Source organism: Natrix helvetica (genome assembly GCF_964273705.1).
Source record: "Natrix helvetica genome assembly, chromosome: 1".
Taxonomy (NCBI): Eukaryota; Metazoa; Chordata; class Lepidosauria; order Squamata; family Natricidae; genus Natrix; species Natrix helvetica.
In genome coordinates this window covers 135,036,432-136,077,147 of record NC_138548.1, presented here as the reverse complement: position 1 = coordinate 136,077,147, position 1,040,716 = coordinate 135,036,432, and the positions used below count along the sequence as shown (strand labels likewise).

At 40.0% G+C, this 1,040,716-nt stretch overlaps 9 protein-coding genes and 1 long non-coding RNA gene across 27 annotated transcripts in view; 6 read left to right on the top strand and 4 right to left on the bottom strand.

Moving 5' to 3' along the window:
* Nucleotides 1–21,246: 21,246 nt before the first annotated feature.
* On the top strand, nucleotides 21,247–29,316 carry ROPN1 (rhophilin associated tail protein 1; the record flags this gene model as incomplete). Its single annotated transcript, XM_081938456.1, has 5 exons — nucleotides 21,247–21,362; nucleotides 23,127–23,244; nucleotides 26,170–26,331; nucleotides 27,596–27,771; nucleotides 29,250–29,316. The coding sequence occupies 5 exons, from the start codon at nucleotides 21,247–21,249 to the stop codon at nucleotides 29,314–29,316; spliced, it is 639 nt and encodes a 212-aa protein (XP_081794582.1).
* A 3,817-nt stretch (nucleotides 29,317–33,133) lies between these two features.
* CCDC14 (coiled-coil domain containing 14) lies at nucleotides 33,134–49,853 on the top strand. 2 transcript variants are annotated; one of them, XM_081935291.1, is made up of 13 exons: nucleotides 33,134–33,308; nucleotides 36,428–36,483; nucleotides 37,819–37,891; nucleotides 39,290–39,362; nucleotides 39,455–39,595; nucleotides 40,143–40,388; nucleotides 40,491–40,585; nucleotides 41,573–42,155; nucleotides 44,137–44,275; nucleotides 45,561–45,640; nucleotides 46,688–46,906; nucleotides 47,000–47,132; nucleotides 48,626–49,853. In XM_081935291.1, exons 1-13 carry the CDS (start codon nucleotides 33,276–33,278, stop codon nucleotides 49,587–49,589), a joined length of 2,835 nt encoding a protein of 944 aa, XP_081791417.1. In that variant the 5' UTR covers nucleotides 33,134–33,275; the 3' UTR covers nucleotides 49,590–49,853. The 2 variants fall into 2 exon arrangements, with proteins under 2 accessions (XP_081791417.1, XP_081791418.1); XM_081935292.1 differs by lacking the exon at nucleotides 40,143–40,388.
* A 3,791-nt stretch (nucleotides 49,854–53,644) lies between these two features.
* On the bottom strand, nucleotides 53,645–59,694 carry LOC309384764 (tetraspanin-6-like). Its single transcript, XM_081938513.1, has 7 exons — nucleotides 59,538–59,694; nucleotides 58,250–58,438; nucleotides 57,188–57,262; nucleotides 56,090–56,185; nucleotides 55,021–55,170; nucleotides 54,087–54,170; nucleotides 53,645–53,837 (listed from the first exon to the last, which is right to left on the bottom strand). Exons 1-7 carry the CDS (start codon nucleotides 59,625–59,627, stop codon nucleotides 53,763–53,765), a joined length of 759 nt encoding a protein of 252 aa, XP_081794639.1. The 5' UTR covers nucleotides 59,628–59,694; the 3' UTR covers nucleotides 53,645–53,762.
* An 18,201-nt stretch (nucleotides 59,695–77,895) lies between these two features.
* Nucleotides 77,896–277,111, top strand: MYLK (myosin light chain kinase). Of its 8 annotated transcripts, none has more exons than XM_081935683.1 (32): nucleotides 77,896–78,198; nucleotides 129,337–129,506; nucleotides 144,860–145,064; nucleotides 146,773–146,821; nucleotides 150,289–150,454; nucleotides 153,779–153,944; nucleotides 155,601–155,637; nucleotides 156,766–157,343; nucleotides 159,796–159,999; nucleotides 160,580–160,714; nucleotides 169,578–169,730; nucleotides 193,462–193,602; nucleotides 195,244–195,441; nucleotides 197,731–197,977; nucleotides 206,426–206,506; nucleotides 206,870–207,921; nucleotides 217,741–217,857; nucleotides 222,356–222,427; nucleotides 233,579–233,629; nucleotides 235,551–235,678; nucleotides 237,478–237,631; nucleotides 248,690–248,992; nucleotides 252,753–252,788; nucleotides 252,875–252,968; nucleotides 253,782–253,985; nucleotides 259,868–260,085; nucleotides 262,898–263,021; nucleotides 267,626–267,778; nucleotides 269,918–270,041; nucleotides 271,488–271,614; nucleotides 273,766–273,897; nucleotides 274,770–277,111. In XM_081935683.1, the coding sequence occupies exons 2-32, from the start codon at nucleotides 129,345–129,347 to the stop codon at nucleotides 275,003–275,005; spliced, it is 5,847 nt and encodes a 1,948-aa protein (XP_081791809.1). In that variant the 5' UTR covers nucleotides 77,896–78,198; nucleotides 129,337–129,344; the 3' UTR covers nucleotides 275,006–277,111. The 8 variants fall into 8 exon arrangements, with proteins under 8 accessions (XP_081791809.1, XP_081791811.1, XP_081791810.1 ...); XM_081935685.1 differs by lacking the exon at nucleotides 77,896–78,198 and adding an exon at nucleotides 78,858–78,951; XM_081935684.1 differs by lacking the exon at nucleotides 77,896–78,198 and adding an exon at nucleotides 78,948–79,083.
* A 12,744-nt stretch (nucleotides 277,112–289,855) lies between these two features.
* Nucleotides 289,856–309,604, top strand: HACD2 (3-hydroxyacyl-CoA dehydratase 2). 5 transcript variants are annotated; one of them, XM_081944761.1, is made up of 8 exons: nucleotides 289,856–290,100; nucleotides 291,489–291,555; nucleotides 293,706–293,823; nucleotides 295,835–295,853; nucleotides 296,622–296,710; nucleotides 304,437–304,558; nucleotides 306,381–306,559; nucleotides 309,052–309,604. In XM_081944761.1, the coding sequence occupies exons 1-8, from the start codon at nucleotides 290,034–290,036 to the stop codon at nucleotides 309,132–309,134; spliced, it is 744 nt and encodes a 247-aa protein (XP_081800887.1). In that variant the 5' UTR covers nucleotides 289,856–290,033; the 3' UTR covers nucleotides 309,135–309,604. The 5 variants fall into 5 exon arrangements, with proteins under 5 accessions (XP_081800887.1, XP_081800890.1, XP_081800886.1 ...); XM_081944764.1 differs by lacking the exon at nucleotides 291,489–291,555 and having other exon boundaries at nucleotides 289,962–290,100; XM_081944760.1 differs by lacking the exons at nucleotides 289,856–290,100; nucleotides 291,489–291,555 and adding an exon at nucleotides 290,198–290,482.
* A 92-nt stretch (nucleotides 309,605–309,696) lies between these two features.
* LOC309387883 lies at nucleotides 309,697–316,710 on the bottom strand. Its single transcript, XR_014174682.1, has 2 exons — nucleotides 313,338–316,710; nucleotides 309,697–312,968 (listed from the first exon to the last, which is right to left on the bottom strand). It is a non-coding gene; the product is annotated as an uncharacterized lncRNA (long non-coding RNA).
* Nucleotides 316,711–325,840: 9,130 nt separating this feature from the next.
* ADCY5 (adenylate cyclase 5) lies at nucleotides 325,841–574,793 on the top strand. Its single transcript, XM_081935252.1, has 21 exons — nucleotides 325,841–328,644; nucleotides 487,030–487,179; nucleotides 489,540–489,661; nucleotides 503,498–503,609; nucleotides 503,752–503,879; nucleotides 510,422–510,580; nucleotides 511,115–511,256; nucleotides 515,740–515,880; nucleotides 518,208–518,230; nucleotides 531,480–531,624; nucleotides 533,388–533,485; nucleotides 552,414–552,501; nucleotides 556,655–556,771; nucleotides 557,574–557,732; nucleotides 560,374–560,549; nucleotides 566,193–566,225; nucleotides 567,528–567,660; nucleotides 568,399–568,662; nucleotides 569,540–569,744; nucleotides 571,313–571,437; nucleotides 571,959–574,793. Exons 1-21 carry the CDS (start codon nucleotides 327,637–327,639, stop codon nucleotides 572,085–572,087), a joined length of 3,657 nt encoding a protein of 1,218 aa, XP_081791378.1. The 5' UTR covers nucleotides 325,841–327,636; the 3' UTR covers nucleotides 572,088–574,793.
* Nucleotides 574,794–581,630: 6,837 nt separating this feature from the next.
* On the bottom strand, nucleotides 581,631–599,850 carry SEC22A (SEC22 homolog A, vesicle trafficking protein). Its single transcript, XM_081968666.1, has 7 exons — nucleotides 599,698–599,850; nucleotides 592,611–592,814; nucleotides 590,489–590,652; nucleotides 587,747–587,941; nucleotides 585,031–585,149; nucleotides 582,809–582,874; nucleotides 581,631–582,067 (listed from the first exon to the last, which is right to left on the bottom strand). Exons 2-7 carry the CDS (start codon nucleotides 592,790–592,792, stop codon nucleotides 581,867–581,869), a joined length of 927 nt encoding a protein of 308 aa, XP_081824792.1. The 5' UTR covers nucleotides 592,793–592,814; nucleotides 599,698–599,850; the 3' UTR covers nucleotides 581,631–581,866.
* Nucleotides 599,851–624,705: 24,855 nt separating this feature from the next.
* Nucleotides 624,706–866,186, bottom strand: PDIA5 (protein disulfide isomerase family A member 5). The gene is made up of 17 exons (XM_081938793.1): nucleotides 865,988–866,186; nucleotides 806,080–806,206; nucleotides 797,837–797,924; nucleotides 768,643–768,726; nucleotides 765,740–765,785; nucleotides 753,637–753,729; nucleotides 736,447–736,507; nucleotides 727,504–727,571; nucleotides 716,854–716,945; nucleotides 716,684–716,755; nucleotides 707,042–707,178; nucleotides 679,425–679,495; nucleotides 677,607–677,770; nucleotides 675,159–675,289; nucleotides 660,199–660,269; nucleotides 630,624–630,758; nucleotides 624,706–626,462 (listed from the first exon to the last, which is right to left on the bottom strand). Exons 1-17 carry the CDS (start codon nucleotides 866,159–866,161, stop codon nucleotides 626,382–626,384), a joined length of 1,695 nt encoding a protein of 564 aa, XP_081794919.1. The 5' UTR covers nucleotides 866,162–866,186; the 3' UTR covers nucleotides 624,706–626,381.
* Nucleotides 866,187–934,703: 68,517 nt separating this feature from the next.
* Nucleotides 934,704–1,040,716, top strand: part of SEMA5B (semaphorin 5B) — a 532,760-nt gene continuing 426,747 nt past the window's right edge. For 2 of the 6 annotated variants that reach the window (XM_081938792.1, XM_081938784.1), the window contains exons 1-2: nucleotides 934,992–935,463; nucleotides 1,006,097–1,006,209. The gene's annotated coding sequence lies outside the window, so the exon portion shown is untranslated. Of the gene's footprint in view, nucleotides 934,838–934,991; nucleotides 935,464–935,663; nucleotides 935,709–1,006,096; nucleotides 1,006,210–1,040,716 lie in introns of those variants that run through there. The other 4 variants (XM_081938785.1, XM_081938786.1, XM_081938788.1 and 1 more) reach the window with 4 other exon arrangements.

Genomic DNA, 1,040,716 nt, shown 5'->3' with positions numbered 1-1,040,716 from the left:
AGCAGGAGAAGCAACTTGGATATACTGGAACATTAAACCAGAATTCCAATCAAGCTACCATGGAATTAAGAAAGAAGAATCTCCTAATGGAGTTAAGACATAAATGAGATGATAGGGAACATGGCTTGCCTTAAAATTAGTTAGCTCAGAAATGTTGAAGTGAACCAAATAGTAGACACACTTTATAAGACAGGTGATACACTGATGGGTCAGCCTTGGTTTTTTTTTCTCAATGAATTATTTTTTTGGGGTTTCAGGTGATTACACAAAATAGAAACAAATAATGGTCATCTACTCAAGTATATCAATGGCTGAAGTCCAGTACGTAAGGAGGAGAAATGCATGAGAGCACAATATTAAATGATGAAAATGATGTCTTAAGGCATGGGTGTCAAATTCCCGGTGTCACATTGCTGTCATGTGACGTTTCACGATGTTTTTTCCCATTCGCGGAGCTGAGGTGGGCATGGCCTGTGTTTGATACCCTGCCTTAAGGCTTGAGCAAAATGCTGGACTTTTTGACTGGAAAGTTGGTAGTTCAAGACCCAAGTACCATATGATGGAATGAGTGCCAGCTCCTGCCCACCTAGCAATTTGAAAGCAAGCAAATGCAAGTAGATAAATAGATACCACTTCAGTGGGAAGGTAGCAATAGCAATAGCCCTTGGACTTACTGTATGTACCACTTTACAGTGCTTTACAGCCCTCTCTAAGTGGTTTACAGAGTCAGCATATTGCCCCCAACAATTTGGGTCCTCATTTTACCAACATTGGAAGGATGGAAGGCTGAGTCAACTTTGTGCACCTTTGGTATATATAGTCATGCTTTGTCTTTGGACAAAGCTGGCTCCCTTAGCTAGGAAACCGAGATGAGAATCATCCCCTAGAGTCAGACATGACTGGATAAGGGAAACTTTAACCTTTTTTAAAGTGTCCCCCCAAAAATGTCTGAAATGATTGGCTCCACTCAAGGGAAGTTTGAGTTATAAGCTGTGCTGTAGGGAGATTTTGTATGTATGTGTGATAGATAGTAGGTATTAGAAGGGGAAGCATTGAAAAGTATGAATGTGAAGAAAATTAGACATGAAAAGAAAAGGCAGAACAATGTTAAGATAGAAGGTTCTATCAAAAATAGATACTAGTGTACTGGAGAAACAAAACTCTGTGTAGAAAAGTGTCTTTTATTTTATTTATTTATTATTTTCTCCACATAATTTAAGAGCAAGGTAGTTTCTTTCTTTCTCCCATTCTGATCTTATAACTAAAGTCTATACTGAAGTACAGAAGCCTTGCTTAGGATTTTCAGCAAACTGAATAAGGATTTGAACCCAGGATCTTCCCAATTCACGGCAGCCCTCTCAAACTCCTCTTTCTATTGCATTCACCTTTTGCAGGTCTAAGTGTGCACCTAGAAATGAAGTACAAATTATTTGCATATTTAGATAATTCTATTCTAGACTTATTGATCTTTAAATGATGTTTTGTATTATTGTATTTTAAAGTAAATGAAACCAACTGCATTTGTTCTCTTTCTGAAAGCATCATTAAAAAAAAGATCATGGTTTTTTTGTTTTTTTGTTTTGCTTTTCAGAGTATTTTTTTCTTGTAAGGGGCTCCATACCTTCTTTGCATGCCTTCATCATATTGGAAAATCAGTATGGCTTTCCCCCCCCAGTCTGCTTATAGATTCATGCTGTTGGAAAATCCAACTCTTTTGATAGATTTGCTGCAATCTCCTTGAGTAATGAAGCCTGTTCTTTAATAAAGAAGCCCTTGACTCATGTTCCACCCACCTTTTCCATTCTATTCTGTGCTACATGCAGAAGCATCTGGCCCATTGTGCTGGAGTCTATAAATATGCATCAGTTTAAAATAGCTGAATATAAATGGTGCACCCTGAGCTTTTTGATAAAGCCAAAAGATGTACAAGGTCAGGATCCTTCTCTGTTTTTTCTGAATTGAATGCCACTCTGGCTTTGACTATCAAAACACCAGGGATACCTATTCAGAACACATCGTTGTTTGGAATTTTGGCAGCTTCCTTTTGCCAAGCTCTTTTTTTGAGAATAATGGCACATTTGAGTTTAGGGTTCTCCTTCCCATCCTAAATCCTGTGGACAAATAGGTTGCGCAGATTAAATCCCACTAAACAACAGAACTACTTCTTGAACCTAATTAAAGTTATTTGTTACAATCACACACTGTAAAAGTCAGTTTTGAACAGAAAATGAAATGATCTTGGCCTGGGTATAATTAGTGTAAGAAGGATTAATAAGTACGTGCAATTGTACATTGGGTTTCCCACCCAGGTTTTGCATTCTTAGCGAAGAAAGAAAACGAAGTCACCAGGGTAGAGCAAATGCAATAAACAAAAGAGATAAGTACATCTTGGTGCAGTTAAACATAAGAAATGTATAGCCTGGTGAACATAAATTACTACGAGCTTGGCAGCAAGCTGTGGCAGTACTTTTCTTGTTAATCAGATGTTCCTAGAAGCAGGTCTTTAAATTTATTCTTAGCTTAGAAGAAACAAAAGAAAATGCAAATTGCGTTCATCTTTTGTGAGATTTACATGCATCTAAGATTAAGACTGCCAGGTTAATGAGTAAGTACAGGATGCTTAAGTGTACAGATCATGATGGAATAATCTTCCCTTTCTTAATAGTAATTTTTATTAAATATTACGACAATAAATCAAATATGAATTAAAAAAATAAGTAAGTGCACAGAAAAGAAGAAAGAGAAATAAAAAAGAAAGATAAGAATAAAGAAAAAACAAATACCATATTTTTAGGACTATAAGATCACTCCTCCCCCCAAAAAAGTGGATGGAAAAGTCTGTGCATCTTATAGAGTAAATATTGCGAAGGGGGGAGGGGGTTGGTGCAGTGCCAATCAGCTGTTCTAGGCTATGATAACATCATAGAACTTGTTTTCTTTTCAATTTTTCTTTGTCCCTTCTCACCAAATTCTTCAAGACTTTAATAAGCCTCTTTCATAAAACCAATATAGGAAAATTATTCTGGTCACACCCTTAGTTTGTTATTTATATATTCTTTTAATTATTATGTCATCAGTCAATTCCTTTAAATTCCCAGGTAATATCTTTTTCCATGTCATTCCTGTAACTTGTCACTTTCCAATCCACTTTCAAATCAATCTTGATCTTGTCAAGTAGAATATGTTCTTCTTCCATCTGTTAAATATAATCCATTTATAGAAGCAGACCTTATTAAAAATAGCTTCTGGGCCCCTTGTTCAAAATGATCCTTCAAAATGGTAAATGTTAAAATATTTTGCTTCATTCTGTAATAGCCAATCAAATTTAACTGGTTTCCTTTAATTATCATCCTTGGTTCTGTCTAGTGTCCAGTTCTTACTGTGACCTTACTATTTTTTAAAAAAAAATCAAAACAAAAGCATTTTCCCATTCAAAGGATTTTTTATAATTAATTCTAAAATCTTAATTTCAAATTTAGCTGGACCCTTAGTCTGTTTGTAACAATTGCTCTCCAGATAAGGAAAGTAATAAGGAAAGTGTTCCAGAGAGCTTCTCCTTACAAAGAGATGGCAAAATGGTGGTCTCCAGCAGATGTGGAGCACATCTGCTGGGAGATGAGGGAATAGCCATCTTGCTCAAACTGTGGCCAGAGCTCCTTTCTTTGAAGGGAGACTGTGTTTGCATATTTCCATTCATTGTACTTTAACAGCATGGGTGATTTAAAAATTCAATGAACAGTCATTTGTGGTTTATCCAGTAAATTATAGCTTGTTATGTAGAGTCAGGAACGTTATTATATCATATCATATCATATCATATCATATTATTATATAGAGTCGGGAATGACTAGCACATATATGCGAGAGGAACCTTTACCTTTATCTATAGCTTGTTATAATGTATGAACTAGGTCAAAAAATTATATTCTGACATATAATGTGTATCTATGTTTCACTCTATTACTGTTATGGTATGTTATCTCTATACTTACTATATAATAAGCAATGTAACTATATAGTTACCTTTTTAAGCTTTAAAAAAATAGGACAAGAAAGAAGTATTTTTGAACAATTTCTTTTGACAATTGTTAGAGTCATTACTTTCAGGATATCTCAATTCCATTTGCTTCTCTAGATAGCAATAGCACTTAGACTTATATACCACTTTAAAGTGCTTTATAGCCCTCTCTAAGCAGTTTACAGAGTCAGCATATTGCCCCAAACAATTTGGGTCCTCATTTTACCCAGAAGGATGGAAGGCTGAGTCAACCTCAGGGGTTTGAATTTATTTTATATCTGCTTTGTACAGTTCTTTTAACGGCATTTTAACCTCCACCATGTCAACTGTCAACTGTACATATTTAATTTTATTGTATCTTGTTATATTTTGTATGAACTGTACACCGTCCCGAGTCCCTTTCGGGAGAGGGGGCGGTCTAGAAGCATTAAATTAAATTAAATTAAATTAACCTTGAGCCTGGTGAGATTTGAACTGCCAAATTGCAGGCAGCCAGCAGGCAGCAAACATAGCCTGCAGTACTGCACTCTAACCACTGCGCAACCGAGGCTCCTGTTGAAGAACAATCCTGTCCTTCTCCTCAAGAGTAATTTCTGGAAAGCAAGACAGGTATATCAAGAGAATTTATGTGGAATTATTTTCACCAGCATGACAGATGGAATAGTTTGACATCTGACCAGGGCTACCAGATCCATCCGGCTAAAACCCAGATGGCCACTAGCTGTTTGCTGCTATCTGTGGTGGTCCAGATTTTTCCAGTCCAGGTCTGGTAATTTTGATCTGACCCTCCAACCATGAGAATGAGGTTTAATTGATACTAATACACACACCAATGCCTGAGTGGTTCAACATCAGAATCAGTAATGGTTTCCTCTTATCTTCGCTATTGGTTCAGAACAGGGAGCAAGCATGCGGCGCTTCTGTGCATGCACAGAACCTTCTGCGCATGTGCAGAGCATCCATAATGACATCTGGGCGGGTGGGCAGAACCTCCCACCACCACCGCTACCAGTTCACCCGAACCGGGGCGAACTGGCAGAATACCACCTCTGATCAAAATGCTGTGGTTTTGCAGGGAAGCATAGAACTAAAAGATCCCTTTAAAAAGATCCCTTTTTTTTCAGTTAGGCTGAGATTGTTCTACAACTGAAGATGGATATGTCTCCACAGATAGGAACATAAACGCTTTTCTTTGCCACCAAGTAATACTGGCTATGGTGGCCTTGTTCTATCATAACACTAAGAAATGTTGTGCTGGAACAAAGTCTATTATTAGCTTGACTGTTCTGTGCTTCCACTCTGATTGTTCAGCATTTGATTTCTGGTACTGAATCTTTGCGTTTCTTGGATTATATTTCTTTGCCCAAAATCGGGCACTATTGACTTAATCACTGGTTTCTTTTGGTTGCTGAATTATCTTTGATACTATCCTTGTTCTTTGAACTTTTAAGAGAGACTGACCAGAGCTAGGAACAAACAGACTCTTGAAATTCTTCATCAAATAATATATGGATGTCATAGTTAGCTGAACAATGTCTTTCAATTTCTCCAAGAGAAGGGGAAATTATCCAGTATGTCCTCCAGATTACCCTGGAGGAGAGAGGGAGGGAGGGAGGGAGGGAGGGAGGGAGGGAGGGAGGGGGAGAGAGAGAGAGAGAGAGAGAGAGAGAGAGAGAGAGGGAGAGAGAGAGAGAGAGAGAAAGAGAGAGACTCTGATACTTTTCACCAATAAAGTCAACGCGATTTTACTTGCATGTATTTGTTTAATCTGTGTCCCATCTAGTAAGAAAGAAAACCTCAAGGTGGCTTTCAGCAGCATCTTGACTGAAAGAAATAGAAAACAGATCAATTACATCTGAACTGGGATTGGTGGAAATAGACTTATATAATAAAAAAGCAATTCATAAAAAAAAGGAATAACAACAGCAGTTGTTATAATAAAAAGGAATAACAACAGCAGTAATAGATGCAACTGAAAAGAAGAGGAAGACCTCAGCCAAAAGTTCTCTGCAAAAATATTGTTGTCAAATGTTTCAGATCACAGAACAACATTCTGCACAACAATGCTTTTTGTGTTTTTCCTTTTTATCAAATCCAGAAGTTTCTCTTCATCTGTGCTGGGGTTTTGCTGATTTATTGAATCCCAGAAAATAAAGTTCTGAATCTTCGTTTGTATCCTTGATTTGCATAAAATCTGAGAAGCCTGTACCTACACATTAAATGTCAAGTTTGTTTTAGTTATTTTAGTCACAATTGAATTTATATCACACTTTTTGTTCTCTACTAGTTTTTTCCTCATTACTCTATGATGTATGTCACTTCCGGTTTGCTCGGAGGGTGGTTTTAAGCGCTCCGAAGGTGGTTTTAAGCATTCCGAAGGCATCAGGGAAGCCTCCGGACAGTCCCTGAAGCCTTCGGAACGCTAAAAATGACCCTCTGAACAACCCGGAAGTCACTTCCGGTTTGCTCGGAGGGTGGTTTTAAGCGTTCCAAAGGCTTCAGGAAAGCTTCCGGAGCGCCTCCGGGGAGGCAGGGGAGGCTCTTTTCGCCCTCTCCAGGCTCCTATAAAGCCTCTGGAGACTGAGGAAGGCAAAAAATGGCTTTTAAAAAGGTGAACTCTGCTGGCCAGCGCGCGTATGCGCGCTGGCCAGCTGACTTGGCAGCGCCTTGCGTGCCCTGACAAATGGCTCCGCGTGCCACTTGTGGCACGCGTGCCATAGGTTCGCTATCACTGACATATGGTATGTGTTTACACTATATATGTGTGGAGAATGGTCAGATATGGTGGCTTGTACAAAGCACAATCAGTGAAAAGGCACAGAAATGTAAAGAAGCAAGCAAACCAAAACCACCTGATGATCCTAGAGCAGGGGGTCCCCAAATTTGGCAACTTTAAGATTTGTGGACTTCAAATCTGGGAGTTGATGTCCACAAGACTTAAAGTTGCCAGCTTTGAAGACCTCTACCTTAGAGACAGAACTAACAGAAACCAGGATGCTGCCTTTCATTTGGTGTAAAGGGAGGCTGTGTACAGGGGCAACAAATGGCATTGCTGATGATACATGGGGTTAATATCCGTCATCAGGGTGGTTAGTGTCCCATTAATGGTGAAAAAAGTAGAAGCGCTGGGATAGCCATAGTAAGGTGATCCCATAGTATTATCAGATGTGATATTCCAGCTTTTTAAAAAAGAATTTTATTGGTTTTTACAAATATTTATAGGAAAGGGTAAATAGATACAAGAAAATTTTGACAGCTACATCATGTGAAAGGTAGAAATCCCCCCGAATCTCACAACTTTTACAGAAAAAAAGGAATCAAAAATTAAAAAATAAACATTGGCAGCTTTTTGTTTTGCATTATATCAACAATATGTTCAATCATCTTTTATGTCACTTCCAACAATTACATTATAACAACAATTGCAATAATGTTTCAAACTCATTTTTGTGACCTGAGTCTTTTCACTATTGCTTCCTCCCCACTGTCTTCTGGCAGAGTCATGGTCCCTCCCCGCCATATCTTGTGTACTGTCCCCTGTTCCATCTAGAAAGGCACTGTATTTTTCAATGAAAGCCTCTGCCTCCACAACTGTATTAATTCTAATTCTAGTGCCCTCCCAGAAAATCACCATTCCTTCTGGCAATAACCATCTGAACCAAATTCCTTTATTATATAATTTCTTTGATAAAGAGGAATATTTCTTCCTCTTATCTCTTACTTTCTTCGGAATTTGTTTAAGAATGGTTATTTCTTTGTCTTTATATTTTAGTGGTCCCACCCTTTGAGCTCCTAAGACCTCATCTCTTGTAGTCTTTCTAAGAAATTTAACATGTATTTCCCTTGGAACATTGTGTGTTCTAGCGTATGCTGAATTGATCCTATAAATCAAATCAATATCCCACCATAGCTGTTGTTTATCTCTTTTAATATATTCTGCTAGAATTGTGGTCATGATCTCCTTAAGGTCTTCGTTTTCTGTCTCTGGAAGGTTTTGAAATCTAAGAAAAAAAGACATTCTTTCAAATTCCATTTTTATCATATGATTTTCAAATTCTCTATTCCCCTTCTGGACAATCTCAGCCCAGTCGTGTCCTCCTCCAGTACACCTCTTCTCTGTTTATTTTGTGTTGCTTGTTGTTGGGTTTCTCTGAGTTGATCATTTAAGTCTGCCAGTTGTTTTTTCAGTTCGTCTTGTCCCTTCATAATAGTTTGAAACATTTGGGCAACAGATAAATCCTTTGATCTCTCTTCAGTTGTTTTAGGTTGTAGAAATGAAGCCATTTGTGTCTGTTGAGTAATCGGGCTAGACGTGGAAGATGTCGGGGCCGAGGATGCCTTGCCAGGCGGTGGCTTTTTAGGACCCATGTTAAGTTCAGAGATAGTTGTAAGTCTTATACAGAAGAAATGGCGTCTGTGGAATGCACAGCTGGGAGAGATCATGAGGCAAACAAGCCCAGAAGTGAAAGTTAGTCTTCCTATACAGCTCCAAGCCAAAAAAATAAGAATCAAATGTTCCATATCCAAGGGGACCACATAAAAAGAGAGGCTCCAGGAGATCTCTAGGGTGTAGGATAATATAAAGCCAGAAATCCTTTCAAAGGGGAAACTTCATTCGTAAAAGCAAAGAAGAAGGAGGAAGTTGGCCATCTTGGCTCCGCCTTCACAGGGGATCAGAAAGCAACATATCCAAAGTTTCTAAAAGGTAGTTTAAAAGAATCAACACAGCAGTCATTTCTTGCAATTGTTGCAAAGTCATTCTCCCATTGCTTGATGTGATATTCTAGTTTTAAAGGTCATGGTTTACATTGCTCTCTTTATTATTCCTGTGCTACATTTTGGGTTGTATAGCTCAGAATCTTGCTTAGTTAGGAGCCTTGGCAATCTTAGCAGGATTGGAAAATCAACATTTCTGGCTTTGGCAAATTTCTTCTATTCATATCTCGTACCTGTCCTTTTAAATAACTGCTCGCTATTTAATTCAGGATTTGCTTCTTTTCAAACTTGATCTGGCCATATGAAACTTGATTTAATTTGAATGCGATTAATATGAATTGAAATGGGTTCTGTTTATGTGCCATTGTTTTGATAACATTCTTCTTTCACATGGGAAGAGAATTTAGTGGCAACTTTTGGAAAGCCTCTAGATATGCCTGTAATCTTGAGATCACAGGCTGAGCGCCCAAGTTAATTATTCTTAAAGTTGTTTGTAGATTGCCAGCTCTGGCAGAAAAAGACACGCAAGCTTGTATTTTCCAAAATATATTGGAAAAGAACAACGCTTCCTATATCACTGACTAGAACCAATCCTTAGTTCTTCCTTATCTAGCAAGGAAGTTGGCCCTGCATGATTACAAAAAACACAACAACAGCATACATGGAAAAACTGCCCAGAGATACTGGAAATTGGAATGCATATGCATCTAATAAATGGTTGCTATTATTATTTAATGAAGTATGGGTGAAAGAAAAGAAATCCCTTCACATGGTTAATTCCCCACTAGATTTGAAGAATCATCTAAACTTACCTAGCTGTTACTGTGACAAAATAACAGTAAAGACAGCAGGTTTTAAATCGCTTCAACAGTGAAGACAGTATAAAGAACTAGGATGATCAAAAACTTCAGAAAAATATAATACATTTTTCAACCCTACAACCATAAATGTCTGAGCCATAAATATATTTTACAAAAAGCAATTGGCATTAGTAGCTGCAATATGCAAACTTTTCATGAGTTTACTTGTTTTATAATTTTAAAAAATCAGCAGAATAGTATTTGTGTAGGTGACAAAGCACAATTTGCTAAAAAAAAAAGCACACCTAACTATAGCTAGTTTGTAGCTCATTGATTTTTTTTCTGTAATTCTTAAGGTATGGTTGGTGTATTATCTGAACATAATCATAGGATGCTGTATTTTATATTAAAGTCTAACTGGGAAAGTCTTGAGGAGGTACCTTGAAAAATAAAATTCCTTGATTGTGAACTACTAGTGAAAACGAACTGAATTTTTGTGTTTAGTCATAATATCCTTCCTCATAATGCTAAAAAAAGGCCCGGAAGACTTACTAATTCTAGGAATGCTCCATACCTAGATCTGTAATTGTTCAAGCAGGGATTTAGCCCTAAAGCTACTATACATCACTGTGGTTTCTATGACTTTGCAGAGAAACTCTTGGTATATCACAGCCTCCTGAAAACATTTTGCAAATCAGCTCCAATTCTCTTAGCTCCAGTAGATGCTCCTTCCTGCTATTTGTTACCAATTCAGGCTATAGTTTTCTACTACTCTCTCTAACACCAACCTTTTGCAAGCAATTTTGTTTTACTCTTATTGAGGTTCTTTCCATCTGTCTTCCCAGCTGGGCAACCTATTACTTCTCTTTTTCCCCATCTCCTCTCCAGCTGCTGAAAATAATTCTCTTTCACTCTTCCCTCCCCTCTTTTAGTCCTTTGATCGTTCCCTTTCCCTGTCCTCATAAACCACCTGACTCTTTTGTGCTTTCTCACACTCTCATTTCCTCTTCTCTTGATGTTCACTTCAGCTTTTCCTTCTTTTGTTCTCTAACTCCCAGGTCCCATTTCCTTCAGATATACGGCATTTCTCTGGTCATTAGGAAAAATTCAGAAACAAAAAGAATGTCATTTGTAATTTAACACAGGCAAGGATTGTATCATTTCACTCCAGAGCTTACTGACCCAGCCATATTTTTGGCTCCAGCAGAAAAAAATTTCAAGCGCTCAACAGAGAAAAAATTATGCTGAGACTCTTCTCAGTGCCCTTGTTTTAAATTGATCCCATTAAAAACATTTTAAAATAATAAATAATACTAAGGCATATATGCCATTGCATGCACATTATTGTTATGTATGTGTGGCTCCATTGCTCTTTCTATTTATTTGAAAGGTGAGATAGCACAAGCATCCAGTGATGGAGCATTCACAAGTTCTGAAGGCAAGCTGTTCCACTGGTTGATTGTTCTAAAGTCAGGAAATTTCTCTTTAGTTGTAGGTTGCTTCTCTCCTTGGTTAGTTTCCATCTATTGTTTCTTGTCTTGCATTTTGGTGCTTTGGAAAATAGTTTGACCCCCTCATCTTTGTAGCAGTGGTGGGTTCCGGATCCCATTGCAACCGGTACATTGCAACGGGGCCAGGCATCCACCACATGCATGTGCTCAGCAAGCACGCAGCACGTGCATGCGTACTTACCGCCCGTGATTCTCCGCAATGCTCCAGCTGCTCAGCGGAGCGTCGCGCAGGTGCTGTACGCTCCATGCGCGTAAGCCCCAATTGGCTTAAATACAGGTAAGGAGAGCAGGTGGGTGGGCCCTCTGGAATGGTACCTGGTGCTCCCAGCAGGCACTGGTACACCCATACCAGGGCGTACCAGTTGTATCCCACCATTGCTTTGTAGGATCCCCTCAAATATTGTAACATTGCTATCATTTCTCCCTTAGTCTTTCATTTCATTAGACTAGACCCGTGATGGCGAACCTATGGCACGTGTGCCAGAGGTAGCACGCAGAGTCCTCTCTGTGGGCATGCATGCCATCGCCAGCTGGTCTTCGGGTTTCTGGCACTCTGGCACACGCAAAGACCAGCTCGACGGCATGCATGCATGTGTCAGAAACCCAAAGACCAGCTGGATGGTGCCCACATGCGCGCCGGCCAGCTGGTCTTCAGGTTTCCAGTACTCTGGCATGTGCATTCCGGTTTGGGTACTCGGTGCCGAAAAGGTTTGCCATCACTGGACTAGACACACCCAATTCTTGTAGCTGTTCTTTGTATTTTAGCCTCCATCCCACTAATCATTCCTGTTGCTCTTCTCTGCACTCTTTCCAATCACAACATCTTTTTTTATATTGTGGTTCTTCTTAAGCATTTTTGAAGCATGTATAACTCTGGAAAAGATGGATTTGGCTGACATTCTATTGCATTCTGTGATAGTATTTTGCATGGAAGAGGCTATAGTGATTATACCTAAAGGATGTACCTGTGTCCTTGAAACAGTTTGACTATTTTTGTTTCCTTTTCCTGCAACCCTTCTCTAAGAGAAACAGAGAAAATTAAAAACAATACATTCTTTTCAGAACGTTTTAATCTCATCATAGTAGGGCTCATACAAGACAGGAGGAAAATATTACAGCAAATGTGACACTTGCCAGTCCCATTCCATTTTGCAGAGGATTGCATTCCCAATGCATATTAGTAATCTCAGGGCAGGGTTTAGGAGAGAAATCTAAGGTTCTGTTCAGCCAAATGACCGCTAGAAAGCTCCCAGTACAGGTGTTAGGCCTGCAGCCGGTTCCTTTGGGGATCTTTGGCTGCCACACTAATATTCTATTCTACTATGCTGTTTCATTAGTGGGGAATTGGGAGGGGGAATAGTAAGGAGTAGAATGTGATGTTGTCAAAATAAAATTCCTTTCTAGAATCCAAGGTCATCCTTTGTCTCTATATCTTTGCACCTGACCGGAACTGGATGGGTAGAACTGCCAGCATGGCAATGGAAAATTGGGCTATGTGATGGACTTGTGGGTGTGGGGGCAGGATCTTGAATTTTCAACTGACTGGGGAAAACCCAGGAAGCTCAGATTCGGGTTTTCACAGATGTGCCAATGTGACTCTCTTAATAAATTGGAACTTTGAGCAATACTTTGCCTTGGACTCTGATTTAATTTTGGATGTTATTTGGAACCCTGACAACAGGATGAGCAGGTTGCATTTTGAATAAGTAAAGTAAGACATACTAAAGCAAAAATAGCATGGTTCTCTATAATTTAACATATTGTATATTATTGTCATTGGTTAATAATTGGTTTAAGGTTTATGGCAGAGGTGAGGAAGATTTTAGTAACTAAAACCCATAATTAACCATTTTGGAAGAAGGGGGTATAAGTAGCAAGTGACCAATTACAGTGCATTGGTGAGTCTGGATAAGGAATCCTACAGGAATCCTTTAACTCTAAAATTTAAGACAGGGAAAGCTATGTGTAAGAGTCAGAGAATTAAGCTGAAAATTGAAGTAAAATTAATTAGGGTATGAATGAATAAGAAATTGGGGAAAATGGAATCCTTCCCTGGCTGGCTTTACTGAAGAACAATAAGGATTATTGTTAGGCTTCTTTCTAATCCAACATTCAATTTCCAAGGATACAAAATGTTTTGATAAATTATTGTAGAAAAGCTCATGGAACCGTTAAGAAAGAATTCTGGTGACAGCTGTGTATCAAATGCAAGTCCTATTTCTAGCGAAATCAAGCTTCAAATTCTTGTACTTTTTGGCCTAGGCATGTGCTGTTATTACAGTCTTAAGGTCACCCTCTTTTTGATGAGATTTCCATCTGCCTTTCCTTTTAGTAACAGACTAATTTGGTATCAGACTGTTTGCTTGTGACCTTGTATGCATTGGTTTTCACAGTTACAAGAAAAAGTCATAATTCTTCAGTATTTTGCTTGGCTTTTTCAATTATCTGCTGGTAGGAGTGCCATTTGAAATTTTAAAACAAAAAGTTGAACTTCAAGGTCATATTTATGGTAAGTTCTTTTAACCCTAAAACAGCAATGGCGAATCTTTTTTGGCTCGCGTGCCATAAGTGGGGGGAGCGCAGGGGGCTCGTGTGCAGGCGTGCCGCACCCATAATGCAATGTGCGAACCCCCCAGTGCGCACGCGCACACTACAGACACAACCCCCCATTTTTTGCATGCTTTTTCACCCTCCCCAGGCACTAGAGGCTTTAAGGGAGCTGGGGAGGGCGAAAACAGCCTCCCCCACCCCCCCGGAAGCCCTCCGGAGGCGTCAGGGACCTTCAGGACGCTTGAAGCCTCTGGAGCAATCAAAATGAACCTCCGAGCAAACCGGAAGTTCGTTCCTGAACTTCTGGTTTGCCTGTGGAGCCACTTTTTCGTGCTCTGGAGGCTTCAGGGAAGCTCATGAAGCATTCGGAGGGCCTCCAGGGGGGCGGGGGAGGTTCTTTTCTCCCTCCCCAGGCTCCTATATAGCCTCTGGAGCCTGAGGAGGGCGAAAATGGCTTTAAAAAAGGGTGAACTCAGCTGACCAGCACGCACATGCGTGCCATAGGTTTACCATCACTGCCCTAAAAGGTTTCCGAAGGCCTGTTGTAGCCTGTACAAAATGGGTAAGAATAATCATTAGATTTACCCATTCATTTAATAGCTGTCACATTACATTACTATTTGTCACAAGTACTAACTGTAGACTTTTCTGGTGCTCTCTGGTGTTTTCTGGTGCTCTCCAAATGTGCTTCACTTCAGCTCCTGTAATTCCTAGTGAAGTTTAGTAGAGATTATGGAAGGCAAAATCTAATGGCTCCCAGGTTAAGAAAGCTGACTCTTTTCTTTACAAACATGATTCCTTAACATCAATTTATTAGCTCTTTTTGTGTATTTGATCTCGAATAAAGTGGATAGATAATAGCTGCATTTATTGTTCCGCTGTGTCTTTTAAAAAAAGGAAGTGTTTAAGGATCCAAACATAGATGATCTGGCCTTCACAACTGACTTTGTTTGTCTATCAGGAACTAGAACAACCCTGGGTCTAGAAAATAATTGGTGGTTATAGGTCTGTGATGGCGAACCTGTGTTACACCTGCGAGAGGTGGCACCCAGAGCCTCTCTGTGGGAACGTGCACCATCGGCAGCTGCTCTTCTGGTTTCCGGCAAACACATGCGTGTCAGCCAGCTGGTCTTCGCAGATGCCAGAGCACAAGAAAATAGCCCGAAAATGGCCCCAGAACAGCCTGAAAAATGATCTGAAAACGGCCTAAAAGGGCCTCAAAACAGGCCAAAAAATGGCCTGAAAAATAGCCAAAAACCAGGCCATTTTTCAAGCCGTTTTCCAGGCCATTTCCAGGCCATTTGGGGGTCATTTTTTGTTCATTTTTGGGTTAAAAACCCAAAATACAGCCTGAATATGGCCCAAAAAATGGCCAAAAACAGGCATGCACACAGCAGCCAGCCGGTCTTCAGGTTTCCAGCACTCTGGTGCATGCACACATGCACATTGCATGTGCGCGCATTGCAATTTGGGCATTTGGTGTTGAAAAGGTTCACCATCACTGTTATAAGTGATACTCAGCTATTTTGCGTTTATTTTCCTCCATAATAAATACTTCTGCCCTATATTTCCAGGCGTGAAGCCATAAAACATAGAATATCATTACTGCATACTGCATTCCATCTTCTACTTTAGGGTCTTCACACTTGGCAACTTTAAGACTTGGCAACATGGCTGACTGGGGAGTTCTTGGAGTTGAAGTCCACAAGTCTTACAATTGCCAAGGTTAGAGCCCCCTGTCCTAGTTGGTAGAATATAGGCAATAGCGTAGTCACGCAGAAGTGTCAAACTGGCGGCCTATGGGCCGGATGTGTCACGTGCAGGCCACGCTCTCCCAGCTCCGCCATAGGGCATGTCACATTGACGACAACATGATGCCGTCAGTTTGACACCCGTGGCATAGTGGGCTTGTTAGCTAGCCTGCAGACTAGAGATCTTAGTTTGATTAGAATAGGGCAAGTTTGGTTGCACGTGTTGGCCAAAATAGGTTTAAACTGCTAGCACTGTTACCAGGGTACACTGCATTTAAAACAATGTTATGTGAAAACTTTAATTACTAAGGCAAAGTATTAGCAAAGTATTCTTGTATCAGTATCCTTCTTTTGCCCTTCTGCTCTCCTTCTTTTTCTGTGCATTGTACAGAACAAAATAACACTGCAATTATTTTCCAAGTTCTCAGTAACTGCTTTCTCTTCCTTCCAGCTCCTCCTCAGCCCCCGCACACACACAGAGTGCTTTTTTTCTTGGCATAAAAATTAGTGTTAAGGCACCATGCAAGAAACCAGAAGACGGAGTTCCAGCTCTGCCAGCTGGGTGATTTTAAGTCAGTCACTCTTGCTAAGCCCAACTCACCTCATAGGGTGATTGTGCTGGAGACAAATTGGAGGAGGAAAAGAGTATTCATTATATTTGCCACCTTGAGTTATTTATTAAAAAAAAGAATAAAGGCAGGATTTAAATAAATTAAAATAACATAAACCACATATTGAATTTCCACCTGTGGTTCATTGTAAACTGTGGGGGTAGAATATCAAAACTGCCTTTTAAATTGGTTCCCCAATCCCCTTTTTCTAAATGTGTATCTTGCCTAGGGGAGACATGATAGCAGTGCTCCAATATCTCAGGGGTTGCCACAAAGAAGAGGGAGTCAAACTATTCTCCAAGGCACCTGAGGGTAGAACAAGAAGCAATGGGTGGAAACTAATCAAGGAGAGAAGCAAGTTAGAACTGAGGAGAAACTTCCTGACAGTTAGAACAATTAATCAGTGGAACAGCTTGCCTCCAGAAGTTGTGAATGCCCCAACACTGGAAGTCTTTAAGAAGATGTTGGATAGCCATCTGTCTGAAACGGTATAGGGTTTCCTGCCTAGGCAGGGGGTTGGACTAGAAGACCTCCAAGGTCCATTCCAACTCTGCTATTGTATTGTATTGCCCTTATATCCCCAGCTTCTAAGTGTAACACCTCAGAGATTAAATCAAATGGATCCGGAGAATGAAGGACAACCCCCCCCCCTTTTTTTCCCCCATGAAATAATCTTTATTCAGTAGTGGGGTGTTAAGGGCACAATAGTTTAGAAGCTTTGTGCATCTTTCTTTGCAATAATCCTTCCAAATGGATTCTACCAAACCTGTTTTGCTTTGTCAGTTTATCATACAGTTTCTGTGAAAGAGAGTGAATACTAAGACAACATTTCAATGTTATCCCCATAACAAATGAAAAATGTTATTCCACCTGCTCAACCTAGTGGATGATTTCTGTGTGCTTTGCCAAGCCGTTTCTCTTCAAGTTACAGTATATATATATTTCTGTTAGCACTTTTGCTCACATTCTTTTTGTCAAATAGATTTGCAGTGTAAGCCTAAGTGTTGTGTTCTGTTTCATATTCATTTTTTGCCTTTTAAAAGGATATAAGCTCATTTGAAAGTTGTCTGCTTTATATGTTGAACACTACCCCTTGCCCTGGGAAAAATATACTTCCTTTCCTACAGAACTATGAAAGCAAGCTGGCTGTGACAGCATACTGTAAATAGATAATTATTTTTCTTGTAATCCATTATTTAATTAAATTTATTTGCCGCCTATCTCTTCACAAGGTAACTCTGGACGGCTTACAAGGTAAGGTTATCTCATCTTCTTTTCCAATAGAACACAATGTGTTGTCCCAGCAGCTAAGACTTTAAAAAGCTTTTTAAATACACCTGTACATAAACTGATAGGATGATAACAAACAAGTCTTTGTTGCCAAACTACTAAAACTAAATGGAGGATCCTAATTACTTCTACCCGGTATTAAAATACAATTAGCCACAGCTGTATTCTATATTTCCAACAATATAGATCAGTACACCTTGTGTTGTTGTATTTATTTTATAAGAGGCATCTGGAGCCTGCCTTTTAATTTAGAGAAATGTGTATGGTAGTTTACTGATATGTTTTGCCGCAGGCTGTCTTTATTTTCCAGATTGGTAGGGCTGGCCTTTGTGACTTGAATGTAATTGGAAGGGTATTTGAAACTTATTTTCTACTGTGTATACATGCATTTATTAGGCCTCCGCAGTTTGTCAACAGCATAATAAATATATTATTGCTGGAGAGATTTCCTTGGGAATCAGTGATGGAGTTCTTTAATTTCCCAAAGCGTTCAGCTGCAGAGATTTACTCCAACATATTCCCTTGTAGTTCAGGGTGCAGAAAATCCAGTGTGCCAGAATCCCTTCTCTGGGCCTTCAGAGGAACTCAAAATTAACCAGCTTCTTTCATATGTGGGATGCTTTTGTAGAGTTCAAGAAGAAAAATGAGTGCTTGAGTTTTGCAGGCTATTATTATTTGATTTATATGCTGCCCATCTTGTGGTCCAGAATATTCAAAGCATCGTCCCTTTCATCTCCAAGTCTTGTAATCCCATCAATACTTGAGGTCCTAACTCTAGCCAAACCTCATTGCAAGCCTTCAGCCAATGATTGTTGCATGCACCTGCTATAGCAACTAGGCATTTTAGGATCATTTTCAACCACTTAGGCAAATATTTGCCAGTTATTCTTCGTTTCCTCCCAAGTGTTATAGAAAATGGAGTTTAACAATGTGTGGCTTTTCACATTTCATCAAGACTGTCAGCTTGAGCAGAAAAATCCGTCAGCCAAACTGTCCTTCAAAACGCAGCCTTGGCCACAATTCTCTCCCTGGCCAAATTTGGCAACCTCTTCTGAGGCAAATCCTAGACTGCCACACCGGCCACCAGAATACTATGGACTACAATAATGCTGCCATCTCCTTTTCTCCCTCCAAGTGACCCTGTTTTACTTTGCATCACAATTCTTCTTCCTTGTCTTCTTTGCTAGATCCCTGCCTTTCCCATGAATCATCCTCTCAAGTCAGGATCCCCAAATGCCAAGTGATCATGAGATGGTGCAGAATGCGCCCATCTATTTTCCTTAGCAAGGCTAAAAGGGGGGGGGGGCTGGTCATCTAGGGCACATAGGTGTCTTCGCCACATTAAAAGCCCTGCCCTGCTTGCTGAGCATTCCACAAGTCTTTCTCCTGACTGGTTGCAAGAGCAGCTGACAGAATGAGGCCCTTTGTGAGGTACAGTCTCAGTTGCTAGGATACCTAGAGCTGCAGTTAAACAAACGCCCCAGTCCTGACTTAATGCAAGGGCCCATCGTGAGTGGGAGCTGCGTGGAGATCCCGATTGAGCCTGGTGTGACTGTCCCCAAACAGCAGCTGGGCACTCTTCGCAAAGAGGCTGAGACGTCTCAGCCTCCGGTAATTGAGGAAAAGGAAGGAACTGGCCATCTGGATCAAATTCTTAACCTGCTTTGCTTCTCCCTGAAAGTAAAAGAACCTGTTGAACGCAAAGCCTATGGCAGGCATTGAGGAGGGATTTTTCATTGGGGGATAGTATGCCGAGGTGGTGGAAGACAGCTGCCAGGGTTTGAATAGAATTAAGGAAGACAGGTTGTTGAGAACGAGATAGAACACCTGGAAAATATACATGTGCAAATGGGCAAGTGTAAACGGGTCATACTAAGTAGGCACTGAAAAAAAAAATCTGCAAAAACCACTTCAGACATATTGCATAATATTCTTTAGCCATATTGCACATATTTTTCATTTTCTTGAGTACCATCTTTCTTTTAGGTATTTTTAGGATGGTTGTAGGGTTGGGTGATTGCTGTGTGCAGTCATCCAAATTCATCATTCAGATTTTGTGGATTCCTGTTTTCTCAGTCACAAACCAAATCATAACATATATCTGGAAGTAGGCAAGGTTCTCTATTGAAAGGTAGTAGCAACTGGATTTTGCATTGTGCATAAAAGCAGAACATGTTCACTTTTCCCCCCCTTTAAACCCAATTATTAGTATCCTTCCTTGTAGCAAGTATTGGGATAATTCACTCCTCATCATTTCAGTACAAGATCCATTCAAGAAGCTTTACGACTTTTAGTTTAGAGGTACATTTGTCTGAGAACAGACTATTTCTTCACCAGGAAAGTAGCTAGTCATGGAAATAACTGTATACCTTTTCCTTTTTAGTAAACCTGAAAGCACTGCCTCATATATTCATATAATCATTTCTGCATACCTACTTTTCATCCACATTCCTCTCCATAAAGCTGTTCCATCCAAGCAGCTGCAGCAAATCTCAAAAAATATTCCTCCTGTTTATTCTAGATCTTGTTGCAATTCCACCTGTACAGCTTAACAAAAAAAAAAACCAATTTTTCCTTTTGACAACTGCAGAAACTTCCATAGCCCTGTACATAATTGATTAATCTAAAATATTTTGAAAGGGGATTAAAGTGTGACAAAGGAGACATTTCACAGACAGGACACTTGAAAGGTTATGCAAAGTTTCAAATCTGAATGACTACAAGAGCAAAAAAAAATAATTATATGAAGTTATATGAAACCAAGCAGGAAAACAAATGGACAAGAATTATCACATCACTTTATGATGTTTTATTGATTTGGTTTATTTTCAATAATTAATTAGATGCCAGCAGGTTGAGTGAAACTTATGGTGATTGTATGGACAGACGCTTGCCATCTCAGCCTGTTTTCAGTAAATAAATTGTAGCTCTTCTAAGGACAGTCCTATAAGTTCTTTGTTCCTCTCTGTTCCCTTTAGTTATTTTTTTCCGCTTCTAATAATGTTGCCAAGTTTACCAACTTCTCCACCAAATCTAAAATATGTGAACTTCTGCTCGTTGTTCATCAAATCCTCAAGGAAAAATTGCCTACAGTGCATATATGTAGTTCACTAGTTTGTGGATCAGTATGCTGTGAGAACACAGGCAATGAGACTTTCTGCATTATAAGTTTGCTATCCTTATGTTAGACATCCTTTATTTTAGGGATCAATCAATAAAATGAAATACAAAAACATTGTAATGGTGGCCATGTTCCTCAATAAGCCACACTGGCTGGGTTCTCACAACACTGAATTTACAGGGAAGTCAAATACGGTTTACTTAGCATGTTGTCAAAAACAAACCATGGGATCAGTTCAGTATCCCATGCAAAGCTAGAAACTTGAATTAAATAAACCATGAATATGCAATAGTTATATAAAACTGATTTTGGTTTAAGAATGCTTCTTCCTCAACAGATATATAGAGTTCCTTTACTTGTAATATTTGTTCATTCAAGAGGGAAGTTCAGCAAGAATAGTGTTTTGTGAATAGCTATTAAGGGTAGAAAAGATCTATCCTCCTTTATGCCTAGTTTTAGTAGTTCATGTTTTGCAATCAGACTTTTTCAGTTAGGGTTCTGTTTGTGTGTAATGTAACAGGTAGTTTGATCCAGAATTTATTCTGATGAATTAAATCAAACTAAAATATAATCTATAGCTTTAAAAGCAAGAACTGGGCTGTCTCTTAAAAGCATATTTGGGTAACTCAGTAATCTGCATTATAGCAATATCCCATGGAAGTGTATGTCGAACATGGAAATGATCTCTGTTGCTCCTAAATCTTCACAAGGACTCTGAAGATATAAGTTTTGCCTATGCAGATCATACACATATGGTCTCTGCAATGTCTTTCACAATCAGGATTCTATACTTTGTAGATTTCTTAATAGCTGAGTTTTCTTATTCTGTGTAAACACGGTTTCCAAAATTGCTGTTTTTCCTAACAGGCACAATAATTATGCCGCAGACAGATAAACAAGTATGTATTCCTCCAGAGCTTCCAGATTTGCTGAAGCAGTTTACAAAAGCTGCTATTCGAACTCAGCCTCCAGACCTGATTCAATGGTCTTCTGAGTAAGTTGAATGTTTTGCCAACTTCAGTATCATGCTTATTTAAAAGTTACTCAAGCCTAAATTGTATCGGTTATAGTATCTTGCATGTCATTCTTATATGTCCTGCATTTATTATTCTCTCTCTCTCCCTCTTCCTCTCACATACACAAAATACACAAAACGTACACTATCACATATTGTACATTTCTTAGATACATACTTAGTGTATACTATACTGTAATTTTCAGATATATACTCCCTACTGTATCATACAATTTAACATTTGCTATGCATCATTAAGTCTTTAAATCAAAAACATAAGTTACAACATATATAATTCACTCACATCCCCAAAGGGTACACTTATAATATCATCACAGATATTCTTACATTTTTACTCATAAACAAACTAAAGAGATGTTTTAATGCAGAATCATTTGCTATCCATGTATTTATTATCAAACATGTTTGATAATAAATTGTTTTCATTGTTTTTTAATTCATTCAGCAACCAGCTTCCAACTAAATCATTGATGTATAACATCCCAATTTGTACAGAATAGTGTTTGAACATGCTTGTGATAAAATTGGACTTTGGTTGTGCTTGTGATACACTAGACAAATTATTCCAAAAGCAGACCAATATTTTGTTTGTACTATTAGCAGGGAATGCTGAATGTTGCATGGGGATGACTAAGGCTGTTAACCTACAAATTCCTTTTTTATTGTTACATTTTAAAATGTGTTCTGAAATCTCTATGGAATTTAAAAGGAAGCTGAGTTGTATTACTTGTCTCAAAAAGCAAAAAAGAAATAATAGCTCAAATTATTTTTAACTTATAAAAATCACTTATGAATACATTTATTTGAGTATCTGTCATATTCACGTCAGTTTATTCCAGTAGAGTACAGTGCTGGGGATTAGGACTTTATAAGGCAACAAAAATTCTGATACAAGCCATTTATATTCCAGACTTGTCTTCCTAAAATTATTTCACTGTGCTGAAAATCTCATGGGCAGCCTGAGTGTCTCTTGAAAAATGTCCTCACAAGATTGTGGTAGAGAAGCACCTATATGGTACAAGGAGTTGCTACTGGAAGAAACATATTTTCTTCCCCCTGCTTTACTCAATAAATACAGAGAAGCCTCTAGTTTTTTTAATATTGCCATTTGCATTTTTGGAAGAAGTGCCTTTCCATATTTTCAGATATATTTGTTAATTTCCCTCCCTGATTCCTGCATCATGTAAAAAGCATTTTTGAAGAGACAATATTGATTGGAAAAGATAAAGAGATTTTATAGCACACACCATACTTTTGCAGGCGGGGGAGGGGTAGTCCCTCACTTTCAGTGACGTTTATTTTGTAGTGTTTTATCACCAGTAATTTTAATGTTTTTTCATATAATTCAATTTTCTAGAAGTACTTGATCTCTTGTACATTATTGGGTGCATTTATAATGTACAAATGATCCTTCGTAATCCTTTCCATAGCAGCATCAATACTTCAGATCATGTTCTTTCGTTAAAATATGTACTATTTATATTCACAATGAGTGGGTCTCCAATCAAACTTCACGGAGATTTTTTTTTATTATAACAAAATAAACAATCTCCAAACTAAGATGCAAAAGATTTGAAATAAGAACAACAATTTTAATGTCAACTTAATTACAAACAAGTGGAAGCTTTTGGGTGTCTAAGCAACTAATCAGCCAATGTCTCATGCATATTTATGCTAAGAGCTGTTGATAAAAAGAAAACACTATTTTGTCTTTGTGTCCAGTTATTTTAATGCCATGGCCCGTGGAGAGGCTCCTCCTGTAAGAGAACGAACAGATCGGGTGCCTTTATCAAATTATGCAGAGCTTACTCCAGAGCTCTTGAAAGTCTTACACCAGAGAGTAAGAAATATCTACTTTCCATTTAGGGGCAAGAACATAAGAGATTTGAGTGTTTGTGTGTACATGCATCCAATTACTTTGTGTCTTTTATGTGTTTTTTAATGAATTTCATTCACCTGCTTTAGAATTAATGTTAGGTGCATTGCCTTTCTTGTATACATGATATACAAGAAGTTCTAAGAGCATTGCTAAAGAGTTAAAGTCCATATTTAAATATTATTTTAAAAGATTCATAGAGTTCATTAACATTTGTTTAATATCATCTTGTGCAGCTTTTAATATACAGTACAGGAAAGAAATGCTTTTTGCAATTTCCAATTTTGAAAAAGGAAATACATATGAGAACTCACCAAAATTATATAATAACTTCATAGGGGTCGGCAGCTCATATATAAAACTTGATCATAATTACCTGAAAGAAATGTGGGAAAGCAGCATTCTAATGGTCTGGGCATCATATGGTTAGATTCAAAGATTAGTACAGATGATCTGTACTCATTAACAGTTTGACATTGATTTGGATCACACATATATGTGATATATGTGATAAAAGAAAAAAATAGCTTCTAGATGAGACAATGTTGACACATTTAACACATGCAACCAAAATAATTTTAACTTATTTTAACATTGTATCATAACTAACTAGCAATTGTATGAGAAGTTATAAGTACAGGTAGTCCTTGACTTACAACAGTTCATTTAGTGACCGTTTGAAATTACAACAGCACTGAAAAAACTGATTTATGACGATTTTCACATTTGAATTACCATTGCAGCATCCCTGTGGTCTTGTGATCAAAAGTCAAATGCTTGGCAACTGCTCATATTTCTAATGGTTGCAGTGCCTTGGGATCATGTGATTGCCTTTGGCGATCTTCTGACAAGCAGAGTCAACGGGGAAGCCAGATTAATTTAATAACCATGTTATTAACATAAGAACTGCAGTAATTCATTTAACAACTGTGGCAGGAAAAATCGTAAAATGGGGCAAAAGTCACTTAACGAATGTCTCACTTAGCAACAGAAATTTTGGTCAGTTGTGGTCGTATGTTGTACAATAAAACCTAATGGATGCTCAGGTAGTGAATTTTGGATGCAATAGATAAAATTTCTGTTTGGACATATCCTCAGTGAGGCCATTAATTTTATCTTAATTTTATGATATCTGCAGCTACTGAACTCATTTACAGAAACTTATACCACTTCCATAATGCTATGATCACAAAAATGGTGTATCTTGATGCAAATCACATACTTGGAAAAATAATGGATATTTCGGAGTACCAGACATCTCCATTCAACTAGTCCATTAAAAGTTTTAGTGGACTTCATCTGTATTCACTCATCCTGACTGCCTTAATGTTGTTCTTTTTGTAGATATTTCTGGAACAAGGAATTTGTTCCCTTTACACATGTTTTGGGAGAGAAAAGAGAAATAAGCCTGAAGCAACTATGGCCTCCTGGTTATGCTAATGTACATGTATAAATCTGTTTACTATTTGGTTAATTTCTTCTTGGAGGTTGTAGCTTTCAGAGTGGAAACTTCATTCAAAATCCCAATGTTCAGTCATAAAGGTCCTTCCTAGAAAACTATGTAGTGCATATATATCATTATAGCATGTGGAAACACATATGATTCATCCTGAACAAATCTGGAACTTTTTAAAATTCTGGAAGGTTTGCAAGGCTGGGAGATGAACTGTCGTATTTATTTGCTATGATTCTTAATTGAAGACTGTAATTATTATTGAGGACTACCACCGTTGCTTGATATTTTACAAAAAATATACACCCAAAATTAAAACCAGCATTGTTAGTAATAATTACATATATAATTAAAAAATAAAAGCCGGTTTTAAAAACGTGTCTCCGAAACGTGTCTCCAAAAGAACTGGGATTTCCCAAGTTTATTTATTTTATTTATTCATTGGAATTTGTCAAACAAAATCGAGAACAAGAAGAAGAGAATAAAAATACAATGACAGGGACAATAGGCACTTTAGTGCACTTATGTACGTTCTCTCTACTGACCTCTTAAATATGAAGTAAGGTCCACGGAAGTCAATTTGTGACTGAAAGTTGTCATGAAATGAGCTCAGAGCCACTGTAGGAAAATTCTCCCTAGGATGTTTTCGGTGAATAAAAGAGGAGCATCCTAAAACAGATGTTCTCCCAAGTGTTTTGAACCTGAAACCTATGAGTTTTAAAGATAATAAACAGCACATATTTTCCCTCTATCACAAAATCTGCTATATTTTTAGCATTGATATAATGCCATCTTTGTAATTCTTCCAAATTACAAAGAATTACAAAGAGAGCAATATCAATTCCAATTTTTACCAGCTCCAGCTCCATGTTGTAAACAATACGACTATAGTTAATTTTCAAGCTGGCAACACAAGGATCACCATTTTATAGTCATTTTCTTTTCAGAAAGGATATGGTTGTTATATCAACCACAGCTGATCAAAAATCTCTGGGCTGTTGCTTCTATCTGAGAAACCAAATCTCAAATGCTGAAATAACTTTTGAGATCATACCTCAATTGATTTGTTTCATTTCCTTGGATGAAAAGTATTGATCCCTCTGCTTATTTTCAATTTGGGGCCATATTCTGAATGGGCTCTCCTCCAGGCATGGGTGCTAAGCTTTGACAAAGAAATGACTTTACATCATGACTTAGTACATTTATGTGCAGACTACTCTCATTTTGCTCATTACGGTATTTCGGTCCCATTCTTTGCTTCAAAAGAGTAGTAACACAATTGCAAAAGTGATCAACAGTTATACATATATCCCAATTTCCTTAATAATACCTCAGTTCTTCTATCCTTAAAATGCATTTTTAAAACCTTAAGAAATGCTTGCAACTATAAACCCACATTAATGTCTTCACTTATAATGGCTGTTATTTCTTTTCAGGTGGGTGGGAGGCTAATCATCCATGTTGATGAACTCGCCCAGATGTGGAAAGTGCTGAATCTCCCTACAGATTTATTTGAAAGTATCATGAATGTTGGACGTTTTACTGAAGAAATTGAATGGCTCAAGTTTTTAGCTCTGGCCTGTAGCTCTCTTGGAGTTGTAAGCTTATTATTTTTAGTTGTTTCCTTTTCTTTTGATGTCTAGCATGCTTGCAGTATTTAAATTCTCGGTAGGTGATTTGTCTGTTCTTTATAGTGTATCGTACATCATTAAGATTTTTAAACCATCTTCCCTGAAACCGCTTGTCCAATATTACTTAGCATTTTAGATTTAGTCAATAGTCAGGACACTTTAGGAGAAGAGACATGTTAATCTATAGAAACCAAAAAATCAAAATGATTTTCTGATTAACACATCTTATTAACAAACATTTACTTTAGTGAGCTATAGCTCACTGCACCAGATGCATGGAATGGCTAAACAGATGTAGGATTTAAATTAAGATGAGGGGAATGAATGGAAGACAGGTTGTTTATGCAGATGTATGTGACATGTGAGACAGTTTACAAATATTTTCCCCACCATCTTATCCAGATTTAAATTCTATTCTTGTCATTCCATGAATCTAATGAAGTAAACATTCATCAAGCTCATGCCTTTTAATAGCGTTTGTTAATCTGAAAAAATGCTTCAAGCTCCTTCTGACCAAAATCAGGAGGAGAGAATAATCTAGTCTGGAAAAAAAAATGAAATCAAGCCTCACTTAGCGAGGTTATTCAGGTTGCCCAGAGCTGCTTCTATCAAGATCATCAATTTTAATAAGGAATTTGGTCTTCAATAGGTTATGCTGAAGATCTGTTGTAAATATGCAAAATCTTGGAAGCTATACGAATTTCCAAACCTCATTTATAGTGAATTAATTGTGAGTTATGTGTGGGTGTGCATGTCAATATAAAGATATTTAAAATTAAATTGCATCCCTGAGCTTCCTATCATGGTATCTATTAGTTTCTCCCAATTGTTTTTGTATATACATCTTGTTTACACAACACTGTCCTTTTTTCCCCCACAATAATGCTGTTAATCCCCAAATCGTTTCGTTGACATGTTCGGATCATGGTTTTGGATCTCCTTGGAGGAGATGGGCAAGCAGGGGATTGGATACTTGGAAATAAATACTTGCCATTTCACTATGATGGATGTAGCCCATCAGAAAAAAGAAACCCAAATGAAAAGCACCAAGGAAATACCTACTGCCAAAGACTTCATAATTATAGACTCCATTCTAGCCCTGCCTAACCTATCACAGAATTTTGAATTCCCAAGGTATTTTTTAAAGGATAGTTGAGTTACACGTGTGATGACTACTCATTCAGTTACTAATACTAATACATGTTATATCCTTTCTGTTTTTGAAAATAAGACTATTGCAAAAACTCTGAAGATAATATGTGAAGTTTTATCTAATGAGAATGAAAGTGGTCCAGCTCGTATCCCTTTCAGTACTTTCCAGTTTCTCTACACTTACATTGCGGAAGTGGATGGAGAAATCTCCGCATCTCATGTCAGTCGAATGCTGAATTATATTGAACAAGAGATGTAAGTAACACTGATATATAAGGTAAATGTCAAAGAGATGTAGCTTATGTTAGCAATAGCAGCCAACCAACATAAATGTGCAGTAGATGGAATAGGTTTCAGGGAAGTGCATATAGCTAAGTTATATACCAAATTCATTTACAGGCTTGTACATAGAAATTTCACACATCCATTTGACTCATGTTAAGTATGTTCACAACTTCTTCCTGAAATCGTATTCCATTTATTTAAATAGGAAATAACCGTATAGATGAGTGCCCCCCCCCAACCAGGGACTGGTTCTGTGGAAATAGGCTTTTCTGGGGACTGAAGGGGGTGTGGTTTTGTGCACTGCCTGTATCTCACAGATGGGGCTTGGCTTGTTTGTGAGGCCCGCTTTCTGGCATGCTGCACCCCGATGCTGGTCCATGGCCTGGGGGTTGGCGACCCCTAGTATAGACTGCTTCTTCTAACTGATGTGCAGATCCATTTTTGAATGTTACTCAATAACTTTGGGAACTCTGAGCAAATCTTTTTCCTCTACAATACAATACAATACAATACAATAGTAGAGTTGGAAGGGACCTTGGAGGTCTTCTAGTCCAACACCCTGCCTAGGCAGGAAACCCTATACCATTTCAGACAGATGGCTATCCAACAGCTTCTTAAAGACTTCCAGTGTTGGGGCATTTAATGCATTGGTATTCGGTGGTGCTTTTCAGCTATGCTTGTCACCTAGTGCCAATCCAATGAACTTTTCCTCTAACTTTCAAATTTGCTCCAAGGGTTTGGAGGACTCCCCCAAAATAGGAGGAGGGCATGGAAGGAGAGGGGAAATAAAGGGCCCAGGAAAGTGAGGCCCCATTCTGTAAGCAAGAGTTAGAATGAACAGTCATCCGCAATGCAAGCAAGAAATCTATATAATTACACTTTCTAAAACTATTTTTGAATTGTAACTTTTTAAATATGGATTGATACAGAACAGTGTTATCTAGACAGGTCTCAGTTTAGGAGATGATAGAGAGATATAGAATTTGCAAATTGGCTTGTCTACAGCTAAAAAGTTAAATATTCTTAGATGACTTATGCTTAATGCAGTTATAAAATCGGTGTCCTGAAAGTAAATTGCTAGTTCCTAATAAATTTTACAAAATCCTTTCCAACAATCCATAGCCCAAAAATATGGGTAAGTATTTAAGAACTCATAATCAGAAACTAAGAGAGGAATAGAGAGGAGATGGTTTCCATGCAGATATTCTGAAATTTATATGGTTACAATTTAAAGATTTAAAGGGGAAGAGAAGACTTAAGGGATGCCAAAGACTGATCAGGGCAAAATCTACATTGATTATAGTTTCTGCCTGATTTAAAACAAAAAACCTGGAATCAAAACAGTACCGAAAAAACAAGGATATTGCTACAACTTTATGTGAGAAACATTTAGAGTGTGTATTTCATAAGCAAAACTAAGCCGTTTTTTCCCCATGTTTTCCATGCAGCATCGGGCCAGACGGCTTGATCAAGGTGACTGATTTTACCCAGAATCCTCGAGTCAGGCTGGAGTAGATTCTCAATACATCATACACTATCAATGTTAGATGGAGGAAGAAACAGAGAATAGAATGACTTAAACAAATAGGCCAACCTCTCAGTCACTTTTTCCCTTTGTGTCTGTTAATAAACAGTTTGGTAAAGCAACCACTAAGAAAGATGAAAACATAGATTGAGAAGGTGCCAGTGAAATACAGCACAGTCTATTGTTAATTTTATAGTGTTTTGATATACACACGTCCACCCAAATAAATATCACAGACTACCAAAGAGTATAAACCTATTGAATATATTTGAGGTCCATCCTTCTCCCCCCTTTTTTTTGCATTTCAAATTATCTGGCATTGCCATGCAAACATGTTGGGAATTTCAAAACTTTTATTTACAGAAGATTATTAGGATTTTTTCCAAAGTGTCTACAATTGTAGAAAGAAACGAGTAAACTTGGGATCAGGCTATAGGCTTGTTTTTCTAATACTTCTAAGTGACTATTCTATTATCATTCATCCCAAATATAATGGTTTAAAAGTTCCTCATATTTAAAACTTTTTGTGGGCTCTCTCCATATACCAGCATTTTGCGAGGATATTATTTTATTTAAAACATTTATATAGCTACTCATTTTGTAGTTAACTGTGGGCAGTTTTATAGCAACAATTGTATTGGTTTTCCCTATTTTTATGTACTGTGAAACAATAGCATATAAATAGTGCTGCAGTTGTTTTCCACAGTAAATCCTTTTAACCGGCAAAAAAACAACTTCTGATGATTTCATGCCAAACTAGAGAAGCTAGAGGAGAAAAATTAATCCTTCTAAATGGTCTGCTTGAATCACAAATTCACAACAAAATTGGAATGGATTTGAGATACTGTATTGTTTGTAACCATGTCTATGGATAAATATATCGTACGAATCCAGTAATTTTTAAGCCACAGTTAAACAATGGTGAACAAAGTATAGGTTGAATATTCCATTCCTGCTTTTTTTTTCTATAGTACATCTTTTACAAATTGGCTATGAAAGGGGCAAATGAATATAGGTAGTCCTTGACTTACGACCACAATTGCACCCAAAATTTAAGTGAGACATTTGTTAAGTGAGTTTTGCCCCATTTTATGACCTTTCTTACCATAGTTGCAGTTGTTAAATTAGTAACAGTTGTTAAGCGAACTGGCTTCCCCATTTACTTTGCTTGTCAGAAGGTCGCAAAAGGAGATCATATGACCCTGGGACACTGCAACCGTCATAAACATGAGTCAGTTACCAAGCATCTGAAATTTGATCATGTGACCATGGGGATGATGTAATGGTCATAAGTGGGGAAAATTGTCATGTTACTTTTTCAGTGCCGTTGTAACCTTGAACAAGTCATTAAATGAACTATTGTAAAGTTGAGAATTACTTATAATCAGCTGAAAATGAAGAGATTGGACAGTTTTCCCCTAGGCTTTAGGAAAGCAGAATTAGAGGTTTATTGGGTTTTAGTGAACAGATGAGTTCTAAATCTTACCCTCTGAGGAATGATACCTGAGTCTTGCTTAATAAACAATGGCACTGAAATCTGATATATTAGGTATATCATTTGGTGTATCGCCATTTAAGCAAGCGTTTTCCTTCATAATAAAGTGACAATAACAATGGCAGAGTTTCTACAGGTGAGAAGGGTGCCATCTTAGATCTTAACCTGGAAATACTGGGTTTGTTCCCAAGGTATCTATTGTAAGAATGCCCCAGCTGTTCTTTCATCTTTTGGTCTCAGTATTTCAGACTATACAAATAAGACTATAGACTATACAAATTGGGATTTATATCTTTACCTTCAGGAAGCTCCCTCTATTGCAGGTGTCAAACTCGATTTCATTGAGGGCCACATCAGGGGTGTGTTTGACCTCGGTGGGGGGGACAGGCTGGGCGTGGCCATGGTGGGCACGTCACTCATGTTGGGGGTGCCTGTGGAGGTCCGAGTGCTCTGTCAGCAAAAATAAGCTCTTGGCAGGAAGCGATGCTGTATGTGAGATGTTGTGTTCTCTCAAAACTATTTCCTCATTAATGCTAACATCTTTCAGTATTCACCAACCATCGAGAAGATATAAGTCTGTGCTCCTCCGTGCTATCTTGGACAACAATTATAGAATAATGCTGTAAATGCAGTGAAAGACTAATAAAGGATTTAATGGCATTAGACACAATCTGCTCTTACATACCTCTTTGGAGCGAGTGGATGTTGGCCAGATACAACCCAATGTGTGTCTTCAAGCCACCCCATTATTTCTACTTATGACACCAGCTTGTATCTGCTCCTTCTCTTCAAAGTCAATTGCTAAAGAAAGGAAGCAGTGTCAGCAAATATCTACTGGTACCGATTTAAGCTTTTGGTGTTGAAATATCATCTCTACTGATTCTTCATTCCTTTCTTTGGGATATTTCACTTACATTAGGCTCTTCCTTAAATGGTGAATTAGAGTTGATAAATCACACACATTTGTGCTCCTGCCGATGCCTGATCAGCTCCGTGGTCTGCTAGTAAGAGGGGCAGTCAATATTGAAACAGATTCATCTGCAAAAAACGAAATCCCCTAAGTCAAGCTTAATTCCCAGTGACTTCATGGACATATCCCTGCAGTTCAGGTGTGCTTTTAGCACTGTATTGTTCCAGAATGCCCCCCCTCCGCTTTGTAGCCTACTAGAGATTTGCTAGGGGCTTGTCCCATTGCTAGGGGTTTGTCCATCCACAGGCTCACCAGATCTAACCTGCTTAACCTTTTAAGAACTGCTGCTACTGCCATCTACCTGCACACTATTTATTTTAACACTCTGCCTATGGTTTATCTCAGAAGTTAAGCATTAGTAAACATTACTTGTATTTGGAAAATTCCAGCAATTGTTGGGAAGTTGAAAAAATATTGGCCAAAATGGCAGTGGCAAAGTAATTTTCCAATGCTGTCTAAGAATCCACATGGATATAATCACTAGGCATCAAGCTTGATTTGAGGTACATTTAACTTTTGAACACACCGTTTTGTTCCAAACTTTTCCCAAAAGAACTTAGGTTGAAACATTAAGAAAAACGTTATCTGACAATTTAGATTTTTAAAAGGTAAACCAAATATTCTTATGGTATGTTTCAGTATTAGCAAAACCACTCTATTTTACATATTGGAAAGAATCTCTTTCTAGATTAATCTAATTAAGGGAAGCACTTTGAAACTATGAATCCGCCTTTAGACTTAAGACTTACTTTATTGTCACTTTGAAGGTACACTAATCGGCATACATTAAAATGAAATTTCAGCAACAGAACCCGGCTTTGGGTAACAAACTAATTTATCTTTTAGCAAAGGATAACAACGTTCTGGCACCTTAAAGGGAAACATATGCTGAACTTTATTTCCTTCTGCAGAAGCTCGACTGAATTCATTCCTAAAATTTCTCATCTGCATAGCTTTGCTGCCATTCGGTGCATTACGGCGTGAACTTCTATCGTTTTTCATTGGACACATACGAATCATTGTGGCTCTACATAATAGCATTCCTTTAATAGCAAAATCCATCCATATATACAGCCGTCCTATATATGAATTCATATGCATTCATATATAGGACGGACAATTTATAGCCATTCATAATACAGGACAGACAAACCACCGCCTCTAACACTGCAAACGAAACCGCCCAGAACCCGCTAAGAAATTCAACTAAGCCACAGCGAGTTTGCACACCGCTGCTTCTATTGGCTTAACGTCACCGCGGTTCCCCACCAATAAGCGGCACCGTACTCCAATTTCCCCGCCCACTCGCCCCGTTCCCGCTCCGACGGCCGCCGTCTCGTAATGACGATGGAGGGAAATGGGCGGAGCCTGTCCTAGGCCCTTCCCCCCCCGAAGAGCCGTTGGGGCTGCCAATCGTGTCTAGGGACGCGGCGCGACCTCGCGGCTTCGACATCCCCCCCCCCCCCCCGCTCCCAAAAGCGAGGATGGCCAGACCAGGTTGTTTGAAGCACCACAAGGTAAAAGCTTCTTTACTCGAGGAGCGACAGAAATTGCAAGAAAGAATAAGCCCGTTTGGGAGGGGTGTGTGTGAAGATCTCCACTGAGTGCAAGGAAATAAGTGCTAGACATATTTTGCTTTGGTGTTTTTTCTCACCCCCCCTTTGGTTGCAGAAAGGGTGGCGAGTTTTTCAATACTTAGGGCTGCCACAAAAAGAAGAGGGGGTCAAATTATTGTGAGGACAGGACAAGAAACGATGGTTGGAAACTAATCAAAGAGAGAAGCAACCTGGAATTAAGGAGAAACTTCCAGACAGAACAGTTAACCAGTGGAACAGCTTGACTTCAGAAATTGTGGGTGCTTCATCATTGGGGTTTTTAAAGAAGTGACTGGACAGTCACTTGTCTGAAATGATATAGGGTCTCCTGTTTGAGCAGGAGCAGGCTGGACTAGAAGCCCTCCAAGGTACCTTCCAGCTCTATTATGCAATATATGTAAGAATATATAGAAGGGAACTTGGAGGTCTTCCTGTGTTTTCCTTAAACTTAAGTTTAATTAAGGTATGTATATCTAGTTTTTGAGAGAGAGAGACAGAGAGAGATAGGCAGCTGTAGATGTCTAGTTTAATGAAAAGAAGGTCTAGGGGAGACATGATAGCATTGTTCCAATATCTCAGGGGTTGCCACAAAGAAAAGAGAGTCGGGCTATTCTCCAAAGCACCTGAGGGCAGAACAAGAAACAATGGATGGAAACTAATCAAGGAGAGAAGCAACCTAGAACAAGAAATTTCCTAACTGTGAGAAAAATTAACCAGTGTAACTACTTGTCTCCAGAAGTTGTGGGTGTGAGTGTCCAGTCTCTTCTTAAAAACCTCCAGTGTAACTACTTTGTCTCCAGAAGTTGAGAGAAAGACAGACAGACACTGGAGGTTTTTAAGAACAGACTGGACACTCACTTGTCTGAAATGGTATAGGATCTCCTGCTTAAGCAGGGGGTTGGACTAGAAGACCTCCAAGGTTCCTTCCAGCTCTAGTCTTCAACTTTTTGAGAATGAAAGCTAATTGCCAAAACAGTAACAGTTAACTCTCTGAATGGGGTGTGCAATGCATTTTTGATATGGCACTTAGGGCAGGATTGAAAGAAACAAAAGCAAGTCCTTAAATGACACAAAGGGTTTAAAGGTTTTAGGGTGAGATACAGTCTTGGATTTCTTCCAGCAGGCAGTGTCTCTTTTCAGGAGGAGGAAACCTAGATTCAACACCTTTTTAAAAATGATAACAACAATGGTAAAAATAAGGTGAATTATTTTTGTAAGCCACTCAGGGTTACTTTAATAGTGAGATGTGCGGCCTGTAAAATTAATGAATTGACTAATGTGTGTGTCTGTGTCTGGAGTGAGGGATTAAAGTTTAAGCAACTGAAAGTTCTGACTCCACCTGTTTTAATATTTGCAACATTGTGTTGCTAAAGTGCAGACAATTTGCAAGAACCAGGGGTGACTTTTTGGACAGGATTGTGAAATTTCACCAGTTGGAAGCAAATTGTTGGACTCAAGATTGTTTTAAGTATATGGCACTTGCCTTTGGTTGGATCTCAAGTTTCTGGTAAGAAAGAAAATAAAATCTACAACTGTTGATCTCTAGTGTCTACAATGAGGGGAGCAGAGAAATGCCATTCAGACAAACATCTAGAAGTGATACCAGTAGTTCAGGTCACTTTATACAGGGACCTCCCAACAACCCTGTGAGATCAAAAAGAGACAGACTACTCCCAAGTCCCTAGTTACTTTCTCTGGTTGATGATGGATTCTTGACCCTTTAACTATTGCATTTATCACATTGGAGATGAGGTTAAGTTTGGCATAATAATAATAAAACCATGACAATATTGTGACTGCCATTTTTGTCCATGACATGACATGATACAGTTATACAAAAGGGGCACTGATTGTGGCATGACATTATCAAGCTATTTTTGTCATTCTGACAAAAGTAGCCAGCTCTTGCAGAAGCACAACACTTCATTAAGCTTGACTTTATTTGATTTACTGGTAATTTAGACACTGCCCCTCACACCAATAAGGCAACTCTGATCGGCTTACAAAGAACAAAATAAACAAATATCAAAAGAACTGCAACTTTATAAAGCTCTATAAGTTCGTTTAGTTTTCTGTAAAACCATATATATAAATTTACCACATTTGTATCACATTTATTAATGTATTCATAAAGGAGCAGCTCTGAGAACCATTTGGACAACCTGAAATATATTTCATCCAGGATCCTTAGGTGTATCAATACTAAATATAGAAACAAACAGCTTTTAAAAGGATTGTAGGGCATTTACATCCCACTTGTTTAAACACTAAATAGTACTGCTTATGCTACTTAAACTACCTAAAATACATGTTGTTTATCTACATATATTGGAATTGCCAATATAAAAAAAGCACAGTATAATCCTTTCCAGCTGTCTTTCAACCCCACCTTCTACATCTGCTGAATCTCACTATGTAAGTACAACCACACATTCTGAAAACTGCAGGCTCTATCACTTAAGTTAGTTATATAGATTAGAAATTGCAGAGTTGTTTTTTGAGGCTAAAAATATGAAGGCCCAGAAAGTTTCAGGAAAAACTTACCACATTCCTTGTTTTGTTTTGCCTCATATTTCCTACCCACCCACCCCAGGACTTCACATTTCTTGTTGTAGTCTGGAATATTTAGTTGTTGTAGCATGGAATTTGGTTGCCAATTCATATGTACTATCTGTTGTACAAGATATTATTATTCATACTGTTTGCGAAAATATGTTAATTTAAAATGAGAAACTTGTTTTAAATTCATTCCCTCTTGAGAAATGAATTAAGTTAACCCATATTTATAGATATTCAGAGATGTTAAATTGCTACAGATTGTTGTGTTTAGAGGTTACTTTGCATTATACTGTCATATGTTTCACTATAGACCCATGCATTTTTAATTATTTACTATGCTGGCATGGAATTTTTCCTTCATAAAATATTTATTTTAAATAACTATGTCATTGTAAACAAGTATGCGATTGTTTGCAAACCAGATGTGATGGTCTTGTTGGAAAAATTATGTGAAAATGAATCATTTCTCATACAATCAACAGGCATTGACTTCAGGAAGGTTGACGGGATCAACTAAAATGACAAACAGGAAAAAACAGTAAGAATATCTTCATTAATGATGATGATGATAATGATGCTATTTATTCAATCGTGTCCAATTCTTGGTGATTCTGTAGATCAGCTTTCTCCACATTTTCCAATCTTGTATGGCTCTTTCAATTTTTTTATGCTCTGTCTAATATCAGCTTTGATGGTGTCTAGTTATGGTTTTGTTTTGTTTTTTGCAACCTCACTGATCATTCCAAGCCTAACTGCCCTTTCTAGTAAATTTGATGGCATGACATAGCTGAAATAAGTAATGTGAAATTTTGTGATGCTTCCTTCCAGGAATATGTCTGGTTTTATTTGCTCCAATGCTTACTTATTTGTCACTTTTGCTTTCCCAGGAATGCACAGGAGTCTTTACCAAAATCTTCATTAGTACATATTGATATTATCATTGGCATGTAAAGTAGCTCATTATTCGTTTTCAAGGTCAGAGATGAAGCTATACTTATGTGTCCTGATCATTGGCTGTGTCAGATTAAAATGCTAGGATGAAATCCAGCAATATTTCCAGGACTAATTCCCAGGGCTTGCTACAGATATCGTTCCTATTTTGTAGCAAAATCCCAGTTTTTGCAGATAACAAAGGCATTTAAGATGCTTAAGATTCATTAACAAAATATGTTTTGCCCCATCATTTCTTTGTGGCTCTTCCAAAAGTGATGAAGAAGCCTTGTTCAACTTTGGTCTCTGTAGCTATACTGACACTGGCAAAGATGCAATCATAATATATGTTGAGAACAGGGCACCAAACTGGAGAAGACTGTAAAGAGTCTCCTATGTCCATAAAACCTGTACCTTTCAAGATTCTAAACTATCCAGAAAATCTTGATACTTGACACAATACTATCTGCTACAGATAGTCCTCTTCTTAATAAGTGTGTTTATGTACCACACAATGTAGAATGCTTGAAAAGATATTACAGTACCTTCAGACAATTCTTCTAATATAATTGCTTACAGAGCTTCTTCTGCAATTGAATTTTAGTATGTCTAATTTCCTAATAATAAATGTTATTTTATTTATTTAAATCCCACCTTTATTATTTTTACAAATAACGTGAGGTGGCAAACATATCAAATGCACCTTCCTTCTCCAATTTTCCCCACAACAATAGCACTGTGAGATGGGTTGGGCTGAGAGAGAATGACTGGCCCAAAATCACCCCACCGGCTTTCACACTTAAGGTGGGCCTGAACTCACAATCTCCCATTTTCTAGCCTGGTGTCTTAACCACTAGATCAAGCTGGTTCTCTATAACAATTACAAATTATTCTTTGGTAGCCATGTTGAACAGTTTATCAGGATATCATTTATATATTTCAGGATTACTCCCCAAAAAGTGGCATATATAGAATCTGATGGGTATTCCCTGTATTCCACAGATTCAGAGGATCAGGTAAAAAGAGAACGTAATGCAAAAATCTATCCTAAGAATTTTGTTTGCAACCTTTTCATCTGTGTTATAGTTTATAACTCATACATGGTATCATAGATGTACATTAATTAAAATGGTTTAATTAAAAGTAATATTTATATTCATCCAATGCAGATTAGAGTTTACATGGAAAGGGAAATGTCAGATGTTCAAGCTGGTTTTAAAAAAGGCCACGAACATGAGATACTGCTGATCTACAATTGTTTATTGGGTAGCCATAATATACCAAAAAGAAGTTAGCATGTGCTTCACTGACTTTAGAAAGGTTTTTGACTGCATCAACTAAGTCAAGCTGTGGAATGACATTAAGAAAGTAGGAATTACAGAGCATCTCATTTCCTCATTTGAAATCTATAAGGTAGTCCTCAACTTACAACAGTTCCTTTAGTGACCATTCAAAGTGACAATGGCACTGAAAAAAGTGACATAATCATTTTTCACACTTATGACCATTGTACATCCCTCTGGTTATGTGATTTACATTTAGATGCTTGACAACTGATTTACATTTATAACTGTCCTGGAGTCATGTGATCACCTTTTGCAACCTTCTGACAAGCAAAGTCAATGGGGAAGCCGGATTCACTTAACAACCATGTTACTAACTTAATTGCAGTGATTTGCTTAACAAATATGGCAAGAAAAGTCATAAAATAGGGCAAAACTCACTTAACAAATTTCTCACTTGACAACATACGTTTGGGGCTCAATTGTAGTTGTACGTTGAGGACTACCTGTACGCAGGAGAGGGAGTCATAGTCTAGAGCCAGCAGGGTGTAACAGGTCAGCAAAGGAGTGAGGTAAGACTGCATGCTCTTTTTGTTTCTGCAACATATGTGCTTTATGAAAAGTGAAAATTAGAAGTAAGATAGAAAGAGCATTAATGTTTTTGAATTTGGATTTTGGCAAAAACCTCTGAGAATACCATGGATAACTAAGAATTGTTTGCATAAGATAGCCATGAGGGTTTTTTTATTTAGTACATGTGTATTAAACAAAATTTTTGTTTAGAACACAATATTTATGTGTCCCTTTTCTAGATTGCATATTCTTAAACATTTGATTTCAACCATTTAATTGGATTCTCTCTCTAAATAAAAGAATCATGCAAACAGGAATTTTAGTCATCCAGAAATGAATATTCTTTGTCTGGCTCCTTTTTTCCTATCACTTTCCCTTGCTGAATACTATAAACAGTTTGAAGTTTCATCAAAATCAGATCCTGGAACTCAACTCATTTGATGGAGGAATCTTTTTATTGCTAGAATACTTACTAGCTTGGAGAATAAAGATAAATTAATGAGCTTGCTTCCTATGCTAGAAGCTTCTGTTTGTAATCATCTTAATATCTTTTCTGAGGTTGTAAACATTCATCATGGCCTTGATCGCTGTGCATCTTTGTTAAGGGACATTCTTCAGAATGAGTCTCAAGGTAACGATCCTTTTCATTGCTTGAATATAAAGTTCATATCCTTGATAGCTTACCTTGTGCCTTAAATGGTTTTTTTTTTCAAATGATGCTAGGAATGGCGGGCAACTCTCAAAAAGCAGTGAAAACAACTACTTTCAGAGCAGCTTCCAAACCTTTGCTGAATAAAATGGGTGGTGCTAAAAAGAGAGGTGTAAAGAAAAAAACTCTTTCAGCAAATGCGCAAAAAGAAACAGGTATATGCTTTTTCTTCAAATTTATTTTCCATGCATGTATCTCATTCATTCATTCATCATTCATTCATTCATCACTCATTCATTCATCATTCTCCTTCAATTACATAATAGTTATAGGATGTAATTTTTGCCCCCAAAACCTGAATGTCTGGTTTTGTCTAGAGATAACATATCATTGAAAATACTCCATAGGGATTTTTTTACAATTTGTTTCATGAATGTGTGCCTTCATCCACCAATTGAATATGCTTTGTATTTATCGGAAGAGGTTAATTGTTAAGCTAGATGTAAATCACTATATAACAGTCATCAATCTTAGTTTATGTCTTGTCAAAAATAATGGTGGTTTCTGCTTTATAAACATGTTACTTCAAGCTTTTTTAACCGTAGCTACAAATCCAGAGCTGTAAAAATCCAGAGCTTATAAAAAAAAAAAAAACTTGCAACAACAGGGTTCTCGAATCCAAACAATTAGTTATGCATCTGGATAATATTAAAGGTGTTAACAACCTAAACATTTTCCATTCTGGGGTTTTTGTTTTTGCAGCATCTGAGTTAAATAGAAAGGTAGTTTCAGGTAACGAAGCTGTTGCTGAAAAAGATGTAACTCCTCTAAGCACCAAACAAGCCTTGGTTGTTAAATCAATTCATGGACCTTGCACTCAGCATTCTCCTATAACGCACCAGAAATTGTGTGAGCATGCACAGTTCCAAATGCCTTTGTTAAATAGCCACACTCCAGTGAAATCCAGCGATATTCCTGATGTCCCACTTTCCATCATTCCTGAAGAGGGTAAGTAGGGAAGCAGTTTGGCTGTCGATATGCACTGTGTTCATTTGTTCAAATTAACCTTAGTGTTGTTAACTGTTGGGCGATTTGTCCTCCTTTTATCAGCATATCAACTTGCTACAGCATTCAACGGCCATTTACCTACCTCCACACCAGCACGATCACCACAGCAGGCAGTTAATCCTTCTGTCGTTCACCCTGTAAGTAACCTCCTGCTGGAAGTAAATGGTCAAATTTGTATTTCCCTGTTTCATCCTAAACATGCTGCTAAAAGCAAAATGTTAAAATAGAACTGCTGTAAAGCAACACACGCTAGTCATGACTGAACTTGTGCTTGAATTTGCGGTGGGTAAAGAAAAGGCACTTGAACTTCAGTTCCTTTGGGCTTTCATCCACAAGTTGAGCAGATACTGTATCTTTATCTTCAGATGAGAAGCAACAGGGATACATTTCATTTTAAATTCAACATATTGTTGTCTTAAGCAGAAATCCAGGTGTTCCCTGTATCTAGTTGTTTTGAGGCCCTTTGTATTTATTCATTTGTTCCTGAATGTTTCCTCTCTCCCCCCCCCCCGCCCCCGCCCCCGAGTTTGTCTAAATTCTGCAACTTCTCAAAGATGTGCAAATTGAATTTGTTGGTTACTTCTAAAATTTGTCTTGCCTCTTCAGTTCTGATCATTACAATTGAAGGAAATGGGAGAGAGATAGTAAAACTGTTTTAAAAACCCAAACACTCTCCTACTCCCATTGTCTCTATTCCATGTCATCTATTTTTGCCATGGGGACAAAAATCAAGTCATTATTTTCTTAGTTGTAAACAAGAGTAAAAGATAATATCGTGCTATTGTAGAAGAACCAGCATTTTTCAAAGTTCTCTTTAATTTGCAACAGTACTGGAATTCCTATGCATATTTGCCTTTTCTACTGTTGAACATTACCAAGCTTAATTAGTTACTAAAGAAGACTGTCTCCTAGCATGCATTATTCTCTGGGTATTGGATCATTGTCATATTGTTTAATACCAACTTGTTTGCACATGCTTAAGGTGGGGGGAACCTTACACCCCATTCCCTTTTAAAATTGTAATTGTAAGAATGTAATTTGAATTGGAATTAACTTAAAAGAATATAAATTCAGTATGATTTCAGCATGGAAGAACATTGCTTATGTATGTGTACTTGTCACAGGGCCTTCCTGTGGACACCTGCAGCCAGTGTGTCTCACGAATGGGGCCGGTCCTTGTATCCGAAGGCTTCAGGACTTCAGCTTCTATGGCTCAGACGCAACCATCAGCTTTGTGCTCTGCTCCACCGCATGTGGCCCACTCTGGTCCAAGCAACCTCCCATCCTCAGCCATCCTCGCTCCATCTCCTGGCAGAGAGGCCGTGTCAGAAGGAATCCACGAAGAACAGTTTAATGAGGCAGAGTTGATCAGATGCATTCAGGCACAGCTGGCTCTATTGCAAGCACGGGAAAGGGAGCGTGAGTTGAAGGAGGCTGTCAGAAATTGCCCAGATGTTGACCCGGTGCAGTCCAAGCCACCCATTTCCAAAGAACCAGAGATAACTGAAGAATACAATGAAGGCACTTTAAGTGAAGAGGATACCTTAGAGGGCAGTGATATGGCACCTGTGAGAGATACAAGCTGCCAAACTAGTTTCAGCACAGAAATCTTAAAGCCTCAAAAAAACAGTCTGCAGAAAAGAGTCCAAAAAGTGAAAAGTGTAAAGCATCTTTTGGCAGAGCTCAAGGCCTTGCTAACTGACCATGGTAATATGATTGTTCTTATTATGATTTGGTGGGAGGGACATTTTATGACTTGTGAATATGATCAGTCCCCAGATGGCCTACTGGTGACTTGGTTAGAGGTGCTTTTAAGGTGCTCATATCATGTGCTTTGGTGTAATAGCTAAGGTGCTGGCCTAGAAACCAGGAGAGACTAAGTTCCAGCTCTTCTTTAGGCATGGAAGTCAGCTGGATGACTTTGGGCTAGGCTCCCTCCCTCCCTCTCTCTCTCTCTCCCCCTCCATCTCTCCTTCTCCCTCCCCTTCTCTTTCTCTCCCTCTCCCTTAGTTCAATCTAGCTCACAAGGTAATTGTAGAGAAAATACGCAGGAGTACAAGTAGCCCTTGACTTACTTTTAGTGGCCATTCTGAGTTACAGCGGCACTGAAAAATATGATTTATGACCATTTTTCACAGTTATGACCGTTGTAGCATCCCCGTGATCACATGATCAGAATTCAGGTGCTGGTCCATGTTTATGACGGTTGCAGTGTCCCAAGGTCATGTGATCACCTTTTATAACCTTCTGACCAGCAAAGTCAGCGGGGAAGCCAAATTCACTTAACAACTGGGTTACTTACTTATCAGCTGAAGTGATTCACTTAACTATGGCAAGAAAGATCACAACATGCGAAAAAACTCAGTAGATATTTCACTTAAAGACATTTTGAGCTCAATTGTTGTTGTAAGTTGAGGACTATCTATATTAGGGATGTTCACTGCTTATATAAAGGTGAGATAAAATGATGACAATGATATTGTCATCATATTAGAGCAACTCCCCACAGAAAAAGTGCTCAGTTAAATGTGAGTAGAAAACACTGCCAAACATGATAACCTCAAAATAAATGGATCAAACAGCAGAATCTTCTGGTAAGTTAGCATGCTGGATTAAACATATTTTTTGATAATTTTTATCTTGCTTTGCAGCAAAATAGCCAATGTAATGGTTAAGTTGTTGAACTAAAATCAGGGAGATCCAATTTAAAGTCCATTCTCAAAATGGAAGCACTGTGGGTGCCTCTAGGCAGTGGTGGGATTCAAATAATTTAACAACCAGTTCTCTGCCTTAATGATTTCTTCCAACAACCAGTTCAACAAATTGCTCAGAAAGTTAACAACCAGTTCTCCTGAAGTGGTGCGAACTGGCTGAATCTCACCACTGCCTTTAGGCCAATCACGACCGCTTAGCCCTACCTACCCCATGTTGTTGCATCAAGAAACACAAATGTGTTATTAATGCAAAATAAGCTTCTGTTTAACTTTCCTAATTTGATTTCCTTATTTTGAGATTACTTACTTGTAATCTTACCAAAATAATTTTGGGTTATTTGTTGATTTAATCATCTTGTTTAAATCCATCCATCATAAATCACTTTCTAGTAAATATGACAATTGCAGCATTTTTAAAAACTTGAGGATTGGAAATAGGCAATTACAAACATTAACTTTGTTCCTGTCTTGCCCTGCTCTTGGCAAACCAATGAATGCTAAAATCTCCCATGAGGATTTTATATCGACAAAACAAAAATTTTGAACTTTTGCACTTTTGAATGCACCTTTGCTTTCCCATTGGTCTTATACCATCTGCAAAAATGAATCATTATAGAAGTAAAGACTATTGAAGCTTCAGTTCTGTGATGTTTTTACCATTCTGAAATAAAAAGTATAAGGTGGTGAGGAAACTTCAAATAAGAACTGTCAATGCTATAAATGAAACCTGTCACATTTCTTGGTCCTCATCTTAAAGCAACCTATTTGAAGAGTGGACCGTTTTTTATATGTTATATGGCAGTTGATGAAGAAAGCTAACATAGATGCCAAGAATCATGCACTTGTAAACCTGCTCACCCCATTCATATTACGATGATAAACTTGATTGTCTACATTACAATAATACTTTGAAGAATGGCTATTTGGGTATCTGTGAAAATGCATTTTTCTTTTTTTCCTCTTTCTCACTGAAGATTCAGAAACGTTAGGGGTGCTAGATGAAATAGATGACACCATGTCACTCTTGCCCGCAACTATTGAGAATACAAATGTACAAGCTGAAATAGCACTTGCCCTTCAACCTCTCAGAAGTGAAAACGCCCAGTTGCGCAGGTCAGTAAACAAGAGAAAAATATGGTACTTAAGGCAAAGCGGTGGTTCGCCAGATTGCAAATTCAATCTAATTATAATACAGTGAGCATTGTGTTGGGATTCTGAATACATAGATACTTTGCTATTTTGGCTTGATGTCAAGAAAATCAAATATCACATCTGGACTGATGTGAATCCATATCTTCTTGAGCATAGCAACAAACTTACTCCCAGATTTTCCTCTTCTCTTCTCCAGGCCACATTCTGACAATGGCAGATATGTGATAAAAGGGGAGGGAGGCTTTGATGTTTGACTGTATATATTATTCTGGTGAGAAGAAAAGCAGCACCACTGCATTCAATGATTGAGGTCTGTCCTCAGTTCAGAGTCATCCTTGCAGTGAACTACCCATGGTGCTGCAGTTTTAACTTTCTGGACAAGTAACAAGAACATGGAGGCAGAGTTGTTCAGACCTCAATTGAATAGTCCAGCAGCTGCTCAGGAAGATGGAAAGAGAGCAAGGTGGGGGTGAATGCCAATTAAACTGCTTTCAAAGAGATTATTTCCAAAGTTATGTTTCAAACTTTTGGGAACATTGTGGAAGTGAGTGAGCACCCAAGCACCAGTCATGTCAGATTTAGAGGAAATTGCAATCAGGCCTGGGAGACACCAGGGTCACTGCTATCTGAAGATGACAACAGAATGAGTATCAAGATTTGGAAGAATAATATCCTCCATCTACAAGTGGATTTCCGATTCTACTTTTCTTAAGAGACTTGAAATAGATCCTACATGGTAATAGAGTAGGTTTTTTTAGCTTGAAGTGTGGGCTGGTGGGGAGGAAGGTCGTTGCAGTGGCTGGACTTTAACCGCTTTCTCAGTTATACACATACACACATACCTGATAGAGAAGGGGAATTTAGGACACAAGGAGATTCCATCCACGAAGAACAGGCTTAATTTTCTTAATTCAAGAAGTTAGGAAATGATTTGATTCCAGACTCAAGAAGTGGGCCATTTCAATTGGATCCAGCCCTTTAAGTGAGTTGGGAGAGTTTTATACAACTGCACTAGAAAATGGGAGACAGGATTTTAATATGAACAGGCCAATTATCCCAATGGAAGCTTTCTGCCAAAAGAAGGTTTTGGAGAAAAAAAGTTTATCTCAGGATGGGAAAACTTTTTTTTTCCAGTCAGAATGAGGAAAAAGTGCTGTAGATGGCACTTTTAAAACTGCATCCAAGTAATAAATGTATTTGTTAACAAAGAAAGTATTTGTTTAAAAATCCCTGCCTCTTACTGTAGACGACTAAGAATATTGAACCAACAGCTGAGGGAACAAAACAGAGCTGAAAAGGAATGTAGCTTGGATAGCAACTTGGAAGGTAAGTAGCAAGTATAAATGTTTTAGCATGTATTAAACTCATGTTCAATAGCATCTGAGAACTGGAAATATTTTGACATATTTCCAGAAATGGTTTTTCTTTTCTGGAATATAGACTGAATCTTCAGACATTCTTCTGGGTGAGTGAAATGTTTCAGATTGGAAAGACAATGGAGTTAACACTCTTGGCCCCACTTGTTTTTTCTAATTGACATGAATCTCGGTTATCTCAAAGAATTCTGTATTTATATATGTCTCTGAGTGCAGCTAGCCAAACATAGTGGGACTGGGTTGTATTCTAATTATGGGTTGTATAGAGAGAGATACTCAAGTTCAAGTAAAAGCAGGGGTTCTTCAGAGTTTTGGATGGGTGTATGATAATTAGAGAAAATAGAAAGAGACTGCAGAAAATAGAAAGAGACTACATTCCTTATTCTTCACCAAGTTTAAAAACCTCTTTGTGTTTGGATACAAACAAAGCAATAATATCTACTAATAGCTTTTTAGAAATTACCTTCAGAGTAACTATAGTCCTTGACTAGAAACCTTGCTAGTGTAATACAGAATATTAATATCTTCCAGATGCATTGAAAACAGCAAAAATAATAGTTGAATGTCACTTGTCATGCAGTCTTGACTTGCATTGAATGTCATTGGCAAATTGTGTCATTCCAGAGATTAGGCATAAAATATTGGCTGCATAATACTTTATACTGTTTTACTACCTCCATCTCATAAAACGCAAGGTGATGTACCGAGAAATATAATAATAAAATACAACCATAAATCCTCAACCATAAAAGAGTGTGCAATTCATTATTCATGATATATACTGCTAAAAGTCCTCCCCCCCCCCCCGCCCCAGGCAATAAATGCCCATTATTGCCACCGCAATAAAGGTCATGTGTATTGTTGGAGCAATGTATTTCATGCAGACTTCTTCTGACCACATCTCAGAGGTCAGAAGAAAGTACCTTCTTTTTTCAGTCAAACGTGAAATATTTGTCCATGGACCATATTTCTGAAAGAAACTGTTTTCCTCCTATAGTTGTGTCCCTCCAGTCTTTGAATATGACATTGCAGAGTCAGTTGAATGAATCCATGAGAAGCATTGAGTTGTTGCGGGATAAAAATGAAGAATTCATTAAAATCCTAGAAAGCCAAAAAGAAGAAAATAAAAGGCTAACTGGACAAATCCATGAGAAAGAACAAGAGCTACTTGAAAAGAAACAACAGCGTGATATTGACTCAACTAAACTCAAAATCGGTGTGTTTAAATTGGCAAATTGTGTGTGTGTGTTTCCAATATTTGTGCATTTATCATGGAAATTAAATTTCATTGGTTATTAATATATTCTAGAAGCAGATGAAATGTTGACCAATGTGAAGACTTACCAGTACAGGTTAGAAGCGGCTGAGAAAGAAAACCAGATTTTGGGCATAACATTGCGTCAGCGAGATGCAGAAGTGAATAGACTGCGTGAATTGACCTGGTACTGTTAACCTTATTCATTTCTCTTAGTGTTTCAAGTCCATTTAGCAAAATTGTACACTGCCCCAGAGATTTAGAACAATAAATTGAGAAATGCATCTTTTTTTTAAAAAAAATTGAAAACCTCAATAAATTTAGATTGGGGGAAAGGAAAAGCTACTAAATGGAATAATATTTGATTTCTTTATTTTACATTCTAAACATTTGGACAATATCTCAGAATTATTGGTGGAAGGTGGGAAATATTATTTATTTTACTAATAAATGAATTCTCAATATAATAGTCAGCCACAAGGTGGTGGCAGTGACTCATGCAGAAAATTGAAATCTGATTTATTGAGAAAAAGAGAAAACTTTTGTAATAATAGTGTATATTAATACTATTACGTTATGTTGTGGATTTTAGTCCCCTATTTTATTTCCAATACAGGTATATTACTTAATGCTGTCAAGTGGTGTTAGAATACTCCAAGGCTCTCCCAATGCACATTGTAGCCCCAGTTAGATGGAAAATCCTCTCTGGAAGTGATCCTGCATACAGTTCTTTATTTTGACTTGAACATTGGGGATATATTAATGAAGCCTATTCTAAAGGTTACAATATTAGCAATTCTAAAGAGGACTAGTAGAAAGGCTGAGGGAAGGTATGCATTAAACGGAAGATGGCTTTAATTATGTCTGATAGTGACATAATTAATCATAATCAAATATGATTAAAGGACCACATTATCTTGTGTTTACTTTTTTTATAACACAGAAACATTTCATGTCTTCCTAATTGGGGTTTATAAACTAATTTATGAACTTGTTTCTAGTCATGGTCCACCTTAAATTTCAACCTTATTTTGTTGTCTTGAAAATCAGCTTAGGTAATTCTCTAAGGATGGTGTGGTGTTAAGATGTTAGATAAGGAGCTCCTACAGGAGAGGCAAAATCAAAAAATAAATAAATAGACTAATATATATGATTTACCATTCTATGAGAAAGATGGGGAATTGTGAGTAGTATACAGTAAATCCTTTACCTGATGTGTTTGCCCCTAGAGTGCCAGGCCAACAGGAAAACCACAAATTATTGGCTGAAAATTCTCCCATGTGCTTTAGCCCCCAAAAGGTGCAACATATTTTTGTTAAAATTCTACTTCTCGCACTACAATACCATGAAGTAGCAAACAATGCTTGAGAACCACTACTACCACCATCTGGGCATCTCTGAATACATTTTCTCCAGCCCTTAGAGATAGGAAAAAATAGAAATAAAAGGGAAGCTCTGGCTGTAAAATGGTTTCCCATTCTCCTCAGTGGAATGTACTTCAAGTTAGATGCCCTGATACTTCAAATATTGATTAGATTATGCCCTGATTGGAATAGATATCTATTCAGAAATGAGCCCAATTAGTAGTGCTAAGATTGTGCTTTGGATTTTCAGATATGTACAAGCCCTTCACACCTTTGTCTCATTTTGACATCATGTCTTGACGTCTGTGCTTTACAGGGCTCTTCAAGGGAGTATGTCCAAACTACTGTCAGACCTCACCGGGGATATGGTGAAGCCCAGACAAGTCAGCAGTCTATCGAAAGCTCTCTTGGAAATTCACGAGAAACAGTTGCAGCCTGATGCATACCCTCTAAGTGATTCCATAATAAACTATCTAAAAAAATTAGAAATGGATCCTGTTCTGACCAACATGGAGCCCCTCTTAAATGAGGGTGGGATGAAGGAGCCCAAGGAAGTATTGGATTTGAGAGCAGATGAGCATCCTGCCCAAGAGAGTCAGGTGGTAGTGGAGGAAACTGTGGCTTCCAGAAATCTTCCTGTCTTCCAAAAGCTTGATGCAGAAGCAGCCAGCTGCTTAAGCACTTTGGGGAGTCATGAGCTGGATGAGACTATTTACATCCCACTGAGTAGCAGTCCATCTCAGAAACCAGTCACAGCAACTGAAAGGAAAACAGTCATAAACCAGAACTCGAAGCCCCACAAACTGGAGTGTGACTCTAAGCAGCCAAGCAAGGTTGGGATGCTGAGCAATACCAAGACCGGTGATAAATTCTATGGTAGCTTTGGTCGAAAAATGACTGTTGAAAATAAATCTGAAACTCTGGGGAAGATAGAGAAACTGGAAAGCGAGAGACTCCAAATACAGCCAAAAGAAAGAACTAATGGGTCTGCTAATGTGATTTTGAACAATCCAGACAGACTTCAGCCTGATAAACACTGTTATGCTCAAAAAGGAAATGGGCAAAAGAACCCTGGAATTTCTGCTTCTGACTCCAGTTTTTCAACTCTTGACTGGATGTCAGGAAAATCTGAGTGGACTATATCTTCCTTTTCAACGTTCACATCCAGAGATGAAGAAGACTTCAAAAATGGATTAGCAGCATTGGATGCCAACATAGCAAGACTGCAAAAGACATTGCAGAATAGCTTGAAAAAACAAGGAGACTTTGAAAATACTTGAATAGGTCAGAACTAGGGAAAATGTACTTTTTAAAAAGACTTGTGATTTGTAATCTTTTTTTAATTCCTTGCAAAAGTAAGTTTTCTTTCAAAATTTTGTCAGTGAATATCTTACTAATAAATTAACAGCTATTAATTAAAAGGCTGTTTTGTCACTGAAAACTTACTGATAAAATGAAGGGTGAATTTCAAATGGATCTGCAAATTTTAATATTTAAAGATATACAATTGCTTTGAAATGTATTATTAAAGGAATAGAATCCGTTTTTCTTGTGGCTTTCATGAATGATTGATAAAGGCCAAACAAAAAGTGTGTATTTTTTTCTAGAATGTGCATATTGCCATGGATGTCATAATAGAGAAGTTTTAATCTTACAATCTGTTGATTTGGCTAATAAGATTATGGTCCATAACTTAAATGCAGTCTTGCAAATACTTACCGCTGTTTCATATTTATATGCTTAGAATCAGAAGATGGGAGAAGCCAAATATTTCATCTAGTCCACAAAGGTTTGCATGCACTCACATACTCAGTGCAGGGTTCTCTACAGAGGATTTTTGCAAATTGTGCACAAAATGATTATTTCTCTGAAGACTTCTAATAAAAGAGAACTCACTATGTCATGAAGCAGCCTCTTCCACTGGCTGACAGGTTATATTATCAAATGCTCCTGATATCCAACACTGAACATCTTTTCTTGTACTTTGTTGATTTTAGTTCTACCCTCTAAGTCAATAAAGTCCACTTCTTCTGTGTGACACTTAACAATATTTGAAGATTGTAATCATATCTGCCTTGTCACCGGCTAATCCTTTCAACCTAGAAGTGCCATAAACGGTGCTTCCAACATGATTGGGCAGGGATCATATCTGTCTTTGGTCATTTTTATGTAGGTTAAAAAACATTCAAATCCTTTGCCCTTCCTCTGGTTTAGTTTCCAGACCTTTCTCCATCTGGACAATTCCCCTCTGAATTTTCTTCAGTTTTTCGTCTGATTGAAGTCTGTTGCTCAGAATCAGACACGATTTTTGGAGGCTGGAACTAAAGCACAATGCAATTGATTCCAGCAAACTGGGCTCTTATGTTTCTGCTAATGCAGCAGTTATAATTTTAGTATCCTCATCAAACTTCTGGCTAATTTTAATTTCTAGTCAACAAGGATCCTCAGATCCCCTTCATAATATATGACTACCAAACTCCTTCCTACATTTGTACCTTACATTTCTCATACCCATTTTTCTTTTATATATCTTCCATCCTATTCCTATCAGCTCACTGTTCAAGACGGTTTAGATGTTTTAAATTTTCTACCACTCCTCCCAATTTTGTGTCATCTGTACACTTTATAAGTATTCCAGTGGTGGGTTGCAGGTGGTATGCCCCGGTACAGGCGTACCAGAGCCAGCCCAGAGCACTGTTCCGGTATGGTGTTCCGGAGGGCCCACCCACCTGCCCTCGCTGCTTACCTGTGCTTTAAGCTTTTGGCATGCACAGTGCGTATGGTGCTTGCACAACACTCCGCTGAGCAGCTGGAGCGTCGCAGAGGCTTGTGGAAACGTCGCAGGCAAGTATGACGCATGCAAGCAGCATGTGTGTGCGCGCATGTGGCGCACACATGCATGTGGGTGATGCTGGGGCCGTTTCAGCCATACTGGTTGGAACAGAATCTGGAACCCACCACTGAATTATTCCCTTAACTCCAGGTGATTGATAAAAATGTTGAATAGCTGAGGACAGGATAGCCCAATGGCACTCCAGCAATTCCACTGCTGCTTAAATAGAGCCATTAATATATGCTTTTAGAGTTTAGTAATTTCGTCAATAAGTGAGTCCCATCTCTCAATAGTATCATCTATTCCATATTTTATGAAACAGCATTAGAAAGCACCATGTCAAAGGCTTTGCTGAAGTCCAAGCACCTGTTCGGCCTAGGCACCAGGCAAGAAGCCAGGAGACTCTTAGGCAAGAAAGCTCTCAGCCCAACTCACCTCACAGGATTGTGGGGGAAATGCCAAGGCGGCGGGAAGGCGTACTTGTGTGTTAGCAACTTCCAGTTATTTAAAAATAATAATAAAGTAGATAAAAATAGATAGGATATGATAGATAGATGATAGATGGATGGATAGATAGATAGATAGATAGATAGATAGATAGATAGATAGATAGATAGATAGATGATAGATAGATAGATAGATAGATAGATAGATAGATAGATAGATAGATGATAGATAAAACAAACCCATGCTGGTTCCTGTTAATTGTAGCATCCTTATCTAAACACTGATAAATGTGCTGCTTGTTAATCTGTTTAGATGCCTTAATCCAGTATGGTCATTATACTGACAGGTTTGTAATTTCCCAGCTACTCCTGACTGGTGATTTAAGCAATTGTAGAGTTCCACTAATTCTTAATAGAGGAAAATGTCTTTCAGTTTGACAGCTAGGAGTGTAATTACTTCCAGCTTTGCTCATGGATACCTAATCTGCATCTATGCCCAGAAGCACCAATCCAATCCTATCCATAGTGAAACTATAGTTAACAAAAATCGCCTTCAAAAATATTTCACCAGCATCAGCCATAATTGTATCACCATCTTAGAAACAGAAATGGGCTCTTTCTCTGAAAACTAAAATGTCAGACAATTTCACTTGGATTTTTGGTGCTAAATATAGAAATTCAGAATTTAGGACACCTTCATTAACTTCTGTTTGCAGTTCACAATCTATGGAATTACCACCAATCTCTTCAGACTGCTTTGTCTTCTCTAAAAACACATTTATTTAATATCTCCCTCTCACTCATACACACATCAGATGTTTTACTCTAGTGTTCCTTTATATAGTATTTTCAAATAGTTGCTATAACAAAACAGTAGATCCTCTCCACCCTTCTAGTTGATTAGCAGATAGATTTGCAGACTTCTTCAAATACTTATAACAAATGAATATTTTCCAGGAGGCCAGGAAGGAGAAATGCTAAGACATTAATTTAGCCCGATAAAGGAAATTCTACAGCTGGTGCAATTCTTTTGGGGGGACATTAGTAGATATATTTTCTAATAATCTGGGTTTGGAATTTCTACCCAGAAAAGTAATGATAGAAAACAAGAGTGAAATGAGCAAGTGATTTGAAACAATTTCCTTTGAAGGTCAAACGTGGAATTTATGATCCAAGTCATTTTAAGGAGCCTGGCTTCATTTCAGAGAGATTAATATGGGAGATAGCTGACCTTGTTTCTGCAAAGGAGAAGGAATGTCCCTAGTTTATGTTTACTCAAAATTTAAGCATCTGCACTAGATTACAAGAATGGGTTTAGGATGTCCTTTGTGTACTATTTACATATTGCACTATACTTGGCTTTTGGAGTTGGAGTTTATTAATTTACTCCAGTACTTTGAAGGGATTTATTGTCATTAAAATATCACTTTAAGTTGGTGCTATCTAAAAACTATAAATTATGTAACAATGTTCACCAGCTTATTTGTTGTCTTTACATTAAGGAAGCATTTTAGGCAACATCTGATCAACTTTGATTGATCTAGAAAGCTAAGTAGACACAAGCCTAAAAAACAAGTGCTGTGGGCTAGATTGCCATTGCTGAAATTTTTGAGGAGGTAAATTCCCATTTTATTCCAAGAAAATTGCATGGCTATATCTATGTAAATTTCCAGGAAGTGACATTGACTTTACTTCTTAGTATGTTACCGTCTACCATTTTCCCTTGCTATTTATATGACTAGCAGAGTTCCTTGTAAGTGCCCAGCTAAGCAATACTTGTACATTCATTTACCAACCAGGCTTTGCCTTGCTAATTATTATACACCCCAGTTGTCTGAGCTATTAAACCCACACTTCTTTTTAAAGATTGTCATCCTATAAATACCCTACTGAATACAAGAGAGTTACTGTACATGGAAATTTGAGTGGGATTGTCCTGTGTTAAGTGGGATCTCAACATTTTAGCAATTTAAATATTTACAGATTGCCTTCTTTAGCAAGGCAGAATACATAGGGGTCACAAAAATAGGAGGGAAGAATATTACCAATGCAACAATTGTGTTTTAGAACATTTTATTTGGTGCTCTTTGTATTTGACAAGACAAAAATGGGGAAAAAAACATTGTATTTCAATTTCAATTCAGTTTTGCAGTCACAAAATGAATGTTGTCTTCTTAAGCTTGTTCAATGATGTCATAGTCTTCATTTATTACTTTCAGCAGAATATAGCAAAGCATGATCCCAGTTACCTGATGAGAAAGTACAAAACATGCAGAAAGTGATTTCTTTAGGAAAATGAAATATATCATTCCAGTTAGATGGCATTTAGCTCTAAGCTCTACTGAAAGCAATAGCACGCGATAAGCGATTGTACAAGGGAAACAGTGTTAAGGATCCCAAATATTTTTTATTTGAAAGTCTGGGCATTCCGATTTGTCTCTCCAACCAAGCACTAAATGCTATTAATATAGTACTTTATTTAAATATTTTATGCTTACTTGACCAAATACTACAAGTAGTGCAAGTCCTCCCAATGCAGAGATGTTTCTTTCAGTCCAGGTCTTTAGTTTTAGAAGACAGCCCTAAGAAAGAAGGGGGGAAAGGCATTCTAATAATTGCAATGGATGTTTCTTAAAAGCTAATCAAATTAAATTCAGTCAACAATTAAATTGATAAACCATTAGAGTGCCATAAGGAAGAACCTACAGGCATAGACTATAAATGTTAGATATTATGCTTACTTTGGGATTGAGGGTTTACAGTGGTTCTACTCCTTTTTCAATAACTAGTTCTAATCAGAACAGGTAGTTAGCAAAAGAATCCACTTAAAACCAAGATTTGTCATGAGTTAGATTCTATCATCACTATATAGATGTAGCAACTAGGGAGGAATCATCCTGAACAAGAAGGTTCCTTACTTAATCCATTTTACAATATATTCCCAGTAAAAACTGTAACCAATTTAAAAGCACTTTAGATTTAAATGCCACCAGTAGCCTCCCACCATCCAGTGCGATCCCACAGAGTTGGCCTCCTCAGGGTGCCGTCAGCCAAACAGTGTTGGCTGGCGACCCCCAGGGGAAGAGCCTTCTCTGTGGGAGCGCCTTCCCTCTGGAATGAGCTGTCCCCGGAGCTTCACATAATCCCTGACCTCCGGTTCTTCCGACGCTCCCTAAAAAGTTGGCTTTTCCAGCAAGCCGGCCTGGCCTGTTAATTTTATCTAATTTTTTAAAATGTTAGCGTATATTAATTGGTTTTGTTTTTTGGATTGTTTCTAATTTCCTTTTAACTTTTGTAATATGTGTTTTTTAATGCTGTACACCGCCCTGAGTCCTTTGGGAGAAGGGCGGCATATAAATCCAATAAAACAAACAAAACAAACAAATGCATCCTTCCTAGAACAAAAGGGATGATGGCAATATGGAGTTTTACCTCCTGATTAATGCCAACTATATCTTGGTTTAGATCAGTAACACAACTTTCCACGGGCACTTTACAGCAGCTTTTGGGGATAGATGAGGAGAGCAGTCCAAAGGTTGTGTTTTGCCAGTCTGTATAGTTCTCCGCACCACAGCATTGAAACTACAGTAGGGAGGAAAGCATATGAGTTGGTAACAGAGAATACAGGGTCTCGTGAGTCAGTAGCTTCACTTCCTTAACTAAATGCAGAGAGTTTCTGCTCATAGTCTAGCCATACATCTTTCTTAAAGTTCTTGACAGTGGGAAGATGAAGACATGTTGGAATCAACACAGATAATAGAAGGTAGTTTCCTTTCTTTGTTTTCCTACTAATGTTACATTTTGAAATTGTAAACCATTCCAATTTTCCCTATTTAAAAAGTGTCATCCTCACTAAATATTTACAATGTCTTCTGGAATCATCAAAATATTGGTTTACATTGCTTCAACGGCAGCTAAGTAAATAATCTAGATATCTGTAGTAGATAAATGGAGAACAAGACTCTTGGATAGAATTCCAAAAGGCTTTGCAGTTCTGGAAAACTCTCATTTTCTTAGACGCAACTCAGATTCACATGAGTGATGCCCATGTCATTTCCCCTACATATCTACAGGCATGAAAAATAAAATCCGCAGAGGTGATTTACTTGGAGCAATTCTATTTGAACATTCCCTTTGAACATTACCCAGTAATCACCCGGCTGCAGAATATATTGAACTTTTAACTGAGTTGGAAAACACGTTTTGAGACCAAGGGCAGTGAGCCACTTGCTAGTTAGCTCCAGTTTAGCCCAGTGAGATTCTAGAAACCCTGCCTCTGAATACAGATCAGTAGTCTAATCAAACTGTGTAGTTTAAACTTTTTAATTGTAAAACAACCAAATGGAAGCAGCAGCAGCAGCAACGCTGATTCTAAAGGTTTGAGCCTATTTACTAGAATTTAATTTCTAAGCTGTTCCTCTAATGCAAGTGAGAATTCATGCTATCAATGTTTGTCTTAAATTAGGATTCCATTGTTCCTGGGGTGGGGGAGATTCCTTACCTCTGCCTGGAGAGTATCCACCCCCTTGGTGATCTGCACTTTCTTATCATACTTGTTCAGAATCCTCATGAAATCCTTGGATATAGTCTGGTGTAGCTGTGGAGATATAGGATAAAGCAAATTAACTATTCCATAGATTGTATTGGAAGTTTAAGCTGAGGTAAGTTGATTTCATAGATAATTATTATTCTCCTGTTCTGCCTCCCCAAACATTTGGGAGTTTAATACTCTAGTACAGCCCCCCCCCTGAATTAAACATTCTTGAAATTGAAATAACTAAATATTACTTACCCTCTCCCTCCCTTTTCTCAGTTGTTGGGTAGGAAAGAAAATGGAAATTCTAGAACTTACAATTTTCAAAATCTTTTTTATGCTTACAACTGACCCTAAATTGTTTATACACCTTTTGCTGTGAATCCAATTGACATATGAATTGTATTCTAAAACTGTATGATAAAATTGCACCACTGATAGCAATGAAAAGCCATTTCTATTTTAGGTTAATCAATTATTATTATTTTGAAGAGAAGGTGATTACCTCGTCTGAAATCCAAATAGTGTTAAAAGATGTCTGTCTTTTATCTGCAAGTTATGAATACTATCCTGACATGATTGGCAGTGGTGTTCCTTTTAAGGTAGCTTGTTCTAGTCAATTGCTTTTTAATGTTGGGGTACTTAACATTTTGAGCATAGAACTATTATCAGTTGAATATTAAATTACACATCAGGTCAACCTCTTCTCCATTGCAGTTGCCTCCTCTGCCAGAGTGATTTGGGAGATAACTGATCATACAATATTAGGCTAACAGATAATCATTGTTTGTATAAATCTTGTCACCCACTTCCTCTCTTTCCATTTCTCTATTTTAGAGTGACAGAGAAGACAAAAAAATCATCCTTTGTTAAGGAAATGGCAAAGTCCAGAATGCTGTACTGGACATACAGGTAGCTAGCAGAAATTAAGAATGAGTTCCCATTATGGCAATTCTCCATTTCTTTTGAGAATGCACACCTCAAGAAGCAAAAGATTTTGCCTCCCCTCCAGTTTGAAGATAAGACTTGTGTTTTGAACCAGAAACCTTCTTTCCCAAACCTCACCTTTAGTCTGCACGCATAGGCAGTGGCAACAACTAGGATTTCAGCGATCAAGAGCAATACCAGTAAACCTGTGAACTAGTGAGTGAGAGAGAGTGAGAGTGAGAGTGAGAGTGAGAGAGAGAGAGAGAGAGAGAGAGAGAGAGAGAGAGAGGAGAGCTGTTTAGTTTAAAAGCCAGCCATTTATCAGAATTGCTTTTTAGAACACAGCACTGTTATTTTTTCCCTTCTATATCCATCCCTAATTCTTATTCAGAGGTCCAATTCTTAGCCTGCTTGGTATGTCAACCTCACTCTGGGACAACTGCAAAGCCAAACACAACATTCATCTATTATTGCGGTCACTTATCTTCTCAGATAGGTCAAAATGATGAAGTCACCATTAGAAAGAGTTGTAACTGAGAGGTCGATTGTGTCCAAGTCGAGCCACCAGAACCATACATGGTAAAAACTTGGCTCTGGTTATATAGTGACTACTTTATATGCTTTCATTTCCAAGCCAACATATTTTGGGGCATATTAGCACTAAAATCAACAAGCAGCATAATGGGATAGTTTTCTCCAACACATTAACAGAACTGGAATATAAATGGCATACAACCATATAACATAATTGTAGCGTCTTACAAAATAGAATTTTTATAGTCAATTCAAATAAAAATATATTAAACATTGGTTTACTACCACTACTCAATAATGGACAATTATATATACAGAATTTCTAGCTTAATTTTTTGACACCAGAATACAATTTATTTCTATGTATATGTACTCAGGACTGCAATGGGTTACAATACAATACAATATCAGAGTTGAAAGGGACTTTGGAGGTCTTCTACCCCAACACCCTACCTAGGCAGGAAACCCTATACCGTTAGTCCAGCCAAACCTTAAGAGCTGATCTGTGAAAGAATCAGAACTTAATGAGATATTACTATGGCATCTAACAACTCCAAAGAAGATTGAGGTTCAATCTTAACCACATTGAGATGCAATTAAACAAATCATGATTAACTCTGTACATGTTCTATGTTGCATTTAATTGTATTTTTGAATCGCACTTACCAATTTGATCATAGCTTTGTTAGATCTGAATAAAGCAATTGCTCCAAAGCCAGACAGAATGATAATAAGCGCACCAATAACTGTTATGGTCACAGCTACTCCTGAAGCAGCTTCATTCAGTAGGAGAAAAGCATTGTGGAGTTTCACTTGAACACACACACCTGTGATTATTAACACAACTCCAGCAACCTACAGTTTGAGAGGTTAAAGCACAATTAAGAAAAAAAGCTAGAGGTTATTCTTCATGAAGGCAAATATATTTTAGTCAAATTAATTTCAAACTATTTGCAACACGGATGTTCAAAGTCATGCAAGGGAAAGAAGTAGAGATAGAAATCTTGATTGTTACTTGCACAGACATTTGCTCCAAGCTCATAGTGAAGTTAACCCTTTCTGACCAAGGCTAGGCTTTAAACATCAAGCTAGGTCATTATGCGGTTTGTTTGGTTTCTAATCCATTCTGTGGTTCATGGATTATTCAGTACATATTAAACAAGCCATGATATAACAAATTTCAGGCTCTTTGCTTTTTTAAAGTTTTAGGAAGGATGTTTAGAATTTCACACATAAATCAGTAGTGTAGAAGAAAACAGGCTACTATATTCTTGAAAGAAATTAATTCTAAAAAATAGCAGTAAAAAGCAGATCTGTATGGATTTTTCTAGGAAAATATTCTATGAGGATCATAGCAAAGCCACCCATTGTTTGTAAAATACACAAGACTATCTTAAGCATTACATTATACTAATTTAAACAGAGTTTATTTAAAAAAACACAGCTGTGTATATACAAATTCAGAAAAACCATGTTTAGTGCAAATGAATCAGATCATTATATATTACTTATTCTAGGGCTGAAAAATTATAGTTAAATAGTATGAATTACAGGAAAAGGAAGCATTTAAGCAAAGCATTTTAAATTAAGTCATTTATATTTAGTTAAAAATGTAAATTTTCTTTAGAATATTACACATTGGAAAACTTGTGGCCTCACAAAAAGTTTTAATTGCTAAATTATGAAAGTTGGGTGGGAGGGAATCTCAGTTTTGCCATTGTGGTTTAGAAACACTGCTTTATGATTTAGCATGTTGTGCAAGCACAACCACAATCTTACTAACTTTATTTACTAAACTACTATATTTCCAGTTATCCTATTAGGGCTGATAACTGTACTATTATAACACATAACAGAATTTAGAAGTTGGTCCAAAAAAATGTAACATTTTATACTCTAGATACAAAGTGAGATACATTTACAAATTTAAAACACACACAAATCAATACTTTACCCAATAAAGTAAAACAGTAATCCATAAAGCAATTTTAATGCACCGCTCCCATGTAACCCTTTCTGCTCTCATTTTGCTGGCTACCTCCATAATGCTTGGGACTAATGATGAGGATCGATAGCCCTGTGCTAATAAATGTTTGCAGTTGTTACAGCTGTCCTCAATTTCAACCAAAAACTCAATTTACAGCTTGTGACATCACCTTAAAAAGGAATACATTTACTAATACATTTTAAAAGGAATACATTTACTAACTTTCATATAGAGCAGGTTATTTCAGGAGCAGTGTGCTATTTTACCATAGCAGCCTGTGTGTGTGTGTGTGTGTGTGTCTATGTGTGGTATATGTATATATTATATACATGCATGTACAATTGGTTTTCTTCCTATCTAGTGTCTTATTCTTATGCAAAGTGAAATATAAGCATTTCAGGCAGCTGAAGATAAACAGTCAACCAGGAAGAGCATATCAATGCATGCAGCACCAGCCCTTGTGCCTGTAATCAGTAGATGGATTTGCAGAATGTTCTAAGTCCGTGATGGCGAACCTATGGCATGCCTGCCAGAGATGGCATGCAGAGCCCTTTCGGTGGGGGCACGTGCCGTCGCCAGCTGCTCTTCTGGTTTCCAGTGCCGACCAGCTGGTCTTCGAGGGGGCCAGAGTGCTGGAAAATGGGCAACAAACATGCTGTTTTGGGGCCTATCTCAGGCCATTTTTCAGGCCGTTTTCCAAGCCATTTTCAGGCTGTTTTGGGGTCATTTTCAGGCCATTTTTCGAGCCCAGGAAATGGTCTGAAAATGGCGTGAAAAACAGCCAAAAAAACCAAGCATGTGCATGCTGGCCAGCTGGTCTTCAGGTTTCTGGTGCTTTGGCCCCCTCAAAGAGCAGCTGGCTGGTGCACATACACATCCCCGAAACCAAGACAGCTGGCCGGCGCTTTCCAGCACCCACACATGCATTGTACATCTAGGTGTGTTCCGATTTGGGCACTCGGTGCTGAAAAGGTTCACCATCACTGTTCTAAGTTAAAATGTAGTTGGCTAATTTGTGGTTTGGTGTGTTCTGCAGAAGAGGCTGGCTCTGGGCCTTGAGTGGAACAAAAAGATACAATATAGGATAGAAGACAATTGATTCCTAAAGAACTCAGGAGAAACAGTTGTGCCCTGCAAGTAGACAACCCAAAGGTAGTGACTCACTGCTATATGTGAATACTATATAAGAACTGATATGATGTGTGCTGATCAGGCTCACCTAGGTACTTAGGAAGTGTGCTGCCCACCTGGGGCATGGATCAGGATTTGACAGCCAAGGATGATCAAGTCCATACACCTTTGTTCCTTACTGTTAATCCACAGAAGGACAAAAATATTGCAAACCCCAATTGTGGTTTGCCATAAATTTGGCAGAGCCAGGAAGGAAGCTCAAGAAACATAAAGGATGATCTTCGTTTATAAGGGAAGACAAGGGAAAGAAGAAGAGGGATGGTTGGTTATGTAAATCATGTTGGCAGGATTTGGATTTTGGATCCATTGTCTGAATTATTGGTCCATGAAGGACGGGTGAAAAATGGCTCAGCTGAAATATGGAGAGTTTTATCAGGAGACCTTTCAAATGAAACTTTAACTAAGATGAAAATCCTTAACTGAAAAGTTAAGATAAAGCTCTGGTATTGTAGTAGGTAATAGGAATGTTGCAGTAATGGAGACAATTAATCCACTCAGTAGGAAAAAAAAAAGTTTGAAAGTATATTGACTCATCAAGATTTTTGTTCCCCACATGCTGATGTTTAGTATTTCAGAAATCAAACAAGAGAGGTGGAATTCTTGTACAGGAAGGCAAATATAAAGTAATCAATAGAACAGAAACCTAGTGGAGATTTCCTATATTTGGGGTGTAAAAGTCAAAGAATCTAATTGTTTAAAATGAACAGAAGTAGTAGAACAAGTTACACAGTATAGTAAAGCAACAGCTGCTAAAACTCAGTGAATAAACTTTAAAATATTGCAGGAAGCATCTGGGTTAAGTGGATGAATTAATTAATCACCATTGTTGGCTATTGTTCCTGTTCCCCAGCTAAAAAGTGAAGAATCAGAAGGTGGTTTCCAAAAGCAAATTGCAAATCCTTTCAAAAAGTTTATAGTATTAATGATTATAATACTAAAGAGTCAAATTACTGTTGGGAATAAAGGAGCATGGTCTTTACAGGAAATTCTAGGTTTGTCTTGCAGACAACTTCCTCCTTCAGGGAATGAAGGCCTAAAAGAATTAACTATTTTTGATGGTATACCAATTTTTGTCAAGTTTGTTTTTAACTCTGGAGGAAATAGTATTTCAGGAACTCCTGCATAAAGGTGATTATATTTACAGCTTACAACATGAGCTATTTGTAAACTATGTTGATATTTTCAAACCTGACCCTCATGGAACCCTAAATCCCTGGAATTCCAGTTGAGAAAGCTTGTTTTTGTAACAATTAACAGGAAAGACTTAATTGAAGAAGTAGACTAACAAGAGCATTAAGAGGAAGTGGTCGTGTGCACTATCTTGAACTTCAAAAAGTAGCTTTTAAGGAAGTCAGAACAACTATCAGTTGATTTTATGGCAGGAAATCTGATGGGAAAATAAAATGAGTGGGAGGCTCCTTAAAAAAGCAAACATTAAGAGCACTATCACAAACAATTCCAGAAAGAAAAGGAATATAAGACAGCAGAAGAGGCAATTTAGATGAAGAGGAAGGATAGACACTAAGGAAGAATACAGATAAATTATCTAGAACTGTAGAGAACCGTAGAATTGAGTTGAGTTTGGTGAAGAACAAAAGAAACAGAACAAGAACAAGGGGGAAATGATGAAATGTGTGTAGGCATAGGACCTTTGTGTGTGCCACTGTTACTTACAAATACATGAGTGATTTATGTATGATATCTTCCAATTGTGTGATTAACTTATCCTTTGGAGCAAGTTTATGGGTCAATATGTCATACAGACATAGGGAATTGTGTTGTTTTACTAAGTGTGGTTCAGTTAACCATACATAAATAAGTTGTGCAAACACAACTATTAAGTGACCTTTTTGCCCAGAAGTGCTAATGTCAAAATAAGAATGTGCACAAAGACAATAGTCGAGTAAAAGCTAAAAAGCAAAACTTGCAGGTGGTAAAGCTTGAAATAAGTAAGGCAGGGATCACATCAAAGAGGAAACCGAATTAAATTCTCCTTTAAGCTTGAATACATAGTAACAGGTGCCTTGGACTGCAGTATTAATTGATACTTTATTTTATATGTATTAAAGACAGCCTAGAAAAGTTTAGTATTTTGTATTAATACAGTATAATATTCAGGTTTCTCTGAGTCTTAAGGATTCTGTTAATTGCTTTGGCTATTTTACTTTTATCAAATACACTTTTCCAAGTTCTGATTTCATTGTCCTGAAGTGGGAAAAATTTTGCTATCAGAGGTGTTAGATATTAACATATATCGTGGCAAGTCTCCTCTCTGGTCCGCCGCTACGGCGGGAAACAGGTATCGCTCTGATTGGTCGAGAGGCGTACCCGATTCCTATAAAAGGGGAACCCTCCGGCCACAGAGCAAGCTGGATCACTACTACTACTAATAAAGAGCTGTTAAGTCACTTCGTGTCCGCAGTCTGTTCTCTCGTTCCCCAGATCCAACATTGGCGACGAAGGTGGGATCGAGAGACAGATAGGACGAAGAACGCTACTTCAGAATCTCCGGATTTGATCCAGCCCAGGAATTCGGCAGAAATTCCGGCAGCCATCTCAGGACACCGCAGCGCGGCAAATTCAAACGAGAGAAGATGGCGATGCACACTCCCCCCGCTCCATTCGACCCAGCGAACGACGAATGGGAAGCATTCATGATTCGTTTCGAGTGTTTTCTCGAAGCGAACGAATACACGGGGATAACCGACGCCCGAAAGAAAAACATCTTCCTCGGCTACTGCGGAAAAGAAGTCTTCAACACGGCCAGAGACCTCACCGCGCCTACTCCGATACAAGCGGTATCATGGACGGCGTTGCAACAGATCCTACAGACTCATTACGCGCCAAAACCTTCCCGCCACGTTTGCCGCCAGGAATTCAACACGCGGAACCAGAAGGCGGGAGAATCAATCAACCAATACGTTGCAGCCCTACGTAAGGCATCTACTAACTGCGAGTTCAGGGATCTGGACGAGCATATCCTGGCACAATTTGTTTGTGGGTTAAGGGACATTTCGCTACAAAAAAGGCTGTTGGCAAACCCAAATCTAACCCTACAAATAGCGCTGAACGAAGCAAGGGCATCCGAGTCAGCGGAAAGATCATCGGAAAGCATACAACGCGGTTTCAACATAAGCCGGCTGGCTCCCAGACAAACCAGAGTTCACTACGAGGACACCAACCCCGACTACGAGGATCCCGAGTTCGAGGACAGTCACCTGATGCGGAGCAGTCACATGAGACCTGGGGGGAGACCCGGATTCCGTTTGCCGTCCTGCGCAAGCTGCGGAGGGAATCACCCCTGGTCTACCTGTCGGTTCAGGAACATTGTTTGTTCACACTGCAACAAACTGGGGCGCATCGCACGAGTGTGCCAGAGCGAAGGCCCTGCCTCACGGCAGCCGCCATACCGCCAACAGAAGCCCAACCCTGGGGCTTGGCAAAATCAAAAAGGGCGCCCAAAGAGAAATCCACAATTGTTTACCCAGAGAGAAAATCCCCAAAGAGCTGAGCGAGCGTATTCCCAGAGAGATTATACACAAAGAGCTGAGAGAGCGTTCTATCAAGACGCTCAACGAGAGTATTTTCAGGATACAGATGCTGAGATAGAGTTGACCCAGAGAGAGGAATTGCGAACGTATCTCATCACAATTAGTCAGGTCCGCACCAAGCGGCCTAAAAAGCTGAAAGTCACAGTCCTCTTGGAGGGCTCACCTTGCGAGCTGGAAATTGACACAGGATCGTCCCTGACGATCATTTCATGGGCATCCATGAAACAGGCTATCCCTAGCCTCAAAAAGAGCCAACTACGCGTTCCAGACATCCTGCTACGAGACTACCAGGGGAACCGAGTCCCCATCGTGGGCCAAGGCACGTTCCAGATCCGTTTCAAGGACATCGTAGCCCAGCTGCCCGTGACCATCGCCAGCGCACCGTTACAGAACCTTCTAGGACTGGATTGGTTTGAAGCCTTGGGGCTAGAAGTCACCGGAATCAATGCCGTGGAGAACAGCAGCGCTGAGCAGATTTTTAAGGAGTTCGAGGATGTGTTCAGCCCCGGTCTTGGTAAGTATGTGGGTAAACCAATCTCATTCAATTTAGACCCCAAAGTGGCGCCAATCCGACTTAAACCGAGACGAGTGCCTTTTGCACTCCGCCCCAAAATAGATAAGGAGATAGATAAGTTAGTGGAGCAAGGAATCCTTGAGCCGGTGGATCACGCGCGCTGGGAAACTCCCATTATGACCCCAGTCAAGCCAGACGGGTCAGTCCGCATCTGCGCGGACTATAAATGCACAATTAATGTCGCGCTACAACAAAGCGCATATCCTGTGCCAGTAGTACAACACTTATTGCACTCGTTGGGGCCAGGAAAGATATTTGCTAAATTAGACATGGCACAAGCTTAACAGCAGTTGCCTGTGGATAGCGCCACAGCAGAGGCCCAAACTATAGTGACGCATAGAGGAGCATTCAAATGCAACCGGCTACAATTCGGCGTGAGTATTGCTCCAGGTCTGTTCCAGAGCGTCATGGAACGGCTTTTGCAAGGGATACCGGGAGTCGTCCCCTATTTCGACGACATCTTGGTGTCCGCTGCAAACGAGGAGCAATTATTGAAAAGAGTCAGAACTGTTTTGGCCAGAATCAGAGAAAAGGGCCTCCGCCTCAAGAAGGAAAAATGCCAAATTAACGTGCCTAGCGTAGAATTCCTGGGATATAGAATCGATGGTCAGGGAATACACCCCACTTCAAAGAAAATTAAGGCGATCCAGGACGCCCCCACACCACGAAATCAGACCGAGTTGCAGGCCTTCCTCGGACTACTTAACTTCTACAGCGTTTTTCTGAGACAGAAGGCGACCGTTGCTGAGCCATTACATCGACTACTCCAGAGGAACGCAACATGGAGATGGGGACGATCCGAAGCAGCAGCTTTTGCCGCAGTAAAGCGCCTGCTCACCACTGACTCACTGTTAGTCCAATACAGCCAGATGCTACCGCTGGTATTGACCTGCGACGCATCACCTTTTGGAGTCGGCGCAGTCCTTAGCCACAGGATGCCAAACGGGAACGAAGCACCCATCGCCTTCTACTCCAGGACTCTTTCATCGGCCGAGAGGAATTACAGCCAGATGGACAGGGAAGCGTTAGCTGCTGTAGCTGGAGTAAAACGTTTCCACGAATACCTCTACGGCCTCGATTTTGAACTGATTACAGATCACAAACCGCTGTTGGGACTTTTGGCGGGAAACCACCCCACACCAGTCTCCCTCTCTCCACGCATGACCAGGTGGACTGTTTTCCTGGCTGCGTACTCTTACAAGTTAACTCATCGACCGGGCGCCACTCTAGGACACGCAGACGCACTCAGCCGTTGCCCACTACTGGACCTTTTGCCAGACCCCACTCCCGAAGTACCGGTGCTGCTCATTGACTGTTTGGACTCAGGACTGGTTTCTTCCTGCGACGTTGCAAGGTTCTCCTCTAAAGACAATATAATAAAGCAAGTTCAAACTTGGGTTTGGAGGGGGTGGCCGAAGGGAAACGTGGGCCCGGAATTCAAAGTGTTTTGGTCAAAACGGGATGAACTCTCAGTGTTACAAGGTTGTTTATTGTGGGGGGATCGAGTTGTTATTCCTTATGCATTACGTAGAAATGTGTTAGATGCATTACATGTTGGTCATCCGGGGATTGTTAGGATGAAGGCGTTAGCAAGAAGTTACGTCTGGTGGCCAAACATGGACAAAGAGATAGAGGAATGGGTGGCCACTTGCGATCCATGCCAAGAATCAAGACCAGCACCCCCGGAAGCGCCCGCCACAGAATGGGAAAAGCTGAAAGCACCCTGGTCGAGAATACACATCGACTTTGCAGGGCCAGTTCAAGGTCAGACCTTCCTTATAGTTGTGGATGCATACTCCAAATGGCTAGAAGTAGTCCTAATGACTTCAACCACGGCAGAGGCAGTCATTAAGTTTCTACGGCGACTTTTCGCCACTCATGGCCTGCCCGACCTCCTGGTCTCCGATAACGGGCCCCAGTTCACGGCCATGCAATTCGAAACGTACTTAGCAGGTCAGGGAATTCGGCATGCCCTCGTCGCGCCATTCCATCCGGCATCAAACGGACAGGCGGAGAGAATGGTGCGATCCGCAAAAGAGGCCCTCGCTAGGATGGGTCCAGGTGATTGGCAAACACGCATTGACCATTACCTATTAATTCAACACATTACCCCCAGCGCAACGACGGGTAGGAGCCCCGCTGAGCTGCTCATGGGCCGCCGTCTACGGTCTCACCTGGACCGTCTTCACCCCAATTACTCTGCCACAGCACCCCCAGACTCCACAAGCAAAATTCAGAGTTTTAGCATAGGGGATTCGGTATACGCCCACAACTATGCAGGGGGGACATTGTGGATGCCGGCAACGGTCATTGGCATCACGGGTCCACGATCGTATCTGCTAGAACTGGAAGATGGGCGGAACTGGAAAAGGCACATCGACCAACTACGAGGTCGCCTGGCCCACTCAGACCTACGAACCGAGAACGAGAGCTACCTGCCAATACAGAGTCAGCCACTCGAGAGCCCTAACACAGAGAACTACGACACCTGCGAGCCCAGGACAGAACAAGAGGTCGAACGCAAAACGGAACAACGCCAAAGCAACGAAAGCCAGCAGATCCCCGAACGCCAAAGCAACGAAAGCCTACAGACTCCCGAACGCGAAACAGAGAAAGCAACCGATCCTGCAACTACTTCCGATCAACCCGAACTGCGACGTTCCACCCGCGTAAGGCAAACACCAATGTACCTTAGAGACTATGTAACAAACTGCAATGTGCCGTCTAAGAGGGGAGGGGTGTTAGATATTAACATATATCGTGGCAAGTCTCCTCTCTGGTCCTCCGCTACGGCGGGAAACAGGTATCGCTCTGATTGGTCGAGAGGCATACCCGATTCCTATAAAAGGGGAACCCTCTGGCCACAGAGCAAGCTGGATCATTACTACTACTAATAAAGAGCTGTTAAGTCACTTCGTGTCCGCAGTCTGTTCTCTCGTTGCCCAGATCCAACAAGAGGCCTTTCTCTTTTCATTTTTCCTCAATCTCTAAAAGCTGAACAAAGCCATTTTAAACCATGGTTTCTTCCAGAAGCCACAATGGCATCACTACAAGCTGTAATTTATATTAACTATCACAAACACGTTTTAAATTAACAAAACCATCTGCTTTTCAAACAGATTTGCAGCACTCTAGATCTTTCCTTGCTTCACTGATATGGTTGGTTTTTTAAAAAAGAAAAGCCTAAAAAAATCTAGAAACTCTCCAAACCCACAAACAATAACCCACAAAATTTATGCTGGTGGAGCTGGGTATTAAGATTGTCACTCTTTTCTTTTTGTACAACTGGTTGCAGAGCTACTGGTTTTTTGTATAACCCAAATGAAATATAAACAAACTAGTCCAAAAGCAGGATTCAACTCAAGCTAGAAAGTGAATGGGTTATAGGGCTGATATTTTCAGAATTGAAACTATGAAGTAAGGTGAGGTTTGTTTGTTGGTCCAAATTCAGTATGTGAAGCCTCCCAAAGGGCTTACCTCCTTTATTTAATATCTCCCCGCAAACCTGTCACATCCAAAAAAGATGTTTCTTGTTAAATTTGTTTTGAGATCAGTAAATATGGATTGGAACAGAGGCTTTTTAGACCACATCTTCAAATTTTGCAATTTTAAGATGAGTGGACTTCAACTTCCAAAATTTCTCATCCAGCCTGAGCACAACATATTCCAAAGTTCCCAAATTTGAAAAAAACACTGTTTTAAACAGATTGGTCACAATTCTACTGAATTTGGTGATGGTTATTTGTGTAAAGCTTTAAAAATGACTGAGGCAGCTGCCCCATCTGATATTCCATTGACCAATTCTGAATTATATTGCAAGCAAACGTTCCCCCAACTATCTGAAACCTACACATGTCTCAGCTCCCTTTGCTTCCTGGCAGCAGTGGATGCAAAGATTATTAAAGCCACAAGTCCCATATTTTCTGTTGCTTTGCCTTAAGTAATAAACTGAGTAGTAGTGGCTGATGAAAGATAATGTTTTGCTGGTCCTATATGAAATGGTGTAATCCTGAGAAGAATAATCCTGGCTCAATTTAAACATTTTTAAAGGTTGAATTCCAATTGAACTCAGGCTGTAGAAATGATTGGTGGGGTTTTTTTCTCTTAAAAGCAGATCCAAAAGATTCTCTATTTAGTAGTTTTACATCCACAATAAACTATAGATCAACCTGTATAGATCAAACTTTTTTTTTAAAGTAGCATAAGCACCTGCATGGAAAAATTCCTGGCTCTCTTGTACCAACTGTAGCATAATCTGTTTTCCCCTGCTTTCAAGTTATGGACTAGCTCCCAGCATTTTATCACTGTGTCCCAATCCGTGGCTCTAACTTTATAGGTATGTGAACCAAAGCAATAATAGCTATATTCAAAACCTGGCAGCCATGCTCTTGGAAGGAGCAAATGTACAAAGCTACTATTATTATCATTGTCACGACAGGAGCTCAACCCATATGCAAAAGTGTTGAAAAGCAAATTTTTGTGGCTGACAAGTTATAGATAGTCCTGGCAAGGGACAGGTCTTTCAGCCCCCAACATTCTTTGGGCCTGAGGTTCTAAAGAGTATTTTTTTGTGTGTGCCAAAATTGGAATTTTTGCATTCTCCCTCTCTCTCAATAGATTTTCCAAACGAGGCTGTTATTGCATAATGCCCCTCTTATTCAAAGAATGTTACAAGGAGGTCAGCCTATTTTGTCCTCCATTTGTTCCCTTCCTGTCTCTTTTCAGAGAAAATCAATTAAAGAGACAAAGAATAGCTGCACTATGATCCCTGACTATAATGCTAGGAGTTCCCCACCTGGAGAACAAAAAAACCCCACAAGCTCTGGCTAAGCAAAAAAGAGAGTTAAGGTCCTGCAACACTTGAAATTAAACATTGATTTGAAAAGGAGCACTTAATTTTGCCCTTTTCCGTGGGAGAAAAGTAATCACATGATAGAGAGGTAAGTAGAACAGTGGAGGCATTCTAATAAACTGCTCGGCTGAAAGGTTCTGTTAATGCAGCACATTCTATCACATTCATCTTTTCATTCATATTTCCAGTTGGCCATTTCTAAAATGACCTGAAAGGAGTCATTTTGTGGGTTTGAAAGCTAGATGCTGAAGACGAGATTCTGGTATTCCTGTTCCTGTTAGAAGACTGAAAGAGCAGGTTAGGGATAGATCATCACAGAGAAAATTGATCTACATGCTCACTAAGACTTCACAAGAACTTGATGGCACTTGATCAGTGGTGAAATTCAAATTTTTTTACTACTGGTTTTGTGGGCATGGCTTGGTGGGCATGGTGTGGCTTGGTGGGTGTGGCTTGATGGGCATGGCAGGAGAAGGATACTGCAAAATCTCTATTCCCACCCCATTCTGGGGCCAGCCAGAGGTGGCATTTGCTGGTTCTCTGAACTACTCAAAATTTCCGCTACTGGTTCTCCAGAACCTGTCAGAACCTGCTGAATTTCACCCCTGCAGATAATTCATGAATCACCTGATATTTGTTCTAGGTCTAAATGACAAGTACACCACAAGCCTTTGTTGAAGGCTTGCAAAAAGGAATGTATGCGTTCCTTAACTTCCCAACAAGTGTGTGTTACAAAAAAGTAGGCAATATACTGTACAGCAATTTCTCCTACTTTTTTATCTGCTGAATAATATAAGCTGGAGAAGAATAAGAATCCTCGAAGGAGCCTTTGGAATGGGAAAAAGAAAAACTGAAGAGAGAAGCAATCCTCTCACAATTTCTGAGTGAATTAAAGATCAGGATAGTTAGAAGTAAAAGGAAAAAATATAAAGTTGGTTTGTAAAGCTCAGGTAACCATTTGCAAACTTTTTGCTGAAAGTAGTACTGAAAAATTTATGCTCATTTTTACAATATTTATGATTTCTATTTTTTTTTTGTTGCCTTTATTTTTCTCTGGCTTCTCCTTTAGTTGTACGTAAAGGAAATTTGTACCTAAATTGTACCTAAAGGAGATTAAATGCAGAACAAGGAAGGGAAGGAAGGAAGGGAAAGAAAGCTAGAATAAACAGGCTTCACTAAAGCCATGTTTTGCAAACATTTGGAGTTAATGTTTGGTTGCTCAATGTAATAAGAGCAGTTTATGACGGAAGTAAGTAAATGGTGTGGGAATGAATGGTAAACTTAGTCAACCACCAAGCAAGGAATAGGATAAGTATGACTGAATACAAAAGTTACTGATCAGAATAAAAGAAGTACAAAACTGAATGAGGATCAAATCACAAGGCATCCATAGAGAAAGAGTGAGTGATTTGAGAGAAAGGAAAAACCAAGAACATTTGAGTGAATGCAGTTGATTAAATCTTCAGAAAGAGAGAAGTGAGAAGTTTAAAGAACAAAAGACCATGTATAGGCTCAGTGGACAGATGCTAAAGAAGTAAGAATGATTGGCAAGAATGTATGGAGAAGTATAGCAAATGGTTTTGGCATACACTTTAACATATTAAGGTATGTATTTCCATTTCTTTTCTAATTTCTTGCCTTTAATTTCTTCAGCTTATTGTTTATTAGTTTCATAATTTCTATACCAATTCCAAAATGGAACAGCACTGTAATGAGGGTGCATGCATGGACTATCATGTATGCTTGGTTTTTTTAAAAAAAGTGATAAAATCCTATTGACCACAGAGTTCTGCATTCTGTTTTTCAAAGGAAGAGAAGCAATTGGATGCACCCGGTCAGAATGAGACGCGGGCTTTGGCTGTGGAACAAAACACTTGAAGTCACAGGGAGGCCTCTTCGTAACGTTTAAGAGGCTGAAAAGGGAATTCTATAGAGTGGGTATCTCAGCTTGAGTGAAAGATATTTTTCTTTCCCAAAAAGCCCACACATTTTCATACAAGCACTGCCAAAATGGGGCAGGCTGGTTTTGTCCTTTTTCCGAATCAGTTGCAGATTGCTTTTAAGCCTGACACAGGCAGAAAATTATACAAGGTCATGCCTCATACTTATCTGTAATAGAATTTGCTACTTTTTCAAGGTACGTGGACTGATTTCTTTCTGACACACTAGGCTTTTCAGACATAATACAAAGCCATGATTCAGCATTACATTAAGGCACCATTAAGGACTCTTGTCTTCCACTAGGATTCCCTCCTTTTCCTGGGAATCTGCATTTTTGCTTTTGATTATATTTTCTGCTTTATATGGACCCATTAATGAACACAGTATCATTAAGGCATTTACTGAGTGATCTAGTACATTACTGTTTAACGCTTTAATTTCAGGAAATATCAGTGAAATTGAAAACCTTTTAGGTATTGTTATCATTTGTGTCTATCATTGAGTAGAAATCACTTTTTTAAAAAAAGTCTGTTAATTGCCTGTGCACCTCCAAAACCATGCAGAAGAGCAGCCCACAATAGATCCCAGTTTATTTTTTCTCCCCAGTTGATCTAATGAATCAAAAAATGTAGTTTTCTCAACAGTGAAACTTTTCTGTAGAAGAATGTGAAACTCCTGTGAAAAGTATGGTGTGGTTCATAATACAATCCTGTTATAAAGTACAATTCCGTGAATAAATTTTAATTTTACCAAAGAAATAAAGGGAGACTAGTATAACTATTTCAAACTGTTTAGCTCTCATCAGCTAGCCATACCCTTCTGAATTCAAACCCGGGCCGCTAGCATTTTAGGCAGATGTATTAACATCTAGCAGCCTGGGTTTGAATCCCAGAAGGGTAGGGCTAGCTGATGAGAGCTAAACAGCTTGAAATAGCGCTACTAGTCTTCCTTTATTTCTTTGTCAGTAAATTTAAATTTAACACAAAATAGTTTGTTGCAGAAGCGACTGCCTGCGAAGGCTCCTGGATTGGGGCTGAAAGGCGAAAACAGAAGCAGTATGCTCCCTCCCATATTTGCGTAGATTAGGTTGTCCTGATAGACCAGTCTCACTGGAAAAACACTCATTCCTGTAAATAGCATCACCTGAGAGAGGAAGGAAGATAGGAAGGAAGGGGGAGAGAGAGGAAGGACAAGAACCTGCATTTTTCTTTCTCTAAGATCAAAGGAGAAGATAAATAAAGATTTTTCAACTTTAAAATGAATCCTTTGGGAATAAAAATGCAGGTGGTGTTTCCTTGATTTGGCAGTGTTTTTTGGTGCATCAGAATTGTTCATGTTATTTCTCATATTACTTTAATATTTGTCACAAAGATGTACTGTCACTTACACTTGGCTAGAACTGAGGCTAAGTAATGAAGAAAAAATGCATAAACTGGAAGATACTTGTAATCAAGAAGAGTTAAAATATCCCTACAATGGAATGATATCATTTTGGTAAACATAAAGAAACAGCAGTCTGCCAATCCTCAATAAATGTATTTTGGAAAAGAAATAGAATATGGAAGGAGATACAGTTCCAAGAGACCTGATTGCTGTATACAGCACAAGTAAATATGACACAGTATTCGAATAAAATATCAATATATGACTTACTGGGCTTTGCATGCAGTAACAAATCAGGAAAATTAAAAATTATGGTACCCAGAGGAGGGATGAGTGCTAGTTGGAGCCCAAATGTCATTAAAGACATCATCTGGTACCCTTAGGATAATTTGGAGTTATTTCTACAGTTTAGGTTGATATGCATCAAATATGTGACATTGGCATACAGGTAGTCCTCAATTTACAACCATAATTGAGCTTGAAATTACTGTTGCAATATATAAACAGATCACCACCAGTGGTGGGTCCTACTGGTTCAGACTGGTTTGGCCAAGTAGGTAGTAACTTGGCCGTCCATGCATCTGAACCAGTTCAATTGGCAGCGCCTATGGCACTATCTTGTTTTTACTACTGTGCATGTATGCATGACGCACATCAAGTGCACGCGCGCCCAAAGCGCATCTCTGAGCGAACCAGCAGTAAAAGAATCCGGAACCCACCCCTGATTACCATGTGACTACATCCAATTTGATGACCTGTTTTCTGGTGGTGGTGAAGAATACCCCACAGTCAGTCAGATGACTGTGCAAAAAAAAAAAAAAAGGCAGACAAAATAATATATTACAATTGGTGGCTTATCATTGGGCAGTTAGAATCTAATTTTGCATAGACCAAAACAGAACCTGGCCACATTCAGAGAAACTACTTCTTAATGATCCGATAACAATAGTTGTATATAGAAGAAATCAGCTTTTCCCGTATATGTTATTAGGAAAGGTGTTCTATATTTGAGTCCTTATAGAAGATGCGGTATAATAGGATGTGGGTTTTTTTTGTATTGGCCCTCCACAACTGCTTCTGGGAAGCATGTTGCAATGCACTAAGGTTAATGCCCTTTGGATTTTTGGACCACCTATTTGATATAAATATATCACTGCTTTAAAAGGGGGAAAGACAGTATTCTTGTCAAGAATATGAAATGAGTTTACTATTGCTTTCATGGTATTTTTAAAAAATTTCCTAGGAAAAATTTCTTATTGCCTCTCATCCCAGGTAAAAGATAAGTATGATGGATATTTTCTAAAAAGGACGAGATCAAACTTTCGTAAGGTTCCTTGATATTGCATCACTGAATTTCAGCATCAGATTACAATGAAACAACAGGAAGATTCACCTCCATATTTTTACAAGGAAAACAAAAAAAAAGAGCATGTAGTATTTTGTTTAGATTTAAAACCCACGCTAAGAAAGCCTTCCAGTCTAACAACATATTAGACTTAAAATATGACTAATAGATGACTTAATGTGTTTTGGTAACATAACCAGGTAATGTTCTATTTGCACATCCTCTTGAAGGGCAATAGAAAGACTGATGTTACATATAATACTCCACATTATTTTTGCAGTTGCCAATAGAGAGAAAGCAGACAGGAGACACAACACATGTATTCTAAAACTCACATGTATTTTTTTTGTAACAAATGTATTTGTCTTTTCTTTCCTGAGGGCTCAGTCACTTCTAAGGTTTGTAATCTTCACATCAGCCTTTTGAAACAGGTCTAAGAGAGATTCAAGATTCTCCCTGTGAGTCTCAGATTGTATAGAGATATCAAGGCCTTTTTGTGCAGACGTCTGTAACAAACAAGAAATTTCATTTTCTCAATTCATAGAGGACACAAATCAATCAACCAATCATATTTTAGCCTACCATGCTGTGGAAGTCAAGCCCCTGTGGTTAGTTTTTGGTTCAGAATGTGTTACATAAGCCAAATTATGTGAACATAAACACTACTTTATTAGAGGATAGATTAACCCTTCCTGATTTGACTGTTTGCATGAGTTTACATTAAAGATGTCTGATATGTAAACTCTACTAAAAGAAGTTACACTACTAGTCAGAAGATCAGTACGTGCTACAATTTCTCTGTGTTTAAGGTTTTCAGTATCTTGCCCTTAGCTGTATTGTCTGCTGGTGTCATTCCCTTGCAATTTGAGGGGAAATGGAGGAAAGACAATATAGAGCTAGCCTGCACTTCCAACTGTTTTGTGGGAAGATGTTTTTGATGGAATGTAAGAAACATAGGGCGACACCTTCCTTTTCCTGTCCAGCTTTTTCCTGTCCAATTTTATTCTGAAATACAGAAATAGGTCCACAACCTTCACTCCAGAAATGAAATAAATAGCTTTCTTTATAATCATAACCTTTGCTGGTGGCTTTTGGCAAAGCTGGGATGGGGGATGGTGTGTCCATTCTTGTGCTACTTCATCTCTCATTGGCTTCTGACATTATCAACCTTCTGGACCAACTACAGCAGGGGTGTCCAAACTTGGAAACTTTAAGACTTGTGGACTTCAACTCCCAGAATTCTGGGAGTTGAAGTCCACAAGTCTTTAAGTTCCCAAGTTTGGACACCCCTGAACTACAGGGTTTGGGAATGGGAGGCACTGTATCATGGTGGTTCTTCTCCTTTCTCTATGGTCAGATCCAATTAATGTTGATGGGAATGTGGGAGAAAGTTCTGTCCATTGCTTCATAGCTTAAAGCTTTTGCCCCTCCTGTTTAACATCTACATGGAATCTACATGTGTGAGGCCATCTGTGGGTTTAAGGTCCAGTATTATCACCATGCCAATGATACCAATTGTTCCTCTTGACTGGATCGTTCAGGAAGTGCTGTTGATGTCCTGACCCAGGGTCTAGAGGCTGTTTGGGTCGGGATAAGGGAGAATAGGTCAAGTGGGTTGTGTCTTTTTGGATCCTCCTGGTTGTAGCATTTTCTTCTTCTTTGGATTTAGATGGCTTCCTCATCTGAGACTAGTACACAACTTGAGGGAGAGGGTTCTCTCCTGGTCTCATAACTACTGCTTGAAAAAAAGGTGGCAGCTGTTGCCAGGAGCACCTTTGCACAGATCTATCTTGTGGGCCAGTTGCACCTGGAGCCTCAACCTAGAAGCCCTTTAGAGAATCACTCATGCTCTAGTCATCTCATATTGGACTACTGCAATGCACTCTGAATGAGCTGCCCTTGAAGACCACCCAGAAGCTATAGCTGGTGTAAAATAGTGAGATGGGCAACAATGAGCACACCTTAATATGCCTATATATTATAACTGCTCTGCGAACTGCACTGGTTACTACCGGTAGTTGGCTTCTGAGTGCAATTCAAGAGGCTGGTTATCACCTATAGAGCTTTTTGTGACCAGCCTAATTGTTTGAGGGAGACCACCTGTCTCAAGTGGACTCACAAGATCAAGTGCTCCTGGGTCAATTAAACAATGTCATCTAGTGGGACCCCCAAAGCATGTCTTCTCTATCAAAGTGCCTGACCTCTGGATGCTGTTTTACCCTTCACCCCTCTCCATGGAGATATGCAAAGTTCCCATCCTACAAAGATCTCAAAAGGCTTTGGAAGTGTGGTTTTGCCTGCAAGTTCGGATTTGGTGGCTTGTTTTAGTTTTATGTGGGAATGATTTTGAGAGACAGGAGGAAGAGCTGCAGCCTAGACAACAGTGTGATAAAAACCGAATCAGAAGGGAAGGCAGAGTTTAAAGAGAGCATTTCAGAAGGGACCTTCTCCAGTTTTCAGGAAAATAAAAATAAGGGACTTGAAAAATTATGTTACTATAACTTTCCAATGAAGACAGTGTTAATACTCAGGGTTGGTGCTTCTTGTCTGCACTACCTCAGAAGGCTGACACTTGCTGAACCCTTATGTTCTTTTGCAACACAATGGATAATTTTGTTCAGATATTTGTCTTCTTAACTCTGTAAGCCACTTTCCAAATCTAAATAAAAAATACCTGTTTGTCCTGATGGGAAGACACAACCCACCCACCCAATCACCCAAGTGAAAAGATACATCAAAACAGGAATGGGGAGATTTGGTCATAAGTCATACCTGGGAAAAAAAAGATAGCTCATTTGGGATGATGCCAGCTCAAGAGTGGGTGTTTGCTCCCCCCCCCCAATCCCATGTTTCAAAGTTTTAACTTGCTATGTGAGCTGAGAACAACCTGGTTAAAAGTCTGTAGAGATTCTCAGTCATCCAGGTCATGGTTGTCCCAAGGGTGCTTTTTCTGGAGGCAATTGGATTTTGTTTTTCCTTTGAAGACATTTCGCTTCTCATCTAAAAGGCTTCTTCAGCTCTGACAGGATAGTGGGGAATGGAAGGATTTCAGTCTCCAAGGAATATATACTCTTCCATTCCCCACTGTCCTGTCAGAGCTGAAGAAGCTTCTTGGATGAAGCTTCCTTCATTCCAAACGTCTTCGAAGGAAAAACAAAGTCCAGTCGCCTCCAGAAAAAGCAACTTTGGGACATAACCTGGTTAGCCCAGGGGAGGGACCCGTGTCCCTATGGACTCTGGAATCTCCAACGTCTGAAGCGACCCCGCCCCCGACAGTTGTATAACTGCCGAGGGTTGCTTATCGCTGCGATAAAGGCTGTTTCTTCCTCCTCTTCCTCCGTCCCCCAGGCCATTACACCGGCCTCCCTCCCCTCTCGGCGCAGCCAGCCCCTCCGTTCCCGCCTCGAGGCGGCTGACTCTTCCCCTCTGGCTGGCGGCAGGTCATCAGCGTTTGTTGTCAAAACTGCAAGCGAGTCCGCTCCGGAGGCGGCGGCTGCCTGCCCCCACCCCTCCGGGCCGCCTTTACCACATGCCCTCGCTCAAAACCCGGCTTCCCGCCTGGGCTCAAAACTCCGACAAACATTTCCTAATAAGGTTTCGCAGGTATTGGCCAGCCCGCGTTTTCGAAAGGGCAAACCCGGGGGGAGAATTAACAAGGGACCCCGGGGTTGGGTTTTGTGTGCGTGTGTGTGAAAGCGCCGCTGAGAAAACTTCGCGAGCAAAGAGAGCTTGAAATCCGGCGGGAGTTTCTAACTCGCTTATTACACCTAGCAGCCGCCGGAGAGATCGCGGTGAGTCTCTCCTCCCTCTCTCGCTCCCTGCCTCCTTTCTCCCAGCTTAAGGCGCTGGGCTTTCTATTATCGATTTAGCTCCTGTGGCTAATTTGTCCTCAATCCCTCGGGGAAGAAACAGCGGGAGATGGAAAAAGATTAAACACGCAGGAGCAGCGCCGGGTTCGTCAAAGCCACGCGGCTCTTTCCACGTTGCCGACCGCGTTTGTGTATTCAGTACGCGCCTCTTCCTCACGGGGTCTGCTTAATCCTCTAGGGGCATCCGGTGCAAGACCTACTTAAGAGTAAGTCCCATGAAGCCGCGTGGGAATGAAGGGAAAAAACAACAATAAAACGCAGGGTTGCGGTCTTGCGAAGGTGCCTGGCGTCGCCCTTTTTTTTTGGAATGGGACTTTCTCTGAATGTGCCCGAGAATCGCTTTTTGCGGACGGCGTTTTAACTTCCAAGCAGCTCGAATCCTACAACAGCTATTCCTCCCCACCCACCCCCAAAATAGTATATTTTTGCAACAATCCTAACTGACAACAAGGGGGAAGCTCTAGGATGCCGCTTGCGAAACGCAGGCAAGAACGATGGTGGGTGCCGAAGTGGCTCGGGCCAAGCTAGGCAGTCAGATTCTCGCATAGCCCCGCCCCTTTCGCGTTGGCTTGGCTTGGTTACCGTCTTGGTGATGCAACAGATCAAGAGTGCGACCTGCGGAGTACCTTGGAAAAGGTGGCTTGCGCTTCGTAAGGCAGCCGGGGGAGGATTGGCGTAAGTGAAGGAAGGGAGGGTTTGAAACCCATCACTGAAGCGCGGGAAATTGTGGTGGGCGAAGAAGCGCTCCCCCCCTCCCCTTTTTCCTGGGAGCCTGTGGCTTTGTTGTCAGAAATCTCTGGATCGAAGGTCAGTGTTTCGCCGCCTCTATTTTTCCCCCCTCGCGAAGCGCAACTTATGTTGCGGTTACAAGGTTTCTCTCCCTTTCTGAAAGGACCGCCGAGTTCCTGCCTCAAATGTGAGAATCCTCTCGACGGGCTTCTCCGATTGCTACTTGTTGTTTGAACCGCAGTGCCTGGGGATGGTGTAACAATAACAACAACAATAACAGTTGGAAGGGGCCTTGGAGGTCTTCTAGTCCAACCCCCTGCCTAGGCAGGAAACCCTACACCAAATGGTTATCCAAACCTCTTCTTAAAGACTTCCAGTGTTGGAACATTCACAACTTCTGGAGGCAAGTTGTTCCATTGATTAATTGTTCTAACTGTCAGGAAGTTTCTCCTTAGTTCTAGTTGCTTCTCTCATTGATTAGTTTCCACCCATTGCTTCCTGCCCTGCTCTCAGGTGTTTTGGAGAATAGTTTGACTCCTTCTTTGTGGCAATCCCTGAGATATTGGAACACTGCTCTCATGTTACCCCTAGTGCCTCTTTTCATTAAATTAGACATACTTAATTGCAGCAACCGTTCTTTATGTGTCTTAGCCTCCAATCCCATAATCATCTTTGTTGCTCTTCTCTGCATCCTTTCTAGAGTCTCCGCATCTTTTTTATATTGTGGTGACCAAAACTGAATGCAGTATTCCAAGTGTGGCCTTACCAATGCCTTATAAAGTGGCATTAACCCTTCACGTGATCTTGATTCTATCCCTCTGTTTATGCAGCCTAGAACTGTGTTGGCTTTTTTGGCAGCTGCTGTACACTGCTGGCTCATATTTAAATGGTTGTCCACTAGGACTCCAAGATGCTGCTGATGCTAAACAGCAGAGCGTGGAGCCTTGGTAGCCAGATTTCCCCACCTAGCAGATGCCAGAAGCATATGTTTTTGATAAGAAATGTCATTCTACCCCCACTCCCTACCCTCCCAGTCATGTTTAATGAACACAGCTCCATGTGCACAATTCTTCTTCGCGCTCTTGGTGTCCCCCCCCTTCCCACAAGCGCAGAGACTTTATTCTCACAAATGCAAAACACGTTTGGGAATAATTGTGTTTGTTGTGCCAATTTCTCACCCTTCCCCTTTATGCATTTTATCCAAGCTTCAGATTTTCTCTGACAGTTAATTGAGCCATAGTTTACTTAATTACTATTTAACTGCTGGGTTTGCATGACAGCACAAACTAACCACATCTGCTGGTTTTACACACACACACAGAGGAATCAATATATGTGTGTGGCTTATCAATGAGTCAGCAACACCTAAGTCAAAGTGTCTGGGTCAAATAGACATCCGTTCATGGAGCCTTTTAATATGAAACTGCAAGGCTTAGAAGGATGCACTACTTATTATTGTTACAAAGATATTTTTCATGCAAAAAGAGGCAGGGAAACTTCACAACACAGTCTTCACAACCCAGTGCTCCCAGATGCATTGAACTAGATTGAATCACTATAATTCGTGTCAGCCTTCCTCAAATGGAACAAGTTCCAGGTATATGAACTTCAGCTCCAGAATTCCTGGAGTTGTGTGGCAATTACTAAGAATTCTGAAAACTGAAATATAAAGATTTGAAAAAGATTTGACCTATGGTTGTGCTGTCTGGGAGATTAAAGGAGTGTGGAAGCCTGGTGAATGTGAGGAGAACAAGTTTAGGAAGATTAACTTTAAACAAATATACTGCCAGATGTTTAAGTACCGTACAAAAGCAACCCAAGATATTTTTTTAACTTTGCATAAAAGAAAATATCCCTGCCTTTCCATTTAGCTTGACTCTTGACTTGCAACAGATGGATTGGCTGTTGCATCTTGTTTTAGTAGAGCAAAAGATAGGACCTTTATTATACAGGTAGTCCTCCTTTCTTGCCACAGTTTTAAGTGAATCACTGCAGTTAAGTTAGCAACCTGGTTGTTAAATAAATCTGGCTTTCCAGTTGACTTTGCTTGTCAGAAGGTTGCAAAATGGGATGCTGCAATGGTCGTATGTGTGCAAAAGATAAGTCACTTTTTTCAGGGCCATTGTAACTTCAAATGGTCACTAAATGAACTGTTGTAACTGTAGTGATGTTCTAATTGTGGCACTTTACAACCATTGTTGCCCTGACATCTTTTTAAAAATTAGCTACGATATTAAATCAATCACATCTTTATTATGGCTACAAACCAATATAAGGATGGAAGACAAACAATTTTAAAAGTTAAGAAATGTAAAATACACAAAAGTAAAAGCATAGCTACGATATTGCCACTTTCTGCATTATGTGATTTTGAGTACTGTAGTTCAGGGGTGTCAAACCTGCGCCAACACATTGTCATGTGATGAATCGTGACTTTTCCCCCCCTTCGCTAACCCTGGGTAGGCGTGGCTAGTGTGTGATGCATCTGGCCTGTGGGCCACAAGTTTGACACCCCTGCTGTAGTTATACTGTAGCTATTTCTATTTTTTCCTGTATTTTAAAGGTCTCTTATTCAACTGTGTACAATCTCCTATTTTTAATTATTGTTAGCTTTGGGGGCCATTATATTTATGAGCAAATACATATAGTATTATTCTGAACAGAGAGAAATGGTTATGGAGCAGCTGCTCCCTCTAATATTGTTGTCACACCAGTGATAACGCTGGCTTTCGTCCCACCTTGACAAATCAGCCACTGTTTTGCAACCTGTGTGATTCAGGCATGTGATAAAATTTAAATGGCCTGGGGATGATCAAACAGTGGTTAGTTGCTCAAGAGCTCATGCAACTTGCTTTGCTTGCTTGTAGCTTTCTAAAAGATTTAATTCTTCTGCAGCAATGCTGTAGGATGCAGCGGAGGCAAAGGTTCCGATAAGATTCAGGAACTGTATTTACTTGGCCTTGATAGCTGATATTGAAGTTAAGCAGGATCAGAGCTGGCTAGTGCTTCAGGAGAGACCACAAGAAAATTCCACTGGCTGGATAGAGTGAAAATAAAAACAACACCACACAGAGATAATGGCATATGCTTTCTGTGTTGCCATCAAGAAAATTATCTGGATGTAATTGTGAAATTACCAAGAATTCATACCTTGATTTGAAGGATAACTTTAATGTTTGACTACACTTTTCTTCATAATAAGGGATTCTGAAATCAGCATCTTCTTTGGTCATGGCTAAGATATAGAACAGTCTAGATTCAGAAGTGTCTAGAATCTTCAAGGGCATTATTTAATTAAACTGGGTGATATTCTAAACATACCGGCTGTTGTTGTTTTTAATCATGATTTAATCCAGTGTGATGAACATCTCTGGGAATTAGAACTCCAAAAATCTAATCTAGTGCTTAAGGTGTTGATTTAGGAATCAGGAGACTCTGAGTTCCACTCCCGCTTTAGGCATGAAAAGCCTGATGGTGTTGGGGGGAAAATAAGAGAAGGAAGGACTATTAGGCATGTTTGCCACTTTTGACTCTCTTATAAACAATAAAGGCAGGATAAAAATAAAGAAAATGAGAATAAACTTGCTAGTAGATGAAAAATGGTCATCTGACCAGCAACTGTAGTAAAATCTAAACTTATTTGGGAGAGGTGCCCATTAAATACAATACAATACAATAGTAGAGTTGGAAGGGACCTTGGAGGTCTTCTAGTCCAACCCCCTGCCTAGGCAGGAAACCCTATACCGTTTCAGACAAATAGCTATCCAACATCTTCTTAAAGACTTCCAGTGTTGGGGCATTCACAACTTCTGGAGGCAAGCTGTTCCACTGATTAATTGTTCTAACTGTCAGGAAGTTTCTCCTCAGTTCTAAGTTGCTTCTCTCCTTGATTAGTTTCCACCCATTGCTTCTTGTTCTACCCTCAGGTGCCTTGGAGAATAGTTTGACTCCCTCTTCTTTGTGACAACCCCTGAGATATTGGAACACTGCTATCATGTCTCCCCTAGTCCTTCTTTCTCTTAAGCTAGACATACCCAGTTTCTGCAACCGTTCTTCATATTTATAAATGCACATTTATGTAATGAATGTAATTTGTCCCTATTTATTTTAAATATATGTTAATCTATTATTTAATTATCTAAATGATGTACATTGATACAAATTATATCAATTTCTTTAGTAGTCTGGCCTGTTTCAGAAACACCAGCTTTGTTATTTGTAGATGAAGCACAAACTAATTTTTAGCTGTGGCATCCTATGTCTAGGAAATGGGTATCTTTGAAATCAAAGTTTTATTATGTTTGTAGAAGTGTGCAAGTGATTTGGGATGCATAAGCAGGACAGTTCTGAGTGTGCATGGATTTATTCCCAAGTCACACTTAAGTGGGTTAGCGTGAGAGAAGTAATATGTTAGGGAAACATGAAAAAGGAGGTTAAATTAAATCCAAACAGTTCCAGTCATGCAGAAAGTTTAGCTAACTTCACCCAATGAGTCATGTTGTGGGAAAACCTAAACCCAGTTAACAAGCTTGTTTTGTCTAGTCCTCTGAGAAAAGATGCTGTACAAAGGAAAACTGTAATACTGAAAATCTCCATTAACAGAACTAATAAATTAAGAAATAAGAAATAAACCATGGCTCATGCACAGAGCACATACTTCAAGCATTAGTAGGCGGGAATAGTTATTATTATTATGTGGTTAATCTTTGGTGAGATTCACAGCCTTTGGGGCTGGTTGGTAGCTCAACAGCTCGAGTCCTAACCAAGGACCTAGGAACTGTTAAGGTAACGTCAGAGGATATACGCTGTTCCAAGTAGGGTGGTTTTTTTTGTAGAGTCAGAATGTTCACGTCTGATAAATTTAGAATTTCCAAATAGCGAGGTAGCCCTTTAGGTATTACTCCAAGGGCTCCAATTACAATTGGGACAACACTCGATTTCTTTTTCCACAGTCGCTCAACTTCAATTTGCAAGTCCCGGTACTTTATAATTTTTTCTTGCTGCTTACCTTCGATTTGTGCATCACCAGGTATTGCAATGTCAATGAACCAAACTTTTTCCTTTTCAACTAATGTTATGTCAGGTATGTTGTAGGCCAAGTGACTGTCAATCTGAATTCTGAAATCCCACAAGATCTTGACTTTTTCATTCTCTAGAACCTTCTCAACCTGATGTTCCCAGTAGTTTTTGCTGTACTCAAATCCAAACGTCTGGCACAATTTCCAGTGAATGATCTTAGCATATCAGTCATGGCATTGTAGGTAGTCAGTTTGTGAAATTTTGCTGCACCCACTGATCAAATGATTGACTGTCTCATCTTTCTCATTACAGAGGCGACATTTGCTGTTGGTGGTAACATGCTGAATTTTTGTCTTTATTTAATTTGTGGCTAAGGCTTGTTCTTGAGCTGCCAAAATAAAGCCTTCTGTTTCTTTTTTCAGTACTCCTGATCTTAACCAGTTCCAAGTTAGCTTTTGGTCAGCTTTGCCTTCAATACTTTTCAAGTATTGGTCATGCATAGCTTTGCTTTCCAATTTTCGGCTCGCTTCTCAATTACTTCTTTCTTGTACTCAGCTTTCGATTTAGTTGTCTTCAGAAGGCCTCCCTTATTTAATCATTGGTTCTTCACTTTTCTGGATGTAGTTATTCAAGCTGTTATTTGAATTTGTTGTTGTTATTATTATTATAGATTGTTATTAAACATTATTATTAACATTATTTTATTTATTTATTATTTGTATCCCTTCTTTATTATTTTTACACTCAAGTCAGGAAACACATCCAGCATACCTTCCTCCTCACATTTTCCTCACAACAATAACCCTGTGAGGTGAGTTGGATTGAGAGAGAGCACTGCTGGCCCAAGGTCACCCAGCCGGCTTTGATGGCTGAACTCATGGTCTCCTGCTTTCTACTCTGGTGCCTTAACAACTAGACCAAACTGATCTACTACATGCCTACTACAACTGGCCAGATCAATGGGGAAGAAGTTTGTGATGTCATGAAGGCTTGTAGATCTCTTCTAGTGAGATGGTTTGTGGAGGGGTGAAATTGGTTCGCAAATATGAGTGCAGGCAGGACCTAGATTTATCATGTACAAAAGAGGTGGCCATATAAGTTTCTAAATAAATAAATGAATTAATAAATACAATTAAGCTGGAATAGCAGGAGGTATAAAACAGGCTATTTTTTAAAAGAAGAAATCTATCTATATTCTCTTTCCATAAGAACTAGGACCTTGCCTGGGAAAAATATAGCAATAATACTAGACTTAAATACCGCTTCATAGTGCTTTTAAAGCACCCTCTAAGCAGTTTACAGAGTCAGCATATTGCCCCCAACAATCTGGGTCCTCATTTTACCAAAGGTTGGAAAGGATGGAAGGTTGAGTCAACCTTGAGCTGGTGACATCTGAACTGCCGAACTGCTGGCAGTCGGTAGAATTAACCTGCAATGCTGCATTCTAACCACTGTGCCATCACGGCTCTTATAATATAACACAATTAAAAGCCAATTGAAAGGTATCCTTCTAAAAATCACAAGGGCAACTATACTTAAAGTAGAGGAAAACATCAACAAGAAATAGCAACGTGGGTGTTGGGTGAGGCTATTTCACAACACTACAACTGACAAAAGTGTTTTACTCCATCTTTCCCTCAGGCATTGGGATGGGAGAAGAATAGAGGGGAATTAACATTATGCAGTATGGATTTTTGTCTAATTCTAGATTAATCAATGAGATCAGCGTAAGGGATCAAAGGACGTTTTCTTGCAGTTTCCATAGGAAAAAAGAGAGTCTGAACTTAGTCAAGTCTTTTACACTAATGCTCAGACAAACTTGCCTGGATCTGCAATTGTTTTCTTCTTCTAGGTCAGTGTTTCTCAAACTTGGCGACTTTAAGTCCTGTGGACTTCAACTCCCAGAATTCCCCAGCCAGCTATGCTGGCTGGGGGATTCTGGGAGTTGAAGTCCACAGGACTTAAAGTCGCCAAGTTTGAGAAACACTGTTCTAGGTCTAGGATGGGAAGCAAAATATCTTCAAAGAAAAAAACAAGAAAGCCCAATTGCCTCCTGAAAAAGCATCTTTGGGACAAAAAGACCCGGATGACTGAGAATCTTTACAAAGATTTGCTGGGATATTGTTCTTTTTTTTCTTTTTAAAGGGTTGCTTCTATTGTAGGTTAAACATATCACGTTCCTTCTACCATTCTTCATAGAGGATAGCCTCCAGACTTTTTATTATGTTCTGAACTTGGTCCAATTTGTCTCTATATTTTTTTAATTTGTCTCAAAAGGAATAATCTAAATGGGATCTTACTAAAGCAAAAACAAAGTGGAACAATTAATTTCTGTGGCCAGGATTTTATGTGTCTGTTAATGCACCCCAGGTGACATTTGCCTTTAAAGCAGCTGCATCGCATTATTCACTCATATGTAACTTGTGGTCAGTGAGGTCTCTCAGATGCTTTTCACACATGATACAGCCCAATCAAGTCTTCCTGCTTTTTACCTTTCAGATTTCCTTCCGAGATGCAGAATTCTGTTTATCTCCCTATTCATTTCAGCCCATTGCTCAAGACAGTCTTTCTCCATAGTGAGGGGGAGGAGTATCCAGGATGGTTTGACCTTGTCCTCTCGTTGATTGGACTGAGTCAGATAAGCTCTTTGGGTCACACCCTCGTCACCAGGTCCCACCCAGTTATCAACTCAGTCCCTAACTGGACAGTTGGACCATCCTGGAACTCCTAAAAAAAGAAAAAAAGGCAAGAAAGATACAAAAAGGAGATACTCCTGCTGGCAAGTGCTCTCAACTAGCGCTCAGGAACGGTGCGCTGCCCAGGTCACTGAGCGGGTCCAGGGACACTCAATGTGGACCAGTGACCGGGCAAGCCAAAAAGCAAGAACGTGAGCCTTACCAAAGGTGAGCCTTGCCCAGGAGGCTCTACCGGCATTGGAACGCTCCGTAGCTCCCCTCAGGGGTCGAGCGGTGAACCGCAGCTTTTTCAAATGCTGCAGAGCACCCGCACCACTTCCACGTGGCTAGGCAGCGAAGAAGGCACAAGCAGAGCTAGCCAGCAGTGCAGGGGAGGCAGAAGAGAGGAATCCCGGCTGCAAGGGCACGCGGCACCTCCTTGGAGCACCAGCTGCTGGCAAGCACAATTTAAAGGCAGCACCCTTTTTTCTTTGGCACGAAGCGCCATTTTGAAGCCAGAAGGGACCACATGATCAAAGATGGCGGCCCCAGTACCTCTGAGGAGACTGGCAGGATCCGGGCCCTCCCAATGATCTCTAGCAGCCCCTCCGGAGGGGGAGAGGAGCAATCCAGATAAGTGGCCACCACAGAGGCGGCCCAGAAAGGGTGGGTGCCAAGGCTAAAGCCAAGAAAAGGCACATTCCCCCCAGAATGGAATTAGGAGCTGAAGGTGGCCCCAAGGCCTCCAAGCCCACTTCTAAATTTGAAAAGCAGAGGCATAGGACTTTGGAGCGACTCTGCAAGAAGGCGGGCAGCCAAGGCACGAGCTCGAGGCTGGAAGCAGAGGGGAGGGCCCCAGAGATTGCCTCACCCAGCAAGGCCACAGAGGAAGACCCAGCCTTACAAGGAAGAATCCCCATTGACATGTCAAGCCTCTGGGGTTCTGCACAAGGGTGGCAATCACCCCCACACGAAGCATCATTGGGGCAACTCCCACCCACAGGGCCTTCACCACAAGCCACTTCCTCTGCACCGGTGGGCATGGGTGCCAACCAGCTACCCTCCATAGAGGTACCCAACTTCCAGACATGATGATGCAGGCCTTCCAGCAGTGCATAGCAGTGGCCTTCCAACTACCTCAGACACAACCACAGGCGGCACCCTGGCCTATGGTACCAGAAGGGCTGGAGACCCAGGGGGAGGACCCTCCAAGTTCCCTGGGCTCGTCCCAGGAGGACAGTAACTTAGATTCAGAGGAGGGCGAAATCAGAGAGGAAAAACTCTCTGAAGATGAAGGCATGCCACCTCCCAAGCCAACTTTTTCCGGATTATTCCAGCCTTCTTTGTACAAATAACTTTTGTTCAAGGCCAAGACAGCTGCCAAACTAGGCAACAGACCAACAGAAGCATTACCACAACCCCAGGGTTTCTCGGCAGGGACTATCTTCAAGGAGCAGGCCATCGAGGTCGACACGGTGCCCACACCCAAATACTTTCTAGACCTGGTCAAGCATCAATGGGCATCTCCCATGGCGGGACCTTCGCCTACATCCACAGACAAGATGTTCTTTAACGTGGATAAGGACATGGCCCAGGCGCTGTCACAACCCTCCATCGATGCCCCTGTCACGACCCTGCATACATCCACGAACATGCCAAGGGAACCAGAGGATGTGCTGAAGCAGGAAGACAAGAAGGTGGATATCACCTTACAAAGGGGTCACCAAGCGGCTGCTTGGGCAGTGAAAGCAGCCACCACCGCCTCCTTCTTCAACCGGTCTTCTCTACTGTGGCTGCAGGACCTCCAACAGCGAGTGCCCATATCAGATGTCAGGTCTCACCAAGACATCAACAAGCTGGTGGCACATCTCATCAGATGCCACCTTGGCGGCAGCCAGGTTTGCCTCCAGGGCAATTGCCTCATCTGTCACTTCTCGCAGACTACTTTGGCTATGACAGTGGCAAGCGGACGTACGCCACAAGTGGCGCCTGGCATCGGCTCCCTTCATGGGGGAATTCCTCTTCGGAGCAGCTCTTGACCCCTTTCTGGTAGAGAACAAGGACAAGTGGGAGGTGCTCCTTACTGTCCCGAGGAAGGCCAGCTTCAGGGCTTCTCCATACCCCAGATGGTCATTCCCTCGGGGCCAGGACTTCGTGTCCTCCTTCCAGGGTCAGGATTCCTTCAGGGGGTCAGATTTCAGGTACTCGGGCCCCAGGCAGTACAAGGGAGGTTTCTCTTCCAGGCAGAGATACCCAGACAGACAGCAGAGGGGCAGACAGCAAAAGCGACCCTTTCGAGGAGGCGGCAGCGGGCACTTCTTCCGCAAAAACTAGATCTAGACCTAGCTCACCCCTCATTGGGGGTCGCTTGGCGTACTTCGCCGACCATTGGGAATTATCCTCCTCCGATAAGTGGGTTCAAAACACCATTCGGAATGCCCTGTCTCTGGAGTTTCTCTCCAGGCCCCCGAGTTCCTCCCGGATCTGCCCTATCTCGAGCAATCCGACCCGGAGGTTGCTGATGCAAGAGACCATCCAACACCTGTTGGACATCAGGGCTATCCAGCCAGTGCCTCTAGAACAGCAGGGTCAAGGGCATTACTCCATTCTTTTCGTGATCCCTAAGGCCTTGGGCGGTTGGAGAGCGATCCTCGACTTGAAGTGCCTGAACCGATTCATATGATACCAGAGGTTTAAGATGCATTCACTGCATTTCATCTTGGAGGCAGGGAGATATCCTCACCTCCATAGATCTCACGGAGGCCTATCTGCATATACCCATAGCCAGAGAACACTGTCAATAACTCAGGTTCTGCTACCTAGGGCACCACTTCCAGTATAGGGCCTTACCCTTCGGGTTGTCTTCTGCCCGCTGGGTTTTCACTAAGGTGATGTCAGCATTGGCAGCGCACCTAAGACAGATACCTGTGCGAATTCAATGTTATTTAGATGAACTGCTGTTACAGTCATCCTCCTTTAAGGATGCCCTACGGGATCTAGACATCACCAAGTCAGTCCTGAGAGACCACGGGTTTTCGGTGAACCTACCCAAAAGTCACCTTCACCCCTCCACTAGTCTGATCCACCTAGGAGCCCTGATAAATATGGAGGCAGTCGTGGTCTCTCTGTCATCAGAAAGACAGCTCACTTTTAGGCAGCTAGCCGCCAGGTAGCCAGGGAGCGTAGGGTGTCCGTAGCCAAGCTGTCCAAGTTGCTAGGCACCATGGTGTCTGCCATCGGCATCGTCCCTTAGGCGCGTTTCCACACCAGAGACCTTCAATGGTTCCTTTTGCCTTTCTAGCGAAGGCGCATGAGCTGCTCCCTGATCAAAGTCATTTTACCAGCTGAGGTCTCCCGCTCACTGATTTGGTGGACGTGCCCGGCGATAACCTTGGGCGAAGTCTTCAGAATGCCAGACCTGGTGATGGTAACAACAGACGCCAGCCTGTCTGGGTGGGGCGCCCATCTGTGGGCTTCTGGTTAGAATATATTGTATCAACTAAATGTGTTTGGGATTATACCCTATCCAACTGGGTGCAAAAATAAAATAGCCATATAACGTTTTTATTTGGTTTCTCTTAAAATGTTTTCACATATGAAGTGGTGTCTTATGTTTATTTTTCTTGAACATTTTAAATCTACTGGCTCATTGAATAGCTTATTTTGTGTTTGAAGAGAGGGTGACAACATGCATGCTTAGAATCATTAGACCAGATTCTACACTACAGTTATCTCACTTAATCCAACTTTTGAGAGGTCGGTGAAAGATCGTTAAGTGTCAAAGTACAATATGTGTTTAAAAGGGCTTAATTTGTTTTTTAATAATTGATATAATTAATAATTATATCCAGAATATTCTATTAATGGGAATAATTTCCTACTAAAAATTACCCTCCTTCCGTCACTTATTATAATAGAGAGATTTTGCTTGTTGGTGGAAAAATGCACATTTGGAAGGACATATTAATAATTGGCATTATTGGGCTAGAGGACAAGACAGTTTCTAAGCAGATCCCACCAGTTTAAGCACATTGTTTAAGAAGCATCAGTTAATTTGAAGTTGTGTTCCAGATCTTTTTTTCTTTTTTGAGAGTAGCAGCTTTGCTTTGTAGGGAAACAAATCCTTTCATGATCTGACAGTTATAAATGATGATGCTCAGCATTTTACCAACATTTTTGAAAGTTTTCCTGCTTCCACAGGAGCCACTTATTTTGTGGCACCAGAGGCACAACCTTACTGGAAGACAACTTTGATTAGAACATGGAATTTGCTGACAGGTTGTTCAGGGTCTGATCTGGATCTTTTTAATAAGGGATTTCAAATCTCTGAAATAGCAGCTATCCTACGGGAACATGTGAAGATATGAACAAAGTTGTTCATTTACTGATCATCAGCACTGTCAGTAACACAAACCAGGTCAAGGATCTTCCCTTTGCAACCAGCAGTCTTTCATAACTGTTTTACATCACACTTGGCTAAGTTCTGTTTTTGTAATGCCGTTTTTATAGTGCCACAAATATCTGTGTCCCTTCAAAACTTCTCTTGGAAACCTTATTGTATAGAAACTAACATAGTAACACAGGAAACAACAAACAAGAATTTGGAGATGTAAATCATACACACATCTCAAATTAAACTATTGGCTTAACAATTGTTCAAAGTTATGACAGTGCTGAAATAAATGACTTACAACCAGACGTCACATTTGCCACCACTGCAGTAGCCCCAGCAGTAACATGATTGAAATTCAGGTGCTTGGTAAACAATGTTTATTTACAAAGCTTGCAACTTCACAGGATCTTGTGATTGTCATTTGCAAATTTCCCAGGGGGCTTACAACAAGCACACTCAATAAGGGAAGCCAGATTTGGCTTAATGATGGCATGATTCACTTAATAACTCTGGCAAAAAAGCTAGTAAAGTCAGGCATGACTCACTTAATGACCTTATCACTTAGTAATGGAAATCCTGTTCCCAGTTGTGGTCTAAATCAGGGGTCCCTAACTGCTGAGCTGCAGCTCATTAATGGATTGTGAGCTATTTACAACTGGGCTGCGGAAATAGTGAGTGTGCATGTGTGCTCTATTTGCGTGAGTGGCACACTGCTCGCACAAATGGAGCTACATATGTGCACGTACACTTGCTGGCTGCTTATGTGTAACCATGCCCTCTCCCATGCCGGTCCCCAAAGCTGGAAGGGCTGGGGAACCTGGTCTAAGTCAAGGACCAACTGTGTATTGTTTTTAAACGAGGAATCAAGCCGAAACACTTTAAGAAGTTTTATAGAATCATAAAGTTGGAAGGCCCCATTCAGGTATTTAGTCCAATGCCCTGCTCAATATGGGAATCCAAATTATTATTGACTTTTTGCTTTTAATTACGGGCATTTAAAAAAAAGATATACAAACAGATTTTAAAAAAGAAAAAATACAGGAATAAAACAGAATGAATAAACAAGGGATTTAAAATACCATAGAGATTACATTTCCCCAGTATGTCATTAATCATGAACAACTGAATATGTTATGTTTAAAAATATAAAAATCACTATTAAGCTTTAAGCTAAACATGGTTTTCAAGACCCCTGGTCAACAGGGTATAAATCGCTAAGATTATATGTTGCAATAAATTGAGCCCATATTATTAAGGGATTGTTTTAATTTAGATACCTGTGAAATTGAAATATGGATTCTATGCATTGAAAAACCTAATCCATGGATTTAATATGTAACTAAGGAATGGTTTCCAGTTTAAACTGAATTCTACATCAGACTTAATTTTAAATATAAACTAAGAATCTAAATTGAAGCATCATAGGAGCACATATTCAACAAAGAGTCTACCACTTTGATAGGTAATTGATTTCCCTTTCTGTGAGATAGTTTTTTTTTCTCATTTAAAGCCAAAGTAGACTGTAGGAACTGACTGTGATTACTTTATCCTTTCTTTCTTTTCCTTTCTTGAAGCTGTCTTCAGCCCTTCAACCTCTGGTGACAGCTTGATTAGTGCTGGGAGAAGGAGTCAATACCCATCTGCTATGATAAAGTTATAATATCTAAGAGTACTTGTCTGAGGAATGTAGAAACAGTGAAGAATTAGTATAGTGGCTTATTAAAAGGTAGCTCCAGCAAACCAATTAAAATGGTGGAAGTTCCCAAGCTAAAAATCAGTAGCTTTGCAGTAACTTTTAACTTCTATAGATGGCTATCATACAGTATATTAGAAATGCTTGCAGCTGCATAATTTCAAAACACAAATGAAAGCTGTGATAATTCTTATAAACAGAGAGGTAATGCTTCTTTATTTTTCAGCAAGCTTAGTGAATATTTAGCTTCATCCTGTAGGACATGTACTTGTGGAGTGCAGAGAAGCCAACTCTTCTAAGGTTTATTTTAACAGCAAGAATCAAAAATGATTATGGGGTTGACTTTTTTCTTTTTTAGGCCTGAAACTGCCAGGTTTATAATGAAAATGTGAAAATCTCAATTTTCATTTTAAATATATAGGAAAGGTTTCTAGTGTTTTTATATAAGAAAAAAGAAAAGCATGTGAAACTTGAGTGTCTGTGGGTTGAAATGGGGGAATATGCTGTGTTGAAGATGGAATGAACACCAAACATGTGGTAGAGGGATGGCAATGGATGTTATGCAGAATCCACTTAGCTTAGAAATGTAGTAATGGCAGCTAAGCCAAACCACATGATTGGCTAGTCATTCTTATTTAGTAAAGCTTATTTTAAGCTTAGTTTGAAGTACATGCTTGCTTCCCCTGTTATTTCTCTTTGGAAAAGATTGATAAAAATCAACATGATTTATTTTCGTAGTGACTAACAAAAGCTCATTTTATATCAATGGATTGCTTTACTGTCTCTGAATGTAAAAGGACCTTGGATCAATCCCAGAAAAAAATATGGGGATTTAATAATAGTATGATCAAACCAGTGGTGGGTTGCAGGCGGTACGCCCTGGTACGGGTGTACCAGAACCTGCCAAGAGCACTGGGTACTGCTCCGGTATGATGCTCCAGAGGGCCCACCCATCCGCCTGCACTCCTTACCAGTCTTTAAAGTCTTCAGCGCTTCCACGCACAGCGCATACAGCACCTGCGCGATGCTCCACCGAGCAGCTGGAGCGTCACGGAGGCTAGTGGAGGTGTCGCTGGACGGTAAGACATGTGTGTGCACTGTGCACATCCATGTGGATGACACCGGGCCCATTCCAACCGTACCAGTTGGAACAGGATCCGGAACCCACCACTGGATCAAACCAAAATCCTACTAGTATGGTATTCTCTTAAATAAGGATGATTTCATCAATGCTTTATTTAAATGTGTAATTATCCAAAGTTTTCTCTTTATTTCCTTTATGGTTCCTAAGGCTTTAGAATGTATTGTTATATGATATAATTTTAGAATTCTCTCTTGCAAATAAAGGAGATGGAAATTTGAATGGCTAATCTTTTCCCCTTGCAAATCTCTTTCCCCCTCAAAATCTCTCTTGAAACTTAGAAATTCGTAAGGTTTTTATGTAGCTCAGGATTGAACAGTGGAGTCCTTGATGCTCTTTGAACCTGATTGTTTTTTTGCAGCCATTTTATTACCCAATTTCTGTTATTTTTATCTTCTGACAAAAATATGCTTTATTTGGTATAATTGGATAATAATGATTTAAATAATTACACATTTGATTTATTGTTGAAATAAATTATTAAAAGACACATGAAACCTGCTTATATTTACTTGTGGAAATATAGAATAGCTAATAGTTTAATAAAAATGAAACAAAGAATCAACCCCAAGTGTAAGTTTATACCATTCTAGTGATACTATAGTGATAATTCTGTAATTAGCTATGAGCAGCATAAACTCTTCGTGTGAGAAACCATGATCTCCCCCAAAATTAGAAACCTATACAGTGGTTGAAGAATTGAATTGAATTAATGAGTAGATTCAGTGAAATCATAGTGTCTTGCTCATTTTCACATGATAGGTCATAATGTTGCAATAGTGGCAGATCCTAAATTCTTTCAGCTACCTGATAAACATACCTGTCTTCTGTATCACCTAGAAAGAATAAAAATCTTTCCCTGCAAAGCATGTGATTAACTCATTGCCTCGGGTATTTAATTCCTCTGCTATCAGGTCACCCACCTGTCCTTTAGTTCTTTAGTTGTCTTCTTAGCTCATGTAATGATACTGTACCATACGTACTTTATTCTGTGCCTTTGCCTTTAATTTCTCCATATGCCAGGACCTGTTCTTTTCCTGGTCTTTCCTGAAAATCAGTGCCAATTCAAGAGATAGCTTTCCCTTCCCTTCTACAAATTGTAATGCAAATTGTTTTGTTCCCTGGGTAAGTGAGCATTTCAGGCCAACATGTTCATGAAACCAAATAGTGTTTTACATTTTACTATCAAGGATTGAATTTATTTTGGGCAAGAAAGCTTCGGACTGAATTGGAGGAAGAAAACAAACACATCAGCTAGACGCTTTTAAGCAGTGTAGACATATAACTATCAGATAAATGTATTTCTAGCCCTTTGGAGAATAGGAATTGAAAAGCCAGCTGTTGAAGAATGAATTTACATTCAGAATACTGCCATTTTTGATTGTGAAATAGGAATATATTGTAAGTTCTAACGCTCTTAAGATCCGAAAAGACAAAGAACAAATTTTACATGAATGTGTGTCACAACTGTAGGACTAATGGTGGGAAAATGCCTTTTGACTATTTAGGGAAGAAGAGAGAGAATCTGAACAGAATCTTAGATTAGGTAAGGTTCAGTGAATAGCTTTGTGGGAAATTCAAGAAGAAGATTTAAATAGAGAAGTGTTGATAAAAGTGCAGAGCATCATTGGTTTGCTTCCATAGCAACATTGTTCAAACAAAGGCTTAACAGAGCATTGAATACATCCTCTACAACAACCTCCAATCTTAAACAATGTGTGTGCACATGTGTGTGAGAGAAAAAAATGAAGTTTATTGTTGTTCGCTTGTTAGGTATCTTCAAGTGGATATATGTAAGTACGTGGGTAGGTAAATAGTTTATCCTACCAGTTATACTTTTTAGAAAACCAATGCAAGTTCCTCTTTGTGAGTTATTTTACAAACTTTTGATGTGTTTCTGTTGCATAGAGGTGGATAAGTATATGGTCTCTGAATCATGTAACACTGATTGAGTTTTTCATGCATCCCTCCTGTTTTTCATGTAACATGCAGTATGGTTACTTCTTTTAGCCTTTGCGGTTTATCCAATTTAATGGATGGAATACAACGCTGCTGCATATATTTTATTAGCAAATCCCTCTGCTAAGGTAAGAGGACAAAAATGATTTATCTTGGTTTCCCATGTCCTCTTTGCCCCCATGCGTTCCAGAGATTTAATGAAGTCCTGACTTTTATGGACTATAATGTATTAAACTGAAAAGGAGGCATAAAAAACCCCTTCTGTTTGATCATTTGCCATCCTATGAATGGAACAGCATATTTGGATTCTATTCAGCACCTGATAAATAGAAGCACATTTTGTTTGAAGTCTGAGGATACCTAGAGGTCCTCCAAGGCCCTTTCTGAGTCAATGAAACCAAAATTAAAGATGTTTGCAAAAAAGGTAAAATATTTTCACTCTTCATTTTCAAAAAAGGTTTAGCATAATTTCTTTTATAAAGATATTTTAACTATGGTAATATATAAGTGGTTTAATATTGTTATTTTTACATGATTCTATAACATTCTATCAGTGCAACAGATTTTTTTTTACTTGAACTTTTATTAAAGTTTATAATGAGGTAAAATACAAATATAAACAAAAGGAAATAGAAGAGTGCAAAACACAAGGAAAAAGAAAAAAAGGCAGTGACAACCAACTTTATTTTAGTGCAGTACAGTACAAGAAAAGTTACAACCTCATCCTTTCGCTTTACATTCCTGATTATTTCAAACCACAAAGTCAATGTAGTCATCAAACCCTAAAATCAAAGTTTTATACTTTTTTCCCCATTTCAAGCAGAAAATCCAGAATCAGTTTCCAGGTGGAAACAAAAGCAGATAAATTCTCTTTATTTAAGATAGTGAGTTTTGTCATCTCTGCCAATTACATCACTTTTACCATCCATTCTTGCATTGTGCATCAGGTTGTTTTTAATTTTTAACACATTAAATATGATAAATATAACCCATATAAATAAAAACTTCCTTTGGGGCCCTTCATAATTTTTTTAAGTGGGGACTGATCATGAGAGCAAAAGGATAATTACAGTAAACACAGCTCTAGATGCATGTTTTCATTGCAACAGTCATGTTTAATGTAATTTGTGAACCAGCTTAAGTGTGATGTGATATCCAGAAGCATTTTTGTAACTAAAGATCAGAGCTGCCCAGAGTTGCTGTATTAGTGAGATGGGTGGCATATAAATTTATTGAATAAAAAAAAATGATGTTCAGGCTGGATACTTTTTTCTTTGCAACAGATTTATTCTTTAACATTATAGGTCTAATGGGTCAGGAAAATGTGCAGATTATGAATCATTTTTATTATCATTTTTATTCTAGAGTGTATCAGCCTGTCATAATAATAAAAGTAAAAGCATCTGTTTTCATGTATGTAGTTTTCTGGGTTTTTTCCCTTCATTCTGGAACCAACTTAATTCTCTTCTTGTTTCTGAACTTTATAAGCATTAGTTACTGACCACCAACCACGCAAACAAAAATCCCAATGAATATATAGATATTTACGAATAGATATATAGAGGAATATAACAAAACCTCAGAGTAGTAGACATGTAATGATTTATTACTTCTTGATGTACTTAAAAGCTCTTGTAGTTGCAACTTCCTTTTTTTTTTTCATAGATTCAGTGATTAGGCTGCATATCTGTCACTATAATCCGAAACAGACAAGTACCAGAAAATGAACATTGTGCCTCGTCTTATAACAGTTATGTAACTTTGTAATGTTCTAACCAGAAGAAGTAAAGATTGTCCAAAGGTAAATAGGTGAAGTCAAGTGAGACTGGGCAGCTTACAATTCTAAAATTATAAAACAGTTAAAACAGTTAAAAACAATTAAAAACAATAAAGCAGTAAAAACATTGAGAAAATAAACAGCGAATCAAGATGAGTATTCAATTAATAGTAAAGCCAAGAAACGGGACCCTTAATACATTCTGAGCCCCGAGCCCTGGTAAATAGCCACTTTTTTTAAAGCCTTGCAAAAGGCTAATAGGATTAGGGCCATTCTAATATCCAGGGGGAGAATATTCTACAAGGCAGGGGATATAGCTGAGAAGGCTCATCTTCTAGTTCCCGCCAGATAATACTCAGGATCTGCAGCATGTCCAACCTGGATTGAATTGGATGGGTAGAAACTCCAGGAGAGAGAAGTCCATCTTCACTGCAGTTCTGTATTTATAAAAAGTTTCTTTTCTCCTGCCTTTCTTCTGGCTACCAACTCAAAAAAAAAAAATCTTTAGATACTTCTTGTTAACTTTGATGTCAGTTCTTTGCTTTACTTTAAGGACTCCTACTACTTTTGCTTAAGCATGGGTATAAGACAGCTGCTCCTCTCAATTCTGTCCTCATTTAAGAGGCATTGATTCTCCCATTGATGATTGATGTTCTGGTCACTGGAGATGATCCTTTCTCTCTTTCATTGTCACTGTATGTCTCTCACTTTATACCTGAATGAGGAGCTGCTCTAAGCCCTCCCATCTAAAGTTCTTAGCTCAGGTGCAAAACATTGTGACACATCAACAAACTTCATCTTTTCACAGTTTGTAAAGTATAGGTTACATAACCCAATACCGTAACTGTGTGATACAATATAGCGCAAAAACCTCCCCACCTTTTGTACCATATTTTATAGACTTAATATTGATGTCTCCTTCATTTTAACTTCATCTTGGCAATCTGTATATCTGAAAGTGACAACATCTTAACTGGCCAGCTTAGATACCTGAAATGGTTGCTCACAAATGAAAGCTGAATCTTATAATTGATAACACACAACAAATTTTATAGGGGCAGCTTCAGTATTGATGAGTATACTTCACGGAGTAACAAGCAGTGCTTAACTTCTTATAATAGTGATGAGATAAATTTTAGTCAGTCATTTGAGGTGAACCATGTTGAGAAACAGATACCACAAGAATTACAAGAACTCTATTTTATTGATATAGGCTGTATTAATAGACTCTTGGAAGCCTAATAATGTCTCCCCTTCCTCCCTCTTGTACCAAAAAGGGTCATGGCAAGGCAACATTGACTGTATTTCTCACACCTTCCTTGTCTCTTTTGCTAAGTTTATGTTTACCTCACAGGGTAAAATAGGGACGCGGTGGCTCAGTGGCTAAGATGCTGAGCTTGTCGATCAGAAAGGTCAGCAGTTTGGCTGTTCAAATCCCTAGCGCTGTGTAACAGAGTGAGATCCCGTTACTTGTCCTAGCTTCTGCCAACCTAGCAGTTCAAAAGCACGTAAAAAATGCAAGTAGAAAAATAGGAACCACTTTTGGTGGGAAGGTAACAATGTTCCGTGTGCCTTCAAGCGTTTAGTCATACCGGCCACATGACCACAGAGATGTCTTCAGACAGCGCTGGCTCATCGGCTTTGAAACGGAGATGAGCACCACCCCCTAGAGTTGGGAATGATTAGCACATATGTGTGAGGGGAACCTTTATCTTTACCTTAGCAGGGTAAAAGGGATGGCTCTTGCCTCAGGGGCCATCTTTGCACTACTCTATGTCTCTTCATCTTTTGGCAATGCCTTCCTCTTTTTTTTTCTGTTTGTTTTGGCTGTTCCCCTCCTGACCAGAATCTTGGCAAAGATCAAGAAAAGTTTAATTATCTGCATTCTCATGGCAACTATGGTTTACCTTGTTGCTCTAGGTTTTCCATCTGGTGTACCATTAGTTTCTGAACTAACCTGACATGCCCCACCAGGGACATGTCTTCCATTCATACACCAATTTCCTCCATAATTGGAGAATTTGGTTCCCCAATCTCTCTGGAGAATATGATGTAGCAAGTTACTTCAGCCTTCTAAATTGCTTCCTATGTAACTAACTTGAAATCCTTTGATGATTTCACCTAGAAACAGCAAGTTAATTCTATACAGTGTCAGGTCCATCATATCTGGATTTTCTCTTACATTTGAAACAGTAAGCCTTGTATTGTCAGTAAAGATATGATTTGTATCTATTTCCATCATTTTTCCTTTGGGTAAAATTTATCCTGCATTATCCAGATGTAGCCAAAAGAGTATTATAAAGACAGTCATTGTAAATGAACACTAAGAATCTTGGCTACACTGATGTATTTTTAGAGATTTGCTTTACTGTAATTTATTGAAAAGCCACAGCTATCTGGATTGATTTATAATTCTAACCCTTAAGTTGATAAAACTCTGATGGATTCAGAGAGTACATGAAACCAAAACAAATTGAATTACACTAAGGCTTAGTGTAACATAAACCCAGTCCCTGTGTCACATTATCATGATTGAATGCAGAATTAGACCCAAAGAAAGGTGCTTATTTGTCCCTGACCTTTAAATTGTGCCTTCCACATAACTGCTAATTTTATAGGGAGTGGTTTTCTTGCTGACTTTTAAACATCCAGTGTCAAAAATCAGATATTTTCATTTCAATGTAAAGAATTGATTCCTTCCCTTCCCTTCCCTTCCCTTCCCTTCCCTTCTTCCCTTCCCTTCCCTTCCCTTCCCTGTCCTTTCCTTCCCTTCCCTTCTTCCCTTCCCTTCTTCCCTTCCCTTTCCTTTCCTTTCCTTCCCTTCCCTTCTTCCCTTCCCTTCCCTTCCCTTTCCTTTCCTTCCCTTCCCTTCCCTTCTTCCCTTCCCTTCCCTTCCCTTCCCTGTCCTGTCCTTGATGTTCTCTGAGCTTGGTTGTTTTTTTGCAGACATTTCATTACCCAAACTAGGTAACGTCATCAGTGGTGGAAAGTGTTGTTTGTTCTCAGTTTATATTTCAGTGGCATTCCCTGACTCTTAAAAAAACATTACATTCTAGAAAATATCATTGTGACTTTAAATATTAGAAGGTAGATAATCAACATTGGAAAAGATAAATTAAGTGTTGTTCCAATCTGCATATCCAATGAGTAGAAATGAACAGAAGAGAATCAAAAATAGAACCCAAAGGACTATAGAAAAATAAACATAAGCATCACAGCAGAGGTCGAAATGGTATTGATCTGCTCTGTATAAGGGAAAACTAGTTTTTACAAGATTAATACCACTGATGTCATAAATATTGGGTTGAAATTGACAGAAAAAAACAATATCCTTAAATTATGCAGACTTATAAAATTAGTGCAATGCACATGGATCAAAACAAAGATAAAAAATGTATATCAATTCCAACTCCTGGCAGATAGTTATCTATTTAAATTTTGAACAAACCCAGACCCTTGAATTCTTCCTCTGGTTCATTTTACCTGGACACTGTTTTTCTGAAATTCCTGCCTTTATCTCAAAGCTACGGGAGCATGACCTTAGCTTTCTGCTTCTCTCTGACCCAGCATCCTGCTTCTTGCTTTTCTACAATTCCCCAGAGAATTGCCTGTCCTCTCCCAAAAGAACAAAGTCACTCCTCCTGCAGCAGGAGGGGTTGAGGTCAGTCTGCACTGTGCTTACACACCAGAGATCATGGTTGAAAAAATACAGCCTCTGGGTACATCAAAGCCTATGTGACATGAAGGTTTGTGCTTACAATAAAGCCAAGTAAAGTAGGTAATGATAGTCACCTCCATTAAGTACTTAACATATTAATTTGAATTAATGCCCAGATTAGTCTTAAATAGCACTGGGCCTTTTTGAGAACAAGTTTTGCCATTTTCATGCTGGAAACAGCAACTATTACAATGGAAATATTTCATATTTAAATTCCAGTTGATAATTTCTGATAAAGGAAGAACATTGCACCATGATCTCAGTATGGTGTAAGAATGACTAAAACAAGGTTAATGTAAATAGATTGTTTTGGACTTTCCCAACCTGGGAGAAATCTAAGACCTTCAACTCCTAAAGTTTCCCAGCTACTGTGGCCATTGCTAAGAGTTCTGGAAACTGAAACCCACATATTTGGAGCGTGGTTAGCTTGGAAAGGGCACCAGACGAGAAAATGGGAGTTCAAATCTCACTTTATCCATGAAAGCCAGGCAGCTGAGAGACCTTGGGCCACTCAATCACTACCAGCTCAATTCATCTCACATGGTTGTTGTTTGGAAAATAGGAGGAGGAAGGGTGATTGGATATGTTCTCCACCTTGAGTCACTTGTAAAGCTAATAAAGGCAAGATACAAATAAACAAATAAAAAACAATAATAAAGGTACTCCTTGTCTTACAACAGTTCATTTAGTGACTGTAGTTACAACAGTACTGAAAAAAGTGACTTGTAACCATTTTTCACATTATGACCGTTGAAACATTCCTATGGTGATGTGATTCACATTTGGATGCGTAACAACTGGTTCATATTTATGACGTGTCCCGTCAAATGGTTGCAGTGTCCTGGGATCAGTGGTGGGTTGCAGGCAGTACGCCCCAGTACGGGCGTACCGGAGCCTTCCCGGAGCACCAGGTACCGTATCGGTATGGTGCTCCAGAGGGCCTGCCCGAGTTCCTTACCGTGTTTTAAAGCTTTTGGCGGACGCACATGGCCCGTACAGCACCTGTGCGATGCCCCACCAAACAGCTGGAGCATCACGGAGGCTCATTATGCAAATGAACTTCTCATGCAAAGGAGGTTCATTTCACTACTTCTCTCCATGTCTCCAAGTATACTTTATAGTGTCCCTGAACTCTGTCAAGCAGATCTGGAGATTTGAAGATGAATTGTAGAGCAGAAGGAAAAAATTATTTGTCAGTGTCTGTTCCACTGGTAGAACACTGTTGGATTATAAGCCCGTAAGAAAAATATTTCAACATTATTTATTCTGCCCAGCTGCAGAGCTAGTACCATTTTATAATCTCAAGTATTTTAAAATGTGTTCCCAATTACCTTGTGCATATTTAAAGGAATTAAATTGCCATCAAAGGGTTTTGCAAACTGTTTGATCTTACTGTGTCGAAAGATTCCTATCGGAACAAAGATAATTTTTGACTCTGCACATTGTTTCATTGTGAGATATGTTTCCTTTTGTCTGGATTGTGTGTGCGTGTGTATTTTTAAAGAAGGTCGATTACTCTTTTTCATGTAAATGACCTGTGATGTTGCCAGGGGACGTAACATGAGAATCGAGGGCTGAGGGAACAGGACTGTGTTGTGGCCTGTGTGGAGTTTCTGAATACAATTTGTAGCTGATGTTTTATAGGTTTTATGGCTCTGGGTTACAAGGGAGAAGACGGCAGGTGGAAGTGTTTTGTTCCACTTTGTCCAACTTTGCTCAAAATGATGTGTCAGTATCATAAGCAGTACACATCATTCTCCACGGATATGAGCTAAATGTCAAGGAAAAATAATGAATTACATTAATAATTTGAAAGTGGGATGTTTTTGGTGTAGCCTAAAGCTGCCCATTTCAAATTATTAATGTAATTCATTATTTTTCCGAAATAAGAATATGGAAAAGGTTCAATGAAGTTGGACCATTTGTAAGTCTTTGTAGTTTTATTAGCAAAACTAATAAAAACTTTAGAAAAAAAAACATATTCTAATAAAAAAAAATCCAAAATAAAACAACATATGTAAATTCATGTTACATAGACAATTAAGTTTCCATATTTTTACATGAATGTTGAAACCTATGCTACTATTTGAGGTATTATTTCTAGGATAAAAAATAAATGACCAAAATAAAAGACAAAAGTGAGTTTTTGAAAAATAAATCTAAAGGACAGCTTTCTGAAATAAAGTCATTTATATTATAGGTGATAGATAGATAGATAGATAGATAGATAGATAGATAGATAGATAGATAGATAGATAGATAGATAGATAGATAGATAGATGATAGATAGATAGATAGATGATAGATAGATGATAGATAGATGATAGATAGATAGATAGATAGATAGATAGATAGATAGATAGATAGATAGATAGATAGATAGATAGAAAGAATGGTTCATGCAGGTATAGAGTACCTTGGAGGAAGTGCTGGTATGAGATTTTAAGAAATAATCTTGCCAATTTGCCTCCTGTCATTGGATGTTTTGTGAAGAACTGTGCCAATAGTGACAGTCATTTGTAAAAGTCAGATGCTCAAACTTCTAAATTATTCATTAGATTAAAAAAAGTTAAGCCCTCCTCCTCTGATTTGCATGATATTTGAAGCTAGGGGGAAAAAACCCACTGTAGAACAATAAAATAAAATCAAGCCAAGACTGTTTGAGCTATAATTGGCATGAAATACCATTTTCTATTCAAATGTGTCTTGAGATACATTGAACATATTTTGTAATGATAGGAATCTAATCTCTTTCTTGATCTGATTTGTCCATCTTCAAAAAGAAGAATTTGTATATGATTGCAGAGTTCCAGCTATTGCATTTGGTTCCTTCTCAACATTTAAAATGGAACCTGTGGGACATGATAGAAACACAATGCTTTTAATTTAACTTTGTGGATTAAATATGTCTATCTCCAGAATTCCCCAAACCCAGAAGTGAATTTTCTTTCTCCGCTGAACAGGATGATGCAATTTTCGGCTGCTGTTAAATACTAAAAGTCCTGGAGAAGTGAAGGATTCCAAGAAGCAGAAAAATCTGTGAACACGTTGCTTAGTTCCAAGAACTTAATGTATTTTTCCAGTATTCAAAATCATTACCACTCTATTGAATTTTTTGTAAGTGGATAGCTTGAAGATGATGGGAAGTTAGCCACATTACCAAATATTGGCAAGCTGTCTGTTCCTTAAAAACGTTCATATGAGCAGTGCTGTTAATTTTGAGCCTGCTTTTAAAATGCTCTTGAAAAAAAGGTCTCTTTGGTTCACTGCAGTATGTTAAAACAAAATGGAAAGGATCAGAATCATCATCAAAACCATCCTTTTCCTGTGATATTTGCTTTCTGAAGCCTGAATGATCCAGGCCGCCAATTTGCTATTTGTCTAACAACTTGGGTCACTAGTTCAGTTTACTATGGTATAGCATGTCTTTGGATGAAGAAGTTTCCCATAAAGCTTTGGTAATATTCAGATTTCAATATAGTGAAATATTAGTGTGGTTGCAAATTGTTTCAATTCTTTCATAGTGGTACTACAATATAAGCATTGTTCTTCTAGATTGGGCCCTGGTCAACTTAGTCCAGCTCTCAGAATGGCCAACCAATTGTATAAATTTCCCACTACGTGGCCTTCAGAGGCAATCAAAAGAAAAAAAAAAGACACCTTCAAAAGTCAAGGATCCAACAGTCAATTGAAGTGGGTTGACTCTCATTCTTGCTTAGGGCCTTTTCCTGCAAGCCAACCCCTACCCCACCCCACCCCCCAAGAAAAATGTTTGTAGTGGAAGATTATTTGTAGTGGAATGTTTGATTGGAAGATAACTGCAATACTGTACAGTAGGGATATAAGTTGAGGGAAGAGGGCGATATATCTCTCATCTTTTGGCTGCAATAAAGAAGGCGTGTCTTAGAGAGGACCCATTTTCACAGGGCCTTTCTAGGACTTTCTATCAATTTCAGGAGGATTAAAGAATTTGTTAACTTCACTGTCATCTAATGTGAATGGATTTAACCCTAGGCAAGATTGGGTCAATTTAAAGCTAGGTCTAATCTGCTTGGGTTTAATTAACTGGCTCAATTAATATTTTAAAAAGATTCCTACACTATACTTTTCCTTACTGACTCAGTTATGCATGTTATAGGGCAATAGGCATAGATAATAATAATAAATAATAAATAAGGAATGATATAGAGCCCTGAAAATATAATTTGAGAATAATTTGTCTACCTGCTATTTTTCACTTTTAGAATATCCATGGCTTTTAGTATTACAAACAATTGACTTTATAACATATATCCCAATGGATTCAGTTAATTTAAATTCTTTGGAACAGAGGCTGAATTAGAATGTGGATGAGGGCGAGAAGGACAAGCAATTCTTCTGTACATTAATGTCTCTATGTACTATGGAAAATTCATAGGCAGATGACATACAACCATAACAAAACTATTAGGGGATTAGATTTTATGCAGAAAAAAGAAAGTGTGGATGTATGGGGTTTGCTGAAGTGGAAGCCCTGTGTTCTATAACTGGTAACTAAGCTATTTTTATTGAGACCATTTTATTAAAATTAAAATATATTATTTAAAATCAACCTTAAAACATGACTTTTTGCTTTCTCAATGTACTGTCAGGAATAAATTAAGGCAATTAATCTATACCTTCTAACAGGGCCGGATTTAGATGAAAAGAGGCCCTAGGCTATTCCACTTATGGGGCCCTTTCACCTCCCATTTTTAAGTTTGTAAATTACATGAGAGATAATAAAATACATCATTACTGTGATATATATCGATATATTAAATGAAACATGTTGTAATTGGTACTAACCTTTATAAAAAATGTGGCACGGATAATAAATAAAAATAAAAGGCCCCTCTTGATCTTGAGGCCCTAGGCTGAAGCTAGTTAGCCTATAGGAAAATCCAGCCCTGCCTTCTAACATATGTATTTTCTGAAGTTAATGTATCATTGACATTGTATTTCTGACTGGACTAGTCAGATGCAACAAGCTATCTGTTGAAGAGCCTTCATTATTCCTGTTTCAGGCTTTCAGCATGCCTAGTATTACATTAAGAGAGGACTTTGGAATTCTTTCTTTATGTCCATAGATATAACAGAGTAGTGCCTTCTCTGCTTTTTAAAGTTAGCCTGGAAGAAAAGCAGCATAGTAGAAAAATGGATGTTTCCCCCCATTCTCCCTTCTACTCCCCAGTTTAATGATAGGAATAATCTACTGTAAATCTTCCTCATTTTAAAATGTCTTATTTCATCACTGATACCTTTATAAATGAAGATGCTTGTTATAATTAATATTACTTTAGGTTATGAAAGTTTTTTCTAATTTGAAGTATAATTTTGGGGGTACTTGGCTTCTGGCTAACATGTGGTCAACTTTATATTCTTGTTATGATTTTAAGAAAAGTTTTGTTTAATTATCTGCACACAGTTTTGAAATGTTGGGTACAAAGGCAGAGGTAACTTGAACAATATGTAAGTAGATTTTCTCTGTATGGGAATTTAACATATGTGCTATTTTGAGCTATTTGGAGGATTTCTTGTTTGTCTCATTTGACCATTGTAATAAAAGTAGCTTGTCTAGTGAATGACATGTTCCATTGGAAGTATATCATGCAGAATTTTGCTGGCATTCTTTCTGGATTTTGATCTTTTCTGAGTGATTGATTTGGGCCTGGATATTGTAAGAAAACTCTATCATGTGGTTGAGTGACGTAAAGTTGGCCACACCCACTCAGTCACATCTCCCCCCCCCCGCCACGTCCACAGAACGGGTTATAAACATTTTTTTTATTAAAGTTTTAATAAGTTTTACAATTGTTTTCTCCCTCCCCTCCCTCTCCCCCCAACCCTACCCCGTCTCCATCCCTCCCTCCCCCCGACCTCCCAGAGCAAAGTTCAGGGTATAATCATTTGACAAATATATGCTAACATAAGCTAACTAATTTTAACATTCAACCATTCTTGTGCTTTAACTCCCCCTTTCTCCAGCTAACTTTAAATAATTTGTAATATAGCTTATGCCTTCATTCATAAGCTAATTGAGTAGTAAACATTTTGGAAACCTACCCCTGGTAGGCTCATTTCAAACTCACAATTCAAAGGACTTAATTTTAGAGAAACTAATTAAGAATGAGCTGTTTTTGGACAAACATGCTTTCTAATGTTCCTTCTTGAATTACTATGCACATGTCCTCACTGAAGTTATTTAAATTGCATGTCAATAGTTGTAGAGAGGGGCTTTGTTTCTCATATGTCATTCATCTAACTATTTTAGAGAAAATATTCTGTAGATACCAGCAAAGATAATTTAACACTGGTGTTTAAAACCAGGATCATTGAGTAACAATATAAATATTAGAAGATGGACTATTTATCTCTATTTGCGCATGGCTCAGCAATCAATCACTGTCTGTGTTTATACATTGTGCTTAGGATTATTGAATTTGGGCTGCTGAATTCTGGATGACAAATAGATGGTAGTAAAGAGTACCAATTTTCTGTATTTTACTGCTGCCACCTAGTGGTCATTGGGATTTTCCAGCCCAGATCTGGTAGCCTTAATTATCATGCTAAACCCTAAAGTAAGGCTTACAAATCAAAATGTGCTAAGTCAGTAAACTAAATACTGGTAATAGCTAACTAAAATGGGTATGATGTACAGTAAGTATTTAGAAGTACTGAACACTAGAATAGATAAAAGGCTTAAAGCCCTTTGATTTATCTTGGTGTAAGAGGAAAAGCAGAGACACGATGGCTCAGTGGCTAAGACACTGAACTTATCGATCAAAAGGTTGGCAGTTCAGCAATTTGAATCCCTAGCGCTGCGTAATAGAGTTACTTGTCCCAGCTTCTGCTAACCTAGCAGTTTGAAAGCATGTAAAAATGCAAGTAGAAAAATAGGGACCACTTTTGGTGGGAAGGTAACAGTGTTCTGTGCGCCTTCGGCGTTTAGTCATGCCACCACATGACCACAGAGACGTCTTTGGACAGCGCTGGCTTTTCGGCTTTGTAGTGGAGATGAGCACTGCCCCCTAGAGTCGGGAACGATTAGCACATATGTGCGAGGGGAAGCTTTACCTTTACCTAAGAGGAAAAGAAGAGCAACAATGCAGGAGTGAGCATTGATATGTCTTCTGCTGCTCACTGGAAATCAAGCACGAGAAACTTTTATTTGAGATTCTATGGAGATTTTCAGCAGTCTCAGTCAACATTATGAAGATTATTATGATTCATCAATAGTCAATCAGATGTTCAGACTGGATTTTGCATTTTTTATTCACCAATTTCCCATCTTATTTTTATTATTTATTTATTTATTTATTTATTTTTCTACTAAATATTTTTATTTATTATTGTTATTATTGTATTAGTAGATTGACAATTTCTTGAGCACCGTAAATTCTCCATCCCTGCATTTAGTGTCTTATGTTTATCTTAGAATCAAAGTTGGGATGGGCCATTTAGGCTCTGACTCTCGTTCTTCCATGTTCTTGCACACTTCAAATTTTCTAAATCATAAATACTTTGGAGTGCACATGAATGTAAATAGTGCACCATTTACTGTATGTTAGTCATTAAAACGCTATATAGTAACTGCTTTGTCCAACGACTATTTGCAGTAATGAAAAAGTAATTTTGTGATCAGTTCTTGTATTTATGATCTTCACAGATCTGTAAAGCAAAGTTCATAACCACAGTCACAGTTTCACTTAATGACCACTTCACTTAACAACCAAGTTTCCAATCCCAATTGTGCTGGCTAAGTGAGGATTACCTGTATGTCGTTTTCCATGTAAACATCAAACAAGATGCCACGGCTTTAAGGAGTTGATTCATAATGTGATTCTTAAATTTCAACAACTTTTTTTCAGAAGCTTGAAAAAAAAAGACAGGCTAATGAATAGCAGAGAAATGCTGCTATTCTCAAGCACTTCTGCCAAGCTATTTTTGACATCTGCACAGCCCTGGTAGTAGCTGTATCTCATAATATATATATATATATATATTGAGTAATGTCTGTTTGGTGATTGTAATCTATCCATCTAGCCTGAAAAAGTTGTATTAAGCATAATGTTAATACTGGTAAAATAATTTAGAAATTAACTTACTTCCAGAGTTGAGTTTCATATCAGCCCTTTTAGAATTCGTTCTGCTGGATGCACCATGAACCCAATATCTGTTAACACTGAATTTTTACAATACTTTGATAAGTAATGGGGAGATTGTGGAGTCCTTGTATTCCAGGGGTGTCCAAACTTGGGAACTTTAAGACTTGTGGACTTCAACTCCGGCTGGGGAATTCTGGGAGTTGAAGTCCACAAGTCTTAAAGTTCCCAAGTTTGAACACCCCTGTTGTATTCTCTGAGATTGGTTGCTTGCAGATGTTTTATTACTCAACTAGATAACATTATCAGGGCAAATTAATGCGAGTTTTACTCCCTCTTTATATACAGAAGCTTGCCCTGCCAGTATTTGTGAAGGTGTGGCTTTTTCCTGATAGTTCCTTCATTAGGGTAGTTTTCTGCTTAATTGTTTGTCTAGTGTTAATCCCTGCTATCTGGGTGTAGGCTGCAAATCGGTAGTCAAATGTTCAACCATTCACATCCACCACAAAACATAGTATCCTCCAGAAAGATTTCATCTAGAATATAGACGATGCTAATTCATTTTAGAAGCAGCATTTAAAACAACAGAACTTGGCTCAGAGATTCAGGTAAGGCAAACAATCATACCATAGACTGCAGAATCAGAGTCAACTCAAAGCAGATGACAGAGCAAGTCATCTTGCTCTGTCATCTTAAGACATCTTAAATCAAAATTTAAGAACCAATAAATCAGAGAGATATCCATGGGATCAACATTCTGAGTACTCAAAGCAGAGACCATATGTAGCATCTACACATGCAAGTATGGATCTGGTATGTAGACGATACTCTTATAATAAACTAGAGCAACTAGAGAACTTATATGAAACATTATCTTCAGAACAGTAATATTCACAAGAAAACAACTGCACACTACCCTTTTCTGGGGGAATTTGAAGGATTAGCCACGATTGGGTATTGTGATGTCCAATTGCCCTCGAGACAGAGTTAAAACTGAAGCCATACCTCTGTGCTCCTTGCTTCTGGTTCACAGTTTCAACTCTGTCTGGCCGAAGAAGGACGAGTTGCTTTTGGTTCCTGAAAATCCAAAAAACAATCCAGTGCCATCCTGCATTTTCCTCCTTCCTGCCTTCCCCCTTTTGCTTCCATCTGCTTCCTGGAAGCCTCCCCTTGGTGTGGCTTGCTCCCGGCCACCGGTAAGGATTTAAATTTGTTGTTGGGGCTTTTAGAGGCCAGACGCCATTATGGTGGCCATTTTGGGCCTCGTGTTGTGGAGAACCGCATGAGCTGAGGCAGAGGCCACTTTGGGGCCTCGATTTCATCTTTGCCATCCTGGGGGGCAATCCCTTCCACAGCGGCAGCTGTGAACAGGCTCTGCGGGCCCAGAGTGAGGCCGAGAGGCCCGGAGTGGCGTGGGATGACGGGGATCACGCATCCGTATTGCATGGTGCTGCCAGCAGCCACCCGGCTTGAAAAGGTGCCGGTAAGGTCTGCCGGCGGCTGCAATCATCGCACGGAGGCCATGAGTGACTGGGGGAAGCTGGTTTGTGCTGCTGGTCAGGTGGACTGAGCCTGAAGAAGCCCCCGACCCTGTGTCATGGCAGATGGTGTGGAGAGCCTGATTCCCCCCCCCATTGTCTCCTGGGGAGGGAACTTCAAGTGGGATCCGGGAAAGGCCCACAGCCTCTGCAAGGCTGTGAAAGACCATGGCTGCTGGGAAGCCTTCCAGGGCTCTACAGAGAGATGAAGAAAGGAGGCACAGGGCCCTGGAAAAGCAGGTGTCTAGGGCTGAACAGAGGGGTAGCCCTAGTTCTCCCCTGAGGTCCAGATTGCCCATTAGATCTAGGCCTACCGTGTTTCCCTGAAAATACGACATGTCTTATTTTCTTTTTACCTACAAAATATGGCTTGGGCTTTATTATGGGGGGAGGGTTTATTGTTTTGGGGTTGCCGGGTGGCTCCTCTCTTGCGAGCAGGCTCCCAAAGAGCAGGGTGTCGATGCGCTTCGGATTCTGTGGCCGGAGGGCCTGCTCTACGTCTTCCCTCCCCTTCCCCTGCTCTCTGTAGGAGTTCGGAAGGTGATCTCAGAGGGGGCGGAGCTCATCTTAGTGGTGCCTTACTGGCTGCGCTGGGCGTGCTTTGTGGATCTCATGTGCCTGTCGGTGTCACACCCGGGGAGGGATGTGGACTTCAGGCAGGGGAACTTGGTGCATCCCAAGCCACAATGGCTGCAGCTAGCCGTGTGGAGATTGAGCGAGAGCGCCTGAGGGCCGCCCAGCTTTCACAGAGGGTAATCTCCACCATTGAGGCTTCACACAGGGGTTCCACCACCAGGATTTATGATTTCACCTGGCGGCAATGTTCCCTCTAATTTTTTTTCAGTGTGAGCAGAAAAGTATAGTGTTTGAGCGGCACATTTTTATGCCTGAGCAGCACCTGAATTTTTTTCACAGGTGTCACCTAAGACAACAACAAAATCAGTATTATTTGAAACTCAAAGTTATGTTTATTCAAGGTACCCGCTTAATTAAAAGTGTTATATAGTATCACTTAACAACGCTCCTGCTTAGCAACCAAAATGTTGGGTCAGAAACTCTGGCATTTGAAGCACGCAAGTCTTAAAGCTGTCAAGTTACAAGATCCTTGCATCCCTAACCCTTTAGGAAAAAAAACCCAAGGGTCTTCAAACCTGACAGCTTTAAGACTTGTGGACTTCAACTCCCAGAATTCCTCCTCCAGTCATGTTGGCTCAGGATCTCTGGCATCGAAGCGTGCAAGTCTGGGAGTTGAAGTCCACAAGTCTTCAAGCTGTCAGGTTTGAAGACTTGTGGACTTCAACTCCCAGAATTCCTCCTCCAGTCATGTTGGCTCAGGAACTCTGGCATTGAAGCATGCAAGTCTTAAAGCTGTCAAGTGGCAAGACCCTTGCACCCCTAACCCTTTAGAAAAAAACCCAGGGTCTTCAAACCTGACAGCTTGAAGACTTGTGGACTTCAACTCCCAGAATTCCTCCTCCAGTCATGTTGCGGCAACGTCATCTGCGTGGATCTGCTCCATCTTCGTTTTTTTTCACAGGGCAGGGCTGCCGCTGAAGATGCCGACGAGCCCCTGCCGCCACCAGAATAACAGCTGCCTCCTCCTCCTCCTCCTCCTCCTTCAACAGCACCACCACATTTGGAGTGAAGCCACCAAAGCTCCCACTGGCGCCCCCGCCCGTGGCAGCGGCGGCGGTGCGTCCCCCTCCACTCGGAGCACCTGAGCTGGGCACCGCGTTACCCCTGCTGCCTTCTCCTCCTCTGCTGTGCTTTTGAGAAGCCATGAGGCCTTTTTCCCCTGCTCCCGCCCCCTCCGCCGCCTTCCTACTGGCTCCTGCAGCCTCATGGCTCCTCAAAAGCACGGCAGAGGAGGAGGGGGCAGCAGGGGTAACGCGGGGCTCAGCTCAGGTGCTCCGAACAGAGGGGGAGGCGCCGCTGCCACGGGTGGGGGCGCCGGCGGGAGCTTTGCCGGCTTCACCTCGGCCGCAGCGTCGGGCAGCAAATGTGATGGTGCAGTTAGAGGAGGAGGAGGCGGCAGCAGATATTCCGGTAGCAGCAGGGGCTTTGGGGGTTTATTTTAGCCGCAGTGCTGGGCGCAAGCAGTTAGGATTGGCCGCCCACAAAGGACCTCCCCGGGCTTGCTTTCCTGAACTCAGTTGCCCCGCACTCACCAAAACAAGTCCGGGGAGGTCCTTTGCGGGCGGCCAGTTCTAGCCGTCTGCAAAGGACCTCCCCAGACTCCGGCGCCTGTGACAGTACAAAACACTGCGCGGCAGTTGGAAACTGCTGTGCGGTGTTTTCTTGCCACCTGCGCGGCCGCGCAGCCGCGCACCTTAGAGGGAACAGTGCCTGGCGGGTCTTTGCAGAGTGGTGCCATTCTCGGGAGCGAATCCCTGTGAAGCTTCCGTACCGCATGTCTTAGAGTTCCTCCAAGATGGGTTGGATAAGGGGCTGTCACATGGCACCCTTAGGAGGCAAGTAGCAGCCCTATCCACGATTATTCGGGGAGAAGGGCTCCTTCCACTTTCCCACGTTCCGTTAGTTAAGAGGTTCCTGAAGGGTGTGGGAAATCTCCGCCCTCCGGTAGTCCACAGGTTACCAACATGGAGCCTCACTACAGTTCTCCAATCAATGACAGGAGTGCCGTTCGAACCTCTGAGGACGGTTGACCTGAAGTTCATGACCCAAAACCCAGAAGAACAGCATTCCATTGTGCATGCTGGCACTAGAACCTCCGGTTTTTGGTACACCCATCTGCCCAACAAACCCAGAGGTTTGGGTGCTGGCGCATGCATGCACAATAGAATGCTGCTCTTCCGGGTTTTGGTACTCCTGCACTTGTGAGGGCCAGCTGGCCAGCATGCATGTGGGCACGGGAATGCAGAAGAGGAGCCAGCGAGGCCGAACATCCCATGCAGGATGGCCCTGTGTTCTGCTTCTGGCACGTGTTCCATAGGTTCGTCAACATGGACCTACAGTATACAGTACATTGTCTTCCAACAAAATTGATACCTACACAACTTTATTTAAAAAGTGACTTACAACTCAACCCATTACAACACACCCAAGATATAAATTATGAAAAGAGCAACACTATATGCACAATCATTCACTAGCTTATTGTATGCAACATCACCATATCACACACAAGCCAAACTTTACAAAACTTTTAAGTGAATCAAAAGACCCAGTAGCCCAAGAAGAAGAACAGGAGAAATTCACAATATATAATGTAAGAGTGCACCCATGAACGCCAACTAGCAGTCCAAATATTGTTTCACAACACATGGACAAACATAGCTTCAACTATGAGAGTTATAGACAAAACTAAATCTTAGAAACCCTAGAGAATTCCTGGAAGCTTGGCTTTTAGGCAAATCATCCATCAACAGACATATAGACAATAACAATAGTTAAGGAAACAAAAAGACCAGAACACATCCTCTCCAGCAGCCAACACCCAGATAAGCATGGTTTAACATCAGAAAAACAATCAAGCAAAAAACAATAATCAAGGGATTACCAAGGAAAAAAACCTCACCCCCCCCCCCCCAATACTGGCAAGTGAAGGAGCATACCTCACAGCCATTTTTACTTATGACGTTATTTAGATAATGAATTGTCTTCAAATACTCAATCAAGCTCAGATTCAGCTCTGAGTGACATATATTCTGTTGTATTGCACAATAGGAACTAAACTATTATTTTATCAGAAATTTGAGCGAGTAGAATAAGGACAGGCAAGAAACCAATTTTCACTGGCTAAGTTCACACAGCATATTCTGAACAGAGGTGGGTTGCTCCTGGTTCGGTCCAGTTCAGCTGAATCAGTAGTGGAATTCAGGTCTGGGTCGCAGAACTGGCAGCAACCCAGGTCTGCCAGGCCCCCGAAGTAGTTCCCTCCCGTCGCTGGGCCGCTGCCATTTTGGATTTTAGTGACTGCGTGTGCGCAGTTCACTGTAAATTGTTCTGTCCATGCGCAAAGAACAATTTACATTGAACAGTGCATGCATGGGTTGCGAAACAGTAGTAAAACCGGCAGCAACCCACCCCTGATTCTGAACCACCAATTATCCAATCACATTTTAGTCAAATATGTTGTGTTTTTTGTTTGCCCAGTGTATCAACTAAACCCAGAAAATGAGATTGAACTAGCTATGGTTAAATGAATGATAAGTTGTTTTACAAATACTGAGAGGGTGACAAGACAATCTTTCTTCCTCATAATCCAGTTCTAGAAAGACGGTGATAAATAGAAAAATGTTGAATTTGAAACTGAGACACTGATAAAAACTTGAGGACGACCTGGAAGAAGAAGTCTATTTAATTTAAAATTACAAAATAAAATAAAAAACCCTGAGGAAATGCATTAATATTTTATTTTCATAAGATTGTTAGAACAGAAGGAAAAAATTGCTTCTGTTTTCCACTGTGGAAAAGAAATGAGCTTTCAAGTACAGATGGTTATGCTTAAGCTACATATTAAACATATCCTGTTGATAAGAAGAGCTCAGCTATTTAACTTCTTAGCTTAGGTGAGTGGAATCTTTTTGAGGAGTTGGAAGCAACTTAGCCAAGATGCCTCAGAGGTAGTTTGGTAGTTTTTCACAGAGCATGGACTGGTTTTTTTTTTTTGCAGGGAGTGTGGCAGTACAAAGCTGGAAATAATTTTTGTGAAAATCTCTTATATTTTCTGTGAAAATGAGTTTGATTTTTGTATATTTTCATATATGTGAGTATTTTCCAGAAGTTACAAATAAGATTCATCCAAGAAAGAAGATATTGGTATGATTTCACTATGTGAAATGATTTTAGGTAGGTGATGCATTACTCTAGGCTGGGAGCCAAACGAGGTATACTTTATTCCTTCCTGATGATTCAGTTAATGGTTTTCCAGGTCCAGGAAAGGTATAATCTGCTTAATATTGTTTTATTAGAGAAGCCAAACAACATAGTAAGCTATAAATCATAGTTCAGAGCATTATAAAGTCTGCTTATATGATGGTTTTGATCAATATCTTAAAAGACCAACAAAGAGTTAAATTTAGTTAAATTCAGCAATGCTAAATCTACATAAATATTTAAAGAAAACCAGTTTTATGAAGTACAAGAGGGCAGAAGAAACTGTTTGGATTTTTTTGTATAATATAGTATATTCAATCTTGCCATGGGGGTCTCTCCAAGTGAATCTAATGTACTGGAAGATACAGAAAGAAGTATTATTTTTAAACAAACAAAATGAGGCCCAGATGTTTTGTATTTGCAGGTGCCCTATGAACAAGAGATTTGTGTACATTTATCCTGTGCAATAAATTCTTTGAAATAAGGGATTAAAACATTAATATGTTTGATGCCTAACTAAAAGAGAGTTTGGTTTTCTGCATAGTAGGACAGATTTGATTCCAGAAACAAAGAAGAAAGCTAAGATGGAATTTGGAATTTATCCATACAAATGTTATATGCCATGCTGGACGAATCAGTTGAGGCTTTGTTGGCACGCCTAGAGCGAAAGGGGGGTAGAGATAAGGATTTGGGATTTATTTATTAGGGCTATCTCCAGTTATGGATTATGATTAGACATGACAGGTTTGGCTTGTTTCAGTACTTCTGGGCCTTTTAACTGTCCGGTAAAAAAGTATTCTGATGAAAATAGCTGCATGTGCCAACATTTTTCTCTTTACATACCTATTAAAGAAAAAGGATTTTTGTATATATGATCTGGAAATTCTATAATATGATAGATTCCTTCTTGGCATCAGAAGTATTTCATTGTAATCAGAATTATTTCCATTTGTATCTACGGAAGTATATAGAGAACATTTTCTGCCTTTTTTATTTGTGCATGAGGAAACCTCTCCGTTCAATTAGTTTTAGTCTGATTCTACATGCTCTTTATAATTTTTAAAATATGCTTAGCTTTTAGTATTTTATGTATCAGAATGTAAACACTCCGGTGCTCATTTCATTTATTGTAGCAATTTGTGCAATTTTTGAGGATTGTTTTTGGAACTAGGCAGGTAATTCATAATTTACAGATCTTTTTTCATGCCTTTCCTAGTTTTCTACTATACTGTAGTCATCGGACCATTTTAACTATTTGCAGTATTGAGTGTTATCATTGCCTAAATGAAATTTGGGAGTTTTGGGTGAATCTCTTCTAAAACCTTCACAGGAGAGTGTTTATATTATCAAAATATTAATTAATATTAACAATTAATCAGTGGAACAGCTTGCCTCCAGAAGTTGTGAATGCCCCAACACTGGAAGTCTTTAAGAAGATGTTGGATAGCTCTTTGTCTGAAATGGTATAGGGTTTTCTGCCTAGGCAGGGGGTTGGACTAGAAGACCTCCAAGGTCCCTTCCAACTCTGCTATTGTATTGTATTGTATTGTAAAATACATTCTTGCCATGACAAATTTCTACTGTATGCCCCACATGGTTATTGTCTTTGTCTCCTTAGCTTTCCCTATAGTCAAATGATTTACAGAGTATCAGAATATAGATTTATATTTGGGCTCATAAAACTTCAAAGGAAAAGGAAAATCCCAAGTATTTTTATTTTTCCCTACCACCTGAAGTTTTATGGTAGAGCCATAAAAGTCCACATTGACTTGCTGCTTTCAGTTACTTACATTCTGTTAACCTTACCAAAATACTTTCAAGATTCTCTCAGGAGCAGGCAGTTATTATCAGAATATAACCAGGTCTAATGATGACTGAACCCAAGAATTCTTCAGTGATTAATTCTGTTTATACTTCTCATTACTTCTATTTATTCCCATCCATTCTTATTATTCCTCTTTGGTTAGAAACCAGTTTTGAAATATATGAGGAATCTAAAGTCTGCCACTAATGAACACGTTCAGTATGCAGAAAGTACATTTTCATAATCTTTGATGGATACTGCTTTCTTTTAATTGGGAATAATGGGTCTCTAAGACACAGAATTTTGATTTGGAAAAAAAATAATCTGTGGGCAAACCCTCAGAGTTGGGCGCTGCAGGTAGTCCTCGATTTAAGACAGTTCATTTAGTGGTTGTTCGACGTTACAACAACACTGAAAAAAAGTGACTTATGTCCAGTGAAAGTGACTTTCACACTTATGATCAAAATTCAGATATTTGGCAACTGACTCATATTTATGGCCATTGCAGTATTTTAGGGCCATGTGATCCCCTTTTGCAACCTTGTGACAAGCAAAGTCAAATGAGGAAGCCAGATTCACTTAATAACCGGATTACTAACTTACCAACTGCAGTGATTCACTTAACAACTATGGCAAGAACGGTCATAAAATAGGACAAAACTCACTTAAGAAATGTCTCACATAGAAATTTTGGGCTCAGTTGTGGATCAGTCAGGGACTTCCTGTAGTCTTTTCATTTATTTACTAGCTGATGACCCATGTACTGCCTGGGTATTTTTTCATTCTAATCCCCTGTGCGCATGACCCCCCCTAGGGCCTGTTTTGGGCCTAGTAGGCCTCCCTGCAGCCTCATGTGAAGCAAAATTAGCTGCAGGAGGATTGCACCCCATTTTTGGTCTAGTATGCTTCCCTGCAGCCAAAATGGGCTGCAGGGGGCTTGCACCGTACCACCCTGCGTTCCCCCTGCCCCCCCCCAGTGCATGCATGGCAGAGACCCAAATATCAACTGGCCGGAAGAAGGCGTGCTCACATGCGTGGTGCAGCTGAGATAGGCTCTGTGCAAACTGTGTGCCAGGACACACACATACACACACAAACACCCCGAGAGGTGTTAGGGGTGTCTTACTCCCATAGTATTTTCTTCCACAGCATATGTCATCTGCGTACCAAGTTTGGTTGGAATTGCTTGAGGCATTCCAGAGTTATGCCGGAACAAATAAACATACATACATACATACATACATACATACATACATACATACATACATACATACATACATACATACTTTTTAGATAGATGATAGATAGATAGATATAGATAGATAGATAGATAGATAGATAGATGATAGATAGATAGATAGATGATAGATAGATAGATAGATAGATAGATAGATAGATAGATAGATGATAGATAGATAGATGATAGATAGATGATAGATAGATAGATAGATAGATAGATAGATAGATAGATGATAGATAGATAGATAGATAGATAGATAGATAGATAGATAGATAGATAGATAGATAGATAGATAGATGATAGAAAGAAATATTTTTTAAAAGCATCAGCATGTGGAAAACCACATAGTTACTTCATAAATGACAATTCTGTCCATTACAGAGATTTAAAATGAATCTGCATTTAGCAGCAATCCAGTAAAGCTACAAATTATATATCTGTTATTTTATATAACAGTGTTCCAATCTCTGAGGGGCTGACATAAAGAAGAGGGGGTCAATCTATTCTCCAAAGCACCTTTTTATCAGTAAAAAGCTAGTGTTGTCCAACATTCAAGTCTCAAAAGAAGAAACCTGTTCATGTTGTTCCTCAACAGTCTGCTTCTCACATCTTTCCTGTGATGTTATTGGAAACATCTGGATTAGTTTTTGTTGTTTTACGCCCATCAGGAAGATGCGCTTTACTAAAATCCTGACCATTCATGAAAATAATGTTTAGCAGCCTGAAGGAAAATGAAGAATGTAAAGCAGATTAAAAATTGTTATTGGTGGAATGTGAAACGGAGTAATAATTAGTTCCATATAGTTTTTAAAAGTAAACATCTTGTACAACTTAATTTATTGAAGTAGAGACATGGAGAGCAAATAGATAATGGCAGTTTGCTACGCAAAATAAATTAATCGATGAAGGTCTACCATGCTAGCTTAATCCTAAAATTTATTCTGAATGCATCCTTTTCAATTACACAATACTGCATTTACGAAAGTATTATTCAATGCTGAATTTTTGAAAAGTCCAGGTTCTTCATTTTTTTTTAGAGAATCTGTTTGCAATTTTTTTCTCTTATCTTCAGGAATAAAATAAGTTTACAACAAATCGGTTGTGCTGATCAGCGTTTGTTTTCCCACCAGAGGAAATGCTTGCTGTACCTTCTTCCTCCCAGTTCCTGCTTAGTGTTTCAGGCATCACTTAAAAACCTCTTCCCACACAGCTCCTCAACCTTTCCAATTCAATAGCATGCTGCTGTGATCTTTTCAATTGGGAAAAGCACACAAATTCAGTTTGCCTTCAATGCTGCTTTCATCAAGTTTGCTAAAATGTTGTCTTCAGAAGGTCTGCTCTGATAAAGGAGTTTCACCAACAGCTTTGGAATTTTCTGGAAATCCTCAGTCCTTGTATTAAACTAACCAAATGTGATCTTCTTTAATTTCTCTGATTTGGGTCAGAAATAGGTGATACTCACTGCTGAAGGCAGAATAATAAAAGTTAGATTAAATACTTTCTTCCATTAAGGCAGTGCTTCTCAAATAGTGGGGCGGGCCCCCCAGGGGGGGCGCGAGGCTCCGTAAAAGGGGGCGCGAGGCTCCGTAAAGGGGGGCTCAGCTCAAATTATTTTATATATTTTTGTTTTGCAGGTTAAAGTTTTTTTTAATATTGTGTTCCTTTAAATCCTGTGCTCCTTTTAATCTTTTCTGCTACAGTTAATAAAGCTATTCTTTGTTGTAAATTGATCCACATTTCTTTCTTTTTTTATTCTCTTATACGTTAATAAGGATACAGTGTTATGCAGAGGTGTACTTATAACAATTTTATAGACAAATGATACTATTTACAGTTGCGCGGGGGGCGCGAAATGTTTTCTTCTTCCTAGGGGGGGCATGACAGAAAATAATTGAGAAGCACTGCATTAAGGCAAGATGTTTATATCCAGAACCTATATACAATCCAATACATACAGATAATTCACATATTTGGATCCGTGATGATTATTTCTTTGTACCACCCCTATAGTGATGCATGGTGCTAGATCAACACCAATCATACTTACACAAACAAAATTCTCCATTATAAAACAAGCACAAAAACAAATGTTAAAAGGCAAGCTATTGGGCGGTTTCTAAATGTGATAAATAAATAACTAAAACACAATATTTCATTATGTTGAGCTGTGCTTCGTATAAAGATCCCCAGATTATATGAAGGGATGTTGGAAATATTCAAGATAAAATCCAGGACAGGAAATTCTGTACATGTGAAACATTTAAAAGTAGAAATTGTGAATAACAGCGACCAGATTTATTGATGCTCCCATTTTTACTGTCTCGTGTGGAAACATTGTTAGAACTGAGATTGTTTATTAAAAATATTCAGTATTCTTTGCAACTTATTTTTGAATATTTCCAAATCTTTCTATAGCAATATTTTAAGAATAAAAGAAAAGCTCCTTTCTTGCATATGCTCACTCAAAGCTGTTAAATTGATGATGAAAAATCCCATGAACAAGGATCAGTAAAGAAGAACAGTAAAGAAGGGAAACTAAACTACCCTTTAAACTGAGTTTTAAAAGGTGGTGCAGATTATCCTTGTCAGTAGCTGAGTATCTTACCCAGTATATTTAAATCTGTTATGAATGTATGCATTGCTTATGTATTTACTTATTTATGCATTTATTTATGTGGTTTTCTGCATTGATAGTACCATGCTCTCTTTCTCTTTAATCACACACACACAAATACAGTAACACAATCCAATCAACAATGTACAGCTCATAATATACTAAATAGTGAACATATTATACAAAAGAAAAAGTAGGATCAGATATTGTACAAAAACAGACAAAAACCACATCAAACAAAACACTCCTTGCATTTTAATCCAAGACCTGGGAGAACAACCAGATATTCAAGCTTTCTAGGTGGGAGGCACATAGATTTTCAAGGTGATCTCACTCCAGAGGGCAGATGCCACAAAAGAGAAGGCATACTTTCAACATCCCAACAAATAGCACTGCTTAATCGAAGGAATTTGGAGCACATCAATCTTGTTGGCTTATAGTGACTGGGAAGTTATCATGGTCCCTTATATAGCCTTGACCTGTGCCATATTGGGCTATATAAATGTTAACCAGTACCTAGAGTCATAAGTGGAAACATACTAGCAACCAGTTTTGTTCTCAAAGCACAGGTGTCACATAGGAATGTGACACTGCCCATGAGGTATGCATATCACTGCCTGCAGTGCTGCATGCTGAACCATCCAAGTAGTTTTCAAAGGTACCACCGTGTGCATCATATTGCAGTAGTCAAGCTGTAATATGACTAAGACATCAGTGACTACTTTCTAGTGACTGTTTTGAGGTGGGGGTTAAATGATATAATAGACTTTTTAGGGTTGGCAGAACTTCAGGAAAACTTAACGTGGCATGTTTCCTTCAGTATTTTACTCTCGTTTAGTTTAGTTTCAACAAAATTAAATGCCATCTTCAGTGTAAATTAAAACTATAAAACTAAAACACAAACACACATCCTTCACATTCTATACAAGAATTCTATACTCATCCCCTTACTTGTAAAACTATTGAGTATTTGTATTTTCACCCTTCATAATGTAATGCATTATTGGATTGAGATATGTCATCCTTCAAGATATTTTTTCAGTTCAGGGCCTTAAGACATTAGGCACTTATTACTGCATTACAGGTTCATAGATGATGTATCCTGTTTAGGCATGCACATTGCTTTTGTGCTGTTATTGTTTTTAATTAATGGTAAGATGAGTGGAAGGAAGAAATCTCTTACTTAGAATGCAATGGTGTCATGGAAAACTGGGAAATGAATCCTGGATCCCTTTTCATCCTTGCCAATAGGCTCTAAACCAGATGTTCTCTTCCATTTTTTTACATCTAGCTTTAAATATGTTTGTCTTCCTAATATCTGCTAGGTAATAGCTTAGCATGAAACATCTTTAGTTACAGAATCTTAATGTTCCTATATGCCAGTAGCATGGAGAAAAGCCTGAAGAATTGTAGCAGTAATTGTATGAAGGTATCATTAATTCAGGTAGATACAGAAGATAACATTACTCACACACAAAGCTAGTCTTCTGATTCCATGATTTGGCAGGTTGGAGTTTGTTTCATATGTGGTAGTCACTGGAAAGTGGAAGCCACCTTTCAGTTTAGTAAAATGAACATGGATTGCCCAGTTTCAAAAGATAGTCCCAACATTTGAATGTACCGTAACTTTCGGAGTATAAGAAGCACTGGAGTATAAGACACACCAAGATTTTGAAGAAGCAAATTTAAAAAAAAGTTTTTTTATTTATTTATTTCTTTCTTTCTTAGATTTTTAGACCGCCCCTCTCCCAAAAAGGGACTCGGGGCGGTGTACAGTCAATATAATAAAATCATTCATAATAATTAAATACATTTAAACTACATTTAAGATACATTTGGAGGGGGAAATAGGCTGTACTAAGAAATAAATAATTCTAATCTTAAAACATCACAATTAAAACCCCAAACCCTAAAATAAAATAAATCCCTGGGAGGTAAAACTAAGAAAGTGCCAGGCCAGCTGATTGAAACAGGTGAGTCTTTAACTTTTGCCGGAAGGAACGGAGGTCGGTGGTAGTTCGAATGTCTGGGGGGAGGTCATTCCAGAGGGTTGGGCCCATCACAGAGAAGGATCTACTCCTAGGTGTCGCCCGCTGGCATTGACTAGCAGACGGCACCAGGAGGAGCCCCTCTCTGTGTGAGCGGATAGGTCGCAGGGACGTGTGTGGTAGGATGCGATCCTGCAGGTAACTAGGTCCTCTGCCATGGAGCGCTTTAAAGATGGTGATCAATACCTTGAAACGCACCCGAAAGGCCACAGGTAGCCAGTGCAGCTCGCGCAGGAGAGGTGTTACGTGGGAGTAACGTGTACTTCCCATAATAACCCGCGCGGCTGCGTTCTGAACTAGCTGCAGTCTCCGGATGCGTCCCAAGGGAAGCCCCATGTAGAGGGCATTGCAGTAGTCCAGGCGAGACGTCACCAGCGCATGAGTGACCGTGCGCAGGGCACTCCGGTCCAGTAGGGGGCGCAATTGGCGCACCAGGCGAACCTGGTGGAACGCCCCCCTTGCCACGGCTGCCACATGGTCCTCCATTGATAGCCGGGCATCAAGGAGGACGCCCAAATTGCGCGCCCGCTCCACAGGGGACAATTGTTCGCCCCCTATGGCCAGCGATGGAGTCAGCTGGCTGAACCGAGGTGCCGGTAACCACAGCCACTCGGTCTTGGAGGGGTTGAGTTTGAGTCTGTTGTCCCCCATCCAGACCCCGACGGCTTCCAAACACCGGGACATCACTTCGGCAGCCTCGTTGGGGTGGTTTGGGGTTGAAATATACAGCTGAGTATCATCAGCGTAAAGATGGTACTCAACCCCAAAACCACGGATGATCTCACCCAGCGGCTTCACATATGCGTTGAACAGGAGAGGCGAGAGGACCGACCCCTGTGGCACCCCACAAGTGAGTGGCCTCAGGGACGATCTCTGCCCCCCTGTCAACACACATTGCTTCCGGTCGGAGAGGTAGGAGCCGAACCACCGCAAAACGGTGCCTCCGACTCCCATCCCCTCCAACCGGCGCAATAGGATACCATGGTCGATGGTATCAAAAGCCGCCGAGAGGTCTAATAGGACCAGGATAGAGGAGCAACCCCTATCTCTGGCCCTCCAGAGATCATCAACCAAAGCGACCAAGGCTGTCTCAGTGCTGTGCCCGGGTCGGAAGCCAGACTGGCGTGGGTCTAGATAGTCGGATTCGTCTAGGTGTCGTGGGAGCTGCTGCGCCACCAAATTCTCGACAACCTTCGCCAAGAAGGGGAGGTTGGAGACTGGACGATAGTTAGCTAGCTCCATTGGGTCGAGCGCAGGCCTCTTGAGCAAGGGTCTCACCACCGCCTCTTTCAAGGCGGTTGGTAAGTATCCCTCACTCAGTGAGGCGCTCACCAGGCCCAGGAGCCAGCCTCGTGTCACCTCCCAGGCTGCCAGTACCAGCCAGGAGGGGCACGGGTCCGTTAAACAAGTGGTGGGTCGCAGCCGTCCACGCAGCCTGTCCAAATCCTCGGGGGCAACAGAGTCAAACTCCTCCCAGAATGGTCTCTCAAGACTCGCTGTTGGCGGCTCGTCTGGTCCACTGACGGAGGTCCACCCGCTCCGGATCTGATCGATTTTGTCCTGAAGATATTCCCCAAACTCCTCTGCTCTACCCTGTAAGGGTGTCTCCCGCGCCCCCTGCGATAAAAGGGAGCGAGTCACCCTAAACAGGGCGGCAGGGCGGTTATCCGCGGACGCAATAAGAGCAGCACAATGTCTATGTTTGGCCGCTCTTATTGCCACAAGGTAAGTCCGCAAATAGGCTCTTACCTGTGTTCGGTCAGATTCGGAGCGCGAGTATCTCCACCTGCTCTCTAGACGTCTCCTGTGGCGCTTCATCACCCTGAGCTCCTCAGTAAACCAAGGAGCCCGGGTGGGTCGATGCCGCAGGAGAGGTCGCAAAGGCGCAACCCGGTCCAAGGCTCCAGTCGTCGCCCTATTCCAGGCAGTCACTAGGTCCTCGGAACGGGAGCGGGACAAGGCTACAGGTATTGGCCCAAGCTCCGTCAGGAATCTATCAGATTCCATCAGGTGCCTGGGGCGGTACCAGTTTATAGAGTCTGGTTCCGCCTCCTCGCGGTGGGGGATAGCGCCAGGGAAGTCCAGCCGGAGGGATGAGTGGTCTGACCATGACGGGCGTGATAACTAAATCCCCTATTCCCAGATCACTCGTCCACTGTTCAGATACAAAAATGAGGTCCAGTGTGTGGCCCCCTTCGTGAGTGGGGCCCTGCACTAATTGGGTCAGGTCCATGGCCGTCATGGAAGCCATGAACTCCCGAGCCACCTCGGAAGCCGCTCCCGTTGACGGCAAGTTGAAGTCCCCCATGACCAAAAGTCTGGGAGTCTCAACTGCCGTCGCTGAGATTAGCTCGAGGAGCTCGGGCAGGGCTGCTGATGCATAGCGAGGAGCCAAGTATACAATCAGCAAGCCCCACTGCCTCCCTGGGCCCCAGCTCACACCAAGGGACTCACACCCGGGTATCTGAGGAACAGTGAACTCCCTCGGCTCTAAACATTCCCGCATAACCACCGCCACCCCACCACCCTTACCCAGGGCCCGAGGCTGATGGAATGCTCGAAAACCCGGTGGGCACATTTCCACGAGGGGTAAACCACCCTCGTGGCCCAACCAGGTCTCCGTTATCCCTGCAAGGTCTAGCTCCCCCTCTGAGATCAACTCATTAATGAGGGGGGCCTTGTTGGTGACAGACCTTGCATTGCAAAGCATCAGCCGCAGGCCCTGGCTCTGTAGCACCTGTCCACCTAGACTGCAGGGGTTGGTACAAGCGACCGGGCACTCTGCAAACCTCCCAAAAATGGCCCATTTTTCGTGAAAATGTGCTTTTTGTCAAAAAGGCATGCATAGCCTTTAGGAGGCTTATAGAGTGCTCCTGGTGGCTGGGGTGGGCAAAAACGAGCAAAATACAGTCCATTTTTGCTCATTTTTGCCCTCCCCAGTCCCCAGGAACACTCTGGAAGCCTCCTAAAGGTTATGCATGGCCATTTTTGCAAAGGGGTGGGGTTTCGAAGGCCAAAAATGCAGTATTAGAGGCTTTACACGTAGGGCATCCTGGAATTGTCAGGATGAAGTCTTTGGCTAGGAGTTACGTGTGGTGGCCTAACATGGACAGGGAGATTGAAGAATGGGTGGTTACCTGCACACCGTGCCAGGAGTCCACACCAGCTCCCCGAGAGGCGCCTGCTAAGGAGTGGGAGTGACCTTAAGCACCGTGGTCTAGGGTAAACATTGACTTTGCTGGCCCAGTTCATGGACAGACATTTCTCGTAGTTGTGGACGCCTACTCGAAATGGTTAGAGGTAGTCTTGATGACCTCCACTATGGCAGAAGTAGCCATCAAGGTGCTATGGAGACTTTTCTGATGACCTCCACTATGGCAGAAGTAGTCATCAAGGTGCTATGGAGACTTTTCTCCATGCACGGCCTGCCCAACGTCTTGGTCTCTGACAACGGGCCCCAATTCACAGCCATGCAATTCGAGACCTTCTTAGCAGCACAGGGAATCAGACATGCCCTGGTCGTGCCATTCCATCTGACCTCCAATGGTCAGGTGGAGAGAATGGTGAGATCTGCAAAAGAGACCCTCTCTAGGATAGGCCCGGGAGATTGGCAAACACGGTTGACCACTATTTGCTAATTCAGCACATCACACCCAGTGCCACTACAGGGAGAAGCCCCTCCAAGCTTCTCATGGGTCGCCAGCTAAGATCCCACTTAGACCGGCTACACCCCAATTATTCTGCCTCAATCCCCCCAGAGTCCACAAGCAAGATTTGGACATTTAGCGTAGGGGATTTGGTATACGCCCACAACTACGCCGGGGGAACTGTGGATTCCTGCCACAGTGATAGGCATCACCGGCCCTCGCTCTTACCTCCTAGAGCTCGAGGACGGTAGGAATTGGAGAAGGCATATTGACCAACTCCATGGATGCCTCTCCAACTCCACTCTTAGACAACCAGAGGTTACTCCTGCACAAGTTAGCCAAAGCTCTACCCAAACGGAACAAACACTCACTCCTTCCACGGCCAGCTCAAGCCCGAGGGTACCGGGAAATTTATCTGGTTATGTTGCAGGCCCGTAGCAAGCTCCAAGCGAACCGGCTCTAGAAGCTCCAGCTGATGCCTGTGAAAGTTTCCAGGAGCTTCCAAGTGGAGCTGCGGAGCAAACAGGTCTGTCCGACCTGTCCAAGGAAACCCCTCCTACTGAACTGCGCAGATCTGGGAGAGCTACCCCAAAGCCCGCCTACCTGTGTGACTACATAACAAGTAGGATTGTTCCATCCAAAAGTGGAGGGGTGTTAGATACTTGTTCTAACTACAGTGATTTCCACCAAGGTCCTCTGTTCCGGCAGGAACAGAGGTTTAATCCTATTGGTCAAAGGGTCTGACAGCTCCCTATAAAAGGGCTGCTGTCAGACTCAACCTTCACTGGATTGTTCTCACCTGTTGTACTTAATAAAGAGCTGTTGTTACCGTTAAGCCTGTGTGTGCCTATCCCTTATCCAATCTAACAGTAAATGAAGCATTTTCTCAAACATTTAAAAGGTTGCGAGTATTTACTCTTAATAAATGGTAGAGTATGAACTACGAAATAATTTTCAGCTAGGTCACAATTAATACAAATTCAAATAATGTAATATTCAATTTAGTACAAATTGATAGCAGGTTGTGTTTAATGCAACCAAAAATCCAATTAATGTGATGCTAGTACAGGTGCAGTTATGGTTGGTATTTTAGAAACTGCTAATGTTGTGTGCAACAGGGAGAAAAGGAAGATTCCAGTTTTTCCCCTGGCCGGGTGGTGGTAATAACCCAAACATGACTACCATTTTCTCCCACTCACTTGTGAGCAGAGACAAAATGGCAGCCACGAAGCAAACTGCTTCATTTTACCGACTTAACACAGTCCGTACAATTCTGAAAAAGCTTTTGCAGTACCATGCAGACCTTGCTAAGGCAGCAAAATGAAGCAGTTTGTCCCTTGGCCACGCAATGGAAACCTGAATGTGTCCACCATCTGTAGGCAGGATAAAATGGTGGCCACTTCTGGAACTGCGCCTTGCGGTTGCACAGAAAAGCAATTCATTCCAGCATTCTAGGAGACTCGGGAGCCCTTCAAAAGGTAAATGAGGAGGAGGTTGTTTGGCCTGGTAGGATAAGAATCAGGCCTAAGGCTGGAGAGACCCAGTGGGAGTGGGAAAAGACCCATGGGAGGAAGCCAAGGTCTGAGAAGTGGAGCACAGGGTATCTTGGAATGGGGGGGGGGGCTTAGAAGGGCAGGGGGGTGATGTCCTGTGCTAGGCCTCCAAGGGCCTCCCTCACCCCTGAGGTACCCTGAACCCCCTTAATGACCAGGCATTAATTTAACAATTCATTGGGGCAAGCAGGGGTGGGGGCTTATTAGATGAAATGTTCCACCTAATGACCATTGCAACATGAAAGTGTAATGGGCAGGCTCCATTGTGGTCATATCTCAAGGACTGCCTATATTTTACTATTGGACTTTATCTAGTCATAAATTAGTGACTTCAGTTCCCACTTAAATAAATGGAACTTTATTTGTAAATATTGTATGCTCATGGGTGTCTTCTCTGAAGAAAGTCTCATCACATTCAGAGGGGGTATACTTTTAACTACGTCAATAATAGTTCGCAGATTTAAGTGACTTGATTGTCTTTCTAATAGTGCTTATTAAGTTCTTTTTAAAAGCATCTTGTTCTTTTTTTTCTCTCTTAATGTTTCTGAAGGTCTTAGCATGGGGGATGTCAAACTGGTATCGACTCAGATCTCCAAAGCGACCTTAACTTTGAACCACTCTTCTTTAAGAACTCCCACTGCAACAGAAGCACCAGCGTTTATTCTATCTCCACGAAATATCCAGGTGCCAATCGGAGGCACAGCAAAATTTGAAGGACAGGTAACCAGAGCTATACTATACAATAGTACAGTCTGTTCTCTGATAGTCTGAAGGGAGTGGAGAAAGTGTGTGTCTATGTGTTTTTAATGTATGAAAGTAATCTCTATGTGCCAGGAGTCTACACTAAACTAAATGCAAATAATGGCAATAACAACATCACCTTTAATGCCTATAAAAGTACACATTTCTCTTACTCTGTGTGCAAGAGTAAGAGGAATGTGTACTTTTATAGGCATTAAAGGTGGTGTTGTTATTGTCATTATTTGCATTTGGTTTAGTGTAGACTCCTGGCAACTTCCTGAACTAGATGCTGCACTTTTCTTGGCAATAAAATGTGTTTGCCATTGCCTTATTTTGGGGGTTTGAGACAGTGACTGGCCCAAAATCACCTAACTGGCTTCATACCTATGGGCAGAAGATACATTTCTACCATAGTGCCTTAACCATTACATTAAACTGGTTCTTTTATTGTGAATTAATCATTATTAATTCTGTTATTGTAAATTTCATTTTTATTCTGTCCTGATTCTATTCTTTTTGCAAGGCATGATTTTTGTTTTATTTAATTTTAGTTTATCTATTTTTCCTTTTTCATGTATGCATGAGGGATTTTAGGACAACACAATTATTTTGGCTTTATAATAAACAATTTTTTCTTAATAAACAAAAACTTTTTGCGTTTTCTGAATTTGTTTAAGCACCATCAGACATTTATAGTTCTCTCATTCTTTCTCGGTTATCTGTAAGCCATAAATGAATGTTAAGTTAGATTTTTGCCACAGACATAAATTTCTTTGGCTATTAATGTTATTTGCCTTCATCACATAATATAAATATTAAGAATATTGAACTATTCTTGAATTAAAACTATTTTTTTTTACAAATAATGGCTAGAAAATAATTTTTCTTCAAATAACTTTTTCCACTGGAATTTATCTAATCAGAAAGAATAAATTCCTTGATATTTCAAGACAGAAAATAAGGATAATATTGTGAAGATCATATGTTCTCATTTTAGAAGTATCTAGTAAGAATATTTCACAAAGAAAAGTTTTATTCTTTTCTAACTATATAAAAAGCTTGTAAAGCACTTTGGATGAAAAAGAATGGTGGAGCTTTAGAAAATTACATAAATTCATAGCAAGTACTGTAAAGTAGGAAAAATATTTAATTACATTTGGGGAAAAGGTCAACATCTTTCTGAATAAATTCATTTTTGTTTTAAACTAAATCAAAAGTGTATAGTGCTTCTTTCTAGGTTACTCATAAAAATTGGCTACGGAAGTGCTAAAATACAAAATGAAGCATATAAAGAAAATATGAATGTCTATAAATGAATATTTTTAAAGAAAAGTGCTTTGAATTCATAAAAAATAATTGAAGTTATATGTATGGAATAGGATGTAGTAGCCTTTCCCTACACGTTTGCACGTTTCTAGAAATACTGTACTATTGAATCTGAATGTGTCACAATTGGCCTTAAATGAATCTTTTCTGTCTCTAAAAAATTAACACCCTGGTTAAAATTAAATAGCAAGAGGAGATTTGCTAGAGGCGTTTAGTTTTTCTGAATTTTCTTAAACTTGGGTTCCTAGACTTGAGTTCTTCCTTCTAACTGTGAAGAAGGAAAAAAACAAAATCTGGTGCAGTCTTTGAGGATGTAGGAAAGAATCTATCCAGACTTCTGAGTGCAGTGGCTATGTAGAGTAGGAATTCAACTGGCATTTTATATTGTACATCCTCAAGCTTTATCAGGTTTCCAAACTTAGCTTTCTAAGTTTGTAAAAAAAACTATTTTTTTTAAAAAAGTAAACAACTAAGTTTTTAAGTTTTCCTACCGTCTGACCTAAGCATGGTAAATCAAATTACCTGCTACAATGTCCTACCTGTCAATGACTACTTCAGCTTCAACTGCAATAATACACGAGCAAACAATAGATACAAACTCAAGGTAAACCACTCAAACTCAATTGCAGGAAATACGACTTCAGCAACAGAGTGGTCAATGCCTGGAATGCACTACCTGACACTGTGGTTTCTTCCCCAAACCCCCATAACTTTAACTGTCTCCTTAAACTGTCTCCTGTGGACCTCACTCCATTCCTAAGAGGTCTGTAAGGGGTGTGCAAAAACGCACCAGCATGCCTACTGTCCCTCTCCTACAGACCCCATTTATTCGTACCCATTTTCTGTGTTCATATCCACGTTTATACTTATATCCGTTATCTCGTACATGTTAGACAAACTAAATAAAATAAAATAAAAATCATCTCCAGACTGATCACCAGACACCAGATTTAGGGTGGCCTTTGTTTTCCAAAAAGCAAAAAGGAAAAAATGGAATTTTCCTTCTTTTTTATTTTTTCTATAAACTCCTGTAACTTCTGGGTGCATCAAATACCAGCAAAAAGCATTAATTAATATTTATCCTTGGTATTCTTGTAGACTATAGTAATAAAAGTCCGCTTACAATTATCAGTTAAAATTGCAAAGATGTTCAAGAAATAGATCAAAGGCAGTTTAATCCAGTTGTTGGTATTTTATAGTATTCAGAGGTTCAGCCCCTGTTGAGATTTGACACTTTTGATATTACATAGTTTCTTTGTATTAAAAAATATTGATTCATTCTTGTCTCTTCCCAATTAAAATACTTTAGCAATGTTATGAAAAAAAGGAAGCAGCATGTCTCCCTTGATAGCAATGTTTCCATATATGGTGTTTTAGGTTTTTTAAAAGTAGATTCTGTTGATACTGAAATTGAAGGAACAAATATGTACCTAATTATTCTGTTATTTTTATTTTTCTATTTGGATACTAGTGATTATCCATTTTGGAGTTTAAATACATTTCTTCAAAACCTTTTAGGCAACTCAGAAAACAACAGTTCTGAAATGCTACTGATGAGAAATGGAGGGTGAATTATTTTTATGATATTCTCTTATTCTGAACTTGTTTTGAAGTCTGCACAAAATAAACACTAGGATTTCAATTTTACCTCATTATCTCCCAATGTTAGCATAAATGACTAGATGACAAAACCATGCTTACTCATTCTAAGACAGTGATGGCAAACCTATGACACATGTATCAAAGGTGATACACCACATTATTTTGGGTAACACACCCAACAACAACTGCTCTCAAAAACATGCCCTATTCTTGCATTTTTTGGTGTGTGTGTGTGTGTGTGTGTGTAGGTTGTAGAAGAACAGAGTGTACTTTCGCATGGTTTCTGGAACCTCTGAAATTAGTGCAAGAATGGGACGTGCTTTTGTGTGTTTTTCAGAGGTTGCAGAGGTCACAGCATTCTCCAAAGCCACTTCAAAAATGAAGGCCTCATGCGACCTGGGGCAACATTGATTAGGCTGCAGAGGCCTATCAACAGAAAGAGAAGAGCATCTGAACATAAGCAGTGTGGGAAAATAAGCAGGGCGTGGCAGATCCTGGGCCCATAAGACAGGCTTTTTGAGTGCCAGCAGTGATGTTAGGGTCAAGGTCCAGAACCAATCTCGGGCTGCCACAGAATGCTGCTGCTCAGGTGTCCTAGATGGTGTGTGTGTGTATGTGGGAGAAAGTATTGTTTCTCTTTTATTTAGGGGAGGAGTCAAGTTAGGCATTTTTGGAATTCTTGACATGCCAAGCCCCAAAGGTTCTCTATTATTTTTTTAACAGCACCCAACATAATTTATTGATTTGTGCTTCCTTGGGTTGATATTATGTTTCATTTGAGCAAAGTTGAGCATGTTTCGCATGGTTGCCTATTAGCTAGAATTTTATTGAGTCCTTTACTTTGTTTTGACAAGGATCGATATGAAGAGGCCTGCTCATAAAACTGATCAATTGCATTCTTCTCTGTATTGTTCAGGCTCACTATGGAAAACAAAATAAATGTATTCCTGACATTTGAGAAATAAAATCACTTTCCTCCAGTGAAAAGCCCTTTGAAAAAAATCTTTAGATCAGACAAATTTTAATTTTTATCATTTAGAATGGAAATATGAAAGGGTATCATGCATTTCATTACATTGAGGCACTTTGCTTGGAATCATTCCATTTTCATCATTTATCTTTGTCTTGCTGGCATAGGTGATGGCCTAAATTCTATAAATCTGATGCCAGGCTGAACAAAGCCAACTTTACACACAGGGATTATTTTCATGTCTAACAGGAAATGGGAAACTTTAATTTGCTATGGATTTTACCTTATATTGAGGCTGCATATTATATTTGCCTTTTCCAGAACCTGCCAATAGCCTCTGTATGAGGTAAGAAGATAATGCATATTTGGTAGGTTTCCCGCCTTTCTGTTCCATACTTTGAAGTATAGTTTCTTTTTCCAGTATAGTGTAGGAAGTTAGCACCCACACCTCTCTTAGAAAAATGAAATATCCTGGGAAATATTGAAAAGTCAGAATATTATATTTCCCTGGATAGGAAATGGAGAAACATGTTTTAGGCAGGAAACAGACTCACTCTTAATAACCCCCACCTTTGTTAATGGGCCATTAGGGGCCCTGAGCTAGTCTACTCTACATAATAAAGATAGATTTAGCCTTCTACAGAAACTCACCACATGGCATCTGGGAACTCAACCAAACTTGGACTCAAAACACAGCTAAGAGAGTTGCCCCTGGATGGCCCCATGGGAGTCTGACAATCAATCAGTATACATTTCTTACACAGGAATAGGAAACAGGGAGGTGGGGCTGAACAGAGAGTATAAAGCCAGGAACTTTCTTGCCCCTTTTTTCTTCTTCGCCCAACATCTTGAAGCATGTGATCCCCTTTTCTGTTCAGGACCTCAAACCATGTGGTCCTGTCCACCATTAAACCATCTTTCCAAGGAGCCTCCATGTTTCCAGTCTCTTTTTCCCCACTTGGAACTGAGCCCAGAAGGACATTTCTTCCAACAATTGCATCAGAGTCATTAAGGTATTTGTGAACTTTTGAACTTTTCTAAAATACGTGCTAGCAGAAATTAAGATCGTGTTTCTACATTTTGGGAAAATGAAAGAAAGTAAGAAAAAGCAGTCTATCAGATTTGGAGCTTATACTTAAAGTCTAGGTTGAAGGATGGACTGTTAGGATATCTGTGTTTCCCATTCCCCGAGAAACTAAAGAGGCTGGTCTGAGACGTGAGGCAGTGAATGTGCCAAAGGATAAAGAACCTTGATTAAGGGAATGTGATCAGTGATGTTAAATATTTACTTTCTATATGCAGAGATGGTTACGTTTCTAGAATTGCCTTTCACTCCTAGTGCCATTCTATATAAGTACAGGGTTTTTTGGGAGGGGGGGGTGATAGTTCTTTAGAGAGCCAGCTTGGTGTGGTGGTTAAGGCATCTGGCTAGAAACTGGGAAATGGTGGGTTCTGGTACCGCCTTAGGCATGAAGCCAAGTCACCTTGGGCCAATCGGTCTCTTTCAGCCCTAGAAAGGAGGCAGCGGGAAACCACGATTGAAAACACTGCCAAAAAATTGTAAAGAATAATCTAGGCAGTGGCTGGTACTTAAAAAACTGACTTGAAGGCACATACAAACACACAATTATTTTAATACTGTCCAATAGAATCGAATATATTATCTCAGGGTTGAACTTTGGAGTCCTTGGCGTTCTCTGAACTCGGTTGTTTGCCTACGGACATTTTATAGATGTTACTAGATAACATCATCAACAGGGCCGGATTTAGATGAAAAGAGGCCCTAGGCTATTCCACTTATGGGGCCCTTTCACCTCCCATTTTTAAGTTTGTAAATTACATGAGAGATAATGAAATACATCATTACTGTGATATATATCAATATATTAAATGAAACATGTTGTAATTGGTACTAACCTTTATAAAAAATGTGGCACGGATAATAAATAAAAATAAAAGCCCCCTCTTGATCTTGAGGCCCTAGGCTGAAGCCTAGTTAGCCTATAGGAAAATCCAGCCCTGACCATCAATACCAGTGAGTGGGGAGTTTGCTTCTGGTTTATATACAGTAACTTACCCTGTTGATAGGGATGTGGTTTCCTCCTTAGTAGTTTCTTGACGATTGTTTTCTGCTTGATTGTTTCCCTGAAGTTAACCCCTCCAGGTTTATCTGTGTAATATTGAATGATGTATGTGTCTATTGATGGGTGATTTGTTTGAATGCCAAGCTTTTATTTATTTATACTTTATTCATTTATCAATTTTAAATGGCTGACCTCTCTCAAGAACTGTGTCTTTTGTATTTTTTTAAACTGTACTGCTAACTAGGGCATACAAAACCTTTGCCAGTCCAATTCTTGAATACAGCTTGTCTGCCTGGAATCCACACTGTATATCGGACATTCATATGACATTAATAATAGTATACGGACATACTATATGTTTCCAGGAATTCCCTAGCATTTCTTTGGATTTAACTTAGTCTAGGATAGCTGAGTCATTAATACTATATCATCACCCTGCAGCAGACTCTTGAAAAGTGTAAAGAAAAGGGTGTATTTCATTCTTTTCCTTTACTTCAAGGCCTCCTTCTCCATCCACCTATTGGGGCAACACCAAGGCATCTTTTCAAGCTACATCTGTATTTCTCAAAATAAGGTCACAAGAGCTATTTTGGGATAGCCGTAAAGGTACCTGGCTAGAAACCAGGAAACTGTGAGTTCTAGTTCTACCTTGGAAACAAAGCCAGCTGGGTGACCTGGCAATCAATCTCTCCCAGCTTAGAAAATAGATAAGGGCAAATCACTTTCTTGGCACGAACATTGTGGGGACGTATCCAGGCAGTTGCCAGGAGTCAAAAACTGACTCAAAGGCGCACATTCAAAAAAGGTCATGAATATGATGTGGAGAAACGTCATGAGACAACAGATATGTGGTTGCCATAGAACACCTTCCGTGCAAGTCCTTTCTTGGTAGGCATACCAGTCTGATACCACAGAATGCCAAATTCAAAAAAAGCAGATTAGTTCCAGGGACCTGCATGAAGTCTGAATTTTCCTTGTTGAATACACTGTGTTTGTGGTACTGTTGCCTGGAGAGCGAAAGCCTCTGTGCAAAGCTCTGACTATCTATAAGCTGATGCGTATTCTGTCAAGGGAATGACAATGGAGAGAAGGTGGGGAAAGTGACAGGCTACAGCATGATAGGGGTTTAACAAGGACCAGGCACTGTGCTTTAAGAAAAAGACAAGATATGTTCTTCGTATCTTACAGTGCTTATATGAAAAGTGAAGTGCCATGCACATTCACTCTGCTCGTAGGAAACAGTGTCTGTATACAGTATATGTAGTGTAAGTGCAAGGTTGACTTTTTTTTACTGCAAGTCAAGGTGATTGCCCTTGCCTAAATGCCACCTCAGCCACATGTTGCAAAACATTAGGTTTTATTTGCCTTCCACAATTTTTATATTCATTCTGAGGCACTGCATATTTTCCACAAATCATCTTACAAATCAGTTCCAAAGAACCTTGCCAAGAAAACTGCAATGATTTGTCCAGGCAATCGCCAGGAGTCAAAAAGTGACTCAAAGGCACACACACACACACACACACACACACACACACACACCAAAAAAATCATGAATATGGTATGAAGAAATGTCATGAGACAATAGATAGATGGTTGCCATAAAGCACCTTCTTTGCAAGTCCTTTCTCAGTGGGCTTACCAGTCTGATACCCTAGAATGCTAAATTTAAAATAATACAACAGTTCCAGGATCCTGCATGACGTGTGAAAAATGAACTCTTCATTTAAAATGGAAAATGTATTTGAAGAAAGAATTGAATCTTACCAAGTAAAGGGAAATTTTTAAAGAGTTATTATGCATAAGAATATTGATAAACAACATACATCTTTTTAATGCGGTGAGATGCCATAAGAGTTGAACTATAATTGTTTAGTGATTATATATTATCATATATGCTGCAATGTTCTATGAATACATCTAACAATTCACACTAACCATTTTTTAAAAAAAGGCTACATATGTGCATCCCCACAGAATTACAATTGTCCCATTAATACTCATTTGCATGTGATGTGCATGTGTGCGTAATACATATTTGTACTGTACGTCATATAAAAGAACAAACATTGCTTTGGGAAATCCCACTAATGAGGGTTGGGACGTTTTGGGAAACTACAGGTGTGGAGGCAGAATACAATGAGTTGTAGTTGTTCTCAGCTACAGCAGCTATATTTTAACACTGAACTAAAACTTTTACATGAAAGTTAAATGCATGTGTGATTGTAGATGGAAGTCACATGTATCTCTCAAGTACGTACTTATACATCTATGTACAATTTCACCTGCAAAATGTTAGTCTCTACTTAGTCATTACCATTTGGTTAGTCATCAAGTAGTATTAAAAGAATGAAACTCAATCTTTCATAACCAATTATTTACACTTCAGTAGTGGCGTGTTATTATTAAAAATTGCACTGAGACATCACAGTACATTCTTAGCAACCATAAGGCTAATAATAGATTGTTTATAATAATAGAGAATTTTTAATACAATATATAGAAGCAGAAACAGTATTAGGAAGTTCTGAGGAATGCGTGGTGTGCTTTTTAGTGGCCCAGATATCACAGTGCTGATATATTTCTGGAATGTGTTACTTGAAAATGTATCCCACTTCATTCTAGTATGGCGCCTGTAGTGTTGATTGTAGTGTATTTGAATCTTGTAGTAATTTTTCTATCATTAAAAAGGGGGGGGCTAAACCTTTGGAAAATAATGCTAAAACCCTAGTTTATCTAAACAGAAATAATTTAAAATGTGTGTACTGAAATAATTCAAGTTAATATGTTGCAAAATAATTGTCAAGAGTATGGTTTGCAGCTATTGCCTGCTTTTTTTTATTACTAGACCTTGTCTCTTATAAATCAATCATGAAAAGTTTTCTGTTGCAAGTATTGGGAATATCCTTGAAAGACAGAGCCACATCCAGGGAAACAATCATATAAGATATATCTCGGACCACAGAGGGAATGGAGGTGTAGAAAGCATCTCAGAAGGGATCCGTCCAGTGGTGGGTTGCAATTTATTTTACTACTGGTTTGCTTGTGCGCGCAAGTACAATCGCATGATGCTTCTGCGCATGCAAACTATTCAGGTGGGTGGGCGGAGCCTCCAGCCTCCATCACTACTGATTCGCTCAATCTGGGCCAACCAGCAGCAACTCACCTCTGGAGTCTGGATCCACTCTAGTTCCCTAGAAAGTGAAGATAAGGCAGGAGAGATGTGCTTTCAGATTTGCAAGATTGTATTCCTATAATTTTATAACAAAAAGTAGTGTTATTACTTATTGCTTTGATTTCTTGTTTGGACTACCTCAAATGGCTGGTAGATGTTCTGTTTAGTTGGTCGGGCTAATAGATCTCTGTAGCTTGACAGTCCCCCCCCCTTTTTTTTTTTTTATTGTGGGATGAAAAATAGACAACACAGCACTCCTGAAGATAAGTGTCAGTGAGAGATGGGAGAAAATCTTCCCTCATTTGATTCTCACAAAAACAGTATTTATAAGGTAGACTATAGTGAGAGTGAGAGCAAGAGGGAAGTGTGAAGTGTGATGGCCTAAATACACTCACTGAGCTTTTTGGTCAATAGGAACTTCTATTTGCAACTCCTTGTTCTGAGTTCAGCACCTTAGCCACTACATTGTACTGTTGGTAAGTGTTAGATACTAGTTTCAGCTATAATGGTTTCCACCAAGGTCCTTTGTTCCGGTGGGCTACACCCAAACTCTTCTGTCGCATCGCCCCCTGATTCCACAAGCAAAATTCGGAACTTTAGTGTAGGGGATTCAGTTTATACCCACAACTACGCCAGGGGAATCTGTGGATTCCTGCCACAGTGATAGGTACCACCGGGCCTCGCTCTTATCTTGTAGAGCTCAAGGAGGGTCGGAATTGGAGAAAGCACGTTGACCAACTCTGTGGCCACCTCTCCAACTCCACTCTTAGGCAACCAGAGGTAACTCCTGCACGAGTTAGCCAAAGCCCTACCCAAATGGAGCAAGAACTCACTCCTTCCACAGGCAGCTCAAGCCCGAGGGTACCAGGGAACTTATCTGGTTGTGTTGCAAGCCCGCAGCGAGCTCCAAGTAAACCGGCCCTAGAAGCTCCAGCTGCGGCCTGTGATAGGGTCCAGGAGATTCCACCAAGTGGAGCTGCGGAGCAAACAGGTCCGTCCAACCTGTCCAAAGAACACCCTCCGACTGAACTGCGCAAGTCAGGCAGAGCTACCAAAAAGCCCGCTACCTGTATGACTACATAACCAGTAGGATTATTCCATCTAAGAGGGGAGGGGTGTTAGATACTAGCTTCAGCTATAATGGTTTCCACCAAGATCCTCTGTTCTGGCGGGAACACAGATTTAATCTCATTGGTCGAAGGGTCTGACAGCTCCCTATAAAAGGGCTCCTGTCAGACTCAACCTTCGCTGGATTGTATATAGTTGCTACTGAGTTAATAAAGAGCTGTTGTTACCATTAGCCTGTGTGTGCCTTTCCATTACCCGATCTAACAGCAAGGATGCAAGTATTTGATCCAGTGAAATGTTTATTGATTGATTGGACTTATATACTGCTCTGGTTTGAAAAGATCTGCAAGTAACTAAGTATAAGATAAGGTTTCTGGTTAAATTGTCAGAGTCAACTGAGAATTGGAAAGCGTGTTTTTTGTTGGTTTTTTTTTTTTTGCTATTTTTGGATCATTGTGGGGTGTGTGTATCTAAATATGAAGCATATTGTCTTTGCACAATAGATTATTTGGATCATTCCAAAATAACTTACTTATTAGTACTGTTTGCATATGGGATAAGAACCTAAACATCACCAGATGTGTGGAATTTCAGAATGTTATTTCTTTGTGTTGTAGTTGAAAATTGCATTTGGTTATTTGAAATACATGAGTAGTTTAGAATGAATTTGATTTCATTTTTTTGTTATTAGTTAATAAACCATCTGGGATTCTAGATGAAACTTTGGTGGCAATCTCTTTATGACTTGTCAACATTTTCTGTTCTTGGCAAACAGTGATGGTGTGTCATTTTGTATAACTTCTTGTTCTTCCTGACATTTGATTAAAATCTGGAATTTATAGTTAAACAATGTACATTTTACTTCATGATTAGAATATTTTATTGAATTCCATTCCTATTTCAGAGAAAAGTCTCTAAATTTCTCTTCTGGTAGCTGCCAAATGAACTGTGCAGTTAAATTTAAGAACAATAGGTTTGTAATAGTATATGCAATTAAAACTTAAAACTTAAATAGTGGTTCTACTTAGAATTTTGATAACCCTAAATGGATATTTTTTTGAATTCTTGAGGCAGAAATCCTAAGAATTGAAAATCATAATCTACTAAATCTGCCTAGGTAGTTTCTAGACCTGCTAAAATTACATCTTCTCAAGAGCACCAAGTTGAACAATATTTTTTTAGGGCTATTCATTATCCATGAGAATGAGGCGTAAACTTTGAAAGATTTGCTTCATAACCATGAATTGCTGACTTCTGGAATAATAGTTTTGTTATTTAGATTTTAAGTAAACTATGAGCAGGAGAAGGAATCTTTTGCAGTTTTACATCTAATGTACCACAGTAGTTTTTTGGTGGGACAATTTTATTCTTCGGGAGTGATATTTAAAACAATAGTTTGTACTAATGTTTGAAGAGCAACAGTGATTTGACTTTATATGGCTGACTTTCTGCCTAACAACACCCTGCTATGCTTAACTATGTGCTTATGAGCCATAGCACTCAATTTCTTTCAGAAATTCATGGTCTATGTATTTTAGATAGATCTTGAAAAATCTTCTGCTGGTCTCAGAGTTCCATTAAAAATTTAGTCTTTGGATTTAAAATGTATCTGGATTTTTTTCTTCATTTGATCAGATTATAAACAGAAGGCCTGAATGCTGTCATTTACCAGATAGAATGTAATTATGCTTGAAAGCTGTTGCTTCTTGAGTATGCTTTTTTGTGTGTGAATGTGTCCTTACAGTACAATCTTAAATATATTCATACCTCTCTTGGATGCAATTATATATGAAGAGAGCATCATCATTTGCAAACTCGAAGTTCAGGAAAGATAATTCAGTATCTTGGATTATACAAGCCAAAATGCTTGATTTGCATATGTTTATACAGAAAAAGGCTCTTTTTCAATATCAATAGAATTTCCTCATTGTAGCCATGATTAATCAAGTAGCATGGACTTAATTCAACTTGAACATACTATGTATATCATACAATTCAAATCTTTGTTTTGAATTCTTGATTTCTCTTTGAAAGTGTAGTACTTATATTAAAAAATAGGTAACGGTTAAAGCGTGGTGGGATTCAATTTTTACTACCGGTTCTGGGTGTGTGACTTTGAGGGTGTGGCATGGCTTTGTGGGCATGGGCAGGGGAAGGATACTGCAAAATCCCCATTCCCTCCCCACCCCACTAACCTGTTTTCCAGCTCTGTTCTCCTGTTCATGGAAACAAAAGAAGATCAGGTGGGAGACAGCAGGGCCGGGACCAGTCTATTTGCTGGTTCTCCGAACTATTCAAAATTTCCACTACAGGTTCTCCAGAACCTGTCAGAATTGGCTGAATACCACCTCCGGTTAAAGCTCTATATTGCATAATATTAGATAAATTAATACATTCATCAGCCAACCATTATTGAATATATTATTAATGACAGATGTTTCCACGGAGCAAAGAAGATTTACCAGAAAAAATAATTTTAAGTTTATGTGAACATCGGCAGTTTTGGAATGGGTCAATTGGCAGTTTTGGGTAGCTGGTGGTTTGTCTTAGAATCTATGATGAAATTTCTAATTATTTTGGGGGGGTTATTTTAATGGATCCTGAACAGAATACCAAAATGTTATCTGAAAGAAACAGATTAGTATGAGATATGATACCCCTTGGGTAAAACTACTTATCAAAGTCATCTTGCAGTATGGTTTATCTGTTTTAATACCTAGCTTCAGTTAAATATCTAGACAAGAAAATGTTTAAACATAGGATTCTGCCTGTAATGCCCAAATCAGCATTAAGTCATTTGCAGATATTAGTCCCTTAAAATACTTGGCAAAGAATAAGAAGAAATTTCAAACAGAAAAAAAACCCAATCTACCAAATAACAGTTTTTATCAGAGTGGGATTTGAGTTGTATGATTCTATGGTGAAAGTAGCATAGTAATAAATAAATTGTATATGTGTGTTAACGGTGCATACTACCCATAGTCACATGCAAATGAGATGGGCAGCTACATATACTTCATAAATAATAACTGGAATATCAGACAAAAATATTGCATACATGCTCTCCTTCGCTGGAAATTATGTGCCTCAGTAATAGTGAAGTTACTGGTTGACAAAATAGCCTATTGGGATACTGACAACAGATTACTTTATTTCTTTCAGAGTGTACACATGTGTTACTCGTAGGTCTACTATGAGTTAAAGATGAGAACTCATTTTATTAAAGAGATTGAGGAGAATGCAAATCTGATTATTGCATTTGAAGGATTGGATTGGATTGGATTTATTAGATTTATATGCCGCCCTTCTCCCAAGGACTCAGGGCGGCGTACAGCATTAAAAAACATAGTACAAAAGTTAAAAGGAAATTAGAAACAGTCCAAAAAACAAATCCAATTTATATAACACTCACATTTTAAAAATTAAATAAAATTAACAGGCCAGGCCGGCTTGCTGGAAAAGCCAACTTTTTAGGGTGCGTCGGAAGGACCGGAGGTCAGGGATTATGCGAAGCTCCGGGGGCAGCTCATTCCAGAGGGAAGGCGCTCCCACAGAGAAGGCTCTCCCCCTGGGGGTCACCAGCTGACACTGTTTGGCCGACGGCACCCTGAGTAGCCCAACTCTGTGGGATCGTACTGGACAGTGGGAGGCTACTGGTGACAGTAGGTGGTCTCGCAGGTACCCTGGGTGTAAGCCATGGAGTGCTTTAAAGGTCATAATTAGTACCTTGAATCGCACCCGGAAGACAACCGGTAACCAGTGCAGGCCGCCTAAAAGGGGTGTAACATGGGAGCACCTAGGGACTTCATTTTATATCTTTGCATCTTTGCATTTTACTTTTTGATGTTGTTTGGTATTTTGATACAGTCAATTGACTAGTAAGTGAACATGAATAGGGGTGCAAACATGTTTGTGCATTGGTATGAGTTTGAAACTGATAAAGTAATTTAATAAGATAATAAATATAATGAGAATTATCTTTGAGCTCTTCTTTTAACTGCTGTGTTCAGTATAACAGGAAACATACCACAGGACAAGTCTATATTTATTGCTTTTTTCAGTCTCTCATTTAATATGTGAAATGATACATTGTTGTTTGGTCATTAGATAGTTTTGTGTGGAGGTACACATTATTAAGGCATTCTGGCAATTTAAAAAATGAAAAACATAATGCAAAAGCCCAAAACACCTTCAAATGTAAGCAAATCTTCCCTTAATTTTAATCTCCATTGATCAAATATATAAACTGTACCCCTGTACATTAAAATTATCTAAATATGAGTATCTCCCAATATACCTTTCATCATATTCTAACTTTGACATGCACAGTATATCAAATAAATTATTTATCAGTTCATCTTGTTGAAAATAGATATCCTTTGAGTGAATGTTTAAAAATCAGATTCAAATATAATTTTTCTTCAAGCCCAGATTAATGTAAATGCGTAAAATAATCCACAGATGATAATCACCATGTTTTGGGCTTCTGTGCTGTTCGCTACTATCCAAAAGGAAAAAAGAATAGTTAAATTTACAAAATTTATCTGAAAGATCTGATTTTCCTCTGTGAAAAATGTTGTTGACCAGACTTTGTACACTGACTGTTGCTTGCTTTTTATTTTGCAGCTGGTTTACATGGAGTTGTCTGAATAATGCTATTTCTGAATACTTTTCAAGGAGAGTTCATCTGATAAAGGATATTATATCCTGTGATTTTCAACCTACATATGGTTGTTTTAATTTACACTGTTATATGTCTGCCACACCAGACTGAAAAATGGGGTCATAGATTTATCATCTGAAACTATTTCTCAAAATTTCTCAGTTTTGGCTTTTAAACCTCAATAGGCAGAACTTCTTGGATCAACATTGCTAGTATTAACAGCATGATGCATCCGTAGATTCTCTTCTTTCTATTCGTATTTTTGCCTTTTGGCTCTTGGTGCTTTGTATGTATTTAACAGACATTACTTCAGAAAATACTTATTTCCACTGGCTTGCAAAGTGTTCTGCATTTGTTCCAGGTAAAATCATTTTGCTTTTGTTTTTTTTCCTTCCTCAACCCCCATTTCCTCCCTCTGGTTATTTCTATATGGAACTGTTTTAGGTTAGAGGCAACCCTGAACCTCAGATCACATGGTACAGAAATGAGCACCTTGTCACAGGAGAGCGCTGTGTGGCAAATTGCAGTGTCCGAGGGATTTTCAGCTTGATGATTAAAGGGGTGAAGGAGGAAGATGGTGGTCTGTATACATGTCAGGCCAGAAATGCTGGTGGGATTCGCCAGGTGACTGTGGAATTGACGGTGGAAGGTAAGAATGTTAGCAATCTAGCACAGATTCCATTCTGGAAGCTGTTTTTGCTTCTCTGCAATGACTTGCCCCATCCCAACTTTATTTTTTTCCTGATTACAAAAGCAAATGTGGAAAATTGAGGGCAGAATGCCAGTTGGCTACCATTTTTTATGCCTTGGCTAACTCAGTGGAAGAAGGGAACTCAGCAATTGAAAATACATAAGTTGAAATGTGTACTTGCTGCAAAGAATTTAGGGGACAATGCCTTCAGCCATGAGGATAAATCAGGAACAATAAACCTGTGATTTCAGAAAACTACATCTCTTCACGATAGGCTGTGGTGACTTGGGCTATTGGGACCTGTAGGGTTTCAATATCTGGAGAGCTATAGGTTACCCCACCTTACTCTAGAGTTAACACTTTTGAACCTATTGCCTTTGAGAGCTTGAAGGCTTTAAAAGGAAACTGAATTAATTCACGGAGGACAGGTCAACTGAATACCATCTGTCCTAAATACTCAATCTTCCCTCCAAGATTTGAAGAAGTATGCCTCCAAATACCAGTTGTCCAAAGAAGTTTCAGTGCCTCCTGCTTGTGAGCACCCAGAGACGTTTGGCTGGGAACGTTACTAAGTTGAGGTGTCCCTAAGGTCTGCCTTAACCTGATCCAGCAGGGCTATTTTTATGCAAAATTCTCATCTGCAGGATGCCAGGTGGGAAGACTACTTTGGTGTTTCAAAGCAAAGGTTAACCTAAGGAATTTATAACAATTACTTTTAAGGATAGGACATGGTTATCCTCCTACCACTTGCCTAAGCATCTCTGGAATAGCGCCCCCAATCTTTTGGGCACCAGGGACTGGTTCTGTGGAGAGAGGCTTTTCTGCAGAACAGAGGGGGTGTGATTTCGCATGGTGCCTGCATCCCATGGATGGGGCTCCACTTGTTGCACGGCCTGGTGCCGGTCCAAGGCCTGGGGATTGGGGACCCTTGCTCTAGAAGAAACCCATGATATGATTTGATCTGAGAAAATAGTGGTCAGACTTAACCACTATGATTGCTGTTGAGTTAAGCATAGGTGATTATTTACAAAAATTTGCATTAAATTATATTCATGTTTTTAAATATTTTATGCTGTCTCCCATATTTTACAGAAACCAACTGAATTTATCATTCATTAAAGTTCATAAAGTTAGTTGCTCACATCCAGTAGATGGTGCTGTAGACTCACAACATAATATCTTCCATCCAGACTTAAATGTTTTTGGTTCTGAGGTGTTATTGTCTTAAACATGTTAAGGTAATAGATGCAGGCAGGTGAACTAAATATGGCTTCAGGTTAGTCACTTGGAATTAAATAAAAACTTCTTATTGAAAGACTATGAGCAGTTTTTGAAATAGCAAAAACAATTAAGTAATTCTATTTGTATGTATGCATAAATGTGATAAAACAACATTTTCAGTAGAAATTTATCATTTTAGTGTATAGGACTGTAGCTTGGACTGCTTCTCAAAGCACTCCACAGCAAATAGTTGTTTGTGCCCTGCAATTACTTTACCTCTGTTGTAAGGTACAAGCAAAACTTGATTAGATTACATTAGATGTGATTTTTAAAAAAACATGGGCAAATATATTGTTTTGATATATCGAGATATATAGGGCCCCAATGATTTGCGGTCATGATAAAGTATTTTTTAATGTCTGACCATTTTTCTGTTTTCTTTTAGGAAAAGTTTTGAAGAAATATAACTTGCCTTCCAGTTCCAAAAGTTCTGGGTAAGAGTTTGGGCATTTATTTATATACTTAGAGCAGATATCTATTCCATAACATGCAGAGCTTTAGAAATATCTAAAAAAGGCAAGATTTTCTGTTTGGCTTTAGTCATAATAATTCTGCTGCTTTCAAAACATTTCATGGAACCATATATTCATGACAATGTCAATATACTTTCCTGTCTAGCCTACCTAATGTTGCAAATCTAGTTGTGTTGAATTTCTTCTCCTTATACTCTTATGAATTAGGGAGGATTTCTTCCTGAGCCACTTCCAAATTATCTTGTTTGTTTGGACTTTAAAAAAATTGGCTCCATTTCCCTAGGTCAGGGGTCAGTAACCTGTGGCTTTGGAGCCACATGTGGCTCTTTCATCCCTCTGCTGCGGCTCCCTGTCGCCAGTCAGTAAAAGGAAAAAGGATGCCGTGCTAGGAGGACTTCAGGTGGGGGAACTGGACTTCCGGTCGGCAGACAAAAAAGGACGTAGCACTAGGAGGAGACTTTATAGTGGGGAACCAGACTTCTGGTTGGCTCCAGAATTGAATGGGGGGCTTCCGGTTAGGACCTTTGTGGCTCTTTGAGTGTTTACGTTTGCCGACCCCTGGCCTAGAAGTGTTCTTGTACATTTCCGTCAAATTCATCTTCCTTACTTTTTACAGTATTCAGTATTGTTAAGCATTGTAAGCCATTTGGCCTCTGTGCTTGCTTTGTTCAGCTGTCTAAACTTTGAACCAAATTTATAAGTAATGTGTTCCACCAATTTATTTCATTTTAAATTTGTTATTAGATCTAATCTAGACATCTCTAATCTGGCCAATAGAAACTTGGGGGGGGGGTTATTATTCACTGTTGTTACACCTCACATTCCAGGTTACTGTCTGATCTTGATTCATATTTAGGAAGCTGAATTGCTATTTTCCCCCATGAAGAATAATTTCATGTATTTTCTAATATGATTCTTAACTCTATATTATTTCACTAGGAAGTACAGATTAGAATATTTACCTGCTAGGTGTTTTTCAAAGCAAGAAATAGAAGTCATTGGGGGCCCAACTTTTATAACTTTTGCCCTTTATTATATTTAGCTAATTGATTATCACCTAATTATAATTTACATTATTAAGTTTCCCTATATTACACTCTTTACAATATAGTGTTTGCTTTTTGGGCTGAAACCTCATAGTTTCTTTTAGTATTATAATATATTACAGAAGATGAGCAAACATGTTTGCATATGTGTAAGCATTTTGTGCAGAGCACATAACCAGGACTTTAAATTTGCTTGAAACTCACAGCTTCATTTTCATCACAGTTGATTATTCACATTAGGTGTGATGGTGTTATTTGCCATTAAAGTGAGCCAGACTTCTTTTAACTCTAATCCTAACCTTCTGTGTTTAACATTGTTTGTAAATTAGCCAAAAGTATTTTGGCTTGGGAATTTATAAAAATCAAAGTCCACTGGAACTGGTGGAGAACTGGTATGAACCACACTAAATAGGTATTGCTTAGTGTATATTGAATGTTCTATTACTGTTCCTTATTTCATGGCTTTTTATCACAATTTTAAATGATGAACTCACTGAACTGGTATTGGTTATTTAACCTTTGAATTTCTGAAATATAAGCAGAGCTTGGCTAACATTGTAAATACTGTATATATAATCAATTTAATTCACCTTATACGTAGCAAAGGCCACTTTCTGATCTTTTTTTCCCGAAAGGCTTCCTTCTGAAATATTTATGGCAGTATGTTAGTAATCATCTTTAAAAATGGAGAAAGTATAAAAATAAATGTTGTTCCTCAACTGCTCATTCTCAAATCACAAGATTCTTACAAGCTTCTTAGTATTACTTTTTAAATAACTTTTAGTTCTTAAAGTTATTAAAATGCTCATAAGGTAGTAAATGTACGAGTTGACTGGAACACTATGAACAAGAGGGTTCCTCCCACCCCCACCTTTGCAAATAGGCCAGGAATGATTCCCAAAATTAACCAAGCCAAATAGCCATAGGCTTACAGCATGTACCTAAAACATAGGGTGTTGTAGCCTCTTCCCTACAACACTCTTATTTAACCCTTTCATCATCAGTCAAAGGGGGTAGAAACTGAGTATCAGAAATTATATATTAATAAAATAAATATTAAATCTGTTTAATATTTATTTAAAATGAGTGGTTGTCTTACAGTTTTGCAAAACAGATTCTGATTTTTCTGCAGAGTTGTGTTTTTTTCCAGGCCCTTGTTTAAACTGCATAATTAGTGTTTCGAGATGAATTGCCAGAAATCAACTGCAGTAAATAGTTCCAATTCTTCCCAAAACAGATGTTTTTAGAGAAGGCATGTCAAACTGGATTTCTTTGAGGGCTGGATCAGCATTGTATTTCTCTGTGGGCTGGGGGGGCGGGAGAGACAGATGGGATGGACACCTCCTGCCATCCCATCTGCCATCCCATCTGACAGCCAAAACGGGGCGAGGGAGGCGCTGCAAGGCAGCTCCCCCCCCCGTGTCCTGCTTTTGGCCTGGACAGCCTCCTGCAACATTTTGCTGGCCAAAATGAGGCATGGGGGCCGGCCCACGAGCCTTGAGTTTGACACCCCTGTATTACAGTCAGCTTCACAGAATCATACGAGTTCATATACCTGTGGGGAGAATATCCTATGAGAGTCAAAGCGAAGTGTGGGATATTTTCAATAGAGGAGCTGTTTTTCTTTCCCTTTTGGTCACGATGGCTTCTTTCTATTAGTACTTTTGCAAGTAGAAAGAGGCTTCTAGGTGAGGTATTTTTTCCAAGCCATTCAAATGGATTTTTTCCCTACATTTTATCCGGGGAGGGGGGGATAATTCTGATATTTTTTCAATTAATCTAATGATAGCTATGAGAAAGTTAACCGATTTCTGTTCGTACAACATCTTCCAAATGTTCACCCCGTTGAGTTGGACTCGGATGATGGTAACAGAATGGGCAAGAATTCAGGAAAAAATGACCGAGAAGAAAGTTTATTTGGTTCATTGCAGTTAGATCTGTCAAATACCATGGTTTTTGTTTGTTTGTTGTGTTTCTGTGCATATTGGATGAAATCAGGAGGTAAATTCAGGAGAATTGTAATGTAATGATCATTCTTGTACAGCTGTTGAACTTGCACTTCCATGATGCATGCACAAACATGCATGCACACAGTTTCCTTTTCTTTCTTAGTTATTTGGAGTTTTCATAGGGACCAAGTATATTCTGGCTGTACCAAATCTAAATTTACCATTTGTTCAAGTATGGGCATGTGTGCCTCCTCATACTGCTAGGAGGAAAAAAGCAAGCTTTTATTTTCTAATGCTTGAAAATACATGTTGTACTCCAGGACAATATGTGGAATTCATTTCCAGAATGGCACCTTGCTACATATTGCCTTCAATATTCTGAAATTAATTAAGAAGCATGATTCAGTAATAATATTTGATTACTTCATTCCAGGGGTCAGTCTACTGTTCTACCTATAGAACAACGGCCCAGCATCTGGGGCGAATGTCCACCCAAGTTTGCTACAAAACCCAACCGGGTTATTGTACGAGAAGGACAGAATGGTAAATTTTCCTGTAAGATAACAGGGCGACCTCAGCCTCGGGTCATTTGGTTCAAGGTATAGTTGATTTCACAGCTATTCAGATTTTCCGAAGAGTTGATTATACTTGTTTTTTGAGAGGATCTTCAATTCTGACTCATTTTTCCTTTTTCTATTATATTTAGGGGGTGGGGAATAGAATCTTTAATCCCCATTTGCATCACAAGTAAAATGTGGTTTGGCATATCAGAATGTATCCTTTTATTAACATTGAAAGACAGGTTCTCATACAGTGTTCTAACTTTATTCAATTTCTAATTTTTACTTAGGTTTTTTTTTGCAAAGTAAAAATAATAATTTAAAGATAAATATAGTAACAGAAAATTCATAAGTAAATACACAAGTAATAAAAGGAAAAAGGAAAGAAATAAAGGAGTAGCTTCTGATCTTCACAGAAATTATAAATGCATTTATATTTTATCCCCTTTTTCTAAGGTTCCATCATGGCTCCCTTCTTTCCATATTCTATCATTTTTAAGCATCAAAATACATGTTCATTTTTTTTCCATTTTCAGCAAAAAGTACAAAAAGTGTTTCCAGTTATTAAGAATTTCTTTTTTCCTAATCTAACAAATCAATGTTGCCATCTCAAAGTGTTCTAATTTTAGTGGTCTGTAATACTGTACTTCTGACTTCTGGTGGTACAAAATGATCAGATAATTTCTTGTCACTACGCAACGTGAAGCTAAAATTAAATTTATTAAAATTAAAAATAGTTATCAGAATCACTTACAAGTGAAAATACTGGTAAAAGAAATCTGTCTCTATAGATTTTCTAAATGCTGAGAAAGTTGGGAGTCAAATGCAAGTCCCTTGAGAATGTGTGTCATAGTTTTGAAGCAATACAAATGAGGACCGGGCCAAAATTCTGTTGAAATACATTCGGAAAATGAGTGTAATTCCATTACACTCTGGATCTGTGAAGTCACCACTTTCTTGATTACCTTTCCCAGTAATTAAGCATTTGAAATGATCCTATAGTTCCACTGATTTAAATGAGGAGTAAACCTTTTATTGCAAACTTTAGGCAAAGGGGAACACATCCTTCCCATGAAGAAGTATTGATCAACTTTCTTTAATGAGGCCAGTCTTGCTTTGGTTTACTTAATCTGGTCTCTCCACATAGCCTGCCCACATTCCTGGGATCTACACCCCACCCCCAAAAGAGGGAGAGGGAGAGGGAGAAGCACATACCAAAGTTTTCTCTCTCTGATCTGCCCCCGATGTCACATTGTAGATAGATTTAATTACCCTGATCACAAATAATACTGCAGATTGAACATAATAATAATAATTATTCCAGAGCCTTCCCTTGGTAGAAGAAATGTCACACAGTTAGGAAAAGCAGGCTGGTTCAGAAGAAGTAAATATTATTTCTGTCTCCACTGCAATCGAACTATTCAGGTGGGCTTTGCTCACTTAATCTGACTACACCTGAGAATTTCTGTGCTCTGCTATAACTGATGTCTTATCCACTTCATCATTCTTTATACTCTATTATGCCGTGCGGCTCTGTAAGAAGGAAGGGAATGCTTAGGAACAGTAGGGTAGGGTCAACTACCAATTCCATCAACAGCATTGTGAATAATGATACAGAAGCATAATCAAGAAATCATTCAATTCTGTTGGGTACCTGGGTTCAAGTATGGGACCTTTACCCCCGAAGAGGTTTATGGATAAAACTCTTGACTATGATTTGTCCATGATAATGAAGTTGCGCAAGGCTCTTCCATCTTAAAATCACCAATTCCATCTGAACAGAAAGTGAAATGCAACATGTGCCATGCTTCAATCACAGGCCAAAAACATGTAAAGATAGGCTTGTGGTCATCACAAAATGTTTTTAAAATCCTAATTGAATATGGTTAATTACATCAGAATGGTCATTGATGTACCATAGGTCAAGGAAATAGGCTGGTCCAGTGAGATGTCCCTGAGTAACCCATTTAGCTCAGGAAGAGGAAAAGATAGCAGGATGCATGGTAGCTAACAGTTGTCATACATATCCCACTCATCTAAACATAGCACTATGCACTCCAAATTGGCAGACTATACAGCTTGATGGAATTCTTATAGATCACGGCCACTCTAAACACTCATTGCCCTCTAATCCTGCCTGTTTTAGTTTGTGTGTCTGTGTGTGAGTAACATACACAATTTTATTAAATGTTTTTTTAAAGGATATAAACTAATACAAACTGATATAAAGTGAGAAAAAGAAGAGAACAAGAAACAAATCAAGAAATGTAAACATAGTTTCTGATCTTCTTTACAAGAGCTTTAAGTACAATTATAAATTTACCTTTTACTCTATGGTTAATAGCTCTCTTCTTTCTATATTCTGTCCAATCATCAAAACTATAAATCATAAATTCATTTTATTTTGTTTCATGCAAAATACCCATAAGGAGTTTTCAGTTAACAATAAATATAGATACTGTCTTTTACCTTTTCAAAGTCAATTTAGCCATCTCTGCAAATTCCATTATCTTCAACCGTTCTCTGTTGTGGGTAGTGCCGAATCTACACACCTTTGTGCATGCAGTAATCTCACTGCCGTTATCATGTATAAAAATGACGTTCTGTGGCTTTTTTCAACTGTTTTTCCATCAATCCCACAAGAAAAACCTCTGATTTCAAATATATATTAATCTTTAAAATCTTCTGAACCAGTGTATGTATTTTCTAGATTTTTACATACAGAGGATTTACATACGTAATCCTCTAAACAAGTGTATTAAATTTTCTACCTTTTTTATATGTCCATTAAAATGTCCTTTCTTGTGTCTCACATTTCCAACATAAATTTGAATTGCCTTAAAATATTCTAAGCAATCTCCCTGTTGGCATATACTAGTGGTATCTCATTTTATATAAAAAAAATATTTAACCTTATAATGTAATGTAAATTTCAGTCCTTTCAACCACATATTTCCATTGTTCCATCTGTATATTATAACTACAGTTTTGGCCCACTTTATCAAATATTTTTTCACTGCTTGCTTTAATGTTGAGAAGCCCAACAGAAAAAGCTAAAACAAGTATACAGCTAGAAGTTACCTTCAAGGATGGCATGCTCAGACAAGTCTTTATTCAAATAAAAATAGAAGATCCTGACCTGGCTTAAAGAAACTAACTCTATTAATGCTTATATTTTGAGTATTACTTTGTTTCTGGTATAGAGTGGGATGGTTTATTTTTGAGGATTATTTTAACATGGTATGAACATGCCAAGAAAAGCCCTGCATTGTGAAATAAAATAATAAAGCATGAAATTAAATAATATTTTTCTCTTTTCATGAATACATCTAGATGTGTTATTTTATTTCTTCATGCATGCAGGATGAAATTCAGGTGCAGAAAAATGATCGTTTTAACATGTTTGAGAAAGCAGGCATCCAGTTTTTGGAAATCCAAAATGTTCAGCTGGCTGATGCTGGAATTTACACTTGTACCTTGATGAATAATGCTGGGAAGGCTTCTGTGACTGCAGAACTCATGGTTCAAGGTATGGTCAAAACAGACTAAAAGGAAGAAAATGCAGACATGCCAATTAAATTTCCAAGAGTTGGGCCAGTTCTTTTTTTATTCTTCAAAATTCTTTCCATCCTCCTGTTTTTTTCAGAGTGACTCCTAAATTATGGTCCAAACATACAGGTCAGGTTGAATTTTTTTAAAAGTTGCATTTTATTTTATTAGAAACAGATAATAATGAAATCCAGGCTCCTTTTTCTTCCTCCTAGTCACAGTTAAAAAATTGAAGACATCTTGTGATTGAAATTATTGGTAGTAGTGAGAATGATTATGATGATGTCATTCTTTTGTTGCTTCTGCTTCTGTAAACTATTTCATACTTAAAGGAGTTATGATTCATAAGAGAGTATGGTTTTCCCATTAATACTCACCTTAACCATGTAAAAATATTACATAAAAGCCTGGCCCAATGTCATCCTATTAACTTCATATTAATTCCTGAATCTGGTGCTACATAATCAGACAACAAGCTAACAATAAACAACAGCCTAATCAAGGAACTACCAAGATCAACACCATTAGTATATAAAATGAGAGCAAATCCCACTCCCTTCTAATGTATCTTTTCTTTTACAGACTGTAAACTAACTGAGCATTGATTATTAAAATTGGATCAGAAAGAAGCAAAAGCCGAAAGGCAAGAGTAGACCAATCTGTGATAGGAATAAAAAGTAATTCCTTTGTAATCATCAAAGGTTTGAATCATGATCTCACGTGAGTTTGAGCTTCTCAAATCTGATCAGAAGGTAGTTCCTTGCCAAGGAGATTAAGGATGAAAGGCAGCAGCCAAGCAAAGTGCTTTGCAGAAGGCCAAACCACATCAAATAAAATAACATATATCTACAGAGGCACTTGATTTCCTTCTCTAGTTAGTTATATGCCAACAATTTAATTAGTGGCTATTGTGTTGTTTCCAAGAAATTCCTGCCATTTTTATCATGGTAACACTTTTCAATGATATTTCATTCTGTTCCCTGATCTCATTCATCTGCCTTACTGATCATCTTCCCATTCTTCTGTACACCTGAACCTTGCCAAGTATAATTGTTTTGTCTAGCCTTGATTTGATCACATCAAATGCCGAAATCACATGAACTTCTGCTTTCTGGTCATGGCCTCTAAGAATGCCATCAGTTTTTATTTCACTCAGGATCAAATGATAGGTTCTGCCTGAACCTTATGGTGTTATTCATTATTGCAATATAATCACAGTTCAAATTAACCAATATTCTTTTTTTCATTATTTTACAAGGGAGGAAAGGAGCAATAATAGAAATACTTTTATCTTCCATATTTCTTAAGTTTATCCTTTCCATCTTCTCTTTTTGTGGCTGGAAACTACATCTGCTATAAATTGTAATGGTACCAAAATGATTGTGCATATATGATTTTGCCATCATACAAACACTGCTGTTTTGTACTTGTGTTAAAGCTGTGCCATTTACATGACAACCTTGTCAAACAAGTGTTGTCATTTAACCTGTTTTCTCTTTCCCTGCAGATATCTATGTTTAGGGATAAATTAACATGAGACCAAGGATGAAGAAGTATAGTTCTATCTTAAAGCAAACTGCAATTTGTACTTTAGCTTGAAATGTTAGATTTTATTTTTAATCGTTTATCATTTCAGGTTCTCTAAAAAGGGACGCATGTTCTCAATCTCTTTGGTATGTATTTTCCATTCCTTCCTCCTTTAGCTTAGTTTTTACCTTTTAAAAACAACACAGATAACAAATTATATGTTATTATTTATTATTGCTTAAGCCTTCAGCTTACCTGCTGTACGATAGTAAATTATTTATGTCATTGAATCTTCAATAGCTAAACATGATATATGGTTGTAGAGGGGCTCCTGTACTAGAGCATTTCAACTTTTGCATGGTTGGGGACTATGTAATTAGTAGTGCTAAAAAAAAGAATGTAAGAGATTACATTTCTTTCAAGTTGTGAGCCCCTTATGTGATTTTGCCCAATATCATAGTCTCAAGAAAAAAATGTAAAGGCAATAATAATTTTAAAAAAATAGAAGTGAGCCAATCTTTTAAGATCTCCACTGAGAAAACCGAGATTTTATGATTTAATTGACATCTGAGATTTTAGTTCTTTTTCAAATCTTTTAAACATTGCAATGAGGGAGCTTACCCCAACTGTAAACCATTTGGCCCTGCATTTGGAATAGAGCTATGGCATGGTTCAGAAGTAGGGCTTCAGACCTAAAACTGGCAAACCACTTCTGTTTTTCGTGAAAGCTTTCTTGGAAGCCTGAAAAAAGCTACAGCGGCTTTAACAAATCATTAAAGCACACACAGACACACAATACAACTGTGAAAGCACGCACGCCCACATTTGCGAACTGGTGGGAAAGGCAAATGAATCCCACTGCTGGTAAGCTGCCATAGAGTTTTTTGTTCTTATTCCTAAAAAACATTGCCCATTAAACTTAACAATGGAACTGAATGTTTCCAGCTTTGTTTATTGAAATTATTTTTACTGAAGTTACTGAAAAATAAATGTGGGATTTTTTCTTGGTTTGCTTCATAATATATGCATTGGCCTTATAAAGAATGGCTTGCCTCGTCCTCGATCATTTTGTTTATGCAGAAGTAGCCTATAAGAATGCAATTCTGTTCCTTTTACCTAAAATATTATACACATTTGATGTGAAACAACGTCACGGAACAGAAATCAAATGCCCTGCCTAAAATCAACATTCAAACATTAAGCAAGTGGTTTTTAAGAAATAAACTTACTTTTACAAATTGTTCTCTTGGCTTAAGAAAATGTTTTCCCTTTAGCACATCAGTAAAACCCAGTGCCTCTACAAAATCCACCATTATTGCCAAAGCTATTGAAACCTCAGAGATCAGAAAACCCACCAGCAATGGGATAGTTAAAGACCTCAAATCAACTACTACAGAGCTTTTGCTAGAATCCAAAGAAAGGCCATTGGTGAAAAGAGAAATTCACCTTGCTCCACCCAAAGAAGCCAGAGAGACTCAATTGCAACAAGTGAAGGAACCCAGCATAGAGCCACCTAAAGAAGAGAAGAAAGGCCAACAAGTTCTGCAGAAAACATCAAGCATTATAACTCTTCGCTCTGTGAAAATACAGCCTGGACCAAAGGCAGAATTGAAGGCGGTTTCCTCTGAACAGGAAGTTAATGGAGAAAAAGCAAAGCAGTTACTGGCAGCAGATTGGCAGGATGCTTTGTCTACCAAGCCAGATAACCTGACCTCTGAAGAATTGGAAAATCATGTTGGCTTAAAGAAGGATGCTGCAGAAATAAAGATTCAGAGAATCCCTCCGCAATTTGAGTGTCGGCCTCAGAGCCAAGAAGCATTAGAAGGAGAAGTGGTTACATTTAGATGCAGAGGTAAGAATGATTCCTTTCTGGGATGTTTTTTAACAGAAAATGAATGGCCAGCTCATCATGGATATCAAAGGGGTTCCCCCCTCCTTGACAAGGGTGGAGATATCTCCAGCCAGAGCTTTTACATAACATGGGCAATGTCGGTTGCCCTCTTGTTTCCTCAAGCATAGACAAATAACTGCACTTACTGTAACTATAAGGTAAGTGTGATTAGTTTCTATTGTTCAGCATTATATCACCTCCCACCATGAGGCTTTGTCTTCCGCGAAAAGTAGATGAAGTGCAAGAGGCATAGTACTCAGTCTTCCTAGAATGGTGTACCAGTTCAACTCTAGTGCCCAACAAACTGCCCCCTCTGGAGGAAACTGATGGAAGAGCTGAAAAAAACATTACAATCAGATCACACGGGTCAAACTGGCTAGGTAAAACTCCTGCTTTCAGCTTTATAATTTGATAATGAAAGCCAAAAGATATATTAGTAACACATGGGTATGTATGCAGACGCATGAGGGAGTAGAGTAGAATGGATTGTGTTACTTTACACTTCACAGGGAGAATCATGTGCATTACAGCCTTTGCATGTTCTAAAGAGAACACAGGTAGTCCTCAACTTACAACAGTTCATTTAGTGATGGTTTAGTTACAGCATCACTGAAAACAGTGACTTATGACTGTTTTTCATAGTTATATCCTTTCCAGCATCCTCATGATCAGGTGATCAAAATTCAGACGCTTGGCAACTGGTTCATATTTATGACGATTGCAGTGTCTCGGGGTCATGTGATAAGCTTTTGCAACCTTCTGACATGCAAAGCCAAAGGGAAAGCCAGATTCACTTAATAACTGGGTTCAGGGGTGGGTTGCTGCCGGTTTGCTACATGCGCACTTCGCTGGGCACACATGCGCGGTTGACTGTGCATTTGCAGAACATGAACAAATTACTAAAAGACATGCCAGCGGTGACTGGGGAACCGGTTCAGGGGTAGGGGCAGCCTGGGTCGCCCAAACTGGTGTGAACTGGTAGCAACCCACCTCTGACCAGGTTACTAACTTACCAACTGCAGTGATTCACTTAACAACTGAGGCAAGAAAGGTGGCAAAATTGGGCAAAACTCACTTAACAAATGTCTCACTTAACAACATAAACTTTTTTATGTGATTCAACCTCAATTGTGGTTGTAACTGAAGGACTATTTGGATAAGAATTTAGGAGAATTAGCAGAGTTGGTTTAATATTATTGTTATGTTGTACTTCTTTAACATGGAAGAACATTCAAAAATATCCTGCTACCACATGTATTCAATACAATACAATAGCAGAGTTGGAAGGGACCTTGGAGGTCTTCTAGTCCAACCCCCTGCCTAGGCAGGAAACACTATACCGTTGCAGACAAATGGCTATCCAACATCTTCTTAAAGACTTCCAGTGTTGGGGCATTCACAACCTCTGGAGGCAAGCTGTTCCACTGATTAATTGTTCTGTCAGGAAATTTCTCCTTAATTCTAAGTTGCTTCTCTCCTTGATTAGTTTCCACCCATTGCTTCTTGTTCTACCCTCAGGTGCCTTGGAGAATAGTTTGACTCCCTCTTCTTTGTGGCAACCCCTGAGATATTGGAACACTGCTATCATGTCTCCCCAAGTCCTTCTTTCTCTTAAGCTAGACATACCCAGTTCCTGCAACCGTTCTTCATGTTTTAGTCTCCAGTCCCCTAATCATCTTTGTTGCTCTTCTCTGCACTCTTTCTAGAGTCTCCACATCTTTTTTACATCGTGGCAACCAGAACTGAATGAAGTATCGTGGCAACCAGAACTGAATGTTGGCTAGACAGAGATGGCAAATTCACAATAGGAAGATGTTTCAACTATTTAGAACTTTAGTTCAATGTTTTTATATCATTAGCTCTCTTAATTAAATTCAAGCATGTAACAGTTTGTTTTAACTTTCAAAATTAAAAACTGAAAAATAATGTGACATTGCTTTTTCATTTACATTCATTTTTTTAAACAAATCTGAAAGAAAATTTGGAAAATATATCTGCAGTACTGTCCTGTGGATCTAGTTAAATAAAATCTTTTTAAGTCTGCTGATTTAATAGGATGAGCCAAGAAAATATTCTGCATTGATTATTCATTGGAAAAATTTTCAAATTCAACTTTCTCCACACAACATGTCGTATGATAGTTTTGTAACTAAGATTATGACTGTAAATTATGATTGTAAAATTTAATCTAGACAAGCCGAATTTTATTTCGGTTATTGGCCAGTAAAAAATGAACAACACAAATCTAATCTTAAAAAGTTGAATTCACTTTTTAAGCAGTGTCAAAATTATGGTTACTCATTAAAAGGCAAAGCTAGAAACTGGTGGTAGCCAAGAAAGATATTGAGACACATTGTGAAATTGTAAATTTTTGACCACCAGCCCCATGTTTAATCCACCTGTAATGAACTAGTTTCAGGGAAACCCAAGGCAACTGTTGAATGGTTCAAAGAAGGAGCCCTTCTGGAAACGGGAGATGGCATCCTGATATATGAAGAAGATGGAGTCCATTGTTTATGCCTGAAAAATACTCAGCTGGAAGACAGTGGATTTTACTCTTGCAAAGCTTTCAATCCTGGAGGACAAGCTTCAACCAGGTGGCTATTGACAGTAAAAAGTAAGCATCTTTTAGTTGCAAAATATGCTTAGGTGACTGCCTAGGTAGATAATAGTTTCTTCACTGGAAAAAGAAAAAAAAAGATACCCCTTTCATACAGGTAGTATAAAACACACTAAATAATGCCAGTGCTACATCCTTTTAGACCTGACTGTTCCCCAATCTTTGAGCTAGGGTGGGATATGAGGTTTGTTTTCGTGATGTGCTTTATGTCTATTTCAGTATGATGACTATCTTTCTTTTTTGTTTTCCGCTGCTGTTCTACTTCTTTGGTGTTAAATTTGTGTGCTGCCTAGAGTCACCAAGAAGTAAGCGAATTTAGGCATATGAATGATAAATAATTTATAGATATCAATTTGCATTCTCGTTTTTAGAATGAATTCAGTTCTTAGGAATTATTTCTGAAGTTCTTGACTAGAAGCAGCTAAACTTGGTTAATTTTTCTCACTTAAGCTTCTGCCACATTAGTAAAACACGTTTTTCTCTTTAAGGATTAACTTTGTCATTGGTCTGCAATATCTTATTCTAAGACCATCTGTTAGCACTGAGTTTCATCACTGCCTTTTGCTTTGATCTGTAGGGCCTAAAGTGAAGGAGGTACCTCCCCATTTTCTCCGAGTCTTGAAATCCTGCCACGTGAGTGAAGGGCAAGATTTTACCCTTCGATGCTCAGTTGAGGGGATACCTGTTCCTCAGATCACCTGGCTCCTTAACGGTAAGGTCACGATCAGAAAACTTGTCCATGCATAGGAAGAATCAGCTGGGTTCCAAATTATCTAAATTTGTCCTCACATTTTACAAATGGGAAATTTATTTCACTTGTATGTATGATCTGGAACAGACAAGCAGAGAGAAGAGGTTTGCAGTGCCTCATCTTTTGATAGGAACATATAAAATATGGGTTTATGTCAGTGGTGGGTTCCTCCCGGATCGCACCGGATCGCGCGCGCTCCCTTTCAGCGCTCCATCTGGCTTGCGCGCTCCCTTTCAGCGCTCCACCTGGCTTGCGCGCTCCCTTTCAGCGCTCCACCTGGCTTGCGCGCTCCCTTTCAGCGCTCCACCTGGCTTGCGCGCTCCCTTCCGGCGCTGAAACCGGAAGTACAGTTTTGCCCGGCCCTGGCGAAGCAACGACGCCTGCCTGCGCTCCACCAGCTCGGCTGGGAACGGAGATGTTTCCTCAGCGGAGCGGAGCGCCTGAAAAGTCTTTTCAGGCGCTCCGCTCCGCTGAGGAAACATCTCCGTTCCCAGCCGAGCTGGTGGAGCGCAGGCAGGCGTCGTTGCTTCGCCAGGGGCGGGGCAAGACTGTACTTCCAGTTTCAGCGCCTGAAGGGAGCGCGCAAGCCAGGTGGAGCGCTGAAAGGGAGCGCGCAAGCCAGGTGGAGCGCTGAAAGGGAGCGCGCAAGCCAGGTGGAGCGCTGAAAGGGAGCGCGCGCGATCCGGTGCGATCCAGCAGGAACCCACCACTGGTTTATGTATCACACTAAACCATTGTTTGCTAAATCACAATTTATTGAATAAACTACAATCAGAGCACTGTACTTACACTGCCCCCTGTGGAACGGGCGCGCAATTTGGGCGTCCTCTTAGATGCCCGGCTGTCAATGGATGACCATGTGGCAGCCGTGGCAAGGGGGGCGTTCCACCAGGTTCGCCTGGTGCGCCAATTGCGCCCCCTTCTGGACCGTGATGCCCTACGCACAGTCACTCATGCACTGGTGACGTCTCGCCTGGACTACTGTAACGCTCTCTACATGGGGCTTCCCTTGGGACGCGCCCGAAGACTGCAGCTAGTCCAAAACGCAGCCGCGCGGGTAGTCATGGGGAGTACTAGGTACTCCCACGTAACACCTCTCCTGCGCGAGCTGCACTGGCTGCCTGTAGTCTTTCGGGTGCGTTTCAAGGTTCTGATCACCATCTTTAAAGCGCTCCATGGCATAGGGCCTAGTTACCTGCGGGATCGCATCCTCCCACATACATCCCTGCGGCCAATTCGCTCTCACAGGGAGGGCCTTCTCCTGGTGCCGTCCACGAGGCAATGCCAACGGGCGACACCGAGGAGTAGGGCCTTCTCTGTGATGGGCCCAACCCTCTGGAATGACCTCCCCCCCGACATTAGAACCACTACTGACCTCCGCTCCTTCCGACAGAAACCGAAGACACACCTGTTCCGTCTGGCTGGTCTGGCATAATTTATAACGTCTACCTCCTGGCATACACATTCTTACTGGTTTTTAGAGGGATAGTGTTTTAAATTCAACCTGATATGACATTGGGATTTTAAACTTTTGTATCGATTTATTTATTTAGCTGTACAGTTTGGCATATTTTATCCTCCTCTTATACATGTATTTATGTAGTTATTACTATGTTTTAATTTGTTGTATTTTGATACGGACTGTACACCGCCCCGAGTCCCTTTCAGGAGAGGGGGCGGTATATAAACGCTAATAATAAATAAATAAATAAATAAATAAATAAATAAATAAATAAATAAATAAATAAATACTTCCTACTAAGCCATAAATGGTTTATTACAAACCAAAATGTCTGGTTTCACCAACATTTTAACTAAAATAAATAGTTTCATCCAAGGCCACTGATTGATTTTGTGTGCTCCTCTGTGGTTTTCAGGTTCTGAGACTCACTAAAAGGCTATTTTCTTTGATCAGTCAATGAACTTAAGAACAGCTTTCAACAACTCAGCAGGACAGAATTACCTTTATTATCTTAACATTCTCAATTACAAGGAGCCCTCATTCAACAACTTTCTTATTTAGTGACTATTTGCAATTACAACGGCGGTGAAAAACTAATTTTATAACCTTCACAGGACTGTAAAGCAAAGGAAAGCTGAAGTAAGCTCCTAAGCAAGTGGTGGGATTCAAATTTTTTTACTACCGGTTCTGTGGGCGTGGCTTGGTGGGTGTGGCAGGGGGAGGATACTGCAGAATCCCCATTCCCTCCCCATTCCAGGGGAAGGTTACTGCAAAATCTCCATTCTCTCCTGATCAGCTGGGACTTGGGAGACAGAGAATAGATGGGGGCAGGGCCATTATTTTTAACTTTCGGGATGTGTGTTTTTTAATGTTGTATGCCACCCTGAGTCCTTTGGGAGAAGGGCAGCATATAAATCCAATAAAACAAACAAAACAAACAAACAACAGTCAGAGGTGGTATTTACCAGTTCTCAGAACTACTGAAAATCTCCGCTACCGGTTCTCCAGAACTGGTCAGAACCTGCTGAATACCACCTTTGTCCTAAGCACAGTCTCAGTTTCCACTCAGCAAATGCTTTGCTTAACAACTGAGTCGCTAGTCCCAGATCTGGTTGCTAAACCAGGTCTACCTGCATATTAATTTTATTTTCCTCTGTGAGGAGTCTAATCTATAAGGGTGAAAAGGCAGCAGCTGCGCTAGTCTTTAAAAGCTGTCCAGCAGGGAGCATTAGTGACAAGGCTGCATTTCATACTCCTGGCTCCAAAGAATAGGCTTTATTGCAGTTGAATATAGACGTCACGTGATAAGCTTACATTTTGCACAGTGTATTTAATTACCAACCAAATGATGTTTGTGCCACCTTTTTGTACTCTTCTCATTTTTTTTCTGGTGGTCAAAAATTGTAACTCTTAAGCATTCAGTATTCATGGGAGTGGGATTCTGTTGAAGTAAGGAAAGAGAATCCCTTTCATGTGTGCTTCATCTTCAGGTTACTGTGAATGACAGTGAAACATTAGGGAGCTACTTGTACTTTCTCTTCCGTGGCCATTTGCTCAGCAGGAGCTTCTGCTAGAGGTCACCTGCATGCAACTCTCCATACACATTGATTGTTTGCAGAAAGGTAAAGGCGTCCCCTACAGTTTTACCCCATTAGTCATAGAGGACTTTAGGAGGCAGGGCTCATCTCCATTTCTTTAAGGCATTGAGCCAACGCTGTCTGAAGACTTGTGGGCAGCATGACATCACTCTGCGCGCAAAGCATATGGCAAAACACAGAATGTTGTTACCTTCCCACCTACTTGCATTTACATGCTTTCGAACTGTTAGTTTGATGGGAACAGAGGGAAGTGATGGGAGCTCACTCTGTCACGTGGTGCTAGGAGTCGAACTGCCGTAGTATAAACCTTCTCTGGCGTCTTTAAAGCCACTGACCAACTGCTCCTACTGATTTATGCACATTGACTATGGCTAATTTTTTTGCTCTTCCATAGGCAATTCTGGTTCTTGTTCTATATTGTAATAGAAACAATAGGAATCGATTACTATATAAACGACAGTATAGATCAGTGATGACGAACCTATGGCACACGTGCCACAGGTGGCACGCGGAGCCATTTGTCAGGGCATGCGAGGCGCTGCCCTGTCAGCTGGCCAGCACGCATGTGCGCGCTAGCCAGCTGAGGTAACCCTTTCTAAAACCATTTTTCACCCTCCCCAGGCTCCAGAGCCTTTATAGGAGCCTGGGGAGGGCGAAAACAGCCCCCCCCGCCCCCCCGCAGAGGCCCTCCGGAGGCTTCATGAGCTTCCCTGAAGCCTCCGGAGCACAAAAAACCAGCCCTAGGGGGAAAACGGAAGTTCGGGAATGGACTTCCGGTTTGCTCGGAGGGTCGTTTTGACTGCTCCAGAGGCTTCAGGGAAGCGTTCTGAAGGTCCCTCAAGCCTTTGGAGTGCTCAAAACAACCCTCCGAGCAAACCGGAAGTCACTTCCAATGTGCTCAGAGGTTCATTTTGACTGCTCTGGAGGCTTCAGGGAAGCGTCCTGAAGGTCCCTCAAGCCTCCGGAGGGCTTCCGAGGCGGCGGGGGAGGCTGTTTTCGCCCTCCCCAGGCTCCTATAAAGCCTCTGAAGCCTGGGGAGGGCAAAAAAAGCATGCAAAAAATGGGGGGAGCGCCTGTACTACGCGCATGCGCACTGGGAGGGGGGTCACGCATTGCATTATGGGTGCAGCATGCCCACAAACTATCCCCTGCACTCCCCCCAATTATGGCACGCGAGCCAAAAAAGGTTCGCCATCGCTGGTATAGATGATATAAATTTTATTGTACTTTATGTTGTTACTATCATCAAAACACAGTTTTAAAATATGATTTACAAATGGCAGGGATATATGGAATTCAGAGGTGAGAACAATTAGAGCAATTATGGTTGTAAATTGAAGAAAACCTGTATATGCTTCAGCGCATCTAAGGTTCCCCTCCCCCCCGTGCAATGTGAATGTGCATTTTAATCACACATTCAGAATTGGGTTCATTCAAAGGATCTGGAGGAAAAGTTAGCATTTTTTTCTAAAAAAAAACACCTTTCAATCCATTTAGGGCTTTGGAACGTAAAACCTGGATTTTAGTTCTACATAAAATGGTTTTGTCTAATAGAAATGTCAGGAATTTGTAACTATGATAGGAACATAGTGTTTTATCTGCAAGGCGTAGACATGTTATTTTTGTTCGCAAGTTACATCTCTCAATTCTGATCATGATGCAGAGATGTTTATATATCATTTGGTACTGGCTTGGTCTAGTTTATAAACTATAACTAAACACTAAGTTTTCATGCATCGTCATATACCTTTTAGGACAATTTTATTTAAGAATCAAGTTGGATAATTACACTATCTTTGTGTATTCCTTCAATAATATTTTGTTAAAATAATTTATATAAAATTTCAGGTTAATTATAATCCCTTTGAGATTTCCCCATTTTTCTGAGAGGATCATTTTTTACATTTGATTCTCTGTGGAGAAAAAATATCGGGTTTAATAAATTTGTACCCGTATTCCTTTAATAATATTTTGTTAAGGGGTGAAATTTGTGTGTGATAAATTTAAAGTACAGTTTTGGGATGTTGGATTTTATTGTAATTTTTTGTATTGAGTTGTTTCGATATTTTGAAGAAGGGCTGAAAAAAATTTTTTTCAACGGCAAATCTATAATAAAATATTTATGGAAATTGCGGGATAGAAGAAATATATGTCTACAAATCATTCAGGAATATATCCATATAGGGAATGTGCCAGGCCAAGAATCGTGCGCCACCCGGACTGGGATGTCTACCCCGGTGAGGGGTAATGGTAACGAGCATCGAGGTGTCAGGTGAAAGGTAGAGATAAAAAAAGGCCAACCAGGGGTGGAACTGGCATAGGTGATAAGAACATGAGGGTGAATGTACCAATATAAAGGGTGCAACCAAAGGCCTCTTAAAAAGCAAGTAGGGAGGGATGGTTCCGGGCCGTTGAGATGATTTTGAAGGTGTAACCAGTGGCCTCTTAAAAGGCAAATTGGGAGGAGTTACATGTCTGTGAAATGCAGGACTGTGTATCTATGGAGGAAGGATAGAGGATTTCATGGGCTGGGCTAGGGCATGGGACCCCACTCGGAACAGGATAGTCATGGTTACTAAGAATAGGTATCCTTACATATGAATGGAACGTTAAGAAATGAGGTAGAACTATCTATTAACGTTCAGCAAATGATGATTATATTGCAGGAAAGGATAGTTGCCTATTACCCAACAAAGGCAAGAATTGCATTCCTGATTCCTGATTGCTAATACCCAACATGCTTAATTATGGTACATTGCCTAAGTTGCAACTCAGGACAGTATTGTGTTAAAATATTGTTCAGTTGGCAGGCTGTAGCTTGATGTTTGGAATTCACAATTTAGAATACTTCCATATTGGGTCAAACATGGACCCAGTGGTTTTCAAGCCTCGAATAACCTCAGGTTGCTTTTAAAGAAGATTCCATAGTACTTAACTATATCTTTGAACTTAGGCCAGACAGTGTCTGTTAGAGGTTCTAATTTAGGAGACAAGATTAAAAGTATATAACGTAAGGATATGTTAAATACCTACAGATTCTATAAACAAATATAGGATCCATGGAACCAAAGACAGGAATATTTAATTAGAGACCCAGTTTGGTAAAATGGTTAAAGGCAACAGGCTGGAAACCAGAACCATTTTGAGTTCTAGTCCTCCCTTAGGCTTGAAGCCATCTAGGTGACTTTTGACCTTTCAGTGTCGTAGCCATAGTAAGAAGACAGCGGCAAACCACTTCCAAGTGTTGGCAAGAAAACCTCTGGACAGTTGCCAAAGGTCAAGAATGACTTGAAAGAACAATAACAACAAAAAAGGCTAGTCAAAATAGACTCAAGGAAATACTGTATAAAAGATTGATAATGTAATCCCGTGCATTAAATGTTATTTAGTCACAGATAGAATTTTTTTGATTATCTATTTACTTATTTAAATTATTTATATAGCCCTCACATACCCCATCTTATGCAACATAACCCCGGGTGGTTCACAACAAGAGTAAAGAAACAATTTTACATCCCAGATTGACTTCTAGATGTTAAATGACTTGTGGTAGAAGCACCTTCCTTGTTCAAATTCTTTCAAAGTTATGTTGACATTAGAGTTAAACTGATTTTTACATTATGTCCTTAGTTATGCTTATAATTCCATATACATTTTCAAATAATAAAAACAGCATGCAGCTCATGATAAACAATGTCAAGAACAATTTGTTAACCAAGTTGAGGGTTTATGGAAAGAAAGAATCATCCCTTCCTGTTTTCCACTCAAGAAATTCCTTAGGAAAATTCTATCAAAGTAGCTAATTGGCTGAGATGGTGAAACTGACTACTTTGATTATGGAAAATACTTTTTTTTTCCTACAAGGAGACCATTTTTGGACTTTTTGTTTGAAACTGAAAGGAAACTCTAACTTTAGGATTTGACAATCAGAACTATTCATGATTATAAAAATACTGTGTACTATTATTAATCTTAGAGTAAGAGGTTAATATACTATGTATCTAGCAAAGAAGGTCTGAAGTTACTCTTTTCCTACACTCCCAACTTTGCCTTTTTTCTAATCTTTTCTTTCTTTCTTTCTTTCTTTTTCTTTCTTTCTTTCTTTCTTTTTCTTCTCTCCCTCCCTCCCTCCCCCCTCTCTCGTTGAAACTTTTTTTTAAAGAAAGGAAAGTTCTATCAAAGATTCTGTTAAACTGATCAAATACAGAAATATGTATAAGGTATTGGTGCCAATCATGTGCATCAAATTGAAGAGCTGTGTGTTATGTCTCTTTATGTTGGTGAAGTCATTTATAGCCAGTACATTATTTTGATAGTTTGGTGAAGTGGTTAAAGTGTTGGCCCAGAAAGCAGTAGGCAGTGAGTTGTAGGTTTTCTGTAGGTTGGGTGACTTCAGGCCAGTCACTTTCTCACAGCCAAACACAGAGGGTTGTAGTTGTTGGGAAAATAGTCAATTCATTATCTAATGAATTGACTTTTCAAAGTTGCTGTGAAGCTGCTCCCTACATGAAGGAAAGGGATTTTTTTCAAATTTTCAAATTCAATTAGATTTAACTTGTATTGTACTTTCTCTAGATTAATTTAAAGGGATGGTCAACTAAAACCAAAAGACCAATCCCTCAACTTTTGCGGCTTTTTACTTTAGAAGAGTAGAATGTATCAAATAGATATTTGGCGTATTTTTTTTACCAGTCCAATATTAGTTCTGTCATTCCCTAGGATAGTATTGCTTCTCATAAAATTACTATATGTGCCTATTTTACGCTATTGCTATCAATATAGCCATTACAGAGGTGAGTTGCTCTCGGTTCGGCCCGGATCAGATGAACGGGTAGTAGCGGCAGCAGGAGGCTCCTCCCATATGGACGCATATGCAGAAGTGTTGCATGCGCACAAGCAAGCAGGCAGTAAAAAAAATGGAAACCTACCACTGAGCCATTACTACATTCCCCATCGAGTTCAAGGGCTTCAGTTAAAACTTAACTGGCAATCTCTCATAGCTGGCATTTCAAACTTTTTCTTAGACTCTGGATTCTTTTCTCCCTCTCTGGGCATCTATGCTGGCTAGCACGTCTCTTTCACCGTTATGTCATGTCTTCTTTTTTTGAACAGAGGCATCCATGCTGATTTATCTTCAGTGCTCCTAAATCATCCAGAAAATTCCTTGTCTTCTTTCTTAAATTACTTATTCCCATTTTGTCTTACTAGCCTTTTTGTCTTATTAGCCCTTTAATTTTTCATCCCTGTTCTATATAGAAGCCTTATCTGATTTTCCCAGCTCTTTTCCATCCTCAAGTTATCAACTGCAAGTATTGACAGTATGTCTGGGAGATTATGTGACAGGTGGCAGACAGTGTTTAAATTCTCTATATTCCATCACATTGGTTCTAAATGGGAAATAATCATTTGTTAGAGTTCTTGTAATATCATCCTTTTTTTGTCAATAAATTGTCTTATAAAGAGACAATAAGAATCATTCTTGGAAAGAATCACTTTCAGTTTTAGGCACTTGCCACAAAGAGTCTGATGTATATATAAAATCACTGTGCTTTTTTGTTTTTAAATCTGCTCATCTATTTTATAAATGTCCATTACAATTTATCGCTGGGGCCATCATAAATGCTTTATCAAATGGTGAACAATTGTGCATAATACAGATTAAGTTTAAAAGGGTCATATTTGAGGAAAAGTCTTCCATTATACTGTTGTGGGTGCAAACTGGGAATTTCAGCAAATTTCTTGGTTTTCCTTCTCTTTTCTGTAGATCAGCCAATTCAGTATGTGTGTTCTGACTTTGAAGATGGAATTGCAAAATTGACTATTCAAGATGCTTTACCAGAAGATGATGGAGTATATACTTGTCTGGCAGAAAATGCTGCTGGAAAAGCTTCCTGCTGTGCTCAGGTTACTGTTAAAGGTAATTATGAAGATAAATGCCCAACTGATCTATCCTTTGAGGACTGAACTGAAAACTTTAATTATTTTTCTCTTTGTTTATATATTTTTTACTATGCCTTTTATTCAATGGAGATACAATCAGTGGTCACTGATGAACTGATCTTGTTGTATCTTTGACAAATATATCTTCTTATGTCTTAATCTACTTATCCGCTAAGAGGCATATTTGAGTTTGTGAGGAGTTTTATGCATCCTGCTGCTTTTAAAAAACCCTGCCCATGTGTTTGACCTTTACTTAGTAGCATGATATCTTTCAATTGATTTGGAAAAACATTAATGAATTATGTTTCAGTAAATTATGGTAAAGTGCAGTTGTCTCCAATTGAAATTATTTCTTTCTGTACTACTATTCTGGTTCCGATGTTGATTAATTCTATAGCAAACTTCCTCAGTCTGATGTCCTTCAGTTATTTTGGAACTGTAAATTCCCAAATTTTCAGCTTTTGACAATGTTGGCAAGGGATTTCGAAAGCTGTAACTCCAACATATACAAGTCTATCTGATTGAAGAAGTCCATTCTGCAAAGATAAATTAGAGTAGAGAAGAGATAGAGATAAGAATGACAATTTGAGGAACCATGAATTGCCTCCAGGTGAGAAGACTGATTTAATAAGCCCCTTCATTACTCCACTTTTAACATTCCTATATTCTGTGGGCTGACACAGTAAGCTTTTAATTTCACATTTATCTTATCTTCAGGCAGTCTTCCATCCAGATTCAATTGAAGCAGGAATCTGCTTAGCTTCAACAGTTTTGCAAAGTAGCATACTCTCAAACAATTTTATTCTTTTTATTAATTTTTTAAAATAAGTTTTACAATTATTACCCCCCTTTCCCTCCCTCTTCCCCCATCCCTACCCCTCTTCCATCCCTCCCTCCCCCCGACCTCCCAGAGCAGAATACAGGGTATAAACATTTAACAACCATATGCTAACATAAGCTAACTAATTTTAACATATTACTATTCTTGTGCTTTAACTCCCCCTTTATTAAACTAATTTTAAATAAATTGTAGCATTCCTTACGCCTTCATTCATGAAATTTTTTAGTCCGGTATTTGTTTTGAATATAGTCAATTCATCTTCTCCAGTCCAGCTTGTACTTCTCATCTGAGTGGTCCTTTAGATATGCTGAAATTTTGGCCATCTCTGCTAAGTTTACTACTTTTAACGTCCATTCTTGGGTAGTGGGCAACTCTTCCTTCTTCCAATACTGCGCCACCAACAATCTTGCTGCCGTCGTTAGGTTCAAAATCAAATTAGTCTCTATAACAGTACAATCTGAAACTATACCTAACAAAAACAACTGGGCCGTGAACTTTATCCTCTTTTTCAAAATATTTTGAATAACCCCCCATATTTTTATCCAAAATGCTTTAACTTTTTTACAAGTCCACCAAATATGGTAATAGGTGGCACTAACACAGTCACATCTCCAACATTTAGATTGTAGATTCGGATACATACAGGCTAGCTTTTAGATCTAAATGCCATCTGTACAGCATCTTGTAAAAATTCTCTCTCAAGTTCTGAGCTTGTGTAAATTTTACATTTCTTACCCAAATCTCTATTATTGGTTCTTCAAAATTTTGTGCCCATTTTATCATACAATCTTTAACTAATTCTGTTTCTGAGTCTATTTCTATCAATACATTATACAACCTTTTTATATGCATTTGACCCTGGTCCCTAATTTGTTTTATCAAATTATCCTCATTCTGGATGATACCAGTTTTCTGGTTTTTTTTTTCCATCTAGCCTGTAACTGTCCGTACTGAAACCAGGTTTGAGTTATCCTTTCCTCTCTTAGTACATTCAAAGATTTTAACTGTAGTACACCTCTATCCATACTAAGAGGTTCTGCATATGTAATTACATCTTGTTTTTGTTCTATACTTATGTTCTCTATAGTGTGTCTGGGCACCCCCCACATAGGTATCTTATCATTTAACCTATATTGATATTTTTTCCAGACACGCAATAAAGCATTCCTTAAAATATGACTTTTAAAAATCTTATCCACCTTCTTGTCATATATTAGATAAGCATGCCAACCATATACCAGATCATAACCCTCAATATTCAATATTCTATCCTCTGTTAGGTTAATCCAATTGCTAAATTTTGTTAAAACTACTGTTTCATAATATAATTTTAAGTTGGGCATTTTTAAGCCTCCTCTTTCGTGTATATCTTGCATTATTAACCTTGTTTCTTCCCAAACAAAGTTGTTAATACCTTTCTGCCATCCTTCCAAATTTGCGTCTTTTTTAAGTATTGGTATCATTTGAAAGAATAGAAACTTAGGCAAAACATTCATTTTAACTGCTGCTATCCTTCCCAACAAAGACAATTGTAGTTTTTTCCATTTATTCATTTCTATCTGTATTTTATGCCATAATGGTTCATAATTGTACTTACATAATTTCCCATTTGAAGTTGTAATATAAATTCCTAAATATTTAACCTTTTTTACGGTCTCACATCCTGTTACTCTTTCTAATTCTTCTTTTTGGTTTATAGTCATATTTTTAACTATCATCTTTGTCTTCCCTAGATTTACTTTAAACCCAGATACTTGACCATATTGATTAATTATATTCATTAAACCTGTAACTGATTCCCCTGGCTGGGTTAGAGTTACAACCAAGTCATCCACAAATGCTCTTACTCTGTATTCATAAAGCCTAATCTTAATTCATTGTAGTTCGTCAGACCCATGTATTCTATTCAACAACAATTCCAAGGTTAAAATAAACAATAATGGAGACAAGGAACACCCCTGTCTTGTTCCTTTTTCAATTTTAAAAAGATTCTGTTAAGCCTCCATTAACTATAATTTGTGCTGTCTGTTTCTGGTATATTGCTTTAATAGATTGCATGAAATGCTCTCCGAACTGCATCTTTTGTAATATTTTTATTAAAAATTGCCAATTGACTTGATCGAATGCTTTCTCTACATCTAAAAATAAAAGCACTGCCGGGACTTGGTTATTCTTTCCCAAATATTCCATTATATTGATAATTTGTCTTATATTACTTTTCATTTGTCTCCCCTGTATAAAACCAGGCTGATCATTATGAATCGTTTGTTCCACAATTGGCATTAACCTGTTTACCAATATTTTAGCAAAAATTTTATAATCTATATTAAGTAATGAAATAGGCCTGTAGTTTTTTGGCTGGGTAGGATCCTGATCTTCTTTTGGAATCAAGGAAATAAAGGCTGTTTTCCAGGATGGTGGAACCCTCCCTTCCATTTGGATTTTATTAAATAATTCCCTAAGAGGTTCCACCATTTCTAGTTGTAACTTTTTATAATAAACTGCTGTCAAGCCATCTGTGCCAGGAGCCTTGCCAATTTTTAACTGCTTAATTGCCAGGAAGATTTCCTCTGTAGTTACAAGTTGATTCAATCTTCCCCTTTGCTCATCTGTGAGTATAGGGATTTTCTGTTTCTCCAAATATCTGTCTATGTCTGAACCTTGTATTTTGTCACCAGCATACAATCTGGTGTAAAATTCTAAAAAAGTCTTTTTAATCATATCCTGTTGAAAAACTTCTTTCCCTTCTACCTGGTTTATTGGCATTGCAAAAAGTGTTGTGTTTAGCATATAGAAGATTAGTGGCTATCTGGTCCGACATCAACATATTAAGCTGCCCTCACAATAAGGTAATTACCTCTTTTGTCTTCTTATCATCTGGTTTAGACATTAACTCCTGTTCTTTTTTTTTAATCTCTTCCTCTAATTCCCTTTGTTTCTCCCTTTGTCTGCGCCTATAAATATTATTCAAATTTATTAAAATACCTCTCATGTATGCTTTACTTGCGTCCCAAACCATTTCCATAGATATCCCCTTTTGCATATTAAAAGCAAAATATTCTTTCAATAGTTTTTTATATTCCGTAACATTTTTCTCATATCTAAATAGATTTCCATTTAATCTCCAAGACCTCCTGGGTCGGTCTCCATATTCAAATTCCATCCAAACCAGGTTGTGATCTGTTAAAGTTTTCGGGCATAACTTAGTCTTCTTCACCCTGGAAAAAAAGTCATTTGTAATTAGTATGAAATCAATTCTAGAAAAGGATTGATGCCTATCAGAAAAAAATGTGAAATCCCGTTCTTTAACATTCTGTTCCCTCCAGATATCTCTCAATTCAAAATCATCCATCATATCAAAAAAGGATTTAGGTAATCTTGTTCGTGTTTGGGTATTTTGCAAAAGCCTCTTCTTGTCTTGAACGGGATCCAGTACTCCATTCCAGTCACCCAGTAAAACACTGGATCTATAACCCCATTGTGTTAATTTCGTGTGAAGCAACTTATAAAAATTTTCTTGTTGTTGATTGGGAGCATATACTCCTGTTAAGAGTATTTTCCTTCCTTCTACTAATAGTTCAATTGCAATATATCTACCTTGAGGATCTGCTTCAATTAATTCAGCCTTTAAGTCTTTCCTTAAATATATGACTATACCGTTGTTTTTTCTCCAGAGCAGATGCTACGAAGTGTGGTCCCAGTCTTGCATTCATTAAGTATTTCTGATCCTGTGTTCTAATGTGTGTTTCTTGTAAACAAATTACATCATTTTTAAATTGTTTTAAATAGTGAAATATTTTTTCCTTTTTTTGTGGTGAGTTTAAGCCATTAACGTTCCAAGTTAGAAATTTAATTGTCATCTTGTGTTTGTGTTTCCACCGGAGGTTGTAAAGATTGCAGCTTTTGCGATTGCGCTGGAGAACTGCCAGCACTTTTTGAGACATTGAATTTTCTTTGCTTTGAAGCCATTTCAAAGTATTCAAATCAAGCTTTTTAACAACCAATTTGTTCAGTCCAGAAAATCCACCTATTCTCTCACGTCTTCCAACAACACTAACAAGACTTAACAAGTGCTATTCTGCTTTCCGCTTCACTTTCATTTTCACCACACCCTTTATTGTTCCAGCGCCATTTTTTAAAAGTTCCCTTTAAGTTTATAAAAGGCGATATAATCTACAGAGTTAAGGCTTGTACTTGCATTATGTTGACCTCCTGATTTGCTCTGCCTGCGTCTTGTTCAGATGTAGAATAAATGTTGGAACAGCAGGAGTGGTCACTGCCTTTTGTTTCTGCAAAGGCAGAAGCGTCCCGAGATGAGGAGATTGTCGGGCTTCCTGAGGAGTTCACACCCTTCACGCCACAGAATTACTTCTGGGGCCGCTGGGGACCCTTACCCTATGCCAGACAGCTCACCTCCCACTCTTTTCCTAAGGGGGGGGTTTCAAACCGCTGGACAGCTGATTTATGCTATCCTAGCAGTTTGTTACTCAAACAAGGGGCTGGCGTTCCCAAGAGAGCGTCCTCCAAGGCCAGCAGCGCCACCGGAAGTCAATTTTAATTATGATTCTAAGTATCCATTGCTGTTTTGAATGAATCCACATTCCCTACCTAGCTCCAGTGAAGAAACAGAACAAAACTGTGGACCAGGGGTTTATTTTAGCAAAATAAAATAAATCAAAATAAAAGAGAATTATAGTATTGTGTTTAAAGACATTTGCATTGTGTATAGCACCATCTTTGCAAATCCTCTGTATTACTAATCTCAATCTTTAGTGCTCAAAACACAGAGAATTGTTAGGAAATGTCATTAGACAATCATTGCTATTTCTGTGTAGAGAATACAACATTTCATTTCTTTGCTGTACTACTCCCAAGCTACTAAAGATTCTAGAACACGGGTGTCAAACTCGATTGCATCACATGACATGTCACAACATTTTTTGTCTTTGCAGAGCTGGGATGGGCCTGGCCTGCACACAAAAATATCTTCAACCCTCCAGTCACATTACCTATTTAACTGGCACAAACTAGCATGGATAGACAATTCAATGTCTTCTAGAAGTTTTGGATTTCAACTTGCATCAACCCCTTTCATCAGTCATGCTGGCTGGGGCTGACAGGAATTAAAATCCAACAGTTCTGGATTTTCTAGGTTGTGTTCTCCAAACGAATAGCTTATGATGAAGCAAATAATTTGAAGAAGGTTACCTGGCACTCAATGGCTTTAAAGTGGACCCACACACAACATTTCTCCACAAAACCTTTGGAGCTTTTCCCTTAAAAATACATTATTGAAAAAAACAAGAAATATCGAACCCAACCAAGAGATTTTCACATTAACAGTCTTGTAAAAAGATTATTGTATATAAGCAGCTTGTACAGCAAATGGAAAATTACATTTTAAAAAAGAGGGACAAGTGTGTCTTTATAAATTCCACTGGATTATGTGATCAGATTTGAAAACTGAAAGCATATTACCAGCCCAAAAGGAGATGTTCTGTCAACGGGATATCTTGAATGTAGAACATTCCCTGTTGCTGATTTGCTACTCCTGGGAATGAAATCCTCCCTACATTACATGTCTGTTAAGCTTGTCTTCTAGAGGAGAAGAAGGTGCTGTTGAGGAAAATAGGTTCATGGGGAGAGAAGTGAAGCCTCTCTTGAATCAAGAGGTTGTTCTCCTGCAAGATAGGTTTGCAGTTGAAGGTTGTTCCCTAACCTCCAACTGCCATTAGATTTGCAGAGGCACTGGTAAACTGCATCATATTTGTTGGAAGTACCAGTTGCAATCTTTTCTGTGCTGGTCAAATTTAGCAATGGCCGCATGCTGTCTTTATTACTGCAGTGCAATTTATGTGGGGTTAGACTTGAAAAATATTTGGAAATTGCCATTAGTGGAAAATGCCAGGCTGCTTAACTGGAGTAAGGGATCATGTGAAGCTTATTCTAAAAGACCTGTACTAGCTGATTATTGACTCTTGGGCTCAATTTAAGGTGATGGCATTGACCTTTAACATTGTAAATAGTTTTAGTTCCTTATGATCACAAGGATTGTCTCTTCCGCTAATCTTTCCATTACTTAGATTACCAGAGGAGTACCTTTTGAAGACCTCCCCCCTCAGGCTTTCTACTGTGTGGCTCCCCAGCTGTCAAGCTTAGTATCAGAGCTTGGCAGTAAATCTCCAGTCTTTAGATATTTAAAACTTTATTCAGGAATGGGTTGAAGACTCTCAGGGATGCCGCAACCAAATTAAATTCTCTGTTGTGGTCAAAAACTATGCCATAGAGTACAGATTTTGGCTCTTTGTGGGTGTAAATAAATCACAGTCTTTATACAGGTCTGTAATCCAAAGATTAGGCTTTTTTGTTCTGCCTTTCCGAGTTAATGGATGCCTTCATTTGGTGACATTGGGCAGCTCAGACATAATAGTCCTCTCTACCCTGGGAACTGCTGGGTGCTGCTTTGCCAGATGTGGTGGTTTCTGTGCTTGAAAGAAACACATTGAGGCTCAGTATTTGGCCATACTGTTCTGGGCATGTTCCTGCTGTTTTTGAATCCAGGCATGGCAAATGTAGACAATTTGCCTGCCCCTCCTCCTGTTTTGCTCTCATCTTCCTTTCTCTACCTCTCTTTAACTTTTCCTCTCATGGCATTTTTCTCCTTCCTCAATTGCCCAACACTTCTGAACATGCATATTTCAAAGCTATGCCCCAAGCAGTTCTGTGCATGGAACATTTTGCACATCCCTAGAATTTATCTGCTGAACAAAAATACAAAACTATGTGTATGTTACCTATGCTACATTTGCTATATGTATCTTTTAAAATAACCTGGAGCCCAGAGTTTCTTCTTTTTAATGTAAGAACAGTCTTGTTTGATCATCTGAAAGCCCAGCTTAGTCCAACATTATCTATAACAGAGTTGGATGGGACCTTGAAGGTTTATAAGTCCAACCTCCTGCTCAGGCAGGAAACCCTATACAATTTCAGACTATTGATTGTCCAATCTCTTAAAAGTTTGAAGCACAGTAGAACACTCCCTTCCACTGTTTAATTGTTCTCACTGTCAGGAAATTTTTCCTTAGTTCTAGGTTGGTTCTCTCCTTGATTAGATTCTATCCATTGATTCTGCCTTCAGGTGCTTTGGAGAATAGCTCGACTCCCCCTTCTATTTGGCAGCCCCTTAATTATTGGAACACTGATATCATGTTACCCCTAACCCTTATTTTCATTAAACTAGACATACCCAATTCCTGCAACCGTTCTTCATATATTTTAGCCTCCAGTCCCCTAATCATCTTTGTTGCTCTTCTCTGGACTCTTTCTAAAGTCTCAGCCTCTTTTTTTGTATTGTGGCTATTAGATCGGGTAATGGATAGGCACACACAGGCTAACGGTAACAACAGCTCTTTATTAAATGCAACAAGTGAGAACAATCGTGGAGGGGGAGTGGCTAACAAGTCTAATAAATAATAATAACAATCCAGCGAAGATTGAGTCTGACAGCAACCCTTTTATAGGGAGCTGTCAGACCCTTTGACCAATAGGATTAAACCTCTGTTCCCACTGGAACAGAGGACCTTGGTGGAAACCACTGTAGTTAGAACAAGTATCTAACACCCCTCCCCTCTTGGATGGAATAATCCTACTTGTTACTTAGTCACACAGGTAGGCAGGCTTTTGGGTAGCTCTGCCAGACCTGCACAGTTCAGTAGGAGGGGTTTCCTTGGACAGGTCGGACGGATCTGTTTCCTCCTCAGCTCCGCTTGGTGGAAGCTCCTGGAACCTTTCACAGGCTGCGGCTGGAGCTTCTAGAGCCAGTTTGCTCAGAGCTCGCTGCGGGCCTGCACCATAACCAGATAAGTTTCCTGGTACCCTCAGGTTTGAGCTGGCTGTGGAAGGAGCGAGTGTTTGCTCCGTTTGGGTAGGGCTTTAGCTAACTCATGCAGGAGTAACCTCTGGTTGTCTAAGAGTGGAGTTGGAGAGGTGGCCACAGAGTTGGTCAATGTGCCTTCTCCACTTCCGACCGTCCTCAAGCTCTAAGAGGTAAGAGCAAGGCCCAGTGATGCCTATCACTGTGGCAGGAATCCACAGAGTTCCCCCAGCGTAGCTGTGGGCGTATACCAAATCCCCTACTCTTAAATGTCCGAATCTTGCTTGTGAAGTCTGGGGGAGATGAGGCGGAATAGTTTGGGTGTAGCCGGTCTAAGTGGGACCTTAGCTGGCGACCCATGAGAAGCTTGGAGGGGCTTCTCCCTATAGTGGTACTGGGTGTGATGTGCTGAATTAGCAAATAGTAGTCAACCCGTGTTTGCCAATCTCCCGGGCCCATCCTAGCTCTCTAGGCCACTTTTGCAGATCTCGCCATTCTCTCCACCTGACCATTGGAGGTTGGATGGAATGGCGCGATCAGGGCATGCCTGATTCCCTGAGCTGCTAGGAAGATCTCAAATTGCATGGCCATGAATTGGGGCCCTTTGTCAGAGACCAAGACGTCGGGCAGGCCGTGCATGGAGAAAAGTCTCCATAGCACCTTGATGACCGCTTCTGCCGTAGTGGCGGTCATCAGGACTACCTCTAACCATTTCGAGTAGGCATCCACAACTATGAGAAATGTCTGGCCATGAACTGGGCCAGCAAAGTCAATGTGCACCCTAGACCATGGTGCTTGAGGTCGCTCCCACTCCTTAGCAAGCGCCTCTGGGGGAGCTGGGCTGGACTCCTGGCACGGTGTGCAGGTAGCCACCCATTCTTCAATCTCCCTGTCCATGTTAGGCCACCACACGTAACTCCTAGCCAAAGACTTCATCCTGACAATTCCAGGATGCCCTACGTAAAGCCTCTAATACTGCAATGCACAGTTTGGGTGGAACAACGACCCAGTCCCCCCACAGTAAACAGCCATTTACAACCAATAACTCATCACATTTGGCAAAATACATTTTGTAATCAGCCCCAACAGGCCCCTTGGGCCACCCCCTCCACACCCAGTTCAAAATTTGTTTGATGGTGGAGTCCTTTGCAGAGTGACAGGCAACATCACTGGACGAGACAGGCCCAGTCTCAAGGCAGTCAATGAGGAGGACTGGCGTCTCGGGGGTAGGGTCAGCGAGAAGTTCAGGCAGCGGGCAGCGGCTTAAAGCGTCAGCATGCCCCAAAATGGAGCCTGGTCGGTGGATGAGACGGTAGGAGTAGGCAGCTAGGAAGATGGTCCATCTGGTCGTTCACGGAGATAATGACACTGGAGTAGGTTGGTCCCCAGCCAGTAAGCCGAACAACAGCTTGTGGTCTGTAATCAGTTCGAAGTTCCAGCCATAGAGATACTCATGGAACCTCTTTAATCCAGCCACTGCAGCCAAAGCCTCATGGTCCAGGTGGCTGTAGTTCCGCTCTGCAGCAGACAAGGTCCTGGAGTAAAAAGCAATGGGAGCCTCAGTTCCGTTGGGCATGCTGTGGCTGAGAACGGCGTCGACGCCGAACGGGAAAGTGTTGCAGGTCAGCACCAACGACAGGATCTGGCTGTACTGAATCAGGACGGAGTCCACTGACAGCAGTCATTTTACTGCGGCAAATGCGGCAGCCTTGGCTCTGCCCCAGGACCACTTCGCATTCTTAGCCAGGAGATGGTGTAAGGGCTCAGCAATGGTGGCTTTCTGTTTAAGAAAGACGCTGTAGAAATTAAGGAGCCCGAGGAAAGCCTGCAGCTTGGTTTGATTGCGAGGTGTGGGTGCATCTTGAATTGCTTGCATTTTTTGGGTGGTCGGGTGAATCCCAGAGCCATCTATTAGGTACCCTAAGAATTCAACCCTTGGCACGTTAATTTGGCATTTTTCTTTCTTGAGACGGAGGCCTTTGTCTCTAATTCGAGTCAAAACTGTTAGTACACGTTTGAAAAGTTGAGCCTCATTTGCAGCTGATATCAAGATGTCGTCGAAATCCTTCTGTCTCTTGGACTCTCCTAGCTGCCTTGCCTTTCTGACTGACCATTCTCTATACTGACTGAACTCTTTATGGTATAAAGAATGCCACCTAAAAAACCACCTCCTGGAAAGCCTGGCTTTGCTGCCTCTGCCCCGACATCTGCAACCTCCAGTCCTAGTACACAATCAATGATAACAGCTTTGATGCAACCTAAACCTCCGGAGATGGAGTTTCAACAAATGTTTCAGCAAATTATACAGGGACAAGAGGAAATAAAGAAACAACTGCAGGAGATGAAAGAAGAAATTAAACAGAACCAGGCCAAAATTAACAAGAACTCACAGAGATTGGACCTTTTGGAGGGTGGGGCGGCTGAGATGAGGGAAGGGATGGAAGGGATGCAGAAGGGAAACAAAGAACTTGACTCCCAGCAGATGAAAATAGAGTTTGAGAGAATGTCCTTTTATCTTAGATTTCAAAATGTGATGGAGACAGATGATGAAAATATAAGGGACATCATGACAAACATTTTGGCTGACTACATCCAGAAAGAGAAACAACAGATGGGGTGGGAAATAGACCTGGTTTATAGAGTGAATTCAATGTTCCCACAATGTTCCCAGGGAGGTACACATTAAATTCCTTAGAAAAAGCACAAGAGATGGGATTCTGAGCACACAAAGGGGGCAAGCCCTGACATACAAAGATAAGGAGATAACCATTCTGAAACAGATCCCCAAGAAAGTAAGAGAAAAAAGAAAAAGCTATTCGCAATTAGCGAATAAATTATACCAGAAGGGGGTGTGGTTTAGATGGTTGATGCCTGAAGGTATGCTAATATTCTGGGAGGAGACAAGAGTTAGAATTAATACACCCATAGAGGCACAGGCCTTTATGGAAAAAAACAAACTACTCCTAGAAAAACCTGATGATCCTCCACCAGATACACAGGACACGGGAGAGGCTGTGCTCTGTCGGCGGGGGGAGATGGGGCAACATCGAGAAAGCTCAGATCACAAAAATGAGTAAGAAAATACACCTGACATAAACTGATCGAAATTATTAACTGAACTTACATGCTGACTATATGTTATTATGTTACTACCTAATAATGAACTATGTGCAAATGTATACTATGAGTATGGAGGGGGGGCGCACCTACCGCACACTGCAGTTGCCAAAATTTGTAACCTATCCCCTACCTTTTTCCTTTGTAAAATATTAAAAAACCAATAAAACTTTGTTATAAAAAAAAAGATGTCGTCGAAATAGGGGATGACTCCTGGAATCCCCTGCAAAAGCCATTCCATGATACTTTGGAACAGTTCAGGGGCAATTTGAGTGCACCCCTGTGTGTCACAGTGGTTTGGGCCTCCGCCGTAGCACCATTTACAGGCAATTGTTGGTATGCCTGTGCCATGTCCAATTTTGTGAATATTTTTCCAGGGCCTAAAGAGTGAAGTAGGTGCTGTACAATGGGTACAGGGTAAGCGCTTTGTTGTTGTGCTTTATTGATTGTGCACTTGTAGTCCGCGCAGATGCGGACAGACCCGTCAGATTTGACAGGTGTCACAATAGGGGTCTCCCAGCGTGCGTGATCAACCAGCTCTAGGATTCCCTGGCCTACGAGCTTGTCAATTTCTCTGTCAATTTTGGGGCGGAGAGCAAAAGATACTCTCCTGGGTTTTAGCCTTATTGGGGCTATGTTGGGGTCCAAACTAAAGGAAATTGGAGTCCCCACATACTTGCCCAGACCGGTGCCGAAGACATCCTCAAACTCCTTAAAGATGGCTTCAGCGCCGTTGTCTTTCAAAGTGTTGATACCAGTCACTTCTAAGCCCAGGACTTTGAACCAGTCAAGCCCCAGGAGGCTCTGCAGGTTGCCCCTGACCACCATCTCTGGGAGTTTACTGCTGAACTGCTTGAATTTCACCTGGAAGGTGCCTTGGCCCACAATAGGGACTCAGTTGCCCTGGTAATCTTGTAGACGGATGTCAGGGGTACGTAGATGTTGTTTCTTCAGGCTAGGTATAGCCTGCTTGAGCGTAGACCACGGCATGATGGTCAGTGATGACCTGGTGTCTATCTCCATCTCGCATGGAGAGTCCTCGATGAGGACTGTCACCTTCAGCTTTTTTGGCCGCCTGATGCGCCGTGGTGGCTTCTGCCAGGCCCCTTGGTTGGGCCTCGGTTGGTGGTTTGGTACACTTCTAGGCTGCCAGGTAGTAGCAGGGAATTCGTTCCTGCACACCTTGGCGATGTGCCCCTTTCGCTCGCAGTGCTGGCAGGTAGCGTCATGGAAATGGCAAGCCAATCTGGCATGGTCTCCTTCGCAGCTAGTGCAAGGCAGGAGACACGGTTTGAATTTGCACACCAGCTGGGTGTGGCTACTGCGCATGTGGAAGCTGTCATCTTCCTCGCCTTCTGAGCTCTCGGGCTCTGCTGCCTCGCGATGTACACGTGTACTGTTCCGCACGTCTTGTGGAGTGCTTTGGCGCTGCAGATTCTCAGTGGATTTGACGGCTGATTTGGACGCCCTAGCTTTGTCCAAGGCGATCTGTAGAGTGAAGTTAGATTTAGCGAGTAACCTCCTTTGTAGGTTAATGTCTCGTATGCTGCAAATTATGCGGTCCAGAATCAGCTTGTCCAGGTCTCAGAGCTCACAGTATGCTGCAGCCTTCCACAGCGCCACAACGTATTCATTAATCGATTCGCCCTCTTTCTGGTTTCTGATGTTAAACTCATGCTGGCGAACGTGCTTAGATGGCTTGGGTGCATAGTGGGTTCTGGAGCACGGACCAAGTGACTGATTGCAACGGCGTCGGCTCAGAGAGTTATTTCGCCCTTTTGAACACTTCCTGGCCACAGTATCCAAGGAACATATTCTTCTTTCGGCCTTCAGAAAGCCTATGAGGTCATTGGCCTTGAGGAAACAGTCAAATCATAGCATATATGATTCCCAGTGTTCGGTGACTGGATCATACGGAGTCGGAGGGACGTGCATGGCCATTTTGTGTTCTGAGGGTGTTTTGAGTTTCCCGCTCAAAAATGGCTGCTCGAAGCCGCGTTGAGCTCCGAGCTGGATGTACTTGCTGGATTGCTATGCTCTTTTTGGTTCACCTAGTTGCCTTCCAATCCCATCCTCGTCACCAGTGTTAGATCGGGTAATGGATAGGCACACACAGGCTAACGGTAACAACAGCTCTTTATTCAATGCAACAAGTGAGAACAATCCAGTGAAGGTTGAGTCTGACAGCAGCCCTTTTATTCGACCAATAGGATTAAACCTCTGTTCCCGCCGGATCAGAGGACCTTGGTGGAAACCACTGTAGTTAGAACAAGTATCTAACAGTGGCAAGCAAACTGTATGCAGTATTTCAAATGTGGTCTTCCCAAGGCAAAAGTAGTATTAACACTTCACATGATCCTGATTCTATCCTTCTGTTAATGCATCCTAGAACTGTATTGGCTTTTTGGTAGCTGCAGCAATTTGGTAACTGCTCGCTCATATTTAAGGGATTGTCCACTAGGACTCCAAAATCCCTCTCGCAGTTGCCATTATTGAGCCAGGTTGTGTTGTGTTGTATTGTGTTCCAACTTATTTTGCTTCACTTTACAGGTTACACTTAGTCTATTCTGGCAGCAGTTGTAGCATTTCCTTTATTAAGTAGATTGGGCTAAGAGCGAATGTCTGGCATCAAGTTCAGTAATCTTCCATGACTGAGAATGGATTTGAACTTGATCTCCTTGATCCTAATACAATACCTTACTTACTGTACCACTTTGGCTCTCCATTTTATTTTAGTGACCAATGGGTTTTTTTCTGAACTTTTAAAGCCATCCATGTTAATGCCCATTATATATCTTGTGGTTATTAATTCCTAGGTCACCAATAATTTTTATTGTTCTCTCGTGCAATTTTATTTCTTCCACTATATTCCTCTTCAATTATATAAACATAAATCATTCTGCGTGAATCAAACGGCAGATATATCATAGGTCTATATAAGAGCACAACAATGTTGGCATTTTTATTTTAATTATTCTAATGTTCATTAGCATTGATGTTGCTTTTATGTTTTTACAGCTGCTACATAGGTTTGCCATCTTCATTGGGCTATGCAGTAGGCTCTTAATATCTTTTTCTAGGACGGTTGGTGGGTAGCTCAGATCCCATCAGTGTATATATGAAATTATAGGTGTCCAGTATGCATCTCTCATCACTTTCTTAAATTCAGTCAGATTTGCCCCTGGATTCTCTTAATCAGCCAGTTTAAAAATATTTTTCTGGAGCTTGTCACAATCTCTCCCCTCCCCCCCTTTTTTGCCATCCAGAATTGTTTAGTATCGTCTACAAACGTTGAAACTCAGTCCAAGTCAGGATCATTTATGAACAACTTAAAAAGCAGCAGCCCCAACAAACCTCTGAGGTTTTCCACTTCTTACATCTCTCCATTGAGAAAATGTCCCAATTATTTCAATTTAGCTTTCTTTTTTGTTTTGTTTTTTAGTCAATTAGTAGTCCATAAAAAGGCAACTTTTTTATCCCATGTCTCTGAAATTTACTCAAAAGTATTTGATGAGAAACTTTATTAGTATCAAACAGAAGTTTTATTTGCATCTCATAAATAACTGGATGATTGTCATCAGGATTTCCCTATCTCCACCAGGACATTTTGGAATTCACCAGTTTTTACTAATGTGAACATCCTATCATTTGCAATATTTGGCTTACAGTAACTTTGATTAATCTGCTTGTTTTCATTATTTGATGAAAAGCCAAGCAGCTAATAGCATATACTTAGGCTTCCCTTCTCCCTCAAAGAGAGACTCTGGGAGATGTACAATAAAACATCAAAATATAAAACAGTATATAAATATTAAAATGTTAGAATTAAAATTTAGAAAATTTTTCTCAGGACAGAAATTTAATATCTTTATCTTTGTCTATGGATAATTCATGGGGGCTCCTTAGCATTAAATGTTTTTGTTAGATAACCATAGTTCTCATAATCTTCTTATAGCAGCCATTCATTGATCAGATTCAGCAGGCTACCAGATTAGAGTCATCTAAAATCTTTTTAGAACAGCTGCTCTGAACAGGTTATCTCAACCCAGAAATGCTGGCTGCAAAATATAGTTTGGGGGTCCCAGGTAGGATTCTCTTCCAGTTAGTATAAAAGGGAATGTGTTTATTTGTTGTGGCAATTTATTTATTTATTTATTTATAAACTTTGTTTACTACCCATCTCATATCCAACGACTCTGGGTGGCTTCATTTGTTGTGGTTATATATTTATAAAACCATAAACATATCTCTTTATACATAGTAATCATGCTAAAGCAAAGGTGAGAGTTGCACAGTAATTATTGGTTGGTAACTTTAAGCCTAACTTGATACCTGCTTGATACATAAACTTTAAGGAGATGGGTAAGTTGTTTTGTCTAATTTATTAACTTATTTTAGAAAAATATAACATGTCTACAGTCATGTATTATTTCATAACTTGGCATATTGATTTTAGTAGGTCTGTTTATACAAATTAATGTGGTACTTCCCATTAATTACAGTATGCAAATTGTTTTAATAAAACCAAAATTAACAGTAACCCAAGGTTGTAACATCTGTAAACATAGAAATGTTACCATAGCAACTCTGTTTTATTGCAATGTTTAATCAATTTGTATCTAAACTTTGAGGATGCTCAAGACAGGATAAATATTACTTTTGATGATTTAGAAAGTGGCTACATCAAATCACCACTGATTTTTGCAGATACTTCTCTATTTCTGGAAACTGTAAACTATTGATTTTCTGAAAGGGTTTGATTTAAAAAAAATAAGTGTGTCTGCTTCTTTAGGTTTGTACGAGTAAGGAATATAGAGGCATGCTCTACATCTAATATGAAAGCCATTATAATTTGACATTCTACAGATATGTTGGAGCTGAGACTCAGAATTATCAAGCAGCATAATCAAAATTTCAGTCATAGAAATTTTAGAAAGCTGTACTATGGAATAAAATTACAATATATTTATGTTATGGTTCATCTAATTGCTCAGTCAATATTTATTAGGAGTTTTAGAACAAGCTCTGCACCATTTACAAATTACAGTAAGTTTTCAAGGCTTTTGGAGGGCAGACTAGCTATAGATGTAGGTACATATAAATAAAAACTATAGCCTTTCAGTATTTTCTTTAGATGCTCCTTGAAATTGACATTTTCCACTTCTAAATACAGTGTATTCTTCACATGATCCTTGCACATTATTTACAGCATTTCTAAGCCATGGCTGAATATCCTTGGCAGTAGATGCTACATCATGGACTCAGTCCACATGTTAAGGAAGAGTAATGAAGTTGTCTTGAATACAATTGCAATAGAATGCACAAGACACTGCAATTAAATAATGATCATTTAATGCTCTTGGTCCTCCCCCCTAAAACCCAAAACGGAGCCCTCAGGAGTTTTCCCTCCTAAAGTATATAACTGTTTAGGATTGCTGTTCATTCTATACATTCCTAAAGTATATTTCTAACATATAAGTACATATATTTAAATCTGTGTTACACATTTGTATTTGCCCTGAACATTTTTTTTCTGGTCATTAAAATATCTTAGAGTAGGGGAGTCTTTTCTATCTAAAAAAGCAATTATGTTCCTGTCATGTGCCAATTGATATGATCCTTTTCTGGAATATTATGGTATTGTCTTCAACGTTTAATTTATGGGGTGTTTCATCCATTTCCTACAGTGTGTATTTTCACCATATTCATATTATACACTAATGCTTTATCTCCTTTTTGAATTTTCAATATCATTTTCTTTTTTTTCCTTTCTCAATTTATATGGCATTCATTTCATGAAGCCTTAGATTGAATCTCCACCTTAGATATCTTATTTGCAAGTTTCTTAGAAAGCCATATCATATCAATTCTTTAAAACGATCTATGTATTATTGAAAAATAAATATATTCCCTACAAGTACCATGTCTCTGTTTCCAAGTGTCCACCAAGAACAGATTGTCCATCATATGTTAAAAAAAGATTTTGGTAATTTGCCTTAGTTAAGTTTTAATTTCTTTATCTGAAGTTCTATAAAACTGTGGAGTAACTACTTCATTCCAACCCCCCCATCATGCACCAGTTCTCATATGGAAACATAGTCAATGCAAGTCATTAATGCAATAAACAATTATTATCAACCTTGGAATGTAATGACATCTTAGATTAACCTTCTCCATATTGCAGTTAAGAAAAAAAAACCTGCAGAATATTGGTTGCGTTTAAGGAGATGGAATTGTTGCTGGATAGCATGTTCTATATAATTAAAAATAATCACCAAGTCTTGAAAGTGCTTCAGCCGAAAGAAAAGCTGCTTTATTTATGTCTAAATAGAGTTGTTGCAACTGACATGACCATATCTGGGATTAATTACATTTCTCTTGATTTAAGCCAATGGGATGACAAGAGTGACTTTCCCAATTATTTAGATAAGCAATGTATCTATTTTTTTGCTAGACTGAAAAAGTTATCTCACAGCCATTATAACTGGATTATATTTAGGGATCATCTTGTGTATATACAAAATTGCTGAGAAGGTTTGCTTTCTCTCACTCTCATCCTTTTGTCCAATTCCAGACATAGCAAAAGTAGATGCTTTCCCTGATGGGAAACTCCAGGCTGAGCTATGAAGAGATAGGAAATTAAAGAAAACAAATTCATAAATGTGACGTTGATTGTACTACGACTTACACATATCACACCTTTTTAATTTCAAGCTGTGTTTGTGGGATTGCAGTTTTAAAAAACACTTTTTGTAGCAAGAAACAGAAACCAAATGACTTTGCATTTTGGGTTCCTGTTAAGCAGCTTGTTTCTTCCCTTTGAATTAACAGCATCAAAGCATAAGTAAGGGGTGGTGGGGGTAGGGAGATGTCTAGATGTAGACCAGGATGGAGCTGAACGCTAATGTGGAACATTTTATTTGAAGTATGCTGAGTGATTTGGTTTCATGAATATTTGTATGTCTACTTCTCTGCACGCTTAGCAAGCTAGCACTTTGAGAGTTAAGTGTTTTTCTGCAGCTCAGTTGATTTATGAGACTGGGAGCCAACACAATATTTTAATCACCATAAATGGTCAGTATTGCTGAGCATGTGTGTCTGCAAAGGATTCAGGCTAGGCATTATTTGGCTGCCTTATTCTAAAGCTCTGGCAAACAGACTCCTTTCGCCGATTGAAATCTCTTTTCCTGAAACTAAACATTAGGGATTATGATTCCCCGTTGTACTAAATTTGGATCTAGTTTTTTTTCATTAGAATTTACTGCTGAGAAAATAAAGCCACTATTTGATTAGTTTTAAATTTGTGAATTTTCTATTATAAAAGGAGAAAAGGTCTTGACCTCCTTTTCCGAAGTGATAATCATTCATTTGATGGACAAGCAAATAGGTAACACAGTCAGCTTAGATTCCAGAACAAATACAAGACAAATGTGTAGAAAGTTGTGAATAAGTATTAAGAAACGAATGCACACATACACACTCTTCCTTTGGAATTTTTAATATGTGCAAAGGTTCCCACAAAAATATCCAAAAAAGTGGCCCAATTTCTCAGGCTTTCAGGACCTGCTTAAAGTTTTGAGAACAGAAGGACTTATGACAGCAATATTCACAGGAAATTTTCAAAGACTAAGAATAGAAATTTGGCCATTCTTGGGCACAACAGGGAATTCCTCAAATCTAAAAAAAAAAAAGCTGAGAATTTTTCTTTGTCTATTCTTAGAAATCATCCCACATTTACACTATGTTATATGTTTATCCATAAATACAGAGTGTGGAGAAGGAGGTCTAGCTACATATTATATATAGCAGTTTCTCCTCTCCTTTGGCCCTCTCCCCCATACTTAACGTTTGGAGGCACTTAACGCAATGTGGCCATATGAGAAATGAATGAGAGATTACTTTTAAGAACTACCCATGTGAGATGTGCTGAAAGTTGAAAGTGGGTGGGGAATAAAAGTAAATGTGAACCAAATCATGGGCCTTTGAGATATTAACTCTTTGATGAGATGCAATGTTAAGAGCAGTAGAAGTCCACTGATTGGCTAAGAGATGCTAGCAGCAATTATTGGTGCCTTCCCCTGTTTGTATTGCTGAATGAATCAGACTGCTGTCCAGTCAGATACTAATTTGACTTCTTGAAGTATATTGTTAAGCACATGAAGAAACGTTAGGAAGGTACTTTAATGCATTCCCATTTTAGTACATCAGTCCCCAGAATGGGGAATGTAGAAACTTGAAATTGGCACATGAATTAATATCCTCTTAATTTCCTGATAGTTTTGGCTGTGATCTTGGGAAACTGTCATATGGGCAGAAGAAAGTAAAGCAGAGCAGAGGGCATTTTCTACTTTCTGGAAAAAAAAAGTATTTCTCTGGAAGAAGCCCTTGAACCTAAATCTCTGGGGAGCTGACTCAAGGAGCATTGTATGCCACTCACAGTCAGGATGCTAATAAAAGATGGCCCTTTTCATTCATGAACAAGCTGCAGCGGTATTAAGTAAGAAGGAGTGCTGTGGGAAAGTTGTTTTTGTGAACTTTATGTGTAATAAAAATGCTTTTTATGATTTAGAAGTTTCTTTTCCATTTCTAACCATTCAAACTAAGCGTGGCCATTTTTAGATTAGTAATTGGAGAAGCTGCTTCTTCTTTTCTCATTGGAATCTGCATCCTGTGTCATTATAACTTCCCAAGGTTGGAGTGCAAAGTATTAAAACTGAAAGGAAGAGACACACACATAAATGGGGCAAGGGGGAGCGGGCCTATTTGATAACACATTGTAAGATGACAGATACAATTTTTTAAAAAAGAATTAGGATTAATCTTTCCCGTTCTCTTGTTAAAACTGTATTCTACTAATGTTGCTCCTTTATAGTCAAAAGTAAATTTTACTGAGTTCAAAAGCAAAATATACAGATTTCAGCGTCAGTTCTCAGTGGCTACTGGTGAGGTATCACTGAATAACTCACTGATTCTTGAGCAATGGGTTTTGGAATAAAGACTCTGTCATAGACATAGCACATTTATACGCCTTGCTCATTTCAATGTGTTAAGAATATATAGAATAGCCACTGACCAAAAGAGGAGATTTAATGACAACATTCATCAATTCTTCGATGAGAAAAATTTCCCTTGAAAGAAGAGGATGAAAATATTTATTTAATATATTTAGATGAGCTAAGTAAAAAGGGATGTGCGGTGGCTCAGTGGCTAAGACACTGAGCTTGTTGATCAGAAAGGTCGGCAGTTCGGTGTTTCGAATCCCTAGCGCCACATAACGGGGTGAGCTCCTGTTACTTGTCCCAGCTTCTGCCAACCTAGCCGTTCAAAAGCACATTAAAAATGCAAGTAGAAAAATAGGGACCACCTTTGGTGGGAAAGTAACTGCATTCCATGCGCCATTTAGTCATGCCGGCCACATGACCATGAAGACATCTTCAGACAGCACTGGCTCTTCAACTTTGAAACGGAGATGAGCACCGCCCCCTAGAGTCAGGAACGACTAGCACATAAGTTTGAGGGGAGCCTTTACCGTTTACCTTAGGTAATCATGGAAATTACTAATTAAAATCTGTTTCAATAGAAATTTGAAAGGAGTCATGTCTGCTACTAGCCACAGCAGTAGAAGTTAAAATGTCTTTGGTATCTTTAAAAAAACAACAACATTTATTTATTAATGGATCATTGGCTTTATTTATTATCTATTAAAAATAATTATATTGACACCCAAATCCGAGCAACTTCTAAAAATAAAACCCCAATACAAAAAACAAAAACTCCCCTTTTATACAGGTTTTGCTCAACTGGGTGGATAAATAGAAAAGAAATATTCTCAGATGCATATTTGACATTCCCATACATCAAGGGAGATAGATAGATATATATAAAAGCACCATTTAACACTTTTCATTTATATGTCCATAAAATATTTAAAGCTTTTAAAAAATATATGGCAAGCTTCATTGCTTAAGCGTCTTTACATGCTCATGAAATAAATGTAAAGTACTCATAATTTTTCTTACTGAACATTACATAAAGATTATAACCCAATTAGTTCTATTAATAGTTTGTGGATGTTGAGAGCCATAGTTTCTAAGGTGGAGATGGCAGTTATGTCAACAATACTAATCATCTAGCTTCAAAGCTAAGTAAGTACAGGGCAAAAAAAATCACTAAACAATAGGAGGGCTAAGAGAAAGAATTATTGGAATTAAATTATAGTGTGTATAAAAAGAGAATTGTACCTTCATCTTGACAAAGGACAATGAATTGTTTAAGTGTCTTCTTGTAGTATCCAAGTAAAAAATTCCTAGCTAGACGTGCCATAAAGGCTGGGTATGGGCGAAGAGCCCAGTTAAGCCATACTGACTAGAGCATCTAGGAAATTCTAGGAAGACATACCAGTCAGCCTAACATGCAATATATGTGCCAGTTTTAAATACTAGCTAACTAAGTGTTAAAATGAGAATAATATGCCATAAAATAATTACGGTACATGGATGTTTTTATTTGCGTGAAGTTATATTCTGGAATGTTTAAGTCAGGCTATTCCTTCTGCTGTGTTCCTTCCTGAAAATATGAGGAGAAAAAGCAGCTTGTCAAACTGTTTCACTAAAACAGAAAGCTCCCAATTTCAGTCCACACAAGAATCAGATCAATGATTGGACGCTAAAAATAGATGAGACAGGTCTTGGGCCTTAAGTGGACATAAGGCTTATTTGCAAGTTAGAGATATTATTTGCCCCCGAATTCATTACCATGATTACAGGAATGCTCTGGAGGCCCAGAAGAGATGCTGAGGACCTAGATGTGGTTCTGAGGCTACACCGTTTCCATCCTGATCTAAAGTCAATTTGCCTGAATATGATTTTCACAAACTTGATGGGATTTAATCCATCAATTGCAGCAATCATGCAGTTGGGTTTTTCCTAGCAATAAAATAGCTATCTTTCTTAAGTTCTCTTAAAAACATATCATTTTCCATGTAAATATAGTATATGCTACCTTGTATAGTATGAAAACTATATCCTTCTCTTTCTAAAATATTTGCTCCTTTGTGCTCTATGATTCTCAGCCCCCGATTCCCTCCCCACTCCAATTTTCATTTTCTTTATTATTTCTTGCACTTTTTTTTTCTTTTTACAACCCTTTATTTGGGGTGGAGTTGTGGCGACTGAATGGAGCTGATCATTTTATTGGCCAGGTGCCCTTCCTGATGCCTATGCCAAGTTTGCACCAGATATTTTCTCTTTGTGTCCTGATAAAGAAACATCTGCCACTCCCTAGAACTGAACTCTCAATCTTCTGAGTTGGAGGCGAGCATCTTCACCTCTAGGCCACCACACTGCTTTTATTAGTTCCTGTTCTAATAGCTGCAAAAAAAATCTATCTCAATCTCCTGGACATCTTTTTTTCAATACACTTCCGAAGATACCTGCCCACTAAAAACAATTGGCCATTAGTTACATTTGAGCCAAATAGCATCCTTTAGGCAAGAATAATTGTTCTTATTATTTAAACTTTCTAGGAGGAAAAAAATGAATGGCAAGGATCTTTTAAAAAATTGCTCCACAGAGTGATCCAAAATTAGGATATGATTTAATTTTATTTTTTACTTCTATCTTTAGCAAAGACGTGTAAATAATAAAGTTGGTGTTCTGTGTTCTATAACTTTCCGAAGTTTTTGCATGACAATTAAATTAAATTAAAATACTTGATTAATAATAATAACCTGTAAATGTAGAGTTATACTTGTGTAGATTTCTGATGAGTAGTGTTGAGTTGGAAATGGTGCTATCCTATTAAGTTGTATTCTGATAAGAGTGATTGAATCTTTTTACAAGAGTTCCTTATGGGAAACCATTGTGTCTCTTATTTAAGCAGAAAAGAGGAGCAGAATTAAACTAGAAAGTGCACATCCAATTGCAGCCAATAAAACCTTTCCTCCAGTCCTCCTGAAAGGCTTAAGTGATCTTAAGGTAATGGATGGAAGTCAAATGATTATGACAGTAGAAGTTTCAGGTAAATATTTGTGTTTTCTAGTGGGATACTTGGGAGAAAGGCAATATAGAAATAGAACTAAATAAGAAATAATAAACTGTTCAGAATTTTAACAAGGGTGTTATTCTGTTTTGCAATCAAGCAGTATTTTTTGCCTTTGGTTCATATTTATTCCCTTTTTTAAACTTTTTATCATTAGGGATAATGGGAAACCAATAGAGTCTAAAGTAAATAGATGGCTCTACTGTCATTGTAGAATAAAGAAGTGCTTGAAATTTGAACAAAGGAAGTTAAAAGCAATCTATGGCTAAAACGCTATAATGTTTTCATGCAACTTTAAAACGATGGCCTTCTTTTTATGGAATATGCTTATGTTAACTTTAATATGTTATTTGGGCTTTGTTGTAGCTTGGCCAGACCCTGTTGGGTTGGCTATAAAACGAATACAAACGAATAAATAGAACCCTTTTTCTTCTAGATCAGAGGTTCTCATACTTTTTAAACAGGGGCCAATTCATGATCCCTCAGACTGTTGGGGGGCTGGAGAGGCTGAGTGGGCGTGGTTAGGTGGTCATGCAACTGTGGGCATGGCTAAGTGGTCATGTGACTGGTGGGCGTGGCCAATTTAGCAGTCCATTTTGCCTTTATCCTTGCTGTACTTGCTCCTCCCCTACTCACCTACCGGCCCTAGATCATATGGCTATGAAAAACATCCTGAAAGGCTGTTTTTAAAGCATTTTAAAGCATTTTTAAAGACTTTTAAAGTACTAATTTACAAGTTGGCGGCAGAGCTGCTTTTCAAGCCAGCAACAGCCCCTCCCCTACTCACCCACCGGCCCTGGATCATGTGGCTGCACTGGCGAGATCACCCTCAGTCAGCTTGTCCTCCCCAGCATCCTTCGGCCTTACCTGCGGCAGTAGCAGTGTGATCAGAAGTGCAGCTCAACCGGTGAAATAACTAAGCAGAAGTGCAGGTTGAGTGGATGCTTGCTGGAAGATAAGGCCAACGGTGAGGGGGGGGCGGGACTGAATCCCACTACTCCCCGGGCCGGATACTTTGCATTGGTGGGCTGTATCCGGCTTGTGGGCCATAGTTTGAGGATCGGTTTCCTAGATCTATGGAAGAGTGAGAAATGATTTATGAAAACTCAGTTTTTCTATTAAATAATAGCATTATATGGGGTGCAAAACAATAAAACACACAATGAGAAAAGTGCCTAAAAACACATGTGAAGAAACTATTATTTCTATTTTTGCAAAAGGCATTTTCAGAAGATTAGAAAAAAGGATGGGGGAAGACAGTTCCACTAATTCTGGAACATAATATGTATGTTTGAACACATATTTTGTTCTTGATAGGAAGTCAGAAAATAATACTTGATCAGACACAGGTGCATTAATGTGACTAAAGCCAAGAATTGGTCTGTGTGTGCATGCATGTATGTGCAGATAAGAATTCACTAACATATATGTGTTCTACATTATTTCCCTGTATTTTACTCAGAATAGAGCTTTTTAATATTGTTATGGCAGCAGGAAGTCCATGTGTGTTTCTTGTTCTGCCTTATCTTATAGTTGCAGTTGGCCTAATAGAATAGTTCATAGACTTCCCCTGCTGCCTTTGTTTTATCTCAAAGACTTCTGTTTTGTTTTGTGGCTCAGCTAATCCACCTCCTGAAATAATTTGGCTTCACAATGGTAAAGAAATCCAGGAAACAGAGGATTTTCACTTTGAGAAGAAGGGCAATGTGTATCGCCTCTGTATCCAAGAGGTATTTCCTGAGGACACAGGAGAATACACCTGTGAGGCCTGGAATGACTTGGGAGGAATTCATACTGAAGCAACCCTGACTGTACAAGGTAAAGTTTTTATGTCTATATGCCGACAGGTATGTGCAATGCACGCACACACATATACTTTCTGTTATACTTTAACAGCTACACAGGAAAATATTCAAAAAGTTGAGAACCTCCCTGTTTCTCTGAAACTCCATAGTTTCCCATTATATACAATTTTAATGGATATTTGGCCCTATCCTTCATTCAGCTTCACTAGGAAGAATGTACTCTAATTTCTATAACCAGAAAAGAAAGTATTAAATGAGAATACATACATTTCTAAAAGCTTGTAATGTGTTTCTATAGATGGCAGAAGCGTATGTATGACTATTTGACTGACTAGCTAGTTCAGAAACCTGGTTATGAATACAACATTTTAAGTTCACCTTACAATTAGTATATTTCTATCAATTGTTTTCTTATTTATGGGTGAGATAATGGTGAGTGTGTGTGTGTAACTATAAGCAATTACATTTATTTGCTCAAGCACCTGGTAGAATTGAATATTTAAAGATAGAAATTATGTGTATTAATTACCAAAATAGCAAAAATATACTGCCATGTGCTTAATGACCTAATTTGGACATTTCATGGGTTTAGAAAACTACAGACCATAACATAATAGCTTAGAGTAATCTAAACAAGCAAAGAAGGAGGAAGCCCATATGTTGCATGCATGGATACAGGCATAGAGTCTGTCAGCAATTCCAGAAACCAAATATGTCTTTTCCCAGAATTTCACTCTAGCAGTTCTGGGAAAAGTTGCTGCCGCTGCTGCTTTAAAGGATTACCAGAAGGTGCTGTACAGGTGGCCCCTGAAGCACCATTTTTACTCTTCAGATCTGAAGTAATGCATGGGCCTATTCATGGTGCAGCACTTTCAAAAAGAGCCTTAAGGTTACAATAGCTAAGCCCGTGGTACTAAAGCTAAAGGAAGGGCAGACCAGCCGTTGTGGGTATAGTGAATGATGGTAGTGCATTTTTGTGAAGAGAGTAAAGCAAAACGTATAATGAAAGCAAATGTTATTTGGCCAAAATGAGACACCCAGCTGCACGAATATGCTTGTGCGTAAAGGATAAAGGTATACACAAATGCTTTATTTGAGCATGCATCCATGTATATTATGTATTAGGGCAGGGACGGGAAACATCTATTGAATTATTTTATCAAGGTCCAATTCTTTTAAGGAATACTCTACCATGGCTCGCATACAAGGGAATAACACTCTGTTAAGGTCCCTTGCTGTCTCAATTTTATTTAATAATATATTATTGTAAATTTCACATCAGAATTTTAGGATGCCAGGTACTGATTTTTTGGGACATTACAAGCCTTCATTTTCCAATTTTTCATTTGTCTAGGTATTTAAAACAACCATGGACTATATTTATCTTTCTTCAGTTTATTTACTTAAACATTCTCTCCAGCCCACAGCAGACCAGAGGTTTTTTTTAAGAAGTACACAAAGTACCATCTGGGTTGTTGCTTTTTGTTTTAAAGACTTCAGATTTTTTGGAAGCAAAAGAAACACGGAGATCCTCCGGGAAACTTTTTATAGAGTCAAACACATTTGAAATGACTGAGCTATCATCTCTTTACCCTAAAAAAAATAATGTATTCACTCACCTTTTTCTCAAAATCTTTCCTTCTATATTTATAGATCACCTTATTTGTTTGATTCCTCCCCCCCCTTTTCTTTGAACCGATTGTAATCACATTAGACATGCTGTTGCTGTAGCTATTATGGAAACTTTTGTTACAGCAAACACTTAACTATTCAGATGGAAATTATTTGTGGTATTATTAGCTTACCCAGGAAAAGGGATGGATGGATATGTACATAGCATGCAAGTTTTCTGCATGTTGTGCAGAGTGACTTAGGATAAAGTCTGAATTTAAACTTTTTGTATTCTGAAGAGTGACCTAACTAATTCGTGATGGAAAAAAAGAGAAAGAAAACTTAAAATGAAGCAACATGATCCCTTACTGCATATTTCAGAACATAGCATTTTATAAGTTTGTTTGCACTTTCACAAATGGCTGCTGTGATAGGCATGGCCATTGAGGAAAGTATCTGGGGGTACATGTTGACTATTTCTGCTACGTAGAGAATTGCCAAAGATTACTCCTTCTGCTGCGGCACTAGCCAGAATATTGTGAAGAGGTTCTCAATTCAGAATATGCATCCAAAGCAAAATATCCATAAAATGGTTTGTCGGAAGCTAAATGAAATTCAGCACAATTGATTCCACCACTGCTATTAGATTTTCTCCCTGCCTGTCTTAAAACATTTTTTCTTTGTGTTGCAGAACCTCAAGATGGTATTCAGCCATGGTTTATTAGCAAACCACAGTCTGTGAGAGCAGTAGTGGGGCAGAACGTCATTATTTCTTGTGCCATTGCTGGAGATCCATTCCCCACAGTTCATTGGCTCAAAGATGGAGAGGAACTAACAACAGAAGCAGGCTATGAATTCCTACAAAATGAAGACATCTTTACCTTGATTATAAGGAATATTGAACCTTGTCATGCTGGCCAATATGAAATACAACTCAGGTGTGTCAAGGGAAGTATATATTTATAGGAGGAGTAGCTCTTTCTGTTATCTAAACATGAATGATAAGGCATTTTATTTCTATTGGCCTTTGCTTTCAAGCAAGTGGGTTCATTATATATTGCCTATGGGTTCCTAAGATATCAGTGCCTACATTAGTTGCTATATGGATTTCATATTAAACTATTGAAACAGTCAATATTCTCCTCACTCCAAGCAGTTGTCTCCTGGCCTATTCTTAGTTTCTTTATTAATTTGCTTACCTTTAATAATTTTTTTTAACATTCAATCTGCAATTCATATGTGATCCTATGTGTTTATTTATTCTTCCTTTTCTCATAAAGCAGTCAATTAGGCAGCACTCTGGAAAATCAAAGGCTTGCATTCAAATGGATGCTTTCAGTCATAGATGCAACTCAAATCTTGAAGGAAACAAGCATACCTAGAGGATTCTAGAGTCAAGGGCCCACAACCAAGCAATCCTTCTCTCAGGAGAATGCTTCGAAACATTGTCCATTGGAGGCAATTGTGATACACAAAATATCATATTTGAACAAAAGTGTACATGGTAGAAATATGATCAACTTGTCATGGATGGACATAATTTTTCAGAATTTTTTTTTTGAATGTTTTGGTTTTTCTACATTTTTGCTAGAACAGCTTTGGTATTTCTACCATCGTAACAGTGGGATTCAGAATTCGAACTGCAAAAAATCGGGACCAGCCAAAAGTCATACATGGGTGTAGTCTGTTTGCTATCCCCTCACTGACTGGCTGGAGGCCAGCGAAGTAACCTTCATTGTCACTTAGTACCTAGAACTTGGAGGTGTTGAAACGGAAAGGAATGGGAGCACAGAAGTGCCTTACCAAGTCTTGCAGCTAGCTAGGAATATTAGTCAACATTCTCCCTCTTCTCCAGTATTTAAAGGTTTCCTTTCCCCTTCTCTGGTTACACACACATTTTTTTTAAAATCTGGTAGATTAAAACAAAACTTTTTAATCTGATAGACAAGCATTAGTCAAAGAAACACAAAAGAAAGATTTCTACACACACACACACACACACAAAGAGAGAGAGAGAGAGAGAGAGAGAGAGAGAGAGAGAGAGAGAGAGAGAGAGAGAGAGAGAACCCTCCCTGGCTACTCTCATTTGCATCTGAAATAGACATTCTCAGTAGCATTCAGAACAAAAGAATAGCCAAGAGTCATAATTCCTGCATATATCCTTGCTCAGCAAAACCTCTCTTGTTTTCAGACTTAAAGCACTAAAAGCCAAAACTGTAACAAACATGTCAAATCAACTAGTTGAAACTGGCTTTTATAAGCCATACTATAGATTTCATCAACGGCGTGCCACCGCCTGGACAGAGTTAATACATATTTAAGCTAAATAGCCAATCAACAGAGAGTCTTTTTATATTCTTAAGTGCACTTTGAAGTCTCCATAAACAAAAAGGGCATGAGAGAATGTAGGGGGCAGAATGGGCAGAGAACAAATAAAGACTGAACACCAAACTTAAAAAACAAAACAAAAAACCAAGAGCTCGAATTACTCTTTGCTTTTTAAATGCACTCAAAAGTCAAAAACTGCAAAATGAGTTGACCAGGTTAAACAAGCCACTAATGTAGACATTTTGAAAAGCAGTCAGTCAAATTATGTTGATGATGGCTTGCTGAGTTTAGCTGCTCATGTATTGTGCTCACTCTTTTGTCCTATTTTATGGAGCTTGCAGGGTGCCTTTGAGGATGAAGATACTTCATACTGTATATAAAGACTTAACAGTGTGCCATATTTGGATCTGTAGATATGGCAGAAGTACTCTTGCTGCGCCTTTTGGCTTCTTAATGAGGCTGATGTTTTTCCTGGCTCTCATGGTGGACTATCTTGAGTCTACCTTGGGTCTGCAGGAAATATGCAGTTGATTAAGAAAGCGGTGGAAGAAATCCCCTCATTCTCACTACTGTCCCATCAGTGCACATTGTGAGGGAGGAAAGAATGGTACACACTCAGTTGGACTAGATGTTTGAAGGGACATGGATGTAAAGTTAGGACCTGCTGCTCTTAGCAGTTCCGACACATCTTCCTGCATCGCTGAAAGTTAATGAGCTGAAGAGTTTGGGGATCTAAACTCTTTGGGCCAATGGTGTAGTGGTTAAGGCATCAGGCTAAAAAATCAGACCACCATAAATTCTAGCACCGCCTTAGACACAGAGCTTATTGGGTGACTCTCAGCCATAGGAAGGAGGCAATGGCAAACCACTTCTGGACAACCTTGCCAAGAAAACTGCATGGACTTGTGAATGAACGGGTTGGGGGTGGGTGGGAAGCAACCTAGGACAGTTTGTTGTCTCATATGCCAAATATATAACAATCTGTTGTGTTAATTACACTTCCCCTCAGGAATTTTGTACAATATTCTTACAAAGAACCTTATCAAGCATTTATAATGTTACATTGCAATTATCTGTAGAGTTTGAATTTAGATACTTTTAAAAAGTACACTTTCAAAATATGAAATGTTTTAATTAACAAAAAAAAACCTCTCAACCAAGACAAATCAGCTACAAAACTGTATTCTCTTGCATGGTCTTAAAATATAATTGCACATCTTTTTACTGATAATATCCTTACATCCTACTGTGACATTTCCCCGAATATAAGACAGGGTCTTATTTTCTTTTGAAACCCCCCCCTGAAATAAGCTCTTGGCCTTATTTTGCAGGGAGGTCTTATTATTTTTGAGGTGTAGGAGGCGGCGAGCATGGTCACTTAATGGCTGCTGCTGTGTTGCAATATTTTTGGGGAGGGTTATTTTGGGGGAAAGGTTTATTTTTGGGGGGGAGGGCTTATTTTAGCGCATGCGCTCAAAACCCCAATTGGGGTTATTATCTGGGAAGGTCTTATTTTCAGGGAAATAGGGTACTTAATACACTGAGATGTATTCCCTTATTTAGGTAATAATTTTTATTTTATTTGACCTGTATGGCTGCTTTGGCCTGGGATACTTTAAACAAAAGGTTTCATATGCTACCTTTTTTATTTGATTAGCAAAATGTTCAGATGGGGGAGGGGGATCGCATTTTTTTCCACCTCTGAATGGAACTTTGTTAAAAATGTTCCACTATATCTGGTAGGCTTTACTCCAGGATAAGATGCCTGTTTTTGCAGCCTTCAGTGTAATCTTTAAATTTTACTATTCACAGTTATGTGTTCTCTTTATTGAAGTTAATATTCAAATAATTGTGAATTCTGCTGTTGTTACTAATTATGATAAATGGGATATTGTTTATCCTTCGGTACCAGGGAGTTGTTTGTGTGTAGTGAGTTTCTGTATTTCAGTCCTGTAAATCACCCAGAATTACTTGTGTGAGAAGTATGGGTATATAAATTATAGATATAAAGAAGTAAAGTTATTGTTTTCATATTTGATGTTTATTTTGAATAAAAATGAGATTGTGTGGGCAAAAGGCTTTCATGTGCTTTTGGTTTAAACATAAAATACAGACGTGTTGTGTGGATTGAAATCAGGTTATGTTTCAAATTGATTATACTTTCAAAGTTTTGGGCTTAAACATCATAAGAAATGAAAACAGTCCTTCTTGGGAAGAAGGTAGGACCAGCAGGATCTAGCTTACAGCCCTTAAGGGTTCTAGTTATTTATAGCTAAAATAAAAAAAATATTTGCAGATTATATACGTAGGTATTAGACACCTATAATTACTACTTTGCTCAATATTTACCATGTACTACTCGATGGACTCTGTTAGCCATCAATTTGTATGAGTGCAAAATTGCTGAATTTTACGGATCAATTTCTTGTGCTTTCTTTTGCAATATGCTCACTGAACATTTTCATTGCAAGCACAACTACCTCATTTGTAATATACAATTGTCCTAGTACAGTGGTCGGCAAGCCGCGGCTCGCGAGCCACATGCGGCTCTTTACACCTTTAATGCGGCTGTTCTGTGTGCCGGGCGCCCGCTCCCCTCCCTCCTCTCGGGCTTCGGAGGGAAGCTTCTGCAAAAGCCCGGGCGAGTGACAACAAGTTCCCGCCGTTATGAAGTCTCCGAGGCTGTAATTTTCTGAGCTGTGCGCGCACGCCTGTTTTCCAAGGCGTGGAGCAGCAGCGAGCGATGATTCCGGAGGCCATCAGTGGGGGGGCAGGGTCCCCCCTCGCATTCCTCATCTTCCCGGATGGCCCCCGGAATCATCACTCGCCGCGCAGAATCTCGCCGCTGCACTATGCCGTGGAAAACAGGCGCGCGCGCACAGCTCAGAAAATTACAGCCTCGGAGACTTCGTAACGGCGGGAACTTGTTGTCACTCACCCGGGCTTTTGCAGAAGCTTCCCTCCGAAGCGTTCCGAGGGAGGAAGGGCCAGTTGGGAAAGGGGCTTTGCTCCTGCTCCGGGCTGTAAGCTTCCCTCCGAAGTCTTGGGATGTTCTGAGGAGCCCCCCAAGGCAAAACGCCGCTGCCAGGTAGTTAAAAGTACCTCTCTGATTCTGTCAGACTCTGTCAGTCTCTCTCTGATTCCCTCTCTCACTCCCTCTCTCTGTTCCTCTCTCTGTCTGTCTGTCTGTCTGTCTCACTCACACACACACACACACACACACACACACACTGTGGTCACCGTTGAGTGTTCCAATCACATTTGAAACACTCAACAACTGGCCTGCATTTATGGTATTTTGCAGCATTCTGCAGTCATAGGACCAATTTTGACAGAGAGAGGAACAGAGAGAGGGAGTGAGGGAGGGAATCAGAGAGAGACTGATAGACACACACACACACAGAGAGACAGAGAGAGACAGAGAGGGGGAGGGAGGGAGAGAAAGATAGACAGACAGAGAGAGAGACACACACAGAGTGAGTGATTAAGTGAATGAGTGAGAGACAGACACACCCACATACACAGAGTGACAGAGAGAGAGGAAGGGAGGGGAGAGAGGCAGAGGGAGAGACAGAGACAGACACACACACACAGAGAGTGAGTGAGTGAGAGACAGACAGACACACACACACACAGAGTGAGTGAGTGAGAGACAGACACACACACACAGAGTGACAGAGATGGGGGAAGGAGGAGAGAGAGACAGAGAGACAGAGACAGACAGACAGATAGACACCCAGAGAAAATGACAGAGGGAGACAGGGAGGGAGGGAGGGAGAGAGAGACAAAGAGCCAGAGAGGGAGAGAGAAAGAAAAAGAAAAAGAAAAAAAGAAAGTGGGAGAGAGAGATGAAATTAAAAACAACAACATACAAACCTGACTTACTCAAACTATCGAAGGAAATGCAAGGCCAATGTTCACATTAGTGGTTGTGACTTTGTCAGTCATTGTCAGGATGTAATTTTCTCTACATTGTAAGGCAAATTTTACGGAATTTAACGTTATCGATAAATAATATCGTTCTAAAGTTTTTGTTTTATTAGTTGTGTTATTTGTATCCTCCCGACCTATGTGGATACTTGCATGCAGAATATTCTCAATAAAAACTTATTGAAACTAAAAACAGTGTACCATCCTATGTATTTTCGGTTTTAAAAATGTGGCTCTCAAAATAAATTTCAATCGTGGTTTTGGCGAGATTTGGCTCAGTTGAAAAAAAAGGTTGCCCACCACTGTCCTAGTAGATTGGTTAATCTCTTCCTTTTCTGTATTTTCAAACACAGGGTTCATTGGTCTACATTGGCTAAGATATAAAGTGGTTTGCTTGGCTTGATTTTGGTGTTTTCTCTGAATCTAGATATTGCTGTTTGTGAGTTACCATTAGTGATTTGCAGTGTTGCATGTAGAAAGCCATTTGTGGTTTATTCAAACCATGATTAAATTCCCTATGCTTAGCATAGTATGTGGATCTCTTCATGGCAGCTGATATGTAACACAAGCTTGAATCAAGTTAAAAACAGCTGCTTTAAAATTTAATTCAGTGTGCAGGATAATTGTGGGATAATTGTTGATTACTAAACTTGATAATTAGTTATTGCTGGGAATCTCATGTTTTCAAAACTTCATAGCATGCAATGGTTCTTTTTTAAAAATAAAACTTAGCGCTGTGTGTGTCAGCTCTGCTAAATACTCTAAGAATAAAGTAATTAATGTAATTAGTATCAATCAATACCTGCTTCACAACAGCTTTTCTCTCAGTATTACAATTAATACCTATAGGTTAAAAATGATGAAAAGTCTTTTTATTAAGAGTGTAATGTTAGAATTGGATTCTTTTTTTAGGGTTAAAGGCTAAGTTCTCTTGGACAATGAAGTAGTTGTGTAGCATTCAATTTTGTCCCAAACTCTAAATGGACAAAATATACTTTTTTTTCCTCCTTCCTTTCTGCCTTTCATCTATTGATCATCCTATTGATGATTTCATTCTCAAATTAAGCTAAGGTTAATTTGAAAGCAGTTATACTTTTAGTTTTAATGTTTTTATTCACAATCATATTTATATAAGCTTGCCCCACCTGTCTTCTAGCATGCAAACTCTGATTCAATTGGAAATACCCTCCTCCATAGAAGTAAATTTCTTGCTCCCAGATTAGAAATTATACTGTAAATGTATGGATCAAGCAAACTATAATTTATTCAGTTATTTTAAGATATTTTTTTAGCCTTGTGTCCCAAAGGTGCTTTTTCAGGAAGCAACTGGTCTTTCTTTGTTTTTTTTCCCTTTGAAGACTTTTTGCTTCTCATCCAAGAAGCTTCTTCAGCTCTGACAGGATAGTGGGGAATAGAAAGATTTATATTCCTTGCAGACAACTGGTTATTTGCATCCTTTTAGAGGGTTGTTGAAGCACTTGGAGCACTGTATCTGTGCCCTCAGGGTCACCGGAGTAGTGCTCCTGGTTCCTGTAGTCTGCAATTTTTCCTCTGGAAATTCATTCATACTCCCGCACCATTCAAAGGATGTTCATCCCAAATTGTTTAGCTATACATATTTAGCTATAGTGGTGGGATTTTAAAAAAAATCCTACCGGTTCTGTGGGCGTGGTTTGGTGGGCGTGGCAGGGGAAGGATACTGCAAAATCTCAATTCCCTCCCGATCAGCTGGGACACGGGAAGCAGAGTATAGATGGGGGTGGGGTCAGTCAGAGGTGGTATTTACCAGTTCTCCGAACTATTCAAATTTTCTGCTACTGGTTCTCCAGGGCTGGTCAGAATCAGCTGATTACCACCTCTGATGGGGACACCCTTTGAATGGTGTGGGAGTTTGAATGAATTTTCAAAGGAAAAATTGCAGACTACAGGAACAAGGAGCACTGCTCAGGTGACCCTGAGGACACAGATAAAGTGCTCCAAGTGCTTCAATGACCCTCTAAAAGGATGCAAATGACCAGCTGTCTGCAAGGAATATAAATCCTTCTGTTCCCCACTATCCTGTCAGAGCTGAAGAAACTTCTTTGATGAGGAGGGGAACATCTTCAAAGAAAAAAAAAACCCAAGAAAGTCCAGTTGCCTCCTGAAAAAGCACCTTTGGGACAACCATGATCTGGATGACTGAGAATCTCTACAGACTTTGAGCCTTGTGTTTTATTTTGACAAGATTGTTGAAGTGCTGAAAGAACAGGGATTTCTCTTAAACAATTTTAAAAAACACTTTTTGATCTAACTTTGGGATAGCAAAATCTTGAAAATCCATCTGATATAATGCCTACCTCTTCTTCAGCAGTTGTCAGAGAAAGCCCTTTTTCATAAAATGGCAAGCTGCTTATGATGTAGTAGCAGTGTTTACACAATCTGAATTATGTCTCCCCCCCCCTCTTTTTTTTAATCTCTTGGGGAGATGAACCATTTGAAGATGTATCTTCTGTGAAGCGTAACATTTCACTGGGGGTGGATGGGAAGAGGGAAAAGTATTTTAATGACTTTAATGGGAGTCATTTTCTGCAGGCATCTCTGGCATTCCTCTGCAAAAGGAAGAATAAGGGCTCAGCACCATATATGGTGACACTTTTATTATTATTTTTTTAAATATAAACATGCACAGGCTGAAACAATCCAAGAAGGTTGATTATACTGCTTGATGGGGGAGGGAAAAGAAGGAGCAGGGAAAGGAGACCCTGCTTTTAATGCCTCGGTGTGAGGAAAGTTAAAAGCTTGGTCTTGTATAAACAAAGACTGGGACAAGGATTGGAAAGTGTGTAGATATTGTAAAGAGACTCTTTTTCTTCCAACCCACCTTCTTCGGCTACTTTTCTTCAAGTTACTTGTGTAGGGGTATATTCTCTTCTGATTTCCACCTGTGGCTTTATTTTGAGGATAAAAGTTTGGGGTGGGTGGAATAATGTTTCTTTCTAGCCAATGATGAAGTCGCTATCTACTACTGTGATGCTTGGCTGGGGAACATTAAAAAGATCGGCATAGTGAAGGATTGATCTCTTCTGTGTACTGTCTAGCAGAAAGCAATTTTTTTTTTGGCTGAGTCTCAGTTTATTGTACTTTTTCAGAAACCCCGTTGGAGAATGCAACTGTCAGGTATCTTTGACGCTGGGAGAAAGTTCATTTTCCAAAGAAGGAATGCAAAAAAAGTGAGTACCGTTCCCAGGGACTTATGTGGGTGGGTTTTATTTTTTGCTCGGCTAATTCTCTTTCCTTATAGACTTGGGCTGGCTGCTGTTCAATCTAATCCCCAAATGTGACCCAACAAGCTGTTTTTTTCATACAGCTGACAATGTGGAGCACTTTTTAAAAAGTTTAGTTCCCTTATATGGTTCCTGAAGTCATCATTGATGCAATAAACTATTCCTCTAATCAGCCTTCCCTTCTATAAACATATTTTGTCCTTTCTCTGAGGGGGTGATTCCTGAATTTGTTAAACCAGCTCTTTGCTCCCCCTCTTTCTCTTTTCCCGCCCCTTCCTCTCTCCCTCTCAAACCCTTCTCTGCTTACAGTGGGAGGCAGAAAGTACGACAAGAGGCTGATTGTGGAGAGGATGCACTGACATTCAGAAACATCAGTGGCTCCTTCAGGAGGAATACTGGGGAAGGCCAGCAAGTGGAGGAAGATCAGGAAAGTGTCCGTGGAGTACTTAAAAGACGAGTAGAAACCCGAGAGAGCACAGAGGAGAAGCTAAGGCAACAGGAGGCTGAGCAGGTTGACTTCCGGGACATTTTGGCAAAGAAAGTTAATACCAAAAGTTTTTCTGAGGAGGAGTTGAAGGAAATCCCAGCCAAACAAATGGACTTCCGTGGTACCCTGCAACGGCAGGTCAAGCCGAAAACCTTGTCAGAAGATGAAAGGAAGGTCCATGCTCCACAACAGGTGGACTTTCGTGGAGTATTGGCAAAAAAGGGCACTCCCAAACCTTCCTTGCCAGACAAGGCAGCAAGTTCAAAGCCAAGCACCCCAGATTTTAGATCTGTGCTTGCTGCAAAGAAAAAAACACCAACTGAGAACGGTGGCCCTGGGACTCAAGTTCAGAATGTGATTGCCAACTCTGAAGTGCAGAAATCTAGTGCCAGCAATAAAGTGCCAGGCATCAACATCACCTCTAAAAATCCTGTGACATCCAAGAAGTTGGACGCTGTCAATGCTACTTCTAAACTACCAGAGACCAGCACTGTTTCAGAGTCCCAGGATACCAGCTCTAGATATAAGATACAGAATGCCAGCACCAAGAATGAAAACCAAGTTACTAACTCCAGCTCTGAAATGTCGCCTGTTAAATCAAGGGAGAAAGAGAATAAGAATGACAGTAATTGCAAAGGTGACTGCCTACCAGAAGTAGATGGACGGATAAGTGAAGATAAAGGAAAAGATAACAAAATAGAGCCCGAGGGAATAGCACCATCCTTCACTGAAAAGCTGCAGGATACCAAAGTAGTAGAAGGTGAAAAACTGGTCTTGCAATGTCAGGTTTCCTCAGATCCACCTGCTACTATCATCTGGACTCTGGATGGCAAAGTCATCAAATCATCAAAGTTTATTGTTCTCTCCCATCAAGGTAAATTGATGTAAACAGCAAGGCAACCCCACTGCATGCTGCTGGTTACAACCTACTTTGATTTCATTATGTTTAACTATAATATCTCGCTCTAATTTTGTTTACTTCTGTCCCTTAAAATCAAAATTTGCCAGTATTTCTTCTGCAGGGAGCAAAGAATAGTCTTTTTAAAATGTTTCCTACAACTTCAGAAACATCAGCCACGTTTTTATTATAACAATATCATTAAATTCAGGTTTATGTTTTATATAAACATAAACTTCAGATGAGGAATTCCATCATAGCAATTGGATCCTTTCCTTTTCAGTATCTAAATCCTGGCATAATTAAATAAGAATTTTGCCTTTGTGCTAAAATTGAAACAGCAATAACCAATAGCTTTGGGATTTACATTGTTTAAACATGTTCCTCAGTCCAGGATTATCTGAGACAAAATATAGGAAAATTAATTCCCAATTTGCTCAAGTTAAATATTAATTCGCACTGATATTATTTGATAATTTAGTTTCTACTACTTTACAAGAATATTAGAATTCAATAATACCGGTATTTAAACAATAAGCATATGCTAATTTTTTCAAACCTAAAGATTAATTATAATATAAAAGTTATCCAACCAGGTTCTAACCTCAGAAGTCAGAACATTCTTTGCCAAATATTAGACCAAGCTTTACTTGGTCTAATGGGAAACCCCTGGAAATCCCAGGATTGTTAAAGAGCATGGTGGCTGGCAATTTTGGAAGTTATAGTCCCAACCATTTGAAAGGCCCAGGCTGAAGGAGCCTGAATTAAGACCCCCTTTTACATAGACATTTTACATACATTGTAAGGTGAAAGTGAATGCTTATGATGTAAAATAATTCTAGTTGTATTTCTTTTTCTTGTCTTCCCTGTTTTAACTTTTTTACTTAAATATATCTTACTCTTTTTCTGGCCTTTACATGACATGATCAACTGAGAGAAAGTAATGTAAAGGGTGTGTATACATATCCAGAGGGAGAAAGAGAAATGACTGTATATTGCCTCAAAAGGCATATAACATGCTTTTGAAGGTAGCTTTTTCTTCCCAGGAACCTGTTGCATTACATTTGTTGCTGAGTTGTAACACTTTTGTCATCCCTCCACATTAGGTATGCTGGCTGCTGGGAATTATAGTTCAATACCATTGAACAACCACAGATTCCCCGTATTAGCCACAGTTCCAGCTTAATGATTAGGGTAGTTTTGGGGAGCAATAAGATCAAGAGGGGATGGTTCCTTTTTCAATCGGTCTCTGTCCTCCCAGTACCATCACAGTTAGCTGGTTGTCAGAGAAGTTGTAGTCAGATGAGTAGCACTGGCTTTGATTCATCCTCCTGAGTACCACTGTTAGGGCCACTCATGGGCCCATCCATTCTGTACCAACAGCACAGTGAACAAGCACATAGCAGGAACCTGGAGGAGGTGGAGAAATGGAGCCACAGCCAAATCAGAGGTGGGGCCTTTAGAGGGTATGAATCTTCAAAACTACTTAAGACCACCATGTTGACTTCAACATTTCATGATTAAATAAGCCATGGATTAGAGCAGGGTATGAATTAGATACGGGGTTTGATGTGATGAAATAAGTTATTGATATTACAGCAAATAATTTTCTCATTACTGTACTTGTATCTGTTTCTGTCAGTTAACAGGAAGAAAAGGCAGAGATTCTATCTAAAGGGTGGTATAGCAATAAGCTAGTTCTCATTCATCTATGCATAGTTTGATGATAACAAATCTCTAAAAAATATCAATTACCCATAAAGTTCAATAGTTGCACAGGAGAATTGTGATGTTAATGGAGTTCTTAACTGTAAAAATATTTTATTTTTTATTTTATTTTAATAAATCTGTGTATTCAGTTGACCTAGTTTTCATATAAATGTGAAATCTAAGATTTGGTACTTCAGACTGCAGTGTTCTGTATCATAGGATGGAATGCTGCTCTATAAAAACATTTTTCCTTGTAGATATTAGAAATGAGCCTAATTACGTTTCTGACATAGTCTTTGGCTCTCTTATTTTTGTGCTCCCAAACATGTCAATCTTGATTCCTAGCAATGGAAGAGGACTAGAATTCATAGTCTCCTGCTTTCTATCTTGGTGCCTTTAACAACTACTGCACCCCCAATTCGCCTTCCCTTCTATCATATAAGTTAGGCCAAAGATTTAGGGAGGACTAGGCCTTGGGCTTTTTGTAGGCAACTCTATACTTATATTGCTTCATTCACTGTGTGCACCAAATTACCAAGCTGTTGGCTATGATATTTGTAGGCTCTTTCAAGGAACCTTTGAATATATTGCAAAAACCGCTGCAGAGAAAGTGATACAAATCATGGATCCCAGCGTCTTAAACTCCCAATCTTTCTAAAATTAAAATGCATATACAGCAGAACTCAGAAGAGTCCAGTCAAAGAGGGTAGAGTACATTTTCTCCTGGTTTGCAACTGCATTTCAGTGCTTGAAGGCTTCAATGATTGAAAGCCAATCTATTGCCTAGAGTAGACAGTCAGTGAATTGCACGTGACATACGTATGGCAGTGGGATTTGAGATACTGCCATTCCTGAAAGCTGATATGGAAATAAACAAATGTTTAATGATTGATATTTCTTTTGTGTTGTTGTGCCCTGCATTTCAGAGGCCTTGTTTATGACATACATAAAAATATACTGTGAACAGATTTGTCTAACTCAAATTTCTATACTGATTTACAACAGCTTGGTTTTGAAAATCCTGATTTGTTAGTCCTAAAAGCTTGACATTCTTTAAAAATAAATAAACACTTAAAATGATGGCTAAATTAATTTTCTATAACTAGATTTTTACATGTATCCTTTACCTGTTCTTGCATATGTACTTTGAATAATTAATTAATTTTACAGTGAACATTAATTTTAATTCCTATGAAGAACCGAGAATCTACCCAATAAAAGATATAATCTCACATTCTTAAACTTTCAGCTGATCAATTAATATTAACAGCAATTTAATTTTTTTTTCATTAAAATATTGTTTCCTATCATTATAAACTAAGACATTTCTCCTGCTCAAATTTCTGAAGAATTTCTCTTCTGCTAATCTGATTTCAATAAAATATCAGTACATCAGAAGTGGCATTCTTCCAGTTCGCGCCGGTTCGGGTGAACCGGTAGTGGCAGCTGCGCTAGGCCCCGCCCACCCACCCAGACATCATCATGGACCTTTGGTGCATGAGCAGATGTTTCTGCGCATGCCCAGACATGCGCGCCAAACCGGTAGTGAAGAAAATAGGATACCATTACTGCAATACATATTTCTAAAATAAAGAGATCCTGATTTATTTTTCTCTGTATATTATTATTGTCACCATATTAATCCCTCAATTTAATAAGCCCCTTAACAAAAGGGAACTTTTGAATATTTTGAATTTATATTTTAGGGAGAGCAAATGGGATCCGGATCAATTATTTATTGAATAATAATTCAATTTAGAGCCATTCCTCTTGTTTTTAAGTATGCAGGGGTTGTCATAATTTTGTATATTTGATGCAGTCTATGTAACACTATTGTCTATTGTTTGAGCCATGTTATTCTTAAAAACCATAAATTTGCTTAGGTTGAATTGGGATTCACTTCATACAATAGTTACGCTAGAAAAAAAACAGTAACATATTTATTTGACCAAGCTAGGAAGTCATAATTCTTTCACTGGTTTTATCTATTTACTTACCAAATGCATGTGTGGAGGCATACATAAAAGGCAATAACTGAGTTCATTTTGATAACTATATCAATCCATCAATTTATATCCCTGTTCTTGCTATATATTTTTTCTTGTCTCAGAGTCATTCATTTGGCTCTGCTACTCTGCTAGTTTTTGCTCGGTTACAGATCAGAATACAAAAAGTATTAGTTTCTACTTAGATGACCTTTTTAGTTTAAACAAATATTATGCCTGAAGTAAGAATATAGTTTAACTTTAAGACATCAAGCATAGCGTAAGGAATCCTGATTAAATGCAGAGGGGTAAACACATAATTCTACAATTTTTATGCAATTCTTTAGCCAAAAAAGGCAGCTTATAAAAATCAGCAATCAGATAACCCTGGACTTAATAAACTAACGCTCTAAAAATATAAGGAAAAGGGAATGGAGTGGTGGGGGAGGGACTGGATGGTAATTTCATGAACTACATTCTGGTAGGAAATTTTTGTTTCTAAGCAGTGATCCGGCCAGCTCTCCACTGATTAACAGTTGCTCTCCAGGATAGGACTGCTTCCCAGTTCCTATACAGCAGTGTTTCTCAATCTTGGAAACTTTAAGACCTGTGGATTTCAACTCCCAGAATTCCTGGCTGGGGAATTCTGGGAGTTGAAGTCCTCAGGTCTTAAAGTTGCTAAGATTGAAAAACGCTGATATACAGAGTTGTCAGAATTTGAATCTGGTACAATAATACAAATAAACCAAAATCCATTATTACATCCCGCTACTTAAATTTGGTATAGGAAAAGAAAAAAAAGTACGGGTAGTCCTCGACTTATGACCAAAGTTAGGACTGGAAATCCAATTGTAAGTCATTGCAGTTGCAAGTCAAGGCATCCACACAATCAGATTCATTTTTTCAACATTTTTGCTGCAATTGTTTAGTGAATCACCATGGTCATTAAGCAAAAACATTTTTCAGAATTGGTGTTTTTTTGTTTTGTTTTGTTCTGCCGAAAATCAGCAAAAAAAAAACAACACAAGCCAGTTTCCAAGTGCATGAAATGAGATCACGTGACTGCAGGATGGGGGACATTTTATGATGGACAGAAGGGATTTATGGGCTGTAAAGTACCTGCTCTGAGGCCATCGTAACTCCAAATATAAAACAACCAGCCATATGTTGAGGATTTCCTATACACTCAAGTTATATAACTATTCTTTCAATCTGTAGCAACTCTCAATAAACTTTGCATTTAATCCTGACCTCAACTATTGAAAATCTGGTGCAGTAATAATGCTACTTGGAGCTAACTTACCTTAATGGAATTAATTTCTACAAAACTCTTTTTGAATTGCCAATCCATAACAGAAAGATAATAATGAGAATTAAGCTTCAGGCCTACTGTTTGTTGTGACATTATCACACACTAGCTTTCTTTTTTTTAGTGTTATTGCTTTCCAGGGCTGTAATTAGTCCAATTTTACATACAGCTTGATTAGACAGTCCTGTAGATGATGTTTAAAACAAGATTGATAAAACATCAGATAGTAATTGTCTTACTGTGCTTGTACTCTTAAGAGTAGGGATGGATAGATGATGTTAATAGAAATTAATTAAAATTATCTGTCAATATAGTATCCTGTATAGTTATGTGATTCTGCATTTCTGTCTCACATAACAAACCTCTCTCTCATACACACACATCGAGTTCTCCTCCTATCTTCCAGCAGTAGAAAGCATGGTAAAAATGAGTTAAATTAACACGTATCTATGGAGATTCTCAAATCCAGGTCATGGTTGTCCCAAAGGTGCTTTTTTTAAAAATCCAGTTGCCTCTTGGTGGAAAAAAAAAGGGGGGGAAGCAACTTAAGGTAACATGGTAGCCACACTAATAGAAGATCTAAACTGTAAGTGGGGGAGCAGAACTAGATAGAAATGAAGACCAAGGAAGACAACTGAATAGGGAAGAAAAGTAAAAAGAGCAAGTAGTTCTGTTTAGATGTCACAAAATGAGTTAAATTTACAAATACTTCTTCTCAATGACTAATATTCAAAGAAATGCATACTTTTCAGTACAGTAGCCATGACTACAGTCGTTCAAAGTGGTCTGCCCACTTCTTTCATCACCTTATTCTATTCTTATCAGTCGCATTCATTATCATCAACCATGATAGCCTTCTGAGAGACAGTTGCAAGGGGTTAAAAACAGTGCTGTGTTGCAGCAATAATACAATAATACAATACAATAGTAGAGTTGGAAGGGACCTTGGAGGTCTTCTAGTCCAACCCCCTGCCTAGGCAGGAAACCCTATACCGTTCCAGACAAATGGCTATCCAACATCTTCTTAAAGACTTCCAGTGTTGGGGCATTCACAACTTCTGGAGGCAAGCTGTTCCACTGATTAATTGTTCTAACTGTCAGGAAGTTTCTCCTCAGTTCTAAGTTGCTTCTCTCTTTGATTAGTTTCCACCCATTGCTTCTTGTTCTGTCCACAGGTGCCTTGGAGAATAGCTTGACTCCCTCTTCTTTGTGGCAACCCCTGAGATATTGGAACACTGCTATCATGTCTCCCCTAGTCCTTCTTTCTCTTAAGCTAGACATACCTAGTTCCTGCAACCGTTCTTCATATGTTTTAGTCTCCAGTCCCCTAATCATCTTTGTTGCTCTTCTCTGCACTCAGCTTCTAGTATTTCTGGAGGGGGAAGATTAAACCCTTTGGTACTTTATTATGGGTCCTGCAATGCATAGCCCTTCTTCTCCTTTGGTTTAACATACACAAAGCCACTGAGAAAGGTCTTTGGATGAGATATCATCAATGTTGTTTCATATCCTAGAGGAAGTACAGTGAAAGTCTTAGTGCCTGAAAGCTGCTAAGTTCCAGGTTGGGGGAATAGGCTTTGGCCCAAGCAAGATGGATTCCCTGTGGATTTGAAGCTAACAGATTCTGGTTATAGCCTTAGTTTTGATCTGCATAGGGTTGGGCTCCCCTAGACAGAGTTGACTTGCGATCTCTTGAACTCATACAGTTGGAGGCCTCGTCCAAAAGCTTTTTGCACAATTACATGGACAGTTGTAGCTATTTATGTAACAGGAAGTTTTGCCTGATAGTTACTCATGCTCATCTCTGGATTATTGCAATTTGTACTGCATGGAGCTGCTCTTGACAGCCATTCAGAAACTGCTACTAGTCCTGTGTATAAAGGTCATATTGTTATTGGTGTGCATTGGCTGGTAGGTAGCTTCTGGGCTCAATTCAAGGATCTGACTGTCTTTTTTACAGCCCTTCATGATTTAAGGCGTGGGTACTTCTCCTCTAAGTCGAATGTTCTTGTCTAGTGAGATCTGCCATTTAAGGAATGTCATCCTCACTGTTGAGCTTTCTCAAAAGTGTCCCCCCCACCGATCTGGAATAATCTCCCTGCAATATTCAAACTGTCTCTTTATTAAGCTGTCAAACAACTGAAAAAATACAGCTCTTCTGGAGGGCATTTGGGGGGGGGAAATACCTGGAAGTGTAGGAAGTACTGTGTTTCCCCCAAAATAAGACAGGGTCTTACTTTCTTTTCACCTCCTAAATAAGTTCTTGGCCTTATTTTTACACATTTGGAAAGTCAGAATTATTTTAGAAACACTGGATGTCACATGTAATGATGAATTGCTAATTCTCAGGATCTTCCTTGCATTGCCAGATGCTTTCTTAGTGGGAGTTAGGGTAGCTCTGGTTCCTGACCAGCTGGGACCATAATTTTCTAAATTCTTTGATGTTTCCAGTTTTACTGAACAGATGTTTCTGTCCTTCATATGAAGCATTTTAGAATTAGCCAAAAAAAAAGCGTAAGAGTTTATTTTGAGTTCCTCCCCGTAATCTGTGGGCGAGTAAATCTGGGAGTAGTCCTTGTGGAAAAAAAGAGATATCCCAACTGATTCCAATCTTATAGCAGAAATCAGTATACAGAAGATGTATAAGCTACACCTTCTACTAAGATTATCAAATTGTAATTTGGAGAATAGGGAACTGTTTCTCAGTGCATCAATAATGTGCAAATGAGGTTGCTCATTCTCTGCTCTTCTTTCCTTAGTTTTATAATCATTCCCAGTCTTTTGTAACAAGTAGAACTCTGGTGCTTTATCCATTGCAAACACCATCAAAAGCCAAGAAAGAAATGGCAAAAGGAACAATGACTTTTAAAAACGTATCCATATTTATGGTCCAGACCTGGAACCGTACTTCTGAAAAATATTATTATTTATTAATTCATGGAATAGTATATCATGGGGGCCTTAATGCATTAATGTGATTTCACGGAATACAAAATGGGTATTGTAAAACTGGTATATAAACTGCATCAGATATTTACCATAAGTAGGTGCTAAAATAAGGTAGCATACTTCCACAGGAATGCATAATGTGAAAAGATAGTTGAACTTTAATTCCCAACTTTGGTTATTGTATGCCTCAGCCTTAATTGTTTTTCAGATTTCAGCGTCCCAATAATTTTTTTTAGATTCCTTGAGGTACATAGCAGGAGTTATTACAGCTGGAAGAGGGAATATGTTTTGCTGACCAGGATAGGAAAGTAAAACACAAGAGCTACCCTGTTTTGATGCTTTGCATATTTGTTTTGAGGACAACTGACTATCAAGCTGGCAAGAACTGGAAATCTTTTGCCAAGTTTGCACTATTTCAGTTAAACTAAACATCACCTTCAAATAAGTCTAAAACTCAAGAGTGTCTGAGCCTATAACCTATGCTATAAAGCATATGAAAGATTGGATCCTTCCCCCAGCATTGGGAAACATGTTCCGTTATAATCCCAGCTATAAACATTTTGACCATGTTGTGCCTAATGCACTGAAGTTGCTGCTTCAAAACATTGCAGTGCTCATTTCAGACATATAAATTTCATAACACACTATTAGTTGGTCGACAGCTATATAAACAGATCAGGGAAGGGGTAGATCAGCTTTTGCAGCAATGCTGTTGTTCCCTCTCCTGGGATTTCATTTTGTAAGGTGCCAAGAAATTCAGAATTGCGGACTGGAGTCACCAGACAGAATTTTCTCAGAACTATGAGAAAAGAATCTCATCTCTGGAGGTCAACAAAGGGCTTTTGTGGAGGAAATACCAAATGTTTCATTGAGAGGCATATGGTCTCCCAGCCCAGGGAATGAAGCAACTGCCTAGGTCACAGACTTTTTGGAAAATGTTGTGTCCTTAGTAAACATAGCTAGCTTTGCTTTTTGTTTGTACATTTACTTGAAGTACTTTAAGGAAAACACTTGTGCATGATTAAAGCCTGGAACATCAGATATTTTTAATCCTAAAATGTGAACATCCTCTGTCCTGACTTTTGAAGAGAGAGAGAGAAATTTGTATTTTTAATGTAGTGAACAATCAGAATTGACTTGACTCTACTAATTTCTAAACTTTATTGAGCGGTGATGGTGGATTCATTTTTTTTACCAAAGTATTGACATGATAATATACTGTTCAAATGACTTTTTTCTAGAGTAGGGATGCAAAAGATATGGTCCTCCAGATTTTCGTAACCTATAATTCCTAGCAACCCTAAGAACATAGCTGATGTTGAGGGATGTTCTCACAAATCTGAAGGCTACTAGGTTTATGAACACTGGTGAAAACACAGTAGGATTTGTAAATTTTGATTTCCAAAATCAAAAGGAAACAAAATCTATAGGAATAGTTTCATGGTCAACAGTCATATTATTTGGAATTTCTGGGTGGAGTCATTCCAAGGTCATTCCAAAGGTTATTGTTTGAATTGCTTATATCTTTCTGTGTTCTGATTGAATATGTGTAGCTTTAAACCAAAAGTTGTTTGACTTGAAATTGCACTGGAAAAAGACAGATAAAGGCAGGCATTAAAGATGTTGATGTCTTAATCATAGTGCCATCTTTAATTGCTGAAAACCTGTTTCTATGCAATTTAGATACTTACTGAATCCAAAGTAAGACCAACCTTTTGGCATACTCTTATGGTGGGAGCTATGGTTAGATTATGGTTTTGGTCTTATTGATACTTTGTTGAGTAGAGTTCATTTTAATTTAGACCTTTACACTTCTATGACTTGTCTCTTGCTTTCCCTTAGGCTCATTGTGCTCCCTGACCATTGACAAGGCCTTTCCTGAGGATGAGGGCCAATACAAATGCATAGCTGAGAATACTGCAGGAAAATCAGAATGCATTTGCAGCGTCTTGGTGGAAGGTAAGTAAATTGACCCAAGACTCAGAACTTTTCTTAAGAGGCCTTAGGCCTGATTCTGATTCTGTTTATGTCAAAATTCCAATTCCTTTCTATCTGATTCCCATTCCTAAAACTTTGCAAAAAGGGGAGGGTGTTTCTTTTTAGTTTATTCTTGGTCCATATGGCTTCCATAGTAATTCGGCTTTTAAATGGGACAGTGAACCAAACAATCATGTGTCCATATTGTGCTTCAATTAAAGACCCTTCATGCTGCCAAAATTTTGTCAGATATGAATTTGTTTTAAAACCATGTCAGTATTATTAATACAATTATGGAATACAGCTATCAAGACTGTTTCTGTACCAAAGAAACAGCTATATTTGGAGCATTTAACCCAGAGGTGGGTTGCTGCCGGTTCGGCCCAGATTGGCTGAACCAGTAGTAGCGGCAGCGGGAGACTCCGCCCAGCTGCCCAGACCAGTAGTAAAAAAATTAGCAACCCACCTCTGATTTAACCAAATGATGAGCTACTGCACAGAAGAGAAGATTTAATAGTAGCAAACTAATAGCATAAGTGAAGTGAAGAACAAACAAGTGAAATATCTTGTTTTAGTGCTTTGTTGTTGAATTGGAACTGTGATAGAAATTTATCAACCAAGAAAATAATGAACAGAGCCTGTGCTTATTGTTGTTCTGGGCATGCCTGTTTCTTAGTTGGTTTTCATCCACCACTCTTAATGCAAGCAGAGAAAACCAGCTCAAGCTTAAATCAAAGCACATGTAACTTTTGTGGCAGCATAGATTATCCCTAAGACTTTTTATTTAGACAGTATATTAATTTTATTTTACTTAAATCCTGCCTTTTGCCCAGTTTACTTAGAGCAGTTTATATTATTGTGTTCCATAAAGTAGTTTGGAGATAACCTTGGGGAAGGAATTCATATAAACCTCAACTTAGCCCAGATAAACAAAAGGAGGTGGGGGAGGAAAACACTTAAGATTGCCTTGCCTTGATTCCCTTTAGTGTAAGTGGGAAGAGAGAGAATCTATGTCAGTTTTCAAGATTCTTTTATTATAGCCTAAAACAATAAGAGTTTCAGTAGTTCATATGTTTCCTGACCTGATCTAGCTCATTTTCATTCATCCTTTCTTTTGGGGTTTATTAGACTGAGTGTGTTTGGTGATGGCTACTCTGTCAATTACGAAACTAATATTTGGACTCTTGATTCATCACACTAGAATATTGTTTGTATCAAAAAGGATTCATATATCATGCTAAGTCATACACTGCTTATAAGGTAAAAGATATAACAAATTAATGTAAAACCAAGTACATCCCAATATGTATGTGCCAGCGGGCGACACCCAGGGGAAGAGCCTTCTCTGTGATGGGCCCGACCCTCTGGAATGACCTTCCCCCTGACATTAGAACGACTATGGACCTTCGCTCCTTCCGCCGGAAACTCAAAACCCACCTGTTTCATCTAGCCGGCCTGGCCTAATTCCAGCTTTCCCACCCCAGTTTGTATTTTTAAATTTTATGGTTTGGTTTTAAGGTTTAAGTTTTTAATTTTTATAAATTTGTACAGGGGATATTTAATTCAATTTTTAGTTATGTATATTATCGAGTGTATGGTTTTTAAATTTGTACCTGTACACCGCCCTGAGTCCCTTCGGGGAGAGGGGGCGGTCTAGAAGTTTAATAAATTAAATTAAATTAATTAAATTAAATCCTGCTCCAAATTTGTTCTTAGCAGCTCATTCTTTCAAAATTGTTCCATATAATCATCATCATAATTAATAGTGCTCATAAGCATTTCATTAATCAGTTATCTAATTAGTTTTTAAACCCATTACATCCAACGGCACAAGATTCTATAGATTAGTTACGCATTTTAGATTTCCTCTTATCTGTTCTGAATTCATTGACAGTCAGTATCATTGGATGTTTTAGTTTTAGACTATTGGAAGAAGAAAAACATTACACACGTACAAGTGCTCCTCATTTAGCATCCACAATTGGAACTAGCAACTTGGTCATTAAGTGAAGCAGTTGGTAAGTGAAATTGTGACTGCGTTGAAACCCTAGTTCAGCTTTCCTTTGCTTTACAGACCTGTGAAGGTTGTAAATGCTTGATGATTGGTCAAGTTACTGCTTCATCATGGTCATACCTGCAAACTGTCATTATATAAAGCAGTCACTAAATGAGGACTATCTGTAGATTTTTCCTCCTATAGTGGGATTTCATGTAGTTTTCCAATACTAACTGAAACTCTCATAGACTTCCTAAACCTGCTCTGAAGGAATTTTTGACTCTCAGTTTCTGAAGTGCCTTGAGGGGAAAATGAGGGGAAATAGTTTTGTCAGCAGAGATCATTCTGTATGTAGAATAATACCACTGTAGTCACCAAGGTCCTCTAGCTGAACATTCCTCAGACAGGCTGACTAATTTACGACAAATTGTGTAGACGACACTCAAGGCAGATATGAATCCCTGACTTTTTAAAAATCAGTTGTTCCGTTCATCACAGTTGCTTTATTTCAGATCCTGGCCTTCGTATCTTCCTCACTATTGAACAGTGAATAGCCACATGCTAAATTCCAAAGACATTGATAGAATGTCAGTTCTCATGATCCAGTTACTAGTCACAGATATATTGGTTGTCCACAATGTTCCTTCTTTAGTGTCCCCAATTCATCTTTCTGTTCACATGTAACTCTTAAGCCATTTGAGGATAATTTAAAATCTTGGCAAAGGGCATCAGATAAAAACCTGCCTTTTGCAAGATACATTGCAAGATCCTCAGTGACTTTATAAGGTTATGTTGCATCATTAGAACAAATTAGCTCTTGCTGTTGTTTAATGCAAATTAATTTTGATTAGTCACCTTTACTCACAATGAAATTAGAACAGTACCATGGCACTTCACTCTTCAGTTTCCATTACTTTATTATAAGGTAATTATGTAGTCACTTACCATGCAAAGAAGCAAGATTCATAGAATACCATTGCAGCCAGTATAATGAAGTGCTCCTAATAATAGGAGTTTTTTTGCTATCCTATTAAATTCTGCCAAATCCAATCCTTCTATAATATTTGAAATAGAAACTTGAGAGGTTAAAAGTAGCTCATATCCAGAATAATTATCATTTTTGTTTTAAATTTAGACTACAAATATCAATATTTTGTTACTGATTTTGTTTGTAAAGTTGTACTGGAAATAAAGGCAGCTATTGTTTTCCAAAGAGGCACCAAATTTTAAAATTACCTTATATCTTTTTTCCCCATGGAATTTCAAGTATTAAGCATAGTGTTTCCAGTCAGCACTTACCAGACCTAGATCAGTTCATGTTCATCAAAATTATTGTAACATGTGCCCTTATTAGTAACTTGCTTGACCAGTCCGATATATTAGTTTAGTCATTTCCATCCAGTAGAATATTATGTTGTGTTGTTTGCTTTGCTTTGTTTTAAATGCTTGAAACTGATTTTTATTTGCCACAGGTAAGCACACCAGTTACTATTTAGAGCAATCAAAGATGTAAGATTACTTCAAAAGACAGAAGACATCGTTGATACCAAAATAATTTTGTTTTGCTTGAATATATCTTCTAATACCATGTTTTCCCCAAAATAAGACAGGGTCTTATTTTCTTTTGACCCCCAAAATAAGCACTTGGCCTTATTTTCGGGGAGGTCTTATTATTTTTGAGGTGCGGGAGGTGGCGAGCGTGGTCACCTCATGGCTGCTGCTGTGTTGCAATATTTTCAGGGAGGGCTTATTTTCAGGGGAGGGCTTATTTTAGCGCATGCGCTCAAAAGCCCAATTGGGCTTATTATCCAGGGTGGTCTTATTTTGGGGAAAACAGGGTAGTATATATACAAGCCCTGTTGGTTTCACTATTGCTTCTGGTTAAATACGTTTTTACAATAATACAGCAATACAAACATCTTTTTTTGACTAGAACATACACAACGTGAGTGATCTTCATGCAAATAGTCTTGATTTTCCTGAAGTCTTTAGCATAAAACTCTCATATCAGCTTATGTGGCTCTACTCCAAAACGGAAACTTGATCAGTTCTTTCAGCATTAGCTCAATCAACTATATTTTTCCTAACTCCCTTCATTTTAAGTCCTCTTCAGCAGATTCCTATGTTTTCATAGCAAACAACCTTCCACATGGGACATAACCCAAATAACCTGCATGCATGCTTTGAGTACAGTAATAAGATGGATGTTTAAAATTTAGAGATTTAAAGAGTTCTAATCGTAACATTTCCTGGGGAGCAAAGAAAACTATTTTCATTCTGTTCTTCAAAATGTACCCTGTCCAAGTCCTCTTTGTTTAAATATCACAACAGCCAACAAGCTCCATTTGCTTTCTAGCCCAATCAGAATCAAATGAAACACAAACCAGAGTTCTTTTTTCATTTCAGTTATTGCTCTTTAACTCAAAATGGTGATTTGATTCTTAATTATTCTAACCTCCCCCTGCAACCTGTTTCCAATTTTAGAGTCTTTAAAGTCAACGGGAAAGAAGACCAAAAAGCCAAAGACTTCACTGGGTTCTGTGCATGGAACTGAAAGTATGTATCTTTGCTTTTTCTTCATTTTTTTTCCTGAAATTATATAGATGCTTTGAAGTTGTTTGCTGTAACTGTGGTTTAAATGGTCTCTCCCAGGTATATTGAAACTAAATCTTTAACAAAAATCCTGGAGATTTTGAGGAGTTCCCAAACTGGTTGAGATGGTCAATCCGAAAAGGCTGATTATAGTACCGTGTTTCCCCGAAAATAAGACATGCCCTGCTAATAAACCCAATCGGGCTTTTCAGAGCAGGCGCCATAATAAGCCCTCCCCTGAAAATAAGCCCGCCCCCAACTATTTAAGCACATGCGCAACTGTTCCCCACCATTACCACTGTACCATCTACCGGTATAGCTTGCAGGGCAAAAAGAGGGCTCACCACAAAAACAGCGGCAGGCAAAGCAAAGTGCTTCCACCTCCCGCCCTTCCCTCCCATGCAAAAAGAGCCCACCGCAAAAACAGCGGCAGGTGAAGCAAAGTGCTTCCACCCAACGCCCTTCCCTCCTGCTCAAAAAAGGCCCACCGCAAAAACAGCGGCAGGTCACCAATGCGATCACCCCCTCCCACCTGTTCCTTCTCGCGCAAAAAAACACCGCCCGTCCCAATGGTAAAGGCAGCCTGCCTGGTTCCCTTCCCCACCGTCCCTTTAGCGAGGGGGGGGGGGAGAAGTGAGGCGCACCTCTTACCTTTCCAGGTCCGTTACGTTCCTCACCCTTTCGCCCATTGAATCCCCTTGTAAACCCCCCCCCTTTTTTATAAGGGGATTCAATGGGCGAAAGGGCGAGGAACGCAACAGACCTGTAAAGGTAAGAGGCGCGCCTCGCTTCTCCCCTCCCCACCTGCCACTGCTCGCTAAAGGGATGGCGGGGAAGAGAACCAAGCAGGCTGCCTTTACCATTTGTGCCTCACTTCTCCCCACCACCACACCTCGTTAAAGGGATGGCATGGAAGGGAACCAGGCAGGCTGCCTTTACCATTGGGGTTTGGTGGGTGGTGTTGGGCCACGAGGCACGCTTCTTACCTTTCCAGCTCCATTGTGTTCCTTGCCATTGTGTTCAGGGAAGCCCCTGGTAAAAAAAAAAAAAAGCCCTTTTCGTGATTTCAAGATGTTTGATTGAACTCGCGAAAAGGGTTTTTTTTTTTTAACCAGCCGCTTTCCTGAGCACAATGGCGAGAAACGCGATGGAGCTGGAAAGGTAAAAGGCGTGCCCGGCTTCTCACCTGCCCCAGAAAATAATAAACCCTCCACTATAATAAGCCCAAGGCCATATTTCGTGGGGCAAAAGAAAATGAGACCCTGACTTATTTTCAGGGAAACACGGTAACACCAAAAAAAAAAGTTGGCTGGCACTGCTGCATGGATCTCAAAGTCTTCTATTTCTCTTGTGTGGTTGTTCCTCTATTTCCCCAACAGCTGAACAACAAATGTCAAAGTAGTCATTTTCAAATAGGTGAAAACTTTTCTGTATTGAACCTGGAAACTTGATAAAAAATACTGGTGATACTCAGATATATAGCTCAGATTATGTGATGAATGAATTCCATCCCTTTATTTTGCCAGAAAGCCTTTTCTTACACTACCTCTTCCCGTTCTGTCAAATATCCAGAGATAAGCCATAGGTGTAATCAATTGAAAAGGTCCTTTCCATTTAAAAAATGACACCTTCCAATTACAGCAAATAACTTTCTCAGGTTCCCCTTGCAGTTGCATAACCTCCCTAATCCTACTTCTACCTTTAATCTTAATCTTACCTTAAGCCTAATCCTGGACAACCATTTGACTATTTGAGCTTCTCTTCTTTTTTGAGAAGGAGGGTGTAAGTGATATCATGACATTCTACCAGTGTGCAAGGAGAGATTATGTGATAGATTCTTTTAGAGAGGCAGAGTGAATTACTAATGTTTATTTTGCTATGGTTGTTGTTGCTGCTGTTGATATATAAAGCCAATCTGAAGGTCATATACTCAGCCTTCCATCCTTCCAAGGTGGATAAAATGAGGACCCAGATTGTTGGTTGCAATATGCTGACTCTGTGAACCGCTTAGGGTAGGCTGTAAAGCACTGTGAAGCGGTATATAGTCTAAGTGCTATTGCTTTTCATATTTTATTCTCAGATTAATAGTAAATCAGACACCTGTAATTTGGTAGTTTATGGCTGAAGTTTCTGAGTGTACTCAGAAGCCCACGACAAGGGAATGTTGGGGGCTGTATGACGAAGAAGCATGTTATAAAATCTGATAATTGTTTCGATGATTAAGGAATTGTAAGTGCAAGGAAAAAATTAATGAAAATTGCCTATCCTCTGCTGATAGAATTATTGTACATGTAGCACAAGTTCTTGGATATCCTTGCTTTTCTGAACAATTTCGGTGCCTGTCAGTTTCTTGTGACTTTCAATGAAGACATTTGACTAGCTGTGATTGTTATGATGCAAACAAGCTTTGGCAAGTTTTGGAGGACAATCCAATGTGATTATGAACCATTGCACATAAATTTTCTGCTGTAATATAACCAGGGGTATACCAATTAACTTCTGTGGTGGCTTTTTTTCTCTTTCCAATTTGCAGTTATCTCACAGGCTGGTTATTTTTCTCCCTTATGAAAATGTAAATGCTTGTTTGGGGTTTGTGAGTTGGTTGAGGAAAAGCAAACTTCTGATTTGCTGAATAAGTATCTTGCTTTATTCTGAAATTAATATTGAGAAAAGACTGCATGGAGAGGAATTTAGTACTGACATAAAAGTGTTAATCAGGAGTTTTACAGGTATTGTGATTCCCCATAGTCTCACACCATCTCAGACAAATGATTGTCCAATCTTTCCTTGAAAACCTCCAGCAATGGAGCACCCACAACTCCAGGAGGCAAGCTATTCTACTACTTAATAAATCATTCTGGACAAATGATTGTCCAATCTTTCCTTGAAAATTTCCAGCAGTGGAGCACCCACAACTCTGGGAGGCAAGCTGTTTCATGGATTAATTATTTCCACAGTCAGGAAATTCCTTCTTATTTCCAGGTTAGATCTCTGTCTGCAAAGTCCAGGACAAAACCTTGATTAACCCCACTGCATACTTCTCTCCACATAGATATAGTTCCATTGAGGACCACACACTGAGTGTGGTTAAGTCAGCCAACTACAAAGCCATCTGGAAGCGGTATCCATCCATCCCACATTATTTTATCTTACCAAGCAGGCGCTGATCTGCTTTATTAAATGTCTTAATGAAACCTAATAAGTATATTACATCCACAGCATTTTCTTGGTCCAGTAATTTAATCACTTTATTTAAAAAGGCAATAAGATTTGTTTGGCATTGTTAGATATTCACTCTATCTGCTATGGTTTCCACCAAGGTCCTCTGTTCAGGCGGGAACAGAGATTGAATCCTATTGGTTAAGAGGTCTGACAGCTCCCTATAAAAGGGCTGCTGTCAGACTAAGCAGTTGCTGGATTGTACAGACTATTCTACTGTTAATAAAGAGCTGTTCTTGCCACAAGCCTGTCTCAACCTTCACAATACCCAATCTAACACTGGTGACGAGGATGGGATTGGAAGGCAAATAGACAAAGAAGAAGAACAGCAGATCCAGCAAGTAGATCCAGCCCGGAGCTTTCGGAGCGGCATCAAGCGTCCAATTTGAGTGGCAAACTCAAATCGTGCTCAGTACAAAAATGGCCATGCACGCCTTGCCAACTCCGTATGACCCGGTGGCTGAATCGTATATGTTACGATTTGAATGCTTCCTCGAGGCGAACGACTTGATGGGCGTCCCTGAAACCCGAATGAAGAATCTGTTTCTGGGGTACTGCGGCCAAGAGTTTTTCGAAACTGCAAAGAACCTGTCAGAGCCAACCCCACTATAAGCAGTTCCTTGGACGGCATTACAACAGACTTTGAAAACCCACTATGCGCCCAAGCCATCAAGGCACATTCGCCGCCACGAATTCAGTATTAGGAACCAGAGAGAGGGCAAATCGATCAATGAATACATGGCGGTGCTTTGTAAGACAGCCGCATATTGCGAGTTCCGTGACTTGGACAATTTAATATTGGACCGCATTATCTGCGGAATGCGAGGCATCAATCTGCAGAGGAGACAGAGAGAATGGTGCGATCTGCAAAAGAGGCCCTCACTAGGATGGGCCCAGGGGATTAGCAAACACGGGTTGATCACTATTTGTTAATCCAACACATCACGCTAAGTGCCACTACCGGGAGAAGCCCCTCCGAGCTTCTCATGGGTCTCCGTCTAAGGTCCCACTTAGATCGGTTACACCCAAACTATTCTGCCGCATCGCCCCCTGACTCCACAAGCAAAATTAGAAACTTTAGCATAGGGGACTCAGTATACGCCCACAACTACGCCAGGAGAAGTCTGTGGATCCCTGCCACGGTGATAGGCATCACCGGGCCTCGCTCTTATCTGTTAGAGCTAGAGGATGGTAGAAATTGGAGGAGGCATGTTGACCAACTCCGTGGTCGCCTCTCCCACTCCAATCTTAGAACACCAGATGAAACTCCTGAACAAATCAGCCAAAGCCCTACCCAAAAGGAGCAAACACTCACTCCTTCTACAGCCAGCTCAAACCTAAGGGTACCAGGGGACTTATCTGATTTTGTTGCAGGCCCACAGCGAGCTCCAAACGAGCAAATCCTAGAAGCTCCAGCCGCGGCCTGGGAAAAGTTCCAGGAGGTTCCACTGAACAGAGCTTGAGAGCAAACAGGCCCGTCCGACCTGCCCAAAAAACCAGTTCCAAATGAACTGCGCAGGTCTAGTAGGAATAAAAAAAACCTGCCTACCTACGTGATTACATGACCAATAGAAACATCCCAACTAAGAGGGGAGGGGTGTTAGATATTCACTCTATCTGCTATGGTTTCCACCAAGGTCCTCTGTTCAGGCGGGAACAGAGATTGAATCCTGTTCTGACACCCCCTCTTCATACACCAAACATGCCGAGACAAAGATACTGCACAATGATTTATTAACACACAGACTAGACCTTGGCAGCAATCCAGCACAGATGAGACCTTGGCAGCAATCCAGCCTGCCAAGAGGACAAGATCCGATAGCTTCTCCAGCTCTGGTAAATATGTTGATTCCTGCAAATAGCTTGTGGAAAGTCCTTCCTTAAATACAGTCTTGAGAAGAGCCTAATTACAACCACCTGAGTTCAATTATCTCCTGTAAATGCGTAGCTGTTCTTTACGTCTATTAGCCTTTCATTGCCGGGCATCCAGAACCACCTCCCTTGTCTCCTCCCCACTGCTCCAAGGCATGACATCAGGAGCACACTCCCTTTGGCTTTCACTGCTGCTCCATGCCTCAGGCGCCTGGTGGCCAACCAGCCTCTCTGATCCCTGCTCGGAGTCGGATCCCTGTCCAGGGTCCTCCACATCTTCCAGAGCCGACTCATAAAGCCCCTCACTGTCGGAGTCTGGTTGCAGCTCCAACAGCTCCTGCTGGCCCACAACAGAATCCTATTGGTTAAGAGGGCTGACAGCTCCCTATAAAAGGGCTGCTGTCAGACTAAGCAGTTGCTGGATTGTACAGACTGTTCTACTGTTAATAAAGAGCTGTTGTTGCCACAAGCCTGTCTCAGCCTTCTCAATACCCAATCTAACAGGCATGACCTGTTCTTAATAAATCCACACTGGCTTCTAGGAATAACCTTGTATTTCTAGGTGCTCATAAAACCGCTCCTTGAATATCTTTTCCAGATGCAAAAGACAGGTGCAAGAAAGGAATTAAGTAGTTCTGCTTTCTCCCTGCTGCCCATCTCCTTTTTGCCATTGTTTCTCACTAGCGGACTAACCATTTACTTGTAGTTAGTGTCCTAAATTGTCCTTATAACAAGTTTTGTGTTGGAAGGAGAAAGAAAAACATTTTTTTCATACCAGAGCAACTAAAGATGGAATCTTTCTGTAGAAGTTTAGGGAGAGATACGATTGACATAATGATGACTTGGCCTTTAAAAATTCTTATTGTCGTATCTTTGGGCCATAGTAAGCAGAATGAGCTCATGGTCATGAGTGTAATATATAGAACATGCTAGTCACTGACTTTTAGGTTACTATTCCAAATAAATGCAGATATGTTATTCAGAGAATATAAAATACAGCCATTAATCTAGTACTTTGATCACATTCTCAGATAGTTTTGATTAAAGTTCATTTAAATTTGACTTATTTGATTAGGGAAGATGTAATAACTACTTTTATAAAAGACTGGAAGGTCTTTACAGATTTTTTTTTTCTGAAAATGAACAAAAATGAACTGGTGATCTGTGGATTTACTGATTTAAAAGGGTTGTATGCACTCACATTAAGTGTTATTAAATGTTATTCTTCAGTTTGGTATGAGTGAAGATTTTTATGCTGAAAATGATGTTTATGCTATCTTGTGAATAATATTCTTCAAGATACATCATCTGGAGTTTGTATAAACATAAAACCTCATTTTGCAGCCCACTTTCCCAATAAATTTTTAATGCATTTCAGGCTATTATATGAAATATTCTTTTAGGCAAAATTGTGATGAAATCATTGCAAATTCACTCACACATAATATTTAGTAGTGGTGCTAAGTCAGAATTTAATTTTTTGTTCTTGCTGCTTTCAAAATAATTTTCTGAGGGTCTTCAAGTTTATCCTCGAAATTGTTATTTTCTTTATGAAATCCTCGACATTATAAGGAATTAGCAAAAATGAAAGGGCTGATTCTGTCTCCAAATACTTTAGGGAAAGTTCCTCTTTCATGTTTTCTGGAAAAATCAGTATGTTTATGTTCCTTTATGTTCCCCCTTTTCCAAACTTTCTCCTGAAAAAGAGCATTGCAATATGTCTATGGAGATCAAGAGCAATTGGACTTTCTGGTTTGTTTGTTTTTTTTGAAAATGTTTCACTTCTCTTCCAAGAAGCTTCTTCAGCTCTGTCTGTATTCTTCCGTTCCCCCACCATCCAGTCAGAGCTGAAGAAGCTTCTTGGATGAGAAGCAAAATGTCTTCAAAGCAAAATCAGAATGTTCAGTTGCCTCTTGAAAAAAGCATCTTTGGGAGTAGTGCAAAAAGCTTCAAAACAAGGATTAGAATTTAGAATGAAAATTATTGTGGAAAGAAAATGCAACTTTTAATAGAGATACTTGAGTATTTTTGACCATTTCTTTTTGAAAATCAGTTCTGTTCCATTCAAGGATTTTTCTGCTACCCTTAACTTTTGCAAATTATTTACAAAGGTCGATTTTTTAAATATAAAACAAGTTGTTTTTTTGACATTCTTTTCAAACATGTGCCAGCCACTTGTTTAATTCTTTATTGAGTGTGTGTGTGTGTGTGTGTGTTTCCAGAATAAATTATATTAAACTCAGTGTTAAAATTGCTAATATAAAGCCTTTTTTAACTTCTAAGGGACCCTAGAGAATATTAGGGATGTTACCCAACTTAGTGATTCCAAGCAACTCACACCCCACTGTTCCTCAGAACTGCTGCTGTGACTTTTAACTCATGGAAAGCAGCAGGACCCCCTTTATTACTGATATAGCTCACAAATCCATCAAAATAGCTAAAAAAACACATTTATTTGTGGAACATAATAAGCAAAGGAATCATTTGATACCTTTAAAAAGTGTTATCCAATAATGGAATATAGCCTGAATAATTCTCTTTTTAGCAACATGGTTAGTCAGGAATCTTATTTTCTGTTATCCCCTAACTCTGTTTATTAACTGCCTCATGCTCATTACTTTATTTTTTTAATTATACTTCCTCTCGTCTTTTGCTAAAATAGCATTTCATAAATCCACAAATACTAAATTCCGGAGAAAATGTGTCCCTTCTGTGCTCAGTGAAAAATTCAGCTGCTTCAGAGTCTATGCTGTGGTTCTCTTTCTCTCTTCCAGCATCTTTAAAAAAAACAAACCAATGTTTATGTGGTATCTGAATCCTTGAGGAAATATATCCTCATGCCTGCTACTGCATAAAATCTGTCTTGATTTTTAGGCCAAACAAATGTCTTCCTTGATTATTCTACTTTTCCGGAGAAACAAGTTAATAAATATTATTCCTGATACAGTATGTTGACTTCATTTCTTCAGAAAAGAAGAAGGTGGAACCCTGCACAGTGTTTGAATTTCCAAATTAGAGTTACCTCTAAGAAAATTGTATAATGGCATAGCATTCTATTCAAAATATCAAATAGAACAATATCAGGTTTTTGAGGACAGCCAAACTTGGCATAACACTAATTCATCTTCCGTTTGGAAATAAAATTGTCCCCATCCAAATGCTTGTGTGTTTGTTTTTGAATGTACTCATTCCCCAAAACTTAATAATCCCCAATTTATGAAGAATGGGAGGTTTTGTGCCCAACTTAAATCCTAGCATTTGGCCTAGGCCCTAGAATATTACAGCAATACTTTAATAGATTGTCATCAAAATAAATATGACCAGTGTTTTGTATCTTCTGTCCCACATATTCATTGTGGTATGATTTCCAATGGCTCTTTATGTTGTTTTTAAAAGAACATAAACACAAACTACACCACTGTGTATGATATGAAGAAATCCACAGTGGACAACACAATTCCCTTGGCTTCTATCAGGTTCCGTGAATTGCATTTATTTTTTTACAAACAATGTTTTAAACTAATTGTTTTTAAAATGAAGTTAACATGCTGCAGAACAATCTGCATATGTAATATCTTTAGTGCATAAGAAAGCTTCTACAGCTCTATGAGCTTTCTTAAGAAATAAAAATAGTAGGCATTTCTATCTCAGGGTTTTGTTTGAAAAAGTGCCCAAATATAAAAAGAAACAGAAAGGAAAATAAGAAATCCGGAAGACAGATTGCAGGTATATTTTGGATTTTGATCATTTATTTCTGTGGCAGAGGTAGATTTATACTGGCCAGGTTTGCTTGGCATTAAGTCTTATTGAACATCATAGGACGTAGATCAACTTTTTCAAGGAAAAAAATATTGCAGGAGTCTGTTAATAGCTATAATTAGTGGCTAGATGAGAAAATAAGGGAAATATCATTTGCACCTCCAGGATTTTTGCCTTTTCTTTGACAGCAGCTTTTCTCACACTATAGCAATAACACTTAGACTTATATACTGCTTTACTGTGTTTTACAAAGTCAGCATATTTCCTTCAACAATCTGGGTCCTTTTTTACCCACCTTGGAAAGATGGAAGGCTGAGTCAACCTTGAGCCTGTTAGGGTCAAACTGCTGGCAGTCAGCAGAATTAGCCTGCAATACTGCATTCTAGCCACTGCACCAGCAGGGCTCTATCAGTGTTCAAGAACCCTCTTATTTTTATTGCTAAGTTACTTATTTCTCATATTACTAGCCAAAGGCTGCCTTCATTTATTCCAATTTTCACTTCTGTCTTCTTTTGTTTTGGATGGTAAATCATTTCAGAAATTTACTCTGGCACTCTGTGAACAAACAACTTGAACTGCCTTTGAACTATCTGTTTGCCTTTTTTCTGCATGAGAAAAGAAATTGTTAGTGAAAGAGTACATTTGCAACACAGGGCGGAGTACATTCGTGCTCATTGGGGAACTTGTATCTGGGTGAAGCAATCTTGGTGGAGCAGAGTGTTAAGGATATGTGGATGGAGGTAGTCTCTGTGCAGCTGCATGCATTTTTCCACATTTTTGAGAATTTGCTCTGGCTGGAACTGCACAGAGGTTTATTGGGAGGTTAGAGGAGTTGGGAGTTCTGCATTTCTATTTTTAGTAAAATGCCTGAAAAGGGAAACAGGAGAAGGAGACTGGGACAGGAACAAACACAGCCCTTCTGAACATCTCTTCTTATGGGGCTGTAGTTAAATGGCATGACAAAAGTTTCATAACAGGCCCAGGAAGTAGATTTTTCTCCCACATAGTATGTACTTTTCTTCAGGTTAAAGCTACAGTGTATTAATGATATTTAATGACATTCTTCCCCCCTCCCATACCTAAAGTCAGGTTACTCCATACCGTATATAATTTATATGGTTTTTTTTCATTTTAATAATGACTTCTTGTATGTTTTTATGATATTTTTGATATATTTACTGCTGTATTGATTGAATGGGAGGCTATATAACAACATGCTAAATTAAAGAAAAAAGCTTTTCTTCAGTCTTGTTCTGATATCCCATGAGTATTTGATCACTGAAGACCAACATCATTGGAGATGTATGGACACACCCATGTCCTTTAAGAGAGGGACAGATTGTGTGCATACTGTATGTGAGACTGAAAGAAAAATATATTTACCAAATTAATGATTACCCTGCATAAGCCTAAAATGCATTCAATATGATCCTTGGACTGTGGTCCATCCTTCCTGTGCTTTCATAAACTTCCAGCTACACTGGACATTAGCACAAAATATAGAAAAGCAAATGCATTTCAATAATTTTAGTTTTTAATTACGGTATTTTGGTCAGCCTGCTCAATCTGTAGATTGCAGAAATGCGTTTAAGAGCAAGATTTATGTGGGGCATTATCTCTTTTCTATTTCATTATTACTCTACGTACAGAAAATATTTACTGTCATGGCTCCCCTTTCTATGAATTCATGCTATCTTTCCCAGTTATTGTAAGTTGAAAACTTCCACATCTGAAATTCCTATTTTGTTTTTTGTTTGTTTTTTTTTGTAAAAAGTAAACATATCTCCTTCCCTTAGCTTAAACAGGAGACATGGCACAGGGAAAAGGGTAGAAATATTTCTATTAATGCCCCACTAATAGATTGTTGTAGATGTGGTGAGGAAAGTGTTGCAGCCTAATGTTTTATGTGCATAAACTTCACCTTTTGGTTAAAAAGTGTGGATTTAAAGGTCCTCACTAGGAAGAGATATGTTACTTTTCCCTTGAAACCTAACCAAACAAAGAACTTAGAAAGCTGTGAGAGCTTTTGGGAGTTTCGTCATAAGTTTCATTATGTAGTTTGCCTTTGTTACCACATACAATGACCTGTGTACACATTTATTTCCCACTAGGAATCCTTTCTAGATTAGAGATTACCAGTGACCTTGTCCCTAAAGCATAATTTGTAAGCAGGTGTTGCTTAAGATACCATATGATAAGATTTGTTGGATAAGTAAGAGTTTCAACATTCCTATCTGAATTAGCTGAACTTTTTTTCCTTACTAGGTGAGGCAACTGTAAAGAAGAAACCAGCTCCAAAGACTCCACCCAAAGCAGGTATTGCTCAGTATTAGTATGGAGAAGACTGTGAGGCATGAGTAGGTAGTTCAGGACAATATGTGTTTATTGAAAATGTTTAAACCCTGTATTATGCTGAAAGGTTTGCATGTGATCCCAGAGGCTTACAGTCTGGATTAAAAAAAAAAAAGACAAAGGAATCTGAAAGAAAAGATTAAAAAGCAAAGTCAAGGATCATTTCTTAAGTTTAATCATAATTCTTTTTTATATAAGTATTAATTCTAATTAAGAATTTCTTGTGTTTAGAATATTGCAATTTAGAATATTTAGCGTAAAATTATTTGAATTTTCCATACCAGATTGATTATAACATTAGAACGAAAGATATTGCCACATATTACATCAAAGTATTTGTTGCACAATAAAGGTTTTGATTTTGAACTAATTGCATAGTATTGAAGTTTCCATTGTATAATACTGAGAGTGGGGGAGGGAGGGAGAGGGAGAGAGAGGTCAATAAAAGGAAAAAGGTATAAGCAAAACAATTTAACTAGAATTTAAATACCAAAGTTCTAAAGTTTAATCATAATTCTTACAATGACTAGATCTTCCAGTAACACACGCTAATCACTTGGCATAACATGTGCAGTGATGGCCCTTTTCTCCAACCTTCGCATGTCCACATTCTGTTGTAATGCCTTAATTAATTTAGCTGTGAAAGAATAAAAATGTCTGAGGATTATTAATCCTCAGGTGGGTTGCTAATTTTTTTTATTACCGGTTCGGGCATGCATACAATGCTTCTGCACATGCACAGAAGCAGGTGGGCAGAGCCTCCCACCGCTACTACTACTGCTTCACCCGATCCGGGCCGAACCGGCAGCAATCCACCTTTGGTATAAGGTTAATATTTTGTATACTTTGACGTACTATTCTAAAGAAACCCTGTCTCTACAAAAGGAATGCTGAAGCATCTTCTTACTAGAATTTTTTAGATTAATCAAATAAGGAGAATGGATGATAACAAATTGAAACTTTATTCAAATTCTGCTTAAAATTTCATTTAAAAAATGCAGTGAATTTTCTATTTTAGTTATTGCTTATATGTCCTTAAGCTAAACACCTGAATAATTCATGACTTTCCATATCAAATCAGTTACTCATCTAGTCCAGTATGACCAGCTATTTTGTAAGAAACACACATAAAGAGGCGGGAGTGTCCTAATTCTCTACCAAAACAATTGGAAAAGGAATTAATAAACTCCTACAAGTCCTGGGTAAATCTAAAGCAGATTTGTTCCCATAAAATCTGAAGCAGGGAATACAAGAGGGTCTCTTAAGTCTAAACCAAGAAGATCCTAAGATCAAGAGGACTTTCCATGGAAGTGGGAATCCTCGCCATCTTTACTGTTCATACATAGGATGATTGCTTGAATAGCCAGTATAACTTTGGAACTCTTTTTCCCCTGTAAAGAATCTTTGAAGTTGGACAGGACTTACAGCTTTAGCAGGAAAAGGTTTGTACAGTCTGGCAAAGTTGTTAGTGCTTTTCATAGTGGACATCATTCTTACCATGCCTGTCAAAAGTGTGCTTTGGGTAGGTGAGAAGGATCTGGATGGTCAATTGTATGCCAAGGAAACTGGCAGGTTTCTTTTCCAGGACAGATTTATAAAGCTTCCTCTGTCCTTTAAGTTTTGACTAATGGTCATTCATGAATTTGATTCAAAAGAGGTTTATGACTTCTTAGTTTGGATACATATTTTGCTAGCAGGCCTTGAACCATTAAGTAGAGGTTGAATGATTCTGTTATCATAACCATAAATCAGATCCTGTATTTTTGTTAGATATCGCTTTGGGACTGGATAAACAATTGGTTTCTATTTTATATATCCGCTTCAATATATTCGTAATTTTTACCTCTGAAAAAAAAATCCTCAAAAGTGTTCCTCTTTTTATCAGCTCTTTCTCCTCAGATTGTTCAGTTCCCAGAAGACCAGAAAGTAAGATCTGGTGAATCAGTAGAGCTATTGTGCAAAGTATCAGGAACCCTGCCTTTAACATGTACTTGGATGAAATTTCGGAAGCAGGTAATAGAATGTTTGCAGCTATTCTTTTAATCATAAATTGCATGAAAAAAATATGTTTACATGTATGGAATTTTGATCAAGATTGAAAATAATTTCTTGATTGTGGCATGTAAATAACCAAAAGCTGGTATGTAAACAAATATGCATTGGGAAGGGCAAAGTGTTTTAAAGCTATGAAATTCTGATAATGATAACTCTGAAAGCCATTGTTTGTTAACCTTGGCATCTTGGAAGATATGTAGACCGCAACTCCCAGATTTTCTCAGCTAGCTGAATGCAGTTGTGGTAAAGTCCTTGTGATATATGTTTGTTTAATTAATTAATTAATTAATATATCTGGTTTTGGGGGACAGAAATGGACAAATTAACTTAGCGCTAAATATGTTGCTGGCCTTATGTGAACACTTTCTAGTTTTAAAAAATGAGATTTTTTTTAAAGGAAAGTAGGTACAACAATCCCATTCTTAAGGATTGAAAATTGAATATGTTAGTAGAAAGATTCAATTTTTTTACACTGCTCCAAGATGTAGGTTGAATTAAAAAATGCTACAACTGTAAAGAAAAATGTTAAATTTCTTGACCTAGAATCGTGATGGCGAACCTATGGCACACGTGCCACAGGTGGCACGTGGAACCATTTGTCAGGGCATGCAAGGCGTTGTCCTGTCAGCTGGCCAGCGCACATGCGCGTGCTGGCCAGCTCACTTCAGCCTTATTTTGAGGCCATTTTTCACCCTCCGGAGGCTTCAGGAAGCCTCCGGAGTGCAAAAACCCAGCCCTACGGGCAAACTGGAACTTCAGGAACGGACTTCCAGTTTGCTCATAGGACTGGTTTTAGCCCTCCAGAGCCTTCAGGGGCCTTTAGGAGGCTTCCCTGAAGGTTCCGGAGGGCAGAAAACGACCCTACGAGCAAACCGGAAGTCACTTTTCGCCTTCCGGAGCTGTCAGGGAAGCCTCCTGAAGTCCCCTAAAGGCTCTGGAGGACAAAAAACAGCCCTACAGCCAAACCAGAAGTGACGCTGGGCTAAAACCAGCCCTACAAGCAAACCAGAAATCCGTTTCTGAACTTCCAGTTTGCCCATAGGGCTGGTTTTTCACACTCCAGAGGCTTCAGGGAACTTCTGAAGCCTCCGGAGGGCCTCGGGAATGGGGTGGGGGAGGCTGTTTTTGCCCTCCCCAGGCTCCTATAAAGCCTCTGGAGCCTAGGGAAGGTGAAAAAAGCACACCAAAATGGGGGGAGCGCTGGTCGTGCACGCATGCGTGCTGGGGTCATGCGCATAGCATTATGGGTACGGCATGCACGTGCACTACCCCTCCTGTGCTCCCCCCGCTTTTGGCACGTGAGCCAAAAAAGGTTCGCCATCGCTGTACTAGTCATTTCTATATTAGTAATTCACTATAATTGTACTAGTCATTTCTATATTAGTAATTCACTATAATTGTTAAACCCCCCCAAATCAAAATTTCATTTTCTCTCTTTCCCGACGAAAGTGCAATTTTAAATTTTGACGGTATTGGGTGAGATTGTTCATAATTTCCTCATTCTAAGCATCCTTAGGTGAGATTGAATTGAAAGTCCACCAGTGGGATAGGAATGTCTTCTCTAAGGTTTTTCTTGACTACAAATGAGATTAGTATCACATGAGAGTATATAAAGAGGTGATCTCAAGAAAAGACAGAATGTTATAATCAGCCAAACACACTTCTCTATCATTTCCTATTAATATATGTAGCATATGAAATGCTAGTTTACTATATTTTTAGAATATCTATATTAATCTACCTATTTAATTTGGCAGCTCCAAGAAAATGAACACATCAAAATTGAGAATGCTGAGAATAGCAGTAAGCTAACCATCTTCTCCACAAAGCAGGAACATTGTGGATGTTACACTTTAGTAGTGGAAAACAAGGTGGGAAGTAAGCAAGCCCAAGTTAACCTTACAGTTGTAGGTAAGTACAAAAAATGATGGTTTTATTTTTGTTTTTCATGTTTCTGTAATCAGGCTGTATTTTCATTCGGAATACTTGAGTTGATTATCTAATTAAGGATAATTAGATATATAATTTGATGTTATAAAATAAATTAACTTTAAAAAGCAATGCTAATTCAAAAGAAAATTATTAATATATAACAAACAAGAAGAATGGTTTCAATAAGAAGTCGGAGTACTGTCTTCTACTGACTATATACAGATTTGAGAATGTAGAATGAAATTGTCCTGGTATTAACTGAGTTTAACTTTTGTAAGATTGTTATAGTTTGGTTCCAACATGTTTTTAGTGTGAATGGTGAACCTAGGCTGATATTATAACAATTATAATTTTTTAGTACTGATCCAATCCTCAGAAACACCCATGCTTTTCAGCAACAGTAGGTTTGCACTTTCATTTTCATCTTTCTTCTGCCTTTAACAGTAGCTTCTGTTCTGAGCAGTCTTCCCTCAATTCACTTTGAATTGCTTCCTCCTGTACTGAGTAAACATGAATGAGATCACCTTCAGCAAAGTATTCCTGGTTGAAAGAGATCTCTCAAGAACAAAAATGAACAACTTGTAGATTCAGGAGCACCATGACCTCAGAGTCCCTTTTGCTTCTTGGGGTTCTTTCTGATCAAGACTTCTATGATCAAAACTTTGCACTATTTCATTATGAAAAGCAAATTAAAGTGCAAGTGCTATAGCTGGCCTATCATAATGGAAACCCCCAAACCTAAAGCTTGAACTCTCACAGTGCAAAGTCACCTCCCCTATTTTGTATCCCTCACTCCACTCCAAAAATGTCGTGTCTTGTCCTACCCCCCACCTATATGTTATTCAACTTCCCTTAATATTTTCATTTGTCTCTAGAAGCCCACCATAGCAATATTTAACTTAGTATATAGCAATCTCCTGTATTTGGCTCTCCCACAATGATAAATATAATGTGAGCAACTAATGCCACGGCACACAACAGGATTAACGGAAGCCCAACTATTTCACTGTTTATTTCTGCATTTCTTTGTCTTGATTGACAGGACTATCCCTAAATCAGGATCTTGTTCATAACTAGAATGGTGTGCAAAGCTGTTGGCTGAGAATGCCTAGATAAGAAAGGGGAATCACCATTCTCATTTTGTACAGGGTACCCAAGAAGGTATGAGATGTTGAGGAACCCCTTTGATGAGGATGCCAAGATATTTAAGTCATTGAGAGCAGAAGGTTAGGAAGAAGCACAGCAACAGATAACATTACTTCCCTTAGCAACTGTTCTATCTGTATCTCTTTAATAAGAATGTGTAAATTTGCATCTGTTATTTCCAATAATCATCTACTATCATTTTAAAATGCCAGAATATCTTTTCTTAGTTAGGTCAGGTCGTTGCAGGAGTTTTATTATTATTATTATTATTGTACTGGGAAAATTAGTGTGAGCTGTCAAAATAGTTAAATTTCATGAACCAGTACAAGCTATAAAATGCCTGTTTATAATAACTATTGATGTGAGTTATGATCATCTTTTTTTTTTCAAATGTGAAATTGAAAGCAGTGCATGCTAATGGCAGCTATACTAGGCTAGATGATTTGATTGATTGACTAAAGGTATTGGATAGCTTCCTCTTTTTGTTTCCTACAGTTGAACATATTTCAGGCTATTCCAGATCTAAAAAACTGTATAGATGGAAAAATCAGCAAGTAGAATAGTAGGGTTAGGATATTTCAGATAACATATGAAGGAACTACAAGGCAGAGAAACAAAACATAAAATATTGAGTGATTTAGAGTGTTTAAGAGAAAAGCAAAATGTTTGTCCAATAGATTTGGAAATTGACACCTTTTATTCAAGTTGAAACATTGTTTTCTTGGAAAAATATTAATCTTAAATTCATAAAGTTTGGTCCCTGTTATCTGATAGCATAAAGACATGAGTAGATTTACAAAATATTGAAAGTTCGTCCAGTTTTCAGGAATTTTTGGCTTAGAGATGGTAACTTCAAAAGAGTCAATAAAATTTTTTAGAAACCTTCACCAAAAAGAATAAGAGATAAGAGGAAGAAATTCTTCTTTCTAACTAAAAAATTATATGAAACAAATATCTGGTTCAGGTGGTTAATTCCAGAAGGCTTGTTGATTTTCTGGGAGGGGGGGGTAGAGTGAGAATTAATACAGTAGTGGAGGCAGAAGCCTTCATGGAAAAATACCTCCTAGATGAAACAAGAGGCAGTGCACAAGACATGAAGGGGGGAAGAGCCATGGCTCAGCCAACAGACAGGGGAGAAGAGACAGCAATGAGACTTAGGTCACAGAAATGATTTAAAAACACATTGCAATTGTCAATACAATGAAATGGTTAGAAGTGATATAAAGTATGGTTGAAGATGTTAAAGAATTTAGTATACCTAAACTGCTAATATGTATGTAATAATGATATTTTGATATATATAAAATAAGAGAGAGATGTAAGACCCCGGGGAAGTACCACCTTCCGTATAATGTAGCTGTCAAAATTTTTCTCCACATTTATATACCCTTTTCCCCAAAATACTTGAAAAAACCAATAAAACTTTTTTTTAGAAACCTTCCTTTCCAAGATTTGTTAATATAGTTGCCACTGTCTATTTCATGATTCTGATACTATCAATATTTGCAAACACAGTGTATTTTCTTTCTACATTGATCTTTGGTGTTTTTTTTTAAAGTTACCCAGTATGTAATTCCTCTTCCTTATCCCTTTTTACCCTTATGAGCCTTAATGAAAGTCTCTCAACTTTACAAATGAAATTTTATAATTCAGTGTTTAAAATTTTCTAAATATTATCAAAGCAAGTTACTCGTATTTTTTCGGTGTATAAGACGCACCGGAGTATAAGTCGCACCAAGGTTCTAAAGAGGCAAACTCAAAAAAAGTAGGTAGGTAGATAGAGGGATAGAGAGGGAGAGAAACAGAGAGAAATACAGTAGGTAGGTAGGGAGAGAGAGAGAGTAGGTAGGTAGGTAGATAGAGAGATAGAGAGAGAAATACAGTAGGTTGGTAGGTAGGGAGAGAGAGAGCGTAGGTAGGTAGGTAGATGGAGGGAGGGAGAGAGAGAGAGAGAGAAATACAGTAGGTAGGTAGGGAGAGAGAGAGTAGGTAGGTAGGTAGATAGAGGGATAGAGAGAGAGAGAGAAATACAGTAGGTAGGTAGGGAGAGAGAGAGAATGGGTAGGTAGGTAGGTAGATGTTTCCAGGTGTATTTATCCATGTGCTGGAGAAGGAAATTGCTCACAACCTGCAGCACCTAAGACTTGTTTCTGCTGGCACAGCACTTGATCAATGTAATTCTTATCAATCACTCTAACTGAAGAGCTTTCTGAAAGGAAAAAAAAGTTTTTGCATTCTGCAAACCTCCCCAAAATGGCCCGTTTTTTGCTAAAACGGGCCCGTTTTTTTCAAATAAAAGGCATGAATAGCCTTGGGGGTGCTTGCAAAATGCTCCTGGGGAGGTGGGGGGAGCAAAAATGAGCAAAAAACAGCCCGTTTTGTGTCAAAAAAATTGCATGCATAGCCTCATGGAAGCTTATAGAATGCTGCTGGGGGTGGGAGAACTGCCCATTGTTTGCTCATTTCTGCCCTCCCCAGCCCCCATTTCTGAAAGCCTCCATAAGGGTATGCATGGCCATTTTTGTGAAGGGAGCGGGGCTTTGCGAGGGGAAAAAATGCTGTATTCGTTGTATAAGACGCACCCAGATTTTTAGCCTCTTTTTTGAGGAAAAAAGGTGCGTCTTATACTCCAAAAAATACGATATATATGTATGAAGATGAAAAGACACTTTCTTAGATTTTCACAAATGCATATTGGGATTCAGTATTGTCATTCAGTAATTCTTCATTTTAGCTATAAGATTTAATTAGAGAAAGTGTTGTAAAATAACATAATCAAAGATACCACGTTAGATAATTTGTCTATTCAACTGACACCTTTTAGGAAGCAAGGAAGCTCTCAGAGAGAATTAAAGTTTACTGTAGCTTCAGTATTGAAAAAGATACAGTTTTATGAGAAGAAAGTTCTGTTTATTATGGAACTTGCTCACTACATGATTTTATTTTTAGAAAACGTATCCATTTCTTGACTAAATCTAAATTTTTGCTAAAAATAGAGTTCATTAACATCTATATAGAATAATGCCTTTAAATGACAGTTCTTTCCTCCCTTGGAAATATAAGCTACACAATGTTTTTTTTTTCCAATGAAAGCAGAGAGGTTTACAGTGACCCCAAGTCCTGAGAGCAGTAACTTAAGAGTTCAGTTATGGCCTTTTATGGTTTCATTTTTCTCCCACAAATGAATCTCAAGTGCAGCCTTTGCCAGCAATGTCGGCATGGACATCATCCAGCCAGCTTTAGCAGTATATTAAATACCTTCTCTGGCTAAACAGAGGAGCCCATGGAAAAGAATTAATTGTTGCTTTATGCCTTCTCTCTATCTGGCTGGCAACTTTCTCAATAGCTAATAATAGTGTGGAATGGTAATATGATCACTCAAATTAAAAAGGATCCAAAGTATCTAAAGAGAAATTTATTGAGAAGATGCTGCTTCCATCCTGAATGGAGAGCAGTCTGTGAGTAACTGTTGGAACTGTGAACCTAGAATTTTGCAATGAATGCTAATGCCTCTGGATAGCTGATTTTGAGAAAGGGCTCAAGGAAGAACCCACATCCCACATTATTACTATTGGCTGCCCAGAGTTATTTAATTTTTACTTTATTTATAGCTGCCTTTTCACCAGCAATTGGTGTCCAAAATTTTGATAGAAAGTAAGATCATTTTTTTTAAAAAAAGCCCTTACTACAATACAATACAATACAATACAATACAATAGCAGAGTTGGAAGGGACCTTGGAGGTCTTCTAGTCCAACCCACTGCCTCGGCAGGAAACACTATGCCATTTCAGACAAATGTCTATCCAACATCTTTTTAAAGACTTCCAGTGTTGGGGCATTCACAACTTCTGGAGTCAAATTGTTCCACTGATTAATTGTTCTAACTGTCAGGAAGTTTCTCCTCAGTTTTAAGTTGCTTCTCTCCTTGATTAGTTTCCACCCATTGCTTCTTGTTCTACCCTCAGGTGCCTTGGAGAATAGTTCGACTCCCTCTTCTTTGTGGAAACCCCTGAGATATTGGAATACTGCTATCATGTCTCCCCTAATCCTTATTTCTATTAAACTAGACATACCCAGTTCCTGCAACCGTTCTTTATATGTTTTAGTCTCCAGTCCCCTAATCATCTTTGTTGCTCTTCTCTGCACTCTTTCTAGTGTCTCCACATCTTTTCTACATCATGGTGACCAAAACTGAATGCAGGATTCCAAGTGTGGCCTTACCAAGGCATTATAAAGTGGCATTAACACTTCACATGGTCTTGATTCTATCCCTCTGTTGATGCAGCCTAGAACTGTGTTGGCTTTTTTGGCAGCTGCTGCACACTGCTGGCTCATATTTAAATGGTTGTCCACTAGGACTCCAAGATCCCTCTCACAGTTACTACTGTTGAGCAAGGTACCACCTATACTGTACCTGTGCATTTCGTTTTTCATTTTATTACATAGTGCCCAATGTACAAGTTTGTCAAAATCCTTCTGTATCTTAAGCCTATCTACTGTTTCAAGGATAATGAAAACATTACTGAAAACACAATTGCAACATGAACAGCACCACCCAGCAAATTATCTTAGATAACAGAAACTTGCCTTAATAACAATATTTTTCAAACTGATTAAAAAGTAAAAGAAAGGAGACTTGTGTGAGCATCCTTGGCAAAGCATTTCAAAAATCTGAAAGCAGTCATCCTCACACACTTTAATTATAACAAAAGGGACTCTCTCAAAGATCTCAGACTCCCCTATAAAAGCCAGATGAACAGCATTTCCATTTATTTGAAACAGTTTTAATAAGTTAAATACACCAGTTTTGCAATAACAGTCATGTGCCACAGCATGTTGTAATATCAACACCTTGAAAGCCAGCATATTGAAGAGGAAGCTTTGAAGCCTATTCTTCTTCCTGATGTGATTCAAGGTTTCAGTGATAAGATACATTCATAATTGTCCTCCTGCATGCTTCTTAGGCCATAATGATCCTTTATGAATATAGGAATGAACCAAATAAACACGTCTAGCTTTAAAACTGCTGGATAAGCTTAATTGTTGGTCCCTCCTGTTTCATAGTCTGGCTGTATCTCAGAGACCACCACAGGAAATTACCTATGGCAGATTGTGAAAGCATGGGAATACTTATTTAGGAAAATGAAATGCAAGAAGCATAGGATTGGCATGATGTGAGCACCTAAGTGTAAAGTTCAGTGTGAATGTTTGCTTAACCTTTCCAGACCGTGGTGTCTGTTTTAAATTGTTGAAATTACTGACAATCATTTAAATATTTCCAATGCTTAGTAGACTAGAATTAATGCAGCATCTTTGTCTGGGCTCAGGCTTTATTCGTGTATCCTGGGTGCACCCTGCGTCTATAATGGGACATTGTGTTCCTATGGGCAAAAATGTGGGATATAAATAGAAATAAATTCATAAGTGGTAATAAAAATACACCGACTGTAATGACATAGAATGAGGGATGGCATAGCAAAGCTAGCTCTTGTACTTCCAAGGAGATGAACCAGTTAAGAGTTTGGAAGGCGGTAGAATTCTTGTAGACATAATTCTACATTCTCCTGGAAGCAACGGAGTCTAGTAAATACTGACCATTCATAGGATAGACAGAATAAGTCTATTAGGATCCTTAGAAGGAAGGGCTTAGACATTCCTATTTCAGTTATGTTCTTTTAATTTTGTCCTTACTTGCTCATGAGAAAAAATTAGAGTACTGTAATTGGTGACCTGGTTGCAGGGAATTAAAACAGTTACATTCTACCCTTGACTTGTGCTGTCAAATTATGAGCATCTCAAGGTTCTATCTTAGGCCAAACATCTTTCAACATCCTCATATATGACCTAGATAAGAGAAACAAAGGGGCGCTCATCAAATTGGCAAATGACACCAAGCTGGGGGCAACTGCTAACACTCAAGATTCAAGTTCCAGAAGACTCTTGACACACTTAAGCATTGGGCCCTATCCAACAAGATACAATTCAGTGGTTCTGCATTTAGGTAGGAAAAACCAAATGCACAGGTACAGAACAGGCAGTACCTAGCTCTACAGTACTGCTTGTAAGAGTGATTTAGGAGTCTTGGTGGACCACCACTTAAATATGAATCAGGTGGCAAAAAAGCCAGTGCAGTCCTAGGCTGCATCAACAACATTCTCTATTGATGTTGCTTGTCAGAAGGTCAGAAAAAGTGATTACATGACCTCAGAACAGTGCAACCATCATAATTATGAGACATAATTTGCCAAGCTTTTTAATTTGGATCACATGACCATGGGGATGCTGCAACAGTCATAAGCATGAAAAATGGTTATAATTCACTTTTTTTTTCAATGCTTAAAATGGTCACTGTTGTAAGCTGAAGACTACCTGTACTTGTTATACATGTGCAAGCTTGTTCTGGGTCACAATGTTTCTAAAAATGGACACAAATACTTGTATGCATGCTGAAAAGCTATATATGGAGCCATATATACCTGCAGATAATTATTCTCCACTGCATGCTCTCCTCCATGTAGATGTAGTTCCATTGACAGCCAGACGCTGAATCCGTTTGTTCAGCAAACTGCAAATCCATCAGATGGTTGTATTGTCTATCCCACATTGTTCTATCTTATCAAGAAAAAGGCTGTGGTTTACTTTACCAAATGCTTTACTGAAGTCTAAATACGTATATTATATCACCAGCATTTCCTTGATCCACTCATTTAGTCACTTTATCAAATGCTTTTTCAGACTATTCTATGCCTTAATAATATTGATAAATGAAACATAAATTTGTGGAGAGAGAAATTTACTCTGCATTTTTTTCTTTTCTAATTGATTTCTAATACTGCTGATACTGCACAAAAGATGAAAAGTAATAACATATTAACACTTGAGGATTAAACACTAAAGAACTTCTTAAATAAAAACCCAAACATTACTTGTGAGTGCTATTACTGCAACTAATCAGTTCCTACCAAGAAGGAAACAAAACATACATGTTTTTAAATCACAAGGGAGACACCCAGTAATGAGTTTTCACTTACACTATAAATATGACACAATTGTATCAAACATCATAAATCTATTTATTGGCAGTGTTTCCAGCTGCAATGATTTCTTCCATGCCTTAAGAAAACTTTAACATTTATACACAACTAGCTGATAACCTGGTGTTGTCTGGGTATTTATTTATGGGGTGGGGGGATGTCCAGACCAAACGTAATTTCTAATGTTGGATTTTCCCAATTACCAAAGAGAGCCCCCTTGTGGAGTACTGTGAAGTTGTTACCATGGCAACTCTACTGCTCTGTACAGTAGAAGCCATTTTACGGCAGTATAGTAGAAGCCATTTGAAGGCACAATAGGTTGTATTGTAACAGAACACACACCTCGAGGGGTCTTAGGATGTCTTATCCCCACAGTATTTGTTTCTAGAGAGTAAGACATCTGTGTACCAAGTTTGGTTATGCTGGAACATACGCGCACGCACACACATCCATTTTTATATATACATATATATAACACACTTGAGTCCATTCATAAATATCACTTCTTATATGTATCCAATCTTTTTCTTCCTTTCTAAATAAACACGAACACAATCCATTAATTTTGATATCAATTAATAGCATTTGCCATAAAGCTGCAGCCAAATATAAATGCTTGAAAACAGATTCCATTGAAGTTAGTGATATTTAAAGTCCATTCATTAAAAATAGAAAATTGCAGTGGTTCTAGTTGATGATTCAGCAAATACAGCATCTTGCTTCCCACAGCAGCCAACCAGTTCTTCTGGGAAGCTGGCAAACACATTAAGAAGACAAAACCTTGTCTTTGTTTCTCTCAACATGTGTTTTTAAGGCATAATGCTTCTCAATCTGGAGACTGCCTTTGGTGGTAGCTATTGTTAGGGTTCTCCTTGCTTACCCTACCCCATTGCATCCACAACTTATTGACTTTGTCCAACTTTCCCAATATGGGCCGTACTTGTATTTGCTTAGTGCACCTATACAAGTAACAGGAAATTTATGCTTCTTTTTAAATGATTTAGTTTTACAGTTATATATAGTGCTGGGTTCAAAACATTAATCTTCACTCTTGGAAATTGAATTTTTATTTTAAATTATGGCTAGCTTTTATTGAAAATCCTTTTTAAAAAAACGAATATATTTTAATGCCAGAAAGCAACTAGGATAATAATGTATCTGAGCCTTAAATAGTTTGTACAGAAAATTCTTAACCCTAAAATACTTGGAAGTTGGAAAGAAGGGAGCCAAATACAATTAATGCATTGAGTACAAAATATTATCTAGCTTTTGTGGCTACTGCATCTAATACTTACCTAAAACCATTTTAAGTTGGTACTCTAGAAAATAAAGCCTTAACAAATTCAAGGTATTTGAAAGGCCTGCTATAGAGCCAAATCATTAATTTTCAGTACACTGAATTGGTTTTAATAGTATTAATTGTGTTAATATCTGTTCAGTCATCAGAGAAAGAGGGAAAGATTCTTTTATCTCTGGACAAGAAAATGCTTATCTTCACTTTAGGGTGTGGCACTGTGGCAGGGAACCATATATGTGTGCCTGCTGTGAATGTGGGATTTAGTAAATGTAGCATAGCTTATTTTTTTGCAAGCAAGTATCAGGCCTTGCACAGCCTGACATGAAACACAGACCTTAATATGCTGATTTGTATCAGCTCAGTATCTTGGCCAAAAATGATTGCCTGGTCCTGGCATGTAGCATAAATTACTACAATGAATAATATTTGAATGACAAAGACTCTCCTGCTGACAAATCACTTCTGACTCGTACTGTCTTCTAAATAAGGATGATAAATGAAAAGTAAGGAGTGTTGAGTATCAAATAACATTGTTGAATCCATGATAAGTGCAGGATTACAGAAACCCTCTGGGACTCTTCAAATCTAACAAGTTTGTACCCAACACTGTATAGGTAAAGTCTTAAACTGTGGTTTGCTGTCTTGAGAAAAACATTTTTTTCCAAATTTACTTCAGGCTTAGCCATTCCTCTGTATGAGAATAAGAAAGTGGGTTTGCTGAGGTAATGATTGTCATATTGATGTGTCCTTGTTGTGTTCCCTTTTTCATTTTATATTTTACGGTTCTATTTTAATTCTATTCTGTTTATACTCCTTTCCTTTTTCTCTTTTTATTATTGTAAGTCATCTAGAGTAGCCCCGCAACAAGATAGGCAGCAAATAAATGTAACAAATTAATAATAATAATGATAATGATAATAATAATAGCAATAGCATAGGATTTGGACTTTTATACTGCTTTACATGCTTTACCACACTCTCTAAGAGGTTTACAGAGTCAGCCTATTGCCCCCAACAATCTGGGTCCTCATTTTACCAACATTGGAAGGATGGAAGGCTGAGTCAACCTTGAGCCTGGTGAGATTTAAACCACCAAATTGCAGGCAGCTGGCAGTCAGCAGAAATAGCCTGCAGTACTGCACTCTAACCACTGCACCATGATGATGATGTACTTTTATTCATTAAACATGAAACTCAAGTCAAGTGAACATTTAAAAATGTATCACAAATATCATTGACTGGCTGTGATGACTGATACAGGTTGCTGCCAGCATCCTAGGTATCAACCAAGTATCTTCTTAAAATGTGGCTGTACTCGTGTTATTGCAGGAAGCTGCAATTCCTTGATGTACTTTGTAAAATTCTTGGACATGGTGCCAAGTGTCCCGATGACAGTGGGTATCACTGTCACATGTTTTGTCCATAATTGCATAGTTTCGATGGCCAGGTCACGATATTTCATAACTACGTGATGATGATGATGATGATGATGATGATGATGATGATGATGATGATTAACACCACCACATTGCATATACTGTACCTTTCCCTATCTGCAGATAAGCCTGATCCTCCAGCAGGAACTCCCTGTGCATCTGACATCCGGAGTTCTTCCCTCACCCTTTCATGGTATGGCTCCTCGTATGATGGCGGAAGTGCGGTGCAATCCTACAGTGTGGAAATATGGGACACGGTAGACAAGAAATGGACAGATCTCACCACTTGCCGCAGCACTTCATACAGTGTCCAAAATCTTCTAGCTGACCGGGAGTACAAATTCAGGGTGCGAGCTGCTAATGTGTATGGGATCAGTGAGCCAAGTCAAGAATCTGAGCTAGTAAAAGTAGGAAAGAAAGAAGAAGGTAAGTCTACCACAAGGGATTATGCTTTGAAATATTTCTGTATCACAGGAATGCTAGTTGCTATAAGTGCATCCAATCCCTTTACACAAAATGAGGAAGTGATGGTGGGTTATGTGAACACACATGAAAGCCCTCTGGAAGAGCATCCCCCATATATCTCCCACCTTACAATTGATTGGTAGTTCTTTTGAAAATCTGACTTTGTTCCCAACTTGGGGTTAGAGTGGTAGTTGACGCTCTGGTTTTGATTTTTTGGATGAGGTAGGGTTCCCCCCCCCCCGAAGTATGAAGTTCTTTTCCTTCATTTTATTGTTTCTTGCTTTTGAGATATAAGCTGCCCAGAATCATTTGGAAGTCGTGTAGCTTCTAAATCCGATAAAATTATGCAATGGAGGTTTTATCTATTTGATCCAGTTAGTTGCAAGATCCAAACTTTTTGGTCTGATAATGAATAGTGGTACTTGGAAATGAATGTTAGTGTCTTGGGAAAGATATGTTTGCTTTAGTCTTAGGAATTATAGTTGAATCGTTGCTGCTATCTTTCTACTTTAAATTCAGCAAAGTAAAAGCTTTGCTGTTGAGTGCAAAAATTCAGTTCATCACTTTCCTCCCAGTAATTCATCATTTAAACATTAGTCTGGCTATGAGTTATTAGATAGCTTGGCGTAAGTAAACCATACTTAAGTAGTAGGTTATATCGTTTTCCCTTTTCTATTTGGCGAAGACAAATCAGAGTTTTATAGAGCAGTTGCCCATAAGGCATTCTATAATAGCACACCACTCTTCCTTGCAACTTGAGTTCCCATCTCAAAAATGCTATTCTGAATTACTTTGCAGGTCTGTTATATGGTAACTGAAATAATAAGCATAAAGTATTTTAAGTTATTAAGGGAAAGGAGTATATACATCTATCAAAAAAGACTGCTTTGTGATCTTGGGATGGAGGGAGACTTATGAATTGCAGTACAGTATTTTTAGATTATCATGACCAGGATGTGGTACAGACTGTGCCATTTCCTTATATGTACATCAACAATGAATTGACAGATAATAGCTGTTTTTGAGAGCAAGGTATTGCAGTTTAGTTGAAAATACAATTCTGTATATGAAGACTGGCTCTCCAGAACTGGAAAACAGATTATTTTTTAAAAGACTATTTATTTAGAAAACAATCTAGCACAGGGCAGAAGAAACAAACAATCATAAAATGTTTTTGCTTGTTTGTTTATTATAAATAATACTCCTGCTTACCCAGTCAGTATATGATAAAGTTAAAATAAAACCATCAAACACTGGAGCAAAAAGCCTCATGCACAAAAAGGAGACAGTTTCATTAAAATTAGTGACAAATGACACAACTTCTTAAGCCCAACAGGATTTTACTGCCTAAAGTGAACAGAACAAGGAATATTTCCAGAGTTTATATTCCACAGCAGGTACCTAGTTTTTAGATACTTTGGCGTCATTTGATTGGTTCATAGGATTACGGTAGCTCCTTTAATCCTTTACCTATGTAAGATTGCATTGTAAATGTGCAGCAAAAAAAAAATTAACAATGAAGGGGAAGGATCATTGAAAACATGAAGAAAAAACTTCTGATCTAACAGTCATTTCATTATGAAGTTCCTCACCAATTGCACCTTGAAAATGTCAGTCCTGTGCCATAAAATACTTTTGGCAGAAGAAACTTTTGATGCAGGTTTCATCTTTTCCAAGAAATTTCAATCATACCCAAATGCATTTATGATTGATACTGTCTAACTTGCTGGATAAAGATAACACAACCCCCAAATAGTATCTTAACTTTCTTCAGCCTGTTTTGGACAGCAATTTCTAAAAATCCCAACCAGCAAAGCCCCATTTGGAGGTTGACTATTATAATCGAACGTATCTGAAGAGTTCCAGAAAGCCAGGTTTAAGCACTTGAAATAACAAGTTGTTTTGTTTTTAGAGAAAATTTTTAAAAGGTACACCATACCATATATTTTTTTACATTGTCCCTAAAGAATGGACAATGTTTCAGTGTCCATTTTCCTTTTTAAGATACCCTCTGTATGCTCTCTTTATAGATTTCAGTCAAATAAGAGTTGATACTATTATTTTAGAGTAAAACATTGCTGTAATTTATATATTTTTGGATTCTTTCACTTTTTGATCACTCAGGATTTCACTAAGGGTATCTCACTGAAATTCTTATTTACTATATAATCACACTGTCAAGAATGTGTTCCCTTCAAGAAAGCAAGCAATGGAAAACAACTGTTTTAAGCAATGGTCCATATAGAAGAAAGATTCTTCTGTGCTGCAACTTCCCCACAACCCTGTCTGGAAAACAAAACATTGTGAACTTTTTAAGTTATAAAAGGAAATATAATGAATGTGATTATACTTTGTATGCAAGCCTGAGGCATGTGTTTAATCTGAATCCAGGCTTCTTTGGAGGCCATGCATTATAGCTCTGCTTCAGCACAACAATCTGTAATAATGAAATAAAATAAACCTTCAGATAGAAGATACAAGTTTTATTTAGAATTTATTACATTTGAACATTGAGAAGATACTGATTGCATAGCATTTATTAGTTTCTGCATTCAAAAGTGTGAGTAAGACCCCAGGTACACTGCCAGCTATATGCAAATGGCATAAAGATTGATCACACCTGGCCATAAAAGAAGTTTTGGAGCAGTGGAGGGGCTTTGGATGTCCTCTACATCAGGGGTCTCCAATCTTGGCAACTTCAACACTTGTGGACTTCAACTCCCAAAGTTCCTCAGCTGGCTGAGGAACTCTGGGAATTGAAGTCCACAAGTCCTAAAGTTGCCAAGGTTGGAGACCCCAGCTCTACATGATAGTGACAATTTTATATTTATAACATTTTGTAAAATAAATACCAAATATTAATTTATAAACCTCATAAAAGAATTTGGAAATCTTGTTTTTGGTCTCTGTAGTTCCACAAGATACTGTCTTAAGCTCGATCAGATAATTATTGTCTGTTCTGACCATCTCAAACAGGAGTTTTCTCATTAATAGCCATCTGATCCTCATAACTGGTGGCTGCTAACCTGAAACCCACTGCCTACATATCAGACACTATTCTATCACTGTGCTGTGGTTTTTTCCCATAAATGGTATCTTAAGAGATATAAATAGGAGAGTTGCAATAATGAAGCTAAATTTTTAAAACAAATACCATGTGCAAAAGTGCCTATAGAAAGTTAATCCAAAAGCTTTCTTCTTTAAAAAAAACAAATAATATGTTGTTAGTAAAACCGCTATATTAATGTCTCTGCTTGGAGTGAAGGAACAATATATGGAAAAGAATAAACCTTGCATTATTATTTTTTTTTAATTTTTTGGTAAAACAACATAAATTTATAAGAAGGAAAAGTCAGTTTGGAAACCTATTTGCAAAGGATATATTGGTAGACAAAATATCAAGTGTATAAATCCGATGTACTCAAATAAAATTCAGATTATATTGCCAACAATAGCCAGGAGTTTGGTGTTCCCATTAAATGATCAAGAGCTAGAACCTTTCCTTTTGGTATTTCCAGCATCTTGGCAACCATGAAAATGTTCATGAGTTGGCCATTGGGCAGATCACAGTACATAGGAAAGCAGTTCAACAATATTGTGTACCTCCAAACTTTAGAAAGAGTTCAGTGTGCGTAAGTGCCTTATTCCAGAAAGGAGTCACAACAAGCTGGATCATGACTCTTAAGAGGCATGTATATAAATATGTGTGTGTGTTTTTTAGGCCCTAAAGAAGAAGAAGCTGAAGGATCTGATGATGGTAAGATCTTGATTATTGCAAAATATGGGATTTATAGTATATAAGGGATTTTTTTTATAACTAAATATTTTTGTACCAAATTGTAGAAGAGAAAGAAACAGAATTTGATTATCGGACAGTATCTATCAATACAGATCAAAAAGTTTCAGAATTCTACCATGTTGAAGAAAGATTGGGATCGTAAGTATAACAATATGTTTCCCCTTTTTACTGAAAAAGTACATTAAAGAGAATGTATAAACAGCTGTTGTGAAAAACTGTTCATCATTCATAGAGAAAGGTAAAGATTTAGTGGATCCAATGAATCTCCTTGGTGGGCACCCATTCACATTCTGATACGCATCTTATTGTTGAAGTCTAATCCATTTTATCAGATTTGCAACTCCATTCTTTCTGGAAAATCAGTTCTCTGTAGAAGGGCAAAGCCGCCAGATTCCAAAATCATGCTAGAGTTCACAAAGAAATTATTTAGGATTTATCTCTTCTAGTTTACTCAGAATGTTCAATGATGCAAAGGACTTTCTGTCCTGTTTCTCCACATCTTTTGTAATCGAGAAATTTCCTACATATCAAATTACATTTTAATCCTTTTATTACTGGATTGATTACTGTGTTGCTTAACAGAAAAGCCCATGCTTTGCACATTAAGGACTCCAAGCTCAACACTTGGTGTTCTAATTTTAAGATCTCTGGTATCAAGTATTGTAAGAGCATGGAGAGCTATTGCTAGTCACTGCAGGGGAAAAAGTGTGCTATATAGGCAAGTTCAAAAAAATCAGAGCTGTTGTAGGGCAGTTTCCACATTCCGATAACTCTTGCCTTTTCATGTCTGTGCCTGTGAATCCAAGCATGCTGGTTCTGGCTAAGTACCTGTCAGCCAAGCATAAGAATCACATTAATCATCTTAAACCCTAGAATTATCCAGAAAGCATGTTTTCTTATGTTACGTATTTTTATTTCATTGGGATTCTTTTTTTTTTCTATATTTTTCAGAGGGAAATTTGGACAGGTTTTCAGACTTGTTGAGAAAGAAGCTGGAAAAGTTTGGGCAGGAAAGTTTTTTAAAGCATATTTAGCTAAGGATAAAGAAAACATAAGGCAAGAGATCAGCATAATGAACTGTCTGCACCATCCCAAACTTGTCCAGTTGGTAGACGCTTTTGAAGACAAAGCTAACATTGTCATGGTGTTGGAACTGTAAGTATAAAGTTGACTGGAGTAGGAATAATATCAGTGTCAATGTTTTTATAATCTTTATTTTCTTACCTAACAAGCCTGAACTTGTTTATTATTTTTTTAAATGACATATTTCCCCTTAAGTTCTTCCTATGTCCCAAAGCAGACTAATAGTAATAGTAAGCTGCTGTTTTACATTGGAACAGGACAGTCACTCTCTATCTTCCCAACTTTGAGTGCAGTAATTGCTTTAAGTAACATCTTTCAATTCATTCCTCTCTACAAAACACAATAGTCCACTGTTTTTAAACAATTAAATATTATTTCTCTTTAAATATACTGTCTGCTGTCCAATCCAATGTGTTTTTACAATACGAGCATTTTCATGGTTTGCAGGCTTATGGGGGAATGAGCTCATTGAACAAAATGAGGGAACTTCTGTGGAGGATGAATTGCATTAAATTGTATATTCCTGTTTTATCTTTCAATCTAGTATTTCTCAGAAGCAGAAAGAACGGCCCTGCAAATGAAAGCTCTTAAAATAGCATTTCGAGCTTGATTTATCCCATCATAATTCAAGGTCATCTGAGATTATATGAATCTAGCAAGTTTTTAATGCATTTCCCCGCCCTCCCACCTTTAATGTGAGAATTATATTCTGGCTTTAGAAATCAGGGGACAGAAGAATGCTAATAATTCCATGCACGTTCCAGCTTTATCAAGCCTGAAAATCCCCTGGTTTTATTTTGACTTTTAAAGCATTATGGTCTAAGTCAGTGTTTCTCAAAGTGGTCCGTACCGCCCCCTTGGGGGGCGTTAAAGAAGTGCAAGGGGGCGGTAGGAAGTTCCGCCTTACATGGGGGCGTTGAACGTACAGAAGGGGGCGTTGAACAAATTCTATTTATTACTTGTTCTGCCGGACTCACACAGCAGTCATTGCACGCGGCACGTGGGCAAACCTGCAACACCGATCGTTGCTGTTGGAAACATGGCTTTCATACGAGCGAATGTGCACTTCTATGGCTGTGCTACTGGGGGTCTAGTGTTTGCCGCACGCAGTGTGAGTCAGCCTCCTTTCACTACGCCAGGAATGGAGGCTTCCCCAGTAGCACAAGGAATAGAAATTTCAATAGAATCTCATAGAAAGGTGATCAAATTTCTACGGTATTCTATTTAAATTTCTATGGCTGTGCTGTTGGGGTTGCTGGGTCTTCTTCCTTAGAGTTTAGGCGTCCTTGGCACATCTGACGAGCGAAAATGCCAGTTTCAGATACGTCCTTCCCTTCTGTCTGAACAGCCAATCACGTTACAGATCGTCATTTGTGTGTCAGACGTCGGAGATGCCCAGTAATTACTACCATAGAGTTATGAATAGAATTTCATCAAATTTCTGTGGTATTCTATTGATATTTCTATGAATATTTTTTTACTGGGATTTTTCAGAAATTTGAGTCATATACCCGGTGGAAAAAAGTCATAGAGTTATGAATAGATTTCCATAGAAATATTGTAAAATTCTATTGATAACTCTATGGCTTTTTCCACCGGGATGATGATGTTGTTAATCAACGGATTTTCAAATTAATTGTACTATCAGCCATCCTAAGATAAGGTGAGTGTTTGACCACCTCTATGGTCGTTCTAACCGTTAGAACTATTGTTATTGATATAGAATTTAAATAAATATTTCGTATAAGTCGATGTACAAGATTACAACATCCGTGCTTCAATATCTTGTTATAAATTAATAGAGTTCAGTCATAAAGCTGGCCTATTGTTTCTGGGGCTCGTAACATAAAAGCTAAGCTGCTTGCAAACTAGGATATAGCAAGCACTTGCAAACATTCCTGTAACATAAAACGTCTTTTCTTGCAACTGCTTGCATAGCCACACGCAAACGTAAAAAATGCAACCACTTGCTTTTGGCAATGTAACATAAACCTCCAATCCGCTTGCAAAGCCGTTCGCAAATTTGCATGCAGCTGGAGGCGCTTGCAAAGTCACCTTTCTATGATTCATCGATGAGAATGAAGAAAAAGCCATAGAGTTATCAATGGAATTTCCTAATACTTCTATGACATCATGTTCATAGATCTACCGGTGAAAAATTTATTTACATGTAATACATTTTGCAATTTAATACATTTTGTATATTATACAATTAAATAATCTTTAGGGGGCGGTGGCAAATCAAATTGTGTCTTAAGGGGGCGATGGTTAAAAAAAGTTTGAGAAACACTGGTCTAAGTGATAATGACACGGTATCTTAAAAGAGTTCAGAAACCTGGAAAAATGTTTTAGCAGTCTTTTTGAACAAATAGTATCCTTCGGTTCCTTTGCATCCACTCCTTATTTAGTGACCGAGCTCTATTTTAACAACTGTCATTGAGCAAAATAGTCATTAAGTGACACACACACACACACACACACACACACAAACAGAGAGACAGAGACAGAGAGATGCTGCAAAGATCATTGGTTACTACAGTCTCATTCAAATTAAGTTCTCGTACAACTATGCCAGTGTTACTCTCATTCTAGAATGCATTTTTGTCAGACACACATTGATCAGATAATGATTTTTTTATTGTTGCAATATTTGCAAAATGTGTTCTAAACAAAGAGTGGGTGTATTGTAATTGCAGGAATCATTCCACTAGATCTGTTATTAATATTAGGTCATATTTGCATTACTGGTTTAGTGATTCAAGGCCATGGGAAATAAATAGCATGATTTTTATGAGCCAATATTTCTTCTGGTTTTTTTAATTGAAGGATTTAATAGATCCCATTAAAGCAACCCTCTAACATCCTTCTGTATTGCACAGTTCTGTACCTGATAATTTTTCTTCAGAGTTTTACTCTTCAGCCTTCTGGATTCAGTTTCAAGTGTCTCTAGTTAAACCTACCATACTTTAGTCAAATAGTATTTATCCAGTACTTGTCCAAAAATATTCCGTTTATCTCTTGATTGGTTGTTTAAGGCTCTGTTATCTGGGTAGAGAAGATGGATGAGAATATCACTTGGGTACTATTCTTCTGAACTTCTTCAAATCTTCATAGTCCATTGTTCTGACCCCCCTTCTTCCCTCGCCCACACAGAACACGCTCCGGAACAATACTACTTTAACAGGATTTATTGCACAGACAGACAGACAGATCCTTGGCAGTAAACCACCATGACAAGGCTCACAGACACTGAGACACGATAGCAGCTATCCAGCATGCTACGCTTCCAAGACAGAACTTCTTGAATAATTCCTTTGTTGACTTCTGCAAAGGGCGTATGCTCAGTCAATCCTTTTATAGACTGAAGGGGAGTCTACTTATCAGCAGCTGAGAGCCCTTACCACCGGTAACTGTGCCCTTGCTGCTTGCGTCTGTGGGCGTGGCGGTAACGAGCATCTAATAACTCCCTGCTGATGTCTGAGTCACTGTCCCGTGACTCCTCCCCACTGCTCCAAGGCATGGCATCAGGAGCCCCCCTCATTTTCCTCTCACCGCTGCTCCATGCCTCAGGCGCCTCCTGGTGGCCGACCAGACTCTCCGATCCCTGCTCAGAGTCAGAACCTGCTCAGGGTCCTCCTCATTCTCCCGAGCCGACTCATAGGGACCCTCACTCTTGGAGTCTGGTGGCAGCTCCAACGGCTCCTGCTGGGCCACAACAGTCCATTATGTTATAATTATAACTGCTCTTGGCAGCATCACTTGTCTCCACTTGGACTAGCAGAAAGGGATAACTATCAGTACCTCTTTGAGATTTATCTGTCATATCCATGATCAGATACTTAATGGTTCCAACTGATATAAGTTTGTTTTCTTGGAGAATCAGTCACCAATTACCTTGTTTCTTCACCTTCTTACAAAGCTGCATCTTCTGGGATCCTTCTATCTCTTGTTTAGCAGTATGATTTCCCCCCTCCCCCCATCTTTGCAAACTCGGAACCTATTTCTATTGTGGGGATCTGAAAGCAGCTTCTAAATTCTTGCAATGCTGTGTATCTGCTTTAACCATTATCCATAGTAGTCATTTTCATCTGCTTAGTTTGCTGTGCTCGACTGTCTTAAGTAGAATAGCTTTCTCTGCCATCCATTGTAGCACATCCTTTGTTTGATCAAATGAGTCTTCATCTTTTCTTATGATCTGAAATTGTCCACTTATTACTCTAATCTTTATAGTTTTTTCTTCAGACACCACTTGATGCAACTAAATTCTGGGTTGTGTTTGGGCAGGAGCACAAATGCCACAAGTATTCATAGTAGGACTCCAAAATGTCTTTGCTTCTGTTACCTAAAGCATAGCCAATACAAAGTCTTACATTAGTCACTACCAAATTTCTTGTTCAATTGCTGTCAGCTTCTTTGAATATTTTATAAATAGAGAGGAGTGATAAATATTAAATAAATAAATAAAGTGTAAACAGTACTTAGCTAGATTCATTAACTCTTCCTTTTTGCAAAAGTCATTTGCAGATCCAAGCTTTCACTGCTGCCGTTTTGTTTTAAATTCAACACCATATGTGGGGAAAAATGTTTTTCCTGTCTCAATAGAAATCTAACATCATTCCTTTTACTAAGAACCACTAAAATGACATTACTATATGTCTGTAACTGATCCTACAGAATGAAACACACTTGGCAAGAATTACATGTCAGCAGTTCAGTGAATATGTTGGTTGTGCTGTTACATTAAGATTCTTATCTGTAAGTGTATCAAATGCTGAGTGATGTATGAGTAATTTAGATATTTAGATTATATGTTTTTTGAGACCATTATTAAAAAATGATTTTTAAATCAGTACTGATGGACAGTTTCTGAATTTTGGGGAAACCGTTTTTCTGTTATGCTCTTGTTCCAGAATGTTAATAATATTTATTTCAAAAAAAATATATTGTGAAACATCAAATTGGTGAGGTTCAGAGTATGTGAATAGGTTAGCAATAAAGCATTTCCATTTCATAAAACATATTTTCACCATTTGTACTCACATGTAATCAATTTAAACATGGACCTTTTCTTAAGATGGTTACATAAAATACTAGTTCCCAAGATATACTACTGTTTTAATTCATTTTTAATGTTTGGTGGCATTTTTTGTCCTCAAGTTTTATCCAAACGTGTGATGTTCTTTTTAAAAATGTATTTAAAATCATATTGGGTGATATGAACAAAATGAAATCTAAACGTTAGAAGCAGAGGTGGGTTGATACCGCTTCGGCCTGCTTCGGCCAAGTAGATAGTAACTCGGCCTGCCACACCCCCAAACCGGTTCTATTGTCAGCGGTGCCATCTTGTTTTTGGTTCTGCACATGCAAAACTTTGTAATACTGGTAGCAACCCACTCCTGATTAGAAGTATGAATTCCTGAAGAGACCACAGTACTCTTTCACTATTGCAATGTGTTCCAATATCTAAGGGGCTACCGGAAAGAAGTGTTCAACCTAGTCTCCAAAGCATCTGAAGGCAAGGCAAGAAGCAGTAGATGGAAATGAATCAAGGAAAGAACCAACCTAGAACTAAGGAGAAATTTTCTGACAGAATAATTAATCAATGAAACGACTTGCCTCCAGACGTTGTGGGTGCTCCAATGGATGTTTTAAAGAAGAGATTAGACAGCATTTGTCTGAAATGGAAACGCCTGAGGAGCGGGTTGGACTAGAAGACCTCCAAAGTCACTTCCAACTCTAATATTCTTCAAAATAGAAAGTGTTCCTTTGTCCTGCATTGACAGAGTTTGAGATGTTCAAAAGGTTGAATGTTGTGCATGGATACATTACATTGTTCCTATTCCCCATCCCATCTTAGTCCTCCAGAATAATCAAGAGTTAGGTGATCTGACTTTCCTTCATGTAAAGGATGTGTTTTCCATGCTGTCTGTTTTCTCTTTGCTATATTGCTTTAGTGTTTCTGGAGGAGAGCTCTTTGAAAGAATCATTGATGAGGACTTTGAACTGACAGAGAGGGAATGCATTAAATACATGAAACAGATCTCAGAAGGCGTAGAATTCATTCATAAACAAGGCATTGTACATTTGGACTTGAAACCTGAAAATATTATGTGTGTCAACAAAACCGGTACAAGAATCAAGCTGATTGATTTTGGACTTGCACGAAGATTAGGTAAAGTTTCTAAGTTATCTTAAAAACTGTCAGGAACAGTGTTTTTTTTATAATGAATAGTAATTGTAACCACTATTTACTACTTGGAACCACTATTTAATTGAAAATTGCCTTGTCCCATTTTCTGTATGGCTTAATTAGCATTATAAGCTTACCAGAGATCCATAACAGTGGACTCACCAGATGAATGTAATATCTTCTATCATCAGTCAGAAGATGATTACATCCATAAATTCTAGAGAGAAGTCATTGGATAGCCTTTGACTGATTCCTCAAATAATCATGCCTGATGTGTATATTTCACAAGATGAAATAAATATCTGTGGCAAATAATCATAATTTTAAGCAAAATCAGGGAAGCAGATTGTATGATCCCAATGAGAACTTATTAATGGCCCGTAAACTACTTTTTGATTATAGGGCATAAGTACTTGTTAGTTTCATCCTTTTGAATTTTTGGGTCCTCTACTCAAAACCTTGTGCCAACCTGTGTTTCAACAAAAACATGAAATAGGCTTTTTAGAAAGGTATATGTTTTGATAAAATCACAGATTAATAAAGAAATAAGATGGAACGTACTGTAGTGAAGAATTAATACGTGTGAAATTAATTGGGGATAGATTAGAATCTCAATCAATGCAGTTTTATGCTGTTAAGATGCTATAGAAATTGTCCCGCCATATTTATTTCCCAAATTCTCTGGAGATATAGCACTGGCAGATGGTCTCTCACTTACATAGATTCTTCATTGAATGCAGACTAGTTTTCTCCTACTCCAAGACAAGTGCTGTCATCTGGCCTTTCCCAGTTTGGGGTAGATAGGTTGATGTCAACTCTGTAGGCCCAAGAATGTTGGGCTTGTAACTCCTAGAATTCTCATCTGCCTAGTACTAGTTTGGTAAAGCTTCTAGAATTACCAGATTCTAGAAGCTTTACCATTTGTCCTTTTTTCTATCATCCTGATCACAGAATTGGGCTTACTGTAGCTTGCTAGAAAATGCTAAATCAAATAATTTCAGGCATTTTTTTTTCCTGTCTGCTCCTTTGGATGATAACCAAGACTTTGAACTTTTTCTCATTAACCATAAAACTTTATTTAAAGCCATTAGAAAACTAATGCAGCTAACCTCTCAGATTCTACAAGCCAGTCCAGCAACCTCAAGTATAATCAAGGAACAACATTTATGATTCCACTAATTTATACCGTGCATTATAAACAGCTCCGGGACAAATTTTTGGGCAGAAAGTATCTTTTAACTTCATCTTTTTGAACTCAGCCCTGCATTTAGTCTCTCCCCAGCTAGTTACTACACAAGATTAAGTGCCCCCTTGTAATAGGCCAGCGATGGCGAACCTTTTTTGGCTCGCGTGCCACAAGTGGGGGGAGCGCAGGGGGGTTGTGTGCGGGCGTGCCGTACCCATAATGCAACGTGTGACCCCCCAGTGCGCAAGCACGCACAACGCGCGACCCCCCCATTTTTACATGCTTTTTTCGCCTTCCCCAGGCTCCAGAGGCTTTATAGGAGCCTGGGGAGGCCGAAAAGAGCCTCCCCTGCCCCCCCGGAGGCCCTCCGGAGGCTTCAGGGACCATCTTCTGGGCTGCTCAGAGGGTCATTTTAAGCGTTCCGAAGGCTTCAGTGACCATCCGGAGGCTTCCCTGAAGCCTTCGGAACGCTTAAAACCACCCTCCGAGCAAACCGGAAGTCACTTCCGGTTTGCTCGGAGGGTGGTTTTAAGCGTTCCGAAGGCTTCAGGGAAGCCTCCGGACGGTCACTGAAGCCTCCGGAGGGCCTCCGGGGGGGCGGGGGAGGCTCTTTTCGCCCTCCCCAGGCTCCTATAAAGCCTCTGGAGCCTGGGGAGGGCGAAAAATGCCTTTTAAAAAGGTGAACTCAGCTGGCCAGCATGCGTATGCGCGCTGGCCAGCTGACAGGGCAGCGCCTCGCGTGCCCTGACAAATGGCTCCACGTGCCACTTGTGGCACGCGTGCCATAGGTTTGCCATCACTGTAATAGGCTGTACTTATCATATTTAAAAAATCAGTATTATTTTTAAATAAAATCTTGTAACTAATATATGTAGATAATTACTGAATGATTGAGGTATTTCCAATATTTTTTTTAATTTCTATTTCCATTTACATATCCAGCCTACGTGACCCGTACCAGTGACAATGGGACTGGTACAACATCTGAAGACCTGTAGCTTCTTTATCTGTAACATGTACACATAATTTATAATGTCAGATTTTCCCCCTTACCAGAGGGAGCCCCTTGTGGAGTACTGTGAAGCCGTTACCATGGCAACTCCACTGCACTGTACACTAGAAACCAGTACGGCACAACAGGCTGTAACACACACCCCAAAAGGTGTTAAGGGTGTCTTACCCACACAGTATTTTTCTCCAGAGAGTAAGTCATCTGTGTACCAAGTTTGATTGAAATTGCTCAAGGCATTCCAGAGTTAGATATATTTACACATGCATACTCACACGCTGTGCACATATAATGGATTAGAAGCATTTTGTATAGGGAAGGGGAGGGCATGCCGGGAAAGAGGGAAGGAATATTTTCTTGACTTTCCAGTCTCCATATAAAACTGTTCAGCAGTAGAGGAATGTACGGATTAATGTTGTAAATTTGGATAATCAGCCAAGGTTTCCGTTCCTAATTGCCTTTGTATTCTACCTAGACTGCCTTAAAATTATTTTTCTATGTTAATTATGAAACTTGGGGAGAATTTGCTTAACTTCAGAGAGCAACTTCAGAGAGACTATATTGAACAGACAACATTTTAACCTTCTCCGTAACCTTAGAAAATGCAGGTTCTCTGAAGGTCCTCTTTGGAACACCAGAATTTGTGGCTCCAGAAGTTATAAATTATGAACCTATTGGCTATGCTACTGACATGTGGAGCATAGGAGTCATCTGCTACATCTTGTAAGTAATCAATTGATTCAGACATTTAAAATACCACATTTTCTTTGCTTACATTCTAGAGCCTTACTTTCTGAAAACATATTAATCTAAACATACAGCAGAACTGTTTTATTTGAGATTATTTCCCCTTAAATGTACATTCATGCTCTTTAAACACAAAAATATAAGAACTTAATTAGATCAGTTTTGTAAGTACATCATTATCTGCAAAGCAGTTCCTAAGCTGAATGTATGAGAACATGGGGGTATAAAATTTATATTTTGTTATTAAATCACGGCAGGATATCAGGTATTTTCATAAATGTGTTTATTAAAGAGCCAGTTTGATTTAGTGATGAAGGTGCTGGTCTAGAAACCAGAAGACCATGAGTCTTAGGCCTCCCTTAGGCTTGAAAGTCAACCAACTTTGGTCCAGTGTCTCTTTCTCTACCTCCCCCCCCCCCACTCTCTGTCTCTTTCCAACCCACTTCACAGGCTTGTTGTTGTAGGGAAAATAGGAGGAGGAAAGAGTATTCAGTATGAGAGAGATGGATAGATAGATGGATGAAAGGATAGATAAATGAAAGGATACACACACACACACACACACAAACACACACAGTTTTATTGGTATCTAATTTTGTTTTCTCATGTTTCTATATGTTGAAGTACTGTATATATTTATATTTCATAGCACATTTTATCATTTTTCCAATAAATGAAATGCTTCCATTTAGTTGTTTCTGGACTCTGTTAATTTTAAACTATTTTTCTGCCTTTTGCTTTCATTTGTTTCACACTCTCCTCATGTTTATTTTAGGCATTAAAGTGCTGTTATTCTTGTAGAATAATATTTAGCAAATACTTTGTTCCAATTTTATTCTTTAAATGTGCTTTGCAATACTTTTTATATCTATATATAATTATTTTTTTCTGGTTTCTTCATAATTACCTGTGCTTTAGATTTTTTTCCTACTGTCCCTGTGTTTGAATTTTTGCATTAGATGTTACTTTGGTGTCTTGCAGGGTACTAAGGGTACTAAGCTTTGGCTGCACTAACATAGATGTCCAATAGATAGCAATATACAATATAGAAACATCTGCTTCTGCCACCTAATGGTTGAATGGATTTTTGCAGCCCAGATCTAATAGCCATAGTCTCTTAGCATTGTTTATTTATAATTAAGGTAAATTCCAAGCAATACTCAGAATAGTGGATTAAATTTTGTTCTATACTTTCCTTACTGCTTTCCAATTTAGAGATTCGTTGTAAATTCCAATCATTAAAGTCTTGCAGTTATATGATTTTTTGAGACTCAGGACAAGATTAATAATCTTCTTTCATCAATACTTCTTTTAGAGCCAGTTGTTAAGTTTGCAAAGTAATTGAAACTTGAGACATGTGTTTCCACTTAAATGACACATCCATTTTATTCCCAATGCCCTTGAACAGAGATGGACCTCTTTTCCTCAGGGTCTTCATAAAACTTTTAAACATATTACTTTACCCTCCCAATTTCTGGGGGGACTGGCCTTGTTATGAAAAAGGAAGAAATAATTTCCTTCCTGGAGCCAGTGAAATCCTATTAAAAACCTTTCTAAAATGTAGATCCTAGTCAGGGAAAATGAAATGACCTTCCATTAAAGAATTAAAATGATGAAACCAATACTAGTTTTCAACCTCCAGAGGAACTTTTTTCCATAAAATCCTGCATTGGAAAGCAATTCTGCATTTTCTAGCAGAAAACTCGCATCTAGATGTTCCTTTAGCATGTAATGAGCCATTATATACTTTTTTGTAGGAACAATGGCTTATCCTTTAGTGAAGCTTTACGCTTAAAAAAAACACTTATGAGCGCAAGGATAAAACATAATGAAGCAAATGTTATTGGTCAGCCAATAGGCAAGGGAGGTCAAAGAAGTAAAACTGCATTACTCTATTTCAGTTGGGGAAAATCCAGAGTTCAAATGGTGTAGTTACATATAAGTACTACCGTATATACTTGAGTATAAGCCGAATTTTTCAGCCCACTTTTTGGGCTGAAAAATCCACTTCGGCTTATACTCCAGTGAACAAAAAAAAAGGAGGGAAGCTTCTGCAAAGCGAGTGACAAGTTTCCCAGGCTTTAATTTGCCGAGCTCTGCGCACGCGCCTGTTTTCCACGGCGTGGAGCAGCGGCGAGATTCTGGGTGGCGAGCGATGATTCCACGGGCCATCAGTGGGGGGGGCAGGGTCCCCCCTTGCGTTCCTCATCTTCCCGGATGGCCCCTGGAATCATCGCTCGCCGCGCAGAATCTCGGCGCTGCTCCACGCCATGGAAAACAGGCGCGTGCGCACAGCTCGGCAAATTAAAGCCTGGGAGACTTGTTGTCACTCGCCTTTGCAGAAGCTTCCCTCCGAAGCGTTCCGAGGGAGGGCTGTAAACTTCCCTCCGAAGTCTTGGGATGTTCTGAGGAGCCCCCCAAGGCAAAACGCCGCTGCCAGGTAGTTAAAAGTACGTCTCTGATTCGTCTCTGTCAGTCTCTCTCTGATTCCCTCTCTCTCTCCCTGTCTCTGTTCCTCTGTCTGTCTGTCTCACTCACACACACACACACACTGTGGTCACCTTGTTGAGTGTTCCAATCACATTTGAAACACTCAACAACTGTGTGTGTGAATGAGACAGACAGACAGAGAGGAACAGAGAGAGGGAGTGAGGGAGGGAATCAGAGAGAGACTGACACACACACACACACAATTAAAGCAATTTTATTGTTATCTACCTGTATTTTTATTTTTGAAATTTACCGTGAGCTGCTGCATTTCCCAGCCTCGGCTTATACTCGAGTCAATAACTTTTTCCAGTTTTTTGGGGTAAAATTAGGGGTCTCGGCTTATACTCGAGTCGGCTTATACTCAAGTATATACGGTAATTTTTCCATGTCCTTTATGTTGTGCAAGTTTATGGAAGGAAAGACAAATGATTTCTTAAAACGTAAGAGAAGCGATAAGGGTATTGGATTGTAAATACATTACTCTTGGGGCACAAATAGGCTGATTCCCCCAACTAGCAGTATTTCTTGGTAAATAAGAGTAGTGTAAATTTTCAATTTGCACTGAGCTAATACAACCTTCCTGTCCTCTACCATCCTCTGGAGTCCATTTAAGCTCACGCCTACTGCTTCAGTGACTCCATCCAGCCACCTCATTCTCTGTCATCCCTTTTTTCTTTTGCCCTCCATCTTAGGTCTCGAGTTTGTCTATAAGCCATCTTGGAGGAGCAGGTAGTCAGTCTCAGATAGTATAAATGAGAATAAGGGTTAATAGGGAGGCTACCTTGATTTCATTCTAGGATTATTGAAAGGCGCACACATCATTTTGTAATTGCCCAGTAAAAGTAGAATTGCCAGAGACTTTTAAGGTATGCCTGAATTTATTCATACCATACCAAGAAGATGCTGATTCTAGTAACTGAAGAAAAGTTTCCAATAAACAACTCAATATTAGCTCTAAGTAGCTGCATACCTTCATCTCCAAATTACTTTTTCCTTAAAGGTTGCTGTTCATTTTCATTTTAACAATGACACTGCAGAAAGGAAATAGTTTCCATAAACAAATACTGCTCTGTTTTGCTATTAGATACTGTTTCACTATTGAATAAAATAGAGATCATAGATCAAGGTTACAGAGATCTGTGGAAAAAATGAAGACACTCCATGAAGCATGCCAGCAAATTCCATTCCTGAACTCTCTATTCCTTCCAAAAATAGTTAAGGAATACTGTTTTTCTTGCCATTCATTTCAAGGCAATTAATTGAAAAGTTCATTCTTTGTCTCTTATTCTATGGTCTTGCAGATCCAGAGTGAACTGATGGGGCCTTCTTTGACTCATATTCTGAAATGAAGTTTAGCAGTTATTATATCATGTTTTTCAGCTTTTGTTTAATAGCTTGTGTTAACTGTACACTGTAGAACTGAAATTGTTTTTTTTTCAAACCATGCAATAAAATTTTCACATCTAATTCTAGAGCACACACAGTTTTTTCACCAATAATTTAATGAATTACATTTGTATTGTATATTATTTAAGAGTAGCACAACTACTATTCTGCAAATGAAATAAACTTCAGTATTGTATAGACACTGTTCGGTCAAGGGTTGCTTGTAATGGCATGCATTTATTCTATTGTCCAATTATTTTTATTTTGCATTTGGATCAGAAGTTCCCTTCCACTAATATACTGCATTTCCTTTAAAACAAAACAAAAATCACTGATTTTCTTTTTAAAAGACCTCTAGCTTACTGGCTCCCTCTAATGACTAAATAATGGAACTGTTTATTTTGTTTACTGCTTCTATGCATTTCAAAAAACAAATCCACCTTATTTTTTCCTTGGCTTAGAGTATTGAGATCTTATTGAGAATGAGATCGGTTCTGCTTCTACTATAGTAAATCTTTGGTTTATCAGGCTGTTCAACTCTTTTGAGAACATATTTCTAAAGTGGTGCCTTCTTGGATGTAATCTTTAAATCTACATATTTGCAAACCATGCATGCTATTAAAAATAATTTATTCCTTTCCTTCAGAAGGTATCAACACTCCCAAGTAAATGATACCATTCAGTGTTTTCTTCCTAAATTTCAGGGTCAGTGGTCTTTCCCCTTTCATGGGTGATACTGACATTGAAACCTTAGCTAATGTTACCTCAGCCACTTGGGATTTTGATGACGAAGCTTTTGATGAGATATCAGATGATGCTAAAGACTTCATAAATCACCTTCTAAAGAAAGATATGAGGTAAGGATACATTACATTCATACAATGTTTACATACTACTCCAAATATGATGGAGAAACTTATAATGACTATTCTCCTGGAGAAACTTCTTACACCGTTTTTCCCAAGCATAAGTGTATCCTTATTGTCGTACTTCTGCATTAATTTAATGTACATGATGAATTTAGACCCATGCTTATATTCACTTTGCCTTTCTGGAACTGATCTAACAATCCCAATCCATGACTTATAAACCTTAATAAATAAATAAAATTAATAAATTCAACTCTCTCCTTTAAATTTGTAATGGCTTTTAAGGTATGGATATTTTAACATGTCTTATTCTAGTCCATTGCTTTCCAGATGTATTAGCATTCAACTTGGCTAATGGTGCCATGTGTGGGAATTGCAAAGGAGCAGGTCAAGGAAAGAGTTAAGTTCTAGTAGTTTTAGGTTACTCCTTTAAATAGTTACTAGCACCATAATCCTAACATCCGAACACGGACAGTTTGTAAATCAAGGCAAGTGGATCTACAAAAAAAAATCTTAGGTGTTTCAGGTTTACTCAAATTACTAATTTATTGGCATTTTCCACACAGGCAGTCCAGCCATGAGTAGTACCTCTTTAGGACAACTAAACTTTTTTTTTTTTACTGAGAGCAATCATAGAAATATGCAGATCGATGTATCCCCAAAAATGCTTAACTCAATGTATAGTGTAATTATGTTATTCTTAATATGACTACATATGAAATGAGGTTTAATATGTTTAATTTAGAAGGGAGTTGAACTAGAAGACCTCCAAGGACTTTGGCAATCCTCTGATAATATGAAATGATATTCTATGTGCACTTTGCATTGATTGCTTTAAATTAAAAAAAAACTTCAAACCCTCTAGGGCAGTGGTTCTCAACCTTTGGATCAGGACCCTTTTGGGGGTCGAACAATCTTTTCACAGGGGTCACCTAAGTCCATCGGAAAACACATATTTTCGATGGTTTTAGGAACCGAGACACCAATTTTATGGTTGGGGGTCACCACAACATGAGGAACTGTATTAAAGGGTCGCAGCATTGGGAAGGTTGAGAATTACTGCTCTAGGGACAATTATGTGCATGTTTGAAACTCGCACCTTTCCCCCATGTTGTTGTTTATTTGTGGAGATTACAAAATAGCTTCAAAATGAACGCCACTTTAATTTTGGCAGCATAATCCAGAGAATCTGTGTGGCCTACAAAAACAAATCTGGAAGCTACATACAGATGCTAAATGTTGCATTTCCCACCCATGCTTCAGGAATAAAAAATATGATGTAATCTGTAACATACATTTTTTTTCAGAATGAGTAATATATATTTTTCTTATTACGTGATTTCTCTGCCTTCTGCACAGCAGTTATGAGAAAACGTAGTGACAAATAATATGTTAATAGGTAACAAATGTAGACTGTTTCCAAGAAAAATATGGTATAGTTGCCATTTTTTATTCCTCCAAAGATATCAAAAAGTAATGAAATACATCTGAGTACAGCAGAGGTTTTTAAGAATTAAATTTAGATATTTTTTTGGGTCATAATATTCCAAGGACATAAATCTTTTATCATTCTGTGAATTAAAATTAATTTATTTATTGACATATCACTGGAACTTATCTCATGGCTTATTTAAGGTAATTTTCTGCCCTGCTGTGAGTTAGCTGCCTTGTGCCATCTGGAAGTGTATGGTAAAAGTAAGTATTTATAAGGAATGTTGGAGGCCCTTGTGTCTCTGCATGGCCATATTCCAATTTAAAAAGATTGGCCCTCAAAAAAGCAAACAACTTTCTAATCTTCCTAATATAACGCTGGAAATAAAACATCTGAGACATTGGGAATTGTTTTAAACTTACACTTCAAAAGGATAGTCAATTATTCAAAACTTAATTAAAATGTAACATAAACATATGAAAGATCAGACCAAAAAAATTGAACCCCAAATATATTGCATCCATTTCCTTCACTTTTTATGTAATTCATTAATTCTGATGTTCAATATTCAAGCAAACAATGCAACTGAATAAAACTGTACAGTAGTCTAATGAGCCATATTATTAAATATAGAGCTAAATAAAATCTGTTTTATTTATGTAAGTATAATGGTTATTATCTCTATTAACTCATAGGGACCGCTTGAATTGTACTCAGTGCTTGCAGCATCCGTGGCTGCAAAAAGATACCAAACACATGGAAGCCAAAAAACTCTCCAAAGATAGGATGAAAAAATACATGGCTAGAAGAAAATGGCAGGTAACATATGTCTCTGGAGATTCTCAGTCATCCAGGTCATGGCTGTCCCATGAATGTACAAAGAATTTGTTTCATATGTTCTTGATCACTCTGTTTACCTGCCCCAAAAGTGCTTTTTCCAAAAGCCAACCAGCCTTTCTTTATTTTTCCTTGAAGATGTTTCACTTCTCATCCAAGAAACCTCTTCCGTTCAGAACTGAAGCAAAATGTATTTAAGAAAAAACAAAGGAAGTCCAGTTGCCTTTTGAAAAAGCATCTTTGGGGGGCAGGTAAACATAGTGATCAAGAACATATGAAACAAATTCTTTGTACATTCTATCTTCAAAGTGCATGAATTTGGAAGATATATGAAAATAAAAGGCCCTTTGTTTAAGAAAACAACCCATCTTTTGCAGGAAAGGTATTACAGGTAGTCCTCGACTTACAACAGTTCCTTTAGTGACTGTTTGAAATTACAATGGCACAGAAAAAAGTGATCTATGGCCATCTTTTACACTTAAGAGTGTTGCAGCATCCCCATGGTCATGTGATTAAAATTCAGACACTTGGCACCTGGCTCATATTTATGACAATTACAGTGTCCCGGGGTCATGTGACCCCCTTTTGCGACCTTCTGACAAGCAAAGTCAATGGGGAAGCCAGATTCACTTAACAACCGTGTTACTAAGTAAACAAGTGCAGTGATTCACTTAACAAATGTGGCAAGAAAAGTAGTAATGTGGGGCAAAACTCACATTTCTCGCTTAGCCACATAAATTTTGGGCTCAAATGTGGTTGTAAGTTGAGGAATACCTGTACAGGATAAAAGAGGGACATCTTAAATTGCCTTATTCCAATCCCGGTCCTTAAAGTAAATATATGTAGCTTACATTCTCTCCTATTGGTACATGTAACTTAATTATAACAGATTAATGATCATGTTGGCTTTGATCAAATGGGTACCTTTGCAAGAAAATTCTCCTGAGATAATTATGGATTTATTCAGGGGGATTTTTAATTGTTATGTTAAACAAATTAATAACATTTGACAGTATTTTATTATGGCTGTAGAGAGGCATGGTGATTACACCATTTTGAAACATGGCTGGTAACTTTTTCCTTCATTTGGGCAGGTATTCAATATTGATTTGCCTTTTGATTTCCATTCCTTCCTCTGTTCCTTTTGAGAGGATAAATTCCTAAAAGTCCAGCTGCTTCACAGATTTCCTTGCCAGCCCATAATGCAAGTTGCCCAAAAGTTCTATGGTTGAAATATTTACTAGGCACCTGTTACCATCCATTCACTGGGTCAACTTTTACGGGACCTCCATCTCTAGAGTTTGCTCTCAGTGCACTAAACAGAACCATTGTATTTTTTTCTCTATCTTTTGCCTCTTATTTTACAAATATGTCAAAAACAACAAATGGTAAGTAGGAATTCATCAGCATTTCTTGGTTATGTTACAGAAAACGGGGAATGCTGTTCGTGCCATAGGAAGGCTTTCCTCTATGGCAATGATTTCTGGCCTGAGTGGACGGAAGTCCTCTTCAAGTTCACCAACCAGCCCTGTTAATCCAGAGATTGAAGCTGGAGGTATGGAAATTCTGATATGAAGTGGAGGTATAATAGTATACCAGTGATGGCAAACCTTTTAGACTGCGCGTGCGCGCATGCCCAAACTGAAAGGTGAGTGCAAGCACGAACATGGACATGCAAACATGCGTGGACATGTACGCATGCACAGCAGAGACCCAAAGACCAGCCGACCGGCAGGATGCAGGGCATCTCAACACTGGCAGCGTGGCAAGAGGTAAGATCTTTTTCTTTTGTGAGCTTGTGTTTCATCATTTGCCAGGAAACAGTAGCTCATGAAAGAAATGCCACAGAGAAGTGACCTGGGGCAAAGGTGCGCGGGCCAGCAGAGAGGGCTCTGCATGCCACCTATGGCACATATGCCATAGTTTCGCCATCACGGTGGTATACCAGAGTCTTTCCAACTTTGAACACAATTGCAGAAGAATATGAAAACTGAAGTCCAAAGCATCTGAAGGCCATAAAGTTGGAGAAGACCGATTCTGTTAGTTCCAAAACTACAATATTCATTCATGTATCATCGAAAATCTTGTGATGTCTTTCCTTCTACCATTACTGGTATTTTCTTAATTTGGACATATGATTAATCACTCTTGCAGAGATCTATAATCTTTTGTGGCTCAGGCTAACACCTAGTCTGCATTTAACCTAAGCACACGTGTCCATTTCTGCATATTGATTATTCATTCACCAGTAAAATATTGGGCAGAGTTTGCCATGCAAATCATCTGAGCAGTAGAATTACCATGCCATATTTCTGGAAGCATATTTTACTATCATTTCAACTTTCAATTGAAATAAGAAAAGTGACGTGACTAGCTTCACAGATATAGTTAAGACAGATGTCAAGCAGATGGGACACAAAAATATGTTTGAATATTGTAGGCTTTCATGTTGTTTTGAAAGAAGTATTTGAGAAAGCTTTCGATGACATTCAGATTACCACATTATTTAAATGTAGACTATATGGCATAACACTTAAACAGATGCTTGAAAATTGTATTCTATAAAGAATTTTCATCCACTTAACAAAAGACTGTAGAGTCTTTGTACTCTTTAATTCCCCCCCCCCATCAATTCTTTAATGACTTGGATAAGGAAGTGGGGAAAAATGATTTCTCAAAAATACAAGTAGCACAGAATTGGGTGGAATGGACAATGTGTTAGATTGGAAAGGAAATTTGACAGAAACACATATAAAAACAATGGAAAAATGCAAACATAGAATGGGGGAATGTCAGCTTGGCAGTAATATCTGTGAAAAAGATACCTACGGTAGTTGATTATATAGTGAATATAAACCACCTCTATAGTATGGCTTTAAAAAGTTGCTTAAGGTTGTGTCAACAGACATATAACTTTCAAATCACAGGAAATAATTAGCGTTGTATGACTCTTGGTCAGATCCTATCTTGAGTATTTTGTTCATTTCTGATCAACCATACCACACACTGGAACAAGTTTAAAGAAAGTGGTGATAAACTGGAAACTAGAAATTAAGTTCTATGGGGAAAAAATGGAAAGAACTGGGAATGTTTTAGCCTTGAGAAGTGAAAGCACTTTAAAAATATCATAAGAAGTGTCATATAGAAGGCTCCAATTTGTCCTTCATCGCTTTAAGGTGCAAGATACGATAATGGTTTTAAGTTTCAGGAAATGAGTCTAATTCTGATTTTTGTTTGTTGTTAATCACAATAGTATAGAATAAATATGACAATGGAACCCAGATAATTGTAACATCCCCTTTCTCTGAGTGTTTTCAAACAAAACTGAATAATCATCTATCTGGGCTACTTTAAATTTAAGTTCAGTTTCAGCAGGAAGTTAGTTTCCATAAACATTTGGCTCCTTCCAAATCTATATGCGTGTTGTCCTTTACCACAATTTATGTCTGAACTGCAGGGATATATCCAATTCTTGGTATCCATGATGTTTTATCACATGAATTCTCCCAAAAGGAGTAAAATGTTCCTATTTGAATTCTAAATTAGCAGTCATTAAAGATTGCCATGGAAATAATATAAGGTAGACTTCTGTGACCTGCTATCTTGTGGCTGAAAGACAAGCTTTGATGTTTATTAGGCTGTAAGAAGTATTATCAGACAATTGTTCTGTGATAAAGCAGAACTGCGTTGTTGTTTTTTCCCCTAGATGAAACAGCCAGCGCTCTCTTAGAAGCAGTTGATGAAGAGAGGCCTCACGTGAAACCCTATTTCTCTAAAACAATTCAAGATATGGAAGTTGTGGAAGGCAGTGCTGCTAGATTTGACTGTCAAATTGAAGGTATTCTTCACTCATTTAGAAGACTTTATCAGCTATCCACCTGTCATTTTCCTTTTGGTATTGGTGTATTGGTATTTTTTCTATCTTCTTGCAATTTGATGTACCTTATTTGCCAGTTCTAATTCTCATTTTCTGGGTGACCTATAAGATAGAATTCCATTTTAAACAGAGTTTTATTCAGGTTATCAATGACCAAATCTGGCTTTTAGTTATTGATTTATCTTGACGTACCTTGAGAGGGCTGCCATGTAAAGAAGATGTGTGTTCTGCCTGTTTCAAATTAATTGGGTGCTAACAGGAACTGCAGACCCACAAATGTATATATATATATCGATTGACATTAGAGTCTCTATGTAACTATAATTGTGCAACTAACACATATCAGGGAATAGTCGTTGTTGGACTCTGGCTGAGTACATATGTTACAGGTAAATGGGTTTAAATTTACCTGTATATGGTCACTCTAAAACCAACCATACATCCATCCACTTTACATTTCACATGGTAGTTACTGTATCTTGTATTTACTGAGTTGATGCCATACCGGCTAATAAACTATGCAGCACTTGAAGGGAGCTGTTAAAGAGCAAAATCTGAATTATGAAGATTCCACAGGATCCTCTTACATGGCCTGCAATTTCTTAGAATTGGACTTGCTCTAAAACCTCCATTTGTAACTGCACTTTTTGTACACTATTAACTGTTAAATAACTTAGTTGATAGATGCACATCTACATCCCCAGGCCACCGTAGCCTGTTTTTTTAATGACAAATTCAAATGATTGTCTATTTCTTTTTTATATTCAACTCTTACCGCTTAAAAACATTTTTACAAATAAAATATCTTCATTTTGGCATCTGATATTTCTCAGGTTACCCGGACCCGGAAGTGATTTGGTACAAAGATGAGCAATCTATCAAGGAATCCCGGCACTTCCAAATTGACTATGACGAAGATGGCAACTGCTCTTTGATTATTTCTGAAGTTTGTGGAAATGACGATGCCAAATATACTTGCAAGGCAATTAACTGTTTGGGAGAATCAACTTGTACAGCAGAACTTATTGTGGAAACGATGGGGGAAGAGGAAGAAGAAGAAGAAGAATGAATCAATGGAAGAGGAGAAAAACCACTCAGTTGAAGACTCTTTAATGCTCATGTAGTGTGACATTAGGTCATAGTTTTCTTCATTTGTTTTATCAGCAGTGTGGCTGACACCTGTTTTATTTATGGGCATTAACTTGAATTAACAAGCACTTTAGTTGGCTGTTGTGCTTGGATTTAGTTTAAGTTAAAGCATAAGTTGCATAGCCCAGACAACGAATGTGAACACACCATATGAAGCTAATCTGCCAGAATCAACTCTTTCTTTCGTAAACATATGATCAGGAGAGAGGAACTGGATAAGTATACTAATTGTTTCATCAAGCAATATAGCTAGCAAAAATGCATCTTTGATGTCCTGTGACACCATTGAAATATGTATGAATGAAGTACATTTGGAGCATTAAAATTTTATCTGCAAGGGGCCCACTGGAAATGCAAGAATAACACAGAAAGCTTCCCAATGGGATGCAAACTTAGACTCTAATTAGCTTCTCTTATCAAACAGATACTAAATATAGATAATTATAATTATCTCAATGTCATCTTTGCAACACTTTACCATATTCAGGTTTGGGGGGGAGGAGTTCCACCAGTGGCATCCCATTAACAGCATTTTGTGCCTTTCTTAACTTTCCCCTTGAGAGTTATTTGGAAATTCAGATCAGAAAGAACTCAATTTCAGAGTAAGTTATTACAGGTTTCCCCAAAATAAAACTAGAGTTTTGAGTATAGCAACATGCTTGAAAGTTCGGTAGATTGCATCTGAAATCCTGTTTAGAAAATGAAAGACATTTTCCCTATTTTTCTTTGCAGCAGTTGAGCTGAGTGGTGCATTTTCATACTGAGTTGTATGTTATTGTGATCATCATGGTAACAGTAAGAGCAAAAATGAAAAAAGAAGAAAAAGTTGCAGGTACAATTTGTAACCAAGTTGGCTAGCCCACTTGGTGTGTTGGCTGACATTCTACCTTAACCCTGCTGTGGTGAAAGGTGAATGGCATGCCAGGTTGCCTCACCATAACCTCATTTGGTACTGAATTGGCTTTTTTTGAAGGACAGAAAGAAATCATAATTAATACTCTGTCCTGATTGCAGATTTCTATTTGCGTCACTGCTCTGAATACCAAAAGGAAAATGTGTCAGAACAAAGTAAAAGGTTTTGACATGTAAACTTGTTAGAAACGAACAGTATATTATGAGACATCAATGCCTGTATGATGCAAATAATTATTTGTATCATTATTTTGCTCTTATTAGAAATATTTGCTAGAAACTGGATAGCCAGGAAAGAGCTCGATTACAAGGTCCTCTACAAACTCAGTATTGGTGAGATTGGTGTCTTCCTGCTAAATAAACACATGCAAACAGATACAAAGAGGCACCTGGTGTTTAGAAAATATGTACCTTCCTCCAAATTGATTAACACATTCAGATTTTTCTGTGTTGCTTTCCTTTCACAGTTAGCTGTCATTCAGAACACCTAACAGTACCTGTCTACACTTAGTGCATCATTCCAACTAAGGCTTTTCTCCACTTCTGCAAGGTGCAAATATTTTCAGCATAACCATTGGTTTTATTAAAGAACACAGAGAACAAATTTTGCATTAGCTTCTGAAGCCAGAAGAGGAAAATTAAGTATACTTCAATATAGATACATACAGTATCTTTAGAACGTTTGGTCTTATTACTGTAGTCTTACATGTTCTATATTTGCTCGTCTGCCTGTTGGAATGCAGATATTCAAAATTCCATTTATGATATGTACTCACATTTGCTGTGGGTTTTTTTTATTACTGCTTTCGCTGTTTCTTAGTTGAAGTTATCAGCATGTCCTCATTTTAAGTGGATGAGAAACTTTTGTTATAATAAAACACAGTCATTGCCAGTTTGCCACACATTGTTATAAGGCAATTTTAATATTATTTAGAGCATACAAGGCATTTTTCACATGTTTTCAATGTGTTAAGAAAACAGTGGGGTGTATTTTTGTATATCTTAATTAAAAAATATGCTAATGTTTTCTGGTGTCTTAAACAGAGAGGGAATATTCGAGAACACTACAGCTGTAGTTACTCACAATTTCTCAATAAATACATATCACAAAGCACGTTGCTACCAGTTCATTTGTTCAATTTAAGCTCTGCATTCCTTTCTTGATCCAGGGTGAATGTTTGAGAACTTCAGTTTACCGCTCCCTGATAAATCTATAAATTATACTGCTTGCATGACCCAGAGTAATATAACTTTCTACCTAGACAATAGATTTGAGTTGTAAAGTACATAAATATGACCAACGTAGCTGAAAAGTAAATTATTCCTTTTGGCCCATGAATCTTTTCAACTTGTACAAGTGATTGTGTTTGTTTGCAAAATGGTTCTACTAACAGTTCTTTTTTAAAAAAAAAATCTATAAGCCTTGAAATGTTTGCTTAAAGACACACCTACTTTATTTAAAATTTTTGGAGGAGAGATTCTTTCAACATGCTTAATTAAAAAAACAAATCTTAAAAGATCAGGAAAGAAAAACAACATATGAACATACTGCTTTGAGACCCATTCTAGTCAGTTTTCCTTGCAACTGGTGAATTATGTGCAGGATTCCAAAAAGGAGGGAAGGAGAAATGGGAAGAAATGGTAGAGGCAGGGAAAAGAGGTGCAACCTTTTGGAGATGATGAGGCTGAGTCTGGTGTGTGGGGTTAAATGAATCATTAATTTGGGGTCTACACCCCATAAGAGACTTGACTCTAGTCCCCTGTGAAGTTCCTTGACTTATCTAGCACTAATTCATCTTGACTTAGATCAGATTGTTGTGTATAGGTAGCATGAAATAAGCTTGTAGCACTTTTAAACTCCATTCTGGTTTCTAATCTCTTACACCAGACATCACCTGCTGGAGGAAATATTGTAGGCTCAAAATGGTGGCCTGCTCTCCTGTGGTCTTTTGTGGTTTTTTTCTTTGCCCACTGCCTTCTAACTCACTTCAGCACCTTTCTACACCCCTCCACCTCCTAGGCATTTTATCTTTTTTTTTCTTCATTCTCTCTTTTCTCTTCTATGCAGCCTACATTACTAATGGGGCCTTGGAGTTCAGGTGGGCCTTTTTGTTACATACCTGTCTCCCTGCTACGTTTCATCGGCCCTGCCGGAGCTGCTAGATGTGTTAGCTGGATTGACGGTTGATTTCCCCAGGCTTATGATCCTGGGGGACTTCAATCTGCCTTCCATTGGCGAGACATCCGAGTCAGCTCAGGAGTTCATGGCTTCCATGATGGCTATGGACCTAACTCAGTTAATTCAAGACCCCACCCATAATAGGGGACACACGCTCGACCTGATTTTTGTCTCTGGGCAGTGGATGAATGATCTAGATTTAGGGGATATTTCTATTCAACCCTTGTCATGGTCTGATCATTTCCTCATCAGGCTTGACTTCCATACTGCTACCCCTCGCCGCAGGGAGGCAGAACTAACTAGATGGTCCCGCCCAGGCACCTGATGGACCCTGAAAGGTTCCTGATGGAGTTTGGGACTTTTCTTGAATCCCTTGCTCACAACTTGACCGAAACCCTAGTGGAAGCCTGGGATAGGGCGGCCACTGGGGCCTTGGATCGTGTTGTGCCTTTGTGGCCTCTGACCCGGTGTCGATCCCGGGTGGCTCCCTGGTTTACCGAGGAGCTCCAGGAGATGAAACGTCAGAAAAGAAGTCTAGAGAGTGGTTGGAGGGCCAGCCAGTCCGAATCTGATTGAACACTAGTAAGAATTCATATTAAATCCTACTTAGTGGCGATAAAAGCGGCAAAACGGCAACATTTTTCAGCTCTTATCACATCCGCAGATAACTGCCCAGCCGCCCTGTTTAGGGTGACCCATTCCTTACTTAACCAAGGAACTGGGAAAGACCCCTTGCAGGGTAGGGCTGAAGAATTTGTTCGGTATCTGCAGGATAAAATCGCTCAGATCCAGACAGGCTTGGACTCTGACTGGGTAGATTCGGGCGAGCTGACGTGGATGAATCTTGAGGAGACAATCTGGGTTGGGTTTGTCCCTGTGACCCCCGAAGGCATGGACAGGATTATGGGGAGACTCAGTGCTGCCACTTGTGTGCTGGACCCGTGTCCCTCTTGGTTAGTTTCGGCTTCCCGGGAGGTGACATGAGGCTGGTTCCAGGCGATTACCAACGCTTCATTGAGAGAGGGCTTCCCTAGACCCAGCTTCTTTAGCCAACTATCGTCCAGTCTACAACCTTCACTTTGTAGCAAAGGTTGTCGAAAGTGTGGTAGCACGTCAGCTTCCCCAGTACCTGGATGAAGCTGTCTACCTGGATCCGTTTCAGTCGGGTTTCAGGCCCGGGTACAACACGGAGATGGCATTGGTTGCGTTGGTCGATGATCTCTGGCGGGCCCGGGACAGGGGCTGCTCCTCTGTCCTGGTCCTATTAGACCTCTCGGTTTTCGATACCATCGACCATGGTATTCTACTGCGACAACTTGGGGGGTTGGGAGTGGGGGGCACCGTTTTACGGTGGTTCTCCTCCTACCTGTCGGATCGGTCGCAGTTCGTGTTGACTGGAGGGCAGGGATTGACCCCGAGGCGCGTCACCTGTGGGGTGCCCCAGGGGTCGGTTCTCTCACCGCTCCTGTTCAACATATATATGAAATCGCTGGGCAAGATCATCCGTGGTTTTGGGATACGGTATCATCAATATGCTGATGATACCCAACTTTTCATCTCTACCCCAAACCACCCAAAGGATGCCCTTGACGTGATGTCCCGATGCCTGGAGGCTGCGCAGATCTGGATGGGGAGGAACAGACTCAAGCTCAATCCCTCCAAGACTGAGTGGCTGTGGTTTCCGTCATCCCGATTTGTGCATCTTCTTCCATCTTTGACGATAGCGGGAGAAATTTTAGCCCCCTCAGATAGGGCCCGCAATCTGGGAGTCCTCCTGGACACACGGCTTAGTTTAGAAGAACACCTGACGGCCGTGACCAGGGGGGGCAATTATGCTGACATTGTGAACCACTTAGAGAGAGCTGTAAAGCACTATGAAGCAGTATACAGTATAAGTCAAAGTGCTATTGCTATTGCTATGCTGCTTTTAAAAAGTTGTTTTCCACTGGGGAAATCAATGTATTTTCTGAAGTTATAAAACAAAAACTATAAATGTATGCAAATGTTTCACCTCTTCCCCAAACTTCCCCTTGTCATCCATTGTTTTAACAGTTGTCAACATGTTGCAAAATAGCTAATATTTGCAATGTTCAATCTTGATGAGATAAGTTCAAAAAGACAGAAAGAACAATTCCACATGAATTTTGTTTGTGATGGTTCTTCATTAAAAAGTATGGTAGTAAGTGTTCCTTTTTCTCCATTCCAAACTGTTCTGTCTTCAAAAAGCACAAAACTACTTGTGTAGTTCTCTCTCTTCCTACACAATATTCCTCCGGGTTGTGTTAAGTGGAAGAAGAGAGAATGACCATTGTCTTACCTGAAGGGTCATTTTCAGGGCGCTGCGAAGGATAGTCCAAGCAAGGGTTAAATACAGCCAATCTGCCCAGAACTGAATTGAAACTTTAAACCATGCCTCTGGTGCTGATTATCTTCAGATTTTTTCAATGAAGACGTGGAACTGTTGCGCACTGAGAAGTCCAACAATGGAAACAAATCCAACTAAACAAAAAATTCAACTGGAACCGAATCCTCTGAACTGAGACCAGCGGAACTAGACCCCAGGGTGGGATGGACTCTCCTTCGCAGCACCCTGAAACGACCCTTCGGGTAAGACAATGGTCATTTTCTAGGGCGCTGCTCTGGAGAGTCCAAGCAAGGGACATGCCCAAGCATATTGTCACTAGGGCGGGAAGCAGCTGCATTCAGTGTTTCTCCGCTGGTGTGAATGCCCTGAAGAACTCGCCTTCCGAAGGCCCCTTCTGCTGACGCAAACTTGTCCAACTTATAATTCCGGACAAACGAGACAATGAAGTCCAGGTGGCCGCCCTGCAAATCTCCTCAATCGGTGTCCGAGTTGCCCAGGCTGCCATGGTGGCGGCACTCCTAGTCAAATGTGCCTTTATTGCGGCTAGGCACCGGTTTGGACTGTAGGACATGGGTGAGGGCGATGCAGGCCCTAAGCCACCCACCAATCATCGATGAGGACACCTTCCTGCCCTGGGAAGCCGGCTGGAAGGAAATGAGCGATTCAGAGCGTCGAAAACCAGCTGTGCGCTTGACATACTTGCGGAGCGTCCTGCAAACATCTAGCAAGTGCCAGCGTTTCTCCCTTGGATATCTAGGGTGCGGACAGAAGTCCAGGAGAATTATCTCTTGGGTGCGGTGGAACCAGGAATTAATCTTGGGGATGAACAACGGGTCCAATCTGAGGACTACCCTGTCCTGTTGAATCAAACATAAGTCCTCTCTGATGGACAGGGCAGCCAGCTCCGAAATTCGCCGTGCCGAGGTAATGGCAATCAAAAAGGCGGTCTTAAATGTCAAATGTTTAATGCTGGCTGTCCGGAGTGGTTCAAATGGGGGACCAATGAGGGTACACAGAACCACATTGAGGTCCTAAGATGGATATCTGTGAACCACTGGGGTCTCAGGTTAGTTGCGCCTCTGAGAAAACTGCGGATGGTAGGATGCCGACCGAGCGAGGAGTGCTCCTCTGGAGCCAGAATGGTGGAAATTGCGGCCACCCGACGCCGTAGGGTGCTGGGCGCCAGGCCCTTGTCAAGGCTGTCCTATAGGAAGTCCAGGATAACAGGGATCGAGGCTGAGGAAGCAGAACTCCCATGGGCAGTGCACCAGCTGGCAAAGCCTCTCCAGATAGCGTCGAAGATCTGAGTTGTGGACAGACGTTTGGACGCTTGGATGGTACCAATCACCTTGGCCGAGAGGCTGCCTCTGCTCAGGAGATCCCTCTTAAGTGTCAGACAGCTAGTTGTAGCCACTGGGGCTCCGGGTGTTGAAGGCCCCCCTGGCTGAGAGAGATCTGTGGTGGAATCCGCCAAGGGGGTTCGACATAAAGACTCACCAGGTCTGCAAACCAGTTTTTCCTGGGCCAGTACGGTGCCACCAGTAGTACCTCCGCTGCCTCCGACAGGATCTTCCGGATGACTCTGGGAAGGAGAGGTAATGACGGGAAGGCGTACAGCAGTCCCCCCAGCCAAGGGCAGTGCAAGGCATTGACTCCCTAAGCACGCGGGTCGTGAAACCTCGTGAAGAACCTAGGGAGGTGCGTGTTGGATGCGGTGGTGAACAGGTCTACCTGTGGGCAGCCGAACCTCTGGGATATGTGCTGGAACAGGTGTGGATGCAGGCGCCACTCCAAGTGGTCGACCATGGCCCTGCTTAGCCAATCTGCCTGAGTGTTGGTCGTGCCCGAGATGTGTTCCGCCTGTAGGGACAGGAGGTGTTTCTCTGCCTACTGACCTAGGACGTCGGCCTCTGACATCAGGGATCTGGAACGAGTCCCCCCTTGGCAGTTGATGTGTGCCTTCATCGCAACATTGTGTGTCAGTACCCTCACGTGACGCCCTTGTATGCCTGGCTGGAAATGAAGGAGGGCCAACCGGACTGCCCTCAGCTCCAGCCAGTTGATGCTGTGAGTGGCCTTGGAAGGGGACCACCTGCCCTGTGCAAGTTGACTGTGGAAATGCCCCCCCTCCATCCATACAGGCTGGCATCCGTCGTGATGGTGCAACGGATCGGTTCTTTGAAGGGGGAGCCCTTCGTTAGGGCAGGCGACATCCACTACCTGAGGGAACGACGTACCTTCGGAGAGACTGGGATTAGCCTTGTCGAACTGCTTTCGTTGGCCCTTTGGTAAGGGAGCAGGAGCCACTGGAGGGGGCGAGAGTGGAGTCTTGTCCACAGGACGATGGACAGGCAAGAGATCATTTTGCCTAGTAGCTGGCACAGCTGAACAATCTTGGCTAGGGGGGAACGCTGCACCTGTGTGACCCTCTCCTTGAGGCTCATTACCCGCTCCGGAGATAGAAAGACCCGGCAGGAGATGGTATCAATGATGGCTCCCAAATGTTGCAGCCTGGTTGTTGGGACAAGATGACTTTTCTCCAAGTTTATGGAGAACCTGTGGTCTTGAAGTACCTGCATGGTGTACTCCAGGTCCTGGGTCGCCTGTTGGTGAGATGATGACTGGATGAGGACATTGTCTAGGTAGCAGTGTAGTCTTATTGGATGGGATCTGAGGAAGGCCGCCACTGCCACGAGGATCTTCGTAAATGTCCTGGGGGCCGATGACAGGCCGAATGGCAAGGCTCGATATTGGTAATGGCAGCCTGCGTAAGTGAATCTCAGGTACCGGCGGTGGGCTTTGCAGATGGATACGTGGAGGTAGGCCTCTTTGAGATCTATGGATGTCAAGATGTCTCCTGGCCTGATGCATCCCAGGATAGATTGTAGGGACTGCATCTTGAATCTCCGATAGGTTATGTGATAGTTTACCCTTTTTAAATCTAAGATTCCCCTCCACCACCACCCGAGTTTTTGGGAACTAGGAATAGGATTGAGTAATATCCTGCCCCCTCCTGACCCGCCGGAACAGACTCTATGGCCCTGATATCCCTGAGATGCCTGATCTCCTGTTCCATGAGAACTCGTTTGACTGGGCATGAAGGGACGGGGCATCTGATGAAGTGGCGGGGGGAGGGAGAGGAACTCCAAGGTGAGGCCCATGCGGATTGTTTGTAGGACCCACTGGTCCGACATGATCTGCTCCCACTTGGCGTGAAATAATTGGAGACACCCTTCTATGGGAGCTGATCTTTGATGGTCACTTGTATCTCCTGAAGGGGCAGGAGCCAGAATCCCCCCAAAAGGGGCGTTTGGAATAGTGTTGTTGGCGACCTCTGTCGCGAAAGGACTGACGGTCCTGGGACCGGTCAGCTTGCTGGGAATATGCCTGATGGAATGGAGCGGAGCTAGAGGATGGCTCAGTGTTTCGAAAGGGTTGCCTCCTGTAGGAGTTGGGACCCTTCCAATCAGACTTCTTCGTGACCGATGGCATCACCTTCGTTTTGTCCTTATTTTCTACTAGGACTGGGTCCAGGACCTCCCCAAAAAGCTTGTCTCCTTTAAAGGGGGCTGTTACTAGCTTCCACTTGGAACGCATGTCCACGTTCCAGTGTCTGAGCCACAAAAGGCGTCTGGTGGTGACATTGGACGCTAGGGCTCGAAAGGCAAATTTGGCCGCACTCAGAGTGGCATCAGCGGTATACTCTGTGGCTGCCATGATGTTATTGATATCTTGCCTCTACTTAGTGTCCCTGGCTGGAATTTTTGTCAGTAACTGCCTCAACCAAAGCAGGATGGCCCTGGAAAGGAAGGAGGCCGAGGCGGACGTTTTAATCGCCCATGCCATCGCCTGGTGAGTTTTGTGACAGGCATTCTCAGTTTTCTTGTCCTCCGCTTTGAGGCCCTCTAGTAAGTGAGGAGGGGGGGAACAGACGTAGAGGTAAGAGGGGTGTGTGTCAATTGGAGGTAGTTTAAGCAAATCCTCCAGGCTGGCATCTACCGTATACAGTTTCTTATCATTACTGCTGGGGGTAGCCATGGTGCCTGGTTGTGCCCATTGCTTTTGAACCATATTGAGAAAGAGTTTGGGGACTGGTACTATCTCCTGGGCCGGCACAGGCTCTTTGAAGAGGTCCCTAGATAGGTCATCTGGGTCATGGGTCACCTGAACCGATGGGGTTGACCCCAAGCGGGTTGCTATCTTAGCCTTATCCAGGATGGTTTTGAAGTTGGTCAGTTTAAATAGGCCCGAGAAGGTAGGTTTTTTGGAAGAACCACCTTCATCCCCAGAGAACTCGGCTTCCTGCCTAGGCAATATGTCCTCCTCCTCCCAGTCCAAATCCTCAGAGGCCAAGGAGGAATGGGGGACTGAGGAGGCTGAGTGAAAGATGCTGCTCTGGGAGCAGCTTGGGGCTCTAAATGGCGTGTCTTGCGAGTGTGTTTGCCCCTCTGTTGCATGCCTGCTTCAATGCCCTGGGAGATAGCCCTGTTGATAACCTCCTGCATTTCTGCTGAGAGGTTGGGCCCTTGGTCCTCGATGAGGCGAAGTCTGCGGCAGGGCCTGGGAGGTGGTAATTGCAATGCCAAGGGCCCCATGGGAGCTGGCCCCTCCTCCAGGTCCGAAGGACAGGCGAAGAGTTCAGCCTGATCTGCCATTGAGGGCCCTGGGGAAACTGCCACGGCCAGGGAGGCTGTGGGAGAGCATTCCTGGCCTTCCCCTTTGCTGTCAGAGATAGGGTGAGCCTGGGCTAGAGGTACCTCCATGGAGGACTCCTCAGGGGTCACCAATCGGCAGGCTTGGGCCTGTTGCTGGGCCTTGGAGAATTGTTTTTCTAGGGCCTTCTGGCGGCGTATAGCATCCTTATCCTGCCCCAATCCCTGCTTAGGCCCGGGTTTGGAATAAGGTTTGTTGCCTCTGATGGCCTCCCTGGCAGCCTTGCCGGCCTGCCAAGAGAAGGCTCTGGAGGAGACACCCATTGGTTCAGGGTTCTCTGGGATCTGATCTGCCGTGGTGTTAATACTGGGCCCAACTGAGACAGGTAGGGACCACCTCCACTCACCACCTCACAGTAGCCCACCGCAGACCAAAGCACTCAGAGAAGAGACACAGAAGGTCGCAGGATTAGATTCAGCCAAGGCAGAAGTGTAGCGCGAGCGAAAACAGCTCCCAGCACATGCAGGAGAGTAAGAGCTGCGATCCAGGAGACCACAAGTCCTTGCCGCCTCAATCCAAAAAACTAGGGGCCAGATCGCCAGTCTAACCGGTCAATGAGGCCTCCATGCGGCTCCTGCTATGAATCAGGTTTCAGGCAGCTGCGGCATGCGGCCAGAATTGAAACGGAAACTGGCAGTTCTCCAAAAATGGCGGCCGGAACTCCCTGCCACCTCCTGAGCCCTTTAGATTTTCCGCTAGCAATAGGGAGAGCCCTGAGAAGCTGCTCCGAACGCCGGCTTGTAAAAAGCACGGACGGCGGCAACAGAGCTCTCAGCGGGGATTCCCCCCCGCAGCAGGGTTGCTCCGGCAGCGCTGGCATCGGCGCTCCAACCCACGCGCCTCCCCAACAGCTGTCTGTGACCCAGTGGCACCCAAGCGAGCCCGGGGCACCGAGAGGATCGAGGGGTGAGAGAATGGCCAAATTAGAATCAAAATGAAACTTTTCTCACCAAGCCTGCTCCAAATTAATTTTTAGAATATTTTTTCTATCCTTAAATACAATTGAGAGTCCAAGCAATCTATCCAGAATTAAAGAGAAACTCGAAGCGCGTCCACTGGGCCAGATGAATTGAAAAAAACTGAAGATAATCAGCACCAGAGGCGTGGTTTAAAGTTTCAATTCAGTTCTGGGCAGATTGGCTGTTTTTTAGCCTTGCTTGGACTCTCCAGAGCAGCACCCTGGAAAAAAGTTATTTTCAGGAGACTGACTGTATTATAACTGATATGATAACTCATCCTGTATGATTAGTTTACAGTCACTGCTGTGCATGTTCTGAATTAAAGGCAAGCTGAATAAACTATGGTTATTTAGCCATCTGTGGGCATTCTTATGCAAAGTCAAATTTGTATTGCAATTTACATTGCAGTTTGAACTTCCAAATACACATATACATGCACAGAGACTTAAATTGATTCCTACTCCATGGATACTTTTCTTCTGCTTGAGACTGGAGTTCCAAGATTTAAACTATAACTGCAAATCCCTCTTTTTGAACATATATGAAATACAAATCAAAAGTCCATTCAGCATTTAGAAACCAGGACAGGGTGAGTTCTAGTCCCACCTTGGGCATGATAGCTGGGTGAGTGACTTTGGGCCAGTCATTCTGTCTCAGGTCAACTCACTTTCTACTTTATAAAAACAATAAAGGGAACATAAGCAAACAATGGCAAAATTTCACTAAAACAACTAGTTCAGAGAGTATTTCTAAATAAAGTTTGGGAAAGTTTGAAAGCTTTTTAGTTTCAGAAATTCTTAATGTATAATTTCTGGAAAGATATGCTCTTTGGAAGACAAAATGCTCAAGTGCTTGATATTTCTATTCATGCACTGGATTGAACCAAGAATTGTGAGGCATAGATATTTAGTGTCAACATTTCCCAACAGAAATGTGATTTGACATTAGCTTTTAAGACAATAAACTGACATTCCAGAGGCCTGACTTTTCCATAGTAGTCCTTCTAAGTCAACATTTTGAAAAAGCATTAAAGTTTCACACAGATGCATTCACACAATAGGTACAATTGTAGCATAAATCATGGAATCCTGACTATCGTCTTCAGCATATAATTCTGAAAGGAACTAAGAGGCTTGGTATGCAATCCCATAATTCCAATGCAAAACTAACGACTTTGCTTCTCAGTAAACCTGTATAGAATTCTGATAATACCAAGGGCTTTCCTAAACATGTGCAATCACACCTGCATGCGCACACATAATTATCCACAGCTTCCCACACATAATTATTCACAGCCTTGTTAGACAGGGCTTCTTTCTAAAAAAACAAATTCAAAGTACAGATTCAAAGTTCTAACATACATCAACCAGTTATACTTGTAAGAGAGTTGAAAAACATGTTCCTTGGTTGCTTTTAAAAGGAAGCCCGTAAATAAAATCTGTGACTTCCCAAACAGAAAAGGGAAGATCCCAAGACTTCTCTGTGGAAATCGTTGAGGAGTCCTCCATGGAGGTACCTCTAGCCCAGGCTCACCCTATCTCTGACAGTAAAGGGGAAGGCCAGGAATTCTCTCCCACGGCCTCCCAGGGCCCTCGATGGCAGATCAGGCCGAACTCTTCACCTGTCCTTCTCATAAGAAACTACTCTGGGTGGCATACAACTATCAATAAAACCATATAAAAATCATTATAGAAATATAAAAATTCATATAAAAATGTAAAGCATTATAAAAATTTAAAATATACAAACCACACTGGGACAGTAAAGAGATTGATCACAATGAAATTACCTTAGGCTATTTGGTTCCTTGGGTCCCCCAGACCTGGTAATATAATCCGGTCTTGAGGGACTTTTGAAATGGTAACAGGGATGGAGCTAACCTGACTTTGGAGGTGAGAATAGGGAGGGCTCCATAGCAGAGAAGACCCACCTCTTGTGACTCACCAAATGTAGATTTTTGGCAGATGATAACCGTAAGATGCCTTCTCTGCCCATTCTGATAGGACCGGCTGATGTAGTCATGGAGACAGTCCTTCAGATAACCTGCTCCCATACCATGAAAGGCTTTAAAGGTTAAAATCAGCACCTCAGATTGGATCCTGAAGCAGACTGGCCGCAATGCAGCTTGTGGAGCAGAGGGGGTAGTATCTTCTTTCCTGGGGGCACACATAATTGCCTGAGCCACTGCATTTTGCATTGTCAGAAGCTTCAGGATACTCTTCAAGAGCAGCCCCAAGTAAAGTGCGTTACAGTAGTCCAATCTGAAGGTGACCGGGGAATGAGCGATTGTGAGCACAACTGACTCGCGAAAGAGGACAACTGGTACACAATTAACAAAGCGGTGCAAAGGCCACAACTGCCGTTTGTTTTTTTGAGTAGGAATTGTGGGGTAGGACCCTCAAATTGTGTACCAGATCTGTCTAGATGTCAGCCCTCCCAGATAAACCAGACAGGAAACAGGACTGAATGAATGAATTCTACTTTATTGTGTAAGGTTATGTGAACAGAATCTTGCAACTCTGAAAGTACAAACTACCCCCTCCACTTTTAACTGCTCAATCTATTAGGGCAGATCCTTTCTAAGTGTCATTCTCTGACTGCTATATCACTGGGGGTTCGTACCTCTCTTGATAGTTTCCTCGGCAGCATCTCTTTCCCCAAGTTCATCCATATATCCCATTAAATCAGGGCAGTGCCAGCACAATGAACACTAGATGTGGCATAGTCCTAGAACCATAGGCCCATTCATTCTTGCCAGAGTTCAGCTGAAGCCTTTGTCCACCATCATAGCCTCCAGACATCGGGATAAGACATTCATGGCTTCATTTAATTCACCAGGGATGTATCCGCATTCCACATGCTCATGATAACTTGCCCCATAGCAAAGGACAAGTTTACCAAACAGCCTCATGTAAAGAAATGTTCAATAAGAAAGGAAGATCACTCAACCATGTGGCACCCCATATAGTAGTGGCCAAGGGTGGGCCTCTCCTTCCTAATTGCCACTTTCCATAATTGACCACAAATAAAGGAGACGAACCAGGTAACCAGACAGCCCACCCCAATTCCCTAAGCCAGTCCAGGATACCACATTTCATGGCATTGAAAGCTGCTGAGAGGTCAATAGGCAACCTCCATCCTGCGTATGCTAGAGATTATCCAAAATATGATAAATACTGTTTCCATCCCATACCTGGGATCCAGATAATTCACAGGGGCCCCTGAAACTTGATCCCCAAAACCAAATCCTTGAAGATCAAAGACAAGGAACCTCCTATTGTCCTCACCATCATCCCTGGGAGAAGCCAGGCATCTCATGGCATTATAGCTTCCCCACCTGTCAGAATCTCTGGCTCTCACCCAAGAGAAACCAGTCCATTCATAACAGCCTTGTAGCGAATTGGTGGAGTCAGTTGGTGGAGTTGTTTCTACCTTATCAGGGAGACCTGGAAGACAGGCAAAGTCTACTACAAATGTTTTTAATATTTACAATTGTCACTCAAGAGTCGCTTTGCAAAGAGGGATGGACGGCACATACATTTAATAAAGAAAGACATCAATAGATAAAGTATTATTTCTCTTTTTTAAAAAATCTCGGATCTGGTGAGGCTTGCCTCCATTGGAAGTTTTCAAGAAGAGACCTATTTTTCTCAAAAGGTATAGGGTTTCCTGCCCGAGCAGGGGTTGGACTAGAAGACCTCCAAGGTCCCTTCCAACCCTTCTGCTATTCTGTTACTTATTGGCCCACTAGATAGGGTCCAATGACAGACGCCGGAAAGGTCGTAAGAAAGGACGAATCCGAGTCAAACCAGGGTGAAGAATGCGGTTCGCTGAGCCAGCCAAAACGCACGGCGAGGATTTACAGTGTGCTGCGGTCGGCTGCTTAGGTACGCGGCGCTCTTCGTGCAGGCTCTCGATGCACCCGCTCAGCCTTCGGCCACTCTCCTCAGACCAGGCGGCCTCATTCCCGCTCTCCCTATCTCCCCAGGCGAGGCAGCGTGACGCCGCGGGAGGCGAGGCCCTCCTGGGCGGCCGCCTCGCTCAAGCTCCGCCTCGCGCGCCTAGCCTCGCGCTCTCCGGGCACAGGGGAAGCAGTTGAAGCCGCGCCATGGCGACCTCCGGCAGCTGCAGCGGGAGCGGCCGCCGGCCAGAGAGCGGCTCCGAGAGCAGGAGCCCGCAGGTTCAGCAGGCCGGCGGCCGGCGGCGGAGAGGCCCCGGCGCCTTAGCGACGGCCTATCTAGTCCTTTATAACGTGGTCATGACAGCCGGGTGAGCGAGCGCCGGCGCACTCTTGGCGGGTGGGTAGGCTCGGCTTCGGGGCGCGGAAGGAGGGCGTGTGTTGGGCCGCTTCTTCTGGGGGAACCCGGCGGCCCTCTGCCTCCCCCGGCTTCTCTCCCTTCCCTCTCCTGGGCGAAATGGCCTTTTGGTCCTTTGAACCTGCCTTTCTTTGCCCTTTACCCGGGGCAAAGGTTGGAGATGCACATAAGCAGGCGCCTCTTCTCTTTGGGATCCTTACCGAGGACCCCAGCTTGGTGATTGAATAATAATTTTTTTGTTTTTATTTCTAAGCGGGAGGCCATTGTATAATTAATATGCTTTGCTTCCCCAAAGCGCTTTCCTTGTCATGCATCATCATGTATGCTTTTTAATGGGGTAATAATGTTCAAGGCTTGGCGTGTACTCGTTGTGCTGGATGGTGATTGTGAAGGCTGAAGCGCTGAGCTTGGGCTCCGGGAAATGCTGTGGTCACCTCAGTTTGAACCTGTGGCAAGTCTTAAGCAATTCTAATTAGAAATAGCAGACTCCTTTCCTAAGGATGGAGACATAATAGATAAAACACACTTTTGGTGGCTGGGGAAAAGTAGAGGGATTAGGATTTTACAGTAACAGCTAGAAATAATTGTAAGTAGTGCCCTTGATTTTTTTTTAAAAAAAGTATTTGAAGTCTAAAATGCAGTATTATGATGATTAACATTGGGCATTGGGCATTTTCCAAAGAAATTATGACAATGTTTTGGATTATGCCTTGGATTATCTGCGGAATAACTTCTTTTAGCTTCTTAAATTGATTGGGGCTATTTCATCATCACTTTCTTAAACCATTACCTTAACGTTGTAAAATAGATACGTGCCATGTTTGTTAAAATACATTTGTTCTTTTTGTTTGCCTATAGAATTGCACTGTAACCAATGATTATTAGACTCTAATAATAATAAAGCAATCATTTGAATCTGATATGTTTGGGGTACATTACAAATTTCTGTTTTACAACAGTACATACAACATTAAGGTTCCCAAGAATGAGCACACATGTGATAAGAACATACTCAGAATATATGAGGTGTGTATGGGTTGAACTTTGAACTCGTGTGTCCATTCTAAATGTCAGCAGGTTGTCTTTCAGTATAATCAGGGTCATTTTCAACCATTTTTGGGGATCGTATCACACTATTATATCACTATTCTATCATCTTATCGCTAACTAAAGAGAAAGAACAGCCAAGAGGTGATCATTGTCATAGAACTGCTTGTCCACTAAAGTTATCATTTGCTTTGGATGTATTAGCAGATGGTGAGAAATAGGTGCTGTTTCTCAATGCTGATGCACCACTAATCCATGCATGTAATGCACAATATAAAAATTAAGTCACTAAGATGCTCAGAGTTGCTTTGAATTGCAAGATGGGCAGCAAATAAATTTCATAATAATAAGTGGGAGTTTTTGAAGAAGCAGAATGATAGTGAGAAAAAATGATTATGAACAATGTTTCTCATAAGAGTTTTTCCTTGCATCAATTATCTGATTATTTGCCTTATTTTCTGGTTAGGTGGACATATTTCTAAACAAAATTTGAAACTGTAATTACTCCTATTTTTTTAAAAAAAATATTTTGTAAAAATACCAATACAAGAATTGTTGTAAAGGTAAATCTGCAAGCCAGTACTTTACTTTGCAGCGTGCTAGTTTTCCATTCAGTCTATTTAATTAAAGGGAAAAGAAGATAGGATATGAAACTTCCTGGACAGATTACGACTGTAGGCCAGAAGATATTAAATGGGAAATGTTTGCAAGCATGTTAGTGAGCCTAACTCCACAAGTGTAGTCATTATCACAGCTTTCATGTGATATCACAATCTTGTAATTCCTGCAAGATCCTGAATGATGATCTAGAACTTCCAAAGAGTGTGCAACTCCATTCAAAACTGGATGAACAGCTCTAGCTAAAATGTATTTTCCCATCATCAGTTTCTGTCTAGTCTGTATTAAGTTGCAGATAATTTTCATCCATTTCAAAACTCTCTCTAAACCTCTGGAGCTCTCTACTTTCCCAGGGATTAGTGGATGTTTCTTAAAGATAAAGATGTGTTTCAGTAACAACTTTGTGACACTTTAAGTTGGGTAGAATAGATTTCTCCTGCAATGTTATCTCAAACATGAGCTGAACACATTCTGCTTTTAGAAACATAGAATCATAAGACCGGAAGGGACCTCAGAGGTCTTATGGTCAAGCCCCTGCTCAAGGCAGGAGCCTTATACCTTTAAAACCTTATCTTTTGAAAGAATTCAAGTTCCGAAGTGCAGAAATCTAAAGCCAGCACAACATTGTGCCTCCTAAATTTCCCATATGTGTGCTTTGCCATAAATAACCATGAGTCTGACTAAGCTGGTTCATTATGAGATTGCTAAATAATTTACATAGTAATTTTAAATTAAAATAACTCCCAGTCTAGTTTCCATTGATGTTTTGCCTGCAGACACTCACCTGTTTCCAGGTCCTGCCAGATTTTTTTTTTTTTACAAAAAGGCTGATATGCATAACACCAACACCAAACAATGCATAACGCCAACTTTCTAAGAAAATGAGTCTTTGAAGTATATATAATTACTTGGTAAGTCTCATTGGATCTACTGGATCCTAATAAAGAGTAGCTAGTAAAGTAGTAGTAGTAGAACACAATGTATTTAATGATGTGCACTTGTGCTTTGGTTCCTTGGAGACATTTAATATTGAATTCTACTCTTCATACAACATTGCATGACATTGGTAAGCTTCATATGAGAGCTATGTGTTAAGAGAAGTGAGTGAATCATTATCAGTTGATTAAACCTAATGGCTTTAGACTCAGTTTTATTCCTATTTTTCAGTTAATACAGGTGCTATTTACTTCTATTTAAAATGTTTAAAAGAAGCTCATTTTTAGCTTTGCATTTGTAATTGTTAAACTATAATTTACAGTTTTTTCAGCAACTAGACAGGTAAACCATATTTCTGTCTCAGTGGAATATAATGCTGAATCACTTATTTTGAGAAGAGTAATTACTCTTAAAATATTTCATAGTGCATGGATCCAGATTGCTGGGGGCAATATGCTGACTCTGTGAAGTGCTTAGAGAGGGCTGTAAAGCACTATGAAGCAGTATATAAGCCTAAGCGCTATTGCTATTTCAAGAAAAACATCATTGTGTTTTCTTATACCTTTTTCTTCTAGGTGGCTTGTTATAGCAGTTGGTTTAGTCAGAGCATACCTTGCAACGGGTAGCTATCATAAACTCTATCATTCAATAGAAAAGCCTTTGAAATTCTTCCAGACTGGAGCTTTGCTTGAGGTAGGTGTATCACGGGGAAAGTCTTCAAAACCTAGGCCAGCAATGGCGAACCTTTTTTTGCTCGCGTGCCACAAGTGGGGGGAGCGGAGGGGGGGCCTGGGTGGGCGTGCCGCACCCATAATGCAATGTACGACCACCAATGCGCATGCGTGCACAACAGGCGTAACCCCCCTCCCATTTTTACATGCTTTTTACGCCCTCCCCAGGCTCCAGAGGCTTTATAGGAGCCTGGGGAGGGCGAAAAGAGCCCCTCAACCCCCCACCCCCGGAGGCCCTCCAGAGGCTTCAGGGACCGTCTGGAGGCTTCCCTGAAGTCTTCGGAATGCTTAAAACGACCCTCAGAGCAAACCAGAAGTCACTTCTGGTTTGCTCGGAGGGTCATTTTGAGCGTTCCGAAGGCTTCAGGGACCGTCTGGAGGCTTCCCTGACGCCTTCGGAGCGCTTAAAACGACCCTCCGAGCAAACCGGAAGTGACTTCGGTTTGCTCGGAGGGTCATTTTAAGCGTTCCGAAGGCTTCAGGGAAGCCTCCGGATGGTCCCTAAGGCCTCCGGAGGGCCTCCGGGGGGGGGGAAGAGAGTCTTTTCGCCCTCCCCGGGCTCCTATAAAGCCTCTGGAGCCTGGGGAGGGTGAAAATGGCTTTTAAAAATGGTGAACTCAGCTGGCCAGCGCGCGCATGCGCGCTGGCCAGCTGACAGGGCACCGCTTCATGTGCCCTGACAAATGGCTCTGCGTGCCACCTGTGGCACGCATGCTATAGGTTCGCCATCACTGCCCTATTTGATGGCAAATCTATGAAATTTATGTCAGAGGTGGTGGTGACATGCCAGGCTTCAGGAACCCTTTGGAGGTTGTGCAAGAAGGCCTTTCTCTTGTGCAGCCCGAAACATCCAAAAATTGCACATTCTCATTATCATACAATTTCCTGAGGCTCCAGAGGCCTCGCAAGAGCAGAACCCTCCCACATGACTTTCAAAGGGTCTGGAGAGGCCTTTGAACCCTCTGGAACTCACATAGCTTTGAGGTGTCAGAAATAGGACAATTTCCAGAGGGTCCAGAGAGGAAAGGACAGTCTGAAGATGAGGTCTGGAGAGACCTTTTTTTTTTCTCCAGGATGCCAGAGTCAAGATTCTGATTTTTTTTGTCATACCAAGCCGAAAAGGTTTGCTATCACTACCCTAGGCATTTCAACTTATTTCTATATTTTAATTCTGAGTTAATTAATATCCCTTTTTAAATGCATCATCTTTTTGCAAGGTTTATTCTGTCAAATGAAAAAACAAAAATGTTATAAAACATAATCATAATAGGAAGCATAATGATATCAGGTGCAACAAAGAAAGACTGACAAATAATAAAGTTACTACATTCAAGTGAATGTGTTTTCCTTTGAAATTAAAGTTTAGGCATTTGACATATTTGGTAAAAATGTCTAATTAGAGACTTCATGCTTTTTTAATCACAGTATAAAGAACAAATATTCTATTGATAGTTCATCAGAGAAAATTAAATTATTTTTAAAGGTGGTTCAGATATCTCAAAGAAGCTCACATAACTGCCAGATTTTCCAACATGTCACTCACTTCTCTTCCCAATAATGCCTACAGAGGAGGGATTGCTTTATTTCATGGAAGAAGTTCTAATCTAACAATGATCATTGTCTCATAAACATACCCAAGGAAGAATAAATGTTTGAGAACCCCAGAATCTCTCTTAAAAGAGATAAATCAATCTTCCTCTAATAATATAGTTTTCTAAAAGGTGGCTTCTCGGTACAGGAAAATTGTAAATGAAGAATTTAGTCATTGGTGAGATGAAAGTTGCACCCAATTATTATTGAATAGATAAGAGATACATGTTATGATAACAATGACTGGTGGAAATACTATTTAAGAACAATGCTCTTAGTCATAATCATGATTGTGGTAGTAAAGAAAATTTGTAGTATTGTAGTAAAGAAAAATATGTTACAAATATGAGAAGTCTTAATTATATTTCTGACTTTTTTTTTAGATCATGCACTGTGCAGTAGGTAAGTTTTTAAATTAAATATTTAATATATCTCTCTTGGAAGGCAAGGAGGGAATTCTATTCATATTCTGTGCTCAGTCATTTAAAGAAATAGCAATTATATATAGTATGACATACATCCAGTTTTTCAGTATTTGGTTTTCCTTATTTTTGTTTTAAACATGCATTTGAACATGCAAATATTTCAATGGAAATGTTTGGATTTTAATTATAGTCCCTAAAGAATCATTGGTGCCATGAAAATAAAATTTCTGGGGGGAAATATATATTTCCTTCATCTGACACAGGCAGTTGAATATTCACATCATTTATTCAGATATGACATTGCCCCTTTACTGTCTGAGATAAGTGCTGTTTCATAAACAAAGAGTTTGCTGTTCAGCAAAACATTTCATTGAAAATGCTATTGTTGTCATTGTCTTACTGGGTGATTGTTTATTTCTGTGCTTGGCACCAGCATCTAAGAATCTCAGACAAGTGTGTCACATGGGAACATAATATCCTCTGTTGTTTTAGCTCTGGCATCTGATAATCAGAAGGGACACTAGTCATGTGTTTAGCAAATTTATTACTTGAAAATCATAGTTTGCCATATTTTGAGGTTCAGCTATAGCAGTGATGGCTAACCTTTTTGTTGTCGTGTGTCAAACAACAAATGCAATGCACGTGACACACACACACATCGTGTCCGTGCCCCCCCCCCCCGGTGCCCTGTTTTGGGCCTAGTTTAAGAGCTCAAAAATGTATTAAATCTAAATTGTCTTTACAGGGATTGTTCCTTCTTCTGTTGTCTTGACTGCTTTCCAAATCCTGTCAAGAGTTTTTCTGACATGGGGCATAGCCCACAGTGTAAAAGAGGTGAGTTGAGATTGAACTATTTTATTCATCCTTTATCATGAAGCTCCTACCTCTGTTCACTATGGACATCACTATGTAATCTATTTTGCTGATATCAAATGTTTATGTAGACATGCAGTAAACAAATAACCTTTTCGAGGCTGTTGATTTTAATGTCATATTTCATATTTAATGTCATACTTTTTGGTAGACATTATTTTGTTGCCGTTTAGTATATCTCAAGTGAGATTCAGTAGACTTGAAGAGAACTAGGAGTCATTATCCAATTCCTTGTTTGGAAAGCACAATCGACATTCACGTGAACAGTTTCATTTTTTACTTCATTGGTTTCATTTATTGCATCCAATTTTCCATAATCCAAAATTATCATTATTATTTATTAAGAAGGTACGGCCTTTCTAAGTGACTTTGAGCAGCTCCCAATTAAAAAAACTATATAAAGGAAAAAATGTATTTTTTAAGTAACTTAGTTTACAATTTCCAGGTAGCATTGCTGGAAGACTTGAGAGAGGATCTGTTTTTCAAACCTTTATGCAGTTACGATGTAGATTCCATTGGAATACATAGTTGTAGTACTAATATAATTTAAACGTAAGATTAGAAATAATTCCAATCTCTTAACTATAGCAAAGTAGGAACTGAAAAATAGAACACAAACATCCAAAATTAAAATTGTAGCTGTAAGTGTAATTTTATTGATTATCAAAGCAGCCCAGGCTAGTTGAAAGGATGTATTGTTTTCTTTGAAAAAATAGTTACTTGCATTGTTACAAAAGCATTCTACATTTCTTTTGAAAGGCTGTCTACATACCTGAGTTCTTTGAACAAGTTCAACTATTGAGGATGTTGTAAGATGCATGTGTTTGATCTCTTGCATAAATCTTCTATGTCTTTTTCAAGTCTTTTAGTGAGAGAGAGTTAATAATTTTGTTCAGATTTCTCTTCAATATAGTTTTCTCTCAAACAAGATAAAACTGTCTTAATTTATTTGCCAGTCTAATGAAGGAATTATCTGTTTTGGTATCAAATATATGATAGCAGATTGTTCTTCTAATGTTTTCTTGGATGATTTTAGTGCCTAATATTAATTGCATGAGGCCAATGATGCCTGAAGAATGTGCTTGTTGTACTAAGAGGATAACATTGTTAACTTCTGTCTTTCCCCCTCTCTTTCAAAAGTTGAATTCAAGAGGAAAAACCTGCCAAATTTTTAATTTAAATCCTATTTTCTTGCTTTTCATTAGGGAAGATAAGTAATTCAAAGATAGGGGTGCCTTGTGTGACTTCCCTTTAAATCAGTATGGCAAGCAAATGTGAATTAAAGCCAAAACTTTATATGTCAGATTGAAGACAGTATGCCAGCATTCAAGGGTATTGCAAACTAGTAGTTAATCAGACTTTGTTATATTTTGTTTTCTTGATGTGTTAACTTTAATATCTTTACATTATTCTCAGATTCTTTAGTTGGTGGAAAAAGCTTAAACTTGGTATTGCTGAAAGACTCAAAAAGCAAGTGAATCTCCCTTTCAAATGTTATTGAGCAAAACTTCCAGTCATGGCTACGCATGTTGATAGTTTGCAATGCTAAGATTATTGTCTCTAATAATAATATGGAACTATGGATGAGACTTTTGTGGGAGTTATTGAGCTGATGGTAGCAGAATACGTTTGCAGCTCTCTTGATGAAGGAGATTACCTGAACTTTTTCATTCAGGGTACTGCTTCCAGGTTTAGTATTGGGGCAACATTGGCCACTCTCTTAGAAGAGCTTTGTCAGGACTTGGATGGGGGTAATATATCCCTCCTGATTTATTGGAACCAGCAGCAGTTTTTAATATCATCAATCATGATATCTTATTGGACTGTCTGCAAATATTTGGTATAGGTGTTGTTTGTAATGATTCTTTTTCTTCCTCAGTGGACAGTTTCAACCTGTGATGGTGGAGGAGGAGAGTCTAGCTGAGTGGCCTTTGTTGTGTAGATGCTCTAGACCAGTGATGGCGAACCTATGGCACGCGTGCCACAGGTGGCACACGGAGCCATTTGTCAGGGCACGCGAGTTCACCGTTTTTAAAAGCCATTTTTTCACCCTCCCCAGGCTCCAGAGGCTTTATAGGAGCCTGGGGAGGGTGAAAAGAGCCTCCCCCGCCCCCCCGGAGGCCCTCCGGAGGCTTCAGGGACCGTCCGGAGGCTTCCCTGAAGCCTTCGGAATGCTTAAAATGACCCTCTGAACAAACCGGAAATTACTTCCGGTTTGCTCGGAGGGTCGTTTTAAGCGTTCCAAAGGCTTCAGGGACCGCCCGGACAGTTCCTGAAGCCTTCAGAGCGCTCAAAACAACCCTCCGAGAAAACCGGAAGTGATTTCCGGTTTGCTCGGAGGGTCGTTTTGAGCGCTCTGAAGGCGTCAGGGAAGCCTCCAGACCGTCCCTGAAGCCTTCAGAACGCTTAAAACGACCCTCCGAGCAAGCCGGAAGTCACTTCCTGTTTGCTCGGAGGGTCATTTTAAGCATTCTGAAGGCTTCAGGAAAGCCTCCGGGGGGGCACGGGGGGGGCTCTTTTCACCCTCCCCAAGCTCCTATAAAGCCTCGAGCCTGGGGAGGGTGAAAAACGCATGTAAAAATGGGGGGGCGTGCCTGTTGTGCCCGCATGCGCACTGGGGGTCGCACATTTCATTATGGGTGCGGCACGCCCGCACACGACCCCCCCTGCGCTCCCCCCACTTGTTGCACGCGAGCCCAAAAAGGTTCGCCATTGCTGGAATAGACTGAAGTTGGATAGTGGTAAGTCAGAGTTGGTGTTGATATATTAAGATTCTCTGTCAACATCAGATGAGCGAACACAACCTATCAGAGAGAGAGCAAGTTCATGACTTGATACCTTCTGGACTCATGGCTCTAACTAGTGTACCATTTGTGATCCTACCTGTAGCAGGAGCACCTAAATAGAGCTTATCATCACCATCCAGTTGGATTGGATGAGTATAATGGACTCTTAGGCTTTAAAGACTACTTTAAGTTGGTCCAAAGTTGGTCCAAAATGAGCACTATACTTCATGTGTTCCAATATCATCAGCAAATAAGACAAAGTTTTGCCAATAGTTTTCCAGATACATTTTTTTAAAAAGAATTTTATTGATTTTTAAATATTTATGGGAAAGGGTAAGTGGATATACAAAAATTTTGGCAGCTCCATCGTGCTAGAGGTAGAAATTTCTCCAAATCTCACAACTTTTACAGTAAAGAAAAAACAAAAGATAAAAGATAAGCAGAAACAGCGTCTTGTTATACATTGTATCAACCATGTGTTCAATCATCTCTTTTGCCACTTTCTAATATATCAACAATTACAATGATATTTCAAATACATTATTTTTGTGACCTGAGTCTTTTCGATATTGCTCCCTCCCCCGTCTTCAGGCGGAGCCGCAGCCCCTCCCTCCTTCATATCTTATGTATTGTCACCTTTTCCACTACCTCTTATATTGTTTTCCAGATACAATTTAAGGTGTTAGTTTTAACCTATAAAGTCCTATTATTTATTACACAATAGCTATATGATCACCTACTCCAATCAGTACTGGCCCGAACTTGATCAAAGAGAGATATTTTTGAGAATGGGAGGGCTCTGCCTTTCTTTGACAGCACCAATATTGTGGAACAGCTTCCCAGCCGAGATAAGGCTAACCCCCTCCCAGTTGGCATTTTGGAAGCTATTAAAGACAGAATTGTTTCGGAGATCTTTCCCCTGATTCTATCACACATTTGGAAACTACTATTTTTATTATGTTCATTCTTATATTTGGTGGGTACTGTTTTATTGTTCTTACTGAGAACTTTGTGCTATAGATGTTTTAACTGGTTTGTGTAAGCCAGTGGTTCCCAATCTTTTTTTGGCCATGCCCCACCTAAGCATCTTTAAAATCTGATGCCCCCCCCCCCACATATAATTTTTGCTTTTCTCAAAAAGTGAACTCTACTCACAGGGAGGAAACCTAAAAGGCTATTAACTTTGTTTAAACAAGGTTCAAATTGCCCCACTGTGGGGCCTGGGCCCCATGTTGGGAACCACTGGTGTAAGCCACTAGGTTTTTTAAAAATCAGAATAGGAATAAGTAAATTAAATAAATATGTTTACATTTTGATAGATTTATTGGTTTTTCTTTATTTGTGCAACAGTAAAGAATGAATTCCTTACTGAGGACTATTTTTGAAAGAAAGAATATTTGTGTACCTGACATTGGAGAGAAATAAACCAACTATTGGTTGTGGATGGAGGGATAGCTTTGTTTCATTTTAAGCTATGAATTATTTGTTAGTATAGCAGCATTAATTATTTATAGTAGCTACAATACTCTTATTAGTTTTGAATGATGCTGAAAATGGTTTTCCAGTCATTAGCCGATCTTGAGTAGACAGTTTAGTTCATTACTCTTGTCATTGGAAGAATGGAATGCAAAATAGTGTTTATCATATGCCCAGTAGGTGGCAGTAGTTGACATAAGATGTACTCTTTTAACAAAATACTTATAATGAGAGTCTAATAAGACATGAAATGTACTGTCTGCAGTCGCGCATGAAGTTTTTTTAAAAAAAATAATAGCACAGAGGGAAGATTTAAGTGCAAATCAAAGCCTTTTCAGTAATTACTAGTAACGTGAGGGATATCAGTCTCTTCTCTCTGCATGATGCAAAGTTAATGCAATGATATTACAATTGATGTATTTAACACCGCAAGAAATTAGAACCTGTAATATGTTAATTGACATATTTCTGAAAATGCAGGTTTCTCCTTAAACTGAAGTTTCTTTTTGTATTATTAACAGCAATATCATTGCTATAAAATATTGATTACTTTAGGCAGAGTATTCTTTTGAAAGGTAGAATCATTGACTGTTCTTTTCTAGCACAGAAACCAATCGTAAATTGTTCTTTATTCAAACATTATTACATGGTTACTTGTATGATGTCATTTGAGCTATTTTTTATAGAGAGAACAATCCCATCAATCTTCTCTGCCCTGGTAGAGTCTATATAGTGGTGTTTTATCTGCATCAGCCAATTATTACCTTAGAACACTCCTCTTCAACCCAATTTTATTGGTACTAAGTGATAAGGTTCCTCCCTCAATTCTTTCTTCCATTCCTCTTATTCTGTACTATCAGAATGCATTGGTGAGATAACCAGCTGTAAATTCTATTCCCCAAATATCTTCCGTATTGAATCTATTTCAGAGGGAGAGCTGTCCAAGCTCGTAGAATAAGCATGTTTCTGTTGGAGAGTCAGTAAGGGAGACTTGAGAGAAACAGACAACAATTACATAAACAAAGAGGGCTAAAACATTCCCTAAATCCCTGGGAAACAAGATCATAAGAGAAGATACACAGGCAAGCTCCTGAAGTAAAACATAATCAGGTCTACCAAATTGATGTCAACCTTACAAGGTAGATCAGGAAACAGACTTCTAAGGAAGACTAGAATGATACTTTATTGAGACATAATAAACTTGCAAGATTGCTTTGCCTTCTCTCCATGTTGGAATGACATATAGTACCAGTGAACCTTTCTGTTCATACAACTCTAATTTTGATTTTTAAAAAAACATGAACTAAATGACCAGTTTCCTTTTTGCATAAAGGATGTCAGAATTTCATCTACATGAATAACTGGTTTTTTTCATAGATCTACAGCTCTCCTTCAGTATTTTTTGCATGCCCTTGACACTAGGAAGTCTGTTGCATTTTGCTTCAGCAGAAACATATCCTTTCTAAAAGAATCCCATGTTTGTTCATTTCCTATGTTAGCACAAAGCAAGGTACTTCAGTTTCATTTCAGTGTTTTTTAAGAAGAGTGATGGCAGCTCTTAATCCTTTCTTTGATCTCAGTTAAGTGACTATAAAAGTTCGAGGCCACTTACAGTGGTGCTTAAAAGTTTATGAACCTATTTGAATTTTCAATATTCATGTTTTAGGTCATATTTATGTAGAAATACTGAACATTAAAACAGTTCATGAGACTTCACTATATAACATAGGTTTGCTCATTTTAGCAACTTTTTTGGGGAGCACGCTTTTATCCAAGATCTGTCATTTATTCTCCTAGTTTCAGCCCTCCTAATTAATTTGGCAGTATTAGTTGAACCTTCAATTTCAACAAGGTGGGATTGGCAAGGCTCACTCCCCCCCCCCCATTTTTATTTTAGCTGTCCCCTTCTTTCTGATAGATTATCTGGCTGATTCCTCATATGTATGTCACAGACACCACAACAAAGAACATGGTTAAGGTTACCGCCCTGCCTTCCTTCCCTGCAGGAGAGTTTCAGTACAGGTAGTCCTACAACAAACAATCAGGACCAGAATTTCAATTGTTCAGCAAAGCAGTTATTAAGTGAGTCATGCCTCATTTTGCAACCTTTTTTTTTTAGAAACAGAGAAAACTTACAACTTACAAAACCTAGCTGTCTATCAAATTGTCAGGCCTGGAAGCCATTTTTTTGCATTGGGCCTTCAGGCCTGCCACATTTATTGCTGTGGGAAACTGGGGAGGGGGATTATATGGAGTGGGATAGATTTAGTCAAAATAACATTTCTTTCTCAGAGAGTCAAGGATATCTTGCCCTGCACCTGGAATGGCATGCCTGGGAGGCATCTCCAGTTGGGATTGGAGCATGTGATGGACATGTGGGTGCTGGACAGGGACTTGAACTTTTGTTTGGGTGGGGAAAACCTAGAAACTTTCAGATTCGGGTTTTCCCTGATGTACCAATGTGACATCTCTAATAAAATGGAACTTTGAGGAAACTCAAGTCTCAGAGTCTTCTTTCGTTAGAGGTGTTACTTGGAACCCTGACACAAGTCTGTTTACTTTTTAATTAATTATTTTTAATGTTTTATTTATTTTTAATTTTTGCCAGATGATGGACATACGTTTATCGGCAGAATGTTTTCACTCAGTTACTAGTGACTGACTGACTACTTCTGCTGGAAGTTGGTTCCAAGCTTCCACCACTGTCTATGAAGTAATTGTAATATGATATTATTTTTGAACATCCCTCCCTCTGAGATTCTGCCCCCGTGTTCTTAATTTTGCCATGGCTGTTAAGCAAATCACTACAATTAAGTGAATCATGCATTTGTGAAATGATGCCATTTTATTCACCCAATTTCTTTCTTTTCTTATTATAGAAAATCAGTTAAGCAAAGACAGAATAGCCATCCAGTATCTTTTGACTGGTAGAGCTAGGAGCTGTGTTGAAGTCACCCCTCTGAAGTCACCCAGAATTCTTTACAACAATGCATTACATAGACTCCTTCTTTCTGCTGGAGTTGCTGTCTTTTAATTATTTCATTTTAGAGTAATAACACAAATCAGAAGTTGGTATTTTAAAAATGAAGAATCATTTGTGCAACATTTTTTATTTTCTAAAAGATTCCATTTCAGTGTTTATTAATGGGAGAGGCAAAAATCAATTTAAACATACCACTTTCCTGTAGTCTGTTCTGAAGGGAGAATTGAGATGGCTTTTAAACAATAATGAAGAATGAATTTGTGTGATTATATGTGCAAAGCTTGAAATCATTGGAAGGATGGTTATGCCAAAGCCTCATGTTGCCTGATTTGTATGGTATGATTCACATGCTTGGGGTGAAAGAATATAAGCACGGCTTGATATTTTAGATTAGATATATAATTTATTTCCCACTTTCAACAGCTGCATTTATCTTTCATAGGTGCAAAGTGAAGATAGCATCCTTCTTTTTGTCATCGCCTGGACGATCACAGAGATCGTCCGTTACTCTTTCTACACATTTAGTTTACTGAACCATCTTCCTTATTTTATCAAGTGGGCCAGGTAATGTGATTAAATACTTAATAATTATCAGTTTAAGAAACAGTAGCTCAATGAAGCAGAAGAGAAACAAACAGACACTAGGTACTTTATGTAAGGAAAGAATTTAATGAAAAGCATTTGGATTTGAAGCACCTATTTTGAGCATGGAAATACTGTTTCAGATGTGAAATGTTTCAATATTCTAAATATTTTGTAATGTAATGTTTCAAGCTCAGAAGCAGAGCGTCTTCTGTAGGTGATCCTCAGACTACAACCATTCACCCAACAACCATTTAAACTTGCCACAGTGCTGAACAAGGAGTTGCAATCACTTCTTGAGTACTGGCCATTATAGCATCCACATGCTCACATGATTATGATTTTGGCACTCAGTACCTGGTTTGTGATTACAAGATTGCAGTGAGCCACAGTAATGTGATCATGATTTCTGACATTTCCTGCTGGTTTTCTACAAGTAAAGTCAGTGGGAAAGCCGGCAGGAAATCAGAAGACTCGGTCGCATGAGGTCCTCACTTAATAATGGCAACCAGGACGGCCAAAAATACTATTGGTAAGTAACATGGTCATGTGTTGTTGCACTTTATAATCATGCCATTTAGCAAGATCAGTCCCAATTGCCATCATAACTTGAGGACTACCTCTATTCCAATTTGAAATATTTCCAAAACGATTGGAACAGCCCATTTAGCATTTCAAATAAGGAGTTTTGAAGTTGAAACGGTTTGCATCTAAAGCCTTTTGCATAGGGAATGTGTTTGACTGCCTTAGAATTGCTCTGACTTTGAAGATCATTAAGAACATCTGGGTGCTGTAGGACTTGGAGAAGTCGTGTTTTGATTGGGTTGCAAAAGACCCTTTGCTCCCCTTTCAGTTTCCTACAATTAAGTATAAGATAGGAGAAGGGGCATTAGGATCGTTGCTGTTTTATGTGCTTGCAAAGGAAGAAAGTCAATAGAATTGGATCCATTTTGCTTAATAAAGCATGTGCATGAATACTTGGGGGGGGGGGGGGGCGAAGAGAAGTTGTAATTGGTTAGAGGAATCAGTTGCATCCTAATTCAGATTATACCTGTGCATGGAGGGGGCATTATTTTCTTTATTTTGCATATTCAGAGAACTAGATGATGAGCAATTGCCTTTTTATTTTGCAGTAATAATTGGTAAAGCATATAAGCATATAGCCAGTTAGTGTGCTGTAGTTTATAAGCTGTTTCTATTTAAAAGTATCCCTTACTTATTTGCAGAAGAGTTAACTTTTCTCAAGGACCACCCGTTTTTCTTTTCTATATACTGGACTCCTTTTCCTTTCATTTATTTTTAACCTGTCAAATGGCTCTTTAATTTGTTTTCATAATTCTCTCTCTCCCCCTTTTCTTTGTTTGTCCCCTCTTTCAACTGTCTTGCTATTTTTGATTAAGGAAATGTCCAGGAAATCCTTTGCAGAATCCTACTAAACAACAATCTATACTTATGAAGCAGTTCTGTTTTTGTTCTAGAGGTTCCCAGTGTTTTAAATGAAACTTTATCCAAGTAAATGTGTATTGGATTATACCTTGAGTTCCTAGAAATGAAAAAAATGCAATTTATTAAATTTAACTGAATATTTTATCCTCAAACAAAGTATAATTAATCAATTATAAGAAATTTTACAATGATTTGGTTATTTAATTTAATTTAATTTAATTAACACTTCTAGACCGCCCCCTCTCCCAAAAGGGACTCGAAATGGGGGTATCTTTAAGTCTTTGAAATTTCAGTAAGTATGTCTAGAATTGCCTCTCTGACTTTTATCTCTATGTGAATATTTGTTTTGGTTTTGTAGGTATACTTTATTCATCATACTATATCCAATGGGAGTTACTGGAGAAATGCTCACAATGTATGCTGCTCTGCCCTTTATCAAGCGATCTGGTTTATTTTCTATTAGTTTACCTAACAAATATAATTTTTCATTTGACTACTACACATTTCTGATCCTGGTTATGCTTGTTTACATTCCAAGTAAGTGCAAACTCAGTTCATATTTTCTTGCCTCATATGTATCTAAAACAATTTCAAAATATTAGTAATACTTTGCAGTTAAATATTTTGTGTGTTGGTATTCTAGAATAATCTTGCAAAAAACCTGGCAGGATAATTTTCAGACCTGACTTCTGGGAGTTGTCCCATAACAGAATTCTATGTGGAAAACACACCCCAGTCATCTAGTAAGGTTCTCTGGCTGAAAATCAACCAGTAATCCACAACCTAGTTCTGCCCCTTAACCATTACACCAACCTGTATGTGTATGTTTAAGATTACCACAGTGAACATAAATGTACAGTTCCTGTGAAGGGGATTTCTGCAACAGTTGTTATGATGAGCACCTGCTAAAGCTCAGAACTGTCAGCCCTGCATGGAAAATCTACACATCTATTAAATATACAAAATTCTTCACTAAATCTCTCTTTCCTGCTTTTTGTTCTGGCAACTTTCCACATTATCTGGGCTATGCAGATTTCACATTGGGCTCTTCCTCACAGCCCCATTTATGGTTTTTCCCTTCCATCATTGAAAAGCCAGGAAAGCATCTCCTTTTCAAAACTGATGCCCCTCCCCCCCGCGTATTATTTTTACCTCATGCCTCAAGGGTGAGTAAGCAGCAGCTCCTGCTGCTGCTATTAAAGGCAGCACTGTCCAGCAGGCGTTTCTTATTACCTATTTCTGGACGACATCAAGAATGTCTCCCTCCCTCCTTCCCTCATGGCCATCTTGGTGTGATAGAATAAATATCAAGTTAAATAAAAATTATATCAACTTATAATGTTACCCAACTATAACCATTGAACTGTTTGGAGTGATGTTTTTGCTTTTCTCTTGTTCACCAGAAACAACAGGTTTGCAAGACTGTTCTCCCTATAGTTGGAGACCTGACTCCCCATCCATGCACATGCTCCCTTGAGGGTGGCCAAGGAACGTCACCATCAAGGGAGCATGAGGGTGGCTTTCCTTTGTGGAAAAGGAAGGGGACAGGCTTTGTGGAAGATCGGGACATGCTTGAGATTGGCAGAGTGGAATGAGGCAGTAAGCTGTGTAACACCAAGAAAAGCGCTTGTGCAAAAAAAACCCACAGTTTTTAGAGAGACCAGTCTACAGGTCCCATGCCAGTCTGCAGAGCCAGCTTTTAAGGACTTTCCTGAAGAGTAAAAGAGAGGGACAGGTCTTACCTCCTACGAAAAGATGTTCCAAAGAGCAGGAGCCATGGCAGAAAAAGCTAGTTTCTAGGATCTCACCAAGTGGAATGCCTTGGATGATGGGATCTGTAGTAGCCTCTTCTGCCAGTACAAATGGGATGGGCGAATCCCATTGGGGAAAGTCAATTCCACAGATATGCTGGACCCACACCACAAAGGGCTTTAAAGGTAGTAACCAACACTTTTTGAATTGCACCCAGGAACAGATCAGTAGCTGGTGCAGCCCACTTAAGAGTAGTGTTTCATGTGCCACACTAGAGTCCTCCAAAACTCTCTGCGCTGCTGCATTTTGGACCAATTGTAGCTTCCAAATGCTCCTCAGGGGTAGCCCCATGTCCTTGTTCCTAGCGGAACATCACTTTTCTGCTGGACCACTTGATTCCGCTTCATTCTTCTTCAAAAGCAACTGGCAGCAAGGTGGGACCTGCTCTTTGAAGATGTGCCCTTAGTAAACAGTAAGCAGTCCGTCTCAGAATCAGGGTCAGGAGGATTAGCCCATTATCATCTGTTTTCCCAGAATTAGAAAGAAATCGGTGCACTGATTGAACAACAAAAGTTGCAAATTTAATGTTTCTGTTACTAGAAGATACGATCTCTGAAAATCTTTTTAAGGCAACCCCTAGGAGTCAGTACTATCTCAAAGGCATAAAAGAAGAAGATATGATATTAGACAGCAGCATTTTTATTGTATTGTGCTGTAATTGAAGCATAAATCTTATCAAAGCAGTGCTTTTTCATGGGAAGAACCAGAAACTATTTGAACAGAAACTTTCTTACATCAAGAATGAGATAATTGTTTTTGTGAGATACTGATTTTTTTTGAAAGAAGGTTAGATTTACAGTGTCCAAAGAAAAGTGAATAATAGAAAGAAAAGGAAGTAAGGAAAGAAGGACAGTTTAACTTCTGAATATTGAAACTAGTAGCTATCGTTTTCTTTTTGCCTTGGCCTGTTTTATTAATTAAATAACTTCTGCAAGGTATACTAGGACTAAGTATTGCTTGTACTTTAAGCATATAGTCTGTCATAGAGGAAAAATGTAATTAATTGAATATTGAAATGAAAGGTGTCCAAAGACAAACTGTTTAGCCAATTAGTATTTCCTGGGTAGTTTTTTTACCCTGATATATTGAAAGGGACCAAAAATGCATCTTTGAGATACCAATGTCTTTGTGTGAGAGTCTTTGAATATATAAAACTAATCAAAATGTGCACAGATAAAACTCCTGATTTCTAATTACCCAATTCTGTTGTTTTTCAGCCTTCCCTCAGCTGTATTTTCATATGTTACATCAGAGAAGAAAAGTACTTTCTGTTACTGAAGAACACAAGAAATCTGAATAATTCCAACTTCTATTTAGAATTGTGTCCAAATATGTGAACAAACAGGAACCTACCCAAATATGAACACTCAATCCAAGTTATAAATAATACAGAATAGAATACAGAATAGAGAAACTCAAAATAAATACTTGATCCACTGCTCAAATATTACTAAAATTATCAACAGTAGTAATTTTTGGTAAAATCATTATCCTATGAAAATGCATTTTCAGCATGTCTTGTTATAGTGAAACTGTTTTTATTTTTTTAACTGAATCTATAATCTCTTGATTAAAAACTACCATCACATGCTTGATAATTAAGGTCATAGATAATTTAGCATTATATTTGGATTAGGATTAGAATTATTTCAAAATTTGCATGTCTGACATTGCATCATAACAATATTATCTGGAATGCTTTGAAACATTTGCCTAAACTGCCATCAGCTTCCTAAAAATTGCTTATCCTGATCTTACAGAAAATCATATTCATATCCAACAAGCCTAAACTAAGAGACAGTGTTACCATTATAATAGCTGTAACCAGTTGCATAATCTGCACAACTGATTTTTTTATGTAGTTGGGCCTTAAAATACTGCATTGTTGCACAAGACTGAATGAGTGTTTTAAACATGCAACGTAATCTTAATACCTCAAACTTGGATGTTCTCTTGCTATTCTTGAATGCTTCTCTCCACCAAAACCCTGTTTTATTGAAATGCATACATTATAGCTAATTTGTTTTTATAATCTGTATTTAATTGTTGAAATACAAAGAATAAATACAAAGAAAATATACAAAGATAGGAAAATAGTAAAAAAAACTGCTACATTAAAAAGAGTAAAAAATATAAAAAGTAAGTTACTTTTTAGTGATACATCTTCCTCCTTTCCTCCCTTTGTATTCCTAACTACTACACTAATAGCTTTAAGTAATTCGTGATTGATATTGACAAAAAAACCCTTTTGTTACGGCTTTAAAATTGCTGTCCAAATTCATCCAATTGCAATCTGTTAAGGAAAAGTTAATACTTTTTAGAAAAATAAGCATTTAGAGAAGCTGAAGATACTTTTCTTAAAATCTGTTCATGTAAAATTCACATTTTAAGCTCCATTAATTTTGGGCATCAAGTTGATGCTATTGCATGAAAGTTTAATGTGTTTCAAAGCTAACTCATTTGGAAAATATACATTTTATATGGAAAGTTATTGTGGAATCTTTGAATATTTTTTATTAAATAACTGCTTTGACAGTCTGGAAGAAAACACAAATTGTCATTTATATTTTTAATTAGACACCATCATGGTAGGGGGATAAGCTTTGTTACTGCTAAAAATGATGCTGGCATTGCTCATTTTCCCTAGTACTACATTTATGTACATTAACATAGTCTAGGAAGCATATCCTTGTTTACTCCATCGCAGTAACTTACTTTGCATCTCACTGTCACTTTTTACTTTGCTCTACCATGGGGGATGTACAGGAACCTTTGGCATTCTTGTTGATCATTCTGTAAAAAGATGTAATTTTTTTGTGTCAATCCCATTATTTCCTCAAGCCAGATACATAGTGCAACGTGTTAAAGAGTTTGCCTTAATGGTTTGTCTGTAACAATTTTGCATTAAGTAGTGGCTTGTATTAAATGGTTCATAGCCAAATTTATACAGCAAACATAAGCATACATTTGTGTGAAGGTTGGAAGAACAGCACTTGGCTCATTCCTCAGTTATCCATTTGGTGTGCTGATGAGACAGCCTTTCCTTTGGGAATATGATGGCTTATTGTTGAGAGCAAGTTGTGCCATCTGAATCATTCTAAGCCTGCAGCAACAATCATTATATTCCTTCCCTTTGCATGCTACCAGCTTAGCACATCAGTTCTACACTGAAAAGGGTACCATTCTCATCCTCATGTCTGGCAGGATCATTAATATATAGCATGCGTTTTCTTGGAATTTTTGACATATGGCCATTAACAAAGCAGCCACATCCACAGATTCAGGGGATTGATTTACAAATTCAGCACACTTAGCTGTTTTATATTTATAACTGGGGAAAAAGATTCCACCAGACTCTGGTTCAATTTTATCATTGTGATTGTGCATAAGTTCAGGTTACTTTATGAAAACCATGGCTTCTGTGATTAACTTTAGATTGGTATATTCATGTCAACTTGGACACAAGACAATTCAATAACATTTGAGTCCATCTGAATCATGAAAATGCTTTTCTCTGCTAGCCCAATTTATAAGGGCTTTAGGAACCTAGCAAATATTGCATAACCTCTCAGCTCATCATACATCTATCTACTCAGCAGGGGGGGGGCATGGAATACTTTACTACCTCCGTTAGTTGTAACTGCTGGTCAAGTACTTCCCATTGGCATAAATAACTCTAAACCCCTATTGCTGTTCTTAAGGCTGCTTTGCATGATATGGGGCAGCAGTTGTGGGATACATGTGTATACAGTGTTTTAGATTTGATTTGAGAAAAGTCTCAGCACACCAGAATGCAGGTGTAGCAACTGTGCAGCTCAGGAAAATAGTTACATTTGCCCCTGGATTGCATAGCTGCTGTTTGATGGATTTCTGCATCACGCTGAGATTGGACTAAATAATCTCCAGGATTATCTATTTAATCCTTACACTCTGGGAGCTTGGAAATTGTCATAGCTGTTGAACAAAAATGAAACAGTGCACATCAATATTTCCACATATTCCATAGTTCTTCCAACCTGGATTTAAAACAACAAGTCAATGTTTCTTTCTGATGGGTTAGTTCTATCTCCTAAAGAGATTTACCTACTTTTATATGGCAGCACACACATTGTATTGATGTGATTGATTTTATTTCATCCTTAACAGTCCTTTCTTTAAGCTGTTATGCCTCTGCTATTCCTACTGTCATATCTTTGTTTGCATAGGCTCAATAAGGATATTTTGTAAGCTGCTTGAAAATTGCCCTGGTAGTTTATAGCAGAGAATGGTGATTTCTTTATTGTTGAGAGCTATTCTGTATTTGTTTGCTTTGCAACTAAGAGCCATAAGGGAGATGACTTACATTGTGAATAATGCCACTGAACAAAGGACAGGATTTTACCGATTTCCATTTTGGTGGAATAGGAATCCTTTTAAATAAAAGATGGGCACATGTAGTTTGTTTTAGGGTATTTTGGATTTCAAAAGCTACAGTGGAGGCTGGCTGTAATAAAAAGGGAAATGTAAACTTGGTTCTAGAATTTAATAAGATTTTATTTTGTAGCAGTTGGGTGAAACATACCCAATTCAATTGTTTACTTTTCCCATCCAAATTTATTGTTTCTGAAGCTCTTGATGGTGAAAAGAAACACATTCATTGTTAGGAAACAAAACCAGTTCAGAAACATTTTAATGCCGACTTTTTGAACTTCTAATAAATGTAGAACAATTTTTTGAAATTGTGAAGAAGAAGCAATGTCTGACTTAAGGTTTCTGTAAAGTTTTGCAGAATCATGTTCTTCTAAAATAATTTTGGTCAAAGAATTGTGCCTGAAGCCCTGTATTCCAAACTCTTAATTCTATTTATTTTATGCTTTTACACCCCACCCCATCTGATTCTTACTAACTTTCTTCAATATGCCTTCTTTTGTGTTTTCCTGAATGAAAAGACCAATCATGAAGGTCATTTGATCCCAGCTACTGGTAAAAAACATGTTAACTATTACTGTATATGGAAAACTCCTTAAAGAGCAAACGGTCTGCTAATTACATGCTTTTTACCCACAGTCATTGTGAGAGAAAAATCGATTTTTGTGTAAATTATTGCTCTTACATCACCAGTTTAGACTAATGAGCCTCTATTTCAGACCTTTACCTAAACCAGTGCTTCTCAATTATTTTCTGTCATGCCCCCCCTAGGAAGAAGAAAACATTTCGCGCCCCCCGCGCGACTGTAAATTTGTCTATAAAATTGTTATAAGTACACCTCTGCATAACACTGTATCCTTATTAACGTATAAGAGAATAAAAAAAGAAAGAAATGTGGATCAATTTACAACAAAGAATAGCTTTATTAACTGTAGCAGAAAAGATTTAAAGGAGCACAGGATTTAAAGGAACACAATATTAAAAAAAACTTTAACCTGCAAAACAAAAATATATAAAATAATTTGAGCAGAGCCCCCCTTTACGGAGCCTCGCGCCCCCCCTGGGGGGCCCGCCCCACTATTTGAGAAGCACTGACCTAAACCAATATAATCAGAGCATAAGGAACTATGTATCTGAATGACTCAAATAGATTGTACTTGCCCTTTAAATGTGACATCAAAAAGGCTCTTCTAGAACACCTGAATGGCATGTTTAATGGCTATAAATATATGCCATTGGAAGGTGGCTGGCTTTGTTGTTTCCACAATATAGTTATTTATAAAATTTATTGGCCACCCATCTTACCTCAAGGTAATTCTAGTAAGCACCTACCTTTATAAACAGCATTGATATGGGCATAATTCTAAAACAGAAAAGATAGAAATAATGTTTGTCTGCCTTAACCTAAAATTAGAAATTCTCTTCAATGTCATTTTAATGTGAATTTTGTATAAGGGTGGCTCAGTGGCTAAGACACTGAGCTTGTCAATCAGAAAGATTGGCAGTTCGGCGGTTCGAATCCCTAGTGCCGTGTAACTGAGTAAGCTCCCATTACTTGTCCCAGCTTCTGCCAACCTAGCAGTTGAAAGCATGTATGCAAGAAGCAAAATAGGGAGCACTTTGGTGGGCAGGTAACAATGTTCTGTGTGCCTTTGGCATTTAGTCATGCCGGCCACATGACCACGGAGATGTCTTCAGACGCGCTGGCTCTTCGGCTTTGAAACTGAGATGATCACCGCCCCCTATAGTCAGGAATGACACATATAACATATAACACATGTGCGAGGGGAACCTTTACCTTTTATATATTTTATATTCCTGCTCTGCATTATTTACTTCCACATAACCAAACTTACTACCTTAGGATACTTCTATGGAAAGTTTCTCCTGGGAGAGAAAGATATCAAGCACTTAATTCACTTACATTTAGATACATTTTTCTTTCTAATAAACTCTTCAGGCTCTTCAGATGGATTTTACCATAAAGAGGTAGATAGGAAAAAAGGGAGAGGCATCTAACCCTTAAGGGAAATTAGCCTACCCATTGAGTCTGCTTAGAATGATTTTTCACTAGGCAAATACCAAAGCTTGGTAGAAGGCAGACTAGGATGTAAAACAAAATAAAACTAGAGAATGGATTTTTAGGACCAATTATTTAGAAACTGACATTCAAAGTTCCTATACATAGGTTTCATGTGTTCCAGTAATTAATGAATAAATGCTGCCAGCTGTGATATTGTATAAACCTGAGTTGTTACTAAGGCTGTTCAAACCTTGTTTTATTATAAAACTTCCTGCTCAACATTTCATCACACTGTCAAAATATGTTCCAAGGAGATACAGTATGTACAATAGTATTAATTATGAGTGTAAGGAAACTACTCTCTGAAGGCAGCTGCTAGAATAGGAGGAATGGTGTAGTAGAGTCAACATTTACCGTGTATGTCATTGGTTACAAACTGGGATACCATGACCCCCTAATATGTTAAATGAATTAGTGCAATTGGTGATTTCAATTTTGTGTTAATACTCAAAAGTCTGAGTTAGACTTCCATGTTTTTTTTTTAAAAAAATAGTGGGACTCCCTTCTAAGAAACTCCTGAACCTGCCAGGAGCCCCAAACCCCAGTTGAGGTCCATGCTATAGGTTATTTTGATACTTGGAGTAACTTTCAAGCATTTCCCCCCTTGAAACAGACGCTTTATGAGTACCCATGTGGAGTCCCTATGCGGAGAGGGAAAGCAGCTGGGGGAAGGAGATGTTAATTTTTCTCTTGTATCAAAAAATATTTGTAACCTGTTTGTTGAAAGAAAGAGACCTTTGCATGAGTTCTGCATTTAACCTATAGCCAGCCCTTAAATCCATGGATTCTGTGCTGTACTTTTAAACACCACACTGCTTTTTAACTTGATGTTTCTCATGTCACAGCAATGACAACTGCTAGGTTGTGAAGAACATCACTAAGGAGGAAAATGTATTAAATTATGTATCATTGGTTTCCATTACAGACTTGCTGTTTAGGACCTGAATGGTTTACTTAGTGAGCTAAGGCAAAAACAGCTTATCAGTGCCTTCGATACTATTTACTTAAGATACAACAATGCAGTAAACAAGACTTTTTCAATTAAATCTTCTCTGGAAGAGTTGGTGTTGGACTGCTGAGAGTTGCTGTCCCAGGGTAGCTGGAGAAAGCTGAACTGCTCTGCTCTTGCTTTGTCGATCAATTAATGCAATATGAATTCTTCAGTCATATTAGTGCTGTCCATAGGCACTGTGCTCATTAACGTAAATGGCAACCAAGGCTCTATGCACATAATACTTTGTGGGGGATTAAGCACATTGTATTAGTGAAGGAAGAGTTAATTAGGTTAATTGTCTATATGATGCATGCTTCCTTGAAGGAAAAAAAAATCAATGGTTATTACCAGACCCAAATATATTCATATAACTGCACGCAAGGTTAATGTATCCCAAATGAGAATTTATTGAGTGTTAAGTTTCCTTACCTAATAACTTTGTACTATTTCCATTTACTAGATGGCTGTTAAGATGACTTGATTTCAAGACAAATTTGCCTTATTTCTCAATTGTTGTAAAGACAATCTTTAGAATTTGGATTAAGCTGCAGTGTTGCTTTATTAAAATACATTTTACTTCGACCATATCGCAAATTCAATATTAGTTTCTTAGTCATCAGAAATTAAGTTTGTTTGATTTGTACTTTTTGAAATTGTTGAATTTTGTCTTTTGAAGTGTACTTTAGTGAATTATTTATGGGATTCTGCAAGGAGGATTTTCCTCGTGTACTATAGTCTGGGACTGGGATATTCTTCATATATTTATTAATTTTTCTTCTGCATGTATATTAAGACTGCAGCAGAAGCCATGTGCTTATGTTGGGATAATTTTTGTGATGTATATAATGATAGTATAAACAGGATGTCTAGTTTGTATCTTTTACTGAATTTACAGATGGCGATTTCATCTCTATTGATTACGATAAATAATCGTAATGATTTCATTTAATTTGGTAGGAAAGATTTGAAGCATGTATATGTAAGCCAGTTTATAAAGTGTTATGCTTCAAGTAACATGTTTATTATTGATATACAATTGGATTTTTAATCCATATTCCTGTAATAGAATTTGATGGAAATGGTAGTCTTTTGTAATTTTTTAATGTTGTGAACAATACAATTGTAATTTTATAATAAATACTTTACAGTGCAAATGTTTTCAAATATTTTTGAAATTTGATATTAACTGAGGCTTTGAAAAACAATGTATGTGCATTTGAAAGACACTTTTTTGTACTTGCTGTATAGTGAAATGGTTGTCTGAGTACATTTTCCCCTCAGTACTGCAGTATCAAAGTAATGATGCCTGCTTGAATTTGGAATAGTAACCAGTATTGCTGATAATCCAAATAAAATGCTCCTGGGACATTAACCTAGGACAAATACATTAACTTAAGCATACTAATTTGTATGGATGGTTTCTTCTACACAATTACATTGTTGTCTTTTCCTTCTTCTCTTGAACAAATATTGAATGTAATTTACTGTTATTTGCATATGTGGAACTTAAGATCTTAAGATACTTAAGATCATCCTCGAACCTGAGATGGTTTTTCTATGAATGTTTTCAGATACTTATTTGCAAAGTTAAACATAGAATTGCAATGAATCCATCAAATAATCTAGTCTGCGCATTGTTGCTACTGCTATTCAGTTAAACATCTCTGGCTTCTGCATCTACTTTGCATTTAAGAGAGGTAGGGGCTTTATTCTATGAATGTGTATTTAAAGTATAATTTTACCCTTGCTTGCTCTCCTCAAAAGAGTATTTTCGAAGTACTTCTGAGATCCCTTATTATCTAGAATATCTGGCTATAGTTGCCTATTATTTAGCATTGGCTGAGTCACTAGATTCCTGGCCTTGTATGAAGGGGTTTAGTCACCCTTGTACTGCTTTCACATTTGGAGGTCTATAATTATCCAACCTGTATGGAAATTCCCCAACAAAAGCTATATATGAAAGTTATAGCTAGTACAAAGTACAAACACATATACATTGGACACATCTACCCTTTCAAAGTAAAATACTGCCAATTAGCTTCAGAGGTGAATTCAGGCTGTTGTCTTGTTTACATAGCTTTTCAGGATAGTAAAATAAAATTTGTTTTGAATGGATGAGAGCCATAAACTAGAGGTTAATGCAGCAGAGTAGAAAGGGGGAAACCATGTGTTTGTCCCATCTTAGCCATGAAAGTCAATTGGGAGACTTTGGGACAGCTACTCTCCCTCAGCCCAGCCCAACTCACAGGGTTGTTGTTATGGAGAAAACAGGAGGAGGAAGGTGTGTTGGATATGTTTGCCACCTTGAGTTATTTGTAAAAATAAAGCCATACAAATAAATTAAAATTAAAGAATAAAATTTTCGACTTAAGCATATGCTATCATGGAGAAGCCTAAAAATGCATGGAACCGCTTCATTTGGAGGGACAGAATAGGATAGAAATCATTTATCTACCAAGTTCACATGGCTAAATGCAATTTTACTATAAGGGATGTTGTTAAGACAGAACTCGTAGTGATGAGAAAAGGACGTGCAGAAGCCTCCAAATTATCCAGCAAAAGAGTTGATGGAGAAGCTGTATCTGCATAGAGAACCAATGTATAAAATATTCCTTTCTGGCTGACCATTAAGGAATATATTAATAGTAGGCTCTCATAACAAAGGGGGGGAAAGTCCATCACTTTCTGATAATTTGTTTTTTATTGACAACAATCTTCTTCACGTGGATCAATGTAATAAGCATTACACATCAATATCCAAGCATTAGCAAAGAGTCAAGTTGCTAATGCTACGACTTCTGCTGAAACATATGTCAATAGAGCAGAATTTAGCAACCTGTCATCTTATAGTTGTTGGACTCCATGGCCATTCTCCACCTTAATAATGCATTTAATTAGAAGGGCTACTAATACATCAGTACGGGATTCCATATAACAGGCAGGGTGCCACTGTGCCTAATTCCTTGAGTTCACATAAATCCAACCCTTTCTATTTGTGTGTGTTGCTGAATTGAGGAGAAGGAATGTAGCCAGAAAAAGGATAAGATTTTCAAGATAACAAATCAGCATTTGACAGGTATAAAGGTAGTGTTCTTGATCCCATTGCATTAAAATGCAGGGGTTTGTGAATAGGATTATGGGCGAGGTTACTATGGTAGTTTCTGGGAATTGTGTGCTACGGCTGCTACGTGTTGTTAGTAAAACAAATGTTTTTGTTGTGAGATGTCTTTTAAACCAACCAATATGGCAATAACGGTGCCTTGGATTTGAAAGAGAAATGTTGCTTCTGAAATAGTTACATTTTTTCCCAGGATTGTGTATCCGCCTCAATATATAATGCATTTAATACAAACACAAGAGTTTGTATTAAACTTAATAATCAAAGAGTAATCATACTACTTCAGACTTATCCATAGAAGGAAGTTTCAGTGAAGATTCAGTCACTCAGTACAAGACGAGACAGATTTAAATTGCTCTGTTTAAATAAAACAGAAGATTTATTTTTGTTCAAATTTTAGGGGAGCAAAAGAATGAAGAGAGGACTGAACAAGATGACAAAGTGATGGCAGACTGGGTACAGAAAACAAAGGGGGGCAAATTGAGGCATAAGAAAGGGTCAGGGTTAAAAGGGTATGGTAAAGATAAAAGGAAAAGGATTTGCAGAATGTAGATGATCAAATAAGAAAAAGTAAAACAGATTTCTATTTTCAGAAAGCTCCAGAATGGATTTGAGGCCGCCTTCCTAGGAACCTGCCTAATTGAATTCTAATAGAGCAACACTCTTGACAGGTGGTTGATTTGCAGAGGTCAAAAAACTCATTGGTCAGCAATTGCTATCAATATCAGATACTGTACCTAATTGCTTCATTCAAATTCCATCTTACTCAGCTATGTCCCTACATGGAAAGAAAGTAGCAATAGTGTTTTGAGATGACATAAGCCAAAAAGCCCCCGAAGATTTTATCAAATCTCTCAATTGCAATGTAATGTAATTCAAAGGCCTCTGATTCTACCCATGAACAGGTAAAAATACTTCATTCCCAATAATAACATAGTGAGATGGCTTTGTCTGGAATTAAAGCATCAGGCTAGAAAGCCAAAGACCATGACTTCAAGTGTCCCCTTATCATGAAAGCCAGCTGGGTGACCTTGGGCCAGTCATCTCTTTCAGCCCAACCCACCTCACAATGTTGTGGGGAAAATAGGAGGAGGAAGGTGTGTTGGTTATGTTTGCCACCTTGAGTTGTTTTTTTAAAAAATAATGAAAGAGGGATATAAGCAAATAAATAAATATGCTTTTGTTAGCCTACCAGAATTCCAAATCCTAAAGTGATGTTTGCTAAATATAGTGTGATATTTGGACAGAAATACTTTCCAACACAACTTAGAGCCATAAGGGAGATGACTTGCTTTAGCCAATTAAGCTTTTAATAATTCAATTTCTAGGACTAGTTGAAAATAATGGTATTCACTTATCAATAGGAATAATTATCCATATCAAGTGTCTGTATGTTGAAGTCACCTTTGGAGGCTCTTTTCAAGTCAATTCAAGCTGCATAAAACATGGGGAAAGAGCTTTCTCTGTTCACCACTTTGCTTATGGAACACTGATCTTGAAGATATTCCATAGAGGTCAGTTTTGATTATTTGGTTCACATACTGCACACAATTATTATACCCAAACATAATTGAATTATCTTCTAAATAGATTTCTGCACATGCCTGGACAAAGCTTTTGATTTTATTTGCTCGGGATCATTGCTCAATTGCATAATTTTCATTAATGGCTTTAAATTTATAAGATCAATGATCAAATCTTTGCAATTTAAAAAAAATTGGAAGCAGGTGTTTGCTGTTTTGAGATGAACACCTATTATTGGCAAAGATATTTTCTTGCAACAAGTATGTGAGAAACAGATGACAATGCTTCTCATTGCCAGTTTTTATAAGTAGTTGTAATAACAATGAGAATATGAATTTTAAAGCATGCATTTTAAAACTGCAGGCTTGTGTGTTTTGAGATGTCATAATCGGTTTTTAAACAGACAACTCCAGAACAAAGGAAATTCCATGTTTTCCCAAAAACAAGACAGGATCTTATTTTCTTTTGATCCCTGGAATTAGCACTTGGCCTTATTTTGGGGGAGGTATTATTATTATTATTTTTTGAAATATATATTTATTATTTTTACATTTAAAACAATGCAGTACCGCAGAGTCGAAGTTTAGTTTAGTTTAGTTTATTAGACTTCTAGACCGCCCCCTCTCCCCGAAGGGACTCGGGGCGGTGTACAGGTACAGAATTAAAACCATACAATCGATAATAAATATAATTAAAATCGGATTAAACAGACCCCTGTACAAGTTTATAAAAATTAAAACCTAACCTTAAAACCAAACCGTAAAATTTAAAAATACAAACTGAGGTGGGAAAGCTTGAATTAGGCCAGGCCGGCTAGCTGAAATAGGTGGGTTTTGAGCTTCTGGCGGAAGGAGCGGAGGTCCGTGGTCGTTCTAATGTCAGGGGGAAGGTCATTCCAGAGGGTCGGGCCCATCACAGAGAAGGCCCTTCCCCTGGGCGTCGCCTGCTGGCACAGCCTAGTGGATGGCACCCGGAGGAGTCCCTCTCTGTGTGAGCGAATCGGCCGAAGGGATGCATGGGGCAGGATACGAAGTGACCATACATTCACAATTATACACAATTAGTCTCAACCATTAACTATTAGCCTATTTAGTACATTATCTATCCTTCTGTCCAATCACAATAGATACAGTTTGTTCCAGTCTTGTCACCTTGTCTTATACCAATCATAAAATCTGTTCCACACTTCAAAATATTCTGATTCCCCTTTATTTTTAAGTTCAAGAGTGAGCCTATCTGCTTCCGCACAGGCCAACACTTTTGGGAAAGGTCTTATTATTTTTGAGGTGCAGGAGGCGGCGAGCCTGGTCACCTCATGGCTGCTGCTGTGTTGCAATATTTTCGGGGTGGGCTTATTATCTAGGGAGGGCTTATTTGGGGGGAAACAGGGTATACCTTAAAAAGAAGGTAGTGCCAATGTTTACTAAGTTTCAGATAAAAAAAATATAACCAAACAAATGAACACCATGAGTATGTGAAGCACAAAGTATTTCCGAAATAGAAACTACTGTAATTACTGTAGAATACCATATGAAGCAATGTCTAAAAATCCTTGTGTTTGCATAATGAACTGTTTTTTAAAATGTATAGACTACATTTCTAAAATCCTAGTTTTCAATGAACTGTGTATTGTTTCAGTTTTGCCTTTTCATATTGATGGCAGCTGCTTGATCACTTTCCACTTAACTATAACTAGCAAAAAAGAAGCTCACCGTTTAATAAGGTCATGAGTTTCATTGAGGAATGTGATATTGTTAAGGTATTTTACCTAACAATGGCACCAACTACCCTGAGTCCTGTTTGGTAGACTAATGGGATGAAGAAGAATTACCATCTGTGCCTTCCCCAATCTGATCCAGCATCTATTTAATCAGACTGGATCTCCCATTTTCTCTAGACGCCATGGTCAGTTTGGAAGCTGCAATTGGAAAACGTTTAAGAGGCAACTTCTGAAGTTGGAAATGGCTGGTATAACTCCCTCCCCCTTACAGTTCTTTCTCATTAACATTTTATGTAGTGAATAATTTTACATAAAAGAGACACGGTAGCTCTGGCTAAGACACTGAGCTTGTTGACCAGAAGTTCAGCAGATGGGCACTGCGTAATGGAGTGAGCTCCTGTTATTTGTCATAGCTTCTGCCAACCTAGGAGTTCAAAAGCATGTAAAAATGCAAGTAGAAAAATAAGGGCCACCTTTGGTGGGAAGGTAACAGCATTCCATGCGCCTTCGGTGTTTAGTCATGCTGGCCACATGACCACGGAGACGTCTTCGGACAGCGCTGGCTCTTCAGCTTTGAAATGGAGATGAGCACCGCCCCCTAAAGTCGGGAACGACTAGCAGATATGTGCGAAGGGAACCTTTACCTTTTTAATTTCACATAAAATATACTAGAGGATGTTCAAAGTATTCAGAAATTGTCCAGTTCAGATGAAGCTGTCTTTAAATAAAACCACAGATTCATATTACATATAGAATGTACAATACAGCTTGGGTTTAGGTCGGCTCGCTCAATATGGAACTTTTATCAAAAAGCCAACTCAGAGACTTGGATAATGGCAGTTTCACTGCTTGTGACCTGATTTGTAGAGGTTAGTGATCGCAGTTGCAGCTGACAACAAAGAAACCCCACAAGCTCTTCAGAAGCAGGGCAGAAAGTAGGTCAATTCCTCAGCCCAGGAAACAGCAGCTGTTCCCCAACAGTATGCTCTGGGACATTTATCACGTATTACATTAGCCATAAATAGTCTGTTTGGTTATGGATTGAAGCAATGTTTCCCAATAGAGGTAATTTCCAGATATGTGGACTTCAAATCCCAGAATGCTCAGGCACGATCTTTTATGGCTAGAGAACTCTGGGAGTTGAAGTCTACACATCTGGAGTTACCTGTTAGGAACACTGGTTTAGAGCAATGTATCATGTATGTATCAGCTGTAGTAACTTATTTGTATTGTAAGTAAAACAACCCAAATACTCTCCTTTAAAAAAAAAGTTATAGTTTTAATAGAATGTCAAACTTTAGAAAATATTTGCAAGAGTTTATTCACTGATTTTTTTTCCAGATAGACATACACAGCTGTATCTTTCACGAATCTTCTGCTTTCTATGGATGCAATAATGACCATTTGTATGAAAAGGTTGAGCTCATCCTGCCAAGTATGATGCTTAAAACTACAAGAATAGTTTCTTTTTTTATAGCCAGCATATAGATTTCCTGGATTTGCTATTGTAGTAACCTGTGCTGAATTGTGACTTCTAATCTGATCAGAAATCAGAACAATGGTATTGTCCTTACCAAACTTGTTCCTGATCATACAACCAGTTGAGGAATGCCAGCTAGAGAGGTGGTTACTAAATACAGGTAGTCCATAAGTTACAACAATTTGTTTAGCAACCATTCAAAGTTATAACGGTATTGAAGAAAGTGACTTATGACTGGTCCTTGCATGTATCACAGGATGCCCACAGTCAGATTGCAACTTGTCCCCATAGCAAAGAACAGTAGCTTTTCCAAGAATATTTCATTAATGTCTCTGTCACAACTCTTTTGCTTCTTCTTTTTTTAAGCTTTGCCACATAAAATCAAAGTATTTGGGTATCTGCTTGCCATTAAGATAGGCAAAGAACCCGCTTTAGGCAAAAGCCTAGGGCACCAAAGTTTAGGGCAGGCCTGAACAACTCATAAAAGGAAAAGGGTCACATTGATACCTGAAAACATAATCATGAACCCCAAAGGAATAGTTGGCATGCCAGTCATTCTTTGGCAGCAGTGATTGGACTGGTTCTGGCAGTGACACCTGGAGGCATTGAAGTTGTTTGGCAGTATGTCTTTTGGGGCAGAGGTGGCTGCAAAAGAACAGGTGATGGCAGCAGACCCTTCCTGGTTGGCAGTGATGTTTGGAGGCAGTTCAGTTTTCAAAGAAACTCTGACAAGTCACACTAGATTGCTTGTGCAAGTCTTTCTGAATTATTCTAAAATTGCAAATCTTCACACTGGTGAGAAGTGATGTCATCAGGTAACGAGGGCTAGTCTAAGGGTGGTTATGTAACGGTAGAGACTAAAGAGGATGAGCACGATGAAGAGGGGGGATGATCCGTTGCCATGGCAATGAGCAGATAAACATTGCACAAACCTAGAAAGGCTAGAAAGCATCTCAGACACCTCCAAAATTTATATAAAACTAAAAGAGAGACTCATTGGCAGTGGTGGGTTGCCAATTTTTTTACTAACAGTTTGGGTGCGCTCACGATGCTTCTGGGCAGAAACATCTGGGTCAGTGGGTGGAGCCTCCCACTGCCGCTACTACTGGTTAGCCTGATCCGGGTCGAACCAGGAGCAACCCACCTCTGCTCATTGGGACCTGTAAGGTTTTGTTACTGTAGACAATCTTAATCAAAATAGCTTTAGGCACATATGGTTTGTTCTGCTCTACCTTCCAGATAATCAGATTGGCCAAGCACAAAACAAACAGTGAAGTTGTAACAACAACAGACCAATTAATTGTGAATCCCTAAAGGAGTAAAAATAACCTTGCTATCATCATCATCATCATCATCATCATCATCATCATCATCATCATCATTATCCAAATGGTTATTACAGCCTAATTTACTTCATGTTTACTTCATATTAACACCGTTGATCAAGGTTCTCACCAAGAAGATTCTTGAGAGTATCACATCTATCTATATATACTACGATGCTAAAACTCTAGTTCTCGTAACTTTTAACAGAGCAAAGTGGTGCATTGTAAGGCCACAGTTTATGAACCACAGTACCTCAAATGGGCTAACTTAAGAATGTGTTCAAAATCTGGAGCCCTTGAGTCCTGTGGAATTGAAATTTTGCAAATTGTTTAAAACATTTTATGGCAAACGTCGTAAAACAGTTTATGATGTGATATAATACAACATGTCATAAAATATTTATCATGCTGATGTTTGCCTGTGTTATACAGTTCAATATGTGGCCATTTTGTTTTTCTGTTTTAAACTTTCAAATATCTTTGAAAGTTTGACCCAAAACATATGCTGATTGAAAATTAGTCTTGTCAAATCCATTCAATTTGGAATTTCTAAATATTTGCTAAATCCTTTTAATACTGCATCAAGAGCTTCAATTACAATAGGTACCACAACAGATTTTTCTTCCATAATTTTCAAGCTCAGTTTGTAAACCATGATATTATATCATTTTCTCCATTATTTTTTCCACATCAGCTTCACTGTCTTGAGGCCTTGTCACATCAGGGCACCCTTCGTTCTTTTCTATAACAGTAATATTTTCCGTACTGTATTATGGTCTATTAATTTGTTTTCTGAAATTTCACAAAATTTCTTATCAACCCATTTTGCAAAACTTTTTCAGGTGCATCACATGCCAGTGGTTTTCTGGCAAACAGTGCAACATAATTTTTTATATTAAAAAATCTAGTGGACAATTTCAGCAACCCTGTCATGATGTCATCGTTTATACAGTTTGAACAATTTTACTACAGCCACCCATGAGAGGATCTCCATTTTCCCCCTTAGTTTTACAAAACAGGCATTTGGTGTGCTTGGAAACATATATAGTTTGGACTTTAATTGTATTGCAAGGCTGGTTCTGGAACTGCCATGATTATTTTCTCATTTTCTTTTTTTTAAGTGTTCCAGAATACAACCACATAACCACGTTAGACTTTAAATGATGATGATGATGATGGTTACGATGAGTAGCAGGGCACCAGATCAACATTGCCCGCCTCCTAAACTACCCATTGGAAGAGAAGCCAATCCAGCAGATTATCTCTCGATGCTAACCAATCCTACACGGCAGCGGCCGACCGACCAGCCAATAGCCTCGAGACCGGGGCGGAACTCTGCCAGGCGGCAGCTCGGGTAGAAGAGGGGCCGTACAAAGGTTGGTTTGAAAGGGGCGGGCTGCCGTTCCCCGCAAGAAGAGCGTGCGAGCGCGGGGCGAAGGCGAGGAGCCGTGACTGAAACTGAGGCGAAGCTCCTCCGGCGTGGCGCCGAAGAGGCCAGGGAGCCAGCCGTACGCGGGAAAGGCCCCTTTTGCCCGTGCAAAAAAAAAAAGAACCGGGCAGCCGCTGCCTGGCTGACGTTGTCGGAGGGGAAGGTCGCCTCTCCTCTACCCGCCGCAGCGCCTTGCATGCTTAGGCACGGAGGTCTAGCGCGACGGCGGCGGTCTGCGAAGAAGTCGCGCCAAGGCAGCTCTTGCGCGCTATCCAACATCCCCCCCACTCCCCGGCTCCCAGGCCCACAATTAGCTTGTGCTCGTGCGTTTTTGCTCCGCCGCTACAGCTGGTGAACGGCTGGCGGTTCCTTTGGCTGCAGCGGAGAACGGCGCATCCTCGCGTGGAGAGGCAGCAGCGCAAGCGTCGGTTTTTTGCCGAAGAACTCCCTGCTGAAGCGACGGTCGAAGAAGGAGTCTCTCGCTTTCTCCGCCTGCGCCCTGCTTCCACCCCACACCGCCTGATTCTGCCTTCGATCCACCAGATTTCGGGTTCCATCATTCCAAGGGCAAAAATAGCGGCGCCCGTCCCGGCAAGCGTCAGCGATCCCACCCACTTGGCTCCCTCCAAGCAGGGAGAAGAGGGAAGATAGGTACCCGGGCCGACCCGGTGGTGACCGATTCGCTTCCAATAAATAACGCTTCGAGTGCCGGCTCCGGGGTTGGTGGTGCTTCGCTAACCCTTCCCACTGCAGCAATGTCGCCGCTGCCTTGAGCAGGAGGAATTGAGGGAGGGGGACGGGCGAGGGGCTTCGGAAAGGCGGCTGGGTCGCTCGCCATTCCTCTCAGGCCGATCCTTAGGGCACCTTTCTCGAAACTGGAAAGGATCGGACAATGAGCCAGTCGCTCGCCAGACGCCTCGGGCGCTGCCCTCTGCCACAGCTGCCCAGATGACCAACGCATAGGCGGGTTGCCTCCGGGCCAAATAATTAAAAATGACGATTCTGGATGGTTTTGCTCCGCTTCCTGGAGAGTAGATCGCGAAGGAATGATGCCGCCTCTTTGAGTTCGTTTTGGACAGCAGGTCCTTCGCGGGGAGGAGATCCCGAAAGAGAGAGAGAGACTTGCCAAGATGCTCCACAGTGATGATTTTACAAAGTTACGTTCTGGTTGTAGAATGATTGTGGCTTAAAGCGAGAGGGGGGGGGGAATTTTCAACACTCCAGGTGCCTTTTCCTCCTCTGTCTCCGTTTTCTATGCATGCCGGTGTGGTGGATTTGAATTCTTGATGCGCCAGTGAACTGCCAAAACCCCAGGGACTTGGGCGGGAAAATGACAGAAGGGGAATCCTTGCCCACCTTTCTCTGGGAGGGGAGGGAAACTTGCTTCCCAGCCAGCTCTCTATGTGGCTATATAAACCCTGCATGAGGAAACCTTGGACTCCTGGGAAGGGAAGGAGACCTGAGTGGCTTCCCAGGTGGCAACTAAGAGAGATTTGGGTATCCTTGGGGACACTGTTGGATCTGGTTCTGGATTTCAGGTTTGGTGGTCTGCCCCTTGCTTCCACCCTCCTGTTCATTGGTGGAGAGATGCTGTTTGGAAGAGCCGGAGAGTTGCTGTTTGGTTCTGTGCCATGAACCACCCAATGTCTTCTAGTTGATTTCCCTCCCACCTTCTCCTGGTTTCCTGGAATTCCTGCCCTTCCTCTGCTGCCCCAGCAGGGCATGTCCCGCTCCAACAGCGTAAGCCCTCCGGGGTTTGGAGTTCCTGCTGCGCCCAGGGGTGGAGGGGCAGAGCCACATCGCTCTGCCTGGGGAGAAGCTGAATCCAGAGCCAATGGCTACTCCTACCCTCTCCCTACCAGGGCCTCAGTCAAGGAATCTTCCAGAATGGCAAGCAGGTGGAGGAATGAGGAGGAGTATGATCTGCCAGGTAGCAGGAACCATGGGATAAGTGGCTGCAGGATGATGAGCTTCAGGTCCAAATCTGCTTGGCAGGATCGTAGTGGAGACAAGAGCCAGCACTCCTGTCGGGCAGGAGATCCCTCCCTTGCCCCAAGTCCGAGACACTATGGTAGTGAGCAGGGTGAGGTGCACCCACGTTCTGTGGAGCTGGGACTCGAGGAGAAACGGATCAAGGCCAAGATCGACGAGCTGGAGGAGGAGGAGGAGCAGGGGGGTGATGAAGGGGGGTCTGAGATGATCTTCTCAATGGGCAGCTGTTGTGGAAACCTGCTACAGATCTTCAGGTCTAAGAAGTTCCAGTCAGAGAAGTTGGAGCACCTCTACCAGCGGTATTTTTTCCGTCTCAACCAGAGCAGCCTGACCATGCTGATGGCAGTGCTACTCTTGGTGTGCCTGGTCATGCTGCTCTTTCACACTGTTCATGGCCACTACCAAGTGCCCTATGTGGTGGTGCTGTCCCTGGCCATCCTGCTAATGGTGTCCCTGGGGGCCGTCTGCAACCGTAATGATTTCCACCAGGACCACATGTGGCTCATGTGCTACTCTGTCATCCTTGTGGTGTTAGCTGTGCAAGTGGTTGGCTGCTTGCTAATGCAGCCCAGAAGTGCCTCAGAGGGCATCTGGTGGACCATCTTTTTTATCTACAGCATCTATACTTTGCTACCCATCAGGATGAGGGCAGCAGTCATCAGTGGTGTGGTATTGTCTGCCATCCACCTGGCCATTTCTCTCAAAATCAATGCAGAAGACAAAGTCTTATTAAAGCAGGTAAGGCTGAGATGTTGGATGTGTGGCTGCTAATTCGGACTGAGAACTTGCAATACCTGGAGATTGTCTTTGGAAGTGCCTGGCTCCAGGCTTAGTTGTTGATGCTTCCTGTCATTTAATTTCCTTGCATTTCTTTTTATTTATATGTCTAATTGACCTTAACTGAACACTTGGAGAGAGGTGTGGGGCATGGATTGTTTGGCCAATAGGAAAGAAACATAGCCTCTTGCTGTTAAAGAACTCTGGATTTGATTATTGATACAATCCTCCAGTATTGTTAATTAAAGAGATGAAAACAGTTGGGAAATACATCTTTACTATGGTACCAAGAACTGCATTGTTCTGTGGCAATTGTCAGAATTAATTCCCCCCCCCCCAAGAAATTCCACAAAGTTGTGGAGGGAAAAATGTTTCTAATAAGTATATTGCATAGTAAACCTCCCAAATTAGCTTGTTCCTCTGGAAGGAAATTTTCTTTCTAATAAAAAAGCAGTTTCCTCTTTGTGTGGGTGTAGGGAGGATTTTGTTTATAGTTAATGTCACTATTGTCAAGACCAGAGAATAAAACATGAGTTCAGCTTGGATGTTATATATACATATTGTTCTTATATGTAAACTTTCCTTTCACGAAGGTAGGAACCAGGTGCTTAGATTCCTCTGGGGTATCAGTTTATAACTGAAGAGAATGTTTGATGTTACATTGGTTGAATATGTTATACAGGACTGTATTTTATGTACAGGGGCTTTGTGTTCTAACTTCATCTCACTTTGTGCCTGCATATTTATTGATTGCCCCCCGCTCCTGCCCAGTAACTTCATTTGGGAATTGGTACCAAAGTGTACAATATCTGTAGTGCAAAAATCATAATGGGCATTATTCTGTTAAAAAAAATCATATGATTTTACTATCATCTAGTGTACATCTAGGTATTTTCAGTCCAGATAGTGAAGCCCTTAAGTTATTCTGGGAAAGATTCCTTAAAGCATGACCGTAATTTTGTGATTTGTTCATTTTATTTTCTCCTATTAGCACGAAAATCAAATAGTAACAGTAACAGAATGGCTTTATGAATATTTTTGGGAAGAACCAGCTTATGGAATAATATTACATGCATAGGTGCTACATGAAACTTATTAAGGGAATTGCTAAAATTATGCAGTTTTACTGAAATAACTCTTCGGCAGATCATTTCCTAATTTAGAATACTTTCATCTTTGTTAAACAAAATTAGCTGACAAAGAAGGCAAGGAGGGCTGTCATATCTTGCCTCCATCTTTTAACGTTAACTTCTAAGCTTGTTTTTTGTTTTTCCTTAGAAGCAGCCTAATAAAGCTTTCGGCTTCAGAGCGCTTCTGTGTTTCAAACTTTGCTGCTATAACACAACTTGTGTTGTGGTTTTACTTAAACTTTAAATAAATGTCCCTGATTCTCCCACTGATTGTCTGCAAAATGAAGATGACAATTCCCGGTTAGTTTATTGGATTCTTGTAAGGTTCTCTACTAACTGACCCATTGAGCTTCAATTTTGTGCTTTTTGCTATCACATTACCTGATTCCCTAGTTTATTTTCCTGTTTAGCACACATCACATTTGCACTAACACTTGAAGTGAAACAATAGTTTCACAGATATAATAGGAAATGGTAAATCAACTGGAATGCATGAAGAAAAAGAGATTATGTTGAATTAGTGGTTTAGTTTAATTGTGAAATCACCCAGAATATAAAGTGTTTGTAACGCTTGAAACTTTGACATAACACTAGCCAGCTATGTTCTATGAACTATCTGTACTACAGTTATATTTATTTTTAATTTACTTTAAATTACAGGTTAGTTCTTCACAGCTTTTCTATCAGAAGAGTTGATACCTAGTCTAAAATGTTGCCTTTCAAGCTGTAAACGGAGGTTATACTTAGAGCCATCTGCTACTAAAATTTCAATTGGTAACTGCCTCACAACTTAACAGGCCATTTATTACCTAGGCTGTAGCTTGTTACCATAGAAATCTAATTTTTCTCTGACACTGCCCCGCTGATGCATATCCTTCCTTTTTCTTCCAAATAAGAATGTCTGGGGTGGGCGTTAGGGGTAGAAAACATGGGAATGGACCGAATGTAAATATATTATTCTAATAATTTTCCGTTATTTTCAGTTTTTGTTTGATTCTTTCCTAATGAAATCCATAGAGACAGGACATTTGGAGAGTCATGATATGGGCCAGAAGACTGCTTCTATCTTCATGGGAATAAGAGCCTCCCCACTCTTGTAGGGGTTATTTATGGGTAAACTAATCTAGGATTGCATTGCATGCAGATAAGGTTGGTGAATGAAACCCAGTATTGCCTTACTGCAAGGTTTCAGAATCATGGCCGCTTTAAGACGTGTGGACATCAACTCCCAGGATTCTGCAGCAGCCATTCTGGCTGGGGAATTCTGGGAGTTGACATCCACAAGTCTTAAAAGTGGCCAAGGTTCAAAAAACCTGCCTTACTGGACTTCTCTGGTGGTGTTCCCATAACAGCCTCAATATTAAGGCTTTCCAAATTATTCCAGATTTTTCTGTGAGGGGGTTGCAGGATAATTCACTCCTTCCCCCCAGCAGTGTTGGTTGAAGGATCTTAGCAGGAATTCTTCCTCTGTTCGATTTCATAGCCATAACCTGAGTGGCTCTGTGCTTCTCAGGTGTGTTGGCTCACATGCATTTACTAGGAACAATAAAGCCAAAAACCCATCCCATTTTATTTTTAAAAAGTGTATACTTAATTATGCGTTATGTTGTAATTCATACATCTTGGTTTTCCAAATCTAGAGAACTTGTTATACAGTCACTTATCTGACTCCCTTCAAAACCCTGTCCTGAAAGGATCCCTAAGTTCATTTCTAGCTTTTCTTTAGGTGAGATTTCAGTGGCAATTTCTTGATTCGTTTTGCTAAAAGTGTAAAGTGTAGGGTTACTTATGATTGTACATGCCCAACAAATGTCCCATTGCAGATGCTATGTTATTGTATGTCTGCTTTAATATTGCACTTTTTAAAAAAGAATATTATTTTTAGTGTATTTTATTTGGTCACACATCTTAAAAAACATAGGGACGGGGAGGCTCAGTGGCTAAGACACTGAGCTTGTTGATCAGAAAAACAGTTCAGTTTGAATCCCTAGCGCCGTGTAACAGAGTGAGCTCCCATTACTTGTCCCAGCTTCTGCCAACCTAACATTTCGAAAGCATGTGAAAATGCAAGTAGAAAAATAGTCACCACCTTTGGTGGGAAGGTAACAGCGTTCCGTGCGCCCTTGGCATGCCGGCCACATGACCACGGAGACGTCTTCAGACAGCGCTGGCTCTTTTGCTTCGAAACGGAGATGAGGACTGCCTCCTAGAGTCAGGAACGACTAGCACATATGTGCGAGGGGAACAGTTACCTTTTGTCTTAAAAAACAGAAGGATTATACGGTTCCTGGAATATAAAATTCATCATACAGAGAGATCCAAGCCCTGGAAAAGAGCTCTCTGAAAGTCTCAAACATATGGTAGCTATATCTGTAAACGATATTATACTTTTAATCTACTGTTAGCTTTCCCGTTGACCTGAGATCTGACAGCAGCTACAATCTTCTTTTCCAACTCTTGCATTTTTATTCAGATTCACCCTCTTTCGGGGCAAAGCCCGATAGCATCATTTCTAAACAGCTGCACCATCATGTGTCTCTATTTTATAACTCTTCTCTTATCCAAGCCAGTCTCTCAGCTGTTTAGACCTTTTATCAAGGCCTGTGTCACAATACCCCCCTTCAGTACTCTTGGCTTTTCATGTGTGAGAATAAATACAATGCGGTGTCTCTTCTGCCCATAATCCATGCTCATTTGAAGCAACCTAGTTGTAACATGGTTACTTTTATAGAGAATGTAATAAAAACCCACCTGCCCCTTTCTGAACGGAATGGAACAACTTGCCATGGCCCACTCACCGAGGCCAATTCGCAGCGGCTACTTTGCAGCAGCCAACGTGCCTCCTCATGGGAAAATTCGCCGTGGCCAACTTGTTGCGGGACAACTCGGCACGGGATTCCTTTAGTTCCTTTATTTTTGTTTACCATGTTTTCATCAAAATTATTTTATCCCCTGCATGAAAGGAAGTCATTCCTGTGACTACCAGCTTTTGGTAATGCTTTGATGAATAATAACAGGAACCAATCCTACGCTGAATTTTTTTAAAAAAAAGAGTATCATTAAACGAGTTGTTGAGGTTTAATGGCCAGAGATAATGGCTTTAACAACACACACGTTTTATGTGAGTTCATTGTGACCTTCATAGCGGTTCTGCTGGTTTTGGAGCTAAGCTGTGATTTGATTCCCATATATGATGGGACTGCTCTTCCCTGCCAGGAATGAGCAGCCCAGGGACTCAAGGGACTACTTGTAGCATCTGAATCTGCTCTTCATCTTTCTGAAGCCCTGGAATGCCCTCCAGCTACAGTTGTTGGAAGCCAGCAGCGTGACTTCTTGTTCCTTTGATATGGGAAACGTATGGAAGCTGTTGGATAAGCCATTTATTAGTTATAAGCCCCCACCCCACCCCGTTTCCCTGGATCTTGCTTAATAAAAGCATTTGCTTCAGGAACAACACCTCTCCTACAAGTAGCCAAAACAATGAAAAAGACAGAATTTTAACACCAAGCTTATCACTGGTTTAAGAATGTTCATGTCTTTCCAGAATCAGAACTGACTGACTTTCTGTCCAAGTTGAAGCCATTCTCTAAATTATGTTAGTCTCCTGGGTGTAAAAGATATAAAAATCCTACATGGCATGGGACCAGATTGTAGGTAGTCCTTGACTTAACAACCATAATTGAGCCCAACATTTCTGTTGTTAAGCGAGACATTTGTTAAGTGAGTTTTGCCCCCATTTTACGGCTTTTCTTACCTCAGTTGTTAAGTGAATCACTGCAGTCATTAAATTAGTGACACAGTCGTTGAGTGAATCTGGCTTCCTCAATGGCTTTGCTTGTCAGAAGGCCACAAAAAGGGATCATGTGATACTGCAACCGTCATAAATATGAGCCAGTTGCTAAGAGTCTGAATTTTGATCAGGTGACCACGGGGATGCTGCAAAGGTTAGAACTGTGAAAACCGGTCATAAGTCCCTTTTTTCAGTGCCGTTGTAACTAAATGGTCACTAAAGGAACTGTTGAAAGTCGGGGATTACCTGTAGTTGTGGGGCTGCATCTACCTATTCCATCAGGTTAGGTAGGAGGAGTATGCTACGGGTCTCCATCTTCAAAGGAGCTCTATCTGATAAGAGCCTGACAGTGGGTCTTTTCTGCTGTGATCCCGGTGGCACCTCATCTCCCCCCTCCCATGAGGTTAGCCCCCATCTCTGTTAGCCTTCCTAGAAGATCCTTAAAATATCTTTTTCTTACCAGCCTTGGGGATCCCAGGGAGAGCCTGCAAGTGACTGTACGAGATCAATTGATGTTTGTTTTCCTGTTTTCTTGGGTTGTATCTGTTTATTTTATCTTTTTTTGCTTTATATGTGTATTTCATTTATTTTAATTGTTCTTAAATTGTTATGGAATTTTAAAGTGCTGTCATGGTGTATGCTGCCCCAAGTCTCTTGTTTGTGTGATGAATGGCTGTATAAATAAATAAAAGAAAAATTTCCATGGGCCAATAACAGAGGTGGTATTCAGCAGGTTTTGACCAGTTCTGGAGAACCGGTAGTGGAAATTTTGAGTAGTTCGGAGAACTGGTAAATACCACCTCTGACTGGCCCCACCCCCATATATTCTCTGCCTCCTGAGTTCCAGCTGATCACGAAGAAATGGAGATTTTACAGTATCCTTCCCCTGCCACGCCCATCAAGCCATACCCACAGAACTGTTAATAAAAAAAATTGTATCCCACCACTGGCCAATAAGGGTGAATGGGATGTTACTCATTTGACTGTAAAGTTGTTAAGCAACAAATATTAGTTTGTCTTTTAAAATATAAAATTATATACTATATTATAAAAATATCATCTGCCTTTTAAATTTGATCTTAATTTTATTCACTTGGTTGGGGAGGAAATAAATTCTTGGATTAGCGATTTGGAAGAAATTTTGCTGACATCAAGGAAATTCAAACCACTTTTGGTTTGAACAGTTTTTTTAAACTGCTTTTTTAAAATTCCAATCTGAGTTTGTGATTGGGGATACTTGTGGTTCCGAAACAAATGCTAACATCAGAACCCAGGATATAAGATGGGATTTGCACTGGGACATCCTCATGTAAGGATTGTTGGGGTATTTTTTCATCAGTGTGGTCAGCTGCAGACAGACACCCATGCTGCCAAATGCCTTGAAGATTATTTATATCTAGTACTAGCAAGTTGTGGTAGCATTGTAATAGAACTCACAGTTGACCAATCCAAAGGTGTACGTGTTAATTTCTATTTTTATGTTAGTATATTATTGGCTTTAAACAGTCATGTTCAAGAGTCTTAATTTCAAAGTTTCACAATTCTTGCTTAAGTAATTAATATTTTTGTCAATCAATCTTTTCAAGTAGTTGCTAATTAATTGCGTAAGCTAATTGTAATTTTTTTTCATGGCCAAATGACCAAATCAAGTAAAATTTGACTTGGATTAGTTTAGATGCTGAACCTTGGCAAGGTTCCCATGAGAGCTAATTCTCTATTTAAATTAACAAACATAGTTGGTATTCTTATAGTACACCAGTGCCCAAACAAAAAACTCCTAATTATTGCTTAATAATTTATTTATATCTCACACTTATCAATTTGTCATACACAACTCAAGATGGTGAATGTACCTAATACTCCTATTTTGCCCACAACAACCACCCTCTGAAGTGAATTGAGTTGAGATAGTGACTGGCCCAAAGTCACCCAGCTGATTTTCATGTCCAAGGTGGGATTAGAACTCACAGATTCCCAGTTTGTAGCCTTAGTGTCTTAATACTAGACTAGACTGGCACTCTTCATATAATGGTTTTAGCCACAGAGCATGCTCAGATATCTGGGAGCTACAGCTACAATCTAGTAAATTAACACTATTTTAGCCTGCTAGCATGTTGTGAGAAAGCTGTCTCATGATTACCAAATTATTAAAAGAGGATAGTATTCCACATATAAATTATTCTATATTATTCTATAGAAGAAATGCAGTATAGTGATTCAAGTCCAAAACAAATGCAGGTTTGACAAGATGGCTTTTATTTTTAAGCCTAGCTTAATTCACATAGTGGTTATGGGAATGAAATGAAGGCAGACTATCACATATGTCTGCTTGAGTTTGTTGAGGAAAAAGTAAAATATTAATAAAATAATAGTTGTTAGTCGAGACTTTCTCCAGATATAAAAATTTGGATATGATTCTTCTCTCTAGAAAAATAAATGCTCACTTCTGTAAGCTCATGACAAACCATTGAATGCTCTATTAATTTGGTGACAGTATAAAAACTAAATCTATACTGGTTATATTGTGTTTGCAATAACGCAATAATAAATTTTAGGATTGATATCTATAAACTAAGTATTCTCCTTGGGACAAAGACAGCTAATTAATGATGCAGCTCCTCTCACAAATGAGAGGAGCTGCATCAGGCAGAGGCCATTGATCTGTTTGTTGGTGGACAAAGTTTGTCTTTTAAAATATTTGGAGGACTAAAGAGAAATAATTGTAGCACCAGTGGCAGTAGGCATCAAAATCTTATGTTTCTGCCATTGTTAGATGGCAATTCTACAGAATTTTACAGTGACAGGTAAGATTTTTGTAAGAAAAATATTATCTGACATAAAGCAATTACACCAGAGGCAACACAGCAATCAAAAACAAGCAGACCAGACAGGTTCACAAAATAATCTACCCCATGCTGGGGAAAACCCGAATGTCAAGGACTTATGTAAAGAAGAGGAGGTCAGAAATATCTGGATCTTGGAGGGGATGGCGGGCAGGGCAAGAATGACGTTCTATGGGGCAAGTGTATTGACAGAGGAAAACCTGGGTTCTAGATCCCACTGGATGATGTTTTTTTTAATAGAAAGTCAGATTATGCCCCGGAGAACAGTGAATTCCTCATGCTGAAGCACAAAGATGTGGGACAAGTGTGGTAAGGCTACTAGGGTTGTTTCCTCATGAATGTTTATAATCCATATTGCTGCATCACCACAATGTAGCCATATTTATAATAAACTGCAGTGAGGTCCAAACATGGCATCATCTCACAAGGCCACACTTAAATACATTTGCATTGATCGCCAGTGAACGTATGTGGCATTCACATAATGTCCTGAATATAAAAGATATAAAAATCCTACATGACATAGGACCAGATTGCAGGGAGTCCTTGAATTGCGAACACAATTGAGCCCAAAATGTACGTTGCTAAGTGAGATAGTTGTTAAGTGAGTTTTGCTCCATTTTATGACCTTCCTTGCCACAGTTCTTAAGTGAATCACTGCAGTTATTAAGTTCGTCACAAGATTGTTAATTGAATCTGGCTTCCCCACTGACTTTGCTTGTCAGAAAGTTGCAGAAGGTGATCCCATGATCCCGGGACATTGAAACCATCATAAATATGAATCATTTGCCAAGCATCTGAATTTTGATCACAAGACCACGCAATGGCCGTAAGTGTGAAAAACGGTTGTAAGTCACTTTTTGTCAGTGCGGTTGCAACTTCTAATGGTCACTAAACGAATGGTTGCAAGTCGAGGATTACCTGTATTAGCCTTCTGATCATTTCGCCCTGTTCCCCAAAAGGATGTTCTTAGTTAACTGGGCATCGTTAAGGCGATATAGCAGTATATAGCAGCAGTCCAGCAATGATCTGATGGTGGTAGAAATTGTTGCATAGCACTAGAGAGAAAATGCCCTAATTAGAAGTAGAAAGGCAAATTATCATGGGATGTTTACACATCTGGAATGTGAACTTTCTCCATCAGGCCATTTCTGAGATGGGTTAAACCAACAATATAATTTGCCTTCTTGTTTAACTTTGTAAACTGGGAGTAACTCAAAACTTGTTATCTGTTGCAGCCTGCCTGGCTCTTATAAAGCTGGAACGTTTCTGGAATGTTATTTTTATTCCTCCTGGGGTCGAGGCAACAGCAGTGCCTTGAGTCCGTGCCATTAACTGGAGCTGTTAATTGCATGCTGAGTAAACATTCTAGAGTTTATTTGGTCACAGATCAGCCCCATTGCTGGTAACCGAGTGTTGGGCTACCCTTGATTGCAGTCATGAGGATGTACTAAACTATTTATGGGTTTCAAAATCCAAGCAGGGCTGTTTATCTTTTATGGTCTGCCACTGTAACTGTTTATTAGTGTTATGATAATGTGCTGATGTCCCCTAACTGTGTTGGGACCATAATTTCTAAAGTCCTCAGCCAGCATATCAAATGGGGTAGGTTTCTGAGAAGTGTTGTCACAACAAGACAAAAAGGAGACAAAAAGACCCAAAGATCTCTCCACCAGCAACTAACACCCAGATGAGCATAGATGAACTCCAAGATTTACATCCAACCAACAATCAAGAAGTAAACAAGGAACTTCCAAGTCAGGCTTACAGCAAATAACCCAAAGAACCTACACTCCCCCCAACACTGATAGGCAAGCCACTAGAATATAAACAGAGAATAAACCCCATTCCTTACTAGCACTGATAATGTTACCTAATTTGGGTAATGAAATGTTGTGCAAGAAAACATTGAAGCTCAGAGTTGCCCCAATATTGTCTCTGGATGACTGAGGGGAGCTATGTCAGGATCTTTCAAGGACATGGGAAGATGTCACATAGGGTAGGAGTCCCCAACCCCCAGCCACAGCCCACTACTGGGCAACAGCCTGTTCAAAACGGTGCCACAGGAGAGATGGGCAAATGTGAATCTCTACTCATGTGAGCAGAGGGTGCTTGCACCTCCATGAAGAGAGTTTCGCACACGAATGTAAGTGCTTGCTACTCATGCAAGGAGCTTTGCGCACGAGCGCAAGCACCTGCCACTCATGCACAAAGCTGCATTTGCACGACTGAAGGGCACGTGCACCTGTTGCTCACACAAATTGAGCTATGCATACGCACCAGTGGTGGGTTGCAGGTGGTATGCCCCGGTATGGGCATACCGGAGCCTGCCCGGAGCACCGGATACCGTTTCGGTACGGTGCTCCGGAGGGCCCACCTGCCCGCGCTCCTTACCTATCTTTAAACTCTTTGGCACTTACGCGCACATGCATGGTGTGTACAGCGCCTGCATGATGCTCTGCCGAGCAGCTGGAGGCTCGCAGAGGCATTGCTGGACGGTAAGACGCATGCGCGTGCTGCATGCATTCACATGGAGGATGCCAGGCCCCGATGCAACCGGGATCCAGAACCCACTACTGGTGTGCAAGTGCACCTGCCACTCACACACCCTTCTCCCCTACCCTGGGCCGGGCTGCCAAGCTGGAAAGGTTGGAGATGACTGTCATAGGGGTTAATGTGAACACCGTTTATTTTATTTATTTATTTATTTATTTATTTATTTATTTATTTATTTATTTATTTATTTATTTATTTATGTATTTATTTATTTATTTATTTATTATTTATTTATTTATTTATTATTTATTTATTTATTATTTATTTATTTATTATTGGATTTGTCAACCGCTCCCTCTCCCCTGGGGGACTCCCCTATAACCTTTTGGCCAGCAAAGTCAATGGGGAAGCCAGATTTACTTTACAGTGATGTTACTAACTTAACAATTGCTTTAATTTAGTCAACAACTGTGGCAATAAAACTCATAAAATGGGGCAAAACTCACTTAACTGTCTCACTTAGCAACAGAAATTTTGGGCTCAGTTGTGGTTGTAAATCAAGGACTACCTGTAATGGATTATGTAATATGTTTTACAGAGATAACAACTACATTGCTGTCAACACTCATATTTTAAAACTCATTACATATAATGTTTTCTAACTCTTGATTACGTTTTCTAGGGTGCTTTCTTACTCCTTTCCCCCCTCTTTTTCCTTTCCTCCCCTGAAAGAAAGGAATTATTTTCTTACAGAACTGTGATGACATCTGCTCCTTCTAGAAGGAAAGAGATGAAATCACTCTGGTCCACCTACTGCGTCCCTCCCCAGTCATAAAAAAAAAAAAGCTGTATTTGATTAAACATGTAAATGCACTTGAGAAATCAGTGCGCTGGCCCACAGCAATCTCTTCCTGCTGAATGGTTGAACAATACTAAGTGGTGCCTGATGCCAAATTACACAAGTTCTGTAGCACACAATGTTGATAACTGGCATAGCTGTTTATCTTTTTTTGCTTTAGAATAATGGGATCTCTTGTTTCATTCAGTTTATTGTTGTCTTTCAGAGGAAGTAGCAATAAAGCCAATCTCGTGACAGTGCCAGTACGTATACATGGCTTTCCATAACTAATCAAAATGTGTGGCTTACAGGCCGGCTAACCTGAGCTAGAATTACTAATTTTTGTGATGCAGTTTTCACTCAGTGTTCTCCCCACCCACACCCGCCCCATCCCTCCCGCAAGGAAACAAAACAAACAAACATCTTTTGGAGAAGGCCTGGATTTATATTGCTTCGGTGCAGATTTAAAGTTTTTATTCTATTGCTTAAAATGCTACACGCTGACCACGTTTTTGAAACTTCAGCAGATCCAAACGGCAGCTGCTCTGACTGATGCTTATAAACTGCAGTGGGTAATTCTTTTATTTATGTACTTAAAACATTTTAGCTCACCCTTCAGATCTTAGGGTTGGTTATATAGAATATATTAAAATAAAAATAAACTTTGTTTTAAAAGAGTAAAACAACAGTACTGTAACTATAATACAATAATAAAGAGGCACAGATTGTCCTGGGGATGATAAGTTATGGCCAGCTATGATTGGTAAATTCTGTATACTATACTAAAAACCATACCTTCTCTTGACAATGAAAAGAATTTGTGCTAGCCTTCCAGGGGGATATTCCAAAGTTGCTGTGCCACAACAAAGAACCTACTTTCCCTTGTTCCAACTTAATGCATCTTCCTCAGTGGTGGGCTGCTGCTGGTTCTGGTGAACCAGTAGTAGTGACCACTGGCTGCCCCCACCCCCACCGTGCTAGCCTTTCCATATATAACTAGCTTTCTGACTTGTCCCCCCCCCGCCCACGCTGCCCAGATGAGTTCTGTGCGACGCCTGCTGTACTCACTGGAGCTGCCAGAGTAGATTAGCTGCTTGTTTGAAGCTCCGTTTCAGCACCAAAAGGGTGGCGTGCGAGTGAAGCAAATATGCACATGCACACGCTCACAACTAGCAAACTGGTTGTTAACATACATGCACCCACCTCTGGTGGAAATGCCAGTAAGATATAGCCGTATCAGAATGTTAGCACTGATGCTAGATAAATTCTAAGCAATGTTCCAGACACCATTACCTCTGATGGCTTCTGCACCAGTTGCAGTTTCAGATTGTTCTTCCAGACAAGATAACTGAACACTGCATAGTCTGACCAGACTATCCTAATTGAGGAAATGTTACAGCTGGTAGATCAACTACTGCTGTCGAATATGCTTCAGATTACCAACAATACCTGGGCTTCAAGTGAGCGTCAACTGTCCTGACTTGGTCAATTAGGAAAGAAAGACTTCTGACCCCTGGTTAACCAAAACCATACCTTACTAAAGCCAAAGTGGTTACAGACTAAGCAAAACTAGATCTGGGTTTTTTGTGTGCAAATGATACAGTTAGCTTTCCCTTGTTCCTGGCCAACTCCCTGATTATCTGTGACTGTTCAATTAGGTATTAATAAAGTGTTTGGGAAACGGTCCCTGGCTTCACGAGTTCACCAATTCTGCATTATTTTGGTATGATCTTGAAATGGCTGGTACTCTTCACGGGATGGCATGGCTTGGTTTTGAATCCTCTTGACTCCCCCCCTGCATCCCTATCCTGCTGCTCCCTCCCCCCATTACTAGTAACTTTGTAATTTAAGTAACAGTAGCGGAAGGGACCTTGGAGGTCATCTAGTCCAACCCCCTGCTCACGCAGGAGACCTGAACTAGGGATTTAAACCGCTGAACTGTTGGCCTTTGTGATCAACAAGCTCTGTGTCTTAGCCATTGAGCCACCTAGTCAGGCTAATGTCCAGCTGCCAGCTTGCGAGGCGCAGCTAAGCAGAATGGCAGCCATGACAGATAGAAGTGAATAAATGAGAACTCCAGAATGTCATACTTTTTCATACAGGATGAAAAATCATCCATGGAAACTTATCCAGTTCTTGGACTCCTAAGCCATTACTCCATAGTGTTTGTGCCTTTGATCAGGATATCTTCTTGGCTTTTGACCCTCATTCACTCCATAGCAACATACAAACTGGGTGTGGTTGGGGAACCACCCTCTGCTGTGTAATGAGCATTTACCACTCCCTGATGTCACTTGTTAAACCCCCTGTGCTTGCTCTCCATAGCAAGAATAGGCAAGGGTCAAGCATACATCCAGTTGGATAGAAGATGCAACTGACAGATTTACATTCTCAACAACTGAAGCAAATCCCCCCAAATGAAATCAGAGGGTTTCTCAGATGGAAGGATGCAAGGAACCTCCCTTCATGGTACTCTGCAGGAGTTGGGAGTTTAATTCTCAAAAATGTAGGGCAACGTGGGCCTTTGGCTGTCTCTGTCCCACCTGTGTGAGATCAACTGAAAATTAGAAATCAAAGGTAAATAGGTATATGCCATGCACAACTGCATTGCTTTTATTTTGAAGTTGACTACTGTTTGTTTTCATCTTACGTATATTTGGGCATGCCCACAAACCTCCATAGCCCTAGTGGTTTGGCCCTCCCCAACAATCCCAGTGTCTCATGTGGCTCCTTGGGAAAATTAATTGCGTACCCCTGGTTTAGTGGCACCCAATTTCTTACGCTACTGTATATTTTAAGGTCTTAAACAATTTTGAACTGGAGGTGTTTAAAGAACATTTCCCACACTCCTATTATTTATTATTGCCTGTTATATGCTTGGTTGCTAAGGTCTTATCAAGCTCACTAATAAATCATAGCACTTATATTTTATATGGTGAGAGAAGGCTGCCTCAAAGATTGGCTATCTCATTATATCCAAGTTTATTCTCTAAAATTAAAAGTGTGACGTCAATGCACAGAGCAGAAGTTCTGTCTCCCCAGCTATTGCATGCCATACACTTTCTTGAGAGTTAGTAGTCAATTCCACACGAATTGCCTTCCTCAATTGCTATTGCCAAACACTGAAAGAAACAGAATGTCAGTAAAGGCTGTAGTTCTTTGATCAGAGTAGGTAAGAAAGAAGGAGCTGCTCAGAATTTCTGGGACAGAAATTTCCAAACCCTCACACAAATTGTGGTTCCCTGCACTGTTTAGAAGACAGGCAAATGGTATAAAAGTGAAAGAAATTCATCATATTGAGGTCTAATGCAATTTCCTATAATTCTCATCTACTAAAAGGTTGAAAAAAAGAGGAAAAGATTCTCCCCTTATTAAATATTCTAGAATGTATTAACTAAAGTTGATACTGGTGCATGTGTCGGTTGTTTTAAACACTTGGATCTTATATGTACCTTCCACATCACAAGTGGCAATGACACCAGAACACCATAGTGGCATCATTGCACAAATGCTGCTATTGCAGATTGATGTCCTGACTGTTGTTTCAAATAGATAAGTCACAGCATTTTCACAATGCTGTCATTATGCACACTCCATCATTTGCATCCTCTCCTCTTCTCCTTTTGCTCTGCCAATGCACATGATTGCAAATAATCACTCCCCCCCCCCAGCATCTGGCCAGCTTTGTGTTACAGTCACAATCAGCAAAATACTTTGAACAGATTGTAGAAGGTTTTTAAGGCTGTTGGAATTCTCCAGTGTAGTCCTTAAATATGAAATTCAGCTTCGCTCTTGAGAGATTGATAGTAGAAACCTCTGTGCAGTAAATGGAATCATATGAGGCTAGAAGGTGAGCAGGATCTTCCAAGAGCAGAGCTGAGAAAAGGTATAATAGGGAATTCCTGTAGGACAGAGCCATTAGGTAAATTTCTTCTAAATAATGTGAACTGAACTACATATGTCCTCAGTTATAATTGGAATATGCTGACCTGGTTTTAATTTTTGTCAAAAATATTAAATTCTTTTAATCTCTCTCTTTCTCTCTGCACCATCCTGTCTGGCTCATAATAAAAGATTTTGGCTGAAAACAGGTGTCCGGAGGGGGAAAAAAGCAGGCACCAGGAGAGAGACAAAACATTTTCATTCTTTCTTTCCTGATGCCCAGGAGATGCCATAGGGTTCAGAGAGGTTCTGTATGCATGGGACAATGACAGCACTTGTACAGGAGACTGATTACGATTTACACTTAAATGAGCAGGTTTTTTTTAAGAGGAAAGGCAACCTTCCTGCTACTTTTGCCTACTTCCAAGGTAAATGCTCTCTTCTTGATTCTTTAATGTCTTTGGGAAATTGTCCAAAGGAAGATACAGTATTTATGAATAGCTTTTGTATGCTTTCTATTAGCTTTGGTCTACAGCATTATTTATAGATTAAAGGAAAAATGCTTGAGTCATAAAACTATTTGAAAAAGCAGTATCAAATATAGGGGAGTTCCTTGTCAGCAACCCAAAGGATAAAAGCCAAATCTACTTTCTTATGGAGGGTATTCCACAGATGGGCAACTTCTGTACCAAATGTAGTTGAGTGACGGCCTTACTTTTATTGTGGAAAATAGTAAAGCCGGTCAACATGCCACCTGGTTACATTTTTGCTTTGGTAAATTATCATTTTTGGAAGTGGCTTTGCCTGGTCTACATCTGTATACTGACTAACTCTTTGCTGCCATCTAGTGATTATCAGGGGGCTTTCATGCATAAACCTTTGAAGGTCTTTGAAGAAACAGGATTGAATGACTATTGACAACTTGGAACTTTGGTTTTGAAAAGTCTTCTGAGAAACAAACCAGTGGATCATTGAACAAGTCAACCAGAATTTGTCACTTTAGAAAAAAATGACCAGGCTCAAATTATTTTATTTTGGATACATTATCCAAAGTCCCATCTCTTTGGAGAAGGCTCAAGTGTTGGGAAAAAGTAGAATGATAAAGAAGAGGATGATCAAAACAATAAGGTGGGTGGACTTTGTTACAATGGAAGTGGATGTAAAGTTGAAAGGACAGGTAAGGAATAGAGTGCCATAGATTTAATGGTTTCTAGAGCCAAAAATGACTTGATGGCATAGAGCCAGAAAACTCACAGCAATATATCTGTTGGATCTTCAGATGAGAATGTTGGACAGAATTAAGGATGGTAGGATGATAAGGTTAGAATAACACTAGCCTGATCTTCTGCACAGGATTAGAGCAATTCTGGGCCTGTGTTAATGTACTTGAGAACAATTTATATTCCCAGTGTGGTCATTAAAATAGCGAGTGGAGGGGTAGCCCAGGTGTATTCTAGCTTCTTAATGCCTTTCTCTCCTTATCTGTTAACGGCTATAATTGAAGGAGGGTCTCAAAGGAAGGAGCCATTTTGAAAATACTAATTGAGTTTGTCTAACACTTAATATGGCACTGCCATCGTTTTGCTACCATTCTCTTTCCTGCAATCAAAGCTGGCAGTTCGGTAGCTGCACTTCCCCAAAAAACAACTGTTCAGCCACACATAGGATAAGCCTTATGTAATTGTAGGGATCTTCTGATAAGAATCCAGAACTTGCCACCAAACAGTGGCATTTAAAATTTACTGCTTTTGCTTTGTCACATCCCTGATACAATGAGCACAGGATGGCAAAGTTATGTTCTCCTATTCTCCCCTTACAGTGGTCTTCCAATTAGGTGACGGTATAATGATTGGCTTAAGCCAGGGGTGTCCAAACTTGGGAACTTTAAGACTTGTGGACTTCAACTCCCAGAATTCCCGGCTGGGGAATTCTGGGAGTTGAAGTCCACAAGTCTTAAAGTTCCCAAGTTTGGACACCCCTGGCTTAAGAGAAGTTGGATTTCTTAATGGGCAGATGATTTGTTCTCCGCTCTCAATGTCTATTATACACCTCAAATTACATGAAATTGATTGACATTGAATGATATTTTCTAACAATTATCTGTTTACTATTCCTGTAAACATGGCTTAGATCTTTTGATTTTTAAAGACTTAGACTGGTTATTTTTTTGTGAGCACTTTTAAGCTGATGATTTAACCTTTAAAATTTTAAATAGCTTAAAGCCTAATTATTTCAGGGACTGTTTCTTATTATGAACTTGTAGGGATACTAAGATTTATAATGTAGGAGAGGCCAGTGTAAGAATTCCATTACAGAATAAGTGTATTGGTTAGCTATACATGAAAGTGCCATTTCCTTGGTCATTTCTACACTGTGGATTGTGTTCCTCTGGAAACTGCATATAAAAGAATTGAGGCCATCTCTTCATCCTCTAGCCTTCTGAATTGCTTTAATGGTTTTTTAAAATTACTTTTACTTGTTTAAATTGAATTTTAGATTTCATTAAATATCCATTAATTTAGATTTAATTAAATAGCCATTAATTTAGATTTCATTAAAATATCCATTTCTTTTCTGTAGGTGAGAATCCAAGTACTGATTTTACTTTCACATTTAACAGACACTTTGTGTAATTGTGTCATTTAGCAGTGTGGTGTAGTATATGTAGTTTTGAGTTAGCTCTGGTAAGATCTTAACTAATCTGAGGGGTTGTGAGAAAAATGGGTGCAGTGTCTTGAACTGAAGAAAAGATAGAACGTATATCTAAAAAACTAACTTATAAATGTAATTTAATGTAAGATGCTTAAGCTCCTTGTTAGGTAGAAATACAAGATACACATTTAATAATGCAAATAAAGTGATTGTAAGGAAAAAGTTTGCTTTGTAATTTTTATTATCATGCATCTATCCTATTTTTTATTGTGAGCTCAAGGCAGCATCGATAGGAGACTTCTTTGGTATATTCCAGCAGCCAGTGTTGTGAGTTAGATTGGATTAATGGAGAGTGGTTGATCCAAGATCAACATATTACATTAGCTCCCCAGTGTATCAAGACTTTATATTCCTTCCCACCATTTGCAACATCTGAAAACAAAACAATAATAACAAAATAATGTTGAAAAAGAAGAACTAGGAAAATGAACGATTGACTTTTTTTCCATCTGCCAGATTGTCCAGTCCCCAAGCATCGTATTATATTTCCATGACTGAATGTCTTTTGAGATCTGAACTACTTGAGTTGTACAGTGTATAAGTAATGATTTCCATGAGCTATTTTTGCTGCAGAGGTGAGGTGTTAACAATTCATGTTGTATCACATGACTGGGATCACCATAAGTGACTGCAAAAATCTGGAGGACCGCTAGAAGGTGGCAAAGAGCTACAGAAATTTCTCAGTCTGCACATAATTAACTGTAATTAGTTTGTATATTGAGGAGTGTCCTATGGTGAAAGTCTTCAGGTAAAATGCATGATTTTTTTATTGGTACCCGGCATGACAGCTGATTGAGTCCTGTGATCAAAATATTTGTATGTTAAAGGCAGTTGCAGCCTGTAAAATTAAACTGATATTTTTGGATTAATATGCTTTAGCAATATGTACCAGAATTTGCTCTTCTCTTTTACTGACAAAAGAACAGGCTTGGATTGTCAGCTTTAAATTTGGTAATTGCAAAATAAATATTTTTTTCTGCCAAAGATTTCATCATTTGAGACAATCTTGATGGGTTTTCAAGTTCAAGCTTCCTCGTTCTATAGTATTGTTCTCATTCTTGTCTATTTGTCTGCCTTGAGTAGCACTTTTCCTTTGTTTGAGATGACATGGGCAAATCACATGTGTTTTTTGTGACAGACCTCTGATGTTAATGAAATTGGGTATATAATACTGCTTAGCAATATTATCACAAAGCTATGTAGGATTATCCTGCCAATCAAACTAAAAGGTGATCAGGACAAATGAGGCCAAGACAGTAATGGAGTTTGGAGGGATTGAGCATCGTTAAAACAGGGTTTGCAATGAGAGTTGAAAATTACTGAAAATTGAGATTATATTTCCAAATTCATGGAAATGAAAGCAAATTGAGTATGGAGCTTCTGTTCAGTCGATAAAGTGAGCAGCATGAGAACCAGTAAGATAGGAGCACCTACAGTATCTTCTCAACTTGGAGCCATCCAGGTACTTCGACTTCTCCCTTAACATCTGACCATAGGCATCCAAAACAGACTTGTTGGGAATTAGTCAACATACCTGGCAGACACTTGATTTAAGAAAGCTATTTTAGAATATAGTTGCTCAATATGTATCCAAAATCTGCTATGGATTTTTTTACGTTTTGATCTAGCTTTTGTGCCCATATGGATGAATTTTAGTATTATCATCATGCCCTTTGTATTGCTTGTTGCACATTGAGATAATTTGTGGGCAGATGAAGCTGTTTTGGGCAATGTAATCCAAACTTTCTCAAACTGTGCCTTTCAGAGGTATGGATGTTCTCCTTCCAGAACCTCTATCACCAAGCAGAAGCAGAACTTCAGGTTGAAGTTCATTGCTACCTACTCTGAGAGGCAGCAGCTGTTGAAGATTTTAAATGTATTCTCTCTGACCTCGGAAAATGGGGGACAGCTCATTGTTCCATACTGAACTCATGAACCAGCATGCAAAAGCCTTTTTGTTTGTAAAGACACATCAGCTTTGTTATAATGACTTTTTTTAGTCCTGCTACCTGCCACTCTTTCATGTCTCTGATGTTAAACTGGGAACCCTTTTGCATGCTGGTTCATGAGTTCAGTATGGAACAATGAGCTGTTCCCCATTTTCCTAGGTCAGTTATTTCCTTTATTTGCTCTTGGGGGGAGTGGGGCGGGGAGAGGCAGGAAGTTTCCATCCTCTTTGCACATGTAGTTTGACATGAGAAGATTTGAGGTGAAAAGAGAGAAAAGACAACAAGTTGAGCCTCTAGTTTGGTGGAATCATCTTAGTAACTCTGGTTTACAAAGATTCTGAACTAGTGTTCATCCTTTTGTCAGAGTGTTGACTAATGGACACAAGAGAATAAGAAAAGCCCAAAGAATGGACAATACAGCAGTGTGCTGTGAAAATCTCAGCAACTCCTTTTTAATCTTGTAATAAATCAGCTTCTGTTGCAAAGATAATAATGCATTAGATATCCCTGTTCTGCGAAAGCTGCTTATATGCTCACTGCCTAACAGAAGTGATTGCTTTAACATGGTCATATATTGTGAAAACAATTCCCACAGTGATATTTTTCATCTTCGTCTTCAGTAATTGTACTATTGATATGTACTGCCTTTTTTAAAAAAAATTGCTGTTTGTTTATGTAGTGTTCATAGCCAGGTATTTCTGAGTGCTTGGGTTAAAGCCAAGTTTGCCCTATCTACTAGAGAATATGCCAGCCTGGGAGTTTCCCACGCCGTTAGTTCACGGAATAAAAATGAAATGGAAAGATTAAGACTTCAGAAATACTAGGGTGTGGCAAAGATCCTTATATACAGCTGGTTTAGTTTTTAGGGCTCTAAATTTTGTGTCAAAGAATGCCTTGCTTTAGACCAGATTGTTAAATTTGATATGATGAAACAGAAACAAATTGTTCTTTTAGCCCAGGCTCAATTCTGGGGAAAGACATTACCCAGAGAATTAAATTAAGTAAATCCTGGCTCGTGAAACCATGTTATACATATGTGCACCAAGAAACTGATGTGTTTGTGGATTAGAAGCCAAGGTGGAAAGGCAGACCAGTGGAAGATGTGGAGTAGAAAAAAAAAACAGGGATGTGGCTTCTTTAAATCCCAGAAATCATAGTTGGAAAGTATTACCGGTATCAGTTTGTAAAAGAAAACAGTTTACACACTTCCAACTTCTAATTCCTCCGTTTAACTTTCTCTGGATTTGTCCTGGGTTAAATAGATAACAGAGTTCGAAAGGAGGTCTTCTAGTCCAGGGGTGTCAAACTCACATTGTCACGGCCGTGTCACATGCCATATCAGGATTTTTTCTCCCTTCGCTAAATTAGGCGTGGGCGTGCCCAGCACATGACACACCTGGACCATGCGCCGGGAGTTTGACAGCCCTGTTCCAGTCCAACCCCCAGTCCTACTCAAGCAGGAGAGAGAACATTGTAAGAAGTAGTGTTCTACTTGGCAAAATAACAAACGTATGCCTAAACTGTAGCATAAGCCTCTATCCTTTAATAAATAATTCAAGGTTGTTTCAGTTCTCAGGGATGGGCACTGAAGTACCTGAGGAACTATCTCTGGCAAACAATCCTTAACTTATTGTTCACCCTATCCTAGAGAATAAACCATCCTTTTAAAATCTGGGATGATAGGATAAGAGGTAAAGTTAGAAGTTAGTTCTAGATGACAGATAAATATAGTGAAACAAACTGAAGCACCAATATATTTTAGATTCCAGGGTTATCTATGGTTTGGGTGAGGAGATAAAAAAAATTAAAATAGTGGTCATGACTGCAGAATCAAAGCCACAATGGTTTGTATGCGTGTTGACATTATACATGTTTATGGGGGTGGGCTTCAACCCCATGGTTTTATCCTCTTTCTAAAGTGTTTTACTTTTCTCTGCAAGACACCTGTATTAAATCTAATTATTATTATTAGTGTATGGCATTGTTACATTAACCAGGAGACTACAATTGCAATTGCAGAGTAGTAGTTTGGCTACCAAGGTACCCGCTCTGCTGTAGGAAACACTCACACACTTTCCATGGTGCACCACAAGAGGGTGAGCTGGCTTTTCACCAGAAAGAAAGACAAGCAGCTCTTCCTGCAGCTTCATCCAAGGCCCCCTCCCTCCCTGGAGTTGCTTCACAAATGGTGCCACAACTAGGAAGGTTCAGAGGGCAGGAATCTGCCTGCCTGCACGGAGCACCAGCTCATCCTCCCAACCCCCCACCATGGTGCCTATTTTATCTACTCACATAGAATATGCTTTCAAACTGTTAGGTGGACAGAAGCTGAGGCGAGTGACAGGAACTCACTCCGACACATAGTGCTAAGACTCAAACCACTGCAGCAGAAACCATATCCAGTATCATTAAGCTGTTGAGACATCATGCCTCTCATTAAATTTAATGATACAGTATGAAAAAAAACAGGGTAAACGTCTCTAGGATTTGTTTTTTTTATACCTGATGCCCTTGTTTTGAGCAATATTAGAGCATTTCAACCCTCCCTGACATTTCATGGCAGGCCTCTAAGTGATTGTTTTGGCAAAGTGGACATTAATAGTGAGAAATTTAATTCACCTTGAAAGGTTTCAAGCAATCTCAGAAGGTCTCAACAAACACAATGAGTTTTTAACAATTTAAATGGTTAATTGATACAGTTCTTGCAACCTTCATCTACAAAACCAACCTGTCCTCCTCTTTCTCCTTCCCCCCTCAAATTTAAATCCTACCTCACCAGCCACTGAAGTGAGCTGCAGACCACAAAAGCTCAAGCCAAGTAAGTTTGGACTCACTTTCAGAGGCCACCATTTTTTTTTGCCTCATCCAGCTCTTTTCCTCTAAAGGTCATTGGTACAAGAACATGTCACAAGTGCTCTTAAAAATGGCTCCCACAAAAGATGTGGCTAGCCACGAAACCCCCAGTGATAAAATGGCAAATTGGCCAATTTGTTATCCACCAGTCCTTTTGGCCCTTCTCCATCCTGCTAGTAAGCCACCCCAATGTGTTTCTGCCTATGTTCAGATGTTCTGCTTCCAAGCACATTAGTAAACTGCGCACAATAGCCATTTTTTTCCTGATTGGGGGAATTAATAGAGGAGCAACCTCTGAGAAAAGCAAGTAAGTAAGTAATAAGGAAGGAAGTAATAAGGAAGGAAGGAAGGGAAGGAAGGAAGGAAGATAGGCAGGCAGGCTATTGGGGCTGGGATCTTGTTTTGTAGCAAGGCTAGTTTAAAATTGGAAAGGCTTTTAAGGCAAGTAGGGCAGGAAACCTGGTGGCACTAGTGAAGTTTCCTTGCATATGAGACTCCATAGATGTCCCCTTGCCTACCGGCGTTCGAGAGCATCTAGCACTCCATTCTAAAATGGAGCTGTGATGCTTCTTGAACTTCTCAAGTTAAAACCCTGTTCTCTCTCTGATACTTGTGCTGGAACACCTTCATTACATTAACCTCTACATATAGATGCTCAGAGTTGGCTGGCTTCAAAATAAGAGTCTGGGGGCCTTAAGTACTCATTTTAACAACAGCCCATACTAAAATTAGATGAGAGGAAGACAGGCAATTTGCAAAATATATCTCTGTTTATACAGCTAATCTAAAATGGCTATCAGGTCTGACCAAATAGTTGTTCGTGATTACATTTTGCTCAGTAAAAAGCATTTCCAAATTTAGCCAACGTGCATTGATATGTTGTTTCTAAAAACTTTGAGGTCCATTCCTTGATATTATAGAAAATAAATGTGTTGGCTGAACATTGTATTTAACAGTGTACATTCTTTCCTAACAATCGCGCCACCCTCATTAATCATAAGTTGCATTCAGACATCACTATAAATCATGTTTTATGGTGGCCTTGCCCTCTCTATCTGTTTTGCAAGCTGGGAATGTTGGGAACTTTAGTCCCAACATATCTAGATGATACCAAGCAGTGATGGGACCATGTCTTGATTTGCCATTTGTCTCTGCTCCCTTTGCTTGGTAGAACTAGGAATTTCTGTTTCCAATTTATTTTACCACAGGTTGTTGAAATAAGCTAATTTTATCCTTTGATTATAAATAGTTGCCAACTTATGAGCAAAGGAGTTAATGAGGACAGAAATAAAAAACTTATAAATTCTGTTTTGTGGTTGAAGAAGGGGCGTGCACAAACCAAAATATTTTTTGAAATAAATATTTGGGAGTTAGAGCAAATACACGAAGTTAATAGTATCATAAAATGCTTGAGAGGAAAGCAGATAACAGCTTGAAAAAGTTTAATGTTACATAAAATGATCATAGAACTGGATTCTAGTCAAGGTTTTCTTTTTTTAAAGAAATGAGTGAAAAAAAGGGGATTCCCCAAAGGTCTCCTAAAGGAGAAAATATATAAATAACTATAAAGCTTTGTAAAACACGGCTAAGGTAGCTTCTTATCTGTTCTTAATTTTGCCTTTAGCTATATAATTATAGTTCAAAGTCCAGGGTAGTTAATTGCTTTTTACAAAGCTAACATGACAATTTGGAGTGGAATATGAGTTTGTGACTGCTGCTTTCTGCATGGCTAGCTGGTTCAATGCAGAGCTGAAAGTTGACAATTCACAGGCAGTATTTCCTATCCCTTGCAACTGCCAGATGTGTGGACTTTAATTCCACAGAATTGTGTGGTTAACACCATACATCAAGGAAGAAGATTAGAGGTGAAGAAGCACTGACATGGAATCAGAAAGCTACTCTGAAATCCGACAGTAGATTGCCAATAACAGATAAAGGGACAAATTAATTTTTGTGTTTTGCCACCCTAGCAAATTACAGAAAAAGACAAGATTCTAGGCATGAAAACTTTTATGTATAATTTATGTACCATTATGTACATTAAAAAAAATACAGGGAAAAAATACTCATTATCACCATTTACTTACAGCGTAAAGTGTCATTACTGGTTTAGGTTACAGTTCAGGGGTGGGTTCGGGCAGGCACTACTGCCGTTCACTCGTGTGTGCATTGCGCGCGCATGCACAGTGCAATTTAAAATGTTCTGCGCATGTGCAGAACTGAAAAACAAGATGGTGGCATCGGCGGCGCCCCCTGGGAAACCAGTCTGGGGGCGTAGCATGTCTGGGTCGCTGCCGGTTCCAGCGACCCAGGCCGCCAAACTGAACCGGTAGAAACCCACCACTGTTAAAGTTCAAATCTGGATGTCTGATATTCTAATTTAGGAGTTAATTTATCAGTTAATCCAAATCAAACCAAGTGCTATCTAAATGCTGTGATTCATATGTGACTACCTCAGTCTCTGCCTTGAAGTTGTTATGCATTTTAGCATGAAAAGCACTCGGGTTCAAGAGTTAGATTTTTAGTTTCTAATGAGTAAAGCAACAAGATACATGTAGCCCTCATTTAGCAATTGCAACTGGGACCAGACATTGATGGACAAACAAAACATTTGCTGAGTGAAAGTCACTGTCAACTTTGATGAGTGCACCCAAAACAAGCAAACACTCTTGGGAACATTGAATTCCCAAAAGTAAAACTTTACAGGGTACACCATTTTGGTACTGAAGAATCAAAACCAGCTCTAGTTTTCCCATGCTACTACTTGTGTAGTTAAACAATAGCTTTCCTTTCTCCTCATCCCTGGATGATCACATTGTTCAATTATAGGACAATGTTATGGGAACATTGTCCTTTTTGTTATGGGAACAGTCCATCTCCTTCTCAAGCACCTGCAGTTGTGACCTTGATGGTTGCCAGGCTCTCGTGGTCCATGCACACATTCTTAGTGCTCTATTTCACCCTTCCCTCCCCCCAGTTCAATGGCAAGTTGGATAGTGATAACGTTTGAAAGAAGCAAACCTCTTGACAGTCACATTACCATGGTTATGATTTTATTTCAGTTTTCCTTTGTCTCTTGCTACATCCGTCAGTTGAGCTGGGGTTCTTTGTCTTTGAGGGCATATTGGTATGAGGTAAATAAGCAAGTGAAAACAAGAGCAGAGAGATGCTGTAAAAGTCATAAATGGGAGGACTGCTTGGCCACTAAGTGGGAATGATCTATACTATCTGTTTTGGGTTGATATGTTTGTGTTGAATACTTGTGTCATCTTTTAATGGGTGAAATACTAAAAGGAATCTATGGAGAACTAAGGCCTTAAAATCTGGATATCCGTCGGCTTTGGCAGAAAAGGATGTTGAGATATTGCTCATCATTTGCTTTTGGTAGTAGGTGGTTTAAAGTTAAAACTGAGTCACTGCTACTATATTCATTTTGCTAACTTCCATGATTTCTTTTCCTATTTTGGATTTACTGACTTTTAATTTCTCAATTCTCAATCTCAATACACTGCAGTAGTGACTCCAGCTTCACCCTGGAAAAGAGGAAGGAAAATAAGTGTTTTATTATAAGACAGAGGAAATTAATTAATTTATATTAACTTATTATTTAGCATATCATTAATTATAATATATGCAATATATATATACAATACAATACAATACAATAGTAGAGTTGGAAGGGACCTTGGAGGTCTTCTAGTCCAACCCCCTGCCTAGGCAGGAAACCCTATACCGTTTCAGACAAATAGCTATCCAACATCTTCTTAAAGACTTCCAGTGTTGGGGCATTCACAACTTCTGGAGGCAAGCTGTTCCACTGATTAATTGTTCTCACTGTCAGGAAATTTCTCCTCAGTTCTAAGTTGCTTCTCACCTTGATTAGTTTCCACCCATTGCTTCTTGTTCTACCCTCAGGTGCTTTGGAGCATATGTGTGTGTGTGTGTGTGTAAGTATGTATAATTAATAACATTAATTATAATAGATTGTATTATAATAAATGAATAAAACCATAATCTAATATAAAATATCTTCCTTGCCTTTGTACAGCTAAATATTAGGATTACTTAAGAAGTACTGGGCATTACAGTTTTCTCAGTATTCTTGGTAAGATTTCCTCCTTCTTACAGTTTCTGCTGAAGCCTATAAGTAGATGGAAGATCAGAATGCTATTTTTGATCCTGGGATACAAATGGCTGCTTTTCCCATGGTGCTTTGCATGGTTTCTCCCATGATATATGCATGTTTGCAAGAAGCACTGAATCCTAGCTTCTCTTTAAAAAGATATAAATTAAAATGTGTGCATCAGGATTCCAGCAACAAAGAATCTGAGCAAAGGGAAATCAATGGTCCCCATACCCTAGGTTATTTTTTAGACTTGACTTATTTTCATACAAACATATATAAACAAGTGGAGCTGAATGAGCAGCTACAGTGAACTGTGTAGCTTCAACTAGTGCTTGGTTGGGGTACTCATATCTCTGAAGGTGTTACTGTTTTATACTGATTTTATGATGTTAAGATTTTATTTTGTTTTAACAGTTGTAAACCGCTGGGAGTTGGTTTGAAGTTGGCAGTTTACAAAATCGTGTAATAAATAAATAACTCAATGGCAAGAAATACAAATTCTAATTGCTTTGAACAATTAGAATAATAGTGGAAATCTTTTTAATTGAAGTGATGGAGGTAACCGTGCTACAAATCCATATCCATTTTTATTACACCTGGAAATTCACAACTGCAATTCTGGGCTTGTTAGAAAGGACAATATTAACTTTCCTGTTTCTAGAGGAGGGAAATGGTATTGCTGGTGGAAGGACAAGGAATAGGGTTGTTTATTAAAGAAGTAAAACTGTACTCAAGCAGTGAAAGAATGTGCCATCACCAGTTTCCTCAAATAGCAACATAAGCCCATTTACCAGCTAGACACATTAATCATTGGGTTGACAATCCAGGGAGCATTGCATTAGTTCAAGAATTTGTAAGAGAAAGGAGGGTAATGTTTCTTGTGTGCCATTCTGTAGGCAGAACAGTTTGGGCATTAAACCTCCTCACAGTTTAAAAGTCTGCATTTATCTCCATCTCCATTGTGATTTGGATTACCTTAAAGCACCTTCTCCCAACTAGCCTGCTTCAATCTGTTGTACTTCAATTCCAGAATTCCTACCTTAGGATGCCTGAAGGCCACATAAAGGCATGCCTTAAAGTATGATGCCCCTCATAAGCAAGAACATCAACATTAACCATAATGAATTTGTTTTTGAGAAAAGGGATTCCATTTCACACCAAGTCTTTCTAGTAAACGTAACATAAGATTTATCCGAGTGTGTGATTGTTTCAGGGAAAATATTCTGGAACTATACCAAATATATATCCTGGGTATCGGGGGACATGTTGAAGTCACCGCAAGTCCACTTGAGGTCATTATTTTAAAATCCATATTGAGGAAGTCCTCGCGGTCTAATAATGTGATTGTGTTATCTTCTATTATATTTCATTTCAAAGAATGCAATGTAGACAAAGAAACAGGAAACGGAGAGCTGATATGCAAGTTACATTGTGCCTTGTTTTCATTCTAAATGGGACTCTGATTTATTTCCTCACGCAGAATAATAAAAAAGTGAGCATTTAACACAATAGCTACAAATAAGGGGACTGTTGGCTATGTTGAGAATAAGCAAGCAATTCAGTATACCCATAAGTCTAATAACAAGACAACTATTAAGCCAGTGGCGGTGGGATCTTATTTTCATAAATTATATTTTGTTTGAATTTGTGGCTCTGCTTCTGAGCAAATATTAAATGCTGTTTCAGTAAACCCAATAAATATTCTACCGATGTTTTGCTATAAAGTCAAGGGGGAAATGACATATTAGGACATATTTGGAAGCTGGTGTTTCAGATGTTTGGTCTTACTGTGAAGGTGAAGACAGCATTATACAGTGGGATACATCCCTCCAATTCTTCCCAGAGGAAGAGCTAGGAGTTTTTGATGGTGCTTCTTGTAATAAGAGGTAGCTCCACCCCTAATTTCAGAGCAAGAAGCCAGGAGTTCAAAGGAAGCTCATTTGAGAAAGGGTAACAGAATGATAAGTATATAAAACATGTACAGATGTAGCTAAAATTGATGAGATGTTCTTTCTCGATTGTAGAACATATGGACCTTCATGGTTAATCCAATGCACCATTTCCTACAGAGGAGTCAGTTGTTTTATAATGTCCCAAAGGTTGTTTTATAATGTCCCAAAGGTGATTTTTCAAGAGGAACTGGACTTTCTGGCTTTTCTTTGAAGATGTTTTACTTCTCATCCAAGAAGCTTCTTCAGCTTTGCAGTTCTTCTGATTCAATACAAAATACTAGGATGGGATGAGTCATTTTGTTATTGTGCGAAGGCTCGATCTCCCTTGACTTAACAGATTGATGATACCAGGAAGTTGTACGGTAGGGATGTTGACAGAATGACCGAGTCCAAGAAAAAGAGTATCCTGGGCCAAGAGTCTCCTCCATGAGTGTCAGAAATGCAGGGACTAGAAAGGGGGGAAATTATTAATTGAAAATTAAATAGGTTTAAAACTTTGGTCAAGTGGGCCATTTACCTACCTGGGTTGAGAGTAAATGAGATGAATAACTTGACCTTGAGTTTGAAGTAAGTTTTTAGGAAGCCCATTCTTGAATTCTCAAAGGTCGGTACAATTTGATGGTGTCCATGTCTATGCAGCTGATTCAGTCTGCCACCATGTGGTGGATTCCCTTGACACATTTTATGCGAGGTAGCATGTTAAGACAGTCTAAGTTACGTTTTCTAGAATACAACAGTTTTCCTAGTCTTCTTATTACTTTCTTTTCAGGAACCATACTGAGAGAAGCAGAACCAAAAATAAACAAACTTTAAATAGTTGTTGCAGTAATTTTCTTTATTCACAGGTGCGAACATTTATTTCATTCTATTCTGGCTGATCCCTTGATCCTCCTTTCTAATGCCGTTTTCAATCTTCAGTTCTGTGTTATTTATGTTGTTTTTAATCTGGAATTATGAATTACATGTTTGTGTTGATCTTTATATTTCTGTTCATGCTTTTGTTGCTTCCTTGCAGAAGGGAAAAGCAAGGGAGAAGTATTTCATGGCAAAAAAAATATATATTCATCTGCCTTTTCCCTTCTCTTTGATCTGCCTTCTTCAAGATCTTTTCCATACGAATCTGTCCCAAGGAAGGTTGGCTCAGCCTCAAAACCATATACTTTTCTGGATGCTTGTGTCAACTATGTTCCTCTCAGGTCCAACTCCTAATAAAAAGAAAAAGCTGTGATCACTATGGAGGTGGGAAAACAGGGTATGAACGTTATCCCCTCTTCTCAGAAATTGGAGGTGAATCATCTGGATTTTAATTATTGTGGTATCTAATAGAGGCCTTGACCTGGAGGTTGGGTTATCTTTGCCTAATAAATGGCAGCTGGGTTTGTGTCAGAAGGTAACAGCTCAAGTGCTAACCTTTCTGGCATCGGAAGGATGAGACAATCGAGTTCAGTAAATAGAATTTGCATTAGAATCATGCATTCACTTATTCAGAATGAAGGAAACCTCTCAGAGTTGTGGGTGGAAAGAAAAAAAATGAGGCAAAAGGAAACATGCAACATAATGCTGCAGTCATAAACCCCTGCTTTGTGCCACTGTGTGCGGCTCTCTCAATCCATTGGGCTAATTTAAATTACAAGAGTAACATTGGATACCTTCTTTATCAAGCTTCCGGCAGCTTTCATGGTTTAATAACTCGTGTCAGTCTATTGAAAAAGCAGATTGGGTAGTCACCTAGATACTGATAAAAGTATTGCATCTCATTATACAATGCTGAGTAAAAAGGCAGAAACATTGAGCCTGCTGGAGATTTGGGTCTTTTTTGGCTGCAAAACACACCGTTGAGGTTCCACTTGGCTTCATCAGATCAGATGATGGGTTTATTTATAGTTGGATAGCTAAGAATTGCAGGTGTGTTAATGCCCTGCTAGAGCAACCTGATCACATTTTTGGTTGGATAACTTGATTATAGGTAGGCTGATTTATACCACAGACAACTTGATTTCAGCAAAACATTTGTCAAAATACTTTATGATGTTTTGATAGCAAGCTAGTTAAGTGTGAGCTGGATGCGCTAAGAGATATATAAGTGACTTGAAAATTGTTCCTGAAGAGTTATCAACAGTTCTTCATCAAACCAGAAGGAGGTATTGAATGGGTATAATGCAGTTGGGTCCTGGAATCTGTATTCCTCTGTATTTTTTTTTTAATTAACAGTTTGGATGGCAAAATGGAAATATTTCCTACCAAATTTGAAGCTAACACAAAAGTAACTAATGGCTAATACTATAGAACAGAGGTGTCAAACTCACATCATCACAGCGGTGTCACATCAAATATAGGGACCTTTTTCTCCTTCGCTAAACCGGGTGTGGGCGTGGCCAGCACGTGACACGTGCATCCCGCGGGCCAGGAGCTTGACAGCCCTGCTCTAGAAGATTTAAATAGAATTAAAAAGTCTGAACAGATTATTGAAATAGACTTAAAATAATGTAATTAAATTTAATACAGATAGTCCTCGATGGACAACAGTTCATTTAGTGACCGTTCAAGTGACAACTACACTGAAAAAAGTGCCTTATGACCACTTTTCACACTTACAACCGTTGCCGCATTCCTTTGGTCATATGATTTACATTCAGACGCTTGACAACTGACTCACATTTATGATGAATACAGTATCCTGGAGTCATGTGATCCCCTTTTGCGACCTTCTGCCAAGCAAAGTCAATGGGGAAACCAGATTCACTTAACAACCGTGTTACTAATTTAAGAACTTCAGTGTTCCATTAAATAAATGTGGCAAGAAAAGTCATAAAATGGAGCAAACTCATTTAACAAAATTCTCAAGAACATAAATTTGTGGCTCAGTTGTGGTCATAAGTTGAGGGCTACCTGTAATGACAAATATAGAAAAGAAACCTTGCCAATGCTGCATCTTACAGCGATCCAAAAATCGTAGAGCATCTTGTATGGAACTTGCTAGTATTAAGAGGTTCATACATCTGATTGAAATGTACTGGTTTATTGAAATAAGTGATAAACTGTAATGATTAAGTTTTAATAGTAGTGTTTTAGCGATTAAACTATACTGTTTGTGATTAAACTATACATTATTAGTTCAGTGACTAATTTTGCCAAGGGGCCATACAAGAAACTGGACTATTGTGGAGGGATGCTGCCCCACTCTCTGTTGCTGATGCCCTGCTCAATGTTGCTGATGCCATGTGCCAGAGAGGCACTGGTGGAGGTGCCAGGTGTGGCCTGCAGGTCATAAAATGCCCAGGTTTGGATTAAACTGTAGTGGTTTAGTAAAATTAAGAGCCAGTCAAACAATGACTTAAGCCAGTGATGGTGAACCTTTTAGGCTTGTTAGTCAAAAAATTCAGAAGATGCCTAATTTGACTGTTCTAATAATTATGAACTCAACCTTCTCCTAAAACAAAAGATAAACAGTATTCTATCTCCCTCTTTCCATCTAGACCTCCTAAACAGTACCATTTGATGGCCGTGTTGAAACTGCCCCTCCACTTCAGCCCTAGTGCCGTTGCTACCACTCAAAAAGGCCACCTCATGCTATTCCTCTTCACCATCACTGGACCAAGCGATCTTTTCTTAAGATGTAGGACAGATACCAAAACACAAGAAGGTGTCAGATAAAACTTTCAGCGACATGTCAGATTATACCAGTAAGGAGTAATTTGCCCTCTATTGCCAGCAATCCAAGATCAATCCTGAATCCGAAATTCAGGGGCAAAATGGCTGCTTTATGGAACCTGCATTTGCTTACTTTAAGAAAGGTGAAGATGGTAACAGCAGGCTTCTGGGAGGGAAAATGCTCCTACATTTACCTTTAAAAGTCCCTAAAATCCTTCAAAGCAGCCCAAAATTGAGATGCTGTAGATGGCTGAATTTTAAATACGTAGTTTCAGCTGTCTTGTGGAGGAAAGTGTTTGAAAATTTGGGGAAAAAAATGAAAAAAGAAAACAAAAAAATTAATTATGCGAGAAATCACTTTGTTGCAGAAATTTGAGGAGCTATACTGTGGGCCCAATTGTTCAAATTTATGTATTCCTGTCCTGTACATTCTGGAAATCCTTTCTTTCACTCTGCTATTAAAAGTGCAAGAAACCTCTCTGCTTCTTGCATATTTGGTTACTTATAATGCTTCATTTTATTAGAGACCAAGTGGTGGTAAAGAATAGAGAGCTTTTTAATTCCATTCACCTCAAAAGCCATTTTGAACTTGGATAGTGAGGCAAAAATCGCAGCTACCTCACTATCAAAATTCTCTATGGCTGCCAAATACCAGTGGATCCTATCAAAAGTCAGCATCTTTTTCAATTATTCTAGGAGATGGAAATAACTATAACACAATAGCAACCACAACAATGTTTTTGTCTTTCTCCTAAAAGTGTACTAAGCAGCACAGATAAGTACAATAAACCACATTTCCTAGGGCAAGATAATAAAAATATAAAATTTAATTTAAAGGTTATTTATAAAGGTGAGAGAGCCTGAGTCAGGAGTAGCCTGGAAATGTCTAGATCAGGGGTATCAAACTCGATTTCATTGAGGGCTGCATTAGAGTTGTTTTTTGACCTTGGGGGCCTGGGGTGGGCGTGCCCAGCTTGATGTCACTCGTGTCGGGGGCACCTGTAGTGGCCTGAGCACTCTGCCACTGAAAATGGGCTCCTGAGCTCCGTTTTTGGCTGGGACGGTTTCCTGCAACCCTCTGTCAGCGAAAATGGAACTCGGCCCTCCCGAACTCCATTTTTACTGGCAGAATCACTGTGGGACGGTCTTTCACTGTTTCCAGATCTAAGCAGCTTGTGGGCTGCATCCGGGTCCTGGGCCTTAAGTTTGATACTCCTGGTCTAAATAAACTTACATGCAACCATTTGCCCTAAGATAGGGAAATCAAAGGTACTTGGCCAAGGAATGAGCCCTATCTTCATATTGACACTCGGTGTGGCTCTCCTCTGCTCCAAGCCCGTGCGTTGGGAGTGAGGCATATCAGGGGGACCGTTTTGCATATGATCATAGCACAGGTTTATTTTCAAAGAATAACCAATCTTTGCTTTACAGCAGGCAACATTGTTCCAACCTTAGCTGAAAAAACATTTACATTTAGTGGGGCAAAGTGCTTGACCAAAGCCAAGGGAGATAATCCCTGGGCATTTTAGCATTCATAGCAGGTGTCACCTATCCAATTTAAAGCATTTACTTGGATAGTTCCACACCAATATGAAGTTAGCATTACTTAGGAGTATCATTTTTGATAATTGTGTTTCTGACAAGGAGTGGGTTGCTGCCGGCATTACGGCCAGTTCGGTGCACACACGCCTGACGTGCTCTTCGCGCTTGCGCAGTTGCCTTTAAATAGCGCAGAACATTTTAAAATGCCAAAAAAACATGCCGTACCGACCAAGAAACCGGTTTGGGGGCGTGGTGAGCCTGCCATCCCTACCAGGTTGGCGACCCAGTTGTAATTTCCACTACCAGTTTGCCCGAACTGGTGTGAACCGGTAGCCACGCACCTCTGTTATGAACTCTTCTCCTTTTTATTCATCACAAGCAAAGGGGATATCCCAGTAAAATTACTATCTTTGTGTTCACATATTACCCCCAACAATCTGGGTCCTCATTTTACTGACCTGGAGGTTTTACAGTATCCTTCCCCTGGAGTGGGGAGGGAATGGAGATTTTACAGTATCCTTCCAAGAGGTGGGTTTCAAATCCTGGTGCTACCGGTTCGCTCGTGCTCATATGTGACACTTCTGTGCATGCGTCAAAGCATCCAGGCGGGTGGTTCGCCCAATCCGGGCTGAACTGGGAGCAATCCACCTCTGATCCTTACCCCAGGAGTGCAGAGGGAGTGGTGATTTTGCAGTATCTTCCCCTGCCACTCCCACCAAACAATGCCACGCCCACCAAGCCACTCCCACAAAACCAGTAATAAAAATTTTTGAATCTCACCACTGGCCCCATCAGATTCAAACTTTAGACTTTGAGCAGAGTCAGCCTGCAATACTGCATTCTAACAACTGCGCCATCAGAGCTTCCTCCCATTTATTAATACTGTAAGCTTATTTTTCCCTCTTGGGGGTGATGCCTTCAAGTTATTATTAACTTGTGGCAGTTGGCTACCGTAGATAAGTCCCTGCAGTTTTCTGGGCAAGAGTTTTGGAGGAAGTTGGTCCTTGCCTTTCTTCTAACCAGCTGGCCTTTGTACTTAAGACAGGATTGGAATTCACTGCCTCCTAGTAGTTTCTAGCCCAATTACTTTAGCCAATGACCTAAAACTGGTTCTCTTAATATTATTTAGGAAGTATTGTTCTTGATAGCTTCTGCTGTTAATTGTGTCTATCTTTCTAGCATATACATTTTTGAGATCTCTTTGAAGAGCAATTTAGAAATAATGACACAAGCAGAAAAATGTTCTGTTCAATTAATAAAAATAAAGTCAGCATCACTTAACCTTGCAATATTATTCAGCCTCTGTTTCCACCATTTTCTCTCTAGCTCTGGGTCAAAGCAAACTGTCAAGCTTTGGCTTGTGTGCCATGGCAGACTGGAGCCAGCCCAGCTGTTCCAGGACAAATCTCATTGCTTTTCAGAAGGAAAACATGATTAAAAAAATAACTTTCATACTGTGCAGGCATCCAGTCATCGGCATTCTGTTTTCCTGGGTCACAAGCAATAGAAAAACATCGCCAGGAACAGATTAGAAGGTAAATCTATATCTGGAATGATTTTCTCACCTTGGGCTTCAGAGAGTGGTTCAATACGTTGAGTTGTCTTCTATTTAAAACCTTCTAAAGAAAAGGGCTTGTAGCAGACCTCTGCAGTATACAGTAATGGCTATGCTGACTAAGGTTTTTTGCTTTTATTGGAAGACCATTTCATCATATCTGCTGACCTTATCTGCGATTTGGTACTATTTCAAAACAGATTAATCCAAGAATGAGTAGATTTGAATCCAAATACTGGTTTCAACTGTTTCATGCTGCACGATAAACGTACTACCTCTCAAACTCCAGTTATACTGTACTTGGAATTACAGATTACAAATGTGGGAGAAGAATGACAATACTCATTGAGAGAAAAGACTTGGCAATGGTTCTTTTGGCCTCACCTAAATTTATAAATATGCAGAAAATAGAGTTTGTTTATGTATGTGTGGGTACAATGATCCTTTGAATGCTTTTCACAGCCTGATGTGAACATTCTTTGAAAGTATCCATGATTTGGAAAAACAATTACTTCTACGGACTATCCAATTTATTGCACTAGTCAAACTTTTTATTAATCAAGAATTATTTTAAAATCTTTCAAAGTCTGATAATTGGTAGATGTGTTTTTTTAATTTTCATAGTATGTGATATGTTGCATGTTAATTCCCATTGAATTCATTGATTTGATACCACAAATCAAATACTAAGGTATTTAAAAAAATATTTATCAGTGAAGAAAAGTCTCATCATAAATGTTCCCTTCCCATAATATTGGTTCATTTGTACAATGTGGTCACTTCTCACTGGTTATACTAAAAAGGTAGAACTGAAATTACTTATCTAATAGTTATATAACATGTACATTATTTTAGAAAAGAGAAGAAGATAGGGGAGATAGAAATAAATAATGAGTAAATTTCATAGTAACTGTAATCATACTTTGGGCCTGATATTGGCCTCGTTTTGAATGAGGCTCCCCAACACAATGCATCCAAAGTGCTGCATTTCATGTGTAAATCTGGTGAATCCCTCATAAAACTTCCTATTTAATTCATCATTTGATAACTAGTTTGGCTTTATTGATTGTTTAGTACTAATTCAAAGCATATGTTGCTGTTTGGATTTTTGCTTCTTGTTGTTCAGATTTGTCATTTAAAAAAGTTACTATCCATGAAGTATTTTAGGTGGAAATGCATCTGTGAAAACAAATACCAGCTGCTCTAGGCAAGTTTTGAAAATTTAACACTATTACCAGTTCACAAATGAATTTAAAAACAAGTGGTTAGAAATGTGAAAACCATATGTACTCAAAAGAGAAATGATCCTGGGTTTAACTTTTCTCTCTCTCAAACATAACCCCAAGAGTACATTGGTGGAGAAAAACCTCCTGTCAAGCTCCATTGTCTTATTTTCAGTTAATTAAATTTAGTTCATTCCATTGTATTAGTCAGGGTTGTTTTGGGGTTGTTTTTTTTAAACAACCAAGTCCTGTTTTGGATGTATGCGGTGCAACAGAAGTAAAAATATAAGAAGAAGAAGAAAATACTGAGAAGGGTATGCTGTAGACTAATTCCACATGGATTTATTTCTAAGCAAACTGACTTGAAGGGAAAAAAATAAAACATGGTGCCAAACATTCCATGTGGCAATGGGAATTATTTGTGTTCTAGGCCAGGGGTCCCCAACTCTGGCCTGCAGAATGCCATTAGTCCATGGCCTGCCAGGAACTGGGCCACACAAGCGAGTGAAGCCTAAGCTGCACATGCATAGAACCCAGGCAGCACACAAAATCACACTGCCCGCTGGTCCGTGGAAAAAGCACCCTCCCTGGAACATGTTCCTGGCACCCAAAAGGTTGGGTTGGGGAACTGCTGTTCTAAACATAAATGGTGGAAGTAGAGGCTGAATTATATTACAAGGTTAATTTTGTTAAAATTAAGAGCTTTAAAATATGTGGTTAGTTTAGTTTCTGAAATATCTTTAGTTAATTCTTCCCGGTAATAAGAACTAACTCCAAGGTAGCAGATTCCTTAGTGCCTTACCTCAATCTTTTGAAAGAGAAAATTATCACCCACCAAAGTCAGGAATTTATCTGACATCTTCTATCTGGTAGAAATAAGTTTTCCAACAGATATCTGTGTAATGGAAATCTTGTATCACAACTACTTCATATTTTCTTAGACTTCATTAATCTGCTTGTACGAATGTCTATGGAGATTCTCAATCATCCAGGTCATGGTTGTCCCAAAGGTGCTTTTCAAAAGGCAACTTAGTCTTTTTCTGGAAAACATTTTGCTTTTCATCCAAAAAGCTTCTTCAGTTCTGTTTGTACAAATCTTCATCTATTTCCTTTGACTGGTTTGGTGGTGTATAGCAGATCCCAGGGTAATATACCTTCTTCCAGCCTTTTATTTTAACCAAGATGCTTTCAGTAATCAGACATGTCTACACGTTTTACAATCTCCTCCTTTATATTATACAACGTTATATCACTCTTCTCTTGTGTTGCCCTTGAAACAAGGTATACTCATCATGTCCAATGCTTCATCCCACTCATATTTCTGTATTGTGGAATACAGAAATTCCTTATGACACGTAGTTCATCTTGCTTGTGTATGACTCCATAGAAATATATGACAATAGACTGCATTCTCTGTGTTCAGTCACCTTTTTTCTTCATACTTGTATTTCCCTTTATTTCTTTGTTAGATCAGTAACTTCCAAAGCATTTTGCTTTGCTATAATATTCAATCCATAATTTGACAGTTTTTATTTACTAATGATCTTATGACTCCAGCAAAGCATCCCCTTTACTTTGAAATAGTACTGTTGAACAACCCAGACTTCTATTGTCTATTCCAGCATTGCTACTATTAGTTTACTTAAAGTTTACTTAAGAATATTTTTTTGCTAAATAATCTTTCTTTAGCTGGATATTTGTCTTCAATGGAAAAGTATTGGTGAGAATATTATCTAAACTCAAGAGCTTTCTCCTTCCTTCCTCCTCAAAGCCACTCTTGAAATGCTAAAAGTTATGTATTATAGAATGTCATTGGTACCTACACAGATTAATAGTCTGGTAGTGGAAAATGTTGCTATACATATCTCACACCCTTACCTTGATCTTGGATCTTTAATTTTACTTAACTAGAAGAGTCTAATTAAAATTTGTAAATTTCTGAAAGAAATTAGGAACATTGTCAGTATGATCCAAGACAAATTTGATTTGAGTATCCAAGCAAAAACAAATAGTTTTATTGTTGATGTGCTAATGCAGCATAGAGAGTATAAGTAGTCCTTGACTTACAACCACAACAGAATCCAATATTTCTGTTGTTAAGCAAGGCAGTTGTTAAGTGAGTTTTTCACAATTTTTCACCATTTTTGTCCAAGTTATTAAATGAATCCCTGCAGTTGTTCAGTGAATCATGCAGTCACTAAGCGGATCTGGTTTCCCCCACTGAAACCAGAAGGTGCTTATCAGAAGGTGGCTGGGAAGGTTACAAATTATGATCACATGACAGTGGTCAGTGCCACTGTCATAAATACATGCCAGTTGCCAAGTGCCCAAATTTTGATTACGTGACCAAGGAGATGCTGCAGTAGTTGTAAGTGTGAAAAAAGTAATAAGTTACTCTTTTCAGTGCTGTTGTAACTTTGAATGGTCACTAAAGGAACGGTTGCAAATCAAGGACTACCTGTATCTAGCTCAGCATTTCCCAACCTAGAGCCTTTGGGATATGTTGGAATTGCACACAGCTTAGAATTCTTTGTTGGTATAGGAAAGACCATGCTGATAGGGAATTCTATACACCATACTGTATACCAGTGATGGTTAACCTTTTCAACACCAAAGCCAAAACTGGAGCCCGTGTGTGCATGCGCTGGAGCACCGGAACTCGGAAGAGAGCAGCTGGCCAGCACACACATGCACACCGGCCAGCTGCTTTCTTCTGGTTTCTGGTGTTTTGGTGTGAGCGCATGTGTGCTGGAACATGAAAGAGAGCAGCTGGCCGGTACACATGCACGCTGGACCAGCTGGGCAACATGCATGTGCATGGCGGAACCTGGGAGAGCAGTTGGCAATGGCACATGTGGATTGGATTGGATTTATTGGATTTATATGCCGCCCTTCTCCCAAAGGACTCAGGGCGGCGTACAACATTAAAAAATACATATCACAAAAATTAAAAGGAAATTAGATAAGTATCCCAAAAACAAACCCAATTAATATAACAATAACATTTTAAAAATTAGATAAAATTAACAGGCCAGGCCGGCTTGCTGGAAAAGCCAATTTTTTAGGGTGCGTGGGAAGGACCGGAGGTCGGGGATTATGCGAAGCTCCGGGGGCAGCTCATTTCAGAGGGAAGGCGCTCCCACAGAGAAGGCTCTCCCCCTGGGGGTCGCCAGCCGACACTGTCTGGCCGACGGCACCCTAAGGAGGCCAAGACTGTGGGATTGCACTGGACGGTGGGAGGCTACTGGTGGCAGTAGGTGGTCTCGCAGGTACCCTGGGCCAAGCCATGGAGCGCTTTAAAGGTCATAATTAATACCTTGAATCGCACCTGGAAAACAACCGGCAACCAGTGCAGGCCGCCTAAAAGGGGTGTAACATGGGAGCATCTAGGTACCCCCATGATAACCCACGTGGCCGCATTCTGGACCAGCTGAAGCCTCTGGGTGCTCTTCAAGGGCAGTCCCATGTAGAGCATCCCGATCCAGGAAGGGGCGCAACTGACGTACCAGGCAAACCTGGTAAAAGGCCCCCCTGGTCAATGCCATCAGGTATTCTTCTAATCTAAGCCGCGTTTCCAGGAGGACTCCCAGATTGCGAGCCTTCTCTGAGGGGGCTAAAATTTCTCCCCCTATCATCAAAGATGGAACAAGATGCACAAATTGGGATGATGGAAACCACAGCCACTCAGTCTTGGAGGGATTGAGCTTGAGCCTGTTCCTCCCCATCCAGATCCGCACATCCTCCAGGCATCGGGACATCACGTTGAGGGCATTGTTTGGGTGGTTTGGGGTAGAGATGAAAAGTTGGGTATCATCAGCATATTGATGATACCGTATCCCAAAACCACGGATAATCTCGCCCAGCAGTTTCATATATATGTTGAACAGGAGTGGTGAGAGAACCGACCCCTGGGGCACCCCACAAGTGACGCGCCTTGGGGTCGATCCCTGCCCTCTAGTCAACACGAACTGCAACTGATCCGACAGGTAGGAGGAGAACCACTGTAAAACGGTGCCCCCCACTCCCAACCTCCCGAGTCGTCGCAGTAGGATACCATGGTCGATGGTATCGAAAGCCGCCGAGAGGTCTAATAGGACCAGGACAGAGGAGCAGCTCCTGTCTCGGGCCTGCCAGAGATCATCGACCAACATGACCAATGCTGTCTCCATGCTGTACCTGGGCCTGAAGCCCAACTGAAATGGATCCAGGTAGACAGCTTCATCCAGGTACTGGAGAAACTGATGTGCTACCACACTCTCGACAACCTTTGCTACAAAGCGAAGGTTGGAGACCGGATGATAGTTGGCTAAAGAAGCTGGGTCCAGGGAAGGCTTCATAAGGAGGGGCCTCACCACCGCTCCTTCAAGGATGTGCCCACAGAGGCTCTGCATGCCGCCTCTGGCATGTGTGCCATAGGTTCGCCATCACAGCTGTATACTATAAGTTGCATTATATTTCAATTATTTTTCTTGGTTTAATTTATGTCTGAATTTTTCCTTAAATGACAGCAGAATTTAAATAATGCAGTAAATTAGTGCAGCTTTTAATGAGCTGTTGTGACTTCTATTTTATGATTTTACTTATCAACTAGCAACAGATGTGACTCAGTTTTTGATGAAAACTCAAGAGATTGTCTGCTTACATCCTCTAAATTATATGTATCATAAAATGAATCTCTTCAATCACTGGTGGAATGAATGGGAATGTAAAAGGTCAAAACTATACTATAAATTGTCATTGCCTTAAATCATGGTATGTGTGTGTGTGTGTATTTGAGTAGGAGTAGCTGCTTTGAATTTGCTTATAAATCATAACAGAAACGTACTCTCAAGCATTGCCTTTAAGTCATAAAGAGATTTATATATTTGCTTGATGCATTAAAATATCTGTCAAGAAAAAAACCTTACATGTCATTTACAAACAATATTTTTTTTAAATTCTTTGTATATTGCTTAAGTTCAACAACTTAGAAATTGAATAACTGTAATGTTCATAGTAGGTGGTATTTTGGAATGTAACACTAGAGATGGATCATAATTCATAAAACTATACTATTTGTTTTAGATATATTAGTGGAATTTCTGATTATTCTTTATTATAGATCAACAATCTATTACCCCCAAAGCTTTTTTTTTTAAAGCAATACATCTGCCCCCAGTTTTATCTTCTGAAATCAATCTACAGTTAAATGTCACCCTATATTTTAGAAGGTTTAAAGCGTGAATTCATACTATGTTATGGGCAACTAAGGTGAGTATAAGTGACTGTTTGTATGAGCGTAATATGTATGTAACTTTATTTACTTTTAACATTGCACTGACTTTCCTAAGACTCTCCATTAACATAGATGGATGGATGGATGGATGGAGGGAGGGAGGGAGGGAGGGAGGGAGGGAGGGAGGGAGGGAGGGAGGGATGGACGGAGAGAATGACTGACTGACTGACTGACTGACTGACTTGATAATATTTCTGAGCATGAATATGCAATGAATGTGAATGTGCAGGCTTGCAAAAGATGCAGCTACTTTTATGATTTGTCCTCCTTTATATCAGAAAATACTTTGTTCAAATACTTCACCCAGCCCCATCATTTAGTTCCTGGGAAGTTAAATTACTGTACTTAAAATTTTCAGATACAGAATTCACTAGATTCCTGTCATCAGCAATTGGTAGTTGTTTAAGGTAAGCTCCAGAATATCTGCTCCATGCCTTACTTGTCATTTTATCCAGACATGTTAGAACAATATTTTTACCAATAATGTAAATAAACAAACATTTTATCAGTAGCAACAGGAAAAAGGCTTTGTAAATCAGGCAAAATTTAGGAAACCAAATTAGATGTCCCAAAAGAGACTGTGATAGGCTTGGATCAGTTTGGTCAATAAGGGAGTGATTGGGGATATCTGCATTGCTTAACCTAAGAATGATTTAAAGTAAAGGCATTGATTCCATTGATTAGAGAAGTTGAAAATTCTCCTGTAGTTCCGGTGGGAGGGGCTACAGCAGGGTTTGACACAGCCTGATTGGTCCAGAGACTGAGGGATTTTTCTTTAACATCTCCTCCTTCCCTCCTGGCTCCCAGTTTTCCCTCAGTCTTTTGGTCCAATCACTTGGCTCCGACGAGTTTGTATTAGCTATTGAGATTTAAATTGGAAATCTATTAAATTTGATTATTTTGCATTGGATACTAGTAAATTCTAATTTGATTCTTGGCTTGGCGATCAGCTACAGAGGGAGGCGAGTCTCCCGGGAGACCAAGGCTTGATTGCGTGGTTCCGCAGCCTCCGGAGGGAGGGGTCGTTCCCTCTGCGCTCGGCGGATCCCACTCCCCGGCCTCTAGCGCTCTCTCTCAGTCTCCAGTGGCTCAAGAGCAGCACGCGGTGGCCATCCGCAGAGTTTCAGGGCCGTTTTTGCAATTGAGAGAGCCGCTGCCGCTGTGAAGCGTCCCAGGACAGCACGGACATTGAGGACACATGAGTGAGGCATGGCCTCAACAAATCCGGACAGGGCCCAGGGGGATCTGGCTGAGGAGGCCCAGGGCGGGTTTAGGCCCAGGGCAGCGGCCTCCAGGCCCACAGAGGAACAACGCCCTTCCAGGGCCTTAGCAAGAGATGAATCTAGAAGGCAGAAGGCCCTGGAGAAACAGGTGGCCAGGGCAGAAAGGCTGGCTCAAGCTTCCAGGTCTGTATCTCCCAGCAGATCCAGATCCCCCATCGAGGCCAGGTCACAGGCCTCTGGTTCCCCTGCCACGGGATTCAGTCCCTCCTCTCCCTCTATCTCCCCAGCAAGGAATCGTAGGGGGGTAGCTTCTCCTTCTCCCCTCATCTCTCCCAGAGGTTATAGGAGAGGTTTGGAGGATCCAGGAGAGGGTGGATCCCGAGACTTCATACCGGCTGCACAACTTACCCCGAGGGGACCCCTCTCCCGTGGCCCGTCTGATGAGGAGCTAGAAGATCTCGATCAGTTACCAGATAGTATCAGGAGACTCATCTCTGCTGCGATTTCAAGGGGTATTTCCTCAGGCCTTGCTCTGAGAGATGGCACCTGAGGGGCATCTAGGCCTCCACCAGATGCCAGGCGGAGGTCTCCCTCCTCCACCAGGAGACTTGAGGTAGTTAGACCACCCTCCCCTCTGTAGTCAGCGAAGGTTCCATCTTGGGGGAGGCCGTACACCCAGACCTGGGGTTCTTGGAGGATGAGGATGCGGTTCTTCCTGAGGCTCCGGCCTTCCCGGAGCTCTTCCCCCCCCCTGCCTTTAAGCCGATGTTGCACAAGGCTAAAAAAGCTGCTCATATAGGCACGCCCCCCCCCGGTCTCACAACATAGGGATCCTAATTTGGCTATGTTCATAAATCCAAATACGGATAAGGAGGAGGTCCCTGCCCCCTCTCTTCCTTGAGGTAGTACAGAATCAGTGGGCGAGGCCTTCATCCCTAATCCAGGAAATAACGACAAACGGTACTACAATATGGAACAGGCTTTTGCCCAGGCTTCAGTTGACGCCCCAGTTGCTTTGTTGGCCAATGCCTCGACTGTAGTCTCTGGGGACTTGGCGGACAAGTTGAAGCCAGAGGACAAGCGTGCGGAGCTTACCTTATGTAAAAACTTCAACGCTTCTGCCTGGGCCATTAAGGCGTCCGCGTCCTATTTCAACCGCACGATGGTCATGTGGCTCCACCAACTTCAGGATCGCATCCCGATCCAGGATGAGCGTCTTCACCAAGACCTCACCAAGATCATCTCCGCCACCTAGTTCTCGGCAGACGCCACCCTGGATTCCATAAAATTTGCGTCCAGAGCCCTTTCTACCTCTGTGACAACCAGGAGGCTCCTGTGGCTCTGCAATTGGCAGATTGAAAACAAGTCCAAATGGAATCTGGTGGCGGCTCCCTTCTCGGGCCCCAACCTTTTTGGGGCGTCGCTTGACCTTATACTAGTCGAGAATAAGGATAAAAAGAAGGCCCTTCCAACTCCAAGAAGCCGGACAGTCGTCCCTCTTCTTTCCATAGGCCTTCCCCCTTCTTCAGAAGTCCTGACCAGGATTACCGCCAGCAGCGGTACACCCCCTACAGGTACGATAGGCAGAACCAACGTCCCTTTTACCAGGATAGGGGTAGGTACCAGGGTCAGTGCAAGAGGCCCTTTCTACTTGAACCTGAGCCTTCCCATAGGCGGTCGCCTGGCATCCTTCGCGGACAAATGGGACCAGATAACTTCAGAAGTGTGGGTCTGGTCCACGGTCAGGGAGGGGCTCCAGCTGGAGTTCCTCTTCCCTCCCCTGACGCTCTTTCGAATGTTCCCGTCCTCCAAGAACCCGGAGAAGCGGCGCCTCATGCTTCTAGTGATTCAACACCTGTTAGATATTCAGGCTGTCGAGCCGGTCCCCACGGGGGAATGGGAACAGGGCGCTTACTCGAACCTATTCGTCGTTCCCAAGAGCTCCGGGGGATGGAGGGCAATCTTGGACTTGAAACACCTGAATTCCTATTTGGTTTACCGGCAATTCAAGATGTCATCCCTCAAGTCCATCCTGTTGGGCATCTGGCGGGGGGACTTCATGGCCTCCGTAGACTTGACGGAGGCATACCTACACATCCCAATGTGGCAGTCCCACCGAAAATTCCTCCGCTTCTCACACGGGAACCATCACTTTCAGTACAGAGCCCTCCCCTTCGGTCTTGCTTCTGCCCCCCGTACATTCACGAAGGTCCTGGCAGCGATGGCAGCTCACCTGCGATCCCGGCCGGTGAGACTCCATTGTTACCTAGATGACGTGCTCATCCTGGCCCAGTCCCACACGCAGGTAGCCTTCAGGTCACCATCCAGTCTCTGCAGTCCCTGTGGTTTTCCATCAACTTTCCCAAAAGTCACCTCTCCCCCTCAACGAGAATCCTGCACTTGGGCACAATGATAGATTCGATGACGGGACTAGTTCGTCTCTCACCAGAACGCCTCTCAAGCCTGTAGGCATTGGCACGGCACGTCTGTGCAAGTCGGTCAGCTTCCATCCTGACCTTGGCCCAGCTTCTGGGCAAGATGGTGTTGTGCATAGGGATTGTTCCGTGGGCCCGTCTACATTCCAGAACACTGCATTGGACTCTCATCCCGTTCTAGAGGCGGTGGATGAGCAACTCCTCGCACTTCATCCGTCTTTCACAAGAACTCCGCTGGTGCCTGAAGTGATGGTTGTCCCCATCCTTGAACCGTGGGGCCGAGTTCTGGGAACCAGACTGTGTCTCCATCACTACGGACGCCAGTTTCTTCGGCTGGGCGGCGGTGATGGGAACCAGCCTGGTGCAGGGTCAATGGTCAAAATCTGACCTGCGCCACAATATCAATTGGCTGGAGTTGAAGGCGGCCCGCCTAGTCTTACTGCACTTCCGGGACTACATTCGCGACCGACATGTCTTGACGAACAACGTGACTGCCAAGGCTCACATAAATTGCCAGGGGGAACCCATTCCAGGAGCTTGTGGCAGGAGGCTCACAGACTCGGTCCATGGGCAGAGAGGAACTTGTCATCCATCCTCTCGGAACACATCTCGGGCGTGGCCAATCACCAGGCCGACTGGCTGAGCCGGATGACGGTGGATCACGGCGAATGGCAGCTGGATCCGGAGATCTTCCACAGAATCTGCTTCCGGTTCAGCAATCCATGGGTGGACTTGTTTGCCAGTCCGAGCAACGCCCAGCTTCCCCGCTTCTATTCATGCTTCCCTGCACGCAACGCGGAGGGCACAGATGCTCTCAGGAGCCCATGGCCTCCCGGACTTCTATATGCTTTCCCCCCCCATTCCCCTCATCCAGGGAACCCTGAGGAAGATAGTGTTGGAGGGGGGCCAAGTCATCCTGGTTGCCCCCTTTTGGGCGAGACGCCTTTGGTTTGCGGACCTGTCCAGCTGTCCAGATCTCCCCCCTGGAGAATTCCCCAGGAGGAGGTCGCCCTGTGCCAGGGGGTCCTGCTACACCCGGAGCCTCAGTGGCTTCAGCTGATCGCCTGGCACTTGAGCGGTGCCTGCTGAGGGACGCCAGTCTCTCGTCCAAGGTCATTTCCACCATCGAGGCTGCCAGGCATCCCTCTACCACTAGAATTTACAATTCGACATGGTCGGCGTTCGCGTCCTGGTGTGGAAGGTTCCAAATCCCACTGGCCTCCGCCTCGGTTGCCCAGTTCCTACAGCACGGGTTGGACAGCTGCCCTTTCCTCAGTTCTAGCAGGGGAGGGTACCGGGTCCTTAGCAGTCTCCCTTAGTTAGGCGCTTCCTGAAGAGGGCGGCGAAACTGTGCCCTCCTCCTGTGCGCAGGTTCCCCACATGGGACCTTCCCCTGGTGCTTAGGGCCCTTACAGGGCTCCCTTTGAGCCCCTGAGGACGGTTCACCTCAGGTTCCTCACCCTGAAGGTCGTTTTTCTAGTGGCTGTTACCTCAGCCAGGCGCATTTCCGAGTTGTGCCCAGTCGTCTAAGGAGGATTTGTGCCAGTTCCATCAGGACAGAGTTGTCCTGAGGCTTGACCCAACCTTCCTTCCGAAGGTGTATTCCCTTTTCCATAGGTCCCAGGAGATTATCCTTCCCAATTTCTGTCCCTCTCCTTCTCATAAGAGGGAGGTTCTCTGGCACCGCTTGGATGTGCGCCGCGCCTTACGCATCTACCTCAGACATGCATCCTCCTTTAGGCGGTTGGAGGCCCTGTTCCTGTCCTTTCAGGATAGATCCTTAGGTACCAGGGTGTCTTCGGCCACCATTGGCAGGTGGGTGAGGCAGGCCATCTTGGAAGCTTACCGGGCCGTTCACCAGGTGCCTCCACAGGGCGTAACCGCCCACTCCACCAGGAGTGCGGCCACCACGGCTGCATGGGCTACTAGGGCTCCACTGGAGGATATTTGTCGGGCGGCCACCTGGGCCTTCCCCTCTCCCTTTATTTGGCACTTTCGCCTCGACCACTTCGCCTCGGCGGATGCATCCTTTGGTCGTAGGGTACTGCAACAGGTAGTGACCCTCCTCCCCTGGGGTCGTCTTCCCACCCTTGGACTTAGCTTGGGTGTGTCCCTGCTGTAGCCCCTCCCACCAGAACTACAGGAGAAAGAACGTTGGTCCTTACCTAAATGTCTCTTCTCTGTAGTGTAGATGGGAGGGGCTATGTTCCCACCCTAGGTAATTAGCAGGGGTCAGGGTGGTCGGAGTTTTGTTTGGTTGTTTTTGCGTTCTAGTTGCTCTTTGTTTTTTGGGAGTGTTGTTTTCCTTGCATACCGCTATCAGTAGCTCCATTCGACCTCATGAAAACTTGGAGCCAGGAGGGAAGGAGGAGATGTTAAAGAAAAATCCCTCAGTCTCTGGACCAATCAGGCTGTGTCAAACCCTGCTGTAGCCCCTCCCACCTACACTACAGAGAAGAGACGTTCAGGTAAGGACCAATGTTCTTTCTATTCATGTTAACAATAATACTGTAGAATACTACTATGGGGCAAGATCCATCAGCACTGGAATAATTACCTGTCTTGCAATTCCTTTGCAAGCATGATGAATTTCAGTATGTCCTTTTTGTTATTTTCCTTTAAGGGAATGACACGCTAACAAAGACAGATGCAAAGTATTGATTTATTTTTTCCCAAGGAAAGCATTATACCACATAAAGTAACCCATTTCAGTATCGCGTTGCGCTGAGCTGCTATGCAGGGTTTCCATGGAAATCTTACTCTAAGAATGACACTTGCCATTTTTCAATTCTGCTTCAAGATGACCAGAAATGTGTGTGTGTGTGTGTGTGTATGTGTATGTGTTTGTGTATGTGTTTGTATGATTATTTCTGTAATGAATAATCCTGGAAAGAATACAGAAGAAAAGAAGGACTCTGCTGCATCAAAACAAAGTTGTTTATCTAGTCACAGATTCTGATTCTAAGGAGGGAGGAGGAAGAGGATGAGAAACCACAAACATTGTATGAATGCAGATGTGGTTTCTGGTTCAGGTTTGGAGGAATAGGCCTCCAAAATATTTTTTATGCTCCATGAATTTAGGGAATCCCCCTTAAAAAGTAGCCATTATTGTTGGTGCCTAATATTTTTCCCATAGGTGCAATTTTTTTAGAACTCTATTTTTGAATAATTTCAGTAAAATCTTCACTAAAATTATTGTGCTCCATAGACTTGATCTACATAATCATTGTTTGTACAATACTGAGATGTTTTGGAACGTGTCTTCCAAGATAGCAGAAGGGAGAGTGTGCCCTCAAAGCGTGCCCATTGGAATGTAGCACAATACAGATATTTTATGGGTGCAGCCTCTTTCTTTTTCTCAATAGTTAGGGAGCCTTTTGCAATAATATTATTAACTTTGTTTTAGTTATTGTGCATGTTTATCATCTAGATTTAAATATATCTTCTGTAATTAGGGAAATCAAACCATTAAGCCATTATGTCCCCGTGTGACTTATTGGGTTCAGACAGCCAAAACCAATGTGTTGTGAGGCATGAACTATGGCTTAAAAATTCTTTGAATCCAACAAATGAAGCCTAACGTAATGTATGGGTCTGGACTTGGAGATATGAAATCAACACTCTGGGTCAGGTCTATTCTTTTACTAAAAGATCTGATTATTCCTATATTTCTGCAGATTATCATATTTTGGGAAGTGCATAACAAAATATCAGATTGTGTGTAACTCTTATTTCCTACTGCTAAACAATGATGTCTGGGTGCTTAGGAGCAGCAGGTGTTGGTCTATGTTGGCTAGTGGTCTTAAGTTAGCAGATGTCTATGTTGTCTAGTGGTCTACATTAGCAGCTATCATTCTGCTAAGCAGAATGGCAGTACCAAGAGGCAGCAGGGTAAAGTAAGAGAAGAGGAAGCTGTAAGAGTACAGACAATAAACAATAGACATCTTGACTGGACATTTTTCAGGCAAAGATCTTCAGTTTTTTGCTTTTTGTTTTACTTGTGGAAACCCTGTTTTTTTCACTTGGCTATGCTGTGTTTCAGTTTATGTCTTTAAGTTTGTAATATGTTATTTTGGACTTGTTTAATGTGTTGCAAGTGCATTTATATGGAAGGGTTGTATCTGAAAATAGAGAAATAAAAATATCAGTTCTATAACAACTTGAACAGAATTGGGATAATAGCATAGAAAGTAATTTGCAAGAATTTACAAGGGATTTATGTTTGCTTAGGGAGTAACGTAGGCAATTTAAGCATTTGAGATTTTTAAAAATCAAATTATTCATTTTAAACACTTTTAGCAAATAAAAGAGGTGTATTATCTTTCTTATGTCAGAAAACAGAATTGTCTACCTGCAGACACAGAACAAAGAATGTAGATGTAATCTTTCAAATCTCTATCTTTGAACATTAGAGAGCTTGAAAAGAATTAATGCCAAGATAAACTCTCTAGCTCACAAAACAGTTTATGAAGTAACAATTCATGAAGCATTGCCGGCCGAGTTATAGAAAAGTAGGTTCAAAAAAAAAATGGTGAGAAACATTGCTCATTTTAAAATGTACGTAGTAGGCATATTTTCCTTTCTTGGAAAATATCAACCCTGATTGTCCTTTGAAGAATAGATACTGAAACGCAAATACTTTGGCCAACAAATGAGAAAAGAGGACTCCTTGGAAAAGCCTGATGTTGGGGAAGATGGAAGGCAAAAGGAAAAGGGGACAGCAGAGGATGAAATGCCTAGATAATGTCATCAAAGCATTGGGCATGAGTTGGGCAAACTCCAGGAGACAGAGGAGGAACCGGGGGGGGGGGGGCGCTGGTGTACTATGGCCCATGGGTTTACAAAGAGTCAGTCACAACTTAGCGACTGAACAACAATAGCAAAAAGGCATCTTTTGCTCAGTGATACCTTGATATGACTGTTTTGCTATATTTTATGAAAAAAAACCCCAATAATGTAAGTTCAAAGATAGCCGCTCATATTTATTTTATTAATAGCCTGTCCACACTGCAGAATAACCAGAAAAAAATATTTTCTTGCTATCCAGGAGCGGTATAATATATATGTCATAATTTATCTATAGTGTCATAATATAGACTGCTTTCTGTATATTAAATCTTAATACCAACAGCTAACTACAAATTAAATGCCAAAAAGTGTAGCCTGATTCTCAGTTTAGCTGATTAAATTCAAGACATAGGTACACAGTTTTTTTTAAAATCCATGTTAAATATTTTAAAATGCTTATTTGTGCTATTTGTTTATAGTGTAATATTAAAAATTCACAGTAAATGGATTTTGGTGGCCTTAAAATGAAGGTTCTGAAGAACCTCTTGGTTAGTTGCTTAGAGGCTTACATTTTTTTCAACTAGAATGAAACATAAACAGACTTTAAAAGACAGTACAATAGATTTTCCTGGGAAACAAGAAGTTATAGCTGCAAATTTGATGGATAAAAATGTTTTGTAAAAGTGATCTAAAATTATACAGTTTTACACGTGGATGGAAAAATTGGGCCAGATTGGATTAGTCTTCTGTATTTTGAAGGAGTCTGTCTCCTGGGGACAGAAGCCAAGTGTGGGTGGAGCCAATGGACACAGATGCTTCTCCCTCAGAAATACTTGCTGATTAGATGCTTATGATCATTTGAACAGGGTTTTGTGTTAATTGAAACACTAGAGCAAAATAGTCCAGCATCTTGTAAGGGTGGCGATCTTGTCTGTGTGTCTCTGAATGTGTATATGTGTGTATATAGACATATAGCAAAGGTCTCCAAGTATATGTATATATGCAAGTGCACATATATAGCATGAATATTCAGAGGCATCCATTTCTAATTTAAAAATGCACAAATTAGATTGCTACATACATTTTGGTATTACTTTTTGAATGCCTGGCTATATCCATAGATGGAATTTGAATAGGAACTAGGAGAACCTGTTTTTCCCCAGCCTATTATTGGGGAGTGAAGATTAAGGGTAGATATGAATGAAGATATAAAGAGCAGGTCCTGGTTTGGAAATTTTGGTTGATGCAGTTAAAAATGTTGTCTTCTTTGTAGCCACATCATGTAGGTGACTTATATTTAGTTTGTAATCAACTTCTTTTCCAAGATCATTTTCATAAGTACTATTACTAAACCAGGTATTCCTCATCCTATAACTGCTTTTTTGGTTTCTTGAGTTAAATTTCCTAGGATTCCCCCCCCCCCCAAGTTAAAAACTTTGCACTTTTCTCTATTAATACATAGGCGAAAGGGTTTCAAATAATAGATATTAATTTAATGGGGACAAGTATCTGCATAATTACATTATGACTATTTTGAATATTATTTCTGTCTTCTAAGGTATTATCTATCCTGCGTAATTTTATGCTGATTTGATGTTATCCCCACCCTTTCATCCCAACCATTAATTAGAATATTGAAGAGTAGAAGACTTAAGACAAATTCTTTTGGCACCCTACTTAATATCTCTCTCTAGTTTAGAGGGTTTAGGAGAAGGAGTACAACTCTCCATTCATAAGGCAGCTGTGTTTATTTATCTTTCCTGTTCTGATTTACCTGATGTGACACAGAATGTACAAAAGTTCTCCCTCTGTGATTACTCATTTTATACACAGCATATAATCACATTTTAAGCATACTGGATCTGTCATAGGTCATTTTTGTATGTATGTAAACAACTTCCTTTTTGCAGTTGTCATAATGTTCTGTAGTATTTCCCTTTATATAACATTCTTCATTGATTGAGAAATCTTATTATCCAATTACGTTCGGATGTGTCCCAAGCCGGTTTGGAAAAATGCAGGTGTACTCTGTATCAACGATTCTCAAACATTTGGACTCAGCACCATTTTACATTCTTTAAAATTTTGGAGGGCTGAAGAGTTTTGGTTTATGTGGATTATATCTGTCAACATTTACTATATCAAATTTAAAACTAAGAAATAAAAAAAAAACATTTGGCTTTGTGGATTCCCTGAAAGCATCTTGGAGATCCCTACCATCAGTCCCCAGACTGCACCTGGAGAACCAGTGCTCTATATTATTAAACTAATCAATCAATTTTTATTGCAGTGACAGGCCAGCATTGCTCTATATAATTAACCTAATACAATAGTATGTTCTGATCAATTAAAATGTGCTTACTATATATACTGTTTTATATTAATCAGTTTTAAAATTAAGTCCTTCTGATAATTTCTTCCACTATATATTATTCTAAATCTTTTAGATATTGTTCAGTTAAGCTTTGCTGAATGCTGCACTTATAATTGCTTCCCTAAATCTCAGTTGCCTTCTGTTAAAATAGATTAATTTTAAGAGTTGTCATCAGACAGATTTGTTTCATCACAAACTCAATAAGACCTTGACGCTCGGTTCAGTGTTGTAAAATGCAATACCGTTTTCTTATAAATATACAATTTGGATCTGGGAAGAAACATTATTCAACTAGTGCTGAGGACCTAATAAATATTTGGGAATTGAAAGTTCTGTAGTTCGGAGTGCAAATTGCCTTTCCATAAATGGAAAGTACTTCTTTTGTTCATGGAAGAGTGATTGACCCAAAGGGGAAAGAAATTGAATAAAGAGAATTCTCACTGATTTCCCTTGCATCTTGTCCCTATCCTGATCTTCTGGAAGCAACCAGAGGAGGGATGAAGGAAAGGAGGCATGAACAGGAGGAAGAAAAGACAGAGAAAAGATATTCTCATCTTGGAGAATATCTACCTATGTTTATAAGAACCATTACATCATATTTTAAAGATTAACTCATTGTTCTGCATCTTTGAACCTTTTTGATGTGGTAGACATTAGCACATCTGGAAGCATGTGTTTGGAACTTATGGGAACTATGGCTAGAAAAGATTGAGAAAAGATGATATAATCAGCAGGCAGAATAACCATATTAATTACAATAAGTGGACAGCTTAAAATGACTTTCTCTTTGGGAGTTTCACTGGAGCTAAAGTAATTTCTGCTATTGATTCATCTCCTGGTAAGTCAGTCTAATAGCAATGTGAACTTTCCTCTCTTCTTTTTCTGAGTCCCAAAGTGCAAGCCAATAATTAAACCAGGGTGAATGACGACCTATGAAAGCTATTTCCTCCTTCGGGAGTTCCTATTTTCCTTTATATGTACAAAGAGAGGAGTCTGCCATTTGTTAGAATGAGAGAAGTGAATGTAATCCAGGCTGGTGCTGCACATCTGAATCTCACTTTCTGTAGGATTCTAACATCTCAGTACTGTAATGTGAAATCATAGAATAGATGACTAAATGTACAAGTAGGTGTAAATAGAATACAGTATAATAGAATAATAGAATTGGGAGGGACCTAAGAGGTCTTCTAGTCCCTGCTTGAGCAGGAGATCCTATACCATTTGAGACAAATAGCTGTCGAGTATCTTTTTCAAAACCTTCAGTGATGGAGCACACACAACTTCTGAAGGCAAGCTATTCTACTCGTTGATTGCTCTCACCATTAGGACATTTCTCCTTAGCAGAACACTGAGGCTCTGAGAGAGAGATTTAAGTTACAATCAGCCACGTTGTTTTATGATTTTATTAGCTGTACAAATATCAAATGTTCCTCTGGTTTCTGTACAGTAAATGTTAGTAGAATGTGGAGGGTTACACTCTTGTGTACTAATGTGCAGTTTATGCAGGGACTTTTTCTATATTTCACTTTACATATGGAGTTGTCTGAGAAGCTAGAGTGCTCTTCTCCCCTCCCAGTCTTTTCCTCTGTTAATCTCAGCAAAATCATAAATGCAGAAAGCAAAAAATAATTTTGCTAATAATAGAAAGTGAGCATGTGGCCCCGCTCACATCTTTGGGATTATATTTTTAGTCTCCTATGGGAGTTTCAAGGCCTATCACTATTTTGGAAAAGATTGGGAGCTACTCATAAGATCCCACTTTTATGGGCATGGCAAAAATAGCTTTGTTTTGAAAGACTGCAGCACATTTTAAAAAGTGATTACTTTTTCCTGGCTCTGCTGATTATGAATACAGTAGTAGCGGCCCTTCCTCCTAGAAGTGCAGATAAAAAGAGATGCTTTGCATTTGGTAGATGCAAAATCACACTTCAATTCTAACCATTTTGCAACGAGTTCACTTTTTGGCTTTTCTGACCCAACCTGATTGGCAGCAGCCTTCCAAAATGTCAGGTTGAGGCCATTTTAATTTCCTGTGCCTTTTTAATGGATCACTTTATTCTTTCTACAGTGTGGAGGTTTGGTGGCCACTAAAATGAGTTCTTGAGTCTTGAATTTAGGATGCCTGAAAGTTACTTTTCTCCTGATTTTTAAATGGCTTTTGGTATGGATCCATTCCTATGCACAAAAATGGATTGGCTCAGTGGTGGGTTTCAAAATTTTTTAGAACCTTTTCTGTAGGTATGGCCTGCTTTGTGGGAGTGGCTTGCTGGCGATGTGATGGTGGGAGTGGCTTACCAGCCATGTGATCGGGTGGGCATGGAAAATGTGGTGAGACTCACTTAACAACGCTCTTGCTTAGCATTCAAAATTTTGGGCTCAATTGTGATCATAAGTTTCCTTCCTTCCTTCCTTCCTTCCTTCCTTCCTTCCTTCCTTCCTTCCTTCCTTCCTTCCTTCCTTCTTGTGTCTCTCTCCCCCACTTATTTTCTTTCTCTTCCTTCCTTCCTTCTTTCTTCTCTCTCTCTCTCCAATTTTCTCTTTCTCTCTCTCTCTCTCTCAAACACACACACACACCGTTCCCCTCTTTCTTCTCTCTCTCTCTCTCTCTCTCCCTCTCTCTCTCTCTCTCTCTCTCTCTCTCTCTCTCTCTCTCTCTCTCTCTCTCAAACACACACACACACCGTTCCCCTCATGTCTGCCACTGACAGCTCTCAAAGAGAAGGAAGGACTCCTGCCTTGGGAAGGGGTTGGACTAGATTACCTCCATGTTCCCTAATATGCTCCTAGGTCTACTCTACACATATATGTTCTGCTCTGTGCCAGTTGAAACTGTTTTGCGTTTGTGTGTGAGGGGATGTTCTTTTCCAATTTTTTATTTTTTTTAGAATTTAATTACTTAAAATACACTCTAAAATATTTAGATAGCGATTGTAAGAACACTTCAACCATACAGTAAACAAAGGACTAAAAATTGAAATGTAAATTTGCAGAGCAATTTCTCTCTCTTCTTTACAAAATTCTTGTAAACATGCAAAACTTGTAACAATATAATAGATAGCATAATGGAAAAAACTGTGGGAATTAATTTTTTATAGCAATCAAACCTCTCATGACCTATTTATCCAAATAGATAAAATATTAATAAAATAATGTGCTTTAATTTATGGATAGTGGGAGGGAAATAGTAATCTTACTCTTCATGACAATGTTTATTATGTCTATTATCAATCTAAATATATATTTGGTTATACCAAGTAGACAAATAAAAATAACCTTCTGCTAGTTCTCATATTCCTGGTGACATTGAGCCAACTGAATGATTTACAGCTTCTTTTGAAAACAGTCTCAAGTCTCCTCAGAATTGGGCACCCTGTTTTCCATCTTTTGAAAATATTCCACTTATAGTGGGAAAAAAGTGCAACAAAGAGGTCAAACAGAAGGGAAGGCCTTAACTCACATTGTGAAACTAAAAACACACACACAAAGAGACACACAAATATTTTCTATACTTTATTGAAAGTGAATATTAAATTGAGTTGTAATATTTTTTAGAACTGTTTTCTTTTTAATTAAACATTAAAAGTTAGAGTTAACTCTAATTTAATTTTCATTTGATTGTTAGAAACCACTTTGAGAATTCTGACGAGGTAGGGCAGAGTATAAATAAAAATGAATTAATAATCCTGCCTCCTATGAGCTAAAAACATATTTTGGTGTTGTTTAAGTGATGAAAAAGATGAATAGTTTTAAATAAATGAATAAATTTCTTTTTTAAAAGGCAGGTTTCAGTGAAACTCACACACATAATATTTAGGCTCACCACTGAAATTGGGAATGAGAGTCTTTGGCTCCACGTCTCACGATTTTCTTCCCTGCCTGGGTTCTGTGGGGCAAGAGGTGCTGTTGCTGCTGCGCGGCGGCAGAGGGGGAGTCAGGGCGCTGCCCGCCGAGCAGAGCAACCCCTGGCTAGCCCAGGAGCAGTAGGCACTGCCGCCATCGCTCGCTACCACTCAGGCCGGGCGGGCACACAGAGGGGGTGTGGCGACAGTGACGGCAGCTGAGCAAAGGAACGCTTTGCCAAAATGTGATATCTCAGATATCTTACCATCATGTAGAGAATAGTAAGCTGCAATAAAGCATGTCTTATATATCTCCCCAGCTATCCAGGCTGATATTTGCTGTGCTTAATAACCCTTCTGTTTTCCCAGTCTAAGGTAGATTTATCAAGGGAAATGCAACTATCTTTTTCCATTTGGTTTTGCTCATTTTGCCATACACTCATATAGTTGGGGGTGGAGGTGGAAAAGAACAGCCATAGTGGCTTAATTTCCACTTGGCTTCTCTGCAATTTCAATGTCATCTTGGGACAGAAAACTGATTAATTAACCCCATGGTCAAAAGTCCCCTTGATACAACTAACTAAGGGAATTGTTTTAACCCTATGAAAACTATGTCTACTTAGGGATAAATCTTATCTGTCCAGGGTCTAAATGGATGAACAGATTCCTTTTGGAATCCACTCATCCCATTGGCCAATCAAGCCAGTCACATGGACAATAGCTTAGAGTTACATCCAAGAGATTGCAGGGGGGGATTTATTTCTCTTCTCCTTCTTTATTCTGTCTGCAATCACCTGGGATCTCCTAATCTGAGATAGGAGAATGCTTTGGGAATGCTTTAGTGGGCGCTGAGGGAAGAAAGGAATGAAGGAGGCTGCAGGGCAGGGTCATTTGCCTCGGCTAGGCTATCTCCTTTCGTGAGGCAGACGGAGAAGGAAAGGACATAGCCTAGCCGAGGCAAATGATCTTGCCTTGCAGCCTCCTCATTTACACGTGTTTGGGCAATTGGGGGGGGGCTTTCTGAAGGCATGCAAGAAAGCCCCCCCCCACTGCCTGAATGTGTGAATGAAGGAGGCTGCAGGGCAGACTCATTTGCCTCGCTAGGCTATCTCCTTTCGTGAAGCAGACGGAGAATGCAGCGTTAGCGGTGGCGCGTTGCGGGACAGCAGGCAGGGAGGAGGAGGGCGCAGTGCTGCCCTTGGGCTCTTCTAGTGGGACATGCTGGCTGGTGTTGCTTCAGGACGCCCAAGCTGCCGGCTCCTCTGCACACAGCCCGGCTCCCAGCGCCGCCAGCATCCCGTCCATTGCCCGTCCTCGGCAGCGCGGTCTTTTTTTGGGGTGGATCCCCAGAACCAGTTTGCCCAGCACCCTGAAGAGGTCTGCGTGGAGCTGCAGTGGCTGCAAAGCATGGCATGAGGGGCAGAAGTCCCTGAACCCAGTGAGGCAATGCAGCTCCAGCAGCCCTCGCTAGGGTTTTCCTCTTCCTCTGGCCAGCCCTCCTTTGCTTAGGCTTCTTCATCAAGAAGCGGCTTTTGGGGCTTGGTTTAGTCTCTCTGGATGTCGCAACAGCCTCAAGCACGCCTATCTCAGCGTTTTTCACATCGGGGCGTGCTGCAAGAGGGAGTGAGTAAAGACCTTTTCGGGCTGGCACAAAGGACTTCCCCGGACTTGCTTTGCTGAGCACGGGCGACGGGCTCGCACCTCCAACACCAACAATCCAGAAAAGGTCTTTACTCCCTCCCTCTTGCAGCATGCCTCAATGCGAAAAACACCGAGATCGGTGAGCTTGGGGCTGCTGCTGCGACATCCAGGGAGGCTAAACCAAGCTGCATACCTCTCTCAGCTGCTTTCGCAGCTTCCCACACCGCTGAGAATCTTTGCGCTCTTCTCCGCGATGTCCTCGCGACTGCAATAGACATCCAGAAGTGGCGGGGGCTGTCGGGCTGTAAACCCAAGCCCCATCAGTCCCAAAGCCATTGCACCAGCAAAGAGCTTACTTACTTCCTCGGCAGGCAGCAATAGAGAGCCAAGGGCTATCTATACAGCTATTAGAGGCGTGGTGCAGATGGGCAGTGGGAGCGAGTGGACGAGCGGTGACCAGATGGGTGGGGCCAGGAGGTGAGCAAGCGAGGGGGCATTCCACCACTGGAACCGGTTCTAAACGACACGCAAGATTTGTGGAACCTATTCTAGCGAACCGGTTAGAACCGGCAAGAACCCACCCCTGGACTGGCTTCACGTTCTATTCCTGTAATATTGCCTATATGTGGAAGGGTGTCAGAATTATAGAGATATTTTTTCTTATGAAAAAATCTGTTCCTTTCTTATTCAGAACTCTGCTTATGGAACTGTAGCACATGCAGCATTCCAGAACAAAATGAAGAAGGAGAGGCATGTTATTCCATTCAATATCCTGTGCCTACATAACTTTTTCTATTCAGAAATATAATTCTAAGATTGCATTAATAAACCAGAGTGGTCATCTCTCATCAATGTTTGAGAAAACCTGGGGTTCAACAAAATCTAAAGTGCTCGGATTGGAATAAAGATAGATCAGGAAAGCAGTGAAGAGGCACTGGTAACGAGCATGAAATTCTGGTCAGTGCAGGTTTTACACTGGTATATACAGTGTACTTAATAGCAATAGCACTTAGACTTACATACCGCTTTGCAGCCCTCTCTAAGCAGTTTACAGAATCAGCCTATTGTCCCCAACAATCTGAGTCCTCATTTTACCGACCTCGGAAGGATGGAAGGCTGAGTCAACCTTGCGCCTGGTGAGATTCAAACTGCCAAATTGCAGACAGCTGGCAGTCAGCAGAAGTAGCCTGCTGTACTGCATTCTAACCACTGTGACACCACAGCTAATAGAAGCAAGAACTAGATTCAATGTGGAAATGTACACTTATTAGAAAGTGGGGTTGGGCAATGGGTATGTTCTGTCCATCCACATGAAGCTTGTGCTTCGTAAAGTTTCTGTGGAATTCCAACCTCGGTGCACATTAATACTATGTCTTAATTTTACTAATAAGCATTGTTTCAATATTTGTTGTTACGTAGATCCGCAGATGAAACATTGCACTGTTATTTATGCAATAGTGGAAATCACTTCCCTGCATCCGTACTTGATATAGCCTCGGTAACAGAGAAGCCCCAGCTGCACCATTTCCATGCTCATGTGGTTTCCTAATGCTTTGGTGGCAATCTTGAGAGCCTCATTAAAAGTTGCAGCTGTATTGTCACTTTTTATGTGACAGGAGCACTGGATTTCAACATACCTGGGGAATGAGAGTATTATGTATGAAAATGTAGGCATGCTAGGGCAATTTGAGAAAATAAAGAGGGCCTCTGCAAATTTCTGTCATTATCCGTTGCAGTTAAATGCTACATGTGGGAGAAAAAGGGAAACGTTTGAGGAGATTGTAAGACAGCATTTTGGATCACTAATTGTGATTTCAGCTTGTGGGACATCAGTACATTTGCAAACAGTTGTGGGGCCTAAATGAAGTCCAGACAGAGTAAAGAATGCTCTGTGTAATTTCAGGAAGAGCTTATGGGAGTTGATTTTAGCAATATAGCAATACTTTTCTGTTCACTGCATGTAAAACCATAAACTGAATCTATGAGGCAATTTTGCAGATTACTTCATTTGAGCTGTGCAGTCATAATCAGAGGTATCTTATTTCTCAGTCATATATGCTGGACGGTAGGGAGAGATTACAATGGTAGTTTGGTTAAAAGGTTTATTTTCTGTCATCAGGAATATTGGTTTTATAATGTGTTTCTGACATTGATGGTGTCTTTCTGTTTATTCTTCTTTTGACATCTGATATTTCTGCTGAGAAATTCTTAATGGTGATCATATCCTAATTTATTAACAGATGTTGGTACCTGTAAAGTTATTATGAAATACTATGTATATTTTGCAATCACAGTTATAGACCCAGCACATATCTAATGTTAAAATACACTAAGAAATGAAGACTGACTCAAGGTTGGGTCTGTTTCCACATCAGTTCTAACGTCTTCTTTGTCAGCCCTTAGAGTTGGTTGATGTGATAGAAAGACAAAGAGCTGGAGCATAAAATACCAAAGTTATGCTTCAGTAAGGAAACCTAGGGAGAAGCATAAGAACAATAATTGAAAGGATTGTTTTGTTTTTCTGATTGCTGTTCCCAGGAGGATTTTCAAAAAATTGGAATAAGGCTGCATTTTGAACCCAGAATGTAAATTTCATTGTACTCATTGGGACTTAGTTTTGATGTACAGATATAGGTGTAAGTTGTGAATTGCTTAATTAATTCTTCCTCATAGTCTGAAAAAATATCATCATGTTCTTCCTCTTCTTCCTCACCATCACCACCATCATCTTCATCATTTCTAAAGTTAAAGAGATATTAGCTTGGAGTCCCTTTACTTTCATTTAAAAAGTTTTGTCAATCCTTGATGAAGCTCTTGATGAAATAATATGCCAGCTGTCTTACGATAGCTGTGAATAAAATTCCGGCTTTTTAAAAGTTTGTGTGTATGATGAGAGTAAGAAAACTTATAAACTGGCCACGCATTTTCCCAGATGGTGTGAAAGCCGGACACCGGTAGTTTTGTCTTTTTCACTCCCCCTCCTTTCTAATGGATTTTAAGTAAACAAGTTGAAATTATTGTGGAAGTTCGATGGTAACAGAGCAGGGAAAGTGGTTGCCTGGCAACCATTGGTGATATTACCGAAAAATTTAAGCAGAACATTTTTGTGTTTTTGTATACAGGTGAAAGTATTGCAATTTTTGGAAGACAAGGAAGATGGAAGGGAAGCAAAATGTGTCTTTAAAATGAAAACAATTTCATTTCAAATGCTGCCTTTCAAAGTGACTCCAAACATATTAAAACACAAAATATTAAAACCATAGGGTGAAGTTCCTATTTTTGTAATTTTTAATATATGTTCATATACCCATTTATTTCAGTCTGTCTAAGCCAAGTCCAAAAACCTTAACATATTTTCTTGTAATTTAAAAAAAAGGGTTTATTTTGAATTGGAAAATGACCTCATTCTTCTGAGTTTAACTGCTTAATACTTTCATGAACAAATGAAACTGATCCTGGTAATTGGCCATGTCAGTATGCAATGCATTTCAATGACCTTTTAAAAAGTCAGGAAACAAAATGGGATGATTGTTCAACATAGCTGATTGAGAGTTTTATGGCAGGTTTTTTTTTTCCAAACAAAGTTTAAGGGTAGTTTCCTTCTCCATGGTAATTTCTAGAAGCTTTGCCTCTTAAGAAAAATAAATTCCAGTGGTATCTTTAAAGGAATGTGGAACCTTGAAATAATCGTGACTTGAGCATATACTAACTATGGGCATATAGATTGACTCATGTCTGATTCTAAACAGCAATTGTTTGGAATTTTGACTGGAATTAGTGAAATATAAAACGTAACTGTAGATATGCAAAAGATGGTTAAATTCATTGGCAAGAAGTTCAATTACACCATGTGATCTGAGTGATCCCATTCAGAAAACTACTGCAGTGTAGAAATTTAATCAAATGTCCTTCAAATCAGATTTTGAATCTTTTCATAGCCCTTGTATTGTGTATCTTTAATAGGTTAGCCAGTCTGAAGTATCTAAAGGCACCATACTCAAGAAGATTAATAACATTTTTTCTTGTTCCTCAGATTTTTCAAGTACTTTATTTAAAAATTGATTGATTGAATTACTGATGATAAATCACATATACAACTATTAAACATTCCCCACCAATATTCAAACACTGTTTTACAGTAGTTCCATTCTCCCTCCCATCAGGAGTTTCCTTGAAAGATTTTTCATGTTGTACAAAAGTGAATTTTTATTCTGAAAGTAAAATGAATGGACTTTTCCAATGGATTTTGAAATGTTGAACCAATTTATATGTGTTCATACTAAGTCTTTCTAATTCAATTCATTAAAGGTAGTTTAATTACCATGCATTGAATAATTTCTCCCTTCAATTAATAATTGAAGGAGTTTGAGGGATTACCAACAGCTTTGACAGAGTGGGTAGGAAACTGATCTCCTGTTTGTGACTTCTACTGAAATAAATATATAGTATTTATTATCACTATATTTATAACTAGCATTTTCAATGGAAGTTAAGATGGCATATATTTAATTTTAATAACAGTCCTGAAAAAGCTAAGACATGCCTATGCCCCCAAATCAGTGGGCTGAAAGATGACATGCCCCCAAATACTAGATCTTATGTGGAATAATTTCCTGTGGTTTTCTTATTGCTCATCTGTCATCCTAACTATTAAATCACTTTGACTCTTAGCATGCTAGTTCATTTGTAATAAGTCAGTAATTATTTTTAAGTAGTAGTATTAATGAAAACTTCCTTTTATACATAACAAAGAATCCTGTTCTAGGAATTTGTTTGCAAAATTCTTAAAGAATCTAGAAAAACTTGGTTTATCAGCAAGATGTCCAGAGAAAAATATACTTACCTCTTCTTTATCTATTTTTTTCCCTCAGACTTGTGATACTTTTAAAAATAACAGCCATTATGATCAGAGAAGTTAGTGATATCTGTGTGTTTGTTCTTATTCAAGAGGGTTTTGGGAAGAAGATAAAAATATACAAATATAACAAGTTCATCAAATTGTTGATTCTGAAGCTGGAAAGAAATATTCTGGAATACTTATGCTTGATTTTGAAAAATAAACACTTCGTGCGTTGCAGTCAATGAAGAAATAATACATACCAAAATTTCAGTTGAGTTGTGAAAACATTTGTTTCTGTGAGTGGTAATTTATATTGCAGCATTTTGCAATTTGCAGATTATGACAGAAAATAAGTGGGCAACAAGATAATTTTATTTTCAAAAATGAAACGTGCTCATTCTAAAAAAAGTTAGCATTAAGTATGTAAGTTTTGAAAAGCTATCCACCCACCTGAATCAAAACTTTTCCCATATGCCTTCTGAAAACAGAAGAGAGACAATCTGCTTGTCAGTGAAATTTTTCTTTTTCAGCCAAACAAGGAATTCCATTAACGAAAGTGAAAATTCAGATAATCAACACTTTTAAAAATATCCAAAGCTCATTCAGGATAAAAGTGAAAGTGAATGTGCAGTATTCATTCTTCTCAGTTGAACATTGTTTTCTAAAAGTCAAAATTCATTCCGTGTTGCTTTTAGATACCGTGACTACAAACAGAAAATTAAGCTTGAACAATTTATATATCAAATTCTACCTAACTCATAATCTTGTTTGATACGTTGATTCCAAAAGAGGAAATTTGGAGGAACTATCAACTGAAAGGAAGATGTTCTTGGCACACTCATGCCCACCAGTTGGTCCTCTTGGGGTTGTGTGGTGTGTGTGTTTGTGTGTGAAAATTCTTTTATATGGCAAAACATTTTAGAAGTTTATATAATTTATGGTTATGTGCACCCAGAACTGACACAGGGTAGATATACAATAAATTGAGTTGTACCATACCATTAGGCATGGTGGAGTCATTTGGGGTACATAAAAGCAAGCACTCTACTTTTAGATTTGTATTAGGTACACACATTTTTAACCCACTTTACATCTCAATCTATTACTCTATGTGCTTAAAAGTTGTCCTTGTGATGTGCAAGTCAGTGACTCTGCACTGGTTAAATACATAAACAGTGTAGTTTTACCTTCACTTCAACATTGCATTCAGGAGACTGGCTGAGTTGACTTTTTAACAGAAAATTTATTACAAAAAAAATCAATAGAAAAGGGACAAAACTCCTTAGCAGTAGTTAATTTAACTGTATTTGGGGCTGTCTAGAAGTATATTTTCTTTTACTATTTGTTTGTTTATTCGGTTTGTCTAGAAGTATATTTGATTTGTTTGTTTGTTTGTTTGTCTGTTTGTTTGTTTGGTTGGTTTATATGGCTGCCCTTCTCAGTACCTGAGTCTGGGTGACTCACAATATTAAAACAAATTAAAATAATTACATTAGATTAAATGGTTATTAAATAAAAATAAAACGAGAAGTAAAGCACAGAGCAGCTGGAAAATCATTAAAAGCCCTCAATACAGCTAGGAAACGGGCTCCCAGCAGAGAACGAGGCCTTCAGATAGTTTAAGAAACGGAATCAAAAGAATGCCACAGGATCAGGTCAGCAATTGTCTCATTTATAATCAAAGAAGCTAACTTTTATGAATTCTTCTTCTTTATTAAGCCTGTTGTCTTACATCTGTTGTGGGCCACCAACCTTTCCACTAAGTTGCTCTAATAATAGGGATGTGAAGGATAGTAGACCATTTCTGCTGCTTTCATAGCCTTCTGTTTGCCTTTGGATTTAGTATATACACATGATCTATTTTCTCACTTGACATGCTGTATATTTGTACAGATATTTATGTTTGCATTTGAAGGCAGGTGCACCTTAGCTGCTAATTCATTACTATAGTGACATCCAAATGTTTCTTCTGGGAACTTTCTCCTTATAAATGATCTACTTTTCAAATGGCCTGAGATGCAGGGACATAAAATATCCTCAGTCTAGAAATATTATTTGTAGAATTTTTTTTCTTTTTAAACCAGAATAAGTATAGGTAGTCCTCAACTCACAGCTGTTCATTTAGTGACCGTTCAAAGTTACAATGGCGCTGAAAAAAAGGAAATTATGAGCATTTTTCACAGTTATGACTGTTGCAGGATCCTTGTGGTCATATGGTTAAAATTTGGATACTTAGCAACTGACTCATAGTTATGACGGTTACAGTCTCCCAGGTCATGTGATCACCTTTATGATCTTCTGACAAGTAAAGTCAATGAAGAAGATTCACTTAACAACCGTGTTGCTAACTTAACACCTGCAGTGCTTCACCTAATAACTGGCAAGAAAGGTAAAATGGATCAAAACTGTCTAAAGAACTGAAAGGTTGGTCAGAAGTCGAGAACTACTTGTAATGCTTCTCTGGCTATTCAGTTTGAGATACATACATCAGTGGTCGACATTATTTTCCAAGGACTTTTTCAAGGTAAATGAGATAGGTAGACTATCCCATTGTATCATTATCAGAAAGTTTTATTCCTCATCCCATCGCATTCCAACCCATCCCACCTGCATTAATTCTGAATTAAAAGAAAACCTTCCCCAATATTCATTTAATCTAAATAGAGATTTTATTCTGAAAAATTTATCAACATAAAAAAGTATATATTGGTATTACCATGAACGGTGTCACTATAATCTGATGGGTTCTCATTAGCCTAATATCCTGGTTCATAATTATGTAACCCTTTGCATAGAACTGTGTGAAAAATTTGCTCAAGTATTTCATACATGCTCATTACAAGAAAATGTGTATTATATTCTGTCCTTCTTCCTTTATTGCTATTGTTTATTACTGCTATTTTGTCCAGAAATGAGAAACAGGTCGTACAAGTAAACAAGTATTCTAATTTGGAGGACTTCAAATTCACACATAGTTTTGGTTAACCATATATTTATTATATGAAAAAAAAACACATTCAGGTTAAATGATAGAATTAAACTCATTCCAATTCCACGCATGCTTCAAAAAGCCAGCAGATTGGAAATTAATAACCTTAATAACCTTATAACATAAGCTGTAAAGACTTTGCTGAGCCTGTAATGCTATTATGGATTTAGCAATAACATTTTCTCCAGCTACCAATGGCATGGCTTCAGCACAACTATTTTTCTCTCTGCTTCTGAGGAACACATATGTAAAACTGAGTTTCTGTGGAGGCCTTAAGAACCAAACATTTTTCCAAAATATTGAAAAATGATGGGAAGTCATGGCGTAATAACTCAGTAATCAGTAAAAAGCCTGAGAAAAAAACCCTTCAAATTCTGATGTTTACTTTGGCAAATGGCTAAAAATGACATAAATGTTTAAACAAGGTTTAAATGGCTAAATATACAAGTAAATAGAATAGAATAAAATAACAGAGTTAGAGGGACCTTGGAGGTCTTCTAGTCCAACCCCCTATACCCTTTCAGACAAATAGTTATCCAATCTGTTTCCTAAATTCTATTTATTTTTGAATAAAATGAAATGAAATAAACTGAAATAAAATAAAATGTTTCTCCTCCTGGATCTCAGCATGTATCAATTGCTATATTTATTCAAATTTTATCCAAACTCTAGCCCACATGATGTACTTTGAGAGTAGATCGAAGGCTTCATATATATCTTGTTTCACTTGTTATCGTTTGATTTTTATGGATAGTATAATGCAATGGAACATTCACAATGAGAAATAAGAAGAAACAGCAGTTTGCACTGAATAAACAGTGAATTTCATTTCTAGTCTATGCAGATTTATAAAAGGTTTCTGCCATCATTTTCTGATTCAAAATCACAGCATCTCTTTCAAACACGAATGAGTAATGCTTGAGAAATGGAGGCTATGACTCAACCTCCCAGCCTTCTGGAAGGCCACAGGACGCCATCCAGTGACAATAATGACACCCCCAGAAGGATTAGATTAAAATCTTCCCTATTTTTCCTGTTGGATTTGCAAGCAGGAGGCTTTTGGGAATCAAAACACATCCATTCCCATCCTTAAGATCTCTCTAACTCTGGAAACTGATCTGGAATCCTGATTTTAGTCCACATGTTTTGTTTGGGTTTGAGTTAAAAGTGAGAATGGGAGTGGTTTATCTTCCAGTGGCTTCCCATTCTTAAGTTCCTCAAAATCACAGAAATGGACTCAAGTAAACTTCCCAGATTGCTGGAATGCTTCTTTCACCTTGATTTTTTTTAAAAAGACGAAAATAGCAGAGTTACTAAATTTTGAATGTCACTGGCACAATTTCAGGATCCTGGGCCTGGGGAGGACCACATATGGGATATTGGGATTGCGTGCATTCCATGGCCTGCATTTTTCACATCCCTGCTCTTACCTGAACAGGTATAGTGAGTTTCCAAATGTAATGCTGTGTTGAACGTTGCTAATAGTTTTGCTGTTCTGCAAGTGAGAGCTGATTGCAGCAGAGCAGAATGTGACATGATTAGAAGCACTGTAAAAGAACTACACGACAAAATACACTACATTTCCATGTTGTACTTTGTTCTGAACAGGTCTATCCATATTCAGCAGATTATGAAATCCTAGCATTTCAATTTTGCCCCCAGTTCTATATGCTGTTTTTACTATTGCATTTATTTTCACTTTATTCCTATTTAAAAATAGAATTCGCTTTCATCTTTTTATTCTACGGTAGACCATGCATGTCTATATTTCCATGAAGCTTTACTTTGAGTAAATACACTCCAAAGTATTTCGCTTCTCAGTGTTTACATTAATTATCTTAAGAGCTTTTCCACATGGCAACCTTCACCTTGCTTATCTCACATGCATAAACTAGCTGGAAAAGAAGCTGGTTTCAGAAATAGGTTTTGAGATATTCTATTTCTTCTCTTGGGTTGGCAGTTTAGCTGATGGGTGGATTCCTCAGCCCCCCCTTTTTTTTAACCTCCCTCAGAATTACACTTGGACTAAAAAGGGAAACTTGATATTGGAGAGTACAACTCCACTAGTTAAAAGGTGGGGGGGGGGGAGTATGTTCTTTTGCTGAGCCCATCAAAAAGTAAAAGAGTAAGATTGTCACCATTTTATTACCGTGTTTCCCCGCAAATAAAACAGGGTCTTATTCTCTTCTGACCCCTGAAATAAGCACTTGGACTTATTTTCGGGGAGGTCTTATTATTTTTGAGGTGCAGGAGGCGGCGAGTGTGGTCACCTCATGGCTGCTGCTGTGTTGCAAAATTTTCAGGGAGGACTTATTTTCAGGGGAGGGCTTATTTTAGCATATGCGCTGAAAAGTCCATTTGGGCTTCTTATCTGGAGAGGTCTTATTTTCAGGGAAACAGGGAATTTACTACTTGGGGTAGGGTGGGGAGTACAAAGATCTGGTTTTTCACAACAGGGATTAAATATGAAATGACCATTGAAGGTACAGAATAGTGACTGGGGGGGAGAGATGTCTACCAGATGTTCCAATGGAGAGAGGAAAGCAGTATTTTCACTGTGAAGCAAGGAAACGTGGATGGAAGTAGCTTTCCAAGTAGGTTAGGGGCAATCCAAGGACAATGTCATTTGTTCCTATTCTCTTGAAATGATAGGTTGCCTATTCTTCTGCAAAGGCTAGCAGGAAGTACAGATTTTTTTTTTCCTCCACTTTTACCAAGAATGTCCAGTCAGACAGAACCAGAAAGGATTTTTTTTTCCTATTATGTATCTGTACTAGAAAAAAATGGGTTTAAAAGGTTCTGGGAATCAATCAATCAATTATTCATTTGCTGGATTATTTTAACTGCACAATCATGCAACCCTTTGTATTTTACAAGGGAAAACATCTAATATAATAATGCAACGGTAATAAAAAACAGTCTAAACCGTATTTATTCTAGGATGAAAGAAGGAATCAAACACACCTTTACAATATTTTCATTGTGAAAAAAAGTAAATACAAGTTAAGAATTGTCTTTTGGCAATTCTGTTTCTCACCTGAGGTGTACTCATTCCAGTTGGGGGCATAGTGCTTATTTATTTCTGTTCTTGCTAAAAAGGCAATCACTTTAAGCTTTCTGAACTAGGTTTAATGGGTAATAGTGATTACTACTCTTAGCTTTATTAAGGCCATTAAGTTATTAGTTTTGCTTATTTTTTATTCAATATGTATTTAAAGACCTTAAGATAAGCTACATGTAGTTCTCAAATTATGACCAGTCTTTTTGCAAATGTTCAAAGTTACGATGGATTCTCCAAAGCTAATTACAACCCAGTTCTGAAGTGCCCATGGCTGCCCTCCTCAGTCACATGACCACATTTTGGGCTGTCAGAAACTGCAGTGTCCCGTGATAACATAAATTCTGGTTTATAACATTTTTACAGACATTTAATTCTAGTTTCGGGCAAAATCAATCTGTAGCGACCAATGGGGTTACTTAATGACTGTGGCATTTGCTTTATGACTGCTACAGAAAAGTAAAATCAGATTGATCCCCACATTATGACCATCACAACTTACAACTTTAATTGTTATTTAATTGCCAGGCTCAATTATGGTCGTAAGTTGAAGACTGGAAATAAAGTGATAAAAAGTAGTACAAGAGCAGTAGAATCTAAAAATCAAGAAATAGCATAATTCAAATCATAAATGCTCATTCATAAAGCATAACGGCCCAATCATATCTGTAAAAATTTTTCAAATATTCTGGAAATTTGCTTCATTTGACTATTCTAAAACATATCTCTAAGAGTGAGATTTATTGATAATTTTTAAAGCAACTTCTTTGAAGGTAATATTTGAACAAAAATTTAACAAATGTTTTGCTTGCCGTGACTTCAAGCAATAGTTTGGATTCCAATTGTTTGTAAGAAAATTGTGTTTTAATGGTTTTTTAAAAAATTCATAGCTTAGAAATGCAGTTTATAGGAGGTTGTTTCGTTTTGAAATCCACGATACTCTAGGTTTTTTCCCACTGGCAAGAAGGTTAGAGAGACATCTATTCCTTCTGTACGAAGAATGTGGCCATTAGTTCTTTGATACCAAACAAATATTAGCTTTCACGTCTCTGTGCGTCTGTCAGTGCTTTTCATAATTGCTTTATTGAGAGGTGTTCCAGACCTAGGCCTTTTTTTCAATAAATGGGAGCTAATCAGTGCAACCAATAAGGAAGCTGTTATTTCATTAATCTTATGAGATAGAAAGGCCTTTTAGTTTTCCTATGATATTTCCTAATATCATAGGATTTTCTGATTTTTTGGGGTGAAGTAGATCTGTCTGACAAGCTCTGCTGTTCTAAAGTATCCTCGACTTCAAATTTTGCTCGACTGTATAAATATAAATATATTATTTGCAGAATAAAAGAACTTGCATATTTCTGCTTAATCCTAAAGAAGGTAATGGAAAGCCATTGTTTGGTGAAGTATTTAGCCCATTGAAGGAGGTGACATTTATTTCAGATCTTTCACAGAGTTTGAAAGTGAAACAAATTGAAATCTTAAATTAGGTTTTTTTAAAAAAAATTGGCAACCTTAGAAAGTAGGGGGGAAATTAGGAAGCATAGCAGCGGGTGTTGCTCTCGGGCAGTTTCTGGTTAACCCCAGCCATTCTCAGGAATAGCAAAACTAGGACAAATATAGAAGCTCTTAAAATGTTGATTGTATTTTGAGGGAGAACAGTTTAGGTAAAATGGTGTGTGTGTGTTTACTTCTCGGTTATGAACTGGAAAAGAAAGAAGGGAAGACAGAGCCTTAAGCCCACAAGGGAAGCAACATTAGTGGATCTTTTCAAAAGTTTTAAAATAGTAATCTGGGAAGTAAAACCGTCGAGGGATGACGAAAGTTGGTCTTTATTTCAGCAACTATTTTACATGATGATCTGGGAATAAAAATAATTATATACAAATAATTAAAATCTCATCGACTTTCCAGTTGCTATCTGAAATGGCATGAAATGTTGGGTGAAAACATTCACAAGATTTCAAGCATTTTATTGCACTTATTGCTCTGGGATTCTTACTAATTCAATTCATCATGAGTTCCTAGCTTCCTTTTATTAGCATACCTCAGTAAAACATTCGTTTTAAATAATAATCTTATTAAATGTTTTAGAAACAACTATTAACAAATAATAAAAACTAAAAAAGAAAAAAATAGTTCAAGAAAGCAAAAAAGTTAAAAGACCTCCTCCAAATCTGTTGAAACATCTGTTTATTAAACATAAAGCCTGAGGAAAATAATTGCACAAAGAATGGCTAAATGAATCCACAAGTTATTGTATCTTGGAATTGAAACGTATTGTATTTACCAAAAAGCAAACAATCCAAATTTTACTAAAACCCTACTGAGGATTAGATTTTTAAAAACCTAATTGCTCCCTTAACTATTTTCTTAGCATATTTAATACAACCCTTCTATTTAAAAGGTAAATTGTTCAGGAATGGGGAAAAACTAGTTTTACTAGTTTACTAGTATTTTTCTATGTGATCAAGTATTTTTCTATGTGATCAAGATATAAATAGCAATAGCATTTAGACATATAATGCTTCACAGTGCTTTACAGCCCTCTCTAAGCGGTTTACAGAGTCAGCATATGGCCCCCAACAATCTGGATCCTCATTTTACCAACCTGGGAATGATGGAAGGCTGAGTCAACCTTGAGTTGGTGAGACTTGAACCTGCAAACTGTAGCCAGCAGTCAGCAGAAGTAGCCTGCAGTACTGCACTCTAATCACTACACCATCACAGCTCATATAATGTTAACTGATTAGTGATTAACCATATAGGTATAATCATATTGGAGGCAGCACAGGTAAAAATCTTGTTTTTATCATTGGTTATTTTTTTTCTCCTGAAAATAAAAACTTCGCTTGCCATTTTTCCCCAGAATATGTTATACTGAGAACCTATGAATTTATTTCTTAAGAAGAACATTTTGGCAAGGAAATAACAGCCTGAATCTGAAATAAAGCATTGGAACTTATTTTTATATCATTTCTTATTGCTTGCAGACTGCTCTTAAAAACATATTGAAAAGGGACAGGGTATAAATTTAAATGAAATTGTGGATCACAACTGGTGCATCATAAAGGGATCTGCTTGTTCGAATGTCCCCTGTGTCAGGTCTGAGAAACAAAGGATATTAAAATTATGCTCCTTTGAATTAAGCCTAGTTTCCCTCACCCACCTTCTTTTGATACAGGTTTGTTGAAGAACACTTAATGTTCTAGATAAATGTAAAAAGTAATAGAATGCAAAGCAGAAATTCCTATCAGCATTTAGCATATTAAGTGCATAGATTGAGTCAATTTTAAAAGAAATAGTAGTGAAAAAAAACAGACCACAGATCTATAAATAAAACATGATTCATTTCACCCACTTCACTTGTACTGTGGTACATAGCAGCTAACAGCTTGCTATAGAGTGCGGGAAATGTTAAGGCTAGGTAGTAATGAATGTCATACTTATTTGGAGTAATAGGAGAAAACACTTTTCTCTAAGTGTTTTAACTAAGCAGAAAAATGTAATCAAAATCCGAATAGTTTTTGAGCATAATTACTGAGGGGTTACTATTGCAGTTTCGTGAATCATTGTTAATAAATGTAGGATAGAGAAATTGTTTCTATATATATTCAGTTCTACACATAAGATGCAACTTCATAAGAAAGGGGAAAATTATACTTTAGCAACATTATAGCAAAAGAAGACTTAATCCTGTGCCATTCTTGGGTTGGGACAAAATAAAGATGATGTCCTGTGGACATGGAAGTAAAAAAGATGTTGCCCAAATATATGTATGTCATGGTTAGGATCAAGTGCAGAGGTGGCTAAACAATTGGGCTGATTCAAGTTTGATTCCTATTGACTCTGATCCGTCTGGGTAGGTTTGGTGGGTAACAGTACTTAAATTATTTTTGACTGTCTTCTTGAAGTACAACCAGAGAACCCAAGGATTTAATGTAAAATAAAGCATTTTGCAATCAGAAATGTCTGGAAAATATATTTTAAAATATGAGTTTTTCATACTTTTTTTGGATTTTCCATATATTTTGTTTTTGTGCCAATTTGCCAGCTGCTGTTATGTTCCATTAGGTATATGGTTGCTGAATTAGATTGAGTCACAAACCATATTTGCTAGTTATATTTACTTGCCCCAAAGTTATGTGTTTTGTTACAAAACTAGCTATAATAAAACTTTTAAAGCCACCTAATAAGTAAATGACATAAATGACATGCGCCGTGGTGGCGCAGGTGTTAGAATGCAATATTGCAAGCTAATTCTGCCAACAGCCACCAGTTCGATTCTCATCGGCTCAACGTTGACTAAGCCTTCCATCTTTCCAAGGTTGGTAAAATGAGGACCTAGCTTGTTGGGGGAAATATGCTGACTCTGTAAACAGTTTAGAGAGGGCTATAAAGCACTGTGAAGTCTATAAGTCTAAGTGTTATTGCTGTTGTAGTTTGGAATTTTAAATTTGGAAAAATTAAAGATGTTATATAATTACATATCAGTATAAATACAGGTATTGTTTATTTTTCTGCATAAGTCATATGAGTTTGAGCAAACAGATGATCTCTAGCGTCTCTCTGTTCTGTACAGAAGGAGGAGAAATTAATGAAAACTCAGTGTTGCCTTAGCCAATTTGCATTATAATATCATGGTATGCAAATCTAGCAGCAGCTTCTGCAATAAATTACTATGCCAACCTGATGATGCACAAGCAGTGACATCACACAAATGCCGTCAGTATATGCATGTGTCCTGACGTCTGAATGCAAGTACGTAAATTGTAACATTTATGTGATGATAGGTCAAGCATGTTTCATCATTTGCCCTCCCGGGTCCCTATTTGCAGATGCTCCTATAAATTGGAATCCTGATAAATAATACAGCGTTTTCCTTTGATTAAAATAAACACCAGTCAGTTGCTAAGCAGAGCCTATTGCTTTGCTTCTAACAATGGATCAAGGGGTTTTAAAAAAAACCAATCTTGGTTTATTCCCAGCTGCAAAGCAACCTAGAAAAAAAAAAGGGGGGGGGAGGAAATGCATGAACCCAACATTTGTTTTAGCTTGTACATTTACTGCTTAACCATGATTTAGTGAGCGGTTAGACAGTCTGCATCCCCTAAGCTCTTTTTCTGCAATCTTTGTGACTGCCTTCATTTTACTTCTGCTGCCCTCAGCTTTCCTACAAAGAAATATTGCTTCCAGCCATCAGAAGAGTGGCTGATTTTGCTTTAATGATATAGAACATGTTGCTCCAGTTCACCACACATTTTAGTAGATGTGCTACACGTTGTTGACATATCATGCGGTATAAGAGTTCGTTATTTCCATTCCTTCTGATGGATGAGAAAGAATCTATGTGGGCAATATACATTTTGGTAGCAGCTACTTTCCATCCATCCATCTGCTCTATTGAAAGAAATTTATCAGTAAAAATGTCAAGGCTAACCGAAGGTACTCAGCAAATATGGAAATGTCTACTTCATTTACAGTTAACTGACATTTAGTCTGCCATGGCTATTAAGGACAGAAACAAAGGTTATGGTCACAGATTTCTAACATTTGCTACAAAGCCCTATCTACAATTGTTTTATCTGTAAATGTTGGCAGTCATTAAACATCACATTTGGATTACTATCTTCCATTACTTTGTGTGTGTGTTTGTGTAGGAAATATTTAATAAACAATTTGAGACCAAAACAATAATGTGCTTTCAAGCTGAGAAGAATCCCAGGTGTTGAGTTCTTTAAACTGTGATGTGAGAGAGAGATATTTGTTGAGTCCTGCAAATAAAATTGGCATTAACTTTACAAATATGTTTGTTGTTGTTTCTAGACCAGAATATCAAATATTGAAAAAACAAAGCCACACTGTAAATTTATTTATATATGTATTTTAGAACTCAAAACCAAAGATAGGAACAAATAATTTACTAAAAGTTGGGTATCTGAAATATGGAAATTGCACAGGCAACATATGGGGCAACTGATTGCATAGAATTTTTCTCTCCTGCTGGACCTTTGGGCTGATGTAAATTAGGAAGTGCCACAGATGCCTTGCCTGGATCCTGCCTTAAAACAGCCATAATTAGTATTTCCAAAATTTCCTTATAAAATAGGAGAAAAAGAAGGCATTGAAATACACCAATACCATCTTCAGAAGAGTCCACAGAATAGGCCTCATAACAATTGAAGAAATTAAAGTCAACAAAGCTTTATTTGGGCATCAGCATCAGAGGACTGGAGGCTAAAACATATCAAGAACGGTTGCTGTAATTGGGTATGTCTAGTTTAATGAAAAGAAGGACTAAGAGTGACATGAGAGCAGTGTTCCAATTTCTCAGGGACAGCCACAAAGAAAAGGGAGGCAAGCTATTCTCCAAAGCACCTGAGGGCAGGACATGAAGCAATGTGTGGAAACTAATCAGGTAGAGAAGCAACCTAGAACTAAGAAGAAATTTCCTGACAGAACAATTAATCAGTGGAACAACTTGCCTCTAGGAGTTGTGATTGCTCCAACACTGGAAGTTTTAAAGAAGAGATTGGATAACCATTTGTCTGAAATGGTTTAAGGTTTCCTGCCTAAGCAGGGTGTTGAACTAGAGGTCCCTTCCAACTCTGCTATTCTCTTCTATTCTCTTCTAATCTAGTTTGCCAAATCCTGTTAAAATTTGTTTATCTACTTGAATGCTACAAAATCCAAAACTGAAGGCTAGAAAGAGGGTACTCTATGTTCCATGAATGCACCAATGGTGGAATATTATATTTTTATTTTACTATTTAATTCTTATTTGATTTTTTTTGCCTTTATTACTTTATAAGTAGCTGAAGGCACTGAACATACATAGTATTCCTTTGACCTCCTATTTTCCCCACAACAACAACAACTCTGTGAGATGAGTTGGGCTGAGAAAGCATGGCTGACTCAAAGTTACCCAGCTGGTTTTCATGCTTACGGCAGGACTAAAACTCCATCTCCTGGTTTCTATTCTGATGCCTTTACCCCTGGACCAAATTGGCTTTGAATACAAGACACAAAGGATCTCACTATTCACATTTTTCTAGCAAATCTATAAGAGCATTAATCTACTCTAATTCTTCAACATCACCACTTAGGCCAGATGTTTTTTTTTAATTAAAAAGTTTTTATTTTTAAACAAACATAAAACAAACAAACATAAACACACAAAAAGCATAAAAACCATCCTCCAGTTACAGTATGCTGATTGGTTACTTTTGTGCTTCCTCACAATAGTCTTCTCTTGCAATTTACATAAAATCTCATATCATCAATCTAACATATATGAATACAATTATTATGATTATTAAACATTCATTTGACTATAACTATTATTACATCCTTTTTATGTAAAATATTCTAAATTTAAAATAAATTTATATTATGGCATTTCATTACATCATCCTGAAATTATCCAATGATATTATATCTTTATATTATATTCTATATAAAATTGTTTATCTTTAATAACAAAGCTTTTAAGCCTCCTCTCCATAGTCCTCACTTACAATTTGTATAAAATTTCATGTTATCAATCTAGTGTTTATATATGCATTATTATCGTTGTTAATCATTTATTTGACTATAACTGTTATAACCACTATTATAACCACTTAGTCCAGATTTTAAAAGATTGGCCCAAAGCTGCTTTTCAAAAGGCAACTGGACTTTCCAGGGTTTTTTCCCCTTGAAAATGTTTCGCTTATTCAGTTCAGCTTCTTGGATGACAAGAGAAACATTTTCGGGGGGGACGGACGCAGAAAGTTCAGTTGCCTTCTGAAAAGTACCTTTAGAACAACCATGAACTGGAGAATTGAAAATCTCCATAGACATTATATGATCTGAAGCACTTGTAAAAAACGTCTGGGGATGTCTTCAAGAAGATGATGTAGTTGTGGAGAAATATTGTTTCATAACCACAATAATTGACTTAGTTAACATGACAGTTTATTCATATTCATTGTACTTTCTCCAAGCTTTCCTTAATTACTTGAAAACTTTGGTAGCCAAGGCAAGAGTATTCATGCTCTGTTCTAAGGGAAAGGAAACAGCGGTTTTACATTTCTCTACTTTCTCCTGGAAGGCAAAAGAAAAGTAAGTAAGATGGCAACGGACCATGGGCCATGGGTGAAATCTTTGGAGATTTCCCCCCCTCCTTTCCTGTTATGACTCATTTTTTTTCCATTGACCTGCTCTTTAAGTGGGAAATTCCCTGTGTGTACATGTTGAGTAGAACTCAGCTATGCAAGCCACTTTCTAATTGTGTTTTCCTTTTACAAGCGAGATAAAATGTCCAAGTAGATATAGGACATGTCTTGGTTGCTAGCTGACAAAATGCTGGATGCAGCATAATCACCTGGGTACATCAGCCTCTCTTTGCTTACAGTTTCTGCCATGCGTTTTTGGAATGCCATTGTTTCCTGGCACATTTGCCTGCTTTTCTGAACACCTGAAGGGAAAAAGCACCTTCTCTCTAAATTTGCCTGCTGTGTTATGTGATAATTCTGTTTCCATTCTCTTCTCCAACAGCTTGCAAGTGCTCAATCTTGGCAGTATGGAGTGCTGCAGATGAAGTTTTAGCTTGCTTCCCGTGGCTTTGTCTGAACCATAATGAGTCTCTAAGTCAGTACCTTTGCCAAACCTTTATTTAAAACACTGCTTTGCATGTTGTGACTAAGCACTGCATTTCCTGAAATGATTTGGCTGAGGTCTTCTCTTTTACCTTCAACCTTGTAGCTTTTCTCAAGAAGAGCTGTGTCAAAAGATGACAGGAAGCTCTTCTTGAAGCTCTTCAAATCTTCTTGAAGAAGATTTATTGCATGTGGCGGAGTTTACACTTTGTAATTTTTGAGTCAGGATAACAAACATTCTAAAATACCTTTAGAAATAGGAGGGGTGGGATGGTATGAAAAATTATCAGAACAGGTAAGCTTTTAATAGTTTTGTCTGATTTTATATAGCAAAGAAAATGGTGATTAAAATACTATTTTGCTCAAACTAAGGAATGAGAGAACAATCGAGCAAGTATTTATGTTGAGACTGATCTGAGTTTATAAGAAATATTTCAGAATTATATTCCAGATGCGTGATCAACAATATATTTAGTTCTTCTCCTCCTCCTCCTTGATATCGCATTCTGAGAAAAATATAGGAAATGTGTCTTGGTTACCACAAACATTGGTTAGTCTCAATTTCTTGTATTTTATAGATTGCAAACCATCTCAGGGATACCAAGTTGCATAAAATTATAGATAGTCCTTGATGAACAGCTATTTCCTTAATAACCATTCAGAGTAACACCACCACTGAAAAAAGTCATTTATGTCTGTTTTCACACTTGTAGCATCCCTGGGATTATGTGATCAAAATTTGGATTCTTGGAAACTGGCTTATATTTATGACAGTTGCATTATCCTGTAGTCATGTGATCACCTTTTATGACCTAACGATAAGCAAAATCAACGGGAAAGCCAGATTCATTTAATAACTATATTTCTGACTTAACAACTGCAGTGATTCACTTAACAATTGTCTCATTTAGCAACAGAAATTTTGGGCTCAATTGTGGTCAGAAGTTGAGATCTACCTGTAATGTAAAGAATGATAAAGTTCTTTGTTGAAAGGTTTAGAAAAAAACGGGTAGTTTCTATTTAAGATTCCCTACTTTCATCTGTCAAAGTAGCAAGTCAATAGGGAAATGTAAAATCAATAGTAGTAGGTGTCAGTGGTTCATTCTCTAAGCTTGAATAATCTCCTTTGTAACTCTTTGTGTCAGACCCCAAAACAGACAGGTAAAAGTCCACCTTTCCGGAAGTTGGTGCTTTATTTACATATCTGAAATTTTATTGTTTAGCAAAGAGAATCTGATTCATTCAGGTGAATGAATTCTCAGCTAAGGCTCAGATAAACCAGAATTACCATACATTTATGAATAATTTGAAGTTTTCCTCAGACAGAGAGATGAGAATATAAGCCTATTGGTTTCCATAGATAGCTCTATACTGACTGAACTTTTTATAGTTGATGCTCAATGAGAAAGGCAGAAGTTCCAAGTTCACACTTTGAGTCAATACAGATAACCAGTAAAACTACTGCTACGCTGATGCGCTCCGTTTTAGATTTGGCAGTTTTCCTGACATTTATTTTAAAATAGTGGCATTAAGATGTCGTGCCAGTGAGCTACAAATTAGTTCTACCCGCCAACTGATTTTCCCATTAATAACCTAGAAGGCAAAGAAGACTTCTCCGGGGCTAGAATGCAGATCATAAAATAGTCTTGCATATCTCTTGGTCTTTGGGAGTAATTATTTTAAGAATAATTACCTCACTCCAATTGTGGGAAAGTCAGATAATATTTCTGCCCTCCATGACTTGTATGCAAATTCATTCCAGCTTGTAAATATCATCATTGTTCTCTTATTTTTGTAAATGAATACTTTAAATTGTATTCCCCAAGAATACAATACAAGTGAGGATGAAGTTCTACTTTAGAGCAAATAGGTTGGACACTTGCTCCAGTTGGCCATATCCAAAGTTGTCAATATGGCAAGCTCTTTTATATGGTGGATCATTTACAAACTACTGCATATGCTGCTAAACCTTGGCTTCATTAACTTGGTCTGGTAAGAGAAAACCTTCCACGTTGCCACACTCCTGCCTTTTCAAGTTCAAGCAGTGATATAGCAGAGCAACCAACCTACTTTGGTTGGCTAGGGAAAGACACCCCATGCCCACCCTTCTCTCCCACCACCCATTTAAGGCAGCCAGTACCATAAATATTTATGAGGGAGCAGAAATGGAAATACTGACTTCACAGAAAATTTTCTATGAGGTTGATATTCCGTTGACTCAAAAGATGCCATTAACCAATGGCAGACTTTTATTTTTGGCAGCCAAAGCAGAAATGTCTATGGAGTCATTGAGCCTGTGGCCTGATGCGAGGGGATGATTCTGCTACAGATCAATTGAAACCCTGTAGATTTCCAATCTGCGTCAGGCTTATTTCCTATAGGAATCAGTATGTCTTCATAATCAAGGCATGTCCAATTTTCTTTTTCTTTTTTTAAAAAGAATTTTATTGGTTTTTAAACATTTATAGGGAAGGGTAGGTGGATGTACAAAAATTTTTGGCAGCTACATCGTGCTGAAAGTAGAAATATCTCTAAATCTCACAACTTTTACAGAAAGAAAAACAAAAGATAAAAGATAAGCAAAAACAGCATCTTATTACACATTGTATCAACCATATGTTCAATCAGCTCTTTTAACACTTTCTAATATATCAATAATTACAATGATATTTCAAATACGTTTATTTTTGTGACCTGAGTCTTTTCAGTATTGCTCCCTCCCCCTTGTCCCCTGGTGGAGCCGCAGCCCCTCCCTCCCTCATATCTTGTATATTATCACCTTTTTCACTACCTCTTATAGTTTCATCCTCTAGGAGGGAACTGTGTTTTTTCATGAAGGCCTCTGCCTCCACAACTGAATTAATTCTAATTCTATTTCCCTCCCAGAAAACCAACATTCCTTCTGGCAATAACCATCTAAACCAAATTCCTTTATTGTATAATTTCTTTGATAAGGAGGAATACTTCCTCCTCTTTTCTCTTATTTTTTTCGGAATTTGTTTAAGAATGGCAATATCTTTATCTTTATATTTTAATGGTCCCCCCCTTTGGGCTCCCAAAACCTCATCCCTCGTGGTCTTCCTAAGAAATTTAACATGGACTTCACCTTGGAAAATTATGTGTTCTGGCATATTCTGAATTGATTCTATAAACCAGGTCCATATCCCACCACAACTGTTCTTTATCTCTCTTAATGTATTCTGCTAAGATTGTACACATAATATCCGTAAGGTCTTCATCTTCTGTCTCGGGTAGGTTCTGGAATCTGAGAAAAAGGGACATTCTTTCAAGTTCCATCTTTACCATGAAGTTTTCCAGTTCTCTATTCCCCTTCTGAGTTGCCTTCACCTCCTCCCTCAGCCCAACCACGCCCTCCTCCAGTACTCCAACCCTCTGCTTATTTCCTATTGTTTGCTGCTGTGCATCTCTGAGCTGCTCTTTAAAATCTGTCAGTTCTTTTTTCAGTTCTTCCTGCCGTTTCATAATAGCCTGAAACATTTGGGCAACTGATAAGTCCTTTGTGCTCTCTCCAGCCACTTCTTGTTATAAGAATGATAATGTTTTTGTCTGTTGGGTCATTGGGTTAGATGCAGAGGAGGCAGGCGCCGAGGCTGCCTTCCCCGGTGGTGGTTTTCTGGGCCCCATTTGTTAAGCTTAGGGATAAGTGTAAATCCTTATGCAGAAGAAATGGTGTCTGTGGAGTGCACAGTTGGGTGATACCGAGGAGGCAGACAAGCCCAGAAGTGAATGTTAATCCTCAGTCACAGTTCCAAGCCAGAAGAAGAGAGTCAAATAATCCAAATCCTGAAAGACCATAAAACAGGGGAGGTTCCAGAAGTCCTTCGGGAGGTAATAGTAATATAAAACCAGAAATTTCTTCAAAGGTAGTTTCAAAAGGCTAGTTTCATTTATTAGAGCGAAGAAGAAGAAGTAAGTGAGCCATCTTGGCTCCGCCTCTCACAGGGAACCAGGGAGCAAAGCATTCAAGGTTTCCATAAGGCTTTTAAAACAGCTCAGGAATCACTTCTTGCAATTGTGATGTAAATCTTTCTCATAGTTAGTACAAGTGGTTAATTCAACGTTTTACCCTCTCACTCCATTCCGAGATCGAGAGATAGTTCAAATGCCGCTTTAACCGTGGGGGGTAAAAAAACACACCCTCCAATCTTGCAACTTCAAATAGATAGAATCCACAACTTGCAAATAGCTGTTGCTTATCCATTAAATGGTGTTAAAAGAGATTAGGGCAAACTTCTCACCTCCAGCACTTCACTGCAACTTCTGATTTATTATTTCCTTCCGGAATCCATTCGGCGAAGGCGCAGGCAGCCGACAGCTACACCATGCGCTCCCTGGCTCCTGGGGCGAGACTGGAAACCCCCCAATGGCTGCCGCCACTTCTGGGGGCTCCAGCAAGCCGCCCTACGGCAGGTGGTCCCTCCAAGACCCCCTGTACTCCCTAAAGGAGCCCACCAGAGAGACGAGCAGCGGACGGCAACGTCTGTCGCCTCTGGGAACCGGAAGTGATCTCGGCATGTCCAATTTTCTGATGGAAAACACTATCCTACCACAATATCTTGATCTGGTTTCAGCTTGGCTGGTCCCAAAATGAAGCCTCATATGTGAGGACATGTCTTGATAAGCAGGTCATCTCCTAACTTAATCCAAGGAATGGGCACAGATGAGACTTTAGTGAACATAGCAACTGTGGAATTACTAACTTTGGGGAATCTCTTTCAGTTTATGTGGCTAAAAACATCACTGCAACAGTCCTGCCTGTAACCTTGTTTACCTTTGTCAGAAGGGTCAGAGAAGCTGCCTCATTCAGCCTGAGCTGGATTAGACAAGTTCAAGAAGTAATCTTCTAGTTCTTTCTCCCAAAGGAGGATACTTTTCCTTATTCACATCATTTGTAACAGTCAAAAAGAGGCATTTGGAAACCTTTGACCCGACATTAGAGAATGTACCTCGGATGAGAACCAGAAAATCTCTCTAGATTTTGCCAAAGGTGCTATCTGATCACTCAAGCAGAATAACAACATCTCAAGCATTGGCATTTCTGTCACCAAACTTAGCATCTTGTAGTGTCTCTACCTGAGACACTGAATAAAGGAGCATTGGAGATGGAATTACTAATGTATTGAACAATATGTTCAAAAAGCCAAGATTCCAGAGCTGGTCTTTGCTCAGCCTTCCTTGAGTTCTCGAGGAAGTTCTCGAATGTATTTGTCTGTCTTCCCCTGCAAGCAGATGCTGGGCAAAAGTAATCCCATTGGTTGAGTAAATTCTGACATTCATAGGATAAACCAAACCAGAGCTCTCCCAGCTCAGCTGGTGGCAGCTTTTGCTGTCCCTCTGCTTCACTTAATAATTGTCATGGTTTACCTAGAAACTGTTGTATTATGCCTTCGGTTAGGAATGTCGCAATGATAATATATACCTGCCACCATTCAAACTCCAGAGGCATCCCTTTTAGTTTTAATTTTTTTTGCAAACAAAGAGTGTTTAAGGTTTTAGGAGTTCCCTTAATCTGAGTCCTGTGAGCCACTTCCTCAAGATATGCACAACTTTTTGAGTTTTAAAAATGTTTTGTGGGATGTCATTCATTTCTGTCAAAGCTTCTATTAATTTTAATGATCTCTGGATCATGAAATGAATAGCATGCCCCCATCTGTTAATACTTGCTACTCATCTCTCTCCTTCTCCCCTTCCCTCCCTCCCTCTCTTCTCTCTCTCTTGTTACTATCTTCCCTAGAAAGAGCCTTACTTTTATAAGATGAGTGAAACACTTTTCCATTAGCTAATTGGCAAACATAAGAATCAATCCACTGCTAATGGAACCAACTGCACTCTCCAGACAGATAACAAATGTGTTTCCCAGGGACATTTAGAGGACATTATCCTGAAAATGCAGCTGTCAGATATCCATCTATCTCTTCCCCCACCCCCTGGCTGCTCTACATCCATATCCACCCTATTTTCATAAGAATGTTTTACATGTGATGTATACACTTCTGTAAGTTGAAGATAGAGCCAGTTTGATGTAATGATTAAGGCACCAGGCTAGAAACAGGATAGTGTGAGTTCTAGTCCTGCCTTAGGCACAAATCTGGTTGAGTGACCTTGAGCCAGTCACTTTCTCTCAGCCCTAGAGAGGAGGTAGTGGCAAACCAGTTCCTAATAACCTTGCCAAGAAAACTGCAGGGATTTTTTCCAGGCAATCTCTGAGAATCAGATGCAACTGAATAAGAGAAAAAGTTGAAGATGCATCACATCAACAGAGCCCTATAGTTCATGTCTAGGCGCTAACCTAGGTCCCAATTTACTCCCACACACCAGTATCTTTAGCTTAGAAAATACAGTTTGCGAGCAGTGTGGCTGTCAGCTCATTAGATCGTTTTTCAAAAATGAATGTGCACCAGTGCGTGTTAGAAGTGCAACTGATCATGTCTCAGTGGGGAAAAGAGCCCGCTTTGCAGCACAAGTAATGTTTAGTGTAAGAAAATAAAAGGGATTGCATTTTTGTGTGAATCTATTAAACTTGGCTTGCCTGTGTCAAAAGCACACACTGTCTTCCCTCATCCCCCCACTCCTGCAATTTTGTATTGTTAAACCAGTTGTCAGAGTGAACTGCTGCAATGATCATGATGTATTGTTAATCTGATTTGGAGGACAAAACGAACTGACTTAGCTAAATGGGGAATTTGTAATTTAATGGGAGAAATAAACTTTATGAAAGTAAACATAAATTGTATCCAAAATGAGGACTTTGGGACAAGTAAAGAAAACAATAACCTGTCATATACTGTAGTACATTCTGTGTTTCATCTTTCGAATTTTTGAAGAACACCTTGTTTAGTCTAAGAGATTTTTTAGAAGAAAAGAAACATATTATTTGAATGGAATAATCAAATCAAAGTTATAAAGGCAATAAAGCTAGTCCTCATTTAGCAACCACATTTGGGACTGGCAGTTTGGCCATTAAGCAAAGCAGTCACCAAGCAAAACCACAACTGTTCTTATGATTTTATATCAGCTTTGTTTTGCTTTACATCATTGCAAAGGTAGCAAATGCAAAGATTGGTTGCAAAGTTTTTATTTTATTACCATCTCAACTGCAAATGGCTGCTAAATGAGACAGTCATTGAACGAGACTTCCCTCTGATAGATATGTACATACATGATGTACCAAAAGTCAAGTCCATTAGGCCAGCACAAAGGAAAACAGTTCACTATATCAAGTCTTCCTATTATCTTTGGTTAATGGGGTTATCTTCCCCCATTGTCTCCCAATGCAATCAAAAATGAGAAATATATTTCACCAGGATATAGATTTTTTTTTAAAAAAAATTAGATGAATCAACTTCTCTACCTCTTTCCTCTAAAATTATCTTCCTACAGTATTCCAGGGCCTAAACTTCCCACCTCTTTGTTTGCTATTATTAGCACTTCCCATATGTTAATTAGCATTAATCCATATGTTATTCAGGTTGAGCCTTTGTCACACTCAACTCCCGATTAGCCAATCTTTCTTGACCTGATGTCATCAGAAGGTATTCCACCACAGCCATCTTTAGCCTGCTGCATCTCATCATGTTTTCACACAGAAATATGCCAAAGGGCAATCAGAATACATTCTCTGTTTTTAAAAGACACACCACTACACTCTAGGGGAGATGCAACCTTTAACCAAACATTTTTTGCTTCCTTGATTTCCTGTTCAGTTGAATTCAGTTCAATTAGCTGTTCACATCATGCAAAGAAGCATAGTGAAGAAAAAAATCAAGTTCTTCAGGTGGTCACTTGAATTTACACTTATCTGCTTCAGGTGGATCCTTTCGTTTTGTGGATTACCTGACAGTCAGATAAATTGTGGGGATTTCAGAACTCGGGCATTAAAAAGGGGCAAGGATCCTACAAAGGTTTATCTCTTAACATGGCATCCTGCAGATGTGCGTTGAACCCACAGATAACCTTTCATTAACTCTAAACAAAGGGGGTGTGGTGGCCGAGCAATTAAGATGCTGGGCTTGTCAAGCAAAAGGTTGGCAGTTTGAGACCCAAGTACTGTATGATGGGGTGAGCTCTTATTCCTGCCAACCTAGCAGTTTAAAAGCATGCAAATGCAAGTAGATAAATAGGTACCACTTTGGTGGGAAGGTAACAGTGTTCTGTGAGCCTTTGGCATATAATCTTGCCAGCCACATGACCACAGAAATGTCAATGCTGGCTCCCTCAGCTAAGAATTTTACTTTTTAAACTCTAAAGAAAGCAGTTCCTACACCGTATGGGGCTTTTTAACTTTGAAGGCAAGTGACGAAGAGACAGACTGATCAGAATCTATCATATATCCTATGTTATGCTAAAAGTCAATAGGCAGTGGTTTGACTTTCTTTACAGTACAGAGTTAGGTCTCCAGTGAAACCAAATGAGGGAATATTGAGGATAGATAAATATTTCTTGACATACCCCATAATTAAATTTAAGAATGCAATACCATAACCGGAAGTGATGGTCACTGACTTGAACAACTTTAAAAGGGGTTACAGAAGGTTATTGATAGACACTATGATGATATCTTATACATCAAAATAGCCTTCTGTTTGCATCAACAACCCTTAAGTTGCTGAGAAACACAAGAGGGTTTATTGCCCTCATGTCCCGCCTGTGTGCTTTTCACATAATCTAGTTAGTAGGTTGCTTTGGGAGCTTTGAATCAACAGGATCCTTATTATTTTGTTATGCTGCAAGCTGAGATGTTTTCAATCAGTTTTCAAATTTCTTAGCAAGGGCACGTTGTGTTAGGCTGAGACACAGGTATATGGATAGATTCTTTTTAGAGTTTTGCTGTCTTCTCACCATGAATCATTTTGTAAAGACTATTACTCTGGCGAACAAAGGAGTGATATTGCATGATCAGCTTGTCCGATGGCCACTTTCAAAACAAGAAAAAAATGGCCAGTGTTATTCTCTATCTGAATCCAGCCTCACTGGGAATAAGGCAATCTTCATCCCCCTCCTTTTCCTGCTACATATAAAAAGTAGTGTTTTTGTTTTGTGCAGGCAAATGTGATGCTGTTTTTTACCCAGGTGAACTGGGTAATTCTGCTATTTTCTTCTTCTATCCCAAATGCAAGGAAAAATTGTAAAAACCTCCTGGAGGAGTAAAGAATTAGAGGAATTCCACTAGTAAATATGGTCCAGATAAAGCCTGAGGGACCAAAGCAGAGGAAGTGACTGAAATTCAGAAAGGGTCTTTTTTAGGGGTGGGCTTCAAAAATTGCAGCAACTGGTTCGCTGCCACATTGCTGGGTGGGTGTGGCCATGGTGGCCTAGTTGGGCTCCTGCACCATGCCGGGAGGGGGCATTTTTTGCCCTCCCCAGGTTCCGAAGGCTTCCCTTGGGCCTCTAGGAGGTTGAAAACTGGACTCCGGAGGCCAGAAATAGGCCTGTTTCTGGACTTCTGGAACCTCCGGTAGGCCCATTTCCCCCCCTCCCCGAGCCTCCTTGTGGACCCTGCACTTACCTGGCATGATGAACGGGTCACGTAGAGACTCCTGGGAAGGGCAGGAAGGAGAGGGTGGGATGGGCGTGGCTAGCCAGAGGTGGCATTTGGAGGTTCGCCAAACTGGGTAGAATCCTAGCTAGAGGATTGCCCGAATCTGTGCGAACCCCCATCAGCCCAACCCTGGACTTTTTAAGTTGGTTTCATTTGTAATCCATGTATACCTGAGACAAGCAATTGAAAACTGCAGTGTGAAAAGCTCCTAAAGAAAGAAGATTGTATAAAAGAGGAACTCGTTTTTAAGAAATTTGGGGTCATAATAGATATAAATCCAGACCATTTCTTGTATGTATATAATGAAGCAGTGACGTGCGGTGAGGTTTAAGGCTTGTGAGGCTGGTGATGTCATCAGTGTGAGCCGCGGTCCCCTTCATGTTGACTCAGGAAGGAGGGGAATGGGACCACGTCAGCCTCCCTCCTACGCACGTCCCATTCCCCGCCTTCCTAAGTCAACATGAAGGGGACCGCGGCTCACGCTCCGTGATCCCCTTCATGTTGACTCAGGAGTCAGGAAAGAGGGGAATTCCCCTCCCTCCTGACTCCTGAGTCAACATGAAGGGGACCACGGAGTGCGCTCCGCGGGACCGCGGCTCATGCTCCGCGATCCCTTCTCCGCGATCCCTCCAGCCTCCCTCCTGCACACGTCCCATTCCCCGCCTTCCTAAGTCAACATGAAGGGGACCACGGAGCGCTCCCATTCCCAACCACATGTGCAGAAGGCTCCTCAGCGCCTTTTCCCTTTTCCCTTTTTTTTTTTAATTTTCATGATGAGAGCGGTGAGGCTCTGCCTCCCCTGCCTCCCCTGACCGCACGTCCCTGTAATGAAGTCTGAATTCCTTGTCATCCAAAATATGACATTTCTATAAATATGTTTTCCTTTTGTAGCATGCTTTGCTCTACTGACATACTTATTTCCTCTGACATATTTCTTCATAGGAGTGTAAATGTTTAGACATTTCACTACAGGTAGAAACAACTTATAGATAGAAGTAGCTTTTGAATCAGAAAAAAACCCTAAATATTCAAACAAAATGCAGCTGTGTCTCTATTGAGTACCAATATAAAAAGAAGCCTGGTTCTATTTTTTTTTTGTCACTGAAATTCTTACCTTAATGCAGTATGTGATTATCATATAACTATAGACTTAGGGGAGAAAATTCATCTTCAGTATTAAATTTTAAAGTAGCCAGGCCTAATTTAAAATCTCTGTAAAGTATAGTTTAAATTTTTAACACGCTTGCAATTAAATTTCTGTACATGCACAGAATACGTTTTTACAATTGTAATATTTAGTATACAATACTTGACCTGTTGCATCATTGTTCCAGAGATAGTTCCTTACCTAATTGTGACCTCCCTCCCCCAGTCTTTGTGTGGCATCTCTTGAGTACCCACTCACACGGTTGCACCCTCTTCCCACCTCATGTTCATCTCTGCACCCTGATCCCCGCATTACAATCTTTCATTACAATGAAGGTTGTAATCAGAAACATCGAATTGCTGCTCTACTTTCTCTCATTAAAACAGACACATAATGCAGTTGGGTTATGCTTAGAAATCTACCTGCCCCTGGAATGGGAAATATTCAGCATTGGCAGACTCATAGCAAAATCATGCAAGGGGTACTGTACGTGGGTGGGTGGTAGATTTCTGTTTTGATCCATCACTTCAATAAGAAATTTGAATACTGGGGCAATTCTTTCTTAGAATCTCTAGTGTTTTAGTACTCGGTCCTGGAAATGCAGGGCACCCTTTTTACAGTAGCCTGGCAACCTGTCTTGAGACAGGACAAGAAAACCAGAAAAAAGACACACAGCTGTGATTTTGAAAGGTCAGAACCATGGTCAGGCATAGTGTTAATAATCACAATCCTAGTATCAAGGATTGTTGTTAATTGTCTAGATAGTACAGAGTTCCTCTTGCGTCCATTGATTTATACACAATTCCACAAGGTTCATGAATCCCAGCTGCCCCATCTGTGTTTTAGAAATATTTTATAGCAAAAACATTTATGGCATAACTTCCTGCCATGTTCTGGAAATGTGTATTGTTTGAAAGAAAAGTTTTACAGGAGACCTATTTAGGAGCCAAGACAGATGGAACAGGTGTGATGAAGATGAAAAGCATATTTCAAACAATGGTTTTTGACTAAGCACTGTTGAGGAAACACTTGTTACTTAGCTTTTGATTTTGCACAGATTTTGCGCACACTAAACTCATTTGATTGCAGGAATGTACAGATTTTTGGAATACTACTTTTCTGAATTACCTTTCCATTCAATTTAACTTATCTCAAGGCTTTGATTTTCTCTGTATTAGCCACATAAAAATAATAATAGTGGTAATTATTATTCTACTTGTTAGTTGCAAAGTCATTTCCGACCCATCACGACCCCATGGACAACATTCCTCCAGGCCTTCCTGTCCTCCACCATCCTCTGGAGTCCATTTAAGCTCACAACTATTGTTTCAGTGACTCTACTCTATTACCTTAGTTCAAATGTGAGATTATTATAACTTTATATATGTTTGTATGTAACATTCATAAGTAGCTGCTTTTAAAGTTATAACACATGAATGGAAACCTTACTGGGTATGGCTTGTCCAAAGGAAAGGAAACTTACATTTGTCCAGGGTTGCTGACATAGCCTGTATAATATGCAAGCAGTCCTTGACTTACAACTGTTTGCTTAGCAACCATTCAAAGTTACAACAGAAACCACCACCGCCCCAGTACCGAAAGGTACTTTGGCCCAGTTCTGTAGTTCTGGCGACTGTCTTGCCCCCCCTGCAAATCTGGTCCATATTTACAGTCATTTGTGGTCACGCAATCATGATTTTTGACATCTTTATTGAAAACCGGCATTTACTTCTGGTTTTCAGCAAAAACTCCATAGAGAATAATGGAGAATAATGGCCATGATATTTGCGTAAGGATCACCACAAAAAGGTTGTAAAATTGGGTCTGGTCACATGTAGACTCACTTTATGACCATCAAGACGTATGATGTGATGGGCAGGCTCCATTAAGTTGAGGTATACCTGTTTGTATAAAGCAATCTACGGTTGTAAATATATATATATTTGATTAGGGTAAGTGCAAATGAAAGAGCATCTCTCAGAGCAGCTTTGAATCTTCTACATTTTTTCTGCTCTTTATGGAAATCTCAAGAGTTTAGAAATCCCATCTGGTACCCTTAATTCTATATCGGAATTTACAGAAAGCAAAGTTTGAATTGTTCATGCTTCATCTTGGTATCATTTTTAACCAGCTGCCACTCAACCAGCAGAAGGAAACTACTAATATTCCTAAAATCTAACCCTTTATTCTGACCCAGCTCCCCAAACATGACAAACCTTCTGAAGTTAACTCAAAGATTCCTTTAGCCAGCAGCCCCGGCAAAAAGGTTCCCTCTTAATCTAATCATCTCTGCCCTCTGCCTTTTATCCCCAGAGCTAGCGTGGGGCTTTGCTAGCAGCGGTGGCTCTTCCTTCCCAAGGATCGGCCCACGGATTTCCATTGCTCTCCTCTCCTCTGCCTTCGGTGTATTCACATGTGAGGCACTGCACCCAGCTTCCTCATCAGCCATCTCCAGACCTGGGGGCTGTTGACTCTCCATCTGAGGGCTGACAGAGGGCCCAGGCTCCACCTCTGTCTCTCTCTTTCTCTGCCAGCTCCTTTCCCTCTTCCCCCTTGGAGCTCTTAGGTTGCCTTGATGCTGATCCTGACTCCCATGTCTCCTCTTCTGATTTGGCTGCTGGAAGCCGGCGGCCGACAGGCCATAACACCCTTCCTCACCTGTCTTAATTTTTCTTTTGAGTATGGCCGCCATAAGACTATGGAAATTTCAGTGTTTTATTCTGAATCAGTTCAACATTATTTTCAATAACTCAGGTTAATATAATCATGTTAATAGAATAATACAATATAGAGTTGGAAGGGACCTTGGAGGTCTTCAACTCCCTGCTCAAGCAGGGGACTCTATAGTGTTCCAGACAAACAGTTGCCTCATCTTAAAATCTGCTGTGTTGGAACACCCACAGATTCTGAAGGGAATCTATTCAACTAAATGATTGTTGCAACAGTCAGGAAATTTCTCCTTGGTTCTAGGTTTTGCTTCTCTCCTTGATTAGTTTCCATCCGTTGTTTCTTATCCTGCTTTGGAGAATAGTTGACCCTCTTCTTCTTTGTGGAAGCCCCTTGGATATTGGAACACTAGTAGAAATTGTTGGTAAGGAATTAATCAGAAATAATACTTCTCGTCTCTTGCTGAATTAATAGAAACAAGAGCATTTTAGGAATCAAGTAGTTTTCAAAAATATATTTAACATCCCTGGATTTATTTTGGTCGGTAGTTGCACTTGGAAAATTCTGTGTCTATTTCAAGAGGGAAGCTCCATTAGTGCTAGACTAGAGGATGCTTCTCTTGATAGTCAAATAGCAGTTTTAGTGAGGCAGTGCTTTTGTTAAAATTCAGGCAGGAAGAGACTGCATTCTCTGTAGTCTGACAAACAGGAGATAGTGAGAAAGGGAAAAATCTGTGAAAGCTTATATGGGACCAATAGGTTTTAGACCACAGATGCCTGTTGGATAAACAGTTAATAATTGCTTGGTTTTAAGGGCACTGTGTACCATGGTAAGCCTCTTAATTTGGCGGAATGGCAAAAGAGTGAAAGAACAACTTAAAAGTGCCAAGGTTCTAAAAGTCATTTATATCTTTTCAACTAGCAGTGAGTTCTCAATTATTTTGAATGATTTTATTTTTGTCCCTAGTGAAGTTTTTTACTTAGCCGAGCAGAGTTCGGGAGCTTTCTCCCAAGCTTAACCAAACTAAGGGGAGTAAATGTGCGTGCGTTGGAAGGGTTGTAAATTGTTGTTAAGTCTTGAGAGCCTCATCCACATTCTACATTTGTGGTAGTTAGGAAAGAAATGGAAGCAAAAGCTGTCATAGCAATAATGTCTTCAGTACTAATATCTCCATACCTATGTTTCCTTTGCAATCTATTGTACACTTCTGGACTTGGTATCTCACAAAAGATGTTGCTGGGAAACAACAATCAACATGATTAAAGGGCTGGAGTAGTTCTCTCATTCTGGCATAATGAACTGAGCTTCAAAGGACGGGGGGGGGGGGGGCTTTCTTTCTATCAGTTTTCATCTGGCAACTTCAGAGAGCTATTATGAAAGATACTGGCTACAAGGCCTTTTATTATTTGCCAACTCTTTTTTGTATGCAGAATGTTTGATTCTCCTATTATGTGCATTGGACAAAAAAATTCTGCATCAATTTTATTTTATCCACGGGGGAGGGGGGAGGGGGGGAAAAGGAAGCATTTATTCCACAAGGAAAAAGAAAACTATAATTTTACAAATCAGCAGATAGGCTTAATATTTCTATAAAAGAGAGGGATACACTCCATCCTCGGAAAACAATAAAAATGTGTCATGCTCCTCCAGTTATATAATCATGCTATACCCCAACTGCAACAACCTTAAAAAAAAGCTTAACAAATGTTCAGCCTATTATTGCCTAAAGACTTTGTGCAAGATAATAACAACATGAATCAGCTCTCCATTGAAGTATGTTTTATTTTCAAACAATTGGGAGAGTGTAATTAAAATAAATAGCTTTTACATTACACCAAGGATGCCTTGAATTGTTCTAGCAATATTAAGAAAGGTCCTCTTATTGCTTTGTAATTGTTTACAGATAGTCTTCATCTTACAACAATTCATTTGGTGACCATTCAAAGTTACAACGGCACTGAAAAAAGTGACTTAAGTTATGACCATTGTTCACATGTATGACCACTGTAGCATCTCCATGGTCTTGTGATTTATATACAGATGCTTGACAAGTGACTCACATTTAGGATGGCGCAGTGTCTTTATGCGACCTTCTGACAAGCAAAGTCCATGAGGAAGACAGATTCCTTTAACAACCGTGTTGCTAATTTAACAACTATAGTAATTAAGTTAACAAATGTGGCAAGAAAGGTCATAAAATTAGGCAAAACTCATTTAACAAGTTTTCTCACTTAGCAATATAAATTTTGGGCTCAGTTGTGATCATGGGTTGAGGACTATCTGTACTTGATTAGGTCAGAAATGGACCAGGCCATTTTGTTTTCTTTGGACAGTTGTATTTTTTAGAGAGAGACGATTCTGGTTAACAATTTTCAAGGACTGTATGAATCAGTTTAAAATTAATTAAAGCTCAGTTGTGATTTGAGCTAGATGAATTTATTCTGAAACATATTACACTTAAAAGAATACCTAGGGGTTTACTCCCCCCCCCAACTTGATGGATACTCTCCATTTGCTTTTTCTGAGTTTTTTGAAATCTGAAACTGAAAATGCAGATGGTACTCTCACTGGGTACACCAGATTTTGCCACCTAATACAGACCTCAAATTGTCAAATAGTAGAGTTTCCTCTGCCTGTAATTTAGCAGTGAGTATCAACACTTTTGGAAATGATTTCCATAAATTACATTTCAAGAGTGGCTCTTTTATGAACATTTTTCCTTCTATTTTATTATCATGCCAAAATGTTTTGTATATAACAAATTCTGCTTTATGAAAAGGTAATTAGTGAATAGGTGATCTTATTGAAGATGTATAAAAATTGTTACAGAATACCAATCATACCATCCTTTGTATTAAATAAAGCCACACTCCAGCTGTTAAGTATAGATATAAACTTGAAAACATAGAGGTAAAGTCTTTTGAAACCTTAGTAATCAAAGAATCAATGTATGTAGAATTATGCAAACCATGTCAATGTTTACAGTGATTTCTAATCTCAAAATACGGTGATACTTGTACAGGACATAAATAGCATTTATAGTTTGTGTCCAGACTTATTTAGAAGTAGAATTGTGCAAACAGAATTATATTTTTTGAAATGCTGGGAAAAGCATCTTTATTTCCTTTCTATTTCTGAATCAGTAACATCTGTTGCATTCCAACTTTGAATAATTGCACAATCTACTGCAATAGTATCTGTCTAGAAGTCTTTCTTAGGTGTTACAGAAATTTCAAAGCTCAGAAAGGCTGTTAGGAAAACTGAGATTCTAGTACTCTGACCAAGAACTTATTGTTGTAAAACATAGTGCTGTAAAAACGTAGTGCTGTAAAAATGGAATAATGTATTTCCTTTGCTTCTGGTATCTCCATCATTTCCATAATAATATTAATGCCTTTTGAAACTAGAAATGCTAGAAACTAGCACAAGACATTCATTCAAACAAAGCCATATTTTGGAGGTTTTCCCCCAATATTTTATGTAGTTTCACCCACTAAAGTAAGATAAACCTACCATACATGAACAGAACAATTATTTTTAACTGTATTTTGCTGTACCAATAACCAGTTCGTTGACTTTCTTAAAACACCACTACCAGCACCTTTGTATGCTCAACACACAAAGACACATGTTACCTTTTCTTCCATTTTCATGAAATGAAATTCATTTAATTTGGAAAATCTGGACCTCTTTTACCTTATAAGGAAGTTTGATGCATTTCAATTAGACTTTTCTTAATTTCTTTCTTGGATTGGTTGGATGAACTCTCCTAATTATGGCTTCTATCCATTCCACACACCATTGGCTGTTTGACAAAATAACTGTTGGTACTCTATAGTTACTGTATTATGCTGGCGTGAACTGCTTGTTATAGAAATAGGTGAAATACCTCCTGCACCAAATGAAGAAATACACTGAATTATATGAATGAAATTGGATCCTGATGACATCAGTGGGAATTCAGTTCCAGAATCTGTGGGAAGTTATTTTATTTATGGTGCAAGTAGACAAAAACTACTTCATCAAAACTACTTCATCAAAAACTAGTTCATCAACTCCCGACTCAATTTTTCACTAATTCTCACAACTGATAAGATCCGTCAGGGGATTCTCAGAGTGGCCAAAAGGCCATGATGATTTTATCATTTTGTTTGTTTAATGATCATGGATCATTCATTCATTTGTTCACATCTCACCTTTACTATTTCTACAAATAATGCAAAGTTGCAAACATATCCAGCACACTTTCTCCTACTATTTTCCTCACAACAACTCTGTAAGGTGGGTTGGGCTAAGAGTGACTGGATAGCTCAAAGTCACCCAGCAGTCTTGCATGGCTAACATGAGACCTGGATTCACCATCTCCCGCTTTCTATCCTGGTTCCTTAACCACTAGATAAAACTGGCTTATTGTCCTCGTGATCGTTTGTTTACAGTGCCTAGTGAACTATCTATTGTAATAACAGAGACAGAAATTCATATGGAACTATGCATCTTTTCCCTCCGATCAAAATCTAGACATCCCAGCAAAAATGCAAAACACTTTCTGGGGTCCTGAATATTTGAGTGGCACCTTTGTTCATCTTGCAGTGCCTACCAGCTTGTGCAGATTTTTTTTTAAAAAAAGTTTACCTCCAGTTTATAATTGGAATTGTTATTCAAAGGAGACATGATTCATGTGCGGAAATATTAAATATCATGTTTTAAAGATGAAAGCATTGTTTCACATTCTCTAAAAATATTTAATAAGCAGATACAAATTTTCCATCTGGCATTTCTCTGCTTGAAAGCTTGTCTGTCACAGTAGGAATTAAAAATGACTTTCCAAAAGGCCAGTGATGTCTTAGGGACATAAAAGGATCTTTATCTTTCTCAAAATAATTCTAAAATATCAGATTAGAAGCCAACTGTTGTGCAAAAATTAGAGATTCTTTATTAGGAAACTGCATATGAAATCTAGAAATACGGATTTGTCTCTGTACTACGTATCTCATGTATCTTGGAATAAAGACTTCAGTATTGATGTTATATCAAAAGTAAGTTTTGAATTTAAACATTGGAATTCAAAAGTCTCAGAGTTTTTGGTAGAGAAGTTAGGACCTCCACCTTCTATTGCCAGAATTTGCAGCTCTGATTGTGCATATTGCAGAACAGGTGTATTTCCTTTGCCTATCAAAATATCACTAATGAAATCATCAAACACCTTTGAGAATCCACATTGCTTATTAAGGTGCCAGATAGATTGGGCTTGTTCCCATAATTCCCAGGAAAGTTGAAATCCCAGGGATCTGAAGGTTTATAGAACTAATTATGGTGATCTAATGGAGCACTAAACTTATTGTTTGTTTGAAAATGGCCAGGTTATAGGTTTTTATTTTATTCATTGGATCACTCTATGTACATACGATGCTATCAGCATATGGTGTATTCAGTAATTGCCTGGTCAAGTACTTTTTTACTCCTGCTCTTAATCTATAAGGAAAAGGTTTTACTTACCTTTAATTAATTTCTCAAAGGTGTTTCAATAGCTGCACAGAGAGTAACCACAAATGTAACCACAAACATCCCTTCAGCCGATCCGCTCTCACAGAGAGGGACTCCTCCGGGTGCCGTCCACTAGGCAGTGCCAGCGGGCGACGCCCAGGAGCAGGGCCTTCTCTGTGATGGGCCCGACCCTCTGGAATGACCTCCCCCCCCCGATATCAGAAAAACCACCGATCTCTGCTCCTTCCGTAAGAAGCTTAAAACCCACCTGTTCAAGTTAGCCGGCCTGGCCTAATCCCAGCTTAATCCCTTTAACTTTTTAGGGGTGGGTTTTAGGTTGTTTTTAATTTTTATCACTTTGTACAGCCTATTGTTTAATTCGATTTTATGGGAATTTAAGGGTATTTATTTTTGTATACGGTTTTTAATGAGATGTCTGTACACCGCCCCGAGTCCCTTCGGGGAGAGGGGGAGGTCTATAAATCAAATAAACTTAAACTTAAGAATAATGACTATAAAAAACTATTTTACCTCTGGTAATATATAGAAATATATGGAATGCAACTATTGGTGCTAAACTCTAGCTTGTTCCAGATAAGACTCTTTACTGGCTGATTTCTGATAATGACTTATGAGAATTTTAGGATTTGTTTTTTTTAACTTGTGCTTTTTCAGAACAAAGCATAAGGTTACAGACTTTAACTGAATTAACATTCTGGAAATATTCCAGCAGCATTTTGGTTGAATTAAAGATGACTTTGTGCTGTCTGTAATTATATAAAATACCATAGGATAAATCAAAAGTAGGTAAACATGTCTGTTTGTTTTTATAACTCTCTTCATTGTGATATACTCATCATTAAATAACATTTCCCTTTACAAATGGATGCAGATAAGTTTTGGAGGATAAAAACTTGGTTGTTTCAACTCCATGGTTGATATAAACACTTGTATCTACACAATGACATTCAATTTGCTTCCTCTTATTTTAGACAATGGGAAACGGGAAAATGTATCTTTGTCTACTAAAACTATGAAATCTTATAAATCTTTTATGAATGAAATCATCTCATTGGTAGGGGTGTGTGTGTGTGTGTGTGTAAAAACTGTTTCACTTCTGCAGCGACCCAGAATCAGCTGGGTTTTATAGATGCCTATAGAAAATATAACTGTGAAAGGTAGAGACGGTCTTACCACATTGAAGTTAGCTAGCTACACAAATTCTGTAAGTCTTATCTTATTTGGACTGTGACAATATACTTCCAAAATTCTATGCCAAGGTAAAGACAAACTAAACCTGAAATCTATTGCAAATATTTTTTTTTTAAAAAAAATGCAGTGCAGCAAATTCACAATAGATTTAGCTATTTAGAATCTGGATAAGCTGAGGTTGTAAAATGCTTGAATTGTCTCTCACGTTGACAAGAAAGTCCTTAAGCTGGCTTGCTAAAAGGAGAATGTTTCTTACCCCTTTTCTGCAGATGCAAGGATTCTTTTTCATGCTTTAAGTTATTTGACTTAAAATTATTGCTTTACTTATACCAATAGCACTTAGACTTACATACCGCTTCCCAGTGCATTTACAACCCTCTCTAAGCAGTTTACAGGGTCAGCATATTGTCTCCAACAATCTGGGTCCTCATTTTACCAACCTCGGAAGGATGAAAGGCTGAGTCAACCTTCAGCCTAGTGAGATTCAATCTGCCAAATTGCAGGCAGTCAGCAGAAGTAGTCTGCAGTACTGCATTGTAGCCACTGCACCACCACGGCTCATCCACTGCCCACTGCCAGTTATTCTAATACTTTCAGTTTTATCCATAAGCTATTGTTTAAGTCAGTGTTTCTCAAACTTGGCGACTTTAAGTCCTGTGGACTTCAACTCCCAGAATCCCCCAGCCAGCATAGCTGGCTGGGGAATTCTGGGAGTTGAAGTCCACAGGACTTAAAGTCGCCAAGTTTGAGAAACACTGGTTTAAGTGAAGCTTTTTACTTTAACATGTTCTTTTGGTTGTCATTACTGTTGCATACTTACTGCCTATCACACTAAACCTTTACCTTTAGACTTTCTCTTAGGTTTCTTTGCTGCTTTGTCCTGATTAATTACCCTAATAAAGATGGATCTGAACTGGCCTTGTCTGATCTGTAGATTCAGATTCTGAGATCTACAGTCAGAACACATCAGTTGGGTGCCAAATTTGTAGACAGCTGTTGTACGTGGAAAAAAACAGAACCAAGGATTAGGCTGTCAATTAATTTGAAAAGTTCTGTTCTTTCCATTACAGCATGTCATTTTCTCTGTGTATTTTTGTTTTTGTTTTTAATGCAGATGATGGGATGTACAAGGGCAAAGAGCAAAATTAAGGATTTCCGGTATAACTGACTTGCTTCGTCCATCTAGTCTAAGCCATTATTTCTTTTTTTTTTTTAAAGTACAGGTGGTCCTCGACTTACAACAGTTTGTTTAGTGACTGTTTAAAGTTACAACAGCACTGAAAAAAGTGACTTATGACCGTTTTTCACACTTACAACCATTGCAGCATTCCCATGGTCATGTGATCAAAATTCAGATGCTTGGCAACTGTCACATATTTAAGACGATTGTAGTATTTCGGGGTTATGTGATCATCTTTTGCGACCTTCTGACAAGCAAAGTCAATGGGGAAGCCAGATTCAATTAACAACTGTGTTATTAACTTAACTGTTCTGATTCACTTAACAACTGTGGCAAGAAAGTTGTAAAAATGGGGCAAAACTCACTTAACAACTGTCTTGCTTAACAACAGAAATTTTGCGCTCAATTGTGATCATAACTCAAGGACTACCTGTACCTCTAAGTTCTACTAGCCAGATTCATACATTGCACGTAGTTGTATACTTTATGGTTTTAGTGTCATATGTGAATCTAGCTAGGGAATGTCCTGCTTGCTTCTTACTTGAAGGAAAGGAAAACTAAATTACTGGGTTTGGGAAGAATTAGAAATTGCAGAAGGAAATCTTCAATCTACACATCAAAATATGAGTTTTGCAAAAATTAGGGTCGCAGAGTTTTAATCACACTGTCATGGCTATCATTTTGTGGTTTTTTTTTTTAAATCATATCCTTTAGATCAGCAGCCCCCAACCTTTCTGGCACCAGAGACCAGCTTTGGAAGAAAAATTGTTTTCCACGGATCAGGCGGGAGGAGCTGGTTTCCCATGTAATTTAGATCCTGTGCATGTACAGATGAAGCTTTGCTTGCTTGCCCGCCACTTACCTGGCCAATCTGTGGCCTGGGGCTCCTGCTTTAGATACTTATGATTGCTACAGGTGGTCCTTGCTTAACAACCATTCTTTCAGTGACCATTCAAACTTATGAAGGTGTTGAACTATTACTTATGACCCATCCTAGCAGTTATGATGTTGAAACATCCTGCAGTCACATGATTACCATTTTGTAGCCCTTGCAAATCAGTGTGGAAGCCAGCAGGAGGCTACAAATGACAACCATGTTAAGTCCTCACTTAACAATCCACTGCGTTTTGCTTAATGATGACAATCAGAAGTACTGGAATCGCTGTAGCACAGTTACATGACATTATGCTTTATGTTTGTTTCACTTAGCAACAAAAATTCCAGTCCAGATTTACTATTGCTAAGTGAGAACTACTTAATATATATTACAGTTCTCCATATAAACTTCTGTTTTTATTGGCACCCATTTTTGCAGACAAAAAGTCCCATAAAGCTAAGCAATATGTGTGCTATTTCTGTGTAATCTTGGCCTGCCCATTAAACATTTTTTTAAAATTGCAATTGGCTTTCATTTGTCACATTATTGGCAGCTCATTTCAGTGTGGCGACATTAGTGGCAATAGAATTTTATAATCAGAAAAAAGTTTGAAGTTGAGTCTCCTTAGGCTTGTGACAAAATTAATTTTCTTGATTTGGAAGAGTTATTTGGAGCACTGAGTTGATGAAATTTACTTAACTACAATTTTCTGGAGGCAAAATCCTATGAACATCTTGACAAGTGCGTTACGTAACTCCAGAAACTAAAAAACTGTGGATAAATGTTGGTCTAAGATAATAAAATCCAGCCAATTTTTTCTTGCCTGAAAAAAGGAAGAAAAACCCACAATTACTTCTACAAGGCAGACTCTTACTGTATCTCCCTCTCTTTCTGCTTAGTTTAAATTTTTCAGTCTTGTACAACATTTATATTTTAAGCTGTGTATTAAAAATGAAATGAAGTAATGACTCCAAAATTATGGGGTTAATTCTTTTTGAAAAATCAAATTCAAGATGATAAAGGAAAATTTGGGATTTCCCCCCTTCCTGCAACATTTGTGTATTGATTTCAGAACAGAACCATAAGGAAACTTTGTAAATTGGTTTTCACATATTGTCTAAGAGGGTGTTTTGATTAATGGAAGCTTGATAACAAGCTTTTATTTTATGCTTGGTTGGAGTTGCTAAAAATGGTGCTTTTGTGATTATGCTGCAAATCACCCCCTGGAGCTGAATATGTTTGGCATTTTTAGACATTCTTGGATATCCTCACAATGTGACTACCAAGGTCTGCATAAGTGTGCATAAGTAACACATCAAAGACGTTATTGAGGTTATGCTTAGGATACATCTTTGGGCTTTTTTTTCCTGCATAGATGAATATATTTCATGTTCATGGTATTCATGGATATGCTGTGCTAGTTTACTGCCTGTCTGTTCTACATAGTAGTTGTCTCAGTTCTTATACTGTACGTTGTAGATGATTCCTGTTTTTCTTCTTCTTGAGTTACTGGATCTTCTGGTTTATTTAAGATGCTTTGGAAGGCTTTAGTTTAGTTGGTTTGTGTGCTATGGTTGTGTCAGAAGATGCCATAAAAGCTCCTTCTCTCACAATATTTTGAAAGACTCAACTAGTTTCAACAGGAAATCTGTGAACCTTCTAGATCAAGCTAAGTCCAAAAATGCTAGGGAATTCCTGAAAACTTGCCATTTGGAGAAATCAGCTATCAATAAATACATAAAACTAAATACTGTATTTAAACTCTGTTTGACAGAAATAATAAAAACTCAAAAGGAAAGAAAAAGACCAGAATACATTTTCTCCAGCAGCCAACACCCAGATGAGCAGGGATTAACACCAGAGGAAGAATCAAACAGAAAAAAAGTGTCCAAATCAATGAACAACCAAGGAGGAAAACACTTGCCCCCCCAAACTGTCAGGGTAAATTACAATTATTATCAGTCAGCATACCCCACACTCATTTGCACTGATGATGTTACCTAGTTGGGTAATGCAAGAAAACAACCAAACTCAGACAACACCAAGAACTCCACAGATTTACCTTGAGCTACAAATATTTTCTTCTATTGCCATTATGAGCTATAAAACAAAAATTAATTAATATAGTTGAAATAAAACAAATCCTTAACATAATTAACCATAATGGCTTAATGAGTTATGTGTTTTACCATTTTGCTAAATACAGTTTCCCCCCTCTGCTATTTTGAGTTCTTCTTTCATGTATGAACATTTACCTCAAGCAGTAACTGCCTCAAAATAACTAACAGCCTTAAGACTTTCTCAACAGTGGGGGACATAGCAGAGAAAGGTGAAGAAACGTTTCCATTTCCTCCAAAAGTTGTTTTCTCAAGATTGCCACTGCGGAAAAACAAAGACGACTTTCTCTGTCCATGTCACACCCACAAGGAAACTAATTCTCCCTGCGGCATTTGTATAGATAGGTAGATGGGTTACCTCCATTTGTAAAGTACAGGCAGTCTTCAACTTATGACCACAATTGAGAGCAAAATTTCTGTTGCTAAGCAGGACGGTTCTTAAGGGAGTTGCACCCCATGTAATGATTTGGTTTGCTACAGTTGTTAAGCGAATCACTGCAGTTGTTAAATGAATCATACAGTTGTTAAATAAATCTGGATTCCCCTAGTGACTTTGCTTGTTGTAAATCAGCTGGGAAAGTTACAAATGGTGCTCATATGACCCTGGAGGAATGCAGCTGTCCCAATTACATGCCATTTGCCAAGCACCCGGATTTTGATCCTGTGAACGTAAGAATGCTGTAACGGTCTTAAGTGTGAAAACTGGTCGTAAGTCTTTTTCCCCCCCAGTGCCATTATAACTTTCAACAGTCACTAAACAAATGTTTGTAAGGCAAGGGCTACCTGTGCAGTGTTTTTCGCCGTCTTTCATATTGACAGTGTCATTATCTGCTGTGATTGGACTGGAAAAAAAACACTGCAAATAAACTTTTATATCATTAGATGGTTTCATCAGGCACAGATTTATGAGCTAAAATCTCAGAATGCTTTTTTCCTTCATAAATGTCCTCTCATCTCCTTTTAAGCTCTCTTGTCATCTGCTATTCCTCAATCTGACAGATTGTTAACCTGTACTCCTTTCTTGGTTTCATGCAACCTTTTCTTGCTCAAGGACAAATTAACACAACAATGGGGCGGGGGGAAAACACACCTTTACTGACCCATTTTCCCCTTGTTCTTATATTTCCATCTGGATGTAGAATCATCAGCAAATAGGAAGGGAATTGGAACTGAGGAAAGACACTTGCCTTCAATCATGTCATTTATGCTACTAAACCATATTTCTGTCTCTACAGTTAGTAAATTCACTTTTATTCACAGGGTGACAGTGGGGGCATGGGCAGGTCATCTGAAACCATTTTCTTCAGAAGTTTGATCAGTGAGTCTGATAGCTAATATGGTGCCTGGTAAAAGTTCTGTACAATGTAAGTTTTGAATTTCTTATGTAGCAAAAAGCTGAATTGCCACTGGGATCAATATGCCAAAAATATGACAAGTTAGTTGCACAGCTCTTTGGGGCATTCTGAGTCATATAAATTGTGTGAGTTTCATATTCAGCCATTGGATGAAAAATCACCCTCAGTTGTTTAAAGCATATCACCTGCTCTAGATGCAGATCATTAATATTCTAGACAAGCTTATTTTAATATTATAAATGTGATAAACTTTGTTTTGTTAATATTTATTGGAAGCAATTGTTCTCTAAACTAATAACTTAAGAACTATAGTACACAACACATGGCATTTAAACAATGATGTTATTGTAAATGTTTTATCACTGGCCCTCTGCATCAGAGATGGTATTCAGCAGGTTCTGACCAGTTCTGGAGAATCGGTAGCGGAAATTTTGAGTAGTTTGGAGAACCAGTAAATACCACGTCTGATTGGCCCTGCCCCCATCTATTCTCTGCCTCCCAAGTCCCAACTGATTGGGAGGGAATGGGGATTTTGCAGTAACCTTTCCCTGGAGTGGGGAGGGAATGGAGATTTTACAGTACCCTTCCCCTGCCATGACCACCAAGCAATCCCACGCCCACCAAGCCACCATTTTGAATCCCACCACTGCTCTGCATGCCACATGGACACTCATAACTATGATATTAACATAGATATAGGGCAAACATATATCCTCTTTGTTACCTGCTGAATTATATATTACAAATATTCTCACAGTATGTTTATTTATATTTCATATTTCTAAACTGCCCATCTCTGTCAAAGAGATTATTTGACAAATATATAAATTATGTTTAATCCTTACATCCTGAAACAATATCTCTAACACCATACAACATCAACATCTGCCAGGTCCTTGGGAAGGACTCGATAGGTGGATAAGATTGTCAAATCCGGTCTGAACATCTGGCTGACTGTGCAATTATAATTATTTATTTATTTATTTATTTATTTATTTATTTATTATTCGTATTTATAGACCGCCCCCTCTCCCGAAAGGGACTCGGGGCGGTGTACAGTCACTAAAATGCGTTATAAAATACATACATAAAACAGTTAAATAATTAAATACGTAGGTGGAGGAGGTTACAAGACTGTATATAGAATAATAAATATAGTACATTAAAAACTCTAATAACCCAAGAGTTAAAATATTACCCAAAATTACCCATTAAAATATATCCATCGGGAGGTAAAAACTAAGAATGTGCCAGGCCAGCTAATCGAAACAGGTGACTCTTTAATTTTTGACGGAAGGAACGGAAGTCAGTGGTAGTTCTAATGTCGGGGGGGGGTGTCATTCCAGAGGGTTGGGCCCATCACAGAGAAGGTCCTACCCCTAGGCGTCGCCCGCTGGCACTGCCTAGTGGACGGCACCAGTAGTAGTCCCTCCTTGTGAGAGCGGATTGGTCGTAGGGATGTGTACGGGAGGATATGATCCCGCAGGTAACTGGGTCCTGTGCCATGGAGCGCTTTAAAGATGGTAATCAATACCTTGAAACGCACCCGAAAAACCACAGGTAGCCAATGCAGCTCGCGCAGGAGAGGTGTCACATGGGAGTATCTTGAGCTCCCCATAATCACCCGCGCGGCTGCGTTCTGAACTAGCTGTAGTCTTCGGATGCGTCCCAAGGGAAGCCCCATGTAGAGGGCATTGTAGTAGTCCAGGCGAGACGTCACCAGCGCATGAGTGACCGTGCGTAGGGCATCCCGGTCCAGTAGGGGGCGCAATTGACGCACCAGGCGAACCTGGTGGAACGCCCCCCTTGCCACGGCTGCCACATGGTCATCCATAGACAGCCGGGCATCTAGGAGGACGCCCAAATTGCGCGCCCGCTCCACAGGGGGGAGTTGTTCACCCCCTATGGCCAGTGATGGAATTAGCTGGCTGAACCGGGGTGCCGGTAGCCACAGCCACTCAGTCTTGGAGGGGTTGAGTTTGAGTCTGTTGTCCCCCATCCAGACCCCGACGGCTTCCAAACACCGGGACATCACTTCGACAGCCTCGTTGGGGTGGTTTGGGGTTGAGATGTACAGCTGCGTATCATCAGCGTACAGATGGTATTCAACCCCAAAACCACGGATGATCTCCCCCAGCGGCTTCACATATGCGTTGAACAGGAGGGGCGAGAGGACCGACCCCTGCGGCACCCCACAAGAGAGTGGCCTCAGGGTCGACCTCTGCCCCCCTGTCAACACACATTGCGTCCGGTCAGAGAGGTAGGAGCCGAACCACCGTAGAACGGTGCCTCCGACTCCCATCCCCCCCAGCCGGCGCAATAGGATACCATGGTCGATGGTATCAAAAGCCGCTGAGAGGTCTAATAGGACCAGGATAGAGGAACAACCTCTATCTCTGGCTCTCCAGAGATCATCAACCAACGCGACCAAGGCTGTCTCCGTGCTGTGCCCGGGTCGGAAACCGGACTGGCGTGAGTCTAGATATTCGGATTCGTCGAGGTGTCGCGGAAATTGCTGCGCCACCACATTCTCAACAACCTTCGCCAAAAAGGGAAGGTTGGAGACTGGACGGTAATTAGCTAGTTCCATTGGGTCCAGTGAAGGCTTCTTGAGCAGGGGCCTCACCACCGCCTCTTTCAAGGCGGTTGGCAAGGATCCCTCACCCAACGAAGCGTTCACCAGGCCCAGAAGCCAGCCTCGTGTCGTCTCCCAGGATGCCAGTACCAGCCAGGAGGGACACGGGTCCATTGAACATGTGGTGGGTCGCAGCCGTCCACGTAACCTGTCCAAATCCTCGGGGGCAACAGAGTCAAACTCCTCCCAGAGTGGCCTCACAAGACTCGCTGTTGACGGCTCATCCGGTCCACTGAAGGGGGCCCATCCGCTCCGGATCTGAGCGACTTTGTCCTGCAGATATTCCCCAAACTCCTCTGCTCTTCCCTGCAGGGGTGCCCCCCGCGTCCTCTGTGATAGGAGGGAGCGGGTCACCCGAAACAGGGCGGCAGGGCGGTTATCGGCGGACGCAATAAGGGCGGCACAATGTCTATGTTTGGCCGTCCTTAATGCCACAAGGTAAGTCCGCAAGTAGGCTCTTACCTGTGCTCGATCAGATTCGGAGCGTGAGGACCTCCACCTGCTCTCTAGACGTCTCCTGTGGCGTTTCATCACCCTCAGCTCCTCGGTAAACCAAGGAGCCCGGGTGGATCGCTGCCGCAGGAGACGTCGCAAAGGCACAACCCGGTCCAAGGCCCCAGCCGCTGCGCTATTCCAGGCGGCCGCTAGGTCCTCCGACCGGGAGCGGGTCAGGGCTATAGGTATTGGCCCAAGCTCCGTCTGGAATCTATCCGGTTCCATCAGGTGCCTGGGGCGGTACCAGCTTAGACAGTCTGGTTCCGCCTCCTCGCGGTGGGAGGTAGCGCCAGGGAAGTTCAGCCAGAGAGATGAGTGATCAGACCATGACAGGGGCGTGATGACTAAATCCCCCATTCCCAGATCACTCGTCCACTGCTCAGATACGAAAACAAGGTCCAGTGTGTGACCACCTTCGTGAGTGGGGCCCTGAACTAATTGGGTCAGGTCCATGGCCGTCATGGAAGCCATGAACTCCCGAGCCACCTCAGAAGCCTCTCCCGTCGACGGCAAGTTGAAGTCCCCCATAACCAGAAGCTTGGGGGTCTCAACTGCCGTTTCCGAGATCAGCTCGAGGAGCTCGGGCAGGGCTGCTGATGCATAGCGAGGAGCCAAGTATACAATCAGCAAGCCCCACTGCCTCCCTGGGCCCCATTTCACACCAAGGGACTCACACCCGGGTATCTGAGGAACAGTGAACTCTCTCGGCTCCAAACATTCCCGAATAACTACCGCCACCCCACCACCCTTACCCAGGGCCCGGGGCTGATGAAATGCCCGGAAACCCGGTGGGCACATTTCCACGAGGGGCAAACCACCCTCATGGCCCAACCAGGTCTCCGTTATCCCTGCAAGGTCTAGCTCCCCCTCTGAGATCAACTCATTGATGAGGGGGGCCTTGTTAATCACAGACCTTGCATTGCAAAGCATCAGCCGCAGGCCCTGGCTCTGTAGCTCCTGACCACCCAGACTGCAGGGGTTGGTACAAACGACCGGGCGTAGCCAGCAGCCACGGTCTCCCAACCGACCTTGGGATCTTCTCCTGTCCTCCCCCTTTCTCCACGACCGTTGTAATAAAACAACCCACCGTTGAAATGACCTTTTCTTTCCCCCCCCCACCTCGTTCCCTTCCTTCCTGGACTCACCTGTTTGCCTGGCACTGGCTTCCCTCCCGGTCTGATGGACCCTCCCCCCCGCCCTGGAACCCCCTAAAAAAGAAGCAAAACATTTAATTAAAAAACCCCTTAGCTTCCGTTTCCTGCACCTCTCGGGGTTAATATAGTTTAATTTCAAAGTAATTTAATGTTAAATTACAGGAAGCAACTTTATCTTTTACTTTATATATATGGTATTGATTGATTGATATTGACAAAAGCTACATATAGATCAGACTGGGGCTTTTCAGTATGTTTGTTCACTGGATGACTTAATATTAGTTACCAATCAATTCTAATGACTTAAAATGGCTTTAAATTCGGCTTGTTTTTCTGACAGGATGCTTTCTGACTCCACTGATGTTTGGCATAGATTTTAATGATGGCCCCATGGATTATAATTGGCAGGGAGTCTGTTGTCCTCTGAAAAATAAGAACACTTATCGCTGTTGTCCAACATTCAGAAAGTTAGTTGAGCTGCTGGCTTATGTAAAAAGTGAGGCCAGGATTTGGGCTCATCATTCATTCAGGGAGGAATGGCATCCAGTTTAAGTGCCTTACTAGATTTCAGCTGGCTTATCACTTTACATGTTTCTAAATAGCCCAGCTTTTTCTACTAGGAGGAGGTTTCTACTAACGATTTTTCTGCTGTACTTTTACTTTAGGGAAATGCACTTTTTTCCACCTTTCCAAACCATAGTGGTTCCTCACTCAGCAAATCACCGAGCATAGTTTTCAGAATAAGATAGGATAACCATCCAATGACTGTTGCATTTGATTTGTCTTCCTAATTGTTACTGCACCTTTTTTTTTAAATGCATCCTCCTCCTCCTCCTCCTTCAGTTTTAGGGAGGAAGTGTTTTTTATTCACACTATTTTTGTCTTTGGTAGATTCATTTAAAATTTATTGCCAAACCTGCATATGTTCCTCATAAAAAGAATCCAGGATCTCTGTCTTTTTATTCTCTCATATAAGGCAAACAGAATTGGACTTGGGTCTTAAATTAAACTGTGCACTCTACCTCGCACACCTTCTTAGCAATGTTCTTGTTTGTTATTACAAGCCAAGAATATCTTTGTAGGAATACTATATTTACAATGTTTGATTAATATATACGCGCTGATAATTTCACAAGTGCAAACTATATTTAGATTTGTGTGTAAGCTTTCACAGCCAGGTTAGCAGCTTGTGTATTTTGCACTACAGTAGAGTTTAAATTCTCAATGTATTAATTTGATTCAGCTTCAAATATGCATTCCATATGCTTCTCCACAACAAGTTTTGTGACTGTTTTTGAGCATATTTTCCTTAATGTTGAAGCTTTTTATCATTCTGACATCTCCTCGGAATTTGCTTTTCACTTAACTTTTCCTCCCTTTTCCTGTGGCATTTGCTAGATAATGTTTCAACTCAGGGATAGGCAGTATACCTGTATACCGTAGACATCTGCTACAAATCAAGAAATTGAAAAAAAAACTGACAAGTTGTGCATTGTGATATCACAGACAAACTCTGGCCTTTTGTATTTGAATTCCGACATCGGATGCAAATATATGACATATGACATACATATATTTCATCGATTGCTCCTTCCTTGCCTGTCCACCACTGTCATCCATGCATAGATACTGTCTTTAATACTTAACCAAATCCTTCCTCCTCCTCCTGGCTCTTACATTTTTAAGGTTCTTTTAAATCAATAATATGGACCATAAATCAAATGCTGGAATTATAAATCAAAGCATCTTTTTTCTAACATTACCTTTACATCGTGGAATGCTTTAGGGCCACACAAAAGCCATCGGAATAATCTTAGAAAACGAAACTGGGACAGTATTGCAATCCAATATTTACTTAGGACACATGCCAAGAAGCTGAAAGCTAAAGTGGTGGGCAGCAACCTTACCCTTCATCTAATTAACAATGTTTTGTCATTGATTTTGCCTACCTTGCCGCTATTTGCAAATCTCTATTCAGTGATGGCAGTCTTCCCCATCAACTAAATTGAGGTCAAGCTTTATCGAAGGATCAGTAAAAAGACCCCATGACAGTAGGATAAAAAATAAGAAAGAAATGGTTCTCATTAGAGCTGCCAGATCACAAAGGTAGTGAGTTATCAATTATATTAAAATCTCCTAGCAAGACTCCAGGTATGCTCAGGAAACAGGACAGGGAGTTGATATGAGTGATCTTTTTGTTAATTGGTCTTCAAAGTCAATACAGGAAACTTGCAGGTATGTGATGATACCATAGGGATAGAGGGTCCGACATTTCACTCTGTTCTGAAGGGGAGGAGCTAGGAATTGGGAGAAACGGTTTTTACTTCAGGCAGATATCTGAACCCTAAATTCCACTGGAAGAACATAAGTACAGACCATGCCTGAGAAACAGATTTACAAGTGAATGTTGTTGATTCTAAGGCATCTAGGAACACAGAACGGGGACTGCTAGTTGCTCCCAGGAGCCCCTGCCGAAGGATCTTGTGTCAGTTGTCTTCCCTTGGCTCTGCTTGGTGAACTGCAGTGTGTTCTATTTTCTCTGCAGATATCTTTGGATTTCATTCTCCTTTTTCCCAGGGCCATATTGTGTACATGGGGGCCAACATGTGCAAAACTGGGCTCCAAGTATATGAACACAGGCAAACATAGTGTCAAACATCCAGACTAAGATTATTTGTTTCCTAGCTAACATCTTAACTCTGGGGCTTCTCTTTGCATTTTTTTCCCCAGAGGGTGCTGTTAGAGTACTAAATTCCATTATTTTAAGAGAGTGCATTTCAATGTGTTTGTTTATTGAGCCAAATCTAGGAATGAACTCCATCAATGTTTTAGGATTTTAGAGCCAACATTTTTGTTTTTCCCCCTCTCATGCATGCCGACTCCCTCCCTTTCTTCAAGAAATCCTGGCCCTGGGATTGTTTCTGTTCTCCACAGGCACCAGATGAAGCTCGGTACAGCTGATGGGTTCAGAACACACAGGGCGAGACCTGAAAGTCATTTTGTGTGTTTATACTTTGCAAGAACACAACAAACAAGAAATCCGAGAATACCTTGTACTGTGTGGATTCCATTGCAGAAGAGAATCTGCCTAGCAATAAAGTTCTTCGAGTTCCATGATTGATATTTAGCTATCAGCCATTTTGCTTTCAACACTGAAAGCCAGCACACACACAAAAAGAGTGTTATGTGCTCTTATTAAGTAAGTAATTTATTTCTGTGCCCTGGAACAATATGTAATGTATGTAGGCAATGAATTCTTCAGGTCCGAATTCACAGAATTAATTTGGCTTCTTGTAAATGTCACATCAGATGGGCTATGCAGAAGCTGTAAAAATCACAGAGACTTAGAAGTTGGGAGAGGCCATTTAATCATTGACTCCAACCCTCTGCTCAGTACAAGAATCCAAATTAAAGCATCCCAGACAAATGGCTATCTAGCCTCGGCTTGAACACCTGCAGTGGAGAGCCAAGCACCTGTCTGGATAATTGATTTGACTGTCAAACTGTTCATACTGCTCAGAAACATTCAATGGCAATCTGTCTTCCTGTGACTTAAATCAATTATTCCATGTCTGGGCACTTTGGAATGAGAGATAATGGGTAATGAGCTTCTTCTCTGTGGTGTACTTTCAGATATTTGGAAATGTGATTGTGTCCCCTTTATTCAGCTCTTCTCAAGATTAAACATACCTAGCTCTTTATTTTTCCTCTCATAGGGCTTAGTTTCCAGTCCTTAGCTCATCATAGAATCATAGGGCTGGAAAGGACCTTGGAGGTTTTCTAGTATAACTTCTGGCCCCAAAGAAGAATCCTTATACAGAAGTCTCAAACTCAAAATCCAAGGGCCGGATTCGGCCCATGGGATGCTTAGATCTGGTCCATGGGGCCACCCTGGAAACAGAGAAGAATTGGCCCGCGGTGCCTCTGCCAGTGAAAACAGAGCTTGGGAGGACTGCATGAGGCCTTTCTGAGCTCTGGTTTCTCTGGCATCAGGGTTGCAGGAGGCCGTTGCAGCCAAAATGGAGCTTGGGAGCCTGTTTTTGCTGTCAGAGCACTCGCGCCAACATAGGCACCCCCAACAGGAGTGACGTTGAGCTGGCCATGCCCATCCCAGTCCCCCAAGGTCAAACACAACCCTGATGCGGCCCTCAATGAAACCAAGTTTGATACCCCTGCCGTATACCATTATGGGCAAACGGTTGTCCGGTCTTCTCTTGAAAATGTCCAGTGATAGAATGCTCACAATTCTGGATGACAAGCTATTCGATTGATTAATTGTTTTCACAGTCAGGAGATTTCTTCCACACTGGATCCCCCTCTGATGAGCTTTCGCCTATTGCATCTTGTCATGCCCTCAAGTGCTATGGGGAATAAATCATGTCCTTTTCCCTATGATAGCCCATCTTTATTGTCCTTTTCTTAATTCATTTCAACTTTGCTGAATTCTTCTTAAAGTGATAGTACTCAATGGGATGTCTGTCCAAATCACAGAAGAGCAGAATAATTGCTTTCCATTGTCTGAAACTTACATTTCTTTCTTTTTGAAAATTACATTTCTTTTAATTCAGACCAAATCATTCTTTTGTCCTTACTCTGTTTACAGTCCATCACTTTGCGAGACCTTTTTGACACATGCTACTACTAAATAGTAACAGTGTCACCCATTCTTAACTTGCATATTTTATGCTTGTTTCTTAAGAACTTTGCATTTGTCCTTGCTATATTTCATTTATTTGTTATTTACAGTCCATTTTGCCAACCTGTCAAAACTTAGAATTTTATTTTAGTTTTCTAGTTTTTTTTTTTAAAAAAACACAGCATTGTATTATTTATACATTTTTCATCATTCCTTTTACTTCTTAATTTAAATTCTTACATATAGAAAAATACATGAAGATTTGAAGAAACATTTTGAGACATTTAAATGAACAGTGAAGGACTGGCCCGCAGTGCCTCTGCCAGTGAAAATGAAGCCTGGGAGAGCTACGCACGTCCTTCCCAGACTCCGTTTTTGGCCATGACGGCCTCCTGAAGCCCTCTGCCAGCACAAATGGATATCAGGGGGACCACATGCAGTCCCCCGAGCTCCGTTTTAGCTGGCAGAGGGCTGCAGGAGGCCATAGCAGCAAAAAATGGAGCTCGGGAGCTCGTTTTCATTGGCAGAGCGCTCAGGCCACCATAGGTGCCCCCTGACACAAGTGATGTCAAGTCATGCCCACCCTGACCATGTGCACCCCAGCCCCCGAGGTCAAACACAATCCTAATGCAGCCCTCAATGAAATCGAATTTAACACTGCTGGACTAGATTGTTTATCAACAATGTCTCAAATCTCCAACAGAAAATAGAGCTCATCATCTCTTTGCCAAGGATTCATGATGACAGGGACAATTATAATACTCTTATTAAGTTACACTAACCAATTTGCAGCCTGCTTCTTCAGACTGCTCCGCTGCCAGCAAATTTTCTCCAAACGGTGATGAAATAACTCATTGGCAGCAATATTAACTCAGTGAAGGTTAACTGGTTTGAAGTCTGTTCAAATTCTTCTTCAACTCCAATGAACTCCTTCATCGAGGTTGAAGAGATGAAGGAGGAAAGTTAAGTTTGGCTCAAGTAAAAGAGAGGCTATGGGGGAAGAAGCATAGACTCATGTTAACTTGCTTTAGAAATCTAGACTGTGTAGTGCTATGGCATGATGAGTTTATATCAGTAATGGTATTCTATTTTCTTCACTACCGGTTCAGTAGTGGAAATTTTCTGCGCATGTGCAGATGTGCCTTGATGACGTCTGGGTGGCTGGGCGGAGCCTCGCGCTGCCACCACTACCGGTTCGCCCGAACCTGAGCCAACCGGCAGCATTCCACCTCTGATTTATATATTTAGAAGTGCTTTCTTTTATTTCCATGTACAAGTGTGAACATTATGATCTGTCTGGCCTGAGTTGAATTCAGTGAAATTTATATGCATACATAACAACAGGATTGTGGTCAAAATCTGGAGAGACTCAATTTGGATACTACAGAATTGGGTATTATCCACATTTTTTCCTCCAGACTTTCAAGGAAAAGATGTAGTTTTCTTGTATAAAGATATTATTCTTCTCCCTGATTTATTTGTGCTTGTTTTTGTCTTATTGTTAAATGTATTATTTTTCCTGATGAATTTCTAACCAAGTCACCGAAGGGTTCTTAATCTTATGTAGAAGAAAGGTTTAGTTTGTTCTTCTACAAAAGTTAAGAGTTTAGATTTATGCATGAAATGAATTTCTCAGCAGTCATCTTTTACTTTTCCTTCTCTAGTAATCTGGTAGCAGGGGAGCTTTTCTTGATTAATTGTTAGAGACCAATTTAGTAAGTGAGAAATTGTGAATTTAATTTGTGCTGACTTTTGCGGTACTTTACAAATTGTGAGGCATTCTTTGTTCTAGTGTGTTACTGTAAAGGAAATTTTAAAAATCAGATGTTGAAGATGGACTGTTCTTAGTATTTCTTGTTTTTGCAATTATGGATGCTATTTTTATCTTCTGGGATCACAGAACACTTAAATTAAGGTTTGAAAAATTTACACATTTATATTAAATTGATTAATCAGTCAAAAATTACTCAACTGTAAATAATTTAATCAATTATTTTTATAAGTGTAGATATTATTTTTCCTTTGATAAAAAGTATGAGTGAGAGAAACTAAAATAAAGCATCATAATGTCTATGGAGATTCTTAATAATTCATGTCACGGTTGTCCCAGTTATGTTTTTCAAAAGGCAACTGAACTTTCTCAGGTTTTTTTTTTCCTTGAACACTTTTTGCTTCTCCTCCAAGAAGCTTCTTCAATTCTGGCTGAATGGTAAAGAATGGAAGGATTTATATTCCTTAGCAATAATTTGGTTAAAGAGCTAATGAATATCCTCAGAGTACTAACAACCAGATAACTGCTAAGGGGATATAAATCCTTCCATTCCGCGCCATTCAGTCTGAAGAACTTTATTGGATGAGAACCAAAATGTTTTCAAGGAAAAAACCCAAGAAAGTCCAGTTGTCTTTTCAAAAGCACCTTTGGCGCATAATTTTAACAAAAATAGACACAGGGATTTATGAATGAAACCCTATCAATAATGAATATTTTAAAATAAGCTTTGTCTGAATTCCATTGGCCTCTTACAGAATGTGTCAATGAAATAAGCAATGTTAATGCTTTTATTAGTTCATAGATGTATATAGTGCTATTATTTTTCATTTTTATGCAATACCCCTTTTAAACCTTCATGATACAGTCTATTTAAATTCTATATTCACATGTTCCATACTTTCTTTTAAACAGCCCAGTCAAATAACAATAGGGTTTTCTGTTAACAAAGTAGATAATTTATTTTAAAAATGAAACCTAATGTTCTGGTCAAAAGGGTTGATCATAGTTGAACTATAATTATCCAACTGAGTACAAATATAAAACCACATTGTTTAGTTTAGAGTGGAATCCAAAATCTGAGGCGATATTTGGTCCTCTGTTTTTATGTTTCATATTCATTAATGAAATTAATTAAATTGCGCACAACATAACAAAAGTAGCATTATTAACAGAATTCAGGAGCTACCATTATTAATATCCATAGTTCATATTGCAGGGCTTGGCTTCCTGCTTGTTTAAGTAACAATATATTTTATTAGTTGAAAATTGCCTATTACCTATCTATAATTGCCTATTATAGAATTACATTTAACATTCTGGGCCATATATCTCAAGTGTTCTGAAAATATTGCCCGATAAAGCACTTAATAAAATTCCACGTAGATATTTCTAAACTGTTAAACCAAGTGATATATTTATATTAATGTTTTCAGATAACTTTTTAAAAAATATTAAGCTAGTTTTTACCAAGAGCATTAATGGCACTGCTGTTTTTAATGGCCTATCCATTAGCTCAGCTTCTCCCAACCTGATAGTTGCCATTTTATCAATGTATTAATTGGGGGTGATCTAAATAATAATACAACAGAAAAAGACTGAAGTTGGAGAAGATTTGTTCAGTTGGCTCTATGAAACGTAGATCATTAAAGGTAAATTTTAAAATTGCATGTGCAGAAAGTTGCTGCTTCTTTTTCTTCCAGTGTAGTACAGTAGGTATCCTTCATCCCCTTCATGAAACGTAGATCATTAAAGGTAAATTTTAAAATTGTATGTGCAGAAAGTTGCTGCTTCTTTTTCTTCCAGTGTAGTACAGTAGGTATCCTTCATCCCCTTCATGAAACGTAGATCATTAAAGGTAAATTTTAAAATTGCATGTGCAGAAAGTTGCTGCTTCTTTTTCTTCCAGTGTAGTACAGTAGGTATCCTTCATCCCCTTCATGAAACGTAGATCATTAAAGGTAAATTTTAAAATTGTATGTGCAGAAAGTTGCTGCTTCTTTTTCTTCCAGTGTAGTACAGTAGGTATCCTTCATCCCCTTTCTGCTTCAAAGAGAAGCATAAATGTTTTTGGAGGAGAGGCAGAAATGTTCCTTTCCCTTTTCCATTGATTGAAGCCTTCCATTGGCAATGTTTTCTGCGTATGCTTATGCACTCAAGGCAGCTTAAAGCAATTAGAACAATTAAAACTAAATGCATAATGTGAACAATGACAATAAAATCAGTGCCATAAAAATCAATTAAGAGAATTAAAACCTGGTGAAAAGGACGGGTCTTTGCTGTTTTCCTATTGGCAAAGTCTAAGCCAAAGATACTTTCCCCCAGAGCAGACAGCTGTGCTTCTGGCAAAAGGTTTTCCTGTTGATCTAAGTAGCTTGGCTTAGGAGGAGGAGGAGGCTTAAGCTGTTTATGGCTTTAAAGTTGAACATCAGCCTTTTAAATTGCGCCCCCAAAGCAAATTGGCAGACAGTTCAGATATTTCATTATAGATAGCTTATAACCTCTGTAACTTTGAACTTGTGGCCGCACCAGCTAAAATTTTCATATAGTTTTCAAGGCAGCCCCATTACTGTAATCAAGGTTTGTAACCTGGGCTAACAAGCTCGGAAAAGGTTATGATTGCTACCCTAATCATTTTAAGACATTATCTTCTTTCAAATATTTACTGTCATCCAGGGGTGGTATTTACTTACCTTCCCTACTGGTTCGCAAATGTGAGCATGCACATGTCTACGGATGCGCTCCGCCTACCACGCATGCCTAAGAAAAGGTCCTAAATGGGATGCCGTAGCACCGGGCATTTCCGCTACCGGTTTGGGTGAACCGGTAGTACACCACCTCTGCTGTCATCCCCCAAAAATGATTTTGCAGGTTAGATACACGAGAAGCAAAAAAATTTGGAACTTTGTTACTATATACCGTGTTTTCCCGAAAATACAACCTGTCCTGAAACTTAAGGTCTTGCCACATTTTTCGGGTGGGCAAAAATATAAGCCCTCCCCCGCAAATAAGTCCCGTGGACAGCCCCCCCATCTCCGACCAGGCAGAGCGCCGCTCACCAACATAGTGGTATCCCAAAGGTGCCAAGCCACGGGAACTGGGGGGGATGAAGGTGATTGCGTTGCTTGGCGCCTTCGGGATACCCTAAGTTGTTGAGCGGTTCTGTGCCCAGCCAAAGAGGGGGATTGCCAAGCGGCTGCTCTCTAGCAAGGGGATTCCCAAAGAGATGGGCACAGCCTCAGGGGTGAACAGCTGTGTTGTGCTGTCGCAGCAGCGCAGCACAGCAGCCATGAAGCGACCACACTCACAAGCAGCCACCCAGCAAACTTCCTTTCCAGTCAGGCACAGTGCCATTCACTGACCTAGGGGTATCGCCAAGCCGTGTGAGCACCTGTTCGCCGCTGCCTGGCTCTCGCGGCTTGGCACCTTTGAAATGCCAGTGAATGGCACTCTGCAAGGCTGGAGGGGGGGTTGCGCCGGCAGCTGTTCTGCTCTCGCTTGCGCGCCTCCCAGGCTCAGGATGCCCTGGCCCAGCTTTCCCTGCAGAGCCAGAGTACCTCCGCTGCCGCCACCACCACCATCCCAGTATGGCTTTTTCGGCGGCTTCCAAACCAAGTCTTCCGGCAGTGGCCGCTCTGGGCGTACGCTCTATGGTTGTACACTTTGGAAGTACGCTATGCCAGCAGCTGGCCCACAACCATAGAGCGTGCTGGGATGGTAGCGGCGACAGCGGCAGCAGCGGAGGTACTCTGGCTCTGCAGGGAGACCTGGGCCAGGGCATCCTGAGGCTGGGAGGCGTGCGAGCGGGAGCAGAACAGTCACTTGTGCAACCCCCCTCTCAAGCCGTGCAGAGCGCCATTCACTGGTATTTCAAAGGTGCCAAGCCACGAGAGCCAGGCGGTGGCAAACAGGTGCTCACACGGCTTGGCGATACCCCTAGGTCAGTGAATGGTGCTGTGCCCAGCTTTAAAGGGGATTTGCCGGGTGGCTGCTCGTGAGCGTGGTTGCTTCATGGCTGCTGTGCTGCGCTGCTGTGACAGTGCAACACAGCTGTTCGCCCCTGAGACTGTGCCCAACTCTTTGGGAGCCCGCTCGCAAGAGAGCAGCCACCCGGCAACCCCAAAACAATAAGCCCTCCCCTGATAATAAGGCCCAAGCTATATTTTGCGGGTAAAAAGAAAATAAGACACTGTCTTATTCTCGGGAAACACGGTATGTTGACAGCAGCAAGACTATCCTCTCCAACTGATGGAGTTGGCTGAAATGGCAAAATATAATTATTTTGATTAAAGAAAAGAGTACAAGTACTTTTGTTTCCATATGGAGACCACTTCTGAACTTCATGCTTGAAGTGGAAAAGAATGGAAACTTTGATTTTGAGTTAGATTGATAGATCCTTATAGAAATAGTTTATATTATTATGAAAAAACAAAAAGTTGTGATTTAATGTAAATGCCTTATTTTACTGCAATAGAGAGAGTCGGAAGTCAATGCTTCTTTTTCCTAATCCTTCTCTTCTCCCTCTTCCTCCCTGCTGCTTTCCTATTTACTTTCGTATTTTGTATTTTATTTTATCTATAACTCAATAATATTAAACTGATATATGAGAAGCTGGATTATATGAAAAACACTTATTTACCATCTCAGTAGAAGCACAGCCCTGGTATGATTGCCTGGAGAATATCTCAGTCTTTGAAGTGGTCTCCAACCCAATTAAAAATGTTAAGATTGCAATTAGACCCTATTCTGGGTGACTTATTCTTTGATTTTATACAAAACATATCCAAGAGGTTTTTAATGGAGGTTGAGACATTATTCATAACTGCACTTCATTCTTATTATACAGTAGTCCCAGACCCTGTATAAAACATAAATTTCATGGTTTGAATGAATTAAGGTTGGGTTTAATAAACTAGGCTCCTACACTACTTTACTATATCTAATTTTCTCAAGCAAAATTCCTATCATTTTCTGGCTCTTTAAAACTCTTGACATTGGAACTGCAAAATCAGGCATGAGATTTGTGTTAATCCTGATTTACATGTATTGCTGCCTTCTATTCAAATATATATGTTACTGTGAAAGTCCGAAATCTGGTGAATGTCGACATTCACATAGTCGCTTGGTGTATCCGTGAAAGACCGAAATTGGTGAATGTCGACATTCACCGGTGAATGTCGACATTCACATAGTCGCTTGGTGTATGTCCAAAAATACCCTTATCCTCTCGACACCCTTACCCTAATCCCCTTACCCTAATACCTCGGCTCCTCGCTTCCTTTGAAGCGTCTTCTATTCGCGGACTTTTTTTAAAAAAAACCTGCGATCCTGCGCGGTTAGAACGAGTAGTTTCCAGGACCACGAATGGAAAAGCAAAAGTAAAGCGTTACGCTGACTCGTTATATATATGTCACCGTGAAAGACCGAAATTGGTATGTGTCGACATTCACCGGTGAATGTCGACATTCACCAATTTCGGTCTTTCACGGTGACATATTTAATTAATAGAAATGCCCAGAATAACACTAATAAGAAAAATTCTAGACCACAAAGCAAATCCTAGGAAACTAGACTTAAAGATTTTTAAAAATCAGTAAAGAAGGCAATGCCAAACCACTTCTATACCAATTTGAGTTTAAGGGAGTCTTTGCTTTCCTAGTGCAAATCTCTTATCTGACCTTTACAGAAAGTTATTCCCTAAATCAGTATTTCTCCACCTGGGCAATTTGAAGATGTATAAATTTAGCTGGGGAATTCTGAGAGTTAAAATCTACACAACTTCAAGTTGCCCAGGTTAAGAAGACTGCTCTACATATAAAAGTAGTCCACGACTTACAACGGTTCATTTAGTGACTGTTCAAAATTACAACAGCACTGAAAAAAGTGACTTATGACTATTTTTCACACTTATAACCATTGTAGCATCCCATAGTCATGTGATAAAAAATTGGCTGCTTGACAATTGGCACATATTTATGATGGCTGCAGTGTCCCAAGGTCAGGTGATCCCCTTTTGTGACCTTCTGACAAGCAAAGGGAAAGCCAGATTAACAATCATGTTACTGACTTAACAATTGCAATGATTCACTTAACAACTTTGGCAAGAAAGGTCATGAAATGGCACAAAATTCACTTAGCAACTGTCTCGTTTAGCAACAGAAATTTTGGGCTCAATTGTACTCATTAATCAGAGACTACTTATTTCATGAAGCAAATGCCATCATCTCAGTAGACTAGTCATTATCAACATGACGTCCAATATGTTGGAAATTACTACACTAGATAAAATTACTCTAAGCATTTACATAACCATATCACCACAACAGCTGTTGAGGCAATTTGTAAATAATGTTAAGTTATTCTGCCATCCCTTTAACGAGGGGTGGCAGATTGGGGGGGGGGGAGAAGTGAGACGCACCGCACCTCTTACCTTTCCAGCTCCGTCGCGTTCCTCGCCATTGTGTTCAGGGAAGCCCCTGGTAAAAAAAAATCCTCTCGCGTTTTCAAGATGTTTGAACTCGCGAGAAGGTTTTTTTTTTACCAGCCGCTTCCCTGAACACAATGGCGAGGAACGCGACGGATCTGGAAAGGTAAAAGACGCGCTTCGCTTCTCACCTGCCTCAGAAAATAATAAGCCCTCCCCTATAATAAGCTCAAGGCCATATTTCGTGGGGCAAAAGAAAATAAGACCCTATCTTATTTTCGGGGAAACACGGTATGTATATACAGTATGTATATATAAAAATAAATATATAAAGCCAAATACCACTCACTCATCACGAAATCTCCAGAACGGTAAAGTCTACAAACTTGAAATTTGGCACATATGTTCCTCTTGGCTTCCAGGTGCTTGCTAAGAAAGGATTTTTTGAAATGACCATCACATCATCAGTATTCCTTATACAGTATTATATTAACACATGGCGATGCTAAGGAGTTAGACGTTCTATTCCCCTAGACAGGGCGTGGGAGTGGCCAGAGCATGACTCATCCGTCCTGCGGGCTTTACATGTCACTTTATCATGCCCGACCTCATAGTTTCATAGTGAAGCACGGGTATCCAACTAGTTAATTTATAATTCTGAACAGTCAGCCAGTTTCTGTCAGACTTGTAAATGTTTTTTGTGGGGTGGATATAATTCTTAATTATTTTTTCAATGTATATTTCACAGTGTTCTATTTCTGTAAACCTTGGTAATCTCATAATGCTGCTTAGATGTCTCTCATAGGAATAGGGTATTGACTTACTACATAAGGATCTTTACCGTACCTTATTCAGCTTGATACTTATATACAACATGTTCTGGGAGTTTTGCTTAAAATGACTGATGTAACAGAAAGACTCAGTAAAGTTGCTGTATAAACAAGACAGAGGCCTGTGATACTTTAATAGTAACTGTCAGATAACGTTAACACATCCTTGCTGTAGATAAATTGAGTTAGAGGGAGTCAACTGAGCAGATTAAAAACAGCAAAGTTGTCCTTTGGCACATGCTGAGGCTGTTGAGATGACTCCCTTTTTCAAAGAAATGTTGGCTTTACTATTTGGGGATTCTTTCTTGGCCATTCCATCTTATTTTTGAAATTATGATAAGCTTCTTTAATAATTCAAGGAGTACGTGAACTCGGCTCTCCTGAATATGTGTCTCACCATGTATTACTTATCCATTCCCTAAAAGTCTGTCCTAAAAATACAACTGTACTTATCCTATATTTGGACATATTTTTCTCCAGCTATGTGAATATCTACATGTATTTTACTCTATGTGTTTAAGCCCCAGCTTAGGTACAAAAGGCCTTTTTATTTATAGAAAACTGCAGTTCCATATAATTATTTGTGTCCCCCTCCCATGTTTGTAAAGCTTACATATCATGTAAGGGGCATGGTGGCTCAGTGGTTAAAGATGCTGAGCTTGTCAGCTAAAAAGCTGACAGGCCGGGTTCGAGACCCAAGCGCCGCACAACGGGTGAGCTCTTATAACTTGCCGCAGCTCCTGCCCACCTAGCAATTCGAAAGCATGCAAATGCAAGTAGGAAGGTGGGAAGGTAACAGTGTTCTGTGCGCTTTGGCATATAATCATGCTGGCTACATGTCCATAGAAATTCTTCGGACAATGCTGACTCCCTCGGCTAAGAAATGGAGATGAATATTCCCCCCTGACTCAGACGCGAGATATGTTGTTGCCATATTTCTGTAGATACTCTATCAATTCCTATAGCTATTTGAATTGGTAATAATTGGATTATACTGGACTTCTGTACTTATTCTTCTAGAAGACCTGCATTCAGAAGAACCCAGGCAGTTAAAAATTAATGGAAAGCAATGGATCCACACAGTGTTTGGGATTATCTGTGTATTACCTGTGCGCGCTGGCCAGCTGCGTTCACCCTTTTTAAAAGCCATTTTTCTCCCAGCCCAGGCTTCAGAGCCTTTATAGGGGCCCGGGGAGGGCAAAAAGAGCCCCCCGCCCCTCCCGGAGGCCCTCCGGAGGGTTCCTGAGCTGCCCTGAAGCCTCCGGAGCACAAAAAACCAGCCCTATGGGCAGACCAGAAGTTCAGGAGCGGACTTCAGGTTTGCTCGGAGGGTCATTTTGACTTCTCCGGAGGCTTCAGGGAAGCGTCCTGAAGGTCCCTCAAGCCTCCGGAGGCTTCTGGGGGGGCAGGGGAGGCTGTTTTTGCCCTCCCCAGGCTCCTATAAAGCCTCTGGAGCCTGGGGAGGGCAAAAAAAGCATGCAAAAAATGGGGGGGAGCACCTGTAGTGCATGCATGTGCACTGGGGGGGGGGTCGTGCATTGCATTATGCGTGCAGCACGCCTGCACTCTACCCCCCTGTGCTCCCCCCACTTATGGCACACGAGCCAAAAAAGGTTCGCCATTGCTGACCTATATCATCTACGTATTAGTGAAAAGGCACATGCCTTCCATTCAAAGATCTAACTTATAAGATCCAAGCTGTGGTGGCACAGTGGCTAGAATGCAGTATTGCAGGCTAGTTCTGTCCACTGCCAGGAGTTTGATCTGGACAGCTCAAAGTTGACTCAGCCTTCCATCTTTCTGAGGTTGGCAAAATGAGGATCCAGATTGTTGGGGACAATATGCTGGCTCTGTAAACTGTTTACAGAGTGCTATAAAGCACTATGGAGCTGTATATAAGTCTAAGTGCTATTGCTATTGTTATCAATTTCTAGAGAGATCCTGCTCTCTAAGTCAGAAATTGTGCAGGCATAATGTTCAGGAGTTGATTTTAATGAAAGATGTACAACTTAGAAGAAATAAACTAGTCAGACTGACTAGTCATACACACAAAAAAGAACATTTCTGGGTGGAGATTAGTGCCTTTAATACAAAAGATCTGGAATGTTATTTGTAGCATGTTATGATAATTGTCATATTCTTCCCATTCTTTGATAACTCTTTTGTGCATATAATAAATCCCTAAAAGATTTATTATGCAAAATTTGACAAATTAATGAGCAAGTAGGAAAACATGTGATTGTCAGCCCTGTTCTTGAGGGTACAAAATTAACTTTCTAGTTCACTCAATGTCGGAGAACAAAGGACAGCAGTACATGCATGGTTTTGAAAGCCATTTAGAATTTTTAATAATCTTTTAAATTTTGAGAGTAATGGTGTTTCACGTTCAGTTGAAAAGTGTTTTGTTGCTTGTTAGCCTGGTATGGGGGGAGGAATGGGAAATTTAAAGATGATTGTTAAAAAAGCAGCTGTTTTCTCTATCACATGAGATAGTGTACATAAAATATGGGACATGGTGTTTAGAGAAATTAGAACATTGTTGAATGTAAATCTAGAGATGTCACCGAGGGTTGCTTTATTGTTGCTGGTGGAAAAATGGGATATAAATGAAACAAAAAAGGAATTGATTGTAAATTTGATAATGGCAGCTAGAGTAGTGATGGCCAAATATTAGGGATAAAATTGGGATATTCAAAGAACTGAGTGGTATAATGAAATTTGGAGTATGGCAACAAATGATAAATTAAAAACAGAAATTAAACTTTAAAAAGGGATTTTCAAACAGTATAACAAGATTTAGCAATATTTAAATTGTTTTTTTTTTTGTCTAATGACTAATGTAAGTAAAATAAAGCAGAATGGGAATTTATAAAGGAGAGGGAAAATCACAGCAAACGAGTCCTTGTAGAATTGGAAGAATAGCAAAACGGGCTGTAGTTTCTATCATATTTCCATCATAGGGACACCATATATTAGCAACAGGGACTTCTCTTTCAATACTGTTGTAGGAAGAGCATTAAAATAGGCCAAGGATTGAACTCTTCTAAATTTCACAACAGTGGTCTTAGTCCAGATAACTGGCCAATTTAAAATTTGAAAACTGTTAAATACATTATGGAACAACCTGCACAATGTAATTGGCCTTTCACATCTAGAATCTTTTGTTTCAAAGTTGAATTAGTTTGCTTTAGTCCCAATGACTAAAGAATGCCCTGGGAAAAACCATTAAGATGTCATTTATTAAAAATGGATTTTTTTCCCAGGAGGTTTCAAAATCATCTAATATACCAGCGATGGCGAACCTTTTTTGGCTCACGTGCCACAAGTGGGGGGAGCGCAGGGGGATCGTGTGCGGGCGTGCCGCACCCATAATGCAACGCACGATCCCCCAGTGCGCATGCGTGCAAAACGCATGACCTCCCCCATTTTTACATGCTTTTTTCGCCCTCCCCAGGCTCCAGAGGCTTTATAGGAGCCTGGGGAGGGCGAAAAGAGCCTCCCCCGCCCCCCCGGAGGCCCTCCGGAGGCTTCAGGGATCATCCGGAGGCTTCCCTGAAGCCTTCGGAACGCTTAAAACCACCCTCCGAGCAAACCGGAAGTGACTTCCGGGTTGCTCGGAGGGTCGTTTTAAGCGCTCCGAAGGCATCAGGGAAGCCTCGGACGGTCCCTGAAGCCTTCGGAACACTTAAAACGACCCTCCGAGCAACCCGGAAGTCACTTCCGGTTTGCTCGGAGGGTCGTTTTAAGCATTCTGAAGGCTTCAGGGAAGCCTCCGGACAGTCACTGAAGCCTCCGGGGGGTGCGGGGGGGCCTCTTTTCGCCCTCCCCAGGCTCCTATAAAGTCTCTGGAGCCCGGGGAAGGTGAAAAATAGCTTTTAAAAAGGTGAACTCAGCTGGCCAGTGCGCGCATGGGCGCTGGCCAGTTGACAGGGCAGCGCTTCGCGTGCCCTGACAAATGGCTCCGCGTGCCACTTTTGGCACGCGTGCCATAGATTCGCCATCACTGTAATATACAGTAGTTAATGGGACAATCCAGCTGAGCAATGTAATCATTTCAACCAAAGTTAAACAGCCCAAAGGCTGTATTTGACTTTAGTAACTTCAGCCACAATATTTGGGACAGAAAAAGGGACCTGAAAAATATCTATCAAAGATTTAGATTAAACTTTCTTTAATATTGCTGTCACTGTAAGGGCCGATTTGAGTCCCGTACAGCAACTGGAGCACAAGCCATGGCTGTAAATAACTTAACAGCAGCTGGGATGACTTATATGCTTCAATTACAAAATAAAGGTTATATAATGAAAGTCTGAGTTTATATCCTTTGGGATATAAAGTCCCAGCAGACATTTTGGGTGCTCCGGAAGTTGGAGAAACAGCTCTAAACATTTGTAGGTTTTAATTTGTTTGACAGTGTGCCCTTCTATTTGCCAGTTGTGTGGCTTGGGGCATTTGGAAAATAAAATGATCTTAGAATAATTTTTGACCAATTCTTCATTTTTGCAGTGAAATTAAAGAATACCGAAGCTTGGGCTTGTCTTAGAGCCAACAAAACTTACAGACAAAATGAACACATCATCAGCAATATAAGAATGAATTGATGTCCTGTTGAATTAATTTAGGAAGATGGAAATTTGGGTGCTTAAGCTGGGTGCTGTCCTAATAGAAGAAAAAGAGATGCACGCCCCTCCAAAAAAAGATCTATTACCATATTTGGGGATTTAAAATCTTTTTCTTTTATCTTGTTATATTTCTACATTAAAGCAAATGAGAAAGGAAGAGTGAGGAGTGGTAAGCAAAATATAATTTCTAGCAATATGAATGAACATTGAACCGTTAATTTTCTGCCACACGTCTTAGTTTCATAGTATTTTCAAAGACCATTTTGAAGCACCCTATTTTGGGGGGGAAGTGGGAGGGAAGCTAACTGATGTTGTTTGATGTCACAGCCTGAAATATTCTTTTAAATTCAGTCCCAATTAATTAACAGTCTGGATTTAATCTTATGCTACTGTATGACATGAAAGCATAGGATGTCAAGGCCCCTCTGAATACTATTAGCACAGCTGTTCTGTTGTTTCATAGGAGCATTGAAGCCCAAAAAGAGACAGCTGTCTATTTTCTTGGATGTAGAAATATAAAAATTTCAGTGATACTGGAAGGTGACTAAATTAATCTGGATACAACCCATAAATCTGGGACTAAAAGAATTTGTTGTAGTCAAAGTACCACAACCATTTTTCAACAAAAAATACTGATTCCATTCACAGATGTATTTGTTTTTAAAGATAATTCTATTTAGTTAGAAGAGTTCTAATATAATTCAGTTTAATAAGTAAATGGACATTAAAAAAACATTCCATCAGAAAATAGACTTTCATAACATATGATGAGGACAATCTGTTTAATATGATCAATTTTAGCAGGCAAACAAAAAATTCAGATTAAATATTTTAGTTAATGTGAGGTAGTGAAAATTTAAGACTATTTTGCTCCTATGACGCAAAATAACATACGCAAACCAAAAGTGCTAGTGTTAGTTTCTTCTAGAAAGTAACCACTAAAATCACTGGGGGGAGAGAGAATGTAGTTATCCTTATTACTTTTAAAAAGTCAAGTGACCATTGAGTAGTTTGGTCTGGTTTAATTTTTTTTCTGAACAAAAAGCATACTTTTAACAGGGTGTCATTCCTTTGTTTCCCCAAAGGAATGACACCCTGTTAAAAGTATGCTTTTTGTTCAGAAATTTTTTTAAACCAGATGGTTTTCCTGTAGATACAGCGGGAGGGGCTACAGCTGGGTTTAGTCACAGTCTGATTAGTCCAGAGACTGAGGAAATTTTCTTAAAGTAACCTTCCTTCCCTATTGGCTCCCAGTTTCCTCTCAGTCTCTTGGTCCAAGCACTAGTTTGGCTCCTTGAGGTATTGAATTTATTCAATTATTGGAATTATCTTATTCTGATTCGGTTAATTGGATATTCTAAATTCTTTAAAATTCGGACTGCTAGCCATAGAGTCTGCCTTGTCAGATCTCATAAGGGGGTAGGAGTGACCTGGCCTCCTACCTCTGGGCCTGGGGGTGCTCTGCCCAATCCCTGGGGGCACAGGGGTGACAGGCTCCCGTTTGCAGCCGAAAGAGAGAGAGAGAATCGGAGGCTTCAGGTAGGCATTTGTTTGTTCCATCCTATAACTACCCACAGAGCGCCGCGGCTTTAAAAGCCTTGCCACGGCTTCAAAAGCCTCGCCGCGACTCCAAAAGCCTCGCCGCGACTCCAAAAGCCTACCGCAACTTCAAAGCTCTCCGCAGCTTCCAACAACCTTGCTGCAGCTTCAAAGTCCTGCCGCGGCCCCAAAAGCCTCACCGTGGCCCCAAAAGCCTCACCACGGCCTCGAAAACCTCACCGTGGCTTCAAAGCTTTGACGTGGCTTCAGAACTTCACCGCGGCTACGAGAGCCACGTAATTAATTGAGGAAGCTGCCACGGCTTGGAGATAGCACGACGCGGCTTGAGAGGGCAGCTGCAGTTTTAAAAGGGCTTTCTACATAAAAACAGGGAGCAGGGGACTCGGCTTGCTGGGAGGCCATTGCCTCAGAGTCAACTTCTCCAGGCGGCCTTTTCTTCTTCTTGCCACGAGGCGCGGCAAGGACATTTTGGAGGACATTTTGGAGCGACCACATGGAAGCGGCCATTTTCTGCAGCAGAGGCCTGCATGACGGCCATTAATCGAGGCCGGCAGGAAGCTATCCTGTGCCCTAGATCCACAGCGTGGCCATTAATTGAGTCCGGCGGTCCCCTGAACTGTCTACCACCAGGCTTGAGGCACGTGAGTGAGGCATGGCCTCCACAATTCTCGAGTCAGAGCAGGTCCCAGTGGGGACCCACAATGAGGTGGCAGAGGAAAGCCAGGGCAGAATGAGAACCAGGGCAGCGGCTACCAGACCATCTGCTGACCAGCGCCCCTCTAGAGCTGCTGTGAGGGATGAGCTAAGAAGACAGAGGGTCTTGGAGAAACAAGTGGCCAGGGCAGGAAGACAAGCTCAGGCTACCAGACCTGATTCTCCTGGCAGATCCAGTTCCCCAGTAAGGCCCAGTTCTCTCCACTCTGCCTCACATCCCAGAGGCTTCAGCCCTTCCTCTCCTTCTGTCTCCCCTGCTAGGCCTTGCAGACGGGTGCCTCGCCTTCCCCCCCCATCTCTCCGAGATCGTATAGGGAAGGGGGTAGGGATCCATTGGAAGTGGGTGTCTAGAGATTATCTCCCGGCCTCACACTTGGCACCCCAAGGTCCTGCAGCCCTTGGGCCCTCAAAGAAGGAACTGGATGATCTCAAGCTCCTACCTGAAAGTACCAGGAGACTCATTTCCTCTGCAATCTCCAAGGGCATTGCCTCATGCCTTTCCCAGAGAGAGCGTTCTTCACAAGGGGTGGCAAGACCTCATTCTGACTCCAGGTGCCCTAGGTCTCCTTCCTCTGCCCATGGTCAGGGTCCACCTAGGGCTTCTTCTCCATCAGAAGTGGAGGGCTCAGTACTAGGGGAGGGGGAGGGCTCAGTACTAGGGGAGGGGGCACATCAAGATTTGGGGTTTTCTGAGGACGAGGACACCGTCTCTCTTGATCCCCAGCCTTTCCTGGTCTCTTTGCGCCCCCGGCATTTAAGCCTCTTCTGCATAAGGCGAAGAAGACTACTCAGATTGGTACTGGGGCTCCACCTGTTTCCCAACATAGGGATCCCAACCTGGCTATGTTTATCAATTCCAATACAAATAAGGAGGAGGTTCCAGCCTTTCCTCTCTTTCTGGAAGTGGTTAAAAACCAGTGAGCTCGACCTTCCTCTTTGCCCAATCCTGGGAGTAACGACCGCCGCTTCTATAATATGGAGCAGGCTTTCTCCCAGGCTCTCCAATTGCCAACAGTGGACACTCCCATTGCCTTTCTCGCTAACGCTTCTACCGTGGTCTCAGGTGATATGGCTGACAAATTAAAGCCTGAGGACAAGCGTGTGGAACTTACTTTATGTAAGAATTTCAATGCTTCCGCCTGGGCTATTAAATCAGCCGCTGCAGCGCCCTATTTTAATCGCACCACAGTTATGTGGCTGCGTCAATTACAGGACCACATCCCAATTTAGGATGAGCGTCTTCACCAAGACCTCACCAAAATTATTTCGGCTACACAGTTTTCGGCAGATGCAACTTTAGATTCTATCAAATTTGCTTCCCGGGCTTTGTCCATTCAGTAACATTGCATCACCTCTTATGGCTCCACAACTGGCAAATGGACAACAAGTCCAAATGGAATTTGGCAGAGGCCCCTTACTCCGGCCCCAATCTCTTTGGGGAATCGCTTGACCCGATTAACATGAAGAACAAGGACAACAAAAAGGTCCTACCCTCTAACGCCAAGAAGCAGGACTCCCATCCAGCTCCTTACCATAGGCCTTCTTCTTACCGTCCTCCTGAACCGGACTATCGACACCAGCGGTACACCCCTTATAGGTCTGACAGGCAGGGCCATCGTCTTTTTTATCAGGACAGGGGGAGGTACCAAGGTCAGTCCTTTCGCCGGGGGGTCGCCCCTTCCGCAGAGGGAAATGACTCCAATCTGAGTCAGCCCATCGGCGACTGCTTAGCGTCCTTCGCGGATCAGTGGGACCAGATAATGTCGGCTGCTTGGGTCAGGTCCACCATCAGGGACAGCCTTCAGTTGGAATTTCTCTCCCTCCCCCGACTCTCTTCAGGAATTTTTCCCCATCCCGGGATCCGGATGAACACCGTCTAATGAGTCTAGCCATCCAACATTTGCTAGCTATCCAGGTGGTGGAACTGGTCCCAGAGGAAGAGTATGGGATGGGCCTATACTCCAACCTCTTCATGGTCCCGAAGAGCTCGGGGGAATGCAGGGCAATCCTGGAACTGAAGCGCCTAAACTCTTACCTGGTATACCGGCACTTCAAAATGTCCTTCCTCAGGTCCATCCTCCTGGGGATCCGACGGGGCGACTTTATGGCCTCAATAGACTTGATGGAAGCATATCTGCATATCCCAATACTGCCAGCCCATCGCAGATTCCTTCGCCTTTCCCACAAGGGACGTCACTTCCAACATCGGGCCCTCCCATTCGGTCTAGCCTCTGTCCCTTGCATGTTCACAAAGGTCCTGGCAGCCTTGGCGGCAGACCTGCGATCTCACCCAGTGAGACTCCATTGCTACCTAGATGACGTGCTCGTCCTGGCCCGGTCCCACACTCACGCAATTCACGACTTGAACCTAACCATCCAGACGTTACTGTTGCTGGGGTTTTCTATCATCTTCCCCAAGAGCCATCTCTCTCCCTCGATGAGAATCCTGCATCTGGGCACGGTGATAGACTCCGTGGCGGGACTTGTTCCACTTTCTCCAGAACGTCTAACAAACCTTCGAGCCTTAGCATGACATATCCGCACAAGTCGGTAGCTTCCATCCTGACCTTGGCCCGCTTGCTGGGCAAGATGGTCTTGTGTATAGGAATAGTACCCTATTAGTTAGCTTCTACGGCTGCAGGACCTTAATGGACTCCAGACTGGCACAGGGTCGATGGACAGAGTCAGACCTGCATCACAATATAAATTGGCTGAAGCTGAAGGCAGCTTGCCTGGCTCTCCTTCAATTTCAGGACTCGATAACCAATCACCACGTGCTCCTTCTGACGGACAATGTGGCCACGAAGGCACACATAAATCGTCAAGGGGGGGACTCATTCCAAGTGTCTCTGGCTGGAAGCTCAGAAACTCGGTCTCTGGGCGGAGAAGAACCTGGCCTCTATAACATCAGAGCACATTTTGGGCATAGCCAACCATCAGGCGGACTGGTTGAGTTGGGCGACAGTTGACCACGGTGAGTGGCAACTGATTCTAGAACTCTTCCGCAGAATTTGCCACCGCTTCGGCAACCCGCTGGTGGACTTATTCGCAAGCTCGACCAATGCCCATCTGAACCTGTTCTTCTCCTGCTTCCCAGTGCACAATGCCGAAGGGACAGACGCCCTCAGAAGTCCATGTCCCACGGGCCTTCTTTATGCCTTCTCCCTTCTACCCCTGATCCATAGAACCCTGAGGAAGATAGTGATAGAGCGGGCACACATCATCCTGGTAGCCCCGTATTGGCCGAGAGGGCCTTGGTTTGCAGACCTTGTCCAATGAGGGCTCCTCTAGAGGACATCTGTAGGGCGGCCACCTGGGGCTCCCCAACGCCCTTTATCCGACACTATCGACTGGATTGTTTCACTTTGGCAGACGCGTCCTTCGGTCGTCGGGTTCTCCAACAGGTGGCGACCTCTCCTCCCCCGGGGCCTATTTCCCGCCCTGGGACTTAGCTTGGGTATGTCCCAGCTGTAGCCCCTCCTGCCGTATCTACAGGAAAAAGAATATTGGTCATTACCTGAATATTTCTTTTCTGTAGATGAGGCAGGAGGGGCTACATCCCGCCCTAGTCATTGTAGTTAGGCGGGGTGAGGGGTGTTTGCTTGTTGTTGCCTGCATTATATTTTTGCAGCTTTTCCATTTGACCTCGAGGAAACTGGGAGCCAATAGGGAAGGAAGGTTACTTTAAGAAAATTCCTTCAGTCTCTGGACCAATCAGGCTGTGACTAAACCCAGCTGTAGCCCCTCCCACCTCATCTACAGAAAAGAAATGTTCAGGTAAGGACCAACGTTCTTTACAAGTTATTTGATGGGGCAAAAGAAATTTTTAAAAACTTTTAGTAGCTTGTGTTGAATTATCAGAGAGATAAACCTATAAAATACCTTCAGAATGATTGTGCCATGTCATTTCCCTTCCATTTTTTTTTAATATGGACCAAAACTGGGCCCAGTGTTTGGTATGCTTTCAAGTAAATGTTATTGTCATACGATACAGGTAGTCCTCAACTTACAATAGTTCATTTAGTGACAAAGTTACAACAGCACCGAAAAAGTGATTTATGACCATTTTTCACACACATGATCATTGCAGCATACCCATGATCATGTGATGAAAATTCAGACACTTGACAACTGACTCATATTTATGATGGCTGCAGTGTCCCCGGGTCATGTGACCACCTTCTGCAACCTTCTGACAAGCAGAAGTCAGTGGGGAAGCCAGATTCACTTAAACAATCATGTCAGTGTGATGGACTTTTAGTTGAAAAGCTTCTGAAACAAATACGGTAAAACTGACAATTTTATTGAGAAATGATACTATTCATAGGATATACCAAGTAATAACACTATTCTTTCTTTTTTTTATAAACCTCAAAACCACAACTTTTGATGTTGTGTCTATATATGTTTTTGTCATCATTCTTGAAGTATATTCCATACTATTTATTACATCTACTGTTGTATGTATTCCTTGTGATATTTTTGTTTCTTTAAAACAGACCTTTCCCATGTAAGCCTTCCAAGGTATCTTGAACTACTGCTGTCGTCCCCAGTCAACCATGTTTGCGTTAACTTTTGCTGTCACATCTACAATCCATTATATGTTCCATCCATAGGGATCTAATATTGCTATTATTGGCAGCTTCACAAATTATTTTAACTAAATGCAGTAAGTTATAAACATATGTTCAATAACATTAAGCTATAGACCTTGGTTTACAAATTACAAATGGTAGGGTCACATACAACTCAAATCAAACCCACTTGATAAAAAAAAATCATGGCTTAGCTAGCTGTTTAGACTCGGCTATTTAAATTAGGCTGTATGTGATTTCAGATTGAATCTAGGATACCAGATATTTTGCATTAACAGCAATATTTGGTGAATTTGTTTGTTTACAAAATAATATTCAGTATGCAGAATCATTAAAAATGTATTAATTTATGGACAGAAATGATATTCTGATAAAGCATTTCTACCAAAGAAGTAAAAAGTTATTTAACTTTGAAGACCTTTATTTCTCTGTTTGGGTATATTTGCATCATTATCATTTTAGCCATTGTCTATCCACTGCAGGATGAAGGCTTCTTCTGCATGTTTCCAACCTATACAATCCTGAGCTTTCTTTTGGTATTTGGGCCCACAAAACCTGCTAATGTCATTGATCCATCTTGTTTTAGGTTTCTTTCGTGGACCCTTTTTATCAAGTGGGGTCCATTCAGAGGTGGTATTCAGCAGGTCCTGAACAGTTCTGGAGAACTGGTAGCGGAAATTTTGAATAATTCAGAGAACCAATAAATACCACTCTAACTGGCCCCGCCCCATCTATCTTCTGCCTCCTGAGTCCCAGCTAATCAGGAGGAAATGGGGATTTTGCAGTAACCTTCCCCTGTAGTGGGGTGGGACTGGAGATTTTACAGTACCCTTCCCCTGCCACACCCATCAAACCATGCCACGCCCACCAAGCCACGCCCACAGAACCAGTAGTAAAAAAAATTGAATCCCACCACTGGATCCATTCTATGACTGCCTGCCATCAGCTCTTCTAGCTATGTGACCAGCCCATTTCCATTTCAATTCTTTTATTCTCTTGATGATATAGTATACTTTTGTTTGTTCTCTAATCCATGTCCAGGTGTTTCTATCTTGTCTTACAATGCTGAGCATGTAGCTTTCCATGGCTCTTTGCGCCACTCGTAGGTTTTGTACATAATGATGTTTTGTTCTATTTATATTTTTTATTCTTTCTAGTGCTGCTTTGGGCTACAGTTGCAAAATCTACTTTTAAGAAAGTAGGATTCTTTGACACTATCTGTATTTTTAACTGTTGTGCAATAGAGTTGAGATTCAAAGGCTGTCCCTTTGGTATTACTATATGTCAGGCTTGGATAAACTTCTGAGGACTACATCTGACTCTTGTTCAGGGATTGTATCACAGACACATCAGTAAATAGCACAAAGACTGGAGAAACTACAATCTTCTGGAAGCTTATCAAAACTAGTGAAAACTGCTAGCAAGAATTTGTTCTGTAACAGAGGAAAACTAACAGTTTTTCTCATTGGCTGTAGGCTGGGAAGTCAGGACCACAATACACCCACAACTGTTATATAGGGTCTTTGTTCAGGAAAGATTATGTAGATTTGCTGCATCTTCCCTGTCCTTGCTTTATTTGGGGTAAAAGCGTGTGCATCAGAGGTGGTATTCTGCCAGTTTGGACCGGTTCGCCCGAACTGGTAGTGGAAATCACGGGTGGCCCCGCCCACCGGCCCTGCCTCTATGCCATCCCATTTAGGCCCCTTTTTAAGCCAAAGCGCATGCACGGAAGGCTGAGCACATGTGCAGTTGGGGGCGCATGCATGCACGCTCACATTTGCGAACCGGTAGGAAAGGTAAGTGAATACCACCCCTGCTGTGCATGCCTCTCCTTATAACCAACAAGTTTACCAAAAGAAAACATGTACAACCAGTCATTTACTCACCGTTTGAAGTGCCAATGGCACTGAAAAGAGTGATTTATAACTGTTTATCACACAACCATTGCAGCAGCCCCATGATCACCTGATCAGAATTTGGACACTTGTATTATGACGGTTGCTGTGTCTCAGGGTCGTGTGATCACCTTTTGCAACCTTTTGGCAAAGTCTATGGGGGAAGCCAGATTCACTTAACAATCATGTTGCTAACTTAACTGCACGGATTCATTTAACAACTGTGGCAAGAAAGGTTGCAAAATGGGGTAAAATTCAGGTAACAGCTGCCTTGCTAGATAACAGAGATTTTGAGCTCAATTGTGATTGTAAGTTGAGGACTACAAGTACATCTGAACCGTGTACTTACAAGTGAGAAGTATGTGTGGTAAATAGACCACAACACCTATGAGGTGTTGAGGCTCTCTGAGCGTAGTTTACTGATGATGTTACCTAGTTGGGTAATGAAACATCTTCAAGAAAGCAGCCAAGCGCAGAGAACACCAAGGACCCCACAGTTCAACGATAATCTACAAAAAAAAAATATCTTTTATTGAACACCCTTCGTACATTTTGTTTAGCTTTCTGGGAAGACACATGAATATCCCTGTGTTCATTTTGAAAATAAATAATGGATTTTGCAAATGCTTTTTTTGTTTTTGAGAGAGGAAAAACTATTAGCAAATAAAATACACAATGTGTCCATTGCAAAGTGCCTGTCACTCCAAGAACAATTATGCAAGCCAAAAATGCAATTTGCTGGTGAATATTTTTAGATCAAAAGGATCTTCAGCAGTGCATTCCTTTGGTCTTGCCCTGCCATTTTTGGATCTTCAGAGTTTCCAGTGTTACCCAAGATAACAGATGCTAATAGCAATGTTAGCTTCTTTTATATATGGCTGAAAAAAGCAGCCAGCCACACAAAGCCAATTCATTCATCCCTTCTCTACAATCTTTTGAAATGGTAATGAAATATCAGATTTGTAGTTTCTAATCATTACAAGCATAACATTTATTTTAATCTTCCCAAACTTTCAAATTTATATAACCTTACCATAATAGGTCAAAAATTCACTAACCTCAGAACAGGTTTCTAGCCTTGTGAATGGATTGCATTTGGAAACCTCTGAGTATTACAGCATTTTATTCCCCTGCTCAACATTTGGACTAAATAACTTGATGCTTCAGTGGGCATTTTCCAGCCTTCCTTTTTTGGGGACTACGAAGTACAACTTGCTGTTGAATTACTGTTTGAAGCTGAAGTCCACAAGATCTCAGAAGATGCCATTTTGTCCATCCTTGTCTTAATCTAGAAGGATCTAGGTTAAGATCTCTTTGGTGATATTATTAGTATTCATACATAGAAAGTCAACTCTGTCACAATTTCAATAACACACAATGTCATGATTAACATTTCATTTCCTTTGCTATGAAGCTTTGCTGCTAAATTAAAGCAGGCTTGAGCTATATGGTGAGCACCAGCTGTTAGAGATGAAGGTCCACAGAACCACTAAGGGGGGAGGGGAATAAACCACATCCTTGTTCTTGGTATGTCTTATATACCTGCCATGATTTGGTTCATACTCTGCTTTTATACTATTTGTTTCATTAATTGATCACTTTTGTTTGCTTTCGATCATTCTGCTTGCTTCTGGAGAAATATCTATTTAATTAATTAAAAAGAAATCACCAATCGTCTCCCAGAACTGTTTATTTACTGTCTTTCTCGACCTCCTTTTCTCAACACACATATTTTCCCTAGAAATACTACTTTCAAAAATACTTATTCCCGTAGGTATAGTTAGGTAGTATAATACTTACATGGAATGAATCTAAGTAATCATGTTGTATGATAGGTTCAAATGAAACCATAAATATTATCAGTTCTGAACCTTATGAGAAAATAAATGAGAACTAGATTACAGTATACCTATTACTTTCACCAGCTATAGTTAACAGCAATCACGACTGTTTCCTGAATGAAATCTCTAGTAAATTGTGGAAAGAGAGTCAGAGAGAGAAAGCGAGAGAGACAGGACTGTATACTAGTATAGCGGCCCCCAATCTTTTAGGCACCAGGGACCGGTTCTGTGGAGAGAGTTTTTTCTGTGGACTGGAGGGAGCGTGGTTTCGTGTGCTGTCTGCATCCCGCAGATGGGTTATGTTTGTTTGCATGGCCTGATTTCTGGCATGCCATGGACTGGTGCTGGTCCACGAATGTGGGGTCCCCTGTTCTAGTGAAAAGATGTAAGAGGTTATCCCTAACATTTTAAATAGGAATCGCAACTATCCAGTGTTCGCAAATAACATTTGTTCTGCAAATGCCATTTGTATGTGCAGCAGCCACTTTCAAGGTATCTGGGCAGCTAGTGGCTAGATGCCATTTGAGTTGAGGAAGAATCCTTGTATAGATCTTAGCTTCTATAAGAAATTCCTTCCACTACATTTTCTTAATTTGACTTTTTTTTCATTTTAGCTCAACCTGCTCAAGTACTCTGTCTGTCCATCCACCATATCTCCCTCCCCCCTCCCCCCTCTCTCTTTCTATCATCTATCTATCTCCCGTCTTTTTCTCCCTGCTCTGAAAGCTGTAGTCCCAAAACCGTGATATTGAAAATTCAAAGAAAAGAGTAAATTAAGAACTTGCTGCATGTTTCTTTCTTTGCCTGATAGTCTGAAAAAGCAGTGAGGTTGGGTACATCTGTGAAAGTATTGTGCGATGAAAGACACTCTGATTGTAGAATAAATTTAATCATTTCCTTTATGACCATGCAAGAAACACACTTCCTTACTTATTAAAAGATTTGGTGGCCTGTTTAAGCATAACATAACAATTCGGAATACCCTTTGATTCTGAAGAGCTTTCATGTTGCGGCAACACCATTTAAAATGCTGTAACATGCTGATAAAGAAGGAAATACTGGGTTCTCTTCTGCTTTACGGCGTCTGCTATGATGGATCCATAAATTGCAGTCTTAACCTTTTAATGTATTAATCATCAGGTAAATTTCATTTCAGAGTGGCATATATGCATGAATAGCTCCTGTCAAATGCCAACCTTTCAAACATTCATTTCAATTTTGGTGTTCTAAAGAACAAAATGATGGAGTTTAGACTCCTGTCGATGGACGTCTAACGGATTCTTCCTACCTATTTCAGCTCTCTGTGGACTGTTGCAAAAATTATTTCCATCATACACGTAGAAGTTCTATAGTAGAAAAGGTAGTGTAGATAATGGCAGAGGAAGAAAATTAGCAGAAAAAAAATTCTTCCCTACTTTTCATGAATAAAAGTTTCTGCTGGAGTAAAGGCCTTCTTAGAAATTATAGAACATTTTTGCATTGTGGAATTCTAAGCTTACTAACAGTTTTTACTGTTTGAATTTCTTGATTACTGTCTCAACCAAACTATGCTTAAGGTTGGAAGAGAAGATCATGATTTTGACTAATGGTTAAATAGAGAGGTTTATGGCTCAATGGACCCTACATTTCTCATATTTAAATTCTGAGTACAGTCAATTTTTTTTTCAAATTTCTCCAGCTTGAATAAAAACTGAATGTTGAGCATTATCATTGTAGTGAAAAATATTTGGAGAACTATATAAAACAATCTTATTTTATGTGTTGGAGTAATTGAAGGTCATTTTGTTGACTCTTAAATATTCTGGAAAATCTCTTTAGCTAATAAGGGACAATATTCAGCATTCTATGTCTTCAGTTTTTACAACTTCCTTCTCCCCTTCTACCACCCCAGATGTGACCTAGAGAGTCCACAGTCTCTATAACAGATTTTGAAGCTGGCGAGATGTGGGAGTATAAAGGGAGAAATCAAGCCCCATCCATTGATGGAAAGCATTTCATCAGTATAAGAGGTCAAATTACTAATCTTGCCTGCTCCCACTCCCACAAAATAAATCACAGGCAATTTATGCCTCTGCCATTTCCTCTTCAACTTTATTAAAAGCTGTCATAGATAATCCAGCTCTGTAAAGACAGTTATTACTGCCTTTTGAACAGTAGCAGCTCGTTGGCTACTGTCAGTCATGAAATGGAGTCCAGACAAGATACATACGTGGTTGAACTAATTCTACGGAGATACACTCTGCTAGAGAGAAGTTCTCTTGAGGATGTGCTCCAGCATGAGTCCGAAAATTCGGAAGACTGACCGACCTAGATTGGATCCTGTAATCCTATTTTATTGTAAGGTTACAATAGCAGAATCTTGCAAGATGAACATATTTCTCACTTCTCTTTTTAGTTTCTGGAAAACTAGGAAGGCTCCCTTCTGACATGCTTCTCATGCTTTTCTCTCCATCTGCAAACTGAGTTGCTTCTTATCTGGCCTACCTAGGCCAGAGGTCTTCCTTCTACTTCCCAGGATCATTCCCATATCGCATTACAGCTACTGATGATTTTTGACTATGTTTTTCTGAAGAGTTCTGCTGCTTTTCATAGAATACAGGAACTTGAATTTAGGCAGGATTGTCCATAATTCGCCTGGGCTTTATTCAGTTTATTGATGTTGTAAAATTATTCAGTTATTTTATGTCCAAGAAAATTGACAAAAATAATGTGTTCAAAGCAGTTACATCAAACATCTTTATAAGTTATAGATTTTAAAGGATATGTATTAATAAGCAAATATCACCAATAGTGAAAAGTGGTTTAGACTGGGATGTAAGAAGAGAAGTGAAGTCTCTAATCTATATTCCAGACTGGATATGATTTTAGATCTCCAGAGTTGCCTTTCGCAAATTTGTAAAGAAAGATTAAAACAATTGCAGATTTGTAGTATCTCATTTAGTTTCGATCCAATTGATGCAAATAATAATAATAATTAAATTATTTGACTCATTTTTTAAGATATTGCTATGATGAAAGGAGGAGATTGGTGGAGCGCTTAGTGAAATCATAACATTAGTACATGTGTGTACTAATGGCCCTTTTACAACCTATAGACTTCAACTTCCAGAATTCCTGAGTTAATAGTGTTGACTTAGGAATTCTGGGAGTTGAAGTCCACAGGTCATAAAAGGGCCATAGTTGCCCACCATTGGATTAGTAGAACACTTGTACTGCACAAGAGCTTACGTCTTGACACATCCCAGTCGGAGATTCTGGAGAATCCCAGCCATTCAGAGGAGACAACATTGATCATAAGCAATGCTGTTGCTTTATATAAAAAACCTTATTTGCTCTGCTATCTTGAGCCTTCTGCTAGCAAGTACATCTTTGTATAATAATAATAATAATAATAATAATAATAATAATAATAATAATAATAATAATAATAATAATAATAATAATAATAATAATAATAATTCAAATGTTAGTGGACAACGACTAGCATCAAATGTTAGTGGACAACGACTAGCAGATCAAAGGCGATTTATTATACGGAATAAAGTGTTTAGCGAAGTTGAACTTGAGGAAATTCAGGCAAATTGCAAAAAAACAACAACAAAATCACAAGAGGAAATAAGTGATACTCATGACACAACTAAAGAAATCATAGGAGAACTCTCAGAGGAAGCAGCCGGAGAGGAAATAAAAACACTACCACCAGAACTAGTTACCATTGAACCAACTGATGAACCAACTCAAAAACAAAATGAACTGAAGGACAAGATCATGGAGCATTTTCTGGCTAGGGAGGAAAGGCAACGTTTACCATCATTAAAAACTGTCCCTAAGAAAATTTTGGGTCCTATCATGAAAATGGTTAATGCAGTGCTTTCAACAATTGAATCGGGATCCATCTTGGAAACAAATCAGTTAATGTACAGTGCAGCTGTAATAGTCACTAATGAACTAGGCATTAAAATCAAAGTACCTAATCACACAATGGAAAAAGCATCAAAGCCAAAGTGGAAAATCCGATTAGAACAAAAAGTCAAAAAATTAAGGGCAGATGCTAGCAACTTAAAGAACATGCATGAGCAACGGCTTAAAAACAGAAAAATCATAGATCAGCTAATCAGAAGATACAGATTGGATACAAGAAACATCAATGAAGCTGTAGAGATTGTAAAACAGCAGATAACAGCAACAGCTAGAAAAATTGAAAGATATGAGGCACGAATCATCCAGTATAAACAAAATCAACAATTTCGATCAGACCAACGACGTTTTTATCAAAGTCTTAATGTGAATGGTGGCACCAAAAGTGAAAAACCAGAAAAGCAGGCCACAGCTGAATTCTGGAAAGAATTGTGGGGAAATGCAAAGGACTACAATAAGGAAGCAAAGTGGATACATGACTTTGAGGAAAGCATTGGTAACAAACAAATGCAAGTATTAGAAATAACAACTGAGATGGTCAAAAATCGAGTAAAAAAAGTAAAGAATTGGACATCACCTGGAAATGACCAATTACATGGTTTCTGGCTCAAATATCTGACCAGTTTACATGCAATGTTGGCCAGGCAACTGAATGAAATTTTACAAAATGGTCAAATTGATGAATGGTTGACAACTGGAAAAACATACTTGATTCAGAAAGATGCAACTAAAGGAACAATACCTGAAAACTACAGACCAATAACATGCTTGCCAACAACCTTTAAATTACTCACAGGCATTATTGCAGATAACATTATGGATTATTTGGAAACAAACAACATCTTGCCAGTAGAGCAAAAAGGCAACAAAAGAAGGAGTAGGGGCACAAAAGATCAGCTCCTAATTGATAAAATGATATTAGAAAATTGTAAGAAAAGAAAAACGAACTTGAATATGGTCTGGATTGATTATAAAAAAGCATTCAACTCATTGCCACATAGTTGGATCATAAAATGCTTAGAAACAACTGGCATTAGTAAAAATATTACATCCTTCACTGAAAAGGCGATGAAACAATGGAGAACTGAGTTGGCAGTAGGGAATGAGAACTATGGAATGGTTAATATCAAGCGAGGAATTTTCCAGGGTGATTCACTTCCACCTCTTCTCTTCATCATCGCGATGATCCCACTATCAGTAATCTTAAAAAAAATGAAATTAGGCTATCAAACAGCCAAAGAAGCTGAAAAAATTTCACATTTATTATATATGGATGATTTGAAACTCTATGGAAAGTCAGAAATAGAAATCCAATCACTGACAAACACAGTCCGAGTATTCAGCACCGATATTTCAATGCAGTTTGGCATGGAAAAATGTGCCACTGTATCCATAAAAAGGGGCAAAATCACTACATGTGAGGGAATTGAAATGCCCAATGGCCAACTAATTAAATGCAACGAAAATGAAGCCTACAAATACTTAGGCATTTTGCAGTTGGATAACATCAAACATGGACAAGTAAAAAATATTGTCAGGAGAGAGTACACTAACAGAGTTAGGAAAATTTTGAAATCTAAATTAAATGGTGGAAATACAATCAAGGCCATAAATACCTGGGCAATACCAGTTATAAGATACACAGCTGGTATAGTTAACTGGACACAAGCTGATTTGGACATTTTGGACCGAAAAACCAGGAAACTAATGACAATGCACTACAGTTTACATCCACGTGGTGACACTGATAGACTATACCTGCCCCGAAAATCAGGTGGCAGAGGATTATTACAAGTGAAGCAAATAGTTGAAGAAGAAAAACATGCACTTGCTGATTATTTAAAAGAAAGTCAAGAACATCTATTAATCGAAGTAAAGAACAAAAATCTACTGAAGGCCCAACAGACGAAACAAGAATACAGAAAAGATGTGATAAAATCAAGAATGGAGAGTTGGCAGAACAAAGCATTACATGGTCAATTTCTGGAAAAAATAAAAGATAAAGTGGACAGTGAAAAAACTTGGTTATGGTTAACAACAGGTACATTAAAGAAAGAAACAGAGTCACTAATCCTGGCTGCGCAAGAACAAGCTATCCGAACAAATGCCATTAAGGCCAAAATCGAAAAATCCTCTGATGATGCCAAATGCAGACTCTGCAAAGAAGTTGATGAAACTGTTGACCACATACTCAGCTGCTGTAAAAAAATCGCGCAGACTGATTATAAATTGCGGCACAATTCAGTAGCACAAATGATCCACTGGAATTTGTGCAAAAATTATAATATTAAAACAACAACAAACTGGTGGGAACATAAGCCTGAAAAAGTCAGCGAAAATCAGATGGTCAAGATCCTGTGGGATTTTCGTATACAAACAGACAAAATACTAGCGCATAACACACCAGACATCACACTGGTTGAGAAAAAGAAGGTTACAATCATAGACATCGCAATACCAGGTGATAGCAGGGTTGAGGAGAAGGAACATGAAAAAGTCTCGAAATACCAGGACTTAAAAATTGAAATCCAACGATTATGGCACAAACCAGCAGTGGTAATTCCAGTGGTAATCGGCACACTGGGTGCTATTCCAAAAGCACTGGAATTACATTTAAAACAGTTAAAACTTGACAAAATCACCATCAGTCAAATGCAAAAAGCTGCACTGCTTGGATCTGCACGTATATTACGAAAATACGTTACGACGTCCTAGGCCCCTGGGTGGTGCCCGACTAGTAATCAATGCCAAATCCGGCGAATCAACTGTGATACAATCGTATAACAATAATAATAATAATAATAATAATAATAATAATAATAATAATAATAATAATAATAATAATAATAATAATAATAATAATAATAATAATAATAATAATTTGTTTCTTCCTATCTATCAGTCAGTGGTGGGTTTCAAAAATTTTTAGAACCTCTTCTGTAGGTGTGGCCTGCTTTGTGGGAGTGGCTTGCTGGCCATGTGACCGGGTGGGAGTTGCTTGGCAGTCATGTGACTGGGTGGGCGTGGCCAACTTGTAAAATGTGGTGAAACTCACTTAACAACGCTCTTGCTTAGCAATCAAAATGTTGGCTCAGAAACTCTGACATTTGAAGCACGCAAGCCTTAAAGCTGTCGTTACAAGACCCTTGCACCCCTAACCCTTTAGAAAAAAAAAACTCCAGGTGTGTCCAAACATGACAGCTTTAAGACTTGTGGACTTCGGTTCCCAGAATTCCTCCTCTCTCTCTTCATCTTGATGATGTGCAGACGGGCAGGGGGAAGGAGCTGGAACCGGTTCTAAACAGCACTGTAGATTTGTGGAACCTCTTCTATAGAAGAGGTTAGAACTGGCAGGAACCCACCCCTGCTATCAGTTCAGCTGCCCTAACTCTACTTCAGCTCTTATTTGTTACTAGCATATATTTTGTTTTTTAATTTCATGGATAGCAGCCTTCAGATACTGGCTTTTTGGAGAACAATTGAAGTAAGATGCCTCATCCATCTGCTTTGACTATTTCAGTGTACTTTTCCCTTGAAAAGCAAATGGGAGTGGGAGTACATTTTTCTATTAAACTGATTAAGACATCAGCAAGAAAATGAAAAGGCTCTCTTGAAGTGACCCTCATATATTACTAAATAGGCAAGAGCATTGAGATTCTCTCACACAATGAGTGGAGACTTTTTGGGTAGATTGAGTGTATAAATGGGCATTTTGGAAAATGGATTTAAGACAAAAGAGAGCTTGAGGCTGCATTTTACATTATTAATTGCAGGTATTTGCATATTTGAGCTTTTAATTGGCGCTCTTGACAACCAAGGAAAAGTTTCAGATTGAAAGATTTTTGGTATAATTAGAAATTCTGCTATTAGCAAATTTGCAAAAGGATTAAAAAAGAAATGAGAATAGTATTGATAATGAAAAACGTCTCATTGTTGTCAACTATTTTTCTGTCTCTAGGAATCTGAAACTTAGCAAAAAGTCGTAATGGCTAATCATTTTTTAAATCTGGGATAACAATATGTGAATGTGGGTACTTCATCTAGGGCCTTATAGTACCAACATATTATGACTGTATAGAGTTTTGGTTTTGTACTCACCATTTTGATTCTCTTTATATGAAATTGGCAAGCATGTCTATAATTTGTGTAAGGAAATATTTAAAAATATTTAAAGTAGTTTAGCTATTTCTTACTCCTAAAATTGAAGAATCCTGGTTTTGGTTGGTTGGATATATATATATATATATATATATATATATATATATATATATATCCAACCAACCAAAACCAGGATTCTTCAATTTTAGGAGTAAGAAATAGCTAAACTACTTTAAATATTTTTAAATATTTCCTTACACAAATTATAGACATGCTTGCCAATTTCATATAAAGAGAATCAAAATGGTGAGTACAAAACCAAAACTCTATACAGTCATAAACCCAGAATAAAAAGTATTGCAATAAAGGAAGAAGAAAAACTATGAGTTTCTACTATTTGTTAAGGGATGGAAGAGGACAGTTTAATGGGAAAGGCAGTTATTTTCTTTCTTTAAAATTTTTTTTTCTAAGACTTGTTTGATAGCCCAGAAATAAGATGTCAATTTTATTATTTTATTATAATAAAATAATAGTAGCAACAATAAAATATACAATACTATAATATAATTATACCAGTGGTGAAATTCAATGTTTTTTACTACCGGTTCTGTGGGCGTGGCTTGGTAGGCGTGGCAGGGGAAGGATACTGCAAAATCCCCATTCCCTCCCCACTCCTGGGGGAAAGATATTGCAAAATTTTCATTCCCACCCCACTCTGGGGCCATCCAAAGGTGGTATTTGCCGGTTCTCCGAACTATTCAAAATTTTGCTGAATTTCACCCCTGAATTATACTATTATTTTGAAAGAAAGAAAAAGGAAATTATCTGCTTCCTGTGTGGGTTTTGGGGGGGGGGGGTGTCTGATAGATTTTGAAAGAAGGGAGCAAGTAACTAAGCTGATACTGGGCTTTGGGAGAAACCAGGTTGTACCACACTCCTGCGCATCCAAGGAGACAGGCAAGGGGGACATTGATAAAAAGTATCAGATCACAGATACAAAAAGACAAAACTAGTTGATGCCACAAGTCACACTTCAACATTTTGGCATCATTGTGGATTATGGACACATCTAAAGACAGTGATTCTTAGGCAGAAGACATCTTTCCCAACACCTCACTGCTCCCATGCTGTCTTCTCAACCAGTGGTGGTCTTAGAAAAGACGCATTATTCTTTTCCATTGGTGCATACTGATGACATGGCAGAGAGTTTTTGAAATTTGGCTGAGAGTTGCTTGTGGCCCTTGTTCTAAGGCCTCCTGAAGGCAGAAATGTTTTTGAACAGTGACCATCCTCCTTTTAAAACATTTCCAGCTCTACGGAATATTGGAATAGAGTTACGTAAAGGGTCTTGAGAATCTTGTCAACTCTCCATCAACAGGATGAGTTTCCAAAAACAGAATGGAATGTTACCACATTTGGTGTGTGAAGGGGAAACTGGAAAAGAAAAGTGGAGTTTGAAAAGATCCGGTCAGGGCTGGAGACAGAGACAGAGACCGAGACAGAGACAGAGAGAGAAAGAGAGAGAGAGAGAGAGCTAGCTCATGCATTCCTATGGGAGAGGTCATTGGTAGTGGTTCAGAATATTAATTAATGTGCTATTTTTAAGCTCCCTCCCTTCTGGTCATATGATCTCAACTGGAGCTGCTGCTTTTAAGAGGTAGGGGAAAATGGCAAAAATCAACTTCTGTATCTCTTTTTTGTTTCAAGTTCATTCCACTTCTACATTTCTCTTTTTCTTTTTGGAAATGTTGCCTTCTGTTGATAAATGACCTTCATGCTGTGACATGCTCTTTCTTCTCACAATCATTTGCTTTTAAAAAATTGGCAATTATGTCTTTGGCCATGTTTTAGTTTATAGGATGGCTAGCATAGGTTCATTGGATTTTGAAGTGAGCACAGATTTTTATCTGCAAAAGGTCCAGTCCATAGGCAAAAGGTCCAGTCCATAGGTCATTCCTATCAGTCCTCTCCATTCAGTTACAGATATACTGGTTATAGCTAATAAATCCTGAGCTTCTATATGAAGCAAGAAAAGTAGTATTAGGCATTAGACCTCTATGCCCTTGTGGTATGAAAAGAAAACCTGTGGAATTCATAATTGCAACAAGCATCTCCCTAATGGAAATCCTCAAGGGCATGAAATTTGTAAAACCATTAACTCTTGCAAAGCAATTTGTATGAATCCTTGTTAGCAACATCATCCAAGATGATTATTTTGAACAGTCTCTGCACCCCCAGCTCTAGAAGGAAAGTGCTTTGATGTGTATTTCTAATTAGCTGGGTTGTATCATAAGCAGCCGATGACTTTAGCAATATCAAGGAACACGGCTGAGAACTTACAGATTGTAAGTGTTTAAATAGGCTTTATAGATTAATTTTAATCAGTTTTCCTATCGGTCTCGGTTAAGTGTCTGTACTAGAACTGTTGCTGCTATATGATTATCTCCAAAGAGCAGTGGTGACCTCTCCACTGTTCATTTGGGATTCCTTAGCAAGGGCTTTGTACTGTGTGTGGTAACTTTCACAAAGAGCACTTTTAAAAATATTCTAATATTATCTCCTAGGCTGTAAATCCTGGGGTTTTATAGGGCTTAGAGCAGTGGTTCTCAACCTGTGGGTTGGGACCCCTTTGGGGGTCGAACGACCCTTTCACAGGGGTCGCCTAAGACCATCGGAAAACACATATTTTCAAAAAAATACGGAAACATAAAATAATTTTATAAAATAATTTTATAATTTTACCACAACATGAGGAACTGTATTAAAGGGTCACGGCATTAGGAAGGTTGAGACCCACTGGCTTAGAGTCAGAGCAGCCAAGTATAAGCATCTTAGATTGTCCAGTGAGGAACTGGTTCGAAAGCACCTTATTGAGAGCAGTCTTTCCAGAGGGCTGAGAATCATGAGACAATACAATAATACAATACAATAGCAGAGTTGGAAAGGACCTTGGAGGTCTTCTAGTCCAACCCCCTGCTTAGGCAGGAAACCCTATACTGCTTCAAAAAGCTCTCACTCATGGGGCCATAGATTTTCATTCGCTATGCCACAAGTAATCCTGTTACTGATAAGAAATAAATTTCTCACTCCTAGATAAATTTGTTGTGCAACTTGTGCTTGTACAAGATGAGCACAACCAAGCTCAACTGGATTCCCTTAAGATATATATGGAAGTATAATTCCCCCAAAAATAAAAATAAAAATTCCAGCCATCTTGGATTTTGCCATCTCTGGGAGTTACGGGTGTATTAACATACTGGGAAAGCTAGAGCAGAACAGCCTGAAGAGAACTGGCTATTAAACACCTGAGGCATGACAAGACATAGTTTAAGTGCAATTTTATACTGTGGAAGAAGTTTTCATGCAGAGAAAATAAGTATCCTGTAATAATAATGACATATACTGTATATTCCAACAATTATAAGTCATTATGGTATTGATTGTGATTTGGGGATATTGATTTATCGTTACATATTGCAGACAGTCATTCTCTTCCCTAGGTTTTGAACAGCTTCACAGTGGCTACTTATTTCAGTCCGTTCTCAGAATTAGTATTAAGAGGCCCCTCCATGTGTTGGATGGAAATCCCCCCCCCCCATTCTTCCCTCTCTCAACATGCTTGTTTCCCTTAAGTAGAAACAAATGAAGTAGAGTCCACAGTGAAGTAAACAGTTGCCTGTGGTTCAGATACAGAAAATAGTCTACTACTATAAAAATCAAGTAATACTTGCTTTAATCAGTTTTATCCAATTGATGACCTGCATTATTAGGTATGTCATGACAAGGAAATATCAGAGGTTATCATAACAGCATCTCTCTTTTACCATGATTTCTGCCCATAATTGCCTGTTGAATGGCATCTGGTGTCTGAATAATCAAATACAAATGCAACAGAGGGGAGCAGCATATTGGCACAAGCTGGTCTGTCACTGTTTGTGGTGGCTGAACCATGCTTCCCTTTGAATAATTACAGTACAAAGCTACCACCCAGCCCCTTCAAGATTTTAAGTGACAGACAACACTAAAGATAGTTCTAGTTTTGAAGTGGAAAAAATGCTCACTAAACTAAACAAGATATAAATGTTCCTTCAGTGAGTCATCCACTGCTAAAACAATACAATCAGTTCTCTACAAAGATCAGTCAGAGAACCAGTGTGTTCCTGTGACGAGGTCTGAGGAGAACTAAACCCTAAACTTGAATTAACAAACCATAATTGTTCTGTTGACATGAAATGCCAAAACCAATAAACTACATGTTGATTTAATGTAACGACCTGGTTCATTCAAACACACAGAAACAATTGCTTATTTTCAAACAATATACAGTCCATACGCCAGACAACCTTCTGTTCACCAAGTTTAACAGATTGTGTAAATCTACTTAGTATTAGATGTCAGGCTGCTCAATCACTCTCAGATTAACTTACCTCTGAAAGGTGCAGTTATGTATGTATGTATGAATGAGCGTGTCTCTCTCTGTGTGGGTCTGTGTGTGTGTGTGTATGTCAGTGTGTGTTTGTGAATCTATTCATCAAATAAGAATTTTCAGTAGCCTTCTTGTTTGGTTTTTGGTATGGAAGTTGGCAGAAGTTTATTTCTTTTTTAAAAAAGAATAATTTTCAGAGTCCAGTTATTAAAACATTTCTGTCTAGCTGTCTGCTTGGTTCAAGGAATATATTTGTTGGCTTGTTTCTTTGTTCAATTTATCTCCCACCTTTTCTTCAAGACAAATGTAGTTCCTCAGACAATAACCCTATGAAGTTAGCTGAGATGAGCAGAATTTCTGGCCCAAAGATAGCCATTCGACTTCCATTGATGAGAGTGCTATTTAACCTGGGTCAAGCCAATGCAGACAGGGGCTCCGGTAATGCTGTGCCCCTCCCCTGCAAGCTCCAAATTATCTGTTTTCCTTGGAATCCTTCATGACATTACAAAGCTCCGATGTGCTATCTCTTGCTTCCCTTTGTGCAGCCTTTATTCAGGGTGAAATCAAAATAATCATAAGAAAACAAGGAAGTACTGCTTCGTAGAACAGCTACTGTGCTTCAAAACATGAAATTACAATATAAATTTTTCCTTCTAAAAAGATTTAAGGAGAAGCAATCTATGTAATTAAGATAAGGCCTTAGTATGAGGGAACAGGGAAGTTAATATTGGTATGATCTCCAGGCTATATTTGCAGTTGATAGTCTGAAGATGGGAAATATCTGGGAGAAAATGGGTTTTCCCTCCCTCACCTTCAGTGTCTATCATGAGAAGGAAAAACAAAGTTAAAATGTACAAAGAGCAGGCAGAAAGAAATGTTGTTGGATTCAGAAAAGAAGGAAGTAAGCACGAGCAATGAGATTAGGCTGTTTCAGACTACTGAAGAATTACAAGTTCTTTGAGACTCAAAAACACTGAAGAAAAGTCAACATAGAGGTATATACATGAAGCAAATGTTGGATCAGTCTATGTAGTACAAGGCCCCAATGAAGGAGGATCCAGAGACCGAAGGAAACTATCAAGGTTCTACTAGCTGTAAAAGGTTTAAAGCTAAACTGTAATTATAGCTCTTGGTTAACTTTTGGGGTAATTTAACTCCTGACCTGGAAATGGATTATGATACAAGCAGTCCTCGACTTACGACTATGATTGAGCTCAAAATTTCAGTTGCTAAGCGAAACATTTGTTAAGTAAGTTTTGCCCCATTTTACAACCTTTCTTGCCACAGTTGTTAAGTAAATCACTGCAGTTAAGTTAGTCACACAGTTGTTGAATAAATCTGCCTTCCCCATTGACTTTGCTTGTCAGAAGGTCACAAAAGTTGATCATGTGACCCCGGGACACTGTAACTGCCCCAAATATGAGTCAGTTGCCAAGTGTCTGAATTTTGATCACGTGACTATGGGAATGCTGCAATGGTCATAAGTGTGAAAAACGGTCATAAGTCACTTTTTCTCAGTGCCATTGTAACTTCAGTCACTAAACGAGCTGTTGTAAGTCGAGAACTACCTGTATTGACAGAACAGAAGTGTTAGTTATTATTGCATGGGAGGAAATTTAACCTGCATTAAAACTGAAAAAACAAATAAGTCTTTAGGCTTGTCACTATGGCAGAATAAGCCTCAACCATCAGGACAGTGTAATTTTATTTTGATATACTTTTTTTCAACTAAGTGTCTGGAAGAAGGTACATTAATGTGCCATAAGCCCCACTCTTTTTTTAATACAGCATGTTTTAATGCTGACAATATACCGCTTTCAGCAATTAAACAAGATTAGAAAACTTGAAAAATTGTAGCTTATATCAAACACTTTCTATTTGAAATTCTACAATTATTTCTAAAATATACACAAGCAACTCTGTGCAAACCTAAACAACAATAATAATAGAGAAATGTAAATCAAATTGATAATAAATTAAAAATACAGTACCAGGAATAATGAAAGCGTGTTCCTCTTCCCCAGTTTTCCTGAGAAGATTGACACTTTTAGTAATTGCCCATAGCATAAGTAGGAACTTCCTAACCATATGTAACTTGGGAAGGACAGAAACATTCTTGCCCAAGACACCTAAACAAGGTTTATCTCACCAAACACAACAATGGCAGATTTATGCCTAATTTTTGAAGTTAATTGTAAAACTATAAATTAACAAAGGCAATTTGTGACCAATATTCTTGATTAATAAAGCCACAGTTCTCCCTACTAAATATGTGTACAAGGTCATAGTTATATTGCAACTATTATATATTGTAATGAAATTTCACAAATAGGTTAAGTTAATCTGTAAATATCCAAATTCTGTGATATCACAATTACAATGGAATATGTTTTATACCAATAGAAGAGAATATTTGTAACTCAGGAATGAACTGTTGGTGCTCTCTAAGCTTGGTGGTTTTCTTGCAGACATTACATAACCCAACTAGGTAACATTAATTTTATCCCAAAATGTTTTTTTTCCAAAAGGCAACTGAACTTTCTTGTTTTTTTCTTTGAAAACATTTCGAATCTCATCCAAGAAGTTTCTTGAGCTCTAACTGACTGATGAGGAATGAGTGAGGGATTGGTGGGGAATGACTAATCGGAAATCAGTTGGTGATTTGACCTTTCTTGGTAAGGTCACTGAGAATTCTCTTGATTGGGTTGTCTAGTTTCTGTATTGGATTAGTATTCCCTAGGATGTAAGTTTCCTTGTCTTCCAGTAATTTTTGGCTTTTTGTATATATTTTGAATATGTCCATGATAATTTTGGTTTGACCTTTGTCTGCTGGTAGAATGATGATAGTTTGGTCCTTTAGATTTTTGAGGGCTGCTCTGCCCTCTGAATTGGTCCTGTTCTTGTCTCCTTTTGGTCTGTGATATGATTGTTTGTCTTATGCTTTCTTGGATCTCTGTGGGAGGTCCTGAGATTTTAATTGCTTCTTCTAGGGCTGCAAAGAATTCTAGCTGATTGGGATCATCTGTGTTGAGGCCTTTCTGTAGAAAAAATGTCTTCTGCGGTAGATATATCTTGTAGACATAATTGGTAAAGTAGGGAAAGAGTTGTTTTGCTGAGAAAAGATTAGTCATACAGTAGTAATCATCAAAGGTATCCACAGGGTCCCACTGCTTTTCTGAAAATTATCACACCTTCACTCTACAAAATTTGGGGACAAATGTGTGACATTATGATACTCTTACAAAAGCAGCAGAGCTAGCAGCACAGTACTGCTTTTACAGATCAGGCCTGTTTGATCCCTTTCCTACTGTCAGTGGCTTTTGGAGGAAATATTGCAATACAGAGGTCGATGTGGTGTGATGAAAGCCCTGCTCGTTTGCTGTTGCCAACAATGCAGGCACATAAAAGAGTAGAGCTTTGCTTCCTTTGTGGTAATTGCCCTCTTGACTTTTGTGGCCATCACTGTAGACGCCATTGATTTCAGCTTTATGTGTTCAGACCTAGAGTTTCGATCAAGCATTTTTTCTTCACCATCTTGAAGGGACTAAATTTTAAACTTATTAATAATTTTGGGTTCCAGATCCACAAGTCAAACAATTCTCCTTTTCAAGATCTCGTTTTCTACTTGATGAAAGAAGAAGTGAGAATAACACAAGCTTATATTTTTCATTTTCACTTTTAATGAATTACTGTAGCTAGGCATGTGTGTTTGGATGTAATTTAATTAGCATAATTAGAGAGATAGATAGAAGGGCTGCAATGATAATGATGCGGTGTTCAACTAATACATTTTTAAAAAGTCATGGAAATGAGAAAAGACTCTTATTTTGCATCCTACTGATAAATATGTTAGAAATAATCTATGGTTCACAATATTGTAGATCAGTGTTTTTCAACCTTGACATCTTGAAGACAGGTGAACTTCAACTCCCAGAATTCTCTAGCCAGTGCTGGCTGGGGAATTCTGGGAGTTGAAGTCCACCCATCTTCAAGATGTCAGGGTTGAAAAACATTGTTGTAAATCATCTCCAAATACTCTTTAGAACTTCCCTCATGATATTTTCTACTGTTGTTTGATAGTCACGTGCTGGTTATTTTGGAGGATTGTTCTAGAGGTGTAGTAGAAATGTAACTGTGATATGAAAAAAGAAGGAGAAATGTTTTCTACAATTTGTTCTGGGAGGTAGTTCCAGCATGAAGGTTGAGCAACAAAGACAGAGTTGTATTATATCAGGGAAATGGAGACATTTGGAGAGCTAAATAAACAGAAGAATTGGAAGATGGAGAATTACAGGTAGAAAAATGCCAGAGTTCCATTTTGTAACAATTTATGTGGAATATTATAGTTTTGATATGAATAATACGACCCTGCCCTTGGTGATTTTTAGATATGTTTCTAAAATTAATTTTTATTCTGTTTTTTTCTACATAAGCAGTTTCTGTATTATAGTCAGGTAGTCTGGAACATGTTCAGTCATAGTAATGTTAGCCATGACTTAGAAATCAATTTGAAACTCATTTTTAGTGTCTTAATTGAATTCTACCCCCTTCTCGTTATGAGTTGTGCTTGCTTTCAAGGTAGGAATAGGGCGCAAAATCTCATTTTAAAAGTTTAATTCTTGTCTCATATTAGGTAAGCCATGCATGAAATACAGTTTCAACCAGGACTCCTATTTATTTTGGGATAGCTCATCACCTTGGCTTTATGGAGATTTGCAACAGGGTAATTGGTATAATTGCTGCTCTCATTGGTGCATAAAAAGCTCTGGAGGCCTGGATGGGTGGTTTTTCAGTGATGCTCTAAAGCCGGGAAGAATTCACTGTAATTGACTGCTGAGTTGATGAGATGGTTTGCCAGCACTCTCGCACATTATGGAATTACTCCCTGATTCCTTCAATGCATGGACTCCAGAGAATAAACCCATCATCTGGAAAAACTACAAGTGAAAAAAGAGCAAGCGGTTTAATTTAGATTTAGGGTGAACCATACTATAACGTTTTTTGTCAGCTTAAAAAAAGCCCTGATCATGTATGCTGAAAGACAGTAGCGCACCATTTGCTATTAATCATCTCAGAAGGAGGCAATGCAGTCAGTAATTTGTTCTGTCATCTTGTACATTTCAGACTTTGCTTCCTGGTTTTCAAAGGCTTATTCCTCATTAACAGAGTTCAAAGAGCATTCTACCTCATTTAACTTTAACTACGACCATATAATGCCACTGCCTGCTGCAGATCTTTAAAGCAAAACATTATTCACAATTTCTTGGAATGTCCATATATTTAATAAGTACAGGTAGTCCTCGACTTACAACAGTTTGTTTAGTGACCATTCAAAGTTACAACGACATTGAAAAAAGTGACATAACCATTTTCATACTTTCATACATTTAAGGTTTAAGGTTTAAGGTTTATTTGGATTTATATGCCGCCCTTCTCCAAAGGACTCAGGGCAGCGTACAACATTAAAGACACACATCACAAAAGTTAAAAAAAGATTAAACCCAATTCCAAAAAGACCAAACCGATATTTTTTTAAAAAAAAGAAACAGTACATTTAAAATAAATTAAAATTAACATTAACATTAACAGGCCAGGCCGGCTTGCTGGAAAAGCCAACTTTTTAGGGCGCGATAACATTGTTGCACCATCCCCATGTTCATGTTATCAAAATTTAGATGCTTGGCAACTGATTCATATTTACGACAGTTGCAATGTCCTGGGGTCTTGTGAACAGCTTTTGAGATGATCTGAAAAGCAAATGGGGAAACCAGATTCACATAACAATAGTGTAATTAACTGAACAACTGCAGTGATTCACTTAACAAATGTGGCTAGAAAGTTTGCAAAATGGAGCAAAACTCACTTAACAGATGTCTCACTTAAGAACATAAATTTTGGGTTCAAATGTGGTCATAATAGTTGGGTGTATTTAATAGTTGGGATCCATAAGATCCAATATTGAGAAATATTCTTCCTCTCCCAACAGCCCACTCCCTCCCATCTATTTGGAAAGACTCCCAAAGATCTAGAGCAGTGGTTCCCAACCTTTTTTTGGCCATGCCCCACCTAAACATCTCTAAAATCCTGATCCCCCCCGCCCCCGTGAGATATAATTCTTACTATTCAACAAGTGAACTCCTACTCATATGGAGGAAGCCTAAAAGACCATTAACTTGGTTTAAACAAGGTTCCAAATTGCCCCCATTAGAAGTCAGATTTCCTCTCTGTGGGGCATGGGACGTTGGGAACCTGTGGGACATTGGGAACTACTGATCTAGAGAGACTTTTGTGGAACACAAATGGGCTCAAAAGTTGCTATCTAAGAAAGGTACTTGAAGCTTCCCTCAGCCAAGTGTCAACATTTAGCCCTGGTGTTAATTAATATTTGGCGGGAGACCACCAAAAATCTTGGTACTTGGAAGAGACTGGAAAATCAACAAAGCATCCCAAAAGAAACAATTGCGAGCCATTTTAGTATTGTTGCCAAGAGAACAACATTGAAATGATTGTAAACCCAGGAGGCGTCAGCCTTGATTAAACTGAAATTTTACTTACAGAACAATGTTACTTATACATAGAGTAAGCAATTTTGAGGTTAGCAAGATTACACCCAGATAAATGAGCAGGGATTTGCGGACAGATTCCAAGTACAATGGTTTGTTCATGGCCTAAATAAAACTTAAGCATTTACAGCAGCTATAAATAACAGCTATTAATTTTGTAAGAGGTTGTTTATTAATTACATTTCTAAACTGCCTTGATAGCATATTTCCATGGGCAGTGTACACAATTGTTAAAAAATATACAATATCAAATGCAGTTTTACATTAGATAGTCTGTTATTATAGTCTGCAATGCTCTCTACATGGGGCTGCCCTTGAAGAGCACCCGGAGGCTTCAGCTGGTCCAGAATGCGGCCGCGCGGGTTGTCATGGGGGTACCTAGGTGCTCCCATGTCACACCCCGTTTAGACGGCCTGCACTGGTTGCCGGTTGTTTTTCGGGTGCGATTCAAGGTATTAATTATGACCTTTAAAGCGCTCCATGGCTTAGGCCCAGGGTACCTGCAAGACCACCTACTGCCACCAGTAGCCTCCCACCGTCCAGTACGATCCCACAGAGTTGGCCTCTTCAGGGTGCCGTCGGCCAAGCAGTGTCGGCTGGTGACCCCCAGGGGGAGAGCCTTCTCTGTGGGAGCGCCTTCCCTCTGGAATGAGCTGCCCCCGGAGCTCCGCATAATCCCTGACCTCCGGTCCTTCTGACCCGCCCTAAAAAGTTGGCTTTTCCAGCAAGCCGGCCTGGCCTGTTAATGTTAATGTTAATTTTAATTTATTTTAAATGTATTGTTTCTTTTAAAAAAAAATCGGTTTGGTCTTTTTGGAAATGGGTTTAATTTTTTTTTTAACTTTTGTGATGTGTGTTTTTAATGTTGTACGCCGCCCTGAGTCCTTTTGGAGAAGGGCGGCATATAAATCCAAATAAACCTAAACCTATTATCTAAAAGAAACAATTTAAAGAATAATCCCAACAATTCTACCACACCAGGAAAGTTTCAAATTTGAGCATTTAAGTTTTAAACATTTAAAAAAAAAACTATATTGCATTAACAACAATATCTCTGTCTTTTTTATCATTTGCAGAAGATAAAAACAATATATGGTCTTGATGTGTAACTATTACAACCTGCTAAATGATTGCCATAACTTTAAATAATGTTTCCTCAGAAAATTGATTGTAGCAATACATAATATAATAAATATGCAAAAATGTTTTAAATTTATTGGTCCCATTTTAACATCCTCAGGTAGTTAATTAGATTACATTAAAATATTTAAGCAGACAGAATATCAAATAGACAGTTTATTAATTTACTTATAGCTTTGCTAAAATCTGTTCATGTTGTTTTAATATTTCAGTAGGCTGAGTTAACTGGCTACCTGAAGCCATACTTTAGTTATGGTTTACTAAAACAATTCATATTTGTTCAGGTTCACGTTGCATACAGAATCTTAAATTATGATTTAAAACCACAGTGACTGATTTTACATACACAAAGGTCAATTTGTGGCCAGTTTTAATGTGTTGAGTAGCTGGCTCACAGTAACACAACTTTGTGTTTATTTATTTGAAATTACATTTAGAAGCTCTTCTCAAAGGTTGAACCCTATCATGAAATGTAAGGCATATGCAAGAAGAAAGATGTTATCCATTTATAACTTTGGTGCCATATATAGAGATGTTTATAAGTGATGCAGGTTGGAGTCATTTACCAAAAACTTAGTTTGTTTACTTCCACAAGTAGAAATAGGTGTACAGTCTTAGACACATTAGGGATCAAATCAGGGGTGGGTTGCTGCTGGCATTACTGCTAGTTCGGCGTGCAAAATGTTTTACACACGCTCGCTTCACTCGGGCGCACATCCACATTTGCACCTAAAAAAAGTCTGTGCGTGCACACATTAGAAAAGGACAAAAAAAAAACATTTTTGCAATGAAGATTGTTCTGCCCATGCACAGAATCAAAAATCAAGATGGTGCCGCCGATAGAACCTGTTCGGGGGTGTGGCAGACCGAGTTACTACTTACTCATCCGAACCAGTAGGAACCCACCTCTGGGTCAAATGTATGTTTGATAGATGGGCCAAGATTGAAGTATTTCCAGAAAACACCAGTGCAGCAATAGTATTTAGAAATGCATTATAAGCATACACTGTACATTTACAATACTGCATTCAATATATTTCTAAGGATCAACAAAGAAACATTGGTTTAAAATAGTGTGTCAACAAAGGCATTATCTCTAGGGCATAAGACTCTGTAAAGTGATTTTGAAGGCATATCCTAAGAGGGCATCCATTTAGCCCTATATTTTACTGGAACAATTCACTTGCAAGACCTTAATGTCTGATTAAGCAATAATGTATCATAATAAAGGATTTGCCAGATTCCCTGTAGATGAGGAATTTAGATTTCATCCAGGAAAAATAGATAAAAATATTTAACCATTGTTCCATTTACATTCTGGGATACTCATAATTACCATATTGCTGATTTGAAAAAAAAATCAACTGGTTTATAAGGATTCAGAAAAAGATATAACACCAAAAGTTGGTTGGTTGGTTGATTGGCAGTAGGTAATTATTTATAAATTATAAGTAGTGTGCAATAAGATCAACAATTATCAAAAGAAGAGATTAAACTGACAATTCTTACATGAGTAGCCAGATGCTGTTCTACAGGGTTCGTATTAGGAATTGAACTCACAGACCTTTGCACTTGGACGCCAATACATTCGCTTTAATTGCTACTTGATTCAGGGAAGTCAGTGGTTTTCAGGAAGAGCTTATATAGATGCTATTAAAATGGTATATACCGTATATCTTCCTTTATGCTCTCAGGGCAAAGAGATATAGATATTATATGTCAATTTATTCTTATATGTATGTTTATGAAAATAACCTCTTTTGTCTTTCTCTCCTACCCATATGTCCTTCGCAGCTGGTGTCCAACATCCTCATCTTCATCTGCACAAACATTGTAGGGGTATGTACGCACTATCCAGCTGAGGTGTCTCAAAGACAGGCCTTTCAGGAAACAAGGGAATGCATTCAAGCTCGCCTACATTCTCAGAGAGAAAACCAGCAACAGGTAAATGATGATAAAGATATATTTAACAATGAAAATGTAACATTGCTAAAGTCTGTCTCTGACTTTTCAGGCTCCATGGGCAAAGCCCAATAGATCTTGAAGCTTTAATATCCCTACCAGATTAGAAAAGTCAATTATCTGTGGCCACTGTAAAACTTGGATTCAACTTTGGGTGAATCCATAAAGAGCAGAGGTGTCAAACTGCAGTGGTGATGGGCATGACATAGCACTCTTGTTGTACATGTATTGGCACACATGTACAAAAATGATGTACACTGCATCATTTGCCAGCTGGTCTTTGCACATGCGCAGGGGGCGGGGTTATGTGTGTAGGGTGCTCGTATTGGGGGCTCGCACAATGCCCCCGTGCCCTGTTTTGGCTTCCAGGTTGGTGCAGAAGGCCTTCCAGGTCCAAAATGAGGCACAGGGGGGCATGCATATATGGGGATTGTGCACGCATGTGCAGGGGGCTGGGCGCATGTGGGGGTTTGTGCATGTATGCACGCATTGCATTATGGGTGCAGGCATGCATGTGCACTGTCGCACGCACACGCTTTTGGCACGTGACAACAAAAAGGTTAGCCACCACTGGCATAGAGCAGCGATGGCGAACCTTTTTGGGCTCCCGTGCCAAAAGCGGGGGGAGCGCAGGGGGGTCGTAGGCAGGCGTGCCATACCCATAATGCTATGCGCGCGACACCCCACCGTTGCGCATGCGCGCAAACACGCCCTGCGCATGCGTGTGACCCCTCCCTTTTGGCAAGCGATAGACCCGTTTTTCACCCTCCCCAGGCTCGAGAAGCTTTCAAGGAGCTTGGGGAGGGTGAAAACAGCCTCCCCCACCCTCCCAAGGCTCTTTGCTGTCTCTCGGACTGCTCTGGGGGAGAAGCATTTGCAATCGGTGTCTGCCCCGCCCACCTCCCCCACGGCAGCTTCTCCTTCTTCTGGCTGCTCCAGCATCCCAGCCAGAAGCAGCACTGTGACAGCCGCTGGGGGTGAGGGGGCGACGGAGGCAAGGATGGGCAAGGGTTTCCCTCCCTCCCCACACAAGCGGGCTGCTGCACGGCTCTAATGAAGATCTACAGTCCAGAGCGCTGCTACTTCCAGCCGGGATATATTCTGCCAGATCCTTGGCGGCGTCTTTATGCGGGTATCTCGCCTCCCTGCCAGCAGCTCATCCAGCGTCCCGGCTAGAAGCAGCAGCGCAACAGCTGCTGTTACCAGGGGCGAAGGGGTGGCGGTGGAGAGAACGGGCGACCACCGCCCCTTCATCCTCTCCCCAACAGCGGCTGTTGCACTTCTGCTTCCAGCCGGGATGCTGGCAGAGAGGAGAGCTACCCGCATAAAGACACCACCGAGGGTCTGGCAGAATATATCCCGGCTGGAAGAAGCAGCGCAACAGCAAAGGAGTAGCGATGGCAAGGACGGGCAGTCCCAGGCGTCCCCCCCCCGCCTGAGCAGACTTCTTCAGAGCTCCAGCCTGCAGCTCTGATGAGGATCCACGGTCTGGAGCGCTGCCGCTTCCAGCCGGGATATATTCTGCCAGACCCTCGGCGGCGTCTTTATGCAGGTAGCTCGCCTCCCCGCCAGCAGCTCCTACGCCAGCATCCCGCCTGGAAGCGGAAGCGCAACAGCCGCTGTTGGGGAAGAGACAAAGGGGCGGCGGTCGCCCGTTCTCGCCACCGCCACCCCTTCGCCCCTGGTAACGGTGACTGTTGTGCTGCTGCTTCCAGCCGGTGGCTTCCCGGTTGCTTCTATGCAAGAAGCCCACTCACGCGGGGGAGGGAGGGAAGCCCCGACCATAGCTCTACTAAGAAGCGATGGCCAGGAACCCCGCTCTGTGTCTTTGGGCACGCGCGGCCGTTGCTCTTCCTGTTGCTGGTTTTTTGTGTGCATGCATGCCAGGAACCAGATCACCAAATGGCCGACACGCATGTGCACCCTGGAAACAAAAAGATCATTTTCCTAGCGTGCGCATGCGCACTGGGCGGCTCCACTTCTGCTTTCTGGCACGCCAATGCGTGTCAAGACCAGCTGGCTGCTGCGCCCGAACCCGGAAGAGGAATTGGAGATGGCTCCGCGTGCCAGGAGAAATGGCTCTGCGTGCCACTTCCGGCACGCGTGCCATAGGTTCGCCATCACGGCTCTATGCCATCTCTGATTTGCTTATTGACTAAGTGGAACAGAATCATAGATGGCTTGATAAGAGCAGGCTTTATTGGAAATACGTGTGGTTCTATGTTTCCATCACAAAATAGCAGTTTAATTTTGCTAGCATGATCTTCAAAGAGAGACATTTTTGTGTTGTAAATTGAAGCCAGAGCAGGTGTTTTAATTGGTTTATCTGTCTGATTCCACAGGAGCGTCTCCTGCTTTCTGTACTGCCTCGCCACGTTGCCATGGAGATGAAAGCTGACATTAATGCCAAAAAAGAAGATATGATGTTTCATAAAATTTATATCCAGAAACACGACAATGTCAGGTATGTGCAGAGGGAAAGGAGTGGGATGCACCCATAATTCAGCATAGCAATTTTGTAAAAAGGAAGGAAATGGGGGAGACATACATGTCCTCTGCTGAGTTTTTGTATTCCCATCCCAGAGGTGCACACATTAAGAGTGTCTGCTTGTGGTGTTTGAATGGCATGCTAGTGTCAAAGTAGATAAAGGAAGGATCAAACATAACTACATGAAATATATTGAATGTGATTGTTTCCTATTTGTTTGATATTTTCCATCTTCTGCCACATTAAACGTTACAAGATGGTTAGGAATTTTAAAAGGATTTTGGATAGCCACATCCAAGACTTTGGAGGACTACCTGTGGCCCTAGCACTTTAGGTTACATATTCCCAGGCTGCACTTCTTTATTCCAAAGTAGGAAGTAGGCACAACTGTTTCAAGAGTTCCTTTTTGTTTGATACATCTTGTCAATTCAGAACACCTAGATATCTCTTGCATGGAAAAATTGCATGGGAAGACCAGAGCATTGGTTAGTTTTGCTCAAATATAATATGAATTATGGTTTCCAAACCACAGTTGGCTGCATTCATACAATACAGTTTACTAAGCTAAAACTGAACTGAGCCAATAGCCTCTGGCTTTGATAGCTTGGAGTTGACTGAATGGGTATTGTATTTACTAGTTTTCTCTTTCCCTAATTCATGGACTGAATTAGAAATTGGAGGAAGGGCAGGGGGCACTGTGGAAACAGAATTTTTGTTGCTATCAATTTTATGTAAATGATCATACAGGAGCAGGGTGTGCATATTTCGTATAGCTACATTTGGGTGGCCTATAGCAGTGATGGCGAACCTATGGCACGCGTGCCACAGGTAGCACGTGGAGCCATTTGTCAGGGCACGCGAGGCGCTGCCCTGCCAGCTGGTCAGCGCGCATGCGCGCGCTGGCCAGCTGAGTTCACCATTTTTAAAAGCCATTTTTCGCCCTCCCCAGGCTCCAGAGGCTTTATAGGAGCCTGGGGAGGGTGAAAAGAGCCTCCCCCGCTCCCCCGGAGGCTTCAGGGACCATCTGGAGGCTTCCCTGAAGCCTTCTGAATGCTTAAAACGACCCTCCGAGCAAACCGGAAATGAGGGAGAAAAAAGCATGGAAAAATAGGGGGGGAAAGCGCCTTTTGTGCGCGCATGCACACTGGGGGGTGTTGCGCATTGCATTATGGGTACGGCATGCACGCACACGACTCCCCTGAGCTCCCCCCACTTGTGGCACGCGAGCTAAAAAAGGCATTTATTTATCTTACATATTTAACCAGCAAAATCTGGAGAATTTAGGAAGTGAAATGCTGAGGAATTTCTCTATGAAAGAAGTAGAAAGGGAAAATCTGACTCTATAGCTAGCTTTACTTTTAAGGCTTTGAATCAGTTGTGGGTTCCAGATCCCATTGCAACTGGTACAGTGCAACGGGGCCCAGCGTCCACCACATGAACATGTGCAGTGCGCACATGTGCATGAGTCCTTACCTCATGCAACGCCTCCACGAGCCTCCGTAACACTCCAGCTGCTCGGCGGAGTGTCGCGCAGGCGCTGTGCACTCTGTATGCTTGCACAGAAACGCCGAAGAGCTCGAATACAGGTAAGGAGCTCAGGCGGGTGGGCCCTCCGGAGTATAATACCGGAACGGTACCTGGTTCCCCGGGCAGGCACCGGTACGCCTGTGCTGGGGTGTACCGCCTACAACCCACCACTGCTTTGAATCTCCTTGACTTGGGTGGTAAGCAGGAGATGTTTTTCTTGCTTAGCAAGCAGTGATTGTATCCTTTATCCATCTGAGTATCTTAATTTGTAAACCACTAAAACTAGAATGTTTGGTTTTAACTGGCCAGATTCCAAAGAGGCAGATGAAGAAGTTCTGTACCAGCACACAAATAGAAATGCTTGAATTTACTGTTTTAGTCTCATCAAACTGTCTGAAAAGAAATCAGCTGCAGTCAAAATAGCACAGCATGGCTCATCAATGCGTTACTGTTTACGCTTTTGAATTAGAAATAGCCTGCCCTAATTGGTGTGGTTAATGCCAGATTGGCAACTGTTTGGGACTTTTATGCTGGATTTTAAATTAGACCACCAACATCAGAACCTTTAGATAGCACCCTCACTGCCTTTAAATCATATTTATGGATGCCAGAGAAGCAAACAACTGTTTTTAAAAAGGGGAACTGGTTGAAAAGCAGGGAGATGAGTGCATGGTTGTTCATAGGCCATTAGAAAGAAAAATAGCTGAGAAAGATAATATAAGCCAGAGCAAAGGCTTCAATACACACTGATGAAATCTTTTATTACATTTAGATAATTGTGCTAACAATAAAACAATAGCTCTTACAAAATGCTTGACTTGCAACCATCCAACAATAAAATTTACAACTCAAGTAAAGGATGTGTGTGTGTGTGGTGATGGTGGGGTATATACATACATACACACACACACACACACACATACACATATAAAGTATATACACTTTATACACATATAAAGTATGTATATATACTTTATACACACACACACACATATATACACATATAAATTATGTATACTTTATATACATATAAAGTATGTACCGTATTTATTCGAGTATTACGCGCACACCTGTATAACGCGCACCCCCTAATTTTCGATTAAAAATCGGTATAAAATTTTGTTTCACACCAAGCATTGTAATAGTAATGACTATTGCCGCCGGCGGGGCGGGAAGGGGGCGGAGGCGCACCAGCTTTTGCTCTAGTCAAGACAAAATAAGACCAAACTCGCGGGAGGCATTGTAATGAGTAGGCGATTTCTGTATAGAGAAGAGGAAGAGCAGGCTAAAGGTCCAGCATAGAAGCGAAGCCGAAAGAGATCCTTGCGAGGCTCTGCAGGCTTCCTCGGAGTAAGGAAGGCAACAGCTCCCCTCATCCCCCAGAAAGCAGCGGGGCTTGTCGCGATGAAAAAGGCAGCCCTGATGCCGAGGAGAGCCTTGCAAGGAGGCGGAAAGGAAAAGCCCGAAAAGGCACCAAAAGAAGCGGGGGGAGCTTCGCCCGCCTGGTGGGCAGCCTGTGCACACCTGTTGCCAGTGTTCGGCGGCAGCAGCGGCGGCAATAGTCGGAGCGCCGCTGCTGCCGCTGAACACTGGCAACAGGACCGCCGGAGCGCCGCCTCATCTCTCCCAGGCGCCGCCTTTGAAAACGCCTCGATGGCTGCCCACCAGGCGGGCGAAGCTCCCCCCGCTTCTTTTGGTGCCTTTTCGGGCTTTTCCTTTTTGCCTCCTTGCAAGGCTCTCCTCGGCATCAGGGCTGCCTTTTTCATCGCGACGAGCCCCGCTGCTTTCTGGGGGGGGTGGGTGAGGGGAGCTGTTGCCTTCCTTACTCCGAGGAAGCCTGCAGAGCCTCGCAAGGATCTCTTTCGGCTTCACTTCTATGCTGGACCTTCTGTAGGTAGAACAAGCGACGATTCCTTGGTTTAAACGGCAGCAGCAGCGGCCGGGAGACAAAGGAGGGGAAAGGCGGCAGGCAGCTGAGTTGCGACTATTGAGTACGGCGCGGCGGCGCCTGAGGCCGGGATCGAGGCTGCAGTCCGGAAATTTACAACTTACAATTCGCCACTGCCACCCCAGCCCAGCCCTCGTTTATAACACGCACCCAAACTTTGACTTCTTTTTTGGGTATAAAATTTTGCGTGTTATACTCGAATAAATACGGTATATATAATTTATATACACACAAACACACACACACAAACACTATTCTATTACAGTGTGCTTATCTTAGTCTACATATGCAAATCTGCATGTGACCAATTGCTTTTGGTGACTAAGAGGCAGTCAAGGATATAAGTGGAAAATCCAAATTTCATCCTCCTCCTCTTAGAGGCTTTTATGTAACCCAAAGAACAAATATGGGATTTTAAGAACTTCCAATTTCAGTAGATTTCATTGCAACGAAGTATAAATGATTCTTCAGAAATTAAGCTTATCCAGTACAAACAAAACTCTTGCTATATGGTCCACCTATGCAAATAATGGAGGCTATGTGATTTTTAATACATCATTCAGTACTTTAAGTAAGCTTAGGTTGAAGTAGCTCACCTAGCTTAGATTCAATCACCCTAATAAATTTATTTAATGCTCACTTTACTTTTTTGCAGAAGAAAAGGTTTTAGTTTTTTATTTAGAGGAAAACTTTGAATTATTAGAGTAGTAACTTTTCATTAGTTTGGAAAAAAAAGGTACCATCTTAAGCAGATGTCCAGAAGCCAGATATCTGCACAAATATATGTCAGTTCTTCTTTCTGTGAAATCATTGTAATTTGTTTCAAATTCTGAACTTTGGAAAGAGAATGACAAGTTAAATATGTGCATTTCGTTTTCATGGCAATGCTGTGAAACCCATGTCTGTATGATGAATGGCCCTGGCACATAACATCCCAAAACAAATGCTACATAAAGATTGGATTCTCCACTCTGGACATCCATAGTGATGGTCCAGTTTTGCTTTCCTCAGACATAATTCCACCACCTCTTCTCTGAATTACCAAATGAAATAATTAAAATGTCTGTATGGAAAGGCATTTTTGGAGGAAACTTGATAGAACACAGTGTAAGTGTCTCTGCCCACTGATTCTATTTAACAGAGCTTCCTATGAAGAAGTAGAACAAGAGCAAAACCAGTGTAGGAACTCTGGGCTGAATCCAACCATAGGTGAGGGGACGTGAGTGGTACATCACAACCTCAGGTTCTTCACTATTCAATGAAAACACCCCTTTTTGGGTGTCAGTTATCTTAACTCTGCTGATTAAGGTGCCTGAAGGAGGATTCCAGCACTGAACTTAAAATTTCAGGTGGATTCAAAAAGGAAGTTAAAGGAACCTTAACATTTTAATAATGATTGTCATTCTACCGCAGCAATCTGTTGTTGGAGATGTAATTATGACCTTACATTGTAGGGGCCATAGCTTATCTGGCAGTTTTTGCTGAAATCACTGGTTCTGCTCCTTATTTCCCCATTAGAGGGATGGGGGAAAACAGTGAACTGTTTTGAGAGAAAATTGCTTAAAATGGCACCTGCACCTAACAGCAATCTTTATAATAGATTTGAAAGTAGCTTCAAAAGTACAGTATATTAAAAGAAGATGAGGAATCATCTACTATTAAGGGAAATATTTTTAGAGTATTGCTGGCGCCAAAGATTTTCTTCCCGAGTTTACATAACTTTATAGAAAGCATTTATGAGCAGAAAGATCATTTGTGAAGAAGCGTGACATATCTTCGCAGGGGAAAAAAATGAAGTTTCTCTTGAAAAAATACCAACTGACTGCCCTTCAACCAGCCTTGTGAAGAAAAGGGCATTGGCCCATTGTGATTTCCTAAGAACTGAGCATAGTATAGTCCAATGACGGCAAACCTTTTCGGCAACAAGTGCCGAAACTGGAACACGCATGCACACTTCAGAGTCCCAAAACTGGAAGACCAGCTGGCCGGTGTGCATGTGCGCACTGGCCAGCTGGTCTTTTGCTTTCCGTCACACACATGCGCACCGGCCACCTGGTCTTTGTGCACCAGACACCGGAAGACTAGCTGGCGATGGCACATGTGCTCACAGAGAGGGCTCTGTGTGCCACCTCTGGCACACGTACCATAGGTTTGCCATCACGGGTATAATCTGTTGGTGATCTGTGTGCATTCAAAAGTGCAGGAGAGAAAATTGCAATCATATATTTCAAAAAATAAAATGAAAAAATTACTAGAATGGATGAATTGTTATCCTAATTGTCTTCTATTCATCTACAAGTATCGATTCTCCCCTAGAATTGAAATATATCCAAACAGAATAAGTCTATTTAAATTAATGAGTTGCGTATTATTCTTGACAGACTTGAGTTTCAATCATTTTAATGAATATACAGGTAGCCCTCACTTAACAACTGCAGTTAGCACTCCATCACACAGCAACTCACTTAACCACACCCAACTTATGACATAAATTCCACTACAGTTGTTAAACAAATCACTTACGGTCATTAACTTCATGTGACTGCAGTTTGCAACTTACTGCCAGCTTCTTCATTGACTTTGCTTATCAGAAACCAGTTGTGCAGGTTGCAAATGGCAATCACATGACCTTGGGACTCTGCAGTTGTCGTAAATGTGCATCAGTTGTCAAGAGTCCAAATCTTAATTATATGTCCATGGAATGCTGTGATTATTGTAAGTTCAAGTACTTTTTAAAGTGTTGCTGTAAGTTCAACTAGCAGCTAAATTGAGCATTTATTAACTGAAGACTACCTGTATTCTAAATATGACTAAGTCTTGATCCAATCCAAACCTGTAAATATAGATTTTAAGAAGATTCATAAAGTGTTGGACCTTTTCCTCAAAGAAGACTGTATTCCTATAATGTAGCCCCACAATCCTCTGGGTTGGACCTTATCACCTCACTTAAAAGATCTAAGAATCAACAATAGCCATTCCAACATCCTGTAGACATGCCAGAGTGAACCTATCCAAGCAATAGAGGCATGTGTTTTGATAAGACAGACCTAGTCCCAATATCAATATCCAAACTGAACTTTATCTTCCATAAACATGCCTCTTTATAGAGGAATGTTGGAATTTCTTCTCTGTATGTATTGTTGAGGCATTTGGATGTTTGAACATTTTTGTCTTTTCCATGATTTTGCTTCTAATAGCTTTCCACCTTGTAGGGAGATGGGTGGCATGGATGGATGGATGGATGGATGGATGGACAGATAGGAGAGGAGAGGAGAGAAGAAAAGAAAAGAAAAGAAAAGAAAAAAGGGGAAAAAGAGAAAAAACCCAGAAAGGAATGGTTCAAGATTTTCAAGTAAACAAGGGAAATAAATAAATAAGATGTCTAAATCCTTCAAGTAAGCAAGGGACAGTTGTATGTTCCAGAAAGTAATAAATGTTGGATCAAAATAAAGATAGCATCACCAAGTGCAAAGTGATGATATCATCAGAGCTAGATGGTCTTACTTCAGTCTAGTAGCGTTTAAATTGAACAGAAGGAGAGAAAAACCCACTGTCCTTCACACAATATCCCTCATCCATAATGTTCTGTGAAGTTTATGAATGTCACAATAATAAGTGTGACTATTAATAATAAACATAAAATAAGTATTTTGAAGATAAAGGTGGTAATACTGGAAAATGAGAGATGTCTGTTTCTCTTATGCCAACATAAGCTTCCCCAGATGGTGAATCAATATGTTGTCTCGCTGTGTGACATAGATCTTCTGACCCAGTAATATGGCATTGGAAGCATATCAATGATTGCAGTGGTTCTTATACACTTAAAAATAATAATAATAAAAAAGGCTGGGATAAGGGAGGGTAAGTAGCAAGACAAACAATATTGGGATAACTGAACTGAAGAATTGGAAATGACAAGCTATGAACAGGAGAAATAATCCATTAACAAGAGGATTGGCATTATGCCAGTCAGAGTTGCTTTATTTTTTAAGTGATCACTGCTGCAGAAATAAAGGAGCTATGGCTTTCACTGATATGGCCATAAGAAAGCTCTTCTTTCACTTCTACCTGTAAATTAACTATGAATGGTAGCAAAGAATTGTTGGGTATGTGGTGGTGTGATGGGGAGAATTTGTCAGATTGGGTTATTAAGATTTAGAAGGGATTCCTCCTGGCTCCAGAATGATGATGGCCTTGGTTTCAGTTGAAAAAGGACAGCAGAATTCGGTGAATTTTGAAGACTTTTAAATGTCAAATGTTCTTCTCGAAGAAATGAATCAAATCAAATGTGAGCAGATTTCTTTCAAAAGCGTATATTTTGAAATAATTTGTTTCTAAGCAGATACTTGCACAAAGGAACCAACAAAATTAAATCCTAACTCAGTGTGACATTTTGAGTGGAAAGAATATCTGTGTTGTTCCATAAAATTCCCTTAGGCTCAAATTCAGAAGGTCTCAAGATAAACCTTATATTCTGATCTTATATCTTCTGCAACCATAGGGAACAGAATATGTATTTCTACCCTTGTAAACTTTTCATGTCTTTCTTATATGATAATTTAATGTGTGAATCAGCCCTTCTGACACTCTGAAAAGCTATTATGAATATCAGGCATCATTATAATTCTACAACTAAATTAGATTATATTTTGCCCTCTTTGAGTCGCCTCATATGGTACCCTGCACCATCTTACAAGAATGGCTATGGACTCTCATAATGCACTCCCTTACAGTCTGATTAACATATTATCCATTAAAAAAAAGAGCGACTTTGGAGTTGGCAGGTTTAGGGGCATCCTTAAAATAGTAAAGCAGGAGCACTTTTTGCAATTGATTTGAAGAGTATAGGCTGCACTTGGTCCAGAGGTGGGTTCCTACTGATTCGGACCGGTTCAACTGAGTAGGTAGTAACTCAGCCTACCATGCCCCCGAACTGGTTCTATTGGCGGCACCTATGGCGGTGTCATCTTGTTTTGTTTTTTTTACCTACTGTGCATGCATGCATAGCGTGCGCGCTCCCCCAAAGCACATCCCTAAGCGAACTGGCAGTAGAAGAATCTGGAACCCACCCCTGACTTGGTCCACCATTATTTGAAAGGGAAGTTGAACTCAATAACAACTGCTTCTTTGAGCCAGATAAGAGAAAAGTTTCTGCTAGGATCCTCCTAGGTGACCTTAGATAAGGTGGAGTTCCTGCTGTGCTTGGAGTCCTTTGTTAAGATGACATTTGTCATGGACCTTTAGTTTTTGGCATTTTTATTGTTGAAATCACTCTGGCTGGCAAGAACAGTCTGACAGTATCAGTTGCAACATTTAAGACAACCTTCTGTCCTTGGGAGATTCCAGAGTAAGTGGCTGGCCTGGAGGTGACCTTTCAGGCTTGGCCTGGAAATTGAATCTTAATTATGAGCAGGATCTTGGATCTGTGGCTGAACTTTTTAGCCTCTGCATTCATCATTCTCCTTCTTCCTGATACAAATGATCTGAAATACAGAGTACTTGTGTAACAGCAGAGGTGGTATTCAGCAGGTTCTGACCAGTTCTGGAGAACCGGTAGCGGAAATTTTGAGTAGTTCAGAGAACCAGTAAATATCACCTCTGACCGCCCCTGCCCCTATCTATTCTCTGCCTCCCGAATCCCAGCTGATCGGGAAGAGATGGGGATTATACAGTAATCTTCCCCTGCCATGCCCACCAAGCCATGCCCACCAAGCCATGCCCACAGAACCGGTAGTAAAAATGTTTGAATCCCACCACTGTGTAATAGTGAAACCCTAGTATGAAACCCTAGTGCAAAGTCAAAACTGAATTCTGTTTACCATTTGTTGAGAAAAAAATGGAAAATAAAGGTGTGGGAAGTTGTTGCCTATTTTTGTCTTCTCCCTGCCCTCCCTTCCCCGCAGTTCCTTTAACATTGAGCACCTAAAGTCCTATTCTTGGTTTTGTTTGTTTGACTGATTTTACATCCACAGCTTTTCCAAGGATTCAGGCCACCCAATCTGGAAGCCCCTGCTTTGTTTAAAAGTCTTTTTTTAGTTTTCTGTTGCAGGGGTTTAAAAAAAGGAGAGCAGAAACTGCTGACGCTATTCCTGTCAGGACTAGGAATAAGAAAGCTGTAAGGTGCTTCCACAATACTCAGCTGCTTTTAACTAAGGCTGAATCGGCAGTGTTCCCCGGCACTTTAAATAAAGCTCTTAGCTTTAGTATGTCAATTGGTTTCTATTTTTGTTCAGGGTATTATTGGGGAAACTAGGCCAGTTATTTAGTCTGAATTATTTGCTCTGTGGCATTCTTTCTTTCCTTGAAGTGATGTTCCTTTGCTCCTTTGCACAGTATTTCAGTTACGTTTTATTTGAATGGGACAGGCAGTGTTTGGCAAAATCTGGTTTCAATAGGATTTGATAGAATCAGACTTTTAGATGGTGAACTTATTTAAAAGCTAATATCTTATTTCTTAGAACTGACAGAGTAGGAAGTCAGGTTTCTTCCAGCGTGTTGTTCTGGCAAAAAATAAGATCAGCCACATAGGAATTGAGAAATGACAACAACCATTACCTTTGTGGGAATGTCAAACTTGGCTAGATCAGACTAAAGCCAATCAAATACCTGGGAAGCCCACAAACGAGGCATATTTTCTCATTTCCCCCAACAATTCTGAGCATACCAGTATAATCAGTTTTGTCTAGTAAAGGGATGGTGAATCTTTTTGGCCCCGATGGGCTCATGCTTGTCGGGTTCACGCTCCAGAAAAACCAAATTTCCGGGTTCTAGCGTGCATGCGTACAGTGGTTTTCAGCACTGCCGCATGCACAAAGGACATCTAATCGTCATGTGCACATACATGCCAGAAACCCAAAAGACAAACAGGCAAGGCCGTGCGTGCTGGGCAACATGGCTTTGCGTGCCACTTTGGGCACAAGTGACCTAGGTTCGCCATCATGGGTCTAGTGGTTAAAGCACCAGGATAAAAAGCAGGAGACTGTAAGTTCAAGACCAACCTTAGCCATGAAAGCCAGCTGGGTGATGTTGGGGCAGTCACTCGCTCTCAGCTCAGTTCACCTCAGAGGCTTGCTGTTGTGGGGAAAATAGAAGGAAAAAGGTGTATTGGATATATTCGGCACCTTGAGCTATTTGTAAATATAATAAAGGCAGGATACAAATAAATAAATAACTGCTAGCCACATACTAGTATAACTGATAATTATTCACTTTGATAATATGTCTACTCACCATGTATAAGATTGGTAGAATTCTACTGCTGAATGATTGTGGTCTGCAGAAAACTTTATTTTTAATCGCTTTGGCTCTCTCAAAGTTAGTTCCGCCGAGTTCTTCTAAAAGGGCAACTGGTTAAGTCCCCAAGTGATCTGACTTCAATGGTGGGTTTCTGCCGGTCCTCACCGGTCTGCGCGAACCGGTTGGTGACTGGACCCGGAGGTAACTTCTGGGCCCTGGGAACCGGCACCTGCCCTGTCGCTTGCTCCCCCCGCCCCTCCGGTCACTATTCGCTTGCTCCCCCCACCGGTCCCCGGACTTGCCTAAGATGCCTGGCCACCAGCAAGTATGGGCGCTGGGGTGGGGATGGTGGCAGGAGATTACGCAGCATGGCTGGCATCTTTGGCAAGTTTGGGGACCTCGCAAGGTCTTTGCCAGGTCCCTGGACTTGCCCAGCAAAGCATGGGGCAGCGGGGTGGCAGTAGCTTGCGTGGTGGGGCCTGGCCACCAGCAAATCATCTCCCCAGACTTGCCCAGCAAAGCACGTGGCGGCAGGGTGGCCCCTTGCTTTGATAGCCGCCTCGTTTCCAATTGGGGTGGGGAAGAAATCCATCTTTTCTGTCCCTCTCCATGGATCCCTCCCAATTGGAAACGAGGGGGCTGTGAAAGACAAGGCAGCGCCCCCCGCATGGCTGTTCAAACAGCAAAAGAAGGAACAGGAGAGGAGATCCACGTGGGGCTTTTTAAACAGCCAAACTCCCCTCCAGTTAATTCTTCTGTTTGAATAAGCCATGCGGGGCGCGCTCCTTTGCTTTGACAGCCGCCACGTTTCCAATGGGGGGGGGAGAAATCCATGCGTTAGAGAGAGAGAGAGGAAAAACGCATGGATTTCTCCCCCCCCATTGGAAACCAGGGGGCTGTCAAAGAGAAGGGAGCAGTGTGCACCACGTGGCCTATCCTCCAACAACCGAAGAAGGAACAGGAGGGGAGGATTCGGCTGTTGGGGGATAGCCCATGTGATGCGCACTTCCTTCTCTTTGACAGTGTCCTGGTTTCCAATGGGGGGGGGAGAAATCCATGCATTTTTCCTCCCTCTGCATAGATTTCTTCCCCCCCATTGGAAACCAGTTTTCTCTCTCCCTCCCTCCCTCCCCCCCTCTCTCTGTGTCACACACACACACACACACCTCGCATGTGTAAGGGGGACTGGATCAGCTGGGAAGCTGGCAAAAAAGAAGCCTCTATTTCTCCGCTGCCGCAGCTCACAAATAAAGGAGGAATGATGCTGGCCGGGTCTCTTCATTTACCGCTCACCACCAACACCCCTGTGGCCCGCCGGCTGCAGCCCTGCCTGTCCTGCCTAGCTGGAAAGCGGCGAGGGAATGAGCGCTGGCCATCATCCCTGCCTTCTTTGTCCGGCAGTGAAGAAATAGAGGCTTCTTTGCCAGCCTCCCAGCTGATCCAGTCTCCCTTACACATGTGCCTTGCATTGCGGCAAGCGGTGTGTGTGTGTGTGTGTGTGTGTTTGTGTATGACATACGTGCCTTCTGTGGTATGCCCAACACCTTCGGACACCCACCAATTCACCCACTGAGTGGCAGAGAAATCTGGCTTTGGCAAAAGGAAAAAAGCCCACTCTGCCGCTCTGCTAAAAAAGCGGGAACCAAGGCCAAGAGATAACAGGACGACTAACCATATTCAGTTATCTCCCAGAGCGGTAAGAAGCTGAATTGTGAGCTCTGTGAATTGGCTTGTAGGACACAGAATGCTATGATCATAGCATTTATCGGGCACCGGTTTTAGTTCATAGAATATATCTATGAATATAATTGGAAGGGATGTATTTGTGTGAGAGAGAGGAAGGAGAGAGAGAAAGAGAGAAAGAAAGGTAGGAAGGAAGGAAGGAAGTGGGAGATATACACACAAGAAAGGAAGGAAGGAAAGGAGGGAGATGGAGAAAAAAAGAGAGACAAAGACAGAAAGAAAAAAAGAGAAAGAAAAAGAGAAAGAAGGAAAGAGAAAGAAAGGAAGGAAAAAAGAAAAAGAAAGAAAAAAGAAAAAAAGAAAGTGGGAGAGAGAGATAAAGAAAGAAAGAAAGAAAGAAAGAAAGAAAGAAAGAAAGAAAGAAAGGAAAAGGGAGAGAGAGACAAAAGGAAGGAAGGAACAAATGAAGGAAAGAAAGAGAACTTATGACCACAATTGAGCTCAAAATTTTGGTTACTAAGCAAGATGGTTGTTAAGTGGGTTTCACCACATTTTCCAAGTTGGCCGCGCCTACCCGATCACACAACCGCCAAGCCACTCCCACAATACAGGCCACACCTACAGAATAGGTTCTAAAAAAATTTGAAACCCACCTTTGCCTGACTTCTGCCTATGATAAGGATGTTGTGAATCATTAAGAAGAAATGTCTACAAATAAAAATGGTTGCTCAATCTAAAAATATTATATATTAAGACTAGTGTAAATGGTTGGTTTTCCTGCCAATATGTGATGTTGTATGAGAAGAGAAAGGAGTTTACCAGTCTCTGTTCTGATGGTACCCCCTGATTGCGGGCCGAACCAGGAGCAACCCACCTCTGACACATACTAAGTATCTCTATTGTCAGAAATTAAAGTGCAATATTGAGAAACCTCCAGAATTGCTAACTAATTGTAACCGTTAATGTGACAGAAGGCAAAAGCAATTATGAGTGTATGTGTGTAATATATGTATCATTTAAAGAACAGCAATTTAATTTTGTGTTCTTGCCTAACAAACTGTTTTGGAGAATTCATTCAAATGCATTCCAAAGCTAAGAAAGGCAATCTAGAAAAACCTGAGCACCCATGCTCTGTTTTAGGCTGGAAATTATACAGCAAAGAGCAGACAAACTGCCTTCCATTATCTATCAATCAAGTGTCTGCTAATTGTTGCCTATCATAAAACATTTTCACATACAGAGTTTGCAGCAGATATAAAGCATGCCTTGGCCAGGTTTCTCATGTTCATTACAAACACCCCTCCTGAACTTTCTGCACTTTTAGAGATAAAGGGGAATCTATTAAAATGAGTTGAAGAGTATCTTTAATTGAACTATGTCTGCCTCTCCTGTTCTTTTTCCTGCTCTCTTCCTCACAGCATCCTCTTCGCAGACATTGAGGGTTTTACCAGTCTCGCTTCCCAATGTACTGCTCAGGAGCTGGTCATGACGCTGAACGAACTCTTTGCCAGATTTGATAAGCTTGCTGCTGTAAGTAGAGTTCATACTTTGCTTCCTCACTTATGGTAGTGTCCTACTTTAGTCTATTGCAAATTGTCCATTGCCTTCAAAGGTAGCCTGCCAACATCCTGGATCGTGAAATAAAAGTGCATTTCCCTCCCCTGTTTTGCAGGAGAATCACTGTTTACGTATAAAAATCTTAGGTGATTGCTATTACTGTGTATCTGGATTACCTGAAGCCAGAGCAGATCATGCACACTGCTGTGTTGAAATGGGAATGGATATGATAGAAGCCATTTCGTAAGTATACACACCCCAAGGTGGAGTAATGATCTTATATATCAAATGAGTATTCCAAATGCTTTAAAACTATAGTTTCTGAAATTCCCAGTCAGCAGCGCCAATGTCTGCTAGGAATACTTGGTGTTGTAGTTGTGCCACATGATAAGGCACTAGATTGGAGAAATTAGATATAGACTGATGTTTAATAACACCCTCAGTTGGAATGCCGATTCAGTAACAATGCAAATGTGTGCTGGCACCGTTTTCCATAATGTTGTGTAGTGATGTGCCGTAGCAATTAAAGTGATGGATTGATGCTGTAGAAACCTCATTTAAACATGGAGCTTAGTGGATAACTTGGAGCTCAGTCCAAAGGTGATTATAACAAAAAATAAAAATAAGGAGTGACTGCTTATGGGTTCCTTAGAGGAAAGGCAAGATATATAAAAAAATAGTCCTAATATTAGTAATAATTATGAGCTTGCCTCATATTCATTTCTTCAAAATGTTACATTGATGACAAAGTAGATATTATTCAGAGGCCCAATCTGAATCTGGATGGCACTAAAATTGCTCCACATCAATATCCACATTTCCCCTCTACCTGTAATCCTCGACCTATAACCACAATTCAGCCCAAAGGTCAGCTGCATTTTACGGCCTATTATGCCACAGCTGTTAAGCAAATCACTGCAGTTTTTAAATGAAACGTGGTCATTAAGCAAATCTGGTTTCCTCATTGGCTTTGCTTGTCAGAAGTCAGCTGGGAAGGTTACAAATGGTAATCACATGACCCTGGGACAGTATCATTGTCTTAAATCTGTGCCAGTTGCCAAGTGCCTGAATTTTGATGCTCCAGTTGTCGTATGTGCGAAATTCAATGATGTCACTTTTTTCCAGTATCATTGTAACTTCAGTCACTAAACTAATGGTTGTAAGTTGAGGGATACCTATACTGTGATATATAGCTAAAATTGTACCAACTAGAGCTGTCAGGGGTTTTGCTTAGCTAACAACTTGTTTCACTTATCACAAGCCATGCTAATTCAACATTTTCTGGCATTCTATATGAACGCAGAGTTAGAGAAGCTGCAGATAGGCTGGCTTCCATGTAAACCTCTGCAATAATAGGCCATGCCTACCCCAGTTAAATTCCCTCAAGTCTAGATTGATTCCAGGGCATGCTGAATCTCTCAAGGCATATATGTGTGTATGTTTGTGTGCGCGCGCGCGCACACACACACACACACACACACAAACCCACACACACAGTCTGGAAGTTGCAATCCTGGGGAAGAAACTAGAGTTGTTTTGACCTCACTAAGCTGTTGGATACCAAAGGTACCTTAAAATTATTGTAACGTAAGTATTTGATTTATTGTTTCTTTCAGTTAATTTTAATAGAATGGAGAGGCGCCCTGCTTTTTCTAGGTTGCACCTTTTATTTCAAGGTACTTTGTAGATTTCTGTTCAAAGGTAAAGAATTTAATAGCTTTCTAAATTCTTACACTTTTATCAATTAATTGCTGAAAGTTTGCAAGGCAAAAAAGGTATGTTAATTTATCAAAAGAGCTTCCTGAGCAGTCCAGTAATTATAATGCCTCACAGTTGAGCTTTTTAATCTTTATTACTTTCATTTGTCTGAGAAGCATTCTCTCTTCATCAGGGAAGACGGAGGAGGTAGTGAGAACAGAAAGTCTCTCACTCCAGATTTAGAAATGAGGTAAAGATTGTTAAATGCTTTTCATCCCACACAAAGCAGGAACCAGGTTTTTGAAAGCTGACAAGGGACAATGTGTAAACAGAGAATGGAGTACTCCTCCACACCTATTTCCAACTCTAGTTGTAAACATAGTGCAAATCTTTGCAAATGCCGCATACTTTACTAACAACCTCACTAAACTCCATTTAGACATTTGGATTTGTTGTGGCCCGCAGAGCTGGCAGCAGACTCGGACAGTGAGGAGGTTGGGAAGGAACTTGGGCCAGTCCTGGAGTCTGGGGAAGGCTCTGATGGGTTCTCTGCCTCGGAGGCAAAGATGGGGCCAGGGTCGTCCAACATTTATCAGCTGCCTTCGGAGTCAGCTATAAGTGGGGGCAGAAGAACAGCTGGAGTCTGTTCCAGATGCACGTATGCGCAGAACTGTCAGGAGAAGGGAGCAACTAAGGAACAGGGTTCAACTTGGAAGTAAAGTGGATCCTCAATGGCTCCTCTCATAGGGAATAAATAGAAGCAAAAAGAGGAATGGTGTTTGCAGGAGACAATTAATTCTCTTATTATTGCTTATCCGAGTTCCTGCCTCACAGAGACTCGTTGTCAGATTTTTCATTTTACAGCGTTGCGACTTGAAGCTTGGCCGGGAAAGGACTGATAAGGTCTGTTTTTGCAATTAAGCCTTGAAAGCCTTATTGCCGGGACTTTTCTGGATGTGAACGCCAAGAATTCACATTAACCAAATAAAGGGGGGGGGGGGATAAGGAGTCTGTTTCCTTATTCTGTTAAGCTTGGGCCAGAATAGGATTGTGTGGTAGACCAAGATATTGTCTTAAGGCCAGACAATATTTTCAAAAACAAGCAACAATCCACAGGGGACATAATTGGGCTCTGGATGACGGAGGCAGCATTGTGACCCAAACCCTGTCCCTTTTCTATATATCCCATGACATCACATACACCTCAAAGGAACAGAATTTAGAAAGAGATGCTAGAATGCAGCTTGGTGAGAACCTGTTAATGATGCCGCTTAAGCATTTCATCCATGTATATTGTCATTCTATTGTATTGGGTAAATTGTATTCTTTTTGTAAAACCTCATATTTTAAAGATACTGATTCAAATTTGGTTCAGTTTTTTTTTTTTTTTGAGGGGAAAAAATTCCCAGCTATTTTAATTAAGAATTGCTTCAGAGTATTATAGTCTCATGAGAAAAAAAGATCAAATTTAATTTTTTTTGTCCAGTTAAAAGACTACTGAAAAGTAACCAAATTCTCACTATGATTAGTACCAAGAATTTTCCAGGAACATATGGGTGCTCAATATTAATTCTGAAGCTGAGCCCATAGTTATAAATAGTTAATATCATTTTTATTCCAGGACTTGATTGTGGTTAACAAGTATGCTTCTTGGCATTATTTGAAAGTAGAAAATTAAAACCCTAATCATAAGGGAACTGTACTTGAACTTGATTTTTTTTACTTCCATAAAGAAATGGTCATTAATTTATTAATATATTTAAAATATTTAAATGGAAAGTAGGCATTTCTGTATTAATATATCAATTTTGGTGCAAAATTAATTTTACAATATTAATACTTCCCCATAAACCATTAGATATTCGTCTACCTTTTAATATCCTCATTCATCTGAGTAACACTATTGAAATATTCTTATGCCTTAAACAGGATATTTTCCAGGAGACAATAATCTCCAGGTATATAATAGATTCTGGACAATAAGCAACAACTATTTGCTCAGAAATGTCTTGCTGACTGGGATAATGTTTCATTTATTACAAGTTACTATTTGCTCAGAATAATACTTTCAGATTGAAAATAAAATTTTCTTAATCATCATTGAAAAAAAATCATTTGCATATATAATACCTTAGATTTAAATTTAAGACTGTCTGGATTTCACCAGTTTGTTTTATTAGACATGCCAAGAGTTCCAGCATCAAATTAAAATTAGAGGACATATTTGATATATTTTAGTTATTAGCCAGATGTACCTATCAGTAATTGCATAAACAGATGAATTACAATAATAGATTGTAATCCAAATCTAAATTTGAACCCAAAATTAGATTTGAATCAAATCAAAGCTCTTCTGCATAGAGTGAGGCCAGCCCAGTTGGTTCATGTTTATTAGCATGCAAAGCTATTACAGAAACCTCAAGTCTTGTATTGACTGAGGCACAATGCTTTTTCATGAGACTGACTGTTTAGGAAAAATTGTTAAAGGGAATACCTTCTGTAATCTTTCCAGTATAAATCTGCAAATCTCAGTATCAAACATCTAACAGAGATTCTAAATGTACAGAGGATCTTTGTCATCTTTCAAAATTATAGTGATGTATACAGTATCTGGCAGATCTTTAATTTCAGAAAAAGTTTGAAATATTTCCAAAGGTATAACTTTCTCCATATAATTTTTATATCACTCTATTATTTTCTATATGACCCAGGGGCCTTCCAGATTTCCTGTAGTGCTTAGAGTGCAACTAAATAACCTGGCAACACATTTGATATTTCTTGAAGATTTATCGCTTAAGAAAAATCTGCTCATTAGCTACATCTACAAAGCACATTTTAAAATAACATACAAGAAGTTAAATGGGATTAATTTGCTATAATCGCTGTAAATTGTTTCCCAAGAATCCCTTCTTAAGGGCATTATTTTACTTAGTTGCACATGTTTCCAGCAAGAGGGCCAAAATTACTTTCCCTGATTTTTCTACTTATTTCTAGTACTTTTGTTTCCGTTCATGCAAAAGGTCTGGGATAAATTAATAATAACAAAAATAACAATAGTCTATGCCTATGCAGATAAGCAAGTAGAACCCATAGATTCCATAGATTCCATAGATCTCCTTTTCAAATTAGACTTCTTTTTCTCCATAGAGTTCATCCATAGATTTCCTTTTTTACATCCATGTCCTGGGGATTGCAAGCCCACAGGAGAGGCCAGTGTATAGCAGTGATTGGCTGACAATGACTAGGCCACTAAGAAATGATCTGCAAAATTATATAAGTGCCACTGTTCTGTTAATGCAGTAATGATTAATGAACCTCTGTCCAATGCATGAAGCTAACAATTAAGCCAGCAGTCACCAGTGTATGTGTCTATCTTTTAAATTGTGCAGTTGTGAAAGGGAAGGACTAAGCTGTGTTTGAGGGATCTACTGCAAATTTTTTCATATGTTTGTCTTTTCACCTTCTTTGTGAACTTAGAAGGACAAATATAGATGCCATCAGTTCCTTTAATTCTATCATTGCAAGGACTTGTGCATCTTAGTAATGCATTTGCAGAGATAACTGATAGATTATTAGGATCTGAGGAAGCTGGTGTTATCTTCTAATGTCCCCATTGTGTTTGAAATAGTCATGGTCACCAAGAGAACTCATTGTTATTGAATTTGTCTAAAGATCTGTATTAGACAGTATATTGCATAAAAGTCTTATGAAAGAAATGTTTATTGCATGATCACAGAATCTTTTTGAAGTTAAGGATTTTTTCCCCCAAGGATGCCTTTAAAAAAAATCTTAAAAATATGTGTGCGTGCCTGTGTCTTTAAAAAAATGAGGGGCTACAAGTTTTCCATTTGTGGCTTAAGAATTGGAACATTACAGTAGTCTGCAATGATCTTCTCTATCAATAAATTGCATTTTTAAGAAGGTGGCAGGACCTGGAGAGAACCTATGGATACAGTTTATGGTCACAAAGTTGTATATTTGATTTGAGAAAGAATCTGTCCTATGAGATCTGTTTTGTCCTTTGAAAAGGATTGTTAAAACCCCAGGCTGTACAACAATACTAATCCTGGCCAATACAATACGCAGCAGCCATAACAACATTTTCAACTAATCATTTAAGGTCTTCCAAGGGCAAGAGTAATCTTAACAGATTTCTCCCTAATCCAGAGATATAATCTGCTTTCAAATTATTCCCGTGTGTTCCTCCTAATAAATGTTTGTTCTCAAAATCAAAACACCACAAAGGATACACATGATAATTTTGGAAGCAACCTTATAAACTCTTTAACACTGGACCCTGTTGGAACAACTAAAGAAGAAATAACTGTTGCTTCCTCATATGTATTGTGTTTCATCTGTGGGAAGTTTGATGCCGGGGTAATATGAACAAATCTATATATATATAAAATGTGTGTGTGTGTGTGTGTGTGTGTTTTCCAGCATAACTGTGGAATGCCTCGAGCAATTTCAACCAAACTTGGTACACAGATGACTTACTCTCTGGAGAAAAATACTGTGGGGTTAAGGCACCCCTAACATCCCTTGGGGGATGTTCTGTTAAGATACAGCCTGTTGTGCCATACTGGCTTCTACTGTACAGTAATGGATTCACAGTACTCCGCAAGGGGGCTCCCTCGGGTAAGGGAGAAAATCAAACATTAGAAATTACATTTGGTCCGGACATTTTCCCCCTATAAATAAATACCCGGGCAATGCCAGGTTATTGGCTAGTAAACTCTATAATCGCTTTCTCTTCTATCTTTGCAACATGGCTATTAAAGTTCATTAGAATAGGCAAGTTATGGCTAGCTTTAAAATGGAAACCAGAGGGTAGTCTATGCTTTTTGCTTTGTGTTTGCCACTTCTGTGAACTGTGGACTCTGCCAATTGAAAGCTCACTGACTTCATCTTCTGAGAACACCTCCAGCCTGCTTGTCTAACTAGCCTGCCGTTTTTTTTTCTGTCTGATTGAGTTGAACTGCAGTCTTTAAGCGTATTTAGGCAAAATTGCCTATTATAAATGCTTACATTCCTTTAGTTTTGTTTGTCTAGCAGTGGTCTTTTTATATCCCTCCATCTTTCCTCAGATTAGTACGAGAAGTGACGGGCGTCAATGTCAATATGCGAGTCGGAATCCACAGCGGGAGAGTTCACTGCGGAGTCTTGGGCCTTAGGAAGTGGCAGTTTGACGTGTGGTCAAATGATGTCACGTTAGCCAATCACATGGAAGCTGGTGGCAAAGCAGGGTAAGAGCACTCGGTCAGAATGCAGTTCAGTGCGAATATTTCCATGTGTCAGAGTGGAGCACTTGGCTGTATACAAATAGCTCCAAACAATTGCTAGAACCACACAGTGCTTTCACAAGTGGTTCTTATTTCTAAATCTCCTGCTTACTAAATTAAGGAGACTGAAAAACACATCTCTCTTGAGTTGCCCTTTATAAACTAGCAATTCGGGCAGTTCCTTTGATTGGAGAAATAATCCATGAAACATGGATTTGTGTTATGTTTTCACCTTCAAGTATCTGTCTTAGGAAAGAGGGACAAAAATTGGTGAAATATAAGTGTTTTTCCAGAAGAAGTCTTCACCAACACAAATAGATGATGTTTTCTTCTAAATTGCCTATATTAGGATTTTTGCCCTGTACAGGGGTGGGGGGGTGGGGGGATTATCATGGGAAAAATGTAGTTGCATTCTAAACATTCTAAAATGTTTACTACTTGATTTCTGTTACTAAGAAATGGATATTACAATTTGATTGTCTTTTGTCTGTGATCAAGGCGAATCCACATAACAAAAGCTACGCTAAACTACTTAAATGGTGATTATGAAGTGGAGCTGGGCTTTGGAGGGGAACGCAATGCTTACCTCAAGGAGCATAGTATAGAGACTTTCCTCATTGTCCAATGCAGCCAAAAACGGGTAAGAACGAAATAGGATTGAAGTAATCATTACTGAAACTGCATGTAGCAGAGTGCTACAGCTGATGAGTTGTTATACATTATACATGCTAAGTTTGTATGCATTCATAGTAGCCTTTTTATATAGGGCATTCTGTCTGAAATGTGTGCCCCTAGGGCAGGGGTGTCCAAACTTGGGAACTTTAAGACTTGTGGACTTCAACTCCCAGAATTCCCCAGCCAGCATGGCTGGCTGGGGAATTCTGGGAGTTGAAGTCCACAAGTCTTAAAGTTCCCAAGTTTGGACACCCCTGCCCTAGGATGAAAAGGACATTGACAAATCCCATCTAGCGTAGGCAATTTCTATTTCACCTCCTCAATCTTCACTTTTCCAGAGAAGATTGGGGAACTAATATTTCAAATATTTTAGAGAGATTTCCTTCTACAATCAGAAAGCTCTGCCATAATTTAAATTATTCTGAAAATGTGACACCTTATATAATGAAATTTTAAGCTTTCGTTTCAGTTTTAACCGTCTCTTCTGAAACCAAATCATTCTGATTTTAGAGAGTCTAATATTGAAAAGTTGTAGGTTTATAAATTTAGTACAAAATTATCAAGCAAGAAAAATGAGTCAATATTTATTAGACTTTTTGAAATATATTCCTTTATTGCTACTCATTGTTGGAGAAATTCACATTCTCAAAGTATTTACAAAGCACCCTATCCCTATTTGGTTAACAGAAATTTTGGGAGGGCATTTTTGCTTAGTTTTATAAATAAGATGTTATAAATAAAATGTTCCTACATTTCCTTTTTTTCCTTCTGCTGTGAGACAATAGAGGAAAATTATTTTGCATATTTACATGAACTGAGTGCCTATGTAAATTGTACCAGCAATTCTAGCTTCCATTATCCCCTACATTAGAATTTTTACTTGCTAATCTTCTGGTCGGTAATTCTGGGACCTTTAGTTGTTCAGCAGGCACATTGCTTCATAATATATAAATATTTCTTCTTCTAAAGTGATGACCTTATTTAGTTTCATGTACATACATAGTCTCTTCTGGAAAAGAAAATAGCTACTTGCTACTCTGAAGGTCACGTGTACTACCATAACTGGAATTTATACTATAATAAATCTCCCAAAGTAAAGCAAAAGGCACATGGAGAAAGAAAAGGAAGTTCTATAAATAACCTCAAGCATGACTTCAGTTGTTTTCCTTATGGTATAGACTTATCTGTGAGGGCATTAATTTCTGGCTCTTGGTAAAAGTGCTTTTCTTTTAACCATGTTTGCTTCTGAATAATGCAATATTTCTTAGATGGTGTTCTAGGTTTCCTCCCATAAATATTTTGGTCGCATATATGTGGCCATGCAAATTATTTAGAATTTTTGAATGCAATCTTTTCCTATTTATAAAGGAGAAAAATGACTTATAAATATTGCATTATTATGCTGGAAAAGACTTGATGTTCTTAAAGAGATAATAAACCTGATATATTTAATTTTGCTTCTTTGTAATCACTGATCTAAATTCAGAACAAAAGTACCATTTTCTGAAAGATGTAACTCACTTCTCAATCCGAAACGTACTCTTTGAAAGATAATTGAGATCAATCTTAGGAGTAGAGTAAGTACACTTCCAGATTCTAGTTCTTAATGCCAGACAAACTGAGTTGCTACGAGGGCTACATGTTTCAAGAGAACTATATGAACACACTTGCCAGCAATCTGAATTTGGAAAGGCTTTTGCAGAGAAGTTTTACAATTCCCAGTAACACTGGCAAGTTTGCAGAGTGAGCTTTATTTAGTGCAAGCTGCTTGACCTGCACAAACTGCACACATTTTCCCATAGTGTATTAACTGAATGGAGGCAGCGGCATAGCAAGATCTGTTCATGACCCGGAATATGCAGACGTTTTTCTTATTAGCCTGAATAGATATTCTCATTTTTGCCATAGCAACATAATGAGCCTTCCCCCCCCTGCCCCTCCCTTGTCTTTTCTTAGTTTCACTCCATATAAGAACAATCAATAAGCATTCATTTGCAGTAAGGGATTTTTCCTTTCCTAACACGACCCTATCGTTTTCCATTACTCATTTCATAAAGCAAGCCATCAGTAGTGTTTAGACTTCAGATTTTTTAAAGATAAATACTGTTTGCAGAATGCCTGGCTAAATAGTATTCGGCCATAGAATAATGTTTTGTTTTTGCTTCCTTTTTTGGCATCTAATGAGATATATATATATTTTGAAATGTGTAGATTTAGAATCAGTTTTAGCTGGAAGGCAGAAATAGATGGGTTAGGAATGCAAAATAATTCACTGTGGCTATTTCAAAATTTTTAAAAAGTTAACTAAATACATAATCTAAAAATGATTTCATATTATTGTATTTTTAGAATCCCCAAACCTCTGTGTTGGTCGGTGTCCAATGTTTTTCTTATTTTCTGGCACAAGAGGTCTGTAGTTGGAGTTGTGCTTCTAATATAGTTATATAGAAGCAAAGAGGCATGAATAAGATTTTCCATGAATTGCTTTTTGGAATTTTCCTGTTTTATTGTGGTCATGTTTAGATTACGGTATTTGAATAAACATTCACTATGGGTGAAATCATTCTGGTGGGTTTTTTCTACAGTAGTTTCAAAGAAAATTATCATCATCATCTGTATCAGTAACACACAAACATATCAGGACCTGTCCCTTCTAAATACCTTATTGTTTTATTTGTGTATCTTTGTATTATACAAAACAAAAAGTTTATGTTGCCCTGAATTATATGCTAGCATGAAACATCAGAAATCCATACTTTCATAGATTTGGAAGGATTTTATTTCTCTTAAATCAGCAAAATTTGGGTCATTGATAATTGAATAAAAATTTAATGATTTGCTCAGATCTTCTCTGTAGTAAACACACAAGATTCTTAAGCTTGCAGTACTACATCTTATCTATTATGTTGTTAAGAATCTTTTACTACTTATGCTTTTACCATTAATCCCAAACCTTATTCTCTATTTTGTACTGTGTTCTGCCTTAGTTTTCTGTGTCTTCTTGATCTTCTCTTTCTATGCCAATGACTCCTGCATAGCTGAGTTCCTTTCTAAAGGGCTGGCTTGACTGATCTACAAGGGTGGGTTCATAAGGTAATGGGTGCAGGAAGTGCAGATATTCTGTGGCACTTCTTCCACACATCAATGCCTTTCTCTCCCTTATGCATATTTCCACTTGAGCAAACACAGGAGCTTGAAAATGGAATCAATACCCAGATTGGTTAATTGATACTATACTCTTATGTAAATTTACTCTAAAGAGATTGTTTATCCCCAAGTATCCTAAACCAATATGCATAGGATTATCACATGAAACATTTGAGATACCAAATTTTAAAATCCATTATAAAGTCTTTTTACCTATTTAATATATAAATAATTATTATTTTGTCTCAACGCCCCCCCCCCCCCCAATTGGTTAGGACTCCACAGAGATACCGTTATGGACTAGTAAGAAACTAAACTGTACTCTTAAGAAAAAGTTTCAAAGTTATGTATCTCAAAAACTAGAAGTAGTTCTGTGCTGATTTAGATGCCCTTTCCTACATATCCTGCGGTAACCAGCCATGGCCAAGATAAAAATACCTTGAAGTTTATTACCATGGGTAATACATTTCAGTATTGCAGGAGTTGGATAGAGAACGGAGGCCCAAAGATGCTAATGTGATTGTGAAATAAATCATAAATTTATGAAATAAAAGTGAAAAATCTGTTCTCTAGAAAGGTAAAGAATATGTTCTACACCACAATTAATCCAAGTATTGGGTATATTGTATAGTATAGTGGTTATGCAGACTGAGAATTAACTAACTATTTAAGTTATGTTTTAAACTTGAAGTGGCTTTAAAAACTACACGTTTGCACAAACAAAGGAAAAGTTTGCCTTAATTCTTTGTCTGCTGTCCCCTTTCTGTACATACATTCTTTCTAGTCTTCCTCTCATGCACACATACAGATGAGTACAATGTTTTTTCTGGTATAATAGAAAAGGATAGGAATTCATAAGACATTTTACATTGGAAACATTTTGAGTTTGAAGTGCCCTATTTTGAGCTGGCTGTGGCAACCTTTTCATGGCCTGATTTTGACTTTGAAACAAGGTCATTTTGAGCTTGGAACAGTCCTTTGCAAACTGAAAATGTTTTGGACATCCCAAGAAAAGAGTTGTTAAAATAATTAATAATTCTAAAAACGGCAGTAAAATTATGGTGAAAGCAAAACATAAAAATGATATCTTCCAAGACAATCATAAATGAAGGAATATCTAGCTAGGCAAAATTAACAAAAAAAATTAACTGGCTATTATACTGGCGGCGGGGATTAAAGACAAATTAGGAAGCAAAATGTAACAGTTTTTTCCCCAAATTAATCCCTGCACGTGTGTTGAATTTCAGCTCTACAGTATAATGGTTGAAAATGTAATTCTTTATCTTGATTCCTTTTTCTAGAAAGATGAGAAAGCAACAATAGCCAAAATGAATCGCCAACGTACTAATTCCATTGGTCACAACCCACCACACTGGGGAGTAGAGCGCTCTTTTTATAATCACTTAAGCACCAGTCAAGTTTCTAAAGAAATGAAAAGAATGGTAAGGATGTTCAGATCTATGGAATATTGCTGCCACTGTTGACAAATCAATGTTAAGTGTACATTGGATTCCTCAATTTCTTTGATATCACATTTCCCCCGTTTTCTTTACTTATGAAAGTAATTTCTATTTTATTACTCCATTCATGGTTTTTAAAAAATATTCATTTTTTATTTTGATAAAAGTTCTGATCATCATGCACTGTTGCAAGTTGCCAGAAAGAGCTTCTGGTGACGCCCCTGCGTACAATATACGTAAACTATCTCTGTCCTTGTACTGAAATGAGTTGCTTTGTGAAAATTAATTGAAGATTGAAGCTTAGAAATTGCTGCAACCACACTAGTTCTCGCTTGTCACGCCTATTACAAATGGGTGACTAAGACTGAGAAGGAATTACTTAGATTCACTGCATGAAATCATCTCTGAGTTGTAAATTGCATCAAGCATGTGGCTCATGATTTGTATAGCCATATTTAGAAAGAAAACATTGGAAGAAACTTTTAACAGGGTACTGTAAAAAACATAAAAGAGACAAGTATCCACTATATGTGCATCTTGCCCTGTAGCTGGTACTACACAGATCATAACTTATAGATCAGCTCCTCACAGAGATAGAGAAAATCATCCAAATTAAAGAGAAAATTGTATTTAATCCGTTTAGTTGTTGTGGGGATTTACTAGACACTTTAGCTATGAGCTAGGCCTTTATGGTTGATAACTTCTTGTTTGATTTTGAAAGCATGTAATATGCTTATGGATATCCGAAATCATTGTTAGAACTATCTTCTGAAGCCCCAATTCACAAAATGTATTATCATTGTCGTCTTTAGTGATATATAAATAAGAGAGTAAATCCACAGTTTATTCATTGTATAGCAGAATTGTCCAAAACCAAGGTGCTTTATATCCATAAATGCAGTCTTTAAAAGAGAAATGTCTGTTCAATTTAAAATGCTTCACAAGAGCATTTACTGGCTATGAAATTCAATTATTTCACATAAAGTCCATTTTGTTTGGCATATTAACTATGTATTAACAAAAGATTTATCCAATACATTGATTTTCCTTTTAATAATGCATCTTTCAAATTTGGTTAGAAAACAGTTTTGCAGGATATGTATCCGCTTGCAACAGATTTAATTTTAAAAGCAGATATTCAGTAGGGAAATGCAAATTATGTAATTAATTTTTTCCAGGTTTGAAATGCTATATGTTCAAGCTGAACATTGTAAACACTTTGTAATTGCATCTCCTTCTGCACATGATGCAAAAGTTTTAATTACTTGTAACACTGATTCTATTTAAAGAGGAATAGACTTTCCATATACAAAATGTTTACTGCAAAATACTTTCAAATAACTAATATCTGCCGTAGCAAATATATATTTTATTAAAAAACAAGGCACTTATTTCGGAAGGCCCTGCACTCTGACAAAATTGTCAATTTACTCTTTCATATCTCTAGAAACTGCACTGATTCCTTGTGCAATAAAAGCACGGGAAACACTCTCTTGAAGGAAAATTGTCCGCTGCAGTTTTAAATATATGAGACTGCGTCCTCTAAGCTCAAAGTTAAGAATATATGATCTCAACCATTCAATTGTATTATAGGTACTAATATATTTCTGTACATTCATGGTCATATGATTATAACATAGTTAATAACGTCTCTGAACATTCAAGTTTAGTTCCTGATGATGTGGATAAGATTTTTCTTTGCAAAATTATGGAAATGAATTGCCATTATGTTCCTCTGAGATTTTCCCCCTCTTGTTCTCCAGTCTACAGTTCCAGGAATTCTTAGTAGTTTCTTGTCAAAATACTTATCAGGTTTTGAGATAAGCAAATGTTAGAGAGATGCTGTCACCTAGCTGTGTGTACCACAATTACACTTTCCTGTCTTAAGTACATAAACCAGATGTAAACAGTGTGTGTTGACTGACGTGTTAGTGATTCCTTCAGAGTTTTTTTTAAAAGGGATCATCCATATGCTATTTATTTAATATTAGGCACATAAATGTTAACTATACAGTGCAAAAAGAAAGGAAAAAAGAGGAAGCATTCTGTTTCTGAGAAAAGAAGATCCTCTTAGAATAACTGCAGATGTTGCACTAGCAACTGACTGAGATAGCAACTCTGTTCCATTAAATTGAAGTTTGCCAAATGTTCGGGGCCCTGACCTGGAATAGATAATGCTCCATACTCTTGACAAGACACTTATCAGCATGATGTTACAAATGGATGTCCCCTAAGTGGTTTTGCATTAACTCTAATGTATTCACTGTCATTTTGTTTGGCTAATTAGCATTTCTCTCTCTTCTTTTCAGGGTTTTGAAGATCCAAAAGACAAGTAAGAAAAGGGAACATTAATTATTCTTTTTTATTGAAACGTGTGAAGTTGTCACTGTACCAAATAGAGTACTATCTTATTTTGGTGCTTTTCTTTGCCGTAATTTTTCTCCCTAAATACTCATTAGAGGTTAGACTACATCGTATCACCCTGCCACGGATTTTATCTTTTATTCTTTAATGTAAGCTTTAATAATTAATCATACAGATCCTTAATTTATCTAAAATACACCAAAAAAAAACAAAATAAAGGCTGATAACTTGAAATGTTTTTTTTATAAAATGAGGACGATTGAAGGGTAGTAGTGGTGAAGTAGTGGACAAAGCTTACAAATACTATTATTTAGTCCATTTTTTAAAAAATGTTAAACTAGACCTATATAGTATTTGTTCAATAAATCTTGATTTTAAAAACGTCGTTTGGTTTTCAAAAAGACAGCATGGATTGTTGTAATTAAGTAGTTTTATGTACTTAGAGGCTATATCTCAAAATAGTAACCAAGCAGTTGTTTCCATTCCATCCCTCCTTTGAGACACATCTAGAGTCTTAGATCCATTTCAAATTGCACAAAAATGGATGGCTGAGTAAGAAAGTTATAGGAACCCTTTAACTCATCTCTGTATATCCATATATGTTTGGCCATCTTCCTTGCTGATTGCTGATTATAGTCTATAAAAGGCTGTGGAAAATGCCTTCTACATCTTGGAAATTTAGTTAATACAATACAATACAATAGTAGAGTTGGAAGGGACCTTGGAGGTCTTGTAGTCCAACCCCCTGCCTAGGCAGGAAACCCTATACCGTTTCAGACAATGGCTATCCAACATCTTCTTTTTTTTTTTTTGAATAATTTTTTATTGTTTTTGTCTTTTTATCACATATTACACTCTTTATATCAACAGTTTGTACAATGTTACATCGTCGTATCTATGTATGTTTTCCTCTCTTTACTATATATTACAATCCTTATGTCATTTTATCTATACATTTTTATGATATTTAACATATTTACCTATTTTTATATACAGTTCTATGTTTATTTATGTATATTGTTTTCGGCTTAAATGTTTTTCTTATTATCCAACCATTCATACCACTTATTCCAAATTTCGTAGTATTCCGATTCTTCTTTGTCCTGTAATTTTTGAGTTAGTTTGTCCATCTCTGCGCACTCCAAAGTTTTTTTTATCACTAATTCGTCTGGCGGTGTATTGTTTTGCTTCCAGCATTGGGCGAAGGCAATTCTAGCTATAGTTAATATATGTGTTAGTAAATATTTAATTTTTTTTGTATAGTTCCCTTTAATTATTCCTAATAAAAAGGTTTCGGGTTTATACTTTACTTGTTCTCCTGTAATTTCTTGTGCCCACTTCCAGATTCTTTTCCAATATTTTTGCGATTCCGGGCATGTCCACCACATGTGGTAGTAGGTCCCTTCTTCTTTTTTACATTTCCAGCATATCGATTTCAGTGTTGGGTACATTTTTGCTAATCTTGTTGGTGGTAGGTGCCAACGATAAAACATTTTATATATATTATCTTTCAGTGTCGCTGATCTCGTTAATTTATAATTTATATTCCAAATTTTTTCCCAATCCGCTAGATCTATGTTATAACCAAAATTTTTGGCCCATGCTATCATACATCCTTTAACTATTTCTTCTTCTAAGTTTATTTCTAACAAATATTTATACATTTTCGTTATAAATTTGTTTTCTGGGCCAGTTAAGATTTTGTCTATTTGTTGCAATTCCGTATATATTCCATATTCTTTTATATCTTTTTTATATCTTGATTGTATTTGGAGGTATGGCCACCAATCTATATTGATATTATTCTCTTTTAGTTCTTGGTTCGTTTTCAAATTCCCCTGGTTATCTAATATTTCACTATATCTAACCATTTTTGATAAATCTAGCGTATTGGGGTGTATCATGGCTTCCATGGTGGAAAGCCATGCCGGTATTTTCGTATAGTGTTTTGCTTTAATTTTATTCCAGACTTGAATTAATGCTTCTCTAATGTAATGTCTATGGAAATATTTTTGCTTCTTTTTACTCTCTTCCCATAAGAAAAAGTGCCATCCTGTTTGTAGGTCATGGCCTTCTATTGCTAATATTCTTTTGTTTTTTTAGATTTATCCAATCTTTAATCCAAATTAGTGCTGCTGCATTGTAGTAGAGTTCCCAGTCAGGTAGTCCCATACCACCTCTGCTTCTATCGTCCTTTCAGTTTTATCCTAGCTTTTTTCCCTTGCCAGATGAATTTTAGTATTATTTTATTCAATTCGTAAAAAAAGTTTTCTCTAGTTTTATGGGAATCGTTTGAAATAGATATAGGACTCTTGGTAGTATGTTCATTTTTATAGTTGCTATTTTCCCTAATAGCAATAGTTGTAGTTTCCCCCATAATTCTAGGTCTTTTTTTATTTGTTGCACTAATTTTGTGTAATTATTTTCTTTTATGGTTGAGCACTTTGCAGTTAGCCATATTCCTAAATATTTGACTTTCTTTACTACCTGGAGTCCTATTGTTTTTTCTAATTCTTTGTTCTGTTTTTCCTTCAAATTTTTGGTTATTATTTTAGTCTTTTCTCTATTAATTTTTAGTCCTGCCACATCTCCATATTTTTCTAGTTCTTGCATTAACCTGTTCCTGTTTCTAATGGATCTTCTATGATAAATACTAGGTCATCTGCAAAGGCCTGTATTTTGTATTCTTCCTTTTTAGTTTTGGTTCCTCTTATTTCCTGGTTTTTTCTAATTCGTATCAGAAGGCTTTCTAGCGTCAGAATAAAAAGCAGAGGTGATAGTGGGCAGCCTTGTCTCACTCCTTTCGTTATTTCAAAAGACTCTGTCTTCTCCCCATTCAATAGTATGCTTGCCTTTTGGGTGGAGTATATTGTTTCTATTAATTTTTCAAATTTATTTCCTAGATTCATATTTTTAATTTGTTGTTTCATGTATTGCCAATTTAAATTATCGAATGCCTTCTGTGCATCCAGGAATACAAGTGCCACTTGTTTCTCTGTATGCACCTCATAGTACTCCAAGATATTAGCAATTATTCTGGTATTATTTCTAATTTGTCTTGTTGGGAGAAATCCATTTTGATCCGGGTGTATGTAATCATTTAGTAATCTTTTTAGTCTCTCCGCTATTATTGTTGCAAATATTTTGTAGTCCACATTCAGCAACGAGATTGGCCTGTAATTTTGAATTTGGTTGTGGTCTGTACCTTCTTTATATATTAACGTAATGTATGCTTCCCTCCATGTGTTTGGTATTTTTGCTTTCGTCAATGTTTCGTTGTACATCTCCAACATTAGGGGTTCTATTGATTCATTCAGATTGTTTATCGTTTTGTACCATTCTGCTGGGAATCCATCTGGACCTGGTGTTTTATTATTTTTCTGTTTTTGAATTGCCTGTTTCAGTTCAATATTTGTTATTTGTTTCGTTAGCATTTCTTTCATCTCTTCCGGTATTACTGGGGGTTCTTCTTTGTTCAAATATTCTTGTATTTGTTTGTCATCTACTTGTTCCCCCTTGTATAACTTCTCGAAATATTTATGTACAATCTTTTTTTTCCCTTCCATTGTGTGTTGTAATTCACCCGTTTCCTCTTGGAGTTGATATATTAGTCTTTTTTCTCTTTCTTTTCTCAATCTATAAGATAACCACCTTCCTGGTTTATTTGCTTGTTCAAAAATTTTTTGTTTCGTTAGTTTTAAGTGTTTTACTATTTCTTCCTGGACTAGTATGTTTAATTTGTGTTTCGCTAGCATCCAATCTTTTCTAATTTTGTCACTTTGTGGTTTGTTTTGGAGTTCTTTTTCTAGGTTCTCAATTTCCTTCTCTAATGCTTTCTGTTGTGCCCATTTTTCTTTATTTCTTTTTGCTGCATAAGCTATAATGATTCCTCGTATGTAGGCTTTCATGGTATCCCATAGATTTTGTATTGATGTCTGTTCTTTTGTGTTTTCTTTGAGAAATAGTCCCAACTCACTCTTACACTTTTGGATAAATTCTTTTTCTTTTAATATTTGCAGGTTTAATGTCCATCTTCGTCTAGTTTTTTTTTCTCCTTTCCAGATTATTTTAATGGGGTTATGGTCTGCCCAGGTGTTTGGTAGTATTTCAATTTTATATATTTCTGCCCCGATTTCCTTATTCATCCATGCCATGTCGATCCGTGACCAAGATTGGTGTGGGTTTGAGTAAAAGGTAAATTGTTTTTTATTTGGTTCTATTTTTCTCCAGATGTCTATTAGATTTAGCTCTTCCATCATCTCCATACATGTTGTTGGTAATACTTTTTTTCTGTTGTTGGTTTTTTTGTCACTTACATAGTCTATTTTGCTATCTACTATGGCATTATAGTCTCCTATTATACAGATGTTTTCCCCTCCAATTTCTCTGATTTTTTCATGTAATTTTTTATAGAAATTTTTCTGGTCTTCGTTTGGGGCATAAATTGCTACCAGCAATATTGGTTTTTTGTTTATCCATATCTCTAAAATTAATATTCTTCCCCTTGGATCTGCATAGATTAAGCTTGTCTTTATTCTCTCTTTAACATAAATTGCTAATCCTTTTCTTTTTTCTTCTGCCGATGCTGTATATAATTTCCCCAATTTCGGACATTCTAAGTATTTTATGTCTTGTTGTTTGATATGTGTTTCCTGTAGACATATTATGTCTGCTTTTTGTTTTATTAATTTTGCCCAGATGTGTTTTCTTTTTGTTAGTGAATTTAAACCATTGACATTTACAGATAGTAGTTGGATTTCTTCCTCCATTTTCCTAGATCTCTACTTGTCCTTATTTTTATTTGTCTCTAGTTTCTTTTTGACTTCTTGTTTTTGGTCTTACTTCTTCTTCTTTCTGTTGTTCTTCCTCTTCCCTGCTACGTCCTCCCTGTCTTCCCTCCCTTGCCTTTTGTTGTCTTTCTTCCCTTCTTCTATATTCTATTTCCTCTTCTGTGTTTTGTTTCTCTTCTGGATACATTAATTGCATCCTATAATTCCTGTGCTTTTTCAAGGTTGTCAATTTTAATTCTCTTCTCCTGCCATGTTACTAACATCCCTTCTGGTATTAACCATCTAAATAGTATCTCCCTCTTAATTAATTGCATGGCCAAAAATTGGTAGTCTCTTCTCTGTTCCCTCACTCTTCGTGGGATTTGTTTTAATATTAGTATCTCCTTCCCCTCGTACATCATCGGTTCTTCTCTTGTTATTTTATATAGTATGTCTCTTACTTTTTTCCTCGCGAACCTGATGTGCACTTCTCTGGGTAGTCGATGTTTCCTCGCATAATTGGTGGTAACTCTATAAATGTCGTCGAGTTCATTTATGATCTCTTGCTTGTCTGTGTTTAAAGTTTCTGCAATTAAGCCAGACATTATCGTAGTTAGGTCTTTACCTTTTACCTCTGTCACATTCTGAAAGCGTAGGTAGAAAGCTGCACGGTCCATCTCCATGTGAATAAGCGATTCCTCTAGATTTTTATTTGATGCTTTCATTTGTTGTTCAACCTGGTTTATTTTTGTTTCTGTCTGTTCTGTTCTTTTTTCTACTTCTTTTATTAATTGTCCATTCTTTCCCAGAGCTTGTTGTATAGTTTCCATTTTATCATCTAATTTCTGTATATCTTTCTTGACTTCATTTTTCATTTCACACATCTCTGCTTTCATTTCATTCATATCTATTTTCATTTCATTCATATCTTTTTTCATTTCATCATGGTTTTTTGTTGCTGTTTCTTGGAATTTTAGCATAGTTTCTTGAATGGTTTGCAGCACTGTCTGTATATTTTCAGTATTCGACCCCACATTTGTTTTTTCTGTTTCATTCATTTCTTCTGTTGGCCCTTTGGATGTTGGGGTGGCCGGCGAACCCCTTGTTGTTGGGTTTATTGCAGGGTTGATGTTCATCTTTTTTCCACTTCTAAGTGCTGTTGATGTTATATTTGCCATTTCTCTTATAGTTTTATCTTGTTCTGAAAGTATCTTGTATATATTGTCCCAAACTGGCATTCAATCTTTCCCCCCACCTTCTTTTTTTTTTGTCTTAGTATATCCGCATTAATCTTAGTATACTATATAAATTTTAAGTAATACAGTATAATAATAATAATAATAATAATAATAATAATAATAATAATAATAATAATAATAATAATAATAATAATAATAATAATAATAATAATAATAATAATAATAATAATAATTATACAATAATATCTAGAGGTGTTGGGAGAAGGGGTTATATAGGCAGGGAGGGAGGACTGGGGAGAGTCTCAATATTTGTTCATTTTAACATTTACAGTGCTATATTTAAGTACTTAAATGCTTAGATTGTTTCTTAATAATGTCAAATTTAAACTTATTTAAATGGTTGTGGCATATATAGCTAGTAATTGCCACCAGGATTCACACTTACTTATTTATGGTTATAGCAATGTAGCAATAAATATATATATAAATAACGCTATTTGTCTTAAATATTGATTAATTTAAATATTTGATTATAAAGATTATAACAATTGTATAAAGTTAATATAGACAGTTCATTCACCACTTTTTCCTCTGTGTTTCTTTAAGTTTAGAGCTTCTTTAAATTCTTTTAAGTTCTTTTCAAGTCCTTTCTTTCAACTTTGCTCAGATACTCCGGCACTTCTAAGTTGTTACAATGTTGCGATTTCGTCAGCTTTCTCTTCCGCCTTGATACTTTGTTGCTCTATAATTAATGGCTGTCTGCTGCTGTTCCCCGGTCTAGCACGATCTTTCAAAGTCTCCTTCTGTCTCCTTTCTCCTGCTACCCGAGTCCACAGTAGCCTCAGCCAGATCGTATTTCTTTCCCCCTCGTTTCTGTTCGGGCTCCTTTTAAACTTTAAAGTGTCGCTCTCACCTCTTTCAGTGGCCTTTTTGATGGGGTTTTCACTCCAGATCTCTGGAGTCTCCCTGTTTGCCCGTTCTCCTCTATAGTTTAGGTACGTCTTTTCCCAGCCTGTAACTCTCCGCTGTGTTCACTTGTATCAGGCGTTGCAACAATGTAGCAAAAGTTGATTCAATTCTCTTCCTTCCTTCTTCTATTTGGTGGTTTGCCGAGGCTTCAGGTCCACCATTCAGTGCAGCAAGCGGCGAACGTTTACACGCTGGGTTAAAAAGGGTATCCCCAGTCGTAACGGGCGATCGCCTTCCGCCTCGTTCGTTCTGGGGTATCCCTACTTCTCCGCTTCACCCTACAAGCTCAGCGTATCCCCCTGGGGGATCCTCCAGGCGTGTATATCGGGGTTCGAAGAGCAGAGCCCTGCTTTCTTCCCCCCACTCGCCTCCACGTTACCACCGGAAGTCCCAACATCTTCTTAAAGACTTCCAGTGTTGGGGCATTCACAACGTCTGGAGGCAAGCTGTTCCATTGATTAATTGTTCTAACTGTCAGGAAGTTTCTCCTCAGTTCTAAGTTGCTTCTCTCCTTGATTAGTTTCCACCCATTGCTTCTTGTCCTACCCTCGGGTGCTTTGGAGAATAGCTTGACTCCCTCTTCTTTGTGGCAACCCCTGAGATATTGGAACACTGCTATCATGTCTCCCCTAGTCCTTCTTTCTCTTAAACTAAACATACCTAGTTCCTGCAACCGTTCTTCATATGTTTTAGTCTCCAGTCCCCTAATCATCTTTGTTGCTCTTCTCTGCACTCTTTCTAGAGTCTCCACATCTTTTCTACATCGTGGTAACCAGAACTGAATGCAGTATTCCAAGTGTGGCCTTACCAAGGCATTATAAAATGGTATTAACCCTTCACGTGATCTTGATTCTATCCCTCTATTTATGCAGCCTAGAACTGTGTTGGCTTTTTGGGCAGCTGCTGCACACTGCTGGCTCATATTTAAATGGTTGTCCACTAGGACTCCAAGATCCCTTTCACAGTTACTACTACTGAGTAAGGTACCACCTATACTGTACCTGTGCATTCCGTTTTTATTGCCTAAATGTAGAACCTTACTCTTTTCACCATTGAATTTCATTTTATTAGATAGTGCCCAATGTTCAAGTTTGTCAGGATCCTTCTGTATCTTAAGCCTATCTTCTGGAGTGTTAACTATTCCTGCCAGCTTGGTGTCATCTGAAAATTTGATGAGTTCCCCATTTATTCCCTCATCCAAATCATTGATGAAGATGTTGAAGAGTACTGGGCCTAAAACAGAGCCTTGGAGTACTCCACTGCATACTTCCCTCCATGTAGATGCAGTTCCATTGAGGACTACACGTTGAGTGCGGTTGGTCAGCCAGTTACGAATCCATCTGGTGGTTATGCTGTCTAACCCACATTCTTCTATTTTATCTAGTAGTAGATTATGGTCTACCTTATCAAATGTCTTACTGAAGTCCAAGTAAACTATATCGACAGCATTCCTCTGGTCACTAATTTTGTCACATTATCAAAGAATGCAATAAGATTAGTCTGGCATGATCTGTTTTTGACAAACCCATGTTGGCTTTTAGCTATTACTTTGTTTGCTTCTAGGTGTTCGCAAATTAGTTGCTTGATTATTTTTTCCAGAATCTTTCCTGGTATTGAGGTCAGGCTGATAGGTCTGTAGTTTCTTGGATCTATTTTTTCCCTTTTTTGAAGATGGGAACCACATCAGCTCTTTTCCAGTCCTCTGGTAGGTCCCCGGTGTTCCAGGATCTCTGAAAGATATAATTCAGTGGTTCTGAGATCTCGTCTGCTAGTTCCTTCAGAACCCTGGGGTGTAATCCATCCGGTCCTGGTGATTTGAACTGGTCTAGGGTAGACAGGTGCTCACTTACCATTTTCTTCCCTATTTCAATTTTTGTTCCTAATCTGATTTTTGTGGTGCTGTTTTTGATAGGTTGGATTGTTTTATCCCTTTGTGTAAAGACAGATGCAAAACATGAGTTAAATAGTTCTGCTTTCTCCCTGTTGCTTGTCACCTTCTTGCCACTTTCTCCTAGCAATGGACCAATTGTTTCCTTAACCTTTTTCTTGTTTTTAACATGTTGGAAGAAGCTTTTTTTGTTAATTTTTACTTTGTGGCAAGCCTTTCTTCATTGTGAGCCTTAGCTTTCCTCACTTCATCTTTACAGGCTCGGGCTATTAGATGATATTCTGCCTTAGTTATGTCCCCCTCTTTCCATTTTTTATATTTATCTTTTTTGTCTTTCAGTTTGTCAGAGAGTTCTTTATGCAGCCATGCTGGTTTCTTTTGGGAGCTGTTATTTTTCTTCTTCATTGGTATTGTGCTAGCCTGGGCTTTTGTAATCCCATTTTTCAAAATTTCCCAAGCTCTTGAGTTGTTTTCCCCTTGAGGATTCTCATCCATGGAATTTTTCCCAAGCTCTCTCTAAGTTTATTGAAATTAGCTTTCTTAAAGTCCAAGACTCTAGTTTGTTCTACTACTTGTGTTTGCATAATGTTGAATTCCAATATTGCATGGTCACTTGCCCCCAGGGTGCCTGTGGTTTCAACACCTTCTATCATTTCCTCTCTGTTAGTGAGAATTAAGTCCAATATGGCTGATCCCCTTGTTCCCTTCTCTACTTTTTGGAAAACAAAGTTGTCTGATAGGTTTGTTAGAAACCTGTTGGATCTTCCACTTGGTGCAGAGTTTGTTTCCCAGTTGATGTCAGGGTAGTTAAAATCTCCCATTACTATTGTGGTGTGCTTCCTACATACCTTGGTTAGCTGACTAGCAAAAAGTTCATCTACTTCCTCTGCTTGGTTGGGTGGCCTGTAGTATAGACCTATGGCAATGTCATTTCCCCCCCAACCTTTAATATTGACCCAAATGCATTCAAGGAGGTTTGATGCACACTTGGAGTTTTCAATTTGTACAATAGTTTTTCGATTCACCTGTAAGATGTAACTTATTGGACATCGTATGTTGAGCTTGTAGTAAATTGGCTATTTCTATTCAAAGTAGAATAGAAGAAAGGATAGTTCACCAGATCCTAGAGTTATATGAATCTGGGAATATGGGTGATAAAACCATTAAATAAACATATCTCCCTTTCTTATTGTTTTGTCTGTCAAGATACCAATTTCCATGAATGTCAAGGGACATATTTACATCAGAAGCCTTGGGCATCTTTTTCCCCCCTTTTTCCTTTTAATTTTTGGCCTTGTAGTTTTGGAAGGAGAAAGCCTAAAGAAATTTGAAAGCAAAAATATCCTTGGCACTCTGACAAAATGATAATTGGAAAGACATACTGGAAAAACCTAGAATACAAAATGAATCATTATATTATTTTATTGTTATATAAGTTTGAAAACCGCTGGTTGAATAACTATGAAATATATGCACTTTCTTACCCATAGAGGAAAAAAGGAGTCACAGTTTGCATAAGGAATCTTATGTATTACATAAGATAATCAATTTAATTTATGAAAGAAAACAGTTATATTATATCTTATGCCTTTGAGTCAATTTGATTCCTGTTGATTACATACACAGGCAACATCTGTACATTTTTCTTAGCAACATTTTTTTTTTGCCTTCTTCCTAGGGCTGAGAGAGAGGGACTGGCCCAAGGTCACCCAGCTTTCTGGCGGTTTAACCCATACAGCAAACTAGCGCTTGACAATCATATTAAAGTGTTCAAAATTATGCTATTAAAGAGAGAAGTTAAAAGTGTTTATTCAGGATAAATATAATGTCAGTATAATTTCTTCTTTTAATATATTTTGAACACATTTTTAATAATTAAAAAATTTCATTTATTCCTTCCCTTCTTAATTCTCCATTTGTTTTAGTATCATGCTAAAAGGTGTGTAAATAGTATGGTAACTAATGCTGCAGGAAGTTTAATTAGGAAACATTTTCAGAAGCATACCCTTCTGTTGCTAATTTACCATTAACAAGAGAAATTTCTCTAAAAATTTGATGAATTGGGATTGATGCCAATTTAGACTCCCCTAATGTAACAGTCTTTTATGTTTTGAAAAAAGTTGGCTTAAAACTAGGGTCTTACGTTCACAGATGGAACGGTTCCTTTGGATTGCAGAAGGTGTTCGACTGAATAGACCAATTTTGTTGGCAGAAAGGAGAAAGAAGTGATATTTTTAGATTTCCCCTTCCTACTGCAATCCCCTGCCTTCCAAAAACCAGAGTCTGCATCTGTGTTGAATCCAATTCGGTGTTTTTAGACCAAAAATCTTTCTTTTGACATGAGCATTATTTTTTGTTTTAATTAAAATTCTTGCTTAATAAAAATAAAGCATAATTTAATTTTTTTTCATGTTACCCAGGAGAATGGTCTACCTGGGATTACTTCTCTGTAAACCTACATCATCCATATTTATGAAAATAAGACTGATTTTAATAAACAAAGAACATGTTTGGGTGCTGTTGCCTACATTATGTATGCCAACTAAATTTGCAATGACAGCTGGCAAATTTCGGAGACCAGTTATCTAGCATGGGCGAAGAATGGCAGAGAGACAGAGAACTCCAAAATAATCAGACGAGTGACTGCCTAATTAAAGATATTTGTTAGTTGTTGTTTTTTAATTGTGACAATGCCAAAGAAAATGTAATGAGTGCTACATTGGCTCTGAAAATCTACAGTGAATAATGGAAGAACTGGACCAGACTACCATTTATTAAAACATCTTGTGGTTTATACTAAATTGCCACCTTCTTAGGAATAAAATAGTTCTTAGAAGTTTTACAGAAGGCTAAGGCAGAATATTTTAAATTCTGTATGGTGCGCAACCGGTATGTCTTTTAATGTCTTCCATTACATCCAAACCAGTGATGAATGTAGACTACAAAACTCTTTGTCCTTTCTGACAAAATATGTCTTCAGAATAAAAATAGTTTTTGAAATCCTTAATTATATGATTGAAGTGTGCATGAGTACTGGGGTGTCTTGATCTGCTTCTGTACATTACAGTTTATAGTATCCTGAAGGAGAATATGGCTGAAGGGGGTGAAGATTCATTGCACAGGTAGTCCTGGACTTATGACCATTCATTCAGCAACTGTTCAAAGTTACGATGCTACTGAATGAATGCTGGTTATGACCAATCCTTGGTTTTCTAGCCATCCCAGCATCCCAAAGTCACTTCATTGCAATCTGGGCATTTGAAAACCAGCTGGCATGTATGACTCAGTGCCGCACCCCACTGTCACATGATTGCCATTTGCAATATTCACTGCTGACTTCTGCAGAAAGTCAATTGGAAAGCCGACAGGGAAGTTACAAGTCGCTCCGATAAGTCACCCTCACCCATGCTCTCTCCCCCAGCAGCCCCTCTCCACTTGGCTTGTGGTGGCCACTCACATTCACAGTGTGCATCTTCCCAAACAAACCCGAGCCTCCCTCACCACTTGTGTCCCTCACCACTTGCTCAACACTATGTGAGCCTTGCCACACCTCCCTTGCTCCCTCACACACCTTCCTCAAGCCTCAATATGTCTCCCTTGAGTGCCCTCCCACACACTCTCATGCACACTCCCTTACCCTCATTACACCTCCCTCATGCTGTTGTGCACCCTCTCTGACTCTTGCAGTACCTCCCTGGCACTCTTGCACACTCTCCTCGACCTTGCCAGGTCTCCCTCGTGCATCTCTGTGCATCCCTTTGCACTCTTTCACACACAGCAGCAGCTACTTGCCTGCCAGCCTGTTTGCAAGCTGCCCACAACCTTTGTAACCCACAAGCTGCCTGGATCTTCCCTGCTGGCTTCCCCACTGATCTGTTTGTGGGAAGGCAGGAGGAAGTTGCCTCACCTAAGAACTTGGTTAGAGTGACAACCAGGATTGCCAGAGTGTCATTGCTAAGTGATGTGGCCATGCTTCGTGACATAAATTCTGGTACCAATTGCCATCCTAAGTCAAGCATTCTTTCTCCCACTTGCTCCAGAGGCAGGCCAGGGGGTTGGGGGGATGTTGCTACCTAGGGGAGGAGATACCTCCATTGTCAGTTTTAGAATGACAAGCCCAAAAAAGAACTCAAGAGAAGAAAAGTTTGAATAAAGGAGTGAGAGGCTAAATTACATCACATGGTTATAAATATTATTGTATGAATTTCCACCCCAGGGTGAGTTGGGTGCCTTGTGTCTGCTGTAGAAAAAGGAGCCAAAGGATTGTGGCATAGCAGAGATGTTCCTAAGCGTGGGATCTTACATCTGTTTTGTCTTTAAGTAACAACTTTAAGAAACTTTATTTTGCATAAACACCACTTAATTGGCCTCTACTTTATTCTGTTGTTCTAGGAATATCCAGGAAAGCATGAATCCAGAAGATGAGGTGGATGAGTTTTTGGGTCGTGCAATTGATGCAAGAAGTATTGACCGGTTACGTTCAGAGCATGTTCGCAAGTTTCTGTTAACATTCAGGGAGCTTGATTTGGAGAAAAAGGTAAACTTCCATAAGGATGCATGGGTCTGTTAAATCCACTAGCAGGAGCGAAGTAGACATCAGGGCAGAAAATTGCTGTACTTAATCATAGTTCTGTGTAAAAATTTATATGAATGTCCAGAAGAGGTACCAGAAGAAGAAAATACAAATGGAAGCCACTTTTTGCATTGGGCCTTCCGGCCTGCCAACAGTTTTACCTCAGAAATGCTGTTGATCCCCCCCCCTCCCACCTCCAACACCCATTTTCAGTAGACAGATGTTTGGAAAATTGGGAGTGATGAAAAGTGTGACAGTTCAGCATTTTAGGCATTTATACTGTAAATAACAATTCTTTACTTCACTATCATGAACTACATGCATACATACATGTATGTATGTATTGTATGTATTATTAAATAGGTTTTCCTACAAAATAAAAAAAATACAAACTTTAAGTTAAAGATAAGAGAAATAGAGAACAGAAAAGTGAAAAAGAAAAGAAGGAAAAAGAAAAAAAGAGTAATAAAGGAGTAAGTCCAGTCTTCTTAACAGCAGTCATAAATACATTTGTATTTTACTTTCTGTGTCTGAAGATATATAATTTTCCATTCTATAATCTACCCATTCTGATAATAAAAACCATAAATCATCCATTTTTTTTCTTTTTTCAGCAAAAAGTCCATATGGAGTTTCTAACAACTAATGAATTCAATAATTGATCTTTCTCTAAGCAAACAAATTAATTTTGCCATCTCTGTTCTGTTATTTTCATCAACCATTCTTCCATTGTGGGTATTTTAGAATCTTTCTATTTTGGGGTATATAGTTGTTTCCCAGCAGAGATCATATATAAAAACAATTTCCCATATTTTTCCTCCTATAAAATGCTTTTGTGCTAAAACTCCTAAAAAGGCATTTTTGGCCACAGAATGTTTATATCTATACAATACTCTCAGTGTTCCAATATTCTAACATAATGTTCAGAAGGCAACTAGATTTTCTTGTTTTGCATGAAGGCGTTTCTCTTCTTATTCAAGAACTTCTCCAGTTCTGACTGAATGGTGGAGAATGGATGGATTTATATTCCTTACTGTCATCTGGTTGTTAGCCTTCTTCCTGAGAGTTCTTGAGGCCACCTAGAGGTTTATCTGTGCCCTCATCTGAATCCTGTAGTCAGCAATTTTTTTTCTGGAAATCTGTTCATACTCCCACACCATGAGTGTTCATCCCAAAGCGCAGAGCTAAATATCGAATGGTGCAGGAATATGAAAAGAGGTCTTTGTTTGTCTTTTATCCAGAAAGACATTTGCAAGGCAAAAATCACCACCACGCCACTGTTCACAGTTTGCAGTGCCATCTTTGCGATTTTGGACGCAAACAGTCCCTTTTCAGTAGAGGTAATGTTCAAAAGGTTTTTGAAAGAGGTGGTCTTGCATTAAAGATAATTATGATCTTTTACCTCCTTTCCAAGCAGTTCAGATATCTATAAAGATGATTGCTTCAGAAATCCCTGCTACCAATCTGAAAACCTTTTGGTCAGTGTCCAGGGAATCTTATAGCTCAGTCAATACACCAAGCCAAATTTGCTAAGAAGGGCTTGTAATAAAAGGCAGCTAGTGGCTCTCGTAAAATTGCTAGATTACACTTTACAACATCCTTGACTATTGATGTACTGCAGATGGTAGGACTGGGATTCAACAACATCTAGTAGATCATAAATTGTTGCCTATGAATAGGAGTTTTCAGTCTTTTTTAAAAAAATGGAATGGTTTTTTTCATTGCAGTATTCCAAACAGGTGGATGATCGATTTGGTGCATATGTGGCTTGTGCTTCCCTAGTCTTCCTCTTCATTTGCTTTGTTCAGATCACAATAGTGCCACAGTAAGTAGATCTTTGTACATTTGCTTACTTAATATTTATCTACTGTCTGTCTGTCTGTGTTTGCCTTTATTGCACTAAAGCAAGATCGGATAGCAACTGGTGGCCCTTAAGCCCTTTCTTTGGTTCTTGAAACGTTCATTGCCTTTTGTACTAAATCTCGGTGGCACAATTGTCCAAAATGAGCAGCACGGTATCTCATCATTGGGAAGCTTTCATTTTAAAACAAGAATGATAAATAATAAATTATAAGAATTATAAAAGTAGGAATAGATGACAGATAGGTAGAATCTTTATGAATCTTTCCATTTGGAAATGTTTAATTGATACAAAGACTTTTAAAAAGTTGAACATTGGAACTTTTACTCAACTGCTGTTCAGAACAGTTTCAGTCCTATTAACTATGCAAGTTACATTCTCAAGAAGCCTCCTGAACACATTAATCTCCATATTTTGAATACATTTGGCAGAAGAAGCTGTGGGTAAGTCCCTTCAACTGTAAGCAAAGGATCTTGAGAACTTCAGGTTGGGTGGAACTGTTACAAATAATAGGGATGTTTTATACTTGTACTGGAAAGTAAAGAAGGACTTCTGAAAACAAGGAGTCATGAATTTGTGAACATGCAGGGTTGAGCCACCATTGTAATGATCCTGCTTTATCTGGCCTTTTTAAACTAGGAAAGTAGGATCAGAAATGAAGAAAAATGTTAATGATGAGGGATAGGATCTTCGTCAACTTTGACCTGATTAGCACTCAGATGTTGAAAAACATCTCAGAAGAAGACGTACTGTTGAATGGAACTGATCCCTCCTAAGCTGGTTTCAGGAAAGGGAGATAAATGAGTATGTCAAGATTCCTCCCTTTTCCAAAGGGAGGATTCAATGTAATACACTGGGCATCAGTGTAATAGGTTCAGCCTTTCTCCCATCTGCCATCTAAGGAGGCAGGAGATGATTGATGAAGGAGAAAATGTGGGAAGAGGAGGGAGGGATGTTCAAGAAGAAAAGAGATGGGAAGAAGAGTAGTTGCTAGGAAAATGGAACAGCTTGCCTTCAGAAGTTTTAGGTGCTCTATCATTGGAGGCTTTTAAGAAGAGACTGGATAGCCACCTGTCTGGAATGGCATAGGGTCTCCTGCTTGAGCAGGCTGTTGGACTAGAAAACATCCAAGGTCCCTTCCAAATGAAATCTGCTTCAGCTGATGCTCTCCAAGTATGCCTGCCCTACCTTACCCATGAAACTTCTCAGGTCTTTAACTATCACTGTGAACTCTTGTGCTAGAGCACAAAAGGCAGAACTGGTTCAAAAAGCATCAATAATCAAAGCTGTATCATTTACATTTTAGAGGGCTTCATCTAGGAAAACGAAACATAAATCCAAATGAAGCTTGCAGCTAAAGTCAGCCTGATCTCTGCACTGAATACATGATTAAAAGGGATTAAAGTGCTTTCTTCTCGATGCATTCAGCGTCTTTGAATCTTTATATTACAGATATGTGATTTTCACTGAATGAGGACTTTCACAGAATTAGATGGGCGGTCAATAAATTTTATAAATAAATATAACAAAAACACATTAACACAGCCATTTTACCTCAGACAATAAATTAAATCACAAGAAGTTTCATAAAAGTATAAGATAGCAGATTACAGTTGTAAACTAATACATTAATTATATAATTATTACGATACAAGACCTATTCATGGAAATAGAATAAGTATATATTTATTAATAGGTAACAAAACCATTTTTAAGGGATGTTGAGATAAAAGCAATTATATTTAAATGGATTAAGTGGGAATTGGACTTGAAGCTGTACCTGCATATGGTTATGCAGAAGATTACACATTCTGCATAACCCAACAACTCTGCATAACCCAACAACATTCTGCATAACCCAACAACTCTGCAAAACTTTGGGCTTAATTCAGAGCCCTACAAAAGTTGCCTACAATAATAATAATAATAATAAATTTAAATTTATTAGCCGCTCCCTTTCCAGACAGGACTCGGGGCGGCGTACAGTGGGGCATATAAAACATATACAACACATAAACATACATATATACAGGACATACATACACGGAGGAGGTAACAAATTACATCACATTGGACAATTAAAAGTCACCATTAAAAATACCCCAATTGTAAAGCACAATTTAAAATTTAAGGTTTTTAAAATTTAAAAGAACTGTCAGGAGGAGTAAGAAAAGTTTACGGTTGAGCCAGGCCAGATAATTGAAATCTATGATTTTAGTCTAGATGAAGAAAAATATTAAATGAATGGAAGTAATCATAGTAATTAAGAACCAGTTTGGCGTAGTGGTTAAGAAAATAGGCTGTAAACTGGGAGACTGGAAGTCCAATCCCACTTTATTTTTTTTATTTAAGATCAGTCCCATTTAGATTGTCTTGCTCCAGCCATTCTCTCTCAGTTCTAGGGAGGAGGCAACGACAACTTACTTCAATAACCCACTATAACCCACAGTTTCCTAAAAAAGGGTATCAAGAGTTAGGACTGCATCATTTTTTATGTTCTATAAGCTACACTCCCCAAAATCAGTAGGGTATGTACAATCATTAAATTAATACAAAAGGTCTCTAAAAGCAGATCAACAACAACATTATCATTTTTGGTAAGTTTAGATGAAGAGTCTCTGCCCAATAAAGAAGTGTCTTTCAGAAATAATTTTCTTACCTACATTTTCCATCTTGTCAGTTTTATATTCTTAGGGGAAAATTCCTGGCATTATATCTTCATTGCAAGCAATATTTCAGCCATAAAATATCAGGTCAGATGCAACATAAAATGTTGCTTTTAGGAACTTGAATATTCTCTGAGTAGTGAAGGAATAAGGAAGGGATTGTGGGCACAAAATGGCGCACTCCCAAATGGTTTATAGAATTAACTGTGTTGCTCAACTGATAGGGGAATAGATGCTTTATACTAGCACTGAATATACTTTGAAGGGGGCTTTGAAATTTAGTGGGGTTTTTTTGTGTGCAAATTTTGCAGTGATCATTCCATTATAATCAGCAGGAATGCCAGGAAAGTGGTGAATAAATTAGCAAGTGGAAGTGCTCTTTGTAGTTAAAAAAGAGTTTGAAACCCTGCTGGCTTTCACTGAGGTTAGCCTTAATGTTCCTGAGCTTGATAATCATTGTAGTTGAATTATGGATGAGGTTGCATGGCAGAAGGAATGCAAGCCTGCTCAGTTTGTGGATTTTGTACATAATAAGTCAGAAAAAATTGTCAAGATAAAATGTACACTCATATATGGCAATGATGTTCAAAACTGAAATGGCAGATAACTCTAAATAAAAATCTAAATATAGTTTAGCTCCAATGGTCATTAGAAATGCCTCTGAAGGCAGCAGAATTTTTGGTGGCACACAACCACATTTGCTCTGGTGTCCTTTTGACTTTCTACAGTCATTTTTTCAGAGTAGGGGGACGAGAAGGAATGATGGAGAAATAGGAATATTGACAGCTTATCCAATATTGCGTGCGCTATAAAGAATTTGTACATGATACCAGCAAGATACTGCAATAAAATATTGTCTAATGGGATATATAAAGGCAAGTTTCTTGCCTCTCTGAGGCTTCAAAATGTGTGGTTGAATTATTATCTTTAGTGTCCCCTACCATTTATCAAACTGCTGGGGCTTATGGGTCATTATAGTTCAGCAACAACTGAAGGGCTTCATGCCCCTGGTTTGCTTCTTGCTGCAGACATCTCTGTAATGGAAAGCTTATATAAAATACCACAGAGAGTGGTATTGACGTTCCCAACCTGATTCTTGCTGATTAAGAAATCCAGCAAATGAGTTTTCCCATTCTCTTAATTGCATTATATAATTTATGTGACAGTCTTCCCCTTCTCATCTCTTTGGATCAAATCCCCTTTGTTTCTCTTTTAAACTGAAGATTGCTGCACCTAGCTGAGCTGTGCTAGAAAAGCTGTGTTGAAGGCGCAGCTATTATCTACATTATAGAGTTGATATTCGTATCTCAAGGAAATTGAGGATACCAGAGGAAGGCAATTGTTTGGGGAGGGGGGACTATATCACAGAGAAAGTTTGAAATATTTTTTTTCCTAAGTGGTCCTTCTTCGAAAATGTCTTGAGGGTGAATTTATAGTAGAAAATCTCCCATCCCATCACTAAAATTGAACTTCTGGTAAAGCAAAGAATTGTAGATCCACATGAATGTGGACTTCAAATGTACATTGGAGAATTCAAAACAGGAACTGGAAACAGTGTTAGGTTAGTTGGGCGCAGAGACATAAAACATTCGTTTGAATGGTCCCTTTTTGTTATGCTTTGTGTTAGAAAATTTCATTTGACCAGGATCCAAGTCATTGCATGAGATTAAACAAGAGGTAGGTTATTAAAGAAAGTCATTTTTCTCTGAACCTTACTAATATGGGATAACATTTCTAGTTTAGAGTTAAACTGTGGTGGTCTCTGAGCTTGATTATTGGAAAATGAAACATCTGGAAGAAAACAACCAAGCTCAGAGAGCACCAAGAACTCCACGTTTCTGAACCTAAAAATATAATGCAGTTCCAAAGAAACTTGGGTGCTAGTAAAGCTAACAGAGATAGACAAGATTGGGCTATTGGAAATAGAGAGCATGTATGAAGATGGATGGATAGAAAAAGTGTTTGACCAAGAGAAGCAAAGGGGAGCAACCCAAAAGCTGTAACACTTTCAAAAACACCCATTAGCCTTTAAAAGAAAGCACTGAGAGCATTAGCACAGTACTGCAAGAAGAACCAGCTAGGATTCAGTTATCTGAAAATTAAATTCATGGCATTTGCCAAAAGCCCCAAGAGCTACTCTTGGAGCATAAATGGACACGAGATCAAGATGGTCTCTTCTTTCAGAAACCTGGGCTAGTCTATCATTCTGTCAGCAGTAGGAAGGCCACGTGGACTAAGTTGCTGAAAATGCACAGAAGAGCTCATCTGCTACCCTTTAATTCTGTAGGACAAAATATGGCCACTGCAGTAGTATTATAATCCTTCTCATCTCCTCTACGCTCCTCTCTGATTGCTATCATTATTAAGATGATGATTACTCTGTTGTTTTGCATGTACACTGAGAGCTTCTGCACCAGAGACAAATTACTTGGGGGGGGGGGGGTCTAATCACACTTGGCCAAATAAAGTATTCTATATACCTGCAACATTCACATTATTAGAAGCCAAGTCAATACTACAACTTCTGTATAGTGCCCAGTTAGGCCCCCTTCTCCAATTTTGCACCATTAAGGTAAAGGTTCCCCTCGCACATATGTGCTAGTTGTTCCTAACTCTAGGGGGCGGTGCTCATCTCCGTTTCAAAACCGAAGAGCCAGCGCTGTCCGAAGACATCTCCATGGTCATGTAGCCGGCATGACTAAACGCTGAAGGCGCACAGAATGCTATTACCTTCCCACCAAAAGTGGTCCCTATTTTTCTAATTGCATTTTTACATGCTTTTGAACTGCTAGATTGGCAGAAGCTGGGTCAAGTAACGGGTGCTCTGTCAGGGGAAAAACACCCTGGAGAAATCTGAGATCAATGGACCGAGGCTGATTCCCTTCCGCATATCTTTTGAAATATTAAGAAAAGAAATAAAAGTCTTTAAAAGGTATTCTGATTAATAAACAAACTTTAATAATAAAATAAAAAAGTAAATGAAACAGAAATAACTAATGGTTACATTTTGATAATAAAATCTCCGGTTGCCAAGTTGGCAGCCGAACAAAAAAGAAGGGAATTTTTGGAATGTGTAACGCATGCGCAATAAATCACTTTCAGATAAGAACTTTTATGACCTGCGCAATAACTCTTTCTTAGTTTAACTCTTGAATGTCAGTTCATGCCTAGCAAACTTTTTAACATCGTGACACCCCTTCTTTTGCTAGTCTGGGCTGACGTCATCAAATCATCAATTAAGGCACATCTTCTTTCGCAGATATTCGTGTTGATTTGCGGCAAGTGGTTTGTTAAGCATGTCTGCGATCTGATCATGTGTAGAAACATATTGCAATTTAACAAAACCTTGCTTAACTAATTGCTTTGTGTTTTGATAACGAATGTCAATGTGTCTGGACCTAGAACCTGTGAAATGTGACTCAGAAATATAAACCACAGATACATTATCTTCCATCACGGTGATTGGTCGAATCGGACGTGTCCAGATATCTGTGATCAAAGCATCAAACCACGTTAGAGAATTACAAGCATCTGAAACACAAGCATATTCAGCTTCAGTAGATGAACATGAAACAAAACTCTGTTTTCTCACTTGCCAGTAAACAGGACAACCATTTAGGAACATCATGTAACCAGAAGTGCTTTTGCGTGACTTCTTGTCGCTCGCCCAGTCGGAATCAGAAAAACAAATCAACTTTGGTTGATCAGTGTGTGTTGGTTCTAGCAATAACTTCATGTGTTTAGTGTGTTTCAGGTATTTCAACAACTTCTTAATGCATGACAAATGAAATTGTGTTGCCTTACCTACGTGTCGTGATAAAAGATTAACACTAAGTGCGATGTCAGGTCTGGTCCAACTACTAATGTATAATAGTGAACCAATGACTGAACGATAAAGTGTTTGATCCTCGAACTCAGGACTTGGTTCATGTGTTAAGTTGTGAAAATCTGTTTGCATGGGTGTCTTTGTTGTGCTAGCATCTTTCATGTTGCAATGATGTAGAATGTGGTCAATTTTCTCCTCTTGTGAAAGACTAAACCCCTTCTGTGTCTTTTCAATTTGAACACCTAAATAAGTGCTAATGTGTCCTAAAGATTTTAGTGTGAAGTATCTCTGCAAACTTTTAGCAAAAATCTCACTCATTTTCTTATTTGGACCAATATAAACAATATCATCAACATAAACAAGAATTATCTCATATGCATTGTTAGATCTTTTTGTGAACACGCATTCATCAGTTTCGGACTTAATAAAGCCCATTGAATTTAGTTTGTCAGTAAGACATAAATACCACATTAAACCTGACTGTTTCAGACCATAAAGACTTTTGTTCAGGAACCAGGTATCCCCTTCTTGTTTTCGGAATCCTGGAGGGCTTCTCACGTAGATCTCTTCATCTAGGTCTGCATGTAGATAAGCTGTGTCCACATCAAATTGGAAAACTTCTAAACCAAGAATAGTTGCAGTGGTTAAGGCAATTTTTACGCTTTCAGTTCTGACTGTTGGTGAGTAAGTGTTTGTGTAGTCCTCAGGATAACGTTGAGCGAAACCCTGAGCTACAAGTCTGGCTTTGTATAAAGACTCACCATTTGGTTTCTTCTTGATTCTGTAGACCCATCGGGTGCCAATGACTTTCTTGTTTGCTGGAGGTTTTGCAGGTGTGAATACATTAAGTTTCTTTAAACTGTCCATTTCATCCTGCATTGCATCATACCATTTGTCTTGTTCTGAATCAGGAAGCTGTTTGATTTGTGTGAATGTCTCTGGAGGAAGAGTAACGTTGCAAATCAAAGGTAATGGTGACTTTGTCAGTTGCCATGAATAACGTTGTGGAGGGATTCCTTTTGTGGCCCTCTTGGAGCGTCTAGGAACATCAGTCCAGTCTTCTTCTTCTTCATCATCCTCATCCTCGTCCTCACGTTCGTCGCTAGCATCAGCATCCGCGGCTTGCGAAAACGGAACATCAGGTTGTGAAGAACTGGTAGAAGGAACATCTGCCTGCGAATTGTCATCAGGCTGCGTGGCATCTGGAACACCATCTCTAGGAAAATAAACTTCAGGATCATTGGAATGAATCCTGGACCAGTCAATATCTTCCTCAAAATTAGCAGATTGTGAAATGACAATCACATGTTTAGTATCAATGAATTTGAACCATTTTGAATTATCATCAATACCCATAAATCTCAGTCTCTTTGCTACTGTACCTCCCTTTCTTCTTTGACTTAAGGGAGTGTTCACCATAGCATATGAACCAAAAATGTGGAGGTTCTTGAGATCAGGCTTGTAGCCATACAGCATGTAGAAATGAGTTTGATTGATTACACTGCTCCAAGTACGGTTGACAATGTAATTTGCATACTTGATTGCTTCACCCCAGTATGTGTTACTGAGATTGGCATCTTCTAGAAGACAACGCATCATGGTTTGTAGAACCCCTTGTCTTCTTTCTACGACTCCGTTATGAGCCGGTGTATATGGAGCAGATGTCTGATGAAGAATTCCATTCTTACGCATCCAGTCCTGGAAACGCTGAGACATGAATTCTGCACCACGGTCACTCTGGATTCTGGCGATGCGAACTTGGTATTGTGTAGAAACAAACGCTGCAAAGTCTTTAAAGATCTGAAAGGTCTCAGATTTCTCTTTCATAGGATATACAAATCCATATCTAGAATGATTATCTACAATTGTTAAAAAATACTTTCTGCCACCAAGTGTTGGTGGGAAAGGACCCACTATGTCAGTGTGTACCAAATCAAAAATGCGTGTTGACAGGCGTGTAGCGTGTTTTGGAATTGGAGCCGCCTTGGATTTAGCCTTTTTGCAAACGGCACAATCCAAAAACACCTTACACCCCTTTAGATCCAAACCTTTTGCGAACTCCGGCATCTTTCTAAGAACACGGAAACTGGCATGCCCCAATCTTCTGTGCCACTTGTGAATACACCTGGAATGCAAAGGTTTACCAGTTAGTGAATTCTCAACATTAACAGTTTCATGAGGACCCTCAGGCTTGCTCTGAGCAATCTGTTTTTGTTTTCTCTGTTTGTTGGCTTTAGGAGCCTTTGGCACAGTAACGTTTTCTCTCTCTGGGACAACTCTCTCTGGGTTTGCGTTGTGCCTTTTTGGAGTTTGCATACTTGCCTGTGCTTGCCCTTTAGGCTTTGGCTTTAAGTAATAAACACCACCAATCAGCATAGTTTCAGCAACAATATCTCCATCTTTAACTAAGTAACTTGCTTTTTCGAGGTGGTGAACCTGGAACTTTAAATCTCTAGACAAGTGACTTTGACTAAGCAAATTACTGGTTGCTGAAGGTATGTAATAAACATCAGGGATGTGTGTATCGAGTTCTTCAATGTAAACAGTTCCTTTTCCCATAACCTTGCAAGTGTGGTTGGTGAAGGAATACAGTTCTCGATACTCGGGCTCTGGTTCGCCCATCTCTGTGAAAAGTTCCCTTCTGTGGGTAACGTGCACAGCTGCTCCACTATCTAAAGTCCACAAAAGACGTCTGTCGAACTTTGGATCAGGTTGTGGAACGTTGGTTATGGCCAGTGTTACAAGTGGAGCTTGTGGATCACGCCTTGGACCACGACGACCTTGTCTTCCGCCTCTACCTCTGCCTCTGGAATCTGTTCCTCTGGGCTGGTACATGGCGGGAGCTGGAACTCGTTGGGGACAATCCCGGGTGTCATGTCCCATACGGTTGCAGGTGTAGCATTTTGGCAACCTTGGAGCGTAGCCTCTTCCTCGGAAGGGACGTCTGGCTGGAGCCTTTGACGCTGGGGGTCGTTGCAGATGTGGGGTAGCTAACCTGATAGCTTCGTCTTCCACTAAAAGTCTGCAAACGTGGTTAACTGTGCGTTGAGCAATAGGCACGTAGTTAATCTTTGCAACAGCATCTTTCCATTCATAATTCAATGAGTTAATGATGATGCTAATCATTTGGATATCATCGATTACATGGCCATTTTGTCTCAATTCACTTCTCATTCTTTTCAGTTTGGTCAAATGTCCACCAATTCGTTCACCAGGTTTCAACTTCGAACCATGGAACTCGGACATGAGCAAACATGAAGATTCAATTGAAACGGGCCTGTAGCAATCTTCCAAAATAGCCCAAATTTCTTGGGCAGTTGCATCAGGTGGAAAGATACCTTGGATCTCAATTTCCATTGACATGAGCAAAGTCGTGATTGCTCTGTTTTCGAGGTCTCTCATTGCAGGTGTCCAGGGCTGAGGAGGAGGATTAAAAATCATGGAATGTGTGCCTTCTCTTCGAAGCAAGAGCGCAATTTCACTGACCCAGGCTTTATAATTCTCTCCTGACTCCTTTAATTTGGACTCACCAGTCAAGGGGGTGACTGTGAATACCTGCTGAGGAATATGCATTGGAACAATTTGTTGATCTGGTTGCAAAGCTGGTTGTTGAACCAGGGGATGCTGGGGTTGCATCATTGGCCTTTGCGTGGCAACATCAAATTGGCTTCCTCGAATTCGCCTTTGGCTTTGCCTTTTTCCATCTAGGGAGGATTCCACACCGCCAGGGGGTGTTGAAGACTTAACCTTTGGAGGCAAAGTTTTGGCTTCTAAAGGACTCATAGCTAATTCTTTAAAGCTTTCATGAAACTGCATCATCTTTTGCTGTAATAATTTTTCTCCGCCAGCAGATGGCAGTGCAGCTTCACTTCTTGGCTGCAGCCCTCTATACGTGGCCGGAAGTTCAATGGGCTCAAAGGGATCACGTGACCTCGGTGACGTGTACATATCTCTTTGTTCTAATTGACCAATGAACTCTGTGGGGTGTGTTTTAGGCTGTTGTTTTGAAGACAAGATGGCGTCCTCAGACATTTTGGGAGTGGGGGAGCTCCTCCTACTTCGTTTTATTTCGTTAAAGCACTCTCTCACCTCCCTAGCATATTTTTCAAACAGCTTTAATCGATATAGATAGCTTTGCATTTCCTCATCATCATCTGGGAAGATTTCATAAACTTTGCTTTCTGCGTGGGAGGATTTTTTCTCTGCCGGCAGTTGCCGTTTAGAGTTTTGCCGTTCATTAATTGTATCTTGATAATGAGGGAGATTTACTGACCTCAGTCCGTAGATCTTGCCTTCTGTAGCTCCTTCCCCCACATCTGGCTCGGCACCTGAAGAATCTTGCTCCTCTGTGTCTGAGGGAATGGATTCTTTCGAGCGCTTTCCATGTCCGCGTTTTTTTCTTTTCTTTCTCTTCTTCGACATGGCTAATTAGCCTTAGTCGGTTATCTTAAGATAGCACGAAGGGAAAATACAGCCATAAATTGTAGCCATCTCAGCTGGTATAATCAACCAACCTCTGCATACCAAGTTGTTAGGGGAAAAACACCCTGGAGAAATCTGAGATCAATGGACCGAGGCTGATTCCCTTCCGCATATCTTTTGAAATATTAAGAAAAGAAATAAAAGTCTTTAAAAGGTATTCTGATTAATAAACAAACTTTAATAATAAAATAAAAAAGTAAATGAAACAGAAATAACTAATGGTTACATTTTGATAATAAATTCTCCGGTTGCCAAGTTGGCAGCCGAACAAAAAAGAAGGGAATTTTTGGAATGTGTAACGCATGCGCAATAAATCACTTTCAGATAAGAACTTTTATGACCTGCACAATAACTCTTTCTTAGTTTAACTCTTGAATGTCAGTTCATGCCTAGCAAACTTTTTAACATCGTGACATGCTCACTCTTATGCGGGATTCAAACCGACAAACTGCCAACCTTTCTGACTGACATGTTCAGTGTCTTAGCCACTGAGATACCGCGTCCCTTTTTGCACCATTAGAACTTGTATAATTGAAATTTTTAAAAGGAGTCCTTCAAGTCTCAAATTGTGTGTCTAATGCCACCTTGCAACTAGAAATAGGCTTCATGAAAGTGGAGGTGAGAATGACCGTTGTCTTACCTGAACGGTCGTTCTCATGGCGCTGCGGAGAGTCCAAGGATGGGTTAACACAGCCTGTTTGCCCATGGACTGAGTAGATTTTTCCCCTCTGGCCACGCCTCCTTTGCCTCTTCCGGCTCAGTTTTAAAAACGAGGTCTTGTCTGACGAAGACGTCCTCAGCTCACACCTGTGTAAAGATACAATCTCGGAGCTAAACAATTACCCTGGGTGGGTCTTGGACTCTCCGCAGCGCCATGAGAATGACCGTTCAGGTAAGACAACGGTCATTCTCCATAGCGCTGCTTGGAGAGTCCAAGGATGGGACATGCCCAAGCTATGGTGTCCCAGGGCGGGAAGAAGTGACATTGTCCGGAGCCTCAATAACCTTCTGTAATACTCTACGGCCAAAAGAGGCTTCGGCAGAGGCAAAGGAATCGATCTTGTAGTTTCTAATGAAAGCCGTGGGAGACGCCCACGTGGCCGCTCTGCAAATGTCCAGAATAGATGCTTGAGTCGCCCAGGCCACGGTCGTGGCCGCACTTCTGGTGGAGTGTGCCGTTACACGAGGTGGAACCGGCTTGCCCTGAAGGTCATATGTCATCTTAATGCAAGCCCGCAGCCACCGACCTATGGTTGAAGATGACACCTTGCGACCCAGCGAGCCTGGTTGAAAAGACACAAAGAAGGCCTCGGAGTGCCTGATGTCCTTAGTTCGTTTCAGGTAAATGCGGACTGCCCTTCGCACGTCCAATTTGTGCCACCTGCGCTCCTTGGAATGTTGAGGGCTGGGACAGAAATTCGGGAGGATAACCTCCTGAGGCCTGTGAAAATGAGAATTCACCTTCGGCATGAAGGCGGGGTCTAACCGTAGGATGACCCTGTCTGGGTGTATAATGCACAATTCTTCCTTGGCCGAGAAGGCCGCAATCTCAGATACCCTTCTGGCTGAAGTAATGGCTATGAGGAAGGCAGTCTTAAGGGTCAGATGTCGAAGAGAGGCCTTCCTCAAAGGTTCGAAGGGAGCCGCTGTCAATGCCTGCAGGACAAAGGGTAGGTTCCAGGTCGTATACCTGTGCACCACCTGGGGTCGAATGTTGTAAGCCCCCTTCAAAAAGCTCTTGACCTGAGGATGGTGACTCAGGGATTGAAGTTGGTGTCTGGCTAAGATGGTGGATAATGCAGCAACCTGGCGCCTGAGTGTGGCTGGCGCCAGTCCTTTGTCCAAGCCCTCTTGTAGGAAGTCCAACAACTGAGGGATGGACGCTTCCACACTGTCAATGTCCCGTTGGCTGCACCAGGTAGAAAAGGCAGCCCAAGTCGCGTCATAAATACGAGTAGTGGCCGGACGTCTGGAAGCTTGGATAGTCTTAATGATGCTGTCTGAGAGGCTCTGGTCCTTCAGAAGCTGCCCCTCAAGCGCCAGACGGCTAACTGCAACCATTGGGGCTCTGGATGGTTGATGGCCCCCTGCCGCAAGGATACCTGGTCTGGAGGAATTTTCCACGGTTGTTCCACAGACAGATCGACCAAGTCCGCGAACCAGGATCTCCTGGGCCAATGTGGAGCCACCAGAATGAGCTCCGCCCCCTCCTTCAGCAGCTTGTAGATCACCTGCGGGATCAGAGGGAGGGGCGGAAACGCGTAAAGCAGACCTGGAGGCCAGTTGGACCTCAGGGCATCCATCCCCCCCGCTTGTGCTGAATTGTAGCGGGAGAAGAACCGCTGGAGCTGTGTGTTTGCCGCCGTTGCAAACAGGTCGACCTGTGGGAGACCAAACCTCCTTACCACCTGTGCGAACAGGTCCGGATGAAGTTGCCACTCCGAGTTGTCGATGGTCTGACGGCTCAACCAATCCGCACTCACGTTGCTGGTTCCGGAGATGTGATCCGCCCTCAGCGATGCTAAGTGGATCTCTGCCCATCGTCCTATGGCCTCCGCCTCTGACATGAGTCTTTTGGAGTGGGTCCCTCCTTGCCGGTTCACGTGAGCCTTTGTGGCCACATTGTCGGTCAGTAGCAGAACGTGGTGCCCCTTCAGCTGTTCTGCAAATCTCCTCAGCGCAAGCTGGGCTGTCCTGAGTTCTAGCCAATTGATGCTCCGGGCTGCCTCCGCGCTGGACCACCTGCCTTGCGCCAACTGACCCTGGCAATGTGCCCCCCAACCGTAGAGACTGGCGTCGGTCGTTACCACGATCCTGTCGGGTTCTCTGAATAGGCAGCCCTTCTCCACTGCTCGAGACTGCCACCAACTCAGAGACCGAGTCACTCTTGGTGGGATGCGAACTTTCCTGGTGGAGTTGCTGATCTTTGCTCTTTGCATTGGAAGCAAGAACCATTGCAGCTCCCTTGCATGAAGACATGCCCAGGGAACTATGTTGAGGCAAGAAATCATGATCCCTAACAGTTGGGATAGTTGCACTACCTGCCAGGACCTGTTCCTGCGACACAACCGGATTCTGCTCCTGAGGTTGCGGATTCTTTCCGGAGACAGGGACACCTGGCAAGATACCGAGTCTATTATGGCGCCCAGGTGTTGTATGCGTGTGGCAGGAGTCAAGTTGCTTTTTTCCATGTTTACAGAAAACCCGTGGTCCTGTAAGGTGTGAACTGTGATGTTTACATCTCTCACCGCTTGTTGATGAGTCCTTGAGTGGATAATGATGTCGTCCAGATAGCACTCCAGGCGGACTGGAAGCTTGCGCAGGTGGGCCGCCACAGCTGCAAGAAGCTTCGTGAACGTTCTGGGTGCAGAAGAAAGTCCGAACAGAAGCGCCCTGTATTGGAAGTGCTTTCCGTTGTAACACAGGCGCAGGAACTTCCTGTGTGCGGGATGGATGGGCACATGCAGATACGCCTCCTTGAGATCGATGGAGGTGAGCAGATCCCCTTGTCGCATGCAGCTTAGGATCGACTGAAGAGACTGCATTTTGAAGCGCTTGTAGGCCAGATGTCTGTTCAGGCGCTTCAGATCTAAAATGGCCCTCCACCCCCCTGAACTCTTGGGGACCAGGAAGAGAATGGAATAGAACCCCCTCCCTTCCTGTTCTGGAGGAACTGACTCTATTGCGTTGATCTGCAGAAGATGATCTATTTCTGCCTGCATGAGAGCCCTCTTTACAGGGTTCCTGGATAGTGGGCAGCGAACAAAGGTCCGCAGAGGGGATGATAGAAACTCCAAGGTTAGACCCCTCCTGATGGTATTTAAGACCCACTTGTCCGAGGTTGTTTCCTCCCAACGGTCTGCATAGAATTGCAGGCGGCCCCCGATGGGAGGAGACCCCAGACGGTCACTTCCCACGTCTAAACTGACGGTTGTGGGAGCCCCCACGAAAGGGCTTCCGAAAGGACCCTTGATTGGATTGTCTGCCCCTGGAAGAAAAGTTGTTTCGTTCCTGGGACCTGTCAGAGGACTGGTTAAACTGTCTTTGGGAGGAATAGGAAGAGGTGGAGGCCTGGGCACCTTCCTGTGCCCGAAAGGCCTGTTTCCTGAACGAGCCCTGACCTTTCCTGTCATGCTTCCTGAAGGTGGAAGGAAGAACCTTCCTCTTATCCTTTGTCTCAATTAGGAATTTCTCTAGGGAATCCCCAAAGAGGTTGTCCCCTTTGAATGGAGCTGAAGCCAGCTTCCACTTTGCCTTCATGTCCGCCTGCCAGTGCCGGAGCCAAAGCAGGCGGCGAGAAGTGATGTTAGACGCTAGTGCCCTGGAGGCGAATTTCGCTGCATGCAGGGATGCATCAGAGGCATATTCCACAGCCGTAATGATCTTGTTAAGATCATGTCGCCAACGAGATGCTTCAGATGGGGGCTGAGATCTGAGTTGGCGCAGCCATAATAGGGATGCCCTCGTAAAGAACGAGGCAGAAGTGGAGGTTTTGATCGCGTTTTGAGACAAGCCTTTTCTGCCCTCTTATCCTCTGCCTTTAACCCTTCTAATAGCTCGGCCGGGAGATTAGAATTAGAGGTCAGAGACACCACAGGGGCATCCACTTCTGGAGGTTTCAATACATCCTCCAGCCTAGGTTCTAAGGGGTACAGTGATTTGTCTGCGCCACTGGGGTTGGCCAGGGTACCTGGCTGCGCCCATTGGCGCTGGATAACTTCCATGAACATGTCAGGGACTGGTATCAGTTCTGGGTCAGGGGTTGTTTCGCTGAACAGCCCTGCCATGAGGTCCTGGGATGTAGAGGGGACTTCCTTGTCCTTAGGTTTGGCACCAAGCTCAGTAGAGGCTCTGGCCTTGTGTAAAATGGCCTTGAATAAGGATGGCTTAAAGAGACCTGTGAAGGAGGGCTTGTCTGGAGGCATATCCTCATCCTCCGAGAGAGCAAATTCCTCAGCAGTCTCCTCCTCCCACGTAGACACCTCTGTGGTGATAGAAGTGCCCGGGGACTCGAGGACTCTGGTCCTCTTTTCCCCCAGGGGACGAACAGGCCTAGAGGCCTTGCCACCCCTGCCTTCCTGTAGCCTCATGGCCTCTACCACACCCTGGGAAATAGCCTGCGTGATGAGATCCCTCATTTCTGCTGACATAGCTGGGCCCTTGTCCTCTACAGGCCTGGATTGGTCATAGGCCTGTCCCCTGGCACCCCTAGGAGGATCTCTCTGATCCTCTGCATGAAAACAGCATTGAAAGGAGGGGATATCCTCCCTGACTGAAGAGCTAGGAGAACCTGGGTAACCCAGAGAGGCTGCAGGGGATCCTGACATGGAATCCCTATCACAGAAGGATGGAGATCTATCCCCCATTTCCTCCCCCTGCTCTATCTCCCTCTGAATGGGTGGGGAAGGAACTGGCCCAGCCTCACTTGGTAAGGGTGCAGAGGGAACCTGGGGCCTAGCAGACTTGTCCTTTAGGGAGTCCTGCCCCTTGTCCCCTTGAATTTTGGGGGCCTTGCTCCCAGCTGAAGAGTGGGAAGCTTTCCCCCCAGCGCCCTTGTTTCCCTTTCTCCCTTGGCCTGAGGGATCTGGCCTACTGCGCTTTGCAGATGGCCCTGCCAGCTCCTCCCTTCGCTCCAAACCTTCATCAGCCATCCTTGGTTGAGCTTGATCCGAAGAGGTCGCTGCTGAGGGAAGGGCAGTGGACGCTGGCCCGACGGCTCCAGAAGCGTCTGCAGACTCAGATGGGAGGCTGGATCAGGCACCAGGACACTCCTTGCCGCTTCCCCTCGGGTGGCTGGGGAACTTCAGGCTTGCTGGAGACCCAGGCAAGCCCTCGCAATCCTCCGCGGCTGTCTGTTTGAGGCGGAGAGGCTCTGCTGCTTGCTGCTGCTTTCCGATGGGTAAAATGCTTCAAAAAAAATGGCTGCCAAAAGCCTCACTTAAGGTCCAGGCGCTCCCTATTGGCTGCAGCCAAAAAGTGCGCCAAAGCAGCGCTTTTCAAAATGGCCGCCGCTCTCCCGATCGGCAAAAGACGCCGTTTGGAGAAGCAAGGGCTTTTTTAAAAGCCTCTTCTCCAAAGCGACCAGGGAAACACGGGGATTGCCGTCCTTCCCTGCGCTCGCCAGCAGACGCCGGACGAGCGGCCTTGCTTGTTCCCCCAGCTGCGACTAAGCAGCTGTGGAACCGATCGCTGCCTCAGCCTTACTTTTGTAAATCTTCTTGGCAAAAATAGAAAAGGAAAATAACAAGTCAAAATAATAAAATCTGGGGAAAAATCCTAATAACAACTTAATATTAACACATAAAATACTCTAAAATTACTATTGGAGAACCCAGTCTATTTACTCAAAGCTGAGAGTTCCCCTAGTCCTATCGGGCAGACTGAGTTTTTAAAACTGAGCCAGAAGAGGCAAAGGAGGCGTGGCCAGAGGGGAAAAATCTACTCAGTCCATGGGCAAACAGGCTGTGTTAACCCATCCTTGGACTCTCCAAGCAGCGCTATGGAGAATGTGGGTGACCATACTCAACCATTCGTCCTTTTTCCATGATTTTCAATCCACATGGAAATCAGGCAGTGGCAACTAAAATCTCATCCTTGGGTTTCTTAAGAGGTCTTTGGCTCAAGCCAAAGCATTCATTAAACAGTATGTAGCAGATACAGAATGCCAGTTGGATCTAACCTTTATTGCCAGGAAATCCAGGAGGGACTCTGCCTCCCCACGTATCTAAACTTGAAACCATAAACACTGGAGGGGCTGGTACCCTGGCATGATATAATGCAGTTGTCTGTGAAGGACAATACAAGAAAAGTCCTTACCTGAAGAGACAGTGACCTTATGATTCAGAAAACATGGAAACAACAGAGCATGTGCTTCTCCAGTGCCTATGTTATAGAGCAGTGATGGCGAACCTATGGCACGCGTGCCACAAGTGGCACGCGGAGCCATTTATCAGGGCACGCAAGGCGCTGCCCTGTCAGCTGGCCAGCGCGGATGCGTGCGCTGGCCAGCTGATTTCACCCTTTTTTAAAGCCATTTTTCACCCTCCCCAGGCTCCAGAGGCTTTATAGGAGCCTGGGGAGGGGGAAAAGAGCCTCCCCCCCCGGAGGCCCTCCGGAGGCTTCATGAGCTTCCCTGACGCCTTCAGAGCGCTCGGAGGGTCGTTTTGAGCACTCCGAAGGCTTCAGGGACCGTCCGGAGGCTTCCCTGATGCCTCCGGAGGGTGGGCGGGGGAGGGTGTTTTCGCCCTCTCCAGGTTCCTATAAAGCCTCTGGAGCCTGAGGAGGGCAAAAAAAGCATGTAAAAATGGTGGGGGAGCGCCTGTAGTGCACACATGCGCACTTGGGGGGGAGCGCATTGCATTATGGGTGCGGCACGCCCGCACACGCCCCCCCCCTGCACTCCCCCCACTTATGGCACGCGAGCCAAAAAAGGTTCGCCATCGCTGTTATAGAGCTATCCATGTTAGTCTCATCTCACCATTACTGCATAAATACCCAAGGCACACAGGGGAATTCCACACCTCCCTGCTGCTTACATACATTGTTGCCAGGTTCTGCTCCACAGTACTCAAAATTCATTGGACGATGACCTGTGCCATCAATTAAACTTAATGAGCATGTAGTTTGCCTATTGGAGTACTATGTAATTTGAACTTTTTATGCTTCCTCACCCTTCTAATGCTCCCTCCGCTCCTTTTCGATACCTTTTAGACATACCTGTATACATATACTTTCTGTTTTAATATGTTTTAGTTTTTTGCATTTTTTTCCTTGTTTTTAATTTCTAATCTATCTTCTGTGCTATTTAATTGATTGTATCCCACCCACCTTATGCTGATCTAGAATGATGATAGAGATTTGCTATGGTTTATGGATAATGCAAACTGTAGACCCACCTGACTTTGTTTTCTGGTTTCAGCTCAGTGTTCATGCTGGCGTTTTACCTATCCTGTTTTGTGATATTGACCACACTAGTGTTTGTTTCGGTCATTTACTCCTGTGTAAAGGTAAGTTGATTCCTGATGCACTGTTTTAATCAATTAATCAATTAATCAATTAATTAATCAATTAAAACTCTAAAACAAGAGTTTGGATGGAAAAGGACTACACTAGGGAGTAACATATTAGGAACCATATTTCAAAAAGAGAAACAATTTATGAACGTAAAAGTTACGTTCTGAAACAAGAAAATATTAAAGTGATAGGAGTTTGTCACTTGTAAATTAATAAAAAGTTGATTCTAAAATTGGAAATTGCTCTCGATCTTAAAAATGAGGTGAAGACAATAGGAAACACTATTCTTCAAATATGAGAACCTTTGTTTTTTTCAGTGAATGTCTGATAGGTTAGAAGGAATGTCCATCCTATTGGAACATCAATTCACATGGTTTGATATTGTTCTACTGTTGCCACATTTGGGGCTGAAATCCATAGGATTTTTAATATAACTTCAGAGGAAAGATTGTGTTTCAATAACTTCTTTTCTTCTTTACATTTGGCATTTATCAGAACTGTGCACAGGGAGTGGCCAACATAAATATACAGTATATACAGTATTGGAAAAATAAACCTCTGGTTTGCACTGTTGTGAATATGCATTGTTTACCAACATTTGACATTTTTTTTAACTGACAGTCCAGAAAGAAGGCTTTAATGAAGCAAGTTGTCAAATTTGGGGGGGATTGTTTTATGCATAATATAGATTTTCAGGCCTTTTAAATTGTATATCACATTGTTATCATTGTTGTATGCAAGCATACATTTGGTTGGTTTGAAAAAGCACAAAATTGTATGTTTATACAAGCAATAAATAGATATATATATATATGTCCGTGTATCATCCATCATCATGACAGACTTCAGGCTAAAGCCAAGTAGGCAGTTGACTTTAGCCTGAAGGTCACTAAAGCCACCCTTCCTTCCAAAAATACAAATCTATGCATCTGATGATGCCATCCGTCAATATAGCCTGAGGCGCCATATATCCTTGACTGGCCCCATCAGTTCCTTCCCCTTTTGTCTGCTGTACAAAACACAGCCACCACACAAATATTCTGATTTTCTTTACAAGGAGAAAAAAAATCAGTAAGAAACTGTTAACTTTGGCTAACATTGGCTAATGAAAGACACGATGACAAATCTAGCAGTTAAAGTTATGAACTCTCCAGCTTCTTGGCATGTTAACTTAAATGCTTAGACTCTGAACTGCTGTCCAAAAGCATTTTGATGTAGACAGTCCTGATGGTGACCCACTCTGAATCAACTCCTGCATTTCTGAGACAATCACCCATTTTCCGAATCACTCAACAGGGTCATTAAGCAAACACCCTGGTTGTAAATGCAAACCCGTTCTTCCACATGGCAACTTTTTGCTGGAAATCAACAACAACAAAAAAAACCTGGCACAAATCATGATCACTTGACCAGAGGACATTGCAGTGGGTCATTCATGTGAGATGGTTGCCCAAATTGAGCTCACATGAATGTGGGGAGGGTGATGGTCAAAAGTGCGAGGAACAGACTTTTTCAGCACTGCTTTTACTTTGAATGATTTGTAAACAAATGGTCGTAAGTCGAGGATTTCCTGTAATTTTGTTTTCAATGTGGTGCATTATTTATTTCTGCCAATATAAAATGGAGTGGTATTTCACTGTGATTCATCCATAACAGTAAGAGTTGCTCTTGTGCTAAACTCTTAATTTAACCACAAGAGAGTTGTCAAATATTATGGTTTCGATTATCACCATCTTCAGCAGCAGCAGCAGCAGCAGCAATATGATACTGCATTTTGCTATGTCTCATACAGCGTTCTTTTATGTCTCCTCCTCTCCAATCCATTCCTTTGTTTATGCTAGAAAACACAGAGAAATTCTTTGTATTCGATGCCGGAGAGAGTAGCAACTTAAAACTAATCAACATTGCCATGGATTGTTCCCCTCTTCCTCTTTTTGTAAGAGTTGCCAGCAAATCCATGTTTCCTATCATCAAAGAGTTTCATAATTTGTGTTTGAAGGAAGTGAAAGTCCTTCTCTAAGTGCAAAAGGGGGGAGGTTGATGGCTTTAGTCATTGCTAAAAGACTAATTGGGTTCCCCCCTCCCTTTTTAAAAAAGAAATTTGCTTAGAATCTAGTTGATGAAATAATAGTGATGTATATGGGAGCTGCTATTTCTCTTTTGTTTCCGGGTTTTTCTCCAGGAATGGCAGTGGAGAGGACTATGATGAGTTGAAATTAACACCCAGCAGGGAGGCTTTTAACTTCTATAGAATTCCTGCATTTGCATTCTGAGCCTAAAGTATCTGTTTGGTCTCCATGGATTTGTGACATTAAAAATGTGTGTGGGAGAGTTGAAGGTGGGGAAAAACACTGAACACCAAACAAAAACCTAGTGATAGTAAGAGAAAGAGAGAAGTGGGGGAGAGGTAGAGGAAGAAACAAAGGAGAAAAGTACTGTCAAGGCATGCCAGGATAAGAACCTCAGCATAAATACATTTCAGGGTGCCCAAATTCATTTGTCAACATTCTTTATGGCACAGGACCTAGTTACATGCAGGATCGCATCCTGCCCCACACATCCCTACGACCAATTCGCTCACACAGAGAGGGACTTCTCCGGGTGCCGTCCGCCAAACAGTGTCGGGGGGCGACACCCAGGAGCAGAGCCTTCTCTGTGATGGGCCCAGCCCTGTGGAATGACCTCCCCCGTGACATCAGGATTATTTCCGATCTCCGCTCCTTCCGTGTACAGTTGAAGACCCACCTCTTTCAATTATCTGGCCTGGCTCAACCGTAATTTTTCATATTCCTCCTGACTGTCTTTTTTAAATTTTAAATTTTTATTGTATATAGGGTTTTTTATTATTGGGGTATGTTAATGGTTTTAATTGTCTAAATGTTGTAATCTATTACCTCCTCCGTGCATGTATGTCTTTGTATATATGTATGTTTATGTGTTTGTATATACGTGTTATGTTTTATATGTCCTAGTGTACGCCGCCCCGAGTCCTGCCTGGAAAGGGAGCGGCTAATAAATTCAAATTTATTATTATTATTATTATTTATTTTATTTATTCAAGATAATATTGATAGCTATCGGGCCACTTTTGTATCTTCGATAATGTATCCATCCGTTTTTAGGATGATCTGATTTAATTGTAGTTTGCTTGTTGTACACCAAAGATATTTCTGAGTTTTTAGGGCATTTTCATATGTCAGCATTCATATCATCAATTGACTACTTGGTTTGCATTTGTTGTCCACCTAACCTTGATCTTCCTTAACCCTTTTTATATAAGAAAAGTCTAAATAGTTTACAGCTTGGAAGCAGAACAGAATGCTGAAGATTTTGTAAGCGTATTTAAGTTGATATATCTTTGTTGGATTAGGCTTTGATCACATAGGGAAAACAAGGGTCATAAAACATTCTTTAATTTTAGATGCCATTCTCTGATCTTCACCTAAAATCTATTATAACTGCCAGGGAGAATGAAGTCAATATAACAAGTTATAGTTATTCAGCAATTATATATTCCTGCTGCAAAAATTACATCGATGTGGGGAGAGACAGTTGGCCATTAATTTATTCTTGGGCAATTAAATATTAATGCCTATAGCATTTCAGCATGCCATTGTTAGAAGAAATGTCCATCTGGGTTCAGTTCCAAGTGGGGAGAAAGACGCTGGAAACACGGAGACTACTTGGAAGGATGGTTTAATGGTGAACAGGACCACATGGGTTTGAAGTCCTGGGTCGCTGACCACATGGAGGATGGCTAACTTTGTAGGCTGTCTGTGTCCCAGGCTTGGTTGAATCTTGCTGGGTGATGCAACGAAGGGCAATTTCCTATTGTTGCTGAATGGCTTTGCCCTGAAGGATAATTCCATCATCCTGGAACGGAGGTCTTTTGTTTTGTAGATACACTGGCCTAGTCTTTTGTCTTGTAGATAAGCTGGCACCAAAATATCTGCTGGAGGAAGGGAACTGGAATCTTTTGTTTCTGTTTCCTTTAAGATGTTTAATTCTCTTTTAGAGGAAATATTCTGCCTTTTTAATATTTCCTAGAATATTTCATTCTACTAGGAGAGGGGTGGGCGCTAACACCATACGCAATACTTGTACAAAGTAATAGTTTTCAATATTTTATTTTCTCCCTCCATACAGGTGTTCCCAGGTCCACTCCAGACTCTTTCACGGAAGATTGTTCAGTCCAAGACCAATAACACCCTAGTCGGGGTCTTCACTATTGTATTGGTTTTCCTCTCAGCCTTTGTCAATATGGTATGCTACATTTCCCTTTTGTGATTGAACTTTAGTGTGAATGATTAGTACTGCAGAAGCTGAAAGCAAGGCCTCGGAATCTTTTCAAAACGTTTTCAAAATAATCGTACGCAGTGTATTTCATTTGATTAGATTTAATAAAGAAAAAATAAATTTTACTTGGTACATACCTCCCTTCCTTGCCCCAAACTATTTGTTAGAATATATCACTACAGGCTACACAGTATACTATAGCCTATTCTGTCTCTTTTGTAACAGGCATGTAATTTGATTTTAGAAGAATAATTCCTTAAAAACTTGTGGATATGTCTCAATCCTCCATAAACCTCTCTAACCCCTGGTTAAAACCATATAAAGTGTCACTTTTACGCAGCAAGTACCATTTGACCATGCGGTGTGGGAGGAAATATTTCCTTTTGTTTCTTCTTAAGCTCTTCACAATTTATCTCCAATGGAGTGTTGGAAGAAATGTCCATTTGGGTACAGTTTCAAGTGGGGGGAAAACACTGGATTCATGGAAGTTGCTTGGAAAGAAGGTTTATTGGTGATGGACAGGACCACATGGTTTGAAGTTCTGAGGGAAGAGATGCTGAGAGTGCCCTGGTTTTATGCCCTCTCTGGACTTTTGAATTTGAGCTTGAGCTAGGAGAGGGGTGGGTGCTGACTTCCTAACACTATAGGCATATGTATTGGTATAAAGAACTACCCCTGTATACACTGTGAGGTGCAAAGAATGTTGCTTTGATTAGTTTTCTCCTTGGATTTCTCTTTGTTTGATGTTTATCTCTTTGTTTTCCACCAGTTCACCTGTAGTACTGTGGACCTTGTCGACTGTATAGCTGCAGAGCATAATCTCACTCCTCCTGAGGTGAATTTGTGCCATATTAGGGATTCCAATTATAGCCTGGAAACCATAGAAGGATTCTGTGCTACTTCTCAGCCAAACTGTAACTTTCCAGAGGTATTTGCTTTGTGCTGTAATGTGGGTGCCTTTGTTTTGGGTAATAATGGCGTAACATCAGGGGTCTTCCTTATTGTATTGGTTTTTCTCTCAGTCTTTATCAATATAGTCTACTAAAATGGCATCCTCTGCTTCGTAGTTGAAACAGGGCTTGGGTTTTTGTGTGTTTGTGTTTATTGGATTTATATGCCGCCCTTCTCCCAAAGGACTCAGGGCGGCGTACAACATTAAAACACCACATATTACAAAAGTTAAAAAGAAATTAGATAGAGTAGCCAACAAACCCAATTAGTACGAACAATAACATTTTAAAAATTGGATTAAAATTAACAATTAAATCAAGCATTTATTTTATTTTGTTCAGGCCAGGTCAGCTTGCTGGAAAAGCCAACTTTTTAGGGCGTGTCGGAAGGACCGGAGGTTGGGGATTATGCGGAGCTCCAGGGACAGCTCATTCCAGAGGGAAGGCGCTCCCACAGAGAAGGCTCTTCCCCTGGGGGTCGCCAGCCGACACTGTCTGGCCGACGGCACCCTGAAGAGGCCAACCCTGTGGGATCGCACTGGACGGTGGGAGGCTACTGGTGGCAGTAGGTGGTATCGCAGGTATCCTGGGCCTAAGCCATGTATGATCTTTAGGAAGAATTCTTCATGTTCCATACAGTGACATCAAGAAAAATCTCCTTCAGGATGAGGAGTGAATAATCTTATTTCAGATTGTTCCTGCATGCAATCGAACTCTTTGTCTTGTAAAATTATGACACTACCAGGAAAGCATTAGCATAGTTCACTTCCGAATTGCCGCTTTCTATGCAATGAATTGGGAGCTTTGCTAAGTGATAGGACACACATCCTTTTATATAAAATTAAATGTATTCATAATGCAAGATGAGATTATTGAGTAAATTTCAAGAACACAATCAATTCCTAGGCAGTCCCATTCCTGAACCCACAACCTTAAAGCAGTATGTTTTTTCCAAATGAACTGTGTAGAGGCTTCTCTATGTATCTCAGCCTGCAGAAATTGTAGTTGGCGGTAGGGGGAGGAGATCACCATTGGAGGGGAGATTCAGCAAGGCCTCTGTGGACCTTCTCCTATGAGTGCAAAGATTGCAGCTCTCCAAATACTTACTTGGACATTATTCCCACCAAAAAGAATAAGGTTATGTATGCAAAGATATGTACAGAATTGCAGCATAAATCTGCCCGGCTTAAAAAGACTCCAGCCTATTCCATGCTTGTGAAAGTATTTTAGGGACCTCTGTAGGTTCCGCACAATCCTGGAAAAAGTTATTGAAGGAACTGTAGAGGAGTTGCTTTGAAGCAGCGGTGAAATCCTCTGAAGTCTGCTACCAGTTTGGTGAATCTGCTACTGAGCATGCGCTTTGTGCGCATGCGTGCCTGAGGCACGTGCAGCGCTACAAAAGGAACATTTTGAAGCCTTCCGAGTCTGCAAAGGTAAGTAGAACAGCGGGGGGTGGGGGAGGGAATCCACTGTGCCACGCGATTTAGATTAGCTAGAAAGCAGGAAATCCAACGATTCTAGCTAATATAAATCGTGCATCACAGTTGATCATTTGAAATACTGGTTTGCCTGAACTGGTAGCATTTTTTACTACTAGTCCGGGCGAACTGGTCCAAACCAGTAGCATTTCACCCCTGCTTTGAAGCATGGAGGAACAAAATGTACCCCAGCTGCATCTTTTCTGGGGACTGTAGGTTGGCCTTCCGCAACTGCTCTATAATCCCAGCAGAAGTTCTAGTTGGTTTATGGACCTTCACAGAGGAACCACATTTGCATCTTCAGGCAATCCAAAGCAACTTTGCCTTGAAATCCTAACCTTCTGCTTTAAGGAGCTGCAGACGCATTTGTGTTCCTGCATGCTGCAAAGGGAGCTGGTGTACATGCATATACAATACACAAACGCATGCATATGTGTACTGACACAGGTATACCTCACACAGAGCTGGAGGGTAAGCTTTTAAAAGAGATGGCTCTTTTCTGACAATGAAGAATGTATCTGATATTTCTTCATATCACTGGGAATGTGGGCTAATATTGCATCTTATCAGATGGCAGTTTGGGCTGAAAAAAAACCATTACATAAACTTCTAAACTCGTTTTTTTTCCTGGGGCCTAAAATGTGTTTATGTTCTATTTCCCTGTGTGGTCATTTGCAGTTGTAAAATGCTATTTCGTTTTAGAAATCATTTCAAAAACAATGTTAGTGTCAGTTCCTCTGGAGGCCTTCTGGGAGGCCCATTTTTACCCCTCCCCAAGCCTCCGTGTGGGCCCTGCACTTACCTCACATCCAAAACGGGCTGCGTGGAGACTCCTGGGATAGGCGGGGCGGGGCCAGCCAGGGGTGGGATTTGGAGGTTTTCTGAACTGACCATAACATTAGCTACAGGTTCTCCCAAATCGGGGCAAACCCGTAGCAGCCCACCCCTGCAGAAGCCTCCTGGAAACTAAGCCTTTCTTAGCCTGTGCTGGCCTCAGGATGGAGAATCTTGAAACTGAGGAATCTTAATTTGCATCTAAGATATTTTTAACTGTGTTTTGTAAATCTGCTAAGTTGACCTTTGGTTTACGGAAATTCTTCCCTCTTGTTCTTATTTTCATTCCCCCCAATCCCATACACAGTATTTTACCTACAGCGTTTTACTGACCCTCCTGGCCTGCTCCGTGTTCCTTCAGATCAGCTGCATCGGGAAACTCATTTTGATGTTGATTATTGAATTTATATATGTCCTCATTGTGGAAGTGCCAGGCCTTACCCTCTTCGATAACGCAGACCTTCTGGTTACAGCCAACGCCATGTAGGTAAACATAAAGAATCCATGGAGGATTGGGGGCGGGGGAAGGTGGCCATGGTTGTTGGTGGTGTGAAATTTTCCTGAACCACCATGTGAATCGATATATTTTAGTTTGAACTGGACCATTTCATTTGACATGTATGACTGAGCACTTTCCATTTTTAAAAATCAAAATGTGGATCGAATCCACGTATCTTAGAAAATTATTATATATTTTTTTAACATATGAAGAAGTGTTGCCATCTGAAATGGAATAGTTCAGAATCAGGTTTATCACTTCACATTCCAAATTGGTGGCATTATCCAATATATTTAAGCAGTATCTTAGCCCAACCCATCTCACCGGGTTGTTTTGGGGGGAAATAGTAGAAGGAAGGTATGTTGGATGTGTTTGCTGCCTTGAGTTATTTGTAAAAAGAAATAAATGCAGGATACAAATAAATACAAGTATATCTCCCAAGTTCTCACAGGTAGTAAGGAAGATGCACAAAATAACAGTCGGAGTCTTCAGCTAAATCTTGATTTGCCTCACACCAATGCTAAGAATCTCCAGGATATTGGGGCAGCCTTGGCCTGCCATTTCCACCTGAGGAGCAGAGGCAAAGGAAGGGAGCATGGAAAGGATAGAGGCAAATCCTAAATGTCCTAGAATCAAGTGTGGCACATCTGCAGCTCTCTCTCTCTAGGGGAATGGCTTTCCCATTGGCCTAGTAAGAAGTGGACACTGTAGTAGCCTGGCTTCTTGTGTTTTGGAAGGTAATAGCTATCATTGGCTTGGGGAACTGTTTGGAAAGCTGTGCAGTAAGGCTTTGCTAAGGAAAGATCTCTGCACAGACTACAATCTTACCAATTGGTTTTTAGAGGTATATCTCATCCGTTCACAGGCAAATTCCAGGTGCAGCTTTTCAAGTAAATCTGCAGTAGATATAGGCCAACCCCAAGTGGTCAAGGAGATCCCAGCGGCCACCTGAATAGGATGTTGCAAGTGGCTCTCCTATTGCATGTAGGACAATATGTATGGGAGGCCATAACCCCTGCAGATAGATCAGTAAACCAAGAGCAACTAAGTGTGGGGATGGGGCAATATATATGAGACTATATCATGCACTGCTCCAGAATGATTCTTAGGATGCTTACCACCCAAGGATGGAAAGCCCCATGACCCATGGGGAATGTTGTCCGTGTCCTTATGTGGACATGGCATCATGGGGAGGCATAAGAAAGAAATCTGTGAAGAGAAATACACAAATGTAAGAGATGCCGAACAGAAGTAATTATTCTCTAGCCTTACATCCCTGCCATAAATCCTTTTCCCATCTTGTATATGATACTGCAGTGGTTCTCAACCTGTGAGAACTCCTGGGGGTTTGCGATGTCATCACAGGGGGTCTATAAATATTTTATGCAACCTAGTGCTTTTAATCTTAAGACTTGATGATCCGTGGCCACTGTCTGTGGCCACAAAAGGTATTTAAAGGGGTCTGGGGTGAAGAAAAAGTTGAGAACCACTGTGATATCAGAAAGGGAACCTCCCTTGGGATTGAAGTACCTCCAGGAATCAAGTTATTAGAATATAAATTTATTATGGAAAAATAAGGGTCTCCTTATTTTTCCATAATAAATCCTTCCTTTCACTCCTTCCATTCTTCACTGAGTGAAAGATTGGTGCATGGAATAGCTTCCAGCGCTTAGCTACAAAAGGCTTGTTTTCCCATTTGAGGATTCATTTCTTCCCATTTAAATTTAAGCAGCATGACAAGGCTGGTGGTAGCTTAGTGGCCGGCCAGTGATATCTACTTCAATAGGAGGGAGGGAGGGAGGAAGGATTCTCAAGTTAAGCTCCAAAAGACAAACTATTCATGGTTAAGTGGTCTTTTTAAATACAGCTTGACCTTCATGGCTGCTGGTCCTAAGGTGAAGTTATTGCCAATATACAGACAGTTGACTACAGATGCCCCATGTCTAACATTTGATTAAGCTGATACAGCTGCATCCGGTATCCAATTAAGAAACCAATATCTAATGGTGCTATAGCAGCAATGGGGCAGGAATCCCTGCAAAATGGTTGCCTTTCCATTGCTCCATATAATATTGACAGGGAGTTATTTGGAGTGAGGCTGATTAGTTGGATCTATCACACTCCACTCTAAAAACCAGCTCTGAGTAGGCAGGACGGGGTCTCAGGATTTTGTCCAAGGGCCCCATATAGGAAGGCCTGTTCCCATAAATCTTACTCGGATCAGCCAAAATTTCCAATGCCAGGCGTACAAGAATTCAGCATTGATACTAGAGGTGGAAAAGGTAATTCTGTGGGCAAATTTGGGCTTGCGGGATTTCTTTAAGATCGAATTAAGGGATCGCAAAGATGCCTTCTAAATATGCAGTGCATAAACCTCCTTCGACACAGACGGGCTTCCTTTCAAATAACACACACACTGGATTGTGTTGCCTGGATGTGCTAATGACTCATTAATTTGACTAGTGACTCATTAGAGCTGGCTTCCTGCTCTGCAGAATTTTGATCCCTTTGTTGATTAGCTACCCCACTGTTATCATATTATTTAGCCCAGTAATGTTTTATTATTTTCATAATGCCCTTAAAATACCCTGTGTAGCCATTTTGCTTGAACTCTTGTAAATGAGTAATGCCTCAAAATAAGAAAAGAAAGTAAAAACTTTCTCAGCCAGAATCATAGAAGGGGGGGGAGGGTGTTCGTGTTTTTAATTGCTTTGCTGAGATAATCCACCTGAATATGATTTTTCTCTTCCTATAAGAGAAAATTGATGGCAAATTAGAAGCCGTCGTTTGAAGGAGTAATCTGAAAACAAACCCTCTTTTAGAAATTTTACAGTGCCAGGAATTTTGAGCAGGCTAAATTAGAGCACTTTGAAGCAATTACTTGCATCACCTCACAATCAAGATGTCAGGAATAAGGTGAAGTAAATAAGCACATCTTTTTCAAGAAATAAATGTTGGAGCTGCATTTTGCTACTTATTCACTTTTGTTCTGAAAGCGCCTTTAATAGGCATAGCACTTAGACTTATATACCGCTTCACTGTGCTTTACAGATCTCGCTAAGCGGTTTGCCAGAGTCAGCATAATTGCTCCCAACAATCTGGATCCTCACAATAGCTAGGACTCACTACTTAGCATACTATTTATGGCTGGTGGGAAACTTTTAGGACAGCCAAGCAGAGCTTAGGTGCACTTGCTTCCAGATTCAGGAAGCCCAATTCTTCTATGGAGATCCAGTGTGGTGTAATAGTTAAGGTGTACTAGGAATGGCATATTCTACTCTACCCTCAACTATAGAAGCTTCCTTGGTGATTTTGGGCTAATCATTCCTTCCCCTCACAGAGATTTGAGAAAAGAGGTCTTACCACACTTAGTTACAAGTTCATTGAGGTGTGTGTGTGTGAGGGAGGAGTAGCTATCATTACCCTTATAGAGGATGATGGTTATGTGGAAAAGAAGGAAGTGGAATTATTAAATTAATATGGATTTCTGATCCACCAAACTACAATGATACTTTGGAACTCAACTGCTTCGAACTCATCAAATTTAGTACACATTTTGAACATTTTGTCCCCAGTTCTCCTCCTTTGTTGGTACTCAATGCATAAGTTAGAACTTGTTGGTGTCAGATGCTTTGTTGTTGGTCTGAAATTAACTTTAGAGTTAATCTATGCTGATCTGGCGGCTGATTACTGGTGGAGAGGTGCTGGAGTCTTTTTGTTCTCTTTTGAGCTGATTGATTGTCTCTTTTGCATAGTCTATAGATGTTGTTAATATCTATGTGTCTATTGATAGCTAATTTGTCAGAGTGCCAGGCTTCTAGGATCCCTCAATGAAATAATAGTGTAGTAAATATAAAGATTCATGTTTTCCAAATAATTCAGTGAAATATTTTGGCCTTAAAAGGGATTTTGTTAATGTAATATTTCACAGCCAATACATTATGACTATTTAGGTATCGATATCTTTAGGTTTACACATCACTGGAATTATTTGCCTAATTTCTAAGCAGAGTCTTGTCTTACTCTTTAATTTCCCTTCTAATCCTTCCCAGTAAATCCAAAATTAAATTAAATGAAATTAAATCCAAAAGGTACAGATTAAACCTCTTATGTTAACCATACTCATAGAACAAATTCTTTCCAAATGGTTATGGCTCCCCATAGTGTCCAAAGTGAAAAACTGAAAGAATATTATTATGGAGCAATGCACTTTACATCTCTGTACTAAATGTATGCTTCTTTAATTTATTTGCATATTGAATCGAATGGAACTTTGGATGCTTTCTAGAAAAACAAGGTAGGGGAACATTTCTGAAATTATTTTCAACCTTTTTATCAACCCTCATCATAAGTGTCACTATTTTCTTTTGTGTTTAAAAGTGTTGTGTTTGTATGCAATTATGTTTCAATGTCCCCTGGGAAGCTGGTGGTGGGTTGTGAACATTTCAATATGGATCACTGATGAGTGTGTGTGTGTGTGTGTGTGTGTGTGTGTGTGAGAGAGAGAGAGAGAGAGAGAGAGAGAGAGAGAGAGAGAGAGAGAGAGAGAGAGAGAGAGAGAGAGAGAGAGGTGGGACTTTGAAGGAAGCAGGCACTAACGTTCTACGCTGCTGCTTAAATGCATCTCTCATAGGGATGTTCTGGGGAATTATTTTCTGCATATTTCTTCCGCAACCTCTAGCTAGATCTGGCAAATTTTCACACCCAAAATCTATTTTGCCCCCCCCCCCCTCCTGCCCCAATCCCAGATTTGTTTCTGTTCAGGTCAGTTTTTGTAAGTTACTTTGTTAATGGGCAGATAGACAAGAGTTGAGAGCTCCTGTATGTGATTGCAGTCCAGCATCTCATAGCATGACTGTTTCTCAACCAGATGGTTAGTAGGTTGAATGTGCGGATGGCTTTGTTTGTGATGGATGTGGCTTGGGAAAGAATGCAGTTTTGTGGAATGAATTGGTTATATTCCAGACAGGAGAGATGTGAGCTCATGTGTGCCTGAACTACATGTAGTACTCATAAGTAAGCAGGCTATGGTCATTTATTTGATGCAAAGGAAGAAGATAGTTTCCTTGGGGGTGGGGGGTGGAAGGGAACAAGTAGCTCAGAACAATTCTTGTACATCCTTTGGGTTTTTAAATTTCTTTGCCACTTCACAACAGGGCAATGTGTGTATCCCATTCTGCCAATGGGGAGACAAGGCTAAGATACAGCAGTTTAGTGAAAGAAGATATGAGGCTAACTTGGCTCAGAACTCCAACTCTTATCAATGCAAGTGATGTCATAGAAGAGAATATGTGAAATTGAAAACAACAACAACAGGGGCTAATGGTCATCTCAAAGGTGCTTTTTCAAAAGGCAAACACAACTGGTTTTCCTTGAGGAAGAAGAAAAGCTTTCGCTTCTCATCCAAGAAGCCTCATCAGTTGCGATTCATTCATTGGATGAGAAGCAAAACATTTTCTTTTTCTTCCTCGAGGGGAAAAAAAACGTCCAGTTGCCTTTTGAAAAAGCACCTTTGAGACAACTTTGACCTGATGACTGAGAATCTCCACAGATTGGTGCTGATGATGGATAAAAGAAACGAAATATCTCTTTGTTTTGCCTAAAATATGTCCTTCTTGTTCTTTTAGTATGTTTTCCAATGAGACTGAGAATGGAATATGGTGAGTTAATGAAGGACGATGTAATTTGAATTTTCAACAATTAATCTAGAATCTGTGGAAGCTTGTATTGGTGCAGATCTGTGGCAGAAGGAAGGAGGGAGGTCTTGGTTCAAGATGCTGCACTTGGACTGCAGGTGGTTGCATTCACTCTTTAAACCAGGATACACCTGATCTTTTCCTGGATCAGGAGTCCTTGCACTCAGTCATTCAAGTCCTGGTCATCTCACATCTGGGCTATTGAAATGCATTCTACATGGAGCTACCTTTGAAGAACATTTGGAAGCTTCAACTGGTGCAAAGCATGGCACCACAGGCAATTCTTGGAGTCCCTAGGACAGTGAGGGCTAACCTTTTCGGCAGTGAGTGCTGAAAGCCTACACGTGCACACCCATAATGCAATGCGCACACTTGTGCCGAGGGCAGAGCCGGGTGTGTGTATGTGTGCATTGCATTATGGGTGTGCCCCCGCACACATGTGCACGACCCCCATGTGCGTGCACGACCCCCCATACGTGCACCCCGCTCATGCACGTATGTCTCCTGCATGGGTCCCGCCCTCCCATGTATGCGCCACAAAACCCCCAAAAGCAGCTGGCCGGCAGGAGGCACCTGCACATGTGCACTGGAGCTAAGCTGAGCTGGGATGGGATGGCAGCTTGCATGCCTGCAGAGAGGTCTCTGAGTGCCACAGGTTCACCATCATGGCCCTAGGATGACCCATGTTACTATTGGTCAAGGAATTCTAGGGCAGCTTCTCCTTTGGCTCCTGCCCTTTAGACCGTCTTACCCCGTGAGGTGAGATTGGCTCCTACCCTTCTGTCCTTACACAGGAGCCTGAAGACCTGGATCTGCCAGATGGCTTGGGGTCCCAATGGGGGAGCATCACTTGGAGGTGGTTGTTGAATTAAGATGCAATCCCATCTCCCCCCACCCAGGGGAATCCTGTTCCCTCCCTCTCCATCTTTTAACTAAATGTTTTCTTAATTTCTTTAAAAAAATTTTTTTAACAATATTTATTTGTTAGGATTTTATTTGTTAGGATTTTAAAGTCGCCCAGAGTTATTTTGTTGTGAGATGGATGGCAAATAAATTCAATAAACAAACAAACAAATGCATTAGTAACACACAACAAGAACACATTCAGAACATGGATAAATTGCACTCCAAGCCCTCTGGGAGCATTTCTAGGGGTGAGAAATACTGGAAGGCTTGATTTGACAACACAAGAAGCATTATGTTCTTTATGCTTGAGTCACTGTTACATTATAATTTTCAGATTTGTGCATTTTGTTTCCTGTATAGTCCTTCCTATGTGTCCAGGGTTGCTTTGAAGATTGTAACCCCTGTTGTCATCACTGTTTTTGTCTTGGCGGTCTATCTACATGCACAGCAGGTGGAATCCACAGCGAGGCTGGATTTCCTTTGGAAGCTTCAGGTGTGTATGTCCGCAGGTGCTTATTCTTGCATGCCTGTCTTTAATATTATATTAGAGTACCTTCTTATGATCAGTACATGATTGCTGCTCATGCTGTTATTTTGTTGTGCTCATGAATCAGAACTAGAATTCTCAGATCAGAGGAAACTTATACAGAATTTCTTTTTCATCTCATGATCACAGATACCTTGCTATGGAATATGTAATCTACAGGGGGCTGATCGGCACCAGCTTAGAGTAGTGGACCCATAGCTTAGATGAAGAAAACTGACACGCATATTCCACACGGAACATTTGTGTGGGAAAACGTGTTACATAAATATTGGAAATTGAGTAAAGGAAGAGTATTGTAATTCAGCGGGAGTCCTTTTCAAAAACTAATTACGTTTTCTCCATTAAATTATGTCTCAAGGATAACAATTTTGGAGATTTTGCTGCATTTACGAACATCTGTTGATGATTTCTTCTTCATAGAATTCTACTCCTATTGATCTGATCACCAAATTGAATCAGAACTCAAAATGAAGCTTCCACCAATATTTGAGAGTTCAATTTTGAGGACAGAATTAATAATTTCAGTAATAGGGCTTCTATGTACGCTTAAAATTAGAACCCAATGAAGTGTATAATGTGATTCTGTTGACACCGGTCTATTAAGATCCCATGCATATTTATTTCCAGCCCATTTCCCACATAAATGAAGTTAACTTGCAGCCACCTCCTTGTCTCTCTCTTCAGGCTACTGAAGAAAAGGAGGAGATGGAGGAGCTGCAGGCCTACAACCGACGGCTTCTCCATAATATCTTGCCAAAGGACGTAGCAGCCCACTTTCTTGCACAGGAGCGGAGAAATGATGAACTGTATTACCAGTCCTGTGAATGTGTGGCTGTCATGTTTGCTTCCATCAGCAACTTCTCAGAATTCTATGTGGAGTTAGAGGCCAACAATGAAGGGGTGGAGTGCTTGAGGCTCCTCAATGAAATCATTGCTGACTTTGATGAGGTGAGCAAATTCAAGGAGAACAATGGTCTTTTTCATGTTGAGGACCAATCTCTATATAAATATCCTGTTCCACACAATATTGCCTTTGACACTTGGGGGTGTCTAGGTTCAGGTGTGTGTGGGTGTTAAGTGACTTTTTTTAAACTTTCTGCTCTACTAGAGGTTAATGCAAACATTTAGTTGAACCTTCTCTACAATCATAGTTCCCCAAAACTCCATGGAACTAGTTTTCCTATCCCAGTTGAGTGATTGCATGGTCTGGTCACCTATTTTGTCTTTTGGTCCCTGATGCCTTAGAGTGGGGCAAGTAGGAATTTTGTCAAGACAGATGAAATATGCAGGTGCACTTGCTAGGAAATTTAATCATTATGGCTAGCATGGATTTTCTTGAATCTTTTTTGTAGCAAAGAAGGAATTACATTATAAGGCAGAGATGGGAAACTATGGCTTACAATGCAATACAATAGCAGAGTTGGAAGGGACCTTGGAGGTCTTCTAGTCCAACCCCCTGCCTAGGCAGGAAACCCTATACCGTTTCAGACAAATGGCTATCCAACATAGGGCCTGTTTCCAGCCTCCAGAGGGCCTCTGGATCCTGGGGAGGCCGTTTTCACCCTCCCAGAGGCTCAAGGAAAGCCTCTGGAGCCCAGGGAGGGTGAAAAATGCAGGAGACCGACTAGGCCATGCCCACCAGGGCCACCCAGCAACTGGGCAGAGAACCCCTTGCTATCTCATCTATTTTCTTTTCATATATGAATCAGACTTGATTGTTCCCACTGCAGGCTAATGCATGTAGTGCATGTAGGGCTGGGCCCAGACCACTTACAGAGCATGGACTGATTTGCATATATGTCCTTTTCCTTCCTTGGGTTTGTAGATAATAAGTGAAGACCAATTTCGACAGCTGGAAAAGATCAAAACAATAGGGAGCACATATATGGCTGCTTCGGGTCTTAATGATTCCACATATGACAAGGTGGGCAAAACGCATATCAAGGCCCTGGCAGACTTTGCAATGAGGTTAATGGATCAAATGAAATACATCAACGAGCATTCGTTCAACAATTTCCAGATGAAAATAGGTAAATATTGCAGTTGTACTTTAGGCTCCAGAAGTTCACCCCGTGAATCCATTCTCTATGGTTAAAAAAAAGCAAATGCCATATTTTACATGAAGCCACTGAATGCGAGTTATCATGGATGTTGTTTCTTTTTACTGGTACTCAGTTGGCAGTGCCTGTTATGGCTTTTGTAAATTATATAACATGTCCAGCTGACAGTGGGAAAATCAGCACACACTCCTGCATCGCCAAATGTTTGTGCCCTATGGTGTACAGCAGCTACAAGCATAAATCATTCCGGATACAAAAATATATCTAAGAAGAAGCACACAATGATAGGCAAGTAATCAGTGATCTTTTCAGCTTCCAGAATTCCACACATGTATACACACTAGTATCAACACAAAGTTTCCTGTAACTGCACCCTAAAGGCCTGCATTTCACTAGGACCAAAAATGCAAAACAGGGATCTATCTCACCATCAACATCATCATTTTTCCATTTCTCCCTTGATACTATTTCCTTCACATTGATGTACCAGAGAGAGAAATTTACTGGTAATATCCAGAACAGGCATTTGCTCTCACTCTCATTGGGGCACATAGTGGAGGCAAGAAAAATAATGGCTATACAGTTCAGATATTTCTACAAAATACTTTTTCACATTTGAATCCTGTGACTTGTATGAACCCTGGAAGACTAAAGGGCAAGACAGGAATCTAAAGATTCAGTATTCCTTCTGACATGAAATCCAGTAGCTTCAAAACACCTTAATAGGGTTATGATCGAATCCAATCCTTATTGTTTTTGATAGAAAAGATTTAAGAAAATTCTTAAAGTTTCCATTAAAGTCAGTAGGAGAAGATTGTCACTTTGGTTTCCAAATGCTTATAATTTTTTAATTGCAAACTTGTGCAAAGGATGCATCATTTCTTTTCTCTCTCCCTTTTCCCCTGCTCTCTCTGACTCCCTTCTCTTTTTTTGTATTTGTTCATTTAAAAAAAAAATCTTCATTAAAATATTTAAAAAATAATAATATTTGTGGGAAAATGTGAATCTATAAATAATTTATTTATTATATTTATATGTCCGCCTTTCAGAGGTGGTATTCAGCAGGTTCTGACCAGTTCTGGAGAACCGGTAACCAAAATTTTGAGTAGTTCGGAGAACCGATAAATACCACCTCTGACTGGCCCTGCCCCCCATCTATTCTCTGCTTCCTGAGTCCCAGCTGATTGGCAGGGAATGGGGATTTTACATTATTTTCCCCCTGCCATGCCCACCAAGCCGGTAGTAAAAAAATTCGAATACCACCACTGCCACCCATCTAAAAAAACCATGACTCTGGTGTAATATTTAAATTACACAGCTAAATAAGCAAATGAAAGAAGGGTATGCAACAAACTGCTTCCTTTCTTTATTTTATTTATAAAAAGCTAAAAGGTGGTTTCTTCAAAACTTATTAGGGATGAGTGAGGCCCGGGGATGAATCTGGTGACTGTGTTGTTTCCGCATGTGATTTCCTGATGAAAATTAATAAGCATCAATTTATTTTTGAAAGTCTTAATTCCTTACTGCTTTGTTTCTAGGGCTCAATATTGGTCCAGTAGTAGCAGGGGTCATAGGTGCACGTAAGCCCCAGTACGATATTTGGGGCAACACTGTGAATGTAGCTAGTCGAATGGACAGTACAGGAGTCCCCGATAGGATTCAGGTGAGACTTCTTCACACCTTTTTCTTACCATCCCAAACTCCACTTGCAGCAGCACTTACATAACTTGGAATAATGAAAGAGGAGAAGATATATTTGATGCAATTGCCTTTCCCCTCGGTACTTTGTACCCTCCCTTTAATAGAACTAGCACTCTGTGTTTAGAGGCTGAGTGGTGGTTATGCTTGGTGTTTGCTTAGTAAGACCTCTTGAGTACAATAGGCTCTAGCAGACTTGCCAAGCATCCGTTCTTCAACCTCTGCTTCCATATGGAAATAGAACATGAGTTCAGCAGAGTTATATGCCTTGTTAAAAACTCCGTAGTTTCTTCTGATGCTTCAGTGAATGCAAAGGCCTCGCTACTATGAACACAATTGGAGTGCAAAGCTTTCTCTCCAGTAATCCCAGATAAATTTTTAATATGCCTTCCGTAAATGCAGTTATTCACTTCCATTGTTAACTTAAACAAGAGAGGGCTTGAGGCGGGGCCGAACATTGATTTTTCTTTTTTAAATACTCTGCAGGTCACTACGGACATGTATCAGGTTTTATCCGTCAACAACTACCAACTAGAATGCCGAGGGGTTGTGAAAGTCAAAGGTAAAGGAGAAATGACCACCTACTTCTTAAATGAAGGCCCATCAGCAAGTTAGCGACAGTGGGCAAGGATGACTCCATTGATTCAAACACAATAGCACGCTGGAAAAAAATGTCACTGTTTCACAGTGAATCTAATCCCAAGGCACGGTTGAGTATTTCATGCGATGCCTTTTTAGTAGGATTGTGTGCGAAGGGAATAAAAAAAGAAACACAGCTTGGGCTGCCTAGTGCGCACTTCAGAAGTCACCTAGCACTGCTCCAGACCTTTTTCCGAAGGTGAACGTTAAGTGAATTGACCAAAGATTTATGCTTAGTGGAAATGCGGAGACGAAGAGGTGGATTTGAGATCTTCGTTTGTGGCTGCTACGCAGGACTTAAAACTATTTAAGTATTTATTTGAAGTAATACAATGTTTTTACTTAGTGGAAGGAAAGTATGATTCATTTGCAACAAAAGGAAAACTAAAACGAACAGCATTATTTTGGAAAGGCTGTGCACTCCCATACTATTTCTGGTCTGTGCTGTCAGCTCCTTGAATGTGCCACTGTTCTTATATTAGCTGTTTGAGTGGGCTTTTAAAATTAAAGATGTTGCTGTCACTGTAACTCTTTACAAAGGGCCTTTTTTATTATGCCATCGGTAATGTTTTTAAATGGAAAAAGTTGCCTTCTTATGTACTCTTGCTATCCCTACCCTTACACAAATGTGAGGCTTCCTCATTTTAGCAAGAGAGGTATGTTTAAAGGAAGGAGAGTAATTGTTTCAAGTGAGGAAAAAAAATAAATTTTCATATGTATTTATTAAATGAAAAGACCTTCTAACTCCTGTTGGTGCATTTTGGTTCACAGGCGAAAGACTTAGCTGTTAAATCTTCCTGTTGGTCAGGGAGATTTCTCTGGTATGTGTGGGATTATTTGGGGAGGTTTTGTATTTTGTAATATGGGAGACACTGACACTAACAAATATACCAAAATTCTATATTTTGAGGATTTTATGTATTAAAATTTCATCCCAATTTTGCAACAGTGATCAGCTTGTGTATCTGCTGTAATGCGGGACACATAACCGCTATGTGAAAAGGTAGAAAGAGGGGAGACTCACATGCAGCAGTCTTAAGCAAGCACTAAACATCTGGTACAGCTGCTTTTATCTTTTGGGTGGAGCAATCTTGATCCATTCATATACGCACCATAGTTGATTGCACCTGACATACATTCCCTTCTCTATCATAATCTGCCTGGGAAAAGAGGGGAAACAGGAGTCCAGGTTGGGACCCTTCAGTCTGCCAGAGAGCTGGTCAGTGAGAGATCTTTCCTCTCTTCTCTCTTAACTCAGCTGGCAGGGGGGGAAGCCTCTTGCTGGGTGTGCACAAAATTGAATTGAAACTGGTGGCTGTGCACATAACCGCATCTTGGGAGGTGTACATAAGCTATAAAATTGTGGGTGTTCTTTTTGTTCTTTTCAGAGTCGCAGACTTGGCAGTTTTTAATTTCTGTACAGTGCAGGAAGCAAATAGAAGCTTAAAAGGGGCTCCAGGATAAAAACAAATAAAAAAATAAATGAAGGTTATGAAACCTTAGGCTAAAAAAAAATCAAAGAAAATCAAGAATTAGCCCAAATAAAGTTAAAGTGTATCCCCAATTTTGAAATAGCTTTTGAAATGATAAAAACAATTTCCAATATTCAAAGAACAACAATTAAAATATTTAATGGTTTGTTTAATTAATGTGTATCGAATTGCTGTGGAATATTGTCTAGAAATGTTGCTGTCATGAAGAGGTGGGGGATTAAATTCTACTTTCAATTCACTGAATATGGCGTTTAGTTAAAAAAGGCTTGGGAAGGTTTGGGTTTTTTTTTTTCCTTAACCAAACAAACTTGACTGCGGATGCTGCTGGGATGGTCTAACAATTTTAAAGAAAAGGAGCAACGGATACGCATTTATAAATGGGTTCATCACAAATTTTCAATGCCCATACATTTTATTAAAGTATTAAAGTGTAGAAAGCATATATTTTTATATTTCAGCGTAGGGAAAGAATTTATATTAAGCCTGGGTATCTCCAAAATGATTAATAGCTTTTTGACAGATTTTTTTCCTGTTTTTCAGGACAGATTTTTAGTAGTATTAATAAGCTGAATGGCTATGACATGAGATAGGGGGCTCTGATCTTTGACCAAGAGATTAAATATTATCCGTGTTCTTAAATTTATTAAATTGCTTAACATAATTATGTGGAGCTCTTTTAAACAAGAACCTAGTAGTATCCGATTTCTCTTATGCGTGTATGTTTCCCTTCCAATAAGGCGCAATCTGGAACATAGTATAGCCCGGTTAGTAGAAAACTGCCAAGTTTGTCCTTGTGCTATATGTTTTTTTAACCTTTAAACAAAATCTGATTTCCAAAGGTCTTTATTTACATGGTACTGCAGCTTGTTCATTATCTTCCACCCTTTCTTTCTGGCATCATTTACCACTTTCAAAATTTAATTAATAGCACAATATAGGATCATTTTTTTAAGTTGGCCTCCTGCTTTGAAGTGTGCATTAACATTTGAGCAGACCGCCTTGCGCAATTGTGTTGTCAATGAAATTTTCAGTCGCCTGTATCTCTGACTGTGATTGTTGACTGTGTCATGATCATTTCAAGGGGTATGCACTCTTTATTCTGGCTCTTGCAAGATGAATACAGTTAGGATTTCCCATGGAAATTGCAATCTGTTTAATTTAACAACTATATTAAACACTGTTTCACTTGTCGGTCTTTTCTGTTTTTTTTTTCATTATTGACTCATAAAAAACTTAAGACGTTTGTCACAGAACATTAAAATGACAACTGGACTTTATTTTGTTGACCTCCCAAATATTTGTTCAAGGTGATATATTGAATTAGAATGATGACTTCAAAATTGCATGATTCACGAATATGCTTTTGGAGCAGGAAGAAGATTGTCTAGACAGAAGAGTCATGCCAAATATTGTAACAAAAACATGGCCATACTCATCAGGTGGACACGGAAGCAATGGTTATTCACCTCTGAGACAAAGGATTTTGAAGTGAAAGAGTCAGCTGAAGCCCAATGAAACTTTACAGGGACTTAAAAGGGGTTTTTAAAAGAGGTTATAGGGAGAGGACAGGCCAAGATAAGTAGCCCTCCCTGTATATAAATGCAGTGCACTTTGCATTAAATGGCATCCCTAGCTAAAAGAAACACTCATTTGAGTATACATATAAACAAATTCCATACAGGTAATTCCTGACTTGCAGCTATTCGTTTAATGACCATTCACAGCTAAAACAGCACTGAAAAAGTAACTTACAACCCATTCTCACCCTTACGACTGTCATAGCATCCCCATGGTCATAGGATTAGAATTCAGGTGGTTGGCAACTATCGTGTATTTCATGATAGTTGCACTGCCCTGAAATCATGGGATTGTATTCTGAAACTTTCCCAGTCAGTGATGGCAAAAAAATAATAATCATAAAGTTGGGCATAATTTACGGTATTTAACAGCTGCCTTGCTTAGCATTAGAAATTCTGATCCCAATTGTAAGTTCAAGAACCGCCTGTATAAGACTGTTCTTTGCTGACTCTTGTGAAATCTGCTGTTGAATTGCAAGAGGGAAGCTCTCTTTCACAAGGAACTAAGAGACAAATCAAGTCAACATTGAGTCCTCAGTATGCAGAAAGAGACCCTGAAGGGATCCTCCCTAAACCTTCACAGGATTTATCTGATAGTTATTCAGTGTGTGCTTTTGTCTGGCAAGAGAGTTAAGTGCGACACAATGAATTACTCAAGAGTAGTCTTTCTGTTTGCCCATAGACAGGAAACTTGCCTAGCCTAAAAAGCACACTTTTCATAACTATTAGACAAATCCTGTGAAGATTTAGGGAGAATCCCTTCTATTAGCTCTTTATGAAAGAGCCCTTCCCTCTTGCAGTTCAGTGCCAGAAACTGAAAAATTGACATTGCAATTATTTGACTAAAATATGCCATTCCTTTCTGTTGAAAAAGTACACCTTTAGTCGACATTGTCCCTGTTGGCAGAAACATCTTCAAGTAGACAGCCAACGCAGTTCTAGGCTGCAAGGTTCTCGTATACACAGCCAGCTTCAAATCGCCCCACAGCATTTTGATGGAATTTAGATCTTGATGGAACGTAGATCTGGGTTTTGATTCAGCCATTCTAGAATCTTCCTTCTCCACCCCACCCCACCTCAGCTATTCCTTGGTGGGTTTCCTGGAACGCTTAGTTATTGTCATGTTGCAAGGTTCACTTTCAGTTTGGGTGTACTCTTTTGATAGATGGTCTCCCATTACTTCTGAGTGTCCTCTGGGATGATGAAGAATCCACATTAGATTCTGGGATGGTGAACCACCCAGCCCAAAACTATAATAGTCCTCCACTACCATGCTTTATAGGGGGAGGACTATTATAGTTGGGTCAGGTTATGGTGAAATGTTGTTTGGATTTTGCCAAACCAGTCTTCTGGGGCCCAGTAACTCTAGCTTTGCCTTGTCTATCCAATGCTCATTTTTCCAGAAGTCATGTCAGTTGCCTCAGCTTCTGCTAACATAGTAGTTCAAAAGTATGTCATATGCGAGTAGGTAACTGGGTACCATTTCAGTAGGGAGACAAGCTGTTGTTCCATGCAGATTTCTGCTGGATCTGAACCTTCCCAGTTGGGACACCCATTTGCAAGGGAGAGGACCTTGGATGACAGTGCAGGAAGAGCCGCCTGTCTGTCTTTCTGATGCAAAACTAGCTTGCCCGCCTATGGGGCACCTTGGAAAGCACCTCAATGTGTCCCACAACAGAGCGAGTAAATTGGCAGCCAAACTACTACTCTTTATTAGCATTGTAGTCTCCTGGCTAATAGTGTATAACACCATATACAAAATAAATAAATAAATAAAATATTGTTGAAATGAAGGTCACATGTCTATGGCAAAGTATGTTGACAACACCAATACTTTTAATGGGGTGTACTTACTTATTGAGATGACTGCATAGCTCTTCCATTTATCACTATAGGACTCAACTGTACTCGAAAACGTCTTGAACTAAGCATATTAGTTTGGTTCCTGCTCTGAAAAGATACTTTATGCCTGAAGATACTTTTTAGATAACGGATTAAGAAGTAATCTCATTTCTCAACAAAAAATAGTGAGCTTCAAATGAACTTTTATGCTTCTAGCATGTTGAAGTCATTATCATTATCTCTATTGCTGGTCTGCTGTTTCCTGTGCTGTTCTTGGTTATTTATTTATTTAAATTTAGTACAGATGCTTACTCTGGGTGGCTTACAAAATTCAAAAACAGTAAAAATAGTTAAAATCATAAAACAACACAGCGCAGACTGAAACAGTCAAAACAGTAATAGAAAACCACAAATGGGGTCTGACAAATATCTGAACCATAAGACTGGCACTGAGGCCAGGCCTTAAGGACTTTTGCATCCCCTAAGAGGGTGCTGTCCAAATCTCTTGCGGAGAGGGGAGATCCTGTTCCAAGGGTAGGCCACGGCAAAGAAGACACATTTCCTCAATCTCTTAAGATGACAGTAACACTGGTAGTCCTCGACTTACATGTGTCATGAAGGGCTTGATAGTTGATGACAGCAACTTGAATTGCATCCAAAGGTTGATTGGCAACCAATTCAGTCTGACAAACAGCAGTTACTGATACTCATTACTGTTTGTGTCCTGCATTTTGAACCAATTGTAGCTTCCGGATGATCTTCAAGGGTAATCCCATGTATAGCATGCTGCGCTGATTCAATCATAAGTGACCAGGGCAATGGGTATCATCAGCATACTGATACTAGATCCTGAAGTGACAAATGACATTATCTAGTGGTTTTATGTAAAAAGGAAGGTAGGTGGTGGTGGAATGTTGAGCCTGGAGGCATCCCAAAATGAGAGGCCAGGAGCACAATCTCTCCCCATCAATGGAGGCTGAGGATGCAATATAGTTTCTCCCACTCCCATCTTCCATAACCAATCCAGATGGCCACTGTGATTGATGTTATTACAAACCCAAGAGGACAAGTTGCACAACCTCCATCTCTATCAACTGCTAAAGGTAATCAACAAGTGTGATCAATATTGTCTTGATGCTGTACCCTGGTCTGAAATCCAACTGAAAAAGGTCCAGATAAACAACTTATTCCAAAATCCTATGTAGCTGCTGTCTTTTCCTCAACCTTCTCCACAAACAGAATGTTGAAGGCTGGATAATAGATGATTAGAATGAGGTGTGTGTGAAGAAATAGGCATGTGGAATGGTGTTAAAAGGAATGTGGAATCCAACAGAGAAAATCTTTTCTTGTTAAGTTGTTCTCCTGCTCTTTCCTACAGAGCAAAAAACCCAAATAGCTTATATTGAGAACATTCTAAGCAGCATGGAGGGAATAAACTTAGCCTTAGATTCATATTTTTAAATCAAGTCTGTGTGCAAGCAGTAAACTATTTTGTTTCACAAGAAATGTTATAAACTTGGTTTCCACAACTTCCCAAAAATTGCTGGTTGGAACTAGTGAGCTGGTAGCTAAAATTGAATAGCTAAGACCAATGATCACTAATTGGACAACTATAAAGATACAACTTTCTGCATATACAACACAGAATTTGGTTGTATTGCCAACACAGAGCATGATTAAATATTTCTGTATTTTATAGGCTTGACATCAGCCACAGATGATAAGTTTCAACCCTGGATACCTGAACAAGTGTTTTTTACTAAATCGGACTACAGTTTAGTTCATTTGGACATTGATTGGTTTAATGATAGTTATCTATATTAGTTATTGTATTGCATGATTATATAATACTGCCAATTAATTTAACTGTAGTTTATAGTGATGTCTTAGCCATAAAAGAGTCTGACTTGTAAACATGCTTATGGCAGTAGCATTCCTAGCTACAGTTTTGAAATCCAAGCAAAAAATCTACCAAGCTTTGTGGAAAGATATCTGTATATAGTTGAATATAATGGCATTCATCTTTGACCACAAGTACATGGCATTCATACTCGGGGGAGGCACTAGAAATTAAAACTCATCAAAGTTGTCCAATCCTTAACTGAAAATAACTCTTTGGCATTTATCTAAATAAATCTACAACTGGTAACAATAGCTGCAGGCGAATTTATATTACAAAAAGCAGAAGACAATTTCTGTGATATATCCTTTCTGGAAAAATTGAAAATTATCAATATAGGAGCGATGCTATATATGTATGTATGTATGTATGTATGTATGTATGTATGTATGTATGTGTGCATGTATGTATATGTGTGTTTTCGTAGATTTTCACGGGTGTAGGTATGCTGGTCTTGTTGTATTCGGGTCTTTTCCCATGTAAGATTGAGATTGTCTTGGCAACGTTTCAGCGAGGTCTCACTCGCCAACTTCAGGCTGGTGTTTTGGGCTGAAGCCTGAAGCCTGAAGATGGCGAGTGAGACCTCGCTGAAATATATATTTCATATATATATATATATATATATATATATATGAAATTCTTTTACATCTAAAGTTTCAGGAACACACACACAGTAATCATTTGGTCCTCAACGAAATATTTATCATGAGCTATTTTACACTTTCTTACTCCTGTTAGAAAGTGAATACACACCATAAATTTAATTAAGGCATTAAAACACTGGCTTTTCATTGCTGGCTTAGTGCAGTCCCGTAAAGTACCATAATCACATCACTGTAAAAAAGAATCTAATACATGAAGCACTGAAAATTACTGTATATTGCGGGCAAAATACAGAAGTTGGGCTTGTATAAACCCAAGCCACAGTAAGATTTATTTTTTTGGCGTTGTATTATATTAACCGAGCCAATTATGGCTTATTCAAATTGTGATTAAGCAAATCATGGCTTAATGTATTATGCGAGCCCAAGCAAAGACTTTTTCCTCTACTGAATCAGTCTACAATTATCACTACTTGCAGATGACATGCAATTTAAGCCAAGAGACAAATAGGTTATTAGTGGGGATTAGGTACTCCAAAAACAATTCAACCTCTTTTGCAATCTTGGAAATTTTTCTAATTATCTTTTAGCACACCTGCTTCAATATAATTCTTCCTTAAAATCAAATGTCATAAGAAATTGTAATTTAATAATGCAATGAGGAATGTTTAATAATAGTTTTTGCTGGAACCAAATTTTGCCTAGCTCTTCCAATGTCGACAATAATTTTATTCCAGTGGGTCTCAACTATTTCTTTACCATGGACCCCCTTTAAATATCTTTTGTGGCCACAGACCTCCAAGACTTAACTCAAGATTTAAATCGTAACATTTCTTCAAGCTTTTGTGGACCCCATCCCCCGATGACATCGTGACCGTTCAGCGGACCACAGGTTGGGAACCTCTGTCTTACTCTATTCTGCAACAAAACTCACCCAGAGAAACTAAGAAATTAGTACCATTCGGAGGCTAAGAAATTGTTGGACAATATTCAACAATATTCTGAACAGTTCTTGCATTCCCACATGTCAGAGATAATATCTCAATTGAACTTAAAGGTCCTCTACATTGATTTCAGTGAACTTTAATTTCATCTGGAATTCAACTCGTAGCACTCATATTTTTAAATGCCAAGCCTTACTTTTGCCTAAACAAGCTTAATTCAGACACTGAATCTCTGCAATTTGGGGGAGGGGGGAAATAACCATCTTACCACGACATTTGTACCCTATCTGCAGGGCATGCAAAAGTTAATTAGCACAGGTGGTTCACCTTGCAGTTTATACATTGGCAGTGACAGCCACAGTGATTTAGCCCGAAGACCAGGTGTTAGTCCATCTTCAGGCACAGCAACTGTCTGGGTGACATTGGACAAGACATGCTCTCTCAGACCAAGTCATCGATTCATGAGAAAGGTAGAAGGATTATGTGCACTGCCTAGAGCTCTGTCAATGTTATAATCTGTTATAATACGAATAAATAAATAAATAGCAATGATCCAAAGCTGTTTCTTCCGCTCCAAATACTTTCATAAGATAGAGAAATGGCTAAAAATTAACCCACATCCCATCTAGTCAACTGTTTAATTTCTTTTCTGATTTTATATTATTCAAAGAAAATGTCTCTCTCCTCCCATTATATCATCACAAAGTGATTTTTTTTTAAAAAAAATCTTCAAACTTTAGATAAGGAGCCAACGTTATTGATGCATTGGGACAGATAAGATCATTTTCTAACTCTCTCTCAAAGCACATGAAAGAAAGCAGAAGGAAAAGAAGTTCTAATGCAGTTCATAATTAACTCAGCATTAGAAGGCAGGCCTTTGGGGCTCAAGAACTAATCCCCAGGAACAGATGGTTTCCGGGTTAGGTTTTAATTAAGGAAAATGCAGACGCACACCATTAAATTTATGTGCAATCCAATAATCTGGCATTTAGGAATTCATTCATACCGAACTGTTTGTTAATATGCAATACCATCCCTTTATTTCAGCCTTTTCTCTTGCCTCACAAAGGCAAAACTGGTTTGGGACTGGAGAAATCACTTAATATGCCGAGCAGGTCCAATACAGATTCTTGTCGTTGTCAGACTTCTGAATTATGGAGCTTTTCATGCTGCCCTCCAAATTCTCATTTATTCTTGGGGCATATTATCCAGCATTGGATTGCATTTGTACCCCAATTAGTTCCTGAACCATTTTTTTTAAAAAAAAAAAGAATTTCACTGCTGACTTATTAGTGTCTCAGAGTACGTGGAACTTCTTTTCATACAGCAAAGCTTTTCAGTCCTGAGAAGAATACCGTTCGGATGAAGTTTGCCGTGAAACTATCAGAGGACGTCCGTCACACATTATAATCAGGAGCTTTTCCTTGGGGCTGCCTTAGCCGGATTTGTAACGTTAAAAAAGCACCCACAGTCACATGAAAAAAGATCTGCCAGAGATTGCGCAATTCATAAAGGTACATATTACCCAAGCAGATTAAGCCAAACGATAGGAAAGATTTGATGTTCCGCCAGCTCGTGCAATATGCAAACAGATAGCACTGCAAAGAAAAAACAATGATCATAGTTAAACGATAGCTTGTGGGACTTTACTCGATTCTGTAGCACAAAGAAATCGAAAGGGAAAAGTCCTCTATTCAACATAAAGGGGGGGGGGGGAGAAACCATTTCAATATTATTGTTATTCTTTTGGGGAAGAAAAGATCTGTTTGTTTTCCTATGACTTGGAAGACTTTTCAGAAATTCTCACATCAGAAAACTAAAATTTGTCACCCCAAATCTGCCTGGCGAAGCCATATAGAGACGATAATAGTGCTCTTGGTTGATTATTAGAATCTGGATGTTCTGGGCAACTAGAGAGTTTAGGTAAACATTGTTTTATACTGACTGGAATGTTTTAAGTAATTTCTTGAATTGCAATTCTGTCAAATATCATGCATAATACAAAAGAAGATATCTCTTTTATCTCTGAGTGCTCTTCTGGCACTCAAAAGAAATTTACTTTGCAACAGAAAATAATATGATTCACATCTTGCATCATTTAAATTAACCATATAAAAGCAACAACATTTTTACAGTGATAGTATAAACCCACCAAAATAACTTTTGCAATACCCCCCCACCCCAAGAATATATTCAATGTGGTTCATTTTTTATTAGTCAGGCATCTGGGCAGAATGACCAAATCCAGTGGAGTTCTGAGAATACTTATAACTTAAAGCCTGTTTTGGGTTGTGACCAGCGACAAAACTATTAACATCTAAAAATACCTAAGTACATACCTGATATAAACAAGCTGCTGTGCCAAGGAAGAAGGCGATAACAAAACTGAAGTCATCTTCTTCATTCTGAAAAAAATGGGCACAATAAGCATTCTCAAATCAACATATTTTATAGAGTGCAAAGAAGACAGACTACTGTCTTAAATGCTGGAACTCTGGAACCTCTTTTTCAGAACTCAATCAAGTTTTTCCTGTATTAAGATTGGCAGTTTAGTGTCTTCTATGGTTAATTGTATCAATATCCTTGCCCATCATCATCATAATCAACAACAGCAGTTTCCTTCCCTAATCAGAGCATGAATTGGATGCAATCCATCTTCATTTTAACAGACACATGAGGATCCTTATAATTAGAAACTGAAATTAAAATAGTCCTGATATCTGCCCAGCTGATCACATTACCAGGTTAGACAAATAACTAGGAGTGACCTGTGTTCTCTTTCTATTTACTGACTGTTCCCTGGGATTTACTGGGGGGGGGGGGGGTGTCAATAAAAAGAACTTCCAAGGGACAAAATAAAATATGGAAGCCCTTTCTTTATAAATCTTCTCTAGCAGCAGCCAGATCTCTATTAAGCATTTGGGTGAGAAGGGTCAATTGATTTCCCATCCATGGCTACTCTTCCTGAAGCCCTGTAGACTGTTCCATCAACAGCCTGGGAGAAAAGTAAAAGTTTCCATGACAGATTATGTAAAGTTTTAAGTGGGTTGAGATGGGAAATTTAGCAGTTTGCCTGATGTTTACCTTTTAATCTGCATATTGCCTTTAAACCAGCTGATCTGCTGTTTTTATATTTAGTTTGGCCTTAAACCAGAGCAGTTTGGTTCAATGAGAATCATGTAAAATAGAACATACCCAGCAGATGGTGCTATGCTCTCACAAAGTAAAATTATAAAATATAAAGCCATGGAACCCAGAGAATAAATTCAATTATTTTGGCAAGAGAGCTAAGAATAACACAGCACTTTTCTGTCAATTGGAATAGCTAAAGATCCTGGGCAGGGAATTTGGACCCAGAAGATCCGAATTCCATTTGTTTTGCAATGGACTTGACTGTTTAACCCAGAACGAAATTCCTGCCTTCCCACCATATGTGTTTTATATGACCACACAGTACAAATGGATTATATATAATTGTTTACAGTTGGCCTACTTCCCAGAAAAAGGAGTTCTTCCATATGAGAGAGAGAGAGAGAGAAAAGAGGAATATGTGAAGGTTTTCAGGACAAGTTACAGGGGAGGGAGAAAAATGCAGAGGAAGACTGGAATGGTGCCCAGAGTGTGTACTGTTCAGTAATGATAATAGAAAAGGCAGAAATTTAACTCAATTGATAAATACAGTTTTGAAATCAAACTCGTAAACTTTTTAATATGCCTGGTAGAATAGGACAAGGAAATACTAAGGCAATCAAGGTAATGCCTTTGTTAATAAGTGGACAACATGTATACATTCTCATCTTCAAAAGTACAGGGAGTTTTTGTAGCATGCCTGCATTCTGAGAGGGAGAGAGAGAAGGAGAGAAGGAGAGAGCGGGAGAAAGAAAGAGGGAGGGAGAGAGAGCAAATATGATGTTTCTCTCAGTGCAAAAGTCTTTGAACCCAGTCTAGCCCCTCCTCTCACCATGGATATAGTGATTCCATTCCTTCAAAAGGAATTGTCTGGAATACCACATCTGCCTGCATTAATACATCCTGAATTCCCTTTTTATCAGCAGCAAATATTAGCAGGCACTAGGACAAAACTTAAATCATATCAAGCTATTTTATGTGAGAGACATGGACAAGCAACCCAGGTTCCCACTTCCCTTGACAATTTAACAAGGAATGCAGCTCTTAGACGTTTAACATAGTCCATTCCAGATTTTTCGATGGCCTCTATTTCCTTTTAAGAAAGCTGGGTGAAGAGGGAGGGAGGGAAGGAGAGCGGGGGGGGGGGGGAACGGGAGAGAGAGAAAAAGAAAAAGAGAATTAGGTGTGTAACATGTCTGCATCAAAAATTCCCCTTGCTCTTTCACGAAACTAGGAAAGTGAGATGGCAAACACTTCAGCTCAGGAATGCAAACTCAGCCTGATAGGGAAAGACAAAGTTCTTATCCAATTACTATTCCAGAGTGATTTTATTTTGCTAAACACTGCTAAGTTATTTGAAAAAATAAAGTTACCCTCTTAATCTTTAAAATATTTTTTCCTGTTTCAAAAGTTATGAATGTAACAATGGTACCTGTAGAAGACTCTCTATAGCATGAAAACCACGAATTAAATTCAAAGCAGCACATAAAAGGCTAAGAAGAAAGGAAACAATTCCCGGTAGCGTCGCAGGTTCCAGTCGTTGGTGTGGGGCTGGTAGCAGAGAGAAGAAAACACTATAAATACTTTAAAAGCTTTCTTTAATGTTTGAGCAAAACCGGCTAATGCTGTTTTTTTCAGTTTTTGTCTTGTTCTAGACAAAATACTTTAAATGAGGAAACACAGCTTAACGGAGGGCATCAGTGGTCAATTTGCAACTTTTATATTTACTTGGAAATGCACATTAGAAATTGCTGAATTATTATGCAGATTAAAATGCAGCCTCTCCCCAATAGAAAAAGGTATATATATATATATATATATATATATATATATATTGCTTGAGTAGAAACTTCCATTTCTACAAGATGTAATAACATACAGGTGGTTCTCCACTTACGACCACAACCGAGCTCACAATTTCTATTAAATGAGACAGTTGTTAAATGAATTTTGCCTTGTTTTTCAACCTTTCTTGCCACAGTAGTTAAGTGAATCACTATGGTCGTTAAGTGAATCTGGCTTTTCCATTGACTTTGCTTGTCAGAAGGTCACAAAAAGTGATCGCGTGACCCCAGGTCACTGGAGTCACCGTCACTGTCATGAATAAATGTCAATGGCATGCGTTCAAATTTTGATCACATGACCATGGAGATGCTACAAGTGGTGTGAAAAATGGTCATAAGCCAGCAGAGCAGAGCTGGCTGGGGAATTTTGGGAGTTGAAGTCCACAAGTCTTAAAGTTGCCAAGTTTGGACACCCCTGCTCTAACAATTAGCCAATCAATAAGTAAAGGCTTTTTAAATTGTACTTTTCACATTTCAGGTTTTTTTTTCTTTGTTAAAGTGTTACAGGTCCAAAGAGTGATTTGAAGCTCACGCTAAGTACACTTATTCAGAAGGCATCAAGATAACAGCGAGAGTTGCTTCTGAAAGACATTACAGAAGATTACAAACACCCCATATGGATAGATTTTTTTCATTATAAGATATCGAATACTACCAAAAATATTCCAGACTCATTTCCTTTTTTTTTCTCAAATAAGCTTACTAGGCACATCTAGTCAATTATCCCTTGGTGAACGATACAGGTATCTCTTATCTAAGGGCAGGCCATGCTGATCCTAAAGGGGTTCTGCAAAATGGGTTTGGTTTTAGGCCTCTGTTAAACAGAACATTGTGAAACGAAGCAGAGGAAAGCTAAAAGATGTATGACAGTTTTGAAACTCTTACATTTCAATAGAAGAGAATATTTTTATTGGGTGTCTCTGAGCTGGATGGTTTTCTTGGAGACATTTCATCAGCAATAAAACCACTGAAGATATTACCTACTTTGGTAATGAAATGTCTGCAAGACAACCACCAAGCTCAGAGAACCCCCAAGGACCCCACATTCTAGTGGGCATTTTCATTTTCCTGGGATATAAAAGAGCTCCAAATCTGCCATTCTCTCCATGATCGCAAGGGCAACGAAGAGGCAAAAATAAAGAGCAAAGAGAATATAGACTGTAAGTACCTTTCTGATATTCATCTCTTCCATGAAATGCCAAGTATATGCACAAATAACTGCCAATTCATACTGAATGTGTGTACAAGTGTTATTACGAGATTCTACAAGTGACAGAAACTGAATGGGGGAGGAGGACACAGGGCAAAAAAACCCTGTAGTCTAGGCAACATAGAGAGAGGGACAATAAGGTGAATGAACCATATGTAAATCATTCTGTCTAAATCAGCGAAGTGTAAAGTTGCCAACAATGAAGTTAATGAGCTGGAACATTGATAGAAAGAGGGGTGCCATTCTACCTTGTGGGCATTGAACAGCTGCAGCAGAAAAGGCTCTCCAAAGCAGTTCATAAAGTCAGAAAATGCTCAGAAATGGCAAAGGGAATTTCTCTAGAGAGGAGGATTGCTTCTGTCTGACCAGTGCTCTTTCCAAACTTTATAAGGCACGAGCCTTTTTGCTTTGCCAAGAACTAAGTTGTGGACAGTTAATATGTAATTGGGGAGAAGCTGCTGGGATAGAAGAATAGTTTTAAACACAGCAATTCATTCAAACATATATCTAAACTCCACTTGTCAAAACCACCATAATGAAATAGGCTTTAAAATCAGTTCTCAGTATCCATTACAACACTGAGTTCTTATGGACGACCACTATAGACTGATCAAGTTCTCTGTTTTTAATCTAGAATTTTATGATGTCATTGAAACAATTAGTAAGGGATTAGGTATTCATTATCATTCAATCTCACCTTCTGATTTTAGGGAGAATAATGACTGATCAGATCTATGGTTTCCTGAGAGACAGCATTTTTATCTTTTTCTGGGTCAAGGTCCCTAATCCCCCCCTCTCTCACGCACATACATCATTCACAATGTGATGAAACTATCCTCGTGAACAATAACTTTTCATTGGAGCACCACAGGGAAAAAAGTTCTTCACACTGCACTAATAAACTAACTGAGGGTCCCTCCCCCCCCCCCATCTGACCTTGAGTAAGCCATTCAAAATCCAACATTACCAAAGTCCTCATGTTGCATGTGGCCATGAAATTTACAAAAGGAATGCAGTAAACCAAGCAGATCAATCTCTACCTTTATCCCAAAATAAGTAAAATGGAATAAGTAAACTTAAATCCATCATCTTACCTGGAGACATTTTTCTTGTATCTTTGTTTTCTTGTAGAGATCCATATGGATATCCATTGGCTGAACAAAGTTCTGACATGGAAATCTGGTAAGGTGGTCTTAATCTAATTTCTGTTTGCATGTCAGCAAGATTTATCCTTGTAGACAGAGATCGCGGATTGTTGTATCTTTGTTTGGTCCTCTGAATAAAATTATCTGTATAAAATTAAAGCAACTCCCTTTAGATTTTTGATGAAAACATCACTGGGGACCCCATAGCTTTATGGGCAACATACATCTCAGATGCCCCCATTTAAATTCATTATTTAAAAATCTTACATTCACGATGGAAAATTTTAATGTTGCTGCTGCTTTCTACCTAGTATACCATGGGCTAATTAATTTTGCAGCACCAGAAGATTAAATGCTACAATTTTAATTATGAATAAATTAATGTTGCATGCATTGGCAAGCCTGAAATGCAACTAATATAATTAATTAATTACATTTGATTTAGTTTTTCTTGTAATTTGGAAAACTTACTTAGGAAAAATAAGCATTTGTTCTGAGCTCCAGGCAGTTTTCTGAATTATGCACCCTTTATTGTCAATGTTTGTTTTTAAAATGAGGATATTATTATAAAGTTGAGAGGTGAAATACACTATTTCACTATTACTGGCAATGTAGTTCAAGTACTTATTCCCAGATGACTAGATTACTGCAATGTACTTTACATGGAGCAGCATCTGAAGACTACCCAGGAGCTGCATAGCATTATCTATCTACTGGCATCTTTTGGTATGCAAATTGGAGGTTGAAATCTGGGTTCAGAGATCTTTTTGAACTCCTGTCTGCCTTCAATGTCTTTACAGAAGTTCTTGTAATACTTCTTGTATCTTTCTAACAGCTCTTTGAAACTTTTGCTTAAGTTCCTTTCTGAGATCTTTGTCTTTCTTAGTTTTGGTTCCTCTTCTTCTTCTGATAATTTTTACTCCTTTAGCTAGTGACTGGAATAAATTTTAGGCCTTGGGGGAACCTGCTGGGGATATTATATCCTTGGCACATATTCCATATGTTCTTTGCTCATCCACCCCAGGAGCACACATCCACAGCCAGAATGAACAGCACAACGGGATTTGAGGAGGCAATTGGTACGCTTCCCTCCAAAAATATGTTAACTGCTTCCTATTAACGGTGGTTAATGAAGAAGGGCTCAGGGGCAATGTTTTTTTGCTGGTCTTTATTTTATGGAAACAGCTTCCCCACTGTGTTCAGATCAGCACCCATTCCAATAGCCTTCCAGAAGCTATTAAAATCAGAGCTTTCCCAGACAGTATTTGGGGACTGAGGAATTCATGCCATCTGTATTACAGCAATGCATTACTATATTGTTGCCTTGGTTTCAATATTGTTTTAATGTTGGGAACCACCAGGAATCTATGCAGATTACTGTAGGATATGACAGAAATAAATAAATTTTACTGCATCCTCACAGAAACAGTAGGCATTAAGTGAGATGGTCATAAAACAAGCAGAACACAGGGCTATAAGAGATACCAAGCTGTGTGAAATATAGTCATCCCATGTCTTACTGTACATTCCTCTGGTTTCTGAACACTGTGGACTGTTTATAAATTATGCCAATTTTTAAGGCTTTGTAAGATGAACAAGTACCAGTACTCCAGACATTTGCCCATGCTAAAGCTGACTTCAATTCTGAGTAGTAAGCACTATTCTGGTTTCCAAGTGTGTATATACTCTTGATATGATATTTCTGATATTACAAATTCAATGAAAGTTAAGCCTTGGAACTCTGAAAAATAAAAAAAATATGGCTTTGCTCTCTACTTTTGTTAGATTAGGGCTTGGTGTTTTTTTAAAAAAGTAGGGCTGCTTTTTGGGTTATTCCATATAAATTGCAGATCCCATTAATAGGATTTTTGGGACTACGAAGCTTCTATAAAATCATAAACTGTAGATTAACAAACACAAATAATGAAATGAAATGCATTTCCAATATTATTTCAATACACACTAAAGATATTACAATTTCCCTCCCCCTCACAAGTTTTTACCTATTTCACAAGCTTTCTGTTTTGAAGGTAATATCATAGGAGACTCCCATAAATATTGCCTTGAGAACCCATACCAAGGAAGGACATTTATAAAACCATGCACTCAATCAACAATAAACCACTGGCGTCTTAAATTGTTATTTAAAAAAAAAACCCAGGCAGATGATGATGACAGAGTGAAAAAAAGAAAGAGCGTGGACATGTGTCTATGGAAAACATTTAACAAAAAATATTTAAACATTAGGCAGAAAGTGACCCTCTAATGAAACTGACAGGTCAATGCACACCAAGTATTAGTAATGCAATTCATCACATATTCAGGGTAAGTTGCAAGAGGCAGCAAAAATCTAAACCTCCTAGTTCTTCTAAAGCACTTTTTTCCTCTTTGTTCGTAAGTGTAGAAGATCTCCTCCATCTCTGCAGGAGAATTACTCCTGAATAAAATAGATCCATTGGGCTGCTCCAAATCCCTATGAAATAATATTGTTGTCAGGTATTTGGAAGTGATTTTTAGATCACTATGCATTGTTTGTGAATCAAACAATGATTGAATGTATATTTTAATGCCAAGTCATGTTCTTTTATGTCATAAATAAAAAGAATGCAAAATACTACATTTTAAATATATTACACACGTATAGAAGCCCAACATCAAGCCAGTTCTTGAAGAAAGTGATGAACCCCTTACCAAATTCAATGAAACAGTAAGGTCTGACTGCTGTATTTGTCTTCATCATGTTGTATGTGGTAATGAACTCCTTTTGAAGCTCATCCAGGAAGCAGAAGGCAAGGACGTTGGGGTAATTTTCAGTGCAGAGCATCATGTAACTCACTCCCAGGGAACTAATAAAGCTGTATTTTGGTGGGGGAGGAAAAATGTGTCTTTAACATTTCAAAATTAAAATAATGTATTCACAGATTACCTTGGGTAGGCTTTACACATAACTGCAACAAGAGAAATAATGATGAGTCTAATGAAAGTATTACTATTCATGGGAAAATAAATTTAGGGCATACAAAACTCACTGAATCAGAAACAGAATGTGATCTTGCTGAACCTCCTCTTGGATCATGCTGTTCTGGGAGTGATTCCCAGAGGTAAATCTTTGAACCAGAAGCAGTTTAAACTATGCTGGACATGTTTTGGATCCAGATTATTTCTGATTCAGAGAATGTACCCTCAAAAGCCACTGAACTCTCCCCAGTATGGCTCCATAGTTCTATAAGGGGAATATAATATTCTACACCTCTAACTATAATTCTATTTTCATAGAACAATGAAGTTTTACTTGGATTTAATGTTTTGCTATTACCTATCAATACTTAATATATTATTTTAAAAGAGGGCAAGATGTGGGGGTGGATAAGTATGAGTGTAGCACAATATGTATCTCACTTGTTCTCTCATATACAAATATACTTAACAATATCAGAAGACTGAAGATGAGTTTTTCTCCTTCAAAGAGGAAGAGAGAAATGGATAAATAAAGGCTACAGTCTTCAAAATGTTTTATTTATCAGTTATTCCTAACTACAAATCTATTTCATTCCATAATGAAAAAGGCCAACAGAATTATTGTACTGAGCAAGAGAGAGTGAAATATTTTTCTAGCAAGGATGCCTCTTCATAAGAATCCAGCAAAGACATTAAGTCAACTTATTATAAAATGTAAAATCTGCACTTTGAATTAAAATCTTAACATATGCTTATGCTCTTCATTTATTAAGAATTCCATTAAAATAATCCACTAATCCATCATTTTCTTATGCATTTAAAGCAGCAATTCTAAGACAATTTTGTATATATGCCATACATTCAACATTGCTGAAATAATTATGCTGATACATTGGCTTGTTGTTGTTTTTTTAGGAATATTTTACTTCTTAAACATCAAGAATTATTAGAGGTATCTCAGGAAATTTATATATTAAGATTGAATCAATCAAATGCAGAGGGTATAAATGTAGATGCGATAAATATTCTTATCTTTGCATTGTGCATGGAGCAATTTACATTCCTTTACATAGATTTTCCCATTTATTTTCTTGATAAAATCTAATCTAAGGGATGCTTCATCTTATAAAAAATATACTATCTGCCCCTCCCATCTTTTAAAGAATTACAAAAATATAAGTACAGAAAAATGGGGAGACTGGAACATCAAGTTAATTCTAAAATAATAAAGAAAATGCATTTTACGAACACAAGGAAAGCTTCATAAAATTTCTCTGTTTTTTCTTTATAAATAAACATTTCAAAGTATAATATTGGTACAATAAAAATATAGGGTTAAGATGCATGAGAGTTATTTTTCTTAAATAATATAGAAGATACAACTGAGTCTACACAGTATAACTGTAAGTGCTGTCATAGATAATATTGCAGTTAGGTTAGCATGCAATGAAGCAGTTTTTTACGCCAGGTCTTGCATTGTCCAATGATTCAATATTTGGGACACAAGGAGATGGACCCAGAAGAATCTTGCTTAAAATAATTCTATGGAAATCATTAAGGCAATCCAACCTATGATAAGTAACATCCCTCAAAAGGGTTGCCCTGCCTGTTTAGCTCCTTGTTCTGGCAGTAGTTCAAGAGCAGGCCCTCTGCAGGTAAGCATAATAGATTTGCAGATTTGAGGAGGAATGCTTCTTAATAAGAACTTAATTTCTAAATACTGTAGCAATGTAGCAAATCACTGCAGCAAAAAGATGCCTTCTTCATTGTTATTAGAGCAACTACTGTATCTAGGTTATATGAAACAATAAAGAGCAATGTTGCAGAAAGAATACATGCGCCAGAGAAAACTTACTTTATGTTATACTTTCCTGCTTGTAATGTGCATCGGTCTGGAAGCTCAGTGAGTCTCTTTGCAAGACCTTTAAAGTACTTTCGGCATTCCTGTACAGCTGTGTTTTGCTCATAATCCGTAGAAGCAGATAAAGGGAGTCCATCTCTCACTCGCACCACTGAGGCAGACAAGATAATGGACATTGCCAACAATAAAAAGTAAAATCTAGAATAGAGCACACAAATAAGATATTTATTTTTCCCCTTCGTTCATAATGCCATTTGTATTTATCATCTGATGACTGAGAAGACCAAGTTAGTTTCACAATATTTAACAAGAGCAAGCTGTACTAATCCACTCATTTTCACATAGTTATCAAAACCGTTTGCATTTGAGTTCTCTAGCTTTCAAAAACTGGTTGCCTGGAGCTTATTATTTCTCATTAGGATGACTACCTAACTGGCTGTTTACCAGTCTGGGTTAAATTAGAAAGAGCATATACTCGCTATAATTATTCCGCTAAGCAGTTCTAACTGGAAGCAAAAACAAAGAGAAGACTACATAACCACTAACATATATACATGGTACTAGGAGTGTTCCAGTTTAGTGTTCTAGGCAGTAATATTCGTTTCCAAGGTACTGCATTCCACTATTACCATATTTTCTATTTTCCATCTTTTCTCTATCCACCAAAATTCCATAGTCTCCCACACTGGGCTGTTTGGGGAGTTTGCCTCACTTTAGGGATTTCAGTGAGAGAGGGGAACTTGCTACAAATGTATCTAAGTGTCCCCACTCCTTTTTTCACTGTATGATAATCAGCACTATGCTACCTACCAGATGATTTAGTTTGAGACATTGTTCCAAGTCATTAAATATATTATACTTTATAATGCTGAAAACAGTTTATTAAAACATTCATAATGTAAAAGGTATTGCTAGTAATAATTCATAGTAGGAATTTAAACTGCATTCTAGGCAGGGTTTTGTAAAATACACAAAATGTAATTAAGAAATATTCAAGTCTCACTTTACAGTATTTATAGATGATTGAGATTGGATGCTGAGAGGTGAGGCTGTTAATTGGTTATTTTAATTGAGTTTTAATGACTATCTTTTTATGATTTTTTAGCACTAGCCGAAACCACCATTTTGGAATATAGCATTATGGAAATAATTCTAACAAACAAACAAATACATTATCTCCCTGGGTAGAGTCCATATCTGTTATTTCAAACAACTGCAGTTCTCACATAAAGTTTACAGCTCACATCTGATGAATAATTAAGTTTTCTCTTTGCTTTAAAACTCCAATGTTTAGGCCGGGAACATCTTAGCAGCCACATACATAATTCTTTTCAATTCCAAAATTTACCAGTATAATAATAACATGCCTACAGACCCTCGCCTTGTTGAGTCAGTATTGAATGTTTCCATGACAAGGAAACATGGAATGTTTCCATTTACTTCTCCAGAGTAAGAGTAGTAGTTCTGAAGAAGATGAGATGTTGTTACCTGAAAATATTTGGGACTTCTTTAAGAAATAGTACCAAGTTAGGATCTTCTTTCTATTGAGAAGAAAAGCTAGACAAATAAGGTCCTATTACCTATCGTGTTTAGGTAGTTGTCTATTCAAGCATTATAGTCTCCTGGTTATATGATATTCACCCAATAACTTCAGACACAGATTTTTCAGCCTGTTGACATTTCATTTAGATATCAAATTAAGCATGCTGAAAAATATAATATACATGTAGTTCTTGGCTTTTGTTTAGTTACTGTTGGAAGTTACAGTGGCACTGAAAAAAGTGACACTGTTGGAAGTTACAGTGGCACGGAAACCAGTTTGCAACTTTTCCATAGTCATGTAATCAAAATTTGTGTGCTTGGCAATGGTATGTATTTATGATAATCACATTGTCCTGAAATCATGTGATCGTCATTGGTAACCTTCCCAGTTAGTTTACAAAAAGTCAATGGAGGAAACCAAATTCACTTAATGACTGCATAATTCACTTAATACCTGCAGTGATTTGCTTAACTGTGGCAAAAGGGTCATAAAAGGGAGCAAAACTCATTTAACCACTGACTTGCTTAGCAATGGAAATTTTAGGTTCAACTGAGATCGCAAGTCTAGGACTATCTGTACTATACCCCCCAAATAATTATGGCATTACATGTTTGCTGTTTACACTAAATGCTGAGCTATGCCTACTCAATCACATCTGTGTATAGACTACTGTGTGTAATCTATCACAAGGCAAAAGAGTGCATCATAGGGCAACAATTTTTGAACTAAGTTACTTGAGATGGGCAAACTTACAAAATGGGTCCAAAATGAACTCCCGTGGAATTGATAAACATACAGATTATCATAAGGTAAGGTATTTTATGTCATTAATGCAAAATTTCATTAAAAAATCATTTCATCAACTTTTGATATTTGAGTGTGCCATATAGTTCAACATGGGCTATTTTTAAAGCAGATATATCTCTTAATATCTTCCTAAATTTTTAAGAACTTTTCAAGTATATTAGAAACCATTGTTGAAGGTGGTGAGGTATCTGGTAAAGAAATATCTCTGAAATGACCCATAGGTCACAGGTGTCTAATATTACATAATCCTTTATGCTTTTATATAAAGCAGTGTCAAACTGGCAGCCTGCAGGCCAGATGCATAACGCGCAGGCCACACCTAGCCTGGCTCCACAAAGGCAAAAAATGTCACAATATGTCACATGACATCATGTGATGCAATCGAATTTGACACCTATGATATAGAGCAGCGATGGCGAACCTTTTTTGGCTCGCGTGCCACAAGTGGGGGGAGCGCAGGGGGGGTCGTGTGTGGGCGTGCCGAACCCATAATGCAATGCGCCCCCCCCAGTGTGCATGTGCGCACAACGCACAACCCCCCCCCCATTTTTACATGCTTTTTTTGCCCTCCCCAGGCTCCAGAGGCTTTATAGGAGCCTGGGGAGGGCGAAAAGAGCCTCCCCTGCCCCCCCGGAGGCCCTCCGGAGGATTCAGGAATCATCCGGAGGCTTCCCTGAAGCCTTAAGCACTCCGAAGGTGTCAGGGAAGCCTCCGGACGGTTCCTGAAGCCTCCGGAGGGCCTCTGGGGGGTTGGGGGGGCTCTTTTCGCCCTCCCCAGGCTCCTATAAAGCCTCTGGAGCCTGGGGAAGGTGAAAAATGGCTTTTAAAAAGGTGAACTCAGCTGGCCAGCGCGCGCTTCGCGTGCCCTGACAAATGGCTCCATGTGCCACTTGTGGCACGCGTGCCATAGGTTCGCCATCACTGATATAGAGTATATCCCAATTGACCCAATTCATTAATCAAAACGTATTCTCTTTTGTCATCTCTCTCCCCCCCCCCCCCCGTGTGTGTGTGTGTATTTGTAACCAGCATATACAAATGCTGCAACAGCCATAAATAAAAGACCTGGTTGTAGTATTAGTAGCTCATTCCTGTCTGTCATTTAAGTTTGAATAGCTGCCGAATGGTTATTAAATGAGGAGTACTTGTAATTTGCTAGGACTCTCAGCAGTAAATGAATACATATATTAAATGGTAAGTAATGTAATAAGTAATAACAAAACAATGAAAAATCAACAGAACAAAATCAGCCATTAGGCCACCAAGCAAAATAGGACTTTGTAAGGTCAAACCAGCACTTTGAATTGCACCCAGAAATGTACTGGAAGAGTATAGGAGTTTTATGCTCCTCGTGACGCATGCCAGCTAAGAGGTAGACTATATATTCTGTGCCAAATGTAATTTCTAGTGTTCAGTGTGGAGCACATTGTGGAATTCAACCAGGTAGTGATGAGAACATGAATAACATGAGTAGCTAGATCTCCCACTCTGATTCACTATTGAAGTAGGATAAAGGCTGTTATGCATGGTCAGCAAACAGCTACCATGTGTCCCCGAAAATAAGACAGGGTCTTATTTTCTTTTTACCCACAAAATATGGCTTGGACCATATTATGAGGGGAGGGTTTATTGTTTTGGGATTGCCGGGCGGCTGCTCTCTTCTGAGCGGGCTCCCAAAGAGCCGGGCACAACCTCATGGGCGAATGGCTGTGTTGCGCTGTCGCAGTAGCGCAACACAACAGCCATGAAGCGACCACGCTCACGAGCAGCCACCCAGCAAACCCCCTTTCCAACCAGGCACAGCGCCATTCACTGACCTAGGGGTATTGCCAAGTGGCGTGAGCGCCTGTTCGCCGCCGTCCAGTTTCCGCGGCTTGACGCCTTTGAAATGCCAGTGAAAGGCACTCTGCACGGCTGGAGAGGGGGGTTGCATGAGCGGCTCTTCTGCTCCCGCTTGCGTGCCTCCCATCCTCACGATGTCCTGGCCCAGCTCTCCCCGCAGAGGCAGAGTACCTCTGCTGCAGCCGCCGCATGACTTTTTCAGCAGCTTCCAAACTGAGTCTTCCGGCAGTGGCCGCTCTGGGCGTACAGTCTATGGTTGTACGCTCAGCTGGCAGCTGAGGTTTGGAAGCCGCAGAAAAAGCCATGCAGCAGCGGCGACAGTGGAGGTACTTTGCCTCTGCGGGGAGAGCTGAGCCAGGGCATTGTGAGGCTGGGAGGCGCGGAAGCGGAACAGCCACTCGCGCAACCCCCCTCTCCAGCCATGCAGAGCGCCTTTCACTGGCATTTCGAAGGCGCCAAGCTGCGGGAGCTGGGCGGCGAACAGGCACTCATGAGGCTTGGCGATACTCCTAGGTCAGTGAATGGCGCTGTGCCTGGCTGGAAAGGGGGCTTTGCCGGGTGGCTGCTCGTGAGCGTGGTCGCTTCATGGCTGTTGTGTTGCGCTGCCATTCGCCCATGAGGCTGTGCCCGGCTCTTTGGGAGCCCGCTCGCAAGACAGCAGCTGCCCACAACCTCCCTCTTCAGCTGGGCACAGCACTGCTCACCAACCTAGCGGTATCTCAAAGGCGCCAAGCAACATGATCACCTTTGCTTCCCCCCCCCCCCGGTTCCTGCGGCTTGGCACCTTCAGGATACCGCTAGATTGGTGAGTGGCGCTCTACCTGGCCGGAGGTGGGGGTTGTCCAGGGGGCTTATTTGCGGGGGAGGGCTTATATTTTTGCCCACCAGAAAAATGTTGCATGGCCTTATTATCAGGACATGTTGTATTTTCGGGGAAACACGGTACCACTGCAAAACCTGATGGGCAAATAAATGCTTTACTACTAAATGTGAAACCCTGATGTTAAACTAAATATAAATGGTCTTATTTTTATTTTTTTTAAATGCTCTTACATTTTCTTGGAAACAGATATCAGCCAACCATTAATATACACATTCATACAGATATATTCCAAATGTTTCAAAATTTAATACTGTAACTGACTCAGTAAAAGGGAAGCATATTCTAATATTTTATTGTTTACCTTATTTTGCTTACTGAAACAGACGTTAAAACAATACAAGGAGTCACGTGAGAGTCATCTGAAAGCTTTAAAAGCAGCAATCATGTACAATTTCTTATATATTCAGTAATGCTTATGAGTATATGTACATTGATTTTTCATCTTGCTTTGCACCTGTTTAGAAAACTTCCAATACTAGATGATATACAAAAGAATAAAGAATTCCTGAATAATACCTCATTCAACCTCGATTGAATGCTAAAGTAGCTATGATCTTCCACAATGTGGCACTCTTCAAGTGTATAGGTAAAGGTTCCCCTCGCACATATGTGCTAGTCGTTTCCGACTCTAGGGGGCGGTGCTCATCTCCGTTTCAAAGCTGAAGAGCCAGTGCTGTCTAAAGAGGTCTCTGTGCTCTCATGTGGCCGGCATGACTAAACACCAAAGATACACAGAAAGCTGTTACCTTCCCACCAAAAGGTGGTCCCTATTTTTCTACTTGCATTTTTACATGCTTTCCAACTGCTAGGTTGGCAGAAGCGGGGACAAGGAACTCCATTGCGCCACACTAGGGATTCGAACTGCCGACCTTTCTGATCGACAAGCTCAGCGTCTTAGCCACTGAGCCACCGCGTCCCTTCTTCAAGTGTACAAGACTACAAAATTCCCATTAAATATTGTTTCAGGTTGATGGGAATTGCAGTCAACACATCTGGAAGACACCATCGTGAGCAAGACTGCCGTACCTATACCACTATCTTTACTAATCTCTGGAATACCTTCCAGCTGCAATATAAGAGAAAGTTGATAACTTTTTCCCCATATGTTGAATTAAAACACCCAGCTTCACTCTCCATTGGACATCCTGGCTGCTGGAAATCATATTTCACTAACAAGAAAACTGTCTGTCTTGGAGGAAAAATTGAGCTACTATCTCTGGGCTATAAAAAGCCACCAAATCATCAGACGTCAGCAAAAAGTTATAAACCCCCCATCTCTGCCATCATCTGGTGCTTGTCCAGATGATTGCTGCTCAAATTGGGCAGCTCTAGATTAGAAGGATGCCCACAAACCTCTCACCCTTTCTTGCTCAATATCCAATTAGGGGAGAGGGAGAAAAACAGTTTTTCCACACAGGTATTAACAGGTCCTCTCATAGTTCACCAGCACCGAGTTTAAGAAGCAGGCCTATCCGACTGTTTGTAAAATGAAGTTATTCGTAAAATGAAGTTATTTGATTTCTCAGATTCTTCCTACAGCTTTCTTTCCCCTCTGAAAGATTAGCCAGGCACGCGTTCACCCCCTCCACATTTAGGGGGTTCTCCTCTTAGAAAGGGACATCAAGGGCTTTTTCCTCGGGTTATGTGACACGCCAAACTGACGAGGACACGTTTGTCTCTCGAACCTCGTGGGAAGGATTTCCGAAGCCCAGAAAGCGCACGAAGGCACCAACGGCAGCAAAGCTTTCGTTGCCATGATTGTGACAGGTCTCCCGTCCGCAGAGGGGAGCGCTTATGGCGTCCCGGCACTCCAGGCGTAGAGGTAAACGACGACGACTGTCATCCAGGAAGGCGACATCCGCCCAAGCGTGCCAACGCGTCCACACCACTACTACACCCTTAGCCCAGACCTTCAACTTGAGAGCCTTCGCCTTGCGGCTGCCTCGGTTGCCAAGCAACCGGAAAAAAGGCTGGAGGGGCGAGGGAGCGCGAGGAGGCGGAATTACCTGGGTTAGTCGACACGACACCATCGGCCGCCGAACCGCCGCTGGTGTAAAGCCTCCCGCGCGGAATTCTGGGACTCTTCACACGTCACACTCCTCGCGCTCGCCCGTTGAAGCGGACGTCAGGTGACGTTGCCTAATGGCGCCCGGGGATCTCCGCCGGCCGTGTTGCTCTGACGACAAGAGCGGCCACTGGTTCTACGGGCTGATGATGATCGGCCCGAGTGGGGAACGGGTGGATTTTTAACGGTTGGCCTACGGAGATCCCAATCCCTTAGTCTAGATCAGAGGTCTTCAAACTTGGCAACTTTAAGACTTGTGGACTTCAACTCCCAGAATTCTCCAGCTAGCTATGCTGGCACAACTATGCTGGCTGGAGAATTCTGGGAATTGAAGTCCACAAGTCTTAAAGTTGCCAAGTTTGGGGACCCCTGTTCTACATACTTTCCAGTCCATCCTATGGATCTTGTTTATTTCTAAGAATGAGTTTCAGATGAGTTTCTATCTTAATACTTGAGCCATTCTTGGAAAGAAAGCTATAGTAGAAGCTATTCATTTGCTGCATGCAAGCCTTTTTTTCCAAATTAAAACATGTCTATCTCAGATGGATAATTCTTGGAGATAAGTTTTTGCTTGTTTACTATACTGGGTATAATAAACCTTAGATACAAGTTTTTCTGATTTTTTAAATAGAGGAGCTGAACTCTTTGTCCTCTTTTTTAAAAAGACTTATCATGTTATTAACAAATTATTCAGAGATGTGAACATATAACAAAAAATAATAATAGAATCACTTGATAATTGCTCCCTTTATGTGAGTTGATTTTATCTTGTGTTAGAATACCAATGACATACTTAAGTAATCCAAAATACATTCACAGTATTATTTTCTTGCTCATTCCTCAGTGTAGTGTTGGGGCACTAGTGAATACTCACATTTTTTTCCATTTGACAAAGCTGCTTTAGCAGAGGAAGAATTAGGCTGATGATAAGCTGTTTCAGTTTGAAACAAGAAAATTTGTTTATAAAAGACTAAATGTACTTTTAAATAAGAACTGCTAAATATAGAGACAGACAGAAGGTGGGGGAGAGAGAAAGAGATTATTTCACACCTACATTATATATGCCTGACAATTAAACATAATTAAAATAAACATATTTTCCACAAAATAAGCATCAAATGAATATACTACTGGGGTCTACTTGTAGTTACAGGCAAAACATTTAAATTTGCCATTAGTCAAATATATACTTGATAAACATTATGACCAACCATTTTATAGTTTCAGACTTTGTAACATAAACACAAATGCTTAGCTTTAGAAAAAGATTTATAATCAAATACTATTGCCCAATAACAATCCAGGCGACATATTTTCTATCTGAGTAGCAAGCTTGGAACGAAATTCCAGAATATATAATTTCAATTGAAAAGTGGAAATGCTAAGAACTAAAGATGATGGAGTAGGAATAAATGGTTCCCAATGGACTAGAAATATTTGATATATAAACCTATCTCAGCAATCCAAGTTAACCAACAAATATCCATTAACTTGAAAAGGCAGGAAGAACAGCTGAGAATTTAAACACTAAAGCAAATACTTATACACATATTGAATTCTTGTTAAAATAAAGCTTCATACATATCAACAACATTCTAATATGGCCAAGAAAGTCAAGCCAAAAGCTGAGTAGAGGTTAAATGTTGGAAAGCTGTGATTTACTACCAACTCCAAGTATAAATCTGACACAAATTACATTGGATAAAAGATAAATGCCTAAGGTACAACACTATTTTCTAATTATAATCAGAAGAGGAAAATGTGGAGAACTTTTCTGGAGAAAACAAATAGAACGTGGAAAAACCACATTGTAGGCAAAAAAAAATTCAATAAAATGAAGTAGGAAAGTGTGCCAATTATATGAGTGGAAATGGGTTATAGTAGCCTGTGAAATTACCAAACAAGTTCTTTGCAATCCAATTTTTTAACAACCAAGGCCCCCTTTGGTTGTCAGTTATACGTTGGGGAATCGGTAAGCAGCCATTTGGCTTCAATGGGTATCACTCTAACCCTAGTTTGATTTTCTTTTCTTTTCTTTGTAAAAGTTTTTTATTTTTTCCCCTTTAGTTTGATTTTCATTTTCCATGGGATTTTACAATGTATTTCACTGATGCACGAAGAACTCCGAATGAAAGCTGTCACTGGAACCATCCTTAGAGAACTTCCAATAATCTTTCCCCAACTCAACTTTTTAGCCCTGAATCTAAACAGAGCTAACCCTAATGCTAATTTAATTTTAATTTGCAAATTCAGTTAGGGTTAGCTCTGTTTAGATTCGGCCAAAAAGTGGTGTTGGGGAAAGATTCTTACAGATTCTCTGAGGATAAGGCAGGTGAGAAACTTTTCCTTTGCACTTCTTTCTTCCCCAGAGTAAAATACATAGTAATATCCCATTGGCAATTAAAATTAAATTAGGGTTAGGGTTAGCTCTGTTTAGATTTGGGGCAAAAAACTGCTGTGGGGGGAAGATTCTCAGTGCTCCTCTAAGGATAGGGCAGGGGACAGCTTTTCATTCCAACTTCTTTAGCTCTTGTTTCTGAACAGAGTTAACCCTAACCCTAACCCTAACCCTAATTTAATGTTAATAGCCAATGGGAGGTTACCATGTATTTTACTGTGGTGCAGATAGAAGTCCCAACGAAAAGCTGTCCCCTGCCCTATCCTTAGAGGAGTTCTAAGAAGCTTTCCCCAACACTGGTTTTTGGCCCTGAGTCTAATCAGAGCTAACCGTAACACGGCGTAGCTGCTTAAATTCAGCTATAAACAAAGCCTTGTTGTTACTGTATATTCACAGGTTTTTGGTCTGATTGATTGATTGATTGTTGTAGCATTTGGTCTTTGCTTCCTTATCTAACAGATGAGGTATGGGGATAAAAAAATGTTTTATTTAGAGATTGTGATAAAATTGTTTTTACCTGCTTGCATGAAAGGGAAAGTTACTTCTTTTTTCATTCTTCTTTCTTTTCTCCCACCATTCTTTTTTTTGTTTCACCCACTCCTCTCTTTTTTCATATATTTCTGTTGTATTATTTATAGCTTGAACTTTTATTCTGTTCTCTTATAAAGCTGAATAAAATTATTCGAAAAAATATCCCATGACATTTTGAATGCGGAATGTTCCAAAAATCAAGTGACTTTGTGCCAGGCCTTATGAACTAAATCTAATCGGAACAAAACAAATCTCATTAAAGAAGAGCATGGTTCATCTTTGACCTCTGATATAAATGTTGGCTGTATGGAGCTGTTTGTTTCTTTTTAAATGCCCAGAATAATTCATCTTTAAACATTACCTAAATGTTTATATAATTATTTTTTGGAAAAGAAGCCTGCAAATCAGTAATAGCTCTTAAGTTGTTTTTTTCTCTCCTATATACAACTGTCCCCAGTGTGTAGTGTTTGACTGCCTAATAAATCTCACAAAGGCCCACAAACCATTTTCAGATCTTAGTAACGCTGCATCATAACTTAACTGCACTTGATTTGAACTGACAATTTTGAAGAAGGATTCTCAATATCCAATTACCTAGTTCCCTGATGAGTTTCATGTTTATCTGAAAGCTCTGCTTTCTGAAGTGTGTTGAAAGGTTTTTACCCTCCCATTTTCATTTGGTTTGACACTTGTCTGCGCTCTGTTATATCAAATAAACTTTCATCCATTATTTCTCATCTTGTTTTTACTCTTCCTCGCAAGCTTAATTTCTCCTTCTGCCTAAATTATTGTTTTGACCATGTACTTGAATTTATTTAAATGGAAGATGAAATATGGGTAGTTGGTGGTTATATTAAAGATCTGAAAGCTGAAATCACTTGCATAGCTAGGTTGACTGCTAGAATTAAGAACTGGAATGGGTATCAAGAGCAGAAACTCCAGTTAGTTACGACTGTGGTAACCTGAGAGGGAAGGCAGAAAAGCTTACAAGTTTTTATTTTTATTTTTAGAAAGTTTAGAAAGTTGGCAGCAGAAATATGGGGAGGGGGACACACAGGAAAGAATTTGTGGAGAGAAAACAGTAGAATTTGCAGTATAAGTTTTGTAAAAAAGAAGTATTCTAGCTTTTTGTTCTAGGGCGACTGACAAACAAATGAAGTAAATATCTGAACTGCACAAGTTCGAGAGAGAGAGAGAGAGAGAGAGAGAGAGAGGGAGGGAGGGAGAGAGAGAGAGAGAGAGAGAGAGGATTTTTTAAAAAAACATCAGGGATATAGTCTAACCAATAGGAGATTCACAAAGTAAGTTTTTGGAAAGGAAAGGAGACAACCAAATAGAATCCTTCTGCTAATGATCTTTACATTTATCGCCCCTTAGCGTTTATAGTGTGAAAAGCTAGTGTGTGTAAAGTTGAGCATAGGTTGTCACCTGTTCATAGAACAAAAACTGACCCAATAAACTTTCTGACATTCATACCAATCCCCTATTTTCTCTTTCCCAAGCCAGGTTCATGAAGTAACAAATCACATTTTTATTTAGAAAATCTATGGTGAATACGTATGTTAAATTTTTAATGATGCAAACAGAAAATGTTAGTAGGGTGGCTATATGTTGTTACTCATTCACAAGGGTAAACAAGCAATTATCATTCACAAAAAGTGAGCAGTTTGTTAAGAGAAACAGAGAAAATGTAAATAAACAGAAGCTGCTAAGGAACTAATTGTGAAGTATGCTAGGGAAGTACCCAAAACTATTTATTTAAATAATTTTTAGGGCTGCCCCTTTCACAGCCGTGCATCCTAAGTTTCTTACTTGGTTCCTTGGTTCTCAAGAACCATTTCTTCACTGAGTGCAGTCAGTCTCCATTCTCCAGGCACATACTACCACATGTGGTGGACATGCAGCAAAGCAAGAAAATATTAGGAGAAATTACATTATTGGCTGGAAGAGATAACTAAACAGAATATAGATTCGAAGCCGGAATTATATCTGTTGGAAATAATATCAGAGGGTTATGATAAAGGCACCACCTATTTAGTTTTACATATACTGACAGCAGCAAGGATTATATTTGCCAAATACTGGAAAAATGAAAACACTCCGCCAGACGAGGAATTAATTTTTAGAATGTGCTGAAATGGATAGGTTAACTTTTAAAATTAAAGATAGAGAAGACTCAGAATATTACCTGATATGGAACAGTAGGTAGGAATTAGAGGGAAAAGGACTATGTATTAAAATAGAGATGGTGTTCAACTATGTATGATAATCTACAAAGTGTAAGTGTTATTATTAACACACCTACAAACTATGACAGTGCCAGGAAAACACCAAAAAATAACAATTTCCCCCCAAAAGACTGCAGATGAAACCAGTTTTTTTCCTAACCCTAAGGACAGGAAAGACAACCATCATGGAATAAAAACCATCAAGGCATTGTGGGAAATTATAAAGGACAGTGCCAGGAAGCTCACAGAACCAGCAACCACCTCACAATTACCTAAACAAGCAGGTATCACACAGAAACACACAAAATCTGACAAAGCTGCCTTGCACCAACCTGGCCTGCCCATAGAAAAGCAGCCACTTTTAGACACATAAAACATGTACCACCCTGCACACTTAAAAGCAACATATGGCATCACAAAAAACCATTTGCAAAAAGGAATAACATTTCTTGTAATAAACATATTCTATAAACAATAAATAAATAAAAATTCCCTAAAATAATTTAAAAAAATATATTCTATAAATAATAAAAAGTCCTTAAAAACCATTAAAAATATTCTACACACAATAAATTACAATAAAACCATTTAAAAATATTCTATCCACAATACATTTAAATGTATTGAGTATAGAATATTTTTAAATGGTTTATTTTAATTTATTGTTGATAGAATTTTTTTAAATAGTCTAACACAATTTAAAAAAAGATTCCACACACAATAATTTAAAATGAAACCATTTCAAAGTATTCCACACACAATAATTAAAATGAAACCATTTAAAATATTCCATATACAATAAATTACAATAAACCCATTTTAAAATATTCTATACACAATACATTTAAAAGTATTGAGTATAGAATTTTAAAAAATGGGTGATTTTAATTTATTTTTGATAGAATCTTTTTTAAAATAGTCTGGTGAAAGCTAGCCCGCTGCTGCCGCCACCGCACACCCCCTCGCCGCCACCGCCCACCTTCTTTTGGCCACATAGCATACGCCAGCTCGCGGCTTTCGCAAGGCAAGGCCTGAAGGCTTTCTCTTGTGAAAGCCGCGAGCTGGCATAAGCTAGCCTCCCGTCACCCCTCCTCGCGCTTAGTTGCTTACCTGAGGGAAGCAGCAAGCTGCTGGAAGGCGAAGCAAAACAAAACAAAATGAAGGGAGGACCTGCTGTGCTTTTAAACAGGTGTTAGAGGCGGGCGGGTCGACTCCAGCCTGCTCACTGATTGGCTGGAGTCCAGCCAATCAGTGAGCGGTGGGCTGGGCTAGTTTAGTGCAGACAGGCGGGAGAGTGAGCAAGCTGTGACAGAACGGGCAGGGCGAGCAAGCGACAGGGCCGGGGCAGGCGTTCCAAAACTTACTTCCAGGTCCACCGGTGGAACCTACTTCCAGGTCTACTGGTGGAACCTACTTCCAGGTCCACCAGTGGAACCTCTTCTAACTGGTTCGGTAGATTTGACGAACCAGTTCTACCGAACCGGTGTGAACCGGTAGGAACCCACGTCTGATAGAAACACACCATTTTTTTGTTTGTTTCAAGCCAGCCAACAGATGTGAACCCCACAACCTACTTTCCATGTGGGATAGGAGAGAGGCACTTGATACAAAGCTTGTGTGTGGAATAAAACCAAGAATGAGAGAAGACACCATATAAATCCTTCCAGTGGTAAACTGTAAAAGCCACTTGGTCCCTTTTTCTCCTACTGCATTTGGAGAAAGATTTACCATGGGTAGGTAGACATTTGAGGACCTCGTGGCTAAGAAGGGTAGGAGGCTGTGATCCCAACTTATTCTCTAAAGCTCTTGAAATTAGAAGACAGATACTCAGAGGATCCAGAGACAAAAATCTCTGCCCAAAAAAGCCTCTTATTACTTTCCGGCTGAACTGTGCTGCGGACAGAAAGGCTCTTTGCTTTTAAGCAACTCACTTAAGATGCTGTCAGATTGATGTACTAGTGGTACCTTTTCATTATTGGTGTCATGGCCACATGGGCTTTTAGTCAAGGAAAGCCAATCTGTCTTGTAGTGATAAGCAGGTGTCAAGCCCTGCATAGCTGGTGAGACCTATGAAGTAAGAACAAGACAGATTTCAGTAAGGTATTTTTAAATACTTGCCTGGGTAAATGCAAAATTCTGGAAATTGTAATAGGAATTTGCAATTCATAGTCAATTAATAAAGGTAGAGTCTCCTTGGAATGATCTTTCCCAGATGTCACACACACCCCTTGGGCTGATTTTCGGTTTATGGGATAATCTTAACAACTGATTTGATCCTGCTTTTCTAGCCCCTCCACAATCTCTCATATCACCACACAACACAGCTGTAGCAATGAAGCTTGACCATTTTGCCATTTTGTGACAGAAATCGAATCCCAAACCACATGAATACAATTCATAACTGTTGCAAATGGCCATCCAATATCCACAAAACTGCAGCTTTCCTGCCAATCTAAATAGTAGAAAGCATTTAAGTTTGAACAGTCACCTTCCCTCAGGTATGGGCTGCTAAGCAAATGATTTCAACTGTTCATTTTCCAGAGTGAAAGGGTTTGGTATTTTAAGAAAATAAAAGCACAACTCTGGGGACACAGAACAAAAAGTTTGTGTGTCTGATCTGGGAAAAGTCAAGGGAAGAAACAGCAGAGGCTGCTTTGGGTTGAGGTTATGGTTGGAAGGTAATGGGGGAGGGAGGGAGGCACGAACAGAGAGGAAGAAACCCTTGCACACACTTCTGACCCATGCCACCCCCACACATGCCCCAGTCTGTGCTTCCCCATGCACCCCTTCCCTGACCCACACAGCATTTCTTGACTGCCCCTCATATACCCTCTTCAGCCCACACCCCTCCCATGCGCCTTCCATGACCCACACAGCACCTCTTGGGCACCCCCAAATTGGACTTAAAATGTCCTGGGGGACCTCTCCATCAACTTTCTTCTCATAAGCAAATTAAATGAGGAAGCTGGCAGGAATTTTAGTGTGGAAGGGGAAGGAAGAAAGGAAGGAAAATAGGAAGGAAGGAAGGATATGACATAACGACAGGGAGGGAAGGAAGAGAGGCAGAGGGAAAGAGAGAGGGAGGGAGGGAGAGGGAGGAGCCAGAGAAAGAGGAAGGGGAGAGAAGGGGAGAGAGGAGGAGTGGATTACCAAAACTCCCTGGCAGCTTTCCACAAGAAAACTCAAAAGTTAGAAGTTGCTCCTGACCGTACTGCCATTTTTGCTCGTCCATGGTCATTTTCTTTCTCCATTTAGGAAACATACCTGAAACGATGACCCAACGGGGCTCATGTTGTCAAGTAAAGTTTAATTTTGTTTGCATTTTATGAGATTGATTTACCTCAAATTGGAGAAAGGGATGAAACATTAGTCACATGTTTCTGTTACAGGACCAGATGTCTACAGATGTCAGAAGGGCACAGTAGGTTGTGGGAGCCCCTTTCGCTCACATATTGGGGTTGAAGTGGGCATTAGTTGAGGCATCCCCTGAAAGAGAATTAATGGCAAGAGGTAGGAGGCAGAATCGAAATGTGTTGATGCAATAGGTTTCTGGGGGAAATTTTACACCCCCAACTCTTCTTTCTATGTTCCAGCAATGCTGCTATGATAGTTACTGTGCAGTCTTGTTGGATTTTCTGCTATTGTAGTAGAACGTACTTTCAGATTTTGTGTACACTTCAATATTTTTGAAGAGAGAAAAACTTATTTCAACTGATCCATTCCTGAGTGTTCTCCCTCTCCAATTTAATTGGGTGTTAGTTGACTAATTAAAGTAGATGAGAAAACCTTTCTAAACATTTTTCCCTATAATGATTTTTTCCTATAAATGATTTATAGTCAAGTAGTTTCACGTTTGTAGAAATCAGCAGTGAAAATACCACCTATACCGAGGAATGTGGTATCTAAGAAGAAAGTAAAGTGTATCGTAGAAATCCAGAATTAAAATTGTATTTAAACAATTTTAATTGTCGATTTTAAAAAACAAGCCTCTAGCCATTTTACCATTTAGCAGAAAATACTATTTTCTTGTGAAAGAATATCCATTGCACAGCTCCATCTCATTCTTTGATGAACTGCAGACTTTTTTCATCTGGCATTGTTCCTGTACTTCTGTTTGTTTGAAAAATAGGAACACAGCACAACCGCTTTTTATTCTTTCAACAAATAAAAGAATACAACAACACATTTGTAAATGTTTGGAATCACTTCCTATTCTCATCAGTCACAGCAAAGAAACATTTAAAAAAACACACCCTCATGAATTCTGTATCGAATCCAAGATAATAAACACAGAATTATGCAAGCAGACTAACATGTGCCTATTGGCCTATATTTTAGCAGTGTATTGATACCTCTTTTCTTCTGCGCCGCAGATTAAAGGCAACCAAATCCCTCACATTGAAAGCCTGTGCTATTTCCACCAGTGAGGGATTTTGAAGTGCAACTTCTAAAGGCTGCTGATAATTAATAACTTGGAAATGTGTCACTTTATTTAATTAGTGATGTATTTATTTTTATGTCAGAAAGGAAGAAACCACAAAGGAATTAAAAATTGTGCACGGCTGTTTACTATAAGGATTCTTGAGCTACCTTTTAACCATACCAACAAAGCTGCTTTCCAGGCTTTATGCAAGCGTTCAAAAGATATTACATATTTTGCCCTCCCTTTATTTACACACATCATAAACAGCAACCACAAAAGCAGTGTTGATGTGCTGTGTTCTTTGAGTCAGAAAACTGTTTGGCAGCCTCTTGTCTTCTGCCATTTCTTCCCCTGCTGTTGCTCAGCGAAATGATGCTAGCCTGCTTATTTCTCAGCAACAGTATCTCCACAATTCTTTACCAGGAAAAGCAAAAACATAAACATTCTTGAATGGCTGAATTAACAAATCCAGGCTGTAATTCTCTTGATATATGGTGTAGCTATGAGTTATAAATATTGTGACTAGCTTCAAACCAAATATTTGCCCATGGTTATTTGAAACATGATTCAGTCCAGGGGTGGGTTACTGCTCGCATTACTGCCGGTTCGGTACGCAAAAATGTTTCTGCTCCGTGTGCATATGCTCATTTGCACCTAAAAAGGTCTGCGCATGGGCACAATATTAAAAAAAAGGGGGGGGAAATTACATATTTTTGCAATGAAGATTGTTCGGCGCATGCACAGAACCGAAAATCAAGACGGTGCTACCGCCGATTGAACCGGTTCGGGGGTGCGGCAGGCAGGCCGAGTTACTATCTACTTGGCTGAACTGGTCCGAAATGGTAGGAACCCACCTCTGACTCAATCAAATAATTTTTTCTCAGTTCATATGACTCAATGTATGATAAACTAATCTCATAGTTCAGTCTCACACAACCCATTAGACTATAATATAATTCACTTGCTTGTGATTTGGTGTGGTTTGGCATATAAAACCAATAGTCATGATGGCAATAGCAATAGCACTTAGACTTATATACCACTTCACAGTGCTTTACAGCCCTAAGCAATTTACAGAGTCAGCATATTGCCCCCAACAATCTGGGTCCTCCTTTTACCGACCTCGGAAGGATGGAAGGGTGAGTCAACCTTGAGCCTGGTGAGATTCGAACTGCTGAACTTCAGGCAGCCTGCAGTCAGCAGAAGTAGCCTGCAGCACTCCATTCTAACCACTGCGGCACCAAGGCTCAGTAGTACACCTTACATAAGGGAAGCACTGTTCCTAGGATTATAAATTACTGGAAGTATCCATTGTTGGGCTGGTCACTTTTCCATCAGTATTCAGTTATATGTTGTAGGAACTCAAGCAGCTAAATGTTGGATAGGTTTTTCTTTCAAACTAAATAAGGTGCCAAAGAGACAGGGACTATTTTAGGGGATCACCCTTGGCTCCATGCCAGAAAAAGCAAATTACCGTATTTTTCAGAGTATAAGACACATCAGAGTATAAGATGCAACAAGGATTTGAAGAGGCAAATTTAAAAAGGTTTTGCACTCTGCGAACCTCCCAATAACGGCCCACTTTTTGTGAAAACTGGCTTTTTTTTAAACAAAAGGGCATGAATAGCTCTTAGGGGGCTTGTAGAATGCTCCTGGAGGGGTGGGGGGGCCAAAAACAAGCAAAATGGCCCCTTTTTCGCAAAATGGGCCCCTTTTTTGTCAAAAAAAGGGCATGAATAGCCTTTAGGAGGCTTATAGAGTGCTCCTGGGGGCTGGAGGGACATAAATGAGCAAAAAATAGCCTGTTTTTTGGAGCTCTCGGAAAGCCTTCTAAAAGTTATGCACTGCCATTTTGGGGAAGGTGGCGGAGTTTTGGGAGGCAAAAAATGCTGTATTCAGTGTATAAGACGCACCCATATTTTCAGCCTATTTTTGAGGGGAAAAGGTGAATTTATACTCTGAAAAATATGGTAGTTCATAGCAAATAACAAATTGTCTATCCTGAAAATATCAGGTTTACATGGGAGGAAGTAGTAGGAAGATTAATGGCAAAAGTCTTCCAGATGTCTTAATGGTTATATTTTAAAAAAGCACTGTAATCTCAAGAGTGATTGATAAAAATGTTATAGTCATTTCACAGCAGTGACGTGCGGTGAGGTTTATGACTGGTGAGGCACTGACACAGTGCTGGGTTTCAAATATTTTTAGATTTGTGGACTTCAACTCCCATAATTCCACAGCCAGGCATGCTCAGTTCCAATTTAAAGCGACAGCATTTGTTTTTCTCCTTTGCTCCTTCTTTCTTTTTCTTTTTCTTCTCCTTCCCCTCCTTCCTCCCTCTCTCCCTTCCTCCCCCTCTCTCAAACACACACACACACACACACACACACACACACACACAAGTTGGATTGGACTATCTCTCCTACCCCTTCCCTCTCTCACTCACTCTCAAACAAACCCCCCCCCCCACACAAAAGTTGGATTGGATATCTTTTCCAGTGGCTTGAAAGCAGCTCCTCTGCCATCCCCCCCCATTCCCCTGCTGCCTTTCCCAAACACCTCCACCATTGCAAATGCAGCCTGCTGTCTGGGTGGGAAATGCCTGGAACACAATAAAGCCCACCCACCACCTCCTGCTGGCAGGCTGGGGTGAGAGGAGAGGCAGAGAAGCCGGAGGGGAGCCGAGCCGAGCCTTCCAAAAGAAAGAGGCTGGGGGGAAGTGTGTGTACTACAGCATGGCTCTTTGCCTGGCTTCCTGCCTCCTCCTGTGGTCTCCTCAGTGCTCGCTTGTGCTCTCCCTCCCCAAGTGTAGTTTGATTGCAGGTGGAGCCACGTTGCCTTTTCAAACTTGTAATCAGTGAAGCTGGGCTAGATTTTTATATAGTTTTATCCAGCTGTGTGTGTGAGAGAGAGAAATGAATGGGGGCCTGGGGAGGAAGTCACTACACTTGGGGAGGGAGAGCACCAGTGAGGTTAAGCAGAGTCATCCACGGTGAGGCAGCAACTAGCTCAGCTTTTTCCTTTTACTTTTTTTTTTCATGATGAAAGTGGTGAGGCTCTGCCTCACTTGCCTCACCTGACTGCACGTCACTGTTTCACAGTATATAAATGCATTCCTAAAGACTGGTTTATGGAAGAGCAAAATGTTTTACTGTGTATATGAAAACTGAGTCCACCAAAAAGTTGAGCTATATCAGGAGTAATATGCTTTTATTCCTTTAGAAGAGCTTAGTGGAAAAGCTTGAATTATTTGAATTGGATGAAGAAAGTTGACTTACTGAAATCAAAGTATCTATCTCGAACTTCATTCCATTCTATTTATTTCAATAGTTCTTTCTTAAAAACTCGCTCTTCAAATGATGAAACCTATTGCTGGTTGGAATTTACAACATGGTGAACAAATAATCTGGCTTGGTATTGCAAAGATTCCTATGGCATAAAGGTGAAATACAGTAAGAAAAGCAATGTACAACTTCTCTGGCAGGAAATTTCCACAACCTTTCTCAATTAATATTAATGAGGAATCTCACCTAATAACAAAATGAGAAATTAAATAAAATTAGAAATGATGTTTTTTCTGCTGTCACAACTAGAAACCATTGAGCGAGAACAACATAGAAGATAATACTGATATTTTTTTTAACAGCCAGGTGTTTGCTTCAAACTAATACCCAATTCAAATCCTTCGAAGATAATGTTCTTTTATTTGTCCAGCATCTTCCATTCAGTTTCACTGTGACTGTCCCTCTTGAGTTCTATTATTAAGAAAGAGGGAGAAAAGAATGAGCAAATTTTTGTCATACTTGCCATTGAGGATAAATACTAAAAAAAAGAATATAAAGAGTGGCCTCAGGACTCCACTGGTCAACCCAGATCTCCAATCCAAGTGCATGGGGCTGCACTTTTTCTCACATTTTTGGCAACTGGATTGACAAACTAAATGTATGTCTGAAGTGTAGAAGTCTCTTAAGATCTCTCCCATGGACTATGTGATAAACCACTTTTGGATAGATATTACCACATTCCCACGACTTGATACAAGTGGTGGCTAACCTTTTTGGTGTTGAGTGCCGAAAGCACGCACAAGTGCACACACCCATCATGCAATGTGCATGCTAACCCCAGTGCATCCCGCACCCCCGTGCATGCCTGTGTGACCCCCTGTGTGCGCCCCACCCCCATGCATGCATATGCATCTCCCATGTGCCCCCTGCCTGTGCATGGCAGAGACCTGAAAATCAGCTGGCTGATCAGAGGCGTGTGCACGGCAGAACTGAGCTGAGGTGATGGCTTGCATGCCTGCAGAGAGGCTTTATATGTTTGGCACACATGCCATAGGTTCACCATTACGGCTTGATACCACCTTCTACAAAGCTGTATTTTAGCCTAGATTCCAGGTTTATAGGTTTTAGCTCTTAGAATTTCCCAGCCAGCGTGGCCACTGCTGAAAATGTGACAACTTTTACTTCACTCACAGGACTGTACAAATATAAGTTTATGATTGATGTGATAGGTCTTGAGCGATCAACTATTTATCTTATTATTCATTACCTCATTAGGTATCATTCGTATTTACCTCTTGTCTACATCACCCAGTCTCCAATAAAACATGTATACTAGCTTAAGGTCTGTCTTCAAGGCTATTATAGATTTTCGGGAGTGCTAATCAACATGATTTATAATCTGAAAATGTACCAGAACATTTTTACAGATCTGTTTCTTCCAAAGTTGTTGAACTGTGTCTTCCTCCCCCCACCCTAAAATGGCTTATTACCATATCTTGATCAACAAGGTCAGAAATAAGCCTGCAATAATTTAGGTTCAGTTAGGTTAGCAATCATGTTCTCTACAAATATAGGTATCAATTTGACTATTACACCTTCCACAGCAGAACAAGCAGTTTGAATGTTAGACTTCACCTTTAATGATTATTCAACTGAGAAACCCAACTTCATTAACTTGAGCAATTCTGCATGAAGATCTGATTACCTTTTATAGATCATTTAGCAGTAAATACATAAAACATCACATTCCACATGCCAAATATGTACACAGTTTAAGAGGAGCAATAGAAAATCTGCTAAGTATCTTTCTGAATTTTATAAAACTTCCATGGTAAGAGCATTTATAATTTCAAGCAATTTGTTTCAAATTGAGATATCACTGATAAATTGGGGTTTTCTTACAATGTGGTTTTCTTCTTAAACCACAAAAGTAGCACAACTAACTTTCCATGCTCAGTAGTGGAAGGAGACATTACAAATGAAACGTAGAAATATCAATCATAGACTTAACTTGCAAGATTAAATGCAGGGGAGAAATTACAAAGAAGAGATAACATTTTTTTTCTTTGATTAATTTTCTGATGCAACTGTCCTGTACTAATTGTTTCAAAACCTCCCAATCCCCAACAATTAACTAAAATTAATAATTGAATTGCAGGGAAGAATCTAAGAAAATTGCCCTTAGGTATTACTAGTATAAGTATGCTCTATTCTAAATTCATATTATTTCAGCAAATGGAAGTTTTGGAACACAAGACTAGCCTTAGTTCTGTTCTTGAAGTTTGCAATTTCCAGTATTGGACAGTCTACTTTGGGGTGACCTGTCTTGGTCCATTCTAGCTGAAAATAATATTTAGGAGAACAGTGAGAACTATTTTATCAAGTGATATATTCACCCAGGCTGCATATCATTTGTGAGTAATCCAATTGTTTTCCTGCCTTCTCCTATAAGAAGAATTTGGCCTCATCTTTATTGTGAAGTCTGAAAAGTAAGTAAGCAAGACGTTCCACTATCTTCTTATAACATATGATCACTTGATCAATTGTGTTACCTGCTGGCTTCTTTTACATGGAAGGTGAAGAAATAATTCATCAGTATTCCAGCTTCCTTGAAAATGCCCCATGCCTTGACAATCACTGGTCAATTGCTGCCACCTTTTCTTCTAGTACTAATACCTTTTAAAAATCTGAAAAGCTCCAACAATGGTTTCATTTTCATAATTTGGGTATCTAGTTACACAACTTACAACGTAACAGCATAACTTGCCCTTCCCTTTATAAGCAGCAAACAGCTTTTGTATATAAGTGATCCCTAGCACTGAACTTTTGGAATTGCCTAAGGCTGATTGTTTCAGGGGTAGAGAGGGGTTGAAGAACACTAGTGCTATGTCAGCAAAACACCTTAAATTGATTAATACTATGCTCTATTTTATACCGGTGTCTTTGTTTTGCTTTTGGTACCTTTGAGTTCCATTGACTTCTGGACTGCCTGACCAATTCCCTGCAGCTTTCTTGCCCTTGCCTGCTTCCTAAGGCTGAGAGGGAGTGACTGGTCTAAGGTCACTCAGCTGAGTTTGCGCCTAAGGAGGGACAATAACTCACGGTCTCCCAGTTGGCCTGATAAACCAACAGTTCCTTTGGAAACATGTGTCCATACTGCATATGTCAGCTGAAAATATGCACGATACAGTATTTGAGGGTCAACTAATGTGACTGTCTATTAAACCTTTGCTTTCTTGCTTCCATCTAAGTATTTAAGTTTGGTATTTGTGGAACTTCTTTGCAGAGGACAGCTGACTATAAAATGACTTCTTGAAAGTCACTTGTAAGGGAGGAAGGAAAAGAGAACAACCCGTTTCAGAAGCAAATTCTTTCGCTTGGTGACAAGCACATTCAAGATTCTGAGCCCTTATTTCTCCAATTTAGAGACCACCCATTTAACTCACGGAGTGACTTTATCTTCCTGATGTATTGGATTTCAAGTTCCATAACTTCCAAGCACCTGTCCAAAATCTGGGAATTACAGGAATTGAAGGTGAATACATCAGGAGGATCAGTAAAGGCAGCTGCAGAAGATTAGTCAAGGAAACCACCTCAGAAGGAATAACAACAAAGCAACTTGAAAGAAGTCTAACCTTTAAACCATACACTCTTCCTCAAAACATTCTCTCGCTGGACTTGTTTAGCTCTCCCAATGAGGAATGTATCAAGTGCTTATGGTTGTATTAGACAAATACAGAAAAATTGCAAGTTTTTTTTACTACAAATGCACATGACATTTTAACAAGTGACATAATCACCAGAGAACATAGTAGCAATTTTCATTCAGCTCCACTTGTAATTTGCTGAAAATTACGTTAGCTAACCTGCTGTCCTATAAGAATGGGGTCTACGGTTCCTCTAATCCACAGGTGTCAAATTGTGGCGTCACATTGCCGTCACGTGACATTTCGCAATATTTTTTCCTTTCCCAGTGATGGGGTGGGCATCTGGCTTGCGGGCCGCCAGTTTGGCACCCCTGCTCTAATCCTGTTTTACTGGTCATGCTGGTTGGCACTGATGGGAGCTGAAGTTAAAAAAAAATCCCCCAGGAGCCTTTGCTGGTTTTTAACTTCTCTCTACAAAATGAACAGAAAAGTTTGAATCCAATCCATTTAAAATAAATACATCAATGCCAGATGTTCTATTTGTCTGTCTGTCAAGCTGCCAAATTTATATGACTCTCACTCTCATTGTGTATGGCCAGCTCAAAATGACTTTATCTTTTACATGATATTCCTCAAACTATATTAAATTTAGAGGGAATTTGTACTGGGAGTCGTTCAATATTTCATATTTGTATAGGCTGAAATAGCTGCAACACATTTGTCACATGTAGAAATTCATCTAATGGGTAGTATGAAAAATTACCTTTGTCCATGTTGTTCCACTAAATTGATCTGGGTGATTTGTCTGATAAAGTAAACCTATCTTATTTAAGTCTTCATAGCATTCTTAAAGCAGGCTACCATAGATTATGTATTACCAGATGAGCTAACCAATTAGGACCATTTAAATTACACTATTTGATCAGGATTCTTAATCACTACTTCATGGATTATTGCACTATAGAATCGTTGCTGCCAGTTGTCTATATTGAATAAATTTGTGCACGTCATGAGGTCCTAGTATGTCTTTCTGGTGTTTTAAAGAATAGAAGAATATAATGATTGAGTTTTTCTCTCTCTCCTTGTTGTAATGTATAGATGCCCAAGTCATAGGGTGATCAATATTTTCTATAGATCAGTAGTTATTGCCAACTTGTAAAAGCCATTAACACAAAGCTATGCACATTTTACACAGTGCAAAACCATTACAATAAACCTGATTTACAATACATGTCCTGCTCATAAATATGTCCATCTGCTCCTTTAGCTAAAAGGCATAATGAGATAGAGGCACCAATAGGCTCCCTAGTCTGCCTCCAGTATTGAAGATACATTCCAATCAACTAGTTTATGCATTTTTTAAAGCAAGATATTTCATGATTTTTTTTTCTTGAGTCTATTAATGAATACATTGTTCATGGAACGAAAATGCCAACTTCAGTTCTAAAACAGGCTTTCTACATTTTCAGCTGAGACAAATGATCTGTTGACCTGGAGATATTCCTCTGAAAAGCCCTTTCCAGAGTCACCCCTAGGTTGCATTTTGGGTTTAAATTTAAATTAAAATGGAATTTTTTTTTAATCCATGGAAAACCATCATACTAACACTTGATGTAAATTCAGTTGAAATCTAGGCCAATTCTAGTTATTGTCCCGGCTTCATCTGTACCCAATACACAAATATTTGCTGCAATTGGTTGTTGTAATCCAGGGGTGTCCAAACTTGGCAACTTTAAGACTTGTGGACTTCAACTCCCAGAGCTGGCTGGGGAATTCTGGGAGTTGAAGTCCACAAGTCTTAAAATTGCCAAGTTTGGACACCCCTGTTGTAATCATTTAAACCACAAAAACTGTTTTTTTTAAAGGTACTGGACAAATCCCTTGAAGTTTTATTCTCAATACTGGCTACCCTCAGGAAGCACACAGTGCTGTTCTAAATGGACTGTGGAGCTGACTCAGCAGTCTTCTTCTCATAATGGCATGTTTATTCTTGCCCACATTTTAAACTGCAGCCCCTAGCAGATCACTTCAAGAGCAACAATGCCTCTTAGTCCGAACAAGCTACACCCTTTTTTTAAAGCATCAAGAATGCAAGAGATGCTCCATAAAATGAAAGGACAATAAAGATAGAGCTGACATACAGGTAGTCCTTGACTTACGACAGTTCATTTAGTGACTGTTCAAAGTTACAACGGCACTGAAAAAAGTGGCCGCGGACTGTTTTTCACACTTATGACCATTGCAAGATCCCCATAGTCACGGGATCAAAATTCAGATGCTTGGAAACGGACTCATATTTATGACGGATGCAGCGTCTCAGGGTCACGATTCCCCTTTTGCGACCTTCTGACAAGCAAAGTCAACGGAGAAGCCAGATTCACTTAACAACCATGTTATTAACAATTGCAATGATTCACTTAACAACTGGCAAGGAAGGTCATAAGATGGGGCAAAATTGACTTAACAAATGTCTCACAACAGAAATTTTGGGGTCAATAGAGGTCATAAGTTGAGGACTACCTGTACTCCTCTTAAATTGAAGCTCATAGCACAGAGATGGCAAACCTTTTCGGCACCGAGTGCCCAAACCGGAATACACACGCCATGCATGTGTTCATGTGCGTGCACACACCGGAGTGCCAGAAACCCAAAGCCCAGCTAGCCGGTGCACATGCACGCGCCAGCCACCTGGTTTCTGGCACTCCGGCGCACACGAAGATCAGCTGGACGGCGTGCATGTGCTCACCGGAAACCAGAAGAGCAGCTGGCGATAGTGTATGTGCCCACGGAGAGGGCTCTGCGTGCCACCTCTGGCACGTGTGCCATAGGTTCACCATCACGGTTATAGCATGTCGGCACGTCAAATTATGGCAGAAGCACACATTAATTACTATCCTTACTACTTGCCATAATCTAGTGCAGCGATGGCGAATCTTTTTTGGCTCGCGTGACACAAGTAGGGGGAGCGCAGGGGGGTCGTGTGCGGGCATGCCGCACCCATAATGCAACGCGCGACCCCCTCCAGTGTGCATGCGCGCACAACGCGTGACCCCCCCCATTTTTACATGCTTTTTTTGCCCTCTCCAGGCTCCAGAGGCTTTATAGGAGCCTGAGGAGGGCGAAAAGAGTCTCCCCCGCCCTCCCGGAGGCCCTCCACAAGTTCAGGGACGGTCTGGAGGCTTCCCTGAAGCCTTTGGAACGCTTAAAACCACCCTCCGAGCAAACCGGAAGTGATTTCCGGTTTGCTCGGAGGGTGGTTTTAAGCGCTCCGAAGACGTCAGGGAAGCCTCCGGACGATCCCTGAAGCCTTTGGAACGCTTAAAACGATCCTTAAACCGATCCAGAGGCTTTATAGGAGCCTGGGGAAGGCGAAAAATAGCTTTTAAAAAGGTGAACTCAGCTGACAGGGCAGCGCCTCGCGTGCCTTGACAAATGGCTCCTTGTGCCACTTGTGGCACGCGTGCCATAGGTTCGCCATCACTGATCTAGTGAGTAAAGTGGAGAAAAAGGGAAAATTAAGGCCCATGAGTAACTACGCCATTTTACACAGTGCAATTATGGAAACGTTTAGCTAAAACCATAATAACCACTCACAAAACATGTTTTCTTTAATCAAATACTACCTGTATCCCTGGCCTGTTTTTTCATCTAACACTGGAAATATAATAGTTCCCAGATCCAAGCTTTTAAGAAATCAGTTCATCCCCCAGTGTTTACATTGGAAATAGGAAGGCCTTTCATTGCTGATCTCTGTAGGAAGGACAAAAGTATAATTAGCCTTAGACTGGAGGCAATGGCTATAGCTTTTCCCATCAAGTCCTATTTTGTCTACTACAAACAAAATTGTCCGTGGATTCCAAAGCTGTTGGCTGCGTCCTTATCTGTATTAATTGCTGAGAAGGGCAGACTTTTATTAACTAAAAATTAAAGCTTAAACTTGCCAATAGTGACTTCATCTTTTGAGATCACTCTGAATCACTGGCTTTGGTGGATGTTCAGAACAATTAACCTGCTTTGAGCAGTTCTTTTCCCTGGTTACTCGACAATGACTTGAACATGAAAGAATCCAGTTTTCCCACTGGTATATTGTCATGTAGTCTTTGGCCTTAGAAGATTTCTTTTCCTTCCCCTTTCCCATTCAACATGCAAATATAATTTGCCTCCTATTTATGCGTTCATAGCTCATTTCATTTTCAGCCAAGATGTCTGAAATCAACAATTAAACTTTAATGGCCTACAAAAGACTCAGACACTACAAACCAGCGTGTATCAATTTGAGCTCCGTAGCTGTTTAATTAGGAAAGTTTGGGCTAAAATCTAATATAAAATCTACTGAATTGTTGCAGAAAATAACTGAAGGAAGTTTGGCCCAAAAAGTTTTAACCTCTTTTATCCTCTGTTGTTGTTGTTGTTGTTGTTCTTGTTATTATTATTATTATTATTATATTATTATTATTATTGCTATATAAACTTATATTTTTAGAAATATAATACAAAATTAATATTTTTTTACAAAAGGAGTTTCTTCTACAATAATTAAAAAAAAATCTCTGTAGCTCAAGCTGAATGCTTTTTATGCAGATTAGCTTTTGCACAGGAAAGGTGGGAATTAACATTTCTGCCCTCCCCCGCAAGCAGAAACCCTAGGGGAAAAAAAGAGAGGAAAACATTTTTGGCTACTGACAAGGAGATGAAATTATAACTGAGCAGGTGAAATGCCTGTCAGCCAGCAATGCTACTATATGACTCTTCTCTCCTAAAGTGCAGACCATCTGAGTATCAAGGCAATTCTTTACAGCAGGGATGTCAAATTCAAGGCTTGCGGGCCGGATCTGACTTGCGGGGTGCTTAGATCTTGCTTGAAGGGCCACCCTGAAAACTGTGAAGGACTGGCCCATGGTGCCTTCGCCAGCTAAAACGGAGCTCGGGAGGGTTGCATGTGGCCTTCCCTAGCTCTGTTTTTGCTGGCAGAAGGTTGTAGGAGGCCGTTGTGGCTAAAAATGGAGCTCAAGAGCCCTTTTTCACTGGCAGAAGGCTCGGGCCACCACAGGGGCCCCTGCCACGAGTGCCGTTGAGCAGGCCACACCACCTACCTCACCCACACAACCCTGGTGCGGCCTTCAATGAAATCGAGGTTGACACCCCTGCTTTAGAGGCTGATTCAGCATATTGTATAGCGTTAAATATTAAAAACTAGTCCACTTTTTAATTTTTCTATTTAGTTTACAAAATTTGTGCGTGGCTTCTAGATGCAAACTTATCATTAATTGGCACTGCAAGTTTTACTTCTTTAGCTATGATAAGGGGCAGAATAAGGAAAGCCAGGTGCGCCCAACTTTTTACTTCACTGTTTTTCACTGGCAAGATAGTAAGATGTATGGCGGGCCAACATGCAAGGCACCCAAGGGATGGGAAGGAGCGCATCGGATATTTTGGGATGGGGGGGCCTGAAGAAGGTGTGCTTGTACTTGCACTAGGACTCCCAGGATTTCCCCCTACCCTTGAACTTCACAATGTCCTGGGCATTTGTTTAATAAATACACTGATGAGAACAGGGATGGCTGGTCATCACTGGAGGCAGTTCATTTTCCAATGCTAATGGGCAGGCCCCATTAACAGTCATAACTTGAGGACTAACAGTAATCACACTGCACTACAGGTTCATATTGCTTACACTTCAGTCCTCTCCCCCTCCCCCCCCCCCATTTTCAAGAGGTTTCTTCCCCTTGCCTTTAACTTTTGTAATACTAAAACAAAAATGTATGTATCTTTCAAATTTCATGTTGGTTCAATGTTTGAACCTTTCAAGATTTGGTTTTGTTTTCCATGATGTTAGCTATCAGCTCTGGTTTTGTGTCATCTAATCTTCTAGCATTCTTCTCAAAGGTCTCTTTCTCGTTTGATACAGACATTAACACAGTTTTACTGATTCAGCTACCAATACTATTTGTTAGTATTGTAACTAATGTGTATCTAATCCATTTTAACATGGATATAATCAAATAGATTGCGAAAACATTTCACCCGAAACAAGATATACCATGCCTATGATGCTCCCAAGATCTACCAAAATACATTTTATGAAGCCAGAAGTTGGGTTTAGTTTCCTTTCTCATTTGATTGGAGTTACTGAATTTAAGAGAGGAGTAAAAAGTGCCACCTTCTCAGCCTTTAGTGAGTATCTACAGTATAATTAATACACAAACAATCCTTAACGGGGAATATGCCAGAGAAGTAGGGAGGAGAAAGAAAAGCAGCTGGTCTCCTTGTTCACAATAAACAGTTATCTTTACAAAGCTCAATTCCATTATTTCTGTGTTCAGTACACAAAACAAATGCATGCAGTAATACATGAACAACGCAGTAATACACGAATGATCACTTTTATATTGCTAAAAATCTCCAGGAAAAAAAAAACTCCATTAACTATAACCCACTCAGAGTAAAAGACAGGAAAAATAAAGTTAGTAGTAAGGGTTAGACTGTTTTCAGAAAGAGAAAGGGAAAAACAGCATTAATTTTCCAGATTAGACAGCTAACTGTCTAATAAGAAAGATCATGCAGAGTCTAATAAAAGATCCTGCTTGGCATGGTACCATTGCTTAAATTTATGTTATGGTTAACAAGCTTTCTACCACACAAGCCAAATCAGCCTATCATCATTCACCGAATTCATAGTAGGGGCTCCAACTGATTAATGAGTGCCAAACAAATACAAGCATTAATTGGGCCAGAAAAAAAAAGGAGGAAGTGCATTGAGAATGAAAAACAGAGTGGGAACCCCTATGAGGTCTCTTTTCTCAGTCCCCTTGGTAAAGTAATTCTATTAATGAACCAAGGGTCAGAAGAAAGCATCACGTAAGATGTTGTGGCTGTATTCACACAGAATTGCAAATCCCAGTTTAGCAGAAAGAAGAGACTTTGACTTGCTGGCAAAATCATTGATTACCATTAATACAAAATGATAATAACAATAATGCTAATATAAAAAATCAAACATAGGTGGCTAAGCTAATCAGAAATGCAAAGTTTATCATGCTCCCCACTTATTTCCAAACAAATTTGGAACTGCAAATCCAGATTGGCAATTTGGACTTGTGAAGGATTCAACAAACTAGAAATTATTCTCCCAATTTGTTGTGTTTTATAATGTAATCCTGTTTAAGCATCTGTGCTATGAAAAGAAGGAAGAAGTACATTTCAAAGAAATAATGAACTCAGCAACTTTATAAAGTCACTAACAGGGGGTAAAATATAAGATACACGTGTGTACAATTCAGCTTACATATTTATCTCTGGATTTTATTGAAAAAATCAAGACTGCATTTTAATTCTCTACTTAAATTCAAGGATAAGTCAATATTTTGGAACATGCTCATGTGCAGAGGGAAAGGAAGAAGACAAAGTAACTATTCTTTCTTCTTTTATGAGGCGACAATGAAAATGTTTTAACAATTCACCATTGTAGGCTACACCACTAACCAGTCTTTAATAAACACCATATCAATTGTAATTTGCTAAGAGACATAAGCCATAATAATTAATAGAGAATTAAGATAAATGTGATAGGTGATAGGAATGGATTCTGTACATGAAGATGCCAGGACAACATGCATAAGCTTGTGCTCTCATGACATCTAAAATAGATTACTGTCTGTGGGATATCAGTTTATTCAGCCGTACATTCCACAAACAAAAAGAAATTCCAGAATGTGAAGGTTGTGTTTGACAAAGGTAAGGTTTTGTAATATGTAATATATATATATATCAGGTCTTGGCGTATTAGGGTCTTTTCCCGTGTAAGATTGACAGTACCTTGGTGACGTTTCGACGAGGTCCCACTCGCCAACTTCAGGCTGGTGCCTTTGGCTTTGTTCTTGTGCGAGCAAAGCGTGATCGGAGTTGCCGTTTTTTTATAAATATAGGTGGTGGTGTGTGGAGACCTGCATACCTATACCTGTGAAAATCTATGAAAACACACACACACACACACGCACAAATTCTTGATACTGCAGCTGGTGTCCAAGTTAATTCCACTCTATGCAACCTCTCCCTACCGTGCACGGGATCTGCTCCAACTTCAAATCTTTTGCAAGTTTATGTTGAGCCCCAAATTTTATTTATCCTATTCTCTCTTACATATATGCACGCTCCCTTCTGCAGCTCCCTATGCACTGCAGAGATGTAGATATGGTGATATTCCAGATGTTGTTGATCAACTTTTATAATTTCTCCAAATCCTCCACCAGAGGGAGCAAAGGAACCTCCTAGCGAAGGAATAAAAAAATTCAAATAAGTTTTTCTTCTTTCTTACAGAGGCCTTTGGGAGAGAGAACAAATAAATGAAAATGCTGGACTTTTCTGGATGGTACCAATGGTTTACTACCCAGTTGCACAATTTCAGGCAGTTCAAATTTCTATAATAAAGGGAATCAATATCACATATTTCCAATCTTTTTATTTTTGGATCCAATTCAAAAAAATCACAAAAATAATAATCATAAACCCATAAAGACAGATTGTCCAGATCACCTTCACAGAATCAGCACACAATTACGGACTTGTAAAAGCTGGTTCTAATGCTGCATTTTCTTTACACTGCTGACAGGGCCAGACAAGTGTTGTGTTGTTGTTGTTCTTTAAAAAAGTATGACCTGTTTCTATAGAGCTCTTAAAAAGTTATGCTTCTTTTAATATCCACATACAGACAAGCCTTTGGGACATAAATACATATAGTTGCATGACGGTTCTGCCTATCAAAAATATCAATGCCTCTGTCAAACAGTCAGGTGGAATGCTTAGCAAAAACTCAGTTGCTATCATAAATTAAATAGAAGCTTCTACCTGCAATACACCTAAAGGAGCATCTGACAACATGAATGTCAACACATACACCGAGAGTCGTTTTCATACTTGATGTGTGCTGCTGCAGAGGCATTGATTTTAATCAATCATACATTCTATAAAGATATGTAAACAATTCAGGAACGGCATATTACAAAAAGAAGAGAAGGAAAAGTAAAACACCACTACAGTCAATTAAGATCTGAAATGGCCCAATGCTTCATTATTTCCTATTATCCCTGAGCATCTTAAAAATGACTCTTCCACATTAACCGGGGTGGGGGGTGGGGAGAGAGGGAGAAGAAGCATAATCTTTGCAAGTTGGCAAGAGGACATCCTAACCGTAAGTAGACGTGCTGTACGTTTGGCAAAATTGAACGTGGCTAGAAATATCTCCGCTGATGGCGGGAAAAGTTATTCTCCCTCCCGTAGCCCCTAAATTGTATCAATCCTGCCATGGTGCCTTGTTCTTGCTGATGTCCCATCAACTACACAAAGTGACACTGTGCAGAACATGGAATCCCTGGACCAGAGGTGGTATTCAGCCGGTTCTTACTGGTTTGGGTGAACTGGTAGCGGCAGCTGTTGGAGACGCCACCCACCTGCCCCAATGTAATGTGCAACCTTCTGCACATGCTCACATTTGCGAACCAGTAGCGAAGGTAAGTGAATCCCACCACTGCCCTGGATTGAAAGTGCCCCTTTATCCCAAAATGGGTCCTGAAATAAGTGCCAGGCACGCGTGCCCTATAAAACTGCCCTTGACGAACCTTTGGGCTGAGGCCTCTGAGGGTACCAGCATGCTCTACTTCCTCTAATTGAACTTGTATCTGATGAATACTTTTGCATCTTCTTTTATTTCCCCCCCTCCCATTTTTAAAAGCCATTTCTCATAAAATCTCTTTTCAAAATTAAAAGAAAAACACACGCAAAGATTACTTTGTCAGAGGAAATCACTATCAAACCTACAGATTACAAAAAGATTGCATAGGAGTATCGATGGGCATAGGTGCACTGAACAGCAAGAAAATGCTCTTCTTTTGTTCTTCTCCATAACAGAATATGGCAACAATGACAGTACTTTTCTTTAAAAAGAAAAAAAAGAGAGAATGATTTCAATTTATTTTCAAAGTTGTAGAAAATGGCAATGGTGGTCTATAAAAAGAAAGTCTGCTCTCTAAAAGATGTATCATCTCAGGCCTTGTACCAGTGACCCTGAGACCCTTCACAGTGCAGTGGAATTGTTTTTTGTTTCTTTTTGAGGCAGAAGTTACAATTCATCTTTCTTCTTCCCTATCTTCTCATGATCTCGCTCTCGGAGAGTTCGCATGTAAACTGAAAATCCAGATTCCTAGAATGTCAGACAAAAACAAACAATTAGTTACATACTGAAACACATATGGAAAGGGGCCATTGTTCTCCACCTCTGCTCTAGATGGAGGGGCTCCAATGAGAAAGGAAGTTATTTGTTATGAAAGGAATAGCCTGAGTTCTCTTCCCATACTCACATAGCTCCCTCCATATTCTTTTATTTAAGCAACCTGCAGCTCTGGAGCCGCATGTGGCTCTTTCATCCCTCTGCTGTGGCTCCCTGTTATCGGTCGGATCCACAATTTATAGGGCTTTTGGTTAGGACAGGTAGAGGAAAAAGGATGCCACACTAGGAGGAGACTCTATGGTAGGAGAACCAGACTTCTGGTCGGCTCCAGAACTGAAAGGGGGTTATGACCTTTGTGGCTCTTTGAGTGTTTAAGGTTGCCGACCCCTGATTTAGGGTAATTGATAGTTTCCAACTCCCTGTGTAATTTCCCCCCTCTATTATTAGTTCAATCATTCCATATATAGCATTTTATGTATTACAATACATGAAGACTTCATTATTAGAAAAAAATAGGGAGAAACTACAAGTGCCCTTTTTTATATAGAGGATTGTAAAGTTGTTGGGATTGTGCTTTATGAACTTGATTAAAAAAACCCAACTTTTATATCCATAGAAGTCTCTCAATAAAGATCTAATTGTCTAGAAAATCAAGTCTACAAAAGATTATTATCAAGATAAGTGTCTCTAGTGTCAAACTGTCTTTATGAATGATCTTCTGTGTCATTAGCCTATTGATTAGCATGACATAAAACAAATGATTTCTAGAAAGAAACATGACATTTCCAAGATGTGTAATACTGTGTTTAATTGAAAATCATCACAAATCTTTGGGAATCAATAATATAAAAATGAAGGTGTGAATGAATTAATGAATAAATGTTGTTTTTTCTATGACAACTCAGAAGCAATACTTCTAATCAGCAGGGTATTGGTTCAGTATCCTTAGATCTTTTCCAACAAACAGCAAGGGTTTTACTAAGCCACTGCAGATGTCTTTAAATATTTAAATATTTCTGAGAAGTTTAGATTAGATCTGACAACTTATCCAAAATGCTTGGACACACAATGCAGTAGGAAGTGAACTACTTTACTTTGTCTGCTGCATCTGTCAATCTTAACTGAGAATGTTACGCATCACTAGGTATAAAATTTGAGACTCTAGTAAACACTCTGAACAACTACTTTTTGATTAGAACTCTACCTGATATTACAAATGTTATCCAAAATGTATTATCCAGCCCAGTGAAGCTGCTTATGATGCTTCCTTCATCACTTTAGCAAAACAGGGAATACTTTATCTATGAAACCACTGAAAATAACACTTCTACAAATTAAATGAGCTTTTAAATGCATGCTGCAGATCCTGTCAGTCAAATAATGTTGACTGGCAAGGACTGGGCTGGGCTACCTCTGCTATAGCCCCCTATTCCACCTGCCTTGTGGAATATTCTTATTAGAACAGCCTCAACCCTAGTGGCTTTTCAAAGGGCTTTAAAACCTGGCTATGTACTCGGGCTTGGGGCTCAGAATGTGTTAATGGTCCCATTTCTTGGTTGTTGGGTGGTTAACGATCTCGACTGCTGTATATATTTATTTTTTTGGGATGTTTTAATTGTTGAATTGTTTTATAGTTTTAGAAGCTGCCCAGTCACTTGGCTGAGAAGGGCAGCTATAGATATTTGATGAATGATTGTTTTAAGATGTTGAATCCTGTATTTCTTCATAACAATTCATACTCTTCGCCTATTTTTTTCCACACTCACTGCAGAGTAGCCAGGAATCAAGATCTAAAGAACTATACCGTCCAATGCACAGAAGATAGGGATGGTGCAATGTTTACTGTCTGAAACTGCCAATAACATCATCAACCATATTTGAAGCTTAGGGGATTTCCCAAGTATTATAAGATATAAATTAAATGATCCTTGGAGATGTCTAGAAGTAGAACACATATTTAGATTCTCCCCAGTCAGCTGTCAGGTGCAATTCAAGATCCTAGTTATCTCTTGCAAAGCTCTTCATGGCAGAGACCCTGATTCTCCGAGGGACTATCTGTCTTCCGTAGCTTTTGCCATCCTGTACAATGGGTCAGTTAATGTGTTTTGGGCTCCAGTGCTCAGACAACATTATTTGATGGGATCAAGCAACAAAATACTATTACAATACCTGCTCTCTAACACACACACACACACACACACACACACACACACACACACACACACGAAATTTGCAAGGTCCCTAACCTGACCTTATTTACACAAGTCCTTAAATGTATTTAGAACTTTAACAGCATTGTAAAGCTTGACGATTTCTTCAATAAGAATAAGAATAAAAGTTCAATATAATGTTAAAAAAAGATTCCCAGAATTATTGTCAACAGAGCTAATATTGTTTAAAACAAGCTGCAAGGAAGACAAGGTAAGTAGGCATGTTACTTTAAGCAAAGGTACACAGGTGAGTCATTTAATAATAGCTTGGCAATAATAGTTTTTTCTAGCACACATATTTTAGTTGTTTATGAGATAAGCCTACATCGGTCATTAAAGAAAAAAGAAGCAATGTAACAACTAATTAATTTTTCCAAAGTACAAAGGGAAAAATACATTTTCCAAGAATGTTAAAAGAATGTTCATTTGATAAATCATCATCTAAACATGACCTAAAAAGAGCCCTGATGGCCCAGTGGCTAGAATGCAGTATTGCAGGCAAACTCTGCCCTAGCCCGGAGTTCGATCCAGTTCAATGGAGTTGACTCAGCTTTCCATCCTTTCCAGGTCAGTAAAATGAGGACCTAGATTGTTGGGGGGCAATGTGCGAATAATGCTTATATTGTAATCCACCCAGAGTGTGTTGTAAATGCTATGGAGTAGTATAAACTATTGCTATTTATCATTTTCACAAGCCATTTAATTTTTGTAACTGAATTGATAAAATCAGTAATACTATGGCTTTAAAACAAATTAGTGCTCTTCATAGTTAATGTGAGGATAGTTCATACTAACACTAACATCAGTTACCAAAATGAGAAACAAACAAACAAAAAAGCATATTCCCCTTTGCACCCAAAAGTATCAGAAACTAGTTCTGAGTATTGCTGCCTTAAATAGAAGTAGGTTATCTATTCCAAGGTGCAGGTAATCCTTGACTTACAACAGTTTGTTTAGTGACCGTTCAAAGTTACAACGTCACTAAAAAAAGTGTCTGTTATGACCATTTTTCATGCTTATGACTGTTGCAGCATTCACATGGTCATGTGACCAAAATTTGGATGCTTGGCAACAGGTTCACATTTATGACGGTTGTAATGCCCCAGGGGTCATGTGAACAGCTTTTGCGATCTTCTAACAAGCAAAGTCAATTGGAAAGGCAGATTCATTTAAGAACCGTGTTACTAACTTAACAACTGTACTGATTCACTTAACAACTGTGGCTATAAAGTTGCAAAACTCACTTAACAAATGTTTCGCTTAACAACATAAATCTTTGGCTAACTTGTGTTCGTAAGTTGAGGACTACCTGGAATTTTTCTGTTGCAACTTTAACCTTCCTTCTAATAAATATTCCAGTCAGATATTCTCTAGATTGTTTCAATTCTTAATTGTTAAGAAGGAGGTGTCTGACTTTTGGGCTGATAAAATCTCATTCTAAAAGCAAACGATAAGACATCAAAAATTTATAACACATTATTATTCACTGAATATTAAATTGTAAAGGCCCTATTTCTATAGAATTCCCACATGATGTAACTGCAATAATGTTAAAGGAAGTCCTTTAGGATATTCTGGAATGCCCTCTCATAATTTCAGTGTACCCAAAGGACAAGTGAAAACTTAATTCAAAATGAGTTTTCAAACATCCTCCGGATGAGTTTATCTGCTACATCAGCTAGGATTGGATACAAACATTTGAGACTAATTTTCACTAGTGCCAAATACCCTCAGATACTTAATAAGCAAGACTCACAATAAAAGGTTCCAAAAGGACTTCGTGCCAAATATACACAAGGAGACAAGATGATAACCAAATGTGGCCTTCTTTCTGGAAGCATTAAATTTCCATTGCTAAATGCTGTCCCGCCCCATATATGCTTATTTAAAAATAGCTGACTTTTGTTTTCCAGCATATACTTACCCCTCTGTCTCCATTGTATTTTTCTATAAATTTTCCATAATTATAATAGTTAAAGGTTGGATATCCATCCACTCCTTCCTGCTTACACAAGTCATGGTTTTGTTCTTTGGCACAATCCACTGCAGCATAGGCAATCTGGAGAGAGAAATAATAATAATAAAAAAGACTGGATCAATTAAATCTGGAATGGCTATATAAAAAAAAGATATGAGCTGGAAAGCATTTCCAGTATCTAAATACCTGGAATATTCCAATAACTGGAAAGCATCTCCAATATTTAAATACCACTTAGCTTTAAAATATTAAGGTCTACGTTTGAATAGGGTTGATCAAATTTATAACATTCTTGGACATAAGAACCAGTTTGGTTGGTTGGCTGAGGCTCCAAGCCAGAAAGCGGGAAACAATGTGTCCCCTCCCGCCTTAACTATATAAGCCAGCTGGGCAATTTTGGGCTAGTGACTCTCTCAGTCCAACTTTCCTCACAGGGTTGGTACTGTGGGGGAAATAGAAGGAAGGTGTTGTTAGATACATTCACAGCCTTGAGTTATTTATAGAAATAATAAAGGCAGGGGACAATTAAATAAATTACAAATTTCAGTACGTGATTTGGGCAAAATCTAACATTTCCCCCCCTCTCTCACTGATATAGATTCCTTGAAATTTTAGTTAGACTAATTGTATAAACACATGGAAAGCAACACTAGCACATTTGATAAAATAATTAGATCATTATAGCTTCTTAAAAGATAAAGGTATGTGCTAGTTGTTCCCGACTCTAGGGTGTAGTACTCATCTCGGTTTCAAAGTTGAAGAGCCAGCGCTGTCTGAAGACGTCTCTGTGGTCATTTGGCCGGCATGACTAAATGGCAAAGGTGCACGAAATGCTGTTACCTTTCCACCAAAGGTGGTCCCTATTTTTCTGCTTCTATTTTTACAAGCTTTTGAACTGCTAGGTTGGCAGAAGCTGGGAGAAGTAACGGGAGCTCACTCCATTATGTGGCGCTAGTGATTCGAACCGCTGACTTTTCTGATCGAAAAGCTCAGCATCTTAGCCACTGAGCCACCGTGTCCCTATAGATTTTTACAGTCAGTCCAATCAAAGTCTCTGGGAACAGGTTCTGCAAATTCTAAGTGGGGAAATATGTGCCTATCACTCTCCTGTATCTCTGTGTTTTCTGTTTTATTCCTTTATGTATTATTATTTACAAAACCAAGAGTGTTCACTCACCTTCGCCCAAGGCCAGAGAAAGAGCCAGGTCTTCAAGGCTCTTCAATACAACAGTAGGGTGCAGGCTACCCAGATCTCAGAGGGAACCCCACTCCAGAAACCCAGAGTGCACTAATCCCTCTAGACAATACATCTGTGCAGATATTATGAGAGATCGGCTGTCCCTCAAGTAACCTGGCCCTATGCCATGAAAGAATTTATAGATAATGATCATCACCTTGATTTACACCTGGAAACAAACAGGAAATCAATGTAGACTAGGAAGCAGAGGTATTAAATGGACATATCAAGACATACCCTTCACTGTCCATACTGCGGCTGCATTCTGAATCAGGGTAAGCATCTTGAGAGTCTTTTAAAGCAGCCCCAAGTACAGCATGTTGTAGCAATCAAGCTATGAGGTAACTAGTGTGACTGATTGACTGAAGAGCTTCCTAATGAATAGATATTATTATAATAGTGGAAGGCAGTAGCTAACAAAATACCATCTCAGCCATTAATGTAACCGCTTGGCCTTCAACTAGTCACAGTTCTGTACACCTACCGCTTAGCTTCTAAAACAGGGACATAAATAACCTATTTCCAGAGTTACTGTGGATATATTTGCATATATCTGTATGCATACATTTATCATATTTATTTGAAATTAAATGTGTAATTTATAAAGACATACTGTATGCTTCCTCCGCAAATCTCACAAAAGAGTTCCTCATTCAAAAGGGCCTTGCAAGATCGATGTGTTAAAAATTTGCTTACAAGTTATTTTCTCCAAGATTCCCTTGAACTTTTATTCTAACCGTTCAGAATTTCCCAATATTATTGATGCATAGTATACCTACAAAAACATCCAAAGAAAGCTCCTGTAGAGTTTAAACTTGCTTAAATGCAGACAATACTTTTAATTTTAATGTGATTGCTGGTTCGACTACCGAATGGAAAAGTTAATACATTCCGGTTATTGCCTTGTCGGCTATCACAGATTTATGATGGTTAAATGCATTTTGGTATGCCTTTAACTTCCTGATAATACATGGTCACTGTTAAATATACACCTATTACACAATTCTTACTAATTATCATTAGCAAAGGGCATGCCATTTCTTACAGTTCTATTGATTTACTCAGAACTCCCTATAATTATTTCCTTGCTCCAACTGATGCTGCCTCCTACAACCTCTTTTGAGAAATACAGGCCTCTCTTATTTCAGAGTCTCTTTATGCGGGCAGTTAGAAAGTGCTGGCTGATTACCTGGCAATACAAACTGAATTGTCAGGTTAAGCAAGTGGACTTGTGTTAATTTGCTGCTTTAACAAATCTAATTCTTCTAACCGGCACAGGACAGTTAAATTATTCCACTTGTAGTCTGCATCAGAGGTGGTATTCAGCAAGTTCTAACTAGTTCTGGATAACCGGTAGCGGAAATTTTGAGTAGTTTGGAGAACCGGTAAATACCACCTCTGACCGGCTCGGCCCCCATCTATTCTCTGCCTCCCGAGTCCCAGCTGATCGGGAGATTTTGCAGTAACCTTCCCCTGGAGTGGAGAGGGAATGGAGATTTTACAGTATCCTTCCCTGCCACACCCACCAAGCCATGCCACCCCCCCCCCCCAAGCCTTACCCACAGAACATGGATGGATGTCCAGTAGCAGTGAGCATTTTAACGATTAGATCCTGCATGCTTAACTAACACAATTCCTTCTCCATGATGAAACTGTGCAATCCTTTAATTAGTGAGCAACTGTAGAATTCATAGAATCCATCCAAGCAAAAATTTAATGCTAGGTTCCTTCTTTAAACCCCCCAGAATGAATCTGTAATCTTCCTGACACACTGGCTTCCTCCTAAGTGTTCATCTATCTTTGACTTCATATTTTGTGTCTTCTTCTGTAGAAAAATATGCTTCCTTCTCCCTATTTTCAAAACACACAATTTGGCCACTTACCGTATTTATTCGAGTATAACGCGCAAAATTTTGTACCAAAAAAAGGAATCAAAGTGTGGGTGCGCGTTATAAACGAGGGCTGGGCTGGGGTGGTGGAAAAAAAAACGTCCCCTCGTTGCTGCTTCATTTCTTCGCCTCGCTCGCAGCCGCAGCGAAAGCCAAAGGAAAAAGAAACGCCCCCTCTTCATTTCTTCTCATTTCTTCCCCTCGCTGGCAGTCCCAGAAAATTTTATACCGATTTTTAATCGAAAATTAGGGGGTGCGCGTTATACACGTTTGTGCGTTATACTCGAATAAATACGGTATATTTGGATTTCACTTGTGCCACTGGGTTTCAGACTTTTCAACCATAATTGAATAATTTCACTTATGGACTCACGTATAATTCTTTACTGATATTTCCAGTATTGATCTTTTCTGTAATGGTCTCCTTGGGTAGTTTTTCTCCAGCCTTACTTCTTCTGGAGGAGTATCAGCAAGACAAGATGCTATGGAGACTTTCAAAGTCCAGTTCTCTCTGATATTGTCTTGTTCTATCTTATCTTATCTTATCTTATCTTATCTTATCTCTTATAATTATCTTTTCCATCATCTATCTATGGCCTTGCAGTATGCTATGCCATACAAAATGCAATGAACTAACAGTAGAAAAACTAGCATCTCAAAGTTATGATTTCTAGCCTAAGCATCTATCAGGGTGGTTTCTGAAATATTTTTGGAAGCGGTATCCTAGAGGACCACTTTCCAATGAAGATGAAAATAGAGTTCCCTGATTTATTTCAGAATCAATCTGATGGGAATCACAAAGTGGCTGCCATAAGTACATCAAAGGCAATAAAATGCCACTATTCAAAGCCTTTTAAGAAGTAAACATCATTGTAGATTTAATCCACTAACCCATGGTATGTCCCAAAATTTAAGAAGAATTATTTATATATAAAAGATAAACTGCTATCATTCAAGTTTGAGAAATATGTGGTCCTGAGCTCAAAAGTAACTAGCAATTACCATCTTTCTTGACTGCCTCTCTCACTGGAAACGCCACAGGGAAGGCAGCTGCAAATTTAATTAACGCAGTCGGAATAAGATACTGGGGGAATAGCTAGGGTATATTGAAGGCCTGCCCGATCTATTCTTGATCTGAGCAGTATACTTGTTTGCTTGTTTCTTTTCTATTTTTAAATTGATGAGGCTATCAAATTTATTATAATACACACTAAATTTATCAGGTCTTATTTTTTTTAAAAAAATCTATATTATCCTATCTGTAAGTATGCATTTCAGATGTACAGAAGTATGCCTAAGAGATTGAAAACAAGTCTTATAATGAATCTTATGTAAAGTCCAGACACCTGTATTATTAAACATGTAGAAGGTGGTTAATAACTTTCTACAGTGGAGACAGTAATCTCTTGTCTTCAACTAGAAGTTTGAAAGTATCTGACGGAGCAAATTTGTCTGAGACAGGAAATTGGAGCCCAGTCACATTGAAACCACTTTTTGACCCTTTGAGAAGAAAAGCAAACAAATGAACAAAAAAAAAAAAAAAAAAAAAACAGGAACAAACACAATATTTCATGGACACATAGTGTTTGCCTGCAATTTTAAACACCTGACAACAACCTTTTCACTAATTTCAAAGCCCTCTCCAGGAGATTAGGTCAGACTCCTGTATGAGTTATTGGTATCTTTAACCACAACTAGCCACGAGAGGGTGAGATTTCACATAGAAATCTCAAGAAATATGAAATTAACTTTTAATGACTATAATGTATTTAATTACATAATATTTCTGACACATTGCATGAGTTCAACAGGTTAAAAGTGTTTTGCTGCTTGTTGGTACTCAGTGTTTGATGCATCTTGCTGCAGTGTTCAACAACAGTCAACCAGCATTGATGGATTCCAGTTGCCCTGATACAGTTTTTCATTGTGGCAATGTTGCTGAAAATTTTCATGGTGTCTGTCACTGACTGTATCTAGATTTTCAGGAAAGAAGTCCAAGGGTGAATGCAGAACACAAATCTTCAGTGACATGTTGCATTTCAGGATCCTGTATTTTGTAAAAAGTTTGTCAATTAGCTAACTATAGCTTGGTGTTCTGTAGTTGCCAAGAAAATTCTCCACCACATCCTTGTATGCTATCCAGAAAATTTTCTGGCCCTATTAAGAGAACTTTAAATTGCTTGTCATTGATGACATATCTGATATGTGGACCAACAAAAAATGCCATCCTTAATCTGAGCAATAGGAAACATCTGCCTCAAATAACGAACACCTTCACTTTCCTTGTTCATTGCTTTCACAAACCTTTTTATCAGTCTGAGTCTTATGTGAAGCAGAGGCAAAAATATATGTCAGTCAACAAGTGGTTAGTGTGCCATGTTTTTCTGTCCTGAAACCATTTTTTTTTCAGAGACGCCATTTTGTTTTTAATATCTCTTGGACAACTGCCCTATTTCCATATGTAAAAAACAGTACTTGGTGCATCCCAGTTTAATTTCAAGTGGCAGAGTCACTGCTTTTAGATACTTGGACAGATATTCCAGTTGTACTTGGTGTACAGGATGTGCTTCAATAACAGTTCCATTTTTTTCCCCATCAGTGCAGCATAGGCAACAGGTACTGAAGGGTATATATTGTCATTGTCTCAGAAGACAGCTTTGAGGCTTAACACTGATGAATCAATAGATACAATTCTAGTAGATATTAGAATTTAGTAAACTTAAAACAAATAAACTTAAAATATATAAGAAGAAATTGCAGAAACAGGAGATTTTTATAAACCGGTATGTGATAGTTTAAATTATAGGTCATTTTCATGATTTGCAGCCAAAAATCTATAACAAAAGTGTTCAAGAAGCAAAACCTTTGTTGTCCAGGATTTTCAATTCCTCCTTGAAGTAACTAAGCCAAATAAAAGCACAGCAAAAAATACTAAATTACATAATACCATATGTCTTCAAACCTGATCATTATTTGACCACTCAAAAGAAAATATTTTACAGATGTTTATCTCAGTGATTCAACAAATCACTAAGGTAAACATTTGGTCCTGAAATGTTATAATGATATAGTTCAAAATGTGCCCTCAATTCCACCTGCTGGCATGACAGTATAAATAACAAAAGCATTCTAAGTATCAAAGAGATAATCCCTAAAACCTGAATTTGCTGCACAGGGCTTCTACAAAATTAGCACTGATGATATTACCTAGTTTGGGTAATGAAACATCTACAAGAAAACAAGCAAGCTCAGAGAGAACCAAGGACCCCTCATTCTCCAAAATTCTTTACATCAAAGAATGTAAGAGTGGACGTGATCTTATATATTATCATCTAGTGCTACCTTGTGCACAAATTTTATGTATTTGTGCCCTGATTTGAAAACCTCCAGCAAGGGGTGGTCATAGTCTTATGGGCAAATTGTTCCACTGTTTAACAGCTCTCAACATCTAGAACAGGGATCCCCAACCCCCAGGCCACAGCCCACTCCTGGGCCATGGCCAATTTGAAACTGGGCTGCCTTGAGCTGTGGGCTGACACGTACACGTAGCTTGATTTGCATGAGTGGTGGGCTGGCGCCCGTGCACACATTCTCATGCACATACCAGTCTGCTGCTTGTGCAAGTTGAGCTACATGTGCATGCACAGGTACGCTGATCTGATGCTCGTGTGGCTTGGTTTTTCTCTCCCTCCTAGCTAGGCTCCCAAACTGCAAAGGTTGGGGACTGCTGACCTAGAGAACCCATTTAATATTTAGCTTAGGTTGCTTATGTTTTAAATTTAACCCACGGGTCATTTCTTCAGTTTGGTTCTAACACAGGCCATGTTCGTTCCTCTTATATGTAAGAGATTTTGACATATTTGTAGCCGCTCTTAATATTCTTTTTTGCAAATTAAACATGTTCAGCTCCACTAACTGAACCTCATAGGGATTGGTTTCCAGAACCATTATCTTAGTAACTCTCTACTGAACCTTCTTTATGTTATTTTTTAAAAGTGGTGTACTTAAGAGCTGGTCTTGTTAGAACAGAATACAGTGAAAATGGCTTCTATTAATACCGTTCTAGACTGCACTGGCTATTTTAGTTGCTTCATCACATACCTTAGTCATACAAAGATGTGGGTCACCAGTACTCCTAGGTCTTCTGATAGCATTACTGAATTAGCTTTTCATATTCCATTCTAAAAGAAAATTTGAAGGCTCCAAGGCATATTTTTGAAATAAACAAAACAAAAACCCAGCTAAAAAGCAATCCTGTATTTGGAATTCTCAGCTGCACCAAAAGAATCAAGAACTAACAAGAAAAATAACTGATCAAAAAAGATTAGCAATTAACATAGGGAATTCAAGAATTTTGAATAGTGGCTAACCTAAAACAATAACTTTAGGCCTTAGTTTAATCTAAAATCCTTTGCTATATAGGAGGGATATGATCCCAATTCTTTCCACTTCTTGAATTCAAATACACACATGAATTAACCCAAACCCAATTAACGTTATCAATCACACTGACTACCATGTCCTAGCACATACCAATGAATACCTGTAATTGTACTCAATCAAACAAAAGGATGATTTGCATAAGTCTATAAAAAGTGCTTGTAAACCTACAAGTCTTTAGGCTACTTTTACTTTTGCTTCTGTTACAGCTCCTCTCAATAAGCCAATTTATACTTCAATGTAATTGTGGGGAAATTATTCTTCCGTATGCATGTGATTTTTCTTACCTAAGATGCAGGGTTTTATACTTGACATCCTGTTAGTTTAGTCTTAACATTCAAACCTGTGTTGGCTGTTTGAAATTATAATTTTGTTCCCTAATTAGCCACTCTCTCTGATTTGATGCCATCTGCAATTTCAATAAGCATCCCTTACCTTCCATCCTCTAGATCACTTATAACAATTCTGACTAACACAGAGCCAAGGACCGAGCCCTAGAGGCTGAGGTTCACTTGATATTTGCCTCCAGTGTGATGCATTATGTATGAGGACTCCTTAAGTGTGTTTATTCCACCAGCTACAAATTCACTGGATGCAGCACACAGCCCTCGTTTATTCCTCTTGTCAGTAAGCCTTTGAGTGTGTTCCTGTGTACAGCCTTTACCTTAGATACTTATGCCGAAAAGTGTTTTTTTTTAATGCAGATGTAGCGCATGTACCAATTGTGCTTTTTCATGGAAAAGATGGATCTGGTTGCTAGATATGGCTTAGTCACATCCATAAACTGTCTCTGAAATGTGGTAGTCTCTTTTTGGGCTTGCTAGAAAAAAATATATAGATGAGCAACATTTTTTTTTTCATGTACAGAGATCCCCTACAGTTTTGAAGCTTCAGCAACTTCCAGTTTATTTCTAAACACAATTAAAGTTACTGTTGACTTCTCTATCCTACATGACTATGATTTCCTGTAACATCAAGGGCCCTTCTCTCATAAAGCTTCTGGAAGTTCCCATTTTAGAAGCAAAATTTACCATGTCTTTTATTGGACCCTAATATCTCTTTGTTTCCTTTCTTAAGCTTGTCATCTTCTGAAATTAATTTTAACCTCTATCTCTAGTTTTCGAATGCAAATAGAATATGAGACATTGCATCAACTTTTGAATATATATGTAAAATTAGTAGATTCAATCTATCCTACTTATTAAAATGACTTATTTTACAGGATTTATCATATGCAACAAGCAAGTAAACTTACTTTAAATTAAAATTATCACCTATATTCCAGAGACTTCTAGAGAGGTAACTAGCTGGAAATAAATGCAGATTTGTTCAACTTGAAGGCAACCAAATGTCAGTGCTTCTTGCACCCAAACAGGTTTACCTTAGTTTGCCTTTTGGCCATGTAATACAAATGATTCCTGCCAAAATGCTATGATTTTGCTGTAGCTTAAAAATTCTGGTGAGTAATAAATTCAGCAAACACGTACACACAAATTAGATGGGTTTTTTTAATGTACAAGGCAAGAGACTTTCAATTAATTTTACCAACTTCAAAAATTAAAATGCTTTATTTCTTTTATTCAAATGTGGACCTTTCTCACACAGTTGTCATGCCTTTCATCCTGAGTAGCAGCAGTAGGCCCCTGACTACTATGAAAAGCCAAACAAATCTATTGAACCCACAGTATCAGGGAGAGATGCTTGAAACAAGTTTAATGGACAAACTAGGATCTCCAAAATCTTTTATCTTTCAAACTTCTGCCTATCTAGAAATTAAACATGCCATAGGAGGGATCTTAATGACACAATGACAACTCAGTACAGATTTATGGTGGAATGTAGTCTGGATTCCCAAAAGGAAGGATTACATTCCAGTGGGCAAAGAGGCAGTGGAGCTTAGACAGTCTGGCCTGCTGAAAGAGGGTTAGAACGGTTCCTCCCTAGCTATTCCTAGATATATGTGTAGTTATGCAAATAGTTGCTTTAGTCTGGCAAGATTTGAACCTTCCTGAAGCTAGGATTGGAGCTGCTGGAGAGAAGGAGGGGGTGAGTCACAAGACAAAGACACTGAGGTGGGGGCCCTTAAACTCCATATCATTTGAACCTTCCTGAAGCTAGGATTGGAGCTGCTGGAGAGAAGGAGGGGGTGAGTCACAAGACAAAGACACTGAGGTGGGGGCCCTTAAACTCCATATCATTTGAACCTTCCTGAAGCTAGGATTGGAGCTGCTGGAGAGAAGGAGGGGGTGAGTCACAAGACAAAGACACTGAGGTGGGGGCCCTTAAACTCCATATCATTTGAACCTTCCTGAAGCTAGGATTGGAGCTGCTGGAGAGAAGGAGGGGGTGAGTCACAAGACAAAGACACTGAGGTGGGGGCCCTTAAACTCCATATCATTTGAACCTTCCTGAAGCTAGGATTGGAGCTGCTGGAGAGAAGGAGGGGGTGAGTCACAAGACAAAGACACTGAGGTGGGGGCCCTTAAACTCCATATCATTTGAACCTTCCTGAAGCTAGGATTGGAGCTGCTGGAGAGAAGGAGGGGGTGAGTCACAAGACAAAGACACTGAGGTGGGGGCCCTTAAACTCCATATCATTTGAACCTTCCTGAAGCTAGGATTGGAGCTGCTGGAGAGAAGGAGGGGGTGAGTCACAAGACAAAGACACTGAGGTGGGGGCCCTTAAACTCCATATCATTTGAACCTTCCTGAAGCTAGGATTGGAGCTGCTGGAGAGAAGGAGGGGGTGAGTCACAAGACAAAGACACTGAGGTGGGGGCCCTTAAACTCCATATCATTTGAACCTTCCTGAAGCTAGGATTGGAGCTGCTGGAGAGAAGGAGGGGGTGAGTCACAAGACAAAGACACTGAGGTGGGGGCCCGCGCGCCTAACGGCGCGCAAATCATATATCTATAAACCAAAATAGCAATAATACATTCTGGATTAGTGTGTTTGAGATTGTGATTTTATTTATTTCAAAATGACTGGCTTAGTTCAATGTAATAGCTGTTTTTCGCAGTACTCTTTTCAAATTTGGATACTGTCCCCTTTGTAAACAAATTACGAGTCTACATAGGCAGATTACCTATCTAGAATCTGTAATCTGTGCTCTCCAAGCAGAAACTAGGTGTCTACGTCAGCCATTCCACTCTATGGTGAAGCCACACTATCAGCCCTCTCTGCCACAAAGATCTTGCAGGAGAAGAGCTGTCTGGACAACTGTGGGATCTGGCAGGTTGAGAGCTGTGAACCATAAACCCAAAGCTTTTGCTGTGACCCAGCAAAACAGATATAGTGCCCTTGCTGACCTTAATGGGGACACTAAAGAGATAGGTCAAGGCAGTTGTGATAATGATGACTCAAATAAGCAGGGGATCGTGGTCCAAAACGAAGAACTTTCTTCGGAAAGGCGAAAAGGGGAACCAGGTATCACACATCAGTCGCAGAAGAAGATCAAGGTATGTAAAAAGAGAAGTCACCTTCTGGTTGGTGATTCAATCGTAAGAGATGTTAATTTAGGAGAGGATAAGGAGGTTTTAAAAGAGGTCAGGTGTCTGCCAGGTGCTACTGCCAGCAGAGACAAGAGGCGTATTCTTAAGATAGTCAAGAATGCAAGTAAGGACTGTGACGTTGATGCTATTATACATCTTGGCACTAATGATCTATCCCAGAAAGATGTACTTTCTGTGCAGAATGATTTCCAGAACTTGGGGTATGAACTTAATAGTATAGGTTGTAGGCTTATCTTTTCAGAGGTTTTACCTGTATATAAGGAACAAAAAGGGAAGGGCCAGCGTGTAGCAGAGTTTAATGTTTGGCTAAAGGAGTGGTGTAAAAGGGAAGGCTTTGGTTTTATTAGTCATGAAGCCTGTAGCTGGTCCAATGAAAAACTGTACAAAAGAGATGGGTTGCACCCATCCAAGAAAGGAACTGAGTTACTTGGCATTAAATTCACAGATTTTCTTGATAAACATTTAAACTGAAGAGCGGGGACAGAGAATTAATAGATACAGAACATCTCTGTCCCCAGCAAACTAAAATTCATAGGGTTATAAATGCATGTAACATAGATGTGTGTGTGGGTAAGATTATCACTCCTGCTGTCAAGCAAAACCAAGCATGTAATAGTGATTGTCATACCATGTGCATGAATCACACAAGTGGCAAGAAAATAGGGGCAGTCAGGCATAATACAGGTTATGTAGACAGTAAACACAAGGTCAATCAAAATGGACTCAAATGTCTATATACCAATGCACAGAGTATGAGGAATAAACAGGGAGAATTAGAAATTCAAGTAAAAGAGGGCAGATATGATATTATTGCCATTACAGAAACTTGGTGGGATGAAACTGACAAATGGAACATACAGCTAGAAGGATTTAAATTATTTAAAAGAAATAGACCAAATAAAAGAGGAGGTGGAGTTGCACTATATATAAGAAATAACTATGTCTCTACAGAAATAGAGCACAACAATAATGAGAACTATCTTGAATGCATTTGGGTCAATATTAAAGGTTGTGGGGGAAATGACATTGCCATAGGTCTATACTACAGGCCACCCAACCAAGCAGAGGAAGAAGATGAACTTTTTGCTAGTCAGCTAACTAAGATATTTAGGAAGCACACCACAATAGTAATGGGAGATTTTAACTACCCTGACATCAACTGGGAAACAAACTCTGCACCAAGTGGAAGATCCAACAGGTTCCTAACAAACCTAGCAGACAACTTTGTTTTCCAAAAAGTAGAGAAGGAAACAAGGGGATCAGCCATACTGGACTTAATTCTCACTAACAGAGAGGAAATGATAGAAGGTGTTGAAGCCATAGGAACCCTGGGGGCAAGTGACCATGCAATATTGGAATTCAACATTATCCAAACACAAGTAGTAGAACAAAGTCAAACTAGAGTCTTGGACTTTAAGAAAGCTAATTTCAATAAACTTAGAGAGAGCTTGGGAAAAATTCCATGGATGAGAATCCTCGAGGGGAAAACAACTCAAGAAGCTTGGGAAATTTTGAAAAATGAGATTAGAAAAGCCCAGTCTAACACAATACCAATGAAGAAGAAAAACAACAGCTCCCAAAAGAAACCAGCATGGCTGCATAAACAACTATCTGACAAACTGAAAGACAAAAAAAGTAAGTATAAAAAGTGGAAGGAGGGGGACATAACTAAGGCAGAATATCAGCAAATAGCCCGAGCCTGTAAAGATGAAGTGAGGAAAGCTAAGGCTCACAATGAAGAAAGGCTTGCCACAAAAGTAAAAATTAACAAAAAAAGCTTCTTCCAACATGTTAAAAACAAGAAAAAAGTTAAGGAAACAATTGGTCCATTGCTAGGAGAAAGTGGCAAGAAGGTGACAAGCAACAGGGAGAAAGCAGAACTATTTAACTCATGTTTTGCATCTGTCTTTACACAAAGGGATAAAACAGTCCAACCTATCAAAAGCAGCACCACAAAATTAGGAACACAAATTGAAATAGGGAAGAAAATGGTAAGTGAGCACCTGTCTACCCTAGATGAGTTCAAATCACCAGGACCGGATGGATTACACCCCAGAGTTCTGAAGGAACTAGCAGACGAGATCTCAGAACCACTGAATTATATCTTTCAGAGATCCTGGAACACCGGGGAACTACCAGAGGACTGGAAAAGAGCTGATGTGGTTCCCATCTTCAAAAAAGGGAAAAAATTAGATCCAGGAAACTACAGACCTATCAGCCTAACCTCAATACCAGGAAAGATTCTGGAAAAAATAATCAAGCAACGAATTTGCGAACACCTAGAAGCAAACAAAGTAATAGCCAAAAGCCAACATGGATTTGTCAAAAACAGATCATGCCAGACTAATCTTATTGCATTCTTTGATAATGTGACAAAATTAGTGGACCAGAGGAATGCCGTTGATATAGTTTACTTGGACTTCAGTAAGGCTTTTGATAAGGTAGACCATAACCTACTACTTGATAAAGTAGAAGAATGTGGGTTAGACAGCATCACCACCAGATGGATTGGTAACTGGCTGACCAACCGCACTCAACGTGTAGTTCTCAATGGAACTGCATCTACATGGAGGGAAGTATGCAGTGGAGTACCCCAAGGCTCTGTTTTAGGCCCAGTACTCTTCAACATCTTCATCAATGATTTGGATGAGGGAATAAATGGGGAACTCATCAAATTTGCAGATGATACCAAGCTGGCAGGAATAGCCAACACTCCAGAAGATAGGCTTAAGATACAGAAGGATCTTGACAAACTTGAACATTGGGCACTATCTAATAAAATGAAATTCAATGGTGAAAAGAGTAAGGTTCTACATTTAGGCAACAAAAACGGAATGCACAGGTACAGTATAGGTGATACCATACTCAGTAGTAGTAACTGTGAAAGGGATCTTGGAGTCCTAGTGGACAACCATTTAAATATGAGCCAGCAGTGTGCAGCAGCTGCCAAAAAAGCCAACACAGTTCTAGGCTGCATCAACAGAGGGATAGAATCAAGATCACGTGAAGTGTTAATACCACTTTATAATGCCTTGGTAAGGCCACACTTGGAATACTGCATTCAGTTCTGGTCGCCACGATGTAAAAAAGATGTGGAGACTCTAGAAAGAGTGCAGAGAAGAGCAACAAAGATGATTAGGGGACTGGAGACTAAAACATATGAAGAACGGTTGCAGGAACTGGGTATGTTTAGCTTAAGAGAAAGAAGGACTAGGGGAGACATGATAGCATTATTCCAATATCTCAGAGGTTGCCACAAAGAAGAGGGAGTCAAACTATTCTCCAAAGCACCTGAGGGTAGAACAAGAAGCAATGGGTGGAAACTAATCAAGGAGAGAAGCAATTTAGAACTGAGGAGGAATTTCCTGACAGTGAGAACAATTAATCAGTGGAACAGCTTGCCTCCAGAAGTTGTGAATGCCCCAACACTGGAAGTCTTTAAGAAGATGTTGGATAGCTATTTGTCTGAAACGGTATAGGGTTTCCTGCCTAGGCAGGGGGTTGGACTAGAAGACCTCCAAGGTCCCTTCCAACTCTACTATTGTATTGTATTGTAAGATTCTGTCTGTAGTGAAGACAATTAAAGGAAACTACTGTTAAGTAACTACACATCCTGTTCTTAGTTTTTGAGCTTGAGAAAATTGTCTAATAAATTGTCCATGGATTCCAATGTAAAAGTCCATCCCTTCAAATCATTTCACTCTAGTAGTGTAAGATGGTCACTTTCTAGTTGTGTGCCTTGCTCCATTGTTCCCCACAAATTTCCTCCAGTTTTGTCCTTCCTTCCATTGTCCCTGAAAAAATGGAGATTTCTTCCTGTAAAGTATCTTTATACAGTTCATTTCACTACAGTCTAATACCTTTTATCTTTTGTTTGTCTTGAGGGAATTATAACTCTTCACAAGGTTATTTTCAGATAATATATGAAGGAGAAAGGGGGTAGGAAAATGTTATTGGGAAATATTTTGGAGGTTTGGGAAATGTTAATTTTATCTCTTTCACATATTTTTTCTGTATATACTTAAAATAAGTAAGCTTATCTAAGATTAATTCTTTTTTTCTCAATTACTGTTAGACTGATGAACACAAAGTATTTTCAGTGATTAAACTTCCCCTGCTCTTCTAAATGCACATATAAACTACTGTGTCAATTAACTATCTGAAATGGAAATAATGGTCAATATGAAGATGGGAAGACAGAAAAAGAAAAAAAAGTTTTATTTTTGAAGCCTCAAAAATAAAGACAAAACACAGCCAAAAATCTCAGCTAAGCACAAGTTGTTTCTTAAATAGCAAATATTTCAAAGGTGACTATGTCACAGGTACTTTTTTGAACTATAAATAAAATTGACCCAGAATCAATAAAGATTGGAAGTGCTGGGAACTTGAGAGAGTAAGTTGTGTTTCTGATTTCCCTTTTATTTTACAAGGAAAGCTTACCATAAAAAAACTATAAATTATGTCTTTAATTAGTTCAGGAATTGATATTTACTAATAAAATATTCTATTCTAGCTATCCATTTTTCAGAGGCTCTTTATCTACATTACATTATTTAAAATTCAGCTTCAGTATATTTTTATATCTTTCTATTCTACATCTCTAATATATTTATGCTAACCTCTAATTTTCTTTTGTCTTCAATCTTTTATATTTGTGTGGTTACCCTTTATTGCCTGATAATCGTTTTTCACACAGAGATCTCTCTCTTTTATGTCACTTTCTGTTTTCTATCTCTGTTGTGTCAAAGTTGACTTTTTCTATGCCTGTTCTGCTTTTTGGGGGATTTCTGAGTCTTACCTCATTTTGACTCCAGCTGAGGGAAATGAAAGAACTTTCCCTCATACCAGGAGGAAGGGGAAAAAATATTTTTCTTCCATTTTCTCAGCTTCTGCCTCCCTTCCCATTGCATCTTTCACAGTGGAGCTACCTAGACGTTAGTTTTACTCATTACTTTGACTCCTGGGCTTTGGATCTATTTATTCAGCCTCTTCTTCACGAGCTCTATGTCTTTAGAACTCCTAGGGATTATTTGGTCTTTTCTTCCTTACTTCCCCCCAATGCTGTTTGATTGGCAGCTGGGTTATCCTAGCAATGGAGAGGGGACAGAAAGGAAGAGAATGAAGCCTGTCCTTCCACCAATTACAACTAGAAGAATTCAGGATAGTAGAACAATAAAAGGAAAGCACCAGAGAGTTATCCTTGGAAAACCTAAATAAGCTTTTACTAAATGATTTCATAGAACAAAAACCCTAGAAATAAATAATTACCTGATAATGTGACTAGAAGTAATTAGATCAATACATTGACACATTTGTCCAATAATTTGTGAAAAAACAGGACATGCAATTATTGGCGGATGAACTGGAAACTATAGGTATCTAGATTGCAAACATAAATTTACTCTTACATACATGGAGATAAGCCAACAATTTTAGGTGCTAAAATATATCTCAAAAATATGTTTGGTTTATTTGTGAATCGGTTTATCCCTGAGTATATATGGTAATATTTTTTAAAAGTACCCTAAATACTTGGAGATAAAAACATCTGCAGATAAACAAACCTTGAATTTTTAACCAAAATACCATGAAAATGTACCATTGGCAAATAAGTCAACTGTGAAAATTAAAACGTACAAAAATGTGAAAGGTATGCTTATCTGAAGGTGGCATATTTTTAATGGTATTTTGGTTAGTTTATCTGTGAATGAATGTATATACATCATATACAACGTAAATGCATACACACACACACACACACACACACACACATATTGGTAGATTTTCACAGGTGTAGGTATGCTGGCCTTGTTGTATTCGGGTCTTTTTCTGTGTAAGATTGAGATTGTCTTGGCAACGTTTCGGTGAGGTCTCACTCACCATCTTCAGGCTGGTGTTTTTGGTTTAAAGCGTGGTCAGAGCTGCCGTCTTTCTATAAATCTTGGTGGGTGGATGTGGAGTGCTGGCTTTGTTTCAATAAGTGGATTGATTGGCTTTGTTTCAGTAAGTGGATTGATTGGCTGTGTGGTTGTATCATGATTGGTAGATTGGTGCTGATTGGAGCTGGCTGTGTGTCCATTGTTGTTTTGTGTTGTAACAGCCGAGGTGGTGGGTGGGGCTCATTTGTTGACTAGGGCTGGTTTCCAGATGTCTGGTAGGTGGGAGGTATCGTCACGTTTATTCATGTTGTGGAGGTGTTTCTCTATTTCGATAGCTTCCATAATTATTCTCTTGTTGAAGTGTTCAATTTTGGAGATTAATTTGGTTCCTTCAAAAGTAATTTCATATCCTGTAGCTTTAAGTTGTTGGAAAAGGGAGGAAGTTTTTTCTTTTTTTCTTACTGCATTCTTGTGTTCTGTGATGCATGCATTTATTCTCCTGTTCGTTTGTCCTATGTATGTTGCATGGTATTTCGTAGACTCCTTGGTTTTCTAGCTAGATTTTGTCTTTGGGGTTTCTTAAGATGTTGGCTATTTTTTGGTCAGTGTTGAAGGCTGTCCTGATATTGTCTTTGTGTAGAATTTTGCTGATTTTATCTGTGGTGCCTTTGATGTAAGGGAGGACGGCGATGCTGTTGTCCTGTTCTGTTTCTCAATTTTTGTGGAGTCTCCCTTTGGATTAGGTTGGTAATTGTTTTTCTTTGGAATCCGTTGGAGATTAATACGTTTGTGAGAGTGTGTAATTCAGTTTTCGGGTGGTCTTTGTCAGCTAGGCGTTTGGTTCTGGAGATGAGGGTCTTGGCTACAGAGTTGATGTGTGCAAGGTGGTGATGGGACTGTGTGTTTAAGTAGAGGTTGGTATATGTTTTTTTCCGGTAGATGGTGTGTCCTAGGGAGCCATTGGTTTTTTTGTAGATTAGGACATCCAGAAAGGGAAGTTGGTTGTTTGCTTCTATTTCCATAGTGAATTGTATTTTGGAGTGTAGGTTGTTGAGTTGTGTGAGGAAGTTGTCCAGTTTTTCTTTCCCATGTGGCCAAATCACGAAAGTGTCATCAACATATCTAAGCCAGAGTTTAAGTCCATTTTCATTTGCTTCTTTACTTCAGGACTCATCTGTACCTGAAGTTGCCTGGCTAATACTTTTAAGGGACTTGTTTTTATTATATCACATCCACATAATTCCCCATCATGCTCTGGAAGCATCTGGTATTTTACCTCTTTCCTGACACAAATCTTGCAGTAAGGGCAAAGTACAATGCCTCAGTGTTACTGCTGGTGTGATCAAAGGGTACAATTTGCCCACTTCCTATTGGATGCTTAAGTCTGCTGTGGGCGTGCCTCTTTTCAGCTGGTCACTGACTATTTTGGCTTGGGCTGCAAGTAAGATCAGATACTAAACTTGTGCAATGGGATCTGATGTAGGAGGAGAGGCAAAGCCTGGAATCAAAAAGAAATCAGTCTGAACGTCGGGGTTCCAAATAGCATCCAAAAATAAATCAGAATCCAAGGAAAAGTATTGCTCAAAGTTCCAATTTATTAAGAGAGCCATGTAGGCACATCTGGGGAATCCTGAATCTGAAAGCTTCCTGGTTTTCCCCACCTAGTTGAAAGTTCAAGATCTTGCCCCACACCCACAATTCCATCACATGGTCCAATCTCCAACTGCCATGCTGGCAGTTCCACTCATCCAGTTGCCATCAAGTGCAGAGACAAAGGATGACCTTGACTTGCTAGAAATAATTTTGTTTTGGCTACACAGTAAATAACTCCGTACAATCCCCCCTCCCATTTTCCCACACTAGAAAAAGGCATAGTAGAATAATAGAAAGTGTGGCAGACCAAAGATCCTGCAGGAATCTGCAGGCCTGACACTGGAGTCGTTACGTTCCCACAAGCATCTAGTTCCTCTTGAATTCTGTTAACTCTTATATAGCAGCAATTTAGTACTGACCATTAATTGACTAGATTCTTGTGTAAAGGCATGAAGAATAAATAATCTTAACTGAAACTTAACACGTGATCCTGATTCTTCATGTTTGACATTTGCTTACATAACGTAAAACATAATCCTTTGGTTAGATGTGACATGAGTTCTGTTTGTACATGTACCAATTTTCTGGAACGTCTTGGACCTTCTTTTAAACATACACTTCAAAAGACCAATGCACTTATGACCTCTCCCAACCAAAAAAAGAGCATTAATGGATAATTTAAACTAGGGTAGTGATATTTCCCCAAAAATGTACAACAGGATTTTTACAAATTATCTTTATTATTTATAGAGAATACTACCACTTGGGCAATTCCAAAATTTATAGATCACTTGAGCTATGTAAATTTTGCATACTCTTCGAGTTTCTTCAAGGTGCCGCCAGTTCCATCTTTAAATATGGCTGTCATACTTCTGAAAGAGCAATGCTTGTTTATTTATGGGGAAATGCTAATCTTCTAGAACGGACTTGTATGACAGCGTGATCATTTTTTAATATGTGGATATCAATCTTAATATAATGAAATCTGTCTTCCAGAAGACTGATATTTGTGGATAAAAATGACAACCTGACTGACTGGTTGTCAGGGTTCAGGGGAAGCACAGGATAATGTGGGATGCCCCTGATGATGTACCTGCAAGCTTTCTGCTATGGCACTCTGTATATTCCCACTCCATACTGATCTAGCAGCTGGGATTTTTTTAATTGACAGCAAAATAAATTGCCCTACACAAGGCCAATAAACACCCTTTCACTTGTGCAACTTGAAAAATAACTAAACTCTGCACCTTCAGCACATGTCTTAAGTCTGCCAACCCACCTGTCACTTGTTATGGAGAATAACTGGTTTTCCTGTCAGAGGATGATTTAGGGTGTGAGAGGAAAAGAAGCTGGGGAATCTTCCAATGGCTCCCCTGAAATTGTCCCATATTAGATCTGTAAGGAAAGAACCGTCTGCTGGCCTTCTTCTTGCAAAACAATAGAGCTTGGCTATGGGGATAGTGCAATTTATGTTGACACAAGGATGGAAAGAATGCATATTAATCCAGTCATGAAGTGCCCTGAGATAGACTGGTGAAAAGCTATCCTGATTTATTTGAAAATGAAATACTGTATCCCAAAGAGCGAAGTCCCAGAAAAATTTGACAGCATACTTCAAAAATCCAGATTTACATTACATTAATTTACATTAAAGGGTTTCTCCTCTTACATAGAGCTATACAGCAAATTGTAACTACTATGTACAAATTGCCTTATACAAGTTCTGGAAAGGAAATGCAAAATTTAATTTAAATGGTACAAAATAAGAAAGTTAAAGATATGTAATTTTTAAAATTCAAAATCTATTTAAAATGGTAGTTAGCAAATTCCTCAATCCAGCAAACAACAGCTAGTGGTAGAGTAAGCTTCAGTGACTTCATGGCTCACTTCTGCCTTTTTTCCTGTACTTGTTATTTACTTATATAAAGTACCTTATAATAAAGACAAACAATAGTGCCAGCTGCGGTATTAACCCACAACATTCTTTTCCAATCCTATTTTTTATAAATGTTCATAGAAACCTGACATGTCAATTCCTTGCCAGCTTTTGAGATTAAGTCTTATCTGATAGTTTATCAGAGTACAGGCAAGTAGTACAGGAATTGATTTTTCTGGAAAAGAATTTCAAAAATAATCCAAAACGAAACCCAGATAAATGTTGAAAAAGTTAGCATTGCTGGATGTCAGAAATTAAAAATGGCCTAGTTTTTCACCAGTTGTTTGTACTTTAACTTGAGCTCCTTTCCAGATATTCAGTTGCATGTTTGTATATTTCTTTTAGAAGTTAGAAATATTCAAAAAGCCTTTTAAAACCTTAACTTTATGAGATATATTTTCTCAGATTTTCAAAATTTTTCTACTGAAATAGCAGTATTTTTATTTATTTATCAATTTGCCACCCATCTCACGGTTCAAGGTGACCCTGAGTGAGCATCAGTATACTAACATATTTTTTTAAACATTCATTTTTTCCAGGAAACAGTTAGATGTTCTTCTTAGTAAAAAAGTTGTCTAATGATTTATTGAAAAGATACAGAATAGGTATCTCATAGGTACAAATAGTGTTTTTAATTATCACATTTGAACTACAAGGTATGTGGTTCTCATCCCTGCTCCATCTCAGAAATGATACTGCGATGAGAGCAAAAGGCTGTACAGAAAAGGAAGATTAAAGTATGGAAAGACAAAATTGTTTACAGTGTAATTTTCACAGAGTTAGGATTTTGGGTTGGTTAACCAAGAACTTTCCAACCGATACGATTGGAACAGGCTGATGTTGTCCACATGGACGTGCCCAGTGCCCGCATGCATCTTAGAGCCTCTGCGACACTCCAGCTGCTCCACATAGCATCACGTAGGCACTGTATGCGCCATGCGCATGTGCGGAAGACTTAAAAGACAGGTAAGGAGCGCAGGCGGGCGGGTGGGCCCTCTGGAGCAACGTACCGGAACGGTATCCGGTGCTCTGGGCATGCTCCAGTACGCTCGTACCGGGGCGTACCGCCTGCAACTCACCACTGCCATTGTAGCATCCCTAAGGTCATCTGATCATTTGGCAGCAGATTTATATTTATGATGGTTGCAGTTTCTTGGGGTCATGTGGTCACCTTCTGACAAGCAAAGTCAACAGGAAAACCAGATTCACTTAACAACCGTGTTTGCTAACTTAAGATCTGCAGTGATTCACTTAACCACTGTGGCAAGAAAGATTTTAAAACAGGGCAAAAGTCTTTTAACAAATGTCTCACTTAGCAACAGAAATTTTGGGCTCAATGGTGATCGTAAGTTGAGGACTATCCACATCTCCTCATACATTACATACTTTCAGAAAATACTAATCAAAGGTCCCAGACATGGACTAGGTTGTCATTGAACTCAATGTGGCAGCAGTTCACAGAGGTTAGACAGTTTTATTGAAAAGAAATCCTTGGGGAGACGTCCTTCTGTCTATTCTACCAGAAAAGGCATCTTTACCTGCATAGAGTGATAAACTAGTAACAGCACACTTATAGTAAAAAAAAAGAAGTAAACATATTGAAAGGGATGTTCTGAAAACTTAGCTGTCATTGTGATATTATAAATTTTTATATGGATAAAAATCTGGGGTTCCTATCCAGGAACAAATGATTATCTACAGACGCGTGAATTCTGTCGTGACACAGGTTGTGATGGTACCCAATACTTAATAAAAAGCACTACTAGCACTTTCAAACAATGTAGTAAAACAGATAAAAAACTGTGTAAGGTACTTCAATTTAGATTTACTGTCCTACAAACTTGGTTTTTTTATTTACTTAAATGATCAGCAATTGAAGGATATAACTGCTATTATTTATTTGTATTCAAACAAACGAACAGCAAAGTATTAACTCCATGTCTGGTTTTGTTTGACTAAAATACAAGAAAAAGTCATTTTAAATGCTTGTGCTCTTCCCCTTCTTCACTTTTCCAAGCTCTTACAGTTACGATAATAAAAGTCTTCTGCAGGAACAGTCCGCTTTTTTTGTGTGTGCTGTTAAAATATGTACTGCCACTCATCAGTTTATTGATTCAAGGAAATAAATCTCCACAGCAGCAAATATTGACTTTTGTTATGAAAATGGAAGTGAATAGCTTACTGAACATTGATTTTAGAGAAGAATGAAAAAGGGCAAGTCTTCAATTCCCCCAATGTTCTTTCCCACACTGAAATGTTATCTCTTTTAAAAATAACACCATTTTTGGAAAGTAGTGAACTAAAGTGGACAAACCTATTTATGCAGAAAAGGATACTGATGCCAAGTGACTTCCGTTCTGATTTTGCACGTGAATATTACAGAATGCTGGTTCCCTGTAAAGGGGCTGTGAAAGATGCTTAGTTTTTATTAACTATTGTGCCAATTAAATGTCGTGCTCCCTGATCATCTCAATAAAGTTACACCATGATTTCTAGGAAATCAGACTATGTTTGGATTCTGGATATATGCTGGGTATAATGTCTGTGATGAAGATGGAAGGCTGGAGGTGTATCCCCAGAATATATAGTCATAGGAGGGTCACCTGTGATGTGAAATTCAGCCCAGCAGTCCAGCTAAAGCAAGTTGGTTCTACATAGGGTTAGGGGTGGGCTGCTGGGGGTTCACACAGGTTTGGGTGATCCTCTAGCTAGGATTCCGCCCAGTTCGGCGAACCTCAAATGCCACCCCTCGCTGGCCACGCCCACCCCACCCCTCGCCACCCATCCCAGGAGTCTCCACACTGTCCGTTCATTGTGCCAGGTATGTGCAGGGCCTGCATGGAGGCTCAGGGAGAGGGGGAAACAGGCCTACTGGAAGTTCCAGAAGTCGAAAAGTGGGCCTGTTTCCAGGCTCCGGAGGACCTCTGGAGCCTGGTGGAAGCAGTTTTAATCTTCCCAGAGGCTTGAGGAAAGCCTCTGGACAGTGGCGTAGCGTGGGTTGTCAGCACCCGGGGCAAGGCAAGTAATTTGCGCCCCCTAACCCGTGGATTTTAGCACTCGAGTCTCTTCCACTAGATTAGTTAAAGAAACCCTTACCCCCTAAGCACATGTATTGTTTGTTATGAAAATACTGATGGGTTAAAACAAAAGAGGTTAATTAAGTGGAAGTTAAATTGTTTTAATGAAAATCAAATGGTAGTAAATTACTTGAAAAGGGATTACTATTTAAGCAGACCTGGGGAGTGAGGTGAAAATCCAGAGAATAATTTATTAAGATTATTTGAATTGAAATTAGCTACCTTCTGTGAATTTTAAAGGTTCTAGTCATTATTTCTAAATGCATGTAGATTAGCATGCTTTAATTTTGAACACCTTTGCTAAATGTGATATACCAAATTCTTTTTTGAGGTGACTTAATAATAATAAGTACTTGGGATCTTCTAAGTCCATAGCGATGTGCTCAGTTAGACTTTAAATGGCAGATGCAGTATTAAATTTTTAAACTTTTCCTCAAGTTAAAAAAGACAAATCCTTGACTAGAAATATATGATACAATTGTTACCTTCACTATATATTCTTTTTTTTTTTTGCTAAAGTGGGCGGAACTTTCTACTTGCATTCTAAAATAGAATCTGACCTAGGATAGACTGAAGAATCTCTGCCATTTGTTATACTTAAAAAATTGTTCTAAACCTATTTTTTCTTCTGTCATACTGTATTTCTCTTCACCCTCATACTGCCTCCCAGCTATATTGTTGCTTAGTTAACTATCATGAAACTTTGAGGGTGTGTGTGTGTGTAGTCATCTCACTTAGAACAAGAATGTTTGAGAACATCATGATTTTTTAAAGTGATAAAACCTAAACCTAATTTGAACTTTTCCACTCTCTTCTTGAGGGAAGTTAAGGAGCCTGAATAAAACAGAAAGATCTTTAGGAAACCACAGAAAAATGAAAAGTTGAGAATTGGGAGTTGTAAATATCCAGCACCATCTATACATGAATTTTACCAAAACCAAGATATTTATAAAATATTGAGTGTTACATCACTGCCTCCGTGTGGGGCCAAGGATAATTTCAATCTCTTCTGCTCATCCCTCCTTTGCCCCAATTATTACCAGAGAAACTGACTTAAATAATTTCCCTCCAGTTCATTAATTCTTCAATTCATTTGGAGTTGATAGAAAGAAATCAAAGTAAGAGTAAAATGAGAATCGCTTCTGTAGTCAAACAGGTCTCTTAAGAGCCCTAGGCTCTTAAGACTACCATCTATCTATCTATCTATCTATCTATCTATCTATCTATCTATCTATCTATCTATCTATCTACTACCTACCTACCTACCTACCTACCTACCTACCTACCTACCTACCTACCTACCTACCTATCTATGGAGGACTCCAAAAGAGCTTTGATTCTATGGGTTATAACATTTATATTAACAATTTTAAATATTTACTTGCACTACAGCTTCTTACCATTATTTGGTAGGTTTTAATGTATTATTTTTCAACCTATGTTGGCAAATAATTTTGATTGATTGATTGATTTGATTCTTGATCCCTGAGAAGGTCTTGGGGGATGATTGCTCCAGATCAAAACTGCAGTTATGTCTCCTCTCACGGGAGGCACATTGAGAGAGACACACCGCCGACGTTTCTTTCCCATTAGCCCCAACCAATGCCATCTGGGGTCAGGGGAGGCAGTTCCTCCATTCCCCCTTAAAGACCAACCTTCTCCCACAAGGCGCTCCTCAAACATGATGTTAGGTGACAGATCCCATCATCCTCATCGGCATCTTCTTCATCACCAGAGTGCCCCTCCCTCGGGTTACAAAAGGGAGGGGCTGCTCACCACACTTTCCAGCGCCCGATCTCCCAGGCAAGTGGCCGGGCGACTTGGCTCTTCCCTTTGGAGCCCTGCAGCCGCGGTCGTTTTAACTTCCGAGCCATGATGCGCAGGCGCAGGATTCCAGGGCCGCAGGGTTTCAATTCTTCAGTGAGCCGCCGTGACGCCAGTGGCACCCCCCCCTCCACAGTGAGAGAGAGTGAGTGAGCCAGGCAGGGGCAGAGAGCTGCGAGTGCGAGCGCGCCCCCCCAGATGTTGCGCCCGGTGCGGCCGGCCCCCCCTGCACCCCCCACGCTACGCCACTGCCTCTGGAGCCTGGAGAGGGCAAAAAATCCCCCTCATCCATGGTGAAGGAGGCCAACTAGGCGATGGGCACCATGGCCACACCCACCCAGCAATGGGGCAGTGAACCCGTTGCTGCAATTTTTGAAGCCCACCCCTGCATTGGGTGCAACAATATATGAAGTTGCTGGGGCAGATGATCACTTTAGTTATAATGGCAAAGATGCTATTACATTCTGTGTGGGAGAAAGAAATGGCAAACCATTCCAAGAAAACCACAGCCGTAGATGAGATGAAGTGACTGACAATATGGTGCTAGAATATGAGCTCCTCAGGCTGGAATGTAACTTGTTATTGAAGAGCAGAGGATCTTTTGGGTGTCTCTGATGTGACTAGATTAAAGCTTTCGGGATATATACTTGCTGATGCTGGTTAATAGGAAAAGAAAATCCTAAATCTTTTATTTACTCTTTTATTTATTTATTAATTTAGGTACAGCCCATTTCCTGCTCAGACTGGTATATAGTTAATTTTCAAAGTTTCATAATTGTTCTCATGACAGCCAACTTTAATGGAAACAGTTCAAACCAAATATTTGCATTGGCTGAAGATACTGGAATTATGGTCCTAAAAATATGCACTGCAGTTTCTCAAAGAGGAAAACCCCTTCTGAAGGCAATGACATAGATTTTCAATAAGTAGCCCAGCAAAAAGCATAGAGATATAACTCTGTATCTTAATTCTCCTATCTGGGTTGTACAATCTGTCCCTCCACTGTGGTATTATATTGACTGACTTAAGAAGAGGGAAAATTGAGAATCACAATGTTGGAGACAAATACAGGCTTGTGGAAAGCTGTGTGGCACATGCAAATATTTTCCTTTGAAAATTAAAAGCTCGCTGGATTTTTAAAGTCCAATTTGTTTTACACATCTCTTATCTGTTGTCTACTGAACTGTGCAGCAGGAGCCAGACCAAAAGAAAGATTCATAGAAATTTGAGAAAGGAATTGTTTAAAAAGAGTTTTATGATAATGCTGAAGTGCATCCCTGAGCAGCAATACAGTCTGTATAGAATATCCATAAAGGTCATTAGCAAATCCAAGAACACTTCAGCAGAATTGAATTGTATATGATTGAAGAAATAGTGTAGAATTATCAATCTCCACCACCTTGAAAAGTCAAGCAAAGTAGATAAAAACATAGCTGTTTTTCCTGTACGCCTGGCCTTCAGGAACTACTCTAAACTCAATATCCTCAATTGGAACTTAGGTTCCAGCTCATTAAACTTTATACTTCTACATTTTAGTTGGCTGGCACATTTCTTATTTCTACTATCAGCTGAAATAAGGGCCGCACCCATCAATCACCATCTTGAGGACTAAAAGGATCTCTCTCAATCTTGGTCAGGTTTTGAATAAATCTATTAATCAATGGAAGCAATGCAAATTCTCAATTCACCCATAATTTGGACTAAGTTATTTAACACTGTGCACACAAAGTTCTCAGTATCAGGGAAATTACTGTAGTTGAGAAAGACTCATGAAAGACTATTCATAAAGTTGTGGCATTCGTGCATGCTATAGAGCTATGAAGGGGGAGGAGTATGTGTAGGGTTGTATATGTGCCTGGGATGGGTTGCAAGATAGAACAAAATCATATTGAGTTTTGAAAAGCAATAAGTATGCTTAGTATTGATGGTATGGCAAAGGAGGAACTGGTGCTGAATAATCAAGATCTTAAAAACACTCACATACCGTACTTTTCGGAATATAAGATGCACCTTTTCCCTCAAAAAAGAGGGTGAAAATCTGGGTGCATCTTATACGCTGAACACAGCATTTTTGGCCTTCCGAAACCCTGCCCCCCTTCACCAAAATGGCCGTGAATAGCCTTTAGAGTGCTCCTGGGGGCTGGAGAGGGCAGAAATGAGCGAAAAATGGGCTGTTTTTTGCTTGGTTTTGCCCCACCCCCACCCCAGGAGCATTCTATAAGCCTCCTAAAGGCTATGCATGCCCCTTTTTTGATGAAAAATGGGGCCATTATTGTAGAAAACAGGCTGTTTTTGGGGAGGCCTGCAGAGTGCAAAAACTTTTTTTTTAATTTGCCCCTTCAAAATCTTGGTGCATCTTATACTCCGAAAAATATGGGTATGTGCAAAAGAAGGCAATATACTTCTCCTTGAAGTGCTTGCCACAGCAGGAGGAATGTATTGCTGTCTCCATGCCTTTCCTAATTCAACTTCTAGCTCTTGTTCAGAATCAGGGTTTGAAAAGCCCATTCAGACTGTTAAGACTAACTCCCTGCTCAGTGAAGGAATCCTAATTAAAGTATTCTCAATAGTAGGGTCTCTAGACTTGATCCAAAGATACATAGTGAAGGCAAATCCACTATTTCTCTGGGTAATTGGTTCCACTATCAAACAGCTCTTACTCTTAGGATGTTTAAATCTGCCTTCCTTTAATTTAAATTCATTCTTCTGTGACCTGCACTCCAGAACAACACATAATAGTGCAATGCTCATTTGAAGCAATCTTGGGAGGAAAGTGTGTGGCGAAATTATATCTTTCACTTTGGTGAAAACTTTTAGCACCAGCATCTCCCCAAAATGATTAACACAAATACATATATAAGTTTGTGCTTATGCATATACAGTATATTTATACTAGCTGGATACTCGTGCTTGGCGATGAAACTATGTGATCGGGCTAAGAGTTCAGGAGAAATTCGCTTCATAATCTGTTGGCTCAGTGGTGGTGGTCGATGATTGAAACACATCAGGGAATATTGCACTCGCCGCCTTGAGTCCGGAAGCAGTTCCATAGGTGGAAGGCATAGACATTTTGGTGAGGTACCGATGTTTAGTACTGTAAGGAGCCCCGGATCGATCCTGAATGGAGGAGTGGAATGTCTGCCAATTTGAACTGAGGGAACGGAATGTGAGGCAATTGGCAGTTGGAACAGAATTCTTTTCAGGTGGGAGGGGGAGTAGAATGACTAACTCCTTAGCATCAGAGAGTGTTAATATAAGACAACTGGCAGCTGGAACAGAGTTCTTTTCAGGTGGGGAGGTGGAGTAGAACTCCTTAGCATCAGAGAGTGTTAATTACTGTATAACAAATGCTAATGATCTGATGGTAATTTCAAAAAAATCCTTTCTTAGCAAGTGCCTAGAAACCAAGAGGAACATATGTTCCAAATTTCAAGTTTGTAGGTTTTACGGTTCTGGAAATTTAGTGATGAGTGAGTGGTATTTGGCTTATATATATATATAGACATCTATGCAAAGATACACCCACCTACTAAACCTAGATCAGGAATTCCATGGTTCACTTTCCCCAAAGTAACTTCCCTCAACATTTTCTCATAGGGCAATACTCCTAGACCTCACCTATTAAACCCTACAACTAGATCTGTCATTTTGCAATGATCTTTCTGAACATTGATTAGTGCACCATGGGACTGTTGAAGATGATCATGCTATCTACATTATGTGTTAGAAGACCATTCTCAGAAAATAATTGAGCCTTTTCCACAATCTGAATCTAGCCAAGCAATATTCTCAATCTAATGACCAGTCTCATCTTAAAACTGAAAAACAGTAGGCCTCTTTTAATAATAGAACCAGTGGTAACACTCACAACAAGCTGCTCTGGGGGATTTCTTACATATTTATGTTTCTTTTTGTTAAATCCTACACAAAGAGATTAAACTGCACTTCACTTCAAGTTGAGATTGCTTCAAGACAAAATACCCCCTTCTCCACTAACCCCATTTAACTGGAAGAAATCAAGAAGAAGGGCAAAGTGGGAAATTATTCATATGTTTCTCAAAGCAGAGAAAGTAAACAATAGACCAAATAAGCTGGAATTACTATGAAAAACTCCAAAATGACTGCAGAGTTACCTTACGATCTTCTTTAAAGAGTTCTGCTGCTGTTGTGAAATGTGGAATTGAGTTCTTACAATGTGGACACCCTGTGGGATAAAGAAAGACAGCGATAAGCCGCATGCGAAGTGTTTGGCAATAAAAAGCCAGATCAGATATTCACAGCAAGTTCGAAAGCTAAGAAATACCACATTTATCTTCCTATGGATGAGTCAGATGTTTTTATTCATTATTTTTTATTAAATTTCACCACAAGGTGACTCTGTTTGTGCATAATTATCATACTATTTACATACCATGGTAATATCACTTGTAGCAGCAAACGTATACAAGCTCATATCATACCATTCTTAAAATTCAGGCCTGTTTACCCAAAACAAGCCAAATAGTGATCCATTTCACAGATCACAAAAATTGTGAAAAGATTTTAATTTGACTTCAGCAGTAGCCAACACCTACCTACATAATTGTCCTATCTTATATCAGTGCACAACAAAGCAGACTGGAACAGGAACACTGTTTTATTTACTTCGCATAGTTGTTCTGAGATTAGTTCTAAGTAAGAAAGAGGGGGAAATAGCACAAAGAGGAAGGAAGTAGAAGATAAAAGGAAGAACAAACAGGATGGAAGTCAGGCAAAATCATAAAGCAACTGGACAGGGAAATCTTGCTCCTAAGTATTTTTAATGTTTTTAGTATTGTTATTGTTGTTCTTAGTATATTTCATTGTAATATATTTTTTCAATTGTAAGCCACCCAGAGTCATTGAATGAGATGGGTGGCTCCAGAAAATGAATGAATGAAAAGTTCTGTTTGATAAGTTCATCAGACAAGCATTCCTACCTTTTGCCCCAAAATATAATCTTAAAGCTGATCTTCAATACACCCATTGTCTACAGTAAGATCTTCTATTTTCATCTTATGAGATTTTCTTTCTTTTCAATAACTTCTGAATGCAAAGTAACTCTCTTCAATACTGTAACCATGTTTTTATAGTCAAGTAAAATTCTGCCTATGCCTTGATGTACTGAGAAGTAGAAAGCTGTACCTAAATTTTTGGACAATAGGCAAAGAAGAGTTCTCGTAACATAATGGATAGAATTCACATTTAACCAGGGAATAATTAATTCCCTTTCGCACAGAAGAGTTATGTGAGCAAAATGTAAAAAGATCAGAGCTGTTTTAGCGACTATATAAACTGATGTGGGAGAAGATGGAACCCTAAAATCTATAGCACGAAAAGGAGCTCAACATCTTTCCACAGGCAAGTATCTTTTCACAATAAGTAAACATACAGCAAATTTAGTATTAAGGCACTAGAATGAAGTAAATCAGTGGTTAGTTATCCTTGGTTCCATAAAACAAAAGTTTAAATTAGATTTGAGTTCAAATAACATTTCACATTATTCATTCATACATGCATATTAGAGAACCATTGCAGTGTAGTCAGAGGTGGGTTGCTACTGGTTCGCAGTGGTTTGGGCGAACCGGTAGTGGAACGTTGGCCTAGGTCGCATAACCAGCAGCAACCCAGGCTGGCCACGCCTCCGAACTGGTTCCCCGGTCACCGTTGCCATTGCCGGCATGTTTTTTTCCTTTTTTTAATGTTCTGCGCATGCGCAGAACTATTTACAGACAACTGCGCACGCACGAAGCTAAGCACGCATGAAGGGAACCGGCAGTAATTCCGGCAGCAACCCACCCCTGAGTGTAGTGCAGTGGTTAAGCTGTAGGACTAGGAGCCAGATTCTAGTTTCACCTTTGGCCACAGAAGCTTACCACTGTAGGTAATTCACCTTACAAGGTCGTTATGGGGGAAAATAGGAAGAGAAGGCATAATGTATGCTACCTGGAGCTCCCACACAAAAGACAGAATATAAATTTCTCTCTCTTGCACGTGCCTACATACACACCTATCATTCTTTTCCTTTTCAGGATATATTTGTTAACATATTATTGGAAAATACATATTGCACAGTACTATTATTTGAGAGCATGTGAGCTTGCAAGTAGGAATCTGATTAATGACCTTAAGAAGTCCCGCAGGGCTCCAGAAGCAGGCGTCCTGCCCTACCATTAGCAGCAAACAATCAGAGAACAAAACTTAGAGGATTGTTTGCAGCATAGTCTTAGTCTCTGAAATGTGGATAAAAGTATTTTTCAAGAACAGAGTTTTTCCTCCATTCACCCATTGCTTAAACTGAATTTCATGATTCAGTCAACAATGTATTCTTGAAGGAAATTAGTGGAAAACTGGTTTTGCAGATCATGTCTAACTGATCCATAAATAAATTTATAATGAAACCATTGGGGAGATGGAAGAAAATCAATTAGAAGGCAGGAGATTCTAGGCGTATCAGCAGATTAAAAAGCAAATGCACTGCAACACAGAACATAGTCTTTAAACTTTTCTTTCCATTGTCTAATTTCTTAAATTATCATTTTCTCCCTTTTGTTATTTTATTTTACTTAACAAAACCAGGCTTTATTATTCTAATTGTTAAATATTTTTCTCATTTTTCTACTGCCAAGACCTTAATAAACCTTTTACATAGTCCTTTCCAACATTCAGTCCAGTGCTTAAAAGCCTGTCCCTCGGATTTCAGGTCTAAACTGAACTAAAGAGATATGAGGCTTTTTTAAAATTATTATTTTAGGCTGCATTGTTATATGAACTGGAATCAATGAAGAATTGCTTTTTATTATTTCATTAACTGAACTGGTAGAACTTTAAAGTGGAACTAGGGTAAAATATTAATGAAAAATCAAATTGCTAACTTTGCTTTGAATTTAGGCACCTAAATCTAATAAAGCCAATAAATAGTTGGGGGTATCATATCTAGTACTTTATCTGATAATTCACACCATACTGTTCTTTTAAGACTTGTGTTACAGTTCACTGTTCAAATTGTACTCCTTGCTTGCTAGCAATTGATATGTACCTTTCATTTATAGACTGTCTCTCTCGTCAGGAATTGAGAGAGGAGAGTTACACACCTTCCATAATCCACCCGAACTACTCAACTAATTAGCAAGGAACCAAATGAAGGAAAATGGATTGATGCAATTCTCCTTTCCCCCCATGGTTTTAACTTGAGTGGAAGAAAAGCCATTGGATAAAAAAGCAATTAGAAAGACTTCATGGAACATCCTAATAGTATCCTAATAGTACCTCTGAGCCACAGATAAACCAAATTGTATATTTCCTGGAATAGGTATAGCTACTAATTGGATAATTTATATATTGCTCAAGAAATGTACAAAATGCAAGCAACAGAAGCACATCTTCCAAGGTCTTTTAAAGAAAACATTTTTGTTGTTCAGATGCTCAGCTGTTTCTGAATCTTTATGACCCAATAAACATCATTTCAGCAAGACCGTTTGTCAGTAATGGCTTCTTTGAGTTCTTGCAAACTCATGCTCATAGCACTAGTGATTGCTTTTAGTCATCTGTTATCAGCTTTAGGATTGGTTGCCTTTGATCATTCCAATCATTGTAATCTTGCGTTCACATTATGGGCCATGATATCTAAGCTTTAACTTCAGCAAGTATCATGCACAATTGTCTCATCTACAGGATATGTGAGGAATATTCCTGATGACAGGCTGCCAGCTATATTATATTATTTCTGTAAACTTTTCTTAACCTACAGATGTAAGAAACAAGGATGATTTTTTTAAATGGAGCCTTATTTAACTGCAGTAAGAACAGAGCCAGTATGCAGCACTATCATGATTCTACCTTCAACTTTCAGAAGAAAGGAAAATTGGCTGGAATTGAAAAATTGCATCCATCTCTCTCTCCCTCCCTTCCTCTCTCTCTCTCACCCCACTCCCCTGCTGTCAGTTCTTTCGTGGCCTTTCCACTACACATTTTCTTTCTTCCTCTTCATTGAACTCATTGATACAAGAGCAATAGAATTAACTCTTTAGAGCACATATTTAATCCAGAAATTTTCTTCAATGTTTTAGGTGAAAAATAAACATTTTATCATTCAAGATCTCCTAGCCACAGCTTTAAAAGCTAATGGGCATTAATTGAATTTTGGATATCCTTCCAAACAGGAAGATATGAATCCTGTGCTGAACTCTCAAGGAGCAAGAAGTTATCAGAAAATAACTAAGAAGAATCACATCATTGGACTAATTGAACTTTGTCTATTACAATTACCAAGTCCAACCAATGGGAAGAAACTCAATTTAATCATTTACTTTTTTAAAGTTCAGGCAAGCTCAGAATCCATTACAGATGCGATTTCCATTCCTCCAACAGCAGATTCCATTTTCACAAGCCTTCATCCAATATCACATTTTAAACAATGTTTAAACAAAAAATCTTCAGAGTAATATTCTTAAATGTCTCTATCAATTTGATATGAAGACCATTTCAATATTTTTAAGAGAACAAGATCTGACAATATAGTAGATGAATCTCCTGCCCAAAGAAAATTAGCTTCAGTGTTTGGTGCTGTTTATGAAGGCTGATTTCTGATCTTCTATGACTAAACCCTCATGCAAGCAAATTATTCATACTAAGTACTTAAACATGTACAAGCATTGATCAAGGGAACACATATAAATCAATCAGGCACACCATTTTAATTCTATGGTTGCATGAAATTCCAGTGACTTTACAGCTATGTAAAATATAAACAGCAAACACATACACAGAGGGGACTATATGCAATCCTCATGCAAACAAATTATTCATACTAAGTACTTAAACATGTACAAGCATTGAGCAAGGGAACACATATAAATACAATGAGGCACACCATTTTAATTCTATGGTTGCATGAAATTCCAGTGACTTTACAGCTATGTAAAATATAAAAGCAAACACATATACAGAGGGGGACTGTATATGCAACATTTCAGCACAAATGGCAGTATTCATTAATAAATATAAGCGACTCTTATGTCTGGAGATAAAAACTGGCACAATGGGAGACTGGATATTATGAAGATTACTATAATAGTTTCAGTTCTCCATGTGAAATGCACTAGCACTATATTTTTATGGGTGATTTGCAAAGAAAAATTGAATTTCATATAGCTATGAGATAATCCTCTTTCAACCAATGTGTCTTAAACTTGCAGGTTTAATCACAGCCTAAACAACTAAGCACTAAAATCTGAATGAGGGACTGTTTGGGATCTGGGCACAGCAAATATATTAATGCTAGAAGTACTAGACTAAGTAAGCCTTCTAAATCGATGATTAATTTTTGAACGGAAAACAGATGGGAAGAAAAAAAAACCCCACCCATTCCCTATCTAATGTGACTTCGACTCTGATTTTTTGCACTGTTTTCTTGGATCCTGGTTAAAACCCATGGTTCTAGAGTTTCAATCTTTTAGGTACAGTTGTCCAAGATGTCACCTACATTTTTATAGTTTTCTTCCCATTATTTAGCTTACAGGTCTTTTGGGTATGTCTGAAAAGATATGTGTTTATTTTTATTTATTTATTTTATTCATTTATATCCTGCCTTTATTGGAATATCATCTTGGAGGGTTAAGAGGGTAGCCTGTCACATAGCATCTAATTTCGGAGAATTTTTTGATAGAACATTCAGGATCTCATATTAAGACCATATTTACCAAAAACAAAGCAGAACAAAACAACTCTAACCTTGGGAATTACAACACATGCAACATTTGGTGCAATGAATACATATTTTTCTTCCTTATTGCTGACAAACAACCAAAATATGAAGACTTGTAATTCTGTTTTCTCTATTTACTCCCTCTTAATGAGTGTAAAACTAATCATTGAACTATCCAACTTCGATAATGCTATACTATGTCTTTTCCCTCCATGTTTCATAAGCGCCATATCTCCTTTTTTCATCTTTTACATTTTAAAATCAATATGGTAGTCCTTATGCATATTAAACTATAGTAAATTGTATTTATCATGGAGGAAATTACAATTATATAAAATAAATGTGTAAAGCTCTTGGAACTCCACTGGTTTTCCAAATTCATCATTCCCCACTGCTTAATATGCGTTACCAATTTCATGTCATTTCTGAATTGGAGTAAGTTTTGGGTTAATAAATAATAAATCCTCAAGTTTAGAACTAAGAAATTTCTGCAGTTGTGCAATATATTTATTGTTGTAGGTCCTGACCAATTGAAATCCAGGGTTACTCAGTATTATAAGGACAGTCTGATTATTTGAACAAGGAAGGTTGTACTTCATATTTAAAAAAAAATACTGCCAATATTTTAATCTGAAATATGCTTCCTGGAAAACAAACAAAACATGAGAAAACATAAAGCCCATCTCAAGTAATTATCAGACAATAAATCACTGAGTATATATTCAATTCCAAGCATCTACAAGATATGTATAACATAACATAGATAAATGCCTTCAGTACTGTGTGCATGTACGTGTGAGGCCTATCAGAACAATAGATATATTTTATTCAGAATATTTTAGGCTGTTCTGCTCTCCAAGTCACTCGTTCTCTATTGTAAAAAACAAATTAATTCAAAAAAGATGCAATTTTCTAAATCCCATCTAAGTCATTCACTTCCTTTCCACAAATCCCTTTCATGCAGTCTGCTATGGAAGTAAAGCTATTAGATTGTTATCTACTGTGAAAGGAACATACATGGTACAGCAACTGCCAAGATATTTTCCATCTTCTTACTTTGTTTAGAAACAAGACTCTGTCACAGGAGCTATCAAAACCTGCAGTATGCTTATTCTAAGTGCTCCCGGAGTTCAGAAAGGGCACAGTGGGAACTGTATTAACAGCTCTGCCATGCACTTGCTATTTAAATGTTGTTTTATTTTCATACTTGAATAAATGGCAAAAACCAAGATCCTAAATCTAGATTCTGCTCCATAGTGGCCACACTGAAGACAATTACTGCTATGAAAAGGATATCTTCGTGAACAGGACTCGAGTTCTACATAATCTAAGAGTGAAGACAAACTAGATCTCAGGACGGAGTCACCAAGATTCAGAATCAATAATCTGAAACAGGCAAGAAGATAATTGGACGGTGCAGCTTATGCCTGAAAGAAGAATAGTGTAAACATGGAACAGGTGCATTCCCGTCTCAACGCTAACAAAAGCCTAAGAGTCCATTGACCTGAAAGGGTGAGGCCTAAAAATACTTAGAATGAGATCCTAAAGTTCAGACAAATAAAACTATCTCTATATATTTGATTTTTTCTTCTTCTCCGCAATAAAGAACTACTCTAACAATATTGAGTTCTTAAAAGTTTCTACTGTTAATTAGCTTCTGAATGCCGAGAACTTCTGGAAACATAAAGATTTAGAGTTATGGCTGGCCTGAGGCCTGACAGAATTTAAAGCAATATGTTAAAGCTCAGTGGCATTAAACTTGGTGGCCTTATAATTAGGCAGAATATGCTAATGTAGAAGCATATTATTCAATGGAAAATTATATCCCTCCATGGCAAATTGTTAAAACGACTGCCGAAGAGAGACATTCACGTAACCACACACGAAAGGCAATATTTTTAGCAATGAAAGCCGATTCAAAATTTTAGTAAAGATTTATAAAAGAAATCTTGTTATACAGAAGTTAGAACCTTTGGCCAATGTCCCTTTAGATTTTACCATCACAGTTCAAAAGCACATCTTTCTATATACATTACCTGCTTTGCTACTTCTGAAGCTCATTCAGCTGACATATAACTTGGAGTAAGAGTAATATTTAAGAAAAGTAGCTCCCATAGAATAAATAAATTGTTTGGACAAAAAGAATGGGGGACAAATGAGAAGAAAATCACTTCACAGATACCTTGATGTCTCTTTCTCCCAACAGTAATTACAGTGCTCAATGGAAATGCCGGTTTTGCCCAGAATCAGAAGAAATTAGCCAAAGGCAGACCATTGAATACTTAAGGATTATTACAAAGTTTCAGGGATTGCATGAGATAATTAGATATGGGCCCCATGAAAAAATCCATTTCACATCAGCCAGGTGAATTATCTGAAGGTAAAGGCTCCTCTGGGAAATGAAATTTGTTGCGAAGCCCTATTTATTTTGGCCTGTTTGATAATTAATGAGATCTTAGATAGCCATCTTACTTTCAAATTAAATTGAGTCATACTCTGTTACCAAAATATGACTATATGGACTATTGGACTATTTAAAATGCAAGGCAATATAAGCTGCTGCTCTTTAGAACGAAAAAGCAAAAACATTAGACTTAAATACTATTTTTCATTATTTATTATAATACACTTGAATTAAAAAATCAGTATGTCCTTCATTTTCAGTTCATTGATTCTTTGATTAATGGTGTAAAGGGTAAGAAAGATGACCTTGATGGAAAAATAGAGATTCTGTTGCCAAGGAAACAAGGACTAAAGCATTTTTTAAGTTCAGAACATTCAGATAATGCTTGGAAGCATTCTTACATAACCTTTCATGGATTGGCACAGTCCATCTTATATTCTGCCATCTTTTCATGAAAGACTGACTAATGCTTTGTTGAACTCAAGGTACAGTATGCCTGTGGCATTCCTATGGTATGGTAGTCAATCTGATCCTTTTAATAAAAAAGAATCAGATTCGTTTGGCATGACTTGTTTTTCATAAATTCATACTGGGTTTCAATATGCATGTAATTGTTTTTTCTAAGAATTTGTGAACCAGCAACCTAATAATCCATTTTTGATTTTGTCTGGCATCAACATGAAATAAAGACCAATTTTCTTGGTAAAACAGCCAATTAGAATTCATTAGACGACTTGTTTAGCATGGATTAAAACAAGACAGAAAACTAAGATTTCTTATTACTTATTATGAAAGAATGTCTCATCATACCCAACTAATTGCCTTATTTATCAGTACTATAGGTAATTCTCCCTGTCTCTTTCTCCCTCCTTTTAGCATTTGAAATCCCCTTTCTCCCCTCCCCGATTGTGTGTTTATAAAATATTTCTTTCTCAAAGTGATAATCAACAGAACTACAATGTCAAGATTAAGAGAAATAATCATTCCTCTATATTCTGTTTGGCTAGACCACATAAAAATATTGTGTACAGTTCTATACACTGTATTTTAGGAAGAACATTGACAAATTGATCCATGCATAGAGGACAGCAACAGAGATTAAAGGGCGCCTGAATGGGAAAAAATATAGATATGATTCGCCTAGAATATAGAAAACCACTGGAAAATTATTAGTTACCTTCTATTAGCTAAAGGCTATCAAATAGAAGATAGGGTAGACTTGTTTAGTGTTACTTCAGATTGCATGATAAAAAACAATAGATTTACATTGTAGTGAAAGAGATGTCAAATGAACATCAGGATTAAATTCATAATTGTAATAGGTTTCAACAATGTAAATATTGCCTCTGGATTTGGTAAATTCATCTTCACTTCAAGATTTGAAACAGTGGCTAGATTGCAGTATGTCAGAGATGATCTAGTAGTACTGAACCAGGCAGGGATTAGTTAAGCGGTTTAATGATTGATCAATTGATTATATTAAGGCCTAGCACAATGTCAACTGACAAATGGATAAAACAGGTGCGAATATATCAAAGTACAGAACAAAATGCATTCAGATAAATGAATTATCTTTACATATGACACCAATTTGTTGTATGTACAAGCTCTAAGTTAAACAACTTTTACTATAAATGTGGACGTTTTGCTGGCTACATACTAATAGTACCCTGAAGGTAGGGAAATCTGTTGTTAAAGTCCCAATAGGTTATTTTGTCAAGTAAAGACTCTAAATACCGGGTTTTGGTTGAGGCATATAATTGATATTCAAATAACACAATGTATTTTATATCTGGGGCTCCACATATATATTTTCTCTCATTGTATGTTTTTAACATTAGCATGGAGTCTAGCAACTCAAATCTTATTCTATTAAAGTCTGTTCTTTGATACTCCATCAAGCCCACCATCAGGTATATTTGGAATGACATTTTGTTTCTGGCCAACTCTTTTAAAGAATATATACCACAAACTTATTGATTAAAGGCAAATAATCAACTGTGACTTTTTAAATTTATTGCTTATCTATTGAAGGCTCGATTTAAGATGACAGCCCCTAGCTGACTATGCTGATCTCAAAGAACTAAATGGCATTGGGGGATCAAGAAGAAGTCCCAAGATTGGAACTTGGAAAAATAAATAAGAGCTCATTACCCTCAGGCTTTTAAGCCTTGCTCGTTAGACTTGGTATCTTCCATAGTGCTACTTCCTATGCCATAACTGATTCATATCTAGCTGTTTGAGAGAGAGAGGGATATGATACAGTGATTAAGAGTGCTGTCTAGAAAATAGAAGAAACAAGAACTAACTCATTAATAGGCTGGTATAGTAGCTCATCCCAAGGAGCTATTTTTAAATGTCCCTAGAAAGCAATGAGAAAGCACAAGATTCTAATATATCGGCATCAGTGTATCTTATCCTATCCCCTACTCTTTCAAAACCAGGTCAAAACAGACTCATCATCTCCAAACTCAGGAACAAAATTCATCATGCAATCATCATGCATCATGCAAGAATTTGGTCAGCTAATAGAATACAGCAATCAACTTTAGAAGAGCGGATATCCTCAAGCTATTGGGGCAAGGTTAGAGGAGAAAATGAATCAGCTAAAATCCTGAATTCTATGCAGCAACATTTGGTTGCAAAGTCTCAGAAAAGAAGTTTGCAGGCACTACTTCTGCAATCTGAAAAAATGAAAGGGATATAAAACTATTTACAAAATAGTTTTCTACAGATTTTCTTGCTTCCCAATTGGGATTTATGAAGATGTAGCAGATAATATAATATCTGCAAAGATGCTTTGCTTAACCAAATGCATTCTTTAAAAAGTTGAACTGTCCACAGTCCACAATCCACAAACAAACCTAATCACATAAGATGTTCCTATGTCTCTGGTGAACACAGAAAGAAAGTTTCTGCTAACAAGCTTCACTAATGCAGGACGTGGTTCAGAACTGAGAAAGAAAATTATTTACCGTATTTTTCAGAGTATAAGACACACCTTTTTTTCTCAAAAAAGAGGCTGAAAATCTGGGTGTGTCTTATACAGGGAATACAGCATTTTTTTTGCCTCCTGACGCCCAGCCCCTTCACCAAAATGGCCGTGCCTAGCCTTAGGGAAGCCATTTTTGTCCCCTCAGCCCCCAACAGCACTCTATAAGCCTCCATAAGGCATGCAATTCTTTTGACAAAAAACGGGCCTGTTTTCACGAAAAAAGGACCATTTTTTTTGCTCTTTTTGCGCCCCTACTTCTCCCTGAGCACTCTGCGAGCCCCCCCCCAGGGCTATTCACGCCTTTTATTTGAAAAATTTTTTTTGGGGAGGTTTGCAGAGTGCAACCCCCCCCCCCTTTTCGGAAAGCTCTTTAGTTAGAGTGATTGATGAGAATTACATTGATCAAGTGCTGTGACAGCAGAAAAAAAGACTTAGGTGCTTCAGGTTGTCAGTGATTTCCTTCTCCAGCACATGGATAAATACACCTGGAAACATCTACCTACCTACCTACCTACTGTATTTCTCTCTCTCTCTCTCCCCCTCTATCTACCTACCTACTTTCTCTCTCCCACCCTACCTACCTACTGTATTTCTCCCTCTCTCTCTATCCCTCTACCTACCTACTCTCTCACCCTCCCTCCCTACCCACTGTATTTCTCTCTCTCTCCTTCTCTCTCTCCCTCTACCTATCTACTTACTATCTCTCTCCTGCCTACCTACTGTATTTCTCTCTCTCTCACCCTCTATCTACCTACCTACCTACTCTCTCCCTCCCTCCCTACAGTATTTATTTCCCTCCCTCCCCATCTACTTACCTACCTATTCTCTCCCTCCCTCCCCACTGTATTTCTCTCTCCCTCCCTCCCTCTATCTACCTACCTATCTACTCTCTCTCTCTCCCTACCTACCTACTGTATTTCTCTCTCTCTCTATCCCTCTACCTACCTACCTACTCCCTCCCTCCCTATTGTATTTCTCTCTCTCTCCCTCTATCTACCTACCTACTTTTTTAAAATTTGCCTCTTCAAAACCTTGGTGCGTCTTATACTCCGGTGCGTTTTATACTCCGAAAAATACGGTAAACCACAATAGCATGGCAGTGTTAGTGGTTCTTCTGTATTAAAACAAAGCAAGTTAGTAATAAATGGTAGGAATAAACACTCCAAGAGCTTCCACGATTGAACAAGTGATAAATAAAGATAATCATATTTTAACAGAAGGCACACAATTATTGGTACACAAGGAGAGCAAATTTCAATGCACAATGATTTGTACTTCTGCTTTTCTTTATAATTATCTCACTGCAAGCTGAGATGTGATTCCCTACAGTGTTTGATTAAGAAAAATTATATATATATGTGTGTGTGTGTGTGTGTGTGTGTGTGTGTGTGTGTGTGTGTTTGTGTTACAACCCCTGGTATGACCCAATATGGGAGGGAGCTCACCCCTCCCTCCTTCTGTCCTTTCGGCTCATCACAGAAAACCATCCAGGCAGAAACCCGTATTTTTATTTTTAATGTTGCCTTTTTATATTTGTGTTGTATTTGTGCTGATAAAATAAAGGGAGACTAGTATAGATCCATTTCGAGCTATTTAGCTCTCATCAGCTAGCCATACCCTTACTGGGATTCGAACCTGGGCTGTATTATACACTAGGCAAGAGTTTTAACCACTATGCCACAGGCTATAAAAAGGCAACATTAAAAATAAAAATATGGGTTTCTGCCTGGATGGTTTTCTGTGATGAGCCGAAAGGACAGAAGGAGGGAGGGGTGAGCTCCCTCCCATATTGGGTCATACCGGGGGTTGTAACACAAACACATACTTATTTCCCTGGCTCAGCTGATAAAGGAGGAGAAGCCTGTGGCATAGTGGTTAAAACTCTTGCCTAGTGTACAGCCCAGGTTCGAATCCCAGTAAGGGTATGGCTAGCTGATGAGAGCTAAATAGCTCGAAATGGATCTATACTAGTCTCCCTTTATTTTATCAGCACAAATACAACATATATATATATATATATATATATATATATATATATATATATATATATATATATATATATATATATATATATATATATATATATATATATATATATATATATATATATATATATATATATATATATATATATATATATATATATATATATATATATATATATATATATATATATATATATATATATATATATATATATATATATATATATATATATATATATATATATATGAGATACAGCACACATGTACCCACTCATCTAAAATTAAACTAAAGCCTTTTGAATGCAATAAATTATTTAAAAAAAACTTGTTCAAATATTTTGTGACTGTAATTAAAAGTATAGATGTTACTAAATGTGATTCAGAAGTCTAATCTTTTATCTCACATGCATTTAGAAACGTGCTCAGCTAATAATTCCTTTTTGGTAGTAATTGTAACCTATCCCTATATATAGGGCAAGACTATTAATATACATTTTTCTTAAAACAGTCCAACTATAATTAAGGAGATGCAGAGCCCTAATATGCTTATTTCTGATATATCAGGGTGAAAACCATAAACCTGAATCTGTGGAGTACCCATTCTAACCTTTAGAAACTAATGAAATGATAGAAGTTAAACAAGTATTTACCTTTCACTAGAGTGAGGATTAAGCTATTCATTATTTCAAGGAGGCAGCACTATGCACCACAAGAGTATGGAAATTAAGTGGGGCTCTCTATCAAAAACCATTGCTGCACCTATTCTAAAATACCCCAGAAATCCTATTCTTGAAATATGAGCTCTTTCTTGTTGTAGAGAACAAACATTTAATCTTCAGCTTATATCCAAAATAAATACATTCATTAATTACCAGTCATATTCCTGCTGCTATCTATCAGCTTAGCCTAGGCGAGGTGATCTGAGGTGGTCTTGGAATTAAGCAGCAGGCATTTAGACAGCCACTCTGGGGAGCCATTTCAGTCATCTGGTTGCTGCTTGTGGGAGGTAGTCTAAGCAGGATGAGGACTGTGGCTTACTGCTGCTATTGTTTTTATTATTGCTGGTGCTGATAAGCAATCCCACATTCCATTTGAGTTTAATTGTGTTTTGTTGTCTTTTTTTTTTTTAGTTTCAGTATACCCATATTTAGGGGTGGGCTGCTGGGGGTTCGCAGGGGTTCAGGAGAACCTCTAGCTAAGATTCTGTGCAGTTCGGAGAACCCCCAAATCCCACTCCTGGTGGCCCAGCCCAGCCCACCCCACTCCTCCCAGGAGTTCCCGCGTGGCCCATTTTGGATGCAAGGGCGCGCACAGAGGCTCGGTAAGGGCAAAAAACAGGCCTTCCGGAATTTCGGGAAGGTCAGAAATGAGCCCATTTCCAGGCTCCAGAAGGCCTCCGGAGTTTGGGAGGCTGTTTTTGTCCTCCCAGCAGCTCAAGGAAAGCGTCTGGAGCCCAGGGAGGGCAAAAACATGTCTCCTGCTGTGGTACAGGAGGCCGACTAGGCCACGCCCACCATGGCCACACCCACCCACCAGGCAGAGAACCCCTTGCTAAAATTTTTGAAGCCCACCCCTGCCCATATTGTTCAATTCACTTCTTCTTGAGATCATGTTCAGGACATCCTGCAGAACCCACCATGGGTGGGGAGGGAGTTATCTATATTAGTTTGGTTAACAGGTTAGTATTCACATTGACAAAAGATTGAGTTCAAGTGTAATTTTGTTGCCAATAAGCAGTGCAAAGCATCCTTTCTCCAAAGCCATGACTCTGTTCCTTTAGCACCTTTGCTGCTGGCATTGTCAGAAAGTGAAAGAGTAACCCAAGATATTCTAACGATGTGCTCTGCCACCCAGCTGTGGTTCCGACTGAACAAAATAAATGAACTGCACTTAACTAATTCAAAAGCACCAGAAAGCCATTTCTCTTTCTGCTGATATTCAGTATAGATGAATGTTCAATATTTTATTGTACAACATCCACTTACATGGAGCATAAAACATTACGAGTGAGTGCTTCTTTTTCTTCAAAAATTCTCGGAAGTCTTCACCTGCAAGATGGATAACACTTGTCTGCTTTTCTTCCCAAGTTGGTTCAGGTGGAGGAGGTGCCTGAGGACTGAGGAGGAAAAAAAAAGAACACATGACAACATTTTTGTAAGCAGTGGCAGACAATATATATTTGTTCCAAATATGCATCCATAATATATAATTATCATATATTCTATTTTTGTTGTACACAATTAATTCAGATATCAAGGCAAAATATGTATTATTACCAAGAGACAAGATTGTACATCTCACATTCCTCCAATATGGGCATAAGTTCCTGGAAACTTGTTTTTTTTAACTGACCACAGTTAATCTAACAAACCAAACTCAACCATAAGTATGTCTTGGCCTTGGGCTAACAACTCTTGAGTTAGGGTCATTTCAAGTAACTGAAAAATAGGACTAATTGTACTCTTTTGAGTACAAATCCATCAAAATGAGAGTTGCTAAAACTAGCTCTCGTTATGAACAGTTCTGATTTACCTTGATATCCTAACTGTAGTGGAATTACAATGTTAAGCTGGCAGATAATTAATTTGATTAATTATTAGAATTATTAATTCATTAATAATTAATTAAGAAGTGCCACTTGCCCTGTATCAGTGGGGATGGAAATATTCCTCTTGTTGTGATTGTGGCACTGATATGCAAACTATTAAATATATTGTGCAAGATTGCCCACAACGAGCATTCTTTGGTTCCCTAGAAGATCTGCATGAAGCAACACCAGTAGTGATCATCACCTGGAATTGGACATCAAGACACTGCCATACCCCCATAGAAGTTTTACTTATAATTACGTGGACTGTGTATATATATTTACTTCTCTTCTGTCATGGTGTCATCAACCACTAAAGAAATAATAACAGGTCAAATTGCAGTGCCTAAAAAGCTATTTCAAAAGCAAACATTAACCTAATTAAGGTATAACAATGCTATCATTTTATGGAAGTGATAACCAGGCAGTTTACTGAAAAACAGATTTAGCCTTTTCTTTTATTATTCCAATATCATCTTCTTTAGGCTTCTATCTTTGTTGCAGTGGAAATGACAGCGCGTTTATATAAACCGGTTGAGATATGAATGTAATTTGAATACAACCGATATGTTAATAGTCCAAAATAACAAACTTTCCATCCCATTCCCAGCTCAGTTCTGGGAGCAATCCAACAACAGTTATTTGATTACCTGTTCTATCACAAACAGGCTTTCCATAGAAACCAAACCTAGCTGAACTAATTCATTCAAGGTATTACCATTGAAGTTTTATGCTCTAAGTTCTTGCATAAAGCTAGTATGATTCCAAATTAATTAAACTGGCTTTAAAGAGGCACAACTAATAAAATAGCCAAATACTATTAATTAAAACTCATATATGAGTGTGTGTGTGTGTGTGTGTGTGTGTGTGTGTGTCGTCTGTCTGTCTGTCTGTCTGTCTGTCTGTCTGTCTGTCTGTCTGTCTATCTATCTATCTATCTATCTATCTATCTATCTATCTATCTATTTATGAATATATACAAATATATCTTAAAGCATGCATTCCAATTAAATGGTTAACATTCTAGCCTTACAAAATAGTTTCCGAAATACATTTGTTTTGTCAATCTGACAAAAATTAATTTTTTTGAGTTTAAGAATTAATAACTTCTTCCAAAATGGCACTTTATATTCTTATACACAGTTTTAATTCATAAATTTACCATTTGTTTAAAAGGGTACAATTTGCTACTGATTGATTAGCAACTTTAATTATGAACAAAGTCAACTAGGATGCCACTACAGTACCAAATATCAACAAAAATACTACTATAAATACCGTAAATATGCCACTGTAACGACGTGAGTTTGACACTCCTGCCTTAGAGGTATGGCCATTCACAAAACAGGCATCTTGCTGTTCTGGGTAACAACACTACAGACTTCTAGTATCACCTAATAAGAATACTCTTCATGGATATATTGTAGTTTTTATGTTTCCTGTTCAATAGTTTCAGTTCCTTTTCTTGGCAAATCCCTCATCCCTGACAAAGTGCATTTTTAATATGTGTCTTTTGGGGAACATATGCAGATGAAATTATTTACTTCACACATGAATTTTCCAGGTGAGTCTGAAGCATCACAAATGCATGTTGGAGTTGAGTGGTCACTCCTTCCCAGCTTATATGCAGCATCTATAGTTTACATCCAAACCACCACCAGATCAATACGGTTGTCTGAAGTGAGAACTGATTTCAAATTTCAGAGCAATACACTCCGTCAACTGTGCAAACTACAGGAATTAGAGTGGAAGAACAAGCAAGCCTATGCTATGTTCCCAGTCTTCCCAAGTAAGAACTAGGAACAACTTAATTATTTCCAAATATTTTATTGTTGAGATCACTTACTTTAATAGCCATTCCACAATTTTACTCTTCGTGCGGAGATGAGGCAAGGTGTATTTCTCTTCTCCATCCTGAAAGAACTTGACGGTTGGAAATCCTGATATGTGAAATTTTTCTGCAACAGCTTTGTTGACAGTTGCATCTACTGCTGCCAAAACACCTGGTTTCTGCAATATAAAGCAACGCCTGTAACGGTATATCCTAAGTTGTAAACAATGCACAAAAAATGGATACTCTGAATTTACTGAGTAGTTATCTACTAGTTATCTACAATTGAGGGATGTAGTGGCTCAGTGGCTAAGATGCTGAGCTTGTTGATCAGAAAGGTCGGCAGTTCAGTGGTTTGAATCCCTAGTGCCACACAATGGAGTGAGCTCCTGTTACTTGTCCTAGCTTCTGCCAACCTAGCAGTTCGAAAGCATGTAAAAATGCAAGTAGAAAAATAGGGACCATCTTTGGTGGGAAAGTAACAGCGTTCTGTAGGCCTTTGACTTTTAGTCATGGCAGCCACATGATTACAGTGACATCTTTGGACAGCGCTGGCTCCTCAGCTTTGAAACGATGAGCATCGCCCACTAGAGTCAGGAATGACTAGCACATATGTGTGAGGGGAACCTTTACTTTTACCTTTACTATCTACAATTTACAATAACTTTAGAAAGCCAATATAAATGCTTTGGAAACGTTCAACTCTGAAGAGTTTTACAAGTTTTGTTATGACAAACACGTTATCCATTCAAGGATAATCCTTTTGTAAAATGTCCAATCAATTAACCAAACATTTGTTTAATTACAGTATTTAATTTAATGCTGTAAAGGGAAGGGGGAAAAAAAACACCAAGAAATAAACATTAAGCCGGTGAATAGCTTCACAGTTAATAGTAGTGATCAAGCCTGAAGAACTTGTGTAATGATAGGCCCTTTTGCTTTGGTTAAAGTAATTTTATGAGCACACTTTTACGTACAGTAAATGCCATTGGAAGATATCTTTCCTGATGGCCTTTTCCAGAATTGCAAAATTTATTACAGATCTTACGATGCACCAAAAGCAATTGCTCAAGTCAAGAGAAGCTTTACAAAATAATAAAATAATCCAGTTTAACCATAATAAAAATGAAGCTAAATACAATAAACAGCACTCAATAAGAAACAATATATCAGTAAGAAACAATGCATCATGTAAAATGTGGAATAAGCTCCATACATGCTCGGATAGGCAAATGCACAAGGGTGCTGTCTCAAATATTGAAATCCCAAAATCTATCCACTTTCTGTCTCAAGCTCTTGAACCATTGGAGAAAGAGAGGTTTACGATAACAAGGAAATGGTATTAAGTGCCTAAGTGAAGCTCTGTTCCTACTTATGGCATGATGAATCTGCATAATTGATCTTCTAGGTACACATACATTCAAATGAAAACCTATGACAATTGCTTAAAGTGAGAAGATTCTCATTAGCATATCTGTAAATGGCAAAAATCCAAGCCAGTGTTTTCTTAAATTTTTTTTTTACATTAAACATTAAATTTGTAATTGATAAGAGAAAACAAAGCAGTTTGATGCAGAATTTGAGCTTTATCATATTATGCACAATACAAGGTTCAATGGCTGAATATAACATGTTTTTTCTGTTTGTGTTTAAACACACAATGTTCTTCTAATAATTTGGCATCACTCATGCATTACCAATGAGATTATACTTTGAAACTATCTTTTTTGCAAACCCTTGGGAAGATGAAATAATTGCAACAAGAACATTTTTATTATTTCAGTTACTTATTATGGATCATTTGAAAATGGAAAGGGAAGGAAATTAGCTTACATCACTGTCTGCATGGAGCATCTCTGCAGCTTTCTCATATTCCGGCTTCATTTTCTTACAATGTCCACACCCTGAAAAGAAAAGTTTAGAAGATTGGGGCTTTTTTAAAAGCAAAAAGTATTGGCCTGCTACATTTAACCAAAATCAGAGTTTTCAAAGAAAGCTGCTTGCTCATCTATGGGGTTAAACAATTTCATCATATTTTAAGAAATGGGCCAGTTCCTGTATAAACATACTATATCATGGATTTGTTTTATTTGTCCTCGATATTGAAACATTTAGAATAATACGATGCGACGTAGAAGTTTTTCTATTTAACTGGAAGGCATGTGCTTTGCTTAAAAATGAAATTTACCATGTCCCTCTGAGAATGGATATCTGACTAGTAGCACCATAATTCTCCAATTTGCAAGTATCTGAAAATTGTATTTCAAATAAAGGCAGGTATTAAAAAACGGTAATGTTATTTATTTCTATTATTGGTTGAAAATTGATAATGGACTTTTTCATTCTGTCTATATGGCATTCTCTCCATAATAGTTCGTATCATTTGAAGATAGGACAGTACAAGTTAAAACAAAAAGAATACCATTCTTAGGACAAATCATGGCTGTCATGAAATTTGTAACAGGAGTTCCTAGTTGAAGCTATTAAACCATACCTTAAACTAGGTTTGAGAGTCAGGACTCAAGGACAGATGCTAGAACAGGCATCCTGAGATACATCTTTACATTAGAGAGTTTATTCCTCTGACATTCACTTGGATACACATGCATGGCTACCTTTCAGCCCAGGGAACTGTACACCAGTGTTGTGATGCAGTGAAAAGTAGGTGGTTGTTTGTTCTCTTTAGTGCTCTTTGTTTTTTACACATTCTTTCTTAGCTCCCATTAACTTCTTTGTCCTATCAGGGTAAATTCACTACACAAGAATTTCCTCTCACTTCATAAATAAATATTCCACAGCATTTTTTTATCCTAATAAATTCTACAGAAAATTTTTACACACATATATTTACCCAGCAGATGTATTTCGAGAGCCTTAAAAATATGTGAAAAGAGAGTAGAAAGGGAATTGTATTATCCTGTCATTCTTCTCAGTTCACTTCAGTAACATCAGAAGACAAGTTGGTCCGTCTGCCTGATTTTCAATCAACTGCATAGGGAAAGTCCCATGTTTTGCCTTATCACATCCTGCTTCTTTTAAAGATTGTTTTGTCTAAAACATTTATATGACCACCCATCTTGAACCAAAATCTGGGTGGTTTACAACCCCAAATAAAAGCAATATATGTCAACACTAAAATATTATACAATAATGGGGTTTGGTTCAGGTGGCTGTTTCCAGAAGGCATGTTGATTTTCTGGGAGGGCAGTAGAATTAGAATCAACACAGTAGTGGAAGCAGAGGCTTTCACTAAAAAACACAGTGCTCTCTTAGGTGAAATGGGGGATGCTACACAAGAAACAAAGGAGGGAGGGGCTGAGGCTCAGCCAGTGGACAGGGGGGGGGGAGGACGCAACAATTAGAAGACTCAGAACACAAAAGTGATTTGAAACATTATTGCAATTGTTGTTACAATGTACCTTTATGGAAGTGATACAAAACAAATGATTGAAACATACTGATGATTTTGTGTTAAACTCAAAACTGCTAATACTTATGTAAATGTTGATATTTTTCTATTTTCGTTTGTAAAAGTTGCAAGACCTGGGGGGGCTTCTCCCCCCCCCCCCCCGCACAATGTAGCTGTCAAAATGTTTTATAACCCTATAATCCCTTTTCCTTGTAAAACTTTTAAAACCAATAAAAATTTGAACATAAAAAAAGAGCTTTATGATGTTCACTTGCTCAACTCTCAAAAAACAACAACACTAAAATAAAAACTTTTAAAAAAAAGATTCGCACTGCAGCTAAATTTTCCCATGCAGCTCACAATTCCGTTTACCTCAGTACATACACAGATCTCCAGAACTGGAGATACATTCCCCCCCCCCCCCTAAAATTACATTTCCAGGGGTTGAGAAAAAAATAAATCTGCTCAGTCATAAAATTGAGCAGAACAAGGATTGTTGACAGAGATAGGAGAAGACATCAAGAAATGAACAAAGGATCTGATAACCAAAGCCTCCTTAAGATAAATCCAGAAATTAACTCCCTAGCAAAACCAATATTCATTAAATATTCTGTTCTTTCAAATATATCAAAGTCTTTGAAATACTATCTTTATTACTTCATAGTATTGCTGACCTCACTACACATTTGATTTCCTATATCCAACCATATGTAAATTTGAATTTGTGGGACTCTGACTTGACCCCACTTTAGGTTTGCTGTGGTTGCTTTGCATAGCATAGTAAACAATATCTGTTTCTACATAATGGTGTGTTGGTCTCTGGTTCAGGAAAATTAGGGGAAATTTATGAGGAAGATTTCTCCTACAAATGCACATTCTGTATTTTTAAAAGAAATTGTTTTAATATAACATTTGATTTGAAAAAGATGTTTGAAATGGGTAATTATTTTGTAGATTTGTAGTGGATGATTCTTGTCTGGAGACCAATAGTTGCCAGAAAACATTTGTCCTATGTTACTTTGTGAAATGAGGTAATGCCCCAAGCAGTTGATTTGCCTTATGGAACAGCTTGCCTCCCAAGGTCAAATTGGCCTCCTCTTTGCTTTAATCTTCCAAAAGGCAGTAAAGATACTGATTTATGCAAGGGAGTGCTACACTGGGGCTGCTAACTTTCGAGTTTATACCTTTGTGAATGTTCTGTTTTATTGTAGAATTGTTCTTACTGATAGTTGATCTTGGAATTTATGTAACTATGAGATATCCAGAGCCCTTGATTGGGAAAACATACAAATTTCAGTAAATAAATAAATTGTGCTGAACCCATCAGCTCCTTGAAATACACCTCAGATGAGGGCAATGAAGCACGTCAGAAGATGATTAGAAAACAGGTGGAGAAAAACTGCTCTTGAATCTGATTATATTTTAGTAATGATTTCTACAGAATATCAAGCTTATTCTATAGCAGTTACGGAAGTGAATAAATATTTTTTACCCTCCACCACTTCAGTCCCTTAGCTCCTCCCATCAGTTTTCCAAAGCAATAGACTTTTATTAAATAACTAAAAAAGAAATTTAAAACAGTCAAATGTAGAACAATGTAAAACTCTCCATATATCCTACCTTCTTTCTCCACACAATTGAACAATTTTATCTTTTCCCCAGAATAATTTTTAAATATCTCAGTTTAATAACATATTTAAAAATATTTATATGTAAATATATTCAGTACTATAATATATTTTACTTGTAAACAAGTAAAATTGCACCATATTTGACAATGTTTCTTCTGATAAAGCATCATAGATAATAGGATATGATTCTTTTAAACTACATTTTGTTCTCTAAATCTTACTTACCCATTAGCTATCTTGATCAATCATTATTTGGATGAATTGTCCTTATTAGTGTCTCTTGCTCTGTTTATTTATTTGTTTGTTAGTTTTATTCCCTTTATTCTCCTTTTACCAGAGTTACCCAGGCTGTTTACATAGCTAAGGCTGGACATGAACCTGGGTCTCCCCAGTCATAATTCAACACCTCATCCACCAGGGGTGGGTTCTGGCAGTCACTACTGCCAGTTTGCTCGTGGTCATGCCACGCGCGTAGTGCAATAAAAATTGCTCTGTGCATGCGCAGAAGCAAAAAACAAGATTGGAGAACCAGTTCAGGGGCATTTAAAGCCTGGGTCACTGCCCGTTGCAGTGACCCAGGCCGCCAAACCACTACTGGTTCAGTCGAACTGGTCTGAACCGGTAGGAACCCAACACTGCTATCCAACTGCTCTCTTCAATTGGTAGAAAAGTGCAGCTATCTTTGACAGCACACATTTTATAAAATACTCTGAAATTTAATTTAATCACATAGTCAAAGGAAGAACACAACAAAAACAGTATTTTTACTTTGTAACTGATTTCCATGCTACCTGTAACAGGTCTGCACTTCATTAGACTGCACTTGTACAACTTACTTCTGAAGTTTGCTAGTGGGGGAGTAAACAAGCATATTTCATTAAAGTTAGGGAAGTGTTATATCAGTATTTTTCTCTTTCATCCCTTGTAACTGGAGTTATATCTCAGCATCTATCAAGATTTGAGAGAACTTGTTTCATGAAGCCAATCTTTCAAGGAAGTCATTTTTCAAATCTTTACTCTTTCCAGACACCTTGTGGATTAAAAAGAAAAAAAAACCTCATCTGTTTTTACTTGTAATTATTGTTAGGGCTTTTGAAAATGAGAATATGTTCACGTGTGTCACCATCTTTCTTGGAACCATAAGCAGGCCATCAGACAACAGAATGAAATAAGCATCTGTTTCATAATTTTAGGGAACACATGTAGCCAACCATTACTCTAGTGTTTGTATGTCAGAGTAGACAAAAGAACAAAGCAAAGCAGAACAGATTGCACCGTCAAGTACTCACCAGATTTATTTATTCATTTATTTATTACATTTGCAGACTGCCTGCTTCTGTTTCAATTCTGGATGCTATACAATATGAAACAACAATAATAAAATGATGCAGAAACCATATGAAACAAACAATTGGAAGAGGAGTATAATTACTGCCAAAACAAATATCCTTCATGAGGGCCACCAACGACACTACTCTAAGATATTGGGGGGGGGGGAGCCAGGTTTTATTTATTTATATTTATTTAATTATCAAATTTAGACAAGTGATTCTGGATGGTTTACAGATTTAAGGGCTCATCTAAACAGGGCTAGTATGAGGGCCATATGATTTCCTTTGAGATTTACACTTCCATCATTCTACCTACTTCGTATTATTCTGTTAACAGCCTATGAAAACACACACACACACACACACACACACACACAATTCTGGCTAGACATGATTAGATCATGAAATGTAAGAGCTTTTCTTTTCTTTTTCAACTTAGATGGTACAAACAAAAGTGGCCCTGGTGATAAAATGTAATAAATAAATATGAACTAGATCACTGGTGGGTAACCTTTTTGGTGCTGAGTGCCCAAAGTGCGCGCACACGCAAATACACCTGCATGTGACCCAATCCCCAAAATGCAATGCGAGTGTTCCCCATGCATGCGCCACGCCCGCGTGCATGCACATGCATTCCCTGTGCATACTCCCGCCAGTGCATGTGCCCCAGTCCCCATTTTGGTTTCCAGGTTGGTGCAGGAGGCTTTTCAGGTCTAAAACAGGGCGCGGGGCCCCCTCGTGATCTCTGCAGTTTCTCCCCAGTGCACCAAGGCTTTCTCCTCCATTCCTGCTTCCCATGCCTTCCCCAATCTCCAGAGTTTCTCCCTGGTGCACCCAGGCTTTCTCCTCCATTCCCTGCCACGCAGAGGCACCTGCAGAGGGTGGAAACTTCGGAGATCAGGGAAGGCACGGGTGGCAGGAATGCAGGAGAAAGCTAGGGTGCAATGGGGAAAGAAAGGTAGGGCGCACTGGGGGGAAACTGCGGAGATCAGGGTAGGTCCCACCCTCACACATGTGCGGCAGAGACCCAAAGACCAGCTGGCCATCGAGAAGCATGCGTGCATATGTAGTGGAGCTGGGCTGGGGTGATGGCTGGCGTGCCTGCAGAGGACTCTGTGTACCACCTGTGGCATGCGTGCCATAGGTTCGCCATCACGGAACTAGATTGTTTTCATTAATTGTTTTCTTCCCATTGCAATAGTGGACAAGGGGAAAAACAACTTTGAAATATAGCTGTTCTGTATTTGGATACTTTGTGCATATTTCCTAGAATCTTTCATTCCTTTATTACTGCATATTAATTTAATTCCCAGAGCAACACCAATGCAATCCAATCCACCTTTCTTTGCTAGTTTATTCCCATCAAGGGTTTTGTTCTGTCAAATATGCTAGGAGGATTTTATAGTTAACTATACAAGACAAATCTCAGAGCTGCCAACTGCTGCATTATGACTCTCTAAACAGTTTTAGATTCCTTGCTGCTAAACTCCTTTTGGTTTTCAAAGAAAACTCTCCAAGAGCATGTTAAACCCAAATGCTTCCCAATAAGCTTGAATAACCAGAGAGGCTTAAAGCTTGACTGTAATTTTTTTTTTCCTGTGAATGATACACATTTTTCAGAGAGATGTCCTTTTGCATTGAAGTGAGAATTGACATAGATTGAAGACTGGACACTTAATGACTGTGGTGTTCACCACAAAAATGTCAGAATTTTTGGTTTGGTTAGATGGGGTGACTTGACTTATGACCAGCATGACTTTTGACAAAAACTCCAGGCTTCGTTATAATCATAAGTTGAACTCAATCTGTAGCAGCAAGGTATGGGAATGATAGAGGCTCAAAGGGGAACATGGAAATGGGACTTCCACTGTGAGTTATGGTAGACTGAAGACGTCTCTGCCAATGAGCAGAGATGATGACCATGGTGTAGAATGAAAGAGTGGCAAAAAGACTGGTCCTCTGAAGCTCTCTAGAGGAGAGAATGGGAGATCACACAGGAGTGCTCTGAATGGCAGCTCCTCATGAGGAGACCATAACACGGCAATCTCCCAAGGGTTTGAGCGCCAGAGGCTGAAGCAGATGATATCTTTATTTTCAGCAGCAGTGGAGCCATTAATAAGGACACCAAACCAGTTGAACTTATTTTCTTACCACATTTGAACATTCATAATGTAACCATTTTAAGAGAGTTAGATGCCTTCAAAATGGACAGTTTAATTTGACACCTGGTGGGTTTTACCTTCTTTAGATTTAAGGAATTTAAACAGAGACTTAAAATTTTAAAATAATATACAATTGGCAAAAAACAAAAAAGGGGGGAGGGGGAAGGGGTGATTTAGGAGAGTTTGAAGCAGATTGGGAGAACATGGAGATTGGAATAATGGGTGATTGTTTTTTGCTGTAAGGTCTGAAAAACAAGACTATCATTAAAATATGCTTGTGAGAAATGACTGAAATAAACTAAATCCATATTAGGAACTTAGTCTTAATGAAGTTGGTAAATGGACACTAGAGGGAACTAAAAGATCAGGTAGAAGAGAGTTAAAGTAGCTAAACTGGTTACAATATTACCTTAAAGAATGTTTTGGTAATTGGATTGAGATATTAATAGCAAAAGTTTCAGAAAAAGTACAGATTTCAATGAATACATTTTAAAAGATGATGAGAATTTTTTTTTAAAAAAGCCTTTTCCCTAACAGACAACAACATTGAGATCACCAAAATGGGAATACAAAAGATAAACAAAGAACGGATCTGGAAATGGAACGGTTGAAAACAAGAGAGCATGGATGATGGCTCCTTACAAGATCTGAAAAGTAGACATGTGAAAGCTTTGAAGATTCCTCCTGAACACCAAAGACTGATGAATGATTAAACCCTGATTCCATTAGAATGATTTAAAGATCAAGATTGTGAAGAACAAAAAGAAGGAATATATAGTTGGACTATTTAATCAGGGATAAGTTATTTGTTTGATATTTCTGGCAACTCCTAATATATGTCTTGCTGAACCAGGACTGAAAAGGGGATAATTTCTGGCTTGCTTATAGATAAAAGTTTAGGTAATGGGGAGAAGATAGTTTAGTTTAGTTTAGTTTAGTTCATCTTAGCTTTTACTAGGCTGAAACACTTCAACAAAATTGTATTTTTGGAAAAGCAAAATGGAAACCAGGACTAAACTGGAAAAAAGGAAAGGGGAAGAAATGTAAGTATAGACAGCTCTAAAAATTCATTTATAACTGACATATTTAGATGGGGAAATGCTGACAAGGTATGTGTTGCTGTAAAACACAGCTCACTGCTGCTTAAATTGAGAAAAAAAGAAATGTCAGTATTGTATAAATGAGGCATCAAAGATAATGAATCAAAGAATCCTCTAAGGATTAAATTGGATTGAGATGGATGGCTATATAAATTGAAATAAATAAGTAAATTCAGCATTAAACCCGTCTGCAAGTAACATTGTTATTAAAATATGAAACAATAACAATCATTTGTATATAGGAATCCTGGATTAGATTAGTTTGGGCACAAGGCATGAGCATCTGATTAAATAGATCCCTCAAAATTCAAGCATTAGTTCATGTCCCTCTATTGAGTAACATACAGAAAAATATTTTGCCTATTCAAGCATTCTATACATTTTCTAAATAAAATTAAATTCTGAAAAACAAGTCTGATCACAACAGCAATATTTATGGGAACGCATACATTAGGTAGTATGAATTATTGTTCACATATTGTTTTCAGTGTTGTTTGTCACCCAGAGTTGCTGTGGAGTTGTGCAGTGTTATAGATTTGAGAAGTAAATAAAATAAAATAAAATACTTCAGGGGAAAAACATCATTTCAGCTAAATCATTGATAGGAGGGAAGTAAACAGGCTTAATCAGATTATTCATATTTTCTGAATATGTTTAAATTGGGAACAGCTATACAAAACCAACAATGTACAACATATGAGATTTGCAGCAAACCCTGTGACAAATCAGTCAGTTGCTGTACAAGTACAGATCCTAATAAAGGTATTATTGTTGACCAATACTTATTTTATAGCCTGTAGTAAACACCAATATATTCTTATAACCCTATTTCACTACACTGTTGAAGACATTTAAGGTATCATAATCTAATTCTAGGAAAGTAAATCAAAATATTCAATATTAAATTGTTATTGTATTACCATCCTACTCAATTTACCAAATTCCGTCGATTACAAGGCATTGATTTTCATTATTACTTTAAAAAAAATTTTTTTTACTGCTTTCCTTGGTCCAGAAAAATGGAATAATTTTACTATCTCTTTTTACTGGTGCTGCAAGGAGTCATTTAATCTGAAAGCACTCTGATCAACTTTCAAATTATAGTATTGTTTCTATTCTTTGATATCATTTTTTAACACCAATTTTTAGCACATTATCAATATGAACAAGTAGAAATAGACGAGTCTCTATTTTTAGGCATTATTCCCTACTAGCTAGCATTTTCTTCCCAATTTTCATGTTTTCAACTTGGTCTCAAGATTGCAAATCGAAATAAAACCTTTCATTTCACACATCACCCTTTTCTATTTGAGTCTATTTAAAAAAGTTTTATAAGACTGATCATTTTGCTGATGGATGCATTTGTTTTTATGTCAAAAACACTTCCTAACTTTCTGGTCTTCTGCTATGCTCACTATATTCTATGAGTGGATCTATTTAAAATATAATTTTGCTCCATAATAATGAATAGCTGAGAGAAAGGGTCAATTTTTTTTCATACTTGCAGAAGATCATCTATCACAGCAAGTATGCTCCTGTTGCATTTAACCTTCTATTTTTCAGATAAAGTGCCTAGACATAATTATGCAAGACACTTCACTGGGAAGAAAACAAAATATTCTGAAACCATTAGAAACACTGAGAATTTGAATAAAGAAACCATCCACAAGTTAAGAAATAATGTGTTTTTCTTTCTATAAAGTTTTTTCAGAATCACTTTGAAATTATTTCGAGATAATGTGTGCTGTTCTAAGAACATCATTTTGCATACTGCATGATGTTACGGAATCTACCCTAAGCAATTCTGGTACAAGTTTGGGTGAGAAAAGAACCAGCTTTACATAATGTATAATAAGGGACTATACAATACAGGATTATTATTTTTTACAGGGAAGTAACTGCAGTCATATTTCAAATTAATTGGCATTATGCACTAGGCAACAGGAAATTCATTTTTAAAAGGATGAACATATAGCTATTTTAATGACATAAAATAGTTTTATTGTGACATCAATCATTAGAAACCCCAGAATACAGGCAAGTCTCTTCTAGATTTGCAATGTATATAAGTTAGTTCCACAAATGAGTCCCTAATTCCAGTTCCCAAAACCAAAATTACATTTGTGATTAATTATGCTTTCCTTCTTTTCTTCCTTTCTACAATAGTTGTCTAAGGGCATCAAAGACAATCTTCTTTAATCTGATACCCCCTCAATCATCTTAGACTGCAAAGAGCCAAATGCTCCAATTGACTGAAATCTGGATAGGGCTTTTTCATGATAGCCTACATTGGGAAAAATCTCTTATAAGAGAGATTAAAGACCTTGCTACATTAGTATATATTGTACGTAAATAAGGCAAGATACTGTGTTACTTTAACAAATTTTTCCCAGACCATGTCTAAAGGAAAGTGAGCATTCATCTCTTTAGCTCATCCAAATAATTAAGGAATGAATTTTACAATATTTCTTGAATGTTACTGCTATGTAAGAATAGGAGAAAGATGTTATGGAATGTGTTGAAGACAAGGGAAGAATCTTACCATCACCGGCAGGAGGGAATCCAAGATCTACCAATTTTCCCCCAGAAACAAAACATTCTTAAATATTTGTGACTAGCAGTTTACTCCCAATAATAATAATAATGAAACCATAAAACCATAAAAATAAATTTAATTAAATAAATAAGTTCAATACCAAAAAATCATGAATGGCACTTAGAAAATCTGGGCATTGACAAAATTTCCACTTGTCAATTGCAAAAGACTACACTGCCTGGATTTGTACATATACTACACAAATAGATTACAATGTCCAGTATTCCAGAAGTGTATGGAATTGCCCAGCTGTTAATTACTTTGCGGATATTTCCTCCACTAAGCTTCGACTCTGAAATCTTTTGTCACTTTCAGGATGTATTCACTTCTGTTTGATGTTGTCTTTATTATGATCTCTTCATAACAATCTGAAGTCATAGCTGCTAGTCCTTTAGCTGGTGCTGGCCTTCATACGCATTGAGTTCTTACCAAGAATTTAGGCTGTTTTAACTGCACTCTTCTTTCCATCTTTTTTTAATACATACATATCAATGGAAGATTAAATTCAGAAAATATTTTTGTATGTGTCTTCAAGTCCGTTTTTGACTTCTGGCAACCATCTAGAAAAGTCCCTGCAGTTTTCTTGACAAGATTTCAGAAGTGGGTTGCTCTTACCTTCTTCCTTGTATTGAGAGAGTGTGACTAGCCCAAGGTCATTCAGAAATGTCTACTGGTGGAGAATATTTCTTCCTTACTGCAAATTCCTGACATTCTTTTCTTTGTTTGCCTCCCTTCCTCAGAAATATAAATCAGATATTTCTCTATGCTGTCCCCTCAGGACTCTGACCTAGGTCACTGTGGTGAGAGTTGCTTAGCCTCAAATTACACTGCTTACACTGCTTTCAACACTGGCCTTCTGATACCACTGTGCTTTTAGCTTTTTTTCCTTCTTCTTCTCCTTCCTTCCTTCCTTCCTTCCTTCCTTCCTTCCTTCCTTCCTTCCTTCCTTCCTTCCTTCCTTCCTTCTTCTCTTCTGCTCCTTTCTAGGGGCTGTATTCTTTTAGTCTGATCCATCCTCTCAGTTGATGCTTCCTTTTATTCCCCCCCTCCCCAAACTAGTTCTTAGCTTGTTGATGGCACAACTTTTACAGATTCAATTATTCCAACTTTGAAAGAATTGGAGAAGATCAGAAAGTATCAGGATTTTTGGTGATTCCATATCTCTGTTAACATTATTAATGAGCACCAAATATATACTGATCCAAAAATGTTTAATTCCCAGACAGGTCTGATGGGATCAAATCATAACCACAGCTCAATTATCCTAAATGTAGCTACAAGTATGTACACTAGAGACCCCCAACAGTGAGATGTAAATTCTGAATTTGCATAAAGCCTCTTCAAAAACTTTTAGCATAGGAAATGTGGCAGATTGCCCAAAGGAAAAATTAAGTATCCATAATATTTCACACAAAACTCTAAATCACATAATCAGTTACGGTGTAGGGACAGATATAGAAATATAAAATATGTTATGACATTAGCACTGCTCAGAATTAAATCTTCATAAGCCTATAATTAATAAAACCAGTAGCAGTGATGATGTCTTTTTGCAACCTCATAATAATCCAGACTTTGGAGTCTCTCTCTATCCAAATGTGTTTGATTACATGACCCTTATAAGTTATGGATTAAGAGAGATAATAAAGCATTTTTATTGCCAACATCCATCTGATTAGATAACCCATCAAATTTTACTACCTAATTCAGTTGTTCAGATTTTTTTTTATTATAGCCATCTCTTTACTTGATAATTATAAATATGTAAAGATTTCCCCACCCCAACAGCAATTCTCGTATATGTTTCTTAGGACACAGTATTTATTTTTCAAGTTAATACTGCTAAATTTGAAGATTGTGCCTCTAACTACTGAAAAGTCTGGACAAAAAACTAATTAGAAGAGGCATCTTCTAGGGTGACTCATTTCACCCTTATTATGATCCTACTTTCAGTGATTTTGAAGAAAACATATCTTGGCTATCAAATGGTTAAACATTGAAATAAAGACTCACATTTGCTTTATACAGATGATCTGAAGCATTATGGAAAATCAGAAATGGAAATTGAATCATTGTAAGAAACCATCAGGATATATTAGAATGAAGCTTGCAAAACTGGGCATTTTGCAGTTGGATAATAGGTATAGACCAGGGGTATCAAACTGGCGGCCCACGGGCCGGATACATCACATGCAGGCCATGCCCACCTTGGCTCCCCAAAGGCAAAAAAAATGCCACAATACATCACGTGACGTCAAGTGACACAATCAAGTTTGACGCCTGTGGTATAGCCAAATTGGTTGTTTTCTTTACTAATCACATTTTTAAAGAGTGAGAACATTACTAAAGATAAAATTCAACAGTGGATGCATCATAAAACTTTGGGTCATGACACAATAAACTGCTGGAATTATTAATTGGACACAGCTGAATTGGGCAATTTGAAATGAAAAACAAGAAAATTGATATCTATCCACTATTATTATATCTGTAGTGAAATTGATATATTACTGTATATCTGCCCTACAGAAATGGAAGCAGAGGTTTACTTCAGGTCAAACCACTGCTGAAGAAGGAAAAAATGCATTGGCTAATTATGTAAAAGACAGTAAAGAACAAGCACTGAAGTTGGAACTTACTGAATGTGCAGGAAACAAAACATGAATATCAAAATAATTGTAATAAAAGCGCTACAAGAGAGCTGGCAAGGAAAAGCATTACATGATCAATTTCTACAAAAGATCAAGAGGAAAGTGGATAAAGATAAAACCTGACAATGGCAATGGCTTACAACTAGAACATTAAAAAAAGAAACAGAAAGTTTGATTTTGACTGCTCAAGAGCAAACTATTCAAACTAATGCAATCAAGGCCAGCATGAAAAACGGTCAAATGGTTCAAAGTGCAAATTGTGCAAAGAAGCAGATGATCATATACTCAGCATATGAAAGGGATTGATTATAAATAATTATATAAGACAATTTCCAAAATGATTCAGTGGAACTATTGTAAAAAATATCATTTCCCAGTAATGAAAATGGGTGGGAACTTCTAGTTGAAAAAGTGGTGAAAATGAGGAGCTTAAAATATTGTGGAATTTCTGAATATAAACTGATAAAAGTCTTGGCTCATAACACAGATTTAGCTGTGGTAGAAAAGAAGAAAGGGTGGATTATTAATAGTAGAACAAAGAATGAGAGAAGATCAGAAAGTATCAGGATTCCAAAATCAAAGCTGAAAAATTATAATCTAAAAAAAAGAAAAAGAAAAAGAAAAGCTACACATTCCAAAACATATTTTGTTATGGGAAGGCCTGGAAGAAAACCAGAAACATTGGGGGGAAAACAGTTTTTTTTCTGTTTTTTTTTCCAAATGGCTTGGAAAACCAATTTTTCCAAATGGCTTGGAAATTTTTCTGTTTTTTCCCTAGGCCTTCCCATCCTAGCTGAGACAGGACAACTTTGGGACAGGCTAATATTTGGAATTTTGAGAGCATGTAATTGGCACACTCACAAAATGATGCTATTGGACATCTGCCTATTCACAAAATGGCTATCATGAAAGGCATTGTCAGTCATAGAGCATCCATTAACTAGCTCCCCAGGATATTCTCTACCATCTCAATAAGAACTTTATGGACCCAAAGGCATTCTTCCATGCAAGCATGATACTAAAGCCTGGTGTTTTGCAGCAGGCCTACTTAATTTGCTTTCATTAAAAGAATATTTAAACAGTCAGGTGGACCCTGGAGAAACCACTGGGTTTTTTTGAGGACATGCTGGTGCCCACAGTTTTGTTTATCCCTAATGCATGTTTTGTTTCAAGTTCGAAACATTCCACTGGAACAAAACTCAAAATAATTTGAATTTCTCAGCCGGGCAATATCATGGAAAATCAGGACAAGCTACTGCTCCCTTGTTTTTTCAACTCAGGTTCACAAGACTAGATAGGGTGGTAATTCTATGTCAAAGTAACTATAATCCAAATGGCATGTTAGATACTTGTTCTAACTACAGTGGTTTCCACCATGGTCCTCTGTTCCGGCGGGAACAGAGGCTTAATCCTATTGGTCGAAGGGTCTGACAGCTCCCTATAAAAGGGCTGCTGTCAGACTCAACCTTCGCTGGATTGTTCTCACTTGTTGTACTTAATAAAGAGCTGTTGTTACCATTAAGCCTGTGTGCGCCTATCCATTACCCAATCTAACATGGCAAGTAACTGATTAAGGATGTTTATTATTTAAAATATAAAAACATATACAGGATTGTTGCCTCACTCTAATTAATTGGAAAATCTGTTCAGACTAAAATACTTCTCAATTGGAAAAAAACCCAGACAGGATTCTCTTCAATTGCTTTAAATATACACGTTATGGGAGTAATTATACCCCCACATAAATGTGAACTGCCTCATAACATTTTTTTAAAACAAGTGTATTAACATTCCAGAACAAGTGGCAGACATAATGCTACAAACATCCTGACAATTAGTAAATGATGTCATGGACTTTCAAAAAGCATGAACTCTTTCCTACCATCTAGGGATTGTCCAGATTTTTCAGCCTAGCCACAGTGCTCTAGGCATGGTAGGAATCGTGAATAGTCTTTTGACTGACTATTCTATTCTTCTTTTTTCTCAATAGTTCTTGCCCACGCCATAGTAAGATGTCAGTTGATGCAAGCTGATTATTTTGCTTCTGTTAACTTTAAAAATGATGAAAAAAAGCAATCAGCTTATGAGCCACTAGACAACTCAACTATGTCATTTGGAATACTTGAAATACTCAACTTAATGCCTCTTGAAAAAAATATATTTATTTATTCAATTTATATAGCTACTTATCTCCAACATTTGTCTCTGAGCAGCTAATGGAAAATAAAAACAAGATAAAAACATCCCCCACACACAAAAAAATAATAAACGACAAATATAGGAGCTAAGATAAAATCAATTAACACCATCATACGGGCTCAACCATACAAATTGGTTCCCAAGCTCATCTATAAAGTCAGTTGTTTTAAGGCCTTATAGAAAGGCTTGGAACAGACAGATCCAACAGCAGAAAGAAGGTCCTCTAAGTGATCTGGTCCCATTACATGTTTGGTATCATATTTAGAACAAAACTGTTTTCTTTCAGTTTTCTGAATACTCAAAACTGCCTTGTTGATATTGGAACATATTCTTATTTTCTGGACACAGAATCCTTCCTACATCTAATGTCATAACTACATGTATCCAGGACTTAAAACCCTTCCTTCAAAGAAAAGATTCTTTGTGTGTCACTTATTCTCTGTATGCTACTTAAGGCAGGGGTAATGGGCTGTACAGGGCATGCGAGTGGCAGGCTGGTGTGCAGTTTGACTTGTGCACACATATGTGCATTCCAGCCAGACACTTGCACGAGTCAATGGTTCTGCAGTTGTTGGTGTATGTATTGTCGAAATACATTTTCCCCTGGGTTGGTATCATATATTTCAAATAAGACTTTGCCCCATGACTGAAAGCTTATTAGACTTTCTATCCCTATCACTTACCAAACCAAAATACATGAAATTCCATTTTGACATGTTAAAACTCCATGATCAACCTCTAAAGAAGCCAAAACTTTACTTTCACTTACTGTTCCAGTTATCATCAAGTTCCAGTTCAAGAATTACATTAGCAGTCTTAGGAAGGAAAAGTTACAGTTCCATCCAATTTATGATGATGGAAACTTTCGTAATCTACAATCCATACATTTGTAAGCACTCCATCCATGCATTTGATTTAGTGAACTGCAATCCATTAAATCTTATGCCATCATAAATGTGTTTCTGGATGATTTTGTTTTAATGTAGATTTACAGGCTACTCTTTTGAAATTCCAGCAAGGCTTACTTAAAAGGATATATGGAGGCTGAAAATAGGGATCTATGACAAATGATATTGCCCCAAATCAATGAACTAAATGAAATCATTAAATTCAATCAAATTTAGTTCTTTCGTGGTCCCCAACCTCTTTGACTTGGCCTGTCCCTTCATGTTGGTTTTGTACTGTACTAGAATTGTTGGAGGGGGGTGGGTGGGATAAAAAAGTGCCATGCTGTTATTGTATATAGAATATACCCCTTAATGTTACCCAAACATTGATATTTAGAAAATTTACAAGGACTAAAGTGTCCCACTGGGTTGCTTGAAATATGGAGTGCATTTTGACCTAAACAAATCCAGGCCAAAAATAAAATAAAATGATTTGCATAAACATAAATACACTGGGGGGAAAGCTAGTTGACAAGTGTTAATAGCTGCACATTTTCATCCATAGTTTATTCTCCTGGCATAAATTTCCATTCCTCACCCCTTTCAGATACCATCTATTTTAGGTGTTCCCTATCAAAGACTAATAATATACCCAGGTTGTACAGTTTTATACAAGATAGGATGTGTACAATGTTATATTTGAACAAGTTAATGCTATTTCAAGATCCACAAAAAACAATTCAAATCACATGTGCTTTCCTGCATAAAACAGAAAAGTGCTCCAAGCACTTTTTAGAAAGAAGTTTATGTCATATACATAAAAGAAAAGAGTGAGCAAATTTTCTGGTTTTAAGGGTTTTATGCTTCATTTTCACCAAACAAGGTTTGGATTGCTGCAGTTTTATGCAGAGTAAGTTGGGTAGAATTAGGGTAGCTGGAAGAGCACAAAGTATCTTCTTTTTTAATAGTTTCTTTTTTTACAAAATGGAGCAGCTTGAGACCTATTTGAGCAGTTCCTATTATTGATTATATGAACCATAAACCGGCTTTGATTTCCAGCACACAGAGGACTCATACCATAGCTGTTAGTCACAGAACAACAAATTTTACTGGCCAATAAGCAGTGACTTTAGCGTGCTAGGAGAGAGCAGCACTTGGGCTCTGCTCTTTTACTATATGTCAGAAGAGAATTAACTATCAGGAGATAGCTATCTGCCAGAGTAGGGCACACTTATCATGTAATCTCACCATCCTCATCAATCTGTTTCACTTCAATCAGCCCTATTGACTGCTCGGTAATACAAAGCAAGGGATCCAGAAGTACAATTCCCTTAGCCTCCGCCGTTTAGGATAATAACGATAAATAAGAAGTGGACAGAAATGCTATTTTTAGTAAGCTAGCCACTTTTTTAAAAAAAATAGTTGCAAGCTTTGGAATTTATTATAGCTTTTTGTCAGATTAATTAATTGAAAATAGGGGGGAAAGGAAATGAGAAAGGTCTGTGGCTAGTGTTATGAGCCATTGCTACCCCAGTTGTGTTCTTGGTGAATTGCAATGTTTCGCTCCCCTTATCCATTGCCTTCAGAATAAAGAACAGCTGAAGAATTTGCAATCATTTATATTTTTTGCATATGTAGAGTTTGCAATCATGCACTGCCGCAATCGGAATCCCTCCCGCCCCTCCCAAATGTCTACACGCACATACTCAGCTAAACATGTTGTCATTTCCAAAGCAAGATTCCAAGTTCTTCTGACTCTGAAATGCTTTGGGGAGAAACAGAATGAGCTTCAGGACAGATATACAGGCGTACTTCCTCCCATTGCCTCAAATCAATAATCAGCAGGAAAAGGGAAATGGTTTGTCTTCTTTAATTTCTCTCTTCTGCTTCAAATCACTTTTTATTAGCGATGCAAGATTCCATATTTAGGAACTTGTGCAATACACAATGGTTTCTCCCACAGGATGGTTAAAGGAACAAAAAAAGCATTTCTTTCCAGACACTGCTTCACTAAAGAGGTCTGTCTCATTTTTCACCAATTTTCAGCTTACTTTATCAAACTCCCACCAGTCTAATGCATCATTTTCTATCTTCAACTGCATCATCCAGTTCCCTTTTAATAATTTACTATCTATAACAAATGCTTTACAATGTACAGGCTCTCAGGTGATGTCAAGCTCCCTGGACCAAGACTCAGCAATAAATCTCCCACCCCCTCTTTACATGGCTTAAATCGGCTATTAGGTTGAAACTCAGCAGAAGTCTTAATATGACACGGCCTGATAAGATTTCTTATTGTAAGATAGCAGGCTTATGAAACAACCAGCTGCCCATCTCTGACTACATGAGAGGGCAATTCACTACGAACCCTATAGCAATTTAACCTGTTGCTTCCTCTTCCTGTCTTTCCCACATTTCTAAAGACTCTTTGTCTTGTGCTTTTGAGTCCTTAAATAGAGTGGCTGCTGCTTGTTAACACAACCAATATCCCTGCCTTAACAATTTCTAGCTCTTTCGTAAGTGCTAGACTAAGAAGCTACTCTCTAAGAAAGTCCACAAACACATTGCTTGAGTGTCATACTTCAATGCCAAGATTGATTGATTGGTTGCTGCTATCACTTATATGTGATAGAAAATCCACATGTATCCACTCAAATGCACATATGCTGTCAATCGTGTGCATTAAATAATTCAACTTTATTTATTTTGGCTATAAAGAAAACCCCAGAGAAGGGGACCAGCCAAGACTGACTGCAAAACTCTCCTAGTTTTTCAAGAGCATGACTAAAAATATCTCTAGAGAACTAGGGGCTCTGCTGTATGGAGTGGGACTTGGGAGAACTGGGGAACCCATGATAATGAGGAAGAAATATCTCCAGAAACAGTCCTTCTGTGGAAACTGCCTTGGCTCCATTTTCATTAATATTGTCAATTCTAAAGTACACCTTATTCAAGAGATGGGCTCTACTGTTGGAGAATGTGAAATAAGGAAGTCACGTGATCTGGGGTTTTAGGAATGGCAGCATATAGCAAAACTGTTTGCATTACTTTTACTTTTACTACTGATGCAGCTATTTCAATACAATACAATAGCAGAGTTGGAAGGGACCTTGGAGGTCTTCTAGTCCAACCCCCTGCCTAGGCAGGAAACCTTATACCATTTCAGACAAATGGTTATCCAACATCTTCTTAAAGACTTCCAGTGTTGGGGCATTCACAACTTTTGGAGGCAAGCTGTTCCACTGATTAATTGTTCTAACTATCAGGAAATTTCTCCTCAGTTCTAAGTTGCTTCTCTCCTTGATTAGTTTCCACCCATTGCTTCTTGTTCTGTCCACAGGTGCCTTGGAGAATAGCTTGACTCCCTCTTCTTTGTGGCAGCCCCTAAGATATTGGAACACTGCTATCATGTCTCCCCTAGTCCTTCTTTTCATTAAACTAGACATACCCAGTTCCTGCAACTGTTCCTCATATGTTTTAGTCTGAATTTCAAATTCAAATGTGTCTGAACTGCATCCCATTTATTAATATTCAATAGCACTGTAGTTGGAAGACTTCCCCATATCAATCTTCTCTCCAAAAATAAACAAATGATTTGTAGGATGTTAATCATCCACCTTCATAAACAAATGATTTGTAGAATGTTAACTACCCCATGGCATATTAGTAAATGATGCAAATCTCATGGACAAAAAATTACAGTTTAAAAGAAATTAATTTCATATCTTAGTTGACATCACTTTGGTCTTTGTTTGCTATCTGTTGTTTTTGTACTAATGCATTTATAACCTTTAATTTGCACCAAGGTTGAAATAATAAATCAAATCCTTGGATTTAATGCATTACTTTAATGGAATAATTTTGTAACATTTGTAATGTGACTCCATTAGCCAATACAACATATCTGGAGGAGATTTTTTTAAATCATAAAAGAAAATGGTTTATGATATTCAGCTTCTGTTAATTATCTTGTAATATATTTACTGTCACTTAATGTCATCTAAAGGGAATTCCAGTAGAAAGATGCTATTCATTACTATTCATTAACGTCCATCTTCCTTCCCAGCGAAAGAGTTCTAAATATACTTTTAAGAAATATTTCCTAATCTTGAGGTGGACCTTAAACTATTATGCACAGATGTTGAATGTGTGTGAGTGCACATACTTGGTGGGGTGTGGGCAACAGTATGTTGGCTTGCAAGGTGCAATGGTATGCCCGGATAAAAATGTTTATTGCACTTGTGATGTACTGACTAAAATGTGCCAAAATTGACTTGGTACTGTCCTTAGTGTTGGCTGCATCTGGCAGGGGTATAACTAAAGCTGGTGAGCTAGCCTACACCTTATCTATATTATTAAAAATATTAATTAACCATATCTATTGGGTGCACCATGGCATATGAAAGACTGTGACTTGGAATATATAAAAGGATAAAATGATAAAGAGCATGAATTAACAAATGACATAAAATAAATTATGTTGTGTGCTTAGGAAACTAAAAGAAAAGGAAGGTGTGATAGACAATATGAATGAGGATCAATTGCAAGATAAATAAATGAAGGGAAAATGAGTGCGACAAGAGGAAGAGGAAAATTGAGTAAGTAATCTTTAGATGGAGAGAAGATCCTGAAAAAGAGAAGGTGACAAATTTAAAGAAGAAACAGCAGAATTAAAAAAGAAGCAAGTATAATTTTCAGAGACAGCAAGGGAGGTACATGAATGGTGATGTTGTAAACTAGTGTTAGCTATGCTTCTTTTTCTTATTTCATGTCTAACTTTTTGGCTCAGTACTCAGCCTAATGTTTCATACCGCTAAAATGTGATATATATTTGGAGCATGGTAAAATGTATATAGGTTGCATGTGTGCGTGTATACATCCTCATAAATTGAAGTGACAAGCTTGGAAGCAGGCAACCTGAATTGAATTCTTCCAAAAAATAGTAAGCAGCTTTGGCCAGGTGATACTATGTGAAATCCCTAGTCATCAGCTACACAATGGGTTGTATATTAAATATTATCTCTAATATGAAAGATCATAAGGCTGATGCCAAGGCTTTGGAAATGTCCCGTGAACAGTAAGACAATAAGGATCTTTTTATTCCCAAAAAAGAGTATTATCAATGTTAGCTCAGGGGGAATGAAGTGATTAAACTGGGATTAGGAAACATATGGGCCTGCAGATACTGCACAACATTTCTAATTCTGTTCTACCAGAGCAGCAATCAATAAAAGAAAAAAAAAGGAAAAACAATACTATATGAAACTAAACTTTAGACCCTCTATGAACTGTAAGATGGCGAAATTTTTTTAAAGGGCAAATAATTATTCTTAGTCACAATTATCTCTTCAGATTGATAATAGATGGCAATTTAGAATCTTCCCAAAACTAAAAAGATACTGTATAGTAGTTTTGTCCAATTTGATATTCTTTAAGTGCACAGAATCAACTCCCATAAACATTACTGCAATTGTTATCCTGGTTTGTCACCATAATGAAAATTTGATTTTATTTACAATTGAAGAAGGTTGCCTTCTTTACCCAAATCTTAGAAAATATCAATAACCCAAGAAGGAACCATACTGTGTTGACATTAGTTATTCCTTTGGTAGCCTAGACCTAAGACAAATTGGGCTTTCAATGTACTAAGAAGTACATTATGGTTCAATGGGAAGAAACTACAATGCTTTTAGTACAAATAAAAATGGGGACTTCTCTAAAAACTTCCAGAGGCCATCTTGGCTTCCAAATTTTGCAGCATTTGGACTAGACAAACATCTTGGTACAGAAGTTATCAAGAGTAGAGGTCACCAGTGCATGTACCATAAAACTAAGACCATTCTTTTTCCAGTAAGGGACCCAGTTGATACAGAATTTATTATTAATTTATATATCAAACTTTTTAACCACCCATCTCCCTCATAGAGGGGCTCTTGAGCATTTCTAGCTGAGAAAGCAGGGAGAAATTGATCCAGAACCACCTCCCCTCAATCAAATAACTGCTTCTTCTGAGACGGTGTGGCTCCATATAGAGGTCTACTCTCTTTCTGGAACTGTAACTGAAACTACTACAATAAGGAATGCATTCTTGTCTGGATTCATTTTCACCTACCAAGGGCAGGCAGACATTTGGTAGGACACGCCATTACTTGAAGATGATACAGAGAAACAGATTTGCATGTCATCAACATAATGACAACACCCAGCTCCACATCATCTGTTGCTCTCGTAAGACTGAAGGGGAATAGTAATAAGGATACAAACTTGTTGGTTTTAATAGAAACATTTGTTTTCTGTAACACACATATATTATGCCTTGTATTTGTAACATATAAGCTTCCATGCTGTAAATGCCTTTTGTTCCCTGCAACTGACTTCCTGTGGCACTGTTATTAGGGTCTGTAGAATATCTGGCAAATGTCAAAATGTGTGATCCTTGCCAATTGAACTCTTATCAATCTGCAATCTATGGGCATAGAACGTATCCGAACTATCCCGGAATGGAGCTGTAAAGAGCTGTAAAACTGACACCTTTGATATGTCCCTCCTTCTGCCCGAGAACGTATCTCACCTTTCATCTGTGCCCTTCACAACAGGGGGTGAAATGGCCAATCGTGGGAAAAGAGGAAAGAGATAATGCTGATAAGTCTAGTGAGGAGTATTGTAAGCCAGGATGTTATTCTATGATGTCTCTAACTGTATAAAAAGGAGCTACACCTTCTCTGAAGGGTAGTTCTTCCCTACATATCCTTGGGATATGTTGGGAACAACTGACCATCATGTCTTTAAGCTTTGCTTAAAGATTAAATGCTGACTGTTATTCAAGCCTCCGTTTAAGTCTCATGTTTGGCTCATTGTGACTTGGATGTGTTTTCAAACTTCTACGGGTCTCAACATATTCTCAAACCTTACAAGACTTTCAAGGAAATATTGAAAACATCGGAAACAAATTAGATCCCCAAAGGACAACATAGGTTAGCGTCTATTTCAGAGAGCAACTATTTCCAAGTAATATTGCCAGAAATCTACTAGGGAAGAAAAAGTGTCTCCTATTCCCAGAAGGCTATCATGATCAATTGTTTCAAAAGTAGCAGGGAGGTTGAGCACAATCATCACAGTAACTCCCCATGTCAGTCCCCAAAGATCATTCATCAGACTGAGCAAGTCAGTCTCAGCCTCATTACCTGCTCTGAAGCCTATTTGAAATACTGTAGCTCAAGATGATTTGCTGCATCCAGGACTACCTGTACTTAAACCACTAGTCTCTTATTCAGCTATAATTGCCCATCTCCAAGAGATCCAGGGTAGGTTTCTTTGGAAGTGGTCTAATAATGGTCTCCTGTCAACCCCACAGGAAAGCTATGACTACTTTTATTGAAATTGGTTTGTTTTGGACTTCAGCTATGCCCCCCCCCCCGTTGCTATGGTAATGGAGCTGGTCCATCTCTATCAACGTCCTGATTCTCTATACTTCTACTTCCTATTTTAACTTTCTCTGTTAAGGCCTCTAGTAACTTTCAAGCTGCATTCCAAGCCAAATAGTGCCAGGATCCATAAGACAAGTGATGGAATGTACTACTCTAAACAGCCTGCCATGTCATCCAGTGCAGAGGTGGGTTGCTGCTGGTTTTACTACTGGTTTGCAACCCGCATGAGCACCAGACACGTGCTGTGTGCGTCAAACACGCTGTGCACACTGTTCAATATAAATTGTTCTTCGGACATGTGCAGAACAATTTACAGTGAACTGCGCACAGGCAGTCACTAAAAATCAAAATGGCGGCAGCCCAGCGGCGGTGAGGGAAGCGGTTTGGGGGCGTGGCAGGCCTGGGTCGTTGGCGGTTCTGCGACATAGGCCTGAATTCTACTACCAGTTCGGCCGAACCAGAAGCAACCCAACTCTGATCCAGTGTCATAAATTGACATCGATCCAGTTATCAGACAATACCATCATTGATTCTGCATTAACAATAGTATCTGGTTTAGGCTGAATACAAGAGATTTTATTCACAAAATATCATTACAGATTGTATATTACTTCACAATAAACTCTCAAGGGTTCTGCAATTCAACTCCTGGGGGAGGAGAAGGAAGTATCAGTACACAAAACAATTCAGCAGCCCATGAATTGTTCAAGGAAAAAAAACCTTTCAATTGTGGAATTCAGCTGTACCCAATAGGCTTTTCAGACACATTGAAATAAAATAAAATAAAATAAAATGTCAGTGAATAGTAATGATTTAATTCTGCCTCTAAATCTTCATCAGCAACGCTCTGGGAAAGTCTGTTCAATATTTACTCTGTTTAACAAAATGATCTTGAGTTTTTAAACAGGGCCTAGGGGAATTTATACTTCTATTTCAAAAGCTTCAGTATCTGGGAGAAAGTTTTTTGGGGGATTTCACTATAGAGACTCAATCAGGCAAAAAAATATTTATTAGCATTTTCACATTTTCAATTCAATTTCAATTTATTTGTGCTTCTAGACCGCCCCCTCTCCCAGAAGGGACATCTGTAAGGTAGTTCCTGGTTCTGCTGGATACTGCTGTATCATTTAAGAACATTCCAAATTATAAAGTGTACACACAATCCTTGGCTTACAACCATTTGTTCAGTGACTCTTGAAGTTACAACAGCATTGAAAAAAGTGATGCATGACCAGTTTTCACACTTACGATTGTTACGGCATCCCCATGGCCACGTGATCAAAATTCGGGTGATGGGCAACTGGCATGTATTGATGACAGTTGCACTATCCCAGGGTCACGTGATCACCATTTGTTACCCTTCCAACTGGCTTCCAACGAGCAAAGTCAGGGAGGGAAGCCTGATTCGCTTAACAATAGCATGATTCTCTTAACAACCGCAGTGATTCGCTCAACAACTGTAGCAAAAAAAGGTTTTTAAAGTGAGGCACAACTCAACAGCTGCCTTGCTTAGCAACAGAAATTTGGGGCTCAACTATGGTCATACGTCAAGGACTACCTGTATGTTTCAAACCAGCAGCCCCAGCTTTTTTGATACCAGGGACTAGTTTCAGGGAAATCAATTTTTCCACAGTCCAGCGGTGGTGGGAAGGAAGGATGGTTTTGTGCACTACCTATATTTCATACATGTGCAGACAAAGTTTCACTCACTTGTGCAGCCCAGTTCCCAACAGGCCACAGACCAGTACCAGTCCACAGACCAGGAGTCCTATTCTAAACAGCTTCCAGTACTATTTACTTGAAAGTAAAATCTAGATTCTCCACCATAACAGAAACTTAGGTTCTCTCTACAGCTTTGTCCATATTCGTGTAATTTCTACCCTCAGCTTTTTACTTTTTCATAATAATATAAACTAGCCATTTCTATAACAATGAATCTATCTAATTGGTAAAATCCAAAATCAAAGTTTCATTTTTTTTCCACCTCAAGCACGAAGTCTAGAAATTCTGGACCACATTGGTGTAATTTCAAGAAAAAGAAAAAGAAAAGGTTTGGAGAAGAAATAACTAAAATCTCAAGACAATTAATAATCAGCCTTAAGGTCCCATAAAATTTCTTCTCCGATACAAATATTTTTCATACATTCTCTACCTTTTCTATTTTTAATGCAAAAGGAAGTGTTTAACATAGTATCTGATCCTTCTATTTTTTTTTCCCCAAAAGAGATTCCCCCTAAAAGATAATATCATGGAGAAAAAGAGAATGTGGAAAGAGTTCAGATTTCTTTGAAACAAATACGATTCAAATTGGCAGTGATTCTTTGTTCAGGTATCTTTTCCAGGCGGGGGTGAAGATTAATCAAAGAATTACACAACGTATCATGAAACCATAGTACAGTCCAGGTGAGACCCTCAGACCCTCTGTAATGCTTCACTGAGTGTATGTAAAAAACACATTTATTTATAAAAGAGGTGTGCAACAAAGATGCAATTCTCCTAACCCCATCTCTCTGACATGCCTCCCCCTGCCACCCCGATCAGAGCCTGAATCTGTAGGGGAAGATGAACTGGAACAGGAGCTGACAGAGATCGAGGGGGGGTGGCTCTGTTGGCTTTGGAGGAAACTGGGGAAGGGCAGAGCCAGTCAGGCCAAGACGTTTCAGGATTAGAACAGCTTGTAGACAGGGAAGAACAGAGGCAAGATGAACATGAGAGTCAAAGCTCAAGCAATGAGCAATGACCAGCCCCTCCCGATCCTAGAGCACAAAGAGAAAAGGGGAGAACAACGCAGACTAAGCCGGCTATGAGGGAGGAGAGTGCCCCGCCCCCATCACAAGGCACACCTGGGGACTGAGATGTAAGGAGATGACGGTGGGAAAGGCATTTGTCGGGAACAAGCGTTGAATCTGTGGAGCCACGTGGGTACTTGCGACTGGAGATTATTGTGCTCTGTCTTGTAGGGCTTGCCCGGTTTGCCTGCTTCGCTGAACTTCTGGCTCTGGTTACTGTTTTGCTAACCTTGCTAACTGGACTTTTTGCCTTGTTTACTGCTATGCAAACCTTGCTTACTGAACTACTCACAGCCAGAGGCTGTTGAAGGTGTGTGTGAGAGCGCTTTGCTCCAGGACTTGTAGTAAACGTGGGGACGTCTGGGGGCAAATTTGGAGCAATAAAGGGGAGCTAGACCTGTTCTCTGGCTCTGTTGTTTTTGTGCCATGTCCTGGGTCATCACTCTGTCTCTGAGAACTCTATGTCTAGTGATATCAGTATTTTCTCAATTTTAGGGACTTGAATTCAGTGGATTGTGCACATAACTGACAACATTTGACCTTGGACTTTATTTCCAAATATTTCCAATTCAGTTTGACCAATAGCTGCTTTGAAAGGCACTCATTCTGTGTATTTATAAAGATTATGGTGTGAACTAAGAAACTATGTCAGATATTCATAAAACAAAAGAGACTCTGAAGACATATGTGTTGTAGTACAATATAAACACTACCACTAAAACAATGGCATCTGAGGCAAAAATGAATGAAAATGGCATAGGACACATCCTTATGTAGAATACTTCCAGAAATGGTCAAAAAGGATGAATGTACCATGGGGTGAAACTCAGATCAGCAGCTACTACAATAATAAGCTGCATGGATTTACATTTCAGAGTCAATTACGAACAGTTGTGGTGATTCCTAAACAGCATAGAATTATTAATAGACAACCTCTGGATAGGTTTTGAGTATGCCCGCAGAAGGGATTCATTGCCTTCTTGAAGATAGAATTAAGTTCTTAGGTGAGTCAACATTTTTTACATAACAAGTGATTCCAAGTAAATGTTCTTTCTGAGCAATTATTTAAATTAATTTTAAATCTGTTTGTCACATCTGAATCACCACAAACCAATTACCTTTCCAAGATGTTCTAGACAACTTGTCTTCTCTGTCGTTCCATGTTTCAACATACAAGCTGTACCGTACAAATAAAGATTGCTATATATAATATGCCCACTTCATTCTACAGAAGGTTTGAATCTGTGCATGAATTAAAACATACTCACATGGTGCATAGAACATCACTAATACAGAAGAATGATCCTTGATAAACTTGTCAAAATCATCATCTGTTAGGTGAAAAACAGCATTTTCCTCTTCTGACCAAGGAGTCTCAGGAGCCTGTGGCTTAGGTGGCTGAGGGCTACAAAAAACAAACAGAGTAGCCCATGTTCAGAAGGTATTACCAATAGTAATAGCACTTAAACTTATATACCTTTCCACAGTGTTTTACAGCATTCTCTGAGCAGTTCACAATGTCAGCATATTGCCCCCAACAATTTGGGTCCTCATTTTACCGACCTTCGAAGGATGCAAGGCTGAGTCAAGTTTGAGCCAGTCAGGATCAAACTCCAGGCTGTGGGCAGAGTTAGCTTGTAATACTGCATTTTAAACCACTGCACTACCAGGGCTCTTAGATGGTAAAGAGCAGCTGTCTGGATCATAATTCACCCGATTATGTAAATGCTAACATGCAATGCAGTAATTTGATACAAGTAAGTCTCTGTTCAAGGAGGATAATCATTAAATAAAAATTTAAAAAAAGGATGAGAGGGGTGGAGCGGCATCTGGCACAGAAATTTTGTAAGAATAACAATGGTAATTATGGGCTACATAGAAAAACCTTTAAGATGGAATAAGAGACATGCCTTATTAATTTCCTCCTTAACTTCTATAAATAATCTGTTGTGATCTGACAATGAAGCATAATGTAAAAATACCATCCAAGAAAAAGTTGTTAATGAATACAAACCATAAAGTGTGTTAACACTATAAACTGCATCATTCTTTTAGACACAACACTGCTGAAAATAGTCATTTTTAAATAGAAGACAAATAGCAACACTTAGAAAGTTGGAAGGTGAGAGGTGGGGAAGTATACAGGCTTATATCAGTGGTGGGTTTCAAACACTTTTTAGAACCTCTTCTGTAGGTGTGGCCTGCTTTGTGGGAGTGGCTTGCCGGCCATGTGACCGGGTGGGGGGTGGCTTGGCAGTCATGTGACTGGGTAAAATATGGTGAAACTCAACAACGCTCTTGCTTAGCAATCAAAATGTTGGCTCAGAAACATTTGAAGCATGCAAGTCTTAAAGCTGTCAAGTTACAACACCCTTGCACCCCTAACCCTTTAGAAAAAAAAACCAGGGTTGTTCAAACTTGACAGCTTTAAGACTTGTGGACTTCAACTCCAAGAATTCCTCCTCCAGTCATGTTGGCTCAGGAACTCTGGCATTGAAGTGTGCAAGTCTTAAATCTGTCAAGTTACAAGACCCTTGCACCCCTAATCCTTTAGAAAAAAAACCCAGGGGTGTTCAAACTTGACAGCTTTAAGACTTGTGGACTTCAACTCCCAGAATTCCTCCTCTCGCTCTTCATCTTGATGATGTGCGGATGGGCAGGGGGAGGGAGCTGGAACCGGTTCTAAACGGCACTGTAGATTTGTGGAACCTCTTCTATAGAAGAGGTTAGAACTGGCAGAAACCCACCCCTGGCTTATATCCAGAAATGAAAAGAAGAATTGAGCAAGCTCTGCCAGGCAATCAATACACCAACAGTTTATACTGGTGTATACAGTTTATACAGTACCAGAATCCCAGAACTGGTTGTCTAATGGAATGAAGCATTTCTCATCTATGTCTCTATTTTACTTAGCAGCTTTTCATTTGTCACAAATGAAGTTTATGAAGAAAGTTAACTATTCATAAAATTGTCTTTAAGAACAAGGTCACATTTTGCATCAGAGTTTTCAAATATAGAACAAAGTGATTTAGAACATGAGTCTTTCTAGTCAACTCCTTAAATCACGGGTGTCAAACTTGTGGCGTCATGTTGCTGTCATGCGACATTTCATAGTTCATGGAGCTGGGATGGGTGTAGCCTGCGCATGACACATCCGGCCCATGGGCTGTCAGTCTGACATCCCTGCCTTAAATGGATATCCATATTTGAGAAATTATTTAAGACAAGAATCTGTCCTTTTCAATCAGTTGTTTTGAAGGCTATCTGATCTCATGCCAAGTATCTGGTTATTTTTCCAGATAAGTGAGGAATTATGAAGCGAGGAGCAAGATATGCCAACAACTTTCTCACTTCTACAGCTTCTAGTGCAGTGTATCTCATCCCTCTGCCTATCTTCCCAGGACTTTCTATTCCTCCCTTAGCTCCTGCTGCCAATATTCCAGCATGAGATATCCCATCTGCTTGTCTGTCCATCTGTCCAGCACTTTCCCCCAGCTACCTCTGCTGCCACAGTCACAGCAAAGCCTATCCCACCAACCTGCTGACCTCGAACCTGTGTAGGTGATTTTATGCTGCCTTCTACTCTTATTCTACTATTCTTATTAGCGGCCATAAAAGCTCCTTGCAAGTGCTTATGTGCTCATTCTGAAACAGGACACTAAGTGTCACTGAAAAGGGACACTAGGTAACAGCAGTTATTTATTCTTGTTACTCCATTTAATGTGGTTTATTATTTCCATATAGGGCAAACATACATCAAAATGTTCAACCACACTTTCCCAGCATTTTTGAATGACTGTTGCAGGACACCGGGCCATTCATACTAAAAACATATTTGAGTTATTACTTATTATTACTGAGCATATGTGCCAGGCTTATACTGCAAACAATTTAACAGCAACTGTAATTATTGTTAGGTCGCAACTAAAGCATGCTTTCTCAATATGATTCTCCCCCACCCCACTATTGATTTCCTTCGGAGAGAGGGGAAAAAGCTGCAGCGTCATTTTTTCTTGTGGGAAACTATTAAACATGCATTGAAAATTAATTGAGAACAAACAGCTGCCTTTAACTCTAGATGGCTGAAATGTCAGCTAAAGCCCAGAGTGGCTTGTTAGCAGACATTATCATTGGAAACAGTCTGCAGCTGTTTTTGCTTTGCATTCAGTAACTGCATCCAGTAGCTGTCACAGCACTGATATAAAAGTATTGAATATTACCGGGATTAGGAAACTATAACGTGGGCAAACTGAAATGAAGGGGGGGGGGGGGATAACTCTAGATGTTTCTTCAAATGGTTCACATGTGGTCGCCAAGAGATAAGGACCTCCTTGCTCAGGCAAAAGGAGGTGCTGGAGGTGATGAAGGCATGCATCATTATTCAGGGAAGGGAAAGAAAACCTCTCTGCATTCATTGGTCATGCTTCCTTAAAAGACCAAAGAGGCTTTAACACTAAGGACATTTCCCCCTCTTTGATCTGCACAGCAGGTGCTGAATGTACTTAATGTTTGACACTGTAAGAAGCTGCAACCTAAATGTGCTGTTATGCCTCTTCTGACACAAACACCCCCACTCTCCGACACACAATCAGAAAGTAGTGAGAGCAAACCAGGGACCTTGGAACACACAATTCCCAAAGAAGCATATTTTAAATAGCTTCAAGATCTGCCATTATTAGTGCTTCCTTTTAATTGCATGACATGGAATTAAGAGAAAAACAGCTGTGCTCCTTATTAGCTATGCCTAAGAAAGGTATAAGAACACAGACATAAAGGCAATTGTTTGATCGCTAACAAAGAACAGCGCTCTCTTGAACAGGGGTGTCAAACTGGCACATGTAGGCCATGCCCACCCCAGCTCTACGAAGGAGAAAAATGTTGCAAAACATCATGTGACGGCAACATGATGCTGCGACTTTGACATCCATGCTCCAGATTAAAGATACCTGTCCTCATTTAATGACCAAAATATAGGCCAGCAACTTGACTGTTAAGCAATGTGAAAGTGCAACTGTGCTTAAGATTTTATTTCAACTTTCCTTTGCTTTACAGGACTGTGATGGTTGTAAATACAAGGATTGACTGTAAGATTACTTTTTCATCATTGTCAGAACTGAGAGTGGTCACTATATGAGAACTAGCATATTTGTTAGAGTATAAGACGCACCGGAGTATAAGATGCACCAAGGTTTTGAAGAGGCATTTTTTTTAAAAAAAGTAGGTAGGTAGGTAGAGGGATAGAGAGAGAGAGAGAGAAGTAGGTAGGTAGGTGGGGGGGGGGAGAGAAAAAAAATGCAGTAGGTAGGTAGGGAGAAGAGAGAGAGAGTAGGTAGGTAAGTACATGTTTCCAGGTGTATTTATCCATGTGCTGGAGAAGGAAATCATTGACAATCTGCAGCACCTAAGACTTTGTTTCTGCTGGCACAACACTTGATCAATCTAATTCTCATCAATCACTCTAACTAAAGAGCTCTATGAAAGGAAAAAAAAGTTTTTGCTCTCTGCAAACCTCCCAAAATCGGCTCATTTTTTGCAAAAACAGGTCATTTTTCCGCAAAAAGAAATAAATGAATAGCCTTTGGGGGGCTTGCAGAGTGCTCCTGGGGGGCCCGGGGGGCCACAAACAAGTTAAAAATGGCCCATTTTTCGCGAAAATAGGCCTGTTTTTTAACAAGAAAATTCCATGCAATGCTTTTTGGAGGCTTATAGAGTGCTCCTGGATGCTGTGGGGGCGGGGGGGGGGGCAAAATTGAGCAAAAAACGGCCCGTTTTTCACTCATTTCTGCCCTCTCCAGCCACCAGGAGCTCTCTGAAAGCCTCCTACAAGCTATGCACGGCCATTTTGGTGAAGGGCCGGGGCTTTGGGAGGCAAAAAATGCTGTATTTGATGTATAAGAGGCACCCAGGCTTTCAGCCTCTTTTTTGAGGGAAAAGGGTGCGTCTTATACTTTGAAAAATATGGTATTTGATTTACCTTGTCCAGAATAAACTGAGCATGTTTGTTGTAAAGCTACATATAGGTTCCATGCTAATGAAAATGAGCAAATACTGACTAACGTTAACCTTAAGTTACTTGAGTTGCATGTGATAAAGGTACAAGTAGTGCTCGACTTACAACCAGCCCCAAATTTCTGTTGTTAAGTGAACTTTTCCTCATTTTATGACCTTTCTTGCCAGAGTTATTAAGTGAATAACTGCAGCTGTTAATTAGTAACATGGCTCTTAAGTGAATCTAGCTTGACTATGCTTATCAGTCATAAAAGGAGCAAATCAAATAGTCCTCATGTAGTGACACTGCAACTGTTGTAAATATGAGTCAGTGGCCAAGCATGTGGATTTTGATCACTTGGCCATGAGGATGATGCAATGTTTATAAGTGTGAAAAACAGTCCTGAGTCCCTTTTTTCATCGCCACTGTAACTTTGAGCAGATACTAAATGAACTGTTGTTAAGTCAAGGGCTAACTGCACAACTGAAATTGGTAGGCTTAGCATACACATCTCCATCTTACTTGAAAAATGTAATGTGAAAGCCTGAATTCATGAGAGTCATGATTTATAGTCAAAAGGCGTCTTCAGGGGAAAGGGGATGAAAAAAAAAGTCAATGTGGCAACCATGTCCATGTGAGCAAGTCCCACCTTCTGTACAAAGGAGCAGAACTTCAGTCATGTGGTCAATTTATTTACACCCTGCAGCCACTGTTTGGACATGGAGATGAATATGACCCTATCTAATAACAAGCATGGCACATGAAAGGTTGTGCTCTGGAATCCAAGACAAAGAAAAAGAACAAGGAGCATGAATTAACGAGTGAAATGAAACAAATACAAGTCTTGTGAAACGAAGGAAAAGGAGAAATGATGTAAACAAATCTGGACCAAAATCATCAGATCTTGTAGAATGGCATTGAGTTGATGAATGTCTGCCCAGAAATGAAAGTGTACAGGAAGATTTGGACAAATGCAGGTATACCTGAGAGATGGTTAGAAGAGTGATGAGAGGTTTTGAATGGGACAAAATGTTTGTGGATAGAATTAACAGTAAAAATGGAGAAAAATGGACATGAAAGAAAAAGGAAAAAGTTAAAGGAATAAGGCTTCTGAAAGAAATAGGGGTTAAAGTAGATTGACTGAACAAAACAAAAAGAAAAAAGGAAATATGAGCTATGTATAAAAAAGAAGATAACATTTACAACAAAATGCATGGAAAGAGGACTTACGGAAGAAAGAAATAAAGCTGCTTCAATTGTAAAAAGAATTATATTGCATAGCACATTACATTTAATAGGAAATAGGATAGTTGGTGGATTGATATAAAGCAAGAGGCTTTGGATAAAGAAAAAATGCATATAAGAATGCAATAAAAATGAATCTAAAAGATATTGTGCAAAAGAAAAAGATAGTTATAAAAATATAGCTAAAGAGAGCAACGGATCGTTAAAATTAAAGTGGCAGGGATGTAAAAGGCAGTTTTGATAGATTTTTTTTTAATGTTTTGGAAGTGGGTGAGCAGCACTCAACAGGGAGCCCTGCTGAACAGCAAAAGAAATTAACAGTAACAGTGATGAGATAATTTGGGCTGACACTAAAGTAAGGAAATGCTGGAGTATTTTATTGATCTAAATGTGAACAACAGTAGTATGAACAGTGGTATTGACATTAATGCTACTAAAATTAGTCTCCTAGAAAAAATGATGAGAAAGAAACCATAAATGCAATTGCAATGTTGAAAGGCTCTTGGCATACACTAGCAAATTGCAGAATAGCAATAGCACTTAGATTTATATACCGCTTCATAGTACTTTACAGCTAAGTGGTTTACAGAGTCAGCATATTGCCCCCAACAATCTGGCTCCTGATTTTACCGACCTTGGAAGGATGGAAGGCTGAGTCAACCTTAAGTCTGGTGAGAAGTCAACAAGTCAGCAGAAGTAGCTTGTAGTAGTGTATTCTAACCACTGCACCACCACAGCTCTTTAGAAATACTAAATATTTCTATACCACAGCTCTTTAGAAATACTAAAAACAGATGTGAATCATGCATGAAGTGGCTATGTGACTTGGTTAACATGTGTGTAAAAACTGCACACATGTCTGACAAATGGAAGGATGTCATTATTGTTACCATTTTCAAAGAGAAAGGTAGCAAGGTGGAGTTGATTAAACATGAATAGGAAGCCTTGGTAGGACCAAATTACTGCTCTTCAGCAGATCACTGAGAAATATATAAATGTGAGAAAGAATTTGTATTTGTGTATGATAAACACAAAGGAACAAACTTGAATTATGGAATATTTTGGGTTAATACGGAATTGAATGTTGATCATGAATGTGATAAGAGTGGTTTTTTTTTTTAAAAAATGTGTGTGTTCTGATCTAGGCTTCCCCCCCAAAACACGAAGCAGATTCCTGGTCCTGACAAAAACCCTTTTATTAAAGGAATGTGAATTCCTCCCATTCACATTCAGCAAAGGCCTGGTAAACAGTCTTTCAAAGGTGAATTTATGACCGCAGACTTTATCTAGTTTGGAAAGTTGCCATGTAAATATTTTCTGAACGCAGTGCTGTGCAAGGAAAGACTTGGCACAGAGTCTCTGAGATTCATGGGCAGATCTTCACACTCCTGAAACGAATGAACAAATTGTTTCCTGAAAAATTCCACTCCTCTTTCGCTCCTCTTTTATTTCCTATGGAAGGGGCCGTCCCACTTGTGGTTTTACTCCGAAGTCAACCCTGATTTCTGAGCTGTTCTTTTCTTCTGGCAGCTCTGAGCATGCGCACACCGGGAACAGGCTCCAGCTGTTGCTTTGCCTCATTGCTGTCTAGCTCCAAAGGCAGATGAGAACTGCCAGATGGCCTTGGCCCCATCTATACCTCCGACTCAGAGCCCTCGTCTGAGCCTTCCTCAGCCTCCAGGAAGGCTCCTGTTCCTCCCCAACCTCCTCACTGTCTGACTCTGCTGCCAGCTCCACTGGCTGCTGGAGGGTCACAACAGTGTGATTTATCTGTTGCATCAATTCTAGCATGTGTAAGAATTAATGGGATGACTGAAGATGAACAGGAATAAAGGAAAGATGTTGCCTTGGTTCTTAATTTGTGGCCAGGTTAGATGGGTATTTGTTAAGGAAATGAATGAGTAGGTACTTTTGTATGCAGATGGTGTCATGTTGTTTGCTGAGAATCCAAATGATTTGCAGAGAGGTCAGTTGGAAGAGGCCATGAGGATTATATAACTGAAGTTTGAGAGAACAATTGTTACACAGAAAGTAAAAAAGCAGAAAAAGTCGATGAATTTCTATTTCTTGCTAGAACGTATAACAAAGATGGGGAAAATGGATGAAGGAATATTCAGGCGCGCAAATGTTGACAGAAATGCAGAGAAAATTAACAAAGATCAAACTGCAAAAAAAAAAAATATGAACGAAAAGTGAAGTAAAAAGCAAAAAGACTGAAAGAGTCATGTTTAGATGAAATTGATGAGATCCTAAAAAAGAGAGAGTGAGAAGTTTAAAGAATAAAGGGCAATGCATGGAGTGATGGACAGATATGGTAGAAGCAAGAACAGTATGCAGGGACAGAAAGATATGAAGAAGTATAACAAACGGTGTTTTGTGTAAACAGATTTTATTGATGCTGCCTTTCCTTTTTTAATTTCACACCTTCAGTGTCTTTGACTTTATATTTCTTACTCCTTTTCTGTCTCTGCATAATGTTGTATAATCGAAAAGGGAATCACTGATATGTATGCATCCAATATGGGAAGAATAAAAAGCAATGCAAACTACCAATCCATCATGACATTATTGTCCAATTTGAATTGGATGTGTCCAAGCATGTTTCAGTCCAGCTGTGAATTAGCAGAGATACAGGACTTAAGATGAGACTTACTGTCTTTTTCAATTCAGCCCATACTGCTAAATGTCCAATTTTGGTGTGACAGTTATCGTCTTTTGACTATTATTAGGGTAACTCAGATAACAGATGGGGAAAAAATCCCTTATTCTCAAAGGAAACTTTAAGCACTTACTTTAAAATAAAACAGTTTCCCCCAGTGGTAAATCATCACTGACTCATGTTCTCCTAACACAATATATCAATCTAAATCCTTAAAACTGTACACTGCCTCAATTTGCTTTCAGAACAAATAATGGCCAGGCAAGTCTGGCAGAAGATCAAATACATGAATATATTAGAATCATTTCTGGATTCCACATGGTTCAAATATCATACAGAAAAAACAAATTTTCTTAGCAGCATCATGGCATAGAGATACCAGCACTATTAACACAGGCAAATAATTGGTATATAACTTTCCATGAGACCCTTGCATATTTTCCTGTATCTCCACTTTGTAATGTTTCTACCTATGCTGTGCTTCCTCTAAGATGCTTTGGGCAATGAATATACCGTATATATTCCCGATTACATCATTTTGTTCCTTGTCAAATGCCTAAGATGCATTATTGGCTCTGAAAAAAAGGAATGTATTACAAGAATTCAAGACTGATCTAACAGATCTGAGGATAGAAATGTCACTGTTTCTCTGGGTTGATTATTGCATGTACATTGTTAATTTTGTTCACCACTAGCTAAAGAGAAAAGAGACACACAGAGGCAGTCAGAACTGTTGGACAATATATCCTAATTGAGATACAAAGGAGAAACTGGCAAAAAAGTATTTTTTCCCCACAACTAAAGCTGAAGTGAAATCAATGCTCAGTAAAAGATAATGGAGAGTTGTAATTAACACATGCAAAATAGAAAGTGTGACAAATTAAAGTAAATGAGAGCTCAGGTTTACCTTTAACTCATTAACTCATAATTATATTGTTGTATATGCTTTGGATTTTCCCCCTAATGCTCATCAAAAAAAGTCATTCTCAAAGATGGAGATGTCAACTAAAAACTCACTTTTGCAGCCATTCTCCAATGTCCTTTGCTGTAGCACCATAGTTTTCAAAATTAAACAGGAATTTCCCCTTTCTGTAAAAGCAGTGAAACAGAGAGGAGTTGGGATACAAGGATAAATACAGATACACAATTATATGCAATACTTATGTGCAGATTAAGTAGAGACTGACTCAAAGTAGCATATTGTTGGATATCCCCGGACATTGTATTCTTCTTTTATTTTTTCGAATTCAGATGAGTAGACATTCATCCCTGCAAGTACCTGCAATGACAGAATGAAAAGATCCTTACTCCAATCAGCTCTTCCAAAACTTGAAAACCCAACATTAATTGCAGGAAAATAATATTTGAAAAGAACCAGTAGTTGCTAGCAACTCCCACCTAAAAACCAAGGGAATCATCCCACTTACATATATTCTGATTCATTCCTTAATGGGCTTATAGATGTTCAATAACATTTTAGCTATTTTTACATGCTGTGGCTTGCTGCTGTATTTATGAAGAAAAATGAATTGTGGCCTCGCAGAACATAATTGTAGAATCTGTGGTCCCCGAAAGTTACAATTCTCAGCAGCCCCAAACAGAGTTTTTGTGATAAAGGCAGCTGGAAGTTGTAGTTCAGCAACATCTAGAGATTATCCCCTATTCCACCACTTAATATGGTAGCAAACGTATGCAATAATGTGGGGAAACTGTCTAAATAATAAAGTATGCTACTGCATGCACAACTTGAGGATCAATTTAAAACAGACATCACGCAATTAGTATTTCAGCTCTCCTCTTTTATTCTTGCCATAGTGTCAGTGCTAGCAATTAATCAATAATTCCTGGGCAAATTATTATTTTAAAAGTCTGTTAAATGTCATTCTGTTAATATATTCCTTTCTATCAATCAGAGTCATGTAAGTAAGTCTTAAGTTTACTGTGGTGCTAAGGACATAACAGAGGAAGTTTAATAAGTCCTACAGGTGATGCTGCAAGTTATACAGTAAAAGGTTCTTCGATAGCAATTTCCTTATGATATAAGTATGTTGTTCACATCTGCCATCACGTCTAACATATTTAGAGTCTATAACTGTGTGAAAGGCTTCTGAGAACATATATTATTTCATAGTGGTTGATGGTTGGAGATGACCAGGGACAATTGAAATCATATCATAAAGCTCTGTCAAAGCTTTGTACAACAAATCACAACCACAACCACTAAGCTATTTTACAAGATTGCTACAAAGGCAATCGGGGGAGAATTCCATGCATATCATCCTGGATTAAATTAGTAGCATGAACAGTAAAATATATATTGTTATAATCTTGACCACATGTGGATTGTAAAGATCTCTAATCTTCTGAATATTTCTCTAAATATATGAGATAACTATGACTTTTGCAGAAAGTTAAATTTGCATTTTTTCTTTTAATTTAATATTTTTTCTCTATTAGGTTTCTAAAGAGTCCCTTGGTTGTTGTGTCTCCTATGGCAAGTAAAGTTTTTGGGCAAGGTAAATTGTTTACCAACAATCTAGAACAGGATAGTCAGGCCAGACTATGTAATAATTTGCATATTAATTTGCGAAAGCTAGATAAACCAAAGTGAGTAGAAACAATCTATTTTATTAACTTCATTAACTTCAAGAGAAACAGATCCTACCAAATCCCAGAAAAGCACATTATTTGCACACAATTCTACCAATTTTGTAGATATGACAAATGTTCAGGAAATATAGAGGAAATCTCAATGTAGACTGCATGAATTTGTTACATTTCCCGATAAGAATGTCTTAAAAACATCTCGAGCAAGTGAAAATAACTTGGCATTCACTTGGAAATTGCATCACTAGGATATCTTTGGAACTTCAATAACAGCTATACTACTAGTAGTATAGCTGTTCAGGTATAAGGCACTTTTTTAATTTAAAAAAAAGGAGTAGATTCAGAATTTTCTCTTCACTCCTTGGCACAAGCAAAACTAAAAAAGAGGCTCTTAGATTCCGAATTTGTAACTTGAGATCCTCTGTGTGAAATAATATATCTTTCTGCTCCTCCAAAGCCCCAAGCACTTTTAAATGAAACTATAATGAGGACAGGACTGCTTCTCTCAGATCCAAGTAGTCTTGCTGCTTTATCCCACCGTGGCTAGTTGCTGAAGATACAACTGAAAGATTAACTTCTGATTAATACCAGTGAAGGCTTAAATCCCTTTAGCAGCATGGAATTAATCTATCTCCCCTACTTGTCCCTCATCCAAGAACAGGATTTTCTCTTTCCGCATAAAATGCTGCAGCAGAATTTAATGCCAGTTTCCCAAATGAAGGAACTGCTGAGGCCAAATGTGCTCAGACCTGGTATGAAATGTTAAAGTAGATCATCCAAAGAAGAAGGTCAGCTGTTATCCAGGAACCTTGAAAAATGTTTAAGAGCACACATAAGTCTTTTCTTTATCGACTATTCTGGATGCTCAACACCTACTTTAAACAATGTCAAATAGATTAATAGGAAAACTCCTACATCCACCATTTTCATCTTGCTATTATAAGACCACGAAAGTTGTTTTCACATATTTCCTTCCTTCCTTCCTCTCTCTCTTTCTTCCTTTACTTCCCTTTCTTTCTTTTTCTTTCTTTCGTTCCCTCCTTCCTTCCTTTCTCCCCCCCCCTTCCCTCCCTCTCCTTTCTCTCTTCCCATCCATCATGGCTACAGAGCTATCTTTTGAGGTCTTCATTTAATTTTTCAGTTCAGAAACAACCATGTATCAAGTTACCATGGGGGTAAAGGCAACTCCCCCTACACCTCTTTTGACTAAATTCTATAGGTCTCACAACCAGTTATAATCCCACAATTATTCTTATTAGTCTTGCTGTTGCTGTTTTAAAACCATCACCTTGTCAATCTCTCTCTCTCTCTCTCTCTCTCTCTCTCTCTCTCTCTCTCTCTCTCTCTCTCTCTCTCTCTCTCTCTCTCTCTCTCTCTCTCTCTCTCTCTCTCTCTCTCTCTCTCTCTCTCTCTCTCTCTCTCTCTCTCTCTCTCTCTCTCTCTCTCTCTCTCTCTCTCTCTCTCTCTCTCTCTCTCTCTCTCTCTCTCTCTCTCGTTCTCTCAGAAATAGCCTGGATTATGGTTTAAGGACAAGGAAAAGCATGGTGTAACAAATCACTGGGCAATTTTAAGTTTGACATAGGTAATTCCGCTCTTAGGAGTAGCAAAAGAATGCTTCAGAAATCTCAGTTTTTATGAATTTTTCTCAGAGGACAGTTTATATTTTTATGAGGAAGTGTTAAATTTTCAACTGGACATTTATATGCCAATGACTGGAAAAAACTGTATTTTGCAAATCCTTGTCCTTTTATAACTTTAGTACTGCCTCTAGTCTGCTGCTGAGCAGTCCAGTTATCCATGTTTAATGAAATGTTACACATCAAAAAGGCTTCCTCGGAAAACTAATTTGAAGAAACCTGACTCAATTTCTTCCCAGGTGCTAATTATCTTTTGGTAAAGCGCTGTGGCAAGACAAAAATAGGAAAGGAGAAGCTGAACGGAGTAAAATTTATTACAGACTGTGACTATGTGCAAATTAAAAGGAAAAAAAACCCCAGCAAAATATCCTTGTTCTTATAGGTAAACGATAAATTTAAGATAGGACAACAATTATAGGCTTAAAACCTATAAAACCCATTGGGCTGATTTATAAAACTTATTATCTATAAAAGCAACAAAATATCCAATTGGTATCAAGGCTGTAATTGTATGCACATACCCTATGAAAGAATTCTGACTTAGAAAAATAGAAGCAGAGATATAATTATCAGCACTGTACTCAGATATGCCATTATATTCATTATCTACACATTTTCTAGCTGTCTCATCTTAAAACATGTTAATTTTTGCATATATGGGAAGATTGTTGAATCCTTGAATCTTTCTCTATATTTAAAACAAAAATTAAATATGCACAAATATATCTGAATTTGCTCCACTTGCCTGGTTTTACCTGTGTAAAACCTCTTCATGCTTCACTCAGTCTTTCAAAATTCGAATGTTACAACTTTCTTCAAAGTATCTGATTCACTTTTCTTTTTCAGCCAATTAAATTCTGCTTCAAGTACTGGTCTCAATTATGCAGTACAGGTAGTTCCCAAGTTATGACTATTTGTTTAGCAAAGATTCGAAATTAAGGCAACCTCCAAAAGAATCGTCTTATGACTTAAATTGACACTTACAACTATCACAATCCATCACAATGCCTTTCATGGTCAGGTGATTGCAATTCGGGCATTTGGCAACCAGGTAACATTAACAGCCAGCTATGGTATCCTGTGGTCACATGATCACAATTTACAAAATGGCCACTGAGAAAGCTGAATTCACTTAATGATCTTGACTTACAACCACTGTAAAAATGGATGTAAGATCAGGTCCAGTCACATGATGACTCAACTTACAAGCACAAAAACTTAGAATTGAAACACCGGCCATAATTGTAGTTGTAAATTGATGAGTATCTACAATACAATTGAAGCAATACTATTATTTTACAATAGATTAGGAACTATTGTGTTAGCCACACAAATACAGAATGATCTGAATACAATTTCACACAGAGGAAGGTGATGATTTTTCCTGTTTTATTTTTTATTTTTATTTATTTGATAGGTTGGTTTATATACGGTCTTTCCTTGAGGAGCTCAATTTACATACATAGCAATTCCTCCTCCTAATTAAACTCCTGAAACAGTTTTTTCCCTCATGCCATCACTCATTCTGCTGAACACCTAATCCTCACAGTATTGTTTTATGTCTAAGTATATTTACCCATGTTTTATGGCTGTAGCATTATTATCCTTCTCATCTTCCCTACTGTCCCCTCTTATTGGTATCATATTATGATTATTATTACTCTGTTGCTTTGCATGTACATTGAGAGTTTCTGCGCTGGAGACAAATTCCTTCTGTGTCTAATCACACTTGGCCAAAATAAAAGTATTGCATATTTCCCCTCACAATAACAACATGGTGAAGTAGGTTAGTCTGAGAAGAAATGACTTGCTCAAAGTCACTCAGTAAACTTCCACAGCTGAAGATGGACTTGAGAGTGGCTCTTCCTAGATCTTGTCTAACACCTTAACCACCACACTTTTCAGAAAAAGCTTCTGATGATTCTGCAAACAACGGAAAATTGTGATTGTTACAGGAGCCTCTTATAACCTGGGGCTCTGAAGGACTTGGACTTCAACTCTATCATGGCTAAAAAATGATCAGGTGTTGATATTCAGTGCATCTGAATAGTAAGATATTACAGATTTAAACACTGCCATCTCAAAACAGGATCAGATTAAAGAAATCTATCCTGTACCAGAGACCGTTTTAGATAGAGAGGTATGGAGATGACTAACATATAACTGCTTTTCCAAAGTTGAAGGGAACTTGAATTATTCTATCCTTTGAGTACTAGGGGATAATGTTTGAAAGCAAAAAAACAAGACTCTTTGGAGCCACAACAGTCAAAAAATGAGAACTCAAGTTAATGTTTTTTTTTTGGGGGGGGGGGGAGAGCCTATCTTATAGATAAATTGTTCCAGTAGCAGCAATTTGTGGCCTGATCTCCAACTCTCTCACCAACAATGGGCTCACCAGCCTCAAATAGGGATGCATCAGCAGCACCTTTCTTGTGTAGTCCCCATACTTCCCCCTTCTCTTAGGTGTCCAGCTCAAAAAAATCACCTCTCTTCTCTGCCTGGGCAGTAAGTTGATTCAAGTCCAGTCAGTGTAGAAGGGTGGGGGAGTTTGTTTGTTCGGGCCTTCTAAGGATAATCTGAGCTTTTGGTTGATCATCTTTTTTCTCTGTTCCTTACCTATCTTCTTCCCCTTCTTTTTCAGAATAGTCCTGATACTCAGCAGGCACTGAATCGACAAACATTCATGTCCTGCTGATGTGGCTTTTTCACAAAGAAGCTGCGGTTTTTCCCTTCACCCTCATAACCAGAACCTCTACAAATGCTGAAGTTTTGAAAGTGCAATGGAGTGATGTACAGATATTAATAGGTTTAATTATAATTGAAGAAAATGATCAATGGCTACAATAATCAGTACTAACAATGCAGCTACCAAAGCAGACATCAAGAGGAATCAAAATTGGCTTTCCAAATATTATTGGGCTCCTATTGTGCTTCCTAATAGAATATACTGGTTAGAGTTGGTTGGTACTGAAGTTCAATAATACGTGGAGGGCTCTGACCCGTGCAGTCAATTGATTTATCCAATTATTAACACTATTTCACCACATTCAAGATCACATCCTTTGTTTTTGACATCAGACAGCCAGGACATCAGAAAGGACTTTAAAGATTTTTGGATTATCTCTTAGAAATGCCCTTTGGAAGACATCTGTGAAACTCCACTGATGGCAAACAAAGGGCCATTTTCTTCTGTCAAGAGGTGTTTAGGTGCGTTATATTTGGTCCTGCTATCTTTTGCTCCCAAAGGATTATGCCACGTTCTGCTAGCATCCTCTATCATTTGCTCCTTGCATTTTTCTAATCACTGTTTTTCAATATTTGTTATAAAAACTGCTTTTTCAAAATTATTATCTTTAGCCACTCAGGAAAAGAAGCGGGAAACTTAATGAAGCTACAGACTTACTTATAAATCTTCTTTAATTAACCTGAACCACTTCATATTGTGTGTCACATGAAGAGCAAATGTTGCCATGCTGAACATATTAAAAGCAACCAAAATCCATATTAATTCAATATCTTTAAGCTAATTAAAAAAACCTATGAAGTCTCCAGAATTATTCATCAGGGGAAATCCTTTTGTAAATGAAAATCCAAAACAGGACACTACAAAGGATTTTGGATTGGTATTTTTAATTAAGAAAGCTAAAGGAAATTTCCAATCATTTTTAAAAAGATCAATGTGGGTGGCATTAGCCGGTCAATGAAACAATACAATACAATACAATAGTAGAGTTGAAAGGGACCTTGGAGGTCTTCTAGTCCAACCCCCTGCCTAGGCAGGAAACCCTATACCGTTTCAGACAGATGGCTATCCAACATCTTCCTAAAGACTTCCAGTGTTGGGGCATTCACAACTTCTGGAGGCAAGCTGTTCCACTGATTAATTGTTCTAACTGTCAGGAAGTTTCTCCTCACTTCTAAGTTGCTTCTCTCCTTGATTAGTTTCCACCCATTGCTTCTTGTTCTACCCTCAGGTGCCTTGGAGAATAGTTTGACTCCCTCTTCTTTGCGGCAACCCCTGAGATATTGGAACACTGCTATCATGTCTCCCCTAGTCCTTCTTTTCATTAAACTAGACATACCCAGTTCCTGCAACCGTTCTTCATATGTTTTAGTCTCCAGTCCCCTAATCATCTTTGTTGCTCTTCTCTGCACTCTTTCTAGAGTCTCCACATCTTTTTTACATTGTGGCGACCAGAACTGAATGCAGTATTCCAAGTGTGGCCTTACCAAGGCCTTATAAAGTGGCATTAACCCTTCACGTGATCTTGATTCTATCCCTCTGTTGATGCAGCCTAGAACTGTGTTGGCTTTTTTGGCAGCTGCTGCACACTGCTGGCTCATATTTAAATGGTTGTCCACTAGGACTCCAAGATCCCTTCCACAGTTACTACTACTGAACAAGGTACCGCCTATACCAGTGATGGCGAACCTTTTTTGGCTCGCGTGCCACAAGTGGGGGGAGCGCAGGGGAGGTCGAGTGCGGGCGTGCCGCACCCATAATGCAACGCGCGACCCCCCCAGTGCGCATGCGCGCACAACGTGCGACCCCCCCATTTTTACATTTTTTTTTGCCCTCCCCAGGCTCCAGGGGCTTTATAGGAGCCTGGGGAGGGCAGAAAGAGCCTCCCCCGGCCCTCCGGAGGCTTCGGGGACTGTCCGGAGGCTTTTCTGAAGCCTTCGGAGTGCTTAAAACCACCCTCCGAGCAAACCGGAAGTGACTTCCGGGTTGCTCGGAGGGTCGTTTTAAGCGCTCCGAAGGCATCAGGGAAGCCTCAGACGGTCCCTGAAGCCTTCGGAACGCTTAAAACGACCCTCCGAGCAACCCGGAAGTCACTTCCGGTTTGCTCGGAGGGTGGTTTTAAGCGTTCCGAAGGCTTCAGGGACGGTCCCTGAAGCCTCCGGGGGGGTCGGGGGAGGCTCTTTTCGCCCTCCCTAGGCTCCTATAAAGCCTCTGGAGTATGGGGAAGGCGAAAAATAGCTTTTAAAAAGGTGAACTCAGTTGGCCAGCGCGCGCATGCGCGCTGGCCAGCTGACAGGGCAGCGCCTCGCGTGCCCTGACAAATGGCTCCGCGTGCCACTTGTGGCACGTGTGCCATAGGTTCGCCATCACGGGCCTATACTGTATCTGTGCATTCCATTTTTGTTGCCTAAATGTAGAACCTTACTCTTTTACATCACAGAATGAAACTCTAGATGAAGGATATACAGTGTATTCAGAAAGTATTCTGACCCCCTTCACTTTTGTCAATTTTGTTATGCTGCAGCCTGATTCTACAGTCATTGAAATTCATTTTTTCCCTCATTAATCTACACATAATCCCAAAGTGAAAACAGAATTTTAGAAATGTCTGTAAATGTATTAAAAACAAAAAACTGAAATATCAGATTGGCATAAGTATTCAGATTCTTCCCTGAGTACTTTGTTGAAGCAATTTGGCAGCAATTACAAGCTCGAGTCCTTTTGGGCATTATGTAACAAACTGTGCACACTTGGATTGAGGTATTTTCTGCCATTCTAATTTTCAAATCCTCTTAAATTCAGTTAGATTGGATGGTGACCATCAGTGGACAGCCATTGTCAGGTCCCTCCAGAGATGTTCAATATGGTTCAAGTCAGGGCTCTGGCTGAGCCATTTTTGGGGGTAGTACAAATGGATGTTGTCTCTTCATGCTCCCCAAAATGGCACAAGCGATGATATTGGGGTTGTCATGGTTAAAAAAGTGGAACCTCACGGTGGACTGGGAAAGTGACCAGAGTTGTCCCTAAGCCACTTCTGTGTTATCTTGGCTGTGTGCTTAGGATCATTGTCATGGTGGAAAGTGAACGAGGTCCTGAGTGCTGAGGAACAGGTTTTCATTGAGGATGTCCCTGTACTTGGCTCCATTCAGCTTAACCATAAGGTAAAGGTTCTCCTCGCACATATTTGCTAGTCCTTCCTGACTCTAGGGGACAGTGCTCATCTCCGTTTCAAAACTGAAAAGCCAGCGCTGTCCAAAGATCATGTGGCAGGCATGACTAAATGCTGAAGGTGCATGGAATGCTGTTACCTCCCCACCAAAGTGGTCCCTATTTTTCTACTTGCATTTTTACATCCTTTCAAACTGCTAGATTAGCAGAAGCTGGGACAAGTAACGGGAACTCACTCCATTACACGGTCCTAGGGATTCAAACCGCTGAACTGCTGACCTTCTGATCAACAAGCTCAGCATCTTAGCCACTGAGCCACCACGTCCCAAGTTTAACCATAGGCGGACTCTAATTAAGGTGTAGAAACGTGTCAGTAACAATCAAGAGAAATGGAAGGCATCTAAGCTAAAAGTGTTGTTACTTATGCCACTTGATATTTCAGGTTTTTTTTCCCTTTTAATAAATTTATTTCTTTTTAATACATTTACAAACATTTCTAAAATTCTGTTTCCACTTGGTCATTATAGGGTACAGATTAATGAGTGCAGATTAATGAGAAAAAAAAATGAATTTCAACAACTGTAGAATCAGTTTCAGCATAACAAAATTGACAAAAGTGCAGGGAGTCTGAATACTTGCTGAATGCACTGTATATAAAATTACCTTCCTTTTATGTTGAATCATGTTATTGACAATTCTACCATCATTGCCCTAACAAAGATATCACCTCAATATAAACTCTGTAATTTTCTGACATATATGGTTAACGTTGCTTTGTGTGACTTATCAATTCAGGACATAGTCTTTAATAATTTTACATCTGAAGAAGATTTTCATTACCAGTCTTCCTGCAATATTACATAGCCTCTACATTTTGTAAGCTATGAGCAATGGGCCCTAAACTCGGATCATGCATACTCAATGAAAGCTATTTCTAAGACACTATATATTTTTATCTACATATTTCAGTGCACTCTTGAAAGCAAGCAATTAATATATCACTCATGACAAAAAAACACAACATTAAGCCTTTTTGCAAGTCTTTCCACCATATATAGCACACTGGCACAAGAAAAATAAATGTATGCACATTCCCTGAAAGGTCATGGACAGACTCAACCAGCAACCAGAGTTACAAATGCAATCATCTAACAAAACAGGCAACAGAGATGGACAGGCCAGTCCAAGACTTTCTCTGCAAATATCAATCTGACACTAATTCCCTAAACAATGGTCTTGAAGCCAGTCACTCCTATTCAGCCTAAATTTTTCCAGTGTGCTACTTCTGGAGAACTGCCTACCTCCCAGAAGAAAGGGGGAATGTAAACCTGATTAAATACAACAGGAGGGAGAATTGGAAACAGTTGATTTCATGGTACTCCATCACTTTCAATTCAAAGTAACCTTCCCTGGTATATAAAATAAGCAGATGGGAAATCTAATTTTGACTTTATGTTCAGGTATAACGAGATCCCATGGAATCCTGTTCTAAATTGATACTTTCATGTAAATGTTCCCAGAGGATTAATATAAATAAGGTAATATTTCTGTTCGCTTTTTAATTTAAGCATGTTTTATATTCAGTAACTATTACATATTAAAAACATACCAATAAAGAAACTTTACTTTTATTAATGGAGTAATTAAAAACCCAAAAACGTCTTACAAGACTTTTCACTTACATACATGCCCTTCAGTTCAGTGGATGCTTGTTGGAAAGCTGGCATCATTCTTTTGCAAACTCCACACCCTAATACAAGATATAAGGGAAGAAATAATTATTCTTCAATTTATCTACAAAGAAAACTGAATGAACAAAGTTCCTCCATGCAATATGCATGTGTGTGATTGCAGAATGAAGGACTTTTCATTAATGGTCATGGATCATAATTATAGTGACCGTAAGTCCATTATTCTAAAGCACATTTTTTCACAAAGGTATCCTTTAGATTTATTTACTTTTCAAAAACTCACTTTTGTCCTTTATTCTGGGAATTTACATTTTATTGTACAAATAGGTAAAGATAAAGTTTCCCCTGCACATGCGTGTTAGTTGTTTCCAGCTCTAGGGGGCAGTGCTCATCTCCATTTCTAAGCCAAAGAGCCAGCACTGTCCAAAGAAGCCTCCGTGGTCATGTGGCCGGCATGACTAAACGCTGAAGGCACATGGAGCGCTGTTACCTTCCCACCAAAGTTGGTTCCTATTTCTCTACTTACATTTATTATGTGCTTTCGATCTGCTAGGTTGGCAGAAGCTGGGACAAGTAACGGGAGCTCATTCTGTTTTGCGGCGCTAGGGATTTGAACAGCTGACCTTCTGATTGACAAGCTCAGTGTCTTAGCCACGGAGCCCTAGTATTGTACAAATAGTACGACTTAATTCACAATTTACTTTGTGATAAAATTATGGAAATAGAGTTGCTTTTAAAAAAATAAATGTCGAAATATTATTTGATATTATTTTTACTAAAATATGCATTTCTGTAGAGTTTCCCTTAATTTTTGATTCCTCTGTCTCATTATTTTCCTTTGTAAACAAAGTTACAAACATTAAAACATATTTCATTCTTATGAACCTTTTCAGATTTGCCCCTTTTTCAGGTTTGTCCTTTATTTTTGTCCATGAAAATATGGTCACCATAATCCTACTCTAGCATAACAGTCTAGTGCACATTCATAGATATTTTGCAACTTCCCTGTTCAATGGGTGACTTAGAACCTAATTCTTTCTGCTCCTAGTCTTGCACCTTAACCAATGCACCACACTGGCTCTCATTCTTTGTGTGTGCATATATTTTAAAAATGCATAAAATTATTCCTCACTTGCCAAAATTATTCCTGAGTTAAGCATTTCTCCTGACCTTTATATACCCAAGTGTTCAGGAATCAAAAACCTATTTTATAATATTACCTTTCTTAGATTAATTCCAAATGTGAAGTGAAAAAATGGATAAGAAACTTGGGCATATGTGTACCAACGCTATGTAATACACTGAATGAAATTGTTTTTAGAAAAATCAATTTAGAGTGCGTGGGGATATTCATGTAGCACCTATCTGCAACTTTTTAAGGTAGCTATATCTTTTCAGAGACTTGCATGACAGGCCTCTTCAGCTGCTACAGCAACTTTAAAGAGTTGCAAACCAAACGTTTCATTTGTGTCCTGGACATTTTTAGGAAACGTTTTAGAAGGAAATTCAAGGTCTTGCACAGCCCTAACACACACATAGATAGTTAAATGAACATGTGATCTTTCAGAGAAATACAAACATCACCCATCTTCAGTATTTCTATTCAAAATAACATTTGCACAGATGAAAGTAACCAGTACAAGAAAAACATTGCTAAGGCAGCTAGTAATTGGTGGCCATATTTGAATACATTTATCCTTAATTGTAGCAATTTTCAACGCTTTTAACTATTGCACTAGTTTTTCAGCCAGAACTATTTCCAAAATTGTAATTATTACTGTTTCAATTAGCTTCTTAGAATATTACAATGGTAAATTTAGCAGCTAGAAACAGGAACCGATTCAATGTCACAGTTGTATCAATGTGTAAACATAATGATCAATAAACCAACAGCCGGATTACTTGTGAAAACTGTTGTGTTATCTTCCTATTTTCTTTAAGAAAATTACACCTTTTGATTTGAGTAGTTGGGGTTGCCACCAAAAATAGGGCAATCTGAGATCAATTCTGCTAACACTAACTCTAGAAAGCTGTAGATTTATATAGTACAATTTACTGGACTATAGTGAATATATTCATGGTCAGTTTTAATTGTATTTTAAAAATACCTTTATAGAAATCCCTTGTAGTTTTCTATTTTTCCTTCCAGTTTGGAATTAGAAGATTAGAGGACTTTTGGACAGGTTCTTCAGCTACAGAAATGTCTTATGATTAGTTTACTAAGTGGATATTTGAAGTTGCAATAAAGTCAGTCCCAGAGAAGATGTAACCTTTAGAAAGCAAAAGTCAGACTTCCTCCCAGATATAATTTTAAATATAAGATAAGGTTAAAGTCATTTAGACAAGCAAACTAGACAAGGCTCTGGCATGGGATCTACCTTTTACTGATAAAGTTTTAAGATGTTTAGCCTGGAAACGGTCCAATACTGATATGGTCAGGAAATGTTAGCTATGGGAGACAATTCTCAATCTGCTATGATAGTTTTATGTAGTGGAGGAAAGGAAAGTCAGATCAGGAAAGTCAGATCAGAGAGGCTGTTCATTTCAACTGCACCCATTGGTACAAAAACACGGTGAATTTCATCTACCCAGTGATATACAATTGGTTCATAAAAGCAGAATTTCTGGACTAATAGCAAATATATACAAGACCTTAAAAAAAAGGAAACCCTGTAGGCTCAAAATCAATTAGGCAGTTGGGAGTCATGGATGCATAGGATTTTATTTTCAGAACCATTATTTGTATTAGCCATATTTATGCTGTTTTTAATATACTATCGATCTGTTTGCTCCAGTCTATTCATCTTGTTAATGTTTGCTGTATAATTACAATTTCCTTTCTCTGTATATATTTGTGCGTTTGCGCACACACATATCCTCTTGTTCCTATTTCAATCTGCTGACTCCATGCCTAAGCAACAGGGTCCACACATGAGATCTCAAAGCTTATTTGATTAAAAAGGAATTTAGCTGAAGCATTTTTCATCATATTAAGCACAAAAACAGTACTGTGGTCCCAGTGTTACTTTGATTACAAAGGAGCAGCAACCTTCAAAGAAGGCTCTCTCCGTTAGTATCTAAAAGCACCTGAAGACAGATCTTTCATTAAAAGAGGAGGCAAAGCCAAGTTATTTGGCTGCACTTGTTCGAAACTGCTGGTTTTATATATAGATAAATAGTCTGAAGGAGAAGACAATACTCCTAAAATTTAGGAATATAAAATTAAGTGTTCTATTTTTTTAATAATAGGTGAATTAAATTCAACTTTTGGAGATGAAAACTGCCGATTAAGATCTAAATTGGCCCATGTTAAATAAAGCCGTAGAATTTCGCCAGCATTTCACATAAAACAATCACTTCATTGGGTTGGATCCAATCCAGACTTCCTATTTTGTGAGTAAAAAAAAAAAAAATCTTTAGCACGAAGAAGTCAACTTAGCGAAACTTTTATACAACAAGATGGAAGCTAATGCAGGCAAAAGGGAGAAAGATAATTCACCCCCCCTCCACGCTCTTGGCATCACTTCCAATCTTGTTTTTTAGTGCTGATTACAGTGCTGTAAGGTAAAATCCACCTCCCCATCCTGCCTGCAGAAACATCTGTTTCATGGAGATCTATTTCACTTAGTCTTAGAACATAGAATAATACGGTTGGAAGGAACCTTGGAGATCTTCTAGTCCCATGATGCCGGAGCCATATTTGCCGGGACAGCAGCCCTCAGCTTTGGCATGCTTCTTTTTTGGCCTTCCGGAGGGCCGGGGGAGGCCGTTTTCGCCCTCCCCTGGCTTCAGGAAAGCCTCCGGAGCCTGGGGAGGGCAACCCCCCCCTGCGCATGCGCAGGGGATGTCATGCACGCATGTGCAGAGGGACAGCATGCGGGTGCACAATTTTGGCACACCTTTAGAAAAATGTTAGCCATCACTGTTCTAGTCCAACCCCCTGCTCAAGCAGCGGACCCTATACCATTCTCGCCAAACCCTGTCCAATCTTTTCTTAAAAATCTCCAATGATGGAGCACTCACAACTTCTGCAGGTAAGTACTGTAGTTTCACTGATTGCTCTCGCTGTCAGGAAAATTCTCTAGGTTGGATCTCTCTTTAGCGACCTTCTACCAGTTACTTCTTGTCCTGCCCTAAGGTGTTTTGGAGAATAGGTTGACCCCTTCTTCTCTGTGACAGAAATACTGAAAGACTGCCATTATATCACCTAGTGACATGCAGTCAGGGGAGGCAGAGTCTCACCGCTCTCATCATAAAAAGAAAAAAATATATAAAAGGGAAAAGGCGAGTGCTGAGGTGAGGCTCCCTCAACTAGAAGGCAGGAGAACTACATGCTTCCCCTACCTCAGGATTTTTTAGGCTTTTAACCCCCGCTTAACCAAATCTTAACAAGCGAGGGTTAAAAGCCTAAAAAATCCCGAGGTAGGGGAGGCATGCAGTTCTCCTGCCTCCTAGTAGAGGGCACTTGTTTGGGCGGGGCTTCTTCAGAGAAGCTGTGTGTGTGTGTGTGTGTGTGTGTGTTTGAGAGAGTTTATGTGAGTGAGAGAGAGAGAAGGGGGTAGGAGAGGCAGGGAGGGCAGCCTGCCTTATCTGGCCGGAGGGATGTTGCCTCCGGCTCCAGTCCAGCCTGCGGCGCTTACAGCCCCCGCCACCTCGTCCAGGGACTCCCAGGCTTGGTGCTGGAGAGCTGCCGTGAGAGAGGCCGGCCAGGTTGCCCAGGTGGCAGCAGAGGTACCTTTTGTTCTTTTGGGCAGGGGAAGTGGGGGTGAGATGCTTCCTCTGCTCCGTCCGCGCCCCACCTGCGCTGGCTTTGCCTGACAAGTGTGCCCTGGATGCCGCGCAACTCTGGCAGGCGGTGCTGTGGCCAAATCCCGGGGCGGAGGGCGGCAGGGAGGGCGGGCCGGACCCTTCATGTGGTGGCTGGCCTCACCTGAGCCGGGCCGGCCTTGGTTGACCCCGACTAGAGGGCACAGTCTTCTCTGCGGAGCGAAAGGCAGGTGGTGGCAGGTGGATGCTCAGAGCCCCGGGAGCCCTTCCGCCGAGCACGGCGCTCCTTCACAGCTCCCATCGCCCCATCTGTGTGTGTGTGTGTGTGTGTGTGTGTTTGTTTGTTTGTTTGAGAGAGGGGGAAGAGAGGGAAAGAGGGAGGAAGGAGTGGAAGGGAGAAGAAAAAGAAAAAGAAAGAAGGAAAACAAATGCTGTCGCTTTAAATCAGAACTGAGCATGCCTGGCTGTAGAATTCTAGGAGCTGAAGTCCACAAGTCTAAAAAAATTGCTGCCTCACCAGCCATAAACCTCACCGCACGTCACTGATATCACCCCTAGTTCTTCTTTTAGTTAGACCCATGATGGCGAACTTCTGGCACAGAGAGCCATCTCTCCGGGCATGCTGGCCATTGCCCGTTGCTCTTCTGGCCAGCCACCTGGTCTTCATGCATGCATGCATGCACGCCAGAAAGTGGAAGACCAGGTGACCAGCATGCATGTGCACGCTGGAAACCAGAAGCTCAGCTTCCTGGCACGCATATGTGCACTGGGGAACTGCTCTTCTGGTTTCCAGCGCTCCCGTGCCTGCACGCTGGGGAGCTGAGCTTCTGGTTTCTGGTGCTTTCCCTTGCACACGCTCCCGTTTCAGCACTTGGTGCCGAAAAGGTTTGCCAACACTGGACTAGACATATCCAGTTTCCTAAATTGTTCATCTTATGACTTAGCTTCCAGACTTTCATCTTTGTTGCTCTTCTCTGAACTCTTTCTAAGATCTCAACATCTGTTTTTTATATTGATGTCCAGAACTGGATACAGTATTTCATTTAACAGTGGATCCAACAGCCTTCCATTTAACACCATTGCAGAATCAGAAACAGCAGAACCTAAAAATACTTGGGAGGAGAGATCCCCCCCCCAAAGTACATTTTGAACAGATCCAAAAGAACAATGTAGAAATGAGTTATAAAACCATGCTGGGGAAACCTGCTTAGGGAAATGCCCAAACTGAATGATTCAGATATACTTTGTAAGAAAGTAATTCATAGTAGAAAATAAGTTATTTGCTAGTGAGTAAAAAAGAGGAAGAAGGCTTTTCAATATCATAGCCTGAAGGAATTATTTATAAGGCTAAAGCAAACATTATAACTTCAACCAACATAAAAACAGCGGTCAATTGCAACACATGCTGTGAACCAGGAAACAGCCAGGCTTTTCTGAGATAAATCTAAAATTTACAAAGAGCCTGCAGAAGTTTCAGAGAACAGTATTGAAGAGTAAATATGCATGAAAGACAAATATGCTATGTCCTAGAAATAAACAGTATACCGAAAGGATTATTTTAAGAGCTTATCACCTTAAGGAAAAATTGTGGGTTTTTCATGGCATTGCAAAACAACACCATTCCACACTTATCTAACACAATTCCCCATATATCCAATAACATGAACTATTTTTCATTCTGCTAGTTCCTGGCTCTCTTGGTAAATGGCTAGAATGCCACTGTATTCAGCCATGACAAGGTAAAATCAATCCTTGCAGGTAAATAGCTTATTGAGGAGCAATGTAAATATATTATGTAGCATCATGATAACAATGCAAAGTATTTTTGCTGAGGAACACCACATATATATTTAATACAGTTATGCATTCACTTTCAGATTTGTTACAACTTCATTCCATACTTCTTCTCCCCCACTCCCGCTTTGCTACAAATTCATTTCTGAAACTTAACAAAGTTACCTGTTCAGTAACATGGGGTAATTCAACCCTTGTTAGCAGAATATAAGTGATATGCACTGATAAAATGGAGAGATCTCATTGACAGGGTTTTATGTTACTGAAATGTAAAGCAGCTTTTGCCAAGCTTCCAGGTGTGTGTAGAATGCAACTCCTATCATTCTTAGTTCAGAAGTTGGACATAATGACTGTCCTTGTTAAGATATTTGATGTAAAATTGATATGTTTCCTAAACATGCAACAGGAGGGACTTGGTGGCTCAGTGGCTAAGATGCTGAGCTTGTTGATCAGAAAGGTCGGCAGTTCAGCGGTTTGAATCCCTAGCGCCACCTAACGGAGTGAGCTCCCATTACTTGTCCCAGTTTCTGCCAACCTAGCAGTTTGAAAGTATGTAAAAATGCATGTAGAAAAATAGAGACCACCTTTGGTGGGAAGGTAAAGCATTCCATGTGCCTTCGGTGGTTTAGTCATGCCGGTGACATGACCACGGAGGCATCTTCTGACAGCGCCGGCTCTTTGGCTTTGAAACGGAGATGAGCATGGCCCCTAGAGTCAGGAACGACTAACACATATGTGTGAGGGGAACCTTTACCTTTACCTTAAACATGCAACAGAACCATAGCACAAGATTGGAGGCAGAAACCTGGTGTGTGGTAAGTAGCACCAATGTAGTCAGGGAAAACATTACCATTACTTGTTGCGACTTTGCCAATTTCATGTATGGCTATGAAATAAATTCAAGTGAGGTTATCATTTCAATACATTCTGAAGCCCCAGACTTCCTGTCAATACCCTATAACGTTTCAAAAAGGAGATGTAGAAAGAATTCATTTCTTTGATTACTTGCAATTGAAGAATGTGAGTTACTTTGATTAAAGAATATTATGAAACACACTCCCAGTTTTTCTAAAATATATATATATAGGCTGATAGAATCATGAAACATATGTCCAATCATTTTCCTAGGGAAGATGAAGCTGAAGCTTTAACCTTCAGGCCTACGTTAAATAAAAAAAATGGAGATTAGTTTGGCTGCCACTTATTCATCTTGATTATAATTGGGAATGAAGATTCATAAGGCTTTTTGTCCCCTACTGATAAAAGCTTCCTTGATAGTTTTGGCCCCTTGTTACATCATGAGATACTATAACAAAGACAGGCAGGATGTTTGGTGTCATTAGGATCAGAGTTAAGGAAATGAATTCTGTGATACGTTTTTGACATGCCTGCATCGCACACAATGAAAAGCCTTATTCCTCATGGAGACTATAAGCTAACTGAAGAAAAAGATGTCCATATGGCCAGCAATAGTAAAGTAGGCTATTCAACATGCCATCAGGCACAAATGTACCTAGATTAAAAAGACAAATATGCCCACCAATTGAGTTTGTCTACTGGTGACAGCATCCATGCAGTATTTTTGTCAGCCTTACAGCTGTAGCTCACCACTGGGAGTTTTATATTTTTCTATATTTTTTTTCCCAACTTCCAAATTTAGCCCCAAACTCTGAAATTTCCAGATGGCCTCTAATTCACATAGGCAGTTTAGATTACATACTCTAATTCACGTAGGCAGCTGAGATAATCTTAGGTTGGCTGTTACCTGATAAATTGGCAGGAACCATTTTTGTGTATTTTTTACTGGAGGAACAGGGGTGTGGCAGGCATTGCTTCAAACTTGAGAAGGCAGAGATTAGAAAAGAAATCTACTGAATAGCTACTGCTGTCGCAGGGAGCTCTCCAAGGTATCATAGTATTTATTTTTGATGTGTTCTCTTTTAAAATGACTGCTGGTTGGGACAGGATATTATTCTCTTGACATGACCAAGCAATTTTAAGAATGATAGCAGGACAACATAACTGCAGATCCTTAAATTACAGCAGGAGCAAATGGATATTCGAAGAAAGTTTACTATACCTAAGAATAGTCTAAACACACTGAAAACTTGAAATGTGCAAGATCTACCTGAAACTTTTGCATAATTTTAGCAGAGTAAAAGAACATCATTTGAAATATTTTTATGCTATACTGCTATGTTTGTGGTAAATTCTGGAATAAAAACTGAGGAATGAAGAATATCAAAAGCAGAGTAATGAGCAGATAGCGAATGCGTGCTGTCAGTTCTCTATGAACAAATGGAATAATTTAACAGAGGTACACAAATATCAGTAAGGGGGCTGCCAAATTTTTAAAAATATTGTATTACTCACAAGGGGCATAGAACATCAGCAGAACAGGTTTATCTTCTTTCTTAAGAAGTCTTTTCAGTTCCTTAAAACCAAAAGAGAAAATAAAAAAGATGAGATTTAAGAATCTTTACTCCACATATCTTAGCTAAAATTACAACTATTGAAGCCATTTGATAGTACTGCCAAATAGTTTGTGATCTGGTTGTTATCATTAAATCCTCAATTAAAAAACTACAAACAAATGGATGATTTGTTATCAACTAACACGTCTAACTGAAGCTTCCCACCCTTAAAATTCCTACATTTAAAAGTGCAACCAAAACAGGCAACCAATTCCAAGATTAGAAACTTTACTATAACCACTGCTGCTGTTTGCTTTCAAAATATTGTTAATAAGAGTGTCCTAAGAGCATCCTTGAGGTCTCCATATAATCAGACTAGCTGGATAAATCAACTAAGCTTATTACTTCTTCAATATGATCCCAATGTGCTAGTAGTACCTGTACATATTTTTATATTGGCATTGAAAAGATGTGATTTGAATTATGCATACTATCCAATTTAGCAGTCTAGAAATGTAAGGAAAGAATGTATTGGCCATATCCAAGCAAGCATGTAAGGCTTATGAACATAGTTTACAAAACTCAGTAAACCATTTCTATCTAAGGATTATATTTCAATTGAAACTTATAATTTAATTTCCTAAACTTAAAGAGTTTCACTCTCCCAGCTGTACACATCAATAGGATCTGATGTTGATTGCAATGCAGCTCTGCCTCTTTTACATCTGAATTCATATACACAAGATGTAGACCATGTCTCAAGGCAGGGTGATGCTGTATGATCTCACTCATACAGCTGTCTCGGGCTACAGCATCAACAAATTCTAATGTTTTATTGATGGATAAATCCAAAATATATCAAAAAGTTGACTTTGCGCTTGTATTTAAGACACTTAAACGATAAGTTCTCTTTTAGAACTACCTCGTAAAAACACAACAATGAAATTTAAAACCATGATATATCAAATAACCAACTGTGATAAAATTTAAAATTTTTGATTTGAACTTTCCTGTGGCTGCTGGCTGGTAGGGGGGAAGCAGAGACACAAAGAGGAGTAGGTAGTGGCCCTTTAACTCCATTTCATTTGAGCTTTCCTGTGGCTGGTGATTGGAGCTGCTGGCTGGAAGGGGGGAAGCAGAGAGACAAAGAGGAGTAGGTAGTGGCCCTTTAACTCCATTTCATTTGAGCTTTCCTGTGGCTGGTGATTGGAGCTGCTGGCCGGAAGGGGGGGGGAGCAGAGAGACAAAGAGGAGTAGGTAGTGGCCCTTTAACTCCATTTCATTTGTACTTTTCTGTGGCTGGTGATTGGAGCCGCTGGCTGGAAGGGGGTAAGCAGAGAGACAAAGAGGAGTAGGTAGTGGCCCTTTAACTCCATTTCATTTGTACTTTTCTGTGGCTGGTGATTGGAGCTGCTGGCTGGAAGGGGGGAAGCAGAGAGACAAAGAGGAGTAGGTAGTGGCCCTTTAACTCCATTTCATTTGAACTTTCCTGTGGCTGGTGATTGGAGCTGCTGGCTGGAAGGGGGGAAGCAGAGAGACAAAGAGGAGTAGGTAGTGGCCCTTTAACTCCATTTCATTTGAGCTTTCCTGTGGCTGGTGATTGGAGCTGCTGGCCGGAAGGGGGGGGGAGCAGAGAGACAAAGAGGAGTAGGTAGTGGCCCTTTAACTCCATTTCATTTGTACTTTTCTGTGGCTGGTGATTGGAGCTGCTGGCTGGAAGGGGGGGAGCAGAGAGACAAAGAGGAGTAGGTAGTGGCCCTTTAACTCCATTTCATTTGTACTTTTCTGTGGCTGGTGATTGGAGCTGCTGGCTGGAAGCGGGGAAGCAGAGAGACAAAGAGGAGTAGGTAGTGGCCCTTTAACTCCATTTCAACTTTCCTGTGGCTGGTGATTGGAGCTGCTGGCTGGAAGGGGGGAAGCAGAGAGACAAAGAGGAGTAGGTAGTGGCCTGTGCACCTAACGGCGTGAAAATCATATGTCCATAAACCAAAATAGTAATAATACATTCTGGATTAGTGCGCTTGAAATTGTGATTTTATTTATTTCAAAATGACCGGTTTAGTTCAATGTAATAGCTGTCTTGCACCTGTCTTTCACATAGTACTCTACAGTACTATGTAGGAAGCACACCACAATAGTAGTGGGGGATTTTAACTACCCTGACATCAACTGGGAAACAAACTCTGCACCAAGTGGAAGATCCAATAGGTTTCTAACAAACCTAGCAGACAACTTTGTTTCCCAAAAAGTAGAGAAGGGAACAAGGGGATCAGCCATATTGGACTTAATTCTCACTAACAGAGAGGAAATGATAGAAGATGTTGAAGCCACAGGAACCCTGGGGGCAAGTGACCATGCAATATTGGAATTCAACATTATGCAAACACAAGTAGTAGAACAAAGTGAAACTAGAGTCTTGGACTTTAAGAGAGCTAATTTCAATAAACTTAGAGAGAGCTTGGGAAAAATTCCATGGATGAGAATGCTCAAGGGGAAAACAACTCAAGAAGCTTGAGAAATTTTGAAAAATGAGATTACAAAAGCCCAGTCTAGCACAATACCAATGAAGAAGAAAAATAACAGCTCCCAAAAGAAACCAGCATGGCTGCATAAAGAACTCTCTGACAAATTGAAAGACAAAAAAGATAAGTATAAAAAGTGGAAAGGGGAGGACATAACTAAGGCAGAATATCAGCAAATAGCCCGAGCATGTAAAGATGAAGTGAGGAAAGCTAAGGCTCACAATGAAGAAAGACTTGTCACAGAAGTAAAAAATAACAATTCGACGAGCCAACATCACAACAACACATCGTGCGGTCTCGACAGTCCGAGACCGCCGTTGATACTTTTACCGCTGCATGGTCCATATGAACCTAAACCATCCTGAAGAGACGGTGAACAGGGAGACAAATCCTTGCTGGTACATTGCAAAGACCCTGATTGACCCAAGGGAAGCTCTCCAAGCCCACGGTAAACAGACAGCCCCAGGCTGACAAAGTTGGAGACGGCTCCGGAAAGAAGGCAGTGAAAGTGAGTCCATCTGGTGAGATTTTTTTCTTTGAGAATGATTACCCAAAGAACCTTTTTAAAAAAAAGATAAATTAGTCCTTTAAGCAAGAGAATAAAGCGGCGAAATTTATCTTTATTGGACTGCCTTAGAAAGTTTTTTTCCTTTTCTTTGTAACAATGTTTTGTGGATTGAAGTGATTGTAACGCTTCCCGTTTCTCCTCTTAAGTGAATGAATTGATTTTTTTCTTCTATTCTTTGCTACCTTATTTTTTGGCTGAACTAAAACCTTTTTTTATTCTACCAATCCTCCCTACTACTGCTTATTAAACTTTATTGAAGACATTTAAAGACATTTGTTTTCCATAAACTTGAAATAAACAGGAGAAAGTAGAATCTGTCATTCGGAAGCCAGAACTTGGTTTTTTTTCCCTTCCTTGAAACAATGTATCTCTTGTTCTCTCTCCTTTGATTTTACTGACTCTGTAACTGGAGGCTTTGCAGCTTACTTGTGGAGACTGATAAGAAGTTAAGGACACGGACTGTTTTGGCAGGTCCTATTGTGAAACATCTTGGCAAGGGAGGGAAAAGAAAAGAAGATGATAGAACCCTTCCTTTTTGAAAAAGTAAAAGAACTTGTGCTTAAGTCATTTCAAAATAAAGATACTTATATATATAAAAGAGACATTGAAGGCTAGAGTGGCAGTGGACTTTTTTTCTTCTTTCTCCTCTTTTTTCTTTTTTTCTTCTTGAAAATATGTATCAATATGCAGATGAGGAAACCTTAAGATTTCAAGATTTTTTGGTTGGAATTCAAAACATATTGGAAGGATTTGGGAGATCTGAGAAGAAGTTGGTTAGACTATTATCTTGTACAGCAAAAGATGGGGTTGGAGCCCCAAAAATTAAAGAAGAGAATGAAGATATAGAAGACAAAGATAATAGATGAATTTACTAATGGAGCATTCATGAGTGAAAATGGAAAGAAGGGAATATGGAAAAGTGAATTTGATAATTTGGAACTCTATCTCTCGTGTCAAGATATGGAATTGATGATGGAATTAAGAAGAGAAACAGTTCCAGAAATACGTCTGATAATCAAAGATACGCTAATTTCAATTCCAGTTCAAGGGCAATGAGAGTACCTGAGAGATCTTTTAAGCAAAAAAGTGTGGAGAGAAGTTTTTAAAAACCTTATAAAGAAGTTAATAAGAGAATTGACACAACAACTGGCAAAAGAGATAAGATTGTTCTGTTATGGAAAGATACAGGTTGATAATGAATGTTGATAATTAAAAACTTAGTTAATTTTTGGTGATTAATAAGTAGGACTTTATAGATGCTTTTAGATTGTTTCTTTATATGTTTATTCGTTAACAAACAATTTATTATGATAACAATAATGAAATAATAATTTTAACTAGTAAAAGCAACTTGGATATAAACTACAAATTGGGACCTGGGAAAAAGATTTATTAATTTTACTAACAAATTTTTGTTTAGATTTTGTTATAAAGATATAATCTTTCTTGAGTCTGATGAGAGGAGATGTGATATAAATAGTAAATAATTTTTAGTTAATTATAATAATAATAAGAAAATGTTAATGGAGGAAATGTTTAGATATCTTATTAATTGATTTTTTTTTTCAGAATATGTTATAAAGGGGTAACTATTGGAGCTTTATTGGAACAGTTAATGAATGCCAGTAGGTGGTTGTGTCTTTAAATACAAATGATTTCAGATAAAAGTACATTTAAATAATTCTACTTAAATGAGAATGGTGGTACATGGATAGTAGAATACATAAAGATTTTTGATTTAAAATGTGCAATTCAATATGAAGGAAGTATAAATAATGATTGTAGTAGTAATGCACAAAATCTATTTGTAACCAATTGACACATTTTCTACAAGATGTAATGAAGTATTATTCTTTTTTTGTGTGTTTTTGTTTAATTAAAACAATAAAAATTTTTGGAGAAAAAGTAAAAAATAACCAAAAAAGCTTATTCCAACATGTTAAAAACAAGAAAAAAGTTAAGGAAACAATTGGTCCATTGCTGGGACAAAGTAGCAAGAAGGTGACAAACAACAGGGAGAAAGCAGAACTATTTAACTAATGTTTTGCATCTGTCTTTACACAAATGAATAAAACAGTCCAACCTATCAAAAACAGCACCACAAAAATCAGATTAGGAACACAAGTTGAAATAGGGAAGAAAATGGTAAGTGAGCACCTGTCTACCCTAGACGAGTTCAAATCACCAGGACCGGATGGATTACACTCCAGGGTTCTGAAGGAACTGGCAGACGAGATCTCAGAACCACTGAACTATATCTTTCAGAGATCCTGGAACACCGGGAAACTGCCAGAGGAGTGGAAAAGATCTGATGTGGTTCCCATCTTCAAAAAAGGGAAAAAAACATCCAGGAAACTACAGATCTATCAGCCTGACCTCAATACCAGGAAAGATTCTGGAAAAGATAATCAAGCAATGAATTAGCGAACATCTAGATGCAAACAAAGTAATAGCCAAAAGCCAACATGGGTTTGTCAAAAACAGATCATGCCAGACTAATTTTATTGCATTCTTTGACAAAGTGACAAAATTAGTGGACCAGAGGAATGCTGTCGATATACTTTACTTGGACTTCAGTAAGGCATTTGATAAGCTAGACCATAACCTACTACTAGATAAAGTAGAAGAATGTGGGTTAGACAGCATCACCACCAGATGGATTCGTAACTGGCTGACCAACCGCACTCAACGTGTAGTCCTCAATGGAACTGCATCTACATGGAGGGAAATATCATTTGAATCTTCCTGAAGCTAGGATTGGAGCTGCTGGAGAGAAGGAGGGGGTGAGTCACAAGACAAAGACACTGAGGTGGGGGCCCTTAAACTCCATATCATTTGAATCTTCCTGAAGCTAGGATTGGAGCTGCTGGAGAGAAGGAGGGGGTGAGTCACAAGACAAAGACACTGAGGTGGGGGCCCTTAAACTCCATATCATTTGAATCTTCCTGAAGCTAGGATTGGAGCTGCTGGAGAGAAGGAGGGGGTGAGTCACAAGACAAAGACACTGAGGTGGGGGCCCTTAAACTCCATATCATTTGAATCTTCCTGAAGCTAGGATTGGAGCTGCTGGAGAGAAGGAGGGGGTGAGTCACAAGACAAAGACACTGAGGTGGGGGCCCTTAAACTCCATATCATTTGAATCTTCCTGAAGCTAGGATTGGAGCTGCTGGAGAGAAGGAGGGGGTGAGTCACAAGACAAAGACACTGAGGTGGGGGCCCTTAAACTCCATATCATTTGAATCTTCCTGAAGCTAGGATTGGAGCTGCTGGAGAGAAGGAGGGGGTGAGTCACAAGACAAAGACACTGAGGTGGGGGCCCTTAAACTCCATATCATTTGAATCTTCCTGAAGCTAGGATTGGAGCTGCTGGAGAGAAGGAGGGGGTGAGTCACAAGACAAAGACACTGAGGTGGGGGCCCTTAAACTCCATATCATTTGAATCTTCCTGAAGCTAGGATTGGAGCTGCTGGAGAGAAGGAGGGGGTGAGTCACAAGACAAAGACACTGAGGTGGGGGCCCTTAAACTCCATATCATTTGAATCTTCCTGAAGCTAGGATTGGAGCTGCTGGAGAGAAGGAGGGGGTGAGTCACAAGACAAAGACACTGAGGTGGGGGCCCTTAAACTCCATATCATTTGAATCTTCCTGAAGCTAGGATTGGAGCTGCTGGAGAGAAGGAGGGGGTGAGTCACAAGACAAAGACACTGAGGTGGGTGCCCTTAAACTCCATATCATTTGAATCTTCCTGAAGCTAGGATTGGAGCTGCTGGAGAGAAGGAGGGGGTGAGTCACAAGACAAAGACACTGAGGTGGGGGCCCTTAAACTCCATATCATTTGAATCTTCCTGAAGCTAGGATTGGAGCTGCTGGAGAGAAGGAGGGGGTGAGTCACAAGACAAAGACACTGAGGTGGGGGCCCTTAAACTCCATATCATTTGAATCTTCCTGAAGCTAGGATTGGAGCTGCTGGAGAGAAGGAGGGGGTGAGTCACAAGACAAAGACACTGAGGTGGGGGCCCTTAAACTCCATATCATTTGAATCTTCCTGAAGCTAGGATTGGAGCTGCTGGAGAGAAGGAGGGGGTGAGTCACAAGACAAAGACACTGAGGTGGGGGCCCTTAAACTCCATATCATTTGAATCTTCCTGAAGCTAGGATTGGAGCTGCTGGAGAGAAGGAGGGGGTGAGTCACAAGACAAAGACACTGAGGTGGGTGCCCTTAAACTCCATATCATTTGAATCTTCCTGAAGCTAGGATTGGAGCTGCTGGAGAGAAGGAGGGGGTGAGTCACAAGACAAAGACACTGAGGTGGGGGCCCTTAAACTCCATATCATTTGAATCTTCCTGAAGCTAGGATTGGAGCTGCTGGAGAGAAGGAGGGGGTGAGTCACAAGACAAAGACACTGAGGTGGGGGCCCTTAAACTCCATATCATTTGAATCTTCCTGAAGCTAGGATTGGAGCTGCTGGAGAGAAGGAGGGGGTGAGTCACAAGACAAAGACACTGAGGTGGGGGCCCTTAAACTCCATATCATTTGAATCTTCCTGAAGCTAGGATTGGAGCTGCTGGAGAGAAGGAGGGGGTGAGTCACAAGACAAAGACACTGAGGTGGGGGCCCTTAAACTCCATATCATTTGAATCTTCCTGAAGCTAGGATTGGAGCTGCTGGAGAGAAGGAGGGGGTGAGTCACAAGACAAAGACACTGAGGTGGGGGCCCTTAAACTCCATATCATTTGAATCTTCCTGAAGCTAGGATTGGAGCTGCTGGAGAGAAGGAGGGGGTGAGTCACAAGACAAAGACACTGAGGTGGGGGCCCTTAAACTCCATATCATTTGAATCTTCCTGAAGCTAGGATTGGAGCTGCTGGAGAGAAGGAGGGGGTGAGTCACAAGACAAAGACACTGAGGTGGGGGCCCTTAAACTCCATATCATTTGAATCTTCCTGAAGCTAGGATTGGAGCTGCTGGAGAGAAGGAGGGGGTGAGTCACAAGACAAAGACACTGAGGTGGGGGCCCTTAAACTCCATATCATTTGAATCTTCCTGAAGCTAGGATTGGAGCTGCTGGAGAGAAGGAGGGGGTGAGTCACAAGACAAAGACACTGAGGTGGGGGCCCTTAAACTCCATATCATTTGAATCTTCCTGAAGCTAGGATTGGAGCTGCTGGAGAGAAGGAGGGGGTGAGTCACAAGACAAAGACACTGAGGTGGGGGCCCGCGCGCCTAACGGCGCGCGAATCATATATCTATAAACCAAAATAGCAATAATACATTCTGGATTAGTGTGTTTGAGATTGTGATTTTATTTATTTCAAAATGACTGGCTTAGTTCAATGTAATAGCTGTTTTGCACCTGTCTTTCGCAGTACTCTTTTCAAATTTGGATACTGTCCCCTTTGTAAACAATTACGAGTCTACATAGGCAGATTACCTATCTAGAATCTGTAATCTGTGCTCTCCAAGCAGAAACTAGGTGTCTACGTCAGCCATTCCACTCTATGGTGAAGCCACACTATCAGCCCCCTCTACCACAAAGATCTTGCAGGAGAAGAGCTGTCTGGACAACTGTGGGATCTGGCAGGTTGAGAGCTGTGAACCATAAACCCAAAGCTTTTGCTGTGACCCAGCAAAACAGATATAGTGCCCTTGCTGACCTTAATGGGGACACTAAAGAGATAGGTCAAGGCAGTTGTGATAATGATGACTCAAATAAGCAGGGGATCGTGGTCCAAAACGAAGAACTTTCTTCGGAAAGGCGAAAAGGGGAACCAGGTATCACACATCAGTCGCAGAAGAAGATCAAGGTATGTAAAAAGAGAAGTCACCTTCTGGTTGGTGATTCAATCGTAAGAGATGTTAATTTAGGAGAGGATACGGAGGTTTTAAAAGAGGTCAGGTGTCTGCCAGGTGCTACTGCCAGCAGAGACAAGAGGCGTATTCTTAAGATAGTCAAGAATGCAAGTAAGGACTGTGACGTTGATGCTATTATACATCTTGGCACTAATGATCTATCCCAGAAAGATGTACTTTCTGTGCAGAATGATTTCCAGAACTTGGGGTATGAACTTAATAGTATAGGTTGTAGGCTTATCTTTTCAGAGGTTTTACCTGTATATAAGGAACAAAAAGGGAAGGGCCAGCGTGTAGCAGAGTTTAATGTTTGGCTAAAGGAGTGGTGTAAAAGGGAAGGCTTTGGTTTTATTAGTCATGAAGCCTGTAGCTGGTCCAATGAAAAACTGTACAAAAGAGATGGGTTGCACCCATCCAAGAAAGGAACTGAGTTACTTGGCATTAAATTCACAGATTTTCTTGATAAACATTTAAACTGAAGAGCGGGGACAGAGAATTAATAGATACAGAACATCTCTGTCCCCAGCAAACTAAAATTCATAGGGTTATAAATGCATGTAACATAGATGTGTGTGTGGGTAAGATTATCACTCCTGCTGTCAAGCAAAACCAAGCATGTAATAGTGATTGTCATACCATGTGCACGAATCACACAAGTGGCAAGAAAATAGGGGCAGTCAGGCATAATACAGGTTATGTAGACAGTAAACACAAGGTCAATCAAAATGGACTCAAATGTCTATATACCAATGCACAGAGCATGAGGAATAAACAGGGAGAATTAGAAATTCAAGTAAAAGAGGGCAGATATGATATTATTGCCATTACAGAAACTTGGTGGGATGAAACTGACAAATGGAACATACAGCTAGAAGGATTTAAATTATTTAAAAGAAATAGACCAAATAAAAGAGGAGGTGGAGTTGCACTATATATAAGAAATAACTATGTCTCTACAGAAATAGAGCACAACAATAATGAGAACTATCTTGAATGCATTTGGGTCAATATTAAAGGTTGTGGGGGAAATGACATTGCCATAGGTCTATACTACAGGCCACCCAACCAAGCAGAGGAAGAAGATGAACTTTTTGCTAGTCAGCTAACTAAGGTATGTAGGAAGCACACCACAATAGTAATGGGAGATTTTAACTACCCTGACATCAACTGGGAAACAAACTCTGCACCAAGTGGAAGATCCAACAGGTTCCTAACAAACCTAGCAGACAACTTTGTTTTCCAAAAAGTAGAGAAGGAAACAAGGGGATCAGCCATACTGGACTTAATTCTCACTAACAGAGAGGAAATGATAGAAGGTGTTGAAGTCATAGGAACCCTGGGGGCAAGTGACCATGCAATATTGGAATTCAACATTATCCAAACACAAGTAGTAGAACAAAGTCAAACTAGAGTCTTGGACTTTAAGAAAGCTAATTTCAATAAACTTAGAGAGAGCTTGGGAAAAATTCCATGGATGAGAATCCTCGAGGGGAAAACAACTCAAGAAGCTTGGGAAATTTTGAAAAATGAGATTAGAAAGGCCCAGTCTAACACAATACCAATGAAGAAGAAAAACAACAGCTCCCAAAAGAAACCAGCATGGCTGCATAAACAACTATCTGACAAACTGAAAGACAAAAAAAGTAAGTATAAAAAGTGGAAGGAGGGGGACATAACTAAGGCAGAATATCAGCAAATAGCCCGAGCCTGTAAAGATGAAGTGAGGAAAGCTAAGGCTCACAATGAAGAAAGGCTTGCCACAAAAGTAAAAATTAACAAAAAAAGCTTCTTCCAACATGTTAAAAACAAGAAAAAAGTTAAGGAAACAATTGGTCCATTGCTAGGAGAAAGTGGCAAGAAGGTGACAAGCAACAGGGAGAAAGCAGAACTATTTAACTCATGTTTTGCATCTGTCTTTACACAAAGGGATAAAACAGTCCAACCTATCAAAAGCAGCACCACAAAATTAGGAACACAAATTGAAATAGGGAAGAAAATGGTAAGTGAGCACCTGTCTACCCTAGATGAGTTCAAATCACCAGGACCGGATGGATTACACCCCAGAGTTCTGAAGGAACTAGCAGACGAGATCTCAGAACCACTGAATTATATCTTTCAGAGATCCTGGAACACCGGGGAACTACCAGAGGACTGGAAAAGAGCTGATGTGGTTCCCATCTTCAAAAAAGGGAAAAAATTAGATCCAGGAAACTACAGACCTATCAGCCTAACCTCAATACCAGGAAAGATTCTGGAAAAAATAATCAAGCAACGAATTTGCGAACACCTAGAAGCAAACAAAGTAATAGCCAAAAGCCAACATGGATTTGTCAAAAACAGATCATGCCAGACTAATCTTATTGCATTCTTTGATAATGTGACAAAATTAGTGGACCAGAGGAATGCCGTTGATATAGTTTACTTGGACTTCAGTAAGGCTTTTGATAAGGTAGACCATAACCTACTACTAGATAAAGTAGAAGAATGTGGGTTAGACAGCATCACCACCAGATGGATTGGTAACTGGCTGACCAACCGCACTCAACGTGTAGTTCTCAATGGAACTGCATCTACATGGAGGGAAGTATGCAGTGGAGTACCCCAAGGCTCTGTTTTAGGCCCAGTACTCTTCAACATCTTCATCAATGATTTGGATGAGGGAATAAATGGGGAACTCATCAAATTTGCAGATGATACCAAGCTGGCAGGAATAGCCAACACTCCAGAAGATAGGCTTAAGATACAGAAGGATCTTGACAAACTTGAACATTGGGCACTATCTAATAAAATGAAATTCAATGGTGAAAAGAGTAAGGTTCTACATTTAGGCAACAAAAACGGAATGCACAGGTACAGTATAGGTGATACATTACTCAGTAGTAGTAACTGTGAAAGGGATCTTGGAGTCCTAGTGGACAACCATTTAAATATGAGCCAGCAGTGTGCAGCAGCTGCCAAAAAAGCCAACACAGTTCTAGGCTGCATCAACAGAGGGATAGAATCAAGATCACGTGAAGTGTTAATACCACTTTATAATGCCTTGGTAAGGCCACACTTGGAATACTGCATTCAGTTCTGGTCGCCACGATGTAAAAAAGATGTGGAGACTCTAGAAAGAGTGCAGAGAAGAGCAACAAAGATGATTAGGGGACTGGAGACTAAAACATATGAAGAACGGTTGCAGGAACTGGGTATGTTTAGCTTAAGAGAAAGAAGGACTAGGGGAGACATGATAGCATTATTCCAATATCTCAGAGGTTGCCACAAAGAAGAGGGAGTCAAACTATTCTCCAAAGCACCTGAGGGTAGAACAAGAAGCAATGGGTGGAAACTAATCAAGGAGAGAAGCAACTTAGAACTGAGGAGAAATTTCCTGACAGTGAGAACAATTAATCAGTGGAACAGCTTGCCTCCAGAAGTTGTGAATGCCCCAACACTGGAAGTCTTTAAGAAGATGTTGGATAGCTATTTGTCTGAAACGGTATAGGGTTTCCTGCCTAGGCAGGGGGTTGGACTAGAAGACCTCCAAGGTCCCTTCCAACTCTACTATTGTATTGTATTGTATTGTATTGTAAAGTATGCAGTGGAGTACTCCAAGGCTCTGTTTTAGGCTCAATACTCTTCAACATCTTCATCAATGATTTGGATGAGGAAATAAATGGGGAACTCATCAAATTTGCAGATGACACTAAGCTGGCAGGAATAGCCAACACTCCAGAAGATAGGCTAAAGATACAGAAGGATCTTGACAAACTTGAACATTGGGCACTATCTAATAAAATGAAATTCAATGGTGAAAAGAGTAAGGTTCTACATTTAGGTAACAAAAACAAAATGCACAGGTACAGTATAGGTGGTACCTTGCTCAACAATAGTAACTGTGAAAGGTATCTTGGAGTCCTAGTGGACAACCATTTAAATATGAGCCAGCAGCGTGCAGCAGCTGCCAAAAAAGCCAACACAGTTCTAGACAGCATAAACAGAGGGATAGAATCAAGATCACATGAAATGTTAATATCACTTTATAATGCCTTGGTAAGGCCACACTTGGAATACTGCATTCAGTTTTGGTCACCACGATGTAGAAAAGATGTGGAGACTCTAGAAAGAGTGCAGAGAAGAGCAATAAAGATGATTAGGGGACTGGAGACTAAAACATATGAAGAACGGTTGCAGGAACTGGGTATGTCTAGTTTAATAGACAGAAGGACTAGGGGAGACATGATAGCAGTGTTCCAATATCTCAGGGGTTACCACAAAGAAGAGGGAGTCAAACTATTTTCCAAGGTACCTGAGGGTAGAACAAGAAGCAATGGGTGGAAACTAATCAAGGAGAGAAGCAACTTAGAACTGAGGAGAAATTTCCTGACAGTTAGAACAATTAATCAGTGGAACAGCTTGCCTCCAGAAGTTGTGAATGCCCCAACACTGGAAGTCTTTAAGAAGATGTTGGATAGCCATTTGTCTGAAATGGTATATGGTTTCTTGGCTAGGCAGGGGGTTGGACTAGAAGACCTCCAAGGTCCCTTCCAACTCTGCTATTGTATTGTATTGTATTATTATATTAAAATAATTCAATCTTTAAATTGGCTACCTAGGTAGCACCTCCACAATTGAGACTAAATTTAATTAAAGATCATACAAAAGTCCTTAGGTCCTGTCAGTAGACCAATACTATACACTTCTTGGATTAGAAACTTTGATACGACCCATTAGTCACTACATTTATTATCTGAATATTTGTCTTTTGCAATATTCTTCAAATTTTATTAATATTGTTATTTCTTCCTAATTATGAGATTTATTCTTTATTTCTAAAATTTATTTACCATAGACGTACTCCTCGCTTAACAATCACTTGTTCAAAGTTACATCAGCACTGAAAAAAGGGACTTGCAACTGGTTCTCACACTTATGACCACTGCTGCATCCTTGTATCACATGATTGTGATTTGAGTGTTTGGCAGCCCTCATGCATTTACGAGGGTCACAGCATCCTGTGATTGTGTGATCACACCCTCTGCAAGTTTTCCAGTCAGCTTCCCACAAGCAAAGTAAATGGGGAAGCCAGTGGGAAGTTGCAAATTGTGCGGGGGTGCCAAACTCGATTTCATTGAGGGCCACAGTAGGGTTGTATTTGATCATGGGGAAGGGGGGCTGGGAGGGGCGGGGCCAGTGGACATGCCATGGTCACCTTGACATCCCTCGTGTCAGGGGTGCCTATGATGGCTTGAGTGCTCTGCCAGTGAAAATGGGCTCCCAAGCTCCGTTTTCACTGGCAGAGGGTTGCGGGAGCCGTCCCACCAAAAACAGACATTGGGAGCCCATTTTCTCTGGCAGAGGCACCACGGCAGGGGTGGGTTGCCAATTTTTTTACTTCTGGTTCAGGTGCGCTGCAGGCGGGTGGGTGGAGCCTCCCTCTGCTGCTACTACTGGTTCGCTGATCCGGGCTGAACTAGGAGCAACCCACCTCTGCACAATGGACCAATCCTTTGCTCTTTCCAGGGCGGTCCCGTGGGCCATATCGAAGCACCCCACAGGCTGGATTTGTCCCCAGGCCTTGAGTTTTACACCCCTGACATAGCATCTTTCTTGACAACCATGGTAATTTGCTTAACAATTGCAACCAAGACTGCTGGAACTGCTGCTGTAAGTTGGTGTGGTCATACATTTTGCTTAATGACTGCTTCACTTAACGATGGAGTTGCCAGTGCCAATTAAGTATACGGTTAACTGAGGACTACCTGTAAACTTCCTAGCAAATTTTTAGGACTACATTTCTTCCCTCTGTGATTTTGTTTTGATTCCTTGCTTTCTCAGCTTTATAGACTTTATGAGACTATAATTTTATTGAAATAGGTACTGCTTTGACTTTCTCTTGCTTTTCATCTTATTGTTCAACAAAAAAACACAACTGATAATTTAAATTGCTAATGTGCAATTCACATGTAGTGGCAAACCATCATGCCCTATATAAATAAATGACAATACTTTGGAAGCTTCTATGCAGTGGATCCTTAACTACACAGAAACCTATCATCAGAAAAAATACTTCGGATTGTAAACTAACCTGCTTTTTCTGTGACATTATAATTTAGCAAATAATGTGTTCATACTGTACAGTAGGTAACTATTTAATGTTGGTTCATTTTTTGCTACCCTTGTTGAAATATTATACAGTTCAGAATTCAAGCACATTCAAGAATCATGGTTTGTTCAGTGCTGAAAGAAGAAAGCTGTAGTCCTACCCATAGAGCCAAGAAGGAAGAATATAGCAGCTAAAGGAACTATGCTAAAATAAAAGTGTTGATATTATACAGCCCATAAAATATATTATTCAGGGGCTGCCATACAGCAGACTACAACAAACATTATTTTAAAATAAGATTAAGAACCTCTGGTTGATGATTGTGTATTCCAGATGTTTGTCAAATTCTTTTTAAGAGTGCAGTTGAACAGAAAAAATAGCTTGTTTCCTTTAACCAGAAACCGATCCAAGGTAATAGGAAGATACTAGAAGAGTTTTTTTAAAAGCTACCATGATAAGAAAGGCAACATTTTAAATTGAAAATAAGCCCTAGAGAGCCTGCAACTGAAAGGTGAACATTAAAAATTAATCTTCTGACAAATGTGAATGCCAAAGTAACTATTGCTAATACTGGAATGAAAGCTAAGAAACTGAAATGACTACGAATACCAGCAAGAGAGTAATCAATTAAAATTTAAAATTGATTAGAATGGAAAGAAAAATAGACACTAGAGAAGGTGCAGTAATTAGTAATTTAAGAGCAATTGAGACACATAGTAAACTTTTAGGGACTATCTGGACAAATGGGTTACACTTCTTAATTAATTTTGCTCCATAACATGACTTATTTCAAGCATCTACAGCAAGTCATTATTTTTTACAATCTGCATAAAAACATTCAGAGTATCCCTGGGTTCCCAAACAGTTAACAGTTTGATCGATCATTTCTAGGAGAAAGAGGTTTAGTGCAGTGGTGGGATTCAAAATATTTTACTACCGGTTCTGTGGGAGTGGCTTGTGGGCATGGCAAGGCATGGTGGGTGTGGCAGGGGAAGGATATTGTAAAATCTCCATTTCCTTCCCACTCCAGGGGAAGGTTACTGCAAAATCCCCATTTCCTCCCGATCAGCTGGGACTCGGAAGGCAGAGAATAGATGAAGGCGGGGCCAGTCAGAGGTAGTATTTACTGGTTCTCTGAACTATTGAAAATTTCCACTACCGATTCTCCAGAACTGGTCAGAACCTGCTGAATACCACCTCTGGTTTAGTGTCTACATTTAACTTTAACTTTAACTTTTATTTGATTTCTAGACCGCCCCTCTCCCAGAAGGGACTCGGGGCGGTGTACAGTCATATTAAAAACAATAAATATACATAATATAAATATAAAATAAATATAGATGTGGCTGGAGGAGTTAGCAATAGTTTACTGTACAATAGTTAAAGTTAGATTTAAAATTTTAAAAATTTAAAAATACATTAAAAAAAAATACATAACAGTGCAATACTTTGTATGAACACAGGAAGCTGTCTTAAGCTGTCAGATGTTTAGTTGATTGAACAATAGTGTTGCCTTCATTGAATGTCAACAGCTCTCCAAGGTTTTGGAGGTATGGTAGCCTCTCCCAACCCTACCTTGAGATGCCCCATGTTGACTGTGAAACATTCTCCACATAGTTTTGCACACTTTCATACATTCTCCAAACCTTTCCTATCATCTCAGTCAGAAGCTACCAATCATTTCATTAGGCTTTGTCCAAGCAGTATCATTAGCTAGCAAGATATTAAGCTCCATAATCCCAGGCTGAAGGCGTTAGTGCATCTTATACCAAGGCAATTAGAAGCTGCAGTTTTCAAGGACCCTTCAAGTCAAAGAAGCCAACATAGATTTAGTCACTCATAGTGGCAGCTCGAGATGAAATATGCTTTGGGGTCAGATTCATGCTATTACATTAGCAGATTCTGAAATAAATCCATAGTTAGCGTGAGATGGTGCCCAGCCAGGATCCCCTTTCCCATTCTACTGAACAAATGCTCTCTATGCATTTTAGCTTGCAGTGCATTCAGTTTGCTAAACTAGCTCTCTAAATATTCCACAATAAAAATGATATTTATCCTGATATTTATTTATATGTTTCTTTAAAATGTCCTCTAATGTTAATTACCACTCAAGGCTTACCTTTTCACTGTCAATATGGGCAACATCTTTGGCTTCAGGATCTTCCTCCCACAATGGAGCTCCTTCAGGATCCTTTAGAAAGGCAACCAGTGACTAGAAGAGAAGACACAGCCCTTTAATCACAACTACAATAGATCTGTCAAATGTTGTCTTGGTATTTCAGGCATTAGAAATAGAAATATTTGGCTTGCTTTTCCAGTGAAGATTTTTAAGGAACTCTATTCCCTGATACGTTTCTTTTTAAAAACCGATTCAGAGTATTGAACCCAAACATGGCATTTTCAGTAAAAATTTTAGAAGAATAGATTAGAATTGGAGGAGGCCACGCTGAATGCCTGCCTGCCTATTATACCACCCATCTCATGTAAGTGACTCTGGGCAGTTTACAATAAAAAATAGAAAAACTACTAGTCACTAATCCTTTCAATTGAAACTTGAAAATCCAATGTGAACATGGCCCCGTGCATGTGCTCTGCCCCCACGCATGCACGGCAAAGATCCCATGACCAGCTGGCTGGTGGGAGGCACACGTGCATGCACAGCGGAACTGAACTAAGCAACGGCTTGTGTGCCCAGAGAGAGGGCGCTGTGTGCCACTTGTGGCATGGGTGACATAGGTTCGCCATCACGGCTATAGGCCATTACCTTGTGAGACTGTTCTGAGATAAAGGGCAAAGGAACATAAACCTCTATAGTTCCATGGTGGAAAACTAAGATAAAAATTGAATGTTGTACAACAGAAATATTTGGTTACTGAAAGACTACAAATTGTCCAATGTACTAGAATAAAACTTGGCTATTTCTTATAAACTGAGCATTAAGTAGGACTTCAGTCTCACCAGCCTATATCTCAAGATCAATGTATACGTTTTATTACCGACTTAGCATATACATCTTTCTCTATATACGATATAGTTGTGTGCCCATTTTTTAAATTAAACGTTCCATCATTTATTTATTAGATCTATGTTCCAACTTTCATTTAGGAGTTCAATATGATGTACCGAGCACTATGTGAGGTGTCTGTTAACAAGAATACCTATAGGACAGAAGAGAGTCACAAAAGCTTTTTCTAAAAACAAACATAGACGCCATGGCCAAGTATTCTCTGTATATCTATTCAGTGAACCCTAAAATCATGAAAACAGATGGGAATTAGCAATTGTAGAAAGTGGCAGAATAGGAAGGTTATGTTTTGCTTCAAAATAAGATGTGGTTTGGCTCCTTTACCTATCTTGTTTGAATGTATGATATTTTTGGCCTGTACATTTTGTTGAATTTAGGGAGTTTGATGTTTGATTTATCTGTATTTTATGACCAGCATGCCTACTCTTTGGACGATGTGTGCAATCTATGTTGCTAATCTTAATTTTCTAGCAATGGATGACTGACATATGGTGATGGAAAGTTTTTTTGTATATTCTGAGACTCACTGGCCTGCCTTTGTGGAAGTGCATGTTTTGTAAGTGATCGCACCATTCTGTAAGCCTGTCCACAATACACGTGCAAGGTTCCAAATGTTACTCAGTCCCCCAAAACAGTGTGGGGTGGGAAGGCATGTTGCTGTTTCAATCCAATGTATATAAAGTATGACAAGTTACAATGGCTTCCTTTTATCAAGGTTCCGAGTAATGAAACCAACCAATCCAGCAATTCTGAGACTTTCAGCTTTCTCAGAGACCAGTTTTATTGAGTACTTTCATTCGTGTTGAAATTTGAGAAAGCTGGAAGTCTTGGAGTTGCTCAATTGGTTGGGTTCATTACTCGGAACCTTGACATCTTCCTTCCTTCCTTCCTCCCTCCCTCTCTCCTTCCTTCCTTCTTTTACAAACAAAAACGATATTCTGAGTATCATTCATGTGAATGCAGGGAGTCCCATCCAGTTATTTAGATGCACTGCACACACCCTTTGGCTTTCTCTGCTTATTCTCAGCTTTATCAGTATAAATTTTCCTTCAGGCAGTCCTGAGGGACAAGGAGGAACTAATCTTTCAAGTGTTAAAGAAACTGGCTGCATTATTTAGCTTCAGAAAATCCTGCATACCAAATCCATGTGCTAGATCTAGGATCTTTAACACAGAGGCCACAAACATTTCTCTTGGGACTCCAGCCTTCTTGATTATTTTAAATAAATCCCCCTTTAATGTAAAAATAACTGGATATCTAGCATGTTGCAAAATTCCCCGTATTCACTATATACAGAACTGAAAAAGATTTCATTCCTGGAGTTACAGCAGAAGAGGCAGCTTGTTGCTATTTTCTCAGTTTACTATTATTCTCTGGTACTTAAACTCATTTTAAAAACAATGGGACATCTAAAGCCAAGGTAGTTTCTACAATCCAAGGTTTATAAGGCAAGATACAAGCTGAGGAATTAAGAAAAAAAAGCTGTACAATTCCTTTCTAATCTGACTAAGAGATAGGACTAGGATGGGACAACTACCGTTATTTAAAACATTTAGATTTTGTGATTTCTTTCCTTTATTAGCAAGTCTGCATGTGCTAATATCATAGCCTTATGGATATTTGCTCTCACAATCACATCCACTTCAACAGAGTTTCCTCAAATATGAAAAGAAGCTCAGACTACATATGTTTTTTTTTCCATAAGCTAATTATACTTATAGGCCCCATGATTTGTTGTTGATAATTACAATACAATAGTAGAGTTGGAAGGGACCTTGGAGGTCTTCTAGTCCAACCCCCTGCCTAGGCAGGAAACCCTATACCGTTCCAGACAAATGGCTATCCAACATCTTCTTAAAGACTTCCAGTGTTGGGGCATTCACAACTTCTGGAGGCAAGCTGTTCCACTGATTAATTGTTCTAACTGTCAGGAAGTTTCTCCTCAGTTCTAAGTTGCTTCTCTCCTTGATTAGTTTCCACCCATTGCTTCTTGTTCTGTCCACAGGTGCCTTGGAGAGTAGCTTGACTCCCTCTTCTTTGTGGCAACCCCTGAGATATTGGAACACTGCTATCATGTCTCCCCAGTCCTTCTTTCTCTTAAGCTAGACATACCTAGTTCCTGCAACCGTTCTTCATGTTTTAGTCTCCAGTCCCCTAATCATCTTTGTTGCTCTTCTCTGCACTCTTTCTAGAGTCTCCACATCTTTTTTACATCATGGCGACCAGAACTGAATGCAGTATTCCAAGTGTGGCCTTACCAAGGCATTATAAAGTGGTATTAACACTTCACGTGATCTTGATTCTATCCCTCTGTTGATGCAGCCTAGAACTGTGTTGGCTTTTTTGGCAGCTGCTGCACACTGCTGGCTCATATTTAAATGGTTGTCCACTAGAACTCCAAGATCCCTCTCACAGTTACTACTATTGAGCACGGTACCACCTATACTGTACCTGTGCATTCCGTTTTTGTTGCCTAAATGTAGAACCTTACTCTTTTCACCATTGAATTTCATTTTATTAGATAGTGCCCAATGTTCAAGTTTGTCAAGATCCTTCTGTATCTTAAGCCTATCTTCTGGAGTGTTGGCTATTCCTGCCAGCTTGGTGTCATCTGCAAATTTGATGAGTTCCCCATTTATTCCCTCATCCAAATCATTGATGAAGATGTTGAAGAGTACTGGGCCTAAAACAGAGCCTTGGGGTACTCCACTGCATACTTCCCTCCATGTAGATGAAGTTCCATTGAGGACTACACATTGAGTGCGGTTGGTCAGCCAGTTACGAATCCATCTGGTGGTGATGCTGTCTAACCCACATTCTTCTACTTTATCTAGTAGTAGGTTATGGTCTACCTTATCAAAAGCCTTACTGAAGTCCAAGTAAACTATATCAACGGCATTCTTCTGGTCCACTAATTTTGTCACATTATCAAAGAATGCAATAAGATTAGTCTGGCATGATCTGTTTTTGACAAATCCATGTTGACTTTTGGCTATTACTTTGTTTGCTTCTAGGTGTTCGCAAATTCGTTGCTTATTTTTTCCAGAATCTTTCCTGGTATTGAGGTCAGGCTGATAGGTCTGTAGTTTCCTGGATCTATTTTTTCCCTTTTTTGAAGATGGGAACCACATCAGCTCTTTTCCAGTCCTCTAGTAGTTCCCCGGTGTTCCAGGATCTCTGAAAGATATAATTCAGTGGTTCTGAGATCTCGTCTGCTAGTTCCTTCAGAACCCTGGGGTGTAATCCATCCGGTCCTGGTGATTTGAATTCATCTAGGGTAGACAGGTACTCACCATTTTCTTCCCTATTTCAATTTGTGTTCCTAATCTGATTTTTGTGGTGCTGTTTTTGACAGGTTGGACTGTTTTATCCCTTTGTGTAAAGACAGATGCAAAACATGAGTTAAATAGTTCTGCTTTCTCCCTGTTGCTTGTCACCTTCTTGCCACTTTCTCCTAGCAATGGACCAATTGTTTCCTTAACTTTTTTCTTGTTTTTAACATGTTGGAAGAAGCTTTTTTTTGTTAATTTTTACTTTTGTGGCAAGCCTTTCTTCATTGTGAGCCTTAGCTTTCCTCACTTCATCTTTACATGCTCGGGCTGTTTGCTGATATTCTGCCTTAGTTATGTCCCCCTCCTTCCACTTTTTATACTTACCTTTTTTGTCCTTCAGTTTGTCAGATAGTTCTTTATGCAGCCATGCTGGTTTCTTTTGGGAGCTGATATTTTTCTTCTTCGTTGGTATTGTGCTAGACTGGGCTTTTGTAATCTCATTTTTCAAAATTTCCCAAGCTTCTTGAGTTGTTTTCCCCTTGAGGATTCTCATCCATGGAATTTTTCCCAAGCTCTCTCTAAGTTTATTGAAATTAGCTTTCTTAAAGTCCAAGACTTTAGTTTGGCTTTGTTCTACTACTTGTGTTTGGATAATGTTGAATTCCAATATTGCATGGTCACTTGCCCCCAGGGTTCCTATGGCTTCAACACCTTCTATCATTTCCTCTCTGTTAGTGAGGATTAAGTAATTGGGCCACTGAACTTCATTAGCATGCATTCTGTTTCAGCTAAACCATTACATTCAGAAAATTTAAATTCTCTATCAGATTGCCAATGTAAAAAGGGCTAGTTTTTATGTGTGGAAAACAATAAAGACTCAACACAGATTCATATAACTGTGGTTGTAGGTGAGTTCCTCCCAGCCCTGACCTTACTAATGGGAGTCAAAGCACTGAGTACCTATCTTACTGAGTTTAATGAGGTAAAGGTAACATCTCTTTCACCTTTCATCAAATTGGTTCTGCAGACTAATAATCTAGGTTTATCACAACTTCTAGAGCTCCTTTTGGGTAATTTAAGAAAAGGGAACACTGCTTAAGAAATCATTTTCAAAAACCTAGAAGAAAGCTTATGCATTCATTCAGAGGAAACTGATGAATGTTTTTGAGAGGAATCTCCACTCCTCTTAGGCATAATCTTAACATGTGTATAAAACACCACGCTGGGCTGCAGCCCAAGAAAGAAAACATGTTTAAAATACAAAAGAGCATATGTGGAGAGCTTTGTTTGTTCTTGCTGATTTGAAACAGCATAGACAAATTAAAAGCACGAGCACAAATAGCAGGGTGGCTGAAGAGGATTCTCTTCAGAGGGAGAGATATTTCAAAGTAAAATAAAAGTTTGATCCTAGAGTAAATCATATAAAACAAATTACATTTTCTAAGCAATCTCTGCTGAGTTATTGAAATAACTGTTTTTGTCTCTCTGTTACTGATAAATATACAAATTGTGAGCCTGAAGGCAGGGAATTGTTGCTTTAAAATTGGTAATAACAAACACAACTGAAGATTCTAATGTAAGTTTGAGTGTCTTTTATCGATAAAATAGACAATATTTTCTCTGGAGCCTAATTTTTAAAGTCTTCAAATTTTTATTTATGAATTAGAACCTGTTATCACTGAATAGTTTTCCCTAATATCCAGATATATGTGGACTGCAATGTTCAGAATTCCAGTAATCTCAAAGAACAGCAGGTTGCAGAGAGCTGACGTAAAAGGTTGTAAGAGAAACAGAATGCATTGAAATCAGAAAAGGTGACTGCTGAGCTATTTTTGTTTTTATCCACATATACAGAATAAAAAAGAGAGGAACTTTAGCATATTGCCCAGCTTCATCATGCAGGGCAAAATTAAACCTTTTTGTTCAAAATCAAACAAATTTTCAGACGAGAATATTATGTAAATTGAATAAGCTTCACTTAATCTGCAGAATCTCTTTCTCTCCGTGAATAAAATTTGAGATGCAAAAGTTAACAATATAGATATTGGTTGCTTAGCATCAGCAGGATGAGACAGCTTTAAGGTTCAAAGAATTCTTCTACTCAAACAGCAGTGGCAAGATTTCACCATGGGTGAGATATAAAAAGAAATGCCTCCTGGTAGGCATAACTCTATATAATTTTGCAGATGTGGCCATCCACACGATTTAACAGTTGTTATGGAGTCTAGACAATTATTTCAGGAAGGTTCATTCTTATTTCTGTTGAACAATCATTAGAAACATTCTGCATGCTACTTATAGCAGAAGAAATGTTGGAAGCTTGTTTCAAGTGCCAGATCAGTAGTCCCTGTATTTTTTTTTTCAGATGTATTTTTCATCCCCTTGATTTAGGCAAAAGACTACTGAAGCAGCTTCTATCAATTCCATCAAGAGACAAGTTTTGGATTGCTTTTATTTCTATGGATCTGTCAACAAAACTTGTAGGCTTTGTTCTGGACCTGGAGGATAGCTGTATTAGTTGAGGAACAGGCTATATCTAAGCACTAAGAAGTCCCTACGTGGCTTTTGCCTAGCTAGTAAGTGTTTGGTAAGAAAATAGTTCTCTTCTCTTTCTGAAAAGAAGTTCTTTTTGATTACTGCTGGGTTGGGTATTTCTCCTCTAGAGTTGCATGGTTAGGTCTCAGCATATGTTATGTTTATATTTTAGAATATAAGTAATGAATGAATATTCATTCATTTAATGAATGAATGTTCAGCATTCAGCTTCCATTGCAGGTTATGGTTACACCAAATGAATGATACTTAAGCCCAGTCCCCATGTTCACATGATCAAAATTCAAGTGCTTGGCAGCCCACCTGCATACTGCAGGGGCACATCAATTCTCTACACTTACATATCTCATCTCTGATCTTTTGGCTACCCTGCACAAAAACCTAACACCTCTGCACTGCACAAGCCCTGCTGCACACAACTGATTGTCACCATTTTCTGGCTCACTAGGCTCTCTTTTCAAGGCTGCTTGTGCTTTTCTCCAAAAAGCACATGTAGTTCTTGCAATGCTTCAGAAAGCCTTCAAGAAAGCTTCTGAGGTTTCACAAAGCCCTGCAAGAAGGCTACACCTACATTCTCCGAACCGCATGCATCATTCGTAATGGTATGTGGGAATGGTATGCCTCTTTGGAGATGGGGTGGAGATGCTGCCTAGGGAGAAGTTAGATATAAAGAGGGCTCAGCCTGCAGCTCTACAGTGGGCAGCACAAATGGTTCAAGAGGGTTAAGACAATCCCTAAATTCTTGGGTTGTAAAGGAGATGGAAGAGAATTGTACTTTCAGACTTGCAAGAGTCTATTAATGTACCTTTACAGAAGAGTAGAATTGGCTTATTTGATCAGGTTTTATGTCAGATCTATCTGGTAAAGCTGACATCGTTTTTGTGATGCTTTGGAAAGTCTTCCGAAAGCAGCAGGAAGAAGTTGGCTCTTCCTCCTGTCTCCCAAGGTCATTTCCACATACCATTACAGCCTACCTTGATAGAAAGAGATGATCACTCAACATGAAGTCTATTGCCAGACAAGAAGTTTAAAATTGCTGCCTGTTCCACATGAGCAGCATGAAAACGATTCTCTTCTCCCTATAGGAACCACTGGGATAGGTCTGTGTCACTCATGCTGGCATAGGAGGCATGCTGTGGGGCGCAAAGGCTTGAGTAGTTTGGCTGGAGGGATCCAGGAGAAGAGCCTTCTCTCCCATTGCACCTGCCCTCTGGAATATCTTGTCCCCAGAGTGGGGTTGGCCCCGACCCTCCTGATCTTCTGTAAGAGACTAAAGACCTGGCTCTGCCAGTTGGGTTGGGGATCCAATGGGGGAGCATCACAGTGGAGGGGGTTGATCAATTAACAACAGATCCCACCTCCCTCCCATCCTGGTCTTGCCCTCCCCATCTTTTAATTTGGCTGCTATATTTGGCTGTGCATAATGTTTTGTTAACGCTTTTATCTATGTTCAGTTTTTGTTTTCCATGATTGTAAGCCATCCAGAATAAGATAAGATGGGTGGCCGTAAATTTTATAAATAAATAAATAAATAAATAAATAAATAAATAAATACATACATACATACATACATACATACATACATACATACATACATACAGTGTAAGAAAGTAATGTGGCAAGTATGCTAATAGGAGGGCGCTTCAAAATATACTGACCATATCGTGAATTCCTACCTGTTTTCATATACACAAAAAAACTATGCTGAAAAACCATAGACTTGTTATGTTTTTAGATCTATACATCATTTTTACCAAACTTATTCAATGACAAAATCAGAGTGCTAAAAATATTAATGCATTGGAGTATCATAATTATTTAAAAATAGTTTAAAAGTTCAAAGGGTAACAGCTTTAGTTCTTGCTTGAGAGAATAGAATAGAACCCATAGAGATTTGAGCCATTCCATGGCAATCTGTTTCATTGTTCTATACCTTACTCTTAGGAAACCTCTCCTGATGCCAATTAAAAACTACTTTATTGTAATTTTTTTGTCCCATTTTCTGGAACAACTCTGAACAATTCTGCTCCATTTGCTAGTCCTTCAGATATTTGAAGGTAGCTATCATGCTCCCCATAGTCTTTACTTCTGCAGATTAAGAACATACTACATTTCTAAATATTCCTGACAAGTTTTTCCTTCCAGGCCCCTTTTAATCTTGTTCGGTTTCCTTCAGATGTGCTCCAGTTTATCAGTGTCCTTTTTAAAATGCAATACCCCAAATGGGATGCAGTATTCTAGGTATCGTCTGACAAGTACAGAATAGAGTAGAACAGTGGCTTTTCCTGATCCTGAGGTTATTTCTCCCTATATGCAGTCTAGGTAGCATTGACTTTTCTGCAACTGCATAAAACTGTTGCATCATGTTCAGACTATGATCCACTAAAACAGGGGTCCCCCAACCCCTGGTCCACGGCTTGTTGGGAACTGGAGTGTGCTATCGGCAAACAAGCTTATGAAGCTCCTTTTTGTGCAAGTAGCAGGCGAGCGCACGAAACCATCCCCCCCCCCCTGCTGCCACCGCTGCTGGTCCACAGACCCAGAAAGGTTGAGGACCCCTGCATCAAGGCACCCAGATTTTTTTCTGCATGTGCTGCTGCTCACAGTGAAATAGGATTGCATTACTATAATTACTTACTGATATCTCTCTTCTTCCAGGAATTAATCAATTCCCCATTTAAAGCTATCTGAAGTTTATGCGTATGAAGTAATTTATTCTGTCTGCTCTGAATCCAACAAATGTTTGCAAAAGCAAACACCCGCTCTGTTCTGTTTATGCACTTTGCAATTTTATAAGCTGCTTTAATGTTCCCCCTTGGTTAACCTTATTTTGCTCAGTATAAAGGAGAGTAAATACTTCAGTTGCCCCTTACAAAGCTGTTTCTGTAGCCTCTGTATGCTCTTTTCTGCACCTTCTCTACCTTTTAAATGTTTGAAAAATTAAAACATAGGTAGAACATTTCAGAAAAAACATAGAAAAACTGAAGACAGAGAAAGACCTAGTGATTCGTCTATCAAGTCTACCGTTTAAGTTATTTTTTTTAAAAAATTGTCAGATGATTGACATGTGTTTATCCTAAGCATGTTTAAACTCCATTACTGACAACCAACCATCTCAGGTAGAAGTTGGTTCCAAACCTCCACTACTCTTTATGTGAAGTAATACTTTCTAACATTACTTTTGAACTTCCCTCCTGCCAGTCTGGAGTTATTGCCCCTGAGTTCTTAATTGCTTAGTGTTGAAAATACAGCTTTCTAGAACTTTATTCACACCCTTAATATATTTAATGGTTTCAATCATGTCTTTCTCTTCTATCCTCCAGGCTGTATACACTCTGTTCCTCCAATCTCTCCTGATATGATTTGTCCCTCAGACCTTGTACTATTTTTGTTGCCCATCTCTGGACTTGCTCAATCTTGTCAATATCTTTTTTTTAAAAGTGAGATCTCCAGAACTGGACACAGCATTCCAAGTGGGGTCTGACTAAAGCCCTATATGATGATATTAAAGGTAAAGGTTCCCCTCACACATATGTGCTAGTCGTTCCCGACTCTAGGGGGCGGTGCTCATCTCTGTTTCAAAGTCAAAGAGCCAGCGCTGTCTGAAGACATCTCCTTGGTCATGTGGCCAGCCTGACTAAACGCTGAAGGTGCACGGAACGCTGTTACCTTCCCACCAAAGGTGGTTCCTATTTTTCTACTTGCATTTTTACATGCTTTCGAACTGTTAGGTTGGCAGAAGCTGGGACAACTAATGGGAGCTTACTCCCTTATCCAGTACTAGGGATTCGAACCACCGAACTGCCAACCTTTCTGATCGACAAGCTCAGCATCTTCAGCCACTGCATTCCTAATATGGTGGTATTAGGACCTCCTTTTTCCTCTTGGTGATCCTTTAGTGATGCCTTTCAGAATTTTTTTTCCAGAATTTCGAGGATAGCTACATTACAGAGGCTTAACGTATTCAAACATGGAACCTTTCCTATGCTTATAATCTGGGCTCCCATGCTAAATAAAATGGATTCATATAAATTCATAGCCTAAGGTTGTCCTGGGACATTTGGAGAACTCCTGGAGGCCATGGTAAAAATCTGGGGTTACATTTTTACAAGGTAAATTCAACTGAGCTAAGCAGTGGACCCAAGTAGCAGAATTCTTTAAAGATATCCTGGAGCTCAATATGGTAAATTCTCATTTAGCGATCAGAATTTGGACCAGCAATTCAGTCCTTAAGCAAAGAGGTCATTAAGTGAAAATGTAACTGTATTTACAATCTTACTTCAGTTTCCCTTTGCTTTACAGACCTACAAAGGTAATAAATGCAAAGATTGGTCACAAAGTTACTTTTTTTTAATCTGTCGTAACTAAGAATGATCACTAACCAAGGACTATCTGTATGTCTCCTGAAATAATTGCAGAGGCAGAACCAATTGAAATTCATACGCCTCCTGCGTTTTCTTTGTGAATTAGTTTATTTCTTAATGCTGCTACTGTGCTAGGTCCAAATTTAGAAGTCATTGGAGGCACTCAACCTTTTTCTGTAGAGAAAGAGGACAACCTCTGCTAAGTTACTATTCCATCTTGATCCTCACTATTTGCCTACTTGGAATTGGAAACCATAAGCACAACTAAAAGCCAAAAGTCTCTAAATTTTGGCAATGGAGTCACCTACTAGGCAAAAGCCTCAGCAAATGGGCAAACACACTTGCCTCTGACAATGGCTCTAACCCCAGAGATGGAGCTTCTTTAACCTGGTCTATTTTCTGATGTCCTCTAGAGGCCATTTTTCTCTGAAGTTCTTGCTTTGTGTAAATCCTATTAAGGCCAGGCAGAAAAGAGAAGGAAAACAATGGTTAGGGGGGAAGGCCACTTCATCCATTCTAGACTGAAGGCAACATCTCTCTGTGAGTTTAATCTATGTCTCTAATGAGATCTTGAAAAAGGCCATTTCATCTCTCTTTTAATCTTGTTTCACAGCAGAAGAAAAAAATAAAATAAAAAGATGAGTATTTTTCCCAATCACTCTCAGTTTCATGCTATTAGATATAGTCTGGCATAAAAGGGAACTTACAGCAAAGCCAAAATCTTCTCATTAAAAACAATCACAATAACCATCCTCTCCCTCTGTTAGCAGATTGCAACGAAGCTGCAACTTAGCATTAACTCAATCTAGTTAATCACACATAGATTCACAGGATGTTTGGCATTCATATGTACAGGAGACTTGAGACCTTTAGGTCACTCAAGCAGCTGTTTACAAAATGTACCACCTCTCTCCCATCCAAAAATAAAGCTGCATATATTAACATCTGTTCTACATCCAAACACAGCCTTTCTTTTCCCAAAGGTTTGGAAAACAACTGTAAATTTACCTTCTGTGTAAATGCTCTGTTATATTCAGTGTGAAATGCACCATCTCTGTAAAGAAAAAACAGTAATTAATTTTAGCAACGCCATTAGAAAATCACACAGCTCTTTATTCTGGCCAGACTAAATGAAGTTTTTGTCATTTTGCAAGCCTGTGCAAAACAGAACAATGAAAAACAAGTTTTGGAAGCAAACAGGTCTCTAATGGGCAATCTCTTCCATAAGCCTTAATGAGACCATTTACCATAGACCAGGTTTAGGGAGTGGCAGATACCCAGGGGAACTTCCATTAACAGTGCACTGCTCTCTTTAGGTAGCTTAATCCCCACGGAACAAAAGCAGACATATGCTCAAGTCCTCTGAAATCAATGAACTGATAAAATACTTTCAGCTTATTCAGGAAACATTGGTAGAGACCACCTTACTGAAATGAATCAAATAGCATATAGGCAGCTCAAAGTAACTCCTAATGTGTTGGTATTAGTTTCTGAATCTTTTTTCCAAACGTAAATGATTTTTTTAAAATACTAGTCAGTTCAAGATCATATTGACATGATTTTTCCTATTTCTTTCACACCGGGTTTGAAAAAAAGAGATACCATATTTTTCAGAGTATAAGACGCACCTTTTCCCCCCAAAAAGGGGGTGAAAATCTGGGTGTGTCTTATACAGCATTTTTGCCTCCCCAAACCCCGCCCCTTTTGCAAAAACAGTCATACGTAGCCTTTAGGAGGCTTCCAGAGTGCTCCTGGTGGCTGGGCAGGGCAAAAATGAGTGAAAAACGCCCCGGCCAGCATCCAGGAGTGCTCTATAAGCCTCCTAAAGGCTATGCATGCCCTTTTTTTCTGTCAAAAAAGGGCCCGTTTTTGGGAGGTCTGTGGAGTGCAAAAACTTTTTTTAAATTTGCCTCTTCAAAATCTTAGTGTGTCTTATACTCCAGTGTGTCTAATAGTCCGAAAAATATGGTAATTTCCAGAAATAACTTTGACCCTCTATTACTGCTGCTCATACTGGAATAAAAAATATTATGTTATTGATCTGTAACACATTTTTATTGAGGCAGTTCCTGCAACAAACCTTTGTTTTCATAACAAAAATCTCTAATAATAAATATACGTACACGTGGAGCCAGCTGTTTATAATTCTACTTACCATCTCACTATAGAAAAGAGAGAGATGACAGCAAAAATGATAAGGCCTGCCTACTTATGATGCGTGAATTTTTTAGAGTGGAAGAAGTTGGTCTTGTGCTAGCTGATCAGCTCCAAATTCCAAATGAAGCCTGGCCATCTGCTTATTCTTGTTCTTGCTGAGCATTTTGCCCTGAACATGGAAGTGAGTCCATGAGTATGAGAGATAGCTGAGGTTGATGAGCAGATATATCAAAAATGCCAGGCTGCAACTTGCTCCAAGAAATATGAAACGAGCTAAAACTCTGCATCCCTCTTTAATTAGACAATAAAGAAGTAACACTTGGTAGGGAAATATTTAAGGAATTGTAAGCCTCTGCCCTGGTGACAACCATTGAGTCCTACTTCTTGTAATGGAAGACTGAATCAGACTCAAGAAGACTATCTTGAGATAGTGAGAACAATCAACCAATGGAACAGCTTGCCTTCAGAAGTTGTGAGAACTTCATCACTGGAAGCTTTCAAGAAGAGACTGGACTGCCATCTGTCAAAAAATGGTGTAGGCTCTGCTTGGGTGGGAGTTGGACTAGGTGAATACAAGATCACTTCCAACTCTGTTAATCTGTATCTGTATATCTTGGAATTCCTGTTCAAGGAAGCATAACTTATGAAAACCACAGTTGTCACTCTTCTGTGCTAAGGAAATGACCTCTACTCAACAGCAATGACACCTGGAGCTTCAAGAACAATGCAAAGCAACCTAACGTTAGTTAGAACAATTGATCAGTGGAACAACTTGCCTCCAGAAGTTGTGAATGCTCCAACACTGGAAGTTTTAAAGAAGATATTGGATAACCATTTGTCTGAAGTGGTGTTGGGTTTCCTGCCTAGGCAGGGGGTTGGACTAGAAGACCTCCAAGGTCCCTTCCAACTCTGCTATTCTGTTCTGTTAACGTTAGCATTCTTCTGAAATATGAATGGGGAGGTACACAAAATATGAATGTATAGTTTAGCTTGGCAAGTTGACTGAAAGACATTGAAACAAAGTTTTCCCCACCTGAAGTGGGAAATTGTGGCCTGTATTTGATAGGACTCCAACTTTTAGCAAACGCACAGATTACTCAAGCTCTCATTCCAGCACCCGAGTTCCCCCACAGACATACACAATACACAAACATAGGGGGTCGAACTCAACCTTGGGAATAATTCAAGCCAATCTGGGGCTGACCAGGACATTAAAAAATTATACAGCATTCAACGTAGAAATCAGACTTGTATCTATTATATACAGTCATCCAGATTGAGAATTTTAAAATCATATTAATATGCACAAGACGGTTAAGCAAAGATGTTGAACTCTCGTGGAAATCGGTAAGAGAAATCGATTCAACTTCAGTGAGAATTCAACTAGTTTATTGCACGCAACCTTGGACATTTTGCCAGCATGGGTTTTAACCCTCACAATGGAATGCCACTGGCAGTCAAAATGTGGAGGAGGAAGGAACTAAAATACAAATATTCAGTGAAATAACCACTGCATTAATGAACAAGATTATTCATACATGGCACAGGCTACTAGCCTATTCTGATTTAGAATGTAAAGCTATCCAAAGTCATTGAGAATGAGTTGGGTGGCCATATAAATTTTCTTAAATAAATAAATGAATAAATATATATTACTCTGTGTAGGATTGTATTGTGCAACAAGGTCGTTCTCAAAGCCATGGAGGACCCTAGCAATTTCAACGTAATATCCACTAACCCACTCATGTACATACTTGTAGTGTAGTAATTCTATCCCTTTCTCTTTCAAACCAGGATCAACCTTCATCTTCTTGCATAGTTTTCGGCTTTCTGAATCGCTACAAGAGATAAATGAAAATATTTTATTTTTAATAAAGTGTTAGTATCATATTACAATCAACTATAAGCATATTATTCTACTTTAGCAGCTTTATTTAAAGTGCCTAATTCTTTAGATCAAATATAAATCCACATTAAAGATCAAAGTTTCAGTTTTATATTGAGGTAGATAATGGAAACTGGGCCTTTGAGCATTTGGATTATAATATTTCCTTCATAGAGAAGTTAAAGCCATTCTATTTCTATATACTTTAACGGTAGCAGTTGCGATTCTTTCAACATGCTTTAATGTTTTCTGATTCTAATTTTATGATGTAAAAGCTTTAAATTAATTTTTCATTGTTGTTTGGTTGTACTTCAACTTGGCTACCTGCCAGGCGGAAAATTCAATTTGTGAATTTGAAATCACATTAGAGCCTGAAGAAAATACAGCATCTAGCAGAACCTATTTTATTCACAATAAAGATAAAGTTAAAGGTTCTCTTTACACCAGGCGTGGGTTCCTGCCAGTTCTAACCTCTTCTATAAAAGAGGTTTCACAGCTCCCTCCCCCCGCCCGTCCGCACATCATTAAGATGAAGAGGTAGAGGAGGAATTCTGGGAGTCCACAAGTCTTAAAGCTGTCAAGTTTGAACACCCCTGGGGTTTTTTTCTAAAGGGTTAGGGGTGCAAGGGTCTTGTAACTTGACAGCTTTAAGACTTGCGTGCTTCAAATGCCAGAGTTCCTGAGCCAACATTTTGGTTGCTAAGCAAGAGCGTTGTTAAGTGAGTTTCACCACATTTTACAAGTTGGCCACTCCCACCTGGTCACATGGCTGACAAGCCACTCCCACAAAGCAGGCCACACCTACAGAAGAGGTTCTAAAAAATTTTGAAACCCACCACTGCCTTACACATATATGCTAGTCGTTCCCAACTCTAGTGGGCGCTGCTCATCTCTGTTTCAAAACCAAAGAGCCAGCGTTGTCCGTAGATGCCTTCGTGGTCATGTGGCCAGCTTGACTAAACGCCGAAGATGCACAGAATGCTGTTACCTTCCCACCAAAAGTGGTTCCTATTTTTCTACTTGCGTTTTTACATGCTAGGTTGGCAGAAGCTGGGACAAGTAATGGGAGCTCATTCTGTTACGCAGCACTAAGGATTCGAACAGCCAACCTGCCGACCTTTCTGATCGACAAGCTCAGCATCTTAGCCAGTGAGTCACCCCAATCCTTTTTTTGCGATAAACCACCTTAAAAAAGAAAGCAAGTTTCCTCTTACAATATTTTTCTAAACCCGCTTTTTCCACTATGCCACTTCTCAATGGAAACAATAACAATGAACAATAGAATGATGAAATACTAACATAAAATCATTAATGTCCCATACTTCAGATAGATATGTTTGACCACAAGTAGTCCTCGACTTACAACAGTTCGTTTAGTGACTGTTCAAAGTTACAATGGCACTGAAAAGAGTGACTTACTGTATGACCGTTTTTCACACTTATGACCACTGCAGCATCCCCATGATCATGTGATCAAAATTTGGATGCTTGGCAATTGACTTGCATTTATGACCGTTGCAGTGTCCTGGGGTCATATGATTTCCTTTTGCAAACTTCTGACAAGCAAAGTCAATGGAGAAGCCTGATTCACTTAACAACAGTGTTACTATATTAACAACTGCAGTGATTCACTAAACAAATGTGGCAAGAAAAGTTGTAAAATGGGGCAAAGCTTACTTAACAAAAGTTTCACAATAACAGAAATGTTGGGCTCAATTGTGGTTGTAAGTCTAGGACTACCTGTATAAGATTATGTATACGTATATTGTATGTATATGTACAGCATATGTATCGTATTTTTTGGAGTATAAGACGCACCAAGATTTTGATGCGGTAAATTTAAAAAAACGTTTTTGCACTGCAGAACTTCCAAACCCTCTGCACACCTCATTTTTTTCTGAAAAACAGGGCATGCAGAGAGTTTGAGATGCCTGCAAAGTGTTCCTGGGAACTGGGGGGCAAGGGGGGGGGGCAAAAATGAGCAAAATAAGGATCATTTTTAGTGAAAATGGGCCCGTTTTTTCCATAACCTTTAGGAGGCTTGTAGAGTGCTCCAGGGGGCTGGGGGGGGGCAAAAACAAGCAAAAAACGGCCTGTTTTTGCTCATTTTTGCCCTCCCCAGCTTCCAGGAACACTTTGCAGGCCTCCCAAACCCTCTGCACGTCCATTTTTGTAAAGGGGGCAGGGTTTCAGGCGGCCAAAAATGCTGTATTCAATGTATAAGACGCACCCAGATTCTCACCCTCTTTTGGGAGGGGGGGGAGGTACATATTATACTCCAAAAATATGGTAATCAGTTCAATAAGGCATATTTTTCTTGCCCTTGTTTCTTCACAGCATCATTATTTAGTTTCATGTCTCAATATTATTGCAGAGCTATCTCTTTCCTTCACCCCAGCTTTGCCTTTATTTTTATTTTTTCTCTCTCTGTAGCTTTGCTATTTTTGCTGCTAGAAGGAAGAAAGGTACCTGTAATACGTGTATGGGCATTTAATGAAAGTGATGTGTGAGACAGAACAGTTTGTATATGCAATGTAGATTAATCAATTTTACAAATGGGGGCCTCCTTGTACTGAGACCTAATTCTAAATAGTGATTGTTTCGATTAATTGGGATGGAATTTCTGGGATGGAATTTCTGGCAAATATACCTACACACATGCGCACATACAAGAACACAAATATTTCTGACATTCACTCACATTCAGATGGGGAAATTCTAGGATTATTTTTAGCTGAAGTTGGCAAGATGAAGAAGCTGGAAGTTGCACAGAATATTTATTTTTATTTTTCTGTGATTTACTTCCAGATCAGCTTTCCAAGAAGTGTTATAGAATGAAAATACCACTATTGGGAAAGCCCTACCACAGATGCAGTAGACATATGCAAGTAAAAACATATGAACGTAAGGATATATATGGAAATCAGATGCAACTAGATCTATTTTAACTAGATTTTCCAAATCTTAGACCAAGGATTTCTACTTTTTTTATACAGTAATTTTATTAAAGATTGTAATTATAACAATCAAAACTAATACAACGTGAAAAAATAAAAGAAAAAGGGTGCAGAAATAAAAGAAACAGAAAAGGAAAAATAAACAAAAATACATATGTGTGTGAGTTCTCATCTTCATCACAAGTATAAACAATTTTAGTAACGTCTCACCTTATGTTAAAATACAACAAATGATCTCTTCTTCCCATATCCTATTTCTTACCTATAAACAAATACATAACGCCTCATTGTTTTGCTCATGATGTCAGCAAAAGTCCTTTAATGGTTACCAGAAACAATAATATATCAATTTTAACTCAGATCAAATAAACCCACTTTATATTCATTCCCTTTATTTCTAATAATCTTTAGTCCCTCCAAATCATGTCCTAGAACTTGATTTATTTTTTCTTTCTACTTTTCACAAAATTCTTCAAACCTTTAACAATCCTCTTTTGTAAATCCAGTGAAGGAAAATTATTCAGTTCAATCTCTTGATCTGTTTGTATTTCCCTTTTAATTATTAAAACATCAATCACTTTTGTATGTCCAGTATAGCATCTTCTTCCATATCATTCTTGTAGATGCTCACTTTCAACTGAGTCTTGATCTTGTCAGGTAGAAACTGCTCCTATTCTGTAACAACTTTTACACACACTGTATGTATAGAGACAGACTTTTAAAATGGACTTCTGAGTCAATTGTTCAAAAATATTCCTGTTAAAATATTTTGTTTCATTCTGTAACTGTAAGTTGTGATTAAGTGTTCTTTTTCTTTAATTTAAATATTTAATTCCTTCTAGATTCCTCCAGTGTCCAATTTTTAAAATCTTCTGTTTATCCCCCCCCCCCGCCCCCATTTTTAAAAAAGTTCTGAAACCTAAAACTTCTTTCACGGAAGATTGAAGGAAACACCTGGTGCTATATAACTTGTTGACCCAAATGTTCCTAATAGCATAAAAACAATTTCTGAAAGTATTAGAAAAGGAAATATGCGAATTGAAGGTCCTTTCAAAGGCACTGATTGAGGTTTGAGCATGATTCTTTTCTTGTCTCTTAACCAGCTGGAGATCACTGCCTGGAATTCTTGGAGGCAGTCTCAAGTCCTCTCCTTGTCAAGGGAGGAATTATTGCTCACCTACTTCTCACCATTTCTTCAATCCACTTTTTCTAATTCTATAGATATTTTAAACTAAAATGATCCTAAATTTCAGCAATTCTGAAGCAAAGCTATAAATAAACATTCACCTTTGTCAGAAAGTAAATATGAAAGTTCTGTCATAATCATTCTACACATTTTATTTATCAAACACAAGTGTTAAAGAGAGTAGTCTCTTATTTTTAAATCTGGAATAGAGGTTCCAGTACATGCAAATTGCGTGTTAAAAAGATTGCTTCCTCCAAAATACATAAAAAGATGTAACAGAAATGTTCAAGATTGGGTCCAACCAAAGCTAGTTCTGAGTAAAAAGCAAAGGCAACTATAATAGATTTTAACACTCAGTTTGACCCTTAGAAAACCAGCTGACAAATGAGTACTTATGAATTCAATTGCTGAGGGTTCAGCCAACAGAAATTTTAAACAAGAAAAATAAGAACTAATCAGCAAAAACTGATTTTTAAAGAGGTTTCTATTTCAGTAAAATAGCCAAAATAAATACTATGCATGTTTGTATATGTTTGTGTATGCATACACACATATTTTAAATGGTGTGTGTGTGTGTGTGTGTGTATTATACATACAAATATTTAAATAGCTCACATTACAAATATATTAATGAGTGCATTTGTTATTTAAAAATGGTTACAAAGGAAAATTGCTGTTAGAGGCTTACCTCACAAATGTATTGTGAAGCTCTCTGTACTTTTTGTTATTTTTTTAAAAAGTTGTATAATCCTGTTTGCATAAGAAAATCTGTCTTGAGAGAAAAATTAAAGCAGCATGATATCTAGCACTTAAATACAGAGAAGTGGGGGGAAATAGGGAGAGGCAAGCAAAATATTAAAAGAAATTAAAGATTCCCTTGAGCTGAGTTCAACTCCTAGTGATTACTGTACTTGAACACATTTGTGTAGTTTTCATAACAACGTGTAGTAGGGGTCTTTTGGGTTTTCCCTACTTAGCCTACAACCCTACTGTTCTTTGGTGGGACCAAGTACTATTTAGGCCAGATCTGGGCATTCTGTGGCCCGTGGGCCACATCTGGCCCTTTGGCTGTCTGGCCTGTGGTGACAGTGGTAGCGGCAACAGCTCTATTGGTTTGGTCCCCCATGTGTCACGTGTGGCCCCTTGGGAAAATTAATTGCCCACTCTTGATCTAGGCCTAGTCCCATTGAGCTTCCCAGCCCAGCCCAAATCGGCTTCTTCTGTAGTGCATGTTAAAAATTTGTAAGCTTTTATTCAAGAAAGATGACACACATATTTCTAAAGCATAGCAACAGGATATGACAGATGTAGCAACTATCTTAGTGGTTTTTCATTTCTTTCATACACAATAATACATGATTCTTAGCAGCAGAAATTCAAAGCTTATGTTCTTGAAGTGTCAATATTCAGTTTCAGTATCCTATAAAATGTGTTTTCAAATAAACATTCAAGACACAAATGAAAAAAAAAATGGAACATTATCACTTAGCCTAATAAGAAACATTAACGGATAAGATATGATTGCAAATGTATGGAGCACTTAATGCTAATAGTTGGAGCATCATTTTAGAATGGATGTAAATAAGATATAATTCCAGAAATTAGAACATCTTTTTTTTAGAAGCGGAGATATGTCTTCATTGGCTTGCTGGATAAAAATTATACTTGTTATTCCAATAAGAAAAGGGAAATAAAAAATAGCACTACTACAAAATATAACTAAATTCTATTTTGATGTCATTTAGTTAAGAGATGCTACCTTTATTTTTTACATTGAAAAACTGATCTTATGGATTCTTGTCCTATTATTTGCATTACTAATATACTTGAATTGCAACCCTTTAAAGAATCTGAAATAGATTAGCAACACAATCAATAGTCGTAGTTACAAGGAAGAAAAATATGTAATGAAAATGTGTTATTTTACATGTAGGTAAGATTAAAAATTATTTCCTTTAGACAGGTACGTTTTATGCCAAAAATGTTTATATGTACTGACTTTTTGTAGATAAACAGCTATTTAAGGATAAATCCTGGTCACTATCAAATTCTTGTTAAGAATGGTGACCACATAAACCACTAAGGAATGTACAGGTAGTCCTACACTTACAATCATTCATTTATTGACTTTTGAAGTTACAACAGCACTGAAAGAAGTGACTTATAACTAGCACTGATGATGTTATCCAGTTTGGGTAATAAAACATCTGCAAGAAAATAACAAAACTCAGAAACCACCAAGACTCCACATTTCAACCCTGAGATACAAATGTTCTCCTTTATTGGTAACTTATGACCATTTTTCACACAGCATCACCATCATCACATGATCAAAATTCGAATGCTTGGCAACTGGCTCATATTTATGATGGTTGCAATGTCCTGGAGTCGTGTTTTGTGATCTTTTGTGACCTTCTGATCAGCAAAGTCAATGGGGAAGACAGATTCACTTAACATCTGTGTTACTAACTTAACAACTGCAGTGATTCACTTAATAAGTGTGGAAAGAAAAGTCATAAAATCAGGAGGGGGGGGGCAAACCCAGTTAACAACTGTCTGACTTAGCAATGGAAATTTTGGCTAAATTGTGGTCAAAAGTGCAACTGGACTACATTAACCAGACTGAAAACAATACAAGGTGGCAAGAGAAAGAGGATTAATAGCAGGTCCAAGACTATTTCAGCAACTTGTCTCCAAACATTTTTGGAGTCTGGATTCAAGAGCTCCTGGGAACATGTAACTGCCCAGCAAAACGAATAAAAGGAAAAAAATATGTTGAAAGTGCTGAGCATGCATCCACACTTGAGAAATGTGAAATTGATTGGATCCCTTTTAAAAAAAAAATGCTGGGTGACTTTCCTAATCAGCTTTTGCTGCTGCTGGCATTCCTGTTAATTCTCTTGACATTTTCAAGCTGTCTCCTTGCAAATGTGAAGAATGAACAACAATAAATTAACACCATGCAACTGATAAGATAGGAGAGCTAGGGTAAGAAGAAAGCTCACTATATACCCTGCAGATGGTAGTTACTCTGATTAGGAAAAATGTAACATGCAGTAATGCATAATAATCAGCTCTCTAGCATGCAAAGGTATTAGCATTTTACTAAGGAGCAAAATGCTAAGACTCATTTCTTTACTTAAAAATAAATGCTTTTACCAATGAAACTTAAACTTTCCATCTTGCCAATGTTTTGCCTAACAGATCGTATGGTTGTCAAAAGAACAAGCATACACTGGGAAATCTGCCCAAAGTCTGGATTCTACAAAGATGCACCCAACATTGTTAGTCCATATAGATTTTAAGCATAAGATCAGACTCACTTCCAAAATCATAATGCATCATACGAAACAACCACATTGATTTCCTGGAAAGTCTTAGGAATTTTACAGAGTTGCAAAACAATGGAAACCATTTATATAGCCCTCCGATCCTCAAACTACGGCCCATGGGCAGGATACGGCCCGCCAATGCAAAGTATCCAGCCCGCGGAGTGGTGGGATTCAGCCCTGCCCCTCACCATCAGCCTTATCTTCCAGCGAGCATCCACTCCAGCTGCACTTCTGGTTGGTTATTTCACTAGTTGAGCTGCACTTCTGATCACACCACTGCTGCCGAAGGTAAGGCTGAAGGGTGCTGGACCAGCTGACTAAGGGGTGATCTCGCCAGTGTAGCCACGTGATCCAGGGCCAGTGGGTGAGGAGGGGAGGGGCTGCTGCTGGCTTGAAATCAGCTCTGCTGCCAGCTTGTAAAGTAGTGCTTTAAAAGTCTTTAAAAATGCTTTAAAAACATCCTTTGAGGATGTTTTTCACAGCCATATGATCCAGGGCCAGTGGGTGAGTAGGGGAAGGGCAAGTACAGCAAGGATAAAGGCAAAATGGACTGCTAAATTGGCCACGCCCACCCAGTCACATGACCACCTAGCCATGCCCACCCAGCCGGTCCATTCCACCCCCCCAACAGTCTGAGGGACCGTGAATTACCCCCATGTTTAAAAAGTTTGAGGACCCCTGATACAGACTGTAAGGTCATCTCATGAAGAGGATCTGTAGCCACCACTATTATAATATCAATAAGATATGGAATTTCCAGCATACAGGGCCCACTCTCCACCTAACCACCAATATTTGTAAATAATGTGCCTTGCCAATTGAAAGACACACAGGTAACCTTTGACTTACAACTACAATTGAGCCCAAAATTTCCATGGCTAAGTCAGCCAGAAAGCCTAGGCTCTCGTTGCTTCTTGGACGAGAGGGTTACAGTAAGCCTGTGATCAATTAAGTGTAACTTAATTTGTGTAAGATGAGCTGTATTCTGTATGCTTTTTTTAATACTTGGACTTATGAACAAAATATTTATAAACAGTTTGGAATGTAACCTGTTTATAAGAAAGGGACTAACTACGGTATATGGAAACATTTCCTCCTTTGGCTACTTTTTATGAGCAAAAGCATTCCTATCCAAAATTAGAGTTTTGCTCTCAAGGCAGAATATAGGCCTTGTCTGTTTTCACCCAATTATGACTATTTTTTAAAAAAACTGAAAGGAGGAAAAAAACCATACATAATTGCACGTACCATCTAAGTTCAAACAATTTGTGTTCCCAGGTCCACTAGGATAATATTTCATTAAAGCAAGAGGTAGAGTTTTGGAAGAGTCATTTTATCCTGCATCTCAAATAAAAATATAAAGAGTCTAACAAATACTCTGAACATGCAGTGAAAAATCAAGAATCATACAAGCTAATTGGCCAAAAACCAATTTCTGTTTTCGTTATAGATAGAAATGGCAAAAATATGCCCCTTTACTGGATCAGTTCCAAAATATATCCTTTTGTATTTTGTATTCAAAAGAATCTTTTCATCCACAGAATTATTCCTTTGGCACTTGCACAAGTATTTATAACACCCCAGTAGTTCTTGTCCTACTGTTCATGGATGCTTGGATCTTACTATTCTCAGCTGAAATCACAACCAAAGTAACTTAAGAGAGAATATATAGAAATTTTAAGGGGCATAAAAAAAATCAACAGCCTTTTCCTTTCATATTCTTCATCGGCATTTCAATAAGCATGCTTAGATTTTTGGCAAATCACCGAGAAATGTATGAATGTGAGAAAGAAAGTACATTTGTTGATTTAGCAAACATGGAATATTTTCTGCAAACATTGTATTGAAAGTTGGTTGTCAAATGTAATAACAGCAATATATGGTAGTAAAGCATTTGTGAGAATAAATGTTAGTGAATGGTTTGATGTTATGTTAAGAAAGAACGTGTGATGTTTGATAGATTGATTGATATAAGATATACGTCCTCAACCTATGACCATTCATTCAGCAACCAATTTAAATTACAACAGTTCTGAACAAACGAGAGTTACAATCAGTCCTTGGAGTTCTATTTATCACTATCTGGATCCTTGGGACCCAATTTGTACTTATGTCCAGTTGCAATATCCTGGGGTCACATGATTGCCATTTACAACTTCCCTGCCAGTTTTCCATGAAAATCAATGGAGAAGCCAGGGGAAGGGGAAGTTGCACGTCACTGAGGGTACACAGGTGTGGCTAATCGCTGCCACCTGCGTACCCTCATACACCTCTGTGTACCCTCCCTGAGCCTTCCCAAATCTTGAACCCTTCACTCACTCTCCCACCTGGAAGCAACCACCCCAAGCCAAGCTGCACATCCAGACATACCATCTCCGATCCAGGAGCAGTCCACTAACCTGCTTGCCAGCCTGCTTGCTAACCACCTGAGACATGTAAATTCCTGCTGGCTTTCCCACTGACTTTGCATGTGGAAGCCAGTGGGAAGTAACAAGGAGGTCTTTGCCCAACAAATGTTATGATTCACTTCATTATGGCAAGATGTTTGAGAGACATGAATGTTCATGTACTTTTGTATTCAGACAATGATGTGCTGTTGGTTTAGACTTTGAAGGAACTGTACTGCAATGACTAAAGCTTTAAAACCAATGTATCAAGGACTAGGAGAGCTGTATTTGATAGAGGGAAAAGAAGAAACTACACACTGTGGCATTTATCATCTAATTCCATCACTGTTCTGACCCCAGGTCCACTGGGGGATTATTTTAGCTGGACAAAGAAAGCAGGCTGAAATGAAAGGGAAGAAAGAAATATCATAAATAACAATAATTCTTTTGGCATTCTTTTGATATTTTTACTGCAACGCTAGAAAAAGAAGCTATCATCTTATCAAGCTTCTCTTCCAGGGAATATTTGGTGAATGCCCCCCTTTTATTTTGAATCATGATGAAATACAAGCCAACATTCTGTTTTCTGCTCTGAGAATGCTTTTGGATTTCAGCCAGCTTCAGCCTCACAACAAGCTCCTCTCTCTCGTACTATGGAGAGGATAAGGAAGAGCTCTTTGGCTAGCAGATAACATCCATTCAGGTGAGAGGAGGTAGCCCTTGACAGACTCTATAAAAACTCTTTCTTTTCAAATAATGCTTTTCTGCTTAGTTGCACTAGAAAAACGCAGGTAGCTTTTACAAAGGGTTAACAGAGACATCAAAGCAGTACAGGTCTGAAAATGAGGTCAAGTAACTGACTGAAATGATGTGGGTTCTACTTCTTTCTTCCTTTCTTTCTCAGGTAGACTTCAGCGTATATAGAGAAAACTGGGACATAATCTCCGTTCATTCTTAGGGCTATAAATAATAATAGTTTTAAAAGAATAAGGCAGGGTAAATGAAAGCACAGACACATACCTTTGATGCCTGTCAGATTCAATGTCCTTTTTAAGAAAAAAAAATATTATTTAACTTAAAAATAGCAGCTGACATGCTTTAAAAGCAAATCACCAGGCTCAACTTCATCTTTATTTATACAAAGGTCTTGTGATCCATGTACATCTTACAGAGGTTCTTCAAAAATAGCAATGGGGAGTGAAAGAAATCCTCAAGGGGTTTCTAGTCCCAAGAATTCAGTATAAAGAAGGAAAATTATACAAGTGCTCCAGCTAGGTAAACCAAAAGGATTCCATCACTGCTCTTAATGCCACACCAGTTAAGTGGGAAAGGGCTCAGTTCTCAGAGCCTGCCCAACACTAATATTATAAAAAATACCACAAGATTGGGGGGGGGGAAACATTTTTCAAGCCAAGGCCACAGGTGGAAGGAAAATGCCAAAGGCGCTTGATGTGAGAGTGTGTGGGAGACTGGGAAAATAATGGAAGGGAGAGGAGACATAATCACACAGTGATTTTTTTCCCCTCAGCTTTTTTTCCCTTGCAGATATTTCATTACCCAACTAGGTAACCTCATCAGAAGCAGACTCTGTTACAGCTCATCTTATAAAGGGCAACTCAGCCCAGTGAAATGGAAGAAAACCCAAGAAGAATCATTCAGAGAACCAAATGAATGGTAGTGGGGGTGGACGTCATACTTCAAATCCAGGCCGTAAGTCCCTTTTTTGATGTGGATAGCTAAGTGACCAGAAGTTGAGGACTACCTGTATATACATTAAAGTCATTAAACATCCCTTACTGAAGTTAGTGCAGTTCTTGTTTCCTTGGTCGTGCCCAATTGAGTGGGGCCTGACACAAGAGATAGAGAGAGATATACTCTGTACTCTTGAAGCCATAACTATGATGTGATGTACATTATGTGACAGGGCCCTTCCTTACCACTTGAAGCCATGAGGCAGCTACATCAAAATTCAACATGCTGTAGCTACTCTGAGGACTTCTCAAGCTCTTCACATACAACTGGAAGTGCTTTGCCTCTTATCCTGGAAGAAGGAGCTTCTGAGCATGCCCAGAAAGCCTTAGGAAGTCCTTGAAGTAGCACCACACCAAGCCTTTGTTGCAGTTGTTTTGCAGCTGAGGAGCAGGAGGAGGAGATCAACAGCAGTTAACTCAACATTCATTATTCCACTATCCTGTAAACTAGCAATTTCACCGGGAATTTAAGTAGCAGTTTTTGTTGATTAAACCCATTTATTTGGCTCTGCAAAAGAGAGTACAAGCACACCATATAGCTCATTCAAGCACAACCCTTTCCTGCAGTTCAATACCTGTTTAATAAGCTAGCATAGGCTGGTTCTGTGATGCTTGGAAGAACATTTAGAGACTATTGCCTTAAATAAGAGACCATTGTAATTTTTCCTCTTAAACTTAAAATAATCTGCCAGAACAAGTTCTTTGAAAAGACTGACATTATCATCCTCTATGTTCTTACAACCACTCTAGTTGCAGGACATGTATTAAACAGAAGCTACAGAATTGTGCTAGCAATATTAAAAATATATCAGTTCCTGCTCTAGCTGCAGAGACGCCTTTGGTGTGCTTATGATTGCTTCCCAATTGTGCAATGGCAGCTGCCACTAATGGAAGTGGTAATAAATCATATTTATATGGAGCCTTATAGGCAAATTATTTCAGGATGGTTGCAATCCCCTGAGACAACCTTAATTTGAAGGAGGAGGGGTGAGAGAGGTAATGACACTCAGGAACTGCCAGGACAGCTTGCAAGGCTTTTCCTCACCAAAGAGCAATCAGCATCCTCAATATAATAATGGTCTCTTGCTTCCATGTTGTCAGACTTCACCAAGCTTGGAAATAAAGTATTCAGAAACTCAAATTCATTCAGAAGCAGCAGTAACCATGCAGCTTGATACTGCTAGGTCAGTTGCTTTACTGCAGACAAAAAATAAGTCATATATATGATCTGTCTTATGTAGAACACCAAAATACACACACACACACAGAGACACACACAGTGTATATGTCCGTGTCTGTGTATGCATGCATGTGTGTGTAAGAAAGAAAACCCCAGAGTTGAGACCTTTTCCTCCCACTCTTTTGAGTCAATGGACCTCTCACTGTTCTTTTCTCAGCCTTGAAAGCTGGAGACGTTGACCTGAAAAATGTGGATTCTCATCTCACCAGTTTCTGCTTTTAACACGTCGATAAAATCTACACCTGATTCTTAACCCAAGACTCAATCAGTAAACAGAAAATGTCTATGAGGAATAGGAAGAAAAAACGGTCTGAAATCTATGAGTCATCTCCATGCTGTCGAGCTTTGGATTTCAATGTGATGATACTGAAACACATGTAAAAATGATTTGAAGGAGAAATGTTGATAGACAAAAGATTATATAGGTGAGGGGACAAGGAAGGCAAACAAGAAAAAAGATGGAGATGTGACTTTTTCTTGCTTTGCTTAATCCATAGTAAAGTGTAAATATACAAAAAGGAAATAACCACATTTTGTTTTGCAAAATTTCTTATCTTTCCCAGTTTCATATACTTATGAAATTGTATTTTCTTGCATTCCTGTATTTCAGAAATAGGAACACGAGAAGAGCAGGTGTGGTGAAATTTCTCACTGAACTTAAGTAACACTTTGGTCTAGTGGTTAAGGCACCAGGCTTGAAACCAGGAGACTGAGTTCTAGTTCTGTCTTAGATACGAACACCAGCTGGGTAACTTTGGATAGTCACTCTCTCTCTCAGCCCAACCCATTGGGTTTTGTTGTGGGAGACATTGGAGGAGAAGGAAAGAGTACTAGACATGTCCGCCATCTTGAGTTATTTATAAAAATAATAAAGGCGGAATAAAAAAAAACCTAAATCTAAATACCTCAGTATATTGAACTCTGCTTATTTTAATAAAAGATATTTGTACTTTAGTTTAAGACAGAAAAATGAATGGAGGCAGGGTAGGAACAAACAACTGGAATACTGTTTTTTAGTAAAATTAAACTCAAGCAGGCCCCTAGAGATAAATCAGCTTCACTTATGAAAATAATCATAAACGCCTTCTCTGAAACACTTTATGCACCTACCATTAGAGTGACACATCTTTCAGTGTAAAACACTGAATTATTATTTTCTTTTTTAAAAAAATCCTGCTTTTCTCATCTATAAATTCAGCATTAAAACCATCATTATGAACCCTCGTAAATTCCAACACTGAACTCTGTCATAACTAAAAAGGTAGTAAATTATGAAGTGACATACCAAGCAAGTGTACTTCAGTGAGCATAGTAAGCAATTGAGAGTACATTGCAGAAACCCAAAAGGCTATGCAAGGCAAGTAAATAATGTTTATTGTTCTGCAGGTCTGAAATCATTTCAAATAGTCAATTCTTTTTTTGAGAGTTAAAGTTCTCCAACTTTCAAGGCTGAAAAAAAGGAAGCTACAATGGAAGAATAGACAGGTAATCCAGAATTACAGAGCTAGTGTCAGGAAAGCAAAAGGTCAGAATGAGCCAAGGTTAATGAGGGATGCTATTAACAGGGCTTTACTGTCTGAACCCTTATAAGTCTGACAAACCTTGAAGACACGATGAAATATCACGTGACTGAAAAACAGAAAAAAGAGAAACAGAAGTTTCATCAAACAATAGACTTTTTAATCTGACAGTAATACTTTAGGATTTTCAAGAGCAGATGATAAAGATAATTCTCTAAGCATCTTGGGAAAAAATGAGGTAATTACTGGATATCAGAATGGATTTGTCAAGAAAAAATCTTGCCAGACTAATTATATCTCATTTTTTAATAGATTGTGAAATGCAATAGCCATGATCTAACTTGATTTCAGCGAAGTCTTTGTGCCTCATCACACACCACTTAACAACCTAGCTAACTGTGGGCTGAACAGCATGATAATTAGATCCATAAGTGGCTGGAAAACTATTCTTAAAGTGCTCATCAATGACTCCCCAGCTATTCTTAAAGTGCTCATCAATGACTCCCCAACAAATTGGGAAAAGGGGTGTAGGATCAACCTCAGGATTTTTATTGTAATACTTTCATTGATGCTTTGAATGAAGAGGTGGTGGGATGTTTATCAAATTTGCAGATGACGTAAAATTAGGTAAGATTGGCGAATACCCTACAAGAAATAAAATTCAAAATGATTTTGACAGTTCCAATAGAAGATAATATATGTAAACTAAGGCTTGAACTATGGAGTGTTTGGTATTCTCTGAGTTTGGAGTTTGCTCGCAGATATTTTATTATCTAACTAGGTAACATCATTAGTGTGAGTGACTGTAAGATTTGCTGCCTATTTATATGCAGTAGATTTCCCTGCCAGTTTTGGTGTGGTGATCTTGATAAATTAAATAGACTGAAAGTCACAAAGTAGAATTTAACAGAGACAGGTATAAAATTCTTCAGAAAGAAAACAACAAAAATGAAAAGTATAAAATGGATGATATCTGACTAGGTACTAATATTGGCTACATGAATCTTAATTCACTTAAAAATATAATAGGGCATGCCTGGAATACAGAATACAAAAATGGAAGGGATCTTGGAGGTCTTCTAGTCTAACCCATTTGACTTATGTGTCCTTTCATTGTTAAAACATTCCTCTTTTAATTATATATTATGACTGTAAATCATGATGATCATAAAGCAGGACATCCACACAACTGATTTGATTTTATGAACTTTTTTGTGATGGTTGTTAATCAAATACGTGGTCATTAAGCAAACCCATTTTTTTGCAGTCTGGTTTTACTGAAAACTGGAAGTAAAAGCTGTAGAATGCTGTCACATGACCACAGGATGCTACCAATAGCCATAAATGTGGGTCAGTTGCCATTGCCAAGCACCCACAAGGCATCCATCTGGGGTGTAATCGTCAGAACTGGGTGTAAGCACCCCTGGGAGGTCTGTCATAAATTCAAATAGTTGTTAAGTAACCAATCATAAGGCGAGGACTACCTGTAAAGTGTAAAATGGTTACAAAATGGCAAATTTAATTTTAGGTTGCATGAATAAAATTACAATCCATGGGAAGTCATTGTTCTACTGTGCTTGTCATTCATCAGACCCACCTTGAGCACTGTGGCCAGTTCTGGCTACAATATTTTTAAGAATCATTCAGGGAGTTTGGAAAAAAAAAGGCACAAGGCTTACTATTTTGCACAATCTCCTGCAGCATCTCAGAACCCTGTAAAAATCCATCGATTCCTAAGCCAATGGATCAGTCACCCCCCTGTCAATGAAGTTTCTGGAATCCAAATAAAACCTTCTGTCGGGGTTCCAAATAGCATCCAAAAGTAAATCAGAGTCCAAGGCAAGGTATTGCTCAGTTCCAATTTATTAAGAGAGCCATATTGGCACATCTGGGAAAACCCATATCTGAAAGCTTCCCGGTTTTCTCCACCAAGTTGAAAGTTCAAGATCTTGCCCCCACACCCACAAGTCTATCACATGGTCCAATCTCCCACTGCCATGCCCTCAGTTCCACCTATCTAATTCCGGGCAGGTGCAGAGGTGCAATGACAAAGGATGACCTTGGCTTTCTAGAAAGAATTTTGTTGTGTCTACATAGTATGTGACTCCTTACAATCCCCCCTTCCATTTTCCCACAATAGAAAATGCATAGCAATATAATAGAAAGTGTGGCAGGCGAAAGACACAAAAGAAAAGATGACTGCAGGCCTGATATCTTCTTTCCTTGCAGCCAATCAGCCTCCATTTTATTTCCAGCGCCTTTCTCCTGGCTTGGAACTGAACCGGATTTTTCTTCCAACACTAGAAACTAGGTCTTCATAATCTCTGTGAAGTGATCCAATGAGCTAGATATATTTAACTTTGAAAAACACAAGCAGAAAGATAGCATCCTTCAAACACCTAAAAGACCAGATCCCTTCTCATTTTTCTCTCTCACTCAAGAGTGCAGAACATGGAACAATGGATGAGGAAACCCAATTTTGACTGTAAGTTAGAAAAAAGTGGCCAAATGGTAAGAGCAATACAGAAAGTCCTCTCTTAGAGTACAAGCGAGACTGGCAAATCCATTGCAAAGTACTGCAGCCACTAAGCAGAAAATCATGTGACTGTGATGGGCTTTTCATTTATTTGTTAAGTGAAATCACCAAGGTCATTAAGCGAGACATCATTAATCATTAAAATCATTAATTTTAGACTAATTGTCAGGTGTAAGAAATCAGGATCATACATGAAATTCTAGTTCAGAAGATTTATTGTTCAAGACTACAAACAAGAATCTAGTCAACTAACGAACTGTAATAAATTGATGCTAGATAAGAGAGAACGGAATTCAAAGGGGGCTGGCCGGTCTTGGATTGCTTGTGGGAATGGAATGACCCCAGACTGAATACTCTCTTAACTCCACTTCCAGGCTCTGCCTCTTCTTCTCCTATAATAATGTAGGGAAATCTCAACTTTCCTACTGCAGATTCTAGCATATTAAGATTGGGAAAAAACATACTTATGATGGAGAAATTATACCATCACTTTCAGTGTTTAAGGTAAAGGGATTGACGATCAGGATATTTTAAAAAAAGATACAACTTTACACCCATGTAAAAACAAATTGCAAGGAGAAAAATTGAATCTTTAATAAAGCTCTAAATATTAACACACAAAATATTGTAAGATATTCTGTATACCTAGAACAATTTATGAAAGAAAGCAAGAAGCTATTTCTCTCTCTTATTATTTTCTTCTGTATAATATCTCAGTAACTAGTTAAATATTGCAACTCGTAAGTGTACATTTACAGAATCTATACTTTCTGAATATTTTAGATTGCGACTCCCATAATCTTTAACAATTGGCAAAGTTTGCTGGAAGCCTAAACATAATAGAAAAAAGCCCCATGTGTATAACAGCAGAGATAATAGAATCCAAATATATTTTAACAATAATTTTAATAAAGATTACATTGTATAAATGTAATAAAAAGCAGAAGATAAAAAAGAAAGTGCAAAAAGAAAAGAAAAAGAAAAAAAGAAATAACTTATCCCTTGGTTCCAGCAAACAACTTTAACAGTTTATCACTATCTCTTAAAATACAACCAATAATCTCTTCCTGCAGTATTTTACCCCATTCTCTATAAACACATCTTTAAAACCTCATTATCCATCCTAATTAGCAAAAGTCCATTAGGGGTTACCAGAAATAACAACCTATCTATTATAAATGTGATTTAATAAAACCATGAATTCCTTCCTTTTACATTTATATATCATATTTATCATTACATATCCTTCAAACCTCATCATTCAAATCTAGTCAGTAAAAGTCAAATAAAAGTTATACAACTATTTTAACCTTAATCAAATAAATTTAAAATACAGCAAATAAACTCTTTCCAATAAATTCTTAGGTACAAACAAAACCTTAATACATGATTATCTAATTCGTGTTAGAAAAATCCTTTAAAAACTTCCAGAAATAGCAGCTATTTTAACCTTGGTCAAATAAACCAACCTTATATTCCTTTTCCTTATTCCAAACAAATGGTCTTTAATCCCTTCAAATAGTGTCCCAACAATTGGTTGGTTTCTTTTCATTTTCTCTTTATCTCCTCTCACAAAACTTCTGATAACATCTAATATAGAAATGCTATCCACGACACTCCTCTGGTCTATTATTTATATGTCCTTTTTAGTTATCAAAACATCAGTCAATTTAATCTGAATATTCAATGTTTTATTTTTTTCCATATCATTCTCCTAGTCTGTCATTTTTAAGTGCATATTTGAATCAACTTCAGTATTGTCCAGAAAAACCTTGTTTCTCTTCCATAACATCACTTAGTCTATCAATTATAGAAGGAATCTTTACAACTAACCTCCAAGTCCATTGTTCACAAATATGTCTCAATGCATTCATTACTAAAAGATTATTAAAATATTTTGCTCCATTCTATGTTATCAGATTGAGTTTCAGTTCTTCCTCAATGAATTATCTTTTTTTTTCATTACTAAGTGAACATTTCCTCAACTAAGCAATGCTTTTTGGAAAAAAAAATTCTGCATACAGAATCTTAATTTTTTTTAAAAACCTGATTTCTTCATTGGTCCTAAACCATGTCTTCTACAGTTTCAAGTAAATAGTACAAAGAGGAACAAATACTTTTTCACTTTTTAAAATCAGTCCTATCCATAACTAGCATAAGTTACAACTTACCAGTTCAATTTTGTATGAATCTGAAAGTGGGTTAATTATAATATACAGACAGCAGCATCTGGCTGAAATTTTTAGGGCTTTGAAGCTCAGAATGGCTGAGCCTCATTAGTATTTATATGTAAGACATGCAGGAAATCCAAGGGCTGGAGTTAGACTGCCATAAAAAATAATAATAATGGAGATATCATTGTATGGTCTTCTCTGTCACTAAGTTCAAACCATCTCTGCCCTGGTTGGGGAAATCAAATCAGTTACATTTTATTATGCTGTGCGCTTTACCAGGTTTGGTTAAGTGATTTAATGTTTTTTGCTATCTAACTGTGCTGGTGGAGCGAAAAAGAATGTACTATTTCTGTCAGCAAACTTGTCCCTAGAAACTTCCAGAAGGACAGGTAAATGTTCTGCACAAAATGCAAAGAAAAACAGACATCAGAAGCCAGATGTGTTTCTATAGAGTAGCTTGGTAGTTCTTTTAAAAGACACTTGCCTTTTAATAAACTTTGTTAGTCAGAAAAGCTGTTACCATTCTTTCTGATAGTTTACCACTATAGACTAATATGGCTCTTTTCCTATAAGCAATGTTTATAAAAAATTAAGACAATATTTTATTAATTCAACTTATAACAAGTAGTACTAGATTAGCAACCATTCAAAGTTATGATGGACCTCCCCAAAGCTACTTATATGTCAAGCGGAAGAAGTCAGAAACCAGAGTTGTTCAAATGGCTGCAAATTTATTCTGTGCTACCTCTAAACAAGAATCTGAACTATTAAACACTCTAGGCAAATTGGTAGTAAATAACATTAATAGGTTGGATTTAGATCTTTTGTGGGCATGAAGGGACTTGAGACTGATGCGCTTGACCCTTCCCTCAGGTTCAGCCTAGTTATCTCCTACATCATGATCCATTTTCAAAGTTCCAATAGCCACGTCCACCCCTGTACTTGCATGATTGCATTTGGGACGCATGGCAACTGACTCTCATTTATGGCTATTAGCAGTGTCCCACAATTATGTCACTGCGATTTTTGGTGTTGTTTGCCTGTTTTTGGCATTTACGTCTGGTGAAAAAGGTTCACTTAAAGACTATGGTGTTCATTTAACGTTTACTGCAAAAAAAGATCATAAAAATGGGTGTGGTCATGTAGTGACCTGCTTAATGGCTGCCATGACTTGCAACGGAACTCCAGGCTCAATTACAGTTTTAACTCGAGGACTGCTTGTACAATGAACAAATAACTCAAGCTTCAGATTAATCATAAAAACAGGATTCATTTATATAAAATGATCTTTAACATCTTCAATGGCTTGGAAAGCAAACATGCGTTGTAATAGCATGGTTTAGAAACCATTTCAGATGTTTGTAGAATATTTTTGTATACAACCTTCATTATGGAGGTCTCACTAAAATAAGTTTCCAAAAACAAAAACATTACAATAATGCCAAAACGTAAGAAATAAAAAACTTTCCATAAATTGGAAAGAAGTCCAAATGAAGACATTTGGGAACAGATTGATCTGAATGTTTTTAACATATTTTCTTGCTTGATTTTATGGATTTTTGCTGTTTGCTAACTGGGAGAATAAAAGAAAAGCTTTCAATAATTACAACACAACATCTGGGTCATTTTGGTTCTTTATTACATACATATACGTAGAGCGCGTAAAGTGCATAAAAATTTATGGAATTGCAATTACTACAGTAATTATATTGCCAGCCCTAATATTTAGCCTTTGGCTCATAATATTAATTTGATGCATAAGATCTTGTCAATTTTGAGCAAAATATACCCATCTTTCTCATAATTGACAAGCTACAAACAGTAGATATCTTGAATCTCATCAGAAGTTATTAAAATGCCAACATTTGTTCTGCTAATCATTCTACATCAGATCCCTGGACAAGAGTCCTCTAATTAAAAGTATGAGGAAACCGCAATAAAATGAAAGCATATCTGTCACATCAGTTGTGGGTCTTTCTTTTTTAAATGGAACCTACTTTGTCTTAATTATGCAAAATTCTCCCTCTGGCATTGTGGAGAAGGGAAAGGAGGAAACTGGCCACTTTTAAACATGTGTTTCTGTGACATTTCTCGGGTGCGGGAGGTATTTTTACCTCAAATGAACTTAATAATGCCATGCTATTTCAGTATCACCAATTAAAATCCCCAAATCTCAAATTTGGGAAGGGATGAAAAGGCAGATCACCATCCAGTAACACTGGTTACACTTTATGAGGCTTATATTTTATTGCTTTTTCTAGAACTGCTGACAACCACTTGCTATGAAACAAAACAGAATCAGAAAAAAGGGAGATAACTTCATTATTGAGCATAAAAGCCTGCTTGAAATCAAAAAGATGGAAAAACGTAGAGGAAGCCACAGCCCCTTTTAATCTCTCCCTAGTGGAAGGAAGGAAGGGAAGGGCACCAGTGTTGAAAAAAGCCCCACTTTGTTGCTCTGCCACTGACTTCACTTTTACGCATGAGAGCATATTGCTCAACCAACATTAAGTGCCCTTGGGCACTTGACATTAAAAGTCTTGCACGCATGGGGGTTTTGTAATCTGGACAGTCTGCCATCCCTAACATTCAAAACATTTCTCTAGGAAGTACAAACAAGCTCATGAATGGTTAGTTTGGATTTTATTTTTATTTATTTATTGTAAATGTCTTCACTTTCCTTAGGGATAGAAAGATAGTTTCCCAAATAGGCCATAACTTTCGCCCAACGATCTTCAAATTGGCAACTTTAAGATTTGTGGACTTAACTCCTAGAATTCCTCAGCTGGCCATGCTGGCTGGGGAATTCTGGGAGTTGAAGTCTACAGGTCATAAAGTTGCCATGTTTCAAGACCCCTGTTCTAGCCTGTTGGCACCATAGTCCTCTTTCAAAAAACTGTAAAGAAACAGTAACAGAATAAAGGAGGCATTTGGCCCATTTCTCAAAGTTGCCAATCAACTTCTAGTTTATTAGAATTTTTAAAAAAGAATACAAGCGTTGCAATTATTTTTAAAGCCTAGAAGCCTTTTCTTTTGATAGATGGCAATCAAAGGCATACTGTTACCAAGAGTAGTTTGCATTGAGCAGCTGAGTGCTGGACCATTCACTGGACCCCAAAGAAATGCCTCCAACCCCATTCCCCAAGTAAAATAAAATATCACAAACTGCCATTTATTTTATCCAGAATGTTTAGCATTACTTTTCCCATTGGCACTCAGGTTGAGCAATGATAATAAATCAGAAAAGATATCCATCGGTACAGATTAGGGTTAGCAATTAGAAGGCAGTGATAACTTTTATCTTCTATGAAGTGGTCTATGCCCCTTTAATCTGACCACAGTTTCATCTTTTAGGAGCATATGCTACGATTCAGATTAGATCCTATTCAGATATATTAATTTATTTATTTGGATTAATAAACTGCCTATCTCTAATGGACTTTGTAGAACAGTTCCTTTTGTCTGTTGTGCAATTGTATTAGCTGGTTGAGTGTGGCTTATTTTATTAAAAAAATATGTATAGCTGCCCATCCTAAAATCAGTTCTGAATAGCTTACAACAAATAAAACAATATAAAATCACCAATGTTAAAGAAAAAGAAAAACCTGATGCCACAACCATACTTTTCTGATTCAATATCCTCATCTCATCCTACCCCAGTGTTGAGGAAACAGCCAGGTCCTGAATAATGTCTGAAAGGACAGAAGGATTGGGGGGGGGGGGGGGCTGGTTGGATCTCAGGGGAATGGTGTCTCATAGGCAAAGAAGAGGTATGCTTGTAAGGACTTGTAAGATGCCATGTTTAAGGGAAGAGACTTGGTGTATGCCTACTCATCACTGAGTTTACCAGTTTGAAAGAAACCTTTCTTCATGCCCATTTTCTCCACATTATGCATAGTTTAAGAAGCCTCTACACACTTACTTACTTTTTCTTAAAATAAAACAATCTCACATATAGGAGAGTTATTCTAGCCCATAGGTTTGATTGCTTTTCTTTTTAATTCTTCTAGCATTCCAGTATTTTTGAGCTATGTAATCCAAAAATGGCAATGGTATTTCCTGTGACTTTACAATAGTGAAAATTGGAGAAGCAGGACAAATGAAGTATTGACACACTTTTAGGAAAATTAGGAATTCTTGGCGCTCTCTAAGCCTGTAGTTGTTTTCTTGCAGACATTTCATTACCCACATTAAGTAACCTCATCAGTGCTAGGATACCACTGATGATGTTACCTAGTGTGGGTAATGAAAACAACCAAGCTCAGAGAGCATCAAGGGCCCCTCATTTCAACCGTGAGCTACAAATATTCTCCTTTATTGGAACACATGAAATTTGGTGGAGAAAACTCCTGAAAATATCGTGATCTGCCAATAAAACAAACCAATGAATCATTGAACAAAACCCAGACTTTTCACTTGAATTACAAATGATTAGGCTCAAATTATCCTATATTGGGCAGATTATGCAAAGACCCAGCACTTGAGAGAACAGTATGATTCTGGAAAGAAAGAGAAGAGGAGGAAAACTAAAAGCAAAATGGATGGACTCAGTATTAGTGGTGATTGGTGCAGCATTGGAAGAAGTGAAGGAGTAAGATAGGAATGGATCATCATGGAGAAAATCTATGTGATCACTAAGAGTTGATGGCACATAATTAATCAAATATAGATAGCTTTCAAAGATGTTTTTTGATACAGGTAGTCCTCATTTAACAACAGTAATTGGGACTGGAATTTTCACCGCTCAGTAACATGGACATAAAGTACAATGTGCAGTTACAGCACTTTCCATTGCAGGTAGTTCTCAACTTAAAACAGTTCATTTAATGACCAAAGTTACAACAGCACTGAAAAAAGTGACTTATGACCATTTTTCACATTTATGACCATTGCAACCTTCCCATAATCATGTGACCAAGATCTGGAAGCTTGGCAAACTGGTTCATATTTATGATGGGTGCAGTATCCCAGGGCCATGAGATCCCCTTTTGCGATCATCTGACAAGCAAAGTCAATGGGGAAACCAGATTCAATTAACAACTGTGTTATTAATTTAATAACTGCAATGATTCACTAAACAAATTGGGAAGGAAAACCATAAAATGGGGCAAAACTCACTTAACAAATTTCTCACTGAACAACATAAATTTTGGGCTCAATTGTAAGTTGAGGACTACCTGTGTACAAATTAAATGCTATTATTAAGCATGATGTCATGTGGTTGCCATTGGTTATCTCCTGATGGCTTCCCCACTAACTTTGCACATTGGGATCAAAACGTGAAGGTCACAAATGGTAATCACATGACCATGGGAACTTGTGACATTGTATTTGTGGGCCGGTTGCCCGGACTGTAATCACGTGACTGTGAGGTTGCTGCAATCATCATATGTATTAATAAATAAATACCATTCGAGTGCCATTATAACTTTGAAGAGTGGCCATTAAGTGAGGACCATCTGAACTGTTTTACAAATGGAGCCATTCCCTACTCCATTAAAAAAAATGGTATCTTTTTGAGGGTTATCCTATGATGTCATAGATGCAAAAAGTAAATAAATAAAATGAGCCACAATCTCTGTTTCTTATCTCCCAAATCTCATGCAATCTGGACAAATCTATTCACACAAAGTCAAGCAAAAGACATTTCGGAAAGCGCTTATTGTGTAACGTCCAAGAGGAGATAACCTCACTCTCTTTGTGACAGAAGACATTGATTATTGGTGCAGCAGCCACTGTTACAGTGCTTTCTCGTTGCCTGTACTCCAAGTCAAGCGTAACATGACAAGACTTTAACTTTCCAACTGTTTACTCAGGAGAAAGGCTTTAACAGAAACAACGTAACATTTGCCATAAAATATTTTTGTTGAAAATTGAAAGAAAACACTTCTGCTTATAACTATTGCTTCTATTACTTCTTGAACGTTTGTGCGTTGCAGCAAATGTATACCGTATTTTTCGGAGTATAAAATGCACTGGAGTAAAAGACACACCAAGATTTTGAAGAGGCAATTTTTTTTTAAAGGTTTTATACTCTGCAGACCTCCCCAAAATGGCCCTTTTCGTGAATATGGGCCCTGTTTTTTGTCAAAAGAAAGGGCATGCATAGCCTTTAGGAGGCTTCCAAAGTGCTCCTGGGGACTGGGGGGGGGGGGCAAAAACAAGTAAAAGAACAGCCCGTTTTTTGTTCATTTTTGCCCTCCCCAGCTCCCAGGAGCACCCTGGAAGCCTCCTAAAGGCTATGCATGGCCATTTTTGCAAAGGGGGCGGGGTTTCAGGAGGCCAAAAATGCTGTATTCAGTGTATAAGATGCACCCAGATTTTCATCCTCTTTTTTGAGGGAAAAAGTTGCGTCTTATACTCTGAAAAATACGGTAACTGGAGTAAAGGTTTCCCTTTTCTAGTTACGTCTGACTCAAACAGGGCGCCGTAATAACCTCCATTTCTTAACTGAGAGAGCCAACCAGGGGCCAGCTTTACTGCTGGTTTGCTTGTGTGCGTGCGCTGGATGCACGCTGTGTGCACATGTGTAGTTCAATTAAAATTGTTTTGCGCATGCTCAGAACTAAAAAAAAGATGGTGGCGGTGATAGCGGTGACCAGGGAACCAGTTCGGGGGCGTGGCTATATGCCGAAACAGTGTTCCAGTGCGTGGAACACTGTTTCCTTTCCACCAAAGTGGCATACTGTATAACTGGAGTACAGTTCACCAAATCTGTTTGTCCAGTTCTTTTGTTGCTTGAATTGAAAATATTCTGAAGGAAACGATGAAGGAAAAGTGGCCGACGTGGATAAAATTCAAGTAGCAGGTCATGCATTAAAGACTCTGCAGAATTGAAGCAGGTTTCTAGTCACTTCAGGGCCACCCCACTGTAATCTTTGGGAAATATTGAAAAGATTTATCACTGCCATCGTTTGAGATTTTCTTTTTAACTTCCCAACAGAGCTTATAACCTGCTTTCTTAGTTTTCTCCCAGTCAGGCCTAACTTCACTTTTTTTTTTTTTAGATTAGTCAGTCCGTTAAGTGTTGCCACCTAGTTGATCAGCCCTGCACTGACCATGCTTAAATAATTTAAGAAAGGAACGGCAGAGGAATTGTTCTACTTTGGGAAAGGGCAGAAGGAGAAATTTGTAAAAACAAAACCCGAAAAAAACCATGTAGGCAAAATTAATGGTTGCTTACTGTTGTTTAGTAACGATAACTGAGTGGTAGGAATATAAGAATAGATTATTGAAGAAGGCTAGGATCAAGTGTGAGGGAATGATAGAATAATAAAATCTGATCAGTAACAGGCACAATATTGCTTTCCTCTCAAGACAGAATATTAACTGTAAGAAACAAAATATGGCCAATTCCTTAAAAGGCAAAGCTGTTATCGCTGCAGGAAGAGCAGGAAGCAGAAGCCCCAGCACAGCACGGCTGACAGTTTTGCCAACACCCACATTCCTGAAGAGGCTTTTTCTTCCTTTCAGAAATCCTTTTCAATACCATAATATGAAAAGACCAAAAAAAAAAAAAAAAGAATTATGAGCTGCAGAGAACACAGCTGCCAAACAAACTGCTCCTTGTCAATATTTGTCAAACAAGTCAAGCTTTCACAAAAATACCTTCCCCCAAACTTCTGTGTAATCTACCGTGGAGTTACCGGGTGAGTTTGCAAGGGAAGAAATCTCTATGAAGCAATTTTGTAAGAACAGTGTGTGTGTGTCTGGGGGGATTCAGAAGTTTCTATAGTCTGCAACAAGTTGGACAGAATGAAGAAATCCAACTTTTGGGAAATTATGCATGCATGCATACGTGCAGACTCACACACAAACATAATGAACAAATTTGAACACAGAGCTTTCTATTCAACAGTATTCTGAGAAATTGTTTCCAATAGGAAACCACCAATTCTAGGCTATTTTACACACACACACACACACACACATGAGAGAGAGAGAGAGAGAGAGAGAGAGACAGAGAGAGAGACAGAGAGAGAGACAGAGAGACAGAGGCAGAGGCAGAGGCAGAGGAGACAGACAGAGAGAGAGTGGGACAGAGAGAGACCTTCATTTAATTTGGATGTTGTTTTTATTTACTAAAGCAGCAATAGCAGAACAAACTCAATCCATTTAATTTCTTCTGGAAGAATAGCAGTAGTTTTTGAGATCCAGCTACATCTCCTCTGAAGGTTTTATTCTCAAGTTACAAGTAGAAATATAAGACAGTGATTTTGCTGAAGGGCATGCAATGACATTTGATTAGCGGCACAAAACATCAAATGCTGCAATGAGCACGGATAACAGAGAACCTGCCAAATACTTCCCATTTAATGCCATTTGGACAAAGGTTAATTTTTATTTAATTTATTTAATGTCTCTTAAAATAAATTATTTTCTATAGTGCATAGCACAATTTTAACTAATAAAACATTTAAAAAACCTAACGTATCAACTCAAAAGAATACAAATATCAAGATTAAAAGCATCACCAGACATAAAAGTTAAAAGGCCTTAGCAGAACTAAACCAACTATTAAATTAAATAAGTAATTAAATAAGTATTTAAAGTATTTAAAATGCACAACATTGTCTGGCAGACCAGAATATTATTAGGTGGCACTGAATAATTAGAAACATGGGGGAATACTCCAGGGAGAGAGAGCTTTTCAGAGATTGGAAACCCCCTCCCGCCCCAAAAATCTTGCTTGCTACACTACTAGATTCAGAAATTAGGGAAACAATTGATTCATGAAGAGTTTCCAAGGATGAATTTAAGGGATTGAAAGACACATAGACAGACATAATCTTAATCCCCAGGTTTAAAAAAAAAAAAGGAGTCCCTGAGAATATTACTCTGCTAGTGTTTGCCAACTATAGGGGGCAGTGCTGATCTCTGTTTCAAAGCGATTGAGCCAGTGCTGTCCAAAGATATTTCCGCAGTCATGTGGCCAGCACTTCCCACCAAAGTGATACCTATTTATCTACTTGCATTTGCATGCTTTTGAAATTGTAGGGTGGCAGGAACTGGGGCTCTTCTCTAATCTCCTGGATCCTCTTATGATTTGCATGCAACCAACAGTTGCTCCCAAGTTCCAATACATGACAAAGAATTGTAAATTAAATCAGATTGAATTTGAATGAAAATTACATGTTTACTGTAACCCCCAGCACACCATTCAAAGACTAAATGTGAGCTTTGACCTCCAAAACTGCACTCCTGCTTTAAGAACATCCAAGCTATGTACCTGATTCTTCAGGGCAATTTCAACTCTCTGTGGACATCTTGTCGTGTGATATAAAGTACTGATCTCTCCTTTAACTGGACTGAACTTTAATTGAGCTGATCTAAGCACTCCACTGGAGTTGTCAAGCACCGGTCTTCCATCACCACAGTCTTACAAGATTTTAAGTAGAAATACGTTTTTACCTATTGTTGATGGCCCAACTCCAAAACTTCTCAGTCAGCACTTACATGTAGGTATTTAATAACAAAAAGTAGTGAAGTTGCCCAGACAAACATTTAGCAGTAAACCCCAATCTCACACTTCATGTTCTGATTACTTAAAGTGTCTTAGACATAGAACATGGATGATAATAATCTTTATTGCAATTTAAAGCTACACTGAATTTCTTCTTAGAGATATCTGATTAGCCACTTGATCTGATTCAAAGTGGCTCTTTAAATTCTCCCATGTTAACAATCCACATGTAACTGTAATCTGTGGTATGGGAGTGGATGGGGTGGGGTTAGAGGTTATTACGGCAAGACGGTAGAAATGGCATTCTAATAGAAGACTCTTTCGTACGGTGATGTAACTGTCATTGATTTTGGCAACCACAATACAGATTTTTTTTTACATCCCTGCAGATGATGCTGAATACAATTGTCAAAGATTAGTGGGTAAGTCTGGGGAATTCACATAACAATATCAAAACTTTAGTTTAGACATTACTGCTTTCAGTAGATGGGAAAATGTAAGGCATTATGTTACGTACCCGCAATCTATCCATGTTATAGTGCCACGGCCTTTCACAGCTTGGGCTACATCAGATAATAACCTGAGCGAACTGTCAGCAGCTACCGCTGGGAGAGAGAAAGGAATATATTTACTTTAAAAATCATAAGCATCTAAACACAACTTGGCAGAATTCTTCCATAAAACATTTTGCCTTTTAACTGGAATTTTCAGAGAGCCCTAGAAATTAATAAATATTTCCAAATATAGTATGAACTTCACCCATAACCTTTTGCTGCAGCTGGGATCTGAAACAGCATTTGAACATGCTCAGCGAGACCCTTTTCCTACCTTTTTGAATAGAAGACTGTTTCATTTCACAAATTATTCCTGAAGTCATCTCAAAAGTACCTTGCCACTCGACAGAAAGTTTCTGTGGATAAGCTACAAACCCCAAGCATTTTGTAGTGCACAAAATTAATTGCATGGTTCTTTCTATCTTTCCTGTATATTTTGACATATCCAAGTTGAATATATCTTTTTTATACTGAAGAACCATAAAGGTTTATTTATTGTCCCTACTTTTTCTCACTACTTATTCATTTTGTTGTTTCGTCTGTAAAGATGTAAAAATAGCTGCACTATATCATATCATTCTGTCCTACAATAGCTCAATGGGATATTTATGAGAATATCACCACTTAGATATGCTCCATTGTAACTACTAATGGAACTTATTGTCTCTGATACTGGTGGCAATATCCATAATCCATAACAATTGTTAATCAATGATAGCTTTACTCTTCTAGATAAGGAGACTTCTCCTCTCAGAAACATGGCCTCCTGGTTTCAGGTTTTATATCAGCTGATATCTTAGGGTAAAGATAGCTATTGTCACTTGTGAGTTCTTGAGGTCCTGCTCCACAGAAGTGAGACCCTCTTGCTGAAATTGGGCCTTTAGGAATAATTAGGATTGCTTTTGGTGTATTTCCCTCCTTGCTATGTAGCAACATCCCTACTTGAACTGTTGCGGGGTTGATAGTAGAGTCCTTGGGCACTTTAACCTGTCCCCTTGTGGCATTGAGTCTGGGATATATCAAAAATCCATTGTGTCCACGGCAACATAGACTTGTCTCAAATAATTGAGGGCCCAAAACATGCTGGAGATTGCATATTAGTTCTGTTTTTTTGTCTCAGGGCAGTTGGAATATGATTTGGTATTGGAGGACATAAACATCCCTCTATTGCTATGAACAGATTACTCCTTGGCTGCCTTCCAGCTCACTCATGGCATCTGCCCTGACAAGGTGACAGGGTTACCCATCCAGAAGGATCTTGCTGAGGAAGCTGAGGAAGCTTTGGAGGAAGTTTTCATGGTTATCTGGGATTGCACTTTCCCATTCATAACTGGTATACAACTTGGGGCTCCTCCTGGATTCACAGTTATTACTCAAAGAGTGGGTGGCAATTGTGGCTCTACAGGTTTTGCATAGGTCCATGCTGTATTGCAGTTGCACCTCTTTCTCAATTAGAAAGCTCTTGAGACTGACACTCATACTCTGGTCACTTCATGATAAAACTATTGCAATAGACTATACATTAAGTTGCCCTTAAAGATCCTCTGGAACCTACAACTGATTCAAAATGCAGGAGTGTGGCCAGTGACAGGCCTTTCTCATTATGCCCATGTATAGCTGCTGCTCTGTAACCTGCAATGGTATGCTTCCGAGTACAATTCAAGGTGATGGCCATTATGTTTAAGGCCTTCACAGCATAGAACCTGGTTATCTGAAAGACTGCCTAACTCCAATTGTTTCTGCCTACCTAGCACAGTCAGGCCAAATTGGTGTGCTCCATGTCTTCTCAATTAAACACTGTCAAAAACTTCCTTTCCTGGGGTTCCAGAAAACCCTCAAGACCTAGCTCTTTCCCCAGGCCTGGGGTTAATGAGTTTGTGGGGCTTCATGTTGTGTTTTTATTGTTATGGCTGCTTTTACTCTGGGCTGTTTTATTTTATCTCTTTAACTGTTTTAACTGTGTATTTGGAATTTGTAAGCCACCCAGACAACAACAACAACAACAACAACAACAACAACAACAACATCATCAACATCAAGTTCCATCTTCCACCTCCTGGCAAACATTTTATTGGGGAATTTTAAGGGTATTTTAAAATTTGTATTTTAACTAAGAATTGTACAGTATATTTTTTACCTCCTCCATCTACGTCCACGTCCACGTCTATGTCTATGTCTATGTCTATGTTCATGTCTATGTATTTGTATATGGTTTTATCATGACTGTACACCGCCCCGAGTCCTGCCTAGGAAAGGGTGCGGTCTAGAAATAAAAGTTGTTGTTGTTGTTGTTGTTGTTATTATTATTATTATCATCATCATCATCATCAACATCATCATCATCATCAATCATTTCTATAATCCTTTTTACAGTAATCCCGTTATGACTACAAACTGTGGAAATACTTAAAATATGTGCTTTTTCACATAATTGTGAATATGCAAGGGTTAACTCTGGGCTCATTGATTTTTTTCTTTCATTTATTTGGTTACATACAGGTTTCAGCCTTGACAAGTGATCTTTGGAAAATAAGGCTGAGTTGCTTTGTACTGCCCCTAGTTCAGACAGAGTAGATTGAGCCAAAGCTAAGATTAGAAATCTCCATAATTTAGGGGGGGGGAGATAGAGTTTCTCTCCTCTGAACTGTCCTCATGAGGAAAATGTGTCACCCAATACCTATTGTGGATGGGGGACCTGTATAACATAAAACAGAGCAGCAGCACTAACTATGAAGCTATTTACCTACTGCTATACCTGGCTCTCCTCAGCTCCTTAGTCTACAACTCTTGAGCTGGACAGCTCTCATGCTATTCTAACCTTATGCCTGACCTGTTGGACAGCTCCCCAGATTTAGCAATCTTGTGGAAATCTGAACTCCATAGCAGGGTGATGAGAAACAGAAACTAAGTCGGCAAAAACTTCAAATGTTAATCATTTCTATGGAAGAAAAATAGCCCTCCAAAAAGTTAAGTGTAATTACACGGTTTAAATTATCTTCTCCCACAATGTTTCCTAAAGTCGTATGCTGTTGAATAATAACTACGGGCAAGCGAAGAAACACATGATATAGTTCAGAGATACTAAAAATTCCTTATCTGAAATGAAAATTCAAATGTAGGGGGATGCAACACACTTTGCCTGGCTCTGTCTACAGTCATTGCCAAGCCCGCTTTATACACATATGACAACAGACATGCTTAACTCTAGAATCACAGCCCTATGAAGGGGGGAATTTCAGTGTATTTCCAAAGAACCGGGAAGAAACTTCAAGTGTTATTACATAGACTACTGTCATACAAATATGGCAGGTTACATGCAGGAAAAGCTGAAGCTACCTTTTCGAAGGGCACACTGGGTTGGCAAAGAGCCAGAAGAATGTTAATCACCACCTATTTGCTGCAGATTTTCCTCAGACAATGTATCTTCAAATCTCAGTATTAGTTAGCTTGGTTTTACACCAGATAAAGAAAAAAAGCCATGATCTCAGCTAAGGTATTTTCCTTCACACAAACTGACAGGTTCACTGAAGTATACTTCGTGCAAAAGAATTTCCATTTTTGTTCTCATTGAGAATAATATATTGGCTTTATAAGCATTCTTAATTAAAGTATCACTTATGACTCTTTTATCTTTTAAACTACTTGAATACATTAGTTTATTTTGAAGTCATTTTTATGACTTTCTAGTTCATAGCATCCAGGAATTTAAAATGTTATTCACAAATGAACGGATAAAAAATAAAGTTATCTACCCACACTAGGTGGAAAACTGGAAGTTGTGCATTATTCTGTTCCAACCAATACATTTATTAGAAAACAAACTTGATAGGACATAGTGAATTTAATGTCAGCATAAGCATGCCTACAACTGTGTTATCACCTACTATTTAATGCGACATATTTAAAAAGCAACCTCCAAAAAGCAGCATACATCAAAGATGCACAGAGCTTCTTCAGATATGTTCAGAATAAAAGGGAAAGAAAAAATCTTGCCCCTCTTCCTTGCAATTTGCAGTCTTTTTGCCTACTATCGAAGGACCATAAAAAAGAGATAGTATCTAGGATGACTTATGTAGATGTTTCAGAATATGTTTGAATGTGTTTTCTAGATATTGTAGATGACACTGGTTTTCTATTGCCTTTCCCCCGCTGCATGTATCTTGTAGCTGATTATTTCATAGCACCAATGTAATTGTTCATAGTTCCTTGTGGGAGCCTGTGTGTACCAGAAGCCATTTCTAAGCTATGCCTTTCACTAATAAATATTTCAATAGTTTCTATTCATCAAATTTAGGCACCTCCCATCTCACTATCTCAGCTTCTCAATTTTTCTGTAATTTAGTGCATCGTTTGACAAAGTGTTGCTTAAACATGCAAATGAAAGAGAAAATGTATTTGTTTTACATACAAAACAAGCAGGTTATAGTATAGTTGTAGCATGTCAGCCCAGCCATTCTGAACAGGTTACAGTTCAGCCAAACTGAACACCTGAACAACTTCATTGTTGCATGTTTTGGCCAAAATAAACTCCAAAGAGACTCCTGTGCAGCAAATAATGCAAGCTTGTTCCCTCTCTCCTCCTTCTCACTAACCACCCAACAACCTTAACAAAGCCTTCCGTCCTCTTGGCTACCACGTCTGGATTAAAGCATTGCATTACTCAACCAGTCCATCTATTCCTTTCCCCAATCTTCCTAGCACCTTCCTTCCCTTAGATGCTGACACTGCATTTCAAGCATGGCATCTCTATCAGCCAACTCGCCCGCCCCACTGAACTTCATAAAGTTTTTTGCTCCTGTACTTTCTCTTAGCCATTGCTGCTGACAACAGCTTTCCTAGTCCGCACTGGCTCCTACCTTGGAAGATGTGACCCATGAAAATGTGATATGGTCTATATCCCAACTAAATTCCCAGGGTCTAGGAAGAGATCTATATCTACTGTTGCCCCCACACAATGGGATATTCTTCCCCAGAAGGTGAGGCAGGCCCCTACTCTCCTGGCCTTCTGAAATGTGGTTAAAGCCTTGCCTGGGAGGCACAAAGTATTATGCCATTGTGGGATTGTTTTATGCAATGAGAGCGCCCCCCCCTCAATAGTCCTTATTAACCAATTTTACCAGGATCAAGTGGCCTTCTTGGAATTTTTTGGTTTTTTTAAAAAAAAAATTTCATAATTTTTAAAATTTTAATCATAAATTAACTTCAATATTTTAACTTTACTTTTATATGTTGTATTATATGCTGATATTATACTGTATACCGCTGAGAATCCCTTTGGAGGGAGATGGATGGCCTAGAAATACGAAACATACATATGTATGTACATTCGTGTATATATATATATATATATATATATATATATATATATATATATATATATATATATATATATATATATATATATATATATATATATATACATATATACATATATACATATATATATATACACATACATACATACATACATACATACATACATACATACATACATACCATATTTTTGGACTATAAGATGCATGGGTATATAAGATGCACCAAGATTTTGAAGAGGTATGTAAGAAAAAAAAGTTTTTGTCCTCCCTAGCCCCCAGGAGTACTCTGCAGGCTTCAGCAGGGTTGGCGGAAGGCAAAAATGCCCCCATTTTTCACTGAAACAGGGGCATTTCTCCCCTCCCCCAGCCCTGCTGAAGCCTGCAGAGTGCTTTGGGGGGGGGGGAGGCAAAAACACTCCAGTTTTTCCAAAAAAACAGCCCATTTTTGCCTGTTTTTCACAAAAATGGGATGCAGGGGTGGGGCTTCGGGAAGCCAAAAATGGCTGTATTTGGTGTATAAGATGCACCAACATTTCCACGCTCTTTGGGGGGGGGAAGGTGCATCTTACACTCCGAAAAATATGGTACATACATCAGAACATGCATATTTAATCTGAGCAAGACCGCCTTAAGATGAAGTTCTACACATGGAATAATCTATTCATGGTACACATGCATATTTCTAATTTAACTTTTTTTTTAAAAAAGAGTTCGAATCCAAACTTATTATATCTATTTGTTGGCCTATCTACCTACATATTTATGTACAGAAATCCAACTTTGATTTGAGCTTGCAAGCTCAATGTAAATCATGTTTTATAGCTACTCACTACTTTCAGATGAGGAAATAATAAGAAAGTTTTCCTATTCCAAAATTCAGCAATCTGATGTCTTGACTATGATTTGACCAGGTCAGATGTCAGACCAACCATATCCCAATTCGTGACCATCAAATCTAGCACATGCGATGATTTTGGCAGTTACAATAATTATATTAGTATGTCACAGTTCAAGTTCTGCAATTATATTTTGTATAAGTTCTGCAATTGTTGTTTTCTATTTGTAAAAAGACAAATTTGCAAGAAAGCCAAACTTATCTTCACAAAAACAGGGAGAAACACTACTTCCAGTTACCCAGGATTCCACCAAATTCTGCTGTTGAATCAAATGCTGCTCACTAACTGATCTATTGTAATATCAGATAAGTATGAAATTCAGAGAAGCTAATTTGTCACAGGAAAATATCCTCAAATCAGTTACTCAGATATAGCTGACCCTTCCCTCCCTCCCCCACTCCCAGTTCAAAAGCAATTCCTTCAGAAATTGTGATTTGGAGTCGGAAGCCTAAGTGCATAACACATTTGTTAAAAGCACACATAATTTGGCTAGTTTCTTATTGCTTGACTGAAAAAAAAACCTGTGAAGGAGAAGGCATCCAGGTCATTAAATTTGGTCTAATTTTTGAGCTAACGTGCAGAAATGCATCTTCTTGCCAAGTATACATCATAACAATTATACATAAGTGTAATTAACCTATGTTCTAAACGGGCCAGGTTCACTGCAAACCATCTTGCCAAGAGCAGTTCACAATCTGTTATGGATGATTTAAAAAGAGGAGAAGAAAAACTGCACTGCAGAAAAGGGGATAGAGGTGGAAGAAGAAAACAAACAGCAGCAGAAGCAATGCTGGCTTAAGCAAGTTCATAATAACAGCATGAGACAGCAGGTGGGTGGCTAGCAGACAAGAGGTTAATAGGAATTGATGAGGCATCAGATAATGCAAAGCACATGACAATAAAAATGCATAAATAGGCGTAAATAAACAACCGTGTAGGATTAAAACAAGTGTTACCGGTTTGCCAAATAGGCAGAAGGGCTAATTATTTTGAGAGACTTTGTGTCTCTTATGGTTTCTGACTGTCCTGTTAGAACTTAGAGTTGGGTCCCTCTTGGATTTGAAGATTAAGTAATTCCATCTACCAAGACACGGGAAACAGGCCTTGTTTGTTGCTCCACCTGCTGCTTGAACAGCATCCCCTTAAATATTTGCACGACCCCGAACTTTACCCGTTTTTAAAATAGCCTTTAAATATTGTTTTCTTTGTCCCCTAGACCTTAGGTTAGAATGCTTGGGTGTGTGTGTTTCTACTTCTGTTGGGGGGAGCAGATGTCAGTATCTTTTGGGGTTGATTTTGATTTTATTGGTTCTTTACGCTAAGCCATGCAGAATCACTGGAGCTGGATGACCTAGAAATTTGATTATAAATACATGGATAAAAACTAAGGAGAAAAGCAAGCAGATATCTGTTGTATGCACATAAGGATTATACCATAAACCAGGGGTGTCCAAACTTGGCAACTTTAAGACTTGTGGACTTCAACTCCCAGAATTCCCCAGCCAGCAAGTTTGGACACCCCTGCCATAAACCATATACCATAGTGGAAATGCAGGTTAAAATACAGCAAAAAAAAAAAAAAGAGCAACTCTCTGTTTCTGGAAAAACCAAGCAAAATGATAGGAAAAAGTGCCTCAATATAAAATAGCTGCAAATACATTTAAAAATTATCTCTATAGTTATTGGTTGCATACTTTGTGCAGATATTTTTTAAAGAGAAATGCAATAGATATAACAATAATAAAATAAGAAGTAATTTGACAACATTATGAGACAGTTCAAATAAGCAGAGAAGAATTGATTATTGATTTAAACTCACTCTAAATGTTATCCGCAAGTTTTAGTTTCTAAAGCAGATCCTGTAGAAGTGTTGTGCAAAATCTTGATTTTGAAACATTTTCCTGCTTTTCCTATCATCTCATCTAGACAGTCGCTTAGCATGTTTGTTTAAATACTAATTACCCATAAAATCTTTTTAAACTGAAGAACACTTACCAGATTTGGAATATAGCACCAACACATTATTTCGTGTTCTCAACAGCTTCTTGAAATCCTTCTGATCACTAATTTTTTCTATCAGAGGCGATATCTTTGATGGTAACACACATGCTGGAAAGATAGCCTGCAGTGGCAAGATAAAAAGTAAAGTACAAGTAAATTTCAAAAGGAAGTATTATTATTATGACACAAATTCTTTAACCTTAGCCTCAGAAAAGGGCACATGCATCTGCTTTGGATTCCTTTGTAAATGAAGTCCTGAGGAAAATTGTATAGCATAGCAAAAACCCAGTTCCTTCTGTTGGCTGAGTGCACAATAAACGAGAAATCCAGTTCAGTCAAACACAGTTGCAGTATTCGCACAATATGTTATGCCCAAACAAATAAATGTTATTATGTCTTAATGTGAACCCAAGCACTGTTGTTTTTGCCCTCTCATGCATACAGTAACTCTGAACTGCAAGTGCAAAAGAATGGAAAAATAGGAAGTGATAAACACTACAAAAACACATTAGAGCTACAAAAGACTCTTGAATTTCCATTCGCATGTCTCACTGCTGCAATTTCAATTCCTGGTACTAAAGATGCTAGATATCTATCAGTATGCTTAAGAGAGAGATTCTTAAATAAACCAAGAACTACTAGTATTCCCATTCACTAGGGAATGGGCTGATCAGAATTATTTTTCGCCACTTTCACAGGTCATGCCCACTGCTATTCTCAATGTACACCAAATATTTGCAACCCATAGCCCTCTGTAAGGTATCCATCATTTCTCCGCCATTATCTATTTTGACTAGGGCTACTGGGCACAGGTTTATCAGCATCTGGATGATCAACCATTGCCTATTCTTAGGTGCAAAGCAGTGGTGGGTTCCAGATCCCGTTCCAACCTCTATGGTTGGAATGGGCCCGGCGTCATCCACATAGACGTGCGCAGCGCGCACATGCATCTTACTGCTTCTGCGAGCCCCTGCAATGCTCCAGCTGCTCAGCGGAGCATCGTACAGGCGCTGTATGCGTCATGCGTGTACGCGGAAGCACCGAATACTTAAAAGACCTGTAAGGAGCTTGGGCGGGCAGGTGGGCCCTTCGGAGCACCGTACTGGAACGGTATCCAGTGCTCCAGGCAGACTCCAGTACGCCTGTACCGGGGCGTACTGCCTGCAACCCACCACTGATGCAAAGGTCTAAAATTCTTTTTCTCTCTCTCTCACAGCTGTACTTTTAATGAAAGCATGAGTGTTAACTGGGCTGTTCAGCCTTTACATATGTTAACAGCTGTTCTGTCACTACAGTGAAACAGGTTTACGGTTGATCACAGAGCTCTCTCAGCTCATCTGCCAAAGCAGCTACTAAGATACCTTTTCTCTGCTGTAAACGATAAGTTTTTAGAGAGCTACAGCTGATTATGAGGACTCCCCCCAATGTCTAAGAGTCGAAGTTCTTTACCATTACCAAGACATATATGGGGGAGGGAGATTTTGTTAATGCCCCCCCACACACACATATACTTATTGAATGTACTGTATGTACCACCAACACCATACCATGCTCATTGAGTAATTCTAACAAGGTGTCAGGCCCAGAAGCCATCTTTTGCATTGAGCCTTCAGGCTGCCACATTCAATGTGTGGGAAAATGGGAGGGGAGATTATATGGAGTATGGGAGGTATATAGTCATAAAAACATTCCCTTCTCAGAAAGTCAAGTACATCATGCCCGGCATCTGGAGGGGTATGACTGGGAGACATCTCCAGTTGGGACGGTGCCTGATTGGACCATTTGACAGACATGTGGGTACTGGGCAGGGGCTTGGACTTTCATTTGGGTGGGGAAAACCTGGAAGCTTTCTGATTGAGGTTTTCCCAGATGTGCCAATATAACATCTCTAATAAAATGGAATTTTGGGGAACTTCAAGCCTCGGAGTATTCTTTTGTTGGGGATGTTACTTGGAACCCCAACATAAAGATTGCTTGTTAAATTAAAAGTCCCCTTCCCACAGATTGAACATGCTTTCTTGGTTAAAAACATTGCCTATTTTTCTTTTGTTGCGACTATAGTCTGGGTATCCTCTAACTTAGTGTTTCTCAATCTTGACAACATGGTGGCTGGGGAAGTCTCATAGCTGAACTGCATTCATGTGAAAGTTGCCAAGGTTAAGAAATACTGAGGTAGATTATGGATCTCAGCACCCATAATTTTTAGGAATAGCCATATTGGTTGGGCATTCTGTAAATGAAGTCCACATATGTCTGGAGAAGATGCCCTTACTGTGGAAGGTTGATTTGGAACAATGTGTTTAAATAAATGATTTTGTATTTCATATATGCTGTTCCTGTTTCCAGTATTAAATGTTTGAATTATTAACAAAACATCCTCCATAGCTTTTTTCCTGATTTTCATAAAGATCTCTAATAAATAATCTCATGGATTACAACTGAGATACCAAACCCTAATCCTAACCTGCCAGAATGTGGATATCATGTGGATATAAACTATTTTTTTAGTGAGAAGATGATAATGAGGATGAAGATATCATCTATTCAATTGTGTGTGACTCTTGGCAAGTCTCTCCACACTTTCCGATCTTGCACTACTTTAGATTTTCTATGCTTTTCAAATGGTGTCAGATGTGATGGTTTCCAGCTGCCATGTTCTTTGATGGGCTGGTTTTCTTTTAATGCTAATTCTTTCAAGCATAATTGCTTTCTCCAGTGAATTTCCCCACATGACATGGCCAAAGTAAGTGAGACGCAGTTTCATGATTTTGCCTTCTAGTGACATATCTTATTCTAAACGAGACTGTAGTGACATAAAACTAGTTCCACTTATTTATCTGATAAGATTCTGAGAGAGATCAGAGATGTTTCTGCTGAAATTGTTAGGCTTCAGATAGCTGCAAGCAGGCAGGAAGTATTCAAATGGTTCCTCTCCAGTAGTCATCCTGATTTTTTTTAAAAAAAACCCAAAGCCTATTCCTGTGGAATTATTCAGAGAAAAGTCCTGTACTAGCAATCCAGGAGATGCTATTTCCTTTTTTATAACACAAATCATTTTGTGTTAACTACTGAATATCACATCTCCTTTTACAATAGCAATCAAACATACAGTAGAGAGGTTGGACCACTCTATCTATAATGCAAGTACTGAGTGAGACTATACCTGTCTCTTTCTATCTCTTATCCTTCCGCTTATTTCTCTTTTGTCTGCTATTATTACCAAACATCCTGAATCAGAGGCAAAAGCAGGCATTATTGGCTGCTACCCCAAAAATATAGAGATCCTTTTTATAAGAGCCAAAGTGTTCGGTCTGTTATTATCATATGCAATGTGCTGTTCAACCCTTTTTATTTTACAAAGACTTGTATTTTCTGCTCAGTATGCCTTTTAAAGCAATTGCCTGATATATTGGTTATACATTCTGTTTATTATTATATAGGTTATATGGTTTGCATTTTATACCTTAATGCCATCTCATGATTAACATGCAACCCTATTTTTATTATATATTCTCCCAACATATACATAAAGAGAAAATGCATATTCTACACTATACCGAAAAATAAAAAATACTTCCATACTAACCATATATTATTCAGTGAAATTGTATGTTTTTCTTTGATCAATGGCTAATGTAGACTAAAAAACATAAAAAGGTGTTTTTAGATTCCATATTGATGTCAGTAAATGGCTCGGTACCTTGTCATACATACATACATATACATACATACATACATACATACATACTGTACATACATACATACATACATACATACACATTGCTTGCAAAATTAAACTATTAGTTCCAATATATTTGTAATTTAATTTTATTCAAGTAAAAATGAGAAAATTAATCAATGACTTGATGACTGGGATACAATGGATATATGTTTTCCTGCACAAATTCTGCCCAACATTCTTAATATTTATTTTAATTTATTAAATTTATATGCTGCCCATCTCACAAAGCAACTCTGGAAAACTATATGTTGCGCTCACACAGTGGGCTGAAGTAAAACTTATCAATTATCCAGGCCTATTTGGTACTAATAGTTATACCACATCGGATCTCAATGCATAGCCTTCAAATAAAAAAGGCATATATACTGTATTTAGCAACACCAATGTGAAACAATAATATAAAGAGAGAAACCTGAAAAATTCTGAGAAAATACCTCAGTCCCCATGGAACCTCATATGTATCCAACCAAAGAGGTCCACTAAAGAACTGCTACCATGGTGCCCCTGTTGAGAGATAAAAGAGGCTCATCTTAAAAAGTCATCAATGGTGCCCATTTTTTTGGATTAGCCTCCTTCTTGATGTTAGACCCCTGGCCCCTTTGGTGATAGGCTTCTAGAAACCAGCAAAGTCTCAATTCTCTAAAGGGTGTTTGGGATGTGATCCTTCATCCTTATCATTTGTTCTTTAATCATCATCATCATCATCATCATCATCATCATCATCATCTGAGGTTTTTAAGAAGGAATTGGACAACCACTTATTATAATAATGTTCTGGATTATGGTACTTTGGAGGTTGTGGCATTTTTAAATTTTTCAATAGCATACTAGCAATCATCCAAAACATAATCAAGTAGAAGACCCACAAAGAGAGAGTTAGAGAAGAACCAGGTGCCCAAACTACAAATCACAATATTTATTGATTTCAACTGCAAGTTTGGGCAGCTAACAGAATCTAGAAACAAAACCACCATTAAAACAAGAAAACTAAAGATAAAAACAAAAACATACTATGACAACTAGGGAAACCAGTTAGCTCAACTAACCTCCTGACACTTGTTTGTTCCTAGGCAAATACCTAGTTTTTAATGGCTTTTCAAAAGCAATAGCACTTAGACTTATATACAGCTTCATGGTGCTTTACAGTCCTCTCTAAGTAGTTTACAGAATCAGCCTATTGACCCCAACAATCTGGGTCCTCAATTCACTGACCTCGGAAGGATGGAAGGCTGAGTCAACCTTGAGCTGGTGAGAATCAAATTGCTGAACTGCAGGCAGCCAGCAGTCAGCAGAAGTAGTCTGCAGTACTGCACTCTAACCATTGAGCCATAGCCCACAAAGACAACAAAATCAAAGCTAACCTAATATCAAATGGTGTCCCAGAAGGTAGGTGCTATAGAGCAGCTGTCCCCAACCTGTCTGACAACAGAGACTGGCTTCAGAAGAAAATTTGTCTTCTAAAGACCGAGGAGTGGATGGGTTCACACACAATCTAGATCCCACATATTCGCAGATTAAGATTCATTTGCTCACCTGCTGCTTAACGCAGCCCAGTTCCTAACTCGCCGCAGACCAATATTTGTCTGCAGCTAGGGATTGAGTAACCCTTCCATAGATTATGCATAAATTACTTGTTACTAATATTAATTAACAGATGAGTTAAATAATGAATTAATAAAATAAATAATACATTAATAATTATTTGTTATTGCTAAGAAGATTGTGGGGGAACTAGAAGTAACCACAATTCTTAAGCAGTTACACTAGTTTCATTAAAATACAAAAAGCAAGAATGTGATTTATATCTATACCTTGGATAAACAATGCCAAATGAAATTTCTACTAAGCACTAAGGAGTGCAATGGAGAAACAAGGAACTGATAAATGTCTTATTCTGACCAAAACCTAGTATTATTTCTTATTCCCATGATAAGCCTTTTTTTTCCTTGAGAAAATGAGATAGGTTGGCAAGAATGGGAAAGTGATGCCTGCGAAACTTTATGAATATTAAAAATCTATCTATTTTCAAGACAAATAATGTTCCGGCTAGAAGCTAGAGGGATATATAATTTATACATTGATTGTCTAGCAGGATAGGTGAGCATTATCTAATAGTAACACGAGACACACATTTTAGCTCCATAATATATTAGGTTTGACTTGTATCTCCTAGGACATCTTTATTTTCCTTATGAAAAACTATTATTTACTGAATGTTCATCCCAGAGATCTTGTATTAACAGTATGAAATGTATCAACTTACATCAGCTTGGAGCTATAAACTCCATTGTAATGTTGAAGACTATACCTTAATAAGATATTACAATAATATATTTTATTTCAGTCACCTACTCTACTATGTGTAAGTTGGGATCAATAACTATCTGTTTCATATTTGCATGATATAGGAAACAAATCATTATTGATTCTATCGTATGCATATATTTTATAAAGTAGAAGCTGACTTCACCTTAATAACAGGGGTTGACTTAACCAAAAATGGTAATGATCCATACATGCTAAACCCTAACCAAATTACATCATGGGTTAATGCATCTTATGAAACTATATAGCTGGTCACTTTTAAATTTTGCAGATGCCATTTTTTTCTCCATCTGGATACCTGCTTAGAAAGATAATATGAACCACAAGCCCTCTGTTAGTCATATCTTCTTGGACAAATGCCAATTCTTTGGTTATCTCAGTATCTCTTCAAAGACAAGAAATAACTGAACAGATTTTAAGTGCTTTGAACATTATTACAACATTCGAGCAATTAAACCTTAGTCTCTTATTTATTTATTTTATTTATTTATTATTCATGCTTCTAGACCGCCCCCTCTCCCAAAAGGGACTCGGGGCGGTGTACAGTCCATGCAAAATATATCAAAATACAATAAAAATTGAATATGTAGAGTTGGAATGGAGGAGGTTAAAAATGGAATTAAAAGAACTGTACAAAGCAATATATATAAATATAGGATTTTGAACCCCTAAAACACACACAATAAGTTAAAAACAATACCCCTAAAATAACCAGTTAATACATTTGCCAGGAGGGACAGTTGTAATTATGCCAGGCCTGCTAATCGGAACAGGTGAGTCTTCAATTTTTGCCGGAAGGAGCGGAGGTCAGTAGTGGTTCTAATGTCGGGGGGGAGGTCATTCCAGAGGGTTGGGCCCATCACAGAGAAGGCCCTACTCCTTGGTGTCGCCCGTTGGCATTGCCTAGTGGACGGCACCAGGAGAAGTCCCTCTCTGTGTGAGCGAATTGGCCGCAGGGATGTATGTGGGAGGATGCGATCCCGCAAGGATGAACAAATCAGCATACCATATAAAGCCTATAAAGACTGGAGCTCAATTTATATAGACAAGTGATGCTACATGATTTAGGATACAGTACAATGGTCATCCATATCAGCTCTCCTAATTTTTGCAACAGGCTGTACCAGTGATGGCTAACCTTTTGGTCCTCACTTGCCAAAAGTGCACATGTGCGGGGCAACAGCATGCATGTGCATGCCCACACCCATAATGCAATGCATGCTTGACCCTTTCCCCATGCATGCAGGTGTGGACTCCCTCCACTCTCCATTTTGGGCCTAGCAGGCCTCCCTGCAGCACCTCCTGGGACCAAAAATGGGGCATGGGGCATGGGGAACGCTGCATGCCCTGTGCTCCTGCCCCCCACATGCCCCATGCCGCATGAGTGGCAGAGACCCGAAAATCAGCTGGACGGCAGGAGTTGCACGTGCATGCGTGGTGGAGTTTAGCTGGGGTGATGGCATACATCCCCACAGAGAGGGCTCCGTGTGCCACCTGTGGCAAGCGTGTCATAGGTTCGCCATCACAGGGCTATACTTTTTAAGAGCAATAGCAAGGCTGTGCTATTTAGCCTTTAATACAAAAATATTTGAACTATGCCTCAATTACCAGATTATTTAACAAAATCCAGGTGGCTTTTTTATTTATTTAAATAAGCACATCTCAAACTGCACATAGGATTTTTAAACTCGTTTCTTTCAAAAATTAATATGGGAAAATGCAGCTTAAGGAAAGTTTCCACCCTCCACACAGGTACAATGAATTTTCGTCTTGTATCAAAAATCTACTACTTGGAAAGAAAGCTTAAAACTGGACTATTAGTTTGTACTTTTATATGTTGTTGCATGTAGTATGACAAACATAGAAAGCAGTCATTTTGATCACGTGACCATGGAAATGCTGCAACGGTAATAAGTGTGAAACACAGTCAACACTGACTTATTTTTGTGACTTTGAGTGGTCACTAAATGAACGGTTGTAAGTGAAGGCCAAGCTGTATTTCTTTTCAGTTATATTACAGTCAATCTTTCTTGATCAATATTGTACTGGAAAGCTAGTTAGATACTTTCAGTATGTAATTTCATATAACAGCTCTATAATAAAAGAGACATACATACATTATGATGAGACTCAGATGTCTTTATGTATTTTTCACTTCCTTTAACATGCTGTGCCTCCTATGCACGTTTATTCAGTGTTCAAATATAGCTTATTTCCAAGCAAGAAAGGGTGTGTTTCAAGCTCTAATTTACTTTAAGTGGGAAAATTGATAGAATAACATATCAATATCACAGAAGTGCCAAGTGAATAAATTATAGTGTGAAAGGGTAATAAACTCATGGTAATAGATCAGTGTTGTGGCCCAGCAGGATCCGGTTGAGCTGCTGATGGACTCGGACAGCGAGGAACCATATGAGTCTGCCCTGGAAGATGTGGAGGACCCTGTGCAGGGTTCAGACTGGGACCGGAGAGGCTGGTTGGCTACCAGGAGGCGCCTAAGGCATGGAGCAGTAGGGAGGATCAAAGGCAGTTTGTCCCTGATGCTAGATTGAGAAGGGCTGAGAAACGGAAGCAGCAACTCCGTAGGCAGACTCACAGAAGATGATTAAGCACAGGTGGTTGTGAATTGGCCCCTCCCAAGAGAGATTATAGGTGAGGTGTTGGGAGGGGACATTTGCAGGAAACAACCGTTCAAATTAGTAGTGAAGAAAATCTATCTGTGTATTCTAGCCGTTATCTGTTTGTTTGGACTATCTGCGCCGCTTCATTTGAATTATCTGGGTTGTTGCAGAGCTACTCTATTGAACTTGAGTTGTCTGGGCTCTCAGCCAAAGGATTCGTTATCTCAGTAATTAAACAGTGGCAAACAGCCAAGCCTGTGTTCTGGTTTATTCACAGGTATGGAGGGGGCAGAACAGATCAGTAACAGTCTTATGCATAACAAAGTTTGAGAAGTGCATAACAGACCATAACTATCACATTAGAACCACAAAATGAGCTGCACAAAAAGAAATTAGGGAAGAGCTGCCTTCTTTTCGTTAAAAACTAACAATGAATTCAAAATGTCAAAAATCAACTCTGTGAAGGGATGCCATTGGGACTTATTCATGTTTAGGTTTACCAAATACTTTGGATTTTGAGATCAACTTATATTTGTGTGTGTGTGTGTGTGTGTGTGTGTGTGTGTGTGTAAATGAATAGTATAAAATGATTAATACTAACAGCAAAGCAATAACAATAGCATTCCTTTACCAAGGCACAAAACAAATAAAATTCATCATCAGTGCACAAATTAACAACTGAACCTAACTATCCAGCCACTACAATCATCCATATTAAACAATATCATCTGAGAATATCAAAATCTACATGCATTTGTAATTCATATAAAATAAATACTAACCTGTAACTATCCATATATACAAGAATTAATTTGGGTAAATAGCCCCTGTACTAATAATCCATTTGTCAGGGTTCAAAATAACATCCAAAATTAAATCAGAGTCCAAGACAAAGTATTGTTCAAAGTTCCAATTTATTAAGAGAGTCATGTTGGCACATCTGGGAAAACCCGAATCTGAAAGCCTCCCGGTTTTCCCCACCCAGTTGAAAGTTCAAGATCTTGCCCCCACACCCACAAGTCCTTCACATGGTCCAATCTTCCACTGCCATGCTGGCAGTTCCAGCCATCCAGGTGCAGAGGTACCAAGACAAAGGATGACCTTGGTAATCTAAAAAGAATTTTATTTTGGTTACATCACATCCTATTCCTTACTATCCCCCTCCCATTTCCCCACTATAGAAACAGCATAGTAGATACAGTACAATGGTCATCCATATCAGCTCTCCTAATTTTTGTGGCAGGCCAAAGATCCCTGGCTGCAGGTCTGATACCATTAATCAAATAGAAAAGCATTTCAATTTCCTTTAAAAGGCCATCAAAGTTTCACAGGGAAATGGGAGAAGAGAACAGATTCTAAAGCTATAGGTGGGCCCAGGTTTCCCCAAAAAGAATATTTGTAGCTCAGGGTTGAAATGAGGAGTCCTTGGTGCTCTCTGAGCTTGGTTGTTTTCTTGCAGCATTGATGATGTTACCTACTTCAGATAATGAAACATCTGCAAGAAAACAACCAAGCTCACATGAGCCTTGGACCCACCACTCTGAAGTAGAGAATAGAACGTAAGTCCTGCCCCAAATTAGATAAACAGAACTGGATTTTAGGGAGAAATGATTACCTTTTTATGCTTGTGCATGTTGGGGAGGCGGGGGTAGAAAGAGAAAGGGAGCAAAAACGTGACTGTCACTACAGGTAGTCCTCGACTTACAACCATTCACTTAGTGACCGTCCAAAGTTACAACGCACTGGAAGAAGTGACTCATGACCGTTATTCACACTTACAGTGGTTGCAGCATCCCCATGATCACGTAATCAAAATTTGGACACTTGGCAACTTGCTTGTATTTATGATTGTTCCAATGTCCCTCCCGGTGATCAAATGATCACCTTTTGCAGCCTTCTGATCATCAAAGGCAATGGGGAAGCCAGATTCACTTAATAACCACATTACCAACTTACCATATTTTTCAGAGTATAAGACGCACCAAAGGTTTGAAGAGATTTTTTTTTTTTAAAGGGTTTTGCACTGTGTGAGCCTCCCAAACCCTCTGTACCCGTTTTATGAAAAACAGGGCCTGCATAGGCTTTGGGAGGCTTGTACAATGCTCCTAGGGACTGGGGGAGCAAAAACGAGCAAAAATCAGCCCGTTTTTCACTTGTTTTTTCCCTCCCCAGCCCCCAGGAGCACTTTGCAGGCCTCCAAAACACTCTGCATGTCCATTTTTGCAAAGGGGGCGGGGTTTCAGGAGGACAAAAATTCTGTATTCAGTGTATAAGATGCACCCAGATTTTCACCCTCTTTTGGGAGGGGGGGGGAAGGTATGTCTTATACTCCGAAAAATACAGTAACAACTGCAGTGATTCACTTAACCAGTGTGGCAAGAAAGGTCATAAACTGGGGCAAAATTCACTTAAGAAATGTCTCGCTTAGCAACAGAAATTTTGGGCTCAATTGTGGGCATAAGTCGAGGCCTAAGTGTAGAGTGGTCTAAATACAAGCAGCAGTAGTTACAATTTTGCTCTGGCTTTAATATTAAATAAAAAATAGAAAAAGAAGTCTCGTTTACAAACCAAGCCAGTATTTTTTTTTTGAGAGGGACTTAAGGATGGTTTACCTGCCACATAGAAAGCCAACCTGGCTACCCTTTCCCTTGATTTGTTTGCCAAATGGGCACAAAAACTACGTTGTTTGACCAATTTAAGGCAGGTTAAGCCCATCGTGATTGGATTCCAGCTAAATCAATTAAGCCCAGCTTTGAGTGGTGGATTCCAGACCTTGTGGTTTGCAGAAATCCAACATGAGCCAACTCAAACCACAAGGATTTATTACCTATTTTAGATTTCCGAGGCTGCTTTCAGAGAAATATTTATATTCTTTCAGTTATTCTATTTACTAGTGCGTCTTCTCCAGAGCCCATTTCAATACTTTTTCCCTCATCGGTTTCAGAGGGCAAGATAAATAATCTCTCGTGTGCAGCAGGTTAAAAAAATATCAGATCAGTAAATAAAGTCCCAGCCTCTCAGAGTTTCTGTTTATGAGCATTGGGAGAGATCAAATCCTTTGAGAAGGCCTTTCTATGATGTGAATTTTATTTAGAGCTGTGTTCTAGGTTACTTCAACCTTTCTTTAAAAAATCTGTCCAATCGCATAGCTGAAGTTTTCATAAATTTTCATAGAGAGATATTGGGAAGTTAGTTACTTTATTAGAAACGTTTGTTATTTAGCAATAAGTGTGTGCATTTTTGAGATTAGGTCTATTATATTGGAAATATTAAGTCATGATAGTACTGATAATAAATGTATAGATATAAGTGTATATCTAAGTGATTGTAGATATAAGTGATTTTTTTTTCTTTTCTGTTTTACCTCTATGGCCATAATAAGGTTTTGAGACTGTTTAGTTGAGCATAGGGCTAGGACTGCAATTATTTTTTTCAACATGGCTAACTGAGGTTATCACAGTGGTGGGATACGATCGGTATGCCCCAGTACGGGTGTACCGGTGCCTACTGGGAGCACCAGGTACCATTCCGATATGGTGCTCCGGAGGGCCCACCTGCCCAGCCTCCTTACCTGCATTTGAGGCGATCGGGGCTTACGCGCACGGAGCATAGAGTGCCTGTGCGACGCTCCGCTGAGCAGCTGGAGCGTCGCAGAGCCGTCGCAGAGAGTCACGGGCGGTAAGTACACATGTGTACACATGTGAGTGCATGTGGTGGACGCCTGGCCCTGTTGCACTGTACCAGTTGCAACGGGATCCGGAACCCACCATTGGGTTATCATTACCTGCTACAGCAGATTTGCAAAGCACTTTGAGGATAAAATTGTTCATATCTGTAAATTGCTTGTATTTAAACAGTGCTTTTGATCATGTCTCTGTGTGTGTTTGTATGTGTCTGTGTGTGTGTATTATTCAGCCTGAATTCAGGGTGATTTGGAGAGACAATCAGTCATGATCATTTTAATATCCTGCAAGAAACTACTTTAAGCTACTTAATTTATCAGCCGCTTTTGCTACCACTGGTAACATAACATTCTTGGGATATCTCAGGGAGTTGGAAGTTGGGTGTTTTTATAAAAGTGGTCCTGGTCTTACTTGTAGGGACAGTCTCAGCATATAGTATTGCATGGATATGCTTCTGTATCCTGGCAATTAGATTATGGGACTCCATCAAGCACTACTGTTTCCCCAATGCTATTTCACGTCAACATAAAACAGCTGAATCAGGTGGTTTGCATTAGGTGACACCTAATGTACAGATAACAGTCAGCTTTACCTCTCCACACCTTCTAGATTGGGGAAAGTTGTGGCCATTCTGAACTAGTGTCTGGATATAATGATGGAGTAGGTAAGACCAACAAGTTGAGATTGAATCAAAATAAGACAGCAACGTTTGGAATTGCTGGTCCACATGTTTAGGAATTGAGCAGTTTATTTCAACTGGGGTTGCACTTTCTCAAAAAAAAAAACAAGAACAAAGTTAGGGGTGGGAGATTTAAATCACCATGTTACAAAGTCCTAAAAAATTTGAGACTATGATGTAGCCTTTTCCCTTGATAGACCTGGTTGATCACTGAGATTATCAAGAAAGATCCTACTACTACACCAAAATCTACAGCATGCTATCTGGTAGACTTTCTCTATAGTAGAATCCATGCTCTGGTATGCTGTCCTTCCTGAAATTTGGGAGATGCCTACTCTAACACCTTTTAACACAGACTGTAAATTTACCTCTTCACTCAAATCTGCCTAGTCCGAATGGTAAAAGAATATTCCCCATTACTAATTTTTTAATGAATATATTGTTTTCAATATTGTTTTAATGCATTATTTATTATCTGTTTTACAGCTGTTTTTATTGTAAAATGCACAGGAAGGTGTGTAATAAATAAATAAATAATCAGCCTAGCACTCAAAATATTAAACCATCGCTAGAAGCCTTGCTAAGGCTTGACCTCAAAATACTAAACAATTGCTGGAATATGTGCTTTGCAGCAACGTTTGCCACTTTTTCTTGGGAAAGTAATTAATAGAAAAATTGGGCTTTTCTAGAAAAGTATTCTGTTGTTAACTGAAAAGCATATTTTGTGGGTTTTTTTCTTAAAAAAAAAATCCTTCAAAAATAGTAACAGAAAAATACAAGAAAACTTTGGAATGGTAACTAATAACACTGCTCAATTTAATCGACTACTCACACCAACAAAGTTTATCAATATCTGGGATTTGGCTCAAAATATATGCCCATTACTATATATCTTTTGTAAATGACCTCAAAAAGATAATACTAGCCTTTCTGTTTCTATTCCTTTGTTTAAACCTAATATCACATCTTGAGATGATAGAAAAATATAAACACTCTTGCAAAAGAAAAATGTTTCTCCCGCAAATCTCTCCCCTCCATCACCCATCACTTACAACAGGAAATCTTTTTCACTAACAATTTTAAAAAGCTTATCATTTGACAGTGATAATCATTTTTTAAAAATCTTGTTAGAAAATCTTGAGAAAAACAGTTCTCAAGCGTAACTGTAATTTTTCATTCTTTAGAAAAGCTAAGTTATATCAAGACAGAAATTACCTAGCAGAGATACTACTTCTAATTGCTAACTACATTGTTCCTACCCATTACTGGAATCCATGACAGCTACTGATTTCTTCTCACCGTTAGATGTCCTGTCACATTACTGACAGAAGAGAAGTTCTGGATGAGAAGGAATTTTCTCGTCTCCGCATTTCAGTAACCCCTTTGTGAAACAGTTGGCTGGACGTTTTATGTATAAAATTGCTCACATCCGGTGCAATTTGGCTATTATTGTTGAAAGAATGAGGAAGCCGAGGTGTCATTGGCACTCTATTGCTATGTCTGCTTGGATCAATTTCAGTCCATTTCCTTCACAGCTGCCAGCAAGGGGGTTGAGGAAATGTATGCAGTTGTATATACTTTGGATGCTTGCCCATGATGGAGGCCCCTAACCTGAATAGGGGGGAGGATTTAATCTTCTGATGTGGGGAATTTTAAGGATGCCCTTGAGAAGTGAGAAAAAAACAGCTGCCGTCTCTACAGGAAACCGTAATCAGGCTCTTTTTGAGCCTGCTTACTCCTGATTATCACCGTGTTTCCAACAGCTTCTTCCTGACAGTTGATCCAGTGTGATATAATTGGATGGACTAACAATTTTGTTACACGGTTTTGGGGACTAGCACTACTTTAGCAATTTCAATGTTTGTTTCTTATTTAAGAATCATGAGGGATATTTTGAAAAGAATCAAAGGGCTGCCTACTTTCTTGTCTCTCCTTTTTTCTAAAAGACCACATTTCATGCAGACTTTTGAAATATTATAATTATTTTGGCTGCTAAGAGAACTCTATGTTAACAGTTATTTACTGGAACAAGTAAACTTGTTGCATCTTCCAGAATAAAACTAAGAAGCAGCATTTTTTAAAATGACTGGCTAATTCTGAAACTGCAATGTTGGGTAGGTGGAACAGGTTATTTTATTCTTTAAAAGCAACATTATAAAGAACTTAAGGGACAGGTTATCTTCTGCAACTACTGATGCGAGACTAGGGGGAAATCACCATGAAATCAGATGTTATTAATTATATATAGCTGAATTCCAACAACATGACAAACCACAGTTGCTTTTAAATTCTGGGTGTGGCGTTGGTGGCAGCTGGGCGGGTATGCCATTGGCGGCGGCAATGGCAGCATGGAAGCCCTCACCGAGGTCAGGAGGTAGCAGAGTTACCAACAGCTACCCCGCGAATGTCAGCATGAGGGCTGACAGAAACAGGTAGTTAAAAGAATTCCAAAATACTCCAAATGTATGTGCAGTGTTTTTGCTCTGGGATCAAAACTCAATTATATTAGAGGTGAATATATAATAAAGACACCTGGAATCAATTTACAGGGGAGATGGGTGGTATAAAAATGTAACGAATGAAGAAATAAATAATTTACAATTATAAAGTATTTACTTTGCAAAGAGCCAAAGGAACATACAGTCAATGATTCGTTTTTATTTATTTATTTATTTAAAACATGTCTATAGCTGCCCATGTTTCAACCAACTCTAGACAGCTCATGTATATATACCAATTTGGGCTAGTGGTTAAGGTGTTGGCCTTGAAACCATGAGACCTTCATGGTTTCCAGGCCAACAGTTCTAGGTGTGCCTTAGACATGAATGTTAGATCTGTAGTGAGGAGACTGAGGCAGCGGTCAGTTCAACGAGGTTTATTAAGGAACAGGCTAACTGACAACGGACAAAACACGAGCCGGCTGACAGCTATTTATACTTACAGCTGTCAGCCGGTAGAACCAATAGGAACCCTTGAATTCTCCCGCCGGCTGGAGCGCGCGCCTTGGCCAATCAGAGGGCTTCCTCCAAACGCCCTCTGCTGGCCAGGCTCCTCAGTACTCAACACCCCTTTCCCCCGGATGGCGCATGCATAATCGTCCAAATAGCTTGGTCGTCTGCGCACGCGCTGGGAACGCCTCGGCATAGTTGGTGTGGCGTTCGAGGTGGAAGGAGTGTCAGCTCCGCCCTTGTGACGAGGCACCGGAGGAGCGGCCGCGACAGGCCCAACCCTTGGAGATGGATGCAACAGAACAGGTAAGGAACCAAACGCACCGGGAACAATCTGCGCCGACTCGGAGCTAGAGTCTTTTGTACGGTTGGGCCGGCAGGCGGCGTTGGTAGGGCCTGGCTGTTTCTGTCCGCTGGCTGCAATTGCGGGGACTTCTGCCGGTCGTCGCCGCAACAGGTCTACATGGCGCCTCCAAGATCTCCCATCGTTGAGGAGGACCCTGTAAGAGCAGGGTCCTGTTACATCTGAGATCTTTCCGGGCACCCATTTGGGTTCCCCCGCAAAATTCCGGGCGAAAACTTCCTCCCCCACTAGAAAGGATCTCGGGGAGGTGGAAGGGTGAAAGGGTGGGGAAGAACAGAGGGGATGCAGGCGGTCTAAAGTAGACCTGAGGCGGCGACCCATGAGTAGCTCAGAGGGGGCTTTGCCCGTGGAGGAACAAGGGGTGGTGTGTTGGGTACGGAGGTATGTGTGAATGCGGTCGGGCCAGGGCAGTGCTGCCATACGGGCAAAGGCATCTTTTGCAGAGCGGACCGCACGTTCCGCCAGGCCATTGCTGGCCGGGTGATATGGTGAAATTGGGGCATGGCGGATGCCCAGGGAGGTGAGAAACGAAAGGAATTCAGAGGAGGCGAATTGGGGCCCGTTATCGGAAACGATAACATCGGGCAGCCCATGGGTTGTAAAAAGGGAGTTGAGAACGCGGATAGTGGCCGCGGATATGTCTGGTGGCCGTCTATGGATGCGGACATCGCTTCCTATGTTCAAGGTTGTTCTGCCTGCCAGCGGGTGCAGGCAGCCCCCCCCCCCGCGCCTCCTTATCAAGCTGGCTGTAATTGCGCTCAGGCCTTGATAAGGTGCGGGAGTAAAACGCTATGGGACGTTCCGAGCCATCAGGGAAGGAATGGCTAAGAACAGCGCCCACCCCAAAGGGAGAGGCGTCACAAACTAAAGTTAGTGGAAGGGACTCGTCATACTGGGCGAGGACTGGAGGAGTAGTGAGGGAGTGTTTGACAGCCGCGAGCGCCTGCGCCTCGCGGCTGCTCCAGCTCCAAGGGGCCTTGGAGTCCAAAAGGCGGTGAAGGGGCTCGGCCAGGGAAGCTTTGTGGGGAATGAAGGAAGCATAAAAATTTAGAAGCCCCAGGAAGGCTTGTAGCTCTGCTTTAGATTGGGGTGGGGGGGCAGCTAGGATGGCGTCAAGTTTATTAGGATCGGGGTGGATGCCCGCGGCATCGATGCGGTAACCTAGGAAGGTTACAGCAGAAACCCCCAGTTGGCATTTTTCGGCCTTTAAGTGGAGTCCCGCAGCGCGGAAGCGCTGTAGGACAACGCGCAGCGTCTGAACGAGCCCCGCAGTGTCGGGGGCTGCGATCAAGACGTCGTCGAAGTACGGGGTGACCCCGGGAATGGCATGGAGCAGGCGCTCCATTAATCCTTGGAAAATTCCCGGGGCCACACTGACTCCGAATTGCAGCCTTCGACATTTGAAAGCCCCGCGGTGGGTAACTATCGTTTGCGCAAGCGCGGTGGGCTCGTCCACGGGCAGCTGTTGATACGCCTGCGCGAGGTCTAATTTTGCGAAAATGCGCCCATTTCCTAGGGTGTGCAGAACATGCTGCACTACGGGCACAGGATAGGGGTGCGCTTGCAGGGCTTTATTTAATGTGGATTTAAAGTCCGCGCAGATCCTCACGGATCCGTCGGACTTAAGGGGAACCACTATTGGTGTTTCCCATGGAGAAAAATCCACGGGTTCCAGTATGCCTTGGCGGAGAAGCTTATCTAGCTCCGCGTCTACCTTGGCTTTTAGAGCCAGCGGCAGACGGCGAGCCTTCAAGCGGATGGGGGCTATAGATGGGTCGAGGTTTAGGGAAATGGGGGAACCTGTATAGCAACCCAGGGAGGGGCTGAAAACGTCAGCGAACTCAGTTAGGAGAGAAGAGAGAGAAGTAGAAGAGGGAAGAGGAGAGGGAAGTAAGGAATGCACCCCCGCTATAGAGAGCCCTAGTGCCCTAAACCAATCTAGGCCTAGCAAAGAGGATAGAGGGTTTTTCACGATGAGGAGCGGAAGCCTGGCGTGGCGGGAACCATAGGTAACATTAAATCTGCCACAGCCGAGCAATTCAATGGAGTTCCCCTGATAGTCACGTAGTCGACAGTCTGGGGGCAATAGGCTAGAGCGCCGGATTTTAGGTAGCAAATAGTGAAGTGTGTCCCATGACATGATGGACCTAGCCGATCCCGTGTCCACCTCCATGGAGGTTGTCACCCCCTCTAAGGTTATTGGGAGGTACAGCTTACCTCGGCCCTCCGCAGAGGAAGAGGCCGAGTCCACCAGCCATTCAGGAAAAGCAGTGGCCGGGTCGCCAACGGTGAGGGAATTTTGGCGACGGCCAGGTAAATTGGCTGGATTACGGGGAGTGTGAGGAGATTGGTGCGTTGGCCGTCTGTCAGGAGGCGCGGAGCGGCACACGGCGGCCAGGTGGCCCTTTCGGCCGCAATTGTGGCAAAGTGCTTGACGGAATCGGCATTGAGATCGTTGGTGGCGGCCGCCACAACTCAGGCATTGACGTCCGTCTCTGGTGGCGAGTGACTGGAGGCAGTCGACGGCCTGATCGACCTCATTTTGGAAGGTAGATGCTGTAGAATGCGCGTATGAGGCGGTGGAAGCCGCGTACGGAGAAGGCGGTACATAGGCAGCGTGAGGGTGCTGGCTGAGGTGGCTGAAATCCGGGGTGGATTGGTCAGCCATCTCATAGGCTCTGGCGTCATCGACCGCGATTTTTAGAGTCAGTTCTGGTCGTGCGAGAATGCGGCGATGTAGTTTTACGTCGCGGAGGCCATAGATGAACTGCTCCAGCAGCGCCTCTTCTAGATCGCTGAACTCGCACAGACTCGCCTCAGCCCGAAGAGCAGCGACGTACTGGGCAATGGTTTGGCCCTCTTTCTGGATGCACCGTCGGAAGTACTGTCGCCGGGCGAAACGGGATGGCGCGGGCTCGTAGTGGTGTTTGAGGCGAGCCATTAGGTCTTCCCACGGCAGCGAGTTTGCTGGTTCTGGGGCAGCAAGAGCCCTAGCAGTAGCGAACATCTCCGCGCCGCAATAGTTTAGGAAGATGCCGCGTTTCCTCTCCTGAGAGAGATTGATGAGGTCATGGGCTATGAGGAAGCAGTCGAACCTCTCGAGAAACGCTTCCCAAGCCTCAGCCTCTGGCCTGAAAGGCGAAAAAGCGGCGGAGGTAGCCATTGGTGGCACGACGAAGGGGTCCGTGTCGCCCGTCCTCGTCGCCAGTGTTAGATATGTAGTGAGGAGACTGAGGCAGCGGCCAGTTCAACGAGGTTTATTAAGGAACAGGCTAACTGACAACGGACAAAACACGAGCCGGCTGACAGCTATTTATACTTACAGCTGTCAGCCGGTAGAACCAATAGGAACCCTTGAATTCTCCCGCCGGCTGGAGCGCGCGCCTTGGCCAATCAGAGGGCTTCCTCCAAACGCCCTCTGCTGGCCAGGCTCCTCAGTACTCAACACCCCTTTCCCCCGGATGGCGCATGCGTAATCGTCCAAATAGCTTGGTCGTCTGCGCATGCGCTGGGAACGCCTCGGCGCCTTGGCCAATCAGAGGGCTTCCTCCAAACGCCCTCTGCTGGCCAGGCTCCTCAGTACTCAACAATGAAAGCTGGCTGGGTGACTTTGGGCCAGTCCATCTCAGCCTAACTCATCTCAAAGGGTTGTTACTGTGGGGAAAACTGGAGGAGTATTAGGTATATTCACTACTCTGAATTATTTATAAAAAAAGTGTGATAAAGATATAATACTAATCATGTATTCAGGTATAAAGAGCTAGTAAAATGTAAGTATGGAAGCTGATGAGGTAGGCTAGTAACAGTCAGGCTAAGTTATGTAAGCAGTGAGCAGGTAGCTCCTAATCTCAAGGCTGGGAAGAGAATGACCGAATTTTTAAAAGGGAAGGAAAAAAAGGGCTAGATTACAAACTTTGCAGCAGATACACAAACACACATACAAACACAGGGTTTGATTTCTGTACTGCTGCAGCCATAATTCTGTACATTTATGGGAAGCTATGTTGAGTGGCTTCCTGAATATAAGTGAACTACCTGGAGAGTTGAGATTCATTGCCATAGCCAGCATGGAAGGTGACAAATATCAATCCGAATATTAAACCAACGTGCAATAAATTATCTTTTGGATTTCAAACGTTTCCTTTGTCAACCTCTTATCTGCAGTAATTAATAATTATCAGTTTTTAAAAATACTTTGCATTTAGCCTTTAGGACAATATTTATTAATGCAATAGTCCCTTAAATTCTTCCACTAAATTTTCTTAATGATCCCCCCCAAGCTATGAAATTATTGCTAGTGTAATCATTGAGAAACAACTGTAGTCAACTGCCTAAAGTCTAAACACATATGGTATCTGTGCAAAGATGCACAATAATTGCATACATTTCTCAAACTCTGCAAGGCCAAAATGCTGGTTTGCAAGTAGCAAACTCAATATTGCTTCAGCAAGTACCATCATTGCTGATTATTGCTACCACAAACTAATTGATTAGTCACTAATACACCTTACTCTATTCAGGTTCAAAATGCAATCAGATTTTCTCCAAATGAGATGCTTCCCTCCTCAAATAGATGAAGATGTCACCTACGGTGAAGAACATCATGAAAGCCATGGTATGTCCTTTGGCTACTAAAGGCACTGAGGGCCAAATTGATTCTATTATGTTTGTAACTATGCTTTACAAACAACGGTGGCTGGATTCATACAATACACTAAGCCAAAACCAATAAAGTCCATGAACCAAGTGATCCCAGCCAACATGTTGGAAGTTATCTAAGAAATGCAGAGTCAAATTTCTGTACCCAGAGAAGAAACTGAATAGATTGATTTCTATTGAACTGAATTGAAAAACTGTTACAGAACATAAAATTAATATTGCATACCCAAAAGAAAAAGCCAGGATGCAGAGGCAAAAGAGCTATGTAATTACATTTACTGAATGTATTTCATATTTTTTCTAAAGACTGGCATAGGTCTAATTGGCAACTATTATTTTGAAGGAGAGAATTTTTGTTTAGAAGAACTAAGGTTCTCTAAAAAAAATTCTTGGCAGAGATGCAAAAGCAGATTGCTAAATTCCCTTTGAATAAGGGTTAAAGCAATTTTAAAACTCCTTAAAAGCTGTTTTGCTTTTTCCTCCTTTCATGTCACACAAGCTTTCTGCACCAGCTGAACACAGCAAAAAACAGACTTAGCAAATGACAGAGGCAGAAATTTCAATTATTGGGAAGTCATTGTGTTTTGAATTGCTGTGATCATGGAATCTCATCTGTGAAAACAGATTAGGGACTGTAATGTTGACCTCAATTATTTGAGGACTAGTATGTGAATTTAAATAGTCCCTGAACCCTAACCTAAGTAAACAGTAAAAATAATAATAATAACAACAACACAGTGAGTTGATCTTCAACATAGCGCCAATACAGGTAAAATATGAGGTTGGTCCCTGCTACCAAGCATACACATGCATTTTGAACTTAACTGCGATTTCAACAAAGTAATCCAACATACTAACATTATAGCAATACAGCCTCAAGTTTCAGTGAATATACCTAGCTCAGGAGTTCTCAGTGCACTCTGGGCTTGGTTGTTTTCTTGTAGACCAGGTGTGCTAAAATCAAGGCTTGTGGGCCCGGATTCAGCCGGTGATGTGGTCGGATGCAGCCCGCGGGGCAGTCCTGGAAAATGTAAGGGGCTGGCCCGTGTCGCTTCGGTCCGGTCTACCCAATGTGAAGAGGAAACATGCCACCAGTTTGGGGAGTAACGTCAAGCTGGTAAGGTCAACCCAGTTGGCCACGCCCAGCCAGCCCGAGGTCAACAACAACCCTGATGCTCAAGGAAATTGAGTTTGACACCCCTTTTTGTAGACAATTCATTACCAGTCTAGGCAACATCATCAGCATCAGGGAAGGTGCTATTTAGTGGATGTTTATGTACAGTAGTTTACCTTGTCAATCTTAGCGGGAGTGTGGCTTCTTTCACGATGGCTCCTTCATTAGGCTGTTTCTTTCCTGTTTACCTAGTGTTGCTTCCTAGTTACCCAAGTATTAGCTGCTAAAAGAGATGCGTTCTATGTTTCCTTCAAAAGTTTTGGATTATATGGTTTAAGACTCTGCTCTCCAAAGAGTGCTGCCACATCTATCAATAAGAAGTTAGCAGCTTACTAGACTGGGGGAACAGAACCAAGGAATGCTTCACCACAGTTTGTAATAATTTTATTTATTAATTATTTGAGTTTATATGCCACCCATCTCACTATCAAGCAACTCTGGGCAGCTAATCAAATAGAACGTTGGTCTTACCTGAACGTTTTTTTCTGGAGATGTGGAGGGAGGGGTCACGGCAGGGTTATCGCAGCCTGATTGGTCCATTTGACTGAGAGAAAGCTTCTTAACCTTCGGCTTCTCCCGTTGGTTCCCAGTTTCCGCCATGTCACGGTCAGCATCTGTAAATTAAACACAAACAAGGGCAAGCCCCCCCGGGGCCTCCCGATTCTACACCTCCCGGACCCTGTCTAACTAACTAGGGCGGGAATGTGACCCCTCCCTCCACATCTCCAGAAAAAAACGTTCAGGTAAGACCAACGTTCTTTTTCCAGTAGTGTGGAGGGAGGGGTCACGGCAGGGACATACCCACGCTACGTCCCTGGGCGGGCCGACTGGGTCCCAGGTGAAGAATCGGCCACCACCCTCTGAAGGACCCTCCGGCCAAACGATGCCTCAGCCGAGGCATAAACATCCAAACGATAATGCCTAATAAAAGGCGTGGGGGAAGCCCAGGCAGCCGCCCTACAAATATCCTCCAAGGGCGCCCTGGTGGCCCAGGCCGCAGAAGTAGCGGCACTGCGGGTGGAGTGAGCAGTGATCCCTGATGGGGGGGGCTTCCCGGAAGCCCCATAAGCCTCAACTATGGCCAACCTTATCCACCGTCCTATGGTGGAAGAAGACACCTTGCGTCCTAACGAGCCTGGGTGAAAAGAAACAAACAACGCCTCGGTCCTCCTAATACTCTCCGTTCGCTTCAAGTATATGCGAACCGCCCGGCGGACATCTAGCTTATGCCACACTAACTCCTGCTCCCTCGAAGGGTTGGGACAGAAATTCGGGAGCACGACTTCCTGTGCCCTGTGAAACTGTGAATTCACTTTCGGAATGAACGAAGGATCTAAACGAAGGACCACCCTGTCCTGGTGAATTACACACAGGTCACTGTGGGAAGAAAGGGCCCCCAACTCTGAAATGCGCCTGGCCGATGTAATGGCCACCAAAAACACCACCTTAAGGGTAAGCAGACGCATATGTATTGTCCTAAGTGGCTCGAACGGGGAGCCCGTCAGAGCCTGGAGAACCAAGGTCAGATCCCAGGTCGGAAATCTATGAACCGGAGGTGGACGGATATTAGCCGCCCCTTTCAGAAAACGCTTAATCAGGGGGGAACGGGAAAGAGTCGGAGAACCTTCCCCCCCCAAAATGGTGGCCAAGGCCGCCACCTGTCGCCGGAGAGTATTATGCGACAAGCCGTCCTCCAAACCCTTCTGGAGGAATTCCAACACATCCGGGACGGTAGCCCTAGAGGGATCCAACCCCAGTGGAACACACCATTTTGCAAACGCCTTCCACGTGGCGTTGTAAATCCTAACCGTGGAAGGCCTCCTAGACGCCTCCAAGGTGGCTATGACTCCCGATGATAGCCTCCGCCCCCTCAAAATCCCCCGTTCAAGAGCCAAGCGGTCAGATGAAGCCACTGTGGCTCTGGGTGATCCACGGTACCCTGACGCAGAACGACCTCCCCTGGGGGAATCCTCCATGGATCTACGACCGACTGCTGGACCAGGTCCGCGAACCATGGTCTCCTCGGCCAATACGGGGCTAGCAGGATAACGAGAGCCCTCTCTGTGACTACCTTCCTTATCGTTCGGGGAATGAGGGGAAGGGGAGGAAATGCATAAAGAAGGCCCGGAGGCCACCGGCTCCTGAGGGCGTCCGCTCCTTCCGCCGAGGGAGCCTGGAATCGGGTGAAGAAACGCGGCAGCTGGGCGTTCTCGGGTGAGGCAAACAGGTCCACCAGCGGCAAGCCGAATCTGATGCAGATCTTCCGGAACAGCTCCGTGCCCAGTTGCCACTCGCCCTCGTCCAGAGTCGTGCGGCTCAGCCAATCCGCCTGGAGATTCGACACCCCCGAGATGTGTTCCGCTACGATCGAGGCCAAATGCCTCTCCGCCCATAGGCCCAACAACTGTGCCTCCCGCCAGAGAGCGCGGGAGCGGGTGCCCCCTTGGCGATTGACATGGGCCTTCGCCGCCACATTGTCCGTGAGCAGGAGAACATGGCGCCCCCGCAAGTGATGACGAAAAGTCCTGAGGGCAAGTCTGGCGGCTTTCAGCTCCAGCCAAATGATGTTGTGGCGGAGATCCGAGGCAGACCAACGTCCCTGGGTCACGTCGGAGTCCATCACGGCCCCCCAGCCGAAGAGGCTGGCATCCGTCGTCACTGTGACTCTCTCGGGCTCCCAAAAACAGGCCCCCTGTTGCAGCGCTGGGGACAACCACCACCGAAACGAGAGCCTCACCTCCACCGGTAGAGGAACTGGCCGCAAGGAGTTGCTCATCATCCTTCTCTGGACTGGGATTAAGGCCCACTGGAGAGGTCGCAGGTGGAGCCGGGCCCAGGGCACTATCCCTATGCAAGAGACCATCTTCCCCAGGAGTTGAGACAAGGTCAGGATGGAAACAGACCGTCTTTTTTGTACGGAGGAGACCAGCTGACGCAGGCTGGACAAGCGTTCTGGAGACAGGCGGACCCTCCCTGACTCTGAGTCTATCACTGTCCCTAGGTGTAGGATCTGCCTGGATGGGGACAGGTGGCTCTTGGGAAAGTTCACGGAAAACCCCAACGCCTGAAGCCAACGGATCGTCAGCCGAAGATCCGACTTGGCTCTGGATAGGGACCCTGCCTGAACCAGGACGTCGTCCAAGTAGCACTGAAGTCTCACCGGAACGGAACGCAGGTAAGCCGCCAGTGCTGCCAGGACTTTGGTGAACGTCCGCGGAGCTGAGGCCAGACCAAACGGGAGAGCCCGGTACTGGTAATGCCTGCCCCGGTGAGAGAACCTGAGATAACGCCGGTGAGACTGAAGGATGGGGACGTGGAGATAGGCCTCCGTCAAATCTACCGAGGCCAAGTAATCCCCCTTCCGAATGCCCTGCAGAATGGATTTCAGGGACGCCATCTTGAACCGCCTGTATACTAGGTAGCGGTTCAGGCGTTTCAGATTGAGGATCGCCCTCCAACCCCCCGAGGATTTTGGAACTACGAACAGGTGGGAGTAGAAACCCAGACCCCTCTCCGGCTCCGGAACGACCTCCACTGCCCTGATTTCTAGAAGATGGGCGACCGCGAGGTCCATGAGGCGACGTCGCTTCGGATCCCGAGCCGGGGGAAAAACTTTGAAAAAACTTGGGGGTTTGGAGAGGAATTCTAACCTTAGGCCGTGGCGAACGGTCGCCCTGACCCAACCATCTGACGTGATCTGATCCCACTCGTCCGCATACAGTGCCAGGCGGCCTCCGATGGGATGACTCGGGTTCGAGTCATTTCCCTCTGCGGAAGGGGCGGCCGCCCCCCCCACGAAAGGGCCGCTTGGACTGCGGCTGATACCTAGAACGGTCCTGAAAACTCTGCCTATTGAATGACCTCTCCTGCCTGTACGGTTGGTATCGCTGGTCCTGATCCCTGTCATAAGACTTGAACTGGGGCCTGCGATAGGGATGACTACGGGACTCCGCCTTCTTGGTGGATGTAGGCATAACCTTCTTTTTATCTTTGTTTTCCACCAAAATCGGGTCTAAGGAAGCCCCGAACAAATTTGGACCCTCAAAGGGGGCAGCTACTAGATCCCACTTGGCCTTATAGTCCATCTGCCAGTTCCTGAGCCACAGGAGTCTACGAGAGGCCACAGAGGTGGCCAAAGCACTTGAACCAAATCTAACAGCGTCTAGGGTCGCATCAGCCGAATACTGACACGCTGCCATAATTTTAGCCAAATCCTGGTGTACCCGCTCATCTTGGATCGGAATACGATCCTGAAGCTGGCGAAGCCACATAACCGTTGTACGGTTGAAGTACGAGGCGGCAGCCGCCGCCCGCACCGCCCATGCTGAGGCCTTGAAATTTTTACGTAAAGTGAGCTCCGCCCTCTTGTCCTCTGGTTTAAGCTTGTCTGCCGCGTCCCCCGAAACCACCGGGGAAGATGAGACTAAAGCTGCTATGGGCTGATCTATACTCGGAAGCTGAATAGCCTGCACAAACGACTTTTCCATGTTATAGGCGCGACGGTCGTTGCTGCCAGGCGGGGAAAAGTTAGAAGGACGGGCCCACTGACTAGTAGCTACCTCCAAAAACAGGGGAGGAGCAGGGATCTCCTCCTTATTGGTGGCTGTCGCTGAAAACATGACCATGTCCGGATCAGTGGGCGGCGGGACTGTGGGGTCCCCAGTGCCCACTTTGGTGGTCCTCCTAGCCTTCTTAAGCAAAGGTTTGAACATGGCCTGGAGGAACAGGTTTGAGGAACGAGGCGGCTCGGGGGCCGCATCCTCCTCCTCCGAAAACCCCCAATCATCCCTCCTTGCCTCCCCCCTTGAGGAGACTTCACTCATGAGGGAGGGGGAGGAAGCCCTAGACCTAGATCTACCAAAAGGAGTAAGCCTACTATGATGATACGGCCTGTCCCTTTGGGCAATGCCCCTAGAGATGGCCGCGGAAATAAGCCTTTTGAGGTTCTCAGGGAGGTGTTCCAGATCCTCCTCATCGCCCTCTGAATCATAATCTGGCGCCACATGGGCCCTGCTACGTTTACTGCCCCTACTCGGGCCTGCAGAGGTACCCTCCAGTGGGTCCTCCCTATCTGCCCCTCTAGTCCCCCGGGAAGGAGAAGGAGAACGAGGATCCCCCCGCCCCTGACTCCTATCAGATCTACATGAGGAGGCAGATGAAGATGAAGGGCTAAACCCCCTGGCCACAGGAGGAGAAGGGCAGGGAGCCAAAGGGCGTGGAGATCTGGATCTAGGCCCAGGATCCCGGGCCTGTCTTTTCTCAGCCCTTTCAATAACTTTTTCAATGGCCCTGGATCGCCTGAGCTCATCTCTCTGCAGAGCCCTTGAAGGCCTTTCCTCTGCGCAAGGCCGAGGAGCTCGAGGCCTAACTGTGGGGGTGGGATCCGCCCTATCTTCGCCCGCCTGAGAAGGTGCGGCCTGCTGGGACTCTGATCTCTCCGCCATCGCCCCACTCACGTGCTCCAGGTGAACAGACCGAAAAACCAGGGAAATAAGCAGCCACAGCCCTTTAGCTGGTGAGAAACGCCTGCTCCGGGCTCCCTGCGACGCTGCCACTCGCCCCAACACGTTCCTCCGGCCTCTACGTGCTGCAGGCCCAGCCACGTGTGTCAAAATGGCCGCCGGCTTCTTTGGGCGGTCCTCCGACAAAGCGCGCCCAAAAAAATGGCCGCCAACCTCCACTGACGCTTCCTGAGCCTCTGGGCGGCCGCTCGCAAGCTCGCCGCCCCGATCCTAGCCAGCACTCACAGAGGGAGCCTAAAAACCCCCGTAGGCAATAAACACTCTCCCGCGCCTCTGCCGCGAGCTGTAACCGGCCCCGGGATTAAGGCGACTTGAAAAGAAGCCGATCTGCCGCTTTCGCGCCGAAAAACCCCAGCGCGCTGCGGCTCCAGTCAATTTAAACGTGTTGCTGCAAACTAGGCAGCAAAAGAAGGTAACAGGATCGCCCAGCACGCCCGAGACTCCAGGCATCAGTCCGGGCGATCCCCTTGGGAGAGGGAAGGCATGGAACGCCCCCCCCCTGTCTCTCAGCCTTCCGAGGGCAGTAACAACAGCCCTGCAAGGCAGACCAACTATAAAAAAAAAAAAAAATCTGTAAATTTAGAATGTTCAATTTTTACTAAATCCAATACTAAAATAGCTATAAAACTCTCTAACTAGGAACCAAACCTGAGTCTTGGACCTTGACTGAGAGGAAACTGGGAACCAACGGGAGAAGCCGAAGGTTAAGAAGCTTTCTCTCAGTCAAATGGACCAATCAGGCTGCGATAACCCTGCCGTGACCCCTCCCTCCACACTACTGGAAAACTAATGTGTTAACTTGTCTGAATGTCACCCAATGGTTAGTCCTCCAGAAAAAAAAAAGATAATGCTGTTATAGAATTTACACTGTGGAACCATCTCTTGTACATATGTTCATTTTAATCTTCTGCAGGAAAAGATGTTAGGGAAAGGACTAATTTTCCTCCCCCACTACACAATGGGTCTGATTCTGATCAGACCATGAGAGAAAAGGTTGTTGCAATTTTTTTTTTGCCAATGAAAAGGTGACTCTAGAATATCAACCAGAAAACAAAATGAGGACTGAAAGGGTTGATACAGTTTTAATGTCATTTGGATTGCATTTTGTGTGAGTGCATGAGCACAGTTAATGCTAAGGTTTGCTTAATGTATCATGCAAATGTGATAAGATATAATTAACTCAAATCCAGCTTTCATAATGCTGCCAAAAGATAAACAGGCTGTCCTCTATAACCTACTCATTATTGGCAAAACGATTGTCACAAGTTTATTTGTTTTTCTTCCTCCTACACATTTCCTATTAATACTCATGCTTTTAAAATACGATCATTGGCCAGTAAAAACTATCCAAAACAAATTTCTATACAAACTAAGAAATAACTACACAACCTTGATTCTACTTTTCAATATTATTGGACAAGCCCATGGTTTGCAGGGAGGCCATGAACTTCTGGGCTCTACCGGAGTTGGTGAACCCTACATGAAAGTTGAAGCTACCCAATACCAGGAAGCAGGAAATTTCCACTACCAAGCCAGTGGCCAGATCATGGAGCCCAGAGAGGGATCCTAGTAAATAGCAGGGCAGTCAGTACATTAAAGGTAGTCCTTACTTGTTCTTATGCCCAGACCAGCACATAGAAAATCACACCGTGCCATCTGATCCTGAACATAAACAAGGTATCATGAGAAGTCAATGTTACTCTGATACTGAAGTTGGTACAAGATCTGAAACATGAATGGGCAGATTTCTGAGAAAGGAATATCCTTTTCCTCCCTCGGATAGGTTTCAGTAATACACATTGAATCTGCCTGTTTGTCTACTACCAGATTACAGATTACATTTGTCTACTACCAAATGCTTCCATTATAGACACACCTGGCATTAACAACAGCAACTAGTTGTATGTTTCCCAAATAACACCTAATCTCCAGCAGCTGCATAGCCTGAAAAGCCTCCATGGTAGTCCAACCCAATCTTTTCGGCAACATAGTAGGCCTTTTGAAGCTGGTAATCTTAAATCTTCTCTCAATCCTAAACCTCCTAAACTGCTCCTTAACCAAACAACAACAAAACACGATAAACCCCAAAACCTCCATCCAATTTCACATCACCTCTTCATAACTACAGTTTTCTACACCTCATACAAATTGGCCGCTCTCTCCAAGTCATCTTTGTATACCAACACGAATGAATGAATCAATTAATCAATTAATTAATGAAATGAATCAATGAAATGAAATGAAATACAGGAAAAACCAAGAAATAAATGTCGTGGATCAAACTGAGAAAAGGGGGAAGGAGACAATAGCCTGTGAAGTAACATGGACTGATACTGAGAGATATATATGCAAAAAACCAAAGGCATGGTCTTAATTATGAACAAAGGGGCTAAAATGTAGGTCAGGAAGCATGAAATGCTACGGTCTAGATCAGTGTTTCTCAAACTTGGCGACTTTAAGTCCTGTGGACTTCAACTCCCAGAATTCCCCAGCTGGGGGATTCTGGGAGTTGAAGTCCACAGGACTTAAAGTCGCCAAGTTTGAGAAACACTGGTCTAGATTAATGAGGGTGCATTTGAAAGTAGAAATCCATAGGGAGGTATGAGTTGTACAAGCTAGAGCTGTCAAGGTTGAAACCAGCAATTCTCAGTCTAAATGGAACTATTATACAAATGCTGAGATGATTCAGATTCTTAAGTCTGGTAAAGAATGGCAAAAATTATATTGACTCAAAAAGTTGGAAGGAAAATGTTTATACTGCAATGCAAATTTTCAAGAAGACCTACATTCAGTGCAGGACTTGATTTCTCTATTATGCAATATTCAATCTTCTACACATAATGCGATTTTTTTCCTCTCTATACTAAAACAGTGTTATATATACACAGCTTCTGCGATTAATAACTTTTGGAGTATTGAGATTTCTTACTGTGGCCAATGCAATATTTGAAAGCACATTTTAATCCAATGAATGATAGAAGAATCAGGGATGAATTCTGGAAAAAATGTGCAATATTCTAAATGAATATGTTCCAAGGAAAAAATATATTCTTGTTAGGCGTGATGAATAGATAGATGGAAATACAAAAAAAGTGACTGGGCCATTCAGAGACATAATAAGAAGAATCTGCTTATTGTAAGGGCAGTATGATCCATCCCATTCTTGTAGTCACATGGCAAAAGAGTGAATATATACTGTATCTATGGCAATGTTTAAAGAGAGAGACTAGGAAGGTGCCCACCTATTTAACCTGGTAGGATTGGTGGATATCCTTAGGGAAAGGCAGTCCCACAGATTACAAGTTATAGTGAAAGCAAAATGATTGCAGGAAGTATACATTCAAGTTCTATATGAAAAATTACCAGAAAATGCATTACTCTCTTAGGAAACTGAATGGAAAGTGGACATAAGGAAAAATGAAGTGGAAATAGCTTGTTACAGAGTAAAAAGAATTGTGTTATAGAATGCTACATATATATCTACACCTTAATGGGATGTATGATAAAAACATGTATGGTAGAATGATGAAAGGAAAGAGGATATGAATGAGAAAAAATGCAACAAGAATTAATGGAAAACCATGAAGAGATTTATTTCTTAAGAATACTTGGGAAAATAGAAGGCAGAATTCAAATTCAAGGACAATGAGCAAAGTAAATATATCAAAGGCTAAGGCAGTTATGTTTGATAGGGGAAACTGAAAGAATGATTGCAAGTTATGATTTAAAAAATGATGAAAATGCACAATAAAAATGCAAGCAAGTAAATAAATGCCTGTTTCTTAATAAAAAGTTTATTAAAGCTGTGGAGATAAGAAATGCCAAAGTTGGTAGAAATGTAACAAACAATATTTGATCAGGTGCTCAGATTTTGATTTTAATAATGTTCCAACAAATCTCAAGAAAAAGTATATTTTTGATTGATAAACATACCTCTTTCACCACTAATCATGTAAGAAGAAAAAGTAATATGTAATGAAAGCAATGTTGATTAATACTCATGTTCTTTAGATACCATTCACAGTCTACACCAAAATCTAAGGGGAGAGACGGCAGCTCCCTGCTAGAGAACCCTGTGCCCAAAGAATGCCTCCTCAGATGCAAAAACATCCAGATGATAATGCCGGATAAAGGGGGTCGGGGACAACCAAGTGGTCGCCCGGCAAATGTCCTCGAACGGGGCTCTGGTGGCCCACATCACCGTGGTAGCACTGCACCGCGTGGAATGGGCCATGTTCCCTGAGGGAGGAGCCTGACCTAATGCGTCATAAGTGGCAACTATGGCCTGTCTTAACCACCTGCCAATTGTGGCAGAAGAGACTCTGGCCCCCAAGGAGCCTGGTTGAAATGAAATAAAGAGAGCCTCAGATCTGCGAACTGCTTTTGTGGCCACCTTGTCTGTCAGGAAGAGCATGTGCCGGCCGGCGATCAAGTCTTTGAAGTGTTGGAGGGCCAGGCGAGCTGCTTTTAGTTCTAGCCAATTTATGTTGTGGGGCAGGTCTGAGATCGTCCATCGACCCTGCGCCAACTTGGAGTCCATCAAACTCCCCAACCGAACAAGCTCGTGTCCATAGTGATCATAACTCAGTCCGGCTCCCAGAACCCGGATCCCCATCGCAGGGCCAGAGATAGCCACCACCAAAGGGATAGTCATACTTCGGCTGGCAGAGGAATGGACCGCAGGGAATTGCTCATTCATTTCCGCTGGTACAGAATGAGTGTCCACTGGAGTGTTCATGAGTGAAGTCGGGCCCAGGGCACTATGCATTTTCTATGCATGACACCATCTTGCCGAGTAACTGGGCAAAGGTCAGGATAGAAGCTGACCGACTTGTGTGCACCTGATGGACCAGAGACTGGAGACTGGCAAGGCAGTTTGGCGAGAGGTGGACCAACCCTGCCACTGAATCTATCACTGCCCCCAGATGAAGGATCCTCGTGGATGGGGAAAGGTGACTTTTGGGGAAGTTGATGGAGAACCCCAGGGACTGTAGGGTCTGGATGGTCAGATGAAGGTCGTGGACCGACTGAGCATGTGATTAGGCCTGCATGAGCACGTTGTCAAGGTAACATTGGAGTCTCACCGGGATGGATCGTAGGTGAGCTGCCAATGCCACCAGGACCTTTGTGAAGGTGCACGGGGCTGAGGCTAGGCCGAAGGAAATGGCCCGGTACTGGTAGTGATGCCCCTTGTCGGAGAATTTCAGATATCTGCGATGGGCTTGCAGAATCGGGATGTGAAGATAGGCCTCCATTAGATCCATGGAGGCCAGATAGTCCCCCTGATAGTCTCCCTGCCTGATCCCCTGGAGGATAGATCTAAGGGAGGACATTTTGAAGCGCCTGTACACCAAATATGAATTGAGGTGTTTGAAGTCCAGAATTGCCCTCCAACCCTCCCGAGCTCATGTTCTGCCTTTGGAACCGGCTCCACCGTCTGAATGTCCAGCAGATGTTGAATGGCTAGAAACATTAGGTGGTGAAGGGCCGGATCCCGAGACGGGGGAAAGGTCCTGAAGAGTGTCGGGGATCGGGAGAGAAACTCCAGGCATAGGCCGTACCTGACGGTCAACCTGACCCAGGCATCTGATGTGATCAGGTCCCACTGATTCGCGAACTGCTCTAGGTGGCCGCTTATGGGAAGACTCGGATTGGAGTCATTTCCCTTCGTGAAAGGGGCAGCCGCCCTCTCCACAAAAGGGCTGCCTGGACTGGCCCTGGTATCTGCTCCTGTCCTGGTAGGATGGGCGCTGACCCTGTCTGTCAGACCTATAGGGAAAATACCTATGCTGATGATAGTCTGACTCGGGTGCCTTGTAAGAAGGCCTGTGGTAGGGTGCTTGGCAAGAGTCAGACTTCTTAGCATTAGTGGGTAAGGCCTTCTTCTTGTCTTTATTCTGAATGAGAATCAGATCTGGAGATTCTCCAAAGAGGTTGGTGCCCATGTAAGGGGCTGCTGCCAGGTTCCACTTGGACTTGTTGTCCATTTGCCAGCTGCATAGCCAGAGGAGAGTCCTGGAAGTCACCGAGGTAGATAATGCTTGGGACGTGAATTTAATAGAATCCAGTGTGGCATCTGCAGAGAACTGCGTAGCTGCAATGATTTTAGTGAGGTCTTGTAGGAGACGCTCATCCTGCATCAGTATGCGGTCTTATAATTGTCTTTACCACATGACCACCGTGCGGTTGAAATAAGAGGCTGCTGCAGCAGATTTAATCACCCAAGCGGAAGCAGTGAAGTTCTTACTCAAGGTCAAGTTCCGCCCACTTATCCTCCGGTTTCAACTTATAGGCTACGTCCCCCGACACCACTTTGAAGGAAGAGGCCAAAGCAGCAACTGGAGCATCTACGGTGGGTACCTGAAGAGCCTGGGAGAAGGCCTGCTATCATTACACCCAGGATTGGGCAAAGTGGATGGATGGGCACCCTGGTTTTTTACCACTTCTAAAAACAGAGGAGGGGCTGGAATCTCCTCCTTATCTGTGGTAGTATTGGAAAACATGGCCAGGTTCAAGTCCCGAGATTGGGATCCCACAGGGGTCCCTGTCCCTATCTTAGTGGTCTTCCTGGCCTTATGAAGGAGTGTCTTAAACATAGGAGGAGAAAAAAGGCCAGGAAAAGTCGGAGGATTCACAGGAACAGTGTCTTCATCTTCCGAGAAGCCCATGTTTTGGTGGGCCTCCTCCCCTAGAATGGAACCCTCACTAACCACTGATGGAGACGGTGGTCTAGAGTTCTTTCATCTATGGGAGCTAGAGGAAGTCCTCCTATTCTGATGATCCACAGGAGGCCAACCCACCCCCCTGGGGTGTGTGCTCCCGCTGGGATAGTCCCGTGGCGATGCCTTTAGTAATGGCAGATGATATGAGTCTCTTGATGCTCTCGGCAAGAAGGTCTAGGTCCTCCTCAGAGGGCCCTGTTAACGGAGGGCCCTGGGGAGCAAGACTAGCAGTTGGGATGAAATCCCAGGAGGAGCCCTCCAAGGGATCGCCCCCATCACCCATGGGAGCCCTGGGAGAGATGGATGGAGACAGGGACACCTTCTGCCTTGTCTGCCTACGTGGCCCAGCAGGGGAGACAGAGGGAGAAGAAGGACTAAATCCCCTAGCCGGGGAATCAGAGTGGCGTGAGCCAGGTCTAATCGGTGACCTAGATCTGCTGGGAGAATTCGGCCTGGGGACCTGGGCCTGCTTCTCCGCCCTTGCAATCTGTTTCTCCAGAGCTCTTTGCCTCCTAAGCTCATCTCTAACAGTGGCTCTGGATGGGCGTTGTTCAGCAGTAGGCTTGGAGGCCGCAGCCCTAGTTCTGAGCCTGCCCTCTTCCCCCTCTCTAGAGTCGCCTTGGGCTTCCACGGAGGCCTGAGCCGGATCAAGTCTTGCTGCCGCCATTGGTAGCACTCACATGCACCTCGAAGTAGAATAGGATTGCTGGAAGCGCCAGCCAGTGCTTGGGCCCTCGGGAGCTCGGACTGCAAGTGATCACGGATCTGCCAGCCTCGATTAGTGGCCGCGATACGGCACCGATCTTCAGGTGTACTAAAATGGCTGCCTCCACGTGCGTGGTTAAAATGGCCGCCAGAGGCTCCAATTGCAGAGGCACGTTGGAAAGTGGTCGGCTCACTCTTTGAAGCTGCGGCTCAGCTCCCCAAGCCGTGGTGTGCTTTTGAAGTAAATGACAAGCCGCCGCTTGGCTCTCCAAGCCGCCACTCGGCTCTCCAGCCTCTGATGCTGCTGTCGGCTGCACTGGCTGTCAGCTTGCCTTTTCAGCGCGCCTTTGAGGTTGTTGGCGGTCAATGAAGTGCCCGTTGCCTGCTAAGCAGAGCCTACCGAGGCTCTGCTGCTGAAGTCGCTCCCGTGGAGCTGCCCAGAGGAGCCTGTCACCCCCGCACGCCCAGGGATGGGACAGAGCTCCTAAAGCCCTGAGGCAAGAGGGAGACGCCGGACTGGCTCTCCTATCTCACACTGAGACAGTCAGAACGGTCTCTGCGGGCTGCAGCTCATGAATTTGGCAATTTTTGTGAATGAAAGCCAATTAGTCGAATTAAGAGTAGCTTTTAAATTTACCAACAAAGTTCTCTATGGAGCCAAAGCCAGTGCTTGGACCAAAGACTGACAGGAAACTGGGAGCCAACAGGGAATGCTGGAACATTAAAGAAATTTCCCTCAGTCTTTGGACCAATCAGGCTTTGAGAATACCCACGCGTAACCCCTCCCTCAATTCTACTGGAAAACTGTCCAAAATATGTTACTCCTCATGCAAATTATTATACTGCTGACCTTGTACAGTAATTTCTTCCTTTTTCCAAGACACAGTGATTAGGACAATTCAGTTTATCTTAATGGCTAATATCCAATACTCTTTGAGAAACTTTCCAGATGAATCGCACAAAATGGGAAGGCATTACCATCATGATCCCCACACATTCAGAAAAAGAAATAGGTCTCTGTGAGGTGGATCCTATAGTTTATAGTCTCTTCGCTATTATACAAGAAACCTCTGTGTGTTTGTGTGTGTGAGAGAGGGGGGGGGAGGAAGGAAGGAAGGAAGGAAGGAAGGAAGGAAGGAAGGAAGGAAGGGAACAAAATGACTACAAAACATTCCCCTCCAGAAGATCATCTATAGATAAGCAGGGATCAGAACAAGACAAACAATTAGGCAGAAAACAATACTCTAATCAATGAACCACCAAGGAGAAAATTACACCCAACTAGCAGAGGAAGCTACTGCATATAAACAGGGAGCAAAACCACATACACTTGCACCAACACAGTTACCTAGTTAGGTAATGAAATGTCTTCAAGCAAACAACCAAGCTTAGAGACTACATTTATAACAATTATGCAGTTTTCTATTTACATTTGGTTTTCAGTCAGAGCAAAATTTTGCCCTTACTTTAACCTCAGAATCATTGCATCGTTTTTCTGATCTTTATAACTATTCTATGTAGTAGTTGAAGCAGAAAGATACTCTATTCAGACAATCCTGATGGAGTATCAATTCCGATCACCCCTAACAATCTAGCCTATGAACAAGATCCATTTGCATTATAGTGCAACCACATCTGGAGAGATGGAGATATCCCAAGTTCTGGTTTAAGAAACTGCAAATGTGCATTGTGCTCCTCAGTTTCCCAACACTGTGTGTAGGTTGAACTGGGGAGGGGTCTGTTTATTTGTTTAAGAAAGCTCTAATCAGACTTTGCTGATATGGAACTCACAATGAACAGTGGTTAGTATTGAACAGGAAAAAGGAAACCAAGAACAATGAATGATTCTTTTAAAAGTTCTTCAAATTATGATCTGAGAATTGTCTGACCTCTATCAATGACCCAAGATCACTCAATAAGGTTTATGGCTGAGTGTGAAATGAACTTGAAAGACTTGTAAGTTTAATATTCTATCCATCCCTATTGTTTAATCCTTTAGCAGCATTTTCTTCTTCATGGTTTCCTTTTCCAAATCAGATAATGATGGACATTAGAACAGCTAATTACTTATAATAAAATATGAACTTGGCTTGGACTAAGGAACAAAAGCAAAAAGCCCTTTTCTCCAACTTTCTCCATGCAAAGCATCAGAGTGCCATGAAATCTAATTTAGCTTCTACCTTTTTAAAACAACATAAGAAATCCTCTGGATTTTCTTTAAACCAGGTATCTATTCCATGCTGATAACAGTCATCAAAGCTATGTAGATTTCTGAGTTTTCCATGTCTCTCTATTCAACAGATATATGATATCAAAAGGGACATTACAAAGAAGTGCTTCAGATTTTAATCTAGTGAAGTGACATGCAGGGCTGAAGGAACTCTGCAGTACCTTCCACTGCAGAGCCCTATGAAAAGTTAAAAATTCTTTCATGCAAGGATTCAATACCCATCTCTTAAAAAGGCTCTTTCATTTATTATTTAGAAGATTCACAGGCTCTTATAAAAAAAATTCAAGGCTACTCATTGAATGATTAAAATACGCAGTATAACATAACAACAAAATGCCAGGTTGAATTAAAACTACTATACAGAAAAGCGGCCAATCCACCAGATAATCCCGCTGAAGCAAAAATAGGCTGCTTGCTGGGCTAACAGCCAAAGGTGTTCATGCATACATCTTACTGAAATGCATGTTCCACAACCTTGGCTGCTGGAGCCTATTTTATTTATTCTGCATCAATAGTTTATTTTATAAAATAAGAGTTCTACGTTTATAAAGATCAGAGAATCTGAAGCTGCTTTCCGATGACCATAACCATGGCTGCAACTATGCCAACATAATTGATTACAGAATGACCTTTTCTTGTCTGCACACCAATCCTGTTTACTGTGTGTTGTCTGTCATCACTAGAAGATGCTACAAACAGCTTATCAATTTCATCCTTTAACTAGGAAAGAACAAAATCCCTCATTCTGGCCTGTTATTACTTATTAGGAAAACATTTTATCAAATAAATGACTACTTAATTTCTAGAGGAGGTCAGTGATAATAGAATTGTCACTAATCAGCCACATCCTTAATAGAATTGTCACTAATCAGCCAATTTGCATAGCTCCATTCTGTGGATCTGATTGAAATGAATTCCTCTGAAAATCTTCAAGGATACCATAAGGCTTTTTATCCATTTACTTCTGTTACTGAAGCAGAATGAGTTCTTTAGCTTAAGATGGAAACATGGAAGCATCTAACAATTCATTTTTGGCACTTCATCATCATGGAAGTTTAAAGGAGAAGAGGCTACAAATCATTTTGGGTTTCAGCCCACAAAGTGATTTCAACTGACTGTAAAAATACATATATTGATGCCTCCAACCAACATATCTGTAAAGTCACCAAAAACATACCTTATACATTTATCTGTAAATACATTAAACAACCAAGGGGCATCGAACATATCTTCCATCTCCCATTCATTCTCTTGGAAGATTAATCTCCTTCTAACCATTTTTCATACATGACTTGTATTTATAGTCCTGCAATCATTCTACTTTCACTCTTTATTTCTGTCCTTTTTTTCATGATCAGTTTTCCCCAAGGTCCACTTTTGATGCTATCAAAGCTGTCTGTCCCCGTTCCCAAATTCTTGTATCTTTCACCAATTCTGCCAAATTTTCATCATAAACAATCATATCAATAATTTGTTTAAATTCATATTTCTTCCTTTGCCATGTCTATATCCAAATCGACAAGCTTATAGAAACAGGCCCTTTTTAAAGTGAATATTCACTGAAGAGTTACCTTTCACATTCATTCTTGCATCTCTGAGCAATTACTGTTTCTGTACTCTCTCATTTCCTTCCCACCCATCCATTCATGTTGTCTGGCAGAATATATATTTTTTCATGTAGATTGCATTCATTCAGAATGTTGCATGTTTTCTTCCACAAACTCATCTCTGATTCTTCTATTATAAGGATTCAATGGAGCATAACATGCAACCTATGGACAACTCACTAATCAATTATCAAACCACAATTTGGTTTGCAATTTTACAGTTGAAAGCAATTTGCTCTCACATCCAAATTCATGAACTATAATCATTATTGTTCTATCACAAGAGGAAACTGAGCTGTAAAAACCATAACCAACTTATGAAACTAAATGTGCAGATGATGATAAGCTAAAGAAAGTATTTTAATGTTTAGACCTAGTACAGTATTTTTTAACAGGAGGAAATACTTTATTTATTTATTTTTAGATTCCAGAGGTGGCATCCCATCCTTGCAAAAGATGGGAGAAGAGTGGGATAGATTTCAGATTTGTTTTTTAAAAATTTAGAAAAGTAAAATAGGATGTTAGGTTTTTTTCTCCTAATTAAACGTATCTATTTCTTATTTATCTGAAAGATAACAAAAACATAGCTTAACAATTGACTACCAGTTTTGGTGTATGATCATAGAGGAACTCTGCTGGCCTAGGAGTTATCTAAATATATATTTAAAAGTAATTGTTTTTTGACATGAAGTCTTACTTATCTATTATTATGGGATGAACTAAGTAGAGTTATATTATTTGGTTCTTAATGCACAAAGGCAAGAATAAGCACCTATATGCTATACTAAAAACACTACACTTAGTATTTTTATTTTTAACTTTTATCAACATCAGTACTTAACCTGTACATAAAGATAAAGGTTGATTTGTCCATTAATCACATATGTTTATATCTATAGATATACTATAGATATAGGTATATGAGATCAATAGAAAAACCAATAGAGCCATATTAATTCCCAAGAAGGCCTATTAAAAGATAGATCACAGAAATAGAATACCATGGTTATCTCTTGCAACTCACAGCCCAAGCCACTTAAATTATGAATAATTTAGTATTAATAAGCCCTAACTCATATGAGGACCCAGATTATTGGGGGCAATATGTTGACTCTGTAAAGCGCTTAGAGAGGGCTGTAAAGCACTGTGAAGCAGTATATAAGCCTAAGTGCTATTGCTATACAATTACACGATAGATGCCATCATTTTCCAGAAGTGCCCTCTAGGACAAACAGAGTAAAACTGTGTGCAAAAACAATCAATGTATGCAAGTTTGAGGTCAGCACTCAAATTGAGGACAAAGTAATATCACAGCAATTCAACCTCCTAAGACATTCCATAGTGACTATTTTAGAAAAATGGGATTTTAACAGCAAAATCAGATGAAGTTGGCACATATCAGAAGGCTTCAAGCAATCTCAGAAGGTCTCCAAAACAATGTGTTTTTAACACATTACAACCGTTAATTGACAAGGTAATTGTAGTCCATCTCATATATAATCTGAATCTTCATAACCGACTTATTTTCCTCTCATCCCCCTCCCCACTCACTCCATTTTGAATCCTACATCCGTCTGCTCATTGTATAAACCTGGTGATATGGGCTGCTTTTTATTATTATGCTTTTTAATAAATTGTCTTAGTTGGAGAAGATGCTACTGGACTGATATTTTTCCACAGTAGTCTAATCATTATAATGTTCTGTCTATTTGGTATTTCTATTTTCAACCTTCTTTTCAACAACAAAAGCTTTACTTTTACATCTTAACTACAGATACAGGAATCTTAGAATAATCAGATACAATGTGTGGATTTAGATATTAATACTATATTAAATTAGAAGCAGGAGTCATCACAATCCACTTCTATTTGTCTCTACAAAATATCATTCTGATCTTTAGCTATAATTTAATACATGAACACTTTCTCTCTACTTTTCAAAAGGAAATGCATCAATCCAGTTATTTCTCTAAAATGTTATAGTTTCCTGCCTGAGCAGGGGGTTGGACTAGAAGACCTCCAAGGTCCCTTTCAAGGTCCCTTTCAACTCTGTTATTCTCACAATTCTCTCTACAATACTCACAATGTATATGTAATCCAGGAATTTACTGGGCCCCACTTTTTATAGCAGGTGCTGACTGCTGATTCATCTTTAGACAAACTGGTTCCCAACTAGTGCAAGCTAGCAAGGGTTGGTCAATCAGAAACCAGTTTGGCTAAAGTCCTTGCTTTTGAAGGGGTCAACCACAGTTGCCAAAAAAACATCAGGAAAACTGTTGTCTAGAAAACTTGAAGTCCCAATCCTGCGCAACATGCTGACTGTAAAAGTCTACACCAGTATAGAGAGGACATTCATTTAAATTATTTTTTTCTAGTTGCTTATTTTCAAAATAAGAAATTATCACGCTTATCAAAATAAGCACTTATCAAGCCACAAATATAATGCTGAACTTGAAATCAACACTACCATTAAAGGCTGAGTTGTAGGAAACAGAATTTAGTTATAATAATTCTGCCTCAAATCTTCTTAAACCCTTGTTAAACTGATGTTGCATCCTTCAAATTTTAAAATGATTCTTGAAGAAAACCCTCGCAACTATTTACTAATTAGCAAATGATTGTAACATGGTCAATTAGCAGCATTTATGAATATCTTTTTTTTTCTTTTCACTATGAATGCTGAATTCAATTCAAGCATACTCCAATATTATTTCATTAACACATTTGTTCCAGATTACCATTTGTGAAAAGAATGCATTTGTAGAAATTAATGAAAAAAAAAGCATGCCATGTTATTACCTGCTAGAAGGAAGGCTAGAGAGATTCACTAAGTGTATCAACACATTAAATGAAAATCAGAAACGGGAATAAATTATTCTTAATAATACTTAGCACATGTATAGAATTTAATGTCTTCAGCTGTAGCCCAATATTAACTAATTATCCTGAAGCACTTCCCTTCAAGGTTGATGAGAATTGCCTATATTTAATATTGGGAATAACATGAATCCAGGATGTTAAATAAGGCCTCTGATTTCAGGCGGATTTATAATATGAATTATCTTGTTGGCAGCTCAGCTATATATCTGTGCCAGGTTACTATCATCAACAACTGCCAACCAATTATCTGGTTAACTAAAGGTATTTTTACACCAGCTCATTATGCTCAGTTTGGCCTTGGAAACAGCATGTTTTCTTGTGCTTCTTTTCAGGAAATTACCTTAGGTTTCTTAGCGTGATACTTAACACTGAACTGAAACAGTGGTGGGTTTTCATTCTTTTTACTACCAGTTCGCTCATGTGCGTGCACGCACTCGACGCTTCTGGAGCCTCCTGCCGCTATTACTGATTTGCCCAATCTGGGCCGAACCGAGAAGCAATCCACCTCTGAACTAAACTGATACTGAAATCACTTTTGTTTTACAGAGTTTTGTCGCTACAAATAATTTCATTTCTGACTCACCCAGTGCATTAGGGCTGCTGTGGGTAAATATGGCTGTCAGAACTTATACCACAGTGTAAATAGACTGGATTTGGATAATTTGGGCTTCTTAGCAGTAATCAGGCTAGGAAGCATTTTAATGCCCCAGAGGCAGCCAAATATGTCTGGAAAAAGGCAGACTGTGATAGAAAACTTTTGGCCACTTATCTGGGAATAATACTATCGGATTTATAGGATTTACTTTTGAGTCGACATATATAAGACTTCACATGACAAGCATACAGATGGACCTCGACTAACATTTCATTTAGTAACTGTTGAAAGTTACAACTGCACTGAAAAAATGGACATACGACCATTTTTCCCACTTACGACCATTGCAGCTTCCCCAGTCATGTGATCAAAATTCAGATGCTTGGCACCTCCTATTTATGACGGCTGCACTGTCCCAAGGTCATATGATTGCCTTTTGTGACCGTCTGACAAGCAAAGTCAACGGAGAAGCCAGATTCACTTAACAACTGCAGTGATTTCACTTAATGATGGTGGCAAGAAAGGTCATAAAATCGGGGAAAACTCACTTAACAATTGTCTTGCTTAGCAACAGAAATCTTGGGTTTAATTGCGGTTGTAAGCTCAGAACTACCTGTATTTTTTTTTGTTAGAATAGAATAGAGCTGGAAGGAACCTTGAAGGTCTTCTAGTCTAGCCCCCTGCTCAAGCAGGAGAACCTATACCATCTCAGACAAGTGACTGTCCAGTCTCGTCTCCAGTGATGAAGCGCCCATTATTTCCGAAAGCAAGCTGTTCCACTGGTTAATTGTCCTCACTGTAAGGAAGTGTTTCCTCAATTGCAGGTTGCTTCTCTCTCTGATTAGTTTACAACCATTGTTTCTCGTCCTGCCTTCAGGTGCTTTGGAGAATAGCTTGACCTCCTCTTCTTTGCAGCAGCCCCTCAAATACAGAAATACTGCTATCATGTCACCCCCTAATTCTTCTTTTCTTTAGACTAGCCAGACCCAAAACCTGCAGCCATTCTTCATATGGTATAGTCTCCAGGCCTTTGATCATCTCAGTTGCTCTTCTCTGAACTTTTTCCAAAGTCCCAACCTCTTTTTTGGAGTACAGTGACCAAAATTGGTTGCAGTATTCCAGATGTGGTCTTATTAGGCTTTTGTAAAGTGGCACTAATACTTCACATTTTTTTTTATTTATATCTCACTTTTAATATTTCTATAAATAAAGTTATTTTATGAATAACTCAAGATGGTGAACACATACAATACTTCTTCCTATTTTCTCCACAACAACTCTTTGAGGCAGATTAGGCTGAGAGGGAGTGATTGGCCCAAAATCACCCAAGTAGCCTTCATGGCTAAAGACAGACAGAACTCAATCTCCTGGCTTCTAGGCCATAACCTTAACTACCAGACTAAACTGGGTCTCACTAAGGATATATAATTCTTTAGGTTTCCCTCCTTCCTTAAAATACTCCCAACATGACCTTGGCAGTAGAACTGAAAGTGTGCATTATTTAAACCCCAATCAACACTTTACTTTCCTTAAAAAAAAAGAGGAAGCTCTGTGGAGTAGAAATAAAAGGTTGATTATCAAAAAGCAAAATATATAAAAACAAAACCGATCATAGCGCTAAAGTAGATGTATATTACAAGAACCATATACTGTATTTTTCGGAGTATAAGACGCACCTTTTCCCTCAAAAAAGAGGCTGAAAACCTGGGTGCGTCTTATACACTGAATACAGCATCTTTTGCCTCCCGAAACCCTGCCCCTTTCACCAAAATGACCTTGTATAGCCTTTAGGAGGCTTCCAGAGTGTTCCTGGGGGCTGGGGAGGGCAGAAATGAGTGAAAAACGGGCCATGTTGGAGCACTCTACAATCTTCCTAAAGGCTATTCATGCCCTTTTATAAAAAAAAAAACAGGCCCGTTTTCGCGAAAAACGGGGCATTTTTGGGAGGTATGCAGAGTGCAAAAACTTTTATATTTAATTTGCTTCTTCAAAATCTTGGTGCGTCTTATACTCCGGTGAATCTTATACTCTGAAAAATACAGAACAATAATAACTTTCCAAGCAAGAAGACAAATATATACATGCATCTTGTTTTTGAAGAGAATGCTTAACAAGCAGCAAATTCTAGCCACTGTTTACAAACCACACTATAGTATCACAAAATCAAACAAACCAACATAGAGCTCCATGAAGTCCAGTGTCTTGGTTAAATTCTAAATGAACACAAGTAAATTAGCTGATAATTCTTAATTTAATCAATCCAAGCTTGAGTTTTCTGCACCATTGTTCTTAATGTTCAGGTAACCATGTCTCCTTTAACATTAATTCTGTTTTCTATATAAAGATAAAGATGTTAATATTCAACTGAAGGTTAAAAACCACAGAGGGGATCACTTCCGGTCCCTGAAGGTGACAGACGTTGCCGTCCACTGCTCATCTCTCCGGTGGGCTTTTAGGAGCACAGGAGGTCTTGGAGGGACAACCTGCTGTAGGGTGGCTTGCTGGAGCCCCCGGAAGCAGCGGCAGCCGTTGGGGGGTTTCCAGCCTTGCCTCAGGAGCCGGGGAGCGAAGGGGGGTGCATAGCGCAGCTGTCGGCTGCCTGCGCCTTCGCCAAATGGATTCTGGAAGGAAATAATTAGAAGTTGCAGCAGAAGAGCCGGAGGTGATAAGTTTGCTCTAATCTCTTTTAACACAATTTAATTGATGAGCAACAGCTTTTTGCAAGTTGTGGATTCAATCGATTTGAAGTTGCAAGATTGGAGGGGGGGTTTCACCCCCCTCGGGTAAAGCTATCTCTCGTTCTCAGAATGGAGTGAGAGAGTAAAACGTTGAATTACCCACTTGTACTAACTATGTGAGAAAGATTTACATCACAATTGCAAGAAGTGATTCCTGAGCTGTTTTAAAAGCCTTATGGAAACTTTGGATGCTTTGCTCCCTGGTTCCCTGTGAAAGGGGGAGCCAAGATGGCCCACTTCCGTCTTCTTCTTTGCTCTTATAAATGAAATTAGCCTTTTGAAACTACCTTTGAAGAAATTTCTGGCTTTATATTATTATTACCTCCCGAAGGTCTCCTGGAGCCCCCCCCCCCCCCCGTTTTGTGGTCTTTCTAGATTTGGGTTATTTGATTTTCTTCTTTTGGCTTGAACTGTGACTATGGATTAACATTCACTTCTGGGCTTGTCTGCCTCCACGGCATCACCCAGCTGCGCATTCCACAGACGCTATTTCTTTTGTATAAGACTTACACTTATCTCTGAACTTAACAAATGGGGCCCAGAAAACCACCTCCTGGTAAGGCAGCCTCGGCGCCAACCTCCTCTACATCCAGCCCAACGACCCAACAGACGAAAATTTCCTCATTCTTACAACAAGAAGGGACCGGAGAGAGTTCAAAGGACTTATCTGTTACCCAAATGTTCCAGGCTATTATGAAGGGACAAGAAGAACTGAAAAAAGAGGTGACAGATTTTAAAGAACAGCTCAGAGATGCAGAGCAGCAAGCAACAGAAAATAAACAGAGGGTTGGTGTGCTGGCGGAAGGCGTGGCTGGGCTGAGGGAGGAGGTGAAGGCAACTCAGAAGGGGAATAGAGAATTGGAAAATTTCATGGTAAAGATGGAACTTGAAAGAATGTCCCTTTTTCTCAGATTCCAGAACCTACCCGAGACAGAAGATGAAGATCTTAAGGATGCTATGTGTATAATCTTAGCAGAATATATTAAGAGAGATAAAGAACAGTTGTGGTGGGATATGGATCTGGTTTATAGAATCAATTCAGAATATGCCAGAACACATAATGTTCCAAGGGAAGTCCACGTTAAATTTCTTAGGAAGACCACAAGGGGTGAGGTTTTGGGAGCCCAAAGGGGGGGACCACTAAAATATAAAGATAAAGAAATTGCCATTCTTAAACAAATTCCAAAAAAAAAGAGAGAGAGATAAGAGGAGGAAGTACTCCTCCTTATCAAAGAAATTATATAACAAAGGAGTTTGGTTTAGATGGTTATTGCCAGAAGGAATGTTGATCTTCTGGGAGGGGAACAGAATTAGAATCAATACAGTTGTGGAGGCAGAGGCCTTCATGAAAAACACAGTGCCCTACTAGAGGACGAAACCATAAGAGGTAGTGAAAAAGTGATAATACACAAGATATGAGGGAGGGAGGGGCTGTGGCTCCCCCAGGGGACAGGGGGGAGGGAGCAATATTGAAAAGACTCAGGTCACAAAAATAAATGTATTTGAAATATCATTGTAATTGTTGATATATTAGAAAGTGGCAAAAGAGATGATTGAACATATGGTTGATACAATGTATAACAAGATGCTGTTTCTGCTTATCTTTTACCTTTTGTTTTTTTTTTCTTTAAAAGTTGTGAGATTTGGAGAGATTTCTACTTTCAGCACGATGTAGCTGCCAATTTTTTTTGTATATCCACCTACCCTTCCCTATAAATGTTTAAAAACCAATAAAATTCTTTTTTAAAAAAACCACAGAGGGTAATAAAATTGACAGAATTAATTCTTAGAGCTTTAGGATTGGCATAATAACCTTTCTTTTATTTTGCTGTCCAGTATTTCATGCATGATTTTCCAGTTTGCTGCATTGATTTCAACAGCAGGCAAGTCATTTTGAATGTCATCAATCTGCAGTATTATAAAGCTCATTCTGAACTATTCTGAAAATAATACAGCAAATTGGTTGAAAAATAATAGACTTAAAAGAAGAAGAATTCTAATTAGGTGACAAACTGGTGTAATTTCAGGTAATTCACTTTGTGTATTTATTCTTTAAACTTCATCTTTCATCTTTTGTCATTTTGAAACTTCACATTACCACTGCTGCTTTTCAAATAATCATCCCTTCAGTAATAGTATAGATTAATGGACCAACGACATTTAAGTAACATTATTGCTAAAGCAAGAGATATGTTCTTGTGTAAAATGATAGGAACTGGTCATGATATTAACTGCTACAGATATCCAGTGGAAAACTGATCAAAACTACTTTTTTCGTCATCCTGGGTAAATGGCAAGGAAACCAAGTTGGGAATCTTTTGGCCAGTCACTGTCTGAGTCCAACCCACTTCACAGGTTTGTTACTGTGAGGAAAACAGGAGTGTTGCAGTGATGGGTTCCGGGCGGTATGCCGCAGTACGGGCGTACCAGGCGTACTGGAAGCAGCTGCCACCGTACCGGAATGGTGTTTCCATTGGGCCCACCCAGCCACTCTCATTCCTTACCTCTTTTTAATCTAGCAGGCCATTTGCGCATGTGCGCGCGCAACGTAGGGCACCTGCATGATGCTCTGCTGAGCAGCTGGAGAATCGCAGGGCGATGGGTGCACATGCGTGTGCAGCACGCGTGCCCGTGGTAGACGCCCAGCTCCGTCGCAGCATACTAGTTGCGACGGATCCAGAACCCACCACTGGAGTGTTGTATGTGTTCACCAACTTGAGGTATTTATAAAGTAATGAAGGCAGGATACAAAAATGAGTAAATAATCACATGTTCCAAAAGATAGGGAAAAATCACTTTACTATTTGTTCATGGCAGTGGTGGCAAACTTATGGCCCTCTCTGTGGGCATGCACGCTATTGCCCCAGCTCTGTTTTGGGTCTCTGCTGTGCATGCGTGCGCGCCTCTTGCTGACCAGCCGGTCTTCAGGTCTCTGCTGTGCATGCATGAGGCGTAAGCACGCATACCTTGCACTTTGGGTGGGATGCAGGCGCATGTGCGGGTGTGCACATATGCATGGAGTGTGCATGCACATGTGCTCACGCCTTGCAGTTTGGAATGCATGCACGCCCTTTGGCCACTTGGTGCCTAAAAGGTTTGCTATCACTGTTCTATGGAAATTCTCTGTTATCCAGGTCATGGCTGTCCCCAAAGTGCTTTTTTCAAGAGGCAACTGGACTTTCTGGTTTTTCTTTGAGACATTATGTACATACCGGCATTTTCGTGAGTAAAATGGACTTGGATTAGGAAAATTCAAGCTCAGGGTCACATTTTATCATGAACCTCGTTATCTGATTTTGACCAGTCAGTTGCCTCAGCTCAAAAAAATCTCACATGGCTGAGAGATCCATCTATGTATACTTGAACTATGTAAAGAAACAGTAGAATATAAATGTAATATTATATACCATATTTTCTATCCATTTGTACTAAAATCACTTCCAACAATAATTCAAATTAAATATAAATGTAAAGGGAAAAAAATAAACAACCCATTTCCATACTTTCACAGTGACAAAACATTTCATTCACTACTATTACATCTTATTAAAAATTATTGGCACAATTATTTCCAGAAGACTCAGGAAGTCACAAAGAAATAGAATCTGAGTCATAGATTCAACACAATGTACTATAAGACAAGGTTCTTTCTGCAAAGGGAATCTTTCTTTTGAAATTATACTCAAAAAGTGCTGATAAGATGTCCAGTTGCGTTAGCATAAAAGGACTGCAGTATTTATGAACTGCTCAGTATCTTGTAATTACTAATTTAAAACATATGGTTTTTCAGTTCAACTACTACAGGAGTTCTACTAAAGTCAATTTGTGATTCCCTATCCAGAGTCCTTTTCCTAAGCAATGTTACAGCCTACACATACTCAAAAAAACATTAAGATCTCGGAAGAATATCCAGTGCCACAGTCTGTCAACAATGTCCCATTTCAGAAAGATTGATCACTACCAGCCAGTGTTCGTGAGATCAGGCTGTGAGGCAGACAATTTAGATTTAGCCAATAATAGACTAGTCTCTACTTTATTAATCCCTATTTCTTGCTCAGTGCATTAGGAATGCACTAGGATCACTTCCTTTCAAGTCTGCTTTGAATTGCATCAAGTATAACAAAAGTGATCCATTGGTTTAACTAGGATCACAGAAGAGAGCTGAATCAGTGCCTCAACCTCAAATAATTGTAAAGCCGTTGAAATATATCCCATATGTTTTAAATAGAGAAAGTAGTAATTAATGAATCCCCTTAAGAATTTAATTAAACATGAATAATACAGACATTCTGGTTTCCTGCAAATTGAAACCCAAACACTAAATTTTTGAAACACAACATCTTGAGGAATCCTTGGCATTCTTTGAGTTTGATTGTTTCATTACTCAAGCTAAGTAACATAATCAGTGCTGATCATGTTGTTACCTAGTTTGGGAAATGAAATATTGCAAGGAAACAACTAAGCTCAGAGAGCATTAAGGACCGCCTCATTTTAACTGTGAGCTACAAATATTTTCCCTTATTGGTACATATCATCTTCTTAATATTGTGACGCTCAACGCAGGAGGTAGGGTTTTTTGGTTTTTTGCAAAATTCATAATCTTGGTTTCTTCAAAGTTCATCTGTAGCGAGAGATCTCTGCAGAAGTGGAACACAGCTTTCCTTGGTCCCTTTTGCTACTTAAGATTATGATAAAACTATTCCATCTTCTGCATATATGTTTGCTGGCTAACTTTGGGAGATTCTGCTTTTCTCTGGTTAAAAATCCCATACTGAGTTGATGTATCAAATGAACAATGGTATGTGAAGGTGTGTCATTGTTTAATTCTCTTTCTAGCTTAAATTGCTTTTGTAATCTAGACAAAATATCTATAATCTATCTAGAAGTGAAAATCCTTCATATATTAATACAATATTGTATTAATGTAGGTGTCATGTTTGTGTCATGTCAAAACCTCCTTCTAGAGAAATTATTTCTCCAATACATGCCGATTCCATCAATTCAATCTGACTTTTACAAAACCTACTTACTTTACTAAGCACATTGAGAAAAATAAAGCATGTTAAATCAGAATTGTATTAGCACCAACACAATACGCTAATTCTGAAATGAAAGATTTAAATTAGACTAGTATAATATTTGCCAAAAAAAAAAGGCTTTGGTTTATCGAGCTACCAATAATTAGTATTGAGAAACTAATTACTTAATACAGTTAACAGTTATAGTGATTTCAGGGGTGTTGCACCACAGCTCACCAGATGTGAGACCCTGTTCATTAAGCTAGGCTCTAGAGATCAAATGGGATTGTCATACCAGTTTCCCTGCTGTTTAGCAACCTCCCTGGCAATGGAGTTCCCAGATTTACAGTGGCCACACCCCCAAATCTGGTGTTTCTGTCAAAGCAGTAGATGTATGATCTGAAATTGGGGGAGCGCTTGGTGTCTTGTTATGGTCAGATTCTCTAGTGCCATTATCCATTATAGGGAAGCAAGATGCTTCCGCAGCAATTGATGGAACCTGATATGTTTCAGAGAGAGATACGGGTTGTTCCTATTGGTCTACTGCAAAGACTATCTCGGTCACTGATTGGAATAAGGGAATTGCTGAGGCTGGATCTTGCCCATGCAACCGTTTCTTTCTAGGAGGTCCCGTCACTTCCCTAGTACACAAAGTTGAGGGAGATGAAATGAGAGAAAAGATGCCTAGAGTCTCACTGACACTCAGTGAAGGACAAACACAACCAAACATGGGGTAGAGCTATTAAGGCCTACCTTGTATCAGTAGGGGAGGTGAAGTATCAGAACTCCTCCACTATTATTGGGTCCACAGACAGCCATCCCTCAACTGTGCTTGCTTGGGTGACACAAACCCTCTTGTGTAAAGGGGTTTCAAGCAATCTCTTACAGGAGTGTATGGAGGAGTTTGCTCAGCATCTCTCAAGTTGCTTGGTTGCAACTTGGTAGCAACCAAGGCTACCACCCAATTTGCAGTTGGATGGTAGCCTTGTTGCAGGGCCAGAAGAGATGCCTGGGGAGAAGACTTGTCTAATTATCTGGAAATGGCCTGAACCTGTTAGATCTGAGGAAGTGGACAAGGTCTTTAGAATTGTGAGTTCAGCCACATGCTCTTTAGATCCATGCCCCTCCTAGCTGGGGAGTGATTGTGCAAGCTGGTTCTAGCAGTGGTGAATTCTTCAAATAAGGGAGTTGTTCCTTCACCTCTGAAAGAGGCCTTGATTCACACCTCTGTTCTGCAAGCTGCATTGGATATCAGTTTGCTTGCAGGTCCAATTGAAGGTGCTGGTTTTAACCTTCAAAGCCCTTCATAGTATGGGCTGAGGGAAGCTTCAAATTCATTTGAAAATTAATTAGGCTCAAAAGACTTTCAATGATAAAGTTTAAGTGCAGAGTTTCTACCTTAATCCTCTCTCTTTATTATACTGGTTTTTCAGCTTAAGCTTTTGGAAGTATTACTTCCTTCCTTAACCTCAAGGCCTAATTTACTTTATCAGTTTTCAGAACACTAAGTTTCAGACATTTTCAAGTCTATTTTGCAGGCTACCGCTGATATAGTGAAGCCACTCTACAACCTTATTCTGACATATTTTTAATATCTTAAAATTAAATTGGTCATAAAATATTTGAAATATATAATAGGGACAGGACCTGATTGCCTCCCATTACCTATGAAGATTCATGCCTAATAACTTCAATGGAGAAGCATCAGCACCCAATTGTGGTATGAATCTGATCTCATACAAAAAAAAGAGAACTGTAGCTAGAAATAGAGGGACACGGTGGCTGAGTGGCTAAGATACTAAGCTTGTCGATGAGAAAGGGTGGCAGTTCAGCAGTTCGAATCCCTAGTGCCACGTAATGGAGTGAGCTCCCGTTACTTGATCCAGCTTCTGCCAACCTAGCAGTTCGAAAGCACATAAGAATGCAAGAAGAAAAATAGGAACCACCTTGGTGGAAATTTAACAGTGTTCCATGTTCCTTCGGCATTTAGTCATGCTGGCCACATGACCATGGAGACGTCTTCAGATAGCACTAGCTCTTAGGCTTTGAAATGGACATGAGCAACTCTCCTTAGAGTCAGGAACAACTAGCACATATGTGCAAGGGAAACCTTTAACTTTAGCTAGAAATACTTCTGGGGAAATAACTTTAAATGTACAGCCTGGAGGACAGAAGGGGACGGAGGTACATGATTGAAACCTTTAAATATATTAAGGGTCTGAGGTAAGGTTCTAGAAGGGAGTATTTCAATACTAAGCAAAAATCAAGAACACGAGGACGTAACCTCAAACTGACAGGATGGAAGTTCAGAAGTAATGTTAGAAAGAATTACTTCACAGAAAGAGTAGCAGAAGCTTAGAACTAGCTCCCAGTGGAGATAATGCACCAAACGTCAGTAGCTGAGTTTAAACATGCTTGGGATAAGCACATGCCCATCATCCGACAAAAAATTAAAATTAAAAATTAATTAATAAATTAAAAAGGAAAAAACCCCAACAAACTCAAAGGGCAGACTCAATGAACCAACTAAGTCTTTTTCTGTGTCAATTTTCTATGTTTCTAAATAATGAACTTCGGTTTCTTTTTTCTGATCATGTCAGCCCATTTTTTTCGGATCCTTGCATTTCATTCTCTTTTCATATTTTCAATAAGACATTTAAGAACACCTATCTTCTATGCTCCCTATGGAGTTCTCATACTTGGTTTATCTTTGGTGTAGTCACTACTGTATAAGACTTCCCCTCCTGCAAAATTGAAGCAATTTTGGAAGAGTACAATACACTATCCAGAGAGAGAGAAGCTAAAGATGTAGAGAATACTTTATTTGACCAAGGGTGATTAGACACTCAAGGAATTCATCTCTGGTGCAGGAGCTCTCACTGTACATGCAAAACAACAGCAAATTAAGAATCATAATGATACCAATTAGAGAAGGTAGTAGAAAAGATGAAAAGGTTAATAATAATAAAGCCATACCACATGGGTAAATATACTTAGACATAAAGAAAGCATTTAATTTCCTTTATAGCTTTACTGCTAGATCAAGGTCTCTGAATGAAAAACAAAAGATGCTCTAGAGCTGGTTGGCTATAGGTTGCTACATATGGTGCTATTACAGAAAAATAATGTTTTACAGTTGAAAGAGTTTGCTCTCTCCAAGCCATTTTGACCACTCTTATATACAGGTAATCCCCAGTTTAAGACTGTCCGACTTACCCATCTTTACGAATGGACTTCCTGTTGCTAAAAATGGCAATTGACGTTCTCCTTCCTTGACCCAACAAGGCACGAAAGCCATGCAATGTTCTCATGAGTATTACACAGTAAAAGGTAAAGATTCCCCTTGCACATACGTGCTAGTCATTCCCGACTCTAGGGGGCAGTGCTCATCTCCGTTTCAAAGCTGAAGAGCCAGCGCTGTCCGAAGACATCTCTGTGGTCATATGGCCAACATGACTAAACGCTGAAGGAGCACAGAACGCTATTACTTTCCCACCAAAGGTGGTCCCTATTTTTCTACTTGAATTTTTCACATGCTTTCAAACTGTTAGGTTGGCAGAAGCTGGGACAAGTAACGGGAGCTCACTCCGTTACACGGCGCTAGGGATTCAAACTGCCGATCTTTCTCATTGACAAGCTCAGCGCCTTAGCCACTAAACCACCACATCCCTTTTACAAAGTAGCATGCCCATTTATAATAGGCAACCAGTTTTCAGTGCTTCATGAAAATATTGTTTATCTTCAGTGGTTCATAGGCTCAAGGAAAGAAAATACCATCTGCCAATTTTAGTCAGATCATGTTCCTCTTTCTTAAGTGTTTTATATGCATAGAAAGGTAAAATAAATACTATAAGCTAAGACAAATATTTGACTAACTGATGCTAAATAGCCTGCTCTGATTTACATACAAATTTGACTTAAAGATAAGAATGGATTTCATTCTTAACCCAAGGACTGCCTGTACTGGAAGAAAATCTTTAAAAACAAACCATCCTGCCAGATATTTGTTCTAATGTCCTGCATCGGTGTGTGTGTGTGTATGGGCGCGCGCACATGCGCACGCGTGCACATGTACATGCACGCAAACATGGCATTGTTTAATCTATTTCATATTTTCAAATTGCCTAGAACTGTGGGACCCATGAAGTTTTGCCATCCTCACAAGGAAGTTATCAACTTTTGCATAAAGATTTCAAAGCAACATTTCTTCTCTCCCATCAGCACAACATTCTTCCCCCGCAAAAAGTTGTAAGTCAAGTTCATCAACACATTATATTTGTGAAAAAAATAAAGGGAAGAATCAGAAAGATGCTTCATTGAAAGTCAATCAACCCAACCCTTGGGTTTTCTTGCTAGATTGGGTAAATAACAAGAGTGCTTAACTGGCTGAAAGCAGCTTCCAGTTTCTCATGATGAGCATGAAACAACTTTGTAGTCTGACTCAAGCAATGGTGTGAATACACAGTAATAACACAAATGTCTGAGATTGTAGGAGGTTAGAAACTTATAGCACTTTTGGTTTTGTTAAACATTTTGCATGAAAAGAAAAAAAGGCATTACCTACTCCAATTATCTCACTTCAAACCAGGAACATTATGATAATATGCTTTTAGTGCAACAATATATCTTCTCGAATCAGTCAAATGCAAGCTACAATGGATAGCTCCACTAACAGAACATCAAGATAAGCACGATGAAATAAAGAAAAAAAACTTTTAAACATGCATATAAAAATAGCTAGCACAATAGGCATGAGTAAAGATATATAGGATTCCTCCAAAGGTTATAGAATGTTTGCCTTTTTGCAAATTAGCCAGTTTTTAAAAAAATAAAATTGCATGGATGCATGCATTTATAATACAAGACATAATGAGCATATTATTTTCAATGCAAATATGAAGTTAGAACATGTTTCTGCCCTGAAATCCTTGATCTACGATATTCAAATATTTTGCTACAGTGAAATAGACTTATTTATGGCTAAGAATGGGCATCACTGTATTATTTCAACGAAAACAGACTGAAACAGCTTTATAGTGCATTACATAGTTGACTAAATAGTGTCAAGCTAATACAGCTAATTTTCAAATTTCAGAATATCAAGGGGGGGGGAATCTCATGTACTGTTGAAAAACAGACCCCTTGAATCAATGTAAATTTTATATAAGAATACAATATGGAACAAATAGTTATCCATATCATATCCATATGATATCAGAAAGTACAAAACTGAACAAAAGATTCTAAGGGCAAGAGAAATTGCATGCTTGAAAATTATCTTTTAAAGAACTTAAAACAAGAAACTACCTGTCTTTCCAAGGAAGAGGATTCATTATAAATATGAACACTGGTATAGAGTACAGATTCTTAGACAGCAAAGATAACCAACAAGGAAGTACAAGAGCACATAAAATCAGATATGTCACTGGAAGGAAAAATCACAAAACTACATTTCACTTCCTTTGGCCATGTCATGTGGGGAATTCACTTGAGAAAACAATTATGTTGAGAAGAGTTAGTGAGAAAAGGAAACTAGGCCATTCATTTAGTGGCTGTTTGACGGTACAGTGGCACTGAAAAAAGTCACTTATAATCAGTTTTCACACAACTGTCACAGCATCCCCATGGTCACATGATCAAAATTCAGGCATTTGGCAACGGGCATATATTTATGACAGTTGCACATTCCTAGGGGTCATGTGATCACCTTTTGTAACCTTCTGACCAGCTTCTGACAAGCAAAGTCAATGGAGAAAGCCAGATTCACTTAATGACTGATTAATTCACTTAACTGTAGTGATTTGCTTAACAACTGAACCAGTTGTTCAGCCAGTAGGAACCCACCCCTGCCTATACTGTTCACTATTTATTAGATTTGTCAAGGCCACTAAATTTTAAAAAAAAGCACCACAAAAACCTTTTGGGAAGCTTATAGCATGTCTAGTACAAAGGTTTGAGAAATAGAACTAAAACAACACAGCTCCCTGAACCAAAACAGCAGTCCTAACACTGAGGAAAAAAGGCTTGACAGAGGCTCCACAGGCACCCTAGTTCCAGGTCTGGGAACAGAGCCATGTCTTAAGGGACTTCTGGAACCCTTAGGGAGTAGAATCCATGCATATCTCCAAGGGATGCTGTTGCTACAGAAGGCAGGGGCTGCAATAGAGAAGGCATGGTTCCTCGGTCCCACAAAACATCATCTAATTGAAGGGACTGAAGCATACCCACTCTGCCTGAATGCAGTAGATGGACAGAAACAATTGGCAATAGGCCCTGTGCCTTGAAGATCTAATATCTAGCACCTTGAATTGCACCCAGAAGCAAACAGGTAATCAATGCAGCTGGTGTAGCAGCAAATGCTACAAGCAAATACTAGAACCAGTTTGGTTTAGTGCAGTGATGGCCAACCTTTTAGACACTGTGCCCAAACTACATGCACGCACATGCCCAAATGCGCAAACATGTGTGCACGAACATGTGCGTGCAGAAATGTACGTGCATGTGCAGCAGAGACCTGAGGACCAGCCGGCCGGCGGGAGGTGGGCATCAGCCATCAGCACACCAAGAGGAAAGATCTTTTTTCTTTTGTGAGCTTCTGTTTGGTCATTTGCAAGGAAACAGAAACTCACAAAAGAAATGCCACAGAGACCTGACTTGGTGCAACGGCATGCATGCCAGCAGAGAGGGCTCTGCATGCCACCTCTGGCATGCATGCCATAGGCTCGCCATCGCAGGTCCAGTGGTTAAGGCACCAAGCTGGAAAGCAGGAAACCATGAGGTATAGTTCTGCCTTAGCCATGAAAGCCACTGGGATTTTGGGCCAGTCACTCTCTCTCCGCTTAATCCCCATGGGAGGAAGAAGTTGTGTTGGATATTTTGCTACCTTAAGTTGTTTGTGAAAATAACAAAATTGACATGAGTATAATGAGAAACACTCATTGCTGCTCATGCTGCTGCATTTGGGCCTAGCATGGTCTTCAAGAGAAACAAGATGTAAGCACATTATAGTCCATTTATGAGGTGACTAGGGCATGAGTGACTGTCTTAAGAGCATTCTGGTCAGAAAAAACTACAACTGGTGCACAAGATAAACTCATGCAACAGCTACCTGGTCACACTCACAGCTACCACTTGCTCTGTATTTATCACTAATTGAGATGAGGGACTAGAAAAGTAGGATTATCAGATTTGTGGGCAGTAGAAAGGAGAGAACATTGTAATTTATTCAACTAAAATTAATCAAACTATGGTTTCATACATGCAAACAAAATAACACAGAAGGAAAGAGGAGTCAGACTGTAATAAACAAGCTAAAAATGGGATCCAAATAACATCACAGGGGAATTCTCAGAAAAGATGTTGATAATGAAACTGAAATTCTATCTATACCTGCTCATCTTAGAAGAATTGCCCATCTGTGGTCTATTTGCATCCAAGCACCTAGCAAAAGTGTCTCCGATCTGTAAAAAAAAACTAGTTGCAGTGCTCTTCCAGAGTAGCAGTAGTATATCTGTACAACTTGGGTCTTCTTTCAATAAAGAGTTTTGGTATAATTCTTAGAAGTTGCATGAGGAATGTATTTTGCCAAGAAATAAAACATCAGTGCAGGTATTGGTTACCTTTAGCACTATTTAACCAATTCTACAGATAAAGACTATTTTACAGGTTTTCATTTGGATTTCTGTCTTTTCAAGTCAACAGGTAAAGCTCATGTTTGAGACAAGGATCAATGAAGATCAACCAATTTTACTTTCCCAAAGATGGCCAGTCAGTCCACTATTGTGAATCTCCCTTGAAGAGAGAGAGAGAAAGCAAGGCAGAAATATTCAGAATAATGGATTATTGTTCCATCATTCTGTGTTGGAACTATACTTCTGACTTAATAGAAGTCAGAAAATTAAAAGGTTACTTATTCTAATATTATTTGTCAAGGGTTTAAAGGGAGTTTAGCTCTATTCTGTAATTCACATAAGCATTCACTTTTCATTGTTCATGTTCAGATTTTTACAGAATCTACTAAGAGTTTTAAAAGCTTTTTCTTCTACTACAAAAAAGAGCTCCATTTTAAAGTTAGTATGATTAAACAGTTTGTAGTGTTCTCTGCATTTAAAGCCTGCATACTTTTCTTCGATAACTCTCAATGTGGAGTGATAAAGCTTTTCTACTCAATGTTCAGGACTTCAAAGCTAACTCAATTATCCCAAAACCTTCAGTGAAAAAGCTTGTATATGAAATGTAACAATGCACAGAGCGATTTTACAGAAGGGAGAGCACAGACATAACTCCAGAATTGCTTCTATTTTAGTGCCTCCTGAAGCTCTCATTGTCAACTACATTTTATCCTATGGATCCAGAGTTTAACAATTGAATGGAGGGGAAACTAGAACAGATATAGTTGAAGGACAGTCTTCTATTTCACTGTAATAACAGTAAGCATTCATAGTAAACACTAAAAAAAAAAAGTCTACAAAATGACAGAGGAAATGGGAAAAAACACACATTCACGAAGTGTTCCTGTTTTGAGACCAAGGTAGGGAAAAAGTCCAGAGAATCAAGGGAAGTGGAAAACAAATATTGAGAAACGTGTTGCATTGCAGACAAGGTCACAAATCTAAGCACCCATGTAAATTTCAGCTGTCAATCTTCCATCCTCAACCTCTCTGAAGGAAATACTTGCAGTTCTTATATACACAGTACTAGCTATTTTTAACCAGAATTTGTAGAATGGTCTTTTACATAAAAGGAAAAGCCAAATCCACACCATAACCAAATAGAGTGAGAATTCTGAATAAACATAATTAAGATCAAGCCAAAGCAATTCTATGGATCTGGGACTTCATCCAAGTGGGATTTACTGCTGAGTAATCCCACATCAGAATAGGATGTAAGCAGCCGGATATCGGTGGGTTTTGTTGTTGTTGCTTGGAAGCAGGTTTGAAGCACTATTTCCAACAATTAACCCTTAGGTTATAGGCACATTTAACGGGGGGGGGGGGGAATCCCCACCTCCACCACCCACACACTACTTTCCAGCGATTACACAATTGCATGCATAGCCCCTGACTATGAGGTGAGTAGACCTCTGCTTTCATCGCCAAGGGTCTTGTTTTGCAGAGGAGCAAAATACACGCAGGAGATTCTTCCCTAGATGCAACTGAGAGCCAACACCTCGAGCTGCCACAGGCATCCCACCTCACAGAGAATAGGTGATGACTTCCACCGGTTCCCAATTAAATAAATATTTTTTAAAAAACAACCCGCAAGAAAGAAAGTGCGTTAAGGAACTGGTCCTCGGGAAGCAAACAGGCAAAGCCTGGGGAGCCTTTCAGCAGGAAGGGCGCCCGGGTTTCTCGGAGGCAACCACCCCGCCAACTCTCTCCCGTGCAAGAGAGCCTCGCAAGCGCCAACCGCAGCGCCTCCCGTGAGCTACCCTCTCCCGCCCCTGCCTCCCGAGGCCAAAGAAGTTTAACTTCTGGCGCTGCCAGAGCTCCCGCTTAACTTGCGCCGGCTGCTTCTGGATGACACTCGGGCGACAGCCGCGCCCTCCCCCCCCCCCCCGCCACTCCCGACTGTCCCACGAGCAGCTCTCCCGGGGTCCCAAGCTAAGCGCCCGCAGAATAACTCGCCGCTCCATCCTTCCAGGATCGCCCTCCCAAGAGAAGCCCTCCCCCGCAGAAGGGGGATGCTTACCAAGAGAGAAAAGAGCAGCAGCAGCAGCATTCTCCCTCCGCAGACCGGAGCCCCCTTCAAGCTGCGCCCCGGTTGAGCCATAACCCAGCTAGCTCCGGCTTCAAGCTCCGGCTCCCGCTCGCGCTGGAAGAACGAGCGGCTGCTGCCACGTCTGGTTAAGCATGCGCAATCCATGGGGGAAGGAAAAAAAAAAAACACACACACAAAAAAAACCCTGCTATACCGTATTGGAGCCGAAGAGTGAGCCGTGCGGTGCATGCTGGGGGCTGTAGTCTGCGCCGTGTGAGCGGCTCGGGTTGGGCGAGGAAACAGGTGGCAGAAAGAATCAGAACACCCGTCCGCCGTCGAATGGGAGGCTCTCACTCATTGGAAGGGGGGGGGGGGGAGAAGGACAGTGAGTTGGATCAAAGATGCGTCCCTCCGAGTAGAGGGGGGGGGCACTATTTCAATCGGGAAAGCCCGGGTTCAAATCTCATCTCAGATCGGAGTCCTTCTAATCGACTACTTTTATAGGGGTTCCCCCCCCCCCCGCCGCCGCCGCCGCCGCCGCCGCCGCCTTCAGGGATGGTTTTGTTAATAATGGCTAGGGCTTTGATCCCTTTCTCCCTTTTATGATCTGTAGGTAACATATCTTGCCTTGGCTTAGTCTTCTGTTAGAGGTGTCAATGGCCCTGCAAAGAGAGGATTAAAAGCAGCCAGGTTTTTATTCCAATATTTAGTTTTTTAAAAAAATCTGCAGCACTTTTTGATAGCAGTCCATAATTTTGCACTTACACCGTCATTTTCAGATGTACTGATTCACATACCTATTCTGTTAGTAAATTAGACTTCTAAATTGTTAATGGATGCTTTTTACACCATAGGAGTTCAGGGCACCATACAACGTTTTCCCTTTCAATTTCTCTCCCCAGCAATCACCCTGTGAGGTAAGTTGAGCTGCGAGAAAGACTGGTCCAAATTAATGAATTAATTTTCCATGGGGGACAGTAGACTACAGTCTATTTGCCCTATGGCACTCTAGTACACTCTTTTTCAAATAGATGCAGAACTGTAAGTCATTGTTACTATCATGGCCTTTAAAAGAATATTACGAAGTCAGCTCCCACTGTTCTGTTCAAATTAAGACAGCCATCTAAGAACTTAAAAACATGTTTATAGTCTCACATAATTCCGTGTATTCCATTAGATCTTTGAAGTTTTCCCTTCCCCATTTCCCATCATATATCCCTAAAAGCATTGCAAGTATTTTAACCAATAGCTTGTTAGACAAGACTGTCTGTTGTGGCAGGCAATTAGCTAAGCTCTTGAACCTTGCTACTTGGGATCCTTTTAATAGGTAAACATAGTTTAGGCTGCAAGACAAACTCTAGGCACCCCTCTCAATAAGCAGCCTTCTAGTGCATTGTAGTTACTTTACACCACATCTAGACTCTAGCAGTAAATATATTATTCTGGCTTTCAGGTATTTTAAAAGAAGATAGCATAAGGGCTGATTAGAAATGTTGCTCTCAATCAGTGTGTGTTCTATTTAAGGCACTGCTCCACTTTTCTCATTCTAGCGATAAACAGCCAAAAATGATTAGTGCCAAAGAACTGCACAGAAAAATAGTTGACATCACCCTGTAGAATAGAACAGCTGCACTATAGGCAGGAGGGTCAACGAACTGCATTTCTTAAGAATCTCCCCATCTAAGCCACTTTTATAATCAACAATAATACATGGAATTCACTACTCAACGTGGAGTATATACAGCAGAATCCTATCCACATCTACTCAATTAGATACCTATATCAGTGTGCCCTGAGAGAAAAGCATATAGGAGAACTAGAGAGTAGTTAAGGGGTTGGAGGAAGACTGAGTCCAAATTTACTCCTAGCCATAGAAACTCACAGAGACTTTGGCCAGCTATTTTTCACCCCAGTCTACTTCATAATATTTTGTTGTGAGAATAACAGGAAAGAAGGTCTCTATGGAAGCTACCTTGAGTTCATTAAGTTAGAAAAACCAGGGACCGGTGTCACTCCAACTAGAGGAAACCATTATGTAAACTGAGTTGGCACATTCAAGGTTGAGAGAACACCCCGCAGTCCATCAACTAGTAACTGCGGAAGGAAAATACTTATGGTTTAAAGCCTAGGGCTGACCTGCCTGAAGAGAGCTGGATTTTTTCCAGCCTTGATTGAATTGGGAACCGTCCAAAATTTCAGATAAATAAATGAAGCTCAGCCCTTTCAGAATCAATCTGCATAGCTTTCATTTTGATAATTATAGCTGAATGATTAATTAATTGCTACATATACATGTAAAGAGCAAGTTGGACAGTAACCCCTGCTAGGAATGCTAATGGCAGGGAGGGAAGTAATAGATAATGCATCCAAATTGGTCACTATAGAATCGGGAAACTTCTGCAAAATGTTCCTGGAAATCTTTCAAGCCCATCATAAAGATGTTTTAATCAATCATGAGTCACTTTGGGTTACTTTATGATTTCATAGGAGAGTGCCTGTCTTAATAAGACGGTGTCTTATAATATTTATCGGAGACTGTCTCTGAGCGTCAGTGTACATGAGCTAAGAAATTCTGTGTATTGTAGCACTTATGAACCATTCTAATAATTCCAGTTACTACAAACTCTGCTTATCTTACTAGACCTGGCAGAGCAAGCATCATCCAAGTCCTGCCAATAAAACAATGCCATCTCATGGGGCCCTGGAGTTGTGCCTTCTTTGTCTTTGGGCCTGCCCCAGATAGTTATAATCCTGACACCTGGGTTTTTCTTCCAGATACTAAGCCAGGATGCAGGCCTGCCTAATAATGTGTACTTGGAATTTGTTTCCTTCTTGGGGATGTGTTAATGGATTTTTTAAATTATTATTTTGCCCTGTGTAACATGGTACTTTCAATTCTTTGTAAGCCACCCAGAGTCATTTGATGAATGGGCAGGCTGGAAATCAAATAAATAAAGCAACTACGGGTCTACCGTAGTTCTCAGATGGTGTGTTCTATCATTACACAACTGCCCGTACTTCACAAAGCACAAGAATAACTCAAAATATTGTTTTAAAAAATGTATATCATGCACAATCCCAAGGCTGTACATAGCTTGCTGAGACAAGGTAAAAAAACAACAACAGTTAAAACTACTCCATGCCCCTCCAGGATTGTTAACTGGCCTAGTTAAAAGGGTATGTTTTAAGCCTCTTCCTCAAGTATAAAAGAGCAAAGCAATCCTTCTCAAAATAATTCCACAGTGTAAACTAAACTTTACCATAGAAAAAGCAGAATTATTGAAATACATGGATGACCGAATCTGTTAGATGTTAAGAACTCAGAGTCCTGTCAACAGTTGAGAGCCAAGAGTCCTATAGTTCACTTGGGTGTAAACTTGTGAATTAGTCCAAAGAGGAATTGGCAAAAAGGGTGTGAAATAGCCAAGGTAACAGATATAATACAATCTGTGATACTTTCAAATTGCTGTTGGAATCTGAAGTATATCCAGTCTTATCTGCTTAAGCCTTGTTTGGATTTTAGACCAGCCAATAGTAAAAATGACACTCTATTCATAATATATCATTTAAAATATTATATTGGGCATGGATTCGAGGAACATATACTGAAAATGTAAGTACAGAAATACTTCCCCACTTGCAAATGCGATTTTAACTAGACTAGCAAACAGAAGTACCTTATAGCTCCCTGCCATTGTTAAATAGGTTTCCATGCAAATCATAAAGGCTATTATCTCGGTCTGTGTATGCTGGTCTAGTTTTGCTTGAATTTCAAAACCTTCAATGAAGATCAGAACCCTTATGTGATTCCTTTGTGTCAAACTGCTTACATCTTCAGATATTTCTATAGTACAGCCGCTGCTCTCAAAGAATCGAAATGCAACCACACTGTGAAAATTTTGCCAAAAAAGGTTGGCAGGAAAGCTTTAATCAGAGTAGAGAAGCAATGTGCCCTGAAAAGGGAGCAAAGGCATCTTTCAACACAGCATAGGCTTACTTTTATTTAAATTTAAAACCACATTTGCAACTTGGAGCAGAATCACATTGCAGGTTGGATTTTTCCTACTATAGGGTTACAGCTTTTTCACAATAATTTTCATCCAGAGATTTCAAAAAATGATTTAGAGAAGATACAGTCATTCATTCAATCTTAATCCTTTGGTAAGATTAAGCAGAGTTCCAACAGCTCCCCCTAAACAATTCAGCAAATCAATGAAAAAAATAATAATAGCTTTGTGGAGTTACAGCTCAGATCAAGCCACACAGATGCATTTGGGATAGCTAGCCCTCTGAGTTTCTTCTAATAACTTAAGCTGTTTTGCCTGTTTCACCAGGAGATTCATTATTGCTGAAGTTCTTCTCCAAATTGTATCATACTTCTATCTTGACTGAAAGCTGATGTGGCAATTAGACCAAATAGTTGGGATTTGTTTGGAAGTATGATCATAAAGTAAGGCTGGCCTTCTCAAGTGGACATGTGAAGATGTCCACTATCGTTCGTTTTTTTCCCCCTTTGTGACATTGATCTTAGTTTGCAGCCAAACCTGATTCCCCCCCCCCCCCGCTTCAGATACCTATTTCATCTCAGTCCTAATTCAGCTACGGCCCGTTTTTTTCCTTGTCATGATAGAAAAAGGATTACTAATCATTGCAGCCCTTTATGCATTTTTGTGGAAATCAATGAACTTAGTAAGGTTTTTGAACAGGATCAGGTTGTAGTTGCACATAGGAAATGTATGCTTGCTCTCCACATTATCCATCTCTAGAATTTTTGTTTCTTTCCACACCTTTATTCTGATTCTACTTTCAAGGTTTAGAATTCTACTGAGTTAAAATTCTCTTCTGTTAATCTTGATTAGGCAGAGAATTAAACCAACATGAATTTTGCAATTTTCATTTCTAATTCTAGTTATCCTGTACCTTGACTTACTACTGGATGTAGTGTCCTGATTTCATGTGTGCAAGGCACACTGAGTATAATGATTGCCAGAAACAGAATACAATATTAGAATGGTTTGTAACCCTGGCTTGGCTAAATTGGATTCCCTTCCTCCACTTTTTTTTTTATTGCAGTAGAAAATAGACAAACCTGAGTCAACTCTGCAAGCTTCTTGCCCCACCATCTTTTTAGCCTGTTTTCTAATGCATGACTAAACGGCAAAGGCATATGGAGCATTGTTACATTTCCACCAAGGTGGTCCCTATTTTTCTATTTGCATTTTTACATGCTTTCGAACTGCTAGGTTGGCAGGGGCCAAGTAATGGGAGCTCACTCCGTTATGCGGCACTAGGGATTCGAACCGCCGAATTGCCGACCTTTCTGATCGACAAGCTCAGCATCTTAGCTACTGAGCCACCGCATCCCACATTTCCTTATCTAAACACTGATTAATGTTGCTTATACCATAACAGAATACCAGGATGGGTATATACAGTATGTATTAAGGGAGACTAATAGACCCTATACTCTCTTTTTGAGCATGTCTGCAAATCCACTGAGCACAACTCCCTCCTTCATCTTTAATTCTACTTTGGCTGAAGGTGATGGCGGGGATGGCAAGAGATTTTTATCTCCGTCTTTCCCCAAATCATTATTTCTTACATTCACTTTGCAACCATGTGAGAACTTGGACAAGTTCTATGTTTGTAATTTCCCTAAAAGAAAAGGTCTCATTCAATTTCCCTCCACTATGTTCCGTTTAGGAAGCGATTGTTCTAAAAATGACAAGAATCGCAGGGAGTTTTGATAAATTGTGGGAATAATGCATTGTGGGAGTTGGCGAGGGAGAGGGAAATAACATAGGTTCTCAATCAAGGAATTCTTTTTAAAGGGTGGAAGTTATAATAAAGCACAACAATTCAAAAGGTCATAAGATTTCTCATAGCCTGGGAGAAAGGAGCTTGGGAAAGGGCTGCCAAGTGTATAGGGAGGTCAAGGACAAGAGAAAGAGAGTGAGTTTCTCTGACCAGGACATTTGGCCAAGTAGCTGATACCCATTCTCTTTCCTTCATCCTCTGGCAACCGTTTTGGGAATTAAAAAGTGAGAAAATACATTTAAAAGTGGGGGGAAAAGAGGAGGAAGAGGTGAGCCAAGCACATCCTTCAAAAAAGCATTCTTCTGACCAAACTTTGTTTCTTGATGCTTAAAACAAAGAGAAAATTATATTCACCTTCCTTCAACTGCTGTCAGGCTAAAAAGAAAGCCAGAATCGGTATGCTTTCTTGCTTTTGAGGCAGGTGGGCAACAACAGCATAGGGTCTGTTTTGTTGGTGTTTATTACTTTAGCACAGGAGACTAAGTGGAAATCAGCCCAGGAGGTATTTTTATTTCCATTCAGTTTTCAGGGAGACAAAAGGGTCACATTAGAGGCTGATGGAGGACAGCAAGGTGGGAATAAGATTGCAAGAGTCTTAAATATCTAATAAAGATTCCTATATTTATATCTGCCATTGTTCAAGTGACCACCTCAAACATAATGGAAGATGATAAAGGTCACAGAGTGTATCCATTTTAAAACTGTTCTTAAACAGTATGGCAATAGGATAGGGATGTCAAACTTGCATCATCACGGAATCGTGAGATGTCGTATCGTGACTTCCCTCTCCCTTTATTAAACTGGGTGTGGGCGTGGCTAGCCTGTGATGCATCTGGCCCGTGGGCTGTAAGTTTGACAGCCTTGCAATAAATAAACCCCACTTTAGCATCTGGACAATCAATGATTAAATAACTAAACCCTACTTTAGCATCTGGACAATCCATGATTAGTTATGCTTCTCTCATTGAAGGGCTAAGGGGGAGATTAAAGCATGGAAGTAACATCGGGGCAATGTCGGGGGAAAAAAGTGCTCATTCCAGGCAGAGGTGGGTTTCAGCCGGTTCTGTCCGGTACGTGCATACTGGTTGAAAGAATTTAGTGTGCCTTCCCGTACTGGGGCTTCTGGGTGCCCGGTACCGGAACGGTCCCTCCCCTGGCCTGCCCCTCCCCCCCGCTCGCCCACCAGCAGAAGCCTTCCGGGAGGCGAGATGGATTTCTTCCCCCGTCCCAATTGGAGATGAGGGGGCTGTGAAAGACAAGGCAGCATTCCCCGCGTGGCTGTTCAAACAGCAAAAGAAGGAACAGGAGAGGAGTTCCACAAGGGGCTTTTCAAACAGCCAAACTCCCCTCCTGTTAATTCTTCTGTTTGAACAAGCCACGCGGGGCGCGCTCCCTTGCTTTGACAGCAGCCTCATTTCCAATGGGGGGGGGAGAAATCCATCTTTTCTGTCCCTCTCCATGGATCCCCACCCCAATTGGAAATAAGGGGGCTGTGAAAGGCAGCGCCCCCCGCGTGGCTGTTCAAACAGCAAAATAAGGAACAGGAGAGGAGTTCCACGTGGACCTTTTTATCAGCCGAACTCCCCTCCTGTTCCTCAGGCAGGCTGGATCGGGAGTACACGTCAGGCTGTTGTTTCTCCTGCCACCGCCACTGTTGGTGCTACTCTTGTGAGGGAAGAGAAAAAAAGAAAAAAAGGCTCCCGCCATGGAGTGACCCACCACACTCCCCCGCCTGGCAGAGCTTTTTTCCCCCTCAGCTCAGCTCTTCTTCACCCACCAAAGCACTGCCCCCGCTCGGCTGCCCTCGTTGTCACCATGCCCCCTCTGTGTGCCCGGTCAATGGTCTGAGGTGGAGCGAGTGATGGCGGGGTAGGGCAGCTGGCGGCAGTGGCGGCTACTGCTCCTGGACTCGCTGTGGGTAGCAGGTAGCGCCCCGACTTCCCCGCGGCCACTGCTGCGCCGCCCCAGCAGCAGCACCTCCCACCCGCAGAACTGAGGCAGGGAAGAAGATCAAAAGACTTGGAGCCACAGACTCCCCCTTTCCCCCACCCCACAGCTCACCTCCTTGGGTGGGACCAGGGCGCATGCAGGGTGAGTGGAGTTTGCGACCAACTTTAAAGTGAATGGGGCTGTTTGTGACTAAATGGGACAGAGAACATAGAGGAATACAAGGGAACATGGAGTTAATCTAGTCCAACCCCTTCCCAAGGCTGGAGTCCTTCCTTCTCTTTGAGAGCTGTCAGTGGCAGACATGAGGGAAATGGTGTGTGTGTGAATGAGAGAGAGAGAGAAAGAAAGAATGGGAAAGAAAGTTAGAGAGAGAGAGACAAGAAAGGAAGGAAGGGAAAGAAAGAAAATAAGTGGGGGAGAGAGAGACAAGAAAGAAGGAAGGGAGGGAAAGAGAGAGAGAGGGAGAGAACTTATGATCACAGTTGAGCCCAGAATTTTGGTTGCTAAGCAAGAGCTTTGTTAAGTGAGTTTCACCACATTTTCCAACATGGCCATGACCACCCAGTCACATGACCATCAAGCCACTCCCACCCAGTCACATGACCACAAAGCCACTCCCACAAAACATGCCACAACTACAGAATAGGTTTTTAAAATTTTTGAAATCTACCATTGATTCCAGGGGATTTTTGTCCCATGGTTATGGACAAATGGATAAAGGCCCAAGTGTGTATGGTGAGTTGCCATTGCTAGACTTGCAAATGCGGTGAAGGAATAGTACTTGAAATCACAAAAAGGACAGACACCTTTCTTATATTCAGAAAGGCAGAGCTACTTTCCTGTGCAAGAGGGAAAAGGTCAGAAGGGCAATTTCCTAGTTGCTGCAGAACATATAAATGTAGTCTGGGATCACATTCATGGTTTATGGCTTCAGCAAACTTCCATGATTGGATTCACACCAAATTGCGGAGCCAGAACCAAATAAACCTTAATGTGATGTGCAAACTCAGTCATAATTTATTATCTTTCTCTCCCTTGTAGCTTCTTTTTATGCTAGGAGTTCAGAAGGAGAAGGCAGACAGATAGTCTTATTGAGGTATGGTTATTATAGAAGAAGCTGTTCATAAATCTTGGGAGCTTGAGGGCAATGTCAGCTGAAGAAATTTTGCTGCTGAAGTGGAATGCAGAATGGGCATATCCCAACTAGATACTATAGCCAACATTTTGTGTGTTGTTGTATATTTTAGGTATGTGGTGTTGTCTTCAACATTTGGACTGCAGCAATGGACAAAAATAGAAGATGAAAAAATCCTGTCCCAGGATTCCCACCACTTGAAAGGCCAGTTCACTTTTGTGAGTGTAAGAATAGCACTACCTAAACTTTAAAAACTTAAAGAGATTTTGTATTAGGATCAGGCATTCCTGCTACTTTCTAAATGTGCTTTCTAGAGTTAGTAGTTAGGCCTCTGAAAATGAACTCAGCAATAGAAAGTACCAAAAGGTCAAGCTTCTCTCAGATAAGGTGAGCTGGAAGAGAAAACAGATGGACAAGGATATAAGAACTGATTTATTTTACGAAAGCTACAAAGCCATTACAAAAGAATTCTAGCAACCGATAAGCATCAAATCCCAGTTCTGTTTAAAGTGCAATCAGCATCCATATTCTTGTACCTCTTTATCCTGCCTCTTGTATCAAAAAGGGTAGAAGTGACATTTTCCTGGGGGGGAGATGGACAGTTTCCATATGCTTCTTGTTTTTGGGAATGGCCGGATCTGATATCAGTCTGCTTGCTTTGGCCATGTAAGAACTAGCCTCTAGACCAAATAAGAGAGTGAGTAGGCAAACATGAAGATAATGTTTGCATGTGCTTTTGCACACAGTAATGAGATGTGTTGGATTTTTATTCAGCTTACAGAAATTGTAACTCTGCTTCTACCCTAATATTAGTGAATGAATATGTATGTGAACTACGCTGTCTTTTGTCCTTGGTTTTTTACATGCATAGCTTGTTTTCAGAAAATGCATTTCGCTTGTTCTAATAAGGAAATGACCATTCTAAGTCCAATGTTTCCCCTTAATTGGTATCAGCTTGCCAAAGCCCCAAGTAGGGGTCTTTCTATGCTCTGCAATCTTTCTAATTAGCCAAGGAAGGAAGAGGCTTACATTGCAATGATCTTTTGTGTAGGTGAAGGCTGACAAAAGTAAGGAGAAAGGAATTCATCATACAGAGAGAATGAATAAATGATTGCAAAGCCAATGCTTCGTTTACAAAAGTTGGTTTCTAAGGAGGTGTGTGACATTTATTCTGGAACTTGTGCATGCATTTTTATTCAGGCTATAGGGCTACTCTTAGCCAAAGGCTAGAATCCACACGCCAATAGTAAGTAGAATCAGAGCAATAAAGGATATGGGGCAGTGGTGGGTTTCAAAATTTTTTAGAACCTCTTCTGTAGGTGTAGCCTGTTTTGTGGCAGTGGCTTGCCAGCCATGTAACCAGGTGGGAGTGGCTTGCCAGCCATGTGACTGAATGGGAGTGGCTTGGCGGTCATGTGACTGGGTGGGCATGGCCAACTTGTAAAATGTGGTGAAACTCACTTAACAACACTTGTGCTTAGCAACCAAAATGTTGGCTCAGAAACTCTGACATTTGAAGCACGGAAGCCTTAAAGCTGTCAAGTTACAAGACCCTTGCTCACCTAACCCTTTAGAAAAAAAACCCAGGGGTGTTCAAACTTGACAGCTTTAAGAGTTGTGGGCTTCAACTCCCAGAATTCCTCCTCCAGTCATGTTGGCTCAGGAATTTGGCATTGAAGTGTGCAAGTCTTAAAGCTGTCAAGTTACAATACCCTTGCACCCCTAACCCTTTAGAAAAAAACCCCAGGGGTGTTCAAACTTGAAAGCTTCTAAGACTTGTGGACTTCAACTCCCAGAATTCCTCCTCCAGTCATGTTGGCTCAGGAACTCTGGCATTAAAGTGTGCATGTCTTAAAGCTGTCAAGTTACAAGACCCTTGCACCTCTAATCCTTTAGAAAAAAAAACCCAGTGGTGTTCAAACTTGACAGCTTTAAGACTTTGAGATTTAGATAGGACTCTTAGAGGCGGGCGGGGCGATTGGTGAGCCAGCCAATCAGTGAGCGGTGGGCGGGGTAAGAGTGGTGCGGGCGCGTGGGGAGGGAGCTGGAACCGGTTCTAAACAGCATGGTAGATTTGTGGAACCTCTTCTATTGAAGAGGTTAGAACTGGCAGGAACCCACCCCTGATATGGGGCTAGTAGAAGAATTCAAGTTTGTTTAATTTAGATTAAGTCAGTCAAATACTATGAATATGATCAGTTATGCAGGTAGTCCTTGACTTACAACCATTCATTCATATATCTCATAATTGTTCCTGAAGCCATTTGAAGTTACCACAGACTGAAAAAAAAATAATTATAAACATTTTTCATACTTATGACTACTGCAGCATCCCCACAGGCAGGTGATCAAAATTCAGGCACTTGGCAACTGGCATACATTTATGATAGTTGTCTTATACCCAGGTCATGTGATCACCATTTGTAACCTTCCCAGCTGGCTTCAGACAAGTAAAGTGAAGAAAGCTTGATTCACTTAGCAACTGTGTGATTTATTAAACAATTACAGTGATTAATAAATGTGGCAAAAGTCATAAAATGAGGCAAAACTCACTTAACAACTGCCTTGTTTAGCAATTGAAACATTGGGTTCAATTGGGGTCATAAATCGAGGACTATCTGTATCCATATATAAATTGTGTAGTTATAATCCCATATACAGTATATTTCTTTCTTTGCAGTCACATTAAACATTAAAATTGGACGGACCATGCACAAGCTTTTGGAGGCTCTGGGACCTTTGATTTTTCAAACAAGAAAAGGAAAAGGGTTTGTCATCCTAGGGAGAAATATATCATATCATATGAGACATATCACATATAAAGATACCAAAACATCTGCCATCCCTGTCCACCTCAGGAAAGAGGTTGAATCTTTTTATTTCAAATGAATATTTATGAAATTGGAAATTTCCTATGGCACTTTGATTGCTCTAGCTGGTTCAGGCTGGACTGTTTTGAATTTTACTGCAGTTGCACGTAGCAGACTGGGAGAAATATTTTACGTGTGGGGTGGTCACCATTAGAGCCTCAGTGACATAGCTTGTAAAATCAGAGTAAGCATGAAACTAAAGTCTCATGTGTGAGGAAATGCATCTTCTTTGGCTGATCACAGAAAAAACAAAATATAAATGAACTAATCATCAAACGGTTTCAACCCTGGATGAGTAGTAGGGTGGGTGGGTAGGTAGGTAGGTAGGTAGGTAGGTAGGTAGGTAGGTAGGTAGATGATAGATGATAGATAGATAGATAGATAGATAGATAGATAGATAGATAGATAGATAGATAGATAGATAGATAGATAGATGATGGATGGATGGATGGATGGATGGAAGGATGGATGATAGGTAGATTATATTAGATGATAGACAGACAGACAGACACGCACAAAAACGAACAGGCAAAAAGATAGAATATGAAGGGAATGGGGAGTTTTCATGTGAGACAGAATTGGTCTTTAATAGTAATCCCTGATTTATGACAGGTCACTTAGTGATCATTTGACATTACAACAGACCCCCCTCAAAGCTACTTACAACCTAGACATGAAGCTGTGATGTCAGTCACATATCTGCATTTTGACCGCTTGGCAACCAGCTTGGATTTACGGATGTTTGCAGTGCTCTTTGATCGATCACATGACCATGATTTATGACATTTTTGCCAATCACGTGAGTGACCTATTGGCGACTGTACTTGAGGGCTGAATTACTGTCATAACTTGAAGAGTACCTGTGCAAACTAATCCTGCGGGTGGGCAAATGAAACTTCCTGCACTCACCCGCTGCAACGGACCGCGGACCAGTACCAGTCTATGGTCTTGGGGTTGGGGAGCCCTGCTATAGTGTATTTAATGAAGTATAATGAAATAAATCCTTTTAAACTTTTAAAGTTTAATCTTTTAAACCTCTGGAGTAGCACAAGTCTTCTAATAGTATCACAAGAAAGGCAGCTTACGTATACAAAATCCTTACAAGAGAATTTTATGGTATTGTCAATGAACGGGAAAGTGACTTTTTAATGGTTCCTTTGGAGTAGATATGAACCGGGTTGTATAACTTATTTCCTTTATTCTTGTCGATCTATCGCTCATTGTTTGTTTTGTGGTGCAGCATAAAACAGGGATCACCTTGTGTCCACCTATCCACCTCTATTCGGCTGATATTAAGTGTACAAAAGGATTAAAGCTGAAATAACCAAAAACCAATCCCTTTGGAACCCTCCATGCTAATTACCCACAGAATTGTTTGGTGGCTCTGGAAAGTGCAGAGCTTTTGATATAGATAAGGTATATACCTAATGAAAATTCTTGCCTGTTGTTCATATCTTTCTCTTGTCACTTTTGCCTGCTTTATGTCCCATTTTGCCAGTGAGCTGTTGATGTTTCCTGGTGATTTATAAATAAGCATGAAGTTATACTTTCTGCTAGCTACAATGGACAGATTGTATACGTGAACTGATCTGGAGGTGGGAATTTTCTGGAGTGTGCTGAGTGGAAACTAAATTGAAAATTACCCAGAGTGATCTCCAACAGTAAAACAGTAAGAACTTGAAGTTCCATGCCTATTTAAACAGTGGATTTTGTCTGTCTGTTTGGGCCTTCAAATCACTGTTGACTTCTGATGAATGCATGAATCCCTACAGTTTTCTTGGCAAGATTTCAGAAGGCCCTTGCCTTTTTCCTAGGGCCAAGCAGTGGTGGGATTCAAATAATTTAACAACCGGTTCTCTGCCCTAATGACCAGCTGGGAAGGCACGGCTCAGTGGTCATGTGACCATCTGGGCATGACCAACTCTATGTCACTCATGTCAATGGGGGCTTCGCCTTAGCTGTTACAACGTAATAAGGGTTAACCAGAGAGGCAGTTTTTGTAAACAGAACAATAAAGATTAGACTAGAAACAACACCAGAATGTTTCCTTCCTGCCTTCCTTATAGGATTAGCCCTGTAAAATGGAAAAAAACAAAATAAGATTTCTTCCAACAACCGGTTCTCCAAACTGCTTAGAAAGTTAACAACTGGTTCTCCCGAATAGGTGCGAACTGGCTGAATCCCACCACTGGCCGAGAGAGGATAACTGGCCCACGGTCACCCAGCTGACATTATGCCTAAGGTGGGACTAAAACAAACAGTCTCCTGGTTTCTGGTCCAGTGCGTAGACCAAACTTTCTCTCGATGTGTTAGCAACATTTCATATGCTTTCCTGGCTTTTGCCAGCTTAACTTTATTTGGAACTCATAGCTTCTTAAGCCAAGGTTAGTATGTATTTTAAAAATCATTATGTAAGATGTGCCATATTGAAAATATGGAATACAGTGGTTCCTTAGTACTCATCCTTAATTGATTCTGGGAGGTTCAACGAATATAAAAAACAGTGAGTACCAAAAACATTCCCCCATAAGGAATAATGTAGTGAGTCACAAAGCATCCGACACCCACAAGTTCTAACGTGTGTTGAATACCAAACAAACAATGACTACAGGAACAAAATGTGTCAAAATGTGTTGAGTACCAAATTAGATGAGTTTCAAAGCAGTTGAGTACTAAGGAACCACTGTAGATACAAATCCAGGTCATCTCCGAAAACACCTTTGTGGCTCTTAGCTTAAGAAGTATGTTGCAGATGAGAAATATAGATCAATAGAAATGGCTAATTTATTATGAAATATTAGAATTTCTTTCAAGGGGACTGCAAAATAAAATAAAAAGAAGAACTTCTGTTAGAGAGATATAGCTGCCAATGATCTTATTTTTTACAATCAGTAGAAAGGTTTAAAGTAGACAAAAGAGTTTATAGTATAATACATTTACAGACATTTCTAAAATTCTGTGTTCACTTTGTCATTATGTGTAGATTAATGAGAAAAAACGAATTTCAACAACTGTAGAATCGGGCTGCAGCGTAACAAATTTGACAAAAGTGAAGGGATCTGAAGACTTTCTGAATGCACTGTAGGTCTGACCTTGCTTTGCTTATTCAAGTTCAACCAAGATCTAAATATTAGGTATTACTGCAATGCATAACAACCATCTTGTAGACTGCTTCTGAATAAGCTGTGTCTGTGAGGGTGACTGATTTTAGGATCCTGTATTTAATGTGTGTGTGTGCTGGGCATCAGTGTGTCTGTGTGTCTGAGCACTTAAGTACTAGCGAGGACCAACTGCCATAAAGTAGCAAGACATTCTTACAGAAGTATAATGTTCTCTGTTCCTGTGCTCTTAAAGACATGTTCCAACACGCCTACCATCTTCACGTACTGAATCTATGCAAAGATGTTCCCTCTTGATTGTATTATGATTTGGCTGTTCTCTTTTGCTATTCTATTCTAGCAAGGTATTACATGATTGAGCCATGATTCATGAATCATGTAATCAGAAAGGTCGGCAGTTTGGTGGTTCGAATCCCTAGCGCCGCATAACAGAGCAAGCTCCCGTTACTTGTCCTAGCTTCTGCCAACCTAGCAGTTTGAAAGCATGTAAAAATGCAAGTAGAAAAATAGGGACCACCTTTGGTAGGAAGGTAACAGCATTCCGTGTGTCTTTGGCATTTAGTCATGCCGGCCACATGACCACGGAGATGTCTTCGGACAGTGCTGGCTCCTCGACTTTGAAACGGAGATGAGCACCCGCCCTAGAATCTGGAACGATGAGCACATATGTGTGAGAGGAACCTTTATCTTATTACATGATTGGTTATCCATAACTTTGTGATACATCTGCTTAACAGGACCAATATAATTACTGTTCTCTTTTAAGAAAAAAAATACCATATTGGTTCCTTGACTCGGCTGAATATTCTTGTAACTTTCTACTTACTACACTGCAATGACAGAGATAGTATTAACAATGAATAGAATGTTTATGACAGTATTACGCAAGGATGTGTCTTCTTCTGGCCACTAAGCACAAGTCACACTGCATTCCCAGGAAATATAACTTCTAAAATTTCTTTTAAAGCTCAGTTTTCTTTCAGGAACCAACCTTGTTTCTAGATGCAGACCACTATGTATTAGAAAAGAGAAGGACTAGCAACCTTTGGATTACCAGAGTCCATACTTAACTTTTTGGCCAGTAATGCAAAATATGTGGAATTGTGTCATGCATATGTGTATAGCCAAGTGTTATTGAGTATTTTTTGGATGTGTGTGTGTGTGTGTGTGTATGTGTGTGTGTATTTTCCTAAGAGGAATGTTTGTATTTATCCTTTGTGCTTTACACTATGCCACACATATTTGGGAGTTATACGATGCCTTTCATGCGTTTCCCAGCTTGAAATGGCAGAAAATAATACAGCAGTTTTTAGCAATTGCAGTCAGATTGGGTTCCAGCAGTGTGTGACATTAAATTTAGTTCTGTTTTTCACTCCCTGGTCAAAAAAGTGAGAGTTGAATATACACATATGGTATTAGCAGGACACATACTTACTATAGATTTAAAACCAAAACAAAACAAGACCCTGCTATCTATAAAACCAATCTGATGGTAGCCACTGCACAAATGATAACAATATTTACCATCTTCAAAGCATTTCATCATGCCTAATTATTTTTCCTTGAATTATAGTCAGCCCCTTGTAATAATATTGTGATTATCATCGTTGTTATTAATTATAATCATACTTATTAATACAATCATGACTAATAATGCAAATGTAATAAAAATTATCTGTGGTTTCAACATCAGCTCTGGAACAATGCAAAATTACTTTTAGTTCATGAAGTTAACAGAGCATTGCTGGTGGGCAACCTTCTGTGAAAGTTATTACTGTACTTCTTGCTGTCAGATTTTATTTCTAACGTTGGAAATCTTTTCTATGTTTTACATATTAAAAAGTGAGCCATTACATTTAATTACGTTCTTGTTTTCATTTCTCTTATGTATGACTCCTGTTTAAAATTACAGCCCATAAAGCACATAATTAAATGGTCGTCATAAAATGTTGTGCCACATAGACAACATGCACACCTGTGGTAACATGACTGCATTTTGGGTACTTGGCAATTGGCTTGTCTTTATGACCAGTTGCAACATTCTGTGGTCACATTGCTGTGATTTGTAATACAGCCACAATTGAGCCCCAAATTTTTGTTGTTAAGTGAAACATTTGTTAGTGAGTTTACCCCATTTTACAACATTTCTTGCCTCCGTTGTTAAGTGAATCACTGCAGGTGATTAGTTAGTACACTGGTTGTTAAGTGAATCTGGCTTCCCCCATTGACTTTGCTTAGTCAGAAGGTCGCAAAGGGTGATCACATGACCTTGGGACACAGCAACGGTCATAAATGTGAACCTGTTGCCAAGCATCTGAATTTTGGTCACATGATCATGGGAATGCTACAAAGTTTGTAACTTTGAAAAAAGGTCATAAGTCACATTTTTCAGTGCCATTGTAATTTTGAAACATCACTAAATGAAGTGTTGTAAGTTGAGGACTCAGTAGAATAGGTTTACATTTACAACTGTGATGTTCATTTAACAGCAGTGGATTTATGTAACAAGTGTGGTGATTCAACTAACATTAACAACTACTGCAAAAAAATTTATTGTAAAATTGAGTCTGAACACATGGATGCCTCAACACTACAACCAGAAATCTGGTCCCAATTGCAAGTTATAAGTCAAGGACTATCTGAGTATATTTTGGATTGCATCACATTTTTCTATAATCAGAGTATATACAGTCACTGATTTTTCCATGTATATTATATCATCTTTTACTCATATTGTTAATTCTTTCACTTTATTCCTTTATTTCTAAACACAATCATTATAGCCAGTTTTTGTTACCCATGACACAAATCAAAACTTTAAAATTCATCATCATATGATGGGGAGCCTACATTTAATTAATCATTAAATGATTAATCTACAAAATGCAGGTGTCCCTCTTCCATACTTAATTTCCATCTTGGAAGTGCTGTTATAAAATAGGTTTGTGATGCACATTAGATACAATCATTTCCTTTGGCACCTGTCAGTTTCTGTGCCTCACCTGATTTAATTTTTTTAATCTTTTAAAAAAGATTAAAAAAAGATGCTTTTAATGAACAAATATTACATAAAAAGTGGGCTGCAAAACAAATAATAGCCTTTGGCATCCTTCAAGAATGCCCTTCCCCTTTTTCCCCAAACCTCCCTGGAAAATTAAAAAGGATGGCTTATTGTAGCCCAGTCCTTCACTTGGAAGCATGCCAAACCTCTCTGAAAAATAAGCTAAAGGGAGAGAAATACTCAGGAAAACTACAGGAAGTCGCAGGAAGCTATTTCATTACTTTGCTCTCTAAGAAATGCATGTTTCATGACTGGCCAACCCAGCACAGCATCCTTTTGCCAAACCTGCCATAGTTGTTATTTTGTAAAATGGACACAACAGATGATCCTTGTTGCAACAGGCTATCAGCTAATATATCTAAGAGTAGAAAAATATAATGAATGGACCAGTTAAGAAACATCTGTGTACATTCCTAAGTTTATGTCGCTGTAGATAAAAAAGCAAGCAACAAATTTTTTAAAAAAAAAAAGCAATCTCCAAAATGCATATCCCATGCATATTTTAGTACACTTTGAATACATTCTAGACTAAAAATTAGAAACCAATTAGCTAAACTGAAACTGAGACTTTACCCTTCCCATTGCACTTATGCCTACTTATGTCAGTCACCCTTGGTGTAAAAGGTAATGATGTTCTTCCTCCTTTCTGGATACCTTAACATGATTTGCTACTCCAAGAAACCATAAAACCCATATTTTCAGCTGACAGGTCTTCCATCTGCCTTGCTATCCAGATGCCTTTTGCCTGTATATAAATGTTCTGTTCCAGATGTGCACCATTTCTTCAGTTAGATCTACAGGGTTTTTTTGTCATTTGCTATGACTGAAACCAACCAGAGTGAGAGTTGGTCATTTTGGATTGTTTCTATTAGAAGTGGAAGCTTATTATATCTGGAGATGTTTGAATACATAATCAAAAAGGGATTTTAAAGATGATGGTGATGATGATCTCTTTTATTCATTAAACATGAAACTTAGTTAACTGAACATTTAAAAATGTGTCACAAATACCATTGACTGGGGCTAATGGTTGATACAGGTTGCTGCCAGCATCCTAGGTATCAACCAAGTATCTTCTTAAAATATATGATGTTCCGAGTAGCACTTTTTTTGCAGTTCTGCTGATGTTATTGTAGGAAACTACAATTTTTTGATGTGTTTTGTAAAACTCTTGGACAATGGGTATCACTGTATTATCATTGTTGTTGTTACTGTTACTGTTGTTGTTGTTATTCTGCCTTTATTATTTTTAGAAGTAACTCAAGGTGATGAACATATCCACTTTCTTCCCCCTATTTTCCCCACAGCCAAAGTTCTTCCAACATCAAATCCATGAATAGTCAGTTGACCAAGAGATTCCCCCAGACAACTGCCAATGGCTTAAAGTTACTTGATTTTTTTTTTTTTGCAAAGAAAATATGTTGAAAGAAAACTTGAACTTTGTTCTAATTGTAGGAATGCACTGCGCTTTAGATGGTTCGTGGAACGTTTTCTAAGATGACACTAGAAACTTATAATATGTGTCTGTCATTAATCATGGCCTCTCTGAGACGATTTAAAAAGGGAAGCAAAGACAGTTAAGAGATAGAGACAGCCAAAATAGTATGATATGCACAAGTATCAGATCCTATGAAATATAAACCAAGAATAAACTTGAAATAGTAATAAAGGACAGACCAGCTGAAATCTTATAGAACAATTGAATGGAATGCAGATGTATTCACCTAGATTGCTGGAACAAGTTCAATGGTTTTATGTGTGACTGAAATAAAACAAGACACTAGGAGAAAAAAGAATCTTTCAGATTGGAAGTTGCATTTCACAAAAATACACAAAATGAGGAAAAAAGCCATTAATTGTATCCTGAAGTTTGGGTGGATTTATTTATGTATTTATTTCATGGATTTATGGGCCACCCAACTTAAACAAAATGCCTCTGGGTAATGTACAAAAGGGGGGGCAGTGGTGGGTTTCAAAATTTTTTAGAACCTCTTCGGTAGGTGTGGCCTGCTTTGTTGGAGTGGCTTGCCGGCCATGTGACTGGGTGGGAGTGGCTTGCCAGCCATGTGACTGGGCGGGCGTGGCCAACTTGTAAAATGTGGTGAAACTCACTTAACAACGCTCTTGCTTAGCAACCAAAATGTTGGCTCAGAAACTCTGGCATTTGAAGCACACAAGTCTTAAAGCTGTCAAGTTACAAGACCCTTGCACCCCTAACCCTTTAGAAAAAAAACCCCAGGGGTGTTCAAACTTGACAGCTTTAAGATTTGTGGATTTCAACTCCCAGAATTCCTCCTCTCACTCTTCATCTTGATGATGTGCAGACGGGCGGTGGGAGGGAGCTGGAACTGGTTCTAAATGGCACTATAGATTTGTGGAACCTCTTCTATAGAACAGGTTAGAACTGGCAGGAACCCACCCCTGGGGAGAGGATTAAAGACAAGCAACCATACAACCTTTGAAAAGAACAAGCCAAACATAAAATTGTTAGCAAATGGGACAATAAGATCAGTGATTCTCAAGCTTAGCCACTTTAAGACCGGTGGGCTTCAAATCCCAAAATTCCTCAGCCAGTCATGCTGGTTAGGGAATTCTGGGAGTTGCAGTCCACCAGTCTTAAAGTGGCTAAGCTTGAGAAACACTGAATTAGGCAACCAAAGGGGGAACTCTGCTCAACTGGAATCAGATGCCTGGAAAAAAGCTAGATCTTAAAAGCTCTTCTAAAGACAAGCAAAATTGGGGCTGTTCTATAGAGAGGGCTACATAAGGGATGTAGGGATTTATTGGGAGATAAAACATGATTGGCAGTCTTTACAAATGTGGGAAATATGCAGGAAATGTAATTTCCAAAGTTGAGAAGGGCAATGTAAACATTTACAGTTCTGGATCATACCCTGATCTTTCGAGGGGATCAAATCCAGGAACCAGACAATGCCACAATCATAGAATAATACAATACAATACAATACAATAGTAGAGTTGGAAGGGACCTTGGAGGTCTTCTAGTCCAACCCCCTGCCTAGGCAGGAAACCTAATGATCAAGGATGAATTAATTTAGATGAATTTTTGGAAGAAATGTCCATCTGGGTTCAATTCCAAGTGGGGAGAAGGACACTGAAAACATGAAGGCTGATTGGAAAGATGGTTTAATGGAGCCGAACATTAAGCACATGGTCCTGGTATTGCTGAACCAAAGATGATATTCTGCTGGTTCAGACCGGTTCACGCAAACTGGTAGCGGAAATTATGGGTGGCCCTGCCCACTTGCCCCAGCTCTACGGCATCCCATTTAGGCACTTTTTAAAGTCAAAGCGCTTGAGAGGAAAACTGCGAACCAGTAGGGAAGGTAAGTGAATACCACCTCTGAGCTGAGCACATGGAGTGGAGAGTGAGATATATTTATACCCTCTCTTGGGCCTTGCAAGAAATGTATCCTATTGGTTGTCAGACTCCCAGGGGGCTATGCGGGGGTCCAGCTAACTTTGTAGGCCAATGATGACAAACCTTTTTTCCCTCCCTGTGCATGCGCTATCATGCACGTGTGCCCCCCATGTTGTGCCCACCTGTGCATGTGTGCATGACCTCCCCCACTGCCCCCGTGCATGCACGCATGGCTTTCTTGGTACCCGGAGAGGGCCAAAACGGCCTCCTCCACTCCCCTAGGCCCTCTGGAGGCAGGAAACAGCATGTTTCCCGACTTCCGATGGGCCAATTTTTCACCATCCACAGGCTTCAGGAGGCTTTCCTGAAGCCTGGGGAGGGCGAACCGGCCTCCCCATGCCTTCCGGAAGGCCAAAAACCAGCTGGCCATCACGCGCATACACGCTGGAGCTGACACAGGGCAACTTCTTGCATGCCCTCAGATATGGCTCCGTGTGCCACCTGTGGCATGCATGTCATAGGTTTGCCATCACAGTTGTAGGCTTTCTGTGTCCCAGGCTTCATTGAATCTTGCTGGGTGATGATATAATGAAGACGGTTGTGTTCTGAAAGGATTTGGGATACTTCCTATTATGGCTTAATGGCTTTGTCCTGGTTTGGATCCCCCCCCCCCCCAAGTTTTTTTGTTTTACTTTACATATACATATCAATGCATGAACAGTGTGGCACCTGGATGTCAAACATTCTAATACAAATAGAACTAGTAAAATTGATCGTAGTTATTACATTCAATCAACTTAGATATTTCTAATGTTTGGATCTTGAGTGAGGGCTGATCCTATCACCCTGGAGCTGAAGGCCTTTTGTCTTGTAGATAGGATGGACCAGTCTTTCTGGGGCTATTAACAAAGATGGGGGCTGCTTTCCAAGAGCATGTTTCTCCTTTCCTCCTCCAGGGAGATATAATATTCTGCCTTTTTAATATTTCCTAGAATATTTCATTCTTCTAGGAGTGGGGTGGGTGCTAACCTTCTACAGAATCATTTCAAAATAACAACGTCTAGTGCATTTTTGTAAAGCATTTTGAAAAGGGTTACATTTCTGCTGCTTGCAGTGAGGAATTCCCCGTGACAGAAGAATGCCCACAGGAATATTGTATTACATATATTAGTGCATTGGCCACATGACTGCCAATACTTTAGAAATGGAATAAATAAATAAACTTTGAAACCAGGTGTACTCTCTTTGCTATTTTACATTTAGTCCTGCCCAACTAAATGACTCCGCATACTGTACATGGATGCCAGCTCAAAAATTTTACATTTCAACTTCCTTGATTCCTGGGGAATTCCAGGTTAACTATCCCTATCCTGTTTTTTCAAATGATATAGATGGGAGTCTAAGGATATTTGTGGGAATTCTTTCAGCCCGTTAATGAGAGCTCCACCCTGAGTCACATGGCTGAAAAGGAGAGGGAGGGAGGCTTAGATCTTAGCCTCTCCCATAGGAATGCATTAGTGCATTATTTCTGGATTACTTTTCTCTGCAGCTCCCACCCAATTCACCCCATTTTTAATTCAAAATTTCTTTTACTGGCTTCTCTTACCATACCAAATTCGGTTCTATTCTATTCCATTTTCAGGGAACTTTCCTATCGATGGACAGATGGACAGAAGCCCAAGCCTTTTATGTAATTTTTTCCCAATATTTTATTGAGTAGTGGGGGAAAATGGACTGCATCTTCTTTTATCTGGACAAATTTAAACAGCACAAATTGATTGCCTCTCTATCTGCACAGGCAGGTGAATGTGATAGATTCCAGGAGTTTTTAATAGCTACTGTCCATCAGGGAGGATTCACACAGCTCTGCGATTCCCAGGGGGCTGCATATAAAGGGGATGTGACAAGGGGGCCTGCTTTGAGGCTTGACATCAGTCTGATATGACAAGCTGGCAGATGGGTAGAACAAGAACAAAGACAGGAACACTTCAGTAGGATCAGCCCCGATTTCAAACAAAGTGAGAGAACCACTCCAGGCAGCTGATTCTAGATATTAGGAAATGGCTGGATGTTTTAAAAACTGTATTTTTACTCCCAAGAAGAAAGCGATTCTGGATTTGTTGTCAGGGTACCAACCAGAGGTGGCATTCAGCAGGTTCTGACCAGTTCTGGAGAACCAGTAGCGGAAATTTTGAGTAGTTCAGAAAACTGGTAAATACCACCTCTGATTGGTCCTGCCCCCATCTATTCTCTGCCTCCGGAGTCCCAGCTGATCAGGAGGAAATTGGGGATTTTGCAGTAACCTTCCCCTGGAATGGGGAGGGAATGGGGATTCTGCAGTATCCTCCCCCTGCCACACCCACCAAGCCACGCCCACAGAAAGGTAGTAAAATATTTTGAATCCCACCACTGGTACCAAGCTACCCTTGTCCAGTCTTAAATATAATCCTCTGTAGAAGGAGGGAAATATCATTTGTTGCTCCAGCTAACAAAATGTGTTGAGCAAACCTTAAGAAAATGTGAGATTTGGGGAAGAATATCGACCAAGGAATAAAAGTTGGCAGGGAAAGGGGTGAGAAGCCCAGGGAACTGTCTTGAGAGAGAAAAGGAAACAACAGATATAATCAAGGAAGGAGAAGTGAGAAATTAACATGTACCATCAGGATTGTGAAGGTGTGAAAACACTCTTATTTAGATTTGTGAACATTCTCACAGTGTGTGATGGTACACTGTTATTCATGTTCATTGAGCCATTAATCAATCGGATTGTTTACTCCCACATAAGTGTGTATGAAGCAAAATCATGGAAAACTTCCTAACAGTGCATCAGTATTGACATTCTCTTTAATCAGGGATTCTTATTCATTTAATATACATCAAATACTGTTCCACTGACATACATTAAGTCAGACGAACAATATAAGCAGCAAGTAGAAATGTGCAGGCCTTTATCATCTGTGTTATTTTCTTTATAGGTAAAGAAGAATTCTTTCATTTTAAGGCCCAGGGACCCCTTGTGTATAGATCTCACATCCTCACATGAAGATGCAAACAATCTCCATGAATGAAATGAAAATGTGTCATGGAGAGAAACCTGATCCCATTTCTCATGGTTGTGCGTGCCAATTTTTAATCCAACAATTCAGTTATAGAATGAATAACAGTCAAGGAAGACAGATGGAGGAAAGGATGGGTCCCCCCCCCCCAAAAAAACCAATGATAATCTCTCTAGGATTTGAGAGGCTGAAATGTTCAGAAGTAAGGATATTACTAGCTGGCAAGAACTGCAAGGCAGATTGAGTTAGGACAATGTTATGAAAGGACATCCCGGAACAAGACATGAAATGACTTGGGAAGTGATGCACAAGGAAGATGTGGCATACAAATAATACTGAATAAAAAGTTAGCTCAGTGTTGCTGCTAATTAAGCATCACATTCTGCCAAATGTCCTTTTATTTATACTGTACATAAAATATAGGAAGTTCACTAAATTCTATGGAGATAGCAAGTTAACTGTTATAACAATTCCCAGAGAGGCATTCATTTTTGGGTAATAAATTCCAGTTATTCTGTCCACTTTAAGGTTGCTTGTACCACTAGGTTCTGTAAACTGTAGCCCAGTCATTAGATGTGTGAATTGCTATCCCGATTTTCATATATTTGGATTAATAAATAGGGTCAATGTGATAAAAAAATCTTTTAAGTATAGGTAGTGATATTTACTTTATTGACATCAAGAGAAATTCATCTCTATTTTCTATTACTTCACTTGAGCAGTTTTAAAAAAAAATTATATTACCTGTCAATTAGGCCACAGACATAAAAATATTTGTATGTGTTTGCTTATTCAGAAAGCTAAAATGAGAGTCTGAATATGCATACAAGCCCTGCAATGTACATTTCTCTTTGTCTAGATTCTTGAAAAGATTGTTGTGTCCTTTTAGACAGAAGACTGCAAAGGAGCTGTCAACAGTGATCCATTCAACAAACTGACAACCCTGTATTCAACTGGGAGCCCTAATAAGGTACATTGGGAGATGTTTGTGTTTCTACACACCTTTCTCCCCACTTAAGTCCCTGAGCAAGCAAATCATGAATGGCCTTTGTTAATAATGCAATTATCGCTGACTATACTTCTTATATTTCATTTCTTTTTAGCTTTCTCGGTTTTGTTTAGGTCTGCCGCCATAAATGCTAGATTTTTTAAAAAGAAAAAAAAATGAAATTCATAATAACATATTAATATATCTGCTAAGTGTGTTATGATCCACGAAAACCTAGGCAACAATGAATATCTTCAAGTTAGCATTATAGTCATGTTATAAATTTATCAGTTTTTAAGATGCCCCAAAGACTCTTAACCTTTGTGGGAAACATTTGGTGATTATCGAGCAAAGGAAATAAAAACATGGCTTAATGCTGGAATCTGGGGCTGAGAAATCCCTAGGCTGAATACTGTCATGTAAAGGAATGATGGACGGATGCAAAGGTCAGGTGATTTTGAAGCTTTGGAGAAGAGCCGAACAAGACTAACTGAAGACAAGCAAAAGCAAATGTAACCTCAGTGACTTTGCATCAGTGCAGTTACACCCCCCAGGAAACACAGATGACGAGGAAAACTATTATTGCTTCCACAAATTAATGTGGGCTTCCCGACTCCTATTCTGTTTCTTGCCCTTTTGTCCTCTGTTTATTTTTCTTTTTTAAGATACTAACTGGCAGGATCCAAAGAATAATGGAAGAAATAATGCCTCTGCACGCCTCTGCAATGGATGCTATTGGGTTATGTCTTGGGTACAAATATTTCTGCTATTTACTTGCTCCATAGCAAGTAACATGTAGAAGTAGGCAGACTGAATTTGCTTGATACATTGGACGTCAAACTACTCAACCACAGTTTTGCCCAGTATCTTATAAGAAAGCACCTTGTGTGTTCAATAAATGGCTGGATACATGAGCTAGATTGGAGTTAGAATGAGAATTGGGATATTAAGCTTTTTTAGTGTTTGACGCAAATTTGTTAACCTCTCAACCGCTTGGAGAAAAGATGGGAGCTAAATATTTGAATATTCAGTGAGTGGCACCCAATTTTATCTTATTTGCCCTGGCTGTTAAGCAAATCACTGCAGATGTTAAATGGATCGTGTGGTCATTAAGTGAATCCAGCTACTCCTATTGATTTTGCTTGGTGGAAGCCAGCTAGGAACATTGCAAATGGTGATTACATGCATGACCCAGGAATGTTACAACCATCATAAATATATGCTGATGCCCAAATTTTCTTCATGTGATCCTGGGGATGCTGGTGCAATCATAAATGTGAGGATCAGTCACTTTTTTCAGTGCCTTTGTAATTTCAAAAGGTCGCTGAATGAATGGTTGAAAGTCAAGGATTACCCGTACAAAGACAGAGGTATCAAAACTTACCTGACAGATTTTCAGAAGAAAGACAGTTCTAGAAACACATCAGAGCCAACATAACCTGCTTGCTTTGACAAAGGTTCTGTGCAGCTAGGAAGGCTTATAAACCTCTTCAGGCTCAGGCAGCTAGTTCTCAAAAGGACCACTCTAGAACATGGGAAAGTGTCAATGTCAAACATAGATTTCAAGATGCAGAAGCATGAGGTCTTATGAGAAAATGCTTCCTTTTTTTGTCTTCCTTTAGAGCCTGAGAACTTAGGGAAGGTCCCTCCTGAGCTTCTTGCTCCTCCCATTATGCAGTTGTGGGCTATGTTCTCTCTTATCTGTCTATTCCCTATACAGCATCTCTTCACCCAATCTCCCAAGGACAATCCTACCTGCAGAGGTCTTCATGCCCCTATATTCTTACATCCTTCCCTTTTAGGTGAACAAGGGATCTATTTACCTGAGTTTGTGTAGGTCACAGAGCTTGTCTATGCACCCTAGAACTCTGCAAGTTCAGATTTCTCTCTGTGTGTGGAGAGTGTTTTGAAGCCTTGCCATATTCCTGAACTTTACTAATGTCAATCAATAAAGAAAAATGTACTGTACACATACAAATGCCTCTACAGAGAAAGATTATTAACTTTGGGTGGTGGGAAGTACAGCCTCAGAGATGAATGCAGTTAGCTTACCTGAGATGTCAGTGAATGTATTTTGCACCCTTTAATTTTGTGTCAGTCTCACCAAATATAGCTTGGGGATAAAAGTTAAATTTGCAGTGCATCATGTAATGTTGTACATGCGGCACAGTAAATTATCACCTATGGTTAAAAAGAAAAGTTGCACGTATTTGACTGTGAAATCTTGCAGGAGGCCTAGAAGCGTGACTAAAAGATTGCGATCCAACAATATATACTTACAAAAGTTTACAAATGCAGCATTTCCAGGGATGGTTCAAAAAAGTCAAGAAAGTGTTTACAATCTCACTGTTGACTCTCTGCTGCTTGTTATGTATCAACCACAATGTGAATGAAAAGAGCACGGGGCTTAAATCACAACCCCCTGCTCCCTCCTTAACATCCCTGTTGATTAAAAAAAGACTGAATCATAAACTAACCACCCTGACTCCATTCACACAGTACCCTGTATGACACCCAGCTAACTATCGTATTTTTCAGAGTATAAGACACACTTCCCACCCCCACCCCTCTAAAAGAGGGTGAAAATTTGGGTGCGTCTTATACACCAAATGTAGCCAAAAACGTGAGGCACAGAGGAGACAATGGTCTGTTGCAATCCCTGCAGCATGGAGCAGCTGATTGGGGGTATTCCGAGAGGCCGATCCACCCGCCAATCAGCTGCTCATACTGAATCAGGCTGCAATAATGTGCTGAAGCTGACCTGGCTGTTCGCTATTTGCTGCAAGGATGCGCCAGACTTTGCAGCAGCAATCACATTCAGAAAGCGCACACAAGTCACTGATTCAGCAGGATTCAATAACTTCTCTTTATATATAATATAACACATTAAGTAAATATACAATACCAAAAGCAGGTTTTCCAACGTGGTAGTTCAGCAGAGAAGTTTCACTTTCAGTTTTAGTTTCAGATATCAGCACAGCATGCAGCTTTAGTATAGAACAAGCCACACCCTGACTCCTTGCTGTCTCCTTCCTTGTTGCTCACACAGCAAATACTATTTGTTTCCAAACAGCCTTCCACTCTTTCACACACTGACAGGATGCTAGTCAGATGAATACCATGGATGCTGGTAGGCAGAGGCAGAATTTTTTCCCCTTATTTCCCTCCCCAAAAACTAAGGTGCGTCTTCTACTCTGGAGAGTCTTATACTCTGAAAAATATGGTATATTTTAATCTAGCTTGTGGTAGGAAACCAAGCTAAGAACTGCTATGGTAAAGACTAGAGTTTCACACATGGAACTGGTAAGCTATTTGCAGCTATAAAGCTCCTCAAGTAGATGAGTTTAATCTACTTCACGGGGTTATGAAAGAAAAATTAATAATCCTTTATTGGTGTCACTCTGACTTCTCTCTGTGAAAGTCAGGACAGATCAATAAAGGACTGATTTAAGCCTCAGAATCTCTTCTTTTCGGTATTAGTAGGTGATGTGAAATTAAAGTTCGGGGAATAATTTCATTGCCTGTATTTATGGCCTTGCACTATTAATAAATACTTATCCATCTAAACCACTGCAACTTCGCATTACACTCTTACAGTACAGTCATTTTAATAGGATCCTGGGGTTGGAATTGGCTGAAGATATTTTCCACCTGAGGCAAAGCAATAAATGAGTTTTCCCCCTTGTTCCACACAAATCATGTTGTATCATGCCTATGTAGCATTCAAAACAAAGCAATGCAAAAGACTCACAAATGCTTCTTCCTTCCCTATCAGTAAAAATACGACAATAGTAACTAACTTTATCGCCATTTCATGACATACAGTACAGTCTTACTTAGTGCAGTGACGGAGGTATTCGATTAAGAACTGAGAAAATCCAGGATCAAGTCCAACCTTGGACCAAAACTTCCTAGTGACTTTGGGACAATCGTTCTCAGAGTTGCTGTGAAAAGAAAAGGAAGAGAGACTCTTTTATTCATTTTAATTATTTTATTTATTTCGTCAAGCATGTATTAGATAACATATATATGTATAAACATGATTTTGGATACATGAGATGGATACAAATAAAAAGGAACATTAGGACAGGGATGGTAGGCACGTTGATGCACTTATGCTTGCCCCTTACAGACCTCTCAGGAATGGGGTGAGATAGACAGTAGACAGTGTCTAAGGTTAAAGTTTTGGGGGTTTGGGGAAGAAACCACAAGAGTCAGGTAGTGCATTCCAGGTGTTGAACATTCAGTTGCGGAAGTTGTGTTTTCTGCAATCGAGTTTGGAGCAGTTTACCTTAAGTTTGTATCTATTGCGTGCTCGTGCATTGTTGTGGTTGAAGCTGAAGTAGTCATTGACAGGTAGGACTTTCATGCACTACAACTCTCTTGAATTCCTGGAGAAAGATGATTCTCTCCCTCCCTCCCCCCTCTCACACACACACCATAGTCTTTATCTCTCCTGTTGGAGATAAAGATCTCACTTTGACTAGTAATACTAATGTTTCAGCGTTTATCAACCAGTCCATAATTAGGGCTAACACAAATCTTGGCAGCAAAAACTGAGATGACTACTAGGAATATGGAGAACGTTACTTCTTTGCTGCAATTGAGTGGGCTCTCAGTTTTTTGTACCTTGGCTTGTTGAAGGAAGAGTGACATATGAATAAGGTCTCAGAGTTGGATAACTTTACCCTGGTAGTTTTTCTTATGTTTATTACCCAGCTTTTTGCAATCCAGCTCTGCAACAATGACCTGACCTTAAGAATGCAGTGGCAGAACATTGGGTTAAGTTCATGCACAGGCAGTCTGGCCTGAGCCATAGGTAAATTATTGATCTGGTGTCAGTCAAAGAAAAAGACATTGTCCTTATTGTAATAGGGCAGTCATCTTGCATAGCATTTCTGTCACTTTTGAAGAGTCTGACTGGCACGCTGTCATTTCCTATTTCTTTTTTCTTTGTGTTAGAATTAAAAATATCACTGTTCTATAGTGGTCTGATTGGGACTGGCACAACTGGGGCTGTGATGGAGAATCATACAGTATTTAATCTATAAATGTAAGGGTTGGGAGTGGCCCTGGGTCATCTAGTCCACCCCCTGCCAGTGCAAAGATTATTATTCCCGTGTCCCTGATACCTGACTATCTTGGCTCTATTTAAAGGAGGTTAGAGTTTATCACCTGTCAAGGCTCGTACTTTATCATCTGCCCCTGCAGATGATAAAGTACGAGCCTTGACTTCTCTACTTCAGGTTAAAAATTCACACATACCCCAACTATTCCTCCTACTTTTGGACTTTGATCATGTTGGGTGTTCTTTTCCAGGCCCATTTTACTTTGTCAATATCTTTCCTAAAATGTGGTGCCCAGAACTTAATACTGTACTAACAACATAGGCTAGAAGAGAACACTGATTTCTCTTAAGCTTCTTTCTACTCTTTCTAGATCTACATCATCGAAATGTACCCAGGCAATGGAAAAAAGAGGATCAATGGGTTGTTGTTTTTTTGTGTAGCTGGATCAATCGTATTTTCCAGTGCCCTTCAAACCTTTCGTCCTTTGCAAATGGAGGGCTTCAGAGAGAATTTCTGGATCCTTTTATTCTTCTTGAAGATCAATTGTTATTTTCTTCTCCATCACCTTGAAGTTAACAAGAGTTACTGCTCAGAATTACCCTGTGATAAGATAGTTGGCCAATAAATTGAATGAATGAATAAATGAATGAATGAATGAATGAATGAATGAATGAATGAATGAATGAATGAATGAAATGATTTTCTATCTCATTGGAGACGGAACATTATCTGAATTCAGTCAGCTGAGTTAATTCAGCAAGCCATGGTTAAACAACCAGTGCATTACGCAAACACAGTCTTACTTTGAGTAAAGACTTGCCCATGAGCAGAATTACTGCCACAGTTCTCCAAAGGCCAACAGCTGAGCTTTGGGCAATGCCCAGAGACTTTGGGCAGTAAAAGAATCCGTTCTAAGCCTCTCCATGCTTGAAGCAATATTGTATTGTATTATAGGCTTCAGGAATTATTTTCATGGCTGAATCCCTGGATTTTGAGCTGCATTTAAACTCTCCTTTTGAACTATATCTTTGGTATTTTATCCTGCGTATGAACTGTGTGTATTCCTGCTTGAATTCGGCTGTGTGGTGCATTTTGTGAAAGAATTTGGGCACGATCTAGACAGGCGGGAAACTTGACTGCTCAAATGTCTGTTAAAAATATTTTGGTATGAAGATGCTAATCCTATGTAAATCTGTGGAAGACAGACTCAGTTACAATAAATGGTGGCTACAATGTGCATTGATCTATTTTCATTTGCTGATAATCTCTTTCGCTCCTTCTAGTCTTCATTATTAAGTAAATGTATATAAACTTGACATCTCCTAGGCTCACTGGTTATTTATAAGCTCTCCAGGGATTCTGGATGCTGTAGGAATACTGGAAAAGGTTATCGTCTACCCTTATTAGTTACAGAAGGTAAGTGTGGCGTTTGTTTTTTAACCCTCAAACCTTGAATATTTATAAAGTAACCTTGGAATGCTTAGGCACTTTAAGAACCTAATTCACTTATATATAAATGTGTTACAGGATTCAATGTGGATCAGTCACCGGGACCAAAGGTTTATTCTTCTGAGCTTTTGGACTTGTGCTGGAGCCCATCCTCAGGGAAAATAAGGTGGATTGAAATCAAATGACTATGTTTGAAACAGAATAAATTTAGTGTAGTCCATTAAGCCAGTTAATCTAGTGGTTAAGGCACCAGGTTAAAAGCCAGGAAACTGGGAGTTCTAGTCCTGCCTTAGCCCAGCTGGACAGGGATGGGTTCCGGCAGTCACTACTGCCAGTTTGCTTGTGGGCGTGCTGCGTGTGCATGCGCAGTGCAATAAAAAATGCTTTGCGCATGCCCAGAGGCAAAAAACAAGATGGTGGTGCCTATGGAGCTGCCTGGAGAACCGGTTCAGGGGTGTGGCAGACGTGTGTAGCTGCTGGTTCCAGTGACCCAGGCTGCCAAACCACTACCGGTTTGCCTAAACCAGTCCGAACCAGTAGGAACCCACAACTCCAGCTGGATAACTTTGACCCAGCCTTTTCCTTTCAGCCCAACTCATCTCCCAGGGTTGTTGTTGTGGAGAAAGTAGGAGGAAGAAACATTGTGTAATAAAAATAATGAGGGTGGGATATAAGCAGTGGTGGGTTTCAAAATTTTTGAAAACCTCTTCTTTAGGTGTGGCCTGCTTTGTGGGAGTGGCTTGCTGGCCATGTGACCGGGTAGGATGGCTTGCCAGCCATGTGACCGGGTGGGAGTGGCTTGGCAGTCATGTGACTGGGTGGGCATGGCCAACTTGTAAAATGTGGTGAAACCAACTTAACAACACTCTTGCTTAGCCACCAAAATGTTGGCTCAGAAACTCTGACATTTGAAGCACGCAAGTATTAAAGCTGTCAAGTTACAAGACCCTCGCACCCCTAACCCTTTAGAAAAAAACCCCAGGGGTGTTCAAACTTGACAGCTTTAAGACTTGTGGACTTCAACTCCCAGAATTCCTCCTCCAGTCATGTTGGATCAGGAACTCTGGCATTGAAGTGTGCAAGTCTTAAAGCTCTCAAGTTACAAGACCCTTGCACCCCTAACCCTTTAGAAAAAAAACCCCAGGGGTGTTCAAACTTGACAGCTTTAAGACTTGTGGACTTCAACTCCCAGAATTCCTCCTCTCGCTCTTCATCTTGATGATTTTCCAGGCAACAAGGCAAAAAATTAGGGCACTTATTTCTGTTTCCATGTCCCCAAGTTAAGGGAGCTGCAGCCTTCAGCCAATTATTTCCCACACATAAAGAATGGAAATGAAGCTGTCTCAAGAAGCCTCCTTCCAGAGATAGCTTGATACTCTCTCCCAACTGTGTTTACTGTGGGCTCTACTCCTTTATCCCTTCTAAGCTATCATGTTTCCCTGAAAATACAACTTACCCCAGAAAAAAAAACCCACCCTGTTTTTACGTATGGACCTAATACAAGTTATACCCTCAAAATAAGCCCTAGTGAAGGAGTGAGTGTGGCCAGAATAGGAGGTAATGAGATTGCGTGGGCTGCCGATGTCTGGCAGAAGCCACAGAGTGAGCAGCACAGGTGAGTTGAACACCTGTGCAAGCAGCAGGGGGGGAGGCAAGTGATCCGGATGTGCCATGTGGCCAGGGGAAAGCCAAGTGGTGGTAAGCCAGAGCCACGGGAGGCTCATCTTTTTATCTCTCAGCTTGCCTGCAACTCACGGGGTGAGTTGGGATTGTGTACCTTTCTGCTCCATGCATTGGAATTGCCTGCCTTCGGCCCCATGCCTTCCACTCTGCACAGCCCCAAGCTGCAGCTTCTGCCATATACTATTGGTCCCTGCACACTTGCTGGCTCTTGTGTGTGCTCTGGGGGGGCAGGGTGCACACTGGGTGATCACCCTGAAATTGTGTTTCTCCCAAAATAAGCCCTAGTGAAGGGGGTGAGTGTGGCCAGAATAGGAGGCAGTGAGCATGTGTGGGCCACCGGTGTCTGGCAGGAGTCATAGCCTGAGCAGCAGAGGAGAGTTGAGCACCTGTGTAAGCAGCCGGGGTGTGTGTGATCTGGATGTGCCATGTGGCCACGGGAAAGCCAAGTGGTGGTAGGCCAGAGCCAAGGGTTCATCTTCTGCCTGCAGCTCTCGTGGCATGTTGTGATTGCTTACCTTCTACTCCGTGCCTTCTGCTCTGCACAGCCCAGAGTGTGCTGACCAAGGGACTGGCAGGCTGCAGCTGCTGCCATATACTTTTGGTCCCCGCACACTTGCTAGCTCTTGTGTGTGCTCTGGGGCGCAGGGTGCACAGCTGGGCTGATCACCCTGAAAGTGTGCTTATTTTGGGGCCCAAAAGAAAACGAAGACTAGGTCTTATTTTGGGGGAAACAGTAATAAAACAGAAAGCAGCTAGGGTTTACCATTTTTTCTGTCACATGGGCTAAAATGAGAGAGTCCTTTCCATAAAGAGGAAAACCAATCCATGTTTGCACAGCTCCATTAATGGATCTCCCCCCCTCCTCAAAGTGGCCAGAGAAGCAGAGAGTTTTCCCACTGCAAACCACAGTGGTATATTGTATAAAGAGGTTGGATCACAAAGAATCGAATTGCAACCTGAAAAGTGGACTGCATAACTTAAGCCAGCTCAAGATAGAAAAGTCTATTTGGAATATGGGGCCAGGAAACACAGGTGGAATTTGCCTTGGCCAGCTGGCTAGCTGGAGTTGAACTGAGGAAGATGTTACATCATGCTTTGATTCCTGCCTTTCTCAGTGGTAGGTCTTCGTTCTTGGGTAAAGCAGAAGGGTGGTGTTCTGACCTAGGCTTCCTGATACAATAAAAAGCAGATGCTTAGTCCCAAAAAATCCTCTTTTTATTTCAAAGGCTGTGAATTATGTTCATTCACAGCCCATAATGAGTCCCAAATAGTTTGTAAAGAGTCCAACATAGGCTGCCAAAGTCTTTTGGGATAAGGCTGATAAGCACCCACCTTTATCTTCCTTGAAAAGCTGCCAAAGACCTAATTGGCAATTAGCTTGGCAAGGCCACATGGAGCAAAGAGTCAAAACGGAATTTCAGAATGTAAACTGACCAGCATGAACAAAGTTGCTTCCTGCAAAGGCTAACATGCCTTTGCTTCTCCTTTATGTCCTATGGGAGGGGGCCATCACCTCCAAGCCTTACTTCTGAGTTGTCCCTAACTGTTCTTGCCTTCTGGCAGCTCTGCGCATGAGCAGACTGGGAATAGGGGGAGCCTGTTCTTCTGCTTCGCTGATGTCCTACTCTGAAGGCTCTGGAGACAGCACATAAATCCCAGATGGCCTCCTCTCTGCCTCTAATGCAGAGCCCTCGTCTGAACCTTCCCCCAGACTCCAGGATTGGCCCATGTTCCTCCCCAACCTCCTCGCTGTCCGACTCTGCTGCCAGCTCCGCAGGCCGCTGGCGGACCACAGCAGGTGGATCTGCTTTGAAGCTATGCCTGTAAAAATCATGTTTTGATTAATGCTTAGGACAATAGTGAGGGCGGAGAACATGGTGGCTAGAGCTTGAGGCTGTTCTCGAATTAAAGCATACTAAATCAAGTGTACTTACATTCCTGCTGGGCTCAGCCGTGGTGCGATTGGGAAGCAGCTGGCTTTTTAGGACTGAAAGGGAAGTGTGTCTTTGCATTCAGAAGAAGCCACAGCCAACTGTCTTCCTAAGGTAGGTATTGATAGCAAGAAAATAAATGGTCAGTGCTTCCCCCAAGGAATATTAGCCTGGTTCAACAGTTGTATAGCATGCCAGAATCCAGATAGAGAGTGAACCATAGTGATCTAGCACGGATGAGCCTGCCAACAGCGGAGGTAATTTTTATTGTCCAATTTTGCTTTGTTTGGTTTTGTTTTCACAAGGTACATCAGAAATGAACGAGAGTACCCAGCTGGTTGGCCTCTAGTTCACACAGAAGAGGCAGATGCGGGAAAAGAGTAAAGCTGCAATTGAGTTAAAGCACCTGTGGTGATGACAGTAGAAGCAGGCATTTGTGACAGATGGATTGCTCGGGCACAATATGCCACCCCTCTTGAACTTCCACCCAGAGCAGATGTCTCAGTTCGAATCTTGAGAGGGATAGGTCTGTCCCGAAGACAAATTGCAAGTGTCTTGTATTGCAGTTTAATTGTATCTCAGAAACACCTTCCCATTTAATTGAGTTCAACGGTGCAATAATCTTGGTCTCATTGTTCAAGGTACTGCCTGCTCAAAATTCCTGTAATCCACTCAAAGGCTTCTATTGTTCAATTGATATTGCTAGATGAGGTGCTAACACAGAATGCCATTTTCTTAAAAGCTAGCACTTTAGAACTATACCTTTATAAAAAAAACGAAAAGAAAAAAAGAAGTGAGGGCATCAGAAAGCTGCTGGGTTCTCCTCTTTGTAGCGTGTCCAAAAGGCAGGATGTAATTTAAAAAAAAAAAAATCATGTGCTGTGATGTCGCGTTGAATAGAGGACATAATGGTGTGCAGAGAAGGTTTTGCATGTTATTAATCACTGAATGTTACAGCCGGAGACCTCTGTTCCTGCTTGAATTCCACGCTTTGCTGCAATCATTTTTCTTTATCCAAGGCTGTGATCATTGAATACACCTTGTTAAGATTATGTGTAATATATGGCATTCTGCCCCAATTTCAGGTAAAGTAATAGGTTCTAGTGTCATGTAGATATTTTGGAGAGTTATTGTGAACTGAATAGTAATCAGACTCCCTGGCTTTTTAAAAACAATTTGAACACGTAATGGGGGGAAAAAAACCCTAACTCTGGAGAAGGCTTGTTTGTTTATTTATTTGGGAAGTTTATAATAGCCATGCATTTCACCCAGTGAAACCTAGTATTAAAAAATATTATGAAACCAATTAAAGTCAATTAATACAAGAAGCATAAATAAAAAACCTAACTATACTGGGAGAATATCACACATCATAAAACCAACAGATGGGCTCACTACCTCCAGGCGATCCCCAGGCCTGTTGAAAAAAGAAAACACAATTTAAGGGCTTTCCAGAAAGCAATGAAGGTTGGATTAACTTGATCTGGGTAGAAGGATGATGTTCCAGAGGACAAGTGCCAGAGCAGAGAAGGCTCACATCCTATGTCCCTTCAGATGGAACTTTTTTTGCAGATGGGACTCAAAGCATGACTCTCCTGCCACAGCTGATGGACAAGTAGATTTGATGGAAGGAGAAGAAGTGGTCCCTCAGACAACATAGATAGCCATGTATGGCTTGGCTAAAATGCTGAGCTTGTCGATCAGAAAGGTTGGCAGTTCGAATCCCTGGTGTTGCATAACGGAGTGAGCTCCCGTTACTTGTCCCAGCTTCTGCCAACCTAGCAGTTCAAAAGCACGTAAAAAATGCAAGTAGAAAAATAGGAACCAACTTTGGTGGGAAGATAACAGCGTTCCGTGCGCCTTCGGCATTTAGTCATGCCAGCCACATGACCACGGAGACTCCTTTGGACAGTGCTGGCTCTTCAGCTTTGAAACAGAGATGAGCAGTGGCAATAGTGAAATTCAATTTTTTTTACTATTGGTTCTGTGGGCGTGGGTTGGTGGGCATGGCAGGGGAAGGATACTGCAAAATCTTCATTCCCACCCCCACTCTGGGGCCAACCAGAGGTGGCATTTGCCGGTTCTCCAAACTCCTCTGGAGCTCTTCTGGGCTGGGCAGGGTGAGGCTAGTTTAAGGGCAGGGGGAGGTGGCCGAGGGATGGGGCAGGCGCCACCCCGCCTCAGACAGCAAAGGCCCGGTGGGAGGAGAGGGGAGAAAAGCATGTTTTTACCTGTGACACCTATATAATATACATATATAAAAACATGCGCGTATTCGAATGCAACGTTGTGTCAAAATTTCAAAGCAATCGGTGAAGAACTTTCGGAGACTTGAGATTTTGAACAAACAAACATTACATTTTTATTTATATAGATGATTAGTTTTTTCTCTACATTATTCCATGATCACTCCCCTTCCCCCCCCCAGTGGTATATTGTCAGTTGCTGACAGAGTGTGTGTATTTTTTATATTGTTTTTGTGTGTGAAGAAATGAAAGAAAGCTATGTGAGTGGTCTAACCATGGTTGCATGGTTTAAAGGTCAGTTTTCCATATAGCCTTTCCTTAATTGCCTTCACACACATCTTGAATGACAGAAGCTAAGGAGGGATGTTAAGAATTGTAAGCGCTGAGGTGTTCTGGTGTGGTCTCATCAGTCGTAACCTCTGAAATATTTACTGCAGGATGAGCTCTGACTGTCTGGATCTATTTTTACAATCATATCCTTTTTTACCTGCCTTGATGTAAGTTATGTAACTTATGATATGTAGCTTATTATAAAAACCTTTAAAGCCATGGGTCAGAATATCTGAGGAATCATCTTGCTCCACTGGAATCAGCCCACCCCACTCATTATGGTAAGGTGACCAACCGTCCTCCTTTAGGGAGGACAGTCCTTCTTTTGTAAGTTCTGTCCTCCCTCGAAAAGTGTCCTTCTACATGTCCTCCTTTTTGATATTTGAAGGCTAATCTGTTGCGCGTTATGTGACGTATTTTATTAAAGAGTTTTTAATGGTGTTTTTTTTTTACTTCATCGTAAGTATATTGAACAGATATTGAATCTTGTGTTGAATTTTTAACTAAAGAAATGCTAGACATTAAAATAGATGACAATTGTCTCTTTGGAGAAATTAGAAGACTGAATGTATATTTAAATTCTGAAAAATTAATACAATGGGAAAATCAACATGTTGAAATTGATAAAAGATGGGTAGATATTTTCAGCCATTTCAAAAATGAACATATTCCATGTGAACATTTATTTATACTTGTTCAATTTACGTTGTGCTGCCCTGGAACTAATGCAGCAGTTGAAAGAGTTTTTTTTCAATTGCCAATGATTTTTGGACAAGTGAGAAATCGAGATTGAATGTTGATACTCTAGCTGTAGCACTTGCCGTAAAATTCAATATGAAGGATATTTCTTGTTCAGATATTTCCAATATATTGTTAGAAGATGATACATTGACAAAAAATATTAATTCAATGGAAAAGTACTCATTTAAATAATAATTAAAAGGCATGTAAGCATAATTACAATATAAAATGTTGCAAATGTTTTTATTATGCATATATCATATTTTAGTATATTATTGTTGCAATGAATAAAATATTTCTTTTATTTACGATATATTTTTTCCAATTTATTTGTCCTCCTTTTCATTGTAAAAAAGTTGGTCACCTTAATTATGGCAAAAAAGATCTACTTTCAGATGATGTTCTGAGCTAGGCTTCCTTAAAAAACAAGAAGCAGAGCCTTGGTCCTGGCAAAACCCCTTTTATTTACACGACTGTGAATTCCTTTCATTCACAGCCTCCAAGGCTTTACAAACAGTCTTTCAGAGGAATGTTTATCAACACGAACCTTGTCTCGTTTGGAGAGCTGCCAAATAACTAGTTTCAACACGCAGGGCAAGGCAAAACTTGGCACAGAGTCTCTTATAGTCACAAACAGAACTTTCCACCTTTGAAACGACCGAATGAATGAATGGTTTCCTACAAAAGTCCACTCCCCGTTTGCTCCTCTTTTGTTTCTCATGGGAGGGGCCGATCACTTCCAAGGTGTGGCTTTACTCCTGTTGTTCTTGTCTTCTGGCAGCTCTGCACATGCGCACATTGGGAACAGGCTGCAGCTGTTCCTCTGCCTAATTGCTGTCTAACTCCCTCTCTGCCTCTGACGCAGAGCCTTCATCTGAGCTTTCTTCAGCCCCCAGGACTGGCCCATGTTCCTCCTCAACTTCCTCACTGTCCGACTCTGCTGCCAGCTCTGCTGGCCGCTAGTGGGCCACAACAGTTGGTAGAGTCTAGGATAGTGATGGCGAACCTTTTTTTGCTCCCGTGCCATAAGTGGGGGGAGCGCAGGGGGGTCGAGTGCGGGCGTGCCGCACCCATAATGCAACGTGCGACCCCCCCAGTGCGCATGCGCGCACAACGCACGACCCCCCCCATTTTTACATGTTTTTTTTGCCCTTCCCAGGCTCCAGGGGCTTTATAGGAGCCTGGGGAGGGCGAAAAGAGCCTCCCCGACACCCCCGGAGGCCCTCCGGAGGCTTCAGGGACCATCCGGAGGCTTCCCTGAAGCCTTCTGAGCAACCCGGAAGTGACTTATCTGGGGCTTCCTCAAAATTGTGTGAATAAAACAACAGAGTAAAGACACAATTAAAGCGAAATTCGAGGGCACTCTCCATTGTTTCTCTTACATGAAATAGGAAGAAGAAAGGGGGATCTTAAAAGCCACCCAGCTCCTTTAAATACCAGTATTTTCCCCAAAAGAGATCAGACCGAGGGAGCCAGGAGACCTAAGAATTTCCTTTCTCAAAGGTTATTAGACTAACTAAACGTTCAGTCCAGCTTTTGATCTTTTCTAAATTGTTTGCTGGTTAAGTCTGCCTTTTTTGAGTGTTTGAAAGGTTTTCTGACCGAAATCGTTCTCTTGCTACAATTGTCTGTCTATCCATCCAAGGGTGCGTACGCGCGCACGCACCTGAGCTTGTGATGTGGGTTCTGGGAAGCCATAGCTGACCTAAGTTCAAAACTTCAGGATGGCTGACAAGCTAGGACACAAATACACACAGGCACGAAGTCTATAATATGCATAATTCAGAATCCCCGGACGTTTACATTTCCACGACAGTAGTACTTGAACCACCCAGCTGAGCAGACACGCATACATAAAACGAGTGTGAAAGTCGCTGGGCAAAACCTGGTGAGATTCTCTCAGTTTGGGATCTCCGCTCTCATCTCTTTCCCCTCACCACGCCGCTCTGTCGTCTGCGTTTCCCTCTCGTTTTACATCCCTTCCCAACGCCACTCGCGTTTCAACGTGCGCGCGAATGTGAACCAGCGCACACGCACACACCGAGTCAGACACAGGCTGAGCGGGCAAACCTGCGGCTGCCAGCCGGGCTGTCGGTCCCTTTAAGAGTGGTGCCTCTGACATCACAGTCAGCTGCAGTGAGCCGGGCTGGGTGCTGCTAAACTGGGGATGATTGTGAATTCTCCTCGCACCCCTCGTCAGTTCCCAGCCAAGCGGATCCCGTGATCCAGCGGGATCCGGTAGAGGGGGCGCCTTGTGCTTTCCATCCTGGGTGTGTGGGTCTGTGTGTGTGTATGTGTGTAGGTCCGTGAGCATGCACCTGTGTGTGTGTGTGCGCGCCTACGTGTGCGCGAAAAAGCAGGGGAACCGAGTCACAGACAACCCAGCCGCCTCTCGGCAGCCGACTGCAGCACCAGTGTCCGATCGAAGCCCCCAGGACAAGCTCAGTAGCGGCGGCAGCTGCCATCCTGTCCCTCCCCACTGCGGCTCAGCTTCATCTCTCACCGCCACGGCAACTGGCTGAGCCGAGCCGAGCTGAGCCTCCCCCTTGCCCCCTCCGCCGGTGGGATCCTTTGAAGAAACAGGGCGCTCTGGGATTCTTAGCGGCCTGGGCATTTCCACCCCCTCATCTTTTTGTCTTTCTTTGCGGCGCTTTTTCTTTCTTGTTTTCTTCTCTCTCTCTCTCTCCCTCTGAGCGCTTAAAACCACCCAAGTGACTTCCGGGTTGCTCGGAGGGTGGTTTTAAGCGCTCCGAAGGCGTCAGGGAAGCCTCGGGCGATCCCTGGAGCCTTCGGAATGCTTAAAACGACCCTCCGAGCAACCCGGAAGTGACTTCCGGTTTGCTTGGAGCGTGGTTTTAAGCGTTCCGAAGGCTTCAGGGACGGTCCCTGAAGCCTCCGGGGGGTGGGGGAGGCTCTTTTCGCCCTCCCCAAGCTCCTATAAAGGCTCTGGAGCCTGGGGAAGGCGAAAAATAGCTTTTAAAAATGGTAAACTCATCTGGCCAGCACGCGCATGCGCGCTGGCCAGCTGACAGGGCAGCGCCTCGCGTGCCCTGACAAATGGCTCTGTGTGCCACTTGTGGCACGCGTGCCATAGGTTCGCCATCACGGGTCTAGGAGAAGAGCCTTTTCTGCCACAACTCCCACATTTTGTAACATCTTGCCCCAAGACATGAGATCTGTCTTAAAACCTGGCTCTACCAGTTGGCATGGGGCCCCGATGGAGAAGCTAATGAATAATTGAATAAAGGTAAGGAGATTCCTTCTGCTGTTGAACTACTATGAGTTGTCCTATGCCTATGTTATCTATTGTTTGGGCCCTGGACAAGAAGTACTGTTTTCTCCCAAGCCTTTGATGACCTCAGATTTTATTTTGATTCTTGATACATATTCTTTATCGCCTTTATGCCTACACTTTATTCTTTATAAAAGTTGTAACTCAGATTTGCTTTATTGTGTTTGATATTCTACATGGCTTCATGCCCTGAGAAGGGTTTCCCCTCCCCCCTCAAAGGGTGGAGTAGACATTTGCTAAATATCATTTCATGAAGGGTGGAGTAGACATTTGCTAAATATCATTTCCATTTGCATTTTTGTTTAATATTTTTTCCTGTTACAATTCATCTGTGAGTTGTTGGCTAATGCATGCCACTGTGATGATACGTGACGTTAGCTGCCAGCAAAAGTATTCTGATCTATTGCTTTTTTATTCAGAACTTGAAGAAAAACGATATTTACACTGCAAGTTCCGTTGTTTTCAGGCTTTCTGGTGGCCTTCTCTGTTTAAAAGCCTGCTAGTCAGAAGTTTCATTTGCTGAGCAGTAGGTCTTGATAAAGTCTATGCCTGTGGTGTATAAATCCTAACACTATTTTTGAGGCATGTGAGGACACTCACTCACTGGTTGCCTTGAACATTTTTGCGGCTCTTCAGTGAGCATTTTTGGGAGGTTCATTAAAGAGAGGAACATACGGTGGCCCAAAAGATGCCTAATTGCAAGCATTGGGCTGCTGCAATCTGGAGAAAAAGAGAGATTGTCACATTATCCACTTGTATCCTGTGTAGCTGGGATGGGTTTTTTTTTTTGCAAGCAGTTGTCAAGAACAGATAGCTGCAGAGTTCCATTGTGCTTATGGCTGCTAATGTTGCCTTCATGGACTGATTGGGCTCATCTTTTAATCACTTCGGATTTTATTTATTACTTAATTCATTGGCTCTCTTGAATGGTTGACGTTTTCAGATTTAGAAGTTTTATTGAAGTCACAGAGTGAATTTCCTTCAAACCTATAAGGAAACCCCCAAATATAGTTTAATTATAGTTTATATTTTTGGAGTATAGAGCAAAAGGGCGATTATTGTTGGAGTTAGAAAGTTTTATATGGTTAAGGGCTCAGATGGACTTGATCTAAGACTTTGTATGGTAATTAACTGAAAAGATTTCCTCCTGTGGGAAAACACAAGAAGACCTCCCAAGTTCCCTTCTATATATTCTTACATATATTACAGAATAGAGTTAGAAGGGACCCTGGAGGTCTTCTAGTCCAACCTCCAGCTAAAACAGAAGACCCTATATCATTTCAGACTGTCCAGTCTCTTCTTAACAACCTCCAGTGATGGAGTACCCAGAACTTCTGAAGATAAGCTCTTCCATTGGTTAATTATTCTCAATGTTGGGAAGTTTCTCTTTAATTCTAGATTGCTTCTCTTCTTGATTAATTATAATATATAATATGTATATCTATATCTCTATATCTATATGTATGTATATCTGGACGTGATGGCTCAGTGGCTAAGATGCTGAGCTTATCAGTCAGAAAGATTGGCACTTCATCGGTTCGAATCCCTAGTGCCGCGTAACGGAGTGAGCTCCCATTACTTGTTCCAGCTTCTGCCAACTAGCAGTTCGAAAGCATGTAAAAAATGCAAGTAGAAAAATAGAAACCACCTTTGGTGGGAAGGTAACAGCATTCCATGTTTAGTCGTGCCAGTCACATGACCATGGAGACATCTTCGGACAACGCTGGCTCTTTAGCTTTGAAACGGAGATGAGCACTGCCCCCTTAGAGTCAGGAACGACTAGCACATATGTGCAAGGGGAACCTTTACATTTACCTTATGTCTGTCTGTCTGTCTGTCTGTCTGTCTGTTTGTCTGTCTGTCTGTCTGTCTGTCTGTTTGTCTCTCTCTCTATCTATATCTCTCTATCTATCTATCTATCTATCATCTATCTATCTATCTATCTATCTATCTATCTATCTATCTATCTATCTATCTATCTATCTATCTATCTATCTATCTAAACACACACACACACACACACACCTCTTTTCTTTTCAATGCATTTTTATGCCATAGCTGTATACGTTGTATTTGTATAATACAATATTTAATAAAAAACTTTGGGAGGAAAACAAAAAAAACCAGTGTTACTGCATAAATGATGCCCTCACATTTACTTTAGTTGCCCTTTTGCCAGATCAACAATAATTCCCAGCTTCAGAATGAATGTCAAGAAGCGAAATCTGAGTCATACGTCCCCGGAGAGCAGGAGCTTCAAGTTGTTTGTCTCCTAAGAAAATTGTCTCGCTCTCATTTTCAAGCACCAGTTCTCTTCCTCTCTGGCAAAATTATAATTCATTATAATTGTTCTGTGGTCCAAAACAATTGTCAGCATACTAATGGCTGTTTTATTATGAAATAGAGCCCACAGGGCTTGTATCCTGAAATTATGTTACTAGCATTTCAATCTCAAGATCACAATCTGCCACAGACCTGTAAGGCTGAAAACAAAATAGAAATAGTGACCCATCTGGTAACTCCTGGCTTGTATTTGAGCAGAAAAGCAAACATGTAAGTTACAGGTGAAGAAAGTACAATGTGGCCTTTTAAAGCTGCTTCTATGATATACTAGTTGCCTCGTAAGAAATTTCTACATTTTCATATTGATTAGGTCTGCATACGAGAAACTTTGGTGCTATTTTCTGGAAGGGGAGTCAATAGGAATCTGAACCGTGGGAAGAAGAATGTAACTCATTCCTAGGAAAGATGGAAAATTAGACTCTTATTGTGGGCCTCGCAGTCTTTGAGTCACAGTTGCCTCATTTTCTTTGAAGGGACTATTGTACTACAGTCTACTGCATTAGGACATGCACGGACTTAAAGGTGTGTAGCTCAACTGTTTTGTGTTAAATGGCTACAGCTTGGATTTTTTCTTACAGGAAGTTCTCACTTACCAACTACAATTGGGACCAGAAGTTCTTGTCACTAAGCAACACAGTCATTGAGCGAGGCATCAAGTGACCATGACGGATATAAAATCTCGCTTCCACCACGGTCATTAAAAAAAAATCATCCATGATTGTTAGATGAGACATCACATGAGCATGACTTGAGAGATAACTGATTGTCAGTAAAATCCATTGATTCTGCTTGTCAGAGGCTAATTGTGACTGTGGGAAGTTACGATGGTCATAAGTGCCTGACAGTTGCAAATCTTGAGCATGGGTCTGGAGGGACACTGCAACAGTCATCAGTGTGAGGGTTAGCCACAAGTTTACTCTTTCAGCACTGTTGTAACTTCAAATGGTTGGTAAACAGGGCAGATGTCAGGGTTACAAATAACATCCCCAACAAAAGAAGACTCCGAGGCTTGAAGTTCCTCAAAGTTCCATTTTATTAGAGATGTCATATTGGCACATCTGGGAAAACCCGAATCTAAAAGTTTCCAGGTTTTTCCCACCCAAATGAAAGTCCAAGCCCCTGCCCAGCACCCACATGTCTGTCACATGGCCCAATCAGGCACCATCCCAACTGGAGATGCCTCCCAGTCATATCCTTCCAGATGCAGGACAGAATGTCCTTGACTCTCTGAGAAAGGAATGTTGTTATGACTATATATTTCCCATACTCCCTATAATCCTCCCTCCCATTTTCCCGCAGCATTGAATGTGGCAGGCCTGAAGGCCCAATGCAAAAGATGGCTTCCAGGCCTGACAACAGCATTAAGTGAGGACTATAATACAGGTAGTCCTTGACTTACAACCATTCATTTAGTAACCGTTCAAAGTTACAACAGCACTGAAGAAAGTGACTTATGACCATTTTTTTACTTACGGCCATTGCAGTCACATGATCAAAATTCAGATACTTGGCAAGTGGTTCATAGTTAGGACGGTTGCACTGTCCCGGGGTCACATGATCCCTTTTTGTGACCGTCTGACAAGCAAAGTCAATGGGGAATCCAGATTCACTTAACAACCGTGTTACTAACTTAGCAAATGCAATAATTCACTTAACAATGCAGGCCAGAAAAGTTGTAAAATGGGGCCAACTCACTTAACAAATGTTTCACTTAGCAACATAAATTTTGGGGTCAATTGTCATAACTCAATGACTACCTGTATTCAACTACCACCCAAATAACCTATTCATCTAATCTTTTTTTTCTGCTGAAGTCATGGGTTCCAGTTTGTTGTAGTACAGGTTTCCTATTATGGCATATGAAGTTGACTGCTCATTTAATTTCACCAGAACTCTACTATTATCAAATTTCTGTTCTGCATGTAATTTTTCTATGAGCTTCATTCACTGCCTAGAGACATATTGGCAGGCAGTATTGCTTTGTTCCATAATCAGCAGAAGAGATCTAAACATACAGCTATATAAAACGTTGATCAAATTACACATCCCCGAAGAATATCATTTCATGTACGTGCTTAGCTCCTGGTTGATAGTCATAACTAAGCCATTTGTAGGGTACCTTAATTTTCTTCATTTATAAAGCATTGTTTAAACTTAAGTGATTATTAAATTTAGAAAGCTACTTCACTCCAGGTAGCTCTGGGCATTATATAACATTAAAAACAATGGAAGCCAAAAAGATAAAAGAACCACGAATATGGGAGTGGGATTAAGTGGTATATAATATAAATTTCTGAAGTGGTTCACCATCTACCAGGGGCAGGTTTAAGAGACTTTCTAAAGATGGTCAGGTAGGGGCCATGCAATGTAGGCTGGTGTTATTCCAAAAGACAGGCACTGCTAGAGGAGGTCTGCTTCCTGTGTGCCTAGGTTATGAAGATAACAGGTTACCTACCATAGTATACTCATGTTTATCAAGAGCATCAGATGTGGAAAAATGTCCTAGGGTTACAAACTGTGGCTAGGCATCAATGGCCAGAAATTACTAAAGTGTCAAACTTACTCTTGATATAAGGCAGGTTAATGACAGTAATTGAGACTGGAATTTCAGTCATTACGCAATGCAATCGTAAAGCATGCCTGCATTATTTAGCAATGACAATCCTGGCAGTGCCCACTGTCATTGTTAAAGAAGGTTGAAGGGGGGGGGGATGTCCTCATCATTTCATGCCAGCTTCCAACAACCAAAATCAGAGGGTGCCGGCAGGAAGTTGCAAGTCCCAGGTGGCTTGCAGTCAGATCAACAGGTAGGCAAGTAGCTACTGCTGCTGGAACAAAATTGCAGGCACCTGGGCTGTTGCTTTTCCTTCCTGTTCTAATCTTTTCCCCAGTGTCAGCATGGCAGCGTTGCCAATAAAGCTGTAACCTTGACACAGGTGTGGAGAGGAGAATGGAGGGGATGTGTGTTTTGAGCTCTGCACGTAGCAAACTGCAAACAGTATAGCAGCCATACATCTTTCCTTCAGAAGGAGCCGATGGTTCAAAAGAGAGGAAAAGGAGTATAGTACCGCAGCTCAACAAGACAAAGGACAACTTAACAAAAGTGCAAGAACTCTACATGCTAGCCATTAACAGAAAAAGATACATACTAGTAAGAATGTAGTATATAGATAGTTGTAATATAGAGTATTAAATAACAGTAATAGTAATTGAATAGTAATAGTACAGACTATAGTATGTTGAATTGACTATGACTATGTTAATCATTGTTATAATAGTAACTGATGAATAATACTAAACTGTATTGTTATAGACATAGCAATAGAATAAAATATAGGAAGCAGTGTGGTGGAATAAAGTCTGGATTCCCAAAAAAAAACAAGGAAGTGCATTCTAGGGGAGCAAATATCAGTGAACAGGGGTGTCAAACCTGGGGCATCACATTGCCATTACGTGATGTATTTCAACTTTTCCCCTTTGCTAAAATGGGGTGGGTCTGGCCACTCTGACAAATTTGACCCTTGGGCCACAAGGTTGATACCCGTGGTTTAGAAGAAGAGACTCAAAAAAGTTCCTTAAGAGCTCTCAGAGTATACGTTTCATGGTGAAGGTAAATCCAGGGTGAGCAATTAATTTTCCCAAGAGGCCACCTGAGAAACTGGGACTGTTGTGGAGAGTTGCAGTGCCACCCCCATCTCTGCCATCATCCTGCCCCAGAGGCTGATGCACTAATGTCCTCTGCTGATGCTCTGATGCCATAGCGCTAACCCACCCCTGCTGCAGATGTCACCTATACCACAGGTCAGATTGGGACTACCTGTGGGCTAAATGTGGCCCTCGGGTTGTCAAATGCCCAGGAGTCAGTTCATTTTGAATAAAAGCGGGCAAGGAACAATAAAGGAATCTGTTTAGAAGAAACTCAGTGTGTCTTTCTTGGTTTTTGGAATCTGAAGCCCTCAGATATCACTTTTATGTTTATTCTTACGAAATAAAACATCTGCCGAACCCTTGTAGAGAGATACTAAAAACCTACCTGTCCAGGGACTGATGCTTTTGGTTTTTTTTTTCTTTAGTCTGGTTCAATCCAAATCAGTATAGTTTTAAAAAAGAACCCGTAACAGGAGAGTGGTGGGAGGGGAACAGGGCTTGCATTGGCTACTGCTGAGTGCGGGACACTTACCAGAGTGACTTGCAACCTTTCCTCTGGCTTCCCCATTGATTGCTTGTGTCAAGACAGCAGGGAAGCTCACAAATGGTGATTGTGGACTGTGCAACTGTCGAAAGTGTGAGGCAATTGTTAAGCACCAGGGTTGCAATCTCATGACCACAGTGATAGGATGGCCAGAACTTTGTGCATTGGTCATAAGTACTACTTTTTTCTACCATTGTAACTTTGGTCACTGAATGAGTTGTCGTTAACCAAGGACTATCTATACCAATGGTTCTCAACCTTCCCAATGCCGTGACCCTTTAATACAGTTCCTCATGTTGTGGTGATGCCCAACCATAAAATTGGTGTCTCGGTTCCTAATACCATTGAAAATATGGGTTTTCCGATGTTCTTAGGTGATCCCTGTGAAAGGGTCGTTCGACCCCCAAAATGGGTCCCGACCCACAGGTTGAGAACCACTGATCTATACACTACAGTGATGGTCAAAAGGCATTCAGTGCTTGGAATGAATTGTATTATGCAGCCAGAGAAATAATACTTTGCTCATTCTTTTTTTTTAATCTGTGGCAATCAATAGTCTTTTAAGCACTTGCTTCTAAATGGAATATGTAATCATTCTTCTACTTTTTAGAAGAGTGGCATTTAAACATTCAACTCTACATTTGAATAAATGTTTTGTTAAACATGGAATTTTTTCTAACTTTAGAGGCAAGCATTAAGAGGCAATGCTTTCCTTCCCCCTTCATTCATCAAGTCCACGTAAAGGGACTTTTTAATGGTTCCCATCTAATTTTTTCCCCTCTTCAGTTTCTGCCTTCTTTAATCTTTTGGGTTTTTGTTTCCTTGTTTTTAAATGGTTTTTAACAATTTGTGAACCACCGGAGTTGCTAGTAGTGAGTGGCATATACATTTCATAAATTATTATTATTATCTGTGTAAATTGAGTGCTCTCAAATTACACAACTGCTTATGAAAATGGGGAACTGCAGCTTGAGCACAATTCATAGCCTAATAGCAATTGTGAGTGCTCTGAAGGTATCTTACGCCTTAAAGAAATTAAGTCACCTTACATAGATTATATAATTTTGCACAGGAGTGGGCTTCAAATATTTCAGCAATGGGTTCTCTGCCCGGTTGATGGGTGGGCATGGACATGGTGGGCGTGGCCAGCCAGCCTCCTGCACCACGGCAAGGGGGGAAAACTGTTAAGTTGGCACAAAAGGCGATCAGAGTCGTGAGGAGAATTAACAAGTATTTATTGAACACGAACAGACTCAACGAATATACAGGAGAGACTCAATGCAGGGTTCGTCTGACAGCTATTTACACGAAGCTGTCAGACGACCCAGCCAATCCCCAAGCCAGAGTTTCCCCGCTCTCAGCCAGGTCGCGTCTTAGCCAATCAGACGCGACCTGGCTGTTGCTAGTGCAGATGCCGGCTGTCAGGGGGAATTCCCTGACGTCATCTGCATGGACACAATACTCCTTCCCCCCCAGTGACTGCGCATGTGCAGACGACGCACAAACGTAGTCACGCAAATAGACTGGGCGGCGCCGGACCCGCCCAGAACGCCTCAGTTCGACAGGAGGCGCCGGAGAGGAAGGTGATGCCCGTTGAAGCTCCTCCCGCAAGGGAGTGGAGCTCCGGGCGCCATCTTGGAGGCCCACCCCTGACGGAGAATGACAAGGACCAGGTAGGCAGGGCCGAGGGGGCGCGGCCGAAGGCGGGCTTGAACGGGGAACTTCAGGGTAGGCCTGGCCTGACTCGGGGAAGGCCAATTGGAACCCGGGAGGCAGACGCCTACCGGGCGGCACCTCCTCAACAATGGACGGCCGGGAGGCGTCGTCTGATGACGGGAAGGCCCTGGGCAGCTGGACCGGGTGATCAGTGACTGGTGGAAGGGCACCAGGAAACGGAACGTTGGAGGGCTCAGGCGCAGCGACGTCGATGGCTGACCTGGCAGGGATGTTGTCGCTGTTGCTGGGCAGGCGGCGCCTCAATTGATCCAGGTGCCGCCGCCATTCGGTCCCATCATGTAGCTGGACCCTGTAAGAACAGGGGCCGGTTATGGCGGTGATGGTGGCAGGCACCCACCTAACCGCCCCTGAGAATGCCTGAGCCCATACAGAATCGCCCAGAAGGAAAGAACGGGGAGGGGGCCCCAGGTTGCCAGGCTGTTCACTTGAATAGAGTGGGTGCAACCTATCCAAGGTGGTCCGCAGGCGCCAGCCCATCAGCAGCTCAGCTGGAGACTTCCCGGTCAGGGGGCAAGGAGTGGCATGCTGTACCAAGAGGTAAGCAGCCACCCTTGATGGCCAGTCTGCCCCATCCATCCTGCCTAACGCCTCCTTGGCTGAGCGGACCGCCCGTTCCGCCCGGCCATTACTAGCCGGATGGTATGGGGCGACTGGGGCATGGCGGATGCCCTGAGAAGCCAGGAACAGCTGGAACGCGGTGGATGCAAATTGAGGCCCGTTATCAGAGACAATGACGTCCGGCACGCCATGGGTGGCGAAAAGCCTAGTCAGTTCCCTGATCGTGGCCTCGGCTGTGGTGGACCTCATGAGGATGAGCTCCACCCAGCGCGAATATGCATCCACCACCACCATGAAGACCTGGCCTCTGAAGGGACCCGCGAAATCCACATGGAGGCGGGACCAAGGCCCACGGGGCAATTCCCATTCCCTAGGAGCGGCTGTCGGTGGCGCCGGTCGGGAATGCTGGCAGGGGGAGCAGCCGGCCACCCAGGCGGCTATCTCGTCATCAATGCGAGGCCACCAGACATAGCTGCGCGCCAGGCATTTCATGCGCACTATGCCCAGGTGGCCCTCATGAAGGCGAGATAGCACCTGATGGCGCAGGCTGGGTGGAATGACCACCCTGTCACCCCACAGGAGGCACCCACTGTGAAGTGACAGCTCCAGCTGCCTGGCCTTGAAGGGACGAAGGTGCTCTGGCACCGGACCCTCAGGCCAGCCCCTTTGGACCCAAAGCATGACCTGGGACAGGTCAGGGTCAGCCCTAGATTTTGAGGCCACCTCTCCGGAAGAGAGTGGCAGAGCCAAATCCGCTACGGCCAAGACCGACAGGCAAGGCACTGTCGGGGGGTCTGCAACGGGCAGGGGGCAGCGGCTGAGGGCATCAGCCTGCCCTATGTGCTTGCCCGGGCGGTAGAGCAGAGTGTAGCTGTATGCAGCTAGGAACTCTGTCCACCTGGTCATGCGCGGTGAAAGGATGGGAGGGGTCGGCTTGTTACCTGCCAAAAGCCCAAGGAGTGGCTTATGGTCGGTGAACAAAGTAAAGTGCCGACCATAGAGGTAATCATGGAACCTCTTAATCCCTGACACTGCAGCCAGAGCCTCCTTGTCAATCTGGCTGTAGTTGCATTCTGCAGAAGTCAGTGTCCGGGAATAAAAGGCTATGGGGGCCTCCGAGCCATTGGGCAGCACATGGCTCAGGACCGCCCCCAAACCCACGGGGGAGGCGTCACAAGCAAGAGTCAAAGGCAGCTTGTCCGAATATTGGACGAGGACTGCCTCTGACGTCAGCAAGTCTTTGACAGCCGCGAACGCATGCGCTTCGCAGCTGCCCCAGCGCCAGGCTGCCGATCGGTCGAGCAACCGATGCAGCGGCTCGGCTAGTGACGCCTTATGTGGCAAAAATGGCGCGTAAAAGTTAAGCAAGCCAAGGAACGCCTGCAGCTCCGTCTTGGAGGCAGGCGTGGGGGCGTTCCTGATGGCTGCTACCTTGGAAGGGGTGGGGTGAATTCCCTGGGCATCAATTGTGAAGCCCAGGAAATCAACCCGGGGCACAGCAAATGAGCATTTGCTGCGCTTTAATTTTAAGCCCGCGCCCCTGAAACGCTCGAGGACCTTCACTAGTACTTCGATGAGGCCCGATCGGCTGCTGGCGGCGATCAGGACGTCATCGAAGTACGGAACCACGCCAGGGAGCCCATGGAGCAGCCGCTCCATTAGGCTCTGGAAGATCCCCGGGGCTACGGAAACGCCGAATTGCAAGCGGTGGCAACGGAAAGCTCCACGGTGGGTGACGATGGTCTGCGCGGCCGCCACCTCATCATCCACCGGGAGCTGCTGGTAGGCCTGCGCCATATCCAGCTTCGCAAAGATGCAGCCCTGCCCCAAAGAGTGGAGCAAGTGCTGCACTACCGGAACTGGATAGGGGTTCGCCTGGAGGGCAAGGTTGATGGTGGATTTAAAGTCGGCGCAGAGGCGAATGGACCCATCCGCCTTAACTGGGATGACCAAAGGGGTCTCCCACTTGGAGTAATCCACCGGCTCCAAGACTCCCTGCGCGACGAGCTTGTCCAGCTCCGCATCAACCTTTGCCCTCAAGGCGAAAGGCACCCTATGGGCCTTCAGCCTAATGGGGGCAACCTGGGGGTCTAGGTTCAAGGAGATGGGCGTTCCCTTATACGCCCCCAGCTGCCCATCGAACACATTGGAGAACCTTGCAAGTACGTCGGCCACGTCAGGAGGCATGGCCAGCACTTGCCTTACCCCGTGCACTGATAGGCCAAGTGCCGGGAACCAGTCAAGGCCCAGGAGGGCCGGCAAAGGCTTTTCCACTACTAGGAGGGGAAGGCACCCCGAAAAGTCCCCGTACTCCACCCGCACCAGGTGACAACCCAGGGTAGGAATTAGAGTCCCCTGGTAGTCCCGTAGGGTTGTGTCTGGGGAGGAGAGCTGGGTCTTTGAGATGCCTGGACAGAGGCGGGAGAACTCTGCCCACGACAAAAGGGATCGGGATGACCCCGAGTCCACCTCCATGGTGCAGGGGGAGCCCTCAATGAGGAGCGACGCCTTGATGCACTCCGCACCTGCACCCGTATGGAAGGCCAACTCTACGGGGTTGGCGTGGAAGTCAGCGTCCACGGCGTAGCAGCCTCCGCGCAAAGGCGGCTGCTGCTGCTGCTGCTGCTGCTGCTGCTGCTGCTGCTGCTGCTGCTGCTGCTGTCGTCCAGCACGGCTTCCAGGTCGCTGTTTGACGGCGGCTGTGGTCGGAACGTCATCTGGACGCTGTGGCAAGGGGAACTGCGCTCGGCAGACCTGGGCCAAATGTCCTTTCTTAAGGCAGCGGCGGCAAACCGCGGCCTTAAAGGGGCAACCCGAACGGTCGTGGTTGCCTCCACATCCGAGGCAAGCGGTCACAGCTTCCCGGGCTCGCTGAGGGACACGTCTTCTGGAGGACTGGCCAATGCGCGCCACCGCTCCCTCCTCAGGGTAGTCATTTGGCAAGGGAACTAGTTCGTCCACCAGGCAAGTGCGGCCTGGCGGAGGCGGCAGGTTGAACATCTCCGCCATTGACTCGTCGGAGAGTTCAGCCGCCCTTGCCTGCTCAATGGCCCCAGTCAATGTGATGTCCGCTTGTGACAGGAGCCGCCGGCGAAGGCGCAGATCTTTCACGCCGCTGACGAACTGCTCCGTGAGGTTGCGATCGAGGTCGGCAAACTCGCACCTCATCGCCGCTGTGCGAAGCGACTGGAGGAACTGGCTCACCGACTCCTCCGGCTTCTGGACACAGCGCCTGAAAGCGTAGTGCCTCGCCACCCAGGATGGTGTGGGGGCGTAGTGGCGCTGAAGACGCTCCGTTAATGTAGCCCAGTCCAGAGAATGGACTGGCTGAGGGGCGGCTAGTGAGCGAGCGGCGCTAAACATTGGCGTGCCGCAGCAGCTCAAGAAGAAGCTGCACTTCTCATCATCTGGTACATCGCGACGGCCGTTGGCTATCAGATAGCATTCGAAACGCTCCAGGAACGCTTCCCATGTCTCGCCGTCGCAGCCAAAAGGAACGAAGGTTGGCATCGCCGACATGGTCTCCTCAGGGTTCGAGCTAGGCTGGAAGAACGGGTCGCCGGTACGATTGTGCCAAGATGGAACGTTCGGTGGGTTAGCGGCTGAATCCCACCCTCGTCGCCAGTGTTATGTTGGCACAAAAGGCGATCAGAGTCGTGAGGAGAATTAACAAGTATTTATTGAACACGAACAGACTCAACGAATATACAGGAGAGACTCAATGCAGGGTTCGTCTGACAGCTATTTACACGAAGCTGTCAGACGACCCAGCCAATCCCCAAGCCAGAGTTTCCCCGCTCTCAGCCAGGTCGCGTCTTAGCCAATCAGACGCGACCTGGCTGTTGCTAGTGCAGATGCCGGCTGTCAGGGGGAATTCCCTGACGTCATCTGCATGGACACAATAAAAACGTTTTTGCCTTCCCCAGACTCCGGAGGCTTTCCTTGAGCCTCTGGGAGGATGAAATCTGCTTTCTCCAGGCTCCAGAGGCTTTCCCCAGGCCCAGAGGAACTTCCGGGAGGCCTGTTTTCACCCTCCTCGAGCCCCCATGCGAGCCCTGCACTTACCTCACATCCAAAACAGGCCGTGTGGAGACTCCTGGGAGGGGCAGGGTGGGGTGGGCAGGGCCAGCCAAGGGTGGGATTTGGAGGTTCTCTGAACCGGCCATAACGTTAGCTACGGGTTTTCCCGAACCCAGTCAAACCCGTAGCAGCCCACCCCTAGTATTGCAATTCTCATATATATATATACAGTGCAATCAACAAATCTCTGCTTCTTGTCTCCTACAAGCAAGAATACAACAGTCATCTTAGAGTTCGCCTGAGGGATCAGAGCAGCCATGTATTTAGCAGGGCTATAAACACTCATAAAATTACTTAGAGTCTGGTGCCTCCTAACATTTGGCTGGTGATAAAAATTGTGATGACTTGCAGCAAGACTGCTGTGCACAGATCTGTATTACATACTTCTATGCCTCTGTATATTCAGAATTCAAGTAGCAGGCCTCCGGTATAAAGTCGTGTTGCTTAGGATAGGGCTATGTTTCCCACCAGCTGTTTTTATGTAAAATAAAAGATGATAGCAGTACATTGATTGTGCCATTTTAAGGCTTGTATTTTCAAAAGCAATTATTCTCTCCCTCCCTCCCTCCCTCCCTCCTCCTCTCTTTCTTTCTCTTCCTTTCTTCCTTCCTCTTCCTCTTCCTCTTTCCCTCCCTCCCTCCCTCATAGCCATCTTTACTGGGTAATTCTGGGAGTTGAAGTCTGTGGATCTTAAAAGTTGTCAAGGTCGAGAAACCCTGGCATGGCCACAATTGATACCCTGATGTACTGAAAGAGCTGATCTAACTGCATCCATCCAAGCAAGGCTAAATAGAAGGGTGTTATTGCATAAGTGTTCCTGCATGGGGCTGTTCTATACTGTAGAGCAACAGTGCATCCTTCCCTCTTCGTTAATGGCCTCCTGCAGATTATGCTGATGAATTTGGGTAGCAAACTGCCAGATACCACTGATTTGGAGAAAAAGCATCGTGGAAACACAAAAATGCACATTATATATCATAGCAATAGCACTTAGACTTATATACCGCTTTACAGTGCTTCATAAACCCCTCTAAGCAGTTTACAGAATCAGCATATTGTCCCCAAACAATCTGGGTCCTTGTTTTACCGATCTCAGAAGGATGGAAGACTGAGTCAACCCTGAGCCTGGTGGGATTTGAACTGCCAAATTTCAGTCAGCCAGCAGTCAGCAGAAGTAGCTTGCCGTACTTCACTCTAACCACTGTGCCACCTCATTATATATCATAAATAAAGTTCAAACATGTAAAAAAAAAAGAGCTCCCAAAGCCTTCCTATAGAAATATCAAAGAAGAAAACACCCCTCACATATAGATAACATGGTTGCGTTTTCCATTATTGCTTCATGCCAGTGGTGGGTTCCAGATCCCATTCCAACCGGTACAGTTGGAACGGGCCTGGTGTCACCCACATAGACGCACATGGTGTGCGCATGCATCGTACCTGCCAGCGATGCCTCCGCAAGCCTCCGTGATGCTCCAGCTGCTCAGCTGAGTGTTGCGCAGGCGCTGTATGCACCATGCGCATGCGCGGAAGCACCGAAGGCTTTAAAGGACAGGTAAGGAGCTCGGGCAGGCGGGCGAGCAGGCCCTCCGGATCACCGTACCAGAACGGTACTGGGTGCTCCGGGCAGGCTCCGGTACACCTGTACCGGGGCGTACCGCCTGCAACCCACCACTGCTTCATGTCGCGTCCCACAATCTGACAAGTATTCTTTGGCCATGAAAAAGCACCTACCCCTTCTTCAGTGGTATTTCTCTCTTATTATGAAGTGTCTTGGTCTATAACAGACAAGGCTTAACTGTCTTGCTCAATGCTTTGTGGCGTGAGGAAAACATTTAGCTGGTAATCCCTCCTTGTTTCCTATTGCACAGGATGAGCCAACCTGCATTTATTTGGAAAAGGCACAGACTGAGTTGGGTTTACCGCCTTGTAATAGTGACTAATTGGCCATCCCCGGGGCTTGGTCTATGTGCCAAGCCTTATAATGCTCATTAAAGATGCTTTTTAGCATATGGGGTTGTTTAGCTGATTCCTTGAGCTCTCTGTAAGGAATCAGTACAAACTTGGGAAGATTAATCCTATCAAGATATCTAATGTTTCCTATTAATTTGCAGATAATAGCATAAAAAGCTCTCGGCTGAAGCCTCTTTATTCTGGCAGAGAGGCTGCTGTTTGGACCCTCAGTAAGACATCTCACAATTCTGTCTGTCTTACAGATTCATGGGTTGTGCTGGACCAGCAGTCAGAGTTCCGGTTCCGGCGGCGGCGGCGACGGGCAGCTCTTTGCCCGCTCCGGCTCCCCGGTGGGCTTCCCCACTTCTTGGGGGGCACAGGACACCCCGCAGAGGGGTCCTGCCGGAGGGGCGGCATCGCGGAGGTCTCCTGCAGCGGCGGCAGCCGGCGGGGGCTCTCTCGCGCGCCCAAGGCACCGGGGAGCAAGCTCGGAGGGCGCATCGCGTTTCCACGCCTCGCGCCTCGCTACAAGCCGACTGGAGAATGCTACAATTGAAGGAAGCAGCTGCGGTGCGGTGAGGTTGCCTCTCTCTTCATCCCTTACTTTGCATGAAGATTTGATTCAGCTTTTAAAACTTTAAAACAACTTTCGGAGCATTTTGGAGGTGCGGCTGGAGGGAGGGGGGTTTCCCCCCCCCCCCTTGGACAAGCGGCAAGAAACAATTTTGCTCTCAGCCCCCGGGGAAGGAGGAGGGGGGAGAGCCAACGAATGAAGCCTCACTTAGGCTGAGATGATTTTCTTTTCAATTTAATTTTACATATTACAATGATTTGAGGACTTTTGGAACTTTCTAAAACTTTGTTACGCCTCTGTGCCCAAAACTGGCAGGGCAAGATGGCACACTTCCGTTGTCTTTATGAACTCTGAAACTTGACTCCACCTTTAAAATTCAGGCTTCCGGTCTTTGTCTCCGTGTCTCCCAGAGGAACCTCTTGTGGATTGGTATTTTTTTAACCTTCTAGGGGAAATTTTCTATCTATTGCCAGACTTATTGGAGAGATTCTCTTCTGCCTGGTTATTCTGCTCCCGGATCCACCTGGCTACCCTTCTTTTCTAATTGCTTACTTCATATTTGGACTGAACTTTTAACGTTATAAAGGATGGCATCTAAAAGACCCCCTCCTGGAAAACCTGGCTTTGCCACTTCTGCTCCAACATCCGCAACATCCAGTCCAGCCACACAGTCAAAGATAACAGAACTGATGCAACATAAGACTACAGAGATGGACTTTCAACAAATGCTTCAACAAATTCTACAGGGCCAGGAGGAAATCAAGAAACAGTTAAGGGAAATGAAAGATGAAATTAAAGAAAATCAAGCCCAAATATATAAGAACTCACAAAGACTGAATCTTGTGGAAGGGGGGGTGGAGGAGGTGAGGGGGGGGGTGGAAGCCGTGCAGAAAGGGAACAAAGATCTTGACATCCAACAGATGAAATTAGAATTTGAGAGAATGTCCTATTATCTTAGATTTCAAAATGTTATAGAAGAAGATGGGGAAAATATAAGGGACATCATGACAAACATTCTGGCTGACTATACACACAAAGAAAAACAACAGATGGGGTGGGATATAGATCTGGTTTATAGAGTGAACTCAGCTTATGCTAGAACACACAATTTACCCAGGGAGGTTCACATTAAATTCCTTAGAAAAACCACAAGAGATGAAATTCTGGGTGTACAAAGGGGGCAAGCATTGACATATCATGATATGGAGATAACCATTCTGAAGCAGATCCCTAAGAAGATTAGAGAAAAAAGAAAAAATTATTCGCAATTAGCGAATAAATTATACCAGAAAGGGGTGTGGTTTAGATGGTTGATGCCTGAAGGTATGCTGATATTCTGGGAGGAGACAAGAATCAGAATTAATTCACCCATAGAGGCGCAGGCCTTTATGGAAAAAAATAAAACACTCCTAGAGAAACCACCAGACACTACAACGGACACGCAGGACACGGGAGGGGCCAGAGCTCTGCCAGTGGAGGGAGATGGGGCAATAGCAAGAAGACTCAGATCACAGAAATAAATATGAAAATCATATTATTATAAATTGACCGAAAGTGAAAATGGAATTATATTTGGATTTTATATTGTAATGTTTAATTTGATTGAATTTAATAATAGAACTAATATGCTGATTATAATCAATTATATACTAATGCATTATATATAAATGTACGCTATGGGTATGGAGGGAGGGGGGCCTCACACACTTTGCAACTGCCAAAATTTGTATACCTGTCCATTTACCCTTTTCCCTATAAATTTTGAAAAACCAATAAAATTTTATTACAAAAAAAAAAAAAAGAATGTCCTATTCTTGTACAGTAGGGGGGGAAATGTGCAAATGAGAACTGTCTTGTGCCACTGCCTTCAGTGATTACTTGTTCTAGTCTTTTAATTGTACTGTATGATAATACAATAAATATATTATATTCAGTATAGTATAGAGTACAGTATAGATAAGTGGTTCTCAACCTGTGGGTCAGGGCCCCCTTTTGGGTCGAATGACCCTTTCAAAGGGATCGCCTAAGACCATCGGAAAACACATATTTTCGATGGTTTTAGGAACCGAGACACCAATTTTATGGTTGGGGGTCACCACAACATGAGGAACTGTATTAAAGGGTCGCAGCATTGGGAAGGTTGAAAACCACTGGTATAGAGTATGTAGTATGGAGTATAATATAATAATATAATAAATAATTAATGTAATTTATAATATAATATAATATAATATAATATAATATAATATCATATCATATCATATCATATCATATCATATTATTATATTATTATATTATATTATATAATAATATAATAATTATTATATTATTATATTATATTATATTATATAATATAATATAATATAATATTATTATATTATATTATATTATATTATATTATAATATAATAATATAATATAATATAATATAATATAATATAATATAATATAATATAATATAATATAATATAATAATTAAAGGTAAATATTCCCCTCACACATATGTGCTAATCATTTCCGATTCTAGGAGCTCATCTCAGTTACAAAGCTGAAGAGCCAGCACTGTCTAAAGAGACATCTCTGCGGTCATGTGGCCAGCATGACTAAATGCCGAAGGTGCAAAGAACGCTGTTACCTTCCCACCAAAGGTGGTCCCTATTTTTCTACTTGCATTTTTACATGCTTTTGAACTGCTAGGTTGGCAGAAGCTGGGACAAGTAACAAGAGCACACTCCGTTACGCGGTGCTAGGGATTCAAACCGCTGAATTGTCAAACTTGCTGATCGATAAGCTCAATGCCTTAGCCAAGACATATAATTATTATTAAATCTAATCTAATCTAATCTAATCTAAAATAAAACAATACACTACACTACAATACACTACACTACACTACAATACAATACAATACAATACTGTATAATTGTATTCATCCTTTAATGCCTACTAAAGTCTATGGTTCCTAAAATTTGAATTGAAAGTGCTATTACTTAAAGGGGGATGAAAATCTCAAATCTACGTGTTTAGGTTCTGATGATATTAACTGTACCTGAAATCTTTTTTACACACACACACGCACGCATGCACACACACACACACACGCACACACACACACACCAATTGCTGCTCTTTTGTAATGGTGTAATAACAGTGTAAAACAAAAATAAACAACTAACATAAAATATCCAAATTACTTTTCCTGCTCCAGAAAATAGAAAAGGGACACACTAACTCCATCTAGTGGATGAAAAGCTGAATCTCACATTTATTTATAAATGTGTTCTTTGCATAAATAGGATTATTGGCCAGGACAAACGAATATACTTTTGGTACTTGGAAACAATGATATAACCCAAGACCTAGAGCAAATTTTGGAATGCATAATGGAAAAGTCATGAAATAAAAAAGGAGAAATTAATAAAAATTTTAAAAAAATCAAACATTTATGGTCAAAAATCTGTTTCAGGGGACAATTTGTAACTGTGGAGTCATACTGCTTGTATGAATAGGCTATTGCATTCATACAAGTGCCTAGGAAATGTGTAGTGAGAAAACGGTTCTCATTCCTGCAAATGAGCTTTGTTCCGATTGGCTTGTATGCCATTTCAGGGCACATTCATTATTTAAGTTACAATATATACTTTTCAACACGTAAGTAGCACACTTTGTAATTTAACAGCCTGAGGTAGCTCGTATAAGTTCCTAAAGCACCACTGACTGATTATGTGCCATCAAATCAATGTCGATTTAGTGACGAGAGATAAATTCTTCTCCAGATGATCTCTCCCCATCCTGGTCCTTTAGAACTTCCAACAGTGCACCACTCCTGACTATAATTGAATCCAGTCACCTTATATCTGGTCATCATCTTCTGTTTCCTTCTACCTCTTCCTAGCATTATAGATTCCTTGAATGGTCATGGTCTACATCAGGGGTGTCAAACTCCTGGCCCACAGGTCGGATGCCTCCCGTGCTTGCCATGCCCACGCCCAGTTTAGTGAAGGGGAATTAAAGTCCCGATACGTCAAATGACACTGCCGTGACGATGTGAGTTGGACACTCCCGATCTAGGTCTTTGAATGATGTTTGCAGAATATGATAATCTGAGCCTGCTACAAGGAAGACTTTTGAGTTGATTTGTTCATTTCCTTGGCTAGCCAAGATATTTTCAGAAGTATTCTCCGACACCTGAGTTCAAAAACATGACGAGGCCCCATTCACACTTTTTAATTTGTGATATTCTAAGTTTTATTTGACACGCTTCATTTGCAGCAGGTAATGAAGGAAAGTACTTGGAATAGCTCTTGGTTTCCCCACTTAAAAACTTCTGAATTGGAAGTGAGTGAAATATCAGGGATCTCCAGTGTGGGTGTCTTTTAAAGCAGTGGCATGCCAGGCAGTGTCATTTTTCCATTAGTAAGGAGTAAGCAGCATGGCTGCAGACCTCATGCCAGTATGAAGAGAAAGATGAGAAAAGCCATTAGTAAGTATTAACCATGCACAGCTGTGCTGCCAGGTGCTTCAGGACAAGATGTCTGTCCATATGTTCTGAGACCTGAACCCTGGAGACAAAGAAAGTAGTCCTTTACAGATTTCTACTCTATGATGAGATAGCCAGTTTGGTGTTGTGGGCTAGAGAGGCTGGAGAAAGTGTGAGTTCTAGGCCTGCCCTTTTTAGGCCCAAAGCCAGCTGGGTGACCTTGGGCCAGTGACTCACTCTTAGCCCTATGAAGCAAGCAAGGGTAAACCACCCCTGAAATTTTGTTAAGAAAACTGCAGAAACTATAGGTTGTCCTCAACTTATGACTGCAATTGAGCCCGAAATTTATGTGGTTAAATGAGAAATGTGTTGCGTTTGCTCCATTTTATGAGTTTTCTCGCCACATTTGTTAAGTGAATCACCGCAGTTCTTAAATTAGTAACACAGTTGTTAAGTGAATCTGGTTTCCCCATTGACTTTGCTTGTCAGGAGGACGGGATTACATGATTGCAGGACACTGAAACGATCATAAATATGAATCAACTTTCAAGCATCCGAATGTTTGGTAAATCAGGTGACCATGGGGATGCAACAGTCATAAATGTGAAAAATGGTCCTAAGTCACTTTTTTTCAGTGCCATTGCAACTTTGAAGTTGAACTGTTGTAAACGGAGGACTACCTGTAGTCCAGGCACTTACTATGTGGTGAAACAAAACAAGACTATATAAAATCTATGCTGCTACTGTCGATGGGACGACAACTCTGTGGGTAGTGTGTTTTATTTTTTCATATCCTGCCTCTATTCATTTTACCAATAATACAAGGCAGTGAACATGCCCACCACATCTCCCTGTTTCCCCCACAACACAATGAGGTGAGTTGGGCTGAGAGAGACTGACTGGCCCAAAGTCACCCAGCAGTTTTCATGGCTAAGGCAGGATTTGAACTCACAATTTCCTATCTCGTTTTAGGCTTCATCCCAGTATGTATACTGGAGGCCAGTATATATTTTTCATAGGGTTTAACATATTGAGCTACAAACCAATGACTTTGACTTTATTGTGTATCAAGCTTTGACACACAAAATGGTTAAAACTAACCATGGTTTGCATATGCCATAGAACAGGGATGGTGAACCTATGGCACGCGTGCCACAAGTTGCACGCGGAGCCATTTGTCAGGGCACGCGAGGCGCTGCCCTGCCAACTGGCCAGCGCGCATGCGCGCGCTGGCCAGCTGAGTTCACCGTTTTTAAAAGCTATTTTTCGCCTTCCCCAGGCTCCAGAGGCTTTATAGGAGCCTGGGGAGGGTGAAAAGAGCCTCCCCCGCCCCCCGGAGGTTTCAGGGATCATCCGGAGGCTTCCCTGAAGCCTTTGGAACGCTTAAAACGACCCTCCGAGCAAACCGGTAGTCGGAGGGTGGTTTTAAGCATTCCAAAGGCTTCAGGGAAGCCTCCGGACAATCCCTGAAACCTCCGGGGGGGTGGGGAGGCTCTTTTCACCCTCCCCAGGCTCCTATAAAGCCTCTGGAGCCTGGGGAGGGCAAAAAAAGCATGTAAAAATGAGGGGCGGTGTCGCACATTTTGCGCGCATGCGCACTGGGGGGTTCACGCATTGCATTATGGGTGCAGCACGCCCGCACATGACCCCCCTGCGCTCCCCCCACTTGTGGCACGCGAGCCAAAAAAGGTTCTCCATCGCTGCCATAGAAGTTATCCCCAGGTCTTTTTTTTTTTTTTTGGTTCAATGTGTTGGATGAACCACAATATGTGTAAAATAAGTAAGCATTTTATTTTTATTGAGAACAAATGCAAACTTATGTTTTGCTTGCTGCCCCCACATGGCCAAGAAGCCCCATAAGCCATTATTGCCATATAAATGAAGAAGAGAAACAGTACTTACATGTCTCTTGGGTTACACCTTCAGCGTTTCTAGTTGGATTGAGATAAGTGAACACACGGGGGGGGGGGGGAAACCTGGGGAAAGCTTTTTGCTTCTTCTGAAGCCTTTTATTATCCCTGGAAAATTTGGCAAGAAATGAACTATGAAATGCCGTCTAATATTTTCTTTTAACTACCTTCCATATCACCTGAATATTTTATATCCCAAAAGAATTTTTAAAAAGAAAAGAAACGCTATTGTTTCTTCTACTTCGAAATCTTAGAATCTGGCTTTTCATTTTGCAGTCTCCTTCGCGTTAGGTAAAGAAAAATTAATTAAGAAACTTCCTTTTGATCTAAAAAAATCAGAGATTGGCTTAACAAAACAGAGCATGCCAAAATATGATTTGTGAGGCTTTTGACATAGTGTGATAAGCGAATCACTCAATTTACCATATTTTTTGGAGTATAAGACACACCATTTCCCCCCCTAAAAGAGCATGGAATTGTTGGGGCATTTCTTAAACACCGAATACAGCCATTTTTGGTCTCCCAAAGCCCCACCCCCGCATCCCATTTTTGTGAAAAACGGGGCATTTTTCACAAAAATGGAGGCATTTTTGCCTTCCCCAGCCCCCAGGAGCACTCTGCAGGCTTCAGCAGGGATGGGAGAAGGCAAAACTGCTTCTCCTTTTGCGAAAAACGGCCCATTTTCCACCCCGTTTTTTGCAAAAACTAGGGTGTTTTTTGCCTCCCCCCCCCCAGCCCTGCTGAAGCCTGCAGAGTGCTTCTGGGGACCAGGGAGGACAAAAACTTTTTTTTGTTACCCCTTCGAAATCTTGGTGCGTCTTATACACTGGTGTGTCTTATAGTCCGAAAAATACGGCAGTTTATCAAGCACGATTTCTGGCTTGGCATCTGGGACACCTTGTCATAGTGTATACTCTGTGAATGGGTTTGCATGCTTAAGATATTGGCCCCTTTTTTGTGTATGGGAGTTTTGTTCTTTTAGAGGGAGGGCAGAATTCCTGGTCTCCCATTTATAAACCTTGTATCAGTCCTCAGTTAATGCCATTCATTCCATGACTGTTCAAAGTTAGAGGTAATCCTCGACTTACAACTTTGATTGTTCAAAGTTACAACGGCGATGAAAAAAGCGATTTATGACCATTTTTCACACTTACGACCGCTGGGGCATCCCCAGGGTCATGTGATCAAAATTCAGATGCTCGGCAACCGACCCATATTTATGATGGTTGCAGTGTCCCGGAGTCGTGTGATCCCCTTTTGCGACCTTCTGACAAAGCAAGGTCAATGGGGAAACTGGATTCACTGAACAACCATGTTACTAACTTAACAACCACAATGATTCACTTAACAACTGTGGCCAGAAAGATCGTAAAATGGAGCAAAACTCACTTAACAAATGTCTCACAGAAATTTTGGGCTAGTCGCAGTCATAAGTCGAGAACTACCTATATTATAGTTCTGAATGAGACTTCTGCTAGTCTTTAAAGTTGTTGCAGCATTGCCTGGTTATGTGATTGCCATTTGCAGCTTTCTCTGCTGGCTTCCAACAAGCAAAGTCAATGAAGGAGCTGAGAGGAGATTGCAAATGGCAATTGTATGATATCATGCTTATTAACTGTGTGGGAATTGCTTAACTCAGTGGTCCTCAACCTTCCCAATGCCGCGACCCTTTAATACAGTTCCTCATATTGTGGTGACCCCCCCAACCATAAAATTGGTGTCTCAGTTCCTAAAACCATCAAAAATATGTGTTTTCCTATGGTCTTAGGTGACCCCTGTGAAAGGGTCATTCGACCCCCAGGTTGAGAGCCACAGGTTGAGAACCACTGGCTTAACTATTGTAAGTTGGTGTAAGTTGCCTCAGATAGAAAGTCCATTCAGAGAGTGGTAAGGACAGCCGAGAAGCTTATAGGAAGCTCGCTCCCTGTCATTCAGGATACTGCTTATAAGCGCTATGTGCTTAGAGCTCAAAGCATTGTTAGAGACCCCACACACCCACTTCACAGTCTGTTTCTGTTACTCCCCTCTGGGAGGAGGTTTCAAAGTATTTCTAGCAGGACTATCAGATTCTGCAACAGCTTTGTTCCCTATGCCATCCGTCTGGGAAACTGGCAAGATTTGTTTTTCTCACCGTGTACATCTATACATCCGTACTAGATTGTGTTGTTTCTCTGTACCATATAATATGTTTGTGAGTAGGTGCATAATTTTGTATTTATTTATAATCTTGTAATGTTTACGTTTATATTAGAGGTGGAGACCCTTTGAAAACTGTATGCAACATAATTTTATTTTAATGTATGCCAATTAGTGTACATTCAAAGTGGTAATAAATTTATTCTAAGTCTAAGTCTAAATTGGTGTGATCACATGTCATTGCACTTTACCATTGTATTGCTCAGTGACAGAGTTGCAGTTCCTGATTCCAGTTGTTAATCGAGGTCTACCTAAACTTCTATTGTTGACTTTTAGGTTTTTCTTTTTTCTTTTTAAAGTATGGATACTCTTTCAATACAAACTACTTGCCCAGCAATTGAAGGAGTGCCAAATGTTTTGCGCAGGGATCAGGCAGGATTGCATCCAGAGCATCTGTGTTTGGTCTGTATAAAGACTTGGGGTAGCATTTTCTGGAAAGGGTGTTTCGAATGGACAAACAGGCCATGAATGGCAGCAGAGCAGCAAGGGGGCCATGAGGCAATTGGAAAGTGGTAGAGGAATCAGAGTACTTGATGCAGAGACGTAGGGCAAGACAGGGTGGTGGTCAGTGGTGGGATTCAAATAATTTAACAACCGGTTCACCCAGGGTCAGGTTGGCTGTCGTGGGAGGCGTGGCCCATCCTTGTCCTCCAGTTCCACTGCACATGCGGGACGAGCCTCCCATGACGGCCAACCTGACCTGGGGCGAACTGGTTGTTAAATTATCCCCCCCATCAAAGTGGATCCTTGGGGCTGCACTGGAGAAATGGGCAACCGAGCCGCAGGCACGAGGGAAGGAGGAGGGAAAGCGGCCTTCTCCTTCCATTGTGCTGGCCGCTCCATTGCCCATTTCTCCATTGGAGCACAGCACAGCAACCAGGATCCACTTTGATAGCAGGGTATGGGTAATTTAACAACCAGTTCGTCCAAACCAATATGAACTGGCTGAATCTCACCACTGGTGGTGGTGAAAGGTAGCATCCGTGATCCCTATCTCCTCTTTAAAATGCATTTGGATTTGCCTCAGTGGATCCCCAGACCAATCTAAATTGTCTGGTTTCACTTTAGCTGTCTCAGGACCCACTGCAAATCCTATCAACATTTGAATGTACAACATGCTTACTTCATGGAGCAAAGTGCTTTCCCCCCCCATTTCCTGTGTGGTTTGTACAATGCTGGTTAGCCCTTGACCTTCAAATCTGCAGGAAATTATCTCTCTGAATTACAATTTCATTCCTGATTTTTAGTAAGGCAACTACAATTGCTTGAATTTTTAGGAAAATCTGAAATGAGGAAAATTTTGGTCAAGTTAAAAAGGGATTGTCGAGAGCTGCTTCCCTGAACACAACTGGATTTGCGTGCGAGTAGATACGATTAGGATGTTTGTCAGTATGGAATTCTGCATGGAATGGTAGTAGTTGTAGCGACCAGATAGTCCATTTGCTGCTTTGCCAAATACCTCTTGGCGCAATGCCAAGAGCCCAAAAAAATTTATCCTGCTTTTATTATCATTACTAACTCAAGGGAGTGAACACATCTAATACTCTTTCCTCCTCCTCCAAGTTTCCCCGCAACAACTCAGTTTGAAAATTCCGTTTGAAGGCTTGTCTTGCTGCCAATATGTCTTTCAGCATCAAGTCCTTTTGCTTGATTTACACTTTCTTCATCAGGATTTCCTCTTAAAGTTTCTTTTAAAGTAGCCTTTCTCCTCTTTGTATTCAATTTCCAAACCTGACCTAAGAGCAGACATCTCTCTTGGTCCCTTACTGCCCTCTACGGTTCAGTGTTCTCCTGCAGCCTGAAATCTTTGGCTTTTTCTCTTTGCAAAAGGGATTACCACACTGCCCACCAGCGCTTGCCACCGAAGAAGCAAGGAAAGGGAGTTTGTCTAACTTTCTGCAAGCACCTGTTCTCTTAGGACTTAGGGCACCAGCAGAGCCTCCATTTTTTCACACCTTCGGCCCAGGTCACGTTTGCACTCCCTGGAAATTGAGAAGATGGGTTTTTAGGCATTTATTGATTTGTCAGATTTATATGGCCGTCCATCTCACACGAAGTGACTCCGGGAGGCGTGAAGAGAAAATCACTAATTAAAAACGTTCCGTAAAACTATTTAAAAAAAATTAAAACGACAGAGTAAAGCAAGACCGCGAAGGGCAAATATTACATTAAAAAAAATGTCATAACGAGGTAAACGAGTAAGTCCCCACGCTGGCTGGAAAGAAAGCATGCTTTGAGGGCTTAAAAAAAGATTTGGGGCTATCTCCCCCCCCCCTCGGGAAGGACGACGTTGCAGAGGGAGGGGGCCCCAGCAGGAAAAAGCCCGCTTTGGACTTCCCGCCAGGTGGAAATTTTTCCTTCTCTGCCGGGACAGGTAGAGGTAATCGGCCACAAAACGGTTTAAACGTCGTATTGCACCGGCAGTTAAAGGCATTTAAGCTTTGCCCTTCGCCATCCGTGTTGCACACGCACGCTCGAGGAGTGGGAACTAAACACCCCGGCGGCTTCTCCCTCTCTTTCTGCCCTCGGGCACGCACCTTTCGATAAATCGGCCCGCACCATCATTCCTGGATGGAAAAGAAAAAGAAAGCTGGCAACGTTAATCCCATGTAGACGAAGTGGTCGTTCCAAGGCGCAGAAGCGGGAAAAGGCAAATCGCGCAAACGACAGGAGAATCTCCGTTGAGAATAAAGCGGTGAGGTAAGCTCAAGAGTTTATATTTATATTTATCTCTCTATATATATATAGATGCGTGCAGGTCTCCAAACAGGGAGCTAGTTTGTTGGTTGCCTCTTAAGCCAGCATTGGGAATCGCAACGTTTTCGCAGTCGCCCAGGTTCTCCTTAACTGCAAGGGAGTTGCGGGCGACTAAGTGCCGCGTGAACTCTCAAAAGAGGCGAGTTGACATCAGCCCATGGGCAGGCAGCCCCCTTCGCTGGCTGGCTGGCTGGCTGCTCCCTCCTTCCTTCTCCGTCTCCTCCCCTCCTGATGGAGAAGGTTGAAGCGATTCTGATAGGAGAGAGTGGACGACTCCTGGCTGGAAAAGGAGGGAGCGAGCGAGCGAGAGGAGGAGGAGGAGGGCTGGAGGAGGACGGCGACTCCCGGGCGACTGCAGTTGGCGGTGGGATATTGCCCGCTCGCTCCGGGTTTTCGCATCGGAGGAAACGTCAAGGTGGCTACTAGGAGCACGCGATCGCCGCCGCTTTGCCGGGACTTTCTTGCTTTTCCTTCGCTTCTTCTTCTTCTTCTTCTGGTTTGAGAGGCTTTCGTTTCAAAGATGTGCGGGTGAACAGTTGTGCGCCGTCGCCCGGGAGACCTCACAAAGGGTGAGTTGCATGCCATCCACTCTTGCCTGCGAGGAGGTGTGTGTGTGTGGGGGAAGCTCTCTCTTTTCCTCGCCTTCTCTCTTTCTCTCTCTGCCCCCCCCCCCCAAAGTGGAGGAGGAAGTTGTAAAGTTTAGGAACTTGAGTTTGCGGGGGGGGGGGAGAGGAGGGGGAGGAGGAGGAAGGGAGGCGTAGTCTGTCGCTGGAAAAGGATGGAGGCGCAAAGCATTTTTGCCTGGGCGAAAAAGGTGGCTGCCGTTTTTTGTTCTTTCTTTGCTGGAGGTTGTTGCATCGCCTTTTCTTTGGTCGGATCGTTGGGAACAAACAAAGGCGTCGAAGGAGGAGGAAGGGACGGATGTGTGGTCCTTTTCCCTTTCTTCTTTTTGCTGAATGGTTCCTGGGATACGTTGTGATCCGGGGGTAGGTGGGTGGGTGCAAAGCATCTGAGCCACGGGGGCCCCGCGGCGAATTCCTCTTCGGGTTTAGAAAAAAAAAAAAGCTACCGATGGTGATCCTGCAGCCGTTCAGACTCCCGAATCGCCGGCAGCTTGCTTAGCGCTGCCTAATTCCGTTTAAATCGCAGGATTCTCTCGCCGTCCGTGAATTTGGGGGGGGAGGGGGGGCTGCAAACAGTAAGAAAGCTTGAGGGGATGCTGAGCAGAGAGAGGAATGCCTTTGGGGGAGAAAAGTCGGCTCTGAAGCAGCAGATAATATTTCTTTGCTTTTTTGGTTTGTTTTGTTTTTGGTTGTGTTGTGTTGTGTTCGGTTGGTAATTTGCCTTTGTGGTAGGGCTGGCCCCATTAACTTTCTGCTCACGTCCTGATGAAGATCAAAAGCAGAGGGAAGCAGAGAAGCTTGCATGGTTCTCTGGTTTCATGCATTGTTGGAAATAAGAGGAAGGGGAATTGGAGAAGGGAGGGGGGATAAGAAAAGACCTCAAATGGAGTCTAATACATTTAAGACCTGCACCACCCTCTTCTTCCACTCCACACACACATAATGTCCTCCTCCAATGCTCCGAGTGCCTTTTTATTTCCCTAACTCCTCACCTAAGAAATCTGTTGGTCTTGATTCCTGAACAAGTTCCACTTCTGTGTTGGTATGTCACACACCATGCCTGGTGGTGGGCAAACAGTTAAGAGCTTTCCAGACTTGCAGAAAAATAAATTGCCTCCCCCCCCCCCAGATTGGAGTGGTGAGAGAGAAAGTGGGAAGTTGAGGCAACACGGATCCTGCTTTTTAAATTCTTAACATTTCATTGCTTTTGTCTCTGTCCCAACCCTTCATTTTATTTTACTTCCCCGCCACCCCAACCAGGAGTGGCAAAGCTGAATCTCTGTACCAAATTAACCTCCTTTTTCTGTTTCTGATTGGAAGGTAAAAATCCCTCCCTCCTTTCCACCCTCCCAAACTATCCCCCTGTTTTCTTGTAATAGAGGGCAGGAAAGACAACTTGGAAAAGCCCTCTGAAGTTTGAGCCAGGGGCTACCCTAGCTGAGCCCTTCTCCACCATCTCTTCTGAAAACCTTGGCTGTTGAATAGGGAGAGAGATGTTGGAAAGGAAGGCTCTTGATAGCTAGATGAGGCTTTGTTCATCCACACTGTTCCTGGAAGAGTTAACGTGCTGCTTATGTCAGCTCAATAAGGCAACCAAGAAAAAGTATTGCAGTTACACACTGGAAGCGTGGGGTGGGAAGTGAATTCTGCTAATGTTCAAACAAATTACTCAGAGTTTTAAAATAGATGCAGCATCCACTTGAATCATTTGTTTTTCTTACTGACTCCTCTGATGATAACTTTTTCACTCCCCTTTCAGATTGTGCTTTATGATTAATGGTCTCTGAAGAATAAACTAGTTCAGGGAGAATTGTGTGTTCAGCTTTGCAGTGTGTTGTTGGAAGAGAGAACAGCAGAGCCCGTATGTGAATATCCCAGGTATCTTAGACAGTGGTTGATCTTGCATTCCTGCTATGATGCTTTGACTATGTCTTGAGGAATTCTAACACAAGATTTTGAACAAGAAGTAGGAAATGGATTGGAAGATGATGTCTATTGGTTTAGACATTCTGGGTTAAGGGTTGCTTTAAGGAATGTTGCTTTTTAAAGGGGAGCTCTTAGCCCCAAACATAAAAAACCCCTAGTGGCAGTGCTACTATGCCTCAAGCAAGGCATTTACGTGGAATAAAAGCTGCAGCTTCTGACAAGATTATAAACTTGATTTTTTTCAATTTGATTTTTTTAGCCAACAGTGATTTGTCTTCTTGTATATATCGCCAGAGTATTACAAGTTTATACATTTTATGAAGCAAGATGAATGATTGACTAGTTTATAGCTTGATTTGAAAGCTTTTTTCTTAATGTTTTCTTTAGTCTTTTGTGTTTTTCTTCCCTAAAGTTACATACCTCTTGATCCCTATTACTTAAAACAATGCAAAGGTTGTGTGAGTGTAAAGTTTATTTTGTCATAATCACTGCAAACATCATTCCGGAGCACTAGCATCTTTTAACGGGAGTGTATGTGCATCTTTGTGTTTGTACTTCAGTTACAACTTTAGACAATATCTGAAAATATTTTCCCCTCAATCTTACTTTTGATTTTGAAGGAAGACAGTTTTGCTTTTTGGAATACCCTGTAGTGCCTGAGACCTCTGAGTCTCCTTACTGGAAGTATTATTTTTCTGGCTGGGGAATTTTGGGAGTTGAAATCCAGACTTCTTAAAGTTGCTGAGAGTGAGAAACACTGGAATTTGGATTTTATGGCTGTTGAAACAAGTTTGCAAACATTCTACTAGGACATGAGGATTCTTTGGGTCTTAGGGCAACTTTGGCCTTATGTTCATAACATACCTGCAGACAGTTCTATACGGGGTACAAGGTTGATTAGTTGAATGTTAATCTGTTCAGATGACTGGGATTGTACTGGGATGGTCTTTCAGGAAGGTTCCTGTAGTTTTCAGGGCATTCAGTAAAAATTACTTTTGCTCAGTCTTTGCAATTAACAATACATGAGTGCTACAGACTCGTACTCTGGTAAAAAGTGCTTTGACATATAAAGGGTGCTAAAGGGATTGTTCATCATAGGTTTGTGTGTGCCCTCTTTAAATGTAAGTATGGATGGAGGACTTATGACCTCAGCCACATTGGCTCATACCATCAAATGCTGAGAATAAAATTCAGTGTTACCTAATTGGCCGCAGGTCATATCTTGTGTCTGATGTAACTGTTTGAACTTGGAGAAAATACATTTGTTTGAGCAGTGGCGACAATGAATTTAATAAGACTGTGGAAGAAATAGTGGTCTGAGTGAATTCTAATGCTGTTCAAGACATTGAAGTGAGACAAGTTTAGAGCTGAAAGTACCACCTCGTTCAGAAATAAATGCCATTATATTCTGTGGGACTTCATTCCAGGCATGCATGCATCAATTGCCATATCCAAATGCCATATAGTGAACTATCTGGGGAAAAAATGCTCCCCCCCTCCAGTGGAGAGGATTGGCGAAATACAATAATGAAACCCTTGCATAATGTTCTAATTACAGTGGGATCTTTGGTTGCAGAGTGGACAGGGAGAAGGGATTTCATCTGGAACTACAACGACAAAGGATAAAAATCTTTCATATCCAGGTTTAACTGTGAGTCTTAGATTCTCAGACTGTGGTTTATTATCCTTTTCTGCAGTTTTGTCATGACTGCACATTTTGTTCAATATGTTTCTGGGGATTTGCACAATTAGGAAAAGTTTGAATGTAAGCCTCAGCTGTTGGCTTCGCTTGGCAAAAGGGGGCAGTATCAAACAGTGCCTTGGCAATCTGTACATGTTGATATGTGCATTTTCTTTTTAAGAATTGAAAGATGTGTAATTCTTATCCTCAGTTTATGATTTTGAGACAATTCAATTTGTGGACATGCTTTCTTTTAAAATAATACTGCCATTAAAATATGTAAATGTGTTTACCGATGCAAAGTTGCTCGGTAAACACATTTACATATTTTTAAAAAGAAAAAAAACAGCTAATTATAGAGCTTGTTTCCCCCCCCTGCTAAATGATTTTGTAGCTAGTTTTAAATTTTGTCATGGATGCATTCTTGATGAAAGCTAATATAATTTGTTTTGTAGCCTGATTAAAATTAGTCCTTTATTGTTTAACATAGTAAGGTAAGGAAGATGTAGTGTAGACTCTTGTTTCGTTCATCCTGATTTAGGATGGTGTGAACTACAAACCAGTCAAGCCAGAGGACTTTCCGGTTAAATCACGTTCTACTTGTATGCCTACTAATTCAGGAGTAAATACCCTGGACTTTCCACACAAGAAAGAGAGAGAAGGCTGCTGTTAGAAATTGCTTGGTTGAAATGCTTGGATTATATTTAGCGTATCCAAATCAAAGTCCTTAATTTGGTCTGTAATCTGCCTTTCAAGTAATTCTCACCCTCCCTTTTTAAATTTGGAAAGTGAAATAACAATTTTTGCTCTTTATAGCATTTTCCCCTGAACTCGTTTCAGTCTATTGAGATGTGAGTAAGCAGGCATGGAGATTTTGTGTGCCCCATCTGAAATGTATTACAATGTTCAATTCCCTCTTTACCAATAAATTAAAATAACAAGGGGGAGGAGATCCTTTAAATTGTGCAAGCAACACATTTTATGGGGCACAAGTTAGAAAAAACAGAAGGTAGATAGAATAAATGTATCAGCAGAATGTTTTGGAATGTGAAGCTAAACTTTTGTAAACCTTTTTTTTTTCCAGACAAGGGCCCAATAATTTAGGTGATTTTATAATTTGTGCCAAAAGATTCCTCCTCTCCCCCTCACCAAATGGGGCTTCAGTGTTTTAAATAATGTACCTTTAACTCTCATATATTGGCAATAATGAGAGAAGCTTTACATAGATGTTTTATTTATTTAATCTCCTATTTGAGGATCAAGCTTTTATGAATATAAATTTGTACTGCAGGTTTTGATGGATATTGTATTCTGGTTAATTTAGGAGGGCACTGTGTGATACCTTTAATTCCAGATGTGGTGAGAGTCCAGAACTGAGTCCAGGTTAAGACCAGTACACAATAGAATCAGAGGTGATATTCAGCCGGTTCAGAGTGGTTTGCCCGAACCGGTAGCGGAAATCGCGGTTGGGCTTGCCCACCTGCCCCAGATCTATGCTGTCCTAATTAGGCACATTTTTGAGGCTGGGCACATGCGTGGAAGATGTGCACGAGCAAAGCGCATGTGCGGAATGCTGGGCACATACGTGGAAGGGGCACGTGCACCTGCAAGGCACACCCGCATGAATTGGGCAGGTCCGTGCGGGGTGAACCAGTGGTATCAAAATGTGAAACCCACTGCTGAATAGCATGAACTCACTTCCAAATGCAGGTACTTTGCCAGAATCTACTCTAAAACAAATTGCTAGTGAGAAAGGTGACAGCTATACACAGTCTTACTTTGTATTTTGTTTCTTAAAAATAAGAGTGTTAATTCCTTGAGGGAGTTTTTCTTCCCAGTTATCAGGTGTGTTCTCATTTATCACATCTGTTAATGCTATCAGTGTTTGTACCAGCAATTCTGTTGAAACCTACTTCTGAATCCACATAATGAAGTTTCATATATGGCAACAGTTATATAAAAAGTGTGCCACTTCTTTAAGTTTCAAGATACTTTCATGTGAAAATGGAACATTTGTTTCTCAAAAAAATGTATTTTTCTGTTTTCGGCAGAATTATTTTTAAGAACTTCACAGACTCTTGCACCAGAAATTGGCATTAGAAAATGTAGTTAGAATTTCTATGAAAAGTAGCTTTGGGGAATTGATAGTACAATTTTTATACAGTAGAGAAATGTACATAGAAAAGCTCCATATGTTGTGGCAGTTTCAACGGAATCTGATTAAAATTTTCAAATGCGCCTTTTAAAAACTGGAATGCTACTTTACTAACTGGGGCAAGAAAATGCTTTGGATTAAATACTGATCTCTTTGTCCTTATGGGAAGCCCAGGAAGAGGACAAAAAACATCCCTTTTTGGCACAGGAACACCTGGAGAAGTTCAAATTCTGCTTTTGCAAAGCAACAGAATGACCTACTCTGAGCTTATATGCATTTATTAATTCATGCATTTTTCACAGTTATGACCCTGTAAGACCCAAGGCAATATACAGGAAGTAGTTCTCACACTGATTTGTATTCTCATGGCTGCTGACTGTACGTAGCTTTCTCGCCAATTCATGTTCTATTTTGTCATGCTAGCATACTTCCAATATGTTTTCATTTAGAATTCTCTCCAGTATGCTCCTAATGCTTCTCTTGCAGAGATGTGTGATGTTTTCCCCCCCTCTTTATGTGGGATCTAGAGATTTGGGACAAAATGTGCACAATTCTTGCAACTGTTTTCTTTTGATATGAAGATATGATAGCTGTCGCTCATGGTTGCCCAACCTTTTGGCCTGCCTGGGCCACATTGAGTGAAAAGGAATTGCCTTGAGTTGCCTATCAAATATATAATATAGTTAATATACAAAACCATTATTATTATTATACAATTGTATCACAGCGGCCAGTTGTTTCGCCGGATTTGGCATTGATTACCATCGGGCCCCACCCAGGGGCCTAGGACGTCGCAATGTATTTTCGTAATATACGTGCAGATCCAAGCAGTGCAGCTTTTTGCATTTGACTGATGGTGATTTTGTCAAGTTTTAACTGTTTTAAATGTAATTCCAGTGCTTTTGGAATAGCACACAGTGTGCCGATTACCACTGGAATTACCACTGCTGGTTTGTGCCATAATAGTTAAATTTCAATTTTTAAGTCCTGGTATTTCGCGATTTTTTCATGTTGCTTCTCGTTGACCCTGCTATCACCTGGTATTGCGATGTCTATGATTGTAACCTTATTTTTCTCAACCAGTGTGATGTCTGGTGTGTTATGCGCCAGTATAACCATAATGATATGGTGAGCGATTACCTGGTCATTTAAATCTGTACTTCACTGAATAGCTGGAGCTCCTCTTATAATTAGTCCACAATTGCTGATGTTGGGGGAAAAAAGGACATAGCAACCCATCCTATGAGGTCCTACGGGTCATATTTATGTTTCAAATGCTGCTGCTTTCTAATTTTCATTTTCCTGATTTACTGCTTGAGTGCCTCTCTGGAGGTATTGCAGTGTGGTACTGCTGTCCTTGCAGGTTATTGTATATCAAAATATATGCATGTTGCACTTGGGACCACAGCATCTAGTTGGAATTTCAAATGTCACTTCTGTTGTGGATTTATTCCCAATTTATCTAAGCAAACATTCCACAACTCTGTTTAAATGCAAGCTGCAGACACTGTACTGAGTCATTGTAAGCTTTACCTCTAGTTTATGACAAATGGCAACATTACCTCTTCCTCCAAGGTTGACAGTAATATCCCATAAATGTATTCCCGTTTGGTTGCCTGCTGCCTCCTTTTTCTCTGCAATTGACTGTTGACTTACTGCATTCAAAGGTAATTATCTTTTTCAACCTCAGGTGCATTCATTGCTTCATTTGCCTTTTAGACAGTCCTCATAAGCAGCTATATGAACTGCAAAATTTTCCGATTTATATGTGATGCTTATGGATGGCTGAGATAAGAAAGACTGAAGGATTGGGATCCTCAGATGCTGTTAATCTACAGCTCTCAGCATCTTTCCCTACCGGCAATGCTTGCTGGGGAGTTATAAATCTCTTTCTACTTCTTCTCCTTCTTCTCCTTTTCTTTCTCTTTCTCCTCCTCCTCCTCCTCCTCCTCCTCCTTTTCCTCCTTCTCTTAAAGGGTTTAATACATGGTGGATGGCATGAAGACTTGCCTTTTATTTTTGATTGTTAATTGTGAAGATATCTCCTGAAGTAATAGATGATGAATACATATATCATACTGAATATTATATGCCAAACATTCTCCTTTGCCCCTTTTCATTATCTAGGACCGTCTCCTGCTTCACTTAAGAAATGTGCATCTCATTTTTATTGCATAGGTTTTGAGACAAAAGTGTTAAGAGATGGATGAATTATATGAAGCATATAACAGATGGAAGATACACAGTCATTTCTACCAGTGGAATCAACAAAGGCAGCTGGTAGATACAACAGTAAGAAGTATAGAGTTGGAATGGATTGAAATATAATTTATATTTTAGAGTTTTGAATAGCATTCTGTTAGGAATGTACTCTTATAGCACGCAGCAATAATTCTTCAAAACATGTATTGATAGGACCGCAAAACAAGTTATAGGTAGTCCTTAACTTTCAACTATTCATTTAGTGATTGTTTGAAGTTACAGTGATGCTGAAAAAAATGAATTATGATCAGTTTTGGCAGTTAGAACTGTTGCAGCATCCCCATAATCACATGCTCAAAATTTGGGCATTGGCAACTGGCATGTATCACAGTTGCATTGTCCCAGGAGCAGTGGTGTTGGTGCAGTGGTTAGAATGCAATACTGCAGAGCTAATTCCCTGCTCACTCCAGGAGTTTGATCCTGAGTGGCTCAAGCTTGACTCAGCCTTCCATCCTTCCGAGGTGGGTAAAATGAGGACCCAGATTATTGGAGGCAATATGCTGACTTTGTAAACCGCTTAGAGAGGGCTGTAAAGTGGTATATAAGTCTACGTGCTATTGCTATTACTATCTTGTGATCACCATTTATAGCATTCCCAGCTGGCTCCCCACAAGGAAGGTCAATTGGGAAAGCCAAATTCACTTAATGATCACATGATTCATCTAACATATGCAGTGATTTGCTTAACAACTATGGCAAAGATTCCTAAAATAGAGCAAACTCACTTAACAACTGCCTTGCTTAACAATGGAAATTTGGGTTCAATAGTCACTTAAGCGGAGGACTACCTGTATGTAATAACTAGATGCATAAGAACTTTCTTCCTGAAAATGACTCAAGCGTCACCAAGTGCACTTTATGATATTGTCTTGTTTGAATCACATCTTTACCAAGTTCTTGGTCATTTGGGATAAATTCATCTTGGGTGATAACATTTGGCATGAATCTGCTGTTTTGATACATTTAGAATCCCATTCAATCCTTAGTAGATGTAATGTTAAAGACATAAAGTGGGGAGTGCTGTTCATATGCAGAAGGCTGAAGTTTTCTTAAGAAAAGTAGAGAAAGTGTAAGTTTCCTAAGTCCATAATGCTACAACCAGTATTTTGACAACTATATCTGTGATGTACTTTGCTCTCTTATTTATTTGTATGTTATTTCATAAGTTAGCTTTCTTGAATTTTAGGAAAAAATGGAATGTTAAAATAAACTTCTGCATTTTTAAATCTTTTGCAATTTATTCTAGTAAAGCAGTTTGTAACAGCATATTACTAGTCACAAGTGAATTTACAGAGATACCTTGTCAGCTCAGAAACATATTACTTGGATAAATGACTTTCCTTCCATCAATTATGGCATTTCGCCACAGTTAGAGAAAGGTTTCTGCTACCTAGCAGTTTGAAAGCATGCAAATGCAAGTAGATTAATAGGTACTACTTTGGTGGGAAGGTAACAGTGTTCCATGCGCCTTTGGTGTAAAGCCATACTGGTCACATGACCACCGACATTGACTTTGGACAGCACTGGCTCCTAGAGTCAGACATGACTGGTCAGAGAAGCTTTTACCTTTGCCTAGAGCAGTGGTTCTCAACCTGTGGGTCAGGACCCCTTTGGGCGTCGAACGACCCTTTCACAGGGGTCGCCTAAGACCATCGGAAAACACATATTTTCGATGGTCTTAGGAACCGAGATACCAATTTTATGGTTGGGGGTCACCATAATGTGAGGAACTGTTTTAAACAGTCATGGCATTGGGAAGGTTGAGAACCACTGGCCTAGAGAAAGGTGATGTGTGGCTTAAGTCTTTTGATTTTAAGGTAAAGATGCTGTTGAGTCAAGCTGGACTTTTGATGGCTGCATGAAAGCATTTTTTTTTCTTGCCAACAGTATGGAGGCTTTTTACCTTTGTCTTCTTCCAAGAAGTCTTTTTGGCTGATCCTTGAATTCAAGTTTTGACTAGACTTGACTCTGCGTCCTTCTGAACCGAGACAAGGTCATTCAAGTGCTACCACCTGCTGAGAACACCTCCCCAAAACTAGACTTAGCATCTCCTTCTTTTTAGGGGTGACAAATTACTGTATCCTATGAAATACAGTACGACATTTCTTTGGGAGATTTGCATATGTTTTTATACGCGAGAAAGTGTAGGGCGTCTAGCATATTTCATTATTTCTTTTCCATTTAAAATGAACTACGAGGACATAAGAGACTCACAGGTAGCATGATTATTCACGGGCCAATCTGAGCACAAAGCAGTTCATTGTTGTGCTTCTTTGCCCAAGGATTAAACTTTTTATAAGTGGTAAGGGGATAATTGAAAAGATAATCATTTGCCTGTGAATGTATTAGATTTCTTCTCCCTTGTATTATTCTTTTCTCATACAATCAAATACAAAACTTCTCCCCATGTATCTAAGATATTGATGGGGTAATGCTATGTCTTGGGTGCACGTGGCGTGCATTCACGCACTCACACACAGGTACATGTGTGTGCGCGCTTGAGGCTGCTGGCAAGCTCAAATCTTACTCTTCATTTAGGTTCCCAGTAAAATGAACAATTAAAGGATTGGAGTGCAGCAATGTGATTTTTCTGCTTGTATCCTTGAGTAGAAAAATATGAGGATTTAGTAGTTATTTGTCAAGCAGAGAGATGCAGAGTAATTTTATTGTGTGATTTCATTTTCCCCAGATACCAGAACAACATGTTGAAGTTGCTTTACAAATGGCTTAGGTAGTTCTTGCTATCTAAAAAAGTGAGCTGTGTGATGTAATTTTTAAGCATTTTGTCTTGCAACAAATGCAGTATTTTTCCCTTGGAGTCTAATTTACTAGCTTTACATTGCGGTTTGTGTATAGCTTGGCAGTGGGAAAATAAAAACAGCATTGAAATGTTGTTTATATCTTAGAAATATTGAAGCATCTTCTACTTGAAATCAGCTTTTCGCATCTATATATCTTTGAGTTGACTTATGGGCTAGGCTGTGCTGTGTTGCCTTTGAAAATTATAGTTTCATTATGCTAACATCATGCTAATGGCATTTGTTTTTTTTTAAACTTCTTCATAGATGCAGTTACTAATTTTTCATTTGGACACAATTTCTCTGTTAATAACAGTGCTATTGAGAAAATGGTAATTTTAGCAATAGTGTGCTGCCTTTAATTTTTGGTCAAGAAAAAAAATTATTGGTAAGATTTGAACCTAAAGGCTCTTGTACTAGTGAGGCTTGAAGCAACAGTGAATTAGGCAACACTTAGCCATGGCCTTGCTCACGGTCACTTATGTCTTGGTCACCTCCTGTTTAGATTACTGCAATGTACTTTATATGGAGCTGCCCTTAAAGACCACTTGGAAATGTCAACTGGCCCAGAAAACAGCAGGACACACAGTAATGGGGGCCTGTAGGTTTGCCCCTAAAAGACCTCTGATGTGCAAGCTGCACTGGCTTCCAGTTTCATTCTGCATGCAATTCAAGGTGCTGACCATCTTCTTTAAAGCCCCCCATCCATCCATCCGTCCATCCATCCATGTAATAGAGCCAGGTTATCTGCAGGACTGCCCTTCCCTAAGGATATCTATCACCAATTGAAATAGGGTGGGCGTGTTTCTAGTCCCTAAATATTATCATCTGATGGGAGCTAGGAAGTGTTCCTTTTCCATGGCATCTTCTGCCCTATGGAACACTCTGCCACCAGTTGTTTGACACACCTCCACCCTTTTATGCTTCCATAAGGCTTTGAAGACCTGGTTTCCCCTCAAGCATTGAGAGAAGTCTAGATCTGTGATGGCAAACCTATGGCAACGGTTTGGGAACGGACTTCCGGTTTGTGCGTTGGGCTGTTTTCGCCCTCCCCAGGCTCCTAGAAAGCCTCTCGAGCCTGGGGAGGGTAAAAAACAGGCCGTTTCTGGCCTTCAGAGGGCCCGGGGGGCAGGGAGGCTGTTTTTGCAGGGTGGGGGGCACATGCACATGCACATGGGGCACGGCGTGGGGAGAGCATTAAATTATGGGGGTGGGCACACGAGCGCGCGCAATAGCCAGATAATCCTACATTACAATGGGTTGGGTGTCAGGTTTTGTTGTTTACAATGTTTTAATGTATTAATGTATGAATCAATTGAGTTTTACAGTTTTAAAATGATTTTATATGCCTTTTAATTTTTGATTGGGAGCTGCCCAGAGTTGTTTTGAAAGATCGGCAGCTCTATAAACGTTACAAATATACGTTTCTTTGAAAGTAATATTGGTTCTTCGATGCAAATTGGAATCCCGTCGTGAAAACCCACAGTGATTCTTTGTGCTGATAAGGCACAAAATTGAAATAGGGTTGGCATGTTCCTAGTCTCTTCCCCTAAATATTATCATCTGATGGGATTCAGGTGGGAATTTCTGTTCCATTTAGAAGGCCCTGGTGAGAAAAAAAAAGTAAACATGTTGCTTACACCAATGTTCCTATTTGTATTTAAAGTTATTTGAATAGCTTAAGGTAGTTAGAGTCTAATGATAATGATTATGCTCCTGTTTATCACTCTACTCAATCAGTAAATATACATTGATTCTGTATTCCTGAAGGGATTGTTCCATTTTGGAGGAGAGGTATAGGTGATAAATTTTAAAGGCTTTTTCTGTGGAAACTCCAAGAACGGAGGAATTTCCATGTTGTGGAATACACTGAGTCAGAAATGATTGACTTGACAAGATAGTTTTCTCCATGTTCTTGTATGGAACAGGAATTAAATTGGATTTGTTCTTATGTGTTTTGAAATAGCGCCACATTGAAAGAATTTATACTGCTTGAGAGAATGAATTCAGATAGTCTGCTAGGTAAGAGCTCACATGCCATAAACAATGATGCATTGATCTGGACCTTAAATAACTAGTTTCCCTAGACCACACTTGCCTTTTAAAGTTTTTCATTGTTGAAATAAAAGACCTATTGTTGCGTAAAAAGGATTGACATGCTTATAACTCTCAGGATTTTGTTAGCCTGGTATCTTCCTGCCTTTGACAGCAGTGCATAGATTCTAAGTGTGTTACTATCTTCAATCTAGGAGACAGGAATGAATACGAAAAGGAAGCCTAAAACTTTTCCTTTTATGGGTTGTGCTGTAAAAGGGCTCATGGGATTTGAAGTATGACTGGATATCAATCCTGTAACCTCTCTCCTGCCTACTACGAGATTGTCAGATGAGGCTGCTGTATCTTGTGAACAATCAAAAAATATTTCCAATCAAAGTCTTTTTCTCTGGAGGAACCTCCACAGCGGTAGCCCAGCTGATGGAAAAGATCCTGAAGTGAAATGCATTGTTTATTCGTAAACTTGCCATATGTCATTTAATCTCTGCCAGGTTGATGCTGCTTGCATCAGGCACAAGAAGATTTGTGCATTAAAGCAGAGAAATTATAACCTACATAGCAAGTCCCACACAGTCGTGTTTGATTTTAAAAAAGGGGGCGGCTTCTCAAGACAAAGTGGAAAGATAAGATCCCTTCAGAAAGCTTGGTGTTATTTAAAACCATGGCAATAAGAGGTCCAGGCACAGTGCATTCCTAAAATTAGGAACTTGGCCCCAAAGTATAAGAAGAGAGGGTGCATGGTTGATTAATATAGGTAGTCCACAATAGAGCCCAAAATTTATTTTGCTAAGTGAAAAATTTGTTAAGTGAGTTTGTCCCATTTTACGACTTTTCTTGCCACATTTGTTAAGCGAATCACTGCACTTGTTACATTACTAACACAGTTGTTAAGTGAAACTGGTTTCCCCCTTGACTTTGCTTGTCAGAAGGTGACAAAAGATGATCGCATGATACCAGGACACTGCAACTGTCATAAATGTGAATCAGTTGCCAAGCAACTGAATGTAAATCACGTGACTATGGGGATGCTGCAATGGTCATAAGTCACTTTTTTCATAACTTCAAAGGGTCATTAAGTGAATTGTTGTAAGCCAAGGACTCTTGTACAGTGAAAGGAGCTGGTAGGGTCAAACAAATACCATTTACAATGTGGAAGACGACCTGACCTAACACAATGGGCTTTAGGAATAACCTTGAGCAAGAGGTGGGATCCCCACAATCCAGTCTTAGATTGTGATGAAAGATAAAAGTCAGATAAAAGAAATTTGAATCCAAAACACGAATGTAATTTGAGAAAATGTCTCAGACTTGACTTTTCCTGGTATTCGTAAAGGTAAGGCAGAGAGGCACAGACTTGCAAGTTTCTATTAGTGAAATCCTATAAGTAAATAGTATTAGCATTCGTAACATTGATTTGCTAGTCTGGTCTACCTTGAAGGGCTGACGTCTAATGAAGAAAACAAATGACTGGCAAAAGAAATTCAAAGAGAGAGTGAGGGAGGCAAAAAAAATCCATTCTAAGCGGTATATGGCCAAATCTGTGAAGATAGATACCGGATTTTTTGGACTATAAGATGCACTGGAGTATAAGACGCACCATGATCAATTAATTTTTTTTTAAAGTGTTTGCACTTTGCAAGCCTCCCAAACCCTCTGCATGCCTCATCCCCCCCCAAAAAAACGGGCATTCAGAGCTTTGGGAGGCTTGTAGAGTGCTCCTGGGGGCGGGGGGGGGGGGAAATAAGCAAAAAAATGGTCCGTTTTTTGCTCTTTTTGTCCTCCCCAGCCCTCAGGAGCACTTTGCAAGGGGCAGGGTTTCGGTAGGCCAAAAATGCTGCATTCCGTGTATAAAACGCACCCAGATTTTCACCCTCTTTTTTGAGGGAAAAAGGTGCATCTTATACTCTGAAAAATACGGTAATTTTTGCACTGAATACAGCATTTTTTGCCTCCCAACCCCCCGCTTTTTAACCAAAATGGCTGTGCATAGCCTCTAGGAAGCTTTTAGAGAGCTCCTGGGGGCTGGGAGGGCAGAAATGAGCAAAAAATGGCCCATTTTTTGCTCAATTTTACCCCAACCCCCAGGAGCACTCTATAAGCTTCCTAAAGGCTATGCTCCCTAAAGGCTATTCATGCCTTTTATTGGGGGGGGGGGGGGGGAAACAGGCCGTTTTTGGGAGGTTTGCAGAGTGCAAAAACTTTTTTAAAAATTTTCCTCTTCAAAACCTTGCTGCGTCTTACACTCCGGTGCGTCTTATACTCCGAAACATATGGTATTTGTCAAATACAGTAGGGAAGGAAGCCACTCGGGGACTGTTGGTTCCTTGGGTGGAATCAAATGTGTGCTCAGAGGAGAAACGGAAATTGCAGAGGAGCTGAGTGAATTCTTTGTTTCCATCTTCATAAGAGAAAAATTGGGGAGATCTGTGAGCTTGAGCTCTTGTTCTCAGGAAAGGAATCAGATGAATTGAGCCATATAGTGAGGAGAAGAAATGCTTAGCCTTACTAACAAATTGAAAACCTGAACAAATCACCAAGCCTCAGTGGCATCCACCCAAGGGTTATTAAGGAGCTTAAAGTTGAGATTGTGGACCTTTTAACTAAAACACGCAATCTCTCTCTGCTATTGGTCTCTGGAGTTGAGGACTGGAAGATAGCCAATGTAACTCCAATTTTTAAGAAGGGCTCAGAGGGAGATCCAGGAAATTATAGGCCTGTCAGGTTAACATCTGTTCCGAGGAAGATAATAGGAACTGCTACAAAAGATAACATTACCAGATTTGGAGATACTGGCCTAGCTCAAGAATACCTAACATGGCTACATTAAGGGAAGGCCCACTCTAATTAATTTACCAGAACTTTTTTTTTTTTGAGAGTGTTAATAAACTTGTGGCAACTTCATTTGCTTAGATTTTGAAAAAGTCTTTGATAAAGTTCCTCATCAAAGACTTCTCAATAAACTGAACTGTTGCACAATTTAAAAAGCAAAACCTCTTGTGGATAAGCAGCTCTGTGAAGGGTATGGGCAGTTTCTAGGGCTTGATAAATAAATAAAATAAACAAACTGGTTAAAAAAATAGAAAGCAAGAATACATTGGAGGAATGTAACTAATTGGGTCTCCTAATGTTTCCATTTTAGGACCAGTACTTTTTAACATATTTATCAAATATGTGGCATCAGTCATGATTAGTAGAATAGCTAAGTTTGCTGATGACACTGAATTGTTTAGAGCGGCAAAAATAATAAAGGGGTTATGTTCTTTTAATGTGAGCACATGAAAAGTGATGCACATTGGCCCCCAAAATCCTGACAACCTATATCGACCAATGAGATCAGAACTAGCAGTAGCCGATGAGGAAAAAAAATCTGCGAGTAATGGTAAACAGTTCAATGAAGACATTGACATAATATGAATTCACTGTCAAAAAGGTCAGCAGCATGTTGGGGATAATAAGAATATTGAAAACAGAGTTGCCAATATCATGATGCCCTTATATAAATCAATGCTGCAACTGCATCTGGAACATTTTGTGCATCAAAAAAAAAAAAAAGGATATAGTGGAGCTAAAGAAGATGCAGAGGAGGGCAATTAAAATGATCAAAGGTCTGGAGAAGTTTCTCTTTGAGGAAAGATTGTAATATTTGAGGCTTTTTAGTTTAGAAAGGGGGTGAATGGTAAGGGATGTGATTGAAGTGTACAAGGAGAAGCTATTTTCCCCTTTTCCATCAACTTACAGCCACAATTGAATGGAAGTTGTGGTGATCATGGCTGTTAGTCTTGATGGCAGTATGAAGGCCATCTGCTAAGACACCAGAAGACACCAAATGCAATCCTTGTGCATTTGGTTGGCCACTGTGGGAGCAGAGAACTAGACTAGATGGAGTAGGGGTCCAATTAAACAGGGCATTGCATATATTTGTAAGTATATGCTGCTCTTAACAACTATTCCCTGTTTAGTCAGAACAACTGATTTTTATCTGACTGCTAACTATCATACTTCCCAATAACCCATAACCCGTAGGAATTCTTGTTAAAAGCCATGGAACCATAATTCTGGTTTTATTTTATGGTACAATATATGCTATTTCAAATTGTTGTTGAAAAAGTTCTTTAATGTGGGGCGGGGGAACGGTATGACCTGCTTTGAAAAAAAAATTATGAAATAATTTTAAAATCTCCTATATTAGAAGTTCATATTTTGAAGTTCTTTTCTGTCTGAAATTCTCAGCTCATTTGTCAAGTGGACCAATGAGGCTATTTGCCTATATTTAATCATCAAAAGCTTTGGAAGCAGCCATCAAACTCTCAAACCTATTACCAAATTGTAATTTTTAATGTGATAAATGGAAGAAATTACCTGAGGACTAAGCCCATAACATTACACTCATATTTGTATTTAATTAAGTTAATTGAATTTAATGTTTATACTGGCTCTGTTTACATTTTGCAATGCAAACTCGGGCCTGCAATTCAAAGGCAGAGTATCCTCCGCCCCAGTCATTACAGAAGAGTATATTTATGAAAGACCATAAGTATATTTGGTAAGCTATCATGATGTCACCATTCAGTTCTTTGACCCCAGATAGTATTTAATCATTCAAGTTTTGCTGGTGATCCTCTTAAATAATTATTTTCAAAATTATACTTTCCATCTCCACGATAATACTAATTCTTTTGGATCCAGATTTTTTTTCTTTGTGAACTAACACACAAATCATAATGGTATGAGGATTTTAAAAAAAGAATACATGCTGAAGTTCAGCTGTTTGATGAAGTGGACCATTAAAATTTGAAAGAAAATATTTTCTTTGACCACAGCCTTTCAAAAATGCAATGAAATAATTTAACCCTCTTTTATTTATTTTCTGTGGAAAGCTAACATACCTCCTGGTTATGCTATGCTGATAGACATAATTAAAAGCTCATAGATCATGAAAATTGCACAGCTACTGTAGCCAGCCTAGCCAGATTAGAATAAGTGAAGCCAGGGCATATTTCTCACTGAGGTATTGTAGAAAAGGATATTTGGAAATATGCTTCATATGCTGCTTTGAAATGGTGCGATTCTCATGACCAACTTCTGGAACAGATTGTTACGATTGTAGGAAGTTGTCAAAAACAGATTGATGTGCGTAAAATATTTTATTCTAGATTCCATTTTCCTCCACAGAAAGGAAACTATGGATCTATTTGCACTCTCTATGGGTCCCACAGCAACTTGCAAATAAAGAATGGGGAGATTGGGGAGGAGGGTCATGCAGATTTTCATTATGTAAAATGTAAACCTAACTATCAGTTTTATGGAAAATAGATGGTTGTATTTGGCCCCTGAGTGACAGGAGAAGCTACAATACTGAAACTCAAGTTAGATTCCCTTTCTTTTCATTTAATTTTAACTAAAATTAAATATAGTGAATACGATTGCCTCTAGTTATGTACTATTTCTTCCCTTTTATGATAATAAAGGTAAAGGTTTCCCCTTTTTTCTGACTCTAGGGGTGATGCTCATCTCCATTTCTTAGCCAAGGGAGTTACCATTGTCCAAGACATTTCTGTGGTCATCTGGCCAGCATGACTATATGCTGATGTGTACGGAACACAGTTACTTTCCCACCAAAGTGGTATCTATTTATCTACTCACATTTGCATGTTTTCGAACTGCGAGGTGGGCAGGAGATGGAGCAAGGAACGGAAGCTTGGATTTTGAACACAGGCTCTCAGCTTTCCACCTGATACACTCAGCCATGGTGCCTCCTTTACCACAATACAAACTATAATTTGGTGGGCAATTTCAGTCACTAGGTTGGCGAAGAGGAGAGTAAATAAAAACTGAGAATTATACACGGAAAAGCTATGTTCTTTCATTCAACTAAAATTCCTTGCTGTGGCTGGTTACCTACTCAAGATATTCTTGTTTCCTTGGACTTCCGGTTCCGGCGGCTGACGGCGACGGGCAAGTCCTTTGCCCGCTCCGGCTCCCCGGTGGGCTTCCCCACTCTTGGGGGGCACAGGACGCCCCGGAGAGGCGTCCTGCCGAAGGAGCGGCTTCGCGGGGGATCCTGGCATCGGCGGCGGCTGGTGGGGGACCCCCGCTTCGCTCTAGGCATCGGGGAGCAGTCTCGGAGGGCGCTTCGCGTCTCGCAACAGGCTGATCGGACGATGAAACAATAGAAGGAAGCAGCGGCGGTGTGGTGAGGCGCTTCCCCCCTTCATTCCCTTTTTGGACTTAAAGGACTTTTCAGCATTCTATAATTTTAACTTTCAGATTTCCTTGGAGGCGCGGCTGGAGGGAGGGGGATTTCCCCCCCCCTTGGACAAGCGGCTTGAAATAATTCTGCTCTCAACCCCAGGGGAAGGAGGAGGGGGGAGAGCCAACCAGTGATGCCTCACCCCTGCAAAAGTGATTTTTCACTGAACTTAGTTCCATAATTTATGGATGATCTGAGAACTTTGTGAACTTTTTAAAACTTTGTTATGCCTCTGAGCCCAAAGCTGGCAGGGCAAGATGGCACACTTCTGTTGTCTTCATGAACTCTGAAACCTGACTCCACCTTTAAAATTCAGGCTTCCGGTCTTTGTCTCCGTGCCACCCAGAAGAATCTCCTGTGGATTGCTACTTTTTGAACTCTCTGGGGGAAATTTTTTTTTCTCTATTGCCAGACTGACTAGAGAAATTCCCCTCTGCCTGGTTCTTCTGCCTCCTGGACTCATCTGGCTGCTCTGCTTCTCCAGCTGTCCATTCTCTATACTGACTGATCTCTTTACTTTATAAACTATGTCTCCTAAAAGACCACCCCCTGGAAAACCTGGCTTTGCTACTTCTGCCCCGACATCTGCAACATCCAGTCCTGCCACACAATCAAAGATCACAGACCTGATGCAACCTAAGAGCACAGAGATGGATTTGCAACAAATGCTGCAGCAACTTATACAGGGCCAGGAAGAAATCAAGAAACAATTAAAGGAAATGAAGGAAGAAATTAAAGAGAATCAAGTCCAAATTTACAAGAACTCACAGAGACTGGACTTTGTGGAGGGTGGGGTGGTGGAGGTGAGGGGGGGGGTTGAAGCAGTGCAGAGGGGAAACAAGGAACTTGATATCCAACAAATGAAAACAGAGTTTGAGAGAATGTCCTTTTATCTTAGATTTCAAAATGTTATAGAAGTAGATGGGGAAAATATAAAGGACATTATGACTAACATCTTGGCTGAATACATCCACAAGGAAAAACAACAGATGGAATGGGAGATAGATCTGGTTTATAGAGTGAACTCTGCTTATGCTAGAACACACAACGTACCCAGGGAGGTCCATATTAAATTCCTTAGAAAAAGCACAAGAGATGAAATTCTGGGTGTGCAAAGGGGGCAGGCACTAACATACCACGACAGGGAGATAACCATCCTGAAGCAGATCCCCAAGAAAATTAGGGAAAAAAGGAAAAGTTATTCGCAATTGGCGAATAAATTATACCAGAAGGGGGTGTGGTTTAGATGGTTGATGCCTGAAGGTATGCTGATATTCTGGGAGGAGACAAGAATTAGAATTAACACACCCATAAAGGCACAGGCCTTTATGGAAAAAAACAAAACAAACCTAGAAAAAACAGAAGATCCTACTACGGATATGCAGGACACGGGAGGGGCCGGAGCTCTGCCAGCGGGGGGAGAAGGGGCAATACCAAGAAAGCTCAGATCACAAAAATAAACAAGAAAATTTCATATTATAAAATGACCGAAAGTAGTAATGGAATTATATCTTGAATATATACTACAATGTGTAAACTGATGGAAAATATTAATAGAACTAACATGCTGATTATATATGATTATGTATCAATGTTTTATACTCAGATGTACTTTATGAGTTTGGAGGGGGGAGGCACCTGCCACACTTTGCAACTGCCAAAATTTGTATACCTTCCCATTTACCTTTTCCCTTATAAATGTTAAAAAAACCAATAAAATTCTTTTAAAAAAAAAAAGATATTCTTGTTTCCTTGATGGGCAGCATAGAGAGCCGTGAATTGGTGACTTTCTGCGCATTTGGTACAGGAGGCCTGGATCACTTGGCAGTATGCTCTGCATGAAATAAATCCCTGCACATCGGAAAAGAGTTTGTCAGGGAGAAGGCCTCATTAGAATGCCTCCCCCCTTTGATTTATTAGTGTGGCTCCATTGAAAAATAGGATGCCAGCCCAAAGGTGCAGAAGTTCACTTTCTGTTTTACATATTGGCAAATCTGCATAATTGAATCTCAGCTTAAAAAGAAAATGGGGCCTTGCCATTTTGAGCGAAAGCCAGGTAGCGATGCTAGTGGCTGGTGAAGAATGGAAGAATAGGCCGCTGCAGGATTTGTTAAGAAATGAAAACAAATGAAAAGAAGAAACATACTGTTAGATATTAGCAACTGTTATAATGGTTTCTACCAAGGTCCTCTGTTCCGGTGGGAACAGAGATTCAATCTCATTGATCGAAGGGTCTGACAGCTCCCTATAAAAGGGCTGCTGTCAGACTGAACCTCCGCTGGATTATACATAGTTGTTCTGTTCCAATAAAGAGCTGTTGTTCCCTTAGCCTGAGTGTGCCTTTCCTTTACCCAATTTAACACTGGTGACAAAGGTGGGATTGGAAGGCAACTAGGTGAACCAAAATGAGTGTAACAATCCAGCAAGTAAATCCAACCCGGAGCTCAGCGTGGCTTCGAGCAGCCAGTTTTGAGCGGCAAACTCAAAACGCCCCCAGAACACAAAATGGCCATGCACGCCCCACCGACTCAGTACGAGCCAGTCACCGAGCACTGGGAATCGTATATGCTGAGGTTCGACTGCTTCCTCGAAGCCAACAACCTCATGGGCCTTTCTGAAGGCCGCAAGAAGAACATGTTCCTCAATTACTGTGGACGGGAAGTGTTCGAAACAGCCAAAGACCTATCTGAAACAACACCACTCCAATTGGTCACTTGGTCAGTGCTCCAAAAGATACTGAGGACACACTACACTCCCAAGCCGTCTAAGCATGTCCGCCGTCACGAATTTAATATTCACAATCAGAGGGAAGGCGAATTGATCAACGAGTACGTTGCGGTACTAAGAAAGGCAGCAGCGTACAGCGAGTTCAGAGACCTCAACGAACTCATACTTGACAAACTCATATGCGGTGTGCAGGACATTAATTTACAGAGGAGATTACTTGCCAAATCCAATCTCACTCTACAAATGGCCTTGGACGAAGCCAGGGCATCCGAATCTGCTGTTAAGTCTACAGAAACCCTGCAGCGCCAAAGCACTCCACAAGACGCACGAAAGAGCGCACGCATACATCGCGAGGCTACAGAGGCCAAGGGCTCTGAAAGCGAAGATGACAGCTGCCGCATGCGCAGTAGCCGCACCAAGCTGGTGCACAAATTCAAACCGTGTTTCCTACCTTGTGCAAGCTGCAGAGGAGACCATGCTGGATCATTTTGCCACTTCCACGATGCGATCTGCCAGCGCTGCGAGTGAAAGGGACACATTGCCAAGGTTTGCAAAGCGAGCACCCCACGACCTGGAAGCCCCGAAGCTGACCTAACTGCCAGCAGAGGCCCAACCAAGGGGCATGGCAGCCACAACCACGGTGCTCAGAGGGCGACACCAGAGTCACCTACCACACCTCAATTGGCCAAGTCCGCACAAGGCAGCCAAAAAAGCTGAAGGTCACAGTCCTCATCGAGGGCTCTCCATGCGAGATGGAGATCGACACAGGGTCATCACTGACTATCATGCCATGGTCCACACTCAAGCAGGCTATCCCTAGCCTGAAGAAGCAGCATTTACGCACCCCTGACATCCGCCTTCGCGATTACCAGGGGAACCGAATCTGCATCATGGGCCAGGGCACCTTCCGGGTGCAATTCAAAAACTACAGCGGCCAGCTTCCAGTGATGGTGGTCAGCGGTGACCTGCAAAGCCTCCTGGGGTTTGACTGGTTCGAAGCCCTGGGCCTAGAAGTGACTGGTATTAACACCTTGAAAGATAAGAGCGCCGAAGAATTCCTTAAGGAGTTCGAAGACGTCTTTGGCACCAGTCTAGGTAAGTATGTGGGGACCCCAATATCTTTCAATTTGGACCCCAACATAGCCTCCATCAGGCTAAAACCCAGGAGAGTACCTTTCGCTCTCCACCCTAAAATTGATGTGGAAATTGACAAGCTCATAGGCCAGGGAATCCTAGAGCTGGTTGATCACTATAGGTGACAGGTGTCACCTATAGTGACACCTGTCAAATCTGATGGGTATGTCCACATCTGCGCGGACTACAAGTGCACAATCAATAAAGTGTTACAACAAAGCGCTTACCCTGTACCCATTGTACAGCATTTATTACATTCCTTAGGTCCCGGCAAAGTATTCGCTAAATTAGACATGGCGCAGGCATACCAACAATTGCCTGTAGATGGTGCTATGGCAGAGGCCCAAACCATCGTGACGCATAGGGATGCATTCAAATGTAACCGCCTGCAATTTGGAGTTAGTATCGCCCCTGGACTGTTCCAAAGATTCATGGAATGGCTTTTGCAGGGGATTCCAGGAGTCATCCCCTATTTTGACGACATCTTGGTATTGGCTGCAAATCAGGTGCAACTTTTCAAACATTTAAGGACTATTTTGACCAGAATTAGAGACAAAGGCCTCTGTCTCAAAAAAGAAAAATGCCAAATTAACGTGCCAAGGGTTGAATTCCTAGGGTACCTCATTGACGGCTCTGGGATTCACCCGACCTCTAAAAAAATTCAAGCAAACTAGGACGCCCCTACACCTCACAATCAGACCAAGCTGCAGGCGTTCCTCGGGCTCCTTAATTTCTACAGCGGTCCTCTGTTCTGGCGGGAACAGAGATTCAATCTCATTGATCGAAGGGTCTGACAGCTCCCTATAAAAGGGCTGCTGTCAGACTGAACCTTTTGCTGGATTGTACATAGTTGTTCTGTTTCAATAAAGAGCTGTTGTTGCCTTAGCCTGAGTGTGCCTTTCCTTTACCCAATTTAACACATACCAATATATTTATATATACTCTGTTCTGAGTAAGGAGGAGGTAGATGGAAATTTTACAAACAGAATTTTGGGTGGTGCTGTTTTGCTTCTTGTGCCTACATGAAACATGCTTTGGGATGTTTTTCTAATTTTAGCTATATTCCTTAGGACCAATATTGACAGGTGGGAAGATAGTGGAAAACACAATTGCTTAAGGCAGAGGTCTCCAACCTTGGCAACGTTAAGCCTGGCGGACTTCAGCTCCCAGAATTCTCCAGCCTACTGGGGAATGCCCCCCCTAACTGGCGTAATCCCTTAAGATTCCTGCATTACAGGATTTTCTCAAGGCAACCAGTGGTTCAATGGCAAAAAATTGGGGAAGGCACAGTTTCAGTGAACAGTGGAAAGTAATCTAGCTCTTTGGGTTTGATAGAACATTGGATGAATTATAATGTTTTATAGTTGGTTTGTTGATTGTGGGTTGTAGCAGGTTGCTTCAAGGACTTTCCTACAAAATCCAAAACATGGCAGAACATGGATCGAAGAGCACACCTTAATGTTCATGCAACTTTTATACACAAATAAGCATGCCATTTGATTTCCCCTTTTAGTTTTCTTCACTTCACCATTGTTTTAAGCATTATATGAGATTGTGTGCTGTGAAGCTAATTTTTCAAATATTTTCTTATCAAATCCATACTGTGCCTGCTTCTGTTGGGTTAAAGTTCTTTTTGCCTTGCTTTACTCAATGAAAACAACTAGACTCCGCAGGGCTGCTCTGCCCAACTGGGAGAATCTTAGAGGTTGATTAATTCAGCGGCAGTTAATAAAGGCATGGCCACTTGTTTTGCAAACAGTTGAAGCATATCATTCTGTATTTACAGATGCAAGATAGCTTAATTGTAAATTTCATCTCCAAGAATTCTGGCAATTGTATTTTGGAGTAGAAAACAGAAGTCACTCAGAGCAGCTGGAATTCAAATGAGAGTTCTCTATCTCTGAAGGAAGCCGCAGCTATTAAACTTGATATTTTAAATTACAGATCAATTACTTGTTGATTGTTTTGGTGCTTGCTTTATCTTGACTGTATTCACACAGTTTGCTAAGCCAGAATTATGTTGTGTGTTTTCGGATGTGTGTGAGGTTGGATTGAAATTAAGGTGGGGGCTTTTCATTCCTTGCATGGAAGAACCTTTCTACAGAAAAGCAAATGCTTGATTCTATCCCTTCCCTTTACTCAGCAGCTTTTCCTAATCAAAATTGCATGCTTTCCATTGTAACTTCTGCCCTATTTTGTCAGGATAAAAAAAAACAAAGCAAGAATTTCAAAGCTCTTATTAATACCTTTTTTTTAAAGTAGCAGATTTAGCTGTTTTGTTCAGTGAAGGTGGATTAATCTGCTGAATGCATAGATGTCAATGACAGCAGCATAATTCAGATTTATATAGCATAAATCCACTGCTTTCAAGAATGACTTTATAGCTAAATGAAAAGGAGAAAAAAAGGAGATAGGTGGGTTGCAGTGAAAATTTAGCTGTTAGCAAAAGATATTTTAAATTGGAAGTAAGCATTCCAGGGCTCCCTGAAAATTCTTGCATGTCACAAGAACCCCAATTACTGTATCTATTTTTGTTTGACAATGTTGATTTCTAAGTTTGCTGCTGTTGGAACAAAAGTGTGTGTGTGTGTGGGGGGGATATGCTTGGATTGCCAATATTTCCAGTTCCCACTTGAATCAGGTTCTGTGACAACAGGAACAGAAGCCTCAGTGAGAGTAAAGCGTGACAACGTTATCCTCATTCTCTAGGTTGACTACGTGGTATTTTCAGGAAGGCTTCCTGATCTGCGAACATCGCAGTATTGCAAAGACAATTTTAGCCGAAGCAAGGGCAAGCACTTTCACCACGGCCCCCTCAAATTAGTACAACAATTCATGTGCAAGATAAACTTTTCTCAGCCCTGCCCTCCCCCCCCCTCAAGCTTTCACTAGGGAAAATCATTCTTTAACCTCTATAGTTTGCTGAAGAAGCTATCATTGTGAGAACTGCAAGGATACAGGAATACTCTCCTGTTTTTTTTAAAAAAATCCTTAAACAAAAGACTCAGTGTGACCCAGCCCATTTGCCAGTTGGAGCTCTTTGTCCAAACTAGAGCAGGGAAGGTTCCCCTCTGCTTGACTTCACCCATTGTAAAGCAACTGCCAGGGCCAGAAGCAAGAGACCAGAGTCACAAGGGTAACCGTTCTTTAGCCTCATTAGCATCTAATTTTGTATCATTAGGAGGCAAGTTTAACCGGGACAGACAGATGTAGGCATTAATTGCTTCACATCTGTCAAAATAAAGCTCCCCTGGATAGCAAATGGGCTGATCTCCAAAGTAGAGCGCTTTCCTATCTATCAGACTCTGCAGTCCGAGAAGCTAAGCTTTCAATAAAGCCTCTGTGGAGGGGTTTGCAAAGCATATCCACGGACTCTTCTCCTGAATAAAGTAGATATGGACACTTAACCTCATTCCTTCATCACCTCCAAAGATCTGCAGAAAAAGTTCCATGTTTGTAGGAGACTAAGTCATGGGAAAAAGTAGCAGATCACATGAATATTGGCAGAACTAACTATGGCTACTATGGATCTGGTGGACTTGATCTTTCAGTTTATTAATTTATTGTTTTCCTAGGCTTTCCTTACTGTTCAGAGTGGCCTACAGATCCCTCTGGGGTAAAACAAAAACAAAAACCCTTAACTGCTATGCTTCTTGCTGGCTGCTATGTCTCTTCTTATGATTCAAGTGATGTTAATAGGAGTGTGCTATGCAACTGTAGAGAAAGAGTAGCAAATAACACAACAAAGAAGCTGTTGCTGATATTGTTTGGAAGAACGATACAACTTAATGGCACATGTTTCATGGGTTAATGACTAAGTTCTGGTGTTCCTAATTAGTCCTGGGACCTACTGTGCACTATTGTATTTTGTATGATTTCCCTTCAAGGTAAAGCTTTGCTGGAAAATCTTACAGTTTCTATTTTACATGATGGCTTTTTTGAGATGTTACCTTGTAATAGTTAAAAGGTTGGGCCAGGTTCAAGTTCATCCTAGCAATGGAAGTTCATGAATGACTTTGAGCCAGTCATACTTTCCTTAGTCCATCCTGCTTTATAGGAGTATTGTTGCTGGTCCATAATGAAAGGAAATTCCCACGTAAGCTGCCTTGAGCTCTTGGAGGAAAGACATATTATATCTCTAATAATAAACAAAATTGAAACAGGAAGGCAGGATGAAAAAGGCAGCGATTGATCATATATGTACAGTCATTTTAATATTCCTACCTATTTTGTGCATAGCTGTACTTATTAATGAGAATTATTGACATCAGTATTTCTACTTGAGACTGGAATGTATAAAATTTGGCAATTACATTTATATGTAATATATTTTTGATTATAGTGTGGTCTGCTTGATTTCCTACCCTGTTTCCCTGAAAATAAGTCCTCCCTTAAAATATTGCAACACAGCAGCAGCCATGAGGTGACCACGCTCGCCGCCTCCTGCACCTCAATAATAATAAGACCTTCCTGAAAATAAGGCCAAGTGCTTATTTTGGGAGTCAAAAGAAAATAAGACCCTGTCTTATTTTCGGGAAAACACAGTACCATGAAACCAGATCCATTCCATTATGTTTTGAGGCTGAGGAAAGAGTTGCAAAGGGATCTGCTTTGGTGCTAGAACTTATTTACATCTTTTGAACCATTAAGAAAGCCTTCAATTTAAGGCTATATTCATAAAGTAAGCCTGGATTTTTAAACTATGATTAGCTGAGCAGAAAGGAATCTGCCCAAAGAGAACTGGAGCAAAAGATCAGATCCTATTTGACAAGATGATTTTGGAAAACTGCAAGAGAAGGAAGACCAACTTAAATGTAGTGTGGATGTATGTGACTCCCTGCCACATAATTGGATAATCAAGTGCTTAGAAATAACAGGAGCCAGTAGAAACATAGAAGCTTTGTGCAAAGTTCAGTGGCGCAATCGAAGACACAGTTGTTGGTCAACGGTGATAGACTGGGAGAGGTTAATATCAAGTGTGGAATCTTTCAAGAGATGCACTATCACCACTACTATTTATCATTGCCCTGATTCCTCTGACAATAATATAGAGTAATTCAGGCCATGGCTACCAAGCATCAAAAACATTTGCCAGTCTATCCCACTTCCTTTACATGTATTTGATCACCTGTTTCGATTAGCTGGCCTGGCACATTCTTAGTTTTTACCTCCCGGTGGATATATTTTAATGGGTAATTTTGGGTAATATTTTAACTCCTGGGTTATTAGAGCTCTTAATGTACTATATTTATTATTCTATATACAGTCTTGCAACCTCCTCCACCTACGTATTTAATTATTTAACTGTTTTATGTATGTATTTTATAACGCATTTTAGTGACTGTACACCGCCCCGAGTCCCTTTCGGGAGAGGGGGCGGTCTATAAATACGAATAAGAAATAAAACAAATAAATAAAAATTTCTGTCTGCATTTCCTGTGTTGGATGAGGAGAGCACATCTTTTTCCAGAGTGAGGGACAGGAGGCTCCAGTTGTGGTATCATCATGCCCAATTGGCCTCGAGACTGGGATGAAGCTGAAGCCACGCCTCTGTGCTCCACCCTGCTGACTTCCAGTTTCATCTCAGGCCAGTGACGAGATGCAATTTGTCTGACTTCGTGATTATATTTCTTCTGGACGCTCCTCACCTTTAATTCAAGCCTCTCTTTCAAGTACCTTTCCTCCTTTCCCTAGGTGGGAGCAGGCTGCTGTTGGAGGCTCGGGTGGCTCATTGATTCTTCCGGTGGCCATTTTTCAGGCCGCAGCAGCCACGTGGAGCCAGCTACAGCCAGCAAAGAGGCTGGGAGGCTAAAGGGCTCGGGATTTCCAGCCCTGTGCCTCCTGAAGGGCTCCGAGAACTGTGGGCTGCATAGGTGTCTGGAATCGAGCTGCGGCATTCACAGAAACGCTAGGAAGAATATGAAGAGTGTTTTTGTGCCCGGGCGAGCCGCAGAGGTGGTGGGAGGGCATGAAACAGCTGGGAGCCCAGGGAAGCGTTTGTGTTGGTCCCTGGAGCGCGCCATGCTCGGCGCTTGCATGGGGGCTGCCTGCAAAGCTGGAAAAGACAATTTTCCCTTTATTTCTGTTGCTGCAGCCAAAGAGGAGGTGAGGAGGATCTTGCTGACGCTTTTCGGAGGAGGGTCGTGAGTATTAAAGCGCACATGGCTTTCAAGATGGCAGAGGATGTTGGGAGGTCCCCTCCCCCACCTTCTCCTGGGGAGGGGCCTTCTTCCAGGCAGCATCCCACTGCCTCTGCCAGGAGGCAAAAGGCTTCTGCTGCCACCCGTCCCTCCTGGGCCACCCAGAGGGACGAACGTAGGAGGCATAAGGCCCTCACTAAAACCTTCTCCAGGGCCAAACAGGGCAGGCTCAGTGGTTCTCCCTCCCACTCGAGATTACCCCTGGGGGGCGCAGCCCAAGCTGATTTACCCCCTGGGTCACCAGATTCCCTAGGGAGATTTCTTGGGGAGGTTTCCCCTTCCCCTCCAAGAGCAGGACCTGGATATGGAGGTTTCTGCAGTGCAGGACGATGCACTTGGGGATCTGGACTTGCCTAGGCCCTGTTTGGCTCCCCAAGCCGGGCCAGATAGGACACCAGGGAATTCTGACTGGGATTCACTGGTTGTGAAGATTTACCCATGGGGTTGAGAATCTCATCGAGAGGGCCATTTCCAATGGCATTGCTGCAGGCTTGCAGCAGCAGGCCGCTCAAGCCTTGGAATCTGCTAAGGGAAGGGCCCCTGGGGTCAGTTCCTCTCAGGGGCTCCCTCCCTCCCACCCCACTAGTCACCCTGAGTCACCTTCCCTGGCCAGTGAGGTTCAGTTTTAGGAGATAAGGCTCAGAGGGATCCTGATCTGTCTGATGAGGAGGAGGATGCCAAGCCGGACCCCTGGCTTTCACTGGCTTATTTCCCCCAGATTTACTCCGGTCCCTCCTGCACAAGGCGAAGGCCACTGTGCAGCCTGGGGGGATGTGGGGAATAAGGAGGGGGCTAAGGAAGAGGCTAAGGAAGGGGCTAAGGAGGGGTCAGTGGCAAAGAAGCCTGTGGGTCCAGTTTTTTCCGAGCCCAAGTCTGACAAGGAGGAGATTCCGGCCCTGCATTTGTTCCTGGAGGTAGTTAAAAAGCAGTGGGAGAAGCCTACGGCCTTTCTAAAACCAGGCAGTAATGATAGGCATTTCTACAATATAGACTCAGATTTCTCCCAAGCCTTGCAGCTACCCACTGCGGATCCTCCTGTGGTCGCTCTGGCGTCCCCTTCCTCTCTGGTGGCCAAGGATGTGGCTGACAACTTGAAGGGGAATAACAGAAAGGCGGAAATAACGCTCTGGAAGACGTTAAACTCAGAGGCCTGGCCCATCAAGGCAGCAGCTTCGGCGTCTTTCTTCAATCGCACGGCGATCCTATGGATGGAGAAGATCCAGGAGCACTTTATCTTACCACGGACACCAGTCTGTTCGGCTGGGGGGCGACCATGGAGTCACAGCTAGCGCAGAGCAGATGGACATGGAGGGATGTCCAACACAATATCAATTGGCTGGAGCTGCGGGCGGTCCACCTGGCTCTGAGGCACTTCCAGAGCGCGGTTGAGGGTCATCACATCCTGGTCCTGACTGACAACATGGTGGCAAAGGCCCACATAAATTGGCAGGGAGACACACATTCCAGGGTGCTGCACGCCGAAGCAATGTCGCTGGGCAACTGGGCGGACAGGCATCTTTAGTCCCTCCGGGCGGAACACATCACTGGGGTCGACAATCATCAAGCCAACTGGTTGAGTTGAGAGATGGTGGACAACGGGGAGTGGAGTCTCTCCCAGGGGCTGTTTCGGAGTATTTGCCGGAGGTTCGGAAGACCAGTGGTGGACCTCTTCGCCACTCCATCCAACGCTTCCCCGGTTCTTTTCTTGGTTCCTGACTCGGGGAACCGAGGGGTTTGATGCCGTTCGCACCAGGTGGCCAGATGGGCTCTTGTACGCTTTTCTTCCCCTTCCCCTCTTTCCCGGGGTAGTGCAGAAGGTAGTCAAGGAGCAGGCGGAGGCCATCCTGGTGGCCCCGCACTGGCCACGGAGGGCTTGGTTTGCGGACCTTATGGGCCTGTTGATCCAGCCCCTGTGGAGGATTCCAGGAGAGCTGCTTCAGTTGTATCAGGGGAAGCTGCTGCACCCGGACCCACACTGGCTGTAACTAGCCATGTGGAGATTGAGTGGGAGCTCCTGAGGGAAGCCCATCTGTCCCACTGGGTGATCAGGACTATTAAGGCGTCGCGTAGACAGTCCATGACAAGGATTTATGACTCCAACTGGTCTTCCTTTGTAGCCTGGTGCCAGTCTGCCCAGGTAGTCCCCACTAGGACCTCGGTCCCAAAGGTCCTGGAATTCATCCAGGACAGGTTAGACAAGGGTCTTTCCCAGGGCATGGTGAAGAGGCAGCTCGCGCACTCGCCATGGTTCTTCTGGGTGAGGGGTCGGTTTCCCTAACCCAGCTGCCGATAGTTAAGAGGTTTCTGAAAGGGGTCTCAAATTTGCATCCCCCTGTAGTCCATAGATTTCCGACTTGGGACCTTGCCACGGTGTTGAAGGCTCTTATGTCTGAGCCATTTAAACTATTGAGGACAGTTAGCAGGAAGCTCCTTACCTTTAAGGTAGTGTTTTTGGTGGCAGTCACTTCAGCGTGGCATGTGTCTGAATTGGGGGCCCTGTCTTCCAGGGCAGATTTATGTGTTTTCCACAACAACAGGGTTGTGCTCTGTTTAGATCTGGCATTTTTACCTAAGGTTAATTCTGTTTTCCATCGTTCACAAGAGGTTATCCTTCCGGACTTCTGTCCAGACCCAGTCAGGGAAAGGGAGCATCAGTGGCACTGTCTAGATGTCAGATGTGTTTTGCACATTTATTTGAAGCGGACGGCGGACTTCTGCAGGTCGGAGGCTTTGTTTTTGTCATTTCAGCCTTTGTCGCTTGGCAAATGGGTCACCTCTTCCACCATTAGCCGTTGGATCCGTTTAACCATAGCCCTTGCCTATGAGTCTCAGGGGTTGCCAGTGCCGGTCGGTATCACGGCACACTCTACGAGGAGCATGGCTGCATCTGCGGCTTGGGCCACTCAGACCCCTATAGGCGACATCTGCAAGGCTGCGACGTGGGCTTCCCTTTTGCCGTTCATTCGGCATTATAGGTTGGACGCATTTGCATTGGCTGATGCAGCGTTTGGTTGTTGGGTCCTGCAACAGGTCCTGGCGGATTAAGGTTTTCCCACCCCTTGGGACAGTAGCTTGGGTAGGTCCCACAACTGGAGCCTCTTGTCCCTCACTCCGGAAAATGGCAGTTGGTCCTCCCTGAACTGCTGTTTTAGGAGTTGGGACAGGAGGGTCCAGTTCCCGCCCGTAGTTAGCTCAGCTGCAGGTATGGGGGGGAGGTTTCTCCTTTGTGACTTGTTTTCAGGGTCTCAGGAGAGCTTGCTTCGATGAAACTGGAAGTCAGCAGGGTGGAGCACAGAGGCGTGGCTTCAGCTTCATCCCAGTCTTGAGGCCAATTGGGCGTGATCATATCACAACTGGACCCTCCTGTCCCAACTCCTAAAATAGCAGTTCAGGTAAGACCAACTGCCATTCTCCTACTGTCCTGACCACTTTTTACAGAGGCACAATTGAGAGCGTTTTAACAAACTGCATCACTGTTTGGTTTGGTGGTAGCAGTGCCTCAGATAGAAAGCCCATTCAGAGAGTGGTAAGGACAGCCGAGAAAATTATAAGAAGCTCGCTTCCTGTTATTCAGGATACTGCTCATAAGCACGATGTGCTTAGAGCTCAAAGCATTGTTAGAGACCACACACACCCACTTCATGATCTGTTTCTGTTTCTTCCCTCTGGGAAGAGGTTTTGAAGTATTTCTAGCAGGACTACCAGATTCTGTAACAGCTTTATTCCCTATGCCCTTCATCTGCTAAACTCGCAAGATTCATTTTTCTCACCAAGTACATGTATACATCTGGACTCACTATGTACACTATGAAACAATACAATACACTGTATTGTTTCTCTGTGTCATATAATATATGTGGGTATATGCATTATTTTGTATATATTTATTTATTGTGCCATGTTTATGTAATGTATATTGGAGATGGTGACCCTTTGAGAGCTGTATGCAATGAAATTTTATTTTAATATATGCTGATTAGTATACATTCAAAGGGACAATAAAGTTATTCTAATCTAATCTGTATCTAAGTCTAATATATGATCTGAAGATACTATATGGAAAAACATCATTTATAAATTCAATAAACAAACAAACAAACAATAGAATCCCTGGAAAGAGGGGCCTGGAATGTGATGATCCATGAGGTTGCAAAGAGTCAGACACAATTTAGTGACTGAACAACAACCAAAAATGTATACAGAACACTGTATACATAGTCAAGATATTGTGGTGGAGTTTGGACTGTAGTCTGTAGATTGACTACAGAAAACAGCACAACAAAATAGTGACACTTGTGTGCTGGAATATTTGCAAGAAATACTGTTGATAGAAGTGGTAGGACGATAAAGTAGACAAAATAATAGAAAATGAAGAAGTTAAAGCACTCTGGGATTTTAGAATTCAAATAGATAAGCACCTGCCACATAATACCCCAAACTTAATAATTGTAAATAAGAAAGACAAAAATGTCTGGATAGTGAATATTACAGTACCTAGAGACTGCAGAAATGGTTGAGAAAGAACCAAAGAAAACAGCTTATATCATGCATCAATACCTTTTAACATTATCAAACAAAAGCATCTGCCTATTCTAAGTCCCTGGGTAGGACTCAATAAGTATATAAAAATGCCACATCCAGTCTGCACATCTGGCTGATTGTGTAATGAACCATAGAATATTAGTAGTAGTACCATTTATTCAGTATTGGTGAACTTAGTAAATGATTCTCTGAGTTTTAAGACCCAAGTGCATAACTTAGATTTTAAATGACAGGATGTAGTATTACTGGTGTACTGCTCTGTGCCTAAATGGCTGATGAAGATGTGAACTTTGGATGTATAGCCTCGAATTCCAGAGAAAAAGAGAAAAGGAGGGCAGAAGGTTGAAAGCAAGAACATATGAATAATATCCCTCCCGAGAATAGTAATCTGGCTTGCTTAAATTCCTTTGTGAACTAGAAACAAACTGCTGACTTTTGTGGCTGCTTCTGGCTGCAGTCCTTAAGCTGTTGGCCATTGAAATGGAAGTGTGTGAGCTCTCCAGTGCATTAAGTTCGTTCTTCCTCTCCGCACTGCGTTCCAGACTCGAGAGATTATAAAAACCCTGCCAAGCCTTCTCTTTTCAATGACTACATGTTACCATGATACTCCAATCTAATTTGGCTTTGAAGTCCCTTGCCATAGTGATGTAGTTCATTTACTGTTTTACAAGTGCTTTACTACAAAAGTTTCAACTGGCATTACTCTGTGCACTTGGCTAGTTGTGTTTTTGCTTTGATGTGGACAGTGGAGCACCGTAGTTGTTATGTAAAAGGGGACAAGCTGTGCTCAGGAAGTCTAGGATTCCATTTGCCACTTCTCTCCACTAATGGGATGGGCATCAGAATAATGTACAAATAGACTGAGTTTACTTTAAAAGCTTAGGGTGTTGTTTGGGGGAATTTGTCAGAAGAAAAAGTTCATAGTTTAAAGTATTCAGTAGTTGTGACTGCTCTCATAAAGCAACCTGGTGGGAAGGAAAAAGATGGGATTCTATATATAAGAGAAAAAACATCCCTACAATTTTGTTTTTTCTGACCTGTTAGCTTATTTTTGCAAACATCAAGAATAGAGCTGCCTTGTAGAGGAGATGATTGGCATAAAAATTAATAAACAATAATCTCACAAGAAAACCTGTCACTATATATAATCTTATTCCTTGCTAAATATTCCTGGCTGTTTTTGAAGTTATATTAAAAAAATATCAAGGTAGGTGGTAGTTGTTGCTTTCAAAGGTAAGGATGTGCTTACTATTGTTTTAGGGCTACTGTACAATCCTGTTTACAATTGAACATGGCAAGGAGAGCGAATCTGTGCTTTTCTAGATATTTTGGATGAAATTTCTCTCACTCAGTAAAATCAAATCCTTTATTATGGTCAATGATTAGATAGTGGTACAATTTATCAAAAATATTTCAAGGGGGGGGGGGGCGAATGCAGCAAGGTGGCATATCTACATTCATTTTACTCACTGGAGCAGTTAGAGTGTCAGTTGATTTATGGACAAACTAACTTGTTATGATTTCATTTCAACCTCTTTTTCCCCATCCAGATCCTTAGAGCCTCCATACATCCTGATATAACTATAAATACCTTATTTTTTAGAGTATAAGATGCACCAAGATTTTGAAGAGGTAATTTTTTAAAAAAAAAAGTTTTTGCACTCTGCAGGCCTCCCAAATCCTCTGCATGCCTCATTTTTTGCAAAAAAAACAGGGCATGCATAGGCTTTGGGAGGCTGGTAGAGTGCTTCTGGGGGTGCAGAAATGAGCAAAAAAGGCCAGTTTTCTGCACGTTTTTACCCTCCCCAGCCTCCAGGAGCACTTGCAGGCCTCCCAAACCCTCTGTGCATCCATTTTTGCAAAAGTGGGTGGGGTTTCGGGAGGCTGAAAATGCTGTATTCAGTTTATAAGATGCATCCAGAATTTCACCCTCTTTTTGTTCAGTAGGATCAAAATACACTTTGATATGATTTAGGCTTAATTCAGTAGCCCACTTTCTCTTTAAAAATGGAGCAGCTTATAAAATATAAAAAGGAGAAAATTATCCATTATTTGGGAGTGATAATTGAGCATAGAATATAGGCAATCACCGGATTACAAATGAAACCTGTTTCTAATTCTGTTGTTAAGTTGAATGTATAGTCAGAACAGTGATTTAGTATTAGTTAACCAAATGTTGTTTTAGTATACATTTTATATACATACATACATACATACATACATACATACATACATACATACATACATACATACATATCTCCTCCCATCCATATACAATCATCTAGAGTTCTTGGATTTCCAGGTGCTTTGCCAAAGACAAATGTAATCTTGAAAACCATTTTCTTGGTCAAGCAAGACCATTCAACAGCAGGAACAAAATGGTTCAAGAATCCTCAAAGATGGCCATTGTTGTTCAAGTCTTTCCATTTCCCATTTAAATAGCAAGAAGAAATGGTGTAATGAAATGCCAAAGTGCCCTTGGATTTAGGGAGCAATACGCAAGCAGAGGTTTGAGCTTGAAATCCCGGGATGCATTACTCCCAAGCAATAATTTTAGTCTATCCTTCAATGCCTTTTTGTCGTCGCATGCCAAAAGTGCCTGTGCGCGTGCCCAACAGCGGGCCTACATGCCTGCACCCATAATGCAATGCGTGTGCGACTCTCTCATGCTCCCCCTGCCCCACGCATGCACATGTGACCCCCCGCACTCAGTTTTTGGGTCTAGTAGGCCATTCTGCAGCCTCCTGAGAGCAAAAATGGGTTGCGGGGAGGGATGTGCCACCTGCGGGGGCACATGCATGGAAGAGACCTGAAAATCAGCTGGTTGGTGGGAGACAAACTGGGGCGACAGCTCGTGTGCCTGTGGAGAGGGTTCTGTGTGCCACCTATGGCAAACGTGCCATAGGTTCGCCATCATGGCCTTACGTCTAGGATCACTTTTTTCCTCTTTCAAAATGTAGGTCCTTTCAGGTACTTCCCCCCACCCCACCCCACCCCAAATAAGCCAGTCTTATGTACGTTAAATATTAGATCGGACAAATAATCTTTCTCCTTAATATTTTTTTCATCATTTCAGGAAAATTACATGGAACATTTATATTGGCACTCACTGCTTCACCTTGCACTTTAACATTATGTAAATTTGCCCTCACTTTAAAACAATTGAACCAACTCCTACTTATAATGAATTCTTCATTACAATCATCTTTTAAGTAATTGAAAATGCATTCAGCATAAATAAGGCTAACAGATATATTACTCTGATTTGATCATCTAACCAAATTATCAATAGCTTTTCCATTCCAGTAATTAAATCACTTGTTGCTTATTAATAATTGCAGCTTTCAACAAGGCACGGTGTTTCTGATGTTCCATTATTCTTACTTTACTCTTTAGAATTGTTCCAATCATTGACCGAGAGTAGCCTAATACTTTTCCAATGATTGATTGTTTCAATCAATCTGATAGCTTTTTCTGATAGCTTTATTTCCACTTTATTTTCAGTCATGATCGTTTTCTTTTTGTTTGATATATCCCCAGCACTTGTGTTGGATTTACGAGTCAGAGGCATGGCTACCAGGATAGATAAGAGAAAAATATAAGCCAAGTACTAAGTTACACATTCAACACCAGGCTAACAGCAGTGTGATTCAATTTAAAATGCTGGTTGGTGTTCTCCTTTCTCCAGCCGACAAACTCCTGAAGCTCCACAATGTTTACATAAAGTAGTGTGCACATTTGTTACTACAAACCATTATACTTAATTCTGATTTCTAGTATAATAGGTTTTATGGCAATCCATTCACAAGTATTAGTTGCCTGTAAGTTGGACCTTCTTAACTTGGGAAACAAAACACAAATGTAAACAAAAACTTGGGTTTCATAACTTCATGATTTCGGTAAAATTTCCTTTCAGGAAATATGCAGATACCGTAGTTTGGTTTTGATATATTATTTGTGAGCGGTAAAAGTAGAGTGGCGCAGAGAGGTGAAGACACCTCCCATTCAGTAGATTGAGAGTTTGGTCCTAGGTAGCGGCAGATGTTTCTCTACCAAGGTGCAAAAACAAAATATCTGCTGTGAACTCCACACAGGTGTAAGGAAGGGCATCCGGCCAGTAAATGCTCAGCTCCATTCAGTTGCCCCGAGTTCACCCCAATAAAAAGAGATTACAGGATCCTGAAAATAAAGAAAATTGTGTGGGGTTAGAAGTAATGCAAAGGACCAAATAAAATACTACTGAAGAAGATCAGTAGCTGATGCAGGTTCTGCCCGCTATATTCAATAGTGTCTTTTCATTGGTAGCAAAGCTAATTTTGGTTCAGTATTGCAACACACAGCTTCTTCTATGAAGATGTCACTTTGATTGTCATGATTGCATTTGTAGACCAAATGGTTGCATATCAGTAATACCACTTTCTCTGCCTGTTTTGTATGAGGCATTGCCTCTATGATGAAGTACGTTTTTGATGGAGAACATTCTCAGAATATACCCAATGATTTGTTTCACACATACCTAAAATCTGAATTTAGGAAGCTGAAGGCCAAAGAACTTTTCATTCGATCAAAGCATTTCTCCAGAAAGCCTGGGCTTGGCATGAAGGGGCAGTGAAATGGCCATCCCGAGGGCCAAAAAAGAAACACATTATATAGCTGGGCCCAAAGCTGGTATGGAGGAAAGTAAAAGGTAAGCATTTGATTAGGAGGGATTAGTGCTTCTGCCTTCCCTCAGCTAGTGAGATTAGCCTTCTGGAAAGCTTATTGGGACAAATCTGGTAGAAATGTTTATAAAAAATGTTCATTAAAAAGCCCATTTGGTCTAGTAGCAAGGCCCCAGGCCAGAAACCAGGAGCCTGTGAGTTCAAGTCCTGCCTTAGCCATGAAAGCCAGATGGATGACTTTGAGCCAGTCACTGTCTCTCAACCCAGCTCACCTCACAGGATTGTTGTGGGGAAAATAGGAGGAGGAAGATGTGTTGCTTTGAGTTATTTGCAAAAATAATAAAGGCAGAGTACAAATAAAAAGAGAAAATTTAAATAAAGGTAAAGGTTCCCCTCGCACATACGCGCTAGTTGTTCCCGAATCTAGGGAGTGGTGCTCATCTCTGCTTCGAAGACCCAGCACTGTCCAAAGACATCTCTGTGGTCATGTGGCCAGCATGACTAAATGGCGGAGGCACACGGAATGCTGTTACCTTCCCACCAAAGGTGGTTCCTATTTTTCTACTTGCATTTTTACATGCTTTCGAACTGCTAGTTTGGCAGAAGTTGGGACAAGTAATGGGAACTCACTTTGTTACATGGAGCTAGGGATTCGAACTGCCGAACTGCCACCTTTCTAACCGACAAGCTCAGTGTCATAGGCACTGAGCCACCATGTCCCCAAAAATTTAAGTAGATATATTTCCAATCAACCTCAATTCTCTCAAATCCAAGCATAGATTTTTGCAATGCTTACTAAGCAAATTGAATGCCATCTAACTTTCGTTTGTTTAAATAAAACTCTGTTTTACAGAATTTTTGAACTTTGCCTGTTTTAGCATACCGCATCCATTAACACAGCAAGGAAATATTGTTCATTCTCTGTGGGAAGAGATGATCACTATTAATATTGGTTCTTTTGACATCTGTTAACATTGATGGCAATGTTAAGTATACAATAAGAAAAAGAGTTAATATATGAAGTTATTCTCCCCAAAACACAGGATTAAATTCAGTTGCAAATTTGATAATTGTTTCCATTATTTTTGTTTAACCAAGTTTGCTTGCTGCATACCATTTTTGTCTAAGGATTGTTAATTAATTTTTTTTTCTTCTAGTATCAGAAGCATTTGTTGAATTTATTTTAAGGATTGTGTGTGGCATGTAAACAATACATTGACACTTATCAGAGGACTTGGAAATCTTCATCCACTAACATCGACTAACATTGTTTTGCAATAGCAGGTGGTCTGTATTATAGAAATTGTACAATTTAAATAGGGGGTTGATAGCTTGATTTAGCTGTAAATATATAATTCCAACAATGTGGTCCTGTTTTTTAAAAACGGACTGGGATTCATACATCTGCTGTGATGCAGCTGGACCACACTCAGTTAATTTCTCTATTTCTCCCCTGGGAGTGGGTGGGAGGCTTTTGGTATGATTCCATCTGTAAATGAGCTTTGGAGCTGATTGTTCTCAACTTCACTTACAGCTGAAAGAATGTGTTGTTATCAAGGGTCCTGAAATTCAGTCACCGCAGAGACTGCCCCTTCCTCATCTCTGGACTTCACCTCACTTCTCAGAAGTTTCAACCCATAATAGAATTAACCTGGTTGAACCAAGTGTAGGAGTTTTGCCACTTGATGCCAGAGCAGGAAAGCTTGCCAACAAAGCCGGTTAATATTTCTGTTTCGGTACTTAAGAAATGACATGATTTGTTTATGGTATCATCTGTGGTAGGTAAAATGCTCTGCTTTGCTACTTTAGAATCTCTTTCAAAAATCTCTTCCACCATTTGAGATGTAGTTACTGTGTTTTTCTAGTGTAATGTCAAACATGCTGTTCTGTACCACTTGTGATATGTTGCTCTTATTTAAAAGTCATCTTTGCAAGCTAATTATATTGCCAGCTTTTCCCAGGGGTGTTGTCTTATCGTTTTAAGCCCATGACTTTCAGACTTCCATCTTGAAAGACTATTGTTATCTGATTTCCAAGAAATGTTCTGAGTATCTGCCACAGAACTTCTATTCATTTCAACACTTTGAGGATATACATATGCTGTGGTGCTCTCTGAGCTTCTTTGCTTGTTTACTGGTATTTCCTTACCTGACTAGGTAACATCAGCAGTACTAGTGAGTGTGGGATTTGCTCACTGTTTATACATATAGTCCTCGACTTACAGACGGGTGCTGGGAATAGTTTATAATGACAACGTACCTCCCCAGAGCTACTTACAACTTTTGAGGTTCTTGTGGCTAACCCCCCCCCCCCGTGGTCACATGATTGCATTTTGGATACTTGGTGTATTTAAGGCTGTTTTCAGCATCTTGCAGTCATGTATAAGTATAAGTATAATCTTTATTGTCATTGTACTTAAATACATCAAAATTGGTTTTAACCTCACTGCTGCAAAATTATAACAGAAAGGAAAAAAACACAAGCATGTGCATGGAGTGACTATGGTTGTATTTAAAAGTCTCACAGCCCAAGGATAGAAACTATCTTTAAACCTGTTTGTTCGGCTGGCTATTCTTTGACGTCTTCTGCTTGATGGTAGAAGTGCAAAGAGACACTGACCAGGGTGTGAATTATCTCTTCCTTACTCTGCTAAAGCAGCGAGATCTGGTGATGTCAGTGGTGTCAGAGGGCAGCCAATGGTTTCTTGTGCCGAATTGATCACTCTCTATAGTGCCTTCCTGTCTGCAGCTGTTAAGCCAGCATACCATATTGTAATGCAATATGTGAGGACACTTTCTATGGTGGACCGATAGAAAGAGGTCATCAGCCATTGTTCCACCTGATTTTTTCGCAGGACTCTAAGGAAATGAAGTCTCTGTTGGGCCTTTCCAATCACCAGAGACGTGTTGTTTTTCCAGATGAGATCTTGACTAATAAGCACTCCCAAGAATTTAAAAGAGGAAACCCTCTCCACACAGCCCCCCTCGATATACAGTGGGGCAGGTTCCTCTCTGTGCTTCCGGAAATCTAGCACCATCTCCTTTGTCTTACTAGTATTTAGATGTAAGTTGTTTCTTGAGCACCATGTGGATACCTTCTGGACTTCTTCCCTGTACGCTGATTCGTCCCCTCCAGTTATGAGACCCAGCACTGTTGTGTCGTCTGCAAACTTTATTATGATATTGGATGGATCAAAGGATATGCAGTCATATGTGTACAGCGAGTACAGGTATGGGCTGAGCACACAGTCCTGAGGGGAGCCTGTGCTGAGCTTCAGCATGGAAGATGTAAAGGACCCAACCCTTACTGTTTGTGGACAATCCATCAGGAAGTCTATGATCCATTCACAAGTGAGGGGAGGGAAATTCAGGTCAGTCAACTTTTCAATGAGAATGCCTGGTAAGATGGTGTTAAAGGCCGAGCTATAGTCTATAAAAAGCATTCTGACATAATTCCCAGATTTCTCAAGGTGGCTCAGTGCAATATGTAGAGCAGTGGTGATGGTGTCCTCTGTCGACCTGTTGCTTCTATAAACAAACTGGTGTTGATCAAAATTTGGTGGAAGACAGGACCTGAGGTGTTGTAGGACCAGTCTCTCAAAGCACTTCATCAGTATAGACGCCAGTGCAATGGGCCTATAGTCATTCAAGCTTTTTATGGCTGCTTTCTTTGGAACTGGGATACTTGTGGCTGCTTTCAAGCCTGATGGGACTCTAGCCTGTTGCAGGGAGAGGTTAAAAATCCTTGTCAGGATCCCTGTTAATTGGTCAGCACAGGTTTTTACCACTTTCCCCAACACCCCTTCTGGACCTGCAGCTTTGTTGGGATTTACAGCCTTCAGCTCACTTGATGTTCATCCGGGGTGAGTGGCTGGAGGTCAGAGGGCCTTTCGGTTAGAGACACATAGACTGATCTTTTGACCTGAAAGCGGGTGAAGAAGCTATTTAGCTCCTCTACTAGCAGAACATTAGCATTGGCTATTTTTTTCGTATTGCCCTTATAGTTGGTTAGGTGTTGTAGCCCCTGCCACACCTGTCTTGAGTTATTATCTTCTAGATACTTCTCTACCTTTTGTTTGTATTTCTGTTTAGCCGCCTTAATGCCTCTTCTCAAGTTTACCCTGGCTTCATTGTATTTGTCTTCATTTCCTCCGTTGAAGGTGGAGTTTCGGGCTCTCAGAAGTGATTGTACCTCTGCTGACATCCAGGGTTTATGATTACTGTAAACTCTGATGCACTTATTCACTGTTACATTGTCTGTGCATGTTTTAATGTATGAGAGTACAGTGTCAGTGAATTCTTGCAGCTCGGTAGTCTCAAAGCCAGATTTTGACAGTTTTCAATACTGGTCGTATCCTTTTCCTAAGGAGGATCTACTTTGGGCATAGTAGCAGAGAGATGTGGTCAGACGTACCCAGATGGGAGAGGGGGATTGCTCTATATGCCTGTCTTACGTTTGAGTACATATGGTCTAGAGTATTCTTACCTCTGGTGGACAGAGGTACAAACTGCACAAACGTAGGGAGAATAGACTATGATATATGACATTTTTGTCATAAATCATTTATTTCTGGTTTCTAGTAAAAAATGCCCATTGGTATAAAGAGTTTGCTTAAATTAGCCCAACGGTTAACATGCATACCTCACTTGCTATAGGTTTGGAAGAGACATTTAATGCATGTGAGGTGTGCATATTATTTGTGGGCTGTACTGAAATTATTGTTAGGTGGATTTTAAAAAATTAGTGCAGCACTCTGTATTATGTATTTTTCCCAGACATATCTGTTTTGTTGCACAAAATTAGACTGTCTTATTGTACTATCTTCTTATTGTTGTAAGTTTACAACTGTTATATCTCTATTCTTATTTAATCTATACATTTCAACCTCTGTGTTCTATTTCTGTGTTCCCATTCCTATATCAGCACTATGTTGTCTTATCTTAACTATTCTTTAAATATTTCCTCTGCCCCTCCCGCCCCGAGTCTTCAGCTTTTGTTGTCAATCACAGTCTGTTTGTATGCAAAAAACCCCTTTTGCTCCTTTATATACTTACAAATGGGTTTTCTATCCCCTACACCACTTATAGTCTGTTTCTGAAGTTGGTTTGTTGAACTCTGTAACTGGCTTCTCTGCTTTTGGGCTTGTTTGGGTTTTCAGCTGCTAGTCAGCACTTTCCTCTCTGTGTTTTGTGGAGAGTCTCCATCATCCAGTTCATGGTTGTCCCAAAGCTGCTTTCCAAAAGGCAACTGGACTTTCTTGTTTCTTTTCCCCTTGAAAACGTTACGCTTCTCATCCAAGAAGCTTCTTCAGTTCTAGCTGAATGGTGGGGAACAGAAGGATTTATATTTCTTGCAGTCAAGGTTTTCAGTTTTCCTCCCTGTCTCTCAGCTCCTTGTCTCATTGGTTTTGCAGCCCCAAGACGTTTTCTCTTGCCTCCTGAAAAAGTTTGTCTTTGGGTGGAGATTCTCTTTGTCTCTGCTGTCCTCTGAGGTTTGGCTCATTTCCTGGACACACTACATAGATTTCAATTCCCTTTTAATAAAACAAACTCTCCAATTAAGAAAAGGATGGGATTGTTTAACACTTCTTTCCCAGGTAGCTCAAACCTCTGGATCCCAGGTAGAAAAAAAATGGCTTCACACTCCAGGTGATGCATTCACTCTGCCACATAATCCATTTGCTTTTTGCCAGTCTCTGTGGGATTCTTACGTAAACTTGTGATTTGACATTTGCTTTCTTGGTGCTCAATCGCATAGTTCTCAAAGTAGAATGCGATAATCCTTTTTATCTGTAAATGTTTGCTCTAATGTTCTTAATGTGATAAAATCTACGTCAAACAAATTGCACAGTGATACATCTTTCTTGTATAGCAGTGTTTCTTCTTCATGGAGATAATCAGGTTGGAACATTGTTACATTAGCTTCAGTTGCACCCTAAAAGCATTGAAGTAGTATTGTTGGTTTGGGCTCCAACTGGCCACAAATGGTAGAAATATATGTTTGGCTTGATGTGGTGATAAGAAATACATCCAGTGGTGCAATTCAGCCGGTTCAATCTGGTTTGGGCAAACCGGTAGCGGTGGCGGCAGGAGGCTCTGCCCACCCGCCCAGACATCATCACGTCCCATTTTTGACGCTGTGCACATGCGTGGAGGTGGCACGTGCGCTCATATTTGCGTACTGGTAGCGAAGGTAAGTTGATTTCACCCCTGAATACACCTGCTGTTTAAGTAGCTCCACTGGCTAACCAGTCTGTTTCTAGATCCAATTCAATATACTGTTAATCAATTGTAAATCACTATTTAACTTGGAAACAAGACAATTAAAAAAAGTATTCTTCCTTAAGGTTTCCTGTTTTAAGATATAGTGTCATCAAAGTATAAGGTTAGAAATCTAGGGGGCACCTTTTGGCACCTGTTTTTGAAGCAATCTCTGACAAGTGAAGTTGTGTTAGCTTACTCTTCTGCTTCCAAGTAAATAACTTTGTCCAGATCTTTGATGCAAAAAATGGACGTTAGATCAGATGATATTTTTATTGTACTAATATTTATGTATTTATTAAGAACTGTGGTGGCGCAATGGGTAGGATGTAGAATGTAGTATTGCAGGCTCACTCTGCCCACTGCTACAAGTTTGATCCTGACCGACTCAGCCTTCCATCTTTCTGAGGTGGGTAAAATATGGATTCAGATTCATCATCATCTTCTTTTAACGACGCCATAATCCCTTGCGAGGTGGACTCTGGGCAACTGAATGTAGCTAGCAGAGTGTTTTAATGGCCAAATGCCCTTCCTGTCGCCAAATGAGGTTTCAGATTGTTGGGGGCAATATGCTGATTCTATAAACTGCTTAGAGAGGGCTGTAAAGCACTGTGAAGTGGTATATAGGCCAAGTGCTATTGCGCTTAAATTTCTATGCCTCCCATCTCCCCTACAAGGTGACTCTGGGTGGCTTTGCTTTATTAATTTGTTGAGTATATTAATCATGTATTTTAAACATTTCGCTTTTAGTTGCCCTGAATGTTTTTTACTCTGCATTAAGTCCTTACTACACGGAATGTTTACACATCAGGTAGACGTGCTAATAGTTATTTGAATGTCAGTGTGTATTCATTGTAATGTCTGTGCCCACCCCAGAGGAACCGTCATATTCTAATTGAGACTACTCAGCATTCTTGTTGAGTTAGGATACTCTGAGGAAATCAACTGGCATAAAACAAAAACCTTTATAGGATAAATATGTTCAGATGTTTCTCCTCCTTGTTCTTCATTCCCTTCATCTTGTATCCTTTAGCATTTAAAATGTCTATCTTGTTACTAAACTATTTGAGTTCACTGCATTATAATTAAAGTATTATTGCATGGAAGCCACAGATAAACTGCATTTAAAGAAAAATAAAACAAAAATTGCAGGGCTCTCTGTGATTCAGAATACATTAACCATTTTTTTTAAAAAAACCCAAGTATTGTAAAGTCTTATGGTTAGTTAGTGAAGAAAAATAATGAGCCTTTGAGACCCACGTTTGTCAGAACTGTCAAACTGAAGGAAAATAAAAGGCCATCTTCTTGCCAATTCAGAAAACTCTCAAGTTGGTGCTAACGTGTCACTAGACTCATGTGTGGAAAAAGTAGGAATTTGGCTCTGAATAAATATTTTCAGAAAGTGCAAAACAATTTGTATTAATTATCTCCAAGATCTTTTAGTTTTCTTCTTTTCTTTATGATCCCTTGCCTGCTTAAAAGAGACAGCACCCTATGGTAAAATTTGCATACTTCATTTTGTGCAGCATTAAACTTTGAGTTAAACTCTCCACCATCAATTTATTCTGTTCTCCGATGTGCTGACGTGAGAATCCAAAGTATGGGTAGTGACTCCGCCTTCTTCCTTTTAGAGACTGAATCAAAACCCCGTGTGGTGAGGTGGGCTGTGAATGATTGGCTCAAAGTCATCCAACCGGCTTTCGTGCTTTAGACAGGACTAGAACTCACAGTCTCCTGGTTTCCAACCTGATGCCTTAACCACTGGATGAAACTAGAATAATACATGATGAAGACAAGCTGCAGTAATTCGGGATATCACTACTAAAATGCTATAGGTAATGTTTCTTTTCCAGTGCAGCTTGAATTTGCCCATGAGATAAACTTATTTGTTGATAATAAGGAACTAAGTTGTATAAATGTATAGGCCAGAAACAATTTGACTACAGTACATTTTTGGAACTTTGCACTGAATTACCATATTTTTTGGAGTATAAGTGAAAATCTGGGTGGGTGCGTCTTATACAGGATTTTTGGTTTCCCGAAACCCCGACCCGGCTCATCCCATTTTTCGCAAAAATGGATGTGCCAAGGTTTGGGAGGCCTGCAAAGTGTTCCTAGGGGCTGGGGAGGGCAAAAACAAGCGAAAAATGTTTTTGTCCCCCTCAGCCCCCAGGAGCACTCTACAACCCTCCCAAAGCCTATGCATGCCCTGTTTTTCAGAAAAAACGAGGCATGCAGAGGATCTGGGAGACCTGCAGAGTGGACTTTTTTTTAAAAAATTACCTCTTCAAAGTCTTGGTACACTTTATACTTTGGTGCGTCTTATAGTCCGAAAAATACGCTAAGTGTGATGTAATACTCTAGCAACTGAGATATGGTCAAGAGCATGATTTAAAATAGAAATGAAATAAAACATAAATCACATTTGACATCATCATGGGAACTCATTCCTCCCAGTTCTGCCTTTAAGATTTTCTTAGCTTTGATTATGTTAGCTATGAGCTGTTTGCCACACTGTATGTATTCAGAACTGCAATTCACATATCTCTTTATTAGCTCACATAAAATTATATGTGGCATGAAGACTGTCTTTCAGTGGATAAAATGTAAAACGGTATCATTTGCAGTTTCAGTGATGCCTTTCAGGCGATCTACTTAGACTTGCTTTCAAAAGAATTGTTCGTCAGCAAGTCAGTTTTGACTGTCAACTGTCAGAGTCCATGTGATAGGATTCTCAGAATAACAGGGAAAATAATTAAAAATAAACCCTGCTAGGCATTGTGCCAAGAATGTCTACTACTCTATTTTTGGAAGGCAGACTTGGGATCTGTGGGTATGAAAATATTCAGATTATAGTCCAGGGCATGATTCAAATAGTCACGGACTGAATAGATGTTTCTAAATCTAATTTTAAAGCAAAGCTGTCTGCTGTGGTAGATGGTTCAGTGTTAAATCAATTGTGTTGAGCAATTTAGATTAAAAAGGCCTGGCATTTGAGATGATTTTTCATCATTATAAAATGATCTGATATAACATTTGAGTCAGAAGCTGCAATACAAAGTGGGGAGAAATGAACACCAGAATGGCAATTATGATGATACCCATGGTAGTCTAGGAGATACTTAGTAGGTCAGTATGCTTAAAAAGGCAGATTAGGCAAAATTCTTACCTCTTCTCAAGGTTAATGTATGATATAATATTTCAGAGTTGCCCAAATGCAAAGCAGACAGACAGAATTTCTAGGATAGGAAAACGCTATTCAACAAAAAGTTTTGCCATAAATTATTTCAGTGTCCATCATATAACTTTTATTTGCTGGAAAACAATGTAGAGTGTTACCTTGGTTGTCAACTGCTTTGAAACACATCAAACTCAACACATTTCAACATGAAAATTTTGTCCCAGTACTCATTGTTTGATACTCAAAGCACAAGCTAGAACTTATTGGTATCAGCTGCCTTGTGACTCACTATATTATTCCTTAGGGAAAAATTGGTGCTCATCTGTTTTGGTACACATCGTACCTCCTGGAACCAATTAATGATGAGTACAAAGGCACCACTGTATGTGCTATAATTAAAACTGTGTTATATTATATTTGATCTGCTAACCTACCTACTGCTAACCTGCTATGTTATATTTGCTGCTAACCCACCATAATCTTTCCACACGCAAATCATTCTGATTTTCCCTTATTCACATGAGATACTATTTAATGAATTACAGTCTAGTTCTTTGATCATTATTTTGTCTGTACCCATCTTCGAATTTTGGATGCGGATTTTGTTACAGTTTTCACAATGCTTCCAGCAAAATGTGAAATTGCTTCTAGTAGTTGGCATTCCTAATAAATTCTTACTTGACCCTGACACCCTCTTTTATTTAAATTTCTGGGGCATTCTTATAATTTTTATCTGCACTTTACATTAAACAATCAAGGCAAATTTATTTCCACATCAGTTTCTGTGTATGGTTTGTCCAACTTTCTCCAAGTCGTATTCCCATAGGTTTGGGGTCACCAGATGAAATGGAAAGAGGAAAGAGGGGAAGATATTCCCTCCCCCCATCCCACCTTCTTTCTTTCCCTTAGAGTCAGGTTTTGACTGCTTAGACAAGTTACTGCAGTTTCCTTGGCAAGGTTTTTCAGAAATGATTTGCCATGGTCTTCTTCCTTTGGCTGAAAGAGTTTGGCTGCTTTGTGCCTAAGTCAGGACAAGAACTCATGGTCTCCCAGTTTCTATGTTGGTGCCTGAACTACTACACCAAACCAGCTCTCTACTTTATCATACCTATATTTACACACACACACCCCATTTTAAACCAAGATTTGAAGATTGCTGAACGGTCATTAAATCAATTGTCCAAATGTGCATTGGTAAGGTTCCAGAAATCTGTTGAATAAATGATTCAACTCTGTAAGAAACTTTACTGTCTTTCTGAGTGCTTGTAAAGACAATTTTGAAACATTCCTTTGTAAATACAAGAATAGGCACTAATGTAGAGAGCCATGCTTGCATCAATCTTTCCTAAATTAGTTTTATGGTAGGAGCTGTTCAAATAAAAATGTTAGTCTCTCAAGAAGCCTTTAGGCTGCAGCTCAGTACAGCCCAGCTTTTGTAAACGTGTAAATGTAATTTGCACTAACATGTTGACTATGAAAGGAAGCTATTGTGCATTACAGAACAGTGGCTCTTTGTTTTGCTGACTTTAAACTGGCTGGATAAACATGCAATGCCAGTTGAGACAGAATCCCTTCAGTAGAGTATAATTCGGCAAATAATTCATCTGAGGGTAATTTTCTGGGGGATACAAATGGACTTCAGATGAAAAGAGTGGATGAAAGAAGGATGAATCCTTCTTTCTCTATACTAAGATTTCTAACCCAATCATTTCTGATCAAATTCTGCCTGCTGAAGAAATTGACTATGCCACTTACAATAACACTGTAGTCGTAACTGTCAGCCCCTACCTTTGTCACTACAGCTTTGCTCATCGCTTCTTCTTTGTTTTATGTGGCTTGTGTATCAAGGTGAGATGGATGAGCAAAGGGTGTTGTCACATTCTTTGTGTGGATTGAAAAATAACCAGCTACTTTTGCCTTCCTTCAGTAAGAGGAATTTATTGAAGTGGTTTTGATTTGATTTTTGCAGATCATTAGTATGTTTGATTGCAAAACCAAGGCATAGATCATAATTAGGAAGGGAAACAATAGTTACCTATTCCTTTCCCCAGGCTATTTAGGTATGTTCATTTGGGGAAGATGCCAAATGTCAATAGAAAATTTTGGGACATCTCTCAGTTTCCCATCCAGTAAAAGGTTTATTCCAGGAAAAGTCTGGACTGGATTTTGGAAGTTGCAGTCCCAGCACATCTGGACGGCATCAAGCTGGGGAGTCTGTTTTATGATCTCAGTGTAACATTGAAATAACCTCTGCTGGACTGAAATTGCGAGATGCCATTTATGTACATCTTGATAGTCCCCATAAGCATAAACCTTCTAGCAAGAGAGATGAAACTTGCCTAGTTTATGGGAAATAGAATCATTTGAAAACCACAGCTCAGTGTTCCAGTTTACTACTAACTCTAGCAGTTTTTGAGAATTTCTCAATGAATTTTAAGCTGTCAGTTATTTGAATAGAATGAACGTTGAAGTGAGCTATTTTGCAATTGTAAGAGGATGAAAACCTTTAGAATGCATTTGGAGAGTAGGAAAGGCAGTCATTTTAAGTAGACAAATAAAAAATAGTGTCTGTTGGCTAGGCTGCTGGGGATCAGTTCTGTGTAGGATTATGCTGTTGCTCAGTTGTTTAACAGCACTGTTCCAAAATTATAATTCAACTGCTTTGTAATTTGTGTAATATTGGGGACATTAGTGTTAATTGGAAGAACTGTGATTTATATCTACTACTTTTCATGTTCCAATTTTTGGATCTCTAATTTAAATTATTTTGTGTAAACAAATTTGGAATAGGACATGATGAACGCCGAAAGAAAATCCTTGTGTCTGGATTTGTATTGTGCCTTTTGATTGGAAATTGATTGTAGTGGGCCCGTGCGAATAATTCAGTGAGAATGAAATATTACTCTGCTCTTTGAAGCTTCACAGAAGCAGCTCTAAAGTACAGCTGCTTTGGGCCTTACTCAAGTCAAGGCATATGCACAAAATGCTTCCACTTAGCTTGGTTCCCATTGTTCAGAAGGAGGACGCTGTTGCTATTGCACTGAGAAAGTCTCCGAGAGGTGCAGGCTGAAACATCTGCGAAATGCCTCCTGAAGTCAGGAGAACCTGGTAGCAAGTCCTTGTGTATATATTTCTGAGGTTAAGCTTTTACGGAACCACATTGATCTCAGTGGATCTCCTTGTTTCTTTAAGGCATTTGCTTCTGTATTCAAATTGTGTAATAATGCCTCTCTCTGCAGAACATTACTGCTTCTACTTAAATCAGTCGGTATTTTACATTGTACATAAAATTGAACCTTCAATTTTGACTTCTACAAACTAATGTTATTCTGTAACAAACTGTTTAAAATGTAAAGGAAAATGTGAAGAAGTGCATAAGCCACACATGTAACGGAATGTAGCCAGTTGGTGTCGTTTGAAAACCATCTTGCTGTCTAATGAGTCCTTTAAATTCAGCCTTTTAGGCTTTAACACTCCTTTGTGCAACTGGATTCTTGATTTTCTTGTTGAGAAGCCCCAGTATGTACACGTTGGGGCTAATATTTCTGACACCATTTCCTTGAGCACAGGTTCTCTTCAGGGCTGTGTCCTCAGTTCACTGTTGTTCATCCTGTTGACCCAAGACTGTTGTGCAATATGGTTTGTCACAAACCATATTGTGAAGTATGCAAATGATACAACAGTAGTGGGCCTTATTTAGGATGACAGTGAGGGAAGGTATCGCAAGGAGGTAGGAGGCTTGCTGAAGTGGTATAATAAAAACAGCCTCATTTTAAATGTAGGAAGAACAAAAGAAATGATTGTTGATTTCAGAAAAGGCAGGCACAGCTGCACAGCTCTGTGTATTAAAGAGTCAACTGTGATGAGGATTGGCAGCATCAAGTCCCCGGGTGTGCAGCTAACGAGTAGGTTATCTTGGTCACTCAACAGTGAAACGCTGGTGAAGTGAGCACAGCAGTGCCTGTACTTTCTTCTGTCGCATGAGAAAAGTTCATCTTCCTTCCCCTGTCCTTACCACTTTGTGTAGAGAGACGATCAAGAGCATCCTGTCATATTGCATTACTTCTGGTTTGGCAGCATTACTGCTTTGGATAGGAAGCCGCTGCAGAGAGTGGTGATGACAGCAGAAAAGATTATTGGTAGTTCACTTCCTTCTATCCAGGACATAGCATACAAGAGCTGCTTGAGTAGAGTCCACAGTATTGTCAGGGATGCTACACATGCGCTCCAGACCAGTTTTCCTTGTTTCCTTCTGGGAGGAAGCTTCATAGTATATGAAACAGAACATCTAGATTCAGTCACAGTTTTGTCCCATCTAGTATCAACCTCGTGAACCCTCAAGTTCTCTCTTTCTACCATGATTTCAAAATGGTCATTGATTTATATGTTTGTGTGTTTGTGTGTGTATGTGTATGTGTGTATGTGTAGTATGTATGGATATGGGTATAATATATATATATATATATATATATATATATATATATATATATATATATATATATATATATATATATACACACACACACACACATACATACACACACACACACACACACACACACACACATTTTTTACTGCAGGCAACAGAATTTCATTTTTAATATGTGCCTGTGTGTTCACAGTAAAAAATGACAATGAAGGTTACCTTATCTTAGAATAACAAAGAAAGAATTAAAAATAATACCAATAAGAGAAATGGAAAAGAGAGAAAGCAATGTAACAAAAATATGTGTGTATTGTTGTTGTTTGTTGCGAAGTTGTGTCTGACCCATTGTGACCCCATGGACAACGTTCTTCCAGGCCTTCCTGTCCTCTACCTTCCTCTGGAGTCAATTCAAGCTCACGCCGACTGCTTCCATGACTCCATCCAGCCACTTCATTCTCTGTCGTCCTCTTCTTCTTTTGCCCTCAATCTTTCCCAGCATTAGGCTCTTCTCCAGTGAGAATACATATGTGTGTATACTGTATATAAAACAATTACAGTAAAGAATTACCATATTTCATAGTAATTATCCTTACATAGTCTTCATGTATAAGCAATTCATAAGATGCAAATAACATCAAGTTTTCCATTCATTGAGTAATTGAGGCTGTGTAATGAATGCTTGGAGAGATACCTTTGCTTTTAAAACTTTCCACCAGAGACCTAGGTGTAACCACTGGCTGCTACAGTTGTAACTGTTAGGCAAATTGTGAATTATCAGATGAATTCACAATGTCATATCAAGTTGGCTCTCCTTGTGGTTTTATATGAGGCATCATTCTTCAGTGTATTAAATAATAGGGAAAAAAATTGAGGACTCATTTTTTTTTCCTTCAGTGGAGGAAATGCAAGCGTTTTATGTCTTTGCTCAGAGACATCATCTTTTTCATTTACCCACTCTTCTTGGTTAGCTTTCTGGGGATCAACGTTCTTACAGCAGAACAATAGCATTCATCCAGTTCTGGAAAAGGTCACACTCTCCCTAAAGGTTTGAGTTTGGCGCTTAGGGGATGTTTTAGATCCATTTCTATCTGAGCCTCAAGTATCCTCCATGGAGCTAAGCCTACTTGGATAGAAATAGCTTCACTTCAGTTAATCTTATGTCAAGCTGTTGCCTTGGTTGCTGTAATATAGGTTATGGGGGTTTGCCCTTGAAGAAACTTCAGTTTCTAAAAAATACAAGGGTATTGCCTGGAGCTACATGTTAAGAACCATAAAGTCCCAGTTTCATATAATATCAGTTCTGGATTGTAATTTAGAACGCTGGTATAACTTGCAAGGGCCTTAACTGTTCAAACTAGATGGAGCCTCTTACAGAGTTGTAGCAGGTCTGCTCCCAGTTATGACGCATTTTCACACATAGGACCATTGTAGCATCCCCATAGTCACTCCCTCTCAATCCAACCCACGTCTCAGAGCTATTGTCATGAGAAAATAGGAAGAGGAATGAAGGTAAACCACCTTGAATTGTTTATAAAAATAATGAAGGCAGGAGAGAGAATGGGGGAGGGAGGGAGGGAGAGAGAGAGGGAAAGAAAGAGAGAGACAGAGACAAACAGTTCTAGGAAAGTTTTCTTCTGAATGGAGCATCAATAAATTCAGTAGTATAGGCTACTTCTGCTGACTGCTGGCTACCTGCAATTTGGCAGATCGAATCTCACCAGGATCAAGGTTGACTCAGCCTTCCATCCTTCTTAAGTTGGTAAAATGAGGAGCCAGATTGTTGGGGGCAATATGCTGACTCTGTAAACCACTTAGAGAGGACTGTGAAGCAGTATATAAGTCTAAGTCTAGTGCTGTTATTGTTTGTTTATTCACCTGATCTATCAAATTTTAAAACCTCCCATCTGTCTCACAGAGGGACCCTGGATGGTACGTAAAACATTGAGACATAAAAGCAGTATAGAAAATTTTAAAAAGATGAATTATGAAATATGTCCTTTTTCTTCTATAATTCCAAATACTCTTTTGCTCAAAGTGACCCTTTTCCATATAGTCTGCACAAACTTAACACTTGCATTCCCAGTTGTCTAGTGGCTTAGACCCAGTGATGTAGCATAGGCTCTCGATCCAGGGATTGCTTGCTATGATTGACACCTGGTTTGCAGCATCCTGGTTTGGGGCTGGGAAATTGCACTGCCCTCCTTTGTATTTTGTAACATATAACATTATGTCACATATAACATTATTTTGTAACATATAACATTATGATATCAACATTATGGGTGGGTGGGTAATTTTTTTTCTGAAGTTCACCCAGTAGATTTAATTAATGATTTGTTTAATGTTAAAGTTAGGCTAGGATTATAGTTGTAATAACTGTGCTTCCCCCCCAGAAGTGACTGTGTTTGAGTAGATGTTTCAATGTTTGAAATATTTGAGGAAAACAATAAGCAAAATACAATGCTGCTGTGGAAATAGTAGTGCATTCTCCTTCTATTCCTAGCAAATAAGAGTCCCTTAACTTCGTTTAAACAGTGGCTTTCTATTTTCTCTTTTTAATCTGCGTAGAATTCAGCATAGCTTCCTGAAATAGCTCTTCAGCTATTTTTGTTAAACGTTACAATGTAATTCAACTGAATGAAGTATATGCAGATACGAAGCAGCAATTACGGCATTCAGCTTCCCCTTTGATTCACAAAGTTAGGGATTTTGCCCTGCTAGAACTGTAAATGCCAGATGGTGGTTGGAATCTAAATGCTAGTTGGTACTTTGAAAGTGGAGATCTTTAAACTAATTAAGGGTTTTTGAAATATGTCAAGCAGTTTGATAGTCTGTGAAAATTCACAGATGCTGAATGAGGCTAAGAAGCACAACCAGGGTACAGAATGTAATAACATTCTGTAACCCTCTGGAAATGTGCCTACTATATTCTGTCCGGGCCGTTTTCCTCACTAGAATCCAGGTCAAAAGTGTAGTATTTTCCCTTTGTGGATTCCTGCCTTGACCAACGCTTGCAGCATCCCACACAAGCCTGGCTCAGCCATTTATGCAATACTTTTTGGAGGTTTTTGAGAATTGGGCATTTTCATGCTAGGGAACTGAATGTAGACCTTGCTGACCATGGAACAGCTTTGAAACATGAGGAAAATATCCTGGCTGGACAAAGAATTGCTGTGTTAAATTTTCACTGCAAATACGGCATTTATCTATAGAAGAAAGGTGATTACTTTCTTATGTTATCTTTTAGGCGGCATTATTTTATTTATTTTGTCAAGCATGTATTAGATAACATATAAGTATAAACATGATTCTGGATACATGAAATGGATACGAATAAAAATAAATATTAGGAAAGGGACAGTAGACACACGTTGGTGCGCTTATGCACGCTCCTTACAGACCTCTTAGGAATGGGGTGAGGTCCACAAGAGACAATCTAAGGTTAAAGTTTTGGGGGTTTGAGGAAGAAACCACAGAGTCAGGTACTGCATTCCAGGCCTTGACCACTCTGTTGCTGAAGTCTTATTTCCTGCAATCGAGTTTGGAGCGATTTACCTTAAGTTTGTATCCATTGTGTGCTCGTTGTGGTTGAAGCTGAAGTAGTCATTGACAGGTAGGACATTGTAGCAGATAATTTTATGTGCCACGCTTAGGTCAGACCGAAGGCGGCATAGTTCTAAGTTGTCTAAGACTAAAATTAGGGGGGAAAGATTTGTCAAAGTACTATATATAAATGATCAAGTATGGGGAAAGCATTTCATACACAGACAGGCTGACTAGCTGATTTTGAATTATTATCAGTGATAATCTGTGTTTTGTTCAGCCGCAGGCTTCCCACTCCTCCCATCATTCTCTACAAGCGCAACCCTGCAAGAGAGTCATCTACTGAGCTCCATGTTAGATGATGGACCTGTGGTAGGACCTCCTAGCCCAACGCCTAAAGTCCTAGCCCAACGCCTAAAACATTACACCAAGTTCACTGTAGGTTAGCAAGATGTCATATAAAGAGCTGAAAGCATAAGCAGCTTCATGCAATTCATTTATGAAAAAAATAATTTGCATTTCATTTTTAAGATGTCCTTTGGGGGAAAGTTCTATATATGTAAGAATGCAGGGTAACATTAACAGTCCTGATATGTTTTATGTGTCTCCAAGCACAGGGATTTTCAACCCAAAGGTTTTAGTTTAAAGGCCATTTTTTTTATACAAAATGCTCACCAGGGTGAAATATTAGCTAACGCCGTGGTCTTTGAGCAACAAGGGCAGAAATCCCATTTAATGACATTGCCTTTGGATATTTCTTCCAACTGCAGATTTTCTATCTTCAGTGGCGATGTTGCATGCATTCTGCCTGGGAAGTGTGACCCAATTAACTTATGACATCATACCTGAATAAATGTGTATAAGATGGCACTGGGCAGCTATTGTCCTACTCACAGTTACGCCTGTGGGACAATAAATAATTTAGCAGGACTAATTCCTCAGTAGTAGAGTACAGATATGCTGAGCAGTAAGTACTTTTGTTGTTTTGTTTGTGGCACACAAGTGTTATGTGTTATTTTTTTATACAGAGCCTCTGTGTACAGACTCCAGCCTAGAGTTGTAAAACTCATAATGTGATAATGAAGGTATATGTGGCAAACACATACCACTTATTGACTTATTTTTTCCCCAGATAATGGGATTATTATTGATTGATATGTTTATTTATCCCATCTTTATTATTTTTCTTGAGGTGACAAACTTACCCAATACTCCTTCCTCCACCTATTTTCCTCACAACAATAAGCCAGATTGTAAAGTATCCTGTGGCCGTTTGTCATTTAACACTGAGATTTCTACTGTTTCTTTTACCCAGAATTCTCATTTGCCTTTAGCTTGGTGGACTTTTAATTGATGCTCCCGTTTGCCCTCATTGGATCACTGATCAAAAGGTGACTTCTTGGTTCAGTTACTCTGCTTACTGTCTCTCAGCTAGTTAACTCCTGGCTCTCCATGCACATTACTACATAACAACATATTGTCTGGATATTGCTTTGCAGTTTAAATGTGATTTTTTTGTCATACTTTTGCTTTCAAGGATCCTTTCATACACTGATTGGAATTACACAATTTTGAGGTGTAAATAGTGTCTGTGAAAGCACTGTTCAATCTCTCTCTCTCTCTTTTTAATTATGAAAAGCCAATAAAAGAGATAATCTTATATATTATTATCACCCTGGTTGATCATCAGATTAAATATCAGAACCTTTCTACCTTCTTGTCTCTGTCTCACGCAATCTTTGGATCTCTAGCTTGCTCTGCTGCAGGAAATGAAAGATAGCATGGATGTCTGGATCCAGCATTGTCTAAAGAAATTAACATGTGAATCATGCTATGACTAAAAACTCAATGTTTGTTTCAGTCTTGTAGCCAGTTCAGGTATACATAGTGGGATGATCCTATCCCCCTTGCGATCCCACAATTACAAAGAAGGCTAATACATTTTCTGTTATGTATAACAGTTTTCTGCAAATTACTTTGTGTGTATGCTTCTGTAATTCCAATATACTTTACATAATTTTGGGTCATATGTACGGATAGTGCTTGACTTAATGATAATCGTTCTGCAACTGTGAAAAGTTTTGTTGATGGTGCTGAAAGTAGGGATTTATAACCTGTGACAGAGGTTATGTCTGTTGCTACATTCCTGTAACCCATTTGCATTTATGACTAGTTGCCAAGTGCCCCAAGATCATGTAATTGCCTTTTGTAATCTTTTCTCCTGGCTTTCCAACAAAGTCAATGGGGAAGCCAGCAGGAAAGTTGCAAGCTTCTGCCACCTGCCAAGAAGACTCCTAATCTCTGGAGGCTGGTTAAATAAGATCCATGCCAAAATCAAGCAAGACCCAAAGCAGGAGAGGCAAGTCCATTTAATGACCTGTGAGGTGACTTAATGACTACAACCTGGAATACAGTTGTTGAGCAAAGTAGTCATGTGACCTCTCACTTAACCGTTTCGCTCAATGACTGAGATGCTGATCCCAATTGTGGAGGTAAGATCAGATGTAAAGCCCAGGACCATAGCTAAGGCTTGGTGCATCCAGTTGCTCCGTTTGATCAAAAAATCAGCTCTGCAGAGGCTTGACAAGGAAAAGTTTGTACTTGATAAAGAAATGTGATGGAATGTTCTGTGGTGCCACTAGAGATCTCCTGAGTTGCTTTTGAATGGTTTGAAAACCTGCTGTATGAACTGGTACAACTTTCTAATTGTAAGTAGCAATAGCACTTAGACTTATATACTGCTTCATAGTGCTTTACAGCCCTCTCTAAGCGGTTTACAGAGTTAGCACATTTCCCCCAACAATCTGGGTTTTCATTTTAAATGTAGAATATATACTTCCTCTGGGCAATTTGCACTTATTTTTAGTCATTTCTTCATGTCCAAAAACATGTGAGGATGTGTATAAGTTTGATTGAATATGTAGGGTTTCTAAAATATTTGCTCTTCAGTTTCTATCCAGTTTCGGTATTATCTTGTCTAGTTAGTTTCTCACTCTTCATTTAGTCGCTCGGGAAATAGAGAAGCTGTTGCAATTAGTGAAACGATACAAATGGGATTTCCCCCTGCAATAAAGCACCTTCACTCTCCATTACATTTGAATAATTAAAGACACTGATCCTCAATCACAACTGGTACCATAGTAATAATTGGAAATTTCTTCTGGTATTATGCAGCTTTAACAGGGATGCTTAGTTTACACACTTAGGCATTTTAAGCATCTTGGATTTGTAGGTGTAAGCTAGCAAATCTGCTTAGTGAATCCAGAAATCCAGTAACAATAATGAAGGTCTTTCATTAAAGAAGGTTGGTGTAGTCTTGTGCTTTCCACATAATATCTCTCTTTATAGGCAAGAAAAGGCAAGCTTTGGATGATTAGTTAGAAATTTAGAAGTAACTCCACATAGATATTTGTTTGACAATCATTTGAAAAGCCTAGAAGTCATTTACTTTTGCTCAACTACAAAGCTGATTTGCTTTGAGTGACCCAGAATCTACGCCTTTTGAGTTTCATTTTTAAGTTCTGTGTATCACTACGCTGAAAAAGCCTTGTAATAAACTTCCACTCGTTTGTAACTAGTGAGAAAGATTTATTGGTGGGACATTAAAAATCAAATAGACAACTGTGTCTTCTTTTCTTTACAATCCCAGCACAATATTTGTGGAATAGGTTATTGGTGGGAATACCTCCCAAACAAAATGATACCTTTCTCTATGTTAGGTGCCCTGGAGATTTGGGCGCAATTAACAGACGTACCCTTGACTTATGACAACATTTCTGTTGCTAAGGGAGATAGTTGTTAAGTGACTTTTGCCCCATTTTACAGCCTTTCTTTCCTTAGTAGTTTAGTGAATCACTGCAGTTGTTAAGTTAGTAACATAATTGTCAAGTGAAACTGGCTTCCCCATTGACTTTGCTTGTCAGAGGGACACAAAAGGAGATCATATGACCATGGGACAATCCAGTTGTCATAAATGCATGTCAATTGCCACGCATCCAAGTTTTGATCCTGTGACCATGGGGATGTGGCAGTGTTCATGAGTGAGAAAAACGGTCATAAGTCATGTTTCTCAATGCGATTTGATGACAGTTAACCACTTAACTTGGTTAAGGACTATTGAATTGTAGCTTCACAAAGGTTTACTTCTGCAGTGCAAAGGAGAAAAAACTCTTACGACTTTTTCTAACAATTTTGGACACTCTGCTTACCTGTAAATACGATGTTTTGGAGGTAGCATTGTGTAAGCAAAGGTTACAGGAATAATGCAGAAAGAATGAGTTAACTTGGCTGACTATTGTGAAGAGTCACTGTTTGTTCCCACATTGTACCTTCTGTATTTAAATGGTGCATAGGGGAGAAATATCATTTTTAGGTGCTTTTGTTCACTGTCATGTCTCCTTCCTCTTTTCCTGTTCCCCGCTAATTTTCAAAACCACTCAGTGGAAATATTCTTTCTAAGAAATAGGACAGAAATATTGGGCTATTAAATGCTGCTTCTACGTATATGAGAAGATGGAAGAATTTTAAGAAGCTTTGGATCTGTGGACTGCTGGGAAGGACGTGACAGGACTGTTCTTTATGCAAAGGGCAACTGACTTTGACTTTGATTCAGTGGTTATATCTGCCCTTCATGAATTCAAATAGTGTAGGATCCAGATGATCAGGAAGTGTAAAATTACTCCGTTCTTCTCTATTCCTTTATATTTCTATTGCTACCAGTTTTTGTTCCTGAGTAATATTTTTGACTGACTGGACCGAGATGAGCAGCAGCAGCACAGTGGTGGGTTGCAATTTATTTTGCTACTGGTTTGCTTGTGTGTGCACACGCTCACGTGATCGCACGGCGCTTCTGGGCATGCACAGAAGCGTCCGAGCGAGTGGGCAGAGCCTCCAGCCACCGCCACTACCGGTTCACCCAATCCGGGGTGAATCGGCAGCAACCCACCTCTGCAGCAGTAACAGCAGCTGGATCTAGTAAAGATTCTGAAGATAAAAAATTAAAAAACACTGTTTTAAGACCAAATCAGCATCGATACAACATCTCTGGTTGTCCAGAAATATGAGCAGTCTGCTATCTGGCTCCTGGTTTTGGTCCAATGTGCCTATTATTTTTGGGTTTCTAAGCTATTCATCTATTTACCTATTGAGCACATTTACTTGATGCCTAGCCTCTCTGGATACTAAACCTTGGCTTGCTTCAAAACTACAGTAACACTTTGATTGTTTTGATCTTTTGCTTGCTGCCCTGCATAACTCAGCCTTTTGGATAGAATGGGGGCTATTACATCCTTAGTGAGGCTCTATGTTTATATTTATTTATTCTCCTAAGGGTGTAGTGGAGCTTGTCAAAGTTAAGCTCCAGGTGATTCTCAAGATGGCTCACCAGAAGGTTGGGAAAATGTTTGGAGGGGCATATCAATGTTTGGCAGTATGTCTTCAGTGAATTTCTTCTGGTTGATTTCCGTGGATTTGCTGAGCATGATATTCCCAGCTGCAGTTTTCACTTTCCTTAGTTCAGGAAGGCTTAGGTTATGCTTTGATGCGAGTCCAATATTTCATGAGGGGAAAAAAATGTTGCACTTCGCCTTGTATATTACTCAAAGTATTTAGAAAATATGCCCTTTGTTGGGTTGATAGTTATCCTATCCATTTATGGGAAGAAGATCTTCCCTTAAAAATGCAGCTGTGGACATTTTGTCCAAGCAGTTGTGTCTTTTGCCAGTACAAGATGCGAGCCTGTGTGCTGAGTACGTTTAGCGGATTTCCCCCAATCGAGGAATTTAGGAACATTCAGATACACATTACCTGGCTCTTAGAAAATTTCAGATCGCCATACCATATATTACTGACCTTTATTGTCAGTTTGCAATGTGTACTTGTCTCTTAAATATAGTGAAAATGTTTTCTGGCTTTAAGTGAAGTATTGTGCTAAAAACAATCCAATACAATGAATCTTGCCCAACATACATTAAGTGACAGAGACAGTTTTTTTTAACCAATTGATTTTTGTCCTATCTAGACTCAAACATGAAAGCCCTAGCAACAGAGAACTAATGAAACACTGAGGTGGGGGCTATATGGTACAAATGTATTGAAAATGAAATCCATGCACCATAAATTCTTAGTAAGAAATGCTTCTGTATTTGTCTTGTAGGCACATTTCACACCAGATGACAGATCTGAAGAAGCAAACTCTACCAAAGGAGCAACATTTTATAATTAAGTTTCTTGTTAGAAGCCACAGCAGAAATGTTGGATTAAAGCAAAAAAACATTGCCTCGCTGCACAGTCTGATAGATGCCTCCAGAAGCTAGGCCCACTGAGTTTAATGAGGCATACTATTAGATTAGTATGCATAGTTCTTCAGCTTTATTATTGAAAAGTTCGGTTTTGCAGGATTGTATCTTGATCCTTAAGGTATTTATTTGAAAGTGAATCTTATAGAGGTAATCCTCGAGTTATAACAGTTCACTTAGCTACCATTCGAAATTACAACATAATCCCCTCAAGTATTTATGACATAGTGTCAAAGTTACAAATGCCTCAGCACGATGGCATTCATTCACCCTTATGAACAACAGCAGAGGCCCCTCAACATTCTCCCTGCCTATTCCCCCCCCCTCATCAGGGGGTCTCCACAGGTATTGGGTCTGTGGAGACTCACCTCATGAAGAGCTAGCAAACCTTTGGTTTCTTTGCTTCAGGCCTTCGTTGCATTCACAGAGAACAGTGCAAGATCACGTGAGATCAATAGCACGAGATCTCATGCCATTCATCTCGTGTGATCTCAAGCAGCTAGACCTCTGTCCCTCTCCAAATTGAGGTCTGGATGCAATCTGTAGCAAAAAGCTTTGCAAATGGATGGAAGGCTTTGATTCTTCAGGCCTTCCCTCCATTTGCCATTTCCTTGCCTGTCGGGGCGAGAGATTGTGTCCCTATAGGCTGTGATGGGTCTTTGCAAAAAGCCTTTGCGAGGAAGAACGGAGCTCAGGAGAGGCTGGCGCATGCTTCTCTGACTCCGTTTTTGCTGGCTAAGGCTTTTTGAAAAGGCTTGCCAAAGCTTATAGAAGATGGCATCCCTGTACACTGTGGTTGTCTTTCCAAAAAGCTTTTACCACCAAAAATAGAGCCACACCAAAAGTGGAGTCTGGGAGAGACAGGGCAGCAGCTCTGTTTTTGATGGCAAGGGCTTTTTGCAAAGGTGATCAGAGTCTAGACTCTAGAGGGACATAATCTCCCTCTAGGCTTCGGTAAACCTTTGCTCAAGGCGAACCTGCGACAGAGATGCTGGAGATAACACAGTTCATTGACATCTTCAAAGGGTAAATGAATCCGGTCAGGTAGGATTGGGGTGGGGAGATATCTCAATGGGTTAGAGGAGGCCTTGGGTGGTTGGAAACACTAAGCCCCCCCCTCCATGGTCTTCCCCCCCTGGAGATATCTCGTGCTCTTAAGGACCCGTGCATTTGATTAGCGAATGCATGGGCAAATGCAGGGAGTGTTCAGGTTCATTTAACATGATTTACTCCAACAAATCCTCAGGTTACAAATGTAACTGGCAGGCTTCATTACATTCGTAACTTGAGGATTACCTGTACTCAGTTCCATATTAATAGTATACAGTAATGCAAATGGAAGGGTTAAGAGCCAGTTCATATCGACTCAAACTGCTTGAGCATGGCACCCAGAGTGTTGGAGGTGGCTAGTAGATTAGTAGAAGTTTCCACCTCCACCTTGGCTACCCATTGCTTCTTTTTATCTGCTTTAATATTAATGTTTTAACTCTTAATGTATGATGTTTAATGGTTTCATCCTGTAATTGTTTTATTTTCTTATGGTATTGTAAGCAACCCAGAATCATTTGAGAGAGAGATGGGTGGCATGCAAGTTGAATGAATGAATGAATAAATGTTCATGATTTTCTAACAACCTGCTATATTACATCAAGTTTTGGTGTATCACTAACTAATAGTTTTTGATTTGCTATGTAAGATAATCTTGACAGACAGCAGGTAGTTGATAGCTTAATAGGTGCGGTTTTAAAGGATGCTGAGTTAACTAAGCAAAGTCATATTCTGATGTCCCCTGATAATGATATTTAATTCTTGAGTGGGATTGCAGGTGCACAAAGTGCACCACTATTGCTTTTCTGGATATAACTTCAGTAAGTTGATAGTTACGCAAGTTGCTCACTCAGAATCATCCTTTTTCATGCTTCAGTAATATTATCAGCTTCCTGAAGTTCATAGCTGCAACAAACTTTCTTTTTTGTAATTCCCAATGTCTGGTTGGCATGCTGTTTATTTAATCACTCAACTGACTTTGTGGGTATTTTTGAAAAGCATAGAAAGAACATGTTCTACAGCAATGGGGAATGAAGATCAAATATTTATACTATTATACTAACCCCTGAAATTTGGTGTCCTGGATCTATAACAAGCCCCGAAAGACTGAGATTCTTTTTTAAATACTATGGGACGTGAGGCGGATTATTATTATTATTTTAATGTAAAAATAAAAAGTATCACTCTTGTCTAAGCAGAGTGGGAATATATTCCCAAAACTTGTTCAGTGTTCTTTGCAAGTGACATTGGATAGTTGCTGTGTTTGAAAGCCCTGCAATATATAAATTTAAAATGTAATAGTTAGGTATGTATTTCTTACTGCTGAGCTCTGGGCCCAGTGAAATAATGTTTTAGGCTCATGCAGGTTCATTCATCATTTTAAGGGGTTATGTAACGTCTAAATTTGAGAACTTGTGTTTAATGCATTGACTTCTAAGTTTATAATTCAACACAGGCAGTTTATGACCGGTCTGAGGCAAGCTTTTATATAATGTAACATAAAGTTAGGGTGCTTCCTTTAGATTTTCTAGAATGCTATTTTTTTTTTAGACCTGTTTGGATGATACACTATATTGCCAAAAGTATTCGCTCACAACTGATTCTGATTATGTGGATGGGTGAGCGAATACTTTTGGCAATATAGTGTACATGAGAATCTTCATTAATTGCATTTTTTGTCCATCATTATCTATTATGTTTTATTGATTTGATTGTAGTTTATCTCTTAGATGGTTGTGAGCTGCCCAGAGTGATTGAGAGCAATTGACTAATAACCTATAATAATCGTTTGTGAGGAATGGTGACCAGTAACCTCTGTGATCTCATGCGGCAGCTTCATGAAGAGGCTTGTGGAGCTTTGAATTCAGGCTCACATGGAACCTTCTGCACTTAAGTGAAGGCTGTGCTGCACTTATGGAGACTGGTTTTCACTGAATTACTAGTGTGTTTTGGATTTGGTGGGAGATGTTCGCTATTCCTCACCATTCTTTAATTTGCCATAAAGTTTTTGATTTTCAAAACCTAGACCACTGATTTGGGTCGGTGTATATGCACCTCTTCTCCCAATATTATGTACATCTCTCAGTCTCCCCCTGAAGTTTTTTTGGTCTGCATGGAGCAGAATGTTAAAATATCCATGTGTTTGTTTGTTTGTTTGATTGCCACATTTTTTGTGTATAAGACGCACCCCCCCCCCAAAGTGGGTGGAAATGTCTGTGTGTCTTATAGAGCGAATGTTGTTGAAGCCTCCCCCAGCCAGTCCCCACCCTTCAGCTTCTGTCTCCCAGCAATTTGCCTCCTTGCAGCAAACAGCAAACACCCTGGTCAGGTTCAGCACAGCCTGATTTAGCACAAGCAGCTAAACTTGCTGATTGGCGGTTGGATCTGCCTCCCAAAATACCATCTATCAGCTGTTCCAGACTGTGGGGATTGCCACTGGCCATCGCTCCTGCTGCCTATCGCTGCTGCCGCCTATCGCTACTGCCGTCTATTGCTGCTTCCCTGCACCCCATTTTCAGCCTCCGTGCACCCCATTTTTGGTCCATTCCAGATGGTGGTGATCGGTGGCGGTGGCAATCCCCTGATATTCCAGGAGGTGGATCCTACCGCCAATCAGCTGCTCGTGCTAAATCAGGCTGTATTGAAGCTGAGCAGGCTGTTTGCTGTTTGCTGCAAGGAGGCAAATTGCTGGGAGGCAGAGGCAGATTTTTTTTTCTTGTTTTCCTCCCCAAAAGCTAGATGCATCTTATAGTCCGGAGCCTCTTATAGTCCAAAAATATAGTAAGTATGTGCCATCAAACAATGTTTTTCAGCAACCACATAGATGTATTTTCTTCATGGCCATCTATCCCTAACTTGGTCTTTCAGGTCCTCAAAAAATGTATCCATTGTCATTGTTACTGAGTCTATTCCACCTTGCTTCTGGTCATCCTCTTCTCTTTCCTTCCACCTTTCCCACCTTTAGGGCTTTCCCAGAGAGTCTTCACATAATGTGTCTGAAGTCGGATAATTTGAGTCTGACCATTATTGTGTTTAGAGTGAGAACCTCATGTGTCAATCCAATCTGCTGACAATTCTTACTATCTAGAAGTTCTTCCTGATGTCTAATCTATATCTATGGCCTTGAAGTTCCATTCTGTTATTTCTAGTCTTACCCTTTGGCACAAGAGAGAATAAGTCCAAACTGTTTACAATGTGTGTGACCCCTTCAAATGTTTGAAGACAACTGTTGGGTTCCTTTTTCTTCCACATCAAAGCAAGACTAGGCCTTTTAACTCTTCCTCTTAGGCCTTGGTTTCCAGTCCTTTTGCATCCTAGCCGCCCTCCTCTGGATTTGCTTCAGTTTATCAGCATCCTTTTCAAAATGGTGTGTGCAGAATTCAATGCAGTATTCCAAGTGAAGCCTGACAAGGCAGAATACAACAGGGTAATTACTTCCTGTGACCCAGATTCACAAATCCCTCTGGATAACTTTTCAAAATATTATTGGCTTTCTTTGCAGCTTCATTACACTGTTGGAACAAGTTGAGATTGTGATCCATTAGTCCACCCTCACACACGTACTACTCTTTAGCCAGGTTCTGCCCATTTTTTAAACACTTTTAAAATTTTCTTTATTTCCGTCCATTGTTCCAGCCTAAATCTTTCTGATTTTTTTTCTGCCTCTCCCCAGTTATTAGCCCTATATAGTTAGCAAGTGTGCAGTTATTTAACTATAAGAGGGACAAAACGTTTTATTTATGGCTCAGACTTTCATAAGAAAGGAGCTGTTTTATGATAAAGTTTTGTTGAAGTTGTTAAGTGCATTGTCATATATTGTGAAAGGAAAAGTCAAAGTCAGTGTTATGTAATCCTTTATATGTTCCAGAAATGCTATGAATTTCGAGTCACCTGCATTGTTAAAAACACACCTACAGAGAAGTGTTTCTCTGAATAATTGTGGAGGTATGATTTCCATACAGACAAAATAAGATAGAAAAAACTAAGGAAATTACAGAACATAATTACCTTTTGAAAGGGAAGCAAGGCACCTGTTGTTTAAGGCACTTCCTCAAAAAAAAAGCCTGATCGTATCTTTTTTGCTACAGTAAATGTAAATTGAAACTTCAGACCTGCATGCAAAGAAAAAGGGAGCTAACAGTATAAAATAAATTGCTGACTTACCATGTGAGAGCTTATTCAGGTAAAGTGAGAAAGAAAGATCAGACTGTGTTATAATAACAATATTCAGGCGTCAATCTCTCATTCTGCCCAAAACTAAGAAACTCTTAGCCTATTACATTGCACAGGAGGAAGAAAGAAGTGTGAGATTTGAACTTTGATTCTGCTCTAGCTGTGATTTATGTCTTATTCTCTCTAGTTGCTGAATTTCTTTGCTGAATGGATTTTCTAGCACCTGCAATTAAACGAACTTCTACCAAGAGTATGCCCTTGAATTGCTGCCTGGAAAGCTTCCGGTTTTACTGAACAGAGTCTTGACAAATGCAATGGCATCTTGTTTCAGGGTGGCTTATAGCTGTCTTATTGACCAGAATAGAATGACTGATGGTTTTTTGTTCTTATTCTGAGTTTTTATTTTCTTCCCTTGCCTTGGATTGCGTAATTTTGAGAAGTCTGTATTTTAGAAAACCTACGCTGCTTTTAAATAGCTTATCCAGCCTGTTATGTATCTCAACTTGTGTACAGTTTAGCTTCAAAGAGAATATCAATGTAACACAAGCCTGATAAAAACCAGACAGAATGGGATGGCAGAGTTGTGCATTGTTTCAAGATCCCGAGAAGTGTGAAGGCATGCACCCATGCTGCACCTGGTTGTATCTCTTAATCCTAAATGTAAAAAGATTGACATGTATTTGTTTATGGTCAGAGATCATATTGAAAAAACATACAGAGCAAATTAAGACTACGTAGAACTGAAAAGATATATGCATAAATTCAAGCACTAAACTGATAAAATAGTACAAGTAGTTCTTGGGACTGAAATTTCTATCGTCAAGTGATGTTGTCATCAACACACTTAGAGATGGCTATCCTGACAGTCCCCATTGCTGTTATTAGGGATCATGTAGGTTGTTAAGCAAGGACCTCATGTGTCTGTAACAAAGGTAGAAGTGCTGAAACAAAGTCCCAAGCAAACAGGCTAGTGGAGAGAGCTGAATGTGGGTGCCATGGATTGATGCTACAGAGTGCATCAATCCATGGGCAGGGATAATGAAGTGTGTGTGTACAGACAGGCGTTGTGGGTAGGTGCTACAGAGTGCAGTTGGATGGACACTATGGAGTGCAGCAGTAAGCGAGTGTAGCAGATGGGTACTAGGGAGTGTGGGTAGGCAGGCGTTGCAGAAGGCAGCAGGCTAACTCCTAGTGCTTTGGCATACCAGTCGGCTGGTGCTGCAGGTGGGCACTATAGAGTGTGGACAGGCATTACAGAATAGGAAATCCTCATGCTGTCTGGAGGCTCCTCGGTGGAAGAACCTGCGAGAGTGGGAATGTGGTACAAACTCTTGCCATTTTCCACTTTGACTTTTCATTAGAAAACTGGCAGAGAGGTTTGCCAATGCAACTGTGTGAATATGAGACGCTGTAACCGTCATAATTGTGAGTTGGTTGTCAAGTGCCCGAGTTGGATTAGATGATGGTGGGGATGCTGCAACTTTGAGGACCATTCATAAGTCTCTCTTGTTCAGTGCGATTGTAACTTTTAGCAGTCACTGAATGAGTGGTCATAATCCGAGGACTATCTGTAATAAACAGTAATTATTGAGAAACACTATTTTAGTTACTAGAATGATGCCAGCCAGACAAACGGGTCAATTCAATTACTTTGACTTCTTGTAGACAATGGAGCAGAATAGACATTTTTATGGCAGTTATGCTCTTGATTCAGTCCAGCCTATGTGCCTGGCAAGGAGTGGGTATTGCAATGCACAAGATCAGTCCTGATATGATGAGCAATGCAACAGGATGTGGGGGGTTGGCTGCATTTGAACATACGCAGTGACAAGTGTAATAGAGATAGTCCTCAACTTACATCTTTTAATGATAGTTTGCAATGGTTTGCATCTTTCAATCATGTGATCATGTTTTGCAACTTTCACAGCTGGCTTCCAACAAGCAAAGACAATCAGGGAAAGCTGGATTCTCTCAACCCTATTATTTGCTTAATGACCACAGTAAAAATGGTTGTAAAATCAGATCCTGTCAAATAATGACTTGCTTTGTGATCGTAACAACTTATGATTGAAATTTTAATTCCAATTGTGGCCGTAAGTCAAGGACTACCTGTAGAGGATGTGATTGAGTTACCCTCTACCAGTTTCAGGGCTAGGATCCTAAACCTAGCTGATTGAAAAGCTCTTCTATTTGGGGTGGAAAAGTTAGTTTGGAATAGTGCAGACATGTTGACAAAAGTTTTCTGAAGCATAATTTAGAATTTTAGGCTTATCTGCTTGAGATGATATCAAGGATACCTTATCTGACTTTCTCCACAACCCTTTGTTAGTAGTTGAATTGAGAGGCCATAGAGGGAGAAAACATTGGTTATAGTTTTCCATGAGGAATTGAATTTATCCATAAGAATAAATTGGGCCAGTGAATCACTTCCACAACTTTTTTGCAGCCAGTACCTTAAACTTTATAGTCTCAACTGGGCTAGTATAGAAAACAATCCTAATTCAACTCACAGTAGGGCATTGGGAATCAATCAGGTGGCAGGGAGAAAGATTCTCATAAATTTGGAATGCATTGCTTCTAAAAGCTTTGCATTTTTATAAGGGTAAAATTGTGCACCATATAACAAAAACGTTACTTTAGTTCTATGAAGCAAACTGAAACCTTAGCTCTGAATAATTTCACTGCTGCAGTGGCCTGGCCTGACCTCAGCTTGTTCCCTCACGGGTGTCTGGGCCAGCTCAGATGAATCTGAATCCAATGTTGTGATACTCTGAATCTGCTGGGGAGTGTCAACTTCAGGAAGCAGTTTAGCACTAGAGGCTGACCCCACCAGCAGTCACAGCAGTGCCAGAAGTGGGTTCAGAACTGCTCAACTGAACCGGTAGTGATTTTGGGGCCCGGGTTGCTGGTCCTATGGGCCGCCATCTTGATTTTTAGTTCTGCGTATGCACAGAACAATTGTAATTGCACAAATTTATGCATGCACTGAACTGGCAGTAATGCTGGGAGCAACCCACCCCTGAGCAGTGCCTCGAGTCACATGACGAGGACCAGGATTCTTGCCAGCTCTTGAGTATATCATGCTCTATACCAATCAGAACAAAGACACTTTTTGCACCACCTCATACAGCAAGGGTGAGTGGCTCCCACCTGGTGGAGACTATACTTCAAAGTCATCCTTCGCTCAGAAGGCTCTATGAGGAATAACTATTCTACCTGAGTTCCATGTGCCTGAAATCTTGAATCTCTTGCCTCCTCACAGCTCTGCCACTCTGAACCCAGACTGGCCGACGACTATCATCCCAAGATCTTGGAATCCTGATCTGCCAATACTTCTAACTGCTGAACTCTTTGAACTCCTGCTGTTCGAAAATGGTTTGTGAGCACGCTCATTTGGGTTTGGGGTTTTGCTAAAGCATTTGTGCGTTTGGTCACACATTCTGCCTGCCATTGTTGTGCTTACCAGTAGTACTGTACACAGCAACCTAATTCTGTGTTCATGTGTGCACAATGCACCTGGAGCAGGACAGCTAGGTTCTTCTGTTGGATTATGCAATCAAGATGTTATATAAGTCTTGTGATATAATTTACTAACTATTCTTAATAAGCCTTTTGGGTAGTAGTCAGATGGTTAGGCTTAACACTTTTGAAAAATATAATGATAGTTATGAAGTAACTCCAAACTTGCAACCTGTTCCATCAATTGGTCTATATGTATAAATAAGGATGCTAAAATAGGAGCCCCATTTAGTTAGCATTTAGTTGCAGGAGGCGTTGATTGCACCTACACACCTTGCTATTTTTTACCTGAGTGATAAGGTTGGAGATTTTGGAGATCATTACGGGGATCTTTTGGATCTCAAACTTAAATTAGATGACTGTTTCTACAGAGATCCTTGCCTCCGCAATATTTGCAAAACATATAAGTAGCATTAGAGTATAACATAATGATAGTACGTTAGAAATAATAACACTGTAATGACTGATATTTATTTCGGTGACTGCTTTTGGGGTACTTTGTACATTGCAAAGACTGAACACATAGCCCATAAATGGTACACACAAGTGTATAACGTTTATGAATAGCATTGCTGCAGGAGAAATAATATACCAGGGGATAAAAATTGGATGCCCTTGAAATTATGAGCAAGGAATGTTGAACATATTATCAATTTGTCTGTGGATTGCATTGGGTAGCTTAATTAACCATAGGGCAAGTCATCGTTGCAAAAGCAGCACGTTTTGCAAATTATATAAATCCTTTCTTGGCAATTGCACAGTCAACCCAAGGGCCCATAATGGGCACATCTGGTGCAACAGATGGGATACCTGTCAGCCAATGATGCAAGAGTCTGTGATTGTATATTTCAATACAATCACAGATTTAAGTAATGCCAACATAAGCAAAAAGTTTCCAAAGTTCCAGTCATGTCTGTTTCCCATCTGGCCTCTTTGCAGTTCCCAGTACAATGCTTCCTGTTTGGCAATTGGGGATTTGACACAATACCGAGTGTCTATAGCACTGATGCCTGATGCAGTATTTGGATCAGTTCGGACTAATGAGCAACAATACCTTAATGGCTAACTGTGAACCTGACTTAGTAGATTTTGATGAAAAAGCAATACTCTCTCATGATAAGCCTAGAAATGACCGTATGGACCATAGTAAAAATCACCCAGAAAGGTGACCAGTGGAGAAAGACACTGCAATGAACATCTGGCAGATAGCTTTATACAACAGATGATAAAGATGAAACAAGGAAATTGGCAGGCCTGTATATGGGAAAAGTTATTTGATTCATTGATCCACCTGACCTGCAATCAATAACATGCCAAGAAATGACATATTTTCTTTTCATGTTAATCAGTCTGAAATTGGACTCAAAGTTTACTTTCTGGCCTCCATTGATAGAGAATTAGATGTGGCTATTTAAATACAAAGATCAGTGGATGGACTTGAACAATACCATGTATCAAAGGATGGGGTGCACCCAGTAAAAACTCATATTAGTGTCCCCAGTTTGTGGAGCACATGAAGATTATAGGAGCAATATAAGATGTTCACTGATGGTAAGTAATTTTATACTCAACAAATAAGCTTCAGCATATTCAGTAGAATGGAGAGGGTAAGTTTCATTACTGACATGATCATTAATTCTGTGACATGCAGTTTCAGAAGAAAAGCCCTGGTGGTGCAGTGGTTAGAATGCAGTATTGCAGGCTAATCCTGCCAACTGCCAGCAGTTCAATCCTGACGGGACTCAAGATTGACTCCCATCCTTCCCAAGGTTGGTAAAATGAGGACCCAGATTGTTGTGGCAATATGTTGACTCTGTAAACTTCTTAGAGAGAGCTGTAAAGCACTATGAAGCGGTATATACATCTAAGACTCTAAGTGCTATTGCTAGAATATATAAGTATGGTAGACCATTGGTGTTTACCAAATCCTGGACTGTATTTTGTAAAAGCAACTTTGTGTGACAATGGTATTCAGTATAACACTTAGAAATTACATCTGAAGCAAACTAGCTATGACATACAAAAGGGGAAATTGTATATATAGAATGCCAAACTCTACAGCTTAGAGATTATCATTTATGAAGTGAACTTCCATAATCACTAAATTCTTGAATATTCTATTACATTCCACTATTGGGTACAGATTACTACTATTATAACATTTGTTATTACTGCAGTTTTGTAAAGAAAGCATTGCAAATTGTGTAATCAAGTTACTCTTGTGATTGATGTCTGATTTAACGTTTTTAGCTGTTTTTATGGATTTTTTAAATCTTGTTTTTCTAAATGTGTATATTCCCTGGAACCCATTGAAGTTGGTAGCCAATACATTTAAATAAAGACCAAGTGATGAGATTCCTCTTAAGCATATTATGTTTCTTTTGAAGGTAAATCAAGATATTTTTGTGTGTAACGTATTGCGTTTCTAGATTAAAAATATGGATTGTAGGCTTTTTTTATGTCGTCTTGCTTCTGCAAATTCTGTAAAAGAAAAGGGCAAGTAGGAATGGCTGGATTTAAAAGAAAAGTCAGATAAAAGTTATAGAAAATTGAGACAATAATAAGACTAAGAAATTATTTAAGGTCTATGTTCTTCAAGACATAGAAAAATAAAATGATGTATGTATTTGACAGTTATGCCTGTCTAATGGGTTAATTGAGAAGTGTTTGACTGACAAATGGTTGGTAAGGAAGAAGAGAGTAGGTATTATGATTTAGAAGAACATGAATTAAATAGGCAAATGGAAATCTGAATTCTATTGTGTTCCTTCATTCAAGGGGAATTTCTCCCTCTAAAAGTGACCCTCTTGATTCTATTATTATGAAGAGTTTTGCAGGATTCTTATGTAATTTATCTTATAATAAATCTGCTTGCACAGTTTGAGACAGTTTTAAGCAGCTGAATGTACATATGTCAGTAAATGTTGGAAGGAAATACTACTAAAAAGGAGAATGTGTTTGCAGATGAGCAAAGAGCTGGATTTCAAGGTCACGCTTTTATGGAAGTGGTATCTTCTTAAACAGTAGAAGCGCTAAATGGGTGTAGGAGAAGACCAGGCTGAGCTGAGGGAGGAGTCAAAGGTGTCATAAGTCATGAGTCCTTTTATGCCCATAAGAGATCTAAGTCCAGCCCGCCTTGAATGCCTTCTTAATTACCTCAAGTTTCTCTTGATTGTTAGTAGCTCAGATTCTTGTAGAAAGCTTAAGCTTGCAATAAATCTTTATACTCATTTAAACTGCCTGAATCTCCTGATTTCCCCAGACCTTGACAAGGAGTTTGGGAAGGGCCAAGCATCCTGAAGCATAAGATTCCCTTATAGGCCATTTACATCATCAAAAATAATTTTGTGCAGCCTGCTTTGGGTCTATTATATAGAAATATCAACTTTAGTTTAATTTACTTGGATTATCTTGCCTTCATCTGAAATATCCCCTTGCTTTTGGAATTTAGTAACTACTTAACTAATGCACTAAATGTTATCACTAGTGACCCTGTAATTTGTATGTTCCTAATTTCGCAAGCATTCCCATGCTTTGAATTTATAGGATAATTATCTTTTTCCAGCCTTCTTCAGTACAGTAGTAAAAAAAAGTAGTAATCTTTGTAACCTCCCACTGATTTCACTGAAGTGATGTCAGTCTCCTGCAAATCTTTGCACTTGGAAAAGAAAATGTGTGGGTCTTCACATGTACAGTTGAATGGACATGAATCTTAGCTTATATAAGCACACACATTTTCTCTTGTGGACATTTGTATTCAAAGCATTACTGTTTCCAAGAGGAACTTGATTTCAGCTACATTGGAAAGAGGGGGAAGTGATTTCACAGTGAGTTCCAGATTTTATAACAAATGAAAAGTGATTTTCCCTGGTTGCACATTGTAGAATAGTTTTGCGGGGGGTCCCATTTTCAGATCCAATGAAGCTTTTATGTGTATTATCTTACTTGTTGTTCTGGAATAAGATCTGCTGTAATTATTGATCTTTCTCAGGAGTCAGAATTTGGATTGGGTTTCCTGATCATGTTTAAGCAGTGTGAAACAATTTCAGTGCTCTTTACAGCGCAGTCTAGGTTCAGATTTTTGTCTGACTTCATCCCACTCATGCAGTGCAGTGAACTAGAAGCCATTTTCTTTGGAGGAACAATCTCTCCCCCCTGTTTCTTGTTTGGTAATAAACTTATACACTTTCAGGTAGCTTTCCTGTGAGAAGATCATAGACACAGCTTAGGTAGAGTCTAGGTACATAAACAAAAACAGGGCTATAACCAGCAATTGATTGCTCACTGGCATTGAGAAGATATGAAGGAATGTTATAGTTTCATGGCTTCTTCCTTTATTCTTTTCAAATTAACAGATCAGAGGTCGGTTGCTCCTGGTTTGGCCTGGATTGGATGAACCAGTAGTAGTGGTGGCGGAAGGATCCGCCCACCTGCCTGGATGCTTCTGCGCATGCACAGAAGCATTGCGCACAAGCGCGCATGAACCAGTTGTAAAAAAATTGGCAACCCACCACTGGAACAGATATTCTTTGTGGGTGTTTAGTAGCCTTGAAGCTGATACGTTATAGGTAGTGCTCAGCTTAAGACCACAACTGAGCCCAGAATTTTTTATTGCTAAGCAAGACAATTAAGTGCTCTATTATATGACTTTTCTTACCACAGCTGTTAAGTGAATCACTGCAGTTGTTAAGTTACTAACATGTTACTGTTACTAAGTAAGTGAATGTGGCTTCCCCATTGACTTTGCTTGTCAGAGAGTTGCTAAAGATGATCGCATGCCAGTTGCCAAGTGGCCAATTATGGATCATGAAACCACAAGGCTGCTGCAACAGTTGTAAGTATGTGATAATTCACAATTTTTCAGTGCCGTTGTAACTTTGATTGGTCATTAAACAAATGGTTGTAAGTCAAGGGCCACCTGTATATGTTTACCTGGACTGAAAGCTTCTGTCTCAGCCTTCAGAATTGGCATTTCAAAATCCTTTAAACAATGCAAGGATTAATGTCAGCAGTATTTTATATCTCCTCAGTGACAGGTTAATATTAAAAACTGATCAGTGAACAGCAAATGCATGTGTTGTTTGATGTGTTTGTGTATAGACATACACACTTGTATATGTGAAAAGTCAGATATAATGTTCTCAGTTTTAAGATTTGGGATATGTGTCTAAACGTACAATTTATAATTTGAAGGTTTGTAAAACTTTCAGATATCACAGTTTTCTCTTGTAATAATTGCTTTTTAATAGCAGAAGGTTTGTGCATCCTGACCAAATTAAATCACAACAAATTTTATTGTAGCCTATAGCCAGCACAATTATAAACATTTAAACCTAATAAAATACTTGCTTTAGTGATAAAAGCATGAGTTAAAATCTCAGTTAGTTCCTAAGTTTGGGCACATTAATGAGATCACATTCTTAATACAGATAGTCCTCGACTTAAAACAGTTCATTTAGTACCATTTTAAGTTACAACAGCACTGAAAAAGTGACTTATGACCGTTTTTCACACTTTTGACCATTGCAACATCCCCATGATCATGCAATTTACATTGGGATGCTTGGCACCTGGTGTATAGTTGTGATACTTGCAGTGTCTTGGGGCCGTGTGATCACCTTTTGTGACCTTCTGACAAGGAAAGTCAATGGGGAAGCCAGATTCTCTTAACAACCGTGTTATTAACTTAACGATTGCAATGATTCACTCCACCAATATGGCAAAAGAAATAGTAAAATGGGGGAAAATTCATTTAACAAATTTCTCATTCAGCAACATACATTTTGGATTCCATTGTGGTCACAAGTGAAGGACTACCTCTGTAAGTTATTGTAAAAATTCAAATTTTAATGATTTACATATAAAAGTTGAACTGGAAGAAAGGTACAGTATCTGGCAGAGCAATAACAGACATGCTTAACTTGGGAAAATTAGCTTTATTTTTGTGTTCTTAAAAATCCTTTTTGTTAAAACAAAAGTATATTTTCAGAAAAGATGGATAAAGAGATAATTACTGAGGTTGTAAAGTTAATAAAAGTTTTAAGCAGAGTATTTAAAGTCATTTTTATACTATCCAAAAGTATAAATATTTTGAGTTCAGTGCTAAAATCTTCACTATATTATTATTTAATTATACAGAGAACCACAAAGTGAAAGGCAAATAAATGTAATAATAATAATTTAATTTTAAAATGCACACATAAAAGCAATATAAATAAATATTTATTTCCAACTTCCCCCTTCTTTGTTCTCCAACCAGTTTGCAGTGCCTGTTGACATAAGCTTTAAAAACCATACACTAAATTTTTTGTATTTATGTTGCTATGTAATATGTAATATAGATGTGAGCCATTTAGTCTTAAATGTAATTAAACTTCTGATACAAGTACAATGCGCATGCAGACACACACACAGACAGAGGGAGGGAGGGGAGAGACGGAGAGAAAGTTTCACCATTGTTACATATTCTGTAAGTTTAAATTCCCAGTTTGATCTCATTGGTGCTATGTCTTTTTTCCAGTATGAGCAAAATTTATTCCCACAATCTGTTTATAGAAATATTAATACAAGTGTGTATGCTGGACTCTCCATAATCTGACCAAGTACATTAATCTGAAATTCCGCAAAATCGGCTACTATAGCCTTGAAAATTGTACTCTGGTAAATAATCCTTTTAGAAAATAAAAGTTTGCAGAAAGAACCTTTGTATTTTTTTTTGTTCCATAATTACATTTTGGTGAATTTAGTAGTGATAATGGAGTTTTAAAATTATTCCTTCAGTGCAGAATCAAATTTATCCATCCCATTTCAGCAGTAGTGGATAAAAGATGGATGGATAAAAGATGGATGAAGTAATTTTCTAAGGTTTCTGTGATAATATTATATTTAATGTCTGCCTTGGAGGTTCCAGCTACACAAATGTACAAAGCATTGTTGCCCTTAGATACAAATTAGCTCATTTTTATACATTTGTTCATGTTGTCCTTGAGGGAGGCTTGCTTAAAAAGAGAAATGTGAGCAGACATGTGTCTATATTTTAATTCCAGAAAAGAGATGGGGGAAAGTATCTTGATATATTTTATATGTACATGTTCACTTTGGGAGTACATTATAATCTGTGCTATTTTTATTATTGTTTTTTCCCTGCCATTAAATTCCAATTCCGCATGCATAAAAATTGACCCAAGAGATCTGGGAAATTAGAGTCCAGTCAGCTTAATATCTGCTCTGGGCAAATTGGTGTTAATGGTAATGAAAAGGGGAAAAAACAACTAAGCATATAGAGGAACAAAGTTTGCTGCAAGAAAATCAACATGGGATTCTGCACTGATAAATCTTATTTCAGCTTTCTATAATTTTTTGAGAGTGTCAACGGGCAAATGGATCGAGGTAAACCTGTCAACATGGTATGTTTTGATTTCCAAAAATCCTTTAATAAAGTTCCACATCAAAGATTTTGGATTACATTTAGCAAAGAGGAGATAAGAGAACTTGTCTTTGTTATGATTTGCTAACTTAAAACAAAGAAAGAACTTGAAACACATAAAACATAAATTTTTGGCAGTGGAGAAAAGTAAGAAATTATTACTCAACAGTCAATTTTGGGCTTAGTACTTTCTCCTTTAATGTTGTGTTGGCTAAATGGGTGAAGGATATTGGGTAATGGAAACCAAAAATAATTGTATTAAGGGATTGTATTAAGTGACAAAATTAGTGGACAGAGGAATGCTGTCTATATAATTTACTTGGACTTCAGTAAGGTGGTTGATAAAGTAGATCATAACCTACTGCTAGATAAAATAAAAAAATGTGGGTTAAACAACATCACCACCAGATGGATTCGTAACTGGCTGACCAATCACACTCAATGTGTAGTCCTTAATGGAACTGTATCTACATGGAGGGAAGTAGATAGTGGGATACCCCAAGGCTCTGTTTTATGCCCAGTAATCTTCAAAATTTTCATCAATGATTTGGACAATGGGATAGATGGAGAACTCATCAAATTTGCAGATGACACCAAGCTATCAGGAATAGCCAACACTCCAGAAGATAGGCTTAAGATACAGAAGGATCTTAGCAGACTTGAACATTGGGCTGTATCTAATAAAATGAAATTCAGTGATGAAAAATGTAAGGTTTTACATTTATGAAAGAAAAACAAAATACACAGGTATAGCATAGGTGATACCTTATTCAATAGTAGTAACTGTGTGAATCTTGGAGTCCTAGTGGACAATCATTTAAATATGAGCCAGCATGTGCAGCAGCTACCAAAAAAGCCAACACCGTTCTAGGCTGCATAAACAGAGGGATAGAATCAAGATCACATGAAATGTTAATATCACTTTATAATGCCTTGGTAAAGCCACACTTGGAATACTGCATCCAGTTTGGGTCGCCACGATGTAAAAAAGATGTGGAGACTCTAGAAAGAGTGCAGAGAAGAGCAACAAAGATGATTAGGGGACTGGAGACTAAAACATATGAAGAACGGTTGCAAGAATTGGGCATGCCTACTTTGATGAAAAGAAGGACTAGGGGTGACATGATAGCAATTTTCCAATATCTCAGGGGCTGCCACAAATAAGAGGGAGTCAAGGTATTCTCCAAAGCACCTGAGGGTAGAACAAGAAGCAATGGGTGGAAACTAATCAAGGAGAGAAGCAACTTAGAACTGAGGAGAAATTTCCTGACAGTTAGAACAATTAATCAGTGGAACAACTTGCCTCCAGAAGTTGTGAATGCTCCAACACTGGAGGTTTTTAAGAAGAGATTGGATAACCATTTGTCTGAAGTGGTGTATGGTTTCATGCCTAGGCAGGGGGTTGAACTAGAAGACCTCCAAGGTCCCTTCCAACTCTGTTATTCTGCTTGTATGCATGAGAGGGGTTTGGAGACCAGTTTGGTTTAGTGTTTGAGGTACCTGGCTAGAAACTCGGAGACTGTGAGTTCTAGCCCTATCTTAGGCATGAAAGATGGCTGGATGATCTTGAGCAAGTCACTTTTTCTGTGCCATGACATAAGGCTTAAGCAATAAGCTGGTTGGTCAATTCTCAGTCAATCAATCAACATTTGGTTGAATCAGAAAAAAAAGGTGGATCTTGTACTTGTGGAAAACCACTAAGAAGAAAAATGAAACACACAAAGTAGGTCTTGTTGATGTCTCATATCTATTATGCTCAAGTAAAAGAGATTATACCTTTATTCTGTATATCAAAATTGTTCCCGTTTGGGATAGTTTTCATCTTTTGCTTCTGATTGTAACAGCTGATTGTACAAACATAATATCGTAATATCTGATCATTAGCTGAGGGTTCTTTGTAATGGAATTCTTTAGATGCTTCCTAGTTAAATGGCAATTTTTTAAAAAAGCAAATAGCTGTCAAGCTTCAAAAATAAATTAATACCAATGAAGCTTCAGCATCTTCTTGAATTATTGAATGTGAAATGTGAAATATACATTAAAGGAGAAAGTAAAAAAAATGAAAGCAATTACATTGCACATAGAAAAAAAGGGAAGAACATCTCACGAAGAAAAATTAAGTCAATTATTAGGTAATATTGTTTGTATTTGCCACTTGTGCTCTCCAGATTTCTATGAGGAATTGCAGAGTACAAACACGAATTAAATAAATTGCTTTTTGCTAGAGCAGATTGCACAAGAATGTGTCTGTGGCAAAGGTTTTGTCAGGTTTCTCCTGGCTGATGCCAGAATTTGGAAATACACAGGCAGTGATTCCAGAAAATAGCTTTTAAAAATATATATAAACATGGTTTTTTTTTGGAAGAACTATGAAAGCCTTTGAAAGAAATTCCAAAGTATAAAATTCAAGCAGTTCTAAGGAATTCATAGATTAATTCTTAGGCTCCTTTCTGCTTCCCCATGGAATGCAAGGGTTGTTTAAGGCCGCCTGACTTTGGGTAGGAGTTGCCACCTGCCCCTATTCCCATAATAGACTCATTAGGTTTCAGACAATTTGTTATTGGCTTTATCAGCTGTTATGCCACTTTGCCCTTCAAATCATCCTTTGCCACTCTCCCATTCATGAATGAAATTTTCTTCCTGCTCTTCCACCTGAACATGCAGCCTTGGGAAATTATTAATTCTTCTGTTTTTTTCTACCTATGTTTCTGGTGATGCTGAAGAAAAATGGTTTTCCCTTCCCCTCATTCAGAAGAATTGGGAGGTAGAGGAATTTCCATCTCATCCACTCCAGCCCAGGGAATTGAAAAGAGGACTCTCTAGAGAAAGGAAGGACTCTCCATATTGTCCAGAGTGGAGGCAACAGACTGGGGTATCCAGCACTGTGACCTCCTGTTCAATTATAACTTTCTCTCTGGATGGATGATGCAGCAGGATAAGTGGATGTTCTAAACATATGGAGGACCAACAGCTGATGATTTTGGGTTTTGGTGACCCACAATCAGCCCAACTCAGGGGTGAAATACTACCATACGGATTTAGGCCGGTTCACCTGAACTGGTAGTAAAAATGCTACCAGTTTGCCCAAACCGGTAGTAAAAAAATGTCACACAGCTGATCATCGGAACTTTTTTTTATTTTTAAAGCATTTTTTAAAACTACCAGTTTGCCCAAACTGGTAGTAAAAAAATTCTAAAAAAAGTTTTTTAAAAGTTCCGACGATCAGCTGTGCCGCATGATTTATATTTGCTAGAAAGCAGGAAATCCCGTTTTCTAGTGAATCTAAGTTACGCAGCACAGCTCTCCCCCCCCCCGCTGATCTACTTACCATTGTGGACTCAAAAGGCTTCTTAGCGCCTGCGACGCATGCACATGCACAGCAAACCCGTAGCAGACTTCAGAGCATTTCACTCCTGGCCCAACTTGCTAGATCAGAACATGCAAGGAATGCCACAGGGTATCTAAAATTACTTTTATTGAGATTGGCTATGATTATAGAATCTTGCAAGTCTGATTGGGTTGTATTTTCTTCCCCTTCTTGTTCAATGAATTAGGAAGATGCCTCAGTTTTAAATATTAGCTGGACCTTCTGGACTTAAAAAAATACTTTTGCCCCTTTTCTGTAGAAAAAGAATCTCCACATCTTAGCCAAAGTCACCTTCGTATTCTGTACCCCTGGGTTTCCCAGACCCAATAGAAATTTTCAGTTCAGCACTCATCCCCCAAATTTGGAGGCGAGTGGGACAGTGTTTACCCATCCTGAGGATTAATTCCAGCAGGGGAAAGATGTTAATCTCTACCTCAACATCTCCTGTTAACCCTGCTCCATTCAAGTGTTTGTCTGATGGTGTTGAATGGTATTTGTTTGTTTCTAGTTCTTTTTTAATAGCAATTCACCCACTACCAACTGTCAAGTCCCTTAAGATGGTAAACAAGCCTTTTTATTCACAGGAAGACAGCCAAGCTACACAGCAACTGGTACCAATAAAATTAACAGTAATCCCACACAGAAAGGAATGCAGCAAATATATATTAATTGAACTAGGCTTATTAAGGGCCACTGTCTTAGAGACATCTACTAATAATTCTCCTTAAATTCTTGTTATCCCATATCATTCATTTTGGGGGAGTACATCAGTAAGATCAATGTATGTTTTTTGGATTGAATTTTAAGAAATATGTGGACATTACATTTTGTTTATTGCTACACTTCTCTTTTCACATTCCTGAAACATGTAGCTTGACTAGTCACCCACTTTTGGTCATTATAGGAACTAAATCAGCTTTCTGCACTGAAACTTTCTGGATGCAGCGTGTCTTGGTCCAGACCTTCTAGGCAATTTGTGCTAATTTGTAACAGTCCCTACTGCGTTGCTTTCATATTGGCTTTCCTAAAGATCTCCTTGATAGAATAACGAAGAATGACAAGCAACACAAAACTTTTCTATATCTCAAGGATATCTGTGGCTTCTTCCATCCAATGTAACTTGGGGATCTCATGAGGAAAGCAAAGGTGGCTCCATGTTATTTTCTGCTAAAGCATCTGATACTGGAATCCTGCTATGAATTGCTCAGTATGCTTGTTTGCATCTGGCCCCTATACAACAGGTCTGATATGTTCCTTTGACTATTGAATTCCTTAACGTTCCAGCTGGAGAAACAGCAACATTTCCTATTGGGTACCTCCAGCGATCTCAAGAGAACACTAGCTCATTATCGATAGACAACTTATCTTTAAGCAGCCAATATGCTCAAAGCTGAGGTTTAACTGACTTCCTATATCTAGGCCAGCCTGTAAGAGGATAAATTTTATGGGTTTGCAAAGTTGGATCATCGTTAGTGAATTGCTGCAGTTGTTTTAACTGATGTCCTAGTATTGAATCAGTAGAACGAAAACTATAAACAGCCCTTCCATCTCAGGCTATACCCTGTTTTCCTCACCACAGAGGCATGGTATGCTCACTCGTTCTTTGAACTAGATTTAAAGTTATGCAGGCTGCACTCCACAGCAGAGTAACACCTCCTGTTCTAATAAATAAAAATCCAAACCAGCTTCTTACGTAACTATTTTGCAGTTTGCTATAACCACATGTTCGCGTTTAATATACGCTCTGCCAGATACCCAGATCACCAGTGAACCTGGTAATGATTTTGCTTAACAGCTGAGGAAGAACATTCACTTCAGCTCCTTCATCTAACTTAATTAGCATTCCTACTCTAGTCACAGCTATAGTAGCATGCCATGGACCGTTCCCATTTACTTGATGTGCCTGATGTTTTGGATGTAACACCCACACAAATAGCATATCCATCTTCTTTTGTCTGCCAATTGAGGCCTGCTTTGTTGTGCATAATTTTTTTGCAAAATAATCTTTTGCCACAGCATTTGTAACGCATAGTGCCAAACACTGTGGGATTTCTTGGAGAATAAGCTTTTCTGCAATACCTGCACGTAAATGGAACCACTGCCGCTCCTATTGCAAACTTCGTTAGAGATTTCCACCGATTTCCTGCAACCAGTCTCTTTTTTACGGTGGTTGAATGTACACAATAGAGAATCTTGTTATTTATATTCAGCTCCGAAAGTTCTTTGAAATCACCTGGTTTGAAAGAGCCTTTTTAATCTTGTACATAAAAGTTGACACTCTGCTCCTTGAATTTTGGTGAAAAAGCACATCTCTCAAAAAGAATATTCCCTTTAGGGACCAAATGTGTAGCAACTTTTCAAACTTATTTGCAGTTTTTGTTTATTGGTTTCCTATATACACCAAAATGTACTATAAATTTTCCATACTACCTTGCCAGAAAAATGCAAAAAAATCTCCAGAGTATACGAAAGCTGTGCTTTCTGCTCAGGCTCATTAAGTCAGATAAAATTGAAATGCCTGAAGCCATTTACACCAGTTCTTCACACATGTCATAGAAGGTGGAAGTGAGACCATTTATAGTTCAGTCACTTCTGACACCGTGTAGCATTTGCCAATCTAGCACCACCCAGGAGCTGTACCTTAGGGTTTGAGATCCACAGTCAATTCACTTCAGATGACAAGCAGTCTTTTTATTCATGGAAAGACAGAATAGAGAGCAACTGTATACACATAAAACAACAGTAAGCCCACACAGCAAGGGCTGTAGCCAATATAGATACAGTATTTTAAAAAAACTGAGTATATGCCATTGTGTTGGTGTTGATTCTTTTTTAAAATATTTATTTTATCATAAAAAGTAAAGTAAAAAAACAGAAAATCACAACAAAAAGCAAAACAAAAGCAAAACATTCAACCCTAACAACAACAACAACAACAAAAGGAAAAAAGTATAGAAAAGAAGAGGGAAAAGTGATCAAATAAATGTCACATTTAACATATAGGATCGACCTTGATTTCTGATCCTTTAAAGGTAAAGATTCCACCGCACATGCGTGTTAGTCATTCCCGGCTCTAGGGGGCAGTGCTCATCTCCGTTTCAAAGCCGAAGAGCCAGCGGTGTCTGAAGACTTCTCCATGGTCATGTAGTCAGCATGAATAAACACTGACGGTGCACAGAGCACTGTTACCTTCCCACCAAAGCGGTCTCTATTTTTCTACTTGTATTTTTATGTGCTTTCGAACTGCTAAGTTGGAAGAAGCTGTGACAAGTAACGGGAACAGCTCTAGGGATTCAAACTGCTGAACTGCCGACCTGCTGATCGACAAGCTCAGCATCTTAGCCACTCAGCCACTGCGTCTTTGATTCTTTAAGGCCACATAAATGGAGTTTCTCTATGATGGACTGTCCCTAACCTGATCTTCCAGCTTTTCCAACAGGGCTCCCATCACCATCATAACCTGACCCCATCCACCTTGCTGTTCATTATCCTCCTCTACTCTTTTCTTCTTTCTTCTACCCCAGTATGAGAGCCATCTTCAGAAAGCTAAATATGTCCAAAATAGGATAATTGGATACAAGTAGCCATTGTTTAGCGACTGCCTTTTGTAGTAGCCATCTACAAATGTGTTAATACTGAAAGGTGGTAAATGGAAATTTTAAAAAATCATTTTCCAGCCAATACAAACATTTAAGCCCACACTTCTGCACCTGACAACAACGCACACCAGAGTGAGTATAACAATAGGTGGCAGCAAATGAGATGACAGCAACCAGTGATTTTACAGCATCCCTCTCCCCTTCTCTCTCTCTCTCTCTCTCTCTCTCTCTCTCTCTCTCTCTCTCTCTCTCTCTCTCTCTCTCTCTCTCTCTCTCTCTCTCTCTCTCTCTCTCTCTCTCACACACACACACACACACACACACACTTTGTTTAACAACTATTTTGCTGAAATGAATTGAGGTTGCCAAACGAGAAGAACCTATATAGCATAGATTAGGCACATTAAAGGTAGTGGCTTAAAAGTAAATAACATGATGCCACAGGGCCCGGTGGTTCATTGCATAAAATTGCAGACAAACTCTGCCCACAGCCTGGCGTTCAATCCTGACAGGGCTCAAGCCCCATCAAGCCATAGCCTTCCATCCTTCCAAGGTGGATAAAATAAGGACCCAGATTTTTGGGGGCAATATGCTGACACTAAATTGCCCAGAGAGTACTATAAAGCACTATGGAGTGACATATAAGTCTAAGTGCTATTGCTATTGCTAAAAATCTGGGTATTCCAGTTGGAATTGGCTGAGAAAATGCAATGCATAGCTGTCCTTTGTTACTTCTGTGTGTAGATACCACTTCTATTGAATCAAACACTCCTAGCATCAGAAATCCTAAATACTTCCCACTTTGAAATCTCTGCCAGCAAAATGAATGAAAATGGCAGGATAGAGGTTCACAAATATCAAGCACTTGTTTTTTCTAAAAAAGGTCAGGAAGGTGCAGTGGGAAACTCAATGTATTTTTATTATCGTTGGAAGTTGTAGGAGATACAAATGCAAGGGATAGTCCAATGAATTTGGTACAGGTAGTTCTTAATTTACAACCCAAAATTTCTGTTGCTATGTGAGACATTGTTAGGTAAGTTTTGTCCCATTTTTAGACCTTTCTTGCCACAATTGTTAATTGAATCACTGCAGTTATTATGTTAGTAACATGGTTACTAAGGGAATTCGGTTTCTCCATTGACTTTGATGGTCAGAAGGTTCAAAAGGGGATCACATGACCCTGGACCACTGCAACACATAAATATGAGTCAATTGCCAAGCATCTGAATTTTGATCACATGACCATGGGGATGCTGCAATGGTTTTCTGAAAAACAGTCCTAACTCACCTTTTTTTTAGTGCAGTTATAACTTTCAACAGTCAGTAAACGAATTGTTGTAAGTCAAGAACTACCTGTATGTAGTTTTCTGGATGGGTGTGTGGATGGAGTAATCTGATAGAGAACCAAATATGGTTTGTTAATATGGGTTTTTCTGGTGACAGGTAGATAAGTACATCACTTATAGAAAGACTTGATTAAATGCATCTGTTTTAAGAAGTTGCTGAGCTGCTTGAAATTCCTTCTCAAAATAGGTCTCTAGCACATTTAACCTTATATTAGGCAGTAGACAACAACTATCAAGGGCTGAAGTGAAGACATGTAGGTAGAAGAACAAACTTATTTAGTACATGCAAACTCCAACATTGGCACTTATTTTATTAGCTGTTTATGTAGCAGTAATGTACTTGATCCAAAGCAGCATTTGTTACCTCTGTTTTCCAATTGGCTTGGGGATGCCAGACAAATGGGGGGGGGGAGGATTTTAACGTTCAAGAATTTGGGGGGAGGGGCTGGGGAAAGAACTCCAAAATCAGGCAGTGATTTGAATGTGTAACCAAAATCAGATAAGAGGTCAAGTCTGATAGAGGCTGATGCCATCAATGGGAGGGGAGCAACATTCTCAGTATAGAGCAGTGATGGCGAACCTATGGCACGTGTGCCACAGGTGGCATGCGGAGCCATTTGTCAGGGCACGTGAGGCGCTGCCCTGTCAGCTGGCCAGCATGCATGTGCGCGCTGGCCAGCTGAGTTCACCCTTTTTAAAATCAATTTTCACCCTCCCCAGGCTCCAGAGCCTTTATAGGAGCCTGGGGAGGGCGAAAAGAGCCTACCCCGTCCCCACTCCGGAGGCTTCATGAGCTTCCCTGAAGCCTTCAGAGCACTCAAAACGACCCTCCGAGCAAACCGGAAGTTGCTCGGAGGGTCATTTTGACTGCTCCGGAGGCGTCAGGGAAGCATCCTGAAGGTCCCTCAAGCCTTTGGAGCAGTCAAAACGACCCTCCGAGCAAACCGGAAGACACTTCCAGTTTGCTCTGAGGTTCGTTTTGACTGCTCCTGAGGCTTCAGGGAAGCGTCCTGAAGGTCCCTCAAGCCTTCGGAGCGCTCAAAACAACCCTCCAAGCAAACTGGAAGTGACTTCCGGTTTGTTTGGAGGGTCATTTTAACTGCTCCGGAGGCTTCAGGGAAGCATCCTGAAGGTCCCTCAAGCTCCGGAGGGCTTCCGGGGGGGCGAGGGAGGCTGTTTTCGCTCTCCCCAGGCTCCTATAAAGCCTCTGGAGCCTGGGGAGGGCAAAAAACATGCAAAAAATGGGGGGTCGCACCTGTAGTGCGCACATGCACACTGGGGGGGTCACTCATTGCATTATGGGTGTGGCATGCCTGCACACTACCCCCCTGTGCTCCCCCCACTTATGGCACGCGAGCCAAAAAAGGTTTGCCAACGCTGGTATAGAGGTTGGAGACTGATCACCGGGAAGAAAATAGTCAACCTTGCACAGTAGTCAACCTGTTTGTTCTATAAACTAAGAATATAGGGCCGTGATGGCGAACCTATGGCATTCGTGCCACAGGTGGCACACAGAGCCATATTTGCTGGCATGCTAGCCGTCAGCTCCGGTGCACATGTGCCTGCTGGCCAGCTGATTTTTTTGCCCTTCCGGAGGGCGAGGAGACGCCATTTTTGCCCTCCCCAAGCTTCAGGAAAGCCTCCAGAGCCTGGGGAGGGGTCATGCATGCATGCACATGGGTGTGTGTGTGTGTCACACACGCATGCACAGGTGGGCAGTGAAGATTTAATTGGTGTTGGCATGCGCGCGAGAGAGAGAGCGTACTCATGTGCAATTTTGGCACTCCGTAAGAAAAAGGGTTGCCATCACTGATCTAGGGGATGCACAAGTTTAAATGGGAGGAAAAAATGTATTCTTCCAATTTGGCGTGGTATGAGTTTGTGCAAAGTCTGTAAATATTCTGGGTTCTTATGGTTTGTTTGGACTTAAACATAATGTTAGTCTCTTTCCAATTGATAGTGTCAATGTTCTTCGATTATTCAGGGTTCCACATTAAAAAAGGAAAGATTCTGATGGTACTAGCTACTGTATCTGGAATGAAACCTACAAGACAAAATTGTTTTCTAAACCCTTCAATCTTCTGGAGAAGCAGGGTGTGGTAGGATATGGGTAGTGTAGGAGTGATAAATTATTTCAGTAAGAGAAAAATCTGCTGAGTGTCAGAATCCCACTTAAAAATAAAAAGTAGGAATTAGCAAATCCCCTCACAGCGAAAGCTGCTTGACATTCTGGGGTAGTGCCAGGAGAGAATAAAGCTGATTTTTGTATAATATGTCTTTATGTCCCCAGGAGAAATGCAGTCACCCAGATAATCAAAGATGGGATAAGAAACATTTTTTCTTTCTTAGAATAGAAGTTGTATTGATGGAGCTGGCCAAAAAAAGCTTAAGCCTGCTCAGTATGAACAAGTGGATCACCAGAATTAATTAATGGGTCATCCAAATAAATAACCAAATTCTTGTCAATCATGTCATAAAATATTCATAAATCTTATGAATACTGATAGGCTGGAAGATAAATACATTTCTGAATTTGTTCAGATTTAACAGAATACATCTTTTTTGCAACTTACCATCCAGAAATTAATTAAGATAAGTTAGTTCATTCCTATCATGGGATACTGGTGCTCTTTCCCACTATTGCAGTTGCTAAATACTTCAAGAATCATATAATCTATTCCATAAATTGTGTGGATTGGCTTTTTACATTAGCCAAGAATCGTAAATCTGGAAAATAAAACTGCTTTGTAATAAGAAAGAAAGAACCATCTAGGATCCAGCTGTAACATTTTAATGTCTTTCATTTGTACTTTTTAAGTGAAAGTTAAGAGATATATGCCAAAGCTTTACAATGAAAATTATATTATTGATTTGTTCCTGTTTAATAACAGGAAACCTTAAATGGGGCGGGGGGGGGGGGGCGTGCAGCCTCACTTCTTTCTACCAGTGGATAACAGTAGGGGAAAACTTCTGATTGTAATCACTGGCAGACAACAAGGGAGTTTGAGAGTTCCCTAGAGACAGTGTGCAGACCAACCTTAAATCCTGCACAATACAGCATCATGAATATTAACCCATGTCTGTTGCTTGTTTTTAGTGGATCCCCTTTTCATAAGATATGTTAAACAGTGGAGTTGTTTCCTGTTGTTAATCCTTCTCATTACTGTGAGAGAATAAGGTGGAGCAAATGGGATGCATGTGTGAGCATGCATCTAATTCAATCGTATAAAGATACACAGTCTCTTGAATTCCAGGTTAAAGAGATACTGTATGCCGGAGTGTCAAACTCCCTTCGTCACATCATTGTCATGTGATGGATTGTGACTTCCCCCCTTTGCTAAATCGGGCATTGCTAGCATGTGACACATCTGGCTGGTGGGCCACAAGTTTGACACCGCTGCTGTATGCCCTTGGATTGCAAGGAACCTTGTTAATATCTGAAATTTCTGATTTCACTGGCCAGTGTACAGATTTTAGATGATATTTTGGCTGCAAATATAGAGATAATGTGGATTGTACTGTTAATTTGGATTCTTGGAACAATAATTACATGATCTTACACAGGAAATGCAGTGTTTCTGCTTTGCGCCCAAGATAGAAATAAACCACTTTAGATTTTTGTAAGATCTCTGTGGGAAAAATGGATTACAGTACTTAGATCAAGAAAAACTATAGCAAAGCAGAGAATATTCTGCTATCTTTCAGTTGGCTCAAAGAATCTTCTTCAAAGATTCTTATAATTCAAGAGTGAGAAAGAACTATAGCTTTCTAAAATCTTATTTTACTTAATAAGAGACGTGTAGCATTTTGTAAACAAATTTAATAAGCCCTTGATGCCCTTTTGCTGAAGGGACATATTCAAGGAACATATTCAAGGATTCATGAATTCATTGGGTTTGTGGAAGCTACTGTAATACATTTTTGCCACTTATGCATCCTTGCTCCATCTTTACTTTTCTCCTGTTGGTAATTTCTTTTTAATGGAAAAGAATATAGCATCAAAATTCATTCACCCACAAATGATTTATCTTTTGAGAGTTTAAACAGTATCCCCATTGTTGGCTCAAAGAATGGAATTAGTAGGATGTATTAGAATTCAGGACAGGGAAGCATTCTGTAGAGTAATTGCGTGTGTGAATGCTGTCTGTCTTTAAAAGTGCCTGGGAAGGAACAATGTCAAGCAGTCATCAAAGTCTGGGAACATAAAACTTTGTCACGGAATTTACAAAAAAAGAAATTCCCCAGGGTCATTGACAATTAAATTTAATTTTTGTATTTTATATCTTATGTGTTTATATAGGATAGTAGCGTAAAGAAATATTGGATTTTCTACTTGCTAATAAGATAATGTTTACAAACTCAGTTCAGTTTACAGTTTCAAATAAAATATATATCTTGCATATATCATATTTTCCTGTCCCCTTCTATGCTATGCAACATAAGGCAAATTGCAGAAAAAGAGTACCGTAAGCTAGTGTAAGTAAAATTATGACACAATGGGGAGAGGGAGAAGAGAATATAACTAAATGTAGGTTATAACAATATCATTCTCTATGCCTTTCCTTGCAAACATTCTTATTTTTCCAGAAGAGAGGGAGTGGTCACGTGTGGGTATTCTCAAAGCCTGATCGGTCCAAAGACTGAGAGTAAACTTCTTAAATACTCCTGCCTTCCATTCCTGCCCAGTTTCCTCTCAATCTCTTGGTCCAAGCACTGTTGAGAATTATTGTCTCTAGGTAGTGGTAGGTTAGACTTTTTCTCTTTTCCCTTTTTATTCAATCTGGTCTCGAATTTGGCTAAATTGTGCATTTTAAAGTTACCTTAAATTTTAAATTGCAGTTGCAGCCCAAGGAACAGTCCTTCTGCCTCGGGCGGTGGGGGAGGGCCCCGTGGGGCATTCACCCTTCCCCCCGTGGGCACGGAGCCTTAGCCCTATTCCCGGGTGTGCGGGTGTGCCAGCTCCAATCCAGCTGCGGGTGCGGCGTCGCTCTTCGGAGCAGGAGAAAGGCGTTGGCACCATGAGGCTCTCTCGAGCCGCTGGAGTGGCCGCCGCTTGATTCGGCGGCTGCTGCACACCTCGGCATTTCTTCATCTTAACGAGACCAAGGGCGTGAGGGGGGAGTGCACGCTGGTTAGCCACGAGGCCCCCTGTACCGCGCGGCCATTTCCTGAGCATGAGAGGCCGCGTGGAGTGATTTCTGCCTCCTTCAGTTCCACGTGGAGCTGGCAGCCATTTTAACTGCGCCACGTGCATGCGGCCTACATCGACCTGCTTGCAGTTGTGGAGGCCTGGGCCGAGGCCTTTCAGATCATCCTCCCGTGCCATCCCAGGCCCAGGTTCCGGTGGGGCCTACAGAGGCCTGTACTTTCTTCTTGCATACTCCAGGACACGTGAGTGGGGCTATGGAAGAGGGCGCAGAGATCCCCCAGGGCCAGGCTGAAGGCCCGGTGAGGGGGGAAGAGGGCTTGGGGCAGGGGTCTCAACCCAGGGATTCCCTAGTAAGACCTGTGGCAACACAGCGCCCCTCTAGATCCTCCAGAAGGGATGAGGCCAGGTGGCATAGGGCCCTGGAAAGGACCTTCGCAAGGGCCGAAAGGCAGGCCAGGTCTGCAAGGCCTGCTCCTGCCAACAGGTCCAGGTCTCCTATCAGGCCACCTTCAGAGCAGTCTTCTCCTCGGGGTTTCAGCCCCTCGTCTCCTTTAGCTTCCCCTGACAGGCCTCACAGTTATTACGGGCAGAGGGGGTTCCCCTCCTCTTCTCCTTCAATCTCTCCGGGTTTGGCTAGGAGGGCCCAGGAGGATCCCTTGGAGGGAACGTCCAGGGGGGACTGTGGTTCGTGCAGGTTGGCGCCTCAGGCCCCTGGCTCTCCCCATAGGGATATGGAACACCTCGGAAGTGTCAAAATACTTATTTCTGCAGCCATCTCTCGAGGCATTGCCCAGCGGGACAGGAGCTCCCACTCCTCTAGGTATCAAGGCGGTACAGGTCATCACCAGTATAGAGCGTCCTCTCCATCCATGGTTAGTGAGGCCTCAGACTTGGGGGAGGAAAATATCCAGGATATGGGGTTCTCGGAGGACAAGGAGGCAGCCCCCCTGATCCTCCTTCTTCCTCAGGCCTTTTTCCTCCAGCTATGTTCAAAGTCCTTCTGAACAAGGCGAGGAAAACCACCAAGGGGGGCACGGGGGATCCCACGGTACCCCCACCTAGGGACCCAGATATGGCCATGTTTTCGAACACAGCTACTGTCACGATGTTAAAAGGTTTGCTAGGCCTGAACTGCCTAAACTGACATTCAAGAGTTAAACTAAGAAAGCTTTATTGCGCAGGTCATAAAACAAAATGTTATCTGAAAGTGATTTATTGCGCACGCGTTACACATTCCAAATTTTTCTTCTTCTTTGTTCGGCTGCCAGCTTGGCAGACGTAGCTTTCATTATCAAAATGTAACCAATTAGTTATTTCTGTTTCATTTACTTTTATTATTTTATTATTAAAGTTTGTTTATTAATTAGAATACTTTTGAAGACTTTTATTTTTCTCAATATCTCAAAAGATATGCGGAAGGGAATCAGCCACGGTCCATTGATCTCAGATACCCAGGGCATTTTTTTCCCTGACAGCTACGAACAAGGAGGAGATCCCAGCTCCGCCCTTGTTCCTGGAGGTCTTGACCAAACAATGGGCCCGTCCCTCTAACTTTTCTAACCCCGGCACTAATGACTGCCGTTTCTACAATGTGGAGCAGACCTTTGCCCAGGCCATTCAGTTGCCCTCTATTGACACCCCGGTTGCTACTCTGGTCTCCTCTTCCCCGGTGGTGTCTGGGGACGTGGCAGATAAGTTGAAACCTGAGGATAAGCGCGCAGAGCTTACCTTGCAGAAAAATTTCAATGCCACTGCCTGGGCCATAAAGTCCGCCACCGCGGCATCGTATTTCAACCACGCTATGGTCATGTGGCTTCGCCAACTCCAGGATTGTATCCCGATCCAGGACAAATGGTTACACCAGAACCTGACTAAGATTATCGCGGCATCCCAATTTTCCGCTGATGCGACTCTGGACATGGTTACGTTTGCGTCCAGTGCCCTAGCCACATCCATTACTTCCCGCTGTCTCTTATGGCTTCGTAACTGGCAGAGGGATAACAAGGCCAAGTGGAACCTGCAGCTGCCCCGTTCAAGGGCCCTAACCTCTTTGGAGAGGCACTCGAGCCCATTTTAGTCGAGAATAAAGATAAAAAGAAGGTGCTTCCATCTAACGCCAAGAAGTCCAAGGCTTGGGCCCATCCTTACCATAGGCAATCTTATAGGGCTCCTGAGTCAGATAATCAACAACGTTTCTCTTCTTTCAGATCCGACAGACAGTTTTCTCGGCCGGCCTATCAGACAGGAATAGGTTCCACCATCAGTCCCGGTGGCCCTTTCGAGAGGGCGGCGGTCAGCCGTACCACAGAGGGAAGTGACTCGAACCCGAGTCGTCCCATAGGAGGCCCCTATCCCACTATGCAAATCAATGGGATGAGATCACGTCAGACTCTTGGGTCAGGTCCACAGTTCGTCAGGGTCTCAGGTTAGAGTTTCTCTCCATCCCCCCAAATCTTTTCAGGTCGTTCCCTCCGTCTCGGAGCCTGGAGTGCTGCTGCCTGATGGATCAGGCGATCAAACACCTCCTCGACATTCAGGCGGTGGAGATAGTTCCCCGGCTGGAATGGGGTCTGGGCCACTACTCCAACCTGTTTGTGATCCCGAAAAGTTCGGGGGGCTGGAGAGCGATTCTGGACCTCAAGCGCTTGAACCGTTTCCTGGTGTACAGGCGATTCAAAATGTCATCCCTCAAATCCATCCTTCAAGGCATTCGAAAAGAGGACTTCTTGACTTCGGTAGACCTGACAGAGGCCTATCTTCATATTCCAATTTTCCCAGCTCATCGCAGGTACGTGAGGTTCTCGTACAGGGACCACCATTATCAGTACAGGGCTCTTCCGTTCGGGCTGGCTTCAGCCCCCCCCCCCGTGTTCACGGTGTTGGCAGCACTGGCGGCCCACCTCCGCTCCATCCCTGTGAGGCTCCAATGCTATTTGGACAATGTGTTAGTTCAGGTGGGATCCCTTCCTCAGGCTGTCACGGACCTTCATTTTACCATTCGGAGTCTCCAGGCCCTGGGGTTCTCAGTAAATTTTCCCAAGAGCCAGCTTTCCCCCACCATATGCATCCTTCACCTGGGGACAGTCATAGACTCCATGGGACTGACGGACCAGTCTACAACAGCTGGCAGGAAAGGTCCACAGAGATTGGTTCATTTCAGTCCTCACATTGTCACAGTTATTGGGCAAGATGGTGTCTTGCATAGGGATAGTTCCGTGGGCCAAGCTTCACCTCCGGCCTCTTCAGTGGGAGCTCATTCCGTTCCATAGGGGGCGGATGAACAACTCGCTCCGAATCCTACGTCTCCCGGCGGGGTCTGGGCCTCCCTCAGGTGGTGGACCTCACCGGCCATTCAGCAGGGCTGTTCCTTCTGGGAGCCGGACAGGGTGACCATTACCACGGACACGAGCCTTTCGGTTGGGGGGCCCTGGTGGGCTCTCGCTTGGCACAGGGCAGATGGACGACTTCGGATCTCCAGCACAATATAAATTGGCTGGAGCTGAAGGCTGCCTGCCTCGCCCTCCAAAGCTTCCGGACCTCCATAGAGGGCCGGTATGTGCTTCTCCTGACAGACAATGTGGCCACCAAGGCTCACATCAATTGTCGGGGGGACTCACTCTCGGGCCCTGTGCCCAGAGGCTCTGAGACTGGGCACCTGGGCGGAGAGGCACCTGTTGTCCTTGGTGTCGGAACACATCTCCGGCCTCTCCAATCACCAGGCGGACTGGTTGAGTCAAGCGACCCTGGACAATGGCGAATGGCAGCTCCATCCGACTATTTTCCGGAAGATCTGGCAGAGGTTTGGCACCCCCTGATAGATCTCTTCGCTTCTCCCACAAATGCGCAACTGCCCCGATTCTTCACACGTTTTCAGTCATGGACGTCGGAGGGCACGGACACCCTCAGGTGCAGGTTGCCGGCGGGCCTACTCTACGCCTTTCCTCCCATTCCCCTCATCCCGTGGACACTCAGGAAGGTGGTAGTGGAGAAGGCCCTGGTCATAGTAGTGGCCCCCTTTTGGCCCAGGAGGCCTTGGTTCGTGGATCTTGTCCAGCTGTCGGTAGCCCCCCCCGTGGAGGATTCCGCAGGAGGAAGTGGTCTTGCGCCAGGGGGTCCTGGTTCACCCGGAGCCCCAGTGGCTCCATCTGACCACCTGGCTCTTGAACAGAGACTACTGAGGGAGGCCAACCTGTCCTCTGAAGTCATCCATACCATCGAGGCTTCCAGGCGGCCGTTGACGACCTGGGTTTACAACTCAACCTGGGCTGCTTTTGTTAGGTGGTGCGTCCCACGTCAGATTTCCCCAGCTAGGGCCACTATTCCCAACGTATTGGACTTCTTGCAGAAAGGACTAGACGATGGGCTGTCACACAACACTTTGCATCATCAGGTGGTGGCTCTTTCTTCGGTACTGGGGGTGTAGGGTCTTCCTCCCTTTCTCACGTTCCCCTGATCAAGCGTTTTCTTAAGGGGGCGGCTAATCTTTGGCCTCCCCCTATTCATAGGTTTCCTACATGGGATCTGCCTGGTCCTCAGGGCCTTGACGGTGCCTCTGTTCGAACCTCTCTGGTTGGTTCATCTGAGGTCCTTGTCTCTTAAGGTGGTCTTTCTAGTGGCAATTACCTCAGCCCGGCGTATCTCGGAGCTGGGCGCTCTGTCATCCAAGGGTGATCTTTGCCACTTTCACCAGGACAGGGAAGTTCTTCGACTCGACCCTACCTTCCTCCCAAAGGTGAACACTCTCTTTCACTGGGCGCTGGAGGTCATCCTGCCCGACTTTTATCCGGGGCCGTCTAATGATAGGGACCGACTCTGGCACCATTTCGATGTTCATCGGGCTTTGCGTATTTATCTCCGACGGACTGCGGAAGTTCGTAGGTCGGAGGCCTTGTTTATCTCCTTTCAACCTAGGTCTTTGGGGGCTAGGGTGTCCTTGGCTACAATTGGCCGTTGGCTATGGCAGGCCATCAGGGAGGCATATGGGGCGGAGGGGCGCCCCGTCCTGTCGGGGATAACAGCCCACTCTACTAGGAGTGCCGCGACCATGGCGGCATAGGCCACTAGGGCTCCCTTCGAAGACATTTGCGGGGCCGCCACTTGGGCGTCTCTGACCCTGTTCATCCAACATTATCGTTTGGATTCGTTCGCTTCGGCGGATGCTTGCTTTGGTCGGAGGGTCCTAAAGAGGGTGGTGGTGGATACTCCCCTAGGGCCATAGCTTGTGGTTGTATGGTCCCCCCCCTTGGGATGGGGTTGGGTATGTCCCACACGTGACCACCCCCTCTCTTCCACTGGAAAAAGAACGTTGGTCTTACCTGAATGTGTCTTTTCAGGGGAAGAAAGGGAGTGGTCACGACCCGCCCTGTTTAGGTTGTTGGGGCCAAGGGCAGGCTGGGTGGTTCCAGGGGTTTGTGTTGTTGTGTTTTTGTTCCAGTTCTGTTGTTTGCCTTTGAGGAAACTGGGCAGGAATGGAAGGCAGGAATATTTAAGAAGTTTACTCTCAGTCTTTGGACCAATCAAGCTTTGAGAATACCCACACGTGACCACTCCCTCTCTTCCCCTGAAAACACACGTTAGGTAAGACCAACGTTCTTTGGCTGTGCCAGTATCCTACTTCAACCATTCTTCTTACCTCTCTTATTTGCAGGATGTTACCAAGTCCAACCGGTCACAACTTCTTCAGTCATGTTCTTTTGTTCAACTCATTCCCTTTTCCTTTAGTTTCTATGTTCATGATTCAGTTCTTTTTCATTCCCTTTATATCCGTGCTGGTGAACCTATGGCACATGTGCCACAGGTGGCACACAGAGCCCTCTCTATGGGCATGTGAACCGTCGCCCCAGCTCAGCTCCACCGCACATGTGCACGCGCCTCCCAATGACCAGCTGGTTTTCAGGTCTCTGCCGCGCATGTGCATGGAGCACATGGGGGGTGCTTGTGTGGGAGTTGGGGGGAACACAAAGAGGTTGTATGCGCATGCACAGGGAGAGAGGTGCATGTGTGGGGGTTGCAGAGGCATGCATAGGGGGGTTTCACGTCCATGCACTGGGGACGGGGGGAGCATGGGGGCCACATGCAGGGGGCTGTGGTGCATGTGGGGGTTTGCATGCATTGGGTGCACATGCATACATGCGCTGTCACTCGTGCACACATGGCTAAAAGTTTAGCCATTACTGCTTTATATGATCAATCCACCTCCATGTACTGCTTACATATTGGTCAGTCACTTTTGTATTCAGTCCATTCATTCAGAAGCATTTCTGATTCTTTTATATTCTTGTTTTACCACACTTTCATGGTCTTAAGTGCCCCATTTCCGCTGCATCCAAATTACTTTTATCCTTCTGACATCACCAGGAGTTATTTTCATATAATGAAATGGCAGAAGCATATTCCTGTACTCAGCAATGTTTGCTTATTTCAACAAAGATTCCTCACAAGTATGTGACAATTAGTTCACAATTCCACTAGCTTTCTACCAGCAGGCACACATCTGAACACGTCTCCATCCATTTCCTCACATTTAATAAACATTCTACCAAGGTACACAAGTTGTTTGATCCCAGCTTCTGTAAGTAGGACAGTAGAACAGTAGGAATTCTGTTCTACTCTCATACTCTGAAATGTGATCTCCCTTCCCATTCTACACTACTCTGGAACTTTTACATCAAATGTTTAATAACTTGGGCATACATTTCTTTAGTACCCTATGAAGTGTATACATTTTTTTTCTTTTTTGAAAACCTACTAGAAGTATATATGTACACTCAATGTGAACGGACCAGATATTTTTAAATATGATATTTTTATTCCTTTCCAGCTTACTTGATTGTAATTGAAATAGTTGTTTGTACCCTAGAAGTGGGCAGTTTTGTATCAAATTTCTCCCAGGGCAAAACTGACATCTCCTCCAACTTCCTGTCTATTTATCTATTACCTGCAATCAGTGACGTGCGGTGACGTTTATGACTGGTGAGGCTGGTGACATCATCAAACCACGTGGTTGCTCCGATCGCACGGGCGCAGCCCAAACGGAGAAGTTTCTTCAGCTCCAGCCTCAATCAGCGCAGCTCCCCTTCATCTTGCCTCAGGAAGGAGGGGAATGGGACCATGTGTGCAGGGGAAGGGGATTGCGGCTCTGCTAATCTGAGGCTGTGCGCTGAGGAGCCACCTGCACACGTGGTCCCATTCCCCTTGCAAGGATCCCGGGCTCGCCCAATGCAAAAAATGCCTAGGTACTGTGTTTCCCCGAAAATACAACCTGTCCCGCACTCACTGACCTAGCGTTATCCCGAAAGCGCCAAGTTACAGGAGCCGGGGGTGGGGGGAGCGCTCACGTTGCTTGCCGCCTTCGGTATACCGCTAGGTTGGGGAGTGGCGTTCTGTCCGGCCAGAGGGGAGAGTTGACGGGTGGCTGCTCTCTTGTGAACTGGCTCCCGAAGAGCCGGGCACAGCAGCAGCCGCCCGGCAAATCCCCTCTCCAGCCGGGAAAAGCGCCATTCACTGACCCCAGCAGCCGCCCGGCAAATCCGCTCTCCAGCCGGGAAAAGCGCCATTCACTGACCTCAGCAGCCGCCCGGCAAATCCCCTCTCCAGCCGGGAAAAGCGCCATTCACTGACCTCAGCAGCCGCCCGGCAAATCCCCTCCCCTGCACACGTGGTCCCATTCCCCTCCTTCCTGAGGCAAGATGAAGGGGACCGCGGCTGCGCTGATTGAGGCTGGAGCTGAGGAGCCTCCTGCACACGTCCCATTCCCCTTGCAAGGATCCTGGGCTCGCCCGATGTAAAAAATGGTGAGATCGGCACACTTGGGGCTGCTGCTGAGATGTCCAGGGAGGCTAAAGCAAGCCGCGCGCCTCTCCCAGCCACTTTCACGGCTTCCTGGAGTAATTTTTTTTATATTTTCATGATGAGAGCGGTGAGGCTCTGCCTCCCCTGCCTCCCCTGACTGCACGTCACTGCCTGCAATACTTGGATTTAATTTTAATTTTGTTCACATTTATGCTTCAGTTGAAGCTGACTATGATGAAGCTAGCCTAAATAGATTCTGAGACAATAACAGTGAGTTGAAGAATTATTGAAGGATAAGTCCAATTCAAAGGTGATGTTATTGGTATAGGTTTAAAATAACCCTTTAGTTTTTATGTGTGATGCATATTAGTTGAAAAGAAGCCCATGTGGGTTATATTAATAGCTTTAATGGAGCAAGTTTCACAGACCTGATAGCAAACATAAACTAGTAGTCCTGTTTCATCATTCTCCTACCTGATGCCCAGTAAATGTGCTAGGATTACAAATCCCAGAATTTCTTGATAGCCAATCAGTTTCTTTAGTTCATGGGTGAAATCCAGCAGGTTCTGACAGGTTCTGGAGAACTGGTAGCGGAATTTTGAATAGTTCAGGAACTGGTAGGGGAAATTTTGAGTAGTTTGGAGAACTAGCAAATGCCACTTCTGGCTGGCCCCAGAGTGGGATCGGAATGGAGATTTTGCAATATCCTTCCCCTGCCATGCCCACCAAGCCACACTATGCCCATCAAGCCATGCCCACAGAACCTGTAGTTAAAAAAAATGAATTTCACCACTACTTTAGTTGGCTGGGAATTCTGAGAGTAGAAGGCTGGAAAGACTGACTAATAAGAGGACCGACCCCTGGGGTGCCACAGGGGTCGGTCCTCTCGCCACTCCTGTTCAACACATACATGAAGCCGCTGGGTGAGATCATCCGTGGTTTCGGGGTGGGATATCATCTGTACGCTGATGATACTCAGCTGTACATTTCCACCCCGAACCACCCCAACGAGGCCGTCGAAGTGATGTCCCGGTGTGTGGAAGCCGTACGGGTCTGGATGGATGACAACCGACTCAAGCTCAACCCTTCCAAGACGGAGTGGCTGTGGGTTCCGGCCCCCCGGTTCAACCAGTTAATCCCATCTCTGGCCATTGGGGGCATTCAACTCGCCCCCGTGGAGCGGGCGCGCAATTTGGGCGTCCTCCTGGATGCCAGGCTGTCCATGGATGACCATGTGACAGCCATGGCCAGGGGGGCATTCCACCAGGTTCGCCTGGTGCGCCAATTGTGCCCCCTATTGGACCGGGACGCCCTACGCACAGTCACCCATGCGCTGGTGACGTCTCGCCTGGACTACTGTAACGCTCTCTACATGGGGCTTCCCTTGAAATGCACTCGGAGACTGCAGTTGGTCCAGAATGCGGCCGCGCGGGTGATTATGGGGAGTACTAAGTACTCCCATGTGACACCTCCTGCACGAGCTGCACTGGCTTCCTGTGGTCTATCGGGTGCGTTTCAAGGTCTTGATTACGATCTTTAAAGCGCTCCATGGCTCAGGACCTAGTTACCTGCGGGATCGTATTCTGCCCCATACATCCCTACGACCCATCCGCTCGCACAGAGAGGGACTTCTCCAGGTGCCGTCCACCAGACAGTGCCATGGGGCGGCGCCTAGGAGCAGAGCCTTCTCTGTGGCGGGCCCAGCCCTGTGGAATGACCTCCCCCCGGATATTAGGACCACTACTGACCTCCGCTCCTTCCGTGTAAAGCTCAAGACCCACCTATTCCAAATAGCCGGCCTGGCTCAATCATAACTTCATAACGCTCCTGATGGGTTTTTTAATTCAGTAATTTTATTTAATGGGATTTTAAATTGTGTTTTTTAATTGTCTTTCACTTATGAGTCTACCTCCTCCATGCACATGTATATGTCTTTGTTCTTTATGTATGTATGTTTGTCTTTATCTGTATTTTATCTGTTTTGATTGTACGCCGCCCCGAGTCCTTCGGGAGAGGGTTGCGGCTAATCAAATAAAATTATTATTATTATTATTATTATTATTATTATTATTATTATATATTCATTTTTTTTAAATCAAAAAGTTTAGTTGAATGTCCTATTCAAACAAATTTTTGTGTTCCAGAGTCCTTCTGTCCTTCTGTGTTAAAAACAACAGCAAAAGTAAAGAACAACAAATTATTAGAATGAGTTGTCTTTTAAGACAAGGCATGCCTACCCATATATAAACCTTTCTGGCCTCTAAGTGGAAAATCCATCCTGAGTTTTGTTGCTTTGCTGTTATAAATTAAAACTTACATTTGCTTACTTCTTTATTTCATTCTTCCTAATTTATGCAAGCAAAATTAATGGTCAACAAAATTACTGTGAATAATTTCAGAGAGTGAAATGTTGCTTTTCAAAAGCACAGATGACCAGCTTGTAGTTTTCATTGCTTAAAATAATATTTTAAATGCCTCTCTTCCCTCCCACTTTTCTATTGCCCTAGTTTTAACTTTCATTGCTTTTGCGTGTGTGTGTGGGGTGTAGTATGCATTTGGTTGGTTCAATTAAGACATGAAATACTTTTCCTTCATGGGCATACTTTAATCTGCCACTTCATAGCCCTCAGTTTGATAGACTGTGTAATGAAGCAAGCTTGTTTTTAGAGGAAGCAGGCTGTCTTAACCACTTCTTCAATAAGCTAAATCAAACTCTGTAAGACTTCTTGGCAAACACTATTTCTTTTCCAAGCCTCTCTCTGCAGGTAATCTCTTGAGTTTCCTTTCAGGGAGAACATAAAACAAAAGTTAGTAGCTCTTTCTATACAAATATTTTCATATAGGCTAGCATCACTGAACCTCAGAACCTGATAAAGTTATTTTCCTCCTCTTGACTATTTTCATTCTGTCTTCTACTCCAAAATATAAATTATGACAAGGTCTTTTGTAGGTCACCTCAAGGTCACAAAACTATTTACAGAATTTTTCTTGAGATCATTTGGTAAGCCAAAATGTGGTTTATTTGATTTTAGCTTAGTGTGGATCTGACACAAAGGTAGTAAAAGTTTCCTCTGTCCAGTCGTTTCCGACTTTAAGGAAAGGCGCTCATCTCTGTTGCTTAGTGAAGGGAGCCAGTGTTATCCAAAGACTTCCATGGTCATGTGACTAGTATCACTATACAATGAGGCACACAAAATGCTATTTCTATCCCACAAAATGGTACCTATTTATCTACTCACATTTGCATGCTTTTTAACCGCTGGTTGTCAGGAGCTGGGGCAAGAACAGGAGCTCACCCTGTTGCTCAGCACTTGGGTCTCGAACCCAGGCTTTCAGGTTCCCAGCTGACAAACTCAGCATCTTTAACCACTGAGCCATTGTGGCCCCTTTGTGGATCTGAGACAGTGCTTCTAAATCATGGTTGGCATATATGAGCTGGGCAACCGAAGCTTTTTCAGTTATTAGGATTAAAACACACTATAATGTAATGCAATGTAGAAGGATTTTTAACAGACTGTAACACTTTAACAGAGTGTTTGCCCATCAAGAATTTGATGCACCACTAAGGTTCTCCTGTGTAAATGTTCTTTCTGAGAATTTCTGTTTAATGTTCATCAGATAAATGTTAGATTAAAAAAACTGTTTGAAGAGCCAGGTTGTTGTAGTGGTTAGGTTGGTGGCCTCGAAACCAGGAGACTTTGAGTTCTAGGCCTCCCTTTGCCATGAAATCCATCCGGTGACTTTGGGCCAGTCACTCCCTCTCAGCCACCCCTACCTCACAGGGTTGTTACTGTGGGGAAAATGGGAGGAGGGAGGAGCATCATGTATGCCTTGAGCTACTTATAAAGTGCTAAAAGAGGGATAAAAGCCGAATCAATAAATAAGTGCCCTTTTTGATGTGGCATCTCCATTGGAAAACAGACTGACAAATTATATTTGCCGGAAACTTTTATTATATTCTTTCAGTTTTTTGAAGTCCATACTGCTTGTGTACTCCTATTCTGTTTTAGTAATACGGGGAGTTTAATGGTTTGTTTTCCCAACAGTTAGGCCTAAAGGGTTCCTTAGAAGGACATTATGGACTTCTTTAATTAGAGAATGAGTAATGATTTCCACATTTAGCTTGCTGACCTCTATCAGCTCAGTCAGGGCAATGGTAATGTCAATAGCCTTGACTAGTTTTGTGAGGTTAAATGATGATATATCCCTGAGGACAAATTTGCTAGCACAGATTAGTTGGCAGATATGTTAATGGGGTAGGAATTTCTGAAAGGCAGAACATTTAGAAATCGGGTTTCACTGCAAAAGGACATTGTGGGAGACCCTCTCTTCAGATGGAATGGCTTTTTCCATAATTGCATCCAGAGTTCAGATATATAACTTGGGACCAAGAAATCTGAAATTGTACCCCTTTTAATTATATATCTTACCAGTAAGTCACTTGAGTGTAGAAACTGTTTTCAAGGATTTCCCCAAAATTTGTTGTGCTGCGGTCCAGGAGAGAAAATTCTTTTTATGGTCACCTCAGTTTTTCAGTTCTCTCTCTGCTCACTTACAGTTAGCATGGAGTCTTGTTACCTTTCATCCTCAACCAAATATTTATCAATTTTTACCTGGCATTTGATTGAACCATCTAAATACTATTTTTAAAAAGTAATACTATTTTTAAAAAAAATACTCTGGTTTGAGATTAATGTAAAAAAGATCAAGAACATTTCTAAATTGTGTAAAGTAGAATCATGTAAAATGTTTGAAGTAGTAAGAAACAAAATGTCGGTGAAACACTTGGAGTATTTCCTTAGGACTGTAAAGGCAAACCTATGGCACGCGTGCCACAGGTGGCATGCAAGAGCCATATTTTCAGGCACGCCAGCCGTCAGCTCCGATGCACATGTGTGCTGCCCAGCTGATTTGCGGCCTTCCGGAGGCCAGGTGAGGCCATTTTCGCCCTCCCCAGGCTTCAGGAAAGCCTCTGGAACCTGGGGAGGGGTCATGCGTCCTTGTGCGGGGAAGGGGGGTCGCACGGGCATGCACAGGTGGGCGGGGAGGATTGAATTGGTGTGGGCACATCATAAGAAAACGGTTCACCTTCGCTGCCTTAGGAAGTGCCAACATGAAAAGTATCGATCATTTGGCATTTCTCATTTTCAAAGCTACCCCAGAGAGAGGCTGTGACAGGTTGTCGTAGATTTAACGACTACAATTGAGCCCCAAATTTTTGTTGCCAGCAGAATAGTTCTGAAGTAAGTTGTGCCTCATTTTGCGACCTTTTGTGTCACAGTTGTTAAGCAAATCACTGCAGATGTTAAGTGAATTATGCGGTCGTTAAGTGAATCTGGCTCCTCCCCTTGAGTTTGCTTATCAGAAGCTGGCTGGGAAGGTTACAAATGGCCATGAGGTGACCCTCGGTAAGTGCAGCTGTCATAAATACGTGCCAGTTGGCAAGCAGCCAAATTTTGATCATGTGACCATGGGAATGCTGAAAGTGTGAAAAACAGCCATCAGTCGCTTTTTTTCAGTGCTGCGGTAACTTTGAACGGTCACTAAATGAATGGTTATAAGTCGAGTACTGCCTCTATTGCGGTTCTACTGTTGATGCAGAATTTAAACGTTTGTCCCTGAAGCACAGCTCTTGTTCGAACTGCAGATATTCATAACTGCTTTTTTTGTATTAAAAAAAAAGGA

Bases quoted from the DNA above. Each gene is read 5' to 3' on its own strand.
- SEC22A (XM_081968666.1), bottom strand. From the start codon at position 592,792: ATGTCCATTATCTTGTCTGCCTCAGTGGTGCGAGTGAGAGATGGACTC. The intron at 582,875-585,030 runs GTACCATTGTTA...CATTTTTTTCAG, and splicing joins CTATAGAGAGTCTTCTACAG to AATGAAGAAGATGACTTCAG. The intron at 582,068-582,808 runs GTATGTACTTAG...TTTTCTTTGCAG, and splicing joins CAGCAGCTTGTTTATATCAG to TGCTATCTGTTTGCATATTG.
- PDIA5 (XM_081938793.1), bottom strand. From the start codon at position 866,161: ATGGATTGCGCATGCTTAACCAGACGTGGCAGCAGCCGCTCGTTCTTC. The intron at 716,946-727,503 runs GTAAGTGAAAAG...CTGTCATTGCAG, and splicing joins CTGAACTGAAGGGCATGTAT to GTACTTGCAGGGATGAATGT. The intron at 626,463-630,623 runs GTAAGTATATGC...CTGACATTCTAG, and splicing joins AATACAATGGAGACAGAGGG to GAATCTGGATTTTCAGTTTA.
- MYLK (XM_081935681.1), top strand. The intron at 206,507-206,869 runs GTGAGTACCGTT...CTCTGCTTACAG, and splicing joins AAAGAAGGAATGCAAAAAAA to TGGGAGGCAGAAAGTACGAC. The intron at 222,428-233,578 runs GTATGTATCTTT...TTTCCTTACTAG, and splicing joins TTCTGTGCATGGAACTGAAA to GTGAGGCAACTGTAAAGAAG.
- ADCY5 (XM_081935252.1), top strand. From the start codon at position 327,637: ATGTCCCGCTCCAACAGCGTAAGCCCTCCGGGGTTTGGAGTTCCTGCT. The intron at 328,645-487,029 runs GTAAGGCTGAGA...TGTCCTTCGCAG, and splicing joins ACAAAGTCTTATTAAAGCAG to CTGGTGTCCAACATCCTCAT. The intron at 511,257-515,739 runs GTAAGAACGAAA...TCCTTTTTCTAG, and splicing joins TCCAATGCAGCCAAAAACGG to AAAGATGAGAAAGCAACAAT.
- LOC309384764 (XM_081938513.1), bottom strand. From the start codon at position 59,627: ATGGAGGTAGCCAGCAAAATGAGAGCAGAAAGGGTTACATGGGAGCGG. The intron at 58,439-59,537 runs GTAAAGTATTGA...CTCAAACTGTAG, and splicing joins TTACTGTTTTACTTTATTGG to GTTGCTGGAGTTGTGTTAAT. The intron at 55,171-56,089 runs GTAAGGAATCTC...TCCCTACTGTAG, and splicing joins TGGATACTCTCCAGGCAGAG to TTTCAATGCTGTGGTGCGGA.
- CCDC14 (XM_081935291.1), top strand. From the start codon at position 33,276: ATGGCCAGACCAGGTTGTTTGAAGCACCACAAG. The intron at 33,309-36,427 runs GTAAAAGCTTCT...TACAATCAACAG, and splicing joins GTTGTTTGAAGCACCACAAG to GCATTGACTTCAGGAAGGTT. The intron at 44,276-45,560 runs GTCAGTAAACAA...CTCTTACTGTAG, and splicing joins GAAAACGCCCAGTTGCGCAG to ACGACTAAGAATATTGAACC.
- HACD2 (XM_081944760.1), top strand. From the start codon at position 290,322: ATGGCGACCTCCGGCAGCTGCAGCGGGAGCGGCCGCCGGCCAGAGAGC. The intron at 290,483-293,705 runs GTGAGCGAGCGC...TTTTTCTTCTAG, and splicing joins AACGTGGTCATGACAGCCGG to GTGGCTTGTTATAGCAGTTG. The intron at 296,711-304,436 runs GTGAGTTGAGAT...TATCTTTCATAG, and splicing joins TAGCCCACAGTGTAAAAGAG to GTGCAAAGTGAAGATAGCAT.